Genomic DNA, 1,104,705 nt, shown 5'->3' on the forward strand with positions numbered 1-1,104,705 from the left:
TTTGTAGCTTTTTGCACACTGCACTTTATTGATTAGTTTATAGTGTGATTTTAGCACACATGATTGCCAATTGTTAGCCTAAGTCATTTTGTCCCTTCTCCTACATCACTTTATTGCACCTTATTTCACTCCCTTTTTCCTCTCATACAGCAGTGATCTTATTTTGTGTATATAGACCTTTCGGTTATATATATTTTACTCAGCAATTTCTTGGACTCCCCTCCTGCTCCCTGTAGATTTTATTCATTAATACACACACACACACACACACACACATATATATATATATATATATATATATATATATATATATATATATATATATACTATTTTTATCATATTTTATTCTGTCCTTGTGTGAAATATATTTCTGTAATGATGAATTGATTCAATAAAATTATATATTTTTCACATGAATTTTACTCATTTACTCTATCTACTCTGCATATATAGGTAACAAACTGAGACTAGGAGCATTCTCTTTAAAAGGCAGCATCAAAGAGTGCCCCTAATCTCAACTTGTTACCTGTATAAAAGTTCCTTGGGAGCAAGCAATTTTGTTGATCGATAGCGGATCAAATACTTTTTTCAAACCCATTCATAACTTATTTGAAATGCGTTTTTTCTGGATAATTTTTTTTATTCTGGCTCTTACTGTATAAATAAACCTATCATTAAAATTATAGACTGATCATTTAGTCAGTGGGCAAACCTACAAAATCAAAGTACTTTTTTCCATCAGTATATATATATATATATATATATATATATATATATATATATATATATATACAGCAAAGAGAAGCAGAAAGAAATATTAGTAAAAGAAATGCCATTTCTCAAGCCACTAAAATATGCATAAAAATGCATGAAACGAACTGAAAATACATTTACATTTATCATTGTGTGTCTTTAGAAAGTGTGTGATTTAAAGTAATTTTTTTTTCTTATGTTCAACATATTTATCATAATATTGGGGTGGGTTGATAAATTTGGCGCACATAAGCAATAAACAATAAATCCCTTCAGAACACCACTTGATTTGTCCCCTGCAGGTTTTCTGCGACTTTTTATACTCCGTTGTGCAAAAAATTGTGACTTCAATTCATAATTCAGAAACCACTGCAAGTGAACAACCAAAAGTCATTTTAGTCAAAATCACTTTAGCAAAAAGTCGACAAAATTTTACATAATGGAGAAATTTCTGTGACTTTTCCACACAAAAATAAAGGTCTAAACCTGTTCTCTTTAAAAGTTTGCAAGAGTTTATTATGCTATGGTGGGAGGGGAGGAGGGAAAATCTATGATCCTATATAACAAAAGTTTCTATCTTACACATTATTTCTTTAGCCTAATATTGGCAACGTTTATGTTTAATTAAACAGATCCTATTCCAGACAACATATTCAGAAACATAGGGTACAATAGATCAGATTGCATTATGCTGACTATGCTGCATCAGCTTTTTGTCTTTCCACCCATTCTAGGGATGATAATGAGAAACTCATCACTTTTTGATTATCTCCCCTTTTTGGACAGAAGTGACACCCAGTCCTACTCCACCCTTGTTCTTATCATGGTGTAACTACACCGTGATGTAGGGCTGTACATTAGCGAGAATAGTGTGTTATCTCACTTCATGCATCATAACACATGCATGTCCTACATCTCAAGATCCACAATCAATAGCAAAATAAAATATATTGACATTTGAACAGGATGTAATTGTAAACCATCCATGTAATTCTAAATGTAAAAATTATATATATATATATTCTACTTATTCTATTATTAACTATAATCGTGTGTTACAGAAATCCCCCAATAATGCTTAGTAAAAATGCAAAAGAAATGCAAATATAGTCTACTGTGTAAACAAAGTTATGAACCCAAATACCTTGGAGCACAAAAACCCCAGGTGTTCAAAAAAGGAGCTAACATTTGTGAAAAATGTGTAAAAGTTCAAAATAAAAACAATTATTGTAAAGTTAGTTATAGGGAAATTGTCTTTAGTGGGGATAGGAATTTGCTCAGTCACCAATACATCTACTAGATACTTATTTCCATCAGTTGTCAAAATAAACTCTCTTTCTATTAGACAAGAGACAATGGCAGGAATTTATCAAAGGATTTACCTGCTTTTTTGTGTTAAAATGGCAGGTTCATTTGTCTCAGGATTTGTCCAATTGTTAAATTTGCAACTTTTCCTGGGATTTTTGGTTTGGGCAAGAAATCATGTTGAGTTGTTCTGCACAGATTTGTAGTAACTTGAAAGCAGCGGTAATGGATTCATCATAAACAATTTGTCGCAGTGCTTTTCATTTGTCCCAAATCTAAAGAAAAGAACAGAGTGCAATGCTCCGCATGTAGCACTATTGTTTATACAATATTACTCACATATATATATATATATATATATATGCAGTATAAATATATATATATGTATATATATGCATACACACAGTATATATATATATATATATTATGACTGATATCTATACAAGTGTATTAGTAAACTATTGCCAATATATTGTGACCTTAAAGGGTTACTGAGTATCCTTGTAAATCATGTTTTCATGGCGCAGCATTTAATTATAAACAGGATAGTACAAAAGTATGACTGCAACGAGACTATTAACAGATCGCTACATAGCGGCCCCGTATAGCAGACCGCTGCCCTATGAAAACATTATTTACAAAGATACATAGTTACCCTTTAATGTAGTAATATATTGGTAATAGTTTACTAATACACTTATGCATCAAACATAATATATATATATATATATATATATATATATATATATATAAAAAATCTATATATACATATATATATACAGTGACCCCTCGACTTATGATGGCCCCGATATATGATCATTTCAACATATGATGGCCTCTCAGAGCCCATTGTATGTTGAAGGCAGCCTCGACATATGATGCTGCTGTGTGTCGGGGCCATCGTACAAACAGCTATCTGACAGCGCTGACAACTTCAGCAACTGACAGTTGTTTAATGTGCCCCGTGTGCCCCGTTCTGCCTCCTGTTACTCACATGCTGTCCTGCTAACTCACGCAGGCTTCCACTGTGAGCTCCGTGTAAGCCCCGCCCCCCCCGTGCAGCCATAGCCAATAGCCTGCAGCATCTTGCTGCAGGCATCCAATGAGCTGCTGGCTGCCCTCCCCTTCCTTTCCTATAGAGCTGTAGTCGGCAGGATGGTAATGGAGGACATTCTGTCCCCCCTGAAGGTATTTAAAGAACTGTACAGTACTGTATGCGATGTCACACATCACATACAATACATATACACACTATACACCCCATACATCAATGTTTCCCTATCAGTGTGCCTCCAGCTGTTGCAAAACTATAACTCCCAGTATGCCCAGACAGTCAATGGCTGTACATGCATGCTGGGAGTTGTAGTTGTGCAACAGCTGGAGGCACCCTGGTTTGTTAAACACTCCCCATACACTCCACATACAATGGTCATCCCAGAACCAATTAGCAGTTTCCCATAGAGATATGTATTCAACATACAATGGTTCCGAGGCCCCAGAACCAATTACCATTTTTACATAGACATATGTACTCAACATATGATGGTTTCAACATATGATGGTTCTCCTGGAACCAATTAATATCATATGTTGAGGGACCACTGTATATATATGTACAAGAGTAATACTGTATAAGCATAAACAATAGTGCTACATGCTATATTGCACCGTGTTCTTCTTTTTAAGTCCCGCACAGCACTGTTTTTATACTTTGTAGGTATTTTTGCACTTGTTTGCTATGTGAGTGGTAAGCAGGGTCCCGCTCCAAAAACATATACTGTAGCTGCAGTGTGGGCATCATACTGATAATCCTTTATCCTTCACCTAGCACCAGTGGGAATTTTTTTTTTTTTACAATTTAAGTCGCACTAAGTCACACATTAAAGGCATAAACAGGTTAACAAGTCGCAGAGAAGGCACCATAGAAACTAGAGTACTGAAATAATGTGCACCAGCACCATATTTACCACATTCACCATTTAATAAATTTGGTGTATGTACACATTTTCCACCACAAAAATGAAATGTCTAAAAAAAAAAAACATTTCCCTAGAGAAACCTTGATAAATTTCTGCCAATAAGAACAATGATTTGGCTGATGTCTGTCTCATACCAACTTCACTCTAGTATGTCCATATTTCTATGGTTGGAGAAGGTATAGGTGGAAACCAAACATCGATGTCTGTAAGTAGTACTTATCTAGGGGGCAACAATAGGATCAGAATAAGATAAGAATGCTACAGACTAAATTGTACAATGTTCTGCATTCTCATGCTACATTTAACCTCATACGGATGTACAGTACATGCAAACACTAGTCAGCAAGTTATTTTTTGCTAAAGATGAGTCTTATACTGGCAGATTAATCCCTTAGAGGGATTCCTCTGTCACCCGTTGGCACACCGCAAGTGCATTTGCACAATTTTGGATCACTGAAACCCCATTGTGAAAATAAACTCCAAAAACCAATGTAGAGTTGCTTTTATGACGTCCCTCCCCTCCCCCATTTATCAATGTTATTTAACTTCAAATAAAATAAAAAACACAAGTCTTTCTTTAAACAAGCTATCATGGCAGCGTCGATAAAAAAAAAAAAAAAAAAAAGAAGAGTTAAGGCTTTTGGAATGCTGCAATAGAAAAATAGTATTTTTTCTTAACCTTTTTTTTATTGTGCAAAACTACTAAAATATGTAAATCCTATATATATTTGATGTTGTCTCATTCACAGAAATCCACAGAGCTGCATAGTAAAAAAAAAAACTAAGAAAAAAAAAAAACTGGTGGAATTGCTGTTTTTTTTCTATTTCCGGCCCAAAATTAACTAAAGTTATTTCATATATGTCCCACAAAATAGTGTCTTTAGAAACTACAACTCATATGAAAAAATATACAGTTTTATACAACCCCACTTAAGTGGACACTTCCCTTTAAAATAAAACAAAAAAATGCTTGAAATATTAAAGAGATGTATTAAAAGTTTTGATCAGTCAGGGTCTGAATGTTCCGACCCTGACTGATCACTATATACAGTCAGAAGAAGTGTGCTCTTAGTGTGTCCTCTCCTGGCTATAAACCCAATGACCAAGACCATCCTATAGACAGAAAGTAGGATTGGAAGCTTTGCGCGTATCTTCTCGCTCTTTTTTTTTTTTTTTTTTAAACTTGGCAATTTTTATTGAACAGTTTTTTGAAAAGAAAGGTTTACAAAAATACAAAAAGAATAGCCGTCTCACGCAGGAGAGGCAGCAAGAATATCAAATCCTTTCGATTACATTGTGAAGTAAATGAAACTTGTTGAGAAAACAACATAAAAATTACTACTAATAATAATAATCATTACTTAATACCTTGTAAAGTTAAGGTTGTAATCTTTTTATTGATCAGCACTTGAACCCCAACTTATCAAAACTTTTAAGATGTCTCTAGGACAAATGTTTTTTTTTCAAAGTGACAGGTACACTTTAAGAATTCATAAAAAGTTATGACTGTGTGTTACGGAGCTGGATGTGGATCCTCTAACCTGTGTGGCTGATGACTCGGACCATATTGTTCTCCACTATCCATTGTTACATGTCTTTAAAAACTATTGGGTGACCAGAGGTTCATGGATAGTGCTCACTGTATATACAAATTAATATTTCATATATATTATTGGTATATACCAAACTTTCCTAGGCACTGTAGATTAATTAAATTAAAAGAGTAGACCAGGGAATTGAACTTTTTAGACACTTAATCCCTATCCTGTCTGAAGGCTGGGTTCCCCGTGATCTCCTGTAAGGGGTTACGTCTTCTTACCAGTCCTCCGACGGCGGGCGGGACATCACTGCAGCAGCTGATTGGATGAGCAAGCCATCATTCAGGAAGGTGGGGGCCGCTCTGCTCCCGAGACGGAAAGAGCCCCCCCCCCCCCCCCCCATGGTCAGACACTTTTCCGTGGCTAGTAAGTGTGTAAAAAGATTAGTTCCCTGGACTACCCCTTTAAGTAACTGCTGTAAAGGATACTGTTTATTTTTACACAAAATTCTCAAAAACTTATGACCTATAAATTGATCCCCCACCCCCTTCAAATACATTGTAGTGCAACTTTACAGTGTTTTGAATATGAAACTTAACACTTAACCATGGCGGAGCTGGGTTTTGCATCGCAGGACACGCTCCCATGCAAATACCAGCCCGTCACTCACCTCTCTCCCCTGCTGCCTTCGCTGTGTCTCAGCTCTGGCGCGCACGTCTCCGTCCCTTAGGACGCACGCGTGCCAAAGCTCAAAAAGTTAACCCCTTAAGGACGCAGGACGTACTCAAACGGCCCCTTTTCCGAGTCCTTAAGGACTCAGGACGTTTGAGTACATCCTGTCAAATCCCGGCCCCCCGCCGCTAGCTGGAGGGGAGCCAGTGCCCGATGCCTGCTGAAATCATTCAGCAGGAATCGCGGCATATCGCCCAGGGGGGTCATGATGACCCCCCATGTCGGCGATCGCAGCGCATCGCTCGTCAATTCAGACGAGCAATGCACTGCGATTCCGTTCCCCGCCGCTCGCCGGGCGGGGATCGGAGCCGGATGTCTGCTGATTTAATTCAGCAGATATCCCGGCAGTGTGCCGGAAGAGGTCCGGACGACCTCCTATACTGGTGATCGCTGCAGGGCGCAGGTAACTACTTACCGGCGTTCTGCAGCGGTTCCAGGTCATCATGGTCACGTGTGACCCTGTGACCCGTATATAGATGATAAATGGTGGTGTAATATACACCACCAATCATCATCAGTGCTGTACTGGGGGCTGGCATTGTTGCCACCGCCCCCACTACAGTGTGATTGGGTGGCCAAATTGGCCACACCAATCACAGTGTAATGGGAGGGGATGGTGGGGGCTAGGAGCATGTTGCTCCGTTCTGCCCGCCATTTCACAGAGATTTGGTGAGCAGGACGGAGCCCCGTGCTGCCCACCATCCCCTCAGTTAAAAAAAAGTGCCCCTTGCCCCCTTTCTGTGGCCCCTTGGCACAGAAATCCCCAGGGATAGCTTTAGATTAGGTAGGGACAGGTTAGGCTTAAAAAAAAAAAAGGGTTTTTTTTGTTTTTTTTCCCAGCGTACCTCAGTGGGTGTCCGTGGGTCCGTAGCACCTTTAGCTGCGTGACCCCGGCCCTGCCCTCGTTTTTCTTTTTGGCGCAGATCTTTTTTTTTTCCCCTAAGCGTGTGTGCGATCGCGGCGATGTGCGGTATTAACCCTTTAGAAGCGGCGGTCAAAGCTGACCGCCGCTTCTAAAGTGAAACTGAAAGTGACCCGGCTGCTCAGTCGGGCTGTTCGGGACCACCGCGGTGAAATTGCGGCGTCCCGAACAGCTGACCAGACACCGGGAGGGCCCTTACCTGCCTCCTCGGTGTCCGAACGACGAATGACTGCTCCGTGCCTGAGATCCAGGCAGGAGCAGTCAAGCGCCGATAATGCTGATCACAGGCGTGTTAATACACGCCAGTGATCAGCATAGGAGATCAGTGTGTGCAGTGTTATAGGTCCCTATGGGACCTATAACACTGCAAAAAAAATGAAAAAAAAAAGTGTTAATAAAGGTCATTTAACCCCTTCCCTAATAAAAGTTTGAATCACCCCCCTTTTCCCATAAAAAAAATAAAACAGTGTAAAAAAATAAATAAATAAACATATGTGGTATCGCCGTGTGCGTAAATGTCCGAACTATAAAAATATATCATTAATTAAACCGCACGGTCAATGGCGTATGCGCAAAAAAGCCAAAAAAGCGTATTTTGGTCACTTTTTATACCATTAAAAAAATGAATAAAAAGTGATCAAAAAGTCAGATCAAAACAAAAATCATACCGATAAAAACTTCAGATCACGGCGCAAAAAATGAGTCCTCATACCGCCCTGTACATGGAAAAATAAAAAAGTTATAGGGGTCAGAAGATTACATTTTTAAATGTATACATTTTCCTGCATGTAGTTATGATTTTTTCCAGAAGTGCGACAAAATCAAACCTATATAAATAGGGTATCATTTTAACCGTATGGACCTACAGAATAATGATAAGGTGTAATTTTTACCGAAATATGCACTGCGTAGAAACGGAAGCCCCCAAAAGTTACAAAATGGCGTTTTTTTTTCGATTTTGTCGCACAATGATTTTTTTTTCCGTTTCGCCGTGCATTTTTGGGTAAAATGACTAATGTCACTGCAAAGTAGAATTGGCGACGCAAAAAATAAGCCATAATATGGATTTTTAGGTGGAAAATTTAAAGGGTTATGATTTTTAAAAGGTAAGGAGGAAAAAACGAAAGTGCAAAAACGGAAAAGCCCTGAGTCCTTAAGGGGTTATAAAAGAGCGGTCTGCCACTGTTTGTTAAAGCCCACCCGCCGCTGATCAGCGTTTTTATTTTGTGGTGCCGGCACTTTTTTTCCGGGTTTTCTAGCGCTCTTTTGCACCCATAGGCGGTCCGTGCCACCAGTAGCAGGCGTGTACTGTGTGGATGGACCGTACCTGTGAATGCGGCGTGCCTCACCGCTGTCAGTGATTTATCAGTGATCAGCGTTTTTTTTTTGTGGTAAAGGCACTTTTTTCGGTTAACGCGTTCTTTTTTGCACCCATAGGCGGTCCGTGCCACCAGTATCAGGCGTGTACTGTGTGGACGGACCGTTCCTGTGTGTGCAGCCTGTCCCACCGCTGTCAGTGATTTATCACTGATCAGCGTTTTTTTTGGGGTTCAGGTGGGTGCATTTTTTCGGGGTTAAGCTTTTTTATTTTATTTTTCGGGTTTTTTGTGTGGGGGTCTGTGTACAAGCCACCAGCCACTGTTCTGGCCTGAGTGGCCGGACCCCCCACTGACTTCTGTGCCCCCTGCCGCCACAAGTGCTAATCAGTGCGCACACCACTGATTAGATAAACTTTTTTTTTTTTTAAGTCCCCTTTTTTTTTTTAAGTCCCCTTTTTTATATATATTTTTTTTTTCTGTTAGGGCTGGTTAGTTTAGTTAGGTTAGGGTGGGTTAGGGAGGTAGTATCGCACCACACCACACCACACCACACGCAGCACATACACAAATAAAGTTTTTCCCCCCCCACACACACACACACCCGTATCCACATTAGAGTAGGGAAATGGCCCGCAGAGAGTTTTCGGCAGTGGAGGCATATGCCATACTTGCCTCCGACTCTGCAAGCATCTCAGAGGACGATGAAGACCCCACCTTCCTTATTTAATCGTCCTCCTCATCATCTAGTTCAGATGATGAGCCACCAAGGTGGCGGAGACGCCGCCGTGCGGCGCCGCAAACCTCCTCTGCCCTTGACCCTGTGCCCCATGCTAGTATGAGTTCCCCTGGCGCTCATACTAGTGAAGCCCCCCAGCCAAGTTCACTGGTACATCGTACCGGAGAACTTGTCTGGACTCAGCCAGCGGACCACGAGCCCGTGATTCCTGAGTTTGTTGGCGACGCAGGAATCAAAATTAACATTGTCGGGTTCACTGAAATGGACTTTTTCGGTCATTTTTTCAGTGACGTCTTTGTTAATTTGATGGTTACACAGACGGATCTGCATGCCCAACAGTTCGTCGCCGCTAACCCGGGCTCATTTTTAGCTAGACCCGGCGGCTGGACTCCAGTCGATGCAGCCAAAATGAGGACCTTTTGGGGCCTCATGCTGCATATGGGTCTAGTTAGAAAACCCAGTGTCAGGCAATATTGGAGTGGAGACGTCCTTTACCAGACACCCCTCTACAGTATGGCCATGACACGGGAGGTCTCTATTGATGAGTCTCTCATCAGCTTCAAGGGGAGACTCAGCTTCCGGCAATACATCCCTACCAAGCGAGCGCGGTATGGCGTGAAGATGTATAAACTTTGCGAGAGTACCTCCGGGTACACTTGCAAGTTTATAGTGTATGAGGGACGAGATTCCCGTTTTGAACCCCCAGAATGTCCCCCCACTCTGGGTGTTAGTGAGAAAATCGTTTGGGGCCTTTTGCACCCATTGCTAGATAAAGGTTACCACCTTTACGTGGATAACTTTTATACTAGTATCCCTCTCTTCACATCTCTCGCCGCCAGATCCACGGTCGCTTGTGGGACAGTCCGGAAGAATCAAAGAGGCCATCCGCCCCATCCCCCACATGCTCCTATCCCCCGGGGTGAGTCCCATGCCTTTTCCCATGAGAACCTGTTGCTGGTCCGGTATAAGGACAAGAGGGATGTCCTTATGCTCACCACAATTCATGGGAATGGCAGCATCCCAGTCCCTGTGCAAGATACCGCGGGACCAGTCCTCAAGCCCGATTGTATTCTGGACTACAATCGGTATATGGGGGGAGTTGATCGTTCTGATCAAGTCCTCAAGCCATATAATGCCATGCGGAAAACACGTGTATGGTATAAAAAGGTTGCGGTCTATATGGTACAGGTTGCCATGTACAACTCTTTTATACTGTACAAGTACGCTGGCAACACAGAGACATACCTGCAGTTCCAAAAGGTAGTTCTAAGGGCCCTCATCTTTGGTGACCGCCAAGGAGCGGGTCAGAGCACCTCTGGAACTTTAGGTCCCCGGATCGTCCCGGGCCAACACTTTCCTGGTGTGATCCCCAACACTAGAAGGTCGGGACGAACCCAGAAGAAATGCAGAGTGTGTCACAGGAAGGGGAGACGGAGGGACACCACCATTCAGTGTGACACTTGCCCAGATAATCCGGGCCTCTGCATAGGCCACTTCCATGGAGTACTACATTTTCCATCCTTGGCCCTAATTTTCATCAATGTACCAGTCCAGGGTACATTGACTTCCAAATTTTAGACCAAAATACCCTACCCCCCCCCCCCCCCCCTCCAAAATAAAAAAAAAATTTTTTCCCAATACCCCAATATCTTTTTTTTTTATTCCCCCTAAAAAATGGGTCATGGGGACACATAGTCAACAGCATTGGAGGTTTGCAGTTGCCTCAAATGCGCAACGCTCTTTCTCCCCACCTGAGCGGGTTGCGCATTTGAGGTAACAGAATAGGGACGGCCCCACACATCCCCTTCCCAGAATGATGATTCAGAGTATAGGGTTTGGGGCGGGCATAATTTTTACTTTTGGCTGTACTCTGGGTCATCATTCTGGGAAAATAATTGGCATATCAGTAAAATTGCAATTTTCTTCCCCCCATAGTACACTTCATCCATTCCTGGAAAATAAATGAAGGGAACACCCGTCTGTTCCAAATCTCCACTTCACCCTATACACCTTCCCTAGGGGGTGTACTGTTTGTAGTATTCTCACATGTGGGTGTTGCTTTCTTGTATTTTCCTCTGAATGTATGTAACGGTTAGGTCCGTAACAAACATCCGCCTCAAATGCGAAGAGTTCTCGCTGAGCTTTGTTGTATTTCCAGGCGACAATTCGGAGTCACATGTTAGTTGTTCCCAGAAAGATGAAGCAGAGCATAGGTTGAAAATTGCAATTTTCAAAAGCTACCCTTCATCCATTCCTGGAAAATAAATTTAGATAACAACCGTGCGTTCAAAATGTCCTCTTTACCCCTATACCCATTCCTCAGGGTGGGTACTTTCTGTAATGGTGTCACATGTGGGTGTTTCATTTTTGTATTTTCCTCGGAATGTATGTAACAGTCAGCTACTGATACGCCATAGGCCACAAATACAAACTGACCTCTATGACTTCTGAGCCTTGTTGTGCACCCGCCCAGCACGTTACCCCATATGTGGATGTATTTTTATAGTCAGGGGGAAAAGCCCTCAAAAATTTGTAACCCAATATCTCATATTACCCCTTGTGAAAATGTAAAAAATTGGGTAACCCCAGCATTTTAGTGTAAAAACACAATTTTTCAATTTATGGCCCATTTTTCAAAAAACCTGTGAGTTGTTATTTCCCACTGTATCCCTTGTTACATTCATTGAGGGGTGTAGTTTCTAAAATGGTGTCACGTGTTTTTTTTTTTTTTTGCTGTTATTGCACAATGGGGGCTTTATAAATGCACATGACATGATTGTGTCAATTTCGACACAATTTCACTCCTTCTATTCTGAGCATTGTAGTGCGTCCAGAGAGCAATTTACATCCACATATGGGGTATTTTTTTTTCTCAGACGAAGTTGTTCTACAAATTTTGGGGGCCTTTTGCCCTATTACCCAATGTGAAAATGAAACATTTGGGGTAACACTATCAATATAGTGAAAAAAAATAAAATGTTTCACTTTTACGGCCCACTGTTCAAAAAACCTGTGAGGTGTAAGTACTCACTGTTACGTTCCCCGAGGGGTCTAGTTTCCAAAATGTAATGCCTTGTTTTTTGTTTGTTTTTTGCTGTCCTGGCACCATAGGGGCTTCCTAAATGCGGCATGCCCCCAGAGCAAAATTTGCTTCCAAAAACCTTCTGATGCCAACATAACGTAGACATATTGTATATGTGAATCAATATATAATTTATTTGGCATGTCAATTCTCTTACTCTTACAAGCAAAGAGTTTCAAAGTTAGAAAATGCTAAATTTTCTAAATTTTAATACAAATTTGGAATTTTTCCCCAATAAATTATGCAAGTATCGACAAAAATTTACCACTAACATAAAGTAGGATATGTCACAAAAAAACAGTCTCGGAATCAAATCAAGTTAAAGCATCCCAGAGTTATTAATGCATAAAGTGACAGTGGGCAGATTTGCAAAAAAAATTTCTGTTCCTTAAAGGGGTACTCTGCCCCTAGACATCTTTTCCCCTATCCAAAGGATAGGGGATAAGATGTCTGATCACGGGGGTCCTGCGATCAGACATCTTATCCCTTATACTTTGGATAGGGGATAAGATGTCTAGGAGCAGAGTACCCCTTTAAGGTCAAAATGGGTTTCGTCCTTAAGGGGTTAAAGACTTAGACACATTTTTAAAATCTGACTTCTGTCACTTTATGCTTTAAAAACTCGGAGATGCTTTTACTTATCAATCTGATTCTGAGATTATTTCTTCGTGACATATTCTACTTAAGATAGTGGTCAATTTTTGACTTTCATCATTTCCTTGTGAAAAATTCAAAAATTTCATGGAAAAATTTAAAAACATTGTATTTTTCTAAATTTGAAATCCTCTTGAAATTAAAATAATCATGCCAAATAAATGACACTGTATTTGTTCACATATACATTACACATGAGAAATCCTCCATAAATTACCCCATTAAAAAACTGCAACTCTCAAAGCATCCAATATGACAATTAGAAAGTTTGTATCCCTTTAGGTGTTTCACAGGAATAGCAGCAAAATGGAGGTAAAAAATGTACATGTTGTAGCCCCGAATGTTTTATTTTTGCAAGTGGTAAAAGGAGAAAAAGCCCCTCAAGATTTGTATGAAAACACCTCATATGTGGATGTAAAATGCTTTGTGGGCACACGTCAGGGCTCAGATGAGAAGGAGCGACATTTGGCTTTTAGAGAGAGAATCTGGCCTGATTCAGGGGCCATGGCACACTTACAACCCCCCCTTCCATATGTGGACGTAAAGTGCTGTGCAGGCGAACAGCAGGGCACCGGAAACCCCCCTCATGTGACCAAATTTTGGAAACTACACCCCTCAAGGAATGTAACAAGGTCTACAATGAGCACTTAGACCCCACAGGTGTCTGACAGATTTGAAACAGTGGTCAGTGGTCTATTCACGACTCCCTGTTCCAAAAATCTGTCAGACACCTGTGGGATCTTAACTCTCACTGCACCCCTTGTTATTTTTTTATTTAAAGCATTTATGTCAGAATAACTGCAAGGATCAGCCACCCCTGTGCAAATCACCAATTAAAACTATGGGATGACACCAACATGTAAACCCCTTAAGGACTCAGGGTTTTTCCACTTTCGTTTTTTCCTCCTTACCTTTTAAAAATCATAACCCTTTCAATTTTCCACCTAAAAATCCATATTATGGCTTATTTTTTGTGTCGCCAATTCTACTTTCTAGTGACAGTCATTTTACCAAAAAATGCACAGCGAAACGGAAAAAAAAAAAATCATTGTGCGACAAAATCGAAGAAAAAATGCAATTTTGTAACTTTTGGGGGCTTCCGTTTCTACGTAGTGCATATTTCGGTAAAAATTACACCTTATTATTCTGTAGGTCCATACGGTTAAAATGATACCCTACTTATATAGGTTTGATTTTGTCGCACTTCTGGAAAAAATCAACTACATGCAGGAAAATTTATACGTTTAAAAATGTCATCTTCTGACCCCTACAACTTTCTAATTCTTCCACGTGATTGCGCCGTGATCTGAAGTTTTTATCGGTATGATTTTTGTTTTGCTCGGACTTTTTGATCACTTTTTATTCATTTTTTAATGGTACAAAAAGTGACCAAAATACGCTTTTTGGACTTTGGAATTTTTTTGCCCGTACGCCATTGACCGTGCAGTTTAATTAATGATATATTTTTATAGTTCGGACATTTACGCACGCGGCGATACCACATATGTTTATTTTTATTTTATTTGACACTGTTTTATTTTTTTTTTTATGGGAAAAGGGGGTGATTCAAACTTTTATTAGGGAAGGGGTTAAATGACCTTTATTAACACTTTTTTTTATTTTTTGCAGTGTTATAGGTCCCATAGGGACCTATAACACTGCACACACTGATCTTTTCCACAGATCACAGGCGTGTATTAACACGCCTGTGATCAGTGTTATCGGCGCTTGACTGCTCCTGCCTGGATCTCAGGCACGGAGCAGTCATTCGCCGATCGGACACCGAGGAGGCAGTTAAGGGCCCTCCTCGGTGTCCTGTCAGCTGTTCTGGACGCCGCGATTTCACCGCGGTGGTCCCGAACAGCCCGACTGAGCAGCCGGGTCACTTTCACTTTCGAAGCGGTGGTCAGCTTTGACCGCCGTTTCTAAAGGGTTAATACCGCAGATCGCTGCGATCGGCGATGTGTGGTATTAGCCGCGGGTCCCGGCCGTTGATGAGCGCCGGGACCGACGCGATATGATGCGGGATCGCGGCGCGATCCCGCTTCATATCGCGGGAGCCGGCGCAGGACGTAAATATACGTCCTGCGTCGTTAAGGGGGTTAATGTAAAAAAAAAAATAATAATTTTTTACAGTAACATGCTGGAGTAGCCCCAAATTTTTCATTTTCACAATTGGTAAAAGAAGAAAGCCCCCCCAAATTAAAGTAATTTCTCCCCCCCATCTTGCTTTGTGGGCCAAGCAATGCATCAGTAGCCGCTTAGTCAAAGAAGGCTTGGTGTTTGTTCCATCATCTGTGAATCCAGGCTTCTACTGACGTGTGGCAGTAGGCTTACATTTGTGTATGTTGTAGTTATTGCTCAAAGTCATGTAATGTAGTCACATCCGAGAAGGAGACATGGCTTTTTTAATCTTCCTGCATGCCTGCATGCCTGCCATGGCCCAGATATATCAAATTGTGTGAGAGAAAAAGTGGAGAGATTTATCCACAGCAACCAATCACAGCTCAGCTTTCACTTTACCTCAGCTCGTTAGCTGAGCTGTGATTGGTTGCTCTGGGAAAGTCACTCCACTTTTTCTCTCACACAGTTTGATAAATCTGGGCCATGGCATATGATTACATCTGCGTGCATGTATGTAACATTTCTGTGTCTCATGAAACCCATCAGTATTATTAAACGGGATGTAAATAAGTTATTTTTCTGTTAAAGCTGATGCCTTTGTATATCATAATAATAAAATTATGAAAAACTAAGCTTAAAAAAATACATATATTTACAACAATGGAAAAAAAACTTTCTTTTGAAAAAGCTATTTCATAAAAAGAGGCCAACCTACACTTATGTACTCAAAATGTAATAAACTTTAAATGTTTTAAAGTTACTAAATCATATTTCTGCTACATTTTTAAAAGACCTCTGCTCTCTGCCTATACAATTCCACATAAATCTAAGCTATATTTGAATGGTACCATGCCCTTTTCCCATCAGTCAGGCTTGTTTAACAACCTGAGTGCAGGGATTTGCCCTGTACTCAGACCACCAGTTAAGCCTAACTGATGGCATGTGGGGCACCTGGGGCTTGACAGGTTCTCTTTAACTACTGCCTGCAAAAGTATTGGCAAGCACAATTCAGGTAATGAAATTCACAAACTGGCCAGGGAGGAAGCAAGTAAACAAAAGAGTGCGCCCTTATCTTCTTCTCTCCCATGTCACAGTCAGAGTAGCAGAACTCTGCACCCCACTCTCCGGCACCACAAGATTTGGAAACACGTTACACGTCTGCTTGGCCAAGGTGGGACATCTCTGTGACCTTTGATTGGATGAGCGGGTGTGTGGCATTAAGTCACTAAACTCAGAAGCTGCACACGGCAGTAACCGGAGCTCCGGCGCTATACCAGCAGTGATGCAGGGGCAAGTAAGAGTTTATTATTATATATATTTTTTTTAAATCACCCCATCCCTGACCAGTTTTCACAAAGAAGTTAATAGTCGGTCCACTCCTTTAATCTGTTGTATAAAACAGGACCTGTTCGCTCTCCTGACACGTCTGCCTTGTGTTCTCCATAAAATACCAATGCTGCATTGGGCCATTCCTCTGTTTTTTTTTGCCTGAAAACGTATAAACAAAGATACGAACACTCTAATACAATTTGTGTGCCTACTGACACTGAATGGTGACCATATAGGGACACATTCTACTGAAAAGAAAAATAGGAAAAGAGGTAACGGCTTATTTATCTAGTTTATTTCCAGTAAGAACAAAGGATCAGCACAACATGTACGATGCGCAAGCACTGCCTTTTCATACGGAATACAAATATCTACTACAGCAGATATGTCAGGAGAGTGTAAAGCTCCTCTAAAATAAACAAGGGACCACTAATCACTGGATGGCACTACATACAATTCCATTCTGTGCGATGTAAACAGTAGGTCTGTGAGACAGGACGCCAACAGCACTCTGCCGGAAATGTATATTCATCTGTCAGTTTGGATATAGAGTGCAGCAACAGATCTTCCTTTAGGAAGTAAACAGATTTGCTTCTTAGGCCACAATTGTAGTGACTAATAGGGCTTTCAGCTCACAGACCTATGAATGAGTAGAGAAAAAAAACCTATCCAAAACAAATAAAACTGTTCTTGCACAAGTAATAAGAAAATGTTTATACAGTCACATCAAATTTAAAGAAACACAGCACCCTCCCTCCAAAATTACAGAGCTGACAAGTCCATTGCTAAACACACAGTTTACCTCACTCCCCAGACATTCTATGTGCACCAAGACACTAATAAAATTATGAAAATCAGAAAAGAAACAAATGGAGAGGAAAAAAAACACCAGCAACAACCTGTGCTGAAAGGGCTTATAAGATTAATATTATCCCCTAGTCACATGATAAATAGCTGATTGTAGCCCTACTGATGACAGAAACTCAGTAGGGGTCTTGTCCCAAGTAAATGACGCAACAGCGCGTATGCTTGGCCACCACTCTAATCGCTCTCTATAAGGGCTCGAGTGCAGCACCGAGCAGCATTTAAAAGAGTGAAAGAAGCAGATGCTAAGTGAGTGTGCTAGTGATCCATTAACTTTGGGGATATGGGCCCTCCATTCTCATGACAGTGGTCTGATCAGCTACTTAGTGGATCATTTCTATCTTGGGATAACAGCTTTAAAGCAGGCCCGTGTAATAAAGTGTATTACGAGTCCGTAGTAAACTACGATGCCATACAACCTTTCGGCCACTCCCTGCAGCTCCTGATTGGTTTGGCCGTACACTCTCTCCGCTTAGGGAGCAAAGTGATAGCGTAGTCTGCATAATGAGCATAGTTTTAGACAGAGGGAGGGAGACTGGCAGTAAACTGTGGATCATATGTAATAAACTAGCGGATGGATCATACTGACAGCGGAGGGAGACTTGCAGTAAACTGTAAGGAATCGCAGATACAGCAGGGTGATGAATCATATGGACAGCGGAGGAAAGGAGACTTGCAGTAAACTGTAAATAATCGCGGATAGAGCAGGCGGATGGATCATACAGACACCAGTGGGAGGGAGACTTACAAAGTCTCCCTCCCTCGTCAGTACGATCCAACCACCTGCTCCATGTTGCTTAATGTTTATTGTGAGAACAGCTCCTCTATCTAAAACTACGCTCATTACACCACCCCTACGATATACTGCTTCTTGAGCGTGTGTGTGTGTGTGTGTGTGTGTGTGGTCAGTAGTAAACTGCGTATGCTCTTGCAGTTTACTACAGACTCGCCGTAAACTTTATTATACTGGTAAGCAGCCTGTTTGCTACTATATAACTATGGCTTAAGTGCACAGAAAACGTCTCACAGAAAGAGCCCAGGGTAAGCCGGCCATTTCCTCCTAAATGGGAATTCCAGATTTTCTTTTATCTGACTGTGGTACAGGGGCTGTAAAATTAGTGTAGTTCGTAAAATAGTTCAAATATTTTTATTGGGGGGAGATTTATCAAAACCTGTCTAGAGGAAAAGTTGCTGAGTTGCCCATAGCAACCAGATTGCTTGTTTCATTTTTCAGAAATGAAAGAAGCGATCTGATTGGTTGCTATGGGAAACACAGCAACTTTTCCTCTGGACAGGTTTTGATATATCTCCCCCTAGTGTCTGTAGCTGCGTTTGATTCCTAAGTGATCTTCGCGTTATAGTGGACTCACAACTCCATTTAACCCCAAGACCAGCATGAATCCTTCCTAAGCATGACCATTACTAACTGTCAGGTAAGTACTTAAGTCACGATATGGTGAATATCCCCTTTGATTACTAGTGAGGGAAAGCGTAACCCTGGACTCTCTGTATGCCAGTGAACGTTGACTGGGAACTTAATCCTTATAAGCATATTAAACAGACTACAGACAGGTCTGCTTTAATTTACTAAGCCAACAAAAGATTGCATGTTTCTACCTTTAAAAATAAAATAAAAAAACAACCGTTTTCTTAAACAAATTACGTTTGTCATTAAATTTAAAAACATTACAATTGTCTGTTGTTCTTTGCCCCAACAGGACCCTACACGTACATGGTTCTTAGGCATCAGAGCCCACTACAGAGTCATCTTTGTTTTGCTCTTGTGCTTTTTCCTTTCCCTCGTCCCTGGGTGGGTCCTGAGGCTTTTCTTCCTGGGCACTCTTTACCACTTCTTGCAGGTTATACTTTCTGAACAGGATGTAGTCCTTCACCACACTCAGACAGCAGACATTCTTGATAATCTCCACTACAACGGTGTACTCCGCGTTACTCAGGTCCACTTTATTCTCTGGGTTCAGATTACCAACAACTCCTGAAAGATGTAACAGCATCAGTCAGTGGACCAAGACACATTAAGAAATTCTTTCTAATAACATAAGAGGATCTGAGGTCACTGATAGAAAAAAAAAAAATATGATAATGTGTCCTTTACGTAGTTTAAGAAGCTGATGATGTCATGTGTTTGGTGCCAGTGCCATGTATTTAGCGGTCATCTCATGACTGCAGTAAATGTTATATGTTAACAGTGACCACACGACCTCTTTAATATGTTGCAGGTATGATGACTGCCTGCATTCCCTTATCCTATCCCTAATGAACTTTGAGCTGAACAGCAGAGTGGTATTAGACTGTCTAAACACTGTGCAATAACCCATCTTCATTGGCATTGTCAGGCATACAGTGGGGGATCAAAAGTTTGGGCACCCCAGGTAAAAATGTGTATTAATGTGCATAAAGAAGCCAAGGAAAGATGGAAAAATCTCCAAAAGGTATCAAATTACAGATTAGACATTCTTATAATATGTCAACAAAAGTTAGATTTTATTTCCATCATTTACACTTTCAAAATAACAGAAAAAAAATGGCATCTGCAAAATTTTGGACACCCTGCAGAATTTATAGCATGCACTGCCCCCTTTGCAAAGCTGAGACCTGCCAGTGTCATGAATTGTTCTCAATCATCATCTGGGAAGACCAGGTGATGTCAATCTCAAAGGTTTTAAATGCCCAGACTCATCTGACCTTGCCCCAACAATCAGCACCATGGGTTCTTCTAAGCAGTTGTCTAGAAATCTGAAACTGAAAATAGTTGACGCTCACAAAGCTGGAGAAGGCTATAAGAAGATAGCAAAACATTTTCAGATGTCAATATCCTCTGTTCGGAATGTAATTAAGAAATGGCAGTCATCAGGATCAGTGGAAGTTGAAGGGGTTATCCAGGAAAAAAAAATATAAAAAATATATATAATATATAGTTTTTTACCCAAATATCCATGGTAAAATGAGTGTGCGCGTGTATACCCCGATACACCCCCAGGAAAGGCAGGGGGAGAGAGGCTGTCGCTGCCCGCTTCTCTCCCCCTGCCTTTACTGGGGTCTAGAGCCCTGCTGCCGGCCCTTCTCTCCCCCTGGCTATCGGCGCCGCTGCCCGTTCTGTCCCCATGACTCATTGCCGGCGCCGATAGCCAGGGGGAGAGAAGCGGCCTCCCCCCATCCCCGGTAGCATAATTACCTGTTGCCGGGGTCGGGTCCGCGCTGCTTCAGGCCTCCGGTGTGCGTCCCCTGCGTCGTTGCTATGCGCTGCGCGGCGCATGACGTCAGTCATGCAACCGGGGACGGGGGAGGCAACGGGGCAGCGGCACCGGCAATGGGTGCCGCTGCCCCTTCTCTCCCCCTGGCTGTCGGCGCCGCTTCTCTCCCCCTGGCTATCGGCGCCGACAATGGGGCGCCGGCACCGATAATCATGGGGACAGAACGGGCAGCGGCGCCGATAGCCAGGGGGAAGAGAAGGATCGGCAGCAGGGCTCTAGACCCCAGGAAAGGCAGGGGGAGAGAAGCGGGCAGCCTAACACGCACATAGACTTTAGGCTAAAAATGTTAGCCTAAAAAGTGCGTGTTATACGCCGATAAACAGATTTGTAAATTACTTCTATTAAAAAATCTTAATCCTTTCAGTACTTATGAGCTTCTGAAGTTAAGGTTGTTCTTTTCTGTCTAAGTGCTCTATGATGACACGTGTCTCGGGAACCGCCCAGTTTAGAAGAGGTTTGCTATGGGGATTTGCTTCTAAACTGGGCGATTCCCGAGACACGTGTCATCAGAGAGCACTTAGACAGAAAAGAACAACCTTAACTTCAGAAGACGTACTGAAAGGATTAAGATTTTTTAATAGAAGTAATTTACAAATCTGTTTAACTTTCTGGAGCCAGTTGATATATACATTTTTTTTTTTTTTTTTTTCTGGATAACCCCTTTAACCCCTTAAGGACTGAGCCCTTTTTCACCTTAAGGACTCGGCCATTTTTTGCAATTCTGACCACTGTCACTTTAAACATTAATAACTCTGGAATGCTTTTACTTGTACATTTGATTCCGAGATTGTTTTTCGTGACATATTCTACTTTAACATAGTGGTAACATTTTGTGGTAACTTGCATCCTTTCTTGGTGAAAAATCCCCAAATTTTATGAAAAATTTTGCATTTTTCTAACTTTGAAGCTCTCTGCTTGTAAGGAAAATGGATATTCCAAATAATTTTTTGTTTTATTCACATATACAATATGTCTACTTTATGTTTGCATCATAAAATTGACGAGTTTTTACTTTTGGAAGACATCAGAGGGCTTCAAAGTTCAGCAGCAATTTTCCAATTTTTCACAAAATTTTTAAACTCTTTTTCAGGGACCAGTTCAGGTTTGAAGTGGATTTGAAGGGTCTTCATATTAGAAATACCCCACAAATAACCCCATTATAAAAACTGCACCCCTCAAAGTATTCAAAATGACATTCAGTCAGCATTTTAACCCTTTAGGTGTTTCACAGGAATAGCAGCAAAGTGAAGGAGAAAATTCACAATCTTCATTTTTTACACTCGCATGTTCTTGAAGACCCAATTTTTGGATTTTGGCAAGGGATAAAAAGGAGAAAATTTTTACTTGTATTTGAAACCCAATTTCTCTCGAGTAAGCACATATGTAATATGTCTATGTTAATTGTTCGGGGAGCAGTAGAGGGCTCAGAAGGGAAGGAGCGACAAAAGGTGTTTGGGGGGCATGTCACCTTTAGGAAGCCCCTATGGTGCCAGAACAGCAAAAAAAAAAAAAAAAAAAAAAAAAAACACATGGCATACCATTTTAGAAACTAGACCCCTCGGGGAACATAACAAGGGGAAAAGTAAACCTTAATACCCCACAGGTGATTCACGACTTTTGCATATGTAAAAAAAAAAAAAAAGCATTTTTCCCTAAAATGCTTGGTTTCCCAAAAGTTTTATAATTTTAAAAAGGGTAATAGCAAAAAATACCCCCCAAAATTTGAAGCCCAATTTCTCCCGATTCAGAAAACACCCAATATGGGGGTGAAAAGTGCTCTGCTGGTGCACTACAGGTCTCAGAAGAGAAGGAGTCACATTTGGCTTTTTGAAAGCAAATTTTGCTTAGGGGGCATGCCGCATTTAGGAAGCCCCTATGGTGCCAGAACAGCAAAAAAAAACACATGGCATACTACAGTGATCCCCCGACTTATGTTGGCCCCGACATATGATCATTTCAACATATGATGGCCTCTCAGAGCACATCGTATCTTGAAGGCAGCCTCGACATATGATGCTGCTGGGTGTCGGGGCCATCGTACAAACAGCTATCTGACAGCGCTGACAACTTCAGCAACTGACAGATAGTTGTTTAATGTGCCCCATGTAAGCCCCGCCCCCCAGTGCAGCCATAGCCAATAGCCTGCAGCATCTTGCTGCAGGCATCCAATGAGCTGCTCCCCTTCCTTTCCTATAGAGCTGTAGTCGGCAGGATCGTAATGGAGGACATTCTGTCCCCCTGAAGGTATTTAAAGAACTGTACAGTACTGTATGCGATGTCACACATCACATATACAATACATATACACACTATACACCCCATACAATGTTTCCCTATCAGTGTGCCTCCAGCTGTTGCAAAACTATAACTCTCAGCATGCCCAGACAGTCAATGGCTGTACATGCATGCTGGGAGTTGTAGTTGTGCAACAGCTGGAGGCACCCTGGTTTGTTAAACACTCCCCATACAATGGTCATCCCAGAACCAATTAGCAGTTTCCCATAGAGATATGTATTCAACATATAATGGTTCCGAGGCCCCAGAACCAATTACCATTTTTACATAGACATATGTACTCGACATATGATGGTTTCAACATATGATGGTGCTCCTGGAACCAATTAATATCATATGTTGAGGGACCACTGTATTTTGGAAACTAGACCCCTCGGGGAACGTAACAAGGGGTTAAGTGAACCTTAATACCCCACAGGTGTTTCACGACTTTTGCATATGTAAAAAGATTTAAAAAAATTTAACCTAAAATGCTTCTTTTCCCAAAAAATGTATATTTTTAAAAAGGGTAAAAGCAGAAAATACCCCCCAAAATTTGTAACACAATTTCTCCCGAGTACGGCGATAACCCCTATGTGACCCTAAACTGTTGCCTTGAAATACGACAGGGCTCCAAAGTGAGAGCGCCATGCGCATTTGAGGCCTAAATTAGGGATTCTACGCCAGTGATTCCCAAACAGGGAGCCTCCAGCTGTTGCAAAACTCCCAGCATGCCTGGACAGTCAGTGGCTGTCTGGTAATACTGGGAGTAGTTGTTTTGCAACAGCTGGAGGCTCCGTTTTGGAAACAGTGGCGTACCAGACGTTTGTCATTTTTATTGGGGAGGGGGGCTGTGTAGGGGTATGTGTATATTAGGGATCGACTGATTATCGGTATGGCCGATATTATCGGCCGATCATCACGATTTTGGGGATTATCGGTATCGGCAATTACCTTGCCGATGAGCCGATAATGCCCCGCCCCCCGCACCGCCCCCACTGCGACCGCCCCAACCCCCTCCCCCCTGCACCGCGACTGCCCCCGACCCACCGCACCGCGTCGCACCCTCTACCGTAGTGCTGGGCGGTATACCGGTATGGATTTTTGCCCATACCGCTATACCGGTCGGGCCCCTCCCCCACCCTCCGAGTCAATAAAAAAAAATTAAACTTACCCGTAATGGGGGTGGTCCGGGCCATCCATCGTTCCTGTAGTGTCCGGGGGCATTCCGGGTGAAGAGTGAACCGGTCCGGGCTGTCCTTCTCCCACGGTCTTCTTCTCCACTCCGGGCAGGCTCCGGCCTAGTACGCTGCATAGACGCCGCTACGCCGTGACGTCAGGTGCGTCGCTGCACACGGGCGTCACTGCGCAGCGGCGTCTATGCAGCGTACTAGGTCGGAGCCCGTCCGGAGTGGAGAAGATGACCCCCGGAGAAGAAGAACAGCCCGGACCGGTTCACCCTCCACCCGGAACGCCCCCGGACAGTACAGGAACGATGGATGGCCCGGACCACTCTGACAGGTAGGGGGAGGGAAGCGGGTGGTGGCTGCGGCGGTCTCTGGCACAGCAAAAGCCACTGCAGTGCATTGATTTAAATCGCCCGCTTTAAATCAATGCTCTGCAGCGGTGTCGAGGGGGGATAAATAGCCGATAACTTATACCGGAATATCGGTATAAGTTATCGGCTATCGGCCCTAACCTCCACCGATTATCGGTATCGGCCCTAAAAAAACGATAATCGGTCGATCCCTAGTGTATATGTAGTGTTTTTTACTTTTTATTTTATTGTGTGTTAGTGTAGTGTAGTGTAGTGTAGTGTTTTTAGGGTACAGTCGCACGGGCAGGGGTTCACAGTAGTTTCTCACTGGCAGTTTGAGCTGCGGCAGAAAATTTGCCGCAGCTCAAACTTGCAGCCGGATACTTACTGTAAACCTCCGCCCATGTGAGTGTACCCTGTACGTTCACATTGGTGGGGGGGGGGGGGGGGGGGGGGGGAACATCCAGCGGTGGCAAAACTACAACTCCCAGCATGTACGGTCTATCAGTGCATGCTGGGAGTTGTAGTTTTGCAAAAGCTGGAGGCACACTGGTTGTGAAACACTGAGTTTGGTAACAAACTCAGTGTTTTGCAACCAGTGTGCCTTCAGCTGTTGCAAAAGCTACAACCCCCAGCATGTACGGACAGCGGAAGGGCATGCTGGGTCTTGTAGTTATGCAACAGCTGGAGACACACTGGTTTGCTACTTAACTCAGTGTGCCTTCAGCTGTTGCAAAACTACAACTCTCAGCAGTCACCGACAGCCAACGGACATGCTGGGAGTTGTAGTTATGCAACCAGCAGATGCACCACTACAACTCCCAGCATGCACTTTAGCTGATTGTGCAAGCTGGGAGTTGTAGTTATACAACAGCTGAAGGTACACTTTTCCATAGGAAAAATGTGCCTTCAGCTGTTGCAAAACTATAAGTCCCAGCATGCCCATAAGGGCATGCTGGGAGTTGTGGTGGTCTGCCTCCTGCTGTTGCATAACTACAGCTCCCAGCATGCCCTTTTTGCATGCTGGGAGCTGTTGCTAAGCAACAGCAGGAGGCTGTCACTCACCACCAACGATCCACGCCGCATCAGGTCAGTCCCTCGCCGCCGCCGCCGATCCCAACCCCGGGAGCTGGGGGCCCCGATCCCAACATTGACGCCGGGGATCGGGGTCCCCAGCTCCCGGGGTGCACGTCCCGCACCCGCTCACGTCCTCCGGAAGAAGGGCGGAGCGGGTTGCAGGTGTGACACCCGCAGCAGGCGCCCTGATTGGTCGGCCGGGAAACAGGGTGATCGTGAGGTGGCACCAGTGCCACTTCACCCCTGCTGGCTATGGCTGTTCGGGGCAGTCAGAGACGGCCCCGAACAGCCTGTAATTCCGGGTCACTGGAGACCCGATTGACCCGGAATCTGCCGCAGATCGCTGGACTGAATTGTCCAGCGATCTGCGGCCATCGCCGACATGGGGGGGGGTCATCATGACCCCCCTGGGCGATATGCCGCGATGCCTGCTGAACGATTTCAGCACGCATCGGGCACCGGCTCCCCTCCAGCTAGCGGCGGGGGGCCGGGATTTGACAGGACGCACTCAAACATCCTGAGTCCTTAAGGACTCGGAAAAGGGTCCGTTTGAGAACGTCCTGCGTCCTTAAGGGGTTAAAGCAAGATCTGGAAGACCAAGAAAAATATCAGACAGAACAGCTCGCAGGATTGTGAGAAAAAACAATTCAAAACCCATGTTTGACTGCACAATCCCTCCAGAAAGATCTGGCAGACACTGGAGTTGTGGTACACTATTCCACTATAAAGAGATACTTGTACAAATATGGTTTTCATGGAAGAGTCATCAGAAGAAAACCTCTTCTACGTCCTCACCACAAAAATCTGCGTTTCAACCAGGGCTGTGGAGTCTGAGTCGGACAAAATTTTGGGTACCTGGAGTCGGCAAACAATGCACCGACTCCTACTAAATTTAGATTGGAATAAAAAAATAAAAAAAAAACAAGTTTAACCCCTTAAGGACGCAGCTCATTTTCACCTTAAGGTGAGCCATTTTTTGCAATTCTGACCACTGTCACTTTAAGCATTAATAACTCTAAGATGCTTTTACCGATTATTCTTATTCTGAAAATGTTTTTCATGACATTCTACTTTATGTTAGTGGTACATTTTCGTTGTTACTTGCATCCTTTCTTGGTGAAAAATCCCAAAATTTCAAGAAATTTTTTTAAATTTAGCATTTTTCTAACTTTGAAACTCTGCTTGTAAGGAAAATTGATATTCCAAATAAATTTTATATTGATTCACAAAGACAATAAGTTTACTTTATGTTGACATCATAAAGTTGACATGTTTTTACTTTTGGAAGACATCAGAGGGCTTCAAAGTAGAGCTGGGCGGTATGACCAAAAATGTATATCACGGTATCACAGTATTTAAAGGGGTATTCCAGGCCAAAACTTTTTTTTTATATATATCAACTGGCTCCGGAAAGTTAAACAGATTTGTAAATTACTTCTATTAAAAAAACTTAATCCTTGCAATAGTTATTAGCTTCTGAAGTAGAGTTGTTTTTTTCTGTCTAACTGCTTTCTGATGACTCACGTCCCGGGAGCTGTGCAGTTCCTATGGGGATATTCTCCCATCATGCAAAGCTTCCGGGACGTGACATCATCATTAAGCAGTTAGACAGAAAACTTCAGAAGCTAATAACTATTGAAAGGATTAAGATTTTTTATAGAAGTAATTTACAAATCTGTTTAACTTTCCGAAGCCAGTTGATATATAAAAAAAAAAAAGTTTTTGCCTGGAATACCCCTTTAAGGGTATTTTGGGGGGGCTTGTTAAAGTGTCAGAACATCAGGGTTTCCCCAACCAGTGTGCCCCCAGCTGTAGCAAAACTACAACTCCCAGCATGCCTGGACAGCTTTGTTGTAGTTTTGCAACAGCTGGAGGCACACTGGTTGGGGAAACAGCATTGTACTGTATACAGGGAGCTGGCTCGGGGCTCCGGGAAACATCAGAGCCAGGGGATGCAGTTTCTGCGTTTTCCCCTGGCTCTGATTGCAGAGAGGAGCCGGCCTGAAACTGCAGTGGGAGCGGGGATGAGGAGTCTCATCCTGCTCTCCCCTGACAGAGCGGAGCCGTGGGCTCTGTAATTCATTCATGGGCGGGGGGAGGGGCCCCACTGGTATAGCGGTATGGGGCAAAATAAAAAAAATAAAAAACGTATCCGGTATGAACCGGTATACCGCCCAGCCCTACTTCAAAGTATATCAGCGATTTTCAAAAATTTTTATGAAAATTTCAAAATCTGAAATTTTCAGGGACCAGTTAAGTTTGAAGTGGATTTGAGGCGCCTTTCTGTGAGAAATACCCCCTAAATGACCCCCTTATAGAAACTACACACCTCAAAGTATTCACAATGACATACAGAAAGTTTGTTAAAGGGGTATTCCAGGAAAAAAAACTTTTTTTTTTTTATATATCAACTGGCTCCAGAAAGTTAAACAGATTTGTAAATTACTTCTATTAAAAAATCTTAATCCTTTTAGTACTTATGAGCTTCTGAAGTTAAGGTTGTTTTTTTCTGTCTAAATCCTCTCTGATGACACCTGTCACGGGAAACGCCCAGTTTAGAAGAGTTTTGCTATGGGGATTTGCTTCTAAACTGGGCGTTTCCCGAGAAAGGTGTCATCAGAGAGGATTTAGACAGAAAAGAAAAACCTTAACTTCAGAAGCACTGAAAGGATTAAGATTTTTTTTAATAGAAGTAATTTACAAATCTGTTTAACTTTCTGGAGCCAGTTGATATATAAAAAAAAGTTTTTTCCTGGAATACCGCTTTAACAAACTTTCTGAATGTCATTTTGGAGGGGTGTAGTTTCTATAATGGGGTCATTTAGGGGGTATTTCTCACAGAAAGGTGCCTCAAATCCACTGCAAAGTTAACTGGTCCCTGAAAATTTCAAAAAAATTTGAAAATCGCTGCTATACTTTGAAGCCCTCTGATGTCTTCCAAAAGTCAAACCATGTCAACTTTATGATGTCATACCCCTTTAACCCTTTAGGAGTTTCACAAGAATAGCAGCAAAGTAGAGGAGAAAAATCTAAATCTGCATTTTTTACATTAACATGTTCTTGTAGACCCTTTTTTTTTTTCATTTTTAAAAGTGGTATTAGGTGAAAATAACTTTTTTTTAATTGAGCCCAATTTCTTTCCAGTACAGAAATACCTCATATGTTGGCATAAAGCGCTCTGTGGGCTCACAACATGACTCAAGAGGGAAAGAGCAACACAGATTTTTGAAAATGAATTTTGCGGGCCATGTTGCATTTAGGAAGCCCCCATGGTGCCGGAACAGCAAAAAAAAAAAAAAAAAAAAACACACATGGCATACTATTTTGGAAACTACTCCCCTCAAGGAACGTAACAAGGGGTACAGTGAGCCTTAACACCCCACAGGTGTTTGACGACTTTGCGTTGAAGTTGGACGTGAAAATGGAAAATTTTATTTTTTACACTAAATTGATGGTGTTACCCCAAATTTTTCATTTTCACAAGGAGTAATAGGAGAAAATGGACCCCAAAATTTGAAGCCCAATTTCTCCCATGGGAGTTGTAGTTTTGAAACATCTGGAGGTCCGCAGGTTGAAGACCACTGTATCAGACATTGACAAGCGGTGATGATGAAGGGGGGGTGTGGGATGACGACAAGGGGATGATGAAGGGGGTGGGGATGACGACAAGGGGATGATGAAGGGGGGTGTGGGATGATGACAAGGGGATGATGAAGGGGGGTGTGGGATGATGACAAGGGGATGATGACAGGCGGTGATGATGAAGGGGGTATGAAGATGAGAGTGTTAATGACGGGGGTCTGGATGATGACAGGGGAGGGGATGATGTATTTCCCACCCTAGGCTTATACTCGAGTCAATAACTTTTCCTGGGATTTTGGAGTGAAATTAGGGGCCTCAGCTTATATTCGGGTCGGCTTATACGGTACTGTAAAAATTATTGGCTGTGTAAAGGAAGAAAAAAAAGAAATATATCATTCACCATTTTAACCCACTGCCCCATTGCTCTTATTTCACCGAATACGGAATATATGTGATCTAAGGAGTTCTAAACCTACTGTCCACCCATTTTATTTTTTTCAGGTGTTGTCTGGAATTATTTGATTGTGCCGGTCTCTAGGACATGGGAAGGTACACCTTCTGTGTGCATTGAAAGGATCCCAATGTTTTAGCAAGTGTACATTTGTCTGTACTGAAAGGGACTCCCCATTCCCACTCCTTGTGCTAAAAAATAATTTAAAAAAAATAACAGCAAATAAAAAGGTACACCCTCCCCCTTTTTTGTGCTCTTTTCAACCAGCTTGTCTTATGGTGGTGATTTTTCCACGTTAAAGACGTTTTCTGTCTAAGGCCAGGTTCACACAGCCAAAAAACACTGCAGAAAGTCCGCAGAAAACACTGGCCGATGTTCCGATCTTATAGATGGTAATGAATCTCCAAGAGGAAACTGCTGAAAGAATAGACAAGTCCATTCTTTCTGCGGACGCTGAAATCAACATGCTGTGTATATCGTGCCACGTGCAAAGCGGAATTGCAGATGTTGCCGTCGTGGAAATCCTGATTCAAGTGTCCATAGAAAGAATAGACTTGTCTTTTCTTTCTGCGGATTCCGCTCAGAAATGCATCAGAAATCAATGGGATTCTGCTGCAGTGGAATGTCCATGCATAATATTCCAGCAGAATTCCACACGGACATTCCGTCATGTGTACATAGCCTAATAAAGTGATTGTATATTTTCTAGGTCCAAAACTAAAAGCTTTATCCATATTTTTGTATGTACCATGGAACGCTACAGCCTGTGGGATACAGCCCAATCCTTCTCCATAGCACTAAGGGCTGGGTTCACATCACGTTTTCTCCCATACGGGAGCGCATACGGCAGGGGGGAGCTAAAACCTCGTGCTCCCGTATGTAATTCATTTCAACGTTCGGTCGGCTCATTTTTTGCGGCGTACAGTGCAAAAATGAGCCGACCGGACCGAACGTTTCACTCCAGCCGGCTCATTGAAATGAATTACATACGGGAGCGCACACGAAAGCATATGGGAGTGCGAGGTTTTAGCTCCCCAGTCATCCAGTGCACGTAGCGAACTCCGCTCTGTGCCGGATGACTGGCAAACACAGCCGTCACGCCCCCTCCATTCATGTCTAAGGGTGGAGGCGTGATGGCTGTGTACTAGCAGTCACAGGAAGCCCCAGTGCTATGAAAGGGCGAAAAAGCTAATGGCAGGGAGCGATACACCAGGGAGGATTTCCTAATTGCAACTCAGATTTGTAGTGTCCCACCATAATACATCATGGATGACATAGTGAAGATGACATGTTACTAAAGACCAATGCTGCCATTGCTACATGAACTTCTCACCTGCAAGGTCCTTGATGACCTCTTCCCTGTTCATGTGATTGTTATTTCTTGCCTTATAGACAATCTGAAAAGTTCCTTTGTTGGGAGCTTTAAACCAAGGCTGAAAGAAAGTCTCTGCATATTTTTTAAGATCCTCGGGGAAAGCTTTACATGTACCGGTGACGGGTAACATGCGAAGGATTACGCGTGTCTTCTTCTTCTTTGTAGTGTACAGATCTTTTAAAATGTGGTGAACCAACTTTTCAGGGTCTGAAACGAGACAAATCCACAAATATTAACAAGAGTAATTGTCCCATATTCTAGCCTTTATTGGCACACTAATGTAACATGAAGCAGGCACAGGCATACTTCAAAGAGACTCTCAACATAGACCCAATATAGCTGCTTTCTTTCAGAAACAGTGCCACACTTGTTCCAATTTGAAGGAGCTGAGCAGAACTAGGCTCAATCTGTGGACAGGTTTGCACACGGCAAATCAATTGGTTAATTGCCCGACAGCTCCCTTGTTTTCTTCTGGAGGGGAAGGGGGGAGATGTAGTCCATGGTGGGAGAGGTCAGATAAACGACAATGGCCTCAACATACAATAGTTTCAACATACAATGGTCTTTTCTGGATCATTTTATCTTGAAACCAGACTCAACATACAATGTACAGACAGTCCAGATCTACAAAACATGTCAATGGCTGGAAGAACTGACCAATCAGAATGGGCATTCACTGGTAAATCCCCTGTATTACTACTGAAGTGTATGCACTGACTGGTGTCTGGTAGCACCTCCTACAGTACAGGGAGGTACTACATATTTAGCTGTGCTAGGGATAGCTGCTCCAGGTGGGGGCAGCTCCATTTTAAATTTTTTGGGACACTGTACAGGACCCTGAATTGTATATGTGCACAAAAATAATCCTACGGGTATGGCTCTCTGACAAAAACCCTATATGAATATTGGTGTAATTTGGTCAATAAAATAAAAAAATATGACTTCTGGGTAACGCAGAGATCTGAAAAATTGCTAAAAACTCATATGAAGGTCTGGAGGAAATGGAAATCGTAAAATAGTAAACTTTTTTTCACCTCTTTCTCCCCAGCCTGGGTGGGTGGTAAGTGAAGTTATGTATTTATTTTAATTATGTAATTTGGTAACTTGTCTTCATTCAGTGATTTTTGTAAAGGAAAATATAAATAAATAAACAAAAACAAAAAAAAAAAAACTCTACACTGCTTGGCTCTTGTAGGCTATGTTCACAAGATGGAATGTCCGCACGGAGAGTCTCCTGGACACTGACGCTAGGACTGTACAGGAATGCTCCATCTCATAGACTGCTATGCATTCCATGAAGAATGAACTTGTTCATTCTTTGTGCGGACATGGAAAATGGAATTTCCATGCCGGGAACAGCCAGTACCCCCCAACAACTTTCTTCAGTGTCAGACAAAATAACTCACCTACATTAAGGGTCCTGATGAAAACAACATTATTAGCCCCACTGTCTATGGACTGAAATCTGCGTAAATTCTTTTCAGTTGAGGTACGAATCTGATCAACTTCTTTCTTCAAAGCTGCTTCAACATCATCGTCGTCGTCTTCTTCCTCTTCACTGCCCGACAGCTTGTCTTCTTTGTCACATAGCTATGAATAGAGGAACAATTAAAATTTCAATATCAATCGACCACATTTACTTTATATTCAGGAATTGTTAACATCCTACTCATTCTGTTAGTTTGCACCAAATATTCAGAGAGAATGCCAACTTTGGGTAGGGTCACACATACCATGTTTTGCTGCCCACTTTCCTACCCATTAAAATCAATGGGTAGCAAAATCAGCTACAGAAAATACGCAGCAAAATACAGCATGTGTGACCCTACCCTTAAAGAGAACATATCCCTTAGGCAGCATAAAAATGCTTGGGCGCCTCAGAGAAAACAGCAATTCAAAAAGCCCCCAGGACCCGTGTAAGCAGTCATTGCTTTCCTATCTGTGTATAGGAAGAGACACGTCATTCAGTGCTGGCAGGGTGGAGAGGAGCCCCAATAACTACCGTAGTTCACACTATATAACTATATTCACACTCAGATTATGCAATGTGGCTGCCAGATCCAGTGGGGAAATTAAAAAAAAACAGCCACTGCCGTATCCCTGCGGCATCCCATTCATTTAAATGAGCCGGACAGTGCCAGCTAATGACTCTGGTCGCCTCATTTTAGGATTGTATCTGGTTTTGTTGCCGGACTGAAAACCGTGGTCTGGCAGGGAAATTTAAAAACCATCCGCTGCTGTATCTTTTTCAGATGCGGCTGCCGTATTGCATAATCGTGGTGTGAATGCACCCTTACCCGGGTATCGGCAGTTTTTTAACCCCTCTAGGACCAAGGGCGTACATGTACGCCCTCGCCCCTCTATGATGTGGGGTCACTGGCTGACCCCGCATCATAGCAGGGTGGTCCCGACGGCTATCAGCAGCCGGGAGCCGTGGCTAATACCGGAAAACACAGATCGCTGTGATGTCTGGCATTAACCTCTTAGACACCACCATCAAAGTTGATCGCGGCATCTAAAATAGAAAAAAAAAAAAAGGTATGCCAGCAGCTCAGCAGGGCTGATTGGGACCACCGCAGCGTCCTGATCAGCTTAGGAGGTCAGCATGAGGGCCCTTACATGCCTCCTCGCAGTCCAATCATTGCTAGGATGCTCAATCGTGCACCGATAACACCGATCAATGCTTTGCTATAGCATTGAACAGTGTATGCAATCAGAAGATTGCATGTAATAGTCCCCTATAGGAGCTATAAAATAGTGTAATAATTTGTTTTTTAAAGTTAATAAATGTGAATTAACCCCTTCCCTAATAAAAAAGTTTCAATCACACCCCTTTTCCCCATTATGTTAAAAAATAAAAATAAAAAAAATTATGTTAACAAAAATAAACATATAGGGAACCACTGTGTGAATAAATGTCCAAACTATAAAAATATAACGTTCGGTAAACCACACAGTCAATGACATACATGCAAAAAAGTTCCAAAGTCCAAAATTGCGAATTTTTGGTCCCATTGTATACCCCAAAGAAAAAAAAAAAAAAAAAAAAAAAAAAAAATGATAAAAAGTGATAAAAAAGTCTGATCTAAACAAAAATGGTACCGATAAAAACTTCAGATTACGGTGAAAAAAATTAGCCCTCATACATCCCCATATGCGGAAAAATAAAGTTATAGGGGTCAAAAGATGACAATTTTAAACACTAACACTGTATATACTGTGTAAGCCGACCCGAATATAAGCCGAGGCCCCTAATTTCACACGCAAAAACCTAGGAAGACCTTATCGACTCAAGTATAAGCCTAGGGTGGGAAATACATCATTCATCATCCCCCCTCTCCCCTGTCATGATCCAGACCCCCCTTATTGTTGTCTTCTCACCTCCCCAGTTGTTGCTCTAGTAGCTGCAAGGACCGTCCAGGGAGGGTGAGCCCAGCCATCCATCTTCACTGCAGGGACCATCCGCATTCCGGTGGGGAGGGTGAGCCGGTCCTGGCCGTTCATCTTCACCGGGAGGCCCTCCTTTCCATTCTGGGCCGTCCCCAGACTAGTGACGCTGCATTGCTGCCACCGTGCAGGAATGTCCCTGACTTCACATGCCTGCTGCGCACGGACGTCCCTGCGTGGCGGCGTCAATCCAGTGTCACTAGTCCGGGGATAGCCTGGAGTGGAGAAGAGGGCCTCCAGGTGAAGATGGATGGTCCGGACCGGCTCACCCTCCCCACCGGAATGCAGACAGTCCGGCCCACCACCTAAAAGCGTTTTTTTTTTTTGTTTAATCTTTGAGTATAAGCCGAGGGGGGCATTTCCAGCACGAAAAATGGTGCTTAAAAACTCGGCTTATACGGTACTAATTTTGATGTATGCATTTTATTTTTATTTTTTAAGTAGTAAAACTAAAATAAAACCTATATAACTTAGGTATCCTTGTAACTGTATGGACCTACAGAATAAAGATAAGGTGTCATTTTAACCGAAAAGTGCCCTGCGCTGAATCGCAAGCCCCCCAAATTACAAAGTGGCATTTTTTTTATTTATTTTTCTCAAATTTTGCCCCACAAATATATATATATATATATATATATATATATATATTTTCTGGTTTTACCGTACATTTTGTGGTGAAATGATTGATGGTATTATAAAGTAAAATTGGTGGCGCACAACAAAAAAAAAAAAATCATCAACAAGCCCTCATATTGGTCTGTAGGTGGAAATTTAAAGCGATATGATTTTTAGGTGAGAAGGGAAAAAAAACGAAATTGAAAAAATGAGAAAACCCGTGGTGCTGAAGGGGTTAATGACACATCCCAGCATGCCCCTTGCACATGTCAATTTGGAAGCTGTGGTGGTCCGAACACTTAGGATCACTTGTCACCTATAAACTATATTATATATACACACACACATATATACACACACACACACACATTCCATGTAGTGTTTCCCAACCAGTGTGCATTTAATCTGTTGCAAAACCACAACTCCCAGCATGCCCGGACAGCCTAAGGCTGTCCGGGCATGCTGGGAGTTGTAGTTTTGCAACAGCTGGAGCCACACCGGTAGGGACACACAGGTCATGTATAAAGAAGACATGACTAGCAAGGTGTGCACAGGGACTTACCTTCTCAGCGCCGTATAGCAGGTCTCCATACTCATTGAGAAGGCTGTAGGCTTCCCCGACGCACTTCCTCTCATTCATGTTGCAGGTGATGAGAATGCCCTGCATGCCCACCTCCAGCTGCCTGCCCGCCTTGTACCGCTTGGCATTGCTCACATACTGCGCCTTCCCTCTCTTCTTACCCTTCTGCACCTCGGAGCTCATCGCTGCTGCAGGACGCGTACACACATATACAACACGTGGTCACCGGCGCCTTCTGCTGACGTCATCAGGACGCGACAGCGACGCCAATTGTATTGACAGCGAGCACGTGGGTTCATGTCGTCCTAGATGTACGTTCCTCAGCCCTCAGAACCACATATTGGAACAGCTAGAGCAGTGTATAGCTCAGTGTTTCCCAACCAGTGTACCCCCCCCCTCCAGCTGTTGCAGAACAGCAACTCCCAGCATGCTTGGGGGGGGGCGCACCCTGGTTGGGGAAAAATGACTAGTATTGTATGATGTTCTGCAACCATATTTTTGTAAAATGTTTTTGTACCTCCAAGGCAGCTGGGGGGTGCTAATGTAGAAAAATGTAGCATTGTATTAGTTTACTATGGGCTACAATTGGTTTGCCTAAAAAAAGATTTCCCCTATCCAGAGTATAGGTGTTCTGCAAAGGTGGGGCTGCTGGGACCCCCCCACTGTGTTTAACCCCTTAGGACCAAGCGTTTTTCAGTTTTTGCACATTAGTTTTTTCCTCCTTTACATTTAAAAAATCATAACCCTTTCAATTATGCACCTAAAAATCCATCTGTTTTTTTTTGGTTTTTTTTTTTGCGCCACCAATTCTACTTTGTAATGTTATCAGTCATTTCACCCAAAAATCTACAGCGAGAAGGAAAAAATTATAATTGTGCGACAAAATTGAAGAAAAAACTTAATTTTGTGACTTGTGGGAGCTTCTGTTTCTACACGGTAATTTTTTTTGATAAAAATGACACCTTCTCTTTATTCTGTAGGTCCATACGATTAAAATGATACCCTACTTATATAGGTTTGATTTTGTCGTACTTCTGGAAAAAATCATAACTACATGCACAAAAATGAATACGTTTAAAATTGTCATCTTCTGACCCCTATAACTTTTTTATTTTTCGACGAACGAAGTATGAGGGCTAATTTTTTTTTTGCACCGTGATCTGAAGTTTTTATCGGTACCATTTTTGTTTTGATCACTTTTTATTCATTTTTTTATGGTAGAAAAAGTGACCAAAAATATGCTATTTTGGACTTTGGAATTTTTTTGCATGTACACGATTGACCGTGCAGTTTAATTAACAATATATTTTTATGGTTCGGACATTTATGCACGTGGCGATATCACATATGTTTGCTTTTATTTTTATTTACACACTTTTTTTTTTTTATGGGAAAAGGGGGGTGATTCTGATTTTTATTAGGGAAGGGGTTAAACCACATTTTTTAATTTTTTTAATGCAGTGTTATAGCCCCCTCTCTAGGGGCTGTAACACTGCATACACTGATTACAGGCACTGTTCAATGCATTGACATAGAACTGCATTGATCAGTGTTTTCTGCACTTGGTTGCTCAAGCCTGGATTTCAGGCTTGGGGCAATCAAACGCCGATCGGACAGCCAGGAAGAAGGTGGGAGAGGAAAATGAACAATGATGCTCTCGTCCTTATATCCAGAGCTCATATTCCGTTCTCATATCTCGTCCTCAAATCCAGACCTCATATCCCGACCTCACATCCTTTCCTCTTATCTCGTCCTTACATCCCGACCTCAAATCTCGCCCTCATATCCAAAATTCTAATCCGACCTCATATCCCTTCCTCATATCTCAGACATGGACCTGGTGGTGCTTCACATCTAAACTGTAGTGAACTGTTCAATCATAGCGGACACAAAAGAAAAATGGAGCGCTCAACATTTTTCTTTGTCTTTTCTGCTATGAATCAACTATTCTTGACCGGATATTTAATAGTCCCGGGCAATCTCTGCATCCAGCCAGAAAGTAACGTGATCTGAGGTGTACCGGAAGCCCCATATACTTGTATGAGACCTCAAACAAAACCCCCAACCCTCACATAAGGTGGTGGTTTTGGGTTGATTTAAAGGAAATCTGCAGTGTAAACAATACCGGGTCCCTGTACGGGAGATCGCAGGGGTCCCAGTGGTCAGACCCCCCACAATCATGCGGATAGGGCAGGGCCGGATCATCATTGGTGCTATGGAGCGCCTGCTCCGGGCCCCGTGCCCGCAGGGGGCCCCCGTCACACTCGGGACATCCCTGTGTCCCGAAAAATCTTTTCAGGACTCAAGGATGTCCCGGCGGTTACCTCTCTGCGGTGGCCCCGCGTTAACTTTAAAAACGCAGGGGCCGCCGGGAGGTAGCGCACGCAGGGACGTCACTGACGTCCTGTGCGTGCACCCATAGATGAAAAGTGGAGCGGAGCATCGAGGAGGACGTGCGCGCATGGTAAGTCACCAGCGGCACGTCATCTTCAGTGTTCCGACCTCTGCTCCCGGGACCTACTGCTATGGCCTATGGGCCATGAACGTGACCACGGTCCCCAGACCGGAGGAATGGTGGTCGTAACACTGGGGCAGTAAACAGGCATACAGCCTCCAGCCATATACAGTGTATGGCTGGAGACTGTATGTTTGTGGGGGAATTGCAGAGGCGGCCCTTCCATTAGGCCACTGCCTAAGGCCTCGCACTGGTGGGGGCCTCGCTCTGGCCCCCACCCTTTCATTGGTGGTGATCGGCAACAGGAGTAAGGAGGAAGAAGAACTGGGGGAGTAGATGGCCTCTGTGTAAGGTAACTAGGAGAGTGAATGGGGGCATGTAGTGGCACTGCCTACATTGTCAGTGCTTTTTGGCTGCCCGTCCTGGCACATAGATTGTAGGAATCACAGCAGTACTTATCTTGTTATGCTGCACATGCTCTACTAAGCGCTGTCCTGCTGTCGGGTCCTAAAGGAGGGGAAAGGATCCTCAGAGCACAGCAGCCTGCTAGCATGAAACATGAGCCCCCTCCTCCACATGACTTAATCCTGAGGTCAGAGGTCTTGACTCCTTACCCCCAGCACTGGAAGCCATATGAGGATCCTGTCAGCATCTCAGAAAGCTAGGGTATGTGCATTTATAGTTAGGGTATGTGCACTTATAGTTAGGGTATGTGCACTTATAGTTAGGGTATGTGCACTTATAGTTAGGGTATGTGCACTTATAGTTGGGGTATGTGCATTTATAGTTGGGGTATGTGCATTTATAGTTGGGGTATGTGCATTTATAGTTGGGGTATGTGCATTTATAGTTGGGGTATGTGCATTTATAGTTGGGGTATGTGCACTTATAGTTGGGGTATGTGCACTTATAGTTGGGGTATGTGCACTTATAGTTGGGGTATGTGCACTTATAGTTGGGGTATGTGCACTTATAGTTGGGGTATGTGCACTTATAGTTGGGGTATGTGCACTTATAGTTGGGGTATGTGCACTTATAGTTGGGGTATGTGCACTTATAGTTGGGGTATGTGCACTTATAGTTGGGGTATGTGCACTTATAGTTGGGGTATGTGCACTTATAGTTGGGGTATGTGCACTTATAGTTGGGGTATGTGCACTTATAGTTGGGGTATGTGCATTTATAGTTGGTGTATGTGCACTTATAGTTGGGGTGTGTGCACTTATAGTTGGGGTGTGTGCACTTATAGTTGGGGTGTGTGCACTTATAGTTGGGGTGTGTGCACTTATAGTTGGGGTGTGTGCATTTATAGTTGGGGTGTGTGCACTTATAGTTGGGGTGTGTGCACTTATAGTTGGGGTGTGTGCACTTATAGTTGGGGTGTGTGCACTTATAGTTGGGGTGTGTGCACTTATAGTTGGGGTATGTGCATTTATAGTTGGGGTATGTGCATTTATAGTTGGGGTATGTGCATTTATAGTTAGGGTATGTGCATTTATAGTTAGGGTATGTGCACTTATAGTTAGGGTATGTGCATTTATAGTTAGTGTATGTGCATTTATAGTTAGTGTATGTGCACTTATAGTTAGGGTATGTGCACTTATAGTTAGGGTATGTGCACTTATAGTTAGGGTATGTGCACTTGTGTATAGGTGTGTGTATCTATATACATATGGATGGATGGATGTGTGTATGTATTTGTCTTTTTAGGCATCCATGGTACTGTAATTACCAGGCTGGGTTTACACTTGCATTGCGGCCTCCATCACTGCATACAGGGCTATTTTGTCTAGTAATATTCCAGGCACCTTGCCAGAAAGCTGCAGAGCCTGTGTAGACCTGGGGGTCACCATTATATGGACCAGTTTTTTTCAACCAGGGTGCCTCAAGCTGGTGCAAAACTACAACATGCTGTCCGGGCATGCTGGGAGTTGTAGTTTTACAACAGCTGGAGGCACCCTGCTTGGGAAACACTAATAAGGGATCTACATGTGGGATATTGGTCTGTATTTAGTATTATCCTGTCACTATATAGTGGTAATTGGAGTGGTCATAGTGTGGGTCAAATATTTGTAATAGTGGTGATATTGGTGATCCTAATCTGTGTACAGTGGTTATTGTTATTTTTTTTTTAATGATGTAGTAATATGTAATTCTGATATGGAGGTGTTAATTTGCTATAAATCCTTGAGAAAATCCCTCTGCATCCTCCCTGGTGAGTCGAGATACATACACTGTACCTATCACTGTTGTCTTACATTCACCTTGGGGGTGGGGGTGTACTGGGTGCTGCCCACCCATGCAACGTCATAACAGTTCATCAGCAAGGGCCTCGTGTTTAAGCCACCTCGGATTTGGATTTAACTAAAATACAAAAGCTTGCGAATGCTATGCCCTATTATCCCCCATATGCACAGCGGCATCACAGTACTAGTACACCCTGTACTGTGACATCACTGTGAATATTATCCCTGTACTGTGACATCACTGTGTATTATCCCTGTACTGTGACTTCACTGTGTATTATACCTGTACTGTGACATCACTGTGCATATTATCCCTGTACTGTGACATCACTGTGAATATTATCCCTGTACTGTGACATCACTGTGTATTATCCATGTACTGTGACATCACTGTGCATATTATCCCTGTACTGTGACATCACTGTGAATATTATCCCTGTACTGTGACATCACTGTGTATTATCTAGGGCTGGGCGGTATGACCAAATGTGTGTATCACTGTATTTTTTTTAACTTACAGCGGTTCCACGGTATATAACGGTATTTTCTCATCCCCCCCCCCAAATCATGTGACCCGCCAGCACTATTCTGCTCCCCCCAATTAATGATCAGCCCAGCAGGGTACTACTCACATATGTCAAGCACCGCCCTCCTCCTCTTTGTTGGGGGCCGCTGGCGATGGAACTCACTGTACGCCAGTGGTCTCCAACCTGCGGACCTCCAGTTGTTGCAAAACTACAACTCCCAGCATGCTGGGAGTTGTAGTTTTGCAACAGCTGGAGGTCCGCAGGTTTGAAACCACTGCTGTACGCTGTATAACTATGCCCGAGCTGCAAAAGATACAGAAAATAAACTTTTAACTAACCCACCTCGACCGCACGCTGGGTACGGGGGAGGACAGCCGTCAGCCTATCACCGGCCGGAGCGATGTCCCGCCACGGCCAGTGATAGGCTGAGCCCACTGTCATGTAAGAAGCCGGTTTCTTACATGACAGTGGGCTCAGCCTATCACTGGCCGGGGCGGGGCATCGTTCCGCCTGGTGATAGGCTGACGGCTGTCCTCCCCCGTACCCAGCGTGCGGCCGAGGTGGGTGAGTTAAAAGTTTATTTTCTGTATCTTACAGCCCGGGCATAGGTATACAGCGTACAGCAGTGGTCTCAAACCTGCGGACCTCCATGTGCACATTAACACTACTATGACATCACTGTGTGTATTATGACTGTACGGTGACATCACTGTGTGTATTATGACTGTACTGTGACATCACTGTGTATTATCCCTGTACGATGTCACTTTGCACATTAACACTACTATGAAATCACTGTGTGTATTATCCCTGTACTTTGAGGTCACTGTGTATATTAACCCTGTTCTGTGACATCACTATATCTATTATCTCTGTACTGTGACATCACTGTGTGTTATCCCTGTACTGTGACATCACTGTGTGTTATCCCTGTACTGTGACATCACTGTGTGTATAATCCCTGTACCGTGACATCATTGTGTATATTATCCCTGTACTGTGACATCACTGTGTGTATTATCACTTTACCATGACGGCACAGTACAGGGATAATATACACAGTGATGTCACAGTACAGGGATAATACACACAGTGATATCACAGTACAGGGATAATACACACAGTGATGTCACAGTACAGGGATAATACATACAGTGATGTCACAGTACAGGGATAATACATACAGTGATGTCACAGTACAGGGATAATACACACAGTGATGTCACAGTACAGGGATAATACACACTGTGATGTCACAGTACAGAGATAATATACACAGTGATGTCACAGTACAGGGATAATACACAGTAATGTCATAGTACAAGGGTAATGTGCACAGTGACATCACAGTGCCAAGGATACTATACAAATTGTGTTTTGCATATAATTCATTTTATTATCGCGGTGGAACTTGATGGACGTATGTCTTTTCTCAACCGTACTAACTATGTAACTATGTACAGGGATAATACACACTGTGATGTCACAGTCTAGGGATAATACACACTGTGATGTCACAGTACAGGGATAATACACACTGTGATGTCACAGTACAGGGATAATACACAGTAATGTCACAGTACAGGGATAATACACACAGTGATGTCACAGTACAGGGATAATACACACAGTGATGTCACAGTACAGGGATAATACACACAGTGATGTCACAGTACAGGGATAATACACACAGTGATGTCACAGTACAGGGATAATACACAGTAATGTCATAGTACAGGGATAATATACAGAGTGATGTCACAGTACAGGGATAATACACACAGTGATGTCACAGTACAGGGATAATACACACAGTGATGTCACAGTACAGGGATAATACACAGTAATGTCATAGTACAAGGGTAATGTGCACAGTGACATCACAGTGCCAAGGATACTATACGAATTGTGTTCTGTATATAATTCATTTTATTATCGCGTGCTTATCTTGTGTTCGTGGGGGCCTCATGCTCAAGTTTCGCCTAAGGCCTCACAAAGTCTAGAGCCGCACTACTGCACCTAATGTGGGGAACTATACTGCACCTAATGTGGGGAACTATATTGCACCTAATGTGGAGGAACTGTACTGCGCCTAATGTGGGGGAACTGTACTGCACCTAATGTGGGGGGAACTATACTGCACCTAATGTGGGGGGGGAACTATACTGCACCTAATGTGGGGGGGGGGGGGGGAAACTGTACTGCACCTAATGTGGGGGGAACTGTACTGCACCTAATGTGGGGGGAACTGTACTGCACCTAAAGTGGGGGGAACTGTACTGCACCTAAAGTGGGGGGAACTGTACTGCACCTAATGTGGGGGGAACTGTACTGCACCTAATGTGGGGGGAACTGTACTGCACCTAATGTGGGGGAACTGTACTGAAACCTAATGTGGGGGAGCTGTACTGAAATCTAATGTGGGGGAACTGTCGGGGGGGGGGGGGGGGGGGACAACATAATGAAGTGCTCCGTCTTCCAGGCAGCCTTAATCTGGCCCTGGGATAGGGGATAAGTGTCTTACACTGCAGTACTCCTTTAACTCTACTATATTTTTGGTTGACATATAAGCAACATGTGTACCAAGTTTCCTAAAAATATCTCCAGCTATTTGGAAGTGATGTTACAAACATACATTGAGTTTTAAATATTGAAGTGTCAAAAAGGCAAGCTCCAAAGTCCTGCAATGCCTCCCCTTTCTAATTCTCCATCCTATCCCTGTGTGATAGACAGACGATGACTGACTTACAGTGCTGAGCCCCGTTGAAATCTCTTGGGTGTACTGTGGTTTCGGATTAGGATGTATGTGCAGTGAGTCCAATGACAAACTTGGCAAACTCACTGCACGTGTGCCGCAAGTGGCCGAGGCAGAGTGCACATTGGAAACTGAGCTCTATTCATTACGCAGGGAAAGAATGGGGAAATCAGGGTAGACTCTGGACCATGCCTCTTTGACACTTCAATATCATTTTTTTTTTGCAGATTAAAGCAATGGAAAACAAAATGGAAATTAATATTTGTATACATGGCTTGAAACCTTTATAACACTGTAGACAGTTTGGAACAGAATTTCCAGGTGATAGACTTGCTTTAAAGGAAAACGTTCACCCGCACTATAACCCGATACACCGGGTTATAGTGCGGGTGAACAGGAGACAGATGCGGGGTCTCTGACTGCTATACCTACCTGCAGTCTGGAACCCCGATCCTCTGAAGGTCCCCCTCTTTCAGCGCTGACTTGCACTCTGGAGCCGGGCCCGCCGGTTGGATTTAAATATTCCTAAGCGCTGGTCACGTGAGCACTGTTGGTACCAACAGGTTAGTGCAGGTGACACTGGTGACAGATTTCCTTTAAAAGGCAAGGAGGAAAAAACAAAAATGCATGAATGAAAATTGGCCTTAAAGAGTACCTGTCACCAAATAAAACTTTTAATATAGTGTTCCTTGTGTAATTAGCAGTGTAATAGGAACTAGGTGGCTCTGTTCTGTTCCCTGCCACAATGTAATACAGTGAGTTCGGTCTCCTCCAAGCCTGGCAGGAGTTCGAACTCAGGAAGTGTTTCTCTGCACTGAGCTTGATTGTCAGCTGCACAGAAAGTGAAAGCTCCACAGATTCTCACAGAAAGTCACACAGACTGGCAGCTGAAGGAGAGCCTCACTAAAATCTGCACAGACTGAAACATGCACCGAGCCTGAGGTCTTCTATTCATCACAGCACTGCAACCATGTGAGGGCCGAAGTTGTCCCTCAGCAGGCTTCAGTGATGTCATGCCTGCTGGGAAATGCCCACTTTCTCCTGCTGGGAAAATGCACTATGCGAGCAAAAAGAAAGGTATGATACAGAAATTTTTAAAGCTCGGAAATTGTTCTTAACCCTTTGAGGACCAAGGGATGTATTTGCCCCATGTTTTTAATTAACGGGGAATGGCGCGGACTCCTGACTCCAGCCCTCGCCATACCGGCCAGCCCTCAGCTGATTCTTGTGGCTGAGGGCTGGCATTAATAGCTGACATACAACGATTGCCACGGGCAGCTATTAAAGGAGATATCCAGTGGTGAACCCAGTGGTGAACAGGGGGATAAGTTGCAGATCGCGGGGGGTCTGACTGCTGGGGCCCCCGCGATCTCCTGTACGGAGCCCCGACAGCCCGCGGGAAGGGGGTGTGTCAACCTCCGCACGAAGCGGCGGCCGACACGCCCCAACAATACAACTCTATGGCAGAGCCGGAGCACTGCCTTCGGCAATCTCCGGCTCTGCCATAGAGATGTATTGAGGGGGCGTGTCGGCCGCTGCTTCGTGCGGTGGTCGACACCCGCTATCTGGCCGGAGAGCCTGGCCCCTGTACAGAGAGATCGCAGGGGGCCAGAGCGGTCGGACCCCCCGCGATCTTAAACTTATCCCCTATCCTTAGGATAGGGGATACGTTTTTCACCACTGGACTACCCCTTTAACCCTTTAGATCGCTGCTGTCAAAGCTGACAGTGGTGTCTAAAGAACTCTGTAAACGCTCCCTATATACGGCATTTACCGTGCGATTTATTTAATGTTATATTTTTATAGTTCGGACATTTACACACGCGGCGATACCACATATGTTTATTTTTATTATGATTTCATTAAAGTGAATGGAGTTCAGTGCTGGTCCGGGTGGGGTACGGGAAAGCCCGGTTTGCCCCTCCCCCAGCCGGATCCCACACCATAGTGTAAAAACGAGATGTGAATGCAGCCTTAATACTTTATTAATTTTTTTTGCTCACAGTTCTTTACCCTTCTATTAGTTCTCTGTGACCCAGAATACTTGATAATCCAGCACCTATTAGGTTTCCTTCCTGCCAGATGACAGATGTATTAGGGCAGTATTTTCCAAACTGTGCGTCTCCGGCTGTTGCAAAACCACAACTTCCAGCATGCCCGGACAGCCAAAGGCTGTCCGAGCATGCTGGGAGTTGTAGGTTTGCAACAGCTGAAGACACACTGTTTGGAAAACACTGTATTAGCAAATGACAACATGATGCATGGAGTTCATTCAGGTTTACAGCAAAATAATAGTTAATAGTTACTAACTCTGCCTCCTAGGTCACGCCTCAGCCAGTCGCAGCCCTTTCTCCCGCTCTGTCACATTCCATGAACATTTCCATGGCCAGAAAAGGGAAGTGGAAAGAGATATCTAAGACTCCGCAGACTGTGAGTATTACTATGATATGCAGAATCTGCAGGACCCCTAAGTTTTAAACCCTTATGTATTGGGGAAATCTTTAAGCAGTTGTAGGTGGCGAGCTTTCCCATTTACTACACAGTGATAATACAGTATTATCTAAAGAAGATATAGGCCTGTTTAGTACAGAAACAATCTCTAATAGTGCTATCACTGCATACTATAGAGCCTCTGTTTATACAGTGTGGATCAAAAGTTTGGACACCCCAGATAAAAGTTTGTATTAATGTGCATAAAGAAGCCAAGGAAAGATGGAAAAATCTACAAAAGGCATCAAATTACAGATCAGACATTCTTATAATATGTCAACAAAAGTTAGATTTTATTTCCATCATTTACACTTTCAAAATAACAGAAACTCTGCAGGGTGCCCAAACTTTTGCAGACGCCATTTTTTTTGTTTTCTGTTATTTGAAAGTGTAAATGATGGAAATAAAATCAAACTTTTGTTGACATATTATAAGAATGTCTAATCTGTAATTTGATGCCTTTTGGAGATTTTTCCATCTTTCCTTGGCTTCTTTATGCACATTAATACAAATTTTTACCTGGGGTGCTCAAACTTTTGATCCCCACTGTACCTAACAAACTGGACAAAAGACTTATTGATTGCTTAGGAGAATTCTTAAAGAGGTTATCCACCATGAGGTGATTTTAGTACATACCTGGCAGACAGTAATGGACATGCTTAGGAAGGATCTGCGCTTGTCTTGGGGCTAAATGGCTATGTTGTGAGATTACCATAACACTGTGGCTAGCTTTTTGTGAACTGGTGTTTCCTGTTTGAGTTTTTTTTTTTTTTTTTTTTTTAAACTGCAAATCCCATAATTCCATTTTCCTCCCTCCCATACATCAGCCACCCCACCCATTGAAACATAAATGAGCTGCATCCATTCAAAAGACCTGTGGTTTCCAATCAGGGTGCCTACAGCTGTTGTATTAGTTGCAGATTGATCTCTCTCCCACCAAGCGATCCCTCCACCCATTGAAGCAGACAGGCTCCCTGTCATCAGCTGACTAGTGAGTCGGGTCTCGGCCGCATTGCAAACTGGGAAAAATCTGAAACAACGGTCATTTTGTATGCTGTTAAAAATAAATATTGGGGTGAAATTCACAGAAGAATTGTGAGAAAACCATCACACACAGGTACAGACACTATATTATGAACTACACTAACTTTACAGCCCCTGTAGCATAGGAAAAAAATTCCTGGAATACCCCTGTAAGGGTTTATTCACACGTACAGTATCCTGCGCAGATTTGAACCTGTGTTAAGTCATTTAATTTACATTGAATGCCGAGTGCACAGACATAACCGTGACGTGTAGGTCGCCTCCAAACCTTATTGCACACGCAGAGCTGCAGCGGGGAAAGCCCTGTGTGTCTGCTCATAGCGCATATGCAGCGTATTTCTGGCAGTGTCAAATACGCCGAATATGTACTGTGTGTGTGACCCGACCCTGCAATTTTTTTTATACACTTGCAGAAATGATAAAATCTCTGCTTATAGTTGTTGAATAGTTTTATTTCCAGTAGATAAAAATTTGTCTTGGTTATGTGACGATCACATACAACGCATTCAAAAGGTTTTTTAGGTCCTTTCACTTTATTCACATTTTGTTATGTTACTGCATTGTGCTAAAATAAATGATCATGTTTTCTCCCATCATTCTGTGCTCATTAACCCAATAATAGCAAAGTCAAAGCAGAATGTTAGAAATCTTTGCTAATTTATTGAAAAGAAAAAACTAAAATATTACATTGTCCTAAGTATTCGGACCATGACAAGTCTCTCTGTCCAAGACGCTCATAAACACCCCCACAGCATGAAGCTGCCACTACCATGCTTTAGTGTTCACTTAACAATCACGTCATGGATGGGCCAATTTGATGACAGAATGGGCTTTCCTATCAGTCCTTTATTGGCTATTGCATCTAGGAGGGTAAATTAAGTTGGGATCTAAGTTATCTTCAGCAAAATCCAAGAAAAACAAATGGTACAGGACTCCTAAAACAGGAAAAATGCCTAGCAGAGTGAATGCTTATAGAAGACTGTAATGAACTTTTTTTTCCCCTATCTTTATTTTCATCTTAATTTTTCATCTCTATTTTATCTTTCTTTTCTTTTCCTTTATTGCATTATCTTGTGTATTGATGTAGTTATGCATATGAGATTGTTCCATATTAATGTCAGTTATTTCCAAGTGGCACACCACGATTTCTCCTTTGAGAAATTTTAGGATATTTTTTTATTTCTACTTTATTATTTAATTATATCAATTAAACATATAAATACACATACATAATCCTCGACAGGCTCTCCCATTACCCTCCCTACCCCTGCCAGAAGGAGAGAGAAAAAAAAAAGTCACCTCACTCTCCCCACTCTGCCCAAATAGATCTGGAAATATTTAATCTTTTCCTGGAGCCACCATTCTTCATACTTCCGAATTTATTGGACTAACCTCTCCCATTCAATTACAACAGCCCTCTCAAGACTACCACCTTTGCAAGCATAAAGATACGATTCAACAATTCATGGCCTTTCTTAACTTTACCGAGGTCTCCTAAAATAACCTCTATCCCCAGCCAATCTTTCTCTATGTTCAATTTGTTTCCAAACCTTAACCCAGAACTCTTTAACCTTTGGACATACCCATGACAAATGAACCAAATCAGCTTCTGCTGTACCACACTTAGGGCAAACTGCACTCTTCCAGCTATCTTTTTTAACTGTAGCGGTGAGTAATACAGTTGATAAATTATTCTAATTTGCATAATTTGGTGTATATATATATATGTTTTAACTTCCCACCTCCTTCCAAATTCATATATTCTACCACCATGTGTGTACATATTTTAAATTTCTCCTTCCTTTCTGTGCATCGATATGCTTCATACACTTGAATATACCAAAGTTTGTGTTCATTCTGCAATCCATACTCACTCTTTAGTGTTTCAAAAATTTTTATCTCTCCATTTTGAAAAAACTGTGCCAGATATTTAACACCTTTACCTTTCCAGAAATCACTCCCTAACCCTTTAAATTGATCAAAGTGCATATTATCCCATATTACTGTGTTACTTATACTTCCTTCTATCTTACATCTTTTTTTAACTTCTTGCCATGTTTTCCTGAGTAATCCTAACAGTGAAATGTGCTCCAAATCCCTCCTCACTGGAAGACCCACTCCACAAATTCAAAAAAACTCTCTTAGTGCCCTCTATAAAGCTCAAATAAATCCCCCCACAATGCTTCACTCCACCCCCATCTAATATTCTGGAGGTTCCTTGCCAAAAAATACAATCTAAACTCCGGTAACCCCCCTCCACCTTCTCCTTCCAAGTGAACCCACCTATTATATTTCATACGAACCCTACCTCTCCTCCAAATACGTCTGCCCATTAGGGCGTCCAAACTCCAGAACCACTTCCTTGGGATCCAACAAAGGGCTGCACCCATAACATATAGTACCTGAGGGAGCACTACCATTTTAATTAGCCCGATCCTGTCTGCAATTGAAAGAGGCAGTTTCACCCAAGCGTCCACTTTTTTCCTAAGCTTACTCAGTAATGTATTAAGATTTAGCTGGTTAAAGAAATAATTTGACTGTGCTAATTTGATTCCTAAGTAATCCAAACTCTCATCCTCTTTCAAGACCTTTACCCCCATTACTCTGTTTACCTTATCTGGAACTAGTGGCATTAAAGGGGTATTCCAGGCAAAACCTTTTTTTATATATATGAACTGGCTCCAGAAAGTTAAACAGGTTTGTAAATTATGAATTTCGGGTAGAATACAGACATAGCGCACATCTACAATCTTGTATAATGATCTGATTGCTTCTCAGCATAATATCAAAAACTAACAGGTTGTTAGTATACATTTTTGATCAAAAAGTACAAGCCCACTCGCCACGTCAAGGCCACCTATTCAGAGTGGGTCCCTAACATCCCTAGCATAAAATGGCGTAGCACCGGGCGGCGACCACCACCGCCGTGACACAGGCGCCCACGGGGGGGGGAGCGACCCACTGGCAGAGCGGCCCCAATGCCACTCAAACCAGTCTATGGGCGGCACCCGCCCGCAGACACAGCGCCACAGCAGCAACGGACGCCGCCCTGTGCTACGCCATTTTATGCTAGGGATGTTAGGGACCCACTCTGAATAGGTGGCCTTGACGTGGCGAGTGGGCTTGTACTTTTTGATCAAAAATGTATACTAACAACCTGTTAGTTTTTGATATTATGCTGAGAAGCAATCAGATCATTATACAAGATTGTAGATGTGCACCATGTCTGTATTCTACCCGAAATTCAGGTTTGTAAATTACTACTTTTAAAAAAATCTTAATCCTTCCAATTGTTATTAGCTTCTGAAGTTTTCTGTCTAACTGCTCAATGATGATGTCACGTCCCGGGAGCTGTGCATGATGGGAGAATATCCCCATAGGAACTGCACAGCTCCCGGAACGTGAGTCATCAGAGAGCAGTTAGACAGAAAACAACAACTCAACTTCAGAAGCTAATAACTATTGGAAGGATTAAGATTTTTTAATAGAAGTAATTTACAAATCTGTTTAACTTTCCGGAGCCAGTTGATATATAAAACATTTTTTGGCCTGGAATACCCCTTTAAGGACAATTCCGCCCAGTTAATTTTGGGGCCAGATACCCTCCCAAATTCCTCAACAACCCTTATTGCTTCTGGGACTCCTACAAACACATTTTCTAAAAACAGAAGAATATCATCAACGTACATTAAAAATTTCTCCTCCACTCCCTTAATCCCAAATCCCCTCAGATCCTCCGCTTTTTTTTAACTTCATCGACAATGGCTCCAAAAAAAAAGGACAAACAACATAGGTGAAAGTGGGCAGCCTTGCCTAGTACCCCGTCTAATAGTTGAGATTAAAGAGATCCATTTACTGCAACCCTGGCCCTAGGATTTTTATATAGTAACTTAAACCATTCAACCATCTCCCCCTCTATGCCAAATTTTTTGAGGACCTTCCATAAGAAACTCCACTCCTTCATAGCATCCAGTGACAGGGGGGAGCGGAAAGGAGTAGAGCCCAACTGAATATTGACCATTGAACGGACCAAGTTACTATGGAGTGAGCGCCCCGGAACAAATCCGGTTTGCTCAACTCCTACTAGATCGGAAAGAAGAGGAGACAATCTTCTAGCCAAAAGTTTCGCCAGAATCTTCGCATCTGAATTAATCAAGGATATAGGACGATAAGAATCCATCCTTGTAGAATCTTTCTCCTTCTTAAGTATTAAGACTATTTTAGTTTCGAGGGAGGCAATTCTCCCCCCTTCAAAGCTTCCCCCAAAACAGTACCCAAAACAGGTAGCAATACCTCCCTATATTCTCTATATACTGAGTAGGGTAATCCATCCAGCCCTGGGGCTCATGAAACCGAACATCTTTCTAGGGCAGTGCTGGCGAACCTATGGCACGCGTGCCACAGGTGGCACGCCGAGCCCCCTCTGTGGGCATGCGGCCATAGTTCACCATGGATGCCTCTCAGGGCACACCGGTTGGCTGGGCCGTCTGTCGTGGCAGAATGTTTTAAAAAAAATTTTATTCGCGGCTCGGGCCGCTCTATCCCCTCCGGCCGCTCTATCCCCCCTCCTCCGGGCTGCTCTTTCCCACTTCCTCCGGGCCGCTCCTCCCCCTTCCCCAACTGCGCACACTGCTGCGCTAACGGCAGGTGCAGGGGCTTCCCCACAGCTGCGCACGTCTGCTTCCACCTCCTGAGATGCTCCTGTCCGCAACTCCTGGCGCCGAGTGTCCATTCCTCGGCGTGAGGAAGAAGTGGGCGATGGTGCAAAGTTTGCAGCATATGGGAGTGCACGCGCCCGGCCTCTGACCCCAACATCGCTGCCGCAGGTGAGAAAAGTGCACAGACGAGGACGTTAGGGGGGGTGGGATGTATGTATGATGTGTGTAATATGTATGTATGGTGTGTATTATGTATGTATGGTGTGTGTATTATGTATGTATTTATGGATGTATTATGTATTTATGTATGATGTGCATATGTGTATATTATGTATATATTATATATGTATGATGTTTGTATTTATGCATTATGTGTATATATATATATATATATATATATGTATAATATATACATACATAATGCATAAATACAAACATCATACATATATAATACATATATACATATGCACATCATGCATAATAAATACACAAATCCATAATATATACACATCATACATAAATATACATACACCTATCCTACATACATAACATACAGTATATATATATGTGGGTTATGTATGTAGGATGTGTGTATGTATGATGTATTTATGTATGATGTGTATATATTATGGATTTGTGTATGTAGTATGTATGATGTATTATATATGTATGATGTATATATGTTCTATGTATGATGTATGCCTGTATTATATATGTATGATGTTTGTATGTATGCATACAGTATGTATTTATGCATTATGTATACATGATGTGTGTGTATATATATATATATATATATATATATATATATATATATATATGTGTGTATGTTATGTGTGTATATGTACGTATGACGTATGTATATATGTATTATGAATCAGAACAAAAGATAAAAGAAAGTTGCCTCCAGCTCTTCCAAGGATAACGGTGCATGTAGTATTAAACCATCAAACCATTAATCTGTATGCATTAAAAATAGAAAAAGATGACATCATAAAAGAAAAGTGAAACCCCAGTGTGTTTCGGGCTACATATAGCCATGATTAAGAGCTACATTTTGCTCAAAACGTGTTTGAGTTTCGTTTCTCTTTTATGATTGATGTCCACCTTTTTCTATTTTGAATGCATACAGATTAAAGGTACCTTGAAAGAGACAACTTTCTTTTTTCCTTTGTTCTGATACACGGGACACGGCCCACTCTCTGCAGTCCGTGCTCTTCTACCAGCAAATATACTAAAAACTACTACAGCACCGACCTAGCATCCAACCCAGTAGCTGAAATAATTTTTTTTTTATTTTTTAAATGTATTATGTATGTATTTTGTATTATGTACCCCATCCCCCACACAGCACCCATAGCACCCCTCAAGCACACACAGCACCCCCACACACACAGCACCACACACACACAGCACCCCCACACACAGCACCTTTAGACACACAACACCCCTTAAACACACACACGCACACACTCAGCACCCCCAACACAGCACCTCTAGACACACAGCACCCCTCAAACACAGCACCTCACACACACACGCAGCACCCCTCACACACACAGCACCTTTAGACACACAGCACCCCTCAAACACAGCACCTCACACACACACGCACACACAGCACCCCTCAAACACACACACACACAATCACTTTCACACACAGCACCTCAGATACACAGCACCCCTCAAACACACACAGAACCCCACAGACACACACAGCACCCCTCAAACACAGCACCTCACACACACACATCACCCCCACACACAGCAACTCACAAACACACAGCACCCCTCAAACACAGCACCCCTGAAACAGCACCTCACACACACACAGCACCCCTGAAACACAGCACCTCACACACAGCACCCCTGAAACACACACACACATCACCCCCACACTCAGCACCTCACACACACAGCACCCCTCAGGCAAATACACAGCACCCCTCAAACACACATCACCTCTCACACACAGCACCCCTCAAAAACACACAGCACCCCTCAGACACACACAGCACCCCTCAAACATACATCACCCCACACACATCAGTATTCTTATTTAATTGCTGTGCTGGCACTTTGAGGGGGAAAAAAAGTTGGCGTTACGGTTTGGGCGTTACGGTTTGGGCACTCGGGCTCAAAAAGGTTTGCCATCACTGTTCTAGGGCTTTCACCAATTCTTCTACAGTAATCTGTTTATTAAGACTTTCGAGGCTAGCCTTATCTACAGCTGGTAGTTCAATCTCTTTTAAATATGCCTCGATCTCACTATCTCCTACGAGCTCCTCTGAGCTGTATAGTTGTTGATAATACTGTTGGGCGATCTTCTGTAGCTCCTCCTGCAATGTTTGAATGACCCCATATTCATCATGTAGTGCTAAGATTTTGCTTCTTTCCCTTTGAGCCCTAACTAAGTTGGCCAACAATTTCCCAGGGCGAGCTCCTTCTACTAAATCCTTCTGGCCCGAGAAAAAAAATCTTATGCTGTGCTTTCTCCAAGTAATAATCTAATGAATTCCTTTGCCCTAGTTCTAATTCCCTAAAATTATTTTCAGAACGTTCTGCCTCGGATCTCTCCTCTGCCTCCCTAACCTTCTCTCTCATATCCTGTTACACCTTATTGAATTCCTTCTTTTTCCTTTGAATTGCCCTATACAAAATCCCTCTCAGAACTGCTTTAATAGTATCCCACACTACTGGGTAAGGGGCTGAGTTCTTATTCAATTCCCAGCATTCCCAATTTCCTCCTTACCCCCTATCAGATTCAACCAGTGTGAATTAAGACTGAATATCCTCTCCCCCTGATTTCTCCGATCCCAGATTCCCAGTTCCATAACCACTGGAGAGTGATCTGATATGGTCCTACCTTCATATCTAATCCCTTCAATGTACCGCAGCCCCTTATCATTAGAGAGAGCAACATCAATTCGCGATGCTACTTTATGGGAGGCCGAGAAGCAAGAAAACACTCTCCTATCAGGATTCATTAAACACCATGGGTCTCTCCAACCCATCTCTACACACAATTTAAAGAGGGGGGTTTCAGACTCTCTTCCCACCAGGATATTTAACAAATATATAATTATACATAATTTATTTAATGCATTATTATACATAATTTATTTAATGCATCCATAGCACCTCAGAGACAGCGTTAATTAGTAGGTCTATATAAAGCACACATTCAGCTTTATCAGCATCTTATTGCAAGTATCTATTTTACTGAAGAAGGAACCTATGGAGGTTCCGAAATGCATTTAATTACAGATACAGTACCATCACCACTGCAGCAATATTGCATTTTGAATCTCATATTTCGGAATTCTTGCCTGCATATTTGGGAAACCTCAGATTTGGCGCACATACCTCTCACAAGGCAGACGCCGACCTGCTGAATGTACCTGCCGTATCTGCACTCTGCCATATGTGCCGGCCAGCCGAGCAGTAATGACGCATCGCAGCTAATTCCACAGACCCAGCGAGATACCCCCGCTTCACTACATCAAGGTCTGCACACAGAGAGGGCTTGTGGAACTCTGCTAGTAGCCGCTCTCACAGCAAGAACCAGGAAGGGCTATTATTGCCTAAGGGTGAGCGGCACTGTGTACCAGTTTCCATTCCATAGGATTATCTCCTACTCATTTGCAGAACATTGAAGAGCACTCAATATTACTGTTGCAAGTGTTACACGCTCCCAGTGATATATTGCATGGACAATCTATCCATGCGGACGCTATCATCACATTGAATTGCATTGCATTATTTACAGGATTGATTCCCTGTACTGCCTCCGTATGAACATTTCTAGCATTATCGCATATTTATTGCTCATATATTTTTCTTGAGTGGTGGTATATTTTCAGCTTTTTGTACTATTTTTACCATCAACATCGTTTCTATTCTATACGCTGTCACTATTTTTGCATTTATTCTGATAATTCACCCACAAGGGCCCTGTGGGTGGACTGTTTATATGCATTTATTTGATTATCATTTTCTTATAATAAATTCCTTCAATTTCCTTTTCATCCTGGGGACAGCTCTGCGTGCCGCAGGATAAACCTGTTAGCACTTAGTCGCAGGCTAAGCACCGGCGCTAACACCTCCCAGCAGTGAGATGTTTAAACTGCCCTGTGTTTACAGCCTGTTGACGTGATTAAGGTTCTTACCTGTCACCAGCATTCCTAAATCCCTGTATACCTGGCCTGACTTATGATCTGTTGCTTTTTACCTTACCCTGCCTTTGCCTTATAACTGTGTACTGTGCTTTCCTCCTATGGATTAACACCTTCTCTGCTTACTTGGTACCTCTTTGGCCCACATGTTTTTGACCTGGCCTGTGCCACTTCCCTGATGCCTTGTGCACTTAGTGAGTGTAGGGACCGTTGCCCAGTTGTGGGCTTCCATTTACGGCAGTCATCCAAGTAGCAAAAAGTAAAATCTGCTCACCCTTCTGTGATACAGATGAGTGCTGATCTGCCCAGATGAATAAAGGGTGTTGCAGCCAACAAGAAGGATATCACATTATGAGAACAAGTTGCTCCCAAGAGCAAGATTCCAGTACTCCATTTGATTACTAAAGTAGGTAGGAACAGTGATTGGGGCAAGTACTAATCGCACGGTTTCCTACCTTAGACATGACAAAGGCAATGTATTAACCACATCCTACAAAATACATATGATGCCTTATCCATTTTAAACTGTGAACAATAGGGTGAGCGATAGCAGCATGAATAGATCAGTGAATCTATTTATAAATGAGCAAATGGAGTGTGGAGCTCCTGTGTTTGTGACGTCACACCACGCCCCCTCCATTCATGTCTATGGGAGGGGACGTGACGGCTAGTACGTAACCGTTACGCCTCCTCCCATATACCTGAATGGAGGCAGCTGTATTAGCCAGTCATCCAGCATGGAGTAGAGTTCGCTCCGTGCACGGATGACCAGGGTGCTGTGCCGGCGATTACGGGGGTCCCCAGCGGCGGAATCCCAGTGATCTAACATCCCATCCTTTTGATAGGGGATAAGATGTTTTGTTTTGTGCCCCTTTAAATATTCTTTGCACACTTATGTTCAGCATATTACAGTTTTTAATTTCCTCTTACAGTGAACTTATCTGTGGCAACCATGAAAATTCTTCTTAAAGTCAAACGCTTCACCGCCCATATTACCCCAAGGGTCTGCTCTAGATTCATCAGCAAGGGTCAAACATTTTATGCCCCTCAGAATTTCTCAGATTATGAAGATATTAGGTCGACTTACAAACTTGATCTGCCAGAATACTTCAACTTTGCAAGTGACATCTTAGACAAATGGACTGCTGCAGAAAAGGTAATTGTCCACGATTCTTTGTTAAAGAGAACCTGCAATTGCATGTAGTTCGTGATGCAATATAAGTAGTATTAGTAATAGTGCTGGTCTTTTCCCAGGATGGCAGTAGACATTCCAATCCTGCCCTGTGGTGGATAGATGGTCAAGGAAAAGAGATCAAATGGAGCTTTGATGAGTTGGGGTTTCACTCCAGGAAAGTAGCAAATATCCTCTCCGATGCTTGTGACTTGAAGCCAGGAGACAGAGTTATTGTGATTCTACCTCGGTTACCGGAGTGGTGGCTGTTTAATGTTGCATGCATTAGAGCCGGTAGGTAGAGTATGGCACCTGTTGGTAAAATCATGGCCACTCCACACGTAAAAAAAAATATGATAAATTGACTGTCTTGTTTGAAAGTTATTAGTTAAAATGTTGCACATGACAAAAATAGTACTCTTCCTGCCTTATAGTTAGAGGACCAAATATTCATATGGGCATATGCATAAAACCAAAAGCTATATTTTTTTGATCCCCCCCCCCCACCACCAATCACCTATCCACAGAATATATGATAAATATATGATTACTGGGACCCCCACTGAATAATGGAACTTTGATTTCAAGCCCCCTGTTTCTATTCACTGTGCAACTACAGTGGGGAGGAGTGTAAACAGAGCTCTTGCATGGACCCTACTAATCCGTTCAATGTCTATAAGGCTGATTAAGACAATGAGTGAAAAGCTTGCCCTTTTCCTTTGGGGTGGCAGGGAGCATGCATGACCACCAGCCCATCCAGACTCCTTTGAACTAGTATTATTGTAGCAGTGTGGCCCCCAGCAATCAAATATGTATCACATATCCTCTGTGTAGGTGACAAATGTTTTTCATGGGGTTAACTCCTTTCATAACATATCCAAAGGATAGGCCATCAATATATATCTTTGAAAAATAAAACTTAAAATAGCACTCTGGGAAAAACATTTTCTTTCTCTTACCTTGCATTATTATTGTGAGGGTAAATGGCCATCCTGCTTGCCTTCTGCTCTGCATTCCTGATACAGTACTGGTTCCAGTCCCCACTGCTCTCAAAGTGGCTAGCTGATTTATGCAGTGCTTGTTGTGTGGACCACAAGTCACTTTCTCAATGAGTCTCAGAGTTATATTGAGAAAGGGACTTCTGGTCTATACAGCAAGCACTGTATCAGTTAGCTACAGTGTGTCTCCAGCTAATGCCAAACTACAACTCCCAGCATGCCTGGACAGCCAATAGATGGAGATACACTGGGCTAGTAACTTTGAGAGCAGCAGGGACTAGAATATTCTAGTTTCAGTCTGTTTAGCAGTGTTGTTGCCATGGAGCAGTGTTTCCGACACAAGGGTGCCTCCAGCTGTTGCAAAACTACAACTCCCAGCATGGAACAGCCGGAGGCATCCTGTTAGGAAAGACTGCACCCACATTGTAGGGTAAATTTCTACAAATCAGATTTGCAGATACTGCAGAAAATCGGACAACATTTAGACCAGACAGTGCAGATATTCCTTAGGATTATGCAAAATCTATGTATGCAGATTTTACTGCAGACTTTTGGAAAATCTGCAGAAATATATTTTAGTTCAGATTTAGGCCATTTTTTTTTTTTTTTTTTTTTTTATGAAATGATGCCAGAAAGTTAAACAGATTTGTAAAATACTTCTATTAAAAAATCTTTACCTTTCCAGTACTTTTTAGCAGCTGTATGCTACAGAGGAAATTAGTTTCCACAGGCAGGTGTCAGCAGAGAGCACAAAAGAATTTCCTCTGTAGCATACAGCTGCTAAAAAGTACTGGAAGGGTAAAGATTTTTTAATAGAAGTAATTTACAAATCTGTTTAACTTTCTGGCACCAGTTGATTTAAAAAAAAATAAAATAAAAAGTTTCCCACCGGAGTACCCCTTTAATACCAGCAATGGGTCCAAAACACAGAAAAAGGTATAAAGGAGTAGTCCGGCGCGCACTTTTTTCTTTTTCTCCCGTCCGGGCTGCAAAATAAAAGAAAACAAACTTTCTCTTACCTGCCCTCGAGCCCCCGGAGCTCCGGTACACTCTGGTACAGGTGTTCGGTCCCCGGGCTGAATTCTTCTTACTTCCTGTTAGCCCGGCACGTCACACGGAGCTTCAGCCTGTCACCGGCCACAGAGATGTCCCGCCTCGGCTGGTGATAGGCTGAAGCTCCGTGTGACGTGCCGGGCTAACAGGAAGTAAGAAGAATACAGCCCGGGGACCGAACACCTGTACCGGAGCTCCGGGGGCTCGTTGGCAGGTAAGAGAAAGTTTGTTTTCTTTTATTTTGCGGCCCGGACGGGATTAAATTGAAAAAAGTGCACGCAGGACTACTCCTTTAAAGTGGTTATCCAGGAAAAAACTTTTTTTTATATATCAACTGGCTCCAGAAAGTTAAACAGATTTGTAAATTACTTCTATCAAAAAATCTTAATCCTTTCAGTACTTATGAGCTTCTGAAGTTAAGGTTGTTCTTTTCTGTCGAAGTGCTCTCTGATGACACGTGTCTCGGGAACCACCCAGTTTAGAAGAGGTTTGCTATGGGGATTTGCTTCAAAACTGGGTGGTTCCCGAGACACGTGTCATCAGAGAGCACTAAGACAGAAAAGAACAACCTTAACATCAGAAGCTCATAAGTACTGAAAGGATTAATATATATATATATTTTTTCAAATTCAAAAAAGGTTTTATTGAAAGTGGTAAAAGAGGCATTACAAGCAATAGGTGAGCAACAAAATAAACAAACTTGGAAAAGAGAAAGGAGTCTGGTGGCCAGGGTGGGCCCAATGGACAGCAGCTCAACAATGCATAAACATATGACATGTCATATATCAAAAAGGAACAGCAAGTAGTAAGTTCCACAATAAGTAGTGTAGCAAGTAGTCAAGGATTAAGATTTTTTAATAGAAGTAATTTACAAATCTGTTTAACTTTCTGGAGCCAATATATATATATATATATATATATATATATATATATATATATATATATATATATATATAATATATATAAAAATGTTTTTACTGGATAACCCCTTTAAATCTTTATAGATTTTTTCTATGTTGGTTCCACTATTGTTTTTGGTTAAAAAAAAAAAAAAATGACCTAAAAAGGCCTCAAGAAACCTAGTCTTATTGCAGGTTTTTACATTACCGTTAAAAATCCGTAATAAATCTGTACTCATTCTGTACCATCTAAAGTTTCCATATTCACTTCACAGGTTTAATTCTAATTCCGGGGACAACACAACTTACAGCAAAGGATATTCTACACAGGCTCCAAACATCAGGTGCAAGATGCATTATCACTAGCCAAGAACTTGCACCAGCTGTAGACACTATCTCAGCCCAAGCTCCATTGCTGAAAACCAAAATGGCTATCTCTGGAATGAGAAAAGGATGGCTTAATTTTGAAGATCTGTATAGGTATCTCCTATCATATTGCCATGTACTGATACAGTCATTGATGATCATGTAATAAATTGTAATTAAGACATATTTACATTTATTTAAGAACAGCCAATGACAAGCATGCATGCGTTAAGACAAGGAGTACAGATCCAATGACCATTTACTTTACGAGTGGAACTACAGGTTCTCCAAAAATGACAGAACACAATCACTGCAGCCTTGGGCTAGGACTGACTGTTAATGGAAAGTAAGTACCATAAAGTATAAGTACCTCAACTGCAAATTTAATGATTAAAGGCAATATATCATGCAAGAAAATGTATCCCCTATCCAAAGGTTAGGGGATAAGTTTTAGATTGCAGGGTGTCCAACCACTGGGACGTCCCCCCTCGATCTCCTGCAGGGGGCATGTCCACCACGCACAAAGCGGTGGCCAACACTCCCCCCTCCATGTATCTCTATGGCTCTCCCATTGAGATACCTGGAGGGGATGTTTCAGCTGCCGCATCCTGCTGGAGTTGAGAAGTTCCGCTCCCAAGGAGAGCTAGGTCCCTGTGCAGGAGATCGCAGGGGTCCCCGCAGTGGGAACCCCCCACAATCATTTATCCCCTATCCTTAGCATATGGAATACGTTATCTTGCATGAAACATCTCCTTTAAGGGTTTCCCATTGTTTAAAAAAAAACTTTTGACATGTCATGTGAGACATGTCAAAAGTTTTGATCCGTTGGGAGCCCAGTACTGAGACCCCCAGTGATCATTAGCTTCACTACTTGACTCGCTGTGATCTCCATCCAGTTGCACTAAATAGGGTCCAGACTTATAAGCTTTTTTCCTGCTAGACAGAGATCACAACAAGTCATCTGTGCACCTCTCCCTGCTTGTACTAATGATCAGTGGGGTTCTTAGCACTGAGCCTCCCCCACCCCCACCCCCCGACAGATCAAAACTTTTGACATGTTTCTGTGACATTTCAAAAGTTTTCTAAGTGACAGGGACAATTAAAAGCGTGTAAAGATATAAAGCAAATCCAGCTCACCTACTTGGTCTCGTGCACAGGTCAGCACCCAGGCTCCATGTGTCCAGTAGCAAGAGAAAACGAGATGATCCAGCACTTGGAAAACAGCTTGCTTTATTATTCTAATCCTCTTAAAATGGTGTGCGACTGTAACAGTTCACATATTCTGAGTGATCTTGACGCGTTTCGAGCGCATGCGCTCTTTGTCAAAAGATACCTGCTCTACTTCCTGGGGCCATGATAAAGGCAAACTCCAGGTGAGTTGAATCAATTAAAATAACAGGCTGCCAAAGAAAAAGCTAGCCTTGGACATGTTGTATAAAATTAAAGAGAGATATATAACCACATTCAACATGTATGATTCCATTCGAACATTGATGTAACAAAAGCGAAAATATAAATTTAGAAATACTATGATGCGTGTGTAAGTTACTGAAATAGTATGCATTATATCCCAAAACACCCATTATGCATGCACTCCCTAAGACTCACAAGGGGTTAAATCCCTTGAGTATGAGACCTATTGTCTCCAGCATAGGATCCTTATCTGAAAGACTATCTTCATGGTTGGATCAGTTGCTTCAACCATTAGTCAAGCGGGTACCAGGTTACCTGCAGGATTCCAAAGATGTCCTGGGCAATCTAAAATCTCACATGGCAACCCAATTGGCATTGGCTCACTTGTGATGTCACCTCGTTGTATATGAGCATTCTGTGGCAAGTTGCCATGGATGCTCTCAAATTTCACTTATGCAAATATAGTGAATATGATCAAATTTTGATTAATTTTATTTTGAAAGTCACATGGTTTTTGATAACCCACGATTTTTTCACCTTTGACAAAAAAAAATTCTACAGATCAGTGGAGTTTCAATGGGGGCCCGGCATTCCTCCTCTCTCGCGAATCTAACAATGTCGCACTGGAAGGAGTTGTATATCTATGCGGTTTCCAATCCGTATTCTAGTCACATAAAGTGGTACAGGAGGTACATAGACGACCTCCTCCTCATTTGGAGGGGGGATATCTCTCCCGTGCCACTTTTTGTTGACTACCTCAACTCCAATCCATTCAACCTCAGGTTCACATCTGAGCTCCATTCTGACAGTGCGGCATTCTTGGATTTGCGTTTGAGCGGGTCTGCCGGCGAACCCGTTGTCACTTCCACTTATCGCAAGCCCCTTTCAGGAAATACCATTCTAAGAGCGGATTCAAACCATCCAAATCACACCATAAAGGCAATACCTGTAGGAGAATTAACCAGACTCAGACGCAAATGCTCTGATTCTCAAGAGTTCAAAAATGAATCAACACAATTAACCAATCGACTACGATCATGAGGTTACAAACAAAAACATCTACAGAGTGCATTTCACAAAGTTTTTAAAAAAGATAGAAATCAATTACTTATCAAAAAAAGATACCAATACACGAAATGCGCTTGATAATTCCATCATAGCTCCAGTCTTGTGCATCACATATACACCTCAATTCAAACTGTAAGAGATTAGGTAACGGGGATGACGTCTCCTGGGTAGACAGGCACAGTTTTGCAGGAACACTGTAGAAATTGCAGTCCAAACAGCAGGGAATTCGTTTAACTGACTTCAGCCAGTTTTATTGTCAGGTTGATGTACAGAACATAAAATATAAAAACAAAATCCTAAGCCTGTCCGGCTCTAACTAACAACAGGAAACCTCACTAACCAAGTGCCGGCCTAATACCGGGCACCAAACAATATAGCAAAGTCCATACCACTTGTAGTGCTCTCACAGGCTCCATGCAGATAACCTGTTCCCAGGCTGAGAGAGAGAGATGTGTCTGCATTCTCAGCCTTATATCAGGCCAGCACACCTGAGGAGTGATTACCTGACAGCCCAAAACCCGGACTGTCCGGATGGAGTGGGGGCCCACCCTTCTCTCCCCACTCCAGCCACACAGGCCTTAAAAACACACAGGTTTTATACAAACCCGAATTGCAGAGACTTCTGCATAGACCTCTGCTGAACATTTCCCTGGTTGCTTTAAATTACATAAGTGAGGAACCTCGGGCACACATAGACCCCGTCCACTACTTCTCCAGACACTCTGTCATAAAACAAATCAAAAATATTGTGCAAAAAAATTTATACCTTCTAAAAGATGACCCCTGTGTGTCTGAAATTCTCAGTACAGGCTGCCGTGTGGTAGCTAAAAGAGCACCCACACTAGGCACCCTATTGTCCCCCAGTCTCATCTTGTCAGATTCGAATGTCACATCTACTTGGCTACGCACCACAGGTTTTTATCATTGTGGCTCAAATATTTGCTGCACATGTAAATACATTAAAGTGTGCAAAAAGTTTACCAATGCGGACACCACCAAAACTTATGAAATCAAAAACTACCTCAATTGCAACACCACTCATTGCATTTACATCATAGAATGCACAGCATGTTGTTTGAAATATGTAGGTTGCACTACACGTAAGTTGAAAACACGTTTCTTGGAACACATGAATTACATTACTAATTTATCCATGAGAAACCGTTCCAGTGCTTCATTACTTTTCATACAAGAACATAACAGAGAAACTAAAGTCCATACAAATATATGGCATAGAAAAAATTCACAGGAATATCAGAGGTGGTGACATTGAACGTAAACTAATGGATAGGGAAGCCTTCTGGCAGTTCACATTGAACTCCAGAATGCTGCATGGCTTAAATCTGTGCAGAGAATTATTAGTTCATTATTAATTCCATTCATTCCCTTCCCTTTGTATTCCAAAATGCCATCTTTTAACTGATTACTATGTAGGTTACAACCAGGGTTGTTTTGTTGTTTCCATTCGATCATACATAAATATAGTACAATTGACATGATGCGTTTTCATTGTGCGTTTATTTTTGCACACATCAAATGCATACTATTTCAGTAACACATCACAGTATTTCTAAAATTTTTTTTTCGCTTTTGTTACATCAATGTTCGAATGGAATCATACATGTTGAATGTGGTTATATATCTCTCTTTAATTTTATACAACATGTCCAAGGCTAGCTTTTTCTTTGGCAGCCTGTTATTTTAATTGATTCAACTCACCTGGAGTTTGCCTTTATCTTGGCCCCAGGAAGTAGAGCAGGTATCTTTTGACAAAGAGCGCATGCTCTCGAAACGCGTCAAGATCACTCAGAATATGTGAAGTGTTACAGTCGCACACCATTTTAAGAGGATTTGAATAATAAAGCAAGCTGTTTTCCAAGTGCTGAATCATCTCGTTTTCTCTTACAATTAAAAGCGTACCTGTCATTTGCGAAAACTTTTTATATAATGTAGATAATAACATTAGATGTTTATTTGTAATATACTGTACATTGGTTAAAGAATGTGTATATTTTTTGGGTGAAAAAGTCTTCAGCTATTGATTGCCTGTGTGTCTCTGTGTAGAGACAAAATACAGGAAGTGTGGGCGGACAAGCAGGGCTCTGTACACTGAGCACAAGTAGGGCTCTGTACACTGAGGACAAGCAGGGCTCCGTACACTGAGGACAAGTAGGGCTCCGTACACTGAGGACAAGTAGGGCTCCGTACACTGAGGACAAGCAGGGCTCCGTACACTGAGGACAAGCAGGGCTCCGTACACTGAGGATAAGTAGGGCTCTGTGCGCTGAGGACAAGCAGGGCTCTGTGCGCTGAGGACAAGCAGGGCTCTGTGCGCTGAGGACAAGCAGGGCTCTGTGCACTGAGGACAAGCAGGGCTCTGTGCACTGAGGACAAGCAGGGCTCTGTGCACTGAGGACAATCAGGGCTCTCTATACTGAGGACAAGCAGGGCTCTGTGGACTTAGACTCTGTGACATGCCTTTGGATCACAGGCAGGGTGATTGACCAGCCAGGCGCCTGCACAGAACCTGCTTGTCCATTCACACTTCCTGTATAAGATTTATAGGTGCTCAATGCCAGTTGTGCTAATTAACCATCCTTGGTGTACCTCAGTGAAAAGTAGGCAAATATAAAGGGACTTAACAAAATGACTGTGTAGCCTTTTTATGCATACAGGTATTGGCTGGATTTAACTCCTTCAGATGTGTTCTGGAATACATCAGACACAGGTTGGGCAAAGTCTGCATGGAGCAGTGTTTTCTCTCCTTGGATTCAAGGTTCCTGTGTATTTGCTCACTACATGCCTCGATTTGACCCAACTGTAATCTTGGAAGTAAGTTAAAATTGCAATTCCCTATTACATAAAGGAGGTCAAAAATTCCAAAGTACTTAAACATCTATAAGATGTTTCATTTGTTTGAAATAGGTAAGGTCTTACATCCTCAAATGGAATGAGGGGTAATGCAGGTTCTCTAACATCCACCTGCTTTGTGATGCCCTCATGGAGGAGTGGAAGAGGACTCCAGTAGCAACCTGTGAAGCTCTGGACAGCGTTAAAGTCATTAGAAACTTATTTTTTCCATTTAATACTTCCTTAAAAACAAAGCATTTTCTTAATATACTTCATTAAAAAATGTGATTGTTAGGGTGCGTTCACACGGAGTAAATGAAGAGTAATTCACGTCAAAAATTAACGGGCGGAATTTTTTTGTTTTATTTTCACGCAAAATTTGTGGGAAATTCGCGTGCAAGGGTTTTTCAGCCATTTCCGCACAAATTGCCCGCGAATTGCGAGCAAAATCGATGTCGGGCGGAATTTTTTTTTACCATTGACTACAATTGATTTCTGCTAGCAGATTCCGCTTGAAAAATGAACATGTTCTTTCTTCAAGTGGAATGGAATTCAGCATCGGAATTCTGCTAGTAGAATTTCCGCAGTGTGAACAGGACAGCAGAAATAACATTAAAGTCAATGGGCAGAGGAGATGTGCATTAATTTGTAGCAGAGAATTCAAGAGGAATTACTCGAGTAAATTCCTCTTGAATTACTCTGTGTGAACGGGCCCTTAAAGGGGTACTCCGGTGAAAACCTTTTTTCTTGTAAATCAACTGGTGGCAGAAAATTAAACATATTTGTAAATTGCTTCTATTCAAAAATCTTAATCCTTCCAGTACTTATTAGCTGCTGAATGCTACAGAGGAAATTCCTTTCTTTTTGGAACACTGATGACATCACGAACACAGTGCTCTCTGCTGACATCACTGTCCATTTTAGCAACCATGCAAAACAGATGTATGCTAAGGGCAGCATGGTGGCTCAGTGGTTAGCACTGCTGCCTTGCAGTGCTGGGGACATGGGTTCAAATCCCACTAAGGACAACAATAAATAAAGCATTATTATTATTATAATAACGTCAGCAGAGAGAACTGTGCTCGTGATGTCATCAGAGAGCATTCCAAAAAGAAAAGAATTTCCCCTGTAGTATTAAGCAGCTAATAAGTACAGGAATGATTAAGATTTTTTTATAGAAGTAATTTACAAATATGTTTAACTTTCTGCCACCAGTTGATTTAAAAGAAAAAAAGGTTTTCACCGGAGTACCCTTTAATGATGTGAAGAAAGGGTTTACTAAAGTTATTAAACTTTTATTTGTAAATAAAAAAATTTGTGTAAGCTTTACCTTAAAGAGGATGTCTAGTGGGATAACTGTACTTTTATTGGGCGAAGAAAATAAAGTAGGCATTACTCACCTACCTGATCCCTCATCACTGCCGTTCCAATGCTCACCGGGTATCCACTTTCTGGTCCCATTGTAATACATAGGAGTTAATGGTAATGCCCGCTCAGGAAATTACTGTTCTCAAAGATGACCCGATCGAGTGGTCATTTTCTGTGTATTTAGAGGGGATTAGGAAGCAGAGATCAGTGGGGACCCAAAGGACATTGGAATAGCAGAGGTGTAGGATCTGATCTGGGAGATATAGAATGCTTATTTTATAGTTTTACCCAGGTCTGTTCCTTTTAGAAATAAAATTCCTTGTGTAAGATTCCAAAAACATCTGTATAAAAAAAATACATTGTATATTAGCTAAATTGCACTAATACAATGTTTTCTTTATTCATGTAGACCTTAACCAAGTACCCCATCACTACATTTTGCTCACCTCCAACCGCTTACCGTATGCTAGTGTTGTGCAAGCTTGCGAGGTAACTAGAAGTTATTCTATTGATTGAAATCTGAAAACCCAGAATTAAATTGAAACTCAACTTCAGAGCCTTATTAACAATTATATTAATAAATGCATTATGATGAATGCAAGTTAGCGGGTCTGTGGTAAAATCCTGGTGCTTTCCTGTATGCTTCAAGAGCATTCAAAGAGCAGTGTTCCGAACTGTGTGCCAGTCACTGTGATTGTCATCTTTCCTCACCACTAGCATAAACCCATGTAGTTAACACAAGGTAGTCAATACTTGAGAAAGTGGAGGACCCGAAACGCTGCAACGGGGCCAAATGTCAACTACCTCAGCAGTGTCTCTGCTAGTGAACCGTGTGCAATATGGACAATGAAGAACTAGAAAGCTGGGACTATATAGTAGCATTGTGTTGCTGTAAACTACAAGTATACTTAAAATACATTTCTAAGTTTTGCTTACACTCTGAAAAACTTTTGTATAAGCTAATAGCACCTTAATAAAGAGTTAAAAAGCTAGCAGTGACTACCTTGTGATATATGGCTCCTTGTATGTGCCATCACGTTCTGTCACCAAGCTGTTGCATTGCCATCACATGGCCTTATCCCTGTATGATGTGTAAAATCCCGTATGTGAAAGCACCCGCCTTCTTCAGAGGCTGCCCTTATGGCCCGCATTCGTGAGATACGCTCTCAAGTCTCTTACTACCTCCTTAAACAACTCCATACCTGGGATCGCTTCTCTGATAGACAACCTCCTTGAGCTCTTTCTTGTCTTTACCGCTCCTCCTTTTCACTCTTCTTGTCTTCTCCTTCTATTTTCCCCTCCCTTCCCTTTATCTTTGTGGCTTTATGTTTTATCTTTATGTGTCTTTGTTTGTTTTTGTGATTTTGACTGACTGTTTTATGGGGGCCCAGTTGGGCTTACTGGGGGAGATTTATCAAAACCTGTGCAGAGGAAAAGTTTCCCAGTTGCCCATAGCAACCAAACAGATCGCTTCTTACATTTTTCAGAGGCCGGGTTAAAAATCAAAGAAGCGATCTGATTGGTTGCTATGGGCAACTGGGAAACTTTTCCTCTGCACAGGTTTTGATAAATCTCCCCCACTGTCTCTGGATTAGTGTCTCTATTTGCCTGATTTTGCTTGCGAGTTGCTGGTTGGTCTGTTTTTGTATTGTTTTCCTGATCATTTTCTTGGGCCCTTTGGGCCCTGCTTATTATTTGCATTGTTGTCCTTACTATTGTTTTGACAAAAATTTCAGTAAAAATGTACAGAAAAAAAAAATTTATGTATGTGACTATCCATCTGCCCTACATTATTATTGAAATCAAATGAATTGTAAAGTAGGCCAGTTTTAATGATTATCATAGGGGTGACCTGAAGCACCCGCGCTCCAATGCGAAATCAACAAAAGGGCCTTCAACTATCCTGTAGCCTTTATATAATCGCTTTATTATATACCCCCTTCCCTTCACCTCCTTGGTTAAACTTGATAGATATGTGTCTTTTTTCAACCATATTATCTATTTGTAATTATATAGGATAGCAGAAACTTTTTTGACCCAAAAGCTCCAGGGCAAAGTGAATTTGCAACCCCTTTAGTTATACCCCTGATAAGAAAATTATTTAAGGAATCTGAATGCAATGGGCTGGTCAGCTTCTTCTTTCTGCCCTGGTCATGGAGATTAGTGCAAGACAGGAGATAGATATAATTTAGCAGGGTCACCATCATGACCGTGCAGAGTGCGCACTAGTGTTCTGCAAAGTTGAGTATCAGTGTGCCCCCAAATTCTTTCATGCCTTTTAAAACATCTGACATGTCTGCATAGCTTGCTTGATAAAGTCATAGAGAAAATCATTGTCTGTTTGCAAATACACAACTAAAACCAAACCTACATTAAAGGGTACCTCTCATCAAATAAACTTTTGATATATTTTAGATTAATGAATGTTGAATAACTTTCCAATAGCATGTTAATGAAAAATATGCTTCTTCCTATTGTATTTTTCCCGATCAGTCCTGTCAGCAAGCATTTCTGACTCATGCTGGAGTCCTAAACACTCAGAGCTGCCAGCCTGCTTTGTTCACAGCCAAACAGGCTGTGAACAAAGCAGGCTGGCAGCTCTGAGTGTTCTCCTTTGTGAACAAAGCAGACTGGCAGCTCGTAGTGTTTAGGACTCCAGCATGAGTCTGAAATGCTTGCTGCCAGGACTGGTAGGGAGACCCCTAGTGGTCATTTCTTCAAAGTGGAAAATTAAATTGAAAGAAGCATATTTTTTTTAATAACATGCAATTGTAAAGTTATTCTGCATACATTAATCTATAATATATCAAAAGTTTTTTTGATGAGAGGTATCCTTTAGTAATAAATTCCCATCATTAAATACATCTATGGCTGTATTTTAAGGTTTGACACATTAATGGAATTATTTATTATCTATTTATAAAGCTACAAATTCAATAATCTAAAGCATTGTCTAAGCGCTGGAGAACCCATGAACCCTCAAGTGATGGAGCAATGGAAAGCGAACACGGGGCTTGACATCTATGAAGGCTATGGGCAAACAGAGACTGTAAGTTGTAAAAGTTTAAAACTATTAATTGTATCCAGCATATCAGGCATTTGGCCATTTTCGACATTGCAAGTATTCTGGATAAAATGGGTAAGGGGTTACAAGCTACTAAAAATGATCCCCTATCCACACGATAGGGGATAAGTTACTGATCGCAGAATCAAGGGGAGGGGGATTGGTTTGGGCCTGCAGAGAGTGGCCAAGCAGAATATTGGTGACATATTTTGCACCAACTTTATAGGGACAGTATAGAGCCAACATATTAGTGTGAATGAGGACTTTTGATATAAAACAACAAAGCATATGCACACAATTAACTACATGCATTATTATTTAGGTCATAATATGTGGAACGTTTAAAGGAATGAAAATAAAACCCGGCTCCATGGGTAAACCTTCTCCAGCCTACGATGTCCAGGTACTTAGAGCTCTACAAATAGTATGCACACTCTTTTAGGGATATGATTATGTTATCTGGTCACAGAAGCAGAAATTAGCCACAGCTGCTTCATCTTAGCCCTCGGGTGTGTATTCTGGTGTATTTTTGGGTGGTCCTGTAGGTGAAATCTGTTTATTATATGTCTTCAATATATGTATTTTATCATTCTAGATAGTGGATACTGATGGCAATGTATTACCGCCAGAGCAGGAAGGTGATATTGGAATCCGTATAGCACCTCAAAAACCTTTTTATCTTTTTTCTCAATACACGGTAAGCTTATTTATGAACAGACTCTGTCTCTTTTTACATTTGTAACCTGTTTTTTTTTCTGCCCCAATGAATCTAAAATGAAAATGGAATAAACTTTGAAAACAGTCTTGCTTTAAAGGGTACCTTTCATCAAAAAAACGTTTGATATATTATAGATTAATGTATGCAGAATAACTTTCACATAGCATGTTATTAAAAAATATGCTTCTTTCTATTTAATTTTCCACTTTGAAAAAATGTCCACTAGGGGTCTCCCTACCAGTCCTTTTTTTTATAGATTTCAGACTCATGCTGGAGTCCTAAATCTCAGACTTCAGCCGGGACACAGATAAACTCCCTGGCAGTGAGCAGTGGTGAGTTTGTCTGTGTTCCGGCTGCTGTCTGAGATTTAGGTCTCCTGCATGAGTCTGAAATCTATAAAAAAAAGGACTGGTAGGGAAACCTCTAGTGGTCATTTTTTCAAAGTGGAAAATTAAATAGAAAGAAGCATATTTTTTAATAACATGCTATTGGAAAGTTATTCTGCATACATTAATCTATAATATATCAAAAGTTTTTTTGATGAAAGGTACCCATTAATGTCTACAGCTCCTATGCAGATCTATGTATCTCCATGGTAAGACAAAAACAAAGACTGTGGGCTGACGTGGCAGTTGTGCTTCCTTTCATTTGTTCCCTACTTTTACTAATGTACATTTGGTAGGTTAATAGAAAGTAATGGACAGATGAAAGGGAGTAAGGCGGCAGGATCAGACTACGCATTCTATATTTGTAGTCTGTTCCTATGACAACACATGGGTTTGAATAGGATCTGTAGACTCACAAGGTCTACTATAAGGCAGTTAAGACTATTTGCAAAAATTGCTTAAATGTTTCATTTCATTGGTGCTATAAAAACCAAATGACTGTAAAGGTGCAAATCAAGTTAAGGGGGTGTCTTTTGAAGAGGTCACAGGTCCTCTTTAATTTGGGGTCTATCTGCTGGGGCTCATACCCATCAGCTTTCAATTTATAGCTCATAGTGACTCCAATACAGTGGTCCCTCAAGTTACAATATTAATTGGTTCTGGGATGACCATTGTATGTTGAAACCATTGTATGTTGAGACCAGAACTCTATGGAAACCTGGTAATTGGTTCTAAAGGTACCAAAATGTCATCCAAAAATAGAAAAAGTGAGGATTGAAGAAATAAGTAGATAACTAATACAGATAAAGCAAATCCTAACATATAAAAGATCTGCTGGGAGATGTAAATCACTGTCTATGTCAGTCTTTCCCAAGCATGGAGCCCCCAGCTGTTGCAAAACTACAACTCCCAGCATGCCCGGACAGCCTTTGGGAGTTGTAGTTTTGCAACAGCTGGGGGCACCCTGCTTGGGAAACACTGGTCTATGTAGAGGACAGGAGTTTCTTCAGAGTCCTGTACAGTACACACAATGTCCTAAAAAAGTAATGGAGTCGCCCTCACCTGGTGTCCAAAGGAGCAGCTAATCCTGGTACAGGTAAAGAGTAGTACAGAACATGTAATACCTCCCTGTACTGTAGGGGGCACTACCAGACACCAGTCAGTGCATACGCTTCAGTAATACAGGGGTTTTATCAGTGACTGCCCATTTTGATTGGTCGGTTCTTCCAGCCATTGACACGTTTCACAGATCTGGACTGTCTGTACATTGTATGTTGAGTCTGGTTTCAACTTACGATGGTAAAGAAAAGACAATTGTATGTTGAAACTATTGTATGTTGAGGCCATTGTAAGTTGAGGGATCACTGTATATAGTGTAAGGATTCAGCTTTTACAGATGATTAGCACATTTTGTAAGAAAAAAAACTCATCTACTGTATAATATCTATTGCCAATAGGGTGACCCAGAAAAAACCGCCTCAACTCAAAAAGGAGACTTTTACCTTACTGGTGACAGAGGCATAAAAGATAAAGATGGCTATTTCTGGTTTGTTGGACGATCGGATGATGTTATTTTATCTTCTGGGTAAGTTTAATATTTTTCAAACTATTTTTATCAACATGTCACAGATAAATTCTCCTTGATAATTCATTTCTAAAAATGTACTAGAGTTTTGCAGGTTTCTAGAGAAAAAAAAATAAAATTTGTTAAGCAGAACCTACTCAGAACTACGCATGCCATGTATTCAGTGCACACACAGCAGATTTGTGGCAGAAAAATCATGTCCACATGTAAATTCATCCTAAGGCTTTATTCACATGCTGGAATGTCCACACGGAAATTTTCTGTGTTGACATTCCACAGAATGCGAGCAGAACATGCCGGCGCTAGGACCGCTCGGAAATGCTCCGTCTGATAGATGGCAATGCATTTCCATGTGGACTCCGCAGAAAGAATAGACATGACTATTCCTTCTGCGGATGCCGAAAAATCTGAAGGCGCAGAAATTCTGCCATGTGAACAGTGCAGCAGAATCCCATTGAAATCAACGGGACTCTGCTGCTGCAGAATGTCTGTATGGAATTCTTCACGGAACTTCCTTCCTGTGAACATAGCCTAAGGGTCCATGTTCCTCACCACATCACAGGCCAAAATATGCACAAGCTTTGGAATATAAGCATTAGGATGCAGTCACATTTTGCTCAGATATTGTCGAGTTTCTTTGGCAGAGTTTAAAACATCTGCACTGTATCTAAGGGAGTTAGATATGTATTGTCACAATGTATAGGCCCTTCCATCTCCGTCAGTACAATAACGGAGAAACAGCGCTTGGCACAGCAGGGATAGACAATGCATTCACTATTATGCTGCCCCTTCGGGTATACAATTTCAGGTTTTCACAGCCTGCATTAGGCAAAGCCCTCTTGTGGTTCTCAGCTCCGAGAGCAAGATTTGTATACAGTAGAACAATAAAGCAGGTAGGAAGTAAAGCGGCACTCACCAGGTCCATAGCAAAACTTTAATTCCTTAGTGCAGTGTCACATAAAAACAGAGGGACGACAACGCTGGTAGTGCCAGCGTTGTTGTCCTCCTGTTTTATGTGACACTGCACTAAAGGAATTAATATTTTGCTACGGACCCAGTGGGTGCTGCTTTACTTCCTACCTGCATATGACAGGACCTGTTCTTTAGATTATGCCATTGTCACTAGAAATTAAGCTTAAAAATACATAGTTGTAGATAAGTTGTAGTTGTCTACTATGCTGGTGGAGATTGTAACTGGTCAGTTATATGGCAACACAGTGTGCATGCAGCCTTAGATTACATTTTTTCTTTCGGAACCATGGGGACCCGGGCATTGCTAAATACCTTGGTAACATACAGTATGGATATTAAATCTTTTAGCACATATAGGTACAGTTTAGGTTCTTATTACTCTATAGGCGTCATAGAGATACATAATACAGTGATGTACATAAGGCAGCCCGCAGGATGAATTATTTTCCCTTATCTATCTAGATATCGTATTGGGCCATTTGAAATAGAGAGCGCCTTGATAGAGCACCCGGCTGTAGCAGAATCTGCAGTGGTCAGCAGCCCTGATCCCATTAGAGGAGAGGTAACCTTTAGTTAACACTTGTCTATATTATTTTGGTTCCTGAAACTATAGGCCACAAACATTAAAAGTTATACAGTGATCCCTCAGCTTACAATGGCCTCAACATACAATAGTTTCAACATACAATGGTCTTTTCTGGACCATTGTAACTTAAAACCAGACTCAACATACAATGCTACGGGCAGTCCAGATCTGCAAAACGTGTCAATGACTGGAAGCACCGATCAATCAGAATGGATATTTTACTGGTAAAACCCCTGTATTACTGAAGCGTATGCACTGAATTCCTGTCTCGTAGCACCCCCTACAGTACAGGGGAGGTATTACATGTTCTGTACTCTTTACCTGTGCCAGGGTTAGCTGCTCCTGTGGACACCAGGTGAGGGCAGCCCCATGTTACCTTTTTAGGACACTGTGTACTGTACAGGACCCTGAAGAAGCTCCTGTCCTCTACATAGACAGTGATTACAGCTCCCGGCAGATCTTTCTTACTTTTATATGTAAGGATTTGCTTTATCTATATTAGTTATCTACTTATTTTTGTAGAATCATCACTTTTTCCCTATTTTGGGATGACCTTTTGGGCTTCAGAACCAATTACCAGGTTTCCATAGAGTTGTGGTCTCAACATACAATGGTTTCAACATACAATGGTCGTCCTGGAACCGATTAATATTTTAGAGTGAAATCAATACATTGGCTATACCATAAGCCTCGCCACCTGTGTATACGAAAATGTATTTAGGAGTTGGAACCTGAAGGTTAGACAAGGCAGAAACAGAGATTAACCTCTTCAGGACGCAGGGCGTATGGATACGCCCTGCATCCTGAGTCCTTAAGGATGCAGGGCGTATCCATACACCCGTGGGAAATCCAGTCCCCACCGCTAGCCGGTTGGGGACCGGAGCCTAATGCCTGCTGAAATCGTTCAGCAGGCATCGCGGCATATCGCCCAGGGAGGTCATGATGACCCCCCATGTTGGCGATGGCCGCAGATCGTTGGACAATTCAGCCCAGCGATCTGCCGCGGATTCCGGGTCAATCGGGTCTCCAGTGACCCGGAATTACAGGCTGTTCGGGGCCGTCTCTGACGGCCCCGAACAGCCATAGCCAGCAGGGGTGAGGTGGCACTGGTGCCACCTCACAATCGTCCTGATTTGTCGGCCGGTTTACCGGCCGAACAATCAGGGCACCTGCTGCGGATGTCACTCCCGCAACCCGCTCCGCCCCTCTTCCGGAGGACGTGAGTGGGTGCGGGAAGTGGACCCCGGCAGCTGAGGACCCCGATCCCCTGTGTCCCTGTTGGGATCGGGGCCCCAGGAGCAGCGGCGAGTGACTGACCTGAAGCGGCGGCTTGCAGCAGTAGGAGGTGAGTGAGAGCCTCCTGCTGTTGCTGCTTAGCAACAGCTCCCAGCATGCAAAAAGGGCATGCTGGGAGCTGTAGTTATGCAACAGCAGGAGGCAGACCACCACAACTCCCAGCATTCCCTTATAGGCATGCTGGGACTTATAGTTTTGCAACAGCTGGAGGCACATTTTTCCTATGGAAAAGTGTACCTTCAGCTGTTGTATAACTACAACTCCCAGCTTGCACAAACAGCCAAAGTGCATGCTGGGAGTTGTAGTGGTGCATCTGCTGGTTGCATAACTACAACTCCCAGCATGCCCGTTGGCTGTCGGTGACTGCTGAGAGTTGTAGTTTTGCAACAGCTGAAGGCACACTGGTTGTGAAACACTGAGTTAAGTAGCAAACCAGTGTGTCTCCAGCTGTTGCATAACTACAATCCCCAGCATCCCCAGCCAAAGTAGTATGCCTCCAGCTGTTGCATAACTACAAGTCCCAGCATGCCCATCCGCTGTCCGTACATGCTGGGGGTTGTAGCTTTTGCAACAGCTGAAGGCACACTAGTTGCAAAACACTGAGTTTGTTACCAAACTCAGTGTTTCACAACCAGTGTGCCTCCAGCTGTTGCAAAACTACAACTCCCAGCATGCACTGATAGACCGTACATGCTTGGAGCTGTAGTTTTGCAACAGCTGGAGGCACACCGGTTGTGAAACACTGAGTTAGGTCACAAACTCAGTGATACATAACCAGTGTGCCTCCAGCTGTTGCAAAACTACAACTCCCATCATGCACTGATAGACCGTACATGCTTGGAGCTGTAATTTTGCAACAGCTGGAGGCACACTGGTTGTGAAACACTGAGTTAGGTCACAAACTCAGTGATACATAACCAGTGTGCCTACAGCTGTTGCAAAACTAAAACTCTCAGCATGTACAGTCTGTCAGCGCATACTGGGAGTTGTAATTTTGCAACAGCTGGATGTCCCCCCCCCCCCCCCTACAATGTGAACGTACAGGGTACACTCACATGGGCGGAGGTTCAGGCTGCAAGTAAGTATCAGGCTGCAAGTTTGAGCAGCGGCAAATTTTCTGCCGCAGCTCAAACTGCCAGCGAGAAACTACTGTGAACCCCCGCCCATGCGACTGTACCCTAAAAACACTACACTACACTAACACAAAATAAAATAAAAAGTAAAAAACACTACATATACACATACCCCTACACAGCCCCCCTCCTCAATAAAAATGAAAAACGTCTGGATGCCACTGTTTCCAAAACGGAGCCTCCAGCTGTTGCAAAACAACTACTCCCAGTATTACCAGACAGCCACTGACTGTCCAGGCATGCTGGGAGTTTTACAACAGCTGGAGGCACCCTGTTTGGGAATCACTGGCGTAGAATACCCCTATGTCCACCACTATGCAAGTCCCTAATTTAGGCCTCAAATGCGCATGGCGCTCTCACTTTGGAGCCCTGTCGTATTTCAAGGCAACAGTTTAGGGTCACATATGGGGTATCGCCGTACTTGGGAGAAATTGTGTTACAAGTTTTGGGGGGTATTTTTTGCTTTTACCCTTTTTTAAAATGTAAAAATGTTTGGAAAACAAGCATTTTAGGTCATTATAGGCATTATAGGCATTTAGGACTTTTATGCAAAAGTCGCGAAACACCTGTGTATTAAGGTTCACTTTACCCCTTTACCCCTTGTTACGTTCCCCGAGGGGTCTAGTTTCCAAAATGGTATGCCATGTGTTTTTTTTTTGCTGTCCTGGCACCATAGGGGCTTCCTAAATGCGGCATGCCCCCAGAGCAAAATTTGCTTTAAAAAAGAAAAATGTGTCTCCTCCTCTTCTGAGACCTGTAGTGCGCCAGCAGAGCACTTTTCACCCACATATGGGGTGTTTTCTGAATCAGGAGAGATTGGGCTTCAAATTTTGGGGGGTATTTTCTGCTATTACCCTTTTTAAAAATGTAAAACTTTTGGGAAACCAAGCATTTTAGGGAAATGTTTTTTTTTATTTATTTATTTTTTTTACATATGCAAAAGTCGTGAATCACCTGTGAAGTATTAAGGTTTACTTAACCCCTTGTTATGTTCCCCGAGGGGTCTAGTTTCCAAAATGGTATGCCATGTGTTTTATTTTTTTTTTTGCTGTTCTGGCACCATAGGGGCTTCCTAAAAGGGGACATGCCCCCCCAAAAAACATTTGTTGCTCCTTCCCTTCTGAGCCCTCTACTGTGCCCGCCGAACACTTTACATGGACATATGAGGTATGTCCTTACAAGTAAAAATTTTCTCCTTTTTACCCCTTGCAAAAATTCAAAAATTGGGTCTACAAGAACATGCGAGTGTAAAAAATGAAGATTTTGAATTTTCTCCTTCACTTTGCTGCTTTTCCTGTGAAACACCTAAAGGGTTAAAACACTTACTGAATGTCATTTTGAATACTTTGGGGGGTGCAGTTTTTATAATGGGGTCATTTATGGGGTATTTCTAATATGAAGACCCTTCAAATCCACTTCAAAACTGAACTGGTCACAGAAAATAGTGAGTTTGAAAATTTTGTGAAAAATTAGAAAATTGCTGCTGAACTTTGAAGCCCTCTGGTGTCTTCCAAAAGTAAAATTTATTTTGAATATCCATTTTCCTTACAAGCAGAGAGCTTCAAAGTTAGAAAAATGCAAAATTTTCTAATTTTTCATCAAATTTGGGGATTTTTCACCAAGAAAGGATGCAAGTTACCACAAAAATTTACCACTATGTTAGAATATGTCACGAAAAAACAATCTCGGAATCAGAATGATAACTAAAAGCATTCCAGAGTTATTCATGTTTAAAGTGACAGTGGTCAGAATTGCAAAAAATGGCCGAGTTAAAAAGGGCTAAGTCCTTAAGGGGTTAATCAGGAATTGGAAGAAGGTTTCAATGTTGAACAGACTATGAGGTGACCATGTAAATAAGTTATTCTTGTAATGGATATGCTAGCCATTCATTGGTTCATGAAATCTTACTAAACAGCATTCATATGGTTATAATACATCCTTATTTCTGCATGTGTATTACAGCTGCAAACCTGCCCCTCGCCCAATTAGATTGGAGACAGATTTCCATAAGGTTCTATGGTAATCTAAGATATGAAACGTAGGGTCATGTGATAAGTGATCTATTATTCAAGCGCATGTATTTCCTCATGTGGCACAGGAGAGACAAGGTAAAAGAGGCAGTCGGGAATCATTCTGTGCATATTTGATGCAGAGGATTAGAAGCTGCCGATTTTAATGTAAATTTAAGGACTGAAAACAGCCTCAAATCTTGCACATTAAATATGCGCATACATACGTGTGAACAGACCCGAAATGGGGTTTTCAGCTTCAGGAAAAATTTGGCAAGGGTCAAGAGATGGTAGTGACATCCCCATACACTGTGCACCGTACACGTCTGCCAGGATCTCTGGAGCAGCGGCAGTGTTGGATTGGGAGCAACCAGTTTTCTCCCACCATCGGGAGAGCACCCCATACGTTGTGACCCTTATTTCTAAATATCTGAGTTAAAACTGTCCAGGTTATGCAGATGTGTACAATAACACTGCTACAGTTGGTTATTAAAACTCCCACATCTTTACTTTCTTAGCATGAAGCCATTTCAAAGTCCATGAACAGAGTTATAATGTAACCGAGATCGGAGTAGTAACTAGTTACACGCTCAGTTATCATTGTACCTACAAAAATGTAACATTTTTTTAAAATAATTTATAGGCATTACAGTGGAGTGAATTCTCTGGTTTATCTAATACACAGACAGATCATGTTTCACACTCTACAGGCATATGGTCAATAAAACTTATCCCTATACAAAGAGGGACGTCAGTAAGTGTGATATATTGTCAGTGATAGTTTAACAGGGGCAATGTCCTTTTTGATTAGAGAATGCAGAAATTGGCTCTATGAGATAAAATATGGCAGATAGGAAGTAGTTCAACTTGCACATAGAGGGTTCACTGCTACTAGTTTAAACAGACTTTAACCTTTTTTTTTCTCTCTCTCTTCACTCTGCCTGTAGGGGGAGGGGTAGAGTGGACACAGGTGTATACATTTTAGGTTGGGACTCAATTTCTGAGCGTGCTCTGTTTTGAGTGGGCTCTGTAAGAGTGAAACTGAAAGAGTTAGAAAGCAGGAGTTTGAGATCGCTGTGTTACTTTGCTTACACTGTAGAGTCTTCAACTCGAAAAGGTCTACTAAATCCCCATAACTAGTATGGCCTCCATGTTGGAAAATGTTGTCCGGTGTACATCCTGTTCAATGTATGCAATCCTTGAACAGCAGTTTGAGGGTGCATATTGTTGTGCGAGATGTGTGCTAGTTGTTCGTCTGGAAGCCCAGATCCTGGATCTAGAGGAGTGACTGGCAACATTGAGAAGCATTAACAACATGGAGAGGAGTCACCTGCTCACTGAGCAAGTACTCTCTGGGGTAGAGGTGGGGGAGGATAGTGGGTCAGAGGTGGGGGAGGATAGTGGGTCAGAGGTTCAGGACAGTCAGGCAGTTAGCTGGGTTACAGTTAGAAAACGGGGTAGAGGGAAAAGTGTCAGGGAGGCTAGTCCTGAACTGACATACCCCAACAAGTTTGCCCTGTTGGCAGATGAGGGGGATGCCATTTCAGAGCTAGCAGTACTGCAGCAAGACTCTGCCTCTGACCGCCAGGGGAGTGTCTGCTCCAGTAAGGAGGGAAGGAGGAGTGCAGGGCAGGCTACACAGGTACTGGTAGTGGGGGACTCAATTATTAGGGGGACAGACAGGGCGATCTGTCACAAAGACCTGGATCGCTGAACAGTGTGTTGTTCCTGGTGCTCGAGTTCGGCACATCGCGGATCGGGTTGACAGGTTGCTGGGTGGGGCTGGAGAGGACCCAGCAGTCATGGTACATATAGGCACCAATGACAAAGTAAGAGGTAGGTGGAGTGTCCTTAAAAATGATTTCAGGGACTTAGGCCGCAAGCTTAAGGCAAGGACCTCCAAGGTAGTATTTTCCGAAATAATACCTGTAACACGAGCCACACCAGAGAGGCAGCGGGATATCAGGGAGGTAAACAAGTGGCTCAGAAGCTGGTATAGGAAGGAGGGGTTTGGGTTCATGGAGAACTGGGCTGACTTCACTGTCAGTTACCGGCTCTACCGTAGGGACGGGCTGCACCTCAATGGGGAGGGTGCAGCTGTGCTCGGGGAGAAGATGGCTAGAAGGGTGGAGGAGTGTTTAAACTAGGGACTGGGGGGGGGGGGGGAGGGAACCTATAACATAGAGGGGGAAGACAGTGTAGATAGAGAGGGGGGACTTATTAATGCACCTGGGGGTGGAGCGGAGGGAGAGGTTAGAATAGTTAACGGAGATAGGCTTCATAGGAAGAAAAAACATACACCATTGAATTGCATGATAACTAATGCCAGAAGTCTGTCCAATAAAACAGAGGAACTGGAGTGGTTGATGTCTGAGGAGGATTATGACATAGCGGGTATAACAGACGCTTGGTTGGACGATAGCTGTGACTGGGCGGTCAACATACAGGGTTATAGTCTATTCAGGAAGGATCGGACAAAATGGAAAGGGGGAGGAGTTTGTCTGTATGTGAAATCAAGTCTGAAGGTCGCACTGCGGGAGGATATATGGGAGGGGGACAATAATGTGGAGGCATTATGGGTAGAAATATATGGAGATAAAAAAATCTGATAGGGGTTTGTTATAAGCCACCAACCATAATGGAAGAGGCAGAAGATCAATTACTGAGGCAAATAAACAAAGCAGCAAATCAAAATGATGTGATAATAATGGGGGACTTTAACTATCCTGATATAAATTGGGAGGACACAGATTTCTGACTATAACTAAAGACAATTATCTGTCCCAAATGGTGCAGAGCCTGACCAGAGGGGGCGACCTACTAGACTTAATATTAACCAACAGATCAGACAGAGTAACTAATGTGCAGGTAAAAGGACACCTAGAAAATAGTGATCATAATATAATACATTATTACTTGTTCTTCAATAAGGGAATCTCTTTTGAGGGGGCAACAAAAACAATGAACTTTAGGAAGGCAAAGTTTGATCAGCTCAGAGAAGCCCTTAACAATATAAAATGGGATATTGTCCTCAAAAACAGGAATTCTGACACTAAATGGAAGACTTTTAAAGAGATCTTAAATTATCACTGTAATAAATATATACCTTATGGGAATAAAAGGGTCAGAAATAAAAGAAAACCAATATGGATGAATAAAAACATTAAAGGGGCAATAAATGACAAAAAAGAAAGCATTTAAAATACTAAAACAGGACAGCAGTGAAGAAGCATTAAAAAGCTATGGAGAAAAATGTAAAATATGTAAAAAAACAAAATAAAAGCCGCAAAAATAAATACAGAAAGACTCATTGCCAAATAGAGTAAAACTAACCCCAAAATGTTCTTTAACTATATAAATAGCAAAAAGGTCAAAAATGAAAGTGTGGGCCCCTTAAAAAATGATGAGGAAGAAATTATAAACGGGGATCAGGAAAAAGCAAATATATTAAACAAATTCTTCTCCACTGTATTCACTGAGGAAAATGAAATGCCAGATGAAATACAGTGTGATAAGGTAAACTCCCCAGAACAGGTCACCTGTCTAACCCAGGAAGAAGTACAATGCCGCCTATTAAAAATCAAAATAGACAAATCACCAGGTCCAGATGGCATACACCCCCATGTTCTAAAGGAATTAAGTAATGTAATAGACAGACCCCTATTTTTAATATTCCGGGACTCTATAGTGACAGGAACTGTTCCCCTGGACTGGCGCATAGCAAATGTGGTACCAATATTTAAAAAGGGAACAAAAGTTGACCCCGGGAATTATAGACCTGTTAGTTTAACCTCTGTTGTATGTAAATTGTTTGAGGGTTTTCTAAGGGATGCTATTTTGGAGTATATTGATAAAAATAAATGTATGACTCCATATTAGCATGGCTTTATGAGGGATCGGTCCTGTCAAACTAACCTGATCAGCTTTTATGAGGTGGTGAGCTCCAGACTGGACCAGGGGCAATCGCTGGATGTCATATATCTGGATTTTTCCAAAGCATTTGATACGGTGCCACATAAAAGATTGGTGCATAAAATGAGAAGGATCGGGCTGGGGGACAATGTGTGTAAGTGGGTAAGTAACTGGCTCAGTGATAGGAAACAGAGGGGGGTTCTTAATGGTACTTATTCTGATTGGGTGACTGTTACTAGTGGGGTACCACAGGGGTCCGTCTTGGGTCCTGTTCTGTTTAATATATTTATTAATGACCTTGTAGAGGGGTTGAATATTAAAGTAACAATCTTTGCAGATGATACTAAACTCTGTAAAGCGGTAAACACAATAGAGGGCAGTGCACTGTTACAACTGGATCTGGATAGGTTAGAGGTTTGGGCTGGGAAGTGGCAAATGAGGTTCAACACTGATAAATGTAAGGTAATGCACATGGGGAGGAAAAATCCGGGCTGGGATTATGTATTAAATGGGAGAACACTTGGGACGACTGACATAGAAAAGGACTTAGGAGTCTTAGTTAACAGTAAATTTAGCTGTAGTGACCAGTGTCGGGCAGCTGCTGCCAAGGATAATAAAATCATGGGGTGCATCAATAGGGGCATTGATGCACACGACAAGGAAATAATTCTACCGCTGTACAAATCACTAGTCAGACAACACATGGAATACTGTGTACAGTACTGGGCACCAGTGTACAAGAAAGATATAGTGGAGCTGGAGAGGGTTCAAAGACAGGCAACCAGGGTAATACGGGGAATGGGAGGACTACAGTACACAGAAAGATTATCAGAATTAGGGTTATTTAGTTTAGAAAAAAGAAGGCTTGGGGTGACCTAATAACTATGTATAAATATATCAGGGGGCAGTACAGAGATCTCTCCCATGATCTATTTATACCCAGGACTGTATCCATAACAAGGGGGCATCCTCTACGTCTTGAGGAAAGAAGGTTTCTACACCAGCACAGACGGGGGTTCTTTACTGTAAGAGCAGTGAGACTGTGGAATTCTCTCCCGGAGGAGGTGATCATGGTGAACTCTGTAAAAGAGTTCAAAACTGTTCTGGATGCATTTTTGGAGAATAATAACATCACCGGTTATGTATACTAGATTTATAGAGACAGAACATTGATCCAGGGTTTTATTCTGATGCCATATTTGGAGTCGGGAAGGAATTTTTACCTCTAATATGAGGGTTTTTTGCCTTCCTCTGGATCAACTCAGTAGGGACTCAGTAGGGTTATAGGCTGAACTTGATGGACTCTGGTCTTTTTTCAACCTCATGAACTACGTTACTATGTTAGTTTTCGGATAAAGGATGGGAAACAGCTGAATTTATTAGACAAAAGGTTCACAGATAAGTTTTTATTATTTTTCTTTTCACTGCATTTTATTTAAGTGTGCCTGTGTCCTCTCCTAAGTACCTGTATTTTCATGAAACAATCATTTTGTAAAATCTTCTCTTATAACTCTCTTGTGCCATTCTTCTGTTATTCTTATTAGAAATGTACAGTGCTCCCTCAACTTACAATATTAATTGGTTCCAGGACGACCATTGTATGTTGAAACCATTGTATGTTGAGACCAGAACTCTATGGAAACCTGGTAATTGGTTCTAAAGGCACCAAAATGTCATCCAAAAATAGGAAAAAGTGAGCATTAAAGAAAAATAAGTAGATAACTAATATACATAAAGCAAATCCTTACATATAAAAGTAGCTGCTGGGAGCTGTAAATCACTGTTTATGTCAGTGCTTCCCAAGCAGGGAGCCTCCAGCTGTTGTAAAACTACAACTCCCAGCATGCCCGGACAGCCAAAGGTGGTCCGGGCATGCTGAGAGTTGTAGTTTTGCAACAGCTGAGGTCACCCTGCTTGGGAAACACTGGTCTATGTAGAGGACAGGAGCTTCTTCGGGGTCCTGTACAGTACACGTAATGTCCTAAAAAAAAGTAACATGGAGTCGCCCTCACCTGGTGTCCAAAGGAGCAGCTAACCCTGGTACAGGTAAAGAGTACAGAACATGTAATACCTTCCCGTACTGTAGGGGGCGCTACCAGACACCAGTCAGTGCATACGCTTCAGTAATACAGGGGTTTTACCAGTGAATACCCATTCTGATTGGTCAGTTCTTCCAGACATTGAAACGTTTCACAGATCTGGACTGTCTGTACATTGTATGTTGAGTGTGGTTTCAACTTACTATGGTCCAGAAAAGACCATTGTATGATGAAACTATTGTATGTTGAGGCTATTATAAGTTGAGGGATCACTGTATATCCAAATAGACAACTGGGAGTAGCCAGTAGGGGGCATGTCTCTGCACTGCCGGAGACCACCAAATTAAAGCTGACAATATAACAGAGCAGGCACACCCCCTCAACTAGTGACTCCCCCAGTAGGCTATTCAGTCATATATTTATAGAAAGAATGACAGAACAGCTCAACACAAAGTTATCAGGAAAGATGCTGAAACAGACCGGTCAGGAGAGGGCTTCATAAAGGAAATAGGAAAAAAATTGTTTGCTTGTAGAGGGCAGAGCAACCGAAATACACATAATGTCCTACAACTAATAACTATGTTTAATGTACAGGTGGTAAAAGCATTTGTTGTCTTGTCTCCTACATATACTAAATATGACCAAGAAAAACTGACAAAAGAACTACAAGAACATGTAAAGAAAGTGACAGCCCCTTACAAGTACCCCAGAAAGGTACATATCTGTACAACCCATATCACAGAGGACACTGCAAGAACCTTTACTGACTTATACTTTTTGTTTGCAACATTAACAGATTGAATTTGTTCAACACCTACCAAAGACAGTCAGTGGGAAGATCCGGAGGAATGAGCTGAGAAATAAAGAATGGAGAAAAGAGTAAAGGGAACATATTACTGCTATAGTCTTTATCAAAAATCAGATCCCCCCCACATGAATGCAGACAATCCTGCCAACTCCTATTCAAAGGAGACCTGCATCACATTCTTGGATTATGATGAATAAAGAATTGTGAGGTTGTTTTTAAAACTACAAGTAACAATAAAAGAGTATGGCCTCTATGGATCCAAGATATACAATTTTTGGGTACATGTGGGGCCGAATATACTGTAGTCATTCTGGCAATCTGCACTCAAGGATGTTAACCTGAGGGTACACCATGTCCTCTTTCTTGGAGTGGAGTAAATCTGTGCTGCAAGGGGTAATCCCCCCCGCCTTGTTGTTAATTATGTTTTTATGCTTTGCAGTCCTATACAATGTTACAGCTGCATTACCTGTTATGGTTATCCTGCAATCTCACATGAATGACATGCTAAATAAACATGTATTCTCATTTCTTTTCAGGACAATTTTTTTTAATTTGGAACAAAATGAATAAAACAAAAAATAATGTATACTGAATTATAAAAATAATTTTTACCAAAAAATAAATAAATAAATAAATATTGTAGTTTTTAAATTGTCCAGTAGATGTCAGCACAACACTCTAGACTGGTAAAAATAACAGCGATAGAAGGGTTGTCTCATCACACAACCCTGATTATTTCTGGGGAAAACTTTGTCTGGCCAGATTAAAATTGTAATCATGATTGGATCATTAACCCCTTAAGGCCAAGCCCATTTCAGCCTTAAGGACCAGACCAATTTTTGTTTTTGCACATTCGTTTTTTCTTCATCCTTTTCTAAAAATCATAACGCGTTAAATTTTGCACCTACAGACCCATGTAAAGGCTTGTTTTTTGAGTAAGCAATTGTACTTTGTAATGACATCACTTCTTTTATAACATAATCTGCAGAAAAACAAAATAAACGTACTTGTGGGGTAAAAATAAACAAACAAACAAACAAAAAAAAAAAACTTTTGGGGCTTCCGTTTCTACGCAGTGCACTTTTCGGTAAAAAGGACACCTTATCTTTATTCTGTAGGTTCATACAGTGACAAAGATACCCAATTTATATAGGTTTTATTTTTATTTTACTACTTTAAAAAAATTATAATTACATGCACCAAAATTACCATGTTTAATATTGTCATCTTCTGACCCCTATAAAACTTTATTTCTCTATCGGCTCCATTGGGGGACACAGACCTTGGGTGTATCTTGCTGTCTCTAGGAGGTGTGACACTATGGTAATAAAAAAGTCAGCTCCTCCCAGCAGGATATACCCGCCTTCAGGCTCTGAGCTAGTCAGTTTAAGCTTAGTGTCTGAAGGAGGTGGACTGGTCTGGGTTATCCAGACCAGGTCTTTTGTTTTCCTAGTATAGGGACGTGTTAGTTTTTTATTCCTTTTACTTTCTGTTTTCTGCGGTTCACTGTTTACCCATTGCGAGTAAGGGGGCACAGACATTGCGTATATGCGCTGTTAACCCCCCCCCACGCCAACGGTCAGCGCCTGGGTGGTACCTCATGGGTCCGGTTCCCCCTAGGTCTCTGCTCGCCTCGCTCGCGCATAGCAGCCAGGCGTGATGCAGGGACCATAAGCTGACTGAAGACTTCACTGAAGACTCCATTAGGTAAGTTCTTCTGACTGAGGCAAGTACTTTTTTCCACAGGTACAGCCTTGCAACCTCTGGAGACCCCCTGTTTTGGCCCACTACTCAGTTTTTAGGGCTTGTTTAACAGGGGCTGCACTATGCAGGGGGAGCAATTACACTAAGGGGGCATATTTTACAGGCATGTATATAAAATTCCTCTAATGTGTGTGTGTGGTGTGTGTGTTTTGGCCAATACTCAGCGCCTCATATGCGGCTGTCAGCCGCGGCGCTTTTTTCGGCTCGAGCGCTCTCAGCGCCGGCTTATGTCTCATTCTACAGCACCTTATACGCGGCTGTAGCCGCGGCGCTGTTATAAGCCGTGTGCTTCAGCGCCGGCTTAGTTTTACTTTCATTTCGCTGGCAGCCCCTGCCGGCGCTCTGGCCGCCCACTCCGTACCCCCGAGCGCATATACAGCTAGGAGTGTGCTCGGGACAAGGAGCGGGCGCCATGACACTTCTTCCTCGGTGCCTGTAGCTCCGCTCACTGAATGGGGGGAGCTCTCAGAGGCGCAAAGCAGCGCCCAATCAGCGCCGTGGGCGCGACTTTCTGTGTATAGGGGTCAGTTACTTTGTGCCTTGCTTTAGGCACACCTCTCCCTCCCTATTGGCTGGCCTTTTGAGTCTAGCTGGCTGCACGGAGCAGTTCTCCTCACTGCAGCTGACAGGGGACACAGATCTGGGTGAGAAAGTGCCTGTCTTCTCTTTTTTACCTTATTATGTCCGTACCCAGGGCTGTTCATTCCTCTAAACAGAAACCTGGGAATTTAGTGACTTACTATACCTGTAAGCACTGTAATACCAAGATGCCTGGCTCCGCTGAGCCCGCTTGCTCCGCCTGCTCCCCCAGACCCTCTGGTGCCCCTTCGGTCCCGGAGGGTTCAGCCGCTCCTCCTGCCTGGGTTTCTTCCCTGACCCAGTATATGGCTGACTTGAAGGGGTCATCCCGGCGCAGGAGCTCTGAGAGGGCCCGCTCTTCGTCCATTCATACCTCACGCTCTCATGCTAGGGGTGCCTCGTCTGACTCTTCCATTGAGTCTTCGGATAGACGTGGGCATTCCCCCTCGCGCGTCCCGCCGCCGCCCCCCCCCCCTATCATCTGGGCACAAACATCGCTCCTCCAGAGGACGTTCTCGGAGTCGCCGCTCTGCCACGCCGGAGCCGCGTACCCGGTCTAGATTGCCCCCCTCCAAGACTGCCTCTACTTGTTCACATTCCCCTGGTGAACTAGTGGACGAGGCTTCCGAACCGGCATCTGACCCAGAGGACCGCTCGGACTCAATTGCTATGGTGAACTCATTGGTTACAGCCATAAGAGACACCTTTCACTTGGAGGACCCAGGATCTTCGGATGTCAATCCGGGAGTATCCTTTCATCGTACTAAGCCAGCACCTCAAAAGTTCAGCTCCCACACTGACTTTGACGACATTCTGGTATCCGCTTGGAAGCATCCGGACAAGAGATTCCCGGGAGTCAAGACAACTCAGGAACGTTATCCATTTGACAAGGACTTTGTTGCTAAGGTGGCTTCCCCTCCCTCTGTGGATACCCTATCTGGTGATACCCTATCTCAGTGATACCCTATCTGAACGACCTTCTCATCAAGGCTCCAACCAGAGCCCAGACTCTGGAGAATCTGGACGTCACTCTCCACACTCTGACTCGTTTCGGCTGGCTGGTCAATCGGGACAAGTCAGTCCTCCGGCCTACCCAGTCTCTCACCTTTCTGGGATTTCGATTCGATACGGCCTCTGCCCGAATTTATCTTCCGCCGGACAAGTGTCTGGCGCTCCGAGAGGGGGTCCGCTCCCTGCGGACTCAGGTATCAGTCTCCATCCGCACTTGTATGGAAGTCCTGGGTCGGATGGTGGCAGCCATTGAGGCCGTGCCCTTTGCTCAGTTCCATTACCGCCCTCTCCAACTGGCAATTCTTTCTCGATGGAACAGGTCGCCTCTGTCCCTCGATCGTCAGATTATTCTCCCTCTCAGGGTCCGTCAGTCTCTGCTCTGGTGGCTCCGCTCTCCCCTTCTTCTCCAAGGGTGGTCCTTCCTTCTCCTTCATTGGCAGGTGGTTACAACGGATGCCAGCCTGTCAGGCTGGGGCAGCGTGTTCAGGGATTGGATGGTTCAGGGTCTCTGGTCTCCCCAGGAGACCCTTCTTCCGATAAACATATTGGAACTACGGGCGATTCTTCTTTGTCTTCTTCATTGTCTTCAGTCCCGTCCTGTCCGCGTTCAGTCGGACAACGCCACGGCCGTAGCGTACATAAATCGACAGGGCGGCACCCGCAGCTCGGCAGCCATGGCCGAGGTGACCAAATTTCTTTCCTGGGCGGAGAGCCAGGTTCCGGCCATCTCGGCGATCCACATTCCAGGAGTGCTCATCTGGGATGCGGACTTCCTCAGTCGGTCCTCACCCGACCCCGGCGAGTGGTCCCTTCATCCGGAGGTCTTCACGCAGCTCTGCGACCTCTGGGGCGTTCCGGTCGTGGACCTCTTCGCGTCCCTGGACAATCGGAAAATTCTTCCATGTTTGTCCAAGTCCCGGGACCCTCAGGCCTTGGCCGTGGACGCCCTAGTGATCCCTTGAATGGGGTTCGCTCTGCCTTACCTGTTCACTCCTCTTCCGCTCCTTCCCAGGGTGCTAAGGAAGCTCAAGGCAGAGGTCGTTCCCGCCATTCTGGTAGCTCCAGATTGGCCCCGAAGGTCGTGGTACGCCGACGTAGTCAGCCTCCTGGACGACGCTCCTCTGCGCCTTCCGCTCCGCCCGGATCTACTCTCTCAGGGTCCTCTTTGCCACCCCAATTTGCAGTCGCGGCATTTGACGGCGTGGCGGTTGAGACCGCAGTTTTGAGGGCCTCTCCTCACAAGTCATTCACACCATGCTCAAGGCTCGTAAGCCCTCCACAGCGAGAATTTACCACCGTACTTGGCGGTCTTATTTTCGTTGGTGTGAAGCTCAGGACTTCCATCTTCTCTCCTTTTTACAGTCGGGGCTGGAACTGGGTGTAACGCCGAACGCTCCGGGCCCCTCTTCCCCTCCGGAGCGCTCGCGGCGTTACTCTCTTGCCTGCAGCGCCCCGGTCAGACTCGCTGACCGGGAGCGCTGCTCTGTGTCCCTCGACGGGGATGCGATTCCCGTGGCGGGACGTGCCCGCCCGCGGATCGCATCTCGTATCACTCACCGGTCCCGTCCTTCTGCTCAGTCCCAGCGCGCGCGGCCCCGCTCTCTAGGGCGCGCGCACCGGGTCTCTCAGATTTAAAGGGCCAGTGCACCTTTAATTGGTGCCTGGCCCAATTAGTTCCAAGCACGTCTCACACTATATTAACCCACTTCCCCTTCCTGTCCCGGCCAGATCTTGTTGCCTTGTGCCCTGAGAAAGCATTTCTGTGTGTTCCATTGCCTGTGTATCCAGACCCTTGCCGTTGCCCCTGACTATGAACCATTGCTGCCTGCCCAGACCTTCTGCTACGTCCGACCTTGCTCTTGCCTTGCACTTGTGTACCGTGCCTGTCTCAGCTGTCAGTGAGGTTGAGTTGCTATTGGGTGGAACGACCTGGGGGTTACCTGCCGCTGCAAGTCCATCCCGCTTTGCCGTGGGCTCTGGTGAAAACCAGTAACCCCGTAGATTCTGTTCCCCTGGTACGGCCCACGCCATCTCCTCACTGACACAGAGGATCCACCACCCGTGTCCTCTCCGCATACCAGTCCGGATTCTGACAGTAGATCCGGCCATGGATCCCGCTGAGGTCCCGCTGCCCAGTGTCGCTGACTTAACCTCCGTGGTCACCCATCAATCACAGCAGATCGCGCTACAAGGACAGCAGTTGACTCAGTTGACCGCTATGCTGCAACAGCTTCTGCCGCAACAACAGCTACCATCTCCTCCGCCAGCTCCTGTATCTCCTCCGCAGCGAGTGGCTGCTCCCAGCTTCCGCCTGTCTCTACCAGACAAGTTTGATGGGGACTCTAAACAGTGCTGTGGATTCCTGTCCCAGTGTTCCCTGCACCTGGAGATGATGTCAGACCAATTCCCTACAGAACAGTCTAAGGTGGCGTTCCTGGTCAGCCTGCTGTCTGGAAAGGCCTTATCATGGGCCACACCGCTTTGGGACCGCAACGATCCTGCCACTGCTACAACCCAGTCCTTCTTCTCAGAAGTATGTAGTGTATTTGAGGAGCCAGCCCGGGCTTCCTCAGCAGAGACTGCTTTGCTGAATCTTGTTCAATGGAGTTCTTCTGTGAGCGAATACGCCAACCAGTTCCGCACCCTCGCCTCTGAGCTATCCTGGAATAATGAGGCCCTCTGCGCGACCTTCAAGAAAGGCTTATCCAGTCACATCAAAGATGTCCTGGCCGCACGAGAAATTCCTGCTAACCTGTCTGAACTCATCCATTTGGCCACCCGCATCGACATGCGTTTTATGGAAAGACGCCAGGAGCTTCGTCAGGAAAAGGATCTTGTTCGCACCAGGCGGTTTCCCTCCCAGGCTCCTCTCTTCCAACCTCCTTTGCAATCTGTTCCTGTGCCTCCTGCCGAGGAGGCTATGCAAGTGGATCGGTCTCGCCTAACCCAACAAGAGAGGACTCGCCGTAGGGATGAAAACCTGTGCCTATACTGTGCAAGCACCGAACATTTCCTAAAAGACTGTCCTATTCGTCCTCCGCGTCTGAGAAACGCACCCACTCACCTAGTCAACGTAGGAGAGTCATTGCTAGGAGTGAATTCTACCTCTCCACGATTGACTTTACCTGTGCGGATTGCTATACGCGCTAATGCTACTTCCTTCTCCGTTGTGGCTTTCTTGGACTCTGGTTCAGCAGGAAGTTTCATTGAAGCCTCCCTAGTAAACAGATTCAACATTCCAGTTACCCGTCTCGTCAAGCCTCTCTTCATTTCATCCGTCAATGGAGAGAGACTGGTCTGCACAGTGCGTTACCGCACTCAACGGCTACTCATAACTGTTGGAGTTCACCATCATGAACATATTGAATTTTTTTGCTACCCCACTGCACTTCTGAAATTCTTCTGGGCTTGCCCTGGCTCCATGTCATTCGCCTAGCCTCGACTGGGTCACCGGGAACATTAAGAGCTGGGGATCTTCTTGCCACAAGCTATGTCTTCACTCAGTTTCTTCCTGCCAAGTCTCCATGGCTACTCCATTGCCAGGTCTTCCTAAGGCCTATCAGGACTTGTCGGACGTCTTTTGTAAAAAGCAGGCAGAGGTCTTACCACCACATAGACCTTATGACTGTCCTATCGAAACCCAAGCTATGTCTGAGTACATACAAGAAAACCTCAAAAGAGGTTTTATCCGGAAATAATCTTCCCCGGCTGGAGCTGGATTTTTCTTTGTCGCAAAAAAAGATGGATCTCTCCACCCTTGAATTGATTACCGCGGTCTCAATAAAATTACCGTAAAAAAATCGCTATCCTCTGCCTCTCATCTCCGAACTCTTCGACCGACTGCGAGGTGCTAAGATTTTAACCAAACTAGATCTAAGGGGCGCATATAACCTCATCCGTATTCGAGCAGGTGATGAATGGAAGACCACCTTCAATACCAGAGATGGTCACTTTGAATACCTAGTTATGCCATTTGGTCTATGCAATGCCCCAGCAGTCTTTCAGGACTTTGTTGATGACATTTTTCGGGATATGCTGTACTCTTATGTGGTAGTCTATCTTGACGACATCCTAATTTTTTCCTCCAACCTAGAGGAACATTGCCTTCATGTTCGTCAAGTGCTCCAGCGACTACGCCAAAATCAACTTTATGCCAAAATCAAGAAGTGTCTATTCAAATGCAGCAGTCTTCCCTTCTTGGGTTACATTGTGTCCGGACAAGGTCTTCAAATGGACCCTGATAAACTTTCTGCGGTATTGGATTGGCCTCGTCCCACTGGCCTGCGAGCAATCCAAAGATTTCTCAGATTTGCTAATTACTACCGTCAATTCATTCCCCACTTCACCATCGTTGCTCCTATTGTAGCACTGACTAAGAAAAATGCTAATCCGAAATCCTGGCCGCCACAAGCGGAGGAATCCTTTAACCACCTCAAAGCTGCCTTCTCCTCTGCTCCAGTCTTGTCCAGACTTGATCCTCAGAAGCCCTTCTTCCTCGAGGTTGACGCCTCCTCTGTTGGAGCCGGAGCTGTTCTCCTACAAAAATCCGCTTGGTGGTCCTCCTTGGAAAAGGATGTGACCGATTTCGTACGAGCCTGTACAGTATGTGCACGTGACAAGACCCCTCGTCAGAAACCTTCAGGTTTTCTCCATCCGCTGCCTGTGCCTGAACATCCTTGGTCCCACATAGCAATGGACTTCATCACTGATCTTCCTGTATCCCATGGCAACACGGTCATCTGGGTGGTCGTTGATCGTTTTTCCAAAATGGCTCACTTTACTCCGCTTCCAGGCCTTCCTTCTGCACCACAGTTGGCGAAGCAATTTTTTCTGCAGATCTTTCGTCTCCACGGGCTTCCCACGCATATCGTCTCGGATACAGGCGTTCAATTTGTGTCTAAATTTTGGAGAGCTCTCTGCAATCAATTAAAGATCAAATTAAATTTCTCGTGCTCCTACCACCCGCAGTCCAATGGACAAGTGGAGAGTGTACCAGATCCTTGGTGACTACCTGCGACATTTTGTTTCCTCCCGTCAAGATGATTGGGTCGACCTGTTACCCTGGGCTGAATTCTCGTACAATTTCAAAAACTCTGAGTCATCCGCCAAGTCTCCGTTCTTTGTGGTGTATGGCCGTCACCCTCTTCCCCCCCCTCCCCATCCCCACTTCATCTGGAGTTCCTGCCGTAGATGATTTGACCCTGGACTTCTCTTCTATCTGGAAGGAAACTCAAAAGTTGCTCTCGCTGGCCTCTTCTCGCATGAAGAAACATGCGGATAAGAATAGAAGAGAATCTCCTGTCTTTGCCCCTGGTGACAAAGTGTGGCTCTCTGCCAAATATATTCGGTTTTGTGTCCCTAGCTACAAGTTGGGTCCTCGTTACCTCGGACCATATAGAGTCAAAAGTCAAATCAACTCTGTCTCCTACAAGCTCCATCTTCCTTCTTCTCTTCGTTTTCCTAACTCCTTTCATGTATCCCTTCTCAAACCTCTCATTCTTAACCGCTTTTCCCCCAAGGTCACCGTTCCTGCTCCTGTCACTGGGTCCTCTGACGTCTTCTCGGTAAAATAAATCCTCGCCTCCAAGGTCGTCAGAGGTAAAAAAAAAAATCAGGGCTAGTTTTTTGCACTGTGGTCTGTAGTATTTATCGGTACCATTTTTGTTTTGATGGGACTTTTTGATAGTTCTTTATAAAAATTTTTTTAATGGTATATGAAGTTACCAAATATGCAAGATTTTGGACTTTGATATTTTTTACGTGTACGCCATCTACTGTGCGGTTTTAGCTACCCTCATACTTTAATAGTTCAGACATTTACACACGCGGCTGAACCACATATGATTTCTTATTTTATTTAAAAAATGGGAAAAAGGTGAGGGGGGGGGGGGATTAAAACTTTTAGTAGGAAGGGATTGATTCACTTTTATTTTTAACACAAATTTATTTTTTTTGCCCCCATGGTGGGCTATAACATACAATATTTTAATTGCATATACTGATCAATGCAATGCCATAGCATAGATCAGTGTTATCGGTGCTCTGCTGCTCCAGCCTGCATGGCTGGCTGGGAGCAACAGATCACCGATCGGACGGCGAGGAAGCATCGGGACCTCACGGTTTATCCGCAGAGCTGCTGGGATACTTTACTTTAGTTTTAGACGCCACCATCAACTTTGATTGCGGCATCTAAAGGGTTAATGCCCCGAATCGGCCCGATCGGTGGTACCCGCATTAACCCTAGTTCCTGCCTGCTGATAGCAGTGTGGACCCACCGGCTATGAAGAGTGCACAGCTCGTGAGCACACTTCAAACACGGGTAAGGGGACCAGGGAGTACAGGTACACCCTTGGTCCTCAAGTACCGGGACACAAGGGCGTACCTGTAGACCCTTGGTCCCCAACAGATTAAAGGGTACCTGTCTCAATGGAAAAAAAAAAACAAGGATGTTACTCAAACTGTAATTGGATCATGTTCATGTCACTTATCTGTGTTGACTCTAGTTCCAGCCAGATAACAGCCCCTTTGTGCTACTCACGTCTCCTGCATAGCAGGGGGCGTATCTGTTAGTAAGCTTGTAGCTGGACTCCATATCTCCTGCAGATACTTCCTAGTTCTGTGTCGCAGAGACAGATGATGTGCTGCACAGACCCAAATGACAAGGCTGTCGTGTGGATTGCAAACTGACCTGTATAGGCACGTCTAGTGACCAGAAATATATAAAAGCCACATAGGGAATATATTCATAATTTTTAACAGAAATACACTAGTGACTGTATTAATCTTGCATTATCTGAGCATATCAATAATTAAATGATAGTGACAGTGCCTCTTTAAGGTTTGTGAACACAACCAATGTATCTTTTTGTAATAGTTATAAGAAAAATACTTAATTTCATGAAGCAAAGTAAAAATATAAATATAGTTTATTTCAGTATTAAAATGACATTGCAATGTTCCATGCCCCCATTTGGAGCCAAGCAACATGTAAAGGAGACTGTTCAACTCATATACATAGTATTACATGTCCATTATAGAAAATTAGCTTAAAACATTACAATAAAAACCTTAAGCAGCAATGTACGAATGCATCATGTAGCATGTGAGGCCTTCTTGTCATTTGCAACCAGAGCCCAGCTTTCAAATCTTAAGCTGCTTAAAAAAATGAAAGCTGAACTGTGATTGGTTGTTGTGGGACACAATGGGAGACTTTCCATTAGACTCTTGATTAAAAAGGAGTGCTGGAACTGTTTCTGTATTGACATATAGTAGTTTCATCATCTGTAGTTTAGGGGGTACATACACACCCACCCCACCAAAAGGCTTTTCTTCTGTTAAAGCATCTTTTAATGAGACCTACTGTGATCGCAAGCTATAAGCCGGTGAAGTATGTGGCAAAGCTCTTTACTTCCCAGCCAGCCAGCAGATCTGACCTTTTGAGTTCATAGACTCATGCAGTGAAAACATTAGATTTGACAAGGGGGAGTGAGGTGTACACTATTGTGCACTTCACCCGGATATAACTCACGATCATCATGGGATCTAAACTTTTAACAGTGACACTTTTTAAAAAGCTAGGTAGCTTAGTATACTCCATTAATAAAAAAAAAGTAAAAATAGGGAGGGCCATAATGTGACAGTCCTGTATATATAATGATCGAAATAATTTTTAAGATTTTAAAGATGCATCAATGTCCAAAAGACATCATACGTCATGATCTGTTATTATGTATGAAACTAATGTATGCTGCTTCATACAATGCATACTGTAAAGCATGACACCATATAGACAAACTGTCCTGTTATAGAGCATGATTCTGAAAGTAACAAACACTTAAGTTCTCATTGATGGTCTCAGCTTAATAAATGGCTTTTTCACAGCAGATCCTGTAGAAATCATACTTTTATTAAAAGAGGTGCCCATGATACTGGTGGACAGTAAAGCTGACGTTTCCGCAGACTTCTCTTTCAGGAGTGTGTCCTCCCATTTGAAGTAGTTACAGCCTTTGCCGTTTTCATCATTTCTTTTACGTACTGAGCAGCTATAAAAAACCCTTCCATGGTTTGGGCCTAGGTTAGAGACTGTGAGTTTCTTTGCCCTGCGACCACACTGGCACATTGGGGCAGTGATACGCTCAGACTTGGTAGCACCAAAGGTCCTGTTTAAGTTAACAGTAGATTTTACTACTTTATGGGAGAGGACACAGGAGCCACTAGTAGTGACTGGCAATGAGCGGTTACCTTGATCTTCATGTATGGTAAAAGGACGTTTCTTGGGGGGTGAGCAGAAGCTTAAACTAGGAAGTTTCTTCTTGGAAAAGTAATCTAACAATGTAGATGTCTTGTTCATTCGTCCAGTGGATAAGGCTGGAATATTTGTTCTATTTCCCAAAGCGCTGGGCAGTTTAAAAGCGGACCCATTAGACACAAGTTTCTTCATGCTGACATTATAAATAGTGGTGTCTGGGCTCTTATAAACCACAGACTTTGTGTGTAGATTTGGAGCCCTAGTGCTGTTTATTGACTGGCACCTATTCCTATTTTCCTGATCTCTGTTAAGCATTAAAATAGCATTGGATGCTGAGTCCACTGGTAACAGATCTGGTTCCTCCAACTCTACAGGACCCTCATGTTTGTCTTGCTGAGAATCTTCTATAACAGCGGCTTCTTCCCAGTCAGCTAAAATGGACAAATCTGAGCTGGGATCCATATCCAGAGCAGAGAAATCATTCACATTCTGAATGGTAGTAGACATTAAAAGGTGACCTCTGTCATGTGGAGAATGATCCAGGGATGAAGAGGTGAAGGCTCCGATCTTAATGTTATTTTGTACTGGACCAAATGAAATTCGTGTGGATGACCTGTATTTATTATCATCACCAAGTGTTGTAGAAAGCCCATTTATTAAGGTCCGGTGAGCCACATTTTCTCTCAGTTGTCTGTTACCGGTCATACTGTCCTGGTTGGACCTAGCACATAGCTGCCGTGATCTCACGTCTTTGGTTTTGTCAGATGTTCGATCCTTCAAGTCTTGTCCGTCTTCTACAACTATAGCCGATGCCTGTCTGATATCACCTTGTGTGGATTTAAGGACTTGAGCAGCCACTGGGGGCCCTGGTCTCACAGAAGGTTTGGGGGGTACCTAGTTTTCACAAAAAAAAGCCCAGAATTCTTCAAAAGTGAATCATTACCACAATAAAAGTCTCAGAACAGTTATCAAGCTTCTTCAGGTCTTCTCTCCAGAAGTTGTTATCTATTGCTCTACTCATCATGGTTAGTTGAATGAAGAAAAAATGGAGATCTATAAAACCAACTGACCTTATCTAAAGATTTAGTTATTTTTATAACACAACCATCGCATATCATTCTCCAGGCCAGCCTCGCTGTGTTCCGGGAATCATCTAGCCCTGGGAATTAAAAGGGAATCTGGAAATTACAGAGGATGAGCAAGATGTACATTGTATCATTCTCACTTTGTAAAACTAGTATCCATTTCTGTTGTACACAGAAACAACCATACCAGAATGTTCACGTCCTGAAAACTCAATTCCAACATCTTGTAAAGCTCCATTTAAACCTTTGGGTTTGCGATTGTAGAAAAGCTGAAAAAGATATTAAAAAGGTAAGGCTTAGTTATACAGAAACTAAAACACACCCTGTATGGAGGATCCTTTTGGTGATGTCCTTAAACCCCCAATAGGATATATAACAGGGGCTGTGGCTAGAGGAGGAACTGATTTTGGTGTCCAGATGAGCTATATATATATATATATATATATATATATATATATATATATAGATGGGTTCACAAAAGTATAATATGGACGGATTTTTGCACCTGTATTATGGCCACAAGTCCAGGCCTAAGTGTGGGTCTGATGGCCCGAACTGACAGACCCATGGTTGAAGCACTCAGACGGATCCCTCCAAGGAACAGAACAGGATAGAGCCGGCACACAAACTCCAAAGGTAAAAACTGTTTTATTTTACCATGGTTGGGCCGGGACTATTGGCCATATGAAGGATGCAAAACTGATAGGAAAAAAAATGATGATGCTAGTGTGAATCCAGTCCATTTAGAAAATGCCTGATCCTCCAATGCGGCAGAATGCTTCCTCCTCTGCATCTAGACCAAGCTCCTCCACATGCACGGCTCATGAGAGAGATTTCAAAGTGAGGACTAGATAAAAGAGCATTCTGCAGCATAGGAGGATCAAGCACAGGGGCGGAAGCGTTTTCTAAGTAGAGTCAAGCCAGAAATAACTGCGCCACTCATCCGCCAACATTCATTTAGGCAGGTGCCATCCATCCAGTACCAAGTCAAAAAGTAAATACCTGGCACTAGAGGCATAAACAGCTTGATCCTAGTGGGTCTTACTATTTATCTACTTGGATTTACAACTACTGAGTTATCACTGCTATGTCACTGTGTTTTCCAACCAGGGTGCCTCCAGCTGTTGCAAGACTACAACTGCCTGGCTGGGAAACACTGGCTCAGGGTATTAACTTACCTTGTATGTTAACCGGAGGTCAATCCAGGAGTTCAGAATATCTGGCTTCCTCAGCTGCTTCCTTCTGCATTCATACAGTAGGCAAACCCCAAGATCCCAGTCTGAAATAAGGAACAAGACATAATATTTTTCCACATTATATAAAGTGTTGATAGCCTTTTGTGAGTCAAGTCTGATGTTCATATGAAGGTGACCTGGTGGGTGGGTGAGGGTTTAACTTTGTAAATCAGCCTTCTAGAATCTGGTCAAATGAAGGTGCTGGCCAACAGTAAACCTACAGACAGACTGTCTTCTCTATGCCTTGTACTATACCTGCAAATATATCAAACTTGCTAAGTCTTTTTTACATAAAAGGGAAGGATGTTATTGCACATTGATTATAAATTAGGACTGTATACATCTGTAAGCAGTTAACTTCCCCTAGCGACAGCTCGTAAGTGAGAATTTTATCATTTAAGGAAAATAGGAAAGGATGCCGGGGTTTTCAAGCTCTGTATCAGAACAGATCTCTTCTTATGTATGTTATAGACATATTAGGCTGGGTTCACAACACATTTCCACTTTCTGTCACTGGTACCATCCCACATGATAACAGGATGCCGCCATATATTGTAGCAGAAAGTAGCAGATGCTGCTTATTTCAATGGCCAAAACAAAGTCACCGTTGGTATATGTTATTTTATCAGGACTGGTCTGCAGTGCTATTGCCTCCTGTTAAATTAGCATATATGTGGCCTGAAATGAGGTACTAGGTGACTCTGTTCGGGCAATTGAAAGTAATGGCACCAATTGCTCTCCGCCACAGTATATGTCAGCAACCTGTTCTTGGTGAGATGCGAACAGATATTTGTGATGGAAAGTGAAAACATGGTGTTTTCCCATAATGACAACATCAGCTGTAAGCATGGATAACTTCTTTAAAGGGGTACTCCGGCGCTTAGACATCTTATCCCCTATCCAAAGGATAGGGGATAAGATGCCTGATCGCGGGGGGCCCGCCGCTGGGGACCCCCGTGATCTTGCATGCAGCACCCCAGTTAAAATCAGTCCCCGGAGCATGTTCGCTCCGGTTCTGATTACCGGCGACAACGGGGCCGCTGGCGTGTGACGTCACGCCTCCGCCCCCGTGTGACGTCACGCTCCGCCCCTCAATGCAAGCCTATGGGAGGGGGCGTGACAGCTGTCACGCCCCCTCCCATAGGCTTGCATTAAGGGGTGGAGGCGTGACGTCACACGGGGGCGGAGGCGTGACATCACACGGGGGCGGAGGCGTGACGTCACACGGGGGCGGAGGCGTGACGTCACACGGGGGCGGAGGCGTTACATCACACGGGGGCGGAGGCGTGACGTCACACGGGGGCGGAGGCGTGACGTCACACGGGGCCGGCCCAGTGGTCGGAGGCGTCACGTCACACGGGGGTGGAGGAGTCACGTCACACGGGGGTGGAGGCGTCACGTCACACGGGGGTGGAGGCGTCACGTCACACGGGGGTGGAGGCGTCACGTCACACGGGGGTGGAGGCGTCACGTCACACGCCGGCAGCCCCGTGGTCGCCGGTAATCTGACGCCGGAGTACCCCTTTAAGGAATCAATCAGCACACAATAAGGGGGAAGATTTATCATTGTTTTTGTAGGTTTTGTCTTCTTCTTATATTTGGCGCATGAAGTGTCACACGTGCGCCTAAGCACTCTTTTTTGCCACTTTTGGCTGTAAGCAAAAAGCTACAAATGGTCTTACAAAAGTCAGTTTCAATTTTCACTTTGCAACAAATTAATTAAATGCTGCAGGGCCCGTGATTAATATGGTGCTGGTAAACATTTTTTATTCAGTACTCAACTTTGTAGGATGCCTTCTCTGCAACTATTTGACCTGCGCTCCAAAATGTGACTTATTAAAAATGTTATTGAGACAGTTTTGTTACCAAGGCCATGGCTTGAGTAGATTTCTGACAAATTGAGGGCTGCGACAAATTGTGTGAAAAATCACTATGATAAATTTCTGACCACTGCAAAAACTTTTAGAAAAAGCTTCTACAGCAAAAGTCTCAATGAAAAGTCTCAAACAGCAACTGAGACAAATAAACACCACAAAAACAGGTTAAAACCAAATGATAAAATCCCCTCTATGTCCTTGGATTATTTTTTTGAAGAGTGATGTACTTTATGTAAACTTTAGAAAGGTACTGTGCCTGATCCATGCTCTCTATTTTACACAAATATGAAAATCTATATATTTACAATGTTCCTTTTTGATCTTTTACTTTGTATCTTTGGAATGTATTCAGAAATGACATTAAAAGGGGTTATCCAGGAAAAAAGTTTTTTTATACATCAACTGGCTCCAGAAAGTTTAAAATCTTAATCCTTTCAGTACTTATGAGCTGCTGAAGTTGAGTTGTTCTTTTCTGTCTAAGTGCTCTCTGATGACACGTGTCTCGGAAACCGCCCAGTTTAGAAGCAAATCCCCATAGCAAACCTCTTCTACTCTGTGCAGTTCCCGAGACAAGCAGAGATGTCAGCAGAGAGCACTGTTGCCAGACAGAAAAGAACAACTCAACTTCAGCAGCTGATAATTATTGAAAGGATTTACAAATCTGTTTAACTTTCTGGAGCCAGTTGATATATAAAAAAAGGTTTTTCCTGGAATACCCCTTTAACAAACAAAAAAACTAAACACAGTACCTGACCAAGTTACAAATCCACACATCTTCTGCTCTGAGGATGTATGAGTTGGTAATACACTAGGGAAAGTTATGGGCTTTTCCTTCTGGAGTTTCTGAATCCATGTAGAAAACTGGGATAGGCAGATCTTTAAAGGAACCCCGTCATCTACTTGTTGCTATAATAGAACAAAATAGACAGGTTATACAAACAACATTGAGAAGAGATATACAATATGGCCATACCTATAGGTAAGGTTTGCCACTAACCAATAGAAATTTCCCTTATGGCTCTGCATTTTTTATTTGAAAGTAAAGACATGTACCTGCTTTATTCCGGTCAGCTCCGTGCAAAAGTCTGAAAGAATCGGGTGCTCTTGTGGTTGCACATATGTGTGGAATTCTGACTCAATCTCCCCATTAGATGTGTTTATTAAAACTGCTGGAAACTCAACTAGAAACAAGGATATATAGACACATATAACACAACTGTGCAAAAGCTTTGTGGGCAACAATATATACGATTTAGTACACAGGGAAATGTTGCACTGTCACAGACTTACCCAGGCTTTATATAAATGCATAGCCCCTACTCTGACCCCCGACCTTCTCTCTACCTTGGCACTTCCTGTTATATTTTGCTCTATGTAAATTTCATTGTCTAAGCTGTCAGATTGGGATGCCTGTAGGGGTTATCCAGGGAAAAATTTTATATATATATATATATATATATATATATATATATATATATATATATATACTGGATCCAGAAAGTTAAACAGATTTGTAAATTACTTCTATTAAAAAATCTTAATCCTTTCAGTACTTATGAGCTTCTGAAGTTGAGCTGTTCTTTTCTGTCTAAGTGCTCTCTGATGACACCTGTCTCGGGAACTGCCCAGTTTAGAAGCAAATCCCCATAGCAAACCTCTTCTACTCTGTGCAGTTCCCGAGACAAGCAGAGATGTCAGCAGAGAGCACTGTTGCCAGAAAGAAAACAACAACTCAACTTCAGAAGCTGATAATTATTGAAAGGATTAAGATTTTTTAATAGAAGTAATTTACAAATCTGTTTAACTTAATGGTACCAGTTAATATTAGAAAAAAAATAAAAAAAGTTTTTTCCTGGAATACCCCTTTAAGAAATTAGTTGTGCACCTGGGACAACAGCAGTCAAAGTGCAAAAGGACAGGGTGGACATTATGGTGCCCAGCTGTCACAATACTTTGATTTACCAGGTCTGTCTTCTTATACAGAACACTGTTATGCTTCTAGAGCAGTGGTCTTCAACCTGCAGACCTCCAGATGTTGCAAAACTACAACTCCCAGCATTCCCGGACAGCCAACGGCTGTCCGGGCATGCTGGAAGTAGAAGTTTTGCAAGATCTGGAGGTCCGCAGATTGCAGACCACTGTTCTAGAGTATAGTCCCACATGGGGTTAATGATGCTGTGGAAAGTACATGCAATTTTTGTTGTGATCATGGTTTTATCAAGGCTGTTTTATGGAAGAATCACACAAGCCTGCTGCATATCTAAAAACTATGATTGTTTTTTCCATCCCGTGTTTCCCATTTTCTGAATATGACCCAAAATTGACAAATTTCACAGGACGGGGGATGTTTCTTCCATACAAGCCCCAGTTACGGAGGAAAATGGTCATTTAAAATAACATAAAAAGTTATAATGTCCCTCAGAAGTATTTTTTGACCGTTTCATACTGAGAATTTTTAGAGCAGTGTTTCCCAACCAGCCAAAGGCTATACCAGAGCATGCTGGGAGTTGTAGTTTTGCAACAGCTAGAGGCACCCTGGTTTGGAAACACTTCTCTAGAGAATCTCACTGAAGAATAACTAATTTAAGTAAATTCAATTTATTAAAAGACAAAAGATACATTTATTTATTTTTACAAAATGTATCTTTATTTATCTTTTAATAAATTTTTGTCCCCCCTGTTTTTTTTACACTGTTCTGTATACCAATCTGACGAAGGGGTTAACCCTGAAAAGTGTTATTGGTTTCTGATGGAATAAAGTTCTGATCTGATGATCTCTTCCTCCTGACTGCTTCCTGTGCTTGCAGTGCATTAAGAGTTTTTTTTTATCCTGCTTCTGTTTTTATAGTGACATACCAAATACATTTCAGACCCCACTAATCCCTACAGCGAAGAGGCAGAGGGGTACAGCTGAACACTGTGCATCTTCAGGTCTGATTGCCTTTGCCTTTCACTCTTTGGTGTACATGCTCTCTAAATATACTGTAAGCCAGTAAACCACTCACTCGGCTCTGCGGATCAGAAATATAGGAGCACAACACTCGCCTGAACGCTTCTTTCCCATTATTTTTGTTCTCGATGAAGTGCTTGACAACCTGGACCCCCCAAAGATAAAAACTTCTTACAATGCAACTATGACAAGTGAAATGTTTTATGAAATCCTAGTTACCCTTTTCCAAACTGATGTCAGACCACAACCTAATATAAAGAGCTTAAAATATCCCATCATAAAGATACAACCATTATTTAATGAAGAATTCTCTACTATTAAAGGGGTACTCCGCCCCTAGACATCTTATCCCCTATCCAAAAGGATAGGGGATAAGATCTCAGATAGCCCGCTGCTGGGGACCCCTGTGATCTACCATGCAGCACCCACCTGTAGCGGCTTCCGGAACTGCTGGAGGTCCTCAAGCTTAGTCTGTCTCGACCACCAGGACGGAAGATCGTGACGTCACGACTCCGCCCCCGTGTGTCGCCCCTCAATGCAAGTCTATGGGAGGGGGCGTGACAGCTGTGGGTGCTGGTGCTGCATGGTAGATCCAGGGGGTCCCAAGCAGCAGGACCCCGGCGATCTGACATCTTATCCCCTATCCTTTGGATAGGGGATAAGATGTCTAGGGGTGGAGTACCCCTTTAAACAACACTTACTGATTTCCTGACCGTAATGCTTCGTATCTTTCCAGCACGTTGACTCAAAGTCAATGATGATGAGATAGTCAAAAAATTGTTCTAAAAAAAAAGAAAAAAAAAAAGATAAAAAGATATACATTTTTTTTTACATCCCAACAGAAAATGCACAAATATATGTGAGCTGTAACACTTACTAGATTTGGGGCTGGTGGGACCCTTAGCATTCAGAGACAACTTGGAGCTTCTCCTTATAAGACCGAGCCGCCTAGGTCAAAGAAGAGATTTTATCATTTAATACTATAAAAATCCAGGAAACAAATCCCTCAAAGCTGCTAAATACCCCAAAACACTTTCAGTCAGATAATAGTAGCCAAAATATAGTAGAGAATTCACGTCTTACTTTGCCAGTTGTTTAGTGGTCATTCTGGTAAATTGCCTGGTAAAAGAAAAAGAGAAAAAAGGTAAGAAAAGTCTCAGAACCCTTCCTAAGCAGAGTGGAATCATTTACAAGATTAAATAACACAATGGACAAGCCCCATCCGTAGCTGAAGAAAACCAGGGGCAAGTAATGTGGCGCACGTGACACCATTCAAGGAGATTAAAACGTGTCCAGAGGAAAAGTTTCTGAGTTGCCCATAGCAACCAATCAGATTGCTTCTTTGATTTTTGAAAAGGCCTCTGAAAAATGAAAGAAGTAATCTGATTGGTTGCTATGGGCAACTCAGAAACTTTTCCTCAGACAGGTTTTGATAAGTCTCCCCCATTGTGAAGTGCTCAAAGCAAAGAGGTTCACTGGACTACTGTATTACTGAGAGCCAACCACTAAGGTTCTCAGCAAGCCTATAAGATATAGCCCCCACGCATCACCCCCATCACTCACCCCAGCTCCGGGGCAGAACAGACACTACATCCCCCACACATCACCTCCCATCCCCCACACATCACCCCCATCACTCACCCCAGCTCCGGGGCAGAACATACACTACATCCCCCACACATCACCGCCAGCTCCGGGACAGAACATATACTACATCCCCCACACATCAGCTCCGGGACAGAACATATACTACATCCCCCACACATCACCTCCAGCTCCGGGACAGAACATACACTACATCCCCCACACATCACCTCCAGCTCCGGGACAGAACATACACTACATCCCCCACACATCACCTCCAGCTCCGGGACAGAACATACACTACATCCCCCACACATCACCTCCAATCTGGGGCAGAACATACACTACATCCCCCACACATCACCTCCAGCTCCGGGACAGAACATACACTACATCCCCCACACATCACCTCCAGCTCCGGGGCAGAACATATACACTACATCCCACACATCACCTCCAGTCCGGGGCAGAACATACACTACATCCCACACATCACCTCCAGTCCGGGGCAGAACATACACTACATCCCCCACACATCACCTCCAGCTCCGGGACAGAACATATACTACATCCCCCACACATCTCCTCCAGCTCCGGGACAGAACATATACTACATCCCCCACACATTACCTCCAGTCCGGGACAGAACATATACTACATCCCCCACACATCACCTCCAGCTCCGGGGCAGAACATACACTACATTTCCCACACATCACATCCAGCTCCGGGACAGAACATATACTACATCCCCCACACATCACCTCCAGCTCCGGGACAGAACATATACTACATCCCCCACACATCACCTCCAGCTCCGGGACAGAACATACACTACATCCCCCACACATCACCTCCAGCTCCGGGACAGAACATACACTACATCCCCCAAACATCACCTCCAATCTGGGGCAGAACATACACTACATCCCCCACACATCACCTCCAGCTCCGGGACAGAACATACACTACATCCCCCACACATCACCTCCAATCTGGGGCAGAACATACACTACATCCCCCACACATCTCCTCCAGCTCCGGGGCAGAACATACACTACATCCCCCACACATCACCTCCAGCTCCGGGGCAGAACATACACTACATCCCCCACACATCACCTCCAGCTCCGGGACAGAACATATACTACATCCCCCACACATCACCTCCGGGACAAAACATACACTACATCCCCCACACATCACCTCCAGGACAGAACATACACTACATCCCCCACACATCTCCTCCAGCTCCGGGGCAGAACATACACTACATCCCCCACACATCACCTCCAGCTCCGGGACAGAACATATACTACATCCCCCACACATCACCTCCGGGACAAAACATACACTACATCCCCCACACATCACCTCCAGTCCGGGGCAGAACATACACTACATCCCCCACACATCACCTCCGGGGCAGAACATACACTACATCCCCCACACATCACCTCCAGCTCCGGGACAGAACATATACTACATCCCCCACACATCACCTCCGGGACAAAACATACACTACATCCCCCACACATCACCTCCAGTCCGGGGCAGAACATACACTACATCCCCCACACATCACCTCCAGTCCGGGGCAGAACATACACTACATCCCCCACACATCACCTCCAGCTCCGGGGCAGAACATACACTACATCCCCCACACATCACCTCCAGCTCCGGGGCAGAACATATACTACATCCCCCACACATCACCTCCAGCTCCGGGGCAGAACATATACTACATCCCCCACACATCACCTCCAGCTCCGGGGCAGAACATATACTACATCCCCCACACATCACCTCCAGTCCGGGGCAGAACATATACTACATCCCCCACACATCACCTCCAGTCCGGGGCAGAACATACACTACATCCCCCACACATCTCCTCCAGCTCCGGGGCAGAACATACACTACATCCCCCACACATCTCCTCCAGCTCCGGGACAGAACATACACTACATCCCCCACACATTACCTCCAGTCCGGGACAGAACATATACTACATCCCCCACACATCACCTCCAGCTCCGGGGCAGAACATACACTACATCCCCCACACATCACCTCCAGTCCGGGGCAGAACATACACTACATCCCCCACACATCACCTCCAGTCCGGGGCAGAACATATACTACATCCCACACATCACCTCCAGTCCGGGGCAGAACATATACTACATCCCCCACACATCACCTCCAGTCCGGGACAGAACATACACTACATCCCCCACACATCACCTCCAGCTCCGGGACAGAACATACACTACATCCCCCACACATCACCTCCAGCTCCGGGACAGAACATATACTACATCCCCCACACATCACCTCCAGCTCCGGGGCAGAACATACACTACATCCCCCACACATCTCCTCCAGTCCAGGGCAGAACATACACTACATCCCCCACACATCACCTCCAGGACAGAACATACACTAAATCCCCCACACATCACCTCCAGCTCCGGGGCAGAACATACACTACATCCCCCACACATCACCTCCAGCTCCGGGACAGAACATATACTACATCCCCCACACATCACCTCCAGCTCCGGGACAGAACAAACACTACATCCCCCACACATCACCTCCAGGACAGAACATACACTACATCCCCCACACATCACCTCCAGGACAGAACATACACTACATCCCCCACACATCACCTCCAGCTCCGGGACAGAACATATACTACATCCCCCACACATCACCTCCGGGACAAAACATACACTACATCCCCCACACATCACCTCCAGTCCGGGGCAGAACATACACTACATCCCCCACACATCACCTCCGGGACAGAACATACACTTCATCCCCCACACATCACCTCCAGGACAGAACATACACTACATCCCCCACACATCACCTCCAGTCCGGGGCAGAACATACACTACATCCCCCACACATCACCTCCAGCTCCGGGACAGAACATATACTACATCCCCCACACATCACCTCCAGCTCCGGGACAGAACATATACTACATCCCCCACACATCACCTCCAGCTCCGGGACAGAACATACACTACATCCCCCACACATCACCTCCAGTCCGGGGCAGAACATACACTACATCCCCCACACATCACCTCCAGTCCGGGGCAGAACATACACTACATCCCCCACACATCACCTCCAGCTCCGGGGCAGAACATACACTACATCCCCCACACATCACCTCCAGCTCCGGGGCAGAACATATACTACATCCCCCACACATCACCTCCAGCTCCGGGGCAGAACATATACTACATCCCCCACACATCACCTCCAGCTCCGGGGCAGAACATATACTACATCCCCCACACATCACCTCCAGTCCGGGGCAGAACATACACTACATCCCCCACACATCACCTCCAGTCCGGGGCAGAACATACACTACATCCCCCACACATCTCCTCCAGCTCCGGGGCAGAACATACACTACATCCCCCACACATCTCCTCCAGCTCCGGGACAGAACATACACTACATCCCCCACACATTACCTCCAGTCCGGGACAGAACATATACTACATCCCCCACACATCACCTCCAGCTCCGGGGCAGAACATACACTACATCCCCCACACATCACCTCCAGTCCGGGGCAGAACATACACTACATCCCCCACACATCACCTCCAGTCCGGGGCAGAACATATACTACATCCCACACATCACCTCCAGTCCGGGGCAGAACATATACTACATCCCCCACACATCACCTCCAGTCCGGGACAGAACATACACTACATCCCCCACACATCACCTCCAGCTCCGGGACAGAACATACACTACATCCCCCACACATCACCTCCAGCTCCGGGACAGAACATATACTACATCCCCCACACATCACCTCCAGCTCCGGGGCAGAACATACACTACATCCCCCACACATCACCTCCAGTCCGGGGCAGAACATACACTACATCCCCCACACATCACCTCCAGCTCCGGGGCAGAACATACACTACATCCCCCACACATCACCTCCAGTCCGGGGCAGAACATACACTACATCCCCCACACATCACCTCCAGTCCGGGGCAGAACATACACTACATCCCCCACACATCACCTCCAGTCCGGGGCAGAACATACACTACATCCCCCACACATCACCTCCAGTCCGGGGCAGAACATACACTACATCCCCCACACATCACCTCCAGTCCGGGGCAGAACATACACTACATCCCACACATCACCTCCAGTCCGGGACAGAACATACACTACATCCCCCACACATCACCTCCAGTCCGGGGCAGAACATACACTACATCCCACACATCACCTCCAGTCCGGGACAGAACATATACTACATCCCCCACACATCACCTCCGGGACAAAACATACACTACATCCCCCACACATCACCTCCAGTCCGGGGCAGAACATACACTACATCCCCCACACATCACCTCCGGGACAGAACATACACTTCATCCCCCACACATCACCTCCAGGACAGAACATACACTACATCCCCCACACATCACCTCCAGTCCGGGGCAGAACATACACTACATCCCCCACACATCACCTCCAACTCCGGGACAGAACATATACTACATCCCCCACACATCTCCTCCAGCTCCGGGACAGAACATACACTACATCCCCCACACATCACCTCCAGCTCCGGGACAGAACATACACTACATCCCCCACACATCATCTCCAGTCCGGGGCAGAACATACACTACATCCCCCACACATCACCTCCAGTCCGGGGCAGAACATACACTACATCCCCCACACATCACCTCCGGGACAGAACATACACTACATCCCCCACACATCATCTCCAGTCCGGGGCAGAACATACACTACATCCCCCACACATCACCTCCAGTCCGGGGCAGAACATACACTACATCCCCCACACATCACCTCCAGCTCCGGGGCAGAACATACACTACATCCCCCACACATCACCTCCAGCTCCGGGGCAGAACATACACTACATCCCCCACACATCACCTCCAGTCCGGGGCAGAACATACACTACATCCCCCACACATCACCTCCAGTCCGGGGCAGAACATACACTACATCCCACACATCACCTCCAGTCCGGGACAGAACATACACTACATCCCCCACACATCACCTCCAGTCCGGGGCAGAACATACACTACATCCCCCACACATCACCTCCAGTCCGGGACAGAACATATACTACATCCCCCACACATCACCTCCAGTCCGGGGCAGAACATACACTACATCCCCCACACATCACCTCCAGTCCGGGACAGAACATATACTACATCCCACACATCACCTCCAGTCCGGGACAGAACATATACTACATCCCCCACACATCACCTCCAGCTCCGGTGCAGAACATACACTACATCCCCCACACATCACCTCCAGTCCGGGGCAGAACATACACTACATCCCCCACACATCACCTCCAGCTCCGGGACAGAACATATACTACATCCCCCACACATCACCTCCAGCTCCGGGGCAGAACATACACTACATCCCCCACACATCATCCCCACCTCCGGGACAGAACATATACTACATCCCCCACACATCACCTCCAGTCCGGGGCAGAACATACACTTGGTCCCCATCACTCACCTCCTGCTCCTTCCCGCAGCTGTGACATTTGTTTAGTTTTGTTTTTTTCAAATTCCCCGGCCGTACGCACCACATCCGTTACGTCATCACTATGCGCCGATTCGGTCATCGCTTGCTCTAGTCTAGCACAGGCGTCTAGCCCGTGTAATCGATAGCGGATACAATGATCGCTCTCACGTGTGTGCTGTGAGTCTCCCGGAGCTGTGGCGCTTCCTGTAGGTAATGCTGTCCGGCGGGTGTGAGTGGTATTAGGATATCTGTACTATCTGCTGCTGGAAGAGAAAGCAGATTATAACTAATGCTGATCGCAGGGTCCTGTTGCACTGAGCTGCAGTAAAGTGAAGTCTAGTTGTGGGCTTCATTCCCTGGGCTCACATTGAGATTGCTTTGTGATGTCATTGTAAAAACTTTAACTTGTCAAAAGTTATGATGAGTCGGGGTCTTTGGGACCAATCGGCAGAACAAGCCAGGACAATTGTGTACTTACAGGGGTATCCTGCCAAAAAAATGATACCCTATCCCCAAGGCAGGGCAGTATTTCCCAACCAGGCTTTGGCTGTCCAAGCTTGCTGGGAGTTGTAGTTTTGTCAACAGCTGGAGGCTTCCTGGTTGGGAAACACTGAGCTGGTGCAGTAGAAAGTTATGGGCATTGTCTATGCTAGGGCTGGAGATAGCAAAGTACAGAATTTGTGTATCTTCAGCGCTCCCATAGACCATACATGGATTACGTCCTGTCACACGATTGGATGCTTATCCCCTATTCTGTAGATAGGCGATAGTTTTTAGTATTTTTACTGGAAAGGCCCCTCAAAGCTTCACTCCCTGGCTTTCTACGATCTCTGTCCTGTGGCCCCTTTAGGAACAAGGCGGGGTCCGAGGATGCCCACGGCATTAGAAAATTAAGGGTAAGATACCAGTTTATACTTTGGGAGCCCTTTTTCTGAGGCTACCATTGTCTTCATGTAGGTATTGCATGGTATAGGCCATAGGTTAATATAACGATCAACAGCATAGTGTTCCTTATACTGTTAGTTTTAGATCCTTATACTGAATACTGCCTTATGAATATTGTCAATTCGTATCATTTTCAGTGAATGTTTGATTGTTTACTTGTTTATTTCTTTGAAAAATCAATTGAAAAGAAGTCTGTGGGGTCATTAGAGATTGCTGTGAGCCAGGAAGGAAAAGGCTCAGGCTCGGTCTTCTTCCTGCTCGTTCTAATAATCCGTGAGGTTTTCAGCACTGAGATTCCGACCAATCAAGAATTTTTATGTTTGGCCCTTTTATCGATTTCCTTTTTTTTGTAATACATACACTAAAGGGATTTTCAACCCTCTCATGGTTACCAGTTCCAATTCCAATGAAGGCATCATATGAATTTTCCTTAAAAATCAGAGGATTAAAATTGGCATGCCACAGATTCACCACTGTATTAGACCTGGATTAGCCCCAAAACAGAATGGGCCTAATCCAAGTGCTGTCTACCTGATGCTCTGACATACGGTGTGTCATTTTTATTTTCTTTTTTGGTTTGTTTTTTCACATGCAGATTTTTACATCTACTCAAAGTAAAAAATAAAAATAAAAAAAAGTGCAATGTGAAGACTACAGCATGGATTCCCATAAAATTTAAGGAGACAAGGGGACATTTCTGTTGTAAGGAATAAGTGTCAGTTTCCAACATGTGATTGGGATGTAAAAGTCTGTTCACATGTTATGGATGAACCCACATCCACATGTGGCGGCCAATGGCTACACAATTTTACCAGTAAATACCATACAAATTGTGTGGCCATGACTACCACATGCGGGCATGGTTTTGTCCACATGTTGCTGCCACAACCTTTCAATCCCATTTATTCAAATGGACAAATCTTCCTCATATATCTGAACACATCAGAACCGGAGTCTGAACAGGTATTGCACTGGAGGACTAGTGTGGTGTGCTTTATGGTAGAAGTTGGTGGGGTCCAGACATGTGCATTACAGTCCATTGACTGTAATGCACTCATTTTTATCCTTTTCAGGCACAGGTTAAAGGGTTTATCAAGGAGCATAAAAAAAGAGCATTTTCCCCCTCAAAACAGCACCACACCTTTTTTCAGGTTCTATGTGGTATTACAACTTGACTCCAGTCACTTTAATGAAACTGAGCTGTAATACCGCACACAACCTGTGGATTGTTACTGTATATGATGTGCGGATGCTATAAAGCTAGGACCTAGTGATAAACAATGATTTTTTTTCTTCTTAAATTGTTCAATTTCTCTATTGCTTTTACCCAACTGTAGGCTAAAATGGGGGAGAGTAAATCTATGATCCAACATAAGAGAGCCCTCTGTAATGATGATGAAGAAGAACCAAACTGCAAAAAAAGAAGAGATGAGATTGATAGGAGCCAAGAAGCCACCAATGGTTTAGACCTACAAAGGGCCCAGGTGATGTCTCTCTTTACAGTAGTTCAAGTCTTATGGGTGTAATAAATTATATTGTGTGATCTATTTGGAATAAATTATTAGAAGTCCAGTTTAAAGGCTTGTCCATTTGTAAGCAGGCAATTTGCTATTGCTGCACCCATCCCTGCTAATGGATTAAAGTAGATGGGCTCATGCTGATGTCAGCACTCTGTTCCCAGCAGTAGTCTATGATCGCTTCTACTACAAAAGATTGATCTTATTGCAGTTAGAAACCTGTACCTGGCTCATGAATGCATTAAGTGAAATATAGTTACCAGGGATGATTTTCAAGTTGCCATTTTACTGTATACATTACATTTTAATGCAGTTTATTTGTGATTCACTGTATACTTCTCTTGAGAAGAGCTAGAATTAAAATTTAGTTTTTGCTGCATTTTTTGATGTAGAGCTTTGTTTTTCTTTGCAGAAAGCGCCCAGATTGTCTCCTGCATTATTCTGTGACAACTGTGAAATTCCACACCTACAGTTACACCAACTGTTGAAGTATGCAGTCATTGGAAAAAAAGGCAAGGCCACACAGGCAAGGTGTGTTACTATTTTCTGGCCTTTTATATTTGATGCTTAAAGGGGTTATCAATGATGCAGAAGAGGTATTGTCTTTCCTCGCTCCCCAGCAGCTCACTTCCAGCTTGGTTCCATTTCATGGCTTCCTTCCTGCCTGAAGGGGGCAGGTTGAGTTGGTGGGGCAGGTACTATGTTTCGATTATTAGGAAAATCCACACGATGGGGATGCACAATGTTGTGGCAACATCGGTTTGCCACCGCAAGCACATGTGGTTCCGCCCACTTGTGATGATCACAACATAGTACCTTCTCCACCTTCTCATCCCATCCCTTTCAAGCTTGTAGTAAATTATTGCCCTGATTAGCATGGTGTTGACATCTGGCTCCCTCGCCAGTCAGCTGTTTAGCCTTGATCTAAACAGCGAAGGCCACACACTACAAAGTACACAGATCAGCAATTGATGGCCCATCCTGAGGATATTCCATAAATTATACTAGGATAAGTAACCCACTCTTTTAAGTATGTCCTGTCGCAGAGTATACCCAGACTGAGCGATCAATTAATAGTTAATTCAGGGTATCAGGTTGAGGATTATCCTCATTAGTCAGCTTCTAAAATAAAAATAAGTCTGGTATGGGGGTGAAAATTGGTTAAAAATAATAATTTTGTTTTAGGAAAAATATGAACATAATAAACTTTATTAAATAAAGAAAAGTACCGGTTAATCACTTAAACCAATATTGCTGTGTTTACTTTGTAGCTGGTGTAGTATTCACCATCAGAAGCGTCTCCGAAGGGTTGTGTTGGTTGTGCTGCAGGATTTTGCTCAGCATCATTTCTACCAGTATTATTTACACTTCCAGTTTCTCAGGAGATTGTTCAGACATGTAAGTACACAGGGGTACCTGCACACACATAGTATACAGAAATTATACTGAGTACCCCAGTATACAAGAGTTTTAATATTGCACAGATTAATGGCATGGTGAAAAGATATTCCATACATGTACAATTCATAAGGAAATCTTGGGTAAAAAAAAAACAGAAATATGTGGAAACACTTCCCTTCCATTATAGTATTTCTCTGTGTTGGTTGCACTCTTGGTTTTGGCTTAAATTGGACAAAATACAATGTGTGAATGAGGTATATGAACCGTTTCTGCCCAATGTGTGATAAGTCTCATAACCTAGCAAGCTGCCATTACACAAGTTCTAAATCTATTGTTTTCTATATGTAAACAATTTATGCGGTAAATTTAAATTTTGTTCAGAATATTGCAATGGAATAAAAGCTTCTATTTTTTTAAATTTACATAGCATATGATCATTTCCCATATTTCCTTCCGTTTACTTGTAGAGATTCAGCCTGCCACCTACCCCCAGCGATATTATTGCTTCTATTATTGGGTTAAATGATCTTAAAGTTCAAGCCCAGAAGGAGAAGATCAATGGTGAGCACAGTACAGAAGGTATTATATAGTTCATCTGACACTTCATTTTCTTTTTGCCTATCTAGTGCACACTCACCACCAGTATTCCTTCACTGTCATCTGTTTTGTCCCAGCTCAGCTGCATCCATACATCTAGTAATAGCAGTCCAAATGGATTCTGGATTATTAAATATTGTGTTATATTATTATAGGAAGTGATTCTTGATGTTTATGGCTCAAAATGAAATGCTAATAGCAGGGATGTGGAAATCCTATTGCCCGACGCCAGGGACATGTAGTTCCGGGCGCTGGGCAGGTGGCTTTTTCATATTTTAACCATCCCTGGTGGTCTAGTGGGGTGGATCGCACCCCCGCAGCGCAATTGCGGGGGTGAGGGGGGGGGGGCGATCCCCTGTGGAGGTAGCCGGAGGGCTTACCTCTGCATCCATGGCTGCCCCCATATATCTGCATTTGATTGAGCCTGCCTTGAGCAGGCTCAACCAAATGAACACAGATCAATAGATTTCAATAAAACTGCATTTATCTGCATGAGGAATCTAAATGATTCCTCCTAAAATGTGTATAAAAAAATGTTTAATAAAAGTTTAAAAACACCCATTAACCCCTTCCATATTAGAGGTACGTTCACACGGGCAGATTTATTTGCAGGTTTTCCACTGCGTATTTGAAAGGGGGCGGGCTCTTCTCGGCTGTCCGCAGCAGATTTTCCATGGCGGAAATTTCGCTGCAGACACTTCTGACTTCAATGGGGTTTGCGTCGGATTTTCTGCAGCGTAAATTCCACCTCGGAAAATCTGCTGAGGACAGCAGAGAAGAGCCCGCCCCCTTTCAAATACGCAGCGGCAAACCCGCAAATAAATCCGCCCATGTGAATGTACCCTAAAAGTTCATGTCACCCCCCTTTTCCATATAAAAATATGTAAACATAATAAAAATAAACATATTTGGTATTGGCGTGTGCATAATTGACTGAACTATTAAAAAAAAAAAACATTTTATATCCCGTACGGTAAATGGCATTAACGTAAAAAAAAAAAAAAAAAAAATATATATATATATATATATATATATATATATATATATATATATATATATATATATATATCACAGAATTGCTTTTTTATGTCTATAACATCATACCCCAGATGTGAAAAAAGTGTTAAAGTCTGATCAATGCCAAAATGGTACCGATACAAACAGCATATTACGGCCCAAAAAATTAAAAAGTAAAAAAATATAATAATTATTATTATTAAAACGTGACGGAAACTAAAATTTGGTATTGGTGTAATCAGGCCGACTTAAAGTATCAAAATAATATGTAAGTTTGATCACAAGGTGAATGGCGAAAAAAAGAAAACCTCAAAATTAGCATTTTTTTCAATTTCACCTCCCAAATAATTTTTTGTTTGTTTCAGAGTATAAGTTATGGAAAAATGAAAGGTGTCATTACAAAGTATACACCGCCCGCAAAAAACAAGCGTCATATGGGTCTGTAGGTAGAAAACGAAGTGTTATGGCTATTATAGGACGAGGAGGAAAAAATGAAAGTGCAGAAACAAATAAAGACCTTATATTCCTATTATTTTGGTTGACATTATTTTATCTACCAGGACAAGTGGATTTTCTGGAGGGACAAGTAGATTGTGTTCCGCTTTAGTCCCTTGGACAAGTACGGTAGTTATTTTTTTAATTTCCACACCCCTGCTAATAGTAAATATTTACTGTAATAAACCAATGTCCGAGATGGCCCACCATTTATGTAATAGTCAGACATAACCTAAAGATTCATATTACTAGGTTCTACGGATCAGAAGTGTGATTGCCTTGCAGTACCAGAGTCTTGTGACCCCATCCTACAAAAATATGGAAGGAAAAAGCATGGCCTGACCAGGTATCTACTCACTGAGGAACAGATGAGGAAATATGAGTACCCACTTGTAGGTCAGTGTATAAACTTTGCATTTATTTTTTTCACAGTAATTTTAGAGGGGTAGTCCAGTATTTTAATTCTCATCTCCTATCCAGGAGATAAAAGACACTTAGACAATAAGAAGTAAAACCCTGAACTTCCCCCTTAACCTCCTGAGCGGTTATCCCGTGTGTGACTCGGGGTTAATTTTCCCTGCCAGGATCGGTAACCCCGAGTCACGCTCGGGGTAGAATTGCAGAGTTCTCGGCTGGGCTGCACGATATATCGCGAAAGCAATGCGATATAGCGATGCGGCCCCCCGGAAAACATGCGATTATCTGCTCGGGTCGGCTCGCGTTGCGGGGGCCAGCCAGAGCAGGTAAAGAAAAATACTAAAAGTCAGTGTTTCCCTACCAGGGGGCCTCCAGCTGTTGCAAAACTACAACTCTCAGCATGCCCGAACAGCCAAAGGCTGTCCGGGCATGCTGGGAGTAGTAGTTTCACAACAGCTGGAGGCACCCTGTTAGAAAAACACTGAGCTAAGTGTAAAAGGAAAAAGGAGTAAAATAAAAAAACCTTTTGCTCACCTAATCCCGGTCCCTGAAGATGTTGTTCCCCTCCGTGCGCTCTGGTCACTGCTCTCTTCCCTATTCATCTTACAGGACCTTTCACTTTTCAGCCAATCACAGGCCGCAGTGGTGTAAAGCCTGTGATTGGCTGAAGGGGAAAGGGCTTGTTCTGCAGCAAATACACTAGGTTTGAAATCTGCCCGGCAAACCCAGTGTATACTGCTGCAGGACAAGGTGACAAGAGGGGGGGGGGATGTGACAGATGGGGGGGGGGGGAATGTGACAGAGGGGGGGGGGAATGTGACAGAGGGGGGGGGGAATGTGACAGAGGGGGGGGGGAATGTGACAGAGGGGGGGGGGGGAATGTGACAGAGGGGGGGGGGGAATGTGACAGAGGGGGGGGGGAATGTGACAGAGGGGGGGGGGGGAATGTGACAGAGGGGGGGGGGAATGTGACAGAGGGGGGGGGGAATGTGACGGGGGGGGAATGTGACAGGGGGGGGGGGAATGTGACAGAGGGGGGGGGGGGGGAATGTGACAGAGGGGGGGGGGGGAATGTGACAGAGGGGGGGGGGGGAATGTGACAGAGGGGGGGGGGGGAATGTGACAGAGGGGGGGGGGAATGTGACAGAGGGGGGGGGGAATGTGACAGAGGGGGGGGGGAATGTGACGGGGGGGGGAATGTGACGGGGGGGGGGGAATGTGACAGGGGGGGGGGAATGTGACAGAGGGGGGGGGGGGAATGTGACAGAGGGGGGGGGAATGTGACAGAGGGGGGGGAATGTGACAGGGAGGGGAATGTAACATGAAGGGGGAGAATGTGACAAGGAGGGGGAAGGTGACAAGGAGGGGGAAGAATGTGACGGGGGGATGTGACAAGGGAGATGTGAAATCGGCGGGGGGAGATGTGAAATGGACGGGGGGGAGATGTGAAATTCAGTTCAAAAAATTGTACCGCTTTTGGTACAAATTTCCAGACAGAATCATACCGCCAGGGAGGTTAAGTAGGTTTGCCCAAGATTAGAAAATAGGGATCTGTTGTTTCCCCTTTAAAGTAAATGTGATACTGAAACATGTTCTTTTTCTTCGAATCTGTTTCTATTTTCTGATTGCAATTTTTGTACGTTATTATGGGGCTGCCATCTGCCATTTTAACAGCATTTAGCGATATGCTCTTCTGCAGGACCCTAGACATCATCAATAGACTGGACCTGTCCCATTCAATTGAATTGGAGACCTATACAGAGGTCATTCTACAGGGAGGGGGAGGCTGATCTCTGCTGTGAATGGGGGTGGAACCAATGTTATCTATCTGCTGGTGTCACCTTTCACTGTAATCATTGTCTGCTCTGAACAGAACAGGAAGTCTCAGCTTAGTTTTATGCGTAGTAGCCAGAATGAAAGATTTCAGTGTAATTATAAAATATAGATAGTAAAATGCTAAATTTGAAAAAAAATCACCAGAAATTCTTTAACAATAGGATAACATAAAAACTTGATTCAAATAGGTCATTTTTTGATAAAACATTCCCTGTTTATGGTCTATGTTTGGTATGGCAGCTGAACTCATTCAAGCATATAGTGCTAAACTGCAAGATAAATATACAAGGAAGTGGCACTACAAGTGATGTGAATCAATTTAGTGTAATTATTCACACATCCACAAGGTGCAACGTTTCAATCTTACAATTTGGATCTTTCTTAAGCAGTGTAGCAAGTGCAAACAAACAGCTATTTAGTTACATAGTTAGTACGGTTGAAAAAAGACATATGTCCATCAAGTTCAACCAGTGAATTGAATGGTAGGGGTGTGGCGCGATATTGGGGAAGGGATGGGATTTTATATTTATTCATAAGCATTAATGTTATTTTGTTCCAGGAATGTATCTAATCCTGTTTTAAAGCTGTAAAATTTTCCTGCTGTGACCAGTTCCTGAGGTAGACTGTTCCATAAGTTCACAGTACTCATGGTAAAGAAGGCGTGTCACCCCTTGAGACTAAACTTTTTCTTCTCCAGACGGAGGGAGTGCCCCCTCGTCCTTTGGGGGGGGGGGGGGTTTAACCTGGAACAGTTTTTCTCCATATTTTTTGTATGGGCCAATAATATACTTATATACTTTTATCATATCCTCCCTTAAACGTCTCTTCTCAAGACTAAACAATTGTAACTCCTTTAATCGCTCCTCATAGCTAAGATGTTCCATGCCCCATATTAGTTTAGTCGCGCGTCTCTGCACCCTTTCCAGCTCCACAGTGTCCCTTTTATGGACTGGTGCCCAAAATTGAACAGCATATTCCAGGTAAGGCCGTACCAATGATTTATAAAGGGGGAGTATTATGTCCCTGTCCCTTGAGTCCATGCCTCTTTTGATACATGACAATATCCTGCCGGCTTTGGAAGCAGCAGTCTGACATTGCATGCTATTCTGTAGTCTGTGATCTACAAGTACACCCAGATCCTTCTCTACCAGTGACATTTATCTATTTACAGTAACATCAATCAATGACATCACAACTAAGGGGTGTATACCCATAAAAAGATAACTGATCCATAAACATACATGAACTAATATCATAAATGTATACAGTTACCCCCCCCCCCCCGACCTACGATGGCCCCAACATACGATAATTTCAACATGCGATGGCCTCTCATATGATGCTTTTGTATGTCGGGGCCATCGCATAAACGGCTATCCGGCAGCACAGACTGCTTCAGCTGCCACCGGATAACCGTTTACGGTGCCCCGTGTGGTCCGCTGACGATCACTTACCTGTCCTCTGGGCACGGCGCATCCTCTTCAGGATCCCCTCCATCGCCGGCGCTCTACATCGTCGTCATCACTTGTGATGTGATGGTGGCGACGGAGAATGAGGATGCCGGCAAAGCAGAGGCCTTGCCGGAGCGTCGGGGACACCCCGGGGACGCGGCGACAACGATGGAAGGCGATATCCAGGGCAGCGGTGACTGTCCGGAGCGACGGGGACACGTGAGTATAAATTCCAATACCAGTGATCTTCAACCTACGGACCTCCAGATGTTGCAAAACTACAACTCCCAGCATGCCCGGACAGCCAACGGCTGTCCGGGCATGCTGGGTGTTTTAGTTTTGCAACATCTGGAGGTCCACTGGTTGTAGACCACTGTCCTATACTTTACATTGCACGGATCCCTCAACATACGATGGTTTCAACAAACGATGGTCCATTTGGAACGGATTACCATCGTATGTTGAGGGACCACTGTAAATTGGTTGGCCGTCAACAGATCAGCTGTCAGACAAGGTGCAGACTGTCAGTCGGAACACGCTGGGTTCTTGTTTGTAAATAATGTGAGTGTGCATGTCAGGTAGTCACGTTGTGACGTCTGATCCTCAGAACAAGATATGCGTTACAGGAACCAGTACATGCACCTCCGGTCAAACTGCAATACCAGACAAATCCTTTGAACAGATGTGGCCCAGTTTTTGTAGAAAATATATTTTTCTATTTCTGGACAACCCCTTTTAGTAATGTCACTTAAAGGGGTACTCAACTGGTGCCTGAAAGTTAAACAGATTTGTAAATTACTTCTATTTAAAATTCTTTACCCTTCCAGTAACAGCTGCAGTATACTCCACAGGAAGTTCTTTTCTTTTTGAATTTCTTTTCTGTCTGACCACAGTGCTCTCTGCTGACACCTCTGTTTATGTCAGGAACTGTCCAGAGCAGGAGAAAATCCCCATAGCAAACCTATTCTTTGTGGCACCAGTTGATTAAAAATTGTTTTCCAGCAGAGTACCCCTTAAAGACCATTTGGGCCGAGCAGTAAATAGGAATGACACAAACGCTCATTCTTATTGCAGTGCTGTGCTCCCCCCCCTGGTGCACACATGGTGAGGGAAGAGGAGAGAGAAGAATTCAGAACGGACATGGCATCACTGTTCACATGGCAGAGTTTCTGGCCCAGAAAATTTGATTCCGGCTTCCACAAAAAGAATAGTCATGTTTATTCTTTCTTCGGAGTCTGCAAGGAAATGTATTGCCGTCTATGAGACGGCACATTTCCGAGTGTTCTGCTACTGTCTGTAGAATGTCGGCACGGAAATTTTCCCGTGAGGATATTCCACTGTGTGAACAAAGTCTAAGGCCCTGATTTATCAATCTGTCTGAGACAGAAACTGGAGTGATTTTACCAAGCAACCAATCACGGCTCGGCTTTCATTTTACGAGAGATCCATAAGATATAAAACATGAGCAGTGATTGGTTGCTTGGGAAAATCACTCCAGTTTCTGTCTCAGACAGATTGATAAATCAGGACCGAAGTGTTTGTGTCGAGTCTGTGCCGGTAGGGGATTTGGTGACTACAAGAATGTGCTCTGTGGTGACACAATAATTTTACTATGGAGAGAATTGTTCAAATCATAGGAAATATCAGTTTTTAACATCCTTTCCTGTTTGCCAAAAATATGTAAAATGTATGGGCTTACCTGAGGTTAATCTGTTTGTAGAGAAATCAAAAGTCATAGAAAGCAGGTCAGGAGAACATATATTTTGCAATTTATTTTTGTTATTTGAGTATTAATGCAATATTTAATATAATAAAATGTTTCTTATTATTACTTGCAGGCTCATCTGATACACAAAATTATGTTCATACCAATTGCATCAAGGAACCCACTGACAGCAGCCCTCTGTTTGGTCTGGATTGTGAAATGGCAAGTACCTGAAAGATCATACACACAACATGGTAACCAGTACTGCTGGTTGTATACATAGGATAGCTGACCTCCACGTCAATATGCTCGCTTTATATAGGAGAGAGAGGCCAGATGCTGTTTGAATCGTCTGGCAGCTGCTTTCAGAACAAAGGATGAGACATCATCATGGGACATCCAGGGGCCACTATACAACTTAAGGCCATGATATGATTGGACTAAAACAGATTTATTAGAATGAAGTATTGCATTGTTTTCTCAAATTGAGTCATGGTTTCCATATGAGCCTATGTACAGAAATACTGCCTCTACTTGGATGACAAGATCATGATGCCACCCAGTCAAGGTCAGTGTTTCCAAACAGTGTGCCTCAAGCTGTTCCCTACAGTTGTAGTCTTGCAACATCTGGAGGCACACTGGTTGAGAAACACTGGTCTAGGTAAAAGAAAACCTAGAATGTGTGAGGAGATAGGAACCATTCTGCCCAATATCCTAAATACTATGAATAGTCCCTGGCCCTATCTTATTTGAAGGATAGCCTTATGCTTATCCCATGCATGCTTAAACTCCTTCACTGTATTTGCAGCGACCACTTCTGCAGGAAGGCTATTCCATGCATCCACTACTCTCTCAGTAAAGTAATACTTCCTGATATTACTACAGAAGCCTATGTCATCTTCTGATAGTTTTTCTTCTCTTTAATCTCCTCGCCTCCTTTATCGTGTTGTTTTCCTTTATGTATTTAACATTTTCTATAATATCCCCTCTGTCTTTCTTTCAAACATGTTAAGGTCCTATATCCTTTCCTGTTAAGTCTTATGATAGATAATTTTTGATATCCCAGGTTGCAGGACCATACATGAAGTAGGTTTCCAAGGGGAGATAGACACATCAGACTTATCAAAGGCAATAGATGGATTCTCAATCTTATTTCACTTTAATTCACACAGAGAGAACAGTTCATGTGTCCCTGACATTGAGAAGTGGAGACCAAGGTGTAAAGGGGTGACTGCTTGAAGCGACTATACATTTTACATTTATACATTTTCTCTTGCACTCAAACATCTCCTGGAAGTTGTAGAAATTTGGTGAGGGATCTAATAATCTTACTTTCGCCGGTGTCCCTCAATCTGGTGTGAAGAATAGTCTTCTGCAATGTCTTTTCATGTGACCAGGTGCTACCGTGGATGAAACAGATGATCAGGCTTGATTTAGATTTTTGTCACCCACATATTGATAAAATATAGGAAACTAGTGTTTTACACCCATAATTTCTCCGTCCACAGTGTTTGACCTGTAAAGGGAATGAGCTGACCAGAGTGTCTTTAGTGGATGCCCAAGGCCAGTGTATTATGAATGAGCTTGTGAAGCCAGACAATCCCATTATAAACTACATGACCAGGTATTTTCTCATTCAGTTCTATATCTTGTTCTCTCTTCTCAGGTTCAGTTTGGCACACCAAAAACTGGGCCCTCCTCTACAGCATATTGTAGTGACTGACAATGGGTGAATTGGGCACTTTTTGTTGGTCATTTTTATTTATATTTTTGCACCGTGTGTGCCAACTGCAAGACCATGTAGAGCAGTGTTTCCTAACCGGGTTGCCTCCAGCTTTGCAAAACTTCAAGTCCCAGCATGCAAGTCCAAGTTTTGCAACAGCTTAAGGCACCCTGGTTGGGAAACGCTCATGTAGCGTAAGGGAGATAATACAAGAAAGTAAGGGATTAGTTAATCTTCCAGTTTACAGACTGGGAAGCTAGTACGACATCCTGCTCGGATGACCGGTGCCCTTTTGAGCCAGGGTTGCCAGCCATCTGTAAATTTACAAACAAAGGATCCTTGAGCTGGTCACATCATGTAGATAGTTGGGAACTTAAAGGGGTATTCCGGGCAAATTTGTTTTATCCCCTATCCAAAGGATAGGGGATAAGATGTCTGATCGTGGGGGGCCCGCTGCTGTGTCTCCATTCTCGGAAACCTCCGGGTTTCCGAGACTGGGGACGTGACGTCACGCCACGCCCCCTCCATTCATGTCTATGGGAGGGGGCGTCACGCCCCCTCCCATAGACATGAATGGAGGGGGCGTGGCGTGACGTCACGTCCCCAGTTCCGGAAACCCGGAGGTTTCCGAGACTGGAGACGCAGCACCCGCACAGGATGCGGGTGCTGCAGGAATATCGCGGGGGGTCCCAGCGGCGGCCCCCAGCGATCAGACATCTTATCCCCTATCCTTAGGATAGGGGATAAAATGTTTTTGCCTGGAATACCCCTTTAAGAAAGAGAGAGAAGGCAGGATAATTTGATCCTCCAGTCCTCCCGCTCTTGTTTAGCCATTCAGTGTGCCCCTTGCTGCTCCAGTAATAGGACAGTACATAGGTAGCCAGGAGCATTCTTCACTCCTGTTACCTTGAAAAGAACAGTGGTGATAGTAAAAGTACAGTGAGCGCAAGGACAAGAGCTTGTAAACTTTGAAGAGACCAAAGCACCACAGCCTCTTCAAAAAGCTGATCGAAAGGGGAACTGGGTGTGGGACAATCACTGACCTGTGGGGGCCTATTCTTAGGATAGATGGTCAATTTTAAAAAGTCAGATAACCCGCTTAACTACTGGACAACAGAGAGGAGGTTGGCAGCCCAGGCTCTACACTTGTAGTATATAGAAAAGGATAGTCTTGGAGCAATAGACCCTTTAAAGAGTGAAAAATCTTATTTAACCTATTTTCCCAGACTACATAATAAAACAAAAAGCCTTTACTTACCTCGCTCGTAGCCTCCAGTATCAGTGCCTGGTCGTAGTCTCTGTAGCACTTAACAGAGCTGCAGACACCATGCCACATCTCGGTTGGGAAATGACTGTCATTGGCTGAACGGCCATGTGATGGGGCGTCTGCAGCTCCGTGGATGCTATGGAGGCTGAGACCAGGTGCCGATACCGAAGGCTGCGAGGGGGTTGAGAAGCAGCTTGTTTTTGTTTTGTTTTATTAAAATCTGGGCACAGGGTTAATAACATTTCTACAGGACAACCCCAGTAATAGTAAGTTACATATATTTTATAGGAGATATATATATATATATATATATATATATATATATATATATTTAGTTTTAGATTTTATTTTTAGTGCAATATCATCTTACGCATTCCTTTTTTTGTGTTTGCTCAGGTTTTCGGGGATTACAAGAAAGATGCTTTTCCGGGTAAATACAAAGCTAAAGGATGTCCAAGAAAAATTAAAAAGTCTCCTTCCTCCAGATGCCGTCTTGGTGGGTCACTCTTTAAATTGTGACCTTCAAGCTCTGCAGGTAACCTTCATCTTGGCACATGGCATCATTGTTATATCTAGTGGTAGTCATGTGACCCTGGTTACTGTGTATTCTCTTTCCTTACAGATGATACATCCAAATGTTATTGACACATCACTACTTTTTACACGGAACTTGGAAAGGAGGTTTAGATTGAAGTTCTTGGCACAAGTGATTTTAAAGTACAACGTTTTTTTCTTCTTACACACTTGGGTGTTGGTTCTGATTTGTTCCCTTCTTGCTCAGTTTTTGTGCTAATGTAATCCAAATATATAACTATGAATTAGAGCTTATCACTAGGGTCACGTACTCTAGTCTCTAAAGGGGGGATTCCTGAGAACTAAGAACCTTTCTTAAAACCTGGCCCGGCAGGGCATGTGATGAGTGAGTGAGCGGGAACCAGTGTATGAGTGGCCTTGCAGTTCTCTACAAAGACATGTAAAAGCATATTACATACAATGTTTGTTGTTTTATAGAAATACAGTGGTCCCTCAACATACGATGGTAATCCGTTCCAAATGAACCATCGTTTGTTGAAACCATCGTATGTTAAGGGATCCGTGCAATGTAAAGTATAGGACAGTGGTCTCCAACCTGCGGACCTCCAGATGTTGCAAAACTACAACTCCCAGCATGCCCGGACAGCCAACTGCTGTCCGGGCATGCTGGGAGTTGTAGTTTTGCAACATCTGGAGGTCCGCAGGTTGAAGACCACTGGTATTGGAGGTTATACTCACGTGTCCCCGCCGCTCCGGACCGTCAGCGCTGCCCTGGATGTCACCCTCCATCGCTGACGCTGCGTCCCCAGGGTGTCCCCGACGCTCCGGGAAGGTCTCTGCTGCCTGGGAACGTCGCTCTCCGTCGCCGCCATCATGTCGCTGCGCACGCCGCTCCTATTGGATGACGGGATGGCGTGCGCGACGACGTGATGACGACGGAGAGCGCCGGCGATGCAGAGGATCCCGAGGAGTACGCTACTGAGCCCCGAGGACAGGTGAGTGATCGTCAGCGGACCACACGGGGCACCGTAAACGGCTATCCGGTGGCAGCTGAAGCAGTCTGCGCTGCCGGATAGCCATTTATGCGATGGATAAAAAAAGTATCGTATGTTGATGCTGCCTTCAACATTCGATGGCCTCTGAGAGACCATCGTATGTTGAAATGATCGTATGTCGGGGCCATCATAGGTCACTGTATTACAAAATGTTATACTATAATAATAATAATAATATATAAAAAAACAGTGGTTTCAAAAATATTTTTATTCTCCAGAATACCCCTGTAGTTTGGCTCTATAGGTGTTGCAAAAACACTAGTTTGCCAGGGCATTATGGGAGTTCTAGTTTTGCAACAGCCGAAGAGCCAAGGTTGGGGAACGCTGCTTTAAAACACTAAATCTATAAACACAATTTACAAGTAAACAGAAGACACATGTCTAACCTGTCTGTCAGTCTGCAGAACTTTGTGTTCCTGACAAAATCTTGTAGTAATCCTTCAGATAACACAGGGGGTAATTTCTTCCTGACCCCATTTATTTACATCTGGAAGACAACTAAGGTAAAGATGGTATTAGTGGGCCAGTTTTGATATTGTAGGCAGAAGATTGGGGGAGAGGCTCTGCTGCAGTTAGTTATGCAGCGTGAGAAAGGATAATGTGTTTAAAAAAAAAAAAAAGGCGTCCCTACACAGGATAGCAGACTCTTACCAGTAAGAAATGTTTAGGCCTTTATCAAGTTTAAGGATACAAATAACATTGTCCCAATTTAAGGACAGCAAATAATGAATAAAAAAAGTGTATGTCATTCTACAATACCTAATTTTCATATATAGTGACCCACCGATCTACGATGTCCCCGACATACGATCATTTCAACATATGATGGCCTCTCAGAGGCCATCGCATGTTGAAGGCAGCATCAACATACGATGCTTTTGTATGTCAGAGCCATCGCATAAACGGCTATTCGGCAGCACAGACTGCTTCAGCTGCCACCGGATAGCCGTTTACGGTGCCCCATGTGGCCCGGTGATGATCACTTACCTGTCCTCGGGACTCCGGCGCGTCCTCTTCGGGATCCCCCTGCATTGTCGGCGCTCTCCATCGTCATCATCACGTCGCTGCGCACGCCGTCCCGTCATCCAATAGGAGCGGCGTGCGTAGCGACGTGATGGCGGCGACAGAGAGCGAGGATGCCGGGGAAGCAGAGGCCTTGCTGGAGCGTCGGGGACACCCCGGGGACGCGGCGACAGCGATGGAGGGCGACATCCAGGGCAGCGGTGATGAGGGGTGACTGTCCGGAGCGGCGGGGACAGGTGAGTATTACCTCCAATACCAGTGGTCTTCAACCTGCGGACCTCCAGATTTTGCAAAACTACAACTCCCAGCATGCCCGGACAGCCAACGGCTGTCCGGGCATGCTGGGTGTTGTAGTTTTGCAACATCTGGAGGTCCGCAGGTTGTAAACCACTGTCCTATACTTTACATTGCACGGATCCCTCAACATACGATGGTTTCAACAAACGATGGTCCATTTGGAACGGATTACCATCATATGTTGAGGGACCACTGTACCTAAAACCAGAAAAAGGACAAATGATAATGTGCCCCCAGAACTAAAGGTGTCCATACACATTTGCAGAATTTTGTAAACCTGATAAAATCTGCATGGCATATGCATAGGTTAGATGTCTGGCAGAAAGAAGGATTGCGTTTGTTTTGATATCAACATGTCTGATCCTTTGTTCTTATAGGAGATAAACTGCTTGTCACCTATAAGGCAATATAACAAAGAATATGTTGCCGAGGCCACCCTCTGGGAAAATTCAACACCAACAACAAAAGCGTCAGCAACAACGATGTATGAAACATTACAAAAGTTTATTTATTGAGAATAAAAAAATGCATCATAGCAATTAAAAAGCACAGTGTACACAGCTGGAAGAAAAGGCAGAAACATACAGGCTCAAGGTGAGGGGTATATGAATGCAAAGAACACTGACAAACGTTGCATAAACAAGGGACTCACATGAAAAAATGCAGACCATACAATAAGGTTCAATATTTGAGTACAAATGCAACAGCAGTCAGAAAAGATTACAGAGGTATATTACCACAACCGAGCCATGTAGTTACCTGCACCTACCCCAACGCACGTTTCACGCCAATGCGCTTCGTCAGGGGGCGTCCCCTGACGAAGCGCATTGGCGTGAAACGTGCGTTGGGGTAGGTGCAGGTAACTACATGGCTCGGTTGTGGTAATATACCTCTGTAATCTTTTCTGACTGCTGTTGCATTTGTACTCAAATATTGAACCTTATTGTATGGTCTGCATTTTTTCATGTGAGTCCCTTGTTTATGCAACGTTTGTCAGTGTTCTTTGCATTCATATACCCCTCACCTTGAGCCTGTATGTTTCTGCCTTTTCTTCCAGCTGTGTACACTGTGCTTTTTAATTGTTATGATGCATTTTTTTATTCTCAATAAATAAACTTTTGTAATGTTTCATACATCGTTGTTGCTGACGCTTTTGTTGTTGGTGTTGGAGATAAACTGCTACCAGAGAAGTCTGGCAGCAGCTTACGCCCCTTTCTTTATTGAAAGCACATGCACTCTTTGAAGTCAGGAAAAATAGCTGTCTGCTCCGTGAGTGCGGATCTGGCATCTATTGTAGGCATATGGTCACTTTTAGTGACCCACATATGTGTTTCTCCTGTGTAGACCTAAACTTTTGCCTTCAAATAACCCCATGCACCACTGACCTGTCTTAATTGCAACACAGGGAATACAAAGTGTAAAACGATATATATCCTTTATTTGCAGGAGAGAGATTCAGTCCACAGATGCTGTTGGCCATGACTCCACAGAAGATGCTACAGCTGCTTTGAACTTGGCTCAGTATTTCATTGAGCATGGACCCGAAAAGGTGCATCCTTTTATATTCTTGTCATTCATGACCTATACAGTCTATCTTTGTGTCCCGATCTAAATCATTCCTATTTCTTCTCTAGGTCGCAGATATTAATATGGAGGATATTTTCCGACAAGAAAATTGCCTGCATAGTAGACTAAGCACTCCTAAATCCCCTAAGAATGGGTTTCCTCATTCCCCCCTGCCATCAAAAGGACCTAGGTAAGAGCCGCTACGCTGGAGAACACATCTTCTCTGTGCATTACAGGGACAACCTATTTGTTTTATAAGGCTACAGGTAATGCTCCATTTTCCCCTGTGGGGGCAATACTGGGTAACTGAATACCGTGGTCCCTCAAGTTACAATATTAATTGGTTCCATTGTATGTTGAAACCATCGTATGTTGAGACCATAACTCTATGGAAACCTGGTAATTGGTTCTGAAGCCACCAAAATGTCATCCAAAAATAGGAAATGTGAGGATTAAAGACAAATAAGTAGATAACTAATATAAATAAAGCAAATCCTTACATATAAAAGTAATAAAGATCTGCTGGGAGCTGTAAATCACTGTCTATTTCAGTGTTTCCCAACCAGGGTGCCTCCAGATGTTGCAAAACTACAACTCCCAGCATGCCCGGACAGCCTTCGGCTGTCCGGGCATGCTTGGAGTTGTAGTTTTGCAACAGCTGGAGGCACCTTCTTTGGGAAACACTGGTCTATGTAGAGGACAGGAGCTTCTTCAGGGTCCTGTACAGAACATGCCATGCCCTAAAAAAAAAAGGAAAATGGAGCCGCCCTCACCTGATGTCCAAAGGAGCAACTAACCCTGGCACAGGTAAAGAGTACAGAACATGTTATACCTCCCTGTACTGTAGGGGGCGCTACCAGACACCAGTCAGTGCATACACTTCAGTAATACAGGTAAAAAGTACAGAACATGTAATACCTCCCTGTACTGTAGGGGGCGCTACCAGACACCAGTCAGTGCATACACTTCAGTAATACAGGTAAAAAGTACAGAACATGTAATACCTCCCTGTACTGAAGGTGGCGCTACCAGACACCAGTCAGTGCATACACTTTAGGAATACACAGGTTTTAACAGTGAAATATCTATTCTGATTGGTCGGTTCTTCCAGCCATTGACATGTTTCGCAGATACAGTAGCATTGTATGTTGAGTCTGGTTTCAAGTTACAATGGTCCAGAAAAGACCATTGTATGTTGAAACTATTGTATGTTGAGGGATCACTGTACTTGGTGTAACTAAACTTTCACATAAATTCTAACATGGCCTAGCTAAATGACAGAAGTTGTGACCATTGGGCTCCAATTGTTAGAATGACGGGATAGAATCGCTTGCTTAGCTCGTGCTCTATGGACACGATGAAAGTCCATGAGGCTTTCAATCAGTCCGTACTCTGTGTGCTCTGCTTTCCAAAGGGACACCGTGCTTAGGCGAGAACTCTGCTTTCCCTTCGTTCTAGTGATCAGTCGGGGTCTCAGCGTCTGAACCACTACCAATCACGGCTTCAGACATCTGTGATTTAAAAAAATATTTTTTTTTTAGTTCCTTATCACATGAAGGATTAAGGATGTAATCTTAAACAATCCATTGACTTGTCATTCACAGTTTTCTAGAAGAGTTGGATAAGGCAGTCCAGAAGATTGCTTATGTGTCCAGAGTGGGATTGAAAGACCCTGTGCCTTCAAGTCACTTTGAGGCCTTTTTATGTACTTCAGATGAAGAAGTGAGTATGAAGACCCCTACAGCATTGTCAAAGGTTATTCTGACAGAATCCTTACACTTATAAGGTGGCTTGAGGGTTGACCATGTACAGATGTCACATGATATACAAAGCATAACTTTGAAATTTACATTTGGACTGACTTAAAACAGTGCTCTTAAACCTATAGCTCTCCAGTAGATTCAAAATTACAATTCCCAGCATGCTTTGGCTGTCAGGGTATATACTCGAGTATAAACAGAGTTTACATGCTGAAAACGCTCCCCTCGGCCTATACTCGAGTGAACTCTCCGCCTGTCCATCCCTTCTCAGTGGTCTTCAACCTGTGGACCTCCAGATGTTCCAAAACTACAACTCCCAGCATGCCCGGACAGGCATGCTGGGAGTTGTAGTTTTGAAACATCTGGAGGTCTGCAGGTTGAAGACCACTGGGTCTTCGTCGTCATCCAGACCCCCCTTTAGTTTTCTACTCCCCTCCCCTCGGTGGGAAGGAAGGGTGAGCTGGTCCGGGCCATCTATGCTGCAGGGACCGTCTGGTCGGGAGGGTTAGTTGTTCTGGGATGTCCATCTTCACCGGTAGGCCCCGGACTAGTGGCGTTGCCTTGATGACGGCGCACAGGGACGTCCGTGCGCAGCAGACGTCCCTGCGTGTCGTCGTCAAGGCAATGTCACTAGTCCGGGGCCGTACCGGAGCGGAGAAAAGGGCCTCCCGGTGAAGATGGACAGTCCGGAACAACTAACCCTCCCCACCGGACCGTCCCTGCAGCATAGATGGCCCGGACCAGCTCACCCTTCCTTCTCACCGAGGGGAGGTGAGTAGAAAACTAAAGGGGGGTCTGGGTGATGATGAAGGCCGCAGTGGTCTTCAACCTGCGGACCTCCAGATGTTTCAAAACTATAACTCCCGGCATGCCCAGACAGCCGATGGCTGTCCGGGCATGCTGGGAGTTGTAGTTTTGCAACATCTGATGGTCCGCAGGTTGAAGACCACTGATTGAAGGGATTGACAGGCGGGGGATGATGTATTTCCCACCCTAGGCTTATAGTCGAGTCAATAACTTTTCCTGGGTTTTTGGGGCGAAATTAGAGGCCTCGGCTTATATTCGGGTCGGCTTATACTCAAGTATATACGGTAGTTTTCCTACAACTTAAAAAGCTACATATTGGAGATCACTGTTTAAAAGATATTTTCCAATTATTATTATTTTTTTTTCATGCTTCATTTTCCTTCTAGGTCCTCCGGAGAGCGTGCAGCATCATTCCCCAGTCTCCATTCAGCATTGTAAATTTCCAGGATGGAAGCATTTCCAATACGTGCCTTCTAGGCACCAATGCCAAAGTAAGGTCTTACTCTGTGGTATAATTAAGCATGTCATTTATTGTGTGTATATTATACATATAGTAAGTAATAGGATGTTGTATGTGTATTTTACGCTTAGCCTTCCTTTATTAACACACATGCAGGTAGTACACTAAATCTATTTACAGGTGTAAAAAAACAACTCCTTTTATATGGAAACCAGTGACATAGAAAATGTACCCTAATGATGAAATGTAAAGGGAATCTAACATAATCACCCGTACAAACCTGTTGGTACAGACATGTAGTGTAGGTGACAATGGTCTTTAGCATTTTTTCAGTCTGTGGCCCCGTTCCTCCATCGTGGCTGTTCATGCAAATGAACTGGCTTGGCACACTCAGGACATAACCAAGCTGCCGCTCTGCAGCATCGCCAATTCCAGTTGGAATTATAGGAAATTAAATTATTAGGGAATTGGAAAAATTGATTTTTATTTTTTACAAAATTTTGTGGTATCTTGTCACAATTCAGGCCACACCCATTTCTGTTAAATCGCCCACTTTCTTCCTAGGCCATGAACCTTGCTGGGTGAGGCTCAAAACAAAAATTGTATTAATTAAAAACACAAAACAAAAAAAAAATTAATAAATATGGCACAAGGCATGTACACTTGACTTTTAATGCATTTACAGTAGTAAATCTGAGCCATTGTATCAGATTTTTAGGGGTCCCTTTGCTTTAGTGAGTAGGCATAAGGCAGTACTCTGATGGTGCGTTCTCTTTACATGACACCGGTCGTGTTCGCCTCACTGTGCACATTCTGTCTCTTTAATTTTTGTGCCAGTCTTGTAATGTTCATAATATAGTTAATTTGCCATATGTTTGCCCTTGACACCTGAGCCATGGATGCATCACTATATTGTTTTACTTACCTGTGCATTTTCACTTTAGGTAAACTGCAAGTTTGCAGATATGATGACAATATTTGCAGGACCCTTTAAGAGCGGTATGTGCCTGAAGTCTGTGAAGATACAGTTTGAGAGTTGTGGTCCTATCCACTCACTGAGTACTATATCAGAGACTCAACAGGTAAGCAAAGTCCTCTCTAAGGGCTCATTCATATCACGTTTTGGGGGATATGGACCCATGCCGCACCCCGTTCATTTGAATGAGTCGGATGGAGTCAGCTAGTGACTCCAGTTTGCTCATTTTTGGACCATATCAGTTTTTGTTGCCGGGCTGAAAACCATGGTCTGTGGTTTTGGTCCAGCAACAAACTTCCTCTGGCTCCTTCAAATGCATGGGGTGCGGCATGGGTCCGGCAGGGATTCAAAAGGGATGCTTCTTTCCCGTAACTTCCACATAGAGCAGACACTCTTCCTGCTTCAAAGCCACACTCTGCGCACACAGGGCTCAGCCTTCTGCCAACAGCGCGGTTCTCGGGATGATGAGTGCCGCTTACACTATGCCCCAGCCGCCTCCACATATCATTCAGCAGTTGTTGACGACCACCACTTCTCCCCCAGTGATGTATGTGCAGTCACCTCAGTTGTGTATCATGGGCCGGCATTTCTGCCACACCCTAGTTGGCCTATTGGTGAATATGCCAATGATTGCAGCTTAGTTCATTCTCATTCACTTCAGCTGACATGTCAGACACACTCCTTGAAGGGGTACTCCGCCCCAGACATCTTATCCCATATCCTCCTGCCGCTGGGGACCCCGGCGATCTCCCTGCTGCACCCCGCGTTTGTTTAGAGTGTCAGGTGCAGCACCGGAGGCTCGCCGTTACGCCCCCTCCCATAGACTTGCATTGAGGGGACTTGGCCTTTATGTCACGAGCCTCCACATTGCCAGTCATCCGGCACGGAGTGAAGTTTGCTCCGTGTATCGGATGTCTGGTGTGCTGCAGCTGAGATCGCCGGGGGCCTTTTGGATTGGGGATAAGATCTCTAGGGGCGGAGTACCCCTTTAAAGAGATGCGGTGCTGTTTCTAGCAACAAAAGAATCTGTCCCCTTTTATCCAGTCCCAGACATTTCCTTGAATAATCTTGCATTTTGGAGAGTGAGTTTTTACCAGTAGTAATGCAAATAAGATTACTGAGCGATAGATATTGTTGGAACTCTATAAATTCGTGACCATACTGTCAGGATAAGTAAAGAACCTTTATCTTTGCCTCTCCAGCCTTATATCTGCATAAAGTACAGCGTCCCAGAAGCTGCACAACTTGCCGTGGAACTTCTAAATGGCTCATGTATTGATGGATGTCATATTAAGGTAAACAGTCATGTCTCTGAAGACTGCACCTCTGGTCCTGACCTGTGGCTTGGTTCCTCAAGTGTCTCTGTATTTTGTCTATTGAGTAGGTTCAGAGGATGATTACACAGCAAACCCTTGACCATGAAGACATTTTCAAGGAAATGGAAGATGATCCAGAAAATAAAAACACAATCTATGTCTCTGGATTTGAAAGACCCTTGACGGAGGAATTTCTTCAGCAGCAGTTTCAACATTTTAAGGAAATTAAATCTGTATTTGTGCCAACCAATCCAAGGAGTCAGCAGCCTGTAAAGTACTGTTACCTAAGTATGTACAGAAAATGCTTATTCTGAATGTGTCAGAGAATTTAAGTAGGACATGTGGCTTCTCCTGACCTGTCTGTATTGTTAGATACTGGTACACACAGTAAAGTAGACTGGAGTGTCTTTTCTTAAAACTATTGTTTCTCATAAACTAGAAAAAAATTTACAACCAGGTGTTAAAAAAGATATAACATGTACAAAAACAGATCGTGGGGGGTCCAACTACTGGGACCCCCGCGATCCCCTGCTCTCCCCCGGAACACAGCGCGGTGGCCGACACGCCCCCCCCTCCTTATATCTCTATGATAGAGCCGTTTGTCTGTCTTTGGCTCTCCCATAGACATATATGGAGGGGACGTGTCAGCTGCCGCTTTGTGTGGGGGTTGACATGCACCATTCTCTGGGAGGGCCAAGGACAAGAGCTCACAATCGGACCCCCTGCGGATAGGGGATACGTTTTTGTACATGATACTTTTCCTTTAACATGTCGTGTGTTTCTACCCATGTGATACTGGGCTGAGAAGTGTCGGACTGTACAGATTAACACCCAGTTGTCAATTTTTATTCCAGCAAGAAAACAAATTTCTAAGTAAAATGCTTCACATTTAATGGAAATGTAGGTATTTACTATGACAGACCTGTCATGAAAGCTGATCGCTCCGGCTTTTATAATAGAGAAGGTAAGCTCCATGTAACATCCTTGGTGCTGTAAGTAGACACAGGTTGTTCTACAGGGGCAGAATAAGATATAATGTCTGTGCTACTTGGCTTTTTGACAATCTACAGGTGCAGATCCAAACTAGGTTAAAATTTATAGATTTGATGCATTGGAACAAGATTTAATTTTACTATCATTTAATGATAATTACCTGAACCATATATAATTGATATCGACACCTCCTAATGCCTATGTAATGAATTGGTTTTACAGGAATTATTAGTAATATGTTTTGCTTTGGTTTACAACCTGTAGCTCTTACAACTGCTAAAATGCTCCTATGTTACAATTTAATACATAAATGTAGGTGCACTACTGTGACAGATGTATACAGTAACATATGGCTAACCCGTATGGGCAGTACCAGAGGCCAGTGGGCATTAGGTCTGACTCGCACCCTGTTCCCAGTTACCTCCAGTGTGGCTAAGCACACATACAATGGGAGGTGGGAGGAAGGCTATGAGCCCCACCCAAGTAGGCTATATGTTGCTGGCCTCACAGGTGCACCTACATGCTGCCTATAATAGTGATTGAGGCGCATTAGATGTGGAGTTTATACACCTCCAAGTATAGTGTTGGTCTCTGCGCCACTTGAGAAACCTTGGCGTTGGTGTGCGGTCTCAGGTATGTCCTTCATACAAGGATATACTGGCTAATGTCTAAATTTTAACATCATTTTGAGGGTTAGTCATATGTTACTGTCTACATCTACAACAGTAGTGCACCTAAATTTATGTATTACCGTATATACTCGAGTATAAGCCGAGTTTTTCAGCACGATTTTTCATGCTGAAAACACCCCCCTCGGCTTATACTCGAGTGAACTCTCCACCTCCACCTGCAGACCTCCAGAGGTTTCAAAACTACAACTCCCAGCAAGCCCGGACAGCCGATGGCTGCCCGGGCTTGCTGGGAGTTGTAGTTTTGAAACCTCTGGAGGTCCGCATGTTGAAGACCACTGCGGCCTTCGACATCATCCAGCCCCCTCTCACCCCCTTTAGTTCTGTACAGTACTCCCCTCCGCTCGGCGCTGGTCCGGTGCTGCAGGACTGTCCGGTGGGGAGGTTGTCCGGTGGAATAGTGGTTCCGGGCTGCTATCTTCACCGGGGAGGCCTCTTCTCCGCGCTTCGGGCCCGGCCCCAGAATAGTCACGTTGCCTTGACGACGACGCAGAGGTACGTTCATTACCAACGTCCTTCTGCGTCATCGTCAAGGCAACGCCTCTATTCTGGGCCCGAAGCGCGGAGAAGAGGCGCTCCCGGTGAAGATGGCAGCCCGGAACCACTATCCCACCGGACGACCTCCTCTCCGGACAGTCCTGCAGCACCGGACCAGCGCCGAGCAGAGGAGAGTACTGTACAGAACTAAAGGGGGTGAGAGGGGGCTGGATGATGTCAAAGGCCGCAGTGGTCTTCAACCTGCGGACCTCCAGAGGTTTCAAAACTACAACTCCCAGCAAGCCCGGACAGCCGATGGCTGCCCGGGCTTGCTGGGAGTTGTAGTTTTGAAACCTCTGGAGGTCCGCAGGTTGAAGACCACTGAGGGCGGATAGTTCACAAGAGGATGATGACAAGGGGATGATGAAAAGGGCATGATGAAGGGGGGGTGTGGGATGATGACAAGGGGATGATGACAAGGGGATGATGAAGGGGGTGTGTGGGATGATGACAGGGTGATGATGATGAGGGTCTGGATGATGACAGGGGGGGGATGATGAATTTCCCACCCTAGGCTTATACTCGAGTCAATAACTTTTCCTGGGATTTTGGGGTGAAATTAGGTGCCTCGGCTTATATTCGGGTCGGCTTATACTCGAGTATATACGGTATTCTGTATGTTACACATCCACACAGTCTATCTGGTGTAGGATGCCATTGTGGCACTTGTAGTCCACTGCAGGCATCCCCCATTGTATGCATTTTATGCTGGGGATCGCCCTTAGCAACGGATCACAAGCGCAGGATCTTCTCCCCCAGCATAAATGCACAACTGCATTTGGGGTTGAGCATTTCCTGCCATTATAAACCACGTTTTTTTCTTGTTGTTCATATGTTACAGTTTATATTGTGTCCTACTACATAAAACAGCCATTTATAAGGTGGTTTAGTTAAGAAGTAGCTACTTCTTAGACCACTTGTAGAAGAAGCTTTAGAACATGTTTAAGTCTTGATTTTTTGTGAAATATTGGTCTGATTGCATTTTGCTTCTGCAGAATTTCACAGCCCTGATGCCGCTGCTGCAGCTATTGAACATATGCGAACACATGGCGGTCTGAGGATTAGGAAAGCCATTACCTCCACTCACTTGCATCGCTGGCTACAAGCAGCTGTGAACTGTGTTCCTCCACACAAACATTGTAACCAAGAAGTTGCGCCTGTAGGTCCAGTCTCTGAATATTCTCCCACTTATTCACGTTAGTGTTTCTAGCCAGTGTACCATATTACGGGATTTAAAGGGATTTATTTGGCCAAAGAGCCGCACCCGCCCCCCTCCATTCATGTCTATGGGAGGGGGCGTGACGGTAGTCACGCACCCTCCCATAGACATGAATGAAGAGGGTGTGGCGTTACGTCACATCACCAGTCCCGGAAACAAAGAGCTTTCTGAGACTGGAGACGCAGCCCCGCGATCAGACATCTTATCCCCTATCCTTTGGATAGGGGATAAGATGTCTTTGGCCAGATAACACTGCTAAGTCCTCAATATGCTGACCCATTTTGGGCCAACTATTGTTTTTTAAATTATTATTTGTGATTGTTAACCACAGACTAAAGTCTGCCAGAAATGTTGTTGGCTAAAGAAAACAAGTATATGGTATGATGGGACGATTTTAGACAGCAGTCGGCCATTTAAATGGAAGTTCATTGTGATTTTTTAAAAACATTTTTAGCATATGAGATGGTGCAGTAAAGGTCAATGAGATTAGACAAAGAGTAAAAGGTAAACGAGAACGTACAAAGAGAAGAAAAAAATGCTCGGCAATACTCTCATACCATTGTCTGTGCTGACATTGTTTTAAAGGAGGCAGCACTATCTGTGCCAACATCATTTTCATGCCGAAAAAAAAAAAAAGAGACACTGCGCACCTAGTGAAGCCCTAGTGAAGGGTAAGGAGGCTCCTTACCAGATGGAGTTGCACTCAGGGTAGAACACCTCTCCTTGCACGTAGAAAGATAAAATGGTGATCAGCAGCCTCAGGGTTCCTCTGGAAGGTACAATAAATCCACGATGGTAAAGACTGTAGTTTCTGTGGCGGCGCTTCCTCACCTAGATGATGATGATGATGATGATGATGATGATGATGATGATGATGATGATGATGATGATGATGATGATGATGATGATGATGATGATGATGATGATGATGATGATGATGATGACAGTATGTTAATCATCAATAAGAATATTTATTTAGCTTTATTGGAGTTATGCAATGCACAGGAGCGTTTCAAACCTGTACCGGGCTCTTCATGAGGCATGCCTGATGAAGAGCCCGGTACAGGCTTGAAGCGTTCCTGTGAATTGCATTACTTCAATAAAGATCTTCAATATTCTTAGGGTGCATTTAACATCATGATTTTACCATCCTACTTTTTTTCATGATTTTTTTTTACCTTTTAAATCGTACAAATCTGCATGCCAAGTCGTATCCATTGACTTCCATTCTGTAATCCTATCCAACACATGCATCAATTTTGATCTGCATCCAAATGTGCACGGTTTTAGATCGGGGGTAAAATCATGGTTGACCAGATTCAAAATCGAATCAAAGTGTCTGATTTTTTAAAATTATTATGGCCTATGTAAATCATATTGAATCATCAGATTTATCTCACACGATTTCTTTTTACACATGCGCAGTAGTGTCTTTAACCCCTTAATGACCAAGACCATTTTCACCTTAAGGACCAGGCCAATTTTATTTTTGCATTTTCGTTTTTTCCTCCTCGCCTTCTAAAATCCATAACTCTTATATTTCAATCTACAGACCCATATATATATATATATATATATATATATATATATATATATATATATATTATATATATATATATATATATGGGCTTGTTTTTTGCGTGACCAATTGTACTTTGTAATGAAACCTAATTTTACCATAAAATGTACGGCGAACCCAAAGAAAAAATTTTTTAGGGAGGAAATTTAAATGAAAACCAAAATTTTGCACATTTTGGATGGTTTTGTTTTCACACTGTACAATTTACGGTAAAAATGACATGTTCTTTATTCTGTGGGTCAATATGATTAAAATGATACCCATGGCTAGATACTTTTATATTTTTGTACCGCTTAAAAAAAAATCTAAAACTTTTGGTACAAAATCAGAAATCTAAAATCGCCCTATTTTGACCACCTATAACTTTTTCATTTTTCCGTATATAGGGCGGTATGAGGGCTAATTTTTTGCGCCGTCATCTGTATTTTTTTTTTTAGATACCACATTTGCATATATAAAACTTTTAGATAATTTTTTATACATTTTTTTTTTTAATAAAATGTGACAAAAAAGCATTTTTGGAAATTTTTACATTTTTTTACGTTTACGCCATTGAACGTACGGGATCATTAACATTATATTTTGATAGTTCGGACATTTACACAGGCGGCGATACCAAATATGTTTATAAAAATAAAAAAAACGCTTTTTGGGGATAAAATGGGGAAAAACTGACAATTTTCATTTTTATTGGGGGAGGGGATTTTTTTTTTACTTTTTATTTTTAAATTTTTAACTTTTTTTTTACACTTTTTATGTCCCCATAGGGGACTATCTAGAGAAATCCTTTGATTGTTAATACTGTGCAGTGCTATGCATAGGACACAGCACTGCTCAGTATTATCGGTGATCTTCTGCTCTGGTCTGCTCGATCTCGGACCAGAGCAGAAGATCCCGGGAGACGGCCGGAGCCAGGTGAGGGGACCTCTGGCCGCCATTACAGATGATCGGATCGCCATGGCAGCGCTGCGGGTGATCCCATCATCCAATCAAAGTGCCTCAGATGCCGTGATCTGTATTGATCACGGCATCTGAGGGGTTAATGGCGGATATCCTCGCGATCGTGGATGTCGGCCATTACGGGCGGGTCCCTGGCTGCTGCTGCTAGCACCCTTCCGATGCTCGCGGTCATCAGAGAGCACTTAGACAGAAAAGAACAACTCAACTTCAGAAGCTCATAAGTACTGAAAGGATTAAGATTTTTAATAGAAGTAATTTACAAATCTGTTTAACTTTCTGGAGCCAGTTGATATATAAAAACAGTTTTTTCCTGGGTAACCTCTTTAAATAAACGTTATTGCCCTTGACAGACAGATGAGATTTTTTTTTTAAATCGGTTGAAATTTTCAGCTGTACGATTTTTTTATACGATTTTAAATCTGATACCAAACAATTTTTTTAGATACATATATGCGATTTCAGATAATCTGAATTTGTCCCATTTTACTGTCTGTTAATCGGATGGTAAAATCATGATGTGAACCAGGCCTTATTGATAATTGACGTACTGTCATCAACATCATCCAGTCTTTCTCTCTTTACCATTGTGAACATCCTTTTCAGGGAGAGACAGTGAGGCAGCACCATTTGTACCTTTGTCACTTACAGAGAGATGAGGAGAAGGTGGAAGTATTATCTGCAGTTATATCCTCTATAGGAAGGCAATTCTACTTGAGCTTATGTTATTTATAGGAAGTCAGTACTATCTGTAGACCCATGATTGACCGAGAAAAACAGGGAGGCAGTTTTACCTGTGCCTTAATTATTTGAAAGCAGAAGTACTATCTGTATCTCCATCATTTACAAGAGATAGTAGTATCCATGCTGGTATCATTTACAGGTATAGGGAGAAAGGACCAACTGTGCCAACATGATTTACAGAGAGGCAGTTTTACCTGCGCCTAAATCATTTACAAGGAGGTAGTACTATCTGTGCCCCCATTCTTTAAAGGGAGAGAAAAGAAGGCAGTACTACAGTCATGGCCGTAAATGTTGGCACCCCTAAAATTTTACAAGAAAATGAAGTATTTCTCACAATAAAGGATTGCAGTGTTTTGCTATACACATGTTGATTCCCTTTGTGTGTATTGGAACTAAACCAAAAATGGGAGGAAAATAAGGAAATTGGACATAATGTCACACCAAACTCCAAAAATGGGCTGGACAAAATTATTGGCACCCTTAACTTAATACCCTTCCTATAACCATCAATAAGCTTCTTCCACCTCTCAGCCGGAATGTTGGACCACTCTTCCTTTGCAAACTGCTCCAGGTCTCTCAAATTTCATGATGCCTTGTACACATTCAAGGCACCTAGTGCCAGAGGCAGCAAAACAACCCCAAAAAATCATTGAACCTCCACCATATTTCACTGTAGGTACTGTGTTCTTTTCTTTGTAGGCCTCATTCCATTTTCAGCAAACAGTAGAATGATGTGTTTTACAAAAAAAGCTCTTTCATGGTCTCATCTCTCCACAAGATGTTTTCCTAGAAGGATTTTGGCTTACTCAAGTTCATTTTAGCAAAATGTGGTCTTGCTTTTTTATGTCTCTGTGTCAGCAGTGGTCCTGGGTCTCCTGCCATAGCGTTTCATTTAAATGTCGACGGATAGTTCGCGCTGACACTGATGCTCCCTGAGCCTGCAGGACAGCTAGAATATCTTTGGAACTTGTTTGGGGCTGCTTATCCACCATCCGGACTATCCTGCATTGACACCTTTCATCAATTTTTCTCTTCCATCCATGCCCAGGGAGATTAGCTACAATGCCATGGGTTGCAAACTTCTTGATAATGTTGCGCACTGTGGACAAAGACAAATCTAGATCTCTGGAGATGGACTTGTAACCTTGAGATTGTTGATATTTTTCCACAATTTTGGTTCTCAAGTCCTCAGACAGTTCTTTTCCTTTTTCTGTTGTCCATGCTTAGTGTGGCACACACAGACACACAATGCAAAGACTAAGTGAACTTCTCTCCTTTTTATCTGCTTTCAGGTGTGATTTTTATATTGCCCACACCTGTTACTTGCCCCAGGTGAGTTTAAAGGAGCATCACATGTTTAAAACAATTTTATTTTTCCACTATTTGGAAAGGGTGGCAATAATTTTGTCCAGCCCATTTTTGGAGTTTGGGGTGACATTATGTCCAATTTGCTTTTTTTTCCCTCCCTTTTTTAGTTTAGTTCCAATACACACAAAGGAAATAAACGTGTGTAGCAAAATATGTGTTACTGCAATGCTTTTCTGTTAGAAATATTTCATTTTCTAGATTTTTTTTTTAGGGGTGCCAACAATTACGCCCATGACTGTTTCTGTATCTTATTTACAAGAAGGCAACACCAGATGTGCCTGTATAATTTACTTGACTAGTCAGGGAGAAAATCTTAGAAAAACTCAGTGACAAACTGATAAGTAAGAAACGTCTGACCATTACAATGTGTTATTTCCTTGGTATATTTTTTATTGTGTGTATTCACATTCTATTCAGTTTTTTTTTTATTATTATTTTTTATTTAAAGGAGGAGCACAGCAAGATTATAAGGGATTTGGACAGGAAAATTGAACAGCTTTATGAGAGCACTCCAGAAAACTCCCTGTGTGTCATCCTCTTTACTGGAAACAATAGGTATTTAAATCTGCGGGTCGTTCATCTTCTACTCCTGAATCAGAACAGAGAAGTATTTATTAGGACTCCTCATAGAGCAGTGTGCGTGGGAGAAGCAGATTGCTGAAAATAACCCATTCAGTGGGCTACAACAGTGATGCTACTTCTCCCTACTGTTCACATGTGATTAATATACATCATTTTATTCTTCGTAGAAAAGCAAAGGCAAGCTTGCCTACCCAGTCATATACCAAGCCTCCTCTTTAGCTGTAATTCAGACAGTCCTTCATGAAGACCATTGCTAAGAGAAACCTGGCCACTAGGGGGTGCTATAAAAGTATTAAAAAAAACAGTGAGACCTCTTTGAGAAAATTATATTGAAAGGTGGTCGTCTCAAAGAACATGGGCACTATGGTGGACAGAAATTACGTCCAACAAAACCTGGACTGGGTAATGGTGTGGTCTTTTGGAGAGATTTCACTGTAGGAGCTTGTAAACATTGCTGTCCCTGTAAACCAGTGTTTCCCAACCAGGGTGCCTCCGGTTGATGCAAAACTACAACCCCCAGCATGCCCAGACTGCCGCATGCTGGGAGTTGTAGTTTTGCAACAGCTGGAGGCACCCTGGTTGGGATACACTTCCATAGAAAGCAAAGTATTTCACCAAAAGAATGACTAGCAGCGGAAACTCCGTAGTCTGCACTGTGCTGCGGAATGCCACGGCAATGGGATTTTGCTGCACTGAAATTTCTCAGTCTGAACTCTACCTTAATGGTAAAGCCGGGTAGACACTTTAGAATCTTCAGACGAAGATCCTTCAGATGGCTCCAGGACCATGCGGACTGCACTGCCATCCATGGCAATGCATTTCGGAGCAGGTTTTTTAGCGGATCCGCTCAGAAATGCATTGCCATCCATGGGAACGGCAATGCAGCGTGCATAGTCCTAGTGCTCCACGCAGGATCTCCGGCAAAATTCCCTCTGGAGATTCTGCAGTGTAAACCCGACCCAACACTGAAAAGTCAGTTTTCATAGATTTATCGCAGCCCCCTGCTAGGCTGCCTCTGCTACTTTTTTTTTAATTTAATTTTTTTAAGCTTCCCATGACAGGGAGAGAAAACTGACTGCAGTAAATCATACACATTAATGAAAAGCACATGGGGGGCATCCATTATAACCACACAGTTTATAAATATATCATGTATAAGTCTGTTTCTACCTCTCGTTTTCCGTACCACATAAGATGCGGCTGGCTGCTCTTCTGTGCTCTGTAGTGTAACATTGTTTCTTTCTTTCCTTCCAGCAGCAGTGGATCTCTTCCAGGATTCGGGTTGATGGGGATAAAGTGCTGACCACATCAATGAATCACCAGCATTTTTATCAATACTTAATGTACAAAACATTTTACCAGTTCTGTTATTTTAATAATAATAAAACAGCTGTCAGATGTGGTCTCTTTAGTTATTTTATTGGGGAGCTTCTCCCAGCTCATGTCCGACCCATCTAAATAAAAAAAATCATTACTTACCTTGTACTGCGGTGTTCTCCAGCTGTTGCATCACTTTGACTCCCAGTATGCCCTGACTGGAGTTGTAATTTTGCAACAGCCAGAGAGCCATATGCAGGGAACACTTCTACTGGGTGATCCATCCACTGTATAAGTGTACATACCAGATACCTCATAAGTATGTGCATCGCATAGAATAAAGAGAGAAGTGCACAGGAACTACTGATCCCAGAAAGCCTTCACAAATTGAATAGAATTTGAAAGCAAGCTGAGCACAGAATTGAGCAGTGGGCTGACCTCAGATAGTGAGCTGTGTCACCTGCATTACTGTGTCCAGTTGGTTCACAATAAATCCCAGCCAGCTAAGCAATTTCACTGCAGAACAAGCCATGAAAGTTATCACATTGCAAAGCATTGTGCAGTGGACTGACTGTAACTTGTCACCTGCATTACGGTGTCCAGTTGGTGCACTACAAATCTCATCAGTCTAACTGCCGAACGAGCCCATTAAAGTTATTGCATTACACTACCTAACAGCCTTAGCACATCAGTGGGCTGACCTGTATTTCAAAATATGCAGTAAAAAGTGTTGTGTCTGTGGAATAGGCATTTTAGGCCAAGTTACGTGTATTTTCTGGGTTTAATCAAACATACAGTATTTTTGTCTGCGTTTAACGTAACTACATAGCAAATGCATTGAGAGTGAAAGTTGACTGGCAGTTTCTTAGCCACGTGACTACTTGGTGAGTGTCAAAGCCCCAAAAACAGAACAATAATCTCCAAATCGTTTTCAATAATAATAAAAAAAAAAAAGTTTGTCAAGAGTGGTTGTCCAAAGAAGGGGCAGAGGTTAGAGCACCCCTGCCATGTCCTTTGCTAGTAAGCATGTTGGTGGTAATTCCATCTCTGTGGGCACCAGCCATTTGCCCAGGCCAGTACAGGTAGCTGCAGCCTAGTGCCTGGTGGTAGTAGTAGCAGCAGCAAGGAAAAGTTCTCATTCTCTGTCATCTCAGGAGGATATGTATTTTTCTGATAGAGTCTGATATGTATTTTTCACCTACAGTTACATGGTGTGGTGAAAATGTCAATCCAAGATGGTCTGTTCCATCATCTCTGTCTTTGCTTCCCCCCTTGCAGAAGGATAGCATTAGCCATGAGGAGTTGTCACTGTCATGCTTTGGAGTGTGTTGCAGAGGTGGTGGAGGAGGAAGCAGTGATCAAGCATAGCACTAGTAGGAATGGTAGTGGTGGGGATAGTGTAAGGCATTATGGTGGATATGCTTAGGGGGCGCAAGTCCATGACTACACATCACAAGTTCATACTAAGAGTAGTGGTGGGGACGATGAGGAGTCTGATGAAGATATCAGCAATGAGGAGTGGAGGTAGGGCCAGGACATCTGTCGAATGTATCAGATATAGGCCTGTTGGTCTAATCAGGAACAGGAGATGGCGACACTGGTGCACCTGTAAGCTTGAGGGGGAAAAAAGCCTTTCAAAGGAAGGGCACAGCTCTATGTAAGCACATGGAGCAGCATCAAAAGGCCTGGCTAAAAGTATCACTAGTCCACCAATGCCTGCTGTCTACTACTAGCACTAGTCCACCACTGCCTGCTGTCCGCTGGCTATTAAACTACCGGAGGACCGAACAGCTATAGCTGCACACCAGGGGCAAGGTGAGTTAATGTTTGTTTTTTTGCTGCCCGGGCACAACGGGATGAAGATAATTTTGATTATACTACTCCTTTTAAGGGTACAGTCCCACATATACACATCGCATTTCACGCTGTGCAAAATCTGCTGCACAGTGGGAAAAGTAGGTTTTCCAAACTAGACAAGCCTTTTCAGTCTCTCGGGTTATGCTTAAGTGATCCATGGTCACTGTTCTGGCCAATTGCAGAACTACAACAATCTTGTTGGCTGAAATAGTTTAAATTAAGGGCACCAACAATAAGACCCATATATACAAGATTGTGGGCCCATACTGTACATGTACTCTGTCTCTGCTTTCATATTTATCACATGCTATACTACAGAGGGTTTTCTTCCGTAGAGGCTTTGCTCCTGCGGGAGAATACAGTGCTGCACGGATTGCCTATGGCTCTGTAATACAGAACTTTACAGACTGTATTACCAAATTTTCTATTGAAATTGTGAACAGGGCCCGTAGCCGAGTTTAAGCCGAGTCAAACCCAATGGAAACAGATCAGAAGAGACACATTTACCATACATTTCCTTAAGCTGGCAAAACACACTAGATCAGTGGTCTCCAACCTGCAGACCTCCAGATGTTGCAAAACTATAACTCCCAGCATGCCCGGACAGCCAACGGCTGTCCGGGCATGCTGGGAGTTGTAGTTTTGCAACATCTGGAGGCCCGCAGGTTGGAGACCACTGCACTAGATAGCTGTCAGCTATCTCCCAACTCCCATACACACTAAGATGAGCGTGCCTGGGTTTCCATTGTGGAGAAGAGGGGGTTAGCCACTGCCAGACACCTATTGCGGTTTATCACTTTGAGACCAAAAGGATCCAGCATGCTGACGTGTGGCCGATCCTGTTTTTCCCAAACGTAATCTGTTGGGAGAAAATTCGGGAGGTCACTATACATGTTAGATCAATGTTTCCCAACCAGTGTGCCTCAAGCTGGTGCAAAACTACAAATCCTTGCATACCAAGACAGCCAGAAGGGCATTCTGGGTGCTGTAGTTTTGCAACAGCTGGAGGCACCTAAAAACTGCATTTTTCTGCATCAAATCTGTATCAACTACTGTTCCCAAACTGGTTGCCATATATAACAAGTGGTTTTTGGGAACGTAACAAAAAGTTGTATGGGGTACAGAAGGCCATGCCCCTTCCTGCATCACTTAAAAAGTGAGAAAGACAGCAGAAAGTTGCAAATATGACTTAATTTTAGGTTAATCATTCTTTGCTGATTTCTTACTGGCTGTAGTGGTCAGAGCTACACCTCACTGATAGAAGGCTACATACTTTCTGCAGAACACAATTGTAGCACAAATCATATAATAGAACTTACACAATACGATTATAAAAAAAGGGGTTTACAGCGTATAGTTTGGTTCTGTATATAAAGAGTATGCAGTGAGCTCCCTCTACTGGTGAGTGCAGGCAGCACTTTTATTTCACTCCATGCTAATGAAGTGTATTCAGAGCTCAGAAACCTGAAACTGCAGTTTGCATTAAATAAAAAATAGTGTGTGTCCTATAATGTTGCCTACGCAATACAAGTTTTACACGGTATAACACAATTTAACAGCATTACATTCTGTAGTTTCAGGTGAAGAAAACAAACTAGACATAGGAAGTTTGCAGCTCCACTGTGTAAGGACATTTATTCCAAAATAAAAATATTAAAGACATTTTGTTGTTTTGCAAAATTGTATCTAAATAATTGATAACTGAACGATTGAACGCAATGTTTAAACATAAAAGTATAAACCTTGTTAATGATAGTGCCCCTCTAAGATAATATCGGGATGAACCCCAGCCCAGGAGGGACTTGCGATCTGCAGGTGCAGGTAAAGTAACCTTCAAGTGGTACAACGGGGGGGCATTTACTAAGATGTGTGTGATTTAGTTCATTTTTTTTTTTTTGTGTATCTTCCACAAAATAAATTTTGTGAACTATACACATTTTCTGAAATTCCACTCTTAACATACACCAAAAAGCTACGCTAGGTCTGGGTTGGTGTAGAATTGCGCCTTGTTGGGGGGTTTTGTGACTTTTTTGAGAAAGTTGCAGTTGATAAATTCGTTACCACTGCACAAGAGTAAGCCTTAACATCTTGCTCTTTTTTTTTTTTAAATGTGTAAACCGAAAAGGTGCAAAAAATAGCCTGAGGCGCAGGCAATTTTTTTTTAAGGAATTATCCAGAAATAGAAAAAGAGAGCTAATTTCTTCTAAATATGGCACCACTCATGTCCTCAGATGGTGTGCAGTATTACAACGTGGCTCTATTCACTTTAATTGAACTGATGTCCAATACCACCCACAACCTGAGGATAGGGGTGGTTAGGGTTTTGTTTTTTTTGCTGAATCCTGGATAACCTTTAATGTTTTCTCTTGGCCAATGGAAAACCCAGAAAATTGTAGTAGCACTGCTCTTTTATGGAACTGGTTGGTGGGTCAATCATTAAGGGTCTATTCACACGTACGGTATTCTGCGCAGATTTGATGTGCAGGATTTTAAACTGTGTTCAGTCATTTAGTTTACGTTGAAATCTGCAGCAGAAAATCTGTGCAGAATACGGTACGTGTGAATAGACCCTAAAAGTTTATTCCTACCTCAGGTTTTTATGCCCGTCCCTCGCTGCACCTGCTCCTTGGTGGGCAGGACATTGATACTTGACTGACTGTTCAGGCCTGCAGCACTATGGTAACTCACTCATAGCAGCATCAAAACTCATGGAAGCTCTCTCCAAGGGCGCCAGCAGATTTTTTTTCCCCCCAGGGTATTGCCACAAGACATGGTAAGCGCTGTTGTGGCAATCCCCTGGTTAGGCGGGTACCCTGGAGCTACTGCGCATGTGCGAATATCTCCTAAACTGTTAAAAGGTTATTAAAACCAATAACAAAAATACGTAATACCGCCTGGGGAATATTTAGGGATCTATTTAAAGGGGTACTCAGGTGAAAAACTTTTTCAAATTTTTTTTTTTAAATGAACTGATGCCAGAAAGTTAAACAGATTTGTAAATTACTTCTATTAACAAAATCTTAATCATTTTGGTACTTTTTAGCAGCTGTTTGCTACAGAGTAAAATCTTAATTTTTTTTTTTTGTGTTGTCCACAGTGCTCTCTGCTGATACCTAATACCCGTATCAGGAATTGTCCAGAGCAGGAGAAAATCCCCATAGCAAACCTATGCTGCTCTGGACAGTTCCTGACACGGACAGAGATGTCAGCAGAGAGCACTGTGGACAACACAAAAAAGAAATTCAAAAAGTAAAGAATTTCCTCTGTAGCATACAGCTGCTAAAAAGTTCCAAAAGGATTAAGATTTTTTTAATAAAAGTAATTTACAAATCTGTTTAAACTTTCTGGCACCAGTTAAAAAAAAAAAAAAAGTTTTCCACCGGAGTACCCCTTTAATGGGGCTTCCAATCATGGATATTATAAGGTAAAGGGACCACTAAATGATAGCTGAAATGTAGCAGCATACGTTATTGTTTGTGTCAGCTCTCCTCGAGGCCATTTGGCCAGTCAGAAGCTATGCAGGAATTGATGATACCCCACAGACCCGCTCAGAGCACTGTGCATTGACTATAGATTACCACTGACAATAAAAACGGTCAGAAAAGCTATTGAAAAAAGCCGCTATCCACCCCTGACTCAACAATAAACACACTTGTCCAGTCACCTATACATTATTATTGGTGGGGGTAGAGAGAGGCGGCAACCAGACACCTCTGTCACCACTTACTGTGTCGGACAGTGTTTTCCAACCAGGGTGCCTCCAGCTGCTGCAAGACTACACCTCTCAGCATGCCCAGACAGCCTTTGGCTGTCTGGGCATGCTGGGAGTTGTAGTTTTGCAGCAGCTGGAGGCACCCTGGTTGGAAAACACTGGAGTAGGATGATAGGTCTAGACTGGCTAAAGACAACCTGTCTGATCCCTACTGTCTTGACATCAGAGGATAGCGTGTAGTCAGCTTTTTCTGATCTTTTGGAAAGCCCCTGGTGCGGCACATGGCCAAACTGTACACTGTAAAATAGTCACCTTTCAAGTGCTCTAAGACCCCAGTGGGCATTTCACCATCAGTCAGCCCATCACTGGGCAGCTTGTCCAGGTCATTGCTATAGCCTGGTAAACAGACTGGAAGGGGCACATAGACCCACTGTACCAGGAGAGAGGTCTGAAAGGAGAGTGTTATTTTAAGCCATATACACACTCCTTTATTGGGAACTCCCCCCCCCCCAAACCTTTATTCAGCTGTATATAACCATGCCACTCTTCCCAATGGTCTGTGTCAGTCCAATTCAGATAGGCCGAGCTGTAATAGTAAACACATCCATAGCCAAGAGTGCCACTGTTTCTGAAATGGAAGAGTCAATTAGGATTCTGAGTGGCCAAGATGGCTCATAGTCTAACTTACCTCCCCTATAGCATCATGAAAGACACAGTAAAATGCTGTTATAAGAATCATAAAGTGAAGAGAGTCCTTAAATCGGCGGGACTAGGCCTGCAAGACCATGGCAATGTTTCTTCTCTTCTGGTTCTATGCATATTCATGTTTAATAAAAATATTAGGGACATTCAGCCCCAGCACCTGCTGAACTAAAACCCCAGCCAGTGAGTGTAGCATTGGTTATCAAGCCCTGATCCGACATTCTAGTGGTAAGAGATAGGTAGTCATGTTTAGCCATCATCAAAAGACAACTGTTCTGCCGTGTTCAAAAGACACAACTGTTCTGCCGTGTTCTGGAGTCATTTGGTTCCGTACTTTGCATAGCCACAATTCACATAGTGAACCATCAGTTGTGGTTTAACTTCAGTTCTAGCTCAGAATCAATGTAATGTACCTACCTGGCAGCCGAATATCTCTAAGGTAACATGTCACCTGGATAAGCTCCCATTAGGTTAGGAAACCTGCATGAGGTCTGATGGTTTTCCCAACCAGGGTACCTCCAGCTGCTGCAAAAAAAAATTACTTCCAGCATGCCCAATTGGAAAACACTGGTTTAAAGGGGTACTCCGGCCCCAAGACATCTTATCCCCTATCCAAAGGATAGGGGATAAGATGTCTAACCGCGGGGGTCCCACCGCTGGCGACCCCTGCAATCTTGCATACAGCCGTCACACCCCCTCCCATAGACTTGCATAGCGGGGGTGGGGCGTGACTTCACATGGGGGCAGAGTCATGACATCACAATACTCTGGCCCCGTGGTCAGCACTTGGTAGTTTGTGAACTGACAGTGCAGCGTGCAGCTCAAAGAGGTGGGTGCCGAATGCAAGATTGCAGGGGTCCCCAGCGGTCAGACATCTTATTGCCGGAGTACCCCTAAGGGCAAGTGTAGCCCTTGAACCAGTAAGGGCTACACTTTGTTCACTCAAAGTGGGAAAAGGAGTGGTACTATACAGGCAGACAGGAGATGGCAGCCAAAACCAAAAGGTACAGCATGAGAATGAGTGTTTTGCAAACTTCTTTAGAGCTTAGATAAACATCTTGACCGACCAACAGTTTTTCTTTACAGAAAAGAAATGTTCCAGCTTAACATGATATATACGAAAGCCTTTCCAAAGCTACAGGATGTATGGCTAAGTGTAATGGTTTATTCACACCACATTTTGGGGATCCAGCAGGCCAATGCCATATCCCCACCGTACCCCATTTATTTGAATGAGCCGGACAGTCAAATAGTGACTCCAGTCGTCTCATTTTTGGACTGTATCTGGTTTTGTTACCAGACTGAAAACCGTGGTCCGCCATAGTTTTTAGTCAAGCAATAAAATTGATATGGTTCAAAAATGAGTCAACCCGAGTCACTATCTGACCGCCCGGCTCATTCAAATAAATGGGGTACGGTGGGGATACGTCTGCCACCGTTTTTTTTTTTTTATTCTACCAGCTTCTATATCCCCAAAACATGGTGGGAATGCGCCCTAACAATATGGCTAACCCTTATGGCCCATGCACACCAAGTAAATTCCACTCAGAATTTCCAAGAGGAAATTTTGAACGGAATCTGCTTGATCTCAATGGAAGTGTGACCGCTGTCACACCCCCTTCCCATATACTTTGGTTGAGGGGGCGGGCGTGACGTCCCGAGGGGGCGGCCACGAACACGGAAGCCCGCACACAGCGTTCGGAGTAATGAACTTCCAGACGCTGCGAGCGGAGCTCCGAAAGGCAGGGCAGCGCACAACACCTTTAACATGTTCTGCTCAATCCTCCAGAAAAAGCCTATAAGTCAATGGGACTTCATTTTTCAATGTCTATGAGTCCTATTAAATTTGCGATGGTGACAGACCCTAGGTATGTGGTCATGTGATCCAAATCACCCAAGGGCTATATCATTAACATGAGAGGGGAACATAGCAGCACCCCCAAAAAGGAGTCATAGGGTTTGCTCAGTGGGTGAAAAGGCAACCACTGGCTTGTGTTCCCTATGCTTGAAGGCTCTTCAGTGTACATGAAACTCTGTGAAAACTTTAGTGTTATTAGTTCTTGAAGTTAGAGGCAAAAGATCAACAGCTCCCCTTCTCCTAGTCTTGTCATACTAACATTGTGTGGATCCAAATTACCAATAATGTGCACATACCCAAGGCAGCTACATAAATAGGCTTAAAGGGGTATTCGGGTATCAGAAAATTGTATTTAAATAAGACTATTACACCACGACATATAACTTACTAACATAGTGTTATCACAAAATGTACTGGCTTTAGCATATTTTTCTTGATTCACCCGTGGTGTAGTCCTCTCTTTGACAGTATAATGTTGCCTCAGCAGCTCCCCAGCTTCTCCCTTTTTCCTGAGACAACACACCATCCTCTGCTGTATCAGGAAGGGGGGTTGGCTGGATATCATATCTGGGTTCAAGCCCTGCCCCTAAGTGTTGTCACCATCTCCCTGTCATATATACATGCATACATTTATGGGACATTTAGGGAGAATAAGGTGTGTTTATAGCAAACTGCCTAGTGATGAATATTGGCAGAAAAGTAGACAGGGAATAAGTGCAGCAGGTGCCATAACCTCATGGATTGTGTGACAGTCTGCTGTGAAAAAAAGATGTTCTGCAGCAGCTCTGGGTGGGGAACTGACAAGATTGCCGAGTGAGCACTGTGATAAAGTACAGGACCAAGACCCTTGGTGTTTTTAAAACTGGGCCAGACAAGTAAGCAATGCTATATATTTCTGCAGTATTTTTAAGTGTTTTGTTGTTGGAGTACCCCTTTAAAGGAGTACTCCACCACTAGACATCTTATCCCCTATCCAAAGGATAAGATGTCTGATCTTGGGGGTCCCGCCGCTGGGGACCCCCGCAGTATAGCATGCGGCACCCACCTGTTTCTTGGCCGGAAGCGCTGGAGGCTCTGGGTCGCGACCACGGGAACGGAAGTCCGTGACATCATGACTCCGCCCCCGTGTGACATCACGCCCCGTCCCCTCAATGCAAGTTTATGGGAGGGGGCATGACAGCTGTCACGCCCCCTCCCACAGACTTGCATTGAGGGGACGGGGCGTGACGTCACGATCTTCAGCCCCCCGTGGTCGGGATGGAACTGGCCTGAGGGCCTCCAGTGCTTCCGGAAGCACAGTAACAGGTGGGTGCGGCGTGGTAAATTGCGGAGGTCCTTTGGATAGGGGCTAAGATGTCTAGGGGTGGAGTTCCCCTTTAAGTGTTCTCACGATATTGCAGGGGTAAAGGAACTAATGACTTTGGCCTTATAACTGGAATGACTATTACAAAGGAACAGCAATAAAATGTTCCACATTTTGATGTAGAGCCCATATGCTGCTTTATCAGAAGTGCAAAGGGATTCACATATTACACCTGGAATATGGATATAAATGGGTACAATGTACCTAAATAAAGGTGGCCTTAAAGGGGTATTCCAGGCCAAAACTTTTTTATATATATCAACTGGCTCCGGAAAGTTAAACAGATTTGTAAATTACTTCTATTAAAAAATCTTAATCCTTCCAATAGTTATTAGCTTCTGAAGTTGAGTTGTTGTTTTCTATCTAACTGCTCTCTGATGACTCCCGTCCCGGGAGCTGTGCAGTTCCTATGGGGATATTCTCCCATCATGCACAGCTCCCGGAACGTGACATCATCATTGAGCAGTTAGACAGAAAACTTCAGAAGCTAATAACTATTGGAAGGATTAAGATTTTTTAATAGAAGTAATTTACAAATCTGTTTAACTTTCTGGAGCCAGTTGATATATAAAAAAAAAGGTTTTGCCTGGAATACCCCTTTAATTTTCGTTAAAGTCAATGTCAAATCTGGAAAGGTTAAAAATTTCTGTTCCAAATTAATTTGGAATATGTTAACGCTGGTTGGAGCTTTGTTTTTTTTTATAAAGAGTTCCAATTCACCTGCATACACAAAGATAACATGCTTGGGACACTACTACTATACTGAACTAAAAATTATCAGTATGAAGTGATGGCTGTAGGAAGCCAGGATATTATCTTTTACATCTATGTTTATACCAGGGATTTGGATCTTTTTTTTTTAACCTGAAAAACAAAGCCTAAAGCATACCTGTCAAAAACTTTTTGCATGTCTGATGGAAAGGTGAAAGGTTTGTGCAAGGTGTAGAGAAGAAATCCAGATCACCACTCCAAAAGTAGTGCACGGATCTGTGCCTGGCGAGGCACACAATGTGCAGAAGAAAAAACGATTATCCAGCACTTGGAAACTGTTAACTTGATTGACACTGTTAAAACCAACCATTCCATCAGACACGTTTCGAGCGCATGCGCTCGAAACGTGTCTGATGGAGTGGTCGGTTTTAACAGTGTCAAGTGATCGTCAATAACGCTATTGTTTCCAAGTGCTGGATCAAAGATGAAAGGTTTGTATCAGTCGGGGTCTGAGTGTTTAGACCCTGACTGATCAGTAGAACAAGCAAGGAGAGTACCATGCTGCCGCGCACTTATCTGCCTGCTCTACGTGAGCAGAATAGGGTTCAATGGTTTTCCTGTTTAAATAAGAACAGCTGTCGAGCATGCATGCGGCCACTCCAATCACTACAGAGAGCACACTGATCAAATATGTCCTGCAGTCCCATAGCAGCATTTAAATGGCAGACAAGTTCCTGTGATCAGCAGGGGTCCCAGCCCTCAAGACACTTACCACCTTTCCATACAATAAGTGATCAGTGTCTTTATTAAGACAACCCCCAATTGTTACCCATCTTCTGTAAAGCATCGAGACATTCTGAGCAAACAACTGAAGGAAACCATTAATACTAATAGCGTCAATAACATCATACAGGTACACAGTAAGGGTAAAAACCTGCCTTGTGGGAGACGGCTTTAACCCTCTCTGGAATCCCTAAAGCCTCTTCTCTACTGTAAGACACTGCAGCTTCCAACACATGAAACAAAGTTTCCCACTAATGCAATTCCTAGGTTACTGCCTCATCCATCACACAGCATCAAAACTACATTGTACTGAATAAAATAAAGTGACTGGCGGTAGTGCTCTGTCCTTCACTGTGAATCAGTAAAAAGAGTACATGGTAATAGAAAAGCAGTCACATTTTTTCTGTATATATATATATATATATATATATATATTTTATCTTTTTTTTTTCCTTAAAGAACAAGTTACTGCACGTCTGCTTAATGCTCTGATATAGATTTCGGGAGGATGTGCTCATTTACCCAACCCTACTGAACAGTTTCACAACTGAAACCCCAACAATGTAAACACCACTACACAGTACGCAACTGCCCTGATCACCACAGGATCTAGGAGTAAAACACGACCCTGGCACGTTTATTAAGAACTGCATTTTTTTTTCTTTTTTTTTTTTAAACTTTGTTCAAGAACCCTCAAGCGCCAGATTGGTATACAGTGTGCTGCAGCCCACTTTGGCACTACTAGGGTTAAAATATATATATATATTAAAAAAAAAAAAAAAAAACTTTTAAAAAGGGTGCAGGACATGGAAATAGGCAGAGTTGACACCAACCAGCTGCCGCATTGTCCCACAATGCATTGCTCTGTTCCCCAAAACACATCAAAAGGGTTTTAAATTAAATAAATGGGTAGACCCCCTTCCCCCCCCCCCCCCCCGACTCCCTCTCCCCGCCTCTTCCGAGCATTCAGTTAATTTATTTAGAGCCAGTTAAACCTGAAATATACATAGGTGAAACACTGTCTGGCACTGTTAGAATATTTCTATGAAAAAAAATAATAATAATAAAATAGCTAAAATAACCAAATGGTAAGAAAAGTGCCTGAAACATGTTACCAGCATTTAGAGCCCTTTCGAATTCAAGGCAGAAAAAGGTGTAAAGTAGTTAAAAAAAAACACAACGAAACAAAAAAAAGAATGGATTCTCCATTAAATTTCCAGGGAAAGTCCAGAGTCTACATTTAATGAAGGTGACAGGGATGTGATGCTTGCATTGTGCTAAGTCTGCTCGTCCGCGCTCATGTAATCTGTGCCTGAAGATCTAATACATTTGGTTTCCTCATCCTTTTTCCTTCTCTCCATTTCCCATTCTACAAAGGTATCAAAGAGGCTCGGCCACGCCTCATCCTCGCTGTAGTTGCTGAGGTTGGGTCCAATCACCTGAGTAAAGTTTAGGAACATGTTCCATGTGTCCCGGGAGATTCCCTTGATTCCTGAGGGGTTCTCAATGAGGAAGTCTAACCACTCGTCCAAAATAAGGGGTTTGTTTTGGGTGAACACTAACTTCCATAGGGCGATGGCTATTTCCCGGTGAAGTGACCTCTGCCCTTCTTCTGAGTCCAGGCCAAACTGAAAGGTGAAGCGATAGAGATCCTTAAATTTATCTTCCTGATAGGCTTCATTTAGGAGGCTGGGAAACCTGCTACAAATTCCTTCAATGCTGTCTGCATTAATGGCCTTGCATCCCTCAAAAAACTCTTTCCTGTATAAAGAAAAAACAACAACAAAACATTACCAACAGCTTAAAAGGGTTCTCCGCTTTTGATAATTTCTACTTGGGTCACTTGTCAATAGGCTGATCGCAAGTGTCTTCCTATTGGAACCTTGGGTAATCAGCTATAATCTGAAGGCAGCACCTGTTCAATTCCAATGCAGTGCCACCAACAGGGGAAATGAAGCATTACACATTGTCCATTTAATGTATTGGGATGTCTCTGTAATGCAGAAGATTGGTCATCCAGCACAAGAAACACTCTCTGTAACCTACCACTCTACACTATGGGCAAGAAATGAGGATCCTGAACCAATGATCTTCCCCTAGTATTCAGAATTCCCTAAAAAGGTCTATAAACTAACTACCAGGAAGAAGAGGACAACATCTCATACCCATGCTATACTCTAAAGTTATTTAGGAAAGAGAACCTTGATCTTTGTAGAGCTGAGCAGCAATGGTTCTGGGAGAGATGGTAGTAATTATTTGCTCACACTGATGCTGTTCTTGTGAAGAAGTTATTTATGTGCACTGCAGTAGCGCCTCCTCAGGACATAATGGAAACTTAAGTGGCAGGACCTTTAGTTAGTTTAAGGGTGCGTTCACACGGTCGTCTATCCTTGTACCCCCCCCCCCCCTCCATTTAGGTTCCGTTGTTGTTGCTGCTTGTAAACGGATTACAAACGGTTGTAAAATAATCCCTTTGATGTCAATGGGATTTTTTTCCCCAATCCTTTCACATCCGTTGCACTAGTCTAAGCTCATTTCCGTTTTATTTTACGGAAGAAAAGACGGTGCATGCAGTATTTTTTTCCCCGTCATAAAAACGGAAGAAAAAAGGGATACAATAAATTTAACATTAAAGTGTATGGAAAACGGATGAGCCTTTAATGTCATCTGTCTGCATCCATCTAGACTGCCGTGTGAACGCAGCCTAACATGCAGAAACAGAACTGGGGTCACGAGCCAGCTGCATCAATTGCCAACCTAGAAGGGGAATGGTAACATTCAGTTTTCAGTTTATTCATACATTTCCAGGAAGAATAACTGAGGAACAGCATAAAATACAAATATGTATAACTACGGGTGACATATGCACCAGAAACATGTTACTTGTGTTGCACTTTATCCTGTAGCTGCAATTTTACATGTAATACATCTTTTACTGCATTGAACTGGTATCTAATTTCTCCATACGATACATGGGTGTTGTCCTGCACCGTCTGACATGCAGAGGGGCTGCACAGGTGAACATTGCGTGCAAATTTAAACATTTGAGAAGTGAAAGCTACTCTTTAAAGATTAGTAAAGGACATAATTTGATACAATTAAAAGCAAAATTGTAAACTCTAATAACTTTTTGGGTGGCTTAAGCTTGGAATTACATCTGCTACGCAACCAAGTACACAGAGGAGACAACAGCTACTAATTCTGCTGCATAGCAAGCCCCGGATCCAAGGGTAATGAGACTAACCAGAAAGATGGCTGGGCATCAGGTGATCGGGTATAATAGAACAGCTTTACTGTGTCCAGAAGGACAAGAGCTTCCCGGAGGGGTGTGAGTTAAAGTGAGCATGACACAGTGGTCAGACCCGGGCAGATTTATTTTTTCGGACTTCACTAGGAGATGTGACAAGTCTATAGACACATTTGTTTTCATACTTTTTCTTGGGGAAAAAAAATTTAAGTAGTTCAGCGTTATCAAGACATGGATAAAACTTCTTTCTTTTTTTTAATCCATGAAAAGGGTACACTAAGTTTCAAACATACTGAACATAAAGCAGCTTGACACGTTTCGTGGTGGCCCACTTAATCATAAGCGATTAAAGCTTATGATAAAGTGAGCAATCACAAAACATGTCAAGCTGCCATGTGTTCTGTATGTTTTAATGGATTACATAAAGGAAAGAAGGTTTATTCATATCTTAAGAACACTGAACGATATTTTTTTTATTTGGATTGCGCCACGGTACTTGTGCATATCTTTGCAGTCTTTACCCTCCACCAGATTTTGAGTTGATTACCGATTTCTTCTGAAAACTGTGCAATGTGCCATTTCTCTGTTATCCATCTTAGAAATGTAGGAATAAAATAATCACCAGACATTATTAGTGTGTGCCCCTACAAGAAGATGCCACCAATTGCTGATCAGTCGGGCCTGGCTCCTGATGCATAAAAACTGCTCAAGAATTCACACTATACAAAACCCACAAGCACACAGCCAGAACTTTTAATGGTGTTCCCGTCTGCTTATTCTGTAGGTCTGCATTTAAAAACCTATAAAATGTGGTATTCCATTTCAGGTAGTCTTTTTTTTTTTTTGTAATTGAATTGCGCTCAGGCAGTTGCTAAAAAAGAAAAAACAAAGAATAAAAAAAAAACCCCTTACCTTCCTCAATGCCCCACCGTTCCCATAATCACAAAGCCTTAATCCCATTGTTAATCGCACTTCTGGACAGAAAACCTTTAAAGAAGCACTCTGGGTTTTTATTTTTCCATATCATGCACACTCACCATCACTAGTCCTACAGCACCTATTTTCTTCCAGCAGCTGCATCAATGTTTCACTATTGTAACTGGGTCATGTGATCACCAGCCTGGTTTTTAGGAAATCAGTGTTTATTTTAATGTGAGGAAGTAGTCAGTCCTGGGTCAGCTGGCTTCCTGTAAACTACAGGAATACATCATCACCTATCAGACCCCTCCCTACCCAGTTCTATCTGTATGCTGCTGCTATCTCTTTGGGATAAGTATATACAGAAGTTATACGCTTCCCCTGAGACTGTGTTTACAAATTTAGTTTTTGCTGCAGGAAAAACATGTGATTGCACAAAAAGTGGCAAAAACTGATCAAAACTAGGGATCGACCGATTATCGGTTTGGCCGATATCAGCCGATAATCGCGATTTTGGACATTAAATCGGTATCGGCAATTACCTTGCCGATAATGCCCCGCCCAGAGACGACCATCGCCGCCGCTGCCCCATTGCCTCCCCCCATCCTCTGCCCACATACCGCCGCCACGGCCCCATTGCCTTCCCCCATCCTCTGGCCACATGCCGCTGCCCCATAGCCTCCCCCCCCCATCCTCTGTCCACATACCACCGCCGCCCCCCATCCCCGGTGTTATAATTACCTGTTCCCGGGGTCCGCGATCCTTCTGGCTCCTGCGCTGTTGCTGTGCGCTGCGTAATAACGAGTGACGTCGCCGACATGACATCACTGTCAGTGCGCACAGTGACAGCGCAGGAGCCAGAAGGATTGCGGACCCCGGGAACAGGTAATTATAACACCGGGGATGGGGGGAGGCGATGGGGCGGCATAAGTATGTGGGCAGAGGATGGGGGGGGGGGGGGGTAGGCGATGGGGCAACAGTGGTGGTTAGACTCAGGACCCCAGGGGGAGAGAAGCGGGTGGCGGCGGTCTCTGGCACCGCAAAAGCAGCTGCAGTTCATTGATTTAAAGCGCCTGCTTTAAATCATTGATCTGCAACGGCTTCTGCCCCGCCGGGGGGGTTTGAAATAGCTGATAACTTATACCGATATTCCGGTATAAGTTATCGGCTATAGGCCTGAAAGGTGACCGATTATCGGTATCGGCCCTAAAAAAAATCGAACTTAGCCTGAAGACTTTAAATGTTCATATAACACCAATTCTAATTTTATTACAAGACGAGGAGGCTCCCATTATGCAAACTCTTCTTTACTACTCAAAGATAGCAGCAAGGTAAAGGTTAAACATTATAGAAGAAAAAACTGAATATGCAAAATAGGTGTCTCAGATAACAAGAGACCAGTACAGGTAACAAAAGGTATGTGTAGGTACAGCACCTCCTCTTCTTTGTTGCTCTACACTGCAGTTAAGTACCTCACATACATACTCTCATATATATTGTGTATTTTCTCTTATATTTCATAAAAATTCATATATATTTTTGTTCCATTATTTATCCTTCATTGATGTCCATAGTTGTACACACTCCGCTTTCTATATGCCCATAACTGTATTGCTATAAAAAGTTTTCCTAGGTTCACAGGAATATTTTCACCCATACACTTATTTCATTCCTCTTTTCTCTATTAATACTTCTCTTTATTAATACTCTTTTACTGTATACACATTACAGCCCCCGGTACATTCTTTGCTCTAGATAACCTTATATATTTTCACCTGCCTCATCTTCTCTCAGCCCTAACGGTCTCATTTTCGCTGGCCTCGGCTATTGCTGAGTCTCACGATATTTCGTGCCCCGCTGGTTGGCGCACTTTCCTTTGACCTCAATGGCTGAGTGTCTTCCTGTCAGAGAACAAGTACAAGCTCAGTTCGCCATCTTGTTTTCTCTCATTGGTGCTGGGGCGGTCCCTTACACAGCTCTAGTGTAATATCTCCTTCCTGACCACTTCTCTCCTTATCTTGTAAATTGTAATGCGGAGCCTATATATTGCTATATATATTATAGTGCACACACACACACACTATATATATATATTATTTACATACTCTCATTATTATGGCCAATGAGGATTCTGCTAAGGTAATTGAGGCTCCTGCCTTTGAATTTGTGGGCAAAGACCTCATCCAATCCATGGTTGATCAATCAGTCACCAAATCAGTCCAATCTGCTGTACGTAATTCCATGTCTTCTATACCTGATATTGTGGCAAGATCAGTGGCTTTAGCTAGGACACGCAATAATCCTCCAAAATCCCCAAAAGCCGGACCTTCTACCCAGTCGGACCAATTTTGGTCCATGGGGGACTCTACATCAAAATTAGCCAAAGGATGGGGAAAATCTGGGAAGGCCACCCAAAAACGGCCTATATCTGCTACTGGTCCTTCAAAAAAGCCACACAAAAAAACAAAAATGGATAAGGACCAGGTCTCTCATGTCGCTTTTTCAAAAAGCAATATTATTGATGCTAACATATTGTATCCCATACTTTCTTCCCAGGAAGAGATAAATAAAGATCAGGTTTATAGAGTCTCACGTAGGAATAACCCAGACTCATGACACTTCTTCCCAGGTTCAATCCTCTTCTGAGGATGGTGAAATATCAGATAACTCGGCATATGAGGATTATCAGATGAAGATGACATTTTACTGGATCCTGAAGACCCTAAATCTGTGGTTACATATAGTGCCAGCATATCCTATTTTGATCCAGGGTTTATCAAACATCCACACTCAGGGGAATGGATCCCCCAACCCCATGTTTCCCAATACCTAAGTTTATTGCTCAAGAAGCCTTTGGACAGGGCAACCCGCAGTAAACTGCATGCTAAATGCCCTAGACCAGTGGTTCTCAACCTTTCCCACCCCCCATATTAGAGACATGTTGTAATGATTATATTATAATTCATATGCTTTGCTTTCCTCTATAACAGGCCCCCTGTTCCTCTCCCTTTCTCCCCAGACCCCCGATTTACAGGTGACGTCTTCTCTAACCGGAGTTGTTTACTTTTCTTTACTATCTGGCCTAGACGGCCATTAAGATATCTCTCATACAAGACTTCTCCACAGAACCAGACAAACATTTTAGGCTCCTTTATGCAGTACAATACTCACCTATGTACAAACTCCCCATGTTTGTCACATACAGTAATAGTATCGCTTTGCGTCCCCATAAAGTTGTCAGGCCCAAACTGTGCCCTCAAATATAGCTGTAGGCCCCCAAACTGTACCCATATATAGTTGTAGGCTGCCACACTGTCCCGCTTTGGTGCTCCACTGCTCCTCTGGTCTGGGGACCTATTGCTATGGCTCACATGAGTAGGTCCCCGGTCTGCAGGGGCAGTGGAGCAACAAAGCTGATGGTAGTTACTGCCCATAGCAGCCGGGTGCCTTCCCCTCTGCTGTCCTCCTGCTCTGCTTCTCTGTGCAGGGACGTCAGCCTACCATTTCTTTCAAAGTGGTTCACACAGGTAATCATTGGCTGTGGCTGCCATCACAGATTTTTTTCAAGTACCGGCTGGAGGTACTTGTATCCCGGGTTGAGAACCACTGCCCTAGACCCACCCTTCGCCACAAATTGTCTATCACCCCTGACATTGATCCTTCCCTGGTAAAATACTTAAATAAATCCGGGAAGAACCACCAGAAAGGAGTTGATCGCTCTTTCCGCACAATTCAGGATCGCTTTTTAGATCTTGTTGGACCATAAACCAAGATCTTAGATCTATCTGAAGAAGCAACTGCTTCTGGTACCACTGTAGACCTCAACATACTAAAGGGGTGGGCCCAAATGGCCATATGTATTTTTGGCGGGGTCAATGCATCTATTTGCACTGAGCACAAAAGAACTATACTAATGAAGCTCGACCTGCAGTTGATTCATCTGACTTCATCTGAACCAAAATCCCCCACAGACTGTCTTCTCTTTGGAGACATGTTTATATAAAAAAAAATTTTTTTTAAAAAAGAGATAAATAAATATGTATGTATCTCTCTTTTCCTCCCTTGATAATGCCCAGACACCACTTTAAAAAGTATTTCAGCCACGTGTTTTTTCCGGGGCTGGGAAAAGGAGGGGCAAGTTTCCCAGCCGACAATTCCAAGGGGGACAATTTGTCTGTGCCCCACCAAGACCTGACAGATTTTCAGTTCCAACTACCTCATACCAGACCGCACCTTTCTTCCCCAACAGAGGGAGGCCCTGGAGGGCCCGAGGACATCGCGGATATCCAAGGTCCAGACCCACCACAGGCAAGTCGTCTTCTAATGTCTTTTTCTCCCATTCTGTTAATATGAAGGACTGCACATTTTTTTCATACCTGGGCTACGATAACCTCAGACAAATGGATCCTAAACAGTGTCAGGTTATCAGATAGAGTGTGCACACCTTCCAGTCCAATCTATCATGCCTCAACCAATCCATTTTTCAGATTCAGACAAAGTTCTCATAGAGACAGAAATCAAGGAACTATGTTTCAAGAATGTAAGAATGCAAGTACCCCTTCATTCTCCAGGGTACATAAGCAACCTCTTTCTGGTAAAAAAAATAAATAAAAAGAAAGATGGGGGATAAAAACCAGTTGTAAACCTGATAAACCTAAACAATTGTGTTTTACCAACACTTCAAGGTGGAGGGTATTTATTTATTGAGAGATCTCCTCCTACCAAACGACTGGCTCGCAAAGATAGGTCTCAAAGATGCATATCTTTCATTACCCATGCATCATCTAACTCAACCATACCTCAAATTTTCATGGAAGGATCAAAAATCGCAGTTCACCAGTCTACCATTTGGCCTGTCATCAGCCCCTTGGTGCTTCACCAAGTTACTTAAACTAGTTGTGGCCATATTGAGGGCTCGAGGTGTTTGTCTAATAATATACTTAGACAATATCCTTCTTATGGCTTAAAGGAGAACTCCAGAGTATAAAAATTGTCCTCCATACTGCCGGCAGAAAAAAATAAAAGATGTACATACCTTCCTTTGCTTCCCCGGGGCCTCGGGTAACCAGCTCCGGTCTCCGCCACAATCCTCTTCCTGGTTGCTGGTGGTCGGTGAGTCATACTGCGCTCAGCCAATCGCCGGCCGCAGCGAAGTCCCGACTCGGCCGGCGATAAGCTGAGCAGCAGTATGACTCGCCGACCACCAGAAACCAGGAAGAGGATCGCGGCGGAGACCAGAGCCGGTAACCGGAGGCCCCAGGGGAGCGAAGGAAGGTATGTACATCTTTATTTTTTTACTGCCGGCAGTATTTCATATTCAATGGACAATGTCCCTTCTCTCCAGTCTTGGCTTCATGATCAACGTGGAGAATCTATCCTTACCCCCTCGGAAGGAGGTAGAATTCTTAGGATTTTTAGCGAACACTCAAACTGTTCTCAATCTTCCTTCCAGGAGATTAAAGACTATAAGGAGAGAGATCAGATCAATTTTGAACAAACCGTATCCCTTGGTCCCATCGCTCGAGAAGTTGGTTTACTTTCAGCTTCTATTTGAGCAATATTTCCAGGGCACTTCAAACATCAACATCTCAGGAACGATTTGGGATACTCATATGAAATAGAAATGACTCCGGACACCAGAGAAGAATTTCTTTGGTGGTTGGAACATCTAACTTGGAATGGGAAGACTTTCTTTAATTCTCTTCTGGATCTGATTATAGAATCAGATGCCAGTTCTCCCCAACTGATGTGGTTCCTCTTCCACAGGAGGAAAATGGTCTCCAGAGGAATCCCTTCTCCACATCAACTGCCTAGAATTATTGGCTGGTTTCTTTGCTCTCAAGAGCTTTGCGAGAGACAGATCAAATTGTTGCATCCTTTTATGGATGGACAATATCTCTGCTGTTCAATATATCAACAATTTGGGATGTACAAGATCGGAACTTTTAGCCAATATTGCCAAAAATTCTGGCATTATGGTCTTCAAAGAGACATTGTTTTGAAAGCAGAAGTACCTCCCAGGTCTGTCCAATACTATTGCAGACTGGAATTCCTGCTTTCTAGTGGATTACAGCGATTGGAGGTTAGGTCCCAAAATATTCCAACTCATCGATCAATTATGGGGTCCGATTCAAATGGACTTATTGGCATCCTGTCTAAATAGTCAGACTCCACTTTTTTTCAGTTGGAGACCAGATCAGGAAATAGAAGGCATAGATGCTCTTCTCCAACATTGGCCTCCGGTGACACTATGCATTCCCTCCTTTTGTCCTTATTCTGAGAATTCTTCTCCTCATCAAATCCATGAAATCAACAGTAATCCTGATAACTCCTTGGTGGCAAACTCAGTCTTGGTTTCCCCAACTCGTGCAGATTATCATAGACTTTCCTCTTATCCTTCCAACTCATCAGTTTATTCTTCAAGATCCTTCAGGGAATCCCCATCCACTGATAACTACCAACACGTTGCATCTTCTAGCTTGGTTCGTTTTGGGACTTCAGAACTGGATACAGAACTTTCACAAACATCTAAAGACATGCTCTCAGATGCTTGGGCCCCAGGTACCAGATCTGCTTACAGATCAGCCTGGAAAATTTGGTCTGACTGGTGTATGCAACAGGATTTGGATCCCATACATGCATCTATAACGCAAATCTTAAACTTTTTATCTTCTGCCTTCGAATCAGGCAAAGCATAAAGAACTAAATGTGTATAGATCTGCCATTTCTTTCTATCACGCTCCTATTCTCGCCACTCCTGTTGGCAAACATCCTTTAGTTTGCAAGCTATTAAAAAGGTATTAAGTTCAGACATCCTCCTTTACCAAAATATCACTCTACTTGGGACGTTAACTTACACATCCCCTTTATTGATTCTCTAGGTGACAATGATTTTGTCAACTTAAAGCTTTTATCTCTTAAACTCACTGCACTATTATGTCTTATTTCTCTTAAGAGTTCTTGATATCTTCAGAAGACAATATATCCCTAATGGTGTACAATTTTCCATTTACAGATGAACAAAAACAGATTGGCAATCGGTCTTTTACCCTACTTTCCCAAATCAGGAAAATCTTTGTGTTGTTCGTTGCTTACAAGCATATGAAAAATGAACATAACCACTTAGAAATCCTTCTGATACCCAACTTTTAATATCATACTGTAAACTTTATCGTCCAGTCTCATCTTCCTCTTTAGCCAGATGGATGAAACATATAATTTCTTCTGCCAGGAATTGACACTTCTTTTTCTGGTGCTCACTCTTCTTGAGGAGCCATGTCCACAAAGTTAAAACAAGCAGGGGGTTCTTTAGTGGAAATCTTAAAAGCGGCCAATTGGTCCTCTGAATTCACATTCAAAACTTTATTATAGACCTGATCCTCATGTCTCTATGGTTCTTTTATAATACTGTCATGCATTATTGTTTATTCAGTCTTTGTTATTGATATTATTACTATTATTATTGCCAAGCTTTGAATTTGCATAATGGGAGCCTCCTCGTCTTTTCCTAGTCTTGATGACGGAAAATATAGATTTTATTAAAGAGAGGAGGCGAGCATTATCCCACCCTATAGCTATATCTTCTTTCCCTACACTTTCCATTAATCTTATTTTTATATTTCAGCTTAATTCTTCATGTTGGAACCACTTTGATACATCGGATGTTCTTCTTTTTGTAATCCCCGTTGGCTGTGTTCTCCACTTTAAGAATTTCTGTTACGACAATCTTATCTATATTATATTTATTGCATCAAAGAAGAGTAAGTGCTGTACCTATACATACCTTTTGTTACCTGTACTGGTCTCTGATTGGTTACCTGAGACACCTATTTTTTTTTTCTTCTGTAATGTTTAACCCTTACTTTGCTGCTATCTTTAAGTAGTAAAGAAGAGTTTGCATAATGCTCACCTCCTGTCTTTAATAAAATTAATATTTTCCATCAGGAAGACTAGTAAAATCTCCAATTATAGGTCAAAATCCTTTTACCTCACAGCAGTATTTCTCTAAAAAAAAAAAAAAATTAAAATAAATAAAACACTTTAGATAAGAAATAAGAAAAGAAAACTACTAAAGAATGCACATAATGTGAACTGATCCCAACCCACTTATAAGTCTGTACTGCTGGCATCTAGAGGGTAATAAGATCATCGGGTGCAGAGATGAGACCCCATACCTCTCTCTGCAAAGCCAAAGGATTCATGGGAAATGCAGACAGTATTAGGAAGCCATTTCGGTGATGGAAATTGAATTAGTATGGATGAAAAACGGAAGCCTGCCACCTCAGCTAAACCAGTTATGCACATGGCATACACAAGATTGTATCTAATAATAGCCTATGCTGCACTATATGAGCAGCATTGGCTATTTTTCTTTAAGACATGGAGAGTACAGATCTTTGCACTAAGGTTTAAAATTACAATACATTTTCAATCCATCAGCCCACTCAAAGCAAAGGAAACTGACCTAGTAAATTTGCACATGGTGGCAGCTTGGAATTTCCATGCTAAAACTAGCACTCTAAATTCTGTAGGGTCCACATACAGATCATTGCAAAACCGTTCCATGCCCTCTTCCAAGATGGCATCTTCACGTTCATCCTTGTATCTCCTAAACAATTCCTCAATTCGCTGTAAGGACGACACCTCTGCTCCCATGCCTAGCTCTTTCTTCTTTGCATCACCAGCAGGGTGGGCCTGAGGGTAACTGGGTTCTACTACGGCATCTTGCGCTTTCTTTGTTCCGTTGACTAAGATGTCCCCTGAGGCCTTCCCACCGGCTGACGTGTGTTCTTCTTTGTGTCCTGAGCTTCTCTTATGGGACTTGTTAGACTCCCGTTCACCATTTTTGCTGCCTAGTGTGGATGAAGGATTCTTACACTTTGTGACACACTGGCCCATGTTGAGTGTGCCCAGTTTTAGAGCAGTCCGCCTTGTACCAGACACCGTCTCAACGGATGTTCGATACACGTCAACATACCACCATCCCGAGGAGCTGTCTGACCTGGCAGGAGAAAAAATAAAAATAAAAAGATCTAATATTAAAGCAAATATAGTTCACTCCGTAGCACAAACCAAATCTGAATTTGCCAATGAGTTTTCTTTGAAGCAAAACTGTCACCCAGAAAATGGATATCAAACTGCCAGCATATACCTGTACATTTTTTGTGCATGTCTTTATTTCTCAAATTATTATTATTATTTTTTTTCCAGTCGATTAAGTGTCAGAGGCCAGATCCAGATTCTGCTGTGTCCTAAGGCCGCTATGCCTCTGTGCTCTAATTTTCCACCCTTCTGCCTATCTGATTGACAGTCAGATGGGGTACAAAAAAAATCAATATGTTGGGAATGGGGGGGGGGGCTTGGGGGGGGGAGAGGTTAGTGTACTAAAATAAAAAGACCCCTAGACTCAGGGGGTATTCAAAAAAATCCACAGATCCTCTTTAACAGACAGGATATCGGCACAGGTGCAGTGAGCGTGACAAGTAATATGGTATCCCCAGATATAGGGAGAAAGATCTTATGCCAGTGTTTGCCAACCAGGGTGCCTCCAGCTGTTGAAAAACTACAACTCCCAGCATGCCCGGACAGCCAAAGGCTGTCTGGGCATGCTGGGAGTTGTAGTTTTGAAACAGCTGGAGGCACCCTGGTTGGCAAACACTGGCTTAGGCACTATAAGTAAGACAAGTGGCGGTGCTGGTGACAAGTTCACAGCACCTGCGAGGCAAGCCAAAACAATAGCACATGTAGGATCAGAAAGCTAGACCATTCCTGTCTATCAAGCATCGGGAAAGTGAGGAATCAGAGCAAAACGGTACAGCTGCTTTAGGGTGAACCAGACCCTAGGCCCCGCCTCTATGACACGAACTAAAGGGGAAAATCTTTTTTTAATTTGTACGAGAAACGAACGTAGGCACACAAGATTCACAGGTATATTCTGTATCCTTTTATTGCATTGTTTATAACAGTGCTGGTAGTTGCACGTCAAATGAAGGAAAGTTTGTAAGATATCTTCTCAGTGAAAAAAAATTTTCTCTCCTTATCATCAAGTTTCTTCCCAACATACAACTCTATTGAGAGGAGGGGATGTGAGGAGCAGAGGCAGACAGAGACACAGAAACTGCAAAGAAACAGCAGAAAGATTACGCAGGAGCTAAATCAGGGCTTGATTCACAGAGTAGTTTGTGACAACGTCTCTATAATGCCGCTCTACTGGGGAAAACTAAGTTAGGCTGGGTTCCCATTACGTTTTTCCCCACACGGGAGCGCATACGGCAGGGGGGAGCTAAAAACTTGCATGTAATTCATTTCTATGAGCCGACCGGAGTGAAACGTTCAGTCAAGTCGGCTCATTTTTGCCCCGTATGCGCTTTCACAACCGGACCTAAAACCGTGATCGACCACGGTTTTTGGTGCGGGGAAAAAGCACATATGGGGCAAAACTGAGACGACCGGACCGAACGTTTCACTCCGGTCATATCATTGAAATTAATTACATACGGGAGAGCATACGCAGGCATACGGGAGCGCAAGTTTTTAGCTCCCCCTGCCATTTGTGCTCGCGTATGGGGAAAAACGTAATGGGAACCCTTAGTACTGCTGTCCTTTCATTCTCAGGTTCAGTGGGGGTCCCAGAGGTAAGATACCCCGAGGAGTAAGGGTGGGGGTTCATACCACATTTTTGCAATACAGTTCCTGTATAAGGTTTTTGAAAGAAAAGCGGATTCCTCATAACCGGACTAAACTGTATCAAAACTTATGTACAAATTTTTATCCGTATACAGTTCTAAAAATGATGTCCGGTTGCATCAGTTTTTTAAAAGAAAAAAAATAATATGTTTTTAACTTTCCACTTGAAATTCCAAGAGAAAAAAAAAAAAACTGTACAAAATCAAAAACCCTATGGTGAAAACCAGATGTAACAGTACGCACATACGGTCCTGTATGGTTCCCATTGACTCCCATGTTAAAAAAAATAAAAAATTATACGTTTCAATTAGGGATCGACCGATATCGTTTTTTTAGGGCCGATACCGATAATCGGTGGAGGTTAGGGCCGATAGCCGATAACTTATACCGATATTCCGGTATAAGTTATCGGCTATTTAACCACTTGCGACACCGCTGCAGATCATTGATTTAAAGCGGGCGCTTTAAATCAATGATCTGCAGTGGCTTTTGCGGTGCCATAGGCCGCCGCCACCCGCTTCTCTCCCCCTACCTGTCAGGGTGGTCTGGCCCATCCATCCTTCCTGTAGTGTCCGGGGGCGTTCCGGGTGAAGGGTGAACCGGTCCGGGCTGTCCTCCTTCTCTGGCGGTCATCTTCTCCACTCCGGGCAGGCTCCGGCCTAGTACGCTGCATAGATGCCGCTGCGCAGTGATGCCCGTGCGCAGCGACGCACCTGACGTCACGGCGTAGCGGCGTCTATGCAGTGTACTAGGCCGGAGCCTGCCCGGAGTGGAGAAGATGCCCGCCAGAGAAGGAGGACAGCGGTGCGGTGGGGGCGGGGCATTATTGGCTTATCGGCAAGGTAATTGCCAATACCGATAATGCCCCAAATTGTGATTATCGGCCAATAATATCGGCCATACCGATAATCGGTCGATCCCTAGTTTCAATACGGGTTTTCACCCGGACAAAAAATAAAAAAAATAAATAAAAAAAAAAAACACGGTAGGCTACTGTTTCGGGTACGGGAAAAAAATAAAAAAAACTAACAAAACCGTACAGGAGGCAAAACGGACACAACCTGATGCATTTTTTGGCATACGGTTTTCAATGGAGAGTCAATGCATGCATACGGTTTTCAATACGGTTCCGTGCGGTTTTCAAATTGAAAACGTATGCGGGAACTGTATTGCAAAAACGTGGTGTGAATTCAGCCTAACAGAACAGCGGATGTGGTTTCGGTTTGCAAGTACCTGGGATTAGTCCACTTTATTCAGTAACATGTATCTTAAAATCTAACACTGAACATATCCTGGTAACAGGAAAATATTAGAACATAGAAAACAGCTTGTATATAGGAATGCTGCTATATTCTGCCTGTATGAACAGTGTCCCTACACATAAGCTGACCAGAGGGCTTGCTGCTCACTCTCCGTTTGATATATACCACATTTCCTAATAAAGGAAATTCCTAGAATTCCTAATGCCGAACAGGTTACAAAGAAGCGGATTCATGCTCAAAATTTGGCAAGCACGTGTCTCCCAGATTTCAAAACAGGACTATTTAAGAGGAATTATTACTGTTTCAGAGAACCAGTGCTCCACCTAAGATTTCTTCAGAGATTTTCTTGCATTTGCCTTCGGCTGTCCGGGAATGCTGGGCAACAGCTGGAGGCACACTGATTGAAAAATACTGCTATAGGGCATGGGGGTCAACCTCCCGGTGGTGCTGTCATATAGGACGGCTAGGCAAAAAAAAAACCTTTGTGAAGGCGAATATAGCATTTAAAAGGGGGTTGTTGCCATCTTGCTACTTTTGGGTTTTCTGGCTCCTATGGCATGGTGGTCGGGAAAGCCAAAAGCAGCATGAGGGTGGGTTCACACCACGTTTTTTCATGTACGTTTCCCCTTTACGTTTTCATTATTGAAAACGTATGGAACCGTATTGAAAACCGTATACATAGACAAATAATTAAAAACCGTATGCACCTGGATGCATCCGGTTGCGTACGGTTTGCTTGCAATACGGTTTTCTCCTGTACTCAAAACCGTAATTGACCATGGTTTTAAAAACCGTACTGCAACCACATAAGTTTTTATTTTTTTTTTTTTTTTTTTTTTTTAACATGGACGTCAATGGGAAACGCACATGTATACGTATACGGTTTTTACTTTGCACATGCGCATTTGCATACTTAAGTCCCCACCCAAGACCCCTCCCATTAAAAATTGACAACATTTTCAAAAACTTATGTTTTTTTTTTAAATAAAAACGGACAGAACTGTATGCACTTTTAAAAACAATATACGGTTTAAAAACGCGTACACGTTTACCCATACCATTTCATAAGTTTTTTTGCCATATGAATTTCTTTAGAAAAAAGGAATGAAAAACAGTATGGGAAAAACGTGATGTGAACCCAGCCAGACAAAGTAAGTCAGTGTTTTCCAACCAGGGTGCCTCGAGCTGTGGCAAAACTACAACTCCCAGCATGCCCGGACAGCCCCCCCCCCCCCCCCCCCCCCCCCCCCCACACAAAGCACAGTAGCATTTAAGCCCAGCTGCTCATGTTAACATGGGCCTGGGAGCATGAAACAGCAGGATGTTTATTTCTAGTGATGCTGAATAACAAGCCAAACACCATAGACTAAAAAATGCTGACCTCCAGAACAAGTTGGGGGATTGCTTATACACCCCTCCTAAATGTCATTAATACACACGCTCACCTTCACTGCCAGCGTTTCCCCCCTGATGCACTGCACTATTACCCACTGTGACGTGGCAGTGTGTTACGGTATATATTATAGGTCTGTCATTTATGCGATTCCCTAATACACTAATGTTTGTGCGCCAAAGATAACATAGCGCTATCCGGAAACTCTCTGCAGACAGTAGATATTTGCTGCATACAAAACAATGAGTTATGAAACCAGCGGACGCTGCATATCACACTTCCCATAGTAAGAGAGAGTATGTGGAATGTTCTACTCCTAGGGATGGACTAAAGAGAGAAACAATGCTAGATATTAGCTATAGATATTAGAAAGCGCTTAGAATGTAATGGTGGTGGGTTCTTTACACAATTACATCATCTCACATGCAGGACTTTTTTTTTTTAATTAAATGAACTGGTGCCAGAAAGTTAAACAGATTTGTAAATTACTTCTATTTAAAAAATCTTAATCCTTTTAGTACTTTTTAGCAGCTGTATGCTACAGGAGGAAATTATTTTCAGCATAGGTTTGCTATGGGGATTTTCTCCTGCTCTGGACAGTTCTTGATCCGGGCATCAGGTGTCAGCAGAGAGCACTCTGGACTAGGGATCGGCCGATATCGGGCCGATACCGATAATCTGTGGAGGTTAAGGTCGATAGCCGATAATTTATACTGATACTCTGGTATAAGTTATCGGCTATTTATCCCCAAAATCCCCCCCACCCCGGCGACGCCGCTGCAGATCATTGATTTAAAGCGGGCGCTTTAAATCAATGACCTGCAGCGGCTTTTGCGGTGCCAGGGACCGCCGCCGCCCGCTTCTCTCCCCCTGCCTGTCTTGGGGTCCTCCCGAGTCCTACCACCCCTATCTATCCTCTGCCCAGAGACCGCCGCCCGCTTCTCTCCCCCTGCCAGTCCTCAGTCCAACCACCGCCGCTGCCCCATTGCCTCCCCCATTCCCTTTTTTATAATTACCTGTTCCCGGGGTCCACGCTACTTCTGGCTCCGGGGGCGTCCTGAGCTGTCACTGTGACGTTGCGTTGAGGACGTCACTCGTCATTGCGCAGCGCACTGCGTAGCACAGGACGCCGCAGGAGCCAGAAGTAGCGCGGACCCGGGAACAGGCAATTATAAAACGGGGGATGTGGGGAGACAATGGAGCAGCGGCGGCGGTCTCTGGCAGGGGCGGTGCATTATCGGATTATCGGCAAGGTAATTGCCGATACCGATAACGTCCAAAATTGTGAATATCGGCCGATAATATCGGCCAAACCGATAATCGGTCGATCCCTACTTTGGACAAGAAAACAAAAGAAATTCAAGAAAGAAAGATGTAGCAAACAGCTGCTAAAAAGTACAAAAAGGATTAAGATTTTTTAATAGAAGTAATTTAAAAATGTTTAGGAGTGGTTTTGCAGGTGGTGACCACAGACCACTTCTTAGTTCCTATGCTGGCGGTGCTTTCACTCTAGTGGTAGCATGAGACGGAGTCTACAACCCACACAAGTGGCTCAGGTAGTGCAGCTCATCCAGGATGGCACATCAATGCGAGCTCTGGCAAGAAGGTTTGCTGTGTCCATCAGCGTAGTGTCCAGAGCATGGAGGTACTAACAGTAGACAGACCAGTACATCAGGAGACGTGGAGGAGGCCATAGGAGGGCAACTACCCCTTTGTGCAAGAAGGAGCAGGAGAAGCACTGCCAAAGCCCTGCATAATGACCTTCAGCAGGCCACAAATGTGCATATGTCCACTCAAACGATCAGAAACAGATTCCATGAGGGTAGCATGAGGGCCCGACGTCCACAGGTGGGGGTTGTGCTTACAGCCCAACGCTGTGCAAGACATTTGGCATTTGCCAGAGAACACCAATATTGGCAAATTCTCCACTGGCGCCCTGTGCTCTTCACAGATGAAAGCAGGTTCACACTGAGCAAATGTGACAGAGTCTGGAGATGCCGTGGAGAATGTTCTGCTGCCTGCAACATCCTCCAGCATGACCGGTTTGGCGGTAGGTCAGTAATGGTGTGGGCGGCATTTCTTTGGGGGGGCGCACAGCCCTCCATGTGCTTGCAAGAGGTAGCCTGACTGCCATTAGGTACAGAGATGAGATCCTCAGACCCCTTGTGAGACATATGCTGGTGCAGTTGGTCCTGGGTTCCTCCTAATGAAAGACGATGCTAGACCTCATGTGGCAGGAGTGTGTCAGCTGTTTCTGCAAGAGGAAGGCATTGATGCTATGGACTGGCCCGCCCGTTCCCCAGACCATCTGCCACCTCATTAGGAGCATGCCCAGGCGTTGTAGGGAGGTCATACGGGCACGTGGAGGCCACACACACTACTGAGCCTCATTTTGACTTGTTTTAAGGACATTACATCAAACTTGGATCAGCCTGTAGTGTGGTTTTCCACTTTGATTTTGAGTGCGACTCCATATCCAGACCTCCATATGTTGATAAAATTGATTTCCATTAATAATTTGTGTGTTTTTGTTGTCAGCACATACTATGAAAGATGAAAGTATTTCATACGATTAGTTAATTCATACAGATCCAGGATGTGTTATCTTCGTGTTCCCTTAATTTTTCTGAGCAGTTTAATAGGGTTTTTACAAAGTGCAAACTATGACCAGCCTCAATAATGAATATAAGCAACCTTGTCATCTTTATCCTTACTCCATCTACCTAAGGATGAGCACCACAACCATGACGACATCTTTCCATACTATTACAAGGGAGGGGGGGGGGGGGTTGGCACAGTAAAAGTTTCCTACATACCACCATTGTCTAACTGGCTGAGGATCACACAAGTGAAACCCCTGAGCCAATCTGCCTAATGTGGTATTACAGAATTTATTTAAAGTGTACCTGTCGTCAACAAAAACTTTTATACAATGTAGATAATACCATTATGTGTATATTTGTAATATACATTGGTTAACAATTGTGTATATTTTTGGGTGAAAAAGTGCTGTCCCTGCAGCTATTGTCTGTGTGTCTCTATGAAGAGTCCAAAAACAGGAAGTGAAGTTAGGACAGGCAGGGATCTGTGTAGGTTTCTGGCTTGTCAATCATCCTGATGTATAAGCCAGGAGCATGTTTATAGAGCCTCAGTGCACACTGTCCTGCTTTTTCCTAGTGCACAGAGCCCTGTTTGTTCACCCTCACTTCCTGTATTTGGACTCCTCAAAGACACACAGGCAATAGCTGCAGGGACAAAAATATGTATATTTTTTTAACCAATGTATATTACAAATATACATATAATGGTATTATCTACATTATATAAAAAAGTTTTTGTTGACGACAGGTACACTTTAATTTATTTTTACACAAGTGAATATACACCAAGTTGTAAGACCCAAAATAAAAATAAAAAATGTTCCCCAATAAATGAAACTTTTTGAAATTTCACAACTCTATTCCTGTTTTCATCAAATGCACTGCAACATGGAAATCCCCATCTGTCCAAATGTATTTTCAGATCCTGTTACCAGGAACAATTTCAACAACAATTGAGAAATTGCCATTTCAGGCTCTGTTCATATTTATACAGAAAACTAAAACATTTTTCCTTTCAAAAAAGAATCTAAGATAAAGATTAAAAAAAATAAAAATTAATAAAAGTATATATGCCCTGCAATTCACAGTGCAGTATGTATGTATGTATATATATATATATATATATATATATATATATTATTATTAAATTTTATTTTTTTTATATCGATAGCTGAAGGGCTTTCAATTTCATCTATATCTGGTTGGTGAGAGTAACATCCAGCAACTCCTGCCGATAGTGTGCAGTTGGTGCACACAGTGATTGGTGCTGGAAGCAGACAGCTCCATACATTGTGTAGTGGTTGTGTTGGGTTACTGCAGATCAGATCCCATTTATTTCATTGGGTGCAAAAATCCAGCACAGCCACTACACCAGTGTTTCTCCAGCTACTGCAAAACTACAACTCCCAACATGACCGGACAGCCAAAGGCTGTCCGGGCATGCTGGGAGTTGTAGTTTTGCAACGGCTGGAGGCATCCTGGTTGGAAAACACTGCACTACACAATGAATAGAACTGCCTTCTTTTGGTTTCATTTACTATGTATATCAGAGCAGTGACTTTGGCAAACAGCTGATCAGCTGCTCACTATTTATGATATTTTCTGAGAAAAGGCCATAAATTAAAGCTAAATAAATTTGTAAATCACTTAGCTGCTGTATACCACAGAGAAATTTGTGAAGTTCTTTCCAGTCTGACCACAGTGCTCTCTGTTGTCCATGTCAGGAACTGTCCAGGGCGGGAGAGGTTTTCTATGGGGATATAATTCTAATCTGGACAGTTCCTGACACGGACAGAGAGCACTGTTGACAGACAAAAGAAATTCACAAATTTCTCTGTTTTATACAGCAGCTAATAAGTACTGGAAGGATTAAGATTGTTTAATAGAAGTAGTTTACAAATCTGTTTAACTTTCAGGCACCAGTTGATTTGAAAACATTTGTTTTCTACTTTTTTCCTACTTTGGAGTTTCCCTTTAAAAAAAAAAAAAATAAAAAGGACAAGGAAACCCCTTTAACCCTTTATGGACTATTATAAAAACTGCCCATTATAAAAACTGCACCACTCAAAGTATTCAAAATGACATCCAGAGAGTTTGTTAACCCTTTAGGTGTTTCATAGGAATAGCAGCAAATTTGAGGGGAAAAGTCAAAATCTCCAATTTTTATACTAACATGTTGTAGCCCCAATTGTTTTCATTTTCACAAAGAGGAAAAGGAGAATAAGCCCCACAAATTTGTAACCCAATTTCTCCCGAAATGGAAATACCCCATATGTGGATATAAAGTGCTCTGCGGGCTCACGGCAAAGCTCAGAAGGAAAGGAGCGCCATTTGAGTTTAGGAGAGAGAATTTAGCTGGAATAGTTTTCGAGGACAAGGTCAAATGGCGCCCAAACAGTGGAAACCCTCCACATGTGACACCATTTAGAAAACTACACTATTCAAGGAATCTAATAAGGGGTGCAGTGAACACTTACACCCAACAGGTGTTTGACAACATTTTGTAACAGTGGGACATGAAAAAAATAAAATAATATACTAAAATGCTGGTGTAACCTCTAATTTTTCATTTTCACAAGGGGTGAAAGAAGAAAAAAGCCCCATAAAATTTGTAACCCAATTTCTCCCGAATACAGAAATAACCCATATGAAGTCGTAAAGTGCTCTGTGGGGGCACGCTAAAGCTCAGAATGGACGGATTGCGATTTTGTTTTCGGAGAGAGAAATTGGCTGGAGTCGTTTTTGGAGGCCATGTCGCATTTATAAAGGCCCCATGGTGCCCCGACAGTGGTAACTCCCCTCGTGTGACACTATTTTGTAAACTACACCCCTCAAGGAATGTAATAAGGGGTGCAGTGTGCATATGGACACCATAGGTGTCTAAAAATAATTTTGGAACAGAGGGCCATAAAAAATTGAAAATGTAATTTTTTTTACACCGCAAAGGAATAGAGAGGGCACTACCTAGCGCATTACCACTAAAAACCAGGGTGAACACTCGCCAAGTGTAACAATAGAAAAGGGCTTGTGTGTAAGTATGCCGGCAGCCGGTCCACCTTTGAAAAGATGCACAAAGAAATAAGGAGCCTCCAAGGAGGTGGCGGACATCAGGAGGCGCTGGACACACTCGGAGGGTAAAATGAAAATCAACTTTAATCACCCATCATGCAACGCGTTTCACAGATTATCTGCTTCATCAGGCATACTCAGGTGAGTCAAAGCATACTATATATAGGGAACTGGGTGGTTAGCCCTCCAGGTGAGCCACGGAGGGAATTAACTCTCAAGGCTCCACTGGAGGGGAACCACCCAGTATACAAAGATACACATACGAATAAACAGAGAAGGGAGAAAATTACACATATAAACAATACATATAGAAGGGAACATGTATAAAAAGATATATAAAACATCTAAAAAATATATATATATAGAAATAATATGTTCATATATACAGGAATGCAGGGGTTATAAAACACCTAGCTAACTGGCAACTATGTTCAATAAGGTAGAGTATTACACCAAAAACAACTAGTAGAGAATAATAATAATGAAAGAATGGTTAAAAAAAAAAAAAATAAAAAACACAGGTCAATAGGTATATGACGTATAAACTGTCACAATTGTGGATACCTTTTATAGTGTAAGATAGTCCAGACTGGTTTGACTTGAAACTATTAGTACCCCCTGCAATCATGGGACAGCAAAGGCATCTCCCACGACTACAGGGGTATACCCCCGGCGTCACCTGGGGTGTAATATGATTTTTCACAGGTTGATCAAGGGGTTTTAACCGGCTGGGGGCTAGCAAATTGCGGAGATTGCTAGATCTCCGGAAAGTTACCCCTGGATGTTGAGGGAGAGACTTATTCAAAATTGGGTCATCCTTGAGTATACCCCAATATTTCGAAAGGATGTTTTTTATTTCTTTGGATGCACTATTATAAGACGTAATAAAATTGTATTTGTAGATGTTACCATTGTCAACCCTACTCGGATGCTCCACTGACCTGGGCTGTACTAGACTAACCTGTTTGTCTTTGACACGGTTATATGCTTTGTTCAACATTGATTGTGGGTTGCCTTTATTTCTAAACCTTTGTTGGAGTATACGTGATTGTTTAACAAAATCCCCATCAGAGGTACAATTTTTCCTAACTCTTAGATACTGACCGTAGGGTACATTAGAGATCCATTTTGGATAATGGGCGCTACTTGATTGATTTTGTTAATCACGTATACTCCAACAAAGGTTTAGTTTATTTCCAGGAGGATTGAACGAGACAATTGAAAATGCCCGGTAATATGTATAATTTTATGCTATATATATATATTAGTTTTTATGTTATATTAATAGTATAATTCATCCCAAAAAAAAATTAAAAAAAAAAAAATTACATTTTTTTTTTACCATTCATTCATTATTATTCTCTACTAGTTTTTGGTGTAACACTCTACCTTATTGAACATAGTTGCCAGTTAGCTAGGTGTTTTATAACCCCTGCATTCCTGTATATATGAACATATTTCTATATATATTTTTTTTAGATGTTTTATATATCTTTTTATACATGTTCCCTTCTATATGTATTGTTTATATGTGTAATTTTCTCCCTTCTCTGTTTATTCGTATGTGTATCTTTGTATACTGGGTGGTTCCCCTCCAGTGGAGCCTTGAGGGTTAATTCCCTCCGTGGCTCACCTGGAGGGCTAACCACCCAGTTCCCTATATATAGTATGCTTTTACTCACCTGAGTATGCCTGATGAAGCAGATAATCTGTGAAACGCGTTGCATGATGGGTGGTTAAAGTTGATTTTACCCTCCGAGTGTGTCCAGGGCCTCCTGATGTCCGCCACCTCCTTGGAGGCTGCTTGTTTCTTTGTGCATTTTTTTACACTGGCATGTTATTGTAGCACCAAACTTTTAATTTTTACAAGGGTTAAAATAAAAAAAATAAAAAGCCCCCAGAATTTGTAACCCAATTCATCCAGAGTATGGACATACCTCATATGTGGACGTAAAATGCTCTGCGGGCGCATGGCAGGGCTTAGAAGTGAAGGAGCTACATTTGGCTTTTAAAGATAGAATTTGGCTGAAATCGTTATCAGGGGGCCATGTCGTGTTTATATAGCCCCCATGGTGCCCAGGCAGTGGAAATCCCCACATGTGATCCCATTCTGAAGGAATTTAACAAGGGATGAAGTAAACATTTACACCCCACAGGTGTTTGACAGATTTTTGGAACAGTGGGCCGTGAAAATAAAGTGTAATTTTTCATATTCACTGCCCACTGTTCCAAAAACCTGTTGGACACTTGTGGGGTGTAAATGCTCATTGCACCCCTTATTACATTCAGTGAGGGGTGTAGTTTTCAAAATAAGGTCACATGTGCAACGAATGCTGTCTGGGCATGCTGGGAATTTAGTGACCACTACACAGTGAGATTTATCAAAATCTGTCCAGAGGGAAAAAAGTTGCCCATAGCAACTAATCAGATCGCTTCTTTCATTTTTAACAAGGCCTCTGCATAATGAAAGAAGCGATCTGATTGGTTGCTATGGGCAACGTTTCCATTGCACAGGTTTTGTTTAATTTCCCCTCATATGTTGCAAAGCTACAACTCCCAGACAGTCTGGGCATGCTGGGAGTTGTAGTTTTGCATCTCCGCTAGACCTCTGCACACCCACGCATCAGGACACCCGCCGCACCCTGATGATCCTGGAACGGGGACCACATTTGATTGGTCCCTGGCCCGAAGCCAGACTTGCCTGCGCAATGCCGCGGGCCAGCCAATTAAAGGGTACCTCTCATCAAAAAAACTTTTGATATATTATAGATTAATGTATGCAGAATAACTTTACATTTGCATGTTATTAAAAAATATGCTTCTTTCTATTTAATTTTCCACTTTGAAGAAATGACCACTAGGGGTCTCCCTACCAGTCCTGGCAGCAAGCATTTCAGACTCATGCTGGAGTCCTAAACACTACGAGCTGCCAGTCTGCTTTGTTCACAAAGGAGAACACTCAGAGCTGCCAGCCTGTTTGGCTGTGAACAAAGCAGGCTGGCAGCTCTGAGTGTTTAGGACTCCAGCATGAGTCAGAAATGCTTGCTGACAGGACTGATCGGGAAAAATACAATAGAAAAAAGCATATTTTTCATTAACATGCTATTGGAAACTTTTTCAACATTCATTAATCTAAAATATATCAAAAGTTTTTGGATGAGAGGTACCCTTTAACTGAATGCCATATATATTATATATACATACATATATACACACACACACACATATATATATATATATATATATATACACATATACATACACACACACACACAGCGGAATGCGTAAACCCACTGCATCACTCGCCGTATATATACAGCATTCAGTGTGAAGGGGTTGATGTGAGATAGCATAATCCCATACCCCTAAATGAGAAGTCCCATGCCTAAAAAACTCATCCCCTATCTGCAGGATAGGGGATAAGTTTTAGATCGTGGAGTATCCAACTGCTGGGATCTCCTGTATAGGCCCCCGGCTCTCCCTGAGAGCGGCGTGTCATGACCACTGCTCGAAGCGGGGGCTGCCATGCTCCCTCCAAATAGCTCTATGGGAGCGCCCCCTCTTCACAAACTCCCCATGTGTATCACGGCCACCCCAGTGTAATGGAGCCTGCTTTGTGCCCCATATAGTAGTTAAGCCCCGATACTGTTTCGCTTCAGGGCAACACTGAAGCAGGAGCACCGAAGCTGGTGTGGTAGCCATTGTCAACAGCAGCCCTGTGCCCACACTTTTCCTCCGCTGTCTTTCTGCTTCATTAGCTAGTACCAGCATAAACTGCTCACTTCTCTTAAAGTGGCTGTGGAACCCTCTGCCACCTCAGGACCAGAATATACATCTACAAATGGAGTCACCCCCGGAAGAAGCAAGGTATTGCAAAACACGTGTTGGGGAAGGAGTGGCCCTGACTGGTATGATTCGGGTATATTCCATAATATGTAGGTTCTTATTTTGGAGTTCTATTGTTGCTTTGACTGTTATGATCCTGTAAGATTATGTGATATTCATAGTGCATGTGGGGCACCATAGCCTTGATCTTATCACTATGCTACAAATAGCTATGTAATAGAAGAGAAACCAGCATGCTATTCATGCCTATACTGGGCTAGTGCAAGCTATGTTTGTGTTCACATGTGTATATTATCGAAGGAACAATTCTACTGGATTTTCAGAAACTGTGGCGCTGCGAGACAAAGGCTGTGGTAAAACTCCCCCTTATGTTTACACACAAGTACAGATTCACTTTTCTGATCATGTATGATATATGGATTAGACCTATAGATGAGCGAACTTACAGTAAATTCGATTTGTCACGAACTTCTCGGCTCGACAGTTGATGCCTTTTCCTGCATAAATTAGTTCAGCTTTCAGGTGCTCCGGTGGGCTGGAAAAGGTGGATACAGTCCTAGGAAAGAGTCTCCTAGGACTGTATCCACCTTTTCCAGCCCACGGGATCACCTGAAAGCTGAACTAATTTATGCAGGAAAAGTCATCAACTGCCGAGCCGAGAAGTTCGTGACGAATCGAATTTACTGTAAGTTCGCTCATCTCTAATTAGAACCATACCATCAGGCTGTTAACATATCTGTTCCTCCATTTGCCTTTTTTTTACTCCATCTTTGATGTTTTTATAGTGTTTGTATATTTAGTTTGGGCGGTATGGCCAAATATGTGTATCGCTGTATTTTTGTAACTTATGGCGGTTCCACGGTATATAACGGTATCCCCCTCCCCACCAAAAAGAAATTAAATTAATTATCAGCTGCGCTCTCCCCATCGGGGTACTACTCACGTCACCCGCAAGAGCTGCCCTCCTCGTCCTCCTGTTTGTTGCGGCCGCCGGCGCTGACACTCTATACTGTATGCTGTATTTACCTTTTGCAGGCCGGGCATAGGGATACAGTATAGAGCAGTGGTCTTCAACCTGCGGACCTCCAGATGTTGCAAAACTACAACTCCCAGCATGCCCGGACAGCCGTTGGCTGTCCGGGCATGCTGGGAGTTGTAGTTTTGCATTATCTGGAGGTTGAAGACTAGAGATGAGCGAACTTACAGTAAATTCGATTCGTCACGAACTTCTCGGCTCGCCAGTTGATGACTTTTCCTGCATAAATTAGTTCAGCTTTCCGGTGCTCCGGTGGGCTGGAAAAGGTGGATACAGTCCTAGGAGACTCTTTCCTAGGAATGTATCCATCTTTTCCAGCCCACCGAAGCACCTGAAGGCTGAACTAATTTACGCAGGAAAAGTCATCAACTGCCGAGCCGAGAAGTTCGTTACGAATTGAATTTACTGTAAGTTCGCTCATCTCTATTGAAGACCTCTAGTACAGAGTGTCAGTGCCAGCGGCCGCAACATACAGGAGGACGATGAGGGCAGCGCTTGCAGGTGACATATGTGAGTAGTACCCCGATGGGGACAGCGCAGCGCTGGGCTAATAATTAATTGGGGGGGGGGGGGGGGAGGAGGGGCAGAACAGTGTTTGCGGGTCACATATGATTAGCGCAGCGCTGGGCTGATAATTCATTCCCGAGTGGGAGGGGCCAAACCGGTATTGCGGTATGGGTTAAAATTCATATCGTGCAGCACAAAAATTTCGGTATTCGGTATGAACCGGTATACCGCCCAGCCCTAGTTTGGATGTAAATAAAGAGATGAGATGTTCTTAATATACTTTCTGTGGCTTTCACTTTTGTGTAGGTTTAGCACTTCAAGATCAGACCACACGGGCCGCGGCCATTTTAGAAGCAGTGACAAGCGGCTGGATACGTTTGCGTATCCCCAGAGAACTAATCAGTACCCCTGGTTGGGAACCATTGCCATAGATGACATCACATACAGACTTGACTGAACATTACCGGTCACATCTGAGGCAATACATCCCATCTATGTGAGTGGAATACTTTCCCATTATTTCCTGCAGTACTACAGATACCGGCAATGAAGAATGAGGCTGTGCCCTGTGAGCTGCCAACATGAGGGGAATAATAAAAGCCTGATATTGACGTCTCTTATACTTGTATTAATGAATTGTTTCTTCTATACCGACAACTGCGGTCAGGAAGAATGGCCGCTGTCCTTAGGGTTTACTCAATGATGTAATGGGAAGATATTCTCGCTGCCTGCCAGGCTCAACCACCTTCGGCACTTTGGCCCTTAAGTATCACAGTTATGTATAACAATCCACATAAAGGGATCTGCGAATGGGAATAACATTCCATTACTGCAGATACAGTGTGACGCATGTCCCTTTAATTACGCAGCCAGTGAAAATATAAAATTATTGGTAGGATGGGGGTCCTGTGTGTGGTCAGCTTTACCCGTATTCTAGCCTGCACCAGGAATACAAGTTTTATCTATTGCTATGGGTACCATCTCCACTGCCCGACACCACAACCATAGACTTCTCTTGGGTTGCAATGTACTTAAATACAGCACATCAAGTTACAGAGGTAGTTTTTTTCTGTATATATATCTGACAAAATAGTGTCCTGCTCCATCAGATGCCTCAGAAGTGCAGTGCTGTACAAAGCACCATATAGCTGCACATGAAATGAGTAGTATACAGCCCTGTGCACACAGCTCTGGGGCCTGATACAAGATATGGCTTATACAGCCTCAAACAGAAGAAAGTTTTACAGGCCGAGGACCACTGGGTATATTCACTTCCCACAGAGACTCCCCTACTTCTCTGTTTTATTGTGACTGCTCATTGTTTGCCTCATGAATCATTCACTTTAGGAGTTGTAAAATCAGAGGCCTCTTTGTCTACCATTTACAATACATTGGAACATGACTAAATGTGCAAAATGACAGTGCAAAAAGGCATCGGCCCAGTCAGCGACTCCTGTGAGCATTAGGGCCATCACATTATATAGAAGTGCAGCACAGCAACATTCTTGTTACACACTTAAACGTGCACTGTGTTACTGCAATCCTTTTCTGTGAGGAAATACTTCATTTTCTTGAGAAATTTCAGGGGTGCCTACATTTATGGTCATGACTGCATGTATGTGTATGCATGTATATTTACATATATATATATATATATATATATATATATATATACACACACACACACACACACACACACACACACACACCTATATACATACACATACATGGTGCAGCATAGGCTACTATCAGAGCATAATGTAGAGGTTCTTGTATATGGCTTTTGCAACATGTATAAGCTAAAGTGGTAGCCCAGGGTTTGCAGCCATTTCTGATAGCAAATCCATCACCTATATGCTGCCTACATTTTCCATAAATCCCCTGGCTGTGCAGAAAGATTGGGTGTGGTGTATGATCACTGCATCTGGTTATCTAAATCAGATTGCTAGTGCTGGAGGTCAACCCTGGTGAACTCAGACTGAAAGGGGTTGGTTTCAGTTCACACTACATGCAGTTTCAAAGTGTATTTTTATAGAAATATTGGCATCAGGTTTATATCTACTATAGATCCCAGCAGTCGGTGGACCCCCCGCGATCTTGTATAGCAGGCAGAGACTATGGGATTAGTGTGTATGCTTAAGACTTCCAAACTGACTTATGGAGTCTTACAAGCCATGCAATGCTCCATGTCAGTGTACACAACCAGGGTGTTGCAAAACTACATCTCATTGCATGCTGGGATTTTGCAAAACTCAAAAGGCAACCTGGTTGGGAAACACTGCTTAATGCAGAGACTTAAAGACCTGGACAACTATTTAATACATGAACTGCCAATGTTAGCCAGAGTGAGGGACTGCAAATGTTGCAAAACTACAACTTTCAGCATGCCCCGACAGTCAACAGCTGTGCAGGTATGCTGGGAGTTGTAATTTTGCAACAGCTGGAGGTGCACAATTTCGAGACCACCACTGTACAGTCTCAGCGCACAGGGGTATGCTCTATACATAGACCTCACATCCGAATTGTACTTTTAGCCCTGACTAGTGAAGAAATATAGGTAATCTTTAATGTAATAGAGTTCAGGGTTCTAAATGAAATTCTGCCACTGGTGGTTGGTGCACTGCTGCCACACAGCTGGGGCCTGTCAGTCTACAGTCCAGAGGAAACACAGCTGGGGCCAGTCAGTCTACAGTCCAGAGGAAACACAGCTGGGGCCAGTCAGTCTACAGTCCAGAGGAAACACAGCTGGGGCCAGTCAGTCTACAGTCCTAAGGAAACACAGCCAGGGGCCAGTCAGCCTACAATCCAGAGGAAACACAGCCAGGGGCCAGTCAGTCTACAGTCCAGAGGAAACACAGCCAGGGGCCAGTCAGTCTACAGTCCTAAGGAAACACAGCTAGGGGCCAGTCAGTCTACAGTCCTAAGGAAACACAGCTAGGGGCCAGTCAGCCTACAGTCCAGAGGAAACACAGCTAGGGGCCAGTCAGCCTACAGTCCAGAGGAAACACAGCTAGGGGCCAGTCAGCCTACAGTCCAGAGGAAACACAGCCTGGGCCGCTGGTTCCACAGTCCAGAGGAAACAAAGCTAGGGGCCAGTCAGTCTACAGTCCAGAGATAACACAGCTGGGGCCAGTCAGTCTACAGTCCAGAGGAAACACAGCTAGGGGGCCAGTCAGCTTACAGTCCAGAGGAAACACAGCTAGGGGCCAGTCAGTCTACAGTCCAGAGGAAACACAGCTAGGGGCCAGTCAGTCTACAGTCCTAAGGAAATACAGCTAGGGGCCAGTCAGTCTACAGTCCTAAGGAAAACACAGCTAGGGGCCAGTCAGTCTACAGTTCAGAGATAACACAGCTGGGGCCAGTAAGTCTACAGTCCTAAGGAAACACAGCTGGGGCCAGTCAGTCTACAGTCCTAAGGAAACACAGCTAGGGGCCAGTCAGCCTGTCAGTCCAGAGGAAACACAGCCTGGGCCGCTGGGTCCACAGTCCAGAGGAAACATAGCTAGGGGCCAGTCAGTCTACAGTCCAGAGATAACACAGCTGGGGCCAGTCAGTCTACAGTCCTAAGGAAACACAGCTGGGGCCAGTCAGTCTACAGTCCTAAGGAAACACAGCTAGGGGCCAGTCAGTCTACAGTCCTAAGGAAACACAGCTAGGGGCCAGTCAGTCTACAGTCCAGAGGAAACACAGCCTGGGCCGCTGGGTCCACAGTTCAGAGGCAACAAAGCTAGGGGCCAGTCAGTCTACAGCAGTGGTCTCCAACCTGCGCACCTCCAGATGTTGCAAAACTACAACTCCCATCATGCCCGGACAGCCATAGACTGGTCTACAGTCTAGAGGCAACACAGCTAGGGGCCAGTCAGTCTACAGTCAAGAGGAAATACAGCCTAAACCGTTGGGCCCACAGTCCAGGGGAAACACATCTATGAGCCAGTCAATCTACACTCCAGAGGAAACACAGCTAGGGGCCAGTCAGTCTACAGTGCAGAGGAAAACACAGCTAGTGGCCAGTCAGTCTACAGTGCAGAGGAAAACACAGCTAGTGGCCAGTCAGTCTACAGTCCAGAGGAAACACAGCCCAGGACGGTGGGTCCACAGTCCAGAGGAAACACAGCTGGGGGCGGTCAGTCCATAGCCCAGAGGAAACACAAATGGGGACGGTCTTGTGGAAACGCTTCTACCATTGCTCAGGCCGTAGCCTGGACAGTAGTTTTGCAACAGCTGGAAGCACATTTGTAGTCAAATACTGGACTTTAGAAAATGCTTCCAATGAGGGTCAGTCTGCAATCTATAGCATACACGGATGCCTGGTTGATCCGAAGTCTAGCATAAAGTCTTTCAGTCTTTCCTATGTAATGATGTAAAATAGTCTATGCACTGTCTGTCTGGCAGGAGAAGTGCTAAGTGCAGAACAACAGAGCAAACCAATCCACAGGGGAGGTCATTACATGGCTTTATTCCTGCAGTTATTTACTTTCATGTGAAACCTGTTACAGATGAAACTATTTCTATTGCTGAGTATTTTTATTTCCCTGTAGGGTGTTTCTAGGTTTGTTTCAAACACGTAAAGCAGTCAGTCGGTTGCATCATGCAGTAAATATATAAAATACTGTCTGCCGAGAACGTGCGATCATAGGACCTGGAGTTAAATATTAATGTTCTGGTGGACAAAGGCAGCAGAGTGCGGGATCAAGTCTCCGCATCCAGGAACCCATCTGTTTTCCCGCATTTTTTAAAAATTATTCTCCAGCGCATCCACCACCGTCTTAGTGTCCCCAAACAGAAGTGCTGCAGCGGTGTTGGATATATTGTTCCCATGATGCTGCAGTATTCTCTAGCTGCATGTGACCGCTAAGGCCCATGACTGGCTGCAACATCATGTGATCCAGGATAAAGGACCTCATTGCAGCACTTCAGCTTGGGGATACTAAAATGGCATCAGACTCGCGCTGTTGCTTTTTTCTTTTTTCCACCCAACTCCGTTCCTGTCTGTAGGCAATTAAAACAAAAATAAAAACCTCTAAGTGTATCAAAGAACAGAATTCAGGGCATATGGCAAGAATCTGCTTCAACATTTTTGCTTCAGATATATCAGCCACGTTTGGCCTTGCACTTACAGCAATAGTGATGCCCAACAGAAGCAGCTACTGAAGAGGAAATAGTCCAATATAAGAATCATGCAAAAAGGGCACTCACCCACTTCATGCTACAGGGGCCAAGTTAACTACAAGGGGGTCCTAAACCTACCTACAGGGTGCAAGCCATCTATAAGGGGTCTGAAAACTACCTACAGGGAACAACTAACTTTAAGGGGTCATATAACAACCTACAAGGAACAACTAACTACAGGGGGTCTTAACTCAGCTTACACAGTGCAAAGTAACTACAGGGGGATCCTACATAAAAGGGGTAAACTAGGGATCGACAGATTATCGGTATGGCCGATAATCACCATTTTGGGCATTATCGGTATCGGCAATTACCTTGGATGGCCCGGACCACCCTCCCCGGACGGTCCCTGCAGCAACTGGTAAGGTGAGTCAGGGTTCTGGGATGGACAGGGGTCTGTATAATATACTATACCTACAGTAGGCCCTCCAGCAGTTGAGGCCCTCCAGCTGTTGCAAAACTACAACTCCCAGCATGCCCGGACAGCCAACGGCTGTCCGGGCATGCCGGGAGTAGTAGTTTTGCAACAGCTGGAGGCACCCCTAGGCGCGGTGCGGCGCGGCAGGGGGAGCGGTGGCGGTGATAGGTCTCAGGACCCCTGGACCGGCAGGGGGAGAGAAGAGGGTGGCGGTGGCGGCCTATGGCACCGCAAAAGCCACTGCAGTGCATTGATTTAAAGCACCCGCTATAAATCAATGATCTGCAGCGGTGTCGCAGGGGGATAAATAGCCGATAATTTATACCGGAATATCGGTATAAGTTATCGGCTATCGGCCCTAACCTCCACAGATTATCGGTATCGGCCCTAAAAAAAACGTTATCGGTCGATCCCTAGGGTAAACTACCCACAGGGGGACCTACATAGATGGGGCGAACTACCTACAGGAGCAACCAAGCAACATATGGGGGGGGGGGGGGGGATGGAGGGGTAGAGCACCAGAGTGATGAAAGCCTTGAAAAGTAGTTGTGTGTAGCCACATCGGTTTCAGCCATCACATAGAGGGGGAGTTAATAAAATGTTGAAATATATTGGGCTCATTTTAAAGTTGACTATTTTGTATGGTCAGCGAATGGTGGCATAAATGTACAACGGACCCTTACACGGCCATGAGAGAGAATCTTCTTCTATAATGTCTATATACACTAAGAGCATATAGGCAGGAGTGGATTTGTCCATGGTATAAAACTACATCCATGTGTGAATCCAGGGGTTGGTATAAAACGTGTACATACAGTATAATAAGTGGTAACATGCCGTTTTTCTACATAATAGGCACAGAAAGCAACCATATTTTGCTAATACCACACAATTTCTTAAAGCACTGTTGTGTCTCCAGCTGTTGCAAAACAGAAGGCGGCTGTTCAGGCATACTGGGAGTTGTAGTTTTGCCACAGCTGGACGCATACTGGTTGCGAGACACTGCAAACATGGTGTAGCATTTCCTTGGCTCTCCATGCTGTCCGCCTCCCAATCCCTACCTATGTTCCCCTAATGATGGATGACTGAATCTCCAGTGTCTCATAGAGCAGCGAGACTGTCAGGAAGGAGCCCGTCCCTAGCAACCAGCATAAACTGAGCCACAATTAGGACAATGAGCAAGGCAAAAAGTGACAGCTCTTGCCCAAGCAAAGCTGCGATCCGGAGGCGGTGGCAGCGGCGGGTCACCTGATTATAGGATGCCGCATTCACACTGTACTCTTGGCAGAGGCCACTATGCCGCCTGCAGATCTGAATGCTTCCAGGACAAAAGAGTTAATCGTATAATCGCCTTTATTGAGATATCTGAAGTGCACAGCGGCCGGTCAGCATGTCTGCACTGATAATACACCAGCATCCCTACCCAGTCACAATACAGGGAGATAGAGGACAGTACTTATATAGAGGGAAATATTATTCTGTTTAATAAGCCTTTTTGCTTTGATTGTCTTATAGAGATGCATTACACGGGCACACTATTAATGCACTTTTTTTGTGTAATAAATACATGTATAGTTAATTTTATTTGTTTTCCACCAGGCTGCTTCCTTCATTGACAAAGAGGACCCCCCAAGTTTGCATTCATGGGTCACAGGGCCCATAAAGCCTATACACCCCTTTCAAAAACCCAACATATAGTACAGCTCAGCGTCGCGTCACATGATGGCTGCAGCCAATCACTGGTCACTTTCTGGATGTGTTTTCCATAGCGACAGCCCCGCAGTGAGCTGTGGTTTAAAGGGATTATCCAGCCTGTAGAAAATGATGGATAGGACATCAATATCAGATCAGCAGGGGTCTGACTTCTGCAAATCCCCCTCATGATCAGCTGTTTAAAGAGGCCATCCGGGGCTCATCCTTGCACAAGTGAACTGGGCAACACTGGACTTCCTTGCATCTCCACTGCTAGAAGTACAGCAATGGAAAAGACAAGCAGCAGAAAACAATGAAGAAGCTAAACACTCACTGGAGCGCCACTGCCCCTCTAATCAGCTGTCCGGGGGGGGGGAATCGGGGTCAGACCTACAATGTTGATCTGCTATGGATGGCAGGCAGGATAACCATAGTTATACCATATATCAGCACTATGTAGAGATATGGAGCAGCACTGTAATAGACTAATAGTCCAATAGAGGATTTTAATCCCAAAAATGTGGGTGCTCTGCTTCAGGATCCGACCTCTGATCCGGACAAATAGTTACAGAAGGAAGAAGCAGCACTCCAGACGTCCTCTATTGTTGAGCCAAAACATGGAACTGTATGCTAATGGGTTAATAAATTCACCATTGTTCATTAACTTGGACGTCTGGAGTGCCACTTCTTCCTTCTGTGACCATAGTTTTAGCATAGATGCTGGTATTTTGCCGGAGAGCATTATATCCAGTGTAGAGCTGCAACGATTAATCGATAAAATTGATTAAATTCGATAACGGGATTCGTTGTCGACGAATCCAGTTATCAAATAATCACCCGATTTGTTGTCTGTGGCGGCAATGAATGAATGAAGCTGACATGTCCCGCATGTAGGCTTCATTCATTCACCGCCGCCGCCCGACATGTCCCTGCTGCTGCTCTACTCCTAGCGCAATTAGCGCAGCACCGGGACATGTCTATTCTTTGCTGCTCCTCTCTGTACCCGATGGAGATGAGCAGCAGAGAATAGACATGTCTCGGCGCTGCGCTAATTGCGCTGGGAGTAGAGCAGCAGCAGGGAAATGTCAGGCGGTGGCATTGAATGGAAGTATTGTCAATGTCCCCGATACCAAAACCGATACCTGCTTCTCCCGATCTCCCGTCCGCATCCCATCCCATGGAGGAGCATGTGACACACACGTCACTCCACCTCCTCCCCCGCGCCCAGCGTAACGCTACGGAGGAATCAGAGTGACGTGTATGTCACATGCTCCTCCATGGGGGCTGCCGTCTACTGGAGGGGCTGCTACTGCTGTCTAAAGTCGGGTGGCCCTGCTGTCTAAAGTCGGCCTGCTGCCTAAAGGGGGGAACGAGGGTGCAATGCTCTGCACATACCCCCCCATGTGTATAGTAGTGTATGTACATTCCTATACAGATGGGGGTATGTGCAGACTGCATAGCATTGCACCCTAGGGTCTGTAAAAGCGGATTGCGCTTGAAGAATGAACATTCTCTTTCTTCAAGCGGAAGGGAATTCAGCGTCAGAATTCCGCTAGTAGAATTTCCGCAGTGTGAACAGGACAGCGGAAAAAACATTAAAGTCAATGGGCAGAGGAGATGTGCATTAGTTTTTAGCGGAGAATTCAAGAGGAATTACTCAAGTAAATTCCTCTTGAATTACTCAGTATGAACGCACCCTAATACAAAATACTGACCGACAAGTAGGGCCGTGTGAACATGGCCTCAACGTAACTTCCTACTCACGGATATCAGAGCCACGTTTTAAAGCCCTCCACAACATTATCTAGATTTCCACAGCCTTTCACACTCTTACAAGTTGACAACGGCTCCCGAAAGACGTCTTCACGACAATAAACCGATACAGGACAGCTTCTTGGTTAATGATTAACTACTGAGCCCCAGACAATAAAGAGAGGAACTGAGAACAAGAGGCACCAAACATCAGGAGAGAGGAGCCAAGCACTGACCGGGACCGGCCCCAGGGACAACTGTGGTAGTCAGGGCCCTGCTGTCTAAAGTCGGGTGGCCCTGCTGTCTAGAGTCGGCCTGCTGCCTAAAGGGGGGGGAACAAGGGTGCAATGCTCTGCACATACACTACTATACACATGGGGGGGGGGGGTATGTACATTCCTATACAGATGGGGGTATGTGCAGACTGCATAGCATTGCACCCTAGGGTCTGTAAAAGCAATGCTCTGCAGTCTGCACATACCCCCATGTGTATAAAAGTGCTATATAAAAAAAAAAAAAAAAAAGCAAAAAAAAAAAGTCAATTAACCGCTCCCCCAATAAAAATTAGCTCCCCCTTTTCCTATTGCTATACAAAAAAAAAAAAGGAAAATAACTTTCTTTTACATATTTGATACTACCATATGGCTAGCTGTCTGAACTATTAAAATATTAGTGAATCATTAACATTTTATTTTAATAGTTCAGACAGTTACCCATGCGGCAACATCAAATTTATGCTGGTTTCTGTACAGGATCATTAATAATGACAGCAACCGGCGTAAATGTAAAAAATTAATAATAAAAATCCCAAATTGCTTTTGTTTGGTCACAACACATGCTATAAACTTTTAATATGGACATTGTACATAAGTTTTCTAGTAGAATCAGCTGAACCTGTTTTTTTGGCATTTTGAAATTTTTTCCGATTAATTGATGAAATAATCGGCAGCTAATCGATTATTAAAATACATGTTGCCCACTGAAATCACAAACTTTCAATGCAACAAAGGGATGGGTACATTCACACAATTCTGTGGCAGAAAAATCTCTTTCAAACATCTGTACGGGGTTGATTCTGCAACGTGTGCATGGATTCCCGAAGCACCATTCCGAAAAATGAGACAGTCGCTGAAGTACTTGCAACAAAACTCTAAGGCTGGGTTCACACCAGTGTATTAACACATTTTTGCATCTGCTTTACAGATGCAAATCCCAAACTCAACCATGGGTCTGATGACCCTAACTGATAGAGAGTCAGGCCAGGACTAAGGATCTCTTAACATATGTCCGTCGTAAGTTCTCTTTTCCCTCCAGTGCTGCAAAAAGTGCGCCAGAGGGAAAATGAAGCCAGGACGGATCCCATTCATTTGAATGGGACCGCTCACAATCATCCAGTGTCTCAGTTTAGACGCCGGATTATTGGACTCGCCAGACCGCCACAGACAGGGGAAAGCATCTTGTTGCATTAACAAACAATGGACACCGAATGAGGCACAACTGATGCACTTCTGGCATCAGTTGTGGCAATTTTCACCCAGTTTTGCCGGAGCCAGAGGCCAGATATGTAAATCTAGCCTTACACCTGGAATATGAATGCAAAATGCATCCATATTAAACTAGTATAAACCAAGCCTTAAGGTGAATTCACACACCGGATCCACAGTTGCAGATTTTACAAAGCAATCAAAAGTAGACAAGAATTATCTTGTAAAATCTGCAGTTGCGGATCCGGATTTAACTTTAGAGCTGCAGTGGATCCTGTGGTGTGTAAATGCACTCTTAGGGCTACGTTCACACGGTGGAATGTCAGCCTGGAACATTTTCCAGGGATGTCAGCAGAACAAGCAGGCGTTAGGACAGCTCTGAAATGTACCATCTATATAGATGGAAATGCATTTCCGAGCAGATTCCACAGAAAGAATAGACGTGTCGATTCTTTCTGCTTAGGTCGGAATCGGAATGTCTGCAGCTGCAAATCCGCCATGCGCATGGTGCCCAAAATCATTATTTTTCAGCCTCTCTACACCAAAATTTACAACATAAATGTCCAGAGCAAATTCACATCAAAGCCGACACTGCAAATTTACTCAGGTGAGCGTTCACAGCAAGTCTGCCACATCTTACTGCTCCCCAACAGTTTTCCCTAGAAAAATTTAAAGTGTACCTCTAGAGTTTCCGGCCCACGCAATCTAACACTCCAATGTAAGGAGAGGCAGGCCACGCTGGGCGGTGGCCACCGTACGATGCCCAATGAGTTCTGTGGAAGACCCTATAAATTAGAATAGGACTCGTGCACGGAACTCACCGGGTGTTGTATGGATCCCCCGGCAAGCTGACTGCCCGATGTGAGTTGCATCTCTCCATGCCAGTGTTTTCCAAACAGTGTGCCTCCAGCCGTTGCAAAACTACAACACCCACACTGTTTGAAAACACTGACCCACAAAAGGTGGGTTCACCCTGGGACCTTCGTTCTGCCGATCAGACAAACACACAGACTATTTTGATCAATACTTCCAGCCAAAACACATTAAAAAAGGTGCAAATCTTTCCATTCTAGCCTTCCCTCTGTGTTCATCCCACAGGGTTTTGTCGTTTATACCCTAAGGGTACGTTCCCACATGGCGTATTTGCTGCGTATTTGCTGCTGCGTATTTTATTTTCCCTGTTGAAGTCAATGGGTAGCAAAATACGCAGCACCAAATACGCAGCAAATACGCAGCAAAATACGCCGTGTGGGAACGTACCCTAAGGGTGCGTTCACACTGAGCAAATCAAGAGGAATTCATGCTGAAAAATTTACGTGAGAATTTTCTTTTTGCGCGGAAATGGGAGAGAAAGAAGTGAAGTGTTTTTCAGCACGAAAACAATTTTTTTTTTAACCATTGACTTCTAATGATTTCTGCTAGCGGATTGCGCTTGAAGAATGAACATTCTCTTTCTTCAAGCGGAACCAAATTCAGCGTCAGAATTCCGCTAGTAGAATTTCCGCAGTGTGAACAGGACAGCGGAAAAAACATTAAAGTCAATGGGCAGAGGAGATGTGCATTCGTTTTTAGCGGAGAATTCAAGAGGAATTACTCAAGTAAATTCCTCTTGAATTACTCAGTGTGAACGCACCCTAATAAAAAATACTGACCGACAAGTAGGGCCGTGTGAACATGGCCTCAACGTAACTTCCTACTCACGGATATCAGAGCCACGTTTTAAAGCCCTCCACAACATTATCTAGATTTCCACAGCCTTTCACACTCTTACAAGTTGACAACGGCTCCCGAAAGACATCTTCACGACAATAAACAGATACAGGACAGCTTCTTGGTGAATGATTAACTACCGAGCCCCAGACAATAAAGAGAGGAACTGAGAACAAGAGGCACCAAACATCAGGAGAGAGGAGCCAAGCACTGACCGGGACCGGCCCCAGGGACAACTGTGGTAGTCAGGGCCTGCAAGTCAGAAGTCTGCAAGCCAAACAATAGGCTACATGTCACACCCGACTCTGCTGTGCTGGTTAACCAAGGCTGGAAAGAATTACAGGAACAAAAAAAAATTCACTGTTAAGGGTAAAACTGATAGAAACAACAACAAGAACAAATATATATATATATATATATATATATATATATATATATATATATATATATATATATATAGTTTGTGCCAGGCTTGTGTAAAAATACAGCCATCTTGCAGATGTGTTTTCCAAATAGTGTGTGCCATGTGGAGATTATATATATATATATATATATATATATATATATATATATATATATATATATATATACTGTGTGTGTATATATTACACTTATGTTACTATAAAGCACCTACCAGGCATTCACGCATTTCTGTAGACTGCAATAGAAAATTACTCCAGTCCATAGTGAATTCAGGTTCCCTGGACCCCGTGTGTCTAGCTATAGTGGGGACTGCAGACATGGCTCCACATATAAAAAGGGACCATTTAAGGATTACAATCACTTAACATGGTACAGGTCCGGACATGTCACCTCAGACCCCCGCAAGTGGCTGTGCCTTTTCGGCTTTCCTTAAAAGCAGTGGTCTCCAAGCTGCGGACCTCAAGTTGTTGCAAAACTACAACACACAGCATGCCCAGACAGCCTTCGGCTGTCTGGGCATGCTGGGCGTTGTAGTTTTGCAACAGCTGGAAGTCCGCAGTTTGAGACCATTGTCTTAGACCTCATTCACATTGCCGTCAGACTCTGCTATTCGGAGTTCCATCAGCAATCCTGCCAGAAGGATGCACTATGTTTCTCTGCGCTAAATTCCTGTAAAATTACCGGATCACCGACAGACCCCCATGCAAGTGAATGGGGTCTTTCGGGACCTGATAGTAGCCGTTCGCATCAAACTCGTTTTAGGGTCCGATCGACTAAAAAAAAAAAATGTAAATAAAAAATAAAATAAGTGTGAATGTGAACTTAGACTTGCGCATCCTAAACAAATCTGCAAGGGAAACCAGTGAACCACAAAGCTCAGTATTCCAACTGTGATCAGTGGGGGGCTCAGCAGACAGACCCCAGTGATCATGACAATGAAGTCCATCTCATTGGGTACAGCAGTCATACCAGAAGATACCAATGTGAACAAGCAGTGTTCCCCATCCAATCTGTGGCAGAACTAAAACTCCCAGCATGCCCTGACAGCCCAAAGGCATTAGGGTTCTTCTTATTGCTTTATATATATTTTTTTTATAGCAAGGCAGATCTACTGTAGATGAACAAAAGCGCTTCCTCGGATCATCATCATCCATACATCATACTCCATTATACGACACAGATAGGGAACACAATATATATATATACACACACATATATATATATATATATATCATTACTAACTACAGACAGCACTGATACTTTCTGTTGTAAAGATAGGATGGGGGGGGGGGGGGGATTACTATAGACAGAGACCCCCACAAACCACCCTGCAGTGTACATATACAGTATATGACAACAGAGGGGCGCCCTCTTATTAGAGGCTGCTGAGCTTTGTACAGGTCACATGACTACCAGGTGAAGCCCCCCTGACATACACCGTGCATGTACATTATAGACCCCCATCCCCCTCATCTCACCATGTCCGCCGTGAATGAGCCCCCCGCATCACTTCCTGCTCTCCCACATTGTGTCAGAGGTGCCGGGGGGCCGGGGCGCCCAGTCAGCTGTCTCCCTTGCGACGTCCGCACCTCTCCCACCTTCTTCTCCGCCCGTCGTGACGTCACCAGCGCGACCGAAGCGCGCTTCTGGTGACGTCACGGGCCACAACAGGAGGAGGAGGAGGGAGCGGGTCGGGTGTGACGTCATCCTCACTGCTAAGGCCGCCCTCTCTGCGGGAGACGTCACTAGAAAGAAACGTCTGTGCGCTATACGCGCTGACGTCACCGGGGAGACGTCCATAGAGGAGTGTCATTGAGGTGAGGCGGTGAGAGGATAACTGAGGGCATGCTGGGAGATGTAGTTCCCTGGTATCAGGACACTGCTTTTAATTAAACCTGTGTCCATTTCTGTGAAGTTGACCCTTGGGTCATGTTTTAATCCTAGACCTTTATGACATAACTCGCGGTATTGGCATGCTGGGAGTTGTAGTTTTACATAGGTGGAGAGCCACGGGTTGGGAAACATTGCCCTATGACAGTGATCTCTATGGGGGAGATTTATCAAAACCTGTCCAGAGGAAAAGTTGCTGAGTTGCCCATAGCAACAATCAGATTACTTCTTTCATTTTTGAAAAGGCCTCTGAAAAATGAAAGAAGCGAGCTGATTGGTTGCTATGGGCAACTCAGCAACTTTTCCTCTGGACAGGTTTTGATAAGTCTCCCCCTATGTGTTGGCAGTCTGGGCATGCTGGGAGTTGTAGTTTTGGATCATCTGAAGGTCCACAGTATGGAGACCACTTTACTGGGGTATGGTGTACCTTCATATATGGAGGATGGCTCCACGTCTTGCGATGATCAGGATGACCCTGCTGATCCTGAGCAGTGTGACCCAAGTGTATTGTGGCTCCAGTGAGAATAAGGGGCCCGAACCACCTCTGGCTTTGTCTTATTCTCATTATGTCCTCCCATTTCTCCATTATAGCCTTTTTTTTTAATTTTTATTATTTATTAAACATTTCCCAGGTGATATTGAAGGTGGTGACCGGATTTTCCAGCTTCTTTTAATCCCCCCCCCCCCCCCTCCTCCATATTAATCCCCTTTTGCCACATCCGATAATAATAGCACAAGGGGATTAAGATAGAGGGGGAAAAATGGCACAAGGGGATTAATATGGGGGGGGGGATTGACTGTCCCCCCCCCCCCCCCATCTTAAAGGGGCTGTGCGCTGCCCTTCCTTTCAGAGCTCCGCACGCAGCGTTCGGAAGTTCATTACTCCCAACGCTGTGTGCGGGCTTCCGTGTTCGTGGCCCCCTCGTGACGTCACGCCCGCCCGTCCCCTCAATGAAAGTCTATGGGAAGGGGGCGCGACCGCTGTCACGCCCCCTTCCCATAGACTTTGGTAGACGTCACTCCCGGCGGCCACGAACACGGAAGCCCGCACATAGTGTTCGGAGTAATGAACTTCTGGACGCTGCATGCGGAGCTCCGAAAGGCAGCGCACAACCCCTTTAATCCCTTTGTGCTATCATCCCCCTCCCTCCCTCTGATTCCCTTTTGCCATATCTGATAATAATGGCACAATGGGATCAGAGGGAGGGGGGAATAATAGCACAAGTGGATAAAGGTGGGGGAGGAAATAATGGCACAAGGGGATTAATATGGAGGAAGGGGGGGGGGAATTAAGATGGAGGGGGAAATAATGGCACAAGGGGATTAATATGGAGGGAAAATAATGGCACAAGGGGATTAAGAAGGAGGGGAAATAATGGCACAGGGGGAATAATAGCACAAGGGGATTACGTATCACATTAGTATAAAGGTAAGAACACGCCTTTTGTCCGCGAGTACCCCTCACGTGGGGGGTACCCGCGGACATACTTTCAGCCTTTGGGGGTACAGTCGCCAAAAAGGTTGAGAACCACTGCTTTAAGGGGCCCCTCATCCGCAGGACAGGAAACAGGAACAACTTGCATATAAGGATGGCATAGGCTGTTATTCCCCAGTTCTGTTTCCCGTCCTGCAGAGGAATGGGACGGATCTCCGTTTGCTGATACTTTTGCATATACGGATAGGGATAGTGGGGGGGGGGGGGGATAGGGATATCATCAACGCTTGCCGGAAGGAGGATGGGGGCGCTGCGGCCTATAGAAAGTACCCATGAGAAGGGAGGTCATGCGACTTCCGGCTGGGAAAGGTGGAAATCGGGCGAGAGATTTAAGCTGGAGAGGTGCCCAGCCAGTCACAGGACCTCTCCAGATGTTTGGAGAAAGAATTAGCTCCAGTCTAAGGAGCAGACATCCCACACTGAGAATATGGAACCCGCTGTGGTAGCTGAGCTGGTACCTTATGGTGGGTTAAGGGGACGCTGTCCCACATGGCTTAATCCTTTTTTCTAATGTTAAATCTATTTACTGTTTATAGTCTAAGGAAGCCCCTAAAAATAACGAAGTGTAAGAGCAAGGAATGTGTGCTATGTAGAAGGAAACTGGATTCTGCATATATGAGCTCGCAATGTGAATCCTGTGTGAGAAGATTGTGGAGGATATGTCTCTGGCTTTTACTAAAAGCATGGAAGAAGTAGTCCGAGAAGAGATTAGGGCATGTATGTTGACTTGGTCATCTCTACAGCCCAGGTGCTAGTGGTAAAGTTGCTTCCAATCACCCGCCCTTGCTTTTTACCTCGGATGAGACAGATTGTTTTGAAATGTAAGAAGGGGAATTGGAGGAGGATTCTGAAGTGTTAGATGAATGTCCTAGTGGAGCCCTGTTTCCTACCGAGAATGTTTATGGGTTGGTCAGAGCGACAATGAATCTAGAGGACAAGGTCGAGCCAATGTCTGTGCAGGACCGTATGTTTGAGGGTCTTACACCCAAAAAGAGAATTACTTTTCCAGTTCATGAATCCCTATCTTCTATCATAAAATATGAATGGCAGAAACCAGAAAAAAAGTTTGTGGTGGTGCCAGGAGCTATAAAGAGAAAATATCCTTTTCAAGAAGAGGATGCTGCAAATTGGGACAGATCCCCTAAAATGTATCCGCCTGTAGCTAAGATGGCAAAAAAGCAGCTCTGCCTTTTGAAGATGCAGGTACTCTAAAGGAACTTATGGATAGAAGGGCGGATGGCTTTCTTAAAAGAACCTGTGAGGCAGCTGCTGGTTCCTTTTAGACCCGTGATTGCCGCCACAATAGTAGCCAAATCTCTAGGGGTCTGGTTTGATCAGCTGGGGGATCAGATCAGAGATGGTATGCCAAGAGAACAGCTGCTGCAATAAATTCCTACTTTAGCGGCAGACTTTATTTCTGACGCATCTGCAGATACCTTAAAGCTGTCTGCCATAGCCTCTGCCTGTTCCAGTTCTGCCAGAAGAGCCATTTGGCTAAAAAGAGTGGAAAGGGGACCTCACCTCCAAATCAAAGTTATGTGCTATACCTTGTGAGGGTTCTTTTCTCTTTGGTAAAGAATTGGATCAGGTTTTAGGGAAAGGCCTCTGATAGAAAGAAAAGTTTCCCCTCTGTTTCTTCCTTTCCCTTCCAGAACAAAAAGCCCTTTCAGGGGAGGAGGGGGGACTTCTATATAGGTTCCTCTAGGAACAAAGATTGGAAGAGGTCAGAAAAGAGGTAGAGGGTTCATCTTCACTACCCCTGAGAATGCCAAAATGCCTGGTCAACAATGACTGGAGGTCCCCAGTGGGAGGCAGTTTGTCCCATTTTCTTCCCCAATGGGAAAAGATTTCTGCAAGCCACTGGGTGTAATCAACAATAAAGCATGGTTTAAAAATCATCTTTTCATGCCTCCCGTCCTCCAGGTTTGATCAGACAGGTCTTCGAGCATTTCCAGAGAAGCAGGCTGCCCTGGAGAAAGAAGCATTCTCCCTTTTAGAGAAGGGAGTTCGACTCTACTTGGTAAGGAAACCAAATGGCTCCTTCCCCACTATAATAAATCTGGAGCTACTGAATAGTTTCCTGAAATATGAAAAATTCCGTATGGAAATGATTCAGTCGGCTATACTGAACCTGAGTTGGAACTGTTTCTTGGTTACCCTGGATCTGAGGAACGCATACTATCATGTCCAGATTTTCCAGGGTCATCAAAAGTATCTCAGGGTGGCAGTTTTCCTAGGGAAATCCTTGGTGCACCTGCAATTTCAGGCTCTTCCCTTTGGTCTGTCCCAAGCTCCCCGGGTCTTCACCAAGCTCATGGCGGAGGTAATGGCCCATGTGAGAGAACAAACCATTGTCGTAGTGCCGTACCTGGACGATTTTCCGTCAGATTCAAGGGAGCTCCTGATTCAGCAGGTCCACAGAGTGCAAGAGATCTTACTGAAGCTAGGCCTAGAAGTAAACCTAAAGAAATCCCAGCTAGTTCCTTCCTGGGAATAGGGCTAGATTGTACCCGCCAAATCTTTCTTCCACATTCGAAGGTAGCTCTGGTCCAGAATAGGGTTTCCCGGTTGTTACAGCGGAGGGAGATTTCAGTAAGATTAGCATGTTCTGGGCCTGTTAACCTCCTGCATCCCGGCTTTTCAGTGGGCTCAGTATCATTCAAGGAGGTTGCAGGAGCAGATTCTGAGCCAGTGGGACAGAGCCCCTTAGACAATCAGATAGCCATCTCAGACCCAGTAGAAAGGTCCCTTCTCTGGTGGTTAGACAAAAAGAACTTGGAAAAGGGTATCCTCTGGATAAAGGAAAACCAGTTTATCCTGACCACGGATGCAAGCCCCTGGGGATGGGGGTCTACAGGAGTCGAGGTGTTCATAGAGTCTCAGAATCTGAGGGATTTGAAGGCTGTCCTGTTCACGATTTCTCAATCCCTTCCCCTGGTTGCAGGAAAATATCTGAAGATATTGTCAGACAATTCCACAGTAGTAGCTTACCTGAATCATCAAGGGGGAACCAGGTCCTCTTCTCTCATGAGAACCTGTCACCATATCTTCAAACTGGCAGAAATTCATCTAAGTTCCTTATTTGCTCTCCATCTAAATGGATCCCAAAACTCCATTGCGGACTATCTAAGCAGACATCGCCTGAACCAGGGGGAATGGGAGTTAGACCAGTCAGTGTTTTCCCAGATTTGTCAGCGTTGGGGGACCCCTCAGATAGAATTGTTTGCATCCAGGGTGAACAGAAAACTAGAGAGGTTCTTTTTTTTTTTTTTTTCAAATAAAACTTTATTGAAGTTTTTCAGGAGTCACATAATCACAACTTTGCCATCTCTCTGAACAGTACTAACTAACACTCATAGGGAATGATAGGTACCTCTCAATGTAGAAAAGCATATGTCAATTACTATAAGAATAAGAGGTTCCAAAGAGAGGTAGGACCATGTGGCCATGAGACCCAGGGACAGACTGGTCACAGGTAAGAATGTGAGCCAGAACAGTTCACCTTGATGGCTTAATATCAATGTGATGTCAAGGGTTGCGTTTAAAAAAAGGGGAAAAGGTAAGAATGACATGAGAAGTATAGAGAAGAGAAAGAGAGAAAAAAAAAGGGGAGGGGAGAGGGGGTAGGGGAAGGTGGGGGGAGGAGGAAGCAGAGTTTCGGAGGAGAATAGGAAAGGGGTGAGCTAATCATGAAAAGTGAAGGACCAAGCAACAGAGAGCATCTACTTCCCACGCGGTCTGGACTTTGCCGGAGTCGCCCACATAGGTGAGGGTCCTCTGGATAGCGCCCGCATGTGGGTCACGTCGCTACCGTTATGTTGACGAGGGGGAGAGTAGCAGGTGGCACTGAGCAGCCACACGTATGGGAGCTAGTTTTCAAGATACAGGGTATCGTACCCCGGGGAAGCTGTGAAGGTCATCCATGGCGACCAGATAGCAGTGTATTTTGTGAGATGTTTCAGGTCGTCAGCTAGTAGTTCATCCATTCTATGGATCCTTGAGATCTCTAGGAGCCAATTTGAGATGGAAGGTGGGTTGGTAGATTTCCACAGTCTTGGTATTAACTAGGAGCATGTATGATATTAACCTCTGAGTGGGCCTGGGCAACTTGTCTGTGAAAATCGAGAGTAGAAGAGTATCTGGTGTGTGCTGGAGTGCCACCGACGTTACACGTTTTATACCCTAGTCCAGAAGGATGATAACCTAGGTCAAGTGAGCCATATATGGAGCATGTCCCCCTTTGCCAAGTGGCATCTCCAGCACACATCTGGGGTCCCTGGGTACATGCTGGCCAGTAGCGTCGGGACCCTGTACCACCTGGTTAAGATCTTGTAGTTTATCTCTTGTGCTTTGCAGGAGATTGAGGTTTTGTGGCAGTTGTGTAGAGCTTGGGACCAAGCGTAATAGGAGAATGTATGTGCCACATCTTTCTCCCAGCTTGCTTTATCTGGTAACTGTGTTTTGATGGACGATGCCAGTAATAGTGGGTACAGGGCGCTCACTGAGCGTGGGATAGGTGACCTGGCCGCACACAGCTGCTCAAAGTCCAATAGGGGTCGTTGTAGGTCCAGGGCATTATGGGATGTTATGTAAAAGTGCTTCAGTTGCGCATATTGAAATTGTTGTATAGAGGTTGGTGTTTTCCCTTCCATAATGTCTGAGAGGGGTTTCAGGATGTTATCAGGTAGGAAAGATTGGAAAGTAGTGTATATCTTACTATTATAGGCAAGGTATTCTCCACTATATTGAGCAGGGGGAAAGGCGGGATTATGAAATAGTGGGGTTAGAGGGCCATCCCTGGAGAATAGGGGGGTTCTGGAACAGTACATTTTGAGGGACTTATGGATAGAAGCTATGACAGGGGGCAATTGGTTTATTCCTGCATTGGTGGTAGGGGGTCTTGGGCTCCACAGTATTGTTCTCGGGTCAAATTCTGATGCAGTATGTTCAATTTGTATCTATTGTTTGTCGGCTGTATGATGAAAACAGTCTAGAATGCGGGTCAACGTGGTTGCTAAAAAATAAGATTGGAGATCAGGCAGTGCCAGTCCTCCTTCGTTCTTACGTCTAATGAGGACATGTCTCGCTATTCTAGCATGTTTTTGTGCCCAAACAAACCTGGTTTACATAGAAGTCAATTCTGGAAGACACAGGGAAGGGTTATAGGTGTGCTAGTGAATAAGTACAGGAGGCGAGGCAGGACATTCATTTTAAGGATGTTAATCCTCCCTAACCAGGAGAAGTCCTTCTTCTCCCATCTGGAGAGGTCTGATTTTAGAGTTTGTAGCAGTGGGGGAAAGTTACATTTATAGACGTTCGAGGGCACATTGGGTACCTGTATACCTAAGTATTTAAGGGATCGAGTCTGCTATTTGAAGGGATAGTTGTCTTTAAGGTGTTGCACCGCCGAGGAGGGTAGTGTAATATTTAGGGCTTCGCATTTGGTCATGTTCAGTTTATAGTTGCTGTCATGGGAAAAGCGTTTTATCGTGGCCAACAAGGACGGGAGGCAGGTGAGGGGCGAGGATAAATAGAGCAGCAAGTCGTCCACAAACGCTGCATATTTACTATGGCTCGAGGGCAGGGATAATCCCCTAATATCCGGGTTCTGTCAAATTGCTATTAAGAGGTGCTGCATGCAGAGAACGTACAACAACGCAGACAAGGGACATCCCTGCCTAGTTCCATTACGAATGTCCAGGAGTGCGGATAGTTGGCCATTGACTCTTATCTGTGCCTGTGTGCATGTATATAAAGTCAGTATGCGCGAGAGCATCTGTGGGCCCACACCCAACTGGGACAGGGTGGCCCTCATGAAGTCCTAGTCCACCTGGTCGAATGCTTTCTCTGCGTCTAGTGATAGTAGGAAGATGGGAGATTTTGCTTCGTGTTCTTGATGGATTATGGAAAACGTACGCAGGGTGTTATCTCTAGCCTCTCGACCCTGGATAAAACCAACTTGGTCCGGGTGGACTAGGGAGCCCATGAAGGGGGACAATCTGTTAGTGATCAATTTAGCAAACAACTTAGTGTCTGTGTTCTGAAGGGATATTGGTCTATAACTGGGACAGAGGAGGGGGTCCTTTCCCTCTTTGGGTATCACAGTAATAAACGCTCTTAAGAATGATGTGGGTGGGGGAGATGCATCAGAGATGTTATTAAAAGCAGCCAGAAGTGATGGAGCTATTTCCGCCTGGAGGACTTTATAAAACTTGGCCGTATAGCCATCAGGCCCCGGGTTCTTTCCGGCAGGTAAGCTTTTAATGGCTGACAGTAGTTCTCCCTGCGAGAAGGGCTCCTCCAACTCCTGTATTGCTCCCTCCGGCAACCGGGGCAAGGCAGTGTCAGATATGTATTGGTGGAGAGAGGGCATTTGGGTGTCAGTCAACTTGGAGGCGCTCTATTTGGGAAGGTTGTACAACTCATGGTAGTATTGTCTAAAGGAGAATGTCTGATGTAAAAAATGATGGGGTGTCAGATTGAGATTTAATTGCCGAGATAAAGAGTGATGCTTTTTTAAGTTTAAGAGCGTTGGCTAGGAGTTTTCCTGCTTTGTTACCCCATTCATAAAAGTGCTTGCCTGTCACCTGTTTGTATTGTCTATATTTAGCATTCATAAGTGAAAGCAGGTCTGAATTTTAATAAGGTCCCTGTAAACCAAATCCTGCTGGGTCCTTTTATGCAACAATTCAAGGGTCTGTAATTGTGACTGCAGTTCCAGAAACTTCGCCGTAGCCTCTCTTTTCAGCCTCGCACCATGCCTCATGAGGATCCAACGCAAAACACATTTCATTGCTTCCCATTGGATAATTGGGGATGTCTCGTCTGAGGCGTGGTCCGACTAAAAGTTCGAGATTGCAACTTTAAGGTCATGGAGACACGGCTCATCCAACAGGAGAGTCTCATTGAGTCGCCACTAGGCATGGGGTTTGGCAAAGGAAGGCAATGTAAACGAACAGAATACCGGCGCGTGATCCAACAGTGTCATTGTGCCAATAGTGGCACATGATACAGAGCTGAGAAGATGGTGTGAGCAGAAAACAGTCAATTCTACTGTACATATTCCTAGCGTGGGAAAATAAAGTATAGTGCTTTCCTTCCTTAGGGCTGTAAGTTTGCTATGGGATATGGCTGACGTGCCAGTGGAAGTGTCCGATTGAGGAAAGAGTGGCAAGTTAAAGTCTCCTTCCAATAAAATCGGGCCTAATGCGAGCTTGGAAAGGTCTTCCAAAGTCCTTATCAAGAAAGAGACCTGGTTCCTGTTTGGGGCATAGATATTTGCTAAGGTGTATGTCTTTCCCAATAATTCACAATTAGCAAATACATATCGCGAGTTGGGGTCTATCAAGGAAGACACAATCTTTCAGGAGCAGTGGCGTTGCGACCCGGGTGCGGGGGGTGCGGCCCGCACCGGGTGACACCAACCTAATGGGGTGACACCAAGACGCTCCGCAGCACCCCACCATCTGTGTCCGACCGGCCTCCCATCCGTCAGCACCCCCCCCCCCCCTGCGCTGTGTGTGCGGTGCGCCCGTCCCCGTCAGCAACCCGTCCCCCCCTTTCACCTGCACTGTGCGCCCGTCCGTCATCACACCCCCCCCCCTCACCTTCACCAGCACTGTGCCCGGCCACCGCTCCCACGTCTGCGCCGGCCTGACGTCACACCACATGGCCGCGCCGGAGGACGTCAGTTACGTCACTCGCAGGGCACCTGGTGACAAGGACGCTGCGCTGGATGGGTGAGTGTGTGTGTGTCTGTCTCTCTGTCTGTCTCTATCTATGTTTGTGTGTATGTGACTGTGTGTGTGTGTGTGTGACTGTGTGTGTGTGACTGTGTGTGTGTGTATGTGACTCTGTGTGTGTGACTCTGTGTGTTTGTGTGACTCTGAGTGTGTGTGTGTGACTGTATGTGACTGTGTGTGTGTATGTGACTCTGTGTGTGACTGTGTGTGTGTATGTGACTCTGACTCTGTGTGTTTGTGTGACTCTGAGTGTGTGTGTGACTGTGTGTGTGTGTTTGTGCAACTCTGTGTGTTTGAGCAACTCTGTGTGTTTGTGTGACTCTGTGTGTGTGTCTGTCTGTGAGTGTGTGACTCTCTGACTGTGTGTGTTTGTGTGTGTGTCTCTCTGTGTTGTACGTGTTTTTTTTTGTGTGTGTGTGGGGGGGGGGGGGGTTGAACCAGCGATCTGTTGTGGGGAGACTTTGACCCATTGTGGGGAACCTGCAAGGGAACCTGCGGCCTAATGTGGGGAAACTACTACCAAATGTGCGGAGTCTATGCTACCTAATGTGGGGAATCTGTGCTACCGAATGTGGGGAATCTATGCTACCTAATGTGGGGAAATTGCTACCTAATGTGGGGTAACTGGTACCTACCTAATGTGGGGGAACTGGTACCAAATGTGGGGAATCTATGCTGCCTAATGTGGGGAAAAGATGCTACCTAATGTGGGGAAACTGCTACCTACCTAATGTGGGGGAACTGCTGCCTACCTAATGCTCCCCCCTTGGCAGTAGCACCCTCATCATCCACCAGCAACACCCCCCCCCCAGCAGCACCTCCATCAGCAGATCCTGATGGTGGATGATGGCGGTGCTCCTGCCAGGAGGATGATCCTGCCGATGGATGATGGGGGTGATACTGCCAGGGGGGATGGCCAGTAGCACCCTCATCATCCTCCAGCAACACCCCCCAGTAGTAGCACCCCCATCATCCACTAGACACACCACCAATACCCCCCTCCCGTGGTAATAGCACCAGCTAACGGATGTTGAGGGGTGTTACTACGGTTGTGGTATTATATTCAGAGGGTGCACTGTATGGCAATGTTATATTCAGAGGGCGCAGTTTGTGGTAGTATTATATTCAGAGGGCGCAGTTTGTGGTAGTATTATATTCAGAGAGCGCACTTTGTGGTAGTATTATATTCAGAGGGCGCAGTTTGTGGTAGTATTATTAGAGATGAGCGAACTTACAGTAAATTTGATTCGTCACGAACTTCTCGGCTCGGCAGTTGATGACTTATCCTGCGTAAATTAGTTCAACCTTCAGGTGCTCCGGTGGGCTGGAAAAGGTGGATACATTCCTAGGAAAGAGTCTCCTAGGACTGTATCCACCTTTTCCAGCCCACGGGAGCACTGGAAAGCTGAACTAATTTATGCAGGAAAAGTTAGCAACTGCCGAGCCGAGAAATTTGTGACGAGTTGAATTTACTGTAGTTTGCTCATCTCTAAGTATTATATTCAGAGGGCGCAGTGGGTGGTAGTATTATATTCAGAGGGTACAGTATGTGGCGGTATTATATTCAGGGGTACAGTATGTGGCAGATTTATATTCAGAGGGTACAGTATGTGTTGGTATTATATTCAGAATGTACAGTGTGTGGTAGTATTATATTCAGAGAGTGCAATGTGTGGTAGTATTACATTCAGAGGGCGCAGTTTGTGGTAGTATTATATTCAGAGGGTACAGTATGTGGTAGTATTATATTCAGAGGGTACAGTGTGTGGTAGTATTTTATATTCAGTGGGTACATTATGTGGCAGATTTATATTCAGAGGGTACAGTATGTGTTGGTATTATATTCAGAATGTACAGATGTGTGGTAGTATTATATTCAGAGGGTACGGTGTATGGAAGGTTTATAATCAGAGTATAGTGTATAATAGTATTATATTTAGAGGATACAGTGTCTGTCAGGTTTATAATAATACTTCTTTTCATATAGAGGATGAGAATGCGCTGACATAGTGAGGAGGCGTCTGGGTGTCACATTCTGCAGAGAGAAGTTTTAGCTGGAACAAGTCCCGGCAGTATGTACCAGCTGAATTAGATAAAGAAAGACTATAGAGAAGACGTCACATGTAGTCACTGATATCATTGTGTATTCTCCTCTCTATGTCCTATCAGAGCTGTAGTCGCTTGTCAGTTCTACAGTTATGGTCAGTGAAACTACAACTCCCAGCATAACCTCACCACTGCTCAAAGGGGTACTCTACTGGAAAACTTTTTTTTTAATCAGCTGGTGCTACAAAGTTAAACAGATTTGTAAATTACTTCTATTTAAAAATCTTAATCCTTCCAGTACTTATTAGCTGCTGTATAAGCGATTCACAGGAAGTTATTTTCTTTTTAAATTTATTTTCTGTCTGACCACAGTGCTCTGTGCTGACACCTCTGTCCATGTCAAGAACTGTCCATAGTAGGAGCAAATCCCCATAGCAAACCTATCCTGCTCTGGACAGTTCCTGACATGGACAGAGGTGTCAGCAAATAGCACTGTGGTCAGACTGGAAAGAACTACACAACTTCCTGTGGAGCATACACCAGCTTATAAGTACTGTAAGTATTAAGATTTTAAATAGAAGTAATTTAAAAATCTGTTTAACTTTCTGGCACCAGTTGATATAAAAGTAAATGTTTTCCAGTGGAGTACCCCTTTAAGTAATTCTGGGAGCTGTATATTTCAATGGTGAAAACTTCTTTTATACTTTCCTATTCTGTGGCAACTGGTATATCTGATTATTATACTGGAATTTCTCACAATGCGCTACAACAGTGGTGTCTGTCACAACAGGCTAAAAACTTACAGGGGGGAGGGGGGAGGTATGGGGGTGACACTATTTTCTACCGCACCGGGTGACACCAACCCTAGCAACGCCACTGATCAGGGGAGATCTATGAAACGCTATTGATGTCCCCTTTGAACGTGAATCTGGGTGGGTACTATGAAGCCATGTGTTGTAGTATTGATTATTTAACTTTGGTACATGTCCGGTCTTAAAGTGCGTCTCCTGTAATAGTATGACATGCACTTTTTGCCTATGCAGGGAGTAGAGCGTCTGAGCTCTCTTCTCAGGAGTGTTAAACCCCTGTATGTTAAGGGATACTATTTTAACCCCTTAAGGACCAGGCCATTTTACACCTTAGGACCAGAGCGTTTTTTGAACATCTGACCACTGTCACTTTAAACATTAATAACTCTGGAATGCTTTTAGTTATCATTCTGATTCCGAGATAGTTTTTTCGTGACATATTCTACTTTAACATGGTGGTAAATTTTTGTGGTAACTTGCATCCTTTCTTGGTGAAAAATCCCAAAATTTTAAATTTTCTAACTGAAGCTCTCTGCTTGTAAGGAAAATGGATATTCCAAATATATATATTTTTTTAATTCACATTTCCATTATGTCTACTTTATGTTTGCATCATAACATTGACAAGTTTTTACTTTTGGAAGACACCATAGGGCTTCATATTTCAGCTGCAATTTTCCGTTTTAACCCTTTAGGTGTTTCACAGGAATAGCAGCAAAGTGAAGGAGAAAATTCACAATCTTCATTTTTTACACTTGCATGTTCTTGTAGACCCAATTTTTGAATTTTTACAAGGGGTAAAAGGAGAAAATGTATACTTGTATTTCTAGCCCAATTTCTCTTGAGTAAGCACATGCCTCATATGTCTATGTAAAGTGTTCGGCGGGCGCAGTAGAGGGCTCAGAAGTGAAGGAGCGACAAGGGGATTTTGGAGAGTACGTTTCTCTGAAATGGTTTTTGGGGGGCATGTTGCATTTAGGAAGCCCCTATGGTGCCAGAACAGCAAAAAAAAAAAAAAAAACACATGGCATACCATTTTGGAAACTAGACCCCTTGAGGAATGTAACAAGGAATAAAGTGAGCCTTAATACCCCACAGGGGTTTCACGACTTTTGCATGTGTAAAAAAAAAAAATGTTTTTTTTTTTCACTAAAATGTGTGTTTCCCCCAAATTTCACATTTTTGCAAGGGTTAATAGCAGCAAATACCCCCCAAAATTTGTAACCCCATCTCTTCTGAGTTTGGAGGTACCCCATAAGTTGACCTGAAGTGCACTACGGGCAAACTACAATGCTCAGAAGAGAAGGAGTCATATTTGTCTTTTTGAGAGCAAATTTTGCTCGGGGGGCATGTCACATTTAGGAAGCCCCTATGGTATGTAAAAAAAATAAATACATTTTTCACTAAAATGTGGGTTTTCTCCAAAATTTTACATTTTTACAAGGGTTAAAAGCAGAAAAGACCCCCTAAAATTAGTAAATACATTTCTTTGGAGTAAGAGCATGCCTTTAATTTTTGATGATTTTTGCTCCGCGGGTGCACACCAGATCTTGGAGTGGGAGGTCAGTCAGAGGCCTTGAGCTTATTATAGCAGCCAGGATGTGGGACCCCCCCCTCAAGGAGCATTAATGGGGAGCACTGAACCCTAAAATAGGGGAACACTATGGGGGACAACGGGCCGTAACTGGGGTAGACAGGTGGGGTACAGAGGCCCGTAATATGGGGTACAGTGGGCCAGAAAATGTATAACTTATAATAAAAAAGGATATATTCCCAGAATGATGACCCAGAGCATAGCCAAAACTAAAAAAAAATATGCCCACCCCAAACCCTATGCTCTGAGTCATCATTCTGGGAATGTGATGTGTGTGGCTGTCCCTAACCTGTTCCCTCAAATGCACACCCGCTCAGGTGGAGAGAGAGCGCTGCGCATTTGAGGCAACATTAAAAAAGTCCCCGATGATAGTGACTTATGACCTATGACCCATTTTTGAAAAAACACCCTCAGAGGTCTTATCAGGTTTTTTTTTTTTTTTTTTTTTTCAGTTTTTTTTTGGGCAATTTAGTGGTTTTAGGAGATTAACAATTTGGAATGTACTCTGGACTTGGTACATTGGTCAAATTATGGAAAATTAAACTGAAAAGGGAAAATTTAGTGCTTCATGGAAGTGTGATACTCCCTGAAGCAGCCTATGCAGAGGCCCGGATTATCTGGGCAAGTGTCGCACTGATAGGTAGTGTCCTTCCGTATCCCCCTCCTGCTACACACTCTGCACCTTTTCTGGGTTCGTCCCTTCTTTCCACTGTGGGGGATCACACCTGGAAAGTGTTGGCCTGGGACGATCCTGGCGCCTATAACTCCAGACCCTTGGGAAGTCCGGCCTGCTCTTTCCCGGTCGCCAAAGATCAGGAACCTTAGGACTTCTTCTTGGTACTGGAGGAATGTCCCTGTGTTGCCAGCGTACTTGGATAGTACAAAAGCGTTGTACATGGCAACCTGTACCAACTAGACCGCAACTTTTTTGTACCATGCCCGTTTTTTTACGCATGGCATTATATGGCTTAAGGACTTGATCTGAGAGATCAACTCCCCCATATACCGATTGTAGTCCAGAATACAATCGGGCTTGAGGACCGGTCCCATGGTACCTCGGACAGGGGTGCTGACGTTCCCATGAATAGTGGTGAGTATAAGGACATCCCTCTTATCCTTATACCTGACCAACAACAGGTTATCATGGGTCAGGGCACGGGACTCACCCTTGCGGATAGGTGTCTGGACCAAATTTAGAGGGAGGCCTCTCTGGTTCTTCCGCACGGTTCCACAAGCGGACGTGGATCTGGCGGAAAGGGATTTGAACAGAGGGATGCTGGTATAAAAGTTGTCTACGTACACATGGTAACCCTTATCCAGAAATGGGTGCATAAGGTTCCAAACGATTTTCCCGCTAACACCCAGAGTGGGGGGACATTCTGGGGGTTCAATACGGGAATCTCGTCCCTCATATACTCTAAACTTGCAAGTGTACCCGGAGGTACTCTCGCAAAGTTTATAGAGCTTCACGCCATACCGCGTCCGCCATCTATACTGGCGGAAGATGAGTCTCCCCTTAAAACTGATAAGAGACTCATCTACCGAGAGGTCCCTGAGCGGTACGTAGGCCTCCAAAAATTTGGCCCCAAAGTGATCGCTGACCGGCCTCACTTTGTAAAGCCGGTCATGGGCGGGATCAACTCGGGGCGGACATGCCGCATTATCTGAATAATGCAGGCATTTCCGAATGGCCTCGAACCGCCTCTGTGTCATCGCCATACTGTAAAGTGGGGTCTGGTAGAGGACGTCCCCGCTCCAGTAATGACGAGCACTTGGTTTGGGGTGCGGGGAAATATGTAGTGTGTGGTGCTTGGTGCTTTTAAAATGTGTACTTCAGTAATAGAAAAAGCTGCGGCCCAAAAAAAAAAGGGGTGGCGCACGCAGCTCCCTGAACCCCTAATAGGACCCTGGGTAAGGGATCAGAACCTAATAGGACCCTGGGGGACCTATTAGGGGGTCAGGGGGGGGGGGGATTTTTTTTTCTATTAAAGAAAAAAAAAATAAAGAAAAAAGCTGCGGGCAAAAAAAAAAAAAAGGATGGCACACGCAGCTCCCTGAACCCCAAATAGGACCCGGGGTCAGGGATCAGACCTTAATAGGACCCTTGGGGACCTTTTAGGGGGTCGGGGGGGGGGGCAATTTTTTTTTTTACTATTTTTTAACTTTTACTTTATTAACCCCTACCTGTCCCTGCAATCCGCTGTCCCTATTCTAAAGCTGGTGAGGGGGCTCCGGAGCTCCGAGGGGGGATCCACGGTCTTCTCCTCACTGCTGCACCCGCTGACTGAACACAGAGAGTGGGTGCAGCAGCGGGAAGGGACCGTTAACCCCTCCTCTGCCGCACTGCTATTGGCTGGACGATCGTCTGCCAATAGCAGCGTTGCTGGGGAGGTGACAGTATTGACACCTCTCCCCAGCAATGGCAGGTGATTGGCGGTGTATCGTACACCGCTGATCACCATCTAGTTCCGGGTCATCTGGTCACCACTGACCCGAATGACCGGAATCACCGCAGATCGCCCGCGCGATTTCGCGGACGATCTGTGGTGATCGCCAATATGTGGGGGTCTCGGGACCCCTCTCAGCGTTTGCCTAGGACGCCTGCTGAACGATTTCAGCAGGCGTCCGGTTTCGCAACCCGCCCAGCGCGAGGCGGGATGCGAAATTCCCACGGACGTACGTGCCTGGTCCTTAAGACCCAGGGCGCAAGGACGTACTCATACGTGCCTGGTCCTTAAGAGGTCAAGGTCAGTCGACATGATCGGTCAGGGTCAATGAACTCCGCTTACCAGCATTGATACGGGGCGTCCAGCATGCCAGACCGCGTGGTTGTAGGAAGGTGAGGCGATGGTACCTGGTCCTGCGAAAAGAAAAAGAGACAGGGGAGAAGGGTGAGTAAGGAGGAACTATAGAGCAAAGCAAGAAAAGTATCCACAAGGGAGTGGGTACACGGTGACTAAAAGAAGGGGCCATAAGGGCCAGCAGTAAGATTGGAACCAGTCCAATCATAACTCTAATGGGGGATACGTGAATGGTGTACAAGAGGGAGGTCCCAGGTACAACCGATAAGGGTCAAACCATGACCGCTTATACACTGAAAGGCAGGCACTTCAGAATGTTCCGAAGAGCCTATATCACGGTGAGGTGGAGCAATGGACAACTGGGAACATGTCACGGAGACATCCTCCATATGATGGAGGTATATGGGAAGTGTGAAATACTAAGTTAAAAGGCAAGAGTATGCCGCCACAAAAGTCAAGTGGAGTGTCATGTGGGAGTGTGAGATCATAAGTCATTCTGGTGAAGTCCCCCCTAAGGGAGGATCTCACTAATACAGCATCAGGGTAACATATAACATTGGTGAGGAAGTGAGAACACATTCAATCAAGTTAGTAACATAGCAGATATAGTCTAGCATCTTGTATCAGGCTAGCATAACAGGACAACAGAATGCGGGCTTGGCAGTTCCTGTAGAGGTTTAGTAGCAGCCATCGGTGGCTGAGACCGAAGAATGCAGCCGTCTACTCCTCATTCAGGTTTTGTTTCTCGACGACGGCACTTGCTGAGGCGTCTGGCGTGTGGTTGCTTGAGAAGGAGGATTGTGTCTAGTAAAAGGGTGCATTTGAGGTGGATATGAGGTAAGTTGGAAGAGCCTATCCCAGTCAAGGAGATGGATCGGTGGGAGTCGAAATGTGGACAGAAAATTGCGCAGGTCCGCCGGGTGTCTTAGTGTCGCTGTGGTAGTCCCATGCTTTGCTGTCAGGGAAAATGGGAAACCCCATCTATAGGAAATTTGTGCATTGTCCAGTACTTGAAGCAGGGGTTTCAGCGAAGCTCTCAATCTAAGGGTGCGCAATGACAGGTCAGGAAATAATGCAATTGACTGTCCATTATAGGAGAGGTTCTTTAGGGTCCTGGCTTTCTTCATTATTTCTTCTTTTAGGAGGAAGTGAGGAACCCTACATATAATGTCTCTCGGTTTAGATGGGTCCGGATTTTTCGCTCTTAGGGCCCTGTGTGCCCTGTCCAATTCATTTGTAGTATCCTGAGGTCTTTGCAGTATTTCATTGAATAACATTTGTAGTGTAGTCACAATATCGTGAGGTGAAACAGTTTCAGGTAATCCTTTGATGCCTATATTATTGCGGCGGTTCCTATTGTCCAAATCATCAAGGTGATCTATTTCCGCCATTTGGTGTAAGGACAGATTTTTAGTGGCCGCCTGCAGCGATTGTATCTGGGAAGTAGCAGAGGAGCGGAATTCTTCCAGGGACTGTACCTTTTCCTCCAATTGTGTTACTTCTTTCTGAACTGGCTTTAGGTCTTTCTTCCATGCTTGACGCAGGTCATTCGCCATCGTCTGGCGCCCCCCCCCCCAACTAGAGAGGTTCTATTCCCTGTCCCCAACAGACCATCCCTTGGGGATAGACTCCTTTTCCCGGTGTTGGGGCAGGGACTCCTTTATGCTTTTCCTCTAGTCAGGTTGCTCCTGAGGGTCCTGAATAAAATCAGAGAGGACAGGGCGAGGGTAATAGTGATTGCCCCATTCTGGCCCCAGAAGGTTTGGTTCACATGGTTGAGAGAGATCATTTCGACCCCTTGGATCCTTCCGGAAACCCTGAGCCTTCTAAGTGAGGGACCAGTATTGCATGCCGAGACCTCCAATCTTCATCTGATGGCATGGTTGTCAAAAGGGGGATCCTAGCCCAGAGGGGTCCTTTTCATACCATGTGATCACTACTCTATTAGCAAGTAGGAAGAAGGTACCCTCTCAAATTTACTTAAGAACATGGACAGCCTATGGTAGATTTGTACGTGCTTAGGCCCCTGTTATCTCTAAAATGTTAGATTTCCTGTAGGCGGGGCTGGATAAACATCTTAGACCTAGCACTTTGAAGGTTCAGGTATCTGCCCTTTGTGCCCTTTTTGATTATAAATTAGCTGATCACCCATGGATAAAAAGGTTTTTAAAAGCAGCAGTCAGGATGTCTCCAGTAGTAAAACCGTCTGTTCCCCCCTGGGATTTAAATATAGTTCTTAATAGTCTTACTAAAGCCCTGTTGGAGCCATTGGCAGATTTATCTTTAAAAATGCCCTTAAACTTGTGTTCCTGTTGGCAGTCACATCTGCCAGACAGGTTGGAGAAATTACTAGTTTTTCCATAAATTAACCTTATCTGTCTATCTTGGATGATAGGGTGGTTTTGTCTGCAGATCCGGCATTCCTCCCTAAGGAGGTCTCTGACTTCCACAGGACTCAAGTTGTTACCTTACCTTCATTCTGTGACAAGAGAATTCCACTGTCTGTATGTAAAGAGGTGTTTGCTTCATTATTTGAAAATGTCCAACGAATGGCGGCTATTACCACAACTGCTTCTTCAGTTTCAGGGGGTAAACAAGGGTAGAGCAGCTGCCCCGAGTACTGTAGCTAAGTGGATAAAACAGTCTGTGAAACTAGCTTACTCTTTGGCAGGGTTAGACCCCCCATCAGGGTTCACAGCTCACCCTACCAGATCAGTTTCTAGATCCTGGGCAGAAAGGGCCTCAACGTCCATACAGAAAATTTGCAGAGCAGCCACTTGGCGTTCGCCTCATACCTTTTACAGGCACTATAGATTGAATCTGAAGAGAGATGAAGATCTCTCATTTGGCCGTAAAGTACTCCAGGAAATTATTTTCTTTTTGGAACACAGAGCTCTCTGCTGACATCATGACCACAGTGCTCTCTGCTGACATCTTTGTCCATTTTAGGAACTGTCCAGAGCAGCATATGTTTGCTATGGGGATTTTCCTCCTACTCTTGACAGTTCTTAAAATGGACACAGATGTCAGCAGAGAGCACTGTGCTCGTGATTCAGCAGAGAGCTCTGTGTTCCAAAAAGAAAATAATTTCCTCTGTAGTATTCAGCAGCTAATAAGTACTGGAAGGATTAAGATTTTTTTAATAGAAGTAATTTACAAATCTGGTTAACTATCTGGCACCAGTTGATTAAAAAAAAATAATAATAAAGTTTTCCACCGGAGTACCCCTTTAAGAACTGGGGAATAGCAGCCTATGTCATCCTTATATGCAAGTTGTTTCTGTCCTGCGGATGAGGGGTGGTCTCTCCATGGGTGCCATTGTGTGCTCAATGAAAAACTAAGTACCGGTAAGAGTAATTTATGTTTTTTTTAATTTTCATGCCAAATCCAAGAAGGATATAGTTTACTTTGCTCTGGAAAATTTCAGTGGTTTCCCCTTGGATATTTCCAACATCTCCAAACCTTCTCCATCAGGGTCCGGTAAGCCAGCTGGAAAAAGTAAAATTTTTACGTGACAGCACGGATCTTGAAAGGAGCATTGATAGAGCACTATGGAGCCAAGTGATCACCACCCTCCTGTCCAGCAAGAAGAGGGTAAGACTAGGTTCACATGGCCATTTGCACCGACCCGTTAAGGGTCCGATCGGGTCTCTTTTTTTTTTTTTTTTTTTTCCCCTTCTGAGCCGATCGGACCCTAAAACGGGTCGGATGCAAACGGCTGCTACCTGGTCATGACGGACCTCATTCACTTGCATGGGGTCTGCCAGTGACCTGGTAATTTTACAGGATTTTAGCGTTGAAAAAAATACTGTTTGTACAACTATAATTTTTTTTTTTTTACAAACTCCTGTCCTTCTCATCCTCCACCTCATCAGGAGCATGCCCAGGCATTGTAAGGAGGTCATACAGACATGTGGAGGCCACACACACACTACTAAGCCTCATTTTGACTTGTTTTAAGGACATTACATCAAAGTTGGATCAGCCTGTAGTGTGGTTTTCCACTTTGATTTTGAGTGTGGCTCCATATCCAGACCCGCTGCTAATACCGGACATCGCTGATCGGGCTAACCCTTTTAAACGCCGCAATCAAAGTTGATCGCGTCGTTAAACAGGAGAAATCCATACTGGCTAGCTCAGCGGAGCTGTTCGGGACCGCTGCGAACAGCTGAGAGGACAGCGGGAGATGCCTTACCTTCTTCCCGGCTGAAATCCAGGCTTGAGCAATCAAGCACAGAAAACGCTGATCAATGCATTCCTATGGCAGTGCATTGAACAGTGCCTGCAATCAGTGTATGCAATGTTAAAGCCCCTATAGGGGGCTATAACGCTGCATAAAAAAAGTTAATAAATGTGATTTAACCCCTTCCCTAATAAAAATCAGAATCACCCTCCATTTTCCCATAAAAAAAAGTGTAAATAAAAGTGAACATGTGGTATCGCCGCGTACATAAATGTCCGAACCATAAAAATATATAATTAATTAAACTGCACGCTCAATGGCGTACGCGCCCAAAAATTCCAAAGTCCAAAATAGCATATTTTTGGTCACTTTTTAGACCATAATTTTTTTTTTTTATAAAAAGCGATCAAAAAGTCGGATCAAAAGAAAAATGGTACCGATAAAAACTTCAGATCACGGCGCAAAAAATGAGCCTTCACACCGCCCATACGCTGAAAAATAAAAAAGTTATAGGGGTCAGAAGAGGACAATTTTAAACGTATTAATTTTTGTGCATGTAGTTATGATTTTTTCCAGAAGTAATACAAAATCAAACCTATATAAGTAGGGTGTCATTTTAATCATATGGACCTACAGAATAAATAGAAGGTGTCGTCACTTTGACCAAAAAATTAACTGCGTAGAAACGGAAGCCCCCAAAAGTGAAAAAATTGCGTTTTTTCTTCAATTTTGTCGCACAATAATTTTTTTTCCGCTTTGCCGTAGATTTTTGGGTAAAATGACTGATGTCATTGCAAAGTAGAATTGGTGGCGCAAAAAAAAAAAGCCATCATATGAATTTTTAGGTGCAAAATTGAAAGGGTTATGATTTTTTGAATGTAAGGAGGAAATAACGAATGTGCAAAATCTAAAAAAAAGCTTGGTCCTTAAGGGGTTAAGCATTAATAACTCTGGGATGCTTTTACTTTTCATTTTGATCCCGTGATTGTTTTTTCGTTTCATATTCTACTTTATCTTAGTGGTAAATTTTCGTCGATACTTGCATAATTTCTTCATTTTCTGCATTTGCATTTTGCATTCTGCATTTTTTTTACTTTAAAACTCTCTGCATGTAAGGAAAATGGATATTCCAAATAAATTTATATATTTATTCACATATACAATATGTCTACTTTGTGTTTGCATCATAAAGTTGACATGTTTTTACTTTTGGAAGATCTCAGAGAGCTTCAAAGTTCAGCAGCAATTTTCCAATTTTTCTAAATTGGAATTTTTCAGGGACCAGTTCAGTTTTGAAGTGGATTTAAAGAGCCTTCATATTAGAAATACCCCATAACTGACCCCATTATAAAAACTGCACCCCTCAAAGTATTCAAAATGACATTCAGAAAGGAGATAATTCAAAATCTTTTTATGTTCTTGGTTCTTGTAGACCCAGTTTTTGAATTTTTACAAGGGGTAAAAAGAGAGAAATCCCCCTAAAATTTGTAACCCAATTTCTCTCGAGTAAGGAAATACCTCATATGTGGATGTTAAGTGCTCTGTGGGTGCACTACAAGGCTCAGAAGGGAAGGAGCGACAATGGGATTTTGGAGAGTGAGTTTTTCTGAAATGGTTTTTGGGGGGCATTTCACATTTAGGAAGCCCCTATGGTGCCAGAACAGCAAAAAACCCTCCCATGGCACACTATTTTGGAAACTACACCGCTCAAGGAATGTAACAAGGGGTACAGTGAGCCTTAACACCCCACAGGTGTTTGACAAATTTCCGCTAAAGTTGGATGTGAAAATGAAAAATAGATTTTTTTCACAAAAATGCTGGTGTTACCCCAATTTTTTTTTATAGGAGAAAAAGCCTCCCAAAATTTTTTAACCCCATTTCTATGAAATACACCATATGTGGATGGAAAGTGCTCTTTGGGCGAACTACAATGCTCAGAAGACAAGGAGCGCCATTGGACTTTTGGAGAATTTGTTTGGAATGAGAGTCGGGGGCCACGTGCGTTTACAAAGCCCCCATGGTGCCAGAACAGTGGACCCCCCCATGTGGCCCCATTTTGGAAACTACACCCCTCACAGAATTTAATAAGGGGTGCAGTGAGCATTTACACCCGACTGGTGTTTGACAAATCTTTGGAACAATGGGCTGTGCAAATGAAAGATAACATTTTTTATTTTCATGGACCACTGTTCAAAAAAATCTGTCAGACACCTGTGGTGTGTAAATGCTCACTTTACCCCTTATTACATTCCTTGAGGGGTGTAGTTTCCAAAATGGGGTCACACGTTGGGGGGGGGGGTCCACTGTTCTGGCACCATGGGGGCTTTGTAAATGCACATGACTTTCAATTCCAGACACATTCTCTCTCCAAAAGCCCAATGGTGCTACTTCTCTTCTGAGCCTTGTTGTGCGCCCGCAGAGCATTTTGCGTCCACATATGGGGTATTTCTGTAATCAGAAGAAATTGGGTTACAAATTTTGGGGGTCTTTTTTTCCTTTTACCTCTTGTGAAAATAAAAAGTATGGGGCAACACCAGCATGTTAGTGTTATAAATTTTTTACAGTAACAAGCTAGAGTAGACCCGTTATTTACCTTTTCAGAAGGAGTGAAAGGAGAAAGCCCCCCAAAATTTGTTAGGCAATTTCTTCTGAGCATGTAAATACCCCATATGTGGCCCTAAACTGTTGGGGACATTCACATGGGCGGGGGTTTACAGCGAGTTTGCCGCTGGCAGTTTGAGCTGCAGCGGAAAATTAGCTGCATCTCAAACTTGCAGCGAGAAACTCTCTCAGTAAACCCCCGTCCATGTGAATGTACCCTGTACGTTCACATGGGGGGGGTTGCAAACCTCCAGCTGTTGCTGCTAAAGGGCGATTCGTTGGCCTGCTGCTAAAGGGTGATAGGTGCCGTGCCGGACAGCACCTATCACCCTTTTTTTCTGAGTCATCGGGGACCCGATTGACCCTGAATCGCCGCAAATCGCCGATCTGAATTAATCTCAGGACCCCCAGCAGGCATCCCGGTCCATTCCCTGCCTGGCGCGCAGCGGGAACCGGAATTCCCACGGGTGTATAGGTACACCCTGGGTCAGTCCCAGGATGTCAGTGTGTTCCTGTACGCCCTGGGTCCTTAACGGGTTAAAGGAGTCTTCCTATCCTGAGGATCGTTCATCATTTCAGCCATGAAAACACCTAAAAACAATAACATGATCTTTCTCTTGCAGATATACATGTTTCTAGAATGATGGCTGCGACCCGTCCAGAAGTCCTCCGGCTCTATCGGAAAATTTTCCGACTAGCAAGAAAATGGAAGTCGTCCTCAGGACTGGAGGAGAAGACCATTGAGGAAAGACAGTACATTGTAGACGAAGCCAGAAAGTTATTTCAGAAAAATAAAAATGTATGTATTGGACAGGACCGAATGACTCATTTTTTAACTACTTAAAGGAAATCTTCAGTGAAATAAACGTATTTCCTATGCACAGGATAGGGGATAAGTGTCTGATCGCAGGGGATCCGAATACTGGGAGCCCCGCGATCTCCTGCACAGGGCCCCGCTCTGCCGCGGCTCTCCCTTGCAGGAGGCTTTTGGGCCGCAGCATGACGCTGCAGCAGACATGCCCCCTCCATGTATCTCTATGGTAGAGCTGTATGGGGAGGGGTAGATGACGTGTGCATTAGCCGGCGCAAAGCATGGCAATGCCGGGGCCCCATACGGTAGATTGCAGGGGGTCCCAGTGGTTGGACCCCCACGATCAGACACTGATTTATTTCACTGCAGATCTCCTTTAATATATCAAGGATTTTTTTTTTACACTGCATATTTCCACCATATCTAGGACTATCACAGCAGAGCCAGTTGTAGGAGAGGGGAGTCGTGGGGATGCAGCAGTGGCGCTGCTACTGCCTCTCTTGTATACATAACTTTACATATATTTAAACTACACAAACAAAAGCCCTTCTAGGTGCTTGGCTATAGCCCCTTAAATCCATAATTATTGAGTTGCATAAGTCAGCAGCTTACATCCCTATTTAATACAAAGGGTTGTGTGTGGCTCACACTATAATATACAATGTATACTGAGGTCACGGTGTTGCCAAAAAACAAACAGAGAATTTACATGACTGGGTACAGCCCTCTAAGTATGCATATACTATTAAAATAAAATAAAAATTAACTGATATGGCTAGTTTTACTTAAAATATTTATTAACCTATTAATTGAAAGTCCCGTCTATACCAGGGGCCTTGCCAGAGACGAGATACATACATATGAATTAGAAATAAATGATGAGAGTAAAAAGATGATAAAAATCAGTATTAAGTCCAATGAAAGACCGTTGCATAAAAATGTATATATAGTCACTTTTTGGATACAGTCTATGATGTAATCAGATAGGTAAGTTAAGCATATATAAACATATGAGACAGTTGGTGCTCTGCACCACTCACCACCCGACAGCCGGCAAATAGAGCGAGGTCCCCGCAGCTTTCAGAGGAGATATGCAATCTGTATAGCAGTACAGCGAGGTAACTGAGGAAGGGTACCCCCCTGAAACACATTTGGCATTGCTGTATACTCCAATACTATCAGACCACCTGCATATGAACTTTCAGATATATTCACCAACAAATATTTTTTTCACTCGCAACTGCTGGAACTTCACCAATTAGGTACCACTGTATCATGCGCGCAATCCTCAGTGCGAGGACGCCACCACTCTCCTCTGCAACCACCACCAACTACAGCCACTTCCATCATGGCCGGATGCACATCTGTGCCATCCTGCAACAAGATCAGATCGCAACAAGCAGTACTCTCCGGAGCCGCAGACTAACATTTCGGGCCGGATGCATGTCCGTGCCAGTCTGCAAGCATTAAGAAGAATGGCTCTTTACCTCGCTGTACTGATACCTAGATGGCATATCTCCTCTGAAAGCTGCGGGGACCGCGCTCTATTTGTCGGGTGGTGAGTGGTGCAGCGCACCAACGTTCTCATATTTTTATATAAACTTACCTATCTGATTACATCATAGACTATATCCAACGAGTGACTATACTTTTTTATGCAGGCGTTCTTTCATTGGACTTAATACTGATTTAAATCATCTTTTTCTCTCCTCATTTAATTGCTAATTCACATGTATGTATCTCATCTGTGGCAAGGGCCCTGCTATAGACGTGACCTTCAATTAATAGTTTAATAAATATTTTAAGTAAAATATTTATTTTTATTTTATTTTACTAGTATATGCATACTTAGAGGCCTGTATCCAGTCATGTAAATTAGGGATCGACCGATATAAATTTTTTTTAAGGGCAGATACCGATAATCTGTGGACTTTAAGGCCGATAGCCGATAACTTATATCGATATTCTGGTAGAAGTTATCGGCTATTTCAGCACCGCCGCCGCCACCCGCTTCTCTCCCCCTGCCTGTCCTGGGGTCCTCCTGAGTCCAACCACCGCCGCTGCCCCACCTGCCTATCCTCTGGCCAGAGACTGCCGCCGCCGCCCGCTTCTCTCCCCCTGCCGGTCCTTAGTCCAACCACCGCCGCTGCTCCATTGCTTCCCCCATCCCCGGTTTTATAATTACCTGTTCCCGGGGTCCGCGCTACTTCTGGCTCCAGCGGCATCCTACGCACAGCGTAACGCAGGATGCCGCAGGAGCCAGAAGTAGCGTGGACCCCGCGCCCTAGGAACAGGTAATTATAAAACCGGGGATGGGGGAGGCAATGTGGCGGCGGCGGTCTCTGGCCGGGGCGGTGGAGTGCGGAGTGGTGGGGGGGCGGTGATGGAGGCGGGGCATTATCGGATTATCGGCAAGGTAATTGCCGAGACCGATAACGTCCAAAATCGTGAATATCGGCCGATAATATCGGCCAAACTGATAATAGGTCAATCCCTAGTGTAAATTCTCTGTTACATCCCCATTTAGACTGCAGATTAATGACCATAATCCAGATATGTCTGCAGTTATTCTTTAATGCCTATATAGTGTACAGTATGGTAGCTCTCCTAAACTGACTGTGAAGGAGGGCTCATGATGAACACCAATACAGTGGTCCCTCAACATACGATGATAATCTGTTCCAAATGGACCATCGTTTATTGAAACCATTGTATGTTGAGGGATCCGTGCAATGTAAAGTATAGGACAGTGGTCTACAACCCGGCTGTCCGGGCATGCTGGGAGCTGTAGTTTTGCCACATCTGAAGGTCCGCAGGTTGAAGACCTCTGGTATTGGAGGTTGTACTCACCTGTCCCCGCCGCTCCGGACCGTCACCGCTGCCCTGGATGTCGCCTTCCATCGCTGTCGCCGCGTCCCCGGGGTGTCCCCGACGCTCCGGCAAGGCCTCTGCTTCGCCAGCATCTTCTCTTTCTGTCGCCGCCATCACGTCGCTACGCACGCCGCTCCTATTGGATGATGTGACGACGTGCGCAGCGACGTGATGATGACTATGGAGAGTGCCGATGATGCAGAGGATCCTGAAGAGGACGCACCGGAGCCCCGAGGACAGGTAAGTGATCGTCAGCGGACCACACGGGGCACCGTAAACGGCTATCCGGTGGCAGCTGAAGCAGTCTGCGCTGCCGGATAGCCGTTTATACGATGGCCCCGACATACAAAATTATCGTATGTTGATGCTGCCTTCAACATGCGATGGCCATCGTATGTTGAAATGATTGTATGTCGGGGCCATCGTAGGTCGGGGGGTCACTGTACACTTTCCTAATAAAGTCAGTGCTATTTTTCTATTGTTTATTCAATATGGACCTGCTTTTGTGTCTATTTCACCCCTGGTGGCACTGGTCACCTGATATTGACCTGCTTTGTGTCTGTTCCCCTACAACAATGTTTGCCAATGTTTCCAGCTCTGATCATCTGAGCACACCTCAGAATTTTTTTTTTTCTACTGTGGATCACAGCTATCAGCCCCCTCCATACCCCCCCCCCCAATCCCTTTATGCAGTGTTTGCCTCCTGTAGGTAGGACGCACACTCCCCCACACGTGGATAGCAGTGTGCACCGATCCTGCTGTGTGCCTGTTTCACCACTGGTTAGCACCATTCCCCAGATATTGGCCCTCATTTACTATTGCAAACCCGACATGTTTTCTCAGGTTGTGCGCCAGATTCTGTCGCATTGCGCCAGAAATTCTGTCTGTGCCAGAATTTGCGCCAGAATTGAAAAAAACCCGACTAACTCTCCATTTTGCTAAGAAAAACTGGAAAGGGGGCGTGGCTGGCAGGAAAAGGGGCGTGTTCCCGACATTCTCACAAAAACCCAACATATTTACTAAGGTTTCCACATAAAATGTGGTGGATTTGAGCTGAGGAAAACCCTACAGATCAGAGCGTGTGTAAAAAAAGCAAAGTGTAGGGAAAGTGGAAAATGTAGGGAAACCTTAGTAAATACCATGTAAAATAAATTGTAGGGAATTAAAACCCACAAAAATACCTACACAACACTCTTGCTTTGTGTCTTCATTACTGGTTGCCAATGTTCACCCGATATTGACCTGCTGTGTCTGTTTTAACCACTAGGTGACACTGTCCACCCTATATTGACCTGCTATGTGTCTGTTTTACCACTAGGTGACACTGTCCACCCTATATTGACCTGCTATGTGTCTGTTTTACCACTACGTGACACTGTCCACCCTATATTGACCTGCTATGTGTCTGTTTTACCACTACGTGACACTGTCCACCCTATATTGACCTGCTATGTGTCTGTTTTACCACTAGGTGACACTGTCCACCCTATATTGACCTGCTATGTGTCTGTTTTACCACTACGTGACACTGTCCACCCTATATTGATATGCTTTGTGTCGGTTTCTTTTTTTTTTTTTTTTTATTCGTTTTATTGAACAGGAAATAAAGATAACAAAACAGTAAAACCAAAACATATGGCTCCGCACAAGCCATGCTTACACACAACAAAATTCCCACGCAGGGGAGGCATTGATATATAGGGATAAAAGCATAGTACAGCGGTCAGGTGCAGTGTAAATAAGACGTAGGAGTGCTCCGTGACATAGTAAAACCAATGTATCGTATATATCAGATGGAAATCACTATGGGCACTATCCGCAAGCCACTGCCACTGTCAAAACAAAAAGAGATGGGGGGGGGGGTGGACGGGAGGAGTAAGAAAAACGAAAGAATCAGTTAGCGCAGGATTAAACAAAACAACAAAAAAAAAAGGGGAAGGGGGAAACAGGGAGGGCCAGAGGGAGGAAGGGGAAAGCACTAAAAAGGAAGAATAGAACGAAGAGGGGAAGGAACAGAGGGGGGGATCAAAGGGAGGGTCCCCATGTAAACAACAATCAACAATTGTCTCAGGGTGGAGTGAGAGGCAGCAATGCGTCCCTAGATGTATAGTAGTCGTGGGCTGTAAACAGAGTATCATTAGAAGCGCACCACACACCCCACACCTTATCAAACTTTGCTTGTGTCGGTTTCTTAACTGGGTGGCACTGTTTACACCTGGGTTTCCTAACCAGGGTTCCTCCAGCTGTTGCAGCACTACAACTCCCAGTATGCCCAGACAGCCAACAGTTGGGAGTTGTAGTTTTGCAACAGCTGTTGGCACCCTGGTTGGGAAACACTGGTTTACACAATATTGACCTGATGTATGTCTGTTTAACCACCAGGTGGCACTTTTTACCTCATATTGTTTGCTTTGTACTTGTTTTACCCCAGGGTGGTGCTGTTTATAAAATATTTACCTGCTGTGTGGTTACATTATGGTAACTCTTTACCTGATATTACAAGGTGCCACTTTTCACCCAATGTTAACCTGCTGTGTGTCAGTTTCACACTAGGTGGCACTGTTTACCTAATATTGGCCGGCTGTGTGTCTGTCACTAGGGGGTGGCACTGTTCATCCAATGATACTCACCTGCCATATATCTGCTTTTCTGTTCAACCAAGCTTTAATGCTATGTGTCTGTTTCACCACTGGTTGGCACTGTTCACGTGATATTGACCTGCTGTGGGTCTTTTTCACTGGCTGCCAATATTTACCTGGTATATTGTTTTTACTGTACAGGATTAAGCAAGGTTCACACTGCATTTGTGTTTATGTTTAAAGCATTACTGTCATTTGTAAAAACTAAGCAGACATGTCAAAAGGTTTGATTGGACGAATGGTGTTTGTATAGTACCAGCTATATGTAGCTTTCCTGTAGGTCAGTGTCTGACCTATATAATGGTAGGTATATCAGCCAGAGACACCCATCTGTAGACAGCACAGTCACCAGTACTGGGGGAGATGTCTCTAACACATCCCTGCTTTTGTGCCTACAGATAACAAATATGGAAACCATCCATCAATGTATAGAAGAATGCCATGCACGCACTGAAATAGCGTTACATTATGGAATCCCATACCCCAGACCTGTAAGTATTTCTGAATAGAGAAGTATAAATTGTAAATATTTCTAAAGCATTTTCTAGACCTAGTAATAAGTCCTTGTCCTCTTCTAGTCATCACTTGAAGACCACAGTTTGCTGTCTGTAAGGCCTCCTTCACACAGTTTTTAGGGGCATTTTTGGATTGTTTAAAGAAAAAAAAAAAAAAAAAAAAGGTAGATTTTTTGGAAACGTAAAAAAAATAAATAAATAGTGTGTGATTGTTGTTATACAGGCATTTTTGTCTATTTTTAGACCTTTTAAAGTGTACCTGTCATGTCAATAGTTTTTATCGGTCAAGGTATCAGTACTGAGACCCCCAACGTCCAGGAGAACAAGCAGGGGTATGTGCGTGGCAGCATGCTTTATTCCCTGACTCTCAGCAATCCTTGTCTCAATGCTCCATTGTAAGCCAATTAGGCAGCGAGATGAAGATCTGCTGCCGTGCAGTCATCTTGCTCATCCTCCAGGACATTGGTTCTCTCAGCACTGAGACCCCAACCTATAAAAACATTTGACACTCTGTGTCATCTCAAAATAGTTTTTAAAATGACACAGGTTCGCTTTAGGCTGCTTTCACACTATAAAATTCATCCGTTAAAAGATCCGTTATAAACGTCTGTTAGAAAAGCTTTGGAAAAGGATGTTAAACGTCCGTTACAAAATCCCATTCAAGTCTTTGGGATTTTTTGATTATCAATTATGACCCGTTAAAGGGGTACTCCGCCCCTGGCATCTTATCCCCTATCCAAAGGATAGGGGATAAGATATTAGATCGCCGCGGTCCCGCTGCTGGGGACCCCGGGGATCGCCGCTGCAGCACCCTGCCATCATTACTGCACAGAGCGAGTTTGCTCTGTGCGTAATGACGGGCAATACTGGGGCCGGAGCAGCGTGACATCATGGCTCCGCCCCTCATTACATCACGGCCCATCCCCTTAATGCAAGTCTATGGCAGGGGGCGTGACGAATGCCACGCCCCCTCCCATAGACTTGTATTGACGGGGGCGGGCCCTGATGTCACGAGGGGCGGAGCCATGACGTAACGATGCTCCGGTCCCTGTATTGCCCGTCATTACGTGCAGAGCGCTCTCGCTCTGCGCAGTAATGATGGCAGGGTGCCGCAGCAGCGATCCCCTGGGTCCCCAGCAGCGGGACCCCGGTGATCTGACATCTTATCCCCTATCCTTTGGATAGGGGATAAGATGTCTGGGGGCGGAGTACCCCTTTAAAGCCCGTCATGAATAACGTTAATTGTGACAGAAGAAAAAATGGCACATGCGCTAATTTTTCTTCCGTCACAAGAAACAGGTAAATTAACGGCAGTTATTTTTAACATTGAAGTCTATGGCTGACGGATGAGCCTTTATGTCATCCATTTGCACGCGGTTTATAATATCAGTTATTACTTCTGAGCATGCTCAGAAGAGGTGACATCAGCAGACTCCTGCAGTGCTGAGGGACTACTACTGCTCCTATGATGGAACAGACTTGATTCCATGATGGGAGTAGTAATTCCCCGGCTGCAGGAGTCTGCAGACAGCTGGGGAGGCTACATTAGTGTTTGTACTACAATCCCCATCATGGAACAGACTCTGTTCCATGATGGGGGTTGTAGTACAGGGGCTGAGGGATTGATCGCACCGGTTCTCACTTCTGAGACCCAATGCGATTAGAAGTTATTAAACAGGGGAGTGGGCGGCATGCTGCGCTCCCCTACGATGTACAATGTATTTACTTAATTTTTAAATTCCCCGCCAGGAGCCCTGAAGGAGCCATTCAGGGCTCACGACGGGGTTTTCAAATAGAAGTGCTGCGGTGGGGAAAGATATATAGAATCGCAGGGGGGGTATATATCTGGCCCCCGGCAGCTTCTATATATCTTGCCCCCTGCAGCACATTTATATACGTCCCCCCCCCCCCCGCAGCGCATTTATATATTGTCCTCCCCGCAGCGCATATATATGTTCCCCCCGCAGCACATATATATGTTCCCCCCACAGCGCTATCATAAGCCCCCGGCAGCGTTATGAATGAAAAGTATTCTACAGCAGCGCATCTGGCTGAGGCGATGCGCTGCTGAAAGAATACTTGTCATTCATAGCGTTGCAGCGGCATCTGTATATAGATGCGCTGCGGGGGTCAGACATATATCCATATGTCTGCCCCCCACAGCGCTTCTATAATCAAATGCCTTGGCAACACTATGAATGAAAAGTATTCTACAGCAGCGCATCTGGCCGGCCAGATGCGCTGCTGTAGAACACTTTTCATTCATAGCGCTGTGGGGGGGAACATATATAAATGTGCTGCGGGGGGCAAGATATACACCCCCCCCAGCAATTCTATACATCTTTCCCCACCGCAGCGCTTCTATTTGAAAACCCTGCCGGGAGCCCTGAATGGCTCCTCAGTACCGACCATTCAGGTCTCCTGGCGGGGAATTTAAAAATGAAGGTACAGTAAATACATCGTAAATCACAGGTGAGCGCAGCATGCTGCCTGCTCCCCTGTTTAATAACTTCTAATCACAACGGGTCTCAGAAGTGAGACCCGGTGCGATCAATCCCTCAGCCCCTGTACTACAATCCCCCATCATGGAACAAAGTCTGTTCCATGATGGGGGTTGTAGTACAAACACTAGCCTCCCCAGCCACTGGCAGACCCGCAGCTGGAGAACTACTACTCCCATCATGGATAGAAGTCTGTCCCATGATGGGAGTAGTAGTAGTCCAGGCTGTGGGAGTCCGTAGGCAGAGGCGTTAAAACAGCCATACTTGAGGGATGTTATAAATAATGAATATTTATTCAACCGTTAGGACCGGTTATTTCATCCGTTATATGTTTAATAACGGATGAATGCTCATAGTGTGAAAGGAGCCTCAACTGTTTTAACTATAGTAGAGCATATGGAAAAAAAAACCTGAATAAACAACATACTTGCATCGCTTGTACGACTTCCCCAATCTGAATCCTCTCCTAGATGTCTCTCCCATGCAGTGCTGTCATAGCAGGCCAGTGATTCTCAACCAGGGTGCCTCCAGCTGTTGCAAAACTACAACCCCTGGCATGCCCAGACAGCCGCTGGCTGTCTGGGCATGCTGGGAGTTGTAGTTTTGCAACAGCTGGAGGCACCCTGGTTGGGAAACACTGTGGCAGGCAATATGTCTTCAGAGGATATTGTCCATTTGCTCACACACAGGTTAAAGGGTTTCCCACCTCTAAGTTAAACACATTTAGTTATCAGAAGTTAACCGTTGCTTTCAATCAGTTTTTTTTTAGTTTCCATCCATAGATATGGCCACACTTTCCACATCCTTTTTCGCTGATAATTATTGGGGATCGGGAGCGTGCATTGCTTTGAATTCTGTGGAAGGGCATGCTGGTAGTTGTAGTTGTTCGCAAAAGCTGTATAGCCCCAGGTTGGGGAACACTGCCCTAGATCTCTATTAGTTTGCTTAGTGTCTTGATGCAGCTTTTATGCATACAGTGCATTTTCTGACTGTTGCGGTGTACTGAACTGTTTGGATGCCAGGGTATGTGTCTATAAAGAGATATAATCCTTTCTTGTGTTGCAGACTCACCTGCCTCCTATGGGACTGACTGGAGCACACAGTAAGGTCCTGCGCACACAGGAGACAATGAGAAAACAAGCCAAACCTCTGTACTTGAAATCGTATGATGAAATCTAATAGTGCCGACAAAACTGGTGCCATTGCTAAAGGGTAAAACAACTAATGTTCAGCGTGGCAATCTCTCTCCAGAACAGACTTAAAGGCAAGGAGTCTTTGTTCCTCATGTGTGCCCTATATTCTTTGTTTCACTGGTATTTTCCCTCAATTGCCTACCCACACATTGGACTCAAATTCCACCATAAATACAAATGGACATACTGTATGAAGCTGCATTAGTATCAGTCTCCCTTGTCTGCTATGGAAAGAACACTTTGTCCATACAGACATTATATATAACACACTGCCTATTTAAAGGGGTACTCCACCCCTAGACATCTTTTCCCCTATCCAAAGGATAGGGGATAAGATGTCTGATCGCGGGGGTCCCGCCGCTGAGGACCCCCTCGATCTCGGCTGCAGCACCTCAGACATCCAGTGTACAGAAAGAACTTCGCTCCGTGCCGGATGACTGGCGATGCATGGTGGAGTCGCGTGACGTCACGACACCCCCCCCCCCCCCCACACTCGTGACGTCCTCCGGCCAGTTGTCACGCCCCCTCCCATAGACTTGTATTGAGGGGGCATAGCGTGACATCACGAGCGTGGTGTGACCATGACATCACGCTCCTCTGCATCGCCAATCATCCGGCACAGAGCGAAGTTCTCTCTGTGCACTAGATGTCTGGGGTGCTGCAGCTGAGATTGAGGGGGACCCCAGCAGCGGGACCCCCGCGATCAGACATCTTATCCCCTATCCTTTGGATAGGGGATATCTAGGGGCGGAGTACCCCTTTTAAGATGTACAGACATACAGAATATATTACTGTCACAAGCTCTGTATTCAAGACCCCCAAGTAATATAAAGTTTACTTTATGCTACTTCATATGTAGCTTATTTAGCAATGCCTGACAGTAAAGCGTAAATATGAATGTTATCCGTGCTGTATTGCTGCTCTTTAACATGCACCTTATTATTATGTAACAGTGGTACGTCTCAATCTGTTGTTTCAATTTAAGGGGACTCATGCAGAAAGGATCCATATATATAAGATCATCCTCATAATGTCCTATCCGAGCTGATTCAATACAGTGGTCCCTCAACATACAATGGTAATTCGTTCCAAACAAGCCATCGTTTGTCGAATCCATCGTATGTTGAGGGATTCGTGCAATGTAAGGTATAGGAAGCTGTACTCACCTGTCCCTTCCGCTCGAGATGGTGTCCCCGCCACTCCGGATGGTGACCCTGGGCCTCCGCTGGGCTCTCCTGGCCTTCTCCGGTCCTCTGCTGTCTTCTCCGGTCCTCTGCTGTCTTCTCCGGTCCTCTCCTGGCCTTCTCCGGTCCTCTTCTGTCTTCTCCGGTCCTCTTCTGTCTTCTCCGGTCCTCTTCTGTCTTCTCCGGTCCTCTTCTGTCTTCTCCGGTCCTCTTCTGTCTTCTCCGGTCCTCTTCTGTCTTCTCCGGTCCTCTGCTGTCTTCTCCGGTCCTCTTCTCCGATCCTCTGCTGTCTTCTCCGGTCCTCTGCTGTCTTCTCCGGTCCTCTTCTGTCTTCTCCGGTCCTCTTCTGTCTTCCGCAAGGCCTTACTGGGCCTGCGTAGCGACGTCATTACACCGCTGCGTACGCCATTCCTATTGGATGACGTGCGCAGCAGCGTATTGACGTCATCGGAGAGGGCCGAGAAGACACCGGAAGACCAGCGCTGGACCCGGAGGGATCCCTGGAGCATCGTGGAGGGGTAAGTAATACTTACCGCACCACACGGGGAACATTAAGCTGCTATCCGGCAGCAGCTTAAGCATTTTGCGCTGCCGGATAGCACTTAATGCGATGGCCCCGACATAAAAAAGCATCATATGTCGATGCTGACATCGACATGCGATGGCCTCGGAGATACCATCGTATGTCGATTTGATCATATGTCGGGGCCATCGTAGGCCGGGGGGTTACTGTATATGGAATTATGATCACTAGATTGAGAAGTGAAAGCTCTGGATAAAAGGGGTATTCCAGCCTGCATTATTTATTACCTAGCCATAATAAATGTTTATCAGTGGGGGTCCGACGGCTGAGGCCACATTCTCTCTACCTACAAGACCACATCTAGGAGGATTTTGGATGCAGCAGTCAGGCATTTACCCTGCTGCTCCATTCAGAGTCTGTGGCACTAATGGAAATCACCGAGCAAAGAGCTTGGACACCAACCTGCAAGCATTTTTAAAGGGGTGTTCATCCTTACCTGGGCTGTTCTTCCAGTAATGGTGGTGCAAGGAACTGCAGGGTGGTCTTGTTCATGTAAATTGGACAATACTGCAGTTCTTTGCGTGGCCACTACTAGTAGCAAAATGAAGAGGCTGTGATGCTCACATAAGTGCTGCAGCCTCCTCGCGCAGATAGGCCATTCATTCTAAACCATTAGATAACCCCTTTACTCCACTGGAAAACATTGTTTTTAAATCAACTGATGACAGATTTGTAAATTACTTCTATTAAAAAAATCTTTACCCTTCCTGTACTTATAAGCTGCTGTATGCTCCACAGAAAGTGCTTCTCTTTTTTAATTTCCTTTCTGTCTGGCCACAGTGCTCTCTGCTGACACCTCTGTCCATGTCAGGAACTGTTCAGAGCAGGAGCAAATCCCCATAGCAAACCTATCCTGCTCTGAACAGTTCCTGACATCGACAGAGGTGTCAGCAGAGAGCACTGTGGTCAGACAAAAAGGAAATTCAAAAAGAAAAGAACTTCCTCTGGAGCATACAGAAGCTTATAAGTTTTAGAAGGATTAAGATTTTTTTAAAAGAAGTAATTCCAGTGGAGTACCCCTTTAACCTACCCAGTAGATAGGGTATTGCAGCCCGGAGAACATATCCTCTAACAATTGAGGATGGCATTGCATTCACTAGTTCATTGTGTTTAGGAAGTTGCCATAAGAGGACTATCCTGGTTACATGTAATGCTGCTAAGATTTTACCAGTTCCATACCGTACTTGTCCTGTCTCTGTTTATGTGTTTTCTTCTATGCTGGGAGTGTGCTTGTCAATGCTGATATACTTCTCTTTGTAACAATTTGCAGTCATGTAGGTTATTCCTGGATTTTTTTTTATAGATGTTTACATGCTTCAGTCACTTGGTTGCACAATCTGAATGAACTGCTATATATATATATATATATATATATATATATATATATATATATATATATATATTGCTTGAAAGTAGGTTTTAAGGCGTACCTGTCACTTGCAAAAACTTTTTTATATAATGTAGATAATGTCATTATATGTATATTTGTAATATGCATTAGTTAAAAAATGTGTATTTTAGGGTGAAAAAATGCTGTCCCAGCAGCTATTGCCTGTGTCTCTATGGGCGGACACGTGTCTCTGCTGCACACAGCCCAGAGCAGTTCCGTGTGAGATGAGCTATGATTGGCTAAGGCTGAACATATCCTCCTCAGCACTCCAGACTGCATTTCCTGATTTTAGACTTCTGCCAGGCCAGCAGGAGTCCGAAGTCTGTGCAAGAGAGGGGGGAAATGTGCACTGGAATAGGAGGGAGACACCTAGTGGTAGCTTTTTTAAACACAAATAAAACAGAGAACTTCATTTTTTATTTTTTTTAAACAAAGTACATTAGAAAGATTTTTTTATTTACCATAAGGAGTGCAATAGTAAAAATTAGTTTTAATGATAGTGCCCATTTAAGCAAGAAGGAAAAAGTGAGAAATGTAGATTTTGGTGGGACCAGCTGACTTTTTAACCTGCATTAGAGCCTTATGACTCTCACCCAATGGATATTATCATGGAAAAAAAGGGTTAGGTAAATTGAATTTCAGTACCCAAATTCTTCAGTTCTTTAACCCCTTAAAGGGGTACTCCCATGGAAAACTTTTTTTTTTAAATCAATTAGTGCCAGAAAGTTAAAAAGATTTGTAAATCACTTCTATTAAAAAATCTTAATCCTTCCAGTACTTTTAGGGGCTGTATACTAAAGAGAAATCCCAAAAAGAAATGCATTTCCTGTGATGTCCTGACCACAGTGCGCTCTGCTGGCCTCTGCTGTCCATTTTAGGAACTGTCCAGAACAGGAGGAAATCCCCATAGCAAACATATGCTGCTCTGGACAGTTCCTAAAATGGTCAGCAGAGAGCACTGTGGTCATGACATCAGAAGAAATGCATTTCTTTTTTGTATTTCTCTTTAGTATACAGCCCCTAAAAAGTACTGGAAGGATTAAGATTTTTTAATAGAAGTAATTTACAAATCTGTTTAACTTTCTGCCACCAGTTGATTTAAAAAAAAAAGTTTTCCATGGGAGTACCCCTTTAAGGACTCATGACATATTGGTACGTCATGAGTCTGCTCCCGATCTATAGCGTCATAGCGGGTCGGGCCTGGCCTCTAACAACGGCCGGGACCCGTAGCTAATTAACCCTTTAGACGCGGCGTTCAAAGTTGAACGCCGTGTCTAAAGTGAAAGTGAAAGCATGCCAGTTAGCTCAGGGAGCTGTTTGGAATAGCCATGGTGAAATCGCGGCATCCCGAACAGCTTACAGGACAGCCGGAGGGTCCCTACCTGCTTCCTCGCTGTCCGATCGCCAAATGACTGCTCAGTGCCTGAGATCCAGGCATCAGCAGTCAAGCGGCAGAATCATCGATCACTGGTTTCCTATGAGAAACCAGTGATCAATGTAAAAGATCAGTGTGTCCAGTGTTATAGGTCCCTATGGGAGCATAACACTGCAAAAAAAAAGTGGAAAATAAGTGAATAAAGATCATTTAACTTGAAAGAAGAAATCGCAGACGGCACTCACGGAACAGCAAGAAGTTTTATTCGGGATCGCTGGTCCACACAACAAGAACGCCAGGTAAGTCGACTGGTTTCGCGCTACGCAGAGCGCTTACACGTGACCTCAGAGGTCACGTGTAAGCGCTCTGCGTAGCGCGAAACTGGTCGACTTACCTGGCGTTCTTGTTGTGTGGACCAGCGATCCCGAATAAAACTTCTTGCTGTTCCGTGAGTGCCGTCTGCGATTTCTTCTTTCAAGTTACCTACGCTTATGCTTATGGCGGACTGAGCACCGGATTAGTGGCATTTGGACCTGACGATGCAGTGATCCAGTATACTCCAGCAGTACCGTGAGTGCGGCAGTGCCGACATTTTTCCTTCTCCATATGTTTGGTAAAGATCATTTAACCCCTTCCCTTTTAAGTTTGAATCACCCCCCCTTTTCCCATAAAAAGAAAAACAGTGTAAATAAAAATAAACATATGTGGTATCGCCGCGTGCGGAAATGTCCAAATTATAAAAATATATCATTAATTAAACCGCACGGTCAATGGCGTGAGCGCAAAAAAATTCCAAAGTCCAAAATAGTGCATTTTTGGTCACTTTTTATATCAAGAAAAAAATGAATAAAAAGCGATCAATAAGTCCTATCAATGCAAAAATTATACCGTTAAAAACTTCAGATCACGGTGTAATAAAGATAAGGTGTAATTTTTACCGAAGAATGTACTGTGTAGAAACGGAAGCCCCCAAAAGTTACAAAATGGCGTGTTTTTTTTAAAATTTGGGCGCACATGATTTTTTTTTTTCTGTTTCACCATAGATTTTTGGGTAAAATGACTGACATCATTACAAAGTAGAATTGGTGGCGCAAAAAATAAGCCAGCATATGGATTTTTTTGGTGCAAAATTGAAAGAGTTATGATTTTTTAAAGGTAAGGAGGAAAAAACGAAAATGCAAAAAATGGAAAAATGCTGCGTCCTTAAGGGGTTAAGGAGATAAACAGCCACCAGAGGTGTCTGGCAATAACTTTTTCCCATATTCTCATTGAAAACACATGAATACTTGGCTGAACGCAACATGCACATGTCTGGGTAGGTCAGGAGGAATACTTCAGCCGGCAGCTATGGAAAGCATATGGACACCTAGAGGGTTAATCATGTGCCCTGCATGGACTGATCTGGTAAAAGAACCGCCTTCAGAAGCTCTTTAAAGCCTATTCAGAATGTAAATTGCTGCATTTTTTTTCTATAAGATTAAAAATGTGAAACTGCTAAGTTTGACACTGTACACCAATAAAAAAAAAATGGTTGCAAATGTGGACTTACTATAATTTTGTAGAACGTGTTTATGATATAAAAGGTGATTCCTTTTCACTTGTACCACATGGGCTCTATAGGGGAGATTTATCAAAACCCATGTAGAGAAAAAGTTGTCCAGTTGCCGATAGCAACCAATCAGATCGCTTCTTTCATTTCTCGACGGCCCTTTTCAAAATGAAAGAAGCAAGCTGATTGGTTGCTATGGGCAACTTGTCAACCTTTCCTTTACACAGGTTTTCATAAATCTCCCCCCTATGTGCCCTGGATTTGTACTTTTTAGAAGATGGGGGACATTATTTCAGCTTATGTTGTTTAATCAGGTTTTCTGGGGCTGTCACATTTATCAGTGTTTGATCACTGGGATCCTCCGTCATGGTCTACCAATGTTTGATAGGTGGGAGTTCAATGTTCTAGTCAAGGATTGGAATTATACATAACGGTTCTTTGGCTATTATATATCCCATTGGATTAAAAACCATGGGAGTTAGGCTAAATTCACACTGTGGAATCTCCAGATGGAATTTCCACCAGAGGTCCCGCGGGCGACGCTAGGTAGGCATGGACTGCATTGCCGCCCCGTAGATGGCAATGCATTTCTGGGCAGTTCTGATGAAAGATCAGCTCAAAAATGCATTGCCATTGATGGAGATGGCAATGCAGTCCGTGCGGTCCCAGTGCTACCCGTGGGATCTCCGCCGGATGTTCTGTCTGTAGCAGGGGGGTCAGAAAAAACAGAGAGATGGCGCTCTGACGGTGCAGTAATTTGTGCTGGGGATATGATAGTGAAAGCTAAAAAATGCCGCTTACCTTGTAAGATTGTGTTATCAGCAGGCACAACTATGATTAGTGCTTGGTAGGTTGCGGCACGGTCCAGGAGCCGCCGATCGTTGGTACCACTGACAACGGTCGGGAATGTAGCAGGAGGATCGTTGCGGGAGTCCCTGGCGGGGGTTGTCACAATAATCCGACTTGCGGGAGCTGCGCTGCATCGGGAGGTTGAAGAAGTGGACGCAGGCAGTTGATTCGTGGAAATTGTTTTTATTCACCAAAGTGTGGGTAGTACAGAGGCAAAAGGTTATCACAAAAATCCTGGTAGGCTAGACAACGCGTTTCGAGAGGGGATTCTTCTCTTCGTCAGGTCAGTTATCATATGGTGTATGAAATGTATTTATACAGTGGTGAGGTTGGACCATTTTTCATGTTCTGTCTGGACATTCCGCAGTGTGAACCCTGCCTTAGAAAATGCTGGAAGACAAGAACTGCACAAAGATACTAGTATTTGGGAAACCCAAAACAGTCTCCACGTCTGTATTCCAGAAGAAAGAGCTAAAAAACAAATTATAGAGGGAAAGGAAAAATGGGTAGGTGGAGCTACCCCAAAGGGGGGAAAGGTAAAGATTTCCTCCTCAATCCCTCTCAACCTGCCAAAAAGCAATGACTGCTGGTTGGTGGGAGGAAGACTCAAGCATTTTGTACCTCAGTGGCAATCTGTAACAACAAACCCTTGGATCCTAAACCTGTTGTTGGTAGGATACAAGATAGAGTTTTTCTCCCTCCCACCTCAAAAATGTTTTGTCTCAAATCAACCTTCCCCTCTCCTGCAAGAGAGAATGCTGGAGGGGGGAAGAAATCTGCTGCATTTGGGAGCTATCACTCAAGTTCCGACATCGGAGAGGAGTCAGGGTCACTACTCTTCCCTCTTTCTGATCCCGAAGCCCAATGGGTCGTTCAAAACGATAATAAATTTAAAATATCTGAACAAATTCATTTCCTACAAAAGATTCAAAATGGAATCAGTAAAAACAGCGATTCCCATGATGGCTCCCAATGCAGTAATGATTACCCTAGACCTCAAAGATGCGTACTACCATGTACCTATTCACCCGGAGCATCAGAAGTATCTCCGGTTTGCGGTCAAGATAGGGGATCAAATCTTCCATTACCAATTTGTGTGTCTTCCTTTCGGAATCTCATCAGCTCCGAGGTTATTCACAAAGATAATGGTGGAGGTAGTAGCACATCTTCGTCTACAAAATATAATTTTGATCCCTTATTTAGACGACCTGCTGATGACAGCTTCCTCAAAACATCTTCTCCTATCTCAAGTGGATCTGGTAATACAGCATCTCCAGAACTTGGGGTGGATTGTCAATCTAGAAAAATCAGATCTTCTTCCATCCCACAGAAAGATCTTTTTAGGCATGCTGTTGGACTCAGTCAAAAAAGCAACTTTTCTACCTCCAGCAAAAATAGAGACTATCCAGTCAAAGATAAGAACATTTCAAAAATCAAAACTGGTGTCTATAAGAGAAGCGATGTCAGTGTTGGGGTCTATCACCTCCTCGATTCCTACGGACAAATGGGCTCAATTCCACTCAAGACAGCTTCAGGCTCAGACTTTCTGTATGGAACAGATTTCAACTGACGCTAGACAAAAAATTCACATTAACCCCCTGGGGTAGTGAGGTCTCTAAATTGGTGGTTGGTAGCCACAAACCTAAAGAAAGGGGTCCCTTGGCTGTCAGATCCAGTCCTTGTGACTACAGATGCAAGTGCCTGGGGATGGGGTGCTCATGTACAGGGACAGTACTTCCAAGGTCGCTGGCCTCCTCATCTAAACAAGTTTTCCTCAAATTACCAGGAACTAAGAGCTGTGTGGGAGACCCTTGTGTCAGAGAATTCAACAACAGTAGCTTTTCTGCGACATCAGGGGGGCACAAGGCACAAAGCTCTTCAAGCTATTGCGGCCAGAATCCTTGCTTGGTCGGAAAGAAATGTCTCCTCCATTACGGCCGTTCATCTGAAGGGATCCTGCAATCAGTTAACGGACTTTTTAAGTCTGAGGACCCTGGGGAATGGTCCCTAAATCCTTCTGTGTTCCATCTACTGGTTCTCAAGTGGGGTCAACCCTCTATAGATCTGTTTGCCTCCCGTCAGAACACCAAGACCATTCAGTTTTACTCTCTAAATCCAAGAGAAAGGCCGCTGGCAGTAGACGCATTAGCTCAAAATTGGAAATTTCCTCTGGCCTATGCCTTTCCTCCTTTCCCTCTGATTGCAAGATCCGAGACAGCAATTTAAAAGTGATTTTTGTGGCCCCATACTGGCCAAAGAGGGGGTGGTTTTGTCTATTGAAAAGTCTAGCGATAGAACCCCCCTTCCCTCTAACTCTAGTGGAAGACCTTCTGTCTCAAGGCCCAGTATTTCATCAGGGTCTACAGAACCTACATCTTACGGCCTGGATTTTGAAGAGTCATTTCTACATTATTATACAATAATGTAGAAAAAGTAATTTCTACATTATTGAAGAGTAGGAAACCCTATACTTCAAAAATATACCTTAAAATCTGGAAGAAATTTCTATCCTGGAGTAAACAAATTGAGCCAGACCCATCTCATCCACAAACAAGTATCCACAAATTTTGGATTTCCTTCAAGAGGGATTTGAGAAAGGACTCTCGCTTAGTACATTAAAAGTCCAAGTAGCAGCATTGGGGGCTTTCTTTGATCATCAGATTGCAGATCATCGTTGGATTAAAAGGCTTTTTAAGGCGGTTTCTAGACTAAAACCTAAAACTCCAATCTGTACACCCTCTTGGAACCTTAACTTGGTGCTATCTGCTCTCACTTCTCACCCCATTGAACCTCGATATCAGTGTTGTTCTATAAAATGTATCACTCTTAAACTAGCTTTTCTCATAGCTATTACTTCTGCTAGAAGAGTTGGAGAAATTCAAGCCCTGTCAATCAATGAACCATACATGTCCATATTTGATGACAAGGTAACCCTCAGACTAGATCCTTCTTTTCTCTCTAAAGTGGTTACTGACTTCGACCGGTCTCAAGAAATTTTTCTGACTTCTTTTTGTAAGAAATCCACAGGAAGAGAAATTTCACATGTTAGATGTTAGAAGATGTCTTCTCTATTATTTGGATATCACAAGTCTTTGGAGGAAAGACTCTAGTCTTCTTTTGCAGTTCCAAGGTCTGAATAAGGGTAGGAAAGCTTCCAAAAGTACTATAGCCCGGTGGATCAAGAGTGCCATTGTTGAGGCGTATAAAGTTAGTGGGGAACAAGTCCCCAACGGTCTGAAAGCTCATTCTACTAGAGCAATGTCAACATCCTTGGCGGAAAGATCTGCTGCCTCAATACATCAGATTTGTAGGGCAGCTACATGGTCAAATCCCCATACCTTTTTTAAACATTATAGGCTTGACTTATCAGAGTCTCATGATTTGGCCTTCGGTAGAAAGGTTCTGCAGGCCATTGTCCCTCCCTAATGATGTTTATTTGGTATTTCTCATGTGGGCTGTCATGGTGGACGATATGTAAAGATAGAAGTGGAGATTTATCAAAACCTGTGCAGAGTAAAACTTGCCTAGTTGCCCATAGCAACCAATCAGCTTGCTTCTTTCATTTTTAGGAAGGCCTGTGGAAAATGAAAGAAGCGATCTGATTGGTTGCTATGGGCAACTGGACAATGTTACCTCTGCACAAGCATTGATAAAGCTCCCCCAGAATTATTTACTTACCGATAATTCGGTTTTCTTGAGTCCACCATGACAGCCTCATTATTTTCCTCCCTTTTTTTGGTGTTGGGGTTGTTTTCTTCTACAGGCATTACTTTTTCTGGTGTCCCTTTTTAATTTGTAAAACACAGGGGGGGGGGGGGGGGAGGGGCTTTTAACCCTTTCTGTTTCCTGTTCCTATTAGGTCCTATGGGACCATCTCTCATGTGGGCTGTCATGGTGAATTATCAGTAAGTAAATAATTCTCTCTTTCCACAGGAGTACCCCTTTAAGGACTGCAGGAATAGCTTGATCTTGCAGCTCCATTACCATTGCCTCATCTTCTTCTACTATTATAGTAAATTGGCAATAAGAGGGGGGCAAAGGCAGTGTGTAACAGTCTAAAAAAATTATGTCTAAAATTTACGCCATGTAAGTGAAATATATTTGGGGAGATTTATAAAAACCTGTCCAGAGGAAAAGTTGCTGAGTTGCGCATAGCAACCAATCAGATTGCTTCTTTTATTTTGCAGAGGCCTTGTTAAAAATGAAAGAAGCGATCTGATTGGTTGCTATGGACAACTCGCCAACTTTTCTTCTGGACGGGTTTTAATAAATCTCCCCCATTAACCGCAAAGGGGCAACATTTTGGCTGAAAACGTAATCTCCTCATAGTAACAGAGTGCTCCAGCCACATTGTATTACAAATAATTTAGATAGGAAGAGGAAGATACACGTGACACCTGGAGATTTCACAGAGCTCACCCCTCTAAGTCCACAATGCTAGAGCACAGAGTTTGTGTGCTGGATACGGGTGAACACAAAAACATGGAGTAAAAGAATCCAGCTAACTTGGTCGAATGTTTATTTCCAGCTGCTTAAATTGACAAATCGCATTGTGGTCGGTGCAAACAGATGCGGTTTTTTTGTGCTTCATGCAGCCTTAGTCATGGTTTTCAAACCATAAGATCACATAAAGCACCAAAAACACTTGAAATAAATATGTGATAGAATATTATACGACTGTATCTGCTGGATTCGTTTTCTCCTTGTTTTCTTTTGTGTTATAGGGGTACTCCAGTAGAAAACAATAAAAAAAAAAAAAAAAAATGGCTCCAGAAAATTAAACAGATTTGTAAATTACTTCTATTTAAAAATCTTAACCCTCCCTGTACTTATCAGCTTCTGTATACTACAGAGGAAGTTCTTTTCTTGTTGAATTTCTTTTCTGCCTGACCACAGTGCTCTCTGCTGACACCTCTGTCAATGTCAGGAACTGTCCAGAGCAGAAGAGGTTTGCTATGGGGATTTGCTCCTACTCTGGACAGTTCCTGACATGGACAAAGGTGTCAGCAGAGAGCACTGTGGTCAGGCAGAAAAGAAATTCAAAAAGAAAAGAACTTCCTTTGTAGTATACAGTAGCTGATAAGTACTAGAAGGATTAAGATTTTTAAAGGGGTTATCCACCATAACGTTATTTTAGTACATACCTGTCACGCTATCTGGGTATTTCTTGTTGGAGTTTGGTCTCTTAAACTACACATCCCATAGTTCCATGCTTGTAAGTGTGAAGTTACATTCCTCCCTCTCACACATCAGCAAGCCCACCCAGTGCAGCACAAATAAGCTCTACATTTTCTAATCAGGGTGCCTACAGCTGTTGCAAAATTATCTCTGTTGCTCCACGCATTGAAGCAGGACTGGCTTCCTTTGGACAACTGACTAGTGATGTCATGTCTTGACGCACTGAAACCTGGGAAATCCCGAGACAACAGTCATTTTGTATGCTGCTAAAAATAAATATTGGAGCGAAAATCACATAAGAATTGTGAGAAAACCGTCACACACAGGTACAGACACTATATTATGAACTACACTAACTTTACAGCCCCTGTAGCATAGTCAAATAAAAAAATCCTGGAATACCCCTTTAAATAGAAGTAATTTACAAACCTGTTTAACCCCTTAAGGACCAGGCCATTTTACACCTAAATTTTCAAATTCGTTATTTTTCAGGGACCAGTTCAGGTTGGAAGTGGATTTGAAGGGTCTTCATATTAGAAATACCCCATAAATGACCCCATTATAAAAACTGCACCCCCCAAAGTATTCAAAATAACATTCAGTCAGCGTTTTAACCCTTTAGGTGTTTCACAGGAATAGCAGCAAAGTGAAGGAGAAAATTCACAATCTTCATTTTTTACACTTGCATGTTCTTGTAGACCCAATTTTTTATAATTTTTACTAGGGGTAAAAGGAGAAAATGTATAATTATATATGTAGCCCAATTTCTCTTGAGTAAGCACATACCTCATATGTCTATGTAAAGTGTTCGGCGGGCGCAGTAGAGGGCTCAGAAGCGAAGGAGCGACAAGAGGATTTTGGAGAGTAAGTTTTTCTGAAATGGTTTTTGGGGGGTATGTTGCATTTAGGAAGCCCCTAAGGTGCCAGGACAGCACAATAACCCCCACATGCCATACCATTTTGGAAACTAGACCCCTTGAGGAACGTAACAAGGGGTACATTGAGCATTTACCCCCCACTGGTGTCTGTCAGATCTTTGGAACAGTGGGCTGTACAATTTTTTTAATTTGCACAGCCCACTGTTCCAAAGATCTGTCAGACACCAGTGGGGTGTAAATTATCACTGCCCCCCTCATTACATTCCGTGAGGGGTGTAGTTTCTGAAATGGGGTCACATGTGTTTTTTTTATCAAATGTACATGGTGCACTCTCCCTTCTGGGCCTTGTTGTGCACCCCCAGAGCACTTTGCGCCCACATATGGGGTATCTCCGTAGTCGGGAGAAATTGCGTTACAAATTTTTGGGGGCTTTTTCCCTTTTACCTCTTGTCAAAATGAACAGTATAGGGCAACACCAGCATGTTAGTGTAAAAAATTTATTTTTTTACACTAGCATGCTGTTGTAGACCCCAACTTCACATTTTCATAAGGGGTTAAAGGAGAAAAAGCCCCACAAAATGTGTTAATCAATTTCTCCTGAGTACGGCGATATCCCATATGTGACCCTATACTGTTGCCTTGAAATAAGACAGGGCTCCAAATTGAGAGCGCCATGTGCATTTGAGGCCTGAATTAGGGATTTGCATAGGGGTGGACATAGGGGTATTCTACGCCAGTGATTCCCAAACAGGGTGCCTCCGGCTGTTGCAAAACTCCCGGCATGCTTGGACAGTCAACGGCTGTCCGGCAATACTGGGAGTTGTGGTTTTGCAACAGCTGGAGGCTCCGTTTTGGAAACAGTGGCGTACCAGACGTTTGTCATTTTTATTGGGGAGGGGGTCTGTGTAGGGGTATGTGTATATGTAGTGTTTTTTACTTTTTATTTTATTGTGTGCTAGTGTAGTGTAGTGTTTTTACGGGTACAGTCACACGGGCGGGGGTTCACATTAGTTTCTCGCTGGCAGTTTGAGCTGCGGCAGAAAATTTGCTGCAGCTGAAACTTGCAGCCGGATACTTACTGTAAACCTCCGCCCATGTGAGTGTACCCTGTACATTCACATTGGGGGGGGAACATCCAGCTGTTGCAAAACTACAACTCCCAGCATGTACGGTCTATCAGTGCATGCTGGGAGTTGTAGTTTTGCAACAGCTGGAGGCACACTGGTTGTGAAACACCGAATTCCCTATATGTATATAATGAAAGAAATGTGGCTACTGGAACGCTGTAAAGCAAAAGTTTTATTGTGGTTCATTGAATTCCAGTTTATAGTCTTTTTATTTCAAAGGATTTTATTAAATTGTTTCAATATAAGAAAGACAATAAATTGAAATTCATTGTACATAGGAAACATAACATTATATGCAAAAAGAAGTGCAAACCTCAAACAAGTTATATAACAGACAATCGACGTATCGCCCACTATAACAATAATGCAGCCCATTACAAGTAGTATAGGCCAGCAAATAGAAACAGAACATCAGGGAGTAGACATCCTCTTAAAGTTACATATACGTGGATAAGTAAGACAAAAATGACACAGTTAGACCCAGTGTTCACAGGATTTGCCAGAAAACCAACCAGAGAGTAAAGTCTTTTTTACCTTTCTACACTAAGAGATTTTGCATTGTGTAAGCACATATTTCATGCAGGTTATCCTGGAATAGAATAGAGTGCAGTGCATATAATCGTGTAATCCATTGTTGTGCCCATGAGCTAGTCATCCAGCTGGCATAGGGCGGCCACCCCTCGGTTAATCCAGTGCTTCTCAGGCTTGTCAGTAGGGAGCTCTATGGGGACGACATAGTTGGTGGAATGCCCTGTGGTGGACAGTGTACCCCGTCTAGTGCTGGTTTTGTACACAGGACAAAAGTATGAGTTCTGGGGAACAAACTTGGAACTTTCGCCTGGTTTCAACCATATAATGGGTAAAGAATCATAAAGGATCTTTGGTAGAGATTCTCCTAGTTGCATCTTCTGTCTATCCCACCGTGCTCCTTCTAGGAAGAGTCCTTTGATATAAGCTCCATCTTCTGGAGGCTTGTCTATTGTGTTCTCATGAGGGGTCACCTGAAATGACAGATTGGGACTTATAACACACAGAAAATACAGTGGTTACAGTATTGTCACAAAATACATAAAATGTGAATGTAGTAAGAGGACAGAAACACCATGCTGGATTTAGAGTATTTTTCTGTCTTTTGCTCTCATGCTTTCTCCAATACAGAAACACTCAATTGACTAATCACGGTTCAGGTCACAATGGGGGGGTGGGGACATTTATCATATATTGTACACCCTTTTTCTTGTTTATTTTAGGCAGAAAATGCAGTTTTTTGTGCATTCTTTTTAGTGGAGTATTTCCTAATCAAGTGTACCGTTTGGGGCACTGTGGAGCACTTTATGCAGTGGACACATAGTTACATAGTTAGTACGGTCGAAAAAAGACATATGTCCATCAAGTTCAACCAGGGAATTAAGGGGTAGGGGTGTGGCGCGATATTGGGGAAGGGATGAGATTTTATATTTCTTCATAAGCATTAATCTTATTTTGTTCCAGGAATGTATCTAATCCTGTTTTAAAGCTGTTAATTGTTCCTGCTGTGACCAGTTCCTGAGGTAGACTGTTCCATAAGTTCACAGTTCTCATGGTAAAGAAGGCGTGTCGCCCCGACACGAAGTTATTATGTGCGCAGTTTTTTTTTTGTGCACTAAATTTGCGCAAAGCCTACTTTTTTTGTGTGCAAATCTTCACCACCTGATAGAACATGTACAAATGTGTTAGATGCCAGAGCACAAAGCTTAAACCTAGCTCTGCAGCTAAATCGTTTCTATAATTGTGCAAAATGTATCGACTCGTGCACCATCTTGGTAAATTATGAGCAACTGTGCAAAAAGTACACCAAGCTAAATGGGTAAAATCTATACTACCTCACACCAACATTATTAAATGTCCCCCAGAGACAAAACAATTGTACACATCACACTACATTTATAAGAGGTGTACATGGGCTCCCAAGAAGTTTGAGGATGGATTTCAGAAGATTGAGTTAAGGGGTTCTATGAAATTAGACCGAAAACTTTATTTCCTTCAATATTCAGTGCCACCCTTGTCCATGGACTGTGACTGGTATTGCAGATTAGCCCTGTTCCAGTGAATGGACCTATGCCGCAAAACCAGGCGCCATATTTCAGGAAAAATATGCACATTCTTTTTTTCTTATCTCAGACAACCGCTATAAGAATTTCTGCTTTAAACGGGTACTCTGGCCCCCCGCGATCATACATCTTATCCCCTATCCAAAGGACCCCCACGATCATACATCTTATCCCCTATCCTTTGGATAGGGGATAAGATGTATTAGGGCCAGAGTACCCCTTTAAAGTCAGGAACTGTAGGTGCAGTAGATGAGTTAATATAGGGCTGTGGGACGTAGAAATTTTACATTTTTTTCCATTGTTCATGTGGTAATCAGGTGGCAACTATGGTCTCTAAATGAGGTTAGGACTATACCTTGTTCTGTACCCAACTACGTACTATGACGCAGATGGTACCAACCTGAGTGCCAAGGCAATTTCTTACCTCATACTGAAATCCAATGTGGTCTATAGGTATGGTGTACTTTCTAGCATAATTCTGGGAGACACCTGTCAGGAATGACTGAGTAAAATAAAATCCTGATATCCAGAACACCTTCGGTGGCCCATTGTCTATCCAGTCCTGTGAAGAGAACACATATTTCCTTAGTCTTTACAAATCGGTGTTTATTCAGTTAGTTAAATAAATGTATCATTTAAAGCATTGAGATGCCTTGTGCCTCCATACTGAATACTTACACTTGAAATATATTGCACTGTTGTCCACCATCATCCACTTTGTACCCTACAGCATACAGATGGTGGGCATCTGAGGAGGCCTACGATTAATTTTCTCATTGTGACCTACTGGTCTTGCAATCGGTATAGCATGAGATTTAGGAAGTTTATAAACCCTGACCATTTGTTCGCATAGAGCCCAGGTATTTACAGTCAGAGTCCTAACAACTATTACTGTGCTAATAAGGACCTCCACATCCAAATTCTGGTCTACAATGCGGAACATCCTGTTTCCATTTACATGAATGAACTGCTTTTCAAGACTGTACCAAAAGGGAGGGGGAAATGTGTTCAAATCTGCTCGTCTGTAGAAATAGGATATCCCCCAATATGTACATATCCCATGTGTAAAGATAACTCTAAGTCCCAAGATCAGAATTTCAGGAGGATTAACCCTTTAACCTCTTATAAAACCAGTTCCTATATAAGCAAAATATTCTGTTATGGTTACAAATGGATGTGTCCTTAAAGGGTTAATAATAACAATTTGCACCCAAAACGCTGTTCAGCGCTCTACTGTGTCACAAAGGGCAGGACCTGTCTATCATACTCCACACGTCTGTATTCTGCAAGCCTGACTTATTATAGAAGCAGTCCTGTGTTTAAAGAATGAGTCACAGGCAAACTCCTTTATGTATCCACCAAAAAAGTCCCAAGGTCTTTTTTAACCTAAAACTGAGCCAAGTCACTCCGTTTCCATTATCAAGGTTTTTTATGAAAACATTTGTGTGAAAAGTATTTTGTTTCATGACTTCAATACAACCTGAAAGGAAAAGTAGGATGGCTCTCTGATCCTGATAAAACAATGTGAAGACCGAGCAGCTAGTGAGACACTAAACCGTAAGTGTAAAAGTAAAATGGTAGGAAAGACAAAAGAACTAGCGCTCAAGGTTTATAAATATAAGGCACATGTAATATTGAAACAAGATGAAATTTATTAGCATATGTATAAAATGCATATGCTATCTCAGCTGACTGGGCCCTTTTCAGAGAGTGAAATAAAAATGCAGTGATCAAATATTAACAAAACATCCATGTATAACATAAAATAAAATCTGAACTTCCTCAGTAAAAAATATTAAAAAATAAAGTCATAGGTTCTGACACAAAGTCAAGATTGATGGTAAAATGATAAAGTTATAATATGATAAAGTTCTCCTTGTATGCATATAATATGATCAGTAACAAGTCACTACAGCTCGTAGTATAGTAAGATGATATCGCTCACCCGATCCTTCGCAGGTCCCCTGGTTCTTGCCGTCGGCTGTGTTGAGAACAACGCGCAGGAGCAGACCTAATACAGTGACACTGAGCGCTGCAGTACTGGTAACACTGTACTTCTGCAAACCTCCTGGTTTTTGCACACGGATGCTAGCTGCGGTGCAGAGCTGGATGTTCTTGGAGGTAGCAGTGGTGATGGTAACAGTGATGAATAGCAGAGGTGATGGTAGCGGTGATGAATAGCAGAGGTGGTGATAGCGGTGATGAATAGCAGAGGTGGTGGTAGCTCTGATGTATAGTAGTAGTGGTGGTGGTAGTTGTGATGAATAGTAGAGGCGGTGGTAGCGGTGATGAATAGCGGAGGTGGTGGTAGCAGTGATGAATAGCGGAGTTGGTGGTGGCGGTGATGAATAGCGGAGTTGGTGGTGGCGGTGATGAATAGCGGAGGTGTTGGTAGTGGTGATGAATAGCGAAGTTGGTGGTAGCGGTGATGAATAGCGGAGGTGGTGGTGGTGATGAATAGCGGAGGTGGTGGTGATGAATAGCGGAGGTGGTGGTGGCGGTGATGAATAGCGGAGGTGGTGGTGGCTGTGATGAATAGCGGAGGTGGTGGTGGCCGTGATGAATAGCAGAGTAGGTGGTGGCGTTGATGAATAGCGGAGGTGGTGGTGATGAATAGCAGAGTTGGTGGTGGCTGTAATGAATAGCGGAGGGGGTGGTGGCGGTGATGAATAGCGGAGGCGGTGGTGTAGCGGTGATGAATAGCGGAGGCGGTGGTGGCGGTGATGAATAGCGGAGGGGGTGGTGGCGGTGATGAATAGCGGAGGGGGTGGTGGCGGTGATGAATATCAGAGGCGGTGGTGTAGCGGTGATGAATATCGGAGGCGGTGGTGTAGCGGTGATGAATAGCGGAGGCGGTGGTATAGCGGTGATGAATAGCGGAGGCGGTGGTAGCGGTGATGAATAGCGGAGGCGGTGGTAGCGGTGATGAACCACCTCTGCTATTCATCACTGTTGATAATTGATGACATGATAACTTTATAATTTTACCATCAATCTTGAATTTGTGTCAGATCCTATGACTTTATTTTTTTAGAGAGTACCTGTCATCATCTAAACTTTCCCTGATCCTCCTTCCCATCTGTCCCCTTCTCTAACTATGCCTATCCCTGTGTTTATTGAGGTTTAAAACACTGTGGAAATACCTTTTTTCATCCCTCTTCATTAGCTCAGGAGCACTGTCTTTCTGAGGGGTGGAAGGAGGCGGGTCCCGGCAGGCATGATGTCACATGAAGCCTGGCTGGAACTCTGCTTCTGCCAGTCTTCCTGTATGCTGCTCTCCCTCTGCAGCAGTGTTTCCCAACCAGGGCACCTCCAGCTATTGCAAAACTACAACTCCCAGCATGCCCAGACAGCCAACAGCTGTCTGGGCATGCTGGGAGTTGTAGTTTTGCAACAGCTGGAGGCACCCTGGTTGGGAAACACTGCTCTGCAGTGTGCATACAGACTAAGTACAAGGGAGAGACGGCAGCCTGTGTCTCTCTCTCTCTCTCTCTCTCTCTCTCTCTCTCTCTCTCTCTCTCTCTCTCTCTCCTGTGTCTCTCTGCACTAAAAAGTCAATGCTGAGAACTAGGGGCTGAGGGAGCAATTACACAGAGCAGGGAGTGCAGTGAGATAATACAATGTATAACATAACTGTGGTGAGGGGCAGGGAGAACACAGAGCAGGGGGGAGGGGGAGGTGACTTGCTGTTATATGAGAGGCATGTGCAGGCTTGTAGCTCACAGGCTGGGAGCGAGTCCTGAGCTGAGACTACTGAACTTCCGGTGGAAGGACCAGTGCCCTTTCAGCATTAGTCCTAAAAGCTGTACACTTACTATGAAAAGCATAGGATGCTGCTTGCAGACCAGGCATAGAAGAGTGACCCCTAGTGGCCAAAAGTATAAAATGAAAAAACTGGTATAAATATTAATATTTTTTAATGAAGATATATTACAATATCTCTTCATTAATGATTATGAACAACATATTAAAAGTTTTTGTTGATGACAGGTACTCTTTAAATATTTTTTACTGAGGAAGTTCAGATTTAATTTTATGTTATACATGGATGTTTTTTGAATATTTGATCACTGCATTTTTAGTTCTCTCTCTGACAAGGGCCCTGTCAGCTGATATAGCATATTCATTTTTATACATATACTAATAAATCTCATCTTCTTTCAATATTACATGTGCCTTATATTTATAGACCTTGAGCGCTAGTTCTTTTGCCTTCAATACAACCTCACAGCAGCACTCAGGATGGGGCGATCATCAACCTATATGTAAGGAGCCTGTAAATAAGTATCTTTCTGCCTGAAGTAAACCTAAATACGACATATATGTTGTAAGTATACTGTTTATAAATACATTTCATCAGCGTCCAGGCATGTTCTGCTGCAGGCCCAATACAAAAGGGCATACTCCGTTATTCTGGCTGTGTCACTTTTCTGCTGGCTGAAGGTTCACAAGATGCCAGCGATTAAAGGTTGTTGGCCCCCGAGGAGTCAATTACAACTGATCCAGAGTACAGACTGGGGGCACATCAGTCATTGAGGGGGTGCTATACTATATAATACACTGCACTGCTGTATGATCAATAAGGTGAGATGTGCAGATTCATATATTATCAAGGGAGTTGGAGTTTAGAGTGAATCTCCACCTTTTAATACCATTTACATTAGGTCCAGGATTCTGTGCTGTCTAGTATCTTTACAGTGACCTATAGTGGCTTGTTTTCCTATACTAAGCTCTAAATCCTCTCTACAGATGTTGGAGTTAAAGCGTACCTGTCATTTCAAAAGGATTCTACAAACTTGCTTGGTTTTGTTGATTAACCCTTCAGAGCAGTGACAAAGGGATTTTAGAGCTCTCACTGCTGTTATTGAGCACTGACAGTGCCCTCCATGGTGCACAATTATTTCTCATTCTCTCCATTTCAGGGGAGGGGAGGGTGGGGAGGAATCAGAGCTGGGTTGTTTGCCATTGGTCCACACACAGACACTTCCTCCATTAGTTTACTAGCCAATCACCATTGACTCCTAACTGCTATGTCATAACATAGTGTCAGGAGAAAGGATTACTGATGCATTGGCTTTACAAGATCCTATGTGAGCTGAAAGGAAAGAAACAGCTGCAGCATCACAGCAAGTAAAGGGTTACACCGTTGCTGAGATCAGAGAAAAGCCTTGATTTATCTTTCATGGACAGTGTGGATCCTCTAGAGAAGGCAGACAGGCTCACAGATTGCAGTTACATGGCCCAGACTTCCTCTCCGCATATAGGTTTAGTCCTTCTCCCGGAAGTGTATGTGGGACTACTGCTAACAAAAGGCAGTGGACAGCAGATTGCAGAGAAATGAATCACCTAGTGGAGAAGATGTTTAAGCTTTTTGTCTAGGGTACAAATCTTTGTTATAGGGGTTATTCTGAGTTTTGTTTTTAAAAATAACAAACTTTAAGTTACCTCCCACAGCTCCCTAAATGAATTGGTCTCCGGTCCTTCGGCCCTAGCATTTTTTTGCATTCTGGTGCCCCGACACATCACCCTGCACTGAGCTGAGGAATCTCTTCATAAAGTTCTTGTATCCCACATTGTACTTTTCATACAACTGCCGTATGTGGTGTGTTTAATGTGGCGTGATCCTACACATTTTATCCAATCAGTGCAATATAAAGTCACACCTTTGGACAATGGAATGGTAACACCCAATTTATTCCTACATTTCCAGAGGGAAAAATTTAGAAATGGCACAAAGCAGAGTTCTTGGATTAGATGCTCCAGAATTGCTATTTTATGGCAATAATAAGTTTTTACTTAAACAAAAAGGTCAGAGGTGACAGGTCTACATTAACTGTAAAAAGGAATGACCTCCCACCTTGTGTGATCACAGACTTTACCTGTAAAAACTGCAGTCTTGAGAGCAGGTCAGACACATAGCTGCCCAGGGGCTTGAGGGACGGGTATGATTTGGCTGCCCACATAGCTGGCACTCTCCCCACCAGCATACTGTTAAAAACATTCTCCAGCTCAGTCGACATCAACACTTGGCCTTTCACTGCTTTGCCTAAATTGATCAGGCTGCTCCGTACGACTTCTGTGAGCCTGTGGCATAAGAAACAGTAGAATGGTTAAGAGCTGGCAAGAAATTAGCTGAGGCATACACAGCCTGTTTTATGTGATAAGTCAGACAACCTCTGCTGGAACAAAGCACGCATCCCCAAACCCTGCGGGATTAAACACATGCAAATCTAGCAGCAGGAGCTTGCAAGGACAAAACAGCTTGTACTGTTTTTTTTTTACTAGATCTTATGTAAGTAGGTAAAGCTTCCGTGCGCCACTGATGTCGAACTACATATGCTTTCACATTGTGCAGCATGGGACATACTTAGGTCACTTTCACTCATTCAACAAGCCAAAGGCACAAGTAAAGACTGCAGAGAGACAATCTTTACTAGAAAGGTTAACACCTCTTCCACATATATATATATATATATATATATATATATATATATATATATATATATATGGAACTGGTGTTAACCTTTCTATTAAAGATTTAGATAAATATTTATTTATTTAATAATGCATTGTTAGAGATGTTGATCTCATCACTTCGACTTTACTAGAAGTAAAAATTCCCTGAGTCTCTATTTCATGCTGCATCAAACTCAAAATACCTAAATACACATATAGAAATCTTGCATTGATAAACTTCAAAATTGTCTTACCTGTTAAAGCGGATTAACTCCTGTCGAAGCACTGTATTCATAGACTCTTCATAGACTACCGGATATTTCTCCATCACCTTTTCCAGATTAAAATCACTTGGTAATTTGTCCAAGATGTCATTTGCCAGATCTTCAACAATTTCCTGTTGGTAAAGGATAGGTAAGGGCAAATATATGGAGGTGTCTCCTCACACCAGAAACCATATGGTACAAAATACATACAAAATGGTATGTGATCAGCTCCCCCTAAGGAATCTTTACACTGTGTTTTTTTTATTTTTTTTTTTATTTAAATGACCACAGGTCCCCTGTAACTCTTAGGGGAAACTATCCAGCAATGTCTATACATCACTAGATCGTTTCCCCCAATGCTGGGCTGAGTGCTCTGCACCAGCCCACCACTGAAGGGGGTTAGCTAGGGATGCTCAGCATCCTGTCTGTGCTGGAATCTTCTGAAGCCTCCCCTCTAGTGACATCATAGTCACTAGAGGCAGGACTAGAGGCAGATTTTACACCAGCTCCTGGATGTGCATAACCTCACATGATTCCCATGATAATTCATTTGCCATGTCTGTGCCCAAGCCTCCAGCTTCCTCAGATCCCTCTGTAATATTATATTATCCTCCTCTGTGGTGATCACTCAACCCAGTTTAATGTAATCTGCAACTATAGACAGTCTACTCTGTATTCCCTCTACAATGTCATGTATAAAGATATTGAAAAGAAGTGGACCCAGTACTGACCCCTGCGGTCCCCACTTGTAACTGTCTGGATAATCCATTGATCCTCACCTTCTGCTTCCTGTCACTGATCCAGTTTCTAACCCATTTATTTCTTCCCCTAGTCCTACCATCCTCATTTTATGTACCAGAGTGTAACTAGCTAAGTTATAAAACGGTTACCTTGAGAGACAGGAAAGCAGGGAATACATATGAGACATTAGGCACTAGGTAACAGTGAAGAGATGATGTAAATGACGGGATGAATAGACTGATGACAGTAATGGTGTCATCCTCTGATTTTATCCATAACTGTTAATAAATGTATTATAATGTATGCCGGATTTGCAGGAATGGGTGCAGCAGCTGATGGTCACGTATGATAAATACAAGATGTCAAATGTAAGGCTCTCTATGAATATAAAGCAGTGGACGCCATGCTTTGATGGAGATCTTTATAAGTCATTCTGTGGCATTGTATCAAGTTGGACATTTATACAATTTCTGGAAAAATGTTATGCAATCCCTACTCTTTTTCTTTGTAGAACATCAACTACACAGGTTAACATCAGTATTAAATATCGGCACCATTCCTGCAACAGAATGAGCACGCTCTCTTTGCATGCTTTCTTTGCACTACTTTTTCCTCCCACTTTGTAGCATGTATATAGACAGGTTAAGAAAAAGCAACTTTATGGAAGCAACATGAAACATGGAAGCAACTTTAACCTTGATCTCTGCATTAAAAATCGATCAGAATATAGAATAAGATGGTTTTCACCTGAGACGATCTGCCGCTTCCAGTTGTTTGTCTGGGCAGGGTGAGAAGGACGCCATCAAATAACTGGTTAGTCTCCTGGTTATCCTTAGTGATGTCAGCATTCTCATGGAGGCCAAACACCTCCGGGTGGGTAATCAGTGGCAAACTTCTGATGTACTCAAGGAAAGACTAAGAAAAAAAGATGAAAAAAAGTCATATAAGAAGGACATACAGGAAATAGAACAACCATTGTTATGGTCCTGGTCAAAAACCTGAACTGCACTCAAATGGCAGCAGTCATGTCTTACAGAACTGGGCCATAGGTATTTTTCTAACCCTTGTTTGCTGGAAATACAACACTGTATTTGGCCATATATTTACAATTTCACATTTGATTTCCAGTAATTTTTGAACAGTGTCAATATGCCGGCTTGCCGTCAATCAATAGAAACTTTCTATGTAGGCTGTCCTGGTCATGTGATGCACAGCTTGTTACAAGACTGGAATGAGTGGAGTGCCACTTTAATTGTAGCTGTGCACATATATAATATTGGACACAGCAATATTGGAAAACGTTACACTACACTGAAAGGTATTCTCTTTGGGTGCTAATGCTGTAACACAAGCATATCACTCCTTGGGCCCCATATTCCAGTTCTTAATTTCCCCAATAACATTATAGAGTGCACCTGTATATTTATATGATCAGTACCTGGTAAGTGCCATAAGGAGGGATGTAGTAAGTATCGTCTGGAGAAAGTCTGTAATTGTCCTTCTGTATCTCCTCGCTGTAGAATATAGAAAGAAGAGACAGCAGGAGACGTCTGTCCTTATCATCTGTCACTCTGCCTCCATAGTTACATTCACCTGCAGGGACACAAACAATACACATATTAGTTCATATAAGGTTAGAAATGACAATTGATATCTATTTGAAGGTTGTGTTCACACGCTGCAGTAACAAAGTGGTTTTTTAAAAATGGTTTCTGAATCTACAGTAAAAAATGCAGCGTGCTTGCCACAATTTCAGAAATGGCAGCAAGCGCCACAACATGTGAACTATCTGGTTGGTTTTTGTAAGTAAGTTTTATTTACGTTTTCAACAGTTTATACAGAAAAAAGTTCAGAGAAAAATACATTTAATTAGAAACAGAAATAAACACTAGAGCAACTACACTAGGAAACCCCTACGCTCTCCACTTCCCAATGCTCATGGCCCCACATAAATCAGCTAGTATAATGAAAGAACATGCCAAGACAACTTATAACCAATCCCTCCCATCAGAGATAAAGTCAAGCTGCCATGGAAGGAAAGTTTAGACTAAGAAGCATTAGGGAAGCCTAAGGTACCCCAAAGAACCCACCAATTCCCTGTGAAGATACCAAGGGGACTCCTTGAATCCCTTATCTGTGCAATTTCAGAATCCTCCAAGAAAATGGTAATAAAGGCTCTCCATTTATTAAAGAACGATTTAGCTGACTTACCTGTTGTATGAGCTACCTTTAATTAGTCAAGCAAAAAGTATTTTTTCATTTGTCAAACCACCTCAGTTAATGAGGGCATAGTGGGCTTCAACCAATGGGCAAGAAAGACATACAATCCTCTGAAGGTGCTATGTGACTGGTAATATGACATGAAGTTTATTGCATAATAGGGCAAATAGAGAACCCCAGAATGCTTGTGTGTGGTGGTATGTCACCAAATCATTCTAGGACTGGTTCTTATTAGGACAAGCTTTAATTCTGTCAGGCCTATCGGCAGTTTGCGGTAAAGTAAATCTGTAAAGGGTATGGTGTATTATCTTAAACAGGGTTTCACACCACACCTCACTAACCACAGCCTTTCCGACTTTCACCCATGCTTCCAGAATACGCTTAAGGACGTCAGATTCCCAAGTTTATGTCCACAATATTTAAAGGATACAAGAGCTTCCGCACCCCTTCTTTCAATAAAGGTAAAAGGGTGAATGAAAAGTTTCCTCACACTGGAGGAAATCATCAAATAAATGAGATGAACACTCCAAGAATAAATCCTCCAGAAAGGGTACAAGAATGATATGAGCTGAGTGTACTGTAGAAATGATCTGCCCAATATCATACCTATTACCCTGTTCTGACAATGACATATAGCGTGGTTCGGTTTGCGTATCTAGTATGAAGAAGTGCCGTTAGCAACCAAGGGTAAACAAGATCAATATTAAGGATAATTGGAATAACAACTTGTTCTCTTGATCCAGTCCACCTTGTGCCACAACAAGCAGGTTAGGATAAAATGCTATTTTAGGGCCTTTCCCAGCCCACATAAATTTTATGAAAGCCAAATTTAATACCAAGACGTCTGTTGTTTGAGAAGGATGGGAACATTATTTTCAGTTCAGCTAACATCTATGCAAAATTTAACAAAATAACGGGATCCTTCAAGGCATAAGTAGACCCAGAAGTACGCCCAAGTACTTAATGGTAGAAAAAGACAATGCTACTGGTGTAGACAAGGGCGACCAAGACATATTAGAAGATGTCCCTTTCAAAGCTAATAGAAGACTTTTATAGAAACTCACTTTGAAACCCAACTGTAAGCCAAAATCAGAAACTACCTCAAACATCCTATCCAAATTCCTTTGCTTAAAATAACCAGCAAATAAAGCAATTTTTACATTTAAATCTCCTATGGGTATGCCCGCTATATCTGAATATTTGCTTTGTGCCCCTCTGGGTCAAAAAAGGAGCAGCGAGAAAATCCAGGCATGTATTCTCGCAAAAGGACTAGAGTATAAAGATGTGAAATAAAAGACCAAAATGCCTCATCACTGACCACACCCAATCACACTACACGTTATCGAAGGCTTTCTTAGCGGCGATAGACAATTTTGTCGTATAGAAAACTGCAACAACTATATATATATATATATATATATATATATATATAGCTACTGCGGCTCTCTCCCTAACAAACACCACCTGGGTGTGCAAAGTAAGCTATGTAGCACCAGAGCCAGATGGTCCGCCATAATTTTGGGTACCAGTTTCAGGTCAACATTGATCAGGGATACGGATCTGTAACCATCCGGTGTAAGTAAATCCTTATCTAGTTTAGGATGTAAGCAGTATTTATCAAGCTCAGAAAAACATTCCCACTAAGGTAATAATTATAAAGGGTCAAAAGGGATAGTGCTACATTAACCGAAGAGAATTTTATAGAAATTACTGCAGAAACCATCTGGACCTGGCTCCTTGCCTGACCTGAGACCTCTGATGGCTCTCTGAATCTCATCTACTGTAATCGGTGTGTTGAAAAGAAACAACTCCTCCTCTGTCAAACACGGAAGACGAGCGTCAGTCAGCCAATCTCTATGCGAAGGAGCCGGAGGTCCATCTGCATACAGACTGGAAATATTCTTTCAGAATGTCAGTGATCTTAGCTAAGCATCTGTGACTAGTGCCCCAAGAATCTGTTATAAAGGGGATACGTGTATACATGCCCCTGGCAAACTTAGCTAAAAGTGTCTCCAGTTTATTACCATAATGGAAAAAATAAGCATCGAAATAAGGAATGTAATGAATGTAATTATACGAGCCATAAAAATAAGTTCACATACTCAGTTTGTGGGGTCACAAATTTTGACATGGTTTTGGTGTACTTTTTGCAAATTCGTGCTTTGACACTTGGGAATTTGAAGCAAAGATCCAATTTCAGTATAATGATAACGTACAATTAGCTAATATTTTACCTGTCAGGTATGTCAGGGCCTCAAATGGAACCACCTCATACTCATTGAGAAACATCTGAATTTGCCTCATGCTGATTCTCAGGTCAGACTCATTAAATTCGTATGGAATGTTCCAGCCTGTTAAAGTTAAAAAAAATAATCTGTAAGCTATGTATAAGCTTTATGTGTAAACTTCTTTTACATAATCATGGAAAATACATCCAGCGTTATTAACATACAGGTCTATATCTGGGCTGTCAGGCCTGAGCGAGACACAAATCTGTTAGGAACCATTCACACAATGTATGACATCAGTGAAATAATACTTGACCAACCCCACAGAACTCTGCATGTCTGTATCTTGATTCACCGCCAGTTCACCTGCACTAAATCCAATTCACAGGGTTATAGTGCTGGTGAACCAGATTAAAATGACATATAACTTACCCGGATCTGAGGTCCGTTACTTAAGATGGTGTATGGACAGGCTCCAGACTCTAGCCTGCTCCATACCTGGTGATCCCCAGCTGTTTTCAGTAGCTGGGGGCCGCTGTTAATAGCTGACATGCAGCAATTGCCGCGGCCTGCTGTTAACCCTTTAGACTGACACTGTCAAAGCTTACAGCTGCGTCTAAGAGGACCTTTAACCTGTCCCTGGTGGTCTAGTGGAGTGGATACCCTCCCCCCCCCCCCCCCAGTAGGATCGCGAGGGAGCAATCCACTGTGGAGGTAGCCGGAGGGTTTACCTCTGCTTCCTCTTGGTCCATGGCTCTGCATTTGATAGAGCCTGGCTGGACCAGGCTCTACCAAATGATTGCAGATCACACAGAATGATGAAGTTCTATGGAACTTCATTGATCTGTTTGATGAATCTACTGATTCCTCCTAATAGTCCCCAAAGGGACCAATAGAGTGTAAAAAAAAAAAGTTTAATAAAGTTTGTTTTTTTTTAAAACACATTCCATATTAAATTAACCCTTTCCATATTAAAAGTTCAAATCACCCCCTTTTTCCATTTTTCATATAAGACATGTAAAGTGTAGTTTTTCCATTTTTCATATAAGACATGTAAAGACATGTAATTGTCCAAACTATTAAAATATAACATTATACTGTATGTATATTTTGGCATAGTTGCCATATAGTGTGGTTTTGCTGAATCAAAAAAAAAAAACCTGCATTTAATATTTTATGATCTGGTAATTATACCAGATGATCGGACATACTGTATGTGACCCATAGTAATGAAAACAGTTAATGTTCACCCACTAGAATCATACTTCCCTATGTGTACAGAAATGTAGGGATCTCAAGGTCCATGTGCTGAAGGTGTCAACCAGAACCAAGGAAATAAACTTAGAAGAAACTACAGAATTTCCAGCTAACAGGAATATATAAGGGAATTGCAGTAAAATGCATCATTTTAAACACGATTTCGCCCATTTGCGGCACAAAAGCGGTAATAAGTTGTGGTCCCACTAATTAGCCGCAGCGTGTGAACACAGCCCTAAAGCTGTGTCTTTAAACAAATGGATTATTGAATGAGTAATAACCAGCAAGCAAAGAGTTACCCTCCTGTAACACTGTATCATAGGTTTCCTATTATAATAATGAAAACATATTCCCACCTCAAGAAAAATATCACTGGAATTGTTATAAAGTCTGTTACACTCTTTGGTATATCTGTTTTCAAGAAGTGACAATAGAATATCACTGTCACATTACTTTCTGCCAGCATTCAGGAATATGTATTTGTCTTAGTCTTGGCTTAGTCTTAAAGTAATCAATCTAAAGAACACCAAGTGGTCTCCCAAAAAAGGGTACTCCTGTGGAAAACTTTTTTTTTTTATTTCAATCAACTGGTGCCAGAAAGTTAAACAGATGTGTAAATTACTTCTATTAAAAAATCTTAATCCTTCCAGTACTTATTAGCTGCCGAATACTACAGAGGAAATGGTTTTCTTTTTGGAACACAGAGCTCTCTGCTGACATCATGACCACAGTGCTCTCTGCTGACATCTCTGTCCATTTTAGGAACTGTCCAGAGCAGCATATGTTTGCTATGGGGATTTTCTCCTACTCTGGACAGTTCTTAAAATGGACAGAGATGTCAGCAGAGAGCACTGTGGTCATGATGTCAGCAGAGAGCTCTGTGTTCCAAAAAGAAAACCATTTCCTCTGTAGTATTCGGCAGCTAATAAGTACTGCTGGGAGTTGTAGTTTTGCAACATCTGGAGGTCCGCAGGTTGAAGACCACTGATTTGGTCTGTATATGGCTTAGAATAGTGATAGGGAGCATATATAAATATCCCAATATTGCGGATAAGATCTATTTTTATCTTGTTTATGGCGAATCATAAACCAAAGGCATTTTGCAGACTGGATATACCCTTATACAGATTTTGCATTGGTGCCAGGGAGCATCAAACGCTGGTTTAAATATTACCCAGCTGTTCTGAAAGTTGCCGGTTCCTGTCTATTTCTCATTCACCAGGATATAACAAAAGCCAAATGCTTTGTCAGTGCCTCTGCTGTAAACTCAAATATACACATAAACCTGGCTAATGTATCCCATTTCTAAAAGGAGTTTTAAAGGGGTTATCCAGGAAAAAAAACCCTCTTTTTTTTTATAAATCAACTTACTCCAGAATGTTAAACAGATTTGTAAATTACTTCTATAAAAAAAATCTTAATCCTTTCACTACTTATGAGCTGCTGAAGTTGAGTTGTTCTTTTCTGTCTAAGTGCTCTCTGATGACACCTGTCTCGGGAACCGCCCAGTTTAGAAGCAAATCCCCATAGCAAACCTATTCTACTCTGTGCAGTTCCCGAGACAAGCAGAGATGTCAGCAGAGAGCACTGTTGCCAGACAGAAAACAACAACTCAACTTCAGCAGCTGATAATTATTGAAAGGATTAAGATTGTTTTAATAGAAGTCATTTACAAATCTGTTTAACTTTCTGGAGCCAGTTGATACCCCTTTAATAAAGTGTAACTAACAAAAAAACACCATGCTGTAATGTATACAAAGCTCTAATGCCGTAATGTAAGGATCTGGGCTGTGATTATTTCTAATACCGTAAGATTTTCTATGGCATTTAGTCATCTACATTATGTGTTTAAAACAACTCAAATTGCAAAAAATGCAGCGCACTGTTCATTCAGAAGTATCATTAGCTATGTGGGTGGTGTATCTGAAATGTATATAACTTCATTATGAATAATATCGCATTTACATCATTATGCATGATTCTTTTAATGAGGTTAGTGAGCTGACTGACACAAGACAATACAGAACCATGAGAAAGAAGGAAATCACAGGAATACGTGGGTGCTGCTGTCACCAAAGGTAACAAACACATAAAAACCTTTAACCCATGGATCAACAGACAATGAGAAGATTTAAATGTATAGACTGTGTATTCAATTACATGATATACGCTATGGCTCTTAGGAGTATGATTGGTAGTGAGAATACGTGTAGTTTTATCTTTGTGTTGTAAGTTGGACTTGTCTGGCTTCTGAACTTTACAGGTCCAGTCTCCAGACAACCATCCAATACGTCTTATCATTCAAGATGGGTTGTCCAATTCTAGAGTCTCTTCACACGTGGCAGATATTATGCAGATTTGTTGCAAATTTTCCCAATTTATTTCGTTCAGGAAATCTACAGCAAATCTGCCACGTTTGAACAACCCTTACTATACAGTCGAATTACTTGTCTTCCCTCCTCTGAATGTCATTTCCTTTTGGTGACAGCAGCACCACATATTGCTTGGATTCCTTTGGTCTCCCTGGTTGGTTTGGTATTGTGGCTGTACTGTACACAAGTCCAGATCAAAAATGTGCAGCAGCCAATATCCATTGTCATTAGACTAAAAGAGAACTTGTCAAATTAAAATGCAGTCCAGTCTACAGACAATGCTAGGCTATATTCAATAAAAAAAAAAAAAAATACTGACCAAAATACAGTGGGTAAACTCAGCATTAGGACAGCTTCAAGGGGGCTACAGATCGGATGACCTATAATGATACATGTCACCTGTATACACAGCAGTAATACACTCATATGATGCCAGCCACAAAAAGTAATGTATGGATGCTGCTTCTGACAGCGCTAAACCTGCTTCTAACAAAGCTGAGTATCACCTGCCACTTAGGCCATGTTCACACTGCACATAGATGCTTCTGCAGCAGAGTCCCACTGAATTCGACAGGATTCTGCTGCTCAAATGTTTCTGGCATGGAAATTCCATTTTCTGTGTCCGCAGAAAGAATGGACACGTTCATTCTTTGTGCAAACTTCACACAACTGCATAACCGTCTATAAGATGCCGCATGCCTGTGGGGTCATGGTGCCGACATATTATGCCAGTGCCCCACAGTGTCCGGAATGTCTGCACGGAGAATTGTGGACATTCTGTCATGTGAACATAGCCTTAATATCTCCCACTACTAAGCCAGTCTCATTGCTAGTACATATGTATATATGTATCAATGTATATGAATAACCCCTATGTCTGCACCACATAAACTCCTACCTAATGGACCAAAATTCCGTCGTTCCTGAACCAGTGCATGGAAGAAGCAGAGTCCGAACAAGAGCTTTTGCCACATCTCTGGTTTCTGACAGCTGCTGAAGAAAACTGGGTCAGATATAGGGTCATTCAGATATGACCGCAGCAAATTTGCTCGAAGGCCCTTTGGGGGTTCGTTAGTCATTTTGATGCCATTCTGAAGGATGCTCACTGGAAACTTGTCTGAAGGGTAACTGGTCAGCCATAGCCTGAAACAAGAATTGTTACATTGGAGTAGGAAGTGTCAGACTGCATCTTAACTCTACCACAATACAATGGTATTTCTCTAAAATATCAAAATTTACATAAATTCGAAAAGCTTTCTTGTGGCTTTTATGAATTAGCATGACTATTCAATGTCTGCAAAAATCACTGTAACCTCTTTAAAATAGAAGAGTCACACATAACTATAGATAGAGAGCAAAATGGCATCAATGTCCCCGCAGCCAAAGAATAAAAATTACTTTTGCTCCTTAAAAGGGAAACTGCAGAGAGAACCGTAGCCAGCCAAGTATATTCTTGTTCTGTCTGTGCTTCTGTTAGTATTTTGCACAATGCGATATTTCCTTTCTTGCTTACTTCAGGGAACTTCAAGTTCTTCTAGACACCTTCTGGCCATTCCATTGCTGCCTCTAGTCACCAATTAAAGGGGTACAGCAGTCACGCCCCCTCCCATAGACTTGCATTGAGGGGGCATGGCCATGTGGAAACAGCATTCATAACATTTAGTTCCACGTTGGCCAGTGGAGTACCCCTTTAATGACACTACTATAACAGCAACAGATGTGGACCCATCTAGTTGACTTTGGGCCACACTTAGGAATTGAATCTATGTATTCTCTAGGTAATCATCATTTATTTCTACTCATGGATTTGGAAGCTGGACTTAGATGCTAGTAATAGGTCACTTCTCAAGAGTGGTCCTGGTGCGGGTGGCAGCTGGTCCAGCAGACTACAAGACACAGGTGCAACGAACCAAAGGGTCAGTAAAGGCAAGTTGGGGTCCAGTAATGGCTCATTGACAGGCACAAGACAGAGAAATCAGGCAGAACATTTGTGGCAGGCAGCTAGGCAGCATAGTCAGGAACAGGAAGAAGGGTCGTGGCAGGCTGCACAGATTTAGGGTCAGCAATCCACAGGAAAATCCAAACAGTACAGTAGAGTCCGACAGAGGCACAGTCAAGAGATCAGAAAAACAATTATACTGCTCAAACACAGGTAAGCTGGACCCCAGATTCTGCAGTTGCCTCATAGCAAAGTCTTCTTGTAGAGCTACACGCTACTTGATTTAGTTTCCAAAATTCATTAAAACAGGATGTGTTGTTGGGCAGCAGAAAATGTTATTAAAATGACAAGAATGACAGAGCTATAGATATACCATCATGTCATATATGTCTCCATTATAGTATTATATACCATATTCCCCACTTTCTTTTATCTTCCCTGCTAATAATTTACATGGCAGGGATGATAGGAGCTTTTTATGTTTTCCTGCTTACGCTCTTATCACTAACCTATTTGGGACATGCACAGGATGGATGACACCATAAAGCACATTGTTCTGCAGCACACACTGACACAAAAAGGAGATTTTTGTACTCACCGTAAAATCTCTTTCTCGTAGTCTTCATTGGGGGACACCTAACTGATGGGTATATGCTCCTGCCACTAGGAGGAGCTGACACTAGGAAAGAAAAAAGTCGACTCCTCCCTGGCCCGAAGCCCGAAAGAAAAAAACATCCGAAGGACCCTAGATGGAATCCCGGAAACAACCCAAGAAACGGAAAAGGAAGAAATGGGTGGGTGCGGTGTCCCCCAATGAAGACTACGAGAAAGAGATTTTACGGTGAGTACAAAAATCTAATTTTCTCGGTCGCTTTTCATTGGGGGACACCTAACTGATGGGACGTACCAAAGCAGTCCCCTAGGGTGGGAAAAAACAACCACCAGCGAAGGGGAGACAGTCAAAGACTGAATTTGCATGCCCGCAAGCTCTATAGACGAGTCCCCAGGTCGGAGACATACTAGGGCCAGAACAATGAGTTCCCGGAAGATCTCCCCTCCAAGGAGAAGGACCAAAACCCGAAGGGAAGGTCCATCCTCTGTAGAGACCCAAGGCACCTGGGTCTTAAAGAGAGACAAGGAAACACAGGAAAGAGGAAACAGGTGACCACGAAAAAAAATCCAGAAAGAAGGGAAGGAGAGCAGAACCGAAATACCACCCTTGTCAACGGATCGCTGAGGAGTCAGGGGCCGGCCACCATAATGTTAGAGAACTGAACCATCACCAAGGCTCAAGGAATCGGAGAGCCGCTTGAAAAGAAGGCACACCGCAGCATCGCAGGACAGAGTCCAAATCCAGGGGACCAACAGTGAGAGATCAGAGTAGACCTGAGCAGCCCCAAGAAACATCCCGTCAGAACGGGAATGGAGGAGGACCAATAAAAGCCCAGCTCGGACTGCCAGGGGCCGCATAGAAAGAAGTACTCCAGAAGACTGTAGCGTCAATGCAGAACAACTGATCCAGACAATAGGGGTAGAAGGCCATACAGAGCCCTAGGCGGCGATAGTGGACAGAAAGCACACAAACCTAGATTGTAAAATCCACTGTTGAATGCATCTTAGCAAAAACCAAATAGTCCCTCCAGAAGGGCAAACCCAAGGGAGGTTGAGACAACAACTCAAGTAGGAACCTATGACAAGCACCCTGGTCCCCGCATCCCAAGTGAAAAGGGGGAGCAGCAAGCGCGCTCGGCGCAGAAGGAGCAGGGAAAAGCAAATACTGTCCCAGGCCCCAGCAGCAACCCTCGCCGCCCGAAGGAGCCACCGGAGATCCAAGAGAGATCGGAGCCCCGAAGCCGGGCAAAAAATACAAGACCTGTTGAGGATTAGTCCAGACAGTGATGAGGAGATGCCAGAGTCACCCCGGACAAGAACACTCGGAAGGACAGGGAGGGGCTGAGCAGACAGACGCCCCAGCAGGCCCCATGGCAGAACAGAGGTGCTCAGCCGCCACGGAACTGCCAGGGCCGAAAGTCCCTGGGCGCACTCACTGAGCAAAAGGAAGATGGCTCTAACCTACAAAGCGGTCCTAGCCTATGTAGGACTCCACGACAACAGTGGCATACCAAGACCGTGGACACAGAAGAAAATGCAGACATACAAAGGACCAGCAGGAAAGGAGGTATGCCCACAGCAGACCAACAGTGCAACATAAGAAAGAGGAACAGTGCGATGCAGCTGTTGCTGCGAAAAGCCCTGGAACCCACAGACAAAAAACCCACACCCCATCTCCTAATGGTGCCAAACACCAAGCCTGCAGCCGCAGACACAGGAGATGAAGAAAGAATGTGGAGCAGGAAAAAGGCCGACACCATGTGACGTATAGGAAGCAAGGATCCTAAGAACCCACATGCACACGCTCTGCGGGACTGAACCCGGGAGAGAGACATCGGACAACAGCTGCAGTGGCAGCCGAATGTGGGAGGTGACCAGGTGGATTATAACACCGAGCATACACAGTCTGGCTCTGGGGCCAAGAGACCGTGGGTACGTCTGGTCCAGCACATGGAGACACACAGTGGTGGAAGATGACCCAGGGTAGCAGTCTGGCTGAGAAAGGGAACAGCCGGACCGGGGATAACCGAGCACCTACGACAAGAAGGAAGGGCGGGGGGGCCAATAAACCCTGCCCCCAGGAGAGAGATAGAGGGAAGCAGAGGGTCTGCCGAATGCATCCCTGACATCCGGTATAGTGTCCGTAGGACACGCTGGGTCAGGTCCACGTATACCACGCACAACAGTGGGGTACATGAAAACTAGCCGCCAAAAAACATCCGCCGTGGGGCACTCGGCAGAGGAAAACATGCAGACAACTGTCTGGCCAACCGGAGTGAGTCCTCAAGGGACAGCGAGTTGTCTCGGCGGAAACCCCACACTGTAGTGAGGTCGTAGAAGACCATCGCAGAAACACTGGAGACGTCATGTATAACAAGTGGTGCATGAAACCATGCAGACCACTACCTGGCTACAGGTATATGATCATAGAAGATGAATCATGTTATTGGCATCTCGCTCAGCAGAGAGGCACCGGAACTGCCGTCTCAGATACATCAGGCATGTGATGTATGACAGGCGGTGCAGTCAACCATACAGACCACTGCCTGGCTCACTGGTATGGGACCATAGCAGAGAAAGGAACACTCCGATGGGCGCCTCACACAATAGTGGGGAACCGAAAAGGCAGAGACACCATGTGGTTGATGCAGGACAGGCGGTGAAGACAACCAAGAAGACAAGTGTCTGGCGTACTGGTATGGGTCCAAAATAGACAACGATGCATCTCATCGGCACCTCACCAGCAATGAGGTACCGGAACCCAAGCTGCAGATACATAAGATACATAAGCCGTCTGAAGATTGACAGACGGTGCAGCAACCATGCAGATCACTGCTTGACCAGACAACCGTCATACCCTCGGCACTTCGCCAAGAAGTGAAGAACCGGAACCCCAGGCGCAGAGACATCAGCCGTGTGATGTATGACAGGTGGTGTATACAACCATGCAGACCACTGTCAGGCTAACTGGCATGGAGTCACCAAAGACAATTATGCATCCCATCGGTACCTACCCGGTAGAGTGGGACTGGAACACCAGCCTCAGAACAGCAGCCGGTGAAAGTATGACAGGCATTGTAGTCAACTATGCAGACCGTCGTCTGGCCTACTGGCATGGATCCACGGAAGACAACCATACATACCATCGGTACCTCGCTCAGTAGTGAGGAACCGGAAACCAGACGCAGATGCACCAGCGGTGAATCATGTGACCGGCAATGTAGGAAACCATCCGGACTACCGCCTGGCTGACAGGAATGATCCATAGAAGATGTCGCAAGGAGCCCTAAGGTCCTTAAGGCACATGTCACAAGGAGCCCTAAGGTCCTTAAGGCACATTGGGTCAGTTCTCCCTATACCGCACCCAGCAGTGGGTATCGGAACTGCAGCCCCATACACCTCAGCCGTGAGACGTGTGATAAACAGCAGAGGAAACCATGCAGACCACCGTCTGGCCTACTGGTATGGGCCCGGAAGGCACATCGAGTCAGTTCACCATATACCGCACTAAGCCTGTCGTGAAACAAATGACAAACGGCAAAGGAAAACATGCAGACCACTGTCTGACTCACTGGTATGAGTCCTGAAGACACATCGGGCAGACCTCCATATACCACACCCAGCAGTGGGGTATCAGAACTGCAGCCACAGGCATCTCAGCCATGAGACGTGTGAGAAAAGGCAGAGGAAACCATGCAGACTACTGTCTGGCTTACTGGCATGGGTCCAGAAGACACATGGGTCAGTTCTCCAGATACCGCACTCAGCAGTGGGGTATTGGAACTGCAGCCACAGGCATCTCAGCCGTGAGACGTGTGAGAAATGGCAGAGGAAACCATGCAGACTACTGTCTGGCTTACTGGTATGAGTCCTGAAGACACATCGGTTAGCTCCTCATATACCGCGCCCGGCAGTGGGGTATCGGAACTGCAGCAACAGAGACATCCGCCTTGAGACGTGTGGCAAGCGGCAGAGGAAAACCATGCAGACCACTGACTGGCGCACTGGTATGGGTCCTGAAGACATATCGGGACAGTCCTTCATATACCACACCCAGCAGTTGTGCCAGCCCACAGGTATGGGTGAATCGGTCCATCAGACACCTCGCACCCATAATGTCTAAAAAGCTGCAGGATTTTTTTTATTTTTTTTTGTAATTTTATTCCTAACTCCCGCAATCAGCGGGCAGCCTCAGGAGCGGCGGCGGCCGGAGCAGCACGCTTAAAAAAGTTTGATAAGCAGCATAGCTCCGAGGCTAATAGAAGCAGAACCCTTAGCTTATATACTATGCTTGGACTCCAACATATCAGTTGTGTCAACTGGTGCTTTACCCCTCTGAGCCAACTCTCGGCCTAGAGGTGGAGGGGGCGGAGCTAAACTCTGTTGGAAGGCACCGCCGGTATCGGATAATTGAAACCGAAAGCGGCCCGGATAGGAGAAGCTCCCGCCGGGCCGCAGCTTCGGGAGGCTGGTGAAACAAAACGCCGCCGCTTCCCGAAGAGGTGGAGGGGGCGGAGCTAAACTCAGTTCGAAGGCACCGCCGGTGCCGGATAATTGAAAACGAAAACGGCCCGGACAGGAGAAGCTCCCGCCGGGCCGCAGCTTCGGGAGGCCGGTGCACGAAGTGGCGCCGCCTCCGGAAAAAGCGGAGGGGGTGGAGCTAAACTCTGCTGGCACCGTAGTTCCGAAAACTAGAAGGGAGCATGGGGTGCAGAGCGCCCTTGGAGAGGAGGATGAACCCCTCACTGTCCAGGCTCCTCAAAACAGCCCCAGAAATAATAGAACACAACTGCTAGTATTGCTAGGGGAGAAGGAGGGGGAGGGATATACTTAACCGACCATCTTTACATACTCACCTGTCTTCACATACTCACCTGAGATGTCTTCAGCCAGCATTTTAGTCACCTGCATCACGTCATGCTGCTACGGCCCAAGACGAGCAGGGAAAATAGGGGGACCTGGACCCACGGTGCAACCCCAGGCGCTGGTCATTGGCGGGAAGGGGTTGACGGTGCATTGGAATCTTCGTCAATGTCCCGTGCCCCTTAGCCGCATATGGGGGAACAGGAACGCCATGCTCCTGAACCCCCACATGAAAAAGGGAAACAAAAAGGAATAAAGAACCTAACTAAACAGCCCTTACTAGAAAATAATAAAAAGACAAGTTCTGGAGAGCTCCAGACCTATGTGTCTACCTCCTAAGTGACACTAGCTAAAACTGGTTGCCTCACTACAGGTGGGCGGGTATATCCTGCCAGGGAGGAGTCGACTTTTTTCTTTCCTAGTGTCAGCGCCTCCTAGTGGCAGGAGCATACCCATCAGTTAGGTGTCCCCCAATGAAGAGCGACCGAGAAAAGGACATTTCTTGTTCACAGTGGATTATTTTATGGGTCATGCTGCAATGGCATACCTGAACTTCTCATTTGTAGTCTCAGGCACAATAGTTTCTTCGCAGATCTTTTCCAGGGATGGCATCCAGCTAGTGGCCAGGTGACAGTTCTGAAGGATGACCCAGGTCCCCTCTTTGATGGCCTGATTGATCATTCTTGCTGCGATTGGCCCTTGACCTTGTCCCAGCGAAATGGTCTGGATGTTTTCTCCTCCCATGCCAAGGTCATCAGCAAACTTTAATAAACCTGAGGGATTAAGTTAAACAAGAGCAAAGGAATTATAGAGTAACTGGACTAAGAAGTCATTCTGTCAGCACTGTACTGGGTATAACTGGGCTATGTGGTCTGATTCTATAGCCTGAACTGATGTTTTTGCAGAAGTAGCCCATAAAAATAAATATATGTTTACCAGTAGTTGTGAATAAAGCTTACAGACCATATATTGGTCTATCTAGAAGCAGGAATCAAATTATTGGGTGGACTGGACCAGGTAAATACATTCTCTTCAGCCATTACCTGGACCAGGGTGGAACAAGCCCAGCAGAGAATACTCTGGTGGGTTATAGTTCTTACAAGTTAATACAGTGATTACCAACCGGGGTTTCTCTGGTTCCCCTCAGGCCCTGCCTCTGGGGTACCAGGACACTCAGGCTGATGCAAGAAAAGTGCAGTTTTGTGCCCAGTGTTTCCCCCACATATTATATTTAAATACAAAAGAACAATTTAGATGAAGTAGATAAAACTTCCAAAATGTGTTCTTGTTTTTAGTAAAATACCTATGCAGGTAACACAGTCAACAAACATAAAAAGACCATACATGGATACATATACAAACACTCGAAAAAAATTTGGGGTGAGAAAGATATAATAAAGGCCCCATAAAAGTGGAGAAAAGTAGCACTTCATGATCAAGCACAGCTTTCAACCTCCAGTAGCAATCGTGCACTGATCTTTGCCCAGGGGGAAGCAAAACCACATAAATTGGCATTTTCTGGAGGGATGAATGCCAGGTTTATGGGGGCTGCATGCCAAATCATAAATAGCCTATAAGATCTAAATTATTATATGTTTATTCTAGATAGATGGAGGGCAGGTTCTCAAAATCATTTCCTATGGTGGGCCCAAAGTAGCTTAGCCTGATGCCGGCAGAGGGTCACTCTTAATGAACACTACATACAAAAATTACAGGACTACATGGACTTTTGTTACTAGATATGTGCAATGCCTCCCCGTAATGACAACCCATTTGTTGTACAAACAAAACCAGGGCTCTGTAGTCCAGTGAAATGCTAATTGAAGCACGCATCTGATTTATGTAGCAATAAAAAAGCAACATTTCCATTCATTTCTTGTTTCACCTGCCTTTTCGTTCCAAGAATTCATGCATAAGACACAGGGCACCCAAGTTGTTCAATCAAAAAGTTTTTTTTTTTTTTTTTCCAAAGAACTATTATGCTAGGAAATGCAAACCCATGCAAATGATTCATGTTATTATGCGGAAATACAAGGGTATATAGATCGTGCTGTGATCCAGGATTGAAGTGTTTGCAGTGTTACGGGCCATGGTGGGATGAAAATTACAGATTCTGTTTTACAATCTGTGAGGAGGTGGAAATACACTTATGACCATGAATATCTTTAACAGATGGAGAGGCTTTTCGCATAAAAATATGCAAAAAAACTACAGAAAATATAATTTTATAAGGAAAATTATTGAAAAAAAAGGAAATTGGATGGAAGTATTGGTCTTTTTCTGCCTCCAATATGTTTTTGTTATAGCACACATTGAATAATACAATTTATGATATTTAACCCCAAAAATTTTTATATCTCCTTTTTTTTAACTCTTTTTATCTAGACAATACTTTATGTATATAAGTTAGTTGCTTTCTGGTAAACAAACGTAGTTTTCTGGTTAACAAAGGTAATTTGTAAGGTAGCTATGAACATAAGGATGTTTAAGGGCAATGACATGTAAATGTTATGATATATTTTTTAGATATATTTACACAGCAGGTTTATTGCAGCATTCATTTTTTGTGACAGCCCAATTCATATTTTTTTTGTAGCAAAAGTTTTTGCAATAAATTTGTTGTGTCAGGGGGCGTGGTCTGGACGCTGACTGAGATGGCTGCTTGAACAGAGCGCTCCTGCACAAGCATCCTTTATTAGCATTTAAACCTGCCGCCAGCGACTAAAAGCTACCCTAAAGTGTGGGCGAACAGAATGGCAACATCGGGCAGAAAGCGGAACTCTAAAACGGGAAGATTTAAGCCCCTACAACACTTTTTCCCGGCCGGCATGCAACGGCAGAGGCCTGGAGAAGATGGCGCCGCGGCCCGCGCTCACCTACAGTCGCAGCTGCAGAGCCAGGCAGAGAGAGCGAGAGACTGCAGCTCTGGGAACACGCCGCAGACGAGCCCAGACGGCCCGAGACGCCAAAAGCTGAACCACCGGCTGTCCTTCGAGATCCCGGAGCACTGGAGCTCACCGGACGCCCAGGTGCCGTTGCGGGCTGGTGAGTTCTCTGTGGGGAAGGGAGGCGGCCATACTAGCGAACCCTGGGCGAATGGAGGGGAGGGAGTTCGTGAAGTTGAAATAGGGCTGAATCCTCCTGAATCTCCCCAAGTCAGCCCGCTGAAACAGCGCCCTAGACTGCAGTCTCCTGGGACCCAATCTGACCCACTACCTAGTGCGGACCTGAATACCTTGCCTGACCCTGATCTCTTTAAGGCGTACCCTACCTCTAATACAGTGGTCTCTGATACAACGCTCAAGGAGATGCTCCTGATGTTTCGCACTTCTCTGCACAGAGACCTAACCCAGATTGTGCACCCTTTGAGATCATCTGTGCAGGTCCTGGAGCAAAAAATGAACTTCACAGAAAACAATATGGTGACATTTGCAGAAACGCATAACGTTCTGGCGGAGGCTCATGATACCCTGGAGGATAAAGTATCTGCATTACAAGCTAAACTCATAGACTCTGAGGACCGGAATCGCCGTAATAATGTTAAATTCCGCGGCATTCCAGAATCCGTGACGGGTCCCCAGATCCTGCCATTTGTCAAGGAACTGACTAGAAATTTATTACCAGATATGGAAGTTTATGAGTACAGCATTGACCGTGCACACAGAGTGCCTAAGCCGCGCTCGCTGCCTGATGATCTGCCAAGAGATGTACTGGCGAGATTTACATTCTTTCAAACTAAGGATAAATTGCTCCAGTTTTCGAGGAAACACCCCTCGCTCCCAGTTCCGTATAGCAATATTCGGATGTATGCCGACTTGTCTGCAGCAACTTTACAGGCCCGGAGGGATCTTAGCCCTCTCACAGGACTGCTCCGAGACCTGACTGTCCCCTACAGGTGGGGGTTTCCTACTAAATTGTTGATTGTACGCCAAGGGAAGACTTATGCCATTTCCTCTGTGGATGAGGGCATGGATATGCTTAAGTCATGGGGCCTTCTGGACGATGCACCTACAGGCGACCTACGTTCCGAAAATCAACCACTGAGAGCCGGCCCTCCTCCTCCTCCTGCTGATGATAGAGATCCTGATGGCTGAGTTCCTGATAAGCAAGTGATGCTGTGCAGAATGACTTCTGTATTTGATTGATTGTCCTTTTTGTTCCACGTTTACCCCAGAGCTGGCATCGTTTGTTGTGATTCTTGCCGCCAAGTTGTCCACTACCTTTCTTATTTGGTTCTTCCTTTTTCCCTTTCTTATTATTTTGCTCAACTCAGATAGCTAAGTCCATATTGCTATTATCTCTGATTGCATTGCTGTTAGTTGTGACATCCCCGTCTGGTGTCTGTAGGCACCAGTCGGGTTTTTAATCTTGTGGGGAGGGAGTTCAGTTGTCCGTCTCCGAGGTCGACTACTGTTGACACTGTAACCTCAAAATGGGAATTGATGTAATTTCACTGAATGTGAATGGACTTAACAGTCCATACAAGAGGCAGTTTCTGTGGAAGGAGCTGGAGAGATGCAATGCGACCATTGCTTGCATTCAAGAAACGCACTTGTCCTCCACCAACACTCCCCAGCTTCGACACAGAAAGTACCCACATGTTATCCACTCCACTTACTCTTCCAAAAAGAGGGGTGTACTGATTGCAGTTAGAGATAGTGTTGCCTTCCAGATTACAAAGTGTATTATTGACCCGCATAGTAGATATGTCCTATTGGTATGCTATATTGACAATGTCGAGTACACAATTGTTAATCTGTATGCTCCAAATTCTAGACAAAGCCGGTTCCTGAGGAAGGTGTTCAGACTCCTTGATCTTCACAAAAGAGGTGAGGTCGTAGTGTGTGGGGATTTCAATTCGATCTCTAATCCCACTGTGGACCTGTCGGATCAATCCTCCCATAGATCTTTCTCCCTTAATTCCCTACTGGGCGACCAGGACTTGTTTGATGTTTGGAGGCTGCAGCATGCCACAGAGAGGGATTATACATACTTCTCCCCCAGATTTCGCTCTTACTCACGTATTGATATGATACTAGTGAGCAGGTCTCTCCTTGATAAAACACTAGACACGTCCATAGGACAAATTACTTGGAGCGACCATGCCCCTGTAAATGTATCATTCTCAGAGCAGTCTCCAAAACATAGTGACTTCGTTTGGAGGGCGAACACACACATTATCTCACATTCAGAACACTCCAAGAAAATTGAGTCTGCCCTGTTAGACTATTTCTCCCTAAATGATTCTCCTACTACTGACAAAAACACGATATGGCTGGCCCATAAGCCAGTTATCAGAGGCACCTTCATACAGTTAGGTTCTATCCTCAAACGTCAGCGGACTACTCAAATTACGACAGCTATTGATCGCATTGCTACATTGGAAGCTATACATAAAGGAGTTCCCTCGCCACAAACTTTGACAGATTTGATGAACGAGCGTATGCATCTCCGTAGGCTTCTATTGTATCAATGTGAAAGGAGCTTTAAAAAGACTAGATTAAAGTATTATTCTCACGATAACAAACCGGGTTCTCTATTAGCAAAGAGGATTAAACCAGCTCACCTCAAGCAACGAATAGCTTGTATCAAACACCCGCTATCAGGTACACCTGTGGCCTCTCCTAGAGGTATAGCTAATGCCTTTAGAGATTATTATGAGAAGCTTTACAACTTGCACACGGACTTGAACACCCCGCAGCCGACCCAGGAGGCCATTGATGGCTTCTTGTCCACCATACGGCTCCCTCGGGTTGACAAACCCGTGCTCGACTCCCTCAATTCACCGATTACTCCTGCAGAAATTCTAAAAGCGATCAACTCGCTCCCAGTGAATAAGGCGCCAGGACCTGATGGGTTGCCTAACGAATACTACCGTAAATTTAGTGGGATTTTAGTCCCTTACCTGCTGAGGGTGTTTGGTGGGGCGATGGAGTCGGGCACTTTACCCAAAGAGATGTTATCGGCCCTTATCACAACCATCCCCAAGCCGGGTAAGAGTACTGAACAGACATCGAATTTCCGCCCTATTTCGCTGCTTAACAGTGATGTGAAAATTTATGCGAAAATACTAGCGGAACGTCTAAAACCAATTATTCCCCAACTGCTACATAGGGATCAAGTGGGGTTTACTAATGGCAGACAGGCCCCAGATAATACGAGAAAGGTGATCTCTCTTCTCCAACATTGCGAACATTACAAAGTCCCGTCTGTTTTCCTGACATTGGATGCCGAAAAGGCATTCGATAGGGTGAACTGGCGATATGCTTTCTCAGCGCTCCGTTCATACGGATTTTCGGGCTCCATTGTGACGGCGATTGCAGCATTGTACTCTAATCCGGCGGCGCAAGTTTTCACCAATGGAGCCCTATCTAACCAGTTCACCCTGTCGAATGGGACCAGACAAGGTTGTCCATTTTCCCCTTTGCTGTTCACACTATCCATTGAACCACTGGCCCAGGCCATTAGAGAGAATCCCAATGTCAAAGGTATACGGATAGGACCGACTGAACACAAACTGGCGCTCTTTGCCGACGATGTGATGCTGACCTTGACGGACGCAGAGGACTCCTTACCTCACCTATTCTCGACCATAGAGACATTTAGCGCACTCTCCTACTATAAACTGAATACATCCAAATCCCAGATTATGCCAGTAGCCTTAAATCCCCGCCTTATCTCCTCCCTACGTAAAAAGTTTCCGTTAGACTGGCAACCTTCCGCACTATCCTACTTAGGTATCCGCCTTACCCACCCTACAACTAAACTGTTCCATAACAATTTCTTGCCACTTGCCCAATCCCTGTATAGCTCCATGCAAGACTATGCCAAATCTATACCTTCATGGTTTGGGCGACTGGCAACGTTTAAAATGATGCTGCTTCCGAAACTGTTGTACTTATTTAGAACTATCCCGATTATTCTTCCTAAAAAGTATCTCTCTGCCCTTGACAAACACCTCTCACGATTTATCTGGCAAAACAGAAGACCTCGCATTGCTAGACGCATAATGACCTTACATAGGAGAGGGGGGGCCTCGGCTTACCGCACTTGGAGGACTACCTAATGGCATGCCATTTGGATCACATTACCAATTGGTGGTCTAACAATACTGAAAAATTATGGGTGGAGGTGGAGTCCTACTCCTCCCTTCCTATCTCTCTGAGATCCCGCATGTTATTACAATTGAGGGGTCGACAGCCCCCCAAGTCGCACCTCCTGTCTGTATCTTCATCTGATGCAGCTTGGAGGTATGCTCTGCGTCAAAACTTATTTTGCATCCCCTGCCCTCTTAAGACCTTCTCACTTGACTACCTAGAATACCTGATCCCGGACCTGCAGATTCGTCATTGGGAAACATATGGCATTTTCAATGCCCAAGATCTACTGTCCCCAGAGGGAGATGTTCATTTTCCCACCTTACACGCTACTTTTCACGTTCCCCATAGGGAATTCTATAAAAGCTTACAAATGCGTAGTCTGCTGACTAGGGACTTCTCTTCCCAACACCAGATCCCGAGAGACATACTCACTTATCTAAACAGGGACTCGAAAAAGGGTATTACCTTCTTTTATAATGTTCTCCATGATAAATGTGCCTTATCCAAACATCATTACATGACAAAGTGGGAATCTGATCTGGGGAAGGATTTTACGCTAGAGCAGTGGTCCACTGCGCTGAACTACTCACGTACACTGTTCAGATCTACGAACCATCAGGAAGCTGTATCAAAAACGATTTATAGATGGTATTACACACCCTCCAGACTCCATCTCATTGACAATACTGTTTCTAACTTGTGTTGGCGTGGTTGTGGTGGGGTTGGCTCACTCCTCCACACTTTATGGGAATGCCCTCGCCTCAAGGATTTATGGAAGGGGATTGAAATGCTATCCACCAAAATGCTGCAGTCTCCGAACACCCTTGCCCCGGAGGAGGTCCTTCTCCTCATGAACTTTGATACGGTCCCTTGTGAGGTGCGATATCCTCTTGCCCACTTATATATGGCTGCCAAATTACATATAGTCAGAAACTGGAAATCGGAAAAAATTCCCTCCCTCAGTGAAGTAGTCAACCTCTTGAACCTCATCTGTAACTATGAAAAGACTTTCTCCTTAGCTACATATACGCATGACAAATTTCTGACTCGATGGAAATCTTGGATGTCAACTCCCCATTATACGTAGTGTTCTCACCTAGGCAGATGACAACTTAGGTCTGAACTTCTGTACTCTTATTATGTTCTATAACTTAGTTCTTGATCTATTTGGAACCATAAGTGATGTGCTACATGATCTGGTAAAGTAGCTCACACCTTTATTATTATTATTATTGTTATTTTATTTTCTGTTCTAACCACAATTTGCTATATTCTCACAGATGTTAGCATGGTTTCCTCAGAAGTGGGAATCTTAAGATGTAATGTTGTGCTACTCATTCTTTATAATATGATTGAATCCTGTCTAATTCTGTGACGTTTGATAACAAGTGAAAAACCAATAAAAAACTTTGAATTAAAAAAAATTTGTTGTGTCAGAATATACCCTCAGGGCTTATTTACACTTGCATAGTCAGGACCCATAGGGACACAGCCCATCTTGGTCTTGAAGAAACAGTCCATTTTACCAATTGTACTTTTTAATGAATCCTTTCATTTTACCATGAAATATACAATAAAAGAAATATTTTCTTTGTGGGTGGAAATTGAAAAACAAATATTGAATTTTTTTTTTTTTGGGTGGGGGGGCTGATTGTTTTTACGTAGTGCACTTCATGTTAAAAATGACAAGTCCTCTTTATTCTCTGGGTCAATGCGATTAAAACGATACTCAATTTATAATGTTTTTATTGCTGTACTACTTTAAGTCAAACTTTTCTACAAAATCAGTATGCCTAAAATTGTCCTTTTCTTAGTCGTATAACTTTTTTTTATTTTTCAATATACAAGGCTGTAAGAGGGATCATTTTTTGTGCCTGGTGCATTTAGTCTAACATGGTAAGGGCGTATATGTATGCCCAATGTAGTTTAGGGGTTAAACAGTTGTATTTACATTTATATAAGTTTCTTCATGCACATGGGTGTTTTGCCCATATAAGTCAATGGAACAATTTTAAAATCCATAAAAGCATTTTTTACATCCATATTCCTGCAACATTACAAAAACAAAAAAAATTGTTAATACTTCAACAAAGAAAGGAACCACTATGGATGGAGAATCGGGCAGCCTATAAGATAATACGGAAGTGTAAGGAAGTGTAAATGTTCCTTTTCAGGTGATTTTCAGTATAAGCTTTCCTTGTGTGTACATGAGGAGAAGCACTATTTCTGGCTATTAAATTACTTGTACATGGCATTTTTCAGTAGATTTTGCTCGGCAGGCTCCATCTATCATTTGCAGTTCTCCTAGAACGGGTGAGCTATACTCCCCCTCCCCCTTTTATTGACTTGCGTTGCTTGTTGAGTAGACACAGAACAAAGCTGAGCTGATTTTCGGAAAATAAGATTTGAGCATCGGGAGGGGAGTTGATAACAGGTGAAAGAAGCATTTTTTCTCTAATAAGATATATTATAAAGTTTCTTATTATCACATATACTCTTGTACTTGTACCTTTATAGTTTAAATGACAGTGTCTATTAAAGGGGTACTCCGCCCCTAGACATCTTATCCCCTATCCAAAGGATAGGGGATAAGATGTCAGATCGCCGGGGTCCCGCTGCTGGGGACCCCGGGGATCGCTGCTGCGGCACCTCGCTATCATTACTGCGCAGAGCGAGATCGCCCTGCACGTAATGATGGGCAATACAGGGGCCGGAGCATCGTTATGTCATGGCTCCGCCCCTCGTGACGTCACGGCCCGCCCCTGTCAATACAAGTCAATGGGAAGGGGGCGTGGCGGTCGCCACGCCCCCTGCCATAGACTTGCATTAAGGGGACGGGCCGTGATGTCATTAGGGGAGGATATATGTTTATCCCAGACATGTTTAAATTAAATTATTGTAGATTTACCAGCCACATCTGCTGGAAGATCGTTCCAAGCAACTACTACTCTTTTAGTATAATTATACATTCTAACTTTGCTTCTGATCTTAACCTCAACTAACCTTAGATATGGCAAGCTTTAGCATTTGAGTAAACCACAAAATATAATGTATAATATAATGGTAATGTAGGCCAAATTGTGTACTTTTGGCATACGCTGGACAATAATTCTGTTTTGTTTTGATTCAAATAAATACATCAAGTGTATGAACTACCGTATATGTGGTGTGAACAGGGCCTTATGATGTAACATAGTGCTGCCTATTTAAATCTTGCCCTCCTCCCTTGGAAATAGCTATAGTAAAATGTTAAAGTATGTGAAATATGAGTCTAGATAATAGAATGCACCTTGTTATGACAGCACATACAGATGTTGTATTCCTATGTTTAGTAGAAGATATTGCCATTAGATTAAGATAGAAGATGATAAATGATATTTACCTGCCATAGGATCTGCTCCAGGAGACAGCACAAAGATCAATGGTGCACAACAGTTTGAGTCATTATAACTCCCTGCCAAGTCAAACGTTGGAGGCTCAATGTACGTTTTGCCCATATTTTCTGCAATGAACTCCTGGACTGCTGGGACCATTTTATCAGGACGAAGACATCTAAGAATAATCATGCGATTCAATCCTGTTATTTCCTGCCATTCATCTGGAAATACTTCATCCTGGGGTCTTACAGAGTCATAGACCATCTTCCATTTAGAAATATTACTTTGAACATGTTCCATAAAGCCATTGAGTGGTTGGAGGTTGGAAGCACGTACAATTTCAGCCCAGGATTTATCTGACAACCAGTCCGGAGCAGGGTTAGGGTAAGGATTATTGAGGGCTACTCCACCAGTCAGAAGGAAGCGCCAAATTTCTTCATTTATTTTATTTTCTCCTTTCATAATTCCTATGGTCAGAAGAAGGGAAAACAAGAGCTTGTCCTTTTCAAACAAAGACCTGCACACGTTGTTGTAGATACTTTTTGTAAAATGATTTATTATATTTGATATTCTTGTCTGTAGGTCATCACTCTTTTGACTATGGGCAAGGGAGTGTACATAGAGGTTAATGAACCAGGTCAGAGAATACTGATACATTGGTTCTATGTTTGCCAGATCGGAAATGCAAAAAAAGACAATGGATGAATGAATAGCCACCGGCTTGTATCCCATTCGTGTGTCATCGATTTCCTTCTCTGTTGCAGTGGCAATCTGCTGCTTCTCTGAAATTTCTTCAGACAAGAGTTTAGACGAAGATAACACTTTAATGGCAGTCTCATCCTCTAAGATGTTTCCTTTCGAAGAGGACAATACCTCTAAAATTTTATCTTCTATCTCTTTCAGCTGTTTCTTGTTAGTGGCACTTTCAATTATGAGTTGGTTCTTTTTGTCCTCTAGATCGGGTTTTTCTTTTGCTGCAACTATGCCTAGAAGCTGGTCTTGAAGACCCAATGGTGTGATCATAAAATTCAGAAGACACACCTTCACTGCCACTTCTGGGAGATAATGGGGATTTCTTAACCGAGTAGTCATATAAAGCTTAAAATCTTTGGAATACTCTATAATATTTTCACCAAGTCTAATATATTCAACCCCTTGCTGCTTAAAGGTTTGTTTTAACAACACTGGCTCCAAAACAGCATCTATTTCTTCTCCAATATTTTCAATCAAAACTGGGTTTCCAAACTGTATAGCATTTTCTAATGTTCTTGTATAATTTGAGTCTGACAACTTGATGACAGAAAGTTTGTTATTTTTTTCCATATTTTTGATCCATTTGTTGGCCTGTCCTTGTGGATCAATCATCAAAGACCATCGCCTGGAATTTGAAACGATAATACCATTATCTATGGAGAAGGAATCAACTGGTAGACCAGCAATCTGCCAAGCACGGATTTTAACAGGGTCGCCAAGGTTTGTACTTAGGCTGAAGTCATTTGAACTTGGGATTTGTTTTTCTTTGCATAAAACATGCCATCTGCTTTGGCATTGTTGCCGATAGTCTACTGTGAAGGCCCCAAGGTAAGCTACAGTACCAGAGGACAAGAGGACATCACCAGTGAGGTTTGTGTACTTTGCCCCTAACAATCGAGCAGCTTCTGTCCATCTATCTTTCTCTCCTCCAAGACCACTGATAAGTTTTTCTGCACGTACAAGCTTCTGTGAACACAGATCTATATTCTTTTCTAGCTCTTCCTTCTTGTTATTCATAGCTTGCAGGTCATCGTTGAGGGCTTGTAATCGGTCTTCTACAGCCTTTAGTTCAGCTCGCTTTGTGTTTAGCTCCTGCATTTGTACTGCTAATTTAGCCTCTGCTTCTTTAAGACGTTCACGTTTTGGAGCAACCACTTTTGCAACACGATCGTACACTTCCATGGCTCTGACCCACTTACACAAACCCTCACATGCTGAAGACACGTTCTTAATCACAGAAGGTTGGAAGTCTTCATTGTTGATGAATTTCTCTCGTATTCTCTTCATAATTGCAGGATTAATGTTATCCTTATCAAAGGCTCTCAAGCTGTCTAGAAACTTCAGGTCTCCGAGCACTTTCCTAGATGGGCCCCAGAAGTCTTCCACCATTTTACCTGGTGTAAACAACAAACAATATTGAGAACTCATGTTTACAGTACAATAAAAGTAGAGTTCATTGTCAACCTTTAATTTGTATGCTTTCAAGTGTATGTTTTCCTTTATTTGTTAACATCAATGTGGTCTGATTGAAGACTCTGAGTAATCACTCAAATGAATGGGTCTTGGCAGAGATTTTCACGCCCATTACAGTTCCATTCATTTTAATGCAAGTACTGTCAACATAGCTGCAAATTGTCTATATCCAATAAATTGCAGTTTAACTATAGCATTTTCTATCTATAACAGTGAGTCTAAAGAAAGCTCATTCTTTTTAGTATAAAAGATTTTTCTGCTATTTCTCAACTAAACTGACAAAGGCAAATCAATTCCCAACTAAACTGACAACATCTTAAGGTTGTTGAAGATAAATCTTCATCTTTCTTTCCCCACCTCAAGTAAAAAGCTGTGATTTTCAATCCCATTTGTGATCTGAACAACGCAAAAATGGTCAGGTCACTCATCTCTAAATAGAAAAAGACGTATGTGTATATCTGCTATTGATTTGCTTACACTATTTTGTGAAAATCAATAATTCAACTAAAGGAGTTGTAAAATAATAGAATTTTTTTTTGCTTTAGTGCATGCATTTCTCCTCTCACCTGTTCCTCCTGGGTCCGGCTTCCTGTCCGGTCTTATCCCTTTCATCACACAGATACTTTCCATAACCAATTTAACGGGATTTGGGGGATTCTGCATAGATTTTACCAGAGTGATATCATTTTGGTTCAGAGTATCTAGAGCCGATAGTGCTGCCTCTAAAGCTGGCATGGCCTCTGCTAGATCACCTTCACATTCATCCTGCAAAGTCATAAGATCAAAACTAGATTGAAACACAATGAACCTTATCTTAACTGACAGCAGAGTCACCCGCACTAACCTCAATATACATGTAGATGTTTAGTGCGGGGGGGGGGGGGGGGGGACCATGTTTCTAAGGCTTCTCACAGAGTGAATGGATGGTACATTCAATGGTATCCTAAGAATAAAAGTTTCCATTGTCTACATAACAGGGGATAACTAGCTGTTCAGTGGGGGTCAGACCACTGTGATCAGCTCCAATCGCATTAACAGGTTAGTTGTACCCCAAGTGAATGGAGCACTAGTGCATATGCTCAACCACTATTGTATTAACCCCTTAAAGGAAAATGGATATTCCAAATTTAAAAAAAAAATGTATTCACATTTCCAATATGTCTACTTTATGTTTGCATCATAAAATTGACAAGTTTTTACTTTTAGAAGACACCAGAGGGCTTCAAAGTTCAGCAGCAATTTTCCAATTTTTCACAAAATGTTCAAACTCACAATTTTTCAGGGACCAGTTCAGGTTTGAAGTGGATTTGAAGGGTCTTCATATTAGAAATACCCCATAAGTGACCCCATTATAAAAACTGCACCCCCCAAAGTATTCAAAATGACATTCAGTCAGCGTTTTAACCCTTTAGGTGTTTCACAGGAATAGCAGCAAAGTGAAGGAGAAAATTCACAATTTTCATTTTTTACACTTGCATGTTCTTTTAGACCCAATTTTTATAAGGGGTAAAAGGAGAAAATGTATACTTGTATTTGTTGCCCAATTTCTCTCGAGTAAGCACATACCTCATATGTGTATGTAAAGTGTTTGGCGGGCGTAGTAGAGGGCTCAGAAGCGGCAAGGGGATTTTGGAGAGTACGTTTTTCTGAAATGGTTTTTGGGGGGGCATGTTGCATTTAGGAAGACCCTATGGTGCCAGAAAAGCAAAAAAAAACCCACATGGCATACCATTTTGGAAACTAGACCCCTTGAGAAACATAACAAGGAATTAAGTGAGCCTTAATAAAAAAAAAAAAGTTTCACTAAAATGTGTGTTTCCCCCCAAATGTCACATTTTTGCAAGGGTTAATAGCAGAAAATACCCCCCAAAATTTGTAACCCCATCTCTTCTGAGTATGGAGGTACCCCATAAGTTGACCTGAAGTGCACTACGGGGGAACTACAATGCTCAGAAGAGAAGGAGTCATATTTGGCTTTTTGAGAGCAAATTTTGCTCGGGGGGCATGTCGCATTTAGGAAGCCCCTATGGTGCCAGGACAGCAAAATAACCCCCACATGGCATACCATTTTGGAATCTAGACCCCTTGAGGAACGTAACAAGGGGTACAGTGAGCATCTTTGGAACAGTGGGCTGTACAAAATTTTAAATTTGCACAGCCCACTGTTCCAAAGATCTGTCAGACACCAGTGGGGTGTATTTTTATTTTTTTTGCGTTTGTCAAAACCGCTGTAACAATCAGCCACCCCTGTGCAAATCACCTCAAATGTACATGGTGCACGCTCCCTTCTGGGCCTTGTTGTGCGCCCCCAGAGCACTTTACGCCCACATATGGGGTATCTCCGTAGTCGGGAGAAATTGCATTACAAATTTTGGGGGGCTTTTTTCCCTTTTTACCTCTTGTCAAAATGAAAAGTATAGGGCAACACCAGCATGTTAGTGTAAAAAATTTATTTTTTTACCCTAACATGCTGGTGTAGACCCCAACTTCACCTTTTCATAAGGGGTGAAAGGAGAAAAAGCCCCCCAAAATTAGGCAATTTCTCCCGAGTACGGCGATACCCCCATATGTGGCCCTAAACTGTTGCCTTGAAATACGACAGGGCTCCAAAGTGAGAGCACCATGTGCATTTGAGGCCTGAATTAGGGATTTGCATAGGGGTGGATATAGGGGGAATTCTACGCCAGTGATTCCCAAACAGGGTGACTCCAGCTGTTGCAAAACTCCCAGCATACTTGGACAGTCAACGGCTGTCCGGCAATACTGGGAGTTGTTGTTTTGCAACAGCTGGAGGCTCCATTTTGGAAAGAGTGGCGTACCAGACGTTTTTAATTTTTATTGGGGAGGGGGGCTGTGTAGGGGTATGTGTATATGTAGTGTTTTTTACTTTTTATTTTATTTTGTGTTAGTGTAGTGTAGTGTAGTGTTTTTAGGGTACAGTCACACGGGCGGGGGATTACAGCGAGTTTCCCGCTGCGAGTTTGAGCTGCGGCGCAAAATTAGCTGCATCGCAAACTTGCAGCCTGATACTCACTGTAAGCCCCCTGCCCGTGTGAATGTACCCTGAACCTCCAGCTGTTGCAAAACTACAAATCCCAGCATGCACAGTCTATCAGTGCATGCTGGTAGTTATAGTTTTGCAACAGCTCGAGGCACACGGGTTGGGAAACACTGAGTTAGGAAACAGATAATGTTTCCCAACCAGTGTGTCTCCAGTTGTTGCAAAACCACTACTCCCAAACATTCTCAGGCATGCTGGAAGTAGTAGTTTGGCAACATCTTTAGAGCCAGATGTTGCCGAACTACAACTCCCAGCATGCTTGGAGTTGTAGTTTTGCAACATCTGGAGGACTACAGTTTGCAGACCACTAATACAGTGGTTCCCAATCTGTGCCCTTCCAGATGTTGCAAAACTACAACTCCCAGTATGCCAAAACTGTCCAGGCATGCAGGGAGTTGTAGTTCTGCAACATCTGAAGGGCCAGATGTTACAGAACTACAACTCCCAGCATGCCAGGATAGTAAGGGCATGCTGAGGATGTGTAGTTTTGCAACATCTGGAAGGGCACAGTGGTTTCCAAACTGTGGACCTCCAGATGTTGCAAAACTGCAACACCCAGCATGCCCAGACGCCAAGGGCTGTCTGGGCACGCTGGGAGTTGTAGTGTAAGGGGACCAGATGGAGCAGTCCAGATCGCTTTACGGCGGTCTGGACTGCTGCAAAGGTCCCGCGCCGCCGCCGTCTCCGCCGCCGGGATCCGGGTCTTCAGGGCCCCAGCACTCCCCCGTCCCCCGCCGCGTCCTCCGGTCTTCCTCCCATTCTCTCCAGACTTCCATGGGCCGGGCAGGGCGGGAGGAAGTAACCGCCCCCCCTGCGATTGGTTGGTTAGCTAACCGAGGAATCGCAGGGGATAAGAGGAGGTGGCAGGCTTGCCACCTCGCTCCTAGCCTCCAGCATGGTCCTGGCTGTCTGTGACAACCGGGATCATGCAAAATTACCGGGCGGTCGGGTCCCAGAGACCCGATCAGCCTGGTATCGCCGCAGATCGCAGGGGCCGACATAGCCCCCCTTGGCGTTTGCCCTGGATGCCTGCTGAAGCATTTCAGCAGGCATCCGCTTCCGATCTCTGCCCGGCGCGCGGCAGGGACCGGAAAACGCCAGGGCATAAGTTTACGCCCTTGGTCCTTAAGTACCAGGGCGCAACATTACGCTCTTGGTCGTTGAGGGGTTAAAGGGGTACTCCGGTGAATTATTATTATTTTTTTTTATAAATGAACTCGTGCCAGAAAGTTTAACAGATTTGTAAATTACTTCTATTAAAAAATCTTAATCCTTTTAGTACTTTTTAGCAGCTGTATGCTACAGAGGAAATTCTTTTCTTTTAGAATTTTGAATTTTTTTCAATCTTTTTTGTCTTGTCCACAGTGCTCTCTGCTGACACCTCTGTCTGTGTCAGGAACTGTCCAGAACAGCATAGATTTGCTATGGGGATTTTCTCTTGCTCTGGACAGTTCAGCAGAGAGCACTGTGGACAACACAAAAAAGAAATTAAAAAAATAAAGTTTTTCCTCTGTAGCAAACAGATGCTAAAAAGTACTTAAAGGATTAAGACTTTTTAATAGAAGCAATTTATAAATCTGTTTAACTTTCTGGCACCAGTTCCTTTAAAAATAAAAGTTTTCCACCGTAGTACCCCTTTAACTCTCCATGGAACGTCTGAATGTTGACCAGTGCTGAACTCAAAGTTTGAAAGTATCATAGGCAGTGAATGGAGCAGTGGCAAGGTATGCCGCATGGCCTATTGATCTGTGGGTGCCCACTGGATAGAGGATAACTTTTCATTGTGAGATAACACTTTTAAGACTGTAAATACACTGGCAAATGATTTCCAAATGATGACAGCAGTGGTAATATAGAGCTCATGTTTGCTAAAGTCTTACATTATGAAGCCTGGATTATGAAAACAATTGAAAGGGGGAGCAGAGAGGGGGCCTCAAAATGCTTAACAAAGAAAACTAGTTATAGTCACATCCTGCTTTTGATAATAAAATTATTTTCTACTTAAATCACTTATTACAGCAAGAACAGACGGTTATTATTGTTTGTGATGATGGGTGCCTCTGGAATACATAGGTACCTGAAACACATGGGAGCCATGATATAATAAGCTAAAAATATACAAAAAAAATCTTCTATTTCTTTGGGAATATACTTCAATGTGCTAAGCTGACCTAAATAACTGCTATATCTACAGCTCTGAAAGCTCTGTAAAAGGGAAGAAAGAGAAATACTACCTCACTTCTGCTACTGCCTACTGTTTAAAGTATTACTACAGTATATGATCAGGACAATGTCATCTTTCACTGCATTAGCCATTAGTCCATTAGCGGAAACATTTTTCTGTTTATGTTTTTATTGCAAAAGTAACAACTGGATGCGCAAACTCTACTGCTCTTAGTTTCTAATCTACTAATACAAAGAAAAACATTATAGACAAAAAAAATTGAAATAATTTGGAACTGACAAAAGTAATAATGATAAAAAAAAATTACCGAAAAATTTACTGATGAAAATCAGACATTGCTTGTAAATTGTGGTTCAGCAGAATAATTTTGAAAAACAAAATAATGAAACTGATCTCAACAAAAATGATGAAGCCCTGAACTTATTGAGAGTTACAGAAATCGTAACAAAATATTAAGACTTTTGCCCTTGTCTCCAGATATCTTAGCCCACTCCTCATAAGACACTGCTCCAGCTGTCTGGAGATGTGAAGGGTTTCTTCTCCAGGCTCAATCTTTCAGCTCTGTCTACAGATACAGTGGGGATCAAAAGTTTGGGCACCCCAGGTAACAATTTGTATTAATGTGCATAAAGAAGCCAAGGAAAGATGGAAAAATCTCCAAAAGGCATCAAATTACAGATTAGACATTCTTATAATATGTCAACAAAAGTTAGATTTTATTTCCATCATTTACACTTTCAAAATAACAGAAAACAAAAAAATGGCGTCTGCAAAAGTTTGGGCACCCTGCAGAAATTATAGCATGCCCTGCCCCCTTTGCAAAGCTGAGACCTGTCAGTGTCATGGATTGTTCTAAATCATCATCTGGGAAGACCAGGTGATGTCAATCTCAAAGCTTTTAAATGCCCAGACTCATCTGACCTTGCCCCAACAATCAGCACCATGGGTTCTTCTAAGCAGTTGTCTAGAAATTTGAAACTGAAAATAGTTGACGCTCACAAAGCTGGAGAAGGCTATAAGAAGATAGCAAAATGTTTTCAGATGTCAATATCCTCTGTTCGGAATGTAATTAAGAAATGGCAGTCATCAAGAACAGTGGAAGTTAAAGCAAGATCTGGAAGACCAAGAAAAATATCACACAGAACAGCTCGCAGGATTGTGAGAAAAACAATTAAAACCCACGTTTGACTGCACAATCCCTCCAGAAAGATCTGGCAGTTGTGGTTCACTATTCCGCTATAAAGAGATACATGTACAAATATGGTCTTCATGGAAGAGTCATCAGAAGAAAACCTCTTCTATGTCCTCACCACAAAAATCAGCGTTTGACCTTTGCAAATGAACATATAGACAAGCCTGATGCATTTTGGAAACAGGTTCTGTGGACCGATGAGGTTAAAATTTAACTTTTTGGCCGGAATGGGCAAAGGTACTTTTGGAGAAGGAGGGGAACAGAATTTAATGAAAAGAACCTCTGTCCAAATGTTAAGCATGGGGGTGGATCAATCATCTTTGGGGTTGTATTGCAGCCAGTGGCACAGGGAACATCTCACGAGTAGAAGGAAAAATAGATTCAATAAAATGTCAGCAAATTTTGGATGCTAACTTGATGCCATCTGTGAAAAAGCTGAAGTTAAAGAGAGGATGGCTTCTACAAATGGATAATGATCCTAAACACACCTCGAAATCCACGGGGGATTACATCAAAAGGCGTAAACTGAAGGTTTTGCCATGGCCTTCACAATCTCCTGACCTCAACATAATTGAAAATCTATGGATAGGCCTTAAAAGAGCAGTGCGTGGCAGACAGCCCAGAAATCTCAAAGAACTGGAAGACTTTTGTAAGGAAGAATGGGCAAAGATACCTCAAACAAGAATTGAAAGACTCTTGGCTGGCTACAAAAAGCGATTACAAGCTGTGATACTTGCCAAAAGGGGCAGTACAAGATATTAACTCTGCAGGGTGCCCAAACTTTTGCAGACGCCATTTTCTTATTTTCTGTTATTTTGAAAGTGTAAATGATGGAAATAAAATCTAACTTTTGTTGACATATTATAAGAATGTCTAATCTGTAATTTGATGCCTTTTGGAGATTTTTTTCATCTTTCCTTGGCTTCATTATGCAAATTAATATTTTTTTTTACCTGGGGTGCCCAAACTTTTGATCCCCACTGTATTCTGTACGATTCAGACGAGGACTTATAGGCCTCTTTAGAATAGTCCAATGTTTTGCCATTCTTGGGTGTTTTTAGCTGTATGTTTTGGGTCATTATCCTGTAAGAAGACTGTGACTGTAACTGTGACTATGATCAATCTTCCTAACAATGGGCAGCACATTTTCCTCCAGAATGCCTTGACAGTCTTGAGATTTCATTATACCCTGTATAGATTCAAGACTCCCTGTTCCAGATGCAGCAATGTAGCCCCAAAACATATCCAAGCCCCCTATATGCTTCACAGTAGGTACAGTGTTCTTTTCTTTGGATGTTTCATTTTTGTGTCTGTGAACATAGAGCTGAATGACTTGCCAAAAAGCTAAAAAAGAAAGCTCCAATTTTATCTCATCTGTCCAAAGGACATTCTCCTAGAAATGTTGTGGCTTGTCCTTTGGACAGATGAGACAGATGGAAAGTCACATTAGTTCTATGCAGTAGTGTTGCTACACAGGGGCAAAGGGAAGGAGTGGTCCTGGCCACCAGTGTGCCCCACCAGAACATGGAAGCTCTATGTTCACAGATGCAAAAATGAATCATACAAATAAAACAACCATGTACCCACTGTGAAACATGGAGGAGGCTCCGTTATGTTTTGAGGGTGCTTTGGGACATCTGGCACTGAAGATACCTGGATACAAGTGCAGAAGTCTTATTGAGAGCTACAATATGTACTGGACTGTAGTGACTGGTTCAGGGGACCATTATTTTTGTTCAGGTCAGTTTCATTATTTAGTTTTTTTTTTAATTATTCTGTTAAAGCACAATTCACAAGCAGTGTCTGATTTTCATCAGTTAATTTACAATGTTTATTTATAATTTTTGTTAATTTTGTCAGTTTTTTTTTCTTTCTGTCATTACTAGTAGGGTACCAACAATAATGTCCATGTCTGTATAGGGAAGTCACACTGAAACAGTCTACGCTGCAGGAATACATAATGCTTCCTTATATATACTGTAAAAAAATTTGTCCAGTTTGCTATATGGACACATATGTCAAAATACTTATGGCTACACTATCAAAACCTATTTACCATCTGCCAGATTAGAAAAGCATAGCCTCTGTCTTCCAAAAACAGCGTCACACCTGTCTTCAGGGTATGTGTTTTATTGCAGCTCTACTTCATTAAATTGAAACAAGCTCAGCTGATACACCACATGCAACCTGTGGATAGATGTGGTGCTTTTTTTTTTGGAGGAAAGCAGTCATGTTTGTCTTAACCTAGGTAAACTCTTTAAAGGGGTACTCCGTTGAAAACCTTTTTTCTTTTAAATCAACTGGTGGCAGAAAGTTAAACATATTTGTAAATTACTTCTATTAAAAAATCTTAATCCTTCCTGTACTTATTAGCTGCTGAATACTACAGAGGAAATTATTTTCTTTTTGGAATGCTTTCTGATGACATCATGAGCACAGTTCTCTCTGCTGACATTATTATAATAATAATGCTTTATTTATTGTTGTCCTTAGTGGGATTTGAACCCAAGTCCCCAGCACTGCAAGACAGCAGTGCTAACCACTGAGCCACCTTGCTGCCCTTAGCATACATCTGCTATGCATGGTTTCTAAAATGGACAGAGATGTCAGCAGAGAGCACTGTGTTCGTGATGTCATCAGTGTTCCAAAAAGAAAGGAATTTCCTCTGCAGCATTCAGCAGCTAATAAGTACTGGAAGGATTAAGATTTTTTTAATAGAAGTAATTTACAAATATGTTTAACTTTCTGCCACCAGTTGATTTAAAAGAAAAAAGGTTTTCACCGGAGTACACCTTTAAGGGTACGTTCCCACCTGGCGTATTTTGCTGCTTTTTTTCCTACCCACTTGACTTCAATGAGAGATAAAATACGCAGCAGCAAATACGCATCAAAATACGCCAGGTGGGAACGTACCCTTAGACTACGTTCACATGAAATAAGTAGCCTACATTTGGGGGACACATGGGCATGCTGAAAGAATAGTATGCTGATTTATACCTCGGTGCACCCATGCCATGCCCATTAATTTCAACAGACAGACCATTTTCTAGTAGTGGCTACATTCGATCCATTTGTAAAAGCACAATCGACCATCCTTTTTGAGTGTAGCACAAAAATTGTTTATGCTTGGAAATGGGCTTAATCTAATCAAAATTAAAAGACACAGCATGGATACACAGCATAATATGTTGGTATACGGTTGGTATACGGTTCTGCCAATATGCCTATGCGTCCCCTGAATGTTGGCTACTTATCTGATGTGAACATAGCCTAACAAGGTGACAGCCACAGTTCCCCCATACCAGTGACAGCCACAATACCTACATAACAGGGACAGCTACGGTGCTCCTCAACTTGTGATGGCCACAGCAGTGCTGTGGAGTCGGAGTTGAGGAGTTGGACAAAATTTTGGGTACCTGGAGTTAGAGTCGGCAAACAATGCTCCGACTCCTACTAAATTTAGATTGGAATTTAAAAAAAAGCAAGTTTAAATGTCCCAATTCACAAAAAGTTATAATTTATGACTAATAAAGACCAATGCATGCAGTTCCTCACGTAACCGTAAAACGAACACGTTAAGTGACCGTGAATAAGCATGCTTTTCATGTGCTTCACTATATGGCACGCAACGCACAATTAGGAGCGGCAATACTTAGACTTTCCATAGTGTTGTGTTCTGCTGTTACAGGGAACCCATGGGTAACCTAGCCTCTCACTGATAAGGGATTAAGTAAATATGTTTTTTGCAGGACTAGAGACACTTGTATAAGTGAAGGGAGTGGAGTGTCAATAGTTCAAGACTGAAGCTGTTAACCATTGGAAAAACTGCTGCCATTCAGCTAAGGCTATAAAAACTTGTAAACTCCGGTTGTTAGCTTAAACTTTAAACATGACTATGGGTTACTACTAAGGAAATCATGTTTTATAATAAATGCCACTTCCTGGATCCTCCCACTGCCCTATCTTCAGCAGCAGACCAGCACACAAAAAGGAGAAGGCAGCAGCTTCTGCCCAACTACCTCTCTCTGCTAGAAGAGCTTAGAAGAACTTGCTGGAACAGCTTCTTGGATTCAACTGTAAGTGTTTATAAATACATTCGCATATTAATACAGAGGAGTCGGAAGTACAAAAAACTGCAGAGTCTGAGTCGGAACATTTATCTACCGACTCCACAGCCCTGGGCCACAGTCCGCCCTTACATTGTAAACCAGAGTGGATGTTTTCTGACCTGGGGCAGTCATGACATCATTAATGGTTTAGTGACCCATATCTGCGATTATTATTTGCACAGTAGCATGTACATACTTGCATGCACACTCTTTGCAACCAATAGGGAAAAACACCAATCTCATGTGCCATAGATGACTCACCAATGAACAAAGGTCCTTTTGTGAGTCTCTCTTGTAAGTGTGTATGGCAATGATATAGCTCTACAGTATATGGATCTCTCTCATGAATCCAATTTATGAATATCACCTACAGGAATAGAGCATATGCTATTACACAATGCCCCATCTATTGCTACTGCATAACCTGACATTAGAAATCAGGGGGAGAATTGAAGTCTGTGCTCTAGCCATGGCTCCAAACTACTAAACCCCTGTAATCTAATCCTGACATGAGCAGGAAGGACATAATGGGGCTCAATTCTTGAGTATATACACATTTAACAAAACAAGTAAATGTAATTCTTATTATGTATAATTCACACACAAAGTCTATAAAAAAATCATTAGGCGAACTGCAGCCTGTTCTTCTCCCGCTGACTGTGCTGATTCCTTTTGCAGCAAGCTTCCATAATCTGATCACTAGAAAGGATGTAGCTTTCACTTCTTACAATGCTGCCCTGTCCATGTAGCCCAATAAGATTGGCTGGGGCCTGACAATGATCATGGAGATGGCGGCAGCATGAGGAGAACATATAGTGGCTGAATGACACAGCGTGGAGGTTTTGGCACCATGAGGCCCTACTTCCCTTGTAAGGCCCTACTCTCGCCCTATTAATTCCCTTCTTGGCAATTGTTACTCACCCTAAAAAGGGCGGCCCCACACAGGAAACTCTCTAATTACGGGGACCAAAATTCCCACGGGCGTACAGGTACGCCCTTGGTCCTTAAGTACCAGGGAGCAAGGGCGTACCTGTACGCTAGGGCTGGGCGGTATGACCAAATGTGGGAATCACAGTATTTTTTAAACTTTTGGCGGTTCCACGGTATATAACGGTATTTCCTAGCCCCCCTCCCCATATTAATTATCAGCCCACATCCCCATCAGGTTAAATACTCACATATCACCCGCAAGCGCTGACCTCCTCGTCCTGTTTGTTGCGGCTGCCGGCACTGGCACTCTATACTGTGAGGTATCCCTATGCCCGGGCTGCAAAAGGTAAACAAAATAAACTTTAACGTACCTACGTCGACCTTACGCTGGGGACGGGAACGTTGGACAGCTGTCAGCCTATCACAAGGCCGCAGCGATGTTCCGCATCGGCCGGTGATAGGCTGAGCCCACTGTCATGTAAGAAGCCGGTTTCTTACATGACAGTGGGCTCAGCCTATCACCGGACGAGGCGGAACATCGCTGCGGCTGGCTATAGGCTGACGACTGTCCGACGTTCCCGCCCCCAGGAAACAAGTGAGGCCGATAACGGACCAACGGGAGGTGAGTTAAAGTTTATTTTGTTTATTTTTTTTGCAGCCTGGGCATAGGGATACCGCACAGTATAGAGCAGTGGTCTCCAACCTGCGGACCTCCGGATGTTGCAAAACTACAACTCCCGGCATGCCTGGACAGCTAACGGCCGCAGGTTGGAGACCACTGGTATAGAGTGTCAGCGCCAGCGGCCGCAACAAACAGGACGAGGAGGGCAGTGCATGCGGGTGACATGTGAGTAGTACCCTGAAGGGGACAGCGCTGGGCTGGGCTAATAATTAATGGGGGGGGGGGCAGAACAGCACTCGCAGGTCACATAGGATTAGTTCCCTGATGTGGGGACAGCGCAGCGCTGGGTTGATTCATTCATTCCCGAGGGGGAGGGGCCAAACCGGTATTGCGGTATGGGTTAAAATTCATATTGTGCAGCACAAAAAATTCGGTATTCGGTATGAACCAGTATACCACCCAGCCCTACTGTACGCCCTTCGTCCCTCAAGAGGTTGAGGACCCGGGCATTTTTTGCAGATTTGACCACTGTCACTTTAAGCATTAATAACTCTGGGATGCTTTTACTTTTCATTCTGATTCCGAGACAGATTTTTCGTAACATATTCTACATTTTGTTAGTGGTAAATTTTCGTCGATACTTGCATTATTTCTTGGTAAAAAATTCCAAAATTTGATGAAAAAAATGAAAATGTAGCATTTTTTCTTTACTTTGAAGCTCTCTGCTTATAAGGAAAATGGACATCCCAAATAAATTATATATTGAGTCACATATACAATATGTCTACTTTATGTTTGCATCATAAAGTTGACATGTCTTTACTTTTGGAAGACATCAGAGGGTGTCAAAGTTCGGCAACAATTGTACAACATTTAAAAAATCGGTATTTTTCAGGGACCAGTTCAGTTTTGAAGTGGATTTGAAGGGCCTTCATATTGGAAATACCCCACAAATGACCCCATTATAAAAACTGTACCCCCCCCCCCAAAGTATTCAAAATGACATTCAGTAAGTGTGTTAACTCTTTAGGTGTTTCACAGGAATAGCAGCAAAGTGGAGAAAATTTAAAATCTTAATTTTTTACACTTGCATGTTCTTGTAGACCCCGTTTTAGATTTTTACAAGGGGAGAGAAATCTTCGTAAAATTTGTAACCCAATTTCTCCCGAGTAAGGAAATACCTCATGTGTATGTCAAGAGTTCTGTTTCTTTTTTTGGGGGGCATGTCACATTTAGGATGCCCCTATGATACCAGAACAGCAAAAAAAAAAAAAACACATGACATACTATTTTGGAAACTACACCCCTCAAGGAACGTAACAAGGGGTACAGTGAGCCTTAATACCCCACAGGTGTTTGACGACTTTTTGTTAAATTTGGATGTGTCAATTTTTTTTTCCAATAAAATGCTAGTTTTCCCCCAAATTTTTAATTTTTACAAGGGGTAATAGGAGAAAATTTGTAACCCCATCTCTTCTGAGTATGGAAATACCCCATGTGTGGATGTCAAGTGCTCTGCTGGCGCACTACAATGCTCAGAAGAGAAGGATTAACATTTGGCTTTTAGAAAGCAAATTTGGTTGAAATGGTTTTTGGGGGGCATGTCACATTTAGAAAGCCCCTATGGTGTCAGAACAGCAAAAAATAAAATAAAAAATAAACACATGGCATACTATTTTGGAAACTGCACCCCTCAAGGAATGTAACAAGGGGTACAGTGAGCCTTAACACCCCACAGATGTTTGACGACTTTTTGTTAAAATTGGTTTTGTAAAAAATGTTCTTTTTTCACTAAAAAGCTGGTTTTCCCCCAAATTTTACATTTTAACAAGAGGTAATAGGAGAAAATGCCCCCCAAAATGTGTAACCCCATCTCTTCTGAGTATGGAAATACCCCATGTGTGGACGTCAAGTGCACTGCGCGTGCACTACAATGCTCAGAAGAGAAGGAGTCACTTTTGGCAAGAAAATTTTGCTGAAATGGTTTTTGGGGGGCATGTCGAATTTAGGAAGCCCCTATGGTGCCAAAACTCAAAAAAACAAACAAAAAAAAACAAAACACATGGCATACTATTTTGGAAACAACACCCCTCAAGGAACGTAACAAGGGGTAAAGTGAGCCTTAACACCCCACAGGTGTTTGACAACTTTGGTGTGTAAGTTAAATTTTAGTTTTTCACTAAAATGCAGGTTTTCCCACACATTTTACAATTTTACAAGGGGTAATAGGAGAAAATGCCCCCCAAAATTTGTAACCCTCTCTCTTCTGAGTATGAAAATACCCCATATGTGGACGTCAAGTGCACTGTGGGCGCACTACAATGCTCAGAAGAGAAGGAGTCACATTTGCTAATTTTGCTGAAATGAGGGGGGGGGAGGGAGTTGGGTATGTCGCATTTAGGAGGACCCTATGGTGCCAGAACAGCAAAAAAAAAAACTCACATGGCATGCTAATTTAGAAACTACACCCCAAGCAGTACAGTGAGCCTTAACACCCCACAGGTGTTTGATAAATGTTCATTAAAGTGGGATGTGAAAAAGAAAAATTAGATTTTTTACACTAAAATGCTGGGGTTACCCCAAACTTTTCATTTTCACAAGTGGTAACAGGAGAAAATGTCACTGTCCTTACTCATATGTCCTTACGTAAACAGCTCTGTGAGTGCACACCAGTCATGGAAGAGCAGGAGCGCAGTCAGGGTACTTGAGCTCTTAAATAGCTGCCTATGGAGCCAGAACAGCGGGACCCCCCTCAAGGAACATTACATGGGGTACGCCAAGTTACTAAAGCGGGGTACAGTGGGAAATAAAATGATAAAACAGGTTATGTTCCCAGAATGATGACCCAGAGCATAGCCAAAACAAAAAAATATGCCCATCCCAAACCCTATGCTCTGAATCATCATTCTGGGAATGTGATGTGTGTGGCCATCCCTAACCTGTTGCACATCCCCGCTCAGGTGGAGAGAGAGTGCTGCACATTTGAGGCAAAGGCAAAAAAAAAACCGAAGATAGTGACTCAGTGACCCATGACCCATTTTTGGGAAAAAATACCCCCAGAGGTCTTATCATTTTTTTTTTTTATGAAATAATTTTTTGGGCAATTTAGTGGTTTATGGGGTTAAAACTTGGAGTGTACTCTGGACTTGGTACGTTGGGGTCAAATTATGGGAAATTAAAATGAAAAGGGAACATTTAGTACTCCATGGAAGTGTGACACTCTCTGAAACAGTTTTTAATGCAGAGGACCAGATGATCGGGGCAAGTGTCACATTGAGTGGTGGTGTCCTTCTGTATCCCCCTCTTGAAGCACACTCTGCATTTTTTCTGGGATCGTCCCTTCTTTCCTGTGTGGGGGACCTCACCTGGAAAGTGTTGGCCTGGGACAAACCTGACCTCCTACCTGTCCCTGCAGACAAACTCACCTTGAACAAATCGACACTTCTTCAGCCCGATCTCGGCAGAGGGGTGTCCCTGGCTCTCTCTCTCTCAGCTCTGCCCACTGACTGAACTCAGTGGGCGAGCAGAGCTGAGAGAAGGGGACATTAACCCCTCTTCTGCCGGCTGCTATTGATCGGACAATCGTCTGACCAACAGCAGCGCTCCTGGGGGGTGACGGGATCGCCACCTCCCCTTAGCTACAGGAGGTGATTGGTGTTGTTTAGTACACCGCCGATCACCTTCTAACTCCGGGTCATTGGCTCACACGTGACCTGTATGACCGGAATCGACACAAATCGCCAGTGTGTATTCAGGACCCCCTGGGCATTGTCACGGGATGCCCCCTGAGTCCTTAAGTACCAAGGAGCCAGGGCGTACCCATACGCCCTGGGTCCTTACAGGGGAAGTTTTTATCCCCACCATTTACAATGGACCATAAGTTGTTCCCTTCCACCTTTTAGAGGTCTTTGCATCACATGAATACTTGGTGGTGTAGGTGGCACATGGTGTTTTTTGCACACCTTTCCTTTTGTTTGATTTAAAAAAAAAACTTTGGGGTACATATATTTTATCCTAAGAACAGTTAAAGGGGTACTCCGGTGGGGAAAAAATGTATCAATTGGTGCCAGAAAGTTAAATGGGTACTCTGATTAAACTACATTTTTTTAATTAAATAGATTAAGCCTAAATAAAAAAATCTTTGCAATATACCGGTATGTTATTTAAAAAAAAATCTCTCCTACACTGTTTATTTTACATTTGAAATCCTGGGCATTAGGTGTCACCATATGTGGTCCAGGAATCATTCCCCCCACCCTCACGTCGGGCACATTCGGACCACTGCTGGCCTGGCAGCGTGGTCCGAAATGGGCATCCTCCGCTCGCTCTCTGCCTGTATATGAAACAGGCAGAGAGCGAGCACAGTACTTGAGAGCACGGTGTACGTAATTTAAATATCCCCGCCCCCTGCATCTCCCTCTTCTCATTGGCAGCAGTCTCTCAGATACAGGAGAGAGAGATGGGCGGATGGGCTTCACATGAAGTAGCACCTGCCGGGCCACTCCCACTTCCTGCCCTCCGCAGAGAGCTCAACACTGAGCTACCTGAAGAGGCTATGAAAAAGGTATTTTAATGGGGTTTAACATAGAAATAAATACAGGGATAGAGGTAGTTAGTGTCAGGGACAGATGGGGAGGGGGATTTGGGAAAGTTTAGTTAATGATAGCTACTCTTTAAACCTATTTGTAAATTACTTCTATTAAAAAATCTTTATCCTTCCAGTACTTATTAGCTGCTATATACTAAGAGAAAGCTCTTTTCTTTTTGCATTTCTTATTTTTTCTGTTGACGGTGATGTCTGCTGACACCTCTGTCCGTATCAGGAACTCTCCAGAACAGGATCAAATCCCCATAGCAAACCTATGCTGCTCTGGACAGTTCCTGATACAAACAGAGGTGTCAGCAGAGAGCACTGTGGACAGAAAAAGAAAGAAATACAAAAACAAAAGAACTTTCTCTTGCTTTTCTCTGTTCATATAGTCGGTCCAACATACGGAGGGTGGAATTCCAACGTGTGGCACTGCAGCTCAAGGAGGGTGTGCTTTGCAGTGTACGAGTGGCTGAAGTGCATGCAAAGTTTCCTTCCCATTGTTAGGATGTCTTGCATATGAGGGAACACTTCAAGTACCGTTTGACAACCAGATTGAACACGTGTGCCATGCAGGGCGCATGTCTCAGGCTTCCTTGTCGCAGTGCATGTTCTTCCTGTTGTCGGTCACCATGGTTACCATTTCCAGTTTTTGTGAAGTAAGCCATGATTTGATTTCTTCATGAATGACTTTTAGCAGTTCCTCCCCCGTGTGACTCCATTCGCCAAGGCAAACCATGTGAAGAACAGCGTGACACCGCCATACCCTGCACACATGGTATGCTGGAGGGGCACTGAGACTTGTCTGTACAGTGGAGGCTGAGGACACGGTGGAGGATGGGCAGGTGGAGTCGCACACTGTCACAGGACCAATGGCCTGAGAGCGTGGAGGAGGAAGCGGTGTGACCTCTCCAAGTTGGTGATGTGGCTTTGCAGGAACCACATTCACCCAGTGGGACGTAAAGGACATGTATTGTCCCTGACCGTAGTTACAGCTCCTCACGTTGGTGCTGCTGTGCACTTTGGTACACACCGACAGGCTCAAGGACTGGCCCAACTTCTGTTCCACAAAATTGTGCAGGGCAGGTACTGTCTTCGCAATGAAATCACGGCTTGGGACTCTCCACCTCAGCTCGGCACAAGCCATCAGTTCTCTGAAAGGTGCAGAGTCCACCACTTGAAAAGGGTGGGACTGCAACCACAGCAACTTGGACAGGAGCACATTCAGCTTCTGCAACATTGGATGAGTGGTGGCATACTGTTGTCTCTTGGACATGGCTTCGCATATGGATTGCTGGCTGACTGACTGACTTGAAGTAGGAGGAGCAGGAGCATCTGGAGCGACCGAAGATGGATATGACACACAGCTCCCTTCGGCTGAGGTGGTAGAGCCTTGGCTGGCTGAAACAGGGAGCGGCGTGCCACTGGGTGATGCAGCAGGATGGACCACCTCATCGGAGCCACGGTTCTCCCAGGCCGCTTTATGGTGACATTGCATATGTTGACGCAGGGCCTAGGTGCCATCATTGGGACCCTGGCCACGCTTCACCTTCTGCCGACACATCTTGCATGTGGCCATGTTAACCTCCTCCGGATGCTTGATGAAAAACTACCACACCACCGAGTAGCTGATTTTCCCACCAACAGTCCGCACTGATTCACTGTTACTGCCGCCAACTCCAGGAACCCCTGTTTCACTACCTCTCGGGAAGGTAGGCAGACGCGAAGCAGGTGGTGTACCCCGGGCACATTTCGCTCCAGACTTTCCACTTCTGCCACCATGCTGACTGCCAGCCATGCCACCACCTGGCTGCCTCATGGGCAACCTGCAACCCTCTTCTCCTGATGATGATAAAGCCCCTTCTGCACCCGGCTCCCAAGTGCAATCGGCTTCATCATCATCGAGTTGTGTCTGCATGTCACTGATGTCCTCCTCAGGTTACTCAACAGTGTCTGCTTCAGGAGCCTGAATGCTCACAACACTACCTCCCATGCAACTCTCCTCATCTTTACTTGCCCGTCTAGTGGAGGATGTCTCCTCCACTTCTTGGCTGGGCAGTAGCTGCTGACTGTCCTCTAGATTGTCCTCACTAAATAGTGGAGCTGAACCCACAGCATAAGATACTTCTGTGGGGGAGGGAACAGCATAGGACAGAGGCAATGGGAGGACAGGGACGGCTCCCGGGCCATGCCAACTGAGGGTTGTGTCTGAGGAACCAACTGACTGTTAACTGGGGGTGTCAGATGTCACTTGTGATGAAGTGGATGACCGTGTTAACCAATCAATGACGGCAGATGGGTTGCTGGTCGAGACACTACCACTACCGGGAGCTCAGGCCTCTTGCTGCAACTCCTGCTGACACTCGCCCCTAGTCTGCTGCGACCTCTGCCTGATGAATTTAGGCCTCTGCCACTCCTCTGTGCACGTCCTGGCAGTTCTCTGCCAGACATACTTGCATAAGTGCATATAAGAGGGGAGTGCCATACGCTCCACTACGCTTAAAACAGTATTTGTGTACAACAACAGCCGGTGTGTACTTTTGGCTGGCCTTTCACAGTATCTAGGCCCTTAAGACTTTAACAGGAAAAAAATAGTACACCACTTAGATGTGCGTATGTGGTATGCACGTATGAGTATATGACAATGTGCTCAAGTACGCTTAAAAAAGTATTTGTGTACAACACCAGCCAGTGTGTACTTTTGGCTGGCCTTTCACAGTTTCTAGGCCCTTAAGACTTTAAGAGGAACAAAATAGTATACCACTTAGATGTACGTATGCGGTATGCACTTATGAGGGGAGGACAATGCACTCCAGTAAACTTTAAAAAGTATTTGTGTACAACACCTGCCGGTGAGTACTTTTGCCTGGCCTTTCACAGTATCTAGGCCCTTAAGACTTTAATAGGATTAAAATAGTGACCAAGTATTATCGAAATATCTCCAGCCGTTTGGAAGTTATGCAGCAACATATATTTCCCATAGACTTGTATGGGACTTTAAACAAAAACCCCAACCCTAGCAAATGAGGGGAGAGTAAGGGTTAAATTACCTATCCTATGTTTGTTGTTGACATATAAGTAACATGTGTGCCAAGTTTCATGTTAATATCTTTAGCCGTTTGCACGTGATGCTGGAACATACACACATACATACACACTTTGAGTGTTATATATATATATATATATATATATATATATATATATATATATATATATAGATGTGCCATTTCAAAAAGCATCATGTCTTCCAATGCAACCTATGTGAACAGCTCAACCTACGACCATACACAAGGCTATTAAGCTTTTAAAATAATTTTACTTCTTCAATGTATCTTAAATTTTTTTATCAAATATAACTTCATTAAAAATCACCTACACTTATGTGTCTTCTAGGTAACAGACTACAAAGAAGCTTTATGTAGTCTGATCCTGCAGTCACACTGCCTTCCACTTGTCCAATACTTATGCCTCCTAAAAAGTAAAAGATGGATGGAACTATGGGATCAGACTACATAATTTGATGTCTGTTACCATAAATGATGATGATAAGTGCAGCAATATAAAAAAAATGCTTGCATAAGTGTACACAACCTTTTAAAGAGGACCTGTGGCCAAAAAAATTGATTACATTAACATAAAATAGCTTATGGTGCCCTGTTCAAACACTGTTTTCTAGTTTCTTGATACGCCCTTCCGTTTCTGAGGGTTTATAGTTTGTCTGATAATTCAGAGAATCATTCACATGGGCGTAAGCTTAATTTTAATAATGGAAATGACAGGATGGGAGGGAGTGTTAAACAGTCATGTGTAAACTTTCATTTTTAAATACCCTGCCGGGAGTCCTGATTGGCTGGCACAGAGGAGCCATTCAGGGCTCCCGGAGGGGTTTTTAAACTACTACTCTGTCCCCCAAATGTATGCCCCCATGCATGTTTATAATAATTCATTGGCCCCAGTGTGTTTATAATAATTAATTGGCCCCAGAGTGTTTATAATAATGCATTGGCGCCAGTGTGCTAATTCCCCCTCCCGCAGCCTGCTCCTCATCTTCTATGAGCAGGGCAGCAGCGGGACATGTCGGGAACCGGAGGCGGTGAATGAATGAAGCCGACATGTCCCGCATGTAGGCTTCATTCATTCATTCACTGTCACCACCCGACATATCCCCGCTGCTGTCCTGTTCCTAGCGCTATCAGCGCACTGCTGGCACATGTCTATTCTCTGCTGCTCATCTCCGTCGAGTACGGAGATGAACAGCAGAGAAAAGACATGTCCCGGCGGTGCACTGATTGTGCTAGGAGCAGGGCAGCAGCGGGGACATGTCGGGCTGTGGCGGTGAATGAATGAATGAATGAAGCCAACATGTCCCGCATGTAGGCTTCATTCATTCATTCACCGCTGCCAGTTCCCGACATGTCCCACTGCTGCCCTGCTCTAAGGAGATGAGGAGCAGGCAGTGGGAGGGGGAATAAGCACACTGGGGCCAATTAATTATTATAAACACACTAGGGCCAATGAATTATTATAAACATGCATGGGGGCATAAATTTGGTGGAAAAAGTAGTAGTTTAAAAACTCCACCAGAAGCCCTGAATGGCTCCTCAGTGCTGGCCATTCAGGGCTCCCAGCGGGGGATTTAAAAATGAAAGTTTACACAGTAGTATATACATCGCAGGGGAGCGGAGCATGCCGCTTGCTCCCCTGCTTTATAACTGCTGATTGCATCGGATCTCTGAAGTGAGACCTCGTGTGATCAATCCCATATCCCCTGTACTACTACCCCCAACATGGAACAGACTCTGTTACATGATGAAGGTAGTACACACACTAATGTGACCTCCCCAGCCACCTGCAGACTCCTGCAGTCGGGGAACTACTACTCCCATCATGGAAAGAAGTATGTTCCATGATGGGGGTAGTAGTAGTCCTGGCTGCCGGAGGCTGCCGACGGCTGATACTTACGGATGAGAAACTGATGCAAACGGATGCCACTAAATGGCATCCCTTTGCATCAGTTTGCATCTGTTATTAGAATGGTCCGTTAAGAAGGCAATAAAGGAGAAAATATGAACGGGGGACAACGGTCGTGTGAACGTAGCCTAACCTCAAAAAAGTAGAAAAAACATCTATAATCCCAAATATATTGGGGTACAATGATGTTGAGGTCGCAGGAACAAGGGCCACTTGTCCTGTGTAGCAACTGAAAACAAAAAGCAGAGGCACTCCATAGTGCAGGCTTGCTACAAGGTGAGGACAAGGGAGGGGAGATCAGAGGCTTACCGGAGAAGGTTGTGTACCCGCATACACAACAATAGTGAGCGCGTGAAGGGAGATAGAAGTTCAGCCTGACTGCAGCCTTCCTGTGTAGATATATGGAATAGCAAATGACTTCAGCAGTGATAAGGAAATCAGCGCTGTGCAGGACTTCAGACAAGGGAGCCAACAGGTAGCGCAGAAAAACTTTACTAGAGAACCATGCAACGTGTTTCACTGCGCATGCGCAACTTCTTCAGGCTCTTCCGTGTAGCAAAAGTGGTTGAAAAAAGACCCTTTATGTCACAGGCGCTGCTGACTCTTAACATCAAGTAGAAGTAAACCAAGGGATTCTTGGCAGAACTATTTATTGTTCAAAATACAAATAAAAATAATTTTGTTTCTGTTTTATATATTTGTATTTTGAACAATAAATAGTCCTGCTAAGAATCCCTTGGCTTACTTCTACTTGATGTAAAGAGCGAGCAGCGCCTGGGACATAAAAGGTCTTGTTTATATCACTACTTCTTCCATTAAATTCAGTGTTGGGTTTGTAGCGACTTTGTGATTACATTGCATAAAAATGTTTCTTTATTTCCCAAGTTATAATCAAAATCCCTTAATTTCAATGTAAAGCTATTTCATATCTGTCTCCTTGTCTCTGAATCTGTAAAACCGTCTGCACTGTGCAAAAGAAGAAGTCGGCCTTTTGGCTTCTCTTCCTGAGTACCCCCCCTAACCCCCAACCTGAAGCAGAGACTACACCACAGACAGAGACTGACAGTGTTTTGTTTGCTTTGAGACTTGGAAGGAGCAGTTTACAATTTTGGGGAATTGCATGGCTAGTGCATGTACCATTTTGGGGAATTGAATGGCTGGCACTTTTGTACCATTTGTACCGTGCAATTCCCCAAAATGGTACAAATGGCAGCCATGCAATTCCCCAAAATGGTACAAGTGGCAGCCACGCAATTCCCCAAAATGGTACAAGTGGCAGCCACACAATTCCCCAAAAGTGCCAACTGCATGGCTGGAACTCAGGGGCGGACATACCGCCTGTGCAGCCAGTTCGGCTGCACAGGGACCCAGCATGTTAGGGGCCCACCCAGTGGCACAGCCATAGAGGTTGGGCCTCACAGCCTGGGCCCCCACAGGGCCCCCTGCCACTACTTCAAACTATATGCTGCAGCAACAGGTCCCGGGCCTGCTGCTGCCAGCACTTATTTATCTTTATCGGTGCCGGCGAGACGGACAGGCCAGGGGCTGATGGGAGCAGACGTGTGTTGGTGTAATGCAATGGGGGAATGTAGTGATTATAAGGAGGATCAGAAGGGGGGTCAGGGGTATAGTGATTATAAGGAGGATCAGAAGGGGGGTCAGGGGTGTAGTGATTATATGGAGGACCAGAAGGGGGGTCAGGGGTGTAGTGATTATAAGGAGAACCAGAAGGGGGGTCAGGGGTGTAGTGATTATAAGGAGGATCAGAAGGGGGGTCAGGGGTATAGTGATTATAAGGAGGATCAGAAGGGGGGTCAAGGGTGTAGTGATTATAAGGAGGACCAGAAGGGGGGGTCAGGGGTGTAGTGATTATAAGGAGAACCAGAAGGGGGGTCAGGGGTGTAGTGATTATAAGGAGGACCGGGGGGGGGGGGGGGGGTGAGGTTATGATGATAATGAGGAGGACCGGGGGGGGGGGGGTTGATGGTCAGCGGTGTAAAGATGAGGAGGAGACCGAGGACTGTTTTTTTTTTGGGGGGGGGGGGGTCTGTGGGGTGGTAGTGGGCGGGAGCAGACTGATCACCAGATTTGGTTGCCATATAGTACCCAGTGTATGGGGTGATGAGGAGACCAAGGATGGAGTGTAGGGGTGATAAGGAGACCGAGGATAGGGTTTGAGGTGATGAGAAGACGAATGATGGAGTGGGGGAGGAGACCGAGGATGGGATGAGGAGTATGCGTGATAAGGAAAGCAAGGAAGAGGGAGGGATGTGTGTATATGTATGATAGATATGTGTGTTTGTGTGTATGTATGATAGATCTTGTATTCAGGGGGTACAGTGGTTGGCAGTATTATATTCAGGCGTACAGTGTGACAGCATTATATTCAGAGGTACAGGGGGTGGCAGTATTATATTAAGAGGGTGCAGTATGTGGCAGTATTATATTCAGGGGGTACAGTAGTTGGCCGTATTATATTCAGGGGGTACAGTGGTTGGCAGAAATATAATGCTTATTGTCTTCATACAGAGGATGAGGATCTACTGACAAATTAAGGAAGCATTGATGTCCAGGTGTCAGACACTGCAGAGAAGATGCAGGACATCCTGGTGTCTGGACCAGACAAGGAAGAAAAGTAAAGACAACAGAGAAGACGTCACTCAGGTAACTGATATTGTTGTGTATTCTCCTGACCGTCCCGTGGGGTCTAGGTACATGAGGGGGCACAGTGCTGGGGGAGGGACCGAGGCACATTCTTTGCACAGGGGCCCTCTGTTGTCTGTGTGCGCCCCTGCTGGAACTTGTACCATTTTGGGGGAATTGTATGGCTGCCACTTGTACCATTTTAGAAAATTGCATGGCTGGCACTTGTATCATTTTGGGAATCGCATGGCTAGCGCAAGTACCATTTTGGGAAATTGCATGTCTGGCACTTGTACCCTTAGTGACTTGCATGTCTGGCGCTTGTATGATTATTCAATTTCATGTTTGACGCTTGTACTATTTTGGGAAAAAAATTTGAGCGGGTGATAAGAAGTACGTTTTAACATTTTAAAAAATGAAGAAAAAAAAAATTGAAACATTTCCTCCAAACACATAAAAACACCCAGAAATTTAGAAGTTGGATCAATTGCCAAAGATTGGTAATGTAGTGCTTTACTTACAGCCATTTATGCAACAGGGACTTATACAAGTGCATTGGTTGTTACTTTTCATTGATCTCTTCAATAAGTTACTTAGCTATTGTTTAAAGATACTAACATAATAATGGTTGATCTTCATGTTCAAAAAAAATAAAACAAAAAAAACATTTAAAGGAGTATTCCAGTTTACAAAAAAAGGGCATAAGTGTCTGATTGCGGGGAATCTGACCCGCTCAAATCCCCCGCAATCTCTGGCACGTAAAGAGCACAGCATGAAGTACTGGCCGACATACCCCCTCCATGCATCTTTATGGGAGAGCTGGAGATACAGCATTCGTGCTGTGCAGAGAGCTGGGGTGCTGTACAGGAGATCAGATCGCGCAAGAAGGGGGGGGGAGGGGAGAGTTGAGAGGGGGGTGTCCGACTGCCTGAAGACCAAACTCACTGTATGAATTGCAGCAGGGACCAAAACAGCGCCACCTTGTGGCCATTTTTTCTATTACATTTTAAACATATTTATGTTGATAATTTTAAAAGCAAGTGAATGGGAGGAAAGTATCTGCTAATTACACAAGGCTATATTAAAAGTTTTATTTGGTGACATGTACTCTTTAACCCCTTAAGCCCATTTTCACCTTAAGGACTCAAAACAATCTTCATTTTTGCACTTTAATTTTTTCCTCCTCATCTTCTAAAAAACATAACGCGTTAAATTTTGCACCTACAAACCCATATAAGGGCTAGTTTTGTAATGACATTACTTATTTTATAACAGAAACAAAAAAAAATATTTGTGGCATGAAAAAAAAAACACCATTTTGCAAAATTTTAGGGCTTCCGTTTCTACGCAGTGCACTTTTCGGTAAATATGACACATTATCTTTATTCTTTAGGTCCATACGGTTACAGGGATACCCAATTTATGTAGGTTTTATTTATTTTACTACTTTAAAAAAATATTTTCATCTTCTGACCCCTATAACTTTATTATTTTTCCGCATATGGGGCTATATGAGGTCTGTAGTTTTTATTGGTACAATTTTTGTTTTGATGGGACTTTTTGATCGCTTTTAAATATTTTTATGGTATATGAAGTGACCAAAAATTCACAATTTTGGACTTTGGTATTTTTTTCATGTGTACGCCATCAACCATGCAGTTTAGCTAACCTTATATTTTAACCCCTTAATGACCACGGACGTATATTTACGTCCATGGCTGGCTGCCGATCTGTGAAGCGCGCTCAGAAGCTGAGTGTGCTTTGTATCTGCGGGGTCCCGGTTTCCATCAGAAACCGGGACCCGCTGCTAATACTGGACATTGCCGATTGGCCTGATGTCCGGTATTCACCCTTTGCACGCCGCAATCAAAGTTGATTGCAGCATCTAAAATGGGAAAAATCTGCATCCTGAACAGCTGAGAGGACAGCGGGAGGTGCCTTAACTTCTTCCCCGGCTGTCCAATCGGCATTTGATTGCTCCAAGCCTAAAATCCAGGCTTGAGCAATCAAGGGCAGAAAACACTGATCAATGAATTCCTATGGCAATGCATTGAACAGTGCCTGCAATCAGTGTATGCAATGTTACAGCCCCTAGATGGAGCTATAACACTGCATTAAAAAAAGTAAAAAAAAAAAAGTTAATAAATGTAATTTAACCCCTTCCCTAATAAAAATCAGAATGTTCCCATTAAAAAAAAAAGTATGTAAATAAAAAAAAAAATATAAACATATGTGGTATCGCCGTGTGCATAAATGTCCAAACCATAAAATATATTGTTAATTAAACCACACGGTCAATGGCGTACGTGCAAAAAAATCAAAAGTCCAAAATAGCGTATTTTTGGTCACTTTTTATACCATAAAAAATGAATAAAAAGCGATCAAAAAGTCAGATCAAAACAATAATGGTACCGATAAAAACTTCAGATGACAGCGCAAAAAATTACCCCTCATACGACCCTGTTCGTGGAAAAATAAAAAAGTTATATATATATACATTTTCGTGCATGTAGTTATGATTTTTTCCAGAAGTACAACAAAATCAAACCTATATAAGAAGGATATCATTTTAATCGTATGGACCTACGGAATAAAGATAAGGTGTCATTTTTACCAAAAAATTTACTGCGTAGAAATGGAAGCCCCCAAAAGTTACAATATGGTGTTTTTTCTTAAATTTTGGAGCACAATGATTTTTTTTTTCAGTTTCGCCATAGATTTTTGGGTAAAATGACTGATGTCATTACAAAGTAGAATTGGTGGTGGCGCAAAAAAAAAAGCCATCATATGGATTTTTAGGTACAGAATTCAAAGGGTTATGATTTTTAAAATGTAAGTGCAAAAAATGAAAAACACTTGGTCCTTAAGAGGTTAATAGTTCGGACATTTACGCACGCGGTGGTACCACATGATAATTTTTTTTATTACATTATCTTATTTAAAAAATAGAAAAGAGGGGTGATTTAAACTTTTATTGAGGGGGGGGATTGGGGCATATTCACATTTCTTCTTTTTTTTTACCACTTTGTACTTATTTTTTTAGCCCCCTTAGGAGGCTATACCATGCAATATTTTGATTGCATACACTGTTCAATGCTATGCCATAGCATAGCATTGATCAGTGTTACCGGGGCTCTGCTGCTCTAGCCTGCTGCCCAGGCATGGAGCAGTAGATCGCCGATCGGACGACGAGGAGGCAGGTGAGGACTCTCCCGTCATCCAGTAAGCTGATCGAGACATCACGATTCTGTCGTGATAGTCCCGATCAGCTCTGCTGAGCTGTCAGGATAGTTTTACTTTCAGTTTAAACGCTGCAATCAACTTTGATCGCGGCGTCTAAAGGGTTAATGCCAGGCATTGGCCCAATCGGCAGTGCCTGACATTAGCTGTGGGTCCTGGCTGCCTGTAGCAACCGGGACGCATGGGGTTTAACCCATTCTCTGCTTGTGAGAATGGTTTAAACCCCGTTAGTGGGACTCAGGATGTACAGGTACGCCTTGAGTCCTTAAAGGGGTATTCCGCCCCTAGACATCTTATCCGCTATCCAAAGGATAGGGGATAAGATGTCAGATCGCCGCGGTCCCGCTGCTGGGGAGCCCTGGGATCCCCACTGCGGCACCGCGCTATCATTACAGCACAGAGCGCGTTCGCGGGCTGTGACATCACGAGGGGCAGAGCCGTGACATAACGATGCTCCGGCCCCTGTACCGCCCATCATTACGTGCAGAGCGAACTCGCTCTGTGCTGTAATGATAGTGCGGTGCCGCAGCGGGGATCCCAGGGCTCCCCAGCAGCGGGACCGCGGCGATCAGACATCTTATCCCCTATCCTTTGGATAGGGGATAAGATGTCTAGGTGCGGAATACCCCTTTAAGGACTCGGGAACAGGGGCATACCTGTACGCCCTGCATCCTTAAATGGTTAAATAAAACGTATGACAAAATGTGAGCTCCCCCATTAGGTCAGGTCCACACACGCTCTCTTTTCCATATGGAGTTCTTCCATTACAGTTGTATTGTACTGTTCTTGGCTGTGGGTTTGCATATGAAAACTGCAATGCAAAGCTGCAGACAATTTGCTGGGTCTGAACCTGGACTTACTGAGGCATTACAGCAAGTCCTTGTCATACAAGGTGTCAAGAATTACCTTAATTGCCTTAGAAGCGGCAGCTGCCTCATTGGCCACCTTTTCATCGGCAGACACAAGTTCTCTCTTGGCATCGACTTCCACCGTCTCCTTTTCTATTTTAATCATCATCTTCTCTGTTTCGGCTGAAGTTTTAATCAATTCTGGTTGAAGCGCAGTAAGCTCTTTCTGCATAACTGAGACCTAATGTAAATTACATGAAGAGAAGCAATAATTAGCAATTGTACGACTCAACAGACTCCGCTACAATGTGAATCATTAAATCTTATTAAACTAAGGACGAGAAAACAACGGAACAAAGAGAAGCAGAACAGCCACTCCTCGCTCCTACTTCACATTGGCCCTTACACATCGAGAGTGCTTTATTTTTATGCCCATTTTTGAAAGATTAAGGGAAAGATTTATCAAAGCCTGTCCAGAGGAAAATTTGCCCAGTTGCCCATAGCAACAAATCTGATCGCTTCTTTCATTTTGCAGGGGCCTTGTTAAAAATGTAAGAAGCAATCTGATTGGTTGCTATGGGTAACTTTTCCTCTAGACAGGTTTTGATAAATCTCCCCCTTAGTGCTTAACAAATGTGCAAAACAAAGAAACTGGAAAGCAATAACCACGGCAAGTAATCCATGTCAGTTAGTTAGGCGACATCTTAAAAGGGCAAGTAAGCTAAAGTAAGGAAAAGATCATTCTGTCAGAAGAAACCTTTATTTTTCATATAAATAAGAAATATATATCTAATTAATGTGCTTACACCATGCACTGGCTGACACATGACTTCCTATCTGGGAGACTACTTGCAGGGAATTCTATCTATGGTAGTGTTTTCCAAACAGTGTGCATGCTGGAAGTTGTAGTATTGCAACAGCCGGAGACACACTGTTTGGAAAACACTGATCTATGGTGTATAAGGCGAGGTTCACATTGCTGTCTGGCTCAGCCAAAGTAAGCTCTGTAGGCAATTCCATCAAAACGACAAGAGTTTAGCAGAGAAAAAAATAGCGAATGCACTATTTTGACTTTTCTTCTAAACTCCGCTAGATTACCAGATCCCCAAAGGACCCCATTCAAGTCAATGGGTGAGACCAGGTGGTGACCTGGGGAAATCAGTTGTGCTCTGACTTGCTTTGAAGCCGTTCTGTGATGCTTAGGCGATGTGAACCAAGCCTCAGGCCCCTTTTTCCACTACCGTTATGCTCCTGTAAAAACTCCCATCATGAACTCCCATCAGAAAGTCCATAAAATGGCCCTCAGAAAATCCCGTTAATGTCAGTAGTATTTTTTGACCATCCTTTAGCTTCAGTTATGTCCCATTATGACTAATGTCCGTTATTTTTGACGGTGAAAATAACGGTGCATACACAAATTTTTGTCCCGTCAAAAATAACGTTGGAATAATGGATGTTAAAATTTTAACATTGAAGTCTATGGCTGACGTATGTTCACAAAGAACATCCATTAGTGCTAGTTATTGTCATCTTCCGTTATAATCCGTTATAATGCTCAGTACAGCATCACAACCAGAAGGGGTTAAAACGGACATAAAATAACGGACTATAACGGTGCATGATGGATGAAATAACGGGTGATAACGGATGGAATAAGTCTGTTATTTTGACAGAATTCCAAGGAAATGAAAGCGGGTATCCGGCTCCCAGACAATTAAAATCCAACTTTAACGAAAAAACTGTGTAAAATCATACAGGTGAAAAAATAGTGAAACAATGAAAAATAAAAGCACAAACGAAATGCCAGGTTAAAGGTATACGTTGCTATGTATATGGTATATGATATGAATCGTTCATAGCGTAATTACATTTCTGTGCCAAAAAATAAATATATAAGGCATATATCACCTACGATGAAATCAAAAGCAACATTACTGAAAAAACGCAACAAAACCATTCTCTTTAGAAATTTTCCTAGGACATCTGTTGCTGCATGTGTAGTATAAATCGTTAATAATGATATTATATTTCATACCACAAATATATAAGGCGTATATCAGTTTCAATAGAACTCATAAGCACAATTATTGAAAAAACGCAAAATCCATGTTCCAGGAAAATTCTCTTAGAAAAACATAGGAAAAAAAGCACAGTGTATACCTATGCATACATTATGTATTGTTACTAGGACAATATGCATTTGCATGAATATTGATACATGAAATGAGAAGTTTTAAATACAGGAGTATACTAGTAAATATAAGATAAGTCATTCCTGTGATTTAGACCAGAGGGATAGCGGCTTTCTAGATTCAAAATCCAAAAAAGCTTCACGCTTGAAGACTTGTTTGTTCCAATCACCTCCCCTTCGAGGTGGGAGAACTTTTTCTAAGCCAAACATATTGCATTGTGGCATAACACCATAATGTCTATCCATAACATGTTTAGTGAACCCTGACAGTGATCTTTTAAAACCTTAGTCAGTATGCAGCAAATATATGTGCTCCTGTATTCTGGTCTTTAACCCCTTAATGACCAAGCCCATTTTCGCCTTAAGGACCAGGCCAATTTTATTTTAGCGTTTTTGTTTTTTCCTCCTCGCCTTCTAAAATCCATAACTCTTTTATATTTCCAACTACAGACCCATATAAGGGCTTGTTTTTTGCGTGAACAATTGTACTTTGTAATGAAACCTCTCATTTTACCATAAAATGTACGGCGAACCCAAAAAAAAAATTTTTACGGAGGAAATTTAAATGAAAACCAAAATTTTGCACATTTTGGAGGGGTTCGTTTTCACACTGTACAATTTACGGTAAAAATGACATGTGTTCTTTATTCAGTGGGTCAATACGATTAAAATGATACCCATGGCTAGATACTTTTATATTTTTGTACCGCTTAAAAAAAAATCTAAAACTTTTTGTACAAAATCAGTAATCTAAAATCGCCCTATTTGGACCACCTATAACTTTTTCATTTTTCCGTATATAGGGCGGTATGAGGGCTCATTTTTTGTGCCGTCATCTGTACTTTTTTTAGATACCACATTTGCATATATAAAACTTTTAGATCATTTTTTATTAATTTTTTTTAAATAAAATGTGACAAAAAAGCAGCATTTTTGGACTTTTTATTTTTTACGTTTACACCATTCACCGTACGGGATCATTAACATTAGATTTTGATCGTTCGGACAGTAACGCATGCGGCGATACCAAATATGTTTATTAAAAAAATATTTTACGCTTTTTAGGGGTAAAATGGGAAAAACTGACAATTTTAATTTTTATTGGGGGAGGGGATTTTTCACTTTTTTTACTTTTACATTTTTCAACTTTTTTTTTTTTTACACTTTTTATGTCCCCATAGGGGACTTTCTAGAGAAATCCTTTGATTGCTAATACTGTGCAGTGCTATGCATAGGACACAGCACTGCTCAGTACTATCGGTGATCTTCTGCTCTGGTCTGCTCGATCGGAGACCAGAGCAGAAGACCCTGGGAGACGGCAGGAGCAAGGTGAGGGGACCTCCGGCCGCCATGCTGGATGATCGGATCACCGCGGCAGCGCTGCGGGCGATCCGATCATCCAATCCAAGTACCGCAATGCCGCAGATGCCGTGATCTGTATTGATCAAGGCATCTGAGGGGTTAATGGCGGACATCAAGTGAGACTTGTTCCCTCTAGCATGCAATCTTTTTCTAATATCCCTGCATGTTTCTTGATAAGAAGTATCATCAGGGCAAGATCTTTTAGCACAAACAAATTCACCTATAGGTAAATTACGTACTACATGTTGGGGGGTGACAACTTCTTGCATGAAGCAAACTCTTGCCCGCACAAGGTTTACAATATAATTTTGTTTTGACACTACCACTTTGTGCACAACCTAACAGAGTAACATCCCAAAAATGTTTTTCATTGTCCTCAAGAGACAGTAAAAAATAAAGAAAAATCATTACTGTTAATGAATGACAGGAAATCTTGCGCTTCTGCAGGACTGCCCCTCCACACTTGGAGGAGTTCGGCTATATAGCGTCCATACCAGCCAATCAGATGGAAAAAAGGATTGGCTGGTGAGCATAAGACGACCTCCTCCCAGTAAGCCATATACAAATTGGCAAGTGAAGGGGAAAATTTGGACCCCATAGGACAACCTGTTATCTGCAGAAAATATTGATAATCAAAACTGAAAACATTATTTTGTAGTAAAAAATGCAAAACTTGAAGTATGTATCCTTTCAGATCATTATCATAATTGCTATATTTGTGCAGATGATGGGTTATGGCATGATTGTGTGGAATACACGTGTAAAGAGCAGTGAAGTCACATGCCATCCATTTTTGACCTTCCTTCCATTTGAATATTTTCATAGTTTGTAGTAAAGATTTAGTGTCTTTGATGAAACCCACAGTTCTGGATATTAGTGGTTGTAAAAGGCTACCCAGCCATGATCCAAGTCTCTCCAGTAGGGAGTCTATACCCGATACTATTGGTCTCAGCTGGGGTGGAAAAATGTTTTTATGCAGCTTTGGTAGCGCGTGAAAAATAGGACATTTAGGAAATAATGTTAAATGAATATTCTGATTGTTTGTTGGTGAGTATTCCAAGACTGACTCCATCTTGTAATCATTTTTGGAGACCTTTGGTGATTTCATTGGTGGGATTTCTTTTTAATTCACGGTAGGTGTTATTGTCTTCCAACATGTTAAGGATTAATTGTTTGTATAAGCCTTCATCTAGAATGGCCACCGAACCACCTTTATCTGCCTGGCGGATGATAATGGGCTTATTATCACTGAGTTCACATATGGCTTCTCTCTGTCTCTTACTGAGATTGTATCCTTCTTGACCAATATTAGAACTTAACTGTTTAAGGTCTTTCTCTATTTGTTGCTGGAATAGGCCCATACTGTCACATCTCGAATTAAAAAGATAATACGATGGATTTTTGTAGAAAAACTCTGATATTTATTGTGAATAGTATTGGCTTGTTCAGGGGCTTCTTGCAGATCAATAATTATTTGTGCGGCCACTTGTTCTTTGAACTCACTATGCAATGGCATACTACTGACACCACATATGTTTAAAGGGTGATGATTTCCCTCCAACTCAAAAATATCCTCACAAGAGAAAAAGTGCCTTTTAATGGTAAGTGATCTTACAAATGTATTCACATCCAGCAAAGTATTGTATAGATTATTGTATAGATTGCAGACAAAATTGCAGCTGGGTACAAACGAAATCCTTTTTCCAAAATGTCAATTTGCGGCTGTGTCAAAATGGTAGCTGATAAATTATATTATTTATATTGTTTACTTCTGTTTTTAATACTGTTTCCATTGTCTTGTACGAGTGCTGTTTCTGTTGTCTTGTACGAGTGTTTTCTCCCGGCTCTATGTTTCCTCTGTGCCCTTTTGCATTGTCCGTGTTCACATCGTGTGCGACTTGACGTTTTTTGACTGTGATTTTTCAGTGCTTTCTTTTCACTTTGAGACTACGGCAGGCATAGGCAACCTTCGGCACTGCAGATGTTTTGGACTCCATCTCCCATGATGCTCTTACAGTCAAAATGCTGCAAAGGCATCATGGGAAATGTAGTCTAAAACATCTGCAGTGCCGAAGGTTGCCTATGCCTGGACTACGGTATTCTCTAGATATTGTGCTTCATTTTCTGACACATCCGTGCCATAATCTGTATTATCATTTTCCTATGTTTTTCTAAGAGAATTTTCCTGGAAAATGGATGTTGCGTTTTTTCAATAATTGTGCTTATGAGTTCTATTGAAGCTGATATACGTCTTATATATTTGTGGTATGAAATATAATTTCATTATTAACGATTTATACTACACATGCAGCAACAGATGTCCTTCTAGGAAAATTTCTAAAGAGAATGGTTTTGTTGCGTTTTTTCAGTAATGTTGCTTTTGATTTAATCGTAGGTCATATATGCCTTATATATAAATTTTTTGGCACAGAAATTTAATTACGCTATGAACGATTCATATCGTATACCATATACATAGCAACGTATACCTGACTGGCTTACATTGGTCTTTTTATTGGTGTTCACCAGGTGTTCATCCACCCATAATTCTGACATCATCCCAGGGGCATATCTGTTGGATAGGAAGTCACGTGCCTCTTTGTATAGGTGTATATATACCGAACAGTGTGTTAGGTGTATGAGCCATGAATAAGAGTTGTTAACAGGTCGAAAAGCGTTGGCGTTTCGTTTGTGCTTTTATTTTTCGTTGTTTCACTATTTTTTCAACTGTATGATTTTACACGTTTTTTTCCCATTAAAGTTGGATTTTAACTGTCTGGGAGCCGGATACCCGCCTTCATTTTATTGGAACTGCTGCACCTGGAGTCCCGGCTCAAGTGTTTCTTTCCGATTTTCCACTTATATTCACGCTGCTGCTGCCGAGTCCCTATCTATTGGAGGGGTGAGCTGGCTCATGTATTTTTGTTACATTTACTATTTTGACAGAATGCCTGTTAAAATAACAGATATTGGTCATCCGTTAGCATCCGTTATGTTTAGTTATTTCGTCTATTTTTCCAAGGAACATGAAGGTAGTGTGAAATGCAGGAATATGACGGTAGTGTGAAAGAAGCCTTAGCAAGTATTAGGTCCCTCCCGTGAGGAGGCATAAGGATCATGCACAAAATATAACAAACCAGAAGAAGAGTCCATTAACAAGAAAGGTTGTGTATATTGTATGCTATAAAGATATATCATGACATATATATTGATATGTGGATATCAAATTGCTACAGGTCTTAACTTTGCTACTTAAGGGTGTATTCACACGTTATCCTGCGTATATTTGATGCACAGGATTGGAAGCCACAGATTTGATGCTGTGTTTAGTTTATATTGAAATCACCAGCATAAAATCCTGAACATCAAATGTGCGCAGGATACTGTATGTGGAAAGAAACCCTAAGGGGGAATGGTATATATCATGTAATCTACTCAGTTCTAAGCTGTTTCTATTATTAATCACATCTTGACCATGCAGAGTGTGCATCCGTACGGATTGTCTGTTGACCAAGGGGACAGCTATGTTATGTTATGACCAACTTAAAGGGAATTTGTCAGTTGTATTTGTTGCTAAGAGTTGAAGACAACATTGTATACCTGTTAGGGCATAAAAGCAATATGTACCTTTCCTGGTGCTTATAGTGGTTGCCAAATGTATGAAATTGTCTTTTTATTTCTCAGCCAAGTGTCAAGGAGGCAGAGCTAAGTTGCTTTAGTGCAGTACTTTCTAAACTGTGTGCTGCGACACATAAGTGTGTCAGTGGAAGTCCACAAGGGTGTTGCGGTACTGTCCAGCAGCAGCTACTGGTCACTGTTCTTAAGTGGCCATGGCCCATGCTGCCTGATCTTGAACTGATAAGTGATGCCCCTGCCGTTGCGGCCAAGGAGCAGAGCAGGAGGGCGTCACTCATTATGAGACAAGTGTGAGCCGCCGTGCCTGCACCTAGGCCTGGAAAGACACAAGCCAGATGATGTAGCGATGAAAGGGGTTAATGAAATGGCATGGGGGGGATGAAGGGGGTTAATAAAATGGCACAGGGGATGATAAAGGGGGTTCATGAAATGGCACAAGGGATGATGAAGGGAGTTAATGAAATGGCACAGGGGGTGATGAAGAGGGTTTATGTAATGCCACAGGGGGTGATGAAGTGGGGTAATAAAATGCCACAGGGGGTGATGAAGTGGGTTAATTAAATACCACAGGGGGTGATGAAGTGGGTTAATAAAATGGCACAGGGGGTGATGAAGGAGGTTAATGAGATGGCACAAAAGGTGATGAAGAGGGTTAAAGAAATGGCACAGGGAGTGATGAAGAGGAGGGGTTAAATGACATAGGGGATGATGAAGGAGGGAATAGAATGGCACAGGGTTGATCAAGGGACTGGGAATGAAGAAGCATAGGGGGTGATTAGGGGAGTGATGAAGTCGCAGAGGTGGTGATAAGGGGGTGATAAATTGTTAGAGGGGTTAATGAAGGGGATTGAAAAAATGGCACAAGCGGTCATAATGGGCGGGTGATTAATTGGCCAAGCGGGTGATGAAGGGGGTGATGAAATGGCATTTGGTGGGGTAGAAGCCATATTTGTAATGCTGATACTGGTATCATAGTGCATGTAGGATGTGAAATGTAAGACGTGCATGAAAAGTTTGGAAAGCTCTGCTCTAGTGCCACAAACTGGCAAACCCCCTCACTCACCCTCACCTCCAGCCCCTCCCTGACTTACATACAGGGCTTTCTAAATCAATCAAGAAATGGCTGTGTGTGAGCACAAGCAATGAGGCATGCCAGGCTGTGGCACATGAGCAGCTAAGCTTCACCTCCTTGATACATGGTGGAGAAAAAAAAAGGTAATTTTATAATTTCATCAGCTCCAGGAAAGGTTAACCCCTTAAGGACCAGGCCATTTTTCACTTTAGGACCAGAGCGTTTTTTGCACATCTGACCACTTTCACTTTAAGCATTAATTACTCTGGGATGCTTTTACCTTTCATTCTGATTCCAACATTGTTTTTTTGTGACATATTCTACTTTATGTTAGTGGTAAAATGTCGTCGATACTTGCATCATTTCTTGGTGAAAAATTCCAAAATTTGATGAAAAAATAGAAAATTTAGCATTTTCTAACTTAGAAGCTCCTTGCTTGTAAGGGAAATAGACATTCCAAATAAATTATATATTGATTCACAAATACAATATGTCTACTTTATGTTTGCATCATAAAGTTGACATGTTTTAACTTTTGGAAGACATCAGAGGGCTTCAAAGTTCAGCAGCAATTTTCCAATTTTTCACAAAATTTTCAAAAACAGAATTTTTCATGGACCAGTTCAGGTTTGAAGTGAATTTGAAGGGCTTTCTTATTAGAAATACCCCACAAATGACCCCATTATAAAAACTGTACCCCTCAAAGTATTCAAAATGACATTCAGTAAGTGTGTTTACCCTTTAGGTGTTACACAGGAATAGCAGCAAAGTGAAGGAGAAAATTCAAAATATTCATTTTTTACACTCGCATGTTCTTGTAGACCCAGTTTTTGAATTTTTACAAGGGGTAAAAGGAGAAAAATCCTCTCAAAATTTGTAACCCAATTTCTTTCGAGTAAGGAAATACCTCATATGAGTATGTCAAGTGTTCGGCGGGCACAGTAGAGGGCTCAGAAGGGAAGGAGCGACAGTGGGATTTTGGAGAGTGAGTTTTTCTGAAATGGTTTTTGGGGGGCATGTCACATTTAGGAAGCCCCTATGGTGCCAGAACAGCAGAAAACACCCCGCATGGCATACCATTTTGAAAACTAAACCCCTCAAGGCACATAACAAGGGGTCCAGTGATCCTTAATACCCCACAGGTGTTTGACGACTTTTCGTTAAAGTCGAATGTGTAAATGAAAAAAAAAAATTTTCACTAAAGTGCAGTTTTTTTCCCAAACGTACAATTTTTATAAAGGGTAATGGGAGAAAATGCCCCCCAAAATTTGTAACCCAATCTCTTCTGAGTATGGAAATACCCCATGTGTGGACGTCAAGTGCACTGCGGGCAAACTACAATGCTCAGAAGAGAAGGAGTCACATTTGGCTTTTGGAAAGCAAATTTTGCTGAAATGGTTTTTTTTTTTGGGGGGGGGGGGGGAGGCATGTCACATTTAGGAAGCCCCTATGGTGCCAACAGCAAAAATACCCACATGGCATACTATTTTGGAGACTACACCCCTTCAAGGAACGTAAGAAGGGGTACAGTGAGCCTTAACACCACACAGGTATTTCACGACTTTTTGTTAAAGTTGGATGTGTAAATTAAAAAAAAAAATTATTTTCACTAAAATGCTGTTTTTCCCCCAAATTTTACATTTTTTACAAGGAGTAATAGGAGAAAATTACCCCAAAAATGTGTAACCCCATTTCTTCTGAGTATGGAAATACCCCATGTGTGGACGTCAAGTGCTCTGCGGTCAAACTACAATGCTCAGAAGAGGAGGAGCGCCATTGAGCTTTTGAAGAGTGAATTTGTTTGGAATGGAAGTCAGGGGCTATGTGCATTTACAAAGCCCCCCGTGGTGCCAGAACAGTGGACCACATGTGACCCCATGTGACCCCATTTTGTGACCCCATTTTGGAAAATACACCCCTCACATAATTGCAGACAAAGAAGTGTATAGTCCAGCTCACTCCCTCAGCCCGTCGCGCCAGGACCGGCGTGGGCAACACCGACTGGAACTGGCAAGTAAAAGCAAAATGTCCAGCGCGAATATGAAGGAACTGGATGTTTATTCCAATAGCCAAAAAGACAAGGAGAACATGACAAGGTGACGCGTTTCGGTCCTAAGGCTGGACCTTAGCCATACACTAGTATACAGTGAGTACAAACCTTATATAGGTGGCCCCTCAAACAACGACCAGTAATCCGGCCGCATCTGAATAGGGTCCTCCTCCTTTCTCCGTGACGTGGGGGTGACAGGTAAAACCCAGAAAAAAAGATAAGAAAGTGAGGAGGAAAAAGCGGAGACAAAGAAGGAACCGAGGGAATAAAAATGGAAAAAAGAGAAGAGAAAAGAAAAAGGAAAAAGAAAAAGCGGGGAAGAAAAGAAAAAGAGAAGGAAAACAGAGAAAAAAAAACAAAACAAAAAAAAAGAAGAAAAGGAAGGGAAGAGAAAGAAGAAAAGGAATGAGGACCATGGGTAGTCACCCTCACGTAACAGAAAAAGGTTACAATCTTAGACATTACAAAAATATATAAAAACATTTTTTATATATATAAATGTTTATTACATGTAAGTGAAATATTTTAAAAAAGGTCAATAATAAAACACATAATCATATTCTAAGACAGCTCCCCAAAGGGAGAGAACTGATGAAAGGAATGAGCTATGTTTGAGGTTTCATATGGAAAAAATGTTAAACGATAAACAGTAGATTAGATGGTATTCATATTTTTGTATAATCAATAAAAAAATACATAATGTAATAATGTAGTATATACCAATCACTTTCTCGCAAGAGAAAGACTACTGTATCCTATGAAACCATAACATAGATACTTTTACAGGATCAGCAAGTATCCTAATCTATTTAGGACACTGAAACCGGCCAAGGAAAAAGGGGGAGAAAAACGGGAGGGAGGGGGGGGGGAAGGAGGAAAGAAGGCCTATAATAGAATAGTCATGGGCATCATGATTGAAAGGAACAAGGGAAAAATAAAGGAGAATAACAACACCGATTTGATGGAGAGAACACAAATAGATCAATATATAAATATAAACTTAAATATAGGGTACCCATATACATACATAAATAAGTGTTATGTTAAGGCGAGCAGGAGGAACAAAGCTAGATGAATCTCAACCAACATGCCTAATAGTAGAGAATGGTATCCATCCTTTTATTAAGGCCCCGAGGGACGCGACTGTCCAATCTCAAGATCCAATAGACCTCTCGGTCCAGGAGTTTGAGCTTAACATTGCCACCCCTCACAGGTGGACTAACTCGTTCCAACCCCTGTAGCATAAGAGATGACGTATTGCCGGCATGTACCTCGGCTATGTGCCTAGAGACCATAGAAATATGTCTTGAATTAAAATGGGGCATATCTGAGATGCGTTTTCGGATACGAACTTTTAGAGGAGTCGAAGTGCACCCCACATATTGGAGATTGCAGTCTCTGCAGGTAAGGACATAGACAACGTACGGTGTGTTGCAATTAATATATGCATTAATTTTATGGGTATCGCCCGTAGTAGTCGACACCACCGAATCTGAATTCTGCATAAAACCGCAACACACGCACCTGCTATATCCACACCTGTAGGACCCTGTATAACGTAACCAGGTTGGCTGTGATTTCTGCTGTGTAGAAAATAAACTGGGTGAAATGCTCTGCCCAATAGTCGGGGCCCTTCTAGATATACATTTATACCCTACAGGGAACACCCCTTGAAAGGCAGGATCACATAAAACAATTGGCATGTATTTATGTATGATGTTACAGATCTGTTTGTATTCAAGACTGTACTTGGTGCAGAAGACCACCGGAGAATCAGGGGTCTTCTGAATATCTCGTACCTTGTTAATAGAGGGGGAAATCAACAACGCCCTATTCTTATTCGAGGCAATGCCGATACCCCTCTCTATATCCTGAGGCTGATACCCACGGGCTTGGAGACGAGAAGAGATTTCACATACCTCCCGTCTGAAGTCAGGGTCGGCAGAACAATTTCTGCGGGCCCTCACCATTTCACCCGTGGGCAAGTTGCGAGTTACATGTGATGGGTGGCAAGAGGACACATGTAATATTGAATTTACTGCAGTTTTTTTACGATATGTAGAAGTTTTCACACAGCATCTCTCATTGTCACCCACCAAATGCAAGTCAAGAAAATTGACCATGGATACCTCATAATTAAGAGTGAACCTCAAATTAAGAGAATTCTCATTGATGTACGTACAGAAATCCGGTATGGCCGCCACATCAGAACTCCAGATGATAAGAATATCATCTATGTAGCGGCCATACCAGACTATGGACGACAAAAATGGGTTGGATGGGGAGAAGATTGTCCCCCTCTCCCACCAGCACATGAAGATGTAATCTTCTCCCCATCCAACCCATTTTTGTCGTCCATAGTCTGGTATGGCCGCTACATAGATGATATTCTTATCATCTGGAGTTCTGATGTGGCGGCCATACCGGATTTCTGTACGTACATCAATGAGAATTCTCTTAATTTGAGGTTCACTCTTAATTATGAGGTATCCATGGTCAATTTTCTTGACTTGCATTTGGTGGGTGACAATGAGAGATGCTGTGTGAAAACTTCTACATATCGTAAAAAAACTGCAGTAAATTCAATATTACATGCGTCCTCTTGCCACACATCACATGTAACTCGCAACTTGCCCACGGGTGAAATGGTGAGGGCCCGCAGAAATTGTTCTGCCGACCCTGACTTCAGACGGGAGGTATGTGAAATCTCTTCTCGTCTCCAAGCCCGTGGGTATCAGCCTCGGGATATAGAGAGGGGTATCGGCATTGCCTCGAATAAGAATAGGGCGTTGTTGATTTCCCCCTCTATTAACAAGGTACGAGATATTCAGAAGACCCCTGATTCTCCGGTGGTCTTCTGCACCAAGTACAGTCTTGAATACAAACAGATCTGTAACATCATACATAAATACATGCCAATTGTTTTATGTGATCCTGCCTTTCAAGGGGTGTTCCCTGTAGGGTATAAATGTATATCTAGAAGGGCCCCGACTATTGGGCAGAGCATTTCACCCAGTTTATTTTCTACACAGCAGAAATCACAGCCAACCTGGTTACGTTATACAGGGTCCTACAGGTGTGGACATAGCAGGTGCGTGTGTTGCGGTTTTATGCAGAATTCAGATTCGGTGGTGTCGACTACTACGGGCGATACCCATAAAATTAATGCATATATTAATTGCAACACACCGTACGTTGTCTATGTCCTTACCTGCAGAGACTGCAATCTCCAATATGTGGGGTGCACTTCGACTCCTCTAAAAGTTCGTATCCGAAAACACATCTCAGATATACCCCATTTTAATTCAAGACATATTTCTATGGTCTCTAGGCACATAGCCGAGGTACATGCCGGCAATACGTCATCTCTTATGCTACAGGGGTTGGAACGAGTTAGTCCACCTGTGAGGGGTGGCAATGTTAAGCTTAAACTCCTGGACCGAGAGGTCTATTGGATCTTGAGATTGGACAGTCGCGTCCCTCGGGGCCTTAATAAAAGGATGGATACCATTCTCCACTATTAGGCATGTTGGTTGAGATTCATCTAGCTTTGTTCCTCCTGCTCGCCTTAACATAACACTTATTTATGTATGTATATGGGTACCCTATATTTAAGTTTATATTTATATATTGATCTATTTGTGTTCTCTCCATCAAATCGGTGTTGTTATTCTCCTTTATTTTTCCCTTGTTCCTCTCAATCATGATGCCCATGACTATTCTATTATAGGCCTTCTTTCCTCCCTCCCGTTTTTTCCCCCCTTTTTCCTTGGCCGGTTTCAGTGTCCTAGATAGATTAGGATACTTGCTGATCCTGTAAGAGTATCTATGTTATGGTTTCATAGGATACAGTAGTCTTTCTCTTGCGAGAAAGTGATTGGTATATACTACATTATTACATTATGTATTTTTTTATTGATTATACAAAAATATGAATACCATCTAATCTACTGTTTATCGTTTAACATTTTTTCCATATGAAACCTCAAACATAGCTCATTCCTTTCATCAGTTCTCTCCCTTTGGGGAGCTGTCTTAGAATATGATTATGTGTTTTATTATTGACCTTTTTTTAAAATATTTCACTTACATGTAATAAACATTTATATATATATATATATATATATATATATATATATATAAAAAATGTTTTTATATATTTTTGTATTGTCTAAGATTGTAACCTTTTTCTGTTACGTGAGGGTGACTACCCATGGTCCTCATTCCTTTTCTTCTTTCTCTTCCTTTCCTTTTCTTCTTTTTTTTTTTCTCTGTTTTCCTTCTCTTTTTCTTTTCTTCCCCGCTTTTTCTTTTTCCTTTTTCTTTTCTCTTCTCTTTTTTCCATTTTTATTCCCTCGGTTCCTTCTTTGTCTCCGCTTTTTCCTCCTCACCTTCTTATCTTTTTTCTGGGTTTTACCTGTCACCCCCACGTCACGGAGAAAGGAGGAGGACCCTATTCAGATGTGGCCGGAATACTGGTCGTTGTTTGAGGGGCCACCTATATAAGGTTTGTACTCACTGTATACTAGTGTATGACTAAGGTCCAGCCTTAGGACCGAAACGCGTCACCTTGTCATGTTCTCCTTGTCTTTTTGGCTATTGGAATAAACATCCAGTTCCTTCATATTCGCGCTGGACATTTTGCTTTTACTTGCCACCCCTCACATAATGTAATAAGGGGTGCAGTGAGCATTTACACCCCACTGGCATTTGACAGATCTTTGGAACAGTGGGCTGAGCAAATGAAAAATTTAATTTTTCATTTTCACAGACCACTGTTCCAAAAATCTGTCAGACACCTGTGGGGTGTAAATGCTCACTGTACCCCTTATTACATTACGTGAGGGGTGTAGTTTCCAAAATGGGGTCACATGTTGGGGGATCCATTGTTCTGGCACTATGGGGGCTTTGTAAACACACGTGGCCTTCAATTCCGGACACATTTTCTCTTCAAAATCCCAATGGTGCTCCTTCTCTTCTGAGCAATGTAGTGCGCCAGCAGAGCACTTTACATCCACATATGGGGTATGTTCTTACTCAAAAGGAATGGGGCTACAAATTTTGGGGGACTTTTTTCCTATTTTCCCTTGGGAAAATGAAAAATGTAGGGTAACACCAGCATTTTAGTGAAAAATTTTTTTTTTTCATTTTCCCATCCAACTTTAACTAAAATTTGTCAAGCACCTGTGGGGTGTTAAGGCTCACTTTACCCCTTGTTACATTCCCTGAGGGGTGTAGTTTCCAAAATGGGGTCACATGGCAGTATTTATTTTTGCGTTTATGTCAGAACCGCTGTAATATTAGCCACCCCTGTGCAAATCACCAATTTAGGCCTCAAATGTACAAATTGCACTCTCACTCCTGAGCCTTGTTGTGTGCCCGCAAATCATTTTACGCCCACATATGGGGTATTTCTGTACTCAGGAGAAATTGCATTACAAATTTTCGGGGTCTTTTTTTTCCTTTTACCTCTTGTGAAAATAAAAAGTATGGGACAACACCAGCATGTTAGTGTAAAACATTTTTTTTTTTTTACACTAACAGGCTGGTGTAGACCCCAACTTTTCCTTATCACAAGGGGTAAAAGGAGAAAAAGCCCCCCAATATTTGTAGTGCAATTTCTCCCGAGTATGGAAATACCCCATATGTGGCCCTAAACTGTTTCCTTGAAATACGACAGGGCTCTGAAGTGAGAGCGCGCCATGCGCATTTGAGGAATAAATTAGGGATTGCATAGGGGAGGACATAGGGGTATTCTACGCCAGTGATTCCCCAACAGGGTGCCTCCAGCTGTTGCTAAATTCCCAGCATGCCTGGAGAGTCAGTGGCTGTCCAGAAATGCTGGGAGTTGTTGTTTTGCAACAGCTGGAGGCTCCGTTTTGGAAATACTGCTGTACAAGACGTTTTTAATTTTTATTGGGGGCGACAGTGTAAGGGGGTGTATATGTAGTGTTTTACCCTTTATTTTGTGTTAGTGTAGTGTTTTTAGGGTACATTCACACTGGCAGAGGCTTACAGCGAGTTCCCTGCTAGGAGTTTGCGCTGCGGCGAAAAATTTGCTGCAGCTCATACTTGAAGCAGAAAACTTACTGTAAACCTGCCCGTGTGAATGTACCCTGTACATTCACATGGGGGGTCAAGCCTCCAGCAGTTTCAAAACTACAACTCCCAGCATGTACTGACAGACTGTGCATGCTGGGAGTTGTACTTTGGCAACAGCTGGAGGCACACTGGTTGGAAAACCTTCAGTTAGGTTCTGTTATCTAACTCAATATTTTCCAACCAGTGTGCCTCCAGCTGTTGCAAAACTACAACTCCCAGCATGTACTGATCGCCGAAGGGCATGCTGGGAGATGTAGTTATGCAACAGGTGGAGGGATCGCAACTACAACTCCCAGCATGCTGGGATTTGCAGTTTTGCAACATCTGGAGAGCTACAGTATAGAGACCACTGCAAACTGTGGCCCTCCAGATGTTGCAAAACTACAAATCCCAGCATGCCCAGACAGCAAACAGTTGTGTGGGCATGCTAGGAGTTGTAGTTTTGCAAGATCTGGAGGGCTATAGTTCAGAGACTACCATATAGTGGTCTTAAACTGTAGCCCTCCAGCTGTTGCAAAACTACAAATCCCACCATGCCCAAACAGCTGTCTGGGCATGCTGGGAATTGTAGTTTTGCAACATCTGGAGTGCTACAGTATAGAGACCACTGTATAGTGGTCTCGGACTGTAGCCCTCCGGATGTTGCTAGGCAACTTACAGGGATCCAGGGAGCCTGCTGCATGACATCGCCGCCCGCCGATCTCCGACGCCGATCATCGCCCGCAGCCTCCGGAGGGGTGAGTGGACCTTCGGCGCCCGGTCCCCTTCGGTTCCCCATTCTGCCCGGCCTATTGTGGGTGGGCAGGACGGGGAAAACAAAAGTAGACCCGCCCCCGATCTGCTATTGGTGGTCGCATCCAGACCACCAATAGCAGGGATAGGAGGGGTGGCACCCCTGCCAACTCACTCCTATCCCTTCAGGGGGATCATGGGTGTCTTGGACAACCGCGATCCCCCTTATATTCCGGGTCACCATTTACCCGTAATGACCCGGAATCCCGCAAATCGCAAGTGTGAATTCACTTGCGATTTGCGCCAATAGCCGATATGGGGGGTCTAATGACCCCCCTGGGCATTTGCGCGGGGTGCCTGCTGGTCGATATCAGCAGTCACCCTGGTCCGGTCCCCATCCGGCGGGGACCGAAATTCCCACGGGCGTACAGGTACGCCCTTGGTCCTTAAGTACCAGGGAGCAAAGGCGTACCTGTACGCCCTTGTTCCTTAAGGGGTACTCCGGTGAAAAACTTTTTTTCTTTAAATCAACTGGTGCCAGAAAGCTAAACAGATTTGTAAATTACTTCTATTAAAAAATCTTAATCCTTCCTGTACTAGTATTAGCTGCTGAATACTACAGTGGAAATTCTTTTCCATTTGAAACACAAAGCTGTCTGCTGACATCATCCCACACCCCCCCCCTTCATCATCCTCTTGTCATCATCCGCCCTCAGTGGTCTTCAACCTGCGGACCTCCAGAGGTTTCAAAACTACAACTCCCAGCAAGCCCGGGCAGCCATCGGCTGTCCGGGCTTGCTGGGAGTTGTAGTTTTGAAACCTCTGGAGGTCCGCAGGTTGAAGACCACTGCGGCCTTCGACATCATCCAGCCCCCTCTCACCCCCTTTAGTTCTGTACAGTACTCGCCTCCGCTCGGCGCTGGTCCGATGCTGCAGGACTGTCCGGTGAGGAGGTCGTCCGGTGGGATAGTGGTTCCGGGCTGCTATCTTCACCGGGGGCGCCTCTTCTCCGCGCTTTGGGCCCAGAATAGAGGCGTTGCCTTGACGATGATGCAGAAGTACGTTGGTAATGAACGTACCTCTGCGTCGTCGTCAAGGCAACGTGACTATTCTGGGGCCGGGCCCGAAGCGCTTAGAAGAGGCCTCCCCGGTGAAGATAGCAGCCCGGAACCACTATCCCACTGGACGACCTCCTCTCCGGACAGTCCTGCAGCACCGGACCAGCGCCGAGCGGAGGCGAGTACTGTACAGAACTAAAGAGGGTGAGAGGGGGCTGGAAGATGTCGAAGGTCGCAGTGGCTGCCGATGGCTGCCCAGGCTTGCTGGGAGTTTTAGTTTTGAAACCTCTGGAGGTCCGCAGGTTGAAGACCACTGCGGGTGGGGAGTTCACTCGAGTATAAGCCGAGGGGGGTGTTTTCAGCACGAAAAATTGTGCTGAAAAACTCGGCTTATACTCGAGTATATACGGTATGTATATTTTCTGTAGAATGTTTATGTATGATGGGCATAGGTTACTGTTTAACTAACCACCAGCCATCTCATAATCTTTTTTGCCTAATTTCCTATTCTCTCAATTCAATAAAATCTTTCATTCACTTTATTTTCTCAAGCCCATTTACTGCAGTGAAGGTGATTCTATTAGCAGCAAAGTAGCAAAGACACATCTTGAAGCTCCTTGGCCCCAATGCAAAATCTGTAACAGGGACACAGCATTTATGACAACATAAAGCCCAACTAAAATGTCCCTAGTGATACATGAAGCAGTATTGAAATTGGTTCATAAAGCCAAGGAGGCGGTCAGAATAGTGGATTATGAACAATAAAACATGATCTCTATAAACATCCCATAAAATCTACTTAATGTGAATCTATCATTAAATAACTTTCCACTGACAGAGCACTTACTTGTGATGCTGCAAAATCTAGTTTCTCCAGGCCAACAAGGTATCGGTTTCTCATAGTATCAACCTCAAGTCTTTTGCTGTTTAGCAAGGTCTTGAATGTAAGGATGAGTTCCAAGTATGAGGTTGGTGTGACGTAGTTGTGTCTACGCAGCGTGCTATAGAAGCTATCTGACAATTCTTTGACATTTTCCTGGAAATACTTGCACATGGAAACAACCCTAAGGCAATTTGGAAACAAAAATTGATTTGTTATAATTTCTTAAAAGATAAGATTAGAGACCTTGACATCCAGAAAATGCCCAATCATTGACCACAGTGGTGACCTGTAGAGATGAGCGAAACAAAGTTGACGAACCCGAATTCGTTACGAATTTCATGAAAAATTTGATTTGCAACTAATACGAATATCGCTGTAATTCTATTCATTTTACAGGGTTCCAGGCTATTGGAGACCTAAGATGGCAGATCCACATGTGAGTACATGGGGCAGGGGATTATGGGAGGGCGGGAGACAGCGGCGGGAATGAAGGTAGGCGGGCTGACCCCGAATCACATGTGAGATGCAGCCTATCAGTGTTCACTGACCCCTGTGATGTCACAGCCCCTATATAATCGGTGGCCATCTTGCCTCTCTTCATTTCATCTATGCACTCAGATGGAGAGGACGGGACTGCGTGTGTGTGAATAGCTCATACCACAGCGTTACACTGCAACTGCTAGTCACATCAGCATTAGGGAAAGACAGGAGTGCAGAGTGCTGTGCTGTTACACTGAGAAGGATCATTGATAGCTAAACCTCCTATTCACGTTATTGAGCATTGCAGCAGAGAGGGGCAGATAGCTGTCAGCTGCCTCATACAGATCTCCAAGCTGCCTGAACTTTCTGAAGCATCTTATCTCCTAATTTTTCAGCCCAATTGAGTTTTTTTTTTTTGCTCCACAAATCTTCTGCTGCTCAGAATTGTGTGACAGAGTGCAATTTAGGGTTTAATCTCTGTATTTTTTTTTTTTTTGTGGTGCTGCACTGTGGGGTCCTGCTGCTGTTCAGAAATACGTGATTGCTCAGTGGACTGTAGTGCATTTGTACCATTTTGTACCTGTTAATCTGTCAAGGGGCTACATACTGTGCAAGTCCAAACGATAGTATTCACTGGCTGGTGTTTTACAAAAATACAGAGTTTTTTCTGCGTATAGTTACGCATATTACTGCCCTCATCAGTGCATACCGCATAGGTACATCCAAGTATTGTACCATTTAGTACCGGTTAAGCTGTCAAGGTGCTCCATACAGTCAAAGTACAAACAATAGTATTCACCGGCTGGTATTTTACAAAAATACAGAGTTTTTTCTGCGTATAGTTACGCATCTTAATGCCCTCATCAGTGTATACCGCATACGTACATCCAAGTAGTGTACCATCTTGTACCTGTTAATCTGTAAAGGGCCTACATACTGAGAAAGGACAGCCGTAAGTAATCACCTGCTGCTGTTCTAGACAAATACTGTTTAAAGATTAGTGTAGCGTATTGTAATACCCTCATAAACGCAGTAAGTATGTCAGGCAGAGAAGTGCCAGGACGTGCACAGAGGAGTGGCAGAGGCCTAAATACTTCAGGCAGAGTTGGCAGCAGACTTGGGGCGAGTGGCAGCAGGAGTCTCAGCGAGAGGCCTGAGCTCCCTTTATCATCCAGCGATCGTGTCTCTACCAGCAACCCATCTGCCGTCGTCGATTGGTTAACACGCTCATCCACATCATTACAAGTGACATCTGACACCTCTAGTCAACAGTCGATGGGTTCCTCAGACACAACCCTCAGTTGGCATGGCCCAGGAGCAGTCCGTATGCTCCCATTGCCTTTGTCCTATGCTGTTCCCTCTCCTAAAGAAGTTTCTTATGCTGTGGGTTCAGCTCCACTATTTACTGAGGACGATCTAATAGAGGACAGTCAGCAGCTACTGGACAGCCAAGAAGGGGAGGAGACATGCGCCGCTTGCTCCGCTAGGCGGCCAAGTAGTGATGCGGAGAGTGACGTGGGAGGCGGTGTTGCAAGTGTTCAGGGTCCTGAAGCAGACACTGTTGGGGAACCTGAGGAGGACATCAGTGACGTGCACACACCTGTTGATGATGATGAAGCCGATCGCAATTGGGAGCCGGCTTCATCATCATCAGGAGAAGAGAGTTGCAGGTTGCCCTTGAGTCAGCAAGGCGGTAGCACGGTTGGCAGTCAGCGTGGTGGCAGGAGTGGAAATTCAGGAGCCAAACGTGCCCGGGGGAGACCACCTGCTTCACGGCAGCCTACCTTTCCGGGAGGTAGTGGAACAGGGGTTCCTGTAGACGGTGCCAGTAGCAGTCAATTAGTGCGGACTGCGGGTGGGAAAATCAGCTACTCGGCGGTGTGGAAGTTTTTCATAAGGCATCCGGAGGAGGTTCACGTAGCCACATGCAAGATCTGTCGGCAATGGTGAAGCGTGACCAGGGTCCCAATGTCGGCACCACGGCCCTGCGTCAACACATGCTTCGCCACCATTAAGCAGCCTGGGAGAACCGTGGCTCCGATGTAGTGGTCCAGCCTGCTGCATCACCCAGTGGCCATCCACTCGCTCCTTCATCCAGCTAAGGCTCCACCACCTCAGCCGAAGGGAACTGTGTCAAACACTCCTTCTGTCGCTCCTGCTTCTCCCGCTTTTAGTCAGCCATTCCGCCGACAATCCATCGGCGAAGCCATGTCCAAGAGACAACAGTATGTGCCCACTCATCCAATGGCGCAGAAGTTGAATGTGCTCCTCTCAAGTTTCAGGTTTTGCAGTCCATCCCTTTCAGAGAATTGATGGCTTGTGCTGAGCCTAGGCTAGTCCCAAGCCGTCATTTCTTTGCGAAGAAGGCAGTACCAGCCCTGCATAAGTTTGTACAAGAGAAGGTGGGCCAGTCCTTGAGCCTGTCGGTGTGTTCAAAAGTGCATGGCAGTGCCAACGTGTGGAGCTGTAACTACGGGCAGGGACAATACTTGTCTTTTACGGCCCACTGGGTAAATGTTGTTCCTGCACAGCCACAACAGCAACTTGGACAGGTCACACCGCTTCCTCCTCCACGCTCTCGCCCCCAGGCAGTTTGTCCTGTTACAGTGTGCGACGCCGCCTCCTCATCCTCCACCGTGTCCTCGGCCTCCACTGCACGTCCAAATCTCAGTGGCCCTTCATCGTACCATGTGTGTAGGGCACGGCGGTGTCAAGCTGTTCTTCACATGGTTTGCCTTGGCGAATGGAGTCACACAGGGGAAGAACTGCTAAAGTTTATTCGTAAAGAAATCCGAGTATGGCTTACTCCACGAAATCTGGAAAAGGGAACCATGGTGACCGACAATGGGAAGAACATTGTGTCCGCGCTGCGACAAGGAAGCGTGAAACATGCGCCCTGCATGGCACACGTGTTGAATCTGGTTGTCAAGCACTTCCTGAAGTCTTCACCCCATTTGCAAAACATCCTGAAAATCTCAAGGAAACTGTGCATGCACTTCAGCCACTCGTACACCTCCAAGCACACCTTCCTTGAGCTGCAGCGTCAGAACGGTATCCCACAACATAGTCTTATTTGTGATGTTGCCACACGTTGGAATTCCACCCTCCATATGTTGGACAGACTATACGAACAAAGAAAAGCCATAACCGATTTCCTGATGATCCAAGCAGATGGGAGTACTCCCCTGTGTAACTTCAATGTGAATCAACTTTTCAATATAATCAGACCACAGGTGTGCACAAAATGGGTGGCTTCCCTATGTCTATCCCAGGGCTCCGTATCCTGAGTGCAGTAAACCGTATATATAGAAACAGACATACAACTGGGAATTGCACTTAAAAAGTTATTTATCTCGATATTTATCCATGTACAAACTTTAAATGAGATATACAGAACATAATCACCCGGTGCTCAATGAACTGCTCAGAGGTAATTTCACTCGGTGTCTTCAGAACCTTCCATCCCAGACTTGCTGCTTGTTGGACAGTGTGTTCCTGGCCATGTGGATGCTAATTCTGAGGTGGTGTGGAAAGGCTCGCTGGCATGTGAGCTGCTGGACGTTTCAGGAGTCTCCTCCCTTTCTCAACATCTGAGAGAAAGGGAGGAGACTCCTGAAATGTCCAGCAGCTCGCACGCCATGAGGAAGGTGAGACAGAGGACCTAGACACAGTGGCAGTATGCAGTGGAGATGGAGGCAGGTAGTCCCTCCGAGTCACTGGTGCAAATGGCACGATACATGCTCAGTTTCTTGCGTAGTGACCCCCGAATTGTCAAAATTCATCAGCGGGATGACTTCTTGATCTCCACCTTATTAGACCCTCGCTACCGTCGCAGAATGGGGGCCTTTTTTACACCCACTGAGATGGAGGACAAACTGACCTACTACAGAGAGATTCTATGTAGTCAATTGGCCGATGCCTATCGGCCAAATGGTCTATCCACTTGCAGGTCTGACTCGGGGGGCCCTCTGCCCTCACCTTCCACTGCCATAGCTGCTGGGGAGGGGAGGGGTGGCGGAAGCAGTACCAGCTCAATCAGCAGCAGCCTGAGTCTACAGTCGCTGATGAGTAGCTTTCTTCACCCGCATAGTGAAGCAACTCATCAGCAGCAGGTAGACATGGAGCAGGACCTGAACCAGCAGGTGGTGGCATACCTTGACATGACCATGCCAACAACCATTGAAGATCCGCTGGACTTCTGGGCAGCCAAACTTGATTTATGGCCGCAACTAGCAGAGTTTGCCCTGGAAAAGCTGTCCTGTCCTGGAAAATCAAAAATGTTTGTCTTTTTTATTAGGGATTGTGAAGCTTTGGTGCGTACTCATGCATCAGCCAACTCCAGCCTGTGTTATTCAGGCAATATATGGTTTACTGATGGTGCTGCTGGGCCTGGGTCTGGGAATTTCTAATTTTCTCATAGGTAGCACCCGCTATCCAAAAGTCTTCTTCATAAATTTCTACAATTGTTGTGTTTTTTTTGGGTGAGGGATTGTGAAGCCCTAGTGTGTACTCATGCATCAGCCAACTCCAGGCTGTGTCATTCAGGCAACATATAGGTAGCACCCGCTGTCCTAAATATTCTTAAATTTTTTTTTTTAAATGTTTGTTTTTTCTTTGGAATTCTGAAGCCCTGGTGTGTACTCAATGCTGCTTCCTGCTACACTCTGTCAGCCTGTTGGTCCTGTGACAGTGTGCTACTCCGCCTCCACATCCTCCACTGTGTCTTAAGCCTCCACTGCCGGACAAGTCTCAGTGGCCCTTCAGCATACCATGTGTGCAGGGCACGGCGGTGTCACACTGTTCTTCACATGGTTTGCCTTGGCGAGAAGTCTTGGAAACAAGGCAATGGAGATGTTGCGCCTACATCTCACGGCCACATGAGCCCTGTGGGGGCTTGTAGGATTTGGTCCTTCGTACCCACACGCTGGGGTCCGGGACACGCAAAGGTTGTTTTAAATTTCAAATAAAAAAATAATGGCGCTGCTGGGCCTGGGTCTGGTAATTTCAAATTTTCTCATAGGTAGCACCTGCTATCCAAAATCTTTTAAAAAAATTGTGTAGTTTTTTTTTTTTTGGTGTGGGGGGGGGGGGGGGATTGTCAAGCCCTGATGTGTACTTGTGCATCAGCCAACTCCAGGCTGTGTCATTCAGGCAATATATGGGTTACTGATGCCGCTGTGGGGCCTGGGTCTGGGAATTTCAAATTTTCTCATAGGTAGCACCCGCTATCCAAAATCTTTTTCAAAAATTTCTAAAATGGTGGTGTTTTTTGGGGGGAATTGTGAAGGCCTGCTGTGTACTCGTGAATCAGCCAACTCCAGGCTGTGTCATGCAGGCAATATATGTTTTACTGATGTTGCTGTGGGGGCTTGTTAGATTTGGTCCTACGTACCCACACGATGGGGCCCGGGACACGCAAAGGTTGTTTTAAATTTCAAATAAAAAATGATGACGCTGCTGGGCCTGGGTCTGGTAATTTCAAATTTTCTCATAGGTAGCACCCGCTATCCAAAATCTTTAAAAAAAATTGTGTTGTTTTTTGGGGGGGATTGTGAAGCTCTGGTGTGTACTCGTGCATCAGCCAACTCCAGGCTGTGTCATTCAGGCAATATATGGGTTACTGATGCCGCTGTGGGGCCTGGGTCTGGGAATTTCAAATTTTCTCATAGGTAGCACCCGCTATCCATAATCTTTTTCAAAAATGTATAACATTGTTGTGTTTTTTGGGGGGGATTGTGAAGCCCTGCTGTGTACACGTGCATCAGCCAACTCCAGGCTGTGTCATTCAGGCAATATATGGTTTACTGATGCCGTTGTGGGGCCTGGGTCTGGGAATTTCAATTTTTTTCATAGATAGCACCCGCTATCCAAAATCTTTTTCAAAAATTTATAAAATTGTTGTGTTTTTTGGGGGGGATTGTGAAGCCCTGCTGTATACTCGTGCATCAGCCAACTCCAGGCTGTGTCATTCAGGCAATATATGGTTTACTGATGCCGCCGTGGGGCCTGGGTCTGGGAATTTTAAATTTTCTCATAGGTAGCACCCACTATCCAAAATCTTTGGTTTAAATTTCTTAATTCATCTTTTAATCTTAGGAATTGTGAAGGCCTAGTGCCTACTCATGCTGCTGGCAACTCCGGGCTGTGCCAATTATCCACTATATGGTCTCCTCATGCTGCCAACACCTCCAGGCTGTGGCATTCAGCCACTATATGGTGTCCTCATGCTGCCAACACCTCCACGCTGTGCCATTCAGCCACTATATGGTTTCCTCATGCTGCCAACACCTCCACGCTGTGTCATTCAGCCACGATATGGTCTCCTCATGCTGCCAACACCTCCACGCTGTGTCATTCAGTCACTATATGGTCTCCTGACACTGATGCCAAAACCAGGCTCTGTCATTGTGCTGCTGTGCGGCAGTGATTCTAAAAGCGATGCTGGTAATCTGCATGTTATTCTGAATAACAGTATTATTTCACTACCCCAGCACACTCCATATGCATTTTAAAACACAGCAAAGTGTTCTATACCCCTATAGAGGCTGTATGTAGGCTAGAAATAGCCTTTTTTCATATAGATTCGCTGCGAAAAAATTCGTATCGAAACAACCTTTTTCGGAAAATTCGTCCGAATCGAATTTTTAAAAAGTTTGCTCATCTCTAGTGACCTGTGTCAGCCAGTCATTGACTAAACATGTATTTAATTGTGTCGCAATAAAAACCAGAAAGTGGAGATCAACGGAGACCCAGTGAGCTGCAGGATAACAGCAGGAAAGGATTGATTTTGTTAATCCAGCTTGAACACTTAAAAAATAAAAGATAAGTGCACTGGACAATCCATTAACAGAGACATGGTCTACACTTATTTAGAATATAAACATAATAAAGACTCTATAGACCAATCTATGGCTGATTAAACTATAACTACCATAATGCCCTATGAGCTGCAAACAGCCATCAGTGTTTTAAACCCTCAAAGGGTGTATGAAAATGTGTTTCTAAACCAGTCAACACCTTTATTAATGTGCATAACATACTCTTTTCTTATGTCGTCATCAAGGTCCACATCTTCTAAGAATTTGTTCGCCACCATTTCTAAGGCATCTGTTGGCCAAGTCTGGAACCAATCAATGGTGCAACAGTTGATCAATGATGGAAACATTCTCAGACGATTTCGGAAAGCATCACCAATTGGGCTCATTGCTGATAGGAGAATAACATAAGCCATTGTTATAATCAGTACATGTAGTAAGACTTGGCTTACTTCAGCCAGACCTAGATCTCCTTACCGAGTACAATGTGTAAGTTAGCCTTGACTCTCTCGATGAAGAAATTGTACATAGCCATTGGAGTGGCTTCGATCTTTTTCCCTTCTGTTCTTGCAATGGACTGCATTTTCTCAACTATATCTGCTTTTTCATCTGCTGGGAATATATTAGGGACATCCCCTGTGTTCAATAACATGTTTATATCCTCAACAAACACTTCATCTTTGATCTGATTATCACAGAACAGAAAGACTGCGTTTTTCCCAGCGACCCCAGCTTGCAGCATTACTTTCTTGATGTCATCACGCCATTCATTTATAGTATAGTTTTTTGTTATTTCAATTTGGAAAAGTTCAAATGTGTTCATGAAGGTGGCCAGCTTCGTAGCACTCTGTCTGCCGCTCCCTCCAATTCCAACCAACAGCAGATGGCCATTGTCCTGTTTCAACACCCGACAGATTCTTGAAATGTGTTCTATGGCAAACTTAAACATCACCAAAGACATTGGAGCTTTGCTAACATTATTAAATTCATCAAGGTAATATTCCATGACTGACGTTAATTGCTTAAGATCTGTAATTTCATCATATACTTTAGTGTCACTGTCAGGCTTAAAATAGTCTCCAAAGAAGAGGCTTCGGATGTTGTCGTCAACCACTTTTCCAGTAGGTGTCAAGTGGCTAAGAACCTAAAAGACAAAGAACATGAGACTCAAATAGAACCAAATATATGTATGATAGGTCATCAACTGAAATATTTAAAGTGTACCTGTCGTTAACAAAAACTTTTTATATAATGTAGATAATACCATTATATTTACATTTGTAATATACTTTTGGTTAAAAGATGTGTATTTTTGTCACTACAGCTACTGTCTGTGTGTCTCTGTGAGGAGTCCAAATAAAGGTGTGGGTAGACAAGCAAGGCTAGCAGGGCTCTGTGCACTGAGAACAAGCAGCAGGGCTGTGTACACTGAGGACAAGCAGGGCTCTGTGCACTGAGGACAAGCAGGGCTCTGTACACTGAGGAAAAGCAGGGCTCTGTACACTGAGGACAAGCAGGGCTCTGTACACTGAGGACAAGCAGGGATCTGTACACTGAGGACAAGCAGGGCTCTGTGCACTGAGGACAAGCAGGGCTCTGTGCACTGAAGACAAGCAGGGCTCTGTGCACTGAGGACAAGCAGGGATCTGTACACTGAGGACAAGCAGGGCTCTGTACACTGAGGACAAGCAGGACTCTGTACACTGAGGACAAGCAGGACTCCGTGCACAGAGCCCTGCTTGTCCTCAGTGCACAGAGCCCTGCTTGTCCTCAGTGCACAGAGCCCTGCTTGTCCTCAGTGCACAGAGCCCTGCTTGTCCTCAGTGTACAGAGCCCTACTTGTCCTCATGGTACAGAGGACAAGCAGGGCTCTGTACACTGAGGACAAGCAGGGCTCTGTATACTGAGGACAAGCTGGGCTCTGTGCACTGAGGACAAGCAGGGCTCTGTGCACTGAGGACAAGCAGGGCTCTGTACACTGAGGACAAGCAGGTCTCTGTGCACTGAGGACAAGCAGGGCTCTGTACACTGAGGACAAGAAGGGCTCTGTACACTGAGGATATTCAGGGTTCTGTACACTGAGGACAAGCAGGGCTCTGTGCACTGAGGACAAGCAGGGCTCTGTGCATTGAGGACAAGCAGGGCTCTGTACACTGAGGACAAGCAGGGCTCTGTACACTGAGGACAAGCAGGGCTCTGTACACTGAGGACAAGCAGGGCTCTGTACACTGAGGACAAGCAGGGCTCTGTACACTGAGGACAAGCAGGGTTCTGTACACTGAGGACAAGCAGGGGTCTGTACACTGAGGACAAGCAGGGGTCTGTACACTGAGGACAAGCAGGGCTCTGTGCACTGAGGACAAGCAGGGCTCTGTGCACTGAGGACAAGCAGGGCTCTGTACACTGAGCACAAGCAGGGCTCTGTGCAGTGAGGCTCTGTGACATGCCCCAGCTCACATAGCATGTTGATTGACAAGCTAGGAACCTGCACAGAGCCCTGCTTGTCCTGTTCTCATGTCCTGTGTTTGGACTCCTCACAGAGACACACAGGCAATAGCTGCAGGGACAGCATTTTTGCACTCAGAAATATAAAACATGTTTTACCAATATATATACAAATATACCTATAATGATAATATGTACATTATATAAAAAGTTTTTGTTAACAACAGGTACACTTTAAAGGTAAAGTGTTTCTTTAAAAAATAATCATGTATTTATGTTAAACATATTTTTGAAGAATTTGGGGTCCTTTTAATTTTTTTATTTTTATGAACTATATTGTACAAAAAGGCCAAATAATAATCTGACGCTTCCTGTTCTGTAGAGAAAACTTTTTAGCAGTCTCCTCCTTGTCACCACATGTAGGATTACAGTGAAAAGTGTCACCAGTATGTAGATAAAAAAAAATAATAGACATTTACAGTAGTTGATGTCACTGCTCATCTGTCATCATTTCTACTCTTCGATTTTCCAACTTTCGGGGCAAAAAAACAATCCAGCACCCAGGCGTCCATGTCCCTAGGATCGGCCCAGTGGCCACCTAATGCCAAACATCCCTTAGCTGGGCTGCAAGCCTGTAAAAGTCTTGCAGGCCGCCCCAGCCCAACCTGCAGCTAGTTACTATGAGTGAAAACCTGTCATTTGATTTGTGAGGCTTCAGTATAAGAACTATGTACAGTCTGCGTCCAGGCTTCCATCGTGTATGTTACATCGTGCAGGCTGCGTCAGGGAGCAGCCTGCACATAGTTCTTTAATGGAAATCTGGCAAACAAATGCCAGGCTTCCCTCATGTTGTGCCCTTTCACCTCATGCACACCAGGGTGCAGGGTCCTGCAAAGGGGCTGTGGGGCTGGAATGCCCAACTAACTATTAAAGTATAACCAAACTTACATGTAAGAAATATTTAAAGGGAACCTGCTACATTGGATATATATTCTTAACTGGCAGCAGTATGTTATATATAGTCCAGGAGGAGCTGGGGAGGTTAATATATAGTTTTGTGGGAAACATTCAGCATAAAATGAATTCGGTTTATACTCTGCTCATTCTGAGATTTGGAGTTCAGTAGGTGTTTCTAATTTGTGATTAACATTCTTCTCTGTATACATGCTCATGCTTGGAAGACTGTCAATCATTCAGCAAAATGGTCCATTGGACTTCTAAGGGGGTACTCCACCCCTAGACATCTTACTCAAAGCATAAGAGATAATATATCTGATCACGGGGATCCGGCCGCTGATACCCCACTACGATCTGTGGCCCGTCACCCCATAATCTGCATGCACATAGTGAACTCCGGTCCGTACCAGATTAAATGCCACCACAGCTGTCACGCCCCCCTCCATAGCCATAAATAGAGGGGGCGTGACAACCACGGCCACTCACAGCCAAGCCTAGCTGGCATTCTGAACATAAATGTTCAGAAAACCGGGCAGACCAGCAGCTGGACCCAACACAATCAGACATATTATACCCTATCCTTTGGATAGGGGATAAGATGTCTAGGGGTGGAGTAACCCTTTCAGCATAGAAAGAAAACAGGAAATGTAATCAATAAGTTACAAATGATTCAGATTTTTTTTCCCCACCAAAACTATATATTGGTCTGCTCACCTACTATTTCTTAAAATCTTAATGTGAGTAGAATAAACAGTATTTTTCCTTTAATCTGCAATAGACTGTCTTAAAATCAGTGCATAAAATGTTTTACAAAAATAATACAACCATCCTTTTAAGTGCGGGTGTAATGGAATATTTTTAGTAAAATGGACTTTCAATCTTGACAACTTTCTACCATGGAGTTTATGAACATGATTTGTGAAGATCATTAGCAACATGTCAAGTAATTACGGTAATGTGAAATTACTCAAACCCTAGAACAAATCATTTAAAAAATATCTACACAGACAGAATGAAAGTCCCAGTGCCCTCCAAAGTCAAAACTGCAGAACATCTCTTGTATAAATTTGTTTTAAATTACAATTTGACACCTATTCTAAAAGCACCTGTCCCTCTGAAACATTTCTAAATGTGTAATCATTAATACTTATTTAATGTGCAAGTATTATCTCCCGAAACAGAATACTTTACAAAATACACAGCGTATAAGTTATATTAATAGACTTTTTCGTAAAGTACCAGATATTCCTTTAAGAATTCTGAGCCATGGTAAATCTAGAACACTCCCAACCCTTTAAGAAACAGTGGGGTTTGAAAATCTGCCATGGGTAAAATTATGCCAATTATGTATACATTATACGTTACTCTAGGGCATAAATAACTATGGGCTCTTTGGCACATAGATTTTCCATTTCTAATCCTCCTCATTCCAGTGCAATTTGTTTATTTTTTGATTTTTATGTTTTCATATATGTATGTCAGGCCTTGTTTTGTCATTGCTATTGTTGCATTATGTTGCAAATAGATATTGTATTGAACAAATTACATTTCAACAATGATTTCCAACTTATTAAAAATAATTTGTCATTTAAAAACTATTTGTGAATTCTAATATATAATATGTGAATAAAATTGTGAAAGTAGGCAATACACACACACACACATACACATATATATATGTATATGTATATATATATATATATATATATATATATATGCACAGTTTTCCTGGATGTCTCTATAGATATATCGATCTTATTATTTTTTTATGATCTCTGTTGTTATAGTGGATGAAGAGATGCATGTTGCAGCTGAATTACCCCCCCCCCCCCCCCCTCACGGGAACAAATCTAAACATACATGCAAGCCTTAGCCAACAACATTTTTGTCTCATGCAGGTTTCTTAAAGGAGAACTCCAGACCATACAAATTGTCCCCAATAGTGCCGGCAGTAAAAAAATAAAGATGTACATACCTTCCTCCGCTCCTCCGGTAACCGTCTCCGGTCTCCGCCGCAATCCACTTCCTGGTTGCCGGTGGTCGGATGAATCAGCCAATCACCAGCCGCAGCGCAGTCCGACTTGGCCGTCAATAGGCTGAGCGGCAGTGTGAAAACGCTGCAGGACACAAAATTCTTCACTACACCGGCACCTGCGGCTGGGGCCGAAAACGTCACACTGCCGCTCAGCCTCAACCAGGAAGTGGATTGCGGCGGAGACCAAAGCCGGTTACCGGAGGCCCCGGGGAAGCAGAGGAAGGTATGTACATCTTTATTTTTTTTACTGCCGGCACTATGGGGAAAAATTTTTATGGTCTGGAGTTCTCCTTTAAGTAGGACTGCACAAACTTAGTGCCATAACCACACCTCTTACAGCTCTGAACCATGCATAATATCCTTGTCCAGATGGGGTGAAATGGAACAAACCTGTACTTACCTGCCTACATATGAGATGTAGCAACAACGATAATACCCCCTTCCTCTCCCACCCGCCAACCAACTCGAAGAGTTGCCATATATAGATTAGACATTATAAGACACCCGTCATCACTTCGACTCTCAGGGAAGCCCAGACCCAAAACCAGGAGAGCATTCAGCAGAGATCATGAGTTCCCACAGTGTAACCTTCAGGGATTCCACATTAAACCAGACAGTATGTTGAAAAGGACATACTATGTCTGAGATCCCCCGCAAGTCAATGTGTGTTACAATGAAGGATGTCCATTTCTTGAAAAACCTTTTAGTACCCGAATTACGGTGGCAGTCGGCATCTAGCCTGTCTATGCCAAGAAAAGCCTTCATTTGGTATACCAGCAGTGACAGGTCTGCACCTCTAGCCACTTAAGAAGTAGGCACCTAAGCGCTACCAAAAGCACTACATGAACAATACCTGGAATCCTCGGCTCCCTCTCCTCCTCCCTCTCTGGTGGGCGGGATTGATGGAATCAAAGGAATTGAGGTGTGAAGGGGAGAGAGATATGCCAGTGATCTAGTATATAATTGCATACCAACTGCCAGTAGTCAGCCGAGTGAGGACAACCCCATACCCCATGATATAAATTTGTGAGTGGAGAGCTACATTTGGGACAACTAGTGATCCTGTCTGGGAAAGATGGTGTGGGGAGTATATTAAAGCCATATAAAGCGGCGTGCGATAGTTTAAAGTAAGTCTCTCGCCATTGCTCACTTATGACATGTTTACACACTTCTCCCCATCCTGATAAGATAGTGGCATGTACGTCAGTTTCACCTGTCCACCGTTCCCAAGTAGGAAAAACCTTCTTAGAATCTAGTTTAAGGAAGTGGTCATGGAAAGCCAAGTAGAGCGACGATATAGAAGCTCTCCTTGGTTCTTGGCCAATGATGTTGTCAAGTGTGTGAGTAGTGGCCTCCTGTGTGAGGTCCCGTAGTCTAGATAAGCAAAACGAGTACATCTGGTTAGCATAAAGAATATGAGATTGGGGGAGTCCATACATGCAGATCATGTCTCTCGGTGTTAGCCAATGACGGGTGTCCTTATTAATGGGAGTCTCCACCGTCGTCACACCCCTATTTACCCAGAGATGAAACCATGAAGAGGAGTCATGGAAATTCAGGGTGACCACCAACGGTCATCCATTTCGAAAGAAGAAAAGGAAGACCAAAAGCCTTGCGAATCTCTTTCCAAGACATAATTATGGCCCTGAGTAGAACCGAGCTCTTAACAACCGCCGGTAACTTAGTTTAAGAGATGTGCAGCAGCGCAGGGTGTGACCATTGTGCCTCCAATGCTCTCTCTACATTCAGGTTGAATAATAATGTTTTGTCCTGGAGCCAGTCCAGTACATGACGAAATAAACACGCCAAATTATAACCCCTAATATTCAGGAAGTTGACTCCCCCCGCCGCCCTATAGAGAATGAGCTTTTGCAAGCCTATCCTCGGACGCTTGCCCTGCCATATAAAATGGGAAAAAGGGGAATTAAGACGAAAAATTTCATGATGTTTTAATAGGAAAGGAAGGGTCTGAAGTGGGTACAATAAACTAATCATTTTGATGAGATGACAGCGGCCCTGGAAAGAAACCAGGAAAGATTCTCTCATCTCTTCAGTTCCGCGAGGATGCGCTTGAAGAAGGGGGTATAGTTGAGTGAATAGAGCATATTAAGCATGCGCCCTATTTTGATACCCAGGTATGTTATGAAAGAGGTGCTCACTGCCACTCCCAAATCCCCGGCCGCTGTTAACCATCTAGAGGTGGTACAGCAGCAGCAGCTTTCTCTTAGAGGCATTAATCTTATAACCTGTGAAGCGCCCCATCGTGGACAGGAATTCTAGAATTTTAGGCACATCCCTCTCTGGCTCACTAAGATAGAGTAGGACGTCATCAGCAAACATGGACAACTTAAGTTCCTTGGAGCCCACCATGATACCTTTATGTATTTCTGAGGTAATAAGGAATCGCGCCAGAGGCTCTATCACCAGGTCAAACAATAATGGGTATAGAGGGCATCCCTGCCACATGTCTCTGAATAGCGGAAGAGACAAGGAAAGGATACCTGGAGTATAAATTTGGCTGTGAGACCATCATATAGGCCCAAAATGAAGGAGCTGTAGAGACCCGTAATCCCAAATCTGTCCAACACCAGTCGCAACCAATTCCACCGGACATCGGTGACCGCTGATCTCGTTTTAAGAAGTGTGCTAACCTATCCGCCAAAATTTTGGAGAGTAACTTCACATCCTGGTTAATGAGGGAAATTGGCCTATAGGATCCGGCTCTAAGGGCTCTTTATCTGGTTTGGGGAGAACTTTTATATATGCCATTTTAGCTGCGGAGGACAGCTGGCCTGTCTGTAGGTTGATATTAAAGAAGGCTGTCAAAGAAGGAGTGATCTTATCTACTCGGGGCTTATAGAACTCACCTGGATAGCCAATTGGCCCTGGAGCCTTACCATTAGCTAAGGATCACTAAACTTTTTAATGAGGCATTCATCAAACATGCGACAACAAAATTGTACTAGGCCAGATGCTTAAGTGTATCTAATGGGCACATCAATAAAAAGACAGGATGAAGCAGTAAATATGGATTATTTTTAGGGTAGAGTATTTTTAGGGTAACTTAATGAAAAGTACAGACTAGCTCAAAGGTATAAAATGACAACATAAAAAAAGATACCAAAATCATCATTCTTATTAGCTTTCTTGGTCTTGATAAACAAAAACACAACAGTAAAAAGTTGTACATGTTACACTGTATAATATACTTTATAATTAAATATCTTTAATCCATTTATGCATTCTTAACTTATTAATATGCACATTGCCTAAATCACACTTAATTTTATTTAAAGAGGCACTGTCATTATGAAAAGCTTTTTATGTTTTTTTGTACTACTGATATGATTTTTTGAAATATACATTTATTTAAAAAAAAAAAATCAGTTTTACTAAAAATCTAAAATGAAAATAGCCGCCACTAGGGGTCATCTATCTTTATGCAGACAGACTACTCTGTATTTTGCAGCATACTGGATACCGGCCATAAAGTGTGTTGTTATCCAGTATAGGAGATCACCATTGAACTACAGCCTTCAGCTGTTCCTAAACTACAACGCCCATGATGGGAGTTGTAGTTTTGCAACAGCTTGGGATACAATCTTTGTAAAACTTTGTTTTGGAGCTGCGGATTGTCAAGATGTGTGCCTCCATCTCTTGCAAAACTACAGACAAAGGATGTGTGGGCATGCAGGGAGTTGTAGTTTTGCAACAGCTAAACGGCAACACTGCTCTAACACAGTGCTTTACAAACACTGCAGCTCCAGCTGTTGCAATGCAAAACTACAACTCCCAGCATGCTTGAACAGCCAAAGTTTTCTCTGGCTCTTGAATGACAAAGAAGCTGATCAGATATTCAGGAGTCTGTGAAAGCTGAATGACACACATAGTGACAGCTATGTTGATTAGCAGATAGAAAACGTATGCATAAAAAACTACTGTGCAGTGATTTGCAGACTGCCAGGCTGCTCCCAGACTCAGAGTAGATGAGTCATCACAGTGATGCAGAGAGATGGACACACCCCCTCGACAAGGAAAAAAAACAAAGCAAGTGAGCAACATATAAATGCTATTTTTTAGGGATATATAGGTCCTAGACAAAGAAAAATATGTACATGATCAGGATTAGGTACTGAGTAACATTTCACTTTTTGATTTTTCTGTACTATGACAGGTACGCTTTAAGTCTTTTTAATGACATACATAATTAATAAAGTGTTCTGTAAAATGGTATTAAATAAACACTTAGAAAATTGCCTGTTATGAAAAAAAAAAAACAAAAAACAAATACTACTGTGCTAAAGTACTTAGCTTTTCTAAAAAGTAGGGTGAATAAATTAAATTGAAAACACTTCTGATATAAAATTTAATTACACAACACAATAATAGACTAGAAAATCTAATACAGTGTAATTCAGAGGACCCAGTGCATTCAGGATTAAATAAGCACAAAAATAAGATAAAGAGGACATGTTCTGGACTTACATGGGCTCTTGTCATTGTGCTGCATTTTCATATTAACAAAAAGGCATTTATCTTTCGGATTGAAAGAACTATAGAGATAACAAAGGTATGCCCTGATAACTAGCCCTATCTAAATAGCCTACTTGTTTATTTACTTAGATTTTTCTGCAGACAGGTTTGCTTTAAATGAACAGCCCACTAAGGCTATGTTCACAAGGCAGAATATCTGCAATTGTGCAAAAATACAGCTCTAAAAAGCTTGCAGCTGCCATTTTGTGGAATTAAGTTCAATGAGATTCTGCCCGCAATTCCACAAAATTTAATGACAGGTCTTTAAATTTTGGGGAATACGGAATGCAGAATTTCCGCAGCAGAAATTCCAGAAACTGTAAATGGAACAGCAGAATCCCATTTCACATAATGGGCTTTACATATACTGACACGCCTCCTCTATGTAGTTCTATGGGAGAGGCAGGGAAGCAGTGTTCGTGCCTCCCTGCCTCTCCCATAGAACTGTATGGGGAGGGGGTGGGGAGGGGGTGTAACAGTCAACCTCTCTACGTGGATGCTACGCGCATTAGCGCTCTCACTGAGCACTAATACGGGAGCCCCATTCAGGAGATCGCAGGGGGTCCCAGCGGTCGGACCTTGGGCGATCAAACACTTATCCCCTATCCTGTGGATAGGGGATAAGTTGTATAACGCTGCAGATGTCCTTTAAGCTAAGTGCAGTGTGAGTCCTATGGAGCCTCCTAGCTACTTGCCTTTTTGGTGTGGACTGACTGTAGAAAAGGAGAAAATGTTGCATGGCCGCAGTCATGCCATGCAATTTCCAATTTCAGAATATATGTTATTAACCAGATCTTCCAAAAAATAGACTGTAGACTTTCATAAACCCCTTGGGGACGCAGATCCTTAAGGACTCAGGGCGAACCTGTACGCCCTGGTCCAGTTTAATGGATTTAAACCGTTCTCACCGGCAGAGAACGGGTTAAACCCGGTAAGTCCCGGTTGCTACGGGCAGCCAAGACTCACAGCCCTGGCATTAACCCTTTAGACACCATGATCAAAGTTGATCACGGCGTCTAAAGCGAAAGTAAAATAATCCAGGCAGCGAAGCGGAGCTGATCGGGACTATCACAACAAAATCGCAATGTCCCGATCAACTTACAGGACGGGAAGGTCCTCACCTGCCTCTCCATCGTCCGATCGGTAATCTACTGCTCCATGCCTGCAGCAGGCTAGAGCAGAAGATCGCCGGTTACACTGATCAGTGCTTTGCAATGGCATAACACTGATCAGTGTATGCAATCAGAAGATTGCATGTTTTAGCCCCCTATAGGGGCTAAAAAAAAAGTGTAATTTTTTTACATTTTTTAATGAAAGTTAATTAAACTCTTCCCTATTAAAAGTTTAAATCACCCCCCTTTTACCATTTTTAAAATAAAATAATGTAATAAAGAATAAAAATAACCACATGTGGTACCGCCGCGTGCGTAAATGTCCAAACTATTAAAATATAAGGTTATCTAAACCATACGGTAGATGGAGTACACGTAAATAAAAAAAATACCAAAATCCAAAATTGTGCAATTTTTGGTCACTTCACACACCATAAAAATATTAATAAAAAGCTATTAAGTCCCATCAAAACAAAAATGGCACCAATAAAAACTACAGATGACAGCGCAAAAAATTTGCCCTTATACCGCCCCGTACACGGAAAAATTTAAAAGTTATAGGGGTCAGAAGAGGCCAATTTTAAACATACTAATTTTGGTGCCTGTAGTTTATAATTTTTTTAAGTATTAAAATAAAATAAAACCTATATAAATTGGTTATCCTTGAAACCGTATAGACCTACAGAATAAAGATAAGGTGTCATTTTTACCAAAAAGTGCACTGCGTAGAAACGGGAGTCCCCAAAATTTACAAATTGGCGTTTTTTTTTCACCCCACAAATATTTTTTTTTTGTGGTGCCACAGGTTATATTATAAAATAAATCATTTCATTACAACGTACAATTGGTGAAGCAAAAAACAAGCCCTTATATGGGTCTGTAGGTGCAAAATTGAAAGCATTATGATTTTTAGAAGGGAAGGAGGAAAAAAAGGAAAAAGCAAAAACTTTTGATATGTTGTAATGCATGTAAAACCAAGTTTTGGTTTTGCAGTTGCTTTCATTAGAAAATTTTCAGTATTTCATACTAAAAAAGCCGGTCAAGCAACTGCCCCCCCTGCCTGCTTGGACACATACTAGTTCTGCTGTGTCCATGCATCATCACCTATGTCATGGACCCACTTCCTTGATTGACAGCTCCTCCCATTGTCAGCTTGTTTCCCGCTACTGTCAGTGAGGACAAGCTGGGAGTTGTAGTTTTGCTAATGCTAGGGGAGATGTGAGCAGACAGCATACTGAGGGAGGGGATTGTTGGATCTGACGGGTAAGCTTTAAGGTGAAAATAGGCTGAGTCCCTAAGGGGTTAAAAAGAATATAAGACTCTAAGGGCATTCAGTCTTTGACAATGTTATGTGACTCTTGGACAAACGGGAGACAAAGACCACACTCAAATTCGGTACTTTTATGAATAAGGAGGTATAAGGTATTAACTACATAGGTAAGGCTTCTTTCACACTGCCGTTGTGGACTGTCCGAAAACGGACATTAGTTTATTTTTTTCTGCCTTCAATGGCCGTTATCAAGTCGGGAACACAGCGGGCAACAACGGATCCCGATGGATCTCATTGACTATAACGGGGTCCGTCGGGTGCCATTGTTTTATAGTGGGAGAAAAAGAGGGCACATGCACTAGTTTTTCTCCTGCTATTCTCCCCTCATTTTATAACGGCCGCTGTACTGCCAGGACATTTTATAAAGACCGCTGTACTGCCGCTGTACTGCCAGGACATTTTATAACGGCCGCTGTACTGCCAGGACATTTTATAAAGACCGCTGTACTGCCGCTGTACTGCCAGGACATTTTATAACGGCCGCTGTACTGCCAGGACATTTTATAACGGCCGCTGTACTTCCAGGACATTTTATAACGGCCGCTGTACTGCCTGTACTGCCGCTGTACTGCCAGGACGGCAGTGTGAAAGAAGCCTAACAATTTTTTTTTTCAATTTTAAATGTTCTAATCCATTTCCCATAAACTGTCCCATATAAACTATATTGCTTAATACCAATAATGTAACTATGTTAGCCTACGATGGAATGTTGTACATCCTACCTTGTCAACACTCTGTTTAAAGCAATTGGATGTTGTCTCTTTGACCATATCGAAGAAAGTCTGCCTGTCCTCTGGGTCAATTAAGCGGTCATAAAATACACGGTAAACTTCATGTATCCACAATCTGATTAATTTATCATTGTCCTGGAAAAGACCGAAAAGATATCAGAATTCATTTAAGTAGTTCATTACTTTTTTATGGCTATTTTATGACTGACAGCAAAAACCCTGAGGATTTTTGTTTAATGAATATTTGATATTTTTCTGTTATTTCACCTGGATATTCTATACATCTTCAAGTTGTTACAGATATCTATCTATTCAGCACTTACACATAGTAGGTTTAAACCAGTGATTCCTAATCAGACTTTCCTGGAATCCTGGGGTTATTGGAACTGGCGCAGGTTACCCCAAAATAAAACAGCAATGCTTTCAGAATGTTTCACACACAGCATCTTTCTTTTGGAAAAACACCAATGCAGATTTTCGCTCAGATCCAAAAGAAAGAAGTAACATAAGTTTGTTCTTTATATTCACAATTCCTCTTGGATCATGGAGTTATTAGAATTATAGCAGAGTTTCCTCAAGACAACAGACACACTTTGAGGGCAGTTTTACATACTAGATTTGTCTTTTAAAAACCACAAGCAGTATGAGACACTTACAGGCATCCGGTCCACAGTGATGCTTAATTCCCTCTGAAACGCTTCAGCAGTTCAGATTAATCTTAGTTATAAAGTCAACTGGGAACAGGGCTCCCAGTTATCACGGTGGTGCCCTGCAGCTTCTCCCCATTGGCCCTAACTGATCAGTCTCTCCCTATTAGTGTATAGGGGGAAATTGATCAATTAGGGTCAGTGGGGTAATAAAAAGCCACCAAGGACTGCCCGATGACTTGAAGCCCCACTTCTATGGTTTGGACAGCTTTTTTGTGGTAGGAATCAGAGTGAAAACTATTTTCAGGGGCTCCACATGTGATGGTTTAACCAACACCATAAAATATTTACTCTGGATTACCTGGAGATGAGTGTGAGGACACAGCAGGACTCCACGTACAACCCGGGAGAAATCTCGCAAATTAAAAACATAATGGGATTTGGAAGGCGTTGGCAGGAACTTTTCCACAGCTGTCTTGTAAATTTCCATGGTTGCTTGTATCATCAGTTTGCCAGATCTAAAACACAACTTACAAAATCAGATTCTCCACCGATAATGCTTAAACAGTATCCCATGTTTGTTCACCCAGCCGAACAGCACCATGCTCTGATCTGACAAGGGGCTAGAAGACCAAATCAATTGTTTCCTTCCTTTTGAAGGAGAATCTGGTCTAGCTGGCAGCCCCTAATCATGTTTCAAGGCTCTTTTATGGGTTTTAAGATTTTATAATTTCTTATGTCATTTATGAAGCACATTGGGGGAGATTTATCAAAACCTGTCCAGAGGAAAAGTTGCTGAGTTGCCCATAGCAACCAATCAAATAGCTTCTTTTATTTTTGAAAAGGCCTCTGAAAAATGAGAGAAGCGACCTGATTGGTTGCTAGGGGCAACTCAGCAACTTTTTGGTTTTGATAAAGCTCCCTCATTGTGTATCCTTAAAGCTGGTTGTGCCATTAGGACAACCTCTGTTCATGAACCCTACTATGGCATATGGGCATCATACAGCGGGCTACCCTATATAAGCCAGAGCAGTGAGTTACTGTAAATAATGTCTCAAGCTTTGGAGAATTTACATGATCATCTATTAATCTAAATATACACTATGTAGTACTACATCGCTACTGTAGGTTGCCTATAGATTCCTCTGAGACAACAGCCATTCGCCAGTGGGTTTGGCTTCTGGACCCACAATGATCAGCTGATATCTAGTGGGTCCCCAATTACAAAATGGGTTATCTCAACCTCTAGAAAGAGTGTTTTTACAAAAATATGTTTCTAATAGTAAGATAAGGTAGTGGAAAGTGTTTTGCCTGGCCCCATCTCAGCTTTCAGGAAACCAAGAGTATTCTGGGATAGACTGGTTGGGAGCAACATATTTCCTGACAATTCAGCTAAAAGACTGAAGACTGGGAGTCCTGAAATTTCCAATTCCAGGCTACAGTATTGCTCAGAACTTTTCTGTTAAAAATAAAAGAAAAACTAAAAATTGGAATTTCTGGTGTTTATGGGCCTTCAACTTGTGTGGAGCATTAAATAATCTCCTTTTAATAACAGCAATAGCGTTTAAATGTAGTAATAACCCAATTTCTGTCATTGTGTTAAACCTGAATATAAGTTGTGATTTTTCTAAATAAGAGAATCAAGCTGCTTCAAAGCAAAATCCTTCCAAAATTGTTATGGCAAGAAGAGAGATGATTGTGTTATAAAACAGATAAATGTGTCTAGTTAAAACCAAGGTACCTGATGTGCGAAGGGATTACTTGTGGATTTTGACAGTAAATGCTTAGGACAAATAAACAGCAAACATACACATTACACGTATATATAAAGACATTGCGCTCAAATACATATCACACACATCCATGCACTATACAAACAAAACATGTAACACACATACATAGAACACACATAAACACACAACTAATACAGTGTATTTGGAAAGATGTTAATATTGTGGCCTTGCACTTAATAATCCAAAACAAAGTGATAACAGAATATTGGAGATCATTGCAAATTTATTCAAAAGGAAAAACTTAAATATTGCATTCACATAAGTAATCAGACCATTTACTCTGTACTTAGTTGAACCCCCCTCCAGTCTTCTTTAGCATGATGCCAAAAGATTTACACACCTAGATTTCGGGATTTTCTGCCATTCTCCTCTTAAAAGGATACTCTTGTGAAATAAGGAGATTTTTTAGACTTACCGTAAAATCTCTTTCTCGAAGGATCCATTGGGGGACACAGACTCTGGGTATATGCTGCTGTCTCTAGGAGGCTTGACACTATGGTAACCAAAAAGTTGGCTCCTCCCAGCAGGATATACCCGCCTCCAGGCCACTGAGCAATTCAGTTTAGTCTCAGAGCAATAGGAGGAGACCGACAGGTCAAGGAAAAAAACCATGAACTGTCCGAGAAATAGAAGAAAAAATAATATAAATAATAATAAATAAATGAATAAAATAATAAAATAAATGAACACTCCCTCGGACAGATAACCGAAAAGGAACCCCAGAAAGGGGCGGGAGCTGTGTCCCCCAATGGATCCTTCGAGAAAGAAAAAACCTTTTCTCTATCGGCTCCATTGGGGAACACAGACTCTGGGAGGTACCAAAGCCGTCCCTTGGGTGGGCAGAGAAAAAAGGTCAGGCAGTTGGCTGTACCACCGCCGCCTGCAACACTTTACAGCCCAGACTAGCATCAGCCGATGCGAAAGTATGAACCTGGTAGAATCTCGAAAAAGGGTGCAAAGACGACCAGGTGGCCGCTTTACAGATCTGCAAGGCCGAGGCCTTGTTTCGGAGAGCCCAGGATGCTCCCACAGAGCTGGTGGAATGAGCCAAAACCCTGAAGGGTGGGATCTTCCCCTTGCAGCGGTAAGCTTCCGAAATAGCACATCGGATCCACCTAGAAATGGTGGCCTTGGAAGCAGGCTGTCCCTTCCGATGACCTTCTGTAAGGACGAAAAAAGAATCCGAACAGCCCGTACCACATCCAATTTGTGGAGCAGGCGCTCCCTGGGATCAGAAGGAGCGGGACAAAAGGACGGAAGGACGATGCCCTCATTGAGATCAAAGGCCAAAACGACCCGCCTGCCAGGTACAGTGATACATTTTTGCAGAGGAGGGCTTGCGAGCCCTGAGCATGGTGCAAATTACCTGGGAAGAGAAGCCGCGGGCCCTTAGAACAGCGGTCTCAACCACCACGCTGTCAAATGCAGCGACTGTAAATTGGGGTGGCAAAGGGGACCCTGTGACAGTAGGTCTGGACGAAGTGGAAGACTGAACGTCATCCAGAAGCCAGACCACGTCGGCGTACCATGCCCTATGAGGCCAGTCTGGAGCCACCAGAATGGCGGGGACTCCTTCCGCCTTGAGCTTCCTCAGAACCCTGGGAAGAAGGGGGAGAGGAGGGAACAGGTAGGGCAGTACAAAGCCCGACCACTGAATTACTAGGGCATCCACGGCTAGAGCCAGGGGGTCCCTGGACTTTGACACAAACGTCGGAATTTTCCAGTTGTGTCGAGACGCGAAGAGGTCCATGTCTGGGGACCCCCAGAGGTCACAGATCTGCGCGAACACCTCCGGAAGAGGAGACCACTCTCCGGGGTCGACTGAGGACCGACTGAGGAAATCCGCTTCCCAGTTGAGCACTCCCGGAATGTGGATCGCCGAAATGGCTGGAACTACTTGTTCCGCCCAGAGGAGGATCTTTGTCACCTCGGACATGGCCGCTGAGCTGCGAGTGCCACTCTGACGATTGATGTATGCCACAGCTGTGGCGTTGTCCGACTGGACACGGACAGGCTGGCCCTGAAGCAGGGACTCCCAATGCTTCAGACAAAGTTAAATCGCCCTCAGTTCCAGGATGTTTATGGAAGGAAGGCCCTCTTGGGGAGGCCAGAGGCCTTGAACCGTCTGATCCCTGAAAACACCCCCCCAGCCCGACAGGCTGGCATCCATCGTGATCACCCGGCAGTGGAGAGGGGGGAACAAAGTCCCCTGAAGAAGAAAGGGGGAGCGGAGCCACCAGCGCAGAGACCGACGGGTCCGGAGAGGGAGAGCAATCTTGCGATCAAAAGAGAGAGAGGGAACCTGTCCCATCGTGCAAGAATCGCCAGCTGAAGAGGACGGTAATGAAACTGGGCAAAGGGTACAGCCTCCCTTACTGCCACCATCAGACCCAGGACTTCCATGCAAGTACGGATGGTGACCGAGGATGGTATCCAGAGGGAGCGGACTCCCGACAACAGGGCCAGACGTTTGTCCGGCGGAAGGCGAATCCTAGCCGAGGCCGAGTCGAACTGAAGCCCCAAGAAGACCAGAGACTGGGTGGGGGAGAGAACTGACTTGTCTCGGTTGACCATCCACCCGAAGCGACGTAAGGTCTGAAGAGTGAGGCTCACATTCTCCAGAGCCTGGGCTCTGGTGGAGGCCTTGATGAGGAGGTCGTCCAAGTAGGGTATCACTGAGACCCCTCTTGACCGTAACAGAGCTACCACAGGCGCCAGAATCTTGGTAAAGACTCGTGGCGCTGTGGCCAGACCGAAAGGGAGAGCAACAAATTGATAATGACCTTCCGGAACCGCAAAGCGGAGGTGCCGCTGGTGTTCGGGAAAAATTAGAACGTGGAAGTAGGCATCCTTGATGTCCACCGAGGAAAGAAACTTCCCTTGATCCATAGATGCCACCACCGAATGGAGAGATTCCATTCGGAAATGGCGGATCAGAAGATGTTGGTTGAGACGTTGGAGATCCAGGATTGGCCGCACAGAACCACGAAAAGATTGGACCACGATGGGGACCACGAAAAGATTGGAATGAATGATTGGAATGAAAACCCCGAAAGCGTTCCCTTGAAGGAACTGGGACAATGACACCCTGGACGAGAAGGGACTGAAGAGCCTTCTGAAATTCCCTCGCAAGCGAGGGAGATTGGAGAGCACGGGACTGGAAAAAATGATCCCTCGGAAGGGAGGCAAATTCTATCCGTTATCCGTTGGACACCACGTCCCTGACCCAGGAGTCCGGAATGTGCTTGGTCCAAACATCTCGAAAGAGCAAGAGGCGACCTCCCACCCAAGAAAAAACTGCGGGTGGGGGCGTCCCTTCATGCAGAAGTGGGTGTGCGGGATGGTTGGTGTCCGACTTCCACGAGGGACGCGCCTTGAAAAAGGGGACCTTCTTGTCCCGTGGGGGCACCTGGCTGGACCCTTTAGAGGGGCCAGACGTCCGAAAGGACCAAAAGGAAGAAGACTTCCTGCGGAAAGAAGCGCTAGACTTGTTTTGAGGTAATAAAGAGCTCTTGCCCCCGGTCGCCTCAGAGATAATCTCATCCAGGCGCTTGCCAAAAAGTCGGGAGCCAGTAAAAGGAATCTCTGTGAGAGACTTCTTAGATGCAGCATCCGCGTTCCAAGTTTTAAGCCAAATGGAACGACAGAGAGTCACTAGATTACCGGTGGCAAAGGCAGCGCAGCGAGCTGAGTGCAAGGAAGCAGAACACAGGAAATCTCCAGCTTTGGAATATTGGAGGGCCAGAGCAGACAGTTCTTCCGGGGGAGAACCTGAATGAATGCCCTGACGGAGTTGGGAATGCCAAACCGAAAGGGCCTTAGACACCCAGGTGGAGGCGAAGGCAGAAAGCAGGGAAGAACCCGCTGCTTCAAAAGCATACTTCGCTAAGGATTCAACCTTTTTGTCTGCAGGATCCTTGAAGGCAGGTGCATCCGCCAGCGGCAAGGTAGTAGCCTTAGAGAGGCGGGAAACCAGAGGATCCACCGACGGAGAAGTCACCTTGGAGACAAGTTCCTTGGCGAAAAGATATCGCGCTTGGACTTTCTTCAGTCCCTGAAACTTCTCCTCAGGGTGCTTCCAGGCAGATTCTAGAATGGCCTCAAATTCAGCGTGAGAGCTGAACACTTTGGGTGCCGGTCGGGCACGATGAAAGGATACTTATGGAGCAGCGTCCGAAGTTCCTGGGTCCTCTAGGTTAAAGGTGTCTCTTATGGCCATAACCAATGAGTTCACCTTGTCCACTGAGTCCGAACGGTCCTCCGAATCGGATGCCGAATCGGAACCCTCGACCGCTAGCTCTCCAGGAGAGTGCGAACGAGTGGAGGCGGCCCTGGAAGAGGGAAACTCCAACCTGGTACGTGGCTCAGGAGAGCCAGAGTGGTGACCACGGGAACATCCTCTGGAAGAGTGACGCGTGTGGCCTGAAGAAGTGGTCGGGGTAGACCTGCGAGAGGAACGGCCGTGTCTACCAGAAGACTCCAGGGATGAGTCAGAGGAGACACCCCTATTACGCTTATGCGAATCGTAGGGAGAAGGGGAACAGGACCTTCTAGAGGGCCGGTGAAGGGTAGACCTCTCCAAGGCAGTCACCACAGAATGGGATACCTGTGCCAAGTCGGATATAGACTGGGAGAGGGAGGAAACCCAGGCTGGAGGGGCGGCCAAACCCACGGGGTCTGAAGGGGCACCTGGGTTAGAAATAGCAGGGGGGTCTGGGGGAGCAGTGGAGCAGGCAGAACAAGTGGGTTCAGCAGAACCTGGCATTTTTGCAGAGCAGTTTTTACAAGCGTAATGGGTAACTAATATTCCCGATATTTGCTTAGAGGGAGGAACAGTTCTGGGCACGGACATGACAAAAAAAATGAACAGTCACCCAAGTCTGTGTCCCAAGGCAGCTGCTGTGAGGAGAACTCCGCATCGCACTGAGGGGAGAGAGAAAAGACGCCGGCCAATAGGAGGAAGAGGCCGGGTCAGGGGCAAGGAGCTCTGTGATTGGTCCCTGCACGGCCCCAATGCGCGCACAGTGCTTATTGGTGGCTATTTCGCGCTGCTGAGGCGCTTGTCCGCTGGGCCGCCGAAGGATACAGTGGGACTCCTCAGTAATGGCGCCCGCTCCGAACCCCGAGCGCACACGCTGCCTGTAGTAAGTTCCTGTGCGCCCGGGGACGGAGCGGGCGTAGTGCCGTCGGCAGCCGCGGCTGCCGAAAGTGAAAGTAAAAAGCGCACCCGCCCGCAGGGAGAAGCCTGCGGCGCGTGCACATAAAACACTGTTTCAATAAAGTGCCCCCTTACTGTGCCCCTTACTGTGTATGAAGCCACTGCTCCCCCAATAATAAAAAACAATCCCCCTGCAGGGAATAATAAGATATCTCAAGGCCAGCCCCAGCTTCTGCAGGATAGGGCCAAAAACAGGGGTCTCCAGCTGTTGCAAGACCTAGGGAGAGAAAGATACTCACCTCATGCTGAAGAACTTACCTAAAGAAGTCTTCAGAATGAGCCTTCAGTCAGCATTTTCACCTGTGGCAAGCCAAGCTCATAGCGAGGAGAACAGGGAGGTAGGGGGACCCGGACCCATGAGGTACAACCCCAAGTGCTGACCGTTGGCGAAAGGGGGTTAACAGGATGCCTGCCACCTCTTGCAATGGGGAAACAGTGAACATTGCGTTCCTGAGTCCCCACCTGAAAACAGAAATAAAAAGGAATAAAGAACTAACACATTCCCTAAACCTAAGAAAATAAAAAATATGAGACCTGGTCTGGAGAACACCAGACCAGTGTCCACCTCCTTAAGACACTAAGCAAAAACTGAATTGCTCAGTGGCCTGGAGGCGGATATATCCTGCTGGGAGGAGCCGACTTTTTGGTTACCATAGTGTCAAGCCTCCTAGAGACAGCAGCATATACCCAGAGTCTGTGTCCCCCAATGGAGCCGATAGAGAAATATATATTTTTTAAATCAACTGGTGCCAGAATGTTAAACAGATTTGTAAATTACTTCTATTTAAAAATCTTAACCCTTCCAGCACTTATCAGCTGCTGTATGCTCCACAGGAAGTTCTTTTTTTTCTTTCTGTCTGACCACAGTGCCCTCTGTTGACACCTCCATGTCAGGAACTGTCTAGAGCAGGAGCAAATTCCCGTAACAAACCTATCCTGCTCTGGACAGTTCCTGACATAGACAGAGGTGTCAGCAGAGAGTGCTGTGGTCAGACAGAAAATAAATTCAAAAATAAACACTTCCTCTCGAGTATACAGCAGCTGATAAGTACTGGAAGGATCAAGAATTTTCTAAATAGAAGTAATTTACAAATCTGTTTAACTTTATGGCACCAGTTGATTTAAAAAAATAAATAAATAGTTTTACCCCTTTAAGCTTTGTCAGGTTGGATGAGGACCATTGATGATTCTTTCATTTTTATTGACATGTCTTTTGGGGTTTCTTTTTTCCCTTTAATTTTAATATGATGGATTAACGTTTTCCATTTTAATTTTCTACTATTTTTGGAAGCTGGAATCACCATTTTGTATTTCTTTGGATTACTCCCAGGACTCGGCGCTTGGCCCTTAGGTGCTTTTATATCTCCTCAGCATCTGTCATCTTGTACATTGTTCTTGATTTCATCAGACTAGAAAATTTAGTTTTTCACAGTCTGAGTCCTTTAGGTGCTTTTTTTTTGTAAACTCTAGACAGCTTTTATGTGTCTGTTACTGAGAAGAAACATCTTTCTGGACAGTATGCAATAAAGCCGAGATTGGTGGAGCGCTGCAGGGATGGTTGACCTTCAGGATCTTTGGAGTTCAGTGAGAGTGACCATTGGGTTCTTGGTAACCTTTCTTACTAAGGCCCTTCTCCCTCAATTATTTAGTTTGGTGGAGGACAGCTCTAGGAAGAGTCCTGTTGTTCCAAATATCTTCAATGTAAAAATTATGGAGGCCACTGTCCAGGGACTTTTAGTGCAGCACTTCATGGCTTGGTTGTTGCTCTGATATACAGTGTCAGCTGTGAGACCTTATATAGACAAGACAGTGTCTTTCCAAAGCCAATCCAAATTGCTGAAATTGACACCTTGATCGTAGTCACCTGTGGTAATCAAGTGTCATAGCAAAGGGTATGAATACTTATGTCCATGCAAAATGTTAGCTTTTCCTTTTTAAGAATGAGTAAAATTTTGTAAAAATCTTTTTTTTTTAATTCACATTCTTATTATGGGTTACTGAGTACAAAATGATTTAAGAGAACTTTCCTTTTTCTTATTGTATTATCTGGGGTACTGGTGTTGTGTAGGTAGGTACACTGTTTATGTCTCCTAGCCTGTGCTATGTGAGTGGGGAAGCTTCATGGTAATGCTGCTATTCTGTGCTCCATTTGCACACTATTATTTGCTTTTCCCCTTTCTCCTGACCACTCGCTGGAGGCTACTTATTCACTGACCTCCTTACTTAGGTTAGTTTTGTTTTTCGTTGCAATTTTTACATGACTGTCATGTGTAACTTATATTTTTGTTATACTGGTGGCCCTACTCTTTAGTTAGGAATAACTATGTCATGTTTTGCATTTTTGCATTTATACTAACTAATGATATACTACCTGCCTTACCAACTCCTTTTTGTCTGGCTATACTGTCCTTTTTAACTGTTTTTATTAAATGATGTTCTCAATAAAGTTTACTACTTATGTATAAAATTGGTGTTCTAGTGTGTATATAGGATTTCTTGTTAGTTACCAACACACTCGACTTGAAATATATTGGTATTATTTTGCCCTTTCTTTGGATTTATTTTTCTTATTGTAGCAGCAACACAACAAAATGTGTTAAGGGGAATATGTCTAAAGACATTCCAAATTCATTGGACTTATCTTACCTACAGAAAGCTCTTCGATCTCAACACAGCAGTGTAGAGGTAGCCATAGTCTGCTGTACTCTCCATGAGCTGCTGTCTGCACACAGCCTCCCCCTTCCTCTCCTATCCTTCCTGCTGAAAACACTGGACAGAGATGTTTACTGTATCAAGCTTTAAAAGGGTTGAAAACATCTTATCCTCTATCCAAAGGATATGGGATAAGATGTCCACCGCTGGGGACCCCCACAATCTCCGGGCCGGCAGCGGCATCGTCAGGAACACGCCCCCTTCATTCATGTCTATGGGAGGGGGTAAGACTACTAGTACATAGCAGTCACGCCTCCTCCCATAGAAGTGAATGCAGGGGGCGTGGCGGATGGCATCACGAGTCATCAGGAATGGAGCGAAGTTCGCTCCCTACACCGTATGACATGGGCACCGCAGCGGAGATCTCGGGAGTCCCCAGCGGCTGGAACCCCACAATCTAACATCTTATCCCCTATCCTTTCAATAGGGAAAAATATGTTTTCAGGGGAGTACTCCTTTAACAGCAGTACAGGCAGGAAAGAGACGGGGAGAGGGGAAGGTAGGATGTCTTTGGGTGCTACAAGTGAAGATAACACAAGAGACCTGCACCTGCCCCTCCATATGCCTACCCAACTACACTTGGGCCAATGAGCCACTAGCCCTCCAGGTATGCACCTACTTAGGACAGCTGTCCACAAAAAGCTGAACATTAATGCTGTAAAACAGAGTACTCTTTCTCTCTCTCTCTCTCTCTCTCTCTCTCTCTATATATATATATGTATATAAATACCTCAGGAATGAAATATCAAATCCTTTGCCAAAGTGCCAGTCTGATATGGAACAAAATATTTTTGTCATTGTTTCATCATCAAAAGCGTTAATAGAAACTATATTCAAGTGTCGAGTGAAGCGGCCTGCAAAAAAAAAAAGTCACAGACTGCAAATAAGAAAGATGATTGACAGGGAGTAATCTACCTATTCGTCTATAACACAGCATGTACACTGAACAACCTACAGTATGGAGCGATCTACTGTATCTGCAATGCATAAATCCTGACAGCACACCGGTGAAGGAATAGAATGCAGGTTTGTTTTCCCTTTTCTTACAGATCAGAGACACAGAAACACAATACACGTGTAAGAATAATTGTTTGCTTCTACCCAGTGAATGCAATGTGATGTATATGAATAGAATAAATGTGACTAATTCTTGCACAGTCATGTATTTCTAATCAAACAACAATTCATTTTTATGAGGAAACTTTTGTAGCAGCTAGACCTTTTCCATTTCATGGAATAAACCATACTAGAGCACGATCCATTATGCAGCTTTCTGAGAGTCACTTTGGCTGCAATGATGTTTATGGCGTTCATCATTTTCTTTTATCAGAAATGGCAGAAATCGTGAGGCTGGTTGACTCAGTTCAGTCACACACAAATAAATAATAATTTGTCTCTAAGAAGAATCATATTGAAAACATTTTACTAAAATAGAAGTTAAAGGGGTATTCCAGGAAAAAACTTTTTTTTTTTAAATATCAACTGGCTCCAGAAAGTTATACAGATATGTAAATTACATCTTCTATTAAAAAAATCTTAAAGGAGAACGCCAGAATATAAAAATTGTCCCAAATACGGCCGGCAGTAAAAAAAATAAAGATGTACATACCTTCCTCGGCTCCCACGGGCCTCCGGTAACCGGCTCCAGTCTCAGCCATGATCCTCTTCCTGGTTGCTGGTGGTCGGCGAGTCATAATGTGCTCAGCCAATCACCGGCTGCAGTGAAGTCCAACGATAGGCTGAGCGGCAGTGTGACGTATTCGGCCCCGGCAGCAGGTGCCAGTGTAGTGAAGAATTTTGTGTCCTGAAGCGTTCTCACACTGCCGCTCAGCCTATCGCCGGCCGAGTCGGGACTTCACTGCAGCCGGTGATTGGCTGAGCGCAGTATGACTCGCCGACCACCAGCAACCAGGAAGAGGATCACGGCGGAGACTGGAGCCGGTTACCGGAGGCCCCACGGGAGCGAAGGAAGGTATGTACATGTACATTAATTTTTTTTTAACTTCTGGCAGTATGGGGGACAATTTTTATATTCCGGAGTTCGCCTTTAATCCTTTCAATAATTATCAGCTGCTGAAGTTGAGCTGTGGTTTTCTGTCTGGCAACAGTGCTCTCTGCTGACATCTCTGTCTGTCTCGGGAACTGCGCAGAGTAGAAGAGGTTTGCTATGGGGATTTGCTTCTAAACTGGGCGGTTCCCGAGACAGGTGTCATCTGAGAGCACTTAGACAGAAAAGAACAACTCAACTTCAGCAGCTCATAAGTACTGAAAGGATTAAGATTTTTTAATAGAAGTAATTTACAAATCTGTTTAACTTTCTGGAGCCAGTTGATATATAAAAAAAGTTTTTCCTGGATAACCCCTTTAAAGAAAAAGAATGTAAAGATGTCAGAGCCCAAAGCTCTTGGGGATCTCATGGTGGTCTGGTAGGTATGCTCTAAATCAGTGGCCTTCAACCTGTGGACCTCCAGATGTTCCAAAACTACAACTCCCAGCATGCCCGGAAAGCCGTTGGCTGTCCGGGCATGCTGGGATTTGTAGTTTTGCAACATCTGGAGGTCTACATGTTGGAGACCACTGCTCTACATTATCCAAGCATAGGGCTGTTTGATTAGTGCTGGGGTGTTACATTTAGATCTGACCTAGAGGTATGTTCTCCCCATGCAAGGTTGGCATGTTATTAAAAGCAGAAAGGATCAGGTACTGTTTTGAACGGTAGCAGCAGGAGATTTGGGCGTGGATTGGGTTATTTCTAATTTTGGCAGCACCCACAAGGCATTTCTGATCCCCAAACATCTCCTATAAGCTTTAAAGGGGTACTACCATGCTGACAACTTAATCAACTGGTGCCAGAAAGTTAAACAGATTTGTAAATCTCTTCTATTAAAAAATCTTAATCCATTTTAGGGTCTGTATACTAAAGAGAAATCCCCAAAAAAAATGCATTTCCTCTGATGTCATGACCACAGTGCTCTCTGCTGACCTCTGCTGTCCGTTTCAGGAAAATCCCCATAGCAAACATATGCTCCTCTGGACAGTTCCTAAAATGGACAGCAGAGGTCAGCAGAGAGCACTGAGGTCATGACATCAGAGGAAATGCATTTCTTTTTTTGATTTCTCTTTAGTATACAGCCCCTAAAAAGTTTTCCACGTGAGTACCCCTTTAAAGGAAAACTGTCAGCCTGGTTACCCACACTAAACCTAATACACTGGGTTATAGTGTGGGTGAACAGGAGTTCAATGAGTGGTCATTTACTTAAATATGCCCAGTAGGTCCTGAGATATGTCCCCAGAAAATCCTCAACTGAATTCAGTAAATTGTGCACAGGGGGGCGGGGCTTCACCTGCTCAATTTACATATTCATTGTCTGTGACTCCACTTCACTAGCATGTGGAGTCACAGACAATGAATATGTAAATTAAGCAGACAAAGTCCCGCCGCCCCCTGTGCGTGATTTATTGAATTCAGCAGAGGATCTTCTGGGGACATATCTCAGGACTTACTGGGCATATTTAAGTAAATGACCTCATTGAACTCCTGTTCACCCACACTATAACCCAGTGTATTAGGTTTAGTGTGGGTAACCAGGCTGACAGTTTTCCTTTAAAGGGGTACTAACGTGGAAAACTTTTTAGGGTCTGTATACTAAAGAGAAATCCAAAAAAGAAATGCATTTCCTCTGATGTCATGACCTCAGTGCTCTCTGCTTACCTCTGCTGTCCATTTTAGGAACTGTCCAGAGCAGCATATGTTTGCTATGGGGATTTTCCTGAAACGGACAGCAGAGGTCAGCAGAGAGCACTGTGGTCATGGCATCAGAGGAAATTCATTTTTTGGGGGATTTCTCTTTAGTATACAGCCCCTAAAAAGTACTGGAAGGATTAAGATTTTTTTAATAGAAGAGATTTACAAATCTGTTTAACTTTCTGGCACCAGTTGATTAACCCCTTCCCGACCTATGACATACCTGTACGTCATGGGTGGCAAGGTGTTCCTGACCCATGACATACAGGTATGTCATGAACATTACTGCCGCTACTCGCGGCATCCCGCAGCGCCCGGAAAGATGGTGGCTATCACTGATAGCCAGCCATCTTACCGTGCGACCACGGGGGGTTTCATCCCCCACCCCCCCAGCGATCGCTGCTATCAGCTGGTCAAATCTGACTAGCTGATAGCAGCGTTTCGCTATGAAAATACTTAGCAGCGCGGTGTGTGAGTCCCGATCACGGGGATCGGGACACACACCGCTCTGCTAAGTGTCCCTGACCCGTCCCCCGGCATCACTTACCCGTCGGAGCGGTGTCCCGAGCGGTCCCGGCGTCTTCCATGCGGTCCTGGCTGCGCTGCGTCCCGGAGGTGAGTTTCCGGCAGCAGTGCGGCATCTTCATTGGCAGCAGTGAGATCGCCGTAAAGCGATCTCACTGCTGCCTCTGAGAGTTTCAAAACTGCAACTCCCAGCATGCCCAGACAGCCTTTGGCTTTCTGGGCATGCTGGGAGTTGTAATTTTGCAACATCTGGAGGTCCACAGCTTGGAGACCACTGTATAATGGTCTCCAATCTGTGCTCTTCCAGATGTTGCAAAACTACAAATCTCAGCATGCTCAGTCTGTCCAGGCATGCTGGGAGTTGTAGTTCTCTAACATCTGGAAGAGCACAGATTGGAGACCATTATACAGTGGTCTCAAAACTGTGGACCTCCAGATGTTGCAAAACTACAACTCCCAGCATGCCCAGACTGCCCAAGCATGCTGGAAGTTGTAGTTCGGCAACATCTGATCCTTCAGATATTGCCGAACTACAACTTCCAGCATGCCTGGGCAGTCTGGGCATGCTGGGAGTTGTAGTTTTGCAACAACTGGAGGCACACTAGTTGGGAAACATTGTCCGTTTCCTACCTCAGTGCCTCCAGCTGTTGCAATTTTTGCAAAACTATAACTCCCAGCATGCACTGACAGACCATGCATGCTGGGAGTTGTAGTTTTGCAACAGCTGGAGGCACACTGGTTTGGAAACACTAAGTTTGGTTGCAAAACACTTGAAAGTTTATTACTTAACTTAGTGTTTCCAAACCAGTGTTCCTCCAGCTGTTGCAAAACTACAACTCCCAGCATGCACGGACAGCTAAAGGGCATGCTCGGAGTTTGCAACAGCTGGATGTTTGCCCCCTCCCCCCAATGTGAATGTACAGGGTACACTCACATGGGCGGAGGTTTACAGTGAGTGCTGCAAGTTTGAGATGGCGCAAATTTTGCGCTGCAGCTCAAACTTCCAGCGGCAAACTTGCTGTGAACCTCTGCACATGTGACTGTACCCTAAAAACACTACACTACACTAACACTAACCTAAAATAAAAAGTAAAAAAACACTACATATACACATACCCCTACACAGCCCCCCTCCCCCCAAAAAATGAAAAACGTCTGGTACGCTACTGTTTCCAAAACGGAGCCTCCAGCTGTTGCAAAATAATAACTCCCAGTATTGCCGGACAGCCATTGACTGTCCAGGCATGCTGAGAGTTTTGCAGCAGCTGGAGGCACCCTGTTTGGGAATCACTGGCGTAGAATACCCCTATGTCCACCCCTATGCAAATCCCTAATTCAGGCCTCAAATGCGCATGGCGCTCTCTCACTTTGGAACCCTGTCGTATTTCAGGGCAACAGTTTTGGGACACATATGGGGTATCGCCGTACTCGGGAGAAATTGCCTTACAAATTTTGGGGGGCTTTTTCTTCTTTAACCCCTTATGAAAAGGTGAAGTTGGGGTCTACACCAGCATGTTAGTGTAAAAAAAAATTTTTTTTTACACTGACATGCTGGTGTTGCCCTATACTTTTCATTTTCACAAGAGGTAAAAGGGAAAAAAGACCCTCTAAATTTGTAATGCAATTTCTCCCGAGTACGGAGATACTCCATATGTGGGCACAAAGTGCTCTGGGGGCGCACAACAAGGCCCAGAAGGGAGAGTGCACAATGTACATTTGAGGCGATTTGCACAGGGGTGGCTGATTGTTACAGCAGTTCTGACAAACGCAAAACAATAAATATCCATATGTGACCCCATTTTGGAAACTACACCCCTCACGGAATGTAATAAGGGGTGCAGTGAGCATTTACACCCCACTGGTGTATGACAGATTTTTGGAACAGTGGTCTGTGAAAATGAAAAATAAAATTTTTGATTTGCACAGTCCACTGTTTCAAATATCTGTCAAACGCCAGTGGGGTGTAAATGCTCACTGCACCCCTTATTAAATTCCATGAGGGGTATAGTTTCCAAAATGGGGTCACATGTGGGGGGGGGGGTCCACTGTTCTGGCACCATAGGGGCTTCCTAAATGGGACATGCCCCCCAAAAACCCTTTCAGAAAAACTCACTCTCCAAAATCCCATTGTCGCTCCTTCCCTTCTGAGCCCTCTACTGCGCCCGCCGAACACTTTACATACGCATATGAGGTATTTCCTTACTCGAGAGAAATTGGGTTACCAATTTTAGGGTGATTTCTCTCCTTTTACCCCTTGTAAAAATTCAAAAATTGGGTCTACAAGAAAATGCGAGTGTAAAAAATGAAGATTTAGAATTTTCTCCTTCACTTTGCTGCTATTCCTGTGAAACACTTACTGAATGTCATTTTGAATACTTTGGGGGGTGCAGTTTTTATAATGGGGTCATTTATGGGGTATTTCTAATATGAAGACCCTTAAAATCCACTTCCAACCTGAACTGGGCCCTGAAAAATTACGATTTTGGAAATCTTGAGAAAAATTGGAAAATTGCTGCGGAACTTTGAAGCCTCTGGTGCCCTCCAAAAGTAAAAACATGTCAATTTTTTTATGCAAACACAAAGTAGACATATTGTATATGTGAATCAATATGTAATTTATTTGGAATATCCATTTTCCTTTCAAGCAGAGACTTTCAAAGTTAGAAAAATGCAAAATTTTCTAAATTTTCATGAATTTTTTAGATTTTTTACCAAGAAAGGATACAAATATCAGTGAAATTTTACCGATAACATAAAGTAGAATATGTCACGAAAAAACAATCTCGGAATCAGAATGAAAGGTAAAAGCATTCCAGAGTTATTAATGTTTAAAGTGACAGTGGTCAGATTTTCAAAAAATGCCCAGGTCATGAAGGTGAAAATGGGCTGGGTCATGAAGGGGTTAAGTTGTCAGCATGGTAGTACCCCTTTAAAGCTTATGGGAGATGTCTGGGGATCAGAAATGCCTTGTGGGTGCTGCCAAAATTAGAAATAACCCAATCTGCGCCCAAATCTCCTGCTGCTACCGTTCAAAACAGTACCTGATCCTTTCTGCTTTTAATAACATGCCAACCTTGCATGGGGAGAACATACCTCTAGGTCAGATCTAAATGTATCACCCCAGCACTAATCACTGAAACACTATGACTCAATATACATAAGTCATACATTATGGTGCAGATCTATCAATCTGTCTGTGACAAAAACATGCCGGAATTCATGTATCAAAATGAGCTGTGATTGGTTGCTATTTGAGACAAAATCAGACACATTCTGATAAACGTGTACTGCAATATAGTGACATACTCTGAAAAGTCTGTGTACATTTCTTTAGTACACATATTGAGAAAATAATATATATTGTGACACTCGGGAAGCTTCTCACTAGTCTAGTCTGAGTCTTCCACCTGCTGCATGATTAATGAGCCAAGCAGAAAGGAGAAGGGTGTTAAAGGTGTACTCCACCCCCCAAAGTCGAGACATTTAGTGTGACGGCCGTCACGCCCCCTCCCATAGACTTGCATTAAGGGGGGGGGGGGTCACAAAAGGGTGTGGCGACCCCCAAAGCCCGCTCCCATCGTTCAGAACTAAATGTTCCGAACGTTGTGGAGTGGAGTATCCCTTTAAAAGGAAGATAGACAGTGTGATCAGGGCTCTCCTTTAGACAGAAGTGACTGTAAGAGGGGAAAAACCATGTCCATTGCCAGGCGGGCACTGCAAGGACTGCGATGGACACACAAGTGTGGACTCCCTGAGTGAGAGCAGTGGCTCTCTGGTAACACACAGAAGGCGGCTGTGTGTGGTTATCTAAATCAGGACTTGATCAGGAGTCATGGCTGTAAATGTTGGCATCCCTGAAATTTTTCTAGAAAGTGAAGTATTTCTCACAGAAAAGGATTGCAGTAACACATGTTTTGCTATACACATGTTTGTTCCCTTTGTGTGTATCGGAACCAAACCAAAAAAGGGAGGACAAAAGCAAATTGGACAAAATGTCCCACCAAACTCCAAAAATGGGCTGGACAAAATTATTGGCACCCTTAACTTAATATTTGGTTGCACACCCTTTGGAAAAAATAACTGAAATCAGTCACTTCCTATAACCATCAATAAGCTTCTTACATGTCTCAGCCAGAATGTTGGACCACTTTTCCTTTGCAAACTGCTCCAGGTCTCTCTTATTGGAAGGGCGCCTTTTCCCAACAGCAATTTTAAGATCTCTCCACAGGTGTTCAATGGGATTTAGATCTGGACTCATTGCTGGCCACTTCAGAACTCTCCAGAACTTTGTTGCCATCCATTTCTGGGTGCTTTTTACATATGTTTGGGGTCATTGTCCTGCTGGAAGAACAAGAGATTGGATGCAAACCCAGCTTTCTAACATTGGGCTGTGCAGTGCCACCCAAAATCCGTTGGTAATCCTCAGATTTCATGATGCCTTGCGCACATTCAAGGCACCCAGTGCTGGAGGCAGCAATACAACCCCGAAACATAATTGAACCTCCACCATATTTCACTGTAGGTACTGTGTTCTTTTCTTTGTAGGCCTCATTCCATTTTCGGTAAAGAGTAGAATGATGTGTTTTACCAAAAGCTGTATCTTGGTCTCATCTGTCCACAAGACATTTTCCCAGAAGGATTTTGGCAAAATGTAGTCTTGCTTTTTTATGTCAGCAGTGGGATCCTCCTGGGTCTCCTGCCATAACGTTTCATTTCATTTAAATGTTGACGGATAGTTTGCACTGACACTGATGCTCCCTGAGCCTGCAGTACAGCTTGAATATCTTTGGAACTTGTTTGGGGCTGCTTATCCACCATCTGGACTATCCTCTGTTGACACCTTTCATCAATTTTTCTCTTTCGTCCACGCCCAGGGAGATTAGCTACAGTTCCATGGGTTGCAAACTTCTTGACAATGTTGCGCACTGTGTTCAAAGGCAAATCTAGATCTCTGGAGATGAATTTGTAACCTTGAGATTGTTGATATTTTTCCACAATTTTGGTTCTCAAGTCCTCAGACAGTTCTCTTCTTCTCTTTTTGTTGTCCATGCTTAGTGTGGCACACACAATGCAAAGAGAATGTCTCTCCTTTTTATCTGCTTTTGGGTGTGATTTTTATATTGCCCACACCTGTTACTTGCCCCAGGTGAGTTTAAAGGAGCATCACATGCTTGAAACAATCTTATTTTTCCACAATTTTGAAAGGATGCCAATTATTTTATCCAGTACTGTTACGCCTAGCGCTCCGGGTCCCCGCTCCTCCCCGGAGCGCGTACGGCGCCTCTCTCTCCGCAGCGCCCCGGTCGGTCCCGCTGACCGGGAGCGCTGCCCTGTCCTGGCCGTTGGGGATGCGATTCGCACAGCGGGACGCGCCCGCTCGCGAATCGCATCCCAGGTCACTTACCCGTTCCCGTCTCCTGCTGTCATGTGCTGGCGCGCGCGGCTCCGCTCTCTAGGGCGCGCGCGCGCCAGCTCCCTGAGATTTAAAGGGCCAGTGCACCAATGATTGGTGCCTGGCCCAATTAGCTTAATTGGCTCCCACCTGGTCCCTGACTATATCTATCCTCCTCCCTTGCACTTCCTGGCCGGATCTTGTTGCACTTGTGCCTAGAGAAAGCGTTTTGTGTGTTTAAAGCCTGTGTACCAGAACTTCTGCTATCTCCCCTGACTACGAACCTTGCCGCCTGCCCCCGACCTTCTGCTACGTCCGACTCTGCTTCTGCCTACTCCTTTGTACCTCGCCTATCTTCAGCAGCCAGAGAGGTGAGCCGTTGCTAGTGGTTACGACCTGGTCACTACCGCCGCAGCAAGACCATCCCGCTTTGCGGCGGGCTCTGGTGAAAACCAGTAGTGTCTTAGAACCGGTCCACTAGCACGGTCCTCGCTATCCCTCTCTGGCACAGAGGATCCACCTCCTGCCAGCCGGCATCGTGACAGTAGATCCGGCCATGGATCCCGCTGAAGTTCCTCTGCCAGTTGTCGCTGACCTCCCTACGCTGGTCGCCCAGCAAGCTCGTCAGATCGCCCAACAAGATCACCAGCTGTCGTACTTGACCTCCATGACACAGCAACTCCAGTCACAACTACAGCAGATTCAGTCTCAGCTACAGCAGCAACAACCATCTCCTCCGCCAGCTCCTGCACCTCCTCCGCAGCGAGTGGCCGCTCCTGGTCTACGCCTATCCTTGCCGGATAAATTTGATGGGGACTCTAAGTTTTGCCGTGGCTTTCTTTCCCAATGTTCTCTGCATCTGGAGATGATGTCGGACCTGTTTCCCACTGAAAGGTCTAAGGTGGCTTTCGTAGTCAGCCTTCTGTCTGGAAAAGCCCTGTCTTGGGCCACACCGCTCTGGGACCGCAATGACCCCGTCACTGCCTCCGTACACTCCTTCTTCTCGGAAATCCGAAGTGTCTTTGAGGAACCTGCCCGAGCCTCTTCTGCTGAGACTGCCCTGTTGAACCTGGTCCAGGGTAATTCTTCCGTTGGCGAGTATGCCGTACAATTCCGTACTCTTGCTTCAGAATTATCCTGGAACAATGAGGCCCTCTGCGCGACCTTCAAAAAAGGCCTATCCAGCAACATTAAAGATGTTCTGGCCGCACGAGAAATGCCTGCTAATCTTCGTGAACTTATTCATCTAGCCACTCGCATTGACATGCGTTTTTCTGAGAGGCATCAAGAGCTCCGCCAGGAAAAAGACTTAGATCTCTGGACACCTCTCCCACAGTCTCCACTGCAATCTGCGCCTAGGCCTCCCGCCGAGGAGGCCATGCAAGTGGATCGGTCTCGCCTGACCCTGGAAGAGAGGAATCGCCGTAAGGAAGAGAATCTTTGCCTGTACTGTGCCAGTACTGAACATTTTTTGGTGGATTGCCCAATCCGTCCTCCACGTCTGGGAAACGCACGCTCGCACCCAGCTCTCGTGGGTGTGGCGTCTCTTGATGCTAAGTCGGCTTCTCCACGTCTCACGGTGCCTGTTCGGATTTCTGCTTCAGCCAGCTCTTCTCTCTCAGCCGTGGCCTGCCTGGACTCTGGAGCTTCTGGGAATTTTATTCGGGAGTCCTTAGTGAATAAATTCCGCATTCCGGTGACCCGTCTTGTCAAGCCACTCCACGTTTCCGCGGTCAACGGAGCCAAGTTGGATTGCACCATACGTTTCCGCACGGAGCCCCTTCTTATGAGCATCGGATCTCATCATGAGAGGATTGAACTTTTGGTCCTCCCCAATTGCACCTCGGAAATTCTCCTTGGACTTCCCTGGCTTCAACTTCATTCCCCTGCCCTGGATTGGTCCACTGGGGAGATCAAGAGTTGGGGGTCCTCTTGTTCCAAGAACTGTCTAAAACCGGTTCCCAGTACTCCCTGCCGTGACCCTGTGGTTCCTCCTGTATCCGGTCCCCCTAAGGTCATTAAGGACTCTGCCTGCCACAGGAAATGCCCCTCCCCCCCTCCCAGTTCCATCAGGCAAGCTTCTGTGTCCCCTCATGGCCCTCGTCCTGGTGTCACACTGCCCCGTGCCAAGTCTCACCCTCTGCCCTCCCTCCCCATCCCTACTCCTGCTGTTCCGCCTGCTGTTGAGGAATCCCTCCATCCTTTCCCGGTGTCCTCATCCCAGGGGAGGCAGTTACCAGACAAAGGGAAGGGGAGACCTAAGGGGGGGGGTACTGTTACGCCTAGCGCTCCGGGTCCCCGCTCCTCCCCGGAGCGCGTACGGCGCCTCTCTCTCCGCAGCGCCCCGGTCGGTCCCGCTGACCGGGAGCGCTGCCCTGTCCTGGCCGTTGGGGATGCGATTCGCACAGCGGGACGCGCCCGCTCGCGAATCGCATCCCAGGTCACTTACCCGTTCCCGTCTCCTGCTGTCATGTGCTGGCGCGCGCGGCTCCGCTCTCTAGGGCGCGCGCGCGCCAGCTCCCTGAGATTTAAAGGGCCAGTGCACCAATGATTGGTGCCTGGCCCAATTAGCTTAATTGGCTCCCACCTGGTCCCTGACTATATCTATCCTCCTCCCTTGCACTTCCTGGCCGGATCTTGTTGCACTTGTGCCTAGAGAAAGCGTTTTGTGTGTTTAAAGCCTGTGTACCAGAACTTCTGCTATCTCCCCTGACTACGAACCTTGCCGCCTGCCCCCGACCTTCTGCTACGTCCGACTCTGCTTCTGCCTACTCCTTTGTACCTCGCCTATCTTCAGCAGCCAGAGAGGTGAGCCGTTGCTAGTGGTTACGACCTGGTCACTACCGCCGCAGCAAGACCATCCCGCTTTGCGGCGGGCTCTGGTGAAAACCAGTAGTGTCTTAGAACCGGTCCACTAGCACGGTCCTCGCTATCCCTCTCTGGCACAGAGGATCCACCTCCTGCCAGCCGGCATCGTGACAAGTACATTTTTGGAGTTTGGCGTGACATTATGCCCAATTTGCTTTTTTCCTCCCTTTTTAGGTTTAGTTCCAATATACACAAAGGGAATAAACATGTGTATAGCAAAACATGTGTTACTGCAATCATTTTCTGTGATAAATACTTCATTTTCTAGAAAAATTTCAGGAGTGCCAACATTTACGGCCTCGAGCTAAGTGCCTCACTATTTCATAGTTTCACATTTGCATCTATTACACCATAGATGTATAGCTCTCCATGTTTTAACTGCATATTCATGTTTCACCTATATCTTTGTGCTGGCAGTGTGCTGCTGCATTCTTCTGTTGCTGTATATCTAGCCTAGTAGCGTGCACCTGTAGGCCAGGTCCATATAATAGTTTGGTATCAACTAAAGTGCTGGCTGACTTATTCTTTGTCTGTATTGCACATACGGGGGAGTGGCTACCTCCATGTTGGCCTTGCACCCCACCCACCTCTATCAGGTGTGTATATAAGGTGTCTTGGATGTTCCAGACCCTGCCATGCTTACTGAACTGTTCACACAGAGGCATATTCACAGTGTAGGGTCCGTCCCAATGAGGCCACCTTATCGCGGTGGGACGGTCCAAGCTATTTGACCGCCGGCGGAGACAAATTTGCGAGCTAAGTGCCTCACTATTTCATAGTTTCACATTTGCATCTATTACACCATAGCTGTATAGCTCTCCATGTTTTAACTGCATATTCATGTTTCACCTATATCCTTGTGCTGGCAGTGTGCTGCTGCATTCTTCTGTTGCTGTATATCTAGCCTAGTAGCGTGCACCTGTAGGCCAGGTCCATATAATAGTTTGGTATCAACTAAAGTGCTGGCTGACTTATTCTTTGTCTGTATTGCACATACGGGGGAGTGGCTACCTCCATGTTGGCCTTGCACCCCACCCACCTCTATCAGGTGTGTATATAAGGTGTCTTGGATGTTCCAGACCCTGCCATGCTTACTCAACTGTTCACACAGAGGCATATACACAGTGTAGGGTCCGTCCCAGGAGGCTACCTTATCGCGGTGGGACGGTCCAAGCTATTTGACCGCCGGCGGAGACAAATTTGCGAGCTAAGTGCCTCACTATTTCATAGTTTCACATTTGCATCTATTACACCATAGCTGTATAGCTCTCCATGTTTTAACTGCATATTCATGTTTCACCTATATCTTTGTGCTGGCAGTGTGCTGCTGCATTCTTCTGTTGATATATATATATATATATATATATATATATATATATAATGTATATGTATGTAGTTTAATTGCTGGCTGAGATTGATAGACATTCTCATCCACAAATCTACACCTGTTTCAATGATTCTTCAATATGTGCCAGCATAATATATCTATACTCTCATGATATTACTGAATAATCAACAACCATCATGTTTTACTTCCTGCATATGCTATTACTCTGCCCTATAAAATGCCTCATAAATCTTGGAATACTGCTGTAAACTTGCCAACTGTGGTTATATGTGCAGTGAAATATTATATCTGGCCATTAAAACATATTTACATTATACTAGGAATATTTTATTTTGTTGCCTCACAAAGGTGTGGAAGAGTGTACCACACGTATCAGTTGCAATATTTTTTTCATTTCTTACCGGTAATGTCATTCCTCCCACCTCCAGGAGGCCCCATTGCAGCCAAAAATAAGACATCAGTGATATCAAGTCGCGAAGTGTCCTTTCTGTCGTACCAGTGTCCATGGTCTATACATTGCCTCAACAGTTCAATGGGTGGCTGGGCTCCATAAATTTCTTTTGCTGGCATGTTCAGATCATCTATAAAGAAAATAAAGAGCCCCAGATATAAAACAGGGCACAACTGGATATTTCTCGAATTATTAAAGAAATAGTATGATTATAGCATCTTAATAGGGATTGTCTGTCTTATCACGCCAATCTTTCTTTATTGATGCCAGGTGGGCGATCAGCTGATCCACGTGGGTCTGATTACATAAACACTTGACTGTTAGCTCTCCAGGAAGCTATACATTTCAGTCTGAATATTCATTTTTACTATAGTGTTTGCTGTAGCATTAAATGTCACCAATATGATTAGGGCTGGCTGGATCCCCCTCTATGATGGCCATATGGCCATAAAATGTTATACAAGAATTATGGATAAGGTAATTGTATAAAAATGGGTCTCTGAAACTAAAGATAATTTAACTCAGAGGTCTCCAACCAAACTCAAGGCCCACCAATAGTCTACAATTAGAATTTTTACCTGCACTGATGGCAGTCACAGAAGGACTGTGGCTGCGGTTGGGTAGCTCTGTGTGTCCGCTAGTAAAGGCTGATTTCCCACTGTAGAAATCCCCCACTATGAGTGGACACATAGAGCTAACCGGACGCAACCGGGAGCTCGCTCTGCAGTCCCCCTGTGACTGCTATTGGCGCATCCACAGCATGAAATACACTGTGGATGTGCCCCGTGTGACCCTGCCCTAATGAAGTAACTGAATAAACACGGGATATTGGTGGGCCGTGAGGACTGGGTTGTGGACCTCTGATATAACTGGTTTTGCAGAGAGCATAGCCTTACAGGTTATCATTGTCATTGACCCTTTAATTGGAGCAGTTATAATTTTCTTATTATAATAGAAAATTTATTTTCATTTTAAGTGATCAGCTTGTTATATTTATCCTATGCCTTATCATGTGGATAGGGAATGACTTTTGGAATCAGGAATATCCTTTTAATAATCAAATAATTTTTTAACCTATTTAGATGAAAAATTATGTCCATGGTGGGCATTCACTTCAAAGTATGTCCGAAAATAGGGCAGAAAATGATATCAGTGGTGATTGTAACTCAGCATCCCCCAGTTGTATAATTTACTGCCACCTCACAACATTAAAGGGATACTCCAGTGGAAAACAAATGTTTTCAAATCAACTGGTGCTAGAAAGTTATACAGATTTGTAAATTACTTCTATTAAAAAATTGTAATCTTTCCAGTACTTATCGGCTGCTGTATGCTCCAGAGGAAGTTGTTTAGTTCTTTTCAGTCTGATCACAGTGCTCTCTGCTGCCACCTCTGTCCGTGTCAGGAACTTTATGGAGCAGAAGAGGTTTGCTATGAAGATTTGCTCCTACTCGGGAAAGTTCCTGACACGGACAGAGGTGGCAGCAGAGAGCACTGTGGTCAGACTGAAAAGAACAACTCAACTTCCTCTGTAGTATAGAGCAGCTGATAAGTACTGAAAGGATTAAGATGTTTTAATAGAAATCATTTACAAACCTGTTTAGCTTTCTGGCACCAGCTGATTTGAAAAAAAAAAATTGCACTGGAGTACCCCTTTAATGGGCAACATTACTCCTTAACGCTCAGTATCATGAGAGGAGTGCAATGCAACTGGCTTCTTCTTTAAGATCTCACTGACACCACTGAAAAACAGATATAAAAAGAGAATACAGCATAAATGTTTAATATTTAAACAATGGATGTGTTTGTTTTAATTACTAATGTAATCAATGATTAATAGCAAAGTGTCTTACCCACGAAAACAACAGCTTTCTTCCCGACAGGTGGTCCATACAGGCCCTTTCTTCTGCGATCTAGCTTAGAAAAGATGATATCCTGGGTCTGATTTGCAGAGGTCCTTGCTGAGAAATTGATGCAGTTGGCAATATATTTATCTTTCGGAAGCTTTATCAAGAAGCTGTTTGTGATTGCAGATTTCCCTGTTCCGGTTGGTCCCACAAACAGCAAAGGAACAGAATGTTCTATATATAAGTTTAAGAAAAAGGACTGTCTGGCAGTTTCCATTGTAGGTATAATTAGGTCAGATACCTGGGGAAGAAGAGGGATATCACTTATTACCACAAACCTTGCTTGTCTAAGGCTATGTTCACAAAATATATTTTGAAGCTTAAAATATCCTTGTTTTACAAGCAAAATGAGCCTTGAATTATTATGAACACACTGGGGCCAAATAATTATTATAAACACACTGGGGCCAAATAATTATTCTAAACACACTGGGGCCAAATAATTATTATAAACACACTGGGGCCAAATAATTATTCTAAACACACTGGGGCCAAATAATTATTCTAAACACACTGGGGCCAATTCATTATTATAAATATGCATGGGGGCATACATTAGGGGGTCAAAGTAAAAGTTTAAAAACCCAGCCGGGAACCCTGAATTGCTCCTCGGTACCGGCCATTCAGGGCTCCTGGCGGGGGATTTCAAAATGAAAGTTTACACAGTAGTATGAACATCGCAGGGGAGCGCAGCATGCCGCCTGCTCCTCTGCTTTATAACTGCTGATCGCATCAGGTCTCAGAAGTGAGACCCCCTGCAAATCAATCCTTTATCCTCTGTATTACTAACCCCAACATGGAACATCTGTTCCATAATGGGGGTAGTAGTACAAGCACTAATGTAGCCTTCCCAGCCATCGACAGACTCCCGCAGCCAGGGAACTACTACTCCCATCATGGAAAGGAGTCTGTTCCATGATGAGAGTAGTAGTAGTCTGGCTTCAGGAGTCTGCAGGCGGCTGGTAAGTGTGCTCCTTGATGTTCTATATTTTTATAAAAAATTTAGGCAATGCGCAAAGTTTGACAGTGTAAAAAAACCTTACGCAGTTAATACATTTGTGTCCACTGCATTTTTCGCTCCATGGTGCACAAACAATGGACAACATCTGAAAATGTTCCACCAAAAAAGTAGCGCATAAAAGATGCAATGAGTGACACTGCGCAAAATTATTCAGTAGTTTTGGAGGCATAAAATAACTATTTTTTTCTGAATCAATATTATTTAGTACTTAATCCTGACCATGTATATCTCACATTTTTACGCCCCCTTCACATATATATATAAATATATATATATATATATATATAAAACTCAACGTGTGTGTGTATGTGTGTGTGTATGTATGTATGTATGTGAAGCATTCAGTGAAGTGAAGAAACGATCCTGGTACGGCGCTCACCCGTGGGGCAGAATGGATGTCACAAGCCGATAGTAAGTAAAGGCATACTTTATTTTCAACGTAAATGGGATGGAGGTCGGGATAGGAGGTCGAGATAGGAGGATGAGTTAGGAGGTCGGGATATGAGGACGGGATAAGAGGACGGGATAGGAGGTGGAGATAGGAGGACGGGATCGGAGTTCGAGATAGGAGGAGGGGATAGGAGAATGGGATAGCAGGTTGGGATAGGAGGGTTGAATAGGAGTTTGAGTTAGGAGGTCAGGATATGAGGTGGAGATAGGTGGTGGGGATAGCATGTCAGGATAGGAGGACGGGATAGGAGGTCGGGACAGGAGGACAGGGTATGAAGACGGGATATGGGGTTGGTATATGACAACAATATATGGGGATGGGACATGAAGTCAAAAGCTTCCTCCTCAACAAGGATGAGGAAGGAAAAACCGGGCAACGCCGGGTACTCAGCAAGTATATATGTGTATATATATAAAACTCAATGTGTGTGTGTGTATGTGTATGTGTGTATGTTCCAGCATCATGTCCAAACGGCTAAAGATATTAACATGAAACTTGGCACACATGTTACTTATATGTCAACAACAAACAAAGGATAGGTGATTTAACCCTTACTCACCCCCATTTGCCAGGGTCGGGGTTTATTTTTAAAGTCCCATACAAGTCAATGGAAAATATATGCTACTGCATAACTTCCAAACGTCTCGAGATATTTCGATAATACTTGGTCACATGTTACTTATATGTCCACTTAAAATATAGGATAGTTAATTTAACCCTTAATTACCCCCATTTGTGAGTGTTGGGGTTTTTGTTTAAAGTCCCATGCAAATCAGTGGAAGTTCCACATAAGTTCCGTACGGCTGGAGATATTTCAATACTTGTTACATATATTATGGGTCGGGATATGAGGACGGGATAGGAGGACGGGATAGGAGGACGAGATAGGAGGACGAGATAGGAGGATGGGATAGGAGGACGGGTTAGGAGGACGTGATAGGAGGACGGGATAGGAGGTCGAGATAGGAGGACGGTATATGAAGACGGGAAAGGAGTACGGGATAGGAAGACGGGATAGGAGGTTGGGATAGGCGGTCAGGATAGATGGACTGGATAGGAGATGGATAGAAGGTTGAGATAGGAGGATGGGATAGGAGGTCAATATAGGAGGTCGAGATAGGAGGACGGGATAGGAGTTCAGGATAGGATGTCGTGATAGGAGGTCGTGATAGGAGGACGAGATGGGAGGTCGGCATAGGAGGTCGGGATAGGAGGTCGAGATAGGAGATCGGGATAGGAGGTCGAGATAGGAGGACGGGATAGGAAGTCGAGATAGGAGGTCGAGATAGGAGGACAGGATAGGAGGTCGGGATAGGAGGATGAGATATGAGGACGAGATATGAGGTCGATATATGATGACGGGATAGGAGGTCGGGATAGGAGGACGGGATATGGGGTTGGGATTAGTGTTGCTCGCGAATATTCGCAATTCGAATATTATTCGCGAATATCGCATATTCGCGAATTCGCGAATTTCGCGAATATAGCGATATATATTCGTAATTACGAATATTCGTTTTTTTCTTTTTTTTTTTCTTCACAGTACACATCACAGTGATCACCCCTCTCTGCTTCCAGCTTGTGTGGTGTAAAGAAGGCTGTAATACTACTGTGTGAGACTGGCGTACGAAATTTCGCATATGCGAAAATTAGCATATGCTAATTTTCGCATATGCAAATTTTCGCGTGTGCTAATTTTGTATTTGCTAATATTCACATATGCTAATTTTCGCATATGTGAATATTCGCATATGCGAAAATAAAACGAGAATATAACGAATATGCGAATATTCACGAATATATGACGAATATTCGTCCATATTTTCGCGAATATTCGCGAATTCGAATATGGCCTATGCCGCTCAACACTAGTTGGGATATGACAACAATATATGAGGACGGGATGTGAAGTCGAAAGCTTCCTCCTTTGTTTGTTTTCCTCCGCGTCAAGGATTAGGAAGGAAAAACAGTATTCAGCTAGTATATATATATATATATACACATATATATATATATATATATATATATATAAAACTCAACATGTGTGTGTGTGTATGTATGTATATTCCAGCATCACGTCCAAACAGCTAAAGATATTAACATGAAACTTGGCACACATGTTACTTACATGTCAACAACAAACATAGGATAGGTGATTTAACCCTTACTCACCCCCATTTGCCAGGGGCGGGGTTTATGTTTAAAGTCCCTTACAAGTCAATGGAAATATATGTTACTGCATAACTTCCAAACGGCTGGAGATATTTCGATAATACTTGGTCACATGTTACTTATATGTCCACTTAAAATATAGGACAGTTAATTTAACCCTTAACTACCCCCATTTGTGAGGGTCTGGGTTTTTGTAAATCAATGGGAAATGTATGTTCCCATATAACTTCCGTACGGCTGGAGATATTTCAATACCTGGTACACATATTACTGGTCGGGATATGAGGACGGGATGGGAGGTCAGGATATGAGGATGGGATATGAGGACGAAATATGAGGCCTGGATAGGAGGATGGGATAGGAGGATGGGATAGGAGGACGGGATAGGAGGACGGGATAGGAGGACGGGATAGGAGGACGGGATAGGAGGTCGGGATAGGTGGACGGGATAGGAGGATGGGATAGGAGGTTGGGATAGGAGGTCGAGATAGGAGGTTGGGATAGGAGGATGGGATAGGAGGATGGGATAGGAGATCAGGATAGGAGGTCGAGATAGGAGGTCGGGAAAGGAGGACAGGAAAGGAGGTCGGGATAGGAGGTCGGGATAGGAGGTCGGGATAGGAAGTCTGGATAGGAGGTCGGGATAGGAGGTCTGGATAGGAGGTTGGGATAGGAGGATGGGATAGGAGGTCGAGATAGGAGGATGGGATAGGAGGTCAAGATAGGAGGTCGAGATATAAGGACAGGAAAGAAGGACAGGAAAGGAGGTCTGGATAGGAGGTCGGGATAGGAGGTCGAGATAGGAGGTCGAGAAATAAGGATGGGAAAGGAGGTCGGGATAGGAGCTCGAGATTGGAGGATGGGATAGGAGGTCGGGATAGGAGGTTGAGATAGGAGGACGGGATAGGAGGACGGGATAGGAGATCAGGATAGGAGGTCGAGATAGGAGGTCGAGATTGGAGGATGGGATAGGAGGTCGGGATAGGAGGTTGAGATAGGAGGACGGGATAGGAGATCAGGATAGGAGGTCAGAACAGGAGGTCAGGATAGGAGGTTGGGATATGACAAGAATATATGAGGACTGGATATGAAGTCAAAAGCTTCCTCCTTTGTTTATTTTCCTGCCCAACAGGGATTAGGAAGGAAAAAATGGGCAACGCCGGGTACTCAGCTAGTATATATATATATATACAAAACTCAATGGGGGAGATTTATCAAAACTTGTGCAAAGGAAAAGTTGTCCAGATGCCCATAGCAACCAATCAGATTACTTCTTTCATTTTTCACAAGGCCTCTGCAAAATGAAAGAAGCGATCTGATTGGTTGCTATGGGCAACTGGACAACTTTTCCTTTGCACAGGTTTTGATAAATCTCCCCCAATGTGTGTATGTGTATGTGTGTGTGTGTTCCAGCATCACGTCCAAACGGCTGAAGATATTAACATGAAACTTGGCACACTTGTTACTTACATGTCAACAACAAACATAGGATGGGTCATTTAACCCTTACTCACCCCCATTTGCCAGGGGCGGGGTTTTTGTTTAAGGTCCCATACAAGTCTATGGGAAATATATATGTTACTGCATAACTTCCAAACGGCTGGAGAGATTTCGATAATACTTGGTCACATGTTACTTATATGTCCACTTAACCCCTTAACGACGCAGGACGTATATTTACGTCCTGCGCCGGTCCCGGCGCTCATCAACGGCCTGAACCCGCGGCTAATACCACACATCGCCGATCGCGGCAATGTGGGGTATTAACCCTTTAGAAGCGGCGGTCAAAGCTGACCGCCGCTTCTAAAGCGAAAGTGAAAGTATCCCGGCTAGTTAGTCGGGCTGTTCGGGACCGCCGCGGTGAAATCGCGGCGTCCCGAACAGCTTACAGGACACCGGGAGGGCCCTTACTTGCCTCCTCGGTGTCCGATCGACGAATGACTGCTCCGTGCCTGAGATCCAGGCAGGAGCAGTCAAGCGCCGATAACACTGATCACAGGCGTGTTAATACACGCCAGTGATCAGCATAGGAGATCAGTGTGTGCAGTGTTATAGGTCCCTATGGGACCTATAACACTGCAGAAAAAAAGTAAAAAGAAAGTGTTAATAAAGGTCATTTAACCCCTTCCCTAATAAATGTTTGAATCACCCCCCTTTTCCCATAAAAAAAATAAAACTGTGTAAATAAAAATAAACATATGTGGTATCGCCGCGTGCGTAAATGTCCGAACTATAAAAATATATCATTAATTAAACCGCACGGTCAATGGCGTATGCGCAAAAGAATTCCAAAGTCCAAAAAAGCGTATTTTGGTCACTTTTTATACCATTAAAAAATGAATAAAAAGTGATCAAAAAGTCCGATCAGAACAAAAATCATACCGATAAAAACTTCAGTTCACGGCGGAAAAAATGAGCCCTCATACAGCCCTGTACGTGGAAAAATAAAAAATGTATAGGGGTCAGAAGATGACATTTTTAAACGTATAAATTTTCCTGCATGTAGTTATGATTTTTTCCAGAAGTACGACAAAATCAAACCTATATAAGTAGGGTATCATTTTAACCGTATGGACCTACAGAATAATGATAATGTGTCATTTTTATGGAAATATGCACTGCGTAGAAACGGAAGCCCCCAAAAGTTACAAAATGGCGTTTTTTTCTTCAATTTTGTAGCACAATGATTTTTTTTTCCATTTCGCCGGGAATTTTGGGGGGAAATGACTAATGTCACTGCAAAGTAGAATTGGTGATGCAAAAAATAAGCCATAATATGGATTTTTAGGTGGAAAATTTTGAGGGTTATGATTTTTAAAAGGTAAGGAGGAAAAAACGAAAGTGCAAAAACGGAAAAACCCTGAGTCCTTAAGGGGTTAAAATATAGGATAGTTAATTTAACCCTTAACTACCCCCCATTTGTGAGGGTCAGGGTTTTTGTTTAAAGTCACATGCCAATCAATGGGAAATGTATGTTCCCACATAACTTCAGTACGGCTGGAGATATTTCAATACCTGGTACACATATTATGGGTCGGGATAGGAGGTCAAGATAGGAGGTCGACATAGGAAGACGGGATAGGAGGTCAGGAAAGGATAGTATAGGAGGTCGGGATAGGAGGTCAAGATATGAGGATGGGAATGGAGGACGGGATAGGAGGTCGGGGTATGAGGACGGGATAGGAGGTTGAGATAGAAGGAAGGGATAGGAGGTCAGGATAGGAGGTCGAGATAGGAGGTCAGGATAGGAGGACGGGATATGAGGACGGGATATGAGGATGGGATATGAGGATGGGATATGGGGTTGGGATATGACAACAATATATGAGGACGGGATATGAAGTCAAAAGCTTCCTTCTTTGTTTATTTTCCTCCCCAACAAGGATTAGGAAGGAAAAACCGGGCAATGCCGGGTACTCAGCTAGTTTATTATAAAAATTCCTCTTTTTACAGTGTAAGAAATCCTCTCAGGGGAAGGGGGTGTGTCCCTTCTTTGTAGTGGTGGAAGGTGATTGGTGTGTCTGCTCAAAATATATATATATATATATATATATATATATATATATATATACACACACATATATATATATATTTATTTGGTAACCTTTTTTAACAAAATGTCAAATTTTACATTATTCACAGCATCATTCTGTGGCAATGAATTAATTTGTACCTTGGCTGTAGGTGAAATAGTCATTTCCTCTTTGGTAATATAATCAGTCCACGTATTCCACTGTCCACTGCCATGTTTGTGGAAATAAAAGTCATATACAGTTCCTGTGAATCAGAAGATTAGGAGATGTAAATGAAGTTATGACAAGATATATAGGAGTACAAACCATTCTCCATCCCTATATTTAGGTTTGCAATCTACTTTCTATGCGTAATATAGCAAAGCTTTATATTTTGTATACATTCATTGGGAGCTCAGAACCCACGGTGGGCCTTTGTGGTGCAGGAACCAATTGGTGGTCAGGATGAGTGTTTTGTAACAGTTGGGATAACAGGTCACAATTCAAAGAGATATTTCAGCATGCTATCCTCAGCTCACTCTGATATATCCTCAATGCAGGAAATGTCCGCTAAGCCAAATGCTGATGATCAATCATATATAATGTGCATAAAGCACATAAAAAGCATCTTATAATTGCTATTACACTTGCTGAACAGTACGCCCTAAACTCATATTTAGGGTACGTTCACACATACAGATTCCTGCGCAGATTTGATGCACAGGATTTGTAACTTCAGATTAGAAGCTGTGCTCAGTCATTTAGTTTACATTGAAATTTGCAGCAGAAAATCCTGTGCATCAAATCCTGTGCATGAAATCTGCGTATGTGTGAACGTACCCTTAAAGTGTCATACAGGAACATGAGGCAGCACATGGTCACAGCCACAACATGTGTGACAGAAAGAGACACAGCTACAACTATATGGTACCTGAGAGGCACACAAAAGATGTACTGGCTAAAGCACAATACTAATAAACTGGTTAGATGGGTGATAGATTTAAATTTATTTTTTCAAAATATATCAGATACATAAATTCACAGTGTTGCTATTTCAAATGAATGATAAAAAGAAATGCAAATGTTGCTGATAGTGTGTGCATAAGATAATTTGTATTGAAGATTTTTCATGTTAACAAGGAAATATTGAACTATAGAAACTAATCAGATGAGATAGAGATGTCTATTACATGTTATATATAGCATATTAATGGTATAAATTTTAACAGAAACACTATTAAGTATGGTTGATTGTACAACAAAACAGATTGAATAAATAGAGGTTATACTATCATTAATAGTTGTATATATTAGAAAATGCTATGTTTTAGGAGTTAATAAGTGAGGTAATATATATCCAGAAAGATTTTAGTGCATATTTAATCATTGTTGATTATGAATTCATTGGCAATAGTGTTTGGCTAAGTTTTGCATCCATTGCAAGCTTTACGGTATGGCCAAATGATAATCCACAACATTTTCAGAAGCAGCAAAGTAGATTAATTTTCCAAAATCTCCACCACAAAAGTGGAAATAGACCTGAATTGCAGATTTAACACCTGCAGTATGGCAACCCAGAGGGAGCATTGCATGGAACAGAGCCAGTTAAAGAGTACCTCTCATTAAAGGGGTACTCCGTCACTAAACATGTTATCCCCTTTCAAAATGATAGGGCATAAAATGTTAGATTGCGGGGAACCAGCCACTGGGGACCCCCGCGATCTCTCCTGCAGCACCCCTGTTTTTCAGCTGTACAGAGTGAGGATCGCTCTGTGGCTGATGACAGCCGATGCAGGGAACGGAGTATCGTGATGTCATGGCCCCGCCCCTCGTGACGTCACACTCTGCCCCCTCAATGCAAGTCTATGGATCTAACATCTTATCCCCTATCCTTTTGATAGGGGATAAGATGTTTAGCATGGGAGTACCCCTTTAACTTTAACATTTTATAATCCTCCCAGTTCACCTCCTCCATCATGATAAACCACCCCCCTGCCTTCATTTTTATATATTTTCTTACATATATTTTTATTAAACATTTTTCAAACAAAACAAAATAAATCAGCATAGACAATAAACGTCAAGTAAAAGGTACAAGAATACAACAGTAGCATGAGGAGTAGCAAATCTGTAAGCTCACAATCCGAAGAGGAAGTCAAAGAGGCACAGGACAACAATAGTTAGAGTACATGGAGGTCCCTGAGTTGTCCGTGAGTGAAAACAATACAAAGCAGCCCCTTCCACATTGACTCACACTGACTCACAAAACCAACCCCCCCTCCCGATCTACCCCCATACAAGCAAATGGAGCACTACCCCGGACCATAGGGCCATACTCAGTGCCCCCTCCTCCGAATCTCAAGGGATTCTGCAGGTCAGGACAACGCAAGAATGAATTCGGTGAACCAGCTTAGTCATCAGGTAAACGAAGTGCCCCTAGAGAACCTCGAAGAGCCTCCAAACTGTACCATGCGCTGTACCGTGGTGAGTCACAATAAAAGATTTCCATTTCCGAAAAAAATGTTTAGTGCCTGATTACCGATGACGTTCTGCATCCAACCTGTCCACCCCTAGAGTTGAGAAACCAGCATCGGCAAATTTGGAGTCCAACCATTTGGCAAAAAGGCATCGTAATGCCACTAAAAGAACCACATGAACAAAACGTGGAATCTTCCTCCTCGCCCCCTCGTCCCCCTCCTAATTGGTGGAACAAAAAGGACTGTGGTATGAAATGGAGAGTCACCTGCCAACAATCCCAAATATAAGTCTGTATCAGTCGCCAATCATCTGCCATGACCGAGCACTCCCAGACCCCATTGTAAAAATTCGTAAGTGGGGCAACAAGTAATCCTGTCAGGGAAGGAGGGGGAAGGCAGAATGTTAAAGCCATACAAGGCCAAATGCTCCATATTAAAATAGGTTCCCCTTCACTTTTCATTTATAACATTCCTATGTACTGCCTCCCAACCTGCCAGGATGGTGTTTGTGATGTCATCGTCCCCGGTCCACCTCTCCCATGTACGAAAAATCCATTTAGGGTCCACTTTCAAAAAAGGGTTGCAAAAAGCCAAATAAAGGACCGAGATTGATACCTTCCCAGGGCTCTCGCTTATGATCTCGTCTAGGGAGTGTGTCGGTGCTTCCTGCGGGAGGTCCAGCAGTCGGGAAGAACAAAAAGTGTAGACTTGATTGGCATACAGGAAGTGAGAGTGAGGGAGCCCAAAGGAACTTAAAATCTCTCCTGGAGTGAACCACCTACAGGTATCCCTATGTATGAGATCCCCCACCGTCGTGATACCCCTAGAGCCCCACAGCAACAACCAAGGGGAGGACCCATCCTGAGAACTCTGGATGGTAAAGCAAGGGAATTCTCTTGGAGAGAACAAATGGGAGGCCAAAAACCTTACGCATCTCCTTCCAAGCAACAATCGTATCGCACAGCAGCATAGAGCTCTTGATCTCTGCCAGCAGCCTAGTGTAGGCAGTGTGTAGCAGCGCCCGCAGAGACCAGCCAGCGCCATCTCAACTCATATTAGAGAAGAAAGAAAACCCATGAAGCCAATCCCTTACGTGTCAGAACAGGCAAGCCAAATTATATCCCCTAACATTCGGGAAGTTAATTCCCCCCTCCGCCTTGCATAACATGAGCTTCTGTAAGGCAATGCGAGGGCATTTGCCTTGCCATAGAAAGCATTGAAAAACTTTAAGCCACCTAACATATAGCTGTTTCAATAGCAGCTGGAGCATCTGCAGGGGATACAGCTAGAGCGGGAAACTAATCATCTTGATCAGATGACAGCGACCAAGAAAAGATAACGGCAGGGAGTTCCATCTGTTCAGCTCTGCAAAAATGCATGTAAAAAGGTGTACGTAGTTCGTAGTGTGTCAGGCATCTTCCCTATACGTATTCCCAGGTAGGTGATGAAAGAGGGTGCCACCGCCAATCCCAAAGGACTCGCATCTAGCAACCACCTTGGAGAGGCCGTTCCCAGGGGCAAAAGCATGCTTTTAGTCGCATTAATCTTGTATCCCGTAAAACCTCCCACATACAGTATGACAGGAAGTCGAGCATTTTGGTGACATCCTCCTGTGGATTACTAAGATACAAAAGGACATCATCTGCAAACATTGAAAGTTTAACTTCCTGAGACCCCACTTGGATGCCCTGATAGATATCAGAGCAGAGCAAAGCCTGCGCCAGGGGCTCGATCGCCAGATCAAACAACAGGGGCGACAAAGGGCACCCCTGGTGCATGCACTTAGCTAAAGAAAAGGGAGCGAAAAAGAATACCTGGGGTGTACACTCTAGCTGTGAGGCCATCATATAAACCTGCCAGAAAGGAGCTAAATCTGCCCTTGATCCCAAATTTGGTCAGCACCAGCCCCAGCCAGTCCCAATAAACATTATCAAATGCTTTCTCTGCATCAAGCGTAAGAAGGGCATGGTGGGAATCCCACTGAGACTGGCACCGAGCACCATCCATGACAGCCAGAACCTTTCTATTGTTCGTGACAGCTGAACGTGTTTTAACAAAGCTCACTTGATGATCCCCTATCAAGGAAGGTAGAAAAACCACCAAACGATCTGCCAGGATTTTAGATAACAATTTCACTTCCTGGTTGATCAGGGAGATAGGGCGATAGGACCCCAGGTCTAAGGGGTCCTTACCTGGTTTAGGGAGCACTTTGATGTATGCTAGTTTAGCAGCAGGAGATATGACCCAGGTTTGCAGAATTTTGTTAAAGTAGCTAGTTAAAGGGGGCTAGAAAGTAGAGATAGGGCAGCACTCCTCAGAAAAAGTTGCGGTGGGTGCACGCAGTAATGTAGCCGGGTCCCAGGCACCAGATAACTAGATATCAAGGAAGGCTGCAGCACACCAAGATGGACGGTGAAGAAACAAGATGTTTATTTCATCACAACAGATGCAACGTTTCGGTCGTCCAATGCGGCCATTTTCAAGCAGTTAAAGGGGGCACCATCTGATCCAGGAGGGGCTTGTAAAATTCACCAGGATAACCATTTGGTCCTTGTGCTTTGCCATTTGCAAGGGACTGAATACTTGCCACAACCTCCTCCTCCATTACTGCCGCTTTGAGCTCTCGGCGCTGATCATCAGCCAGCCTAGGTAGTGTGAGACCCTCTAGAAATCTCGCTTCCTCACCAGTAGGGGCGGGGGAGGGAAGACTTCAGGAAATCCGTGCCCTTCGGGTATAAAGGCCGGAGCTCCAGAATAATCTAGATAGTGAAAAATGGCACAGTTCGAGGCATAGACATTGTATACACTGTACGCACTGCCATTATGTTCAAACTGAATATGAGAGAATCGTCCCTCAGCATCGTGCTTGTGGGAGAGTAAGGGGTGAGCGAAAGATTCATGAATTAACGTCAGCACTCCAGATTTGCCATTGTCATCCGGGCTTCCCAAGACCCTGCCCCCACCCATAATTTATGCATTCTCTGAAAGTCTGGTTCCGCAAGATGTGTTTCTTGGAGGAGGACAATGTCGGGATGCAGACGTTTCAGAAAGCGCAGAAACTTCATGCGTTTCAGAGGGGATTGTAGCCCATTAACATTCCAGGTAATAATTCTACACATGATGCGCTAAACACCCTTCCTGGTGCTAGGGGGAAGGGGAGGGTACAATGCTGGGTAGGGTAGCCTTAGAGAGGGGGAGAAGGAGACCAGAGCAGAGAGAAAAAATACAGAGGCAAAAATAGGGTTGACAAGATCGGATACAGATCCCAGATGTGGAGGAGCCAATGGAGATGACCTACTGAGAATGAGGGCTGGGAAGAAGAAACAAAAACCGAAACACATGTAAAAAACTGAGAAGAACACAAAGCAAGAGAAAAACAAACAAGAAAACCCTGGAATACAACAGCGTCCAAGTTGCCATAAAGGCTGCTGTCAAGTGGGTAATGGACTTCACTTTTTTCGGGCACGTGAGGAAACACAACCCCCACCCCGCACCCCTATCTATACGGGAGAAACAACTATTCAGGATGGAACTGACAGTAAGGGTAGAAAACATTCAGGTATTAATGAAAAAAGAATAATAATAATAATAACTGCAACTGAAACTAAGGTGAACTCCCAACCTAGTCACAATAGAAATATTGGAAAAAGGACGGATGGAAAATAAACAGGCAAATCCTCAGCCCTGATTCCCACCCAACAATAACAATATCATACAGACATATGGAATTGGAGGGACCGCATCATTGGCAATCAGGCAATAGTGGAAAACAGTGATCCTTCCGGTCCATAGAGTAGTGCAACCAACATCAACGGAGTCCCTGAGTGAAGATAACAGCACGACACATGTAACAGAAAGATACTTAGTCCGGAGATGAAGATCTGCTGCTTCTGCTCCTGCTGCATCTGCTAGTCAACTTTTGGCGCTTCCATGAGTCTCCCGGCAATCTTGTGCGACTTCCTCTGCGTCTAGGCAGATGAGATGCAGCACCGCCTCTCGGAGAGTGTGAACGTCGAAGTGGTGAGCGGGGGTGACAAGCCGATTCCTGCAGGAGCTTCCGCATCCTCAGGTGTTTTGTATGAGGAAAAGGTGCCATCAGAGCTAAACACCTTCAGGGTAGAAGGGTACTGGAGCTGGAAACGTTTCTTAGCTTTGAACAGTTCAGTACAAAATCTGCCGCAGGTTCTTCTGCGCTTGGCCACATCCTCTGAGAAATCCTCAAAGATCAGCACCTTGCTATTCCGAAAAGTGAGCGGTGAAGTGTGTCGGTGGTAGGCCCTCAGGATCTCCCTCTTGTCATTTTAATCAAGTAGCTTCAGGATTACCTTCCGCGGGCGAGACAATTCAGCATGAGGTGGCAGGGAGGTAGTGGTAGTGATCCTACCAAGGCGGTGCCCTTTTTCGACTCTGCATTTATGCTGCCAGAGTCTGGAGATCAGTGGGGGTGGATACAGCGATGTCCGATGCACCTGCCAAGGGTGGTATCGGGAGAGGCCCTCTTTTGGGCTGGTGGCCCCTCATCCTGGGTGAACAAAGGCTGGCTGGCAGCCACCTCCATCACCATTATCTGTGTCTGCATATTCTGTACAGGTGGCTGTTCCAAGGGTGAAGCAGCAGGAGTGGGACTTGGCACCTGTGCCGTGGTGGAGGGGCCCAAGCGTTGAGACCCCTTATTCAGAAACCGCTCCATAAAAAATCAAATGGGGCACTGCGGGCTGGGACAATAAAGTCACTTGGTGATGGCTCCCTAGGAGAGCTGAGGGGAGCGAATGTTGAGACTGAAGGCCGCAGGGAGAGCCGTGTATGTGCCAGCCTGCTGTGCCATGATAAGGAGGAAGTACGGGTATGGGGGAGGCCCCCTTATAACGGTGCTGAGTCCCAAGTCCCCAGATGTAGCGTGGACAGAGAGGGGATACCGAGGCAGTCCCCCTTATATGGGGATGGTCGCATTTCTGCTTGCCCGGGATCCAGTCTGTCCCTGCTCTAATACTGTGCTTATACCTTCTGTTTGCGCCGGAGGGAGACAAGTGCGCAGCACGTGGAAGATGGCGGCTGCAGCTGAGCGTGAGTATCCCAGAAGTTTAATACAAAAAATGTGTATTTAATGTAGCTGCGCTGCAGTGGCCACTGTGGGGTGCAGGACTTTAGATAATTTAATGGAGTGTCATCCACAACCTCCCTAGGACTATAAATCCTACAAAAACTCTGCCGTAGCGGTATAGCTACCCATAGATATATACCGTATTTATCGGGGTATACCACGCACCGGCCTATAACATGCACCCTCATTTTACCAAGGATATTTGGGTAAAAAAAGTTTTTTACCCAAATATCCATGGCAAAATGAGGGTGCGTGTGTGTGCGCGTGTATACCCCGATACACCCCCAGGAAAGGCAGGGGGAGAGAGGCCGTCGCTGCCCGCTTCTCTCTCCCTGCCTTTCCTGGGGTCTAGAGCCCTGCTGCCACCGCTTCTCTCCCGCTGGCTATCTGCACCGCTGCCCGTTCTCTCCCCCTGACTATCGGTGCCGGCGCCGATAGCCAGGGGGAGAGAAGCAGCGCCGGCAATGGGGCAGATGCGCCGATAGCCAGGGGGAGAGAAGGGGCTATGCACGGCGCGGCGCACTGACGTCATGCGCCGTGCAGCGCATAGCAACGACGCAGGGGACGCACACCGGAGGCCTGAAGCAGCGCGGACCCGACCCCGGCAACAGGTAATTATGCAACCGGGGATGGGGGGAGGCAACGGGGCAGCGGCCCCGGCAATGGGTGCCGCTGCCCCTTCTCTCCCCCTGGCTGTTGGCGCCGCTGCCCCATTGCCGGCGCCGCTTCTCTCCCCCTAGCGGCGCTGATAGCCAGGGGGAGAGAAGGGCCGGCAGCAGGGCTCTAGACCCCAGGGCAGGCAGGGGCAGAGAAGCCGGCAGCGCTGGCTGTCTCTGAACCCGCAAAGCCGCTGCAGTTCATTGATTTAAAGTGTCCGCTTTAAATCATTGAACTGCAGCGGCTTATCGGCGTATAACACGCACATAGACTTTAGGCTAAAAATTTTTGCCTAAAAGGTGCGTGTTATACGCCAATAGGTAACTCCTACAAAGAACCGGTAGAATCAAATATATGTGCAAAATAAGGACAATCTTTATTAAGGTCACAAGAATACACAATGATAAAATCACATAAAAATTATACAGAACATGACAAACAAGTCCCTGCAGGAAATGGTTGGACAGACTGAATAGAGAAAGTAATCTTTTTTCTCTTGGGCTGTATATGCCTAGAACTAAAGTGCCACATGCAAAATATATACATGAAGGAGGGGGATCAGAGGCAGCAAAATGAGATGGAAAAGTGACTAAGTGCATCAGTGCAAAACGTAACAGTACAGTACATGAAAAATTATTGCACTTTAGAAATATTGCACAAAAGGTTAAGGCCTCATACAGAGCATAAAGGATGCTATCCGAGTGCCGTATAGCCTATCCAAACTCAATATAAATAATAGTAAAATAATAAGCCACCCCACTACCACAACAACAAGGGAAGTCCCATCAGTCGCCAATCACTACCTGCAGGTCACACAGGAATACGCCACCCTAACGCGCGTTTTTGCTTGCTCACAGGACCACGGTACCAATGGGGACTCCACTCATCCTATTTATGGGGGTTCATGTCTCACCTTCTGATAGCAGTCACCTGGGGACGCCTTGCGCGTGCCGCGCCGACACTTCCGGCCCACCGCGACGCGTCACAAGACCACAGTCACACGCACCACGTAGCGCTCCATGTGTACGCGATGACACGGCCATATAGACGCGTCGCCATGGGAACCGCAAGTGCCGGTGCAGAACGGGCTCGGCGTCCAGCTCCAAGCAACAGGGGAGAAACCAGGCTCTCAATACATTAACCCATGCCTAGGTGGAATGGAAACACAGTGTTATTACAACAGCCACTATTTTAATATACATATCAAAGCGGAGCCGGAGTGGATAAGAAATATATTTTCTCCAAAGTCTCTGGATTCTGTCTCTATATCTCCTGTATTTAAAGGGGTAAGCCACTGGAAAACATTTTTTTTTAAATCAACTGGTGCCAGAAAATTAAACATATTTGTAAATTACTTCTATTTAAAAATACTTAAACCTTCCAGTACTTATCAGCTGCTGTATGCTACAGAGGAAGTCCTTTTCTTTTTGAATTTCTTTTCTGTCTGACCACAGTGCTCTCTGCTGACACCTCTGTTCATTTTAGAAACTGTCCAGAATAGGAGCAAATCCCCATAGCAAACCTCTCCTGTTCCGGACAGTTCCTAAAATGGACAGAGGTGTCAGCAGAGAGCACTGTGGTCAGACAGAAAGGAAATTCAAAAATAAAAACTTCCTCTGTAGCATACAGCAGCTGATAAGTACTGGAAGGACTTTTAAATAGAAGTAATTTACAAATCAGTTTAAAGGGGTATTTCTGGCAAAAATATTTATCCTTTGGATAAGGGATAAAATGTTTTGCCCTATATACCCCTTTAACTTTCAGGCACCAGTTGATAAAAAAAAATAAAAAATAAAAACATGTTTTCCAGGGGAGTACCCCTTTAATAATTCCTCAGGTTGGGCTAGTTTTAAAGCTCAGGGATATAAAAATCTCACTATGTCCCACACACAGTAAGGTCTAACTAATGCAAGGTAGATAAGGTGATCTTTACCCTCCTTCTCTCGAAACTGGACTCCAACAAACTAAAACAGGATGTCCTCTCTATAACAAGAATAAGGCTGCATTGGGGAGGCTTCTCCCCACAATTGTTCATCAGTGCAATATAATGTACTAATGTGAATATATGGGGTTCCTCATAATAAAGTGCATAACAGTATAAAGTACAGTGAGGAGTACATAAAATTAAATCATTAGATATAAATTACACAATACAATACATCTGCAAAACAAATCAACAATAAGGCAAATATCCTACAATTAACACCATGTAGCGTAACACTGCAGTAACATGACAATTGTGTCAGATCCGCTGCTGATTTACTGCTGATTTTCCCCTTGGACAATGCCAAAGATATAGTACGTTGATCAACAGGACAGAAAAATGAGAGGGTCTCTGGTTGTCCTGTTTCAAAAATGGATCCTGCCGGAAACATGTGAAATGGAGACAAACGGGCACCTTTAACTGCTATTAAAGCCCCAATGAAAACCTATTGATCTGATTTATTTGAAAAAAACATAAATAATTAAATGGACAGGTTGTGACAATGTGGTGTGAACAAGTCCTGAGTCAGTCTGCAAGGGAATATTGCAGAAAACAAAAGTGTTCATTTCATTGTGCTACCTTCCATATTCAGCTGGCAGATGGCGTGGAGCCTTGTTTAGGTTGGAGGGGCTTGTCTCCTTGTGAGAAGGGTTGGGGTAAAGGCTGTTTCTTCAATAACAATAAAAGACAGAACAAAATGAAAGAGACAGAATAAGGATATTTTTTGGAATATTTTCTACATGTTTAGCTCCCTTGAATGGGAGCAGCTGCTTTCAGGATGTTTAATAAAGGCTTTAACCATGATTAAAAAAAAAAAAAAAAACATAAGCACAACATACTAAAAGGGATTATTTGTGAATGGTAAGGAAAGGTGACCTAAGGCAGATAATCCACCCATGTGACACTGAGCATTCACTGTGTAAATGACAATGAATATGCCAAGGTATAGTCCGATTTAGACGGCTTGATGGAGAATGCAGCTGGCCGAGAATTAACTGCATACACATTAAAGAGGAACTCCACTGGCCGGTGTTTGGAACGAAATGTTCCGAATGTTTTTTTCGCTCTGCGGGGGTCGGCCATGCCCCTCGTGACGTCACAACCACACACCCCTCAATGCAAGTCTATGGGAGGGGGCGTGACTGTCGTCACGCCCCCTCCCATAGACTAGCATTGAGGGGGTGTGGTTGTGACATCACGAGGGGCATGGCCGACCCCCGCAGCACGGAAACAGCATTCGGAACATTTCGTTACGAACGCTGGCCAGTGGAGTTCCTCTTTAAGGATGGATTCACATGTAGCAAAAATGTGGTGCTTTGCAACGTTTTCTGCGTGATTACTGGCTGCACGACATACTACCACTACTTATGTCCAAAGCCGTAGTGTGTATTCACATGTGCTGCAGTTTTTTTGACACCCAGGCATGAACCACTTGGTAAAAATCACATAATGTTTTAATGTGGCTTTACAGCAAACATAGGCGCATCTCTTTAAATTTGGGAGAGGAGCAAATTGTTGTAAAAGCAGCCGTCTGCCCCCTCAGAGTGAAAAGACCCTTTTAAGGGTAGCTGATGCAGGCCAGAAGAATATAAGGATTGACTGTTGTCAAAAATATCAAACATACCCATTCCCTCCCAACATTTATAATAACCACCATTTAAATAAAATGAGCATGAATTCAAAAGTGCTTTTCTGATCTGTGATTTTAGACAGAGCTAGTGGTCCCTGGTGTCTCCTGCTTGTGTGATATCCCATAAACAAAACATGCAGTACTAGAGATCACGTGCCACATGCCTTTAAAGGGTACTCAAGTGGAAAACATTATTTTTTTTTTCAATTAACTGGTGCCAGAAAGTTAAATAGATCTATTTAAATAGATATATTTAAAAATCTTAATCCTTCCAGCATTTATCAGCTGCTGTATACTACAGACAAAGTTGTATTTCTTTTTGGAGTTCTTTTCTGTCCGACCACAGTGCTCTGTGCTGACACCTCTGTCTGTATCAGGAACTGTCCAGAGTACAAGCAAATCCCCATGGCAAACATCTCCTGCTCTGGACAATTCCTGACACAGACAGAGATGTCAGCAGAGAGCACTGTGGTCAGACTGGAAGAAACTCCAGGAAGAAATACAACTTCCTCTGGAGCATACAGCAGCTGATAAGTATTGGAAGGATTAAGATTTTTAAATACAAGTAATTTACAAATCTGTTTAACTTTCTGACATCAGTTGATAAAAAAAAAAATTTCACCAGAGTACCCCTTTAATCTCCAGTGCTCCTTTCTCTTCCCCCTGCATCCCTGTCTTTGTGGAACTGTGTTTCACATGCTGGTCAGTGAGCAAAAGAATAGCAGAGCAGACAGTGAGTAATTGTAGCAGTACTTTACACCTTGTAACAGTGGGGCATACAGGCTACTTTATATAAAAGCAATGGAGGAGTTTACCAACAGAAATTTGCTGTTGCTGTTGTTTTAGACAAACAAGACAAATGTATTATGTAAGTGCATGATCTTTAGTATACTGCTCAAAAAAATAAAGGGAACACTTAAACAACACAATGTAACTCCAAGTCAGTCACACTTCTGTGAAATCACACTGTCCACCCAGGAAGCAACACTGATTGACAATCAATTTCACATGCTGTTGTGCAAATGGAACAGACAACAGGTGGAAATTATAGGCAATTAGCAAAACACCCCCAATAAAGGAATGGTTCTGCAGGTGGTGTGGTGACCACAGACCACTTCTCAGTTCCTATGCTTCCTGGCAGTTGTTTTGGTCACATTTGAATGCTGGCGGTGCTTTCACTCTAGTGGTAGCATGAGACGGAGTCTACAACCCACACAAGTGACTCAGGTAGTGCAGCTCATCCAGGATGGCACATCAATGCGAGCTGTGGCAAGAAGGTTTGCTGTGTCTGTCAGCGTAGTGTCCAGAGCATGGAGGCGCTACCAGGAAACAGGCCAGTACATCAGGAGACATGGAGGAAGCGGTAGGAAGGCAACAACCCAGCAGCAGGACCGCTACCTCTGCCTTTGTGCATGGAGAAGCAGCAATTGTAAAACGCAGCGCTTTGGGATCACAACCTTTGATGGCAAAGGCTTTCATCCCGAAACGCTACGTTGGGGTGGTGTCCCCTCAGATTGTTCTGGAGCATATCTAGACTAAGTATGTCTTTTACCATTGATATTGCTGTGTCTTGTAGTCCTTTGAGAAACCTGGCTATATCTTGCTATGTTTAAATTGATTTGTATTGCTGCTTTACATATTACGTCCTGTTAGCTCCTATTACGATCCTAGGGGTCACCTGTGTTTGGTTCTTTTCCTCCATCTGGGTGGAAGTCCTCTATTTTATATTATATGTGTATCATTAATAAAGAATCTTTGCATTTTTCTAATAATGACTCCGCTATTTTTTGTGAGTATTAATTGCAATTGTATGTACAATAAATAAAATTCCTCAAGTCGCAGAGGCTTTTTTATGATTGTAATATTTTTCCTTTTTTTTGTTCATGCAATCATACATTTTGAGTAATTATTAGGCTACATAAATTTACCACAAAAAAAATATGCCTGGGTGCACACTGTGTCCGGTCCGGGTATATATATATATATATATATATATATATATAGATAGATAGATAGATATCCAAAAGGCAGCGACATGCCAATAAGATGAAAAAAAGTCTAGCTCACCTAGCCATTTTCAAGACTTGAAAGCTTGAAAATGGCTAGGTGAGTTAGCCGAAACGCCGCCTCACGTTTGTGTGAATAAAAGACCACTTTTTTCATCTTATTGGTGTGCCGCTGCCTTTTGGATATCTATCTATCTATCTATATATATATATATACAGTGGTGCCAAAAAGTATATAGTCAGCCGCCAATTGTGCAAGTTCTCCCACTTAAAGGGGTACTCCACCCCTAGACATCTTATCCTTTGGATAGGGGATAAGATGTCTGATCGTGGGGGTCACGCCGCTGGGGACCCCCGCAATATAGCATGCCGCACCCACCTGAAGGGTCACTCCCCCTCCCATAGACTTGCATTGAGGGGAAGGGGCGTGATGTCACACGGGGGCGGAGTCGTGACGTCACGAACTTCCGTTCCCGTGGTCGGGACCCAGACCCTCCAGCGCTTCCGGAGCAGAAACAGGTGGGTGCCGCATGCTATATTGCGGGGATCCCCAGCGGCGGGACCCCCGCGATCAGACATTTTTGGATAGGGGATAAGATGTCTAGGGGTGGAATACACCTTTAAGTGGGAGAACTTTTTCATCATAGGTATACCTCAACTATGAGGGACATAATGAGGAAAAAAAATCCAGAAAATCATACTGTCTGATTTTTAAAGAATTTATTTGCAAATCATGGTGGAAAATAAATATTTGGTCACCTACAAACAAGCAAGATTTCTGGCTCGCACAGACCTGTAACTTCTTCTTTAGGAGTCTCCTCTATCCTCCACTCATTACCTTTATTAATGGCTCCTGTTTGAACTTGTTATCAGTATAAAAGACACCTGTCCACAACCTCAAACAGTCACACTCTCCAAACTCCACTATGGCCAAGACCAAAGAGCTGTCGAAGGACACAGAAACAAAATTGTAGGCCTGCACCAGGATGGGAAGACAATCTGCAATAGGCAAGCAGCTTGGTGTGAAGAAATCAACTGTGGGAGCGATTATTAGAAAATGAAAGACATAAAAGACCACTGATAATCTCCCTCGATCTGGGGCTCCATGCAAGATCTCAACCTGTGGTGTCAAAATGATCACAAGAACGGTGAGCAAAAATCCCAGAACCACACGGGGGGACCTAGTGAATGACCTGCAGAGAGCTTGGACCAAAGTAACAAAGGCTACCATCAGTAACACACTCCACCGCCAGAGACTCAAATCATGCAGTGCCAGACGTGTCCCCCTGCTTATGCCAGTACATGTCCGGGCCCGTCTGAAGTTTGCTAGAGAGCATTTAGATGATCCAGAAGAGTAATGGTAGAATGTCATATGGTCAGATGAAACCAAAGTAGAACTTTTTGTTAAAAACTCAACTCGTCGTGTTTGGAGGAGAAAGAATGCTGAGTTGCATCCAAAGAACAACATACCTACTGTGAAGCATGGGGGTGGAAACATCATGCTTTGGGGCTGTTTTTCTACTAAGGGACCAGGACAACTAATCCGTGTAAAGGAAAGAATGAATGGGTGATGTATCGTGAGATTTTGAGTGAAAACCTCCTTCCATCAGCAAGGGCATTGAAGATAAAACATGGCTGGGTATTTCAGCATGACTATGATCCCAAACACACCACCCGGGCAAAGAAGGAGTGGTTCCGTAAGAAGCATTTCAAGGTCCTGGAGTGGCCTAGCCAGTCTCCAGATCTAAACCCCATTGAAAACCTTTGGAGGGAGCTGAAAGTCTGTGTTGCCCAGCGACAGCCCCAAAACATCACTGCTCTAGAGGAGATCTGCGTGAAGGAATGGGCCAAAATACCAGCAACAGTGTGTGAAAACCTTGTGAAGACTTACAGAAAACGTTTGACCTCTGTCATTGCCAACAAAGGGTATATAACAAAGTATTGAGATGAACTTTTGTTATTGACAAATACTTATTTTCCACCATAATTTGAAAATAAATTATTTAAAAATCAGACAATGTGATTTTATGGATATTTTTTTTTCTCATTATGTCTCTCATAGTTGAGGTATACCTATGATGAAAATTACAGGCCTCTCTCGTATTTTTAAGTGGGAGAACTTTCACAATTGGTGGCTGACTAAATACTTTTTTACCCCACTGTATATATATATATTTATATTATGGCTTACCCCATAACATCAAGCTTACCTCTTTCTGGAAACACATTGTTCTTTGTTAATTTAACACTCTTGGGTCGAGGGTTTTGGTCGTTCATGCCCATCAGAAGGTTACGGTAGTAAACATCAAACTTCTTTCTACTTTCTCCATTTATGGTTCCCCCAATACTCCAAACCAAGGCAAACAGGAAAAGACCTTGTAACCACAATGTTATCTGCTGGCTGGACATGGGTTCTCTGCCTTCTTCTCCAGATCTGACTATGTCATCTGCAACATAATAAGCCATTTACATACGTGGACTTCACACACACCAGCAATGCCACCAGCACAGAATATGGATACGTGAAGTGTAAAGCATTGTTCAGCCAAAATAAAGGATGATATAACACATATCTTTATGCACACTGCTGCGGGGCTTTATTAAATGTATGCTGTACTCTTAGGCTAGGTTTACACTACAGAATCTTCGGGCAGAAAAAGTCTGGTCTGAGATTTCAAGTGCTGCAATGTCTGTGGCACGGATTCCGCCTAAAGAATGAGCAAGCTCATTGTTTTGTCAGTGGAAATTCAGAAGCGGAATATCTGCCACTGACATTCTATAGTGTGCTCTGTGAGCGGGATTCCCATTGCCAGCAATAGGATTCTACTGCACCAGAATTTCTGAGTCGAAATCCAAAGCTGAAATCTCCTTTTGGAAATTCTGTAGTGTGAATCTAGCCTTAGTAGTATTTATTATTTATCACGATTCAAGATTGTTAACCTTTGTATAATATATTTTCCCAATATGTGTACCAATAAAATACAGCTGGGAAAAAAACGTCAGACTTACATAGAGCACATTAAAGGGGTTATCCAGCGGCTAAAGGGGGGGGGGGGTCAAAAGTATGCACATTGTGTGGTATTTAACAAAATAAACCTTTAATTCCCTCCAGCACTCTGGTGTCCTGCTCCAGTCCCCCCGCAGCGATCGTCTTACTGTGTTGCATCGTGACAGCCAGTGCCAGGAAGCACCCGGGCCCAGTGTGTCATACTGCCATTAAGCAATTCGCTAACCGAAGCAGGACATTGCTGCAGTCAGCGATTCGCTGAGCAGGTTTGTGACACACAGAACCCAACACGTCACACTGCAGATCAGGAAGATAATCTCTGTGAGGTAAGTGATGGTTTATTTTGTTATACCCCACACAATGGGCATACTTTTAAACCCCCCCAGCCGCTAGATAACCCCATTAATGTTAAATATACGGACATGAAATTTCAGAGATTTTACGAAATGCATTATTTACAATAAAAAATACACCACACAAAAGTTCAATGCAGAAAATCTGCATTTATTACAACAGCAGCAGCAGCAGCAAGTGGACGAGATTTCCAAAAGCTTAAAGGGGTACTCCGCCCCTAGACATCTTATCCCCATTCCAAAGAATAGGGGATAAGATGTCTGATTGCGGAGGTCCGGCTGCAGGAACCCTCCAGTGATTTCCAGCCCGGCACCCCAGAGTTCTGAACATTTATGTTCAGAACGCCAGCTGTGCTAGGCTTCGGGCGGCTGTGGTCCTCATGCCTCCTTCCATTAATGTCTATAGGAGAGGGTGAGACAGCTGTGGTTGCTCGTAATACGGCACGGAGAGGAGTTCGCTCCATGCAGCGGATTACTGGGGTGCCGGGTCAGAGATCTCAATGGATCCCTTTCAATAGGGGATAAGATATCTATGGCAGGAATACCCCTTTAGCCACATGCTGCAGAAAAGATCTGCACAAAATCTGTGCAGAAATTGACCTGTACAGCAAAAATTTAATCATCAGGATGTCAATTGTATATACTGGAAACTCTGCAAATACATTTACTTATTTTATTTTAAAATACAGTATTAGCAAATCCATTTTTATTTTAAAATATCCACAAATCCACAGAGGCAAATCCACATGAAAATCCTTCCTGATTTGATGCAGATCTACGCATGCAGAAGTGGAAAATTCTCAGCATTTCTGTGGCCACACACTTGTATAATACATTCAGTAAATCTGTAGTGAATCTGCAATGTGTGAACAAACCCTTAAAGGAAAATTGTAGTGGTATATAACTTATCCCCTATACGAAGGATAGGTGATAAGTTAAAGATTGCGGGGGTTCTGATTACTGGCGCCCCCCCCGCAATCTCCTGTACAGGGCCCCGGCAGTGCTCAGGAAGGGGGTGTGTCTGTCCCCAGAATGACATGGCGGCCGACAGGCCCACCCCATATATCCCATAGAGATACATGGAGGGGGCGTGTCAGCCGCCGAGTCATGTGGGCACGAAACACTCCCTTTATACACACTGCCGGGGCCCTGTACAGGAGATCGTAGGGGGTCCCCATGATCTATAACTTCCTATGTTTCGGATAGGGAATAAGTTATATACCACTACAGTTTACTTTAATGGTATAACTGTATAACAATGCTTTAAACCAGCAAGGAATGCTAGAAGATTTCTGCTCTGACGTCATTGTAAACGCAGCTATGAACTATAATACATGTAGTAATACAGGTTGTACCTAAGGCTTAGTACAAGTATTGCAATATCTATATCTATATATCTACCTGTCCACAAACAATTAATGTCAGTTTTTATATTTAAAATTTCTTGCAACATTGTCATTTTGAATACATATAGAAATAGAACAGACTGACATGTCAAATTTTCTCAGCCTTATCGTCCAGAGTCATGACTGTTACATGTATAGTATATGTAATGAAATGTCATAAATAATACACATCAGAGCTATCACATAGACGTGGCTAAAAAATAAAGTATGTTCACTTCTAATTTTGAGAATGAAGATTAACTACTTTACCGATCAGACAGGTGTAAAGTCTCATCATGCTGTATGTCAGGTGGATGGGAGAAGTCTGCACCAGAAATTTACATTCCAGACGGATGAAATTCAAGCATGGCTGAACCAGCCAGTTAAACATGTCATTAATCTAAAAGTAAAATAAAGCACAACACAAAAGTCTGAAACTGTTATCATTGAAGAGCATAAATAGTGTGAGATAAAGCAGCAAACCTTTACGATGTATCATAAAACCGAGAACAGGCTCCTTTGTATATGTCAGATTTAGGTAGCATTTGCAAAAATAACGTTACATACTGAATTCTTATTATGTAAAGTTGAATACAAGGCATTATTCACATTGTCTGGAGCATGAAGGATGGCATTTTCTAATGGACTCTCTTCTACAGACACATTTTAATAAAGGAGATACTGGTAGTTTAGAATGCAAAAGTATTTTGCACATGAGTTATACATTACAGTACACAAACAGGTGTGTAGCTGGGTGGGGAGCTGGCAGGTCATTTGCGGGGGTGCTGGTTGTCTGGGTCAGGACCTGTATTGGCCTTGGATGTCTAGGCTATACCACAGAAGATTATTTCCCAGCCTCCATCTATAAGGACTCTCTTAAAAGGGGCCCTAGATAAGATGTCTGATCACGGGGGGCCCACCACTGGGGATCCCGCGATCCCCCCTGCAGCAGCTCGGAGCTAAGTTTTCTGTCCAAGGCTGATGACAGACGGTGCAGGGGATGGGGCATCGTGATGTCACGGCAACGCCCCTTGTGATGTAACGTCCGCCCCCTCAATGCAAGTCTATGGATGGGGCATCATGCCCCCTCCCATAGACTTGTATTGAGGGGGCAGGGCATGATGTCATGAGGAGGCAGGCCGTGACGTCACGATGCCCCGTCCCCTGCACCATCCATTATCAGCCTCGTAGAAAACTTAGCTCCGGGCTGCTGCAGGGGGGATCGCGGGGTCCCCAGTGGTGGGCCCCCTGTGATCAGACATCTTATCCCCTATCCTTTGGATAGGGGATAAGATGTCTAGGGCCAGAGTACTCCTTTAGTATAACCTTTGTTGTTGTTGTCAGTGTACACTCATGACATATTATCAATAAGGTGTTTTTACAGGACATTTGGGCCCATTATTGTGTCAGGGTTGAGGCTAATTAAATATTCTCCACTTGTTTGGTGAGCCAGTCCAACACTGGGTAAGGGCAAGCAGTCACTATGCCTTGGCCAGAGTATTTAAAGCATGGCTAGGGTGTAGATCTGCAGCTTTGCCCTAAGTGAGCAAGCACCCAGCTTCCCTTTGAGTGCACCCACTCATATGTAGTATAATATTAACCTATTTTGCATTTATAAATGGAATTTATAAAGACATGCATGCCAGTTGTCAGTGTCTAGCTTAAATTTTTCTGCAAGTCTTAGTGCAAATATTTACAACTTCACAATTTGAGAGATTTCCTATAATTTATGCCAATTGACATAAATTACATAGGAAATCTACACCAACTCTTAGCTGCACAGCTTTACATTTATCCACCTTGTATAGCCTATTAAGATTTTTATACATGAAGAACGATGGAATGGGACATGAAATTGACATATAATATACCAACCTTGTATGATCCTGGCAGGCCAAAGAACAAAGAGACAAAAATACAGTACTGTAAAAAGAACTGATCTGGCATGAACATAAATTATGGATTAAAAAAAAGACATGACTTACATGGGATTTCAGAACAATAACAATTCTGATATGATGACCTTTAAGGTACCCAACCGGTTCCACATAAAAAAATTGACTTATCAATGTTTTTTGCTCGGTAGAGGAGCCGAGTATGTCATTTCAAATAACATGTCATAATATCACAAATGGGGAGATTTCAAAATCTAATGGAAGGGAAACGTGGAGTAGTTGATACAGTCACTAGTCAGGTACCTATGTTCATTTTTCAGAGGGTCATTAAGAAATGAGCTGGAACCTAATTTGTTCCTATGGCAACACTTCTGCTTTTTCCCTTGTCCAAGTTGTGATAAATCTACTCATTGTGTTTTTCTGGACTTTTAATATTAATGTCCTGACCTCAGGATAGGCTTTCATTATAAGATTGGTGGTGGTCCAACTCTGGTGAGAGCTGCAGCCCCTACAATGTTTACTTCAGGATTTATAGTAAATGTAACACAGATGTTATACCAAGTCAAGTCTTTGCGAAAAATGCTACGTATGCTAGTACTAACACTGTAAAACTCAATCAAACATTCGGGAGGCAATAGCACTCATCAAAGTGCCATTTTGCACAGTTGAATTAGACCTGATGAAAGACCATCAATTTTAGAAGCCTGGATAACCCCCTTTTTTTTTTTTTTTTTTTAAAGACACCTAGTTACCTGGTTTCAAGTATAAAACTGTAAAATAACAAAGTCTACAACTATACCTGTGAATAAAAGCAGAACAAAATGACTGCAAATTTTAAAGCAGTACATGACATGAAAACTTTTTGAATTGCCTTTTTTTTGCCAAAATTTAGAATTAGAAGTATCTGCCAGCATGCCAGACACAGATGTCTCCAGCTTTTAAGAATGCCAGCCACATGTAACCAAAGCTTCCTAGAATGCAAGCTCCATATAGATTTATTGTGCCTGACACAAATACACTTATAGTGTCCTTCCAAAATCCAGGTAAACATAAGATCATCCTCAAATGCCAGAAACAGATCCTTCTTTACTGCTAACCCCAAATTCCTCTAAAGTGTTTGCCATACCTGCCCACTATAGTTCCAGTACCAGTAAGAAATGTCCTAAAACATTTAGCTTGCATTTGTATCTAATGTCTGGCTAGGCTTTTTTCTTTGACTCTCTTGGGGCGCTCATGGCTGTAGCAATGATGATATCGATACTGCAGGGATCAGGGAAGCAGGCCCAGTAATCTCTTTTTTGGGTTCTCTTCCACTCGGTTAATCAATTTTTCTGAATTGAAAACAATTTGAAAAAACGGTACTAGGATTTTTGGCAGCAAACACAGAAACAAAAAATTTAGTAGTAAAACTTGTAAACCTGAGTATGTTTACATTTTCTACAGAAAAAGATTATCTAGAATAGGACTGTAACTTGACAACCAAGAAAACAGTATTTAGTCATTTGTATTCCTCATGAGCCACCGGCCTCTTACCAATTCTTTGTGTTCACTCAGAAGATGTTCCGGCAGAGTGTTCATGTAGGAATCTTTCAAAGGATTCCATCCGAGCTGGTGGGGTTCCATATAGATCATCCCACACCTGGATGGTTTAAAAAAGAAGAACACCCTCAAGCATAAAGATGAGACACACTGTGCAAATAAAGCAATAATTACTCCAACCTGACCATTTGAAGCAAAATCCAATTACCTGCTCACAGTTGCCGGGGACGCTTGCTCCAAGTCTGCAGGCTCAAAAATTAGGCTCATCTTTGAATTCATCTGAATGATTTCCCCGCTCATCAAACAGAGCTAAAAGGAAGGAAAATTATCATATATTGATCGTTCTTCACAGACATCATTCACCATCTACTTCACTCGTGCAAAAGTTATCTCAAAAGCCTTACGTAAAGTATTTTTACAAAGAGGAACCCCTGAAAAACATTTGCCCTAAGCAACCAATCAGATAACTTCCTTAATTCTTAAAAAGGTTCTGAAAAATAAAAGAAGCAATCTAGGTTGGAAAACACTAACATATGGTATTGTTATTGTGTAATTAAATGTACAAAGAAAGTTCATTGATTGTAAATGAATAATCCAATGTCAATTGTTTTAAACAGTCATCAATACATAGATCAAAAATTAAGACTTCACCATCACCTCACCTTCTTATTGTCATCCAGTACGGTGTTCATATTTTCTATCCAAACAGCATCTACTGGGCCATCAAATATAATCCACTTCCTATCATCGGTAGTAGAGGATGCCTGCTCTCTGAAGGTAGTCGCCAGCACTCCATCTGTCCACTCATGACTCACTGGGTCAAAGCATCCATATAACTGACCCATAGTAATGGCTTTTGGATTGATCACTCTAAAGTCCACAGCAAACTCATCCATTGATTTAGCTGATAAACAATAAAAACAACATGACTCAGAATCAATATTTTCTAGTAGTTAATTCTTTACCATTGCATCTGATGCTTCATTAGTGCTCAGAGCTTAAATGGGCACTTTTTTTATGTTGTACATCTTGGCAAAACATTAACTTTTCTCATATACTGAAAAAGGGTGGGCTAGCACTCCTCTGTGCTGTCTAATAGGACTGGAGAGAGCACAGAGGAGCCCTATCAGACAGGAGAGAGCACAGAGGAGTGCTATCAGACAGGAGAGAGCCCAGAGGAGTGCTATCAGACAGGAGAGAGCCCAGAGGAGTGCTATCAGACAGGAGAGAGCACAGAGGAGTGCTATCAGACAGGAGAGAGCCCAGAGGAGTTCTATCAGACAGGAGAGAGAACAGATGATTGCTATCAGACAGGAGAGAGCATAGAGGAGCCCTATCAGACAGAAGAGAGCAAAGAGGAGCCCTATCAGACAGGAGAGAGCACAGAGGAATCCTATCAGATAGAAGAGAGCACAGAGGAGTCCTATCAGACAGAAGAGAGCACAGAGGAGTCCTATCAGACAGGAGAGAGTACAGAGGAGTCCTATCAGACAGAAGAGAGCACAGAGGGGTATTATAAGAGAGGAGAGAGCACAAAGGAGTGCTATCAGACAGGAGAGAGCACAGAGAGGAGTACTATCAGAAAGGAGAGAGCACATCGTATCAGACAGGAGAGAGCACAGAAGAGTGCTCTCAGTCAGGATATCAGAAAGGAGAGAGCACATCGTATCAGACAGGAGAGAGCATAGAAGAGTGCTATCAGTCAGGAGAAAGCACGGAGGAGTACTATCAGACAGGAGAGAGCACAGATGAGTCCTATCAGACAGGAGAGAGCACAGAGGAGTGCTATCAGACAGGAGAGAGCACAGAGGAGTACTATCAGACAGGAGAGAGCACAGAGGAGTGCTATCAGACAGGAAAGACCACAGAGGAGTCCTATCAGACAGGAGAGAGCACAGAGGAGTACTATCAGACAGGAGAAAGCACGGAGGAGTCCTAACAGACAAGAGAGAGCACAGAGGAGTGCTATCAGACAGGATAGAGCACAGAGGAGTGCTATCAGACAGGAGAGAGCACAGAGGAGTACTATCAGACTGGAGAGACCTATCAGTCCTGTCAGACAGAAGAGAACACAGAGGGTACTATCAGAGAGGAGAGAGCACAGAGGAGTGCTATCAGACAGGAGAGAGCACAGAGGAGTACTAACAGACTGGAGAGAGCACAGAGGAGTACTATCAGACTGGAGAGAACTATCAGACATGTCAGACAGAAGAGAGCACAGAGGGATACTATCAGACAGGAAAGAGCACAAAGGAGTGCTATCAGACAGGAGAGAACACAGAGAGGAGTCCTATCAGAAAGGAGAGAGCACATCGTATCAGACAGGAGAGAGCACAGAAGAGTGCTATCAGACAGGAGAAAGCACAGAGGAGTACTATCAGACAGGAGAGAGCACAGAGGAGTGCTATCAGACAGGGGAGAGCACAGAGGAGTGCTATCAGACAGGAGAGAGCACAGAGGAGTGCTATCAGACAGGAGAGAGCACAGAGGAGTGCTATCAGACAGGAGAGAGCACAGAGGAGTGCTGTCAGACAGGAGAGAGCACAGAGGAGTGCTATCAGACAGGAGGGATCACAGAGGAGTACTATCAGACAGGAGATAGCACAGAGGAGTACTATCAGACAGGAAAGACCACAGAGGAGTCCTATCAGACAGGAGAGAGCACAGAGGAGTCTTATCAGACAGGAGGGAGCACAGAGGACTGCTATCAGACAGGATAGAGCACAGAGGAGTGCTATCAGACAGGAGAGAGCACAGAGGAGTACTATCAGACTGGAGAGACCTATCAGTCCTGTCAGACAGAAGAGAGCACAGAGGGTACTATCAGAGAGGAGAGAGCACAGAGGAGTGCTATCAGACAGGAGAGAGCACAGAGGAGTACTAACAGACTGAAGAGAGCACAGAGGAGTACTATCAGACTGGAGAGAACTATCAGACATGTCAGACAGAAGAGAGCATAGAGGGATACTATCAGACAGGAGAGAGCACATCGTATCAGACAGGAGAGAGCACAGAGGAGTGCTATCAGATAGGAGAAAATACAGAGGAGTACTATCAGACTGGAGAGAGCACAGAGGAGTACTATCAGACTGGAGAGAACTATCAGACATGTCAGACAGAAGAGAGCACAGAGGGATAATATCAGACAGGAGAGAGCACATCGTATCAGACAGGAGAGAGCACAGAGGAGTGCTATCAGATAGGAGAAAACACAGAGGTGTACTATCAGACAGGAGAGAGCACAGAGGAGTACTATTAGACAGGAGAGAGCACAGAGGAGTCCTATCAGACAGAAGAGAGCACAGAGGAGTACTATCAGACAGGAGAGAGCACAGAGAAGTGCTATAAGACAGGAAAGATCACAGAGGAATACTATGAGACAGGAGAGAGCACAGAGGAGTCCTATCTGACAGGAGAGAGCACAGAGGAGTGCTATCCGAAAGGAGAGAACACAGAGGGGTGCTAGTCCACCCTCACTTCCTGGACTTTGTCCATGCCTGTGCTTCAGCTTGGACAAAGCCATGATTTTATAAGCCATGATTTCTATAAAAAGGAAATGCCATTTTCATATGAAGTATATTAGAAAGGTTAATGTTTTGCCAAGATGTATAACATATAAAAAGTTTTTGAATCTGACAGTGCCAATTTAATGCCAAGATTACTTAAAGCGCAACTGTCATGAACTCTGGGCTATATAACCTACACACAGCCTTTGTACTGTGTGCAGATGGTGTGTAAAGCATTGATTTTACCTTATTTCTGCCGGCTTTCTTCACCCCAAAAAATGCTTTTGATCACAGCCACACACAGTCGGATAGGCGAGGTATGCTATGCCCCGCCGCTGCCACGCACACCCCGTGTCAGTGCTGGGACCGCTGTGTGATTGACACAGGCGCACTGAATAGGCAGACGGTGGCAAGCGCTTGCCTGGATAACACGTGGCGGCGCGCACGTTAGATGAGCTGAGGGGCGCATATGCTAGGACCTGTGTGTCAATCAAACAGTGATCCAAGCACTGACACAGGGGGTGGACGTGGCGGGGCATTGCGTACCTCGCACCACGCCTATCCGACTCTGTGTGGCTGTGATCAAAAGCATTTTTTGGGGTGATGAAAGCCTGCAAAAATAAGGTAAAAAAAATGCTGTACACACCATCTGCACACATTACAAAGGCTGTGTAGGTTATAGCACCCAGAGTTCATGACAGTTGCACTTTAATCCTTTCCTTTATCCATCCCTCTGCAGAACTTAACTCTTCATAGAGGTAACTAATGGATGTATATGAATGCTACTGGTCTAATGGTGGCCAAACACCTTAGGTAGCTGTTTCTTGCCTGACCAAAAGCTATCTCTACCAATCCCAACATACACCTGCATACTTGCACTGATAAAGCATCTTTGTGTTCTCTACAGGGAGAGGGGAATAGGCTTCTTCCAGACAACACTGGAGGTGGATACTTGGTGTACTCAGCATTTGCCATTGGGGAAGAGTCAGGATACCAACTCTAAGCATGAAGATAGTCGACCAGTCCCACCAGAATTAGTGTGGACAGATGGCATTCATCTAATGTGTATTGGTAGTGATGCTAGTTAACTTGCTGTATATGGGGTTGCACCTATTCTTATGCTGACCAATAACCTTCAACTGGTGCCCCACTTATTATTCACATACCCTGTTACTCAAGATGTTCAAACCAATTTTGGGAGAAACGTACCCATATGCTACTATATCATGGGCTTTCCTATTTTAAGAAAAACGTGAAACGTTTTTATGTTAAACATATTATTTTAAAAAAAATTAGTGAATTTTCCCCATTTTAAACAATCCTTGCATTTTTTATTCTAACCTATACTAGGCCTAATAATAAGCGGACACTTCCTGTTCTGGACATATAACTTTCCAGAAGTGTCCTCCTCATCATCACAAACAGGAGTTCTTTAAAAGGTGACACAAGTATAGACAGGAACAGGCCATTTACAATCAGTGATGCTCATAGCTCTGGAAACACAAAGACCTCTGCACAGGTCACAAAGCATGCCTAGAAACCTCACTCATAAAAAGTCACATGATCAGCTCCAGTCTATTGTTTTTCATGTCCTATAACACATATGTCTTTTTTTTTTTAAATCAGATAATTTTTATTAAGGTTTTGTCTTAAAACATAATAAAACATCAACATACAATCCCCAACAACTCCCCACCCCACCCCCCACAGAAAACAAATCCGTCTCATCCCACCCCCACACAAGCTCTGCAGCCCATAGTAGAAGGAAAGCACAATCGAGCTCCCCCAATTCCATAATAAAAAATACAGGTGAAAAGGAGAACTCATTCCCCCACACCCAGGCATAGTCACATCAACAGCCGGTTCACAGCAGGTCATACAAACTCCAAGCTACACACACATCAGGAAGGCAAGCATATCCACTAGTCACCTCATCAATAGCACACAAGTCGTCCATTCAGTACACAACTACACACCAGAGGGATACTTCCTTTTAAGTGGCACTCACAGGGGGGTCAAATTTCCGTACCCAGGGACCCCAGATACCTTCAAATTTCCGTTCCACTTTACGCTTGACATAAATTCCTTTTTACAACCTAACCACATGTGTTACTCGTGTTATAAGATCAGCCACCCCTGGAGGAGAGGATCTGATCCAAAATTGCGCTATTAGCTTCCTGGCCTGATATAAAATTCTCAGGATCCCCAGCTCCACCACAGAAGGCTCCCGACTGCATCCTATCAATCTAAGCAAACATTCCCTGGGATTCCAAGGTATAGTTACTCCATATACTGATATAAGCTGCAACACTTCAGTCCAATATGCAGTCAAACAAGGACACGACCACATCATATGTACCAGGTGTGCCTCCAACTGGCCACACCTCGGGCAAGCAGAGTCAGACCTCACCCCTATCTTATGGAGGAAAAGTGGAGTTTTATATACTCTATGTATAAAGAACAGTTGAGACAACCAGTGAGATTCAGATACCGACAGAAAGGGGGTAAGTGTCAATACAATACTCCACTCCTCATCAGTCAGAACCCCAAGGTCCCCCTCCCATTTGGACCTAACCGTCAGAGGGAAGCCCTCGTGATAAAAGGAAAGCAGCTCCCCATATAGCCTGGAGATCACCCCAGCAGATTCTTGCTTACGTACAATAGATTCCAAGACCTCATTGCACTGTATAGTTAACAGGCTCATCAGATTCTGTGTCTCATAGGCATGGCGGATCTGCAAATAATGATAAAAGGAGGAACGTGGTAGGGCAGACTCCTCTTGTAAGTTCTCAAAGACCGAACTACCCCGTGATCAGCCAATTGACCCAGTTCACAGAGTCCCCTCCTCTCCCAGAACTCAGCATCAGCGTAAGAATTAAAAACAGGCAAGCCAGGGTTATGCCACAGCGGAGTGAATGTAAGAAAACCAGTAATACCGAACAGTTTTTTTGCGTGGCCCCAAAGCTTACACAATAAACGAGTCGTAGGAGAGGAGTCCGGAGGTCTGGTTAGGGCCCCAATCTCTAAGATGTGCAGTGGTATTCTGCCTCCGTGCTTAATCATAAACAGTCGACCTGTAGGACCCAATGTAGATAAATCAGCCCACCCTCTCACCTGATGCAACTGTGATGCAGTATAGTATAGCCACGGATTTGGTAGAGCAAGTCCTCCCCCTGATTTATCCCTCTGCAACGTCTCTAGTTTAATCCTGGCAGTCTCTCCCCCCCCCCAAACTAATTGTCTGAAAAGTCGTTGAATCCTCTGAAAGTGGGCCATCGCAATCCAAACCGGAGAGTTCTGCAGTATGTACAACAGTTGAGGCATGAGGACCATTTTGGCTAGATTAGTACGGCCCACCACCGAGATTGGGAGCCTGCGCCACACCGACACCTTTTGAGAGCTCCTATCTAGAAGGGGAATTAAATTGCGAGGGACAAAATCATGTATGTAGGGAGTAATGTAAATCCCTAAGTACTTAAAGCTAGAGACTACTTGTATCTTTGAAAGAGCTATTTGAGGAATATCTGGAAGAGAATAAAGAGGCATCAGGGCCGACTTGTCCCAATTAATAAGTAATCCCGAAAAGGACCCAAATTCTGCAATAAGGGACATAATTGGGGCCAGCGAGTGTACCGTGTCTCCGAGAAACAATAATATGTCGTCTGCATACAGGGCCACTCTTTCTTCCATAGTGCCATACCAAAGCCCTGAAATATCCGGCGACCTCTGTAAAAGGCAAACCAGAGGTTCAATAGCTATAGCGAAAAGTAGGGGCGACAAGGGGCAACCCTGCCGTGTACCTCTTTGTAGGGCAAATGGTGGTGAAAGCTTACCATTAACTCTGAGGCGGGCAACCGGACTCTGGTAGAGAAGCTTAACGTAGGAGAGGAACCTCTCCCCGAATCCCATGGCCCTCATCACACTCCATAAGTAATTCCATTCGATGCTATCAAATGCTTTGGCAGCGTCCAATGAAAAGATCGAGCGAGCCCCCGTACCATCCTGAGACATCTGCAGATTCAGATACACCCTCCTGATGTTATCCACTGTAGACTTACCGGGCATAAATCCAGTCTGATCCTCATGGATCAGAGAGAGTATAACCCCCGCCAATCTGTTAGCAAGCACCCGAGCCAGCAGCTTCACATCTGCACATAAAAGGGATATGGGTCTGTATGAGCCCGCACATAGGGGGTCCTTTCCAGGTTTTGGGATAAGTACAACTATTGCTTCCATCATGGAGCGAGGCAAGGAACCCTCTAAAACCGCTGACTCGACTACCCGCAACACCTGCGGTAGTAAAATACCGGAAATTTTTTTATAGACCTCACTCGGGAGACCATCAGGACCCGGAGCCTTCTCATTATTAGCGTCCATCAAGGCTTGCTCCAGTTCCTCAAGAGAGATGGGCGAGTCCAGCTCACCCCTCTGCTCAAGAGCAAGGGAGGGCAACCCAGCCCTACGTACATATTCCTCCAATGCCCCCCCCCCCCCCCAGTGCAGGAGACCCTAGAGGAGTACGCGTCCCTATAAAAGGCCAACATCACGTCCATAATTCCCACCTCGTCAGTGACCTCACACCCCCACTCGTCTCTTAGGCAACTAATAAACGATACCCCCTGCTGTGCCCTGGCAATGGAGGCCAACAGTTTACCAGTACTTTCACCACATTCAAAATATCGTTGCTTAACAAAAAAACGCTTATTTTCAGCTGTCTCCTCCAAGTACATTTTATAGTCACCCTGGGCCCTCAACCAGACACCCTCGGTCCCCGGGGAGGGGGCCGAGACATACGCAGTCTCAGCTCCAACCACCGCCAGTCTCAACTTCTCGCCCCTTTCCCTAGTGAATGATTTATGTATACTAATGTCACATATGAATAAACCCTGTAGATAAGCCTTTAGGGAATCCCACACTGCAGAGACCGAAGCCGAACCCACATTCAAGGCAAGAAAGTCCCGAAGTTCAGCGGAAATAATTTCTGCAGTAGTCAATACCTGTAACCAGAACGGGTTCAGTCTCCACAGGGGGTGCACCCCTCCAGCACCGTCAGTAAAGTCAAGCGTGAGCCTGATGGGGGAATGATCCAAGAGTCCTCTAGCCAAATATTCTATATGTCTAACCATCCTAGCCATGTCCCCATCACCAATCGCCAAGTCAATTCTAGAAAGGGCCCCATGCATAGCAGAACAACAAGAGAACTGCAGACCAGAAGGATTGCGACAGCGCCACAAGTCAAATAGGTCAACCTCAGACAGTAGTTTAGCAAGTCCAGTTTGCCTAGAGGGAGGGGGGGGGGGGGGGTACTGAGATCCCCAGAACCTATCCACAGAAGCATCCAGGACCTGGTTAAAGTCGCCACAGATAAGGACAGGGGCCACTGGGAAACCCGAAATTACAGAGAGAACACGATGCATGACTCCACTGCTATAAGGGGGAGGGATGTACACACCCACAAGTACAACCATACGGCGAGACACCTTTGCCAGCAGGCAAACAAATCTACCCTCCGGGTCAATGCTAGAGGAGAGAACTCTGAACGGAATAGATTTATGGATCAATATACTGACCCCTCTAGCATGAGAAGAGAACGTAGAATGGAACGAGTGACCCACCCAGGCCTTATGAAGAACCGCAGTGGTGTCTACCGTCAAATGAGTCTCAGTAAGACACAATACAGCTGGCTGAAAATGTCTCACCACATTAAAAACAGCATAGCGTTTGGATACATCACCCAACCTTCTAACATTCCATCCTATAAAATGAATGGCCGCCATCATGCATCCAGGAGTCAGTAACGGTCCCAAAAGCAATAAACATATTCATTGGGCACAGGCGTACACGCACAGGGAGTAGTCTGATAGAGCAAGCAGTAGCGGAAGGAGAGATGGAGAACCAAACGAACAGACACAGAACAGCAAACCAACACCCAAAACCAGCACACAAACACATCCACACCAAGCGCCGCGGCTCACGGCATCCAGGAGCGCAGATATGCTCACACCGGCCACTAACACACTGCAGACATAACCAGTAATTAAACCAGGATACTTGGACCAAGGTGAGTGCACATCACAACCAGTCAGACAGCCAACCAAGCATGAACATGCAGCTAGAGCACTCCTGCAAATAAACTTCAGTTAACATATCTCTTTTGGACCCATTTCAATACAGCCCCACCTAACGCCCCCCCCCCCCCCCCATCCCCACAGAAAACAATTATGTCTAGGCAGAATGAAGTATAAGGCAAACAAATATCCCCCCCCCAACCAGCAGCACCCACCCCCCAGCAAAGTGCGGCAGCTCAGGGAAAAGATAGAAATAAAAAATAAAAGGGGGAAAAGGCAACCAATATCAGTATTCTACACAGGTTCCATGTCAGCTAGTACAGTATAAGTTCAGCCCGGAGCAGGCTCCGGTGACCCTCTCCGGGCCCTCCCACGCAGTTGAGCTTCATGTGTGTCCAGCCACCGGACCGCAGCATCCTCTCCCGCAAAGAAGTGAGTGGTCCCCAGGGCAACCACCCTCAGCCTTTCAGGGTATAGCATAGAATATTGTAGATCCAGGGAGCGCAGTCTCTTTTTAACATCCATAAAGGAGGCGCATTTCTTCTGCACCTCCGCTGAGAAATCCGGAAAAAAGGAATTGACATGGTTGTCCACGGTGACCGGCTGTTTTTCCCTAGCCAGTTTAAGTACCAGGTCCCTGTCACGTAATGTAGAAGCTTTACTAGCATAGATCTGGGCGGACCACCAGGAGGAAATGGTCGCATGGGAACTCGATGGGCCCTCTCTACAGCAAAGAGAGGGGTCAGATTATCCGCTCCAAACACCCCCTTAAGCCAGCTTTCCATGTACTCCATAGGAAAACGACCTTCACACTTTTCAGGCAGTCCAATTATCCGCACATTACCGTATTTATCGGGGTATACCACACACCGGCCTATAACACGCACCCTCATTTTACCAAGGATATTTGGGTAAAAAAAGTTTTTTACCCAAATATCCATGGTAAAATGAGGGTGCGTGTGTATACCCCGATACACCCCCAGGAAAGGCAGGGGGAGAGGGGTCGTCGCTGCCCGCTTCTCTCCCCCTGCCTTTCCTGGGGTCTAGAGCCCTGCTGCCGGCCCTTCTCTCCCGCTGGCTATCAGCGGCGCTGCCCGTTCTGTCCCCCTGACTATCGGTGCCGGCGCCCAATGGGGCGCCGATAGCCAGGGGGAGAGAAGGGGCAGCGGCACCCATTGCCGGCGCCGCTGGCCCGTTGCCTGCCCCCATCCCCGGTGGCATAATTACCTGTTGCCGAGGTTGGGTCCGCGCTGCTTCAGGCCTCCGGCGTGCGTCCCCTGCGTTGTTGCTATGCACTGCACGGCGCTACGCACTGACGTCATGTGCCGCGCCGTGCAGCGCATAGCAACGACGCAGGGGACGCACGCCGGAGGCCTGAAGCAGCGTGGACCCGCCCCCGGCAACAGGTAATTATGCCACCGGGGATGGGGGAGGCAACGGGGCAGCGGCGCCGGCAATGGGTGCCCCTTCTGCCCCGCTGCCCCTTCTCTCCCCCTGGCTGTCGGCGCCACTTCTCTCCCCCTGGCTATCGGCGCCGGCAATGGGGCGCCGGCACCGATAGTCAGGGGGACAGAACAGGCAGCGGCGCCGATAGCCAGGGGGAGAGAAGGGCCAGCAGCAGGGGAGCGATGGCCTCTCTCCCCCTGCCTTTCCTGGGGGTGTATCGGCGTATAACACACACATAGACTTTAGGCTATAAATTTTAGCCTATACAGTGCGTGTTATACGCCGATAAATACAGTATTTCTCCGCAGACGATTTTTCAGATCATCTGCTTTAGCTTTGAGCATGGCTATGTCCTGACTATGTCTAGTAGAGTCTCTGACTAAAGGAACCACGGTGTCCTTCACATCACTTACTTGCCCCTCCACAGCAGTGGTGAGCTCCGTCACTCTTTGCAAATCATGTCGCATTAGAGAGATAGCAGACTGCACAGTGCCCACCTGAGCAGTCAGTTGGGAGAGGGTAGAATTACATCTTTGTATTTCCGCAAAAACCGCAGCCAGAGTAGGTTCAGCGACAGGTATAGCCGGGGCAACAGCCAGCACACCAGACAAGTCAGGAGGGGTATCGGGCAAAGATACATGTGATTCCGCAACAGAAGCCCGCATAAAAGTATCATAGTCCTCCAGAGGATCAATGGGGGTCCCTATATCCACCATAGGAAGAGGGGCCTCCTTGCGGGCAGGTGAATCAGGGGATTTTCGTCTCAATGCAAATCTCTCCAACTTTGCCGCCACCTCTTGCTGCAACGTCAACGTATTCCCAGATGAGGAAGATCCACTGGCTCCCTGCTGTGAGGGACCTGCTCCCTCCTTATTTCTCCGACCCATGGCAAAAGCCGGTCAATGTAATAGTAAGAACACACAATATGATATAGCAGGTGCCACAGAGCTATCTCAAACCGGATGGGGGGGGGGGGGAGCACTGAAGCCACAGGAGCAGGGGTAGCAGTCCAGCAACAAAGAATGGGGCCAGGCAGCACCCCCAATCACTTAAAAGGTGTCTCCAATATGAATACGACAGAGAGAGAGGCCGGGGGGGGGGACTCCCCCAGAGCACAGCAACAGTCCAGTGGGGAGCAGCAGCAGTCCCCACAGAATATCAGCAGGCCCCCTGCAGGTATGGCAACACAGGCACCTAGGAAGTCTCTCCGCCTGCACTCCTGAGGTGGCAGCCCGTCCCGCTCCCCCTCAGCAGAGAGCCGTACTCACAAGATCCCACAGAGACTCCGGCAAGAGCCCCCGCAGCTCCGACAGCGGCACAGACACTCTGCCACACGCCTCCGCACCGCTCACTTCACCGGAGACCGCAGGAGAGAGACAGGACCAGCTGCCTTCACTCCCCAGCACAGGAGCCCCTTCACCGCCAGTCAAGAGCCACACCGGAAGCCGAGGAGGGCCGCACAGGATGAAGACCAGAGAGCGCTTAGGGATATCTTCAGTCCCCCCCCCAGGAGCACTGCAGAGGGGGAACCAGGCAGGACCGGTCTCGGAGGATCCCAGGCCCCGCGGCCTAGCACACCACGGGCCTCAATGCGCTCCCCAAACTTCTCCAATGGGGGCACTGCAGGGGGCCCCAGGATGGTTGGGGTCACGCCAAGAAGGACTGGAGTCACAAAAAAGCAGGATGGCAGAGATATATGAAGGATGGGGATTCAGGATGGCAGAAGCTCAGCGCTCGCACGTCCTCTCAGGCAGCCATGCAAACCACGCCCCCCGGGCCCTCTAAAACATATGTCTAAATGTTGAGCAGAAAGTCCAGGCAATATGGCAGCCCCCCACAATAATAAACTGAAATGAAAAAAATAAATACACTCTGAAAATAAAAACAGATTAGAAAAAATTTACATGTTTTAGTATCTGGCACTGATCATTAAAAAAATCTAGATGATACATTCACAGAAGTGAAGGTCACTTGAAACTCTATGGATTTTTTCATACAATAGATTTCTGCTGCAGATTTGCATTTTGATATGACATGGACTTGGATGCAGATTTGACCCATTTAATTGGCGTGATCTGCATATAAATACCTAGTGGAAAGGATATGTCATTTCATTTTACCCCAACAGAGATATCAAGTCAACGTCACATGAACTATAGCCCAGATTTTCAAGGAACGGAATAATAATAAAAATATGTTAGGTGACTAAAGAATATAATTTGTTGGCTGGTTCCAGTATTATTTATTTCAGCTTTTACCTGTGTGTAAATCCGCAAGCGCTCCAGCCAGGATTTTATATGCACAAGTCTTTCCCCCCATAGGATCTCCAACAATCATGAAGCCATGACGCACAAGCATCATTTCGTAGATCTGCAGATTAACAACATAAATGTGTGAAAACTACTGTGTAATATCAGGCAGGAAAACAAATGTCCAGTTCATGCAATATGTTTAATTTAATTTCCTTGGGAAACATTTTGCTGCTTTCCATTGAGAACGCAGACTTTACTTTCTCTAATATACACATTGCAGGAAGGGCTTTGTAGATGACGGGAGAGGGAATCTGATTCATGGCATGCACCTGCATCATTTTCTTTCAATAAGACAATGCACTAGCTAAATGACAGCTGGCTGATCTCAATTACACTGTGGAAACAGTAAATGCTTCTAAACGGTTCATACACAAAATGTGATATTAACTTCTATTTATCTCTACAATAAAGTAGGGAAAAAAGCAGAACTATAGTTAAACTTCCACTTGCTGTTAAGAAAATGATAAACACTTACATGGCTAAAGATAAAAAGAGCAAATTTGCTCGCCGATAATTCTTCCAAGGAAAATTGTACTTCTGGGCTCAACTTCTATTAAATAAGTAATGGGGTCCTAAGCAACTGCAGAACCGGCCAGGGAATACTGTTTTTCCTTTCATCTATTATGGATTATATAATTTGACTATATAAGTACCATGCATAAAAAACTTAAAGGGGTTGTCCACTTTTGAAAACTTCTCTTTAAAAGGGATGCTTGTGTCAGTATAGATATCTCCTTTAACCATAAGTTTTAAAAGCTTGGATGTGACTGGGGACAATGGGGGATAATCAAGCTTTTTACACAGCTTTTTGATGTCAATTTCTCGCAGATTTGTTGCACTTTTGTACTTTTTGCTCAAGTGATTTTGACTAAAGTAAAAACACACTGTTGTTTTTAAAATTGCAGTGTTAAAAGATTTATGACGTGCGACTATTCTAAAAAAAAGTCGCACATTTGTTGCATTACACCAAAAACATACACCAGCCCAGACATGGTTTACCAAACTGGCTGTAGAAAGTTGCACGGGTGAAAAAAGTTGCAGAGAAGGAATCATACACAGTGGCGCACTGAAGTGAAATATCCTAAAAATGTGTACACATTAAAAGGGTATTCCAGGCAAAACCTTTTTTTATATATATATATATATCAACTGGCTCCGGAAAGTTAAACAGATTTGTAAATTACTTCTATTAAAAAATCTTAATCGTTACAATAGTTATTAGCTTCTGAAGTTTTCTGTCTAACTGCTCAATGATGATGTCACAGCTGTGCATGATGGGAGAATATCCCCATAGGAACTGCACAGCTCCCGGGATGTGAGTCATCAGAGAGCAGTTAGACAGAAAACAACAACTCAACTTCAGAAGCTAATAACTATTGGAAGGATTAAGATTTTTTAATAGAAGTAATTTACAAATCTGTTTAACTTTCCGGAGACAGTTGATATATATAAAAAAAAGTTTTGGCCTGGAATACCCCTTTAATCACACGCCCTGCACCATTTAATAAATGTGGTGCATGTAAACTCCAACCGCGCCATCAAAACCTGTGTATAAAATCAGTGCACCTACACTGACTTTGATAATTCTCCCCAATGACTTCATTTAGGTAGATTTCTTGAGTTAGGCTAAGTTTCCACTTTTTGAAAAACTGCCACTGCAGTTTTTGAGCCAAAGTCAGAAGTGGATCCATAAAGGAGGAGAAGTGCAAGTCCTTCCTTTATATTTCCTATTCCTTTTGAATACACTTCTGGCTTTGGCTCAAAAACTGCAGTGGCAGATATCCAAAAACTGCCAGAAAAAAAAACAAGTGGAAACTTAGCCTTAATCAGATCTTATAACTGGGGAAAGCTGCTCCCGGGCACCATGTGGCCTCTGGCTCATGAATGGTGTTTCACACACAGGCCACTGGGTATGTGTAAACAATAAAGAGTCTGTTGTACTTGCTGAGCAACTGGACCTTTACCAATCAAACACTGAAGGTCTATCCTAAGGAAATAGTGATGCAAAACCTCTTTCAAGCATACCCCCCAGTGACCTACCTAAAAACACATTGTATATGCACCCCTTTACACACACAATGGCCCTGATTTACTAAGAATGCTGGGTTTTTATCAGTGTGGAATGTTGTTTCAGACTTGCAGGATTCCTCTCTATCTACTATGGGGATACACAGATTCACAGGTCGGGAAAGTTTTCTGACTAGCTTTTTCTTGATAAAAATTTCCAGCCATTTATTCAGAGGATGTTCTTAAACTCAATAGTAAATAGGTCGGGTTGTGAAACCACACCCCTTTTTGGGGGGGGGATGTCAGTTTATTTTGGCACAATACGCCAAAAAATCTGGAACAGACACAATCTGTGGCACAATGCGACAATTGTGAGGCACTGCGCCATATTTTGCCACACACCCCGACAAAAGCAGGTCAGGTTTACAATACTAAATCAGGGCCAATGTGTAAATACAAGTCTGTATTTTAAAATGAAAAACGTAATGTTCCATGTGGTTTTAATAGAGTTTTTCCTTGTAACCAGCAAAGATCAATTAATTTCAACATGGGGTGGAGGGGATCTGAATTATTTTCTTACTTCCTGCTTAGAGAAAGAGACAGAGGGAAAAAAAAAAGATGGGGAATAGTTTGGATATCTTGCTTATAGGGATAAGGATAGGGGATAAGATGTCTGATTGCGGGAGGTACGATTGCTGGGACCCCCGCAATCTCTGGCCTGAACCCCAGCTTTCTAAACATTTATATTCAGAACGCTGGCTGTGCTAGGCTTTGGCCGGACGTGGTTATGACGCTGCCCTCCATTAATGTCTATGGCTGTGGTTGCACGTCATCTGGCACGGAGCAGAGTCCGTGCAATGGATTTCTGGGGTGTCGGGACAGAGATTGCAGGGGATCCTTCTTATAGGGAATAAGATGTCTAGAGGCGGAGTACCCCTTTAACCCCTTGGGGACGGAGCCCATTATGACCCTAAAGATGAGAGCATTTTTTGCAAATCTGACCACTGTCACTTTAAGCATTAAAGGACATCTGCAGCGTTACAAACACTTATCCCCTATCCTCAAGATAGGGGATAAGTGTTTGATTGCGGGGGGGTCCGAATGCTGGGGCCCCCGGCGATCTCCTGTACGGGGCCGCGGCTCTCAGGGGGCGTGCCAGCCGCAGCATGACGTTGCGGCCGGCACGCCTCCTTCATACATCTCTATGGGAGAGGCGGGGAGGCAGCATTCGTGCCTCCCCGCCTCCCCCATAGAACTGTATGGGGACGGGGAGGAGACGGGGCGTCACCGTCGACCTCTAGGTCGACACTATGCGCCTTAGCACTCACCATGAGCGCTAATGGCGGTGCACCGTTAGGGAGATTGGGGGGGGGGTCCCAGCGGTCGGACCCCCCGCGATCAAACACTTATCCTCCTGTGGATAGGGGATAAGTGTAATGCCGCTGCAGTTGTCCTCTGGGATGCTTTTACTTATAAATTTGATTCCAAGATTGTTTTTTCATTACATATTCTACTTTATGGTAGTGGTAAATTTTCAGCGATACTTGCATCATTTCTTGGTGAAAAATTCAAAAATGTTATGAAAATTTTTAACATTTTGCATTTTTCTAACTTTGAAGCTCTCTGCTTGTAAGGAAAATAGACATTCCAAATAAATTATATACTGATTCGCATATACAATATGTCTACTTTATATTTGCATCATAAAGTTGACGACTTTTTACTTTTGGAAGACATCAGAGGGCTTCAAAGTTCAGCAGCAATTTTTCAATTTTTCACAAAATTTTCTAAATCAGAATTTTTCAGGGACCAGTTCAGTTTTGAAGTGGATTTGAAGGGCCTTCATATTAGAAATACCCCATAAATGACCCCATTATAAAAACTGCACCCCTCAAAGTATTAAAAATGACATTCAGTAAGTGTGTTAAACCTTTAGGTGTTTCACAGGAATAGCAGCCAACTAAAGGAGAAAATTCAAAATCTTCATTTTTTACACTCACATGTTCTTGTAGACTCAGTTTTAGAATTTTTACAAGTGGTAATAGGAGAAAACGCCCACCAAAATTTGTAACCCAATTTCTCTCGAGTAAGGAAATACCTCATATGTGTATGTCAAGTGTTCGGCGGGCGCAGTAGAGGGCTCAGAAGGGAAGGAGCGACAATGGGATTTTGGAAAGTGAATTTCGTTGAAATGGTTTTTGGGGGGCATGTCACATTTAGAAAGCCCCTATGGTGCCAGAACAGAAGATAACCCCACATGGCATACCATTTTGGAAACTACACCCCTCAAGGTACGTAACAAGGGGTCCAGTTAGCCTTAACACCCCACAGGTGTTTGACGAGTTTTCGTTAAAGTCGGATGTGTAAATGAGAAAAAAAAAAATTTTCACTAAAGTGCAGTTTTTTCTCCAAATTTACAATTTTTACAAAGGGTAATGGGAGAAAATGCCCCCCAAAATTTGGAACCCCATCTCTTCTGAGTATGCAAATACTCAATGTTAGGACGTAAAATGCTCTACGGGCGAACTACAATGCTCAGAAGAGAAGGAGCGCCATTGAGCGTTTGTAAAGAGAATTTGTTTGGAATGGTAGTCAGTGGCCAGGTGCGTTTACAAAGCCCCCCGTGGTGCTAGAACAGTGGACCCCCCCACATGTGACCCCATTTTGGAAACTACAGACCTCACATAATTTAATAAGGGGTGCAGTGAGTATTTACACCCCACTGGCGTTTGACAGATCTTTGGAACAGTGGGCTGTGCAAATGAAAAATTAAATTTTTCATTTTCACGGACCACTGTTCCAAAAATCTGTCAGACACCTGTGGGGCTTAAATGCTCACTGCACCCCTTAATACATTACGTGAAGGGTGTAGTTTCCAAAATGGGGTCACATGTGGGGGGGGGGGTCCATTGTTCTGGCACTATGGGGGCTTTGTAAACACACGTGGCCTTCAATTCCGGACAAATTTTCTCTTCAAAATCCCAATGGTGCTCCTTCTCTTCTCTTCTATTTTCTTACTCAAAAGAAATGGGGTTACAAATTTTGGGGGGCTTTTTTTTCCTATTTTCCCTTGTAAACATGAAAAATTTAGGGTAACACCAGCATTTTAGTGATTTTTTTTTTTTTTTTTCATTTTCCCATCCAATTTTAATGAAAATTCGTCAAACACCTGTGGGGTGTTCAGGCTCACTATACCCCTTGTCACGTTCCGTGAGGGGTGTAGTTTCCAAAATGGGGTCAGATGTGGGTACTTCTTTTTTTGCGTTTATGTCAGAACCGGTGTAAAATCATCCACCCCTGTGCAAATCACCAATTTAGGCCTCAAATGTACATGTTGTGCGTCTGCAGAGCATTTTACGCCCACATATGGGGTATTTCCGTACTCAGGAGAAATTGCGTTACAAATTTTGGGGGCCTTTTTTTCCTTTTACTGCTTGTGAAAATAAAAAGTATGGGGCAACACCAGCATGTTAGTGTAAACATTTTCATTTTTTTTACACTAACAGGCTGGTGTAACCCCAACTTTTCCTTTTCATAAATTGTAAAAGGAGAAAAAGACCCCAAACATTTGTAGTGCAATTTCTCCCGAGTACGGAGATACCCCATATGTGGCCCTAAACTGTTTCCTTGAAATACAACAGGGCTCCAAAATGAGAGAGCGCAATGTGCATTTGAGGACTAAATTAGGGATTGCATAGGGGTGGACATAGGGGTATTCTACGCCAGTGATTCCCAAACAGGGTGCCTCCAGCTGTTGCTAAACTCCCAGCATGCCTGGACAGTCAGTGGTTGTCCAGAAATGCTGGGAGTTGTTGTTTTGCAACAGCTGGAGGCTCCGTTTTGGAAACACTGCCGTACAATACGTTTTTCATTTTTATTGGGGGGGGGGACAGTGTAAGGGGGTTTACATGTAGTGTTTTACCTTTTATTATGTGTTAGTGTAGTGTAGTGTTTTTAGGGTACATTTGCACTGGCGTGTTACGGTGAGTTTCCCGCTAGGAGTTTGCGCTGTGGCGAAAAATTTGCCGCAGCCCAAACTTGAAGCGGGAAACTTACTGTAAACCTGCCCGTGTGAATGTACCCTGTACGTTCACATGGGGGGGCCAACCTCCAGCTGTTTCAAAACTACAACTCCCAGCATGTACTGCCAGACCGTGCAAGCTGGGAGATGTACTTTTGCAACAGCTGGAGGCACACTGGTTGGAAAACCTTCAGTTAGGTTCTGTTACCTAACTCAGTATTTTCCAACCAGTGTGCCTCCAGCTGTTGCAAAACTACAACTCACAGCATGTACTGATCGCCGAAGGGCATGCTGGGAGATGTAGTTATGCAACAGCTGGAGGTACTTAACTACAACTCCCAGCATGCTGAGACAGCTGTTTGCTGTTTGGGCATGCTGGGATTTGCAGTTTTGCAACATCTGGAGGACTACAGTTTATAGACCACTGCAGTGATCTCCAAACTGTGACCCTCCAGATGTTGCAAAACTACAAATCCCAGCATGCCCAGACAACAAACAGCTGTTTGGGCATTCTAGGAGTTGTAGTTTTGCAATATCTGGAGGGATATAGTTTAGAGACCACTGTATAATGGTCTCAAACTGCAGCCCTCCAGCTGTTACAAAACTACATATTCCAGCATGCCCAAACAGCTGTCTGGGCATGCTGGGAGTTGTAGTTTTGCAACATCTGGAGGGCTACAGGTTAGAGACCACTGTATAATGGTCTCAGACTGTAGCCCTCCAGATGTTGCTAGGCAACTTACCGGCTTCCGTAGGATCCAGGCAGCCGTCCTCTTCTGCTGCACGACATCGCCGCCCGCCGATCACCGTTACCCGCAGCCTCCAGATCGGTAAGTGGATCTTCGGTGCTGGTCCCCACCGGTTTTCCCCGTCCTGCCCCGCCTATTGTGGGTGGGTAGAACGGGGAAACGAAAGTTAACCCCCCCACCCCCGATCTGCTATTGGTGATCGCGTCTAGACCACCAATAGCAGGGATAGGAGGGGTGGCACCTGTGCCACCTCACTCCTATCCCTTCAGGGGGATCGTGGGTGTCTTAGACAACCGCGATCCCCCTTATATTCCGGGTCACCATAGATCCGTAATGACACGAAATCGGCGCAAATCGCAAGTGTGAATTCACTTGTGATTTGCGCCGATCGCCGACATGGGGTGTCTAATGACCCCCCCCCCCCCCCTGGGCATTTGCACGGGGTGCCTGCTGATTGATATCAGCAGTCATCCCGGTCCAGTCCCCACCCGGCGCGCGGCAGGGACCGAAATTCCCACGGGCGTATGCATACGCCCTTCGTCCCCAACAGGTTAAACAGGAAGTTACAAACTGTTGTTAGAAAGGAACTTGCTAGTTAATATAGCCCTGTTATAACAGCAGCTTCAGAACTGATTCAAGCAGTGTACTGGAGAGATGAGGGGAGAAAGAATGAATGGTGAGTGCAATATGAGATAGCAGTCTAGTAGAAACAGTGACGGGGCTGCAGCTCCACTGTAACATGGCAAACAATGGCCAGCAATGTCCCATTATTAAATAAGAGCACTGTGAACTTTAATTGCTTTTTTTTTTTTTTTTTTCAAAAGATACAAAGTACGGTAATACATAACATAATAAACAAAAGTTGCAGAATGCACATGGGTGATTGGGTGATTCTCAGAACACCTGGCAACTATTTCTAAGGCTGCTTTCACACTATGAGGTTCTCCAGTTAATACATGTACGTTTGAAACATAATTATTAACACACGTTAAACAACCCTATTCAAGTCAATGGGTTTTTTCGTTTACCCTTTGTCACACGTTATAGCCCGTCATGACGGGAGAAATAACGTGACATGCACTAATTTTTCGCACGTCACAAAAAACGGGTATATTAACGTATGTTATTTTTAACATTGAAGTCTATGGCCGACATACGTTAGTAAATACACCCGTTAATGCCCGTTATTATAATGGACATTATTTTTACTGAGCATGCTCAGAAGAGGTGACATCAGTAGACTCCTGCAGTGCTGAGGGACTACTACTACTCCCATCATGGAACAGACTTGTTTCCATGCTGGGAGTAGTAATTCCCCACTGCAGGAGTCTGCCGGTGGCTGGGGAGGTTACATTAGTGTTTGTACTACTACCCCCATCATGGAACAGACTCTGTTCCATGATGGGGGTTGTAGTACAGGGGCTGAGGGATTGATCACACCGGGTCTCACTTCTTACACCCGATGCGATCAGAAGTTATTAAGCAGGGGAGCGGGCGGCATGCTCCTAAACCCTGCGATCACCGATGTATTTTTTACTTTCATTTTTAAATTCCCCGCGGGAATCCCTGAATGGCCGGTACTGAGGAGCCAATCAGGGATCCCCCTGGGGTTTTAAAAATGCACAATGTGAGGGGACATATGTATAATAAAAGTGTTTATTGGGGGGGGGGGGGGCATAGAGCGCTATATATCTAGCCCCCGCCAGCGTATTAATAAAAATATGACCCCCACCAGCGCATTTATAAGTATCTATACCCCCGCCAGCGCATACTGTGACCCCGCCAGCGCATTTATAAGTATATATCTATACCCCCGCCAGCGCATACTGTGACCCCGCCAGCGCATTTATAAGCATATATCTATACCCCCCGCCAGCGCATACTGTGACCCCGCCAGCGTATTTGTCCTAATTTTCTATTGCAGCTATATGTGACAACCGTACCTATCAGAACGTATTCAGCAGCCGCCCCGTCAGATGATCCTGACAGATATACTATTTATTCAAAGCGCCGGTAGTTGTATATGTATATAGATGTGCTGGGGGGGCAGACATATAGCGTTATCTGCCCCCACAGCGCTTCTATATACATATGCAGCTGCCGCGATATGAATGAATTGTATACCTGTCAGGATCATCGGCCGAGCGGCTGCTGGATGCGCTGCTGACATATATACTTGTCATATATAACGCTGTACAAATGCACTATATATGACAAGTATATATGTCAGGAGCGCATCCAGCAGCCGCTCGGCCGATGATCCTGACAGGTATACTATTCATTCATAGAGCGGCACCTGCATATGTATATAGAAGCACATGTCTGCCCCCCCAGCACATCTATATACATATACAGCTGCCGGCGCTATGAATGAATAGTAGATCTGTCAGGATCATCTGGCCGGGCCGCTGCTGAATATGTTCTGATAGGTATGTTTGTCACATAAAGCTGCAATAGAAAATTAGGACAAATGCGCTGGCGGGGTCACAGTATGCGCTGGTGGGGGGTATAGATATATACTTATAAATGCGCTGGCGGGGTCACAGTATGCGCTGGCGAGGGGTATAGATAGATACTTATGAATGCGCTGACGGGGGGTATAGATATATACTTATAAATGCGCTGGCGGGGTCACAGTATGTGCTGGCGGCGGGTATAGATAGATACTTATAAATGCGCTGGCAGGGGTCATATTTTTATTAATGCGCTGGCAGGGGCTAGATATATAGCACTCTATGCCCCCCCCCCAATAAACACTTTTATTATACATATGTCCCCTCACATTGTGCATTTTTAAAACCCCAGGGGGATCCCTGATTGGCTCCTCAGTACCGGCCATTCAGGGATTCCCGCGGGGAATTTAAAAATGAAAGTAAAAAATACATTGTGATCGTAGTGTTGCGGAGCATGTCGCCTGCTCCCCTGCTTAATAACTTCTGATCGCATCGGGTGTCAGAAGTGGGGCCCGGTGCGATCAATCCCTCAGCCCCTGTACTACAACCCCCATCATGGAACATACTCTGTTCCATGATGGGGGTAATAGTACAAACACTAATGTAGCCTCCCCAGCTTTCTGCAGACTCCCGCTGCTAGGGATTTACTACTCCCATCATGGAAACAAGTCTGTTCCATGATGGGAGTAGTAGTAGTCCTGGCTGTGGGAGTCTGTAGGCAGAGGTGTAAAAACGTCCAGTACATGACGGATGTTTTGTAGCATCCCTTAATTCACCCGTTATTAAACGTCTGTTAATAATACATAATAACATACGTTTATTAACGTGTGAACTTCATAGTGTGAAAGCAGCCTAACACGCAAAAATGTCATGAACAAAGTAATAAAGGATATGTATTATGGAGGGGATTACTTCATCAGATATTCTGTAAAAGAAAATTTATCGGAACAAGAATAAATTACTTATGGCCCCAGTTGTAAAAAAATATGATCTGTAACCCTCACTGTTTATTCGTGTAGTTTTCTGATGTTCTAAATTTCCATAAAACCACCCAAGAGGACATGAAAAATGATGGGTCTGTGGATGCCATGAATCACCTTTTTTTACCAGTATGTTTACACATTATTCGGCTACTTTATTACTTCTGGCTTTTTTGCTTCTGTCATTTACAAACATTTGAAATTGATATTTTGTATTAAGAATTATTATCTTTATCAGTTGCTTTACTCGTAGATGCATTATTTTCCTAATTGTGGTAAAAAATTTGAAATATTGGCCCACGGGAAGAAGCAGAAGAATGTGGCTCAAACAGTTATTATGTATAGCTGTTCACATCATGTCTGAAATTGTAATCTAAGGGGTGCACAGACTGATAAAATATAACTTTTATTAGAATCATCAATAAAATACACAAGACCCCACAGACACTAAAGCCAATCTAAGGCTATGCTACTCCAGGAGCCAAAAAAATTGCCTAATGACCAAGATATTACGGATCCCAAGTATATAGCCAATGATGCACTGCAAAGGAACCAATAAACAATATAAGAATAAAGGGTTCTCACCTTTGACTAGTAGTTGTCATTAGGTCTGTAAGGTCCGTGTGCTCTATAGGTGATGTTGCAGTCTAGCAGGTTTGGTAAAGAGGTACTGAAGTGAAGGGATAAAGGACAAGTATGTAGAGTATAGTCTCTGGGTGTCAGTGGTCTTAGACTATACGAAAATAAAACTTGGCACTCAATTGCTGGGTGATAACTTAGATAACTTGTAGGAAATTGAGTGCCAAGTTTTCTATTCGTATGGTCTATTAAGGAGTGGGATCCTACTTGAGCACCGCACAGAGTGAGAGTGCCGTATTTTGCCTTTCTAAGTGGTCTGAGACTGGCCTGCTCGCACAGGACCCAACGGGGCACTCGCCCTGGAAAGGGTTAACCCTACCCCGATCTACCCCTTTGGAGTGACCCTAGAAAGCCCTACTATATAGATCCCTACACATTTCAAGCAAATTATTCCTCTGGGGATTAGAAGGTAGGGTAGATAGAGTACATAAAGGGTTAATACAATCAATAAAGTACAGGTTTACCTCTAATTTTTAAATGACAAGGAGCGTCTATTAACAATAATAAAAATTATGCTTCCCTAATGTCACCTCTCAGGTATGGTGGGAGACTGTGCTGGTAATAGACAATGGTCCTATTTGTGGGTGTGCATAGGTTAACGAACAAGACACACAAACCACAGGCATCGTATGGCCCTTTTTAGGGCAAGTGCCCCACTGATTCCCTGTGCGATCAGGCCAGTCTCAGACCACTGACACCAAGAGACTTCCAGGGACTATACTCTACATACTTGTCCTTTACCCCTTAACTTCAGTACCTCTTTACTAAACCTGCTGGACTGCTACATTACCTAGTGACCACACGGACCTTCCAGACCAACTACTAGCTAAAGGTGAGAACCCTTTATCTTTACATTGTATATTGGTTCCTTTGCAGTACATCCATGGTCTTCTATAAAACAACAAAAAAGGACACTTCTGTATACTAGCCCAAGAGAGGCCAAAAGAAGACTTTCTATGCCTCTGTTGGGTGAATGGAGCCTTATGTATACGTTTGATATATACACTGGGAGCTTTACCTGCATTTACAACATATAAGTAACCATGTGAAAAATGGTGTTGTGTGTGGTGCCTATTCAAGTTTAGTTACAATGTTGAAAGAGTTTTCAATTTACTATCATGTACAGTCCACTTAAAAATCTAATCCATGGCCAATATTCTGGGGATCACAACCCTGTATTTACTTATATATCCAAGTTTCTATAAGGACACTTGAATACAGTAAAAGTATGTTAGCAATACAGAATGTTGATGGCATCTGTGTATGTACATATGTACAGAGACCAAGGTTGCCACCTGACTTTTATTATCTCCCCCTTGAGTCGTACTGTGAAGCATTGATGTTTAGCCAACTCACACAGCAAGGAAAAGTTATATCTAGAATCACCTGGATTATCTTCCCTATGAACCATGGAACAGGTTGCAGATTCATTTTGGCAATATTTTCTTTCAGAGCCTGAATAAAAAGGTCATAATCTGGTTTTGGCAGAACCACTCCAGGAAACAGATCAGAGATGATACCCTGTAAAGAGAACACAGCATGCATGTAAAGATCACAACACCAATGGTAAGAAGTACCAAATATCAAAGCTGAATACACATATGTCTAATGTTTTTTTCTTTCAGGAGACAACCTTCCAACCTACAATTCATAAAAGTATTCATAGTGCATTTTAGTTGTATATAAAGTCGGTTTATATATGTACTGTATGTATATGGAGTTTATGCTGGATAATAGTATTTGGTTTGCACTTATGTGTAGGTGTTATTTTTGGCTACATTCAGTGTGTATATACCTGTAGTCTTTGCATATGGGTACACTGTATGTGGTAGAGAATATTTTTATATTATTTCTAACACTTTTAGTTAAACACTGTGTATCATTATTATTTTAAGAGGTAGACCTGTTATTAAATATTACATTAATGTATTAGATCATGCAAAAATGTAACAGGTTTTTAAATATATATATATTTTTTTTTAATGGCCCAGGGGGTCTCATGTTGCAGACCTTTTGCCTACTGTCCGTATCTCCTGCAAGCACCACTTGCAACTTTATCAACATTCTAAGTAAACAAATAAAGTCGAAGGCTCATTTTAGAATCCTACTTTGGGAGGCACTATTTCTTTTGGGTCACTATTAATGTATAGAGTTTACACACTTTACTTGGAGGCACTATTGTTTTTGGAGGATCATGAGGTTACTATCAATGTTAAGGGCCCTATTGGGGACCACTGTTGATATATTGGGGGCACTGTGCATTGTTACTATTAGGTTATGTTGCCTTTGCACTTTGATGTTGCACAATCATTTTGGGAGCACTATGTGGGCCCTATTAATGTCGGGCGCACTGTTCTTGACCTAGGTATTTTGGGCACTACCTGTTGGAGGCAAGCTCACTATGCAGGCTCTCTGATTGATATAATTATTTTGGAGGCACTATTGCTTTGAGAGGAGCTTCTGCTTAGCAAAATTATTTCTGCAGGCCAACATAGTGAGAGTATAATACTATTACATTTAGAAAAACTATCTACTTGGCACTGTTATTGCTGGGGTCACAAATTACTGGCACTGCCTGTTGCCATTTATTGTAGGGGCACTATTACTTTTAGGGCAGTGCGTGGTACTGGGCTGCACGGCAGGCACGGTATTACTGATAGCAGCTTGACACCACTGGGCACCAGGGGTGAGAAAGAGAGGATGAAAAGGGAGGAACCTAAAATGTCTACACAGCAAACTCTGCAGAGATAAATCATGGCTGGGAGCAGCATTGTGTCTGTTTAGGCTGGAAAAGGTGAGGAAAGTTCATTACAATTAGGGAAGATGTCCCTTGTAAATCAATGGATGTAACAGTGTATGTTGCCATTGACTGCATAAGATCAGTGCTGTATTCTTCTCTATGTTCTGTATTAATATCCATCTAGGGACAGTGTGTAGCTGCACCATTGCATCTAGTTCTAGCATGTAAAATATGTCTTTGCCCTGAGGGTGGGAAGTAGGGGCAGACTTATGGGCATATTGGGCTTGTCTTCCTGATTTCTTAAGATGCTAGCAATGCCCCTATGTTTTCCACCACTATTTAATGGTCTTCACACTGTATATAGTGAAAATCCAATAGGGGGCACATAAAAATCTTTTTTTATATAGACAATATTAAGTATTCCGGGAAAAATATTTTATCCAAAGGATAGGGGATAAGGTGTCTGATCGTGGGGGGTTCTATGCGGGTGCGGAATCTCCAGTTTCGGAAACCTCCAGGTTTCCGGGACTGGGGACGTGACCTCACGCCACACCCCCTCCATTCATGTCTATGGGAGGGGGCGTGACGGCCGTCACGCTTCCTAATTAGACTTTTGGGGGCAATTCTATGGGTACTATTGTATGCACTTAGTTAGTTTTATTAGGACAGTTAACATATGCACTGATACCGGAGGTTCATAGGCACAAAGAAAAAAAGAACAGAGAAAGACAACATTTAAGTATGAAATCACTATGCATTGATCTCTATATACACATATTAAAACCTTGCATCAAATTCAGGTTACAACTCCACTTGAAGACACTACAAATGAAGTTCTCCAAGAATTGTATCTCAGCAGGAGTATATGAGGAACCAATCATTTTTAAGCACCAAAGTTAATAAGTGTACATTTGGCTGAAAAGCTTATGTTGGCCCCTGGCACTGTCTCATTATAGTATATCACAGTCCCTGCATATATTAACCACTGAGAAAATTTGTCTTACATTTTTTGACATATGAGTTTTTACAGATCACTAACTCTCATTTAAAAGATAATGGATGGATGCGCGAGTTCCAGATCTTTTCTTACGCATTCTGACAGTATAATGGAATATTAGAGTCTTTTGCAGAGCTGGATACATTCAGCAGTATATGGTATTACATTATTAGTGAGAAAAATCTATCATTATAAGTAAGTTGATTTTGTGTTTTACGATGGATGACAGAAAATCCAAGCATCTCAGTATTAATGAAGTGAGTGACTGGATTCTATACAATTATTACTGAACGAGAAAAATGATCCAAGAATACTTAGTAAAGCTGCCATTATGTAGGGGATATTGATTACTAAAAATGTGAATTGTGCCGATTCAGTCATGCACCATCTAAATATAGAAGCCATGACACCAGGCGAAATGTCTAGTTTTTACCAAGTCTGGCGAAATTTTAAATGTTTTTTATTTCTTCAATATTTTTTCTTAACCTATCTACAGAAATAAAAACCATCAAAAACAGATCAATTGGGCTCTGACTTACAGCTCCACACCAATCAGTGGAATGAAAGGGCTGGTGGACTTGTTAGGGTCTCTTTACTACCTACCGGGCACAATGCTGGATACTGGGTAGTGTCTGCACCTGGTATCCTTGAAGAGAATAGGATGAGCTGAAATACCAGGTACAGCTGCTATCCTGTGTAGTGTGCCTGGTTGGAAGTGAATACTGCAATAGCCCTTTCAACTTGATAATGGGCTGTGGTGCTGTTGTATCCCCACCAACTAGATATTGATAGCCCATCCCAAAGATAGGCCATCAATAAAAACTTTTTGGAAACTCCATTGAACAATCATTTTAACCAACCAATGGCACGCATTCAAAAAACTGAAACTAAGTTGGCCACGTTTAAAATTTTTGTCTGATAGTCACTAGTCCACACAAAATCCTTCCTTCTTCCAAGAACTTTTCCCTGTGCCAGATGTCAATGATCATGTAACGTGTAAATGACTGTTATGGCCAAAATGGAGTAAAATGTATGTATGCGTGGGTGCATTGGCAAGACATTTGTTCATTAGATGATTGCTTGCTCAAGAAATATTCAACTTTCAACCAAATTCTAGCTAATGTGTATGGCAGTCTTTAGGCTGAATTCACATACATTTTTTTTTTTTTTTATGGATCATTGTGAAAGGTTTAGAAAACCTACCTGATTTTAAGTGTCTCTGCTTCAAGAGTGCATACTGTTACATAGTTACATAGTTAGTACGGTCGAAAAAAGACATATGTCCATCAAGTTCAACCAGGGAATTAAGGGGTAGGTGTGTGGCGCGATATTGGGGAAGGGATGGGATTTTATATTTCTTCATAAGCATTAATGTTATTTTGTTGAAGGAATGTATCTAATCCTGATTTAAAGCTGTTAATTGTTCCTGCTGTGACCAGTTCCTGAGGTAGACCGTTCCATAAATTCTGTGCATCAGGTCCATCATGATCAGTTATATACAGTACCTACCTTTCAACACTTCCACTATCTGATTACCTGAAATAGGGGGACATCCTGTGCCAAGAATTTAGCAAGGTTAACATCCAATAGGGCTCGCAGAAGAAGCACGCTCTCATCCTCTTCTGGATACTTAAGCTTGAGGTTACCAGCAGCAGTGAGGACAGATTTTACGGCACGCATACCATAGTCATAGTGGTGCTGAGATGACAGCTGTTCTGAACACAGTCGGTAAGTGGCAACAATTTTCTGAGCCAGGCTGAAAAAAAAAAAATGAAGCAGCTTATTTACACAAGCAGCAAAACAGATAACACTTATTGTTCCTGATCACAGCATCTAAAAGGGTATTCCAGGGGAAAAAAAAAATTTTTTTTATATATAAACTGGCTCCAGAAAGTTAAACAGATTTGTAAATTACTTCTATAAAAAAAAAAAATCTTAATCCTTCCAGTAGTTATCAGCTGCTGAAGTTGAGTTGTTCTTTTCTTTCTGACTACAGTGCTCTCTGCTGACACCTCTGCTTGTCTCAGGAACTGTCCAGAGTAGGAGCAAGGCCCCATAGCAAACCTCTAATGTTTCAGACAGTTCCTGAGACAAGCAGAGGTGTCAGCAGAGAGCACTGTTGTCATAAAGAAAAGAACAACTCAACTTCAGCAGCTGATAACTACTGGAAGGATTTTTAATAGAAGTAATTTACAAATCTGTTAAACTTTCTGGCACTAGTTGATATAAAAAAATTTTTTTTCCTGGAATACCCCTTTAATAATCTCATACATTAGAGAATAAAGTGATATAATAGTTCTATTCATGACAATTTAAGACCCATTAACAAGAAGCGACTATTGATCGAATGCCAATCGGTTAATACAATGGGTAGAAAACAGTACAACCCTGCACTCACTCGAATCACTGTCCCTACCTACTTAGACAATCTGCCCATAGTGACGGCCCTCAACTGGACAATGTTCCCTATACTATCTGAGTGCATGGGGCCTACAATATATAGAGAAGTCAGACAGACTGTTGAAACCAGACAGGTGTGTCACAGGCAGAATCAGCAACCAGTACAACAGAGATACACAAAGGGAAATATACAATGTAAAAGCCTGCATTGCTAATATGTTAATTGTCAGCTTTGTGCAATAGAGATGGAAGCCGGCAAACCCAGCATGCCTGCTTTTTCCCCTCTGCCCTGATATACCCTGAGATATCAATTGAATCATACATTTCTAAGAATAGAAGCAACAATGAAGAGTTCTATGAATTTCTAATTTATTGTATTGTTATAGCATTTCCTAAAAAAAAAAAAAAAACTGTCAGGAGAGATGACATCTCCCCATGAAAGAACATCAATATTTTTCCACTCCATCAGCATTCTCAAGAGTTATTTATTGCAAACGAGAAACACTTTCCCAAAAATGATCAGAATAAATAAAAACTCAGATTCATATATTTAATGGATGAACATATTGTTTCACCGAAACTCTTTTACAACTTGTCAAATAAGGAGCTATCTGTATTAGTTTATGTTCATATTCTAAAACTGCATTCTAAGCGTCTCTAATGATCTCAGTCTAAAATCAGCATGAAATTTCTTTAGCTCTATACCTGCATCGATCCTATTCCTTTGTTCCTATTACTGGTACCACTCATGGGACTGTCATTTCTGAAGGATCCTCAATTCAATCCTGGGCATTATTAGGGCATATGAGCAAAAAAAAGGTAGAGCCCTTATCTCGGACCCCCATCTATTAGCTACTGCAAACAGCAACATTCACTCTGGTGGACTCAGTGATGGACTCATGCATAATACTTTATTTATGTACATCTTACGATGATATATGTAAGAGATTACAATATTAGAGCAAAAGGATAGGTTTATTCAGGGAAATTGTACAAAAAAGCAGGCTCTAGTACCCTGTTGAGCGCCGCTAGCCAGGATACAAGATTGGATATGGTTGGGCATGGAGGCATACAGGTTCCGTATGGCATCCAGTGGAACATTTGCCCAAAGATATTGGCCCTGATTTACTATTGTAAATTCGACCTGTTTTGTCGGGTTGTGCACCAGAATTTGGGGCATTGTGCCGCAAATTGTGTCTGCGCTACTAAGGCAGGGGTGTGTAATAAAAACTGTGGGAGATAGTCGTACTTGTTGGTCGATCAAACACCCAACCACTGACAATGGTCAATGAGTATAGTACACAGACAGCCATTCACTTAAATGGGCACTCTCATTAAAACTAATTTTTGCTATTGCACTCCTTATGGTAAATGAAAGATATTTCTAATATACTTTGTTTAAAAAAAAAAAATTTAGTTTTCTATGTTTTATTTGTGCTTAAAAAAGCTCAAGAGCACATTTTCCCCAAGCTCATACACAGACTTTGGACCAAAGGCCGAACACAGGAAGTGCCGCCTGGAGTGCTGAGGGGGGGGGGGGGGGGGGTCCAGCCAACAGCATATGGCAGTTATGTGTGAGATGAGCTATGATTGGATGAGGCTGGACACCCCCCCCCCCCCCCTCAGCACTCCAGGCGGCACTTCCTGTGTTCGGCCTTTGGTCCAAAGTCTGTGTATGAGCTGGGGGAAAATGTGCTCTTGAGCTTTTTTAAGCACAAATAAAACATAGAAAACTTCATTTTTTTTTAAACAAAGTATATTAGAAATATTTTTCATTTACCATAAGGAGTGCAATAGCAAAAAATTAGTTTTAATGAGAGTAACCCTTTAAAAGTAATATAAAACTGTAGCTGGTGTTAGCAGGCTGATTGTCAGACTGGCAGCAATAGAGAAAAGTGCTATCATGTTGAGACAACCTTTTTAACTAAGGGAAAATTTGAAAGCTCAGCCGTTTTTTCATTTTGAATTGTCTTAAACAGATTAAGACTGGTTCTACATGACTACTATAAAGTAATATTATAGATTTAACACCTTAAGGATCAGGGCAATTTTATTTTTGTAGTTTGGCTTTTTCCTCCTCGCTTTCAAAAAATCATAACTCTTTTATATTTCCATCCACAGACCTATATGAGGACTTGTTTTTTGCTTGACCAATTGTACTTTGCAATGACATTAATCATTTTACCATGAAACTAAAAAATAACTATTTTTGTGGGAAAATTAAAAGTAAAACGCAATTTAGGAAATTTTGGAAGGTTTCGTTTTCACGCGGTACACTTTACAGTGTGACATGTTTTCTTTGTTCAATGGGGCAATACAATTAAAATGAAAACTCTTGTTTGCATGCTTTTCTATTATTTTACTGCTGTACAAAATCTCAAACTTTTTAAACAAAATTAGTATGCTTAAAATCACTCTATTCTGACCACCTATATCATTATAATTTGATAGTTCAGACATTTATGCACGCGGTGATACCAAATATGTTTTTTTTATTTTTATTTTTTACACTTTTTGGGATAAAATTGGAAAAATGGTCCATTTATATTCAATTACATGTGGCACTTGTTAAAAGAACAATTTACACAGCGCAACTGCTGAAAGTAAACAACTACAGAAATGATGGGTTCATTGTTCATGCGGCTGTTCAGTAATATTATTGTTGTCAGCACATCCCATCTGCTGAGTCTATTATAATCTGCAACAAACACTCCTTCACATGTTCATTTGGCCAATAATCATCCTGAAGGCTGAGAGTGGGTGTTAATTCTGTAGTAAGGACTAAAATGTGACTGTTTTATGGTCATATAAAACTGGTCTTACGGAGGTTCTTGGCAGGAAAATGTTCCTGCTACATTTGATATATTTGGTGTTTTACAAAGTCACATGATAAGTTGCTGACTTTTCCATGAAGTTGGATAAAAACATTGGAATCCATCATAGGTTCAGTATGGAGTCATAATATAGTTATATCCAGTTTCAGCAAAGAAAGGTATTTAACCACATATAATAAAACTAGTGACAGATCCTTATTAAGACTGGATTTACTATGAAAGAGAGTATGCACGTGCATGGCAACACCTATATTCTTGTTTCTCCTTTGTTCTACTTTTTGACTGAAAGATGAAGAGAACAGATTACAGTATCTCACATAAGTTAGTCCACCCCTCACATTATATACATATATTACACACACACAGTATCTTATGAAGGTGAGTGCAAACCTCACATTTTTATTAATAATATTTATATATTAATATTTTATTACTTTTTATGTGACAATGTGATAACACTGAAGAAATGACACTCTGCTACAATGTAAAGTATTGAGTGCACAGCGTAGAGTGCACAGTGTTTAATGTTGTGCACAGTGTTTAATGTTGTGTCCCCTCAAAACAACTCAACATGCTGACACCTTGGCAACAAATGTGAGTCCAAATTGGGCCCAAATAGCCATTTCCCTCCCAGATGTCATGTGACTCATTAGTGTTACAAGGTCTCAGGTGTGAATGGGGAACAGGTGTCTTAAATTTTGCGTTATCGCTCTCACACTCTCTAATACTGATCACTTGAAGTTCAGCATGGCACCTCATGGTGAAGGACTCTCTTAGGATCTGAAAAAAATAATTAGTGCACTAAATAAATATGGCCATGGTCATCTAAAGATTACCAAGGCCCTGAAACTGAGCTGCAGCACAGTGGGCAGGACCATACAGTGGTTTCCTAGGACAGGTTCCACTCAGAACAGGACTCGCCATGGCCGACCAAATAGGTTGGGTGCACATGCTCAGCATCATATCCAGAGTTTCTAATTATATAGTACATTTTATATCATATCAGTAAATAAAGTAGCAGTACAGGTGGCCTCTCGCCTTATGCTGTTGTGTTGAAGCCATAACAGCTTGTAAAACATATAATAGCAGTGGTGCACCAGAGGGAGTAAAAAGACACTCCCCCGAAGTGAAGTAAACAATAACATGACCAGCTCAGGGCCCCAGAGAATCAAAAACCAAGGCATGGATATTGTGATACAAAAGCATATATATAGATGCCCTAATCTATTAGGAGCTTATGCTGGTGACATAATCCATGAAAAAGCACAAAAGCCTTATCAGCACATCCGTATCCTTGCAGATCTAAATAAAAAACTATGAAAGTACATGAAAAATAGCAGAAGCTGGAAGCCATACACAGACGTTTACTGCCCAGAAGCAAATTTCATATGTATCTTCTCTATCTCTTTCCAAATCATTTCCTCCAAATCTGTAAATTATAACCATGCTGTTTTTCCTTACTCATAAAATGCTTTATCTGCATGAAAACACATTTAGAGTTATTTTACAAATTATGGCTATTTAGTTAAACTGCATTTTCTTATAAATTCCTACATTTCTAGAATGTCAGCGAACAGATAATACTGATAAATATTTCTAGAGGCAACTGGAGTCATTGCTTAGTGCAATATGAAGCATATAAGAAAGCATGGAAGATGTATAGATGTGTCCCACCTTAACCGCTGATGTATTCTAAAATTATATATAGTCATGAGAAAAAGAAAGTACAATGTCTTTGAACTGCATCGTTTATACATATACATTTTATTATTATATAACAAAAATCTGGTCCTTAGAAAGTCTTTAAGTTAATACCAACTTCAGATGAACAAATTCCAACATGTCATTTTTTTTATTTAAAGAAAACTAGGCCACAACACCTGTAGTGTAACTGTACAGATCCTGCTGCAAAAACTGTATTGGTTGTAGTCTGGATGGAGTGTCACAATATGACATAATATTAATCCTGTATTATGAGTCTTCATGTACATTGTCATAGGGAAGGATCTGATTTAGACTTTTAGCCATGTGCTAGTCTACAGGGTGGGGCTGGAGAGGTCCCAGCAGTCATGGTACATATTGGCACCAATGACAAAGTAAGAGGTAGGTGGAGTGTCCTTAACCCCTTAAGGACCAGGCCATTTTACACCTCAGGACCAGAGCGTTTTTTGCACATCTGACCACTGTCACTTTAAACATTAATAACTCTGGGATGCTCTTAGTTATCATTCTGATTCCGAGATTGTTTTTTCGTGACATATTCTACTTTAACATAGTGGTAAAATTTTATGGTAACTTGCATCCTTTCTTGGTGAAAAATCCCCAAATTTGATGAAAAATTTTAAAAATTTGCATTTTTCTAACTTTGAAGCTCTCTGCTTGTAAGGAAAATGGATATTCCAAATAAAAAAAAAAATTGATTCACATATACAATATGTCTACTTTATGTTTGCATCATAAAATTGATGAGTTTTTATTTTTGGAAGACACCAGAGGGCTTCAAAGTTCAGCAGCAATTTTCCAATTTTTCACAAAATTTTCAAACTCAATATTTTTCAGGGACCAGTTCAGGTTTGAAGTGGATTTGAAGGGTCTTCATATTAGAAATACCCCACAAATGACCCCATTATAAAAACTGCACCCCCAAAGTATTCAAAATGACATTCAGTCAGCGTTTTAACCCTTTAGGTGTTTCACAGGAATAGCAGCAAAGTGAAGGAGAAAATTCACAATCTTCATTTTTTACACTCGCATGTTCTTGTAGACCCAATTTTTTTTATTTTTACAAGGGGTAAAAGGAGAAAATTTATACTTATATTTGTAGTCCAATTTCTCTCGAGTAAGGACATACCTCATATGTCTATGTAAATTGTTCGGCGGGCGCAGTAGAGGGCTCAGAAGCGAAGGAGCGACAAGGGGATTTTGGAGAGTACGTTTTTCTGAAATGGTTTTTGGGGGGCATGTTGCATTTAGGAAAACCCAATGGTGCCAGAACAGAAAAAAAAAAACACATGCCATACCATTTTGGAAACTAGACCCCTTGAGGAACGTAACAAGGAATAAAGCGAGCCTTAATACCCCACAGGGGTTTCACGACTTTTGCATATGTAAAAAAAAAAAAAAAGATTTTCACAAAAATGTGTGTTTCCCCCCAAATTTCACATTTTTGCAAGGGTTAATAGCAGAAAAGACCCCATGTATGGAAATACCCCATGTGTGGACGTCAAGTGCTCTGCTGGCGCACTACAATGCTCAGAAGAGAAGGAGCGCCATTGAGCTTTTGGGGAAAAAATTGTTTGGAATGGAAGTCAGGGACCATGTGCGTTTACAAAGCCCCCCGTGGTGCCAGAACAGTGGAACCCCCCACATGTGACCCTATTTTGGAAACTACACCCCTTACAGAATTTAATAAGGGGTGCAGTGAGTATTTACACCCCACTGGCGTTTGACAGATCTTTGGAACAGTGGGCTGTGCAAATGAAAAATAAAATTTTTCATTTTCACGGACCACTGTTCCAAAAATCTGTCAGACACCTGTGGGGCGTAAATGCTCACTGTACCCCTTATTACATTCCGTGAGGGGTGTAGTTTCCAAAATGGGGTCACATGTGGGTATTTTTTTGGGGGGGTTTATGTCAGAACCGCTGTAAAATCTGCCACCCCTGTGCAAATCACCAATTTAGACCTCAAATGTACATAGTGCGCTCTCACTCCTGAGCCTTGTTGTGCGCCCACAGAGCATTTTATGCCCACATATGGGGTATTTCTGTACTCAGGAGAAATTGCGTTACAAATTTTGGGGGTCTTTTTTTCCTTTTAACGCTTGTGAAAATAAAAAGTAAAGGGCAACACCGGCATGTTAGTGTAAATTTTTTTATTTTTTTACACTAACAAGCTGGTGTAGCCCCAACTTTTCCTTTTCATAAGGGGTAAAAGGAGAAAAAGCCCCCCAAAATTTGTAGTGCAATTTCTCCCGAGTACGGAGATACCCCATATGTGGCCCTAAACTGTTTCCTTGAAATACGACAGGGCTCCGAAGTGAGAGAGCTCCATGCGCATTTGAGGATTAAATTAGGGATTGCACAGGTGTGGACATAGGGGTATTCTACGCCAGTGATTCCCAAATAGGGTGCCTCCAGCTGTTGCTAAACTCCCAGCATGCCTGGACAGTCAGTGGCTGGTTTTGCAACAGCTGGAGGCTCCGTTTTGGAAACACTGCCATACAATACGGTTTTCATTTTTATTGGGGGGACAGTGTAAGGGGGTGTATATGTAATGTTTTACTCTTTATTATGTGTTAGTGTAGTGTTTTTAGGGTACATTCGCACTGGCGTGTTACGGTGAGTTTCTCGCTAGAAGTTTGAGCTGCGCGAAAAATTTGCCGCAGCCCAAACTTGAAGCAGGAAACTTACTGTAAGCCTGCCCGTGTGAATGTACCCTGTACGTTCACATGGGGGGGCAAACCTCCAGCTGTTTCAAAACTACAACTGCCAGCATGTACTGACAGACCGTGCATGCTGGGAGTTGTACTTTTGCAACAGCTGGAGGCACACTGGTTGGAAAACCTTCAGTTAGGTTCTGTTACCTAACAGTATTTTCCAACCAGTCGGCCTCCAGCTGTTGCAAAACTACAACTCCCAGCATATACTGATCGCCGAAGGGCATGCTGGGAGATGTAGTTATGCAATAGCTAGAGATACGCAACTACAATTCCCAGCATGTCGAGACAGCTGATTGCTGTTTGGACATGCTGGGATTTGCAGTTTTGCAACATCTGGAGGGCTACAGTTTTAGAGAACACTGCAAAGTGATCTCCAAACTGTGGACCTCCAGCTGTTGCAAAACTACAATTCCCAGCATGCCCTGACAGCAAACAGTTGTTTGAGCATGCTAGGAGTTGTAGTTTTGCAAGATCTGGAGGGCTACAGTTTAGGGACCACTATATAGTGGTCTCAAACTGTAGCCCTCCAGCTGTTGCAAAACTACATATTCCAGCATGCCCAAACAGCTGTCTGGGCATGCTGGGAGTTGTAGTTTTGCAACATCTGGAGGGCTACAGTTAGAGACCACTGTATAATGGTCTCAAACTGTACCCTCCAGATGTTGCTAGGCAACTCACCGGCTTCCGTCAGATCCAGCCGCACGTCATCGCCGCCCGCCGATCTCCGTCGCCTGCAGCCTCCGCCGCCCGCCCGGATGGGTAAGTGGATCTTCGGCGCCGGTCCCCGTCACTTTCCACGTCCTGCCCCGCCTATTGTGGGTGGGCAGGACGGGGAAAACGAAAGTAAACCCTCCCGCCCCCGATCTGCTATTGGTGGTCGCGTCTAGACCACCAATAGTAGGGATAGGAGGGGTGGCAACCCTGCCACCTCACTCCTATCGCTTCAGGGGGATCGTGGGTGTCTTAGACACCCGCGATTCCCCTTACATTCCGGGTCACCGGGTCACTATAGACCCGTAATGACCCAGAATTGCGCAAATCGCAAGTGTGAATTCACTTGCGATTTGCCGCGATCGCCGACATGGGGGGGTCTGATGACCCCCCTGGGCATTTGCACGGGATGCCTTCTGAATGATTTCAGCAGGCATCCCGCTCCGATCCCCGCCCGGCACACGGCGGGGACTAAAACTGCCCATGACGTAAATGTACGTCCCTGTTCCTTAAGACCCAGGGTGTCGGGACGTACCGTTACGTCATGGGTCCTGTAGGGGTTAAGGACTGAGCCCTTTTTCAACTTAAGGACTGAGCCCTTTCTGCAATTCTGACCACTGTCACTTTATGTATTAATAACTCTGGAATGCTTTTACCAATTATTCTGATTCCGAGATAGTTTTTTCGTGACATATTCTACTTTAACATAGAGGTAAATTTTCGTTGTTAGTTGCATCCTTTCCTGGTGAAAAATCCCCAAATTTAATGAAAATTTAGAATTTTTCTAACTTTGAAACTCTCTAATTGTAAGGAAAATGGATATTCCAAATAAATTATATATTGATTCACATATACAATATGTCTACTTTATGTTGGCATCATAAAATGGACATGTTTTTACTTTTGAAGACATCAGAGGGTTTCAAAGTTCAGCAACAATTTTCACATTTTTCACGAAAATTTCAAAATCTTAATTTTTTAGGGACCAGTTTTGAAGTGGATTTGAGGGGCTTTCATGTTAGAAATACCGCATAAATTACCCCATTATAAAGACTGCACCTTTCAAAGTATTCAAAATTACATTCAGAAAGTTTGTTAACCCTTTAGGTGTTTCACAGCAATAGCAGCAAAAGTGAAGGAAAAATTTTTCTTGCAGAGCCATTTTTTTAATTTTTGCAAGGGGTAAAAGGAGTGAAATCCCCCCAAAATTTGTAACCCCATTTCTCTCGAGTAAGCAAATACCTCATACATGAATGTAAAGTGTTCGGCGTGCACAGTAGAGGGCTCAGAAGGGAAGGAGCGACAATGGAATTTTGGAAAGCAAATTTTGCTGAAATGGTTTTTGGGGAGCATGTTGCATTTAGGAAGCACCTATGGTGCCAGAACAGCAAAAAAAAAAAAAACCATGGCATGCTATTTTGGAAACTACACCCCTCAAGGAACGTAAAAAGGAGTACAGTGAGCCTTAACACCCCACAGGCGTTTTGACGACTTTACGTTAAAGTGGGATGTGTAAATTAAAAAAAATTTCCACTAAAATGCATTTTTTTCCCCAAAATTTTTCATTTTTACAAGGGGTAATAGGAGATAATGCCCCCCAAAATTTGTAACCCCATTGCTTCTGAGTATGGAAATACCCCATGTGTGGATGTCAAGTGCTCTGCTGGCGCACTACAATGCTCAGAAGAGAAGGAGTTACATTTGGCTTTTGGAAAGCAAATTTTGCTGAAATGGTTTTTGGGAGGCATATCGCATTTAGGAAGCTCACTGTAGCCCTTATTACATTCCGTGAGGGGTGTAGTTTCCAAAATGGGGTCACATGTGGGGAGATCCATTGTTCTGGCACCATGGAGGCACACATGGCCTTCAATTCCGGACAAATGTTCTTTATAAAAGCCCAATGGCGCTCCTTCTCTTCTGAGCATTGTAGTTCGCCTGCAGAGCACTTTACATCCACATATGGGGTATTTCCTTACTCAGAAGAAATGGGGTTAAAAAAAAAAGATTTTCTTTCCTATTTTCCCTTGTGAAAATGAAAAATTTAGGGTAACCAGCATTTTAGTAATTTTTTTTTTCATTTTCCCATCCAACTTTAACAAAAATTCCTAAAACACCTGTGGGGTGTTAAGGCTCACTATACCCCTTGTTACGTTCCATGAGGGGTGTAGACTCCAAAATGGGGTCACACGTGGGTATTTATTTTTTTTGCGTTTATGTCAGAACCGCTGTAAAATCAGCCACCCCTGTGCAAATCACCAATTTAGGCCTCAAATGTACATGGTGCGCTCTCACTCCTGAGCCTTGTTGTCCGTCTGCAGAGCATTTTACGTCCACATATGGGGTATTTCCGTTACAATTTTTTTTCCTTTTACCTCTTGTGAAAATAAAAAGTATGGGGCAACACCAGCATGTTAGTGTAAATGTTTAAAATTTTTTTACACTAACAGGCTGGTGTAGACCCCAACTTTTCCTTTTCATAAGAGGTAAAAGGAGAAAAAGTCCCCCAAAATTTGTAACTCAATTGCTCTTAAGTACGGAAATACCCCATATGCGGCCCTAAACGGTTTCCTTGAAATACGACAGGGCTCCAAACTGAGAGAGCGCCATGCGCATTTGCGGACTAAATTAGGGGTTGCATAGGGGTGGACATAGGGGTATTCTATGCCAGTGATTGCCACACAGGGTGCAAACAGGGAGGCTCAGTTTTGGAAACACTGCTGTACGATATGTTTTCATTTTTATTGGGGGGGACAGTGTAAGGGGGTGTATATGTAGTGTTTTACCCTTTATTATGTGTTAGTGTAATGTAGTGTTTTTAGGGTACATTCACACGGGTGGGGGGTTATGGTGAGTTTCCCGCTAGGAGTTTGAGCTGCGGCGGAAAATGTGTCGCAACTCAAACTTGAAGCAGAAAACTCACTGTAAACCCGCCCATGTGAATGTACCTTGTACATTCACATTGGGGGTGGGGGGACAAACCTCCAGCTTCCTGGTAGTTGTAGTTTTGCAAGATGTAGAGGGCCACAGTTTAGAGACCGCTGCACAGGGATCTGCAAACTGTAGCCCTCCAGCTGTTGCAAAACTACAAATTCCAGCATGCCCAAAAAGCAAACAGCTGTCTGGGAGTTTTAGTTTTACAACATCTGGAGGGCTACAGTTTAGAGACCACTGTAGTTGTTGCTAGGCAACTCACTTCTGCAGTCTGTAGCATGCCGCACCAGGAAGCCAGCCGCACGTCATCGCCGCCCACCGATCACCGCCGCCGTCGATGGTAAGTGGACTGTTTGTCCCCCCGTTCTGCCTGGACTTCTGTGGGTTGGCAGAACGAGGGAGCCGAACTTTAAACCCCCCCCCCCCCCCCGGATCTGCTATTGGTCGGTCGCTTCTGACTGACCAATAGCAGGGATAGGAGGGGTGGCTCCTATCCCTTCAGGGGGACCGTGGGTGTCTTGGACACCCCCAATCCCCCTTATTTACCGGGTCGCAGGAGACCCGTATAAGCCGGAATCGTTGCAGGTTTGAGGAAATCGCTGACATGGGGGGTGGGGTCTCAGGCCCCCCCCTGGGCGATGTGCCGGGATGCCTGCTGAATGATTTCAGCAGGTATCCCGGTCCGGTCCCCAACCGGCTAGCGGCGGGGACCAAAATTCCCAAGGGCGTACCCATACGCCCTCTGTCCTTAAGGACATTAAAACGGTGGCATATGGATATGCCTGGCGTCCTTAAGTGGTTACAAATTATTTCAGGGACTTAGGCAGCAAGCTTAAGGCAAGGACCTCCAAGGTAATATTTTCTGAAATATTACCTGTACCACCGCCACACCAGAGAGGCAGCGGGAGATTAGGGAGGTAAACAAGTGTCCCAGAAGCTGGTGTAGGAAGAAGGGGTTTGGGTTCATAGAGAACTGGGCCAACTTTGCTGTCGGATACCGGCTCTACCGTAGGGACGGGCTGCACCTCAATGGGGAGGGTGCAGCTGTGCTTGGGGAGAAGATGGCTGGAAGGGTGGAGGAGTGTTTAAACTAGGGACAGGGGGGGAGGCAACCTACAACATAGAGGCGGAAGATAATGTAGATAGAGAGGGGGGAATTATTAACCCCTTAAAGGGGTATTCCGGGCAAAAACATCTTATCCCCTATCGAAAGGATAGGGGATAAGATGTCTGATCGCGGGGGGCCCGCCGCTGGGACCCCCCGTGATCTCCCTGCAGCAGCCCGCATTCTATGAAGTTTCGGAAACCTCCCGGCTTACGAGACGGGGACGTGACTTCACGCCCCCTCCATTCATTTCTATGGGAGGGGGCATAACGGCTGCAACGCCCCCTCCCATTGACATGAATGGAGGAGGAGTGGCGTGACGTCACGTCCCCGTCTGGGAAGCCCGGAGGTTTCCGAAACTTCAGACGCAGCTACGCATAGAATGTGGGCTGCTGCAGGAAGATCACGGGAGTCCCAGCGGCAGGCACCCCGTGATCAGACATCTTATTCTGTATCTTTTCGATAGGGGATAAGATGTTTTTACCCAGAATACCCCTTTAAGGACAGACCAATTTTTTACCTCAATGACCAGACTCTTTTTTTTTTTTTGACATTTATCTCTTTAAATGGTAATATCTGTTTTGGGGAAAGCAGCATATCCAAGTGAGTAGCAAATCGGTGGGTGCCGACAATCTCTGGGACCCCGGTCCTGGGTCCGAATTCAGCCAGAGAGAAGAAAGGCGACTGCAGCACACCGGAATTATTCAAGTGAAAAAAAGGTTTATTCCAAGTGAACAAGCTACGTTTCTGTGGTCTCACACCACCTTTGTCAGCTTGACAAAGGTGGTGTGAGACCACAGAAACGTAGCTTGTTCATTTGGAATAAACCTTTAAATGGTAATAACTTTAGAATGCTTTCAAAATATTGTGAAAATATGTATTTATTTTTTTATGGTGTACACTGTGCGGTAAAAGTGATGTTATATTTATTCTGTGGGTCAGTACGATTATGGGGATACCCATTTTACATGGCTTTCTATGTTCTATTTCCATTTCTGAGCAAAATTATTTTTCTGCCATTCATTTTCCAACAGCCGTAACTTTTTTATTTTTCATCCAACACCATTGAGTAAGGGCTTATTTTTTGTGGGATGAGCTGTAATTTTTATTGGTTTCATTTTTGCGATACGTGCTACCTTATGATCTTTTTTATTCTACTATTTATACCAAAATTGGCGAATTTTGTGCTTTATTTTAATGTTTTTTTTTTTACGGCGTACACCGTGCGGGATAATTTACATTATAATTTTATAGTACACGTCATTATGGACGTGGCAATACCTATTATGTATATGACTTGGGTTTTTGAACTTTTTTGGTGATAATACAGGGCTTTTATTGGGAAAGGGGCGTTTTTTTTTTTTTTTACACTTCATACTTTTCTTGAAGAACTTTTTATTTAATTTTTTACACTTTTTACAGATTATACTATGCTGCAATACATTTGTACAGCAGCACAGTATGACCTGATGAGCTGCACACACTAAAGCCTGTGCGATCTAGCCTGTGGCTGGATCTCACAGGCTTCCTTAGCAGGCAGACAGGAGGTCATGATCTGACCTCCTGCTGTCATAGCAACCAACGGTGACCTGCGATCGTATCGGGGGAGCGCTCCCCCTGTCAACACCATAGATGCCATGATCACGATTGATCACGGCATCTAGGGGGTTAACTCCTTAAGGACGTACCTGTACGCCCTACGCCCGATCTCAGTGTTTAAAACGGGGTCACGCCGTGACCCCGCATCACACCGGGTCGGTCCCTGGGCTAACAGCGCGCAGCATCGATCGTTGTGCCGCACGCTGTTAACCCTTCAGACGCGGCGATCAAAGTTGATCGCCGCGTCTGAAAACGAAAGTAAACGCTTCCAGGCAGCTCAGTCGGGCTGATCGATAAAATCGCGATGTTCCGATCAGCTGGGACGCAGGCGGAGATCTCCTTACCTGACTCCTCAGCGTCCGATCGTCGATTGATTTCTACAAGCCTGAGCTACAGGCTTGAGCAATCAAGCCCCTATCTGACTGATCCGTGCAAAGCTATGGCTTTGCAGGGATCAGCATAAGAGATCAGTGTGTGCAGTGCTATAGGTCCCTATGGGAGCTATAACACTGCAAAAAAAAGTGAAAAAAAAAAGTTAACAAAGGTCATTTAACCCCTTCCCTAATAAAAGTTTGAATCACCCCCCTTCTCCCATAAAAAAAAAAAAACTGTGTAAATAAAAATAAACATGTCGTATCGACGGGTGCGAAAATGTCCGAACTATAAAAATATATCGTTAATTAAATTGCATGGTCAATGGCGTGCGTGCAAAAAAATTCCAAAGTCCAAAATAGTGTATTTTTGATCACTTTTTATATCATGAAAAAATTAATAAAAAGCGATCAAAAAGTCTGATCAATACAAACATGGTACCGATAAAAACTTCAGAACACGGGGCAAAAAATGAGCCCTCATACCGGCCTGTATGTGGAAAAATTAAAAAGTTATAGGGGTTAGAAGATGAGAATTTTTAACATATAAATTTTCCTGCATGTAGTTATGATTTTTTTCTGTACGACAATATCTAACCTATATAAGTAGGGTATCATTTTAACCGTATGGACCTACAGAATAAAGATAAGGTGTTATGTTTACCAAAAAATGCACTTCGTAGAAACAGAAGCCCCCAAATTTACAAAATGAAATTTTTTCTTCACTTTTGTCGCACAATTAATTTTTTGGGTAAAATGACTAATGTCACTGCAAAGTAGAATTGGTGGCGCAAAAAATAAGCCATCATATTGAATTTTATGTGCAAAATTGAAAGCGTTATGATTTTTAGAAGGTGATGAGGAAAAAATGAAAAATGGAAAAACCCTGCGTCCTTAAGGGGTTAATGCTGCCGGGGTCGGCGCAATCGCGACTCTGGCAGATGCGGCGGGATTCCGGCCGTCGACGATCTCCTGCACTGCCCGCGGCAGTGCCGGAGATCGCTAGAACGTATGCATACGTATGCTAACCCCAAAATGTTTTTAACTATATAAATAGCAAAAAGGTTATCTTGATATTTTGGAGTATCTTGGTAAAAATAAATGTAACACTCCATATCAGCATGGGTTTATGAGGATCGGTACTGTCAAACTAACCTGATCAGCTGTTATGAGGAGGTGAGCTCCAGACTGGACCAGGGGGAATCGCTGGATGTCATATATCTGGATTTTTCCAAAGCATTTGATACGGTGCCACATAAAAGGTTGGTGCATAAAATGAGAATGCTTGGACTGGGGGAAAATGTGTGTAAGTGGGTAAGTTACTGGTGGTTATTAATGGTACTTATTCTGATTGGGTGACTGTTACTAGTGGGGTACCTCAGGGGTCAGTCTTGGGTCCTGTTCTATTTAATATTTTCATTAATGACCTTTTAGAGGGGTTGAATATTAAAGTAGCAATCTCTGCAGAAGATACTAAACTCTGTAAAGCAGTAAACACTACAGAGGACAGTGCACTGTTACAAATGGATCTGTATAGGTTGGAGGTTTGGGCTGACAAGTGGAAGATGAGGTTCAAAACTGATAAATGTAAGGTAATGCACATCGGGAGGAAAAATCCGGGCTGGGATTATGTATTAAATGGGAGAAAACTTGGGGCGACTGACGTGGAAAAGGACTTGGGAGTCTTAGTTAATAGTAAATTTAGCTGTAGTGACCAGTGTCGGGCAACTGCGGCCAAGGCAAATAAAATCATGGGGTGCATCAATAGGGGCATAGATGCCCACGACAAGGAAATAATTCTACCACTGTACAAATCACTAGTCAGACCACACATAGAATACTGTGTACAGTACTGGGCACCAGTGTACAAGAAAGGTATAGTGGAGCTGGAGAGGGTTCAAAGACAAGCAACCGGGGTAATACGGGGAATGCGAGGACTACAGTACACAGAAAGATTATCAGTATTAGGGTTATTTAGTTTAGAAAAAAGAAGGCTTAGGGGCGACCTAATAACTATGTATAAATATATCAGGGGACAGTACAGAGATCTGTCCTATGATCTATTTATACCCAGGACTGTATCTATAACAAGGGGGCATCCTCTACGTCTAGAGGAAATAAGGTTTCTACACCAGTACAGACGGGTGTTCTTTACTGTAAGAGCAGTGGTGAACTCTGTAAAATAATTTAAAAGGGGTCTGGATGCATTTTTGGAGAATAATAACATTACAGGTTATGAATTCTAGATCTATATCAACTCAGTAGGGACTCATCAGGGTTATAGGTTGAACTTGATGGACTCTGGTCTTTTTTCGACCTTAGGAACTATGTTACTATGTGTGCACTGCCTCACTTTTCCATATCTGGGCCAAAAGCCTTTCCTGCTGACTCTGTACTTCAGAGGACAAGCTTATCCAGCATTATACATACAAGGGGACCAGCCTCTTTAAACCTTTGGGGTAAACTCATGGATGTCAGTGCACTAACTACTCCTGTGAATTTTCAGTCCTACTAAGTGATTGTAGTCAGAGAGGACAGGCTTCACAAAAGCCTTTTTGTTTATCCTGGTACCTGCAAAGGGCTCCATCTGGGACCATTGCTTGTGGCTACCATATCACATCTCTAGGATAGGAGATTGGTGCTCAGTGTTCATGAGTACTATCTTACTATATATTTTTTCACCAACCAGGGGCCACCCAGTCAAGGTCCCCTTAGTAAAGTATTTTAGGGCTGTTTTTCCTATTAAAGGCTAGAGGAGTGAGGTTCCTAATATTCCCCACACGCCTTCCTGCACTGCATCTAGAGAGGGGTACATCCTCACATGCATCATCAACAGAGCCTGTTCTTAACAAAGCCTGCAAAGATTGTCTGACAATGTCATTGCTTATTGAAAACGACAGGCACCCCATTTATAAATGCATTACACAGGGTAAGGACAGAAACTTCTATCATAAGTACACACCTTCATTAAACTTCTGTGGCAATCAAGAAAGGGCCCCAGCACCAGAGATCTCACTCGCTCCTACTTTGATACTAATTCTGATACTAATTCCAAGTCCCAGCTGGCCCCAGCATCACTATCTGCACATTCATAGCTGCTCAATGCAAACCTTTGCAGCTTCCATATGAATTAAGTGGGTAAGTAGAAGCTAGATACAGTTAATCAAATGACCTTGATTAACTGATCATCAGCAAGTCTGAGCACTTCTATAAAAGCACATGTTTTGGCAATTTGCTGGTCTGGATCATTTGGGCATGTGTTAACACAATGCCAAAGAGGAAATACATCAGCAATGATTTTAGAGAACCAATCTGGGAAAGGATAATAAAACCTTTTGCAAACTATAAGTCCTTCATTCTATAGTTTGAAAGTTTACTCACAAGTCAAAAACATTCCAAGACACTTGACAGTCGTCCCAGGAGTGAACATCCCAGCAAATTCAGGCAGTGCAATGCTCAAATAAATTGCAAAAATACACAAGGGATACATATAATGCTACAAGATGCTACAGACCTTAGTTAGCATGTTAAACATTCAAGATTACTACAGTACAATTAGAAAAAGAATGGCTTGTTTGGAAGGGTTGCCAGGATAAAAAGAATATGACAGCATGGCTTAGGTTTGCAAAGTTGCTTCGGAACCACAATACTTCTGGAACAATGTCTTTGGACACGGGAGACCAAAGTAGAAATGTTTGGCCATAATGCACAGCGACATGTTTGGCAATAAGAAAACACAGCATAACAGCATAAGTATCAACTGGGGATTATTATTGTTACAGACATTATGAGATGTGATGGGGCGGGGAGTCAGGAGGACAGGTTGTGGGGGAATTACTGAAAGGGGAATTATTAGATTATTAAAAGATAATGAACAAATGATTTAATAAGGGGATTTATATAAAGTGGGTAAATTAATGATGACTATATTGTGTGATTGTTTCCTGCCTTTGGACTCCCTGCCACCTAATTGATTAAAGGGGTTATCCAGGGAAAAACTTTTTATATATATCAACTGGCTCCAGAAAGTTACAGATTTGTAAATCACTTCTATTAAAAAATCTTAATCTTTTCAGTACTTATGAGCTGCTGAAGTTGAGTTGTTCTTTTCCGTCTAAGTGCTCTCTGATGACACCTGTCTAGGGAGCTGTCCAGAGTAGAAACAAATTCCCATAGATACCTATTCTGCTCTGTGCAGTTCCTGAGACAAGCAGAGATGTCAGCAGAGAGCACTGTTTCCAGACAGATAAGAACAACTCAACTTCAGTAGCTGATAATTATTGGAAGGATTAAGATTTTTTAATAGAAGCAATTTATAAATCTGTTTAACGTTCTGGAGCCAGTTGATCTAAAAAAAATGTTTTCTTCTTCCTGGAATACCCCTTTAACCCCTTAATGACCAAGCCCATTATCATCTTAAAGAGGTATTCCAGGCCAAAACTTTTTTTTATATATCAACTGGCTCCGGAAATTTAAACAGATTTGTAAATTACTTCTATTAAAAAATCTTAATCCTTCCAATAGTTATTAGCTTCTGAAGTTGAGTTGTTGTTTTCTGTCTAACTGCTCTCTGATGACACGTCCCGGGAGCTGTGCAGTTCCTATGGGGATATTCTCCCATCATGCACAGCTCCCGGGACGTGACATCATCATTGAGCAGTTAGACAGAAAACTTCAGAAGCTAATAACTATTGGAAGGATTAAGATTTTTTCATAGAAGTAATTTACAAATCTGTTTAACTTTCCGGAGCCAGTTGATGCCTTTAACCCCTTAAGGACGGAGCCCATTTTCACCTCTAGGACGAAGCCCTTTTTTGCAAATCTGACCACTGTCAATTTAAACATTAATAACTCTGGAATGCTTTCTGTTATCAATCTGATTCTGAGATTGTTTTTTCGTGACATATTCTACTTTAACTTAGTGGTAAAATTTTGTGGTAACTTGCATCCTTTCTTGGTGAAAAATTCCAAAATTTGATGAAAAAATTAAAAAATTTTCATTTTTCTAACTTTGAAGCTCTCTGCTTGTAAGGAAAATGGATATTCCAAATAATTTTTTTTTTGATTCACATATACAATATGTCTACTATATATTTCCATCATAAAATTGACGAGTTTTTACTTTTGGAAGACACCAGAGGGCTTCAAAGTTCAGCAGCAATTTTCCAATTTTTCACAAAATTTTCAAACTCGCAATTTTTCAGGGACCAGTTCAGGTTTGAAGAGGATTTGAAGGGTCTTCATATTAGAAATACCCCATAAATGACCCCATTATAAAAACTGCACCCCCCAAAGTATTCAAAATGACATTCAGTAAATGTTTTAACCCTTTAGGTGTTTCACAGGAAAAGCAGCAAAGTCAAGGAGAAAATTCAAAATCTTCATTTTTTACACTCGCATGTTCTTGTAGACCCAATTTTTGAATTTTTACAAGGGGTAAAAGGAGAAAATGTATACTTATATTTGTAGCCCAATTTCTCTCGAGTAAGCACATACATCATATGTCTATGTAAAGTGTTCGGCGGGCGCAGTAGAGGGCTCAGAAGCGAAGGAGCGACAAGGGGATTTTAGAGAGTACGTTTTTCTGAAATGGTTTTTGGGGGGCATGTCACCTTTAGGAAGCCCCTATGGTGCCAGAACAGCAAAAAAAAACACATGGCATACTATTTTGGAAACTAGACCCCTTGAGGAACGTAACAAGGGATAAAGTGAGCCTTAATACCCCACAGGTGTTTCACGACTTTTGCATATGTAAAAAAAAAAAAAAAAAAATTTCACTAAAATGTGGGTTTCCCCCCAAATTTCACATTTTTGCAAGGGTTAATAGCAGAAAAGACCCCCCAAAATTTGTAACCCCATCTCTTCTGAGTATGGAGGTACCCCATAAGTGGACCTGAAGTGCACTACGGGCGAACTACAATGCTCAAAAGGGAAGGCGTCATATTTGGCTTTTTGAGAGCAAATTTTGCTCGGGGGGCATGTCGCATTTAGGAAGCCCCTATGGTGCCAGAACAGCAAAATAACCCCCACATGGCATACCATTTTGGAAACTAGACCCCTCACAGAATGTAATGAGGGGTACAGTGAGCATTTACCCCCCACTGGTGTCTGACAGATCTTTGGAACAGTGGGCTGTGCAAAATTTTTCATTTTCACGGACCACTGTTCCAAAGATCCGTCAGACACCTGTGGGGTGTAAATTCTCACTGCACTCCTCATTACATTCCGTGAGGGGTGTAGTTTCCGAAATGGGGTCACATGTGGGTGTGGTTTTTTTTTTTTGCGTTTGTCAGAACCGCTGTAACAATCAGCCACCTCTGTGCAAATCACCTCAAATGTACATGGCGCACTCTCCCTTCTGGGCCTTGTTGTGCGCCCCCAGAGCACTTTGCGCCCACATATGGGGTATCTCCGTACTCGGGAGAAATTGTGTTACAAATTTTGGGGGGCGTTTTTCCCTTTTACCTCTTGTGAAAATGAAAAGTATAGGGCAACACCAGCATGTTAGTGTAAAATTTTTTCTTTTTTTACACTAACATGCTGGTGTAGACCCCAACTGTTCCTTTTCATAAGGGGTAAAAGGAGAAAAAGCCCCCCAAAATTTGTTAGGAAATTTCTCCCGAGTACGGCGATACCCCATATGTGGCCCTAAACTGTTGCCTTGAAATACGACAGGGCTCCAAAGTGAGAGCGCCATGTGCATTTGAGGCCTGAATTAGGGACTTGCATAGGGGTGGACATAGGGGTATTCTACGCCAGTGATTCCCAAACAGGGCGCCTCCAGCTGTTGCTAAACTCCCAGCATGCCTGGACAGTCAATTGCTGTCCAGAAATGCTGGGAGTTTTTGTTTTGCAACAGCTGGAGGTTCCATCTTAGAAACACTGCCGTACAATACGTTTTTAATTTTTATTGGAGAAGGGGGGTGGGGGGGCAGTGTACGTGTGTATATGTAGTGTTTTACTCTTTATTTTATGTTAGTGTAGTGTTTTTAGGTTACATTCACACTGGCGGCAGATTACACTGAGTCTCCAGCTAGGAGTTTGAGCTGCGGCGGAAAATTTGCCGCATCTCAAATTTGCAGCGGGGAACTCACTGTAATCTGCCGCCAGTGTGAATGTAGCCTGTACATTCACACGGGAGGGGGGTCAAAACTACAACTCCCAGCATGCACTGACAGACCATGCATGCTGGGAGTTGTAGTTTTGCAACAGCTGGAGGCACACTGGCTGGAAAACCTTGAGTTAGGTTCTATGACCTAACTCGGTATTTTCCAACCAGTGTGCCTCCAGCTGTTGCAAAACTGCAACTCCCAGCATGTACTGATTGCGGAAGGGCATGCTGGGAGATGTAGTTATGCAATGGCTGGAGGCACGCAAGTACAACTCCCAGCATGCCAAGACAGCCTTATGCTGTTCCTGAATGCTGGGAGTTGTAGTTTTGCAAGATTTAGAGGGGTTCAAGTTGTAAATCACTGTCCAGTGGTCTCAAAACTGTGGCCCTCCAGATGTTGCAAAACTACAACTCTCAGCATGCCCAGCCAGCAAACTGCTGTCTGGGCATGCTGAGAGTTGTAGTTTTGCAACATCTGGAGGGCTACAGTTTGAGACCACTTAGTGATCTACAACCTGAACCCCTCTAAATATTGCAAAACTACAAGTCCCAGCATGCCCACACAGCAAACAGCTGTCTGGGCATGCTGGGAGTTGTAGTTTTGCAACATCTGGAGGGCCACGGTTTAGAGACCACTGTAAACTGTGGCCCTCCGGATGTTGCTAGGCAACAACTCACCTAGCAGGACCCGGAAGCCGCCGCCGCCGCACGTGGGGGATCCCCGCATGGAGGATCGCGATCCGGGATCCAGGTAGGGACCTTCGGCGCCGACCCTACCTGGACGGTTCCCCCATTCTGCCCGGACACCGATAGGTGGGCAAAGCGGGGGAACCGAACTTTAACCCCCCCTCCCCCGGTCTGCTATCGGTCGGTCGCTCGGCCGACCAATAGCAGGGATAGGAGGGGTGGCAACCCTGCCACCAAACTCCTATCCCTTTAGGGGGATCTAGGGTGTCTCGGACACCTACGATCCCTCTTATTTTCCGGGTCACCAGTGACCCGTATGACCCGGAATCGCGCAGATCGCAGGTCTGAATTGACCTGCGATTTGCGCGCATCGCGGTCATGGGGGGGTCTCAGGACCCCCCTCGGCGATGTGCCGGGATGCCTGCTGTTAGATAACAGCAGTCATCCCGGTCCGATCACCGCTACCGGTGACGCGGCGCTCCCGGAACCCCGCAACGTACATGTACGTCGCCGCGCGCCAAGTGACACTTCGCGGCACCGTACATGTACGTCGCTCGTCGTGAAGGGGTTAAGGACAAGGCCAATTTTATTTTAGCGTTTTCGTTTTTTCCTCCTCGCCTTCTAAAATCCATAACTCTTATATTTACATCTACAGACCCATATAAGCGCTTGTTTTTTATGTGACCAATTGCACTTTGTAATGAAACCTCTCATTTTACCATAAAATGTACGGCGAACCCCCCCAAAAAATTTTTAGGGAGGAAATTTAAATGAAAACCTAAATTTTGCACATTTTGGAGGGGTTCGTTTTCACACTGTACAATTTACAGTAAAAATGACATGTGTTCTTTATTCTGTGGGTCAATACAATTAAAATGATACCCATGGCTTGATACTTTTATATTTTTGTACCGCTTAAAAAAAAATCTAAAACTTTTTGTACAAAATCAGTCATCTAAAATCGCTCTATTTTGACCACCTATCTCTTTTCCATTTTTCTGTATATATAGGGCGTATGAGGGCTCATTTTTTGCGCCGTCACGTGTACTTTTTTTAAGTACCACATTTGCATATATAAAACTTTTAGATCATTTTTTATTAATTTTTTAAAATAAAATGTGACAAAAAAGCAGCAATTTTTTACGTTTACGCCATTCACCGTACGGGATCATTAACATTATATTTTGATAGTTTGGACATTTATGCACGCGGCGATACCAAATATGTTTATTAAAAAAATGTTTACGCTTTTTGGGGGTAAAATGGGAAAAACTGACAATTTTCATTTTTATTGGGGGAGGGGATTTTTCACTTTTTTTTTTTTTACTTTTTTTTTTTAAATTTTACAACTTTTTCTTACACTTTTTATGTCCCCATAGGGGACTATCTATAGCAATCCATTGATTGCTAATACTGTGCAGTGCTATGCATAGGACACAGCACTGCTCAGTATTATCGGTGATCTTCTGCTCTGGTCTGCTCGATCTCAGACCAGAGCAGAAGACCCCGGGAGACGTCCGGAGCCAGGTGAGGGGACCTCCGACCGCCATGCCGGATGATCGGATTGCCGCGGCAGCGCTGTGGTCGATCCGTTCATCCAATCAAAGTACTGCAATGCCGCAGATGCCGTGATCTGTATTGATCACGGCATCTGAGGGGTTAATGGCGGACATCCGCACGATCGCTGTTGTTGGCCATTACGGGCGGGTCCCGCAGCCGGAACCTGCCGTGTATGACGCGAGCACCCTTCCGATGCTCGCGGTCATACACAGGACGTAAATGTACGTCCTGGTGCGGGAAGTCCCGCCAAACCAGGACGTACGTTTACGTCTGTGGTCGTGGGTTAATGTATGTAGGACTCGGGGGGGGGGGGGGGGGGGTTAGGGTTGGGATGTCTAATGGGTTTTCTTATATTGATAAAGTTGGGTGTGATAAAAAAAAAAAATTACCGACTGTCAATCATGATAGCGAAGGGGTGATAATTTGGGTTTGTTTAGCCAAATAACGTGGGCAACTTCCAGTCACAGAGCAAACGATGAACTCCTAAAACATTAAAGGGGTTATCCAGGAAAAAACTTTATATATATATATATATATATATATATATATATATATATATATACATATATATCAGCTGGCTCCAGAAAGTTAAGCAGATTTGTAAATTACTTCCATTAAAAAATCTTAATCCTTTCAGTACTTATGAGCTGCTGAAGTTGAGTTATTCTTTTCTGTCTAAGTGCTCTCTGATGACACGTGTCTCGGGAACCACCCAGTTTAGAAGCAAATCCCCATAGTAAACCTCTTCTACTCTGTGCAGTTCCCGAGAGAAGCAGAGATGTCAGCAGAGAGCACTGTTGCCAGACAGAAAACAACAACTCAACTTCAGCAGCTGATAATTATTGAAAGGATTAAGATTTTTCAATAGAAGTAATTTACAAATCTGTTCAACTTTCTGGAGCCAGTTGATATGATATTTTTTTTTTCTGGAATACCCCTTTAACCCCTTAAGGACGCAGGACGTAAATGTACGTCCTGGTGCAGTGGTACTTAACGCACCAGGACGTACATTTACGTCCTGTGCATAACCGCGGGCATCGGAGCGATGCCCGTGTCATGCGCGGCTGATCCCGGCGGCTGATCGCAGCCAGGGACCCGCCGGCAATGGCCGACGCCCGCGATCTCGCGGGCGTCTGCAATTAACCCCTCAGGTGCCGGGATCAATACAGATCCCGGCATCTGCGGCAGTGCGCGATTTGAATGAATGATCGGATCGCCCGCAGCGCTGCTGCGGGGATCCGATCATTCAGAACGCCGCACGGAGGTCCCCTCTCCTTCCTCCGTCCGGCTCCTGGCTTCTCCTGCTCTGGTCTGTGATCGAGCAGACCAGAGCAGGAGATGACCGATAATACTGATCTGTTCTATGTCCTATACATAGAACAGATCAGTATTAGCAATCATGGTATTGCTATGAAAATGTTAATGATCCCGTACGGTGAACGGCGTGAATGAAAAAAAAAAAGTCCAAAATTCCTACTTTTTTAATACATTTTATTTAAAAAAAATTATAAAAAAATGTATTAAAAGTTTTTTATATGCAAATGTGGTATCAAAAAAAGTACAGATCATGGCGCAAAAAATGAGCCCCCATACCGCCGCTTATACGGAAAAATAAAAAAGTTAGAGGTCATCAAAATAAAGGGATTATAAACGTACTAATTTGGTTAAAAAGTTTGTGATTTTTTTTAAGCGCAACAATAATAGAAAAGTATGTAATAATGGGTATAATTTTAATCGTATTGACCCTCAGAATAAAGAACACATGTCATTTTTACCATAAATTGTACGGCGTGAAAACGAAACCTTCCAAAATTGGCAAAATTGCGTTTTTTGTTTTAATTTCCCCACAAAAATAGTGTTTTTTGGTTGCGCCATACACTTTATGATATAATGAGTGATGTCATTACAAAGGACAACTGGTCGCGCAAAAAACAAGCCCTCATACTAGTCTGTGGATGAAAATATAAAAGAGTTATGATTTTTAGAAGGCGAGGAGGAAAAAATGAAAACGTAAAAATTAAATTGTCTGAGTCCTTAAGGCCAAAATGGGCTGAGTCCTTAAGAGGTTAAAGGGGTACTCCCGTGGAAAACTTTTTTTTTTTTTTTTTTTAAATCAACTGGTGCCAGAAAGTTAAACAAATTTGTAAATTATTTCTATTTAAAAATCTTAATCCTTCCAGTACTTTTTAGGGGCAGTATACTACAGAGGAAATGCTTTACTTTTTTGATTTCTCTGATGTCATGACCACAGTGCTCTCTGCTGACCTCTGTTTTCCCTTTTAGGAACTGTCCCGAGCAGCATATGTTTGCTTTGAGGATTTTCTCCTGCTCTGGACAGCTCTTGAAATGGACAGCAGAGAGCACTGTGCTCGTGACATCAGAGAAATCTAAAAAGATAAGCATTTCCTCTGTAGTATACAGCCCCTAAAAAGTACTGGAAGGATTAAGATTTTTTAATAGAAGTAATTTACAAATCTGTTTAACTTTCTGGCACCAGTTGATAAAAAAATAAATAAATAAATAAAGGTTTCCACCGGAGTACCCCTTTAAGGTCATCTATCCAACAGCTAAATCTTGGTCGAAACTGGGTCATGCAACAGGATAACGATCCCAAGCATGCCAGTAAATGTAAAACAGAATGGCTGAAAAAGAAAAGAACTGAAGGGTCACAATGGACCAGTCAAAGGCCAGACCTCAAACCAACTAAATGCTGTGGCTAGACCTTAAGACAGCTGGGCAATAATTAATGCCCACAAACCTCAATGAGCTGAAGCAACATTTTAAAGAAGAGTGGGCAAAATTCCTCCAGAACCATGTGAGAGACTGATAAGGTCAAATGGAAAACCATTACTAGCTACTGATTTATGGGGTGCACTTAGTTTTTTTACTTATAGCTCTTCCATTTTGGCTTAATTTTTGCTAAACAAATAATGACTTGGTGAAATGTGCCGTCTGTTGTTGGTCATCTGAGGTTGTATTTACCAGGATGTAGATTTTATTTTTTTTTAAATGTTATAGACATACCATAGACATCAAAGAGAGTGTGCTTTCTTTTTCTCATGATATGCTCCGCCCTCACTTCCTATGTTTTTTTCCTTGGTTTTCTGGGACGGCAGTGGACAGCCGAATGCAACGAGGGGAAACACTTAAAGGGGTAGTCCGGCGCTAAGACATCTTGTCCCCTAGGATAGGGGATAAGATGCCTGATCGTGGGGGTCCCACTGCTGGGAACACCCGTGATCTTGCACTCAGCACCCCGTTAGAATAAGTCGCCGGAGCGTGTTTGCTCCGGGTCTGATTACCGGCGATCACGGGGATGGAACATTGTGATGTCACAGCTCCGCCCCGTGATCGCCAGTAATCAGGCCAGGAGCGAACACGCTCCGGGGACTGATTCTAACGGGGTGCTGCGTGCAAGATCACGGGGGACCCCCGCGATCAGGCATCTTATCCCTTATCCTTTGGATAGGGGATAAGATGTCTTAGCGCCGGAGTACCCCTTTAATGGCCAAGAATTTAGTGCTGTTTTACTGGGTTAATGAGTAATTTTTAATAAATTAAGTTATTACAAAATTACATTGGGAATCACATAGGAATCAAATGAAGGGACGTTGTTTAAAAAGACAATGACGATAAAAAAAAAATCACAAAATCTTTACTTAAATAGTAAATTCCATTTAAATATGGAATTTTTGATGATGCTTCACCTGTAAAAAGGTAAGTTCACTGTTAATAAGCAGGGCCTGTTACACAGCCTCCCTGCTGTGCTAAAGGCTACTGCTGGGAATGTTTAGTGTTTTCAGCTCTCAGGATAAGCTAATGACATAAAGATCAATGTACAAATACAACTCATGCTGAGAGCCATATAGACTAATGTAGCAAACAACCTTGTAGACCAAGTTCAGAAGTCTTATTTGAGACACTTTTAAGGGGTTGTCTTATCACAGCTGATTTTGACAGCAGAGGCATTGGCTACCTAGACATTTCATATATAACATTACATGGCAGCCAGTCAGATCAGTGGCTGTCTATATAATACATGGATGGCCCAAGTCCACCAGAACTGCTACATGAGGATAGTAGCAAAGCACTCTGACTATGGGTCTATTCTGTCCATTGGCATATGAACAGATGTTGGTTCACTCAAATGTGACCTGGCTGTAAAATGTAAAGTTTCCCTTTAACTTGTAAGAAAACCCTGAAGTCGTTGTAAGATTCATTGAAAAAAAGCAGATTAGAGGCAAACAGGAGAATATGTTAATTCCATTTACTTAATGGATTGCTTCAATCACGGATCGGAACTGAATTTAATACAGCTAGTATATGGCAATTACAGTAAATGGTCATAATAGTCATAATATGAAATATGTATCTGGTAATAGTATTTTACATTTTAGGAAGCAATAATCAGAATGCTTAGTCTTATAGCTGCATCATTTAACAATATTATGTAAAGAATATTCACTCTATGCTTGATTTAATGTCAAGGCTCTGCTGTAAAATGCAAAGAAAAGAGCTATTAAATGTTCTCCTAATAAGAATCATGTTCTGTAATTTGTTTGATAAAAGGATTAATAAAAAATCAAGATTTCATCTTTTTGCGGATTATATTGTACAACCTATTAAGATATAATGGAGGCTCCCAAAAATTTGAGATTACACAGCAGAGGCTGTAGATAAGGTGATCACAAAAGCCCCATATGGGTCTCTCTTTATTACAACTTGGGGATGCCACTATAAGGAAAAATCTAGGACATAATGGCACTAATAACCTTGGCTGGGGAAGAAGACATACACAATAGTGTGTTTCTATCAGTGCTATACACACACCAAATCATGCTATGGTGTTGGTGATGGTTATGTTCAGACTGGTCTCTGATTAACGCATTTTACACTGGGAACACATGTATAATCCAGTCTAGAAAATGCAAGTATATGTAAGACACTGGGGCAGGGGATGATATGCCATTATATCTATGAAGTGAACTGCAGAGCTGCACAATATTAACTGTGTGTGGTTATTAGAACAGTACACAGGATGTATTATCACAAAAATATCTATAAATAATGTAACTAAAAGATAGATATATATATATAAAAGAGATATATAAAAGGCTTGTTTCTAGTGTAGCATCACAGGATACAGGTAGAATTTAAAGATATAGTGAATGTGCGTACCAGAGCATAGGCCCTGATATTGTAAATGCAGAGGGTCAGCTGCCCTGGATTCATCCGAATCCCCAGCAGGGGTTGAAAAAATTGCAGAAATGTGGGATATCACAAAAAATTCATCTAGCTAGGCACTTTTTCCAAATATAGGAATATTTATTCATTAAAGGGGTATTCCAGGATTTTTTTTTTATTTGACTATGCTACAGGGGCTGTAAAGTTAGTGTAGTTCATAATATAGTGTCTGTACCTGTGTGTGACAGTTTTCTCACAATTATTATGTGAATTTCACCCCAATATTCATTTTTAACAGCATACAAAATGACTGTTGTCTCAGATTTTTACCAGCTTGCAATGTGGCCGAGACCTGACTCACTAGTCAGCTGATGACAGGGAGCCTGTCTGCTTCAATGGGTGGAGGGATCGCTTGGTGGGAGAGAGATCAATCTGCAACTAATGCAACAGCTGTAGGCACCTTGATTGAAAACCACAGGTCTTTTGATGGATGCAACTCATTTATGTTTCAATGGGTGGGGTGGCTGATGTGTGGAAGGGAGGAAAATGGAATTGTGGGATTTGTAGTCAAAAAAAGAAAAGTCAAACAGGAAATACCATTTCACAAAAAGCTAGCCACAGTATTATGGTAATCTCACAACATAGCCATTTTGCCCCAAGACAAGCGCAGATCCTTCCTAAGCATGTCCATTACTGCCTGCCAGGTATCTACTAAAATCACCTTATGGTGGATAACCCCTTTAAAACAAAGATAAATGGATGAATAAAATCATTGCCTGCACTAGGTGACAAAATGCTGATAGATTACTTATCTATACATAGATGAAGAACTATTACTGGGTTATGCAGATGCCCATGAATGAAAAAGTTATGTGCCGTCACCAATGTGCACCCTCTGTAAGATTTCAATAAGGTGTTCAAAGTTGGCAGACCATGTTAGCAGATAGTACAAGAGATTGTAGAAGAGTGGTTAAAATATACGTATAAATATTCACAATACGTATGCTCATAAATAGTTACAAAAATGAGCACAATAAACATAATTGAAGAAGAGGAATCAAATATATTCATGGATGGAGAAAGTAAATTGTGGTAGAGTAATGTCCTGATGTAATTGATTATGCATCTAATTTATAACGTTTGTATGCAATGTACAAACGGCAATGTGGTGATGTGAAAAGTATGTTACATAATGATACATTTTTTTCACAGGGTGTTCTGTATTCTAGTCATGGATACTGTGATTGGCATCCTGATTACAGGAATCTCAGAGGTTCTAAATGAGCCCTATTTTTCCATTTATGGATAACCCCTTTAACATTCTACAGGATTACTTTGTGCAGTAAAATAGAATATTTTTGGGTTTGCAGTACACAATAATGAGTGTCATAGACTATGTAATAGGAGCACCAAGTCCTGCATGTAAAAGAATATAAATTATGAAGAAGGGAGTTCACAAAAGTCTTGATGTGCACAAAAATTAGCAACTTTTCTCCCCTTTTTGCAATCGACATCACTTAAAAAAAGTCAGGCTAAGCACAGGAATAAGGCCTCTTATAGCTCAACAGATTTACCCTCACCTGATGGCATAAGAATAGAAAGACAGTTGCACTCACCCGGTAACTTAGAAAGCAAATTTATTTCGGCATGATCGGGACAGACTGTTAAAGTTTGGCCAGAAGAAGCGTCATCTCAGACGTGAAACTAGTTGCCACTTGTGGTATGCTCCCGCACCTGTAGCTACGTCTGTCAGCTTTTTGCTCCCGTGAGGAAATTTTCTTGTTGTTTGCCCCGAAATGGCGAAATAAAATTTGCTTTGCAAGTTACCAGGTAAGGGCAGCTGTCTTTCTATTCTTATGCCGTCATATGCTACTAGTATCCTCTTATACATCAGTTAGCACCCCCGCTAGAGATCTAGTCTTTGTGGCTGAACAGTACAGTTATCCATGCAGTGGACATTTAAGTTGAATGCCGCAGTGCTTGGTTATATTTTTAGTTTTTCTTATAATGTTCAGATTTACCATCACCATTTACGCCAGAAACTGGGGTAAGTTATGTCAGAAATCTCCTCCAAAAGAAATGTAAAGTTAGCACACCAGGTGTGAGTTGCAAATTGAGTAATTATTTATTGTAAATAACCTAAAAGAGTCAAGCTGTGAATGTTACTTTTATGCAATGTTTTAGATATGATCTACCCTTAAGGCAAGGCAAAGTGTGATAGATTACAAATTTAGCCAAGAAGTAAATATGTCATGTGGCCAGGGAACGTGTGTGGTACAGCTAGGAATATAGAGAGCCTGTATGGGGAGAAAAAAGAGAGACCAGAGGGGCGCCTAGTGTGATACCGTTGAGATTGTATAGGGAAGTGGAAAGGGAAAGAGGTGCGGGGCTTGCAGGCCCCTTAGGTAGTAGCTGCTTACCTTAGAGCAAGTGTTAAACTTGCATATCAACCCGCTAATGGGGTTACAAAATTGCAGGAACCGCTGCTGAGCCTGAGGTTACAGATAAAACCATCTCCTGGATAAGGTAGGTAATCGTGAAAGAGCAAAAAGACCTCACAAATGGTGCTGCTGGTTCCGTAGGAAGTTGGAATAAACCAAATCCAGAGTGGAGTATTTTAAGAACTTGTGGATTTTATTGCATAAGCATAAAACCAATAAAAACAATAAAAAGTGATACAAGTTAAGATTATGCATTTCGGGGGAGCCACCCCCTTCTTCAGATCAGTGTGCAGACTATACAACCAGAGATTCTATAAATAGTGGAAAAAAGGGCGCCAGGTACATTAACGGAAAGAGTCATGCAAATCACATTCAGGTAAAACATTTGGAAAAAGCAAAAAAACTGAATATAATCACAGTATGTACATTATGTGCGGGTAACAGCATAGACCGTATGCTGTTAAGCAAGGAATACAGTAAGTAGCATGAATTACTAAATGCCGATGTCTGACAGTGTCAGGCCACACATCCGGACCGCAGATGTAAACATCCGGGGTCCAGATGTTAGCCAGAGTGGCTCTGACGGCGATCGCAGAGCTGATGTGCAATGCGAGGGCGCGCTTCTGAGGTGAGTTGCCATGGACGCGTTGCTAAGGTGCGTGCGTCACGTGGCTGGTGCGGCCAATCAGGGGGCAGTAAACACGGAAAGCTGTCAGTAGTACTCTGACAGCTCCGTGCAATGCACTGACAGAGACTGCAGGGGAATGGGGGGATGTATTTGAATGGGGGATTGTATTGAATGTATTGAATGGGGGATTGTATTGAATGTGTTAAATGGGGGATTGTATTGAATGTGTTAAATGGGGGAATGTATAGACTGTCAGAGACTACAGGGAAATGGGGGGGGATGCAGAGTGTGGGAGGGCAGGGAAAGGGGGAATGTTGAGATAAATATTAAGATGATGTAATGATGGCCGTACCCGGCTGCTACAGGTGCGGCGAGGGGTGGAGGTGGGTATCTCACATATAAGGTGTCAGACACTGAAGTGGAGCTGCTAATTCGGGTAGAATTTATATATATTAAGGGGCGAAATATATGGCTGAGGGGATAAAGATGATGTATGCAAGTGTATACATGCACATATGCACATGCGCCGCAAATGATGTATGCGAACATACGGTTGACAGACATACAGCTGTGCATGTATGCAAGTATATACATGCACATATGGGCAATAATGTACCTGCGCAAGCGTATTCAGGCACATATGGGCAATAATGCACATGCGCCACAAGATGCATGCGAACATACGGTTTACAGACATACAACTGTATAACTAATATAGAGAGAGCTTGTGGCATACACTGAGCACGACTGCCAGCAAGCCACAATTTCACTTTATGCCACTAACACCATTTATAAAAAGTGGGCTGGCTTAGCAGGAGGGGGCAAGAAACTGGCATAAGTTATGTCAGAAATCTACTCTAGCTCATGGCTGGAGTAGATTTCAAAGCCTGGTGCATGGAGAGTGAAAAGATGCCCCACATTTATTAAGAAGCTTGTACTTCTTAATACATCTGGTGCATTTTTTTCAAGAGGATTCTACATGAAGACCTGGGTCTGAGACCCCAGTCCTAATAAATGTCTCCTACAGGTATTTATGGTTGCATTTTGCCAGGAGCTACAATTGTAATTTTTATCATTGATGTGGTACAGAAAAAAAAAAAGGTGGATTGATTTGATAAGCGATATAAGTTATGTCAAATTATTTAAAGGGGTACTCCCCTGGAAAACATTATAACTTTTTGTATCAACTGGTGCCACAAGTTAAACAGATTTGTAAATTACTTCTATTTAAAAATCTGAATCCTTCCTGTACTTATCAGCTGCTGAATACTACAGAGAAATTTAGAGAAAAAAAGTTTCTTTTTTAATTTTCTTTCTTTCTGACCACAGTGCTCTCTGCTGACACCGCTGTCCATTTTAGGAACTGTCCAGAGCAGGAACGTTTTGCTATGGGGATTTGCTCCTACTCTGGACAGTTCCTGACATCGACAGAGGTGTCAGCAGAGAGCGCTATGGTAAGATAGAAAAGAAATTCAAAAAGAAAAGAACTTCCTCTGGAACATACAGCAGCTGATAAGTACTGTAAGTAATACTTATTTAAGTATATTAAATAAATGTTATTTTTTAATAGAGCCATATTACTTACACTTCTGTGACCACCCATGGTGGTCTCCGGCTTTTCTTAAAGGAATCGAAAAAACTGAGCTAATTTCTTTCAAAAACACTCCCCCGTCTGTCTCCAAGTTGGGTATGGTTCTGCAGTTCAGTTCCAGTGAATTAAATGAAGCTAAGTTATAAAACCACACCCAACCTGGAGACAGAGGTGGAGCTGTTTTTAAAATAAATTTGCTCTGTTTTTCTTTTCCTGGATAACCCATTTAAAGGAGTTCTGTAGAGAAACATAACTTATCCCCTATCCAAAGAATAGGGGATAAGTTACAGATTGCGGGGGTCCAACCGCTGGGACCCCTGCAATCTCCTGAACGGGGCTCCAGCAGTCTGCTGGAAGGGGTTGTGCCAACCCCCCACATGGAACAACGGCCGGTACGCCCCCTCCATGTATCCCGTAGAGATACATGGAGGGGGCGTGTCAGCCGGGGCCCCGTTCAGGAGATCGCGGGGGGTCCCAGCGGTCGGACCAACCGCAATCTATAACTTATCCCCTATCTTTTGGATAGGGGATAAGTTATATTTCACTGCACTACTCCTTTAAGCCTAATAGCAGTGGTTATGGAATTGGACTAACACATGAGTGTGCTCTTACCTTCTAGAATCCAGGAATCCCATTGAATAAAGGGATATTTCACCAATAAGTGCATAGTCCGGGACCATCATGGCCACTGTCCTGAACAATGCCTGAAAAACAAAATGTGCTCAAATAAATTTTCTTTCTTCCCAATATATTACAACATATAAAGACTTGTGGATCTATATAAACCTAATTGGTAACCTACAGCAAAAGTAGCGATCTTTATAATGGTTATTTATCAGTGTGCCCTTTAACCCCTTAAGGACTCAGCCCATTTTGGCCTTAAGGACTCAGACAATTTTATTTTTACCTTTTTCGTTTGTTCCTCCTCGTCTTCAAAAAATCATAACTCTTTTATATTTTTATCCACAGACTGGTATGGGGCTTGTTTTATGTGCGACCTTTGTAATGCATTTACTCACTTTACCATAAAATGTATGGCACAACCAAAAAAATACTATTTGTGTGGGGAAATTAAAAAGAAAACCACAATTTTGCTAATTTTGGAAGGTTTCGTTTTCACGCCGTACAATTTACGGTAATTTTACTTTATTCTTTGGGTCAATATGATTAAACTGATACCCATGATTACATACTTTTCTATTACTGTTGAGCTTAAAAAAAAATCGCAAACCTTTTAACAAATTAGTACATTTAAAATCCCTCTATTTTGAAGACCTATAACTTTTTCCTTTTTTGCGCCGGGATCTGTACTTTTTATTGATACCATATTTGCATATATAAAACTTTTAATACATTTTCTATAGAAAAAAATGTAATAAAATGTTCTAAAAAAAGCAGGTACGGTATCATTAACATTATATTTTAATAGTTTGGATATTTACGCACGTGGCGATACCAAATATGTTTATTAATTAATTTATTTTTTTTACACTTTTTGGGGGTGAAATTGGAAAAATGGGACATTTTAAATTTTTATTGGGGAGGGGATTTTTCAAAATTTTTTTACTTTTTTTTTTACTTTTATTTTTACACTTTAATAGTCCCATAGGGGACTATTTATAGCAATCGTCCTCACCAGGACGTAGATTTACGTCCTGCGTCGTTAAGGGCTTAAAGCCTAGTTTGTAACCAACAGGAAAAATATGTTTTGGCTTTTGTATAGAGAAAGAACCCCGGTGATGAGAGTCACAGATAATAAATCCATTTGTAAGTCCCAGAAAACCCATTTTTTGCTTCTAAAAAACAATCACTAACCCCATGACCACTACTGAGTAATCTGGAATACGGTTTCAGCACTCATCCTGCTGCATGCATGCTCATCATGCTACAATTGGGAGATGCAAAGACAATCTGGACAATTTGGATTTTAAATTTAGTCACATATGATTTTTACCCCTTTAAGTAAAAACAAAATGGTGGATGCATACCTTTAGATTATCTGGAAGTTCAGCACGTCCTGCATAGCCAGGATTCATGGTGATGAATACAGAACATGTTGGGTTCAGTGTCAGCTCAGTCCCCTCAAACAAAAAAGTTTTCATATTTCTTATGCTCGCCTGTTGTATACTTAGAATCTGCTGAGCCACTACAGACAATACCTCCACCTGGTTATAGAAAGATATATTGTATAGTATCAAATCTATTATAGAAACCTCAAAATAAACAAAACAAATGGGAAACATTACTGCACCGTCACTGTCATTTGAAGGCCTAAATGATTTACACATATATGCATCATTTCATTTAGCAAAAGTTATTCCTTACTCCAGAAAAAAAAACTAACATCTCGGACACTGGGTGTCTCATTTTCCTGCAAACTGCTTTTCACTGCATGTTGGAATTTAGAAAGTAGGGGCTGGGTTTGGCTAACACTATGCACAGAAGAGAGGGTTCACACACAATATTATTGGCAGTTTCTGGTCAGTAATTTGGTATTTTAGCCAAAATTAGCAGCGGAACCAACAGAGAAAAAACTATAATGATAAGATTTGAACCTTCTTCTGTGGTTTGGACTAGCTTCAGGTTTTGGCCACATATACTGAACAATAAGTCTACCTTTACTAATGCCAAATTTTGCAATGATGACATTGGAGAGGACAGTGGGCAAGAACTGTGCCTAACTTTCCCCTCCTAACAAGTAAATCTAGTGCATTTGGAATATTCTGTTTGGTTTTCTTTCCAGATATTCCCTGTGCACATCTGTGACACCAATTTGTGCCTTTTTTGCCCTTTGAAAAATTAGTTTAGCCTTATTTTTACAACTTAGGCATGCCCACTTTTCTTACCTGGTTTCCTTTTTTTTGAGTGAGAAGGCAAACGTCAAAATATTTTGAGCAAATTGAGCACAGTCTTAGGTGCAACTTTTCAGTCTGTGCAACTTCCACCAAAATCAGACATAGCTGAATAATAAATGTGGACCATGCTCTATATTTACAGTTAAAAGCCCTAATAAATAAACATAATAAGTCTACCTCAATTCTGTTAAATTCATCGAAGCAGGCCCAGGCTCCAGACTGTGCAAGACCTTTGAAGAATTTACCCATCGCTTTATAGTCGAGGCCATCAGAACAATTAAAGACGACACACTGCATGGGAGACAAGAAGATAACAATTCTCTATTACATCCTAATGCTGTTTACATTGCGATTAACACCTATACTATAATAGATCAGTATTAGTCCATGTTTTCCATTCAATTACCCAGGTAATAGGAAATGGGTAATTATCTAGGATTACTTGTACTTGCCAAAACTGCTCAAAATGCATAAAGCATAGTCTGGTCTACAGTTTTCGTACGACATGTAGGATAATTGAATACAGGACAGTAATAAATGCAATGCATGAAATGTATATGGAATACTAAGAGAGAAAAAGGTAAAGTCACTGCATCTGGGAAAAGTATAGGTCAAAGGTCCTAACTAATGATAGAAAGGCATCGCTAGGAGAGGGGGCTGGAGGAGCATTTGAGCTGTCGGCTTGTGTAGGGGGGCACCAATGACTGGATGGAAGACAAAGAGTGCTACAAAAGTGATCATAATTCAGAGAACACCTAGTTACACCACTTTATTGGGGATGTTAAACACACAGATTGATATGCCAGCAGCATGTCATATAGCAGGTGCAGCTGAACAGACTGATCTACAGTCTTGTGAGAAAGGATTAAACACAATTCGAAATGTATTGACTGAAATCTTTTTGGTTTAGAAGCCATGTGGGCGGTCCCTAATAAAGGATTGAGAACTTCTTCTCTATGTATGTTCACATAGATATGAGTGACAATCATTGAATGAGACCGCCTACTTGACTTCTTAGTTTACAGTGAGCGGGAATTTCAATCAATATATATTCAATAATTCAATTCTTAACTATCTTTATTAGGGTCAGGGACACATTTTACTGAAACAAAGCCCAAAATCCTTTTCATAGGCATAAATTATATATTATAAAATTCTAATTTCATGCAGTCACCATTAGGGGAGCTTGCGTGCTTACAGCTTCATGTTTTTTCCTGTTAACTATGCAGAGGACTTGGAGCTCTGTTTCAGCAAAAAAGAGTTCAAGCCATTATAAATATATATTATATGGTCACTGTTTTTTCAAAAAACTTCCCTCCAGTTAAAGGCCTATGTGATTTCTACATATTTGTAAATCATATTAACAAAAATGACTTCTTATCCTAGAGAAAAACAATCACTAAAATCTTGGCCACTAGGTGTGAGACTTCTCTGCACACTGCTGTCCATTGCCTATTAGAAGAATTCCCTCTCTAGCAACAGAAAGACCAGGATAGGGGGCGTAGCTTAGTTAGTGCTATAAGGGAAAAGCCTGGTTTGAGTGCTTGCATCCTGAGCCTGTCTGTGTCCTCCAGTGAATCCAAGCTGTGCCTGAAAGTTAAATCAAGGTTCCTCTCTGGGCAATTGTACCTTGTATAAATACTTGTGTTCTTACTATGTACACAGTGCTGCCTGCTGAATGTAATCTCCTCTCCATTCCCTTTAGTTATCATCTTTATCAGCAGTTCATTTCCTAGACCACTGCTGCTTTTGTGATGTAACCTCTCTCAGGAGCTCAATAACAGTAGTGATAGCAAAAAGATCACCTTGATACCACTCTGAAAGTGTACCTTTCATTATTAAAAAAATATTTCGATATGTCATAGGGACATATTAAATGAGCCAGAAGTGCATGCTTAGCACGTTCCCTCCTGGTTCTGAGTTCGTGACCATAACAGACTCATGATGTAAGGGACACTCCCGCTCAATAGACATAGAGGGAAGAGAGAAGCCCTTCTCTCTATGCTTGTTCTTCTGATTCAGATCCCGATGGATAAAAACTTGTTACATGTCCCTAGGACGTACCCAAAAAAATATAAATTAAGGGTTTAATTAAAAAAAAACATGCAGAATAAATTTTTTTCTTAAAAAGTACTATAAATAAATCAATGTTAAGTATGTGCGATTGGTAAACAGCAAGCTAAAAGATGGACAACCACCTTAATAGTACAAATCAGGGTAATAAAGCAAAGTGTAAGAAGTTCAGTTACGTAACTAAAAGTTCCCCTGTATCCCTAATAAAAATTATTAGGGTAAAGACACTCTTGCTGAGTTCTAATGAAAAAAAACACAACAAATAACAAAGCTACTCAAGGGACAATGAGGACAGGGATGTCTTCATAGCTGTTGTTACTTAGAATAAAGATAGTGCTACTTTAATTGGTTCTTCTTAGACCTCTAGATATTTACGCACGCGGCGATACCAAATATGTTTATTAATGTATTTATTTTTTACACTTTTTGGGGGTGAAATTGGGAAAATGGGACATTTTAAATTTTTATTGGGGAGGGGATTTTTCAAATTTTTTGTACTTTTTTTTTACTTTTATTTTTACACTTTAATAGTCCCCATAGGGGACTATTTATAGCAATCGCCCTCACCAGGACGTACATTTACGTCCTGCGTCGTTAAGGGCTTAAAGCCTAGTTTGTAACCAGTTACGTAACTAAAAGTTCCCCTGTAGTCCTAATACAAATTATTAGGGTAAAGACACTCTTGCTGAATTCTAATGAAAAAAAAAAAAAAAACACAACAAATAACAAAGCTACTCAAGGGACAATGAGGACAGGGATGTGTTCATAGCTGTTGTTACTTAGAATAAAGATAGTGCTACTTTAATTGGTTTTTCATAGACCTCTAGAAAACCCTTCTGAATAAAATATAATACTTTATTGAAAAATAACAATACATAAAAGCAGCACTCAGTACCTGGACAAGAATGACTCTTAGGGGGAGTCCGAGCGTAGTGGAGGAGCTAAAGTAACATATACATAGCTGCCAAAAAACACATTAAGCCAAAGTTCAGGGGTAGCAGGAATTGCGTGGCACTGACCGGGACAGACACAATGCAGGTGCGGTGACTTGAAGTAAAATTCTTTATTAACCAAGATGCAACACGTTTCACTGTGCAAGCGCAGCTTCCTCAGGCATAGCAAGTATAGGCGGTTAACAAGGTTATTTACCAATGGATTAACCCTTACAAATCAACAACAATACAATTATAAAATATGATATAAATCTAATATGCATATCCAAATCACCTCTTAGAATAAAACTATATAAATCAATTATAACCAATCGATATTACAATAAACAGAGAACAAAAAAATTTAAAATGAAAGCCGTCGAGTACCGCAGGTGAGCGGGACAAATCGATTAAAGACTGGTTCCCGTGCACACTGCAGCACCCCCATCACACACTCAATAAGATGTTCCATGGTATGTAATATAAAATATTTTGCAAAAATAAAACATTTTGCATTATAAATGTTGAATAATATAAGATAGGATATACAGCAAATAGAAAATATATATATACGGTATATATCAAAGGAATTATATTAAAATGCTACATGTGAATGGATTACCAAGTGTTTTCTATTGTTTTATTCAACCCCGAAGGTGCTAAAGTAACAAGTTTGTGAATCCAAAAGGATTCTCTATTTATTAATTGCTGATATCTATTTAATTGATGATATCTATCACTGGGAATAAACTCAATCATTTTTAAGTTCAGTGAATCTATTGAACCCTGATGTATGGTGGTGAAGTGTCTCGATACACTATGGAGCATAAAACCATGCTTGATATTCCACGTATGTTTGTTAATACAGGACCGCACTGCCTGAACAGATATATTGCATATTTTGTTTCACAAGTGACATTGCCTTTAATTTTAAATACTTTTGTTTTATTTTTAATAAGTGTGCAACTCAGGCAGTGGCTCTTACCGCATGGGGCACAACAGGACACAGACTGAATGGTGTCAAATACTGATTTCTTAAAGAGGTACTCCACTGGAAAACATTTTTTTAAATTTTTTTTTTTAAATCAACTGGTGCCAGAAAGTTAAACAGATTTGTAAATTACTTCTATTTAAAAATCTTAATCCTTTTAGTACTTATCAGCTGCTGTATGCTTCAAAGGTATTTTTTTTTTACTTTTTTTATGTCCTTTCTGTCTGACCACAGTGCTCTCTGCTGACACCTGTCCAGAGTAGGAGCAAACCCCCTTAGCAAACCTATCCTGCTCTGGACAGTTCCTAAAATGGACAGAAGTATCATCAGAGAGCACTGTGGTCAGACAGAAAGGAAATTCAAAAAGTAAACAACTTCCTGTGGAGCGTATAGCAGCTGATAAGTACTGGAAGGATTAAGATTTTTAAATAGAAGTAATTTACAAATCTGTTTAACTTTCTGGCACCAGTTGATTTAAAAAAAAAAGTTTTCCAGAGTTTTCCAGAGTCTACCTGGGGCAACTAAGTTATGAAGGATTTTGTAACATCTAAACGTAACATTGGGAGTTGAGGGTACGGTACTAAATCTTTCAGAATGGGATCATTAAGAATAATGGGAAAATTTTTCTTAAGAATTTTTTTTATTGTTTGACACCTCACAATTATAATTAGTTCTGAAATAGGATTTAAAATTATGTTCGGTTTGTAAATCAGTTGTAAATTTGTTTTTTTCACAACCACCAGTTCTGATTGTTTATCATTTTTTACTTTTTATAAGCATCATGTAAAATAGATTTGGGATATCCCTTTTCCAAGAAGCTACCCCTCAGGACAGCAGCCTGCGCATCATAGTAGCAATCTAAAGTGCAGTTTTTCCGGATGCGCATGAACTGGCCATAGGGGGACGCCTCTTAGCCAACTAGGGTAGTGTGCACTGTTACAATTAAGAAAACTATTGACCACTTTTAAAAAAAGGTTTTTGTCATTATTTGTAAAGTTGCAGATTTAAACATTTCCAAATCAAGAAACTGAATGGAATTAGATGAAAAATGCATTGTGAATTGAATACCCCATGAGTTCTCATGCAGCTTATGGACGAAGTCCTCTGCCTGTGTCTGAATACCACACCAAATAAAGAACAAATAGTCTATAAGGTGACAAAAAAATAAAAAAAAACTTCTAAAACCCGGGAGCTGTGCCATAATTAGGGACCTCAGTTTCTCCATTTGGCAACTTTAACTCTGCGACTTCACAAATAATGACAAAAAAAATAAAAAAATAAAAAAAAAAGGTGGATGTCAATAGTTTTCTTAATTATAACAGTGCACGCTACCCTAGTTGGCTAAGAGGCGTCCCCCTATGGCCAGTATGGCTGCTGTCCTGAGGGGTCGCTTCTTGGAAAAGGGATATCCCAAATTTATTTTAAATTATGCTTATAAAAAAGTTAAAAATTATAAACAATCAGAACTGGTGGTTGCAAAAAATAAAAAATTAACAACTGATTTACAAACCGAACATAATTTTAAATCCAATTTCATAACTAATTATAATTGTGAGGCATCAAACATTAAAAAAATTCTAAAGAAAAATTGGCCCATTATTCTTAATGATCCCAATCTGAAAGATTTAGTACCCTCAACTCCCAATGTTACGTTTAGACGTTCCAAAAACCTTCATAACTTAGTTGCCCCAGACTTAAAGGGGTACTCCATTTCTTAAATGGGCACTGTCACCAACTTTTTTTTGATATGTTGAAGTACTTATGTACTACAACATATCTCTAATATAGTTTCATTATTATTATTTTTTTTATTAACATGGCGTATTTTACATTTGAAAACCGGCCTCTAGGGGTCTCCCTCCTAGTGGCTGGCTGCAGCCACTAGATGAAGTGAGGGCGGAAGTCGGCACCCAGCAGGCGTCAATGACATCACACCTGCTGGGGAAGCCGGTTTCTGGCAGAGCTAGGGAGAAGAGCAGAAGATGAGACAATTATAAGGTAGCAAACATTTTTTTTAAAGGCAGAGAGGGGTTTAGGGATAGTTTAGCAATAGGTAGGGACAGAATTTTTTTTTAAAGATGGTGGGAGCTACTCTTTAATCAACTGGTGCCAGAAAGTTAAACAGATTTGTAAATTACTTCTTTTAAAAAATTGCTTATCAGCTGCTGAATACTTGGAACACAGAGCTCTCTGCTGACATCACGAGCACAGTGCTCTCTGCTGACATCTCTGTCCATTTTAGGAACTTGGTAGTGGAAAAAATGACCTTTAGCCAGGCGCTCAGGGATCCAAGGAGATCTCACAACCAAATCATGGAGTTGGATATAAATTCAAGCTTTATTAGCTTTATTAGTATACAACAACGCGTTTCGGGGTTAGCATACCCCTTTTTCAGATTGACGCGAAACGCGTTGTTGTATACTAATATAGCTTGAATTTATATCCACCTCCATGACTTGGTTGTGAGATCTCCTTGGATCCCCGAGCGCCTGGCTAAAGGTTATTTTTTCCACTACCAAGTTCACCAACAGGATCTCCCTTTGGATCCATCCTGAAGACCTGCGGGCTTGCATGGATTCCTCTACTATTACCTCAGACTGAGGTTATATGCGTATATAATATACGCTCCAGGTGAGCGGCCATTCATCAGACCCCCTACTTGTCCCCACTTTATGTGGGTTTTTGATTCAATATTTAGGGTAATGCACTAGGCACCTCCTTGGGCCTTCTCTTTTTTCTTTGTTTACATTTTAGGAACTGTCCACAGCAGCATATGTTTGCTATGGGGATTTTCTCCTGGACAGTTCTTAATATGAACAGAGATGTCAGCAGAGAGCACTGTGCTCGTGATTCAGCAGAGAGCTCTGTGTTAGTATTCAGTAACTAATAAGTACTGGAAGGATTAAGATTTTTTTTTAATAGAAGTAATTTACAAATCTCTTTAACTTTCTGGCACCAGTTGATAAAAAAAAAAGTTTTCCACCGGAGTACCCTTTAAGAAATCAGTATATGACACCATTCAGTCTGTGTCCTATTGTGTCCTGTGCAGTAAGAGACGCTGCCTGTGTTGCACACTTATTAAAAGTAAAATATATGATTTTACCTCTTCTCAAAAAAAATATGCAATCCATCTCCTGTCTTGCGATTGTAATTTACAATACGTGGGCAGCACTGTTCAGGCAGTGCGGTCCCGTATTAACATAGGTGGAATATTAAACATGGTTTTATGCTCCATAGTGTATCGAGACACTTCACCACCATACATCAGGGTTTAATAGATTCACTGAACTTAAAAATTATTGAGTTTATTCCCAGTGATTGACCAAATAGATATCAGCAATTAATAAATAGATAAATTAATAAAAAACTTGTTACTTTATCGCCTTCGGGGTTGAATGAAACAATAGAAAACACTTGGTAATCCATTCACATGTACCATTTTAATATAATTATTTTGATATATATATATATATATATATATATATATATATACTGTATATATATATTTATATATATATATTTAAATTAGCTCACCACACCACCTTCACAGGTAGTGTGTCCTGCAAAACAGCTCAGGCTCCATTTAAGAAGTCTCAGAACTGATTGGGATTTATGCCAAGCCAGAACTCTCTACAGAAGGAAAGAGGACCCATCTGCAGACAGCTGTTTCGGGGTGTTTGCCCCTCGTCAGTACAGAGCAGGGTGATCTGGCTTGGCTGTGGTGAGAGGCCTGCGGCTTTAAACGGGGTCAGTACTTTCCTCGGGGAGAGGACACCTCTTCAGGTGTAACGGATATTCAAATTAGGCCATTTAGCACTCCGCGGGCTTCTGGGTAAAAACAATATTTAAATTAGCTCACCACACCACCTTCATAGGTAGTGTGTCCTGCAAAACAGCTCAGGCTCCATTTAAGAAGTCTCAGAACTGATTGGGATTTATGCCAAGGCAGAACTCTCGCCACAGGCCTCTCACCACAGCCAAGCCAGATCACCCTGCTTTGTACTGACGAGGGGCAAACACCCCGAAACAGCTGTTTGCAGATGGGTCCTCTTTCCTTCTGGAGAGAGTTCTGGCTTGGCATAAATCCCAATCAGTTCTGAGACTTCTTAAATGGAGCCTGAGCTGTTTTGCAGGACACACTACCTGTGAACGTGGTGTGGTGAGCTAATTTAAAAAATGTTTTACCTAGAAGCCCGCGGAGTGCTAAATGGCCTAACTTGAATCTCTGTTACACCTGAAGAGGTGTCCTCTCCCCGAGGAAAGTACTGACCCCGTTTATATATATATATATATATATATATATTTTTTTTTTTTTTTTTTTTTCTATTCGCTGTAAACTATCTTACATTATACAACATTCATAATGCAACACATTTTAGTTTGTGATGGGGGGTGCTGCAGTGTGCATGGGGAACCAGCATTTAATCGATTTGTCCCGCTCACCTTCGGTACTCAACGGCTTTTATTCTTTATTTTTTAGTTCTCTGTTTATTGTTATATGTATTAGTTATAATTGGTAAATATATATATATATAGTTTAATTCTAAGAGGTGATTTGGATATGCATATTAGATATGTATCATATTTTATAAGTGTATTGTTGTTGACATGTAAGCGTTTATCCCTTGGTATATAACCTTGTTAACCGCCTATACTTGCTATGCCTGTGGAAGCTGCACTTGAGCAGTGAAACACGTTGCATCTTGGTTAATAAAGAATTTTACTTTAAGTCACTGCACCTGCATTGTGTCTGTCCCGGTCAGCGCTACACAATTCCTGCTACCCCAGAAGTTTGGCTTTGCTCTCCAAGATATACCAGGAAGGCTGCAGACGGGAACTTCCCATATTCATTACGTGCTGTCCATTGTTGTGTATGTTGATACACAACTGAAGTCAGTAAGCGTCCATTTGTACCCCCTCTGATATCCCTTCCACTCCAGCACGTGTGATACTCCACATGGAGCGCCTCTGTTTCTTGTTTTCAAAAGCACATTAATGCATGCAGGTACAATAGCATATGCTGCTCAATCTACCTAGGGAAAGACTGGTGGTGGACAATCTGGAATCAACCTAATAGGAGAGGGCTGCACTCTTCCACTGATTCTCTATTCATAAAAACTTTACAATATCTTCTGGGAATTAGCTGGCTTATTTGCATATTTATTATTCTGGTTTCTTTTTATGGCCTTGATTTCATCATACTTTTTATGAAGATGATAATTATTAATATTATTTTGAAGCTGTGCTTAGTTGAGGTGCTCGACCTCTTGGTGTTTAAGTTGCCCCATAGTTATAAATTCATCAACAAAAGGATCGGGAAATCGAAATCTTTCTCTCCCTAGACACCATCTGTCGGGGCGGAATAAGACCTTCATACACATTATAGATCTTACTAAAATTCTGTGGTTACAGCTGACTTTTCAATAATGTGCATAGCGGCCTTTTCAGTCTCATATTACCCTTATTTCTTTTTTCCACTGATATCATTGATGTAAACACTCATAGTAGGCTTGATGGTGTATGTTATTATGCCCTTGTTTATGCATAGTGTTATGCCCTGGTTTATGCATAGTGCACCATATTATTACTATGGGCTCTATTAGACGGGGTGATTATCGGTATGTGTAATAAGGAATGTGCAGTTGATGAATGATGGAAGATAAGGTCCACATGAACAATCCAAAGATGACTGTTAATGTATCGATGTATTTATTCTAAACAGTACATTTTTACCTCTTAGAGAGAGAGAGAGAGGGACAAACTTTGTTTCAGACCAGATATTACAGAGAGATTTTCAATTACCTTAAAGAAAATCTGACACCCTGTTCACCCACACTAAACTCAATATACTGGGTTATAGTGCGGGTGAACAGCTTTACAAAGAGGAATTACTTACTTGAATTTGTTGAGTTATGGCACTGTAATCTTCCTGCTGCACTGCGTACCAGACGGCCCACTGAGCTCTCCTGTCTCCTTCATATTCTCCATCTGCCCTACCCTGTCATTAATATGCTAATGAATGCCACGAGTGCATAGACTGCAGAGGGCTCACCCTTGGCGTTCATTAGCATATAAATGATGGGGGCGGGATGGACGAAGAATATGGAGGAGGCAGGGGAGCTGGTTGAGCTGGCTCCCTGCCTCCATTGTGCACTGGAGCGTAATGCAGCAGAAAGATTACAGTGACATAACTCAGGAAATACTCGACGGATTTAAGTAAGCATCTCCTCTTTGTAAAGCTGTTCACCCACACTATAACCCAAAATATTGGGTTTAGTGTGGGTGAAAAGGGTGTCAGATTCTCTTTAAATCTTATATTGTTCCCCTTCTATGAGAGGTCCACCCCTGTAGAAGACCATTTTTCATTGCACTTTTTGGTAGTCAGCCTCAAGAGGTTTCACTGTTTAATGTTTATTGTGACTAATGTGTCATCTAATAGACTGTACCCGTTGACCTCTTCTCCATATGCCTCTACTTCCCCATGCTCCCTCTTTCTTGGTTGAGGTCTCAAAAGTTCAATAAAACGGTTTTCAATGGTTCAACACATATAGAAATCAGTGACAACATAGATGAAAATACCTGTTTGGCCAAAGCTTTGGCAAGATCTTTTGTAGTTTCGGTTTTTCCAGTCCCAGCGGGACCCTCTGGAGCTCCACCAAGATTTAACTTGAGTGCACCCATTAAAGTTCTATAGAAAAGGCAACTGTATATTAGAAAAGTTTACCTGCTACTACAGTTCTTGCATTCAGCATGTGATTTACATCTTAATTGTCAAATGCCAAAGGGGTATATCAACATATGTAGGACAGCATGAACAGAAAAGGAGAAAGTATATAAAAAGTAGTAAGGTTAACATGATGGAACTATGTGACTGTTTACTAAAAAAATACTCTCTTCTTTCACATAATGGGCCACACATGGACCAGATCAGGCAGGATGACATAAGAAAATTGTATACGTTACACTAGTGCACTTACAGTCATGGCCGTAAATGTTGGCACCCCTGAAATGTTTCAAGAAAATGAAGTCTTTCTCACAGAAAAGGATTGCAGTAACCCATGTTTTGCTATACACATGTTTATTCCCTTTTTTTGTATTGGAACTAAACCAAAAAAGGAATAAAAAAAAGCTTATTGGACATAATGTCACACCAAACTCCAAAAATTGGCTGGACAAAATTATTGGCACCCTTAACTTAATATTTGGTTGCACACCATTTGGAAAAAATTACTGAAATCAGTCGCTTCCTATAACCATCAATAAGCTTCTTACACCTCTCAGCCGGAATGTTGAACCACTCTTCATTCCGGAAAGGGAGCCTTTTCCCAACAGCAATTTTAAGATCTCTCCACAGGTGTTCAATGAGATTTAGATCTGGGCTCATTGTTGGCCACTTCAGAACTCTCCAGCGCTTTGTTGCCATCCATTTCTGGGTGCATTTTGACAAATGTTTGGGGTCATTGTCCTGCGGGAAGACCCAAGATCTTGGACGCAAACCCAGTTTTCTGACAATGGGCTGTACAGTGCAACCCAAAATCCGTTGGTAATCCTCAGATTTCATGATGCCTTGCACACATTCAAGGCACCCAGTGCTAGAGGCAGCAAAACAACAAATACAAAATATTATGGAACCTCCACCATATTTCACTGTAGGTACTGTGTTCTTTTCTTTGTAGGCCTCATTCCATTTTCGGTAAACAGTAGAATGATGTGCTTTACCAAAAAGCTCTATCTTGGTCTCATATGTCCACAGACGTTTTCCCAGAAGGATTTTGGATTACTCAAGTACATTTTGGCAAAATGTAGTCTTGCTTTTTTATGTCTCTGTGTCAGCAGTGGGGTCCTCCTGGGTCTCTTGCCATAGCGTTTCATTTCATTTAAATGTCGACAGATAGTTTGCGCTGACACTGATGCTCCCTGAGCCTGCAGGACAGCTTGAATATATTTGGAACTTGTTTGGGGCTGCTTATCCACCATCTGGACTATCCTGCGTTGACACCCTTCATCAATTTTTCTCTTCCGTCCACACCCAGGGAGATTAGATACAGTGCCATGGGTTGCAAACTTCTTGATAATGGTGCGCACTGTGGACAAAGGCAAATCTAGATCTCTGGAGATGGACTTGTAACCTTGAGATTGTCGATAATTTTCCCAAATTTTGGTTCTTAAGTCCTCAGACAGTTCTCTTCTCCTCTTTCTGTTGTCCATGCTTAGTGTGGCACACACAGATACACAATGCAACATCTAAATAAACTTCTCTTCTTTCCATCTGCTTTCAGGTGTGATTCTTATATTGCCCACACCTGTTACTTGTCCCAGGTGTGTTTAAAGGAGCATCACATGCTTGAAACAATCTTATTTTTCCACAATTTTGAAAGGGTGCCAATAATTTTTTCCAGACCATTTTTGGAGTTTGATATGACATTATCTCCAATTTGCCTTTTTTCCTCCCTTTTTTGGTTTAGTTCCAATACACACACAAAGGGAATAAACATGTGTATAGCAAAACATGTGTTACTGCAATCCTTTTCTGTGAGAAATATTTCATTTTCTTGAAAAATTTCAGGGGTGCCAACATTTACGGCAATGACTGTATACATATAACTGGCCCATACCTGTAACATCGATCAGTCAGTGGAGTAATGACAAGTCGAGGTGAATTGCCCAGATATTCATATCCATATTTTACTTCAGTTGTGATCATTCTGACCATGACATCTCGGCCTTCCCAATAATATCTCAGTTGAGAAATCCACTGGAAGTCATTCAGGCTTGATACTTTATCCTTTGCCAATTTAGCAACAACATCACGTGCTGCAGAAGAAAAACCATCAGATGTGTCAGACGTATAGTTATGGGATTTCATTACATATGGTATATTGCTGGTTGCATTGTATTCTACTACCTAGCACAACGGTTCTTAAACTTTAATGGTTCATGACTCCCTTCCGCATCCCAAATCCACAAGCAAGGTCCCCCACTGACATATAGCACTAGAATAGTTTAATGGTTGTGGTGGTAGTAGTAGTAGTAGTGTAACACACAAAGCACTGGTATTGTATAATGGGGTAGTAGTAGTATGGCATACATAGCACTATGATAGTGTAGGGGGGTATTAGTATGCCACATATAGCACTAGTATAGTATAATGGGCATAGTATAATGGGGGAATAGTAATACAGATGATTACTTCCGGGCTCAGCAGCTCCATGACCTGATCTATCCAGGTCTCCGGAATCCATCCTGCCCGGTGTGTACCCCTGCTGTACGGTGACCTCAGAGGAGCAGGTGATGCAGCACAAGGAACAAACACCGGCCCTGGCAAAGTCATCACGGTGGCACCATATCTGTATATCTTCTGAAGCAGAAGCCTTCAGCTACAAAACCTCCAGTAAGAACTGGAGAGGGTAGGGGGAGTTTTGGTGCTTTAGTGAATGGATATAGTGGCTTTAGCCTCCGCTTTCCATTACTGCTATTTACATGTCTGTCCACTTTCCTGATATGGGCCCTTGGGCTCTTCCTCGCCCTTGAAAGCTGAATCTTAGTGCCCTTGGAAGTCATCCATGACTACCCAAGGAGCAGCAGCGCACAGCTTGTGAAACACTTGCCTAGCGAATAAAAAAAAAAAAGCCTTCTAATATTATGTCATTAGCTTCCAATAAATAGGGCAGGCACATAGGAAAATATTATAAATTCACTGTATACCTGACACCAACAGCAATTGCGAAAAAGGACTTATTAATTTGAAATTCATACGGCTCCGAATGTACAGGAATACAAGGCTGTATGTAGTTTAGAAGAAAACCCTTGGGTGTTACAAGGCCAATCTTTTACAGATTTATGCTCTCAGGCAAGTAAGACACAGTAAGCTAAAGGATCCTATCAAATTTTACACTATGACTGCAATATAGCTTGTAGCTACATCCCCAATGGGAACCGTCAATCTACACAAGGCTCAAGTACTAAAGGTCTATGAAAAAAGTAGGGGTTTAGCTATAAACCTAAACAAAACAAAATCAAAAATTGTCCACAATAACCAGTAATCAGCTTTAATGCTATCCGTATTTCCTCCAGATGCCAATAGCATTAAATACAATGGTGAGCATTGAGAGTTCAGCTCCACGTAAACAATTCAGGCTGCTCAGAAAGGCGGGACAATGTTGTCACGATTACGTAATCGCACCTTCTGTGTCTGGTTGAGACTGGGACCAGGTGATTACTGTTATATTGATTTTACTTATTTATTTTTATCTATTTCCGTGGCAAAACTTCTAAGGCCGGTTCATATGGCGGAAAATGCGAGGAATGTCCGCCCTGAAAACACCAAGCACATTCCTCAAATTTTAATAATCCGGCGGGCACTAGAATCACTTGGAAATGCGCCATCTCATCGACGGCAATGTATTTCCGAGCGGAAAGAAACAAGTCAATTCTTTATGTGGATGCCAGAATCGGGATTTTCGCCGTGTGCAAACTGCAGCAGAATCCGTTAACATCAAAGGGACTCTGCTGCTGCAGAATGCCCATGAGGAAAATTCCTGGGGAATTCCACCGTTTAAACATAGCCTTAGGCCGGGTTCACACAACAGAATCTGCGGCCGGAAATTCTGAGTGCAGCCAGCGTCGTCAGCACTAGGACCACACAGACATTGCCATCCCGATAGACGGCAAGGTCTGTGACGCGGACTTCACCAGAACATTGAGCAAGTTCACGGTTTAGGCTGAATTTTTAGATCTAAATTTTCAATGGAAGTTTAACCCAGAAAATTTTGCAGTGTGAATGGGTTAACTAAAAACCCCTTCACCCGCATTTTAACCTCAGACGGAAGCGGAATTCCGGTCAGAAATTCGGTAGAAATAACCCGGCCTAAAGGGGTAATTTTATTGTGTGGAGCACACAATGAGGCATACTACTGTGGGTGGGGCACTATAGAAGCATTATATTGTATCCCTCTGGCGACATAATAAAAAGCAAAAACAAAACTTCATATCTTCATCTTCAGGCTGGTTCATAATGCTTCTGAAAATACTGCATTGCATATTTAATGAACGTGTTACCCTGTTTTAGATTCCGCTTAGTGAAAGATGTAAACATTATTATGGAAGATTACTTTATCCTCCTGTTCACATTTACCTGCAGTTCCCATTTACTAATCTCTAATTAGAGGTATTGGCTGATAAATGCCATGCGGTCTTAAGCCGCAGTCTGTAAATGACTAATCTATTCCCGGCATACGGAGCCTCAGCATCACTACAAGGGTACAGGAAAGATCATGTTTGTGGATGTCATTATTTCTACAACACATACAATGGAACAGAGCATTTCATTTCATGTACTGTTAATTTATTCTCTTTGGCCCAGATTTATCAAAGAATGTCTAAGGTAGAGCTATTTTCCCATGTTTATTTGGATGGTGGGTTTGACTAGCGTGCATCTTATTTATCAAGAAGGTGCAGCAGGATGATGGATTTTGCGCAGCTCTGCTGTGGTGGTAAAAGCTCTACCACATACACTTTTTCTAGACACTTGTGAGGGAGGGAAGAAGATGACACTTTCCCGGGTCCTGAATTTGGCAGGTTAGGTGTTTTTACCTACTTTCACAAAGCTGCCGGGACATTTTTACTTGCATTTTAGACGCTACAATCAAATTTGATTGCAGTGTCTAAGGGGTTACAGCCGGGCATTACTGTGATCGGTGATGTCTGGCATTAGAGATGGGTCCTGGTGGTCCAGGACCACCCAGCTAAGACCCGCGCTCAGCTCCTGAGTGCGTGTCATAGAAGGGGAGTGAGATGCTGTTCTCCACAAGAGGTTAAAGGTTGAATTGCGGAAGGTAGAAGTGATTCTCGCCTACTGGTAGGTGGTGTAGCTTTGTGCCAAAAAAAGTACCTTTGTGCACAAAATAGCGACTTTTCACAAAAGTCGCAAATGATAAATACGTGACCACTGCATGGTGAAAAAGAAAAAGTTCTACGGGTAGGCAAAAAGAGTTGTCTATATCAAAGGACGCTTAACCCCTTAAGGACCAGGCCAATTTTCACTGTAGGACCAGAGCGTTTTTTGCATACTTTGAGAATTAATATCTCTAAAACGCTTTTACCGAATATTCAGATTCTGAGATTGTTTTTTCGTGACATATTCTACTTTATTTTGGTGGTAAATTTTTGTCGTTACTTGCATCCTTTTTTGGTGACAAAACCCCAAAATTTCATGAAAATTTTGAAAATTTAGCATTTTTCTAATTTTGAAGCTCTCTGCTTGTAAGGAAAATGGATATTCCAAATAAATTTTATTTTTATTCACAAATACAATATGTCTACTTTATGTTGGCATCATAAAATGGACATATTTTTACTTTTTGAAAACATTTGAGGGCTTCAAAGTAGAGCAGCAATTTTCAAAAATTTCATGAAAATTGCAAAATCTGAAGGGACAGATGTTACAGAACTACAACTCCCAGCATGCCTGGGCAGTCTAGGCATGCTAAGAGTTGTAGTTTGGCAACATCTGGAGGGCTACAGTTTGTGCCCCACTGTAACAGTAGTCCCCAACCTGTGACCCTCCAGATGTTGCAAAACTACAACTCCCAGCATGCCCAGACAGCCTTTGGCTGTCTGGGCATGCTGGGAGTTACAGTTTGGCCTTCCTAGTGGTTGCCACAGTAAAGATCACTTTACTTTCACTTTCATTCCCCCCCCCACCCGTCGCTTCCCTACCTGAGCCAGGATCCAGCAGTCTGCAGCGACGATCAGCTGTTCCCAGGCATCTTCTCCTGCAGGTACCGACCTCCATCTTCTCCGCATGTTCCCCGCGACATCCAGGGGTGGGGAGAATGGCGGGTTGCCATGGCAACCCACTGTCCTGCTCTGCCATTGGTCAGAATCAGTTCTGACCAATGGCAGGGGATAGGAGGAGATCCCATCACTGCGACCTCACTCCTACCCTGCAAGATGATCTGGGCTGTCACTGAAAGGTCAGATCATCCCTATTTTCTGAGTGATCGGGTCACCTGAGACCCGATCAGCCTGGAACAGCAGAAAATCGCATGTCTGAATTGACATGCGATTTTCTGCAATCGCCGACATGGGGGTGGGGGGTCTCAGGACCCCCCTCGGCGTTTGCCTCGGACGCCTGCTGAACGATTTCAGCAGGCGTCCGGTTTCGCAAACCGCCCGGCGCGCGGCGGGATGCAAAATTCCCACGGACGTATGAGTACGTGCCTGGTCCTTAAGACCCAGGGCACAGGGACGTACTCATACGTGCCTGGTCCTTAAGGGGTTAAAAGTCTCAAAATATGCTGCTTGCGGCTGAACTGCGCCAAAACATAGATGAAAAAAATGCTCTAAAAGCAATGATAAATCTCCCCCTGTGTCTCTATAGTTGAAAGCAAATCACATATCCCGACAATGTAATAGTCTAAGGTTGTCATATAGCAGAAGAAGGCCCGTTATCGTGTGTTTTTACAGATTTAAATCAGTGATCTCAAACTGTGGCCCACCAGATGTTGCAAAACTTCAACTCCCAGCATGCCCGGACAGCCGTTGGCTGGGAGTTGAAGTTTTGCAACATCTGGAGGGCCACCTTTTGGGATCACTGTGTTAAATGGTATATATATATGAATCTGTAAAGTGAATGTCCCCCACTGAATTTCAGTTCAGATTCTGTCCTATTTATTTTCTTACATTATCTGCATAGTGGTCAGAGCTCTGTTTTGTAAGACAGAACTCAAAGGCCCGGTTCACACTGCGGAATTTCCGAGCGTAAAGAAATTACCCTCAGAAATTCCGGAGCAGCAGATTCCCATTGCTGTCCATGGGATTCCACTGCACAGTGCGTTTTTCTGAAATGGTTTTTGGGGGGTATGTTGCATTTAGGAAGCCCTTATGGTGCCAGAACAGCATAAAAAACACATGGCATACCATTTTGGAAACTAGACCCCTTGAGGAACACAACAAGGAATAGAGTGAGCCTTAATACCCCACAGGTGTTTCACGACTTTTTTTTTTTACTAAAATGTTGGTTTTCCCCCAAATTTCACATTTTTTAAAGGGTTAATAGCAGAAAAGACCCCCAAAAATTTGTAACCCCATCTCTTCTGAGTATGGAGGTACCACATAAGTGGACCTGAAGTGCACTGCGGGCGAACTACAATGCTCAGAAGAGAAGGCGTCATATTTGGCTTTTTGAGAGCAAATTTTGCTCGGGGGGCATGTCGCATTTAGGAAGCCCCTATGGTGCCAGGATAGCAAAAAAAAAAACACATGGCATACTATTTTGGAAACTAGACCCCTCACAGAATATAATGAGGGGTACAGTGAGCATTTACCCCCCACTGGTGTCTGACAGATCTTTGGAACAGTGGGCTGTGCAAAATTTTTCATTTTCACGGACCACTGTTCCAAAGATCTGTCAGACACCAGTGGGGTGTAAATTCTCACTGCACCCCTTATTACATTCCGTGAGGGTGTAGTTTCCAAAATGGGGTCACATGTGGGTGTGTCTTTTTTTTTTTGCGTTTGTCAGAACCGCTGTAACAATCAGCCACCCCTGTGCAAATCACCTCAAATGTACATGGGGCACTCTCCCTTCTTGGCCTTGTTGTGCGCCCCCAGAGCACTTTGTGACCACATATGGGGTATCTCCGTACTCGGGAGAAATTGCGTTACAAATTTTGGGGGGCGTGTTTCCCTTTTATCTCTTGTGAAAATGAAAAGTATAGGGCAACACCAGCATGTCAGTGTAAAAATGTTAATTTTTTTACACTAACATGCTGGTGTAGACCCCAACTGTTCCTTTTCATAAGGTGTAAAAGGAGAAAAAGCCCCCCAAAATTTGTTAGGCAATTTCTCCCGAGTACGGCGATACCCCATATGTGACCCTATACTGTTGCCTTGAAATACGACAGGGCTCCAAAGTGAGAGCGCTATGTGCATTTGAAGCCTGAATTAATGGAAGAATATCGGTCCCGTGGTCCCGAGAAAAAAGAAGTGCTTCTATGGGCGCTCACCTCCGTCACAGATGTAGTCCGTCACAGGTATGTAGATATTTCCAAGTACTTGGTGAAATAAAACCGCTTGGACACGGATATATTTAGAAAATAAAAAGAAGGGCGGGGTCCCCCTCTTCGTCAGGCTAGCTACAGATAGCCTGACGAAGAGGGGGTCCCCGCCCCTCGAAACGCTAGGAGTTTGAGCTGCGGCGGAAAATTTACCGCAGCTCAAACTTGAAGCGGGGAACTCACTGTAATCTGCCGCCAGTGTGAATGTAGCCTGTACATTCACATGGGAGGGGGGGTCAAAACTACAACTCCCAGCATGCACTGACAGACCATGCATGCTGGGAGTTGTAGTTTTGCAACAGCTGGAGGCACACTGGTTGGAAAACCTTGAGTTAGGTTCTACGACCTAACTCAGTATTTTCCAACCAGTGTGCCTCCAGCTGTTGCAAAACTACAACTCCCAGCATGAACTGATTGCGGAAGGGCATGCTGGGAGATGTAGTTATGCAATGGCTGGAGGCACGCAAGTACAACTCCCAGCATGCTAAGACAGCCTTATGCTGTTCCTGAATGCTGGGAGTTGTAGTTTTGCAAGATTTAGAGGGGTTCAGGTTGTAAATCACTGTCCAGTGGTCTCAAAACTGTGACCCTCCAGATGTTGCAAAACTACAACTCGCAGCATGCCCAGACAGCAAACAGCTGTCTGGGCATGCTGGGAGTTGTAGTTTTGCCACATCTGGAGGGCCACGGTTTAGAGACCACTATAAACTGTGGCCCTCCGGATGTTGCTAGGCAACAACTCACCTAGCAGGGCCCGGATGTATTGCTGCTGCCACCGCCGCCGCACGTGGGGGATCCCCTGCATGGAGGATCACGCTCCGGGATCCGGGATCCAGGTAAGGGACCTTCGCCAGCGTTCCCTGGACAGTTCCCCCGTTTTGCCCGGACACCGATAGGTGGGCAAAGCGGGGGAACCAAACTTTAACCCCCCCCCTCCCCCGGTCTGCTATCGGTCGGTCGCTCGGCCGACCAATAGCAGGGATAGGAGGGGTGGCACCCCTGCCACCAAACTCCTATCCCTTCAGGGGGATCGAGGGTGTCTCGGACACCCCCGATCCCTCTTATTTTCCGGGTCACCGGGTCACCAGTGACCCGTATGACTCGGAATTGCGCAGATCGCAGGTCTGAATTGACCTGCGATTTGCGCCCATCGCGGTCATGGGGGGCTCAGGACACCCCGCGGCGATGTGCCGGGATGCCTGCTGTTAGATAACAGCAGTCATCCCGGCCCGATCACCACTACCGGTGACGCGGCGCTCCCGGAACCCCGCGACGTACATGTACATCAACGTGCGCCAAGTGACACTTCGCGGCGCCATACATGAACGTCGCTTGTCGTGAAGGGGTTAAGGGCATATTTGAAGGAGTATTCCTACTTGAAGTTGTCAAAAGTGTAATTTCTAGGAAACCCTTCTTGTATGCAGTTTTTTCAAGAAAAAACTTAAATACTGGGTTCCGTATTTTTAAACCATAAACAGCAGCTCTGTCAGTTCTTGCTAAAGTGTATTCACATTGCTGCAAGTTTTTAGATCTGCAATAAATTCCTGCCATGTCCCCTTTCCCGCTATGATGCCGTGAAGAAAGTAATCACGCCCCGTCACAATGAAGTCGACTTCAATTTCAGAGCAAATCGTTAAACCTGTAATTTGTGGAGGCAGTGATTTAGGAAAGAGATCTTACCGTGTACATCAATAACTGTAAGGGCTCCTAAAGTTGCTCGTGCACCACCAGACAATTTTCCTCTGACCAGCTCAACAATCTCACTGATCTGCTTATTGCTTTTCTCCAAGAAATCCTAAAGAAAAATCATTTATTTAGCCGCAATTCTGGAACTCCGCTTTAGAACTATAACAACTGGTGTCATTAAATGGTCATTGGATACTTCACGACTAAAACTCATCTACAGCTGCTGACAAAAAGTTTATGTGTGGAGAATGTAAGGTTCCATATGAGCAATTTATGTCTTCTAACCGATATGAGAATAAATGATAGGTCAATGGAGCATAGTAACTGTAATAGAAGCTTAACTTACAGACAATGTGCCCTCAGTTATAGCTTCTGAGACTTCTTTCGTCCAGTAAATAGAGGAAACACAGATGACGACTTGCCCAGGCCACTGAAGGACCCATTGCTTTCTAGGAACCTAAAAGAGCAAACATGTTACTAATATCTCAAGAAAAATAAGACTTTGGAGAAATTGAAACCAAAGGGATAAAGTTTCTCCTTGAGGAAAGAATCATAAAGATGTGTGGAGACTTACTGGTTGTTCATGCTCCACTGGGAGGTCTAGGAAAAAGAATATGCAAAGAAACATAATGTGTTGGCAGAAAAAAAACTTTTGGCCGATCTAGTCTGTCCAATATCTTGAATACTATCAATAGTCCTTGGCCGTATCTTTTATGAAGGATAGCCTTATACCTAAGCCTTTGCAGCTATAACTTCTGCAGGAAGGCTATTCCATGCATCCACTACTTTTTAAGTAAAGAAATACTTCCTCATATTACTTGTAAATTTTGCCCCTCTAATATAAAACTATGTCCCCTGTTTTTCTGATTTTAAATCTCCTCTCCTCCTTTACGATGTTGATTCCCTTCATGTATATAAAAGTTTCTATCATATCCCCTCTGTCTCATCTTTCCTAGAAAGTTTTATCCTGTAACCCATGGACTAGTTTAGTAGCTCTTCTCTGAACTCTCTCCAAGGTTTCTATATGCTTCTGGAGATACGGTCTCCAGTACTGTGAACAAAAGTGCAAGTGAGGTCTCACCAGTGCTCTTAGTGGCATGAGCACTTCCCTCTTTCTACTGCAAATACCTCTGCCTATACACCCATGAGCACTTCCCACTTTCTACTGCTAATACCTCTCCCTATATACCCATGAGCTCTTCTCTCTACTGCTAATACTTCTTATACAACCAAGAGCCCTTCCCTCTACTGCCAATACCTCTCCCTATATACCCATGAGCCCTTCCCTCTTTCTTCTGCTAATACCTCTCCCTATACACGCAAGCATTCTGCTACCATTTCCTGCTGCTCTATGACATTGTCTGCCTACTTTAAGTCTTCTGAAATGATAACCTGCTAAATATTTTTCCTCAGACACTGAGGTTAGAACTCTATCACATATGCTATATTCTGCCGTAGGGAATTTATGCCCCAGGTGCATTATCTTGCACTTATCCACTTTAAATGTTGGCATCCAGAGTTTTGACCATTCTTCTAGTTAACCTAAATCATTTGCCATTTTACATATCCCTTCAGGAACATCAACCCTGTTACAAATCTTCGTGTCAGCAGCAAAAATACCAATACCATACCATAGAGACTAAAGCAGCTCTCATGCTACATACAAAAGTTGGCATCAGACAGCTGCTATGCATATCCCTCTTTCCACAATTCCCAGTGAAGCATGAACAGCCTGTTAGTTTCCACATATATGCAAATGTTTGTTGCATTTTTGTTGCATCACATTTTTTCAGTAGAAATCCTTGAATTTCATGGTCAAAGAAAACATGACTTGTAAGGAAGAACACATCAAATGCAACTGAAAAACATAGGTATCAAAACAGACTATGTTGCAAAAATGCTACAAAAATGACAACTAAAAAATGCAGAAAGCATGCTGCAGGAACTTGTGACACAGAAAGCCATAAAAAAATGATGTGTAAAGGAGATGTGGAACCGGTTTCAAACTAACATTATAAAGACACATTTTTGCGTCTGTACTACGACCCTATGTCTGTTAGTTTGGGTCATTAGTTTACTATGCTAGTGTGACACCAGCTTTTTGAGTAAACATTAACAATGTGGTTGTGTTGCGGTTGGCCATAAACAGTGTGTATTTCTGAAATGCTTTTTATAATTCTTTTTGGTTTTAGCAATTTTGCCCTAATTGCTTAGTAGCTAAAACTGTCAAGAATTAAAAAGCAAGTAAACAGCAGTAATGTAAATACTGCATATTGCAAACCCCAATGCAACCACATTGCGTGTTTTTCTACCGTTAGGCTATATTTCATTGGCAGAATTTCATTTAGGAAATTCTGCTGAAGAAGAGTCCCATTGAATCCCAATGGGATTTTGCTGCACTGTTCACACGGAGGAATTTCCATGGCAGATGTTTCTGACACATAAATCCTAATTCCATCTTCCGCAGAAATACTGAACCTGTTAAATTTTTCTGCAGATTCTGCTCAGAAATGCATTGCTGTCAATGAAGATGGCCCATTTCTAAACTGTTCTAGTGCTGCCACATCAAGTAAATATGCGGAATGTCCACCCGTATTTCCAGGTGCACATTCTGCACATTTTCACTTTTGTGAACATGGCCTTAAGGGTCTTTTTAGATGGGCAAACCTGTCAACTATACAAGTGCTGATATAGCAGACTGGTGCTTGGTGCTTTCATCTCAGGTTTTTCCGCATTGGCCCTTTTTGCACAATAGTGGGAAAAATGCATTAAAAAAATGCTGAAAACCCACACTGTGTGCACCCAGCATTCGCACAAGATGCCCACCCTACACAAACTACCCCTTAAACTCTTTATAAAGTGTGAACTCAGCCTAAAGGTATGTTCACACAGCGAATATTTTTTGCGAAATTCTGCAGAAGAATTCCGCCGGAAATTGGGCAGAAGGATTCAGACGGAAATTCCACTGTAATTTACAGTCTATTGATTTAAATGGGATCCTGCAGTCCCATTCAGACAGCAGAATTTTCGTGGCAGGCATTCTGCAAAAAAACATAAGACCTGTCTTATATACAATGCTCAAAAAAATAAAGGGAACACTAGGATAACAAACACATCCTAGATTTGAATGAATGAACTAATCGTATGAAATACTTTCATCTTTACATGGTTGAATGTGCTGACAACAAAATCATACAAAAATTATCAATGGGAATCAAATTTATCAACCCATGGAGGTCTAGATATGGAGTCCCACTCAAAATCAAAGTGGAAAACCACACTACAGGCTGATCCAAATTTGATGTAATGTCCTTAAAACAAGTGAAAATGAGGCTCAGTAGTGTGTTCGGCCTCCACGTGCCCGTATGACCTCCCTAGAACGCCTGGCATGCTCCTGATGCATCCGCCAACTCCTGGACAGTCTGCAGTGCAACGTGGCGTTGGTGGATGGAGTGAGACATGATGTCCCAGATGTGCTCAATCGGATTCAGGTCTGGGGGACGGGCGGGTCAGTCCATAGCATCAATGCCTTCCTCATGCAGGAACTGCTGACACACTCCAGCCACATGAGGTCTAGCATTGTCTTGCATTAGGAGGAACCCAGGGCAAACCACACCAGTATATGGTCTCACAAGGGGTCTGAGGATCTCATCTCGGTACCTAATGGCATTCAGGCTACCTCTGGCAAGCACATGGAGGGCTGTGCAGCCCACCAAAGAAATGCCACCCCACACCATTACTGACCCACCACCAAACCAGTCATGCTGGAGGATGTTGCAGGCAGCAGAACAATCTCCACGGCGTCTCCAGACTCTGTCACATCTGTCACGTGCTCAGTGTGAGCCTGCTTTCATCTGTGAAGAGCACAGGGCACCAATGGCGAATTTGCCAATCTTGGTGTTCTCTGGCAAATGCCAAATGTCCTGCATGGTGTTGGGCTGTAAGCACAACCCCCACCTGTGGACTTCGTACCACCCTCATACCACCCTCATGGAGTCTGTTTCTGTCCCTTTGAGTGGACACATGCACATTTGTGGCCTGCTGAAGGCCATTTAGCAGGGTTCTGACAGTGCTCCTCCTGCTCCTCCTTGCACAAAGGTGGAGGTAGCGGTCCTGCAGCTGGGTTGTTGCCCTCCTCCACATCTCCTGATGTACTGGCCTGTCTCCTAGTAGCGCCTCTATGCTCTGGACACTATGCTGACAGACACAGCAAACCTTCTTGCCAGAGCTCGCATTGATGTGCCATCCTGGATGAGCTGCACTACCTGAGGCACTTGTGTGCGTAGTAGACTCCGTCTCATGCTACCACTAGAGTGAAAGCACCACCAGCATTCAAAAGTGACCAAAACATCAGCCAGGAAGCATAGGAACTGAGAAGTGGTATGTGGTGACCACCTGCAGAACCACTCCTTTATTGGGGGTGTCTTGCAAATTGCTTATAATTTCCACCTGTTGTCTGTTCCATTTGCACATCAGCATATGAAATTGATTGTCAATCAGTGTTGCTTCCTGAGTGGACAGTGTGATTTCACAGAAGTGTGATTGACTTGGAGTTACATTGTGTTGTTTAAGTGTTCCCTTTATTTTTATTTTTTTGAGCAGTGTATTTATATATTTTGCGGAATCAGATTGAAATCAATAGAGCTTGAATTTCAGCTGAATTCTACGTTCTGAGAACATAGCAATCCCGCCGCAATTCTGGCGTAATACTGCAATTTCTGTGGAAATGCGGAAATCCCGTCATGTGAACATATCCTCACACTGCTCTATTATTGTGTGGGTGAGGCTGAATGAAGAATTGCTCACACAGCCCACTTGCATTATTGTTGCCCCCACATCCCCTGATTACACCAACAAATGGTGATTTTTAGACCTGTGAAAAAGATGCCATCAGCTGACATACAAACATTTGCTTATTCTTTGCCTGATCACTAGGTCAATTAAATGGGGCAATATCAGCTTGTTTGGCTGATAACTGCCAGTGTAATAGACCCTTCAGTGTGTGTAACTTATACGACAAGCCCTTGCTGCGGTCTGCTGAAGGAAAAACTGTTCCACTGCTGTGAGTTTACATTACATTGTTTCCTGCATCTTATAATTGTCAAGCTGTGCAGTTCTATATTTTACTGATAGCCACAACATGGCACAAATGAGCGGGCTGGCTGATCTACAGGGAACTATAGTTAAAGGACAACTGCAGCGCAATATACACTTATCCCCTATCTACAGGATAGGGGATAAGTGTTTGATCGCGGGGGTCTGACTGCTGGGACCCCCGAGATCTCTCTAATGGGGCGCCGCCATTAGTGCTCGACCTAAAGGTCGACGGTGATGCCCCGTCTCCTCCCCGTCCCCATACAGTTCTATGGTGGAGCCGGGGAGGCATGAACACTGCCTCCCCGCCTCTCCCATAGAGATGCATGGAGGAGGCGTGCCAGCCGCAACTTCATGCTGCGGCTGGCATGCCCCCTGCACGGGAGAGCCACGGCACAGCCACGGCCCCTTACAGGAGATTGTGGGGCGTCCCAGCGGTCGGACCCCCCGCGATCAAACACTTATCCCCTATCCTGTAGATACGGGATAAGTGTATATTGCACTACAGTTCTCCTTTAATCAAAACGGCATGTTCCAAAAATATGGTGCCATTTGTGCCAAAAAACAGGCTTACATGACTTGCACTGCATTTTTAATGGCTTACTGGTAAAGGACACAGCTTATATATTCCAAATATGCGCCACATTTTGGCACTACTTTTGGCATAAACCTAAACTAGACAGTCTATAGATGTGCTAGATTTTCAAACAGTGTAAGACACTTTCTAAAACTGTCCGTCTAGTCCAGAGGGTCCCAAACTTATTTGGCTACCTTTTTAAATCTAACAAATAGAAGATGAAAACTTTGGGGGAGATTTATCAAAATGTGTCCAAAGGAAAAGTTGCTGAGTTGCCCATAGCAACCAATCAGATCGCTTCTTTCATTTTTCAGAGGCCTTTTCAAAAATGAAAGAAGCGAGCTGATTGGTTGCTATGGGCAACTTTTCTTCTGGACAGGTTTTGATAAATCTCCCCCTTTGTCCTTTTGAGTATCTATCTTTATGCATCTGATGTATTTTCTACTGTAAACAGTGTTTTTGGTAAAAGACAATAAAACAAAAATACTGGGGAAAAAAACAACCCTTTAAGATAACTAGGATAGTTGCAGGAGTTTCAGCAAACAAAACTGTCACATGTGAATTCATTTTTGAAGAAGTACTATGGTACAGTAAAACTTATCCCCTATCCAAAGCATAGGTGATAAGTTTTGGAATGCTGGGGTCCGACATGGCACCCTGACTCATGCCAGAAAAAGAAGCCTCCATGTATGTATCTTTATGGGAGAGCCAGAGATACCTGAACTACTTATCTCCGGCTCTCCCATATAGATAGCGTATACCAAGGAGTACAAGGAGAACAAGACTTCAGAGAGGTTCAGGAACTAGTCGGCGCTTACACCGGGACAAAGGATCGTCCGAACAAACGCTATATTGACCAAAATGCAACGCGTTCCGCTGCGCATGCGCAGCGAAACGCGTTGCATTTTGGTCAATATTGCGTTCATTCGGACGATCCTGTGTCCCGGTGTCATCATTCTGGTCAATGCCGACTAGTTCCTGAACCTCTCTGTAGTAATGTTCTACTCCTTGGTATATGTTTACATCAGGAAGGCTGCAGACAGGATATCTGCTTCCCATATAAATGCTCTCCATTGTAGTGTATGCGGGTCCACAACCTGTATTGGTAAGCGGTTGCCCTGCCCCTCCCATTTCCATTGGATTATTAGCAATAATCCATATGAAGCGGCTCTGCTTTTCTTTCTATATAGATAGCGATCAGGCACCCCCTGCGATTTAAAACTTATATCCAATCCTTTGGATAGGGGATACGTTTTACTGCACCACAGTACACCTTTAAAAGTCCATTGAGACATGTCACAAAAAAGTCCACAGAAAATGTGTGACAGATTAAGAACATTGTGGATTCTAAATTCCACTCTGCAGATTATTTTTTTCTACAATATCTGAACGATCCAACATTTCAGTTTAATTCTATGGAATAACAGATTTGCGCAATGGACTGCTTACATTGGAAATCCACAGAAAGGGTACATGTGGTGGCCACGGATAGTGGCCACAAAGTTTTTCCGCAGTTCTGGAAGTACATAGCACGTCTACGTACAAAGCCACATGCCTACGTACAAAGCCACATGATCAATTTAAAAACCATCCTGAGCAGGATGCTCACATAGTAGTTGTGTGGGACCATACTGTATTTCTGTGTCTTTAAAGGGGTTATCCAGGAAAAACTTTTTTTTATATATCAACTGGCTCCAGAAAGTGAAACAGATTTGTAAATTACTTCTATTAAAAAATCTTAATCCTTTCAGTACTTATGAGCTGCTGAAGTTGAGTTGTTCTTTTTGGTCTAAGTGCTCTCTGATGACACCTGTCTCGGAAACTGTCCAGAATAGAAGCAAATCCCCATAGCAAACCTCTTCTACTCTTTGCAGTTCCAGAGACAAGGAGAGATGTCAGCAGAGAGCACTGTTGCCAGACAGAAAAGAACAACTCAACTACAGCGGCTGACAATTATTGGAAGGATTAAGATTGTTTAATAGAAGTCATTTCCAAATCTGTTTAACTTTCTGGAGCCAGTTGATATATAAAAAAAAGTTTTTTCCTGGAATACCCCTTTAAAGAAATACTTGGAAATAAGCACCACGTAGAGTAGAAAGAGGCAGATTCTCTTGGTTCCTGTACAGTACACAATTCACTATATACAGTAGAATAATAAAGCACAGTAGGGAACAAGATGACAGGTCATCTTGAAGGGGTACTCCGGTGGAAAACTTTTTTTTTTTTTTTAAATCAACTGGTGCCAGAAAGTTAAACAGATTTGTACATGACATTTATATAAAAATTATTAATCCTTCCACTACTTATTAGCGGCTGTATACTACAGAGGAAATTATTTTCTTTTTGGAACACAGAGCTCTCTGCTGACAGCATGAGCACATTGCTCTCTGCTGACACCTCTGTCCATTTTAGGAACTGTCCAGAACAGCATATCATTGCTATGGGGATTTTCTCCTGCTCTAGACAGTTCCTGACATGGACACAGGCATCAGCAGAGAGCACTGTGGTCGTGACAAAAGAAATCCAAAAAGAAAATAATTTCCTATGTAGCATACAGCCGCTAATAAGTACTAGAAGAATTAAGAATTTTTTAATAGAAGTAATTTACAAATCTGTTTAACTTTCTGGCATCAGTTGATAAAAAAAATAATAATAAGTTTCCCCCCGGAGTACTCCTTTAAGGTGACTACTATAATAAAACAGCATAATCTTACCTCAATGTATCCCTCAATCCCATCATGAATCACTTGTCTCATACTGGACAACATATTTTCTTCCACTTGCAAAAGCCATTTTTCTACCATACCCTGGAAGGGAACAAGCACATTATAGTGATATACCACTGATGCACATAAACCATGGTTAGCATAGAGATATCTTCCTTGCCCCCTAACCATCTTTCCAGATCCCTGTTATATGTAGAAGAACACCTCCAGGAAACTGCTGTATAAAAATCTTATCTAAAAAAGTCTTCTAGTGACAGCTATATAGACATATCAGTCTTCATGGATGGCATTGGCTGGCCCTGGCCCATTATTAGGCTATGTTCACACACAGCTGACCCTTTTATTTATCTGTAAATGACTGAAAAGAAAGGCCATAAGCAAACAATGGTTGAAAAAAAAATGCATTTATTTTCTTTTTTGCATTTGGTCCTTTTTTGCGGAAGAAATTGGTCAAACACTGTATGTGAATATAGCCTTAAAATGTATTTACAAATGCTCTTTTGGTGCAGTTATTTTTATGCAATTTTTGAAGTCACTGCTAGAAATGGACTGTCAAGTCAAGAGAAATATATAGGAAAAATTCCTTTTTCTATTTTTTTTTATAAATTCACTTCTAGTTTAGGCTTTCAAAACTGATTACAAATTGCATCTCATGGCACATGCATGTGAACAGTCACTTTTATTTCCATTACTGATTCCTGCTAATAGGATGGGGAGCTGCTGACAGCTGTTGATAACGCAGCGATCCACTGTCTCCACTGACAGGTATATAGCTGGATAAGATGCACATAGATAAAAGAAACAATACAAAGTATCCCAATTTTCTCTACAGGATAATATCTAATTATATGTCATGTTTTCTCAGCATCCCACATAAGCCCATACATTTTGAATATGCACCCTCTTCCCCTTGACACTTATTAGAGACTATTGCTGAAGATATGTAGACAAATGTAAAGTACCTGTGTCAAATTTATATCAGCAATAATGTTGGAATTCTCTACGGCTTTTCAATAAATACATGAGTTTCGTCCAGGGCCTGGAATTGTACATTATATATTCTTTCCAGCGTGAGAATACTAATATTGTAGAAGTGCCAAGGCACAAATAAGCATCCGTCTAAAAATACCCGTCTCCTGGAAGTAATTTAGCCCAAATCACTGTTAATATTGACATTGAAAATGGATTCTACAATAATGTGTAGGCCGGAGGAGAATAAAATATTATCTGATTCTCTAGGATGTAGATGGGCTCACACTTTAAAGGAGTATGCTGGAGGATAAATGTGAAAGGGATAGTTGTTTCAACAGCTATTGAGGGTTTATGGCCACCGTAAAGCAGATACATTTAAAATGTAAAAGTGCCCAGAGTGGCAGTATAAGATAAAAAAAAAAAAGCTATACTCACCTGCCCCCAATCCTAACAACTGTCAGCGCTTCCTCTTGTCTATTCTGTCTGAGCGGGTATTTCCTGCAGAGGAACCACTGACAGCATTGGGATGAGAGGCAGTGAGTACAGCTTTTTTTTTTGTTAACTTATACTGCCACCCTGAGAAATTTAAAATGTAAAATGCACCCCCTTTAAGTTGGTCATAAACCCTTAATAGCTAAGCCAAGTTATTAATGTGACTGTGCCTTATAATATATAATGTGACAGAGCTTAAATAATGCTCTACTGGATATGCCAACATCTGAAAAGACAATTTCTGTCTGGCTTATGATTTATTGTTATTAAGATCCTTTTTTTGTCCTATATTTAAGATACATTTCCTAGCCAGAAATGTGCTAACTTGTACAGCTGAACACTTCTGCAATAAAGTATGATACAAAAAGAAAAAAATATATGCAAGGCTGCCATACAACCTGCACTATCCATCATTGGATTCTTTTGTCCCTTAGAAGACTATAGCAGAGAATCCACAATGATCTACTTAATTTTATAGACACATTTGTGTCACGATGCCGGCTGGCAGGTAGTGGATCCTCTGTGCCAGAGAGGGATTGGCGTGGACCGTGCTAGTGGATCGGTTCTAAGTCACTACTGGTTTTCACCAGAGCCCGCCGCAAAGCGGGATGGTCTTGCTGCGGCGGTAGTGACCAGGTCGTATCCACTAGCAACGGCTCAACCTCTCTGGCTGCTGAAGATAGGCGCGGTACAAGGGAGTAGACAGAAGCAAGGTCGGACGTAGCAGAAGGTCGGGGCAGGCAGCAAGGATCGTAGTCAGGGGCAACGGCAGGAGGTCTGGAACACAGGCTAGGAACACACAAGGAAACGCTTTCACTGGCACGATGGCAACAAGATCCGGCAAGGAAGTGCAGGGGAAGTGAGGTGATATAGGGAAGTGCACAGGTGATCAGACTAATTGGAACCACTGCGCCAATCAGCGGCGCAGTGGCCCTTTAAATCGCAAAGACCCGGCGCGCGCGCGCCCTAGGGAGCGGGGCCGCGCGCGCCGGGACAGGACCGACGGAGAGCGAGTCAGGTACGGGAGCCGGGGTGCGCATCGCGAGCGGGCGCTACCCGCATCGCGAATCGCATCCCGGCTGGAGGCGGTATCGCAGCGCCCCGGGTCAGTGGATCTGACCGGAGCGCTGCAGTGAGGAGAGTGTAGCGAGCGCTCCGGGGAGGAGCGGGGACCCGGAGCGCTCGGCGTAACAGTACCCCCCCCCCTTGGGTCTCCCCCTCTTCTTAGAGCCTGAGAACCTGAGGAGCAGACTTTTGTCTAGGATATTGTCCTCAGGTTCCCAGGATCTCTCTTCTGGACCACAACCCTCCCAATCCACTAAAAAAAAGGTTTTCCCTCTGACCTTTTTGGATGCCAGAATCTCTTTGACGGAGAAGATGTCCGAGGAGCCGGAAACAGGAGTGGGAGGAACAGATTTGGGAGAGAAACGGTTGATGATAAGTGGTTTAAGAAGAGAAACGTGAAAGGCATTAGGAATACGAAGAGAAGGAGGAAGAAGAAGTTTGTAAGAGACAGGATTAATCTGGCACAAAATTTTGAAAGGACCAAGATAGCGTGGTCCCAACTTGTAGCTAGGGACACGGAAGCGGACATATTTAGCGGAGAGCCATACCTTGTCTCCAGGGGAAAAAATGGGAGGAGCTCTTCTTTTCTTATCCGCGAACTTCTTCATGCGTGATGAAGCCTGTAAGAGAGAATTTTGAGTCTCTCTCCATATGATGGAAAGGTCACGAGAAATTTCATCCACAGCGGGCAGACCAGAGGGCAAGGGGGTAGGGAGGGGGGGAAGAGGGTGACGGCCGTACACCACGAAAAATGGGGATTTGGAGGAGGATTCAGAGACTCTGAAGTTATACGAGAATTCGGCCCATGGTAGAAGATCTGCCCAGTCATCCTGGCGGGAGGAAACAAAATGTCGTAAATAATCACCCAAGACCTGGTTAATTCTTTCTACTTGTCCATTGGATTGAGGATGATATGCAGAAGAAAAATTTAATTTAATCTTGAGTTGTTTACAGAGAGCCCTCCAGAATTTAGACACGAATTGGACGCCTCTATCCGAGACGATCTGCGTAGGCAACCCGTGAAGACGAAAAATGTGTACAAAAAATTGTTTAGCCAACTGAGGCGCTGAAGGAAGACCAGGAAGAGGGATGAAATGTGCCATTTTGGAGAATCGATCAACGACCACCCAAATAACAGTGTTGCCACGGGAAGGGGGTAAGTCAGTAATAAAATCCATACCAATCAGAGACCAAGGCTGTTCGGGGACAGGCAGAGGATGAAGAAAACCAGCGGGCTTCTGGCGAGGAGTCTTATCCCGGGCACAGATAGTGCAGGCTCGCACAAAGTCCACAACATCCGTCTCCAGAGTCGGCCACCAATAGAAGCGAGAGATGAGTTGCACAGATTTCTTGATGCCCGCATGACCTGCGAGATGGGAGGAGTGACCCCATTTGAGGATTCCGAGGCGTTGGCGTGGAGAAACAAAGGTCTTTCCTGGAGGAGTTTGCCTGATGGAGGCTGGAGAAGTGGAAATCAGGCAGTCAGGAGGAATGATGTGTTGCGGAGAGAGTTCAATTTCAGAAGCATCCGAGGAACGAGAGAGAGCATCGGCCCTAATGTTCTTATCGGCAGGCCGAAAGTGAATTTCAAAATTAAATCGGGCAAAGAACAGAGACCACCTGGCCTGGCGAGGATTCAGCCGTTGGGCAGACTGGAGGTAGGAGAGGTTCTTGTGATCGGTGTAAATAATAACTGGAAACCTTGATCCCTCCAGCAGATGCCTCCATTCCTCAAGTGCTAATTTAATAGCTAGAAGCTCTCGATCCCCGATGGAGTAGTTCCTCTCCGCCGGAGAGAAGGTCCTAGAAAAAAAACCACAAGTAACAGCATGCCCGGAAGAATTTTTTTGTAGAAGGACAGCTCCAGCTCCCACTGAGGAGGCATCAACCTCCAATAGGAAGGGTTTGGATGGGTCAGGTCTGGAGAGCACGGGAGCCGAAGAAAAGGCAGACTTGAGCCGTTTAAAGGCGTCTTCCGCTTGAGGAGGCCAAGACTTGGGATCGGCATTTTTTTTGGTTAAAGCCACGATAGGAGCCACAACGGTAGAAAAATGTGGAATAAATTGCCTGTAATAATTGGCGAACCCCAAAAAACGTTGGATAGCACGGAGTCCGGAGGGGCGTGGCCAATCTAAGACGGCAGAGAGTTTGTCTGGATCCATTTGTAGTCCCTGGCCAGAGACCAAGTATCCTAGGAAAGGAAGAGATTGGCATTCAAACAGACATTTCTCTATTTTGGCATAGAGTTGATTGTCACGAAGTCTCTGAAGAACCATACGGACATGCTGGCGGTGTTCTTCTAGATTGGCAGAAAAAATCAGGATATCGTCCAGATATACAACAACACAGGAGTATAAGAGATCACGAAAAATTTCATTAACAAAGTCTTGGAAGACGGCAGGGGCGTTGCACTGGCCAAAGGGCATGACCAGATACTCAAAGTGTCCATCTCTGGTGTTAAATGCCATTTTCCATTCATCCCCCTCTCTGATGCGGATGAGATTATAAGCACCTCTTAAGTCCAGTTTGGTAAAGATGTGGGCACCTTGGAGGCGATCAAAGAGTTCAGAGATGAGGGGTAGGGGGTAGCGGTTCTTAACCGTGATTTTATTAAGACCGCGGTAGTCAATGCAAGGACGTAGGGAGCCATCTTTTTTGGACACAAAGAAAAATCCGGCTCCGGCAGGAGAGGAGGATTTACGGATAAAGCCCTTTTTTAAATTTTCCTGGACGTATTCAGACATGGCAAGAGTCTCTGGGGCGGACAGAGGATAAATTCTGCCCCGGGGTGGAGTAGTGCCCGGGAGGAGGTCGATAGGACAATCATAAGGCCTGTGAGGAGGTAGAGTCTCAGCTTGTTTTTTGCAAAAAACATCCGCAAAGTCCATATAGGCCTTAGGGAGGCCGGTTACAGGAGGAACCACAGAGTCACGGCAAGGGTTACTGGGAACCGGTTTTAGGCAGTCCTTGGAACAAGAGGGCCCCCAACTCTTGATCTCCCCAGTGGACCAATCCAGGGTTGGGGAATGAAGTTGAAGCCAGGGAAGTCCAAGGAGAATTTCAGAAGTGCAATTGGGGAGGACCAAAAGTTCAATCCTCTCGTGATGAGATCCGATGCACATTAGAAGGGGCTCCGTGCGGAAACGTATGGTACAGTCCAATCTTTCATTGTTTACACAATTGATGTAGAGGGGTCTGGCGAGACTGGTCACTGGGATGTTGAACCTGTTGACGAGAGAGGCCAAAATAAAATTTCCTGCAGATCCGGAGTCCAAGAAGGCCATAGTAGAGAAGGAGAGGGCAGAGGCAGATATCCGCACAGGCACAGTAAGACGTGGAGAAGCAGAGTAGACATCAAGGACTGTCTCACCTTTGTGCGGAGTCAGCGTACGTCTTTCCAGGCGGGGAGGACGGATAGGACAATCCTTCAGGAAGTGTTCGGTACTAGCACAGTACAGGCAGAGATTCTCCATGCGGCGTCGTGTCCTCTCTTGAGGTGTCAGGCGAGACCGGTCGACCTGCATAGCCTCCACGGCGGGAGGCACAGGAACAGATTGCAGGGGACCAGAGGAGAGAGGAGCCGGGGAGAAGAAACGCCTCGTGCGAACAGAGTCCATATCCTGGCGGAGCTCCTGACGCCTTTCGGAAAAACGCATGTCAATGCGAGTGGCTAGGTGAATGAGTTCATGTAGATTAGCAGGGATTTCTCGTGCGGCCAGAACATCTTTAATGTTGCTGGATAGGCCTTTTTTAAAGGTCGCGCAGAGGGCCTCATTATTCCAGGATAATTCTGAAGCAAGAGTACGGAATTGTACGGCATACTCGCCAACGGAAGAATTACCCTGGACCAGGTTCAACAGGGCAGTCTCAGCAGAAGAGGCTCGGGCAGGTTCCTCAAAGACACTTCGGATTTCCGAGAAGAAGGAGTGTACAGAGGCAGTGACGGGGTCATTGCGGTCCCAGAGCGGTGTGGCCCAAGACAGGGCTTTTCCAGACAGAAGGCTGACTACGAAAGCCACCTTAGACCTTTCAGTGGGAAACTGGTCCGACATCATCTCCAAGTGCAGGGAACATTGGGAAAGAAAGCCACGGCAAAACTTAGAGTCCCCATCAAATTTATCCGGCAAGGATAGGCGTAGACCAGAAGCGGCCACTCGCTGCGGAGGAGGTGCAGGAGCTGGCGGAGGAGATGATTGCTGAAGCTGTGGTAGTAACTGCTGTAGCATAACGGTCAGTTGAGACAGCTGTTGGCCTTGTTGCGCTATCTGTTGTGACTGCTGGGCGACCACCGTGGTGAGGTCAGCGACAACTGGCAGAGGAACTTCAGCGGGATCCATGGCCGGATCTACTGTCACGATGCCGGCTGGCAGGTAGTGGATCCTCTGTGCCAGAGAGGGATTGGCGTGGACCGTGCTAGTGGATCGGTTCTAAGTCACTACTGGTTTTCACCAGAGCCCGCCGCAAAGCGGGATGGTCTTGCTGCGGCGGTAGTGACCAGGTCGTATCCACTAGCAACGGCTCAACCTCTCTGGCTGCTGAAGATAGGCGCGGTACAAGGGAGTAGACAGAAGCAAGGTCGGACGTAGCAGAAGGTCGGGGCAGGCAGCAAGGATCGTAGTCAGGGGCAACGGCAGGAGGTCTGGAACACAGGCTAGGAACACACAAGGAAACGCTTTCACTGGCACGATGGCAACAAGATCCGGCAAGGAAGTGCAGGGGAAGTGAGGTGATATAGGGAAGTGCACAGGTGATCAGACTAATTGGAACCACTGCGCCAATCAGCGGCGCAGTGGCCCTTTAAATCGCAAAGACCCGGCGCGCGCGCGCCCTAGGGAGCGGGGCCGCGCGCGCCGGGACAGGACCGACGGAGAGCGAGTCAGGTACGGGAGCCGGGGTGCGCATCGCGAGCGGGCGCTACCCGCATCGCGAATCGCATCCCGGCTGGAGGCGGTATCGCAGCGCCCCGGGTCAGTGGATCTGACCGGAGCGCTGCAGTGAGGAGAGTGTAGCGAGCGCTCCGGGGAGGAGCGGGGACCCGGAGCGCTCGGCGTAACAATTTGTATCACAAGTTTATGCCATCCTGACCAGGTATTCCCTTATGAGGGCTCATATGTGCAGCATATATAATAATAATAGTTTGTTTTCTCATATGCAGTTTAGGATTGTGGCAGCCAATCAGAAGAGGCAGAACCAAAGAGAGAGAGAGAAGTAGTCTGAATCAATGAAAACCCAGGAGGGAGCAAGCCTTGGTCCTTAGTTTGGACGCAAAAAAGGCCTTTCATAGGTTGGTTTGGCCGCATCTTTTTGCCACCCTTCAGAAATTTGGTATCACTGGTAATTTTCTCACCGCACTGCTGGGTCACTATTCCTCTCCCACTGCCTCTTTGAAACGTCCTCATGCCTCTTCTCCGACTTTCTCTCTTTTTAATGGTACTCAGCAGGGCTGTCCGCTGTCCCCCCTGATTTTCGCACTATGCATTGAGCCTCTTGCTGCTATGATCCGGGGGGGGGGGGGGGGGATCCGGATATCTCTGGTATTGCCCTTCATGACCGGGAATTTAAGATTTGCTTGTCTGCGGATGATGTTCTTCTTACCCTCTCTAAACCCTTGCTTTCTCTCCCTAATCTTTATAGTACTTATGGCATGGTTTCTGGCTACAAGGTTAACCTTTCTAAGATGGAAGCCTTGCCTTTAAATCTTCCTCCCTCCCTGTCTATGCTTCTGTGTGCTAATTACTCCTTCAAATGGTCTTCTTCTACTATTAAGTACCGATGTGTCTCTCACGTCTCTTTATACTTCTCTTTATTCTACGAGTTTTCATCCTCTTTTTCGAGAGCTCCAGGCCCTTATGGAGAAATGGCGGTCTCAATATATTTCATTTTTTGTAATATTACAGCAGTCAAAATGACAATCCTCCCTAAACTGCTTTATTTTTTCGAGACATTACCTGTTTGGGTTCCTTTGTTTGCTCTTCGTTCTTTCCAATCGTTCATTTTTCACTTTATTTGGGACAATAGATGGCATCATCTCCTGATGTCTGTAATGATGGCGAGTAGGTCCACAGGCAGATTGGGGGTCCCCGATGTGGTTAAATCTTACTAGGCTGCTCATCTTCGTTATTTGGCAGCAAGGTCTACGTACCACTCGTATAGTCGATGGATGGAGCTGGAGAAGCCTTGGCTGGCTCCGATATATCCAAATTCCCTCCTTTAAAGTGTCCCCCTCCTTCCATTTTCTTAAGTTCTTTGTTGGACCTGATGTCCTTCTCATGTTATATGTGGGGTTATTGCTCTAGGAAGTATAGGCTGTCTTCCTCCTCCTCCCCCTTTGAGGTCCTTTTTATATCATCCTGATTTTCCTTCTAGTCCGTCCTTTGGTACGGTGAGGGAGTGGGGTTCCAGGGGCCTCTTTTGTTGGGCAGATGTGGTGGGTCCTATCTCTCGCTCTCTTTTGTCCTTTGAGCAGCTGATGTCTCGCAAGGATCTCCCCTCCTCTGAGCAGTTTAACTATCTGCAACTTTGACACTTTATGTCCACCTCATTGTGTTCGATGGTTGTATTCTGACCCACAAGTTTTGAATGTTTGTGTTGTGGTGGACCTCTGATGAGGGGACTTCTCTTTGATATTTACTCTGTCTTTCTTACTCCTCCTGATGGCCCCGAGCCATCGCACGGCTATATGCACTGCTGGGAGAAAGCTCTGGCCACTTCCATCTCGCTCCCTCAGTGGCGCATAAATTGGGAGCCTGCATCCAAGGCTTCAATTTGCACTGCTTATAATGAGACACAATTTAAAATGCTGATGGGATGGTACCATACCCCAGAGTTGTTGAATAAATTGAATCCTGGCATTGCTGGCATTGAGGGATGGGTTTGGGCTATGTCTTCTATATTTTCTGGTCATGTCCGCTTATCCTGGATTATTGGAAGACTGTGCAGTGTTTGCTTTCTGGTGTCTTAAGTGTCTCTGTTTTCCTGGATCCCCTTACTTTTCTACTATATCTCTCATTCAGAGCCTTGTCCAAGAAGCCATTTATGCTTTTTATGCACTTTGTGCATAACTTATGCACATCCGTGCTGCTAAGACCCTCATTGCAAAATACTGGAAGAGTTCTCTTCCTCCATCTAAGACTGACTTGATGAGATTTATTCTGTCGAATACCTGACAGCCACCTTGAAAAATACTTTGCTCTTATTCATCTCTGTGTGGGAACCATGGGACCGCTTTTCCGATCAACAAACTCCGTAACCCTGTTCTGCTCTATGTGCTACCTTCTTTCTTTTGTCCTTTTCTCTCTTTATTCTTCTCCCTACATGTCTTGTCGTTTGTCCTTTGTGTGGGAGTTGGATTCCCTTATATTTTGCCCTTTGGGCTTTTCTGTTCCTATTTTGCTGACCTCTAGCTATCCTCCATGTGCAGTGTCCTTGCGGGTGGACGTTGCTGATTTAGCTTCCCCTTGTTCCTGGTATGGGGGAACTGTCTGTGGTTTTGTGTGCATTTGTTAATTTATCATTGCCTGAGTTCAATATTGGTAGTATGTTACTTGATTGCCTTTGGGTCTTGAGACCCTCTGTGACATGTTCCTGCTGTTTCTAATTTTGTTTCTTTAATAAAAAAATCTCTTTCAATAAAAATTTACAGTTAAAAAAGAAAAGGAAAGCCAGGAGGTGTGTCTTAGACTACCTCAGACTCCCCGTACCCAAACATACTAAAACATTTTTTATTTTTCTAATCTGTTTCCATTTTCTTATTGTAATTTTTATAACATTATAACACCAGAGATATGCTTTACAGCAAGCTCTGTGGACACAGACAGAACAGACTGGAGCTGTCCCTTGATATGAATAGGAAAGGTTTCTGGTCATTTTCTGTGACCTTTGCAGAGCTGTGAACATCATCTATTGTCTTCTGGTATAACTTTTTTTGGTATAAGCTTTCAATTTACTCCTGTCTGTGATGATAAGGAGAACACTGAAAGTGATCTCTACAGGACAGGGAGTCTCAGCTTATTATTAGGGTTAGTAGTCAGTATAAAAACTGCAAGATTTCAGGATTATTTTAAAATATTGCTAGTAAAGTGGAAAATGATTAAAAACATCATAAAACATTCCTAAATAAATATATTGAACATAAATACTTGATTTAAATAATACACAGGTTGACCTGAGCTGTGAGGTCATACCATGCACCCTTTACTCAGCATTCTAAAGCTTATAGGTATGATATCTGCTGAAAAGATGCCCTTAAAGGAGCAGTCTCGTGGAAAGAAAACTCCCCCCTCCCCCCCCCCAGTCCCACAATCTCCTGTATGGAGCCCCAGCTCTCCTACACAGCTCCACAGTGGCGTGTCACAACCCCCTCCACTCTATATAGCTCTATGGGAGAGCCGAAGATAGCCGAATGGCTCTTCCATAGACCTATATGGTGCGGGTGTGGCGGCCCCCGGTTTGGGCGCCAGTCGTGACGCCCCACTGTGGAGGAGAGCCGGGGCTCCATACAGGAGATCGTGAGACCCCCCGCAATCTAAAACGTATCCCCTATCCGCAGGATACGTTTTATTTTTTCTTCTTTAACATATCTATTTATACTAAATGTTATCTATATAAGCATAGGCATTTTATTTAATAATCACAAGGCTAGCACAGAACATTCCTGATACTTAGGAACTAGCACACTATGCATTATGCCACGAACGTAACATTATTTATTAGCCACAGTTCTCAGGACTGGATGCAAGTTGGATTTATTTTAGCTCCAACTGTATAATATTTTCTTTTTGCAATGAATAAGGTTATAAAAAGGGGAACAGGATGCATACTATAAACTGAACAAAATTGAAGTAAATTACTTTAGCCTTTGCTGGGTAGATTTTCTGTGTTAAAGGGACCGTTTCCATCTCTGAGCTTATCATTCCAGTGATCTCCATGTCATCGCTGAATTCCAATTTGGCAATCCCCTCAAAACACTTCTTCAGATGAGGTTGTACACGTAATGGGTCCTTGGTTTCAGACAGGATCTCAAGTAGCTCATCATTGGAGAGGAAAAAAAACCTTATTGAAATAAATACACAAAAATGTCAAAAATGTGCATAATTTTGTCTATTGCGTATATATAATTGTGGAAAAGTGTCCATTTCTATGCAAGTATATATAATAAAACAGCTGTCATTTATTAGATTTGAATTTAGGAAAGGTATCTATCTATCTATCTATCTATCTATCTATCTCTTACAAATTTAACCAGAAGCTAAATATTTTTTTTCCAATCTGCTTTTGTGTTCTGATTGTTGATTTGTTATCCTATTTTCTGTACATTGATTATGGGGTCGCCATCTTGCCTGACCTGCTGTTACCAGCATCCAGAGGTATGCTTTACAAATGTCAGGTAGATATAAGAACCTGAAGTCTGGAGATGACTTAGGCTAGAATTCCACTGAGGATTTTCATGCAAAAACGTCATTAAAAAAACGCCCATTTTGCCACACAGCGTTTGGCGTTTTTCAGTTTGTGTTTTTTTTTTTTTTTATCCTTTGGGCATTTTTCAGCTATTTTGGGCTCAGAGGCTGGTTTTCAAAAACGCCCTCCAAATCCTAGTTTGGCGTTATTCTCGGGAGAATCTTGGCCTTTTCCTCCCATAGAAGTCTATGGAAGTGAAAAAACGCCAAGAAAAACGCCATGTGGGTTTTAACTTTGGTGTTTTTGCTGGCAGTTTTTATTCTTTTTTGGACTTTAGAGATATCTTTTTTAATAAAATTTTGGAGGGAACCATTAAAAAAAAAAAAAAAAAGATACAGTAGTGATGGAAAAAAATTGTATTTAATGGAATATATCTTTTTTATAACTAAAATATAATAAATTTTTAAACAGGGATCAATTTATGTGTGCGGTCAGGGCACAAAAAATGTGGCTGACAATAATAAAAATGTAGTGTGAGTGTGTTTTTCACTTAATTTTTTTTTTATAGGTAGTACTACTACTCCCAGCATGGAACACACTGTTCCATGATGGGAATAGTAATACCTGTACTAATTGACAGATCGCCCGGGGTCCGTTACGATCCTTCTGTATAATTTATAGATGCAGCCGGACGCTCTTCTGTGGTCCCCTGCACTGCCGCATATATACACCTATTCATATTTGCCGCAGAGAGCTGTGAAGGGCTCCAGCCAATCACAATCCTCTGTGGGAAATATGAATAGGTGTATATAAACATCAGTGCGGGGAACAGAGAAGAGCGTCCGGCCGCATCTATACATTATACAGGAGGATCACAGCGGGTGTCAGGAGTGACATCCGCTGTGATCCTTCCTTAACTGAAGGGACTACTGCTCTTAACATGGAGCACACTCTGCTCCATGCTGGGAGCTGTAGTACCTGCATTAATAAACAGATCGCAACAGGTATCAGAAGTTACACTCACTCCGATCTGTCTATTAATGCAGGTACTACAGCTCCCAGCATGGAGCAGAGTGTCACCCGATGCGATTGCCTATCCATTGCAGAAATGTGGAGGGGCTTTCTCCTGCGCTGGCATCTCTGCACTATACTGTGGCCGGCCAGTGATGTGAATAGAACATCACTCATGTTTCCCTCTGAGAGCGGGCATTGGCTGCCACCATCCGGCCAATCCCCACTCTGGGCGGAAAGTATGAATGTGTGATGTGAATTTCTATTCACATCACTGGCCAGCCGGAGTACAGAGCAGAGATGCGAGCGATGTATAGAGCCGCTCCGCATCTCTGCTATAGATAGGACGATCGCATTGGGTATCAGGAGTGACACCCGGGGCGATATGTCTATTATATCTATGAGTACAGGTACTACTACTCCCATCATGGAACAGTCTGTCCCATGCTTTGAATAGTAGTATTACCTAAAAACTAGAGGGAAAAAAAGTGAAACACACACAATTTATTGAAAATTTAATTAAAATGTTGTTATAAAAAATAAAAATTCCATTTAATAATTTTTTTCCCATTCCTACTGCATTCTTTATTTATTTATTTATTTATTTTGGTACCCAACAAATTTTGAAAAAAAAAAACACCAAAGGGTCCAAAGAAGGCAAAGGATAAAAAGCCAGAAAAAACGCCAAAAAGCAGGGAAAAACAGTGGCAGTATTTCTGGCGTTTTTAAGCCTTAGAAAACGCAAAGCAAAAACCTCAGTGGAATCCTAGCCTAACTGAGAAGGTTTTGGGCATACTCTGTGATCACTACAAAAGTTACTTTGCAGCAGGGCTGCCTTCAGGAGAGGGTACAGCCAGTACCCCAGTAAGGGGCCCAGGCCCTCCAGTTACCAACGTTGCCTGCTGCCGGCAGCCAGCTGTACCCCCTTGCAGCTGCAGCTGAGTAGTACATTGTTAAGTAGTACAATTTTTTAGAGGACCTACTGGGGAGCATTACCTACCTGAGGGCACTACCTACTGGGGGCATTACCTACCTGGGGGCATTTCATACTTCCTACTGGGGGCATAACCTACCTAAGGGGCATTCTCTACTACCAACTGGGGCATCACCTTCTACCTACAGGGAGCATCACCTACTACCTACTGGGGGCATCACCTACTACCTACCTACTGAGGGGATTATTTACTACCTACCTGGGGGCATTACCTACTACCTACTGGGCCATTACCTAATAGAGGAGGGGAAATTACCTACCTACCAAGGGCTTCTATCTAATGGAGGGAAATTACCTACCCACCGCCACCCAATCCCCCTACCCTTTTCCCTAACACACTTACCTACTCCCTCATTCTATGCTGGGCACCAAGGGGTGTCATTTGGGGCACTAAGGATAGCTAATAGGTGGGAAATGTGCAGAAAATGTGTGGAGCCTAACATGTTTGTTGCCTGGCAGATTCTGTGCAGATGAGTCCTGGTTGGAAGACGACTTCTGGCAGTGTGAGCCAGATAGAAAAGAAAAGGAAAGAGAACAACTCTAAGAAGACGCAGTAGATATAACTGCACTGTAACCACTTATACAGTCTGCAGTGCCTGTATAGAGCCGGGGTCACCAGTATATGGGTTTTGTATCAGTAGGACTATTTTAATCCAGTCACTATGTGGTGTTTTTGGTAGTGGTCATGGTGTGGCGGTATAATTCTCCCTTGTGTACTGGTATCATTATTGGTAATATATTGGTGTCAGTATATAGGAATTGGTCTCTAGAAAACAGGTAGTGTCAAATCATTAGACAATTTTAGGATATGTTTTATATCCTACAATCATAGAACCCTCATGACTTGAATAGGGATGTACTGCAATTCCAGACACAAGCCTGCAATCAAAAAAACAAACAAAAAACAACTCCTTTACTTCACATTTTTGGATGCCAACTTTTCTCCATAGTTTACTAAATATTCTATCCTAGAGTGCATATAACAGCTTGTTCTCTTCCAAATCAATCTGCTGCCTGAAACCTGTACACAGCGTACACAGATTCTTCTCTGCTGCATAAATTTACCCTGCGCAGAGCTAAGAATCTCCAATGTGAAAAGTCTTCATCTGAAATACCGATTGCTTTAAAAATAAATATCAAAATTCACTTTCCTACAAATCTCTACGGATGTTCAGCGAAATAGACTGAGAGTTTACTTCATAATGTTTCAACTTAACAGATTTATGTTTTTCTCAGTGGAAAAAACCTTGTTTTCGCAACCTGTGTGCATGTACCTTTAGGGTTTCATGTGTAATGCTGTAGTGCCTATACGGACCCTGTTCAATGTTTTACCCTTCTGTGAAGCACCATATTCAACCTTAAAAGCAGAGCTTACACAAAAAAACACTCTAAACTGTTTGCAAGATACATCTCTTAAAAAAATAAAAATAATGGCTAAGAGCTTATTGCTTGAAACACATCAGCATTGTAACACCTAATGAATACTACTTGGTATATTCGGCAATCCACCATCAAGATAATCCAATGTGAAATGCCGCCATGAGATCAGAAGGTGAGGTGACCCTGTTCACACCTTGCACAGTATGGGTCAGTTGAATTCTGTACTACATATTCATATCACACAGATCTGTAGTTTGGTTGCGTGCATAATGTTTAATAGTGTTATATATGATTATAGAAAAAAAAACATGGCTCCTTTCTTTAAAAAGCATGGATTTTTGGAAAATCTCTACTTAACTCCTTGGGGACGGAGCCCATTATAACCCTAGGGACGGGACCATTTTTTGCAATTCTGACCACTGTCACTATAAGCATTAATAACTCTGGGATGCTTTTACTTTTCATTCTGATTCAGAGACTGTTTTTTCGTGACATATTCTACTTCATGTTAGTGGTACATTTTTGTCGATACTTGCATCATTTCTTGGTGAAAAATTCCCAAATTTCATGAAAAAATTGAAAATGTAGCATTTTTCTAACTTTGAAGCTCTCTGCTTGTAAGGAAAACAGACATTCCAAATAAATGATATATTTATTCACAAATACAATATGTCTACTTTATGTTTGCATCATAAAGTTGACATGTTTTTACTTTTGGAAGACATCAGAGGGCTTCAAAGTTCAGCAGCAATTTTCGAATTTTTCACATTAAGAAAAATAATAAAAAAAAGATACAGTAGTGATGGAAAAAATTGTATTTAATGGAATTTATCTTTTTTATAACTAAAATCCTATTAATTTTTAAACAGGGATCAATTTATGTGTGCGGTCAGGGCACAAAAAATTTAGCTGACAATAATAAAAATGTAGTGCGTGTGTTTTTCACTTACATTTTTTTTATAGGTAGTACTACTACTCCCAGCATGGAACACACTGTTCCATGATGGGAGTAGTAGTACCTGTACTAATTGACAGATCGCCTGGGGTCCCCTGCACTGCCGTATATATACACCTATTCATATTTCCCGCAGAGAGCTGTGATTGGCTCCAGCCAATCACAATCCTCTGTGGGAAATATGAATAGGTGTATATAAACATCAGTGCGGGGACCAGAGAAGAGCGTCCGGCCGCATCAATACATTATACAGGAGGATCACAGCGGGTGTCAGGAGTGACATCCGCTGTGATCCTTCCTTAACTAAAGGGACTACTGCTCTTAACATGGAGCACATTCTGCTCCATGCTGGGAGCTGTAGTACCTGCATTAATAGACAGATCGCAACAGGAATCAGAAGTTACACTCACTGCGATCTGTCTATTAATGCAGGTACTACAGCTCCCAGCATGGAGCAGAGTGTCACCTGATGCGATCGTCCTATCTATTGCAGAGATGTGGAGGGGCTTTCTCCTGCGCTGGCATCTCTGCATTATACTGTGGCCGGCCAGTGATGTGAATAGAACATCACTCATTCATGTTTCCCTCTGAGAGCGGGCATTGGCTACCACCATCCGGCCAATCCCCACTCTGGGCGGAAAGTATGAATGTGTGATGTGAATTTCTATTCACATCAATGGCCAGCCGGAGTACAGAGCGGAGATGCGAGCGCTGTATAGAGCCGCTCCGCATCTCTGCTATAGATAGGACGATCGCATTGGGTGTCAGGAGTGACACCCGGGGCGATATGTCTATTATATCTATGAGTACAGGTACTACTACTCCCATCATGGAACAGTATGTTCCATGCTTGGAGTAGTAGTACTACCTAAAACTAGAGGGGAAAAAGTGAAACACACACAATTTATTGAAAATTTTATTAAAATGTTGTTATAAAAAATAAAAATTCCATTTAATAAATTTTTTTCCCATTCCTACTGCATTCTTTATTTATTTATTTATTTTTGGTACACAACAAATTTTGAAAGAAAAAAAACACCAAAGGGTCCAAAAAAGGCAAAGAATAAAAAGCCAGAAAAAACGCCAAAACCCAGGGGAAAAACAGTGGCAGTATTTCTGGCGTTTTTAAGCCTTAGAAAACGCAAAGCAAAAACCTCAGTGGAATCCTAGCCTAACTGAGAAGGTTTTGGGCATACTATGTGATCAGTACAAAAGTTACTTTGCAGCAGGGCTGCCATCAGGAGAGGGTACAGCCAGTACCCCAGTAAGGGGCCCAGGCCCTCCAGTTACCAACTTTGCCTGCTGCCGGCAGCCTGCTGTACCCCCTTGCAGCTGCAGCTGAGTAGTACATTGTTAAGTAGTACATTTTTTTAGAGGACCTACTGGGGAGCATTACCTATCTGAGGGCACTACCTACTGGGGGCATTACCTACCTGGGGGCATTTCCTACTTCCTACTGGGGGCATAACCTACCTAAGGGGCATTACCTATCTGGGGCATTACCTACTACCTACTGGGGCATTACCTACTACCAACTGGGGGCATCACCTACTACCTGCTGGGGGCATCACCTACTACCTACCTACTGAGGGGATTATTTACTACCTACCTGGGGGCATTACCTACTACCTACTGGGCTATTAGCTAATAGAGGAGGGGAAATTACCTACCTACCAAGGGCTTCTATCTAATGGAGGGAAATTACTTACCCACCGCCACCCAATCCCCCTACCCTTTTCCCTAACACACTTACCTACTCCCTCATTCTATGCTGGGCACCAAGGGGTGTTATTTGGGGCACTAAGGATAGCTAATAGGTGGGAAATGTGCAGAAATGTGTGGAGCCTAACATGATTGTTGTCTGGCAGATTCTGTGCAGATGAGTCCTGGTTGGAAGACGACTTCTGGCAGTGTGAGCCAGATAGAAAAGAAAAGGAAAGAGAACAACTCTAAGAAGACGCAGTAGATATAACTGCACTGTAACCACTTATACAGTCTGCAATGCCTTTATAGAGCCGGGGTCACCAGTATATGGGTTTTGTATCGGTAGGAGTATTTTAATCCAGTCACTATGTGGTGTTTTTGGTAGTGGTCATGGTGTGGCGGTATAATTCTCCCTTGTGTACTAGTATCATTATTGGTAATATATTGGTGTCAGTATATAGGAATTGGTTTCTAGAAAACAGGTAGTGTCAAATCATTAGACAATTTTAGGATATGTTTTATATCCTACAATCATAGAACCCTCATGACTTGAATAGGGTTGTACTGCAATTCCAGACACAAGCCTGCAATCAAAAAAACAAACAAAAAACAACTCCTTTACTTCGCATTTTTGGATGCCAACTTTTTTCCATAGTTTACTAAATATTCTATCCTAGAGTGCATATAACAGCTTGTTCTCTTCCAAATCAATCTGCTGCCTGAAACCTGTACACAGCGTACACAGATTCTTCTCTGCTGCATAAATTTACCCTGCGCAGAGCTAAGAATCTCCAATGTGAAAAGTCTTCATCTGAAATACCGATTGCCTTAAAAATAAATATCAAAATTCACTTTCCTAAAAATCTCTACGGATGTTCAGGAAAATAGACTGAGAGTTTACTTCATAATGTTTCAACTTAACAGATTTATGTTTTTCTCAGTGGAAAAACCTTGTTTTCGCAACCTGTGTAAATGTACCTTTAGGGTTTCATGTGTAATGCTGTAGTGCCTATACGGACCCTGTTCAATGTTTTACCCTTCTGTGACGCACCATATTCAACCTTAAAAGCAGAGCTTACACAAAAAAACACTCTAAACAGTTTGCAAGTTACAACTCTTAAAAAAATAATAATAATGGCTAAGAGCTTATTGCTTGAAACACATCAGCATTGTAACACCTAATGAATACTACTTGGTATATTCGGCAATCCACCATCAAGATAATCCAATGTGAAATGCCGCCATGAGATCAGAAGGTGAGGTGACCCTGTTCACACCTTGCACAGTATGGGTCAGTTGAATTCTGTACTACGTATTCATATCACACAGATCTGTAGTTTGGTTGCGTGCATAATGTTTAATAGTGTTATATATGATTATAAAAAAAACATGGCTCCTTTCTTTAAAAAGCATGGATTTTTGGAAAATCTCTACTTAACTCCTTCGGGACAGAGCCCATTATAACCCTAGGGACGGGAGCATTTTTTGCAATTCTGACCACTGTCACTTTAAGCATTAATAACTCTGGGATGCTTTTACTTTTCATTCTGATTCCGAGACAGTTTTTTCATGACATATTCTACTTCATGTTAGTGGTAAATTTTTGTCGATACTTGTATCATTTCTTGGTGAAAAATTCCAAAATTTGAAGCTCTCTGCTTGTAAGGAAAACAGACATTTCAAATAAATGATATATTGATTCACAAATACAATAAGTCTACTTTATGTTTGCATCATAAAGTTGACATGTTTTTACTTTTGGAAGACATGAGAGGGCTTCAAAGTTCAGCAGCAATTTTCAATTTTTTCAAAAAATTTTCAAAATCAGAATTTTTTAAGGGACCAGTTCAGCTTTGAAATGGATTTGAAGGGCCTTCATATTAGAAATACCCCATAAATGACCCCATTATAAAAACTGCACCCCTCAAAGTATTCAAAATTACATTCAGTAAGTGTGTTAACCCTTTAGGTGTTTCACAGGAATAGCAGCAAAGTAAAGGAGAAAATTCAAAATCTTCATTTTTTACACTCGCATGTTCTTGGCGACCCAGTTTTTGAATTTTTACAAGGGGTAACAGGAGAAAAAGCCCCCCAAAAATTGTAACCCAATTTCTCTTGAGTAAGGAAATACCTCATTTGTGTATGTAAAGTGTTCGGTGGGCGCAGTAGAGGGCTCAGAAGGGAAGGAGCGACAGTGGGATTTTGGAGAGTGAATTTTTCTGAAATGGTTTTTGGGGGGCATGTCACATTTAGGAAGCCCCTATGGTGCCAGAACAGCAAAAAAAAACACATGGTATACTATTTTGGAAACAACACCCCTCAAGGCACATAAAAAGGGGTCCAGTGAGCCTTAAAACCCCACAGGTGTTCGACGACTTTTCGTTAAAGTCGGATGTGTAAATGAAAAAAAATTGTGCAGTTTTCCCCCCCAAATTTACAATTTTTACAAAGGGTAATGGGAGAAAATGCCCCCCAAAATTTGTAACCCCATCTCTTCTGAGTATGGAAACCCATGTTAGGGCGCAAAATACTCTGCGGGCAAACTACAATGCTCAGAAGAGAAGGAGTCACATTTGGCTTTAGGAAAGCAAATTTTGCTGAAATGGTTTTTGGGGGGCATGTCACATTTAGGAAGCCCCTATGGTGCCAGAACAGCACAAAAACACCCACATGGCATACTATGTTGGAAACTACACCCCTCAATGCATGTAACAAGGGGTACAGTGAGCCTTAACACCCCACAGGTAATTGATGAACTTTCGTTAAACTTGGACGTGTAAATTACTAATTTTATTTTTAACACTGAAATGCTGGTGTTACCCCAAACTTTTCATTTTCACAAGAACTAATAGGAGAAAATGCCCCACAAAATTTGTAACCCCATTTCTCTCGAGTAAGGAAATACCTCATATGTGTATGCAACATTGGGCCTTTGGAGAGCGAATTTTGCTGAAATGGTTTTTGGGGGCATGTCGCATTTAGGAAGTCCCCATGATGCCAGAACAGTAAAAAAAAAAAAAAAATACATGGCATACTATTTTGGAAACTACACCCCTCACAGAACTTAATAAGAAGTGCAGTGAGCATTTATACCCCACTGGCATTTGACAGATCTTTGGAACAGGGCTGTGCAAATGAAAAATTACATTTTTCATTTTTACTGACGACTGTTCAAAAAATCTGTCAGACACCTGTGGGGCGTAAATGTTCACTGTACCCCTTGTTACATTCTGTGAGGGGTGCAGTTTCCAAAATGGTGTCACATGTGGAGGGAGTCCACTGTTCTGGCACCATGGGGGCTTTGTAAACACACATAGCTGTCAATTCCAGCCTAATTCTCTCAAAAAGCCCAATGGCGCTCCTTCACTTCTGCGCATTGTAGCTTGCCCGCAGAGCACTTTACTTCCACATATGGGGTATTTATATACTCAGAAGAAATGGGGTTACAAATTTTGGGGGGAATTTTTACTATTACCCCTTGTGAAAATGAAAAATTTGGGGTAACGCCAGCATTTCAGGGAAATTCTTCTTTTTTTTTTATTTTCATGTCCAAATTTAACAAAAATGTGTCAAAGACCTGAAGGGCGTTAAGGCTCACTATACCCCTTGTTACGTTCCGTGAGGGATGCAGTTTCCAAATTGGGGTCACATGTGTTTTTTTTTTGCTTTCATGTCAGAACAGCTGTAACGATCAGCCACCCCTGTGCAAATCACCAATTTAGGCCTCAAATGTACATGGCGCTCTCTCACTCCTGAGCCATGTAGTTCGTCCGAAGAGCATTTTACGTACACATATGGGGTATTTCCGTACTCAGAAGAAATTGTGTTACAAATTTTGGGGGGTCATTTTCTCCTTTTACCTCTTGTGAAAATGAAAAGTATGGGGCAACACCAGCATGTTAGTGTAAAACTTTTTAATTTTTTTTACACTAACATGCTGGTGTAGCCCCCAACTTTACCTTTTCATAAGGGGAAAAAGGAGAAAAATCCCCCCAAAATTTGTAGTGCAATTTCTCCCGAACACGGAAATACCCCATATGTGGCCCTAAACTGTTGCCTTGAAATACGACAGGGCTCTGAAGTGAGAGTGCGCCATGCGCATTTGAGGCCTGTATAAGAAATTTTCAATTTGACAGTCAGTGCATGCTAAAAGTTGTAGTTTTGCAACATCTGGAGGACCACAGTTTAGAGACCACTATACAGTGGTCTCCAAACTGTGACCCTCCAGATGTTGCAAAACTACAACTCCCAGCATGCCCAGGTAGCCTTTGGCTGTGTGGGCATGCTGGGAGTTGTAGTTTTGCAGCTTTTAGAAGGCTACAGAGAAGATCACTTACCTCGATCTTCACTGCAGCCTTCTGCACGCCATACTTTCCGGCCGCTCCAACTGCCGCCGCCGCTGCCGTTGGTCCAGGATGCCTCCACCGGTCTGGGTAAGCCGGGTCATGCTCCCCCCTCGCCGCCCGTGTTTCCCCCGCTCTGCGCCGACTTCCGATCGGTGGGCATTTCCGAGCGGGGGGAAATGAACTCTAACCCCCCTGCCCCCCTCCTGCCATTGGTGGTCAGCCTGACCAACCAATGGCAGGGGATAGGAGGAGGTGGCAACACTGCCACCTCGCTCCTATCCTTTAGGATGGTCGAAGCTGTCTCTGACAGCTCCGATCATGCTTATTTTCTGGGAGATAAAATTGACCAACGATTTGCCGTGATCGCTAACATGGGGGGGTCTCAGGACCGCCCTAGGCATTGCCACGGGATGCCTGCTGATAGATATCAGCAGTCATCCCGGTCCGATCACCGCCCAGTGAGCGGCGGTGATCGGAAATGCGGAGGGCATATGGATACGCACTCTGTCCTTAAGTGACAGGATGCGAGGGCGTATGCATACACCCTCCATCCCCAAGGAGTTAAAAGGAGTACTCCGGGGAACACTTTTTTTTTTTAAATCAACTGGTGCCAGAAAGTTAAACAGATTTGTAAATTACTTCTTTTAAAAAATCTTAATCCTTCCAGTACTTTTTCGCTGCTGAACACTACAGAGGACATTCTTTTCTTTTTGGAACACAGAGCTCTCTGTTGACATCACGAGCATAGTGCTCTCTGCTGACATCTCTGTCCATTTTAAGAACTGTCCAGAGTAGGGATCGACCGATATCGTTTTTTAGGGCCGATACCGATAATCGGTGGAGGTTAGGGCCGATAGCCGATAACTTATACCGATATTCCGGTATAAGTTATCGGCTATTTATCCCCCCGCGACACCGCTGCGGGCGCTTTAAATCAATACACTGCAGTGGCTTTTGCGGTGCCATAGGCCGCCGCCACCCGCTTCTCTCCCCCTGCCTGTCCGAGGGTCCTGAGACCTATCACCGCCACCACTCCCCCCACCACCGCACCGCGACCGCTGCCGCACCGCACCCGCGACCGCCCCCCCGCACCGCACCGGACCCATTGCCTCCCCCATCCCCGGTTTTATAATTACCTGTTCCCGGGGTCCACTCCACATCTGGCTCCGGTGGCGTCCTCCTGAACTGTCACTGTGCGCACTGACGGTGACGTCACGTCGCGCACGTCACGTCACTCGTCATTGCGCACAGCGTAACGCAGGACGCAGCAGGAGCAAGAAGTAGCGTGGGCTCCAGGAACAGGTAATTATAAAACCGGGGATGGGGGAGGCAATGGGGGCGGTGCGGTGGGTCGGGGGGGGGCGTTCGCGGTGCGGTGCGGCGGTCGCGGTGGGGGCATTATCGGCTTATCGGCAAGGTAATTGCCGATACCGATAATGCCCAAAATCATGATATGCGCCCGATAATATCGGCCATACCGATAATCGGTCGATCCCTAGTCCAGAGTAGGAGAAAATGCCCATAGCAAACATATGCTGCTCTGGACAGTTCCTAAAATGGACAGAGATGTCATCAGAGAGCACTGTGCTCATGATGTCATCAGAGAGCACTGTGTTCCAAAAAGAAAATAATTTCCACTGTAGCATTCAGCAGCTAATAAGTACTGAAAGGATTCAGTACAGTAAGGTATTATCTTTTTCAGTCCCCAGATAAACCCTTTAAAAGGGTAATCCAGCCCTAATACATCTTATCCCCTATCCAAAGGATAGGGGATAAGATGTCTGATCGCGGGGTCCTGTCGTTGGGGACCCCCGCAATCCGTCACATCCCCTCCCATAGACTTGCATTGAGGGGGCGGGGTGTGACGTCACACGGGGTTGGAGTTGTGACGTCACGATACTCCGGCCCCGAGGTCGTCATGCTTCTCACTCGGAGCCTCCAGCACTGCTGAGAGCTCACAAAAGGTGGGTGCAGAATGACAGATTGCGGGGGTCCCCAGCGGCGGGACCCCCGCGATCAGACATCTTATCCCCTATCCTTTACATAGGGGAAAAGATGTATTAGGGACGGAGTACCCCTTTAACCCCTTTTTTGCAAATCTGACCACTGTCACTTTATATATTAATATATATTATATATTAATAACTCTGGGATGCTTTTACCTTTCATTCTTATTCCGAGACATAGTGGTAAATTTTCGTCGTTACTTGCATCCTTTCTTGGTGAAAAATCCCCAAATTTCATGAAAATTTTGAAAATTTTGCATTTTTCTAACTTTGAAACTCTCTGCTTGTAAGGAAAATGGATATTCCAAATAAATTCTATATTGATTCACAAATAACAATATGTCTACTTTATGTTGACATCATAAAGTTGACATGTTTTAACTTTTGGAAGACATTAGAGGGCTTCAAAGTATAGCAGCAATTTTCTAAATTCTCCCAAAAATTTCAAAATCTGAATTTTTCAGGGACCAGTTAAGTTTGAAGCGGATTTGAGGGGCCATTCTGTGAGAAATACCCCATAAATGACCCATTATAGAAACTATACCCTCAAAGTATTCAAAATGTGCTTCACTAACATGTTCTTGTAGCCCCGTTTTTTTTCATTTTAAAAGTGGTATAAGGAGAAAAAGTCCCCAAAATATGTAGCCCAATTTCTCTCGAGTATGGAAATACCTCATATGTTTACATAAAGTACTCTGCAGGCTTACCACATGGTTCAAGAGGGAAAGAGAAACTGTGGAATTTTTTTAAACTAATTTTGCTGTCATGGTTTTTGGGGGGCATGTTGCATTTAGGAAGCCCCCATGGTGCTAGAACAGCAGAAAAAAACCAGTGCCTCAGAGAAAGCGTTCCTGAGTATTGCCTTGCCCTGTATCATACCCTTTGTTCCGTGACCTGACCTTGCTTCTTTGCCGCCTGCCTAATGACCACCTGGTACGTTCCTGTCTACGCTACTGTGCTGCCTGCCCTGACCTCCTGCTATCCTGACCATGTGTTGCTTTATCCCAGCTGTGCCTCGAATTTCCTCAGCCACCTGTGTGGTCGAGCCGTGCCAGGGGTAGTGACCTGGGTGCCGCTTGCCGAAGCAAGTCCATCCCGCTTTGCGGCAGGTTTTGGTGAAAACCAGCGGCACCTTAGACTCCGCTACCTGGTACGGTCCATGTCATCTGCCACACAGGTCTAGCGGATCCACTACCACCTGAGTTCCAGTCTCCTGAAACGTGAGTTTTACAGTAAGATCCAGCCATGGATCCCACTAAGGTACCCCTGCCTGAAGTTGCGGATCTTCCCTCCGTTGTGGTGCGACAGTCGCAGCAGTTGGCCTGACAGGCGCAGCAGCTCACTCAATTGTCTGCAATGATGCAACAACTACTACCTATGCAGCAATAACAACAGCAACCTGCTCCAGCGTCTCCTCCTGTTCCAGCTGCGTCTTCTGGCTCCAAGCTATGTTTACCTCTACCCTCCAAGTATGACAAAGATCCTAACGTGTAGAGGTTTTGTAACACAGTGCTCCATGCATCTGGAGCTCATGTCGGACCAATTTCCTATGAAACGAGCTAAGGTGGCATTTGTGGTCAGTCTGCTATCCAGAAAAGCCTTGGCCTGGGCTACTCCTCTTTGGGACCATGGGGACCTGGTTACCTCCAACTTCGTTTCTGGACGAATTTCGCAGTATCTTTGAGGCACCAGCACGTGCTTCTTCTGCCGAGACGGCTCTACTGAATCTCAGCCAGGGGAACTGCTCTGTTGGAGACTACGTGGCGGGACATCGCTGCGGCTGGTGATAGGCTGACGGCTCTGTGACGCTCCCATCCCCAGGAATCAGCATGAGGCTCGCAATGCTGGACCGTGAGGCCAGTATCAGGGGAATGGAGGAGAGAAGCAGCGACCGCGGGTCACATGATGATGGGGGTGGGGGGTAAATACCGTTAAATACCGTGGAACCGCCATCATTTACAAAAAATACCATGATACACATTTTTGGTCATACCACCCAGCTCTACCCTCGCTACCTGTGATCCTCCGTCTTCCTTGAGTGATTTAATCCTTCTTGCTTCATGTATTGATGTGCGTTTTGCTGAAAGGCAGGAAGAGTTACGCATGGAAAGGGAACCTGCTCGTACCCAGCGATTTCCTCGCTTTGCTCCTGTGTTCCAACGTCTATCTCTACAATCTCCTGTGACTCCTGCTGATGAAGTTATGCAAGTGGATAGATCTCGCTTGACACCACTAGAGAGATCTCAACATCGCAGTGAAAATGTGTGCCTGTATTGTGCTAGCCCGGAGCACTTCCTCAAGGACTGTACTGTTCGTCCACAGCATCAGGGAAACGCTCACATGGAGGGTACGTGGGAGAGGCATCTCTAGGTGTGAATACAACCTCTCCTCGCTTAACCATTACTGTACAAGTCTTCGCTTTGGCAAAGTCTTCCTTCAGTGCTACAGCATTTTTGGATTCTGTATCAGCAGGTGACTTTATTGATGCTTCTTTGGTCCACAAATATCATCTTCCTATTTCTTGGCTTGCCAAGCCTTTGTTCATCTCCTCAGTCAATGGACAAAATCTGGATTGTTTGCTACACTTCCGTACTGAATCTCTCATCGTGCAAGTGGGAGTGTTACATAAAGAAAATATTGAATTCTATGTACTGCCACACTGTACTTCTGAGCTTCTTCTTGTCCTTCCCTGGTTACAATGTCATTGTCCTTATCTGGATTGGAGAACTGGAGAAATCCTTTGTTGGGGGACAATTCTGTCAAAATCGTTGTCTCCAACCAGTTCACCCTAAAGTTGTTTCTCTTCCTCCTCCTTTACTTGGCCTGCCGCTACCCTACCAAGAATTTTCTCATGTATTCTGCAAGAAGCAGGCTGAGTCTCTGCCTCCACATCATCCTTACGACTGCCCTATAGATCTTCTGCCTGGTACCACTCCTCCTGGTGGAAGGATTTACCCTTTATCGGTTTCCGAGACAGAAGCCATGGCTGAGTGTATCCAGGAGAATCTCCAAAAGGGATTCATCTGTAAGTCCTCTTCTCCTGCTGGAGCAGGTTTCTTCTTTGTATTCATATACGACTCCATGGTGCCAAGGTCTCCTCCAAGTTGGACTTACGTGGAGCATATAACCTCATTCGTATCCGCAAGGGAGTTGAATGGAAAACTGCCTTCAATACTCATGATGGCCATTTTGAGTATCTCGTAATTTTGGTTTCTGCAATGCTCCAGCCGTTTTTCAAGAGTTTGTAAATTACATCTTCCGTGATCTTCTCTACACCTGTGTTGTCGTATACCTAGATGACATCCTGATTTTCTCTACCAACTTAGAGGAGCATCAAACTCATGTTCGTCTGGTTCTTCAGCATCTACGGAAGAATCATCTCTACGCCAAACTGGAGAAATGCCTATTCAAGAAATCTAATCTTCTGTTTCTTGGCTACATTTCCTCTCATCTAGGCCTGCAGATGGATCCAGATAAATTGTCTGCGGTATTGGATTGGCCTTGTCCTTCTGACCTATGTGCTATCCAACGCTGGGATTCGCTAATTATTATCATCAATTTATCCCACATTTTTCTTCTTTGGTTGCTCCGATTGTGGCTAGCATCAAAAAAACTTCTAATTCAAAATCCTGGCCTCATTAGGCCGAATTGGCCTTCTCCCATCTGAAATCTGTGTTTGCCTCTGCTCCCGTGCTTACAAGACCTGATCCGGAGAGGCCCTATGCTTTGGAGGTTGATGCCTCATCTGTTGGAGCCAGTGCCGTCCTCACTCAGAAAAACGCCAAGGGCAAGACTATAACTTGTGGGTTCTTTTCAAAGACCTTCTCTCCTGCTGAGAGGAATTACTCCATTGGAGATCGTGAACTCCTCGCTATTAAGCTTGCTTTGGAGGAATGGCGACATTTATTGGAAGGATCATCTCATCCGGTCAGCATCTACTTTGACCCTAAAAATCTTCTATACCTTCAGTCTGCTCAGCGTTTGAATTCCCTCCAAGCAAGGTGGTCTCTGTTCTTTTCTAGGTTCAACTTCTTCATTCAATTCCATCCAGCAGACAAGAACATCAGGGCTGATGCTCTCTCCAGGTCCTCAGACGTCATTGGTTTGGACTCAACGCCTAGGCATATTGTTCCTCCTGATCGATTAATTTCTGCCGCTCCTGCAGAGAATCAGCAAGTTCCTCATGGAAAATCCTTTGTGCCTGCCAGATTGAGATGCAAGGTACTGAAATGGGGACATTCTTCCTTGACTGCAGGTCATCCTGGAATACGTAAGACTCTAATTCTAATCTCTCGGCCCTACTGGTGGCCCCATCTTGAACGTGATGTTTCAGAATTTGTCTGTTCCTGTGATACTTGTGCCTGTGACAGGACTCCTCAACAAAGACTTGCTGGACTCTTACAGCCTTTACCCATTCCGGAGACTCCCTGGTCCCATATCTCTATGGATTTTATCAGCGATCTGCCACCATCTCATAATTACACTGTCATTTGGGTCGTTGTAGATCGGTTTTCCAGGATGGCTCATTTCAACACTACTACCTGGTCTTCCTTCTGCCTTACAGCTGACAAAGTACTTCTTGCGGCATATCTTTTCTCTACATGGTCTTCCTCAGCATATCGTTTCAGATCGTGGAGAACAGTTTGTCTCTAAGTTCTGGCGAGCTCTTTGTACCCGTCTGGACATCAATCTAGACTTCTACTCAGCCTACCACCCTCAGTCCAACGGTCAGGTGGAGAGGGTTAATCAAATTCTTGAGACTTACCTCCATTATTTTGTTCGCCAAGATGATTGGGTTGACCTTCTCCCTTGGGCTAAATTCTCATATAATCAAAAAAGGATTCCCTTTTTTGTTGTCTAGGGACTCCATCCCCGTTCTCTTCCACTCCCAGTTTCCTCCAGTGTGCCAGCTGTGGATGAGCTGGTCCGTGACTTCTCCACCATCTGGCAACAAACCTGATAGTCGTTATCTCAGGCTTCCTCTCTGTTACGCCGAGCGCTCCGGGTCCCCGCTCCTCCCCGGAGCGCTCGCTTCACTCTCCCCGCGGCAGCGCTCCGGTCACGTCCTCTGACCCGGGGCGCTGCGATTCCGCTGCCAGCCGGGATGCGATTCGCAATGCTGGTAGCGCCCGCTCGCGATGCGCACCTCGGCTCCCCTACCTGACTCGCTCTCCGTCTGTTCTGTCCCGGCGCGCGCGGCCCCGCTCCCTAGGGCGCGCGCGTGCCGGGTCTCTGCGATTTAAAGGGCCACTGCGCCGCTGATTGGCGCAGTGGTTCCAATTAGTGTGTTCACCTGTGCACTTCCCTATATCACCTCACTTCCCCTGCACTCCCTTGCCGGATCTTGTTGCCTTAGTGCCAGTGAAAGCGTTCCTTGTGTGTTCCTTGCCTGTGTTTCCAGACCTTCTGCCGTTGCCCCTGACTACGATCCTTGCTGCCTGCCCCGACCTTCTGCTACGTCCGACCTTGCTTTTGCCTACTCCCTTGTACCGCGCCTATCTTCAGCAGCCAGAGAGGTGAGCCGTTGCTAGTGGATCCGACCTGGTCACTACCGCCGCAGCAAGACCATCCCGCTTTGCGGCGGGCTCTGGTGAAAACCAGTAGTGGCTTAGAACCGGTCCACTAGCACGGTCCACGCCAATCCCTCTCTGGCACAGAGGATCCACTACCTGCCAGCCGGCATCGTGACAGTAGATCCGGCCATGGATCCCGCTGAAGTTCCTCTGCCAGTTGTCGCTGACCTCACCACGGTGGTCGCCCAGCAGTCACAACAGATAGCGCAACAAGGCCAACAGCTGTCTCAACTGACCATTATGCTACAACAGTTACTACCACAGCTTCAGCAGTCATCTCCTCCGCCAGCTCCTGCACCTCCTCCGCAGCGAGTGGCCGCTCCTGGGATACGCTTATCCTTGCCGGATAAATTTGATGGGGACTCTAAGTTTTGCCGTGGCTTTCTTTCCCAATGTTCCCTGCATCTGGAGATGATGTCGGACCTGTTTCCCACTGAAAGGTCTAAGGTGGCTTTCGTAGTCAGCCTTCTGTCCGGAAAAGCCCTGTCATGGGCCACACCGCTCTGGGACCGCAATGACCCCGTCACTGCCTCTGTACACTCCTTCTTCTCGGAAATCCGAAGTGTCTTTGAGGAACCTGCCCGAGCCTCTTCTGCTGAGACTGCCCTGTTGAACCTGGTCCAGGGTAATTCTTCCGTTGGCGAGTATGCCGTACAATTCCGTACTCTTGCTTCAGAATTGTCCTGGAATAATGAGGCCCTCTGCGCGACCTTCAAAAAAGGCCTATCCAGCAACATTAAAGATGTTCTGGCCGCACGAGAAATTCCTGCTAATCTACATGAACTTATTCACCTAGCCACTCGCATTGACATGCGTTTTTCCGAAAGGCGTCAGGAACTCCGCCAAGATATGGACTCTGTTCGCACGAGGCGTTTCTTCTCCTCGGCTCCTCTCTCCTCTGGTCCCCTGCAATCTGTTCCTGTGCCTCCCGCCGTGGAGGCTATGCAGGTCGACCGGTCTCGCCTGACACCTCAAGAGAGGACACGACGCCGTATGGAGAACCTCTGCCTGTACTGTGCTAGTACCGAACACTTCCTGAGAGATTGTCCTATCCGTCCTCCCCGCCTGGAAAGACGTACGCTGACTCCGCACAAGGGTGAGACAGTCCTTGATGTCTACTCTGCTTCTCCACGTCTTACTGTGCCTGTGCGGATGTCTGCCTCTGCCTTCTCCTTCTCTACAGTGGCCTTCTTGGACTCTGGATCTGCAGGAAATTTTATTTTGGCCTCTCTCGTCAACAGGTTCAACATCCCGGTGACCAGTCTCGCCAGACCCCTCTACATCAATTGTGTAAATAATGAAAGATTGGACTGTACCATACGTTTCCGCACGGAGCCCCTTCTTATGAGCATCGGATCTCATCATGAGAGGATTGAACTTTTGGTCCTCCCCAATTGCACCTCGGAAATTCTCCTTGGACTTCCCTGGCTTCAACTTCATTCCCCTACCCTGGATTGGTCCACTGGGGAGATCAAGAGTTGGGGGTCCTCTTGTTCCAAGAACTGTCTAAAACCGGTTCCCAGTAACCCTTGCCGTAACTCTGTGGTTCCTCCAGTAACCGGTCTCCCTAAGGCCTATATGGACTTCGCGGATGTTTTCTGCAAAAAACAAGCTGAGACTCTACCTCCTCACAGGCCTTATGATTGCCCTATCGACCTCCTCCCGGGCACTACTCCACCCCGGGGCAGAATTTATCCTCTCTCTGCCCCAGAGACTCTTGCCATGTCCGAATACGTCCAGGAGAATCTAAAAAAGGGCTTTATCCGTAAATCCTCCTCTCCTGCCGGAGCCGGATTCTTCTTTGTGTCCATAAAAGATGGCTCCCTACGTCCTTGCATTGACTACCGCGGTCTTAATAAAATCACGGTTAAGAACCGCTACCCCTTACCCCTCATCTCTGAACTCTTTGATCGCCTCCAAGGTGCCCACATCTTCACTAAATTGGACTTAAGAGGCGCCTATAACCTCATCCGCATCAGAGAGGGGGACGAGTGGAAAACGGCATTTAACACCAGAGATGGACACTTTGAGTATCTGGTCATGCCCTTTGGACTGTGCAACGCCCCTGCCGTCTTCCAAGACTTTGTCAATGAAATTTTTCGTGATCTGTTATACTCCTGTGTTGTTGTATATCTGGACGATATCCTAATTTTTTCTGCCAATCTAGAAGAACACCGCCAGCATGTCCGTATGGTTCTTCAGAGACTTCGTGACAACCAACTCTATGCCAAAATTGAGAAATGTCTGTTTGAATGCCAATCTCTTCCTTTTCTAGGATATTTGGTCTCTGGCCAGGGACTACAGATGGATCCAGACAAACTCTCTGCCGTCTTAGATTGGCCACGCCCCTCCGGACTCCGTGCTATCCAACGCTTTTTGGGGTTCGCCAATTATTACAGGCAATTTATTCCACATTTTTCTACCATTGTGGCTCCTATCGTGGCTTTAACCAAAAAAAATGCTGATCCCAAGTCCTGGCCTCCTCAAGCAGAAGACGCCTTTAAACGACTCAAGTCTGCCTTTTCTTCGGCTCCCGTCCTCTCCAGACCTGACCCTTCCAAACCCTTCCTATTGGAGGTTGATGCCTCCTCAGTGGGAGCTGGAGCTGTTCTTCTACAAAAAAATTCTTCCGGGCATGCTGTCACTTGTGGTTTTTTCTCTAGGACCTTCTCTCCAGCGGAGAGGAACTACTCCATCGGGGATCGAGAGCTTCTAGCCATTAAATTAGCACTTGAGGAATGGAGGCATCTGCTGGAGGGATCAAGTTCTCCTGTTATTATCTACACCGACCACAAGAACCTCTCCTACCTCCAGTCTGCCCAACGGCTGAATCCTCGCCAGGCCCGGTGGTCTCTGTTCTTTGCCCGATTTAATTTTGAGATTCACTTTCGTCCTGCCGATAAGAACATTAGGGCCGATGCTCTCTCTCGTTCCTCGGATGCCTCAGAAGTTGAACTCTCTCCGCAACACATCATTCCACCTGACTGCCTGATCTCCACCTCTCCTGCCTCCATCAGGCAGACTCCTCCAGGAAAGACCTTTGTTTCTCCTCGCCAACGCCTCGGAATCCTCAAATGGGGTCACTCCTCCCATCTCGCAGGTCATGCGGGTATCAAGAAATCTGTGCAACTCATCTCCCGCTTCTATTGGTGGCCGACTCTGGAGACGGATGTTGTGGACTTTGTGCGAGCCTGCACTATCTGTGCCCGGGATAAGACTCCTCGCCAGAAGCCCGCTGGTTTTCTTCATCCTCTGCCTGTCCCCGAACAGCTTTGGTCTCTGATTGGTATGGATTTTATTACTGATTTACCCCCTTCCCGTGGCAACACTGTTATTTGGGTGGTCGTTGATCGATTCTCCAAAATGGCACATTTCATCCCTCTTCCTGGTCTTCCTTCTGCGCCTCAGTTGGCTAAACAATTTTTTGTACACATTTTTCGTCTTCACGGGTTGCCTACGCAGATTGTCTCGGATAGAGGCGTCCAATTCGTGTCTAAATTCTGGAGGGCTCTCTGTAAACAACTCAAGATTAAATTAAATTTTTCTTCTGCATATCATCCCCAGTCCAATGGACAAGTAGAAAGGATTAACCAGATCTTGGGTGATTATTTGCGACATTTTGTTTCCTCCCGCCAGGATGACTGGGCAGATCTCCTCCCATGGGCCGAATTCTCGTATAACTTCAGGGTCTCTGAGTCTTCCTCCAAATCCCCATTTTTCGTGGTGTACGGCCGTCACCCTCTTCCCCCCCTCCCTACTCCCTTGCCCTCTGGTCTGCCCGCTGTGGATGAAATTTCTCGTGACCTTTCCATCATATGGAGAGAGACCCAAAAATCTCTCTTACAGGCTTCATCACGCATGAAGAAGTTCGCGGATAAGAAAAGAAGAGCCCCCCCCGTTTTTTCCCCTGGAGACAAGGTATGGCTCTCCGCTAAATATGTCCGCTTCCGTGTCCCTAGCTACAAGTTGGGACCACGCTATCTTGGTCCTTTCAAAATTTTGTGTCAAATTAATCCTGTCTCTTATAAACTTCTTCTTCCTCCCTCTCTTCGTATCCCTAATGCCTTTCACGTCTCTCTTCTCAAACCACTCATCCTCAACCGTTTTTCTCCCAAATCTGTTCCTCCCACTCCTGTTTCCGGCTCCTCGGACATCTTCTCGGTCAAAGAAATTTTAGCTGCCAAAAAGGTCAGAGGGAAAAAATTTTTTTTAGTGGACTGGGAGGGTTGTGGTCCTGAAGAGAGATCCTGGGAACCTGAGGACAACATCCTAGACAAAAGTCTGCTCCTCAGGTTCTCAGGCTCTAAGAAGAGGGGGAGACCCAAGGGGGGGGGTACTGTTACGCCGAGCGCTCCGGGTCCCCGCTCCTCCCCGGAGCGCTCGCTTCACTCTCCCCGCGGCAGCGCTCCGGTCACGTCCTCTGACCCGGGGCGCTGCGATTCCGCTGCCAGCCGGGATGCGATTCGCGATGCGGGTAGCGCCCGCTCGCGATGCGCACCCCGGCTCCCCTACCTGACTCGCTCTCCGTCTGTTCTGTCCCGGCGCGCGCGGCCCCGCTCCCTAGGGCGCGCGCGCGCCGGGTCTCTGCGATTTAAAGGGCCACTGCGCCGCTGATTGGCGCAGTGGTTCCAATTAGTGTGTTCACCTGTGCACTTCCCTATATCACCTCACTTCCCCTGCACTCCCTTGCCGGATCTTGTTGCCTTAGTGCCAGTGAAAGCGTTCCTTGTGTGTTCCTTGCCTGTGTTTCCAGACCTTCTGCCGTTGCCCCTGACTACGATCCTTGCTGCCTGCCCCGACCTTCTGCTACGTCCGACCTTGCTTTTGCCTACTCCCTTGTACCGCGCCTATCTTCAGCAGCCAGAGAGGTGAGCCGTTGCTAGTGGATCCGACCTGGTCACTACCGCCGCAGCAAGACCATCCCGCTTTGCGGCGGGCTCTGGTGAAAACCAGTAGTGGCTTAGAACCGGTCCACTAGCACGGTCCACGCCAATCCCTCTCTGGCACAGAGGATCCACTACCTGCCAGCCGGCATCGTGACACTCTCGCATGAAGGTGCAGGCTGATAAGAGTAGAAGACCTCCTCTGTCCTTCTCTCCTGGGGGACATGGTGTGGCTTTCTTCCAAATACATTTGCTTCAAGATCCCCTGCTACAAGCTTGGTCCTCGCTACCTTGGTCCCTTTCAGGTTCTGCAAAAAATGCAGTCTCCTACAAACTCTGTCTGCCTGTTATGTTACATATTCCTAATTCCTGCCCACGTCCCTCTCCTCAAGCCTCTTGTCATTAACATGTTTTCTCAAAAGAATCTTGTCCCCATGCCTGTCTCCGGCTCTTCTGATGTCTTCAAAGTTAAAGAGATTCTTGCCACAAAAAGTGTGAGAGGTAAAAAAAAATTCTGGTTGACTGGGAGGGTTACGGTCCTGAGGAGAGATCTTGGGAGCCTGAGGAGAATATCCTGGACCATGACCTTCTCAGAAGTTTTCTGAACCATAAAAAGGAGGAGACCAAAGGTAGGGGGGGTACTGTTATGTTATGCGCTCTGGCCGCACATGCTGGCTGTGAGCGAATGGCTCTGTTACCTGTTGCCACTAGCGAGGCTGGGATTTGCATCACGGGATGCAACTGCATGAGAGTCCCAGCCCGTCACTCCCCTGCTGCTTCTCCTGCCTCTGCCCCGGCGTATGTATACCTGTCCCCTAGGGCGCGTGCGCTGGAGCTCTGAGATTTAAGGGCCAGTGCGTCAATTCATTAAGTAACACCTGTGGCTCACTTAATAAATTCCTCCACCTCCCACACTTCCCTGCCGGATCTTTGTTGCCCTAGTGCTTGAGAGAAAGCGTTCCTGAGAATTGCCTTGCCGAGTATCATACCCTTTGTTCCATGACCTGACCTTGCTCCTTTGCCGCCTGCCTACTGACCACCTGCTACGTTCCTGTCTACGCTACTGTTCCGCCTGCCCTTACCTCCTGCTATCCTGACCACGTGTTGCCTTATGCCACCTGTGCCTCGAATTTCCTCAGCCGCTTGTGTGGTCGAGCCGTGCCAGGGGTAGCGACCTGGGTGCCGCCTACTACAGCAAGTCCATCCCGCTTTGCGGCGGGCTCTGGCACCTTAGACTCCGTTCCCTGGTACGGTCCGTGTCATCTGCCACACAAGTCCAGCGGATCCTCTTCCACCTGAGTTCCAGTCTCCAAAAAGTGAGTGTTACATTGACTCTTTTTTTTTTTTTTTTCTTGGGGGGGAGGGGGTGGTTTGGTTTTAAATTTGGAAGACAATGTACTCTGGACTGGTACATTGGAGTAGAGTTGTGGGAAATTAAGATCAGGTGAAAGGATTAAAAATGTAGAACTCCTTGGAAGTGTTATACTACCTGAAGCAATCCTTAATGCAGAGGCCCGGGTGATCAAGTGTCACACTGAGTGGTGGTGTCCTTCCCAATCCCCCTCTTGCTACACACTGCATTTTTTCTGGGAACGGGGGGCCCACAGTTCTGGAGGTGCTCTGACCCGCTCTTTGGCGGTCACCAAAGATGTGGGCCTTTAGAACTTCCTCTTGGAACTGCAGGTATTTCCCTGTGTTGCCAGCGTACTAGGATAGTACAAAAGAGTTATACATGGCAACCTGTATCATGTAAACCGCAACTTTTTTGTACCATACCCGTGTTTTCCGCATGGCATGGCTTGAGCACTTGATCAGAAAGATCAACTTCCCCCATATACCAATTGTAGTCCAGAATACAATCGGGCTTGAGGACCGGTCCCAAGATACCTCGCACAGGGACAGGGGTGCTGCTGTTCCCATGAATTGTGGTGTGCATAAGGACATCCTCTTGTCCTTATACCTGGCCAGCAACAGGATTTCATGGATAAGGGCACGAAACTTACCCCGGGGGATAGGAATTTGGAGGGGAGACCGTCCCACAAGCGAGCAATTCCAGACCGTCCCACAAGCGAGCAATCTGGATCTGGCGGCGAGGGATGTCAAGAGAAGGATACTAGTAAAAAAGTTATCCACAAAAAGGTGGTAACCATTACCTAGCAATGGGTGCAAAAGCCCCCAAACTATTTTCCCACTAACACCCACAGTGGGGGGGGGGGGACATTCTGGGGGTTCAATACTGGAATCTCGTCCCTCATACACCATAAACTTGCAAGTGTACCCTGAGGTACTCTCGCAAAGTTTATACATCTTCACGCCATACAGCGCTCGCTTGGTTGGGATGTATTACCGTTAGCTGAGTCTCCCCTTAAAGCTGACGAGTGCATTTTCAAAAAAACTAAAGAAACAGAGAAAGAAAAAGCGCAACCATGTGCCGTTATTCCCTTTAACTGGGTGCGTGGTGTACTGTAGTGGGGTACGCTCACCTGGGCGTGTTGTACTGTGGGCACAACACCAATCTGCGTATATAGCCAACACAAAGTGGCAGCCTAATATTTTATGCTGAATAAATCTTTTTTATTTTTACCAGTCCAATACCAATAATTACCAATAATCTATTTACTCTGGAGAGTGCCGAGAAGACATCCTCTGGAGAGCGCCGAGAAGACATCCTTTTTCTTGCTGCACCTTTGACTCTTGAGGGGTACTCCGTTGGTGGCTGTTATTTCTGGCTCCTTATCTGTTTATGTTTGTTTGTGTACCTTCTGCTCTGTCATGCGCTGTGCCATTTCCGTTGGGCTTTCGTTTTCTCGTGGCGTTTTGTTTTATCTTTTGCTTGTTTCCAGCACTTCCTCTTTTTCGGCCCGTAGCAAACTACATTTCCCTGCATGTCTTGCAACCTCTGTTTTGAGTTATTGAATGCCCCTTTCCCTCTTTCTTCCTCCCCTTTGATGTTTATACTCCACCTCTTACCCGGCCTTCCTAATTATCTTATCCCCACCTGGTATGATAATCTTTCTGCCTATTGATGCCTTTCTTTTGCAGGACAGGGCGTTCCTCTTTGATCGCGCTGCTGTGAGTCATCCTATCTTACTAGCTCTGATGCTTGCACAGTGCTGGCCAATCAGGGTTTTTTGACTCTGCATCACTGAGTTTCATCAGCGGTCTGCTGCGTGTTACTGTGCAGTTTCACTAGCCAGCCAAACTATGTAGACAACCAATACAGGAGTGTGGAAATAAAAAAAAAACTACTTGTCCAAGGGACAAAAGCGGAACACAATCTACTTGTCCCTCAAGAAAATCCACTTGTCCTGGTAGATAAAATAATTTTGACCAAAATAGTACGATCCACCCCACTAGACCACCAGGGATGGATATAAGATCCCCTTAGACACTGCTGTCAACTTTAAAGGGGTACTCCGGTGAAAACCTTTCTTCTTTTAAATCAACTGGTGGCAGAAAGTTAAACATATTTGTAAATTACTTCTATTAAAAAATCTTAATCCTTCCTGTACTTATTAGCTGATGAATACTACAGAGGAAATTCTTTTCTTTTTGGAATGCTCTCTGATGACATCACGAGCACAGTTCTCTCTGCTGACGTTATTATAATAATAATAGCACTTTATGTATTGTTGTCCTTAGTGGGATTTGCCACCATGCTGCCCTTAGCATACATCTGCTATGCATGGTTGCTAAAATGGACAGAGATGTCAGCAGAGAGAACTGTGCTCGTGATGTCATCAGTGTTCCAAAAAGAAAGGAATTTCCTCTGTAGCATTCAGCAGCTAATAAGTACTGGAAGGATTAAGATTTTTTTAATAGAAGTAATTTACAAATATGTTTAAATTTCTGCCACCAGTTGATTTAAAAGAAAAAAGGTTTTCACCGGAGTATCCCTTTAACAGCGGTGATCTAATGGTTTAATAGCCGGCCATGCTATTATGCCAGGCTATTAGCGGCGGGAGGGAGAGCTGTAGCTAGCTCCTTTTACACCCGAGGCAAGCCCAGAAAAGTCTAGATGTAACTTTTTGATCACCTTATAAAATATTTCTCATATGAAGTGACCAAAAATGAGCAATTCTGGACTATTTTTTTACATTTACACCGTTCACCGTACGGTTTAATTAACATCAGGGATGTGGAATTCCTATCGCCCGACGCCCGGGACTAGCAGTTTTGGGCGCCGGGCAGGTGAATTTGTCCGGCCCTTAGCCCGGCTTCGGGCAAGCAGGGCCGGACCTGACAAGTGCGGCGGATCTGCAGTCTGTATGGAGCGGGCTCCCGACTCCTGCCCGCTCCATACTCTGCAGCCTCCGACAATAAAAAACTGTATGCTCGGAAGCAGAGCAGGGGAGATGAGAAGCTGTGTATGTGTCTTCTCTCCCCTGCTCTGCAGACGTGCGGGGGGAGATGAGGGGGCGTGGCTTATTTCTCCCCGTGCAGACCTGCGTCCTCTGCCTTCACTCCCCCCAGCTGTAGCTTCGGAGAGCTGAGGGGAGGAGGCGCGTCTGCACGGGAAGATGCATACGGCGCTCACAGGGGAGTATGGAGCGGGATCGGGATTCCTGCCCGCTCCATACTCTGCAGCCCCCGGCTGTTCTCAGTAGCCGGGGGCCCCCGCTAATAGCCAGCATGCGGCTGGCTATTAACCCTTTAGATCGCCGCTGTCAAAGCTGACAGCGGCGTCTAAAGGGAGATGTGAATGCTCCCTGGTGGGCTAGTGGGGTGGATCGCCCCCCCGCAGCGCGATCGCGGGGGGAGATCCACTATGGAGGTAGCCGGAGGGCTTACCTCTGCTTCCTCCTGTCCCGGCTCTGTCATTGATAGAGCCTGGCTGGACCAGGCTCTATCAATGGATCACAGAGCACACAGATTAATAGAGTTCAATAGATCTCTATTCATCTGTCTGAGGAATCTAATGATTCCTCATAAGTCTAATAAAGTGTAAAAATAAATAAAAAAGTTTTAATAAAAGTTTGAAAGACACATTAACCTAGTGGTCTTCAAACTGTGGCCCTCCAGATGTTACAAAACTACAATTCCCAGCATGCCAGGACAGCCGTTGGCTGTCCGGGCATGCTGGGAGTTGTAGTTTTGCAACATCTGGAGAGCCACAGTTTGAAGACCGCTGCATTAACCCCTTCCATGTTAAAAGTTCAAATCACCCCCTTTTCCTATATAAAAACATGCAAACATAATAAAAATAAACATATTTGGTATCACTTCGTGCGTAACTGTACAACCTATTAAAATATAACATTAAGTATCCCGTACGGTAAATGTAAAAAAATACCAAACCACAGATTTGCAATTTTTACAATATCCCATAAAAAAAAGTTAAAAAGCGATTAAAAAGTCAGATCAATGCCAAAATGGTACCGATACAAAAAACAGATTATGGTGCAAAAAATTAGCCCTCATACAGCCTGGCATGGGGGAAAAAAAATAAAGCTACAGGGGTTAAAAAATGGCAATTAAAAAAATTAGAAAAAGTTCAGAATTAGTAAAACATGACGTAAACGATACAAATCTGGTATCGCTGTAATCAGGCGCCTAAAGTATAAAACTAACATGTTACCTCAACCACAAGGTAAATGGCGCAGAAAAGAAAACCACCAAATCTGCAAAATTATCTTTTACTTTTTCAATTTCACTTCCCCAAATATATATATATTTTTCGGTTCAGAGAATATGTTATTGAAAAATTAAAAGGTATCCTTATAGTAGGTAGTTATGGCTATTATAGGGCGAGGAGGAAAAAATGAGAGCATAAAAGCGAAAATTGGCCGGACAAGTGGATCGTCATGAGGGACAAGTAGATTTTGCTCCATTTTAGTCCCGTGGACAAGTAGTTTTTTATAAAATTTCCACACCCCTGAATATTATATTTTAATAGCCTGGACATTTCCACATGCAAAGATACCATTTATGTTTATTTTTGTACATTATTTTTATTTAAAGAAAATTGGAAACTTTTATTAGGAAAGGGGCTTATTCACATATATACGCACTTTTTAAAATATTTTAATCACTATTTTTCAGTCTTCATAGGGACTTATGTGTTACTGGGGGATGTTCTGCTTCTCCAGTTTATGTGGTGCATTTTGTGTCAGAAAATGCTGGAAGTTGCATTTAGTTACTATATAACTACAACTCCAAGCATGCCCTGATACATTCTATTGTTCTGTGGGTGTTGCAGCATGTTGCACTGTACAGTTAAGGTTATTGTGTAACATGCTGGGAGTTGTAGTTTTGGTCCGTGTCAGATGCAGAGCCATAGGCTGTGTCAGGGAATACAGGGAATTACAGTTAGTAACTACAACACCCAGCATGCCCTGATACAGCCTACGGCTCTGCAGCTGACACGGACCAAAACTACAACTCCAAGCATGTTACACTTTATAGTTCTACAGTTCAGGTTATGGTGTAACATGCTGGAAGTTGTAGTTTTGGTTCGGGCGTGTTTGCGTGCATCCGTGAGGCTCTTGTTCGGCGGGTGAGTATGAAGGGTGGGATTCTGGGGGTGCAATTCAGTGCGGGTGGCCAGAAGCCACTAAAAAGAAATAAAATTAGATGGCACAACTGGTGGCGGCAGTGCCCACCCCCCCCCCCCCCCCCCGCCCTAATGCCCGACGTGACAGTCTGTCCCTATACAAAACATTCATGCATACACATCATACATGCACCAGCCACTGTCCCATATCATACATACACACACGCCACTGCCTCCCCCACATCATACATTACATACACACGTGACAGATACATCATACACACATACACTCACACCATACATATACACACATCATACATACACCTGCCGCTGCCCACCCCACATCATACATTATATACACACAGACAGACATCATGCACACATCACACATACACTCACACCATACATATACACCATACATATGCACACATCATACATACACCCACCGCTGCCCACCCCACATCATACATTATATACACATATCACACAGACAGACATCATACACACATCACACAGACAGACAATATACACACATCCACTCACACCATACATTTGCACACATCATACATACACCCACCGCTGCCCACCCAACATCATACATCACATACATACACACATCACACACACATCATACATCACATACATACACACATCATACATTACATACACATCACACATAGACAAACATCATACACACATCACACATCCACTCACACCCTACATATACAACCACCCTTCCTGCCGCCTGCATTCTCGGCCTCCTCACCTGAGCTGGCCATGAGTGGACATCAGAGCTGTAGTCACACCGGCCGGTGTGAGGTTGCATGGGTTTGAAAATCTCACCTCACACCAGACATCTTCTCTCCCCTCCTCCCCCTGCTCTGTGTTTTCCCCGTGCAAACATGCAACCTCCCCGTGGTGGAATAGGCCCTGTGGAGACAGAGCAGAGGTTGGGATAGAGCTGTGTGCGGGGGAGGGGAGGAGCTGTGTACCGAGCTGTCTACGTCCTTTCTCTCCCCCTGCTTTGTCTTCTGAGCTGCGTCCTCCCGCAGGGGAGATAAGGGGGCATGGCTTAATTATGTAATGCAAACGTGCGACCTCGGGCTCTTTGCGGTCAGCTGGGGGCCGCCGCCCCCTCCATACACCCTGAGCGCCAGTGTGAGGTGCAGACTTGCATCCGCTCCTGTGCCTCACACCGGCATTAAAGAAAAATAAGGGGGAAGTCAGTCTGTCCCTGCTTGCCCGATACAGGGCTAAATCTATGAACAATTCACCTGCCCGGCGCCCGAAACTTCTTGTACCGGGCGTCGGGCAATAGGATTTCCACATCCCTGCAATAGCAGGCGAAAAGTATCTGCACATGCGTTCACGGCTCACATTGATAGCATGGGAAGCAGCCTATTAGGACGTCTCCAGGAGCTGCACGCAGCCCAACAAGGAGGAGGCAAAAGAAAAACATGAATAAACATTAAAGAGGTTTGCCGAACAATGGAATGACAAAGATGACGGAGGAACAATCTACAAACAGAGCTCACGAACACAACATGGCGCCCAGTATGTAAGGTAAAAGGTGGTCGCTACCACATAGGGTTACAGAGAACTACGCTTCTTCCTGCAACAAACAAAGGTAAGCAAAACATCAAAAGCGCTCTCAGACATGAAAAAAAAAGGTACACTACAGCAGTAGCAAATTAAACATGGACCAAAAAATACTCCTGCAGCGGTGTACCCCTTTAAAGCTGATGAAAGACTCATCAATAGTGACCTCCCTTTCAGGGACATAGGCCTCCCAAAATTTGGCCCCAAAGTGATTGATGACCGGCCTGATTTTATACAGGCGGTCATACGCAGGATCAGTTCGGGTGGGACATGCCGCATTATCAGCATAATGCAAACATTTCCGAATGGCTTCGAACCGGGGACGTGCCATGGCCATATTGTAGAGCGGGGTCTGGTAAAGGACATCCTCACTCCAATATTGCTTGACACCGTGTTTTTTGACTAGGCCCATATGCAGCACGAGGCCCCAAAATGTCCTAATTTCAGTTGCATCGACTGGGAACCAGCCACCGGGCCTAGCCAAAAGTGAACCCGGGTTTGCAGCGACGAACTGTTGGGCGTACAGATTCGTCTGCTCAACCATCAGATTGACAAAGTCATCACTGAAATAATAACTAAAAAAATCTACTTCACTGAACCCGATGATGTCAATCTTGATTCCTGAGTCGCCAACAAACTCAGGAATCACAGGCTCTTGGTCTGCTGGCTGAGTCCAGACAAGTTCTCTGGTATGGGGCACCAGTGAACTTGGCAGGGGGGCTTGACTAGTATGAGCGCCAGGGGGACTCATACTAGCATGGGGCACAGGGTGAGGAGCAGAGAAGGTTTGCGGTCTCCGCCGCCTTGGTGGCTCATCATCAGAACCAGATGATAAGGAAGGTGGTGTCTTCCCTGTGCCTCCTCCCCTGAAAACACCCTGCGGGCCATTTCCCTGCTCTACTGGGGATGGGGGGGGGGGGTGTGTATGTGTGTGGGGAAAACTTTATTTGTGTATCTGCTGTGTGTGGTGTGGTGCGAGACTACCTCCCTAACCTAACTAACTAAACCCACCCTAACACTGTGCCAAAAAAAACTAAAAACCTGTCCCTACCTAATCTAAACTGTCCCTGGTTGCTTTCTGTGCCAAGGGGCCACAGAAAGGGGCACTATTTTTACACTGAGGGGTGAGGTGGCAGCATGGGGGTCCGTCCTGGACACCAGATCACTGAAGTATGGTGGGCAGGACGGAGCAACATGCTCATTCACCCACCTCCCCATACTGCTGTGACTGGTGCGGTCACTATGGCCGCCCAATCACAGCAGTACTGTGGGTGGCAACAATGCCACCTCCCAGTACAGTACAGATTATGATCGGTGGTGTATATTACACCACTGATCATCATTCTTATTCGGGTCATTGGGTCACACGTGACCCCCTTGACCCGGGATCGCCGCAGATCGCCGATATGAGGGTGATGAGCCGGGATGCCTGCTGAATGTTTTTAGCAGGCATCCCGATCTGACCCCGCCCGGAATTGCAAAAAGTCTGAATTGACACCCTGCATCCTGAAGAGGTTAAAGAGGACCTGTAGTCAGCATAAACAAATTGAGTGTGTAATGTCATCTTGTAGCCTCCCTGAGTCCAACACTATTTTTATCCTGTTCCTACACCACTCCATTCCTGAGAAATATGGGTTTTACTATATTTTGTTAACTAGCTACACTTTTACTTGAATAGTCAGATGGGAAGGAACTTTATTTTAACATGGTTTCCACGCCTCTGACTATTTAGGGAAAAATGCAGATAGTCAGAGAATTAATAAAATCCCTATATCTTGGGAATGGAGGAGTGTAGCAACAGAATAAAACCACTGTTGGATTCAGATTGAGGCTACAAATAATATGAAAAACAGAATTATTGTATGCTGAGCCCATCTTTAAAACAGCACACCATGCTTTTGAGTCCTTCTATATACATGTTTAGATGCAGGAACTGGCTGGATTGTTATCATTAGTTGCTTACATTCAGGCCATTCAACTGAATGGGATTGCTGTCAGTACAAAGCGGTCTTTATACCAATGTATACCTACAACATACTAAGTGAACACAGTGTCGGACCGTCCTTATTTGCACCAATTTGTACAATAAATCTTTTGAGCCAACTGTGGCCTCATCCCCTCCTACTTATCCCCACTAACTTTTTCAAGGTATGACAATGCGAAAATAGGACCACATTTTTACGCAAATATGTTATACATGAAAAGTGTGCACAACTGTTAATAAATTCCTAACATTTTTTTTTTTTCTGGCTTCAGAATAAATTGTCACATAAAAAGACATTTAAGAAATTGAATTTTGATATGTGATCTCTGTAGGAGCAGACATCATTGTCAAATATTGGCTTTATACAGAAAGAATATTATCTACTATATGATACTCTGATCCTTACATAGAAATATCTAGCCTGTGATTTTATACGGAAAATTTCACTATGGAGGGAGATATATCACATTTTTGTTATTTCTCATAAAAAAAGCATTTACCTTGGGAAAAATAATCGTTTCTTTTCCAAATAAGAATTCAATCCCTTCTGAATGTCTTCCAGGAGGATATTGGATTCCTGAAGCCTTTCTAACATGTTAGGCTGTTTGGTTGCGATAAGCACTCCGGTATCTTTAACCTGATAAAAATTAAGGACCAGTAGTTAGGAGAGGTTTCATTGTGCACAGGGAATTACGCAAGCACCGTATTATGTCGTATCTATCACCATTGCATAGTCCAATAACTTGGCCCTAGGAAGATTAAATTCTTGGTGCATGGAAAGACAGAGAGGGATTAAAGTGAATGAAAATGTAACTGGAAAATAGAAAAACTACAAAAACAAGTGAGATAACACATTTCATTCACAAGAAATTGTGTTACTAAATCGGCCATTGGCCCTTTAGAGGCAAACATTAGAAAAAAATAAATAAAAACTTTTTGATCATGCTTTCATCATATATAGAGAATAGACCGGAATTGACTCTGTGCTAAGAATCTAGAAACTCCAATGACTGCAAACCCCTTTCTCACTTCTGGCCACCCACATTTATTCCAGCCTGTAATGGGTGGTTCATTGACAAATTATTGTTGTTGTTTAATTATAGTTTGTTTGTTTTTAAAACAGCCAGGATTAGAGAAACAAAGCTGATTTCTTCAAAATAACAGCACCACCCCTGCCCTCAGGTTGTGTAGCACTGTAGAGCATTGGCCCACAGCCCCGATCTTAGCCCAGTGCTGCTCAACCAATCACTGGCCGCAGCACTGTCACGTCTCAGGCAGTGATTGGCTGAATGGCACTGTGATTAATTACCCCTCCCCATACCCCCAGCACCAGGAAGAAGATTGTACTGGGACCAGGAGCAAAGTTCTAGAATCTTATCCTAAAGGAAGTGCCTCATGGATAGTATTGATAATGGTATACAGGAGAATATTAATAACATTAGGTATGGTTTTTTGTAACTCCTTTCCCCTTCTTTCACATAGAACTGTCAGCAGTTTTAGAGCTCAGATTACTTTACACAAAAGTTTTTTTTTCACATAGATTCAGACACAAAATTCCATGTCAAATTAAATTTGAAATTTACAGAAAACCTGCTTTTATTGGTTTCAGTGGGACTCTACATCTGAATCTGCCCCATTCTACACATACACTGCAGCCAGTAGTAATTGGGAAAATTCATTAGTCCCAATGAATGTTGCCTATACATCTACACAAATCCCCATAGCTGATCACAAAAGACACACTATGACACATCTGTATCAATCCCACAGAAAAAACAAACATACAGTAGATAAAGCAATGTGGCAATGACCTAACACGGTCTATAAAGAGAATAACACTCATATTCTATAAAGTAATTTTTATAGAATAGCATACCGGCAGCTTCAAGAATCAATCCAAACTAGAAATAAAAGGCAAAAGTAAACAGTGTCGCATAAAAATATATATTTCTTATTATATTCAATTGTAAGTCAAGTGATGTCCATATGAGTTAAAATAGGGGACTGACAATATAGCTAGCTGCTATCAGCCTGTGCTTCCTGTTTTTTATTTTGTTATAGCGGCTGTGACATCTTAGCCCTTATACTGTATTTTGCCACCTGTTTTAACTCATATGGACAGAACTTGGCTTGTAATTTGTCATTGCAAATTGTATGATATAAAAATATGTATTTTCTTTCTATTAGATTCAGTATTTGTACTTTTTTTTTATTAATTTTGATTGATTTTATAAATGTGTACATTATCTAGGGAACTTCATACAATAGAGAGTATATGGCAAATATTAGTTTAATTTAATATATCCTGGACACTAGCAGTACACATTTGCTTTATACCTATTTCATGTCTTTTTAACTCATGAAATTGTAATTGTTGCTTATGAGTTTCTCGTTGCAACAATTTAGATTTCTGTACAAAGTCACTTTACTTCTATTATAGACTGAAGCAGCCTAAAATTTCAGTAGAAATTACTTTATAGAAAATGTTACCTTCCTCTCTTGACTTTTACTTGTAAGTAGTACAGCGGAGCAGATGACCCTCTGTTTTGTTATATTAACACAAATGAAAGAACATTGGATATGCAGTCATAATAATAAAAGAATGGTAATGATGAAAGATAAACAGAATTATCCATGCGTCCATGGCTCTTGCTCAGTGGTCTGTATGCTCTGATGGGAACATCTATCACAGCCACAGCTGGTTATGTGTTCATCCACCAAGTACCTTGGTTACTGGCAGAGACACATCATGTCCACTGCCTGTTTCACGCTCAGCTTTGTGCACATATTTCTGAACAATGAATGTGATAATTATCATCAGTCTTGATTGTAGGCACCTTTACACAAGCGATAGACGTTGACCAAAGTCCTCTGGATGGTTCCATACACATGAACATTTAGCTTAAAGGTTTGTGAGTTCTGAATAAAGTGAGGAGGGATAAGACCCTTCAATTCTCTGTTGGTGGCTTCTCTCTCCAAAGGGTCAGGGAGGTAAAATCTAACATGCCTGATCCTGTTTTCCACCAACATCATATGTGAGGGAACAGTCAGGAGGGCCCCATTAAGTTCGCTAGTCACACCAGAATTGATTGGTTTGGACAGATTCAAATTTGTATGATTTCCCAGACAATTTAAAAACTAAATTACATACCGATTCTGTCATAATGTCCTTCCAGGTACTGTCCACGATACCAAATTTCCGTCCTTCTTCTGGCATTTGAGCTATTATGTCTTCAGAGCTAAATATGGGCTCCAGGTAGAGCCACGTGGCTTGACACTTTAACCAGGAATCCAGAATATCTTGAATCAGCACTAGTGTCTGTTCCCACTCCTGTTATAGACAGTACATATATGTATTGGTTGACCATAGAAAATCACCTTTATAACCCCAATATCCATCCATGCTAACACAGTTCTAGGATATCACTCATAAAAGGTACTGATTCCCCTAGCAAAAACTGTACTAGTAGAGAAATACTTGGGACAAGGTTCCCTGGCAAATGGTATGCAGAACAGCTCTTTTCAAGGAAGTGAGAAGTGCCACCTACAGATTCTGAGTCTGTAAGTCAATGGCAGATGAACTTACAGTGTAGCAACCTATAAGTGACAAGAGAAAGAGTTATTTCCTCTGGGGGTGAGCTCTACTGCCTGGGGTAATCAATGACCCCAATAAACCCTAATTTATTTCACTGCCCTACCTTTCTACTAATTTTTATTCCTTTAGCTGCTCCTCTATACTAGCAATTTTCACTTCAGTTGTTTTGTTAAAAGATAGGGGATAAGATCTATGATCGCAGGCGTCCCACCGCCACGCCCCCTCCCATAGACATGAATGGAGGGGGCGTGGTGTGACATCACTAGGGGGCGTGGCCGTGATGTCACATCCCTGTCTCAGAGGAAGCACCCAGTACAAAATGCCGGGGGCTGCACCGAGATCGCGGGGGTCCCCGGCGGTGGGACCCCTGAGATCATACATCTTATTCCCTATCCTTTGAATAGGGGATAAGATGTATAAACCCAGAATACCCCTTTAAGTGTATCTACACAAAGAGCCCTGAAATTTTCTTATTTGACTTATAACAACAACTATATCTAACTATGGGCATTTTTTTAACTTAACAGACACTGCTAATCCAGTGTGAAAATAGCCTAAGCTATGCATCCACTAGTACTATACTTGCCTTGAGTTCCTTATCTACACAAAAGGAACTTTTTTCTACTGAATTACTTTAAATAATATGTATGCTAAGGGTCTATTCACATGTACAGTATCCTGTGCAGATTTGATGCGCAGATTTAATGTGCAGCATTTGAAGCTGTGTTCAGTCATTTAGTTTACATTGAGATCTGCAACAGAAAATCCTGTGCATCAAATCTGCGCAGAATACTGTGTGTGTGAATAGACCATAAAGGTCCCAGTGAAAAGTTGTCTGACCATGTCAATTCTGTCAGGACCGTTTGACTTTCTAATGTGTATAAAAACCTGCCGTCTCTTTCCTGATGTAAGGGGAGGGAAGGGTAAGGTATGTTGGATTTCAACTGACCAACCCTTTGTTTTCAGGGAGAGAAGACCGCTCTGGCAGTACCGTACCACCCTACATTCAGCCGAGCCAGACATTTATGCGTATCAACAGAAGAGATAGCTGTTGGCCTAACAAATACAGTGATCCTCAACTTACAATGGCCTCAACATACAATAGTTTAAACATACATTGGTCTATTCTGGACCATTGTAAGTTGAAACCAGACTCAACATACAATGTACAGACAGTCCAGATCTGTGAAACGTGTCAATGGCTGGAAGATCTGACCAATCAGAATGGGAATTTTACTGGTAAAACACCTGTATTACTGAAGCGTATGCACTGACTGATGTCTGGTAACACCTCCTACAGTACAGGGACGTATTACATGTTCTGTACTACTCTTTACCTGTACCAGGGTTACCTGCTCCTTTGGACACCAGCTAAGGGCGACTCCATATTACTTTTTTAGGACATTGCGTGTACCGTACAGGACCCTGAAGAAGCTCCTGTCCTCTACATAGACCAGTGTTTCCCAAGCAGGGTGCCCCCAGCTGTTGCAAAACTACAACTCCCAGCATGCCCGGACAGCCTTTGGCTGTCCGGGCATGCTGGGAGTTGTAGTTTTGCAACAGCTGGAGGCTCTCTGCTTGGAAAACACTGACATAGACAGTGATTTACAGCTCCCAGCAGATCTTTCTTACTTTTATACGTAAGGACTTGCGTTATCTATATTAGTTATCTACTTATTTTTCTTTAATCCTTTTTCCTATTTTTGGATGACATTTTGGGGCTTTAGAACCAATTACCAGGTTTCCATAGAGTTCTGGTCTCAACATACAATGGTTTCAACATACAATGGTCGTCCCAGAACCAATTAATATTGTAACTTAAGGGACCACTGTATCTGGCTACTGAAGGTGCATGGTCACGAATAGTTAGGTACTCCTAGATAACATTTAAATATCTTATTTTTATATTATTGCACTGAACTCCTACGTTAACCTTAGATTACCTTGCTCTCTCTACCCTACTATGACCTCCCACTGCTACAGTATATGGCTTAGTGCACAGAACCATATTAGACAAGAAGTCTACCCAGGGTAATCTATGTGAAGCTTCTCTTTAGTGTGTTTATGTTCTGTAAATTTAGATGAATTATTAATCAGACAGAGGAGTAATTACAGCACACAATGTTCTCATGGTAAAGACTCGGTCAGAACTGCTGCAGTTTCGGCTTACCCTGGCTTCTGCTTCAATGGGTTTAATGAATGGTGAACCACACATTGTTTGGGTTTTTATAATGTGATCATCAAGCAGTAATTGAATATCATCAACAGCGGAGAGGATGCTTGTACTCTGTCAGAAAGAAAGGTTACATTAAACATGTATTCAATTACAATTATGATGATGTGATTTACATACGTCATGGTTTGTGATCCATCGCAAGCCAAGAAAATAACTTGTGAGGAAAATGGCCTGACTCCCCTTCGTTAGCCTCAAACATTTTGTCCAAATTAATAAACAGACATTTTCATATACCCTATTAGGAGTTAATAGAGGTGGCCCTCTGCTCAGGATCCTCATCTCTTGACCAGGGTGGTGACAAAGAGTGCCGTTCACTCTGGAGGACCCATCCTGTCCTCCATTACAGAGACAACCCACTGGGGCTGCTGGGATATTAAACACTTACTGCCTGGTTTCCTCACACACTGCAGCTTGTTGGAATTCCCCAGCGAGAAACTTTGCAGCAAGTAACTTTGTTATTTGCATATTTTTAAAGCGGCACTTCTATACAGTGTAGAATAGATTGTCCAAGAAACAAGTGCCATCCAGGCACAAAAAGGCCGGTATACCCCTAATATTAAGAAGTAACTTTTATTAAATATGTCTTAAAATAGATAGATTGAATAGATTGTCCAAAACAGAAAACTTCTTATAAAGATTGTTTAGGATAAGTAAGGCATGGCTACTTTCTTATAGCACCATATGGGTTGTGTCAGCCATATTTTTTTTTAGTCTGTACAACCTCTTTAAAGGCAATCTGTTATCACCGTTATACACATTAAAGGGGTACTCCCGCGGAATACTTTCTTTTTTTTTTTTTATCAACTGGTGCCAGAAAGTTAAACAGATTTGTAAATCACTTCTATTAAAAAATATTAATCTTTCCAGTACTTTTTATGGGCTGTATACTAAAGAGAAATCCAAAAAAGAAATGCATTTCCTCTGATGTCATGACCACAGTGCTTTCTGCTGACCTCTCCTGTCCATTTTAGGAACTGTCCAGAGGAGAATATGTTTGCTATGGGGTTTTTCTCCTGTTCTGGACAGTTCCTAAAATGGACAGCAGAGGTCAGCAGAGAGCACTGTGGTCATGACATCAGAGGAAATGCATTTCTTTTTTGGATTTCTCTTTAGTATACAACCCCCAAAAAGTACTGGAAGGATTAAGATTTTTTAATAGAAGTGATTTAGAAATCTGTTTAACTTTCTGGCACCAGTTGATTAGAAAAAAAAAAAAAGGTTTTCCATGGGAGTACCCCTTTAACCTATTGGTATAGGCCTGAAGTGTGGCTGACACTGAGGACAATGGCACTTACTGTTTTCTTATGAGTGGCTCTATTCCTTCTATAATCAAAAAGAGGCCTGGTGCATAGAGGGCTTTCTTATGCCCAGAGTTAACTGTGATGTTCAGTCTGGATCTTCACAGTACACACCCTCTTTCCCTGTGCTGATCCTCCACTGCTGTGCTGATCCTCCACTCCTGTAAAATTTGTCTAGCAAGCAGAGAGTATTCACTTCATGTCTACTGACAGCGACATTTGCACATGCACAGCCCTTGCCACAGGCGACATGATGTGAAATCTCTCTGCTTGTGAGAGAGATTTCACAGGGGAGGAAGACCAGCCCAGGGGAAGAGGGCTTTACTATGAAGATCCCTACCAGACATCACAGTGCACTCGGGGCTTAGAAACCCCAGGGTGCACCAAGCTACCTTATTAGCATAATTTGGATACAGGAATACCGGAGCAATTGAGGCACGGATCAGAAAATGGTTGTCATCAGCTTCACCTATACTACAAGTCTTTACCAACAGGTTATTGCGAGTAATGCTGATAACAGATTCCCTATAAAGTATAAAAGGTTCAGGACAGACATGTTTCCTGTGCATGTTACATGTACTGTAGATGGTTGCATCCACTCTGCCTTAGCAGTAACTGTACTTTGCACGGTGTCTGTGCTCTGGCCGATAAAGAAGAGTTCTTGTCATGGCCACCCTTTTCCCCACGCCCCTTTAAGGTTGCACACAGGGTAATGTTTCTCAGCATTCCTAAGTCAAGTATGCTGAAGACTATGATCATACACTGTACAGCCTGTTAAAAGCACAGATAGAGTATGGTGCTAGTACCCCCTAGAGACATGACATATACTGCCTAGGGTACAAATACTACAGCATGGGAACCTAGGAACTAGAGGCATACTATGAATTTTTAGCTTATATACAGCTAAATAATAAGTATATATTGTCTCTATATAATGTCCATTTCTGGCCAGTCTTACCAAGTGTGCATAGAAAGTAAAAATGTAATTAATGTAATAAACGTTTGCAAGATATTTGATCACATTTTAAGGATGAGACATTAGAGTTTAATTATTGGTCTTGGGCCAGTCTGGTGCACCCGAGACCTCTGGAGCATGACTGGATCATTCTACGTGAGCAGCTGCACACTCTTGGCAGGTGGCACCATGGCATCTGCACAATACCAATGGACTGGGAGCCTCTACGTAAACAACCATTCCGGCAGCATACTAGCACTGTATTAAAGGGGTATTCCAGGCAAAAACTTTTTTTTATATATCAACTGGCTCCGGAAAGTTAAACAGATTTGTAAATGACTTCTATTAAAAAAATCTTAATCCTTCCAACAGTTATTAGCTTCTGAAGTTTTCTGTCTAACTGCTCAATGATGATGTCACGTCCCGGGACGTGACATCATCATTGAGCAGTTAGACAGAAAACAACAACTCAACTTCAGAAGCTAATAACTATTGGAAGGATTAAGATGTTTTAATAGAAGTAATTTACAAATCTATATAAAGCAAAGAAGTGATATTCGGCACTGCTATTATAGGCTCTGGCGAGCAGTCGTGTATGACGCTTGTACGGAGAAGTATAGTTAGAGATGTGGTGGTGCTCTGAAACTTGGCAAAAAGTTCATATCTTCAAAAGGCAATGAAGGAATAGAATGAATCGGCAACTCACCAGTCTTCTCTTCTGAAAAAGTTCCTTTATTCAAAACATACTCACAGCATGAAATGCAAATAGGGAGAGGGATCGGTGCAGGGGGGGTAAAATGTAGTAGGCGACAGATTCTGTTTCACTCGTTATACGAGCTTCATCCGGCCATGACTACCTGGAACTCTATGCTGCTTCTTATACAGGTGAGTGGCCAATCAGAAAAATCATTCTGGACCGCCCATCTGATCTGACGTACCTGGTGATGCTTCTTAGGGCATCGCCATTGGCTATAAGTCACCATTTTAAAAGTGCGTCAGTAGAAGTTAGCAATAAATTACATACTTGTAAAAAAATGTGTGTATAATAATACATTTAAAAACAAGGTGCATAATCAACTTTCTCGTTAAGACCAAGTGGACCTGCTGCCGCAGTATGTATAATCCAGTAAGTTTCTCTTTGCAATAAATACTGGTCGATGTTGATCCCAGGTTTAGGTTTAACTCTTTCGATCCCGGCAAATTTTAAATTGTCAGTTTTTCCACTGTGGGTCTCTATCATATGGGTAACGAGTCTGGGTGCTCCTTTTAATGTGCGGAAAGAATACAGGTGTTCCCTAATTCTTGCGCATAATTGTCTTATAGTTTTTCCGATATAATAGAACCCACAGGGACAAAAAATGACATAGACCACATATTTTGTTCTGCATGTGATGAGTTCTGATACTGTATGCGTTATTGCTCCTATCCTCATAGTTTTATATTCGGCATTGAATTTGCAGAAGCTACATGTCTTGCATGCGAAATTTCCTTTCGGAGTAAATTTTTCAAGCCATGTACCTTCTGCATTCTTCGTTTTCTCCTGTTTCTTTAGGATATTTCCTATCGTTTTATTTTTTCTGTACGAGATAAGGTTTTTTTTTAACGCTATATTTTTTAATTCAACATCACTTTCAAGTATATACCAATTTCGCCTAATAGCTTGTTCGATGGTTTTATTTAGTGGAGTGTTCTGAAACGTGAATGTGAAACGTTTTTGATCAGGTGAAATGAATTCCTTGTTTTTCTTATTTTTTAATAAGCTAACTCTTTCTATTTTTGTGGCTTTTTTTCTACTTTCTTGTATTAATTTAAGTGGATAATGCCTTCACTTGGTCTTAACGAGAAAGTTGATTATGCACCTTGTTTTTAAATGTATTATTATACACACATTTTTTTACAAGTATGTAATTTATTGCTAACTTCTACTGACGCACTTTTAAAATGGCGACTTATAGCCAATGGCGATGCCCTAAGAAGCATCACCAGGTACGTCAGATCAGATGGGCGGTCCAGAATGATTTTTCTGATTGGCCACTCACCTGTATAAGAAGCAGCATAGAGTTCCAGGTAGTCATGGCCGGATGAAGCTCGTATAACGAGTGAAACAGAATCTGTCGCCTACTACATTTTACCCCCCCTGCACCGATCCCTCTCCCTATTTGCATTTCATGCTGTGAGTATGTTTTGAATAAAGGAACTTTTTCAGAAGAGAAGACTGGTGAGTTGCCGATTCATTCTATTCCTTCATTGCCTTTTAATTTACAAATCTGTTTAACTTTCCGGAGCCAGTTGTTATATAAAAAAAAGTTTTGGCCTGGATAACCCCTTTAATGATTTATCTCTACAACCAGTCAGCCCACAGTTGTGCCTTCCTGGCAATGAACGTTTAAATATGTCAAACTATATAGTTTAGTGTGTTGATCCAAAAAATGGCTGGTGGCATTATAGAAGTCCTGACATAAATACTGCATGATATAAATATAGGTTTCTTTATTAAAACGGTTATTCAGGTATAGAAACACAGAGCTAATTTCTTCCAAAAACCACCCCCGTCTTCAGGTTGTGTGTGATATTATACCTTGGGTCCATTCACCTCAATGGAACTGAGCTGCAATACCATTTTGGACTTTAGCGATCCAAAATAGTGATGGAGATACCTTTTTAATAAAATTTCGTAGTGTACCATTAAAAAAGAAAAAAGATACAGTAGTGAAGGAAAAAAATGTTTATTTTTTTATTACAACATTTATTTATTAATTTTTAAACAGGGATCAATTTACGTGGACGGGCAGGGACCTAAAAATGTAGCCGGCAATAATAAAAATGTATTGTGTGTGTGTTTTTCACTTTTTTCTCTTGATTTTTTAAATTTTTAGGTAGTACTACTCCTCCCAGCATGGAACACATTGTTCCATGATGGGAGTAGTAGTACCTGTACTAATTGACAGATCGCCCGTTGCGATCCTCCTGTATAATGTATAGATGCGGCCGGCTGCTCTTCTATGGTCCCCTGCACTGACGTATATATACACCTATTCATATTTCCCACAGAGAGCTGTGATTGGCCAGATGGTTCCAGCCAACCACAACTCTCTGTGGGAAATAGGAATATATGTATATATATACGGCAGTGCAGGAGACCATAGAAGAGCGTCCGGCCGCCTCTATACATTATACAGAAGGATCACAGTGGATGTCAGTAGTGACACCCACTGTGATCTTTCCTTAACTGTAGGTACTAGTACTCCCAACATGGAGCACACTCTGCTCAATGCTGGGAGCTGTAGTACCTGCATTAATAGACAGATCGCAGTGAGTGTCAGAAGTTGCACTCCTTGCGATCTGTCTATTAATGCAGATACTACAGCTCCCAGCATGGAGCAGATTGTGCTCCATGTTGGGAGTAGTAGTACTTGCAGTTAAGGAAACATCACAGTGGATGTCCCTACTGACACCTGCTGTGATCCTCCTGTCTAGTCTATAGCAGAGATGGAGCATCTGTATACAGCGCTCGCATCTCTGCTCTGTACTCCGGCCGGCCACTCACTCATTCATATTTCCCTCAGAGCTGTGATTGGCTGCAACCATCCGGCCAATCCCCACTCTGTGTGGGAAATATGAATGAGTGATGTTCTATTCACATCACTGGCCGAAGTACCGAGCAGAGATGCGAGCGCTGTATAGAGCCGCATCTCTATAATGGACGATCGCATCCGGTGTCAGACTGACACCCGGGGCGATATTTCTATTAGTACAGGTACTACTACTCCCATCATGGAACAGTCTGTTCCATGCTGGGAGTAGTAGTACTACCTAAAAAATGTAAAAAAAAATAGAGAAAAAAAAGTGAAACACACACATTTTATTAAACATTAATTAAAATTTGTTATAAAAAATTTAGATTCCTTAAATAAATGTTTTTCCATCACTACTGCATCCTTTTTTCTTTTTTTTTGTTACCCAACAAAACGCCAAAGGTGCCAAAAATGCAATTTTCACACAAATGAAAAAACACCAGAAAAAACACCAGACACAGGACATTGCACTGGCGTTTTTCAGGTGTTTTTTACAACCCAAAAAACGCAGGACAAAAAAACAAGTAGAAACTTAGCCTTAGTGGTTTAAAATCTAGTAACACTTTCCCTTTAACTTTAAAATTTACTGAAAAACTAGCCATTCTGAATAGTTGACATACTAAGTTAGATTTTATGCTTTGTGTTATGTTGATCTTTGAGACTCACTTAACAAAGAAAAGTGGCATTTGCTTTTCTCTAATTCCCCAATCAAAGCACAGGGATCAAGGGTATTACACATTAGCGGGAACGTGTTAAACAACAAACAGCGCTGTGGTGCTTGAAATCATCCAAGATTAGGGATGTTGAACAAGCTCTCAAAGCCCAGTTATTAAAAAGGTGTGAGCTGTGTGGCCAGCAGACGAGAGACCTTTGCAGAGAGGTTTTACTAAGTACCGAGCACTAGCGCAATACCAAACATCATGGCTGTAAACAAAATCTGAAAAGAATGATGAATCACAGCCTTGTGGATGAAGTGAAGTGACAAAAGATAGATCAGCCATTCTGAAATCACAAAAAAGAAGAAAGGCTTCTTTTAAACACAAATGTGTTATTTATCAGCTGTCTCTTTATAATGAAGAATACTGAATGTTTTTTGCAAGTTTTAATGTATTAAAAAACAGACCGCTTCTCTGACCAGCAACCCCCGTGATCTGTTTTCTTTCCTCTCTTTCCTTCTTGTCCCTCCTTTCTTTTTCTCTAGCTTTGTTTCCCTAATTATTTCTTACCCTTGTGTTGTCTTTGTGGTTTGCGTTTTTGTGGCCTGTTCAGTGTGTGGTTTCCCTACTTTCTATTGCCCCGCTGAAGTTTTGCTACCAGACTTGTTTCTTTTTGAGGCCTGCTTTATTGTTGCCCTGTAGCATGGCAGGGGTCGGGGTTTATTTAGTCTGGTTGTTCTTGCCCTGTTGTTTATATTTGCTGATGTAATTTACTTAATGGGTCCCTGGACCTTGTTGAATGCCTGCACTGTGTTCTTTCTTTGTATTGAAAAAAAAAAAAAAATAATAAAAACTTCTTTAATAAAAATCTACAGTTGAAAAAAACAAAGAGCAAAGAAAAATAACCAAAGTGTTGACTAAAAAGGGAAGAAAAGTATGGGTGCTGATGAAATAAGAAAGATCATGTGATAAATAATTGTTAATAATAATAACTATATATATATATATATATATATATATATATATATATATATATATATATGTATGTATTTGTATATAACATAGCTAAGGCACCAGATGGAGAGTCTGGCAGGTGGTGTTCCTGGCTTCTTCTTGCCTAGGTAAACTTGATTCACAAGGTCTTTTGTTGAGGAGGGCTATCACTTAAGCTGAATTGAGCAGGAATAAATCAAAGACCACCTCCCAGACACTTTACCTGGTACCATGACAGGGTTTTACCTCTAGTTACACCCTTTTATGACCAAGCAAATTTTTGGTGAATTAAAAACTATAAGCTTTCTTCTCATTCAGGTAATCAAATGATATTTGTGTCATTTTTTTTTGTGATACATTGGACTTTAATTTTTCTGTAAATTTTCTTCAGTAAATTTTTTTTGAAAATAAATAGTAATAAGTTTTTTTTTATATATTATAAAGCACTATTGCAGTTTCTTTTTCTGTTACGATCATTTTTATATAGGGTATGTATTATTATTATTAGTTTTATTTACCGTATTTATCATCGTATAACACGCACTTTTAAAACTTAAATTCAAGGCGGCTCCTGCGGGTTCAGACTTCTCCCTGCTCTGCTTTTTATTTTCCTTGCCTCCCTTCTCCTCCTGCTTTTTATTGCTTTGTTTTTTTATCTTCCTTACCTAGCAGTGCTCCAGCAGGCCTGGTCAGCGTGGTCAGTGAAGCAGGAGAGTGATGTCCTCTGTTGGCTCCGCTGCACAGCATCAGGGACGTCCCTAATCATTCCCTGCAGCTGCCAGCATCATTCCCTGCAGCTGCCTGCATCATTCCCTGCAGCTTGTTTAACTTCAGCAGCCGGCCGCGGCCACCGTAGAATAGTGACCAGCGGCAGCAGCATTGAATGAAAAGTGACGTCCCTGATGCTGTGCAGCGGAGTCGGCAGAGGACGTTACTCTCCTGTTTCACTGACCGCGCAGCCCGCAAGACCCGCCACCTGACCATGCCTGCCGGAGTGCGGCTAGGTAAGGAAGATTAAAGGACATCTGTAGTGTGATTAACACTTATCCCCTATCCACAGGATAGGGGATAAATGTTTGATCGCGGGGGTTCGACCGCTGGGACCCCCTGTGATCTCCTGTACGGGGCCGCGGCTATCCCATGCAGGGGGCGTGCCAGCCGCAGCATGACGTTGCAGCCGGCACGCCTCCTCCATACATCTCTATGGGAGAGGCGGGGAGGCAGCGTTCGTGCCTCCCTGCCTCCCCCATAGAACTGTATGGGGACGGGGAGGAGACGGGGCTCACCATGAGCGCTAATGGCGGTGCCCCGTTAGGGAGATTGCGGGGGTCCCAGCGGTCGGACCCCCTGCAATCAAACACTTATCCCCTATTCTGTGGATAGGGGATAAGTGTCATACCACTGCAGTTGTCCTTTAAGAGGGAAAAAAACCAATAAAAAGCAGGGGGAGAAGGGAGATGTTGAGGCAGGGGGGCATGATGAGAGGGGAGCATGATGGGGGGGAGGGATAATGAGACAGTAGGGGGAATCATGAGATGGGGGAATGATAAGACAGTGGGGGAATGATGGGGGGAATAATGAGAGGGTGGGGGAATGATGGGGGAATGATGAGAGGGTGAGGGAATGATGGGGTGAATGATGAGAGGGTGGGCGAATGATGAGAGGGTGAGGGGGGTAAGGGGTGTAAATGTGGAACAGGAGCTGATAAAAGGGGAGGAATGATGTGGCACAGGGGGGGGGGGACCAAACTGAGGTGCAGGGGAAATCAAAGTTGGGGGGATGATATGGCATTTAGTCTAAGTCATTTATCTTACATGTATTTATTTTTTTTAACTTAAATTTCACTGTTAAAATGGGGGTGCGTGTTATACGCCAGTGCGTGTTATACTCTGATAAATACAGTATTTATTTACTAGCTCAGTGAATAGCTCAGCATTGCACATTTTTTCCTTATCCTTGTTGTGGAGGAAGCTTGTGACTTCATATCCCGTCCTCATATATTGTTGTCATATCCCAACCCCATAGCCCGACCTAATACCCCGACCTCCTATCCCGACCTCCTATCCCATCCTCCTATGTTGACCTCCTATCCTGACCTCCTATCCCGTCCTCCTAACCCGATCTCCTATCTCTACCTCCTATCCCGACCTCCTATCCCGACCTCCTATCCCGTCCTGCTATCTCGACCTCCTATCTCGTCCTCTTATCCCGTCCTCCTATCTCGACCTCCTATCCTGACCTCCTATATCGACCATCTCGACCTCCTATCTCGACCTCCTATCCCGACCTGTAATATGTGACCAGATATTGAAATATCTCCAGCCGTACGGAAGTTATGTGGGAACATACATTTCCCATTGATTTGCATGGGACTTTAAACAAAAATTCCGACCCTCACAAACGGGGGTAGTTAAGGGTTAAATGAACTATCTTATATTTTAAGTGGACATATAAGTAACATGTGACCAAAAATGATCGAAATATCTCCAGCCATTTGGAAGTTATGCAGTAACATATATTTCCCATTGACTTGTATGGGACTTTAAACAAAAACCTCGCCCCTGGCAAATGGGGGTGAGTAAGGGTTAAATCACCTATCCTATGTTTGTTGTTGACATATAAGTAACATGTATGCCAAGTTTCATGTTAATATCTTTAGCCGTTTGGACGTGATTGTGGAACATACACACATACATATTGAGTTTTATATATAGATAGATTTATTTACTTATTCATTTTTTATTTTCTGTTAACTTATAGGGGTAAATGATAACTGTCTCTCCTTTAGTGAAATGATCTTTGGGCCACTGCAAATGGGCAAGGATGTTTAGATTTTTTTTTCTTTGAAAATGGAAAAAGGACAAGTTTTTAAAATTTTATTGTGGAGCATTTTTGCCAGTGTTCCCCCAGCTGCCAATTCAGTTAACCATTTATAAAGAATAACAGGGAAGGTACTACACACTGTTCACACTGATTGTACTAAGAAGACATATATTGATCATGGAATATAAAGAATAATGGATCTGCAGATAAATATTCATGTATGAAATCTGACATTGGCATTACACAAGTTTAAGCCAGTAGTGTTCGGTGGTTAGGTTATGTCTGCAGTATTGTCAACTACCAGTGCACATAATAACTCATAAATCAGGACTTCTTTGGTGAGCCAAACACAGCTAGGGGTAACAAGCTAGGGGTAAACATTTGGGGGGGGGGGGGGGGAGATTCATCAATCTATATAGTGTCATTTTAGGTGTATTTTCTTGCGCAAAATCTTGCGCAAGGATATTTCCTGCGTTCTTTTTGTGCGTCTTTTTATGTGGAACTTTTCTAAAGATGTCACCCTTCAGGTGTACCGTAGAGTCGTTTTTCTGGTAGACATGCATTTATTAACTGTGTCTTTTTTTTTGCGCAAAAAAAGGACGCAAGTATAATTTTCTTGCGCAAATATACACCAGCTCCGAGCACACGTACAAGTCTGCCTTATATTTTTTTCAAGAGCTGAGATGGGATGGATTCTATTACTGCACATGATTCACAGAGACCCGTGCGCAAGTTTAGTAAATTTTGCGCAGGTAAATTACAAATACACGCAGCAGAAAGGGGTAAAAAAAAGCTCTACCATACACTGATGTTGATGAATCCCCCCCCATGGTGTAGGAAAAAACCTCAATGACAAGAGCTGTGAATGTAATAATACAATCCAAATGGAATAATAAAGGACATGCACAATGTAGGGTTCTAAGAACAAACACTTGACAATTATAATTTTATAAATATTGCAGATATTTACTAAAATAGACATGTCTAGGATAGCTAAAAGATCTCCATCACCAGTTTCCTTGTCACCATGTCTGTATGGTGAACTTTTTTCATTGTCCTGAATTTGTATGACTGAATGTAAATGAATTTTCATGTGGAGTTTATGTAGGAAAGGATTCTGCATTTCACCTATTCACTATTGATTGCTCAAATGTTAAGTTAGTTGTATATTATATTGTGACTTACTGTATCGCGATATTGGACAAAGCTAAAGGTCATTGTGGACCACTCTGATTTCATCTTCTCCATGGCTTTCTCCAAAGAATATTCTTTACTTGCCGAAGCTCCGATCTGCTCCAGCCTGCAAAAACATATTGTAGATATTTTAGGGCTCATTTACACCACGCTTTGGGGAGCCTGACCAGGTGGGAGAATTAAAAAAACAGCCGCTGCCGTATTCCCGCACCCATGCCGCACCCCATTCATTTGAATGAGCTGAACGGAGTATGATAGTGACTCTGCTCGTCTCATTTTTGTACCTTCTGTATCCGACTTTGTTGCCGGACTGAAAACCGTTGTCTAATTTATGTTAGAACAAGCCCACAAACATCAAAATGTGAAAAAGTGAAGGGGTCCAAAGACTTTCTGAATGCACTGTATATTCATCTAATGAATCCTAGAAGCCAATTTAGAGCACAGTATGAGAAACTCTCAGTTCTGTAATTCATTATTGTATAACATATGTTGTTTACTTTTCCTTTGTGAAATTAAAATTTGCATCGTAGAAAAGTTCCCTGGGGTAAAGTAATGGCGGTGAAAAGCGTGAATGGGGGGGGGGGGGGGGGGTTTCATTATCTAATCAGAAGGCCCATTCCCACAGTTCTTGTGATTACAGAGAACATGAGAATAATTGCTCTATAACACACGCCATATATTAAAGTGTGAAAAGCGAGTAAATGTCAGGAAATATTACAAGACACAAGATAGGTAATTGCACATGCTCTCCAGCAAAGACATAAACAGAGAACACATAGCAGGGCCTGATGTTCTACAACTTGTGGCCCTCAGCTTACTGCGGGACGGGTGAGCTTACAATACAAAGACAAATAATTGCACGTATCCAGGGGACTCTGAGCCAACAATCCTTCCTTTGTTGTGCAGGGTAAATCCAGAGCTTTGTTTTCTAAATTTAATTCCCAAATATTGTACTTTTGTTTTCTACTCTGTGAAACTACATTACAATTCAACGGTATCTTTATGCAAGAAGAAAATGTCTGCACTCACCACTTAACTTCAAAGAAAATTCGGACTTTATTCAGCATAGCAGCAATGTCCATAGAAAATTCAAAAAATACACCCAGGTGAGCAGGGAGGGGGAGCAGCCAGCGACTCTTCGGCCGAAGTATCTCGGTATAAATAGCAAGGGGAAGGGGAGGAGTGACCCATCACCAGATATGTATGTATTTATAACAACACATATGTATAGTAAAAACAAAGATAAAAAAACATTTTCTGTCCGGCATCTACAAAAAGGAAAAATCATTTCTTTCATTCAAACCACTTGGTCCTAAAGCCCTGAGTTTCGTAATCCAATTGGTTTCACATTGTAATAATTTCTGATGCCTATTCACACCTAATGGTTGTTGCGGTATGTGCTGTATCCCTGCAAATTTTAATTCTTCTGCTCTACCTCCGTGATGTTCGTCCATGTGTGCTATAAATCTGGTTGCACCTACTTTAGTTTTTAGTGAATATATGTGTTCACGTATACGAACACATACATTTCTTTTAGTTTGTCCTACATAGTAACGGCCACATTCGCAAATGAGGCAATATACAATGTAGGTGCTTTTAAAGGATATAAAATGGGTCACATTTATATTATATCCTCCTAAATTAAAGTGTTTTTGATGTAACATATATCTGCAGTAGTTACAATTACCGCATGGAAAGTTACCATGCGGTATTTGCTTAGATAGCCAGTCTGAATTGGGTTTTAATATATTTTTCTCTTTTTTTATGTAGTCTTGGATGGTTTTATTTTTTCTGAATGTTACTATTGGTTTATTTTTTGCTATGTCTTTCAATAGAGGATCTTGTTCCAAAATAAACCAGTTTTTTAAAATAGCATTTTTTATTTTATTATTCATGGGACTATTATCAATAGAATAAATACATCTTCTATTATTACTTTTATCCCTATTTTTTTATTTTTATTTATTAGGAATCAAGAATTCTGTTCTATTTCTTTTTTAAATGCTTCTTCTATAATTTTTTCAGGATAGTTTCTTTCTTTTACACTTTTTTTTAGATCTGTAGCTTGTTCATAGTATTTATTAGTATCGCTATTTATCCTTTTCAAGCGAATGAATTGGGAGTATGGAATATTATTTTTTACATAGTGTGGATGTGAACTTGAGTAGTGCAACAAATAATTCTTTGCAATATTTTTTCTGTACCCAGATGTAATTAATTCTTGACCCTGAAGTGATAGATTAATATCGAGGAAGTTAAGGGACTTTCCTCCATATTCAAAGGTAAAAAACATATTCATAGTGTTGGAATTTAAATAATGTACAAATTCTTGAAATTCCTGTTGTGTGCCATCCCATATTATTAACACATCGTCCACATATCTCAGAAACCGCTTCACACTTTGGGTGAAGGGGTTTCTGAGAGTATGGACGTATGTTTTTTCAAAAATTGCTAAATAAATGTTTGCTAAGGTGCATGATATTGTAGACCCCATCGGGTCAGGAGTTATTTACTTTAGTGTCCCTCGATATAGAAAGTTTATACACCCATATCCCTTGGAATACGGGTGTAGAAGCAATGGCTCACTTTCTGTCCTACTCAGGAAAAAACAATGAATTTATTTCATTTGTTACAGAGGCACTTATTTTAAGTAACAATACATTTATGTATAATGACGAATGGTATAGCTAGCTATATGGAACCCTGATGCGGTCTCCAATATCATGTACCTTAGCAAATATTTATTTAGCAATTTTTGAAAAAACATACGTCCACACTCTCAGAAACCCCTTCACCCGATGTGTTAAGCGGGAGATATGTGGACGATGTGTTAATAATATGGGACGGCACACAACAGGAATTTCAAGAATTTGTACAATATTTAAATTCCAACACCATGAATATGTTTTTTACCTTTCAATATGTCCCTTAACTTCCTCGATATTAATCTATCACTTCAGGGTCAAGAATTAATTACATCTGGGTACAGAAAAAATATTGCAAAGAATTCTTTGTTGCACTACTCAAGTTCACATCCACACTATGTAAAAATAATATTCCGTTCTCCCAATTCATTCGCTTGAAAACAATAAATAGCGATACTAATAAATACTATGAACAAGCTACAGATCTAAAAAAAAATTCTAAAAGAAAGAAACTATCCTGAAAAAATTATAGAAGAAGCATTTCAAAAAGCAGAAAAAAGAAATACCGTATATACTCGAGTATAAGCCGACCCGAGTATAAGCCGAGACCCCTCATTTCAACCCAAAATCCCAGGAAAAGTTATTGACTCGAGTATAAGCCTAGGGTGGGAAATACATCATCCCCCCCTGTCATCATCCAGACCCGTCATTAACATCTTCATCATCATCACCGCCTGTCATCATCCAGACCCTTATCATCATCACCTGTCATCATCCCCTTGTCATCATCCCACACATCCCCCCTTCATCATCCCCTTGTCATCATCCCACACATCCCCCCTTCATTATCCACTTGTCATCATCCCACACATCCCCCCTTCATCATCCCCTTGTCATCATCCCACACACCCCCCTTCATCATCCCACACACCCCCCTTCATCATCCCACCCCCCCCTTCATCATCCTCTTGTCATCATCCCACACCCCCCCCCTTCATCATCCTCTTCTCATCATCCGCCCTCAGTGGTCTTCAACCTGCGGACCTCCAGAGGTTTCAAAACTACAACTCCCAGCAAGCCCGGGCAGTCATCGGCTGTCCGGGCTTGCTGGGAGTTGTAGTTTTGAAACCTCCGGAGGTCCGCAGGTTGAAGACCACTGCGGCCTTCAACATCATCCAGCCCCCTCTCACCCCCTTTAGTTCTGAGTACTCACCTCCGCTCGGCGCTGGTCCGGTCCTGCAGGGCTGTCCGGAGAGGAGGTGGTCCGGTGGGATAGTGGTTCCGGGCTGCTATCTTCACTGCGGGCGCCTCTTCTCCGCACTTCCGGCCCGGAATAGAGGCGTTGCCTTGACAATGACGCAGAAGTACGTTGGCAATGAACGCACCTCTGCGTCGTTGTCAAGGCAACGTGACTATTCTGAGGCCGGGCCCGAAGCGCTTAGAAGAGGCCTCCCCGGTGAAGATAGCAGCCCGGAACCACTATCCCACCGGACCACCTCCTCTCCGGACAGTCCTGCAGGACCGGACCAGCGCCGAGCGGAGGCGAGTACTGTACAGAACTAAAGGGGGGTGAGAGGGGGCTGGATGATGTCGAAGGCCGCAGTGGTCTTCAACCTGCGGACCTCCGGAGGTTTCAAAACTACAACTCCCAGCAAGCCCAGACAGCCGATGGCTGCCCGGGCTTGCTGGGAGTTGTAGTTTTGAAACCTCTGGAGGTCCGCAGGTTGAAGACCACTGCGGGTGGAGAGTTCACTCGAGTATAAGCCGAGGGGGGTGTTTTCAGCACGAAAAATCGTGCTGAAAAACTCGGCTTATACTCGAGTATATACGGTAGAACAGAACTCTTGATTCCTAATAAACAAAAATTAAAAAATAGGGATAAAAGTAATAATAGAAGATTTATTTTTTCTTTTGATAATAGTCCCATGAATAATAAAAAAAAAATGCTATTTTAAAAAACTGGTTTATTTTGGAACAAGATCCTCTATTGACAGACATAGCAAAAAATAAACCAGTAGTAACATTCTGAAAAAATAAAACCATCCAAGACTAAATAAAAAATTTGAAAAATATATTAAAACCCAATTCAGACTGGCTATCTAAACAAATACCGCATGGTAACTTTCAATGCGGTATATAGGTTACGTCAAAAACACTTTAATTTAGGAGGATATAATATAAATGTGACCCATTTTATTTCCTGTAAAAGCACCTACATTGTATATTGCCTCATTTGCGAATGTGGCCGTTACTATGTAGGACAAACTAAAAGGAATGTATGTGTTCGTATACGTGAACACATATATTCACTAAAAACTAAAGTAAGTGCAACCAGATTTATAGCACACATGGACGAACATCACGGAGGTAGAGCAGAAGAATTAAAATTTGCAGGGATACAGCACATACCGCAACAACCATTAGGTGTGAATAGGCATCAGAAATTATTACAATGTGAAACCAATTGGATTACGAAACTCAGGGCTTTAGGACCAAGTGGTTTGAATGAAAGAAATTACTTTTCCTTTTTGTAGATGCCGGACAGAAAATGGTTTTTATCTTTGTTTTTACTATACATATGTTTTGTTATAAATACATACATATCTGGTGATGGGTCACTCCTCCCCTTCCCCTTGCTATTTATACCGAGATAGTAATGCAGAGATTGAGGAACCGGAAGAAGCGTCACAGATGAGAAACGGTGCTGTAGTTCCTTAACACTTCGGCCGCAGAGCCGCGAGCTGCTCCCCCTCCCTGCTCACCTGGGTGTATTTTTTGAATTTTCTATGGACATTGCTGCTATGCTGAATAAAGTCCGAATTTTCTTTGAAGTTAAGTGGTGAGTGCAGACATTTTCTTCTTGCATAAAGATACCGTTGTACATGCTTGCTACTACTGTCTAGCACCCCAAGACTTCTTACTACACCTAGGAACTATCTGTAGCTTCCTTTAGCTCATTGTGCAAAGCTCAGTTTATAGGTGCTTGCAGTGCCCATCCTATCCTTGTGTTTTTCTATTACATTACAATTTAAACATACATTAATCATTTATAACATCAAATCTACCTGCCTAATACAGTATTGTGTTAGTCCCTCTCATAATATTGTGTTAGTCCCTCCTGACAAAGAGGGTTTGCCCACGAAACGACGTCCGTCGAGGGTGCACGGGGTCCCCAAATGGCCGCCGGTAATATGCTGGGAGCAGGTAATGCAAGTATGATGGTTATATTGTGAGGATATACTACATATGTTATCAGCATTATCACTAATTGTGTTTATACGGAGGTGATTATACAACGGTATTACGCATATTGCCCTATAATTATTGATGATATTGCGGCAAGGAACCCTGATGTCATTTTTGGGGTGTGCGTTTTTTATGGGTTAGGGGTGTCTGTCCTTTTTTGAGTTTTTTGGACATTTGTGCAATATGGTTCATAATAAAGTTTTATCGATATTTGATGATACTGTGTCTATATCTTTCTTAATAGCAAGTGTAGGTTATATACATCAAATCTACCTGCCTAATATCGTGTTAGTCCCTCTCATGCCACCTAAAAAGCTCAGTCCCCTCAAGACAAGAAATCTGGAGATGTCCTGTAGCATCTTGCTAAATTCTAAACCATTTTTGCAATTTGGCCGGTGCATTATCCTGCTTAAAAAAGGCACTGTCATAAAAAAAACCCTGCTGACATGAAGGGTGGGACAATATTTATATAGGTAATACCTGTCACAGTATCATCCACATGAACAAGACCCAACGTTTAAACGGAGGACACTGCCCAGAACATTACACTGCCTCACATCGTGCATTCTGGTGCCATCCACATTGTGTGAAAGAAATAGTGATTTATCAGATCAGGCCTCCTTATTCCACATGGTCCAGTTCTGAAGCTCACATGGCCATTGAAGTGCTTGGACACAGCTCTGAATAGGCACTTTGGTCAGCCTGTGGCAAGCTTTGATGTACTGGACAGGCTAGCTTTCACCCACTACACACATCAGTCAGCCTTGGGTGCCCATGACCCTGTCATTAGTTCTCCAGTTATCACTCTTTGGATCACATTTGGTAGGTATTGACCACCACATAATAGGAACACAATCTGCTGTTTTTTTCAGATGTACATCTAGATATCACAATTTGGCTCTTATCAAAGTTGCTCAGGTCCTCCTTACACTTGTCCATTTGTGTCTTTCCCATCATTTTCACAAACTGAAAGGTCAATAGTTGCATAATTCTGTACAATGCATTCAGAAAGTTTTCAAACCCTTTTTCTTTCACTTTTTTGTTTTGTTGAGGCCTTGAACTAAAAAAAAAAATATATCAAGTTTTCCCCCATCAATCTATCCATAATTTGATATTCTTCCCACAGGGGCCCCTAGACGTTGTAGTTTACTCTACAGGCTGTTGTCAGTCATCGGAGAACTTGTATTTAACAATGCTGTCTGTTTAGTTTCATTCAAAGCTCTCCTGTTTGCAATGTACTGAGGCTCTTAGAGATTGGCGTGCCGTATGCGGCTCAAAATTTGGGAATGCACTGAGCATGGAAAAGGGATTGGCTACTTGGTGTCCTGTTTGAAAAAAATTATTACACCGAAACATTGCAAGGTGTAAATAAAATAACTCCACGCTATTGAAGCGCTGCCTTGGATTTTTCTTTTTGGCTACTTGGTGATGTCAGAACCATGTGGGGAATCCACCGTTCCATTGTTTTTTTTGCTCAAAAGCAAATAGATTATTATTAGTTCTGGAAATTTTACTCTCCCCATTGAGTAACTTTGCATTATTTATACAGCACTCATATGCTTCTATTTAATGATTCAGATTTAGTCATTTGATGGAAAAGCTAATTGTCCTACAAGATTACAGAGTTCAGCTAGGCTGTTATGGAGGTGTCCAAAGGTAAGCTTGTTGACTACTTCCAATAACAACCATCAGTATTGTGACGACAGCTCTACCATAGTACATACTGCAAATAACAAGAAATGTTTGCAGGGTTACTCAACCTTTGGTTGCACAGATTGACTCGGAGATTATATGTTACCTCACAGGGCACATACACAAAGAACTGGTAAACATGTCACCACTTCAAAATAATGAGAAGGCACCTAGGAAATGTCTTACTTGTCTATGTACTTGGAAAGTCCATATTCCAGCATGTTAATAAGCGATGTATTAGGCTCTGGAGTTATATCAAATCCTACTATTTCACTGATCTGAAAAAAAAACACATATTTAATAAAATGTGTGATGTGTGTAACAAAATGTTAGCTAAAAAGCTACTGATGTGGGCATTTTTTTTAGAACCTGTAAAGTTACCTAAACTTCCACCAATAGCTAAATCAGGGGGTCCCGATTCCCCAATTCTCCAAGCACAGGACTGCAGCTTAGGTAAGCCTGAATGGAGCAGTAGTCAAGCATGTGCCATGGTGCCCATTCAGTCTATACAATTGGAATATCCTTTGAGAGTTAAACCTTATGTACATTTAACAGCTGTGAGAACAGAGCTTCTATGGAGGCCGAAGTCAGCTTAGACACACAACATTCCACCTGGCAGTGCCTCCATACAGTGCCACATTACAGCAATATATTCCTATCAGCATTATTTTAAATGTTTATGAGAATATTAATGTATGAACTGATGACCTGTTCCCAATGGCGAGGCTTCATCCCGCGGTTACAGATGACTGAAATGATGGGAAGATGCACTTTGAACTTTTCAATTTTTAACTTCACATTCTCGGCTACTCTCCTAGGTCCCGGCATGTCTGTGAAACTCTTTGCCAGTTTGTATAAGGTTCTCCACATGTTCCCCACTTCCTCTGTGATCTCTTCTGCATTTAAATCCAGGAAAGCCCCTGCATACAGAAGAAAGTCCAGGTCAGAACATGACATAGGATAACACTTATCATGATATATGATGTTTTATTTTTTTCATCTCATCTACCTGATACCTCACAGTAGTACATGTATTTTATACATGCTAGATTCTTAAAGAGCTTTCTATTTCTACTCATTTGGAAACCCTGTATTTGCTAAATCCTGCAGGGACTTAAGGGCTCTGCCAGCCTGTAGGTTCAGTCTCTTGGAGATTTGCTGCATGCTGTTTCTATTGCTGTTAGTTGTCTCCCCCACCCCACCCCTGCACTTAAGATTCATCACATTTCTGTCTTATTTACCAAAGGGCCTTGGAAAAAATAAGACCTGGAAACTGACTGTCTGACAAACAAAGATATTGTTTGGAAAGGAGTGTCAAAATGTTTGAAAATGGGTCATGAAAATATGAAAAAACGCCACCAACCATTGCAGAAGAAATAGGGCCCATGGTGCCCATTTAAAAGGGTATTTTGACTTAAATTAACTTGTGGGGGAACCCAACCACTACCCCCACCCCCAATCATACCAATGGGGGTAAAATGAGCAGCAGGTTGTCCCGCTCTATTCAATGTCTAGGGAGCTGCCGGACATAGTAAAGTAAAGCAATTGAGAATACCTGTAGTTTTGTAGTTGGAGAGGGGACTGGAGTAATACCAAGTGCCTTGGTCATTAAACTTGTATGAACAAGAAAAAAATTGTCTAATCCCGTGGTCACAGTCATGAAAGTGTCCTGGAGGCAGGCTCTTATTGTGAAGTGTGCAGAGCACCCTGTATTGTTTTCAGCCCCTTCTCCTAGCTGTGATAGAGAGTTCTACCATTATCAGGATACCTCTAAAGCTGTCAATAACAACTGGGAGAAGGGACAGACTTCTTAATCCGGAGACCGCATCGGTCCTTGCAGGGAGGCGGTAGATGGATCTGGGGGAAGTTCAGACGCCGGGCCACGGACCGTATCACGCCGCTACTGGCGTGATACTGTCCGTGGCCCGGCGTCTGAACTGCCTCCGGATCCATCTACCGCCTCCCTGCAGGGACCGATGCGGTCTCCGGATTAAGAAGTCCGTCCTGCCAGCACTGTGATCGGTGAGCGCTCCGTGGTTTTCTTTCTTCTTGTGTGATGAGTTATACTGCATGTTTTACTTCTTTATACGTGCAGCGCCACCGCTAATAGAGTTGTTCACACACCTGTTTCCACGATATACATATTGGTATGATACACATGGACAGGAATAGCGTTGGTGCCGACTGCTTTGATCTTTAAGGGAGTGTATTAAACAAATCATTATTTCACTTCCCTCCTCTACCTCTGTATATGGCTGTGAAAAGTTCTGATGACTCAAACCGGCTAACAAGACTCCCTTTAAGTTCATCGTACCACACAAAATAATATTTAAAAAAAAACATATTGAAGGACTGGTCAAAGTTGGGTGTCTCAAAAACAAAAAGTGCCCCCCCCCCCACGCTTTGATAAACCCAATATAACCATGTAAGGTTGGCAATTCAAGGTGGGAGCTATGTACTCCAGTAGCAATAGTTTTCTATGATGATTTTAGTATGGTTCGGCAGAATTGTACTGGGTAGGGGTCTAGGTGTGGCCAAATCCTGTGCATAAAATATGTGCTACTGTATGCGTGAACAACCTAAGGGTAGGGTCACGCATAGCGTATACGCAGCATATTTAAAGCTGCACGAAATATGCTGTGTATTCTCCTGTAAGCAAACACAGAGGGCTACTCAGCGGTAGCCCTGTGTGAACAGTGAGGCAGGCCCGTGCTCAGTAACATTGGCCCTTGGGCCTGCCTCCAAACCTCAGGACTGCCATAGGTAGCCCTTTGTGTCTACTTATATGCTACATGTGACCCTACCCTTAGAGTGTATTCCCACGTACAGTATCCTGCGCATATTTGATGTTAAGGATATATAGATGCAGACTTGAAGTTGTGTTTCGGCACGCTAATTATGCAAATGGCATCTTAAAGGATATAAAAAGTGCTACCATGAAAAAAATTTACTAAAGCAACTCTCAGTGGATGAAAGGATGCTTCTAGACTATACGGTAAGCCTGTTAGTGCTTCTTGAATAATATAGAGATGTATTGGACACAATCACTGACGTTGTGCTGCTGTATTTTAGCAGATCAATAAATGTATTATTCACTTTTGTTCCCCTTCAATACAAACAATGAAGATTTAAAGAAGCAACATGCAATAGCTAATCATTTGTGCTAGTGCATTTTTCTAGAGAACGCCACCAGAGCTGCCTGACTGCGCGCATCTACGAACAAGCCGACATAAAAATGATTTATGAGTCATTTTCATTCAATGAAGCCACGCTGTTAGGTAATTATAATGCAAATGTTTCATTAGAAGTAGGGAAACAAATAGCGGGAAGGCTTATATGTGCTTAATACAAATCTGCAGTATTTACTTATAGTCATATTACATCAGCAAACCGGCCTGCAATATCATCTATTAAGCAGCTATTTGGAAGGTTTAAACTGATTCCTGAAGTTTTCATACATATGTTGAGCTCAATAGTGTTAGTACGCGATAAGCTCTAAGACTCCCTCTGGTGGTGACTGTAAGCAACCTGTTATGTCTAAAAGCTGTGCAATGCAGAGGATTTGCAACTTTGTATCAGAAAACTAAAATCTGAATGCTTTAAAGATATAATAGGAAACTATCCAACACAAAAATTACATGGTGTTATAAAAAAAGTAGACATTTACTATAAGTTATGGCCTATTTGATGTGTGGAGTCCAAGAAAGACACTCTGGATAAGTGAAAAAAGCTCTGAATAAAATATAAGAATCACATATATTCAGAATATATTTGCTATTTCATTTAAGTACATTCTTACCAAAGTCCAAGAAAGACACTACCTGCCTACAGGCTCTTGACATCTGGTACTGAATATACCAGTGTTTTCCAAACTAAACTCCCAGCATGGAGAAGTCAGATTTGTAAATATAGATTTATAAATTACTTCCATTTAAAGGACATCTGTAGGAAAAGACAACTTATCCACAGGATAGGGAATAAGTGTCTGATCGCGGGGGGTCCGAACGCTGGGACCCCCCCTGATCTCCTGCATGGGGCCACGGCTCTGCCGCGGCTCTCCCGTGCAGGAGGCGTGCCACCCGCAGCATGCCGACAAGCCTCCTCCATGTATCTCTATGGGAGAGGCAGTGTCCATGCCTCCCCGCCTCTCCCATAGAACTGTATGGGGAGAGGGCGTACCGTCGACCTCAGAGAGGTCGACGTTATGCACATTAGCCGCTCACATAGAGTGGCAATGTAGGGGCCCCGTTTGGGAGATTGCGGGGTGGGGGGGGGTCCCCGCGATCAGACATTTATCCCTTATCCTGTGGATAGGGGATAAGTTGTCATTTGCTGCAGATGCCCTTTAAAAATCTTTAGCCTTCCAGTGCTTCTCAGATGCTGTATGCTGCAGAGGAAGTTGTATAGTTATCTCCAGTCTGACCACAGTGCTCTCTGCTGACACCTCTGTTCGTGTCAGGAACTGTCCAGATCATAGCAAATCCGCATAGCAAGCCTCTCCTGCTTTGTACAGTTCCTGACACGGACAAAGGGGGACAGCAGAGAGCACTGTGGTCAGACTGGAAGGAACTACACAACTTCCTCTGTTGTATACAGCAGCTGATAAGTACTGAAAGGCTAAAGAAGTTTATCTGGTAGTAATTTACAAATATTTATAACTTTCTGGCACCAATTATATTGAAAACATTCCCCCCCCCCCCCCCCCGAGTACCCTTTTAATTCCCAGTGGCAAACTCACAGCGATAACCCTTGAACAATATCTGCATGTTGCTTTCCACTGTGGATTTTGGTGTGGAGATGCTGTAGAGTATATGCAATATTATCCTTATAGGTTACTTGTACTAAAATGTGTCTAAATCGGAAAAAAAATCAATGCACTATATTACAAAGTTTTCTTCAATAAAAATGTAATGTGTTTAGCTACCTAATTCTGCCCCTAAACTAAAGTCTCTACAAAACAAAAATGTGGCTTAAAGAGCATAAATCTAATGGATTATGACAAGTGGCATGTCTTGTATTGTTCTGGATCAATAATATCTACAGAGAATGGTTTAAGAATGGCATTTTTATTCTTGAATAAATGTATCATTTTCAAGGTTACTCAATAGAGCCCTGAAAGCGAAGCGCATCATAAAAGTAATAGACTTACCATTCATCCACTCCTCGGATTTACAATGGAAATTATAAGCGGTTACCCAGAGTTGTTCAAAAGGCACCTTGTTTATCATTGTCTCTTGCAGCAAAGGAAATTGACTTTTCTCCCATTCAAGTAGCTCTTCCTCTTTATTGATGGCCTATAAAAAAAAAAAAAACATTCTTTATTAGGTAGATAGGTTTGATAAATCTGACTAAAAGCTCTGAATAAAATATAAGAATCGTATATATTCAGAATATATTTGCTATTTAATTTAAAGTACATTCTTACCAAAGTCCAAGAAAGACACTCTGAGCACCCTGTGCTCTTGGCATCTGGTACTGAATATAACAGTGTTTTCCAAACTACACTACAACTCCCAGCATGGAGAAGTCAAGTTTGTAAATTATTTCCATTTAAAAATCTTTTGATCTTTAAATAAATAGGTTGATGAGAGGGAAAGGATGGGCTATGGGTTTAGTTGCCCGGAGTACCACTTTAAGGACACGGCTAGATTTTACTTTAAAGAAACAGCATTTTATTTTTCATCACTTTATTCTACTTTTGTCAAACTGCTTGACCATAACTTGACCATGTGAGCCCTTACAGACTTGACAGACCTGGGGTTCTTTTTAAGGGTATGTTGACATGGCGGAAAGTACGTGCAGAATTCCACTGGGATATTCCTGCTGCAGAGTTCCATTGCTTTCAAAGGGATTCTGCTGCACTATTTACATGGTTGAAATCCCGATTACATTCTCAAAATCTATTATCTATTCTTTCTGTGGATTTCGCTTAAAAATGCATTGCCATCAGTGAGACGGCGCATTTCCAAGCGGTTCCAGCGACCTTCGAATTATACAAATGTGTGGAATGTCTGCACATTTTATGCTGTGTGAACATGGCCTTAGGCTTCCAGGTGCTCAACTCCTTGGTTATTGTGGAGCCCCCACAACTGTCTAACCATTAACAGGCCGCAACTCCCCATTTCGACTACATCACATTTGCTCATTGACAGCGCATGTGTGGTGTCAATCGCATGGTTGAAACCATATATTTCCAGGGGAAAACACAGAAGGTAATATCCAGTAGCAAGTTATACAGCTGCTTTTTAACATAGCCCAAGAGACAGAGGACAAAAGGGTTACTACTGAAGAAAGAAAATAATATATAAATGGATAGATGAATGGATTAACATTTATGATGCAGTGAAGACAGTACAGCGTAGTATTGTGTGTTCATGTATTCATGCATTATGTGGGTAAGAACACTAACAACAAAGGCTAGGCCACATACTGAGAGCTTCTTCCCCTTTCCTTAAAGCATAACCGTCAGATTCAACAAATTATTATTATTTTTTTTTAAATATATCACTCAGTACCTAATCCTGACCATGTACATCAAATTTTTATGTCTCTAGCACCTTTATTTTTTTTTTATTACACTTTTAATTTAGCTCACTAGTCTGAATTCCTCTCAAAAGGAGGGGGCGTGGCCTAACTGTGCAGGTCTCCGCCCCCTCCCTCAGTATGCTGTCTGCTCACATCTCCCCTAGCATTAGCAAAACTACAACTCCCAGCTTGTCCTCACTGACAGTAGCAGGACACAAGCTGACAGTGGGAGGATTCTTCCTCCAGGTGTGAGCCCTGCACTCACAGCTGTCAATCAAGGAAGTGTGTCCATGACATAGGTGATGACGCATGGACACAGCAGGACTAGTATATGTCCAAGCAGGCAGGGGGCGGGCAGTTGTTTGACTGGCTTTTTCAGCATGAAATACTCAAAATTTTCTAATGAAAGCAATTGCAAAACCTATTGGTTATACATGCTCCACAACATTTCAAGGGTTTTGGTATCTGACAGTGCCCATTTAAGACTAATGGGTTCTCAGTTATTCATTCAGCCAAAAGTAGCAAACACCCACCTTCTATCAGCCATATTTATCTTATTGAGCTGTAAAGTTAAGTATCTATACATTTAATGTTGATTTATTCTACACTGTGGGTGTTAGTAATGAGGACTCTTGTAAAAAGACTGTGGGCTTAGAGCGCTCTGACCAAGAAGCGGACTGAATCTTTCTACACTCTCTATTCATTATCAATGGCCCAAGCGTGTTCACACAATACAAACTGTTACATAAGGACTAAAAGCATCAATGTCATTCCGGTTTATGACTCTAGATCCCAATGTGTCTCAGAACTGAGGCCCAGTGGAAAATGACAGTAATGCATTAAGGCTGTGTTCATACCAGCAAGTTTTGTAAAATATATTAAATAAAATAGTGCATCATGCTGTGCAGTTTTGGTTAAATTCTGGACACTAGATTATGTCCACATGGTAGGAAAACACGGTCAAACATTCTGCATAGTTGAAAGTTTCTCCAGGCACTAGAACCTTTCAGAAATGTTCTGTCTCAGAAACAGCAATGCATTTCCAAGCTAAATCCACTGGAAGAAAAGACATTTCTAATCTTTCTGTTTATGCCACAGAAATTCCACAATGTACATAGTGCAGCAGAATCCCATTTAAATCAACAGGACTCTGCTGCATTGGAATGTCCATGTGGAATATTCTGGCAAAATTCTGCACGGACTTTCCGCCATGTGAACATACCGGGAAACCGGATGCCTATTAAAGTCAGTGGGGTCCATCAGGTGCTGTTGGTATCTTGGAGGTAACAGATCTACCAGGGCCATTTTTTCATTGTTCTGCTCCAATGATGGAGAAGAACAATAGAAAATACAACAGTGGTGTAAATCCAGCCAAAGAAAAAAATTTAGGGATCAATATTGCCCAATTCTGCCAATGGATACCCCAGTTATTAAACCTTTGATATAAATATACGCAGGACAAGTAATCCTTCCAAAGAGCAACAATACTGAAATATCATCAGTGGCATAAATATAATAGAGAAAGAGCATTTAACTATTATGGGGTTCCTGTCAGATGATGACCTGATACCATCACCCCTACATGCTGTGACACTGTCATAGCAGCTACCAGCAGCCTCCACTGTGGTAAGCTTACCAAGTACTGTACTGATTTATACAGCTTGTTTAACCTTAATAACAATAGAATCTTTTCCAAAGTTAGTTTCCTCTTGTGGTGGCTGCTTGCAACCTGAAGTATATAGTGAAATGAAACACATAGTACACTTAGCAGGGTTCTCATTGGGGTGCTATGATTTCTGTGTACACTTCTAATAACTGGGACTATTTCTTATAGTATGTCTACTTTATAAGCATGTGGATTACATATGGGTTGTATGTTGTTTGCCAACTAGTACAAGCGCACGTATGGTAAACTCATATCTCAGACACTCACACACACACTAGGTAACTGTCAGCCATATTCAATTATTTCTGAAGATTGATCAACCATCTCATGGTATATGAATGTTTATAGACAAATAAGTAGTTAGTAGATACTAAGAAATGTTCTTATTTGTTCCTCTATCTATTGTTAGCAAACATGTCTTTTATTGACTTTTATTATTATTACTACAGGGTATTATAACCAACCTCAAACTCCACAAGGGCTGAAGCCAGGTTCTTGTCCAGCTCATTTAGTTTTTCAACATTATTCTTCATCTCGTCCATGGTCATGATCTCCCGTTTCTTAAAAGTCTCTATTTCTGAACTGTAGCTATTGAGCAGTTTCTCAAAATCTGTGCGCCTATAGAGAAAAGGTATGGTGTGTCATTTAATTTCACGGTTTACAGATGGAATACATTACTCTACTTTACCGTAATGTAAATTACAGTGAAACCTCTTTGAGAAGACCACCTACAATTGCACTGAAGAGTGGTCCTCTGGGGAGTAGTCTTCAGACTGCACTGCCAAATATACAGTACGTAATACTTAAAAAAATCACTCACATGAAATCTGGTCTTGATAAGGGAGTGGTCTTTTAAAAAAAGTTGGTCTTTTGGAAAGGTTTCACAATAGGGAAATAATAGTACAAAGAAATAATGACACTTAAAACTCACATTCTAAAACATGGAGTAAAGGAACATTTGCTCTTTTACTGACATTCTTCATCTACTTGGAGACAAGCAACTAAGGGGCCTATTACATGCACCAATGCGCAATGTAAACGAGCGACGATCTTGTTTACTGAGCCTATTACAAGAATCAACCAGCAACGGGAAGGCCTCATTAACGTTTGCTGAATTCATCCTGTGGCACCCTGTTTCCATCATTTGTAAGCCGGCCATCCCCTGTTATACAGGAAGGTGTGCAGCCGATGAAAGAACAGGATAGAATGAAGTGATAAGCTGATGTTTGTTCATTTGTCAGATTATTGATGGCCATATTACACAAGGTGATCCCGGCCTGTTCTGTTCAGTCAATAATTGCTCCACGTATTGGGACCCTAAGGCTTAAAACCATGCCCAAAACAGAGAGCAGAGGAAGTTACGATGCATCAGACAGAGGGCAGAGGATGGATATCTGATAACATATCAATGCATAGAGTAGTTCATCCTTTTGCAAGAGACAATGATTCTAACCACTTTGCGGGCATTTCAGGATATATGGGTGTGGGGCAAACTCTATAAGAGGTGTATTGAGGCTGCAGAGTCAAACTAGTGCTGTAAAATAATATTTTTATAGCAACAAAGACTTGGGTGTTGTTTTGACTTGGCATTGTCCAGGGTTTTGAGAGGAAATTAATAAATGTGACTCAAATCTGTAAATCCGTTTAGAACATCGGGTGCAGCGCCGGAGGCTCATGACGTCACACCCCCTCCCATAGACTTGCATTGAGGGGGCGTGGCCCTGATGTTACGAGCCTCCACCCCGCGTCGGGAGTCATCCGATATGGAGCGAAGTTCGCTCCGTGCACCGGATGTCTGGGGTGCTGTAGCCGAGATGGCGGTGGTCTCCAGCGGTGGGAGTAACCACTTAATGCTGGATGTTCTGTGATGGATCCATGAGCTGGTGGTGGATCCATGAACTGCACAGTTTAGTAGTGCTGACCCCAATATCTGTTTGACTGTTGGACTTTATGCTACACTGTAAATAGTAATATATCTGGTGATGCAGCAGGTCAAGCTACCTTTCATGCCCACTTTATGCCAATCTCTGCCCGCTTAGAGAGAAAAAGTCACAAACAAAATGGAGGCTCGTGCAAACTTAGCACAGACAATAATGAATTCCCCCCTCTCAGTCTAATGTAAGCAGGCCAATTTATGTTTGGGTAACGGAACGGTAAGGTAGCCATCTTATCATGTACTGTAAAAAGTTTACAATCTGATCCCGGGATCCCTAAAACCAAGTAACAAGACTATATAGGATGGAAGAAGCGTGATGAATCCATACCTAGATCCACACATTACACATGTGGGTTTTGCTGTGGATTTGTTATGGTGGACACATTCCATTCCATGTGGACTTAACTTTATGGTTTTAGAAAATGCAGATGTGATGGTTATCTGTAAAAACTGGAACAATGTAATTATAAATGTCTCAATGCTCTAGGTATGAAATATATAATACGTCATCGTCGATTGTGTTTTCCAGTATACTTGTGTATGATGTATGAAATTCATTAGCTCTATGTAATGTTACATCTGAAGTTGTCTTCTCTGTGTACTTTTGGTACTCTGTCTTCTCTCCTCTCTGTATTACTACTAGGTATCTTGCATTTTACAGCTATATAAACATCCATGTCAATATCAGTCCACATAGGGACTATGGCTCATCAATTAGCCATTCAGCGTTCATACAAGTAGCTTTATAAAAGCCTAAAGGTTAATAATAAATCAATATTGCATTAAGCAGTTTATGATTATCTGCCTGTTCACTGGCTCTACAGGACACCTAGAGCTATTGTGATGCTTCCATTATGAGCGGCTGAGTCATATTTCTATGGACATTTCAGTTGTATTCGCTTCTACACTGGAATCTCTACATTTGCTGTGTGTGAAAGGGACATTTGCACTTGAATTTTAGCAGCAGCAGAAATCAGTAGATCTTAAACATCAAGTACATGCCGTATAACGGCCATTTTATTTTAGAAAAATAAAATAGTTTTTTTTTTTAAATAAAGCAACAGGCAACAAGAAGTGCTGGTCCCCCCCCCCCCTCGCTATTGTTAGAAATATATTCTTGTCATTGCAAAAGCTGCCTATATAAAATAATACTGTCATTCAATGTTTAAATACGGTAATATCTCCACTGCGGTACTATGTCTAAATAATATTCCCAAACTGTGTCCACATAATATTACCATATAGTCAATATAGTTTGTTTCCCCTTAAAAGTGCCCTGCATTAATGAAGTGAAAGAGTCCTGCAGACTATACAAATAATACTAGGAATTATGTCTGGCCACTGGATATAATTGTAATGGATATCTATCTCTTGGTACTAAACTGTCTGTATGTATATCTGAACTTCCCTTTTAATTAATTACTTTGTTAAAATTTGTAGAAGAAGAAAAAAGGTATTTGGCATGTACTTTTGTCAATAAATGCCTCTTATTTTTATTATTTTGTGGTCTGTACCGGTTACTTTTTAATTATCCATCAATGGGAGAGGGCCTGCAGAGCATCACATCTTTTTTCTTATTAAGAAGACTTCAGCTACTTTACATTTTGTTAAAATTTGACACAACAGATTGTGGACCTACAGGTTCACAATTTACAGCAGCAGCCGTTCTCTGTGAAGAATGGTCTTTTACGCCAAAGTTATCTAGGTCTAGGTGCCTGTACTGTATCTCCTCTCCCATCCTCTCTAAGGGGATGTTCACATGGGCACAAAACATGTCTGAGTGAAGCGCCATGTTGTAGTTTTTTATAAGCTGAGGACAGCGTGAGAATGCTTACTCTGAAGCTCCCATTGACATCCAGTGACATTACTTTCTGCACACTTCAAACAGCACCCCTTTAAAGTCAATAGGAGCAGAATTTTGGCAGGGACACTGTGCAATTTTGGACATGGAAATCTGTGCTTTTTCCAGTTTTATGCCTTTGTGAACACACCCTTTAGACTACAAATAGCAGGAATCCTTGAACTCTTCTGTTCACTTCTGTCTTTTAGCTTCTTTGGGGGAATTGCTATATAACTGTCTCACAGATGATCTATCACTCTGGATAAGCTAAGTCAGGACATTCTGCTATGGCGATGTATACAGAAGAAAAGAAAATCCTAGCATTCACCAGGTTAGTAGCAGGATTTCTTCTTTTATTGAGTTTTTTCCTTAATAAGTGGGTAAAACAAAGGCATGGGAGTGATGTGTGTGGGGGTGTTCAGGAGATGACAGCTGTTTCTCACGGCTAGGGTGCTTCTTAAGGTTAGGGCGCTCTTCTTCCGCCTAAGAGAGTATATCTACTCTCTCAAGACCGGCAAAGGAGTGCCCGTCTTTATTGACCATATGAATGGTGTACACGGAGGCAATGAATCGGTTTTAAAGTTTGACAGCATTGAAAGAGTGGAAAGCTCCGCTCCAGGAGATGACCTTCATACCACCCTATCTAAATGTGAAATATTTTGGAATTAGAAGGATTAGGCCCATTAGGCCTTAATGATAGGAGTGATTTCGGTATGTGTTGGTGAAGTTACTGAGCGGCGAGAAACACCTCCGCACACATCACTCCCATGCCTTTGTTGTACTCGTTTATTAAGGAGAAATCTCAATAAAATAAGAAATCCTGCTAGTAACCTAGTGAGTGCTACCATCTTCTTTCCTTCTGCATACATCACTATGTGAATAATTTCATTGTTATCGGAGTGCACCGCCATAGTAGCGTCATGCGGGAGCTACAGCTGCTAGCAACTAGTCCATAGTATCGTTGTGGGTCACATAAATTAACCAGTGCAGTGCCAGGGACTCACCTCTCTACTGATTGCGACATTCAGCTATGGGCTTGTTTAGAGTGGACTTCCTGATTGGTTAGCATCCCTCTAAAGATCCCTGGCTTGGATCTGAATCAAATGAGGTGCATTATAGTGTATAATCTAAAAGTCTGACCCTTCTTGTATTGCATTAGTACCTTGTGCTATCAGGTACTCCTGATGAAGCATAAAGCGAAACATGTGTTGGGGTATGGTGCTCCCTTGGTAAATCCTTTGTTTAGTTGCGAATAGTGTTTATTTTTTTACCTACTGCATTGGTTTGTCTTATTGCAGAGATTATATAAGTAGGAGTAGTTGCATACCGTAATTACTTTTTTCTACTATGTATCATTTACTTTGCTATTGTTATCCAGTGGGAAAAAATGGAACGTAGCACTCACCCCAATGTTGAAAAACTCATAAGTTCTTTATTTCAAGGCATCAGTGAAAGTTACAGGCAGGGACGGGAAGAACAAACAACATGGGCTCCTCCTCCGAGCTCAGAGGAGCATTGACATCTCGTTTCGCAGCTAAACCCGCTTGGTCACGCTACTGTTACTTGCATAAGGTTTATATTATGCCCAAAATGCACCTCTGTGTGTGTGCGCGTACGGATGACTACTTTTTAATATTTTTTCTATATATAATATGAACTAATCAATTATTGTAGTAATATGTTGTTATTGCTTAGTATAATTGGGGGTAGTACCTTGATCTATCCCAGTTTTGTTCCTAATGTGCTCAGATGAGCCCATGCCAGTATCATGTAGTTGCTGTTGTTGATCTTGCTGCATTTGCTTCTTAGTTCAGTACTGCTCAGACTTAGTTTTTGTCTTTCGGTCCTAGAGTCCACCTGTTCTGCTATGTTTAATTTTGCAGATTAGGTCGCATTAGAAATATTAGCAGGGATAGTGGTGTCTGGTTTTTAGGGTGAGTGTTTTGGGTTATATTTAGGGAATAATTTTGGGATAGCTATCTATGGGCTTTTTTTTTTTTGTAAATTGTTCAAAAGTCTACAATCTTTTGCACAGAGATCTACATTCCTGTATTCTCACCTCTCCTGCTCTACAGACCACACCATATTACTCACTAGACCTCTAGGGTTCACAAATCCAGGTACAAACCTGGATAAAAAATAGTAAAGTAATTACTGTGACCCCTCTTTCTGGACAGATTCCAAGGTTTTGCTTTCAATTACTTTTTGGTACTGTAGCGCAGCTATTTTGAACCAGATAAAATAATACAATTCCTTCGACTACCAGGAAAACTTAAGCTTTGAGACATTAAAAAAGCTTCTATTCACACCGGGATTCCTTAAAAAAAAAAAAAACCCTATTAAGAAGTTTGGTTTGTAAGAGTTAGAAAATATTCTGTGGTTTCTCAATCCTTTCCTGCCTCATGCAGCGCTTCCTGTCTATTTTATGTGAAATATTTCCAAACTGTTCAATGCAGAGCACAGAAGAATTGTAACATACAATAAAATATATAGGAAAATCTATATCCCTTGGTCTTATTCTTAAGGGTTTATTATAATCCCTTCTTTATATAGCCAGGCCATGTTCTGTCATTTCCTTAATTCCCTTCATTTCAGAAATAGCTATTTAAATAATCAGAATTGTGCTGTCAAGCTAAGACATTGAGCCCCATTATCAGTTTTTATTATAGTGCAACATATACCCCTCAACCATTACACAGACCATATTTAGTATTTAGGCATCTCACAGTATTTAGGTCTCCATTTCATATTTTAACCTCCCTATCTGGGGAACTGACAATACAACCCATTACATGCCAACATAGTTATTCCAATCACCAATGTAGCATATGGAAAAAATGGAGTCTCCTTAGTGATGTCCTGGGAGGATCCAAACTTATGTCTGCAGAAGCTAGAAAATAGGAAATTCAAACTTCATACTGCAAGTTATGGGTGGCATTTTGGCAGATGCCATCCGTAGCTCTGTGGGTACTGGTTCTTACTGGTGATGTATGGAGCCTCACAGGTAATGCTCCCTGGGAAGAAGTATGCAAATATGCTCTCCTCTAGAAGAGAGAAAAATGTATCTATAGTGCTATCTACATGTAGGTCAATGTCCAATGCATAGTTATTCTTGAAACATAACTAGAGATGTTGTAGCAGTTGGCCACTTATGTTCTCATCCATCCTTAGGGGAATGAGGTATTCTGGGAAAGAGAACTCATTTATAGACTGTGTTATCAAGGAACGACTTGCTGGTTATGTATACTAGGTTTGTAGGGACAGAACGTTGATCCAGGGATTTATTCTGATGCCATATTTGCAATCAGGAAGGAATTTTTACCTCTAATATGAGGGTTTTATGCCTTCATCTGGATCAACTCAGTAGGGAGTCATTATGGATATAGGTTGAACTTGATGGACTCTGGTCTTTTTTCAACCTTATGAACTATGTTACTCCAGCTCCCATTCTCCCATTGTAATCACATGGCCTGCCTGTATAGTATGTATGCACTTGGCTCCCACTTTTTGCTCATTGTACATTTTTTAACAACACACCTAGGGTGGCACACTGGGTCACGCCTGAATTTCAATGGGAATTGTCAGAATCAAAATCTTTTTATATATTGTAAATTTTGGCAAAAGATAAATTTTTTTTAATATACCGTACTACTTTTTATAGAAATCATGTCTTATAAAAAAAGAATATTATGTGTTCTATCACACTATGTCTGTAAAATAAGTTTTTGTATGGAAACATGTGGCTAAAGTAAAGTGATTTGTTGGAGAACACTGAATTGATGGTGTGAAGTGCATTTTTTTGTATGGGATTATAAAAAAAGACCACTAGGGGTTCCCAAATAATCCAGAAAATAATCCTGTCCGGCTGAACAGGCTGAAGCACAGGCTGGAACAAAGCCTGGTAAGTAAAAGCGGGACTAGCACTCCTCTCTGTTCACTTCTATCCTGTTTAATAGACTACAGCATGATAACAGAGAGGAGGGTGAGGAGGTTACAGAGTAGCCTGCAGTGATTGGATTGGAAGAGACCCAGCATGGCAAACTCAGGGAGGAAGTGAATGAATGTTGAGTGAGGGCGGGCTATGTGCTTGCCATGGACACGCCCTTTCCTGAGCAGTGGATGTCAGAATGAGTAAGCAGCAGAACTAAGGGATTTGTGGACCAAATACAAAAGCTAAACACAGCTAAAATGATGTAAAGCATTTGCATGACCTAGTGGTTAACATGTATAAGCATTATTTTTTTTCTGCAATATGACATGTATGCTTTAAAGGGAATCTGTCAGCCCTAGATCAAGCTCAGAGTCAAGTGTCAAAGAAGAGGTGCTGAGCTGTAAAATGCAAACTTCCTTCCACCCACCACCTCCCTCCCTTGATTGGTTGATTTACAAGGCTCATCTTCCAGAACTGAGCCATAGTTGTCAATCAGTAAAGGCAAGGAGGGGCTCAGTCAAGCATTCATCAGTACGGGGCAATGTTAAGAGACCCCTCTCAGCCATAGGAGCACTTGTATGGGCAGATTTAGTCTTTTTCTATAAAGCAGTGTCCCCTCTGTGTGCTCCTTGGCATGAATAAAAGCTACATCACCAAACTCCATTGCCTCTTTGATATTAATCGTTGTTACCTTTTCCGCAGCTCATCCTCAGCTTGGTCTCTTCTGGCCATTAAACGATTGTTATTGACTTCAAATACTGTTTCTATCTGTACAGGCCAATGAAATACAGCGCTATTCAACTTCAGGTCATCATCTGCATGAAATAAAGAAATCACACAAATATAGAAATAATATTGTAGAAAAAAAACAGATATAAGACACATTATCGTCCAATTAAAGCTGTATATATCAGTTCTGGAGTAAGGTGCTGTCAAGTTCTTGTGATATAGGTGCAGGATAGATTTATCATTCAGGAGTCAGGAAAAGAGAATTAAAGGGGTACTCCACTGCACCAGACGGAATGTTTAGTTCAGAACACTGGGTGTGGGGGTCGTGACTTCACAGCCACACCCCTTGTGACGTCACACCCCCTCAGTGCAATCATAGACTTGCATTGAGGGGACCTGGTGTGACGTCACAACCCCCGTAGCCTGTACCCAGCATTCAGAACTAAATGTTCCGGACACTGGGGCAGTGGAGTACCCCTTTAATAGTCAGCCATTAGTACTAGAAAATAACATATGAAACTAACAAATGGTTAAATGGATGAGATATCGAAGAAAAGGACAATTCACAGTCTTATTACTGGTGATTTTGTTATGTTAGAGAGAACTGGTCTCTAACTCTTTTATGATCTATTTGCATGGATAACATTGTTGTAGCTAATGACATTATCTCACTTTCTGATATGTATTTCCCTGGAGAGAATTCCTCTGCACAGAAGATACGAGTTTGTTTTAACAGTTTTTATAGCCTTTGCACTATTATCATGATGCTTTGAGGTTCCAGATAAATATATTATTAGACTGTCCCTGCTCTAATATTTTTTCCTGCATGTAATTACATAAAAGCAGAAAAAAAGGTACATTAGGTTAAGGCTGCAAGTTAAAATATGCAGAATCCAAATTTTTGTTTGCCAGCTTACTATGTATAAAATTTAAAGGTAAAAACTAATGATCTGGCACTAAATATGGCCAAAATGCATCATCCAATCACCGCCAAGCCAACAAAAACGTGTCACCCCAGTAGTAAGGTAATTTCATGAGGAGGGTTATTACAGTGTGTCACCCCTGTAGTAAGAAGATTACATGAGGAGGAGGTTTGTTACAGTGTGTCACCCTAGTAAGGTGATTACATGATGAGGTTTGTTATAGTGTGTCACCCCCAAGAGTAAGGTGGGGTGTGTCAAAGGGAGGAGCCAACGGGCAGGGTCAAGGGGCTGAAAAATTAGCTTTCGCCTAGGGTGGCAAAAATTCTTTCACCAGCCCTCATTACCGCACAAGTTTGTCATGATTGGCTGCTGCCAGATTGTGTGTTTTCACCCTAAATCAGGGGTCTCAAACTAAAATGATCTGGGGGCCACTGGAGGTAAAGGCTGGGTGAGGCTGGGCCGCATGCTTCCCTCACATATAATGACCCCCATCATGCGCCCCTCACATATAATGCCCCCATCATGCGCCCCTCACATATAAAGCCCTCATCATGCGCCCCTCACATATAATGCCCCAATCATGCGCCCCTCACATATAATGCCCTCATCATGCGCCCCTCACATATAATGCCCCCATCATGCGCCCCTCACATATAATGCCCTCATCATGCGCCCCTCACATATAATGCCCCAATCATGCGCCCCTCACATATAATGCCCTCATCATGCGCCCCTCACATATAATGCCCCAATCATGCGCCCCTCACATATAATGCCCACATCATGCGCCCCTCACAAATAATGCCCCCATCATGTGCCCTTGACGTTTAATGCCCCCAGACGGGCCCTCAGATAGATATGACCCCCATCAGGTAGGGCTCCCCAGTAGGTACACAGGCCCCCATATAGATATGACCCCCATCAGGTAGGGCTCCCAAATAGGTATAGAGGCCCTAGATAGATATGATCCCCATCACTGATGGGCATCATATCTATTTGGGGGCCTATCTACCTACTGGGGAGCCTTACCTGATGATTCGGTAGGGGTTCCCAATAGGTGTACAGGCCCCCAGATAGATATTACCCCCGGCAGGTAGGGCTCCTATTTAAACAATTATGCCCCCTAAGAAGATAGGTTAGCCCCTGGTGATAAGCAGGTCCTCCCTTATTAGGCAAGTAATTAGGCAAGTTAAGTTTCACAGCTACAGTACTTACATCTCCCTGCTGCAGTATAAAATGAGCCTTCCTTGCGGGGAATGCGCTCGTTTGGTGATGTCATCACATGCACAGCGCAGGACTTCAACGTCAGCAGGGAGATGTAAGTACAGTAGCAGTGTGTGGCGACGTGTGTGAAGTCTTCCGGCATTTAGTGTTGCTTGCCCAAAGCAGGGCTAAATGCCTGAAGAAATCACCTGCCCGGCGCCCGGACAGCAAAATTTTGTTCCGTGGGCCGGGAATTTGAGACCCCTGCCCTAAATTAATATCTATAGATTAATCAGATGAAGTCAGTTGAAAGCTTGGTTCACTTTCACCACCCACAACCAGGCAGGATTTCTGCAGAACCTGTTGAATTTGAAAGAATTATCCAGGTTTAGAAAAACATAGCCATCTTTATTCCAGAAACAGCGCCACTCTTGTCCTCAGTTTGTATGTGGTATTGCAGCTTAGATCCATAGAAATGAAGGAAGCTGAATTTAAAATACTACATACAGCCTGAGGATAGAAGTGGTGGTGTTTTTGGATGAAAGCAACTTTGTCTTTCTAATCCTGGACAACCCGTTTACACATCACTTACATAGAAGCTGTCTGTATTTTTGAGTTCACAAGGAAACACCAATTAGGCAAAAGAAGATTATAGAAATATTATTTACTCAAAAGATAAAGTGCCCAACAGAGAATACAAATATAAATAATATGCACATATATAGTGATGGGATAAGGGGATGGGGTACAGGTGATTATCTGCACTAGAGTTCCTACCTATCTAGGATGGTAACTCCTAAGCTACGTGTGGATAGGGAAGGGAAAATTGAATTACAGAATTAATAATAACACTTGATAAGCTAACCTCTCTAACAATGCGTTTCACCCGATAGTCAATAGGGCTCATCAGGGGATGAGAGGAGGCCAATGAGGTATATCAAATACAATATAAAAATATTAGATAGCAACGTTGGTAAATACATATATGTTAGATAGCATGATAAGTAGGCACACCAAAAATTGATACAAAAATATATACATGATGTCCGATACATAACAAAGATAAATCTTTGTTGTATATCTAACATCATGTATATATATTTGTATCAATTTTTGGTGTGCCTACTAATCATGCTATCTAACATATATGTATTTACTAACCTTGCTATCTAATACTTTTATATTGTATTTGATATACCTCATTGGCCTCCTCTCATCCCCTGATGAGCCCTATTGACTATCGGGTGAAACGCATTGGTTAGAGAGGTTAGCTTATCAAGTGTTATTATTAATTCTGTAATTCAACTTTCCCTTCCCTATCCACACGTAGCTTAGGAGTTACCATCCTAGATAGGTAGGAACTCTAGTGTAGATAATCACCTCCACCCCATCCCCTTATCCCATCACTATATATGTGCATATTGTTTATATTTATATTTGTATTCTCTGTTGGGCACTTTATTTTTTGAGTAAATAAGATTTCTCTAATCTTCTTTTGCATAATTGGTGTTTCCTTGTAAACTAAAAAATATTTTAATTTTCTACGCCAAGGGTCCCCTCTTTATCATTCTGGTTTTGGGGTACCAGATATCTATTACCTCTGTAGTGTTAAATAGAAGCTGTCGGGCAATATGAAGCAGCTAGAAGCGGTACATAATGCAGCATTCTAAAGAGATATAAACACAGAAATCAGTCATAGAAATCTACCAGCTATTGCTAAGGATCTGGGACTCCCATGAAACACAATGAGAGCCATTATCTGCAAATGGAGATACCTTGCAACAGTGGTCAACTGCTATCCAAAGATCTGCACCTTTTTGGACCTACTCCTGATTTTGACTAAATTACCGACTAAAAACAATGTGTGATCCCAGCCTCAGAAATACTTTTTGACAAAAAAGGGCATCCACAGGAGAGCTGCAAATTGTCAGTCCGGGCCAAAAATAACACATAGGCAAATGGATACTCCGGTAGAATTTTTATTTTATTTTAAATCAACTGGTGCCAGGAAGTTAAATAGATTTGTAAATTACTTCTATTTCAAAATCATAATCATTCTAGTACTTATCAGCTGCTGTATAGTACTTTTTTAATTTTATTCAGTCTGACCACAGTGCTCTCTGCTGCTCTGGGCAGTTCCTGACATGGACAGAGGTGTCAGCAGAGAGCACTGTAATCAGACAGAAAAGAAATTCAAAAAGAAAATAATTTAATGTGGAGCATACAGCAGCTGATAAGATTAAGATTTAAATAGACGTAATTTACAAATCTGTATAACATTTTGGCACCAGTTGATTTAAAAAAAAAAAAAATTCCACTGGAGTACCCTTTTATAGTTGCCAAAACATATACACTCACATTATTAGGTACACCTTGCTAGTACCAGATTGAGCTCCCCCACCCTTGTCTTCAGAATTGCCTTAATGGGGTATTCCAGGAATTTTTTTATTTGACTATGCTACAAGGGAACTGGTATTTCCTGTAGGATTTTGTTCTCAAACTACAAATCCAATAGTTCATTGTTTGTAAGTTTGAGGTCACTTTCCTCTCTCCCACACATCAGCCACCCCACCCATTGAAATAGAAATGAGCTGCATTCCATTCAAAAGACCAGTGTTTTCTAACCAGGGTGCCTACAGCTACACCAAAGAAAAAATTGAGCTACAAAACTCCAGATAAAAATTTACAAATTTTATTAATCATTATTTAGAATATAAATATGAGGTATAAGAAACAAAGACACACCAATAGAAAACTCAGTGGAATACTGGACAATATAGGTACATATACAATATTATGGAAATAGTATGATGCACATAGTTAATGTGTAACCGGCTAAAGGCTATCAGCTAAACATGTATGCCGTGGATAACAACCCATCTCCTATCTATTGCTCACAGTCTATATCCAAAAACACAAGGTAGGCAGCACAACCTCAGTTGTTCATATATAGTAGATAGGTGTGCAAGCAAGAAATGGGGTCCTAGTCGCAGACCTCATCCATCGATGCAATGCTTAAAAAATAGCAGCACTCCCAAACTGCATATGGTGAAAAGAACAGAGCTTTATTGACCCATGTTAGTGTGACATTTCAACGGTATCACACAATCTTTATCCAGCATGCTTGATACTGTTTTAAACTGTCCAGAGTAGGAGCAAATCCTCATAGAAAACCTATCCTGCTCTGGACAGTTCCTAAAATGGACAAAGGTGTCAGCAGAGAGCACTCTGGTCAGGCAAAAAGGAAATTAAAAAAGAAAAGAACTTCCTGTGGATAATAACAGCAGCTGATAAATACTGGAAGGATTAAGAATTTTTTAATAGAAGTGATTTACAAATCTGTTTAACTTTCTGGCACTAGTTGATTAAAAAAAATGCTTTCCCGTGGAGTACCCCTTTAATTATTTGTGGCATACTTTATACAAGGTGCTGGAAACATTTCTCAGTGACTTTGGTCCTTATAGAAATAAAGACATCTAGTTGCTGCAGATTTGTCGACTGCATTTCCATGAGATAATGTGAGCTTTGTGAAATTATGGTGCAGGAAGTAGCCATCAAAAGATGTGTCCGCTTTGGTCATAAAGGGATAGACATGGTCAGTAACAAAACACAGCTAGGCTGTTCCGTTTAAAGGATGCTCAGTGGGTAGTAAGGGGCCCAAAGCAAGTCAAGAAAATGTCGCTCACACCACTGCACCACCACCAGCATGAACCCTTGATAAAAAGCAGGATGGATGCATTATGTTTATTACACCGAATTCTGACCCGCCCATCTGAATGTCAAAGCTAGAATCGAGATTCATCATACCAGGCAATGTTTTTTCATTCTTTTACTGTCCAATTTCAAAGTGCCTATGTAAATTGTAGCCTCAGTTTTCTGTTCTCAGCTGACATAAGTGACATCTGGTGTGGTCTCATGTTGCTGTAGCCCATCTGCTTCAAGGTTCAATGTGTTATGTGTTCAGAGATGGTATTTTGCATACCTTGGTTTTAACGAAAGGTGATTTGAGTTACTGTCGCCTTTCTGTCTTCTCAAACAAGTCTGCCCATTCTCCACTGACATCAACAAGGCATTTTCATCCATGCTCACTGTATATTGTCTTGTATTCAGACCAATTACTGTAATCCCTAGAGTTAGTTGTGTGTGAAAATCCCAGTAGATCAGCAGTTTCTGTAATACTCAGACTAGTGGCACCTCCAACCATGGCACGTATAAAGTCACTTAAATCCCCTTTCTTTTCCAGTCTAATGCTCAGTTTGAACTTCAGCAAGTTGTCTTAACCACGCCTACATGCCAAAGTGCATTGAGTTGCTAGTAATTGAACAGGTATATTTAATAAAGTGGCCATTGAGCGTAGATGACCCCTAATATTTTTGGGATAGCATTTTGTAGAGTTATGAGTCAATGGCGGAATTTTTTGTAACATGAGTCTCATTTTTCATCTGACAAAAAGCTAACACTGCATTTCACAACAGGATCATGTTCAAAAGTCAAATATGGTGGTGGCAATGTGATGGTCTAGGGCTGCTTTGCTTCTGCAGGACCTGAAAGTGTTGTCTGCTCCAACAGAAAATCCTGAAGGAGAATGTCCACCCGTCTGTTTGTGACCTAAAGCTCAAATATAGTTGAGCTATGGAGCAGGATAATGACCTAAAGCACACAAGAAAGTCCTCGCTGAGTGTTTGAGTAAAAGACCTGACTTGAATCCTATACAGATTCCGGGGGCAAGACCTTAAATAGGTAGTTCCTGCTGAAACACTCTTCAATTTGGCAAAGAAATTTGGGCCAAAATTTCTTACCATTGATATAATGAAAGGACTCATCACAGGTTATCATAAACATTTGACTGCAATTGTTACTGCCAAGGGTGGCGCAAGACATTATTAGGTTTAGGGGAACAATTACTTTTCACAGTGGGAATACAGGTTGAGGGTGCGTTCACACGCTAGTAACTAGCAGCGGGTTTCCCACTGCGGGAAACCCACTGCGAGTTACGCTACCATTCATTTGTATGAGTCCGTGGACAGTCCGCAAATCTGACACTATTGCGGACTGTCTGTGGACCAATTTAAATCAATGGTTGCGTAACTCGCAGCAGGATTCCCACAGCGGGAAACCCCCTGCTAGTTACTAGCGTGTGAACATCCTTAGAATAAATTTATCTACAATAAATGGAATGATAATTTCAAAGCTGCATTTTGCGTTTCCTAATGTTATCTTATATTTAAATTAGTTGAATGATCTGAAATATTTAAATGTGACAAATTACCAAAATTAAGTTTAGACCAATTTAAATGAAAGGATATTCAAAGGTGGACATTCAACTATTATACTTCTTATAATAATAAATTCTGAACCAAGAAGGTCGTAGGTCAGGTTCTGCCATCAATGAAATATAAACACAGGAGAAGAAAGTAAATCATACAGAAAGGTCAACCACAGCTAAAATAGGTTTTAAGTAGAGATGAGCGAACTTACAGTAAATTCGATTCGTCACGAACTTCTCGGCTCGGCGGTTGCTGACTTTTCCTGCATAAATTAGTTCAGCTTTCCGGTGCTCCCGTGGGCTGGAAAAGGTGGATACAGTCCCAGGAGACTCTTTCCTAGGACTGTATCCACCTTTTCCAGCCCACTGGAGCACCGGAAAGCTGAACTAATTTATGCAGGAAAAGTCAGCAACCGCCGAGCTGAGAAGTTTGTGACGAATCGAATTTACGGTAAGTTCGCTCATCTCTAGTTGTAAGGTATTTCTGAATAATGAATAAGGTCGCAGTCAGCTAGAATGCTCTATGTTTTCCAGCAGGGATGCCTGAGGTGGTATCCATATACAGACATCCAAGCTTTTTTTTAATATATATATATATATATATATATATATATATATATATATATACAGACAAAGAAAGTGCCTCACTATTTCATAGTTTCACATTTGCATCTATTACACCATAGCTGTATAGCTCTCCATGTTTTAACTGCATTTTCATGTTTCACCTATATCTTTGTGCTGGCAGTGTGCTGCTGCATTCTTCTGTTGCTGTATATCTAGCCTAGTAGCGTGCACCTGTAGGCCAGGTCCATATAATAGTTTGGTATCAACTAAAGTGCTGGCTGACTAATTCTTTGTCTGTATTGCACATATGGGGGAGTGGCTACCTTCATGTTGGCCTTGCACCCCACCCACCTCTATCAGGTGTGTATATAAGGTGTCTTGGATGTTCCAGACCCTGCCATGCTTACTGAACTGTTCACACAGAGGCATATACACAGTGTAGGGTCCGTCCCAAGGAGGCTACCTTATCGCGGTGGGACGGTCCAAGCTATTTGACCGCCGGCGGAGACAAATTTGCGAGCTAAGTGCCTCACTATTTCATAGTTTCACATTTGCATCTATTACACCATAGCTGTATAGCTCTCCATGTTTTAACTGCATTTTCATGTTTCACCTATATCCTTGTGCTGGCAGTGTGCTGCTGCATTCTTCTGTTGCTGTATATATATATATATATATATATATATATATATATATATATATATTGCTCAAAAAAATTAAGGGAACACTAAGATAACACATCCTAGATCTGAATGAATGAACTAATCGTATATCATACATTCATCTTTAAATAGTTGAATGTGTTGACAACAAAATCACACAAAATTATCAATGGAAATCAAATTTATCAACCCATGGAGGTCTGGATATGGAATCACACTCAAAATCAAAGTGGAAAACCACACTACAGGCTGATCCAACTTTATGTAATGTCCTTAAAACAAGTCAAAATGAGGCTCAGTAGTGTGTGTGGCCCGCACGTGACCCGTATGACCTCCCTACAACGTCTGGGCATGCTCCTGATGAGGTGGTAGATGGTCTCCTGAGGGATGTCCTCCCAGACCTGGACTAAAGCATCCGCCAACTCCTGAACAGTCTGTGGTGCAACGTGGCATTGGTGGATGGCCGGTACTGGCCTGTTTCCTGGTAGCGCCTCCATGCTCTTGACATTACGCTGGCATCAGCCAGGAAGAATAGGAATTGAGAAGTTGTCTGTGGTCACCACCTGCAGAACCACTCCTTTATTGGGGGTGTCTTGCTAAATGCCTATAATTTCCACCTGATGTCTGTTCCATTTACACAACAGCATGTGAAATTGATTATAAATCAGTGTTGCTTCCTGAGTGGACAGTGTGATTTCACAGAAGTGTGACTGATTTGGAGTTACCTTGTGTTGTTTAAGTGTTCCCTTTATTTTTTTGAGCAGTATATATATATATATATATATATATATATATATATACACACTGTATATTTTTTAAGCCTTGAATGGAATCATAGACGTAGAGGGTAAATCTCGTGGCTCATCTCGCCCGATACCTGAAGACAACTACAGCCTGCCCGGATGGGACCTTGTAGCCCCCAGAACCATTGACTTATCTTGTTGTGCACTGGCTGGACCATTATCATTAGGTCATTGTACCTGGCGTCCCCGTCCTATCGACAAGGGGGCAAGTATTATTGCCAGTATTTGGCAATCTGAGGATTCTTCTCTGCCGTATTCGCTGTCTAGTCAATTATCAATGTCACTACTAGGAGTCTGTGTGTCCCTCAGTCCTTATATGGTTATATTGTTGGAGTAACCATTTTCTCCCAGCTTTTACTATTAAGCTCATCTACAACTTCAAGTCTGATATCTAAAGCCACACATCTATTTTCATAAGCCTTTTTTTTTTTACTGTAATATCATCTGAGATTGGGTTTATGATTGCCTTACTGTAATATCATCTGTGATAGGGTTTATAATGTTCCTAACTTATCCTTATATGTATGATATATGTGTGACATACACCTGACTTTGACGGACACAGACTCAGATTTTGACATATATTTTTATACAGTGGTCTGGACACCTCTCTATCTGTCTCTATCCACTAAATTCTATCAGTATTATCATATTTTTCTAATTATCATATATCTAATTACATCTATAACTATTGTGGTTTCCACTTATCGTTGATGAGCCCCTGTTATACTAGGGGTGAAACGCATTGGCTAGGGAGGTTGGCCACTTGTTATTGTCATTGCCACATTGTTGTTTAATATCCCTCTCCTTTTTCTACACTTAATAGGAGTGTTCTTTGTATTAGGAGCATAAGGTTAGGGCATCACTTGTACCGCTTTTCCTACCCCCCCCCCCCCCCCCCAATTGTTGTTCTACGTGTACCTTTTATGTTACAAGTAAAAGTTAAGTTTTAGTATATCTATTTTAGTATATTTATTTTACCATGGGTGGTTGGTCTTACAGGGTCCTGGTACCCTCATCAAATTCCAGAAGTGGGTATATATCTCCTTATTACTGTCACTTTTTACTCTAATTTTCAATCCACTTTTTTGATATTTCAATAAAGTGACAGAAATATGGCAGTATATAATACATTTATAAAAAGGTAAAAACAGTAATGAGGTGGAATATTTTATATCAATAAAACAATGACAGTGATATAGTGGTATATTTATATTAATAGAAAGTGACAGTAATATGGTGGTATATTTTTTATAAATGAAAAGTGACAAGAATATGGTGGTATAATTTATATTAATAAAAATAAAATTTAGATAAATATTAAATATACTACAGTGTTACTGTCCCTTTTTATTTATATAAAATAGTCTGCCATATTACTGTCACTTTTTATTTATATAAAATAAACCACCATATAACTGTCACCTTTTTATCACTAAAGAGCTTCTGCAATCTGCTGGAATATTTCATATCAATAAAAAGTGACAGTAATATAGCGGTATATTTTAATTTCTATTAATATAAACTATACCAGCATATTACTGCCAATTTTTATTGATATAAAATATAACATCATGTTATTGTTAAGTTTTTTGTGATGTGAGATATACCAATATTTCAATTCCTTGTCACAGTACAAGGGTGGGCTGTCCAATATAGTTAATAGTATTGTACATAGGATCTTGAAGCACTATCAAACAGAACAAGTAACTGGATAGGCTGATGGCATTAGGACTCTATCATGACCCCACTTACCGTATTTATCGGAGTATAACACGCACTGGCGTATAACACGCACCCCCATTTTAACAGAGACATTTAACCCCTTAAGGACCAAGGACGTACCAGTACGTCCTGAGTCCTTTCCCTTTCTATAACGCGGGGCCACAATGGCTGGGACCCGTGGCTAATAGCGCGCGGCAGTGATCGCGGTGCCGCGCGCTATTAACCCTTTAGACGAGGCGTTCAAAGTTGAATGCTGCATTTAAAGTGAAAGTGAAACCATGCCGGTTAGCTCAGGGAACTGTTCGGGATCGGCGCGGCGAAATCGCGACGTCCCGAACAGCTGTTAGACACGAGGAGGGTCTTCTACCTTGCCTCCTGGTGTCCGATTGCCGAATGACTGCTCAGTGCCTGAGATCCAGGCATGAGCAGTCAAGCGGCAGAATCATCGATCACTGGTTTCCTATGAGAAACCAGTGGTCAATGTAAAAGATCAGTGCGTGCAGTGTTATAGGTCCCTATGGGAGCTATAACACTGCACAAAAAAAGTGAAAAAAAAAGTGAATAAAGATCATTTAACACCTCCCATATTAAAAGTTTGAATCACCCCCTTTTCCCATTTAAAAAAAAAGCCAGTGTAAATAAAAATACAAATAAACATATGTGGTATCGCCGCGTGCGGAAATGGCCGAATTATAAAACTATATAGTTAATTAAACCACACGGTCAATGGCGTACGCGCAAAAAAATTCCAAAGTCCAAAATAGTGTATTTTTGGTCACTTTTTATACCATGAAAAAATTTATAAAAAGTGATCAACAAGTCTGATCAGTACAAAAAGGGTACCACTAAAAACTTCACATCACGGCACAAAAAATGAGCCCTCATACCGACCCATATGCAGTAAAATAAAAAAGTTATAGTGGTCAGAAGATGACAATTTTAAACTTATAAATTTTCCTGCATGTAGTTATGATTTTTTTTCAGAAGTACGACAAAATCAAACCGATATCAGTAGGGTATCATTTTAATTGTATGGACCTACAGAATAAAGATAAGGTGTCATTTTTACCGAAAAATTTACTGCGTAGAAACGGAAGCCCCCAAAAGTTACAAAATGGCGTTTTTTTTTTTTCAATTTTGTCTCACAATGATTTTTTTTCCCGTTTCGCCGTAGTTTTTTGGGTAAAATGACTGATGTCACTGCAAAGTAGAATTGGTGGCGCAAAAAATAAGCCATAATATGGATTTTTAGGTGCAAAATTGAAAGGGTTATGATTTTTAAAGGTAAGGAGGAAAAAACGAAAGTGCAAAAACGGAAAACCCCCTGGTCCTTAAGGGGTTAAGTAAAAAAATAAATACATGTAAGATAAATGACTTAGACTAAATGCCATATCATCCCCCCAACTTTTATTTCCCCTGCACCTCAGTTTGGTCGTTGTCCCCCCCCCCCCCCCCCAGTGCCACATCATTCCTCCCCTTTTATCAGCCCCTGTGCCACATTTTCACCACTTACCCCCCTCACCCTCTCATCATTCGCCCACCCTCTCATCATTCACCCCATCATTCCCTCACCCTCTCATCATTCCCTCACCCTCTCATTATTCCCCCCATCATTCCCCCACTGTCTTATCATTCCCCATCTCATGATTCCTCCCACTGTCTCATCATCCCTCCCCCCCCCCATCATGCCCCCCTCTCATCATGCCCCCCTGCTTTAAAAAAAAAAAAATTCTCTTAATCTTCCTTACCTAGCCGCACTCCGGCAGGCATGGTCAGGTGGCGGGTCTTGCGGGCTGCGCGGTCAGTGAAGCAGGAGAGTAATGTCCTCTGATGGCTCCGCTGCACAGCATCAGGGACGTCACTTTTCATTCAATGCTGCTGCCGCTGTTCACTATTCTAAGGTGGCCGTGGCCGGCTGCTGGAGTTAAACAAGCTGCAGGGAATGATGCAGGCAGCTGCAGGGAATGATGCTGGCAGCTGCAGGGAATGATTAGGGACGTCCCTGATGCTGTGCAGCGGAGCCGGCAGAGGACATCACTCTCCTGCTTCACTGACCGCGCAGCCCGCAAGACCCGCCACCTGACCAGGCCTGCCGGAGCACTGCTAGGTAAGGAAGATCAAAAAAAAAAAAAAACAATAAAAAGCAGGGGGAGAAGGGAGGCAAGGAAAATAAAAAGCAGAGCAGGGAGAAGTCTGAACCCGCAGGAGCCGCCGCTGGTCACTTTTTTAAAGTGGCCGCGGCCGGGCTGCTAATCCTTAAAAAGCAGCCGCTGCTGCGGCCACTTTGAATCAGTGACCAGAAGATTTATCGGCCTATAAAACGCAGGAAAGGGTTTTTGCCTTGAATTTAAATTTTAAAAGTGTGTGTGTTATACAACGATAAATACAGTATTTATTTGGGGCAAGCAAGAAACAAACAAAAAAACAAACAAACAAACAAAGCTGCTTTATGGTTTCATGTGTGATTATCTTGCATACATTATTTTACAGCTACCACTGTATTTCTTCCAGTCTTAATGGAAGCTTGGTTTTGTAAAAGCACAAAAATTTAGGCAAGGCTGGGTTTAAAACACATTTTTAGGACCGGTTAAAGGTATTTGTTGGTAACCTGCCAAAAAGGTACATCAACATATACTTGAAGAAGAGAAAAAGTATAAAAGTATGCTTGTAGTTATTGTGATCTCGGATACATTAAAGGGATATTCCAGGAATCATAAAACAGGCCTTTTTTTCTTTCAAAGACCTCTCCGGCTCAGTTCCATTGAAGTGAATGAAGCCAAGTTGTAAGACGACACCCAAAGTGGAGACAAGGAGGGCGCTGTCTTTGAAAGAAAATAAGGCCTGTTTTTGATTCATGGAATACTCCTTTAAGGATAAGCATATACCACAAACAGTGACATGTTTCAAGCGGAAGAACAGCTAGTAATCATATTGGCCCTGATTTACTAAGAGTGGAGTGGAGTACTCTTTGTGGGGGTTTTTCCCCCAACAGATATTTTTCCACTGAATTTACTAAGTTTTCCCTACATTTTGCACTTTTCCCTATGTTTTGCTTTTTTTAACACATGCTCTGAGCTGTGGGGTTTTCGAGATCTCAAATACAGCACATTTTCTGTGGAAGCCTTAGTAATTATGTTAGGAATTTTCAAAAATGTTGGGGACCCGGGACCTTTTCGGCGACTACGCTCCTTTTCCCTGGTGACTATGCCCCCCATTCCCCGGAGAGTTGGACAGGTTTTTTTTTTGGTGCAAATGCTAGCGCCCAACCCAACAAAACAGGTTGGGTTTACAATAGTAAATCAAGGCCATTGAGTATGATTCAGAGCAGTTGTTCCTCTTAAAATATGTCACTGTTTGTGGTGTTCATTTATCCTTGATGTGTCCTGGATCACAATAAAGACAAGCATACTTTTTTTTACGAGTGATAAACTGGATTTCTACTTCTTTTGCAGGAGTGTTGGACTTCCTCCAAGTTGATCCCTGGTGCAACTGGCATAATTGGGGTGAGCTGATTCTTTGGACTGTGTTCAGATTAAACCAACATATACTGCATTATATTTCCAATGGGCCCATATAGTTACATTTACTGAACATAGTCTGCAAGTGACTACGTTCAGTGGATTTTTCCAAATTTATATTGTTTTGTTTTTTGTAGGACTTCAATTTATCAATTTTATTGCAAGGCTAATGGTGTAAAACAAGACCCCCACAAATTTGTAGAATTGCATTTTATTTTTCATTTCTGTTTTTGTATGCTGTAAAAAGTACAATTGGTCCCACAAAAAATGGTCTGTAAATGTAAAAAGAAGTTGTTGTTTTTTAAGGAAAAAGAAGAGTTTTGGCTTTTAGAACACAAGGAGGGAAAAAAAGGAAACCTCAAAAATGATAATTTTTCAGATAATCTTAATAGATTACAAAACAGTGTGAACATGGACTAATTCTGAAAATGTCAATATTAAACTAATCTTGATGTCTAAAATAAAATCTACTAAAAATATTAAAATTCACAGAAGAGTAAGATTAGCTCACTAAAACTTAGCATTTAATAATAACAGCATAAAATAGTAGTCCTCAAGAAAATATTAATCAACACCAAAAATACATAATGGGTGTAATGCCAGGGCTATTAGCCAATGGCCCCAGTCAAATAGCGCGTTTCCTATAATCACAATAAGTGTCACCAGATAAGACACAAATAATGCAATAATCAATCCCAACGTGTTTCCCCCTCTCCCATATGGATATTTAGAAGCAATGCGGGGTTCATCAGGGGAATTGATAGGAAACCAAAGAAATACTTGATACTCTGGCAATAAGTCTGTAAGTGCCAGCTATATAAATGATAAACCGGTCCGATAGGGACCACTCACTCAGACCCATGGAAAGTAGTCCTCCTAGCCGAGACCCGGGATGGAGGTCCCAATTAGCGATGCACGGTATAGGTAGCCAGTGACCAGATGCAGAGCCCTCCGGGTCGGTGAATACGTGCGATTCCCTCCAGACAGTAACAGCTGTTACTTTATATAGCTGGCACTTACAGACTTATTGCCAGAATATCAAGTATTTCTTTGGTTTCCTATCCATTCCCCTGATGAACCCCACATTGCTCCTAAATATCCATATGGGAGGGGGGAAAGGCGTCGGGATTGATTACTGCATTATTTGTGTCTTATCTGGTGACACTTATTGTGATTATAGGAAACGCGCTATTTGACTGGGGCCATTGGCTAATGGCCCTGGCATTACACCAATTGTGTATTTTTGGTGTTGATTAATATTTTCTTGAGGACTATTATTTTATGCTGTTATTATTAAATGCTAAGTTTTAGTGAGCTAATCTTACTCTTCTGTGAATTTTTGTCCATTGGCTCCGCATACATCGGTATATCTGTGATTTTGCAGTGAAATTTTTCTACTAAAAATATAAACTGTATCCAGGTATGGAAAAAAGTTGACCATATCAGTCCACTCAAACAATGATAAACACACACACCATTGTTCTTGTAAATGACTTACACTGAAGAGTTGCGTAATCTAGAAGAAACATTAATCGACTCACTGCCTCTGCAATCTCATCTTTCAGTTTATAGACAGTGACATCACTTGAGGTCCTTAAGAAGTCAGCAAGAGTGACCAAATCTTCAGTGTTAGCTGGTACTTCACTGACTCTGTCGGCTATTGTGCTGTACTTCAAACAAATACTGAAATAACAGAATAAAAATCCATTTAGTACGGTTGATATAGTGTGTACCAAACTATATACAACATTATATATATATATATATATATATATACATACATACACACCATATATATCTCATCAGCACAAGGCAAAACAGGCCACCACTGTGTAAGAATAACTCTCCCTTTGGCAGACCCAAACTGTCCAGGGGCATTACAAGAATGCATAGGACCTCAAGGCCCACCCCCTAACGAGACTGAAAAAGCACCATAAACAGATTATTTACAGGTATAATAGCATCATTAACATAGTAATGCTGGATAGCATGAAGCCATTAATTTGTTCCCCACAAAAAGGCCCCTTCAACCACTGGGCAACCCCCCCCCCCCCCCACTGGGCCAGATTCCTACATGGCAGTAAATGCATGCAGCCAAAACCACGTGTTTTCACCCATGTGTTCACCATTGGCTGCTAGATGTTGCTGGGATTATCGACAACATCACATGCCCATTGGTGAACACATGGGGCTGTGGTTTTCACTACATGGCTTTACTGGCATTTGGGAGTGTGGTCTAAAGCTGATCTACAGGTCAGGCAAAAAGCTGTAAACACCACATTTTGGGCCAGTAAGTGGTGAGTGATTATGTGGGAAACTACTGAAAAAGACTTTAATATTATACATAGAGGATTTTTATATCATATACTTTGTCATGTGACTGAATAAAACACATTTTCTCGCTTGAGCTTAAATGATCATAGCAAACGTGAAGAGGACTTAATGCGTTTCCCCAGCACTTATTTAGCGATGTTAAGAGTTTATGGGGGCAGAATCTGATAACAGATTCCCTTTAAAATTTCCTTTCATATAACATCCTGAACCAATTTCCAGTTTTCTTATATCACAAGGGCCAGTGTATGACATAATCTGTCCACTAAGCACATGGTAAAAGAAGAAAGATCCCTCATGTGCTTCATTATAAAATGTTTTTAATCTCACAGTTATCAAAGGACGCAACATCAAACTCCATATAATTAAAAGGAACGCTCAGCTGTCTTGTTAGATCAAATAGACCTACATACAGCTAACAAGTCTAAAAGGATACCTAACCGCAGTACATGACGGATGATGAAAGGAAAACAAATATCACTTATGCAATCAATGACCACACATTTTAATCCAATACTGTAACGCTTTGAAATGCTAGAAATTAACTAAACAGTACACTCGAACATTATTTGCTTTCTGGACTAAATCTTTGAGGAACTAATAATTGCAACTATAAACCATTAGCAAGGCTAACAATGGATATTTCTTAATGTGTATGTCATCAATAAATTTATACACAGAGCTAAAGGGAATGTTGAACAAGCAAAGCAGAGGAAGTAATTGTCACGATGCCGGCTGGCAGGAGGTGGATCCTCTGTGCCAGAGAGGGATTGGCGTGGACCGTGCTAGTGGACCGGTTCTAAGTCACTACTGGTATTCACCAGAGCCCGCCGCAAAGCGGGATGGTCTTGCTGCGGCGGTAGTGACCAGGTCGTATCCACTAGCAACGGCTCAACCTCTCTGACTGCTGAAGATAGGCGCGGTACAAGGGAGTAGACAGAAGCAAGGTCGGACGTAGCAGAAGGTCGGGGCAGGCAGCAAGGATCGTAGTCAGGGGCAACGGCAGGAGGTCTGGAACACAGGCTAGGAACACACAAGGGAACGCTTTCACTGGCACAATGGCAACAAGATCCGGCGAGGGAGTGCAGGGGAAGTGAGGTATAAATAAGGAGTGCACAGGTGAACACACTGATTAGAACCACTGCGCCAATCAGCGGCGCAGTGGCCCTTTAAATCGCAGAGACCCGGCGCGCGCGCGCCCTAGGGAGCGGGGCCGCGCGCGCCGGGACAGGACCGACGGAGAGCGAGTCAGGTACGGGAGCCGGGGTGCGCATCGCGAGCGGGCGCCACCCGCATCGCGAATCGCATCCCGGCTGGAGGCGGTATCGCAGCGCACCCGGTCAGTGGATCTGACCGGGGCGCTGCGGGAGCGAGAGTGTAGCGAGCGCTCCGGGGAGGAGCGGGAACCCGGAGCGCTCGGCGTAACAGTACCCCCCCCCTTGGGTCTCCCCCTCTTCTTGGAGCCTGAGAACCTGAGGACCAGATTTTTATCTAGGATATTGTCCTCAGGTTCCCAGGATCTCTCTTCAGGACCACAGCCCTCCCAGTCAACCAAAAAGAAGGTTTTTCCTCTGACCTTTTTGGAGGCCAGTATCTCCTTTACGGGAAAGATGTCTGAAGAACCGGAGACAGGAGTGGGAGAGATAAGTTTAGGAGAGAAACGGTTGATGATGAGTGGTTTAAGAAGAGAAACGTGAAAGGCATTAGGAATACGAAGAGAAGGAGGGAGAAGAAGTTTATAAGAGACAGGATTAATCTGGCACAAAATTTTGAAAGGACCAAGATAGCGTGGTCCCAATTTGTAGCTGGGAACACGGAAGCGGACATATTTAGCGAGAGAGCCATACCTTGTCTCCGGGAGAAAAAATGGGGGGAGCTCTTCTTTTCTTATCAGCAAACTTCTTCATGCGTGATGAAGCCTGTAAGAGAGAATTTTGGGTTTCTTTCCATATGGTGGAAAGATCACGAGATATTTCATCCACAGCGGGTACACCAGAGGGCAAGGGAGTAGGGAGGGGGGGAAGAGGGTGACGGCCGTACACCACGAAAAATGGGGATTTGGAAGAAAATTCAGAAACTCTGAAGTTATACGAGAATTCGGCCCATGGTAGAAGATCTGCCCAGTCATCCTGGCGGGAGGAAACAAAATGCCGTAAATAATCACCCAGGACCTGGTTAATTCTTTCTACTTGCCCATTGGATTGAGGATGATAAGCAGAAGAAAAGTTTAATTTAATCTTGAGTTGTTTACAGAGAGCCCTCCAGAATTTAGACACGAATTGGACGCCTCTATCCGAGACGATCTGCGTGGGCAACCCGTGAAGACGAAAAATGTGTACAAAAAATTGTTTTGCCAACTGAGGCGCAGAAGGAAGACCAGGAAGAGGGATGAAATGTGCCATCTTGGAGAATCGATCAACGACCACCCAAACAACAGTGTTGCCACGGGATGAGGGTAAGTCTGTAATAAAGTCCATACCAATCAGAGACCAAGGCTGTTCGGGAACAGGCAGAGGATGAAGAAGACCAGCGGGCTTCTGGCGAGGAGTCTTATCCCGGGCACAGACAGTGCAGGCTCGCACAAAATCCACAACATCCGTCTCCAGAGTCGGCCACCAATAGAAACGAGAGATGAGTTGCACGGATTTCTTGATGCCCGCATGACCTGCGAGATGGGAGGAGTGACCCCATTTGAGGATTCCGAGGCGTTGGCGTGGAGAGACGAAGGTCTTCCCTGGAGGAGTTTGCCTGATGGAGGCTGGAGAAGTGGAGATCAGGCAGTCAGGAGGAATGATGTGTTGCGGAGAGAGCTCTACTTCCGAGGCATCCGAGGAACGAGAGAGAGCATTGGCCCTAATGTTCTTATCGGCAGGCCGAAAGTGAATTTCAAAATTAAATCGGGCAAAGAACAGAGACCACCTGGCCTGGCGAGGATTCAGCCGTTGGGCAGACTGGAGATAGGAGAGGTTCTTGTGATCGGTGTAAATAATAACTGGAAATCTTGATCCCTCCAGCAGATGCCTCCATTCCTCAAGTGCTAATTTAATGGCTAGTAGCTCTCGATCCCCGATGGAGTAGTTCCTCTCCGCCGGAGAGAAGGTCTTAGAAAAAAAAACACAAGTAACAGCATGCCCGGAAGAATTTTTTTGTAGAAGGACCGCTCCAGCTCCTACTGAGGAGGCATCAACCTCCAATAGGAAGGGTTTAGATGGGTCAGGTCTGGAGAGCACGGGAGCTGAAGAAAAGGCAGACTTGAGCTGTTTAAAGGCGTCTTCCGCTTGAGGAGGCCATGACTTAGGATTGGCATTCTTTTTGGTTAAAGCCACGATAGGAGCCACAATGGTGGAAAAATGTGGAATAAATTGTCTGTAATAATTGGCGAACCCCAAAAAACGTTGGATAGCACGGAGTCCGGAGGGGCGTGGCCAATCTAAGACGGCAGAGAGTTTGTCTGGATCCATTTGTAGTCCCTGGCCAGAGACCAAGTATCCTAGGAAAGGGAGAGATTGACATTCAAACAGACATTTCTCCATTTTGGCATAAAGTTGATTGTCACGAAGTCTCTGAAGAACCATGCGGACATGCTGGCGGTGTTCTTCTAGGTTGGCAGAAAAAAATCAGGATATCGTCCAGATACACAACAACACAGGAATATAAGAGATCACGAAAAATTTCATTAACAAAGTCTTGGAAGACGGCAGGGGCGTTGCACAGGCCAAAGGGCATGACCAGATACTCAAAGTGTCCATCTCTAGTGTTAAATGTCGTTTTCCATTCATCCCCCTCTCTGATGCGGATGAGATTATAAGCACCTCTTAAGTCCAGTTTGGTAAAGATGTGGGCACCTTGGAGGCGATCAAAGAGTTCAGAGATGAGAGGTAGAGGGTAGCGGTTCTTTACCGTGATTTTATTAAGACCGCGGTAGTCAATGCAAGGACGTAGGGAGCCATCTTTTTTGGACACAAAGAAAAATCCGGCTCCGGCAGGAGAGGAGGATTTGCGGATAAAGCCCTTTTTTAAATTTTCCTGGATGTACTCAGACATAGCAAGAGTCTCTGGGGCAGAGAGAGGATAAATTCTGCCCCGGGGTGGAGTAGTGCCCGGGAGGAGGTCAATAGGACAGTCATAAGGCCTGTGAGGAGGTAGAGTCTCAGCTTGTTTTTTGCAAAAAACATCCGCAAAGTCCATATAGGCCTTAGGGAGACCGGTTACAGGGGAAACCACAGGGTCACGGCAAGGAGTACTGGTAACCGGTTTAAGGCAGTCCTTGAAACAAGAGGGACCCCAACTCTTGATCTCCCCTGTGGACCAATCCAGGGTTGGGGAATGGTGTTGAAGCCAGGGTAGTCCAAGGAGAATTTCGGAAGTGCAATTGGAGAGGACCAAAAACTCAATTTTTTCGTGGTGAGGTCCGATGCACATTAGGAGGGGTTCCGTGCGGTAACGCACGGCACAGTCCAATCTTTCATTGTTAACGCAATTGATGTAGAGAGGTCTGGCGAGACTGGTCACTGGGATGTTGAACCTGTTGATGAGAGAGGCCAAAATAAAGTTTCCTGCAGATCCGGAGTCCAAGAAGGCCTTAGTGGAGAAGGAGAAGGTAGAGGCAGATATCCGCACAGGCACAGTAAGACGTGGAGAAGCAGAGTTGACATCAAGGACTGTTTCACCTTTGTGCGGAGTCAGCGTACGTCTTTCCAGGCGGGGAGGACGGATAGGACAATCCTTCAGGAAGTGTTCGGTACCGGCACAGTACAGGCAGAGATTCTCCATGCGGCGTCGTGTCCTCTCTTGAGGTGTCAGGCGAGACCGGTCAACTTGCATAGCCTCCACGGCGGAAGGCACAGGAACGGATTGCAGAGGACCAGAGGAGAGAGGAGCCGGGGAGAAAAAACGCCTCGTGCGAACAAAGTCCATATCCTGGCGGAGCTCCTGACGCCTTTCGGAAAAACGCATGTCAATGCGAGTGGCTAGATGAATGAGTTCATGTAGGTTAGCAGGAATTTCTCGTGCGGCCAGAACATCTTTAATGTTGCTGGATAGGCCTTTTTTAAAGGTCGCGCAGAGGGCCTCATTATTCCAGGAAAGTTCTGAAGCAAGAGTACGGAATTGCACGGCGTACTCGCCAACGGAAGAATTACCCTGGACCAGGTTCAGCAGGGCAGTCTCAGCAGAAGAGGCTCGGGCAGGTTCCTCAAAGACACTTCGAATTTCCGAGAAGAAGGAGTGTACAGAGGCAGTGACGGGGTCATTGCGGTCCCAGAGCGGTGTGGCCCATGACAGAGCTTTTCCAGACAGAAGGCTGACTACGAAAGCCACCTTAGACCTTTCAGTAGGAAACTGGTCCGACATCATCTCCAAGTGCAGGGAACATTGTGAAAGAAAGCCACGACAAAACTTAGAGTCCCCATCAAATTTATCCGGCAAGGATAGTCGTAGGCCTGAGGCGGCCACTCGCTGCGGAGGAGGTGCAGGAGCTGGCGGAGGAGATGATTGCTGAAGCTGTGGTAGTAGCTGCTGTAGCATCACGGTCAGTTGAGACAGCTCGTGGCCTTGTTGCGCTATCTGTTGTGAGTGCTGGGCGACCACCGTGGTGAGGTCAGCGACATCTGGCAGAGGTACTTCAGCGGGATCCATGGCCGGATCTACTGTCACGATGCCGGCTGGCAGGAGGTGGATCCTCTGTGCCAGAGAGGGATTGGCGTGGACCGTGCTAGTGGACCGGTTCTAAGTCACTACTGGTATTCACCAGAGCCCGCCGCAAAGCGGGATGGTCTTGCTGCGGCGGTAGTGACCAGGTCGTATCCACTAGCAACGGCTCAACCTCTCTGACTGCTGAAGATAGGCGCGGTACAAGGGAGTAGACAGAAGCAAGGTCGGACGTAGCAGAAGGTCGGGGCAGGCAGCAAGGATCGTAGTCAGGGGCAACGGCAGGAGGTCTGGAACACAGGCTAGGAACACACAAGGGAACGCTTTCACTGGCACAATGGCAACAAGATCCGGCGAGGGAGTGCAGGGGAAGTGAGGTATAAATAAGGAGTGCACAGGTGAACACACTGATTAGAACCACTGCGCCAATCAGCGGCGCAGTGGCCCTTTAAATCGCAGAGACCCGGCGCGCGCGCGCCCTAGGGAGCGGGGCCGCGCGCGCCGGGACAGGACCGACGGAGAGCGAGTCAGGTACGGGAGCCGGGGTGCGCATCGCGAGCGGGCGCCACCCGCATCGCGAATCGCATCCCGGCTGGAGGCGGTATCGCAGCGCACCCGGTCAGTGGATCTGACCGGGGCGCTGCGGGAGCGAGAGTGTAGCGAGCGCTCCGGGGAGGAGCGGGAACCCGGTGCGCTCGGCGTAACAGTAATATACACCGTAGTGTTGTGGTAAGAGATTCTGTATGACTAGTATTTTTTATGCATTTGAATCTCTAAACTCATCTAGTGAGTCCAGTGGGTGGTCTTAAATGGTGACTGTCTTGGTTTTCACACTCGTATATGAGTGAGGCCGCCCACTGGACTCCAAAACCCAGAATCAGCAGGGATTTTAATCAACAAGTTACAAGACATACTGAACCTTTTCCCATAAAACTATATATCAATCTGTTCATCGCATCCATCTCTATACCATAATGGCAGTAGATTAGGTAGTAAACGTAACAGGTTGCTTATAAGTGCACATACCTAATATAAAATAAGTAAAGTGTTGGTTGTACATATGTGCTGTCACTCCATTCATTCGGGAAAAACTGACCTTCATTGTTTGGATTGTGGGGGTCCTAGCGGCTGACCCTCACCAATCAGCTGTAATTACCTAGTGTATGCTGTGAAAGCTGGGTTATTTTTATTGATAAGATAAATGGTGACACTAGATAGTTGAATTAGATGATGTGAGCGGTTAGACTGTATACAGCACTACGAAGCAGGTCAGTGCTATGTAGGCCAGAAGAAATAAATAGTCCACGTCATACACCTCACCTTTTATTGAGTTCCCTGTTTTCATCCACTTCAAACTGAACAAGACGATCTTTTAATTTTTTGGCTCTGGCACAGAGATCTTCATTGAGACGCAAGGCATCCAAACAGAACATGGCAAGAGGGACAGTAACATGCATAGACGCAATTTCTCCCTGTAGCTGTGATAAGTTATTGATTTTCTGTGCATAACAAAACAACAGGTCTCAGTTAAATTGTTTTTACTGTACTACATCAGACACCGAATGTGAATCTGTCAGCACAATCATGATACCCTATCAGAGGCATTCAGTAGTAACAGACATCCAGATTTTGGTATGGAAATTATCTGAGCATATACTGGACATAGAAGGGACATAATGAAAAAGTAGGTTATACACATTAAGCATAGTGATGCATAACTAAATAATTTTTTTCTTTTTTTTAACACAAAATAAACGCACTACTGCAAGGAGTGTAACAAATATTGAAGGGGCTTATAGTAAACTTGTATATGGGGCTCCCCTTTACCATAATCATCTTCAGCAGGAAGTGAGTTAAAAAATGCAAAGTTCATGATCATTTTGGTCTCTATTCTGTGCTATATGCCTTTCCTAATGCACAGGGGTAATACTAACAGTGATGACGCAGTACCAGAATAATGCATACAGTGATATATGTAAGGAACACAATGATGTGACGGCAAACATGTGATGTACGCAGTGATGTCACCACATATAGATAATGACAGCAATGTACAGTTCTGGGTTACAGCTTAGTTCAACAAACAGTGATATCACAGTATAGAAACAAATATATTATTACAATGGAGGGATAAAGCATTTCATGGTGTCACTATGCAGGGTAATACGCCTAATCAGGTCACAATGCAGGGATAATGCACTTTGTGATGTCACATTGTAGAGATAATGCATGTAATGATGTCAAAATATAAAAATAATACGCTTAATGAGGTCACAATGCCGGGATAATGCACATAGGAATGTCACAGTTCACAAATAACACATATAATGTATGTTGCAGCATAGAAAAAATGACAGTAGTGATGGCACTATACAGGAAAAATGCACTTGTTGATATTACAATACAGGAATAATGCCATTTCCTTGATGATTTGCATTTTATTTTCCATGTTCCTCTTCCAAATTGCACCTTATCTCTGGTGGAGGATGGCCTACCTCAAACTGGCTAAATAATGATCAAATGTAATAATCTATCAAAAATGTATATTATTGTATTTGCTGTTGCATTTTTCCGTGTTTTGTGCAGTATAAGAAAACATGTGCCAGTGTCTGGAAACCATCATCAAGCAGTATTATAACACTCACAGTTGGTTTACTGTACCTCATATAGCTGTGATATTTTTTTTTTTTGTGGGACTCATATGGAATTAAGGTGGATTAAGGTAGAGGGTGATGGAGCTATAGCTTCAGGCCCCTACCCGAAAATAGGCCAAGCTGGACAAAAGAAATTGGACACATGCAGTCACACGGCAGTCTGACCATACCTCCCACAGCCATGTATTCAGCGGGACATTCACACTTTTAGGGTGATGCCTCGGTGTCCTGGAATGGCACCCTACAGTGTCTACAGTTAAATATAGCGATCGGTGGGAAGTCTGACAGGGCGAATAGTCATTGGCTCCTCACCATGTCAATTACTTTTTTGCTCCCTGGCTCCATTAAGCCAGTAGTCACAAGAGGCCAAACCCTTTCCCAGCTATTTGCCCAATGAGTGACGTCATCAGATGTCGTAGTGAAGAGGAAAGAAGAAAAGAGGTTGCGCTGAGGGAGGCTGCAGAAGGTATGCCAGATACGTTGGTCCCCTACCTGGGATCTAGTACCTACCTAATAAGCAGGATATCTACCACCTACCTAATATGGGACATATCTACTACCCACCTAATACTGAGGAAATATCTACTACCTACAGTACCTAAAATGGGGGTTATATACTTTCGACCTAATATGGGGGATATCTACCACCTACTCATATGGGGGATATCTACTACCTTCCTAATATGGTGACTATGTACTACCTTTCTGCTAGCAAATATGGGGGGGGGGGGGCTATCTTCTACCTACTTAGCTATTATGAGGACTACCTACCAAGCTAATAGGGGGGGGGGCTACCTACTTACTACATAGCTTAGATGATGTTTACATACAGGGGGCAGCTATCTGGGGGGGTTACCTACAGAAGGTAACTATGTCTGGGCAGCCCTACCAACTCAGGGCACCTATGTGATGGGGCATACTACCTAGAGGGACCTGTCTATCTACTGGAGTGAACTAACTACATAATGGGGCAACCTACAGACTGTTCCCTAACCCACTCATCTACCATCTCTACTAAGTGGGACACCAAGGGGACATCATTACAGTTTGTAGCACTATAGATCTTGGAAAAGTGCAGAGCCTAAAATGTTTTTTTCAGAAGGTTCTTCAATATTAGACTAATCGTAGCTGGAAGAATTCATGATGGTTTGAGGGAAAAAAAGGAAATTGAACGACTCCAATCAGAAAAAACATCACATGTGAGTCACCTAATGACTGCATTGTAATCACTTATATGGCCTGTTGTGGTAAAGATAGCAGTTTTCAGTCTGTCACCTGTGTATAGTAGGTCCTCCAAAACTCAGGTGACAAGCTCAGATTATTGCTGTTAAAGAGGTATTCACATTCTGCAAGGGCGGTTGAGGTTAGGGTGTGGCTTAGGGTGTGGTTATGGTTATGGCAGAGGGCATAGTTAGGGTGGGGCTTGTCCCTCCTTGCTGTCAGCAAAAATTGTGAGATTTGGTCTATTTGGACTATTTATTGAATGATTGGCCAAGAAGCGCTGCCCGGAGCAGGAAAACTCCAGTCCGCTCATGCCCCATGGTATCTCGTAGGAAACTAGACGGGGACTGTTCACTACTTCTTTTCCTTCCCAATCCCTTTTTTTTTGTGTGTGTGTGTGTGTGTTGCATGTCGGTTTGAGTGTGTGTAGAAAGGGTGAGAGGCTGGAAGTGCTGAGATATTGAATTTGAGATATTCTCTTTCATTCGATTAGATGTTCATGGCAAAATGGGTACTGGGTTACCCACATATGTTTTCCTGTTTATAACCTCCTGTTATGCTTTCCATGTTACCGTTTTGTGACATAAAATTTGTGTAAACCAATAAACAAAGCAAAAAAAAAAAAAAACTCCAGCCCCTTGATAGGCACATAAAATAGTGACTCACAAGCTATGTGCAAGAAACATGCAGACAGGCTGCATGCAGCAGAAGGAGCTCTGCCAATCTGCCAACCTGCTTGCAATAACGCTGGGGACCTGTGGTGAAAATATAAAAAGACTCAACAAAATCCTCAGCACCAGGCCCATGATGTTCTTAATCCGGCCCTGCCTGCAGACAGCATGTCCATGTTCCATAACAGGTCCATAGACAGATGCACTGATAGATAGATCACCTGAAAATCATTTACACAACTTACCATTCTGCTTCTCACTTTTATCCCATTATGTAATGAACAGTTTAATATAATCTACACTAAATCTTGATTCTACCATCCATTATAAAATACATTGATATCGGAAACAGAAACCTCTTAAACAAGCACGATTCCTTCACTTTTCGTTACCTTAGTGAAGGCCTGCAAAGAATGTTCTTCCTTAAGGAACGCCATAATATCTTGCTGAGCTTTCTTGTTCAAAAGATCACTGTATTTTTTATAAACATTTAGGTACCTAAGGGAAATGAAAACCAGAAAGCTTTAGAAACTGTTCAGTATTGCTGAAAAGTAATTTCCCATGAAATTTCCACCATCTACACAATTATATTATGAGATAAAGATGGAGACTCAGTGTATTACATGAGTTCCGCCAAAAAAATCAATACCTACACTGACCCAATCGGAAAATAAAGGCAGCATCATAATGTGTTAGAAAGTGTTAAAGATGTATGGTAGATATACAGACAGTTGTATAGATATAAAACATAGCACCTTGCAATGAAGTCTGCTTTTACAAACAGGAAAGAATGAGTCTTTCTAAAGCACTCACTAAATTCAGAAACTCAGCCACGTGGTAGAGACCACGTAAAGCTATATCGCAGAGTGCTGAGGGACTGTACTATAACATGCTCATCTGCGTAAATAACTGCAGAGCCCCGAACCTCAACTGGCATTAAAATAAGTAAAAAAAATAAAGTGCTCCCTGAAAGCTTCATCACCCTGGAAGCTTCATCACAGGGGTTACCATGACCTTTCCATGGTTCAGTCCTTTTCTATTCCAACAAGACTATCCCCCAGTGGACAAAGCAAGGTCCATAAAAGCATGGGTGAGAGTCTGGTGTGGAAAATCACAGCCTACACCTTTAGGATGTACTAAAACGGAGATTGTGAGCTAGGCCCTCTTGTCCAATCTCAGTGTCTGACCACTCTTCTGAATGAATAGACAGAAAATGTCCACAGACATGCTCCAAAATCTTATAAAAGGTCTTCCCAGAAGAATGGAAGCAGTTATAACTGCAACGAGGGGCTCCATATTAATGTCTATGAATTTAGAATAAAAGCTTCAGTAGTTATAATGTGTAAAGCAGTGTTCACCAACCAGGGTGCCAAGGCTGGCAAAAGCTGCCTGGGCATGCTGGGAGTTGTAATTTGGCCACAGCTGGAGAGACCCTGGTTGGGAAATAGTGGTGTAAAGTGTAGACATCCTAATACTTTTGTCCATATTTGATAGATAGATAGATAGAAGAGATAGACCACTAGACAGATAAATTGACAGACAGCTAGACCAGCCTAAGGCAAACAGCACGTACAAAATGAGGTGTAAAAGAAGGTATAGGTCAATTGTTAGGGGTCCAACACAATCGTTAGTCAATCAATGCAGCACTTCAGAAGTAGATCCAAAAGACTGTGATTTGTTCCATAGTACAGAAAAAAACGATAATATATTAGTAGCCTCAGACTGGCGTGAGGCTACTGAAATATCAATTTTGAATACACTATGGAATAAACCACCTTCTTTTGGATCTACTTCTGCAGTGCTGCACTGATCAACTGACTAGATAGATAAAGATAGATAGATAGATGGAGAGTTACTGCCACTTACTTTTGTGGTCCAACTATATTCAAGGTAAAAATCTCTCTGGTTTTGTTAATATACTCAGACACTAAGGATTCCTCTTGCTTTACAGAGCTCAAAGAAAGATTCTCTCCTTGAAGATCTGGAAAGAGCTCAACTTCAACCTGTAAGAGAAGATCACATCTTGATTTAAGTAAAGTAATGAAAAGGTTTGCAGGTCTCTTGATGTGTAGCATACCTTTTCATCATACAAAATTCACTGGTGATGTTAAGTGAAGGTAATAATGTACCTCCCAAACCACTATTACTAATGAATTCTATATAATATACAGTATTCTGATGGGAATAGAATGTGTCCAGGGAATAAGCTTCCTCTAGTAATTATATTACTATACTATAACATGCAGTGTCAGTAATAAATTAAGCCAAACCCCTATGGGTAGTGGAGAATAAAACTAAATAAAACACGACTGTAGACTACCTGCCCTGCATACTAAACTATGCTGGCACAGACCTGGTGTTTTGAAAGACTGGGAGATCCTGTCATTACTAAAAAAAAAAAAAAAAACTTATCTGCCAGGGAAAAACCTTTGCAAGCCATATTCCAGCAAAAGGTAGTATATGGTGTGCATTCTAGTGAATGACATACCCTGTGATACATGGACGGCTCCAGTTCACTAGAGAAGGGGCCACTCCTACAAAGCACCTCTACCCTCTGGCTCATAGCAAGGGCACATGAATGGCAGATGTTGTGACGAAACAACCCTTCTACATGTGGCACCTAGTAAATTCTATAATAATGCCATTTACCAGCGCAAATGTTAATACACTATTGCACAATGATCTTAAATTATAGTTAAAAAAGTTTATACATTTTTCATTTTGAACCCAAGGAATATCTGAAATCCTTCTAAGAAAGGATACAGAAAAGTGAATGGAGAATGCATGGATTAGAGGAACTAGAACTGAGAGGAGGATATTACTAGTATTCTGGTAGCATGTATGAATATTTCTGGGCTCATCACCTTCACCTTCTATATTGAGATTAAAGTACCTGGGAAATCACATGGGAACAATAACTTTGATTTTATTAGACCCTGTTTACATCTGTGTTGGGGACTCTCTGTAGCAGATTTGATCACATTTAGGGTGTGTTCACACGTACAGTATCCTGTGCAGATTTGAATGTAAACCTAATGACTGAGCACAACTTCTGATCTGCAGTTACAAATCCTGTGCATCAAATCTGCGCAGGATCCTGTATGTGTGAATAGACCATTAAATAGGACCTGTGACCGACCCCAAAAATTAGATTGCTTATCATTAAATAGATTAGGGTATCCTGATCACTCACCTATTAATATTTTTTTTATCTGCCCTCCAGTTTCTGAAATATAATAGTCTATAGTGTTTATAGTGTGTCTGACAATACCGGAAATCAGTGGGTGGGTGTGAACTTCAGGTGATGGGTGGGGTTATGCAGTCAGGGGTGTGTATTAGGCATTAGCATGTCAGCATGGGGCAGATCTGTCACTGCTTGAATTATGTTTTTCTGCTCCTATCAGAGAACAGGAAAACTTAAATACAAAGAAATATTGTGGAAATTTACCAAAATATTTGTAGAGGAAGAGTGGTACAATCAATGCCAGGCATTGCACAGGATAGAAAGGAGGCAGGGAAGCTTAGCAAGCAATCTGGTGGGCAACTGCACCACTCTTCCTCTACATAGGTTTTGGTACACCTCCGCTTTGATTATGTAGAGGTTTAATGGAAGAAGTAATAATCAGTCCATTAACTTGATCATCAACCTGTAGTTTTAAATATTTCTAAACTACAACTCTCACCATGATAGCCTTTACATTTTAGTTGTTCACAATATTTTTCATTCCCCCCCTCCATGACCACGGATTTCTCTTCATAACTTACTTTAGGAAGTCCTTCCGCATTTCTAATAATCTCAAGGAAGCAGCGTTTTATGAGGTTCCAACACTCCTCCAGAAGTGGCTCAAAAGCTATTTTTGGTTCCTCCACCTTCAGTTTGATTATAAGAATTTGTGGAGTGAAGAATTTCATTTCGTCGTACGTCTCTCCAAAATCATTGCCTTCCTGAAGAAGATACAATAGAAATGGTTAAAAAATAAATCAAATTAAAAAAAAGAGTAAAATAATCACCTATTGTTATGGATGGCAGGAGAGTTCCTGCCATGTCATCATCTGCTTTTTAATGTGTAGCTTATAGTCTTAGTACTTAAGGTGCTGCTTATAGTCTTAGTACTGTCATGTGTACTGTATCTGTTTATCTTGGATTCTGTTTCATGTTGTGCAGTTTAGTATCTGGTATTGGAAAGTTTCTCAGAGTTTTTGGCTTATTGAAGGGGTACTCCACTGGCCAGCCTTCCTGCTACGTTCGGAACATTTAGTTCTGAATGCTGTGCACGCGCTGCGGTGGTTGACCCCGTCGTGATGTCAAGCCATGCCCCCTCGATGTAAGTCAATAGGAGGGGGAGTGGCGGCCACCACGCACCCTCCCATAGATGTTTATTGAGGGTCGTGGCCTGACGTCATGAGGGGACGTGGCCGACCCCTGCAGTGCGCGCACAGCAATCGGAACTAAATGTTCCGAACGCAGCCAGAGGGCTGGCCAGTGGAGTACCCCTTTAAGTTCTTTGGCCCTGGTGCTCTCAGCATGTTCTCCTTTATTTAGTATTATGTAGACACACCAACAGCTCCCCTCCGCCACCTGCATCTGTGCACGGGCCTGATCAGCAGCGTCCCTGACCACGTGTATGCACAAGAAGGAAAAATGGTCCAGCCCAGGTTTGCAGATAAAAACTGTTTCTTTCTTTATTGGGTTGTGAACAGACAGAACAAAAGCCAACGCGTTTCGGACCTACTCCAGGTCCTTAGTCATGGCATGTACACACATTAAAAAAAAGTTACTTATATATAAAAACTATATGGTCATGTGATCAATCATCAACTAGAATGGAGAGAGCTCTACAAAAAATGTCATGGATCGATAGTATCCTACAAAAAGTGTTGTGGATCCAAAAAGGGAAGTCAAAGCTAGATGCAACAATGGATTATGTTAATCATGAAAGGCATATGAATGAAACAGACTCTTGTGTGGGATATATTTTACACATTTTAAGTTTCATGTATATTAGCATCCCAACGGTATCATTTAAGCACATCTCAGGAAATAAGAAAAGATTTTATAGAGGAATAAAAGGAAGAAGAATACCACATATATGTGCACTATTGTGGTATTCAACAGAAATCCTTTTTACGCGTGTGTGTGTACATGCACAGGAACACACTAATGTGTATGCAACCCGTGCATGCACTACCACACTATGCATTATTACCATAAACAAAAAGTATTGCCAAACACCAGTACACAGTATTCCTCAAGAATCCTAGCAGGATAGAATTAAATCCTGCCTCAGGTTCATACCTTGTGGCTGACGCGTGTCCAGCTGGAACATCGAGAAGGACTCCCGATTCAGGAGTGCCCTCCGATGATCCCCTCCTCTGGTATGTCTAAAAACCTTTTCTGTTCCTTCTATTTGCAAAGAATTTACATTGCCTCCGTGAGCATCCCTGAAGTGCTTCGACAAGGATGACACACTAAAACCGGTCCCTCTAGCATCCGAAATGTGTCTCCTGATCCGGCACTTCAGGGCATTCACAGTACAACCTACGTACTGAATATGACATACCACACAGGTTGCTGAATACACAACGTGTGTAGTATTGCAGTTGATATATGTTTTACTTCAAATGTCCTGTTGATACTGCATGATGAAAACGTGTTGGTGACCTGCATATGATTACATGTGACACACTGTTGTGTCCGCACTTCCAACTGCCCAGAAAATTTAACCATGTGGGTTTACTCTTACTTTTATTGGGGTCCACAAACAGACTCGGAGACAAACGGGAGCCCAAAGAGGGTCCCCGCTTTGCTACGGCCTGAAGGGAGCATACCTCAAAATTCCATCGGTTCGATTGGATTCCAACCTGCCATCCAATGTTCACTAGACATTTTATATTATTGCTTCTAACACTGATATGTTAATGTATGATTTTCCTGAAGGACTGCTGACTGGTCATTCTATCCTGCTCTTCCATAAAAAGCCACTCTTAAGACCTACTATTAAGATATTGGCGGAATAAAGTAATACTCCTACTCCTGGATCCGTGTCACAGTACCTATGTGTGGATTGCGCCTATACCCCCCCCCCCCCCCCCCACAATCTCCTGCATGGGGACAGAGCTTTGCCGCGGCTCTCCCGTGCAGGAGGCATGCCGGCCGCTGCGTGATGTCGCGGCCGACACGCCTCCTCCATGTATGTCTATGGGAGAGGCAGGGAGGCAGAGTTCGTGCCTCTCCCATAGAACTGTATGGGGAGGGAGCGTACTGTCGACCTCAGAGAGGTCGACACTATGCGCATTAGCTGCTCACATAGAGCGGCAATGCGGGGGCCTCGTTTGGGAGATCGAAGGGATAGGGGATAAGTTGTCTTTTGCTGCAGATGTCCTTTAAGATGAATTAACATTAATAGGTTTTGCGAAACTCCAGTTTCATCATGCCTTAGGGCACAAACCAGCACGCATATGACCCCCAAGATGGTACTAATGTGCACTAGCAGATACATATTTTTCTTGATAACTTCCTGCTCTATTTCAATGTTATCATAGGGACACTGCAGCAACCACTTCAGATTTCAAAAAATTTAAAAGGTACTCCGGAGGAAAAATGTTTTCAAATCAATTGGTGCCAGAAAATGATACAGATTTGTGAATTACCTCTATTTTAAAATCTTAACCATTCCATTACTTATCAGCTGCTGTATGCTCCAGAGGAAGTTGTGTAGTTCTTTCTAGTCTGACCACAGTGCTCTCTGCTGCCACCTCCGGCTCTGGACAGTTCCTGACAGGGACAGAGGTGGCAGCAGAGAGCCCTGTGGTCAGACTATAAAGAACTACACAACTTCCTATGTAGTATACAGCAGCTGATAAGTACTGGAAGGATGAAGATTATTAAATAGAAGTAATTTACAAAGCTGTATAACTTTCTTACACCACTTGAGTATCATTTTTTTTTACCCCTTTAAAAAAGAGATCTGATTGGCATGTCATGCACTCCTCCTAGGTGAATAAAAAGCTTCTGCTCCCTTTTGAGGCATGATGGGTCATAAAGGAATTGCTAAATATTGCATACAATCTGTAGCTGAAACATATTATCAGTCCAGAAAAGTAGATAATTGAAAAAAAAAATCATTTATTTTTGTTGCACTATACAGATTCTTTCACTTCTTATAGACAGAGACCTTTTTGTCCTCAATGTGTTGGAGCCAACATTGGCCACACGAATATAATTTTGATGTGTTTTTATTATGGACTCAAATATAATGGAATGCAGTGGAATTTCATGGATGGAATGGGTGTAGGGTGTCTGCAGGACTGGCTCCAGGAATTGTGGTTGATGCAAACAGCTTATTAGACAATCATTTGCTTTCATCCTGTTTAAAGCCATATGATAAGCCTCACACCTGAGTGATAAGAATGGAGGTGAGCTACAGTTCCTGTTACCTCCAATAATATAAGCCATAAAACCAGCCCCTGCGGTGTTGGATACAATGGACTGCAAATCATCATGTCAGCCCACCAAGGTGTGATTCTCAAGGAAACTTGGACATCTTCAACACAGTATGGGACAACAAAGAAGACCCCCCCCCCTCACTCAAGAAGACATCAAAAGGACAAGAACTGATTGCAATGCAAATAAACTGTAACTGTTCTGATTGGCCATGGAGATGTCTTGGGATGGGCAATGTATGGGTTATGTGTGTGGATGACTGCTATATATTGTTACTTATAGGATGATGAGATAGAGACAGCACTTCCTTCCCCCTTCCTTTTCACCTTCCCCTCTTCCTTGCACCCCTATCCCTTAATTAGTCAGGTTCCCCCTTTGTATTTATATGTATATGTGTAGCTTGTAATAAACCCCCATAAAGATCCAGTTGTCCTCAATCAATTAGTAAGGCACCCCAAAAACAAAGCAGTTTCTACACAATGTGAAACTGAATTTATATTAATTTTCTTCATTTTACTTTCAGTAAAATACAATACACCACACAGTCAGTCAATGAATGCAAGTTTTACAGAATGTTATCTGAACAGGGAATTAAAAGAAGCTTGACAAAACAACTACTGAGCCGTAGACTCAGTGCTCCTGGGGGGGGAGGCCGGAACACAGTGGTCGCCAGCTGAATGCAGAGCTGCCTACATGCCGATCTCGCTTATTGCTTACAACAAAATAACTAACTAACTGAAGCTCAAAAGGAAGCTTCCAATTAATATCCACTGTTATTGAATTTTGGCTATATAAGAGAAACCAAAAAAATGATATCTGTGACTCACCATCTCTTCACCATTGCTCAATTAAAGTAATATTTCTGTGTGTAGTCACAGCACCTAAAATATTTTTCACAGATTCAAAGGCGCTTTACAATTACATTCTCAAAAACATAAACATGACTGATGTGGCAGGAATGGTTTTTAGGGAGAAAAAGGGATGGGCAAACTTGGCAACTGTCTAGAACTTCACCCCCAAGGAGCAAGAGCAACATAAGAGAAGGTACAAAAAAAAAACATCCCACGCCACTGTGGTTAGCTCCGGTGGTCAGATAGAATTTGTTTTTGCGTCAAGCACTGTGCATCACTTACCAGGGATGCAGTATGGAAGAAAAAGAAAAGCCAGCAGAGGCAATGTGCAATGCCCTGGGTAATGTTCTGTTGGAGGTTGCCCTAATGTGATGCCCTGGTATTCATGTGGAGGTTATCTTGACAACTACCTAAACATTGTATATACCAAGCCCTCCTTTTCATGGCAGTAATATTCCTTGTCAGTGCCCACTTTCAACAGGATAATGCCCCAGCCATACTGCAACAATTGTTCAGAAATGTTTTGATGAACATGACTAAGAGCACAAGGTGTTGATGCAACCCTCAAATTCTATATTTCAGAGAACTTACATAGTAGAGGACTGCATTGGGATTGAGATCCTTCAAGTCCCTTGGTACATGTTGAAAACCTTGTGTGCACAGGCGATATTAAGTATGTTGCGCGCACTCACACAAATCCCATGCACTTGTGCACTGCAGAGCACTCAGCATACCCTGGCTCTCTGCTCTTCATATGTCCCAGAAAAAAAATGGCCGTGAAACTGAAATCACTTTCACTAAAATTCATCTCACCCGTCCTCCAGTATGTGGCGAAGCTCATTGGGAGGATTCGTACACTAGAGTAATGCTGTGTGCAGCCTCTAGTGTCTGACGCATGGCTATGCTCCAGCTGACTCCTCCCCCCGCAAGTGTATGTCATTGTGACAAGGTGACCAGTCAGTGACAGTGTTGCGCCCGTGCACCTTTTAGGTCCATCCTGAAGGTTAGGAGGACTTCCAACTTCAGTTAACTCAAGGAGCGGGTACACTACACAGCCACCTTAGGGCATGTATTGTACTGCATGACTCATCTACAGTAACTGAGAGTGCAGGCATGCCATTCAGGAACATAGAAAAGCTAGGTGAGAATGTCTCACTTTGCTTTCCCAGGCTCCTCAATGGCATATCTGCTTAGAAGAGAAACAACATAGCCATCATTATTAGCACAGAATGTTTGCAGGAGTGGGGAGGATTGGACACACATGTTGCGAGAGCGAGCGCAAGTGGGCAGTAATGGTCATAAATTCATTGGGAGCAGATGGGAGGATTAAAAAAACAGTCCCATGCAGGGTAATTTTAATAAAGCAGAAATAAATGAAGTAGTTACGGTATTTCCTACAAAATTTTTTTCCACCTGAGCCGAGTGGCTGCTATACCTACAGTTATTTCCATGGGTTGGACAAAGGGAATTGTTATGATTTATAAGGTATGGTATTGTATGATATATTGTAAATGCTGATTTATAAGGAATTGATGACATTTGCTGAATTTCACTTTAATTTCAACTTGTATTAAAATAATATGCATGGCAAACTTCAGGGGTGCTCTCCCAGACCTACGAGTAGTTGTATTGTAAATGGCCTATCAGACCTCTGTAAAAGAAATAGCATCTATCTGCCTGGGCTCTGTCATCTGAGCTCATCTCCGTGAATGCAGTTCTCCAAAACTAATTTTAGGGATCACTGAACACTCCGTGAACTGGATCTTCAGCAGATATATTGTTAACAGACAACAGTGGACATAAGAGTTCTGTTCTTTATTTGGGTAAGAACCACAAATCTACTGGCAAAAAAGATTAGCAAACAATCAGAGCGGCTGCAAAAGCCTGAATCTGAAGTGGAAATGTGTATGCAGATGAACCAACACCAAAGTGTCTAACCTGGATAGGATATAAACTTCAAATTCTCCTCACTGCTTCACTTTTCTTTTATTCACAGTAATGGGAAGGTTGAGAAGACTACATCAGGGTTATCTAATATAGTCCTTAGTGAAGTAGACGGCACATAGGTTACTGATGCTATTTATACTGTGTTTAAACAGGTGGCATAGGGCGAAGTAGTTATTGTGCTCGACCACAATCCTTTTTAATACAACTAAATCTAATAACTTAAAAGGGGTACTCCGAACACTAGAGCCGGCGCCGGGAGCTCGTGACATCATAGCCCCGCCCCCTCATGATGTCACACGACACCCCCTCAATGCAAGTCTATGGGAGGGGGGACTTGCATTGAGGGGGCGGGGTGTGAACTGATGAGTGGGCGGGGCTATGACGTCAAAGGTTTGTTCCAAACGCCGAGCAGTGGAGTACCCGTTTAAATCTAATAATGTGTCAAGTTAAAGGAGTAGTCCAGTGGTGAACAACTTATCCCCTATCCTAAGGATAGGGGATAAGTTGCAGATCGTAGAGGGTCCGACTGCTGGGGCCCCTCGTAATCTCCTGTACAGGGCCCCAACAGCCCGCGGGAAGGGGGCGTGTCGACCTCAGCACGAAGCGGCGGCCGACAAGCCCCCACAATACAACTCTATGGCAGAGCCGGAGCGCTGCCTTAGGCAATCTCCGGCTCTGCCATAGCGATGTATTGAGGGGGCGTGTCGGCCGCCGCTTCATGCGGTGGTCGACACCCGCTATCTGGCCGGAGAGCCGGGACCCCGTACAGAGAGATCGCTTAGGGCCCCAGTGGTCGAACCCCCTGCGATCTCAAACTTATCCCCTATCCTTAGGATAGAGGATAAGTTTTTCACCACTGGACTACCTCTTCAAGCATGTTAAAATTATGAGTTTCTAAGCAATGTGTGCACTCACAGTTGCTTTTCCATATACTTTAATATAACACTCTGTTGAGGGCCTAAATGGCAGGATCCGTCCACAAGACTGGGGAAAAAAATGCAGCAAACACTATATATATATATATATATATATTTTTTTTTTTTGTCCAGTCAACTCCTGTCAAATGACGGACACCATGATGGAAACACGTTGGACTTCACTGACCATTGATTAACAGGAAAAAAAAAAACAACAGATATTCCAATGCACACTCCTAGAGGAAGCAGAGCAAAACGCGCCGGAGTGTGAGGTGGGGAAACATCCCAAGGCAACATCATCCTAATACAGATGGTTGGTATCACCTTGATATATTTTGTGTGGCCAGTTTGCCCAGTATACAATGTGATCTGTGTATTGGGGACAAGGTATTGTGTTTAGCTATTATGCTATTTACTTGCACATATACTATTACTAATCACAGTACATGTGAATTAGTACCCAACATATAGTGTGGCCCTTATATATTTTTGGGAGTGAATTGAATTTAGTTGTGGACTGTTTATACATACCTCATTATCAATTGCAGTGCACTTTAATCAGGTTTGTGGTATAATATACCAGTTCTTATATGTATGGGCACAGGTCACTTTATTCCTATTGTTTACAATTAATTCTGCCGGTTTGTATTATGTGTACATTTGTGTAATCTCTATTATCAATGTATTACATGTTATTCTGGATGTTCCCCCATCAAGTGATTTTAATGTGTCTTATGTGTACATGTTTTTAAATGGGAGGGCAGGATTCACCAATCATGTAGTTCATTGATATGTATTCACACTAAATATTATGATTTGATTATAGACACATTTTTGTGTATTATTCATACATAGATGGGCAAGTTTTTTGTAGGTTTACCATATGTGAATATAGCCTTAGAAAAGGTGTTCAAATCATAGTCAACCCATCCAAATATTCTTAGCTGAACAGAGTTCTTGGTTGTGGCTTGGCCACCTCAGGACATCATTAAAAATACATTTCCAAGTAATAATTATTTTGCAGATTGCAGCAGGTTTCCCTATAGATGTAGTTTGCTTGAGTTACTCTATCATTTATATAGTCCAGGCCACACACTACTCACATGTTACTCAAAACAAGGTGCTATCAGGGATTGCCCAATAATACTTCTAACCCTATCCTGATGCACCATTACTCCCTTCCTCATACCCACTACACAACCCACCTCCACAATCTGTTCTTTTCCCTCCATGACCTGTATACTCAATTCTCTTCACCTTAAAAATGCCATCTGATTCTACCAGGATGACTTCTGTAAGCCAACAAAACAATGTTTTCCCACATACTGACTTGAAGGGGCATTGATTCAAAATACCACTGGTCCTCATTACCTCTATCATGGATGTTAGTACTAAGCTCTGTTCTATCTATAGATTTTCTATAGATTCCCTATCTCATACAATGAAGTCCTATTGCTAAAATAACTCATCATGTTATGATTGGTGGGGATCCAAATGCATGTTAGAACGAAGGGGTGTAGCGCCGGTGTAGTACCGCATCTCTCAAATATTATTGATATTCCCATTTAAGTTTTATGTTGAAAATGTTTAGATGAAAATAGTATTTCATGGTCAATAATGATAACGTCACCCAATTATACCTATAACTCTAAGTGCTTTTAGAGCTCACTAGATTGTGGAAATAACACACTAGTTCTTGAAGTGCCTTTCAAGAATTATCCATATAATGAATGCTTAAAATACTTCACTTCTATCATTACCATAAAGTCATCATACACTTTATAGCTAACAGGTATTTTCTCCACAATCTGGACTGAAGCATCAAGGTGAATCCATATTATATATCGACTTAAGGCACAAGATGTAACTTTATTAGTTCTAAAAAGTCAGGAATAAAGGAAAAAGCTGCAATTATCCTGAAGTAAAATATAAATATCCATTACCATAGTAGGGAAAGTACCGTAGTTTCTTATACCTAAAGGATGCAATTATTAGCATCACATGCTCCAATCTATCAGTGCTTGAGCAGTCAGGCTAATAACCCAAGGATATTCTATATTATATTCTTAGGTTTATTATAAACCCATACGGCTGCAGAAAAAGTTAAGACAATCTGTGAAGTGCAAAATGAAGAGTAGGTGACCTTGTATCTTGTAGTAACATATAACATTAATAGTGTAGCTGAATGAGCACCGTTCCCATTTGCTTCTCTGCGGTGCTTTAAACATCCAGGAACACTATGCATCCTCATAATTACCTTGTGTATAGTAAAAAAAGCCAGCAAGTCTTGCAGAGAATTGATGACCATCTTGCGCAGCTGCAGGGACATCAGAGAGGAGGCACAAGCAAAAAACTCCTGAACCTGAATGGTAGAGTCGTTCTCATTCTGGGGGATTAAATGAATCCACTTATCCTTCTCAGATTTAAAAAGGGAAGCACAATATGGTATCCATCTGCAATAACAGAAAACTCAGATCAGAAAGGAAAAATCATATCAATTAAAATGACCACATACTGTACCAAACATGCTCCCAGCCATCGTTTTACAATGCATTGCCTTTGTCTTTTAAATGGCTGAATAGGTGTCATGTGGTGGTATGAGTTATTCGAAAAATGGGTACTCCCAGCTAGCCTGCACTACTACACCTAGTAATAAATTGTAACAATTGGATAGAAACATTTGGAAGCTTTGAAATCTTTGCCTGTCTGTGGACACCATTAGGTGCCTCTCTCTGCACATAGATTTACAACACAGCTCTTTAAGACTCCATTTGATTTTACTTTGCCGTCTTCTTTTTTGTTTAGTCTTGTACTCGAAAAACAATTTTCAATAAAAATTACAGTAAAAAAAAAAGATTTACAACACAGCTAGCATCTGCAAAAACCCGTATACAGTAAGCTTCACCTAGCGGTGACTGCAGGCAAACACTATGACTGTGTAATAGGAAGCCTTTCTGCACTAGCCACCGCTCACCATGGTCCACATAAGCTTTACTGCATGTGCTCTGCCTTAATAGTAGGTACACAACTGGCTAACTCCACTGTACAGAATAAATTATTGATGGTTGAAAGACTGAACAGCACATACCTTTTACAAACACCAGATACCCCAAAACTTGCAATTCTCTTATTAGTCTTTAAAACTAATTATTCTAACAATTAAATCATACGTTGGGTAACAATAATAATTGCTAAGTCAGTCCACTATAGAAAACTGTTTCAAGCTAGGGTGTCCCATGGGTTCAGGGTGCCAGGATGTGGGCACCAACAAGCCACTCGTTGTTGGCTAGAGTATTTAGATACAGGGCTAAAGCTGAAGCTTTGTTGGTGAAGGAAAACCTAGAGACAATTCTGTTGCCCGAAGTCTGTGAGTGTGACTGAGAGAACAGTGCAAAATAAATGTCATTCCCTGTATTTGATTTTACATTGATGTATATGGTGCTTTCCAAATCAATTGCCCTTTCATTACTAGTTGTGTTATTAACACTGAGTCACTATTAACAATGTGTCACTTATACTGTGCATTACATAGGCTATAATCAGTAAAATAACACTGTAGTGGAGAGAGTTACACTCGCCATTGGCAGCAGGATCAAAGATTAGAATAATAAATGGCTGTCGCAGCCGTGTTGTATGTAATTGCAGGCTAATAACTGTCATTAGCAGTATACATTACATATATAAACTATCATTGCAGCCTACACTCGGCCACACTGAACTTACTTATTACGCAATGTGTTATGAGCTTCTAGGCAATGCTTCTGAACCAGGTCTTCAAATTCAGCAGGAAGCAGCGGTAAGCTGCCAGACAGCATGTCTTTCGTACGCACAAACCTCAGATCGCTAAACCTACAATGTAATACAAAGACACACAGGAGGAATGGTTTTATATATTGCATAAAAGGATTTGATATACAAGGTTATAGGTCATTTACTAAATCTCAGATACAACATCTTTAATGTCACTTCAAAGATATTAACCTCACATAAACCATAAAAACACAGGAACACACTTATAGAAGTCGCCATTATGCTGACAATAGATATATGTGAGCTAACTAAATGCACTACATCTGCCAAAAAGTCACTAAAGTCGTTCTTATCCTGCACTCTCAAATCAACCCCGCCGTAATAATTTGATCTCCCATAAATCAGCTGTATAATTATACACTGCAGTACAATATCGTGTCCACTCAGGAGAATGAATGACCGTGTTCTACAACAGTCTGGTCTGGTTAATAATCCCCAGTCAGATTTCAAGGCTAATCTTTGACTTGCAGGGATGTTACCAATAGGTGGCTCCAGAGAGTAAGCTCCCTCCTTCTGAGAGTGTTACTTCACATATTTATTTCCCAGTGGAGCATTGCTTGTAAGACTTCACATTAGGGATCGACCGATATCGTTTTTTTAGGGCCGATACCGATAATCGGTGGAGGTTAGGGCCGATAGCCTATAACTTATACCGATATTCCGGTATAAGTTATCGGCTATTTATCCCCCCGCCATAGACCCCTGCCGCCACCCGCTTCTCTCCCCCTGCCTGTCCTTGGGTCCTGAAACCTATCACCGCCACCGCCCCCGACCCGCCGCTCCGCACCGCGACCGCCCCCCACCCCCAACTCGCCTCACCGCGACCACCCCCAACCCGCCGCACCGCCCCGGCCCCATTGCCTCCCCTATCCCCGGTTTTATAATTACCTGTTCCCGAGGTCCACTCTACATCTGGCTCCATACGCGTCCTCCTGAACTGTCACTGTGCGCAATGACGGTGATGTCACGTCGCGCACGTCCCGTCACTGCGCACAGCGTAACGCAGGACACAGCAGGAGCAAGAAGAAGCGTGGGCCCCGGGAACAGGTAATAATAAAACCGGGGATGGGGGAGGCAATGGGGCGGGGGCGGTGCGGTGGGGGGTGCGACGCGGTGCGGGGGCGGTCGCGGTGCAGGGGGCGGGGCATTATCGGCTTATCGGCAAGGTAATTGCCGATACCGATAATGCCCAAAATCGTGATTATCGGCCGATAATATCAGCCATACCGATAATCGGTTGATCCCTACTTCACATACCTTTTGTCACTTTCCTGATGGAGAAACTTTGCCTTGTTATTCAAATGCAATGTATAGTCACTCATAGTTCAATCTTTATAATGTCTACATGGATATAGATTATGGTGATGGAAATAAAAATTTATTTGCATGTTTTTGTTACATTAACCCTTCAGAGTGGTGACACAGTGATTTTAGCGCTCTCACTGTTGTTATTCAGCCCCTGAGAATCCCCTCCATGGTTCACATTTATTTCTCATTCTCTTTGTTTCAGGTAACCAGAGCCAATTGTGAGTAGTACACACAACGGCACTTCCTTCCCACACTTGTCTAGCCAATCACAGCATCTATTCCTTACTGCTGTGCCATGACATAGTGCTAGTGAAAAACTGCACTGAACAGGCTGGGGATGTTTTACAGTACACTTCTAAAGATGGTATGTGGGAGGACAAGGAGTAACTGATGCACTGGCAACGTGCTATGTGAGCAGAGAAAAACAGCAAGAGGGGTTACAATAAGCTGCTGCTGGTGAGAAGAGAGGGAAACTTTTCAGGGACAATGAGAATACTCTAGAAGATAGACACATGTTCACAGACTGCAGGTACACAGCACAGACTCTCTCTTTCCCTCTCTCCTATGCAAAGTACTAGCTAAGCCCAGTCCCTATTTCCTGTGTTCCTTACTGGTCTCTAGACTTCAGGGAAGTGAGACCCCGAGTGTACAAGGCTTTTTTTTCTAGGATAAGAAGTAATTTTTGGTAAATTAAGTTATTTATAAATATTTAAGGAATCACATATGCTATTACAAGGAGGGAAGTTATTTGAAATAGCAGTGACCATTTAAGTTACTGTATAAGAACACTGCAATACACAGATCTGGCTGAAAACAGCTAGCATTCTTATTTTGAACATAATAAACTTAATATTGGAGCAGAAGTACAGATGCAGGAGAGCACATAGGTGTCTCATTCAGGTGCTCTCCTAGTTACAGAACTGTCATATGTATAACACAGGGTATTAGGTTCTATCTGATCACATGGCTGTGCAGGGAACTACAGCCCAATGTATTCACTTGTATGAAGCTGTGATGCAGTTCCCTGCACAGTTAGTGGCTAGGCTTCACTGTGCAAGGAATGACTGTGGAGGGGGCCTTACCATTGAATCTGCATGTAACTGTACTGCAGTACCCATATACTCATATTAACCCTTTTTTTTATACGGGGGGCATACAGAGGTTTGCCACGTGGCATGCTCCATCAGATACCATGTTATGGAGGAATTCTGAGGATCACCTTCATAAGGTATTGTAAATAGCACCGTACAATCATAAACAGCCCCATAAAACTTCACAGAATGAAGCCACAGGGACTTACAAGCAGAGCCATTTGGTTGGAGCCCAATTTATGTGTCAATGCCCATTTCTTGGTTTAGCACAGGACAGCCTTTTCCTAAGCAGCATATCAAGCAGCTTCATAATAAACAATGGTATTGCTTACTCAGTAATCCAGAGGTCTTGCAAAGACAACATCATAGGGTTTATTGTGAAAAGGTGATCCTCATTCCACTTATGTGCGTCACTGTAAGAAGAGTGCCAAGGAACTGGGGCACGAATTACCCGATGAGAAAAAGAACGAGGAATGCTGCCAACAAACAGTCTGTCTCTCTCTTCTGGATCCTTTAGGATGTAATCAACTAGGAAATAGAAAAAAATCATTATTCTCATTACTGCACAAATGGCATATTAATGTGACAGAAAGCTACTTGATAGGGCATCAAAGCCAATGGTTTATTTGTAGATAAAACAGAGATTAAATGTTGTCTGGAAATACATACATTATATGAACAAGAAACCACCCAAATTAATTCAAATATCGTCGAGAAAGATATTAAATAGAGCTGGAAGTCCAAACAACTATGTAATGTACAATTGCACCAACACAACCCATCCCTAAGTCGGCTCTGGTTAAAGATTAAAAGGGGTTAGGAAAACTAACAATATGTATACCAATAAGCGCACTAGGTGCGCACACATGTAACCCCAAGTATAGTGTATAAAAATCAATCAATATATTATTACATGGATGCAATACACACAAGGGAAGAATAAAAATGACATAAATAGAATATATAAAAAGAGATAAAAATGTATGTGTATGATTGAGATAAAAACATAAATTAATCAAATGGAGACAGGAGGGGAGTCCAAAAGTTAGTGCCCATAAAAAGAAGAATAAATAGGGTAAATATATCAATATAGGACCATGCTGCTCCACGGCTGAAATGTGCAAAATAGTGTGCAACAAAATATTATATATATATATATATTTATATCTCTATATATCAGGAACAGAAAGCATCAAAGAAAAGCAAAGTCAAGTGTCCCATATAACTGACTACGTTTGGTCTGTTTCATCACATCATGTTTTGTTCACGACACCAAAAATGAGCCCTCATGAGCCCCATTTACAGAAAAATAAAGTTATAGTGTCATAAAAGGGCAATTTTAAGTATAGTTATTTATTTTTTATAATTTTTTTTACGTTTGCAGTAGTACAATAATAGACAAGCATGAAACCATAGGTATCATTTAAATTGTGCTGACCCACAGAATAAAGACATTGCATAAAAACATAACCCCAAGAAGTTGCCCTAAAAAAACCTGCCATACATTTTATGGTAAAATAAATGATGTCATTGTGAAGTACAATTGATCTTGCAAAAATAAGTGTAGCGGATAAGTGTCTGATCATGTGGGACCCCTGATCTCCTGTATGTGGCCCCGCTTTGCCGACACCTCCCCTTCAGGTATTTCTATGGGAGAGGCGGAGATGCATCCTTCGTGCCATGCGTGTCGTCGACCTCAGTGATAGGTGTCTTACACTGTAGTACTCCTTAATTTCTGCCTTATCTAAACAGACCAGGAATGCAGTGATACAGTGATATACCATGTTAGTTCATACAAGCATAAGGTTCAAAGTTATAAAATTGTCTTACAATGCCTGTTTCTGCTATGTACAGATGTTCCATTGTATCCCATAATAGGCAGCTTGACACGGATCTCCCCTATCACAAGAACAATGGTTTAAGCTGCATCACATAAGGATACAGTATGTCACTGCAAAGCTACTACAGTGTGATAAGACATTAACACCTCTGCCACTGCAAAGTAATGGGCATAATGGGAAATGTCAGAATCAGAGAGGGAGAAGGAATCAAGATGGCAGACAACCTATAAATGGAAAAATACTTAAAACAGGATATACAAGGCACACACAAGACAATCTACATTATTTTCCACATTTTTTTAAACAATGGCCTATGCTGCATTATATAGGAAAGAAAAATTCCAGAGTGCTTCTCTAAAAGCACAGAACCACAGCATATGCTATAAATGACCCATAGATGCAAGCTCCACCTCTAGGACCCACATCTGTCTCTAGAGCAAGGCTTCCTGGCTTCCTCTGGCCTGCTTGTGGCTGCTGCAGGTGGTTGGGAAGCTATGACAGCTGTTTTTGGAAGTTTGTGTATATTCAATTGTCTTTATTCGAGTTGTGTAAACAATTTAGCAGGGTTCAGCCAATCTAAGGGTCCCCTTCCTCCCTGCTGCCACATTTGTTCTTCTAATATCCCCTGTGGAATGCTGCTGGCGCTTCGGTCCTATTTGCTGCTCCCTCCTCTCTGGACTACCTTCTTCCTTCATTCATTTATGCAAAGGGCCATCGTAAATACATCTATTACTTACTGTCCTGATCGTAATATTCCATGTATTCCAACATTTGCCTGTTTTTCTTTTTTGAGTTCTGATTCCAACTGACCCCTCCTATATCGTTCTGACTCTCTTGTTGCTGACCTGGATTGCTGACAAGAACCTATCCCAACTGCCATGACCACTGGCCTGTATTTTATCTCTGCCTAATGCCTTAATACTGTTTTGACTCTCCAGTGTATAATTTGTACCACAAATTTTGCCTACCTGTCTGACCCACAGGTGCCACAATCTGATCTGCTGGGCCAGCCACTACCCACAAAACACCAGGATAATTACAGCCTCTGTATCCTGAAGCGGGATAAATAGTGAAGATCTAGAGGGTCGTTACATTCCGCTCCCAAGAATTTGCTGGTGTTACAGCAAATTCACACCTCAGATATTCCATGTTCTAGCATTCAGAACAATCCATTATGAACTATGAAGGTTGCTCCAGAAAAATGCACTCAAATATTAAAATGTAGTGTATCTGAGACCGATATATTCAATATTCTAAGATTCATGGTTATCCTTCATAGACAGTATAACATTTCCCACTGAAGCTTACAGTCATTGGGTTTTAGCCATGTATTACAATGCAACATTGAAAATCTCTTTCCAATCACATTTTGTTAAATCCTGTATATTATCAGTTCTTCTAGAAAACAACAAATCCATTCTTTGCATTATAATGTATGAGCCTGACTTAAAACATACTTTTGTAAAATACATCCACCTTTCACTGGATGGCTGGGTTCTTAGATTAAAATGACTGCTATCTGTTACGCCTTACAGAATATGAAAATGGTATAGAAAGATAAGAGCAGACATGGGTGATCCCTCACTACCATGAAAATTAAACAGCTTTTATATGTTCTTCTAGAGAAAGGAAGGTGATCAGCTACTCACCTAAACCAATGTAATAGAACATTAGAAGAAAAACTCAGGATGCACAATGACTTTTCTTTTACCATAAGAACACATGCCCAAGAATGTTAAACCATGGCCATAGTGTGGTAGCCCAGTACAGAAGTTGCACCCCTGTACCATTGCTTCCCTGTCAGGAGGACTCTATTCAGTGACTCTTGGGCCTCCTTTTTGTCTGTGTTTCCTAAGTAGTTAACTACCACCTGTGTTATCTATTGCAATGTATATAACTTGTCATATACCTTTAAGTAATGTTGCTAAGTGTTGTAACCAAGGAAGGTACCAGTGACCATGTGATCTATAGAGTGACCTATGGGACCCCTCCAGAGTTTACCCCATATAAACCCTGGGAGGAGCTAGTTCAGTCTTTTGTCTCTTGAGTGCTGAGTGCAGTGAAGTGAAGTCCAGAGAGAGTGTCTAGTGTCCTGAGGAGACCTAAAGCCTACAACGCTTCTGTGTCTACAGGAAACTGAACAATATCACACATAAGGACACTTATCCTTTGCCAAGAATTGAGGAATCGCTTACTGCTCTCGGGTCTGCTGCTTACTTCTCCACCCTGGATTTGACCAGCGGGTACTGGCAAGTGCCCATGGCCACGGAAGACCTGGAGAACACCGCCTTCGTGACACCCATGGGGTTGTTAGAGTTTAAAAGTATGCCGTTTGGGCTATGTAATGCCCCTGCTACATTCCAGCGTTTGATGGAAAGGTGCCTGGGCCATCTGAATTTGCAAAGTGTCTTATTGTACCTGGACGATGTCATCGTGTACTCCAAGTCTTACCAGGAACACCTCAGTCATCTGTCAGACGTCTTTCAAGTCCTGATCAAGCATGGGTTGAAGATCAAGCCATCAAAGTGTCACTTGCTCAAACCTCAAGTCCATTACCTGGGACACGATGTCAGTGCGGAGGGATTTGAGCCAAATCCTGAAAAGGTGTATCCTGTCAAGAACTGGCCTACCCCGCGCACGGTGAAGTATGTCAGAAGCTTTCTGGGATCAGCTTCATCCCAAACTTTGCCAAAATTGCAGAACCCGTCACAGCTCTCCTACGGAGTACGGCGAAGGAGAATTACAATGGAAGACTACCTATTGAATGGGCCGAAGAGAAAGAGACAGCGTTCCGAGCTCTTAAACGTCTGCTGACAGAACCACCCATCTTGGCGTATCCAGAATACAGTCAGCCGTTCTGGCTATATACTGATACCAGTTTTGAAGGTCTGGGAGCTGTCCTGTCCCAAGTTTAAAATGCACAAGAGAGAATGATTGCCTACACCAGTCGAAGCCTGCGAGAAGCAGAGAAGAATGATGCCAATTACAGCTTGTTCAAATTGGAGCTTCTTGCCCTGGTGTGGGCTGTGACAGAAAAATTCAAAGATTATTTGGCTGCCACGCCATTTACTGTCTACACGGATAATAACCTGTTGGCCCACCTGAACACTGCCAAGTTGGGTGCCATTGAACAGCAAGTACAGAAGCGACAAGTCAAACGTCATTGCCGATGTACTGTCTCGGATGACCCCCGGCGAGGAACCACCTGTCGAAGACGTGTGGAAAGACGTGAAGATGCCCCCATTTTTTTAAACGGTTTGTGAACCAGAATGTTATGAAAGCCCTCATGGACAGTGAACCCAGGTCCGAAAAGGGTAAAGAAGACCTGTACACCTGGAAGACTCTCCAAGATGAAAGTAGAGTTATGGGGGATCTGTTGGACTACCTTCTGGCGAAAAAGGTACCAACCCATCTACGCTGGGCCCAGTGTGACTACGAGTTGAAACATCTGTGGCACAAAGGACTGTTGTACCGAAATTCTTTGGATTCGGTCTCTAGTGATCAACTTCATCAGATTCTGGTTCCCCGAAGAGATGCGGCGATGGTCCTGAATGCATATCATGACCAGTCGGGACACTTTGGAGTCCACAAGACCGAAGCCACTGTCAGGCGAAGATTCTATTGGATTGGAATTCGGAGCGACATTGAGAAATGGCTCAGTGAATGTTCTGTCTGTAACATCACCAAGAATGTGTGCAAAGACGTCAGAGCACCCCTCCACTCCATCCAGAGTGACAGACCCAATCAGTTGGTTGTGCTAGACCATGTGAAGTTGTCTCCTACCCGGTCCGGGTATACCGCTGTGTCATGACAAGAAGAATGGCCCAGGCTATTGCCCGAGTTACTGGAGATTTACAACAATACAGTACACTGCTCCACTTGGTACACCCTTCTATTTGATGATGGGATGGCACAGTCAACTGCCTAAAGACTGGAGGTTCCGGTTACAGGCTCCAATGAACAATTCTCCACAAGCATCCCTCAAGAGGGTCTCTGACCATCAGAGAAGGATTCAAGAGGCCAAAGAGATTGTCAGTAAGAAAATGGGAGAGGCTCGACAAAGGCAACAAGATGATTACAACCGCCATGCCAAACCACTCGAAGTGAGCGACAAAGTCTGGCTACGGAAGTTGCCGAGAACAAACAAATTAGATTCCATCTGGGAGACAGAACCCTACACGGTGACAGCTATACCCTATCCCGATGTGCACAAAGTCCAGAAACCTGGGTATGAGCCACAAATTGTCCACCAAAATCGTATCAAGATCTGTCTTAAAGAAGACTTACCCGTACTCCCACCACCGCCTCCTCCAGATGTCAGACCTGCAAGGGAGTATGTTCCTGGTGAAGGGATCCATCCATCCATGGATTTACCTATGTTCTCTCCAATCAGCAAGTCTTCTTCTGTTTGCCTCAAACTGCAGGACTAATCCAACCAACGTTAGTCTTGCTAAAGTCTTGCTTTATCTCCATTGGCTCTGGCTTATACACCTGTCTCCAGAGTGCCAGCGATGGCTCCAACCTCTCCAATACAAGTGCCAGTGGTCCTTAGTTCAGCAAATCCTGAACAAATACCAGTTCCTGAATTGGCTGGAGAAGAGCCTGTTGAAGTTCCAGAGGTTCCAATGGTTCCTGTTTCTCCGGAGGTAGTGTTGTGCAGATCCCAAAGGTCTTCACAGGGACAGTTACCAGCCAGGTATAGAGAGTAAAAGTATTTTTGTATAAAAGTTGTCAGTAAATACTATACTAATGTCTAGTCAGTATAGAATAAATAATTCTAAATTCATTTCATGTACAGTCAGTGATGTACATAGCATCTTATGTATCTAAATAATCAAATGTCATATAACTAGTTAGGACTGTAGCTACCCAGTCTAATTATTTTCCTGTCCATCATGTACAGGGTGCTCTTGTGGCCAGAGTGTTCTCCTGGAGGTGTAAGTAACATGTACAGTGACAGAGCTACTGTGTATATAGGTAACATTCGTGTTGTCAAAATGGAAAAAAAATGTGTATTTACTTGTATAATGTATAATAATGTATAATGTTATGGGGAGATGTAGATATAGCCGAAGGGCCCCATTAGCACAGGCATTCGGGTAAAAAGCCTCCGGCAACCCGATCCGAACCAGATATCTGCTAAGTATGCAGATGCAAGACCAAAAAAATGTCACATGCTTATATCTCATAATCCCAGTTATTAATACCCTCACACATTGGAGCAAGTACGGACGTTAATTGCAATGCCTCATGGACTCTGCCCCAGTTCATCAGCCCTGTGGAGGACATTGACTAAAATGCCCCAGGAACTGTCTCTATTGTTGCTACCTGGCCTCAGTAGCCACTTCATGTTTGTCCACTCTCCAGGACTGGGCATCGAGGACGGCTGTTGTTAAGAGGGGGAGTTTGTTGTGGCTCAGTACAGGAGTTGCACCCCTGTACCATTGCTGCCCTGTCAGGCAGACTTTATTCAGTGACTCCTGGGCCCCCCTTTTATCTGTATTCCCTAAGTAGTTACCGTAACTACCACCTGTGTTATCTATTGTAATGCATATAACTTGTCCTATACCTTTAAGTAATGTTGCTAAGTTTTGTAACCAAGGAAGGTACCAGTGACCATGACATATATGGGACCCCTCCAGAGTCTCCCCCATATAACCCCTGGGAGGAGCTATTTCAGTCTCTTATCTCTTGAGTGCTGAGTGCAATGAAATGCAGTCAGAGAGAGTGTCTAGTGTCCTGAGGAGGCCTAAAGCCTACCACGCAGCCACACATCGACAAGTCCACTACCCCACAGGTGAACATCAAAACCTGGTAACCTACAAATGGGGTGAAGTCTGTCTAGTTAGTCTCAGTCAAGTCAGTCAAGGTTAATCTGTGTCAAGTCAGCATGGTCCTGCATCAAATGATCGAAGTCCACTGCAAGTCCCAGCGACCCCTAAGGTCTCTGAAGTCATTGGTCACCTCCGTGGGCCTTGCTAAACTGTTAAGACTGTTACACCTATCTACCTCAGTAAAGCTGTCGTTGTTCCGTAACTTGGTGTCAGAGTCATTATTTGCCCCAAGCCTAGCCCAGGATCCAGCGGTATACCTTCGGGTGGTGAAGAGATTAAACCATGCCCTGGCATTATGAATACAAAGGGTTAATGCCATCTGCCCCTAGGGTAATAACATCTACTCTCACCACAATAGACATTAGCCTTTTTAACTTAACTTAAATGGGCACTGTCAGATATAAACAAAATTATAAGCCCTACATATTAGCAAAACAATAGTTTTTCTAATACACTTCTTCAAAAAAAATCACATTTTAATAAAGTAAACAGCCTTTGAAAATCCCACCACTAGGCGTCCCCATACCTCCTGGGACACTGATTATTCCCAAAGCAGCATGAGCGTGTCCAAGGGTCATGAATGAGATGGCTGATTGACAAGGCTGCAGGAGGAACACAGCCTGCAGCAACACTGCTGTAACACAGAGTTTTACCAAACATATGCCTTCAGCTGTTGAAAGTCTCCAACTCCAAGCATGCCTGGACAGTCAAAGAATGTCTGGTTATGTTTGGAGTTGTAGTTGCAAATACTGTAGGTACACAGCTGAAGGCAACACTGCTGCAAAAAAGAGTTATCCAAACATTGCACCTCCAACTATTCCAAAACTACAAGTCCCAGCATTACAGGACTGGCAAAGGACGATACACATGAATGACAAAGGGAAAATATATAAAATGTATGCATAAAAAAACCTCTGTACTTTTAGCACTAAACCTTTGCACTAATTTAGGAAGATGTAAGTTATGCACTCACCATATTGTCTTTGGTGGTAGAGTACAAGCAATCTCCACTAATCAATGTGTGTGTGTGTGTGTGTAAAGCATAAATCCAGAGAGGAAAGGGTTACAGAGCAGGGCTGCCAGGCTCCGAAGAGCAGTGAGTTAGCAGCATGAGGGGGAGGAGTCAGGACAGTGCAGGCAAAAGAAGGACACACCGCCTGCCTTTGACAAGATGGAAAAGACATTGAGCAGCTGTAATATGCTATTTTTTAGTAAAAATATTGGTGATAGATAAATAAAAGTTATATGTACATGTCCAGGATGAGGTACTGAATAACATATAAAAGTTTTTTTTTGTTTTTTTTTGTGGGATCTGACATGGAACGCTTTAACCCCATGATTCTGCAGCCTCATGATTTACTGCCTGCATAGACTCATAACAGTGATGGGCATCCTGTTACTGGTCCACAGAAAATATCATAGAAGAACTTTATTTAAACTTATGTGTACAACCATAAGACTCAATGAGATTATTTTTTTTGACTGCATTCATGTTACCAGTAATTTAGTTATCAAAGGCACAGGGGTTGCATCAAGCTCTCTGAAAAAAGTGAGATGTTGGCACTTGCCACCATAAGGGCACCAGTATAGATCAGGTCAAAGAATTTTAGCTAAGATCCCATGATACAAATGTATACAGTCTACAAGAAATCCTCATATACAAGACAAAAATAATAGCGCTCATCATTATGAGCCCTAATTAAGCACTTACACTGTGCCCAAGCACCATGGGGGAGATTCATCAAAACCTGTCCAGAGGAAAAGTTGCTGTGTTGCCCATTACAACCAATCAGATCACTTCTTTCATTTTTAACAAGGCCTCTGCAAAATGATTTTTAACAAGGCCTCTGCAAAGCTAGCTGATTGGTTGCCATGGGCAACTGGGCAACTTTTCCTCTAGACAGGTTTGGATAAATCTCTCCCCATGTATCCTGCACTCACTGCACATTTTTTCATACACATTTTTATTGAAAGACTTGACCAAGTAATGATGGGTTAATTGCAATGGACTACTGTGTTTTCAACATGGTTTTGAGGTGCTCTCATAAGACCATAGGTGGATCAAGGCTGGGGCTTGCATATTACCGATTATTGGCAGGCTGTACCTAAACCAGCAACTTAAAACAATGGCAAGCCCAGGTGCAACCCCCATATAGCAGTAAATTGAGAACACCACTTGTGGGAGCTAAAACTTGTGTAAAGGACCCTTAAAAAGCCACTAAAGAGACTGCAGCTGGACTGAAGATGGAAGGGATGGGTTCAAATTGATAAGAAGACCTGGAAAAAACAAAAGAGACTACAAGCATGGAGGCAATATATTGCATGGTGGCAATAGTCAAATGTTCTGATTTATTATTAGAAACCCTTATGTAGTAAAAATATGTGAGTAATGATGTATACTTCAACATTGAACAGAAAAAATTATAAATCAAACTCATTTTGGATTAAAGCTCTGATCTGTGACTAGTATAGTAATTATTGCACGTGTGTCCTTGGTCTTATTGGATTACACAGCTGGTGGACAGCCCTCACAAATACTACTCTCCATGTTCCCTTGGTTCAAGGAGGGGACATGATTATAATTATAGCAAGCAGATACAATATTGAATGACATGGAGTAGTACTGAGAAAATGGTTGAATATCGTACATTCCCTCACACTTCCTTAATATGTAATCTATCATATGTTGTGCAGGGGTAGTTAGCTGCTCACACAGACTGTATTAGGTTAGGGATACACTATATCTAGTCTTTTTTATCTCTCACTACACTGTGTGTATCATAGTGATATCACTGTCTATAGGAATTAAATCTGTCACCAGTGTCACCCAACTGGCTAACCATGCAGATAATGCTGATTACAAGGGTATAGATCTTTTTTTTTTCTGTGCCCCTGTTGCAGAGATATGGATGTACATGTATATATGTAAATGAGTTGTTTGGTGCACTCCGGGTGTTCCCAAGTCCGGCACTCTCTGCCCGGCCCACTTTCTACTTCCCCAAAGCATGTAGACAGTTTATGTTGGGAGATCTTATTAACAGTGCATATGCGAAAGAGAGATCTTCCAGCACATACGCCCTTTATGCGATGTGGAAGAAGACATGACCAAGCAAGAAGTGTGGGTAGTGCACTTTGGGGCTTGGGAATGCATTGAGGGCACCAAACAACTCATTTACATATAAACATTTCCCTTACTATCTCTGAAACATGGCAAAGAAAAAAAAAAGTTAAAGCCCCTTGTAATCACACTGGTGATAGATTCCCTTTAAAGGGGTACTCCACTGGAATTTTTTTTTATTTTTTTTTAAATCAACTGGTGCCAGAAAGTTAAACAGATTTGTAAATTACTTCTATTAAAAAATCTTAATCCTTCCAGTACTTATTAGCTGATGTTATGATCCACAGGAATTTTTTTTCTTTTTGAATTTCCTTTCTGCCTGACCACAGTGCTCTCTGCTGACACCTCTGTCCATTTTAGGAACTGTCCAGAGCAGGAGAGGTTTTCTATGGTGATTTGCTCCTACGCTGGACAGTTCCTAAAATGGACAGAGGTGTCAGCAGAGAGCACTGTGGTCAGGCAGAAAGGAAATTCAAAAAGAAAACAACTTCCTGTGGATAATACGGCAGCTGATAACTACCCAAAGGACAGCAGAAAACTAGACAGGCTTCATTATTAAAATGATATGTGACTCACTCTAAAACTCTGCATGTAAGCACAGTTATATCACTGGCTGGGAACAGGTCTCCAAGTCATTAGGGTGGTCTTTGGGATGGTCCTCAATGGTTTCTCCCCACCATGCTAGTCTTGATTTATAGATCCCTCCTAATGTGTGTACAGGGAGAGTTCTACCAATGAAGGTGTTATAGTGTTTCAGAGTTAAAGGGGAATTCCAGGAAAAAACTTTTTTATATATATCAACTGGCTCCAGAAAGTTAAACAAATTTGTAAATTACTTCTATTAAAAAATCTTAATCCTTTCAGTACTTATGAGCTTCTGAAGTTAAGGTTGTTCCTTTCTGTCTAAGTGCTCTCTGGTGACACCTGTCTCGGGAAATGCCCAGTTTAGAAGAGGTTTGCTATGGGGATTTGCTTCTAAACTGGGCATTTAACTTCAGAATCTTATAAGTACTGAAGGGATTAAGATTTTTTAATAGAAGTAATTTACAAATCTGTTTAACTTTCTGGAGCCAGTTGATATATATAAAAAAGGTTTTTCCCTGGAATACCCCTTTAATCATATCTCATTGTGATACAGGGGTCTATCCCAGCTAATACCAACATGAAACTGAGGATGGGTTCCCGTGTAAGGTTTTTACTAATACATACAATATGTATAGGGGAAACCCTAGCCTTAAAGGGGTACTGCTCAGCGTTTGGAACAAGGGGGTGGGGCGTGACATCACGAGGAGGTGGGGCTATGACATCACATGCTCCCGGAGCTGGCTCCAGCGTTTGGAACAGTTTGTTCCAAATGCTGAGCAGCGGAGTACCCCTTTAAAACATTGATGTCATTTGAAAAAACTTTTGACATATCGTCAACACAAGTGAAAAGTTTCGATCGCACCAGGTCTCAGTCCTGTGACCAGCTGTGATTGCTAGCTATAAGCCTCTTTACTCCCTGTCTGTCCGTCTATCAAATCCAACTCTTTCACTGTATTAGTCTATGGAGTAAAAAAGACGGAATAGGCAGCTATCAAAGATTTTCCAAATGCCAGTAACTCTTTAAAAAAAAAGAAAGTCTGAGGATTTTACAAAACAATGTATTAACAACTGTCTGGTATAATGTGCACAACGGTCACGTTAACACAAAAGGTTGTCGCTGTTTCCACCCCTTCTTTTCTTAAAAAAGTTGGTGGTCTTAGTGATTGAGAATGATGTCTCTATATATTTACTATAATTTACGCCAGAAGCTGTGTAAATTGCAGTGAATATTTAGGCCAGCTTATAGCGTGTACACTTCTGTGCATGGACAGCCCCAAATTTATTACGAGACTCCTCTTAATAAATTTGTTGCATCTTATTCCAGTGTTGTTATGTTGAGACTGACATATGAAGAGCCAATCTTAAGAAAATTTCCCCTGGTGTTTTCCAAACTGTTTAGAACTTTCTTAAGTTTCTATAAACACAAAACATGCTTCCTAACAGATCCCACCACTGTCCATGAGATTAACTTTTTGTCTCAAGTTGCATAAAAGGATCGGTATTGTACTTTCTGTAATATACTGCAGATGAATCTCGTGCCTGATGGAGAAATTAATGGGGTACAAAGACAGTTTTATTTATTTTTTAAATAGTTTTGATGGCTCCAGCGTTTGGAACAGTTTGTTCCAAATGCTGAGCAGCGGAGTACCCCTTTAAAACATTGATGTCATTTGAAAAAACTTTTGACATATCGTCAACACAAGTGAAAAGTTTCGATCGCACCAGGTCTCAGTCCTGTGACCAGCTGTGATTGCTAGCTATAAGCCTCTTTACTCCCTGTCTGTCCGTCTATCAAATCCAACTCTTTCACTGTATTAGTCTATGGAGTAAAAAAGACGGAATAGGCAGCTATCAAAGATTTTCCAAATGCCAGTAACTCTTTAAAAAAAAAGAAAGTCTGAGGATTTTACAAAACAATGTATTAACAACTGTCTGGTATAATGTGCACAACGGTCACGTTAACACAAAAGGTTGTCGCTGTTTCCACCCCTTCTTTTCTTAAAAAAGTTGGTGGTCTTAGTGATTGAGAATGATGTCTCTATATATTTACTATAATTTACGCCAGAAGCTGTGTAAATTGCAGTGAATATTTAGGCCAGCTTATAGCGTGTACACTTCTGTGCATGGACAGCCCCAAATTTATTACGAGACTCCTCTTAATAAATTTGTTGCATCTTATTCCAGTGTTGTTATGTTGAGACTGACATATGAAGAGCCAATCTTAAGAAAATTTCCCCTGGTGTTTTCCAAACTGTTTAGAACTTTCTTAAGTTTCTATAAACACAAAACATGCTTCCTAACAGATCCCACCACTGTCCATGAGATTAACTTTTTGTCTCAAGTTGCATAAAAGGATCGGTATTGTACTTTCTGTAATATACTGCAGATGAATCTCGTGCCTGATGGAGAAATTAATGGGGTACAAAGTCTACTCTACTGGTATCAATGGCGTGCCAGCTGAAGTAGGCAGTAATTCCCACCTGACTGTTTTAAGCCTATGGCTACATGGTGACATATAGTTGCCTGTGAGTTGGAGCGCCATTACAGTCACTGTAGCACACCTTAAAGGGGTACTCCGGTGGAAAACTTTTTTTTTTTAAATCAACTGATGTCAGAAAGTTAAACAGATTTGTAAATTATTAAAAGAGACGTGGAGCTCACACTAGGGAACACGAGGTTAACTGATTTCCTTCACTCAATGGATAGGGAAAAAAATAGAAAAATGTAAAAAGATCAGGCCTCAGTGTTCCACTTACAAATGAGTGTGTAATGGATATCTGGTGATAATTAATTCATATAAAGCCAGTTAGTATTCAAAATTATATAATCTTTATTACACAGTTCTAAAAATATCTCTAGAAGTCTGCCTGCCGCAGGGCCCTTGCGGTGTGTAGGCTCGCTTCAGAGAATAAATAAAATAAACAGTAAAAATTAAGACCATATAGTCATATTAATTACAATGTATATGAAATAATCCTGTGATGATCCTGCAGCAGAAAAAATAATGATATACGCTGTAATAAAAATTGTCCTGTAACAAAGGGTAATGTAGCAAAAAAAAATGTATAGCAAAAAATTACCTATAAAAGATTTTTTTGTAGAAATATCCTGCAAAACAAAGTCCAGATCTTTTAAAAAGAAATAGAATATTAGTAAGTCCAATGGAAATATATACTAGTCCAAAATATATCCTGTAAATAAATCCAATTTGATTTATAGATCCTATAAGGGTGTTTATCTCTTCAAACACTGCCGTTGTATCTGTCAATCAAATTGTTGTAATATACTTGATCAAGTGATACAATTTTTGCAATATGATTCAAGCCAAGCAGAACCTGTGTAGTATATCTATGTTGGTAAGACTCCCGTTAGAGGAAAAGTTTCGGCACACTGTGCCACTCACCGCCCTTTAGTGGAATTGATGATTCTCCGGGATGGTAACCGTCTGGCTGGAGGTGGCGACACCTGATGTCAGGGTCTAGCCCCTTCTTGCAGCCTAAAAACACTGCCCGCCGGTGATTGCTGTAGATGTCGTGGATGTTCACTCCGATATACAGGTAAATGGCGCCCAATAGAGACGGCAAGTAGCATCGGTGGCGTGTGATGCAATCGGTCAGCTGAGTAGTATCGGCAAGTAGTGGTCTTAATTTTTACTGTTTATTTTATTTATTCTCTGAAGCGAGCCTACACACCACAAGGGCCCTGCGGCAGGCAGACTTCTAGAGATATTTTTAGAACTGTGTAATAAATATTATATAATTTTGAATACTAACTGGCTTTATAAGAATTAATTATCACCAGATATCCATTACACACTCATTTGTGAGTGGAACACTTAGGACTGATCTTTTTAGATTTGTAAATTACTTCTATTAAAAAAACTTGATTTTTACTTATTAGCGGCTGTATACTACAGAGGAAATTATTTTCTTTTTGGATTTCTTTTCAGTCTGACCACAGTGCTCTCGTCTGACACCACTGTCCATGTCAGAAAATCATCATACCAAACATATGCTGCTCTGGACAGTTCCTAAAATGGACAGAGGTGTCAACAGAGAGCACTGTGGTTGTGACAGAAAAGAAATCCTAATTTCCTCTGTAGTATACAGCTGCTAATAAGTACTGGGAAGATTAAGAATTTTTAATAGAAGTAATATACAAATCTATTTAACTTTCTGGCACCAGTTGATTTAAAAAAGAAAAAAAAAAACTTTTCCACTGGAGAACCCCTTTAAGAACTGTGATTGCAACACGACCATTGCTAATCTGCATTCACTTTGCAACATACAGTAATAATCCGTTTTCCTAAACACCTGATCTTGTATCCTCATACTGGAAAAAAATGTCCTCCTCACTAGAAACTTACGTGTATCCAAGCCATACCAAATAGTAGATTAGAGTGGGATTAAGCACTTTATTACAAGATTCTACACACATTCTAAAGCATGTTTTGTTCTGTGCTTTATGATATATAAATACCCCTATGGGCATATGTAGTGCTCTAAAGTCCTAATGTTCTTCTTCTAGAGATGCAGGAATGAGGGGGCTGTTGTTTACATAAGCCTTTCCATATGGGTAAGATTCATACATATATTTCAATGAACACATCCTGCACGTACAGATTAGCATATTTTAACAGTCTGCGCCCCTTAGGGATGGATTTAGAGAAAATGTTTATGTGAATAATGTCATAAACACTGTTCTACAGCACAGAAACCTGCTCCCAGATACTTGTCCAGCTTAGCGCTGCATGGGAGTTGCAGACGAAGGGTAAGATCCCATGTTTTCTCAGTGGGAAAAAAAGCTGTGGTACCAGAAAAATATTGACTATTAGACTCATGTACAAAGCACGGTATGTCCAAGGTAACTTGGACTAAAAAGAGTTGGATTACATTGCCCCATGATTCTCAAGCAAACGTAACCCAAGAAACACAAGGAGATAAGTCATAGACTCCTGCGCCAGCAACATCAGGACTGTTTCCCTTCTAAAGACTAGAGGAAAGTCTACTTAATAACCATCAAACACACTGGCCGGCACTACAGCTAGAAAGCAATACCTATCACATGCAGCAGTGCTTTACCGCGAATAAGAGACTGTTTCCACCAAAGAAGAACTGTTCTGTTTCCACCAAAGCCTGTAAAGCATTTCTTGTGCTGAGGTTATCAGAGTAAAGAAGATTCTACTGTTTTGCTAAACTTGTGTCTGGCTGCATTGTTGCATGACTGTAACACTCACGTTTCAGAAGACAGGAGGGCTGTATCTGTGCAAAAGACTGATGCAACCGGACATCATTTTTCAAACCATATACAGATAAAAATTTGTACACTTAATGTAACATTAATGTAACATTATCTACCTCATAGTTGTCAGCTTTATCTGACTGTGCTGTCTTTTTTTTTAATTGTTTTTACATAATTTTCCAATAAAGATTTAAGGGATATTTCTAATCAGTGTCAAGTGTGAACTATAGGTATTGTTATAGGTTTAAGATTTCACACATGGTATTTATTCAAATTCATTTCATTTAAAGGGGTACTCTGGCCCTAAGACATCTTATCCCCTATCCAAAGGATAGGGGGATAAGATGTCTGACCGCGGGGGTTCCGCCGCTGGGGACCCCCGCAATCTTTGCATTCAGCACCCACCTCTTTGAGCTGCATGCCATGCTGCCAGCTCACAAACTGCCGGGTGCAGACCACAGGGCCAGAGTATCGTGACGTCACGACTCCGTCCCCGTGTGACGTCATGCCCCGCCCCCGCTATGCAAGTCTATGGGAGGGGGCGTGACGGCCGTGAGATGTCAGTGCGGCGTGCAGCTCAAAGAGGTGGGTGCCGAAGGCAAAGATTGTGGGACCCCCGCGGTCAAACATCTTATCCCCTATCCTTTGGATAGGGGATGAGATGTCTTAGGGCCAGATTACCCCTTTAAGCCCACATTTGTTGGTTTAAATTGTGATTTGGTATGTCAAACAATCCAGCATCTCAGCAGTCCAAAATTGTAAAATCTACATTATACACATATATGTAAACCTGAAAAGTTTCTTTACTAATTTTATTTTTGTGCTAGAAGAGAACAGTTGCTGGATGCAACTTCAAAGATCACAGCTTTTCTCACATTTTCTCACTTACTGGGAAAACTATTACAATACTGCAATGCACATCTATGAACACAGCGCAGTAATATTGTACCACAGATGAGCTTTGTAGGCAGCGCAGGCAGCCAAATTGCATATCATTAGCTTGTGCCTCTGTGACCCATTATATAAGGCTGTATCTTCTTTGCTGCTCAGGGAGGAGGGAGAATCCTGATACCACCTATCATGGTGTCTGAGTGAGTGGTCCATAACTGGACCGGTTTATCTTTATTCTTACAAGCAGAATTAATCTACTGGTCATATCTCTTTTTGGTCAGCCTGTTATTTTTTCCTAGCTGGTTGTCTCCTGAGGACTATTGACAGTTTATCTTTAGTACAGGGGGGAAATGCGTTGGGACGTTTGTGATACCTAAGTGTTTCATAATACGCTGGTATTTAGGATTATAATTTTATATCCATGCAGGTTTCTTTTTGAGTAAGGGCATTATCTTATTTACTCCTGATTTAGCCTTCTACTTAAGAGGTTTATTTGGTTTTGAGCAGATTGGTGTTTATTTGCGTTGGTTATTGAGGACATTATTATTTTAGTGCATATTCAATAAATGTTATGTTTTAATTAAGCAAAAATTCCACTTTTCTGTGATAGCTGTCCTAATTTTGCTCCTAACTACATCATTGCATCTAATTTTCCTGTGACAACTTTCAGATAATGACTGTGAAATTAAACTGGAGAATTGGGCTCCATTCCCGTAGTGCTATAATACACCATGTTGCCCAAAACTATAAAGTTTGACGATCATGAGGATAGTTGTGTTTTTCTGTATTCTTAGATGCCCTTTTCTCTTCTTGAAGTTTAAAGAGAACCTTCTTATCTCTATGACAAGTTCTGTTATTTCAAACATCATGATTTTTAGTGAATCCTTCCATAAAGCATGCCCACTCGCATGACACTTTAAGTATGTAGGACAGCTATAATTCAAATTTGCAGATGAATTACTTGACTTGAATATCCTATGCAACAGCAGCACCATGGTTCTTCTTCTTACAACTTTGTTGGTGTCATTATGCCATTCCTCTGTTACTCCTCCTGTAAAATTCTGAATATATTAAGAACCGAGCATCACCTTTTGCCTTGTCAGTAGTGTCCTTACACAGCCATTCTTTACATTTCTAGTAGTACTGGCAGAGGAACAAAAAATGGAAAGGTTCTAAGACATGATCCTGCAGAATTATATATTTAATGGAGAACGTAAGTATGTACTTAAGCAGTCATGTCTAGATAGCTGACAGGTCCTGTAATATTGTATTAATCAGTAAATGTACTACCTACTTGGTCAACAAGGTGAGATTTGACTATCTTAGTTTATACAGTCATGTCCATGTAGGTTGCTCTCAGGACAACTCACATACATAAAGATAGATGGCATACCTTAGCATCACAGATATAAAATGCTGACAATGGAGGACTGTGAACTTTAAGTGCATTTATAAAAGTCATAGGTGGCCCAGGACATGGTCGCTCCAAGGTGTAGTGGTAACTGAACTATGAACACCTTGCTGAGTGCTCATAGAGAACTTACCAGACCATGTTATGTAATTGGAGGTACAAATCTCATCAATTTTAATCCAAATGGCGATTATGCCTCCAGATTCCCTCAACTGTAGCTCCACCCCTCCACACCCAATTCTGAGATTATAAACAAACACCAATATTCCATCTTCCATCAAACTTTAGGGTACGTTCACATGTACGCAGATTTTATGCGCAGTATTTAATGCACAGGATTTTCTGCAGCAGATTTCAATGTAAACTAAATGACTGAGCACAGCTTCTAATCAGCAGTTACAAATCCTGCGCATCAAATCTGCGCAGGATCCTGTACGTGTGAACGCACCCTTAAGTGGCATCAGATTTGATAAAGAAACAATTTTATTACCAATTAAACTTGATGAGATTTGTCATTCCAACTTCTTTAGGTACAATCAGGTGTGCCTAAAGAAGAAGTCGGAAAGTATCGTACATGGTAATAAAAAGTTTTCCTTGATTCGGATATGACAGTATCTGTTGTTCTGTGTAGAAGTAGAAAAGAGAAGACCAGAGGACGGCACCTCGTGCATTACCCCCAAACAGAGGGAGAGGGGAGGCTCTATAGAGTGGCCGCTCACCTTGAGTGTATAGGGTTATGGGAAGATAATGTGGATCCTGTGCAGCCCAGAAGGTTCCAGGAGTAGCCAACAGGTGTCCTGTAGAGGTACTAGGCGCAGAAGTGGAGAAAAGACCTTGGCAGCAGGCACTTAGTAGTCCAGTAGAAGTATCGCACTCTGGTCACTGGAAAAGTGTTCAGCAACTTTATTGATGTACAGCAATAACTCATTTTGGAGTTATTCTACCCCTTCTTCAGATTGAAAGAGTACATACACAACATTAACCCCTTGAGGACCGGGGTTTTTTCCATTTTTGCATTTTCGTTTTTTGCTCCTTGCCTTTAAAAAATCATAACTCTTTCAATTTTGCACCTAAAAATCCATATGATGGCTTATTTTTTGCGCCACCAATTCTACTTTGTAATGACGTCAGTCATTTTGCCCAAAAATCTACGGTGAAACGGGAAAAAAAATCATTGTGCACCAAAATTGAAATAAAAAACGCTGTTTTGTAAATTTTGGGGGCTTCCGTTTCTACGTAGTACATTTTTCGGTAAAAATGACACTTTATCTTTATTCTGTAGGTCCATACGATTAAAATGATACCCTACTTATATAGGTTTGATTTTGTCAGACTTCTGGAAAAAATCATAACTACATGCAGGAAAATTAATACGTTTAAAATTGTCATATTCTGACCCCTATAACTTTTTTATTTTTCCGTGTATGGGGCGGTATGAGGGTTAATTTTTTGCGCCGTGATCTGAAGTTTTTAACGGTACCATTTTTGCATTGATAGGACTTATTGATCGCTTTTTATTCATTTTTAAATGATATAAAAAGTGACCAAAAATGCACTATTTTGGACTTTGGAATTTTTTTGCGCGCACTCCATTGACCGAGCAGTTTAATTAATGATATATTTTAATAATTCGGACATTTCCGCACGCGGTGATACCATATATGTTTATTTTTATTTACACTGTTTTTTTTTTTATTGGAAATGGGGGGTGATTCAAACTTTTAATAGGGGAGGAGTTAAATGATCTTTATTCACTTTTTTTTCACTTTTTTTTTGCAGTGTTATAGGTCCCATAGGGACCTATAACACTGCACACACTGATCTTCATCATTGATCACTGGTTTCTCATAAGAAACCAGTGATCAACGATTCTGCCGCATCTCAGGATCTGAGCAGTCATTCGGCGATCGGACAGCGAGGAGGCAGGTAGGGGCCCTCCCGCTGTCCTGTCAGCTGTTCGGGATGCCGCGATTAGCCGCGGCTATCCCGAACAGCCCGACTGAGCTAGCCGGCAACTTTCACTTTCGCTTTTAGCCGCGTGGCTCAGCGCACGGCTAAAGGGTTAATAGCACGCGGCGCCGCGATCGGCGCTGCTCGCTATTAGAGGCGGGTCCCGGCTTCACTATGACGCCGGGCTCGCCGTGATATGACGCGGGGTTACTGTGTAACCCAGCGTTATATCAGGAGAGCAGGACCAAGGACGTACCGGTACGTCCTTGGTCCTTAAGGGGTTAAACATGAGGAGTTTATATAGGCATGTCTGTTGTTAGCCTGGGAGGAGATGGAGTATTGCCATTTCTGAAGAGTCCATGATGAGAACATTTTAATGGACCAAAACTAAAGCCTACTAGAAATCATAGCAATGGAACAGAAGCCTACTGATAACTAGTGTAAGCAAGCAGCTGGTTTTAAAATAGCAGATAGGAGGTATGTATCACTAAGTCTTCTTGCTTCAGAGACATAAGACTGGTGTTTGGTGTCCAGGTATTGGAGTGAATGAAGGTTCTGGACTGTCGGGTTATTTGGTACCGATATAATCAGATGTTATTATATGAAAGATATATGAAAGATGAAACATGGCAAAGTGTCCACCATGTTGAATGAATTCTCAGAAGGCCCCAAGTAAGTAGGCCTAAGTGGAGTTCATTGAAAGATCACAGTATATCTAAAAATGTGTATTCCTTTCAATGATTGCAAAGGTGTTATCTCTCTAAGAGACATGTAGACAGAAACCATGGGGTCTGGCAAACAAGTCAGACAATGGTCTGTTGACAGTGTTTTACAGAAACAATGACAAAAGTTTTGAGAGAAGCAAGTACTTGAGATCTTTAAATCTTAACCGTGTTAGCTGGGATTGAGCACAATAGCTTTCATATTTACTAAGCTAGAGATACCGGGGGACTGTAAACAAAAGACATGTCCCTGAGAGTACAAGCTGCAGAGTCAGCCAGCCAAAGCCATGATACATGATATAGATATATCTATCACTTATGGGGAATTTAATCACACATAGAATATATGGTTATAATTAATGATTAGCTGTGATGTCATATGACTAGACATGTGCCCTGATCTCCATACACACACCCACCCCGTTATCATTGGATGAACTGATATTTGTTTGGGTGGATTTTTAAGTCAGAAAACAAGCTAAAAGCAGGTGTAAGGAGGATAGCAAAAAGAGGAACTGCAAAAGATAGCAAGAGGAAGCATCACAGATTCTCATTACTGAAGTTCCCAGAGGCTACCTGAAGGGGCGGAGCCTTGAATAGTCAGGGAGAAAGCTTTGTCCCATAAGTCATGTCTTCTCGGATAACCGGGTATGACTACAGGCATTTCCATGGACCAGAAGCAGCCATTTTTCTTTTATCCAGAAGTAAAACTATGCCTACACTCGGTAAGATACACTGGTTTCTTATTTGATTAAGTTACCTAATTTTTTATGTGCACGGAATCATATTATGTAGAGGAGCAGACCAGGCTTATATATAATCTCAATTATGAGATGGTAATAGTAGTTTATAAGCCACACCCCCTTTTACTGCGGATGAATGGGGCGCCTCTTATGGGGATCAATGCAATGATCATATTGCATATTAGCATAGTCTGATAGGATCTTTCTCTGCTCCACCACATGCTACAATAATTCCCACGAGAAAACTTAATTTAAGTCTTCCTAATTAGTAGCGAACTATAAATTATATATTTAGTACCGTATCTTACCAGAGATAGTTGTGGTTAGAACTGGGCGGGGTTTACTCCCATTTTATATATGTAAAATGCCCATACGATATCATGTAATGTAATGATCCCTATGCAAAATAATATAAATGATATCTGAACTAACCTACTTTACTGTGACTAAGCTTAATATTATTACGGTAATAAACATACTACTACATCATTGATTTATATCTGACATTATGTCATTGATATTCTTAATATAATTTAATTCATATTATGGTCTGTTTTTATTACTCTTTAATGTTAATCAGTTATTATTTTATTATATTGCAAAAGTTACTTCTACAACTACTTCAAAGAACTCATATCTGGCAAAATAGTCAGGCCCAGATATGGTGAATTGCATTGTTTGTATATTTTTAAGACAATTCATAATGGTCATAATATTTAAAATATTTTTGTTGACCATAATTACAGTATTTTTCGCCGTATAAGACGCACTTTTTCTTCCCCAAAACTGGGGGGGAAAAGTTGGTGCGTCTTATACGGCGAATACACACCTATCGGGTCGGTCCTGGCGGCCATCAACGGTGGGGACCCGCGGCTACTACAGGACATCGCGGTGATGCCCTGCATTAACCCTTCAGACGCGGCGATCAAAGGTGACCGCCGCGTCTAAAGTGAAAGTGACACTAACCCGGCTGCTCAGTCGGGCTGTTCGGGACCGCCGCGGTGAAATCGCGGCGTCCCAAACAGCTTACAGGACACCAGGAGGGACCTTACCTGCCTTCTCGATGTCTGCTCCGGGCCGGGATCCCCTGCTTGGCCAGCGCTCTCCTTCGACGTCATCACGTCGTTGGGCACGCCGTCCCGTCATTCAATAGGAGCGGCGTGCGTAGCGACGTGATGACGGAGAGCGTGGATCCTGGGGAAGAAGACGTCCGGAGCGTCGGGGACACCACGGGGACGCGGCAACATCCAGGGCAGCGGTGACTAGCAGTGACGGGTCCGGAGCGGCGGGGACACGTGAGTATTACCTCCTATTCAAGTGGTCTTCAACCTGCGGACCTCCAGATGTTGCAAAACTACAACTCATAACGGCTGTCCGGGCATGCTGGGAGTTGTAGTTTTGCAACATCTGGAGGTCCGCAGGTTGAAGTTCACTGTTGGGTTCAGAATCTTTTTTTTCTAGATTTTGCACCTTTAAAATAGGGTGCGTCTTATATGCCGATGCATCCTATAAGGCGAAAAATACGGTAATAATTCATAATTCATTCATGAGTTATTACCCCGAAAGGACATAAAGTCACTTCCATAGGACATTTAAGTTTCTGTTATACCACATGCTGTATGTGAATTATTACAATAAACCTAAGACTGCTTTACTGTGACACCTGCCTGTTTGGGTCTGTTTGCTTGCTGGCAACAGTTTGAAGAATCTCATTCTAAACTGGGCTGTAAGGGGTGCTTTAGGCTATCGAGACAGTTTCACTTTTCCCCCCATTTATTTTCTATTCTCTGGATTATTGTTTGCTTCTAGTACAGTACTAAGGAACCTTCTGTTTGACACCTTGAGATTGTGATAGTGTTTAGAATTGTCATGTGAACTTTTTTTTTATTATTCTTGTATATTCTTCTGTATATTATCATTATATATAAAGTTCTATTTTAAGGAGTTTAAATTATTTACTAAAATTGTATTTATACTTTTGCCTTCCAGTGGTGATGACTGGTACAGTGATCGGAGCCTGGGGTTGCTAACAATAATAGAAATGGATAGATATAGGACATTGGTGATGACTATGATAATAGTCTGAAAGAGACAGGAGGGGCTCAACCTAGTAAATGCGGGGTGCTGCCCAGTGAAGAAAAGCACAGAATACCAGAACCAGAAAAAGCCATCACTGATAAATGGTAGCACACCCAATATGATCCATTAGAAACATATTTTATTTATACAAAATGTATTAGAAACAAACAATTGCACACAAGAGAAGATTAAAAACATTAAAATCCCTGGCTTGCTAAAGCCAGCACACAACTTAGGGGAGGGGCCATGAACCCCCTCTCCTAACCTGACACCCGCCCTCAATGATACAATAAACGACCTGTGTGTCAGGTCTGTAGTTCGCATGCAGGTAACAATAATATAAAATATGCAATACGTTACACCATATCCATACGAATACCATATAATGACTACACTGCAGCTATACAGAATAACAAATTACCACATGGAACCAGACATCACAGGCCAGGTAGCGATTGGTGGAGTGAGGGAGGACGGGGTCACCAGAGTCCCCACGAGTTCCGTTGCCACACAAAGGCAACTTCCTCAGGGATGGTTGTGTGAGAAGTTGGCTTTGTGTGGCAACGGAACGCGTAGGTTAATCTGTGATTGCTTCTCTTCCACGCCTGCTGCCCTTACCAGAGGGGTTATACATAGTAGAAACAAGTGTGTATTTTCTTTTTCCATTGTTAGCAATGTAAAATGTGTCTTCAGTATCTGTTTTGAACTCATAACAACACAATATAAAATGAACGGCCCATTTCTGAATGCAGAATGCTGAAATAAACTTGACTTCAAATGGAAAGAGGAATCAAATAATGTGAAAATTGTGATGCCCTCCTCAATCAATCTGCACCCCTTGGCATCCTTCAGATCATAGCACCATTTAGGGCAGACCCATCAATCTGTCAATTGGTTGCAAATACTATACATAGCAGGGCCGACCGCCTCAAGTGCCCAGCATTTTATCCCTTTGGAAGAAATGTCTAATACGAATTTGTTATTCCAAAACCACCTTCCATTTGATTTCTATTTGGAGAAAATAAAGTGATAAATTGCTGATTAATTTGATTGGTTTGTTTTTGCTATTTGAGCAGCATTTAACAAGTCAGCTATTGACTTATGGGTTATGCATTTTTTATAGTCCTGGAGATGGTAATATCCCATCCAATTTCTTGATTTTATCTTGCAAAGATCACAGAATTGCCTCATCTGCAGCAGATTACAGGTCTGGTAATTAGTCAGCCTTTCTAGCAATTGATTCATCAATCAGGATTTACATTGTAATTCTCAATTTTTCAGGACAGTCCAGAGGCCACAGTGGCAGAATATTAATAGTGGACCGTGAAGAAATACATTTTATAAAACTGTAGCAACTTTGCAACTGTTATGAATTAAAAGACTTTCTATATACCAGAGTGAGTACATAAAGGCTCCAGCATCCCAATATATTTAAAAGAACTCCCTTTTCATGCAGGACAATTGAACCTAGACAATCATGAAGAGTCCTACTGCTGGGACTCAAAGCATTGTAAATAAGAATTTCCTTTCTGTCTGACCACAGTGCTCTCTGCTGACACCTCTGTCCATTTTACGAACTGTTCAGAGCAGGATAGGTTTTCTATGGGGATTTGCTCCTGCTCTGGAAAGTTCCTAAAATGGACAGAGGTGTCAACAGAGAGCACGGTGGTTAGACAGAAAGGAAATTCAAAAAGAAAAGAACTTCCTGTGGACCAAACAGCAGCTGATAAGTACTGGAAGGATTAAGATTTTTTTTATAGAAGTAATTTACAAATCTGTTTAACTTTCTGGCACCGGTTGATTTATAAAAATTTTTTTTTCCAGTGGAGTACCCCTTTAAGTCATTTTTAGGTTCTTGTCACAAAAGAATCAAAAAAAGCTGCTTGTTTCTTACTGTTAAAATAGCTAAAACTCTCATGCTTGCTTTGATTCATCTCTGTCTACCATCCTTATCATGCTGCTAATGATCTTAAACTAACATCTTCTTTAATCCGAACCGCTCACTCCCGCCTCCAAGACTTTGCTGGTGTTGCACCAGTTCTCTGGAATGCAATACCCGGACCATCAGGCTTATACCCAACATCCACAACTTTAGTTTCACAACTTTATAGTCAAATAAAGTCAAACAAATCCTGGAATACCCTTGTTATTGTCATGAAACAACTTGTCACTTAGACATGTCAAAAGTTGTTGATCGCACCAGGTCTCACTACTGGGACTCGCTGCGATTGTGAGTTATTAATCAGGGAAGCAGGTGGCATTTGTTCCGCTCCCTGACTAGCTAAAATATCTGACCATTTCTTTGCATAGAAGCAGTGGCTCTCCACTGTTGTTAACAGGGACAAAGCGTGTCACCAATCTCTATTACATCAATGTGCCCTAACAAATAGATGTAAAGGTGGTGTAAACTACATATTTATGAAATAACCGCTTAACTGGAAAGGGGGCAAATATTTTCCGATAATTTTGTATACATACAAGTTTAACAAAAAGTTATGCCACTTTGTGTCACTTTATGTCTCAATTTTTTACATATTGAGCATCATTTACTAAGAGTGTTGGGTTTTTACTAGTGTGAAATGTTGTTTCAGACTTGCAGGATTACTCTCTATTTACTATAGGAATCACAGATTTACAAGTCGGGAACATTTTCTGACCAGCTTTTTCAAGGTGGAAATTTCCGGCCACTTATTCAGAGGATTTTCTGAGAATTCAATAGTAAATAGGACGGGTAGTAAAACCTCGCCCCTTTTGGGCCGACCAAGCCCCCTTTGTGTCAGACCACACACCCTTTTTGGCTTTTCACAATGCAATGTCGGGTTAGGGCTCGTTCACACAGCCGTTTCCCCTCCATTAATAAATGCCCGTTATCAATCCGTTTGATAATTTTTCAAACAGTTTGAAAACGGCTTGCTTTCTGTTCCTTTTTTTTTTTTTTTTTTTTGACAGGGAAAAAGACATTGCATGCAGTATTTTTTTCTCCTGCCAAAAATAACGGAATACAAACGGGTATTATAAATGTAACATTGAAGTCTATGGCAAACGGATGAGCCTTTATGTCATCCGTTTGCACCCGGTCTATGATATCCATTATTACTTCTGAGCATGCTCAGAAGAGGTGAAATCAGCAGACTCCTGCAGTGTTGTGGGACTATTACTACTCCCATCATGGAACAGACTTGTTTACATGATGGGAGTAGTAGTTCCCAAAGCTGCAGGAGTCTGCGGGTGGCTGGAGAGCTTTTACTACTTCCACCATTATGTAACAGAGTCTGTTCCATGTTGGGGGTAGTAGTACAGGGGATAAGGGATTTATCACACCAGGTCTCACTTCTGAGACCCGATGCGATCAGAAGTTATTAAGCAGGGGAGTGGGCGGCATGCTCCGTTCCTCTGTGATGTATAGAGTGTTTTTACTTTCATTTTTAAATCTCCCTCCGGGAGCCCTGAATGTCCGGTGCCGAATTGCCATTCAGGGCTCCCCGCAGGTGACATATCTATATTAAAAGCGCTGTGGGGGGCAAGATATATAGCGCTGCAGGGGGCAGACATATAGCGCTATATATCTAGCCGCCCCCACGCATTTATAATATGCCCCCACAGCGCATTTATAAAAATATGAGCCCCCCCGCCGATGCATTTTTGACTATATACCCCCTGCAGCGCATTTATAATATGCGCCCCACAGCGCATTTATATAAATATGCCCCCCCACTGTGCATTTTTAACTATATACCCCCCAAAGCGCATTTATATTGTGCCCCCCGCAGTGCACTTATAATATACCACCGCAGCGCTATATATGAATAGTATTCTAGCAGCAGCGCATCAGGCCAGCAGCCGACATAGAATACTTTTCACATATAGTGTTGTGGAGGCATATATATATATATATATATATATATATATATATATATATAGATGCACTGGGGGGGCAAGACATATAGTATTATCTGGCCCCCACAGCGCATCTATATACATATGCCCACGCAGCGCTATGTGGCGGGCATATTATAAATGCTGGCCTGACGCACTGCTGATGGAATACTATTCATATATATAGCGCAGCAGTGGCATATTAGAATGCTCAAAAGAATAAGGGAAAACTTCCTAAATCTGAATGAATGAACTAATCGTATGAAATACTTTCATCTTTACATAGTTGAATGTGCTGACAACAAATTCACATAAAAATTATCAATGGAAATCAATCAATCCATGGAGGTCTGGATATGGAGTCACACGAGGTGGCGGATGGTCTCCTGAGGGATGTCCTCCCAGACCTGGAGTAAAGCATCTGCCAACTGGTGCAACATGGCGTTGGTGGATGGAGCAAGACATGATGTCCCAGATTTGCTCAATTGGATTAGGGTCTGGGGAACAGGCAGGCCAGTCCATAGCAACAATGCCTTCCTCATGCAGGAACTGCAGACACACTCCAGCCACATGAGGTCTAGCATTGTCTTGCATTGCATATGGTCTCACAAGGGGTCTGGGGATCTCATCTAGGTACCTAATGGCAGTCAGGCTACCTCTAGCAAGCACATGGAGGGCTGTGCGGCCCCCAAAGAAATACCACCCCACACCATTACTGACCCACCACCAAACCAGTCATGCTGGAGGATGTTGCAGGCAGCAGAACGTTCTCCACGGCGTCTCCAGACTCTGTCACATCTGTCACATGTGCTCAGTGTGAACCTGCTTTCATCTGTGAAGAGCACATGGCACCTGTGACGAATTTGTCAATCTTGGTGTTATCTAGCAAATGCCAAACGTCCTGCACGGTGTTGGGCTGTAAGCACAACCCCCACCTGTGGACATCAGGCCCTCATACCACCCTCATGGAGTCTGTTTCTGACCATTTGAGTGGACACATGCACATTTGTGGCCTGCTGGAGGTCATTTTGCAGGGCTCTGGCAGTGCTCCTCATGCTCCTCCTTGCACAAAGGTGGAGGTAGCGGTCCTGCTGCTGGGTTGTTGCCCTCCTATGGCCTCCTCCACATCTCCAGATGTACTGGCCTGTCTCCTGGTAGCGCCTCCATGCTCTGGACACTACGCTGACAGACACAGCCAACCTTCTTGCCACAGCTCGCATTGATGTGCCATCCTGGATGAGCTGCACTACCTGAGCCACTAGAGGGAGACTCCGTCTCATGCCACTACTAGAGGGAAAGCACCGCCAGCATTCAAAAGTGACCAAAACATCAGCCAGGAAGCATAGGAATTGAGAAGTGGTCTGTGGTCACCACCTGCAGAATCACTTCCTTATTGGGGGGTGTCTTGCTAATTGCCTATAATTTCCACAACAGCATGTGAAATTGATTGTCAATCAGTGTTGCTTCCTGAGTGGACAGTGTGATTTCACAGAAGTGTGATTGACTTGGAGTTACACTGTGTTATTTAAGTGTTCCCTTTATTTTTTTGAGTGTATAATGAATGCACTGCAGGGGGCATATTATAAATGTGCTGGGAGGGCTAGATATATAGCGCTATATGTCTGTCCCCTGCAGCGCTATATATCTTGCCCCCCCCCCCCCCCCCCACAGTGCTTTTAATATAGATATGCACACTCACAATCTTCATTTTTTTTTAAACGCAGGGAGCACTGAATGGCTCCTCGGCACAGGCCATTCAGGGCTCCCGGAGGGGGATTTAAAAATGAAAGTAAAAACACTATATATACATAGCAGAGGAGTGGAGCATGCTGCCCGCTGCCCGCTCCCCTGCTCAATAACTGCTGATTCCATCGGATCTCAGAAGTGTGAACCGGTGCGATCAATCCCTTATCTAATGAACTATTACCCCCAATATGGAACAGACTCTGTTACATGATGGTGGTAGTAGTGGAAGCACTAATGTAGCCTCCCCAGCCACCTGCAGACTCCCGCAGCCAGGGAACTACTACTCCCATCATAGAAAGGAGTCTGTTCCATGATGGGAGTAGTAGTAATCCCGGCTGCAAGAGTATGTAGACAGCTGATACTAACAAAAAATGATGCAAACGGATGCCACTAAATGGCATCCCTTTGCATCAGTTAATAGAATGGTCCGTTAAGGAGGCAATAATGGACAAAATAAGAACAGGGGACAACAGTCGTGTGAACATAGCCTTAGTTGGATTTTCATGTCTCAGACAGTCTCGGACATTTTCAGACAGTCTCAGACATGTCTCATACACTATGTACCAAAATAACTTGATAAAACTAGTGGGTTTTAGCTTAGTAAATGAGGGCCATTGTGTGCACAAACAATCACTTTCCTATAGACTTACATAGTGCACATTGTTAAAAACGCAGACACAATTTGTCAATTTTAAAGCCAAAGTACAGAGTACGGCACACATCCAAGGTGTCATTATAAAAAAATGCATATCTAATTCCGTTACATAAGGAGACAAAAGAGACGAAGAATTAATTCTTACCAATGCTTTTCCTAAGGCTCATGTAATAATCATATCCAACCTCTTCTTTTATTTCTTGCAGCAATTTCTCCAGAGCCGGGATTTTCAGGAGCTGGCTGGGAACATTTGTTAAGATTCTGTCCATCTGCTCCTTCTCCTGGGGTGCCAGCATTTCTGTCTGAATCCCATGGTGTATGTAGTGGAAATACCTCTGAAACATTTACCAAGATTGTAGTTTATTATGTGGCATGAAAAAGACGCACAAAGTAAGATGAGTATGAAAGAGAAGTTTTTCCAAAGCATTTGGCAGTATGTTCCTGATTAACCCTTGAGGATCACGATGTCTGCAGTCAGAAGATAATTTAGGTCACAAAAATCCAAAATTTTACAAAAAAATAGAAAAAGCATTGGCACTGCAATAACCACAAATCACAAAGGAGCAGCTAATGTGAATCCGAGCCAAGATATCATCCTCAGGTGATACTGTTTAGTTAGGAGGTGCTCACATGAAAAACAGTTCATGTGAAGCATGCAACATAAAGGGGTATAAATGGAGCACTAACCTCTTTAGCGCTGCAGCCAGGTGAGTAGAATCACGATCCGATTGGCATAGGTGGCTTCAGGGTGACATCGACGGGTTGCAGATGGTATCAGGAAGGGGAAGCAGGAGGACGCAGGGGATCGTGATTCTACTCACCTGGCTGCAGCGCTGGGGAGGTGAGTGTTCCGTCTAAAACCCCTTTATGTTGCATGCAAAATCCATAATTTATTAGCCAATTTATAATCTGGAATCAAATGAGGTTTTACAGCAAAATAAGCATAATTACAGCAAAAATCATCTATTTTCAATCCTTCTACATGACCTGAGCTGCCTTTGGGTGGCTAAAATGAGCATACACATTTAAATCCAATTTAAACTTTCAGCGGTGTTATGATTGACAAAAATGCAGGTACATAGGCTAGGTACCCTGACTGACAATGTGAAAAGGTTCTCAAGATTAAATGGGCACTGTCAGATACAAAAACGTTTTATATGTTGTACATCTTGGCAAAACAATAACCTTTCTAATATACCTCATAAGAAAATGTTATTTCCTTTTTATAGAAATCATGGCTTATGAAAGCATAGCTTTGTCCAAGCTAAGGCATGAACAAAGTCCAGTAAGTGGGGCTGGTATAGCACTCCTCTGTTCTCTCCCCTGTCCGAAAGGACAGGAGAGAACACAGAGGAGTCCTATCAGACAGGAGAGAACACAGAGGGGTGTTATCAGACAGGAGAGAGCACAGAGAAATACTATCAGACAGGAGAGAGCACAGAGGAGTCCTATCAGACAGGAGAGAGCACAGAGGAGTCCTATCAGACAGGAGAGAGCACAGAGGAGTCCTATAAGACAGGAGAGAGCACAGAGGAGTCCTATCAGACAGGAGAGAGCACAGAGGAGTCCTATCAGGCAGGAGAGTGCACAGAGGAGTCCTATCCGACAGGAGAGAGCACAGAGGAGTCCTATCAGACAGGAGAGAGCACAGAGGAGTGCTATCAGACAGGAGAGAACACAGAGGAGTGCTATCAGACAGGAGAGAGCACAGAGGAGTGCTATCAGACAGGAGAGAGCACAGAGGAGTGCTATCAGACAGGAGAGAGCACAGAGGAGTCCTATCAGACAGGAGAGAGCACAGAGGAGTCCTATCAGACAGGAGAGAGCACAGAGGAGTCCTATCCGACAGGAGAGAGCACAGAGGTGTCCTATCAGACAGGAGAGAGCACAGAGGAGTCCTATCAGACAGGAGAGAACACAGAGGAGTCCTATCAGACAGGAGAGAGCACAGAGGAGTCCTATCAGACAGGAGAGTGCACAGAGGAGTCCTATCCGACAGGAGAGAGCACAGAGGAGTCCTATAGGACAGGAGAGAGCACAGAGGAGTCCTATCAGACAGGAGAGAGCACAGAGGAGTCCTATCAGACAGGAGAGAGCACAGAGGAGTGCTATCAGACAGAAGAGAGCACAGAGGAGTCCTATCAGACAGGAGAGAGCACAGAGGTGTCCTATAAGACAGGAGAGAGCACAGATGAGTCCTATCAGACAAGAGAGAGCACAGAGGAGTCCTATCAGACAGGAGAGAGCACAAATGAGTCCTATCTGACAGGAGAGAGCACAGAGGAGTCCTATCAGACAGGAGAGAGCACAGAGGAGTGCTATCAGACAGGAGAGAGCACAAAGGAGTCATATCAGACAGGACAGGAGAGAACACAGAGGAGTGCTATCAGACAGGAGAGAGCACAGATGAGTCCTATCAGACAAGAGAGAGCACAGAGGAGTCCTATCAGACAGGAGAGAGCACAAATGAGTCCTATCCGACAGGAGAGAGCACAGAGGAGTCCTATCAGACAGGAGAGAGCACAGAGGAGTGCTATCAGACAGGAGAGAGCACAAAGGAGTCCTATCAGACAGGACAGGAGAGAACACAGAGGAGTGCTATCAGACAGGAGAGAGCACAGATGAGTCCTATCAGACAGGACAGGAGAGAACACAGAGGAGTCCTATCAGACAGGAGAGAGCACAGATGAGTCCGATTCGACAGGAGAGAGCACAGATGAGTGCGATCCGACAGGAGAGAGCACAGAGGAGTCCTATCAGACAGGAGAGAACACAGAGGAGTGCTATCAGACATGAGAGAGCACAGAGGAGTCCTATCAGACAGGAGAGAGCACGGAGGAGTCCTATCAGACAGGAGAGAGCACAGAGGAGTGCTATCAGACAGGAGAGAGCACAGAGGAGTGCTATCAGACAGGAGAGAGCACAGAGGTGTGCTATCAGACAGGAGAGAGAACAGAGGAGTGTTATCAGACAGGAGAGAGCATTGAGGAGTGCTATCAGATAGGAGAGAGCACAGAGGAGTGCTATCAGACAGGAGAGCGCACAGAGGAGTACTATCAGACAGAAGAGAGCACAGAAGAGTGACATCAGACAGGAGAGAGCACAGAAGAGTGCCATCAGACAGGAGAGAGCACAGAGGAGTACTATCAGACAGGAGAGAGCACAGATGAGTGCTAGCGCACCCTTACTTACTGGATTTTGTCCATGCCTGTGCTTCAGCATGGACAAAGCCATGATTTTATAAGTCATAATTTCTATAAAAAGGAAATACATTTCTTTATGAAGTATATTAGAAAAGTTAATGTTTTGCCAAGATGTACAAACAGTGCCCATTTAAGGATGACCTTTTTCAAGATGTTTTATTAGGGCATATAGATGTCATAGAGGAGTGTCCACGGGAACTACCTACACCCCCCACCACCACCACCACCACCCATGACCTACCCATGGACAAGTGGCTGTTGGTGAGCTTAGGGCTGCACATATCCCTGCCCGACATGACAATGACTAAATGTTATCTAGTAATAGCTAGCTACATTCGCTCCTTTTCTCAGAATATACTGTTATATTGTGGGACTCAAAACATGGAGCCCTTAAAAATTGCAGTATATATTTTGAAACAACCTAAAAGGATTCAGTTGTAGACTATGATTGGTCCATTTAAATAAATGAGCACAACTTAGATACAGCAGCAGTATACATTGGTATACCGTTCTGCCAGTATAGAGACATATACATGTAGGACAATGATCAAGTGCTAAAGGGGTCCTACACTAACTACAATTTATTTGGCCGCCATGTATTCCTACATTTTGCTAGATGTGGCCAGAAATGCCAGCATGCATCTGCTATCCATCCTATAACTACTAGGTGTGTCAACCAGTTTTCATGTACATGGCATTTGCCTAGTTATGCAACAATCTATCAGAACAAAGAAACATAGATCTTTAGAGGCAGGCACATTATCTGCTCAGTGGTATATGAATGCTTTACAGCACCCCATATGGGTGCTAAAATCAACTACTGTTATCACCCACAAGTTAAAGGGGTAAAACTACAGAGGAATTTTTTTTCTTTTTGGAACACAGTGCTCTCTGCTGACATTATGACCACAGTGCTCTCTGCTGACATATCTGTCCATTTTAAGAACTGTCCAGAGTAGGAGAAAATCCCCATAGAAAACATATGCTGCTCGGGACGGTTCCTAAAATGGACAGAGATGTCAGCAGAGAGCACTGTGGTCATGATGTCAGCAGAGAGCACTGTGTTACAAAAAGAAAATAATTTTCTCTGTAGTATTCAGCAGCTAATAAGTACTGGAAGGATTAAGATTTTTTAATAGAAGTAATTTACAAATCTGTTTAACTTTCCTGCACCAGTTGGTTTTAAAAAAAAGTTTTCCACCGGAGCACCCCTTTAAGAAATAAAAAGAATAAGAAAATACACTTTTATCTTTAACAGGGATATAGACTGCAGCAGATGAAAGTAATACTTTTAGGATGCAAATAGTTCAATGATCAAAGATAAGACCCATTAGAGTGTTTCCTGCTTATAAATTCAGCTGTAATCTCATTGGCTTGTTGTGATGCGTGTCGAGCTTCCCCAAATGAAGAGCTGTTCTCATTATGTAAATTCCCTTCTAGTTATGAATAGTTATCATCATGGAGATTGATCTCTTGTGAGGACCCGTTGATTATATTCAGTATTTTCTTAAGTAAACTTCTGATTGTGGTAAAATCATGTCATGTACATAAAGCCTGAACTAAGTACTAAAGGGGAACAACAAGAACTCTGCAGGTTTTAGAAGCTGTGATTATTGCTATCAATGTCTTATCAGTAATCGCTTTCTGCAACTTAAAAGGATAGTCTTCCTACAAAAATATCTGTCCATATTCTATATAGAGGTATACTAAAGTCTTCGATGAGGGCCTCTGCACAGGATTTACCTTTAAAAGGGTAAACAAGTTTCTCAGGGAAACTGTTTTTGGCCAGAAAGGTACTAGCTTTAAGACCCCCTTCATGTACTAAATGGAAGAAATTAGTGAACACTATTATTCCGTTTTCTAAGGTGGTGTACAAACATAGGAAATTTGACCGGATGTGGGGCCCCTGATGTTCCTCTACCTCAATCCAGGGCTCCTTGGCTTCAATTCTTCGCTTGATCGATCCAAGGGAGTTATCTGTTACTACCTAATATGTCTCTATCTTCTGTGTCTACACTGATGTACAATGGGTTTTCTTCCAGTGGTGGCAAAATTATGGCTTACTTCATATTTGTTGTTTTTTTTATTTAGTCCTAATTTCTGTGGGTGTGTGCTTGATTTTGTGATGGGTGGTGGGACAACGGATCTACTTCTGTGTTATCTTGGCGCCTATGAGTGTTTGTTTTATTGATTCTGGTTTTTAATCGACTAGCTCTTCTTTGAAAGCTCATACAGATGCTGATTGAATAGGTACTACTATGTACTTTGTATTCTGTAGTTTTGATATGACTGTAACTTTGCCTGTCTTTCATATTTGTATTGCCGATGTTTTTTTTTTTACTTTTCAATAAAACGAGAGAGAAAAAAGGGTAAACAAGAAAAAAAAAAAAACTGTAAAAGCAACTCTTGTAGACATGACATATCCATGTACTACACGGTAAGCATTTGTTTGAATGACTGACATGCAATGTTATAGTTTTGGCCACACAAAAGCAGTTTCCTGGAGGTTGGAGGAGCTAGGCTAAAGGTGCTTTGCTCATTTCCCAGTCAGCTTCCAATTACACATTTGAGATCTATATCGCTGGCATGCATTGGGATACTAGCAATAAAAGGTTTGCCAACATACAGTGGGGATCAAAAGTTTTTACCCCAGGTAAAAATGTGTATTAATGTGCATAAAGAAGCCAAGGAAAGATGGAAAAATCTACAAAAGACATCAAATTACAGATTAGATATTCTTATAATATGTCAACAAAAGTTAGACTTTATTTCCATCATTTACACTTTCAAAATAACAGAAAAAAAATGGTGTCTGCAAAAGTTTGGGCACCCTGCAGAATTTATAGCATGCACTGCCCCCTTTGCAAAGCTGAGACCTGCCAGTGTCATGGATTGTTCTCAATCATCATCTGGGAAGACCAGGTGATGTCAATCTCAAAGGTTTTAAATGCCCAGACTCATCTGACCTTGCCCCAACAATCAGCACCATGGGTTCTTCTAAGCAGTTGTATAGAAATCTGAAACTGAAAATTGGTGACGCTCACAAAGTTGGAGAAGGCTATAAGAAGATAGCAAAACATTTTCAGATGTCAATATCCTCTGTTCGGAATGTAATTAAGAAATGGCAGTCATCAGGAACAGTGGACGTTAAAGCAAAAATATCAGAGAGAACAGCTCGCAGGATTGTGAGAAAAACAATTCAAAACCCACATTTGACTGCAAAATCCCTCCAGAAACATCTGGCAGACACTGGAGTTGTGGTACACTATTCCACTATAAAGAGATACTTGTACAAATATGGTCTTCATGGAAGAGTCATCAGAAGAAAACCTCTTCTACATCCTCACCACAAAAATCAGCGTTTGAAGTTTGCAAATGAACATATAGACAAGCCTGATGCATTTTGGAAACAAGTTCTGTGGACCGATGAGAATAAAATTTAACTTTTTGGCCGGAATGAGCAAAGGTACGTTTGGAGAAGAAGGGGAACAGAATTTAATGAAAAGAACCTCTGTCCAACTGTTAAGCATGGGGGTGGATCAATCATGCTTTGGGGTTGTATTGCAGCCAGTGGGACAGGGAACATCTCACAAGTAGAAGGAAAAATGGATTCAATAAAATTTCAGCAAATTTTGGATACTAACTTGATGCCATCTGTGAAAAAGCTGAAGTTAAAGAGAGGATGGCTTCTACAAATGGATAATGATCCTAAACACACCTCGAAATCCACAGGGGATTACTTCAAGAGGCGTAAACTGAAGGTTTTGCCATGGCCTTAACAATCTCCTGACCTCAACATAATTGAAAATCTATGGATAGACCTTAAAAGAGCAGTGCGTGGCAGACAGCCCAGAAATCTCAAAGAACTGGGAGACTTTTGTAAGGAAGAATGGGCAAAGATACCTCGAACAAGAATTGAAAGACTCTTGGCTGGCTACAAAAAGCATTTACAAGCTGTGATACTTGCCAAAGGGGACAGTACAAGATATTAACTCTGCAGGGTGCTCAAACTTTTGCAGATGACATTTTTTTTCCTGTTATTTTGAAAGTATAAATGATGGAAATAAAATCTAACTTTTGTTGACATATTATAATAATGTCTAATCTGTAATTTGATGCCTTTTGGAGATTTTTCCATCTTTATTTGGCTTCTTTATGCACATTAATACAAATTTTTAACTGGGGTGCCCAAACTTTTGATCTCCACTGTATACTGTGGGGTGACTTTAATGAACCACACACTTTTGTTTTGCTGAGTTCACAAGAATGGTTGACTATGCTCTTGAGATAAATGTAGTCCCTAAAAATAGTAGTCAGAAGACTATATTTGGTCTATTAAAGCCAATCCATAAGCTGCTGCATACACCAACATTATTTTATTACATATTCTGATGTACATGTTTACAAGTGATGTACAGCCCAAATCCAGTATGAACCAAGCCTATAATTTATGTAGTTTATAAGGCTAAGGCGCACTTCATTTATAATAGATTAAATGTGGCATCATGTGCCAATGCCCTGCAACTTGACAAATGGCCATTCTGCTATGGCGGAAGCACTGCATGCCATTAGAAAGAAGGGTCCAACTGGAATAACTGCAACTAGCCCTTTACCTAATAGTACAATATGTCTCTTTTTCCTTTTTTCTCAAGGTATATTGACTCTTATGTAAACAGATGGCAATAACAGGCCACTTATCCTTTGGCTTAATGACACTTTAACAGCTATGAAGAACTTAAAAAGGATTTTCCCATAATAAAAATGTATCACTTATGCATAAGGATGAAAACGGGGGGTCCCATGTGCCCCTGCTTGAATGAAATGGTGGTTCCAATCAAACTCTATGGGACGGCTGCAGACAGCCAAACACTATACTTTGCTATCTTAAGCAGTCCCATAGAATGTGAATGCAGTAGTAGTAGTGCACATGATCTACCACTGTTTATTCAAATAGGAAAAGAGGTGGGGGGGGGGGAGCAGTGGTCAGACCTTCACCAACTAGATGCTACATTTTGATTATGGGAAACCACTTTAAGTCAGTAACACATCCAGAATATGGGCAGTTGCTCCGTACTACACAAACACAGGTGGTGCTAGCTCATTATTGAAGAAAAACAATGTTCATAGGTAAGTATGAAAAGAGACAGGCGCACTCACCACATCTGTTGCTTCATCTGTATGCTTTTTTGTTACATTTCGGCATCAGAAATGGAGGCAAGTGTGCAGGGGGACGACAGGTGGAGGAAGTATTCTTGGGCTGTGGAACCGTTTCGCAATAAAGCATACAAGTGAAGCAACAGATGCGGTGAGTGCGCTTGTCTCTTTTCATACTTACCACTTTAAGTCAGCGTGTTTTGCAGACTTGAATTATGCACTAAATAGCCTCCTATTCAACTAAAGAAGCTAAACCTGCTACCAACCGGACTTTTACTGTTCAGCACCTTGGACAGGGAAGCTGTTATATGTGAAACCCCATAGGCTCAGCTATCTAGATATGTATGTAGGAATAGGGTTACGGCTACAGTACTGACTACGTGACTATTCACAGGGTAGCATTTCTAAGATAGTAGTAGGACGTAATTTGCATAAGTTAATAACTTGTTTTTTTTACACTCTGCAATATCATACATTCTATCTAAAAGCATGATGCTAAAGTTATTAAAAGGTAGAAGAAGACAGCGGTGAAGGTTTAGGAGGTTCTCTATGGGATATACTGGAACACAGGAGAAGTGATGATGGCAATAATGGTGATTATAACAATGATGATTTAGGCTGGGTTCAGACTACGGAATTTCCGCCTGCAATTCCGCTTTGAAATTGCAGGCGGAAATTTTGCTTGCTAAAATGTATAGTGTAGTGAATGGGTTTCCGTTCACAAATTCAGCTTCACAAATTCTGAAGTGTGAATTTGTGAACGGAAACCCACGGAAAACGGAATACGCTTGGAAATTTCCACCTGAAGAATGGCGTTGCTCTTTCTTCAGGTGGAAATACTCGTGGAGCACATAGCAGTCTATTGGAGACTGCAGTGTCCGCACGGTCCTAGCGCCAACTGGCGCTGGCCGTACTTGGAATTCAGATTCCGTAGTCTGAACCTAGCCTCAATGTTAGAAATGGTGGGGAAAGTAACATGTGAAATAGAGAAGAAATAGAAAAAAGGAAACGGGTAAAGAAAGGTAAGAAAAGTGATCAGACCATACGTTACTATGAATAAATAAATGTAAACAATTTATTGATAGAAATTTGGGAAGTCACAGGGCCCTTGTGTCTCTCCTGTACAAATAAAATGTATAAAAACTATAGAAAGTACGTAAAGCGTAAATAAACGGTAAAATAAAATGATAGTAATAAATTAATAATAAAAAATGATATTAAAGATACAAAATTTTTCTGTAGGATGGACATAATATACTCTTTTATATACTCCACCCATAGACATCTTATGCCCTATCCAAAGGATAGGGGATAAGATGTCTGATCGCGGGGGTCCCGCCGCTGGGGACCCCCGCAATATAGCATGCAGCACCCACCTGTTACTGCTCCGGAAGCGCTGGAGGGTCTGCCACATGCTATATTGCGAGGGTCCCCAGCGGCGGGACCCCCGCGATCAGACATCTTATCCCCTATCCTTTGGATAGGGGATAAGATGTCTAGGGGTAGAGTACATAGTTTATATACATTTATAGTTTTTATACATTTTATTTGTACAGGAGAGTCGCAAGGGCCCTGCGACATCCCTAATTTCTATCAATAAATTGTTTACATTTATTTATTCATAGTAACATATGGTCTGATCACTTTTCTCACCTTTATTTCCTGTTTCCTTTTTCAATTTCTTCTTCTCTCTGTTTCAGATCTTTACTTCCCTACCATTTCTAACATTTAATCATCATCATTATTATTATTATCACCATTATTGCCATCATCACTTCTCCTGTGTTCCAGTATATCCCATAAAGAACATTGAGGACTATATTTTCCATATTTGTAGTGCATTTTAGTGAACAGCACCTTTGGTATTGTGTGCTAACAGTTAACCTCTGTTCCCTACCCTATCCTCTATTTGTCGAGCTGCACAAATCCCTATATAAAGGTTTAGGAGATGTAAACTAATTGACAGGTTCCCAGATAGGTTGAGGGCAAATATGTTGAACCTTGGACAATTTGAACAAAGAGAAGGACTTCATTTGTCATTCCAACCACTAGTCAATGAAGGCATGATCTAAATCTATTGTCAAACTCAAGTTAGAGGCTGAATTTAGCGGCACAGGACATGTCCTTGTGTACTAACCCTTTATCACACTCACCTCCAAGTCTCTTTGAGTCGGCTTATCCTGTTGTTTGTCTATTTCTGCTTCATGCTGTAACATAATTTGTAATTGCTCCTCTGGAGTAATAGGCCTGCTCTCTGTGTAGGTCAGAGTCTCTGTCTGCGGAGCGTTCTCATCTACAGCAATTGGCTCTAAAGCACTATACCTGCTTATTATCCATCTGCATAATAACAAAGGCAATTAGTTTTAGGCAACAAATTGGGCAATTAGAACAAGAATACTGAATCGGCATGCAATATTTACATTCTATGCATGTATTATACTTCTGGAACTGTACATCGCAGGACATACGGTTATCTATATATATAAAACTCAACGTGTGTGTGTATGTATGTATGTATGGTGTGTATGTTCCGGCATCACGTCCAAACGGCTAAAGATATTAACATGAAACTTGGCACACATGTTACTTATATGTCAACAACAAACATAGGATAGGTGATTTAACCCTTACTCACCCCCATTTGCCAGGGGCGGGGTTTATGTTTAAAGTCCCATACAAGTCAATAGGAAATATATGTTACTGCATAACTTCCAAACGGCTTGAGATATTTCAATAACTGGTACACATATTACGGGTCGGGATAGGAGGTCGACATAGGAGGTCGGGATAGGAGGACGGGATAGGAGGACTGGGATAGGAGGACCGGATAGGAGGTCAGGATAGGAGGACCGGGATAGGAGGACGGGATAGGAGGACGCGATAGGAGGACGGGATAGGGGGACAGGATAGGAGGTCGTGATAGGAGGATGGGATAGGAGGACGAGATAAGAGGACGGGATAGGAGGTCGAGATATGAGGATGGGAAAGGAGGACGGGAAAGGAGGACGGGAAAGGAGGAGGGGAAAGGAGGAGGGGAAAGGAGGACAGGAAAGGAGGTCGAGATATGAGGACGGGAAAGGAGGACGGGATAGGAGGACGGGAAAGGAGGACGGGAAAGGAGGACGGGAAAGGAGGAAGGGATAGGAGGACGGGATAGATGGACGGGATAGAAGGACTGGATAGGAGGACGGGATAGGAGGGCGGGAAAGGAGGACGGGAAAGGAGGTCGAGATAGGAGGACGGGAAAGGTGGTCGAGATAGGAGGACAGGAAAGGAGGTTGAGATAGGAGGACGGGAAAGGAGGACGGGAAAGGATGTCGAGATATGAGGACGGGATAGGAGGACGGCATAGTAGGACAGGATAGGAGGATGGGATAGGAGGTCGGGATATGTGGTCGGGATATGACAACAATATATGAGGATGGGATATGAAGTCAAAAGCTTTCTCCTTTGTTTATTTTCCTCCCCAACAAGGATTAGGAAGGAAAAACCAGGCAACGCCGGGTACTCAGCTAGTAATATTATAAAAAACAGGATTTTAGGAATTTTCCAGAAGTTAAAATATGTATTTTTGTGGATAATGGGGCTTCAGAGGATTTCTTTAAAGCTTAGGATTTCTATGAGTGACAAGTTCTATTACCTATCAGTGTTATATTTGCTCCTGGGAGAAAGTTTTGGCTTTTTTGGTATGCATGATACATCCTTTGAAGCTGAATGTATTAGTTAAGGAAACCAACAGCTTGTTTCAACAAAGGTATGTGTACGTGAATAGCCATAGAGGATATGAGTCACAGCACCTTCCAGAGGAAATGTTATTGGTATGCTCAAATTGTTTTATGCCATACAGTGCATTCAGAAGGTCTTCACACTCTTTCACTTTATTCGCAATTTGTAATGTTGTGGACCAAATAAAAAAGCAAGTTTTCCCCCCCATCACTCAATACCCCATGATGACAAGGTGGAAATAGAATGTTAGAAATGTTTCCTAATTTTTTGAAAAGGAAAAACTAAAATTTTGTAAGGACATAAATATTCAGACCGGTTACTTAGTACTTACAATGGTTGAGGCATCACTGGCAGTGACAACAGCCTTTAGTTTTCTTTGATATGATGCAACAATAATTGCGCACCGGGATTTGGGGATTTTCTACCATTCTTCTCTGTAGATCTTTCCAAGCTCCATCAAATTGGATTGGTGCTGTCGGTGAAAGATCTTTTCAAGTCTCTCCAGAGATGTTTAAATGGGTTCAAGTCAGGGTTCTTGCTGGGCCACTTAAGGACATTCAGAGAGTTGTCCCTATGTGTTGTCTTGGTTGTGTGCTTAGGGTTTATGGGAGAGAATTATCAAAACCTGTTTGGAGGAAAAGTTGCTGAGTTGCCCATAGCAACCAATCAGATTGCTACTTTCATTTCTGAAAAGGCCTCTGAAAAATTAAAGAAGCAATCTGATTGGTTGCTATGGGCAACTCAGCAACTTTTCCTCCAAAACAGGTATTGATAAATCTCCCCCTTTGTCTTGTTAAAAGGAGAACCTTTTTCCCAGTATAAGGTCCAGAGCACTCAGGATCAGGTTCTTAAGAATATCTCTGTACTTTGCTCTATTCCTCTTTCCCTTAACCCGGATCAGTTGTCCTGACCGACTGGGGGGACAGGGAGAGTGAGCCCTAAGCTGTCCCTAGTGACACTCTCCCTGCCTACTTGCCCAAACACCCTAAGCTGTGATTCGACAACTTGGAGACAATCCCTCCCTGCGCTACAGTGCAGTGGTGTAAAAACGAATATATACATAGTCGGTCTCAGGCCAGAAACAGAAAGGGAAAACTACTGGACAACTAGAAATACCAAACAGGATATGAATACTAACAGGGCAGAATATAAACAGGATAACTGATCAGGAACATAGGACACTGTTCACAAACAGATACAAGTACAAAGGACAAAGATCAGATGAACCAAACAGGATATAAATAAAGAACATGGTTCACACTGATCACAGACAACTAACAAACAGATTAGGTCCAGAACACAAGACTGGGAAACGGATACGTCAGCATAGACTCCAGGAACAAACAGGAATAAAACTCAATACCCCATTAAACCTCAGAAAACACGGGAATGTCTTGATACTAGAACTCAATCTCCCAGAGTCCACCATGGAGCATGGAGACACAAGATAAATACAAGGTACATGCTCAAGCAGACTTGAAAGTGTATTGCACAGACATCATAGTAGCATTATTGCACAAAATAACCAGCTCAGAATACAAACTCAGCTGGAGTTATATAACCCCACCCGCACTGCAACTGGGTGAAGGGTTTAACTCCTCCACACCTGGGAAGAAAAGCACATAAAGCAGAAAATGCATGAAAAACAAGGTCTGAACAGGGCCTAAAATGAAAAAAATGCAAATACAGAAACACGGACATTCATCAGTCTTCCTGGTCTTCCAGAATTAAAGTCAGAAAGTTCAATATTGGTTTGGTCAGACCAGAGAATCTTGTTTCTCACAATCTGAGAGTCTTTGGGTACTTAGTTTGCAAACTCTTGGTGGGCTATAATGTGTCTTTTACTATGGAGAGGTTTTTTTTCTGGACACTTTGCCATAATTCACAAATATGTGGAGCACTGCAGTGATAGTTGACTTGAAATTTTCTCCCATTTGCATTCAAGATCTTTGGGGCTCAGCCAGAGAGACCATTAGGTTCTTTGTCACCTCTCTTACCAAGGTCCTAAGTTTTGTAGGACGGCCAGCAATGGGAAGAGTTCTCGTTTTCCAAACGTATTCTTTCTAAGCATTATGGAAGCCATTGTGCTCATGAAAACTTTTTGTACACTTCTCCACGCAATCCTGTCTCTGAGCTCTACAGGCAGTTCTTTTTCCTCATGGCTTGGCTACATTGTCAGCTGTGAGACCTTATATAGACAGGGCCGTGCCTTTCCATATCATGTCCTATTTACCAAAAGGTGACTGCAATCAAGGTGTAGAAACATCCTAACAACAATCAAGAGAACTGAGGGACCCAAGAGTCATAGCAACAGGTCTGAATACTTATGTCCATGCAAAATGCTAGTTTTCCCTTTTAATACATTTTAAAACATTTCAATACACAGAAAAATACTCTAGAATGAAAGCTAAAAGCTTTGTTTGATTTTAGCAAAATGCCACAGCATGCTGTATAGTAAATTCTCCATACACTTGGCTGAACCAAGCATGCATGTATTGTCAAAAGCAAAAGGGGAGTAAGGCTCGGTTCACACCACGTTTTGTTAAATACGGTTCCCGTATACGGCTGGGAGGAGAGGGGGCAGGGCTTAATCGCGGCGCCCGCACTCAGCTGTATTCGGCAACCGTATTTAATGCATGTCTATGAGCCGACCGGAGTGAACCGCAGCCTCCGGTCGTCTTCGTTTTTGGCCGTATGCGGTTTCCCGACCGTAGGCAAAACCGCGGTTGAACACGTTTTTGTCTGCTGTCGGGAAACCGCATACGGCCGAAAACTAAGCCGACTGGAGGCTGCGGTTCACTCTGGTCGGCTCATAGACATGCATTAAATACGGTTCCCGAATACGGCTGAGTGCGGGCGCCGTGATTAAGCCCTGCCCCCCATCCTCCCAGCCGTATACGGGAACTGTATTTAACAAAACGTGGTGTGAACCCAGCCTAAGCTTGCTTGCCAGACACCTTTGGCAAGGGCTTATCTCCCTTGAGAAGAAAGGGATCAGACATGTTAAAATTCAACATGCCAGTTTCTTTCCCCCCTAAAATATGTATAACAAACGTTAGATAATCAGCCAGGGTTTGGCTGACTTAAAAGGGTACTCCAGTGATAAAAATGTTTTTTTTTTGTTTTTTTTTATTAACTGGGGATTAGCTCCTGCTTTTGACAGTTCCTGACATGGACAGAGGTGTCAGCAGAGCGCACTGTGGTCAGACAGAAAGGAAATCCAAAAAGAAAGGAACTTACTCTGTACTATACATCAGCTGATAAGTACTGGAGGGATTAAAGGGGTATTCCAGGAAAAACCTTTTTTTATATCAACTGGCTCCAGAAAGTTAAACAGGTTTGGAAATTACTTCTATTAAAAAAAAATCTTAATCTTTCCAGCACTTATCAGCTGCTGAAGTTGAGTTGTTCTTTTCTGTCTGACAACAGTGCTCTCTGCTGACACCTCTGTCTGTCTCAGGAACTGTCCGGAGCATATAAGGTTTATTATGGGGATTCGCTCCTACTCTGGACAGCTTCCGAGACGGGTGTCATCAGAGAGAAGTTAGAAAGAAACTAACAACTCAACTTCAGCAGCTGATATGTACTGGAAGGATTAAGATTTTTTTAATAGAAGTAATTTACAAATCTGTTTAACTTTCTGGAGTCAGTTGTTATATAAAAAACTTTTTTCCTGGAATACCCCTTTAAGATTTTTAAAAAGAAGTAATTCACAAATTTGTTTACTGTAACTTTCTGGCACCAGTTGATTTAAAAAAAAAATTTCCACTGGAGTACTCCTGTAAGTCTACTTTGTATGGCCACCTTAACACTACAGTAAAGGTACTTAATCACAAAGTGAAAATAAAGTATTTAAAAAAAATGTAATCTATTACTGTTGTGATATCCTGTGGAAAAATTCTAGAGAGTTCTACTGCTTTGATCTCCAGCTGTAATCTGAGATTTTCCTGCAGCACCCCCACAGGAGAAATAAAGTATTACACAGTCCACATTGAAATTAACAGGGAGTCTGGATAATGAATGGATATGTTGAGCCCTTCAAAGCATGAGGAGCTCTATTTTTATCGGATGAATATATTGTTTTTTAGAGAAGATAGGCTAGGAAAAGCCAGCCAGGGCCCTAAAGATTTTCAGCGTTAGGGGAGCCAGACTAGGAAAAACAAGCAAGGAGCTCCATAGATTCTCAGTGTTAGGGCAGCCAGACTAGTAGTAACCAGCCATGGGCCCCATAGATTCTCAGTGTTAAGGGAGCCAGACTAGGATAATCCAGCTAGGGGCCCCATAGATTCTCAGGGTTAGGGCAGCCAGACTAGTAGTATCCAGCCATGGGCCCCATAGATTCTCAGTGTTAGAGGAGCAAGACTAGGAGGATCCAGCCAGGGGCCCCATATATTCTTAGTGTTAGGTGAGCCAGACTAGGATAATCCAGCCAGGGGCCCCCTTGATTCTCAGTGTTAGGTGCCCTAGACTAGGAGAATCCAGCCAGGGTCCCCATGGATTCTCAGTGTTAGGGGTGCCAAACTAGGAGAAATCAGCCAGGGGCCCCATAGATTCTCAGGGTTAGGGGAGCCAGACTAGGAGAATCCAGCCAGGGGCCCATAGATTCTCAGTGTTAGGGGAGCCAGACTAGGAGAATCCAGCCAGGGGCCCCATAGATTCTCAGGGCTAGGGGAGCCAGACTAGGAGAATCCAGCCAGGGGCCCCATAGATTCTCAGGGCTAGGGGAGCCAGACTAGGAGAATCCAGCCAGGGGCCCATAGATTCTCAGTGCTAGGAGAGTCAAACCAGGAGGGCCCCATAGATTTTCATTTTGCCTCACTCTTTCAATACACAAACTTTTACAACAAGAGTAAGATGTAAATTTAATCTCTACCTGAAGTAGATTAATGCCCAAGAGAAGTTAATTTTATCTCCATAAACAGATAAGGATCCTAGCTGGGGGACTCCCTGCATTAACTCATTGCCCCCGAAAAGGTTTTAAAACCCATTTAGCCCAGTACTCCTAGGTTCTCCAAAAGAATCCCCGCTATATAATTTACCTACAAACAGTTGATTGATGACTGCTATTGTATTGCATGTAACATGAAGAGAATTTAAATGATCCGTCTCAGGAGAACACATTTTGTTATTGAAGACGGAGGTGTCTGTGAGAGAGATTTTGGCCCGGGGCAGACTTTTTGTTTCTTTCAACTATTTCTCTTGTGGCAGATCAGCAAGAATGGATTTGAGGAAATATAAAACATTAATTTACTTTTCTACCAAATGAAGTAAATACATCTCTGCAGGGAACACCATTGGAAAGACGTAGTTAACTCTTGCATGATATATAAAAGGCTACTGAGAACATACCAGATGTGAAACACAAAGATCCCAATATAAAGTACTGATCTGCAATAAGGCACTCATAGACTCCTACAGACTCATACTGAAGCTTCCGGTTTACTTTATGAATATATGGGAAAATGTGTGGAAATGTCTAAATCCTGACATATACAGAGGTTAACTTAATGAAATAATCTAAGAGGAAACGCTTATCATTAAAACCACCATGTGTAGGACGGATGTAACAATAAAAAGGATACGTTGTGGGACTTTGGATCTGGCTGAAATCTTTGCTGTGTTGGGCCTTGGAGAGGGGATCTTCTTTGCCAGGTCTCCAAGCTTCAGGTCTCGAGCGGACGGTGAGTAGTTATTGGCTATGGAGTTACTGGGATTTCGGTGATAACGTTGTTCTTTGAATGGAGCAGCCAGGGTCCATGATTTGCTTTGCATCAGTGGAGGAAAGCTACTGTGCATAAGAACAAGCTAAAATAAAAGAATGAAATGTCAGAAGTATTGGTATGCACTTCAAGAAGGAAATAAAACATCAGGAACACAAATAGAATGATGTACTGTCATTACCTTTAAGGTCTATTCACACATACAGGACCTGCTGCAGATCTGATGCTGCAGATTTGAAGCTGTGTACAATCCTTTCGTTTTTCAATTTAATCTGCAGCATAAACTTTGCAGCGTCACTAATAGGCACTGGCAGTAAGCCTGCATGGTACACTACACACTATGGTGTAACTGGCATCCTATATATGCTTTATCTGTGTGCAACTATACTAAGCAACTGAAACGATAAGAAAAACAAGGATTGCACTCACCCTTCCAGATGATTATTTATTCCATAGTGTCAGGTATAACCAACTGGTGCGAGGGTGGAGGCGGGGGATGGGACCGGGACAGACTGTTTCACGCCACTAAGGCGCTTCTTCCAGCCGGTATACCGGCTGGAAGAAGCGCCTTAGTGGCGTGAAACAGTCTGTCCCGGTCCCATCCCCCGCCTCCACCCTCGCACCAACTTGTTCTACCTGACACTATGGAATAAATAATCGTCTGGATGGTGAGTACAATCCTTGTTTTTCTTATCGTCTCTATTTCTACACGCTACTGGATTTATGCACCACCGCATCCAACGTGTATATCAGGAACTCTAGAACTACCCACATCACACCAGCTGCCATATGCCTTAGTTCTGCAGTGCCAGACTTTATCTTTTCTTCTTTCCGTTCATATACTAAGCAACTACCCCCCTCACGAACAGGAGGCGTGTGAGCAGTTGTGCGTCAGTATTTTGCACCTGTGGAACCTCCCCTTATATAGCATTGTGGCTTCTCTGCATCATAGTGGGAATAGGCTCCTAGCCTGCCCTTGTAGCAATAACCAGTAAGTGGTCTCTTTTCTGTTATTTTTTAATTATTTATGTCCCATTTTCTGTGATATTTTTTTTCCATACATTTTGTAGCAGCTTGTGCCTGGTACTACATGTACAACAGCTCAGGGTCATTCACTTAAATTAGACTAAGCTGCTGTAAGCCCCAGCAACAGGCACATCCACTACAAATTGTTTGGTGCTGTGCTTGATAATAAAGAGGCTGCAGCTTTCACCCATATGCCCCTTCGATCAGCAGATATGTGGGGATGCTGGGAGTCAGACCCTTTAAGAATGGCCATCAAAAGTCCCAGGAAAACCCTTTCAGGGTACGTTCACACGTACGCAGATTTGATGCGCAGGATTTGATGCACAGGATTTTCTGCTGCAGATTTCAATGTAAACTAAATGACTGAGCACAGCTTCTAATCTGCAGTTACAAATCCTGTGCATCAAATCTGCACAGGATCCTGTAAGTCTGAACACTCCCTAAATGGTCATTGTTGCTTTAAACAACTACCCTACATTTGATAGCCTGTGTAATTTCTAACATATAAGTCACTCATTTACCAGGAAATATTCTGCACTACACAGTAAAAATACCTGCAAACTGCTGCCCACGGCCTGTTCTTAGCGGTCACATCATGTGACATTTAGCTTAAAGGTAGGGCCACACGCTGCAGATATGCTGCAAATTTTTTTAAGCAGAAAATGAGCTAAAGGGAGTGGATACAGCTGGAAGGAAGAAGTATAATACCTTCCTTAAGATTTTCCCTTCCAGTTGGATCCACTTTTGCCTTTGGATTATTTTCTGCTGCAAAAAATCTGCAGCGTGTGTTCTTAGCCTAGGGGTCAGCTCCCCATTCCTTATTTTTGATGCAGGTTCGCTGCTGCGGTAAATCAGCAGCAAAAACTAAGGATGTGCAAACTGACCCAAAGGGTGTATTTACACATACAGTATCCTGCACATACGGATGCTGCAGATTTCAAGAAAACGAAATGACTGAATACAGATTCAAATATGCGCAGGATACTGTACCTGTGAATACACCCTAAAGGGGTTTTCTGGGACATAGTGATTATTGGCCTGTCCTCAGTATAGCTCATCGAAATATGTGTTTGGTGGAGATCAGCTGTTTTGCAGCGCTGCAGAACCCAGATGCACACACTGAATGGAGCCGGAATCCCCAATTCCAAACACTGTGTATGGGCCATGTCAATTTTCTGCACCTCAGCTCCTATTCACTTTAGTTAAAGCTAAGCTGCAGTAACCTGGCACGGCCTTTACACTATAATCCGAGCCATGTGTTTCCATCTTCATTTACTGTGTACATCTGGGTGTCACGGCACTGCCAAACAACTAATTGGTACAGGTGCCAAGTGTTGCACTCCACAGGTCATATATTGCTGGGTTATTGATGGCCTATCATGAGGATAGGCCATCAAGTACCTTCAACTTTCATGTAAATACCATATTAAATTGTGGCAGCCATAGGTGTGTATGTCATGTAGTTCTTCATACAAAAAAAGAGGGGAGTGGGGTCCCCAAATACACATGAACATACCTAACACTGGGTATCTGATGATAATCTGTACATGTATGTCTTACTGTAATATGTGTATGATTCATTCCTCAAAACCCCTATCAATTTTGCTTAATATTAGGCATCTGCTTATTTGCCTGTTTCTGCAGATGCTGTGGCTGTTAGCCCAGATAGCAATTTTTTTTCCACAACAATAATACATAAGTTCATTTTCTTGCCCTGTAAATGTGGCACAATTCCCTATATGCAAAAAGAAAAATCTAAAGCAGGGACCTAGTGTTGGCTGCCTATAAATGCAGGCTTCCTGGGAATTAAAAACATGCTGCTGTTATGACTGTAATACATATGCCCTGTCAGACCACTGGGTGCTGCAAAAGCAGTACAACACCACAGTATTAAAGGGAATGACTAATCAGAAAAAAAAACATTTGTTTTTTATCATAGTTTTTAAGAATTGTTGTTTATGTTTTTTCTAATCATTTTTAAAAAAAAATCCTGAAGCCGCACTGGGCCTAAAACAAAGCTAAAACTTTCTGTTCAAACCGTTTCCCACCAGTGCCCTTTTTATCATAGACAGGATAACAGTGAAAGGTGACACCAGTTTACACACACCACTCATATTAAATTAAGCTCAGCCTCTCCCTCCCTGTGAAATGACCTCTGAAAAAGGTCACAGAGAATGCCCAGTAATGTTTCCAAATCATGTCCTTTGTTGTCTATGTCTATAGGTTATGCCGCATATCTCTAACTGTTGGTAATACCAGCTTGGGTAATATGACAGCCCCCATAAAAAAATGTGCAAAAAATACAATCAGAAATTAAAAACACATTAGAAAAAAGAATGTGTTCATATCTGGCTCTAATTGGAAAAAAAACAATCTAGGTGACATATACCCTTTAAATCTGTGTAAACAAGATAAACAGAAAAAGTCATTTTAGATCGTGTGGGTCCAAAAGCAAATTCAGTATAAAGATGCAATGTCTCGATAAATTAACTACTTTTGTTTGCTCATAAGCAAAATCTGTGAAGGTTGTTTAGGAAGTCATGGTAAGATCATAGGACAGAAACAAAATCTAACATCATTGTTATATCAATGACAACAAAAACAATAGTTCTACCCAAGATACAGCTGATACCAAAACGCTGTTTAACTGGAGATAAGAAAATGCCATTCTCTGGTGACAGCTTCACAATAGGGAGGACAATTCTTGACTCTACTATAGTCAGGCAGCTTAACTTTTTTTTTTATTGGTTTGACATGACTTTAAGAAATGAGCTCCCATCACCTCCACAATTACCTATTTGAATGGAGGGCTGCAGCCTTTTCTTTGTTTGCCTGGTATAGCTCCGAAGAAGGCGCTCTTACACGTGGCAGTACTGGCCGTGGCTGCTGTGTGCATCTCTTAAAGTCCAGGTGCCAACTGCAATTAAGGGATGCATGCGGCAGCCATGGCTAGTGCCGCCCCGTGTAAGAGTGCCTGTTTTTTCACCGGAACCGCTGGAGGGTCTGAGTCGCTACTACGGGAAGGGAAGGTAGCTTTGTTGTGTTATGAATTACAAGTGATTATTGTACATTTATGACCCGTAGGTCACACAAAGCACATTGGCCGGAATTTATCATTGTAGGAGTAAGTGAAGCATTTTTCTACACCTTTTTGTGTGCTGGTAATGTGTAGGAGCACCACATTTATTAAATGGTCACAGAGCATTTGATACATTTTGTGCAGGTCACATCTTCTGAAATTTCTCTCTTCACAAAAAAGCTAAGCTAAGTCTGGGCTGGTGTAGTTTTAGAGACTTTTCAGTGGCTTTGCGCCTATTTTGCGAATTTTCACAAAAAAGGTGCAGTTCATAAAACCCTTCCATATCATGTGTATTGCCAAAATCAGTGGATTGCAACTCAAAATCAGCAGAAATGTGTAAACCAAAAGGCACAAAAAAGGACACAAATAACTGTCTAAAGACAATGATAAATGTCAGCCATAAACTTTTTTTTTATACTTTTTCAATCGGGCACCAAAAGGTAGGAGGAGAGTATTGATCAAAGCATTACAGTCTAAAGCCACCATGTGGTCTAAGAAACAATACATCTGTACAAAATACAATATGGTTTACTTTTCCCTTTGATTTAACTTCCTCCAGTTCTCTCACTATCCTCCAGAGACCAATTTAGAAAAAAGTAACTTTCAACTCCCATACCAAAGACCATCCTGCTGTACAATGTTAGTGTTAAGGATGAGTATTTCATAGCATACAAGTCATTGCCTTCTCGTTCACGTAATAGTGGTAATAAGTAGTAGATAGCAGCAAGTCAGTGAATATGAGACCAGCAATGTCAGCGCTGAAATCCCAACTTTGAAGACACTCTAGTTAAAGTGTTCTGCTATATAAAAGGAAAGTTGTTTTGAGGCAAAGAAAACCTCAAATCCCTAGTTTCTCAGCCTCATGAGTGTGCGTGGGAGTTGGGTTCTGTTGGAGGGGAGAGCTTTAAATCATTGAGTATCAAGGGACTGGCTTCTAAACAACATCTATTGGTAGGCGGGAATGTGCCCAATTGTGAATTTTAGTTGAAATGGAACAAAGCACTCTATTAGACAGTATACGGTGATTCATCTGAAATGGGTTTTACATAAATAAAAAGTTATGCCATTTTCTAACATACTTTACAATTTTTATGATTTACATTTGGTCTCCATTAACCCCTTAAGGACCGGGGGTTTTTCCGTTTTTGCATTTTCGTTTTTTGCTCCTTGCCTTTAAAAAATCATAACTCTTTCAATTTTGCACCTAAAAATCCATATGATGGCTTATTTTTTGCGCCACCAATTCTACTTTGTAATGACGTCAATCATTTTGCCTAAAAATCTACGGTGAAACGGAAAAAAAAATCATTGTGCGACAAAATTGAAAAAAAAAACGCCGTTTTGTAACTTTTGGGGGCTTCCGTTTCTACGTAGTACATTTTTCGGTAAAAATGACACCTTATCATTATTCTGTAGGTCCATACGATTAAAATGATACCCTACTTATATAGGTTTGATTTTGTCGGACTTCTGGAAAAAATCATAACTACATGCAGGAAAATTAATACGTTTAAAATTGTCATCTTCTGACCCCTATAACTTTTTTATTTTTCCGTGTATGGGGCGGTATGAGGGCTCATTTTTTGCGCCGTGATCTGAAGTTTTTAACGGTACCATTTTTGCATTGATAGGACTTATTGATTGATTGATTTTTTATTGGAAAAGGGGGTTGATTCAAACTTTTAATAGGGGAGGAGTTAAATGATCTTTATTCACTTTTTTTTCCACTTTTTTTTTGCAGTGTTATAGGTCCCATAGGGACCTATAACACTGCACACACTGATCTTTATCATTGATCACTGGTTTCTCATAGGAAACCAGTGATCGACGATTCTGCCGCATGACTGCTCATGCCTGGATCTCAGGCACTGAGCAGTCATTCGGCGATCGGACAGCGAGGAGGCAGGTAGGGGCCCTCCCGCTGTCCTGTAAGCTGTTCGGGATGCCGCGATTAGCCGCGGCTATCCCAAACAGCCCGACTGAGCTTGCCGGCAACTTTCACTTTCACTTTTAGCCGCGCGGCCGTGATATGACGCGGGGTTACTGTGTAACCCCGCATTATATCAGGAGAGCAGGACCAAGGACGTACCGGTACGTCCTTGGTCCTTAAGGGGTTAAATTAGAACTAAAATTGTTGACATGCAAACTCTACCAGAAAAGTGTTGCCTGAGCCCACACCATTGGTTAATAAAGAAAATGTTTAATATATGTGTATAGGATTTATAAAAATTCTGATCATATACTACAGGGTGGGCCATTTATATGGATACACCTTAATAAAATGGGAATGGTTGGTGATATTAACTTCCTGTTTGTGGCACATTAGTATATGTGAGGGGGGAAACTTTTCAAGATGTCAATGCAACCCTCTTCTCCCACTCTTCACACACTGATAGCAACACCGCAGGAGAAATGCTAGCACAGGCTTCCAGTATCCATAGTTTCAGGTGCTGCAGAATGGGCAAAACAAAAATTGGAACAGGACCCTCATTTTACGCAGAAGATTTTGTTCAGTGATGAGCCAAACTTTTATGTGAATGGTGAAGTTAACAAACAAAACCACCGCTATTGGTCTGACACTAACCCACATTGGATAGATCCCTCCAAGACTGTTGGAACACATAAATTGATGGTATGGTGTAGTATATGGGGTACAAATATTGTGGGGCCATTCTTCATCAATGGAAACCTCAAGGCCACTGGATATGCGAAATTGCTACATGATGAAGTGTTTCCCTCTTTATGCCCTGAAGCTGGCACATTCCCTTAGTTTTTCCAGCAAGATGGTGCACCACCACATTATGGGTGTCAGGACCGAGCATTCCTAGATGAACAGTTTCCTGGAAAGTGGATTGGTCATCGTGGGCCAGTTGAATGGCCCCCAAGGTCTCCCGATCTGACTCCCTTAGACTTTTATCTTTGGGGTCATCTGAAGGCAATTGCCTATTCTGTGAAGATACGAGATGTTCAGCACCTGAAACTACGGCTACTGGAAGCCTGTGCCAGCATTTCTCCTGCGATGTTGCTATCAGTGTGTGAAGAGTGGGAGAAGAGGGTTGCATTGACAATCCAACACAATGGGCAGCACATTGAACACATTTTATAAGTGGTCAGAAACTTGTAAATAACAAATGAAAGAATAAAGTTACTTTAAAACCAAGCACATCATTGTTTTTCTTGTGAAATTCCCAAGATGTGTCACATGACCCTCTTCCTATTGAAAAAACTAAAGTTGGATTCAAAATGGCCGACTTCAAAATGGCCACCATGGTCACCACCCATCTTGAAAAGTTTCCCCCCTCACATATACTAATGTGCCCCAAACAGGAAGTTAATATCACCAACCAGTTCCATTTTATTAAGGTGTATCCATATAAATGGCCCACCATGTACATAAAATCTGCAGTATATTACTGACATGCAGATAAATTACTTACCTATCTACATGCACTCACTACATTACACTCATCCATTAAAATTGGCCTGTGAGCAGGAATACCAGGGTGTAACTATGGCTATGCAGGGCAAGTCATCATAATTCTGGGCACACCTTTTTTTAGGTCCATAGTCCATTCCAGTGCCATATATAGGCCTTTTTGTTAATATGCAAGAAAAAAGCTCAAGTGCCCAGGCGTTTCCCAGCATGGTAATAGCCCAGGGTTTGCCAGTCAATTTCCTCTTCTTTACCGCCTACTGGCTTGCAGCCTAATGGCTGTCACTCAAAGAGGGGGTATGAAGGTGGTGAATGAGAGAAGATGGCCTGGCTATCTTTGGTCTCTAGCCATGCTGGGGACTGTGTCTGGACACATAAGCCTCATTTACATATTAAATATAGGTGTATATATCTGGCTGATAGACTATTCCTATGTTGCCATGGGTTTATTTCACACCACTGACTTCTTGCTGACAGGTCCTCTTTAAAGATCTTTATGTGAACATCAGGTATTATCGTCACACACAGTTTATTATAATGTGTACTGGAAGAAGCACTGTTATGAAACTGTACCAGAGCTAAGCTCCATAAATAAATACAGTACCAGAACAAAGCTCATTACAAAAAAACTGAGCCAAAACCAAGTACAATAAATACATCTTACCAGAACTAGGCTTATACAATTACAGTATAATACATATGAACTAGAACCAAGGTAAGTAAATAAGTTGAATTCAAGGACAAAAAAAACAAATTTTATACATATATATATATATATATATATATATATATATATATATATACCAGATTGGTGCCAGATCTAAGCTCAGTTGCCAGGATTTATCACTTAATTTTTGCAGCTCGAAAAAAAATGTGTCTGTAATTTTTTATATTGTCTGCACAGACAACCACTTTCTCATTTATACAGCACATTAATGGTAAAAATGCGGATGCATTTTTACAAATGAAATACACCTGAAAAAAACACTGTGTAAATCTAGCCTTATAGTGACAGGTAAAGCATATGAAACTATAATTATCTGGATTTGTGATTGGTGAGAAACATATAGTCAAGCATCATGTTGGGGTAAGAACTGGTGCCATTAGATGTTTTTTATACTTACATGTTTTTTGGCATTAATTGAAGCAAAGGGTCAGATACAAAAAAAAAACATTTACAGTTGAACATTGTATAGTGTCTGTACTGGAGCCTCTCCACTGTAAAGTCTTTGCTGCATATGGCGAGTGATGCTGGTCTAATGAACTTACGGTATATAACCCAAAAAATACGCAACAAAGAGCTACTGCGTGACATGAACCACCCCTCTCAAATATACACAGCAATTAGAGACACCTTTATCACTGGTATACACACATAATGAATGTATGAATGTATAGTATATCAAAAAGACTGCAATATAAAGTTTATGTTTTATTAGTAATGTATGTGATGCTGTGTAAACGTCATGCTGTAAGACAGAATACAAATTCTGAAAGTATATTGAAAAAAAAAAAAAAAAAAAGCTTAGATATCTGAGAAAAATATGTATCAGTTTAGATAACCATTGCAGAAGCTATCCAATGCACTTATTGGGTTTTTATTAGTGTGGAATGTTGTTTTTTGACATGACTCTCTATTTACTATGGGGATTCACAGTATTACAATTCGGGAAAAGTTTCTGACCAGTTTTTTCTTGGTCGAAATTCCCAACTATTTATTCACAGGATTTTCTGAGAATTCGATAGTAACATAGTTCATAAGGTTGAAAAAAGACCATAGTCCTAATGACTCCCTACTGAGTTGATCCAGAGGAAGGCAAAAGCCCTCATACTAGAGGTAAAAATTCCTTCCCGACTCCAAATATGGCATCAGAATAAATCCCTGGATCAACGTTCTGTCCCTATAAACCTTGTATACATTACCTGTAATGTTATTACTCTCCAAAAATGCATCCAGACCCCTTTTGAACTCTTTTACAGAGTTCACCATGACCACCTCCTCTGACAGAGTGTTCCATAGTCTCACTGCTCTTACAGTAAAGAACCCCCGTCTGTGCTGGTGTAGAAACCGTCTTTCCTCAACGCAGAGGATGCCCCCTTGTTATTGATACTGTCCTGGGTATAAACAGATCATGGGAGAGATCTCTGTACTGCCCTCTGATATATTTATACATAGTTATTAGGTCGCCCCTAAGCCTTCTTTTTCTAAACTAAATAACCCTAATTCTGATAATATTTCTGGGTACTGTAGTCCTCGCATTCCCCGTATTACTCTGGTTCCCCATCTTTGAACCCTCTCCAGCTCCACTATATCTTTCTTGTACACTGGTGCCCAGTACTGTACACAGTATTCTATGTGTGGTCTGACTAGTGATTTTTACAGCGGTAGAATTATTTCCTTGTCGTGGGCATCTATGCCCCTATTGATGCACCCCATGATTTTATTAGCCTTGGCAGCAGCTGCCCGACACTGGTCACTACAGCTAAATTTACTATTAACTAAGACTCCCAAGTCCTTTTCCACATCAGTCGCCCCAAGTGTTCTCCCATTTAATACATAATCCCAGCCCGGATTTTTCTTCCCCATGTGCATTACCTTACATTTATCAGTGTTGAACCTCATCTGCCACTTCCCAGCCCAAACCTCCAACCTACCCAGATCCATTTGTAACAGTGCACTGTCCTCTATAGTGTTTACCGCTTTACAGAGTTTAGTATCATCTGCAAAGATTGCTACTTTACTATTCAACCCCTCTACAAGGTCATTAATGAATACATTAAACAGAACAGGACCCAAGATTGACCCCTGGGGTACCCAACTAGTAACGGTCACCCAATTAGAATAAGTACCATTAATAATCACCCTCTGTTTCCTATCACTGAGCCAGTTACTTACCCACTTACACACATTGTCCTCCAGCCCGATCCTTCTCATTTTATGCGCCAATCTTTTATGTGGCACCGTATCAAATGCTTTGGAAAAATCCAGATATACGACATCCAGCGATTCCCCCTAGTCCAGTCTGGAGCTCACCTCCTCATAAAAGCTGATCAGGTTAGTTTGACAGGACCGATCCCTCATAAAGCCATGCCGATATGGAGTCATACATTTATTTTTATCAAGATAGTCCAAAATAGCATCCCTTAGAAAAACCCCAAATAATTTACATACAATGGAGGTTAAACTAACAGGCCTATAATTCCCGAGGTCACCTTTTGACCCCTTTTTAAATATTGGCACCACATTTGCTATGCGCCAGTCCCTGTCACTATAGAGTCCCTGAGTATTACATTACTTAATACATTTAGAACACGGTGGTGAATGCCATCTGGGCCTGGTGATTTGTCTATTTAGATTTTTTGTGTGCGGTACTTCTTCCTGGGTTAGACAGGTGACCTGAACTGGGGAGTTTACCTTAAAAGTTTGAATCATCCTCCTTTTCCCATTTAAAAAAAACCCCAGTGTAAATAAAAATAAACATATGTGGTATTGCCGCATATGTATATGTCCGAACTATCAAAATATAAAGTTAATTAAACTGCACGGTCAATGGCATACACGTAAAAAAAATCCAAAATAGCGTATTTTGGGTCACTTTTTATATCATGAAAATATTAATAAAAAGCGATCAAAAAGTCAGATCAATACAAAAATGGTACTGCTAAAAATTTCAGATCACAACGCAAAAAAATAGCCCTCATACCACCCCATACGTGGAAATTTTTTTATGTTATAGGGGTCAGAAGGTTACCATATATTTCGTAATTTTTTAAAATGTAGTTATGATTTTTTCCAGAAGTAAGACAAATTCAAACCTATATAAGTAGGGTATCATTTTAATCGTATGGACCTACGGAATAAAGATGAGGTGTCAATTTTACCGAAAAATTTACTGCATAGAAACTGAAGCCCCCAAAAGTTACAAAATGATGTTTTTTCTTCAATTTTGTCGCACAATGTATTTTTATTTTTTGGTTTTGCTCTAGATTTTTGGGTAAAATCACTGATCTCATTACAAAGTAGAATTGGTGGTGCAAAAAATAAGCCATCATATGGATTCTTAGGTGCAAAATTGAAAGGGTTATGATTTTTAAAAGTAAGGAGGAAAAAATGAAAGTGCAAACACGGAAAAATGCTTGGTCCTTAAGGACACAGGGCATACCTGTACGTCCTGAGTCCACTCCTGTTCTATAACGCAGTTCCACAGCGTGTCGGGCCCGGCCTCTAACAACGGCAAGGACCAGTGGCTAATAGCACGGCACTAATCGCGGTGCCGCAGTCTATTATCCCTTTAGAAGCGGTGTTGAAGTTGAACGTCGCGGGTTAGCTCAGGGGGCTGTTCGGGATCACCGCAGCAAAATCGCTGCGTTCCGAACAGCTGTAAGACAGCAGGAGGGTCCCCTTACCTGCCTCCTGGTGTCCGATCGCCGAATGACTGCTCAGTGCCTGACATCCAGGCATGAGCAGTCAAGTGGCAGAATCATTGATCAATGGTTTCCTATGAGAAACCATTGATCAATGTAAAAGATCAGTGTGTGCAGTGTTATATGTGCTATGGGAGATATAACACTGCAAAAAAAAAAGTGAAAAAAATAAACATATGTGGTATCGCCGCGTGTGGAAATGTCCAAATTCTAAAAATATATTGTTAATTAAACTGCACGGTCAATGGTGTGCGCGCAAAAAAGTTCCAAAGTCCAAAATAGCGAATTTTTGCTCACTTTTTATATCATGAAAAAAAGGATAAAAAGCGATCAAAAAGTCCAATCAATACAAATATGGTACCGCTAAAAACATCACATCACGGCGCAAAAAATTAGCCCTCAATTTTAAACGTATAAATTTTCCTGCATGTAGTACATGGGTGGTCCCGGGACTCCCGCACGCGTGTCCTGGGCATTGCTAGGGGCAATTCTCTGGCCGTTCTATCCATTCCTGCAGCGGCTCCGAGACTCTCTATGCTGCTTCTGTCGGCACGTGCATCCCCTTTCCTTAGGGCGTGCTTCTAGATTTGAAAGGCCAGTACGCCCATAATTGGTTGCCTGCTGGGCAGACTCTATATAAGTCTGGCACCTCTCTATCATGGTGCCAGATCATCGTGCAAAGTGCCTTAGAGAAAGCGTTACTTTGTGTGTGCCATATTAGTGTTCCTGACCTCCAGCCTGTGACCTGAGCTTGCTCCTTTGCCGCCTGCCTCCTGAACTTGTGCCTGTGACCTGACCTTGCTCCTTTGCCGCCTGCCTCCTGACCTTTTGCCTGTGAGACGATTACACTTCTTTGCCGCCTGCCTTCTGACCTGTGCTTCGTCCTAACTACGCTATACCATCTGTGCCAAGTTACATCTGGCAACCTGTGTGGACGGATAGTACCAGGGGTAGCAACCTGGGTGCCGCCGGCCGCTGCAAGTCCATCCCGCTTTGCAGCGGGCTCTGGTGAAAACCAACATGCAATTCAATGGTGTATATATATTTTTCCTATGAAGCCTATCTCCGTTAACTATTCTAACCCCTCCCTCCGTTCCTCCCCCAGATACATTAATAAGTCCCCCCTCTATTTACACTATCTTTCCCCTCTATGTTATAGGTTCCCTCCCCCTCCCCAGTCCCTATTTTAAACACTCTTCCATCCTTCTAGCCATCTTCTCCCCAAGCACAGCTGCACCCTCCTCATTGAGGTGCAGCCCGTCCCTACGGTAGAGCTGGTATCCGACAGAGAAGTTGGCCCAGTTCTCCATAAACCCAAAACCCCTCCTTCTTACACTAGTTTCTGACCCACTTGTTTACCTCCTTGATCTCCCGCTGCCTCTCTGGTGTGGCTCGTGGTACTGGTAGTATTTCAGTAAATATCACCTTGGAGGTCCTTGCCTTAAGCTTGCGGCCTAAGTCCCTGAAATCATTTTTAAGAACACTCCACCTACACCTACCTCTTTGTCATTGATGCCGATATGTACCATGACCGCTGGGTCTTCTCCAGCCCCACCCAGCAACCTGTCAACCCAATCCGGTATGTGCCGAATTTGAGCGCCAGGTAGACAACACACTGTTTGGCGATTCCAGTCTTTGTGACAGATTGCCCTGTCTGTCCCCCTAATAATAGAGTCCCCCACTACCAGTACCTGTCTGGCCTGCCCTGTACTCCTTCTTCCCTTTTTACTGGAGCAGACACCCCCTGGCGGTCAGAGGCTTAAGTAAGAGTATCTTACTGCAGTACTGCTAGCTCTGAAAGTTCAGGACTAGCCTCCCTGACATTTTCCCTCTACCCCGTTTTCTAACCGTAACCCAGCTAGCTGCCTGTCTGTCCTCCACCTCCGTCCCAATATCCTCCCCCACCTCTACCCCAGAGAGTACTTGCTCAGTTTTGCCAGTTGCACCTCTGGATCCAGGATCTGGGCTTCCAAATTAACAACTCGCACAACAATATGCACCCTCAAACGGCTGTTCAAGGATTGCATACAACGCGCAAGATGTACACCGGACTGCATTTTCCAACATGGAAACCATCTAGTTATGGGGATTTCACACATTAGCAGCCAAAAACAGACAGTAAATACAATTAAATTCTCAGTAGACCTTGTGAGTTTAAAGTCCCTACAGTGTAAGGAAAGTAACACTCACTTACTCCTGCTTTCAAATTCCAGTTTTACAACTCTCTTTCAGCTGCCTCTCTTCAAAAGCAACACTCACAGAGCAAGCTTAGAACTGAGTCCCATACTAAGATTTAAGCACCTGTGACAAATCTACCCATCCCCCTAGAGGCAGAGTAGAGAAAAATAAAAGTGAAAAGGCTGTCTAAAATTCAATCAGTGATCCCTCTATGTGCAAATGTAAGTACTCACACAAGTCACTCCAGCTCCACAAATTCCCTCCACATAGCAGATTTCTCCTGTTTTACAACTCTTTCAGCTGACTTTCTTCTAAAGAAACACTCAGACAGAGCAAGATAGTAAATAGGTCAAGTTGTGAAACCATGCCCCTTTCTAGCAGACCATGTCCCTTTTTTGTTTGACAGGTTTGAAGGTTTATTTTGGCGCACTGCACCACAAATTCTAGCACAGACACAAATTCTGGGGCACTGCCCCACATTTGGCTGCACAACTGGAACCCCCACATTTGGCTGCACAACTGGAAAAAACAAGTAAGGTTTACAATAGTAAATGAGAGCCATTGTCTTCCCCATATTGAGTGTGTATTTAGCACAATATAAAGCCATGGAATGACCCTAGCCTTCCAGACGTTAATTTTCTTCTAGTTTTTCTTAATGGGCTGAGCTAGAATGATTGGTCTCCTATTGGAGACAACGTGGTGGAGGGCTTCTGATGCTGCCAGTTGCCTTAAAGACAGAGACAGGTCTGATTCAGGGTTATGAGGAGGGGATAAAACAGCTGATCTCCTGGGACACAAATTTAGCCATAGCTTTTTCACTGAAGATAATATTATGGAGTCAAATTAATGTGTGCATATTGAGACAGAACATGCTGCTATGGTGTCCCTGGAGAGAGGGGCACAATCCTGGGTCCCATTCCTAATAAAAGGAAACTGTTAAAGGGGGTACTCCGCCCCTAGACATTTTATCCCCTATGCAAAGGATAGGGGATAAGATGTCTGATCGCAGGGTTCCCGCCGCTGGGGACCACAACGATTTCCCTGCTGCTCCCGTCTTTCGTTTAGAGCATCGGTGCAGTGACGGAGGCTTGTGATGTCACGGCCACGCCTTACTCGTAATATCATGACCACGCCCCCTCAATGCAAGTCTAAGGGAGGGGGAGTGACAGTCGCCATGCCCCTGCCTATAGACTTGCATTGAGGGGGCGTGGCCGTGATGTCACAAGCAGGGTGTGACCGTGACACGAGCCTCCGCCCCGCATCACCAGTCATCCGGCACGGAGCGAAGTTTCCTCCGTGCTTTGGATGACTGGGGTGCCGCAGCCCTTTAAAGACCCCTTTAAGAGTTCTCTTCTTGGGGACATGCATTGCTAGCATAAAAAGCATTTGGATGTTTGCTCTGGAGCCAGTGTCTATGCACACCACAGTTCAGGTGTGTGTGTGTGTGTGTAAGTGTGCAGTTTCTACATTTACTGTTCCAGTACACTAGCAAAGCTAAATGTAACAAAAGCTTTATTTTCCACAAACTACTCTGAATTGTTTAAAAAAATAGACAACACTCATTTAGACTATGTAGTCTGTTTTCATATTTTTCATTCTTTTTATCTGCACATTCCCTATGGGATTATCTGCTAGTATCGTGCTAACTCCAGCTGTGCTCACATTTCTGGTCATGCAGTCGATACCTATCCCTTGAGAATAACTTAAATTCTGTGATGGCATTGCTATTAAGTCCCCATCTCTGGCAACAGCTCTAGTAATGCATTAATGATACACATCAGCCGCTATCCTGAGTGCTGTTGTGCTAGAGAACAATAGCTTTTCACTTCGCTTTACTAGGTGAATCATCTCTTCAGTCTCAATGAATAATTTAGCGCAGCATTTTAACTCATTTTCAGGAGAGCTGTATAGTGTTCGCCTCTTTCCAGCAATCAGGGTCATTGTTTAAAGCGCCCATGTTTTTGTGGAAATTAGATGGTACCAAAGTTGGACTGTAACGTATTTGCAGATGTAGAAAAGCTGGATTTGTCAGTTTTACAGAAATGAGTTTGATTTAGGGGAGATTACTCCAAACTGATACAAGGGAAAAGTGGAGAAGTTGCCCGTAGAAAAAAATCAGGGTCCTACTTTTAGAGGGCTTCAGAAAGATGAGACCTGGAATCCGATTGCAGAATGATAATGTCTTCCTTTTTGGATTCGTTCCTAATGCCGGATGGACTGAGGTTGTTTGATACTATCACTATACACTTTCTTTCCAAATGGCTATGAACCCACGTGTGCCAAATTTCTGCAACTGAAAATCGGTTTCATTTTTCTAAATGTTGTTTTGTCGGCAAGCACATGGATTTCTGCAAATATCCTTAGGTGGACAGGACAGTCGCTGAAACAAAATCTGTCAGTGTAAATCCACCATAATAAAGCCCTGCTACATGTCACTGATGGGTCTGCTGCAGAGCAGAAGTGGATAGAAGTGTGGATTCCCCGGCCAGGGTTTCTGTCTTCTAAAAAACCGATTTGTAGCCGTAGCGCTTCACCGATATAGATGAAAGGTACAAAGGTTTATTTGTAATTCTCTATAAACCTTTTATTTCAATAAAAGATATATACAGAAGTGTAGCGGACAACACGTTTTCTGAGGGCTCCCCCTCATTCATCAGGTCCAGATTTGTAAATTACTTTTTATCTTAATCCTTCCAGTACTTATCAGCTGCTATGATACAGAAAAAGTAGTATAGTTCTTTTATGTCTGACAGTACTCTCTGCTGACACATCTGTCCATGTTAGTAACTGTCCAGAGCCGGAGGGGTTTGCTATGGGGATTTGCTCCTACTCTAGACATTTCCTGACAAGGACAGAGGTGTCAGCAGAGAGCACTGTGGTCAGACAGAAAAGAACTACACAACTTCCTCTGTAGCATACAGCAGCTGAAAAGTATTGGAAGGGTTAAGATTTTTAAACAGAAATAATTTACAAAGGAGTTCAACTTTTTGGCACCAGTTGATTTATAAAAAAACAAAAACAATTTCCACTGGTGTACTCCTTTAAGAGTGTGTTAAAGGGTTACTCTGCTCCCCAGCGTCCGGAACATTGAGTTCCGAACGCTGGGTGCAGGCTTCCGTGTTCATGCCTGCCCCCTCGTATTATCACGGCCTGCCCCCTCAATGAAAGTCTATGGGAAGGGAGCGCGACAGTAGTCACACCCCCTCCCATAGACTTGCATTGAGGAGGCGGGACGTAACGTCACATGACGGGGCGTGACAACACTAGGGGGCGGGTCTGAACACGGAAGCCCACACACAGCGTTCGGAACTCAATGTTCCACATGCTGGGTAGCGGAGTAACCCTTTAAAGGGGTACTGCAGCCAAAATTAACTTATCGCCTATCCAAAGAATAGGGGATAAGTAGCTGATCTTCGGGACATCGCTCTAAATGAGAAATGCATGCGGTAGACAGTCCGTGCTCCACTGATTTTTATGGGAGCTCTGCAGAGACCCGAGTCCAGCACCAGGGCATTATCGGCGCTCCCATCCCATAGAAATGAATGGAGTCCTAAGTTAATTTTGGCTGCAGTACACCTTTAACACATTCAGGTTTTCAATTGCAATTAAATAGAAAGCCAGGAATAGATCATGAATGAAGATGTATGGAGAAAAAAAAAATGATTGAGAATGTTTTCAGATTATTCCTGGCTTTGTATTCAATTAAGGCAAATAAAAACCTGAACCTCTAAACATACCCTTAAAGGGGTACTCCGCCCCTGGCATCTTATCCCCTATCCAAAGGATAGGGGATAAGATGTTAGATCGCCGCGGTCCCGCTGCTGGGGACCCCGGGGATCGCCGCTGCGGCACCCCGCCATCATTACTGCACAGAGCGAGTTCGCTCTGTGCGTAATAACGGGCTATACAGGGGCCGGAGCAGCGTGACGTCATGGCTCCGCCCCTCATGACATCACGGCCCGTCCCCTTAATGCAAGTCTATGGCAGGGGGCGTGACGACCGCCACGCCCCCTTCCCATAGACTTGTATTGACGGGGGCGGGCCGTGACGTCACGAGGGGCGGAGCCGTGAGGTAACGATGCTCCGGCCCCTGTATTGCCCGTCATTACGTGCAGAGCGATCTCGCTCTGCGCAGTAATGATAGCGGGGTGCTGCAGGAGCGATCCCCGGGGTCCCCAGCAGCGGGACCCCGGCGATCTGACATCTTATCCCCTATCTTTTGGATAGGGGATAAGATGTCTAGTGGCGGAATACCCCTTTAAGGGGAACCTGTAGGGGAGGCGCACTGGTCTCATTCTCAGCGTCCTTCTTGTCACGTTCATTCTCCTACCCTACTGGAAAAACACAATTTTTACTACAATTTTTAATCTCTTCCAGTGGGATGCAGAGAAGTACACTGAAAATAAAAGCATGTTTTCTTCTATCAGCTGTGCCACACCCCAGAGGGCACTGCCTTAGACACTAGACCAGTGGTCTCCAACCTGCGGACCTCCAGATGTTGCAAAACTACAATTCCCAGCATGCCCGGACAGCCAAAGGCTGTCCGGGCATGCTGGGAGTTGTAGTTTTGCAACATCTGGAGGTCCACAGGTTGGAAACCACTGCACTAGACCTTCAGTGTCTACTGGTAAATATGGTCCTAAGTCCCACCCCTGTCCTTATTGAGTCCTTTCACCCTCCCAACATACCTGATAGAGCTCTGAAGGTTCTGTTGTCAGTGCTGAAGGCAGAGGAGGCAATCCTGGCAATCCCCTTGAATGGCTCATGTTGTGTTCAGAATCCACCCTGGGCTAAAAAAAAAGAAAAATTTCATTTCATACAATTTTCAAAAGTAAAGTCACCACTGAACATATGAAACAAAAGAAAATAACATTTGTTTCCCAACTTGCTAAAACTTTGTAAACTGGAAACCATAAAAACATAATGAAAGCAATAACTAAAACACATGACATATTTTTTCCCCTGTATTCTTATATATGGCTTCAATATTGTGAACAAATTTATGATTTAATTATAAAAAAACTGTAGTGTAAAAAAGTGAGTTAAAATCACAACAAATCTAAAATTATTATTATATAGCTTAATGTAGTGCTGACCAAAAATCAGTAGTTAAAGTAAAACAAAAAATGGATTGCTTTTAATATCTTATAGGCTGATATGTGGCAGCAGCCACTGCACTGGAAATGTATCACATGGAACAAATTCTCATAAAGTAATGCATAAAATAACACATAGTCACAACAAGTCCACCAGAGCAAGAACTACTTATTGTGGATATACACTCTGTTCTGGCTTATAGAGGGTGGTCCCAAGTGGTTAATCCCCTTTCCAAATGAACTAGTGGGGCTTGTCCCGAGGAAACCAGTGTAATCATTGTAAATGCACAGTAATGCAATGTGAGACAGTGACAGGAAAAGTTAGTGGGGTTTGACATATTTCCCCAAGGTATATTTTTAAGTGCACATCCCATCTAGGGAAAGCTGGGTGAAATATGGGTGTCAGGCCCAAGGCCTGATTATGGAAACATACATGTGTTTTATAATTGTATCTGTGTATAAACTAACACTGGGGGTGAGGGTCATTCAGACTGTGTTTTTGTGTATTGCATTTTAGTATTTGGGGGTCTGGCTGTTTGGTTTCTCCTTTGAAGTCGTGCACCCTGGTCTCGTCATATAATCAAACAGATAAGGGGTCAGGAAGAGAGATGCCCCACCTGGTGGGATCAGAGGGGAGGGGGGGAACAGAGTTTCCCTCCAAAGAAGGAGAGATAAAATTTAAAAATGCTGGACTCAACTGGTGTTCAAGGCTGTGCCAAAAAGTGACAAGAGCTGGACTCTCACTGACAAGGACGGCTATACCATCATGCTGTAAGAACTTCATCTTTTGTTTTCTGAACTTGCCTTGCTAAACTCTTTTATATATATTTATACCTGAATGTCATTTGTTTCTGTATTTTTATATAGTCAGCATTGTGATACCTTTTATCAGATTAAATGTTTAATTAATCAGCTCTGGTCTTTGATCTCTAAATATATGAGCTCACCTTTCTGAAGGCAGCTCTGGTGGAAATACGTTTATCTCAGGGTTAATTTGGTGACTTGCTGGGACTTGTAGTGGATACCCAGAGGTCTGGCAGCTTTAACCCTTGCACCATCACACTCTCTCTAATGTCTTGGCTGGACCGATAGGGTGTGATCGTGACAATGGGGAATCCAGGAAGGAGTTCAAAACCCTGGCGAGACTTAGCTTGCTAGGGAATTTTCTAAGTCCTGTTATCAGGCTTGGATTCTTATGGGATAAAAAGCAGTTTGGTAGTGGGTCCCTTCCTCACTAAGGTGTAACCAAGTCTGCACTGAGAGGCTGTGATGAACTACTTATGAGATTTGGAGTCCTGAGGTGGGCAGCCTCAAAAAGGAGACATTTACCTTAAAGGGGTACTCTGCTGCTCAGCATTTGGAAGAAACTGTTCCGAACACTGGAGCTGGCGCCAAGAGCTTGTGATGTCATAGCTGTCACACCCCCTCCCATAGACTTGCATTGAGGGAGCGGGCATGACGTCATGAGGGAGCGAGGCTATGACGTCACAAGCTCCCGGTGCCAGTGTGAGGTGGAAATTTGCACCCGGTCCAGACTTGCGTCTGCTCCTCCCCTCAGCTCTCACCAGAAGCTAGAGCTGGGGGAAGGGCAGATCGAAGACAGAGCAGGGGGAGAGAGCACGTACACGCCCCCCTCGTCTCCTCCCTGAGCTCTGTGTGTGTTAACTGAACGAGAGGATGACAAAGTGCACGGAATGGGGATTTAAAAATGGCAGGGGCTGGGGAATAAATCTCGGACTGGGGATGATTTCTATGAGTGAAGGTGGGACTCCTGAATGACACATGCTGGGAGTTGTAGTCCCTGTTATGTGTGTCCCTGGTTGGGAAACACTGGTGTATGCCCTGTAGAGGTGTGGTGAACTACAACCTCCAGGAGACTTCTGAGAGACAATAGAGGTGTTGTGAACTACAACCCCCCAGGAGACTACTGAGACAATAGAGGTGTTGGTGAACTACAACTCCCAGGAGACTACAGAGGCAGCTGCTGGTGTTATACCACAGACTGAAGACTCCTGAATGACACATGCTGGGAGTTGTAGTCCCTTTTGTGTGTGTATACCAGTGTTTCCCAACCAGGGCTGAGTTATATTAGTGTGCTGTGTATAACGCAGGTTTCCTTGGGCTGCAAGGGGGAGGACAAACTGCACGAGCTGATTTCTGCTTTTTCATGGGGTGTTCATTAGCCCCTTAAAGAGGACATAGAAATGAATGGGGTTTGTACAGGTCATGCACATCACTGTATGAACCCTGTGCATTTCTATGTCAGCGTTCATACAGGGCAGCAGAAATGCAAGGGATTCATACAGGGAAGCATAAATGCACGGGGTTCATACAGGGAAGCAGAAATGCACGGGGTTTGTACAGGGAAGCAGAAATGCACGGGGTTCATACAGGGAAGCAGAAATGCATGGGGTTCATACAGGGAAGCAGAAATGCACGGGGTTCATACAGGGAAGCAGAAATGCACGGGGTTCATACAGGGAAGTAGAAATGCACGGGGTTCATACAGGGAAGCAGAAATGCACGGGGTTCATACAGGGAAGCAGAAATGCACGGGGTTTGTACAGGGAAGCAGAAATGCACGGGGTTTGCACAGGGAAGCAGAAATGCACAGGGTTCATACAGGAAAGCATAAATGCACTGGGTTCATACCAGGAAGCATAAATGCACTGGGTTCATACAGGTAAGCATAAATGCACAGGGTTCATACAGGGAAGCAGAAATGCATGGGGTTCATACAGGGAAGCAGAAATGCAAGGGGTCCATACAGGGAAGCAGAAATGCATGGGGTTCATACAGGGAAGCAGAAATGCACGGGGTCCAAATTAGGGATCGACCGATATCGTTTTTTTAGGGCCGATACCGATAATCGGTGCAGGTTAGGGCCGATAGCCGATAACTTATACCGATATTCCGGTATAAGTTATTGGCTATTTAACCCCCTGCGACACCTCTGCAGATCATTGATTTAAAGCGGGCGCTTTAAATCAATGATCTGCAGTGGCTTTTGCGGGGCCATAGGCCGCCGCCGCCACCCGCTTCTCTCCCCCTACCTGTCAGGGTGGTCCGGGCCATCCATCCATCGTTCCTGTAGTGTCCGGGGGCATTCCGGATGAAGAGTGAACCGGTCCGGGCTGTCCTTCTTCTCCGGCGGTCATGTTCTCCACTCCGGGCAGGCTACGGCCTAGTACACTGAATAGACGCCGCTGCGCAGTGACGCCCGTGCGCAGCGATGCACCTGACGTCACGGCGTAGCGGCGTCTATGCAGTGTACTAGGCCGGAGCCTGCCCGGAGTGGAGAAGATGACCGCCGGAGAAGAAGGACAGCCCGGACCGGTTCACTCTTCACCCGGAACGCCCCCGGACACTACAGGAAGGAAGGATGGATGGCCCGGACCACCCCCATTACGGGAAAGTTAAATTTTTTTATTGACTCGGAGGGTGGGGGAGGGGCCCGACCGGTATAGCGGTATGGGCAAAAATCCATACCGGTATACCGCCCAGCATCACGGTGGGGGGTGCGACGCGGTGCGGTGGGTCGGGGGTGCTGTGCGGCGGGTCGGGGGGGGTGGCGGTCGCGGTGCGGTGGGGGCGGTGCGGGGGCCGGGGCATTATCGGCAAGGTAATTGCCAATACCGATAATGCCCAAAATCGTGATTATCGGCCGATAATATCGGCCATACCGATAATCGGTCGATCCCTAGTCCAAATAGGGAACCAGAATTGCACGGGGTTCATACAGGGAAGCAGAAATGCAAGGGGTCCATACAGGGAAGCAGAAATGCACGGGGTTCATACAGGGTAGCATAAATGCATGGGGTTCATACAGGAAAGCATAAATGCACTGGGTTCATACAGGGAAGCATAAATGCACGGGGTTCATACAGGGAAGCATAAATGCATGGGGTTCATACAGGGAAGCATAAATGCACTGGGTTCATTCAGGGAAGCATAAATGAACGGGGTTCATACAGGGAAGCATAAATGCACAGGGTCCATACAGGGAAGCAGAAATGCACGGGGTTCATACAGGGAAGCAGAAATGCACGGGGTTAATACAGGGTAGCATAAATGCACTGGGTTCATACAGGGAAGCATAAATGCACTGGGTTCATACAGGGAAGCATAAATGCACGGGGTTCATACAGGGAAGCAGAAATGCACGGGGTTCATACAGGGAATCAGAAATGCAAGGGGTTCATACAGGGTAGCATAAATGCACAGGGTTCATACAGGAAAGCATACATGCACGGGGTTCATACAGGGAAGCAGAGATGCACGGGGTCCATACAGGGAAGCAAAAGTGCGAGGGGTCCATACAGGGAATCAGAAATGCACGGTGTCCATACAGGGTAGCATAAATGAACGGTGTCCATACAGGGTAGCATAAATGCACGGGGTTCATACAGGAAAGTATAAATGCACGGGGTTCATAAAGGAAAGCATAAATGCACGGGGTTCATAAAGAAAAGCATAAATGCCAGGAGTTCATACAGGGAAGCAGAGATGCACAGGGTTTTTACAGGAGAAATAACACAGTAGCATGTACATTGTCATCCAGGAAAAATCGAGAAGGAGGAGAAAACGGATTTTGGCGGCGGCCGCCACATGAAATCTACACTTGCAGAACTCTGCGAGTGGAGTTTTAGATTAAATCAATAACCTGTCTAGGACAGAGGGCGTACAGGTACGCCCTTGCGTCTGGGGACTCGGTACACCCTCAGCGTTTCCGTTCACCACCGGTAACCGGGCAGTGAATGGGATGCCTGCTGAAATCATTCAGCAGGCATTCAGTGCAAACGCCTGGGGGCTGTCTGGGCATGCTGGGAGTTGTAGTTTTGCAAGATCTGGAGAGCTAAAATTTAGAGACCACTACACAGTGGTCGCCAAACTGTGGCCCTCCAGATGTTGCTAGGCAACTACTAACCTCCTGGCTCACGTCACCAGCAGGATCGCCACCCGCCACACCTAGAGGAGGATAGTTGCCCGCAATTGGTAAGGGACCTCCGCCACCGCTCACATTACAGTTCCCCCTCTCTGCCCACCCACGGTAATCTGGGCAGAGAGGGGGAACTGTAATGGGAACTGAACTTTAACACCCCCCCCCCCTGATCTGCTATTGGTTGCTTGCTTCTGACCGACCAATAGCAGGGATAGGAGGGGTGGCATCCCTGCCACCTCACTCCTATCCCTTCAGGGTGATCGTAGCTGTCTTGGACAGCCCCGATGACTATTTTCCAGGTCACCGGACACCCATACGACCCGGAATCGCCGAAAATCGCTGGTCTGACTTGAAAACGCCCCCAGGTGTTGGCACGGGATACCTACTGATTTCAGCAGGCATCCTGTTCCGTTCCAGGCCCGGTTATCATGGTGAACGTAAACGCAGAGGGCGTATCGGTACACCCTTGGTCCTAGACAGGTTAATGGTTTAATTGAAAACTCCACTCCAATCTACAAGTGTAGATTTCATCTGGCGGTCGCTGCCAAAATCCATTTTCTTCTCGATTTCTCCTGGATGACAATGAACATGCTATAGTGTTATTTCTCCTGTACGTCCCTCCTGACATGATTTTGTCTCAATGCTGCTGTGCAATGAATGCTGTCATTAAGACCATTGTTAAAACCCCATGCATTTCTGCTTCCATGTATGAGCCCTGTGCAGTTCTGCTTCCCTGTATGAACTCCGTGCATTTCGGATTCCGTGCATGAGCCCCGTGCATTTCTGCTTCCCTGTATGAACTCTGTGCATTTCTGTTTCCCTGTATGAACCCTGTGCATTTCTGCTTCCCAGTATGAACTCCATGCATTTATGCTTCCCTGTATGAACTCCATGCATCTCTGCTTCCGTGTATGAGCCCTGTGCATTTCTGCTTCCGTGTATGAGCCCTGTGCATTTCTGCTTCCCTGTGTGAGCCCTGTGCATTTAAACTTCCCTGTATAAACCCCGTGCATTTCTGCTTCCCTGTATGAACCCCATGCATTTCTGCTTCCCTGTATGACCCCCGTGCATTTCTGCTTCCCTGCATGAACCCCATGCATCTCTGCTTCCCTGTATGAACCCCATGCATTTCTGCTTCCCTGCATGAGCCCGTGCATTTCTGCTTCCCTGTATGAGCCCTGTGCATTTCTGCTTCCCTGTATGAGCCCTGTGCATTTCTGCTTCTTTGTATGAGCCCTGTGCATTTCTGCTCCCCTGTATGAATCCCGTGCATTTCTGCTCCCCTGTATGAATCCCGTGCATTTCTGCTTCCCTGTATGAGCCCTGTGCATTTCTGCTTCTCTGTATGAACCCCGTGAATTTCTGTTTCCCTGTAAGAACCCTGTGCATTTCTGCCTCCTTGTATGAACCCCGTGCATTTCTGCTTCCCTGTATGAACCCCGTGCATTTCTGCTTCTCCGTATGAACCCCGTGAAGTTCTGCTTCCCTGTAAGAACCCCGTGCATTTCTGCTTCCCTGTATGAGCCCCGTGCATTTCTGCTTCCTTGTATGAACCCCGTGCATTTCTGCTTCCCTGTATGGACCCTGTGTATTTCTACATCCCTATATGAACTCAGTGCATTTCTGCTTCCCTGTATGAATGCTGACATATAAATGCACAGGGTTCATACAGTGATATTCATGTCCTGTACAAACACCGTGCATTTCTATGTCCTCTTTATGGGGCTAATGAACACCCCATGAAAAAGCAGAAGCCAGTCCGTGCAGTTTGTCCTCCCCCTTGCAGCCCGAGGAAACCTGCGTTATACACGGCACACTAATATAACTCAGCCCTGGTTGGGATACACTGGCATACACAAACTGCCACTGTAGTCTCCTGGGAGTTGTAGTTCACTAACACCTCTATTGTCTCTCAGTAGTCTCCTGGGGGTTGTAGTCCACCACACCTCTATTGTCTCTCAGTAGTCTCCTGGGTGTTGTAGTTCACCACACCTCTACAGGGCATACACCAGTGTTGGGAAACACTAGCATACACACATAACATGGACTACAACTCCCAGCATGTGTCATTTAGGAGCCCTGTCCCCCCCTTCACACATAGAAATCATCCCAAGTCCGAGATTTATTCCCCAGCCCCTGCAGTTTATAAATCCCAATCCAGTGCACTTTGTTATCCTCCCGTTCAGTGAACACAGGCAGAGCTCAGGGAGAAGATGAGGGGTGTGTAGGTCCTCTCCCCCTTCTCTGTGTTCTTTCTCCCGTGCTGACCTGCGTCCTCCGCAGGCAGAGCAGGGGGAGGATAGATGAGGGAGGTGTGTACCTCCTCTCTCCCCCTGCTCTGTGCTTGCTCTGCCCTCCCACCCAGCTCTAGCTTCGGAAATCTTCAGAGAGCTGGGGGGAGTAGCGGATGCAAGTCTGCGCGGGACGCATATTTCCACCTCACACCGACACCAGGGTTCGGAACAGCTTGCTCCAAACGCCGAGCAGCAAAGTACCCCTTTAAGTAAGTAACACATTTTTGTATAAATAGGGAAGCAGGATTTATATTGTATTTGTCTGTGCCAGAAGTTAAAAGATGTATTTGTTTAATAACTGAAAAATAAAGATTAAAGGTTTCTTCCATGTCCCTGTCTCTGACTACTATTTTGCCACTATCTGAATAGTAGTAAATACAAATACAAATTATACCGTACGGTTACTGAGGAGTTAATCTTCCACAGTAACCATACAGTATAATTTGTATTTACATTTCTTACCATTTTGAAGAGCTATGCTTGTTATTGGTGAATGGGAACATTGTTATTTATTAGAGATCGACCGATTATCAGTTTGGCCGATATTATTGGCTGATATTCACGATTTTGGACATTATCGGTATCAGCAATTACGGTACCTTGCCGAAAATGCCCCGCCCCACCGGCCAGAGACCACCGCCGCCGCTGCCCCATTGCCTCCCCCATTCTCGGTTTTATAATTACCTGTTCCCGGGGCCCGAGGTCCGCACTACTTCTGGCTCCTGTGACGCTGCCTGTGACGCTGCAGAAGTAGCGCAGCCAGACGTAGCGCGAACCCCGGGAACAGGTAATTATAAAACCGGGGATGGGGGAGGCAATGGGGCAGCGGCGGTGGTGGTTGGATTAGGGAGGACCCCAGGACAGGCAGGGGGAGAGAAGCAGGTGGCAGCGGTCTCTGGCCCCGCAAAAGCCGCTGCAGTTCATTGATTTAAAGCGCCCCCTTTAAATCATTGCTCTGCAGTGGCTTCTGTGGGGCCGGGTGGGGGGTTGGTGGTAAATAGCCGATAACTTATACTGGAATATTGGTATAAGTTATCGGCTATCGGCCTGAAAGGTCACAGATTATCGGTATCAGCCATAAAAAAAATCGATATCGGTCGATCCTTATTATTTATACCCAGAATCTAAATACATATATGGGCCTAATACACAGGTTTACTGATATACTTTTTATGGAATTTATGGAAAGCTTCTACCCTTACACTTACAGCTTTGCTGTTACGCCGAGCGCTCCGGGTCCCCGCTCCTCCCCGGAGCGCTCGCTTCACTCCCTCCGCTGCAGCGCTCCGGTCACGTCCTCTGACCCGGGGCGCTGCGATCCTGCTGCCAGCCGGGATGCGATTCGCGATGCGGGTAGCGCCCGCTCGCGATGCGCACCCCGGCTCCCCTACCTGACTCGCTCCCCGTCTGTTCTGTCCCGGCGCGCGCGGCCCCGCTCCCTAGGGCGCGCGCGCGCCGGGTCTCTGCGATTTAAAGGGCCACTGCGCCGCTGATTGGCGCAGTGGTTCCAATTAGGGTTTTCACCTGTGCACTTCCCTATATTACCTCACTTCCCTTGCACTCCCTTGCCGGATCTTGTTGCCTTAGTGCCAGTGAAAGCGTTCCTTGTGTGTTCCTTGCCAGTGTTTCCAGACCTTCTGCCGTTGCCCCTGACTACGATCCTTGCTGCCTGCCCCGACCTTCTGCTACGTCCGACCTTGCTTCTGCCTACTCCCTTGTACCGCGCCTATCTTCAGCAGCCAGAGAGGTGAGCCGTTGCTAGTGGATACGACCTGGTCACTACCGCCGCAGCAAGACCATCCCGCTTTGCGGCGGGCTCTGGTGAAAACCAGTAGTGGCTTAGAACCGGTCCACTAGCACGGTCCACGCCAATCCCTCTCTGGCACAGAGGGTCCACTACCTGCCAGCCGGCATCGTGACAGTAGATCCGGCCATGGATCCCGCTGAAGTTCCTCTGCCAGTTGTCGCTGACCTCACCACGGTGGTCGCCCAGCAGTCACAACAGATAGCGCAACAAGGCCAACAGCTGTCTCAACTGACCGTTATGCTACAACAGTTACTACCACAGCTTCAGCAATCATCTCCTCCGCCAGCTCCTGCACCTCCTCCGCAGCGAGTGGCCGCTCCTGGGATACGCTTATCCTTGCCGGATAAATTTGATGGGGACTCTAAGTTTTGCCGTGGCTTTCTTTCCCAATGTTCCCTGCATCTGGAGATGATGTCGGACCTGTTTCCCACTGAAAGGTCTAAGGTGGCTTTCGTAGTCAGTCTTCTGTCCGGAAAAGCCCTGTCATGGGCCACACCGCTCTGGGACCACAATGACCCCGTCACTGCCTCTGTACACTCCTTCTTCTCGGAAATCCGAAGTGTCTTTGAGGAACCTGCCCGAGCCTCTTCTGCTGAGACTGCCCTGTTGAACCTGGTCCAGGGTAATTCTTCCGTTGGCGAGTATGCCGTACAATTCCGTACACTTGCTTCAGAATTGTCCTGGAATAATGAGGCCCTCTGCGCGACCTTCAAAAAAGGCCTATCCAGCAACATTAAAGATGTTCTGGCCGCACGAGAAATTCCTGCTAATCTACATGAACTTATTCACCTAGCCACTCGCATTGACATGCGTTTTTCTGAAAGGCGTCAGGAACTCCGCCAAGATATGGACTCTGTTCGCACGAGGCGTTTCGTCTCCTCGGCTCCTCTCTCCTCTGGTCCCCTGCAATCTGTTCCTGTGCCTCCCGCCGTGGAGGCTATGCAGGTCGACCGGTCTCGCCTGACACCTCAAGAGAGGACACGACGCCGTATGGAGAACCTCTGCCTGTACTGTGCTAGTACCGAACACTTCCTGAGGGATTGTCCTATCCGTCCTCCCCGCCTGGAAAGACGTACGCTGACTCCGCACAAAGGTGAGACAGTCCTTGATGTCTACTCTGCTTCTCCACGTCTTACTGTGCCTGTGCGGATGTCTGCCTCTGCCTTCTCCTTCTCTACAGTGGCCTTCTTGGACTCTGGATCTGCAGGAAATTTTATTTTGGCCTCTCTCGTCAACAGGTTCAACATCCCAGTGACCAGTCTCGCCAGACCCCTCTACATCAATTGTGTAAATAATGAAAGATTGGACTGTACCATACGTTTCCGCACGGAGCCCCTTCTTATGAGCATCGGATCTCATCATGAGAGGATTGAACTTTTGGTCCTCCCCAATTGCACCTCGGAGATTCTCCTTGGACTTCCCTGGCTTCAACTTCATTCCCCAACCCTGGATTGGTCCACTGGGGAGATCAAGAGTTGGGGGTCCTCTTGTTCCAAGAACTGTCTAAAACCGGTTCCCAGTAACCCTTGCCGTAACTCTGTGGTTCCTCCAGTAACCGGTCTCCCTAAGGCCTATATGGACTTCGCGGATGTTTTCTGCAAAAAACAAGCTGAGACTCTACCTCCTCACAGGCCTTATGATTGCCCTATCGACCTCCTCCCGGGTACTACTCCACCCCGGGGCAGAATTTATCCTCTCTCTGCCCCAGAGACTCTTGCCATGTCCGAATACGTCCAGGAGAATCTAAAAAAGGGCTTTATCCGTAAATCCTCCTCTCCTGCCGGAGCCGGATTTTTCTTTGTGTCCAAAAAAGATGGCTCCCTACGTCCTTGCATTGACTACCGCGGTCTTAATAAAATCACGGTTAAGAACCGCTACCCCTTACCCCTCATCTCTGAACTCTTTGATCGCCTCCAAGGTGCCCACATCTTCACTAAATTAGACTTAAGAGGCGCCTATAACCTCATCCGCATCAGAGAGGGGGACGAGTGGAAAACGGCATTTAACACCAGAGATGGACACTTTGAGTATCTGGTCATGCCCTTTGGACTGTGCAATGCCCCTGCCGTCTTCCAAGACTTTGTCAATGAAATTTTTCGTGATCTGTTATACTCCTGTGTTGTGGTATATCTGGACGATATCCTAATTTTTTCTGCCAATCTAGAAGAACACCGCCAGCATGTCCGTATGGTTCTTCAGAGACTTCGTGACAACCAACTCTATGCCAAAATTGAGAAATGTCTGTTTGAATGCCAATCTCTTCCTTTTCTAGGATATTTGGTCTCTGGCCAGGGACTACAGATGGATCCAGACAAACTCTCTGCCGTCTTAAATTGGCCACGCCCCTCCGGACTCCGTGCTATCCAACGCTTTTTGGGGTTCGCCAATTATTACAGGCAATTTATTCCACATTTTTCTACCATTGTGGCTCCTATCGTGGCTTTAACCAAAAAAAATGCTGATCCCAAGTCCTGGCCTCCTCAAGCAGAAGACTCCTTTAAACGACTCAAGTCTGCCTTTTCTTCGGCTCCCGTGCTCTCCAGACCTGACCCTTCCAAACCCTTCCTATTGGAGGTTGATGCCTCCTCAGTAGGAGCTGGAGCTGTTCTTCTACAAAAAAATTCTTCCGGGCATGCTGTCACTTGTGGTTTTTTCTCTAGGACCTTCTCTCCAGCGGAGAGGAACTACTCCATCGGGGATCGAGAGCTTCTAGCCATTAAATTAGCACTTGAGGAATGGAGGCATCTGCTGGAGGGATCAAGATTTCCTGTTATTATCTACACCGACCACAAGAACCTCTCCTACCTCCAGTCGGCCCAACGGCTGAATCCTCGCCAGGCCCGGTGGTCTCTGTTCTTTGCCCGATTTAATTTTGAGATTCACTTTCGTCCTGCCGATAAGAACATTAGGGCCGATGCTCTCTCTCGTTCCTCGGATGCCTCAGAAGTTGATCTCCCTCCGCAACACATCATTTCACCTGACTGCCTGATCTCCACTTCTCCTGCCTCCATCAGGCAGACTCCTCCAGGAAAGACCTTTGTTTCTCCACGCCAACGCCTCGGAATCCTCAAATGGGGTCATTCCTCCCATCTCGCAGGTCATGCGGGCATCAAGAAATCTGTGCAACTCATCTCCCGCTTCTATTGGTGGCCGACTCTGGAGACGGATGTTGGGGACTTTGTGCGAGCCTGCACTATCTGTGCCCGGGATAAGACTCCTCGCCAGAAGCCCGCTGGTTTTCTTCACCCTCTGCCTGTCCCCGAACAGCCTTGGTCTCTGATTGGTATGGATTTTATTACTGATTTACCCCCTTCCCGTGGCAACACCGTTATTTGGGTGGTCGTTGATCGATTCTCCAAAATGGCACATTTCATCCCTCTTCCTGGTCTTCCTTCTGCGCCTCAGTTGGCTAAACAATTTTTTGTACACATTTTTCGTCTTCACGGGTTGCCTACGCAGATTGTCTCGGATAGAGGGGTCCAATTCGTGTCTAAATTCTGGAGAGCTCTCTGTAAACAACTCAAGATTAAATTAAATTTTTCCTCTGCATATCATCCCCAGTCCAATGGACAAGTAGAAAGAATTAACCAGATCCTGGGTGATTATTTGCGACATTTTGTTTCCTCCCGCCAGGATGACTGGGCAGATCTCCTTCCATGGGCCGAATTCTCGTATAACTTCAGGGTCTCTGAATCTTCCTCCAAATCCCCATTTTTCGTGGTGTACGGCCGTCACCCTCTTCCCCCCCTCCCTACCCCCTTGCCCTCTGGTCTGCCCGCTGTGGATGAAATTTCTCGTGACCTTTCCATTATATGGAGAGAGACCCAAAATTCTCTCTTACAGGCTTCTTCACGCATGAAGAGGTTCGCGGATAAGAAAAGAAGAGCTCCCCCCGTTTTTTCCCCTGGAGACAAGGTATGGCTCTCCGCTAAATATGTCCGCTTCCGTGTCCCTAGCTACAAGTTGGGACCACGCTATCTTGGTCCTTTCAAAATTTTGTGTCAAATTAATCCTGTCTCTTATAAACTTCTTCTTCCTCCTTCTCTTCGTATCCCTAATGCCTTTCACGTCTCTCTTCTCAAACCACTCATCCTCAACCGTTTTTCTCCCAAATCTGTTCCTCCCACTCCTGTTTCCGGCTCCTCGGACGTCTTCTCGGTCAAGGAAATTTTGGCTGCCAAAAAGGTCAGAGGGAAAAATTTTTTTTTAGTGGACTGGGAGGGTTGTGGTCCTGAAGAGAGATCCTGGGAACCTGAGGACAACATCCTTGACAAAAGTCTGCTCCTCAGGTTCTCAGGCTCCAAGAAGAGGGGGAGACCCAAGGGGGGGGGTACTGTTACGCCGAGCGCTCCGGGTCCCCGCTCCTCCCCGGAGCGCTCGCTTCACTCCCTCCGCTGCAGCGCTCCGGTCACGTCCTCTGACCCGGGGCGCTGCGATCCTGCTGCCAGCCGGGATGCGATTCGCGATGCGGGTAGCGCCCGCTCGCGATGCGCACCCCGGCTCCCCTACCTGACTCGCACCCCGTCTGTTCTGTCCCGGCGCGCGCGGCCCCGCTCCCTAGGGCGCGCGCGCGCCGGGTCTCTGCGATTTAAAGGGCCACTGCGCCGCTGATTGGCGCAGTGGTTCCAATTAGGGTTTTCACCTGTGCACTTCCCTATATTACCTCACTTCCCTTGCACTCCCTTGCCGGATCTTGTTGCCTTAGTGCCAGTGAAAGCGTTCCTTGTGTGTTCCTTGCCAGTGTTTCCAGACCTTCTGCCGTTGCCCCTGACTACGATCCTTGCTGCCTGCCCCGACCTTCTGCTACGTCCGACCTTGCTTCTGCCTACTCCCTTGTACCGCGCCTATCTTCAGCAGCCAGAGAGGTGAGCCGTTGCTAGTGGATACGACCTGGTCACTACCGCCGCAGCAAGACCATCCCGCTTTGCGGCGGGCTCTGGTGAAAACCAGTAGTGGCTTAGAACCGGTCCACTAGCACGGTCCACGCCAATCCCTCTCTGGCACAGAGGGTCCACTACCTGCCAGCCGGCATCGTGACATTTGCTTGCTATTTAGGCCCTGTTCACATCACTTTTAATATATAAGAAAATATGTACTCCAGAAAAACTCCAGATATATGCACTAAACATTCTATAGGGTTTCATATACCTGAGAAACTAGGCTAGATTACAACAGTATACTGCAATGAATGATTTATGATATAGCACAGTAGAAGGAAATAGTCAATCTACTGGGATGCATGTAGAGTTATTGATGTATTTCTTGTTGGCAATAGTAGAAGAAATATGGTCAAATAAGGTTGAGCGGAGAATCACTTGGATCTATATAATTTATTTTGTGTATACTTTCAAAGGCCATAGATGTGGCAGACATACTTTACCTACTTGAACTGACTGTTGAAAACAAAGGACCTAACAGTGTAAGGCATACGACTGACACTTGACAGAAAAAAAGATTAAAGGTCTAGAAAAGTCTTTCAAATGTAGTGACATCAAACAAAGATCTGAGATATTTTATGGGGCTCTATATGGAGCCAAAAGTAGAAGAGCAATAAAGGTGAGTAAAATTGTAGACTACTTTGAACCTGAGCTGTTTTCAGACAGTGTAGAGAATATCTTGGGCAGAAGGAAACCCAATGGATGGGTTATTCACTAAATCAACTCTTGGGCCAGTTCCCTACAAAGCATAACATGAATGCATTTCTGCACCCATAATATGGCCACAAGTCCAAACATTTGAGTGGGGACCCAAACTAACAGCCACCAGATCAGGTCATCAGACCTGCAGACGAGCTAAGACTAGCTTCTGTATGAATAATATTATTATTATCCCCAAAGGATAGGGGATAAGATGTCTGATTGCGGGGGTCCCGCCACTGGGGACCCCCATTCTCGGCTGCGGCACCCCAGACATTCGGTACACATAGCGAACTTTGCTCTGTGCCAGATGACTGGCGATGCGGGGCAGAGACTTGTGACATCACGAGCGGGACGTGGCCGTGACATCACGAGCCTCCACCCCGCATCGCCAGTCATCTGACACAGAGCAAAGTTCACTCTGTATACCGGATGTCTGGGGTGCTGCAGCCAAGAATGCTTGGGTCCCCAGTGCCGTCACGCCCCCTCCCATAGACTTGCATTGAAGGGGGTGTGACCGTGACGTCACAAGCCTCCACCCTGCATTGCCAGTCATCTGGCACAGAGCAAAGTTCGCTCTGTGTACCGGATGTCTGGGGTGCCGCAGCTGAGAATGCGGGGGTCCCCAGTGCCGTCACACCCCCTCCGATAGACTTGCATTGAGGGGGCGTGGCCATGACATCATGAGTGGGGCGCGGCCATGATGTCACGAGCCTCCGGCGCTGAACCCGATGCACTAAATGAATGCCGGGTGCAGCAGGGAGATCGCGGGTGTGCCCAGCGGTGGGACCCCGTGATCAGACATCTTATCCCCTATCCTTTGGATAGGGGATAAAATGTCTAGGGGCGGAGTATCTTTTTAAGCTTCCGTCTCCAGAATAAATTATAATACCTTTACGTATATGTTTTCATTCAACAGCTGATAAATAGGAGTGATGGAAGACTGAAGTGGACATGCTGGAGAAACTTTCATTATATGATACTAATAAGTAACAATTACATTTTTTACATACTAGGTTAGGTTACATTCCCACATGCTGGTCATCATATGCGGCTGAAACCATGCCCCCATGCTTTCACCAATGGCCAGGCAATGCTTCCAGGATTTTCACCAACATCACGCGACCATTGGTGATCGAATGGGGACATGATTTAAACTACAAAAATAGAAAGAAGGTCCGGCACTTGAATGTCCAGGATAAAAATATGTTTTATTCAATACAAAGGTATAAAATCAATAAATCAAGCAGTGATGTACAAAAACATGGAAATGGAAAAGCCTCTTCCTGCATGCAGCAGACCATCCATAAAATGGTTCAAAAAGTCTTCAGACCCTTCCAAATTTTTCACCTTTTGTTATGCTGTGGCCTAGTGCTAAGATAAATAAAAAAAATAAAATAAACAAAAAAAAGCCAACAAGTTCTCCCCATTATTCTGAACTCAACTATCCCATTATGTGAAAACAGCCTTTTGATAGGACATGATTTGGAAAGACACAGTCCTGTCTATATAAGGTCTCATAGCTGAAAATGCATATCAGAGCAAAAACCAAACCGTGAGCTGGAAAAACTGCCTGTAGAGCTCTTTATTCTTTGGGTTAATACAATTAAAATGATAGCCATGATAACATATTTTTCTATTACTGTTGGGCTTAAAAAAAAAAATCGCAAACTTTTTAACCAAATTAGTACGTTTAAAATCCCCCTAATCTGAAGACCTATAACATTTTTCAGTATAAGCGGCGGTATGAGGGCTCACTTTTTGCGCAGTGATCTGTACTTTTTATTGATATCATATTTGCTTATATAAAACTTTTAATACATTTTCATCAATTTTTTTGGGAATAAAAAAGCAGCACTTTTGGACTTTTTTTTTTACGTTAATGCCGTTCACCGTATGGTATCATTAACATTATATTTTAATAGTTTGGATATTTACGCACGCGGTGATACCAAATATCTATATTACATTTATTTTAATTAATTTTTTACACTTTTTGGGGGTGAAGTAGGGAAAATGGGAAAATTTACGTTTTTATTATGGGAGGGGTTTTTCAAATTTTTTTTACTTTTTTTTTTACTTTTATTTTTACACTTTAATAGTCCCCATAGGGGACTATTAATAGCAATCATTTGATTTCTAATACTGTTCAGTGCTATGCATAGGACATAGCACTGATCAGTGTTATCGGTCATCTTCTGCTCTGGTCTGCTCAAACCCAGACCAGAGCAGAAGACCTGTGGAAGGCAGCGGAGGCAGGTGAGGGGACCTCTGTCTGTCGTTCTGGATGATCAGATCGCCGCGGTAGCTCTGCGGGCGATCCGATCATCCATTTTAGTGACCGCAGCGCTGTCCGTGCGATGTCGGCCATTACCGGCAGGTCCCTGGCTGCTATTAACAGCCGGGACCTGCTGCGCATGACCCGAGCATCGCTCCAATGCTTGCGGTTATGTATAGGACGTAAATGTACATCCTGGTGCGTTAAGTACCAGCTCACCAGGACGTACATTTACGTCCTGTGTCATTAAGGGGTTATAAAGGAGTAAGTATCCAATTTGAGGAGGGGCACCATTTCTGGTGCATGGAGATTCAAAGGCCAATAACACTCCACTGGGCATTCTGGGAAAAGGAATATGCAAAGCAGCTCATCACATCACCTTCTCAGGTTGCATTCCCTAAAGATCAGTCTCTAAGACTCCGTAACTGGAGCTAAAAGCTGATCTTTAGGGAATGCTGTGAAGGTGATGTGATGAGCTGCTTTGCATATTCCTTTTTTTTTAAAAGGAGGCAATATTTTTTATAAAGTATTAGAAAGGTTAATGTTTTGCCAAGATGTACAACATATAAAAAGTCTTGAATCTGACAGTCCATTTATTTGTAGACATGCTTGCTTAACCCCTTAAGGACCAAGGGCATACAGGTACGCCTTTGCTCCCTGGTACTTAATGACCAAGGGTGTACCTGTACGCCCGTGGGAATTTCGGTCCCTGCCGCGCTCCGGGGGGGGGGGGGGGGGGGCTGGACCGGGGTGACTGCTGATATCGATCAGCAGGCACCCTGTGCCAATGCCCAGGGGGGTCATCAGACCCCCCTCCCCCCATGTAGGCGATCACTGAAAATCGCAAGTGAATTCACACTTGCGATTTTCGGCTATTCCGGTGATGACCTGGAGATACAAGGTGATCGGGGGTGTAGGATACACCCCCTATCACCCTCTGTATCTATGGAGAGGTGGCGATTTCGTCACCCCCCCAGGATCGCTGCTATTGGCCAATAGCAGCCGGCAGGGGAGGGGTTAACGGCCCCTTCTCGCGGCTCTGCTTGCTCCCTGAGTTAATTCAGCAGTCAGAGCTGCGAGAAGGAGCCAGGGACCCCCCCTCTGTGAAGATCGGAGCCCCTCAAAGAGGAAGACCCCCCTTAGAGCAGGGAGAGAGTACAGCCCCAGGGACAGGTAGGGTTAACCAGTAAAGTAAAAAAAAAAAGTGTAAAAAAAAAGTTACAAAAAATTTCCCCCCCCCCCTGACCCCCTAATAGGACCTAAAGGGTCCGCCACAATTTTTTTAGTGTGACCCGGGCCCTATTAGGGATTCAGGGTGCTGCATTTGGCCCCCCATTTTTTTTTATTTCTGTCTGCAGCGCTTTTCCCCCCCCCCCATACAGCTACAGTTACACCAATCACACACACTACATACCCCCCCCACACACACACCCACCACCCCCACCACCAACCCCCCCCCCCCCCCCCACCACCACCGTAGAAAAAAGGCGATGGCTCGCCAGGCATTTTCAGCAGCGGAGGCATACGCTTTTCTTGCCTCCGACTCCGAATCTGTCAGTGAGGACGATCCTACATTCCTGTGTTCTTCATCGTCCTCCTGATGATGAGTCACCTATACGGCGGCGGAGACGCCGCCAGGCAAGGCCATGCACCACCCATGATAGTGGCCCCGTGGCCGGCACTAGTGCGAGAGGTGATGCTGCTCATACTAGGAGTCCGACCCCCCAGACAAGTTTACCGGAGCCCCCTTCCGGTGAACCTGTCTGGAGACCCCCAGAGGCTTATCAGCCACGGGTTCCGGAGTTTGTTGGCGACTCCGGAATCCGGATTGACAATTCTGGATTCCCTGAAATTGACTATTTCAGTTATTTTTTCAGTGACCGTTTTGTCAATCACATGGTGGAGCAAACGAATCTGTACGCCAGGCAGTTCCTTGCCCACCACCCTGATTCTGTTTTGGCCAGGCCCAATGAATGGTACGCCCTTGATGCAGCAGAGATAAGGACATTTTGGGGCCTCTTGCTCCATATGGGCCTGGTCAAAAAACCAAGTGTCAGACAGTACTGGAGCGGGGACATCTTCTACCAGACCCCGCTTTACAGTATGGTCATGGCACAGAGACAGTTCGAGGCCATTCGGAAATGCCTCCATTATGTAGATAATGAGGCATGTCCACCCCGAGGTGATCCCACCTATGACCGGCTTTACAAAGTGAGGCCGGTCATCGATCACTTTGGGGCCAAATTTTTGGAGGCCTACGTACCCCTCAGGGAGCTCTCGGTTGAGGAGTCTCTTATCAGTTTTAAGGGGAGACTCATCTTCCGCCAGTATATTCCCTCGAAGCGGGCGAGGTATGGCGTGAAGCTCTATAAACTTTGTGAGAGTACCTCCGGGTACACTCTCAAGTTTAGAGTGTATGAGGGACAAGATTCCCGTATTGAACCGCCAGATTGTTCCCCCACTCTGGCTGTTAGCGGGAAAATCGTTTGGGAGCTTGTGCACCCTTTGCTGGATAAGGGTTACCACGTGTACGTGGACAACTTTTATACCAGCATCCCTCTGTTCACATCCCTTGCCGCCAGATCCACATCCGCTTGTGGGACCGTGCGGAAAAACCAGAGAGGCCTCCCTCTAAATTTTCTGCAGACACCTATGCCCAAGGGTGAGTCCCGTGCCCTTACCCATGAAAACCTGTTGCTGGTCAGGTATAAGGATAAGAGGGATGTCCTTATGCTGACCACTATTCATGGTAACGGCAGCTCACCTGTCCCTGTGCGAGGTACCACAACACCGGTCCTCAAGCCCGACTACAATCGGTATATGGGGGGAGTTGATCTTTCTGATCAAGTGCTCAAGCCATACATGGCCATACAGAAAACACGGGTATGGTACAAAAAAGTTGCGGTCTACTTGGTACAGGTTGCCATGTACAACGCTTTTGTACTTTCCCAGTACGCTGGCAACACAGGGACATTCCTCCAGTTCCAAGGAGAAGGCCTAAAGGTCCTGATCTTTGGCGACCGGGAAAGAGCAGGCCGGACTTCCCAAGGAACTGGAGTTATAGGTGCCAGGATCGTCCCAGGCCAACACTTTCCAGGTGAAGTCCCCCACACTGGAAAGAAGGGACGATCCCAGAAAAAATGCAGAGTGTGTAACAGGAGGGGGATTCTGAAGGACACCACCACTCAATGTGACACTTGCCCCGAGCATCCGGGCGTCTGCATTAAAAACTGCTTCGGGGAGTATCACACTTCCATGCAGTACTAAATTTTCCCTTTTCATTTTAATTTTCCATAATTTGACCCCATTGTACCAAGTCCAGAGTACATTCCAAATTTTAACACCATAAAACCACTAAATTGCCCAAAAAAAACTAATCTAAAAAAAAAAAAAACTGATAAGACCTCTGGGGGTATTTTTTTCTCTGGGTCATGGGTCACTGAGTCACTATCATCGGGGACTTTTTGTTGCCTCAAATGCACAGCGCTCTCTCTTCACCTGAGCGGGGTGCGCATTTGAGGCAACAGGTTAGGGACAGCCACACACGTCACATTCCCAGAATGATGATTCAGAGCATAGGGTTTGGGGCGGGCATATTTTTTAGTTTTGGCTATGCTCTGGGTCATCATTCTGGGAACATAACCTGTTTTATAATTTTATGTCCCACTGTACCCCATTTTAGTTATTTAGTGTACCCCAGTTATTTACCCCATGTAATGCCCCTTGAGGGGGGATCCCACTGTTCTGGCTCCATAGGCCATAACGCAGAAGCTCAAGGCCCCTGAATGCGACCTGCTCCTCTCAGACCAGTGTGCAAGCTGTTTACGCCCAGACTTGAGGTATGTCCTTACTCCAAAGAAATGTATTTACAAACTTATGGTGACATTTTCTCCATTTACCACTTGTGAAAATGAAAAATCTGGGGTAACCCCAGCATTTTAGTATAAAAAAGGTATGTCCTTACTCCAAAGAAATGTATTTACAAACTTATGGTGACATTTTCTCCATTTACCACTTGTGAAAATGAAAAATCTGGGGTAACCCCAGCATTTTAGTATAAAAAAAATCTAAATTTTCACATCCCACTTCATGAATATTTATCAAACACCTGTGGGGTGTTAAGACTCACTGTACCCCTTGTTATGTTCCTTGAGGGATGTAGTTTCCGAAATAGTATGCCATGTGTTTTTTTTTTTGCTGTCCTAGCACCATAGGGGCTTCCTAAATGTGACATGCCCGCCGAGCAAAATTTGCTCTCAAAAAGCCAAATATGACTCCTTCTCTTCTGAGCATTGTAGTTTGCCCGTAGTGCACTTCAGGCAGACTTATGGGGTACCTCCATACTCAGAAGAGATGGGGTTACACATTTTGGGGGGTATTTTCTGCTATTAATCCTTGCAAAAATGTGAAATTTGGGGGGAAACACACATTTTAGTGAAAAAATAATAATTTTTTTTTTTACATATGCAAAAGTCGTGAAACCCCTGTGGGGTATTAAGGCTCATTTTATTCCTTGTTACGTTCCTCAATGGGTCTAGTTTCCAAAATGGTATGCCATGTGTTTTTTTTTTGCTGTTCTGGCACCATAGGGGCTTCCTAAATGCAACATGCCCCCCAAAAACCATTTCAGAAAATTTTACATAGACATATGAGCTTACTCGAGAGAAATTGGGTTACACATACAAGTATAAATTTTCTCCTTTTACCCCTTGTAAAAATTCAAAAATTTGGTCTACAAGAACATGCAAATGTAAAAAATGAAGATTGTGAATTTTCTCCTTCACTTTGCTGCTATTCCTGTGAAACACCTAAAGGGTTAAAACGCTGAATGAATGTCATTTTGAATACTTTGGGGGGTGCAGTTTTTATAATGGGGTCTTTTATGGGGTATTTCTAATATGAAGACCCTTTAAATCCACTTCAAACCTGAACTGGTCCCTGAAAAATAGTGAGTTTGAAATTTTTTTTAAAAATTGGAAAATTGCTGTTGAACTTTGAAGCCCTCTGGTGTCTTCCAAAAGTAAAAAATTTTATGATGCAAACATAAAGTAGACATATTGGAAAATTGAATTAAAAAAAAATATTTGGAATATCCATTTTCCTTAGAAGCAGAGTTGAAAAATGCAAAATTTTCAATTTTTTCATCACATTTTGGGATTTTTCACCAAGAAAGGATGCAAGTTACCACAAAAATTTACCACCATGTTAAAGTAGAATATGTCACGAAAAAACAATCTCAGAATCAGAATGATAAGTAAAAGCATTCCAGAATGATTAATGTTTTAAGTGACAGTGGTCAGATGTTCAAAAAAACGCTCTGATCCTAAGGTGTAAAATGGCCTGGTCCTTAAGGGGTTAAAGGGGTACTCCGCCCCTAGACATCTTATCCTCTATCCAAAGCATAGGGGATAAAATATCTGCGGTCCCACCGCTGGCTACAGAACCCCAGACATCTGATGCACAGAGCAAACTTCGCTCCATGCCGGATGACTGCCGATGCGGGGTGGCGGCTCGTGATGTCACAGCCACGCCCCGCTTAACGTCATGGCCAGACCCCCTCAATGCAAGTCTATGGGAGGGGACGTGACAGCTGTCACGCCCCCTCCCATAGATTTGGTCTTAGGGGGCGTGACCGTGACATCATGAGCGTGGCCGTGAAGTCACGAGCCTCCGGTGCTGACGCTCTAAACGAATGCCGGGTGCAGCAGGGAGATCACGGGGGTCCCCACGCAATCAGGCATCTTATCCCCTATCCTTTGGATAGGGGGTAAGATGTCTAGGGGCGGAGTACCCCTTTAAGTAGGCAAAGCTTATAAAACGCAGTGACAGTGGCAATGTGGGAACCAAGCATGTTGAAATCCAATCCAGAAGATGAAGGGGAACGTGGGGTGGATCTCAAAGACATAAAAACTATATAGTCAATGTAAAGTACTTTTCCTGTACTGTCTGGGCTAAGCAGTTATCTATAGGACATTGGAGCAGAGGATCATTCATTCAGTAACTTCAAGCATTTGTATCTCCACAATGAAATAAGTAGATGAGGCTAGACATAACTTTATGATTTTCATCTTAGATCACCACTTGTTACATTTACCCCAAGGAACATTAACAGTAATTTGAAATATATGTTTTAATAAAGATTCAGAAAAGTCAGAAATGAGTTGTTCCCTTTTAAATCAGTTTATGTTTTGTAGCAACTTCTTAATGGAAATGACTGCTCTGGGAATTACAGCTTCTACTGAGACAACGCCAGATTGTAATTATAGAAGACATGCAGAGAACATTCATTGTCTGATAGAAAAGATACAAGACGATACAAAAACATATTCATTTATGATCACACGGACAGCTCTGCGCCTGCCAAATAATAACCACAATAACCATAACACAATTGAAAGACCACACAAAGTACATATAAAACCAATGACTTACATAAACAATGAAAAACATTTTTTATCTTAATTTTAGTTTTCAATTTGTCCATGTTCATTAAAGTACACATACACACTTCAACACTATTTATTGTGCAGTGACCCCGAGTTCCAGCTTGTACTAGACTACATTTACAGAAAATGGATATGTTGTGTATTTTCCATCCAGAGAATGGAAAAATCATAGCAGAAAACAGCAAAGTGGAAAAGATTTGAACAAAATTTGCCCACTTAATGTTAGGGCTGGGCGGTATGAGCAAATATGCGTATTGCGGTATTTTTGAAACTTATGGCGGTTCCACGGTATATAACGGTATTCCCCCCCCCCCCAAAAAAAAATTAATTATTAGCCCAGCGCTGCGCTGTCCCCATCGGGGCACTACTCACATATCACCCGCAAGCGCTGCTCTCCTCGTCCTCCTGTTTGTTGCAGCCTCCGGCGCTGACACTCTATACTATATCCCTATGCCCGGGCTGCAAAAGGTAAACAAAAATAAACTTTAATGCCTGTTCCTACATCGGCCTTACGCTCTTCCCGGGGACAGGAACGTCGGACAGCCGTCAGCCTATCACCGTCCGCAGCGATGTTCCGCCTCGGCCGGTGATAGGCTGAGCCCACTGTCATGTATGAAGCCAGCTTCTTGCATGACAGTGGGCTCAACCTATCACCGGCCGAGGCGGAACATCGCTGCGGCTGGTGATATATAGGCTGACGGCTGTCCGACGTTCCATTCCCTAGGAAGCTGGTCCGGACCAACAGAGAAGGTGAGGTAAAGTTTATTTTGTTTACCTTTTGCAGCCCGGGCATAGGGATACAGTACAGAGCAGTGGTCTTCAACCTGCGGACCTCCAAATGTTGCAAAACTACAATGAGTTGTAGTTTTGCAACATCTGGAGGTTGAAGACCACTGGTATAGAGTGTCAGTGCCGGCGGCCGCAACAAACAGGAGGATGAGGAGGGCAGCGCTTGCGGGTGATATGTGAGTAGTACCCCGATGGAGACAGCGCAGCGCTGGGCTAATAATTAATTGGGGGGGGGGCAGAACAGCGCTCGCGGGTCACATATGATTAGTTCCCCGATGGGGAAGCGCTGGGCTGATAATTCATTCATTCCTGTGGGGGAGGGGCCAAACCGGTATTGCGGTATGGGTTACAATTAATATCGTGCTGCACAAAAATTTTGGTATTCGGTATGAACCGGTATACCGCCCAGCCCTACTCAATGTGCAGTTTTTCTTCATACAAAGTCACCTGTCATATAGGACAACAAGTCTAAGTTCATACAATGGAGCCCTCAGAAGACTAAATTTAGTAAGTTTATTTGTTTTCCCTTAGTCTCCTCAGCAGCACAATATGAGGGTGTCTCCGCCCCTGTGAGCCAATAGGATTTTTTAGTGAATTAAAATAAAAAAGAACATAAGGACCTCCCTTAAGGGCTATATAATCGCCCTGCTCACACCAAGACAGTGAGTAAATTATAACGTATAAACTAACAAAACTAAATAAGGGAGGGAAGCTTGTGTTGCTGAGGAGACTAAGGGAAAACAAATTAACTTACTAAATTTAGTCTCCCCTAGCGTCCCTCAGCGTGTCCCTCAGCAGCACAATATGGGGATTTAGCAAGAATGACTCTCCTGCCTTGCAGAATTCAAAACGGTCTTGGCGAAACAGGTTTTGCTACACAAAAAAGAATCTACTCTAAGTCAAAGGAGAACTCCAAGTTGCCGACTGACAAATGAGTTCCAGCGGTACAGAATTCCGTTCAGCCCAAGAGGTAGCGATAGACCTAGTGGAGTGTGCTCTAGTGAACTCTGGCGCGACTAAGCCTCCAGAGTAATAGCATAATCATATGCATTCGCAGATCCATCTGGAAATAGAAGGTTTAGATGCCTTAGCACCTTTCCTTGACCCTTGATATAAGACAAGAAGATTTTCAGCTCTTCTGAAGGATCTAGCTCTATCTAGATAAATTTTTAGACATCTTACCATATCTAGGGAAGTAAGGTCCTTCTGAGAGGATCGTGGCTCAGGAGAAAATTCTGGAAGGAAAATAACCTGATTAACATTTGCAAAGGAAGCGACCTTTGGAAAAAAGGAAGATAGAAATCTCAGAAGGACCTTCCCCGGTAAGAAAGAGGTGTATGGTTCGGTAGAAGCTAAGGCCTGAAGTTCACTGACCCTTTTTGCGGTAGTGACCGCCAGTAGTAAGGTTACTTTTAGTGTGAGGAACCTAAGTTCCACCTGCTCCAAGTGTTCAAAAGGTTGAGCACAGAGCTGTTGCAAAACCAACACCAGATCCCATGAAGCGACAGGTTTCACAGTTCTAGGACGAATTCTATTGATGGCTTTAATAAAGGCTTTTACTACTGGTTCCTGAATAAGACGCTTTTGGAGAGCTGCAGAGAGAGCAGCTAGCTGAACTCTGATAGAATTAGGCGATAGCCCTTTATCGAATCCATCCTGCAGAAATTCCAAAATTGCTGGTATAGAGGGAGAGGAGGAATCAATCTTCTTTTCATCACATCATGTAATAAAGACTCTTCTAATTCTGGTGTAGGTCTTGTTTGTCGCCTCACTCTTAGAGTGAGATAGCGTGTCAAGTATACGGTCCGGAAAACCCTCTGGTTCTCAATAAGGACCTATCAACCTCCATGCAGTCAGACTGATTGTTGGGAGGTTGTGGCAGAGATGAGTGCCCTGGGACACTAGATTCTGCTTGAGGGGAAGTCTCCAATAATCCCCTTTGCTCATCCGAATGAGTTGGGAGAACCAGGATCTTTTGGGCCAAAAGGGAATGATGGCTATTACCGAGGCCTGATCCTGTCTGATCTTCATTAATACCCTGGGTATCATGGAAGTTGGTGGGAAGATGTAGGCCAGTCTGAAATTCCAAGGGATCATCATTGGATCTATCCAAAGACGGACTGTCTGCCGGATACAGGGAACAGAATCGGTTGAGTTTGCGGTTGAGTCGCATGGCCATTTCGCCGACATCTGCAAGACCCCAGAGGTCTATGAATTTCCTGACTCAGGGCCCATTCTCCGGGTATCCTCAAATCTCTGCTTTGACGTTCTGCAAGGGTGTTGTGAACCCCTCTTATATGGACTGCGGATAGTCTGAGAATCCGAGCCTCTGCCCACTGAAAGATCTTTGCTACTTCTTGAAGTAGTAGAGTAGATCTTGTTCCTCCCTGCTTGTTTATATAATAGACAGCCGACATGTTGTCTGATCTCACCTTGACAGCTTTCCCCTGCAGAAGGGGGGCAAAGTGCAGAAGTGCGTAGTATATTGCCCACAACTCCTTGATGTTGGATGAGAGTGGTAGTTCTTCTAGACTCCATTTGCCAGCTACTTTTCTTCCCAGTAAGTGGGCTCCCCAGCCTGACCCTGAGGCGTCTGTTGTCAACAGTAACCACGGAGGTTCTATAAGAGACATTCCGTCTTGGGGAATGGCCCACCACTGTAGGGATCTGCGAGCTGTGGGAGAGATAGTGAGAAGAGTAGCCAAGGAGGAAATCTTTCTGTCCCAGGCCTGAAGAATCTCTGCTTGGAGAGTTCTCATGTGCCATAGAGCCCACTGGACAGCTTCTGCTGAGGAGGATAGGAGACCTAAAAATCTCATCAGGGTCCTCAGGGATACTTTGCGATGTGTTTGAAGGAACTGATATCCCCTGGATATCCTGTCCTTCCTTGCTGGTGACAAGTAGATGTTGTGAGAGTCCACCTGAAAACCTAAAAAGGTTATCACCCTGGAGGGTATTAGATGGGACTTCTGGAAATTTATCAGCCATCCTAAATTCTGGAGTAATTCCAGAGTTATGGTGGTATGGAGACGAAGTTCTTCCTGAGTCCTAGCTATAATTAGCGAATCGTCCAGGTAGGGTATCACTTCTATACCCTGAACCCTGAGGACCGCCATCATGGAAGATACCACCTTTGGGAATACAAATGGGGCTGTTGAGATCCCAAAGGGAAGGACTCGGAATTGTAGATGGTGAAGTACTTCTCTGATGAAGACTGCTATCCGGAGAAACTTTCTGTGATCCGGATAAATCGGTATGTGAAAGTAGGCATCCTTGAGGTCTAGTGATGCCATGTAATCGTCCTTGTGCAAGATGGTCCTTATCAACTTTATAGTTTCCATACAAAACTTCCTTTTTATTATGAACCGATTCAGGTATCTGAGGTCTACGATGAGCCTCCACTTTCCTCCTGGTTTTGGAACAAGAAAAACAGGAGAGTAAACTCCTCTGCCTCTCTCTGTAAGGGGAACTGCCTCTACTGCAGCACTTGCAATGAGTTCTAAGATGGATCTCTCCAGAACCTCCTGTTTTGGAGTTTTAGGATTGTGGACTTTAGAAACCTCTCGAGGGTGAGATATAAGGGGGAGAAAATAACCATTCTCTACAATTTCTAACACCCAAAAGTCTTTTATTAACGCCTGCCAGGCTGGAAGAAAAAACAGAAGTCGGCCTCCTACTGGAGTGTGAGTCAGAACTCTGACTTTTTTGAACCTCTAGCTCTGGAGGAGCCTCTTCTTGCTGAGGAGGAACCTCTGCCTTGTCCAGATCCTCTCTGCTTCTGGTCCTCTGTGGAGAGCGATCTTTTCTTGACTGACCGTAGCGGCCTCAAAAGGACCTGTCTGATAATGGCAGATTCTTCCCTTTTTTTTATTCGACAGCTCCTCCATAATGGTGTCCAATTCCGGACCAAACAGTTTTCCCGGATCAAACTCCAAATTGCATAAAATATACTTGGAGTGGCTGTCCGCAGGCCAAGGTCTTAGCCAAAGGGCTCTTCTGGCCGCCGAGGACAAGGTCATATTACGGGCTGCCAACCTCATCTGTTGATGGCGGTATGTGGGCAGAGGATGGGGGTGCGGCGGCGGTATGTGGGCAGAGGATGGGGGGGTGGCGGCGGTATGTGGGCAGAGGATGGGGGGGAGGTGATGGGGCAACTGTGGTGGTTAGACTCAGGACCCCAGGACAGGCAGGGGGAGAGAAGCGGGCGGCGGCGATCTCTGGCCCGGCAAAAGCCGCTGCAGTTCATTGATTTAAAGCGCCCGTTTTAAATCATTGATCTGCAATGGCTTCTGCCCTGCCGGGGGGTTAAAATAGCCGATAACTTATACCGGAATATTGGTATAAATTATCGGCTATCGGCCTGAAAGGTGACAGATTATCGGTGTCGGCCCTAAAAAATCGATATCGTTCGATCCCTAATACTAAGTCACAGTAATACCTAAATTTGCCCACTAGATGGGAGTATACCACCCTAGTTCACAATGGTATTCAAAACTGACCACAAGATGGCAGCATAGATATCAACAGTATATAGCATTTATGCAGTTGGAATACATATGAATAAGTATATTAACTACAAGATATGTTAATACATACAACAGTGATTTTCCCGCTTAGAGATATAATGAATGAAACTTTGCCTTGATAAATTATAACAAGGAGATTTTTTAACACTTACCGTAAAATCTCTTTCTCGAAGGATCCATTGGGGGACACAGACAGTGGGTGTATCTTGCTGTCTCTAGGAGGTGACACTATGGCAACAAAAACAGTTGGCTCCTCCCAGCAGGATATACCCGCCTTCAGGCTCTGAGCTAGTCAGTTTAAGTTCCAGAGCAATAGGAGGAGACCAATAGGTCAAAGAAAGACCCAAAAACTGTCTGAGAACCAGAAGAAAAAAAAAATAACTGAACACACCCTCGGACAGAGAACCAAAGAAAAAAAAAAAAAAAAAAAAAGGGGCGGGAGCTGTGTCGCCCAATGGATCCTTCGAGAAAGAGATTTTACGGTAAGTGTTAAAAAATCTCCTTTTCTCTATCGGCTCCATTGGGGGACACAGACAGTGGGACGTACCAAAGCCGTCCCTTGGGTGGGCAGATAAGTAATCAGGCAGACGGACGATCCACTGCCGCCTGCAGCACTTTACACCCCAGACTAGCATCAGCCGATGCGAAGTATGAACCCGGTAAAACTTCGAGAAAGTGTACAAAGACGACCAGGAAGCCGCCTTGCCAATCTGCGAGACCGAGGCCCTATTCTGGAGAGCCCAGGATGCCCCCACAGAATGCATGGAATGCGCGCCACAACCCTGAAAGGCGGAATCTTCCCCTTACAGCGATAGGCTTCCGAAATGGCGGACCGAATCCACCTAGAAATGGTGGCCTTTGAAGTAGGTTGTCCCTTGCGACGACCTTCCGTAAAGACGAAAAAGGAAACACACTGACGAAACGAAGAAGTGACGTAGATATAAGACCGAACAGCCCGAACAACGTCCAGCTTGTGTAGATGCGAAGGAGCCGGACAAAAAGACGGGAGGACAATGTCCTCATTTAGATGAAAAGCCGAGACCACCTTAGGCAAAAAGGAAGGATCTGGCCGAAAAACGGCCTTGTCCTTGTGGATCACCAGAAACGGAGAACGTCAGGAAAGAGCTGCTATTTCAGACACCCTCCGGATGGAGGTGATAGCCACAAGAAACGCCACTTTCCAAGAAAGGAGGCAGAGAGACACCTCTCTGAGGGGCTCAAGGGGTGCACCCTGGAGGGCACTCAGAACCAAGTTCAAGTCCCAAGGGGGAGAAAGTGACCGATAAGGAGGTGCAGCGTGCGCCACTCCTTGCAGGAAAGTCCGGACATGAGAATTAGAAGTGAGGGGCCGCTAGAAAAGAACAGTAAGGGCCGAAACTTGACCTTTAAGGGAACTGAGAGACAATCCCAGCTCCAGCCCCGACTGTAAAAAGAAGAGGAGATGGGGAACTGAGAAGGTCACCGGGGAGAAGTCCTGAGCTTCACACCAACGAAAATAAGACCGACAAGTACGGTGGTAAATTCTAGCAGAGGAGGGCTTACGAGCCTTGAGCATGGAGTGAATGACTTGTGAGGAGAACCTGCGGGCCCTCAAAACCGCGGTCTCAACCGCCACGCCGTCAAATGCAGCGACTGTAAAATGGGGTGGCAAAGAGAAACCCGAGAGAGAAGGTCCAGGCGGAGCGGAAGGCGCAGTGGAGCGTCGTCCAGGAGCTTGACTACGTCGGCATTCCACGACCTTCGAGGCCAATCTGGAGCTAGCAGAATGGCGGAAACGACCTCTGCCTTGAGCTTCCTCAGCACTCTGGGAAGGAGCGGAAGAAGAGGGAACAGATAAGGCAGAGAGAGCCCCGTCCAAGGAGTCACTAGGGCGTCCACGACCAAGGCCTGAGGGTCCCGGGACTTGGTCACAAACGGAAGAATTTTCCGATTGTGCCGGAACGCGAAGAGGTCCACGTCCGGAAAGCCCCAGAGGTCGCAGAGCTGCGTGAAGACCTCCGGATGAAGAGACCACTCGCCGGGGTCGGGTGAGGACCGACTGAGGAAGTCCGCTTCCCAGTTGAGCACTCCTGGAATGTGGATCGCCGAAATGGCCGGAACCTTGCTTTCCGCCCAAATGAGATCTTGGTCACCTCGGCCATGGCTGCCGAGCTGCGAGTGCCACATCCGTGGCGTTGTCCGACTGGACACGGACAGGACGGGACTGAAGCCGGGACTCCCAAAGAAGAAGACAAAGAAGAATCGCCCGTAATTCCAATATGTTTATCGGAAGAAGGGTCTACTGGGGAGCCCAGAGACCCTGAACCGTTCAATCCCTGAACACGCCGCCCCAGCCTGACAGGCTGGAGAAGAAGGGGCGAGCGGAGCCACCAGAGCAGAGACTGACGAACCCTGGGAGGGAGAGTAATCTGACGATCCAGGGACAGAGGCGACCTGTTCCATCGAGAAGGAATCGCCAGATGTAGAGGGCGGTAATGGAAATGAGCAAAGGGCACGGCCTCCATGGCTGCCACCATCCAAACCGGGACTTCTATACAAGTGCGGATGGAGACTGATACCTGAATCCGCAGGGAGCGGATCCCCTCCCGGAGCGCCAGACACTTATCCGGCGGAAGATAAATTTGGGCAGAGACCGTGTCGAAGCGAAACCCTGGGTAGGAGACTGGGTAGGCCGGAGGACTGACATGTCCCGATTGACCAGCCAGCTGAAACGAGTTAGAGTGTGGAGAGTGACGACCAGATTCTCCAGAGTCTGGGCTCTGGATGGAGCCCTAATGAGAAGGTCATCCAGATAGGGTAACACCGAGATGCCTCTTGATCATAACAGGCCCATCACGGGCGCAAGGACCTTCGTAAAGACCCGAGGAGCCGTGGCCGAAGGGGAGAGCTACAAATTGAAAGTGCCCCTCCGCAACCGCAAAGCGGAGGTACCAATGATGGCCCGGAAATATTGGCACATGGAGGTAGGCATCTTGATGTCCACTGAGGAGAGGAACTCCCCCTGTTCCAGGGACGCCAACACCGAGCGGAAAGATTCCATCCGGAAGTGGCGGATGAGAAGATGACGGTTGAGACGCTTGAGGTCTAGGATTGGCCATACAGAACCGTCCTTCTTGGGGACCACAAAGAGATTTGAATAGAGACCCCAAAAATGTTCCTCTCGGGGGACGGGAACAATGACCCCCTGGAGAAGCAGGGACTGGAGAGCCGCACGAAATTGCTTCGCCAGGGGAGGAGACCGGGGGGCCCGGAATTGAAAAAAGTGATCCCTCGGAAGGGAGGCAAATTCGATTCGGTAACCGTTGGATACCACGTCCCTGACCCAAAAGTCCTGAATGTATGAGGTCCAGATGTCTCGGAAAACAAAAGACGACCTCCCACCCACAAGGAAACCACGGGTGGGGGCCTGACTTCATGCAGAACTGGGTTTGCGGTTGCCCGATTTGGGCGCAAAACGGCCAGAGCGGTTGGAGTCCGACTTCCAGGACGGGCGTGCCCGAAACGAGGGAGTCTTCTTGTCCCTCGAGGGCGCCTGCCCGGACCCCTTGTTGGAGCCAGAGGTCCGAAAGGACCGAAAGGAAAAAGACTTCCTTTGGGAAGTAGGACGAGCCTTATTTTGAGGTAACAAGGAACTCTTAACTCCCGTTGCCTCGGAGATAATCTCATCAAGGCGTTTGCCAAAAAGACAGCCACCCGTAAAGGGAAGCTCAGTGAGAGACCTTTTGGAGGCGGCATCCACATTCCAAGCCTTAAACCACATAGAGCGGCGGAGGGCTGCTAGATGACCCACAGCAAAGGCAGAACAACGGGCTGCCTGCATGGAAGCTGCACATAAAAAGCAACGGAGAGCCAGAGCAGATAGATCCTCTGGGGGGGGGGGATCCTGCTAAGATATCCTGATGGAGCTGTTGACACCACTCCGACAGGGCCTTGGACACCCATGTTGAAGAGACAGCTGCTTCAGTAGCGAACTTTGCTAAGGATTCTACCTTTTTGTCCACAGGATCCTTGAAGGCAGCGGCGTCTGCCAGAGGCAGTGTAGTCGCCTTTGGTATCCGGGAGATTGGTGGGTCCATAGAGGGAGGGGAAGCCACCTTGGGAGCGACAAAGTCCTTGTCAAATGGATAACGTTCCTGAGTTGCCTTGACTCCTGGAATCTCTTGTCTGGATGTTTCTATGCGGATTTCAGAATGTCGTCAAAGTCAGCGTGAGAGCTGAACCTTTGAGGTGCTGGCTTAGTATGATGAAAGGATACTCCTGGATTGACATCCGAAGATCCTGGGTCCTCCAAGTGAAAGGTGTCTCTTATGGCTGGAACCAATGAGTTCACCATAGCAATTGAGTCCGAGCGGTCCTCTGGGTCAGATGCCGGTTCGGAAGCCTCGTCCACTAGTTCACCAGGGGAATGTGAATGGGTAGAGGCATTCTTGGAGTGGGGCGATCCAGACCGGGTACACGGCTCTGGCGTGGCAGAGCGGCGACTCCGGGAACGTACTCTAGAGGAGCGACGTTTGTGCCCAGATCATAGGGAGGGGCGGGACCCGCGAGGGGAACGCCCACGTCTATCCGAACACTCAATGGAAGGGTCAGACGAGGCACCCCTAGCACGCTTGTGAGAGTGTGAGGTACGAGGGGACGAAGAGCGGGCCCTCTCAGAGGTCCTGTGCCGGGATGACCCCTTCAAAGCGGCCAGTTCGCGGAAGGCCTCAGCCACCGAACGGGAGACTTGGGACAAGTCAGCCATACACTGGGTCAGGGAAGAAACCCAGGCTGGAGGAGCGGCTGAACCCACTGGACCGAAGGGGCATCAGGGGGCACCATGGGGACTGGGGGAGCAGAGGAGCATGCAGAGCCAGCGGGCTCAGTGGAACCAGGTATCTAGGTAGTACAGTGCTTGCAGGTATAGTAAGTCACTAAGTTCCCAGGCTCCAGTTTAGAGGATGAACAGCCCTGGGTACGACATAAAGGGTTAAAAAGGAGAAGGCAGGCACTTCTCACCAGATCTATGTCCCCTATTAGCTGCAGCGTGGAGACATTGCTCCGTGCAGCAGCTAGACTAATAAGACCAGCCAATAGGGAGGGAGGGGCGTGCCTAGCACAAAGTAACTGACCCCTGAACACAGAGAATGGCACCCCCGGCGCTGATTGGGCGCTGCTTCGCGCCTCTGAGAGCTCCCCCAGGGGTCAGTGGGCTGAGCTACAGTGTCAGGGAAGAAATGTCATGGCTATGTATATGCGCTCGGGGGAATGGAGCGGGCGGCCAGAGCGCCGGCAACCTCTGCCGGCGAAAAAGAAAGTAAAGCTGAGCCGGCGCAGAAGCGCCCGGCTCATAACAGCGCCGCGGCTGCAGCCTCTGAAGGATATATATGCGCTCTGAAGGATAAGGCGCTCTGAAGGATATATATGCACTTGGGCCAGAGCACCTGCAGCCTCTGCCGGATAACAGCGCCGCGGCAGCAGCGTATAAGGCGCTGTGAGGAAAGAAATAAGCCGGTGCTGAAAGTGCTCGAGCAGAAAAAAGCGCAGCGGCTGACAGCCGCATATGAGGCGCTCGGTAGAGTCCAAAAACACACAGCACACATACAATAAAGGAATCTTTGGAATAATATATGCCTCCTTAGTAAAACTGCTCCCCCAGCAAATGCAGCCCCTGTTAAAAAAGTCCCAAAAACTAAGGTGGGCCAAAATATGGGGTCTCCAGAGGTTGCGAGGCTGTACCTGTGGAAAAAGGTACTTACCTCAGTAAGAAGAACTTACCTAATGGAGTCTTCAGTGAAGTCTTCAGCCAGCTTATGCTTATTGCTTAGCTGCTATGCGTGAGCGAGGCGAGCAGAGACATAGGGGGACCCATGAGGTACCACCCAGGCGCTGGCCGTTGGCGAGGGGGGGTTAACAGCGCATATACGCAATGTCTGTGCCCCCTTACTCGCAATGGGGAAACAGGGAACCGCAGTCCCTGAGTCCCCACCTGAAAACAGAAAAGAAAAGGAATTAAAAAACTAACACGTCCCTAACTAGGAAAACAAAAAATCAGAAGACCTGGTCTGGAGCAACCCAGACCACGTCCCACCTCCTTAAACACTAAGCTTAAACTGACTAGCTCAGAGCCTGAAGGCGGGTATATCCTGCTGGGAGGAGCCAACTGTTTTTTTTTGCCATTGTGTCACCTCCTAGAGACAGCAAGATACACACACTGTCTGTGTCCCCCAACGGAGCCGATAGAGAAATATAAATTATTAATGGCTATGCAGAGGGGAATGTCCCTTACTAATTCTATAATTTGGGACTATTTCTTTTGGAAAATATGAATCACAAGTACAATTAAAATTGTTCTGTTCAAATAGATGTCAGTGTCTGCAGATTCACTAAAGTTGTACCTGGACAGAAATCTATAAATTCACCCACAAGTTATGGGTAAGAAGATATAAATTACCTTAAGTACAAACTCTCCCTGCTATAGAATATACAACAATAATCAAAAGATATTAAAGTTATTTTATAGTTACCACAAAGTAGAAATGCCAGTGGGTCAAGCAAATTAGATGGGATCAGCCTGTTCACTCAGCTGTCACAGAACGATAATCCGGGATACTCTCCCAAGAAGGAACAAAGGATTAACAACCACCCTTGTCACTACAGCTTAAAACAAGGTTCCATTATCTTGATCAGATAAGAAATTAACCAATCACGTCTCTAGAACAAAAAACGTGCTAGGCCCTTGTCTCGCCCAGATGTAACTATTTCACTGACCAGAGACTGCACTCTAGTCCATGAGTTGCTAAAATATATTCTTAAAAATTAGCAGCCATTACCTAAGATATAGATATATCATGTCAAGTCATCTCTCCAACTAATGGCCAATAAATATAGTTAGCTGGATTAGATTTCGACATCTAGCATACACACAAAACAGACATCTCGGGATTTCCCAAGTCTTCAATCTGAATCTGACATTAATGGTCCCTCCCAAGTTTAACTAATTAATAGATTCTCAGTTCTGTCTATTCCTACAGTTATAAATCTATCAGATAAGACATAACTGCAAACCCTATTCCTGGAACGAAATCAGACCACCAGATTACATACATACTAATTTATAGATGCAGGAAAACTAAATAGATTACAAATGGTATACTGACAACATAACATAAACATGATACTAATAATAACCATAATAATAATGATAGATAATGCATATCTAACTACTATCAAGAATATAATGAAAAGTATTTATATATATATATATATATATATATATATATATATATATATACACTCCTTAGCTAAAAGTGACCTGAATTTCAATGCCCTTATCTGAGCCATAAAATGGTTTATATAAACACAGACAAAGGGATGTTTCACACTTGCAGACACCATGTGAAATTCTGGAATTTAACACTGAGAATCAACTTTACACAACATGGAGTTTTTGGCTTGAACAATTAAAATGGATGCCACACAGTACGATTGTTTGAAATAATTCTGGCCCATATAGTCTGACAAGCTTTAATATGAGGTGGAATTCCACAAGGGGAAATTCTGCCGTGTGAATAGACCATGAGGGTTCAATCACACTACGGACACTCTGCTTGGAATTTCTGAAATTCCTATGGTATTCCACATGCAGCACCCACCCATTGATCTCTATGACAATAGCCTTACATTACATGATTATACTATATACAAATAAAACAAAAACAAAAATAATGTTGTTGAGTTTTGTAGATGGACTTGGGACATAGATATCTTTATGTTTTTTATCCATATAGACATAATGAGACAGAAGCCCCCCATCTTAACAGAGATGAGCTCTGATGGGGACAGAAGCTTAGTCTATTGAATATTTCTGCTACTTTATTAAACAGTCACACCAGACCTGCTGCGTGTGTATACCGCAGCTAAAGCTAAGCAGAGAAATCACTATGTATTCTCTTATATGTGATGTATGTTGAGATCTAGTCAGAGGAGAACCGATACGCTTCATGAACTCTTCTGACACTTAGCAGCTTATCTGCTTTCATGTGACAGAAATTCAGCAATTCCCTGCCTGTTATGAATAGATACCCATAGCATAACAATATGCTGCGCCTCACCAACCATAGAAATGTCCAGTATAACAAGAGCAAAACTATTCAGGCTCATGGCCTGCATACCTTGCGGACCTATTATAGGAGTATCTATCATATATAATTTGTAGTGTTTACAGTTGGTACTTGCATTTACATTAAACTTCGGTTTCTAATAGGTGATCGCCACAACCACTGCATACAGGATGTTTACTATACGTGCAGACATAGGAAGTACAATAGATTGCTTCCTATGTAACCTACAGAAGACACAGATGTAAAAGAAAAGTGTTCAATATATAATCTGATCCCCCTTACAGTTCTACATCAGCTCCTGGGGGGTGAGGTATAATACACTGTATATATCGGAGAATGCTAGCAGCTTGTCTGCGATTAATAAGACATTTAGAAGCACTTACCATGAACATCCAGCTGTGGGCATTACGTATGGGTAAAGTTTATTCATAATTTACTGTGTTCAGTTCTGACCGCTGTTTTGCTCCATTAATGTACGGCAACAATAGGTGACTACAAATGAGCTGCTAGTGTGAAATTCACCTTTTTCCCATAACAGGATCAGGCTGCCATTCTATCTATCTATCCATCCATCCCCTTAACTTTACACTGCAACACCTCTTGGGCACCAAGGAAAATTAAAGTGCCAATCAGTAAGAAAGTGCCAGCCTAAATGCACAAAAACAGAACACTTCCTGTTTCACATATGTTGTTAAACATAAGAAAATGATGAAAGGATTGTTGGGAGGATTGTTGGAAGGATTGTTGTCCTAGGAACCTTCAGCCCTATAACAGTCTGCATGAAATATTGTGCGTTCTTCGTGAGTTTGTGTGGGTTCACTCCCATTATGGTGCAGTCACATCTCGTTTTGTGCATCCAACCGCCTCCTGCCGTATCCCTGCCGTACTTGTGCAATACCACATTAATTTTAATGACCCTTCTGTAGTCAGCTAATTTTATTCGTTTAATTCGTCTTCACCTCTGCTCGTACTTGCAATGAGCATTCCGTTAGTAGTGCACTACAGCATTTTTCCAACTAATCATGGTCTCAGCGGTCACATGCATGGTCTCATGGCCCTGTCCTGTGGATAGGCGATAAGGGTTGTTCATCGTTCTTTTTTAACAAATAAGAAAAGGTGATAGGAGTCACAGGGCCACAAGTTCTATTTGTTCGTAAGAGATGGTTGGAGATCAATACATTCTAGCCTGTCTACCCTGTTTTAAGGCAAGCATTGTAACATGTATCAGCACTAGGAGGGGCCCTATATTGTTCTTGCTATGGAGCCCGCAATTCCTTATGTATGTCCCTGACCCTGCTGTAAATAGGCTTTTGACAGTGAGGGCTTTACTGTCAGGGAGATATGACTCCAGGCGAATAACCCACGTCTAGCAGGAAACTGACATGACATGATTCAAAAATTGCTTCAATATGGGAAAATAAATAGAGCTTTGCTTTCTATCCACTCCTGAGACAGTCTGGAGAAAACAAACACTCGCATTCTTCGCATTAAAAGCACTGTTCTCAGACCTGCTGGATAATATATTGTAAAAAGAACAAAATCTGTTACTATGGCGATGCTATCACCGTGTGATGGTTATTAATCGCTCTACCGGGGATACTGCCCTATTAATGAAGCATTAGCGCTCAGCGCCTCTATGGGGGAAATTATTAAACTATTCTTGTGAGTTTACCCTTTCTGCACAGAGTTTTACAAAGCGGTTACAAAAGTGGGCGGAGCATAACAGGAGGGTGTAGTGCCCAAGCGCCTGACAAATTAAGGGCTTATTCATTCTCAGCAAGGAAAATTTTCTCTTCCAATTCGTACTCTTTCTACTCCATGGTATTGAAGCAGAAATGAGGCGGAATCGGCCCTTATTTCCGTGACGATATGCCGAGAAAATAAGCATCACTGGAAGGCTGCTGAAAGCATAATTTGGGTGAAATTCCTCTTGGAAATTCTCTGCGGATTCTTCAGTGTGAACCGGGTCTTACTATAATTTCTAATGGAGAGCTTTGCCAAATCCTAGCTGGTATAGATACCTGTGTGTGGCACATGGATAGCCACAGATGCACCACGTGTATTTAAAAGCCTGTTTAACTATCCTGTTTTAATACAATAGTAGACAACTGGGTGATGGGAGGGAGTCTTATTGCTGGAATCACCAATGATCAGAAGAAAAGAAATATGTTGATCCCTAGGTGAATGCAGCGGCAGCATGCGTGCCCGACCACCGCTGCATTCGATCTCAGTCATCAGCTGTCTTTGGAAGTCCCATAGAGAGTGAATAGAGCGGTGACTGATCATTCATAATGCCACTTCACTAACCTGAGAGACCTCTTTCTGGTGATTGGTGGGGGTAGATGGTGATAGGTCATACATTCTAGTCTTGGGTTAACCTCTTACAGTGTTACCATAGAAAGTCCTATAGTGATAAGCTGAAGGCCTGGTTGGCAACATCCAGTTTGGGGGTCATCCAGCTAGGAGACCCTTTAATTAATGTGACCTTAATTTTAAAGAATCCAACAGTCTGGTCTAACTTTGGTCAATACTGGGAAGTATAGTAGTCAGTAAAGTTTCACAAGGCCAAGTAACATCTGTCTGTTCTTCTCAGATAAATGTCCCTTTCATCTCTTAGTAGCTATCAGAATAATCTATGTTCATAGCTGCTGCTGTCTATTCAGCATTTTCTTCTGATTTCATTATTGAATTTCGGTTTTGTAATGCTCCAGGGATACGGCGGATACGCTAATGTCACAAAATCAATCTCCACGGAACATAACAAGGAACATTATCATTTCTGCTGATATGTTAAAACCATTTGGGAGGAGAACGGGTTAAGGCAGTGAGTGTTCTTATTTCTTTTTTTTTTAGTAAGGCCTCTTTTGTAATAACTTAAAGTTTTACTGTCAATTAAAGGAGATATGTCATACAAAAAAACCATATCCCCTATCCACAGGATATCCACAAAGGATACGTTTTGGATCGCGGGGGGTCCGAACACTGGGCCCCCCGCGATCTTATGTACGAAGCCCCTGCCCCTGGGAGCTGCACGTCACGACCGCCACCCAATGAGGGGGCCGCCACGCCCCCTCCATAAATCTCTATATGGAGGGGGTGTGGCACGCCACTCCTGTGGATAGGGGATACGTTTTTTTGTTAGAGACTTCTCCTTAAAAAAAAAAAAAAAAAACTTTTGAAATGTCATAGAGAAATGCCAAAGGTTTTGACCTGGTGCGGCCCTCAGCACCTCAGACATCTACCGATCAAAACCTTTGACAGGTCTCTATGATTGGGCTATCACGCCCCCTCCCGTCGGCTTGCATTGAGGGGCGGAGCGTGACGTCACACAGGGCGGATGCGTGACGTCACACGCCGCCGGCCCTGCGGTCGCCGGTAATCAGTTCCGGAGCGAAAACGCTCCGGGCACTGATTATAAACGGGGTGCTGCATGCATGATCCCGGGGGTCCCCAGCGGCGGGACTCCCGCGATCAGGCATCTTATCCCCTATCCTTTGGATAGGGGATAAGATGTTTAAGCACCGGAGTACCCCTTTAAAAATCAGACAATGTGATTTAATGGATTTTTTTTCTCATTATGTCTCTTAGTTGAGATATACCTAAATTACAGGCCTCTCTCATCTTTTTAAGTGGGAGAACTTGCACAATTGGTGGCTGACTAAATACTTTTTTGCCTCACTGTACGGAATTACGATTAGTGAAGTATAACAGGATGACCAATGTATAAGAGTCTATCCATTATGCTTGTTGCATAGATGCAGAGCAGTAATTACCTAGTAGGCACACAACAGGACCTCCGACACCCAACGTTTCACAATCTCGGTTTCTTCCGGGGCGTAGTCTAAAGGGGTAATGGACCTTCTATTTAAATCTAAAATGAACCAATCACTATTTGAGTAGGCATTTTATTGTGTATATAACACTTGTAGGTTGCCAACGCTGGCTCACCATAAATGCTTGATTAACGATAAATCTGGAAACTGGGCATGCCATGGAGGTATTGAAATCTGGCAGGGACATTTCTGGGAAACTCTTGCTGTCTGTGGGCGAGCATTATCATACTGAAAAATGCAAGTTTGAATCCCTGCCATATGAGGCAACACGTGGCAGCAGGATGTCCTGCACATATCTCTGAACTGTCCCTCGTATCACTACTAGCAGTGGCCCACTGTCATATGTGTTGGTCCACAGATTATCACACCAGCAGATGTGCAGTTCCATAGCAAAAGCAGCATTAAAGTGCTCAGCACGAAGTCCCCATACTATGGCCCAACCATTATTAGATCCCAAACAGAACCTGGATTGATTTCTAAAGATGATACGGTTCCAGTCCATAGCAGCCCAGGTTTCTCATGACACAATTGTAAATGAGGGCAATGGTGGCTGACTGCCAACGGCAAGGCACACAATTTTCCTTGTGACACTACATTTTTGCTAAGAGCCTTGAAATTGTCTGGGCATAAACAAAGGTATGTAATGAAGGTGCCACCTGTGTCTGGATGGTGAACAAGGAAACTGTGGAAGTTGTTTGTGCTTTTCGGCAGATCAGTCTATCCTATAGGTGGTCTGTCTTGGCTGTCCAGAGCCTGTTAACTGTGTGTGCTTGACCTTACATAACCACTGTGTCCAACACCTAGGTCAGAATGGCCTTGATCTTATTTGGCAGCAGCTGCCTGACACTGGCTGCTACAGTTAAATTTACTGTCAACCAATATTCCCAAGTCCATTCCCATGTCAGTTGTCCCCAGTGTTTTCCCATTTAGTAAGTAATTGTGTCATGGACATTCTCTTCCCATCTACACAACCATATCATATAGTTATCAGTGTTAAATGGGCAATAGCAGAATTAAAAACTTTTGTACTTTGTACAATTTGACAAAACATTATCCTTTCTAATAAACTTCATAAAAATGTATCTCCTTTTAATATAAATCATGGCTTATAAAAAAAAAAAAAAAAAACGACTAGGGGTCCCCATACCGTCCAGAACATAATCATGTCCGGTGATGTGCCATAATGGTAGGGGGCAGATGTGCGTGTGTCAGCCAATGGAGCTGAGTTAGTCCAGCACTGGAAAGTGCTGAGTCAGCTAACACATTTTACAGCAAAACACATAATATGGCACAGGCTTCAGGCTGCAGCATGAAAACAGAGAGGAGGGGGTTACAAAGCTGCCTGCAGTGACTGGATAAAGAAACCGAGCAAACTAAGGAAGGAAGTGAATGCATGGTGAATGATGGCAGGCTCAGTGTTTGCCTCGGACATGCCCTGAGCAGTGGATGTCAGAATGACTGAGGGGCAGAACGATAAGTGGTTCGCTTTAAAATAAAAGTCCTCGTACTTGGTATCGGCGAGTACTAGAATTAAAGTATCAGTACTCGTACTCGGTCTTAAAAAAATTGTATCGGGACATCCCTAGAATCTACTATTACCTTTTATTTGATAAATTGTCGATAATATGGTGATGTCTATGAATCTCCTGGTATTCAGGATTATAGAATTGGTGTATATAAGAAAAGAAAAAGAAAAAACAGTGTAGAAAATTTGGCTTTACTAAGAGGTACAAAAGACTTTTTATAACTACCATTATACTATAGCTGCGCTTGATAGTAACATCTCATTCACTCATTCACCTTGAGTCAAAGCATCGCAGAACGTCTTAATATCCCTAGGATAATAAACCATTGTGAATGCAAAACTCTATGGGGGAGATTTATCAAAACCTGTCCAGAGGAGAAGTTGACCAGTTGCCCAAAGCAACCAATCAGATCGCTTCTTTCATTTTTAACAAGGCCTCTGCAAAATGAAAGAAGCAATTTGATTGGTTCCCATGGGCAACTGGGCAACTTTTCCTTTGGACACAAAACAGGTTCTAGCAAAAAAAAAAAAAAAAAATTTCAATAATCCAAAATAATGCACAGACATGTTGTCATTTCCACAGAACTTAGACCAGTCACCTGGATAAAAACTTTATGAAACGCGGAGATTTATCAAAACCAGTGTAGAGGAAAAGGGTGCATTTGCCCATATCAACCAATCAGATTGCTGTTTTTAGTTTTCAGAGGCTTTTTTAAATAAAAAAAATGCAATGTCATAGGTTGCTATGGGCAACTGGAGAACTTTTCCTCTACACTGGTTTTGATAAATTTTACCTATTAGACTTTTTCCATGCTAGAAGATTGAGCTTACAATTTGCCAACATTTAGGGAAAGAAAAGGGTCGTTCAAGTGAGCAAATGTGGGTTGCTTTTTTATTAGGCTATGTTCATTTTTTGAGCCCCATTTTGAGCCCATTTTTTTGACCAGTTTTTTGCAATTTGGCAGTTGCATTTTTAACCTCTTAAGGACCAGGCACGTATGAGTACGTCCGTGGGAATTTTGGACCCCCCCCCCATGTCAGCGATCAGCGCAAATCGCAAGTGAATTCACACTTGCAATTTGCGCAATTTCGGGTCATTACGGGTCTATTGTGACCCGGAATATAAGGGGGATCGCGGGTGTCTAAGACACCCACAATCCCCCTGAAGAGATAGGAGTGAGGTGGCAGGGGTGCCACCCCTGCTATCCCTGCTATTGGTGGTCTAGACGCGACCACCAATAGCAGATCGGGGGCGGGGGGGGGGGTTAACTTTTGTTTTCCCCGTCCTGCCCACCCACAATAGGCGGGGCAGAAGGGGGAAACGACAGAGGACCGGCACCGGAGTCCACTTACCGATCTGCGGAGGCTGTGGGCGACGATCGGTGTCGGAGATCGGTGATGTCGTGCAGCAGGCTCCCTGGATCCGACGGAAGCCTGTAAGTTGCCTAGCAACATCTGGAGGGCTACAGTCCGAGACCAATATATAGTGGTCTCTATACTACTGTAGCACTCCAGATGTTGCAAAACTACAACTCCCAACATGCCCAGACAGCTGTTTGGGCATGCTGGGAGTTGTAGTTTTGCAACAGCTGGAGGGCTACAGTTTGAGACCACTATATGGTAGTCTCTGAACTATAGCCCTCCAGATCTTGCAAAACTACAACTCCTAGCATGCCCACACAACTGTTTGCTGTCTGGGCATGCTGGGATTTGTAGTTTTGCAGCATCTGGAGGGCCACGGTTTGCAGTGGTCTCTATACTGTAGCTCTCCAGATGTTGCAAAACTGCAAATCCCAGCATGCTGGGAGTTGTAGTTGCGATCCCTCCAGCTGTTGCATAACTACATCTCCCAGCATGCCCTTCGGTGATCAGTACATGCTGGGAGTTGTAGTTTTGCAACAGCTGGAGGCACACTGGTTGGAAATATTGAGTTAGATAACAGAACCTAACTGAAGGTTTTCCAACCAGTGTGCCTCCAGCTGTTGCAAAAGTACAACTCCCAGCCTGCATGGTCTGTCAGTACATGCTGGGAGTTGTAGTTTTGAAACAGCTGGAGGTTTGCCCCCCCCCCCCCCCATGTGAACGTACAGGGTACATTCACACGGGCAGGCTTACAGTAAGTTTTCTGCTTCAAGTATGAGCTGCGGCAAATTTTTCGCCGCAGCACAAACTCCTAGCAGGGAACTCACTGTAAACCTCCGCCAGTGTGAATGTACCCTAAAAACACTACACTACACTACAATAACACATAATAAAGGGTAAAACACTACATATACACCCCCTTACACTGTCCCCCCAATAAAAATAAAAACGTATTGTACGGCAGTGTTTCCAAAACGGAGCCTCCAGCTGTTGCAAAACAACACATCCCAGCCTTTCTGGAAAGCCACTGATTGTCCAGGCATGCTGGGAGTTTAGCAACAGCTGGAGGCACCCTGTTTGGGAATCACTGGAGTAGAATACAACTATGTCCACCCCTATGCAATCCCTAATTTAGTCCTCAAATGCGCATGGCGCTCTCTCACTCCGGAGCACTGTCGTATTTCAAGGAAACAGTTTAGCGCCACATATGGGGTATCTCCATACTCGGGAGAAATTACACTACAAATTTTGCGGGGGCTTTTTCTCCTTTTACCCCTTATGAAAAGGAAAATTTGGGGTCTACACCAGCCTGTTAGTGTAAAAAAAAAAATTTTTTTACACTAACATGCTGGTGTTGCCCTTTACTTTTTATTTTCACAAGAGGTAAAAGGAAAAAGGACCCCCAAAATTTGTAATGCAATTTCTCCTGAGTACGGAAATACCCCAGATGTGGACGTAAAATGATCTGCGGGCGCATAACAAGGCTCAAGAGTGAGAGCGCACCATGTACATTTGAAGCCTAAATTAGTGATTTGCACAGGGGTGGCTAATTTTACAGCGGTTCTGACATAAACGCAAAAAAATAAATACCGACATGTGACCCCATTTTGGAAACTACACTCCTCACGGAACGTAACAAGGGGTATAGTGAGCCTAAACACCCCACAGGTGTTTGAAAAAATTTTGTTAAAGTTGGATGGGAAAATGAAAAAAATTATTTTTTTTCACTAAAATGCTGGTGTTACATCAAAATTTTTCATTTTCACAAGGGAAAATAGGAAAAAAGCCCCCCAAAATTTGTAACCCCATTTCTTCTGAGTAAGAAAATACCCCAAATGTGGATGTAAAGTGCTCGGCGGGCGAACTACAATGCTCAGAAGAGAGGGAGCGCCATTGGGATTTTAAAGAGAAAATGTGTCCGGAATTGAAGGCCACATGTGTTTACAAAGCCCCCATAGTGCCAGAACAATGGACCCCCCAACATGTGACCCCATTTTGGAAACTACACCCCTCACGAAATGTAATAAGGGGTACAGTGAGCATTTACACCCCACAGGTGTCTGACAGATTTTTGGAACAGTGGTCCGTGAAAATGAAAAATGTAATTTTTCATTTGCTCAGCCCATTGTTCCAAAGATCTGTCAAATGCCAGTGGGGTGTAAATACTCACTGCACCCCTTATTAAATTCTGTGAGGGGTGTAGTTTCCAAAATGGGGTCACATGTGGGAGGTCCACTGTTCTGGCACCACGGGGGGCTCTGTAAACGCACATGGCCCCTAACTACCATTCCAAACAAATTCACTCTTCAAAAGCTCAATGGCGCTTCTCCTATTCTGAGCATTGTAGTTCGACCGCAGGGCACTTGACGTCCACACATGGGGTCAGTGGCATAATAAGGGGGGGCGGGGGCGCCAGGGGCGGTGCCAGGGGCGGACTGACCCGCCGCCGCCGCTGGTGAGGTCAGATCCCCAGCAGACAGCGGTGCCTTCTCCTGTATGCGAGATACACGCACATACAGGAGAAGGCGTCCCCTCTGTGTGAGCCGCATCTGCAGCTACACAGAGGAGACATGACCTCCGCCCCCACGCAGCACGCAGTACAGGCGCCGTTGATGTCACTCATCCGGCGCCTGTACTGTGCAGGGGAGAAGACACGGGCCCTGCAGCTGAGGAGATCGCTGCGTGGGATATCAGGTGAGCATCCTTTTTTATTTATTTATTTGCTCTGCATTTACCTATGGGGAAGGGGGGGGGGGAGAGGGAGAGGGGGGGGGGGTTACTCTACATATACCTAGAGGGAGGGGGGGTGCTCTGCATTTACCCATAGGGAAGGGGAGGAGAGGGGAGGTGCTCTGCATTTACCTATAGGGAAAGGGGGGAGAGGGAGGGGGGGCGCTCTGCATTTACCTATAGGGAAGGGGGGGAGAGGGAGGGGGTGCTCTGCATTTACCTATAGGGAAGGGGGGGAGAGGGAGGGGGGGTGCTCTGCATTTACCTATAGGGAAGGGGGGGAGAGGGAGGAGGGGGTGCTCTGCATTTACCTATAGGGAAGGGGGGGGAGGGGGGGGTGCTCTGCATTTACCTATAGGGAAGGGGGGAGAGGGGGGGGGTGCTCTGCATTTACCTATAGGGAAGGGGGGGAGAGTGGGGGTGCTCTGCATTTACCTATAGGGAAGGGGGGGTGCTCTACATTTACCTATAGGGGAGAGGGGGGGAGAGGGGGGGTGCTCTGCATATACCTAGGGCTGGGCGGTATGACCATATATGTGTATCACGGTATTTTTTTAACTTCTGGTGGTTCCACCGTATATAACGGTATCCCCCCCCCCCCAAAATCATGTGACCCGCCAGCGCTGTTCTGCCCCCCCCCCCCCCCCGCCCCTATCATGTGACCCGCGCGCGGTGTTCGGCTCCCCCCCCAAAAAAAAAAAAATCATGTGACCCGCCAGCACTGTTCTGCTCCCCCCAATTAATGATCAGCCCAGCGGGGTACTACTCACATATGTCAAGTACTACCCTCCTCCTCTTTGTTGGGGGCCGCTGGGCGCTGGAACTCTATACTGTACGCCAGTGGTCTCCAACCTGCGGACCTCCAGTTGTTGCAAAACTACAACTCCCAGCATGCCCGGACAGCCAACGGCTGTCCGGGCATGCTGGGAGTTGTAGTTTTGCAACAGCTGGAGGACCGCAGGTTGGAGACCACTACTGTACGCTGTATACCTATGCCCGGGCTGCAAAAGATACAGAAAATAAACTTTTAACTCACCCACGTCGGCCGCACGCTGGGGACGGGATCGCAGGACAGCCGACAGCCTATCACCAGCCGGAGCGATGCCCCGCCCCTGCCAGTGATAGGCTGAGCCCACTGTCATGTAAGAAGCCGGCTGCAAAAGTTGTGAAATCCCTGTGGGGTATTAAGGCTCACTTTATTCCTTGTTACGTTCCTCAAGGGGTCTAGTTTCCAAAATGGTATGCCATGTGTTTTTTTTTGCTGTTCTGGCACCATAGGGGCTTCCTAAATGCAACATGCCCCCCAAAAACCATTTCAGAAAAACGTACTCTCCAAAATCCCCTTCTCGCTCCTTCGCTTCTGAGCCCTCAACTGCGCCCGCCGAACTATTTACATAGACATATGAGGTATGTGCTTACTCAAGAGAAATTGGGCTACAAATATAAGTATACATTTTCTCCTTTTACCCCTTGTAAAAATTTGAAAATTGGGTCTACAAGAACATGCAAGTGTAAAAAATGAAGATTGTGAATTTTCTCCTTCACTTTGCTGCTATTCCTGTGAAACACCTAAAAGGTTAATACGCTGACTGAATGTCATTTTGAATACTTTGGGGGGTGTAGTTTTTATAATGGGGTCATTTATGGGGTATTTCTAATATGAAGACCCTTCAAATCCACTTCAAACCTGAACTGATCCCTGAAAAATAGTGAGTTTGAAAATTCTGTGAAAAATTGGAAAATTGCTGCTGAACTTTGAAGCCCTCTGGTGTCTTCCAAAAGTAAAAACTCATCAATTTTATGATGCAAACATAAAGTAGACATATTGTATATGTGAATAAAAAAAATGTATTTGGAATATCCATTTTCCTTACATGCAGAGAGCTTCAAAGTTAGAAAAATGCAAAATTTTCTATTTTTTCATCAGATTTGGGGATTTTTCACCAAGAAAGGATGCAAGTTACCACAAAAATTTACCACCATGTTAAAGTAGAATATGTCACGAAAAAAACTATCTCGGAATCAGAATGATAACTGTCAGGATCCAGAGTGGTATGCGGGTTAGAAACAGGTAGTGGATCCTCTGTGTTAGTGAGGCGATGGCGTGGGTCGTACCAGGGGAATGGAATCTAAGGGGTTACTGGTTTTCACCAGAGCCCGCCGAAAAGCGGGATGGACTTGCAGCGGCAGGTAACCCCCAGGTTGTTCCACTCGATAGCGACTCAACCTCACTGACTGCTGAGTCAGGCGTGGTACAGAAGGACTAGGCAAAAAGCAAGGTCAGACGTAGCAGAAGGTCAGGGCAGGCAGCAACGGTTCGTAGTCAAGGGCAACGGCAAGGGTCTGGAAACACAGGTAATGGACACACGGGAGCGCTTTCACTGGCACAAGGCAACAAGATCCGGCAGGGATAGGAAGGGGAAGTGGGTTTTTATAGTGTTGGGAGTGCTTGGAACTAATTGGGCCAGGCACCAATTAATGGTGCACTGGCCCTTTAAATCTGAGAGACCCGGTGCGCGCGCGACCTAGAGAGCGGGGCCGCGCGCACCTAGACTGAGCAGGAGGACGGGGCAGGTGAGAAATGTGGGGCGCGATCCGAGAGCGGGCACGTCCCGTGCCTCGGATCGCGTCCCCTCCGGTGACACGGGAGTAGCGATCGCAGTCAGCGGTGCCGACCGGAGCGCTGCATGTAGAGGCACGCCGCAAGCGCTCCGGGGAGGCAGTGGGACCCGGAGCGCTCGGCGTGACAATAACTAAAAGCATTCCAGAGTTATTAATGTTTAAAGTGACAGTGGTCAGGTGTTCAAAAAACGCTCGGTTCCTAAGGTGTAAAATGGCCTGGTCCTTAAGGGGTTAATGTTATTTTTGGCCATATTTTTTTTTTTTTTTTTTTTTTTTTTGGGGGCTACACAAAAAGCTGTAGCCCAAATAACATCTGTTTTCAATTGGGGCATTTTGTGGGACAGTTATATAATATATAGTCTACTGAGTGCTTTACTTGTGCATTTGCATGACCAGGTAATAAAATACAATATTTTCTGATGTTTACTTGTTTTGGCAAATTATTCTCATTGTCTCACATTTTGAAATGTTATGTTTTCCCATACGGCCACCAGCATTCCCAGTGAATATGAGCAGTGCCGTGTCTTACAGTATATTTTAGATGCTCATTGATGTCCAATATACACTGCTCAAAAAGCCCAAACACAGAAAGTCCAAACACAGAAAGTGCAGCCTGGAGTGCCGAGGGGTGTGTGTCCAACCAACAGCATATGGCAGTTAAGTGTGAGAGGAGCTATGATTGGATGAGGCTGGACACACCCCCTCAGCACTCCAGGCTGCACTTCCTGTGTTTGGACTTCGGTACAAAGTCTGTGTATAAGTTAGGGGAAAATGTGCTCTTGAGCTTTTTTAAGCACAAATAAAACATAGAAAACAAATTTTTTTTTTTTTTAAAGTATATTAGAAATATTTTTTATTTACCATAAGGAGTGCAATATCAAATTTTTTTTTAACCCCTTAAGGACGCAGGACGTAAATGTACGTCCTGGTGCGGTAGTACTTAATGCACCAGGACGTACATTTACGTCCTGTGCATAACCGCGGCCATCGGAGCGATGCCCGTGTCATGCTCGGCTGATCCCGGCTGCTGATCGCAGCCAGGGACCCGCCGGCAATGGCCGACGCCCGCGATCTCGCGGGCGTCTGCCATTAACCCCTCAGATGCCGGGATCAATACAGATCCCACCATCTGCGGCAGTACGTGATTTCAATGAATGATTGGATCGCCCGCAGCGCTGCTGCGGGGATCCGATCATTCAGAACGCCGCACGGAGGTCCCCTCACTTGCCTCTGTCCGGCTCCCGGCGTCTTCTGCTCTAGTCTGAGATCGAGCAGACCAGAGCAGAAGATGACAGATAACACTGATCTGTTCTATGTCCTATACATAGAACAGATCAGTATTAGCAATTATGGTATTGCTATGAATAGTCCCCTATGGGGACTATTCAAGTGTAAAAAAAAATGTAAAAAAATTTAAAAGTAAAAGAAAGTGACAAATCCCCTCCCCCAATAAAAAAGTAAAACGTCAGTTTTTTCCTATTTTACCCCAAAAAGCGAAAATTTTATAGACATATTTGGTATCGCCGCGTGCGTAAATGTCCGAACTATTAAAATAAAATGTCAATGATCCCGTACGGTGAACGGCGTGAACGAAAAAAAAAGGAAAAGTCCAAAATTGCAACTTTTTAAATATATTTTATTTTTAAAAAAATTATAAAAAATGTATTAAAAGTTTTTTATATGAAAATGTGGTATAAAAAAAAGCAAAGATCATGGCGCAAAAAATTAGCCCTCATACCGCCGCTTATACGGAAAAATAAAAAAGTTATAGGTCATCAAAATAAAGGGATTATAAACTTACTAATTTGGTTAAAAGTTTGTGATTTTTTTTTAAGCACAATAATATAAAAGTATGTAATAATGGGTATCATTTTAATCGTATTGACCCTCAGAATAAAGAACATACGTAATTTTTACCGTAAATTGTACGGCGTGAAAACGAAACCTTCCAAAATTAGCAAAATTGCGTTTTTCTTTTTAATTTTCCCACAAAAATAGTGTTTTTTGGTTGCGCCATACATTTTATGATATAATGAGTGATGTCATTACAAAGGACAACTGGTCATGCAAAAAACAAGCCCTCATACTAGTCTGGTGATGAAAATATAAAAGAGTTATGATTTTTAGAAGGCGAGGAGGAAAAAACGAAAACGTAAACATTTAATTGTCTGAGTCCTTAAGGTCAAAATGGGCTGAGTCCTTAAGGGGTTACTGAGAGTGCCCATTTTAGTGTTCCCTTTTTTTTTGAGCAGTGTAAGTTACCCTTTAAAGGGGTATTCCATCCCTAGACATCTTATCCCCTATCCAAAGGATAGGGGATAAGATGTTAGATCGCCGCGGTCCCGCTGCTGGGGACCCCGGGGATCACCGCTGCGGCACCCTGCCATCATTACTGCACAGAGCGAGTTTGCTCTGTGCGTAATGACGGGCGATACAGGGGTCGAAGCAGCGTGACGTCATGGCTCCGCCCCTCATGACATCACGGCCCGTCCCCTTAATGCAAGTCTATGGCAGGGGGCGTGACGACCACCACGCCCCCTTCCCATAGACTTGTATTGACGGGGAAGGGCCGTGACGTCACGAGGGGCGGAGCCGTAATGTAACGATGCTCCGGCCCCTGTATTGCCCGTCATTACGTGCAGAGCGATCTCGCTCTGCGCAGTAATGATAGCGGGGTGCTGCAGCAGCGATCCCCGGGGTCCCCAGCAGCGGGACCGCGGCGATCTGACATCTTATCCCCTATCCTTTGGATAGGAGATAAGATGTCTAGGGGCGGAGTACCCCTTTAAACAACACAATGTAACTCCAAGTCAATCACACAAATCACACTGTCCACTCAGGAAGCAACACTGATTGACAATCAATTTCACATGCTGTTGTGCAAATGGAACAGACAGCAGGTGGAAATTATAGGCAATTCCCCAATAAAGGGGTGGTACTGCAGGTGGTGACCACAGACCACTTCTCAGTTCCTATGCTTCCTGGCTGATGTTTTGGTCACTTTTGAATGCTGGCGGTGGTAGCTAGTGGTAGCATGAGACGAAGTCTACAACCCACAAAACCCACACAAGTGGTTCAGGTAGTGCAGCCCATCCAGGATGGCACATCAATGTGAGCAGTGGCAAGAAGGTTTGCTGTGTCTGTCCACAGCATGGAGGCATTACCAGGAGACAGGCCAGTACATCAGGAGATGTGGAGGAGGCTGTAGGAGGGTAACAACCCAGCAACAGGACCGCTTCCTCTGCCTTTGTGCAAGGAGGAGCAAGAGGAGCACTGCCAGAGCACTGCAAAATGACCTCCAACAGGCCACAAATGTGCATGTGTCCACTCAAACGGCCAGAAACAGACTCCATGAGGGTGGTATGAGGGCCCGACGTGCACAGCCCAACACCGTGCTGGACGCTTGACATTTGCCAGAGAACACCAAGATTGCCAAATTCGCCACTGGCGCCCTGTGCTCTTCACAGATGAAAGCACACTGAGCACATGTGACAGATGTGAGTCTAAAGACGCCGTGGAGAACGTTCTGCTGCCTGCAACATCCTCCAGCATGACCGGTTTGGTGGTGGGTCGCTAATGGTATTGGGTGGCATTTCTTTGGAGGGCCGCACAGCCCTCCATGTGCTTGTCAGAGGTAGCCTGACTGCCATTAGGTACTGAGATGAGATCCTCAGACCCCTTGTGAGACCATATGCTGGTGCGGTTGGCCCTGGGTTCTTCCTAATGGAAGACAATGCTAGACCTCATGTGGCTGAAGTGTGTCAGCAGTTCCTGCAAGAGGAAGGCATTGATGCTATGGACTGGCCCGCCCGTCCCCCAGACATGAATCCGATTGAGCACATCTGGGACATCATGTCACGCTCCATCCACCTCATCAGGAGCATGCCCAGGTAGCTCATACGTGCACGTGGAGGCCACACACACTACTGAACCTCATTTTGACTTGCTTTATGGACATTACATGAAAGTTGGATCAGCCTGTAGTGTGGTTTTCCACTTTGATTTTGAGTGTGACTTCATATCCAGACCTCCATGTGTTGATAAATTTGATTTCCATTAATAATTTTTGTGCGATTTTATTGTCAACACATTCAACTATGTAAAGATGAAAGTATTTTTTACGATTAGTTAATTCATTCAGATCTAGGATATGTTATCTTAGTGTTCTCTTCATTTTTTTTGAGCAGTGTATTTCTACCCTTGGTGGTCGGCTTTTGCTGGTTTGATATAAATGATAGATGAGAGAACAATACATAAATTAAAACACTTCATTTTTCTGGCCTCTAACAATAACATGTGCCATTATGTTTCTTGTATTCAGGAGTCCCCTTTGCTGACCCCAATTTTCTAATATAGAGTCACTGTATTATATAAGCTGTGTTCTGAGACTTATATTTCCCTTGGGTTTCCTTAAATACAGATTCATTGTTTGCTTGTCCTTTCATCCTGCCTTTACATCATTATGATAATTTCAATAGGTTAATTCTAATGCGGCAGTGATGCTTCTGTCTTACCACTTCAAAAACAACCAAAGTCAATTATAAAGTGCTGCCAACCTGCATCAGAAATCGCAGAAAACGACAATGAATTTCTGCATATGAATGACGCCTACTCCGGAAACACGTCCATTACATTGGATAAATCTTTGCAAAAAGTAATTTCTTCACATATTGACTGACATCTGTAAATATTAAATGGGCACTGTGAGATAAAAAATATTTTTATATGTTGTACATCTTGGGAAAACATTAACCTTTCTAATATACTTCATAAGAAAATTTTATTTCCTTTATATAGAAATTATAGCTTATAAAATCATGGCTTTGTCCAAGCTGAAGCACAGGCATGGACAAAGTCCAGTAAGTGAGGGTGAGCTAGCACTCCTCTGTGTTCTCTCTTGTCAGATAGGACTCCTCTGTGCTCTCTCCTGTTTGATAGGACTCCTCTGTGCTCTCTCTCCTGTCTGATAGGACTCCTCTGTGCTCTCTCCTGTCCGATAGCACTCCTCTTGTGCTCTCTCCTGTCCGATAGCACTCCTCTGTGCTCTCTCCTGTCTGATAGCACTCCTCTGTGCTCTCTCCTGTCTGATAGCACTCCTCTGTGCTCTCTCCTGTCTGATAGCACTCCTCTGTGCTCTCTCCTGTCTGATAGCACTCCTCTGTGCTCTCTCCTGTCTGATAGCACTCCTCTGTGCTCTCTCCTGTTTGATAGCACTCCTCTGTGCTCTCTCCTGTCTGATAGCACTCCTCTGTGCTCTCCTGTCTGATAGCACTCCTCTGTGCTCTCTCCTGTCTGATAGCACTCCTCTGTGCTCTCTCTCCTTTCTGATAGTACTCCTCTGTGCTCTCTCCTATCTGATAGTGCTCCTATGTGCTCTCTCTTGTGCTTCAGGAGGATTTTCCTATGAGAACTACCCTTGTGAATATGCCATCATTAGATCTTATACATGTTAGAGAGGGTCTCCTATTCAGCTAAAAGAAAAAAAAAGAAAAAACTAAAATTCCTTTTCACAAATTACAGTAGAGACCAGCAGGGTTATTTAGGCATAAGGTTAATGTTTTGCAGTGCTGATACATTTATCACGTGTGATTTGTTGCACAATTTGTCGTAAATCCCTTAATTTGTCACAAATCTACATCAGCACGGACCTGGCTTATAAAACTGACTGTGGACAAAATTTTGCAAAAAGTCCCACAAAAGATGCAGAGGAGAAAACATACATTGTAGTGTACTGAAGTGTAATGTCTAAGGCCCCTTTCACACTGCCGTTGTGACCTGGCAGGCAGCAGACTTCAAGAAAGGAGGGGAGAATCGCGGGAGAAAAATAATGCTTGCAACGTCCTTTACTCCCGCTAAAAAAACAACAGCGCTGGACGGACCCCATTATAGTCAATGGGATCCATAGGACCCATTGTTGCCCGTTGTGCCCCGTGCCCATTATGGACGTAAAAGACAAAAAGGCAAAAAAAAAAAGAAAGGAAAGCCTAATGGCTGTGTTCCGACGGGGCACATCGGCAGTGTGATAGTACCCTAAAACATGTGTACCATATTTACTACATGCCATGTGACTATTTAATAACTGGTGCACAAACAAATTATCACCACACAAGTAAGGGTACGTTCACACGCGCAGATTTTTTAGTGGGTTTTCCGCTGCCTATTTGAAAGTGGGCGGGTTCTTCTCGGCTGTCCGCAGCAGATTTTCCGCGGCGGAATTTACACTGCGGAAAATCCGCCATGGTCCCTACTGACTTCAATGGGGCTTGCGGCGGATTTTCCGCAGTGTACATTTCGGCGCGGAAAATCGGCTGTGGACAGCCGAGAAGAGCCCACCCCTTTTCAAATACACAGCGGAAAACCCGCTAAAAAACCTGCGCGTGTGAACGTACCTTTAAAAGATGTAAAGAATCGTTTACCTACACCACCATAGAGTATAGCGTTTATATATCGACATCTCCTTAAAGGGGTAGTCCAGTGGTGAAAAACGTATCCCCTATCCTAAGGATAGGGGATAAGTTTGAGATCGCAGGGGGTCCGACCGCTGGGGCCCCCTGCGATCTCTCTGTACGGGGGCCAGGCTCTCCCACCAGATAGCGGGTGACGACCTCCGCACGAAGCGGGGGCCGACACGCCCCCTCAATACATCTTTATGGCAGAGCCGGAGATTGCCGAAGGCAGCGCTTCGGCTCTGCCATAGAGTTGTACTGAGGGGGCGTGTCGGCCGCCGCTTCGTGCGTAGGTCGACACGCCCCCTTCCCGCGGGTTGTCGGGGCTCCGTACAGGAGATCGCAGGGGGCCCCAGGGGTCGGACCCCCCGCGATCTCAAACTTATCCCCTATCCTTAGGATAGGGGATAAGTTGTTCACCACTGGGTTCACCACTGGACTACTCCTTTAAAGAGACTGACTCATAGCAACGAGCCCTGCACACGTGTGTCTGCTCTTTGAGCGCTCATTCTGGAGGACTGGTTGTAACCATGTATTATTTGGTCACTCATTAATTTGATTAGGCAGCATGAAATATCACAAGCAATGCCACATTTTCACAAATGTGCAATAATAACAACTGGTCACATGGAGATGTTATATTGATGAGACAAATGAACAGGATAGGAGATATATATCTGATCGGTGGGTATCCCACTGATTCCAAGGTGGGGAATAGGGATGTGGTTGAGTATGTGTGCTGCCATTCCAATGACTCGGTATGGGACTGACAAAGTTAGCCAAGTACTGTACTAGGTATTCCCATAGCAAGTAAATATGCAGAGTGCATATTTAAAGAGTACCTCTCAAGATCTTGTTAAATTTTATATTCATCCCAGTTCATTGCCCCCATCAGGATAAAACACCCTCTGCCTTTATTTTTAGTATTTTTTCGTTTTCTACCTTGATATTTCTCTGTATTTTCTGTCAGATTCACAGACTGGGAAGGGGTGTTAACCCGCAGGCGTGACATAATCTGAATACATACAGGGGAGAACTTCCTCTTTTACTCTGCTACACACAGCCCAGAACAGTTCAGTGTGAAATGAGCTATAATTGGCTAAGGCTGCACCCCCCCCCCCCCTCAGCACTCCAGACTGCATTTCCTGATTTTGGACTTCTGTCAGGCCAGCAGGAGTCCAAAGTCTGTGTAAGAGATGGGAAAATGTGCTCTGCACAAGTAGGGAGACACCTAGTGGCAGCTTTTTTAAATACAAATAAAACATAGAAAACTTCATTTAAAAAATAATAATTCATTAGAAAGATTTTTTATTTACCATAATGAGTGCAATACCAAAAATTTGTTTTAATTAGAGTGCCCATTTAAAAAGAATCTGACAGCTGGTTAACAGCACTAAACCCAGTATACTGGTTTATAGTGTGAGAGCTTTAAAATGAAGGGTCACTCATTAATGTTTGTGTCTTCTGTGCTGTGCTCGGACTGTTTATTATTTTATTCATATTACGCTCCAGGTGGCATTGGAGGTGGGCCACCGGCTCTCAAGTCATGGATGAGGGGGGCCAAAGAGTGCATACTGATGAGGCAGGGGAGCTCGGCAAGCTGGTTCCCTGCTTCTGATGAGCGCTGGAGCACAATATGAATAAAACAGTGAACACGGCACAGAAGACACCAAAATGAGTGAGTGACACTTCATTTTACAGCTATTAACCTGCATTATAACCCAGTATACTGGGTTTAGTGTGGGTAAACCAGCTGTCAGGTTCTCTTTAACTGCCTGTCTATAGTATTTTAATTGTGTTCATTGCACACCATGGACTGGAACTGTTACAAAAATTCCACATTTTAGTGCATTTATGAGCTGCACTCACCATCCTAGTGTGAACCTGGCCTAAAAGCCTGCAATCTTGGTTAGAAGGACAAGTAATTAAAATCTGTTTAATATCGAACCCCGAGAAAATAATGCCGATAATAATAGTAATAATAAAATGTAGAGCGTAGTCTATTCAGGTCACCAACCAGCAATTACAGTAAACAAATGTAGCCAGACTATGAGCCAGGCTGAAACAGAACCTCTACAGCGCCAATCCAAATGCCCACCCACGCAGTATTTGGCAGGAAGGCCGCTCGGTACATGAAGAATCACCATGCTGAAGATATTAGGAATGAATATGAGAGCATGCCCATTGTTGTGTTTCTGGCACCCACATACATTGTCGGATCCTTTGAATACAGCCATCTGTTGTGAACAATTAGACCATTTACCCAACATATGAGTACTTCCCGCCAAACAGTGCACTTAAGATGACCCATTCCAAGGTAACAGTATACAACTGAAACAAATACACATAATAGAACAAGTTAAAGAAAAGAGATACACAAAAGATGAAAATATGCACAGCCAACAATGTAGAAATAAAAAAAAGGACCAATGAATACAAATCCTTCAGATATAAGCTTGTGCTGTGAAACATTATTTCCTGCTATTTCTAAACTGCATCTGGAAAACAAGGCGACAACCAATATGGTAGGTCCACAGCTCCCATAGGTTTTTACCTAGTCTTAAAGGGGAATTCCCAGACTCCGACTGATCATGCGAGTCAGTGCTGCGGCCCGTTTACAGTTTATCTCAGCTTAGCAGTGAGCAGTCACCCAGCTGTGCAGGTAACAGCAGTTACCCCATTACTTGAATAGGACCACGCTGCAGTTCTGTGCACAGGTGGATGTTGAGGGCCACTGTGTACAGGGAGAAAACAATGAAGATGACACCGGGCTACATAACAGATGCATCCCCCTTTACACTCATAGTTGGTAGGGTCCTGGAGGTCAGACCCCTTTTGATTATACAGTAATGGATTATTCTTCTCATATGCCTTCATTTTTTAAGATGGGAAGACTCCTTAAGGAATTTCCACAGCGGAAAGTGGAATTTCCACAGCGGGTAATCCACAAGCGGAACCTATTGACCTCAATGGGAAGCAACATAATCTGCTTGCTGATTTTCCGGAGGTGCTAAGTATGCCCCTACCCTTATTAATAAAGGGGTACTCCGCACCCCTAGACATCTTATCCCCTATCCGCTGCTGGGGACCCCGGGATCTCCGCTGCAGCATCCACCTGTACGGCTTCCACCTCACACCGGCAACGCTGGAGGCTTCAGTTCCCGACCACAATGGCAGACGAGCGTGATGTCACGAATCCATCTCGTGTGACGTCACGCCCCGCCCCCTCAATGCAAGTCTATGGGAGGTCCGTCACGCTCGTCCGCCATTGTGGTCGGAAGCCTCCAGCATTGCCGGTGTGAGGTGGAAGCCGTACTGATTTGACATTCAGCAATATGAGAAAGCTGTAACAGTTGCCAAACACTGGATCTTAAAGGGGTACTCCACCCCTAGACATCTTATCCCCTATCTAAAGGATAGGGGATAAGACGTCTGATCTCGGCTGCGGCATTCCAGACATCCGGTGCACATCACGGTCGTGACATCACGGCCATGCCCCCTCAATACAAGTCTATGGGAGGGGGCGTGGCGGCTGTCACGGCCCCTTCCATGGACTTGCATTGAGGGGGTGTGGCCGTGACGTCACGAGCCAACGGCGCTGAAACCGACACACTGAACGAATGCTAGGTGTAGCAGGAAGATCGCAGGAATCCCCAGCAGCGGGACCCCGCGATCAGACATCTTATCCCCTATCCTTTGGATAAGGGATAAGATGTCTAGGGGCGGAGTACCCCTTTAACCAGCTTTCTTAGATACAACTGGACACTGCAAGGATTTATATTTTTATTTTTTCATTTTTTACAAGCCTGCTTAATATACCTTTAAGTGTGCAGTTCTGCTCCAGTGGAAACATGATGCATAAGAGTTTATGATTAGAATAAAATATGCAGCAAAGTGACAGCACTTCTATGGGATTAAGGTGATAGCTGTCATATAAGTGCATAGGCGCAGAATAAGCACAGTGAGACACAAGGTGCTGCACCCCCTTCCTTTTATTGCTACCATAGCACCTTAAAGGGGTACTCCACTGGAAAACATTTTCTTTTAAATCAACTGGTGCCAGAAAGTTAAACAGATTTGTAAATTACATCTATTAAAAAATGTTAATCCTTCCAGTACTTATCAGTTGCTGAATACTATAGAGGAAGTTCTTTTCTTTTTGTATTTCCTTTCTGTCTGAACACAGTGCTCTCTGCTGACACCTCTGTTCATGTCAGGAACTGTCCAGAGCAAGAGAGGTTTGCTATGTGCATTTGCTCCTACTAGCAGACACACAGAGCTACCTGGCGCAAGTCCTGTGTGTGTGCAATGAGTTTTGGCTCAGACGTAACTGTGACACATGGGCCCACCTCCAAAATTTACTACACACACAAGGCTGATGCGGGTAGCCCTGTTTTTCTGCTCATAGAGTAATATGCATCATATTTCCTGCTGTGCAGTGGATTTTGCGCAGCGTGAAGATACACTGATTATACGCTACATGTGACCCTACCTTTAATATATTTTACAGGACTGGTTTGTTGTGGGGGGTGCGTTCACACACTATTACTAGCAGCGGGTTTCACGCTGCGGGAAACCTGCTGCGAGTTACACTACCATTGATTTTAATGGGTCCACAGACAGTTCGCAATAGTGTCAGATTTGCGGACTGTCCGTGGACCCATTAAAATCAATGGTAGCGTAACTTGCAGCGGGTTTCCCGCAGCAGAAAACTCACTGCTAGCTACTAGCGTGTGAACGCACCCTTAGGGTAGGGTCTAACATAGCATATATGCAGCATATTTCAAGCTGCGCAAAATCCGGTATACAGCAGCAAGTACATTGTATATTCTCCTATGAGCAGACATACAGGGCTACCCAACCAGAGCCCTGTGTGCACAGTGAGGTTTGGAGGTGGGCCTGCTTGTCACAATCCCATTGACTATGCAGTAGCAAAATCTGCTGCAGCAAATCTGCAGCAAAAATAAGGACGTGTGAATTGACCCTTAGGTTAAGTTTCGACTTGGTTTTTTTGTGGCCCAAAAAACGCAAGAAAAAAAACACCACAGCATTTCCTATGATTGGCCTTTTTTTCTGGCGTTTTTTGCCTTTGAGTGGAAACTGCATTTTTGGCCCCTTTGACGTTTTATGAAAATTTGTTGGGTACCAAAAAAAAACAAAAACAGGAAGTAGTGATGGAAAAAAATGGATTTAATGAAATTTATCTTTTTTATAACAACATTTTTATTAATTTTTAAACAGGGATCAATTTATGTGGGCAGGCAGGGCATTAAAAACGTAGCCGACAATAATAAAAATGTAGTGTGTGTGTTTTTCACTTTTGTTTAAATATTTTTTAGATAGTACTACTACTGCCAACATGGAACACACTGTTCCATGATGGAAGTAGTAGTTCCTGTACTTATAGACAGATTGCCCCAGGTGTCACTCCTGACACCCGATGCGATCATCCATAATATAGCAGCTCTATACAGTGCTCGCATCTCTGCTATGTACTCCGGCCGGTCACTCATTCATTCATATTTTCCGCCCAGAAAGGGGATTGGAAGGGTGGTGGCAGCCAATCACTGCTCTCAGAGGCAAATACAATTGAGTGAGTGGCTGGCCGGAGTACAGAGCAGAGATGCGAGCGCACAAAGCGAAGGATGAAGAACGATCGCAGCGGGTGTCAGGAGTGACACCCACTGTGATCTGTCCTTAACTGCTGCTAATACTGCTCCCAACATGGAGCACTCTCTGATCCATGCTGGGAGCTGTAGTACCTGCCTTAATAGACAGATCGAAGTGAGTGTCACCTCTGACACCTGTTGCGATCTGTCTATTAATGCAGGTACTACAGCTCCCAGCATGGAGAAGAGTGTGCTCCATGTTGGGAGCAGTAGTACCTGCAGTTAAGGACAGATCACAGCGAATATCACTCCTGACACCTGCTGTGATCCTCCTGCATAATGTATAGATGTGGCAGGATGTTCTTCTTTGGTCCCCTGCGCTGCCGTATATATACACACACCTATTCATGTTTCCCACCGAGAGTTGTGATTGCCTGGAACCATCTGGCCAATCACAGCTCTCTGCGGGAAAAATTAATAGGTGTATATATACGGGAGTGCAGGGGACCATAGAAGAGCGGCCGGCCGCAATTATAAATTATACAGAAGGATCGCAACGGGATGATCTGTCAATTAGTACAGGTACTACTACTCCATCATGGAACAGTTTGTTTCATGCTGGGAGTACTAGTACTACCTAAAAAAAGGAAAAAATAAATAAATAAAAAAAGTGAAAAACACACACACTACATTTTTCTTATTGTCGGCTACAATTTTGGTGCCATGTCCGCCCACATAAATTGATCCCTGTTAAAAAATTAATGAAAATGTCACAAAAAAGATACATTTTGTTAAATACATTTTTTTCCATCACTACTCTATTATAATTTTATTAACCCCTTAAGGACCAAGGACGTACTGGTACGTCCTTGGTCCTGCTCCCGTGATATAACGCGGGGTTACACGGCAACCCCGCATCATATCACGGCAGGCCCGCCGTCATAGTGAAGCCGGGACCCGTCGCTAATAGCGCACAGCGCCGATCGCGAAAAAAAGCGAAAGTGAAAGCTGCCGGTTAACTCAGTGGGCTGTTCGGGATAGCCGCGGCGAAATCGCGGCATCCTGAACAGCTTACAGGACAGCGGGAGGGCCCCTACCTGCCTCCTCGCTTTCCGATCGCCGAATGACTGTTCAGTGCCTGAGATCCAGGCATGAGCAGTCATGCGGCAGAATCATCGATCACTGGTTTCCTATGAGAAACCAGTGATCAATGATAAAGATCAGTGTGTGCAGTGTTATAGGTCCCTATGGGACCTATAACACTGCAAAAAAAAAAGTGAAAAAAAAAGTGAATGAATATAATTTAACCCCTCCCCTATTAAAAGTTTGAATCACCCCCCTTTTCCCATTAAAAAAAAAAACACAGTGTAAATAAAAATAAACATATATGGTATCACCGCGTGCGGAAATGTCCGAATTATAAAAATATATCATTAATTAAACCGCTGGGTCAATGGCGTGCGCGCAAAAAAATTCCAAAGTCCAAAATAGTGCATTTTTGGTCACTTTTTATATAATTTAAAAATGAATAAGTCCTATCAATGCAAAAATGGTACCGTTAAAAACTCCAGATCACGGCACAAAAAATGAGCCCTCATACCGCCCCATACACGGAAAAATAAAAAAGTTATAGGGGTCAGAAAATGACAATTTTAAACGTATTAATTTTCCTGCATGTAGTTATGATTTTTTCCAGAAGTCCGACAAAATCAAACCTATATAAGTAGGATATCATTTTAATCGTATGGACCTACAGAATAAAGATAAGGTGTCATTTTTACTGAAAAATTTACTACGTAGAAACGGAAGCCCCCAAAAGTTACAAAACAGCGGGTTTTTTTTCAATTTTGTCACACAATGATTTTTTTTTTCGCTTCACCGTAGATTTTTAGGCAAAATGACTGACGTCATTACAAAGTAGAATTGGTGGCGCAAAAAATAAGCAATCATATGGATTTTTAGGTGCAAAATTGAAAGAGTCATGATTTTTTAAAGGCAAGGAGCAAAAAACGAAAATGCAAAAACGGGAAAAACCCCGGTCCTTAAGGGGTTAATGGTACCCTTCAAAATTTCATTAAAAAAGGTATCTCCATCACTTTTTTTGGATCGCTAAAGTCCAAAAAAAGAATAAAAAACACCTGATAAAACGGCAAAATTAAAACCCACGTGTCGTTTTTCTTGGCGTTTTTTTTTTACTCTCATAGACTTCTATGGGAGAAAAACTCCACGATTTCAGGGGAAAAAAAACACCATAGCATGTTGATGCTATAACTTAGCAAAACCGCCAAGGAGCTGAAAAACACCAAAAAAAGAGTGAAAAAACGCCAAACTGAAAAACGCAAAGTGGAAAAAGAATGTTGCGATTTCTCATTGATTTAAAGCTTTTTTTTTTTGAGTAAAACGCACAAAAAAACAAGTGGAAACTTAGCCTAAGGGTACGTTCAGACGAGCGGATCCACAGCGTATTTTATGCTGCACATCCGCCGCTGAAGGCCCCCTACAGGGTGCCTTTAGGTGTGCCTGCTCGGTACGGCAATACGCCGCTACGAGCAGACACACCACTGCGATGTGCGAGTTGATCCGCATGCGCAGTGTAGTCGCACACATTGCGGTGGCTCCCCCTGCTCCCTGAGCTAGGCCAAGAGCAGCTGCGATGTGCGAGTATACTGCGCATGCGCATGGTGACTCGCGCACCGCAGTGTGACTGCTCGTAGTGGTGGATTGCTGCTACGAGCAGACACCTGTAAAGGCAGCATACAGCAGTCCTTCAGTAGCAGATCTGCAGCGTAATACGGGTTGGGGATCCGCTCATGTGAACCCTTATTTTATGCTGCGGATCCGCCGATGGACCCCTACAGCGTGCCTCATATGTGCCTGCTCGCAATTCACCACTACGAGCAGACAGACTGCGATGTCCGAGTCGCAGCGCATGCGCAGTATACTCGCTCACATTGTGGCTGCCTACGGCCTAGCTCAGGGAGCAGCCGTGATGTGTGCATGAATGCGGCGACTCTCACATCGCAGCAGTGTGTCTGCTCATAGCGGCAGATTGCCGCTCCGAGCAGACACATCTGGAGGAACACTTTACAGGTCCATCGTCGGTGTATCCGCAGCGTAAAATATGCTGTGGATCTGCCCATGTGAATGAGCCCTTAGGGTACGTTCCCACACGGCGTATTTTGCTGCGTATTTGCTGCGTATTTGGTGCTGCGTATTTTCCTACCCATTGACTTCAACAGAGAAAATAAAATACGCAGCAGCAAATACGCAGCAAATACGCCGTGTGGGAATGTACCCTTAGGGTGTATTCACACATACAGTATCCTGTGCATATCTGATGCTGCATATCTGAAGCTGCTGATTTTCTGCTGCAGATTTCAATGTAAAATCTACAGTTCAAATATGCAATATCAAATATACACAGGACTCCTTGGAAGTGAACTTATCACTGGGGCCCCCTGCGATCTCCTGTACAAGGCCCCGTCTACTTACTCATGCTCTGCCCCCGCCCACTTTTCTGGGCAGGGAATCACCGGCTAAGGCAGGACATCGCTGCGGCCGTTGATTGGCTGAGCGGGCCGACACTTGCTCACGTCCAGGAAGGTGGGGCCGAGGTGCCAAGTACGGATGGGGTCCTTACAGCAGATCCCAGGGGGCCCCAGTGGTTTGCCCCACAGTGATCAGAAAAAAAGTGTAGAAAATAAAAGTAAAAAATCCCCTCTATAACAAAAAAATTTTCCCATCTTTTTTAACAAAATAAAATGTGAAAAAAAGAAGACATACGGTATTTGATATTGCCAGGTGCAGAAATGTCTGAACTATTTAAATATAACATTAATTAAACCACATGGTGGATGACGATCACATCACACACAAAAAAAAATATATAGAAAAAATAAATAAAATAAAAGAATAAAAAGCGATCAAAAGAGATCAATAATTCTGAAATTCTGATCAATGCCAAAATGATGCAAAAAAAAAAAACAGACAGATTGTGGCCCCCCATACATCTTTGAAGACAGAAAAGTGAAAAAGTTATGAGTGAGAAAATGGCGATTTAAATATATATATTTTTAAAGTTTCAAATGTTAGTAGTAAAACGATTAGTATTTTAGTTGAAATAAAACATGACAAAAACTATAAAATTGCGACAAGTCAATTTTACTTCACAGTGAAGTGAAGGGGTTAACACAGTGAGGGCGATTTATCAAAACCTGTGCAAAGGAAAAGTTGCCCAGTTGCCCATAGCAACCAATAAGATTGCTTCTTTCATTTTGGAGAGACCTTGTTAAAAATGAAAGAAATGAGCTGATTGGTTGCTATGGGCAACTATATATATATATATATATATATATATATATATATATATATATATGCTGTATATTAGATGTAGGAACTGCATACAGCAGTGTTTCCCAACAGGGTGCCTGCAGCTGTTGCAAAACTACAACTCCCAGCATGCCCGGGCAGCCGTTGGCTGCCCGGGCATGCTGGTAGTTGTAGTTTTACAACAGCTGGAGGCACCTTGATTGGGGATCACTGGAATATAGCTTGTTCTGAGATTGTAACAATAATGTGACAAGTGTATATAACAAGCAGCTTTACCTTGAGAATTCTGGGAGAGCGTGAAGATTCCATAGTGGATCGCTGGGATCTGGGGATCCTCTGCCCCCTGTATACTCTACAGATCCGTATCTGTGCCCTGTTATGGGTGTGCAGACTGTCAGGCACAACTTTGGTAACTAAGTAACACTCTATGGGACCGGACCACAAGGTGTGTTTGTATAGACCTAGGGCTGCCCTGCAATTCCCTGTCAGTCACTGTAACCCCTTCACTGCCTGAAAACTAAGGAAAAGTCTAAGTCACCGAGAGGAAACAGGAGCAGCTACCAGATCAGTATACAGCAGCCCCCAGCCCTGTATACAGCAACCCCCAGACCTGTATACAGCAGCCCCCAGCCCTGTATACAGCAGCCCCCAGCCCTGTATACAGCAGCCCCCAGCCCTATATACAGCAGCCCCAGCCCTATATACAGCAGCACCCAGCCCTGTATATAAAAGCCTGCCCAGCTCAGTACACAGCAGCCCCAGCCCTGTATACAGCAGCTCCCAGCCCTTTATATAAAAGCCTGCCCAGCTCAGTACACAGCAGCCCCCAGCCCTGTATACAGCAGCCCCCAGCCCTATATACAGCAGCCCCAGCCCTATATACAGCAGCACCCAGCCCTGTATATAAAAGTCTGCCCAGCTCAGTACACAGCAGCCCCAGCCCTGTATACAGCAGCTCCCAGCCCTTTATATAAAAGCATGCCCAGCTCAGTACACAGCAGCCCCCAGCCCTGTATACAGCAGCCCTCAGTCCTATATACAGCAGCCCACAGACCTGTATACAGCAGCCCCAAGCCCTGTATACAGCAACCCCCAGCCCTATATACAGCAGCCCCAGCCCTATATACAGCAGCTCCCAGCCCTGTATATAAAAGCCTGCCCAGCTCAGTACACAGCAGCCCCAGCCCTGTATACAGCAGCCCCCAGCCCTGTATATAAAAGCCTGCCCAGCTCAGTACACAGCAGCCCCAGCCCTGTATACAGCAGCCCCCAGCCCCGTTTACAGAAGCCCCCCAGCCCAGTACACAGCAGCCCCCAGCCCTGTATACAGCCCTGTAGTTGTAAAGTGAAACTTGCAGAACACGCGGAGGTCGTTTGGTTACCATGGTAACCAGGTCGCTTGTATACAGGCTGCTATCATGGCTGCCTGTAGCATTCCTTGACAGGCACTGCCCTCCTGTGAATGGCCGGGTAGTGATCAGCATAACAATACCTGCTGCTGGGAGGGTGAGGGGCCATCCGCGGCATTTCCTTCTTCCCTCTTCAGAGCAGTTTCTGTCCAGTATATCTTTCCTCCTCCAGTCTGGCTTTCTGAGTTTTAGGATTCCACACAGGTTGTTTTTCCGGCGTTTTTTTTTTAAATACTGCCACTGCAGTTTTTGAGCCAAAGTCAGTGGATGTAGTAGGAAGGAGAAGTATAAGGCTGCATTCACACCACGTTTTTGCAATTCAGTTCCCGTACCAGGTTTATGATGAAAAACGGATTCCTCAAAACCTGACAAAACTGTATCAAAACGTGTGTACAAATTTTAACCTGTATATGGTTAAAAAACGAATAAAAGACGCAAAATGGGTGCAACCGGATGAATCTTTTGGCATACGGTTTTCAATGGAGAGTCCATGCATACGGTTTTCAAAACGGTTCCGTACGGTTTTCAAATTGAAAATGTATTCGGGAACTGTATTGCAAAAGCGTGGTGTGAATGCACCCTAAGTCCTTCCTTTATATTTCCCATTCTTTTTTAATAGACTTCTGGCTTTGGCCAAAAACTGCAGTGGCAAATTTCTCGAAAATGCCAGGAAAAAACCTGTGTGAAAACTTAGCCTTAAAGGGTAGCTCCCACCATCCTATTTTTTTTTCTGTCCCTGCCTATTGCCAATTTATCCCTAACCCCCTCCCTGCTTTTAATTTTTATTTTTACTATATTAAAAATGCCTTTTGTCTGCCTGGCAGTGTGCTTACAACCAGGCAGACTTCCCCAGCAGGCACCACGTCACTGATGCCTGCTGGGGGGGACTTCCGCCCTTAGTTGATCTACACAGGGTGCCTCCAGCTGTTTCACCACTACAACTCCCAGCTTGCCCTGACATCTATTGGCTGTCAGGGCATGCTGGGAGTTGTAGTATTGAAACAGCTGGAGGCACCCTGTGTAGATAAACTATTAGTTACAAGCTGTGGCACTACGGTTACAAGCTGTGGCACTACGGAGCTAGCCCGCTCCCTCCCCCCGCTATGGCGCTAGCCCGTTCCCTCATTACACTTACAGTTACTGCAGAGTCCGGCAGCGGACGTGCAGGGACAGCGGCGGCGGCGATGTGCGGGAGGATTGGCCTCACAGCCAGTGGCCGGGGAGCCAATTTGCTCCCGCCTGTCTGATTGATTGACAGGCAGGGAGTGAGTGCAGCCTAACTGAAAAAGGACTGATTGCCAGGCCAAAATCAGCCCTTTTTCAGGCGTGACGTCACGCCAGGCTGCAGCCGGCCACTAGGAGGGTGACCCCTAGTGGCCGGTTTTTAAATGTAAATTAAACCATTTTAATGGAAAAAAAAATTATAAAAGTATATTAGAGATATGTTGTAGTACATAAGTACTACAACATATCAAAAAATAAAGTTGGTGACAGTGCCCATTTAAGGCTAAGTTTCTAGTTTGTTTGTTTTGGGGGAAAAACCCCAAGAAAAACGCCAATTCTGTCCATGGTTGTGGCCAGATGTTCGCTGTAAATCAATCAGAAATCGCAAAATTCTTTTTCCACTTGGCATTTTTCAGTTTGGCGTTTTTTTTATTCCTTTTGGTGTTTTTTCACTCTTTTTTGGTGTTTTTCAGCTCCCTGGCAGTTTTGCAAAATCGCAGCATGTTGAGCCACTGGCATTTTTTCCCTTGAAAGCCATGTGGGTTTTAACTTTGGCGTTTTTTCAGGTGGTTTTTATCCTCTTTTGGACTTTAGCGATCCAAAAAAGTGATGGAGATACCTTTTTTAATAAAATTTCGTAGGGTACCATTAAATAATAATAATAATAAAAAAGATACGGTAGTTATGGAGAAAATCGTATTTAACTAAATGCATCTTTTTTATAACAACATTTTTATTAATTTTTAATCAGAGATCAATTTATGTGGGCGGCAGGGACCTAAAAATGTAGCCAAAAATAATAAAAATGTAGTGTGTGTGTGTTTTTCACTTTTTATTCTTTATTTTTAAGGTGGTACTACTACTCCCAGCATGATGGGAATAGTAGTTACCTGTACTAATTGACAGATCGCCCCGGGTCTGTTGCGATCCTTCTGTATAATGTATAGATGCGGCCGGCCACTCTTCTATGGTCCCCTGCACTGACGATATACACATATTCATATTTCCTGAAGAGAGTTGTGATTGGCCAGATGGTTCCAGCCACTCACAACTCTCTGTGGGAAATATGAATAGGTGTATATATACGTCAGTGCAGGGGACCTTAGGAGAGCGGCCACCCGCATCTATACATTATACAGGAGGATCACAGCGGGTGTCAGGAGTGACATCCACTGTGATCTTTCCTTAACTGCAGGTACTACTGCTCCCAGCATGGAGCAGAGTGTGCTCCATGATGAGAGTAGTAGTACCTGCAGTTAAGGAAAGATCACAGCAGGTATCACTCCTGGGGCATCCGCTGTGATCGTCCTGTCTATTGCAGTTGATGTTGATGTTACTAAACGTCATAGGGCGGGAAAGTTTTTTTTTTTGCTTTACGTTTTTTCCTGCTTGCCTTCTATTGCCATTATATGACTTTTCAATTAGTTGAGCCTTATGAGGGCTTGCTTGTTTAGGGGACCACTCAGAACACTCAGACCCCAACATGTCAAAAGTAATTATTAATTGACAGGTATACTTTAATGGCAAGGTAAAGCAACTGTTGGGAGGTTCATCTATATGTCACACCACGTGCACACACTAAATTTTTTATAAGGTTGGTCCATTTGTGGCCTTTTTTTCATTTCTGATGCCTTTTGGGTGTTTTTGGAGTCATTTAAGGGCTATAGCTGTCGCCAAAAAAGGCTAATTTGTCACATTTTGACAAATAAAAGGTCGGAAATTTTTTTTTATTTGAAGGAGAACTCCAGCCAAATTTAACTTATTCCCTATCCACACAGGTCTGACCGCTGGAACCCCCCACGATCCCCAGAACAGGACCACATTTCTCTCAGTGAGGAGCACGTGTCATCTATCGGTAGAAGGCACGTGCTCCACTCTTCTATAGGAGCGCTGATGAATGAACAAGAGCTGTACTTGGGTCTCTTTGCTGCTCTCATAGAAAATAATGAAGTGCATGTCGTCCACCACATGTGCTCCTCACTGACATCCAGGTCTTGTTCCGGAGATTGTGGAGTACCCTCGTGATCAGCTGCTTATCCCCTATTCTATAGATAGGGGAAAGGTTAATTTTGGCTGGAGTTCTTTAAGATGCTTACTGTGTGGACTAAATAACATTATATGTTTTATAGCTTGAATATTCCTGCATGTTGTGATCCATTGTGATAATTAAAATTTTTAATATGGGGGGTGGTTAATATATATATATTTTAAAAACATCTTAAAAACATTTTTTATCATTTTTTTCCCTTAAATTTTTAGCCCTCCTTCTGGTTTTTAAACGTGGAATCTCGATGCATTGCAACGTTCATACGGTACATTGCAATGCATATTTATTGCAGTGTACTGTCAGACTACTGTTCTCCTCACACACTCTGCCAGGTGATCAATCACGCCCATGGGTACCCACAGTTGCATTTAAGGGGTATAGATCAAAGATATGACAGGACCAGAATCTGACCATTGTCGGCTGTAATATACAGCTCCTGAACCCACTCCATATTTCCACACCACACTCCCAGTGTACATGCAGGAGGGGATTAACACAGCTGTATCATTTGGCCCCCAGCTTTTCTAGAAACATACAAAACTAAAACTTTGAAGGCAATCCATTCAAGGACCTAGACGAGAACTACACAGCAACTTGAATTAGAATTGTATAATTTTCCTCATTGATTTGTTTATTGATTTTTTTTTTGTTTGTACGATGCTGGAGCTGGTTCTCATTCACCAGTTTCTTATTCACAACAATTATTTTATGTTTTTTTTTTGGTTCACGTATCTTTTCTTCAATTTCGACTGAAAAGAGAAGCCTTGAGAAGAATAAAATGAAAAGTAGCCTGGAAACAGAAATCATTGGCACAAAAATGGGCATCAAAGTGGATACCCTTGAGTTAAAAGGTTAAATGATTATGTGCCACAACCTCACACTGCCAACAGACAGACAGGGGTGCCCCACATCAAATTCAGCTCAAAGCGGTTCTGAGCAACGAGACGGATATATATTTAAAAAAAAAAGGGGCAAATGGGCAAACTTCCCCCCCCCCCCCCAAAATGCCAGTTATTGAGATCAGTAAACCATTTCCACAGACCCACTATGATGCCAGTTTTTTGGGGGTACAGAAGCAGTTTGACCATACTAGAAATATTTAACCCTTTGAAACTAATTCAAATAAGTTTAATGCGCCAGACTAATCACCGCAATGGATGCCAGTTTTTATGGGCTGAAATTGATTTAATGTGCCACCTCTCTATCTGTGAGCTGGCAGCGTGATATTCCAAGTGCTGTGAAATATGTTAATGCTATGTTAATAAAAGGTTAGTATATTTTTATTTCTTGGGGCTGAAATAAATTGTGTACAGTATGACTTGAAAATCTATAGATGCTGGAAATGTATGCAATAATTACGTACAATGTTACTCCATAGGGAATAATAATGTGACTGCAATGTTAATGCTGCTGCTGCATAGCACATAGCTTGATGCACAAAAAGACCCACACACAGTCCCTAGATCGAGTCACGGCTACATGTGGCATCTGACATTCCTCCTGCTGCCCTGTTCTCATGTAGTTCTTAGTATGCATTATGTTCTGTTCACACATTCCAGTTTTTACATGCAGTTTTTGTTTCCAAAGACAAGAATTAATTTAACCCCTTAAGGACGGAGCCCATTTTCACCTTTAGGACGAAGCCCTTTTTTGCAAATCTGACCACTGTCACTTTAAACATTAATAACTCTGGAATGCTTTTAGTTATCATTCTGATTCTGAGATTGTTTTTTCATGACATATTCTACTTTAACATAGTGGTAAATTTTTGTGGAAACTTGCATCCTTTCTTGGTGAAAAATCCCAAAATTTGATGAAAAAATGTAAAATTTTGCATTTTTCTAACTTTGAAGCTCTCTGCTTGTAAGGAAAATGGATATTCCAAATAAATTTTTTTGGGATTCACATATACAATATGTCTACTTTATGATTGCATCATAAAATTAACAAGTTTTTACTTTTGGAAGACACCAGAGGGCTTCACAGTTCAGTAGCAATTTTCCAATTTTTCACAAAATTTTCAAACTCGCAATTTTTCAGGGACCAGTTCAGGTTTGAAGTGGATTTGAAGGGTCTTCATATTAGAAATACCCCATAAATGACCCCATTATAAAAACTGCACCCCCCCAAAGTATTCAAAATGACATTCAGTAAATGTTTTAACCCTTTAGGTGTTTCACAGGAAAAGCAGCAAAGTGAAGGAGAAAATTCAAAATCTTCATTTTTTACACTCGCATGTTCTTGTAGACCCAATTTGTGAATTTTTACAAGGGGTAAAAGGAGAAAATGTATACTTATATTTGTAGCCCAATTTCTCTCGAGTAAGCACATACCTCATATGTCTATGTAAAGTGTTCGGCGGGCGCAGTAGAGGGCTCAGAAGCGAAGGAGCGACAAGGGGATTTTAGAGAGTACGTTTTTCTGAAATTGTTTTTGGGGGGCATGTCGCATTTAGGAAGCCCCTATGGTGCCAGAGCAGCAAAAAAAAAAAAAAACACATGGCATACCATTTTGGAAACTAGACCCCTTGAGGAACGTAACAAGGAATAAAGTGAGCCTTAATACCCCACAGGTGTTTCACGACTTTTGCATATGTAAAAAAAAAAATTACATTTTCACTAAAATGTTGGTTTTCCCCCAAATTTCACATTTTTTAAAGGGTTAATAGCAGAAAAGACCCCCCAAAATTTGTAACCCCATCTCTTCTGAGTATGGAGGTACCCCATAAGTGGACCTGAAGTGCACTGCGGGCGAACTACAATGCTCAGAAGAGAAGGCGTCATATTTGGCTTTTTGAGAGCAAATTTTGCTCGGGGGGCATGTCGCATTTAGGAAGCCCCTATGGTGCCAGAGCAGCAAAATAACCCCCACATGGCATACCATTTTGGAAACTAGACCCCTCACAGAATATAATGAGGGGTACAGTGAGCATTTACCCCCCCCCCCCCCCCCACTGGTGTCTGACAGATCTTTGGAACAGTGGGCTGTGCAAAATTTTTCATTTTCACGTACCAATGTTCCAAAGATCCGTCAGACACCTGTGGGGTGTAAATTCTCGCTGCACCCCTTATTACATTCCTTGAGGGGTGTAGTTTCCAAAATGGGGTCACATGTGGGTGTTTTTTTTTTTTTTTTGCGTTTGTCAGAACCGCTGTAACAATCAGCCACCCCTGTGCAAATCACCTCAAATGTACATGGCGCACTCTCCCTTCTGGGCCTTGTTGTGCGCCCCCAGAGCACTTTACGCCCACATATGGGGTATCTCCGTACTCGGGAGAAATTGCATTACAAATTTTGGGGGGCATTTTTCCCTTTTACCTCTTGTGAAAATGAAAAGTATAGGGCAACACCAGCATGTTAGTGTAAAAATTATTTTTTTACACTAACATGCTGGTGTAGACCCCAACTGTTCCTTTTCATAAGGGGTAAAAGGAGAAAAAGCCCCCCAAAATTTGTTAGGCAATTTCTCCCGAGTACGGCGATACCCCATATGTGACCCTATTATGTTGCCTTGAAATACGACAGGGCTCCAAAGTGAGAGCGCCATGCGCATTTGAGGCCTGAATTAGGGACTTGCATAGGGGTGGACATAGGGGTATTCTATGCCAGGTACAGGGTGCCTCCTGCTGTTGCTAAACTCCCAGCATGCCTGGACAGTCAATTGCTGTCCAGAAATGCTGGGAGTTTTTGTTTTGCAACAGCTGGAGGCTCCATCTTAGAAACACTGTCATACAATACGTTTTTCATTTTTATTGGGGAAGGGGGTGGTGGGGGGGCAGTGTACGTGTGTATATGTAGTGTTTTACTCTTTATTTTATGTTAGTGTAGTGTAGTGTTTTTAGGTTACATTCCCACTGGCGGCGGATTACACTGAGTCTCCCGCTAGGAGTTTGGAGCTGCGGCGAAAAATTTCTCGCAGCTCAAATTTGTAGCGGGGAACTCACTGTAATCTGCCGCCAGTGTGAATGTAGCCTGTGCATTCAAACGGGAGGGGGGTCAAAACTACAACTCCCAGCATGCACTGTCAGACCATGCATGCTGGGAGTTGTAGTTTTACAACAGCTGGAGGCACACTGGCTGGAAAACCTTGAGTTAGGTTCTATGATCTAACTCAGTATTTTCCAACCAGTGTGCCTCCAGCTGTTGCAAAACTACAACTCCCAGCATGTACTGATTGCGGAAGGGCATGCTGGGAGATGTAGTTATGCAATGGCTGGAGGCACGCAAGTACAACTCCCAGCATGCCAAGACAGCCTTATGCTGTTCCTGAATGCTGGGAGTTGTAGTTTTGCAAGATTTAGAGGGGTTCAAGTTGTAAATCACTGTCCAGTGGTCTCAAAACTGTGGCCCTCCAGATGTTGCAAAACTACAACTCGCAGCATGCCCAGACAGCAAACTACTGTCTGGGCATGCTGAGAGTTGTAGTTTTGCAACATCTGGAGGGCTACAGTTTGAGACCACTTAGTGATCTACAACCTGAACCCCTCTAAATATTGCAAAACTACAAGTCCCAGCATGCCCACACAGCAAACAGCTGTCTGGGCATGCTGGGAGTTGTAGTTTTGCAACATCTGGAGGGCCACGGTTTAGAGACCACTGTAAACTGTGGCCCTCCGGATGTTGCTAGGCAACAACTCACCTAGCAGGACCCGGAAGCAGCCGCCGCCGCCGCCGCACGTGGGGGATCCCCGCATGGAGGATCGCGCTCCGGGATCCAGGTAGGGACCTTCGGCGCCGACCATCCCTGGACGGTTCCCCCGTTTTGCCCGGACACCGATAGGTGGGCAAAGCGGGGGAACCGAATTTTAACCCCCCCCCCCCTCCCCCGGTCTGCTATCTCCTATCACTTTAGGGGGATCGAAGGTTTCTCGGACACCCCCGATCCCTCTTATTTTCCGGGTCACCGGGTCACCAGTGACCCGTATGACCCGGAATCGCGCAGATCGCAGGTCTGAATTGACCTGCGATTTGCGCGCATCGCGGTTATGGGGGGGGTCTCATGACCCCCCTCGGCGATGTGCCGAGATGCCTGCTGTTAGATAACAGCAGTCATCCCGGTCCAATCACCGCTACCGGTGACGCGGCGCTCCCGGAACCCCGCGACGTACATATACGTCGCCGCGTGCCAAGTGACACTTCGTGGCGCCGTACATGTACGTCGCTCGTCGTGAAGGGGTTAAAAAGGGAAGTCTCAAGTATAAAAATGCATCCTCCATTCACTATCTGTTCACAGCTTTTAGTTTCAAAAACTGCATACAAAACCTAAACATGGGATCACACCTTTGTTGATTTTTAACATTATTGTCTGGCACTGTTCATAGAGGCACACTTGTATGGGGCAGACTGGTACTATGCACTGAGCACTGTGGATGGCACTGTTTATTGAACATTTTGGCTGGCACTATAATATTAATGGGTGACTCTGAGTAACATTTATTTAGACTGCAAGGACAAAAGGATGGAGCAGCAGTTGCTGCTCCATAAAAAACAAAAAAATAGGGGCCCCATTCTGGAGACTTATTCCCTATGCTAGTTGATAAGTAACTTAAACTTAGAATACCCCTTTAATGTGGGCACATTGATTGCCACTAATTAAGGTAGCTTACCTGTAGTATTCATGGAGGCACAGCAGTGGTACTAAAGGGGGTACACTGGTAGTATTTTTTAAGGTACACTGGTGGTATTCATGAAGGCACAGTGATAGTGTTCATGGAGGCACACTGGTGGCATTCATGGGATAAACTGATGACATTCATGGAACACACTGGTGGTATTCATTTGGGTAGACTGGTGGCATTCATGAGGGGCACACTAATGGTATTCATGTGGGTACAATAGTAGTATTCATTGAGGCACACTGGCAGTATTTGTGGAGGCACAGTAGTAGCATTCATCAAGGCACACTGGTGGTATTCATGGGGCAGACTGATGGCATTCATAGGGGCACACTGGTGGTATTCATTAGGGCAGAGTGGTAGCATTTATTGAGGCACACTGGTGGTATTAATGGAGGCACACTGGCATTATTCATGGAGGCAGCCAGGTGGTACTCATGTGGGAACACCGGTAGTATTTACTGAAGCACACTGGTGGTATTCATGGGGGCACTCTTGTAGTATTTATGGAGGCACACTGGAGGTACTCATGTGGGCACACTGGTAGCATTTATTGAGGCACACTGGTGGTATTCATGGGGGGCACACTAATGGTATTCATTGGGGCATACTGGTGGCATTCATAAAAAAGTCCTGAAGGTCGGCATTGTATATAGACTTCAAGTCCAATGGTGGGTGCTCTGCTCCCCGTGGTCTGACTCACAACCAAGAATCCAATGAATATAGACTCCAGTCAGAATATTAGTGATTTAGTCACCCATTCATGTTACAAATGCAATATTTTAGCTTCACCATGAGGCCTTTTTCAAGCAACTAACAAACAGTGCATCATTCCCTTTTATATGGTTTTACATATGACATCACACAGTTCTATTAGCATAATATATTCATATAAACAGAACATCCAATATCAGAAATATTACATCAGATACTCATAGTGCACAATCAGATATCAAATACATATATCAATAATGTTATAAATATACAGTGTACCCCGATCGTGGCTTACATTAATAAATCATGTGTTATACACAATGAAGCATACCGGTGGGCTGTCTCTCAATTTAATATAATCGTGTAGCCATACCTCCAACGTGGTCCTCACATCATGCCAAGATTGTTTGTAAACAGAAGAAGAACGTAAGACTGCAACAAGCGGTCGTTTCCTATTGCGCTCCTTCACCAACTACAAAACTAGGTCAGCGCTAGATAGCGACGCATGCGCACTCATTCATTTAGGTTCATAACGGCCATAAAAACTACGGGCAATCTGACAGGGATATCACTAATCTGTGCGCATGCGTAAGGAGTATACAGAGTTACCAACACAATCTTAATTATGGGACAACCTCAAACATAGTGGCTAAATGGTAATAAACCTATATATAAATTCCGATGTTGTAATACCTCACTATATATCTTATATAACCATAATCACTAGTGTGGTGTCCCGGTACCGTATTTCATACGTTACCTTGTGGTGAGGTCCCCAAAGACAGAGTCCCTAGGAACAGTGGGGGTCCTCTATCTTAGCAAGCCCCTCGTCACCCCATAGTTAGTTAATATTTATGTAAATAAACATGTAAATATAGTGTTCTATAGATAGCAAGAAAAGAGCGGAGCACTGACCGTGTTTGTAGCAGATTCCTTTATTCCGTCATGTAGAAACTTGACATTCAGGGGAGCGGGGAGACTGGGAACACTTCAAGTGATCAAGTATCGTGCGCATGCGCTTCTTCAGACCTGGCTCATCACATCCAGGGGTGTGCTTTTAAAACCAGGGTTGGGTGTAGTTATGGAAACCACACAGCATCCCCGGAACAAACAGGTAAGTGAGGAAATTGGGAAGGGGATGGACAAGGGGAGGGGGGTAGGGAGGGATAAGGCAACACCGGTACATATGATACACAAGGTAAGTTAAAAGCATACTAAAAAAGGCCATTAGCGAATAGGATCAGGACAATGCAAAGGGGTTACAAAAATATACTCATATCATTATGGTCATTTAACCCCATGACGCCCATAGCGTCCGTGCGCATGATCCAGCGCGACTCTTTAATCATTAATGTTTTGTGCCTGTCCTGATTATCTGTACTTTGTTCTACTCTTTCTAATGCTGAGAAATGGATGGCTTTAGGGTTCCCTTGATGGCTATCATGCATGTGGGTAATGAACCGCATGGATCCACGTTTTGTTACTAGGGAACTAATATGTTCCCTTATTCTGTGAAATAGGGGTCTTTTGGTCTTACCTATGTAGTAGTGGCCGCATGTGCATTTCAGGCAATATACTATATAGGTAGATCTACACGTTATGAACTGGTTAACTTTCACTGTGTACCCTCCTAATAGTATTTCTTTTGCTTGGGCATTGTACTGACAAAAGGAGCATGACCCACATTTAAAATTTCCAATGGGTCTTGTATCAGTGAGCCAGTTACTCAAAATTGATTTTGATACTTTACTGTGAGTTGACTTCATGAAGTCAGAGATGGTTCTGTTTTTTTTGTATGTAATAACAGGTTTTTGTTCTGCTATTGTTTTTAGATCTTCATCTCTTTGGATCATATACCAATTGTTGTATATGGCTTGCTTAATATGGTTGTTCAAGGGTGAGTTCTTAAATGCAAAAAAGGATCTTTGTTGATGGGTGATGGATCTTTTTTTATTTTCAAACAATGTATGTCTAGGGACTGTATGGATGCGTTCTCTGGCTTGTGCGATGACATTTGGGGGGATAGCCTCTCTGTAAAAAGCGTGTGCCTAGTTAGTCCAGTTGCTGATCAAGGATAGTAGGATCATTATTAATGAGTTTTAACCTTATCATTTGCCCAAAAGGGATGCTATTTTTCAACTGTTTTGGATGTGATGACCAGTAATGCGTTTCTGGATGTATTTTTATGGTAACCTCTGGGGATAATAGTATTATCGTGAATAGTAACTAATACATCCAGGAATTCTAGAGAATTGCCTCCAAATTGAGCTGTAAATAACACATTAACATTGTTACTTGTATTTAAATACTCAATGAATTGTGTAAATTCTGTGGGAGTTCCATCCCACACTATAAAAATATCGTCTACAAAACGAAGTAGGAGTTTAATATTTTTCACAAAGGGGTTATTGTATGAAAAGATATAGTTACGTTCAAAAATACATAAACATTTTTTGGCATAAGCACATGAGATGGGAGTCCCCATGGCTGTACCAAGTGTCTGTATATACCATTGGGAGTTGTACTGAAAAATATTGTTGGTGAGGACCAATTGGAGGGAGTCTGTGACAAACTGTATAAATGTGTCTGATTTGTTTGTGCTATGGAGGAACTCCGAGACAGCCTGCACACCCGCATTGTGTGGAATGCGGGTATACAGGCTCTCTACGTCCACTGAACAGAGTGAGTATCCGTCCTGCCAGGCAAAACCGTCCAATGCCTTGATAAGGTCCCCGGTATCACGCAGGAACGTGGGTATTTGGGGTAGGAGTGGGGAGAGTAACCAATCCAGAAAACTGGATAGGTACTCAGTAGGTGCTCCTATGCCCGCAACTATAGGGCGTCCTGGTGGGGAATGTGTTTTTTGTGAATTTTAGGCATGAGGTACCATCTTGGATTTTTTGGGGATGTGGGCAACAACTTCTCTGCTGTTTTAATGTTTAATATATTTTTGTCAACATAGGTATGTAAATGTGTTCTCAATTTGTTCATAACCTTGGGGACGGGGTTATATGAGTGCTTCTCATATGTGTCATTGTGATTTAGTAATTTTTCTGCTTCTCCCTCATAATCCTTGGTTTTCCAAACTACAACTGAACCCCCCTTGTCAGATTTTGATACTGTAAGGTCTTTCCTCCTTGCCAATTCCTGTAAGGCTAGTTTTTCCTCTTTAGGAAGGTTGGAGGGAGGTTGGGGGTACACCAACGCCTTAACCTCCCTACATACTGCTTTGCAGAAGATTAGTCAATTGATCCTCCTGGTTGGGTAGGGGGGTTAAAGGTTGAGGGGTTGCCTCCCCGAAATTCTTCAGTAGAACCAGGTAAATCAGACTGACTAGTTTCTTAATTTGCTAATTGCAACAATGTATCTAAGACTGTAATATCCTGTGAGGTCATGTCATTTATGGGTCTGAATCCCAATGGACTGATCGTGCACTGTGTTTCACCCTCTTTCTTAGGTCTTGTAGACATGATATTTTTATTTTTAGTGATTGCAAAGTGTTTTTTTAAAGAAAGTTTACGTGTTGCTTTAAACAAATCTTCTTGAAAGGTCGTATAATCAAATGGTTCGCATAGTCCATAATTAAGTCCTCTATTCAGCGCTTGTATGCAGGGTACTGGCAATTCTTCTCCTGTTAGGTTTACTACTAAGTTTTTGCAATATGGGGTGCCACGTCACAGTTTTGCGCTTCTTCTCATCTTGTGTCATAGGGTTTTTTTTATAGCGTCTGCGCCCCCCACGGCACGCCCTTTTCCTAAGGGGGGATTTACTAAAGGAGTATGTTCAGAAGTCGCTGCTTGTGGTTCCCGATTATCATCAGACTGACTAGAGTCTGTATCCGTAGTGAAATAGTCCGTAGAACGTTTTTTGTTTTTTCCTTTGTATTTTCCTGGCTTCTTTTTTCTGTATGGTGTTCATTCATTTTTAGTGTAAGATGTTGATTTTTGTTGTTTATTCCAGGAGAACACCTGATGGTACTCGAAATCTTTCTTGTTCCTCACTTACCTGTTTGTTCCGGGGACGCTGTGTGGTTTCCATAACTACACCCGGTCCTGGTTTTAAAAGCACACCCATGGATGTGATGAGCCAGGTCTGAAGAAGCGCATGCGCGCGATACGGCCCGTCACCTGAAGTGCTCCCAGTCTCCCCTGCATGTCAAGTTTCTACATGACGGAATAAAGGAATCTGGTACAAACACGGCCAGTGCTCCGCTCTTTTCTTGCTATCTATAGAACACTATACATTGAACTGTTTATAGCGTTGAGCACAATGCCTAATAGCTACATCATTATCCAGGACTGCATAAAGGACACGCTGCCATACACGTGGTTCAACAGGTGCTATATAGGAAGGTTCTCTCCCATTGGCTACTAAATATGTTAATATGTCTATTAAAGATTCCTACCTTGTTTGCGTCGCAGGACCTGCGGGTCATGTGACTTAGTTCAGAACTCTATGGTTTGCTGAACGACCTTTGGTGGTTCTCATGACATGTGATCACCCACAATGCAATGTAACGGTGAGTAACAGCTGATTGGACCAATCTAAAACGGCCAGCCCCTGCCCATATAAGGGAGCTGCGCCAACTTGATCGCTCTCTTCTCTCTTGGGTTGCTGACTCTGGATGAGGTAGGACCTCCACAGCTTACAAGACAAATTGCTAGGCCTAAGCCTGCGCTAGAGACGGATAGTTCATGCAATTCCCTGCTACCTCAGCAAGATCTCCGGACCTAATCAAACCCCTAAATCCGGCGGATCTATGCAAATACAATCCTCTAAAGCTAAAGCAAACTTTCCGGTCCTAAGCATCTGTCAATCACTGCTGTGCTGTTTCAATAGACTCTGTTATCTGGACTGTTACCGATATTGCAAATACAGAAAATCTTCAGTAAAGATTCCGCAAGTTTTAAGTTCAGCACTGCTGTAGACAATCTATTTATTTCACACTCACCTATCGCTCTTGGGAAGGGTGGCGATAGGCCCAGCATCACTACAGAGTTTTAACTCTCACCCTGGCGTCATGAGTGACAAGGGTTAACAGCGCCCCAACTAACCTATAACCCACAAGGCTTTTCCACACAGTTCCTCACCACACTAGTAATGTATATGGGTAAATCAGAGGGTAAATGGGGACATGTAACAGCTAAACAAACACTCAATACGTCACAGGCAATCCTATCTGATGGGAGAGTCTACATGTTGAAATCTAAACATATGTACCATAACATCATAATATCAGTATCATCAATCATCAGAATATCCATGTGACATGAGACCCTTATCATTGTACAAACATACTACCAAGCATGATATATGTTCGTCAGTACATGATATATACTCATATGCAGCCCGAACTCTATAATTCTAGTATCCGTGCAAGGGATGTAATCACACACCCGTACACATAAATAATATTTACATATCCAGCTATGAGGTAAGAAAATAGATGAAATCCATATATATAGATCTCCACCCCTATTGCCTCATGCTGCAATTTTATACCAATATAGGGCAAGTCCCCTCTCATCAAGGTAGCACCTGTGAGGCCATGCACCCATATTAGCCAACTTAGGTGGGGCTTGCAGTTTTCCTCCCTCCTCCCATTGTATGTGTTCTTAGCCACACTGGAGGGTACCTGGGAGGACTCTATGAGTTGACCTATTTCTGCCGTAATTGCCCACTGGCCCCTGTTTTGCTTATCACGCAAAGGTAGGTTTAGCGCTAGGTCCTGTGCCATTTGAGAAACCTTGGCGTTGGAGTGCAGGCTCTGGTATGTCCTTCATATAAGGATATACTGGCGAATGTCTCAATTTTAACATCAGTGTTGAGGTATAGCCAATGTCACTGTATACATCTACCACAGTAGTGCACCTAAATTCCTGTATTGTGTTGTTCTAATTGTTACACATCCACACCGTCTATCTGGTGTAGGATTCTATTGTGGCACTTGTAGTCCGCTGCAGGCATCCTCCATTGTATGCATTTTTATGCTGGGGATTGCCCCTAGCAATGGACTACAAGGGCAGGATCTGCTCCCCCAGTATAAATGCACAATCGCATTTGGGGTTGAGCACCTCCAGCCATTTGAGACCACGTTTTTTGTTGTTGTTTAAATTTTATACTTGGAGGTGTGTAAACTCCATATGTAATGCGCCTTGAACATTTTCCAGGCAGCATCAAGGTAGCACCTGTGAGGCCATGCACCTATATTAGCCAACTTAGGTGGTGCTTGCAGCTTGCCTCCCTCCTTCCATTGTATGTGTGCTTAGCCACGCTGGAGGGTACCTGGGAGGACTCTGTGAGTTGACCTATTGCTGCCGTAATTGCCCACTGGCCCCTGTTTTGCTTATCACGCACAGGTAGGTTTAGCGCTAGGTCCTGTGCCATTTGAGAAACCTTGGCGTTGGTGTGCGGGCTCTGGTATGTTCTTCATATAAGGATATACTGGTGACTGTCTCAATTTTAACATCAGTGTTGAGGGATAGCCAATGTCACTGTATACATCTACCACAGTAGTACACCTAAATTGTAAGTCCCCTCTCATGGTTCACTCATTCAGTCTCAAGACTATGCCACAGACTCATACATAAAAGGAAATCATGTCACATTAATACGTAATATCAATAAGAGAAGAATATATATATATATATACACACATCCAGGATAAATTATTTCAACAATCATAGGGGGAGATTTATTGAAACCTGTGCAGAGGAAAAATTGACCAGTTGCCCATAGCAACCAGATTGCTTCTTTCATTTTTTAAAAGACCTCTGAAAAATGAAAGAAGCGATCTGATTGGTTGCTATGGGCAACTCAACAACTTTTCCTCTGGACAGGTTTTGATAAATTTCCCCCATAGACTCAGCCCATCTACAGGATACCTCCGACCCATCAGGTAAGTCTCACAACTATTAGAGATCACCGGTCCAATCCCCAAACACCCAACATAGCATACCATGTGATAAGGTTCATCCATCATATCTATATCGACCCTGCAGACTACACAATATATAAGAAATATGGTAACAGTACATTCTTGTATATCAATACACAATGGGGGAGATTTATCAAAACCTGTATAGAGTAAAAGTTGCTGAGTTGCCCATAGCAACCAATCAGATCGCTTCTTTCATTTTTCACAGGCCTCTTTAAAAATGAAAGAAGCGAACTGATTGGTTGCTATGGACAACTGCACCACTCTTCCTTTGCACAGTTTTTTATAAATCTCCCCCAATATCCTCAATGTTCTTCCAAGAATGATGCAGCAGAAAACAAGAGACGGGTGCTTCACTGAAATTTTGCAATGTGAATGGGTCCTAAGAGAATAAAACAAAAAACTGCTAAATAGCCTCCAGAACTCCATTAACCCCTTAAGGACCAAGCCCATTTTGGCCTTAAGGACCAGAGCGTTTTTTGCACATCTGACCACTGTCACTTTAAACATTAATAACTCTGGAATGCTTTTAGTTATCATTCTGATTCCGAGATTGTTTTTTCGTGACATATTCTACTTTAACAAGGTGGTACATTTTTTTGTGGTAACTTGCATCCTTTCCTTGTGAAAAATCCTAAAATTTGATGAAAAATATGAAAATTTTGCATTTTTCTAACTTTGAAGCTCTCTGCTTGTAAGGAAAATGTATATTACAAATACATTTTTTTTTATTCACATATACAATGGGGGAGATTTATCAAAACCTGTGCAGAGGAAAATTTGCCCAGTTGCCCATAGCAACCAATCGGATTGCTTCTTTCATTTCTAACGAGGCCTCTGCAAAATGAAAGAAGCGAGCTGATTGGTTGCTATGGGCAACTGGGCAACTTTTCCTCTGCACAGGTTTTGATAAATCTCCCCCAATATGTCTACTTTATGTTTGCATCATAAAATTGATGAGTTTTTACTTTTGGAAGACACCAGAGGGCTTCAAAGTTCAGCAGCAATTTTCCAATTTTTCACAAAATTATCAAACTCACTATTTTTCAGGGACCAGTTCAGGTTTGAAGTGGATTTGAAGGGTCTTCATATTAGAAATACTCCACAAATGACCCCATTATAAAATCTGCCCCCCCCCCCCCCCCCAAGTATTCAAAATGACATTCAGTCAGCGTTTTAACCCTTTAGGTGTTTCACAGGAATAGAAGCAAAGTGAAGGAGAAAATTCACAATTTGGATTTTTTACGCTCGCATGTTCTTGTAGACCCAATTTTTTTATTTTTACAAGGGGTAAATGGAGAAAATGTATACTTATATTTGTTGCCCAATTTCTTTCGAGTAAGCACATACCTCATATGTCTATGTAAAGTGTTCAGCGGGCGCAGTAGAGGGCTCAGAAGCGACGAGGGGATTTTGGAGAGTACGTTTTTCTGAAACGGTTTTTGGGGGGCATGTTGCATTTAACCCCTTAAGGACCAGGGTTTTTTCCGTTTTTGCATTTTCGTTTTTTGCTCCTTGCCTTTAAAAAATAATAACTCTTAAAATTTTGCATCTAAAAATTCATATGATTGCTTATTTTTTGCACCACCAATCCTACTTTGTAATGATGTCAGTCATTTTGCCCAAAAATCTACGGTGAAACGGAAAAAAAAAATTATTGTGCGACAAAATTGAAAAAAAAAAACGCAGTTTTGTAATTTTGGGGGCTTCCGTTTCTACGTAGTACATTTTTCGGTAAAAATGACACCTTATCTTTATTCTGTAGGTCCATACGATTAAAATGATACCCTACTTATATAGGTTTGATTTTGTCGTACTTCTGGAAAAAATCTACATGCAGGAAAATTAATACGTTTAAAATTGTCATCTTCTGACCCCTATAACTTTTTTCCGTGTATGGGGCGGTATTTGCACCGTGATCTGAAGTTTTTAACGGTACCATTTTTGCATTGATAGGACTTATTGATCGTTTTTAAATGATATAAAAAGTGACCAAAAATGCACTATTTTGGACTTTGGAATTTTTTTGCGCGTACGCCATTAACCGAGCGGTTTAATTAACGATATATTTTTATAATTCGGACATTTCCGCACGCGGTGATACGATATATGTTTATTTTTATTTACACTGTGTTTTTTTTTATGGGAAAAGGGGGTTGATTCAAACTTTTAATAGGGGAGGGGTTAAATGATATTCATTCACTTTTTTTTTTTTCACTTTTTTTTTGCAGTGTTATAGGTCCCATAGGGACCTATAACACTGCACACACTGATCTTTATCATTGATCACTGGTTTCTCATAGGAAACCAGTGATCAATGATTCTGCCTGGATCTCAGGCACTGAGCAGTCATTCGGCGATCGGACAGCGAGGAGGCGATTTCGCCGCGGCTATCCCGAACAGCCCACTGAGTTAACCGGCAGCTTTTACTTTCACTTTTAGCCGCCGATCGGCGCTACACGCTATTAGCAGCGGGTCCTGGCTTCACTATGATGCCGGGCCCGTCGTGATATGATGCGGGGTTACCGTGTAACCCCGCGTTATATCACGGGAGCAGGACCAAGGACGTACCTGTACGTCCTTGGTCCTTAAGGGGTTAAGAAGCCCCTATGGTGCCAGAACAGCAAAAAACCCTCACATGGCATACCATTTTGGAAACTAGACCCCTTGAGGAACGTAACAAGGAATAAAGTGAGCCTTAATACCCCACAGGTGTTTCACGACTTTTGCATATGTAAAAAAAAAATTTTTTTTTTCACTAAAATGTGTGTTTCCCCCCAAATTTCACATTTTTCCAAGGGTTAATAGCAGGAAATAACCACCAAAATTTGTAACCCCTTCTCTTCTGAGTATGGAGGTACCCCATAAGTTGACCTGAAGTAAACTACAATGAACTACAATGCTCAGAAGAGAAGGAGTCATATTTGGCTTTTTGAGAGTAAATTTTGCTCGGGGGGCATGTTGCATTTAGGAAGCCCCTATGGTGCCAGAACAGCAAAAAAAAAAAAAACACATGGCATACCACTTTGGAAACTAGACCCCTTGAGGAACGTAATAAGGAAAAAATTGAGCCTTAATACCCCACAGGTGTTTCACGACTTTTGCATATGTAAAAAGGAACGTAACAAGGGGTACAGTGAGCATTTGCCCCCCACTGGTGTCTGACAGATCTTTGTGGGCTGTACAAAAGTTTTCATTTTCACGGACCACTGTTACAAAGATCCGTCAGACACCAGTGGGGGGTAAATTCTCACTGCCCCCCTCATTACATTCCGTGAGGGGTGTAGTTTCCAAAATGGGGTCACATGTGGGGTTTTTGTTTTTTTTGCGTTTGTCAAGACCGCTGTAACAATCAGCCACCCCTGTGCAAATCACCTCAAATGTACATGGTGCACTCTCCCTTCTGGGCCTTGTTGTGCACCCCCTGAGCACTTTGCACCCACATATGGGGTATCTCCATAGTCGGGAGAAATTGCGTTACAAATTTGGGGGGCTTTTTTCCCTTTTACCTCTTGTGAAAATGTAAAGTATAGGGCAACATCAGCATGTTAGTGTAAAAAAAAAAAAAATTTTACACTAACATTCTGGTGTAGACCCCAACATTTCCTTTTCATGAAGGGTTAAAGGAGAAAAAGCCCCCCAAACCTTGTAACGCAATTTCTCCTGAGTACGGCGATACCCCATATGTGGCCCCAAACTGTTGCCCTGAAATACGACAGGGCTCCGAAGTGAGAGAGCGCCATGTGCATTTGAGGCCTAAATTAGGGATTTGCATAGGGGTGGACATAGGGGTATTCTACGCCAGTGATTCCCAAACAGGGTGCCTCCAGCTGTTGCAAAACTCTCAGTATGCGTGGACAGTCAATGGCTGTCCGGCAATACTGGGAGTTGCTGTTTTTCAACAGCTGGAGGCTCTACTTTGGAAACAGTGGCGTACTGGACGTTCTTATTGGGGGAGGGGAGGGGGGCTGTGTAGGGGTATGTGTATATGTAGTGTTTTTAACTTTCTATTTTATTTTGTGGCAGTGTAGTGTTTTTACGGTATAGTCACACGGGCGGGGGATTACAGCGAGTTTCCCAGCACAAAATTTGCTGCATCTCCCCACTGTAAAACCCTCGCCCATGTGAATGTACCCTGTACATTCACAGGGGGGGGGGGGGGGCACCAGCTGTTGCAAAACCACAACTCCCAGCATGCATGGTCTGTTAGTGCATGCTGGGAGTTATAGTTTTGCAACAGCTGGAGGCACACAGGTTAGGAAACACTGAGTTAGAAACAGACAATGTTTCCCAACCAGTGTGTCTCCAGTTGTTGCAAAACTACAACTCCCAGCATGCCCAGACAGCTGAAGGGCATGCTGGGAGTTGTAGTTCGGCAACATCTGAAGGGCCAGATGTTGCTGAACTAAAACTCCCAGCATGCCTGAACAATCAGTGCATGCTGGGAGTTGTAGTTTTGCAACAGCTGGAAGAGCACAGATTGGAGACCATTGTGCAATGGTCTCCAAACTGGGGCCCTCCAGATATTGCAAAACTACAACTCCAAGCATGCCCAGACAGCCAAAGGCTGTCTAGGCATGCTGGGAGTTGTAGTTTTCAGACTCCTAGAGGAAGGTGGGAAGATCTTCACTGCTGCCTCTGAGGATCATGTACTTACCTGCCGGTCCCGCCACTGCTCGTCCATGTGGCCAGTCCCGTGCAGCTCCTCGGTCCCACCGCTGCTCCAGGTAAGACCGCAGGTCCCCGCGAGCCCCCGCAGCCATCTTCCCCCCTTCTGCCCGACTTCCAGGGGCGGGCAGTGCGGGGATCTGAACTTTCACCCCAGGTCACTGTGATTGGTCCACAGGGACCAATCACAGTGATCGCTGACCAGGACCATCAATGGATGGTCCTGGGGGGTGAAGCAGAAATTGTCCCCTGCTGGAAACAGCGGGACTTCTGCTGGTTAACCCGTGCGATGCTGCGCATCGCAGGGTTAACTGAATGTAATTTATAAACGTCGGGATGCGCGAACGCACTGCACAACCCGGCGTTTATATATGACATTCTGCGGGAAGGGGTTAAGGTCTAAGGATCTGAGGTGTTTTAAAACCGCTTCAAAGAGATGTATCAAATCTAACACAAGGAGCATTGCATTTTTCCATATATATCAATAGATTGTTTGACTAAGGCTAAGTTTCAAGTTTTTAGAATACGGCCACTGCAGTTTTTGAGCCAAAGCAAGAAATGTATTCAAAAGGAATAGGACATATAAAGGAAGGACTTATACAGTGGTCCCTCAACATACGATGGTAATTCGTTCCAAACGACCCATCGTTTGTCGAATCCATCGTATGTTGAGGGATTCGTGCAATGTAAAGTATAGGAAGTTATACTCACCTGTCCCTGCCTCTCCGGACTGCATCCTCACCGCTCCCCATGCTGTCCCAGGGGCTCCCGATGCTGTCCCGCTGCTCCGGTGTCTTCTTCGGGATCCTCCGGCTTCTTCCGCATCTTCTGCAGGGTCCGGGCCTCGCTTTCTGGTGACGTTATTACGCTGCTGCGCCAGCACAGCGTGCATAGCGACGTAATAACGACGCCGGAAAGCGAGGCCCGGACCCTGGAGGAGATGCGGAAGACGCCGGAGGATCCCGAAGTGGACCCGGAGCAGCGGGGATAGGTAAGCGAACCTGTCCGGGATGCTTAAACTGCTATCCGACAGCAGCTTAAGCATTTTGAGCTGTCGGATAGCAGTTAATGCGATGGCCCCGACATATCAAAGCATCGTATGTCGATGCTGTGCTGACATCGACATGCGATGGCCTCTGAGAGGTCATCGTATGTCAATTTGATCATATGTTGGGGCCATCGCATGTCGGGGGGTTACTGAACTTCTCCTCCCTTATGGATCCACTTCTGACTTTGGATACCAGAAAAAAAAACAAGTGGAAACTTAGCCTAAGTGTACTCCAACTCCTTGCTGCAACTTTACTGTAGTTAAAAGGCAGAAACAGGCACGCCACACAAAAAAAGTAGGAAAAGGGGGCACGCACACTTCAGGGTGCAGGAAAACTACAGAAAAAAGTTGCTAAAGCATGCCCAAAAATATTTCGTCACTTGTTACACAAGCCCCAAGTTTCCTGCAGACATTTTTTTTCTTTTAAACCAATATTTCTCAATGAGAGCCGGCAACTAGTAATGCCAGTGATGAACCATCAGGGCATCGGATTGTTTAGGAACACAATCACAATGTGTAAATTCAAGACATAAACCACAAAGGAAACTCAGCATTGTGTTTTTCTATAGAACATTCAGTTCATCACTGACTATTCATTCTCTTCCTTCACAATCAGTCTGTATTGTCACCAATACATCTGTATACTGTTAACAAATACACATAACACAAAACTTTCCATGACTTTGTGAGCATTTTTATTACATATATTATCTGTAATTTTAGTCTCTGTGTACCGTCATTGAATGATCCTGAGCCTTGACATAAACATTGAACTGCAGGTACTTTATAGAAATAGTAGTATTCAGGAAATAAACTTTTATCCAATGAGATGAAGTTTGTGACTAGAAATGAGCAAGTTACAGTGATTTGATTTGTCACAAACCTCGCAGCTCGGCAGTTGATGACTTTAGTTCAGCTTTCAGATGCTCCGGTGAGAGAGCCTCCTAGGACTGTATCCACCTTTTCCAGCCCACCGGAGCACCTGAAAGCTGAACTAATTTATGCAGGCTAAAGTCATCAACTGCCGAGCCGCTAGGTTCATGACGAATCGAATCACTGTAACTTCACTCATCTCTATTTGTGACCAAGGAGAAACATAGGACAAACTGAAAAATTTATTTTATTGTGCAAAATATTGAAGAGTCTAAATCTGTCACAATAGGGGTGCGTTCACACTACGGAATTGCTGCGTAATTCCGCGGTGTGAACATAACATTACTGTGAATGGGTCTCCACGAGTATGATGTACATGTATGATGTGTGGAGATGTGTGTAAGCTAGAAGGATGTATGTATGTATGTATGATGTGTGGGAGGGTACAGCATATAGCATGGTTATTTTTGAGGGTTTATATTCAAGGGCGCAGTGTGTGGCAGTATTATATTCAGGGGCACTTTGTGGCAGGATTATATTCAGAGGGTATGGTGAATGGTAGTATTATATTCATAGAGTACAGTGTGTGGCAGGATTATATTCAGAGAGCACAGTGTGCGGCACTTAAATGGGCACTGTCAGATACCAAAACTTTTAATATGTTGTAAAGCATGTATTACCAATGGGTTTTGCAATTGCTTTCATTAGAATATGTTCAGTATTTCATACTGAAAAAGCCAGTCAAACAACTGCCCCCCCCCCCCTGCCTGCTTGGACACATACTAGTTCTGCTGTGTCCATGCGTCATCACCTATGTCATGGACACACTTCCTTGATTGACAGCTGTGAGTGCAAGGCTCAGAGCTGGAGGAAAAATCCTCCCACTGTCAGCTTGTGTCTCGCTACTGTCAGTGAGTTGTAGTGTTGCTTATGCTAGGGGAGATGTGAGCAGACAGCATAATGAGGGAGGGGGCGGAGACTTGCACAGTGAGGCCACGCCCCCTCCCTTTAAGAGGAATTCAGACTAGTGAGCTAAATTAAAAGTATAATAAAAAAAATACATAAAAGGTGCTAGACACATAAAAATGTACATGGTCAGGATTAGCTACTGAGTGATATATTGAAAAAAAAGGTTTTTTGTTGGATCTGACGGGTACGCTTTAAAGATGCTTACCTGGCAGGGGAGATGCCATGATCACCAAGGTCTGAAGAACTCCTGGCATTGTGGTAGAGATTTTGCGTAGTACGATTGCAGTACTTTTCGTTCTTATTAGAACCGCAATTCTCGAGAGCATACCACCTGAAGATCATCTCCTGAAAACTGCCTCAGACATCTGAAGAAGGAGAAGATCTTGAAGACTGCAGCTCCGGAAGAAGCTAACGAAGACCTTGGAAGAAGGGAATCGGCGGTGAATTCCGGAACTTCGGCGAAGACTAAAGCGGCGCAGAATCTTCTCGGAGAAGCTTGCCGCCTCTGGAGAAGATTTACATAGCTCCTCCCACCGTGAATGGATTTGCATAGCTCCTCCCACCAGGGAAAGAAGACTTTGTGAAGACTCTCCATAAGCAGGAAAGGAAGAGGAAAGAGCCTGGTGGAAGAAACCATGGCCTCAACCAGCAAGTCAACCCAGGAGGCTGCAGGCAAGGCCTGGAAGTCCAGACCCCACCAAGTAAGCTTCAACCTCCACCACAGCAAGGCAGAAGGGCGGCAGACCCCCCAACCAAGAAGCTCCAGCCCTGGATGAGGCAGACTGTTGCCTTGAAGCTGAAGCCTGTGGATGGAAGGGTGCCGGATACGTCCCCCGACATGCTCTGGAAGAAGATGCTGGCAGATCAAGGCTTTTCCTCTGTGGACACCCTCAGCATTCAAACCTTCATGTCCGGGATCTTTTACATCACCTCCGCTACCATCGGCACCTGTATAAGATACTGGGAGGCGGTAAAAGCGGCGAGTCCCGAATCCCCTTTCTCTCGCTTTGTGGGCAACTGCCCTATTTAAAAAGAGAGGAGAGGCAGGTAACTGTCTCAATGCGGAACCCACACACCCCAGGCAAGGACATCTCGACATTCTTGAGGCGCTTCTGCACCGTGGTGAAGGAGCCCACCCACATCCTGAACTCTCTCGGATACTGGACCTGCAAGTGGTCTGTGGTTGTCAGACTCAACAAAAACCCTGCCTCTCCATATGGACTAGAAGCACCTGCCCCCGATATTCTCCTTGGGCAACTCCACAGGACTTATCTTCTACCCAGACATACCACAGACCTGCAGGAGATGTGGAAAGATGGGCCACAAGGGTAAGGACTGTAAGGAAGATGCCTGCAGGTTTTGCCCAGTGACGGGTCACACGACCAAGGATTGCCCCAAGTGCAAGACCTGCAACCTCTGCAGACTGGCAGCCAACAGCTACAAGGACTGCCCCCAGAGGGAGAGAACATGGGCATCTGTGGCAGCAAAAGCACCGAAGCCAGCCCCAGCACCGGAGCCAGCAGCACAGAAGGCAAAGCTGACCAAGGAGGGTAAGAAGGCGAAAACCACCACCCCTGCCCCGTCCCACCCTCCCACCCAGTCCTGTTCCATCCGTGCCCCTGCCCCTCCCGCCCCTGCCCCAGCCCGGCCCACCCCTGCCCTGCCAACCCCTGCCCGGCCCACCCCTGCCCCTCCCACCAAGGAGACAGCCTTCCCTTCAACCCCGTCTTCAGGGCCACTGTCTCCCGCCCCATGCCCCACCCAGCCTCCCTTCTCTCCTGGCCCAGCAGCACCTAACCTCCCTCCAGCTGCTGTTGCCTGCTCTTCGCAGGATTTTCCTGTGCTTCCTCCCCCAGGTACCATACAGGGGAAAGGAAGGGACAACGCATCAGCCGAGTCCTACAAGAGAAAGATCATTGAGGCCTACGAAAACATTCAAGCTTCAGATGAAGAGGAGGAGATGGAGCAGGTCCAAGTGGAGCAGGTCCAGGCACCGTCCATGGAGGAGCTGCTGCAGGACCCAGAGGTCAAGGAAATCCTAGACACACCGGCCAATCTGGTCTATGACGTGTTCTTGGAAGGGTGCTATGAAAAGCTACAGGAGCTGACAGGCACCAGGGAAGAGGATCCGCCCGACCGGAGTGGTAACTAGTATCTGAACTAACCTCTCTTTTTATTCCCATGGCTGATCTTAACATCTTAGCATTAATGTGGAGTATTAGAGATAGGTTTAGATTTCAGACTGTTCTTACTTTCTTAGATTCTCAGAGGTGTGATGTTTACATGCTGCAGGAATGTGCTTTGTTCTCTTCTAGGTCTTACAACCATCTGGCCCGGCGGTGGTCTCACGGCCCTTCCTACTGGTCTGGTAAAGGTGACTGTAGGTCTGCGGTGGTGGCCATCCTGATCAGGGGAGGAAACTTTGCACTTCATTCTGTCCGGGAGCTCATCTGTAGCAGACTTATTGTCGCAGACGGTTCCTGGGCGGGTGAGCCCGTGCGGCTCATCAATGTATATGCCTCCCCTGAGAAGAATGTCCGACTGTAGGTCCTCCAGGCTGTGCGGGCTCAGCTCGCCACCACTAGGGCAGTAGTGTTGGGTGGTGACTTCCACTGCCCCATTGAGGTGGATGGGCGCAGTTCTGGCACATCCGCCATTCTTGAGGGGATGTCTAAGCTGCTGATCGAGATGGTGACAGCATCCTTGCAGGACGTTGTTGGGTCCATCGTGAACAGCTCTGTAAACTATACGTGGAGTTACCCCGATGGCTCGCTCAGTTCTCGGATAGACTTCATCTTCACTTCGAGAGCAGTTAGAAAGGTGTCGTACTCTATGGTCCCCTGCTTCTTCTTTGATTTCGGGGACTCTGGACCATGGATTCCCACCTGGCCCAGGCTCCTGCAAGTTGAATTGTGCCCTGTTGGCGCAGAGGGAGGTCATGGAGGAACTTAGGGATGCGTACTTTGTATGGCGTAATGAAAAATGTCTGTTTAACTGCATCAGCGATTGGTGGGAATATGTTAAAGTCGAGTTTCGTTGTTTCTTTCGGGCAAAAGGCAGACAACAGGTGTGTGAGAAGAAATGGGACTTCAGGAGGCTGCAGCACGAGCTGCGGTCACTGCAAGACCTGCTCCAGGGCGGCTGTGACATCAGGGAGGAGCTGGAGGAGACCAAAAAGAACCTGAAAAGGCACTTTGAGGAGGAATCCAAGCAAATATTCTTTCATTTGAAGGTGGAGAAACTGGAACGGGGTGAGAAGTGTAACTTCTTTCTTTTTCAGGAAGCTCCATGCTGGCCACACACCCCTGACTGAACTGCGATATGAGACCGAACACATGAGGAGGGGCAAGGAGGAGGTGATGGGGGTCGTCTCGGACTTCTACAGCAACCTCTACGCCTTCAAGTCATCCGACCCCGAAGCTGCCAAGAGGTTCCTGTCAGGTACCACTAACGTTGTTGATCCCGCGGGTGCGGTGGCTATGGACGATCCCTTGACGGTGGGGGAGCTGCTCTCTGCCGCTAAATCCTTTAAGCCCGGCAGGACCCTGGGCAGTGATGGTCTCCCTGCCGAGCTCTATGTAGCGCTGGCGGACCTGATCTGTCCGGACCTGTTGGAGGTGTACGAGGAGATGGTGGGGGGGGGGGGGGGCAGAATGCCTCTGCCGTTGAGGGAAGGGATGATCACGATCTTGTATAAGCAGAAGGGGGAGAGATGTGACCTGAAAAACTGGTGTCCCATCTCTTTCCTGAACATGGACTACAAGATCCTTGCCAAGGTGCTGGCCAACAGACTGCAATCTGTCAATCTGTCATTGGGCAGATCGTCCAGACCTGCGGCATTCCTGGTTGCAGGATTGCTGACAGCCTTGCCCTTGTGAGAGACAAGGTCTATTACATCCAGGAGCGTCGTGCCCGCACCGCCCTGGTCAGCTTGGATCAGGAGAAGGCGTTTGACCGTGTCTCCCATGCTAATGTCATGTACTTTATTTACAGCACGGTGTTGGTGAACAGCTGGAAGACTAACCCCTTTTCTATTCTTTCAGGGGTTAGACAAGGCTGCCCTCTTTTATCTCTTCTTTTTGTTTGTGTTATAGAACTCTTCGCTGAGACTATCCGTCAGAATGGAGAGATCAGAGGGATCAACCGCACCAGGACCAGACCGCTTCGAGGTCAAGTGCTCGCTCTACATGGACGACGTGACCGTCTTCTGCGCTGACCAGCGTTCAGTGACTGCACTCGTCCAGACCTTGGAGGGGCTTCAGGGGCAAAAGTCAACTGTGGGAAGTCGGAAGCCATGCTCCGACTGTTAAACCAGACTTCATTCAAATCCTGGGAGTCTGGTTCGGGAAGGAAGGAGCAGCCCTTAACCCCTTCCCGACCTATGACATACCTGTACGTCATGGGTGGCAAGGTGTTCCCAACCCATGACATACAGGTACGTCATGAACATTACTGCCGCTACTCGCGGCATCCCGCAGCGCCCGGAAAGATGGTGGCTATCACTGATAGCCAGCCATCTTACCGTGCGACCACGGGGGGTTTCATCCCCCACCCCCCCCCCCAGCGATCGCTGCTATCAGCTGGTCAAATCTGACTAGCTGATAGCAGCGTTTCGCTATCAGAATACTTAGCAGCACGGTGTGTGAATCCCGATCACGGGGATCGGGACACACACCGCTCTGCTAAGTGTCCCTGACCCGTCCCCCGGCGTCACTTACCCGTCCGAGCGGTGTCCCGAGCGGTCCCGGCGGTCCCGGCGTCCTCCATGCGGTTCCGGCTGCGCTGCGTCCCGGAGGTGAGTTTGCAGCAGCAGTGCGGCATCTTCATTGGCAGCAGTGAGATCGCCGTAAAGCGATCTCACTGCTGCCTCTGAGAGTTTCAAAACTGCAACTCCCAGCATGCCCAGACAGCCTTTGGCTTTCTGGGCATGCTGGGAGTTGTAGTTTTGCAACATCTGGAGGCCCACAGTTTGGAGACCACTGTATAATGGTCTCCAATCTGTGCTCTTCCAGATGTTGCAACACTACAAATCTCAGCATGCTCAGTCTGTCCAGGCATGCTGGGAGTTGTAGTTCTCTAACATCTGGAAGAGCACAGATTGGAGACCATTATACAGTGGTCTCCAAACTGTGGACCTCCAGATGTTGCAAAACTACAACTCCCAGCATGCCCAGACTGCCCAAGCATGCTGGAAGTTGTAGTTCGGCAACATCTGATCCTTCAGATATTGCCGAACTACAACTTCCAGCATGCCTGGGCAGTCTGGACATGCTGGGAGTTGTAGTTTTGCAACAACTGGAGGCACACTAGTTGGGAAACATTGTCTGTTTCCTACCTCAGTGCCTCCAGCTGTTGCAATTGTTGCAAAACTATAACTCCCAGCATGCACTGACAGACCATGCATGCTGGGAGTTTTAGTTTTGCAACAGCTGGAGGCACACTGCTTTGGAAACACTAAGTTTGGTTGCAAAACACTTGAAAGTTTATTACTTAACTTAGTGTTTCCAAACCAGTGTTCCTCCAGCTGTTGCAAAACTACAACTCCCAGCATGCACGGACAGCCAAAGGGCATGCTCGGAGTTTGCAACAGCTGGATGTTTGCCCCCTCCCTCCAATGTGAATGTACAGGGTACACTCTCATGGGCGGAGGTTTACAGTGAGTGCTGCAAGTTTGAGATGGCGCAAATTTTGCGCTGCAGCTCAAACTTCCAGCGGCAAACTTGCTGTGAACCTCTGCCCATGTGACTGTACCCTAAAAACACTACACTACACTAACACTAACCTAAAATAAAAAGTAAAAAACACTACATATACACATACCCCTACACAGCCCCCCTCCCCCCAAAAAATGAAAAACGTCTGGTACGCTACTGTTTCCAAAACGGAGCCTCCAGTTGTTGCAAAATAATAACTCCCAGTATTGCCGGACAGCCATTGACTGTCCAGGCATGCTGGGAGTTTTGCAACAGCTGGAGACACCCTATTTGGGAATCATTGGCATAGAATACCCCTATGTCCACCCCTATGCAAATCCCTAATTCAGGCCTCAAATGCGCATGGCGCTCTCTCACTTTGGAGCCCTGTCGTATTTCAGGGCAACAGTTTTGGGACACATATGGGGTATCGCCGTACTCGGGAGAAATTGCCTTACAAATTTTTTTAACCAGAATTTTTCTTCTTTAACCCCTTATGAAAAGGTGAAGTTGGGGTCCACACCAGCATGTTAGTGTAAAAAAATTAATTTTTTACACTGACATGCTGGTGTTGCCCTATACTTTTCATTTTCACAAGAGGTAAAAGGGAAAAAAGACCCTCGAAATTTGTAACGCAATATCTCCTGAGTACGGAGATACCCCATATGTGGGCGCAAAGTGCTCTGGGGGCGCACAACAAGGCCCAGAAGGGAGAGTGCGCCATGTACATTTGAGGCGATTTGCACAGGGGTGGCTGATTGTTACAGCAGTTCTGACAAACGCAAAACAATAAATATCCATATGTGACCCCATTTTGGAAACTACACCCCTCACGGAATGTAATAAGGGGTGCAGTGAGCATTTACACCCCACTGGTGTCTGACAGATTTTTGGAACAGTGGTCTGTGAAAATGAAAAATAAAATTTTTGATTTGCACAGTCCACTGTTTCAAATATCTGTCAAACGCCAGTGGGGTGTAAATGCTCACTGCACCCCTTATTAAATTCCATGAGGGGTATAGTTTCCAAAATGGGGTCACATGTGGGGGGGGGGGGGGTCCACTGTTCTGGCACCATAGGGGCTTCCTAAATGGGACATGCCCCCTAAAAACCCTTTCAGAAAAACTCACTCTCCAAAATCCCATTGTCGCTCCTTCCCTTCTGAGCCCTCTACTGCGCCCGCCGAACACTTTACATACGCATATGAGGTATTTCCTTACTCGAGAGAAATTGGGTTACAAATTTTAGGGTGATTTCACTCCTTTTACCCCTTGTAAAAATTCAAAAATTGGGTCTACAAGAAAATGCGAGTGTAAAAAATGAAGATTGAGAATTTTCTCCTTCACTTTGCTGCTATTCCTGTGAAACACCTAAAGGGTTAAAACACTTACTGAATGTCATTTTGAATACTTTGGGGGGTGCAGTTTTTATAATGGGGTCATTTATGGGGTATTTCTAATATGAAGACCCTTAAAATCCACTTCCAACCTGAACTGGGCCCTGAAAAATTACGATTTTGAAAATCTTGAGAAAAATTGGAAAATTGCTGCGGAACTTTGAAGCCCTCTGGTGCCCTCCAAAAGTAAAAACTTGTCAATTTTTTTATGCAAACACAAAGTAGACATATTGTATATGTGAATCAATATGTAATTTATTTGGAATATCCATTTTCCTTTCAAGCAGAGACTTTCAAAGTTAGAAAAATGCTAAATTTTCAAAATTTTCATGAAATTGTTAGATTTTTTACCAAGAAAGGATGCAAATATCAGTGAAATTTTACCAATAACATAAAGTAGAATATGTCACGAAAAAACAATCTCGGAATCAGAATGATAAGTAAAAGCATTCCAAAGTTATTAATGTTTAAAGTGACAGTGGTCAGATTTTCAAAAAATGCCCAGGTCATGAAGGTGAAAATGGGCTGGGTCATGAAGGGGTTAAAGGGGTATACCAGGCAAAAACTTTTTTTTTATATATCAACCGGCTCCGGAAAGTTAAACAGATTTGTAAATTACTTCTATTAAAAAATCTTAATCCTTTCAATAGTTATTAGCTTCTGAAGTTTTCTGTCAATGATGATGTCACGTCCCGGGAGCTGGGCATGACGGGAGAATATCCCCATAGGAACTGCACATCTCCCGGGACGTGAGTCATCAGAAAGCAGTTAGACAGAAAAAAACTACTCAACTTCAGAAGCTAATAACTATTGCAAGGATTACATTTTTTACAAATTTACAAATCTGTTTAACTTTCCGGAGCCAGTTGATATATAAAAAAAAGTTTTGGCCTGGAATACCCCTTTAGGTCTTGGCAAGACCAATATATACCCCGAAAAAGAAACTTTCCAATATCCAAGCTCAAAGAGTAAATAAAAAGAGGGGATCACGAAAACCGAACAAAATATAGCACCTAAAAGGTGTGTGGCCTGATTAATGAGGTATCAGGAAGGGGAAGTGTGTTTAAAAGGAAAGGAAGCAGAATAGTTGGGGCTCTCCCTGGTAAACAGTATGCTGGCTGTTAGAGGGGGAGACACACGGACCCTGTTTAGGTAACACGCAGAAGGCGCTGCGAGTGGTCCAAGAAGTGGTGTGAACTGTGAGTAACAGGTTGCAGGAGACACATGTTTAACTGGCTGAGGGTAGCTCACCAGTTTGTAGTCAGGGCATGCTGATATGTGTAGTCAGTGACCAGACGGTCTAGGACTCTATTTTGTTCCTGTTTATGTTTTGTTTTACCTGCAACCTGTGGAAATAAAGCGGGTGTATTGTACTGTCATGCTTCGTGTGATTGTAATTTATCGTATGACTTGTAATGACTGAACAGACAATAAAGCTCTTTCAATAACGGTACATCACTAGATAAGGCAATTACTTAACCACTTAAGGACCTAGGGCGTATGGATACGCCTTGACGTCCTGGTACTTAAGGACCCAGGGCGTATCCATACGCCCGTGGGAATTTCGGTCCCCGCCGCGCGCCGGGCGGGGACCGGGCCGGGGTGACTGCTGATATCTATCAGCAGGCACCCCGTGCAAATGCCCAGGGGGGTCATCAGACCCCCCCACGTCGGCGATCGGCGCAAATCGCAAGTGAATTCACACTTGCGATTTGCGCCGATTCCGGATCATACGGGTCTATTGTGACCCGGTGACCCGGAATAGAAGGGGCATGGCGGTTGTCCAAGACACCCACGATCCCCCTGTAGGCATAGGTGTGAGGTGGCAGGGTTGCCACCCCTTCTATCCCTGCTATTGGTCTGCTATTGATCGTCAGAGGCGACGACCAATAGCAGACCGGGGGCGGGGGGGTTAACTTTCGTTTTCCCCGTCCTGCCCTCCCACAATAGGCGGGGCAGAACGGGGAACCGAAGGGGACCGGGCGCCGACGTCCACTTACCCGTCCGGAGGCTGCGGCGACGTTGATCGGCGGGCGGCGTCACGTGCGTCTGAAGAGGACGGCTGCCGGGATCCTACGGAAGCCGGTAAGTAGATCTGGAGGGCTACAGTCTGAGACCGTGGTCTCTAACTGTAGCCCTCCAGATGTTGCAAAACTACAACTCCCAGCATGCCCAGACAGCTGTTTGGGCATGCTGGAATATGTAGTTTTGCAACAGCTGGAGGGCTGCAGTTTGAGACCACTATACAGTGGTCTCTAAACTATATCCCTCCAGATGTTGCAAAACTACAACTCCTAGCATGCCCACATAGCTGTTTGTTGTCTGGACATGCTGGGAGTTGTAGTTTTGCAACATCTGGAGGTCCACAGTTTGGAGATCACTGTGCAGTGGTCTAAAAACTGTAGCTCTCCAGATGTTGCAAAACTGCAATTCCCAGCATGCCCAGAAAGCAAACAGCTGTCTCGGCATGCTGGGAGTTGTAGTTGGGTACCTCCAGCTATTGCATAACTACATCTCCCAGCATGCCCTTCGGTGATTAGTACATGCTGGGAGTTGTAGTTTTGCAACAGCTGGAGGCACACTGGTTGGAAAATATTGAGTTAGGTAACAGAACCTAACTGAAGGTTTTCCAACCAGTGTGCCTCCAGCTGTTGCAAAACTACAACTCCCAGCATGCACGGTCTGTCAGTACATGCTGGGAGTTGTAGTTTTGAAACAGCTGGAGGTTTGCCCCCCCCCCCCATGTGAACGTACAGGGTACATTCACATAGGCGGGTTTACAGTAAATTTCCTGCTTCAAGTTTGGGCTGCGTCAAATTTTTTGCCGCAGTGCAAACTCCTAGCGGGAAATTCACCGTAACCCGCCAGTGTGAATGTACCCTAAAAACACTACACTACACTACACTAACACCTAATAAAGAGTAAAACACTACATATACACCCCCTTACACTGTCCCCCCCCCCCAATAAACAATTTAAAACGTCTTGTACGGCAGGGTTTCCAAAACGCAGCCTCCAGCTGTTGCAAAACAACAACTCCCAGCATTTCTGGACAGCCACTGACTGTCCAGGCATGCTGGGAGTTTAGCAACAGCTGGAGGCACCCTATTTGGGAATCACTGGCGTAGAATACCCCTATGCAATCCCTAATTTAGTCCTCAAATGCGCATGGTGCTCTCTTACTTCGGAGCCCTGTCGTATTTCAAGGAAACAGTTTAGGGCCACATATGGGGTATCTCCGTACTCGGGAGAAATTACACTGCAAATTTTGGGGGGCTTTTTTTCCTTTTACCGTTTGTGAAAAGGAAAAGTTGGGGGCTACACCAGCCTGTTAGTGTAAATTATTTTTATTTTTTTACACTAACATGCTGGTGTTGCCCCATACTTTTTATTTCCACAAGTGCTAAAAGGAAAAAAAGACCCCCAAAATTTGTAACGCAATTTCTCCTGAGTACAGAAATACCCCAGATGTGGGCGTAAAATGCTCTGCGGGCACACAACAAGGCTCAGGAGTGAGAGCGCACCATGTACATTTGAGGCCTAAATTGGTGATTTGCACAGGGGTGGCTGATTTTACAGCGGTTCTGACAAACGCAAAAAAAAATAATACCCACATGTGACCCCATTTTGGAAACTACACCCCTCACCGAACGTGACAAGGGGTATAGTGAGCCTGAACACCCCACAGGTGTTTGACGAATTTTCATTAAAGTTGGATGGGAAAATGAAAAAAATTATATTTTTTCACTAAAATGCTGGTGTTACCCTAAATTTTTCATTTTCACATCGGGAAATAGGAAAAAAGCCCCCCCAAATTTGTAAACCCATCTCTTCTGAGTAAGAACATACCCCATATGTGAATTTAAAGTGCTCTGCGGGCGAACTACAATGCTCAGAAGAGAAGGAGCGCCATTGGGATTTTGTAGAGAAAATTTGTCCGGCATTGAAGCCCCCATAGTGCCAGAACAATGGACCCCCGACACATGTGACCCCATTTTGGAAACTACACCCCTCACGTAATGTAATAAGGGGTACATTGAGAATTTACGCCCCACAGATGTCTGACAGATTTTTGGAACAGTGGTCCGTAAAAATGAAAAATAAACTTTTTCATTTGCACAGCCCACTGTTCCAAAGTCCTGTGGGGTGTAAATACTCACTGCACCCCTTATTAAATTCTGTGAGGGGTGTAGTTTCCAAAATGGGGTCACATGTGGGGGGTTCCACTGTTCTGGCACCACGGGGGGCTTTGTAAACGCACATGGCCCCTGACTACCATTCCAAACTAATTCTCTTTCCAAAAGCTCAATGGCGCTCCTCCTCTTCTGAGCATTGTAGTTCGCCAGCAGAGCATTTTATGTCCTAACATGGGGTATTTCCATACTCAGAAGAAATGGGGTTACACATTTTGGGGGTCATTTTCTCCTATTACCCCTTGTAAAAATGTAACATTTTGGGGAAAAACTGCATTTTAGTAAAAAAAAAATAATTTTTCATTTACACATCCAAATTTAACGAAAAGTCGTCAAACACCTGTGGGGTGTTAAGGCTCAGCGGACACCTTGTTACGTTCCTTGAGGGGTGTAGTTTCCAAAATAGTATGCCATGTGGGTATTTTTTGCTGTTCTGGCACCACAGGGGCTTCCTAAATGCGACATGCCCCCAAAAAACCATTTCAGCAAAAGTTGCTTTCAAAAAGCCAAATGTGACTCCTTCTCTTCTGAGCATTGTAGTTTGCCCGCAAAGCATTTTACATCCTAACATGGGGTATTTCCATACTCAGAAGAGATGGGGTTACAAATTTGGGGGGGCATTTTCTCCCATTACCCTTTGTAAAAATGGTAAATTTGGGGGAAAAACTGCACTTTAGTGAAAAATTTTTTTTTTTCATTTACACATCCGACTTTAACGAAAAGTCGTCAAACACCTGTGGGGTGTTAAGGCTCACTGGACCCCTTGTTACGTGCCTTGAGGGGTCTAGTTTCCAAAATGGTATGCCATGTTGGGGTTTTCTGCTGTTCTGGCACCATAGGGGCTTCCTAAATGTGACATGCCCCCCAAAAACCATTTCAGCAAAATTCCCTCTCCAAAATCCTATTGTCGCTCCTTCCCTTCTGAGCCCTCTAGTGCACCCGCCGAACACTTGACATACACATATGAGGTATTTCCTTACTCGAGAGAAATTGGGTTACAAATTTTGGGGGGATTTTTCATCTATTACCCCTTGTAAAAATTCAAAAACTGGGTCTACAAGAACATGCGAGTGTAAAAAATTAAGATTTTGAATTTTCTCCTTCACTTTGCTGCTATTCATGTGAAACACCTAAAGGGTTAACACACTTACTGAATGTCATTTTGAATACTTTGAGGGGTGCAGTTTTTATAATGGGGTCATTTGTGGGGCATTTCTAATATGAAGGCCCTTCAAATCCACTTCAAAACTGAACTGGTCCCTGAAAAATTCTGATTTTGAAAATTTTGTGAAAAATTGGAAAATTGCTGCTGAACTTTGAAGCCCTCTGATGTCTTCCAAAAGTAAAAACATGTCAATTTTATGTTGCAAACATAAAGTAGACATATTGTATATGTGAATCAATGTATAATTTATTTGGAATATCCATTTTTCTTACAAGCAGTGAGCTTCAAAGTAAAAAAAATGCCAAATTTTCTATTTTTTCATCAAATTTTGGAATTTTTCACCAAGAAATGATGCAAGTATCGACAAAATTTTATCACTAACATAAAGTAGAATATGTCACGAAAAAACAATCTCGGAATCAGAATGAAAGGTAAAAGCATTCCAGAGTTATTAATGCTTAAAGTGACAGTGGTCAGATGTTCAAAAAATGGCCGGGTCCTTAAGGTATATTTGGGCTGGGTCCTTAAGGGGTTAATGATCAGTGGGGGGCCACCTCAGCAATCCCCATTGAATGTAAAAATAAAAGGGGAGACTGCGCTGGCTTAGCATTACATCCCCTTCTAATGAATGGGGCTGGCTGCAAGTAAATAACTAGATGTGAGTTTAGCACTGTTAGCATTTCGGCACTTTCTGACATAAGGTCTAATGTGCTAAATTCCTAGAAACAACAACAGTAATTGCTGGTTCTATTTCCTTCCTGCCCGTCTCTCATAAGTTTTCATAATATTTATCTAGCTTGTCATGTGACTGGACATTCATCAAACCCCTTCGTGGGCTATTCTTGACGGTTTATGCATCTAATCTTAGATTCTTGAGTAAAGTTTATTGAGTAAAGCCTTAATCTTCTCAGAAGTGCTGTAATAAGCTTGGGGAAAAAGAAGTATTAATGTGATCCATCCTACTACTAAAATGCCCGACAGAGAGATTTACAGATTCCACTGAATCTAAAGGCTGAGTGACGAGGGCGATAGATACAATTATGCCAGTGACTTTTTTTTTCTAATAATGTATTTTTTTGGTTGTATGTCAGGAAGGTCTATATTAAATAGGCCTTTCTTTTGTGTTTCAAATTCCTGGCACATTCTAGATCCTTGAGATCAATGGGGGAGATTTATCAAAACCTGTGCAGAGGAAGAGTGGTGCAGTTGCCCATAGCAACCAATCAGATTGCTTCTTTCATTTTCCACAGGCCTCTAAAGAGGCCTGTGGAAAATGAAAGAAGCAATCTGATTGGTTGCTATGGGCAACTACACCACTCTTCCTCTGCACAGGTTTTGATAAATCTCCCCAATTGTGTACATTTCCTTTTAGGGTCTTCTCCCTTTCCTTTTAGGATCCAATTATAGTAATGGGAATAAGAGTGCATGTAGAAGCTTTGTTGTCTTACCTTCATCAATATCAAACAAATATAACTTTTAAGTAAATAACACCCCTCCAACACCATTATCTCCCAAGAACAGCGTCAAACAAAAGTGTCCCAAATCCTTACGGTTAGGGTGACACGTTCTGTATGTTGCTGCGTATTTGCTGCTGCATATTTTTATACCCATTGAAGTCAATGGGTAGCAAAATCAGCTGCGTACCTTGCTACCCATTAACTTCAATGAGTAGGAAAATACAAAGCAGCAAATACGCAGCAAAATACAGCATGTGACCCTACCTTTAAAAATGTCAAATGTAACAATTTGTCACACTCAACCAGCTTCTTATGTGTTCCTGCAGGTGAGAATCAAATGTAATAGCCGGCATTCTCCTGCAGGGTCGTCTTTCTTCTCAAAGATCTTGCTTGTATGTCTGTGTGTGTTTGTGTTGGACCTTCTCTGATCGGATCTCGGATACACCCTTCTCTTCCACTGGTGCTCATCCTAGTGTGCTTTTAATCCTTGTTACCGTTTCAGTGTTGGCTTCTGGGACCCTCGGAAAGTGTTATTGTCCATGTTGCTCTTATTTCGCCATGTTGGCGGTGTTTGTTATTAAAATTGCAAGACTTAACCCCTTAAGGACTCAGCCCATTTTGGCCTTAAGGACGCAGACAATTAAATTTTTACGTTTTCATTTTTTCCTCCTCGCCTTCTAAAAATCATAACTCTTTTATATTTTCATCCACAGACTAGTATGAGGGCTTGTTTTTTGTGTGACCAGTTGTCCTTTGTAATGACATCACTCATTATATCATAAAATGTTTGGCGCAACCAAAAAACACTATTTTTGTGGGGAAATTAAAAAGAAAAACGCAATTTTGCTAATTTTGGAAGGTTTCGTTTTCACGCCGTACAATTTACGGTAAAAATTATGTGTGTTCTTTATTCTGAGGGTCAATACGATTAAAATGATGCCCATTATTATATACTTTTATATTATTGTTGTGCTTAAAAAAAATCACAAACTTTTTAACCAAATTAGTACATTTATAATCCCTTTATTTTGATGACCTATAACTTTTTTATTTTTCCGTATAAGCGGCGGTGTGAGGGCTCATTTTTTGCGCCATGATCTGTACTTTTTTTTGATACCACATTTGCATATAAAAAAAACTTTTAATAAATGTTTTATAATTTTTTTTTATAAAATGTATTAAAAAAGTAGCAATTTTTGACTTTTTTAATTTTTTACGTTCACGCCGTTCACCGTACGGGATCATTAACATTTTATTTTAATAGTTTGGACATTTACACACGCGGCGATACCAAATATGTCTATAAAATTTATTTTTTACGCTTTTTGGGGGTAAAATAGGAAAAAACGGACGTTTTACTTTTTTATTGGGGGAGGGGATTTTTCACTTTTTTTTAACTTTTACTTTTACATTTTTTTTTACACTTGAATAGTCCCCATAGGGGACTATTCATAGCAATACCATGATTGCTAATACTGATCTGTTCTATGTATAGGATATAGAACAGATCAGTGTTATCGGCTATCTTCTGTTCTGGTCTGCTCGATCACAGACCAGAGCAGAAGACGCCGGGAGCCGGAAGCAGGAAGGTGAGGGGACCTCCGTGCGGCGTTCTGAATGATCGGATCCCCGCAGCAGCGCTGCGGGCGATCCAATCGTTCATTTAAATCGCGCACTGCCGCAGATACCGGGATCTGTATTGATCCCAGCACCTGAGGGGTTAATGGCGGACGCCCGCGAGATCGCGGGCGTCGGCCATTGCCAGCGGGTCCCTGGCTGCTATCAGCAGCCGGGATCAGCCCCGCATGACACGGACATCGCTCCGATGCCCGCGGTTATGCACAGGACGTAAATGTACGTCCTGGTGCGTTAAGTACCACCACACCAGGACGTACATTTACGTCCTGCGTCCTTAAGGGGTTAAATAAACACTTAAAAAAATAAAAACAGAATATAAGTATCACAATAAAAATCACAACATGGACCCAGTCTAGAGTCAATGAAACCTGAGATTTGAAGCAAGTTTCACATACTTAAAGGGGTATTCTGGTTTCAGAAAATGGTTTTAAATAAAATTATCACCCCCAGACATATAAATAACTAATGTACTGGACTTGGCATGCTTTCACTGGATTCACCCAGACAGGAAGTTGTATAATCCTTTCGTGGTCAGGGTGGTGCTTTCTCCAGCAACTCTTCCCTGTTTACTGAGATGATGCATCATCCTCTGCTGTCTTAGGGTTCGTTCACACGGAGTAATTCCTCTTGAATTCTCCGCTCCAAATTAATGCACCTCTCCTCTGCCCATTGACTTTAATGTTTCTTCCGCTGTCCTGTTCACACTGCGGAAATTCTGCTAGCGGAATTTTGACGCTGAATTTCGTTCCGCTTGAAGGAAGAGCATGTTCATTCTTCAAGCGCAATCCGCTAGCAGAAATCAATAGAAGTCAATGGTAAAAAAAAATTCTGCATGACATCGTTTTCGCGTGGAATTCGCACGCAATTTGCGTGGAATTTGCACGGAATTCTCACGGAAATGGCTGAAAAACCCTTCACTCCTTTCTCCCCCATCTCTGCTTGCAATTCCGCGTGAATTGCGTGCGAAAATAAAAATATTTATTTTTGTAAATTTTTCGGCGTGAATTACTCTTGATTTACTCAGTGTGAACGCACCCTTAGAAGGCATGGCTGATGTCACTTTTTTGGTCTTTTTTCAACCTTATGAACTATGTTACTATGTTACTTCCTCTGTCCAGCCCCTACAACTTAAATCATACAGCTTAGATCTATATTGGGACATTTAGGAAAGAATGAGGTTTACAGTATGTGGTCTTGTGCTTATCAATGCCACAATCAGAGGAGCAAACAAGGAATGGATACTGCAGACTTACTTGATGGGGAGAGTCTCCTCTGTAGAACAATGTTCTGCAGCAGCTCTGGGCGGAGAACTGACAGAAGTGAGCAGGGTGGAAGGGGCTGTGATGAAGAGCTGAGGGAAACCATTGAATTTTGGGAATTGTAGTACTGCAACTGCTCAACCAGGAAGCACAGTGGTTATCTGACATAGGAAGAGACCCATTTGGTGGTTTCAGAACTAGCACATACAGGTAAGCATTTATTGTGATGCATTTATTCTATAAACCCTTTTAACTTTATCTGGGATTTAAAACTTTTCTTGCACCATGTCGGCTCCCTTTTCCTTTGAATATAATGATGAAAGATCTATGAGAGGAGAGATGTTAGAGGTTTGACAGACCCAGCTGGAGATTACCTTTGATCCCTGTCAAGGTATAAAGCAGACAACCTGTGGATTGGAACTCCATGAGACATCACCTGTGGTAACGCACTGGAACCTGCAGAGTGTGATGAACTGTATGTTATATTTAAAAGAATTTAGTTGTCGGGCCTATTTTAACAATGATTTCCAGTCATCTGAATGCACAGGAGATGGGGGTCAGTGTTGTCTCAGCAGCATCAGCCATAGAACTATGAAAGTGGAAACAGATAGGAGTCCTGGCAACATCTTTGTCTTTTCTTAGGGGTCATTTACATGGCAACACAAACACAAAGCAGCAGAAACCCAACAACACTATCCTGGTATATGGAAGCTATCCACAGCTCCCTCCACACAGCAAATTGACTTTTTCGCTCAGTATGTAGTGCTCAGCAAATAGGAGGCTAACAGCAAATTTCATGCAAAAATCCTCAAGAATGAATAAACTGCAGCGCTCACCACAGGCAAACTTGAATCAAGCGTCTTTAATGGTCACATGGTCTCACAATGCAGCTGACAGCTATTTTGTGAAGCACAGCGCACCTACGTCCATCCTTAATCCCACCCTTTAACCTGTTCAGGACGCCCTGCATCCCGAGTCCTTAAGGACGTAGGGCGTATGGATATGCCCGTGGGAATTCCGGTCCCCATCGCTAGCCGGTCGGGTACCGGACCAGGATGCCTGCTGGATCCACATTATAAGAGCATAGCCATAGGGGGGGGGGGGGGGGGGGGAAATATGCAGACAGGATTTATAAAAAAAAAATATATATATATATATATATATATACAAAATTACCTATTAAAAACATCCCTAAATCTACTAAAGCTAACTTGGTAGGCCATGTATTTGGTTCGATCAAAAAAAGAACATCCACACATGGAGATAAACTTTATTCCCTGTTTATTTACATTTTGTAATAAATTCTACAATTAAAGGTTAAGTATTTAAATGTTTGTACAACTGGGAAACTTGTCATATTTGCCCAGTTTTCACACTTTCTAGTTGTGTTGACCCATACATTCTGTAGAGGCTTTACCTGGTGTGGTAAGCCTCTGGGGTAGGGGTAGTGTAGTCAGGGTTTTGCTTCAGTATATCAGGGGTATATTGTGCGTGACACCAGGCTGAGGGCTAGTACGCTGAGGTAATTCTCCGGCCTATCGCCGCCCTTCCCAGTAACGATAGGTGCATGCATAAAATGACTGAAGGTCCACAAGGTAATTGAACTTGAACTTGGATAAACTTTACTTAAAGACTTGCGGTACATCCAATGAATAGTAACAGTCTCATTAATACAGTCTCCATACACTTCAGTGACTGACAGTTGTTGCGGACCTTGACTTTTGATATAAGTCTCAGAATTTAGGGTAATTTGCGGAGATCCGTCCGGATTTAGGGGATAGATATCTTCTAGTGATCTTGCAGAGTGCTTAGGGATTGATACACTCACAGTTTTGTAAAGATCAGCCGTCGCCGCAAGGCTCGGGCCTAACTCACTGATGACAGCAGCGCAGATCCTTCCCTGTCAACAGCCCACGAGGAAAGAAGAGAGTAATTGCCGCCGCTCCCTTATATGGGCAGGGCCGTTTTAGATTGGTCCAAGTCAGCTGTCACTCACCGTTACATAGCCTGATAGGTAAACACCTGACTTCCTCCAAAGGTCCTTGAACTACAAACCATAGAGTCTTTGGAACGCATCACGTGACCCGCAGGTCCTGCGACGCTAACTAGGTAAGTACACTTACTATATAAATATATACATTAAATTTAAATAATTTTATTTACAAAAGGGGTAACAAGGGGCTAGATAAGGATGAGGACCCCACCTAGGGACTTTGACTTTGGGGACCTCACCACAAGGCAGCGGATGCAATCCGGTGCCGGGACACCACACTGGTATTGTAGCTCCTGGCAATCACTTTAGTGAAATGAACTGCAAAACATGGTACAGCTGCTACTTCACTTGGAGCTGAGTTGCAGTAACCCAGCATGGCCACCGCATGGTGAACGAGCATGGCCACCACATGGTGAACGGAGTCAACTTCTTCTAGGTCTATTCACTGTGTATATGCCAGAGCTGGACTCTGGCCAAATACTGGTGATGCCAAAGATAGGAAACATTAGTCGGTTTTCCATAGAAATTTCCGTAAGGTTTGCAAATATATGTTTTATTTTTCAGTGCATTTAAACAATGAAGACCTATAACAAATAAACTTTGTTAAAAATATATTACAGTTGTCTGTATACAGCCCTAATGCAGACCTCTGTGATACCGTGCCTTGAGACTACGAAAAACCCTGTGTAGTCAGATCCACAGTTATTAGAATTATGTTTGTGTAACAAGTTTTTCTGTGAACATCATATGACCACAACAGATTTTATGTAAGTAAACAATGATAGTACTGTACTGTAAGGTTTTTTGCCCTACAAGCAAAGATAAAAAAAATTTGCATCACAGGTCAATTTCCTCGCATGATAAAATCTCATTCTCAAATTTAACATGTTTGGTATACAAATCTACTGCGGAATTTCCACTGGGTATCCTTCTGAGGTAAACCGCCCTTGATATACTAATTCATCTCTGTAGAAGAAAGGATGGATCCAGCGCAGAACTCGCGCAAAATCAACTTCTTTATTACACCAACCGATACAGGATAAAACAGTTACGCATTTCAGCCAGTCAGTAAACTAGCCTTACTCATACTACTAAAACCAGTGGACAATTAGTCTTATATAGGTAGAGACCCAATCAATCAACATGCAACTCACCTGGAAATGCCAGGGTCACATATCCAGGGTAGCTACCCACCATTACCAGTGACATCATAGCTTGAATACAATACATGCATAAAACAACATTAAATAGAAAAAACAATACTATATACATAAAACCATCTGAATATATAATCAAATGGGTATATGGCTATAGGACACTGTGACCGATGGAAGGAGGCAATAGTGTAAGTGATAATATCACCTGCACATAAATAATTATTTTAAAAATTATATATAAATCGATATGTAAGTATATAATAGCCGGATGACATAAAAAAAAATTATATATAAATATGTGCATTGTAAACTGTGTCACACCTTCCAAAGGACAAATAAAATGTGGATAAATATGGAGAAAGCCCTAAAACTGTACATATATCAAAGACACCTGTGATGTGATGGCACATGATGGGGAAAAAAAACAAAACAGGTGCTGTTTATATATTCTGTGTATATATAATTTATTATATTCATCATAGGTGGATTTAATATATATGTTGTTTTAGGGCTTTCTCCATATATAGCCACATGTTATTTGTGCTTTGGAAGGTGTGACACAGTTTACAATGCACATATTTATATATAATAATTTTTTATGTCATCCGGCTATTATATACTTACATATCGATTTATATATTATTTTTAAAATAATTATGTGCAGGTGATATTATCCCTTACACTATTGCCTCCTTCCATTGGTCACCGTGTCCCATAGCCATAGACCCATGTGATTATATATTCAGATGGTTATATGTATTTAGTATTGTTTTTTTTTTTTTAATTTAATGCTGTTTTGATGTATTTGTATTGTATTCAAGCTATGATGTAACTGGTCTTGGTGGGCGGTCACCCTGGACATGTGACCCTGGCTTTTTCAGGTGAGTTGCATGTTGATTGATTGGGTCTCTACCTATACAGTGACCCTCCCGACCTACGATGGCCCTGACATACGATAATTTCAACATACGATGGCCTCTCAGAGGCCATCGCATGTTGAAGGCAGCATCAACATACGATGCTTTTGTATGTGGGGGCCATCGCATAAACGGCTATCCGGCAGCGCAGACTGCTTCAGCTGCCACCGAATAGCCGTTTATGGTGCCCCGTGTGGTCCGCTGAGGATCACTTACCTGTCCTCGGGGCTCCGGTGCGTCCTCTTCAGGATCCCCTGCATCATCGGCGCTCTTCATCGTCATCATCACGTCGCTGCGCACGCAGTCCCGTCATCCAATAGGAGCGGCGTGCGTAGCGACATGATGGCGGCGACGGAGAGCGAGGATGCCGGGGAAGCAGAGGCCTTGCCGGAGCGTTGGGGACACCCCGGGGACGCGGTGACAGCGATGGAGGGCGACATCCAGGGCAGTGGTGACGGTCCGGAGCGGCGGGGACACGTGAGTATAACCTCCAATACCAGTGGTCTTCAACCTGCGGACCTCCAGATGTTGCAAAACTACAACTCCCAGCATGCCCGGACAGCCAACGGCTGGGTATTGTAGTTTTGCAACATCTGGAGGTCCGCTGGTTGTAGACCACTGTCCTATACTTTACATTGCACGGATCTCTCAACATACGATGGTTTCAACAAACAATGGTCCATTTGGAATGGATTACCATCGTATGTTGAGGGGTCACTATATAAGGCTGGGTTCACACTACGTTTTCCCCCATACGGGAGCGCATACGGCAGGGGGGAGCTAAAAGCTCGAGCTCCCGTATGTCACCGTATGCGCTCCCGTATGTCATTCATTTCAATGAGCCGACCGGAGTGAAACGTTCGGTCGGCTCATTTTTGCGCCGTATGCGCTTTTACAACCGGACCTAAAACTGTGGTTGACCATGGGTTTTAGTAGTATGAGTAAGGCTAGTTTACCTGGCTGAAATGCGTAACTGTTTTATCCTGTATTGGTCGGTGAAATAAAGAAGTTGATTGTACGAGTTCTGCGTTGGATCCATCCTTTCGTCTACATAACTGCTGGTGTTGGGTTACACCAATCCGAACGTGGACACCGGAATTCAGGGGTGAGCTGATGAACTTTGCTGTTTCAATTTGGACTTAAAGGGGTACTCCAAAGGAAAACAAATGTTTTCAAATCAACTGGTGCGAGAAAGTTATACAGATTTGTAAATTACTTCTATTCAAAAATATTAATCCTTCCTGTACTTATCAGCTGCTGTGTGATCCAGAGAAAGTTGTGTCTGACGACAGTGCTCTCTGCTGACATCTCTGACCATGTCAGGAACTGTCAAGAGCAGGAGCAAATCCCCATAGCAAACCTCTCCTGCTCTGGACACTTACTGACACAGACATTGGTGTCCCCTCTGTCTGTGTCTGTCTATTCCCCCTTTTTCCTTTTTTTATTAGCCAGATACCAACCAAGCAGAAGCTTGACACTATTAACTGGTTGCCATCTAAGGAAGAGCCAGCTAGTCCTAAGATGGCAAGCAGTGTATGGCACGGGCCATACCAGCCAGCCCCCAGCTGATTCCTGTAGCTGGGGGCCGCTGTTAATAGCTGACATGTGGCTGGCTATTAACCCTTTAGATCACTACTGTCAAAGCTGACAGCGGTGCCTAAAGGGACCTTTAACCAGTCCCTGGTGGTACAGTGGCTGTCCCCATGGCTGTATAGCTGCTGTCACAGCTTAGCCCTGCTAGGAGTAAGGACTCCCTTTACTGTAGTGATGGGAATCTGGGCTCCAGTACTGTATATTGTATCGTGCATCTTGGCGTTTTTTGTGGCAAATAATAAAAACTGCCAATGTTAAACTGACATGGCTTCCCCCCCCTTCTTCAATGGAAGAGAAACGCTTGGCAAAAATGCCATAGTCTCAGCATGCTGCGATTTTGAGAAACTGCTGGTGAGCCCAAAAATGCCCAAAAGCAGGGAAAAAACACCAACCCAAAAACACAAAGTAGGTGTTGCAACCACTAGGGGGCCAAACTGCAACTCCCAGCATGCCCAGAGAGCCAAAGGCTGTCTGGGCATGCTGGGAGCTGTAGTTTTGCAACATCTGGAGGGTCACAGTTTGGAGACCACTGTCACAGTGGTGCCCAAACAGTAGCCCTCCAGATGTTGCCAAACTACAACTCTAAGCATGCCTCGACTGCCCAGGCATGCTGGGAGTTGTAGTTCTGTAACATCTGTCCCTTCAGATTTAGCAATTTTCATGACATTTTTGAAAATTGCTGCTCTACTTTGAAGCCCTCTAATTTTTTCAAAAAGCAAAAGTATGTCCATTTTATGATGCCAACATAAAGTGGACATATTGTGTTTGTGAAGAAAAATAAAATTTATTTGGAATATCCATTTTCCTTACAAGCAGAGAGCTTCAAAGTTTAAAAAAATGCTAAATGTTCAACTTTTTCATGAAATTTTGGGATTTTTCACCAAAAAAGGATGCAATTAACGCCGAAAATTTACCACCAAAATAAAGTAGAATATGTCACGAAAAAACAATCTCAGAATCAGAATATTCGGTAAAAGCGTTTTCGCGTTATTAATTTGTAAAGTGACGGTGGTCAGAATTGCGAAAAAGGGCTCAGTCCTTAAGGTGAAAAAGGGCTGCGTCCTTAAGGGGTTAAGGACTCATGACGTATGAGAACGTTCCCATTCAGTTTTCCTGGCCCCCCGCAGCCAGCCTGAGCAGAGCCGGTGCCCGATGCCAGCTGAAATAGTTCAGCAGGCATCGCGGCATATCGCCCAGGGGGGTCATGATGACCCCCCATGTCGGCGATGGCCGCAGATCGCTGTACAATTCAGCCAGCGATCTGCGGCGGATTCCAGGTCAATTGGGTCTCCAGTGACCCGGTGACCTGGAATTACTGGCTGATCGGGGCCGTCTCTGATGGCCCCGAACAGCCATAGCCAGCAGGGGTGAGGTGGCACTGGTGCCACCTCACGATCGCCCTGATTCGTCGGCCGGTTTACCGGCCGACCAATCAGGGCACCTGCTGCGGGTGTCACTCCCGCAACCTGCCCCCGCTGTAGCATAACTACAACTCCCAGCATGCCAGTTGGCTGTCGGTGACTGCTGAGAGTTGTAGTTTTGCAACAGCTGATGGCACACTGGTTGTGAAACACAGAGTTTTTTTTAACTTAACTCAGTGTTTCATGACCGGTGTGCCTCCAGCTATTGCAAACTACAACTCCCAGCATGCACCGCACATGCTGGGAGTTGTAGTTTTGCAGCAGCTGGAGGCACACTTGTTGTGATACACTGAGTTAAAGGGGTAGTCCAGTGGTGAAAAACGTATCCCCTATCCTAAGGATAGGGGATAAGTTTGAGATCGCGGGGGGGGGGGGGGGGGGGGGGGGGCCCGACCGCTGGGGCCCCCTGCGATTTCTCTGTACAGGGGCCAGGCTCTCCGGCCAGATAGCGGGTGTCGACCTCCGCACGAAGCGGCGGCCGACACGCCCCCTCAATACATCTCTATGGCAGAGCCAGAGATTGCCGAAGGCAGCGCTGTGCCATAGAGTTGTATTGAGGGGGCGTGTTGGACGCCGCTTTGTGCGGAGGGGGGCAGGAAAGGGGGCATTATATGTGAAGGGCACATGTCAGGTGGGGCATTATATGTGACGGGCACAGGACATGGGGTATTATATATGAGGGGCACATGACAGGGGGGGGGGGGTCCTGTCATGTGCCCCCACATATAATACCCCCATGACATGTGCCCCTTACTCATCATTTGCCCCTCTCACTTATAATTTGCTCCCCCCTCCCCTTTCTCACGCCTGTCACCTTTCTCCCACGCTGCGGCTGCTCCATTCCTGCAGTCAGTGAGAGCCGGGGGGACGTGATCTTTGGGCGCCGGCGCGATGATGTGATGTCATCGCGCCGGCCTGCCGTGATTGGCTCTCACTGACTGCAGGAATGGAGCAGCCGCGGCGTTTGATAGCAAGGTGACGGGCGTGAGAAAGGGGGTGGTGAAGCGGGACAGCCGACAGCTCCCGCTCCACCATGCGATAGTTCAGGAAGAGGGGCAACAATCTCGGGGGGGCAATTGCCCGTTCCCCCCCCCCCCCGGATCCGCCACTGCCTCCACAGTGGGCGGCAACCCGGCGGCTCGGATCGGATTCGCACAGCCAGCACTGCAGAGAGAGTGAGTGAGCCAGGCAGAAGCAGAGAGCTGCGAGTGCGAGCGCGCCCCCCCAGATGTTGCGCCCGGTGTGGCCGGCCCCCCCCTGCACCCCCCACACTACGCCTCTGCATAGGGGCTTCCTAAATGCGGCATGCCCCCAGAGCAAAATTTGCTTTCTAAAAGCCAAATGTGACTCCTTCTCTTCTGAGACCTGTAGTGCGCCAGCAGAGCACTTTTCACCCCCTTATGGGGTGTTTTCTGAATCGGGAGAAATTGGGATTAAAATTTTGGGGGGTATTTTCTGCTATTAGCCTTTTTAAAAGGGGCTTCCTAAAGGTGACATGCCCCCCAAAAACCATTTGTCGCTCCTTCCCTTCTGAGCCCTCTACTGCGCCCGCCGAACAATTAACATAGACATATGAGGTATGTGCTTACTCGAGAGAAATTGGGTTTCAAATGCAAGTAAAAATTTTCTCCTTTTTACCCCTTGCAAAACTTGGGTCTACAAGAACATGCGAGTGTAAAAAATGAAGATTTAGAATTTTCTCCTTCACTTTGCTGCTATTCCTGTGAAACACCTAAAGGGTTTAAACAGTTACTGAATGTCATTTTGAATACTTTGGGGGTGCAGTTTTTATAATGGGGTCATTTGTGGGGTATTTCTAATATGAAGACCCTTCAAATTGACTTCAAAACTGAACTGGTCACTGAAAAATAGGGAGTTTGAAAATTTTGTGAAAAATGTGAAAATTGCTGCTGAACTTTGAAGCCCTCTGGTGTCTTCCTCTGGTGCCTGAGGATAGGTATGTTGCTGTTTTTGAAAGAAATTAGCTCTGTTTAAAAAAAAATCCTGGATAACCTTTTTAATCAGGGCTGGTGCAAGGATTTTTGCCACCCTAAGCAAAAGCTAATTTTGCTGCCCCTTGACTCTGTCCATTGGTCCGCTCTTTGACATGCCCCACCTTACTAATATGGGGGGGATGCCCACTCCTCATGTAATTAGCTCACTACTGGGGTGACACACTGTAACAAACCTTCTCCTCATGCTGCTGTCTGTTAGTGGTTCGGATGCTGGTTATCTAACTTTCTTGCAGCAGTTAGATCGGCGCCCCCCTTCAAGAGGGCGCTCTAGGCAGCTGCCTATTTTGCCTACAGGCAGAGCCAGCCTTTAATAACCCGACCCTTGGCTAGGCCCAGGACTTGCCCCCATAATGACGTCATGCTTGTGTAAACTCAGCCTTACATATAGATCTTTTTCCCACGTAAATGCCTTTCAAAAGTATCTAAAAGTGAAAAGAACTTTTCCCCTCAGACCTAGAACTATTTACACCCATGGCTGCTATTGAGTAAACAGCGTGAGCTAGATTCGAACTTTCTTCTAGAACGATAAGGTCACTTTTGACACAGTGATATAAATATAGATACCCCTCTGTAATGCGGAGCTATCCGGGTATCTATATTTATCGTGCTTATAATGGATGAGGTTTTTTTGGCTTATTATTGTGACTAATAACAGCATGTGCCTGTGCTGAGTGTCTGCCAAACTAACAAGGAAGGAGGAGGGATCAGGCAGGCGCTGTAAGGAGCTCCGACACTATGAAGGCAGGTCCTGTGTCTGAGCAGAACCCTGAGGCGGGGTGTGGATAGGAAATGCTGTTGTGTTAATGAGTATGGAGGGAGCTGACAGCAGCCCTGAGAGGTAAGAGGAGGGAGGTTAGCTTACTTTACCCACCTATTCACACTTGTTGTCGGTATCTGCTGATTCCTGGATTGCTGATTCCTTAAACCAGTGTTTCGCAACCAGTGTGCCTCCAGCTGTTGCAAAACTACAATTCCCAGCATGCCCGGACAGCCTTCGGCTGGAGGCACACTGGTTGCGAAACACTGCACTCTGTGAATAGCCTGAGCATTGGTAGTTTGGCACAGAAGCTTTGGTATATGTAAGATCTTATAATGTCAGCTAATGAAGCATATAAATGTATATGACCTATATACTGTATTTTTCGCCATATAAGACACACCCAATTTTAAAGGATGAAAATCTAGAAAAAAAAGATTCTGAACCTTCAACCTGCGGACCTTCAGATGTTGCAAAACTACAACTCCCAGCATGCCCGGACAGCCGTTGGCTGTCCGGGCATGCTGGGAGTTGTAGTTTTGCAACATCTGGAGGTCCGCAGGTTGAAGACCACTGGTATAGGAGGTAATACTCACGTGTCCCCACCACGCCGGACCCGTCACCGCTGCCCTGGATGTCGCCCTCCATCACTGTCTCCACGTCCCCGTCGCTCCAGAACGTCTCTGCTGCCTGGCATCCACACTCTCCTTCGCCGCCATCACGTCGCTACGCACGTCGCTCCTATTGGATGACGGGACGGCGTGCGCGGCGGCGTGATGACAAAGGAGAGCGCCAGCCATGCAGGGGATCCTGGCACTGAGCAGACACTGAGGAGGCAGATTTCACCGCGGCGGTTCCGAACAGCCCGAGACTGTCGGGTTAGTGTCACTTTCGCTTCAGACGCGGCGGTCAGCTTTGATCGCCGCATCTGAAGGGTTATTACAGGGCATCACCGCGATCGGTGATGTCCTGTATTAGCCGCGGGTCCCTGTATTAGCCGCGATAGGACAGGTTTTAATGTGTGTTTGCCGTATAAGATGCACCAACTCCCCCCCCCCCCCAGTTTTCGGAAAGAAAAAGTGTCTTATACGGCGAAAAATATGGTATACAAATCGCGTCCTTTGTCTTTAATTCACGGTGTAGCAGTGTTTACAATGTTACCTGTGCTCCTGTTCCCCCAGGGCTTGTAGATTCGAAGCTCCATATAGGAACAGCACTGTAAATTGGTGGAACGAGGTTCTTTAGCATAAAAATGTAATAAGACCTTGATATAATCCCTCAAATTGGGGCTATAAGGGTAAATACCTCTTCCTTTTTGTAGCAGGTCATTGATGGTCCTGGTGGGCCCAGGTGTATCTTGCTACACCGGGGCGTAGCTATAGAGGTAGCAGTCGCATCTGGGTCCTGGTGCCTATGTGGGCCCTGTGGTAACAGGGTGTGATGAGGGCAGATGTTGTTACCCCCTAGTATTCGTGATGCCAGGGCGTAGTTTATCCTCTATACCTCCCAAAGGTATACCGCTGGATCCTGGGCTAGGCACGGGGGGGCAATAATGACTCCAATGTCAAGTTACGGATAATGGTAGCTTTACTGAGGGAAGACAGATGGTAAAGTCTTTACAGTTCAGCCAGGGCCCAAGGAGGTGACCAGTGACTCAGAGACTTTAATGGGGTACTGGAAATTTTATTTTTTTTACTAACTGGTGCCAGAAAGTTAAACAGATTTGTAAATTACAGTAAGGAGAAGGAAATAATAATAATGTCCGCACTCACCATGCCGTAGAAAATGGGTATGCTTTATTGGTGTCTTCAGAGTTCCATATGAAGCAATATCAAAATACACCTGGGTGCAGGGAGGGGGAGCTGCTCCTGGCAAGGAGACTAGGAGCGGCTGTCAGGAACAACAGCAACGTTTCGCGTTATCCACGTTATCCACGCTTCTTCCGTTATCCACGCTTCTTCCGGTTAGGAACCGGAAGAAGCGTGGATAACGCGAAACGGTGCTGTTGTTCCTGACAGCCGCTCCTAGTCTCCTTGCCAGGAGCAGCTCCCCCTCCCTGCACCCGGGTGTATTTTGATATTGCTTCTTATGGAACTCTGAAGACGCCAATAAAACATACCCATTTTCTACGGCATGGTGAGTGCGGACATTATTTCCTTCTCCTTATTGCGATTTTATCAGGACTGTTACCTGTGTATGTCCAGCACCTTATCCAGCCACACCCGTGAACACTGATTAGATGTTTGCATAGTGATTTTTCAGCAGTGCCCACCCATTCCTTCCTTTCTACTACTTGTTAGATTTGTAAATTACTTCTATTAAAAATAATCTTAATCCTTTCGGTACTTATTAGTTGCTGAATACTACACAGGAAATTATTTTCTTTTTGGAACACAGAGCTCTCTGCTGTCCATTTTAGGAACTGTCCAGAGTAGGAGAAAATCCTCATAGAAAACATATGCTGCTCTGGACAGTTCCTAAAATGGACAGAGGTGTCAGCAGAGAGCACTGTGCTCATGATGTCAGCAGAGAGCTCTGTGTTCCAAAAAGAAAATAATTTCCTCTGTAGTATTCAGCAGCTAATAAGTACTGGCAGGATTAAGATTTTTTTGGGTAATTGTAACTTTCTGGCACCAGTTGATTAAAAAAATTTTTTTTCCACCGGACTACCCCTTTAAGGACTTGCTGGGACTTGTAGTAAGACTGGACAATGTAATACAGGCCACGCTGACTTGACAGATGACAGGGACTGACTTGACTTGACTTAAGACTGACAAAGTTATGACTGTAGCTTACTTGCATGTGATGGTGGCTGCAGGACTTGACTTTGAGGCCTCCAACACTCTGGACACACACACTAGGCACAACTGACCTCAGCAAAACCTTATCTCCAAAGAGAGCCAGCTAGCTCCACCCAGGGCTTATATGGGGGAGACTAGCAGGGAGTCCATAGGTCACTCTTGGGGTCACCTGGTCACTGATACCTCTTGGGTAACAATCACATGACATATCACATGGTACAACTCTTAAAGCAACAAGACATTTTATAATACATTACGATGCAGAACATATGTACAGGGGGGAAACAAGTACAAGGGAGCCCAGGGGACACTGAAGGGAGGCTGCCGGACAGAGCAGCAAGGGTACAGGGTAATGCCTCCCGTACTGGGCTACCACAGGCCCCAAAGCACATCTGCCCCATTAGAGACCAGTAAAAAAAAAAATCGGCATATGGGGCCCTGTTGCAGATTTTGCATCGGGGCCCAGAAGCTAAGCCTCTGTTGCTACAGGATAAGATACCATTTTACCTGGCCAGCCTTAGCTAGGTGAGACCTATGCGGTTGCATGGGGCATCAGCTGCAAGATTGTAGGGGTGGGTGGCAGCTGCAGGTTGGGTGCACCCAGGGGGCTCTGGTCCTGCAGGAAGGCATGGGAATGGAGTTCCTGCACTTTTTCCACAACAGGAATACTGGGGGAGATTTTTCAAAAGTTTCCCATAGGAAACAGTCAGATCACTTCTTTAATTTGGCAGAGGTCTTGTTAAAAATGAAAGAAGCGATCTGATTAGTTGCTATGGGCAACTGGGCAACTTTTCCTCTGGACAGGTTTTGATAAATCTCCCCCACTGTTCCCATTAGTCCTGCAGAAGCGGCCCTTGAGTGTAAATTTTGGGTTCCTACACATGGGCCGGCATTTATCATTGTAGGTGTAGGGGAAGCATTTTTCTACACCTTTTTGTGTGTGCTGGTAATGTATAGGAGCGCCAAATGTATTAAATGGTCAAAGAGCATTTGATACATTTTGTGCAGGTCACATCTTCTAAAATTTCTCTCTTCACATACACCAAAAAGCTAAGTCTGGGCTGGTGTATTTAGAGACTTTTCAATGGTTTTGTGCCCTTTTTGTGAAAAGGCGCAGTTCATAAAACCCTTCCATATCATGTGTATTACCAAAATCAGTGGATTGCAACTCAAAATCAGCAGAAATGTGTAAACCAAAAGGCGCAAATAAACCCTTTTTTTGCGCCTTTTCTAGACACAAAAAACTGTCTAAAGACAATTAAATATCGGTCATTATTCCCAGGGCTTGACCCCTGGGTGCACCTAACTATGGGGGAGATTTATTAAAACCTGTGCAGAGGTAAAGTAGAACAGTTGCCCATAGCAACCAATCAGATTTCTTTTTTTATTTTTCAGAGGCCTTTTCAAAAATTAAAGATGCAATCTGATTGGTTGCTATGGGCAAATGGTCAACTTTTCCTCTGTACAGGTTTTGATGAATCTTCCCCAGTGTTCTGTGCTTCTTCATTGCCCATCTGCTATTGATTGCCTTTTAAGGCCCAGTTTTCCCCCAATTCTTCAATAGACATCCTTAAGTCACATGACAAAAAAAAACAAAAAAAAAACACATGACTCATAAAGAGAAACATTCTGTATGTTTGTAGCCCTAGGGATTAAAATATAAATCTGTAGGGCAAGCAGTAAATCCTAAGATTAATCAATTTTTACTACTTGCGTAAATGATATCATCTGACTTCAATGGGAAATAAAATACGCGGCAACAAAATATGCAGCAAAATACGCCAGGTGAGAATGCATCCTTAGGGTAGGTTCCCACAGGGCGTATACACAGCGTATTTGACGCTGCTCAAAATGTATGGCAGCAGCGGGAAATACGCTGCGTATTCCTTGCTCACTATACACACAGGGCTTTCCGACGCCAGCCCTACGTGTGTAGTGAGTTTTGTAGGCGGGGCCGTGTGCCGGAGTGTCTGTGACACGCGGCTCCGCCTCCAAAACTCACTGCACACATAGGGCTGCCGCCGGAACGCCCTGTGTGTATAGTGAGCAAGGGATACGCAGCGTATTTCCTGCTGCTGCTGTATATCGTGCACAGCGTCAAATACGCTCCGTATACTCCCTGTGGGAACGCACCCTTACACAGATCTGAACATGTTGTGCACAGTCTGTAGTCTGTGGTATGTCAGATGGTATGTGTAGCAACAAATATTACAAAAGTACAGATTAGACATGAACAAATTAAGGGGGTTGTCTGGTGGGATATTAAAAAAAGAAAAAAAAATATTATTTAAAAGTTACTCACTTACCTGCTGCCATTCTGAGTCACGGGTCCCTGCAGATCTCTACTTCATGGTTCTGGATCTCGAAACACTGCTCAGCCAGTCACTGGATAAATGACACCTAAACTTTTAACCAAACTTTTGACTGACATGTCAACCTACCCCTTTTTGTAAAATGATTTATTGCCATGGCCAACCTCTTTACCCAAACACATGACTTAGGTTCAGAGCCTGTACACCTTGCTGAATTTCAACTACAGAATTCCGCTTGCAGCAGAGTCCCATTGTTTTCAAAGGGATTCTGCCTCTCTGTGCACACTGCAGAATTTCAGCGTCAGAAAAGACCTCTGCCAAAAAAATTAAAGGGTTATTCTGCCCTAGATATCTTATCCCCTATCCAAAGGATAGAGGATAAGATGTCTGATCATGGGGGTCCCGCTGCTGGGAACCACCGCAATCTCTCCTGCAGCCCCCCAAGTCATCACTTCACGGAGCTAAGTTTGCTCCGTGCGTGATGACTTACGATACAGGGGCCGGAGTATCGTGACGTCACGGCTCCACCCCTCGGGATGTCACACTCCGCCCCCTCAATGCAAGCTATGGTAGGGGGTGTGGTGGCCGTCACGATACTCCGGTCACGATACTCCGTCACGATACTCCGGCCCCTGTATCGTGAGTCATCACGCATGAAGCAAACTTAGCTCTGTGCAGTGATGACTCGGGGGCTGCAGGAGAGATTGCGGGGGTCCCCAGCAGTGGGACCCCCATGATCAGAGGTCAGACATCTTATCCATTATCCTTTGGATAGGGGATAAGATGTCTAGGGCGGAGTACCCCTTTAACTTGTTCATTCTTAGGGCAGAATTACGCAGCAGAATCCCTTAACCCCTTAAGGACTGAGCCCTTTTTCACCTTAAGGACCAGAGCATTTTTTGAACATCTGACCACTGTCACTTTAAACATTAATAACTCTGGAATTCTTTTACTTATTCTGATTCCGAGATTGTTTTTTCGTGACATATTCTACTTTAACAAAGTGGTAAAATTTTGTGGTAACTTGCATCCTTTCTTGGTGAAAAATCCCCAAATTTTTCTAACTTTGAAGCTCTCTGCTTGTAAGGAAAATGGATATTCAAAATAAAAAAAATTTTGTTTTCACATATACAATATGTCTACTTTATGTTTGCATCATAAAATTTATGAGTTTTTACTTTTGGAAGACACCAGAGGGCTTCAAAGTTCAGCAGCAATTTTGACATTTTTCACAAAATTTTCAAACTCACTATTTTTCAGGGACCAGTTCAGGTTTGAAGTGGATTTGAAGGGTCTTCATATTAGAAATACCCCACAAATGACCCCATTATAAAAACTGCACCCCCCAAAGTATTCAAAATGACATCCAGTAAGTGTTTTAACCCTTTAGGTGTTTCACAGGAATAGCAGCAAAGTGAAGAAGATTCAAAATCTTCATTTTTTTACACTCGCATGTTCTTGTAGACCCAATTTTTGCATTTTTGCAAGTGGTAAAAAGGAGAAAATTTTTACTTGTATTTGAAACCCAATTTTTCTCAAGTAAGCACATACCTCATATGTCCATGTAAAGTGTTCGGCGGGCGCAGTAGAGGGCTCAGGGCCCTATGGTGCCAGAACAGCAAAAAAAAAAAAAAACACATGGCATACCATTTTGGAAACTAGACCCCTCGGGGAACATAACAAGGGGTAAAATGAACCTTAATACCCCACAGGTGTTTACCTAAAATGCTTGGTTTCCCAAAAATGTTACATTTTTAAAAAGGGTAATAGCAGAAAATACCCCCCAAAATTTGAAGCCCAATTTCTCCCGATTCAGAAAACACCCCATATGGGGGTGAAAATTGCTCTGCTGGCGCAATACAGGTCTCAGAAGAGAAGGAGTCACATTTGGCTTTTTGAAAGCAAATTTTGCTCTGGGGGCATGCCGCATTTGGGAAGCCCCTATGGTGCCAGAACAGCAAAAAAAACAAAAACACATGGCATACCATTTTGGAAACTAGACCCCTCAGGAAACTTAACAAGGGGTAAAGTGAACCTTAATACCCACAGGTGATTCACGACTTTTGCATATGTAAAAAAAAAATTTTTTTTTTACCTAAAATGCTTGGTTTACCAAAAATGTTACATTTTTAAAAAGGGTAATAGCAGAAAATACCCCCAAAAAATTGTAACACAATTTCTCCCGAGTACGGCGATACCCCATATGTGACCCTAAACTGTTGCTTTGAAATACGACAGGGCTCCAAATTGAGAGCGCCATGGGCATTTGAGGCATAAATTAGGGATTTGCATAGGGGTGGACATAGGGGTATTCTACGACAGTGATTCCCAAACAGGGGGCCTCCAGCTGTTATAAAATTCCCAGCATGCCTAGACAGTCAGTGGCTATCTGGCAATACTGGGAGTAGTTGTTTTGCAACAGCTGGAGGCTCCGTTTTGGAAACAGTGGCGTACCAGACCTTTTTTCATTTTTATTGGGGAGGAGAGGGGGGCTGTGTAGGGGTATGTGTATATGTAGTGTTTTTTACTTTTTATTTTATGTTAGTGTAGTGTTTTTAGGGTACAGTCACACGGGCGGGGGTTCACAGTAGTTCTCGCTGGCAGTTTGAGCTGCGGCAGAAAATTTACTGTAAACCTCCGCCCCTGTGAGTGTACCCTGTACGTTCACATTGGGGGGGGGGGGGGAATACCTCTAGCTGTTGCAAAACTACAACTCCCAGCATGTACGGTCTATCAGTGCATGCTGGGACTCTGGGAGTTGTAGTTTTGCAAGTCCCAGCATGCCCTTCCGCTGTCCGTACATGCTGGGGGTTGTAGCTTTTGCAACAGCTGTAGGCACACTGGTTGTGAAACACAGTTTGGTAACAAACTCAGTGTTTTGCAACCAGTGTGCCTTCAGCTGTTGCAAAAGCTACAACCCCCAGCATGTACGGACAGCGGAAGGGCATGTTGGGACTTGTAGTTATGCAACAGCTGGAGGCATACTACTTTGGCTGGGGATTGTATTTATGCAACAGCTGGAGACACACTGGTTTGCTACTTAGTGTTTCACAACTAGTGTGCCACCAGCTGTTGCAAAACTACAACTCTCAGCAGTCACCGACAGCCAACAGGCATGCTGGGAGTTGTAGTTATGCAACCAGCAGATGCACCACTACAACTCCCAGCATGCACTTTAGCTGATTGTGCAAACTGGGAGTTGTAGTTATACAACAGCTGAAGGTACACTTTTCCATAGAAAAAATGTGCCTCCAGCTGTTGCAAAACTACAAGTCGCCGCGCAGGTCAGTCCCTTGCCGCCGCCGTCGCTCCTGGGGCCCCGATCCCAACAGGGACGCCGGGGATCGGGGTCCCCAGCTCCTGGGGTCGTCTTCCCGCTCACGTCCTCCCGGCCGACGAATCAGGGCGATCGTGAGGTGGCACCAGTGCCACCTCACCCCTGCTGGCTATGGCTGTTCGGGGCCGTCAGAGACGGCCCCGAACAGCCTGTAATTCTGGGTCACTGGAGACCCGATTGACCCGGAATCCGCCGCAGATCGCTGAACTGAATTGTCCAGCGATCTGTGGCCATCATGACCCCCCTGGGCGATATGCCGGGATGCCTGCTGAACGATTTCAGCAGGCATCCGGCACCGGCTCCCCTCCAGCTAGCGGCTGGGGCCGGAAATGCGCAGGGCGTATCCATACGCCCTGTGTCCTTAAGGACTTAAACGGGGGCGTATGGATACGCCCTGTGTCCTTAAGGGGTTAAGGGTGCATTCCCACGTAGCGTATACGTTGCGTATTCCTCGCTCACAATACTACACACAGGTCATTCTGGTGGCAGCCCTGTGTGTGTGTAGTGAGTTTCAGAGGTGAGTCTCCGCCTCCAAAACTCACTACATGCATAGGGCTGCCCCCGGAAAGCCCTGTGTGTATAGTGAGCGTGATACGCTGCATATACACCAGGTGGGAACGCAACCTTAGGCTGGGTTCACACTGCAGAATTTCTGAGCAGAATTTCTGCCGGAGATTGAACCGGCGGAGCTAGGACCAAGCAGACTGCATTGATGCACCCATAGACTGCAATGCATTTCTGGGTGGATCTTTTAGGAGATCTGCTCAGAAACGCATTGCCATCTATGGGGATGGCAATGTAGTCCGCACGGTCCTAGTGCCGCTGGCTCGATATCTGGCAGAAATTCTGCTCAACTTCTCAACTTCTCAAAAAAAGTTGAATCAACCTCAGATATCAGAGTCTCAACATCTATGGACATTCTATTGTATAACATTCCCTGTGATCTCTGTTGTCTCTGAAAAGGGCAGCAGATTAAAGGGGTACTCCGGTGGTCAAGGTGTTTTTCCGTTTTTGACTTACCCTATTTGTTTTGTTTCATTTCTATTCTTGTTGTTTAGGCGACTCTATTTCCGTTCTTTGTTGTCTTTTTTACCCCCCACTTTGTTTTCCTATCTTTGCTTCTATTTCCTGTTTCTTGCTTTGCTGAAAACTACAAATCCCAGCATGCCACATGCCTTGCTGGTTTGGGGTGGCTCCTTTTTTTATTTGTTTGTTTGTTCCGCCCTTTACCCATCCTACTATTTTCCCAGGTCGGCCCCCTTATACACAGCACACTAATATAATCAGCCTTGGTTGGGATACACTGTCACGCGCACACACACACACACACACACACACACACAAGGGACTACAACTCCCAGCATGTGTCATTCAGGAGTCTTCAGTCTGTGGTATAACACCAGCATGCTGCCTCTGTAGTCTCCCGGGGGTTGTAGTTCACCACACCTCTGCAGAGCATACACCAGTGTTTCCCAACCAGGGTGCCACCAGGTGTTGCAAAACTAAAACTCCCAGCATGCCCTGACAGCCTTTGGGCATGCTAGGAGTTGTAGTTTTGCAACAGCTGGAGGCACACTGGTTGGGAAACACTGGTGTAACATGATGTGTATGCTGAATAGGCTAGAACAGTGTTTCCCAACCAGTGTACCTCCAGGTGTTGCAAATCTACAACTCCCAGCATGCCCAAAGTCTGTCAGGGCATGCTGGGAGTTGTAGTTTTGCTACAGCTGGAGGCACACTGGTTTGTAAAAACTAGCATACACACACAACAGGGACTACAACTCCCAGCATGTGTCATTCAGGAGTCCCCCCCCCCCCCCCCCTCCCCTTCACACATAGGGGGAGATTTATCAAAACCTGTGCAGAGGAAAACTTGCCCAGTTGCCCATAGAAACCAATCAGCTTGCTGCTTTCATTTTTATGAAGGCCTGTGAAAAATGAAAGAAGCAATCTGATTGGTTGCTATGGGCACCTGGGCAAGTTTTCCATAGAGATCATTCCCAGTATGAGATTTCTTCCCCATACATCCCCAGCCCGTGCACCTTCTCATCCTCCTCCCCTTCAGATAACACTTATCTTCTCTGTGAGGTCCTTCTCCTGTGCTGACCTGCGTCCTTAGAATACAGAGCGGGGGGAGGAGAGGTGAGGAGCTGTGTACTCAGCTGGATGAGATGAGGGGGCGTGGCTTATTCCTCTCATGCAGACAGAGAGAAGAAAAAAAAAAAGATGTGACATCTTGTCCACAACAGACTCAGAACTGTGGACAACAGTAAAAGAAAACCCTCCGAACTACAGAACTTCCTGCCCAACAAACAGGTAAGAAAAACACACACATGCTGCCAAAACATATAACACATGTATATTGCAAAAAACTAAACTTACAAAGAAGATACCATATAGTCAAAAAAATTAACCACCGGAGTACCCCTTTAAATTCAGTGCTGACAAGCTGAATTTCAGCAGTGTGTACGGGCCCCGAAGGTTTTGGTGGCTTTATATAGCAATATTACATATGTGGAAAGTGGAGGGTCTGAAGATCAGGCTTGATTTGACCAGAAATCATTTCATGGGACCCAATAGATATAAAAGGTGTCTAGTAGATCATTTCAGCAGATTATTTTTGCTAGCTGTCATATTTCAGGGCAGAGGCGTAGCTTGTAGCTTCTGATCCCCGATGCAAAATCTGCAACGGGGCCCCATATGCCAATTAAAATTCTGGTCTCTTATATGGCAGATGTGTTTTGGGGCCCCCTTAGGCACCAGGGCCCCGGTGCAACTGCTACCTTTTATAGCTACGCCCCTGATTCAGGGTTGTAGACACCTTTTTGATGCTAATGTATATGTAGTATCAAGAAGGAGGGCTGCCTCCATGGAAGTGCAGTACAGCATTACACAGCTGAGCCAAGATGGAGAGCCAATTTAATGCCCAATTTACCAACCTCTTTTGGTGAAGCATTGAATAAAAAAATGAAGAGGGTGTAATGGAAGAAAACAGCCTAGAACAGCACTAGTAAAGAATTACACCATGGTCCAATAAGATTTCATTACTGAGCAAGTTCAAAAATATCAACCAGGAAAGCCAGTTCTGTTTGGCATCACCGTCATTTGTTGACGATAGTTGGGTTGAATTTATGCAGGATCTTAGGGTATGCTACCAATGCAGAAATTCCTTTTGGTACAGGTTGTGCTGTATGTTTTTATTGTTACACACCTATGACTTAATCATTGATGTTATATGGGTGACTCAATAGTTGTCTATATTACAATTATTAAATTTTCCAATCCCCTTCTGGGAGGAGATCCTCCCTTCCGGGGAGCAATACCCTGTCTGTAACCCAATTAAAATATAACTTTTATTCTTGTTACTTAAAAAGTCTAACTGTGGTTGTGAAACTTATATAAATTTAAAATTATCAGGAGAGACAGTGTGTCTTCTTATATATGCCCACTTAGTGGTGCTATAGTACTGGTGCAAGAGTTATCCTATTTCTCGCTGTGTGTAGTGAGTGTATCACTCTACTAACACACAGTAACTCTGCACCCTTATTACACACTGTCTTCCTGTCTAAAATCTTAATGCTTTGCTCTAACGTTTCGTTAGAAAACTAACTTCTTCAGAGAGCTGCCTACTATGGCGTTCACGTGCGGCACTGCCTTTTATAACCCTGTATCGGCGCATCACTTCCGATGCGCCGAATGAAGTGTTAGGGTCCAATCAGGGCATGGTTGGCAATCCGTATGTTCCGGCCGCCATTCGCGCGCATGCCCCGTCATCTTATGATCCCGGGCATCTTCTTGTCGCTACTGCGCACGCGCATCCTCCCGCGTGTGCGCAGTGTTTCCTGTCCCATACTCGGTGGAACGCAAGCTCCGTCTCCTGACACGCAAGCCCTGTCTCTATTCTCTATGCGCGCATATGTCCCTGATCGGTCCCATTTCTCGTGGGGAGTGTTCTATTCTTCATATCCTTCATAAGCTTAAGCCTTCCTTGACTGTTTCTTGTACGCTAATATTTTTCTTGTATACATATGGTGGGTGATCTAAATATTTGGGGCTTTTATTACTTTCATTCTCATTATAGATTTTATTGTACATCATTTGATCATTCCTTATAATAGTTTTATTTTTATTTTTATGGATCTTCTATTGTCGTAGTGATTTTATCAATCTTGTATTTTTCCATTATGTCTCATTTACTCCTAAATTACTATGATTCTGTAAAGTTAAACATATCTAATCCTTCTTAATTTTCGTTTTTTAGAGTTTATTGAGTCATTATGTTTTATATATCTATTTTTTATCCTTTTCTTTGTTTTATTATTTTTTGTTGTTAATTTTAGAGTTCACATATTATTATTTTTTGTTTTTTGTTGTTGGTTTCCAGTGGGGGGGCCGGTAACCATGTCCCCGGCCTTGACTCCTCTCTTCCTTCTTAGTGGTGGCTATGAACAAGAACTGCTTGTTCATAGCCACCACCAAGAAGGAAGAGAGGAGTCAAGGCCGGGGACATGGTTACCGGCCCCCCCACAGGGATCATACCCCTGTGGTCACTGTGCCTCCTGCAAATTTATGACAAAAACAAAGAATTTTATTAATCCACAGGATGGGAGGAAATATGATATTAGGAAATTCATAAATTGCAGCAGTCGGAATGTAATATATATAGCAAGATGTACATGCCCCAAACTATATGTTGGAAAAACTATACAGGAGTTGAGAAAACGTATCAGCAAACACATCAGTACAATTAGAACAGGGACGGACACTCCTATAGCGAGGCACATGAGAACAAAACATGGCAATAAGCTGGATGAGATAAAATTTTGGGGCCTGGAGAAATATGAAATTGGCCCAAGAAGAGGAGATATAAATCAGACTCTACTTAAAGAGGAGGCGAAATGGATCTATCGCCTCAATAGTAAAAATCCTGGAGGATTGAATGAAGGTTTTTCCTTCACACCCTTCCTCGAATGAAGAGGAAGAAGCCTGTATATGGAAACATTGAAAATAACAAAAGTATTATAGAGATTATCCTGTGAATCTGTGAACACTTTTTTCACATGCTGGCAACTACCTTTACCTCAGCCGATATGACAGGAAGGAGGAAAGTACAACATATGGTGATAGATATATATTAGTAGGAGAACCTTTATACCTAGACACAGGGAAACCTGAACTTATACATACAAAAGCGACCCTGGGCCCTCAAACATGAAAACAAATAAAAATACAATAATTACCTTGGGAGAAGACAAGGACCCACGGATGGAAGGGATGAGCTTGGAGGATGTGAATCTGGAAACCAACAACAAAAAACAAAAAATAATATGTGAACTCTAAAATTAACAACAAAAAATAATAAAACAAAGAAAAGGATAAAAAATAGATATATATAACATAATGACTCAATAAACACTAAAAAACGAAAATTAAGAAGGATTAGATATGTTTAACTTTACAGAATCATAGTAATTTAGGAGTAAATGAGACATAATGGAAAAATACAAGATTGATAAAATCACTACGACAATAGAAGATCCATAAAAATAAAAATAAAACTATTATAAGGAATGATCAAATGATGTACAATAAAATCTATAATGAGAATGAAAGTAATAAAAGCCCCAAATATTTAGATCACCCACCATATGTATACAAGAAAAATATTAGCGTACAAGAAACAGTCAAGGAAGGCTTAAGCTTATGAAGGATATGAAGAATAGAACACTCCCCACGAGAAATGGGACCGATCAGGGACATATGCGCGCATAGAGAATAGAGACAGGGCTTGCGTGTCAGGAGACGGAGCTTGCGTTCCACCGAGTATGGGACAGGAAACACTGCGCACTCGCGGGAGGATGCGCGTGCGCAGTAGCGACAAGAAGATGCCCGGGATCATAAGATGACGGGGCATGCGCGCGAATGGCGGCCGGAACATACGGATTGCCAACCATGCCCTGATTGGACCCTAACACTTCATTCGGCGCATCGGAAGTGATGCGCCGATACAGGGTTATAAAAGGCAGTGCCGCACGTGAACGCCATAGTAGGCAGCTCTCTGAAGAAGTTAGTTTTCTAACGAAACGTTAGAGCAAAACATTAAGATTTTAGACAGGAAGACAGTGTGTAATAAGGGTGCAGAGTTACTGTGTGTTAGTAGAGTGATACACTCACTACACACAGCGAGAAATAGGATAACTCTTGCACCAGTACTATAGCACCACTAAGTGGGCATATATAAGAAGACACACTGTCTCTCCTGATAATTTTAAATTTATATAAGTTTCACAACCACAGTTAGACTTTTTAAGTAACAAGAATAAAAGTTATATTTTAATTGGGTTACAGACAGGGTATTGCTCCCCGGAAGGGAGGATCTCCTCCCAGAAGGGGATTGGAAAATTTACTATTGAACCCATAACTGTCACGATGCCGGCTGGCAGGTAGTGGATCCTCTGTGCCAGAGAGGGATTGGCGTGGACCGTGCTAGTGGACCGGTTCTAAGCCACTACTGGTTTTCACCAGAGCCCGCCGCAAAGCGGGATGGTCTTGCTGCGGCGGTAGTGACCAGGTCGTATCCACTAGCAACGGCTCACCTCTCTGGCTGCTGAAGATAGGCGCGGTACAAGGGAGTAGGCAGAAGCAAGGTCGGACGTAGCAGAAGGTCGGGGCAGGCAGCAAGGATCGTAGTCAGGGGCAACGGCAGAAGGTCTGGAAACACAGGCAAGGAACACACAAGGAACGCTTTCACTGGCACTAAGGCAACAAGATCCGGCAAGGGAGTGCAAGGGAAGTGAGGTAATATAGGGAAGTGCACAGGTGATTACCCTAATTGGAACCACTGCGCCAATCAGCGGCGCAGTGGCCCTTTAAATCGCAGAGACCCGGCGCGCGCGCGCCCTAGGGAGCGGGGCCGCGCGCGCCGGGACAGAACAGACGGGGAGCGAGTCAGGTAGGGGAGCCGGGGTGCGCATCGCGAGCGGGCGCTACCCGCATCGCGAATCGCATCCCGGCTGGCAGCGGGATCGCAGCGCCCCGGGTCAGAGGACGTGACCGGAGCGCTGCAGCGGAGAGAGAGAAGCGAGCGCTCCGGGGAGGAGCGGGGACCCGGAGCGCTCGGCGTAACAGTACCCCCCCCCTTGGGTCTCCCCCTCTTCTTGGAGCCTGAGAACCTGAGGAGCAGACTTTTGTCAAGGATGTTGTCCTCAGGTTCCCAGGATCTCTCTTCAGGACCACAACCCTCCCAGTCTACTAAAAAAAAATTTTTTCCTCTGACCTTTTTGGCAGCCAAAATTTCCTTGACCGAGAAGACGTCCGAGGAGCCGGAAACAGGAGTGGGAGGAACAGATTTGGGAGAAAAACGGTTGAGGATGAGTGGTTTGAGAAGAGAGACGTGAAAGGCATTAGGGATACGAAGAGAAGGAGGAAGAAGAAGTTTATAAGAGACAGGATTAATTTGACACAAAATTTTGAAAGGACCAAGATAGCGTGGTCCCAACTTGTAGCTAGGGACACGGAAGCGGACATATTTAGCGGAGAGCCATACCTTGTCTCCAGGGGAAAAAACGGGGGGAGCTCTTCTTTTCTTATCCGCGAACCTCTTCATGCGTGAAGAAGCCTGTAAGAGAGAATTTTGGGTCTCTCTCCATATAATGGAAAGGTCACGAGAAATTTCATCCACAGCGGGCAGACCAGAGGGCAAGGGGGTAGGGAGGGGGGGAAGAGGGTGACGGCCGTACACCACGAAAAATGGGGATTTGGAGGAAGATTCAGAGACCCTGAAGTTATACGAGAATTCGGCCCATGGAAGGAGATCTGCCCAGTCATCCTGGCGGGAGGAAACAAAATGTCGCAAATAATCACCCAAGATCTGGTTAATTCTTTCTACTTGTCCATTGGACTGGGGATGATATGCAGAGGAAAAATTTAATTTAATCTTGAGTTGTTTACAGAGAGCCCTCCAGAATTTAGACACGAATTGGACACCTCTATCCGAGACAATCTGCGTAGGCAACCCGTGAAGACGAAAAATGTGTACAAAAAATTGTTTAGCCAACTGAGGCGCAGAAGGAAGACCAGGAAGAGGGATGAAATGTGCCATTTTGGAGAATCGATCAACGACCACCCAAATAACAGTGTTGCCACGGGAAGGGGGTAAATCAGTAATAAAATCCATACCAATCAGAGACCAAGGCTGTTCGGGGACAGGCAGAGGATGAAGAAAACCAGCGGGCTTCTGGCGAGGAGTCTTATCCCGGGCACAGATAGTGCAGGCTCGCACAAAGTCCCCAACATCCGTCTCCAGAGTCGGCCACCAATAGAAGCGGGAGATGAGTTGCACAGATTTCTTGATGCCCGCATGACCTGCGAGATGGGAGGAGTGACCCCATTTGAGGATTCCGAGGCGTTGGCGTGGAGAAACAAAGGTCTTCCCTGGAGGAGTCTGCCTGATGGAGGCAGGAGAAGTGGAGATCAGGCAGTCAGGTGGAATGATGTGTTGCAGAGGGAGATCAACTTCTGAGGCATCCGAGGAACGAGAGAGAGCATCGGCCCTAATGTTCTTATCGGCAGGACGAAAGTGAATCTCAAAATTAAATCGGGCAAAGAACAGAGACCACCGGGCCTGGCGAGGATTCAGCCGTTGGGCAGACTGGAGGTAGGAGAGGTTCTTGTGGTCGGTGTAGATAATAACAGGAGAACTTGATCCCTCCAGCAGATGCCTCCATTCCTCAAGTGCTAATTTAATGGCTAGAAGCTCTCGATCCCCGATGGAGTAGTTCCTCTCCGCTGGAGAGAAGGTCCTAGAGAAAAAACCACAAGTGACAGCATGCCCGGAAGAATTTTTTTGTAGAAGAACAGCTCCAGCTCCCACTGAGGAGGCATCAACCTCCAATAGGAAGGGTTTGGAAGGGTCAGGTCTGGAGAGGACGGGAGCCGAAGAAAAGGCAGACTTGAGTCGTTTAAAGGCGTCTTCTGCTTGAGGAGGCCAGGACTTGGGATCAGCACTTTTTTTGGTTAAAGCCACGATAGGAGCCACAATGGTAGAAAAATGTGGAATAAATTGCCTGTAATAATTGGCGAACCCCAAAAAGCGTTGGATAGCACGGAGTCCGGAGGGGCGTGGCCAATCTAAGACGGCAGAGAGTTTGTCTGGATCCATCTGTAGTCCCTGGCCAGAGACCAAATATCCTAGAAAAGGAAGAGATTGGCATTCAAACAGACATTTCTCAATTTTGGCATAGAGTTGGTTGTCACGAAGTCTCTGAAGAACCATACGGACATGCTGGCGGTGTTCTTCTAGATTGGCAGAAAAAATTAGGATATCGTCCAGATATACAACAACACAGGAGTATAACAGATCACGAAAAATTTCATTGACAAAGTCTTGGAAGACGGCAGGGGCGTTGCACAGTCCAAAGGGCATGACCAGATACTCAAAGTGTCCATCTCTGGTGTTAAATGCCGTTTTCCACTCGTCCCCCTCTCTGATGCGGATGAGGTTATAGGCGCCTCTTAAGTCCAATTTAGTGAAGATGTGGGCACCTTGGAGGCGATCAAAGAGTTCAGAGATGAGGGGTAAGGGGTAGCGGTTCTTAACCGTGATTTTATTAAGACCGCGGTAGTCAATGCAAGGACGTAGGGAGCCATCTTTTTTGGACACAAAGAAAAATCCGGCTCCGGCAGGAGAGGAGGATTTACGGATAAAGCCCTTCTTTAGATTCTCCTGGACGTATTCGGACATGGCAAGAGTCTCTGGGGCAGAGAGAGGATAAATTCTGCCCCGGGGTGGAGTAGTGCCCGGGAGGAGGTCGATAGGGCAATCATAAGGCCTGTGAGGAGGTAGTGTCTCAGCTTGTTTTTTGCAGAAAACATCCGCGAAGTCCATATAGGCCTTAGGGAGACCGGTTACTGGAGGAACCACAGAGTTACGGCAAGGGTTACTGGGAACCGGTTTTAGACAGTTCTTGGAACAAGAGGACCCCCAACTCTTGATCTCCCCAGTGGACCAATCCAGGGTAGGGGAATGAAGTTGAAGCCAGGGAAGTCCAAGGAGAATTTCCGAGGTGCAATTGGGGAGGACCAAAAGTTCAATCCTCTCATGATGAGATCCGATGCTCATAAGAAGGGGCTCCGTGCGGAAACGTATGGTACAGTCCAATCTTTCATTATTTACACAATTGATGTAGAGGGGTCTGGCGAGACTGGTCACCGGGATGTTGAACCTGTTGACGAGAGAGGCCAAAATAAAATTTCCTGCAGATCCAGAGTCCAAGAAGGCCACAGCAGGGAAGGAGAAGGCAGAGGCAGACATCCGCACAGGCACAGTAAGACGTGGAGAAGCAGAGTAGACATCAAGGACTGTCTCACCTTTGTGCGGAGTCAGCGTACGTCTTTCCAGGCGGGGAGGACGGATAGGACAATCCCTCAGGAAGTGTTCGGTACTAGCACAGTACAGGCAGAGGTTCTCCATACGGCGTCGTGTCCTCTCTTGAGGTGTCAGGCGAGACCGGTCGACCTGCATAGCCTCCACGGCGGGAGGCACAGGAACAGATTGCAGGGGACCAGAGGAGAGAGGAGCCGAGGAGACGAAACGCCTCGTGCGAACAGAGTCCATATCTTGGCGGAGTTCCTGGCGCCTTTCAGAAAAACGCATGTCAATGCGAGTGGCTAGGTGAATGAGTTCATGTAGATTAGCAGGGATTTCTCGTGCGGCCAGAACATCTTTAATGTTGCTGGATAGGCCTTTTTTGAAGGTCGCGCAGAGGGCCTCATTATTCCAGGACAATTCTGAAGCAAGTGTACGGAATTGTACGGCATACTCGCCAACGGAAGAATTACCCTGGACCAGGTTCAACAGGGCAGTCTCAGCAGAAGAGGCTCGGGCAGGTTCCTCAAAGACACTTCGGATTTCCGAGAAGAAGGAGTGTACAGAGGCAGTGACGGGGTCATTGCGGTCCCAGAGCGGTGTGGCCCATGACAGGGCTTTTCCGGACAGAAGACTGACTACGAAAGCCACCTTAGACCTTTCAGTGGGAAACAGGTCCGACATCATCTCCAGATGCAGGGAACATTGGGAAAGAAAGCCACGGCAAAACTTAGAGTCCCCATCAAATTTATCCGGCAAGGATAGGCGTAGCCCAGGAGCGGCCACTCGCTGCGGAGGAGGTGCAGGAGCTGGCGGAGGAGATGACTGCTGAAGCTGTGGTAGTAACTGTTGTAGCATAACGGTCAGTTGAGACAGCTGTTGGCCTTGTTGCGCTATCTGTTGTGACTGCTGGGCGACCACCGTGGTGAGGTCAGCGACAACTGGCAGAGGAACTTCAGCGGGATCCATGGCCGGATCTACTGTCACGATGCCGGCTGGCAGGTAGTGGATCCTCTGTGCCAGAGAGGGATTGGCGTGGACCGTGCTAGTGGACCGGTTCTAAGCCACTACTGGTTTTCACCAGAGCCCGCCGCAAAGCGGGATGGTCTTGCTGCGGCGGTAGTGACCAGGTCGTATCCACTAGCAACGGCTCACCTCTCTGGCTGCTGAAGATAGGCGCGGTACAAGGGAGTAGGCAGAAGCAAGGTCGGACGTAGCAGAAGGTCGGGGCAGGCAGCAAGGATCGTAGTCAGGGGCAACGGCAGAAGGTCTGGAAACACAGGCAAGGAACACACAAGGAACGCTTTCACTGGCACTAAGGCAACAAGATCCGGCAAGGGAGTGCAAGGGAAGTGAGGTAATATAGGGAAGTGCACAGGTGATTACCCTAATTGGAACCACTGCGCCAATCAGCGGCGCAGTGGCCCTTTAAATCGCAGAGACCCGGCGCGCGCGCGCCCTAGGGAGCGGGGCCGCGCGCGCCGGGACAGAACAGACGGGGAGCGAGTCAGGTAGGGGAGCCGGGGTGCGCATCGCGAGCGGGCGCTACCCGCATCGCGAATCGCATCCCGGCTGGCAGCGGGATCGCAGCGCCCCGGGTCAGAGGACGTGACCGGAGCGCTGCAGCGGAGAGAGTGAAGCGAGCGCTCCGGGGAGGAGCGGGGACCCGGAGCGCTCGGCGTAACAATAACCCAATGGGACCACTGGTGTTGGATTTATATTACAATTATTAACATCAATGTATTTTTTTCCTGCACACATCATAACACTATAATGTTCAGGTATCACACAAACAGAAAATGTTATTGTTGGGATTGTCTTTTTTTGTACGGTCTCCACTGTGATAATACACACAGTGATATATCACAGGTGCTGCAAGCGATTGACATTAGTATTACTTTACGGCAACCTTTGGCGCTGCAGATGTTTTGGACTACATGTCCCATGATGCTCTTACAGCCAAAATACTGCCAAAGCATCATTAGAAAATGTAGTCCAAAACAGTGTGTGGTGTCCCGGTACAGGACATGGTCCTGTTCCTGTCTTAAGTCCCCTCAGGAAGAGTCCCTGCAGTCCAGTTCTCCTGCAGGGCTTCACCCCTTGCTCATCAGTTGCTTCATATATGAATGCATTATAAATGTATTGTGCATATTGTTCATTATGTGTATATAAAGGATGTACAAATGTACAAAATGTATAGGACCTTCCTGGGTCATGTGAGACTGTCATGTGATGTACCCAGAGTTCCCTGGCTACAGGACCTCCAGGCTTGTCAACCAATGGGATTAGTCCAGCCCCCCTAGTATATAAGGGGCTGTAGTCTCTAAATTCGCTCTCTTGTTCCTGCACTCTCTTCTTTCTTGTTCCTGGCACTCAAGCAAGCACAATCAGCATATATACTAAATTCATCTCATCTAGGCCAAAGCCTAAGGAACCTGCAGCCACTAAAACCACTCTATCTACAATTCCTAGTGACTACTATTCAACTCAAGTATACAATTAGTAGCACAGTGGCCTGCATAAATCTCAATACTACAAGTCCCAGCAAGCCTGTGAGGTATCCTGCATCTTGGCTGTCTCTAAAGAAACTGCATAACTGTAAAGACTGTTCCATAAGAAGTTTAAGTAAAAGTTCCAATTATTTGCACAATTCCTGCTGTAGACATTCCTTTATTGCCTGCCGTTTCTGAGTTGGTTGTTGGTAGGGCCTTCTACAGAAAACAACCACATCCTGGCATCACGACAAATCAGGGGTTAATAACGCCTTACCCCACAGGGTTAATACCACCAGACCCTGCTACACAGTTGCAACACCCCAGGTCCCCACAATTGCATTGCCAAAGGTTGCCTATGCCTACTCTATGGAGAGCATGGAAGTCTACTATCTACTTAATGTGTCTGCAATCTGAGAGTGCACATTAGCATCAGTGGAGCCTGGCATTGTGGTAAGCAAGAATTATATGGTGTTACAGACAGGGCTGGGGCAAGGATCTTTGTCTACACAGTCAAAGATTAATTTTGGTCCCCCCCACTGACAAGATATCACAAGGATGACATATTACTACTGCAATGACTAATATCATCATACTATTATTACTAAACCAAACTCTATACAGGGACAAATAACACCACTATACAGGTGGGGTGTTCTGGTACAGGACATGGTCCTGTACCCTTTCTAAGTCCCCTCAGGAAGAGTCCCTGCAGTCCATAGGGCACTCCTGCAGGGCTTCACCCCTTGATCATCGGTTACTGTTTCGTATAAATATGCTCATAATATGTCTGTATATTGTTCAGTGTATAGAAAGGATGTACAAATGCATAGGACCTTCCCTGGTCATGTGAGACTGTCATGTGATGTACACAGAGTTCCCTGGGTACAGGACCACAATGCTTGGCAACCAATGGGATTAGTCCAGCCCCTCTAGTATATAAGGGGCTGTAGTCTCTAAATTTTGGCTCTCCTCTCTTGGTTCCTTCTCCTGATCCTGTACACTACAGCAATACAAATTTCTGCACAATTGCAACTAGGCCAAAGCCTAAGGAACCTGCAGCCACTAAAAACATGAGTTATCAAGCTCTATCTACAATTTCTAGTGACTACTATTCAACTCAAGCATATAATTAGTAGCACAGTGGCCTGCATAAGTCTCAATACTACAAGTCCCAGCAAGCCTGTGAGGTATCCTGCATCCTGATTGCCTCTAAAGAAACTGCATAACTGTAAAGACTGTTCCGTAAGAAGTTTAAGTAAAAGTTCCAGTTATTTGCACAATTCCTGCTGTGGACATTCCTTTATTGCCTGCCATTCTGGGTTGGTTGTCGGCAGGGCCTTCTACAGGAAACAACCACATCCTGGCGTCACGACAAATCAGGAGTTAATAACAGCTTACCCCACAGGGTTAATACCACCAGACCCTGCTACACTGTTGCAGCACCCCAACTCACCACACATAAAAAATATTTGTACCACATCATTACCACTATTACCACCATATAGTTACTGAATAATTCGACCATACTGTTACTGAATAAAACCACTATACACAGATCAGTACCAGCAATTACTCCACTGTACAAGGGACACCTTTCCACACCCTGCCCAACACTCTCCCACCCCCGGAGTAATTACTTCCCAATTAGGTAGATGCCCCCAGTAAATAGGTAGGGAATGCCAATTGTAGATATCCCAAGGTAATCCCCCTTGGGGTAAGGTTATGGAAGGTAAATAGGTAATGGCCCCCGATAGGAAGGTGGATAGTGCCCCATGGAAGGGATGTTGTTTAACCTTTCCATTGCAATGAGGGGCTAAGATAGGAGATATTTAGGAATTCAGGAACAGACATTTATCTAGGTGGATGTTTTTTTTTTTTTTTTGCTTCAGGTAATAAACATAAAAGTTCCAAGCAACCATTTCAATAGTTTTTCTTTAGCTTTGCGAAGGAATTGTGTTGCTTTTCAATTCTCCCTTCTAAATCCACAATCTGTACAATGTTAATGTTCTACTTATTTGTTTGGCTGATTCACAAGGAGAATTTGGCAATGCGTGAATAAACTAGATATTGTTATATTATTTCTAACACTCCGTAGGCAGCATAATGTTCGTACTCTTCTAATTTCTCAGTACGCTAAGTCTATTTTCACAGCAGGATCTTAAAATTTACATCCTAGTAATAGTCTCCAAAGATTTTTGCAGGTTACACTTTACTATAGTGGTTATTGTTAAATATTTTGAGCAAGCGTTTTATTTATTAAAGGTGAGCCTCATAAATGAACTAGTTATATTATAGAAGTCAAATTGTACACAACAAACTCAAATAATGGAAATTGTTTTATCTCTTTGTTACTTCTTTCAAATCCATTGTTATATAGATTTATAATAGATAATAGGGATATGAACATATAAAGGTTTATATGACCTCTTTCTAGTTTCCTTACGGATATAGGCACCATGGACAGATTACATTCCTCATAAATTTTCTCCCCTCCAGTTCCCCTTGTGGCTGATGGCTTTTTTCCGGTTATGTTACCCTTTTACCTATATCATTCTTCTCCCTTTGTTCCTCCTATCTGATCTTTGCCCATTCTTTGCTCCCGGTCTCATCTGTGCTTGTCCCATAGTCTCTACCAGTCTTGTATGTCTGATGATATTGGGATTTTCACTTCATTCATTGGCCATGACATATGAATCCTCCAATTTTTTGTTTTTGTTTTGGGACAGTTTTTCTGTCTCTTTCCCCTTTCCTGTGAAGAGTTGGCATTTCTTGATGGGTATCATCTGTTAGCATTATGGTGGCCTTACTTATGAAGCAATCATAGGGCATGTTTAGATCAATGCATCAAAATCCATCCAACCCATAGACTTTAGCGGCAATGTATACACAACAATGAAAAATCTGCACATTTTACACACAAAAATGATATTTCAGCATGCCAGCAACTGAGTCAATGTCTGACAGACCTCCAAAGATGTATAGCATAACAATGGACTTATCGTATACAGAGTTGTAACTTGAAGCTTGTGACTCCCAATGCAAAGTGTGTAGGGGAGCTATGTGGCATAGGAACCATTGGATCCCCTTAGGCACTAGGGCCCAGGTGTGGTTCTAGATCTGTACATCCTTTAGTTGGATCTTGGTATGGTTATTTAGATCTACAACCCAAGCCTGAACTGTCTCCAATAGAGAAAATGGCAAGATAAGACTTCAAGGTGTGATGGGATTCAATGGTGCTGAGCAGAAGCAGACACGTCCGGTTTGGAGGATGGCTTTATTTATTAATAAAGCCATCCTCCACCTTACCTGACGTGTCTTGCGGTATTACGCTATGGAGCGCTCTTTCCTTCTTTTTTTCAAATAGAGAAAAGACAGTGAGACTTGGCATGACTCCTTGTAGACTGCCTGTAAATTTTCAAAAAAAAGGATGACCTTTCTAGAGAGAAGGAATCTGATATGGTCCTTGATCACTTAAATGCCATTTTCTGAGATCAATGTAGGAGAGGAAGTGACATTTAAGCAGCCACTTGAATGAAATCTCCTTGTAGGGACCAGAGACCCAGTTGTATGATTTTATTTATTTATACATTTTTACAATTCATTCAGAAAGTCTTTAGATCCTATCACTTTTTTCATATTTTTGTATGTTGTGGCCTTGTGCTTTAAAAAAAACAAAAAACAAAACATAAAAATATTCCCCTATCATTCTGCACTCAATATCTCATAATGACTAAATGATAACAGAATGCTAGAAATGTTTGCTAATTTATTGAAAAGGAAAAATAAAATATTGCAGTGATGTAAGTATTCAGATCCTTTAAGCTATGTTCACACGGCAGAATTTCCTCATTGAAATCTGCATGGAAATTCTGTATGTGTTTCAAGCATATTGAGTTCAGTGGGGTTCCGCAGTCCCATTTACACAGTCAAATTTTTGCTGCTGACATTTTGCAGCTGAAATTCTATGTTCTGCAAAAATATAAAAATATAAAAAAATGTTTTTTGCGGAATTCAGCTGAAGACCATTGAAGTCAAAATGCTAAATGGGCATTCGGTGTGAATTTCATGCAGAATTTGCATGAAAGTTAACATTTGCAATGAATACAGGCCCTTTTCCCCCCCACATATATTCTGAAAAAATTCTGCATATGATTGAAAGATGAGGAATTCTGGTCAAAATAATGCGTCTGCAGAATGCACGCATCTATGCGGAATTTCTGTCATATCAACATAGCCTTACTCAGTACTTTGCTCTGTTTAGTTTTCCTTTACCTGTCGCCCTGTCCCAGCCGCTGAAAATGCACGATGCTGACTCCACCATGCTTCACTGTAGGGATGGTATTGGGCAGGTGATGACATGACCCTTAGAATTAGGGGCCAAAAGGTCAATCTTAGTTTCATCAGACCATAGAATGTTTTTTTTTTTTTTCGCAGTCTGAGAGTACTTTAGGTGGATTTTTTTGGAAACTCCATGTGTCTTTTACTGAGGAGAGTATTATTTTTGGCCACTTTGCCATAAAGCCCAGATTGGTGAAGTACTACAGACAGTGATGGTTGACCTTCTGGAAGTTTCTCCCATCTGCCACGGTGGGGAGATTTTTCAAAACCTGTGCAGAGGAGAAGTGGTGCAGTTGCCCATAGCAACCAATCAGATTGCTTCTTTAATTTTTCAGAGGCCTTTTTTTTTTAAATAAAAGGGATCGGATTGGTTGCTATGGGCAACTGCACCACTTTTCCTCTGCACAGGTTTTGATAAATCTCCACCACAATCTTTAGAGAACAGCGAGATTGACCATTGGGTTCTTGGTCTCCACTGTTACCAAGGCCTTTCTTCCCTAATTACTTAGTTCGTTGGGGGTCGACTCTAGGAAGATTCCTGGTTGATCCACACTTCTTCCATTTAGAAATTATAGAGGCCGCTGTGCTCTTGGGAACTTACAGTACAGCCAAAATAGTTTTGTACACTTCTCCACACAGTCCTGTCTCTGAGCTGTACAGGCAGTTATTTCTGTGTCTTATGGCTTGGTTTTTGCCCTGATATGCATTTGTTTTCTTCTTCTTCTTCCAGGTTGGCTGTGGAGATAGGGAGATATTTATCAGAGCCGGTGTAAATGTTGACCAGTTGAAAAAAATAAAAATAAGCTATCTCGTTGGTTTTTATGGGCAAATGGTAAACTTTACTCTGCACAGGTTCTGATAACTCTCCCCCATGGTGTTTTGGATTTTGCAAAGGCGTTTGACACTTTCCCTCAGACGTCTGGTTTAGAAATTTTAGTTTGTAACAGGGTTGAAAACTGCCTTAAAGGGGTACTCCACCAGAAAACATCTTATCCCCTATCCAAAAGATAGGGGATAAGATGTCTGATCACAGAGGTCCCGCCGCGATCTCTGGGTCAGCAGCGGTGTCCAGAACACGGAAGCTTGGAGCTTCCATGTTCGTGACGTCAAGCCACGCCCCCTCCATTCATGTAATTCTTAGTAGCCATCATGCCTCCTCCCATAGACATGAATGGAGTGGATGTGGCGGCATTAGTGGCCAGTCATCCGGCACAGAGCCAAGTTCGCTCCATGCACCGGATAACTGGGATGCCACAGTGGAGATCGCAGGGGTCCCCAGTGGTGGGACCCTCGTAATTAGACCTCTTATCCCCTATCCTTTGGATAGGGGATAAGATGTTTTCCGGCAGAGTACCCCTCCGGTGAAAACCTTTTTTCTTTTAAATCAACTGGTGGCAGAAAGTTAAACAAACATATTTGTAAATTACTTCTATTAAAAAATCTTAATCCTTCCTGTACTTATTAGCTGCTGAATACTACAGAGGAAATTCTTTTCTTTTTGGAATGCTCTCTGATGACATCACGAGCACAGTTCTCTCTGCTGATATTATTATAATAATAATAAAGCTTTATTTATTGTTGTCCTTAGTGGGATTTGAACCCAAGTCCCCAGCACTGCAAGGCAGCAATATTAACCACTGAGCCACCATGCTGCCCTTAGCATACATCTGCTATGCAGGGACGTGCACAGACATTTTGAAGGGCAGGGGCTCAAGTAAAAAAGAGGGCACTTCTCATAATTTAAAAAACGTCTGCCAGACTTAATGGGCAGATGTGCTGTGGTCCAGGGACACAGTGGACTCCCGCCGGGCTTCCTCGACATTGCTATCCCCCATATAAGTTGGTGTTTTTGTAAAATCGAGTCAAGAACAGTTTCTCGGAGGTCTGCCATGTGTATATACACTTTGTCTGTGCTGTCAGTCTTATTTACAGAAAACATGTGACAGCTGCCCTATAATATACTGTATTATAGAGGAGATTCATCAAAACCTGTGCAGAGAAAGAGCGGTGCAGTCACCCATAGCAACCAATCAGATCGTTTTGCAGAAGGCTTTTCCTCTGCAAAGGTTTTAATAAATCTCCCCCTATATGCCCCGGTCTGAGCTCTATATGAGAGAACGTGCACTGTACCCGGCCTCACCCATCCCCAATCACCCATCCCCAATCACCCAGCACCCATCCCCAATCCCTCAATCACCCAGCACCAATCACCCAGCACCCATCCCCAATCCCCCAATCACCCAGCACCAATTACCCACCTTATGCAGCAATCTCCACACAGCTCTGGTTCTTACACTGAAAAGATGGACACCACACTAATATATGCTTACATGCTGCAATATACAAGTCGGCAAAAAAAAAGAATTACAAATATACAAAGCCGGCCGGGCATAGCACAGCATACAGGATGGAGGCAGGGAAGCTCTGCCTCCATTGCGCACAAGACTGACTTCGCATACTAGCAATGTGGGGCAATACCTAGAAAATGGAAAGACCAATTTTTGTATACTGCACTGTAACCTAGTGTATTGGGTTTAGTGTGAGTAAACAGCCTGTCAGTTTCTCTTTAAATATATACCGTACCCCCTTTATGAACTATATACTGTGCCACCATTCATCTATTAATTCCCTATATACTGTGCCACCATTCATCTATTAATTCCCTATATACTGTGCCACCATTAATGAACTATATACTGTGCCACCATTAATGAACTATATACTGTGCCACCATTCATCTATTCCCTATATACTGTGCCACCATTAATGAACTATATACTGTGCCACCATTCATTTATTAATTCCCTATATACTGTGCCACCATTAATGAACTATATACCGTGCCACTATTATTTAACTATACTGTGCCACCACTAAGGGTGCGTTCACACGTGCGTATTTTCTGCTGCAGATTTGCTTTAGCAGATTTCTCTTCCCATTGTCAATGGGAAGCAAAATCTGCAGCAGATCTGCAGCAAAAATAGGCACATGTGAACGCACCCTAAAGATCTATACACAGTGCCAGCATACATAAAAAAATATAATGTTCCAATATAATGAAATATATACTGTGCTTCCATTAATTCCCTATATACTGTGCTTATATTCCTCCAATAATTCCCTAATAATTGTCACGATTCGGCTGGCTGGAGGTGGATCCTCTGTGCCAGAGAGGGATTGGTGTGGACCGTGTTGGTGGACCGGTTCTAAGTTGCTACTGGTATTCACCAGAGCCCGCCGCAAAGCGGGATGGTCTTGCAGCGGCGGTAGCAACCAGGTCGTATCCACCAGCAACGGCTCAACCTCTCTGACTGCTGAAGATAAGCGCGGTACAAGGGAGTAGACAAGAGCAAGGTCGGACGTAGCAGAAGGTCAGGGAAGGCAGCAAGGATCGTAGTCAGGGGCAACGGCAGGAGGTCTGGAACACAGGCTAGGAACACACAAGGAAACTCTTTCACTGGCACAATGGCAACAAGATCCGGCGAGGGAGTGCAGGGGAAGTGAGGTATAAGTAGGGAGTGCACAGGTGAACATACTGATTAAGCCTGCTGCGCCAATCAGTGGCGCAGTGGCCCTTTGAATTGCAGAGACCCAGCGCGCGCGCCCTAAGGAGCGGGGCCGCGCGCGCCGGGACAAGACAGACGGGGAACGGGTCAGGTACGGGAGCCGGGATGCGCATCGCGAGCGGGCGCCTCCCGCATCGCGAATCGCATCCCGGCTGGGAGTGATATTGCAGCGCACCCGGTCAGCAGGTCTGACCGGGGCGCTGCGAATGGGAGGATGCTGCGAGCGCTCCGGGGAGGAGCGGGGACCCGGAGCGCTCGGCGTAACAGTACCCCCCCCCCCTTGGGTCTCCCCCTCTTCTTGGAGCCTGAGAACCTGAGGATAAGACTTTTGTCTAGGATGTTGTCCTCAGGTTCCCAGGATCTCTCCTCTGGGCCACAGTTTTCCCAATCCACCCAAAAAAAATCTTTTCCCTCGACAGTCTTGGAGGCCAGAATCTCCTTCACAGAGAAGACGTCAGATGAACCGGAAACAGGAGTGGGAGAAACAACTTTGGGAGAGAAGCGGTTAATGATGAGTGGTTTAAGGAGAGAGACATGGAAGGCATTGGGAATACGAAGAGAAGGAGGAAGAAGGAGTTTGTAAGAGACAGGGTTAATCTGGCACAAGACTTTGAAAGGACCAAGATAGCGTGGTCCCAGTTTGTAACTGGGGACACGAAAGCGGACATATTTAGCGGAGAGCCATACCTTGTCTCCGGGAGCAAAAATGGGGGGAGTTCTTCTTTTTTTTATCAGCAAATCTTTTCATCCGGGATGAAGCCTGTAAAAGAGAATTTTGGGTTTCTTTCCATATGGTGGAAAGATCACGAGTCACTTCATCCACAGCGGGCAAACCAGAGGGCAAGGGAGTAGGGAGGGGAGGAAGAGGGTGACGGCCGTACACCACGAAAAATGGGGATTTAGCAGAAGATTCGGAGACTCTGAAGTTGTATGAGAATTCGGCCCATGGTAGAAGATCTGCCCAGTCATCCTGGCGGGAGGAAACAAAATGCCGTAAATAGTCACCCAGGACCTGATTAATTCTTTCTACTTGCCCATTGGATTGGGGATGATAAGAAGAGAAGTTTAATTTGATCTTGAGCTGTTTACAGAGGGCCCTCCAGAATTTAGACACGAATTGGACGCCTCTATCCGAGACGATATGCGTGGGCAAACCGTGAAGGCGAAAAATGTGTACAAAAAATTGCTTTGCCAACTGAGGCGCTGAAGGAAGACCAGGAAGAGGAATAAAATGTGCCATCTTGGAAAATCGATCAACGACCACCCAAACAACAGTGTTGCCACGGGATGTGGGCAGGTCCGTAATAAAGTCCATACCAATCTGTGACCAAGGCTGTTCAGGAACAGGCAGAGGATGAAGGAGATCAGCAGGCTTCTGGCGAGGAGTCTTATCCCGGGCACAGACAGTACGGGCCCGCACGAAATCAACAACATCAGTCTCCAGAGTCGGCCACCAATAAAATCGAGAGATGAGTTGCAAGGATTTTTTGATGCCCGCATGGCCTGCGAGGTGGGAGGAGTGTCCCCATTTGAGAATCCCGAGACGCTGGCGTGGAGAAACGAAGGTCTTCCCTGGAGGAGTTTGCCTGATGGAAGCTGGAGAAGTGGAGATCAGACAGTCCGGAGGAATGATGTGTTGCGGAGAGACCTCTACTTCAGAGGCATCAGAAGAACGAGAGAGGGCATCGGCCCTAATGTTCTTGTCAGCAGGGCGAAAATGGATTTCAAAGTTAAAACGGGCAAAGAACAACGACCACCTAGCCTGGCTAGGGTTCAGTCGTTGGGCAGACTGGAGATAGGAGAGATTCTTGTGATCAGTGTATATGATAACTGGAAATTTTGATCCCTCCAGCAGGTGCCTCCATTCCTCAAGCGCCAATTTAATGGCCAGTAGTTCTCGATCACCAATGGAGTAGTTTCTCACCGCCGGAGAGAAGGTCCTAGAAAAAAAACCACAAGTAACAGCTTGCCCGGAAGAATTTTTTTGTAGAAGGACAGCTCCAGCTCCCACAGAGGAGGCATCTACCTCCAATAGAAAGGGTTTAGATGGGTCAGGTCTGGAGAGCACGGGAGCAGAAGAAAAGGCAGACTTGAGATGTTTAAATGCGTCTTCCGCTTGGGGAGACCAGGACTTAGGATTGGCATTTTTCTTGGTTAAAGCCACGATAGGGGCCACAATAGTGGAGAAGTGTGGAATGAATTGTCTGTAATAATTGGCGAACCCCAAAAAACGTTGGATAGCACGGAGTCCGGAGGGGCGTGGCCAATCTAAGACGGCAGAAAGTTTATCTGGGTCCATTTGTAGTCCCTGGCCAGAGACCAAGTATCCTAGGAAATTAAGAGATTGACATTCAAAGAGACATTTCTCCATTTTGGCATAAAGTTGATTGTCCCGAAGTCTCTGAAGAACCATGCGGACATGCTGGCGGTGTTCTTCTAAGTTGGCAGAAAAAATCAGAATATCATCCAGATAAACAACAACACAGGAATATAGGAGATCACGAAAAATTTCATTAACAAAGTCTTGGAAGACGGCAGGGGCGTTGCACAGGCCAAAGTGCATGACCAGATACTCGGTGTCCATCTCTGGTGTTAAATGCAGTCTTCCATTCGTCCCCCTCCCTGATGCGGATGAGATTATAAGCCCCCCTTAAGTCCAGTTTGGTAAAGATGTGGGCGCCTTGTAGGTGATCAAAGAGTTCCGAGGTAAGGGGTAGCGTTTTTTTACTGTGATTTTATTAAGTCCGCGGTAATCAATGCAAGGGCGTAGGGAGCCATCTTTTTTGGACACAAAAAAAAATCCAGCTCCGGCAGGAGAGGAGGACTTGCGAATAAACCCCTTTTTTAAATTCTCCTGGATGTACTCCGACATGGCTAGAGTCTCTGGAGCAGACAGAGGATAGATTCTGCCCCGGGGTGGAGTAGTACCCGGGAGGAGGTCAATAGGACAGTCATAAGGCCTGTGAGGAGGTAAAGTCTCTGCTTGCTTTTTGCAAAAAACATCAGCATAGTCCATATAAGCCTTAGGAAGACCGGATACCGGGGGAACCACAGGGTAACGACAGGGAGTACTGGGAAACGGTTTAAGACAGTCCCTGAGACAAGAAGTACCCCAGTTCTTGATTTCTCCTGTGGACCAATCAAGGGTTGGGGAATGGCGTTGAAGCCACGGTAATCCAAGAAGAATTTCTGAAGTGCAGTTGGAGAGGACCAAAAATAAAAAAATTTTCGTGATGGGGTCCGATGCACATTAGGAGAGGTTCCGTGCGGTAACGCACGGTACACTCCAATTTTTCATTGTTAACAGAATTGATGTAGAGGGGTCTGGCGAGACTGGTCACCGGAATGTTGAACCTGTTGATGAGAGAGGCCAAAATAAAATTTCCTGCAGATCCGGAATCCAAGAAGGCCATAGCAGAGAAGGAGAAGGTAGAAGAAGATATCCGCACAGGCACAGTAAGGCGTGGAGAAGCAGAGTTCACATCAAGAACTGTCACACCTTTGTGCGGAGTCAGCGTACGTCTTTCCAGGCGGGGAGGACGGATAGGACAATCCTTCAAGAAGTGTTCGGTACCGGCACAGTACAGGCAAAGATTCTCCATGCGGCGTTGTGTCCTCTCTTGAGGTGTCAAGCGAGACCGGTCAACTTGCATAGCCTCCACGGCGGGAGGCACAGGAACGGATTGCAGAGGACCAGAGGAGAGAGGAGCCGGGGAGAGAAACCGCCTCGTGCGAACAAAGTCCATATCCTGGCGGAGCTCCTGACGCCTTTCGGAAAAACGCATGTCAATGCGGGTGGCAAGATGAATAAGTTCATGCAGGTTAGCAGGAATTTCTTGTGCGGCCAGCACATCTTTAATGTTGCTGGATAGGCCTTTTTTTAAAGTCGCGCAGAGGGCCTCATTATTCCAGGATAATTCGGAGGCAAGAGTACGGAATTGGATGGCGTACTCGCCAACAGAAGAATTACCCTGGACCAGGTTCAGCAGGGCAGTCTCAGCAGAAGAGGCTCGGGCAGGTTCCTCAAAGACACTTCGAATCTCCGTGAAGGAGTGTACAGAGGCAGTGACAGGGTCATTGCGGTCCCAGAGCGGTGTGGCCCATGACAGAGCTTTCCCAGACAGAAGGCTGACTACGGAAGCCACCTTAGACCTTTCAGTAGGAAACTGGTCCGACATCATCTCCAAGTGCAGGGAACATTGCGAAAGAAAACCACGGCAAAACTTAGAGTCCCCATCAAATTTATACGGTAAGGATAATCGTAGGCCGGAAGCGGCCACTCGCTGCGGAGGAGGTGCAGGAGCTGGCGGAGGAGATTGTTGATGAAGCTGTGGTAATAGCTGCTGTAGCATCACGGTCAGTTGATACAGCTGGTGGCCTTGTTGCACTATCTGTTGCGACTGCTGGGCGACCACCGTGGTGAGGTCGGCGACAACTGGCAGTGGGACTTCAGCGGGATCCATGGCCGGATCTACTGTCACGATTCGGCTGGCTGGAGGTGGATCCTCTGCGCCAGAGAGGGATTGACGTGGACCGTGTTGGTGGACCGGTTCTAAGTTGCTACTGGTATTCACCAGAGCCCGCCGCAAAGCGGGATGGTCTTGCAGCGGCGGTAGCAACCAGGTCGTATCCACCAGCAACGGCTCAACCTCTCTGACTGCTGAAGATAAGCGCGGTACAAGGGAGTAGACAAGAGCAAGGTCGGACGTAGCAGAAGGTCAGGGCAGGCAGCAAGGATCGTAGTCAGGGGCAACGGCAGGAGGTCTGGAACACAGGCTAGGAACACACAAGGAAACTCTTTCACTGGCACAATGGCAACAAGATCCGGCGAGGGAGTGCAGGGGAAGTGAGGTATAAGTAGGGAGTGCACAGGTGAACATACTGAGTAAGCCTGCTGCGCCAATCAGTGGCGCAGTGGCCCTTTAAATTGCAGAGACCCGGCGCGCGCGCGCACTAAGGAGCGGGGCCGCGCGCGCCGGGACAAGACAGACGGGGAACGGGTCAGGTACGGGAGCCGGGATGCGCATCGCGAGCGGGCGCCTCCCGCATCGCGAATCGCATCCCGGCTGGGAGTGATATTGCAGCGCACCCGGTCAGCAGGTCTGACCGGGGCGCTGCGAATGGGAGGATGCTGCGAGCGCTCCGGGGAGGAGCGGGGACCCGGAGCGCTCGACGTAACAATAATGTGCTTCATACAATACATACAAGCACATAACATAAAGGCACATACAGTACATAGGTAATATACACACATACAGTACATAGGTCATATACACACATACAGTACATAGGTCATATACACACATACAGTACATAGGTCATATACACACATACATACAGGTACAAATATACATTAAGAAACATAAATACACAGACACACATATAACATGGAATATATACTAAAATATATAGCCAATAAGCACATCATACAGGTACACACATACATTCACTAACAGATATATATACACACATACAAAGATTCACTTGCTCATATATATATATATATATATATATATATATATACACACATACATAGATTCAATTGCTCATATATATATATATACACACACATACATAGATAGATATATAGATTCACTTACACATATATATACACACATACATACACACACACACACACACACACACACACACACACACACACACACACATATACACATATCTATATATATACATACATACATACACACACATAGATTCACTTGCTCACATATATATAGGCACATACATAGAGATAGACACACAAACACACATATATACACCTCACACTGACATACAGTCACACTGAGGCCCCAGCCATCCCTCTCTGCACAAGCACATACATAGAGATACACACACACATATATATACACACACACACACACACACATCTATACACACACACACACACACACTGACAGTCACTCACTTATATTTTCAGTTACTTACAGTAAGTAAGGGCACCATCCCCCTCTGCACAGGCTGGAGTCTGTGGCCGGGACATGCTGTGGGCGGGGCTTCTCTCTGCCTCTTTTGCTTCTGTCTCCTCCATGTGGAGAGAAGCAGAGAAATGGCAGATAATGACAGGGTGAGTGGCGCCCCCTTCCTGCAGGGAGGGCACAGCACCCTCCATTAAACCACATACAAATCTCCCCAGCAACGGACCCTTTTTACTGCACCTATCACCCTTATTCTGTAGCTCCTTTTGTGAGGGCACTAGAGGGGCAGGTGAGAAAAAGGGCAGGGGCTCCAGCCCCCTTTTACCCCTATGTGTGCATGTCCCTGCTGCTATGCATGGTTGCTAAAATGGACAGAGATGTCAGCAGAGAGCACTGTGCTCGTAATGTCATCAGTGTTCCAAAAAGAAAGGAATTTCCTCTGTAGCATTCAGCAGCTAATAAGTACTGTAAGGATTAAGATTTTTTTTAATAGAAGACATTTACAAATATGTTTAACTTTCTGCCACCAGTTGATTTAAAAGAAAAAAAGTTTTCACCGGAGTACCCCTTTAACCCCTTAAGGACCCAGCCATTTTACACCTTAGGACCCGGCCATTTTTTGCACATCTGACCACTGTCACTTTAAACATTAATAACTCTGGAATGCTTTTAGTTATCATTCTGATTCCGAGATTGTTTTTTCGTGACATATTCTACTTTAACATAGTGGTAACATTTTGTGGTAACTTGCATCCTTTCTTGGTGAAAAATCCCCAAATTTGATGAAAAATTTGAAAATTTAGCATTTTTCTAACTTTGAAGCTCTCTGCTTGTAAGGAAAATGGATATTCCCAAATTTTTTTTTTTTAATTCACATATACAATATGTCTACTTTATGTTTCCATCATAAAATTTACGTGTTTTTACTTTTGGATGACACCAGAGGGCTTCAAAGTTCAGCAGCAATTTTCCAATTTTTCTCAAAATTTTTAAATATCACAATTTTTCAGGGACCAGTTCAGGTTTGCAGTAGATTTGAAGGGTCTTCATCTTAGAAATACCCCATATATGACACCATTATAAAAACTACACCCCCAAAGTATTCAAAATGACATTCAGTCAGCATTTTAACCCTTTAGGTGTTTCACAGGAATAACAGCAAAGTGAAGGAGAAAATTCACAATCTTCATTTTTTACACTCTCATGTTCTTGTAGACCAAATTTTTGAATTTTTACAAGGGGTAAAAGGAGAAAATGTATACTTATATTTGTAGCCCAATTTCTCTCGAGCAAGCACATACCTCATATGTCTATGTAAAGTGTTCGGCGGGCGCAGTAGAGGGCTCAGAAGCGAAGGAGCGACAAGGGGATTTTGGAGAGTATGTTTTTCTGAAATGGTTTTTGGGGGGGCATATTGCATTTAGGAAGCCCCTATGGTGCCAGAATAGCAAAACCCCCCCACATGGCATACCATTTTGGAAACTAGACCCCTTGAGGAACGTAAGAAGGAATAAAGTGAGCCTATATACCCCACAGGTGTTTCACGACTTTTATATATGTAAAAAAATATATAATTTTTTTTCACTAAAATGTGTGTTTTCAACCAAATTTCACATTTTTGCAAGGGTTAATAGCAGAAAATACACCCCAAAATGTGTAACCCCATCTCTTCCGAGTATGGAGATACCCCATAAGTTGACCTGAAGTGCACTACGGGCGAACTACAATGCTCAGAAGAGAAGGAGTCATATTTGTCTTTTTGAGAGCAAATTTTGCTTGGGGGCATGTCGCATTTAGGAAGCCCCTATGGTGCCAGGACAGCAAAATAACCCCCCATGGCATACCATTTTGGAAACTAGACCCCTTGAGGAACGTAACAAGGGGTACAGTGAGCATTTACAGCCCACTGGTGTCTGTCAGATCTTTGAAACAGTTGGCTGTACAAAATTTTTAATTTGCACAGCCCACTGTTCCAAAGATCTGTTAGACACCAGTGGGGTGTAAATTCTCACTGCACCCCTCATTACATTCCGTGAGGGGTGTAGTTTCCGAAATGGGGTCACATGTGGGGTTTTTTTTTTTTTGCGTTTGTCAAAAACGCTGTAACAATCAGCCACCCCTGTGCAAATCACCTCAAATGTACATGGTGCACTCTCCCTTCTGGGCCTTGTGCGCCCCCAGAGGACTTTACGCCCAAATATGGGGTATCTCCGTAGTAGGGAGAAATTGCATTACAAATTTTGGGGGGCTTTTTCCCTTTTACCTCTTGTCAAAATGAAAGTATAGGGCAACACCAGCATGTTAGTGTAAAAAATTTATTTTTTTACACTAACATGCTGGTGTAGACCCCAACTTCACCTTTTCATAAAAGCCCCCCAAAATTTGTTAGGCAATTTCTCCCGAGTACGGCGATACCCCATATGTGACCCTAAACTGTTGCCTTGAAATACGACAGGGCTGCAAAGTGAGAGCGCCATGCGCATTTGAGGCCTGAATTAGGGATTTGCATAGGGGTGGACATAGGGGTATTCTACGCCAGTGATTCCCAAATAGGGTGCCTCCAGCTGTTGCAAAACTCCCAGCATGCTTGGACAGTCAACGGCTGTCCGGCAATACTGGGAGTTGTTGTTTTGCAACAGCTGGAGGCTCCATTTTGGAAACAGTGGCGTACCAGACGTTTTTCATTTTTATTGGGGAGGGGAGGGGGGCTGTGTAGGGGTATGTGTATATGTAGTGTTTTTTACTTTTTATTTTATGTTAGTGTAGTGTAGTGTTTTTAGGGGACAGTCACACGGGTGGGGGATTACAGCGAGTTTCCCGCTGCGAGTTTGAGCTGCCGCGCAATATTTGCTGCATCGCAAACTTGCAGCCTGATACTCACTGTAAGCCCCCTGTCCATGTGAATGTACCCTGTACATTCACAGGGGGGGGGGGGGGGATCTCCAGCTGTTGCAAAACTACAACTCCCAGCATGCACAGTCTATCAGTGCATGCTGGTAGTTATAGTTTTGCAACAGCTGGAGGCACACGGGTTGGGAAACACTGAGTTAGGAAATAGACAATGTTTCCCAACCAGTGTGCCTCCAGTTGTTGCAAAACCACTACTCCCAAACGTTCTCAGGCATGCTGGAAGTAGTAGTTCGGCAACATCTTTAGAGCCAGATGTTGCCGAACTACAACTCCCAGCATGCTTGGAGTTGTAGTTTTGCAACACCTGGAGGACTACAGTTTGCAGACCACTAATACAGTGGTTCCCAATCTGTGCCCTGCCAGATGTTACAGAGAACTACAACTCCCAGCATGCCTGGACAGTAAGGGCATGCTGAGGATGTGTAGTTTTGCAACATCTGGAAGGGCACAGTGGTCTCCAAACTGTGGACCTCCAGATGTTGCAAAACTGCAAGTCCCAGCATGCCCAGACGCCAAGGGCTGTCTGGGCATGCTGGGAGTTGTAGTATACAGGGTCCCATTACAGCAATGCATGCATTTACGGCGATGTGCATTGCTGTAAAGGGCCCGGCCGTGGCTGAAGAGGAACTCGCCTGTCGCCGCCGCCATCTTCATCGCCGTGATCCGGGTCTTCAGGGACGAGGTAAGTACCGGGGCCGGTCCCCAGCACTCCCCCGTCCCCCGCCGCGTCCTCCGGTCTTCCTCCCGTCCTCTCCGGACTTCCAGGGGCCGGGCAGGACGGGTGGAAGTAACCGCCCCCCCCCCTGCGATTGGTCGGTTAACTAACCAAAGGATCGCAGGGGATCTGAGAAGGTGGCCGGTTTGCCACCTCGCTCCTAGGCTCCAGCATGGTCCTGGCTGTCTGTGACAGCCGGGATCATGCAAAATTACCGGGCGGTCGGGTCCCAGAGACCTGATCAGCCCGGTATCGCCGCAGATCGCAAAGCCAATTTCCCTTGCGATTTGCGGCGATCACCGACATGGAGGGCCTACATGGCCCCCCTCAGCATTTGCCCTGGATGCCTGCTGAAGTATTTCAGCAGGCATCCGCTTCCGATCTCTGCCCGGCGCTCGACAGGGACCGGAAACCGCCAGGGCGTAAGTTTAAAAATTACGCCCTGGGTCCTGAACAGGTTAAGGACCATACCCAGAGAGTGGTGGTCGATATTTCGTACTCTGATTGATTGGTCCCTGGTTATACAGTAAGTGGTGGACCCCAAAGTTTAGTACTGGGCCCACTTCTGTTTTAACTTATTTATTAATGATATATATGATAGGATTAACATCTCTGTTTCTATCTTTGCAGATGACACCGAGCTTTGTAGCACGGTACAGTCTATAAAAGGAAAAAAAAATCATAAGTTACAAGATAACTTGGACAGACTAAGTGTCTGGGCATCCACTTGGCAAATGAGGTTCAATAAGGATAAATGTTAAGTTTATGCATCTGGGTACTAAAAACCTGATGCAACATATGTCTTAGGGGAAGGGGGACTGGGAAAGTTACTGGTAGAGAAGGATCTGGGTGTACTTGTAGATCATAGACTACAGAATAGCATGCAATGTCAGGCTGCTGCTTTAAGGCCAGCAGGATATTGTCATGTGTCAAAGGAGGCAAGGACTCGCAAGACAGGGACATAATACTACCCGTTTATAAAGCATTGGTACGGCCTCACCTGGAATATGCTGTTCAGTATTGGGCCCCAGTTCATAAAAGGGATGTTCTGGAGTGGAAAAGGGTGCAGAGACGCGCAACTAAACTAATAAGGGGCATGGAACATCTTAGCTATGAGGAAAGATTAAAGGAATTACAGTTGTTTAGCCTTTAGAAGGGGGATATGATGAACTTATTTAAGTATACAATTGGCCCATATATAAAATATGGGTGAAAAGGTTTAGTCTCCAGGGGCAACAAGGCTTCTTTATCATATGAACTGTGAATTAATAGAACAATCTACCTCAGGAACTGGCCACAACAGGACCAGTAGACAGCTTTAAAAACCGGGTTAGATACATTCCTAGAACAAAATAACATCAATGCATATGCAGAAATTTTGAATTCTTTCCCCTCCCCTTCATCCACCCATACCCCTTCCCTTCATCCACCCATACCCCGTCCCTTCACCTCCTAGGTTGTACTTGATTGACATGTGGTGAGCTGGGGTGTTGCAACTGTGTAGCAGGGTCTGGTGGTATTAACCCTGTGGGGCAAGGTGTTGTTAACCCCTGATTTGTTGTGATGCCAGGATGTGGTTGTTTTCTGTAGAAGGCCCTGCCGACAACCAACCCAAAAACGGCAGGCAATAAAGGAATGTCTACAGCAGGAATTGTGCAAATAACTGGAACTTTTACTTAAACTTCTTATGGAACAGTCTTTACAATTATGCAGTTTCTCTAGAGGCAACCGGGATGCCAGATACCTCACAGGCTTGCTGGGACTTGTAGTATTGAGATTTATGCAGGCTACTGTGCTACTAATTGTATACTTGAGTTGAGTAGTAGTCACTAGAATTGTAGATAGAGTTTGGTAACTCACGTTTTGAAGTGGCTGCAGGTTCCTTAGGCTTTGGCAAGATGAGATGAATTGAGTAGTATATGCTGAGATTGTGCTTGCTTTGCAGCCAGGAACTAAGAGAGTGCAGGAACAAGAGATTGAATTTAGAGACTACAGCCCTTTATATACTAGGGGGGCTGGACTAAAGTCCATTGGTTACAAAGCCTGTAGGTCCTGTACCCCGGGAACTCTGGGTACATCACATGAGAGTAGATCACATGACCCAGGAAGGTCCTATACATTTTATACATTTGTACAACCTTTATACATAATGAACAATACGCACAATACATTTACAATGCATTTATATAAGGTATAACTGATGAGCAAGGGGGAAGCCCTGCAGGAGAGCCCTATGGACTGCAGGGACTCTTCCTGAGGGGACTTAGGAAGGGTACAGGACCATGTCCTGTACTGGGGCACCACAACAGCAAATTTGCTGGCTAAACACATCAAAACCATGTAAAAAATGCATTAAAAAAGACAGAAAAAAAGACATTCATGACGGTATAGTTCATATATTATTCATACTGTAAAGGAGATTTTATCCAGATCTTTGCCTAGGAGTAGTTTAAAGCCTCAGGGCTTTTGTGTACTGTACAGCTGTATTCTTAGAAAGAAAAGATGTTATTTAATTTACTGTAAATGCATTAAACCTAGGACATTATGGTCACTTGTCAGAATTATAGCACTGGTATTAGGATAGGTACGCGTATGTGTATATATTACATTTATCACAATTACACAATTATCACAATTACACATCAATGGAAAAGATTTATCAAAAATAGGAAGGAATATAATAACAGGTTGGGTATGTAATACTGTATATTGATCAGACCGCACAGACTTGGCATGAGCTGCAAGTCTAGAAGAGCCCTTTAAATGCTTCTCGGGGGAGAATGCATGGTCGGGCTTACACAACAATAAGAGTAACACAAGTTGCCATTACTACAATATTTCTGTGAATTTCTATTTAATCTGAATGTTTGTGTAAAAAAATTACACTGTTGTAATGCCATCCATAAAAATAACTCTTGCATTCTGTCTGACATATTTCGTGTGGGTTTCACTTCATCATGGGAACTAGTTTTACTCTGTTGTCAGATAAAGGTCTGAACTAAACGCAAAGACATCATTTTTGTTTTGGACACTTTGTACATCAAACTAGACCAGTGATTCCAGACCAGGGTGTCTCCAGTCGTTGCAAAACTACTTGCCCTTGGCTGTATGGGCATGCTGAGAGTTGTAGTTTTGCAACAGTTGGAGGCACCCTGGTTGTGAAACACTGAACTAGACAAATAAATTAATTCAAACTAGACCAGACATCTAAATGCATTCGAACCCCAGACTGGACCCCTAAAATTAACTCCCAAAGCTATAGAGAGAAAAGGCAAAAACTCTATTCAGCTCATTTCACTCTATTCTGTACTTTTATTAGAGAAATAATATACAAAGGAACTCCTGAGCTTACTCCACAACCCCCCCGCGATCAGACATCTTATCCCCTATTCTAAAATATAATCCAGACAAGGGACCAGATGGATAAACATGCTGATGTAAATTATTGGGATGAGTGCCCCACTGAAACTTAAAGCATTACGGAACCTCTGCGTTGCTTCCTCAGAGGTGTTATGATGAACACTAATGAACTCAGACACCAGATCAGATCCCTAAAATTAATTCAGACCTAAAACCTGAGACCTTACAGAGGCACTGTCATTTGCAAAAACTTTTTTTTTAATGTAATGTAGTAAATAATATTTATATATTTGTAATATGCATTGGTCAAAAAAATGAATTTGCTGAAAATGAAAATGCTGTCTTGTCCCTGTAGCTATAGCTTATGTGTCTGTGCAGTGACAAAATTCAAGAAATTTGCCTGCTTGTCCTCGCCGCACAGAGCCCTGCTTGTCCTCGCCGCACAGAGCCCTGCTTGTCCTCGCCGCACAGAGCCCTGCTTGTCCTCGCCCCACAGAGCCCTGCTTGTCCTCGCCCCACAGAGCCCTGCTTGTCCTCGCCGCACAGAGCCCTGCTTGTCCTCGCCGCACAGAGCCCTGCTTGTCCTCGCCGCACAGAGCCCTGCTTGTCCTCGCCGCACAGAGCCCTGCTTGTCCTCGCCGCACAGAGCCCTGCTTGTCCTCGCCGCACAGAGCCCTGCTTGTCCTCGCCGCACAGAGCCCTGCTTGTCCTCGCCGCACAGAGCCCTGCTTTTCCACCCTCACTTCCTGTATTTGGTCTCCTCACAGAGACGCACAGGCAATAGCAGCAGGGACAAAAATATACAAATTTTTAACCAATGTATATAACAAATGACTGGCACACCTTTTAACACATTACAGACTTAAAAATTACCACTACAGGACAATTCAGCACAGTCCTGAATGAAAAGTCTGTGGAACAAATCCATATAGATTATATATATATATATATATATATATATATATATATATATATATATATATATATATATATATATATATATATTATATACATGCAGTAAAATTACAGGTTGATATGAACAAGACCATTTGCATTGCAAGAAATTACTATAGCCTTTCTAGGAATCCATGTATGAGCCCTGCTGTGTTTAACTAGGGGGAGGAGAATAATTATTCCCCCTTCATTGAGTTACAAATTGCCTAGAGGAGCCCTTACCCTGTGAATCACATAGCGGCACATACTCAAAGTAGTTATATTAGACTCCTGCTGACTCGCTCAGCCATCCCTCCGGATTAAAAGGCTCATAGTAGGGACACTACTGGAAGAGGGAGATCTCATTATGTGTATTCTTTCCATTTTGTAAATGTTAGTGTTAAAGGGGTTATATAGTGCAGACAACTTTTTTCCTTTTTGTTGCAGCTTCACCATTCTTTAATCCGCTAAAATGTTTTAGGGGCCTGTGATGTTACTTCAGCATCAAAAATAAAAGTAATGAGGATATGATCAAAAAGGGCCTAATTCTTAGTGTAAATGTAAGCTTCACGGGGGAGATTTATCAAAACCTGTCCAGAGGAAAAGTTGCCCATAGCAACCAATCAGATTGCTTCTTTCAGTTTTTAACAAGGACTCTGCAAAATGAAAGTACGTCATGACACCCTGGTACTTAAGGACCCATGACGTACGCGTACGTCATGTACAATTCCGGTCCCCGCCGGGCAGGGATCGGACCGGGATGCCTGCTTAAATGCCGTGCAAACGCCCAGGGGGATCATTAGACTCCCCATGTCGGCGATCGCAAAAAATCGCAAGCAAATTCACCCTTGTGAATCGCTGCAATTCCGGTGATGCGGGTCACTGGTGACCCGCTGACCCCAAGATACAAGGTGATTGGGGGTGTAGGATACACCCCCGATCACCTCCTGTATCTATGGGGAGGTGGCGAATTAGTCACCCCCCCAGGATCACTGCTATTGGCCAGCCAATAGCAGTCGGCAGGGGAGGGGTTAACCGCATCCTCCTGCAGCTCCCACGGCTGGCTGGGTTCAGACAGCGGTCAGAGCTGCTGCAGGAAGACCGGGACCCCCCCTCTGCTGAGATCGGAGCCCCCACAGAAGAAAAGAAGCCCCCCATAGATCAGGGAAAGAATACAATCCAGGGAAAGGTAGGGTAAAAAGTTAAATAAAAGTAAAAAAAAAAAGTAAAAATTTCCCCCCACCCCCCAGACCCCCTAATAGGTCCCCAAGGGTCCGTCGCAATTTTTCAGTGTGACCCGGGCCCTATTAGGGGTTCAGGGCGCTGTATTTGGGCCCCCATTTTTTTTTTGCCGCAGTGCTCCCCCCCCCATATAGTTTATAGTTACACCAATAACACGAAGTACATACTCCCCCCATCCCCGACACCGCCAACCCACCACCACCCCCAGCCACCGTAGAAAAAGGCGATGGCTCGCCAGGCATTTTCGGCAGCGGAGGCATACGCTTTTCTTGCCTCAGATTCAGAATCTGCCAGTGAGGACGATGAAGATCCAACATTCGTGTGTTCTTCATCGTCCTCCTCATCATTTAGCAGTAATGATGAGTCCCCTGTACGGCGGTGGAGACGCCGCCAGGCGAGGCCACGCACCCCCCCGTGATAGTGACCCAGTGGCCGGCACTAGTACAAGCGACAATGCCGCTGGTACTAGGAGTCCGGTCCCCCCCCCCCCCCCCAGACAAGTTTAACGGAGCTCCCTTCCGGTGAACCTGCCTGGAGACCCCCAGAGAGTTATCAGCCATGGGTTCCGGAGTTTGTTGGCGACTCCGGAATCCGGATTGACACAGCTGGGTTCACTGAAATTGACTATTTCAGTTATTTTTTTCAGTGACGGCCTGGTCAATCTAATGGTGGAGCAGACGACTCTGTACGCCAGGCAGTTCATCGCCCACCACCCTGATTCTTTTTTGGCCAGGCCCAATGAATGGAGCGCCATTTATGCAGCAGAGATGATGACATTTTGGGGCCTCTTGCTGCATATGGGCCTGGACAAAAAGCCTAGTGTCAGGCACTACTGGAGCAGGGACGTCCTATACAAGACCCCGCTTTACAGTATGGCCATGACACGGAAGCTGTTCGAGGCCATTCGGAAATGCCTTCATTATGCAGATAATAAGGCATGTCCACCCCGAAGTGATCCCACCTATGACCGGCTTTACAAAGTGAGGCCGGTCATCGATCACTTTGGGGCCAAATTTTGGGAGGCCTAAGTACCGCTTAGGGAGCTCTCGGTTGAGGAATCTCTTATGAGTTTTAAGGGGAGGCTCCTCTTCCACCAGTATATTCCCTCGTAGCGGGCGCAATATGGCGTGAAGCTCTATAAACTTTGTGAGAGTACCTCTGGGTACACTTACAAGTTTAGAGTGTATGAGGGACGAGATTCCCGTATTGAACCCCCAGATTGTTCCCCCACTCTGGGTGTTAGCGGGAAACTCGTTTGGGAGCTTGTGCACCCATTGCTGGATAAGGTTTACCACGTGGACGTGGACAACTTTTATACCTGCATCCCTCTCTTCACATTCCTTGCCGCCAGATCGACGTCCGCTTGTGGGACCATGCGGAGAAACCAGAGAGGCCTCCCTCTAAATTTGATCCAGACACCTATTCCCAAGGGTGAGTCCCGTGCCCTTGCCCATGAAAACCTGTTGTTGGTCAAGTATAAGGATAAGAGGGATGTGCTTATGCTGACCATGGCAACGGCAGCTCACCTGTCCCTGTGCGTGGTACCACAACACTGGTCCTCAAGCCTGATTGTATTCTGGACTACAGTCGGTATATGGAGGGAGTTGATCTTTCTGATCAAGTCCTCAAGCCATACATGGCCATGCGCAAAACACGGGTATGGTACAAAAAAGTTGCGGTCTACTTGGTACCGGTTGCCGTGTACAACTCTTTTGTACTGTCCCAGCACGCTGGCAACACAGGGACATTCCTCCAGTTCCAAGAAGAAGTCCTAAAGGTCCTGATCTTTGGGACCGGGAAAGAGCAGGCCGGACTTCACAAGGAACTGGAGTTATAGATGCCAGTATCGTCCCAGGCCAACACTTTCCAGGTGAAGTCCCCCACACTGGAAAGAAGGGACGAACACAGAAAAGATGCAGAGTGTGTAACAGGAGGGGGATTCGGAAGGACACCACCACTCAATGTGACACTTGCCCCGATCATCCGGGCCTCTGCATTAAGAATTGCTTCAGGGAGTATCACACTTCCATGCAGTACTACATTTCCCCTTCTCATTTTAATTTTCCATAATTTGACCCCAATGTACAAAGTCCAGAGTACACTCCAAGTTTTAACCCCATAAACCACTAAATTGCCCAAAATAATGTTTCATCTGAAAAAACAAAACAAAAAAAAACTGATAAGACCTCTGGGGGTATTTTTTTTTTTTTACAAAAAATGGGTCATGGGTCACTGAGTCACTATTATCGGGGACTTTTTTATGTTGCCTCAAATGTGCAGCGCTCTCTCTCCACCTGAGCGGGGTGCACATTTGAGGCAACAAGTTAGGGACGGCCACACACATCACATTCCCAGAATGATGATTCAGAGCATAGAGTTGGGGGTGGGCATATTTTTTTAGTTTTGACTATGCTCTGGGTCATCATTCTGGGAACATAATTTATTATTTTATGTCCCACTGTACCCCATTTTAGTTATTTAGTGTACCCCAGTTATTTACCCCATATAATGCCCCTTGAGGGGGGGTCCCACTGTTCTGGCTCCATAGGAGAAAGCCAAAGCTCATGGACCCTGACTGATCTCCGGCACCTCTTAGACATGCTGTTTACGCCAAGATATGAGGTATGTCCTTACTCCAAAGAAATGTATTTACACATTTACATTGACATGTTCACCTTTTACCACTTGTGAAAATGAAAAATTTGGGGTAACCCTAGCATTTTAGTGTAAAAAAATCAAATTTTTCATTTTCACATCCCACTTCCTGAATATTTATCAAACACCTGTGGGGTGTTAAGGCTCACTGAACCCCTTGTTACGTTCCTTGAGGGGTGTAGTTTCTAAAATAGTATGTCATATTTTTTTTTTTTGCTGTCTTGGCACCATAGGGGCTTCCTAAATGCGATATGCCCCCCCCCCCCCAATTTCAGCAAAATTTGCAAATGTGACTCCTTCTCTTCTGAGCATTGTAGTGCGCCCGCAGTGCACTTGATGTCCACACATGGGGTATTTCCATACTCAGAAAAGATGGGGTTACACATTTTGGGGGGCATTTCTCTTATTACCCCTTGTAAAAATGTAAAATCTTGGGAAAAACCTGCATTTTAGTGGAAAATAAGAATAAAGAATCATTATATGTTGCACCTCTGATGTTCAAATAAAATCCCTCCCCCACGTTTGCCAACAAGAAGGGTGAGTGCTATGGTCTTCTTTTTCCTGTTTCTGAAAAGTGTCTTTTTTATTTTTGCATGCTAATCATTTATACGGCAGTTAGGTACTTGTAGTGCCGTGGGACTGAGAGGAGTACCCTGGGTAGGGACAAAGGGAAAACTGTAAAGGCTGCTGAGCAGGCACTTTTAGGGTATGTTCACATGAACAGGATCTGCTGCATATTTTCTGCAGCTGATTTTGCTACCCATTGATGTTAATGGGTAGCAAAATCATCAGCAGAAAATATGCAGAAAATTCTCTACATGTGTACATACCCTAAAGAGGTTATCAAGGCTTGTGAAAACAGCGCCGCATCTGTCCGTTGAATGTGGCATTAGATGTCTGAGCTGGTCTGCTATACAAACAAACTGAGGACAAGATTTGAGCTGTTTCTGGAACAATGCAGGTATGTTTTTCTAACCTGAAAACCCCTTTTATAGACTTACAGGGCAGAGTCTATGATACTTACAGGCATCTGGGATTCCAATCCAGTATTAATAATGCCTAAATGGGTGGCCCCAATGATACTGACCGTTTAGTGCACCAAAACAAGGGAATAATTTTAAGCTGTTGAATCTGATAACAATGTGAATGTAACATTTACGTATACATATTTTGTTTTTTCCTTTTAAGAATCTGCTGCTATTAAAATATCCTGGCTGGACACTGGCCACAGGAAATCGGCATGGCCAGTCCGGAAATGGAGTGCGGAGAGAGAATGCAGGGGTTACAGAAGCAGATCAACTCCGTCATGAACACCATCAATAATAACTCCAAGGTTCTGCTCCATTTATATTTCTTTCACTATAAAACTTTTTGTGAATTGTGTTAATGTCTTGGCACAACAGTCAGAGACCAGTAAAAGGGATTTATATTAAAGGGAACCTGTCATCAGTTTTATGTTGCCCAAATTGTACCCCAACAGGACTGATGATGGGACACTATGAATTGCTCGGATACTCAGGCATTTCAGAGTAGTTTGTAGTTTAAAAATGCTGCTGGGACCCAGGTGAGTAGTCACAGGGGAAGCCCCGCAGCTGCTATGCCTTGGCCTTCCTGAGTGACACCCCTTTCTCTCTGTGTATAGAAAGAGACAGGTCACTCAGTACTGGTGGGAGCAGCCACCGCGACTCGCCACCATGACTGGCGGCATTTTTAAACTATGTTGTTGTTTTTTTTTTTTTAAACGCCTGAGCACATCCAAGTAATTTATAGTGTCCTGACATTGTGCTGCCTGCATTAGTTTTATGATGCCTGCAGTTTGGGCAGCATAAAACTGATGGTGGGCTCCCCTTAGGATGTAAGGGGAGGTCAGAGAAGACAGAGACCTGTGCACGAAGATGGTACAGATATGCTGCCATATACAGTGGGGCAAAAAGTATTTAGACAGCCATCAACTGTGCAAATTCTCAAACTTAACCCCTTAAAGGGGTATTCCATAGTTACATAGTTACATAGTTAGTATGGTTGAAAAAAGACATACGTCCATCAAGTCCAACCAGGGAATTGAAGTGAAGGGTGTAAGGGGATAAGGGAAAGGGATGTAGTTTAATAATTCTGCATAAGCATTAATGTTATTTTGTTCCAGGAATGTATCTAACCCTGTTTTAAAGCTGTTAATTGTTCCTGTTGTGACCAGTTCCTGAGGTAGACCGTTCCATAAATTCACAGTCCTCACGGTAAAGAAGGCGTGTCACCCCTTTAGACTAAACCTTTTCTTCTCCAGACGGAGGGAGTGCCCCCTCGTCCTTTGGGGGGGTTTAACCTGGAACAGTTTTTCTCCATATTTTTTGTATGGGCCATTTATATACTTATATACGTTTACCATATCCCCCCCTTGAACGTCTCTTCTCAAGACTAAACAATTGTAACTCCTTTAATCGCTCCTCATAGCTAAGATGTTCCATGCCCCATATTAGTTTAGTCGCGTGTCTCTGCACCCTTTCCAACTCCGCAGTGTCCCTTTTATGAACAGGCGACCAAAACTGAACAGCATATTCCAGGTGAGGCCGTACCAATGTTTTATAAGGGGGGAGTATTATGTCCCTGTTCCTCGAGTCCATGCCTCTTTTTATACATGACAATATCCTGCCGGCTTTGGAAGCAGCAGCCTGACATTGCATGCTATTCTGTAGTCTGTGATCTACAAGTACACCCAGATCCTTCTCTACCAGTGACTCTGCCAGTTTAATCCCCCCTAAGACATACGATGCATGCATGTTCTTAGTACCCAGATGCATAACTTTACATTTATCCACATTGAACCTCATTTGCCAAGTGGATGCCCAGACACTTAGTCTATCCAAGTCATCTTGTAACTTATGCACATCCTCTATAAACTGTACCGTGCTACAAAGCTTGGTGTCATCTGCAAAGATAGAAACAGAGCTGTTAATACCATCCTCTATATCATTGATAAATAAATTAAACAACAGCGAGCCCAGTACTGAACCTTGGGGCACACCACTAATTACCGGGGACCAATCAGAGTACGAATCATTGACCACCACTCTCTGGGTACGATCCATGAGCCAGTGTTCAATCCAGTTACAAACTAAAGTTTCCAAGCCCAAGGACCTTAACTTACCTGTCAGACGTCTGTGAGGGACAGTATCAAACGCTTTGGCAAAATCCAGAAACACTATATCCACAGCCATTCCTCTGTCAAGGCTTCTACTCACCTCTTCATAAAAGCAAATTAGATTGGTTTGACAACTTCTATCCTTAGTAAACCCATGCTGGCTATCACTTATAATACTATTATCCCCTATGTATTCCTGTATGTAATCCCTTATAAGTCCTTCAAACAATTTACCCACAATAAACGTTAAACTTACCGGTCTATAATTGCCTGGGGAAGACCTAGAGCCGTTCTTGAAGATTGGTACCACATTAGCCTTGCGCCAGTCCCTTGGCACAATACCAGACACCAGAGAATCTCTAAATATCATGAACAGGGGTACAGATATTACTGAACTTACCTCTCTAAGAACTCTTGGGTGTAGTCCATCAGGTCCTGGAGATTTGCTTACATTTACTTTACTTAACTTACCTTGTACCATCTCTACATTAAGCCAGTTCAGTACATTACATGATGTGTTACCAGCACTAACCTGGCCAATGTCAGCTCCTTTTTCCATAGTGTATACAGAACTAAAGAACCCATTCAGTAGCTCCGCCTTCTCTTGATCGCCCGTGACAACCTCCCCATTATCTTTATTAAGAGGTCCTACGCTTGCTCTTCTGAGTGTTGCTGTGTAAGAGGGGGCGTGAAAGAGGAGTTACAAAAACTGTGATTATCTGTTGTGCGGAGTGAATCTGTGGAGTGGGTGCGACTGCCTATAGTCCACATTCATATTTTGGGTAAGTCTTTCTCTTTTGCACATAGTGGGATAACTGTTAGAGTTTAAACACCCTTTTTCATTTTTTATTATTTTTTTCTCCGTTCCACCTCTAAGGGGAGGAGGAGTAGATTGGGCACAAGTGTATTAATCTTAGCTTGGGACTCTTATTGAGAGCTTGCTCTTGTGAGTGTTGCTGTGAAAGAGGAGTTACAAAAACAGGAGTTTGAAAGCAGGTGGTTGAGATCGCTGAACCCACAAGGTCTACAAAAATTTGTCTGTTTTTTCCTATACATTTGTGAAATCCCCATAACTAGATGGCCTCCATGTTGGAAAATGCAGTCCAATGGACATCCTGTTCAATGTATGCAATCCTTGAACAACAGTTTGAGGGTGCATATTGTTGTGCGAGATGTGTGCTAGTTGTCCGTTTGGAAGCCCATATCCTGCATCTAGAGGGGCGACTGGCAACAATGAGAAGCATTAACAACATGGAGAGGAGTCTCGTGCTCACTGAGCAGGCACTCTCGGGAATAGAGGTGGGGGAGGACAGTGGGACGGAGTTGCAGGACAGTCAGGCAGTTAGCTGGGTTAGTTAGAAAGAGGGGTAGGGGAAAAAGTGTCAGGGAGGCTAGTCCTGAACTGGCACACCCCAACAAGTTTGCCCGCTTGGCAGATGAGGGGGATGCCATTACAGAGCTAGCAGAACTGCAGCAGGATACCGCCTCTGACCGCCAGGGGGGTGTCTGCTTCAGTAAGGAGGGAGGGAGGAGTACAGGGCAGGCCAGACAGGTACTAGTGGTGGGGGATTCAATTATTAGGGGGACAGACAGGGCAATCTGTCACAAAGACCGGGATCGCCGAACAGTGTGTTGTCTGCCTGGCGCACGAGTTCGGCACATCGCGGATCGGGTTGACAGGTTGCTGGGCGGGGCTGGAGAGGACCCAGTAGTCATGGTACATATTGGCACCAATGACAAAGTAAGAGGTAGGTGGAGTGTCCTTAAAAATGATTTCAGGGACTTAGGCCGCAAGCTTAAGGCAAGGACCTCCAAGGTAGTATTTTCTGAAATACTACCAGTACCACGAGCCACACCAGAGAGGCAGTGGGAGATCAGGGAGGTAAACAAGTGGCTCAGAAGCTGGTGTAGGAAGGAAGGGTTTGGGTTCATGGAGAACTGGGCTGACTTCGCTGTCGGTTACCGGCTCTACCGTAGGGACGGGCTGCACCTCAATGGGGAGGGTGCAGCTTTGCTTGGGGAGAAGATGGCTAGAAGGGTGGAGGAGTGTTTAAACTAGGGACTTGGGGGGGAGGGAACCTACAGCAAAGAGGGGGAAGATAGTGTAGATAGAGAGGTGGGAATTATAAATGTACCTGGGGGTGGAGCGGAGGGAGGGGTTAGAATAGTTAATAGGAATAGGCTTCATAGGAAAATAAAACTTACACCCTTGAATCCCATTAACCCCAATAACATAAAGGATGGAAATGTAAAGTGTATGTTCACAAATGCCAGAAGCATAGCAAATAAAATGGGGGAGCTTGAGTCCTTGATACTGGAGGAACATATTGATATAGTTGGGGTCACTGAGACATGGCTGGACTCCTCGCATGACTGGGCTGTCAATCTGCAGGGGTTTACATTGTTTCGCAAGGATAGAATGAACAGAAAAGGTGGTGGAGTCTGTCTGTATGTAAGAAGTGGTATGAAAGTCAGTGTGAACGATGCCATAGTGTGTGATGATTTTGAGGAGGTGGAATCACTGTGGGTAGAATTACAAAAGGAGGGAAATACTGAAAAAATAATATTTGGGGTAATCTACAGACCCCCTAATATCACTGAAGATATAGAAGTTCGGCTTCATAAACAAATAGAGAGGGCCGCCCGGGCAGGTACAGTGGTAATAATGGGAGACTTTAACTATCCAGATATAGATTGGGGTCCGCGGTTGGCTAAAACTACAAAGGGGTATCAATTCCTAAATTTATTGCAGGATAATTTTATGGGCCAGTTTTTGGAGGACCCAACAAGAAGTGATGCCTTGTTGGATCTGATCATTTCCAACAACACAGAGCTGGTTGGTAATGTAACTGTGCGGGAAAACCTTGGTAATAGCGACCACAATATAGTTACTTTTGACTTAAAATGTAGAAAACAAAGACAGGCGGGGAAGGCAAAAACATATAACTTTAAAAAGGCAAACTTCCCTGGGCTGAGGGCTGCACTACAGGACATAGACTGGGGGGAGGTGTTGTCAAATACTGATACAGAAGGTAAATGGGACATCTTTAAATCAACTCTAAATAACTATACAGCTAAATATATACCAAAGGGGAACAAATATAAACGATTAAAACTAAATCCTACATGGCTGACACATGATGTTAAAAGAGCAATAAACAACAAAAAAATAGCCTTCAAAAAATACAAATCTGATGGGTCAGCTATAACATTTAAACAGTACAAAGAGCTTAATAAAATCTGTAAAAATGTAATAAATAATAAAAATTCAAAACGAGAGACAGGTGGCCAAAGAAAGCAAAACTAATCCTAAATATTTTTTTAGATATATAAATGCAAAAAAAACAAGGACAGAGCATGTAGGACCCCTTAATAATGATAATGGGGAGGTTGTCACAGGCGATCAAGAGAAAGCGGAGCTACTGAATGGGTTCTTTAGTTCTGTATACACTATGGAAGAAGGAGCTGACATTGGCCAGGTCAGTGCTGGTAACACATCATGTAATGTACTGAACTGGCTTAATGTAGACATGTTACAAGGTAAGTTAAGTAATATAAATGTAAGCAAATCTCCAGGGCCAGATGGATTGCACCCAAGAGTTCTTAGAGAGGTAAGTTCAGTAATATCCGTACCCCTGTTCATGATATTTAGAGATTCTCTGGTGTCTGGTATTGTGCCAAGGGACTGGCGCAAGGCGAATGTGGTGCCAATCTTCAAAAAGGGCTCTAGGTCTTCCCCAGGAAACTATAGACCGGTAAGTTTAACGTGCATTGTGGGTAAATTGTTTGAAGGACTTATAAGGGATTACATACAGGAATACATAGGGGATAATTGTATTATAAGTGATAGCCAGCATGGGTTTACTAAGGATAGAAGTTGTCAAACCAATCTAATTTGCTTTTATGAAGAGGTGAGTAGAAGCCTTGACAGAGGAATGGCTGTGGATATAGTGTTTCTGGATTTTGCTAAAGCATTTGATACTGTCCAGGGGTGTGGAAATTAAAAAAAAAACTACTTGTCCAAGGGACTAAAGCGGAACACAATCTACTTGTCCCTCAAGAAAATCCACTTGTCCTGGTAGATGAAATAATTTCAACCAAAATAGTCTGAACCCCCCCCCCACTAGACCACCAGGGATGGATATACGATTCCTTTAGACACTGCTGACAGCGGTGATCTAATGGTTTAATAGGTGATCGCAGTATGTCAGTCTATTAGCGGCCGGAGAGCTGTAGATCCTCTTACACCCCAGACAAGCCCAGATAAGTCTAGATGTAACTTTTTGATCACCTTATAAAAAATTTCTCATATGAAGTGACCAAAAATTTGCAATTCTGGACTATTCTTTACATTTACACCGTTCACCGTACGGTTTAATTAACATATTTTAATAGTCTGGACATTTCCACATGCAGCGATACAACTTATGTTTATTTTTGTACATTATTTTTATTTAAAGAAAATTGGAAACTTTTATTAGGAAAGGGGCTTATTCACATATATACGCACTTTTTACAATATTTTAATCACAATTTTTCAGTCTTCATAGGGACTTATGTGTTACTGGGGGGGGGGGGGGGGTTCTGCTTCTCCAGTTTATGTGCTGCATTTTGTGTCAGAAAATGCTGGAAGTTGCATTTAGTTACTAGATAACTACAACTCCCAGCATGCCCTGATACAGTCTATGGTTGTGTGGGTGTTGCAGCATGTTGCACTGTATAGTAGGACAGTTAAGGTTATTGTGGGACATGCTGGGAGTTGTAGTTTTGGTTTGTGTCAGCTGCAGAGCCATAGGATGTGTCAAGGAATACTGGGAATTGCAGTTAGTAACTACAACACCCAGCATGCCCTGATGCAGCCTATAGCTCTGCAGCTGACCCGAACCAAAACTACAACTCCCAGCATGTTGCACTTTATAGTTCTACAGTTTAGGTTATGGTGCAACATGCTGGGAGTTGTAGTTTTGGTTCAGGCGTGTTTGTGTGCATCCGTGGGGCTCTTGGTTGGCGGATGAGTATGAAGGGGGGGATTCTGGGGGTGCAATTCAGTGCGGGTGCCACTAAAAATAAATAAAATTAGATGGCACAACTGCCCTAATGCCCGACGTGACAGTCCGCTCCTATACAAAACATTCATGCATACACATATCATACATACACCCCCGCCACTGCCCCCATATCATACATTACATACACACACCCCCGCCACTGCCCCCCCACATCATACATTACATACACACATACACTCACACCATACATATACACCATACATACACACACACACACACACACATCATACATACACCTGCCGCTGCCCCCTATATCATACATTACATACACACACATTACATACACATCACACAGACAGACATCATACACACATCACACATAGACATCATACACACATACACTCACACCATACATACACCCGCCGCTGCCCCCATCATACATTACATATACACATACATCATACACACATACACTCACACCATACATATACGCCATACATATACACCATACATATGCACACATCATACATACACCTGCCGCTGCCCACCCCACATCATACATCACAAACACACACATCACACTTAGACATTATACACACATCATACATTACATACACATCACACATAGACATCATACACACATACACTCACACCATACATATCCACCAGTGTTTCCCAACCAGGGTGCCTCCAGCTGTTGCAAAACTACAACTCCCAGCATGCCCAGGGCATGCTGGGAGTTGTAGTTTTGCAACAGCTGGAGGCACCCTGGTTGGGAAACACTGATATACACCATACATATGCACACATTATACATACACCTGTCGCTGCCCCCCCATCATACATACACTCACACCATTCATATACAACCACCCTTCCTGCCGCCTGTATTCTCGGTCTCCTCACCTGAGCCGCCATGAGTGGACATCAGAGCTGTAGTCACCGCCGGTGTGAGGTGAGATTTCCGTCCTCTCCTCTCTCCCCCTTCCTCCCCCTGCTCTGTGTTTTCCCCGTGCAAACAAGCAACCGCCCTGTGGTGGATTAGGTCCTGTCTAGACAGAGCAGGGGGAGGGGGAGGGGTAGAGCTGTGTGTGGGAGATGGAGCTGTGCACGGAGCTGTCTACGTCCTTTCTCTCCCCCTGCTGTGTCTTCTGAGCTCCGTCCATCCTCCGGGAGGGGAGATAAGGGGGGGCTCTGCAGTCAGCTGGAGGCCGCCGTCCCCTCCATACACCCTGAGTGCTGGTGTGAGGTGGAGACTTCCATCGGCTCCTGCGCCTCACACCGACAGTATAGAAAAATAAGGGGGACGTCTGTCTGTCCCTGCTAGCCCGATACAGGGCTAAATCTATAAACAATTCACCTGCCCGGCGCCCAAAACTACTTGTCCTGGGCGTCGGGCTATAGGATTTCCACATCCCTGCTGTCCCTCATAGACGTCTGACAGGTAAGTTAAGGTCTTTGGGTTTGGAAATTTTTGTTTGTAACTGGATTGAACACTGGCTCATGGATCGTACCCAGAGAGTGGTGGTCAATGATTCGTACTCTGATTGGTCCCCGGTTATTAGTGGTGTACCCCAAGGTTCAGTACTGGGCCCGCTGTTGTTTAATTTATTTATCAATGATATAGAGGATGGTATTAACAGCTCTGTTTCTATCTTTGCAGATGACACCAAGCTTTGTAGCACGGTACAGTCTATAGAGGATGTGCATAAGTTACAAGATGACTTGGATAGACCAAGTGTCTGGGCATCCACTTGGCAAATGAGGCTCAATGTGGATAAATGTAAAGTTATGCATCTGGGTACTAATAACCTGCATGCGTCATATGTCTTAGGGGGGATTAAACTGTCAGAGTCACTGGTAGAGAAGGATCTGGGTGTACTTGTAGATCACAGACTACAGAATAGCATGCAATGTCAGGCTGCTGCTTCCAAAGCCGGCAGGATATTGTCATGTATCAAAAGAGGCATGGACTCAAGGGACAGGGACATAACACTCTCCCTTTATAAAGCATTGGTACGGCCTCACCTGGAATATGCTGTTCAGTTTTGGGCACCTGTCCATAAAAGGGACACTGCAGAGTTGGAAAGGGTGCAGAGACGCGCGACTAAACTAATATGGGGCATGGATCATCTTAGCTATGAGGAGCGATTAAAGGAGTTACAATTGTTTAGTCTTGAGAAGAGACGTTTGAGGGGGGATATGATAAACGTATATAAGTATATTAATGGCCCATACAAAAAATATGGAGAAAAACTGTTCCAGGTTAAACCCCCCCCAAAGGACGAGGGGGCACTCCCTCCATCTGGAGAAGAAAAAGTTTAGTCTCAAGGGGCGACACGCCTTCTTTACCGTGAGGACTGTGAATTTATGGAACGGTCTACCTCAGGAACTGGTCACAGCAGGAACAATTAACAGCTTTAAAACAGGATTAGATACATTCCTGGAACAAAATAACATTAATGCTTATGAAGAAATATAAAATCCCATCCCTTCCCCAATATCGCGCCACACCCCTACCCCTTAATTCCCTGGTTGAACTTGATGGACATATGTCTTTTTTCGACCGTACTAACTATGTAACTATGTAACTACATGCTCTGTCCTTCCTTGGTTTTTTTGTATTTATATATCTAAAAAAATATTTAGGATTAGTTTTGCTTTCTTTGGCCACCTGTCTCTCATTTTGAATTTTTGCTGTTTTTATTAGATTTTTACAGATTTTATTAAGCTCCTTGTACTGTTTAAGTGTTATAGCTGACCCATCAGATTTGAATTTTTTGAAGGCTATTTTTTGTTGTTTTATTGCTCTTTTAACCTCATTTGTCAGCCATGTAGGATTTAGTTTTCATTGTTTATATTTGTTCCCCTTTGGTATATATTTAGCTGTATAGTTATTTAGAGTTGATTTAAAGATGTCCCATTTACCTTCTGTATCAGTATTTGACAACACCTCCCCCCAGTCTATGTCCTGTAGTGCAGCCCTCAGCCCAGGGAAATTTGCCTTTTTAAAGTTATATGTTTTTGCCTTCCCCGTCTGTCTTTGTTTTCTACATTTTAAGTCAAAAGTAACTATATTGTGGTCGCTATTACCAAGGTTTTCCTGCACAGTTACATTACCAACCAGCTCTGCGTTGTTGGAAATGATCAGATCCAACAAGGCATCACTTCTTGTTGGGTCCTCCACAAACTGGCCCATAAAATTATCCTGCAATAAATTTAGGAATTGTCGCCCCTTTGTAGTTTTAGCCAGTCCCCGGCCCCATTCTATATCTGGATAGTTAAAATCTCCCATTATTACCACTGTACCTGCCCGGGCGGCCCTCTCTATTTGTTTATACAGCCGACTTTCTATCTCTTCAGTGATATTAGGGGGTCTGTAGATTACACCAAATACTATTTTTTCAGTATTTCCCTCCTTTTGTAATTCTACCCACAGTGATTCCACATCCTCAGAATCATCACACACTACGGCATCGTTCACACTGACTTTCATACCACTTCTTACATACAGACAGACTCCACCACCTTTTCTGTTCATTTTTTCCTTGCGAAACAATGTAAACCCCTGCAGATTGACAGCCCAGTCATGCGAGGAGTCCAGCCATGTCTCAGAGACCCCAACTATATCAATATGTTACAATATGTTACTCCAGTATCAAGGCCTCAAGCTCCCCCATTTTATTTGCTAGGCTTCTGGCATTTGTGAACATACACTTTAGATTTCCATTAAGTTTTACACATATAGTCTCACTAATGGGATTTTCAGAGTTATTGGGGTTAATGTTATTATTTGAGTTATAAGGGCTAATTGTACTATTTAAGTTATTGGGGCTAATGGTATTTTTTGAGTTAATGGGGCTTATTGTAGTTATTGAGTTATTGGGGCTAATGGAATTTTTTGAATTATTGGGATTACAATTTTTCGGGCTACATTTATTTTTACAGCTGGTTTGTAAGGCATGGATCTCCTTATCCACTGCTCTTAACCTCCCCCCACAGGACTCCTCTCCACCCACCATTATGTCCTGACCCCTCTCTAACCTATCCATCCCACTGTCTGCTTTCTTTGCTTTATTATCCTCCCCCCACTCACCTAGTTTAAATACTCAGCCACCCCTTCCAGGATTCTCTCCCCCAGCACAGCGGACCCCCTTCCATTCAGGTGCAAATTATCCGTAGAATAGAGTTTGTACCCCAATGAAAAGTCAGCCCAGTGCTCTAAAAACCCAAACCCTTCCCCCTCACACCACGACTTAAGCCATGCATTTAACTCCCTAAGCTCCCGCTGTCTTTCCTGCGATGCGCATGGCACAGGAAGTATTCCAGAGAACACAACCTTAGAGGTCCTTCCCTTCAGCTTGGCACCTAGTTCCTTGTAATTATTCTTCAAGGACCTCCACCTACCATGTATTCTGTCGTTGGTTCCCACATGAACCACGACAGCTGGGTCATCCCCAGCCCCCCCCCTAGTAATTTGTCCACCCTTTCCACCACATGCCGAACCCTGGCACCAGGGAGACAGCAAACCATTCGGTTGAGGTGGTCTTGGCGACAAATTATTCTATCCGTCTTCCTGATTATAGAATCCCCTACCACAACTAACTGTCTTGGCCTACCTGCGTTACCATCCCCCACACTACTAGTTGAGCTGTTCCCCCGGCTGTTAGGGAGACCAGTATCCACTAGGGTTGCCATCTCTGATACTGAGGACCTCGCATCATCGCCCAACTTGGCAATTTTACTTGGGAGATCAGAAGGAGAAGTGACCTTCCTTTTCCTTGCCCCCTTTCCAGTCCCTCTAACTAAATTAACCCAGCTCCCTACTTAGGTCTCCTGGCTAGTTTCTCCAACCTCCATTTCTACCCCACTAACTGCTTGCTCTGTAAGATTGTCAATCGCCCTCAATGTTGCATTTTGCTCCTAGACATCTTATCCCCTATCCAAAGGATAGGGGATAAGATGTCAGATCGCCGCGGTCCCGCTGCTGGGGACCCCCGGGATCCCCGCTGCGGCACCGCGCTATCATTACAGCACAGAGCGAGTTCGCTCTGTGCGTAATGACGGGCGATACAGGGGCCGGAGCAGCGTGACGTCATGGTGCCGCCGCTCGTGACATCACGGCCCGTCCCCTTAATGCAAGTCTATGGGAGGGGGCGTGATGAACGCCACGCCCCCTCCCATAGACTTGTATTGAAAGGGGCGGGCCGTGACATCACGAGGGGTGGAGCCGTGATGTAAGGATGCTCCGGCCCCTGTACCGCCCATCATTACGTGCAGAGCGAACTCGCTCTGTGCTGTAATGATAGCGCGGTGCCGCAGCGGAGATCCCAGGGGTCCCCAGCAGCGGGACCGTGGCGATCTGACATCTTATCCCCTATGCTTTGGATAGGGGATAAGATGTCTAGGGGCGGAATACCCCTTTAAGGACCCAGCCAATTTTCACTGTAGGACCCGGCCATTTTTTGCACATCTGACCACTGTCACTTTAAGCATTAATAACTCTGGGATGCTTTTATCTTTCATTCTGAGATAGTTTTTTCGTGACATATTCTACTTTTTTAGTGGTAAAATTTTGTCGATACTTGCATAATTTCTTGGTGAAAAATGTAAAAACTTGATGAAAAAATAGAAAATGTTGCATTTTTGTTACTTTGAAGCTCTCTGCTTATAAGGAAAATGAATATTCCAAATAAATTATATATTGATTCACATATACAATATGTTTACTTTATGTTTGCATCGTAAAGTTGACATGTTTTTTACTTTTTGAAGACATCAGAGGGCTTCAAAGTATAGCAGCAATTTTCCAATTTTTCACAAAATATTCAAAATAAAAAAATTTCAGGGACCAGTTCATCTTTGAAGTGGATTTAAAGGGCCTTCATATTAGCCCCTAAAGGACTCAGCGTTTTTCCGTTTTTGCATTTTCATTTTTTCCTCATCACCTTCTAAAAATCATAACGCTTTCAATTTTGCACATAAAATTCCATATAATGGCTTATTTTTTGCGCCACCAATTCTACTTTGGAGTGACATTAGTCATTTTACCAAAAACTCCACGGCGAAATGGGAAAAAAAATTCATTGTGCGACAAAATTGAAGAAGAAATGTCATTTTGTAAGTTTGGGGGGGGGGGGGGGGGGCTCCGTTTCTACGCAGTGCATATTTTGGTAAAAATGACAACTTATCTTTATTCTGTAGGTCCATACGGTTAAAATGATACCCTACTTATATAGGTTGGATATTGTCGTACTTCTGAAAAAAATCATAACTACGTGCAGGAAAATGTATAAGTGTTATGATTTGGCTAGCTGGATGTGGATCCTCTGTGTCAGCGAGGGATTGGCGTGGACCGGTTCTAGGGTTGCTACTAGTTTTCACCAGAGCCCGTCGCAAAGCGGGATGGTCTTGCTGCGGCGGTAGCAACCAGGTCGTATCCACCGGCAACGGCTCAACCGCGCTGACTGTTGAGAAGGCGTGGGACAGAAGGACTAGGCAGAGGCAAGGTCAGACGTAGCAGAAGGTCGTGGCAGGCGGCAAGGTTCGTAGTCAATAGCAACAGCAAGAGGTCAGGTACACTGGTAAGGCAAACACTGTAACGCTTTCTCTGGCACAAAGGCAACAAGATCCGGCAAGGAAGTGAAGGGGAAGTGAGGTAATATACACAGGGAGCAGGTGGAAGCTAATTAGACTGATTGGGCCAGGCACCAATCATTGGTGCACTGGCCCTTTAAATCTTAGAGAGCTGGCGCACGCGCGCCCGGACGTGACAGCCGGGGACCGGGACAGGTGAGTGACTTGGGATTCGCGAGCGGGCGCGTCCCGCTATGCGAATCGCATCCCCGCCGGCAAAGTAAGTGCAGCGCTCCCGGTCAGCAGGTCTGACCGGGGCGCTGCAGAGAGAGGAACGCCGCGAGCGCTCCGGGGATGAGCAGGGACCCGGAGCGCTCGGCGTAACAATATGTTTAAAATTGTCATCTTCTGACCCCTATAACTTTTTAATTTTTCCGCGTACGGATTGGTATGAGGGCTAATTTTTGTGCCGTGTTCTGAAGTTTTTATCGGTATCATTTTTGCATCTATTGGACTTTTTGATCGTTTTTTATTCATTTTTTTATGGTATAAAAAGTGACCAAAATACGCTATGTTGAACTCTGGAATTTTTTTTTGCGTGTACACCATTGACCGTGCGGTTTACGTTCGGACATTTACGCACGCGGCGATACCACATATGCTTATTTTTATGGGAAAAGGGGGGTGATTCAAACTTTTATTAGGGAAGAGGTTAAAGGACCTTTTTGTTAACTTTATTTTTATTTTTTTGAAGTGTTATAGCTCCCATAGGCGGCTATAACACTGCACACACTGATCTTTTACCCTGATCCATGCAAAGCCATAGCTTTGCATGGATGAGCGAGATAGGGGCTCGATTGCTCAAGCCTGTAGCTCAGGCTTGGAGCAATCAAACACCGATCGGACGCGACGGAGCAAGGTAAGGGGGTCTCCGCTCGCGTCCTAGCTGATCAGAAGATCGCGATTTTATTGCGATGTCCCGATCAGCCCGACTGAGCTGCCGGGAAGCCTTTACTTTCACTTTCAGACGCGGCAGTCAACTTTCATCGCCGCATCTGAAGGGTTGATAGTGTGCGGCACAATGATCGGTGCCGCGCTCTTAGCCCAGGGTCCCGGCTATGAATAGCAGCCGGTACAGACCGGTGGGATGCGGGGACACGGCGTGGCCCCCGTTTTAAACACCGGGATCGGGCTCAGGGCGTACAGGTACGCCCTGAGTCCTTAAGAGGTTAGAAATACCCCGTTATAAAAACTGCTACCCTCAAAGTATTCAAAGTGACATTCAAAAGGTTTGTTAACCCTTTAGGTGTTTCACAGGAATATCAGCAAATTGAAGGAGAAAATACAAAATCTTCATTTTTTACACTGGCATGTTCTTGTAAAAATTCTAAAATTGGGTCTACAAGGGGTAAAAGGAGAGAAATCTTCCTAAAATGTGTAACCCAATTTCTCTTGAGTAAAGAAATACCTAATATGTGTATGTCAAGTGTTCGTCGGGTGCACTAGAGGGTTCAGAAGGGAAGGAGCGACAATGGGATTTTGGAGAGTGAGTTTTTCTGAAATGGTTTTTGGGGGGCATGTCACATTTAAGAAGCCCCTATGGTGCTAGAACAGCAAAAAAAAAAAAAAAAACCCACATGGCATACTATTTTGGAAACTACACCCCTCAAGGAACGTAACAAGGGGTACAGTGAACCTTAACACCCAACAGGTGTTTGACGACTTTTCGTTAAATGATTTTTTTTTCACTAAAATGCTAGTTTTCCCCCAAATTTTCTATTTTTACAAGGGGTAATAGGAGAAAATGCCCCCCAAAATTTGTAACCCCATCTCCTCTGAGTATGGAAATACCCCATATGTGGACGTAAAGTGCTCTGCTGGCGCACTACAATGCTCAGAAGAGAAGGAGTCACATTTGGCTTTTGGAAAGCGAATTTTGCTGAAATGGTTTTTGGGAGGCATGTCGCATTTAGGAAGTCCCTATGCTGCCAGAACAGCAAAAAAAAATCCCACATGGCATACTATTTTGGAAACTACACCCCTCAAGGAATGTAACAAGGGGTACAGTGAGCCTTAACACCTCACATGTGTTTGACGACTTTTTGTTAAAGTTGGATGTGTAAAATGAATTAAAAATTTTTTTTCACTAAAATGCAGATTTTTCCCCAAATTTTTAATTTTTACAAGGGGTAATAGGAGAAAATGACCCCCTAAATTTGTAACCCCATTTCTTCTGAGCATGAAAATACCCATGTGTGGACGTCAAGTGCTCTGCTGGCACACTACAATGCTCAGAAGAGGAGGAGCGCCATTGAGCTTTTGGAAAAAAAAACATTGGGAATGGAAGTCAGGGGCCATGTGCGTTTACAAAGTCCCCCGTGCTGCCAGCACAGTGGACAGTGGACCCCCACATGTGACCCCATTTTGGAAACTACACCCGTCACAGAATTTAATAAGGTGTGCAGTGAGTATTTACACCCCACTGGTGTCTGACAGATCTTTGGAACAGTGAGCTGTGCAAATTAAAAATTAAATTTTTCATTTTCACGGACCACTGTTCCAAAAATCTGTCAGACACCTGTGGGGTGTAAATGCTCACTGTACCCCTTAATACATTACATGAGGGGTGTAGTTTCCAAAATGGGGTCACATGTGGGGGGTCCACTGGCGCTCCCTCTCTTCTGAGCATTGTAGATCGCCCGCAGAGCACTTTACATCCACATATGGGGTATGTTCTTACTCAGAAGAAATGGGGTTACACATTTTGGGGGGCTTTTTTCCTATTTCCTTGTGAAAATGAAAAATTTAGGGTAACGCCAGCATTTTAGTGAAAAATATTTTTTTTTTCATTTTTCCATCCAACTTTTAAGAATTTTCATTAAACACCTGAGGGGTGTTAAGGCTCACTATACCCCTTGTTACGTTCTGTGAGGGGTGTAGTTTCCAAAATTGAGTCACATGTGGGTATTTATTTTTTTGTGTTTGTCAGAACTGCTGTAAATTCAGCCACCCCTGTGCAAATCACCAATTTAGGCGTCAAATGTACATAGTGCGCTCTCACTCCTGAGCATTGTTGTCTGTCTGCAAAGCATTTAACACCCACATATAGGGTATTTCCGTACTCATGAGAAATTGCATTACAAATTTTCCGGGTCTATTTTTCCTTTTAACGCTTGCGAAAATAAAGTATGGGTCAACACCAGCATGTTAGTGTAATTATTTTTTACACGAACAGGCCAGTGTAGCCCCCAACTTTTCCTTTTCATAAGGGGTAAAAGGAAAATAGTCCCCCCAAAATTTGTAGTGCAATTTCTCCCGAGTACGGAAATACCCCATATGTGGCCCTAAACGGTTTCCTTGAAATACGACAGGGCTCTGAATTGAAAGCGCCATGCGCATTTGAGGACTAAATTAGGGATTGCATAGGGGTATTCTACGCCAGTGATTCCCAAACAGGGTGCCTCCTGCTGTTGCTAAACTCCCAGTATGCCTGGACAGTCGGTGGCTGTCCGGAAATGCTGGGAGTTGTTGTTTTGCAACAGCTGGAGGTTCCGTTTTGGAAACACTGCCCCCCCTCCAATAAAAATGAAAAACGTATTGTATGGCAGTGTAAGGGGGTGTATATGTTGTGATTTAGCGTTTATGTGTTAGTGTAGAGTTTTTAGGGTACATTCGCACTGGCGGGTTACGGTGAGTTTCCCGCTAGGAGTTTGCGCTGCGGCGAAAAATTTGCCGCAGCTCAAATTTCAAGCAGGAAACTTACTGTAAACCCGTCTGTGTGAATGTACCCTGTACATTCACATGGGGGGCAAGCCTCCAGCTGTTTCAAAACTACAACTCCCAGCATTTACTGACAGACCGTACATGCTGGGAGTTGTACTTTTGCAACTGCTGGAGGCACACTGGTTGGAAAACCTTCAGTTAGGTTGTGTTACCTAACTCAGTAATTTTTCAACCAGTGTGCCTCCAGCTATTGCAAAACTACAACTCCCAGCATGTACTGATCGCCGCAAGGCATGCTGGGAGATGTAGTTATGTAACAGCTGGAAGTATGCAACTACAACTCCCAGCATGCCGAGACAGCTGTTTGCTGTTTGGGCATGCTGGGATTTGCAGTTTTGCTACATCTGGAGGGCTACAGTTTAGAGACCACTGCACAGTGATCTCCAAACTGTGGCCCTCCAGATGTTGCAAAACTACAAATCCCAGCATGCTCAGACAGCAAACTGCTGTGTAGGCATGCTAGGGGTTGTAGTTTTTAAGATCTAGAAGGCTACAGTTTGGAGATCACTGTGCAGTGGTCTCTAAACTGTAGACCTCCAGCTGTTGCAAAACTACAAATCTCAGCATGCCCAAACAGCTGTCTGGGCATGCTGGGAGTTATAGTTTTGCAACATCTGGAGGGCTACAGTTTAGAGACCACTGTATAGTGGTCTCAAACTGTAGCCCTCCGGATGTTGCTAGGCAACTCATCAGCTTCGGTAGGATCCAGGGAGCCAGCCGCACGATATCGCCACCTGCCGATCACCGCAGCCGATCGCCGCCCGCAGCCTCCTCAGATGGGTAAGTGACCTTCTGCGCCAGTCCCTGTCGGTTTCTCCGTTTTGCCCTGCCTATTGTGGGTGGGCAGAACGGGGAAACCGAAAGTTAACCCCCCCCCCCCTCCCCCGATCTGCTATTGGTCGTCGCGTCTATACGACCAATAGCAGGGATAGGAGGGGTGGCACCCCTGCCACCTCACTCCTATCCCTTCAGGAGGATTGTGGGTATCTTGGACAACCCTGATCCCCCTTATTTTCCAGGTCACCATAGACCCCTTTGACCCGGAATTGCGCAAATCGATGGTGTTAATTCACCGGCGATTTGTGGAGATCGCCGACATGGGGGGTCTGATGCCCCCCCTGGGCATTTGTGTGGGGTGCCTGCTGATCGATATCAGCAGTCACCCTGGTCCAGTCCCCTCCCGGCGTGCGGCGGGGACCGAAATTCGTACAGGCGTACAGGTACGTCCTGGGTCCTTATGTACCAGGGTGTAAGGACATACCGGTAAGCCATGGGTCCTGAACAGGTTAAAAAGATGAGACCTGTAATTTTCATCATAGGTATACCTCAACTATGAGAGACATAATGAGAAAAAAATCCATAAAATCACTTTCTCCTGGCATGCTGGGAGTTGAAGTTTTGCAACAGCTGGAGACACTCTGCTTGGAAAACACTGATTTAAAGCCTCGCTGTCAGTTTAAAAAAAAAATTTTGACTTGTCATAGAGACTTGTCAAAAGTTTTAATCTGTCTGGATGTGAGTGTTCAGACTCTCACTGATCTATATAACGAGTTTGAAGAAGCATGCGGCTAAGTTCTTTTTTTTCCCTGTCTCATTCATGGCTGGAGTGCATCTTATTCAGTGACTAGTGAGACTGGGAGAGAAGCGCTTAGTCGCATGCTTCTCCTGCTTCTTTATAGTAGAAAGATCCCAGACAGATCGCAACTTAAAGGGGTACTCCGGTGCTTACACATCTTATCCCCTATTCAAAGGATAGGGGATAAGATGCCTGATTGCAGGAGTCCCGCAGCTGGGGACGCCCGTGATCATGCACGCGGCACCCCGTTTGTAATCAGTCCCCGGAGCGTGTTCGCTCCGGGTCTGATTACGGTCGACCGCAGGGCCAGCGGCGTGTGACATCACGCCTCCGCCCCTGTGTGATGTCACGCTCCGCCCCTCAATGCAAGCCTATGTACGCTTGTATTGAGGGGCGGAGCGTGATGTCACACGGGGGCGGAGGCGTGACGTCACACGCCGCCGGCCCTGCGGCTGAGCGATATCAGACCCGGAGCGAACACGCTCCGGGACTGATTACAAACGGGGTGCCGCGTGCATGATCACGGGCGTCCCCAGCTGCGGGACTCCTGCAATCAGGCATCTTATCCCCTATCCTTTGGATAGGAGATAAGATGTGTAAGCATCGGAGTACCCCTTTAAAAACATTGACAGTAGCACTTTTAAAGGGGTATTCCAGGATTTTTTTTATTTGACTATGCTACAGGGGTTGTAAAGTTAGTGTAGTTCATAATATAGTGTCTGTACCTGTTTGTGACGGTTTTCCCACAATTCTTCTGTGATTTTTTTTTTTTGCCCCAATATTTATTTTTACCAGCATACAAAATGACTGTTGTATCAGATTTTTCCAAGGTTGCAATGCGACCTGACTCACTAGTCAGCTGATGACAGGGAGCCTGTCTGCTTCAATGGGTGGAGCGATCGCTTAGTGGGAGAGAGATCAATCTGCAACTAATGCAGCAGCTGTAGGCACCCTGATTGAAAATCACAGGTCTTTTTAATGGATGCAGCTCATTTAGATTTCAATGGGTGGGGGGGCTGATGTGTGGGAGGGAGGAAAATGGAATTTTGGGATTTGTAGTCAAAAAAAGAAAACTCAAGCAGGAAATACTAGTTCACAAAAAGCTAGCCACAATGTTATGGTAATCTCACAACATAGCCATTTAGCCCCAAGACAAGTGCAGATCCTTTCTAAGCATGTCCATTACTTTCTGCCAGGTACGTACTAACCCCTTTTAAGCATAAAAAAGAAGCTACCTCGATCCCCCAAACTTCATAGTCTGACGTCTCCTGATTACCGCTTATCAGTTCTACTTCCTGGTGACAAGTTGCCCGTTCAGCCAATCAGTGGCCGCAGTGGTGTCCTGCTTCAGTCAGTGATCACCAGGACATAGCAGGGAACTGGTAATATTAGACAGGCAACGGGATATGGGAATGGGACTTTTTTTTTTTTTAAAGTTTAACATGCCCTTAGAAAATATTTTTTAAAAAAAAGCAAAACCCTGTCCCCAGACAACCCCTTTAAGCAGCGACCAGACTACTATACTGTGCTGAAGCAAATCACACACTAGCTGGGAAAATATTCAGCTATCAGTATTCTACACATGTTACATTGTGGAATCCAGCACTTTAGAACAGCAGAAAATTGCTTTCAAGTACATTTTTTTTTTTTAAGTAGTTCACTTGTAAACGCTGCCACTAACTATAATATAGAGTATGAAGAGCCGGAAAAAAGTGCTGAGTATACATTCTCCATTCTGTCTGGAACAGAAAATGGGTAATCTCAACCTGGCTGGCGAATGTATTTTCTGATATGGGGATATAAATTTATATAATACTATTCCTTTTGTTCTCCGCTCACACACTTCCAATTTATGCTGGTCCAGCACCCATCAAAAAGTCCTAAAACTCTATTTTCTAAACCAGCAGTACCAACAGATCACTAATATTGACAACCGTCTAACAACATCACCATGAAGTCTGTCCGATGCCCAACTTTTGTCCTCTGGCTTAATTTTCTGTATGTTCATGACCACATTATGGTGCTGTATACTACAGATATGTCATACAGCACCTAAAGTATGCCACTGCTTTGTTTTGCATTTTTTTTTTTTGATAATTATAGAAAGGCAAACTTTACAAAAAACAAACAGTTTATGCTTACAGGTTTGTATCTGAATTTGTGGTGTTCTACAATGTCATGTGACAGGGCTTTTTTTTATGGGAAAAAAATATTTCCTCCCCCCCCCCCCCCCACACTATTCACAATTTTTTTAGTCCCCATAGGGGACTACTACATGCAATCTGTAGATTGCATAAACTGATCAATGCTGTCGGCACTCCTTTACTACTACCTGCCATGGCTGGCTGCAGTAAAGGAGCAACGATTGGACGGCACGGAGCACGGTAAGGGACCCGGCTGTCCTCTCAGCTGATCGGCACATCGCTATTTCAGCGCAGTAATCCCGATCAGCATCCCTGAGCTAACCGGCAGTTAACTTCAGGACTTTTAGATGCCGGTATCAACTTTGATTGCAGCGTCTAAAGGGTTAATGCGGCTACTGGCTATGATGTACACTCAGCTGCAAAGCGCGCTGCATAGCTCGGGTGCAGGGCATACATTTATGCCCTGCATCCTCTAGGTGTTGTTCCGCACGGAAAGTGCAGGCAGCCTACCGCACCTCCATGATACCAGCCGACGGGAGTCCCACAGGCAGGTATCGGGGACAGTTGCATGAGTACAAGTACTCCTAGAAAATTTCCAGTATCGGTCCCAATACTGATACCAGTATCGGTATCGGGATATCCCTAGTTATTGTCACATGTTACTCCTAACTGCATCATGCACATATGGAACAAATTAAAATACTGACAAAGTACAGTCTTAAACGTTGCATTGTCCTCCTATCATTGCACTACAATGAACAGCACAATCATGCTAGTATTTTGCAAGTGACATTGTTTATTTAGTTCCATAAGACTTAAAATATTTTTCAATAAGGGCAGACTGGCTTAAAAACCTCACCTCAGCAGTGGGAGATCAGTGAGGTGAGTAATCCTTTTTTATGTTAAGTGTTGAGTCACATATGCTGTATTTTTCTGTGTATTTGCTGCTGCATATTTTTCTACCCATTTAAGTCAACGAGTAGCAAAGTCAGCTGCGTATTTTGCTACCCATTGACTTCAATGGGTAGGAAAATACACAGCGGCAAAATACGACATCTATGACCCTATCCTTAAAACGGTTGTCCAGAGAAGGAAACAACCTGTGAATGGTATCGAAAAGTATAATAAAGCAATTTACTAATATAAGAGCAGGTCTAGAGCACAGATCTCTCCATTATCAGCTGAGCTGTCTGGCTTGTAGCTGTGATGTCCTGTCACATTCTCTGACAACAGTCTGCTTCATCCCTGCCCCCCTCCTCCCTTCCTGTCTGATGACCAGACCATTGATGTGAAGAGGGGGAGCTCATATAACTGTTTATTAGATTTTAAAGCAAAAGGAAACCTTTCCATATAAGACAACTGTAAGCCTGTTCTGATGGAAACTACTGTGACTGAGAGAGGATTACTTTAAATCTAATGAGCAGTAATATGAGCTCCCCCTCTTTACATCAATGGTCTGGTCCTTCGCAGACAGGAGGGGAGGAGGGAGCAGGGATGGCACAGACTACTTTCAGAGAGTGTGATGGTACATTGCATCTACAAAGTTCAGCTGATGTAGACTGATCTGTGCAGGACAGCTATTAACATTATATTAGTATGTTGCATTATCATACTTTTTTACACTATACACAGGTTGTATCTTTCACCAGATAACCCCATTATTTCTGCTTCTCTAATACTTATCCCACCAGACAGCCCTTTTCTAGTAACAAATTCAATAAACTTCCCTTTATAGATGTCAGTAGTGTAGAGGGGACACCTTTTATTCAAACCGCCCCCCGTAATTAAAAGGGACAGGTGCCACGCCTCCTTTTCTAGCAGAGCCTGCATAGCTTTGCCCCTCTTTCTCCCACATTCACTGATGTTACACGTAGTTTCATAAATGGAAGTGAATGTCAGTTAACCTGTTAACGACCCAGGGCGTACTGGTACGTCCTGACACCCTGGTACTTAAGGACCCAGGATGTACCCGTACGCCCGTGGGAATTTCGGTCCCCATGTCACCAATCGCAGGTGAATTCACATATGCGATTTGCGGCGATTCCGGTGATGTGGGTCACGTGTGACCCGCTGATCCGGAGATACATGGTGATCGGGGGTGTAGGATACACCCCCCAATCGCCTCCTGTATCTATGGGGAGGTGGCAATTTTGTCAACCTCCCAGGATCGCTGCTATTGGCCGGACAATAGCAGCCGGCAGGGGAGGGGTTAATGACCTCTTCTTGCCGCTCTGCCACCTAACGGAGTTTAGTCAGCAGTCAGAGCTGCAAGGAGCCAGGGACCCCCCCTCTGACCAGATCGGAGCCCTTCAGGGAAGAAGACCCCTTGTTAGAGCAGGGAAAGAACTGTATAAAAATAAAAAGTTAAAGTTTCAAAAAATTCCCGCCCCCCCCCCCTACAATGGGTTCAGGGCACTGCATTTGGCCCCCCATTTTTATTTATTTTTTTGGGGGGCCGCAGCTTTTTTTGTGATTTCTAATCACACACCGTTATATCTAAAGCTACACCAAGCACACAACACTACAGACTCCCGCATTTTCGGCAGCGGAGGCATACGCTTTTCTTGCCTCAGACTCCGAATCTGCCAGTGAGGACAAGGAAGATCCTACATTCCTGTGTTCTTCCTCATCCTCCTCATCATCTAGTACTGATGATGAGTCCCCTGTACGGCAGTGGAGATGCCACCAGGCAAGGCCACGCACCCCCATGATAGTGATCTAGTGGCCGGCACTAGCACGAGTGGCCATGCCGCTCGTACTAGGAGTCCTACCCCCCCAGACAAGTGTACCAGAGCCCCCTTCCGGTGAACCTGTCTGGAGACCCCCCAGAGGCTTATCAGCAATGGATTCTTGAGTTTGTTAGCGACTCAGGAATCCGGATTGACAATTCTGAAATTGACTATTTTAGTTATTTTTTCAGTGACAGATTTGTCAATCTTATGGTGGAGCAGACTAATCTGTATGCCCAGCAGTTCATCGCCCACCACCCAGATTCTTTTTTGGCCAGGTCCAATGAATGGTACGCCATTGATGCAGCAGAAATGAGGACATTTTGGAGCCTCTTGCTCCATATGGGCATGGTCAAAGAGCCCAGTGTCACAGAACTGGAGCGGGGACATCCTATACAAGGCCCCGCTTTACAGTATTGTCATGACACGGATGCGGTTCGAGGCCATTCGGAAATGCCTCCACTATGCAGATAATGCAGCGTGTCCACCCCAAAGTGATCCCACCTATGACCGGCTTTACAAAGTGAGGCCGGTCATCGATCACTTTGGGGCCAAATTTTTGGAGGTCTACATACTGATCAGGGAGCTTTCGGTAGATGAGTCTCTTATCAGTTTTAAGAGGAGACTCCTCTTCCGCCAGTATATTCCCTCGAAGCGGGCACGGTATGGGGTGAAGCTCTACAAACTTTGTGAGAGTACCTCCGGGTACACTTACAAGTTTTTAGAGTATATGAGGGACGAGATTCCTGTGTTGAACCCCCAGAATGTTCCCCCACTCTGGGTGTTAGCGGGAAAATCGTTTGGGACCTTGTGCACCGATTGCTGGATAAGGGTTACCACCTTTTACGTGGACAACTTTTATACCAGCATCCCTCTGTTCGCATCCCTTGCCGCCAGATCCATGTCTGCTTGTGGGACCGTGCGGAAGAACCAGAGAGGCTTCCCTCTAAATTTGATCCAGACACCTATGCCCAAGGGCGAGTCCTGTGCCCTTAGCCATAAAAAACCTGTTGCTGGTCAGGTATAAGCATAAGAGGGATGTCCTTATGCTGACCACAATTCATGGTAACGGCAGCTCACCTGTCCCTGTGCTAGGTACCACAACACCGGTCCTCAAGCCCGATTGTATTCTGGTCTACATTCGGTATATGGGGGTAGTTGGTCTTACTGATCAAGTCCTCAAGCCATACATGGCTATGCGCAAAACACTGGTATGGTACAAAAAAGTTGCGGTCTTCTTGGTACAGATTGCCGTGTACAACTCTTTTGTACTGTCCCAGCACGCTGGCAACACAGGGACATACCTTCAGTTCCAAGAAAAAGTCCTAAAGGTCCTGATCTTTGGCGACTGGGAAAGAGCAGGCTGGACTTCCCAAGGAACTGAAGTAATAGGTGCCAGGATCGTCCCAGGCCAACAAAAGAGGGGGATACAGAAGGACACCACCACTCAATGTGACACTTGCCCCGATCATCCGGGCCTTTTCATTAAAAACTGCTTCAGGGAGTATAACACTTCCATGGAGTACTGAATTTTCCCTCAGAGCATAGGGTTTGGGGTGGGCATATTTTTTAGTTTTGTCAATGCTCTGGGTCATCATTCTGGGAACACAACCTTTTTTATGATTTTATGTCCCACTGTACCCTACTTTAGTTACTTAGTGTACCCCAGTTGTTTACCCCATGTAATGCTCCTTGAGGGGGGTCCCACTGTTCTGGCTCCATAGGCAGCAATGCAGAAGCTCAAGGCCCCTGACTGCTCTTCTGTGACCGGTGTGCACCCGCAGAGCTGTTTATGCACAGATATGAGGTGTGTCCTTACTCCAAAGAAATGTATTTACAAATTTACAGTGACATTTTCTCTTGTTACCACTTGCGAAAATGAAAAATTTGGGATAACCCCAGCATTTTAGTGTAAAAAAATCTAATTTTTCCTTTTCACATCCCACTTAATGAACATTTATCAAACACCTGTGGGGTGTTAAGGCTCACTGGACCCATTGTTATATTTCTTGAGGGGTGTAGTTTCCAAAATAGTATGCCATGTGTTTATTTATTTTTTGCTGTTCTGGCACCATAGGGGCTTCCTAAATGGGACATGCCCCCCAAAAACCATTTCAGCAAAATTTGCTTTTCAAAAGCCAAATGTGACTCCTTCTTCTCTTCTGAGCATTGTAGTGCACCCACAGTGCACTTCATGTTTACATATGGGGTATTTCCATACTCAGAAGAGATGGGTTTACAAATTTTGGGGGGCATTTTCTCCTGTTATCCCTTTTCCCTTTCAGTGAAAAAATAATAATAATTAACATATCCACCCTTAACGAAAAGTCGTCAAACACCTGTGGGATGTTAAGGCTCACTGGACCCCTTGTTATGTGCCTTTAGGGGTGTAGTTTCCAAAATAGTATGCCATGTGTTTTTTTTCCCGCTGTTCTGGCACCATAGGGGCTTCTTAACCCCTTAAGGACACATGACGTTCTCATACGTCTCCATTTCCGAGTCCTTAAGGACACATGACGTATGAGAACGTCATGTGTTTTACCGGCCCCCCGCAACCATCTGGAGCGGAGTCGGTGCCCGATGCCTGCTGAAATCGTTCAGCAGGCATCAGGGCATATCGCCCAGGGGGGTCATGATGACCCCCCATGTCGGCGATGGCCGCAGATCGCTGGACAATTCAGTCCAGCGATCTGCGGCGGATTCTGGGTCAATCGGGTCTCCAGTGACCCGGTGACCCGGAATTATTGGCTGATCCGGGCTGTCAGAGACAGCCCCGAACAGCCATAGCCAGCAGGGGTGAGGTGGCACTGGTGCCACCTCACGATCGCCCTGATTCGTCGGCCGGCTTACCGGCCGACCAATCAGGGCGCCTGCTGCGGGTGTCACTCCCGCACCCGCTCCGCCCCTCTTCCGGAGGACATGAGCGGGTGCGGGACGTGCACCCCGGGTGCTGGGGACCCCGATCCCCGGCGTCCCTGTTGGGATCGGGGCCCCAGGAGCAGCGACGGCGGCGACGACGAGGGACTAACCTGTGCGGCTGGATCGTTGGAGGTGAGTGACAGCCTCCTGCTGTTGCTTAGCAACAGCTCCCAGCATGCAAAAAGGGCATGCTGGGAGCTGTAGTTATGCAACAGCAGGAGACAGACCACCACAACTCCCAGCATTCCCTTATGGGCATGCTGGGACTTGTAGTTTTGCAACAGCTGGAGGCACATTCTTTCTATGGAAAAGTGTACCTTCAGCTGTTGTATAACTACAACTCCCAGCTTGCACAATCAGCTAAAGTGCATGCTGGGAGTTGTAGTGGTGCATCTGGTGGTTGCATAACTACGACTCCCAGCATGCCCGTTGGCTGTCGGTGACTGCTGGGAGTTGTAGTTTTGCAACAGCTGAAGGCACACTGAGTTAAGTAGCAAATCAGTGTGTCTCCAGCTGTTGCATAACTACAATCCCCATCATCCCCAGCCAAAGTAGTATGCCTCCAGCTGTTGCATAACTACAAGACCCAGCATGCCCTTCCGCTGTCCGTACAAGCTGGGGGTTGTAGCTTTTGCAACAGCTGAAGGCACACTGGTTGCAAAACACTGAGTTTGTTACCAAACTCGGTGTTTCACAACCAGTGTGCCTCCAGCTGTTGCAAAACTACAACTCCCAGCATGCACTGATAGACCGTACATGCTGGGAGTTGTAGTTTTGCAACAGCTGGATGTTCCCCCCCCAATGTGAATGTACAGGGTACACTCACATGGGCGGAGGATTACAGTAAGTATCCGGCTGCAAGTTTGAGGTGCGGCAAAATTTCTGCCGCAGCTCAAACTGCCAGCGAGAAACTACTGTGAACCCCCGCCCTTGCGACTGTACCCTAAAAACACTACACTACACTAACACACAATAAAATAAAAAGTAAAAAACACTACATATACACATACCCCTACACAGCCCCCCTCCCCAATAAAAATGAAAAACGTCTGGTACGCCACTGTTTCCAAAACGGAGCCTCCAGCGGTTGCAAAACTACAACTCCCAGCATGCACTGATAGACCGTACATGCTGGGAGTTGTAGTTTTGCAACAGCTGGATGTCCCCCCCCCCCCAATGTGAACGTACAGGGTACACTCACATGGGCGGAGGATTACAGTAAGTATCCGGTTGCAAGTTTGAGCTACGTCAAATTTTCTGCCGCAGTTCAAACTGCCAGCGAGAAACTACTGTGAACCCCCCGCCCGTGTGACTGTACCCTAAAAACACTACACCACACTAACACAAAATAAAATAAAAAGTAAAAAACACTACATATACACATACCCCTATACAACCCCCCTCCCCTCCCCAATAAAAATGAAAAACGTCTGGTAAGCCACTGTTTCCAAAACGGAGCCTCCAGCTGTTGCAAAACAACTACTCCCAGTATTGCCAGATAGCCGTTGACTGTCTAGGCATGCTGGGAGTTTTACAACAGCTGGAGGCACCCTGTTTTGGAATCACTGGCGTAGAATACCCCTATGTCCACCCCTATGCAAGTCCCTAATTTAGTCCTCAAATGCGCATGGCGCTCTCACTTTGGAGCCCTGTCGTATTTCAAGGCAACAGTTTAGGGTCACATATGGGTATCGCCGTACTCTGGAGAAATTGGGCTTCAAATTTTGGGGGGTATTTTCTGCTATTACCCTTTTTAAAAATGTAAAATTTTTGGGAAACCAAGCATTTTAGGTAAAAAATATATATATTTTTTTTACATATGCAAAAGTCGTGAATCACCTGTGGGGTATTAAGGTTCACTTTACCCCTTGTTACGTTCCCTGAGGGGTCTAGTTTCCAAAATGGTATGCCATGTGTTTTTTTTTTTTTGCTGTCCTGGCACCATAGGGGCTTCCTAAATGTGGCATGCCCCCCCAAAAACCATTTGTCGCTCCTTCCTTTCTGAGCCCTCTACTGCGCCCACTGAACAATTAACATAGACATATGAGGTATGTGCTTACTCGAGAGAAATTGGGTTTCAAATAAAAGTAAAAATTTTCTCCTTTTTACCCCTTGCAAAAATTCAAAAATTGGGTCTACAAGAACATGCGAGTGTAAAAAATGAAGATTTTGAATTTTCTCCTTCACTTTGCTGCTATTCCTGTGAAACACCTAAAGGGTTAATACACTTACTGAATGTCATTTTGAATACTTTGGGGGGTGTAGTTTTTATAATGGGGTCTTTTATGGGGTATTTCTAATATGAAGACCCTTCAAATCCACTTCAAAACTGAACTGGTCCCTGAGAAATAGTGAGTTTGAAAATTTTGTGAAAAATTTCAAAATTGCTGCTGAACTTTGAAGCCCTCTGGTGTCTTCCAAAAGTAAAAACTCATAAATTTTATGATGCAAACATAAAGTAGACATATTGTATATGTGAACCCAAAAAATATATATTTTGAATATCCATTTTCCTTACAAGCAGAGAGCTTCAAAGTTAGAAAAATGCTAAATTTTCATTTTTTTTCATCAAATTTTGGGATTTTTCACCAAGAAAGGATGCAAGTTACCATAAAATTTTACCACTAAGTTAAAGTAGAATATGTCACAAAAAAACTATCTCTGAATCAGAATGATAACTAAAAGCATTCCAGAGTTATTAATGTTTAAAGTGACAGTGGTCAGAATTGCAAAAAACGCTCCGGTCCTTAAGGTGTAAAATGGCCTGGTCCTTAAGGGGTTAAATGTGACATGCCCCCCAAAAACATTTTCAGAAAAACTCATTCTCCAAAATCCCACTGTCGCTCCTTCCCTTCTGAGCCATCTACTGTGACCGCCGTACACTTGACATACACATATGAGGTATTTCCTTACTCAAGAGAAATTGGGTTGCACATTTTAGGAAGATTTCTCTACTTTAACCCCTTGTAAAAATTCAATAACTGGGTCTACAAGAACATGCCAGTGTAAAAAATGAAGATTTTGAATTTTCTCCTTCAATTTGCTGCTATTCCTGTGAAACACCGAAAGGGTTAACAAACCTTTTGAATGTCATTTTGAATACTTTTGAGGGGTGTAGTTTTTGTAATGGGGTAATTTATGGGGTATTTCTAATAAAAATGCCCTTCAAATCCACTTCAAAACTGAACTGGTCCCTGAAAAATGTAGATTTTGAAATTTTTGTGAAAAATTTGAAAATTGCTGCTATATTTTGAAGCCCCCTGATGTCTTCCAAAAGTAAAAACATGTCAATTTTATGATGCAAACATAAAGTAGACATATTTTATATGTGAATCAATATATAATTTATTTGGAATATTCATTTTCCTTATAAGCAGAGAGCTTCAAAGTAAAAAAAAAATGCTAAATTTTAAATTTTTGCAATTTTTCACCAAGAAATTATGCAAGTATCAACAAAATTTTACCACTACCACAAAGTAGAATGTCACGAAAAAACTATCTCTGAATCAGAATGAAAGGTAAAAGCATCCCAGAGTTATTAATGCTTAAAGTGACAGTAGTCAGATGTGCAAAAAATGGCCGGGTCCTACACTGAAAATTGTCTGGGACCCTAAGGGGTTAAATGCATTCCAGATGTTTGAGCGTTTCTACATTTGTAGGGATAGATACATTTTATATATGGTTTTGAACCATACTGTATATCAAACACATTTCACAGAATAAGATGTTTTCTTTTGTACATTTGTAAGGTTAAATACAATTTACAGGAAGATAGAGCTGTAGCAGAGTGAAAGGCATAAACCATAGCTGTGTGTAACTATATGGGTTCTAGTCTAACAGCTAAATTCTTTCCATGTGCATATGGTAGATAAAAATTTACATAGAAACTATTCTGCTAACATCTTTTCAGGTGATTTTTAATCACAGAATACACTTAATAGTGTGTATTTGTTAGATGTAAGTATTTATACCTCCTAATATTGTGTCCCATCAGCCATAACATTAATACCACAACCTAATATTATGTCCCATCAGTCATATTAATACTGCCTTCTAATATTGCGTTCCATGACCCATAAAATTAATAACACTGCCTAATATTGTGTCCCAGCAGCTATAATAATACCAAGGCCTAATATTATGTCCCATCAGCCATAATATTAATACCATTGCCTAATTTTGTGTCTCTAGGTAGAACTCGACGGCTTCTTGTCTTATTTCAACCTCACAAACTGTTACTATGTTTCCCTTTGGAGCATTCTGGGTTTTGTTTTCTTTCTTTGTAAACCATGATATTCTCAAAGTTCACAACATACAGTTACAGTTATTTTACACTGCTCTATAAGTGCTTTAGGTACTGTATGCATACCAAAGATTTAGGAAAATATTATCCCCAATAATATACATTGCAACCAGGTATTGTTCCAAATGTAAGGAAAATAAATATATCCAAACCAAGCTGTATAAGCAGAGTTTTCCAGCAGAAGCACATTTTTTCCATACAGAAGCCACACATTCCACAGAGTACTGAAGCGGGGTACAGGCAGGTGTTTCTATTACATGTATTCTGTGATAAAGATATTAGCAAAATAGTTTCAATGTAAATATTTATCTACCATACACACGGAAAGAATTTAGCAATTAGACTAAAACCCATATAATTACATACATCTATCGTTTATGCCTTTCACTCTGCTACAGCTCTTTCTTCCTGTAAAATTGTATTTAACCTTACAAATTGTTAGGATTCGGCAGACTGGATGTGGATCCTCTGTGTCAGCGAGGGATTGGCGTGGACTGTACCGGTGGACCGGTTTTAAGCTGCTACTGGTATTCACCAGAGCCCGCCGCAAAGCGGGATGGTCTTGCTGCGGCGGTAGCAACCAGGTCGTATCCACCGGTAACGGCTCAACCTCGCTGACTGCTGAGAAGGCGTGGGACAGAAGGACTAGACAGAGGCGAGGTCGGACGTAGCAGAAGGGCAGGGCAGGCGGCAAGGTTCGTAGTCAATGGAAACAGCAGAAGGTCTGGAAATACTGGTATGGCAATCACAGGAAACGCTTTCACTAGGCACAAGGGCAACAAGATCCGGCAATGCTGGGAAGGGGAAGTGAGGTTATAAGGACGTGGAGCAGGTGGGAGCTAATTACACTGATTGGGCCAGGCACCAACTAGTGGTGTACTGGCCCTTTAAATCTTAGAGAGCTGGCGCGCGCACCCTAGGGAGCGGAGCCGCGCGCGCCAGGACGTGACAGCTGGGGACCGGGACAGGTAAGTGGATTGGGATACGATCCGCGAGCGGGCGCGTCCCGCTATGCGAATCGCATCCCCGTCGGCAGTGTCAGTGCAGCGCTCCCGGTCAGCGGGTCTGACTGGGGCGCTGCAGAGAGGAGAACGCCGCGAGCACGCCGGGGAGGAGCAGGGACCCGGAGCGCTCGGCGTAACACAAATGTACAAAAGAAATCATCTTATTCTATGAAATGTGTTTGACATACAGTACAGACCAAAGGTTTGGACACACCTTCTCATTCAAAGAGTTTTCTTTATTTTCATGACTATGAAAATTTTAGATTCACATTGAAGGCATCAAAACTATGAATTAACACATGTGGAATTATAGACATAACAAAAAAGTGTGGAACAATTGAAAATATGTCATATTCTAGGTTCTTCAAAGTAGCCACATTTGCTTTGATTACTGCTTTGCCCACTCTTGGCATTCTCTTGATGAGCTTCAAGAGGTAGTCACCTGAAATGGTCTTCCAACAGCACTTGTTGGACCTTTTCCCTTCATTGGGTTCAGGTCTGGTGACTGTGGAGGCCAGGTCATCTGGCGCAGCACCCCATCACTCTCCTTCTTGGTCAAATAGTCCTTACACAGCCTGGAGGTGTGTTTGGGGTCATTGTCCTGTTGAAAAATAAATGATGGTCCAACTAAACACAAACTGGAGGCCGTTGCAAGATACTGTGGTAGCTATGCTGGTTCAGTATGCCTTCAATTTTGAATAAATCCCCAACAGTGTCACCAGCAAAGCACCCCCACACCATCACACCTCCTCCAACATGCTTCACGGTGGGAACCAGACATGTAGAGTCCATTCGTTCACCTTTTCTGCTTCGCACAAAGACACGGTGGTTGGAACTAAAGATCTCAAATTTGGACTCATCAGACCAAAGCACAGATTTCCACTGGTCTAATGTCCATTCTTTGTGTTCTTTAGCCCAAACAAGTCTCTTCTGCTTGTTTCCTGTCCTTAGCAGGGGTTTCCTAGCAGATATTCTACCATGAAGGCCTGATTCACACAGTCTCCTCTTAACAGTTGTTCTAGAGATGTGTCTGCTGCTAGAACTCTGTGTGGCATTGACCTGGTCTCTAATCTGAGCTGCTGTTAACCTGCCATTTCTGAGGCTGGTGACTTGGATGAACTTATCCTCCGCAGCAGAGGTGACTCTTGGTCTTCCTTTCCTGGGGCGGGCCACATGTGAGCTAGTTTCTTTGTAGCTCTTGATGGTTTTTGTGACTGCACTTGGGGACACTTTCCACCTAGAATATGACATATTTTCAGTTGTTTCACACTTTTTTGTTATATCTATAACTCCACGTGTCAATTCATATTTTTGCTGCCTTCAGTGTGAATCTACAATTTTCATAGTCATGAAAATAAAGAAAACTCTTTTTGAATGAGGTGTGTCCAAATTTTGGTCTGTACTGTGTGTTTCAAAACTATATAAAATTTATTTAGGCCTACAAATGTAGAAATGCTCAAACATCTGGAATGCATTTAACTGACATTCACTTACATTTAGGAAACAACGTGTAACATCAGTGAATGTGGGAGAAAGGGGGGCGAAGCTATGTAGGCTCAAATAAAGGTTTAAATAAAGGTGTTCCCTCTACACTACTTATATCTCTATTTAAGAATCTCTCTTCTCATGTTATGTCCTTTATTTTCCCCAGTATCTGCCATCTGTACTGACATTTGTGTCTTTTTATTCGTGTGCCTTACTACTACTGTTGTTATATTACATTTTCTGTTATCAAATATATTTAACTTCCTTCAAGGTCCTTATCTTACAATCTTACTACCCTATATTCATTTAATCTTCTATTGATTTGCTTGGAATTTTCTCTCTTTTATTAGATGATAAACCTTATAACATTACAATTTTGTTTTTTAATCTAAATGGGTTCGTGCTTTTTGAAGCATTTGTCTTTCTTTTTTTTTTTTTTTTATCTGCTGCTCTGATCAATCTGTTGGCAATTGACCTTTCCTTTTGACGGACAAAAAGTAGAATATCTGAAAATAGTTAACCATGTCTTGTTATCTGGTTTTAATATAGCTCAGCACTTCAATATAGTATTTATAATCAGTTTTATACAGCAGTTGCATTTGTGATTTTTTTCCTATTTTTTTCTTTTGTTGTTTTTAGTTTTAGGTTTGTACATTTTTATATTTAATTTGCTACAGCCTCCTTTCTCTTTGTCTGATAGCCCTAAGTAACAAATTCTCCAACCTTTCCTTCAGCATTTTCATGATAAATTTTATCAGTGCCAGATCCGTTCTAATAAAGTGGCTGCAGGGTAAAGCTTCGAATACATAGGGAGCATTAAAACTTCTACAATAGAGCATCTTATTACAATCATATTATATCACAGTGGTCTCTGGTTCGTCTACTACTTTTTTAATATTCCTACGGAACGCCAGTGTAATTTTTATAGTGTTGGGAACTACATTTAACTCCTCTACAATAAACTCTGACCGCACAAAGTGGCCATTGACATGCCCCCTCCATGTAGCTCTATAAGAGATCCAGAGATTCCCTAGTGCAGTGCTTTTGGCTCTCCCATAGAGCTGCTTCGAGGGAGCATGTCAGTTGCCACATTGTGCAGTGGTTGACATGCTCTATTTAGAAGGAAAGCCTGGGCGCTGTGTGGGATATTGCGGGGGTCCGACTGACGTGATAATTTTTTTTTATATCCTGGAGTACTCCTCTAAGAAAACGTTAGAATAAAAATAAATAATTGTTTGGGGCTGTCAGAAGAAAACACTGAAGGCTAGAGCACATTGAAAATACAGTCAACTTTGCAGAAATCATCTAATAGCATAGGAGGAGCCGAGCAGATTGATATATACTTTTTTGGGAAAGGTTCCATGATAACATGTCATATATTCATCGACTGCTTGTTCAGGGCGTAGTAATTGAGTGGGCGGTCCTACTCAGTAATTGACAGCTAGCTTTGTATATAAAGAACTGTCAGTCATGTAATGGGACTGCCCACTTGACTACTTGGCCCAGAATAAGCAGATATTTACACAAATAAATAACTAGTTATATTGAAACTTTCCCCACATAACTATATATCAATCTGCCCTGCTCTACCTTCTCTATAACATACTGCCTGCTGGTAGGACTTCACTTTTAACATGACAGGTTCCCTTGAAATAAGGGCATATAAACCTAAAGTTGATTAACATAAGAAAATGAAGGACATTTTTTTTTTTGTATCTACATATAGCAGTTCTTCAAAAAAGTATAAGTTTTGTCAAAAAGGTGGACAATTGCAAACAGACTGATCAGTAGAGATGTAAGAATAATAAATAAAGAAGATATATAGTCTAATAGTATAGTTTAATCTATATAGTCTTGTTTAAGCGCCCTTGGGATTAGGCATACTTTAGCTAAACTACCAGATAGGCCAATAGTTCAGTTGTCCATATGGGAAAGTAAAGGTCCTTAAAGGAAATAAACCAGAAAGTGAACATTTAATGAAACCGTAGCAGAGCCCATTTATGGGAAAAGGCACACATGTCAGATCTCAGATGGCAGATGCTAGAGGAAATAAAAGAAGATAACTTGAATAAAGATGCTCAAAAGTGAACGTCTACAAGCGAAGGTTTATTTGTATTTATTTGAATGCATTAAGTCTGATAGGACTTAATAGGGGGTTACGCTTTTAATGTATTTTTGTAATAGTGAGTTTGCACTTAATACCAGTGATGTGAGGACTATACAGTATTGTTACTACAGTTAGTGAATATGCTGTGCATGAAAGAGATGCAGCTAGGATAAGTATGCTACTATAACGTATGGAATTGTATATGGACAATATACCTGATGGCTTATTTACTCAAATTTACCATGTATTTAGCATTTATTGGGATAGCAACAGACTTCTATAAAAGGTAGCTATTCCTATGGGGGATTACGCTAAATAAACATTCCAGCATGTCCCTGTCTGAGAGCAGAGAAAAAACTTAAAGGGATACTCCGCCCCTTGACATCTTGTCCTCTATGCAAAGGATAAGGGATAAGATTTCTGAACACAGGGGTTCTGGCCGCTGGGAACACCCCCTCTGCCCCCATAATCCCTAGGCCGGCGCTGCAGTGGTCTCAACATGGAAGCTTGGAGATTCCGTGTTCATGACATAACGCCACACCTCCTCCATTCATGTCTATGGGAGTCGGTGTGATGGCTAGGACACAGCCGTCATGCCTCCTCCCATAGACTTGAATGGAAGGAGCATGACAGCTGTGGTCGCCCGTCATCCGGAACAGAGCTGAGTTCGCTCCGTGCATCAGATGATTGTGGTGCCGTGTTGGAGATCGTGAGGGGTCCTGACGGCCAGACCCCCTGTGATCATACAACTTATTCCCTGTACTTTGGACAGGGGATAATAGATCTAGGGGCAGAGTACCACTTTAAGAGCTGTTTGTAATACAAGCCTTTAAGTATGAACTGCTTGGAAGGTTTATACTGCACCTCCCTTTATACCAATCTGAGCTGTAATGGATTTTACTATAGATATATATATATATATATATATATATATATATATATATATATATTTATAGTAAAATCCGTTACAGCTCAGATTGGTATAAAGGGAGGTGCAGTGTATATATATTATTCGCAGCAATAGTGATAATGATAATTATTTGTTACCCAGAAGGCTTCCAATTTGGCCCCACCTTTTCAAACAAGCCAGCCCATTCCTTGGACTCTACCTGTGATAATATATAATACTTATATAGTATATATTGCTTTCATATATAATGTATTAGGCTGGTTTTAAGCATTCCACCACTGGAAAGCACACATTATGCCACAAGTCACCATGTTTTTGTGATATCGTTATTGCAAAACGTGGTCATTTGTATTTACGCATTTCACCAAGAGGAGCAAAACGGAGTTAACTAGTAATTATACTACAGTACATTTGTGACATGAACAAGTGGTTTGCCCCTAAGTGCTTCAGGTGAAGTCTATTAGGCTGAAATTATCTGGATTGAAAAGAAAAGCACTTGCCATTTTAAAGTGTGGGATGAAACAGATGTGAATGCTTGGGAGGTAATTATAGTGATTATTGCAATTTCTATGGGAAACTGAAATATATGAAGGCTATGGAAAAGATATCATTGCTGTTGATTGTAAAGAGTGACCTATCTGCCCATGGCATGGCAAGTAGGAGAAATAGCCTCATCAAATATTCTTTTTCGGAAATTATTGCCAGGATCTGAACATATTCTTCATTTTGCCAGGATCTTAATATAAAGTTGTTTTTACCCATATTTCTTTGTTAAAAACCACCTCCTGTGTAGAGGAGCCCTCTAGTGCCATCAAGGCAGCTCAACCCAAACTGGACGTATGGATGGAGGGTTAGTAACTAAATTTATATACAATTGGTCATATGTTTACCATCCTTTATGTGCAAAACAAAATAAACCGTAACTTTTACTAAAGTGCCTCTAGGAGATTGAAAACCTCAACCCACTGGTCTCATCGGTGTGTGTCAAGACTGAATAATTCTCTTATCCAAACATGTAGCCAGAATGCATTAATATTACTTAACTTTGAAGCAGTGTAGCTGCAGTCCACGCTTGCTGTTTTGCACACTTAGACACCCCCCACCTAATGCTTCACCACTGCGGTAGCTTTTTCAAGGGAATAAACATCAAACAAATATTGCGACTTAAAAGTACCTTTCATGATCTTGTTAAATTTTATAATCCTGCTTAGTTCACTGCCCCCATCATGATAAACCACCCCCTGCCTTTATTTTTATTAAAGGAAGAAAAACAGAGGGAGCACTCACAGTAGTGAGAGAACTTCAATTGGGGTCTTTATTCTTTATACAACGGTGCGGTGCATAGACTCCATGGATGCGGGACGCCGAGAGTCTACGGGCAGACAAGGTAAACAGCTGCTTTTGCGCCGAACGTGCAGTACTTCTTCTGACCAACCCCTTCTGCTACCTGGGGACAGGCCTTTGGATTTTTAGAACTAATGCCTTAGGAAACCTAGGTTTAAACGACAGATTGGAGATGAATGCCTTTGTTTAATTATTGCTGTAGGCTTGTAAATAAGAGATGTTGTTTTTTTCTTACTGCTAGATGTTTGACAATGTAACGCTCTCTTCCGTGACGTGGGGTGAATGGGTGTATTTACCTGTCCCCAGGTAGCGGAAGGGGTTGGTCAGAAGAAGCGATGCGTGCTCGGCGCGAAAGCAGCTGTTTACCTTGTCTGCCCGTGGACTCTCGGTGTCCCGCATCCATGGAGTCTATGCACCGCACCGTTGTATAAAGGATAAAAGACCCCAGTTGAAGTTATCTCACTACTGTTGCTGTTGCTATAATACGCACCTGGAAAAATGATATTGGGAACTATGGCAGTGTCGGACACTGTTTTTTTTTTTTTTTTTTTTTTTTTAACACATTATTACTTTATTTTTATTTGTTAGTTTTCCACCTTGACATTGCTCTGTATTTTCTGCTCAGTCTGTCAGATTCACAGAATGGGAAGGGGCGTTAACTAGCAGACGTGACATCATCTGAAGCCATACAAGGGAGAACTTCCTCCCTCACTCTACTACACACATGCCAGAGCAGTTCAGTGTGAGATGAGCTATTATTGGCTAAGGATGCACACACATGCCTCAGCACTCCAGACTGCACTTCCAAAGTCTGTGCAAGAGATTGGGGGGGAATGTGCTCTGGAATAGTAGGGAGACATCTAATGGCAGCTTTTAAAACACAAATAAAACACAGAAAACTTTTTGTTAAACAAAGTACATTAGAAAGATTGTTTTTATGTACCATAAGGAGTTCAATAGCAAAAATTTGTTGAGGATCAAATGGACACATATAATCAATAGAAACTCATTTATTAAAACCAGTCAATATAGACATACACATATAAACCTGCACTCCACAGGGCCCTTGTGGGTGCACTATAAATTTAAAACTGCAGAATCTACAGCACTGTTCACGTAGAAAATCATGTAACTAAAAATAACCTGTAGAAAAATATATCCCTGAAAAATAAATCCAAAATAAAATCCAAATAAGATCCAACCAAGTGTCAAAATGCAGATTGTGCTGGAAAATGCCACAGATGGTAAATACAAGATACAACTCACCGCTTTGGCATCTCAGTCGCTGGAGCTCTGGAAAGCAATGGTTTTGGCAGACCGGCTATACTAAGGAGTTCACAGTGCGGCTCCGCCGCTGTCTGATGGAATCGCAGACTGACTATGCTGAGATGTTAACTGCACTGTTCTGCCTGTTCTGCCTACGCGGGCATTAATGGCGGTTATCCAGGAAAAAACTTTTTTTTTATATATAAACTGGCTCCAGAAAGTTAAACAGATTTGTAAATTACTTCTATTAAAAAAAAATCTTAATCATTTCAGTACTTATGAGCTGCTGAAGTTGAGTTGTTCTTTTCTGTCTAAGTGCTCTCTGATGACACGTGTCTCGGGATCTGCCCAGTTTAGAAGCAAATCCCCATAGCAAACCTCTTCTACTCTGTGCAGTTCCCGAGACAAGCAGAGATGTCAGCAGAGAGCACTGTTGCCAGACAGAAAACAACAACTCAACTTCAGCATCTGATAATTATTGAAAGGATTAAGATTTTTTAATAGAAGTAATTTACAAATCTGTTTGACTTTCTGGAGCCATTTGACATATAAAAAAAAAAAGTTTTTTTCCTGGAATACCCCTTTGAGGTTGGCTTAAAATTCACTGGTAGCAGATGAAATTATAATCCAGCTATAAGTAAATTTGGGTATCAGCAGCCATATGTCTTACTGGTGGTAGCATAGAAGGACAAGCTTTTTCAAGGGTAAATGGTAACTGCTCCAAAAATAAGCAATATTTCTGCATGCAGGACACATGTTTGGATAGGAGAATTATCTTGTCTTGACACATATCAATGAGACATCAATCTGTTGAGATTTTTAATTTGCAAGAGGCACTTTAATAAAAGTTTTATTTTGCACATAGTGGTTGTTTTATGAATAAAATGAAAGTAAGACTGGAAAATATATACATTTTCTAGCTACTTTTATAAGGTACACTTGTTTAATTGTTCGGTAAAACAAAAAGCTAAACAGCCAATGACATCATGACGAATGGCAGAAACTCAATACATTTAGGTGTGGTGGGTCACGGGTGTTGCGGTGATGAGTGTTGGGATCAGATATTATTAAACCCGGGAGTCGGATGGTATTAACTCCTATGTGTTCGTGACGCCAGTGTTATTTTCGGGTTCCGGAACACCACATGCCCGTATTCTCCGCTATCCCACAGGCTAGTAGTGAATAAAGAGTCCACAACCAGTTAAGGGTAAACGGAGGCTTTACTGAATAGAAGACAGGTGTAATTCTTTTCACCGCTATGGACAGAATTCCCAGAGAGTAGACCAGTACCCAGAGGACCTCGCAGCTTGCTGGACCAATACTTGTAATAAACTTGACTTTGACTTGTAATTTATACTTGACTGGTACTATGTGCAGGACTTGACTAACTTCAGTGACAGCAGACATAGACTTGTAGACTTACTGGAGAGTTGTAGCTTTGTGGTACTCCAGATGCTGAACACTTGTCCTGAGATTCTCTGGTAGCTGCTTCAGCAAAGACTTTGATGGTACAAGAGACTGAATTAAAGATGGCCACCCCTTTATATAGTGGGGGGCTGGACTAAAGCCCATTGGTCAAGCTGTGGGTCATATGTTAAAGCTGGTGCTCTCTGGGAGTACATGTTGTAACAAATCATATAACAGCATAACATAACATGTGACAGGATTACCCACACAGGTCCTTGAGTCCTCCACAGGCCCTGCATACTATCTAGACATTAGGCTCCTGTCTATGCTCTTAAAAATACACATACCACATTTAATAAATGAACAAGAGAACAAGGGGAGTCCCTGTAGGGGAGCCCCCAGGTCACTGAGGGACTCAACCTGACAGGGCCTACAGGTAGTACCATGTACCTGTAGTGGGACATCACATAGGCATGTAAACGTGGTCAAGGCAACTTGCTGAAGTTCAAACCGAGCATCAGAATGGGAAAGAAAGGGGGCTTAAGTGACTTTGAACTTGACATGGTTGTTAGTGCCAGGCGGGCTGGTCCGAGCATTTTAGAAACGGCTGATCTACTGATATTTTAATGTACAACCGGGGTTTACAGAGAGTGGTCCAAAAAGGGAAAATATCCAGTGATCGGCACTTGTTGATGTCAGAGCAAAATGGGCAGACTCGTTTGAGATGTTAGTAAGGCCACAATAAGGCTAGGTTCACACTGCAGAATTTCTGTGCGGAATTTCCGCAGGAGATCCCAAGGGCGGCGCTAGGACCGAGACGACTGCATTGTTGCCCCTATAGACGGCAATACATTTCTGGGTGGATCTTTTGGGAGATCGGCTCAGAAATGCATTGCCATCTATGGGGACGGCAATGCAGTCCGCATGGTCATAGTGCCGCCGGCTTGATCTCCGGCAGAAATTCTGCCCAAAGATTCCGCAGTGTGAATCCAGCCTTACTCAACCACTTGTTACAAACAAGGCATGCAAAATACCATCTCTGAATGCACAACTTATCAAACCTTGAAGCAGATGGGCTACAGCAGTTAGAGGCCACATCAGATGCCACTTCCGTCAGCTAAGAACAAGAAACTGAGGCTACAATTCACACAGGCTCACCAAAATTGTATCAATGTATCAAGGCTGGTGGTGTAATGTTGTGAGGGAAATTTTCTTGCCACACTTTGGGCCCCTCAATACAAATTCAGCATCATTTAAACGAGACAGCCTACCTGGGTATCGTTGCTGATCATGCCACCCCATTATAACCACAGTGGACCCATCTTCTGATGGCTAATTCCGGCAGGATAATGTACCACGTCACAAAGCCCACATCATCTCCTAAATGACAGTGTACTCTGTACTCCAATGGCCTCCACCGTCACCAGATCTCAACTCAATAGATCACTTTTGGGATGTGGTGGAATAGGAGATTTTCATTGTGGATGTGCACCCCACAAATCTGCAACAAGAGGGTCATGCCATCATGTATATATGAACCAAAATCTCAGAGGAATGTTTACAGCACCTTGTTGAACGTATGCAAAGAATGAAAGCAAAAAGGGGTCCAACACAGGACTAGCATGGTGTAAAAAAAATAAAAAATAATAATAATTAATAATTAAATAATAAATAACTAATAGAATTTTTTTAGAAAAGAAATAGATGAAAATGCAGAGTTGAGTAGTTCTACAAATTGAAAATCATTTCAATGCTGGATGCTGGTCTCACATAGGTCTCAGCTCTTAATCCCCTGATGTATGGTCTTGACTGTTCCAACACTCCTTTCCTCTGCAGCAATCCAAAGTCTGAGGCAGGGGCAGATCCAGAGTCTAGTCTCGGGAGGGGCACTATGAGATTATCGTGCGGTCATCGACACGCCCCCTCCCATTGCGGGGGCGTGGCATGATGTCACAATGGGCGTAGCTGTGACGTCACAACCCCCGCAGCCCGCATCCAGAGTTCGGAACAAAATGTAGTGGAGTACCCTTTAAAGTACGCAGCATGGTTTCCCCACACTAGGTAGGCAGCATAGTCCCCCCCCCCCCCACACATTAGGTTGTCAGCATAGTTCCCCCACATTCTCCTCACATCAAGTTGTCAGCATAGTTCCCCCCACATTAGGTTGTCAGCATAGTTCTCCCCCACCAGTGGCGTAGCTATAGAGGTCGCAACGGTCGCCCCGCAGGGCCCCCCTTGCCATATTTACAAAAAAGAAAACCTGCCTGGAAGTTCTGCTCCCCGGGAGACCCCCTTCTCTGGTGGTGCTGAAGGGGGGTCTCATTTAGTCCGGTCCCCTGGCCCCAAGTAACGCCGGCTGGGGGTAGGGACACTGCCGCTTTAAGAGCAGCAGACGTCTGAAGCACGTACCTGACGTCACGGTCCCTGCCCCAGCTGCGCAGGAGAAGGAGGACATCCCGCCGCCGCCTAGAGATGCTGCATCCTCCCTGCAACGTGAGGAGCTGGATGAGGCTGGAAAACAATGACGGAGGGTCAGAGGTGAGAGTGGCGGGGGAGGGTTTGCTGGCTAGAAGAGCATGGAGCAGTGTTTCCCAAACAGGGTGCCTTCAGCTGTGGCCAAACTACAACTCCCAGCGTGCCTGGACAGCCAAAGGCTGTCTGAGCATGCTGGGAGTTGTAGTTTGGCCACAGCTGGAGGCACCCTGGTTTGGAAACACTGGAATGGAGTATAACAGGGGAGGGGGGAAAGGAACATGGAGGACAGATTGGGGGGGGGGGGTGGAAAAGGAACATGGTGGAGGACAGGGGGGGGGGGGTTGGGGGGAGGAGCATGAATAAGCCCCCCTCTGACCTCCTTTTCCAATACCCCCCTGAAAAAGGAGCATGGAGGAGGGGAGAGTGTTGGGAAAAGGAGCATGGAGGAGGACTGGGAGGTGGAAAAAAGGAGCATGGAGGAGGACGGGGGTTAGAAAAGGGGCATGAAGTGCCGTTCATTTACGACATGGCTATGAAGTTAGCGCAGGAACTCCTGCGCTCACTTCATAGAAGTTGCGCATAGTGACATCCTCTGATCTTAGAAGCCAGTGTTTTCCAACCATGGTGCCTCCAGCTGTTGTTAAACTACAACTCTCAGCATGCCTGGACAGCCAAAGGCTGTCTGGGCATGCTGGGAGTTGTAGTTTTGCAACAGCTGGAGGTGCCATGGTTGGAAAACACTGGCTTACAGTAAATATCTTAAAGCAGTACTCCGGGAGGCAAACATTTTCATTCAGACTGCTGGCAGTAAAATAATAAATATACATACCTTCTGTCGCTCCCCTGGTGCCTCCATGGGAGTGGCCTTCGCCGTGATCCTTTTCCTGGTTGCCGGTGGTTGGTGAGGCATACTGACAATCACCGGTCACAGCGAAGTCCTGCCTCGGCCAGAGATAGGCTGAGCGGCAGTGTGACTCACCGACCACCGGCAACCAGGAAAAGGATCGTGGCGGAGGCCGCTCCCCTGGTGCGTATATGTGTGTGTGTGTGTATATATATATATATATATATATATATATATATATATATATATATATCTATATCTTTACTGCCGGCAGTCTGAATGACAATTTTTGCATCCTGGAGTACTCCTTTAAGTTAGAGGAAAAAATGATTTATTGTGGAAACCTCTCTTATCATAAATCATCCTGTACAGATTAACATTTAGGGTAGGGTTACATGTCTGCGGATCCGCCGATGACTTGACTCTATAGAGTGCCTGCTGCTGTTTTCCCCCCTGTGTGCTGCTCACAACAGCAATCTGCCACTAACAAGCAGCCACACGGGGACCTGCGAGTCACCGTGGGCACATGCAGTGTATTCTGAGACCTCGTGTAATGGCAGATTGCTGCTGCAAGCAGGACATGGGGGAAAACACTATAGGGTCAGGTCATTGACGGATCAGCAGAGTAACATACACTATTGATCTGTTACATGTGACCCTACCCTAAGGGTGCGTTCACGCGTGTGTATTTTTGCTGCATATTTGCTTCAGCAGATTTTGCTGATGTGTGTACATGTATGATGTGTGTATGTACTGTATGTATGAATGTGTGTAAATAAGATGTATGTATGATGTGTGTAAACAAGATGTATGTATGATGTGTGGAGATGTATTCTGTGGGGGGGGGGGATCTGGAGGCAACGGGTGTATGTATGATGTGTGTGTATGTATTATGTATGTGTGTGTATGTACTGTATGAATCGTGTGTGTGTGTGTGTGTGTGTGTATGTACTGTATGTGGCAGTATTATATTCTGGGGGTACAGTAGGAGGCAGTATTATATATATGGGTACAGTAGTTGGCAGTATTATATCCAGGGGGTACAGGAGGAGGCAGTATTATATATAGGGGTACAGTAGTTGGCAGTATTATATTCAGGGGGTACAGTAGGAGGCAGTATTATATATAGGGGTACAGTCATGGCAGTATTCAGGGGGTGCAGTAGGAGGCAGTTTTATATTCAGGGGGTACAGTAGGAGGCAGTATTATATTCAGGGGGTACAGTAGGAGGCAGTATTGTATTCAGGGGTACAGTAGTTGGCAGTATTATATTCAGGGGATACAGTGGGTGTCAGTATTATATTCAGGGAGTACAGTAGGAGGCAGTATTATATTCAGGGGGTACAGTAGGAGCCAGTATTATATTCAGGGGGTACAGTAGGAGCCAGTATTATATTCAGGGGATACAGTAGGAGGCAGTATTATATTCAGGGGATACAGTGTGTAGAAGTATTATATTCAGGGGGTACAGTGTGTGGCAGTCTTATATTCAGGGGGTACAGTAGGAGACAGTATTATATTCAGGAGGTACAGTAGTTGGCAGTATTATATTCAGGGGATACAGTGGGTGTCAGTATTATATTCAGGGAGTACAGTAGGAGGCAGTATTATATTCAGGGGGTACAGGAGGAGGCAGTATTATATATAGGGGTACAGTAGTTGGCAGTATTATATTCAGGGGGTACAGTAGGAGGCAGTATTATATAGGGGTACAGTCGTGGCAGTATTCAGGGGGTGCAGTAGGATGCAGTTTTATATTCAGGGGGTGCAGTAGGAGGCAGTTTTATATTCAGGGGGTGCAGTAGGAGGCAGTTTTATATTCAGGGGGTGCAGTAGGAAGCAGTTTTATATTCAGGGGGTACAGTAGGAGGCAGTATTCAAGGGATACAGTGGGTGGCAGTATTATATTCAGGGAGTACAGTAGGAGGCAGTATTATATTCAGGGGGTACAGTAGGAGGCAGTATTATATTCAAGGGATACAGTAGGAGGCAGTATTATATTCAGGGGGTACAGTGTGTGGTAGTCTTATATTCAGGGGGTACAGTTGCATGGAAGTATGGTTTGGGGGGGCCCAGGGAAATTTTTCGCACTGGGGTTTCTAGCTACGCCCCTGCCCCCCACATTAGGCTGTCAGCATAGTTCCCCCCACATTTGGTTGTCAACATAGTTTCCCCCACATTAGGTTGTCAGCATAGTGTCCCCGCACATTAGGTTGTCAGCATAGTGTCCCCGCACATTAGGTTGGCAGCATAGTTCCCCCCCACATTAGGCTGGCAGTATAGTCCCCCCCCACATTAGGTAGGCAGTGGCCCCCACAAACATACAGCCTCCAGCCGTATACATTTCAGTGCTCCGACCACCGCTACTCCGGTCAGGGGCCATAGCAGTAGGTTCCGGGCCTGGAGGAGCGGTGGTCGGAGCACCGAAGATGACGTGCCGCTGGTAACTTACCATGCGTGCGTCCTCGCTGCTCCACTCCGCTCTGTTACTATGGGGGCATGCACCGGATGTCAGTGAAGTCCCTGCGTGCGCTACCTCCTGGCGGCCCCTTTTTAAAGTTAAAGCGGGGTGCAGAAAGGTTACCGCGACAACCTTGTGTCCCAAAAAGATCTTTCAGGACACAGGGATGTCCCGAACGTGATGGGGGAAATTAATCTCTGGGGGGGCAATTGCCCCGTTGCACCACTGGTCTGAGGGAGGTCTCTGGACCAAAACTTTACAACTGATATGTTTGGATTGCAAATAAAGATATTTAAAAATATAACATATATTTCATAATCTATTTTAAGTGCCGAATTTGTTCAAGCTGTCACAGTATAACCTCTTACCAGGAAAGGTGATATGTCATGGAGAAACCATAAGACTGCATCCGTAATGTGTACTGTATTATGGACCTGCAGGCACTTCTCTATACTGCTCTAAGACTAAAGGTTAAAGAGGTTTCACTGAGGATATACATTGATGGACTCTTGTAAGGATAGGTTATCCATGTGTGATAATTGGGGGCTGACCTCTGAGGCTCCCACAGGTCAAAAGAATTTGCTAAATGGCGCTGAGCTGCAATACTATGCAAAGTTATGTTTGGATAAACCAGTGTTTCCCAACCAGTGTGCCTCCAGCTGTTGCAAAACTACAACTCCCAGTGTGCCTGCAGCTGTCTCCCAATGTGTCCCAGTGTGTCCCAATTAATGCGCCTCCAGCTGTTGCAAAACTACAACTCCCAGCTGAAGGCCTGCTGGGAGTTGTAGTTTTGTAACACCAGGAAGCACGTTGATTGGAAGACACTGGGATAAGTATCAGGGCTGCAGTCTCTCCATTCTACTGATCATTCTATAGTGGTCCTTAGAACAGACCGCATATGTGTATATTCAGACAATTCAGCAGTATGTTCTTTTACCTGAAGACTACAATGTGGATAAGCCACTTTTTCTGATGTTATTATGGGTTATTGCATCTGTTTTGATAGGAAACCATGCCATTGGATTGCTAAAGCAGCTCTGCAACAGTTTTTATACACTAATATATCAATATTCCCAATGATTACCTACATAAAATAGAACACAATTTCTTTTTTCTAAACTCAGTTTTTTATTATCTGCTTTTTCCATATTGTTGTAGGTGGTCGCCTTTATGAACTCCCCTTTTGGACAGTATTTGGATGAGCGACCCTTCCTGTCCCTATCACTCCTGGTTTTCATAGCGCTGTCTGCAGTTCCTGTTGGCTTATTTCTCACTGTAATTGCAGGATCAGCAGCAACAGCCTGCCTTGGGGTAATAATATTGGAAGGTAAGAGGGTTCCTTTTTTTTTTTTTTTTTTTTTGCTATAGGGTGGGCATTCATGTATTGTATCTAAAGTTATAGCTAAAGTAGGTGCAAAGGTAGCACTCACATTCATGCCCTAGTGGCTGAAGGGGCTTAAAACGTTCCTGTCATATCAAATAAAAACATTAATGCTTCTATATGTTACTCACTAGATCATTTAGATGCTTTACATGTCATCTTCATGTGTCTAGCTTCTATATTTGGTTTACAAATCTCTCAGTTCTGCTGCTCACTCATTCCGATATCCACTGCTCAGGAAGGGGCATGTCAGAGGCAAGCACTGATCCTGCCCTCACTCACCATACATTCACTTCCTCACAGTGCTGGGTCTCTTCATCCAATCACTGCAGGTTGCTCTGTAGCCCCCTTCTCTCTGTGTTCTTAAAGGAGTCTTATAGACAGGACAGGATTGAGCACAGCGGAGTGCTAGTCCTGCCCAGGGCTGGTGCAAGGATTTTTGCCACCCTAGGTGAAGGCTCCTTGGCCCTGCCCTTTGACACGCCTCACCTTACTCTTGGAGTGACACATTGTAACAAACCTCTTCATGTAATCACCTTACTACTGGCATGACACACTGTAACAAACCCACTCTTCATGTAACCTCCTTACAACTGGGGTGACACACCTCCTTCTCATGTAAGCATCTATTACTGGGGTGACACACTGTAACAAACTCCCTCCTCACGCAACGGTGGTTCTGGATGGGCGGGTGCTTCGGTTGAGCAGTGGGTGCTTCAGATGCTGGATGGTTACTAACTTTCTTGCAGCAGGCATCAAGAGGGCGCTCTGTGTGGCTGTCTATTTTGCCCATAGGCAGAAGCGTCCCTGGTCTGCCCTCGCCTGGATTTCGTCCCTGTCTACACTTCAGCTGGCACAAAGATGATGCTGCAGCCAGACAGGATCATGTTCTGGATGGTATTAGGGTACATTCACACTACGGAGATTCCATAGTGTGAACATACCCTTAAGCACACAACTGTATGACCATTTGCACCAAACTGTAGAAATGTATTAAGCCATCTAGAATATAATGTTCTGGAAGGATACAAAAAATTTGTAGTTATACTGCATCCCACATGGAAGTGTTTATTTCAGTATACATGGGCATGAGTTCAGCATCTGATGGGACATGATTCACTTTAATTTTCATGTATGTGACGGCACACAGGAATTCATTGCTTGACACCAGTATGTATGTTTTATGTATGTTGTTTATTTTTGCACCATGCTCTAGATTTTTGCACAAACCACTGAAAAAGTGACAGATTTTTCTGCAGAAATCAGGCTTGCGCAAAAAAAATTACGACTTCTACTACATATTTTTTCTGGAGTAATCCACTGATAAATTATTTTATGTGCTTACCAAAGTAATCTCACTACAAGAATATGTAGGATTCTCAATATGATAATCTTACTTCTGTATTACGACTCTGTAACACTGAGAAGCAATGATACAGTCATAACACAATTGTGTGCATGAGCCCTTATGGACAGAGAGAGGCGTATCTTGTAGCTTCTGGGACCCAATGCTAAATCTGTAACAGGGCCCCATATGCAAATTTAAATACTGGTCTCTTATGGGGCAGGTGTGTTTTAGGCCCCCCTTGGCACCAGGGCTCCAGTGGGACTGCTACCTCTATAGCTATGCCCCTGCTTATGGACAAAGATAGTTTATCTATAGTTTAGTCTAAGAAAACAGAGTGCCTAGGTGTAACATAAGCAGATATCTATGAACATGATTGAAACCCCTGGTTTGTACTAAGAAGACCAAGATTAATGGAAATTCATTGAAATTCTGCACGCCGCGTTGTTAGAATTATCTTGGGAGTCCACTACAAGTAATAGCAGTGGCCGGACGAGCAGCATGATTGCTTTTGGTTAACTCAACAACCTATGCTATTGACTCCACGTTGTCCTCACTTCACCTATATGCACTGGCTTCTTTTTCCTATTTTCAGTCAATCACAGAAATCAGTTTGTATTTATTTCCCATAATTATCTTTGTTAGTAAATTATAGAATATTTATGTTCTTTACTCCTTGGATACTTGATGTGTACAATTGTTTATTATGCGTTCTGCCTCTTGTATAATAATAACAACATTATGTTCTCTCATTAATCTTCCTCTGCCAACAGTCCCATTCAAATCACCTCTTTATTTGCTCAGCCACGCTTATAAAGTGTAATTCTTGTGTTTTGTTCATTTTAATGCAATCATTTAAAAAAAAAAGAAAAATTATAAATATGTATATCTATTTCTCTATTTCTCTCTCTCTCTCTCTCTCTCTTTCTCTCTCTCGCTCGTTCTCTCTCTCTCTCTCTCTCTCTCTCTCTCTCTCTCTCTCTCTCTCGCTCTCTAAAAATATATATAATTATATGATTTTTTAAAATATATATGAAACCAGTAGCAACAATGACACATGGTTCTCCATAGAATGAAATCAACTGTGGCTACTATAAGCCTTCAAGGCTAAAATGCCCCGTAGAGGAAAGGCTGCGGATTTTACCTGCAGATCGCATGCATAAAGATTACAGCATACAGAAAATGCTAAACACTGCTACATCACCATACATCAATCACTGGGTGAGCGTAGACAGGAGCGACACCACTCCAACGCGGCATTTCGGCAGAAAGCCTTCAACTCCTCCTTGGTGTCGCTCCAGTCTACGCTCGCCCAGTGACTGATGTATGGGGATGTAGCAGTGTTTAGCATTTTCTGTATGCTGTAATCTTTATGCATGCAATTTTTGTTGCATGCATTGATACTCTGGATAGCCTTATGGTTTTTTGTATGCTGTAACCTTTTGTTTTTTGAGTTCCATGCATTTGCACTTTGAATGGCCTTATGGCTTATAGGTGTTATATCACATATGTATATAGAGGCATGTGAAGGATGCTTGAGTGACACCTGTTTATGTGTTTTTTCTACCTTCTGGGAAAGACTTTCTCCCCTTTTTAAATGAGATCAATAAAGATTAATAATTAATATTACACTTTTTGAATAACTCACTTTTTCTACAAAAATGTTTCTGTGTATTCTTTGGAGGTCATAGAGCATAATTACTACATGGGTTTTGTGCACACAAATGTGTAGTATTTGGACACCACTGAAGAAATATACCTTATACCCCATATTTCTGAGAATAATTTTTTTGCATCAAGGTCTGCAGCAGAAAATTTCTATTGAGCTTAAAGGGGTACTCCACTGCCCCAGCGTCCGGAACATTTTGTCATTATGACAACACCCCCTAGTGATATCACAACACACACCCTCAATGCAAGACTATGGGACTTATTCAGAAAAGTTACATTAAAGTGTAGCATAGTTTTAAGTGCAGCGTACTAAGGTATTATATATATATATATATATATATATATATACATATATATATATATATATATATATATATATATATATATATATATCTGTAAGTGATGGAGATATTTATCAGATTTTCACCAACAATATTAAGCTGTGGTTTAAAAATCTATTGCACGTAAATGTAATTATAGTGTGAAATGTATTAACATTGTGCTTTTATTACTGTGTTTTCTTTTGCTAGGTATTGTTATAGCAGTGTGCGGTGTGGCCTTGCTTTGTGTCCTATGTGGGCTTGTGATTCTGTCGTTTGGGGTATCAGGAGTGCTGAGTCTTTGTTACCTGGCGGTATCTAGTATTTTGAATTACATGCACACATCCAGGTAAGAAAAAATGATGGCATAAAATGGGAACAAAAAGGCAGTGGTTAATGATGTACTCCGCACTTCTCAAATAAATCTGAATGGCAATATAAATATAGAAGAAAAGGCACTGAGAAGAAAAGAGTGTTGTGTAGTTTTCTTTGTGGGATTTAATTCCCTACAATTTTTTTCCCATGGTATTTACTAAGGTTTACCTACATTTTGCCCTTTTCCCTACATTTTTGCTTTTTTAATTTACACATGCTCTAATCTTAGTAAATATATCTGTCAGAATCTGGTGCACGACCTGACAAAACATGTCTGGTTTACAATAGTAAATCAGGGCCATTATATATAGTTCAGACTTGTAGACACTGTGTGCCTCTATAGGACTTATTTTTTGAACAGTATCTGCAAAATACAGCATGTAATATAAAATAACAAACAGCATTGGTGCTACATTATGGGTTCATATAAAACAAAACTGTAACATGGCAACATGCACGTCGTTCTCCAGCCAGAGTTGTAAATAATATAGTTGCTCCAGTAGTTGCCAGAAGACACTTGTTCCTTCTCTCTGACTTTAAAGGGGTACTCCACCCCTAGACATCTTATCCGCTATCCGCTATTTATTTTGCCAATTTTTTGGGGAAATGATCTAATGTTGATGAGAAAGTAAAGGACAGGTCCGTTGAAAGAAATCCACATGGTCTATCTCTTTGGGGGAATACTCAAGTGCAAAAATTATAAGAAAACAGTTCAAGCTTAAACATTAAATTAACAGTTCACTGTGAACAATATGTCTTATTTTCTACCCCCTTAAATAGAATAAAATTGGTTTTGCAATGATTCTGTATATAGGAAAACCCCAGAGCTTTTTCATATATCAACACCATTCTCAGAGAACCATCTTGATTGTATAAGGGAAAGGATAGAGGAGATTGCCCAGGGGCGTGAGCAAGCGGTGTTTGACCGCGAAACGGAACCGTCGGACCACGAGCTCCACGGAACTCTTCTCTCCTCCCTCCCGCACTGCTGTTGTACCCAGTAATGGAATAAAGCCTTCTTTACACTTCTAAGAACGGGTGAGTGCATTCCTTGCAATCTCCTCTATCCTTTCCATTGTTGTCTTTTGCTACAATAGGATTTTTTCCACCCCCGAGAAGCCACAACACTTTTCCTAATTCTTGTTTGAACATACCTGAAACCCAATAGGAGCTACCTGATAGGAGTGCCGAGTCTTTGCTCTATCTATATATTGATTGTGTAAGGGACGAGTATACCCATACTAATTGGATTGGGCTGGAGACTGTCCAGAATTGATTTTCCTATGGATGTAGTGTTGGTGGCTTCAGACAGCAGACATGTTAATAATTAATAATCACGTTTATGTTTACAAATACAAGTGTCCAGTCTTCCTTCACCAATACGAATAATCACACATGAATAAAAGAGAACATGGATAATTTAAATTAGAAGGAAAGGATACAGTAGTAAAGATCATAATTTGCCTATTTTACATGTGGAACATTAAATATTTAGTGGTAATTTTATTAAAATGCAGTTTTGGGTTTTAGTTAAAGGCAGTTTTTCAACGCAATTTTTTTTTATAACTGCACATTGATCCAAATAAAGTCTGAACAGATTTCATTTGTGTTTTACACCATTTTAAGTGAAGTCCCATTTTAAATGAAATAGCACCCAAGCAGGATCCCCCTATGGGAATTTTCTCCTACTCTGGACAGTTCCTAAAAAGGACAGGGGTGTCAGCAGAGAGCACTGTGGTCAGACAGAAAGGTAATTCAAAAAGAAAAGAACTTCCTGTGGAGCATACAGCAGCTTAGTTGTGGAAGGATAAAGATTTTTAAATAGAAGTCATTTACAAATCTGTTTATCTTTCTGGCACCAATTGATTAAAAAAAATAATGGTATCATCATGGAAGGCAGGTAACGGGCAGCTGCCTGCATCAGTGTATGTGAATCTAAAAATGTTAATAAGTTCATATTATTTTCTATGCTTAGTGCATATACAGTAAATCCTTTAGTATCCAAATTCACTTGGGGAATATCCCCCTTCTGTCCATCCATTTTGTCTGATTTTAGTCTGTAAAATGGACTTTAAATTTAAATGTAAGGTGTTAGATTAGCTCTTGTTGAAACCTCACAAGGTGGAAAATTCCTTTAATCGAAATTATTTTCTAAGTATGTAAGCATGAACCAAACCTGGATTATAATGAGAGATACAGTGGGGCAAAAAAGTATTTAGTCAGCCACCAATTGTGCAAGTTCTCCCAGTGAAAAAGATGAGGCCTGTAATTTTCATCATAGGTATGAGACATAATGAGAAAAAAAAAATCCATAAAATCACATTGTCTGATTTTTAAAGAATTTATTTTCAAATTATGGTGGAAAAGAAGTATTTGGTCACCTACAAACAAGCAAAATTTCTGGCTCTCACAGACCTGTAACTTCTTCTTTAAGAGTCCCCTCTGTCCTACACTCATTACCAGTATTAATGGCACCTGTTTGAACTTATCAGTATAAAAGACACCTGTCCACAACCTCAAAGAGCCACACTCCAAACTCCACTATGGCCAAAACTAAAGATGAGCGAACTTTTCAAAAATTTGATTCGGCCGATATTAACCCCTTAAGGACCAATGACGTACCGGTACGTCATTGGTCCTGCTCTTCTGATATAACGCGGGGTTACACAGTAACCCCGCGTCATATCATGGCGGGCCCGGCGTCATAGTGAAGCCGGGACCCGCCTCTAATAGCGTGCAGCGCCGATCGCTATTAACCCTTTAGCCGCGCGCTCAAAGCTGAGCCGCGCGGCTAAAAGTGAAAGTGAAAGTTCCCGGCTAGCTCAGTCGGGCTGTTCGGGATAGCCGCGGCTAATCGCGGCATCCCGAACAGCTGACAGGACAGCGGGAGGGCCCCTTCCTGCCTCCTCGCTGTCCGATCGCCGAATGACTGCTCAGTGCCTGAGATCCAGGCATGAGCAGTCATCCGGCAGAATCGTTGATCACTGGTTTCTTATGAGAAACCAGTGATCAACATAGAAGATCAGTGTGTGCAGTGTTATAGGTCCCTATGGGACCTATAACACTGCAAAAAAAAAGTGAAAAAAAAAAGTGAATAAAGATCATTTAACTCCTCCCCTATTAAAAGTTTGAATCACCCCCCTTTTCCAATAAAAAAAAAAACACAGTGTAAATAAAAATAAAAATAAACATATGTGGTATCACCGCGTGCGGAAATGTCCGAATTATAAAAATATATCATTAATTAAACCGCTCGGTCAATGGCGTGCGCGCAAAAAAATTCCAAAGTCCAAAATAGTGCATTTTTGGTCACTTTTTATATCATTTAAAAATGAATAAAAAGTGATCAATAAGTCCAATCAATGCAAAAATGGTACCGTTAAAAACTTCAGATCACGGCGCAAAAAATGAGCCCTCATACCGCCCCATACACGGAAAAATAAAAAAGTTATAGGGGTCAGAAGATGACAATTTTAAACGTATTAATTTTCCTGCATGTAGTTATGATTTTTTCCAAAAGTCCGACAAAATCAAACCTATATAAGTAGGGTATCATTTTAATCGTATGGACCTACAGAATACATATCAGGTGTCATTTTTACCGAAAAATGTACTACGTAGAAACGGAAGCCCCCAAAAGTTACAAAACAGCGTTTTTTTTTCAATTTTGTCGCACAATGATTTTTTTTCCCGCTTCACCATAGATTTTTGGGCAAAATGACTGACGTCATTACAAAGTAGAATTGGTGGCGCAAAAAATAAGCCATCATATGGATTTTTAGGTGTAAATTTGAAAGAGTTATGATTTTTTAAAGGCAAGGAGCAAAAAACGAAAATGCAAAAACGGAAAAACCTCCGGTCCTTAAGGGGTTAAAAAAGGCTATTTCTAGCCTACATACAGCCTCTATAGCGGTATAGAACACTTTGCTGTGTCCTAAAACGCATATGGAGTGTGCTGGGGTAGTGAAATAATATTGTTATTCAGAATAGCATGCAGATTACCGGCATCGCTCTTAGAATCACTGCCGCACAGCAGCACAATGACAGAGCCTGGTGGTGGCATCAGTGTCAGGAGACCATATAGTGACTGAATGACATAGCGTGGACATAGCGTGGCAAGAGGAGACCATTTAGTGGCTGAATGGCACAGCGTGGAGTTGGCTGATGCACTAGTACACTACACACCAGGGCTTCACAATCCCCCCCAAAAAAACAACACAATATATGAAATTTTTGACAAAGATTTCTCATTGGTAGCACCCGCTATCCAAAAATTAGAAATTTCCAGACCCAGGCCCCACCTCTGCGGCATCAGAAACCCATATATTGCCTGAAGGACACAGCCTGGAGTTGGCTGATGTACCAGTACACACCTGGGCTTCACAATCCCCTCCAAAAAACAACAACATTTTAGAAATTTTTTAAAGAAATACCTTTGTGTAAGAACAAGCGCATATCCAACAGTTCACAAGACTCTATAATGCAGGAACGTGGACCACCCAAAGACATTCTTCTCAAAAATAATAAACACACAATTCAATATATGTGTAAGCGCATCTGTCTCCAAAAGATCAGATCACCAAAGGACTTTTTTCGCCCAAAATGATGAAACAGAATTAATCCCTGTCCGTTTTTTTAATTTTTATTTTCATTAAAAAATCACACGCAACAAGCGTTCCGTTGTGTAACGATTAGCATTCTGGAAAATTCAATTTTATTACCGATGAAATTATCAGTAAATAAAAGAAAAAACACTACCCTAGAGTGTTTAATTACCCCATACATTACACCAGGAGCAGTCAGGAGTAGGCCTCAGCAGTACCCAAGAGGCTTTAATAACAGCCTACCTTTGCACGATCAATTGTGAGATCAAGCAATACCAGGTGTGTTATGCCCTCAGGCGCGCTCCACTGAACGGATTAGCGTGTCTCTATCTTTGATCGACCGATGCTGGTAACCCGCTAACTCCCGGAAAGGTAAGCTGCCGCGAAGCAGGTGGTCTCCCCTGGGCACGTTTGGCTCCAGAATTTCCACTACTGCCACACCACGCTGACTGCCAACCGTGCTACCGCCTTGCTGACTCAAGGGCAACCTGCAACTCTCTTTTCCCGATGATGAACCCCCCTTCTCCTGAGATCGAGCAATAACAGGTGTGTTATGCCCTTAGATGTTGGGGGCCGCAGGTGCGCTCCACTGAACGGATTAGGGTGTGCCCATCATTTTTGGTAGCACCCGCAATTCAAAAAATGTTAATTCCCAGACCCAGGCCCCTCCTCTGCGGCATCAGGAACCCATAGATTGTTTGAAAGACACAGCCTGGAGTTGGCTGATGCACCAGTACACACAGGGCTTCACAATCCACCCCCCAAAAACGCCAAATTTTATTGAAATTGTCTGACAAAATACCTGTTTATTTAAAAACAAGCGCATATACAGCAGTTCAGAAGACTCTATAATGCAGGATGGTAGACCACCAAAAGACATTCTTCTCAAAAATAATAAACCACACAATGTTTGAAATTTGGTTAAAAAAATTATTACATATGTGTAAGCGCATCTGTCTCCAAAAAATCAGAAGACAAAAGGATTCTAATCGCCAAAAATGATTAAGCAGAGTTAACCCCTCTCCATCTATTTTTATTTTTATTTTTTTCATAAAAAAATCACACGCAACAAGCGTTCCGTTGTGTAACGGTTATCATTCTGCAAAATTCAATTTTATTACATATAAAATTATCAGTAAATTTAACAATAACACTACCCAAGAGTGTTTAATTACCCCATACATTGCACCAGGAGCAGTCAGGAGTAGTCCTCAGCAGTACCCAAGAGGCTTTAATAACCCCTTACCTTGCCTGATCAATTGCGAGATCGAGCAATAACAGGTGTGTTTATGACCTCAGATGTCCTGGGCCGCACTAGCGCTCCACTGAACGGATTAGTGTGTCTCTATCTTTCAAGGACAGGTGCGTGTTGCACACTGAAACCAGTTTGTGATAGAGATCTGGGATTGCAATTATTCAACCTTAAAACGAGGATTTACCAGTAAGTGAGGGTCATAAACTGGCGTTGATTAAGTCCCTGCCCTTTGTACACACCGCCCGTCGCTATAAGTGATTGGATTAGTTAGTGAGTTGGTTAGTGAGGTCCAGGCGGGGTAGGAGAAGGCCCTGGCAGAGCGCCGAGAATTTAACTATCATTGTTGAAATTTGCATTAAGCATGTATTTGGCTACTGCTAAACATCCAAAAATTTAAGGCCCAAGGCCGGAGGCACCAGGGAGGCAAGTAGTTCCTGAAAGACACAGAATGAGTCTGGAGCATGCATTTGCAGTACCCAAGAGGTTTTCATAACCCCTTACATGTAAAGATCAATGTTTGCATTTGCATTAAGCATGTATTTAGCTACTGCTAAACTTCAAAAAATTATAGGCCCAAGGCCAGAAGCATCAGTTTTCCCCATATTAGGAGCATAGTTGTCCCCCAGATTAGGCAGCATAGATGTTCCCCAGATTAGGAGCATACTTGTCCCCCAGATTAGGAGCATACTTGTCCCCCAGATTAGGTAGCATAGATGTCCCCCAGATTAGGAGCATACTTGTCCCCCAGATTAGGCAGCATAGATGTCCCCCAGATTAGGAGCATAGTTGTCCCCCAGATTAGGAGCATAGTTGTCTCCCAGATTAGGCAGCATAGATGTCACCCAGATTAGGCAGCATAGTTGTCCTCCAGATTAGGAGCATAGTTGTCTCCCAGATTAGGCAGCATAGATGTCACCCAGATTAGGCAGCATAGATGTCACCCAGATTAGGCAGCATAGATGTCCCCCAGATTAGGAGCATAGTTGTCCCCCAGATTAGGCAGCATAGATGTCACCCAGATTAGGCATCATAGATGTCCACCAGATTAGGAGCATAGTTGTCCCCCAGATTAGGAGCATAGTTGTCCACCAGATAAGGAGCATAGTTGTCCCCCAGATTAGGCAGCATAGATGTCCCCCAGATTAGGAGCATACTTGTCCCCCAGATTAAGCAACATAGATGTCCACCAGATTAGGAGCATAGTTGTCCCCCAGATTAGAAAGCATAGTTGTCCCCCAATCAGCGCGGGCCGGTCAGAGCCAATCAAAGGGCCGAATGTGGCAAGCGGGCCGTACAATGCCCAGGTCTGCCCCAGAGGGTTTCATAACCAACCACAATAGAGAAAATTTTGTTGTAGGAGCATGGTCAATCTACTCAGACCCATCTGTCATTGGTGGCTGGAAATCCTGGCTGACCCATCCCTGATTCATCTTGACAAACGTCAGTCTCTCCACATTTTTAGTGGACAGACGAGTTCGCCTTGGGGTGACTATGGCCCCGGCCGCACTAAACACCCGCTCTGATGGCACACTACTGGCCGGGCAGGACAGCTTTTCCAGTGCAAACTCCGTTAGTTGCGGCCATAAATCGAGTTTGGCTGCCCAGAAGTCCAGCGGATCTTCAACGGTTGTTGGCAGGGTCATGTCGAGGTAAGCCACCACCTGCTGGTTCAGGTCCTGTTACATGTCCACCTGCTGCTGATGAGTAGCTTCACTATGTGGCTGAAGGAAGCTACTCATCAGTGACTGTAGACTCGGGCTGCTGCTGATTGAGCCGGTACTGCTCCTGCCACCCCTCCCCTCCACAGCAGCCGTGGCAGTGGAAGGTGAGCGCAGAGTGCTCCCCGAGTCAGACCTGCGAGTGGATGGACCATGTGGCCGATAGGCATCGGCCAACTGACTACGTAGAAGCTCCCTGAAGTAGGTCAGTTTGTCCTCCCTCTCAGTGGGTGTTAAAAAGGCCCCCATTCTGGGCCGGTAGCGAGGGTCTAATAAGGTGGAGATCCAGAAGTCATCGCGCTGACGAATTTTGACAATTCGGGGGTCACTAGGCAAGCAACTCAACATGCATCGTGCCATTTGTGACAGTGACTCGCTGGGACTACCTGCCTCCATCTCCACTGCATACTGCCCCGGTGTGTCTGGGTCCTCTGTCTCGCCTCCCTCGTAATAACCCTCTAGCTCCTCTGGCTGCTCCTGCTCCTCCTCTCCTGTCCAATGACCAGAAACACCGGCCATCTCATCCACCGTAAACTGTGCTCCGCACTGCCCCTCATCATCCTCCTCCAGTTCATCCCCCACAGGACTCATGTAGCTTTCCGATGTAGGCGCAACATCTCCATTGCTGTGACCAGCCATGTTTTCAAATTTTTTTTTTGAGTAAATGTAGGAGTGGAAATACGTCGTTCATGGCGTAATTCGAGCGACTAACCAAAAATGTGGCTTCCTCAAAGGGCCTCAGCCAAATGGCAGGTGTCGCGTATGAACTGCCACTCATTCACATTGAAGTTACACAGGGGAGTACTCCTATCTGCTTGTATCATCAAAAAATCCGTGATGGCTTTTCTTTGTTCGTATAGTCTGTCCAACATATGGAGGGTGGAATTCCAACGTGTGGCAACGTCACAAATGAGACTATGTTGTGGGATACCGTTCTGACGCTGCAGCTCAAGCAAAGTGTGCTTGGCGGTGTACGAGTGGCTGAAGTGCATGCACAGTTTCCTTGCCATTGTCAGGACGTCTTGCAAATGGGGTGAAGACTAGATGAACTTCTTGACAACTAGATTCAACACGTGTGCCATGCAGGGCGAATAGTTCACACTTCCTTGTCGCAGCGCGACCACGATGTTCTTCCCATTGTCGGTCACCATGGTTCCCATTTCCAGATTTCATGGAGTAAGCAATACTCGGATTTCATCCCTAATGAACTTCAGCAGTTCCTCCCCAGTGTGACTCCGTTCGCCAATGCAAACCATGGGAAGGACGGCTTGACACCGTTGTGCCCTACACACGTGGTGCGATGAAGGGCCAACGAGATTTGGACGTGCAGTGGAGGCTGAGGACACGGGGGAGAAGGAGGAGGTGCACACTGTAAAAGGACCAACTGCCTGGGAGCCAGAGTGTGGAGGAGGAAGCGGTGTGACCTGTCCAAGTTGCTGTTGTGGCTGTGCAGGAACAACATTTATCCAGTGGGCCGTAAAAGACATGTATTGTCCCTGCCCGTAGTTACAGCTCCACACGTCGGCGCTGCCGTGCACTTTTGAACACACCAACAGGCTCAAGGACTGGCCCACCTTCTCTTGTGCAAACTTATGCAGGGCTGGTACTGCCTTCTTCGCAAAGAAATGACGGCTTGGGACTCTCCACCTCGGCTCGGCACAAGCCATCAATTACGTGAAAGCTGCAGAGTCCACCAGTTGGAAAGGGAGGGACTGCAACACCAGCAACTTGGACAGGAGCACATTCAACTTCTGCGCCGTTGGATGAGTGGGCGCATACTGTTGTCTCTTGAACATGGCTTTGCCGATCGATTGTTGGCGGAATGGCTGACTACAAGCGGAAGAAGCAGGAACGCAAGAAGGAGGGTTTGACACAATGCTCCCTTCGGCTGAGGTGGTGGAGCCTTGGCTGGATGACTAAGGGAGCGGATGGCTACTGGGTGATGCGGCTGGCTGGACCACTACCTCGGAGCCACGGTTATCCCAGGCCGCTTTATGGTGGCGAATCATGTGTTGACGCAGGGCCGTGGTGCCGAGATTGGGACCCTGGCCACGCTTCACTTTCTGCCGACAGATTTTGCATGTGACTACCCTAAGGTCCTCCGGATTCTTTATGAAGAACAACCACACCGCAGAGTAGCTGATTTTCCCACCCGCAGTCCACACTATTTCACTGCTATTGGCGCCGTCTCCAGGAACCCCTGTTCCACTATCTCCCTGAATGGTAGCTTGCCGCGAAGCAGGTGGTCTCCCCCGGGCACGTTTGGCTCCTGAATTTCCACTACTGCCACCACCACGCGGATTGCCAACCATGCTACCGCCTTGCTGCCTCATAGACAAAGAGTAAATCTCTTCTCCTGATGATTATGAAGCCCTTCTGCACTCTGCTCCCAATTGCGATCGGCTTCATCAGCATCAAAAGATGTGTGCACGTCACTGATGTCCTCCTCGTGTTCCACAACAGTGTCTGCCTCAGGACCCTGAATAATTGAAACACCGCCTCCCACGTCACTCTCCGCATCACTACTTGCCCGCCTTGCGGAGCAAGCTACGCATATCTCCTCACATTCTTGGCTGCCCATTAGCTGCTGACTGTCCTCTATTGTATCATCCTCAGTAAATAGTGGAGCTGAACCCAAAGCATGAGATACTTCTTTGGTAGAGGGAACAGCATAGGACAAAGGCAATGGGATTACGGGGACTGCTCCCGGGCCATGCCAACTGAGGGTTGTGTCTGAGGAACCCACCGACTCTTGACTGGGGTTGTCAGATGTCGCTTGTGATGGGGATGAGTGTGCAAACCAATTGACGAGGAGAGATGGGTCGACGACACGACCGCTGGGTGTTAACGGGAGCTCAGGCCTATTGCTGCGACTCCTGCTGCCACTAGCCCCAAGTCTGCTGCCAACTTTGCCTGACATATGTAGGCCTCTGCCCCTTCTCTGTGCACGTCCTGGCACTTCCCTGCCTGACATACTTATGGCTGTCCTTTCAAAGTATATAGGCCCTAGACAGAATAACAATTACTAAATAGTACACTCCTTTGTTGTATGTATGCCCTTTGCAATGATGAGCGCACTGGTATGCGTATTTCTACGCAGAAAACAAACTTTTGTTTTTTAAATACACCAGCCAGTGTATACTAATGTGTGGAATAGCACTAAATTTAGCACAGAGACAGAATAACAGGTAGTAAATAGTACACTACTTGGTTGTATGTATGCCCTTTGCAATGATGAGCGCACTGTTAAGCGTATTTGTACGCAGGAAAAACTTTTTTTCTTTCTTTAATACACCGGCAGGTGTATAACGTGTGGTATAACACTGAATTTAGCACAGAGACAGAAAAAAAGGTGGTATATGGTACGCTATTTGCTTGTATTTAGGCCCTTTGCAATGATAAGGCCACTGTTAAGCGTATTTGTACGCAGGAAAAACTTTTTTTTCTTTAATACACCGGCAGGTGTATAACGTGTGGTATAACACTGAATTTAGCACAAAGACAGAGTAACAGGTGAAAAATGGTAAAAAGGCACTAAAGTCCACACTAATATGACTTATTTCTGAACAGTAGCAGGACCCAACAGTGCAGCACCACAAAAAAAAATCCAGGGATTAAACCCTAAATTGCACTCTGTCACACAATTCTGAGCAGCAGAAGATTTGTGGAGCAAAAAAGAAAAAAAACTCAATTGGGCTGAAAAATGAGGAGATAAGATGCTTCAGAAAGTTCAGGCAGCTTGGAGATCTGTATGAGGCAGCTGACAGCTATCTGCCCCTCTCTGCTGCAATGCTCAATAACGTGAATAGGAGGTTTAGCTATCAATGATCCTTCTCAGTGTAACAGCACAGCACTCTGCACTCCTGCCTTTCCCTAATGCTGATGTGATTAGCAGTTGCAGTGTAACGCTGTGGTATGAGCTATTCACACACACACAGTCCTGTCCTCTCCATCTGAGTGCATAGATGAAATGAAGAGAGGCAAGATGGCCGCCGATTATATAGGGGCTGTGACATCACGGGGGTCAGTGAACACTGATGCTGAGGCTGCATCTCACATGTGGTTCAGGGTCAGCCCGCCTACCTTCATTCGCGCTCTCCCATAATCCCCTGCCCCATGTACTCACATGTGGATCCGCCATCTTAGGTCTCCAATAGCCTGAAATGCTGTAAAATGGAGTTTAATGAAGCGATTTGTGCGATAGAATCGTGGCGATATTCGTATTCGTTGCAAATCGAATTTTTCATGAAATTCGTAACAAATTCGGGTTCGTCAACTTCGATTCGCTCATCTCTAGCCAAAACCAAAGAGCTGTCGAAGGACACCAGAAACAAAAATGTTGACCTGCACCAGGCTATAGGCAAGCAGCTTGGTGTGAAGAAATAAACTGTGAAAATGGAAAATGGAAGACATACAAGACCACTGATAATCTCCCTCGATCTTGGGCTCCATGCAAGATCTCACCCTGTGGTGCCATAATGATCACAAGAACGGTGAGCAAAAATCCCAGGACCACACGGGGGGGACCTAGTAAATGATCTGCTGAGAGCTGGGACCAAAGTAACAAAGGCTACCATCAGTAACACACTACGCTGCCAGGGACTCATATCATGAAGTGCCAGACGTGTCCCCCTGCTTAAGCTAGTACATGTCTGGGCCCACCTGAAGTTTTCTAGAGAGCATTTGAATAATTCAGAAGAGTATTGGGAGAATGTCATATGGTCTGATGAAACCAAAGTAGAACTTTTTGGTAAAAACTTAACTCGTGTTTGGAGGAGAAAGAATGCTGAGTGGCATCCAAAGAACACCATACCTACTGTGAAGCCTGGGGGTGGAAACTTAATGCTTTGGAGCTGTTTTTCTGCAAAGGGACCAGGACGACTGATCCATGTAAAGGAAAGAATGGATTGTCAGATTTTGAGTGAAAACCTCCTTTCATCAGCAAGGGCATTGAAGATGAAATGTAGCTGGGTCTTTCAGCATGACAATGATCCCGAACACACCGCCTGGGCAACGAAGGAGTGGCTTCTTAAGAAGCATTTCAAGGTCCTGGATTGGCCTAGCCAGTCTCCAGATCTCAACCCCACAGAAAACCTTTGGAGTGAGTTAAAGGTCTGTGTTGCCCAGCGACAGCCCCAAAACATCACTGCTCTAGAGAAGATCTGCATGGAGTAATGGGCCATAATACCAGCAACAGTGTGTGAAAACCTTGTGAAGATTTACAAAAAACATTTGACTTCTGTCATTGCCAACTAAGGGTATATAACGAAGTATAAACTTTTGTTATTGACAAAATACTTTATTTTCCACCATAATTTCAAAATAAATTCTTTAAAAATCAGGCAATGTGACTATATGGATTTTTTTTTTCTCATCATGTCTCTCATAGTTGAGGTATACATATGATGTATAAATGTATAATTACAGACCTCTCTCATCTTTTTAAGTGGGAGAACTTGCACAATTGGTGGCGGACTAAATACTTTTTTGCCCCACTGTATGTTGGAAAAGAGTGGGTGAAATAGCCGAAGATTTCTTGTTTACTTTGCATTTTCTTTCATGTTATTCATTTATAATCTCAATTATTTCCCTCTAATCCCCTTTGTGTGCACATTAGATGTATTACAAGCACGACTTTCCATCTATATACTTTATCCAGGCAAAATGGGTTTGTTCAGAGTATCATTTGTAGCACAAAGTGATTTGGCATTTAATATGATATTAGTTTGTCAAAGGTACTCACAATGTGATGCTGTATAGCACAGAGGGGGACTGTGAACCTCAGCCTGGTAGTGCACCATATTCCTATAGCAGGTTGGCCTGTATTCTAGCAAAAAAAAATAACATAAAATAAAAAGATTTTATAAAATAAATCCTCTGGGTTCAATTTACTTTCACTCGGTGGGAGGCCTTTGTCATATTCTGTAGAAACATTAGCCTTGCCCAAATAATCTTCCTTGTTGCAGGCATCGCAGTAGGTAAGCTGGCCATATCTATTTTCTAAAGTGCCTGCTTTTATTACTGGCTTTTCGAGTTGACATTATACACAGAAGTGTGTAAATGTTAATAATAATATTACATTTTTGCTCATGAAATTGTCTTTTAAACATGATCATTATATTTCACTTTGGACAATTTCTTCTTGTTAAAAGGGTCTCCAGTTTCAGGTTATTACAAGATTCTAGAATAAGGGAATACCGCAGCAAATGCTTATCCTCCCTGCAGTGCCTCCGCAGGAGTAATAAAGTGTTGCACAGTGCTCATTGGAAAGAAGGGGGGGGGGGGGGGGGAGGAGATTGAGTTCTTTATAGCAAGTGATTTTCATTTTAACTGCTCTACACACTGGACAGGACCATGGGGGCTTCCTCTATTACAAGGATTGGCCCACAAAAATCCCTATTTCCTGTTGTAACCTGGTAATCAAATGGTAAGAGTAACTGGTGGTGGTCCAATTCCTATGACCTCTATTATTAACAAGAATAAGGGGCCCTTATGCTCTGTTGCCCAGAGAGCAGCGTAAGCCTATGCTATACCTTTCAATAAACTTGAATAAAGAGAGAGATTTATCAAAACACGTTGGTTTTTACCTACTTTTGTAGTCCAAGCAGACCTGTTTTAATTATAATGAATTAAAGGGGTATTCTGGCTTTATACATCTTATCCCCTATCCAAAGGATAGGGGATGAGATGTATGATCACAGGGGCCCCACCACGGGGGACCCCCTCAATCTCTGTGCAGCCCCTGGCTGTGCACGCCCCTCCATTCATGTCTGTGGGAGGGGGCGTGGCGTAATGTCACTAGGGGGCGGGCCGTGGCATCACATCCCCGTCTCTGAGGCCGCGTACATCATGCATTATACATCTTATTCCCTATCCTTTGGTTAGGGGATAAGATGTATAAAGCCGGAATACCCCTTTAAAGCTGGAATTTTTAGATGTATTTTTTCTTGAGTGCTGGAATCCCTTCCTTCTGCCATGTCATAGTGAGAGTTTGTATCGGTGTGGATACTGAGTGCACGTGCTGTGCCCCTCCCTCTCTGCTAAGACAAGGTCTATACGAAATTACAGTGCACTTCTGAGACTTCCTTCAATTCCCTTTACCATTTGCTTTACCTACCTGAAGTGCACAGAGCAGAGATGAAGGAGCAGAAGCACTTTGTGCACCTTCAGTTTAGCAATTGGTGGGGGTCTCAGCATCTAACCCCTACCAATACAAACTTCTGACACAATATTATGACATGGCAAAAGTTTGTTGAGATTATGGGTATACTTTAAAGGGACACTCCACTGAAAAACATAATTTTTTTAAATCAACTGGTGTTAGAAAGTTAAACAGATTTGTAATTGATGTCTCTTTTTAAAAATGTTAATCCTTCCAGTACATATCAGCTGCTGTATGCTGCACAGGAAGTTCTTTTATTTTTAAATTTCTTTCCAGTCTGACCACATTGCTCTCTGCTGACACCTCTGTCTGTCTCAGGAACTGTCCAGAGTAGGAGAAAATCCCCATAGCAAACCTCTCCTGCTCTGGACAGTTCCTGAGACAGAGGTGTCAGCAGAGAGCACTGTGGTCAGACAGAAAATAAATTTAAAAAGAACTTCCTGTGGAGCATACAGCAGCTAAGTACTGGAAGGATTAAGATTTTTAAATAGAAGTCATTTACAAATCTGTTTAACTTTCTGGCACCAGTTGATTTTTTTTTAAAAAAATCACCGGAGTACCCCTTTAACTGGGCAAATTGGCCCCAAAAATCCCTGATGTTTTTTCATAGCTCCTTTCCACCACCAGCTTCGTCTTAGAAAGCAGAGGGGTGAAAATAGTACCGCATAACAGTTGTCACCTTTTACCTTCTGAATGGGAGAAATTACCTTCCTTGGTGGCAAATTAGGAAAAAATGATTATCAGAACAGAATTGGAAACATTGGATGGCCTTACACTTCAATTATGCATACAGTATTTAACCAAGTATAACATAATACCCAGTTTTAGAGTGTACAAATAACACTAATACAGTACATTAGGAGATGAAGCTGAATCCTGGGTATCTGCCATTCCATGGGTTTGGGCACCAAGTGTGGGATTAAGGGCCATCATTGTTAGTAGTTCCCCCTTCAGCAGTGACAGGTAATAAACCCTATGATTCTGTTTCATTATTTTTATCCCTGGTTTCCTTAGCTTTTTTTCTCAGAAACAGTGCCACACTTGCTCATAGGCAGCGTTTGGTAATGCAGCTCATCTTCATTAACTTTTATACTGAGTGTAATATCAGGCACAACTCATGGACAAGAGTGGCGCTTCTTCTAAAAAAAAAAATTTTAAAACCTTTTAATTTCCCACCAAGGTGCAAATAAATTTACACTAAAATACTCTGACTAGCAAAATTGGATGTTCAGTAGATTAACATATTTTCTTTCTCATTTCCTTTAGATTGTTATCCAGGACACCAAACCAAACTCGCCCGGACTCACAAGCTGAGGACTCTTATATGGCCAGGAACGTTTCAAAGGACTGCACTCACATTGACTAGAAGATATGTTACTACTGCAGCTGTGGCCTTTTGTCTGCCCTGGTGTCTATGAATTGACTGTTACAGTAATGCCAATAAGTTTACATATTCACATAAGCACTTAGTTTTATATTGTGTTACATTTACAAATTTTTACTTTTAAGACTTTGCACACATAATACAGAAATATAACAGCTGGGGTATACAATGAATCGGTCTTAGGTTAGGGAATCACATCAACCTTACACTTTCACATGAGCTTTTGGTGGTTGTTTAATAAATATTGTATGAAATATTTTAATGCCTTAATGTTTTTTGTTGTGTTAGGTTATATTCTTAGGATTTTATTGGGACCACTAAGGGTGTTATTTTTGTTTACTTCATCTTACTGAAGTAAGGTGAGCAGCCCTTTCTGTTACTCTCTGGCCATAGCGCTGACCCACCCTGACCAATGATTTGCTGTGCAGGTGCTTCCTTTGTTTTTATAACGAAACAGAAAGTACTGTGGAGCTAGAATAAGGCACTATCAGGATGGATGTAGTGGTATGGGGGCAGGTGAGTATCGCTTCTTTTTTTTCATTTTTAAAAGAATTTTAAAAAATGTTGTGAGGCTGGACTGCCAAATCAACTCCTCTACTGAGTATGTTGACGTTAAACCTTTACTTTCCTAGACTACCGGGGATGCTAACTCTAATCTCTGTATGCAGACAAATAATCCTGTTTCTGCCCTATATCCCAAGAATTGTAACCATAAATTCCTTTGCTGCCCTAGACTTCTGTGGAGGCTGACGTTAACCCTTTTACCACCCTAGAGATTTTGGTCTTGACCCCTTCAGTACTCTACACCACCAGCTACGTTATTATTAACCCTTTCCCTATCTTAGACTACAAAAGATCTTACAAAAAAGCTCTTGCATACCCATAATTATCAGGGTTAATCACTTATCTAGAACTATTTGTATTCATCATTTTGCCCCTGTAGTAAATTAGAATTGTTACCATTAACCCCATATTTACTCTAGACCACCAAAGATATTACCTTTCTCCCTTTACACTCATCTACCATCACTGAGTAGGCACATTTTGTCTATTAAAAGAGCACAGAAAGGGATTCATCTGGACACTGTATAAAATCTGTCTGGACACAGTGTGACACATGTCCCATGGCTGTCTGGTTAAATATTTGGGGCACAATACGGTAATTTATTAATTTATTTTTTTCAACTATAATGTGCAATTGTTACACCATTTTCTAAATGATCAAACATATAAATCTTTTTTGCCATATGCCATCCAGATGAAATTATTAGATATTCCCCTTACTATAGAAATTATGGGGGTGTTGGGTGACTTTGTCAGAGGATTTGTAAACTGTACATGTTGCCTTCTAGCGGCACAGAATGACTTATTACCAATAAAGTAAAGGTTGTAGTATGAGATGAGAAACATTAGGAATCCTAAAAAGACATAATATATATGCTGTCCACCCTGTTAAATATTCATGTAATATTCATTTCTTACTAGATATCGTGCGTGTTTAGATGTGTACAGTAGGGATCAAAACTTTGGGCACCCCAGGTAAAAATTTGTATTAATGTGCATAAAGAAGCCAAGGAAAGATGGAAAAATCTCCAAAAGGCATCAAATTACAGATTAGACATTCTTATAATATGTCAACAAAAGTTAGATTTTATTTCCATCATTCAAAATGGCATCTGCAAAAGTTTGGGCACCCTGCAGAGTTAATATCTTGCACTGCCCCCTTTGGTAAGTATCACAGCTTGTAAACGCTTTTAGTAGCCAGCCAAGAGTCTTTCAATTCTTGTTTGAGGTATCTTTGCCCATTCTTCCTTACAAAAGTCTTCCAGTTCTTTGACATTTCTGGGCTGTCTGCGACACACTGCTCTTTTAAGGTCTATCGATAGATTATCAATTATGTTGAGGTCAGGAGATTGTGAAGGCCATGGCAAAACCTTCAGTTTACGCCTCTTGATGTAATCCCCCATGGATTTTGAGGTGTGTTTAGGATCATTATCCATTTGTAAAAGCCATCCTCTCTCTAACTTCAGCTTTTTTCACAGATGACATCAAGTTAGCTTCCAAAATTTGCGGAAATTTTATTGAATCCATTTTTCTTTCTACTTGGGAGATGTTCCCTGTGCCACTGGCGGGCAATACAACCCCAAAGCATGATTGATCCACCCACATGCTTAACATTTGGACAGAGGTTCTTTTCATTAAATTCTGTTCCCCTTTTTCTCCAAACGTACCTTTGCTTATTCCGGCCAAACAGTTCAATTTTAACCTCATCGGTCCACAGGACTTGTTTCCAAAATGCATCAGGCTTGTCTATATGTTCATTTGCAAAGTTCAAATGCAGATTTTTGTGTTGAGGACGTAGAAGAGGTCTTCTTCTGATGACTCTCTTCCATGAAGACCATATTGATGACTCTCTTCCATGAAGACCATATTTATACAAGTATCTATTTATGGTGAAATAGTGTACCACAACTCCAGTGTCTGCTAGATCTTTCTGGAGGGATTGTGCAGTCAAGCGTGGGTTTTGAATAGTTTTTCTCACAATCCTGTGAGCTGTTCTGTCTGATATTTTCTTGGTCTTCCAGATCTTGCTTTAACTTCCACTGTTCCTGATGACTGCCATTTCTTAATTACATTCCGAACAGAGGATATTGACATCTGAAAACGTTTTGCTATCTTCTTATAGCCTTCTCCAGCTTTGTGAGCGTCAACTATTTTCAGTTTCAGATTTCTAGATAACTGCTTAGAAGAACCCATGGTGCTGATTGTTGGGGCAAGGTCAGATGAGTCTGGGCATTTAAAACCTTTGAGATTGACATCACCTGGTCTTCCCAGATGATGATTGAGAACAATCCATGACACAGGCAGGTCTCAGCTTTGCAAAGGGGGCAGTGCATGCTATAAATTCTGCAGGGTGCCCAAACTTTTGCAGACGCCATTTTTTTTGTTTTCTGTTATTTTGAAAGTGTAAATGATGGAAATAAAATGTAACTTCTGTTGACATATTATAAGAATGTCTAATCTGTAATTTGATGTCTTTTGGAGATTTTTCCATCTTTCCTTGGCTTCTTTATGCACATTGATACAACTTTTTACCTGGGTTGCCCAAACTTTTGATCCCCACTGTATATATGTATATATACAGAAAATTTCAGCAGCACGTCCGTAAATTCCAGTGAAACAGTGGGATTTTATTGACCCATATCAAATACAACGTTTCAACTGCATCACGCAGTGATGCAGTTGAAACGTTGTATTTGATATAGGTCAATAAAATCCCACTGTTTCACTGGAATTTACGAGTGTACTGCTGACATTTTCTGGTTGCATTATCTATGCAGTCTGCGATTGGGACTGCAATTGTCCGCTTGCACCCGGGACTTTCTTATTACTTCTGTGGTTGTGCTGCCTACCCCTTGGATATATATATATATATATATATATATATATATATATATATATATATATAATATATATATATATGTGTGTGTGTGTGTGTATATATATATATATATATATGTATATGTAATCCAACCTATATCTTTTGTGTACTGTCTGTTTAGATTCTCTTTTAATTGTAGACCAGGGCTCTTTAGTTATACAGAAGATGAAAACAAGTATAAAAGCATGTGGAGAATATTGTATTTCACATATACATTACTTATGTCAGATTCGACACTTCTATTATTTCTAACATCCTTTCCAGTTACTGTCAAAAACATCATTTAGACTCCTCAAGTGACAAATACGGCATCACTATTCCCTACAATTATCTATAAAGTGTCTTTGCACCTCATCTTCAGATTCACGCTGCTAGGGGGGGGGGGGGGGGGGTTGGTTCTAAAATTGTGACAATCACAGATGTGCTCAGTGAGCTTTTCATATTTTCCTTACCCAACATGGTACAAATTGTAACACATTATGATCCAGAATATGATAGATATATAGATATTGCAAAATGATAAATTGCTTTTCAAAGTTATGTAGATACATGGTAGGATGAAAATACTCTTTGCTGAGATACTGCATTCCTATGGTGGACTTCTTGGCCCTGATTTACTATTGTAAATCCGACATGCATTGTCGGGTTTTGCGCCAGATTCTTGCACATTGCGCAAGAAATTCTGTCTGCGCCAGAATTTGCGCCAGTGTGGCTGCTGAAAAGGGGGCGTGTCCCCAACATTTTCACAATAACCCAACATATTTACTAAGGCTTCCACAGAAAATGTGAGGAAGAGGATCTGAGGAAAACCCGACAGATCAGAGCATGTGTAAAACAAACAAACAGGAAAATGAAGGGAAAAGTGCAACATTTTGGGAAGCCTCAGTAAATCTGATGGAATTTATTTATTTATTTATTTTTAGGGGATTTAAACCCACAAAGAAAACTACACTCCACTCTAAGTAAATCAGGGCCCTTGTGTATAGGATATCTCCAGGTTAAGAAAGCCATATCTACATATATTTTAGACTGATTTGAGGTGAAAAGGATTGAGTGTCCCAATAAAATGGGCATTTGAACCCCACTTATATTACGTAACACTTTACTTTGGCCCTAACAGTTGAAGGGTTATCCTATTAAAAATATTGTTTATTATTAAATCCAGTCAAAAATTTCAGGTTTTATTTTGTATTTATACTTACACAAAATGCTCCGATTACCAGATATGCCAGGTATAATGTAAATTTAGCACTACCTGCTGTTTCTTTTTGATATCTTGTTGGGTCCGCCTTAGGCTGGGTTCACACCACGTTTTCTTAAATATGGTTCCCGTATATGGTTGGGAGGAGGGGGGAGGGGCTTAATCACGGCGCCCGCACTCAGCCGTATTCGGGAACCGTATTTAATGCAAGTCGTCTATGAGCCCACCGGAGTGAACCGCAGCCTCCGGTCGGCTTCGTTTTCGGCCGTATGCGGTTTCCCGACCGCAGGCAAAAACGTGGTCAACCACGTTTTTGCCTGCGGTTGGGAAACCGCATACGGCCGAAAACGAAGCCGACCGGAGGCTGCGGTTCACTCCGGTCGGCTCATAGACTTGCATTAAATACGGTTCCCGAATACGGCTGAGTGCGGGCGCCGCGATTAAGCCCCCCCCCCTCCTCCCAACCGTATACGGGAACCGTATTTAAGAAAACGTGGTGTGAACCCAGCCTTAGTAAATGTGTGGTAGGCTACTTAAGGCAATGACGTGTATGTAGTACTGGTGGGGTGCTGTGACTAACGTAATGCCAGGGTAGCGTTAACCTCCGCACTCCAAGGATAGTAGCTTCCTGGGCCAAGTGCTAAGCCAATAACAACCATAGACACAGGGTTACAGAAACTAATCAATTTTACTAAGAAACTTTTACAACATTTAGTGCAAAGTTCGCTTCAGGTATCACAGATGCTTCTAGGCACTATGGGACTTGTAATTCTCATTGACCATCTAGTTTCTTGCTTGACAGAGATTTGCTTTAACCCCTTAAGGACTCAGGGTTTTTAAGTTTTTGCACTTTCTTTTTTTCCTCCTTACCTTTTAAAAATCATAACCCTTTCAATTTTCCACCTAAAAATCCATATTATGGCTTATTTTTTGCATCACCAATTCTACTTTGCAGTGACATTAGTCAATTTACCCAAAAATTCTTTTTTTTGTAACTTTTGGGGGCTCCCGTTTCTACTCAGTGCATATTTCGGTAAAAATGACACCTTATCATTATTCTGTAGGTCCATATGGTTAAAATGATATCCTACTTATATAGGTTTGATTTTGTCGCACTTCTGGAGAAAATCATAACTACATGCAGGAAAATTTATACGTTTAAAAATGTAATCTTCTGACTTTTTTATTTTTCCACGTAATGGGCGGTATGAGGGCTCATTTTTTGCGCCGTGATCTGCAGTTTTTATCAGTATGATTTTTGTTTTGATCTGACTTTTTTTTATCACTTTTTATTAATTTTTTAATGGTATAAAAAGTGACCAAAATATGCTTTTTTGGACTTTGTATTTTTTTTTACGTGTACGCCATTGACCATGCAGTTTAATTAATGATATATTTTTTTAGTTCGGACATTTATGCATGCGGTGATACCACATATGTTTATTTTTATTTACACTGTTTTATTTTTTTTTATGGGAAAAGGGGGGTAATTCAAACTTTTATTAGGGAAGGGGTTAAATGACCTTTATTAACACTTTTTTTTTACTTTTTTTTTTGCAGTGTTATAGGTCCCATAGGGGCCTATAACACTGCACACACTGATCTCTCATGCTGATCACTGGCATGTATTAACACGCCTGTGATCCGTGTTATCGGCGCTTGACTGCTCCTGCCTGGATCTCAGGCACGGAGCAGTCATTCGTCGATCGTACATCGAGGAGGCAGGTAAGGGCCCTCCCAGTGTCCTGCAAGCTGTACGGGACGCCGCGATTTCACCGCAGCGGTCCCGAACAGCCCGACTGACTAGCCAGGATACTTTCACTTTAGAAGCGGCGGTCAGCTTTGACCGCCGCTTCTAAAGGGTTAATACCGCACATTGCCGCGATCGGCCGTTGATGAGCGCCGGGACCGATGCGATGTAATGCGGGGTCGCAGCGCGACCCCGCTTCATATCGCGGGAGCCGGCACAGGACGTAAATATATGTCCTGCGTCGTTAAGGGGTTAAACAGGTCTGTTCTTAACTGAATAACTTGCACAAGACTTTGGAGCTAACAAACACTGATTCTGCTCACCAGAATTAGGGTTTACCGTCAGGCTTGGACTTTAGATTATTGTACCGGAGTTGCCTGAGGCTTTCTATCTTCTGTTATCCTCTGCTTTGGGAATGGAGTGTGTCCCTATCTCCCCACTGTGGACTTGGGTCTGCCAGGCATGGATGACCTGGTTGGCAGAATCCTGTGAAGGGTGTTTTTGCTCAGGAACAGATTAAAAAAATGTCTCAAATTATATAAAACCACCTCCCCTAATAAAAAATAAAATTACCCTTATGTTCCCATTTTACAAAATAATTTTTTTCTACATATTTGGAATCATTGCATGCGTAAATGTCCAAACTATTAAAATATAATGTTTGTGATCCCGCACGGTAAACATAAGAAAAGACCAAACTCCAAAAATACAGATTTTTTTTTTCATAAATAATATCAGAAAAAAATATATATCAAAGTCACATGAAAGCAAAAATAGTACAGATGAAAACTACAGAACACGGTGCGAAAAAATGAGCCCTCGTACATGCCTGCATACTGAAAACTAAAAAAGTTACAGGGGTCAGAAAAGGACAATTGTATGCATACCAATTTTGTTAACAAAAGTTTGTATCTTTTTTAAGTAGTACAATAATAGATAAATGGGGATCAGTTTAATCGCATTTACCTACAGAATAAAGATAATGTCACATTTTTACTAAGTGCACTGTGTAAAAACCAAACCCCCAAAAGTAGCAAAATTACAGTTTTCTTAGACATTTCGACCCACAAATAATAATAATTTTTTGGTTTCACTGTAAATTTTATGTTAAAATTAAAGATGTCATTACAAAGTACAAATGGTCACGCAAAAAACAAGCGCTCATATGGGTCTGTAGGTGAAAAAATAAAAGTTAAGGAGAAAAACACATAAACACAAAAATCCTTAAAGAATACCTGTCATAATCTTTTTAAATTTGTATATTCGTTCTTCCATTAGTGTCTACAAGCCTGTACCAACAGGTAATGTCACCAGTATTATCCTATTAAAATGAGTCACCAGTGCAGACAGGCAGTAGGGAAAGCTAATGGAATGCTGGGCGGCATAGCTAGAGGTGTAACCAATAGGGTAAGGGAGATTGTGATCTCGCTGTACAAAGCGCTAGTGAGACCACATCTGGAATACAGTATCCAGTTCAAGAGAACTTGCCTAAAATAAGATATTGATAAAAATACAGGGTGGGCCATTTATATGGATACAGCTTAACAAAATGGGAATGGTTGGTGATATTAACTTCCTGTTTGTGGCACATTAGTATATGAGAGGGGGGAAACTTTTCAAGATGGTTGGCGACCATGGCGGCCATTTTGAAGTCGGACATTTTGAATCCAACATTTGTTTTTTCAATAGGAAGAGGGTCATGTGACACATCAAACTTATTGGGAATATCACAAGAAAAACAATGATGAGTTATTTACAAGTTTCTGACCACTTATAAAATGTGTTCAATGTGCTGCCCATTGTGTTAGATTGTCAATGCAACCCTCTTCTCCGCACTGATAGCAACACCGCAGGAGAAATGCTAGCACAGGCTTCCAGTATCAATAGTTTCAGGTGCCGCACATCACAGCATATCTTCACAGCATAGACAATTGCCTTCAGATGACCCCAAAGATAAAAGTCTAAGGGGGTAAGATCGGGAGACCTTGGGGGCCATTCAACTGGCCCACGATGACCAATCCACTTTCCAGGAAACTGTTCATCTAGGAATGCTCGGTCCTGACACCCATAATGTGGTGGTGCACCATCTTGCTGGAAAAACTCAGGGAACGTGCCAGCTTCAGTGCATAAAGAGGGAAAAACATAATCGTAGCAATTTCGCACATGCAGTGGCCTTGAGGTTTCCATTGATGAAGAATGAATGGCCCCACTATCTTTGTACCCCATATACCACACCATACCATCAATTTTTGTGTTCCAACAGTCTTGGAGGGATCTATCCAAAGTGGGTTAGTGTCAGACCAATAGCGGTGCTTTTGTTTATTAACTTCACTATTCACATAAAAGTTTGCCTCATCACTGAACAAAATCTTCTGCATAAACTGAGGGTCCTGTTCCAATTTTTGTTTTGCCCATTCTGCAGCACCTGAAACTATGGATATTGGAAGCCTGTGCTAGCATTTCTCCTGCGGTGTTGCTATCAGTGTGTGAAGAGTGGGAGAAGAGGGTTGCATTGACAATCCAACAAAATGGGCAGCACATTGAACACATTTTATAAGTGGTCAGAAACTTGTAAATAACTCATGAAAGAATAAAGGTATGTTAAAACGAAGCACATAATTGTTTTTCTTGTGAAATTCCCAATAAGTTTGATGTGTCACATGACCCTCTTCCTATTGGAAAAACAAAAGTTGGATTCAAAATTTCCGACTTCAAAACGGCCACCATGGTCACCACCCATCTTGAAATGTTTCTCCCCTCACATATACTAATGTGCCAAAAACAGGAAGTTAATATCACCAACCACTCCCATTTTATTAAGGTGTATCCATATAAATGGCCCACCCTGTAGAATGGGTCCAGAGACTGGCTACAAGAATGTGGGCACGGTCTCAGCACAAAACTGGGGGATTGGGCAGGTGGGTTATGTTTTTTTTTTTTTTAACTCCCGGTTGACGGTGAAAAAAGACCAGACAGCCCCTTTAAGCAGGCTCCACCCACTGTATAGTTATCAACAGCTATTTAAGCAGGTTTCTGTACACATAGGAGGAGATTTATAAAAACCTGTCCACAGGAAAAGTTGCTGAGTTGCCCATAGTAATCAATCACATAGCTTCTTTAATTTTTCAGAGGCCTTTTCAAAAATGAATCTCATTGGTTGCTGTAGGCAACTTTTCCACTGGACAGGTTTTGATAAATCTCCCTACAGTCACCAAAATAGTAATAATTTCTTCCGGATTGTTTACTGGGAAAGGAAATATGTCTTTTGTATGCATGTAGATGCATTTTATTTATTTACTGCCTGTGATTATTGTTATTACAGCTTTAACACTGCACATATCGTGAAGACTCCTGACTCCAGTTTAATTAATTTTTCACATATGAAAATTATTCATGAATGCGTTCAGTGACTCCTTTAATAACTAATACAAGCCTCGTCTTTAGGGCTTCCCATGTTAATGTTTATTTAAAATGTATTATTTGCAGTCACATGGACGAGGATTGGGATTCTATCTATTATTAACATATTTTGTGTTTACTAACAGTTTATAATGTGTCCTGTCAATAACTTGATCCCTTAAGGAACATCATTATAGATGATTTATTTAATTTCATTGCAAAGACTAACCCAATGACTCCATGTATATTTTAGGAAAATTAGAAGCAATGAACCACTTATTATTGTATGAGGTAATGAAGAAAGCACACATTTTGAATGTTTTTTTTATTGTATTTTACTGTACTTATTTTACGAATTATCCATTGTGCAATCCATATTGGTCAATGCAGATATAATAGTAATCACAAACAATGTAGAAAGAAAATATGTCCGCACTCACCAAGATGTTCAGATGCAATTCATGCTTTATTCATGGCACGATAAGAAGAACAAAGTCCATAAACAGAATCACCCGGGGTGCAGGGAGGGAATGCGGCTACCAGCCGATAGCTAGAGCAGGAGCGTATCAGCAGAACGACAGCGCGGTTTCGCGTCACATACGCATCATCCGGTTCCTGATTCCTTGGAATCCTTGGTCAGGTAAATACAGGCGAAGGGAGGAAGGGCAGGAGTAACCCAATCACCAGTGTATGAAAATACATGACTTAAAATATCATAGACAAAGGGATAAAACCAATAGAATAGCTGAAAACTATATCTTGAGCTAAAAATCGTTTCTTTCATTAAGACCTAGGAAATATCTTTCCTAACAGTGGGATTAAATAAATCAATACTACTTCCTCATATAGAAGATCAGTTAGCATGGTAACACAATTTAAATCAGTTTCATCAAATTCTTTTACCAATGGGAAACCTAATGTACTTAATTTACATGGATTTTCACCAATTTTTTTGTTATCCACAGTGGTGTAATTTTGTTTTTTCATTTTTGCTGGGTGCTTTCTTGAAAAATCTTTCGAGTCCGATCTTGCGAGTAGCTTTAAAAAGATCGACCTCGAAAGACTCCTCTACGAAAGATTCATTTAGACCAAAATTACGTCCTTTTTCAAGTACTCGAATACAGGCATCTGATAGCTCGACATTAGTTAAATTGAAGACATTTTTGAAATTCTCTACTGGCGCCAAGAAACTTTCTTTCTTTTCTTCGGTTGAAACCACACATTGCGATTTTCTTTTTTTCTTTTTTCTTCCTCTTCGGATGTGTCTCCTAAAGGGGCGGATGTTGCATTTTGTTTTTTTTTATTAACATTGGTATCTTCACGTGTACTAGGACCTGGTTCGTCTGAAGTATCTGATTCAGTAGTAAAAAAGTCTGTACTTTTTTTAGTACTATATTTTTTGTTTATATCTGTTGCTGTGTGTTTTTGAAGAATTCTTATTTTTATTGTAGTATGGTTTTTTTATTTTCCGTTTTCCATGAAAAGATTTTTCCAGAGTCAGTCTTCAGATTTTGCTCGTAACAATTCAATAGTAACAGCTTCAAAATCTTTCAGATTTTTTTTTCAAGAATTAATTTCTGTAATTCTAGGGCATGTTTTAAATGTGCGGCTTTCCAGGCTTCAACAAAAATGCAATCATCCTGAAACTGAGATGGAGGTTTATAAAAACTCAAACCTCTAGGGGCTCTGTTACAATCTTGATAGGCAGAAAGGGATTCAATAGTCCAAAAAATGCTAATTTCTTTTTCTCCAAGGGTATGGATACGATATTCCAATGCTTTGGTACTTAGAGTTTGAAGCTCATCTATAGAATTGCAAGACATAAAGTACGCTCCTGCATTTTCCCTCCCTGTATTAATGCTGGAATTTCTTGTGCTTTCTGCTGGAGTTTCTTCCATAGCTGGATCAGCTTACAGGTGTGTGCTCTCATCCATAGTCAGACAAGCAAATGCAAATGGGAAAGAGAGTGGGGGATGGGCACTATACCAGATCCAACGTGAAGATAGAGCTATGGCAAGCTCAAAAAAGCAATAAACAGCTGTAAAGTCCCGGTGATCAAAAAGAACATGGGGTACAGAACACTAGCAGGAATAAGCAATGTACAAACAATGTAGAAAGAAAATATGTCCGCACTCACCAAGATGTTCAGATGCAATTCATGCTTTATTCATGGCACGATAAGAAGAACAAAGTCCATAAACAGAATCACCCGGGATGCAGGGAGGGAATGCGGCTACCAGCCGGTAGCCGGAGCAGGAGCGTATCAGCAGAACGAGAGCGCGGTTTCGCGTCACAGACGCATCATCCGGTTCCTGATTCCTTGGAATCCTCGGTCAGGTAAATACAGGTGAAGGGAGGAAGGGGAGGAGTAACCCAATCACCAGTGTATGAAAATACATGACTTAAAATATCATAGACAAAAGGATGAAACCAATAGAATAGCTAAAAACTATATCTTTCTGTATTCATAGAAAAGAGCTAAAATCGTTTCTTTCATTAAGACCTAATCGTCCTAAAGCTTTAAGTCTTATAATCCATTTTGTTTCGCATTAGAGTAATTTTTGATGTCTGTCTATACCTTGCGGTTGTAGCGCGATGTGTTGTATACCTGCAAATTTGATTTCATTGATATTATTGTTATGGTGTGTTTCCATATGGGAAAGTTTTAGCTATTCTATTGGTTTTATCCTTTTTGTCTATGATATTTTAAGTCATGTCACTCCTCCCCTTCCTCACTTCACCTGTATTTACCTGACCGAGGATTCCAAGGAATCAGGAACCGGATGATGCGTTTGTGACGCGAAACCGCGCTGTCGTTCTGCTGATACGCTCCTGCTCCGGCTACCGGCTGGTAGCCGCATTACCTCCCTGCACCCCGGGTGATTCTGTTTATGGACTTTGTTCTTCTTATCGTGCCATGAATAAAGCATTAATTGCATCTGAACATCTTGGTGAGTGCGGACATATTTTCTTTCTACATTGTTTGTGATTGCGGAATTGCTTATTCCTGCTAGTGTCCTGCACCCCATGTTCTTTTTGATCACTGGGACTTTACAGCTGTTTATTGCTTTTTTGAGCTTGCCATAGCTCTATCTTCACGCTGGATCTGGTATAGTGCCCCTCTTCCACTCTCTTTCCCGTTTGCATTTGCTTGTCTTTGACTATGGATGAGAGCACACACCTGCAAGATGATCCAGCTATGGAAGAAACTCCAGAAGAAAGCACAAGAAATTCCAGCATTAATACAGGGAGGGAAAATGCAGGAGCGTACTTTATGTCTTCCAATTCTATAGATGAGCTTCAAACTCTAAGTACCAAAGCATTGGAATATTGTATCCAAACCCTTGGAGAAAAATAAATTCATATTTTTTGGACTATTGAATCCCTTTCTGCCAATCAAGATTGTAACAGAGCCCCTAGAGGTTTGCGTTTTTATAAACCTCCATCTCAGTTTCAGGATGATTGCATTTTTGTTGAAGCCTGGAAAGCCGCACATTTAAAACATGCCCTAGAATTACAGAAATTAATTCTTGAAAAAAATCAGAAAGATTATGAAGCTGTTACTATTGAATTGTTACAAGCAAAATCTGAATTGAAAAAACGTATTTCCATTTCTCAATTGGAGTCCATAAAAGAAATAAAAAGAGATAAATTTATAAGAGATCGAACAGACTTTGACTCTGGAAAAATCTTTTCATGGAAAACGGAAAATAAAAAACCATACTACAATAAAAATAAGAATTCTTCAAAAACACACAGCAACAGATATAACAAAAAATATAGTTCTAAAAAAAGTACAGACTTTTTTTTACTACTGAATCAGATACTTCAGACGAACCAGGTCCTAGTACACGTGAAGATACCAATGTTAATCAAAAAAACAAAATGCAACATCCGCCCCTTTAGGAGACACATCCGAAGAGGAAGAAAAAAGAAAATCGCAATGTGTGGTTTCAACCGAAGAAAAGAAAGAACGTTTCATGGCACCAGTGGAGAATTTTAAAAATGTCTTGAATTTAACGAATGTCGAGCTATCAGATGCCTGTATTCGAGTACTTGAAAAAGGACTTAATTTTGGTCTAAATGAATCTTTCGTAGAGGAGTCTTTCGAGGTCGATCTTTTTAAAGCTACTCGCAAGATCGGACTCGAAAGATTTTTCAGGATAGCACCCATCAAAAATGAAAAAACAAATAAAAATTACACCACTATGGATAACAAAAAAATTGGTGAAAATCCATGTAAATTAAGTACATTAGGTTTCCCATTGGTAAAAGAATTTGATGAAACTGATTTAACCCCTTAAGGACTTAGCCCTTTTTCACCTTAAGGACTCGGCCGTTTTTTGCAATTCTGACCACTGTCACTTTAAACATTAATAACTCTGGAATGCTTTTAGTTATCATTCTGATTCCGAGATTATTTTTTCGTGACATATTCTACTTTAACACAGTGGTAAAAATTTGGTGGTAACTTGCATCCTTTCTTGGTGAAAAATCCCAAAATTTTATGAAAAATTTGAAAATTTTTGCATTTTTCTAACTTTGAAGCTCTCTGCTTGTAAGGAAAATGGATATTCCAAATAATTTTTTTTAATTCACATATACAATATGTCCACTTTATGGTTGCATCATAAAATTGACATGTTTTTACTTTTGGAAGACATCAGAGGGCTTCAAAGTTCAGCAGCAATTTTCCAAATTTCCAAACTCACTATTTTTCAGGGACCAGTTCAGGTTTGAAGTGGATTTGAAGGGTCTTCATCTTAGAAATACCCCATAAATTACCCCATTATTAAAACTACACCTCCCAAAGTATTCAAAATGACATTCAGTCAGTGTTTTAACCCTTTAGGTGTTTCACAGGAATAGCAGCAAAGTGAAGGAGAAAATTCACAATCTTCATTTTTTACACTCGCATGTTCTTGTAGACCCAATTTTAGAATTTTTACAAGGGGTAAAAGGAGAAAATGTATACTTATATTTGTAGCCCAATTTCTCTCGAGTAAGCACATACCTCATATGTCTATGTAAAGTGTTTGGCGGGCACAGTAGAGGGCTCAGAAGCGAAGGCGCGACAAGGGGATTTTGGAGAGTACGTTTTTCTGAAATGGTTTTTGGGGGGCATGTTGCATTTAGGAAGCCCCTATGGTGCCAGAACAGAAATAAAAACACATGGCATACCATTTTGGAAACTAGACCCCTTGAGGAACGTAACAAGGAATAAAGTGAGCCTTAATACCCCACCGGTGTTTCACGAGTTTTGCATATGTAAAAAAAAATTAAAAAAGTCACAAAAATGTGTGTTTCCCCCCAAATTTCACATTTTTGCAAGGGTTAATGGCAGAAAATACCCCCCAAAATTTGTAAACCCATCTCTTCTGAGTATGGAGGTACCCCATAAGTTGACCTGAAGTGCAGTACGGGCGAACTACAATGCTCAGAAGAGAAGGAGTCATATTTGGCTTTTTAAGACCAAATTTTGCTCGGGGGGCATGTCGCATTTAGGAAGCCCCTATGGTGCCAGGACAGCAAAAAAAAACACATGGCATACTATTTTGGAAACTAGACCCCTGGGTGAATGTAACAAGGGGTTAAGTGAACCTTTATACCCCACAGGTGTTTCACGACTTGTGCATATGTAAAAAAAAAAACTATTTTTTTTACCTAAAATGTTTGTTTTCCCAAAATGTTTACATTTTTAAAAAAGGTAAAAGCAGAAAATACCCCCCAAAATTTGTAACACATTTTCTCCCGAGTACGGCGATACCCCATATGTGACCCTAAACTATTGCCTTGAAAAACGACAGGGCTCCAAAGTGAGAGTGCCATGCCCATTTGAGGCCTAAATTAGGGACTTGCATAGGGGTGGACATAGGGGAATTCTACGCCAGTGATTCCCAAACAGGGTGCCTCCAGCTGTTGTAAAACTCCCAGCATGCCTGGACAGTCAGTGGCTGTCTGGTAATACTGGGAGTAGTTGTTCTGCAACAGCTGGAGGCTCCGTTTTGGAAACAGTGGCTTACCAGACGTTTTTCATTTTTATTGGGGAGGGGGGCTGTGTAGGGGTATGTGTATATGTAGTGTTTTTAACTTTTTATTTGATTTTGTGGTAGTGTAGTGTAGTGTTTTTAGGGTACAGTCGCACGGGGGGGGGGGGGGGGTTCACAGTAGTTTCTCGCTGGCAGTTTGAGCAGAAAATTTGCCGCAGCTCAAACTAGCAGCCGGATACTTACTGTAAACCTCCGCCCATGTGAGTGTACCCTGTACATTCACATTGGGGGGGGGGGGGGGGGACATCCAGCTGTTGCAAAACTACAACTCCCAGCATGCGCTGACAGGCTGTCCATGCTGAGAGTTTTAGTTTTGTAGGCACACTGGTTATGTATCACTGAGTTTGTGACCTAACTCAGTGTTTCACAACCAGTGTGCCTCCAGCTGTTGCAAAACTACAACTCCCAGCATATACGGTGCATGCTGGGAGTTGTAGTTTGCAACAGCTGGAGGCACACGGGTCGTGAAACACTGAGTTAGGTAAAAAAAACTTTGAGTTTCACAACCAGTGTGTCTTCAGCTGTTGCAAAACTACAACTCTCAGCAGTCACCGACAGCCAACGAGCATGCTGGGAGTTGTAGTTATGCAACCAGCAGATGCACCACTACAACTCCTAGCATGCACTTTAGCTGTTTGTGTAAGCTGGGAGTTGTAGTTATACAACAGCTGAAGGTACACTTTTCCATAGAAAAAATTTGCCTCCAGCTGTTGCAAATCTATAAGTCCCAGCATGCCCATAAGGGTGGTCCCAGCATGCCCAGAGTTATGGTGGTCTGCCTCCTGCTGTTGCATAACTACAGCTCCCAGCATGCCCTTTTTGCATGCTGGGAGCTGTTGCTAAGCAACAGCAGGAGGCTGTCACTCACCTCCTACTGCTGCTCCGGGGCACAGGTCAGTCCCTCGCCGCCGTCGCTCCTGGGGCCCCGATCCCAACAGGGACGCCGGGGATCGGGGTCCCCAGCTGCCCGGGTCCACGTCCCGCACCCGCGCATGTCCTCCTGAAGAGGGGCGGAGCAGGTTGCGGGAGTGACACCCGCAGCAGGTGCCCTGATTGGTCGGCCGGTAAACCAGCCGACGAATCAGGGCGATCGTGAGGTGGCACCAGTGCCACCTCACCCCTGCTGGCTATGGCTCTTCGGGCCGTCAGAGATGGCCCTGATCAGCCAGTAATTCCGAGTCACCGGGTCACTGGAGACCCGATTGACCCGGAATCGCAGCAGATCGCTGGACTGAATTGTCCAGCGATCTGCGGCCAATGCCGACAAAATGGGGGGGGCATAATAACCCCCCTGGGCGATATGCCGGGATGCCTGCTGAACGATTTCAGCAGGCATCCGGCTCCGGTCCCCAACCGGCTAGCGGTGGGGACCGGAATTCCCACGGACGTATGGATACGCCCTGCGTCCTTAAGGACTCAGAATGCAGGGCGTATCCATACGCCCTGCGTCCTGAAGAGGTTAAATTGTGTTACCATGCTTACTGATCTTCTATATGATGAAGCCCCTGGAAATGTTTCTTTATCCTTAGATGATGAATTTGTACCGTTTATCGGAGATAAGTCGAGATTTTGTCCCCCCTATTCCCCCAGGGTGTAGTATTGATTTATTTAATCACGCTGTTAGGAAAGATATTCTAGCATTATGCTATCCTAAAAATAAATGTAATCTTCCCGTGGAGGAAATGAAAGCCCTTGATTGGTTAGCCTCTAGGGAGGATTTGGTGGTCACCAGGGCGGATAAGGGTGGCACCGTGGTGGTTTGGTCCACTACCGACCGCAACGACGAAGCCCTTAGACAACTCGGAGACAGTCTCACTTATGAAAAATTGTCAAGTAATCCTACTAACAAAGTTGTTGAAAAATTAAGATCTTTCCTTAGACTATCAGTAGAAAAACAATTGCTATCTGAAAAAATGGCTGCTAAATTACTCCCTGAAAATCCAAAACCAGCTAGGTGGTATCTACTTCCTAAAGTCCATAAGTCACCGACCCGTCCCCCTGGACTGAACCCCTTTCCAGCTATCTTGAATGGCTTATATCTCCACTCCTTCTAGGTATCCCCTAATTTGTTAGAGATACTAGTGATTTATTAAGCATTTTGGATACTTTCCATTGGCAGGAATCTTATACTTTAGTATCTCTCGATGTTGAAGCCCTCTACACCCGTAGCCCTTGGGATGCGGGTGTGAGGGATGTAAAACACTTTGTCTCCTATTCAGGAAAACCACCAGAATTTATCGAATTTGTGACTGATGCATTGATGTTCATTTTGAGTAATAATACATTCATGTATGGCAATTGTTGGTATAAACAACTGCACGGAACCCTGATGGGGTCTCCGGTTTCATGTACCCTGCCTAATATATATCTTGCTGTATTTGAACTGACATACGTCCATAGGCGTGCGCACGGGGTGTGCCAGGTGTGCACAGGCACACCCTAATCACTGCGGCCGCGGCCCGCTGCTGCAGGACTTTTTTTTCTCCTCACTACTAAACCCCAGCCCCACCGGACATCCCCGACATCACCAGCCCAAAATACCCCCCCCTCAGCGCCGCAACCGCTACTACACACATCCATACACTGACTGACCTTACATGCCGCCCGGGGGCTGATGGGTCAGGCGTCAGTGCGCACGGCTGCACATGACATCTAGGTGACTCATGGTGCGCAGTGCCTGGAGCCCGCACGCACGCACTGTGTCTGGAGAGCCCGCACAGGAGAGGCCGGCTGCCAGGTCAAGGACAGGCCCGCTGCCAGGACAGGAGAAGCCCGGGCCCCCAGCTCTGGAGTCTGGGCTGCTGGAGAGGGCGGCTGCTTTTCTGCTTACTTCATCCTGACGAGGAGCGCTGCTTCCTCCCCCGAAGTGCCTCTCTCTGCCTCAGCTGCTGCGCTACACGTGTCTTCAAATCAGGGTGAAAAGGTCAGTCACAAATATCAGACAATCCTGTCCTCAGAGCCTCAGCCGGACAGGGAAGAGACACTGACCTGGTGAGGCTCCTTTCATGTGTGATCTGTCTGCTAAAATGTGTATCTAATCCCCCAGTGTGTGATCTGTCTAATGAGCTGTGTATCTAAACTCCCCATGTGTGATACTGTTTGCTGAGCAGTGTATCTAATCCCCCATGTGTGATCTGTCTGATAAAATATGTATCTAATCCCCCAGTGTGTGATCTGTGTAATGAGCTGTGTATCTAATCCCCCCATGTGTGATCTGTCTGCTAGCATGTGTATCTAAACTCCCCATGTGTGATACTGTTTGCTGAGCTGTGTATCTAATCCCCCATGTGTGATCTGTCTGCTAAACTGTGTATCTAAACCCCCCATAAGTGATACTGTTTGAGCTGTGTATGTAATCCCCCTTGTGGGATCTGTCTGATGAGCTGTGTATCTAATCCTCCCATGTGTGATCTGTCTGATGAGCTGTGTATCTAATCCTCCCATGTGTGATCTGTCTGATGAGCAGTGTATCTAATCCTCCCATGTGTGATACTGTTTGCTGAGACCCTGTATCTAACCCCCCATGTGTGATGCTGTTTTCTGAGCCCCTGTATCTAATCCCCATGTGTGATTTGAGCTGTGTATTTAATCCCTTTATGTTTGATATTGTCTGCTGAGCTGTGTATCTAATCCCCCTATGTCTGATACTGGTTGCTGAACCCCTGTAATACATGAGGAGAAGGTTTGTTACAGTGTGTCACCCCAGTAGTAAGGAGATTACGTGAGGATGAGGCTTGTTACAGTGTGTCACCCCAGTAGTGAGGAGATTACATGAGGAGGAGGTTTATTACAGTGTGTCACCCCAGTAGTAAGGAAATTACATGAGGATGAGGTTTGTTACAGTGTGTCACCCCTGTAGTATGGAGATTACATGAGGAGGGGGTTTGTTACAGTGTATCACCCCAGTAGTAAGAAGATTACATGAGGAGGGGATTTGTTACAGTGTGTCACCCCAGTAGTAAGGAAATTACGTGAGGATGAGGTTTGTTACAGTGTGTCACCCCTGTAGTATGGAGATTACATGAGGAGGGGGTTTGTTACAGTGTATCACCCCAGTAGTAAGAAGATTACATGAGGAGGGGATTTGTTACAGTGTGTCACCCCAGTAGTAAGGAGATTACATGAGATGGAGGTTTGTTACAGTGTGTCACCCCTGTAACAAGGAGATTACATGAGGAGGAGGTTGGTTACAGTGTATCACCCCTGTAGTATGGAGATTACATGAGGCGGAGGTTTGTTACAGTGTGTCACCCCAGTAGTAAGGTTGGGCGTGTCAAAGGGCAGAGCCAATGTGTGGGGTCAAGGGGGCGGCAAAATTAGCTTTCACCTAGGGTGCCAAAAGTCCTTGCACCAGCCCTGATCATGTATGATTGTGACTGTCTATTATATGTAGGCTCACAGCTAAGGACTACATCCCCATCATGTGTGATTGTCTATTATATGTAGGCTACATATAATAGACAGTTACAATCATACATGATGGGAATGTAGTCCTGAGCTGTGAGCCTACATATAATAGACAGTCACAATCATACATGGCAAAACCTAATTTTGACAACCCTTTGGCTCTGTCCATTGAACCCCTTGGCAAATATAAGATCAGGGGTAGAATTAGTCCCGTAAGCCTCATGGTAAATTCTAGACTTGTCCTCCTCCCTACAATTATAACTATACTGCAACTTATGTGGGGGAACTGTACTACTAACCTAATGTGGGGGAACTATACTGCACCTAATGTGGGGGAACTATACTGCACCTAATGTGGGGGAACTGTACTGCCAACCTAATGTGGGGAACTATACTGCCAACCTAATGTGGGGGAACTGTACTGCACCTAATGTGGGGGAACTGTACTGCACCTAATGTGGGGGAACTATACTGCACCTAATGTGGGGAACTGTACTGCCAACCTAATGTGGGGGAACTGTACTGCACCTAATGTGGGGGAACTGTACTACTAACCTAATGTGAATACAAAAATATAAAATTGTACTATTCTGATCCCTATAGCACTTTTATTTTTCTGTATATAGGGATGTATGAGGGTCATTTTTAGCGCTGTGATTTGTAGTTTTTGTCACGATTCGGCTTACGGGTTGTGGATCCGCTGTGTCAGCGAGGGATTGGCGTGGACCGTGCTAGTGGACCGGTTCTAAGAGGCTACTGGTTTTCACCAGAGCCCGCCGCAAAGCGGGATGGTCTTGCTGCGGCAGTAGCAACCAGGTCGTATCCACTAGCAACGGCTCAATCTCGCTGACTGCTGAGAAGGCGTGGGACAGAAGGACTAGGCAGAAGCAAGGTCAGACGTAGCAGAAGGTCGGGGGCAGGCGGCAAGGTTCGTAGTCAGGATGGATAGCAGAAGTTCAGGTAACACAGGCTTTGGACACACTAAACGCTTTCACTGGCACAAGGCAACAAGATCCGGCCAGGGAGTGCAAGGGAGGAGATCAGATATAGCCAGGGAGCAGATGGAAGCCAATTAAGCTAATTGGGCCAGGCACCAATCATTGGTGCACTGGCCCTTTAAGTCTCAGAGAGCTGGCGCACGCGCGCCCTAGAGAGCGGAGCCGCGCGCGCCAGCACAAGACAGCAGGGGACCGGGACGGGTAAGTGACCTGGGATGCGATTCGCGAGCGGGCGCGTCCCGCTGTGCGAATCGCATCCCCAACGGCCATGACAGTGCAGCGCTCCCGGTCAGCGGGACTGACCGGGGCGCTGCAGGGAGAAAGACGCCGTGAGCGCTCCGGGGAGGAGCGGGGACCCGGAGCGCTAGGCGTAACAGTTTTAATCGGTACCATTTTTTTTTTTGCTTTTTAGATATTTTTTATGGTATTTGAAGTGACCAAAAATGTGCTAATCTGATTAGTGCCCTATTACGACTTTTGGGACCCCACTTCTGATTTTGCTCAGGGCTATGCTAAGCCTAAAACCGGCCCTGGATCCAATCCTCCTACACTATGCAATCAGGAGTGTGTATGTGTGTGTGTATATATATATATATATATATATATATATATATATATATATATATATATATATATATATATATATATATATACACACAAATACATAAACACACACACACACACGTGCGCGGAGGGAGTTTGTGCTTTAGGGTGCACACCCTAATGCAATAGGCTGTGCACGCCTATGCATACGTCCACACTCTCGGGAACCCCTTCACACTTTATGTGGACGATTTATGTGGAGATATGTGGACAATGTCCTGATTATATGGGAGGGATCTGAAAATGTCTTCACTGAATTCGTTCAATATTTGAATACTAATGACATGAATATGTTATTCACATATGAGTATGGAGGAAAAACTTTAAATTTTCTAAACGTTACTTTAAATATTGAAAAACTTTGCCTAAATTGTACTAGCTATAGAAAAAAAATTTGCGAAAAATTCATTGTTACACTATAACAGTTCTCACCCTACATACATTAAAAACAATATTCCATATTCTCAGTTTATCCGTTTAAAAAGAATCAATAATGATAAAACTCAATATATGGTACAGGCAGAAGAGTTAAAATCACAATGAAAAGAAAGGAATTATCCAGAAAAATTAATTAATGAAGCATTTGAAAAAGCAGAAAAAAAGAAAGGAAAGAATTACTTGCTCCAAACAAAATCAAAAACAAAAACAACAAAGAAAAAATACAAGAAAACAAGATTTTTTTTTTTCATTTAACAATAGTCCCATGAATTATATTATTAAAAATGCCATTTTATCCAATTGGTATATGCTAGAACAAGACCCGCTCATTCAAGAAACAGCCAAAAACAAGCCCATTATAACTTTTAGGAAAAATAAAACCATTTTCGATTACATTAATCTTCAAAAAAAGAAAAATTCCAATACTGAACAAAATTGGTTGATTAAAAATATACCTAAGGGTAATTTTAAATGTGGACACTGTAATTATTGTATTCACAATCTGAGAAAATAATATATTACACTAGGTGGCTTTACAGTTAGTGTTAATCAATTCATTACATGTAAAACGAATTTCGTGGTTTACTGTCTTTTATGTACCTGCGGTTATTTTTATATAGGCAAAACCAAGAGAAATCTTAATACTCGTTTTCGTGAACACATATATTCACTACGAACCAAGATAGGTGCCACTCGTTTTATTTCCCATATGGAAACACACCATAACAATAATATCAATGAAATCAAATTTGCAGGTATACAACATATCGCGCCACAACCGCAAGGTATAGACAGACATCAAAAATGACTCCAATGCCAAACAAAATGGATTATAAGACTTAATGCTTTAGGACCATTAGGTCTTAATGAAAGAAACGATTTTAGCTCTTTTCTATGAATACAGCAAGATATAGTTTTCAGCTATTCTATTGGTTTTATCCTTTTGTCTATGATATTTTAAGTCATGTATTTTCATACACTGGTGATTGGGTTACTCCTGCCCTTCCTCCCTTCACTTGTATCTACCTGACCAAGGATTCCAAGGTATCAGGAACCGGATGATGCGTCTGTGACGCAAAACCGCGCTGTCATTCTGCTGATACGCTCCTGCTACCGGCTGGTAGCCGCATTCCCTCCCTGCACCCCGGGTGATTCTGTTTATGGACTTTATTCTTCTTATCGTGCCATGAATAAAGCATGAATTGCATCTGAACATCTTGGTGAGTGCGGACATATTTTCTTTCTACATTGTTTGTGATTGCGGAATTGCTTATTCCTGCTAGTGTCCTGCACCCCATGTTCTTTTTGATCACCGGGACTTTGCAGCTGTTTATTGCTTTTTTGAGCTTGCCATAGCTCTATCTTCACGCTGGATCTGGTATAGTGCCCATCCCCCACTCTCTTTCCTGTTTGCAGATATAATAGTTAGAGAGGAAATTAAAAATAAATATATGTATCCCCTATCGACTGTTATGATCCGCGCTCCGGCAGCTCGCGTTGGCCATGAGCACCTTGCCCCACTCTCTCCTCCAGCCGGCGGGGCTGGGATTCGCATTGCGGGTCGTGCCCGCATTGGAATCCCAGTCTGTGGCTCATCTTGGTCCTCTGCTGTCTCCTCTGCTGCTTCTCGGCTCCGGCGTGCGTGTCCCCATCTCCTAGGGCGCGCGCGTGCGCCGGAGCTATAAGATTTGCCCATAATTAGTTTTACACCTGTGCCTCACTTATAAATTCCTGCTCCTTCCACACATCTCTGCTGGATCTCTGAAGCCTTGCGCCATTGAGAAAGTGTTATTCTGACTTGCCTTTCCGTGTTTCTGACCCCTTGTTCTGTGACCTGACCTTTCTCCTGTGCCGCCTGCCTACTGATCTCCTGCTACGTTCCTGTTTACGCACCTGTGCCGCCTGCCCTGACCTTCTGCTATCCTGACTGCGAGTTGCTGTATCCCACCTGTGCCTCAAATCTCCTCAGCCGCCTGTGTGGTCAAGCCGTGCCAGGGGTAGCGACCTGGGTGCCGCCTGCTGCAGCAAGACCATCCTGCTTTGCGGCAGGCTCTGGTGAAAACCAGTGGCACATTAGACTCCCCTCCCTGGAACAGCCCACGTCATCTGCCACACAGGTCAAGTGGATCCACTACCTCCAGTGTTCCTTTCTTCCAACCGTGAGTGTTACAGTAAGATCCGGCCCTGGATCCCGCTGAGGTCGCGAATCTTCCCTCTGTTGTGGTTCGTCAGTCGCAGCAGTTGGCCCGACAGGCGCAGCAACTAACTCAATTGTCTGCTATGATGAAACAGCTATTAGCCATGCAGCAGTAACCACCTGTTCCTGCAGCGTCTTTTGGGTCCAAGCTACGCTTACCTCTACCCTTTAAGTAGGATGGAGATTCCAAGTTGTGTAGAGGCTTCGTTACACAGTGCTCCTAGCATTTGGAGCTTATGTCTGACCAGTTCCTGACGGAACGAGCTAAGGTGGCCTTCGTCATCAGTCTCTTGACCGTAAAAGCCCTGGCCTGGGCTACACCTCTTTGGGACCGCGGTGATCCAGTATCCTCTAACTTGATGGCTTTTCTTGCTGAATTCCGGAGTTTCTTTGAGGAACCTGCTCATGCTTCTTCTGCTGAGATGGCTCTACTGAATATCTGCCAAGGCCTGCAGATGGATCCAGATAAATTGTCTGCAGTATTGGATTGGCCTCGTCCTTCTGGTCTACGGGCTATTCAACGCTTTCTGAAATTCGCTATTATCGTCAATTCATCCCTCATTTCTCTCCCTTGGTTGCTTCGATCGCGGCTCTGACTAAAAAAGGCTTTAATCCCAAGACTTGGTCTCCTGAGGCCGAACAGGCCTTCTCCCATTTTAAAGTCTGCATTTGCCTCTGCTCCCGTGCTTTCTAGACCTGATCCGGAGAAGCCTTTTTCCTTGGAGGTTGATGCCTCAGCTGTTGGAGCCGGTGCTGTTCCTACTTGCCAAGGGCAAGACTGTAACTTGTGGTTTATTTTCCAAGACTTTTTCACCTGCTGAGAGGAACTACTCCATGGGAGATCGAGAACTCCCATGCTATCAAGCTTGCCTTGAAGGGATGGCGACATTTATTGGAAGGGTCTTCTCATCTGGTCAGCATCTACTCAGAATTTTCTGTACCTTCAGTCTGCCCAGCGATTGAATCCCCACCAGGCAAGGTTGTCTTTGTTCTTTTCTATATTCAATTTCTTCATTCACTTCCGTCCAGCCAGCAAGAACATCAGAGTTGATGCTCTCTCCAGGTCCTCAGACATCGTAGGTTTGGACTCCACACCAAGGCATATTATTCCTCCAGATCGCTTGATTTCTTCCACTCCTGCCAATATTCAACAAGTTCCTCCTGGAATGCAAGGTTCTGAAATGAGGTCATTCTTCTTTGTTGGCAGGTCATCCTGGAGTACATAAGACTTTTCTTCTAATCTCTCGGCACTACTGGTGGCCGCAGCTAGAACGTGAGGTTTCTGATTTTTTTCGTTCCTGTGACACTTGTGCCAGAGACAAGACTCTTCGACAGAAACCAGCTGGACTCTTACAGCCTTTACCCATTCCAGAGACTCCCTTGTCCCCCCTTGCTATGGATTTTATCACTGATCTGCCACCATCCCTTAATAACTCATTTGGGTCGTGGTTGTTCGGTTTTCCAAGATGGATCATTTCCTCCCTCTACCAGGTCTTGCATCTGCTCCACAGCTGGTGAAGTACTTTATGCTACATATCTTCTGTCTACATGGTCTTCCTCAGCATATCGTTTTGGGTTCAGTTTGTTTCTAAGTTCTGGAGAGCTCTTTGTACCGGTTTGGACATTAATTTGGAGAAGTGGAGAGGGTTAATCAAATTCTGAAGACTTATCTTCGTCATTTTGTCTCTGCTTGCCAAGACGATTGGGTCGACCTTCTACCTTGGGCAGAATTCTCATATAATCATAAGGATTCCGAGTCCACGAGGTCTTCTCCCTTTTCTGTTGTTTATGGACTCCATCTCCATCCTCCCCTTCCACTTCCAGTTTCTTTTGATGTGCCAGCTGTTGATGAGCTTGTCCATGACATTTATGGGGGATTTCTTACAAAAAGGCCCCTCAAGTTCACGTCAAACTCAACTGGTCCTTAAAAAATTTAGATTTTGAAATTCTTGTGAAAATTTTGAAAATTGCTGCTAAACTTTGAAGCCCTCTAATGTCTTCAAAAAGTAAAAAAAATCTACTTTTGGATGCCAACATAAAGTAGACATATTGTATACGTGAATCAATATGTGATTTATTTGGCATGGCCATTTTCCTTACAATCAGAGCATTAGTAATGCATAAAGATACAGGTCAGATTTGCAAAATGTTGGCGATGTCCTTATGGGGTTAATCGTGCAAAGTACTGACAGATCGCAGGTTCAGCAGAGAGCAGAGTCTCTGACAAGTGCCTTCATGGTGTCCTATTTTGACTAAAGTTTGTACATTGCAATTGGCCAGGTCTGTGCCTCGTAGTTCATTAGTGAATTTATATGTGGGGCTGAAAAACTGCAGAGATGCATTGACCTTTTACCTCTGTACATAACATATATGCAGCACTCACATAAAGGACACACGGTGGTCACATGTTATAGCAAATAAAAGTTACTAACACATAAAACATATGCTGTATATAAACCACTGTGTTTTAAATAGGACACATGTTGCGCACACACTGCTTATACATAGGGCACTTGCGAGAAAAAAAAAGTGAGTGTCCCTCAGCAGCCAATCACAGGTCAGCTTTCACTTTACACTTTACAATCACAGGTCAGCTTGTTAGCTGAGCTGTGATTGGTTGCTGTGGGAAAATCCCTCAATTTTTGCTCTCACACAGTTTGATAAATCTGGGCCACAGGACATATGCTTAAATGTATCACAGATGCCACTTATACGTAGGACACATGTTGTTAATACACCTAAAACACTCCTCATACATAGGATGACACATGCTATAAATGCTGCGCGCACACACACCTACACCATATATACAGAGGACATGTGCTGTATGTATTGCACATACCTCTTATACATTGATGGCAGTGGACACGTTCTAGAACAGTATTCTCTGACCTGTGGCTCATATGTACAGTGGTTCCTCAACATACGATGGTAATCCTTTCCAAATGGACCATCGTTTGTTGAAACCCTCGTATGTTGAGGGATCCGTGCAATGTAAAGTATAGGACAGTGGTTTACAACCTGCGGACCTCCAGATGTTGCAAAACTACAACACCCAGCATGCCCGGACAGCCAACGGCTGGTATAGGAAGTTGTACTAACCTGTCCCCGCTGCTCTGGATCGTCACCGCTGTCCTGGATGTCGCCTTCCATCACTGTCGCCGGGTCCCCGGGGTGTCCCCGACACTCCGACAAGGCCTCTGCTTCCCCGACCTCCTCGCTCAACGTCGCCGCTCTCCGTCGCTGCCATCATGTCGCTATGCATGCCGCTCCTATTGGATGACGGGACGGCGTGCGCAGCGACATGTTGACTAGTGTTGAGCGGCATAGGCTATATTCGAATTCACGAAATTTTGCGAATATATGGACAAATATTCGTCAAATATTCGCTAAAATCGCATATTTGTAATATTCACGTTTTTTCGCATATGCGGAAATTCGCATATGCGAAAATTCGCGTATGTGAAAATGTATGAACTTTATAGCAAGTTTATAGCAGTGTAACTTGATAGAAGCTGCAGAAGGGAGGGATCAATATTCGCGAATATTTGCATACGTGAATTTTTGCCTGGTGGTCTCACACAGTTGTATTAGAGCCTTCTTTAGACCACACAAGCTGGAAGCAGAGAGGGATGATCACTGTGATGTGTACTGTGAAAAAAAAGCGAATATTCGTAATTTCGAATATATAGTGCTATATTCGCAAATAAAATTCGAATTGCGAATATTCGCAAGCAACACTAGTGATGACTATGATAGAGAGCGCCGACGAAGCAGGGGATACCGAAGAGGACGCGCCGGAGCCCCGAGTACAGGTAAGTGATCATCAGCGGACCACACAGGGCACCGTAAACCGCTATCCGGTGGCAGCTGAAGCAGTCTGTGCTGCCGGATAGCCACTTATGCGGTGGCCCCAATATACAAAAGCATCGTATGTTGATGCTGCCTTCAACATGAGATGGCCTCTGAGAGGCCATCGCATGTTGAAATTATCGTATGTCGGGGCCATCGTAGGTCGGGGGGGGGGGTTCACTGTATATACGATATGTAGCATTTATAGCAGGTGCTCTTTGTATAAGCAATATGTGTGTGCAGCATTTACAGCATAGTCTGCATGAGAGTTGTGCCCACAAAACATGCAATTTTATGTGGGTTCTGATTCAGAAAAATTCGACTCTTTCATTTCATTTCAGATGCATTTCAGATGCATTCAGAGAATACAACAAATTGTTTGTGATTGTGTATAAAGCCTTTTTGTGATGTGATTAGAATACAGATTGTAGCTGTAAATCACATCCAGAGGTCTGTAGTGACAGTGCTGGAAAGGTACATGAATTGAGCCGGAATATCCCTATGAGAAAAGCAATTCCACTTCCTGTAATTGCTTGCAGATAGACACTGAAGGAATAATATTATGGGTCATGGAAATAGAATCCCTGGCCTGTAAAATATGTTAAATCTATAAAATGTCAATTTATTTTGTCAATGCTAGATTGTGTTTTAAAGCCTAACAATGCAAAATCTAAGAATTTTTATTTCATTGCAGTTACTACAGCCCTACCCAATTCACCCTGACAGGTCTGAGAGGTGGAGATCTATGTGGTTGTGTAGAGCTGTTTTGGCACTACTTGGACTGGAAACAAAGTGTTGGCTCTTTAGTACGTTCCATATTTCAGACCAGCAGGCACTCTGTTTAATGACCTATGGTGTTTAATGCATGTGTTTAATAGGGTAAAATGCTGCATCACTTATTACAGAATGTGTGGTGTCCCGGTACCGTACTTCATACGTTACCTTTGCAGAGTCCCTAGGATGTCGGGGTCCCTCTTCTGTAGTTATCCCCTTGTCACCCCTCAGTTAGTCAATGACTATATAGAAGTTCTTATAAGTATAGAGATATGTATATATGTAATTGCCTACCTGTTCGAGCATAGCAGGACCTGCGGGTCATGTGATCAGGTTAGAACTCTATGGTTTTGCTATAGGACCTTTGGAGGTTCCCATGACGTGTTCACCCACAATGCAATGTAACGGTGAGTGACAGTTGTTATAGACCAATCCAAAACGGCCAGCCCCTGCCCATATAAGGGACCTGCGCCATCTTGATCCCTCTCTAGGTTTGCTGACTCTGGAAGAGGTAGGACCTCTGCAGCTTACAAGACATTTTACTAGGCCAAAGCCTTGCGGCCTCGGCCTCTAACATAGCGGATAGACTAAGCAATTCCCAGTTACTCACAGCAGGACCACTGGACCTAAACTCACCCTTAAATCCAGCGGATCTCTGCTATACAATCCCTAAGAAGCTAAATTGAGCTTATCTGATTCCAACCAACTGTCAATCGCTGCTCAAGCTATATCTGTAGAGACTCTGTTATCTGGACTGTTACTATTGCTGCATGTACAGAAATTCTTCAGTACAAGTTCCTGCAAGTTTTCAGTTAACAGTGGTTGTGGACAATCCTTTATTTCTGCATCACCTATTGCTCTTGGGAAGGGTGGCAATAGGCCTATCAAGAATACAGCATTTAACTCTCACCCTGGCGTCACGAGTAACAAGGGTTAACAGCGCCCTTTATTATTCCGAACAGCAACACCCTAACTACCCTACACCCCCACAAGGCTTGCCACACAATCCAGCCACCACAAATGTATTTAGGTGTAGACATAGGGAAAGATTTATCAAAACCTGGCATATGAAAAGTGGAGCAGTTGCCTATAGGAACCCTCCTGTAGTATCTAATCACATAGTCCAATGCACACTTTAGGTAGTCTTAATGCACCTATCAAGCTTTAGCAGCTTGTCTATTAATTAATTAGACAAGATTACAATGAAACGCGTATATACACAGCATCTCCCACATATCCTACTGGCATATGCAATTTGATCAGATAACAGCATTGCCTTTTAAAGTGTAAATTGTCCATTATAACATAGTTCAGCCAATCTGGTGACAAAAAAACATCTACATGTATGGTCTTCTTATTTTCACTCCATATGGTTCTGGCTGTGCTGGTGAGAGGCCACTTGAGTGAGAGTAAGCAAAACTTAGAAGGAATACATTTTGTAAGAAAAGCAAAACATCCTCATTACAAAGCAAAGTGTAATTGTTTCATTGTCCTTTAACCATTTAAGGACTAAGGGCATACAGGTACGCCCTGATGTCCTGGTACTTAAAGACCGACGGGGACTGGACCGGGATGCCTGCTGAAATTGCTCAGCAGGTATCCCATGACAACGCCTGGGGGGGGGGTCCTGAATTCCCACCGGCGATCTGCGGCAATTCCGGTCATATGGGTCACGCTAGGGGTTAATGTCCCCTTCTCTCAGCTCTGCTCGCCCACCGTGTTCAGTCAGCGGGCAGAGCTGAGAGAGCCAGAGACCCCCCCCCCCTCTGCTGACATCTGTGCCCCTCAGGGCAGAGAAAGTGGCCTCCTGCCACCCTTAGTGCAGGGACAGCTAAAGTGAGGGAAAGGTAGGTGAGGTAACCTGTTGTGCACGGAGGGCGTATGGATACGCCCTCGCGTCCCTGGACTTAAGGGTGGAGGGCGTACCTGTACGCCCTCTGCAATTCCGATCACCGCAGCTCGCCGGGCAGTGATCAGAAATCATTCAGCAGGCATCCCGTGACATCGCCCAGGGGGGTCATGAGACCCCCCCAATTCAGACCGGCAATTTGCAGCGATTCCGATCACTGCCTCTCGCCGGGCGGTGATCTGAATGGGATGATCCTCCCACAGCTCTCTGATTGGATGGTCGGTATGACTGTCCAATCAAATGTATTGGTGGGAGGGGAGCCCCCCCATACTGTATCCTAGGAGCCCCCCTGTAGTCCCTGTCCCCTTGTCCTGTGAGGGATATTGTTTTTAGGCAGGGACAGCTTAGTGTAAGTAAAAAGATAAATAAAATATTTCCGCAGAATCCTCCGTCTGCGGCCTTTTTTTTTTTGTTCCCCAGGGCTGCGGCTTACCCCCATATATTTTTTCTGGGGTGTAAGCTTTCCCCCTTTTTTCGCTAACTTTGGCCAGACCCTCTTCCCTATAAAAAGCGTCGGGCCACTGTTAGCGAATCGCCCACCCCACTGCGTTTTTCTTTTTGGGTTGATGATGATCAATGATGATGATGAGGAGGAGGGTGGAACGATGAGGAGACAGAGGATGGGGTGTTGGGGGGTTGCAATGATGAGGAGACTGAGGATGGGGTTTTGGGGGGATGCAATGATAATGAGGAGGAGGGGAAGCTGGGGGGCATGCAATAATGAGGAGACTGAGGATGGGGTGGGGGGTATGCGATGATGAGGAGGAGGGGATGCTGGGGGGGTGCAATGATGATGAGGAGGAGGATGGAATGATGAGGAGACTGAGGGTGGGGTGTCGGGGGGGGGGGGGGGGTGCAATGATGATGATGAGGAGTCTGAGGATGAGGTTCGGGGCGTTGCAATGATGAGACTGAGGATGGGGGGGGATAATATGGAATGCAGGGGTGAAGAGCCAAGGATGGTTGGGTGTATGGGGGGATGATGAGAATAGCGAGGATGTGGTGGAGGGGAGGGTGCATTGGGGGTGATAAGCTAACCAAGCATGGGGTGGGGGGGGGGTTGATAAGAGAGAGGATGGGATGAAGGGTATGCCGTGTATGGCAGTATTATATTCGTGGGGTACAGTGTGTGGCAGTATTATATTCAGAGGGTACAGTGTGTGGCAGTATTATATTCAGAGGGTACAGTGTGTGGCAGTATTATATTCAGAGGGTACAGTGTGTGGCAGTATTTTATTCAGGGGGTACAGTGTGGGGAAGTATTATATTCAGGGGGTACAGTGTGTGGCAGTATTATATGTAGGGGGTACAGTGTGTGGCAGCATTATATTCAGAGGGTACAATGTGTTGCAGTATTATGTTCAGACGTACAGTGTGTGGCAGTATTATATTCAGGGGTACAGTGTGTGGCCTTAATATATTTAGAGGGTACAGTGTGTGGCAGTATTCTATTCAGGAGGTACAGTGTATGGCAGTATTATATTAAGGGGGTACAGTATGTGGCAATAATTTATTTAGAGGGTACAGTGCGTGGCAGTATTATATTCAGGGGGTACAGTTTATGGCAGTATTATATTCAGGGGTACAGTGTGTGGCAGTATTCAGGGGTACAGTGTGTGGCATTAATATATTTAAAGGGTACAGTGTGTGGCAGTATTCTATTCAGGAGGTACAGTTTATGGCAGTATTATATTAAGGGGGTACAGTATGTAGCAATAATATATTTAGAGGGTACAGTGCGTGGCAGTATTATATTCAAGGGGTAGTGTATGGCAGTATTATATTCAGGGGGTACAGTGTGTTGCAATAATATATTTGGAGGGTACAGTGTTAGGCACTATTATATTCAGGGGGTACAGTGTGTTGCACTAATATATTTAGAGGGTACAGTGTATGGCAGTATTATATTAACGGGGTACAGTGTGTTGCAATAATATATTTAGAGGGTACAATGGTAGGCAGTATTATATTCAGGGGGTACAGTGTGTTGCAATAATATATTTAGAGGGTACAGTGGCAGGCAGTATTCAGGGGGTACAGTGTGTTGCAATAATATATTTAGAGGGTACAGTGGTAGGCAGTATTATATTCAGGGGGTACAGTGTGTGGCAATAATATATTTAGAGGGTACAGTGTGTGGCAGTATTACATTCAGGGGTACAGGTTGTAACAGTATTATATTCAGGGGGCACAGAGTGTTGCAATAATATATTTAGAGGGTACAGTGGTAGGCAGTATTATATTCAGGGGGTACAGTGTGTTGCAATAATATATTTAGAGGGTACAGTGGTAGGCAGTATTATATTCAGGGGGTACAGTGTGTTGCAATAATATATTTAGAGGGTACAGTGTAAGGCAGTGTTATATTCAGGGGGAACAATGTGTTGCACTAATATATTTAGAGGGTACAGTGTATGGCAGTATTATATTCAGGGGGTACAGTGTGTTGCACTAATATATTTAGAGGGTACAGTGGTAGGCAGTTTTATATTCAGGGGGTACAGTGTGTTGCAATAATATATTTAGAGGGTACAGTGGTAGGCAGTATTATATTCAGGGGGTACAGTGTGTTGCAATAATATATTTAGAGGGTACAGTGTAAGGCAGTGTTATATTCAGGGGGAACAGTGTGTTGCACTAATATATTTAGAGGGTACAGTGTATGGCAGTATTATATTCAGGGGGTACAGTGTGTTGCACTAATATATTTAGAGGGTAAAGTGGTAGGCAGTATTATATTCAGGGGGTACAGTGTGTTGCAATAATATATTTAGAGGGTACAGTGGTAGGCAGTATTATATTCAGGGGGTACAGTGTGTGGCAATAATATATTTAGAGGGTACAGTGCGTGGCAGTATTATATTCAGGGGTACAGGTTGTAACAGTATTATATTCAGGGGGCACAGAGTGTTGCAATAATATATTTAGAGGGTACAGTGGTAGGCAGTATTATATTCAGGGGGTACAGTGTGTTGCAATAATATATTTAGAGGGTACAGTGGTAGGCAGTATTATATTCAGGGGGTACAGTGTGTGGCAATAATATATTTAGATGGTACAGTGCGTGGCAGTATTATATTCAGGTGGTACAGTATTTGGCAGAATTATAATGTGTTATAATGAATATTGTCTTTATATAGAGGATGAGGATCTGCTGAAAATGTGAGGAGCCTATGATGTCCGGGCGTCAGACTCTGCAGAGAAGATGGAGCTGGAAGAAGTCCTGGCGTCTGGACCAGATAAAGAAGGAAAGGAAAGCCAACAGAGAAGACATCACTCAGGTCACTGATATCATTGTGTTTTCTCCTGACTGTCCCATCAGCTCTGAAGTCACTTGTAAGTTCCGTAGTGATGATGGGTGGCACTGTACCCCATTCTGTGGCTCTGCAGCTGTTTCAAAACGGCAACTTCCTTAATTCCTGAGTCTCTTCAGACATGATGGGAGTTGCAGCTTAGCAACAGCTGGAGAGACACTTGAACCGAAGGGATTGGTGGGGGTCCCAGCAGTCTGACCCCCACCATAAAAATGGGCTGCTTATTTTAAAATGCCTGGGCCTATTTTTGGTCCCAGTCCAGCCCAGCCTATAAGTCACTTAAATCACTGTGTATTCTCCTGACTGTGTCCCATCAGTGCTGTAGTCACTGATATCTTTGTGCGGCCGAGTAATAAAATTGCTTTGAGTTTTCATTTTATATATTATGTAAATATTTTCATAAAAAGGCCCAGAAAAATTCTCAGAACTAGGCCCATGATGTTCTTAATCCGGCCCTGTGTATTATGCACTGGGTGATCATACTCCATACACATATAGCATATCAGTTGGAAAATTGCTATTTAAATTTTTCCAAAAATACATTTCATCCATACCTCGAAAATAAATTTAAGAAACACCCGACCGTTCCAAATGTCCACTTTACCCCTATAAAGATTCCTCAGGGGTTGTACTTTCTGTAATGGTGTCACATGTGGGTGTTCCTTTCTTTTATTTTCCTCTGAATGTATGTAACCGTCAGCTACTGATATGCCATAGGCCTCAAATGCGAACATTGCTCTATGAGTCTTGAGCCATGTTATGTGCCTGCACAGCATGTTACATCCACATTTGGGGTATTTTTTTTTTACGTTCCTTGAGGGGTGTCATTTCAAAATTCTGGTCACTTGCCAGGTTTTTTATTTTTTATTTTAGGTCAGAACCTTTGCCATTGCAGGGCAAATCCCCACCTTAGGCCTCAAAGGTGCTCGGTGCTCTCTCACTCATTAGCCCAGTTGTGCACCTGCACAGCACGTTACATCTACATATGTGGTATTTCCTTACTCGGGACAAATTGGGCTCCAAACGTTGGGGGCTTTTTCTCCTATAATCCCAGTTAAAAATGAAAAATTTTCATTCACTGTTAAAAATCGAAGCAATTCACTGTTAAAAATCAGATTTTTAATTATTACGGCCCACTGTTCAAAAAACCTGTGAGTTGTAAATACTCACTGTACCCCTTATTACGTTCCTTGAGGGGTGTACTTTCCAAAAAGATGGCACAGTGGGGGGGATCCTCTGTTCTGCCATGGGGGCTTTGAAAATGCACATGGCCCCCAACTACAAGTCAAGCCAAAACAGCGCTCCTTCTCTTCTCAGACCTGTAGTGCGCTTGCCGAGCAATTTACGTCAACATATAAGGTATTTACTTTTTTCATGAGAAATTGGGCTACAAATTTTGGGGGGATATTTGTTCAATTACACCTTGTTAAAATGGAAAATTTGGTGTAACACAAGAATTTTAGTGTTTAAAATCAAATTTTTCACTTTTACAACCCACTGTTCAATAAACCTGTGAGGTATAAGTTCTTACTGTAATGTTTATTATGTTCCTTGAGGGGTGTAGTTTCCAAAATTGTATGCCATGTTGTTTTTTTTTTTTTTTTTTTCTGTTCTGGCACCATGGGGGCTTCCTAAATGCAACATGCCCCTCAAAAACCATTTCAGCAAAATTCTCTTTCAAAGAGCCAAATTTTGCTCCTTGTCTTCTGAGCATTGTAATGCGTCAGTAGAGCACTTAACGTCCACATATGGGGTGTTTTCTTAATCGGGAGAAATTTGGCTTTAAATTTTGGGGTCCATTTTCTCCTATTACCCCTTGTGAAAAATAAAAATTTAGGGTAACTCCATCATTTTAGTGTTAAAAGTTACATTTTCAATTTTCATGTCAAACTTTAATGCAAAGTCGTCAATCAACCGTCGGGTGTTAAGGCTCACTATACCCCTTGTTGCGTTCCTTGAGGGGTGTAGTTTCCAAAATAGTATGCCATGTATTTTTTTTTTGCTGTTCTGGCACCATGGGGGCTCCCTAAATGCGACATGCCCCCCAAAAACCATTCCAATAAAATTCTCTCTCCAAAATCGCAAAGCTGCTCTTTCCCTTCTGAGCCATGTTGTGCGTCCACAGAACACTTAAAATTCACATATGAGGTATTGCCATACTTGAGAGAAATTGGGCTACACATTTTAGGTGTATTTTTCTCCTTTTACCCCTTTTAAAAAGTCTAAAATGGGGCTACAAGAACATGTTAGTGTAAAAATGAGTAATTTTTTTCCTCCATGTTGCTGCTATTCCTGTGAAACACCTAAAGGGTTAACACAGTTTCTGAATGTCATTTTGAATACTTTGAGGTGTGCACTTTTCATAATGGGGTCCATAATGGGGGTTTTCTTACAGAAAGGCCCCTCAAATCCACTTCAAACTTAACTGGTCCCTGAAAAAAACATATTTTGAATTTTTCATGAAAATTTGGAAAATTGCTGCTTTACTTTGAAGCCCTCTAATATCTTCAAAAAGTAAAAACATGTCAACTTTATGATGTAAACATAAAGTAGACATATTCTATATGTGAATCAATATATAATTTATTTGTTATGTCTATTTTCCTTACAGCAGAGAGTTTAAAAGTTAGAAAAATGCTAAATTTTTAAAATTTTCATAAAATTTTGGAATTTTTCTCCAAGAAATGATGCAAGTAACACCGAAAATTTACCTCTAACATAAAGTAGAATATGTAACGAAAAAATAATCTCAGAATCAGAATGAAAAGTAAAAGCATCCCAGGGTTATTAATGCTTAAAGGGGTACTCCGAGTCCCCGGAGCGTCACGCCCCCTCTCTTAGGCATGCATTGAGGGGCGGAGCGTGACGTCACACGGGTGCGCAGGCATGACGTCACACGCCGCCCGCCCTGTGGTCGCCCGTAATCAGACCCAGAGCGAACATGCTCCAGGGACTGATTACAAACGGGGTGCCGCGTGCAAGATCCTGGGGGTCCCCAAAAGCGGGACTCCCGCGGTCAGGCATCTTATCCCCTATCCTTTGGATTCAGAGCATCATCATTCTGGGAACATAACGCTTTGTGGTAGCCCTTGGGGGTGTATAGTAGTGGGGATGTTGTATCGGTATATGAGGGGATAATGTTAACCCTATAGTTCGTGACGCCAGGCTGAGGGCAAGTATGCTGAGGTTATTCTCTGGCCTATCACTGCCCTTCCCAGTAACGATAGGTGCATGAAATGACTGAAGGTCCACAAGGAGATTTAACTTGAACTTGAACAACTTTACTTAAGTGCTTACGGTACATCCAAGGCACAGTAACAGTCTAATATAACAGTCCTTATATTGGACTGACAGTTGATGCGGACCTTGAGGTATTTAGAAAGTCTCTGAATTTAGGGTAGATATTGCAGATCTGTCCAGATTTAGGGGTTAAATTAGGTATGCTGCAGAGTGTCTGGGGATTGATACACTCTCGATTTAGTATTGATCAGCCGTCGCCGCAAGGCTCAGGCCTAACTCACTGCGAGAATAGCTGCGCAGGTCCTTCTCGGTTGACAGCCCAGGAACAAGAGGGATGCTTACTGCTTGGCTGCGCAGGAACAAGAGCGAGAATAATGGCCGCCGCTCCTTTATATGGGCAGGGCGAATCTGATTGGTCCGAATACCTGTCATTCACTCGTACACAGAATGATGGGATTGCATACGTCATAGGGATCTCCACAGGTCCTCAAGCAGAAATACCATAGAGTTCACCTAGTCATGTGACCCGCAGGTCCTGGTACGCCACGCGCAGGTAATTAACTATTCATTTACATTTATATAACTATATTTACATAAACCTTGCATAAGTTACTGGTTTACTAGATGGAATAGAGGTGACAAGGGGTAGACTATACAACATGGACCCCTACGTCCTAGGGACTCTGGCTATGGGGACCCATACACATAAAGGGACCGCATAGGATGCGGTACCGGGACACCACACTATTTTATCATTTATGGCCCACTGTACCCCACTTTAGTAACTTAGTGTACCGCTGTTCTGGCTCCATAGGCAGCTATGTAAATGCTCAAGGCCCCTTACTGCGCTCCTGCTCTTCCGAGACCGGTGTGCACCTGCAGAGCTGTTTTTATCCAAATATGAGGTATGTCCTTACTCCAAAGAAATGTATTTACAAATTGTGGGGGCATTTTCTCCGGTTACCACTTGTGAAAATGTAAAGCATTTTAGTGTAAAAAATCTAATTTTTCCTTTTCACATTCTACCCTAAGGAACATTTAACAAACACCTGTGGGGTGTTAGGGCTCACTGTACCCCTTGTTATGTTCCTTGTGGGGTGTAGTTTCCAAAATAGTGTGCCATGTGTTTTTTTGCTGTTCTTGCACCATAGGGGCTTCCTAAATCCGACATCCCCCCCCCTATTTCAGCAAAATGTGCAAATGTGACTCCTTCTCTTCTGAGCCCTGTAGTGCGCCCGCAGTGCACTTGATGTCCACACATGGGGTATTTCCATACTCAGAAGAGATGGGGATTACAAATTTTGGGGGGCATTTCTCTTATTACTCTTATGTAAAAATATGGGGGAAAAACTGCATTTTAGTGGGAAAAAAAATTCATTTACACATCCAGAGTCGTCAAACACCTGTGGGGTGTTAAGGCTCACTGTACCCCTTCTTACGTTCATTGAGAGGTATAGTTTCCCAAATAGTATGTCATGTCTTTTTTTTCTTTTTCTTGCTGTTCTGGCACCATAGGGGGCTTCCTAAATGTGACATGCCCCCCAAAAACCATTTCAGCAAAATTTGCTTTCCCAAAAGCCAAATGTGTCTCCTCCTCTTCTGAGCATTGTAGTGCGCCTGCAGTGCACTTGACGTCCACACATGGGGTATTTCTATACTCAGAAGAGATGGGGTTACAAATTTTGGGGGGCATTTCTCCTATTACCCCTTGTAAAAATGTAAAATTTGGGGGAAAACCAGCATTATAGTGAAAAAGAAATGTATTTACACATCCGACTTTAACGAAAAGTCGTCAAACACCTGTTGGGTGTTAAGGCTCACTGGACCCCTTGTTACGTTCCTTGAGGGGTGTAGTTTCCAAAATAGTATGCCATGTTGTTTTTTTGTTTGTTTTTTTGCTGTTCTTGCACCATAGGGGCTTCCTAAATGTGACATGCCCCCCAAAAACCATTTCACAAAAACTCACTCTAAAATCCCATTGTCGCTCCTTCCCTTCTGAGTCCTCTGCTGCACCCGCCGAACACTTGACATACACATATTTCCTAATTGAGAGAAATTGGGTTACAAACTTTGGGGGGGGGGGGGGGGGGGGTTCTCTCCTTTTATCCTTTGTAAAAATTCTAAAACTGGGTCTACAAGAACATGCGAGTGTAAAAAATTAAGATTTTGAATTTTCTCCTTCACTTTGCTGCTATTCCTGTGAAGCACCTAAAGGGTTAACCCCTTAAGGACCAATACAAGTAAACCTGTACGCCCCTGAGAGACCAGGCCTGTTTTTTTTCAAATCGGGGATGTCTGACTTTATTAGAGAATAACTCTGGTAACGTTTTGCCAATCACAATAATTCTGACATTGTTTTTTTGTCACAAGTTGTCCTTCAAAAAAACCCAAATTAGACCAAAAGGGGACTATAGAGGCCAAAGAACACAACTAATTACCTAACCCCAAGGCCGTAGCCTGGGGTGCAAAACACCTCTAAATAGTCCCCCCTAAAACATAACTTTTATTATGTATCCAGTTAAAATGAAAATTAATGTAAACCCAGTGAAGTGAATATTAAAAATGGGATGTCAGGTAGGTTAGTGCTTATAAGATCTGAGCAACATTGCTCCACTGTAAAGGGTTCTGCAGCAGCCCTGTATGCCTACTCTGACACCAACTTAAAACACTAAATTGCCGCCTCTACATGTTTCACCGTCTCCACGGCGTTTTCACAGTTGCCACAGTTTGCCTCTTGAAAACGCCGTGGAGACGGCGAAACATGTAGAGGCGGCAATCTAGTGTTTTAAGTTGGTGTCAGAGTAGGCATACAGGGCTGCTGCAGAACCCTTTACAGTGGAGCAATGTTGCTCAGATCTTATAAGCACTAACCTACCTGACATCCCATTTTTAATATTCACTTCACTGGGTTTACATTAATTTTCATTTTAACTGGATACATAATAAAAGTTATGTTTTAGGGTGGACTATTTAGAGGTGTTTTGCACCCCAGGCTACGGCTTTGGGGTTAGGTAATTAGTTAAGTTGTCCTTAAAGTACATAGTAAATATAAATATACAAGGCTTTGCAAACCGTTACATATTGTAAAATCTTTATCAACAACATCCGTGGGGGACGTTCCTGCCCCCATGGATGGTGAAGATGTGAAGTTGTAAACTAGGCTCTGCCATGACCGTAAGTAGCCAACTAAGTGGGGAGCTCCTCTTACCAGGTCCTGTTACTTCGGACAGCAGCGACGCACCCTTGTCAAGATTGACGTGCTGTGTCATCGTTATCCTCAATGACCAGACGGAGCAGAGTGATGACGCTGCCCGTCAATCAAGCAGAGGGTGTGTCGCTGCTGTACAAAGTAACGCCCCCGCCCAGGGGACTACTTACAGCCGCGGTGGTGACTAGTTTAGAACTTCATATCTTCCCCATCCATGGGGGCAGGACCTTCCACAAGGGATGGTGATGAGAAATATTTGATCCTATCGAACGGTTTGCCATGCCTTATATAGGGTAACATCTGATTATTGCTTCCCTTTAAGGCTTCATGAAATGAACAACATTATGGCACATTTTTTGGTTAAGTGTCTGAAGGAAGGCAACAATAGCCCTTCACTTACCTTTGTTCATGTTGCACATAAAGTAACAATGATGTAAAGCGTAGATCCATGATTCAAATAAGTAAACACTATCCTAAGGCTAGTAAATAATTTGTAACTTGCAGGGGTTCTAAGAAATAAGACCATGAAAAATCATGTACGATGCCCATGAAATTTACGTAAACAACGCTGGGCGAAACACACCCAGAACATAAAACGACAGGCCCACTCAATATATTGATATGTCATAGACCATAGAATGAACAATGTAGCAATCCCCTCACCTATAGAGATGTAGTAAAGGAAATGTGTCCTCAGTATCACCCGCACTAACCTGTCATACAGACTTGTAGTGCAGGTGATACTGATCAAAATGATACTTACAATGTCCTGATTGGCCCAGCTGTTGTGCAGTTCTCGCTGGTTTTCGTTTTATGGGAGTTAGGTCCTTGGGGCATGGGCAAAGCTATGACCAGAGCTCCGTGACCTTCGGGGAGACAGCTGTCAAGAAGGAAATTAATAATGCGAGATTAGGGCCTTACAGGGGAAGTTTTTACCCCCCACCGGTTACAATGGACCATACGTTGTTCCCTTCTACCTTTCAGAGGTCTTTGCATCATATCAATACTTGGTGGTGTAGGTGGTACATGGTGTTTTTTGCACACCTTTCCCTTTGTTTGATTTAAAAAAAAAATTTGGGTATATATATTTTATCCTAAGAATATTACTTGTGGTCTGGTGTGGAGGAATGCCTGTAAATAGGGAGCAGCGCCTTAAATATGTTTAGCACTATCCATATTTGTGAAGTGTTGGTGTGGCACCATGGGCAATCTACTCTGATGCATCAGGTATTGGTGGGTGGAAATCCTGGCTGATCCATGCCTGATTCATCTTAACAAAGGTCAGTCTCTCCACATTTTTCGTGGACAGACGAGTTCTCCTCCCCTCTCACCCCTCCCCAGCAGCCATGGCTGTGAAACGTGAGTCAGAGTCAGACCTGCAAGAGGATGGACGATGGCGCAGATAGGCATCGGTCAACTGACTACGTAGGATATCTCTGTGGTAGGTCAGTTTGTCCTCCCTTTCAGTGGGTGTAAAAAAAATGCCCCCATTTTGTGCCGGTAGTGTGGGTCCAACAAGGTGGAGAGCCAGAGGTTCATCTACTCTGACGCCTCAGGCATTGTTGGGTGAAAATCCTGGCTGATCCAAGCCTGATTCATCTTCACAAAGGTCAGTCTCTCCACATTTTTGTGACAGCTTTTCTGGGGCAAACCCTGCTAGTTGAGGCCACAAATCAAGTTTGTCTGCCCAGAAGTCCAGCGAATCTTCAAGGTGTGTTGGCATGGTCATGTCAAGGTATACCACCACCTGATTGTTTAGGTCCTGCTCCAGGTCTATCTGCTGCTGAGTTGCTTCACTATGCGGGTGAAGAAAGCTACTCATCACCGACTGTAGACTCAGGCTGCTGCTGATGGAGCTGGTATTGCTCCTGCTGCCCCACCCCTCCCCAGCAGCCATGCCAGTGGAAGGTGTGTGTAGAGGGCCCCCCGAGTCAGACCTGCAAAAGGATGGATGATGGCGCAGATAGGCATCGGCCAACTGACTACATAGGATGTCTCTCACTCCACTGTGCCCCTCCCCCTCCTCCTCCAGTTCAGCCCACACAGGGCTCATGTGGCCATAAGATGTAGGTGCCATGTCTCCATCGCCCTGACCAGCCATTGTTTCCAACACGTGTTGTAGTAGATGAAGCAGTGGAATGACGTCTTTCATCCCATAATCCTGGCGACTAATAATGAGGCTTCCTCAAAGGACCTGAGCAAACGGCAAGTGTCACTTATGAGCTGCCACTGGTTGACATTGAAGTTACACAGGGTAGTCCCCCTAGCCGCTCAGATCATCAAGAAATCGGTGATGGCTTTTCTCTGTTCGTATAGTCAGTCCTACATATTGAGGGTGGAATTCTAACATGTGGAAACGGCGCAAATCAGACTAAGTTGGGGGATGCCATTCTGACGCTGCAGCTCAAGAAGTGTGCTTTGCAGTGTATGAGTGGCTGAAGTGCATGCAAAGTTTCCTTCACATTGTAAGGATGTCTTGCAGATGGGGGGAGCACTTCATGAACCGCTTGACAACCAGATTGAACATGTGTGCCATGCAGGGCGCATGTCTCATGCTTCCTTGTCGCAGCACAGACAAGATGTTCTTCCCATTGTTGGTCATCATGGTTCCCATTTCCAGTTTTCTTAGAGTAAGCCATGATTTCATTTCCTCATGAACGACTTTTAGCAGTTCCATGTGAAGAACAGTGTGACACCGCCGTGTCCTGCACACATGGTATGCTGGAGGGGCACTGAGACTTGTCCTTGCAGTGGAGACTGAGGACACGGACACGGTGGAGGATGAGGAGGCGGAGTGGCACACTGTCACAGGACCAACAGCCTGAGAGCGTGGAGGTGGAAGCAGTGTGACCTGTCCAAGTTGCTGTTGTGGCTGTGCAGGAACCACATTCAACCAGTGGGCTGTAAAGGAAATGTATTGTCACTTACCGTAGTTACATCTCCACACGTCAGCACTGCCGTGCACTTTGGTACACACCGACAGGCTCAAGGACTGGCCCACTTTCTGTTCCACAAAATTGGGGCTATAACATTGCAAAAATAAGTGGAAAAAAAGTGTTAATAAATGTGATTTAACCCCTTCCCTAATAAAAGTCAGAATCACCCCCATTTTCCCATTAAAAAAACCTATGTAAATAAAAACAAATATAAACATATGTGGCATCGCTGCGTAAATGTCCAAACTATAAAAATATATAATTAATTAAGCCACACGGTCCGTGGCGTACACGGTCAATGGTGTACAAAAATTCCAAATTCCAAAATAGCATATTTTTGGTCTCTTTTTATACCATTAAAAAATGAATAAAAAGCTATCAAAAAGTCCAATCAAAATAAAAATGGCATCAATAAAAACTTCAGATCACGGCTCAAAAAATATCCCCATATGTGGAAAAGTAAAAAAAAGTTATAGGGGTCAGAAGAGGACATTTTTAAACGTATACATTTTCCTGCATTTCCTGCATGAGGATTCCTGGGTAATTTTATTCCAGGTCTGAGTTTGATGACCACTGGGTCTGCTTGTTTTATCAGTCCCACTGGACCAGCTTCCCTAGCCCAGACGTCCTGGGGAACATCCTGCAGATCAGGCGGAATGTCCTGATCCGGAGGAGTGTTAATTGCCATCAGGGGAACCTGACTCTTCAAGGTGTTATAATCCTCTGATCCCACTTCGTCAGTACATTTCTTCCCAACAAATTACAGGGAACAGTATCAATGAGGACAAAAGAGAGAGATGTCTCTATTTCACTTATAGCCACAGGAGTCTCCTCAGTCTCCCTCAGCATGATAGATGTACCTGCTAGTCCTACAGCATTTTGTCCAGAAATTTTCTAAAATGGGGCTTCTGATCTTTTAAGAACAATAAGGGCTGCTCCAGTGTCCACCAAACACTCCACGGAATGATGAGGCATTTCACAGTGGGTCAGGCGGACAAAGGCATCACCCCCCACCCTACTCTCAGAGATGATTGCTAACAATGGGAGCCCTTCATGTCAATTCCTCTCCTGCCTCCCTATCTTTGGGGCCTCACCTTTCCTTGCAAAATGACCTAGCTTCTCAAAGCTATAACATCTCACTTTCCTGGGTTCTCCCTTGTCTACCTCTCTGAATGGCTTTCTTTGGGTCTTTCTGAGGCTTGCACAACCATGACCTTCTGATTTCTCTTCTCCTGCACTTCCTGTATGTTCCTCTGGATGGAGCTCGTTATGCTCATTAGTGCTTGGACTGATTTTGTCTCGCCAATCAGGGTGGGCAGAGACCAATTTATCATGAATATCTTTATTCAGTCCCGACACCAATGTGGCAGTGAGCATCTTCCCCATACCTTGGTCCTCTAAGCTACCACCTGCCTCCTCTACTACCTGCCTGAATCTTTCAAAGCAATCTTCTACAAGTTCCTTGGCCTTCTGCTGAATATTTGTCACCCAAACCCGGGATTGAGGAGGAAAAACCTCTGTGATCTTTTCCTTGAGTTGGTTGACATATTCAAGTGCCTTACCTGGGGCATTCTGTGCTTCAGATGGCTCTAGTGGCAGGGTGAGTTTGGTACAGAGGGCAGCAGTATCTAATTGGCCAGCCACTACTCTTATTATCTGCAATAGATCTCTCCATGTGGGGTTGTAACTGATTGCGATATTGTGCAACTCATTTGAAAACCCACATGGATTGTTCTGTGGCTTAGGGACTGATGAGAGGAACCCCTTCATTTCTCCAGGTGTCCATGGGACATGCTGAGTAACACATCTGTCTACCTGATAATTTATCCCTGGGATAAATTGTTCTCTGACTGGGTAAGCTGAGGCTTGACATGAACAACCTTCCTCAAACATCCTCCTTACCTCCTCTGCATTTACTTTAGGAGTGATTAGGAGTTCACCTTTTACTCCACAAAATACCTTTCTACCACTTTGGTCAGATAACTCCTGCCAAGAGGTGGTGGGATGTACATATGATGGAGCAGGGGCCATAACTTTGGGATCATTGTATGTAGGAAGTGGATTTATTAGGTCTCCAGTGGGATACACCATGGTGGAGCTAGCAGGACCCTTTGGTCTATCTCCCATATCTATTGGGGTCCATTGAGTACTTGAGTCAGGAATGTCTATATTAACCACGGTGGGCTCCACTAGAGACATGGCAAGCTGGTCTATCAACTCTGGTTCAGACTGTTTTTCCTTCTTCACCCTAGTTTCTACAGTAAAAATACCTTGGCTCTTTTCTATTTCCATTAGTACTCTACAATCCATCTACTCCAAGCAGACTTCTCATTTGACTAATTTTGGGCCAAAACTTTTGTAAAAACTGGCCCAGCGTGATATTTCAAAGGTTCCCCCTTTTGGAATGCTTAACTCCATTCCCCTAGTCAGCTGGCACCATTTTGGCTAATGCAGACTGACCCATCTGCCATATTTCTTATTCATCTCCTCCTGTGGGGTGGTTGGAGTTTTTGGACGTCCATTACCTCTGGGTGGCACACAGCCACATATGCTAACATTGTTTTCCATAGCCCGGCTATGATGGAGGGGACTCATACCTGTCTCTCTCAATTACTTAGCTAACTATGACTATTGGTTGTCAGGGAAGGTCCCACACTGAAAAATATCCCTTTTTCCGATTTTGCTAAATTCTCCAAAAGAGCCAAATGATAAACGTCAAGGAGCAAATTACAAATGTATCTGACCTCTAAAATCATCTAAATCAAACCACGCTAAGAGGGAACTGCCTGATCCAGTAGGATTATTGTTCATGAGTGACAGGTCTGCTGCAGCTTTCAGATGCCCTACAGCACAGGAGAATACAGGCCTAAACCAGCTGTTACAAGGCTGTTTAGAAACAAGCTGAGAGTTGATCAAAAGATCGGGTCCTCTCGTTCTCTGGGAATAGCGTGCTCATAGACTTGTTCGGACTGCCCCAGGTGAGCTGGTAAAAACTCTGCATCTACCCACACTTAACCTTCTATTTCATATGTTCCTTCACTGGCAGACAATGTTAGTAACAGCTTATTTGACAAACTCAGAAGATAGAAGAACCGTAGGGTTCTCTTACTTTTCACATCATTGTTCCCACTGGCTTTCTCCGTTAAGAGGTCTGTCTTGAAACAATACAATCACCGTGAAGGTATCCTGTAACGCTGATACTGTGTGTTAATATATATAGTATACAAAAAAGAGGATTGCAGCAGCACACATTGGTCAAAAAATTGAGGCTCTTAGCGCACTCTTTGATCAAAACGTGTCCCCCATCCATTACGGGGAGGTGGCCTCATTTAGGATGTGACCCTAGCACAAATTCTGAGCCTATCGCTCAGATACCAACTCACCTCTGCTGGGCATATAGCCTCTGACTGGGTGACATGCTGGATCCATATACAATTTAAAACACCACCTGTGTGAAAGGGGGAGGGGTGCACAGCTAAAGAGGGTGCCATTCCCCCTGAGTTGTAAATACAAGCAAAAAGAAAAATAGCCAGCACAACAACCTAATACACGGGTGCACACTGCTGTGGCAAATACAGAGTATACAAAAAAAAGATTGAACCCTCTTTAGCTGTGCACCCTTCCCCCTTTCAAACAGGTGGTGTTTTAAATTGTATATGGATCCAACATGTCACCCAGTCAGAGGCTATATGCCCAGCAGAGGTGAGTTGGTATCTGAGCGTTAGGCTCAGAATTTGTGCTAGGGTCCCATCCTAAATGAGGCCACCTCCCCGTGGTGGATGGAGGACACGTTTTGATCAAAGAGTGTGCTAAGAGCCTCAATTTTTTGAGCAATGTGTGCTGCTGCAATCCTCTTTTTTGTATACTCTGTATTTGCCACAGCAGTGTGCACCTGTGTATTAGGTTGTTGTGCTGACTATTTTTCTTTTTGCTTGTATATGTGTATATATATATATATATATATATATATATATATTATCAATTACACCAATATCTGCATTCACTCACACATGCCCAACAAAAGATGTTAGAACATTTAACACAGCTGTTTCAGGTTCTTAGGGTTTGTACTCACAACAGAGGACAGAGGGTTTGGGGATCAGAGTTGAGAGAGCTACTGAGACACAACGCTCATTCTCATTCCTCAGATCCACGTCCTATTTCCATCCCTGCTGCTTTCAACTCCCGAGTTTCGGCACCAATTGTTAAGCTAAAGACAATGTGAAACAGCTGAACCAAATTACAATGAAACACGCATATACATAGCATCTCCCACATATCCTACCGGCATATGCAATTTGATCAGATGACAGTACTGTCTTTTATAGTGTAAATTGTCCATAATAACATAGTTCAGCCAATCTGGCGACAAAAAAACATCTATGTGTATGGTCTTCTTATCTTCATTCCATATGGTTCTGGCAGGGCACGGTGTGCTGGTGAGAGGCCACTTGCGTGAGTGTAAGCAAAACTTAGAAGGAGTAAATTTTGTAAGAAAAGCAAAAAATCCTCATGACAAAGCAAAGTTTAATTGTTTCATGGCCCCTTAAGAATCAACTTGATATTAAACTCAGGAAAGATGGTAGAAATTCATTGATTTCTACAGTTTCATTTGGGGAGAGCATAAACAGCCTAATGCACAGTCCTGCCACCCTACATGTATTCCCTCTCTGCTCTTCTGCCTTGTGGCACTGTTCAGCACAAGGCAGCACGCTGTCCACACACCTCATTCTCCTCTGGCTGAAGGACCTGGTAAGAGGTGGTGACATCACTCATGGGAGCTCAGAGACAAGATCCAGACAGCCCTCCTGAAACAGCAGAGGATGTGTTGTCTTAGGAGAGAGGGAAGAGGCGGGAAGATACTGAGACAACACCATATTGAAAATGAAGGAACTATTTAACTTCAAGTTGGATGAATCCTGCAAAGTCAAGCTGAAGCCACTACAATTTGTGATAACACTATATTAGTAAGCTATATATTTTGGGGTGATAGTCCTATTTAACTGCTTGCCGACACAAGACGAGCCAGCTCGTCCTAATCAGTGAGTACTTGCCGCATCAGCCCGTGTTTGGCCTGTCCACCGACCGCTGCAGTTTGGGGATCACTTACTTAGAACCCAATAGCAGTGCAAGGTGCTGCAAAAGAAGAAAAAAAAAGTTACTTAGACCAGTGGTCTCAGATGTTACTAAACTACAACTCCCAGCATGCCGACAGCCAACATCTGAGACCACTGGTCTAAGTGACCTTTTCTTTTTCCGCACCTTTTACTGCTGTGGGCTTCTAAATAAGTCGTGATCTCCAAACTGCAGCCCTCCAGATGTTGCAAAACTACAACTACCAGCATGAGAGTTGTTGTTTTGCAACAGCTGGAGGTCAACAGTTTGGAGACCCATCAGTCTGCTGCCCCTAGCTTTTTTGTAGGTTTTTTTTTTTTGCACTTTTTTTTAAGGGGGCATTAGCAGTCCATGCCACCAGCATCTGTTCTGCACTACGAGGCCGGTCATTTCCCCGTGTGCAGACTGCCCTGATTGCTGATCAGTGATTTATTACTTTTTTTTAGGGTTGTTTGCCCACAAAAAAAGTGAAGAAAAAAAACATGCACCCAAAAAAAGTGCTGATCGGTAATAAATCACTGATCAGCAATCAGGGCAGTGTGCACACAGGGTAAGGTCCGGCCACACAGCGCAGCACAGTCACTGGTGGCATGGACCGCATACATCCCCCAAAAAGTGCCCAAACCCCCCTTCCAAAGAAAAAATAAATAAATAAATAAATACTTTATTACAGTAAAAGTAAAAAAGCACTACCCCTACACTATAATACACACTGAAATAATAAAATAAAGGGAAAACACTATACCTTCTACACACACTTACCCCCCCCCCCCCCTATGAAATCAAAATGGTCAGAAGGCTCTTTTTTGGTGGAGGAGGAATACGCCATTGTTGCCTCCAAGACCACCAATGAGGGAGACCCCCACCTTTCTTCCTTCCTCCCTCTTGTCATCATCCAGTGATGATGAGCCCCCTAGACGGTAATGCCACAGGGCAATGCCAGTAGAGGTCTCCCCCCCTGAAACTAGTGTCCCTGTCCCCCATAAAAGTTTTCCCTGTCCCCTGTAAAATTTTCCCTGTCCCTCATTTAGATGACCCCATCTGGACCCCAGTTCCAGACAGTTATGAGCCACAGATTCCTGGGTTTGTTGGACACCCAGGAATCCAAATTGACCCCGTAGTTCTCACTGAAACTGACTTCACGTTTTTTTTTTTCAGTAAGGACTTTGTCAATTTGATGGTGGCTCATAAGAACTTGTCCGCCCAACAGTTTGTGGCTCAGCACCCCAATGCTTATTTGGCTAGGCCCCGCATCAATGCAGAAAATCAAGTGGCTTCGTGGCCACCATTGTGCCGGGTGCAGAAGTATACATGTCGCAAGTCGGCCCTAAAGTTGCATGTGAGGAGGACGTGCCCCTGGTACACCCCCTCCAATGCGAGGACCTCTTAATCTCTGCAACGGTCAGCCACCCCTGTGCAAATCCCTAATTTAGGCCTCAAATTAGCATGGAGCACTCTCACTCCTGAGCTCTCTCGTATTTAAAGGCAACAGTTCATGTCCACATATGGGGTATTTCTGTAGTCAGGAGAAATTGCATTACTTATTTTGGGGGGCTTTTCTCCTTTTACCACTTGTGAAAATGAAAAATTAGGGGCTACACCAGCATGTTAGTTTTTTTTTTTTTTTACACTTACATGCTGGTGTTGTCCCATATTTTAAATCTCCACAAGTGGTAAAAGTAGGAAAGACCCCCAAAATAAGTAATGCAATTTCTCTCGAGTACAGAAATACCCCATATGTGGACATAGAGTGCTCTGCAGGTGCACAACATGGCTCAGGAGTGAGAGCGCACTATGTACATTTGAGGCCTAATTTGGTGATTTGCACAGGAGTGGCTGATATAAATGCAAAAAAAACAAAACACATGTGACCCCATTTTGGAAACTAAACCCCTCAAGGAACGTGACAAGGGGTACTGTGAGCCTTTACACCCCACAGGTGTTTGGCAAATTTTCGTTAAAGTTGGACGTGAAAATGAAAAATTACATTCAGTGAGGGGTGTAGTTTCCAAATTGGGGTCACATGTGGGGAAGGGGTCCACTGTTCTGGCCCCATAGGGGCTTTGTAAATGCACATGGCCCCCGACTTCCATTCCAACCAAATTCTCTCTCCAAAAGCCCAATGGCGCTCCTTCTCTTCTGAACCCTGAAGTGTGCCCGCAGAGCACTTTACATCCACGTATGGGGTATTTTCTTACTCAGAAGAAATGGTGTTACAAATTTTGGGAGGGCTGTTTTTCTATTACCCCTTGTGAAAATGAAAAATTTTAGTGAAAAATATCTAAATTTTTATTTTCACATCCGACTTTAGCAAAAGTTCGTCAATCACCTGTAGGGTGTTAAGGCTCACCATACCCCTTGTTACGTTCCTTGAGGGGTGTAGTTTCCTAAATAGTGTGCCTTGTGTTTTTTTTTCAGTTCTGGCACAATGGGGGCTTCCTTAATGGGACATGCCCCCTAAAAACCATTTCAGCAAAATTCGCTCTCCAAAAGCCAATTGTCGCTCCTTCCCTTCTGAGCCCTCTAGTGCACACACAGAGCACTTTACATCCGCAAATTAGGTATTTCCTTACTCGAGAGAAATTTTTCTCCTTTTACCCCTTGTAAACATGAAAAAATGGGTCTACAAGAACATGTTAGTGTAAAAAATGAAGATTTTGAATGCTCTCTTCCACTTTTCTGCTATTCCTGTGAAACACCTAAAGGGTTAACAAACTATCTGAATGTAATTTTGAATACATTGAGGGGTGCAGTTTTCATAATGGGGTACATTATTGGGTATTTCTAACATAAAGACTCTCAGATTCACTTCAAAACTAAACTGGAAAAATTGGAAAATTGAAAAATTGATGCTAAACTTTGAAGCCCTTTAATGTCTTCAAAAAGTAAAAAACATGTCAACTTTATGATGCCAACATAAGGAAGACCTATTGTTTATGTGAATCAATATATAATTTATTTGGCATGTCTATTTTACTTATAAGCAGAGAGTTTCAAAGTTTGAAAAATGCTAAATTTTCATGAAATTTCTGAATTTTTCACCAACAAATGATGTAAGTATCAACGAAAATTTACCACTAAGTAGAATATGTCATGAAAAAACAATCTCTGATTCAGAATGAAAGTTAAAGGGGTATTCCAGGAAAATAATTTTTTTTTTTATATCAACTGACTCCAGAAAGTTAAACAGATTTGTAAATTACTTCTAGAAAAAAAAATCTTAAACCTTTCAATAATTATCAGTTGCTGAAGTTAAGTTGTTGTTTTCTGTCTGGCAACAGTGCTCTCTGCTGACATCTCTGCTTGTCTCGGGAACTGCACAGAGTAGAAGAGGTTTTACTATGGGGATTTGCTTCTAAACTGGGCGTTTCCCGAGACACCTGTCATCAGAGAGCACTTAGACAGAAAAGAACAACTCAACTTCAGCCGCTCATAAGTACTGAAAGGATTAAGATTTTTTATAAATATAAACAAGTTTCTTCCTGGATAACCCTTTTAAAAGCATCGTAGAGTTATTAATGCATAAAGTGACAATGGTCAGATTTGCAAAAAGGGGCTCAGTCATTTAGGTGAAAATGGGCTGCGTCCTTAACTGTCCAGAGTAGGAGAAAATCCCTATAGCAAACATATGCTGCTCTGGACAATTCCTAAAATGGACAGAGATGTCAGCAGAGAGCACTGTGCTCATGATGTCAGCAGAGAGCTCTGTGTTCCAAAAGAAAAGAATTTCCTCTGTAGTATTCAGCAGCTAATAAGTACTGGAAGGATTAAGATTTTTTAATATAAGTCATTTACAAATCTGTTTACCTTTCTGGCACCAGTTGATAAAAAAAAAAAAAAAGTTTTCCACCTGAGTGCCCCTTTAGGGGTTTAAATACAATTTTCTGAAACCAGAATAACCCCTTAAAAGGTATACTCCAGTGGAAAACATTTTTTTTCTAATCAACTGGTGCCAGTTAAACAGATTTGTAAATTGCTTCTACATAAAAATCTTAATCCGTCCAGTACTTAGCTACTGTATACTACAGAAGATGTTGTGCAGTTCTTTTCAGCCTGATTACAGTGCTCTCTGCTGACACCTTTGTCCACATTAGGAACTGTCCAGAGCAGGATAGGCTTGCTATGGGGATTTGCTCCTACTCCGGACAGTTCCTAACATGGACAGAGTGTCAGCAGAGAGCACTGTGGTCGGACAGCAAATAACTATACAACTTGTAAGGATGTGTTAACACGACGCGGATTTAGAGTCGTGTTTGCTAAAGTTTCCTGTTGCGAGTTTAAGCTGTCAAAGTTTTCCATGGAAGATTACATTGAAGTCAAAGTAATCAGCTACTGATTTTCTGCTGTTGAAATTTGGCTGCAGAAAACCCGCTTCGTCCTAAACTTACTGCAAACTCACTTCTCTCCGACCAGGTCCTTCTTCAGTCCCGTCTGTCCACGTCAAGTTCAGACAAGTCAAGTACCGAACGGATAACATGAGTGAAAGTTTCAGGCAGCTCAGGTCCAAATAGGTTAATCCTTGCAGGTAAGCCCTAACCCTGGAACCCTGTGTGTTGAAAGTCTAGGCTGTGGCAGCTATCTCTTCTATCTCTAAGTCTATGTCTTCTCTCAATCAAGTCTAAAGTCAAGTCAGCAAGTTACTCAGTCTGTCCAATTCAAGTTCAAACCAGTCTAAGTCGAGGAGGACCACAAGTCCCATAGTACCAAGAAGCAATTGTGGTTTTCTGTTGCAGCCTTCTGTGAATATTGCGCTAAAGTAAATTGTTCCTGTTTGTACAACGTTGCAAATTCCTGAAGTAAAGTTAAAAGTGATTTCCCTAACATGGCATTTGCGGTATTTCTTGCCCGACACCTGGCACAGAAAACTGCTTATCCTTGGTAGTGTGGTGGTTAACACTTCTGGCATCACAAACTCTAGTCACTGACATAAACCCATAGTGTATACATGCCATTAAAACCCCAGCTTACCACATCTTATTCTTTAGCTATTCTACTATGTGCATTCTTACTTAGGCCTTGTTCAGAATTCCATTCTCTTCTATTTGGCATTCCATCGGCAATCCAGCCAGAATACGGAGAAAAAAATATTACAAGCTCTATTTTTTTTCTCCGCCAATCGGACCCTTAACTGGTCGGATGCAAACGGCAATGTGAGCCCAGCCTTAAAGGGTACCTCTCATCAAATAAACTTTTGATATATTTTAGATTAATGAATGTTGAATAACTTTCCAATAGCATGTTAATGAAAAATATGCTTCTTTCTATTGTATTTTTCCCTATCAGTCCTGTCAGCAAGCATTTCTGACTCATGCTGGAGTCTTAAACACTCAGAGTGGCCAGCCTGCTTTGTTCACAGCCAAACAGGCTGTGAACAAAGCAGTGGCGTTGCTAGGGTTGGTGTCACCTGGTGCGGTAGAAAATGGTGTCATCCCCATACCTACCCCATCCCCCCTGCAAGTTTTTAGCCTGTTGTGACAGACACCACTGTTGTAGCGCATTGTGAGAAATTCCAGTATAATAATGGGATATACCAGTTGCCACAGAATAGGAAAGTGTTAAAGAAGTTTTCATCATTTAAATATACAGCTCCCAGAATTACTTAAAGGGGTACTCCACTGGAAAACATTTACTTTTATATCAACTGGTGCCAGAAAGTTAAACAGATTTTTAAATTAATTCTATTTAAAATCTTAATCCTTACAGTACTTATAAGCTGGTGTATGCTCCACAGAAAGTTGTGTAGTTCTTTCCAGTCTGACCACAGTACTATTTGCTGACACCTCCATGTCAGGAACTGTCCAGAGCAGGATAGGTTTGCTATGGGGATTTGCTCCTACTATGGACAGTTCTTGACATGGACAAAGGTGTCAGCACAGTGGTCAGACAGAAAAGAAATTAAAAAAGAAAATAACTTTCTGTGAATCGCTTATACAGCAGCTAATAAGTACTGGAAGGATTAAGATTTTTAAATAGAAGTGATTTACAAATCTGTTTAACTTTGTAGCACCAGTTGATTAAAAAAATGTTTTACAGTAGAGTACCCATTTAAGCAGTGGTAAGGTTATGCTGGGAGTTGTAGTTTCACTCACCATAACTGTAGAACTGACAAGCGACTATAGCTCTGATAGGACACAGAGAGGAGAATGTACAATGATATCAGTGACTACAGGTGACGTCTTCTCTATAGTGAGGAGAATACACAATATCAGTGGCTACAGGTGACGTCTTCTCTATAGTCTTCCCTTATCTAATTCAGATGGTACATAGCGCCTGGTCCAGCTAAAACTTCTGTCTGTAGAATGTGACGCCCAGACGTCTCCTCACTATGTCAGCGCATTCTCATCCTCTATATGAAAACAAGTATTATTATAAACCTGCCAGACACTGTATCCTCTAAATATAAGACTACTATACACTATACTCTTTGGGGGAGATTTATCAAAGGATTTAGACTGTTTTTTCCTGTCTAAATTTGTCTCACAGAAAGTCTCAGTCTAAATATGTGCGGCTTTTCTGTGACTTTTGCTGTAGAGGATTTTTAGAACATGAGGCATGCAAGTCTATTTTAGACGGAAATGCATTGGGAAATGCATTGGTGCTGAATTTATCAAGTGCGACTTTTGTGCGACAAGTCGCATCTGCCCAAAATACACTGAAATGTCAGACCATGTTGGAGCAGGTCTAAATGCAGTTTAAGCTGTAGACCCTGAAGTCTGAGCACAGAATTTATCAAGGGCTGTGAGACATTTGATAAATTAGGAGCACTACAGACAGGAGACTACCACATACGCTGGTCTATAAGCATACCCAGAATAGACTAGATTAGGAAATGTCCCCCTTTGATTATAAACCTTCCATACACCATACCCACTGAATATAATACTACCACACACTGTACATTTTGAATATAATACCAACACATACTGTACACTCTGAATATAAGTCTGCTACATACTGTACCCTCTGAATATAATACCTCCACACACTGTGTCCTCTGAATATAATACTACCACCCACTGCGCCCTCTGAATATAATACTACCACAAACTGCGCCCTCTGAATATAATGTTTTCCATACAGTGCACCCTCTGAATATAATACCACAACCGCAGTAACACCCCTCAACATCCGATAGCTGATGCTATTACCACGGGAGGGGGATATTGGTGGTGTTGCTAGTGGATGATGGGGGTGCTACTACAGGGGGGGTGTTGCTGGAGGATGATGAGGGTGCTAATGGCCATCCCCCCTGGCAGTATCACCCCCATCATCCATCGGCAGGATCATCCTCCTGGCAGGAGCACCGCCATCATCCACCATCAGGATCTGCTGATGGAGGTGCTACTGGTGTGTGGGGGGGGGGGGGGTGTTGCTGGTGGATGATGAGGGTGCTACTGCCAGGGGGGAGCATTAGGTAGGCAGCAGTTCCCCCACTTTAGGTAGGCAGCAGTTCCCCCACATTAGGTAGGTAGCAGTTTCCCCACATTAGGTAGCATATTTTCCCCACATTAGGCAGCATAGATTCCCCACATTTGGTACCAGTTCCCCCACATTAGGTAGGTACCAGTTACCCCACATTAGGTAGCAATTTCCCCACATTAGGTAGCACAGATTCCTCACATTAGGTAGCATAGACTCCCCACATTAGGTAGCACAGACTCCCCACATTAGGTAGCAGTTTCCCCACATTAGGTAGCAGTTACCCCCACATCAGGTAGCATAGACACCCCACATTAGGTAGCATAGACTCCGCACATTTGGTAGTAGTTCCCCCACATTAGGCCACAGGTTCCCTTGCAAAGTCTCCCCACACTAGATCGCTGGTTCAAACCCCCCCCCCCCCCACCCACACACACACACACAAAAAAATAAAATAAATAACACATACAACACAGAGAGACACACACACAAACACACACACACACAAACATAGTCAGAGAGATACACACTCACAGACAGAAAGACACACAGTCACACACAGTCACATACACACACACAGAGAAAATAAGGCATACTTGGCACACCAGAAGGCCTCCTACATAATTCCAATACAAGAAATTGTTGTGGGTAGGGGTGTAGCTTAAAGCTCCTGGGTCCCCCTGCAACACACACACACAGAGTCACACGCACACAGAGTCACACACACAGGAGAGTCACACACACACAGAGTCACACACACAGCGTCACACACAGTCACAGACAGAGAGACAGACACACACACTCACCCATCCAGCGAAGCGATCCTTCTCTCCGTGCGCCCTGCGAGTGACGTCACTGACGTCCCATGCGGTGGGGCTGACGGACGGGCGCACAGCGGCGATGAAGGCCGGGGGGTGCTGACGGTCGGGCCAGGTGAAGGCGGGGGGGGGGGGTGCTGGCTGACGGACGGGCGCGCCGCACAGCGCAGGTGAAGGCGGGGGGGGGGGGGGTTATGCTGATGGACGGGAGGCCGGTCGGGCACAGGTAGCTGGTGAGGGGGGGTTGGTGCTGCGGAGCGTCTTGGTGTCACCCCATTAGGTTGGTGTCACCCGGGTCGCAAGGCCACTGGAACAAAGCAGGCTGGCAGCTCTGAGTGTTCTCCTTTGTGAACAAAGCAGACTGGCAGCTCATAGTGTTTAGGACTCCAGCATGAGTCTGAAATGCTTGCTGCCAGGACTGGTAGGGTGACCCCTAGTGGTCATTTCTTCAAAGTGGAAAATTAAATAGAAAGAAGCATATTTTTTAATAACATGCAATTGTAAAGTTATTCTGCATACATTAATCTATAATATATCAAAAGTTTTTTTGATGAGAGGTACCCTTTAACCATGTTATGGTGGTTTTGGTGTCTGATACAAAGCTAGGATCTGCCTATAGCTAGAACGATTCTTACCATAGATGCTTTAAATGAATTGTGCTTGACGAGAGCGTCCAAACTCTTTAAAGTAAAGTTCTATATAAGAATTTATATTATCATACAATGCCGCCTGTGAGTGACTCTTCACGCATTATCATGCACCGATGCCTTAAGATAGGTGGAAATTACCAAGGAACAGATGCTCGGCTGTTTGACAAAATGAGTCGGCATAAATTTAAGTGATGCGTCGTTCTTCAGAAGACAATATTAATCAGCAGCCAACCCACTTTATCTTCTACCTGATCATTACCATTCTTCTGCTGAACTCAGGCAACATAAAGTCACATTTTCAGCACATTTCTGCCATTTCTAAAAGTTTTAAAGTGTAAAAAAGAAAAGCATAAGACAAGAAAAAAATGTAGATGGTGGTACAGGAAATGAGAATAGCTCTGATGAGGGTCTGTTATGTTGGTGTGTTTACTTCTAAGGTTGGTTCCAGATACTTTATTACCTTAGATGTTAGCTGCCATTACACAAGTCTCCCCATGAGGTTGTCCCTAGCAGCTCTTTGAAGCAACTTTTCCCCGACCTGCTATCTGTTTTATTGACGTGAACTAAAGCCTTGGATTTTAATTGAAAATATTGAGTTCTGAATCTTTCAAGTTGTAAACAGCAGATCCTGTATTTGCTGTCCACCACCATTTGAGCTCCACATTGCATCCTATCTGCTGAGTAAAACGAAACCTGAGCAAGGCCTCCATTAGAGTCAGTACCTCTCGCTGCTGTGTGGGCCTTGTATTCTTTGTTGTGTTCTTCAAACCAATTCTGAGCAATTTTACAGTGTTGTAGGGTACTTTAGTCTTTTGAAAGAGTCCTGCCCATTAGGGAATATTGATGCTGTATAGGAGGTGTTACCCTGTACCATTGCTGCCCTGTCAGGCAGCCTCCTGCAGTGTCCCCTGCCCCCCCCCCCCCCTGCATCTGTTTATTGTAATTATATCTAATCCCTATGTTATATATGTAAGAGTGTTATACCTTGTGATTTGTCATGTGATTGTTACCCATGAGGTATCAGTGACCAGGTGACCAATAGGACCCCACCAGAGCCTCCCCTATAGAAACCCTGGTTGGAGCCTCGGCATGCTCTCTTAGAGGTAGATTTATCAAAACCCGTGCAGAGGAAAAGTTGCCCAGTTGCCCATAGCAACCAATCAGCTCGCTTCTTTCATTTTTAAAAAGGCCTCTGCAAAATGAAAGATGTGATCTGATTGGTTGCTATGGGTAACTGGGCAACTTTTCCTCTGCAGAGGTTTTGATAAATCTCCCCCTTAGTCTTTGCTGAGGTCCAGTCAAGTCATACCTAAGTGTGTATCCAGAGTCATAGGAGGCCTCAAGTCCAGTCTGCAGCCACAAGCTACAAACCTGCAAGTAAGCACAGTCATTCTTGTCAGTCACAAGTCAGTCACGTCAAAGTCATCTGTCTAGTCAACGTGGCCAGCATTACATTTTCCACCTCTACTACAAGTCCCAGCAAGCCCTTAAGGTCTCTGAAGTCACTGGTCACCTCCGTGGGCCCCTGGCTGAACTATATAGACTTTTCCACCTGTCTAACCTCAGTAAAGCTACTGTTGTCCGTAACTTGACATTGGAGTCATTATTGCCCCCCGTGCCTAGCCCAGGATCCAGCGGTATACCTTCGGGTGGTATTGAGGATAAACCACGCCCTGGCAGCACAAATACAAGGGGTTAATGCCATCTGCCCCTAGGTAATTCCATCTGCCCTTTGCATCACTCCCTCTACCACAATGCCAGGAAGGGTTAGGACTTTCGACTTCAACAATGTTTAGGTAGATGATAGGTTTCGAAGTCACATCCACAGGACCCAAGGTTTCCCAGCAATCATAGCCAAAATGCATTGTACTTCCTCCACCAAGAAAGAAAGAATGTCCAGCGCACACACGTGTAAAACCGAGCTGCTTTATTGCATGGTTGCATAGGATACATCGGACACTCAGGTAACGTGACGCGTTTCGGCCCGCAGGGCCGAAACGCGTCACGTTACCTGAGTGTCCGATGTATCCTATGGCAACCATGCAATAAAGCAGCTCGGTTTTACACGTGTGTACGCTGAACATTCTTCCTTTCTTGCATATGTTTGGACTAGTCCTGGTCCTGTCCGTGCGCAGAAGCCTTGGGTGGAGCTGGTTCTACTTGCTTGTACCTACTTCCTCCACCAGCTTGTTTTCTTTACAACTTAACCTGGTGCCATATATATATTACACTAACCTGGCTGTGCAAATAGCATGAAAGAAAATGTGATTCATCACACCAGGCCTCCTTTTCCCATTGCTCCATGATCTATGCCTGAGACTCAAATCCTTATGGTAGAAGCTTCCTGTGGCAGACAGGGGATTTTCTATTGCTATTTTACTATTATGGCCAGGATTATTTTTTTGTGAAATAATAGCTTATAGACATAGTGAGAACACCTCATAAGATCTATTGTTTTGGAGATACTCTGACCCAGTCCTTTAGCTACCAAAGTTTGGTCCTAGCCACTAAGAACCTTAGAAACATTTTTATAGCTTCACAACACATCAACTTCAAGAACTGAAGTATAATATATATATCTCATATCCCACCCCTTGGATCTATGACCATTCTCCAAAATCTAGAAACTACAACCTGTAATATTATAACACTCCAAAAAATTTATCCAGGCTCCTTTTGAACTCTAGAAACAAAATTTCAACCACCCCTCAAGGATACCACCCTACTAGGTGCACAGTGAAAGAATGGTTTGAAGACAGTTTGTTTGAACAATGCAAAAAATATTTATTAAAATTATTCAATTAAAAAACATTTGAACAGAGCAATATTGAATATATTGGATTACCATAGGGCCCTAATGGTATATATTCATAGTAATATATGAGGCACTGCGGTTGTAAATAATGGCCGACTGTCCGGATTGTACTGTTAAACCGGCAATTTGTATATCTGGTTGAAAAGTCCTTTGTGTGGATTGGACTAAAAATGCCTGTAGTCTCTATGGAGATGAATAATGCTCACTGTGTCCGCTGGTCCCTTACTGCGACGGGCCGAAAATGTTGGGAGTAGCAGTTCTACTTCACAAGCAGAGCGTTGATTTCGGCTTGGTTTGGGAGCGGTGATATAGCAGATGGCTCCCACGTAGCTGCGGCGTGAGGCTGTTGTAATATCGGACCCTCACTGGCTTACTCCGGTTGAAATGCTGGCGGTGGTGGCAGCATATCAGGCATGTAAGGTAGAATCAGAAGCAGGTGAATGCGTCAGATGGATAGAAATCTCGGCTGGAGCAGCGGGTCTATAAGCGGCTGGTTTAGGTTAAGTCAGCTTCTGAATGGGCAGTGCCCATTAAAACAAATATTTTAAAAATACTGTTAATATCAATTTGTTCTGTAATTTGTTCTATACTAATACCTCCTTTTGCTTACCATGTGAATCACTTGATTCACATGATATTTTACCATCTATCGCAACGCATCCATGTGGATTTATATGGGACCCACCCCTTGTAGATGTGTATTTATGGATATTTATATAGGATTCATGTGCATTTTTCTGTATCCATCCTAAAGTTTTCCAGTTTTCCCCCTTCTTCCTTCCCCCCCCCCAATACAATGAGTTTATATGAGAACTTGATCTGTATTTGCATACCCCGTTAATTTTGGTCAGCAATCAGCTTGTCCATATATTAACCACCCCGGTAATTCCGCTTTGGGACGAAATGTCCCTTTCCCTTTATAACACTGATTACTGCAGCAGCTAAAATTATATTTATATATCTAAATATATACCCTTTTTGAATGTTTCTTGGCCCATATATGGCTAGCACTAGCACTGGTCCTTGCCATGATGTTTCCCATCCACAGCGCTGCCCGCTCTGGGGTTTGTGAAGAAAGCTAGTAGGTCCATCCGCCCACAGCTGACAGCCACGGTGGTGCAACTCGCTTCTCCCCCCATAACATACTATGAACACCAAAAGTCTATCAACTCACTGTTTGGATAAAAGTAGGAAAATATCCTCTAACCCGAGGAGGTCTCCCATCTCGACCACGGCCGCTCCTGTGAATGTTCATAGAGATCGGCTTTTTCATTCATTTAGAGCACGCACCTACTGAAGCGCTGTAATGTAGAAACTGACTCGGACAATGATTGTCCTCAAGAGCCCAGTTTCCGAGTGATACTGACAATTCCATTGGAAAACACTAAATGTTCTTACACTCTGTGTACCATAGTTACATAGTTAGTACGGTCGAAAAAAGACATATGTCCATCAAGTTCAACCAGGGAATTAAGGGGTAGGGATGTGATGAGATTTTATATTTCTTCATAAGCATTAATCTTATTTTGTTCCAGGAATGTATCTAATCCTGTTTTAAAGCTGTTAATTGTTCCTGCTGTGACCAGTTCCTGAGGTAGACCGTTCCATAAATTCACAGTCCTCACGGTAAAGAAGGCGTGTCGCCCCTTGAGACTAAACTTTTTCTTCTCCAGACGGAGGGAGTGCCCCCTCGTCCTTTGGGGGGGTTTAACCTGGAACAGTTTTTCTCCATATTTTTTGTATGGGCCATTAATACTTATATACGTTTATCATATCCCCCCTTAAACGTCTCTTCTCAAGACTAAACAATTGTAACTCCTTTAATCGCTCCTCATAGCTAAGATGTTCCATGCCCCATATTAGTTTAGTCGCGCGTCTCTGCACCCTTTCCAACTCCGCAGTGTCCCTTTTATGGACAGGTGCCCAAAACTGAACAGCATATTCCAGGTAAGGCCGTACCAATGATTTATAAAGTATTCATTTTTATTATGTTTTTTAGAATGTAAGAATCAATGTTTAATTTGTATCGTTGTGAAGGTTTTCATAGGATATAATTATGTGAAATGATTTTCGTGGGGTCTGACGTGAATATAAGACACGTCAGAATGCACTACCAATCAGAACCTGACGAAGAGGGGGTCCCCGCCCCTCGAAACGCGTTGTTCCCTTTCTTAAATAAATCTCTTTTGTTTTACTATAAGTCCGCTTCCATGACGGTTTTTATGCCCTAATAACTGCCGTGATTTAAGAGGAGGAGAGCGCCGCTCAGAAGCACCCCCTTTTGGACCTGGGGATTCTTGCATCTCATTTGTATCTCATTTATACAGTACCACAGACCGTCCTCCCTTGGTGGATCACAGGATCGGTGCAGGCTGCACTCCTTCACAGCCTTCTTCTTCCCCAGGTGTGGGAATCAAGCGACATTAGGTGTTGTGCTCTAAGTACAATACCTTAAGGTGAGTGGAAAATTTTACTTCACCTATTTCACCCTTGTTAAAAATAAAACTGTGCTTAGATGCGCACGGGTCTGTTCCGTTTTTGTCTTTGCATTTGCTGAACCAGAATACTAAGTATGTTATATAAAAGATGCATATTCACTGGAATTTTAGACATAATGCATTAAAATTGGAAAAGGAATACCAGTATAGATGGTAGCACGGTGAATATATATATAGATTATGAAAGTGTGTTTAACAAACTAATGTGAATATATGCATCAAAGATAACCGGTGTGGATAACATAGCTGTGTGAATAGTGTTGGAGGATGTGCGGGTGTGGTTGAATGATCAGTTGGCAAAAAGAGATCAAACATTCTGGGATGTTGAAACTGGTGTGATTATGTTGGAAAAGAAATGGGAGTGGATGGAAGAAACTGGTGTGCATAGGTGCATAAAAAATAGGTAGAGGATGCTGTGAATGAAAACACTGTGTGAATAGTGTCAAAAAATGAATGTGTTCATTTGCTATGAGATAGATGGAAAGTGGAATAAGTAACTATGTGAAAGAATGATCGATGGCCTAAAAGAGGAATTTGAAACTGGTGTGTATATAGATTTCATGCCAAAAATGAAAATCAAAATCAAAATAAAAGAAATAGAAATAAAAATGAGGAATAAAAAACAAAAAAATTATTATTGAATAATAAGTAAATGGTAAATAATAAAAATGAAAAAAAAATGAATAAAAATGAAAATGAAAAATAATGAAAATAAAAATAAAAACAAAAATAAAAAATAAAAAGTATGAAAGATAAAATAAAATGTAAATAAGAAATGCAATGAAAAATAATAATGGATAGTGAATAAATAAATAATAAGAAAAATAGAATAAAGATGAAACAGGTTGAAATAGATGTGATGGCAGTGAGGATGTTAAGTGTATGTTGGGAACAGTATGATAATAAAAGATTGATAAATGTGGATATGAATGGGGAAGAGCTAATTAATAAGTATATAAGTAGAATACAGATGTGAATATGGTGTGGGTGTATGTGAACTAGGTTGTTTATGAATTGGGAAATAAATATGTGAGTGAAATGATCAATTGTCAATATTAGTGATAGTTATTACCCAGAGCATGGTGCATATAAAATCTACATGGAATCCAAAGGAACAGTCACTTCAACATTCAAGACATCGGTGTTGATAAATAAGGGATCTGTCTAGGAACCGACCTCCGCCGCCTCCTTGTATATAGGCGGTAGATGTCGGATCCGTGGTAGAACCCTCAGAGTAAACCAAATAATTCAAAGCTGGAATTCAGGCCCTTAGGTTCTATGGTGTCAAATTCAAAAAAAATTTTGCTCTCTGCTTTTGACATTTTTAGTATATAACTTCCTCCCTGCCAATCTCTCTTGATGACTTGAAAACCTACAAACTTCAATGGATGGATCCCTATTGTGTACTTTGAGAAAATGTGAGGATAGGGGGTGTTTTTGTTCCCCCTTTTTTATATTGTTAACATGTTCTGCTATCCTGGCTTTCAATTGCCGTTTAGTTCTCCCCACATATTGTTTGTGGCAACCGCACTCTAGTATATATAACACCCCATTTGTATTGCATGTAATGCATTCCTCAATTTTCCATTTAAATTCATTCACTCTGGAGTACACAGTGGATGTATTCTGTATTCTGGGATGGATTTTTTCGTTCGGTGGATTCTTTAGGAATGAAGAAATCTTTTCTGTCAAGAGCTTTGATTTTATCCGGAGATTTTTGAAGGACAGCCTGCGGGTACCCTTTCTCCCGAAACTGGCTAGTTAGATGTTCAGCTTCTTCTAAAAGTATCATCTTCTGTGCAATTCCTTTTTAATCGGCGGTACTGTCCACTAGGGATATTTTGTAACCACCGGGGAAGGTGACAGCTTTCAAAATCAATGAAGCTGGTTTTTTTACTATGGGCTTTGTGAAAGTATTGCATTTTAAACTACCTTTACTAGCTTTTATCTCTAGATCCAAGAATTCAATTTGGGAGTGACTGATAGTGGACGTGAAAACTAAATTGTGGGCGTTATTGTTTAAACCGTGAATGAAAGAATTTAAATCAACTAAGGACCTACTCCAAATCATAAAAATGTCATCTATATACCGCCACCAGAGCACCAGGTTCGCGCCAAGCTTGGGACTGATGTGGTCCTCATCCACGCCTCCATCTGTTGCATTCACCTGCTTCTGATTCTACCTTACATGCCTGATATGCTGCCACCACCGCGAGCATTTCCACCGGAGTAAGCCAGCGAGGGTCCGATATTACAACAGCCTCACGCCGCAGCTACGTGGGAGCCATCTGCTATATCACCGCTCCCAAACCAAGCCGAAATCAACGCTCTGCTTGTGAAGTAGAACTGCTACTCCCATCATTTTCAGGGGACACGGTGAGCATTATTCATCTCCATAGAGACTACAGGCATTTTTAGTCCAATCCACAAAAAGGACTTTACAACCAGATATACAAATTGCCGGTTTAACAGTACAATCCGGACAGTCAGCCATTATTTACAACTGCAGTGCCGCATATATTACTATGAATATATACCATTAGGGCCCTATGATAATCCAATATATTCAATATTGCTCTGTTCAAATGTTTTTTAATTGAATAATTTTAAATGTATTTTAATAAATATTTTTTGCATTGTTCAAACAAAATGTCTTCGAACCATTTTTTCACTGTGCACCCAGTAGGGGGGTATCCTTGAGGGGTGGTTGAAATTTTGTTTCTAAATTTGTTTTGCTCAGTCGGTGGGGACCGATTTTTTAACCACAATTTAACCTCGGATACAAGGTTGTTGTTATGCCGAGCGCTCCGGGTCCCCGCTCCTCCCCGGAGCACTCACGGCGTCTCTCTCCCTGCAGCGCCCCGGTCAGTCCCGCTGACCGGGAGCGCTGCACTGACATGGCCGTCGGGGATGCGATTCGCACAGCGGGACGCGCCCGCTCGCGAATCGCATCCCAAGTCACTTACCCGTCCCGGTCCCCTGCTGTCATGTGCTGGCGCGCGCGGCTCCGCTCTCTAGGGCGCGCGCGCGCCAGCTCCCTGAGACTTAAAGGGCCAGTGCACCAATGATTGGTGCCTGGCCCAATTAGCTTAATTGGCTTCCACCTGCTCCCTGGCTATATCACATCACTTCCCCTGCACTCCCTTGCCGGATCTTGTTGCCTTGTGCCAGTGAAAGCGTTTAGTGTTGTCCAAAGCCTGTGTTACCTGAACTCCTGCTATCCATCTTGACTACGAACCTTGCCACCTGCCCCGACCTTCTGCTACGTCTGACCTTGCCTCTGCCTAGTCCTTCTGTCCCACGCCTTCTCAGCAGTCAGCGAGGTTGAGCCGTTGCTAGTGGATACGACTTGGTTGCTACTGCTGCAGCAAGACCATCCCGCTTTGCGGCGGGCTCTGGTGAACACCAGTAGCCTCTTAGAACCGGTCCACCAGCACAGTCCACGCCAATCCCTCGCAGACACAGTGGATCCACAACCTGTAAGCCGAATCGTGACAGTAGATCCGGCCATGGATCCCGCTGAGGTGCCGCTGCCAAGTCTCGCTGACCTTACCACGGTGGTCGCTCAGCAATCGCAGCAAATTGCCCAACAAGGACAGCAGCTGTCGCAGTTGACCGCCACGTTACAGCAACTTCTGCCTCTGCTACAGCAGCAACCATCTCCTCCGCCAGCTCCTGCACCTCCTCCGCAGCGAGTGGCCGCTCCTAGCCTCCGCTTGTCCCTGCCGGACAAATTTGATGGGGACTCTAGACTCTGCCGTGGATTTCTGTCTCAATGTTCCCTGCATATGGAGATGTTGTCGGACTTGTTTCCTACAGAACGGTCTAAGGTGGCGTTCGTAGTGAGCCTTCTTTCAGGAAAGGCCTTGTCTTGGGCCACACCGCTCTGGGACCGCAATGATCCTGCCACAACCACAGTCCAGTCCTTCTTCGCTGAAGTCCGTAGTGTCTTCGAGGAACCAGCCCGAGCTTCTTCTGCCGAGACTGCCCTGCTGAACCTGGTCCAGGGTAATTCTTCAGTGGGCGAGTACGCCATCCAATTTCGTACTCTTGCTTCCGAATTATCATGGAATAACGAGGCTCTCTGCGCGACCTTTAAAAAAGGACTATCCAGTAGCATCAAGGATGTGCTGGCCGCACGAGAGATTCCTGCCAACCTGCAAGAACTTATCCATTTGGCCACCCGCATTGACATGCGTTTTTCTGAGAGACATCAGGAGCTCCGCCAGGAAAAAGACTTAGATCTCTGGGCACCTCTCCCACAGCATCCTTTGCAATCTACGCCTGGGCCTCCCGCCGAGGAGGCCATGCAAGTGGATCGGTCTCGCCTGACCCAGGAAGAGCGGAATCGCCGTAGGGAAGAAAATCTTTGTCTGTACTGTGCCAGTACCGAGCATTTCTTGGTGGATTGCCCTATTCGTCCTCCACGTCTGGGAAACGCACGCACCCAGCTCACGTGGGTGTGGCGTCTCTTGGTTCAAAGTCTGCTTCTCCACGTCTCACGGTGCCCGTGCGGATTTCTCCTTCAGCCAACTCCTCCCTCTCAGCCGTGGCCTGCTTGGACTCTGGTGCCTCTGGGAATTTCATTTTGGATTCTTTGGTGAATAAATTCTGCATCTTGGTGACCCGTCTCGTCAAGCCGCTCTACATTTCCGCGGTCAACGGATTTAGATTGGATTGCACCATGCGTTACCGCACAAAACCCCTCTTAATGTGCATTGGACCCCACCACGAAAGGATTGAATTTTTTGTCCTTCCCAACTGCACCTCTGAGGTCCTCCTCGGTCTGCCATGGCTCCAGCTTCATTCTCCCACCCTTGACTGGACCACCGGGGGGATCAAGAACTGGGACTCTGCTTGCCACAAGAAATGCCTCTCCCCCCCTCCCAGTCCCGTCAGGCAAGCCTCAGTGCCTCCTCATGGCCCCCGTCCTGGTGTCACCCTGCCCCGTGCCAAGCTTCACCCTCTGCCCTCCCTCCCCATTCCCACTCCTGCTGTACGGCCTGCCTTTGAGGAAACCCTTCAATCACTCCCGGTGTCCTCATCCCATGGGAAGCAGTTACCTGACAAAGAAAGGGGGAGACCTAAGGGGGGGGGGTACTGTTACGCCAAGCGCTCCGGGTCCCCGCTCCTCCCCGGAGCGCTCACGGCGTCTCTCTACCTGCAGCACCCCGGTCAGTCCCGCTGACCGGGAGCGTTGCACTGACATGGCCGTCGGGGATGCGATTCGCACAGCGGGACGCGCCCGCTCGCGAATCGCATCCCAAGTCACTTACCCGTCCCGGTCCCCTGCTGTCATGTGCTGGCGCGCGCGGCTCCGCTCTCTAGGGCGCGCGCACGCGCCAGCTCCCTGAGACTTAAAGGGCCAGTGCACCAATGATTGGTGCCTGGCCCAATTAGCTTAATTGGCTTCCACCTGCTCCCTGGCTATATCACATCACTTCCCCTGCACTCCCTTGCCGGATCTTGTTGCCTTGTGCCAGTGAAAGCGTTTAGTGTTGTCCAAAGCCTGTGTTACCTGAACTCCTGCTATCCATCTTGACTACGAACCTTGCCACCTGCCCCGACCTTCTGCTACGTCTGACCTTGCCTCTGCCTAGTCCTTCTGTCCCACGCCTTCTCAGCAGTCAGCGAGGTTGAGCCGTTGCTAGTGGATACGACTTGGTTGCTATTGCTGCAGCAAGACCATCCCGCTTTGCGGCGGGCTCTGGTGAACACCAGTAGCCTCTTAGAACCGGTCCACCAGCACGGTCCACGCCAATCCCTCGCAGACACAGTGGATCCACAACCTGTAAGCCGAATCGTGACAGTAGATCCGGCCATGGATCCCGCTGAGGTGCCGCTGCCAAGTCTCGCTGACCTTACCACGGTGGTCGCTCAGCAATCGCAGCAAATTGCCCAACAAGGACAGCAGCTGTCGCAGTTGACCGCCACGTTACAGCAACTTCTGCCTCTGCTACAGCAGCAACCATCTCCTCCGCCAGCTCCTGCACCTCCTCCGCAGCGAGTGGCGGCTCCTAGCCTCCGCTTGTCCCTGCCGGACAAATTTGATGGGGACTCTAGACTCTGCCGTGGATTTCTGTCTCAATGTTCCCTGCATATGGAGATGTTGTCGGACTTGTTTCCTACAGAACGGTCTAAGGTGGCGTTCGTAGTGAGCCTTCTTTCAGGAAAGGCCTTGTCTTGGGCCACACCGCTCTGGGACCGCAATGATCCTGCCACAACCACAGTCCAGTCCTTCTTCGCTGAAGTCCGTAGTGTCTTCGAGGAACCAGCCCGAGCTTCTTCTGCCGAGACTGCCCTGCTGAACCTGGTCCAGGGTAATTCTTCAGTGGGCGAGTACGCCATCCAATTTCGTACTCTTGCTTCCGAATTATCATGGAATAACGAGGCTCTCTGCGCGACCTTTAAAAAAGGCCTATCCAGTAGCATCAAGGATGTGCTGGCCGCACGAGAGATTCCTGCCAACCTGCAAGAACTTATCCATTTGGCCACCCGCATTGACATGCGTTTTTCTGAGAGACATCAGGAGCTCCGCCAGGAAAAAGACTTAGATCTCTGGGCACCTCTCCCACAGCATCCTTTGCAATCTACGCCTGGGCCTCCCGCCGAGGAGGCCATGCAAGTGGATCGGTCTCGCCTGACCCAGGAAGAGAGGAATCGCCGTAGGGAAGAAAATCTTTGTCTGTACTGTGCCAGTACCGAGCATTTCTTGGTGGATTGCCCTATTCGTCCTCCACGTCTGGGAAACGCACGCACGCACCCAGCTCACGTGGGTGTGGCGTCTCTTGGTTCAAAGTCTGCTTCTCCACGTCTCACGGTGCCCGTGCGGATTTCTCCTTCAGCCAACTCCTCCCTCTCAGCCGTGGCCTGCTTGGACTCTGGTGCCTCTGGGAATTTCATTTTGGATTCTTTGGTGAATAAATTCTGCATCCCGGTGACCCGTCTCGTCAAGCCGCTCTACATTTCCGCGGTCAACGGAGTTAGATTGGATTGCACCATGCGTTACCGCACAAAACCCCTCTTAATGTGCATTGGACCCCACCACGAAAGGATTGAATTTTTTGTCCTTCCCAACTGCACCTCTGAGGTCCTCCTCGGTCTGCCATGGCTCCAGCTTCATTCTCCCACCCTTGACTGGACCACCGGGGAGATCAAGAACTGGGACTCTGCTTGCCACAAGAAATGCCTCTCCCCCCCTCCCAGTCCCGTCAGGCAAGCCTCAGTGCCTCCTCATGGCCCCCGTCCTGGTGTCACCCTGCCCCGTGCCAAGCTTCACCCTCTGCCCTCCCTCCCCATTCCCACTCCTGCTGTACGGCCTGCCTTTGAGGAAACCCTTCAATCACTCCCGGTGTCCTCATCCCATGGGAAGCAGTTACCTGACAAAGAAAGGGGGAGACCTAAGGGGGGGGGGGGGGTACTGTTACGCCAAGCGCTCCGGGTCCCCGCTCCTCCCCGGAGCGCTCACGGCGTCTCTCTCCCTGCAGCACCCCGGTCAGTCCCGCTGACCGGGAGCGCTGCACTGACATGGCCGTCGGGGATGCGATTCGCACAGCGGGACGCGCCCGCTCGCGAATCGCATCCCAAGTCACTTACCCGTCCCGGTCCCCTGCTGTCATGTGCTGGCGCGCGCGACTCCGCTCTCTAGGGCGCGCGCGCGCCAGCTCCCTGAGACTTAAAGGGCCAGTGCACCAATGATTGGTGCCTGTCCCAATTAGCTTAATTGGCTTCCACCTGCTCCCTGGCTATATCACATCACTTCCCCTGCACACCCTTGCAGGATCTTGTTGCCTTGTGCCAGTGAAAGCGTTTAGTGTTGTCCAAAGCCTGTGTTACCTGAACTCCTGCTATCCATCTTGACTACGAACCTTGCCACCTGCCCCGACCTTCTGCTACGTCTGACCTTGCCTCTGCCTAGTCCTTCTGTCCCACGCCTTCTCAGCAGTCAGCGAGGTTGAGCCGTTGCTAGTGGATACGACCTGGTTGCTATTGCCGCAGCAAGACCATCCCGCTTTGCGGCGGGCTCTGGTGAACACCAGTAGCCTCTTAGAACCGGTCCACCAGCACGGTCCACGCCAATCCCTCGCTGACACAGTGGATCCACAACCTGTAAGCCGAATCGTGACAGTTGTGAGCTGCACACATATTTCCATTTATCTCCTATTGAACTCTATTGACTATTGACCACATGTTTTTCAGCTTTTGCACTTTTGTTTTTTCCTCATCACCTTCTAAAAATCACAACTCTTTCTATTTTGCACCTAAGGACTCATTTGGGGATTATTTTTTGTACCACCAATTGTACTTTGTAATGACATCAATCATTTCAACACAAAATTTACGGCGAACCCAGAAAAAAATATTTGTGGGGCAAAATTGGGGAAAAAAGTCATTTGGTAACTTTTTGGGACTTCTGATTCTACACAGTGCACTTTTTGGTACAAATGACACCAAATATTTATTCTGTAGGTCCCTACACTTACAATGATACCCAATTTATATAGGTTTTTCTTTATTTCACTACTTTAAATAAATTTTAACTACATGCACCAAAATTAGTATGTTTTAAATTTTCATCTTCTGAACCCTATAACTTTTTTATTTTTCTGTATACAGGGTAATATGAGGGCTAATTTTTTGCGTTAAGATCTGAAGTTTTCATTGGTACCATTTTTGTTTTGATGGGACTTTTTGATCGGTTTTTATACATTTTTATAGAGTATACAAAGTGACCAAAAAGACGCAATTTTGGACTTTGGTATTTTTTTTACGTGTACGCCGTTGACCATGTGGTTTAATTAACATTATATTTTTATAATTTGGACATTTACACACGTGGCAATACCACATATGTTTATTTTTATTATGTTTTTATATTTTTTATATGGAATTTGGGAAAAGGGGGGTGATTTGAACTTTTAATAAGGAAGGGGTTAATGTGTTTTTTTTGTTTTTTTTTTACTTTTATAAAACTTTTTTTTTTACAATTTATCAGTCCCCTTAGGGGACTTTCAGGAGGAATTATTAGATTCCTCATACAGATCAATATGGTTCATAGAACCACATTGATCTGTGTGATATGCGCTCCATTGATAAAGCCTGGTCCTGCCAGGTTTTATCAATGGGAGAGCCGGGACAGCCACAGCAGCAGAGGTAAGCCCTCCGGCTACCTCCACAGTGGATTGCCCCTGTGATCGCACTTCTGGGGGGCGATCCACCCCACTGGACCACCAGGGAGTGTTCACAGCTTTCTTTAGACACCACTGTTAACTTTGACAGCGGCGATTTAAAGGGTTAAAGGGGTTATCCAGGAAAAAACTTTTTTTTTAAATATCAACTGGCTCCAGAAAGTTAAACAGATTTGTAAATTACTTCTATTAATTTTTTTTTATCCTTTCAGTGTTCTTTTCTGTATAAGTGCTCTCTGATGACACCTGTCTCGGGAACCGCCCAGTTTAGAAGCAAATCCCCATAGCAAACATCTTCTACTCTGTGCAGTTCCCGAGACAAGCAGAGATGTCAGCAGAGAGCACTGTTGCCAGACAGAAAACAACAACTCAACTTCAGAAGCTGATAATTATTGAAAGGATTAAGATTTTAGATAGAAGTAATTTACAAATCTGTTTAACTTTCTGGGGCCAGTTGACATAAGAAAAAAAGTTTTTTTTTCCTGGAATACCCCTTTAATAGCTGACCACGGCGTCCTGCTAGAGTGAGTCTGGAGTCCAAAGGAGGCCTAAAGTTAGTCAAGCAGCTATGGATTCTCAAGTCCCTTGCCCCACAAGTCAAGTCAAAGCCAGGTAAGCTACAGAAGTGGGAGGAAGTCAGTCGTAGTTTGTCATAGTCAAGTCAGTCCAAGTCATACTGTCTCAAGTCAGCATGGCCTGCATCCAAATTGTCCAAGTCCGCTATAAGTCCTAGCAAGCCCTAAGGTCTCTGAAGTCAATGGTCACCTCAGTGAGCCTTGCCAAGTTGTATAGACTGTTACACCTTACTGACTCAGTAAAGCTGCTGTTGTTCCGTAATTTGGCGTCAGAGTCATTATTTGCCCCTGTGCCTAGCCCAGAATCCAGCAGTATTCCTTCGGGTGGTATAGAGGATAAACCACGACCTGGCGTCACAAACACAAGGGGTTAATGCAATCTGCCCCTAGGGTAACAACATCTGCCCTCATCACACCCTCACCACAGCAGAAGCCTTATGGCTCTAGGTAGGATCACATCATGGGGGAGATCTCTGTACTGCATAGTTAGTTTGCACCTCAGTCGTCTTTTTCTCTAAACCACATTACCCTAAGAATCTAACCTGCTGATGTTTTTGTGTAACATTTATTTTTATTTTGTTACTTCACACTTAGGTGCACCGATTCACCCAATTGCCGCTGCTGTAACACCTCCTCATGAACATTCATCTGGCCCTCTACAGTAACTTTGAGTCGCGTCACTGCAGAGGGCCAGAGGAATATACATGAGGAGGCCACTAATATACTGTGCCACTAACCTTCTAATAAACTAGGCTATTGCCCCCTAATGAATTGACCTCTAATGCCCCCTAATGAACTCTCACGCATTGCCCTTTATTAAACTGTGCCATTGTCTCTCTAAGGAATTGTACCAACAGGATTAAGTTGCCTAATCCTGCATTCAGGAAACAAATAATAAAAGAAATTCAGTACAGAGGTGTCCATAACCTTTAACCTCATGGCAACAGCTCAATGTTAATAAATGGGCTGCAGAACATAGATTTGACAGCTCTGTGCATGCTTCCACACAGAGATGTCGACAGGATCGGGCTGTCCCATTGTGGTGGAGTTATGGTCGAGTGTATGTAGACTGTAGGGTGGTGTGACTAAGGTAAATGTTCGTGACGCCAGGAGTGTTAACCCACCACATTCCAAGGTAAAGTGGTTGCCGATGCCAAGCGCTAGGTAGAATACCACCAATGCAAGATTAGGGAAATCCCTTGAAACTTTACTTTAGTAATTGCAGCAAGATGGTAGAGATAGTACAGTTCAATAATACTGCAGTTTGGCTGAAGGATGCAATAAGGAACCGCAGTTGCAGTAATGAGCACTCTGGGACTTGTAGTCCTTTTTCGACTGAGATGGGACTTGCCTTGGAAAGACTTTACTTAGCAAGCCTTGACGTGACTCGATTTAACTGAATTAGGCGTGACTTGACTTAGGAGCTGACTATCACTGCTTTTTGCTGCTTCACTGTATGGAATCCAAAGGGGGGGGGCTTACTGCCAGGGTGGACTTTATTGGACAGGAGTGGCCAGAGGATCTTCACTCACTTGAGCCATGGTTCACTATGGGGCCTGTGAGACTCGTCTGTTCTCCCCAAAGCTTAGAATTGACTGACGACCTGGTTGGTGGAATCCTAGTGAAGTGTGTTGTAGCTATGGAACAGGAATTGTTGCAAGTGGGTCTTTTGGTTTGTCCTTATGTGGTGAGGAACAGGGCACACAGCGAAGGTCTGGACTGGACCTAACTAACTAACTAACTCCTCCCTGTCTAGAAAGATCTAGGTGGAGAAGGGCAGGAGGTCTGATTGGCCAAAGTGCACATGCAATTTCCTATGTATCCTCCTTCAAAGATACAGTTAACACTTTAAATAACAGAGTAAATACAAGGGCATTAAACAATTAAAGATACATTCAGAACAAATCACAAAATACATGACATTTGAATCTGGTGCTGTGGGCCAGAGCAGACACCATAAAGTGACTTCCACCAGACAGGGCAGGTGGACAAGAGTGTTCCGCACCAGGACACCACACCAGTGACAGCCCAATCCTGTATTGTGACATAATGTCAAAAGTCTTTTCACAGTTACAGATACACTTTAAATACAACAATTTTTTTTCTCACTGGTCGGCCCACCTTGCACACTGCCCGCGTGACATCTGTCATGCTGGTCCTACTATAGTGATCAAAGTGGTGCCACTGACTGGGAACTAATTGCTATTTACTGTATATTGATCCCTAAAGTAATATTAGAGAACTTCCAGCTAGAGGTTTTTGTCATTTGCAATCCATAGAGGCAGGAAATCTGCATGAACAGATTGGAATAATATTCAGCCCATTTTATAGTATATCCATTCAGATGAACCCAGGCAGCAACCTTCAGAGGATCCCTAATAGGACAGAAAGAAAATGAAGTCAAAACTAAGAAGAGATTGAATCTGCAGAGATTTATCCACCTGAGAGATTCTCCATATATAATCTTTCGCCTGTCATTTCCCTGCATGTGATTAAAATGTGGATTTTCATCAGCTTATTTCCCTTGAGCTTAATGCCAAAAACAGCAAATGATAAAACATTCAGCTGAAGGGTATAATGGTCTGCAGGATAAACAGCTTAGCTAATAAAAGAGGACATATTCAGACATATAAGGCTTATGAAGACACATGTAATCCCCAACCAATCAACTTCCCATATCCCATAAATTTTATGCGATTATTGTCAATTTCTGAAAAAAATAAATTGAAAAATATCCATATAGGGTGTGTATTAGGGTGGTTTTCCAACTGGCATTTTCATGGAAAAATGCTAAAAGGGATTATTAACAAATTGTGTTTTATACTGATAACAAACAAAATAAAAGAATGTGAACTGGAAATGTTATCTGGAAGTCAACAGGAGAATATAAAGCGATCTACCTACTATTCTTCTTACTTTGTATTTAAAATTTTAATTTTTGGGGATTTTGTGGTCTTTTTTTTAAAAATGCAGCATGCTGTAGTTATGGAATTTTTTTAACCAGTTTTTAATACATTTCTCCCGTAGACCTCCCAAATTTTTCCCTGCTAAGGCCTCATTCACACTACATAATTCTCTGTTTTTGAATTTCTGTCAGAAAATCGGCAGTAAAACAGCAGTTACAAAATCCTATACGGCCGTTAGAAAATCCCATTATAGTCTATGAGATTTTTCTCATAGCCGTTTTAACTCGTTATAGCCCGTTATTAATAACGGTCGTTATTTTGTGACGAAAGATAGTAACAGGAGAAATAGTTCATTCAGCAGGCATCCCGTGCAAATGCCCAGGGGGGTCCAAGACACCCACGATCCCCCTGAAGGTATAGGAGTGAGGTGGCAGGGGTGCCACCCCTCCTATCCCTGCTATTGGTCGTATAGACGCGACGACCAATAGCAGATCAGCGGCGGGGGGGGGGGGGTTTACTTTCGGTTTACCCGTTCTGCCCACCCATGTTAGGCAGAACGGGGAAACCGACAGGGACTGGCGCCAAAGGTCACTTACCGATCTGCGGAGGCTGCGACGACGGTGATCCACTGGTGGCGATGTCGTGCGGCTGACTCCCTGGATCCTACGGAAGCCGGTGAGTTGCCTAGCAACAACTAGAGGGCTACAGTTTGAGACCACTATACAGTGGTCTCTAAACTATAGCCCTCCAGATGTTGCAAAACTACAACTACCAGCATGTCCAGACAGCTGTTTGGGCATGCTGGGAGTTGTAGTTTTGCAACAGCTGGAGGTCTACAATTTAGAGACCACTGCACAGTGATATCCAAACTGTAGCCCTCTAGATCTTGAAAACTACAACTCCTAGCATGCCCACACAGCAGTTTGCTGTGTGGGCATGCTGGGATTTGTAGTTTTGCAACATCTGGAGGGCCACAGTTTGGAGATCACTGTGCAGTGGACTCTAAACTGTAGCCCTCCAGATGTTGCAAAACTGCAAATCCCAGCATGCCCAAACAGCAAACAGCGGTCTCGGCATGCTGGGAGTTGTAGTTGCGCACCTCCAGCTGTTGCATAGCTACATCTCCCACCATGCCCTTCGGCGATCAGTACATGCTGGGAGTTGTAGTTTTGCAACAGCTGGAAACAAACTGGTTGGAAAATACTGAGTAAGGTAACAGAACCTAACTGAAGGTTTTCCAACCGGTGCGCCTCCAGCTGTTGCAAAAGTACAACTCCCAGCATGCACGGTCTGTCAGTACATGCTGGGAGTTGTAGTTTTGAAACAGCTGGAGGTTTGCCCCCCCCCCCCCCCCCCCCCATGTGAATGTACAGGGTACATTCACACGGGCAGGTTTACAGTAAGTTTCCTGTTTGAAGTTTGAGCTGCGGCAAATTTTTGGGGAATTCACCGTAACCCACTAGTGCGAATGTACCCTAAAAACACTACACTACACTACCACATAATAAAGGGTAAAACACAACATATACACCCCCTTACACTGCCCCCTCCCCCCTCCCCAATAAAAATGAAAACGTATTGTATGGCAGTGTTTCCAAAACGGAGCCTCCAGCTGTTGTAAAACAACAACTCCCAGCATTTCCGGACAGCCACTGACTGTCCAGGCATGCTAGGAGTTTAGCAACAGCTGGAGGCACCCTGTTTGGGAATCACTGGCGTAGAATACCCCTATGTCCACCCCTTTGCAATCCCTTATTTAGTCCTCAAATGCGCATGGCGCTCTCTCACTTCGGAGCCCTGTTGTATTTCAAGGAAACAGTTTAGAGCCACATATGGGGTATTTCCGTACTCAGGAGAAGTTGCACTACAAATTTTGGGGGGCTTTTTCTCCTTTTGCTCTTTATGAAAAGGAAAAGTTGGGGGCTACACCAGCTTGTTAGTGTAAAAAAAAAAAAAATTTTACACTAACATTATTTTCCCAAGAGTTAAAAGGAAAAAAGACCCCCAAAATTTGTAACACAATTTCTCCTAAGTACGGAAATACCCCATATGTGGGCGTAAAATGCTCTGCAGGCGTACAACAAGGCTCAGGAGTGAAAGCGCACTATGTACATTTGAGGCCTAAATTGGTGATTTGCACAGTGGCTGATTTGACAGCGCTTCTGACATAAACGCAAAAAAAGAAATACCCACATGGGACCCCATTTTGGAAACTACACCCCTCACGGAATGTAACAAGGCGTATAGTGCGCATTAACACCCCACAGGTGTTTAATGAAAATTCTTCAAAGTTGGATGGAAAAATGAAAAAGAAAATGATAATTTTCACTAAAATGCTGATGTTACCCTAAATTTTTCATTTTCACAAGGGAAAAATATGAAAAAAGCCCCCCAAAATTTGTAACCCCCTAAGAACATACCCCATGTGTGGATGTAAAGTGCTCTGCGGGCGAACTACAATGCTCAGAAGAGAAGGAGCGCCATTGGGCTTTTGAAGAGAAAATTTGTCTGGAATTGAAGGCCATGTGTGTTTACAAAGCCCCCATAGTGACAGAACAATGGACCCCCCTTACATGTGACCCCATTTTGGACAATACACCCCTCACGGAATGTAATTATGGGTGCAGTGAGCATTTACGCCTGTTACGCCGAGCGCTCCGGGTCCCCGCTCCTCCCCGGAGCGCTCGCTACACTCTCTCCGCTGCAGCGCTCCGGTCAGATCCACTGACCCGGGGCGCTGCGATTCTGCTGCCAGCCGGGATGCGTTTCACGATGCGGGTAGCGCCCGCTCGCGATGCGCACCCCGGCTCCCGTACCTGACTCGCTCTCCCTCGGTCCTGTCCCGGCGCGCGCGGCCCCGCTCCCTAGGGCGCGCGCGCGCCGGGTCTTTGCGATTTAAAGGGCCACTGCGCCGCTGATTGGCGCAGTGATTCCAATTAGTGTCTTCACCTGTGCACTTCCCTATATCACCTCACTTCCCCTGCACTTCCCTGCCGGATCTTGTTGCCATTGTGCCAGTGAAAGCGTTCCTTGTATGTTCCTAGCCTGTGTTCCAGACCTCCTGCCGTTGCCCCTGACTACGATCCTTGCTGCCTGCCCCGACCTTCTGCTACGTCCGACCTTGCTTCTGTCTACTCCCTTGTACCGCGCCTATCTTCAGCAGCCAGAGAGGTTGAGCCGTTGCTAGTGGATACGACCTGGTCACTACCGCCGCAGCAAGACCATCCCGCTTTGCGGCGGGCTCTGGTGAAAACCAGTAGTGACTTAGAACCGATCCACTAGCACGGTCCACGCCAATCCCTCTCTGGCACAGAGGATCCACTACCTGCCAGCCGGCATCGTGACAGTAGATCCGGCCATGGATCCCGCTGAAGTTCCTCTGCCAGTTGTCGCTGACCTCACCACGGTGGTCGCCCAGCAGTCACAACAGATAGCGCAACAAGGCCAACAGCTGTCTCAACTGACCGTTATGCTACAACAGTTACTACCACAGCTTCAGCAGTCATCTCCTCCGCCAGCTCCTGCACCTCCTCCGCAGCGAGTGGCCGCTCCTGGGCTACGCCTATCCTTGCCGGATAAATTTGATGGGGACTCTAAGTTTTGCCGTGGCTTTCTTTCCCAATGTTCCCTGCATCTGGAGATGATGTCGGACCTGTTTCCCACTGAAAGGTCTAAGGTGGCTTTCGTAGTCAGCCTTCTGTCCGGAAAAGCCCTGTCATGGGCCACACCGCTCTGGGACCGCAATGATCCTGTCACTGCCTCTGTACACTCCTTCTTCTCGGAAGTCCGAAGTGTCTTTGAGGAACCTGCCCGAGCCTCTTCTGCTGAGACTGCCCTGTTGAACCTGGTCCAGGGTAATTCTTCCGTTGGCGAGTATGCCGTACAATTCCGTACTCTTGCTTCAGAATTGTCCTGGAATAATGAGGCCCTCTGCGCGACCTTTAAAAAAGGCCTATCCAGCAACATTAAAGATGTTCTGGCCGCACGAGAAATTCCTGCTAATCTACATGAACTTATTCACCTAGCCACTCGCATTGACATGCGTTTTTCCGAAAGGCGTCAGGAGCTCCGCCAAGATATGGACTCTGTTCGCACGAGGCGTTTCTTCTCCTCGGCTCCTCTCTCCTCTGGTCCCCTGCAATCTGTTCCTGTGCCTCCCGCCGTGGAGGCTATGCAGGTCGACCGGTCTCGCCTGACACCTCAAGAGAGGACACGACGCCGCATGGAGAACCTCTGCCTGTACTGTGCTAGTACCGAACACTTCCTGAGGGATTGTCCTATCCGTCCTCCCCGCCTGGAAAGACGTCCGCTGACTCCGCACAAAGGAAAGACAGTCCTTGATGTCTACTCTGCTTCTCCACGTCTTACTGTGCCTGTGCGGATGTCTGCCTCTGCCTTCTCCTTCTCTACCGTGGCCTTCTTGGACTCTGGATCTGCAGGAAATTTTATTTTGGCCTCTCTCGTCAACAGGTTCAACATCCCAGTGACCAGTCTCGCCAGACCCCTTTACATCAATTGTGTAAACAATGAAAGATTGGACTGTACCATACGCTTCCGCACGGAGCCCCTTCTAATGAGCATCGGATCTCATCACGAGAGGATTGAACTTTTGGTCCTCCCCAATTGCACCTCGGAAATTCTCCTTGGACTTCCCTGGCTTCAACTTCATTCCCCAACCCTGGATTGGTCCACTGGGGAGATCAAGAGTTGGGGGCCCTCTTGTTCCAAGGACTGTCTAAGACCGGTTCCCAGTAACCCTTGCCGTGACTCTGTGGTTCCCTCAGTAACCGGTCTCCCTAAGGCCTATATGGACTTCGCGGATGTTTTCTGCAAAAAACAAGCTGAGACTCTACCTCCTCACAGGCCTTATGATTGCCCTATCGACCTCCTCCCGGGTACTACTCCACCCCGGGGCAGAATTTATCCTCTCTCTGCCCCAGAGACTCTTGCCATGTCTGAGTATGTCCAGGAAAATTTAAAAAAGGGCTTTATCCGTAAATCCTCCTCTCCTGCCGGAGCTGGATTTTTCTTTGTGTCCAAAAAAGATGGCTCCCTACGTCCTTGCATTGACTACCGCGGTCTTAATAAAATCACGGTTAAGAACCGCTACCCCCTACCCCTCATCTCTGAACTCTTTGATCGCCTCCAAGGTGCCCACATCTTTACTAAATTGGACTTAAGAGGCGCCTATAACCTCATCCGCATCAGAGAGGGGGATGAGTGGAAAACGGCGTTTAACACCAGAGATGGACACTTTGAGTATCTGGTCATGCCCTTTGGCCTGTGCAACGCCCCTGCTGTCTTCCAAGACTTTGTCAATGAAATTTTTCGTGATCTGTTATACTCCTGTGTTGTTGTATATCTGGACGATATCCTAATTTTTTCTGCCAATCTAGAAGAACACCGCCAGCATGTCCGTATGGTTCTTCAGAGACTTCGTGACAATCAACTCTATGCCAAAATTGAGAAATGTCTGTTTGAATGCCAATCTCTTCCTTTTCTAGGATATTTGGTCTCTGGCCAGGGACTACAAATGGATCCAGACAAACTCTCTGCCGTCTTAGATTGGCCACGCCCCTCCGGACTCCGTGCTATCCAACGCTTTTTGGGGTTCGCCAATTATTACAGGCAATTTATTCCACATTTTTCTACCGTTGTGGCTCCTATCGTGGCTTTAACCAAAAAAAATGCCGATCCCAAGTCGTGGCCTCCTCAAGCGGAAGACGCCTTTAAACGACTCAAGTCTGCCTTTTCTTCGGCTCCCGTGCTCTCCAGACCTGACCCTTCCAAACCCTTCCTATTGGAGGTTGATGCCTCCTCAGTGGGAGCTGGAGCTGTTCTTTTACAAAAAAATTCTTCCGGGCATGCTGTCACTTGTGGTTTTTTTTCTAGGACCTTCTCTCCGGCGGAGAGGAACTACTCCATCGGGGATCGAGAGCTTCTAGCCATTAAATTAGCACTTGAGGAATGGAGGCATCTGCTGGAGGGATCAAGATTTCCAGTTATTATTTACACCGACCACAAGAACCTCTCCTACCTCCAGTCTGCCCAACGGCTGAATCCTCGCCAGGCCCGGTGGTCTCTGTTCTTTGCCCGATTTAATTTTGAGATTCACTTTCGTCCTGCCGATAAGAACATTAGGGCCGATGCTCTCTCTCGTTCCTCGGATGCCTCAGAAGTTGAACTCTCTCCGCAACACATCATTCCACCTGACTGCCTGATCTCCACTTCTCCAGCCTCCATCAGGCAAACTCCTCCAGGAAAGACCTTTGTTTCTCCACGCCAACGCCTCGGAATCCTCAAATGGGGTCACTCCTCCCATCTCGCTGGTCATGGGGGCATCAAGAAATCTGTGCAACTCATCTCCCGCTTCTATTGGTGGCCGACTCTGGAGACGGATGTTGTGGACTTTGTGCGAGCCTGCACTATCTGTGCCCGGGATAAGACTCCTCGCCAGAAGCCCGCTGGTTTTCTTCATCCCCTGCCTGTCCCCGAACAGCCTTGGTCTCTGATTGGTATGGATTTTATTACTGATTTACCCCCTTCCCGTGGCAACACTGTTATTTGGGTGGTCGTTGATCGATTCTCCAAAATGGCACATTTCATCCCTCTTCCTGGTCTTCCTTCAGCGCCTCAGTTGGCTAAACAATTTTTTGTACACATTTTTCGTCTTCACGGGTTGCCTACGCAGATCGTCTCGGATAGAGGCGTCCAATTCGTGTCTAAATTCTGGAGGGCTCTCTGTAAACAACTCAAGATTAAATTAAATTTTTCTTCTGCATATCATCCCCAGTCCAATGGACAAGTAGAAAGAATTAACCAAGTCTTCGGTGATTATTTGCGACATTTTGTTTCCTCCCGCCAGGATGACTGGGCAGATCTCCTTCCATGGGCCGAATTCTCGTATAACTTCAGAGTCTCTGAATCTTCCTCCAAATCCCCATTTTTCGTGGTGTACGGCCGTCACCCTCTTCCCCCCCTCCCTACCCCCTTGCCCTCTGGTCTGCCCGCTGTGGATGAAATTTCTCGTGACCTTTCCATTATATGGAGAGAGACCCAAAATTCTCTCTTACAGGCTTCTTCACGCATGAAGAGGTTCGCGGATAAGAAAAGAAGAGCTCCTCCCGTTTTTTCCCCTGGAGACAAGGTATGGCTCTCCGCTAAATATGTCCGCTTCCGTGTCCCTAGCTACAAGTTGGGACCATGCTATCTTGGTCCTTTCAAAATTTTGTGTCAAATTAATCCTGTCTCTTACAAACTTCTTCTTCCTCCTTCTCTTCGTATCCCTAATGCCTTTCACGTCTCTCTTCTTAAACCACTCATCCTCAACCGTTTTTCTCCCAAATCTGTTCCTCCCACTCCTGTTTCCGGCTCCTCGGACATCTTCTCTGTCAAAGAGATCTTAGCCTCTAAAAAGGTCAGAGGGAAAACTTTTTTTTTAGTGGACTGGGAGGGTTGTGGTCCTGAAGAGAGATCCTGGGAACCTGAGGACAACATCCTAGATAAAAGTCTGCTCCTCAGGTTCTCAGGCCCTAAAAAGAGGGGGAGACCCAAGGGGGGGGGTACTGTTACGCCGAGCGCTCCGGGTCCCCGCTCCTCCCCGGAGCGCTCGCTACACTCTCTCCGCTGCAGCGCTCCGGTCAGATCCACTGACCCGGGGCGCTGCGATTCTGCTGCCAGCCGGGATGCGTTTCACGATGCGGGTAGCGCCCGCTCGCGATGCGCACCCCGGCTCCCGTACCTGACTCGCTCTCCCTCGGTCCTGTCCCGGCGCGCGCGGCCCCGCTCCCTAGGGCGCACGCGCGCCGGGTCTTTGCGATTTAAAGGGCCACTGCGCCGCTGATTGGCGCAGTGATTCCAATTAGTGTCTTCACCTGTGCACTTCCCTATATCACCTCACTTCCCCTGCACTTCCCTGCCGGATCTTGTTGCCATTGTGCCAGTGAAAGCGTTCCTTGTATGTTCCTAGCCTGTGTTCCAGACCTCCTGCCGTTGCCCCTGACTACGATCCTTGCTGCCTGCCCCGACCTTCTGCTACGTCCGACCTTGCTTCTGTCTACTCCCTTGTACCGCGCCTATCTTCAGCAGCCAGAGAGGTTGAGCCGTTGCTAGTGGATACGACCTGGTCACTACCGCCGCAGCAAGACCATCCCGCTTTGCGGCGGGCTCTGGTGAAAACCAGTAGTGACTTAGAACCGATCCACTAGCACGGTCCACGCCAATCCCTCTCTGGCACAGAGGATCCACTACCTGCCAGCCGGCATCGTGACAACGCCCCACAGGTGTCTGACAGATTTTTGGAACAGTGGTCCGTGAAAATGAGAAATGTAATTTTTCATTTGCACAGCCCACTGTTCCAAAGATCTGTCAAACGCCAGTGGGGTATAAATACTCACTGCACCCCTTATTAAATTCTGTGAGGGGTGTAGTTTCCAAAATAGGGTCACATGTGGGGGGGTCCACTGTTCTGGCAGCACGGGGAACTTTGTAAACGCACATGGCCCCTGACTTCCATTCCAAACATTTTTTTTTCCAAAATCTCAATGGCGCTCCTTCTCTTCTGAGCATTGTAGTGCGCCAGCAGAGCACTTGACGTCCACACATGGGGTATTTCCATACTCAGAAGAGATGGGGTTACAAGTTTTGGGGGGCATTTTGTCCTATTATTCCTTGTAAAAAAAAAAAATTAGAGGGAAAACTAGCACTTTAGTGAAAAAAAAATTTACACATCCAAATTTTACGAAAAGCCGTCAAACACCTGTGGGGTGTAAAGGCTCACTGGACCCCTTGTTACTTGCCTTGAGGTTTTTAGTTTCCCAACTGGTGTGCCATGTGTTTTTTTTTTGCTGTCCTGGCACCATTGGGGCTTCCTAAATGGGACATGCCCCCCCCCCAAACACCATTTCAGCAAAATTTGCTTTACAAAAGCCAAATGTGACTCCTCCCTCTTCTGAGCATTGTAGTACGCCAGCAGAGCACTTGACGTCCACACATGGGGTATTTCCATACTCAGAAGAGATGGGGTTACAAATTTTGGGGGGCATTTTTCCTATTATCCCTTGTAAAAAAAAAATTTGAACGAAAACTAGCATTTTAGTGAAAAAAAAATCATTTACACATCCAACTTTAACGAAAAGTCGTCAAACACCTGTGGGGTGTTAAGGCTCGCTGGATGCCTTGTTACATGCCTTGAGGGGTGTAGCTTGCAAAATAGTATGCCATGTGTTTTTTTTTTTTTGCTGTTGTGGCACCATAGGGACTTCCTAAATGTGACATGCCCCCCAAAAACCATTTCAGAAAAACTCACTCTCCAAAATCCCACTGTCGCTCCTTTTCTTCTGAGCCCTCTCCTGCGCTCGCCAAACACTTGACATACACATATGAGGTATTTTCTTACTTGAGAGAAATTGGGTTACACATTTTAGGAAGATTTCTCTCCTTTTACCCCTTGTAAAAATTCAATAACTGGGTCTACAAGAACATGCCAGTGTAAAAAATCAAGATTTAGAATTTTCTCCTTCAATTTGCTGCTATTCCTGTTAAACATCTAAAGGGTTAACAAACCTTTTGAATGTCATTTTGAATACTTTGAGGGGTGCAGTTTTCATAATGGGGTAATTTATAGGGTATTTCTAATATGAAGGCCCTTCAAATCCACTTCAAAACAGAACTGGTCCCTGAAAATTTTAAATTTCAAAAATTTTGCGAAAATTTGAAAATTGCTGCTATACTTTGAAGCCCTCTGATATCTTCCAAAAGTAAAAACATGTCAACTTTATGATGGAAACATAAATTAGACATATTGTATATGTGAATCAATATATAATTTATTTGGAATATTCATTTTCCTTATAAGCAGAGAGCTTCAAAAGTAAAAGTTAAAATTTTCATCAAATTTTGGAATTTTTCACCAAGAAATGATGCAAGTATCGACAAAATTTTACCACCAACATAAAGTAGAATATGTCACGAAAAAAAAACAATCTCGGAATCAGAATGAAAGGTAAAAGCATCCCAGTGTTATTAATGTTTAAAGTGACAGTGGTCAGATGTGCAAAAAATGGCCGGGTCCTACAGTGAAAATTGGCTGGGTCCTTAAGGGGTTAAAGTCCCATTACGGGTGCAGGGATTTAATGTAAGTCCTTAAGGTGTTTAGACACACTACTTTGGAGGGAAAACCCAAAAGATTGCATTATTAAGCACCAAAAATATGCTGCAGTTTGCACACAGAATTTTTGAATATTTTTACCCTGAAAAAAGTAACAAAAAATGCTGCCTTTTTTTTTCAATTCCTCTATAATTCATGCCTTAGAAAACATGATAAAATTCCATATAATACACAAAGTCACAGTTTCATATGTTTTTCTTTTTTTGTAAACCCACAGCAGTTAATGGGAGGGAAAACGCCACAGGCCGGGTGGAAAAAAACACCATAGCGGCAACATTCCACATTGCAGAAAAACTGCTACTGACCTCAAAACACCACAATTTCTTTTGTCATTTTTGTGTAAAACCACCCATACACAGGACTACCACAGGCCTCGAGAACCAACCTGATGATGATGAAGTTCATGTTGACGGACTTGCGACCTTAATATGGAAACAAAAATGTGGTCATTATGCTCATGTGACAGAATTAATCTCATGTGCATGAATAAAACCTCGCTCTGTAGGATTCTGAGACATTTAGGCCAGGTCAACACAGCATTTGCAGCACATGTTTTAACATCCATTATGGGTCAAAATACATGTTACAAGACAATTTGTTAACTACATATTGTACTGTACTAGGTCTGCACAATATATCGCATAGCGTTTTTTGCGTTTTGCGATATGTCGATTATGCCCCTCTCACAGGGGTAGGCTTTACTGCTGGGCAGCGCGGCCTGGCCCTTCAAGAGTGTGTCCCACTGTTGCTTCTCCCAGCAATGCCTAGCGCTGGGAGGAAGAGACTTTGACCCTTAATGACTGTCTGACGCATATATATGGCCCACCCTTGTGGCAGGTCTATGAATCAAGCCCAGGAGCTAAGCTTGCTTCATATCTGTTTGGTTCCAGCTGCTATTAGCAGCTGGGAATCTTGGCTAATTCCCAACATCACCAATCAGGCCGATGTCCAGCATTAAGCCTTTAGACACCATGATCATAGTTGTTTGCAGCTTCTAAAATGCTGAAAATTAAATGCGGGTAGCTTGGTGGAGCTGATCGGGACACCTGGAGCAAAATCTCGGGATCCCGATCGGCTGATAGAAAGGGCACAGGTTTCCTACCTGCCTTCTTTCCGTCAATGAAGAGCCGATAACACTGATCAAAGCTATGATATGGCACAGAATTGTTCAATGTGTGCAGTCACAAGATTGCAAGTAATAGTCCCCTATGGGGACTAAACAATGGTGAAAGAATGATTATAAATGTGAAAAAGCCTCCCCTAATAAAAGCTGAAATCATCCCATTTTTTTTCTAATAAAATAATGTGAACTAAAATAAACATATGTAGAATTGTTGTGTACAAAAGTGTCTGAACTATTAAAATATAATGTTAATTAACCCCTTAAGGACCAAGGACGTACCGGTACGTCCTTGGTCCTGCTCTCCTGATATAACGCGGGGTTACATAGTAACCCCGCGTCATATCACGGCGGGCCCGGCGTCATAGTGAAGCCGGGACCCGCCTCTAATAGCGCGCAGCGCCGATCGCGGCGCCGCGCGCTATTAACCCTTTAGCCGCGCGCTCAGAGCTAAAAGCTCTGGCTAAAAGCGAAAGTGAAAGTGGCTAATCGCGGCATCCCGAACAGCTTACAGGACAGCGGGAGGGCCCCTACCTGCCTCCTTGCTGTCTGATCGCCGAATGACTGCTCAGTTCCTGAGATCCAGGCATGAGCAGTCATGCGGCAGAATCGTCGATCACTGGTTTCCTATGGGACCTATAACACTGCAAAAAAAAAAGTGGAAAAAAAAAGTGAATAAAGATCATTTAACTCCTCCCCAATAAAAAAAAAACACAGTGTAAATAAAAATAAACATATATGGTATCACCGTGTGCGGAAATGTCCGAATTATAAAAATATATCATTAATTAAACTGCTCGGTCAATGGCGTGCGCGCAAAAAGATTTCAAAGTCCAAAACAGTGCATTTTTGGTCACTTTTTATATAATTTAAAAATGAATAAAAAGCGATCAATAAGTCTTTCAATGCAAAAATGGTACCGTTAAAAACTTCAGATCACGGCGCAAAAAATGAGCCCTCATACCGCCCCATACACGGAAAAATAAAAAAGTTATAGGGGTCAGAAGATGACAATTTTAAACGTATTAATTTTCCTGCATGTAGTTATGATTTTTTCCAGAAGTCCGACAAAATTAAACCTATATAAGTAGGGTATCATTTTAATCATATGGACCTACAGAATAAAGATAAGGTGTCATTTTTACCGAGAAATGTACTACATAGAAACGGAAGCCCCCAAAAGTTACAAAACAGCGGGTTTTTTTTCAATTTTGTCGCACAATGATTTTGTTTTCCGTTTCACCGTAGATTTTTGGGCAAAATGACTGATGTCATTACAAAGTAGAATTGGTGGCGCAAACAATAAGCCATCATATGGATTTTTAGGTGCAAAATTGAAAGAGTTATGATTTTTTAAAGGCAAGGAGCAAAAAACGAAAATGCAAAAGCGGAAACCCCCCGGTCCTTAAGGGGTTAAATGGTACGGTCAGGGCACACATGTGAAAAAAATAAAGCAGCTCAGAATTGCTGATTTTGGTCACTTCTTATACCAGAAAAAAAATAATAATAAAAAGTGATCAAAAAGTCTAATCAAAATAACTACAGATCACTGCACAAAAAAATTTGCCCTCATAAAGCCCCGTATTCTGAAAAAAAAAAAAAGTTAGAGGTCAGAAGAGGATCATTTTAAGCATCCTTACAAAAAGCTATAATGTTTTTTTAAAGTAGCAAATCAAAACAAAACCTATATATTTTGGGTATCATTGTAATTGTATGGATACTTGAGTTACTGCTGGAGGAGTCCGAACAGAGGAAAAAAAAAACAGGTTGGTTGGTGGGAGCACACCGCTAACAGTAAAATTCACCACGGGCACTGTGTATTAAAAAGGATATTTAGTCATGTGAAAACAGACACGTCTTTTTACACAGGTTTGGGGGGAGCGCCCGCCCGCTCTCAGGGATGAGACTTGAAAAAAAGAAAGGGTGCACTCTCCAAACGCGTTGTCTGTTTTTACATTAATAAAAATACTTTTTAATCCACAGTGCCCGTGGTGGATTTTACTGTTAGTGGTGTGCGCCCCCCAACCAACCTGTTTTTTTTTTACCTCGTTCGTGCTCCTCTAGCAGTAACTCAAGTATCCCTTAGCCCAACATCGCCAGGTACGTGAGCATTCACTGTGACTACATGTACCTGTTCTGCCTTTGGTAACGGCACAAGGCAGGGTCACCATTTGTCCGCCTTTTTTTGTCTCCACTTATTTCTGTAATTGTATGGACTCACAGAAGAAAGACAACAGAGGCATATTCAAAGAATTTAGTGCTACTTTTCATAATCACATATTTAGCACCAGAAATAGAGCTCTGTTAGGGCTTTTAAAAGAGGCTTGGCTATGTTTTTGTTAACACCCTATATTCAAAGGTTTAGCACAACTTTTTGTGAACACAAGTATCGCAGTTAATAACAAGTATACCTGGCATTAAATTATGCGCTATTTGCTCAAAATTTTCAAAAGACCAAACACACTTCTAAGAATGAGGCGCAGTTAACACTCTTTGAGGCACAAAAAAAATAAATCCCTAATAACACAAGTCTTTGAAAATTCCCCCTCAAAGTGTCTTTTTTGCCAAAATGTGCACTGCATAGAAACAAAACCTGTGTAAAAAGACGTGTAAAATTTTTGACAAATTCCCCCCCATTATTCCTAGCACTGGCTCCTTACCAGTATTTTTATCCTCTTCTCTTGTTCTCCTGACTTTTGACTTGTTCTTTGACTATTCCCTTACTTAGTATATCTGTACTACAACGCTCTTACTGGTATTGACTTGTCTCGTTTGACTTTGATTTTATATTTGTATGTACATTTCCTGTCTCTTTTTTTTGCTGTGCTTTTGTCAGTTAACCCTTTTTTGTCCTGACCTTTTTCCTGACTTCTTTCCTGTGTTTGTATTTTTGCTTTTGATCTTGCCACACCCTGCACTTTAGTAGAGTAGGGACTGGCTCCTTGGTTGGGGCCATTCTATTAAGGCAGGGATAAAGGTTTAGGTGAGCTCAGGGTTGCACTTATCCCTGCCCGAGGTGACAGGCTAAAGGAATGACCTTTAGCCTGATTTTAAGTACTGCATATTGAGCTCTAAAACCATGCAATATTGTAGAAAACATCTGTTATTTTCCTCTTTATTTAGGGAGTAGCAGAAAAGAGTGGCATAGACAATGTAGGGCAGTGGTCCTGATGCAGCCAACAATTCCTGGTCCCAGCTAGGAATAAGGCCTAAGGCTCTATTAACATCAGCGTCATGGCTTCTGTCATAGTGTAATCTACAAATCTGCCTCATGGTTTTTATATGGTCATAAACAGAAATCCCAATGCAGTGCCGCTCATCACACAATGGAAACCAGTTGCAACCATGAAACGCCATTGATTTATATTAAAAACCGTCTAAACAGTGTCTGTTGTTTTGACAGAAAGAACTTCACTACATGCAGCACTATTCTTCATGTAAAGGACAACTACATTTTTGTTGGGCCTTCAATTATAGCTTCTTATACAGAATTGTACGTAGGGGTTAAGACACTGAGGGGTTGGTAGACAGCAGAAATAAGCTGTACTTTTAGCAGTCACCATTCCTGCATCCAAACAATGACTCCTAGTATTCCGATATCCCCAGGGCTTATGGTAGGGCAGAATAGTGAGACCATTCTGAGGTTACACGAACACTTCGTACAAACTTGTTTCAAATGTCAGGAAACAAAAGATGTCTGACCCATATAATGTGCAAACAGCAAACAAGAGCAGAGGACCACATGTAACAAGAAGAATAGAGGGTTCTTATTTCTTCTTAGTTATAGCCTCACTTGCTTAACCACTAGAGAGGGGAGAAGTAGGGAAAGAAAATGAATGCATTTGTTGGCTATTTATATGAATATATATTTGAATGCAATGTCTTACCCCTGATGGTTGCATTTTATTGTTTGTTCAATGGCATGTACCGTACTTGATACTAACCTTCTGTAGAATTCTGTCATGCACTTTGGAATCATGTTTTATAGTCGAGTCATGTTAGAATGAAAATAATATGACTTGTTTTCATGCTCCAAAAGAGACCTTGGAATTTCTATTGAAATGTTGGCAACTATGTCAAAGGATTTAACAAAATTTAAGAAGCGGAAAAGAATATTTCTAACGTCAGTACTCAAAGTTAATCTAAGACTTTCAGCGCTGTGATCTCTAATCCCCTGTGAGGTAACACATTTATAAGACAGAAAGTAGATCACAGATGACGTGGCCCATCAAACTGGGATGGCTGGAGAGGAATCTGAACATCCAACATTTAAGTAGGGAAAAAAAGTAAATGGGATCCATCATTTTATTGTAGCTAATGACACAAAGTCATCTAAAGTTTATTGGACACATTGAACAGTGTGTCCTCCCAGCTAGGGATGAGCGAATCGAATCTGACGAATCCAAATCCGTTACAAATTTCAGGAAAAATTCAATTCGCAACGAATGCGAATATTGGTGCAATTCGTTGACGCAAATCTCTTCATTAAACTCCATTTAGAGCGGTCCAGGCTCCAGGGCATAATGGTTGATCCACATGTGAGGACATGGGGCAAGGAATCCTGTGAAACAAGGGTAGGTGGGATGACCTTGAATCACATGCAGCATGCAGCCTATCAGCAGCCAGTCACCCCTGTGATGTCACAGCCCTATATAATCGGCAGCCATATTGCAGCCAGTCACTTCAGCCTTTCATTGCAGAGAGATAAATAGAGACAGACAGCGCTGTGTGTTGGCCAGAAAAACTTTTTTTCCAGAAGAAATTCACCTCCTAGTCACATCAGCGTTCTATTACAGAGAGGGACAGAGAGCAGTGTGTTGCACAGAACAGCAGAGATTCAGCACTGATAGGGAAGGGAGTAAGATTGAGAGAGAAAGTGCTATTTTTGGTGTGCTGCAGCACTGGAGTGTATTCCTGGTGTTGTACACAAATACTTTTATAAGCGTACTGCAGCGTATTGTATACCACATATGTACATCTAAGTGGTGTACTATTTTGTTCCTGATGATGAACACCAAAAGAATAATTACTAGATATCCAAAAAGGTAACGAAAAACATTACAAAACCTTTATTAAACCAATACAGGCATACATAAAAATACATAACAGATGGCACAGCAAAGTAACACCATGCATAGCAAATACCGAAGGTAAGCCGTAATTAAATATAGGTTAACAATCCGGATAGAGAGTCTCCTTCAGGAAGCATAAGTGCAGCAGGTAATGAATAAGAAAGTGAGAAGTACAATGAAGACATAAACCAGACTAATATTACCAATACCATATGATATAATAGGTCTTACCCAGGGATATGCTCAACCCCTACATATGTTTCGCTCCTTCGAGCTTCCTAAGGGGGTGTGGCTTACTAAGGGTTCTGGCCGGCTTTATATTCTAACTGCGGGCCAATGACATTCATTCTACCATTCATTCAAAGGGTTTAGTCCTATCCTGAGTTATAATACAATATAGCAGAGGCGCCCAATACAGGTGTTTAAGGTAAATACCTAATTATAGCTACCTCCGTGTCCCGCATGGCATTGCATTTCCGCCTGGAAGTACTCAGCTCCGAATCACTTGACCGTCCGGGTCCCGATCTCGCGAGTCCCCTGACCGGCATGTAAACATGACACCGCGAGTAGACGCGTCACAGCTGAAATCATGTGACCGGATAGGGTCACATGATCGGCGCAACACGAACATCTTGCGGTAATATGCGCCCAAGTCTAATGCATAGAGATAAGTCGTCAGTCCGTCCAACTCACGCATGCGCAAAGTGAAAAAAACGGTGAGACATGCAAATCAAACTAAATAAAGTGAAAGAAATGTGCACAAATCGTGCAGGATGAGTGACTGTGAATCCAATACGTTCACCCGTGAAAATCGTGATGGAGAAAGGTATATGTGAAGGTGTGCAAACCATCTGTAAAAATAAAATAATATATAAGAAAATATCATATATAATAAATGATGTTTAAAAGCAGATGACACATAAATGCCTGCAAAAATAAGTGAAAAGTTATCTATGTTATTATACTTATACTTAGAATGCTGTGTGTAGTGAAATATAATATATAAAGGAGATAAGGGAGACATATAATATCTCCCAATAGTAAACTCATTTAAAGTGCTAGTGTAATAAATATAATGAATATGAGTAGTGAAATAATAATGATATTAAATACAAAGTAAGTATGAGAAAAGTGGGAGGGGGGGGGAGAGGGGAAGGAGAAGCAACAAGGGGGAAAGGAAGGGGAGGGGGAGAAAGAAGAGGGAAAATAAGAGAGGGGGGAAAAGAAAAAAAGAGGAAAGGAAAAGAGAATGAAAAGCCTAAGAAGATAGTTAGCAAAAAAGGGGAAAAGGAAAGAGGAAGAAAAAAGATAGGAGAGGCAAGAGGAGAAAAGAGAGGAGAAAAAAAATATATATAAAAAAAGGAAGAAAAGAGAGGGGTAGGGAAAGGGGACTGGGACAATAGAATGATACCAAAATTGGCATAAAAATACCACCCACGTATAAATCGGACAAAACATGACATATAATAATTATAAAATTATGTATAGACTGGGGATAAATGGACTACACATTTAGTGTAAAATATAGGATATAAAGGTAATTCGAATCCAATGTAACATAAAATGGTTTACAATAATAAAGTGCATATCACAATAAATGACCTATTATATCATAGGTACTGGTTAACAATAAAGAGCCGAGGAATAGAAGACGCAAAGGATGGCGAGATCAGGAGGACAAGCACCAACAAGAAGCTGAAATGAAAGGAGAAAACTAAAATATAAATATATAAAAAGGAATTTTATATATATAGTAAATGAGAGAATAGCACATCCTATAATGACCCACACAAACAACAGAAGGCCCATAAAATCAATTGAAAACTAATAAAACCATATTACCCAAAGCATAGGCAGACAGATCAAGGGGAAATTATAAGAATGGAACAAAGCTCATGTGTTCTTTAAGGCCATAAGGGGTCATCGTTTTCAATTTGAAAATCCATTTATGTGTCATCTGCTTCTAAACATGATTTGATTTCGGCTGTAATGCGCCTACTCACGGCGTCGTGTTTACATGTCGGTCAGGGGTATCACGAGATCGGGACCCGGACGGTCATGTGATTCAGAGCTGAGTACTACTGGGCAGATATGCAATGCCGCGTGGCACACGGAGGTAACTATAATTAGGTATTTACCTTATACACCTGTATTGGGCGCCTCTGCTATATTGTATTATAACTCAGGATAGGACTAGACCTTTTGAATGAATGGTAGAATGAATGTCATTGGCCCACAGTTAGAATATAAGGCCATCCAGAACCCTTAGTAAGCCACGCCCCCTGAGGAAGCTCGAAGGAGTGAAACATATGTAGGGGTTGAGCATATCCCTGGGTAAGACCTATTATATCATATGGTATTGGTAATATTAGTCTGGTTTATGTCTTCAATGTACTTCTTTCTTTCTTTTTCATTACCTGCTGCACTTATGCTTCCTGAAGGAGACTCTCTATCCGAACTGTTAACCTATATGTAATCACGGCTTACCTTCGGTATTTGCTATCCATGGTGTTACTTTGCTGTGCCAACTTTTATGTATTTTTTTTTATGTCTGTATTGGTTTAATAAAGATTTTGTAATGTTTTTCAGTACCTTTTTGGATATCTAGTAATTATTCTTTTGGTGTTCATTTTAGAGTTTATTACTAGTCCTTTATTTCCCTGTTGGGACTTTTTGCCCCACAGGATGTTTTTTGGTGTATACTATTTTGTTCCTGTTTAAGTCTCAAGGGCCTAGATATTGTGAAAGGCCAGGCAAAAGTACTCACTGGTGTTGTACACAAATACTTTTTTAAGCGTACTGTAGCGCATTGTCCTACCCTCAAGTGCATACCACATACGTACATCTAAGTGGTGTAATATTGTGTTCCTGTTAAAGTCTCAATGGTCTAGATACTGTGAAAGGCCAGGCAAAAGTACACACCGGCTGGTGTTGTACACAAATACTTTTTTCAGCTACTCGGCGGTGTGGCAGTTTTTCCTCAAGCATCCGGAGGAGGTTAACATGGCCACATGCAAAAAGTGTCTGCAGAAGGTGATGCGTGGCCAGGGTCCCAATGTTGGCACCATGGCCCTGCGTCAACATATGCAACGTCACCATAAAGCAGCCCAGGAGAACCGTGGCTCCAATGTGTTGGTCCAGCCTGCGGCATCACCCAGTGGCACGCTGCTCCCTGTTTCAGCCAGCCCAGGCTCAGACACCTCAGCTGAAGGAAGTTGTGTGTCATACCCATCTTCTGTCACTCTAGATGCTCCTGCTCCTCCTACTTCAAGTCAGTCATTCAGCCAGCAATCCATTGGGAAGTCATGTCCAAGGAACAACAGTATGCGCACACTCATCCAACGGCGCAGAGGCAAAATGTGCTCTGGTCTAAGTTGTTGGAGCTGCAGTCCCTCCCTGTTCAAGTGGTGGACTCTGCCCCTTTCAGAGAACTGGAAAGAGAAAATTGTAGGTGCAGCTCACAACTATACACTTATCGAGGGGAAATGGGGTACACACCTATACCACGGTGTGTTAGAAATACTAAAAGAAAATGGTTTCCCCCACCTCAAGGCTCGTGTTTAAATTATTACAAAGATAATGCAATAAGACCGTGCTTCAATTATTCTGTTATTTTATTAAAATTTATCATATAAATTTAAATTCCACTCTCACAGGGCCCTTGTGGGAAAAGAAATATATTTAAGATACAAATAAGATATAAAACAGTTTGTTTTTACTGTTTTATATCTTATTTGTATCTTAAATATATTTCTTCTTCCACAAGGGCCCTGTGAGAGTGGAATTTAAATTTATATGATAAATTTTAATAAAATAACAGAATAATTGAAGCACTGTCTTATTGCATTATCTTTGTAATAATTTAAACACGAGCCTTGAGGTGGGGGAAACCATTTTCTTTTTACCTTTCAGAGAACTGATGGCTTGTGCCGAGCAGAGGTGGAGAGTCCCAAAACGTCATTTATTTGCGAAGAAGGCAGAACCAGCCCTGCAAAATTTTGTGGAACAGAAGGTGGGCCAGTCCTTGAGCCTGTCAGTGTGTACCAAAGTGCATGGAAGCGCCGACGTGTGGAGCTGTAATTACGGTCAGGGAGAATACATGTCCTTTATGACCCACTGGGTGAATGTGGTTCCTGCACAGCCACAACAGCAACTTAGACAGGTTACGCCGCTTCTGCCTCGATGCTCTCAGACGTGACAGTGTGTTTTGTGACAGTGTGCGACTCCGCCTCCTCATCCTCCACCATGTCCTCAGCCTTTACTGCACGGACCAGTCTCAGTGCCCCTCCAGCATACCATGTGTGCAGGGCACAGCGGTGTCACGCTGGAAATGGGAACCATGGTGACCGATAATGGGAAGAACATCTTGTCTGCGCTGCGACAAAGAAGCCGGAGTCATGCGCCCTGCAAGACACGTGTTCAATCTAGTTGTCAAGCAGTTCCTGAAGTGTTCCCACCATCTGCAAGACATCCTAACAATGGGTAGGAAACTTTGCATGTACTTCAGCCACTTGTACACTGCAAAACACACCCTCCTTGAGCTGCAGTGCCAGAACAGCATCCCCCAACATAGTTTGATTTGCGATGTTTACACACTTTGGAATTCCACCCTGCATATGTTGGACCGACTATATGAATATAGAAAAGACATCACTGATTTTTTGATGATCCAACCAGATAGGAAGACTTCCCTGTGTAACTTCAATGTGAACCAGTGCCAGCTCATACGTGACACCTGCCATTTGCTCAGGCCCTTTGAGGAAGCCACATTGTCAGTTGCCAGGATTATGGAATGAACAATGTCAATTCCACTGCTTCATCTACTACAACACGTGTTTGAAACAATGGCTGGTCAGGGCACTGAAGACATGGTGCCTACATCTCAAGGCCACATGAGCCCTGTGGGAGCTTAACTGGAGGAGGAGAAGGAGGAGGGGTAGGGGCACAGTGGAGTAGTTTAGGTTTTGCGAGATGGGCAGTTTTTCTAGTCATCTGACAGGAGACGAGGAGCAGGAGCAGCCAGAGGAGCTAGAGGGTTATGATGAGACAGAGGACCCAGACACACTGTAGCAGTAATCAGTGGAGATGGAGGCAGGGAGTCCCTCCGAGTCACTTGCACAAATGGTACGATGCATGATCACTTGCTTGCGTAGTGACTGCCGAATTGTCACCATTCGGCAGCAGGATGACTTCTGGCTTTCCACCTTATTGGACCCTTGGCACAAAATGGGGGCCTTTTTTTTACACTCACTGAGAGGGAGGACAAACTGACCTACTACAGAGACATCCTACGTAGTCAGTTGGCCGATGCCTATCTGAACCATCGTCCATCCTCTCGCAGGTCTTACTCGGGGGGGGGGGGGGCCTTTACACTCACCTTTCACTGCCATCGCTGCTGGGGAGGGGTGGGGTGGCAGGAACAGTACAAGCTCCACTAGCAGCAGCCTGAGTCTACAGTCACTGATTAGTAGCTTTCTTCACCCGCATACAGGGCCGGACTGGCTTAGCGGGATACCGGGAAAATTCCCGGTGGGCCGCTCACCCTGGTGCCGGCAGTATATAAAAACGGGTCAGTTTGATGGTGCCTGAGCAATTCAGGCACCATCAGACTGACCCGTTTTTATATATTCAGCGCGGCTGCGGCGTAGTGCGGTCGGGCCGCGGCGGCCACCCATGCACACTACACTGCACTAGCAGACCAGGGCCTGATTCTAGTATCAGGCCCTTGTATGCAGAGCAGCAGCGGCCGCATAGTGAAGGAGCTATAAGCTCCGGCTAGCATGGTGGAGCAGAGCTGTCAGCTGTCCCACTCCACCACTCCGTCACCTTTCTCACGCTGCGGGCTGCGGCTGCTCCGTTCTTGAAGTGTCAGTGACAGCCGCAGTGACGCCATCCACGGCAGGCTGGCGCTATGACATCACACCATCGCGCCAGCGCCCGGAAATCACGTCCCCGCGGCTGGTACTGACACTTCAAAAACGGAGCAGCCGCAGCCCGCAGCGTGAGAAAGGTGACGGGTGTGAGAAGGGGGAAAGAAAATGATAAGTGAGGGGCACATGTCAGGGGGGGCATTATATATAAGGGGCACATGGCAGAGGGGCATTATATGTGGGGGCAAATGACAGGACCCCCCCCCCCCTCATGTGCCCATATAATGCCCCCTGTCATGTGGCCCTTATATATAATGCCCTCTGTCCTGTGCCCCTCAGATATAATGCCCCATGTCCTGTGCCCCTCGCATATAATGCACCCTGAGGGGCACATGATAGGAGGGCATTATATGTGAGGGGCACATGTCAGGGGGCATTATATTGTGAGGGGCACAGGACATGGGGTATTATATATAAGGGGCACATGTCAGGGGGGCACTATATATGAGGGGCACATGGCAGGGGGGCATTATATGTGGGGGCAAATGACAGGACCCCCCTCTGTCATGTGCCCATATAATGCCCCCCTGTCATGTGCCCCTCACATATAATGCCCCCCTGTCATGTGCCCCTCAGGGTGCATTATATGCGAGGGGCACAGGACAGAGGGCATTATATATGAGGGGCACATGGCAGGAGGGAATTATATGTGGGGGCAAATGACAGGACCCCCCCCCCCCCCTGTTTTTTGTGTCTACAAATGGTGCAAAAAAGGCGCAAGCAGGGTTTATTTGTGCCTTTTTTCCCGCTTCAGTTGCAATCCACTCATTTTGGCAATACACATGATATGGACAGGTTTTATGAACTGCGCCTTTTTGTGAAAGCCACTGAAAAGTCTCTAAAACTACACCAGCCCAGACTTAGCTTTGCCCCTCACATATAATGCACCCTGTCATGTGCCCCTCACTTATAATGCCCCCTGTCATGTGCCCCCACATATAATGCCCCCTGACATGTGCCCCTCACATATTATGCCCCCCTGTCATGTGCCCCTCAGGGTGCATTATATGAGAGGGGCACAGGACAGAGGGCATTATATGTGAGGGGCACAGGACAGGGTGCATTATATGTGAGGGGCACAGGACAGAGGGCATTATATGCGAGGGGCACAGGACAGGGTGCATTATATGCGAAGGGCACAGGACAGAGGGCATTATATGAGAGGGGCACAGGACAGAGGGCATTATATGTGAGGAGCACAGGACAGGGTGCATTATATGTGAGGGGCACATGACAGAGGGCATTATATGCGAGGGGCACAGGACAGGGTGCATTATATGCGAAGGGCACAGGACAGGGTGCATTATATGCGAAGGGCACAGGACAGAGGGCATTATAAGAGAGGGGCACAGGACAGAGGGCATTATATGTGAGGAGCACAGGACAGGGTGCATTATATGTGAGGGGCACAGGACAGAGGGCATTATATGTGAGGGGCACAGGACAGAGGGCATTATATGTGAGGGGCACAGGACAGAGGGCATTATAAGTGAGGGGCACATGACAGGGTGCATTATATGTGAGGGGCAAAGCTAAGCCTGGGCTGGTGTAGTTTTAGAGACTTTTCAGTGGCTTTCACAAAAAGGCGCAGTTCATAAAACCTGTCCATATCATGTGTATTGCCAAAATGAGTGGATTGCAACTGAAACGGAAAAAAGGCACAAATAAACCCTGCTTGCGCCTCTTTTGCACCATTTGTAGACACAAAAAACAGTCTAAAGACAATTATACATGTCGGCTGTAAGGAGATCTGATCTTATCTAAGTACCCCTGGTACCGAACTTCGGTGGTTAGCTTGATTTAAGTCTTTATCTGGATCCAGGAGAATGAATCTACCAGAAATAACACATAACAACAGTTTGTCTGGTCAAATTCACTCTAGTTTATTCAGTAGTCCGTCACTCAAATATTTGGTATAATCTCTAGCCTATAATATTAGGTATACGGAGGTTTCTGAGAGAATTCATGGGAGAGAGATGATCGAGAAAGCCATAACACATGTAAGAATAGGAAGTCCTAATATGGTTAATTAACCTTCGCGGCTACATTCCTAGCAAAGAGATAACATTAAATGCTGACAGGATAAAGACACTGTGTGATGGATGCATACAATACAGTAACCCCTTCAATCCCCTCTTAGAACCTTATATTATTTTATACTATACGGTTCTCCTTTTTTTACCTTCCTTTCTCTGTAGAGTTTTAGGTATTGCATGTATCCACTGGGTGTAGTGTCTTCATTAGCCAATGAGGGCGAGGCCTGGTAAAATGTGGCCGTGGCATTGGCAACTCCCTTTTCTAGCAACCTCCTAATACATGGTATCACACATAGAGAAAATGCAGCAATAACTATAATGATTACAAAAATCATAATGGCTAATTGTGTTAATGCATGTTTCCAGTTAGTAAACCATTCAAAATATTGATCCCAGGGATCTGTAATACCTGAGTTCTTTTTTAGTTCGGCAGACAGGTCCTCTAACTTTTGTATTGCAATAGTTACTTTACCATTGGGACCAGTGTTGTTAGGTATGAAGGTGCAGCATGATGTAGGATCCACAAGCATAGTGTATAGTGTATATTATAAGGAATTTTTGGGGTAGTATGGTTTTTATGGGCAACAATAAATTACGGTATTGTATTCAGAGGGTGCATGGCAAGGTTAGAATCAGAGAGCACAGTATGCGGTAGTATTGGTACAGTGTGTTGTAGTAATATATTCAGAGGTTACAGTGTGTGACGGTTTTAAATACAGAGGGTACGGTGTGTTGCGTTTTTTTTATACAGAGGATACGGTGTGTGGCGGTTTTATATACAGAGGGTACGGTGTGTGGCGGTTTTTAGAGATGAGCGAACTTACAATAAATTCGATTCGTCACGAACTTCTCGGTTCGGCAGTTGATGACTTTTCCTGCATAAATGAGTTCAGCTTTCAGGTGCTCCGGTGGGCTGGAAAAGGTGGATACAGTCCTAGGAGACTCTTTCCTAGGACTGTATCCACCTTTTCCAGCCCACCGGAGCACCTGAAAGTTGAACTAATTTTGCAGGATAAGTCATCAACTGCCGAGCCGAGAAGTGCGTGACGAATCGAATTTACTGTAAGTTCGCTCATCTCTAGTAGTTTTATATACAGAGGGTACGGTGTGTGGCGGTTTTATATAGAGAGGTTACGGTATGTGGCGGTTTTATATACAGAGGGTAAGGTGTGTGACGGTAATATATTCAGAGGGAGGGTACAGATTGTAGTAGTATCATATTCAGAGGCTATGTGCCAATATTATATTCAAAGGATACAGTGTTTGGCAGTATTATAAAGATTATTGTTTTCATATAGAGGATCATAATGCGCTGACATAGTGAGGAGCTATCTGGGCGTCAAGTTCTGCTGAGTGAACATTTAGCTGGACCCGGCAGTATGTACCATCTGAATTAAATAAGGAAAGACTATAGGGAAGACGTCACCTGTAGTCACTGATATCATTGTGTATTCTCCTCATTATGTCCTATCAGAGCTGGAGTCACTTGTAAGTTCTACAGTTATGATGAGTGAAACTACAACTCCCAGCATAACCTTACCACTGCTTAAAGGGGTACTCTGCTGGAAAAAAAATAGTTTTAACTGGTGCCAGAAAGTTAAACAGATTTGTAAATTACTTCTATTTGAAAATCCTTTCAGTACTTATCAGCTGCTGTATGCTCCACAGGAAGTTCTTTTCTTTTTGAATTTCCTTTCTGTCTGACCCCAGTTCTCCCTGCTTACACCTTTGTCCATTTTAGGAACAGTCCATAGTAGGAGCAAATCCCCATAGCAAACCTCTCCTGCTCTGAACAGTTCCTGACATGGACAGAGGTGTCAGCAGAGAGCACTGTGGTCAGACAGAAGGGAAATTAAAAAAGAAAAGAACTCCCTGAGGAGCATATAGCAGCTGATAAGTACTGGAAGGATTAAGATTTTTAAATAGAAGTAATTTACAAATCTGTTTAACTTCATGGTACCAGTTTATTTGAAAGAAAATGTTTTCCACCGGAGTACCCCTTTAAGTCATTCTGGGAGCTGTAGTTTTAAATGGTGAAGACTTCTTTAGCACTTTCTATGGCAATTGGTATATTTAATTATTATACTGGATTTTTTCACCAGTGGTGTCTGTCACAACAGGACAAAAAATTACTTTGGGGGGGCATGTAGGTATGTGGTGACACTATTTTCTACCGCACTGGGTGACACCAACCCTAGCAATACCACTGGCTGTATTCTATGGGTGACATTATATATATATATATATATATATATATATATATATATATTAATAAACAAATTAATATAGATGTGTGTGTGTGTATGTATATATAGAGAGAGAGAGGGAGAGAGAGAGAGAGAGAGAAGTAATTACTGCAGCACATCTGTGTTTCTTGCAAAAATAAAAAGTGGGTTTTATTCCAACATGTGTAGAGTTACAGGCAACGTTGTGGAAAAGTTGCCTAGTTGCCCACAGCAGCCAATCAGATCACTTCTTTCATTTTTAAAAGGGCATTTGCAAAATAAAAGCAGCGTTCTGATTGGCTGCTGTGGGCAACTAGGCAACTTTTTAACAGGACAGATTGTGATAAATCTCCCCCAATGTCTGGGTGGGCCTGTAACTCTACACATGTTGGAATAAAACCCACTTTTTATTTTTTCTTTATAAAATTCGCTGTGGATTTGTGACCAGGATTCCTACGCTTGCCTGCATTCTTATATATATATGCCTGCCGGCATGCCGGCTGTTGACTGGCACAATGACACAGTGCTGTGGGGCTGGTATGCAATCATTTCCAGGGCTGGTTTTTGTCCCCAGTCCGGCCCTGCCCGCATAGTGAAGCTACTCATCAGCAGCAGGTAGACATGGAGCAGGACCTGAACCAGCAGGTGGTGGCATACCTTGACATGGCCATGCCAACACACCTTGAAGATCCGCTGGACTTGTGGGCAGCCAAACTTGATTTGTGGCCGCAACTAGCAGAGTTTGCCCTGGAAAAGCTGTCCTGCCCGGCCAGTAGTGTGCCATCAGAGAGGGTGTTTAGTGCGGCCGGGGCCATAGTCACCCCAAGGAGAACTCGTCTGTCCGCGAAAAATGTGGAGAGACTGACCTTTGTGAAGATGAATCAGGGATGGATCAGCCAGGATTTCCACCCACCAATGCCAGATGCCTCAGAGTAGTAAGTGAAGATATTGTTCGTGTAGATATTTTAAGTCCATAAAATCTTTTTCTTTTGTGGAACCTTGGAACACTTATCAGGCAACTTGTAGTTATATACATTATTAAAAACAAAATGTGTCCTTTTACATAAACATGTACTGTACACATTTCAGAAGAATCAAGAACAAATAGTCTAGCAGACATGGCCCGGTGACATTCACTTACAAGTGGGTTGACAAAAGTTGACAAGTTCTATATACAATTCTAGGCGTCTTTAATAAATAAACTCCCTATAGCCCCAACAAAGCTTGTTTCCCTTTAGAGCCGTTATAGCAATTTATTTTATGGACAGTTTTATGGCTGAGTTTACCTGCATATTTATAGTAACAATGTAATACACTAAGGATATAATTGAAACTATCTGAAAACAGAAGAGAGGTGAATCGCCCATGAAAACCATGTATTTCCCCCAGCTATGCTCTGCTGCCTTTCCTCATTACACAATGTGGATGGAATGAATCTTAGGACAGGACCTTCAATACCCTAGTGTAAAATTGGTCATTCCAGCGTAACTACATCTCATACAAGTTGTGTGATATATGCTGCCCGCAAAATCTGGATGAATACTTCTAATTTATCCACTCAACAAGGATACATAGTGCAAGTTATAAATAAATGCTATGTGTATGAGGCAGAGCTGCTTTTCCAATATTATGTTACGTTGTCAGAAGGCAAAGTGCAAGAATGGGGATGAATGGTGGTGAATAGCTTTAAAGGGGTTATCCAGGAAAAAAACCTTTTTTCATATATCAACTGGCTCCAGAAAGTTAAACAGATTTGTAAATTACTTCTATTAAAAAATCTTAATCCTTTCAGTACGTATGAGCTGCTGAAGTTGAGTTGTTCTTTTCTGTCTAAGTGCTCTTTGATGACACCTGTCTCGGGAACTGTCCAGAGTAGAAGCAAATCCCCATAGCAAACCTGTTCTACTCTGTGCAGTTCCCGAGACAAGCAGAGATGTCAGCAGAGAGCACTGTAGCCAGACAGAGAAGAACAACTCAACTTCAGCAGCTGATAATTATTGAAAGGATTAAAGGACATCTGCAGCGCTGGTACTTAAAAAAAAGTTTACCTCATCTGATAGCTCATTAAAAGACCTTTCCAAAGGTACCTCATTTGTCCAAAACGTTCCAGACGTTCTCTGGAAATTGCCACCCAAAGCAGTAAGCAGCCATGTCATAAAGACTACATTTCCCATGACCCCCTGCGCCTGCTTCCTGTGAGCTGCTGCTCTCCCCCCCTCCTCTCCCCCCAAAGAAATTATAATAAATTATAATAAAGTGACGCCCACAGCTCCTTCCCTTGTGGTTATCCTCTCCCATCCTCACCACATGTTCTTTCCTGTCCAATAGGAGAGCCGGTGCATTGCCGTGGAATGAGATTTGCCATAGAATGAGATGGTCCGCCTCCATCACATCCTATTGGCTCTCTCTTGTCACGTGACATATTTAAACGTCACGCATCGATGCGCACAGCAGTGTCAGTTTGGCTATCACAGGGAGAGGATCTCCTCACCCTGTGATAGCTGAAGCTGTACGGAGCTTTCATGGCCTCTGTGGCCCGACAGAAGTTCACACATGTACGCAGCTCATACGGCTGCCTCATTTACTGTTGATCCACAGCGCTACCGGGATCCCGATGCCGCTGTCATCAGTGTGCGTCCCCGCGAGCACCCCACGCCCGCAGCTGTACCCCCCGTCCCGTTAACGCTCAGGGAGCGGGGGACAGAAAGTAGAGCATCGGGCGCAGGTTAAGTTATTCGCGTAGTGCTGCGCATGCGCAGTACTACTTTACCTGCGCCCGATGCTCTACTTTCTGTTCCCCGCTCCCTGAGCGTTAACGGGACAGGGAGTAGAGCTGCGGGCGTGGGGCGCTCGCGGGGACGCACACTGATGACAGCGGCATCGGGCATAGGAATCCCAATAGCGCTGTGGATCGCTCCCTGAGCGTTAACAGGGGACGGGGAGTAGACCTACGGGGGACGGGGAGTACAGCTGCGGGGGACGGGGAGTACAGCTGCGGGGGACGGGGAGTAGAGCTACGGGCGACGGGGAGTAGAGCTGCGGGGGACGGGGAGTAGAGCTACGGGCGACGGGGAGTAGAGCTGCGGGGGACGGGGAGTACAGCTGCGGGGGACGGGGAGTAGAGCTGCGGGCGTGGAGCTCTCGCGGGGACGCACACTGATGACAGCGCCATCGGGCATAGGGATCCCGATAGCGCTGTGGATCAACAGTATATGTAATAATAGAGTAAATGTATATGAGGCAGCCGTATGAGCTGCGTACATGTGTGAACTTCTGTCTGGCCACAGAGGCCATGAAAGCTCCGTACAGCTTCAGCTATCACAGGGTGAGGAGATCCTCTCCCTGTGATAGCCAAACTGACACTACTGTGCGCATCGATGCGTGACGTTTAAATATGTCACGTGACAAGAGAGAGCCAATAGGATGTGATGGAGGCGGACCATCTCATTCTATGGCAAATCTCATTCCACGGCAATGCACCGGCTGTGGCTGCCTGGAAAACAGCTTACATAGCTATAATGTACAGTGTGGAGTTGCAGGGGTGCCTCCAGCTGTTGCAAAACTACAATTTCCAGCATGTCTGGACAGCCAACATCTGTCAGGGCATGCAGGGAGTTGTAGTTTTGCAACAGCTGGAGGTGCTCTGGTTAGGAAACACTGATAGATTATGGTCCAACATTTAGGGACTGAGGACAGGGGGACAATGTGGACTTATGGACCTCTCAGCAGCAGTGACCCACAGGAATGCTATGCTTTCTCTCAGCAGCACACTGCTGTAAACTTTATTCCAAGAGGGCAGTGAGAAAAGGGACACACAGTACAAAAGCTAACATGCTTATAAGAGGCAAGAACATAAAGGGTTACTGACCCCCAGCACTGGAAGCCATATATGAGGATCCTGTCAGCATCTCTGAAAGTTATGGTATGTGCACTTATAGTTAGGGTATGTACACTTGTGTATAGGTGTGTGTATCTATATACATATGGATGGATGGATGTGTGTATGTATTTGTCTTTTTAGGCATCCATGGTACTGTAATTACCAGGCTGGGTTTACACTTGCATTGCGGCCTCCATCACTGCATACAGGGCTATTTTGTCTAGTAATATTCCAGGCACCTTGCCAGAAAGCTGCAGAGCCTGTGTAGACCTGGGGGTCACCATTATATGGATCAGTGTTTTCCGACCAGGGTGCCTCAAGCTGGTGCAAAACTACAAATTGCTGTCTGGGCATGCTGGGAGTTGTAGTTTTGCAACAGCTGTAGGCACCCTGCTTGGGAAACACTAATAAGGGATCTACATGTGGGATATTGGTCTGTAGTATTATCCTGTCACTATATAGTGGTAATTGGAGTGGTCATAGTGTGGCTGAAATATTTGTAATAGTGGTGATATTGGTGATCCTAATCTGTGTACAGTGGTTATTGTTATTTTTATTTACTGATGTAGTAATATGTCATCCTGATATGGAGGTGTTAATTTGCTAGTAAACCCCAATCCTTGAGAAAATCCCTCTGCATTCTCCCTTGTGAGTGGCGATACATACACTGAGGGAGATTTATCAAAACCTGTCCAGAGGAAAATTTGCCCAGTTGCCCATAGCAACCAATCAGCTTACTGCTTTCATTTTTAACAAGACCTCTGCAAAATGAAAGAAGCGATCTGCTATGTTGCTATGCGCAACTGGGCAACTTTTCCGCTACACAGGTTTTTTTTTTTTTTTTTTTCAACTGTAATTTTTATTAAAGATTTTCACATAAAAAATAGAAAGTTAGTAAAACACATTCAAAGCATAATCTGGGGCAATGCCCAGAGCGATCACATCAGGGCAAATGACAAGCTAAGATAGAGACCAGAGCATTCAGAAACAGTTGAAGTCCAATACAACTAGCCCCAATCCCAGATAACCCATAAAGACTGTAGTGAATGAACATAGGTTTATAGCCAAATACTCAAAGAGAGAACTAAGACTCTACAACACGAAGACAAAGAGAGAAGACAGAAACAAAGACAAAAAGGAGACAAGGACAACAGAACCTCGAACAAACAACAACAAACAAACAAACAGAAAGGGGGGGGGAGGGGGAACAAGGAGGGAGGGGAAAGAGGGGGGGGGGGGGAAAGGAGGATGTCAGTGCCGCCTCAGGGAGGTTGCCTGTCAGAGAAACGGTCCCATGGTTCCCAAACTGAAAGGAAGGCAGGGATAGTATTATTCAAAGAGGCAGTGAGGTATTCTAAAGAGCGTATATCACGTATTCGGGAGAGTAGGTCCGATTCAGAGGGAGGAAGAGTCCTCTTCCAGCATTTAGCAACAAGTGTCTTAGCTGCCAAGAACATATGCATAGCCAGTTTAAACAGTTTCTTGGGCAGAGCAGAGTGTGAAAGGTGCAAGAGGTAGACCTGAGGGTCAGGAGGGACCGAGACTCCAAGAACATCTGATACCAAACGACTCACTAACTCCCAGTACCCCGTGATAAGAGGGCAGGACCAGAAAACATGAAACAGAGAGCCCAAACCCACCCCACAACGCCAGCACTGGGGGGGGATATCGGGATTCAGCCTATTCAATAACTCTGGAGTATGGTACCAACCCATAAGTAATTTGTATTGAGTCTCCTTATAAGCCGTACATATAGATGCCCTAGAGGCCCGCTCCCATATTATCTTCCATTGAGGGAGAGTGATAGTAGTATTAAGTGCCTCCTCCCAGCGAGACATATAGCGATGAGATACCAGGACTCCCTCCTGAGGTTGGATTAGCAAGGAATAAATATCGGAGAGAAGCCCCCTCGCCTGAGGTCCACCACGACACAGCCGTTCAAACCCCGTAGGGGAAGATACCACTAGCGCACCCAGCATGGAGGACATAAAATGTCGTAGCTGTGAATAATGAAAACGCTCAGACGAGGGGAGATCCCAACAAGACTGTAACTGAGAGAAGGGCAAGAGGGTACGCATCAAAGGATCAACTACATCCGCCCAGCAAAAAAGGCCTCTAGACCCCCATTCCCTCACCATAAGAGAGGTCCGGCCAGGGGGAAAACTAGGATGATAAAGGAAAGATTGAAGAGGGGAAGAGGGAGACAGTAATTTAAATTTGACTGAACAGTAATTCCACACATATTTGGAAAATGCCATAGGACCCAGGAGAGGGGAGAGAGTAGGAGCAGAGGCAGGAAGAGTCCAGAGGAGAGCGTTAGGGTGGATAGGCGCTAACCACAGCTTCTCTATTTCCATCCAGCGGCTGTAGGCATGATAGGTGGACCACGCCGCGAGATGGCGCAAATGGGCAGCCCAGTAATACTTCACTACATCCGGGACCGCCAGACCCCCAAACGCCCGCCCAGCCAACATCACGGACATCGGTAGCCGATGCCTTTTACCGTCCCAAATGAACCGAAAAATAGCCACCTGTAGGGAGCGCAGGGCCGACAGCGGGACCCGAACTGGCAGGGTTTCAAAAAAGTAGAGGAGTTTCGGAAGGACAGTCATTTTCACCGCAGCAATGCGGCCAAAAAAAGAAATATATTGCGAGCGCCATTTTTCCATAAGGGCACGGAGATCCCTGAATAGGGGGAGATAGTTGGTAGAGTATAGTGAGGAATAGTGGGAGGAGATCCAGACCCCAAGGTATTTAATAGCAGAAGGAGACCACCGAAAAGAAAAGTTAGAGCGTAAAAGAGTAGAAAGATGAGGGGGAAGGTTAAGAGGAAGAGCCTCTGACTTAGAAAGATTTACCTTGTAGCCAGAAACCACCCCATAGTCATGCAGGACCCTATAGAGAGAAGGAAGAGACAGTAGAGGTCGAGAAAGCGTAAGAAGGACATCATCAGCAAATAAACAAACCTTGAACTCCCTATCATGCAAGGAAATACCAGTTATGTCCAGATCGCCCCTGATCATGGCAGCCAAAGGCTCAATACAGAGTGCAAAGATTAGCGGGGATAACGGGCAACCCTGACATGTCCCATTAAACAAAGAAAAAGTAGGAGATGGCGAGTGAGGAAGTTTAAGTGAAGCTGTAGGGGAGGAGTAGAGACCCCGCAGTGCAGTCAAAAACTTCCCCGAAATCCCAAATTTCTGTAAGGTAGCAAAAAGGAACGGCCACCCAAGCCTATCAAAAGCTTTCTCAGCATCAAGACTAAGAATTAATGCCTGTTCAGATCTCCGATTGATCAAATCAATCAGGTCCACTACCCTCCTAGTGTTGTCTCCACCCTGGCGACAAGGGATAAATCCAACCTGGTCCTTATGAACAAGGGCCGGGAGGAAGGAGCATAGTCTAACTGCCAAAACCTTGGAAAAAAGCTTAAGGTCAGAGTTAAGGAGGGCAATGGGCCGGTAACTCGAACAATCGTGAGGATCCTTACCAGGCTTGGGTATGAGGGTGATAAGGGAGTGCAAGAAAGACTGCGGGATCGTTTCTCCGTCTAGAAAGGAATTGAAAAGGGGGACAAGTTTAGGCACTAACAAAGATGAAAACGTTTTATAGTACAGGTAAGGGAAGCCATCCGGCCCAGGGGAGCGACCAGAGGGGAGAGATTTAAGGACCTCAGAGATCTCCTCTCCAGTAATAGGAGCATTAAGAGCATCCCGGTCTGTCCCTGAAAGAGAGGGCAAACCACATTGAGAAAGATAGGCATCTAGGGCCGCCACTCTCTCCCCCTGGCCGGATGGCAACTGGGAAGGAAGTGAGTAAAGATTAGTGTAATAGTCAACAAACAGACGAGAGATATCAGCAGGGTGGTAATGAAGCACCCCAGCAGGGTCCTTCAAAGCTGAGGGGGATTGAGCAGCAGCCCGGTCACGCAACCGTCTCGCCAGCATAGTGTGGGCCTTGTTACCCTTCTCATAGAAACGCTGCCTAGCATAAAGCAATTGCCTCTCAACTTTATGGAGAGCCAGGTCGCTTAAGCGTGCCCGAGCCGCCACCAAGCTCCTCAGGGTCGAAACAGAAGGAGAACACAACAAGAGAGCCTCCAGTCGAGCAATTTCCATACGAAGTTCCCGAGATCGATTCAGAGCGCTCCGCTTGAGACCGGCGCCCAGAGCAATGCAATGGCCCCGGATCACCGATTTGTGAGCTTCCCAAAGGATAGCCTGAGAGGATACAGAGCCATCATTAGTGATAAAGTAGTCGGAAATACACTGCTGAATCGATTCACGGGAAGGTAAGGTCTTAAGAAGAGAGTCGTTCATCCTCCAATGACAGGATCTCAGAGAGGAAGGGGTAGAAGAAAAAGAGAGAAGAACTGGACAGTGATCAGACCAGGAGATAGGGTCTAGAGAAGTATCAGAGAGCATGCGCACCATAGGGAGATTCCCAAAAAAATAATCGATACGAGTATGCAATTTGTGGGGATGTGAGTAAAAACTAAAAGAGCGCTCCGTCGGATGGCCAATCCGCCACAAATCGTAGAGCGAGGAGTTACGTATGAGACGTCGAAAAAGCGAAGCCAGGCGCAGCTGTGCAGGCGCAGGGGGAGCACTAGTAACAGAATGGCGGTCCAAGGATGGGGAAAAAATGAGGTTGAAGTCACCGCCCACTAACCATGCAGATGGGGGATACCTCTGGAGTTTAGCAAAAACCCTACGCAGGAAAGGGATTTGCGAAGTGTTAGGCGCATAGACATTACAGAGCAAAAGGGGGACCCCTCCCAGCGTACCCTCCAAGATTACATATCGTCCCATAGGGTCAGAGAGAGAGGAAGAAACTTGAAGCGAGCAGGACCTAGAGACCAGAATAGCCACCCCCGCTGTTTTCCTACTTGTGGTAGCTGAGTAAGACTGGGGGAATAGGTGTTGAAGAAATTGGAAAGACCCAGAATGGTCGAAGTGCGTCTCCTGAAGGAAAACTATATCAGCATGTAAACCAACCAACTCCCTTTGAAGTAGGCGTCGCTTAGTGGGGGAATTAAGCCCCTTAACATTCAGGGAGACACACCTGACCATGGCGGGTGAGTGAAGAGAAAGAAACAGCCATAAAGAAGCATACTCACAAGGACAACCTGGTAGGATACACCGGGCAGCACCAAAACCTCAATGGGGACTGGAAAAGAGCAGGGACCAGCAACTGTACGGACAGGAGAAGGGAATCTAAGGCGGGAGAAAAAAAGGGAAAAGGGACAAACAAGACAACAGAAGACCAACAGAAAACAACACCAAATCAAGAGAAAACACAAAGACAAACAAAACGACGAAAGACCAAACAGATACCAGAGAAACAAACAAACAAATAAAGTACAACAGATAATAGTAAAATAAACCATTGACCAGGAAGCCAATGCGGAGGCCAGGACCATCAATGTGGACCATGAACCAAAGCATGAGCGATCCATAACTATGGCCTCAGGAGGGGAAATGGAAGGAGCCAACTGGAGAACCACTACCAAAAAGGTAGGTGCCCAACCCTGAGGCCATCGCAGAAAAAACACATATGAATAAGAACCACAGGTGACCAAAAAATGCAACTGTACTATAATGATGGGGATAATATAATTCTAGAACAAAAGCAACCGCTCGGAGGGGATAATCTCCGTCAATCAGGGGACTGACAGAGTCCAGCAGGAACCCCCAAGCAAGAAGCATTGAGGAAAAAATACAACGTCCCAGTCAGAAACTCAGGGGGGAGCCCGAGCCGGGGCCCCCAGGGCGGGTGGTGAAGACTTCCGCTGGGAACCAGACCGGCGAGCTCGGACTGGTTGCCACACAGGAGGCAAAGGTGGAGGGGGAGACATCAGGTCCCAATCTTCCAACTGAGGCACAGGCAATTCCAAGGTGGAGCAGAAGGCTTGAAGGTCAGAAAAGGAGCGTAAAACAGCGGAGCGTCCATCTCTGCGGGCATGGAGCCCAAATGGAAAATTCCACCTATACGGCACCTGATGAGAGCGTAGGACCTCCAGGAGGGGTTGGAGCAGTCGTCGCTTCCTGAGGGTTAACCAGGACAAGTCCTGAAAAAGTTGAAGAGGAGCCCCATTGAAGTCAAAATGTCTCAGGGACCTAGCCTTAGCCATTATAGCTTCTTTAACTTGGAAATCATGTACACAGCAAATAACATCTCGTGGAGCGCCCGAGGCAGATTTAGGACGAAGCGCCCTGTGAGCTCTGTCCAGTTTGATCCTATGGGAGGGGGGTTCGCCAAGTATCAGGTTAAAAATGGTTTCCAAGGTGGCAAAAAGGTCCTCCTCACGTGCAGCTTCCGGCAGCCCTCGCACCCTAATGTTGTTACGCCTCCCTCTATTGTCCAGATCCTCAACATGGGCATGGAGATCCCCAAGGAAGTCCTTCTGAGAAGCAATGGTAGAGTGGAGCTGGGTAATATACTCTCTGGTGTGATCATGAGCATCTTCCAATCCATCCACTCGGTCAGAGACATGCTGGAGGTCCTGTCGCATAGAGGAGATCTCCGCTCGGCAGGCTTCCTAAACCTCAGCAATAAGAGAGCGGAAGTCCTCCTTAGTAGGAATTTGGGAAAGGAGCTGGCTCAAATCAGGGAGAGCAGAGGAATGCACAGACAGGCCCGAGCAGGGTAAATCAGAGTCAGATGCCAAGTCCCAGGACTGGAGGGCTGGGGTCGGCCCCGGTGGTGCTACCGGCCCAGGTTGAGAGCAGGGGGTCCCCTTAGGAGACAGATGGAGTGCCCCAGAAGCTGGTATGGAGGTCTGCATGGCAGCTTGCCTGGACCTCTGTGGCTTAGGGGAACGTGAGGGGGTATAGCAGGCAGCTAGAGGGTCCAGAGGGGTAATAGGAGAATGGGCTGGGGGAACAGAGGCAGGTCCCACTTGTGTAGGGGAGTGGGAGGCCGAGCAGTAGTGAGTAGCTGAGCACGGCAGAGAACTTGCTGGAGAAGGCCGGCCCCCCACCAAGGAGGCCCAAGATGGAGCCCCAGCAGGTCCACCCAGCGACAAGGGAGAGGAACCCACCAGGGACAGCTGTAGAGCGGGGATAGGGGGGGAATCTGCCGTTAATACAGGTCCCCCAGCAGCACTCACCGCCACAGGCAACAGTTCCAGAGTAGGAGAAGAGCCCACAACAGGGGCCGCAGCAGCAGGCAGGAGATCCGGAGCAGGGTCAGTAGCGCTGCTCCCCGACGGCTGAAGCGAGGTCACAGGCTCAGTTACAGCAGCTGCAGTCACCGGCAGTAGAAGCGCAGGCGTCCCTGGTGTCTTCGGCAGATGGTGAGCAGAGAGATCCCTCGTGGGTAGCACTGGGTGAGCGCCGGAACGGGAGCGCAGGCCCAGCGCAGGTCCCGTAATGGCGGTGAGGGAAGAAGAAGCTGAGGCCGGGGACGGCTGAAAGTAGCGTGGTATGCCTCCGGAGGTAGATAAAGTCAGTCGGGCGGGTGTGGAGGGGTTTCGGGCACGTCGGGAATTCTTCCCCATCTGAAAGCAGGGTCACCTTTGTGGATTTAAAGCTCCTTTATGGCCAGCAGAGCGGGAGCCCTCTTAATGTGCGGCCATCACCGTCGGCGCCAAGCCACGCCCCCCGCTACACAGGTTTTGATAAATCTCCCCCACTGTGCGTATCACTGTTGTCTTACATTCACCTTGGGGGTGGGGGTGTACTGGGTGATGCCCACCCATGCAACGTCATAACAGTTCTTCAGCAAGGGCCTCATGTTTAAGCCACCTCGGATTTGGATTTAACTAAAATACAAAAGCTTGTGAATGCTATGCCCTATTATCCCCCATATGCACAGCGGCATCACAGTACTAGTACACCCTGTACTGTGACATCACTGTGAATATTATCCCTGTACTGTGACATCACTGTGTATTATCCCTGTACTGTGACATCACTGTGTATATTATCCCTGTACTGTGACATCACTGTGAATATTATCCCTGTACTGTGACATCACTGTGTATTATCCCTGTACTTTGACATCACTGTGTGTATTATCCCTGTACTGTGACATCACTGTGTATATTATCCCTGTACTGTGACATCACTGTGTGTATTATCCCTGTACTGTGACATCACTGTGTGTATTATCCCTGTACTGTGACATCACTGTGTGTATTATCCCTGTACTGTGACATCACTGTGTATTATCCCTGTACTGTGACATCACTGTGTGTATTATCACTGTACCCTGACAGCACTGTGTGCACATTAACCCTCTAGTGTGACATCACTGTTCATATGCATATTAACCCTGTACTGTGATGTCACTTTGAATAATAACCCTGTTCTTTGAGTGAGTACAGGGTTGATGCACAATGATGTCACAGTACAGGGATAATACACAGTGATGTCACAGTACAGGGATAATATACACAGTGATGTCACAGTACAGGGCTAATATACACAGTGATGTCACAGTACAGGGCTAATATACACAGTGATGTCACAGTACAGGGATAATATACACAGTGATGTCACAGTACAGGGATAATACACAGTGATGTCACAGTACAGGGATAATACACACAGTGATGTCACAGTACAGGGATAATACACACAGTGATGTCACAGTATAGGGATAATACACACAGTGATGTCACAGTACAGGGATAATACACACAGTGATGTCACAGTACAGGGATAATACACAGTGATGTCACAGTACAGGGATAATATACACAGTGATGTCACAGTACAGAGATAATACACACAGTGATGTCACAGTACAGAGATAATACACACAGTGATGTCACAGTACAGGGATAATACACGCAGTGATGTGGGGAACCTGCTACTACCTAATGTGGGGAGCCTGCTACTGCCTAATGTGGGGAGCCTGCTACTGCCTAATGTGGGGAGCCTGCTACTGCCTAATGTGGGGAGCCTGCTACTGCCTAATGTGGGGAGCCTGCTACTGCCTAATGTGGGGAGCCTGCTACCTACCTAATGTGGGGAAACTGCTACCTACCTAATGTGGGGAAACTGCTACCTACCTAATGTGGGGAAACTGCCACCTACCTAATGTGGGAAACATGCTACCTACCTAATGTGGGGACATGCTACCTACCTAATGTGGTGAACATGCTACCTACCTAATGTGGGGAACATGCTGCCTATCCTGGTAATTTAATGTGCATAAAATGTGACAAAATTGCTTTGTGTTGCGTTTTCATTTTATATACTTTGATAAAAAGGCCCATCACAATTTTCAGCACCAGGCCCATGATGCTCTTAATCCGGCCCTGACCACGGCGACTGAGGGGGGGAGGAGGGGGGGCGCAGGCCGTGCTGAAGCTGATTGCAGGCACAGGCTCTGTTTCTGCTCACATCCAAACGGCTCAGCTTACAGCCCTGAAACTCCCCTAGTGTGCGCTCAGCCAATTAGAGCAGAGCACATAACAGCCTAATGAATATGTATGAGGTTGGAGGAGCTGCAGGGGGAGTGAAGGATCCTGGGAGTTTGTGACGTAGCGTCGACCTAGCTGGCAGCCCCATAGGGAATAACAGGTAGACGCTACTCACATTAGAGCCCCAGGCAGCAACTTCCTGTGACAGCAAAGCAGCTAAACTGTGCAGAAAAGGTAATGGAGCACAATTAGTAAGTTGCATAACTTCTTATTTAATGACATTAGAGCACTACTTCATTAGCACTGCAGTTGTCCTGTAAGATTTCTTAATAGAAGTAAATTACAAATCTGTTTAACTTTCTGGAGCCAGTTGATATATATACATATATATATATATATATATATATATATATATATATATATATATATAAAATATTTTTTTCCTGGAATACCCCTTTGCGGTTTTATGAATGAAAAATGTTCCCACGGCAATTACTATGCATGTCATTGACCTCAATCACCCGACGATCAAACACATCAATCATTCATACAGCATTCATTCATTCATTTACTAATTCATTCAACATTACATTATGTATTAATACATTATTAATACATACAGAAATGTTGAATGAATGAGTAAATGAATGAATGCTGTATGAATGATTGATGTGTTTGATCGATGTGTTTGATTGTCGGGTGATTGAGGTCACTGACATGCATAGTAATTGCCGTGGGAACATTTTTCATTCATAAAACCGCAGACTTAATTGGATAATTGCAGTGTAGAATGTTTGGTGTCCTAAGCGTTCTACACGGCAATTATCCAATTAAGCCTGCAGTTTTATGAATGAAAAATTTTCCCACGGCAATTACTATGCATGTCATTGACCTGGTAACCCATTTCTGACAAAAGCCAGTGGAATTTGAAAATGAATTAAAAAGCATTGCGCGAATGCGTGTGTTTGCCAAAGTGTGCCTCCAGCTGTTGCAAAACTACAACTCCTAGCATGCCCAGACAGCCGCATGCTGGGTGGGTGTTGTAGTTTTGCAACAGCTGGAGGCACCCTAGTAACAGTAAAACAGTAACTAACAGTCAGAAACAGTGTAGCGCAAGGAACAACAAAAAAATTTGAAAAAATTCTTTACTTTCGTTTTTTTACCGCATGCATTCGGTAAATAATTAATGCATTTGTTTTCGGATAACGAATGCATTCGTTTTTTTACCGCATGCATTCGGAGAATAACGAATGCATTCGTTATGTTGCTATTCATTTTATCGTTGCTAATCGGAAATATTCGAAAAATGTTTTCGTGCATTCGGAACGGCCCGAATGCACGAAAACGGCAAAATTCGGTAAATTTGACATTCCTGCCGAACCGCATTGCACATGTCTATTATTTACCATAAAGAGTGCAATAGTAAAAATTTGTTTAATGAGAGTGCCCATTTAACCCCTTAAAGATGTAGGACACACCGATCGCGGCAATGTGCGGTATTAAACCTTTAGAAGCGGCGGTCAAAGCTGACCGCCGCTTCTAAAGCAAAAGTGAAAGTATCCCGGCTAGTCAGTCGGGCTGTTTGGGACTGCCGCAGTGAAATCGCGGCGTCCCGAACAGCTTACAGGACACCGGGAGGGCCCTTACCTGCCTCCTCGGTGTCCGATCGGCAAATGACTGCTCCGTGCCTGAGATCCAGGCAGGAGCAGTCAAGTGCCGATAACACTGATCACAGGTGATCAGCATAGGAGCATAGGAGATCAGTGTGTGCAGTGTTATAGGTCCCTATGAGACCTATAACACTGCTAAAAAGTTAAAAAAAAGTGTTAATAAAGGTCATTTAACCCTAATCCCTAATAAAAGTTTGAATCACCCCCTTTTCCCATAAAAACAATAAAACAGTGTAAATAAAAAAATAAAAAAAATGTGGTATCGCCACGTGCGTAAATGTCCGAACTATAAAAATATATCATTAATTAATCCGCACGGTCAATGGCGTACGCGCAAAAAAATTCCAAGGTCCAAAAAAGCGTATTTTGGTCACTTTTTATACCATTAAAAAATGAATAAAAAGTGATCTAAAAGTCCGATCAAAACAAAAATCATACCAATAAAAACTTCAAATCATGGCGCAAAAAATTAGACTTCATACCGCCCTGTACGTGGAAAAATAAAAAAGTTATAGGAGTCAGAAGATGACATTTTTAAACGTATACATTTTCCTGCATGTAGCTATGATTTTTTCCAGAAATACTACAAAATCAAACCTATATAAGTAGGGTATCATTTTAACCGTATGGACCTACAGAATAATGATAAGGTGTCATTTTTACCGAAATATGCACTGCGTAGAAGCGGAAGCCCCTAAAAGTTACAAAATGGCGTTTTTCCTTCGTTTTTGTCGCACAAGGTTTTTTTTTTCCGTTTTGCCATGAATTTGTGGGTAAAATGACTAATGTCACTGGAAAGTAGAATTGGTGACACAAAAAATAATTCATAAAATGGATTTTTAGGGGGAAAGTTGAGAGGGTTATGATTTTTAAAAGGTAAGGAGGAAAAAACGAAAGTGGAAAAACCCTGAGTCCTTAAGGGGTTAATGAAGCTTCATGGTTTCATTGTTAAAACTTTATTTTGCTTTAAGTATAATAGGCCGCCCAGAAAGTTGCATGGGCCTTCTATTGTACCTCCACATGCCTTTGATTTGGTACATAGGCTGGCATGTGGATCTTTTTATCAGGTTTCAAATGAATCCAACAGGAAAAAAACATGTTAAATTCTGTCAAATGTATTAATGGAGATATTCCCTCTACAAATGCTGATTGTAAGGCCAATGGAGCCTTACATCAGTATACAAAGCCTTTATGCCATTCTACTAGGCCACTGTACAGAATCCATGCACTGCTGCACAGTACCACATCTTAGTTGTATACAAGTCCTACAATTGCTTTATATATGGTTTGTAAATGTCTAGAGATAATATGGTGGATCTTAGCATCTTTAGATATCTATTCACAAATAGAAAATTTGGCACTTTAGCTACAAATATATACTCAGGAAATAAGTCAGAAAAATAGCACATACATGCTTCCCTTTTCACATAGACTTTGGTTTGGGTCACTACTTGCAATGAGACTAGGGAGCAAGGTGATTCTCTCCAGGCATATTGCCTAAATAAAGTCACTTAGAAGGACCTATATTGGAATACACTCAAGTAACAATGGTTTGTAGCAATGGTAAGTAATGATAATGTTAAGTAAATTGTTCAGGCCAGGTAATTCGTTTACACATTGTAAATGGGCAGTATCATAGCCAGGGACTGGCAAGATTGGCAACAGCAGTTGGCAAGCTACCAGATCACAATGCAAACACAAAACAAGAGGTAGGGTCAGCTGTATTTGTTTTTTTTTTTTGGGACTACCAAGGGATGAGATAAAAGAAAAACAGTGAGCCAGGTCAAAATTAAGACCAAGGAAAAGCAGGTTTGGGAACACACAGAAGACCCTAGACGCAGCAGTACCTTTATAATATAACTGGCATCAGACTGTTTCAAGAGAGAAATTCACATAAAAGGCATCTGTGGTTAAAGGGGTACTGCTTTGGATTTTTTTTTTTAAATCAGCTGGTGCCAGAAAGTTAAACAGATTTGTAAATGACTTCTATTTAAAAATCCTAATCCTTCCAGTACTTATCAGCTGCTGTATACTACAGAGGAAGTTCTTTTCATTTTGAATTTCTTTTCTGTCTGACCACAGTGCTCTCTGCTGACACCTCGGTCCATTTTAGGAACTGTCCAGAGCAGGAGCAAATCCTCATAGCAATTCTCTCCTGCTCTGGACAGTTCCTGGACATGGACAGAGGTGTCAGCAGAGAGCACTGTGGTCAGACAGAAAAGAAATTTCAAAAAGAAAAGAACTTCCTCTGTAGTATACAGAAGCTGATAAGTAGTGGCAGGATTAATATTTTTAAATAAAAGTAATATACAAATCTGTTTAACTTTCTGGCACCAGTTGATTTACAAAAAAAATAGTTTTCCGCCAGAGTACCTCTTTAAAATGGTTAGTCTGACAGGTAAGTAAGCTTGAAGTGATAGATGAATAGATACTTCATGGTGCTGCACCAAAACTACTTGTAATTGAGACAATGAAATGGGGACAGATGAACAATCTATCTGAGGCCGTTCTCAGCCGCTCATTTCATAACATCCAGTATAATTTAATTACTTTCTGCTCATTAATATTTCACATAACTCCCTGTAGTATAATTTGAATATTGCTTGAAGGATCTGCTGATGAAAGCATAGAATGAATGCATACTCATTATACGCTGCATGAAAGCATTGACTTTCTACATACAATGTGGTTGACATCTCCTCCTACTATTTGCCTTTATAATACAATTAAATTCCTCTTGTTGAATAATAAAATTTCTGAAACCCAACTCAAATGGTCGTATTAGGAACATGGTCCTCCTGCACAAATAAGGTGGTCACGTTAAGGGTATAGGCCATGGATTTGATGGGAATGTCAGTAGCAGATTATACATGTATTATTCTTATTCAGGTGGCCAGGGGAAAATTTCATATTTGGTGCCCGGTAGTCCGTAAAGCACTTAGGAAGATGTCTCTGGTGCTTAGTAGTGCTTTCAGGATATGGTTGCCAGTTTTGTGAACTGAAGCATTCTTGCATATTACACTGTCATGCTTGTTATATTTGATAGATTGACGATCTGGTAATATAATGTCATGATGATCCTGGACATAGGTTGGTTTTGATTATTCTTATGGTCAAGAGATCTTATAAACACTTGTGGTTCAAGGCCTGTATCATAGTGGTTGGATAAGGGTATGGTGTAAGGCTACGCCAAAGATGGACTTTTCCAGGCGCTTCCCCTCCAGGTGAATGATGATGACAATCCCGTTGTGTAAGGATTCTTAGATTTTATTGCAACATAAAAGTTTCGAGCCCATCTGCTGGGCTCTTCATAAGGCATATAAAAACAGACAATACAGCTCTGTTTAAAAGGACCCGGGAATGAACTACCACCGGGTAAAAGGTTAACATGACGTCATACATTAGGTCGTGCATGCATAATTAAATAAGATAAAACAACCGCTAAAACAATGATAGTGCACATGTATATAACTAGGATTGATGAACCTCAAACCATACTTTATAGGGGTCCCGATTTTGCTACTCAAGCAGCGCTCAAGCAGCGCTATAGTTTAAAATTCAAGGACGAGGCTCACACGTCAGCGCCATTCATAAAACTAAAACGAGGTGGTCACGTAAAAGGAAGAGTTGTAAACAAAGCACCTGACGCGTCTAGCTCTTATCTGTACTGATGAGATCAGAGCGAGGCTGACATGTGGAGATTTGTAAACAGAGCGCCCTGACCCGTGCGGCTCCCATTTCTGGCAATAAAATCAGAAATGGTGGAATGAAATGGTGGAATGGAATGGTGGAGGCTGAATGGTGGAATGTGTAAACAAAGAATAGATGACGTGTCCGACTCTCATTTGTGCGGATGCGATCAGAGCAGGGCTGCTAGTAAGTAAATAGATACTGTATCACACCGAGCATGGGACATAGAGGGATTAGTGTATACTATGCTGCTTATTCACGGTCAACACTCTGTAGTGGAGAACCGCTCGGATAGGACCATAACAGTCCGTATGGAAATATGCTGTTGATCATGTATTGATGTAAATTGTAAGTAAGTGACTGTTCATAGGCACAAGGTCTTCCAAATATCTATTCATGAGTCCACAGTGCAGAGGACCCAGACAATAACCAGGACAATTGAATGTCAAAAATATAACAAAGAGCAAAGTCGTGACCCCTTGAAACAGGAAAAAGGAAAAAATACATAAAAAAACACACAGTACAACAAAGTGTAAAATGATGATAGATTATTGTATTAAAATATTAAAATAAGGGGGAGAATAATAGTTGAGGAAGATCGACTCTGACCAGAGGGGTTATAATATTTGTTACAACCTTTTGCAATTCTGCAAACAATATTAAAACAATCTTGAATAACCACTGGCATATATTGCAAAATGATGCGGTACTAAAAACCATAATACCCATGAAACCTTTGGTCACTTTTAGGAGAGCTCCCACTCTCAAGAATATTTTAGCGCCCCAAATCCGGCCCCAAGAAAAGTACCCTACCTATGGGTTCATATAGTTGCAACATGAAGAGGTGCTTATGTTGCAGGGAAATCAGAAACAAAAAAACGGATTTCATGTCAAATAGCACAGGAGAAAAGTTCATAATGAAACATCGACTTACCTGTAACTCATCCTATGTAATATATCTTCTGGAGTGCACATGCGGACTACAGCATGTCGGCCGGACCATTCAACCATTGAGGACCCGCCTGATTAAACATAGACAAAACATTAGAAACAAGTACCAGCTTCATGGAGTATCCAGACACTGTGCTTTACTCCACCCTGAAGTAACCGATGTCTACACGGTCATTCCCATTGATCATATTCCTGCTGAGTTTACCAACCGCTTTGATCTACTGAAAAAGAAAGAAATCTTTTGGATGTATAAATTATCTATGATCGCACCATAAGGTCTGAATGAGATAGTAGAAACAATATTATAGCCCCTCTGGTCAGAGCAAACCATTTTTTGTCGATCTTCCTCAACTATTATTCCACCCCTTATTTTAATATTTAATACAATAATCTATCATCATTTGTTTTATTGTGTGTTTTTGAATGTATTTTTTTTCCTTTTTCCTGTTTCAAGGGGTCACGACTTTGCTCTTTGTTATACTTTTGACATTCAATTGTCCTGGTTATTGTCTGGGTCGTCGGCACTGTGGACTCATGAATAGATATTTGGAAGACCTTGTGCCTATGAACAAACAACAGTCACTTACTTACAATTTACATCAATACATGATCAACAGCATATTTCCATACAGACTGTTATGGTTATATCCGAGCGGTTCTCCACTACAGAGTGTTGACCGTGAATAAGCAGCATAGTATACACTAATCACTCTATGTCCCATGCTCGGTGTGATACAGTATCTATTTACTTACTAGCAGCCCTATTCTTTGTTTACACATTCCACCATTCAGCCTCTTTCTGGTTTTATTGCCAGAAATGGGAGCCGCACGGGTCAGGGTGCTCTGTTTACAAATCTCCACATGTCAGCCTCGCTCTGATCTCATCAGTACAGATAAGAGCTAGACGCGTCGGGTGCTTTGTTTACAACTCTTCCTTTTACGTGACCACCTCGTTTTAGTTTTATGAATGGCGCTGACGTGTGAGCCTCGTCCTTGAATTTTAAACTATAGCGCTGCTTGAGTAGCAAAACCGGGACCCCCTATAAAGTATGGTTTGAGGTTCATCAATCCTAGTTATATACATGTGCAATATCATTGTTTTAGCGGTTGTTTTATGTTATTTAATTATGCATGCACGACCTAATGTATGACGTCATGTTAACCTTTTACCCGGTGGTAGTTCATTCCCGGGTCCTTTTAAACAGAGCTGTGTTGTATGTTTTTATATGCCTGATGAAGAGCCCGGCAGATGGGCTCGAAACTTTTATGTTGCAATAAAATCTAAAAATCCTTACATAACGGGATTGTCATCATCATTCACCTGGAGGGGAAGCGCCTGGAAAAGTCCATATTTGGCGTAGCCTTACACCATACCCTTATCCTACTTACCGCTGAGCGGCTAGATCATTCAGGAAGGACTCTGGAGCAGCTGACCTCAGACTGCCAAGTAATTCTACGTGCCAGCGCAGGTGTTGTGCTCTTAGCACAACACCGTCCGGTAAGCCTGCATTTGTCTTTTTTGGGGGCATACCTTTATTTGAGATCCCTACACAAGGAGCGCACCTCTTTTTCTCTTCCTCTAACACTGTATCATAGTGGTTGGCTTTGTTGTTTTGTATTCTATACTTACCCTCATAGGTTTTACAGTGTTTGGCATGGCAAGTTGGCTTAATGGTTACTACTGTTGACCTTCAACACTGGCAATACCTACAAATGAACCTCTGTGTGATGTTTTCTCTGTGTTCTCTTTAACCCTAGTACTCTGGTTATTAGTTAATTTCTCATTAAATTAGTCATCAAGTGAGTGTTAGATTTCTTGACCCATACAGTAGGCATTTATGCCAAATATGTTGTCAAAACACAATTAATAGACATTATTGGTTTCTCTATTAACACATTCCCCCCCCCCAACAAAGACATGTGGATATTTTTGCAGGATTCTGAGATCGAGCGTACACAGCCGTCAGGACCCCTCCCATAGACATGAATAAAGGGGGTGTGACGTCACAACCATGTCCGCCCGTAGCTGGTCCAGAGACCCCCTGCGATCAGAAATCTTATCTCCTGTCCTTAGGATAGGGGATAAGAGTACCCCTTTTAACCCCGTAAGGACCTGGGTTTTTCCGTTTTTGCATTTTTGTTTTTTCCTCCTTACCTTTAAAAAATCATAACTCTTTAAATTTTTCACCTAAAAATCTATATGATGGCTTATTTTTTGCGCCACCAATTCTACCTTGTAAGGATGTCAGTCATTTTACCCAATAATCTATGGAGAAACAGAAAAAAAAATAATTGTGAGACAAAATTGGAAAAAAAAATGCCATTTTGTAACTTTTGGGGGCTTCCCTTTCTACACAGTACATTTTTCGGTAAAAATGACACCTTATCTTTATTCTGTAGGTCAATACAATTAAAATGATACCCTACTTATATAGGTTTGATTTTGTCGTACTTCTGGAAAAAATCATAACTACATGCAGGAAATTTTATACGTTTAAAATTTTCATATTCTGACCCCTATAACTTTTGTTTTTCCGCGTATGAAGCGGTATGTGGGCTAATTTTTTGCGCCGTGATCTGAAGTTTTTAGCGGTACCATTTTTGCATTGATAGGACTTATTGATCGCTTTTATTAATTTTTTTCATGATATAAAAAGTGACCAAAAATGCATTATTTTGGATTTTGGAATTTTTTTGCACGTACACCATTGACCTTGCGGCTTAATTAACGATATATTTTTATAATTCGGACATTTCTGCACGCGGTGATACCACATTTGTTTATTTTTATTTCTATTTACACTGTTTTTTTTTATGGGAAAAGGGGAGTGATTCAAACTTTTATTAGGGGAGGTGTTAAATGATCTTTATTCACTTTTTTTTCCCACTTTTTTTTGCAGTGTTATAGCTCCCATAGGGACCTATAACACTGCACACACTGATCTATTACATTGTTCACTGGATCACTGATCGATGATTCTGCTGCTTGACTGCTGATGCCTGGATCTCAGGCACTGAGCAGTCATTCGGCGATCGGACAGCGAGGAGGCAGGTAGGGATCCTCCGGCTGTCCTGCAAGCTGTTCGGGATGCCACGATTTCGCCGCGGCGATCCCGAACAGCTCCCTGAGCTAACCGGCATGATTTCACTTTCACTTTAGACGCGGCGTTCAACTTTGCGATCAATGCCGAGTGCTATTAGCCACGGGTCCTTGCCGTTGTTAGAGGCCGGGCCCGACCTGCTATAATTCGAGGCCACGCCTTGGCCATGCGTTATAGATCGGGAGAGGACTCATGATGTACGCGTACATCATGGGTGCTTAAGAGGTTAAGCACAAGGCTAGAGAATAAAATCCCAAAATCTGTGCATCGAGTTTTGCATATATGCCGTTGCAATCAGAATTATTTCCTTACACTGTATATTAAAGTATTTTGCAGTTATGGGCGCAAGATTCATTTCAAGATTAGGAGAGACTAACTAAGAGATTCTTATGGACAGTTTATATCACTCGCCTCCCTGTTGATGTGGTTGACAATTTACAACAGCTTTAAATGCACTGACTAGTACATGAAGGAGTTGCTCACTGCCAGTTCTTGTATTTCTTTATCTTAAAGGGAATCCTTTTAATTTCTATTTGGTTTTATGGATGCCAGGGGTAGGGAAGGGCATTTTTTGGGTGTTGGGATTTACTCCCATTATGTTTTTTTTTTTAACTAAAGGCCAGTGTTTCTCATTTGCTTTGTCTGTTATTCAAGGATTTTGCCTCTATCTGTGGTGACATATTGGGGAGATTTATCATAACCTGTCTAGAGGAAAAGTCGCTGAGTTGCCCATAGCAACCAATCAGATCACTTCTTTCATTTTTAACAAGGACTCAGCAACCAATCAGATAAATTCTTTCATTTTGCAATGGGCAACTCAGCAACTTTTCCTCTGGACAGGTTATGATAAATCTACCCCATAGTCTGTACTTTGTTGGTGGTTAATAAAAAAAAAAAAAAAAGAAATCTGTTTGTATCAGGAACTGTCCAGAGCAGGAGGAAATCCCCATAGCAAACCTCTCCTGCTCTGGACAGTTCCTGATACGGACAGAGGTGGCAGCAGAGAGCACTGTGGTCAGACTGAAAAGAACTCCAGAAAGAAAATAACTCAGTGTTGCATATTGACAGCTACACCAGTGAGTTATCTACACCAGTTTCCCCCAAACTGTTGCAAAACCACAATTCCTATCATTCTGCAGCTATTATGACATGTTGGTAGTGTATTGTTTCAACAATTAGAGGGCTACAGGTTGGGGAACAACTATCTAAAAGTAACATGGTTATCCATGTGTTCAGTGTTTCTAAACCATTACATACTTAAAGGAGAACTCCAGGACAGAAAAACATATCCCCTATTCTAAGGATAGGGGATATATGTCAGATCTCCTGTACAAGGCCCTAGCTCTCCTCCTGCATGAGGCGTGTTGACCACCACACGTAACGATGGCCAACATGCCCCCTCTTTTCAATTCTATGTGAAAGAGTTCTATGTGAGCTGCATTGGCGGGAGTGTGTCGGCCATCACTTCGTGCGGTGGTCAACCCGCCCCATTCAGAATTTCACAGGGGGTCCCAGCAGTCGGATAGGGAATACGTTTTGCTATCCTTTGGATAGGGGATAAGATGTGTAAGCACCGGAGTACCCCTTTAACAGTGGTAAGGAGGGGATAAGAAGGGGGTGCAGCTGCAGTTTCAAATTCTCAGTGAAACAGTAAAAGGGAGAGAGAAAATGGGTAGTTGGTCGGTAAACATGGAATGGCTCAAAGAAAACTACATAGCATTAATGCTATACTGTGAACAAAGTGAAAATTTATGAAAACAACCAGAGGAAGCAGAAAATATCCAGATGAATATAATTTAAACCATGCTTTATCTAATATTTAACTACAGCTGTATTGAGATCATTTATTTTCTTCTCATGATGTGAAATCATTGTGCTGTTTGGCTAATAGATGGAATGAAGGCATACATCAGGCTCAGAAATAGAGATCATTATAAAGTGATATTATTATTTTTACTGTGGTCGGGATACCACACTGTGTAATGAAATAAGATAAGAATAATTAACCATATTAAATAACTATGCCTGAGGTGTGCCCGGCCGTCCGATTGAGGTAGCCTATGAAAGAAGGGGCAAAACACCAACGGGTAGTAAAGCAAATATATGTCTATTAATTAATCCAAATACACCTCAGTCAATTGACTAAAAGCATTCACCTTTTCTAGCTGAGGGTCCGGAATATACCTGTGATAGCAAGGGGAATTCCAGCGCCCCAGTCTCTTAATAACATGTGAAGGGATTGCATGCCTAGAGGCTGATGATGCTGCACCCATCCTAAAAGAATGCCCCGAGATAGTGAGTGGATCCAAGCCAATGTTACGAGCAAGAATTCGCATGTGTCTTACAAATTCCCTGGAGGTCAGAGGAGACACTGGGAACGGGAGCAATGGTGAATCAATCGGTTTGGATTGCAGTAACAATAATAATTGTTTCAAAACCTTTACAGGGCACCATATATTGTTAGTGGGGGAAAAAATAATCTCGACCTGGTTAGTTTTCTGTATTTTGGAGCGTTCTAACACTAACTTAAAACCAGCCCGGAAGGTATAAGATGTTTGATTAAAAGGGCTGTGGGTTATAAGGGGTCGTTGGTGAATTCACCCGGTCTAAAAAAAAAATCCATAGTACCCTAAATAAATGGCTGATTTAATAACAATGCTAGCGGAAACCCCAAAAGGACTGTTATCCAGTAATCGGCTGAACTGCTGAAAATTTCCTGCAGACACTGGCACTCTGGATTGAGTCCTGTGTTTCTCAGACTTTTGAATACCTTTCAAAGCTGCTTTAACCGGGTGAGCACTGAGGATAGAGGGAAGATTAGCATAGTTAAGAGAACGGTAATGTTGAATACCTGCTAGATATAAACATATGGAGTTATGGGATAGTTTGAGACATTAGTGGCAAAATCAAATGAATGCTAGGATATACTGAACCTCAAAAGGGGAAGGTGATGTTTATGTGTGTTGGAACTTGAGGAAAGTGTTCCATGCTAACTTATATGACCTGGCAGTATTGCTAGCTAAGTAATGATTGATTAATTGTAAGGCTCCTGAATAGAAGCTGTTCAATCCAGAACCAGAGAACTGAGAGGAGGTGCCGGCGTGGCCATCTCATCTGCTTCCGGCATTGCTTGGCGGAAGACCTGCAAATTGAAGGGAGAGAGTGTGTCAGCCGCTATGTTCTTCTCTCCTTCAATATGAATGCACTCTAAGTGAAATTCCCTTAACAGGGCCGTGTGGGTTAGCCTACGGAGGAATGACATTATAGTGAGGGACTTGGACCTGCCCTTGTTAATGATGTCCCGTGTGGCCATATTGTCGGTATAAAGCACCACTGTCTGCCCTTGCCATAAATGACCCCATGTCTGCGCGGCAGCCACTAGGCTTGTGCAATTCGTTTCGGACGTAATTAGTTTTTGTCCGAATTGTTCATATCTCGTACATTCGGATTGATCCGACTGTACAAAATATTTACATCCAAATGAATCTAAATTCGGAACAAAGTGAATTGTACATGCCTACGAAATTGTGAAAAACAAAATTCATTTTCATTTAGAAGCAAGGGACCATTTAATAAAGTGTGTCACTTTTTTCCGCTATTTACATTTTTTTTTTAGGTAGTACTACAACTCCCAGCATGTAACAGACTGTTCCATGATGGGAGTAGTAGTACCTGTACTAATAGACACATTGCCCCGGGTATCAGTCTGACACCTGATGCGATCGTCCATAATATAGTAGACGCATCTCTGCACTATTCTCTGGCCAGTGATGTGAATAGAACATCACTCATTCATATTTTTTTGCCCAGAGTGGTGATTGGCCAGATGGTTGCAGCCAATAACAGCTCTGAGGGAAATATGAACGAGTGATGTTCTATTCACATCACTTGCCGGAGTAAAGTGCAGAGATGCGAGCGCAGGAGAAAGCCACTCCATCCCTGCAATAGACAGGACGATCACATTGGGTGTCAGTAGTGATACCCGCTGTGATCTGTTCTTACCTGCAGGTACTAATACTCCCAACATGGAGCACATTCTTCTCCATTCTGGGAGCTGTAGTATCTGCATTAATAGACAGATCGCAGCGAGTGTAATTTCTGCGAGTGTGCTCCATGTTGGGAGTAGTAGTACCTGCAGTTAAGGAAAGATCACAGCGGATGTCACTCCTGACACCCGCTGTGATCCTCCTGTATAATGTATAGATGCAGCCGATGCTCTTCTATGGTCCCCTTCACTGACGTGATTGGCTGGAACCATCTGGCCAATCACAGCCCTCTGTTGGAAATATGAATAGGTGTATATTTATGGCAGTGCAGGGGACCATAGAAGAGCAGGCACATCTATACAGGAGGATTGCAATGAACCCTGGCGATCTGTCAATTAGTACAGGTACTACTACTCCCATCATGGAACAGTGTTTTCCATGCTGGGAGTAGTAGTACTAGTTAAAAAAAAATAAAGAAATAAAAGTGAAAAACACCAGGGCTGTGGAGTCTGTAGATAAATGTTCCGACTCTGACTTCACAGTTTTTTGTACTTCAGACTCCTCTGTATTAATATGCAAATGTATTTATAAACACTTACAGTTGAATCCAAGAAGCTGCTCCACCAAGTTCTTCTAAGCTCTTCTAGCAGAGAGAGGTAGTTAGGCAGAAGCTGCTGCCTTCTCCTTTGTGTGCTGATCTGCTGCTGAAGATAGGGAAGTGGGAGGATCCAGGAAGGGGCATTTATTTTAAAACATGATTTCCCTAGTAGAATCCAATAGTCATGTTTAACGTTTAAAGGAGTTTTCTGCCCCTTGACATCTTCACCAGGGTCCCGCTGCTGGGGACCCCCGGGATCGCCGCTGCGGCACCCCATTATCATTACTGCACAGAGCGAGTTCGCTCTGTGCATAATGACAGGCAATAAAGGGGACGGAGCAGCGTGATGTCATGGCTCCGCCCGTCGTGACATCATGAAAAACAAACAAAAGAATGTCCCTGAGGGTCTCAGGGTAATTATGTGTTAAACAACCTTTAAGGGGGAACCCCCTCTCGGGGATAAACCCTTACTAGAAACCCTCCCCTAAGAAATAACTTTTATTTAATTCATATAAAATATATAGTAAACCCTACACACGTTTTAAAATTGTCAGCAATGCAGTGTTGTACTTCAGAGGGGGTATTGTTATGGCCCCCTGCTGTAACTGGTATCACTGAAGCTATGGTACTAATTAATTGGCGTGCTTAGTATCTATAACACCTAACCATAAGCTATCAGTCCTCTAATATATCAACCTGCCGCTGGTTAAAACTCATTCAGAACCTCCCCGACGTTTCGCGGAAAAAAACGCTTTGTCAAGGGTTACGAGGCTGCCTCGTAACCCTTGACAAAGCGTTTTTTTCCGCGAAACGTCGGGGAGGTTCTGAATGAGTTTTAACCAGCGGCAGGTTGATATATTAGAGGACTGATAGCTTATGGTTAGGTGTTATAGATACTAAGCACGCCAATTAATTAGTACCATAGCTTCAGTGATACCAGTTACAGCAGGGGGCCATAACAATACCCCCTCTGAAGTACAACACTGCATTGCTGACAATTTTAAAACGTGTGTAGGGTTTACTATATATTTTATATGAATTAAATAAAAGTTATTTCTTAGGGGAGGGTTTCTAGTAAGGGTTTATCCCCGTCGTGACATCATGACCCGCCCCCTTAATGCAAGTCTATGGCAGGGGGGGTGACGACCGCCCCCTCCCATAGACTTGTATTGAGGGGGCGGGCCGTGACCTCATGAGGGGCGGAGCCATGATGTAACGATGCTCCGGCCCCTGTATTGCCTGTCATTACACGCAGAGCGAACTCGGTCTGTGCAGTAATGATAGCGCGGTGCCGCAGCGGCGATCCCAGGGGTCCCCGGCAGCAGAACCCCGGCGATCTGACATCTTATCCCCTATCCTTTGGATAGGGGATAAGATGTCTAGGGGCGGAGTACCCCTTTAAGCTAACAATCAGAGTTTACAAGGTTTTATAGCCTTAGCTGAATGGCAGCGGTTTTTCCAATGGTTTACAGCTTCAGTCTTGAACTATTGATCCTCCATTCCCTTCATTTATACAAGTGTCTCTAGTCCTGCAAAAAACATATTTACTTAATCCCTTATCAGTGAGAGGCTAGGTTAAGCATGGGTTCCCTGTAACAGCAGAAGACAACACTATGGAAAGTATAAGTATTGCCGCTCCTAATTGTGCATTGCGTGCCATATAGTGAAGCACATGAAAAGCATGCTTCTTCATGGTCACTTAACGTGTTCGTTTTGCGGTTACGTGAGGCATTGCATGCATTGGTCTTTATTAGTCATTAATTATAACTTTTTGTGAATAGGAACATTTAAAATTGCTTTTTTTTTATATTCCAATCTAAATTTAGTAAGAGTCGGAGTCAGTGCATTGTTTGCCGACTCCGACTATAGGTACCCAAAATTTAGTCCGACTCCCCGACTCCGACTCCACAGGCCTGAACAAAAACACACACACACACACACACACACACACACACTAGAAAAAAAAATTCACACACACTACATTTTTATTATTGTCTGCTACATTTTTAGTGCTAGTGTTAGGTCACTGTGTAGTGACAGTGTTAGGGCACTAGTTTGTGGCATGGGTAGAAGACTGGCACACGGCGCACAGTGGAGCCCAAAGATCGGCAAAATGCCTACAGAAAAGCTCAGTGTCCAGAATAGCTCAATTTGCAACCTGTGAACTGAAAAAGGGTAGCTGCAGCTTTAGCTGAGAATGATCGATGGTAATCATAAAAGCGAATCCCCCGTACTTATACCCAAGATCCACTAGCATGTGTGGGTGTTGATCCAACTCTATTCTCCTGCCGGAGTTAGTAGCACAAACCATATCTCTATAAAGTCCAAAAGCTAGCACAAATTCGGGGATATTTAGCTTCCTATTGAGCCGAGGATCCCAAGCTTTCACCACAACTGAGACTTCGCCACAAGCAAAAGTCTTGTTATTCAGTACATCCTGCGAGGCCACCAGGAGGGATGCAAAGTTAATGTCCTTCCCCTCGAGTATATCTTTCCTGATGGCCTCCGGGATGAAGTGTGTGGGGATGAGACTGACTGTCGAAGACGATGTACCTGGAGTAGCGACCCCAGGAGAGGAGGCAGTAACTATAGCCGTAGCTCCTGATCCTGAAGGGACCGAAGGTCCTGCGGGAGCAGCAGACATGGAGGAAGGTATGGGCACTAAGGCGGACACCGAATGTGATGTGCCAGCCACCTTCGTAGAGACTCCTGGCATAGGAGACCCCGTGGACTCTGGGTTAGCCACGGGAGCCGCTGGACTTGGATGAGCCTCGAGAGCAGCCAATCTATTTTGCATGTCCTGCACTTAAGTAGAAAGCAAATTTAGAATGGTATGGATCTGGACCAGCGGGACTGATTCTCGGTCAGCCTGAACTTGAGAACCCGGGGTCCCTTGGGAACACAAAATCCTGTACAATTCAGCTTTTCTGGCCGTGGCAGGGAAAGGGATACCCCGGTGACGCAGTTCAGCTATGATCTTTGCTACAGTCCAGGTCCTGAGTGACTGGACACTTCCCAGAGAAGACCTGGCAGGCGAGGGGTGGGGGGGGGGGGGGCAGCCGCCCATTCCAAACTTTCCGAGATATGAGACATCACCTAAAACAATGCAATGAAAAAACGTCAGGGGCACGCTGCTAACCTGTTCCCCACATTACCACGGTAGAAGACAAACATGAGGCGCGTGGATTGACAAGCAATCTGCCTCTAGAGGTGCTTAATGACAAGACAAGTGAACTACGTAAGCCAGACTACAAGGTGCAGGGATTGACATGGGCATTCCACCTCTACTGGCAACTCCCCCATCCCTCATAACTATGAAACTCCCTGAAATAAAATTGATAGGCACATGAGGACTCGAGGATTGACTCTGAAAGCGTAAGAACCTGAAGAGTGACTAGTGATTGCCCTATCCCCTGGAAGTAGCAGAAAACAGATAGGACTATAATCAGCCTGTAGTAGGATGATACTTACAGACAGGCTAGGACTGAAGAAACTATAATAAAATAACAGTATAGAATTAAGAAACCACCATCTAACCCTTCAAGCCAAACTTAAGAGTAAAGTAAAAGACAATTGGTAACTACCTTAGGGACTGACTCCGGAAGGACTGGACGTAAGTGAAGACAGATGGCAAGTACTACCCTATAAAAAAAAAAACGGAACAGCAATTGAACCCCGTAAACTAACGGAGGGGAAAAAAATATTAATGCCGGTAGCATCCTAAATAAGTATTGCGGGAATACGTACGAATGAACCAACAACGAGTAAAAAATGTTTACAAAGACAGAATGGAGGTTAAGGGGCTCGTCAACGGATCTGAAATGATGTAATTGTTACGCCGAGCGCTTCGGGTCCCTGCTCCTCCCCGAAGCGCTCGCGGCGTTTCTCTCCCTGCAGCGCCTCGTTTAGACCCACTGACCGGGAGCGCTGCACTGACATTGCCGGCGGGGATGCGATTCGCATAGCGGGACGCGCCCGCTCGCGAATCGCATCCCAAGTCACTCACCTGTCCCGGTCCACGGCTGTCATGTTCTGGCGCGCGCGGCTCCGCTCTCTAAGGCGCGCGCGCGCCAGCTCTCTGAGATTTAAAGGGCCAGTGCACCAATGATTGGTGCCTGGCCCAATCAGCCTAATTAGCTTCCACCTGCTCCCTGGCTATATTACCTCACTTCCCCTGCACTTCCTTGCCGGATCTTGTTGCCTTAGTGCCTTGAGAAAGCTACTACTGTGTTTACCCATACTGTGTTCCTGACCTCCTGCTATTTCTATAGACTACGAACCTTGCCGCCTGCCCCGACCTTCTGCTACGTCCGACCTTGCTCTTGCCTTATCCCTTGTACCACGCCTATCTCAGCAGTCAGAGAGGTTGACCCGTTGCCGGTAGATATGACCTGGTTGCTACCGCCACTGCAAGACCATCCCGCTTTGCGGCGGGCTCTGGTGAAAACCAGTAGCAACTTAGAACCGGTCCACTGACACGGTCCACGCCAATCCCTCTCTGACACAGAGGATCACCCTCCCGCCTGCCGAATCGTGACAGTAGATCGGGCCATGGATCCCGCTGACGTGCCGCTGCCAAGTATCGCTGACATATCCACGCTGGTCGCCCAGCAATCCCGACAGATCGCCCAACAAGATCACCAGCTGTCGTACTTGACCACCATGACACAGCAACTTCAGTCACAGCTACAGCAACTTCAGCCACAGCTACAGCAACTTCAGTCACAGCTACAGCAGCTGCAACAGCAACAACCATCTCCTCCGCCAGGCTCCTGCACCTCCTCCACAGCGAGCGGCCGCTCCTAACCTCCACTTGTCCCTGCCGGACAAATTTGATGGGGCCTCTAGACTCTGCCGTGGTTTCCTGTCACATTTTCCCTACATTTGGAGATGTTGTTGGACCAATTTCCTACTGAACGGTCGAAGGTGTCTTTCGTGGTTAGTCTCCTGTCTGGGAAGGCTTTGTCTTGGGCCACACCACTCTGGGACTGCGATGATCCTGTCACCGCCACTGTACAGTCCTTCTTCTCTGAGGTTCGCAGTGTTTTCGAGGAACCAGCCCGAGCCTCTTCTGCCGAAACTGCCTTGTTAAACCTGGTCCAGGGTAGTTCTCCTGTAGGTGAATACGCCATCCAATTTCGTACCCTCGCCTCTGAATTATCCTGGAATAACGAGGCTCTCTGCGCGACCTTTAAAAAAGGCCTATCCAGTAACATCAAGGATGTGCTGGCCACACGAGAAATTCCTGCAAACCTGCATGAACTTATCCATTTGGCCACCCGCATTGACATGCGTTTTTCTGAGAGACACCAGGAGCTCCGCCAGGAAAAAGACCTTAATCCCTGGGCACCTCTCTCACGGTATCCTTTGCAATCTACCCCTGTGCCTCCCGCCGAGGAGGCTATGCAAGTGGATCGGTCTCGCCTGACCCTTGAAGAGAGGTCTCGCCGTAGGGATAAAAATCTATGTCTGTACTGCGCTAGTACCGAACATTTCTTGGTGGATTGCCCTATCCGTCCTCCACGTCTGGAAAACGCACGCTCGCACCCTGCTCACGTGGGTCTGGCGTCTCTTGGTACGAACTCTGCTTCTCCATGTCTCACTGTGCCCGTGCGGATTTCTCCTTCTGCCAACTCCTCCTTCTCAGCCGTGGCCATCATGGACTCTGGTTCTTCTGGAAATTTTATTCTGGCCTCTTTGCTTGATAGGTACTGCATCCCGGTGACCCGTCTCGTCAAGCCTCTTTACATTTCTTCGGTCAACGGAGTGAAGTTGCACTGCACTGTGCGTTACCGCACGGAGCCCCTGCTTATGAACATTGGACTGCATCACGAGAAAATTGAATTTTTGGTCCTGCCCAACTGCACCTCTGAAGTCCTCCTCGGTCTGCCATGGCTCCAGCTTCATTCTCCCTCCCTGGACTGGACCACCGGGGAGATCAAGAATTGGGGTCCTGCTTGCCGCAAGAAATGCCTCACGTCTGGTCCCAGCCCCGTCTGTCGGGCCTCAGTGTCTCCTCCTGTGCCCGGTCTCCCCAAGGCTTATCAGGACTGTGCCGTGCCTCCTCATAGCCCCCGTCCTGGTAACACTCTTCCCCGTGCCAAGCCTCACCCTCTGCCCCCCCTCCCCATTCCCACTCCTTCTGAAATGTCTGCCGTTCAAGGGCATACCCAGGACTTCACTGTCCCCCAGAAGGAGACTCTACAATCGCTCCCAATGTCCTCGTCCCATGTGGAGCGACATCCCGACAAAAAGAGGGGGAGACCTAAGGGGGGGGGGTACTGTTACGCCGAGCGCTCCGGGTCCCTGCTCCTCCCCGAAGCGCTCGCGGCGTTTCTCTCCCTTCAGCGCCCCGGTCAGACCCGCTGACCGGGAGCGCTGCACTGACATTGCCGGCGGGGATGCGATTCGCATAGCGGGACGCGCCCGCTCGCGAATCGCATCCCAAGTCACTCACCTGTCCCGGTCCCCGGCTGTCATGTTCTGGCGCGCGCAGCTCCGCTCTCTAGATTTAAAGGGCCAGTGCACCAATGATTGGTGCCTGGCCCAATCAGCCTAATTAGCTTCCACCTGCTCCCTGGCTATATTACCTCACTTCCCCTGCACTTCCTTGCCGGATCTTGTTGCCTTAGTGCCTTGAGAAAGCTACTACTTTGTTTACCCATACTGTGTTCCTGACCTCCTGCTATTTCTATAGACTACGAACCTTGCCGCCTGCCCCGACCTTCTGTTACGTCCGATCTTGCTCTTGCCTTATCCCTTGTACCACGCCTATCTCAGCAGTCAGAGAGGTTGAGCCATTGCCGGTGGATACGACCTGGTTGCTACCGCCGCTGCAAGACCATCCCGCTTTGCGGCGGGCTCTGGTGAAAACCAGTAGTAACTTAGAACCGGTCCACTGACACGGTCCACGCCAATCCCTCTCTGACACAGAGGATCCACCTCCCGCCTGCCGAATCGTGACAGTAATATATATGCAATATTAGCAAGGTATACATAGAACTACCAGAAGAACCGAACAAGCAGGGTGACAATAATGCGAAAAAACGTGACCATCGTGACCTGTCTCACCGTGACTGTGACCCTAATGTGTCGCCTGATGCTAACACCTGCTAGAATTTAAAGAACCAATAAAAAAGTGAATGCGTGCGTGAGCATAATTGATTGTGAATAGAATACCGGACAATCAACGCCCCAAACCTCAAACCCCCCCCCCCCACATGACCATATACAATAGTGGAGTGCGACAATTAGAGATGTCGCGACTTGTTCACCGGCAAACAGTTCCCGGCGAATTTAGCATGTTCGCATTCGCATTGCCGAACATATGTGAAGTTCGATCCGCCCCCTATACTTTAACATTGCAGTAAACTTTGACCCTGTGAGTCAGAGTCAGCAGACACATTACAGCCAGTCAGCAGCAGTCCCTCCCTTACAGACTCTCCTACCTCTTGCACGGACGCCATTTTACCTTCATTCAGCACGCTGCAGTCTTAGGAAGTGGAGGGTCAGAGAAGCTGCTCCTGCTTTATAGGGAAAGCGATAGCTAGGTTGCTGCTAGGGGGTGTATTCAGGGTCCAGTTTACTCCTAAAGCACTAGTGTAACATCTGCTTTAAGGACAGCACCCAAAAAAGCCCTTTTTTAGGGCTGAAATATATCAGTCCATGTGTCATGCAACAGCTGGAGACACCCTGGTTAGGAGGGAACCGCTGGTTAAAAGGGGTACTCCAGAATCAAACTTAAGTTCCTTCAAGCAACTAACTACTACTGTATTCAATGGGCTGAAAGATATCAGTCCGTGTGTTTTGCAACAGCTGGAGGCACCCTGGTTGGGGACCACTGCTTAAAAGGGGAACTCCGCTGGCAAGCTTTTTTGCTCATTGTCACATTAGTGCAAATCACATTAGGTGTGTCAGTTGTGCAAATAAAAAAAATAAAAACCTTTTTTGGCTGTTAAATAAAACCAGTCGTCACTGTCAGTTCACGTCAAAGTTACCCGTTTTTTTGCCTGCAGGGCAAATTGTGTCACCCTAGTGCAATTCACATTTGGTGTGACACTTGTGCAAATTTAACCAAAAAAATGACAGGCAGAGGAAGGCTACCCCGCAGGGGCCGTCGTGGAGCTGGGATTCCCTTTGGCCCTAGAATGGCCAGTGTTCAGAGGCCACGTACCCTGAACCCCCAAAGTTCTGAGAACTTAGTTGACTGGCTATCACAAGACACCCAATCTACTACAGCTTCCGCTCGGAACCTTGACGCACCATCCTTCTCCTCCTCTAGCTTAGCTTTGGGCACCTCTCATGCTACCACCTGCCCGCCTGCCGCCAACACTAGCACCACAGCAGCTTTACTTGATCCGTCAGAGGAGTTATTTACACATCATTTCGAAGACATGAGTGATGCGCAACCATTATTGCCAGAGGATGTAGTTAACAGGGATATGTCTCAGTCAGGCAGCATTACACACATGGACGTACGGTGTGATGATGATGTTGTGCCACGTGGGTGCCCGCTAGAAGAGAAGAAGGAGGGGAAAGTTCAGATGGGGAGACAGAGAGGAGGAGGAGACGAGTTGGAAGCAGGGGGAGATCGTCGCAAGGAGCTGGTGGCACAGTCAGACAGCATGCATCGGCAACCAGGGTCAGCCAGACGGGACACCAATCAACGCATGCTGTTGCCACCACCAGAATGCCGTCATCGCAGAGCTCAGCAGTGTGGCATTTTTTTTGTGTGTCTGCCTCTGACAACAGCGAGGCGTTTGCAACCTGTGCCAGAAGAAACTGAGTCGTGGGAAGTCCAACACCCACCTAGGCACAACTGCTTTGCGAAGGCACACAATGTCACATCACAAACGCCTATGGGATCAACACGTCAGTACAAGCAGCACACAAAGTCAAAGCCGCCATCCTCCTCCTGGTCCAGCATCTTCAGCCAGGTCAACCACTGCTGCCCTCCTTGCCCCCTCTCAACCATCCGCCTTTCGCCTTGAGCAGTTCCTGCTCATCTGCCCACAGTCAGGTGTCTGTCTTCTTGCGCTCAAACATCTCCTTGACAATGTCTCAAAGTCACCCCCTAGCCCGGCGTCTGACAGCTTGCTTGTCGGAACTGCTAGCCCGCCAGCTTTTACCATACAAGCTGGTGGAGTCTGAGGCCTTTAAAAAATTTGTAGCCATTGAGACACCGCAGTGGAAGGTCCCCGTCCAAAATTTTTTTGCACAAAAGGCAATCCCCAATCTTTACTCCATTGTGCAAAAGGAAATTATGGCATGTCTGGCACACAGTGTAGGGGCAAAGGTCCATCTGACCACTGATACCTCGTCTGCAAAGCATGGTCAGGGCAGGTATATCACCTACACTGCCCATTGGGTAAACCTGGTGACGGCTACTAAGCATGGAATGCGTGGCTCTGCAGAGGAGTTGGTGACACGCCAGGACTTGCAGGCAGGCCTGCTGCCACCTCCTCTACTCCTCCTACTCCATCCTCTTCCATAACATCCTCGCCCGAGTCCTCTTCCACTGCTGCATCTTTCTCCACATCACCGGCACCCCCCAGCTCCCCAGGTGCTATTCCACATCCCGGATAAGGCAGTGTCACGCCATCTTGGGGTTGACTTGCCTCAAAGCGGAGAGTTACACTGCACCAGCGCTCCTGTCGGCCCTGAACGCACAGGTGGACCAGTGGCTGACTCCGCACCAACTGGAGATCGGCAAGGTGGTTTGTGACAAAAGAATAAATTTGGTGGCGGCATTGAGGTTGGGCAAGTTGACACATGTGCCATGCATGGCACATGTGTGTAATCTGATTGGACAACACTTTGTGCTCAAGTACCCAGGCTTACAGGATGTCCTGAAGCAGTCCAGGAAAAGGTGTGTGGCCATTTCAGGCGTTCATACACGGCCAAGGCGCACTTGTCAGATATCCAGCGGCGAAACAACATGCCAGTGAGGCGCTTGATTTGCGACAGCCCAACACGTTGGAATTCAACACTCCTAATGTTTGACCGCCTGCTCCAACAAGAAAAAGCCGTCAACGAATATTTGTATGACCGGGGTGCTAGGACATCATCTGCGGAGCTGGGAATTTTTTTGCCACGTTACTGGAGGCTCATGCGCAATGCCTGTAGGCTCATGCGTCCTTTTGAAGAGGTGACAAACCTGGTCAGTCGCACTGAAGGCACCATCAGCGATATCATACCATTTGTTTTCTTCCTGGAGCATGCCCTGCGAAAAGAGTGCTGGATCAGGCAGTAGATGAGCGTGAAGAGGAAGAGTTGTGGACACCATCACCACCAGAAGCAGCCTTATCAGCATCGCTTGCTGGACCTGCGGCAACGCTGGAAGAGGATTGTGAGGAAGAGGAGTCAGAGGAGGAATGTGGCTTTGAAGAGGAGGAGGAAGACCAACCACAGCAGGCATCCCAGGGTGCTCCTTGTCACCTATCTGGTTCCCGTGGTGTTGTACGTGGCTGGGGGAAAGAAGATGATACCTTCCCTGACATTACTGAGGACGAGGAACGGGACATGAGTAGCTCGGCATCCGTCCTTGTGCAAATGGGGTCTTTCATGCTGTCGTGCCTGTTGAGGGACCCTCGTATAAAAAGATGAAGGAGAACGGCCTGTACTGGGTGTCCACGCTACTAGACCCCCGGTATAAACATAATGTGCCTGACATGTTACCGCATTACAGCAAGGCGGAAAGGATTCAGCAGGTCCAAAATAAATTAAGAAGTATACTGTACACAGCGTATAAGGGTCATTTCACAGAACAACAGGGATCTAACAGGGGAAGAGGTGAAAGTAATCCTCCTCCTCCCACGAACATGCCGGCAAGGACAGGATGCTGTACAGACATGCTGTTGATGGAGGACATGAGGAGCTTTTTAAGTCCTACGCATCGCCACAGCCCTTCGGGGTCCACCATCAGAGAACGACTTGACCGACAGGTAGCAAACTACCTGGCCTTAACCGCAGATATCGACACTCTGAGGAGCGATGAACCCCTTGACTACTGGGTGTGCCGGCTTGACCTGTGGCCTGAGCTATCCCAATTTGCGCTCAAACTTCTGGCCTGTCCCGCTTCAAGTGTCCTGTCAGAAAGGACCTTCAGTGCAGCAGGAGGTATCGTCACTGAGAAGAGGAGTCGCCTTGGTCAAAAATGTCTGGATTACCTCACCTTTCTTAAGATGAATGAGGGATGGATCCCGAAGGGACTGAACAAGGCCTGATCAGATGAGCTGCCTTGGGCTAAAAATGGTCCACACGCTGCTGTATTTGAACTCTGAATGCCGGATGACTTGCGTGACTTATCCGCCACCAACCAGGGTTCAAGCCGCAATGTTTTAGGGCACTTTCTACCTGGCGAAACAAACAGAAATTTTTCTGGCTGCTACTTCAGTGCTGCGACAATACCAAATTTTCCAGCCAGGTGTACATGCCCAATTTTTCGGGCCCCTGCTGCTGCACTTGTTATGGTGCTGCAATATTTCTGGCCGCTGCCACAGCTGTGGCTGTGACAATACCCAATTTTTCATCCATGTGTACATGCCTAATTTTTCTGGCCTCTGCTTCTGCACTTGTTATGGTGCTGAAATTTTTATGTCCGCTGCTACAGCTGCGACAATACCAAATTTTCCAGCCAGGTGTACATGCCTAATTTTTCTGGCCTCTGCTGCTGCAATTTTTCTGGTGCTGCAATTTTTCTGGCTGCTGCTACAGATGCGGCTGCGACAATACCAAATTTTTCATCCATGTGTACATGCCTAATTTTTCTGGCCTCTGCTGCTGCACTTGTTATGATGCTGAGATTTTTCTGGCCGCTGCTACAGAAGTGGCTGCAACAATACCAAATTTTTCAGGCATGTGTACATGCCTAATTTTTCTGGTACTCTCTGCTGACATCTCGGTCCATTTTAGCAACCGTGGATATTAAATGTATGCTAAGGGTAGCATGGTGGCTCAGAGGTTAGCACTGCTGCCTTGCAGCGCTGGGGCCTTGGGTTCAAATCCCACTATGTGCTGCCTCAAGGGGGGCTCTAACTATGTACTGCCTAATATGGGGGAATCTTATGTGCTGTCTAAAGGGGGGCTAGAACTATGTGATGCCTAAAGGGGGCTAAAGCATGTTATGCCAAACCATTTAGGAATGTTAGGTGATTTATGCCCTTAAAACCAGACTCTGCATCAACTATAAAAAACAAAACAACATAGTCTCAAGGTGATAACAGGTGCTCAACCCCAAGTGCAATTGCGCACTCATACAATGGGATTGTACCCGCACCTATGGACAAAAGTGGGGTTTCAATCCTGTGGTAAATATATACAATGATATTAGCTAATCCTCAAAACTGATGTAAAAATTAGACATTAGCCAGTATATCCTTATATGAAGGACATACCTGAGCCCGCACACCACGCCAAGGTTTCTCATGTGATGCGGGACCTAACCACTAACCTTTTTTGCCTGGCCAGATGCATAGAACCAGGAACCAGATATACAGCAGCCTGCAGCAGCAGCAGTCTGCATCAACTATGTAATTTTCCATCGGAGTTTTGCCATGTATCCCACTCCGGCACGCCACAGTCCAGGTGTTAGTCCCCTTGAAACAACTTTTAAATCACTATTGTTGCCAGAAAGAGTCCCTGTGGGTTTTAAAATTCGCCTGCCCATTGAAGAAAATGTTATGTTCGCGACATCACTAGCGACAATACTATATAGACTGAAGCAATTTAAGATACACAGAGAAGGTGACATTAGAGCTGCAGGTAGAACAACCTATATATTTTACAATATGAGACACCGCTGACTGTGTGCGAACAACCAGAAGAAGAAGTGACAAGCTGAGCCCACATCCCGCAACAAGAACTGAACTGGGGCGCCAAACCAATCACCGCGCTTGCCCGCCGGAACCCGTAACCATAATACCGACCATAACACTGAGATGCGCACATGACCTGACACAAGACCGGTGCCTGCCGAGGCCGTTCACAGAATGCGTCCGAGCTGCCAGAACAGCGGTGTGACAAGCAGCGAGTGCTTGTGCACATAACCGGACCCCATGACCGCCTGCCATGCCGCAGCCCAGGCCTGGTAAGCGAAAACAAAGCTGACAAGTAAAGGAATAGAAGCCATGGTAGTCTGCGCTCTTACCTGACCACTACCGGAAGTGATTTGATCACCTAGCTGTGACAAAACAGCAGCAGAGACCCTGTGTCCAGGGCCTCTGCCTGAAATAGTACTCTGACCCCGCCCAAAAATTAGGTTAACTGTTTCAGCTAACCTCCACTTATCATTATTAGTATAATTGTTATACGTTTATTGCCCCTGTCATTCTAAAAGTGATTGATAGGCATTGTATGAATGCAGATATATAGCAGCCATCCCTCAGTCAATGTGAATACAAATATAGCTGATGTCCTTTTTTTTATTACTCCTTTTAGATTCTTGGAACAGCATGGTAGCTCAGTGGTTAGTACTATTGCCTTGTAATGCTGGGTTCCTGGGTTCAAATCCAACCAGGGAAACATCTGCATGGAATTTGCATGTATTCCCTGTGTATGTGCGGGTTTCGCTCCAAGAACATCCAAATGTTGGGTTGTGAGCCCGAACAGGTCCATTGTGGTAATCTCTGTACAGTACTGCAGAATATGTATGTGCTATATAAATTATTAAATTAAGGAAAACAAATAAAATATATCTTTGCACCATTTTGGATAATAAGGATGCTCACCTCTCCCCATATTATGCTGCCCTCTTTATATGAGGCAGCATAGTGTGATGTGATCCACCATAAATATATTAAACAATGTGAAGTAAAAGTTTACAACCCAAACTAGATATCAGTAATGAGAAATATAGAAGTTGTGCTTGTTTTGTTCAAATAACCGCTCCAAGCTATCGCAGAGGTGATTTATTTTCCCTTTGTAAATGCTATATATCCGGTCATCCAATATCTCTACAAACACAGAAATAAACAGCACGCGGGACAGGAAATTGCAGAATACAACAGAAGTAGGAAAGACACATTATTTTCTCTAATATACAGTGTATATATATATATATATATATATATATATATATATATATATATAGTTAGTAGAGTGTGATCGAATTCCAGGTCACTTCCCCACACTTTGTGGCCAGATAGGAAAGTACACTATAGTACATAATTTTATATTGGAAGGGATTTTCCCATCATAGACATTGATGGCATGTGGGACCCAAGCCTATTCAGCAGTTACGGCACATTCTGGAGAAATGACATAAACTTTTATTATTGGAATAATCTATATTTCCCTGTCGTCTGCTCAGCATCACAATGATGGGGTGAATCTCCGCCCCTGTGAGCTGCAGGACCTAGGAATTTTTAATAATAAACTCAAAACACATGCCCTACAGGGCATAAAACACCCCTCATAGAGAGGCACTGTGAGTTTTTTCTGTCCTGTGAAGCAGGACCTGGGTGCTGGAGGGTCCCCTTTTGGGGGCGGGGGGGTTGAGATCATGTGATCAGATCATTTCAAATTCCTTTTTATATTAATATTTTTCTCTTTTATTCCTTGCTTGTGTGACTTTTGTTAATCTAGTATGCTTGCCTTACTTTCTATTATTTGTTTTTATTGTTTTCTTGGAAGTTTCCACTAACTTCCTGTTGGTGGGATTTAACCTCCCTATTTAAGACTGGTTTTCCCTTCACTCTGTCTCTTTGAGCCTGCAGCTACAGGGTTTGCCTTTCTGTACCTTTCTGTGCATTGCCTTGCTATTTAAGCATGTGCTCTTTCTGCTTCATGGTGTATGTTCCCCCCCCCCCTTCCTTTAAAAAAAAAAAAAATTATTATTGAAAATGTTTTTCTCTTAGATGTCCTCCAGAGAATCCAGTGGGACTCCACGGAAGTCTTTGGAAAAGACCCGAAATCTCTCTTGTAGGAAAGTGCAATATTCCTCTTCCTGAAGACAGCGACTTCACCACTTGTGGAGCATGTCGCCCACAATCTCCTCTGCCTTCTTTGGATGAACCCAAAATTAGGGACATGCATGTCTAGGTCAAAGATTTTGTCATGGGATCCATTAAGGATCTTAAAGATTCTCCTAAGAAGTGCTCACGCTACAGTCATCCCTCCCCTGCTCCTATGGAGGTGGATAGTTGTGATGAGAAAGATCCCTGTTCCCGTTCCTCTGAAGATGAAGAGGTGGTGGATGTCTCCAGATATTATTTTCCTCAGGAAAAATCTCAGAAGTTGATCAGATTTGTGCAGGCCAGGCTGAGAGCCAGCCAAGTCCTAAGCCTGATGCTCCTTCCACATCTAAAGCGCTAAGAGCCTTTCAGATGGATGACATACTCTCCACACTAATGTCGGCGGAGTGTAAGAGACCAGAAAAAGCTCCAGTTACTTCTAAAAGATATAAAATTATGTTTCCCATTGAAGAGTCTCAGTCCAGACCTTGGGCCAATCCACCTAGGGTAGATATGGCAAACGCCAAAATGTCTAGACATACCATCATTCCTTCAGAAGATGGCTCTAATCTCTGTGATCTTATGGATCGTTGGATGGAGGTGGTTCTTAAGAGAACCTATATTTCTGGCTCTAGTCACAGCTCAGTAGCCATTGCTTCCAGTAATGTGGCCTTGTCTTTGAGGAAGTGGATGAGAAGATTTTCTGTATTCCTTTGGAAAAATCAATTTGGCAGTGGATTTCCTATGTGACGACTCTTCACAGCAGATAAAATTTGGCGCTAAGACCATGGCCCTATCTACAGTGGGCAGAAGGGGACTTTAGCTGTGACCCTGGCTGGGTGACAGCTCCTCTAAATTCCAGCTTTGCAATATTAAGTATATACCAGGCAAGCTTTTTGGCCCTGAACTGGACTCTCTTATGGAAGAGCTTTCTGATAGAAAGGGTAAATCCTTACCGCTAACTCCGTCCTCCTCTAGAAGATATACTCGGAGGAGCTCCCCTCCAAGTAGGAGAAATAGACAGAAGCGGTACTCCAGTTGTGGCAGAGGGTCTAAAGACCTCCAGAAGAGGGAATCAAGCTAAAGCAGAGCTTTTGATGGGGTCCATACTCCAGTCGGCGGCCGACTATCTTTGTTTTTTCCTGCATGGGCACAGAGGATAAAAGATCCTTGGATTCTCCAAATAATAGAGAACGGTTATTTCCTGTGTCCACCATTTTGCAGGAACCAAAGCAGGTTTTGTTAGAAAGCTTGATTCTAGAGCTAATTTCTTTGACCATGCTGAAGCCTGTTCCCCCATTAGAAGAAGGCAAGGGCGTATACTTTCCGGTTTTCCTTGTACCCAAGCCTTCAGGGAAACATCGCCTTATAATTGACTTAAGGTATCTGAACCGCCACTTTCTTAAAAGAAAGTTCAAGATGGAAACCAGAAAATCAATCAAGCCTTTACTTTCCAAGGGAGAGTTTATGGCATCTCTAGATCTGAAAGACGTATACTTTCACATCCCTATCCATCCAGAACATCGGAAATTTCTGAGAATTGCAGTGAGAATCCGAGGGATTTTCTTTCATCTTCAGTTCAAAGTCCTTCCATTCGGGATCACATCAGCTCCCTTTGTGTTCACCAAAGTGGTGTCCTCCATGATGGCGGTTCTCAGATTGTCAGGGATAAGAGTTATCCCATATCTGGACAACTGGCTGTTAATAGCCAGCTCAGAGTCGATACTTCTGGACCATGTCAGACTAACTCGAGAATTACTCCAGAGCTTGGTTTGGTTGGTCAACTGGGAGAAATCAGATTTGACCCCAACAACAACCAAGCAATTTCTAGGCTTCATCATCAACTCAACTCTAAGAGGATACCGCTTCCTTAGAACACCTCGCAAGGTCTCTCTCAGGACCCTGGGTCTTCTGTCCGCTGCTGCAGAAGCTATGCATTGGGCCCTGTGACATCTAAGGCCCCTTCAGTTGGAAATCCTGTGCCTTTGGAACTGGTCACTTTCGGACTTGAACTCTCTACACATTCTCTCATCCAACACCAGACAATCTCTCCGTTGGTGGGCCAAAATACGAGATGGGATCCCTCTTATCGATACAACCTGGACAATTGTTACTGCAGATTGATGCACCCACATGTTGGATGTCACGATTTCTGGGGACTGGAGTCCAGAGGAACTGGCTCTTTCCTCCAACACCAAAGTGTTGAGAGCCATATTTTATGCTCTGAAGCATTTCGAACCTCTCCTCTTGAGGAAGGCAGTCCGGATCAAGTCGGACAACATGGCCTCAGTGTTCTATATAAGCAAACAGGTAGGTACCAGATCCAGTTTACTTCTTCAGGAAGTGGGAAAGATCTTCAACTGGTCTGAATCCAGGATAATGAGGTTATCATCTGTCCATACCAGAGGGGTTCAGAACACTTTGGCAGATCACCTGAGCAGACAGCTCACAGTTCCGGGGGAGTGGTCTCTATGTCCAGAGATTTTTCAGCAGCTTTGTCACCGCTGGGGACTTCCAGAGATCGATTTGATGGCGACCAAATACAACACCAAACTAATTCCCTTTTGCTCCCTTTACTTACAGGATCAGCCGTGGGCAGTGGATACAATGTTTATCCCATGGAACTTCAATCTAGCCTACATCTTTCCGCCGACTTCAATGATACCGAGGGTATTAATGAAAGTCAAACAGGATCAGGCCTCTGTGATAGCGGTAATCCCGTTTTGGCCCAAGAGATCCTGATTCTCTCAGCTCATGATGATGAGTAGAGGTGTGTTCTGGAAACTCCCTCTGAGGCAGAGCCTTGTGTCCCAGGGAACTCACCTCTGCCACAACCTGACATCTTTCAAACTGATGGCTTGAAGTTTGATAGGTCCATACTAAAAGCCAAGGGTTCTCAGACCGCATATTAAATACACTATCTCACTCTAGGAGTGAAGCTACCAATAAATCATATGCCAGAGTCAGAAATATCTTACTCAGTTGGTGTGCAGGATGGCTTTGACAAAGGACTATCTCCTAATACTTTTAAAGTACAGATTTCTGCGATGTCTGCATTTCTAGGACAAAGATGGTTCCAGATTCTTGAAGTCAATTGTCTAGCCTCTTTCTACGTGGGATCTAAGCCTAGTCCTCAAACTTCTTTGTTTTCCCCTCTTTGAGCCTCTACAGGAAGTGGACTTAAAATATCTTTCCATGAAAGTGTCTTTTCTTTTGGCAATTACAACAGCAAAAAGAGTTGGAGAGCTCCAGGCCTTTGCTTCATCTGAGCCTTACACAGTTTTTTTTTTGTCAGATAGAGTATTCTTAAGGTACTTACCTAATTTTTCTCCTAAGGTCCCATCCTTTGCTAACCGTAATCAGTTAATCTGATTACTTAGGTATATTACGGATTCTTCGGCTGGAGAAGAAAACCATCTGAATTATCTAGATCTTGTTAGAGCTCTCCAGATCTACATTGACAGAACCAATCATCCAGGATGCTTACCATGTGGCCAATTTGGTGCCTCCTGAGTTTACAGCACACTCAACCAGAGCCTTATCTACTCATAGAGCTGAGTGAGGCTCAATACCTTTTGTTCATATCTGCCAGAGTGCCTCTTGGAGCACTCCTTTAACTTTTTTTTAAACATTATAAGTTAGATAATGTATCCTCTGATAATTTTTCTTTTGTCAGATCTGTTATAGATTCTACTAACATGTAAATCTCGCCCTTTGTTATGCGTTGTAAATCCCCATCATTGTGCTGCTGAGCAGAGGACAGGGAAGTTAAAATTTAAGTAGTTAATTTGTTTTCCCTTAGTCTGTCAGCAGCTCAAGGTTCCCACCCTTTTTATGTAATACATTTTTCTTGCTATATAGAACTCACAGTGCCTCTCTCTGAGGGGTGTTTTATGCCCTGTGGGGCATGTGTTTTGAGTTTATTATTAAAAATTCCTAGGTCCTGCAGCTCACAGGGGTGGAAATTCACCCCATCATTGTGCTGCTGACAGACTAAGGGAAAACAAATTAACTAGTAAAATTTTAACAGATTGATGAGCGAATCAAAGCTGATGAACCCAAATTTGTTACGAATTTCATGAAAATCTCGATTTGCAACGAATGCGAATATCGCCACGATTCTATCGTGCAAATCACTTCACTAAACTCCATTTAGTGCAGTCCAGGCTCCAGGGCATCTAAAATGCTGGATCCACATGTCAGGACATGGGGCAAGGAACACTGGGTAGGCGGGTGGCCAGGATGACCCTGAATCACATGCAGGATGCATCAGCAGCCAGTCACCCCTCATTTATTACACTGCAGAGAGATAGGACGGACATCGCTGTGTGTGTGTTACACAGAAAAAGCTTTTTGCAGCAGTGTTTCTCCTCTTAGTCACCTCAGCCTTCTGTTGGACACAGAGCACAGCGATTGTTCACAGAAATGAATTCTTACTGCAGCAATTAACCCCTCAGTCACTGTGAACAGCAATGTATTACAGAGAGGGGCAGAGAGCTGTGTGTTGCATCAGCTGCAGAAATGTTTTCAAAGTAGGGAGAAATAATGTTTTAGGGCAAATCTGCGTCTTTGTTCCACAACAACTGGTCTGCTGGTTATACTAGTCTGTAGACTGTATAATCCATACCCAGCAGTCCATTCCTAATAGTATTTGAGAGAGAGTCTTTTTGCAATTTTGGGTTTAGTACACAGTGACTGTGTGCTGCAGCACTGTTGTGTACTACTGGTTTTTTTTTTAGCATACTGTAGCGCATTTTCTGCCCTCATAAGTGCATATCACATACCTACATCTAAGTGGGGTACTATTTTGTACCTAATAATCTGTAAAGGGCCTACATACTGTGACAGGACAGCCAAAAGTAATCACCGGCTTGTGTTTTACTCCAATACGTTTTTTAAGCATTCTGTAGCGCATTTTTCTGTCCTCGTAAGGGCATACCACATACAACATCTAAGTAGGGCCTACATACTGTGGACAGCAAAAAGTAATCACCGGCTGGTGTTTTACTCAAATAATTTTTGAAGAGTAAAGTAGCGAATTTTTCTGCCCTCATAAGGGCATACCACGTACCATCTAAGTAGTGTACTATTTTGTACCCCTTAATCTGTCAAGGGCCTACATACTGTGAAAGGACAGCCAAAAGTAATCACCGGCTGGTGCTTTACTCCAATACGTGTTTTAAACATACTGTAGCGCATTTTTCTGCCCTCTTTGTTCCCCCACAAATGGTTTGCTGGTTATACTAGTCTGTAGACGGTATAATACATACCCAGCAGTACATTCCTAATAGTCTGTAAAAGAGTGCAATTTTGTATTTAGTACACAGTGACAGTGTGCTGCAGCACTGTTGTGTACTGCTGGTGTTGTGTGAAAATACGTTTTTTAAGCGTACTGTAGTGCATTTTTCAGCCCTCATAAGTGCATATCATGTACCTACATCTAAGTGGTGTACTATTTTGTATCTATTAATCTGTCAAGGGCCTAGATACTGCGAAAGTCCAGACAAAAGTAATCACCTGCTGGTGTTTTGCTAAAATAAATTTTTAAGTGTACTGTAGCAATTATTCTGCCCTCATAAGTGCATACCACATACCTATATCTAAGTGGTGTACTATTTTGTACCTGTTAATCTGTCAAGGGCCTAGATACTGTGAAAGTCCATTTAAAATACTCACCGGCTGGTGTTTTTATTCAGATACTTTTTTAAGTGTACTGTAGCACATTGTTCTGCCCTCATAAGTGCATACCACATACCTTCATCTAAGTAGTGTACTATTTTGTAGCTGTTAATCTATCAAGGTCCTAGATACTGTGAAAGGACAGCCGAAAGTACACACCTGCTTCTGTTCTAGACAAATACAGTTTTAAGCATAGTGAACCATATTGTACTCCCCTCATATACGCACTAAGTATGTCAGGCAGAGAAGTGCCAGGACGTGCATAGAGGAGTGGCAGAGGCCTAAATTCATCAGGCAGAGGTCGCAGCAGACTAGAGTCGAGTGGCAGCAGGAGTGTCCAAGAGACAACAGTATGCGCCCACTCATCCAACAGCGCAGAAGATGAATGTGCTCCTGTCCAAGTTGCTGGTGCTGCAACCCTTCCCTTTTCAAGTGGTGGACTTTGCACCTTTCAGAGAATTGATGGCTTGTGTCGAGCCGAGGTGGAAAGTGCCAAGTCATCATTTCTTTGCGAAGAAGGCAGTACCAGTCCTGGACAATTTTGTGGAAGAGAAGGTGGGCCAGTCCATGAACCTGTCGGTGTGTACCAAAGTGCACAGCAACACTGACGTCTGGACAGGGACGTGCACAGACATTTTGGAGGGCAGGGGCTCAAATAAAATAAAGGGCACTTTTCACTATAAAAAAAAATGTTAGTAAAAGCCTTACATATGTTTAAGGGGAACTCTAGTACAGAACATCTTACTCTCTCAAACTCACAGGATAGGGGATAAGTATCTGATTACAGGGGATCCGACCGCTGGGACCCCTTCTATCTCCTGCCCAGCACCCCGGCTCTTCTCATGTATGGAGCGATCTAAGCACCGTGCATGGATTCCTGTCAACCACTGCAGAAAGCAGTGGCAAACACATGTATCTCTGGCCCCTCCATGTATCTCTGGCTCCCCCATAAAGATACATAGAGGGACATGTCGGCCACCTCTTCGCGCAGTGGTCGACAGTAATCCATGCATGGTGCTTAGATCATTCAAAACATGAGAACAGCCGGGGGGCTGGGAAGGAGAGAGTGGGGGAGGGGGGTCCCAGCGGTCGGACTCTGTGGATAGGGGATAAGATGTTCTGTATCAGAGTTCCCCTATAACACAACACAATTCCTGAGGTAGGGGCCTCCGTTGTCATGTCAGCTAAATAGGACCCTGCATCACCCCACGTAGGTCCCGATCAGCCCCCCTAAAACCCACTGGCACCAGTAGTTTGCACTTTTAGATGCCGCAATCAAGTTTGATCACAGCATGTAAAGTGTTAGTGCCGGATATTGCTGTGATCACGGAGGTCTGGCATTAACTGTGTTCTGGCTGCTGATAACAGCCATTACTTACCGGCACTGAAGCAAATTCAGCTCCAGATCCCACTTCAAAGTCTAGTAGCATCCTCTAGGTGTTCAAAAACTATATGTATGCGATAATAAAAATGGACTATATAAGTTGAATTTCAAATACAGACTGAAAACTGTAATACTATTACTTCACATTTGACAGGTTACACAGTCATGAATGATACCTCCAAATGTCTGCTGCAGCTGCATTAGGACAGCAGGCTCTCTCCCTGTATATGAGGGTCCCTACCTGCAGCCATCTTCGTCCGATCAGCGATCTGCTGTTCCATGCCGGCTCAGCAGGCTGGAGCAGCAGAGCGCAGATAACACTGATCAATGTTATGCTATGGCATAGCATTGAACAGTGTATACAATCAGAATATTGCATGTAATAATTCCCTATGGGGACTAAAAAATGGTGTAAAAATAGTTTAAAAAAATTAAGTTAATAAATGTGATTTAACCCCTTCCCTAATAAAAATTAGAATCACCCCCCCCTTTTTCCATAAAAAAAATAGTATGTAAACAAAAATAAACATAAACATACATGGTAACGCCGCATGCATAATAGGAGTCAGAAGATGACAATTTTAAACATACTAGTTTTGGTGCATGTAGTTATAACTTTTTAAAGTAATATAATAAAATGAGGGTCTGAGGAAGCATGCCTATGCGCACGTGCATTGGCTGTCACCCCTTCGTTCGAGCCATGTCCTTGTCTGTATTGAGCACCTTGCACTTTGTTGGATAAATAAAACGTTTTTTGTCTACGGCAGTGGAGTGCAATCAGTCTTCTTTACATTTATATAATAAAATAAAACCTACATAAATTGGGTATCCTTGTAAACGTATGAACCTACAGAATAGACAAAAGGTGTAATTTTTACCAAAAAGTGCACTGTGTAGAAACGGAAGCCGCAAAAAAAAATAATGAAATGCCGTTTTTTTCTTCAAATTTGTCCTACAAATAATTTTTGTAGATTTTGTGGTGAAATGACTGATGTCAATACAAAGTACTATTGGTAGCACATAAAAGTTCTCATATAGGTCTGTTGGTGGAAAACCGTTAAGATTTTTAGAAAATGAGGAGGAAAATACAAAAGTGCAAAAAATGAAAAACGCTCCTTTTTTCTGTTAATGTTTACTTATCCGTATGATGGCTCATTTTTATGCCGTGATACGTAGTTTTTTATTGGAATTTTTATTCACTGTTTATACATTTTTTTTCTCATACACAAAGTTATCAAAAATTTGCAATTCTGGACTTGAGATTTTATTTTTACTTTTATGCTATTGACTGTGCGGTTTAATATTATATTTCAATAGCTTGGACATTTCCTCACGTGGCGATACCACATGTTTTTTTTTGTTGTTTATTTTGTATTACATTATTTAATTTGAAAAATGGGAAAAGTGGGGGTGATATAAACTTTTTTTAGGGAAGGGGCTTATTCACTTTTATTAACACTTTTTTTTAAAATATTTTATTTACTATTTTGTATTACCACCTCTAGTATTTGGCGCAACAATGCACTATAACTCCCAGTATGTAAAACTACAGTGCATTACAAGCTCACAACCTCCAGCACACAAGGCAAGAAGGCACTACAGACTGTGTAGTGCCTTCTTGTTTTGTGTGCTGGAGGTTATGAGCTTGTAATGCACTGTAGCTTTACATGCTGGGAGTTGTAGTGCATTGTCACTTTACATGCTGGGGGTTGTAATGCATTGTCACTTTACATGCTGGGGGTTGTAACCTTTTACCTTTAACCTTTTGCATATTAGAGTCTGTACTACAAACTTCAATATGTAAAGTGACAAAGCACTACAACCCCCAGCATGTAAAGTGACAAAGCACTACAATCCCCAGCAAAGCACTACAACCCGCAATATGCAAAGGGACAAGGCACTACAATCCCCAGCATGTATAATGACAAAGCACAACCACCCCCAATATGCAAAGGGACAAGGCACTACAATTGTTGTAGTGTTTTGTTCCTTTGCATACTGAAAGTTACACACACAAAAAATCACTAAATTAAAACTATTACCGTGGCAGGCAGGGCAGAGGGCAGAGGAGATCACCAGAGACACTTCAGGAATGCAGACTCCTCTGCTGTAATGCTGCGGGGGGTCACGTGACCTAGCCCCAGGCAGCCCCTGCGCTCTAATGTAAGGATCTGGCTAATTAAGAGGAAGAGGACTCCCGGAGGCCTTGGGATAGTTCAGGTACGGCCGGACTTGAGATAGAGAGCGAGCAGACCGGAGGGGGAGGGGAAAGAGAAGGAGGGGGCTTGTCGGGGTTGGTAATTATGTTATGTGAATCAAGATTTCTGCTGACAACCTGTGGAGGTTGCGCTGCCCTGACTTGGGCAGTGCTGTAGATGTTTATTAAAAATAAAAATAAAAAAAAGGGCATTAAAGGGGCAGATGCAAAAAAGGGCAGGGGCTAGAGCCCCCTTTGAAGCCTATGTGTGCACGTCCCTGCATCTGGAGCTGTAACTATGGTCAGGGACAATACATGTCCTTTACAGCTCACTGGGTGAATGTGGTTCCTGCACAGCCAAAACACCAACTTGGACAGGTCATGCCGCTGCCTCCTCCATGCTCTCAGGCCGTTGATCCTGTGACAGTGTGCGTCTCTGCCTCCTCATCCACCGTGTCCTCAGCCTCCACTGCCCTGACAAGTCTCAACAAGTCTCAGTGCCCCTTCAGCATACCATATGTGCAGGGCACGGCGGTGTCACGCCGTTCTTCACATGGTTTGCCTTGGCGAGCTGAGTCACACAGGGGAGGAACTGCTAAAAGTCATTCGTAAAGAAATCGGAGCATGGCTTACTCCACGAAAACTGGAAATGGGAGCCATGGTGACTGACAACGGGAAGAACATCTTGTCTGCGTTGCGACTGGGAAGGCTGAGCCATGCTCCCTGCATGGCACACATATTCAATCTGGTTGTGAAGCGGTTCCTAAAGTGTTCCCCCCATTTGCAAGACATCCTAACAATGGGATGTACTTCAGCCACTCGTACACCGCAAAGCACACCCTCCTTGAGCTGCAGTATCAGAACGGTATCCCCCAACATAGTCTGATTTGTGACGTTGCCACACGCTGGAATTCCACCCTCCATATGTTGGACCGACTGTACGAACATAGAAAAGCCATCATCGATTTCTTGGTGATCCAAGCGGAAAGGGGTCCTCCCCTGTGTAACTTCAATGTGAACCAGTGGCAGCTCATACGTGACACCTGCCGTTTGCTTAGGCCCTTTGAGGAAGCCACATTATTAGTAAGTCTCCAGGATTATGGGTTGAATGACATCATTCCACTGCTTCATTTCTTACAACACGTGTTGGAAACGATGGCTGATCAGGGCACTGGAGACGTGGCGCCTACATCTCACGGCCACATGAGCCCTGTGGGGGCTGAACTGGAGGAGGAGGAGGGCGAGAGGCACAGTGGAGCACAGTTTAGGTTTCGCCAATGGGCGGTATTTCTAGTCATCTGACAGGAGAGGAGGAGCAGAACCAGCCAGAGGAGCTAGAGGGTTATGAGGAAGGTGAGACAGAGGCTCCAGACACACTGTGGCAGCATGCAGTGGAGATGGAGGCAGGGAGTCTCTCCGAGTCACTTTCACAAATGGTACGATGCATGCTCACTTGCTTGCGTAGTGACAGCCGAATTGTCACCATTCGGCAGCGGGATGACTTCTGGTTCTCCACCTTATTGGACCTTCGCTATCGCCACAAAATAGGGGCCTTTTTTACACCCACTGAGAGGGAGAAAAAACTGACCTACTACAGAGGCATCCTATGTAGTCAGTTGGCCGATGCCTATCTGCGCCATCGTCCATCCTCTCGCAGGTCTGAATCGGGGGCCCCCTGCGCTCACCTTCTACTGCCATGGCTGCTGGGGAGGGGTGGGGTGGCAGGAGCAGTACCAGCTCCCTCAGCAGCAGCCTGAGACTACAGTCGCTGATGAGTAGCTTTCTTTACCCACATAGTGAAGCAGCTCATCAGCTGCTGGTAGACCTGGAGCAGGACCTGAACCAGCAGGTGGTGGCATACCTTGACATGCCCCATAGAGGGAGATTTATCAAAACCTGTCCAGAGGAAAAGTTTCTGAGTTGCCCATAGCAACCAATCAGATCGCTTTCTTAATTTTGCAGAGGCCTTGTGAAAAATGAAAGAAGCGATCTGATTGGTTGCTATGGGCAACTCAGAAACTTTTCCTTTGGACAGGTTTTGATAAATCTCCCTCTATGGGGGAGATTGATCAAAACCAGTGTAGAGGAAGAGTTGTGCAGTTTCCCATAGCAACCAATCAGATTGCTTCTTTCATTTTTGAAAAGGCCACTGAAAAATGAAGGAAGCAATCTGGTTGCAATGGGCAACTCAGAAACGTTTCCAGGAAAAGTTTCTGAGTTGCCCATAGCAACCAATCAGATCACTTCTTTCATTTTGCAGAGGTCTTGTGAAAAATGAAAAAAGCAATCTGGTTGGTTGCTATGGGCAACTCAGCAGCGTTTCCAGGAAAGTAAAGTTAATCCACAACACTGTAAAACTCTGTCCCACCCCGGGACTCGAACCCGTGGTGGTCTCCCATCCACTGTGCTGCTGAGTGATAGGCTGAAGCTCCGTGTGACGTGCCGGGCTAACCGGAAGTAAGAAGAATACAGCCCGGGGACCAAACACCTGTACCGGAGCTCCGGGGGCTCGTTGGCAGGTAAGATAAAGTGCGTTTTCTTTTATTTTGCAGCCCGGACGAGTTAACATGAAAAAAGTGTGCACCGGAGTACTCCTTTAAAGAAGGGAGGGCTCAATATTCGCGAATATGCGAATATATTTTCGCATATGTGAAAATACGAATATAATGAATATGCAAATGTCGCAAATATATGACGGATATTCGTCCATATATACGCGAAATATCGCAAATTCGAATACGGCCTATGCCGCTCATCACTAGTGACCTGTGGACACTGGAAGATGGAAAGTGACCCCACTGGGCTGCTACTATACACCCAGCCCATGGTTATACTGCTGATCAGAGGCAGCACACAGGGTAATCACTCACTCTCACATGTAGAGGCTGCTCTGTGTTCCCGGGAGGCCTGTCAGCTCTCAGCCCCATCCTCTTCCTTTTCTGGGGGCGGAGCCAACAATCAGGTACCCTTCAGCCCTGCACTGTTGTCTGTCTCTGCTAAGCATAGGCAGAGCAGGAGCAGCGCATGAATATTTATATCAAGAAAGACATCACCTGAATGTTGCCTTTGTCTGACTGGGGATCCAGGACAAGTGTCCTTAATCCTCCGCAGCTGCAGCAGGCCCTTTACCTGGCCGGGCCTTCGGACCACGGCCAAATGGACCGGCGGGTCAGTCCGCCCCTGCTTACTCACACCCATTTGCCAGGGTCGGAGGTTTTTGTTTAACCCCTTAAGGACCCAGCCAGTTTTCACTGTAGGACACGGCCATTTTTTGCACATCTGACCACTGTCACTTTAAACATTAATAACTCTGGGATGCTTTTACCTTTCATTCTGATTCCGAGATTGTTTTTTCGTGACATATTCTACTTTATGTTAGTGGTAAAATTTTGTCGATACTTTCATCATTTTTTGTTGAAAAATTCAAAAATTTTATGAAAAATTAGAAAATTTAGCATTTTTGAAGCTCTCTGCTTATAAGGAAAATTAATATTCCAAATAAATGATATATTGATTCACATATACAATATGTCTACTTTATGTTTCCATCATAAAGTTTACATGTTTTTACTTTTGGAAGACATCAGAGGGCTTCAAAGTTCAGCAGCAATTTTCAAATTTTTCGCAACATTTTCAAAATCAAACTTTTTCAGGGACCAGTTCTGTTTTGAAGTGGATTTGAAGGGCCTTCTTATTAGAAATACCCCACAAATGACCCCATTATAAAAACTGCACCCCTCAAAGTATTCAAAATGACATTCAAAAGGTTTGTTAACCCTTTAGGTGTTTCACAGGAATAGCAGAAAATTGAAGGAGAAAATTCAAAATCTTCATTTTTTACACTTGCATGTTCTTGTAGACCCAGTTATTGAATTTTTACAAGGGGTAAAAGGAGAGAAATCTTCATAAAATGTGTAACCCAATTTCTCTTGAGTAAGAAAACACCTCATATGTGTATGTCAAGTGTTCGGCGGGCGCAGTAGAGTGCTCAAAAGGCAAGGAGTGACAGTGGGATTTTGGAGAGTGAGTTTTTCTGAAATGGTTTTGGGGGGGCATGTCACATTTAGGAAGCCCCTATGGTGCTAGAACAGCAAAAAAAGAAAAAAAAACACATGGCATACTATTTTGGAAACTACACCCCTCAAGGCATGTAACAAGGGGTCCAGTGAGCCTTAACAGCCCACAGTTGTTTGACGACTTTTTGTTAAAGTTGGATGTGTAAAATGAATTTAAATTTATTTTTCACTAAAATGCAGTTTTTTCCCCATATTTTAAATTTTTACAAGGGGTAATAGGAGAAAATGCCCCCCAAAATTTTTAAAAACTTTTTTTTAAATCGAATTTACTGTAAGTTCGCTCATCTCTAGTTCTGACATAAACGCAAAAAAATAAATACCCACATGTGATCCCATTTTGGAAACTACACCCCTCACGGAATGTAATAAGGGGTACAGTGAGCATTTATGCCCCACAGGTGTCTGACAGATTTTTGGAACAGTGGTCCGTGAAAATGAAAAACTTTATTTTTCATTTGCACAGCCCACTGTTCCAAAGATCTGTCAAATGCCAGTGGGGTGTAAATACTCACTGCACCCCTTATTAAATTCTGTGAGGGGTGTAGTTTCCAAAATAGGGTCACATGTGGGGGGGGTCCATTGTTCTGGCACCACGGGGGGCTTTGTAAATGCACATAGCCCCTGACTTCCATTCCAAATTTTTTTTCCCCAAAAGCTCAATGGCGCTCCTTCTCTTCTGAGCATTGTAGTGCGCCAGCAGAGCACTTGACGTCCACACATGGGGCATTTCCATACTCAGAAGAGATCGGGTTTCAAATTTTGGGGGGCATTTTGTCCTATTACCCTTGTAAAAATATTAAATTTGAGGGAAAACTAGCATTTTAGTGGAAAAAAAATAATTTACACATCCAAATTTCACGAAAAGTCGTCAAACACCTGTGGGGTATTAAGGCTCACTGGACCCCTTGTTACGTGCATTGAGGGGTGTAGTTTCCAAAATAGTATGCCATGTGGTTTTTTTTTTTTTGCTGTCCTGGAACCATAGTGGCTTCCTAAATGGGACATGCCCCCAAAAACCATTTCAGCAAATTTTGCTTTTCAAAAGCTAAATGTGACTCCTTCACCTCTGAGCGTTGTAGTTTGCCCGCAAAGCATTTTACGTCCTAACATGGGGTATTTCCATACTCAGAAGAGATGGGGTTACACATTTTGGGGGTCATTTTGTTCTATTATCCCTTGTAAAAATGTAAAATTTGAGGGAAAACCAGCATTTTAGTGAAAAAAAATTTTTTTCACATCCAACAATAGCAGGGATAGGAGGGGTGGCACCCCTGCCACCTCATTCCTATCGCTACAGGGGGATCGTGGGTGTCTTAGACAACCGAGATCCCACTTATATTCCGGGTCACCGGGTCACCATAGACCCGTAATGACCCGAAATATGATGACCCCCCTGGGCGTTTGCACGGGATGCCTGCTCAGGCTTGAAGCATTCATTCGGCGCTCGGACAGCACAGGAGAAGGTAAGAAGACCTCCTCCTGTGCTACAGCTGTTTGGGATGCCGCGATTATACCGCGGCGATCCCGAACAGCTCCCTGAGCTAACCGGCACATTTTACTTTCGTTTTTAGCCGCGCGGCTCAGCTTTGAGCGCGTGGCTAAAGGGTTAATAGCGCGCGGCACAGCGATCAGTGCCGCGCGCTATTAGAGGCGGGTCCCGGCTTCACTATGACGCCGGGCCCGCAGCGATATGATGCGGGGTCACCGTGTGACCCCGCGTTATATCGCAGGACCGGGACCCAGGATGTACTCATACGTCCTGGGTTCTTAAGAGGTTAAGGGGTTAAAGTCCCATACAAGTCTATGGAAAATATATGTTACTGCATAACTTCCAAACGGCTGGAGATATTTCGATAACACTTGTTACATGTTACTTATATGTCCACTTAAAATGTAGGATAGTTAATTTAACCCTTAACTACCGTCATTTGTGAGGGTCGGGGTTTTTGTTTAAAGCGTACCTGTCATCGTGCAAAAAAAAAAGAAAAAAAGTGATATGTTACTCAGGACCCAATCCTGATCATGTGCATATAATTTCCCTTCTCTGAAAGGGATGCGTTCAATTCCAAAGAATTTCATGGCTGCTGGGTTCCCCTATGTACTTCATTAAAATGTTGCATAACTCTTGGGGAGCCTTTTCCCGATTTCAGGGAGTAGACATGTTCCCTGAACCGCACATGCATGGGGCGGGTGGTACTACCAACATAATACTGCCCACAATCGCATGTTAATGCGTAAATAACAAAGTCAGTTCAGCAGCACATAAACTCCTTGATTTTTATGAACAAGCCCTCCTATATTATAACTTTGTCCTGATAAAAAATGTTTACACCAATTACATCCCCTACATTTGTAATTTCCTATAGGGGCTGCATTACAGTCGTATTTTTCTGTGAGGAACCTACTTCTGGTAATTGTGTCCCCTACAATGGGGACACGTTTAAACGCGATCAAGGGCTTTTTTTGAGTGAATTGACTCAATATAGGATCCTTCTGTACTAGATATCAATTGTGGCTTTGTTGATATTATAGGACATAGGACTATATTGAAATGCAAAACAAAAACATGGTTACCTTCTACGTTCTTTTTCCTGCTCTTACTAGTGTAAGAGGACTTCCTCAGCATACGTGTTCTATCTTGTCTGTTTGCTTTGTTGTAGGCTCTCTGTTGGACCTTCTTCGGGTACCCTCGAACTAGTAAGCGTTTAAAAAGGTAATTGGCTTGCGTTTCAAAGCTACTCTGTGTGCAGTTGATCCTTTTTAATCTTAGGAATTGACTATAAGGGACAGCTGATTTGACATGCTGCATGGTGCAGGAGGGAGTTGCCGGCGGTGGGCTTTCTGTAGCCCACCGCATGCAATACTCCATCCTGCACCCGAACCAATACATCTAAGAACTCTAATTCAGTTGGACTAATTTTATATGTGCAGCATATTATTGATGATGTTAAAATAGTTGACAAATTCTGTAAATTCTGCCTCTGATCCTGTCCACACAATCAAAATATCGTCCACAAACCTGACGTCTTTTTTTTTAATGTATTTTAAAAACCTGTTATTTGTAGAAATTATAAATCTCTGTTCTAGACCGGCGACATACATACATATCCCCATAGCCACGCCTCTTTTTTGTCTATACCATTGTTAAGGTTGGCTGCTGTTTAGGCCTTAAAATGTGGGTGACTGCCGCTGTATACTGCTGAGTGTCGACACAAGAAATAAACAACAGACAAAATGTTGGTATAAAACTCCTTCTCAGCATACTGGCTAAGTACATTGGTTTTTACATTTGACAAAAAGGGGAGGTTAGTTATCACGTTAAAATCATCATGTTATATTTTGATTGGTTATTTGAGTATTGCGTCTGCATATATTAGTATACTAAGCATTCATTTCTTTCTTGGCCATAGTTCACTTATGTTGCTTTCTCCCTATTCTACCAGAAAATTCCGGATGTATCTGTCCTTCTGCACAGCCTATATTTCTTCAAATGTTATTGTCTCTTGCTTCCAAACTCTTCTTTATCTTGCTTCTTTCGGCCTACGTGCATCACTCCACGCAATTATCCTACGCATTTGTTCATTTGTTTTGTATTTTTCTGTAGGGTCACGTTCAATATTCATAAGGTAACACTCTTAGCTTCCCAAACGGATTAATATGCTGAAAGTGACATAAACAAGTTTCCGTACAATACACCCTTACGTTTCTGGTTAGTTTGACACGCTTGGGTTGTGTTACATGTTACCATACAGTATACACGCATATATTTTCGTTCAGTATACACTTGAATTTCCATACGGTACACACTTGCATTTACCATATAGTATACACACTTGTATTTCCCATACAGTATACACGCTTGTATTTTCCATACAGTATACACACTTGCATTTTCCATACAGTATGCACGCTTGTATTTTCCATACAATATACACAGTTGCATTTACCATACAGTATACACATTTGCATTTACTTTACAGTATATAGGCTTGTATTTTCCATACAGTATACACGCTTCTGTTTTCCATACGGTATACAAACTTCTATTTACCATACAGTATACACGCTTCTGTTCACCATACAGTATACACGCTTCTGTTTACCATACAGTATACACGCTTCTATTCACCATACAGTATACACGCTTCCATTTACCATACAGTATACACGCTTCTATTCACCATACAGTATACACACTTTCTTTTACCATACAGTATACACGCATCTATTCACTATACAGTATACACGCTTCCATTTACCATACAGTATACACGCTTCTATTCACCATACAGTATACACGCTTCTGTTTACCATACAGTATACACGCTTCTATTCACCATACAGTATACAAGCTTCCATTTACCATACGGTGTACACGCTTGAATTTACCACACGGTGTACACGCTTGTATTTACTGTGCAGTATGCGCGCTTGTGTTTACCATGAGGTGTGCACGCTTGTATTTACCGTACGGTGTGCACGCTTGTATTTACCATACATTATGCACGTTGGTACTCATCATACGGTATACACGCTTGTATCCGCCATACAGTATGCACGCTGGTTCTTACCATACAGTGTATACGCTGGTCTTCCCATGCAGTATGCCCGCTGGTTTTCACCATGTATTTATCATACAGTATGCACGCTTGCATTCACCATACAGTATACACGCTTCTGTTTACCATACAGTATACACGCTTCTATTCACCATACAGTATACAAGCTTCCATTTACCATACGGTGTACACGCTTGAATTTACCACACGGTGTACACGCTTGTATTTACTGTGCAGTATGCGCGCTTGTGTTTACCGTGAGGTGTGCACGCTTGTATTTACTGTACGGTGTGCACACTTGTGTTTGCTGTGCGGTGTGCATACTTGTATTTTCCGTACGGTGTGCACGCTTGTATTTACCATACATTATGCACATTGGTATTCATCATACGGTATACACGCTTGTATCCGCCATACAGTATGCACGCTGGTTCTTACCATACAGTGTATACGCTGGTCTTCCCATGCAGTATGCCCGCTGGTTTTCACCATGTATTTATCATACAGTATGCACGCTTGCATTCACCATACAGTATACACGCTTCTGTTTACCATACAGTATACACGCTTCTATTCACCATACAGTATACAAGCTTCCATTTACCATACGGTGTACACGCTTGAATTTACCACACGGTGTACACGCTTGTATTTACTGTGCAGTATGCGCGCTTGTGTTTACCGTGAGGTGTGCACGCTTGTATTTACTGTACGGTGTGCACACTTGGGTTTGCTGTGCGGTGTGCATACTTGTATTTTCTGTACGGTGTGCACGCTTGTATTTACCATACATTATGCACGTTGGTATTCATCATACAGTATGCACGCTTGTATCCGCCATACAGTATGCACGCTGGTTCTTACCATACAGTGTATACGCTGGTCTTCCCATGCAGTATGCCCGCTGGTTTTCACCATGTATTTATCATACAGTATGCACGCTTGCATTCACCATACAGTATACACGCATCTGTTTACCATACAGTATACACGCTTCTATTCACCATACAGTATACAAGCTTCCATTTACCATACGGTGTACACGCTTGAATTTACCACACGGTGTACACGCTTGTATTTACTGTGCAGTATGCGCGCTTGTGTTTACCGTGAGGTGTGCACGCTTGTATTTACTGTACGGTGTGCACACTTGTGTTTGCTGTGCGGTGTGCATACTTGTATTTTCCGTACGGTGTGCACGCTTGTATTTACCATACATTATGCACGTTGGTATTCATCATACGGTATACACGCTTGTATCCGCCATACAGTATGCACGCTGGTTCTTACCATACAGTGTATACGCTGGTCTTCCCATGCAGTATGCCCGCTGGTTTTCACCTTGTATTTATCATACAGTATGCACTCTTGCATTCACCATACAGTATACACGCTGGCATTTATAATACATTATTCACGCTGGTATTTGCCATGGAATATACACGCCAGTATTTACAACACAGGATTACACGCTGGTATGTTCCATTCTGTAGAACACATGTATTTTCATACAGTGGAACACGCTTGCATATTCATACAGCATTACAAGCTTGTATCTCCATAGAGTAGAATACGTTTGTATTTTCCATACAGTATACACGCTTGTATTTTCCATACAGCATACACGCTTGTATTTCCCATACAGTATACACGCTTAGATATTTTCCATACAGTATACACGCTCGCATTGTCCTTACAGTATAACATGTTTGTGTTTTCATACAATAAAACACGCTTGTATTTTCATACAATAGAACACGCTTGTATTTTCATACAATAGAACACGCTTGTATTTTCATACAGTATGACACGCTTGTATTTTCATACAGTTTTACACACTTGTATTTTCATGCAGTATGACACGCTTGTATTTTCATGCAGTTTGACACGCTTGTATTTCCATACAATATGACACGCTTGCATTTCCATACAGTATGACACGCTTGTATTTCCATACAGTATGACACGCTTGTATTTCGTACAATATGACACGCTCGTATTTTCATACAATATGACATGCTTGGTTTTTCATACAGGGTCACACGTGTGTATTTTTATACAGTATGACACGCTTGTATACAGTGGAACACTCTTGGATTTTCGTACAGCATACACGCTATGCTTTCCTACAGTATAGGCGCTTGTATCGTCCAGGTAGAATGCACGCTTGTTTTGCATACAGTATATATGCTTATATTTGCATACAGAATACCCGCTTGTTTTTCATATAGAACATGTGATTGTATTTGCATACAGAACATGCGATTGTATATTCACACAGTATACGTGCTTGTATTTTTCATATAGTGTACACGCTTGTATTTTCCGTATGGTAGGCATGCTTGCATTTTCCATATAGATTACAAGCTTGGGTTTTCTTACATTATACACGCTCGTGTTTTTCATATAATATTCACGCTGGTGTTTCATACGGTACACACGCTTGTATTTTCGTACAGTATACACACTTACTCTTTCATACAGTGTACATGCTCGTAGTTCCAGTACAATGTGCATGCTCGTATTTCCAGTACAGTATGCACGCTTGTATTTCCAGTACAGTATACACGCTTATATTTTCATACAGTATACATTCTCGTATTTCCAGTACAGTATACATTCTCGTATTTCCAGTACAGTATACACGCTCGTATTTCCAGTACAGTATACATTCTCGTGTTTCCAGTACGGTATACACGCTTGGGTTTCCAGTACAGTATACACGCTTGCTTTTCTATATAGTGTATACGTTTGTATTTTCTGTGCGGCGTGCACGATCGTGTTTTCCGTACAGGATGTGCGATGGTATTGTCGGTACGGTATACACGATTGCATTTTCCGTCCGGTATGCATGATTGCATTTTCCGTGCGGTGTGCATGATTGCCTTTTCTGTACGGTATACACAATGGCATTTTCCGTACGGTGTGCGCGATGGCACGCTGGTGGTTACCATGCAGTATGGATGTTGGCGGTTGTCGTGGGTGCGCACTGGTGTCTACTGTACGGCGTGCATGTCTGTATTTTTCATACGGTGTGCCCGCCTGTGGTTGGCATACGGGTTGCGCGCTGGTGTTTTACCATTCAGTGTGTGTGCTGGCAATTATCATACAGTATATACACTTGTATGTGCCATTCAGTTTACACGCTTAGTTTCCATACGGGATAACACGATCATGTTTCAGATGGTGTGATACTTAGGTTTCCAAATGGGTTAAAACGTTGATGTTTCCTTACAATATTTGATTCATATTTCCATATGGCATGGCATACTATTGTTCACCATATGGAACAACACGCTTATGTTCCATACGTGGTATATGCTCAGGTTTCTATACGCTTAGGTGTCTGTACGGCATAACACGTGGCGTTCCATACGATTAATGCGATCAATTTCCATACAGCTTACACACACACCCGTAGGCTTCCATATGGTATTACACGCTTATCGGGCTATAGTATAACTGGATCATGTTTTCACACTGTGGTAAGCATAGGTGTCTATGGTAATTGTGTTTAGACATGTGTTACTGGGTATTTTCAAGGTAATCCCAAGTGCACGAATCTTACACATAATGGTCATACGCATCATGCACATAGGCGCATTATCAACCATTTTGGATCATGTCATGTTTACAGGTTGTGGATATTCTCAGCCTGCCTGCGACGTCTCCAGGGGAATACATCATTTGGGCTATTGTTTCGGACACGTTTTCCTGAGCAATAGCAGCAGGACACATAGAGGAGTATATACCTGACATGCCTGACACGTTCTCAGGGGGGATATACTACTTGGTTATTGTTGCTGACACGTTTTCAGAGCAATAACTTCACTACACATAGGCAGCTGTATACCCATTATGCCTGTCCCGTTCTCAGGTGGGATGCACTGCATAGTCGTTTGTTCTGACACGTTTGCAGGATACGACTGCCATACCGGTATTAAAGTGATCATTTACAGGTGAACTGAGTATTTGTGCCATAATATGGGTATGTGTACCTACGTCATTTCGCTTATTATCATAGCATTGACAACGGCACATGCGCTACGTAAGTTCGAGCATTCTACGTATACTTTACTACTTGCATGACGCAATGCTTATCTGCCCATTTGTTTCGGGTACCCAGTAAATGTCTCCATGCACGTACGTTATTTTAAGCAGGTTACCTTAGTCCTGATTCTACGTTTAGGAATAGGTCAGGTTACGTAACCATACCACCGTTATAGGTTTCTACTTAAAGCTATCTTAAATTACGGTAGTCACACGCTTACGTCATTGATGCAGGTATGACACTGCGTGCTAGGCATAGTGCTTACTTTCAAGGTATCACAGTTCACGAATCTTACACGCAATGGTCATACGCATCATGCACATAGGCGCATTATCAACCATTTTGGATCATGTCACGTTTACAGGTTGTGGATATTCTCAGTCTGCCTGCCACGTCTGCAGGGGAATACATCATTCGGGCTATTGTTTCGGACACGTTTTCCTAAACAATAGCAGCAGGACACATAGAGGAGTATATACCTGACATGCCTGACACGTTCTCAGGTGGGATATACTACTTGGTTATTGTTGCTGACACGTTTTCAGAGCAATAACGGCACTGCACATAGGCAGCTGTATACCCGTTATGCCTGTCACGTTCTCAGGTGGGATGCACTGCATAGTCGTATATTCTGACACGTTTGCAGGATACGACTGCTATACCGGTATTAAAGTGATCATTTACAGGTGACATATTCACACATGGTAACATGGTTCAGTTAGTTGTTTTCTCCCATAGTTATGGTCGTTGATTTAGGGAATAGTTCGTTGTATTGGCAGTATACGTCTGTAATGTTCTGTGTATCATGACACTTGGGTTTCTTTCCACAGTTTCCCTACGGTTTGTCAGGGTTGGCCCATAATCCTGGAAACTGCATACTAGGTTTTACTGAGAGTGGGTCATGAGGTACAGTACGATAGGGAGTGGTTTGGTCAGTCCATTCAACAAGCTCAGGTGGCGAATATGCACGTGCTGTCCAGATGGTAGCTATGGCTTCTGGTGAGGTAGGTGTCATTATAGGGATGTCCGCAGTACTATTGGATACTCGCTGAGGGGTTTGGGAACATGGCCTGAAGGCTGGGTCAGCAACTCAGCCTCTGGTATCACAAGGGCATATTATATACCATTCCCCTAGGCATGCTGTTTTTGCCCCCTTAAGGTGTACCCCCGACGGTGGCCCGGGCACACTTCTGCCGCAGACTAGGTAAGGTAGGTTATGTCTGGTATTCTTGTCACAGGATAGGAAGTAGTGTTATAGTTATATCATAGTATGTTAGGTCAGGTAGGCGTACGTTCCATACGCACTGAAAGGCCCTGACCCTAAGTTAAAGGTTGAATGACAACCTGGGTTTATGGGAGGGGCCTGTGTGGTATAAATACCAGTACGTGCAGGCTCAGGTGCACGTTGGAAGCCACGCTGTCCCACCCATCAGCCCTCCCTCTTTTTCAAGTCTTCCTTCAGACTCATTCAGGGTATGCCCCCTTAAGGTGTACCCCCGACGGCGGCCCGGGCACACCTCTGCTGCAGATTAGGTAAGGTAGGTTATGTCTGGTATTCTTGTCACAGGATAGGAAGTAGTGTTATAGTTATATCATGGTATGTTAGGTCAGGTAGGCGTACGTTCCATATGCACTGAAAGGCCCTGACCATAAATATAAATATATATATATATATATATTCATAAGGGTCATCCTTATCACCATGTTCTGTTAAACTGAAAGAAATAGTTTGACAGGATCAGAAGCAGAATCTCACAAAGGAATACGATGAACAATTGGCTTTTCCCCGTTTTTCGTAGGAGCTCACATACACAATCAATAGCTACTTATTGAACAATGCTTGTGAATAAGCTTTCGATATCTAGTGAGGCTAACATGC

At 43.8% G+C, this 1,104,705-nt stretch overlaps 8 protein-coding genes and 1 long non-coding RNA gene across 27 annotated transcripts; 5 read left to right on the forward strand and 4 right to left on the reverse strand.

Annotated features, from left to right (window-relative positions):
- Window positions 1–15,667: 15,667 nt before the first annotated feature.
- On the reverse strand, window positions 15,668–35,792 carry THUMPD1 (THUMP domain containing 1). The gene is made up of 4 exons (XM_056535743.1): window positions 35,530–35,792; window positions 32,312–32,495; window positions 30,864–31,112; window positions 15,668–19,330 (listed from the first exon to the last, which is right to left on the reverse strand). The coding sequence occupies exons 1-4, from the start codon at window positions 35,728–35,730 to the stop codon at window positions 19,077–19,079; spliced, it is 888 nt and encodes a 295-aa protein (XP_056391718.1). The 5' UTR covers window positions 35,731–35,792; the 3' UTR covers window positions 15,668–19,076.
- A 9-nt stretch (window positions 35,793–35,801) lies between these two features.
- ACSM3 (acyl-CoA synthetase medium chain family member 3) lies at window positions 35,802–86,192 on the forward strand. 2 transcript variants are annotated; one of them, XM_056535741.1, is made up of 15 exons: window positions 35,802–35,858; window positions 45,853–45,960; window positions 56,830–57,053; window positions 57,152–57,362; window positions 60,294–60,498; window positions 60,587–60,730; window positions 65,541–65,697; window positions 67,493–67,572; window positions 70,009–70,132; window positions 70,470–70,550; window positions 70,743–70,844; window positions 72,709–72,836; window positions 74,271–74,370; window positions 85,378–85,497; window positions 85,580–86,191. In XM_056535741.1, exons 3-15 carry the CDS (start codon window positions 56,850–56,852, stop codon window positions 85,664–85,666), a joined length of 1,743 nt encoding a protein of 580 aa, XP_056391716.1. In that variant the 5' UTR covers window positions 35,802–35,858; window positions 45,853–45,960; window positions 56,830–56,849; the 3' UTR covers window positions 85,667–86,191. The 2 variants fall into 2 exon arrangements, with proteins under 2 accessions (XP_056391716.1, XP_056391717.1); XM_056535742.1 differs by lacking the exon at window positions 85,378–85,497 and having other exon boundaries at window positions 85,580–86,192.
- Window positions 86,193–95,875: 9,683 nt separating this feature from the next.
- On the reverse strand, window positions 95,876–111,653 carry ERI2 (ERI1 exoribonuclease family member 2). Its single transcript, XM_056535739.1, has 10 exons — window positions 111,532–111,653; window positions 105,424–105,459; window positions 105,218–105,288; window positions 105,042–105,122; window positions 102,444–102,571; window positions 102,140–102,296; window positions 99,457–99,557; window positions 98,466–98,547; window positions 98,264–98,352; window positions 95,876–98,087 (listed from the first exon to the last, which is right to left on the reverse strand). Exons 2-10 carry the CDS (start codon window positions 105,444–105,446, stop codon window positions 96,780–96,782), a joined length of 2,040 nt encoding a protein of 679 aa, XP_056391714.1. The 5' UTR covers window positions 105,447–105,459; window positions 111,532–111,653; the 3' UTR covers window positions 95,876–96,779.
- REXO5 (RNA exonuclease 5) lies at window positions 111,626–145,771 on the forward strand. 6 transcript variants are annotated; one of them, XM_056535734.1, is made up of 20 exons: window positions 111,629–111,750; window positions 113,823–113,969; window positions 114,415–114,533; window positions 115,274–115,400; window positions 115,871–115,982; window positions 117,765–117,908; window positions 123,055–123,143; window positions 124,430–124,545; window positions 126,308–126,446; window positions 126,534–126,628; window positions 130,267–130,369; window positions 130,455–130,576; window positions 131,991–132,108; window positions 133,340–133,444; window positions 134,358–134,495; window positions 135,592–135,684; window positions 135,774–135,993; window positions 138,920–139,083; window positions 144,240–144,346; window positions 145,628–145,771. In XM_056535734.1, the coding sequence occupies exons 2-20, from the start codon at window positions 113,829–113,831 to the stop codon at window positions 145,674–145,676; spliced, it is 2,301 nt and encodes a 766-aa protein (XP_056391709.1). In that variant the 5' UTR covers window positions 111,629–111,750; window positions 113,823–113,828; the 3' UTR covers window positions 145,677–145,771. The 6 variants fall into 6 exon arrangements, 5 of the variants coding, with proteins under 5 accessions (XP_056391709.1, XP_056391712.1, XP_056391713.1 ...); XM_056535737.1 differs by having other exon boundaries at window positions 145,631–145,771; XM_056535738.1 differs by having other exon boundaries at window positions 115,871–115,964.
- Window positions 145,772–157,627: 11,856 nt separating this feature from the next.
- DCUN1D3 (defective in cullin neddylation 1 domain containing 3) lies at window positions 157,628–228,911 on the reverse strand. 2 transcript variants are annotated; one of them, XM_056535441.1, is made up of 4 exons: window positions 228,895–228,911; window positions 216,254–216,324; window positions 169,306–169,842; window positions 157,628–158,437 (listed from the first exon to the last, which is right to left on the reverse strand). In XM_056535441.1, the coding sequence occupies exons 2-4, from the start codon at window positions 216,277–216,279 to the stop codon at window positions 157,954–157,956; spliced, it is 1,047 nt and encodes a 348-aa protein (XP_056391416.1). In that variant the 5' UTR covers window positions 216,280–216,324; window positions 228,895–228,911; the 3' UTR covers window positions 157,628–157,953. The 2 variants fall into 2 exon arrangements, with proteins under 2 accessions (XP_056391416.1, XP_056391415.1); XM_056535440.1 differs by lacking the exons at window positions 216,254–216,324; window positions 228,895–228,911 and adding an exon at window positions 199,367–199,539.
- Window positions 199,557–233,908, forward strand: LYRM1 (LYR motif containing 1). 6 transcript variants are annotated; one of them, XM_056535442.1, is made up of 5 exons: window positions 199,561–199,705; window positions 219,740–219,859; window positions 223,673–223,848; window positions 229,769–229,861; window positions 233,452–233,908. In XM_056535442.1, exons 2-5 carry the CDS (start codon window positions 219,817–219,819, stop codon window positions 233,563–233,565), a joined length of 426 nt encoding a protein of 141 aa, XP_056391417.1. In that variant the 5' UTR covers window positions 199,561–199,705; window positions 219,740–219,816; the 3' UTR covers window positions 233,566–233,908. The 6 variants fall into 6 exon arrangements, with proteins under 6 accessions (XP_056391420.1, XP_056391417.1, XP_056391421.1 ...); XM_056535446.1 differs by lacking the exon at window positions 219,740–219,859 and adding an exon at window positions 211,003–211,087 and having other exon boundaries at window positions 199,597–199,705; XM_056535444.1 differs by lacking the exon at window positions 199,561–199,705 and adding an exon at window positions 200,088–200,194.
- A 13,943-nt stretch (window positions 233,909–247,851) lies between these two features.
- On the reverse strand, window positions 247,852–784,591 carry DNAH3 (dynein axonemal heavy chain 3). 3 transcript variants are annotated; one of them, XM_056535450.1, is made up of 61 exons: window positions 784,025–784,591; window positions 702,927–703,028; window positions 683,960–684,182; window positions 678,292–678,361; window positions 676,805–676,988; window positions 666,440–666,629; window positions 635,935–636,130; window positions 633,117–633,242; window positions 631,651–631,846; window positions 622,000–622,179; window positions 620,101–620,237; window positions 618,627–618,732; window positions 615,009–615,187; window positions 607,207–607,391; window positions 591,004–591,127; window positions 583,070–583,223; window positions 579,564–579,708; window positions 575,123–575,334; window positions 574,601–574,692; window positions 566,823–566,937; window positions 555,272–555,388; window positions 552,658–552,837; window positions 550,007–550,143; window positions 516,032–516,233; window positions 504,642–504,734; window positions 496,603–496,713; window positions 496,251–496,365; window positions 488,127–488,325; window positions 486,091–486,199; window positions 475,693–475,806; window positions 474,649–474,825; window positions 473,273–473,364; window positions 438,603–438,822; window positions 434,716–434,850; window positions 422,427–422,538; window positions 409,811–410,052; window positions 409,357–409,457; window positions 409,143–409,248; window positions 405,985–406,114; window positions 403,180–403,416; window positions 387,276–387,379; window positions 379,905–380,199; window positions 378,002–378,181; window positions 364,453–364,576; window positions 354,361–354,517; window positions 353,344–353,487; window positions 340,687–341,353; window positions 340,435–340,600; window positions 332,879–333,095; window positions 313,887–314,069; window positions 286,006–286,204; window positions 283,219–285,360; window positions 273,284–273,509; window positions 266,221–266,465; window positions 261,700–261,816; window positions 258,684–258,838; window positions 257,993–258,160; window positions 256,493–256,635; window positions 255,662–255,866; window positions 250,207–250,344; window positions 247,852–248,693 (listed from the first exon to the last, which is right to left on the reverse strand). In XM_056535450.1, the coding sequence occupies exons 1-61, from the start codon at window positions 784,052–784,054 to the stop codon at window positions 248,340–248,342; spliced, it is 12,204 nt and encodes a 4,067-aa protein (XP_056391425.1). In that variant the 5' UTR covers window positions 784,055–784,591; the 3' UTR covers window positions 247,852–248,339. The 3 variants fall into 3 exon arrangements, with proteins under 3 accessions (XP_056391425.1, XP_056391426.1, XP_056391424.1); XM_056535451.1 differs by lacking the exon at window positions 784,025–784,591 and adding an exon at window positions 770,103–770,177; XM_056535449.1 differs by lacking the exon at window positions 784,025–784,591 and adding an exon at window positions 768,887–769,222.
- Window positions 784,592–786,496: 1,905 nt separating this feature from the next.
- On the forward strand, window positions 786,497–936,551 carry LDAF1 (lipid droplet assembly factor 1). 5 transcript variants are annotated; one of them, XM_056535455.1, is made up of 5 exons: window positions 786,497–786,517; window positions 868,923–869,067; window positions 916,371–916,539; window positions 920,140–920,278; window positions 936,310–936,551. In XM_056535455.1, exons 2-5 carry the CDS (start codon window positions 868,975–868,977, stop codon window positions 936,407–936,409), a joined length of 501 nt encoding a protein of 166 aa, XP_056391430.1. In that variant the 5' UTR covers window positions 786,497–786,517; window positions 868,923–868,974; the 3' UTR covers window positions 936,410–936,551. The 5 variants fall into 5 exon arrangements, with proteins under 5 accessions (XP_056391430.1, XP_056391431.1, XP_056391427.1 ...); XM_056535456.1 differs by lacking the exon at window positions 786,497–786,517 and adding an exon at window positions 811,105–811,125; XM_056535452.1 differs by lacking the exon at window positions 786,497–786,517 and adding an exon at window positions 820,712–820,849.
- Window positions 936,552–995,404: 58,853 nt separating this feature from the next.
- On the forward strand, window positions 995,405–1,026,777 carry LOC130284977 (uncharacterized). The gene is made up of 3 exons (XR_008847204.1): window positions 995,405–995,524; window positions 999,290–999,418; window positions 1,026,541–1,026,777. It is a non-coding gene; the product is annotated as an uncharacterized LOC130284977 (long non-coding RNA).
- Window positions 1,026,778–1,104,705: the final 77,928 nt, after the last annotated feature.

Source organism: Hyla sarda, chromosome 8 (genome assembly GCF_029499605.1).
Source record: "Hyla sarda isolate aHylSar1 chromosome 8, aHylSar1.hap1, whole genome shotgun sequence".
NCBI lineage: Eukaryota > Metazoa > Chordata > Amphibia > Anura > Hylidae > Hyla > Hyla sarda.

Bases quoted from the DNA above. Each gene is read 5' to 3' on its own strand.
- THUMPD1 (XM_056535743.1), bottom strand. From the start codon at position 35,730: ATGAGCTCCGAGGTGCAGAAGGGTAAGAAGAGAGGGAAGGCGCAGTAT. The intron at 32,496-35,529 runs GTAAGTCCCTGT...CTCTATTCATAG, and splicing joins TGCTATACGGCGCTGAGAAG to CTATGTGACAAAGAAGACAA. The intron at 19,331-30,863 runs GTGAGAAGTTCA...TACATCTTTCAG, and splicing joins GGTCATCAAGGACCTTGCAG to GAGTTGTTGGTAATCTGAAC.
- ACSM3 (XM_056535741.1), top strand. From the start codon at position 56,850: ATGAAAATTCTTCTTAAAGTCAAACGCTTCACCGCCCATATTACCCCA. The intron at 60,731-65,540 runs GTAAGTACCATA...TTATGCATACAG, and splicing joins GGACTGACTGTTAATGGAAA to GTATTGGCTGGATTTAACTC. The intron at 72,837-74,270 runs GTAAGTTTAATA...TTATCTATCTAG, and splicing joins GATGTTATTTTATCTTCTGG to ATATCGTATTGGGCCATTTG.
- ERI2 (XM_056535739.1), bottom strand. From the start codon at position 105,446: ATGACCACTAAACAACTGGCAAA. The intron at 105,289-105,423 runs GTAAGACGTGAA...TCTTTGACCTAG, and splicing joins ACCACTAAACAACTGGCAAA to GCGGCTCGGTCTTATAAGGA. The intron at 98,353-98,465 runs GTATGGTTGTTT...TTTAATTCCCAG, and splicing joins TTCAGGACGTGAACATTCTG to GGCTAGATGATTCCCGGAAC.
- REXO5 (XM_056535734.1), top strand. From the start codon at position 113,829: ATGGGGGAGAGTAAATCTATGATCCAACATAAGAGAGCCCTCTGTAAT. The intron at 126,629-130,266 runs GTACAACGTTTT...CTTTATTTGCAG, and splicing joins TTGGCACAAGTGATTTTAAA to GAGAGAGATTCAGTCCACAG. The intron at 130,370-130,454 runs GTGCATCCTTTT...TTTCTTCTCTAG, and splicing joins TTGAGCATGGACCCGAAAAG to GTCGCAGATATTAATATGGA.
- DCUN1D3 (XM_056535440.1), bottom strand. From the start codon at position 199,395: ATGCGGGGGGCTCATTCACGGCGGACATG. The intron at 169,843-199,366 runs GTGAGATGAGGG...TTCTCCTGCCAG, and splicing joins GCTCATTCACGGCGGACATG to GTCAGACAGCTCCTCGGGAT. The intron at 158,438-169,305 runs GTCAGTTTCCTT...TTCTTTATACAG, and splicing joins ACCATGTGCAAATTTACTAG to GAAAGAGTTTTTTGAGGGAT.
- LYRM1 (XM_056535442.1), top strand. From the start codon at position 219,817: ATGGAGCCAAGTGATCACCACCCTCCTGTCCAGCAAGAAGAGG. The intron at 219,860-223,672 runs GTAAGACTAGGT...TTTCTCTTGCAG, and splicing joins TCCTGTCCAGCAAGAAGAGG to ATATACATGTTTCTAGAATG. The intron at 223,849-229,768 runs GTATGTATTGGA...TTGTGCCTACAG, and splicing joins TATTTCAGAAAAATAAAAAT to ATAACAAATATGGAAACCAT.
- DNAH3 (XM_056535449.1), bottom strand. From the start codon at position 768,919: ATGGAATCTTCACGCTCTCCCAGAATTCTCAAG. The intron at 703,029-768,886 runs GTAAAGCTGCTT...CTTTTTTTTTAG, and splicing joins GCTCTCCCAGAATTCTCAAG to CCCAGGGTGGATTCTGAACA. The intron at 552,838-555,271 runs GTAAGCCGAAAC...TGTCTATAACAG, and splicing joins CCATTGAAGCAGAAGCCAGG to GAGTGGGAACAGACACTAGT.
- LDAF1 (XM_056535455.1), top strand. From the start codon at position 868,975: ATGGCCAGTCCGGAAATGGAGTGCGGAGAGAGAATGCAGGGGTTACAG. The intron at 869,068-916,370 runs GTTCTGCTCCAT...ATATTGTTGTAG, and splicing joins CCATCAATAATAACTCCAAG to GTGGTCGCCTTTATGAACTC. The intron at 920,279-936,309 runs GTAAGAAAAAAT...CATTTCCTTTAG, and splicing joins AATTACATGCACACATCCAG to ATTGTTATCCAGGACACCAA.